We start from the raw sequence: 1153433 nt of genomic DNA, 5'->3' as shown, positions 1-1153433 counted from the left end.
ATCATTTCGGCCTTGAACTAGATGGGCTGGGCCAGCCCAGTGGTGGCCAAACTGTGGCTCGGGAGCCACATGTGGTGCTTTCACGTATATTGTGTGACTCTCAAAGCCCCACCACCCCATCGGCTGGCTTGGAGAAGGCATTTCTCCATTTAAATCATCTCGCCAAGCCAGCCAGCAGCGTGGAGAATGGATTTAAAGGTAAAATTGCTTTCTTTCCACCTCTTACCTCCCACCCATCTGCTTTCCTTCCTTCCTTCCTTCCTTCCTTCCTTCCTTCCTTCCTTCCTTCCTTCCTTCCTTCCTTCCTTCCTTCCTTCCTTCCTTCCTTCCTTCCTTCTCTCAAATATCTGATGATCATGTTTTTCAGCTCTCAAACATCTGGCGTCTATTCTACGTGGCTCTTACGTTAAGCAAGTTTGGTCACCTCTGGGCTAGCCCAATCTCATTAGATCTCAGAAGATAAACAGAGTTAGGCCTGGTGAGTACTTGGAAGGGAGACCACCAAGGAAGGCTAGTCTGATCTCATCGGATCTCAGAAGCTAAGCAGGGTCGGTCCCGGTTAGTATTTGGACGGGAGACCACCAAGGAAGTCCAGGGTTGCCACGCAGAGGCAAGCAATGAATGGCACACCACCTCTGAGTGTCTCTTGCCTTGGAAACACAACAGGGTTGCCGTAAGACAACTGCAACTTGATGGGACTCTCCACCACCAAGTTGCAAATGTTGCAATGTTGTTGCAAAGAGCCAGTTTGGTGTAGCGGTTAAGTGTGCGGACTCTTATCTGGGAGAACCGGGTTTGATTCCCCACTCCTCCACTTGCAGCTGCTGGGATGGCCTTGGGTCAGCCATAGCTCTGGCAGAGGTTGTCCTTGAAAGGGCAGCTGCTGTGAGAGCCCTCTTAGCCCCACCCACCTCACAGGGTGTCTGTCTCCTGAGAGCCAGTTTGGTGTGGCGGTTAAGTGTGCGGTCTCTTATCTGGGAGAACCGGGTTTGATTCCCCACTCCTCCACTTGCAGCTGCTGGAATGGCCTTGGGTCAGCCATAGCTCTGGCAGGAGCTGTCCTTGAAAGGGCAGCTTCTGGGAGAGCCCTCTCAGCCCCACCCACCTCACAGGGTGTCTATCTCCTGATATCCAGTTTGGTGTAGTGGTGAAGTGTGCGGACTCTTATCTGGGAGAACCGGGTTTGATTCCCCACTCCTCCACTTGCAGCTGCTGGAACGGCCTTGGGTCATCCATAGCTCTTGCAGGAGTTGTCCTTGAAAGGACAGCTTCTGTGAGAGCCCTCTCAGTCCCACCCACCTCACAGGGTGTCTGTTGTAGGGGGGGAGGAAGATATAGGAGATTGTAAGCCGCACTGAGTCTCTGATTCAGAGAGAAGGGCGGGGTATAAATCTGCAATTCTTCTTCTTCTCTTGCCATGTATTGGACAGCTCTTCATGGAGAGGGTAGGTGAAGAAGACCGCTCTCTTCTGGTTGGCTTTTAATTGATGCGGAGCCTATATCATAGGAAGCTGAAGAAACACCATCGCCAATGAAAACATATCACATCAAAGAGATTAGCACCAAATTATTTGTGACTGCTTTTAACTACGGTATGCAGAATTTTTATAATATGTATTGATTTCAATTGTTTGTTGTGATTTTGTATTGTGAGCCGCCTTGAGCCTGCTTCGGCGGGGAGGGCGGGAGATAAACAAAATCAAATAAATACATAAAGAAAGAAAGAACTGTCATGGTGGCTTTTACTGGAGTTTTCTCTTGTGTTGCTTCTGGGTGCTGTGGCAGCCCATAAAGGAGGGGGTTGCTATGGCAACCCGCCGTGCTCGCCATTGTTCCCTGGTCTTGTCCCAGATAAATTGGATTGAGCCAATATTCATTCTTGAATCAGACGTATTAAAGGAGAGAGAGAGAGAGAGAGAGAAAGAAGTACGATTTCAATGGAACTAAAAATAAATAAAAACCAACTCGGCCATCGTTAATCATGTCATTTTTGAGCGTGTGCATGCAAAAATTCTACCTGCCTAGGCATTGAACCCATTGGATTTGTCATTCGATGGAGAGCAATCAATTTCCAGTGCCAGGGAGTGGGGCGGGAGGGGAATAGCCAAGGTCTTGGGTCTACGTGTTCAAGGCTTCAAGAAGCATTGGCTATCCGTCAACCAAAATCCCGGCTCCAAACTTGAAAGGACAGGACATCATTTGGCATCGTCTAGCAGCCTGCGAGGCTCAGATGAGCTGTCCTGGGATAGCATCCAGCGCCGTGCTCTGAGCATCGGGTCAGGATGAATGACATGAAATCCAGCTGGACCTGTTGCGAGATGGATACGTCTCTGCGAAGATCTGAAGGTGAATCAGTGCTCACGTCTTTTAAAAAATGTAAATCAAATTGTCCGAGCTTATTGTTATGCTTCTCCTCCTTGCTTTATCCTGTAAAAATATTCAGCGCATTGAAGCAAGATGGAATGGGGGGAGGGGGGAGTCCTTAAGATCAGATGAGATGACCAGGGCTTTTTTTTGAGCAGGAACGCACAGGTATTAATCGATGGTGCGGTCTCATTCGGAATACTGTGTACAATTCTAGTCACCGCACTTCTAAAAGGATATTATAGCATTGGAAAAAGTCCAGAAAAGGGCAACTAGAATGATTAAAGGTTTGGAACACCTTCCCTATGAAGAAAGGTTAAAACATTTGGGGCTCTTTAGCTTGGAGAAAGATCGACTGCAGGGTGACATGATAGAGGTTTACAAGATTATGCATGGGATGGAGAAAGTAGAGAAAGAAGTATTTTTCTCCCTTTCTCACAATACAAGAACTCGTGGGCATTCAATGAAATTGCTGAGCAGTCAGAACGGATAAAAGGAAGTACTTCTTCACCCAAAGGGCGATTAACATGTGGAATTCACTGCCACAGGAGGTGGGGGCGGCTACAAGCATAGCCAGCTTCAAAAGGGGATTGGATAAAAATATGGAGCAGAGGTCCATCAGTGGCTATTAGCCACAGCTTATTGTTGGAACTTTCCGGGGCAGTGATGCTCTGTATTCTTGGTGCTTTGAGGGGGGGGGGCAAAGTGGAAGGGCTTCTAGCCCCACTTGTGAACCTCCTCTCTTTTTTGGCCACTGTGTGACACAGAGTGTTGGACTCAATGGGCCATTGGCCTGATCCAACATGGCTTCTCTTATGTTCTTATGGAACACAGTTTCAGCTGGCTTGGCATCAGGAAGGAAAAGGAAAGGTCTCCTGTGCAAGTACCAGTCGTTTCCGACTCTGGGGTGACTTTCACAATGTTTTCACGGCAAACTTTTTTACGGGATCGTTTTCCATTGGCTTCCCCAGTCATCTACACTTTTCCCCCAGCAAGCCGGATACTCATTTTACCGATCTCGGAAGGATGAAAGGCTGAGTCGACCTCGAGCCGGCTATCTGAAAACCCAGCTTCCGCTGGGGATCAAACTCAAGTCGTGAGCAGAGCTTGGACTGCAGAACTACAGCTTTAATACTCTGCGCCACGGGGCTCTTGGCATCAGGGGGTGTGGCTTAATATGCAAATAAGTCCCTGCTGGACTTTTCTACAAAAAGAAAGCCTTGGCTGTCGCACTGGGTGGCAAAAGAAATAACAAGCCTGAGAAATAACTACAGAGAAACTGTGCTCAATATTGCTACAAAATCATGGAAATAATATTTATACCATATCAAAAACACATAACAAACTAATAACAAGTATCAAAAGTCCAAAAGGCTCAGAGGGCAGCTAGCCGAGTTTGAATTATGTGAAGCTGCATGGCTGGGAGAATGTATTAATTGGGACCCTGAAAAGGGAAATTTTCTTGTATGCATGTGAATGATTAGACCAATAGCTGAGTGTATGAGTATAATTATCTTGATGTTGTTCTTGGTAATTTTTATTATGTATGTTGTTGGAGTATATTCCTGTTTATGCCTCTATAGAATTAGATCTGAATAAGAGCACTTTAAAGACGCCATCAGGGTTTGTAATTTTTAATATAATTGATTTTATATATATACATTTTTACTGTAACTGATTTTACTGTTGTACATCAGCCTGAGCCTGGCACTGGCCAGGATAGGGTGAGTCATCAAATAATAATAATAATAATAATAATAATAATAATAATAATAATAATAATAATAATAATAATAATAATAATAATAATAATAATAATAATAAATAATTATTATTATCATCATCATCCTTAAGTGGAATAAGATCGCCTGATGAAGGACTATGCTCTGAAACGCGCCAAGACATCTGGAAATTGCGTTGTATATCTCAGGAGGCTTCTATACATCAGATTATACCTATTTGGGGAATATTGCCAGCAAAATACCTGGAGGAGGGTTTTCTGCCACACTTCAAGGACATGGTTTATAACTGAGCCTTTTGGACTTTTGATACCTCTTATCGGTTTGTTATGTGCTGTTGATGTTGTATAAATATTATTTGCATGATTTGGTAGCAATATTGAACACAGTTTCTCTGTAGTTATTTCTCAGGCTTTTCACTACTTTGTTCCCCCTTTTTTTTTCATTTGAAAAGAAATTACAAAGCATATACTTCTTAGCAAGAGATGAAACCCAGGATCTGCCCCCTTTGATAATGAATTTGCTGTCGAGCCTTACCATTCCTTCTTTTAAAATTGTGTGTGTGTGTGTGCGTGTGCCCGTATGGGCATTTGGAAATCATAGTGACCTCTGGTGACTGCCCCTTTCCGGGGGCCTAGAGGATATTCAGGGAGGTGGCTGAATAAAGCCTGCCCATGTCCTCCTGACTGCTGGTATTCCTAGGAGGTCTCCCACTCAAGTACAACCCTGCTTAGCTTCTGAAATCTGACAAGATTGGGTTTGCTTGGGCTATCCTGTTCAGGGCGGGCCGTACCACTTCAAAGGGCAGGTGGGCAACCAAATCTTGTAGAACTCCCTGGCCACTTACATCAATTCCATCAGGAAGAAAATCAGATTAACTTTTTCTCCCCACCGTGTTGCTTTGGCACGGGCAAGGAACCAATTACTTAGCTAAAACGTTCAGCTATTGGAGGCTCCCTCCTTTTCTCTGAAGTGGTACCTTCCAACCAGGGCTGGTCTTGCCACGAGGCAAAATAGGCCATCACCTAGGGTGCCAGTCTTCTGGGGCACCAAATTGGGTGCCCCCCCTCATGTAACTCGGTGACATTATCAGCGCAAGGTGGACCAGGCAGCAGAAGATTTTATTTATTTATTTTATTTCTGTAGATTTATAGGCCGCCCTTACGCATAGCAGGCTCAGGGCGGCTTCCCACATGCTCAAACAATCAAAACAGTTTAAGAACAATTAAAACAGCTAAAACAGTTTAAAATCAAGACAATTAAGCCGCAGCTCACATTAGTTAAGGCGGCATGGATGGTGTGGACGGATCAATTAGGCATACTTGTCCCCAAAAAATGTTCAAAAATCTCAGCTATATCGGTTTTAAGCAATCAGTGCAGTGGGGGGGGGGGTTTAAATTATAAGGACGCCCGTCTGCCTCAGCCATAGGCCCGGTGGAACAGCGCCATCTTACAGGCCCTCCGGAATGGCAACAACCCAAGGAGGGCCCAAACCTCCATAGGGAGCTGATTCCACCAGGTTGAGACCAGACATCCCTTGGGCCAGGGATGGTCCGAAGATGTGGGCTGGCCGATCGCAATGACCTCTGGGGCTCATATGGGGAGAGACCGTCCCACAGGTATGCCGGTCCCAGGCCACGCAAGGCTTTAAATGTCAGTACTAAAACCTTGAAGCGGATCCGGTCTTCAATTAGTAGCCAGTGCAAACTGCCCAGCATTGGCTGACTGCTGGCCCGTACAAGCGATTCAGACAGCAATCGTGCTGCCGCATTCTGCACCCGCTGGAGTTTCCGGATCAGCCTCAAGGGCAAGCTTGCGTAGAGCGAGTTACAGTAGTCTAGCCTCGAAGTGACTGTTGCATAGATCACTGTAGAAGAAGAAGAAGAAGATATTGGATTTATATCCCGCCCTCCATTCTGAAGAGTCTCAGAGCGGCTCACAATCTCCTTTACATTCCTCCCCTACAACAGACATCCTGTGAGGTAGAGGAAGATATTGGATTTATATCCCACCCTCCACTCCGAAGAGTCTCAGAGCAGCTCACAATCTCCTTTCCCTTCTTCCCCCACAACAGATACCCTGTGAGGTAGATGAAGATATTGGATTTATATCCCGCCCTCCACTCCGAAGAGTCTCAGAGCGGCTTACAATCTCCTTTACCTTCCTCCCCCACAACAGACAACCTGTGAGGTAGATGAAGATATTGGATTTATATCCCACCCTCCATTCTGAAGAGTATCAGAGCGGCTCACAATCTCCTTTACCTTCCTCCCCCACAACAGACACCCTGTGAGGTAGATGAAGATATTGGATTTATATCTCACCCTCCACTCCAAAGAGTCTCAGAGCGGCTCACAATCTCCTTTACTTTCCTCCCCCACAACAGACACCCTGTGAGGTAGATGAAGATATTGGATTTATATCTCGCCCTCCACTCCGAAGAGTCTCAGAGCAGCTCACAATCCCCTTTCCCTTCCTCCCCCACAACAGATACCCTGTGAGGTAGATGAAGATATTGGATTTATATCCCACCCTCCACTCCGAAGAGTCTCAGAGCAGTTTACAATCTCCTTTACCTTCCTCCCCCACAACAGACATCCTGTGAGGTAGAGGAAGATATTGGATTTATATCCTGCCCTCCACTCCGAAGAGTCTCAGAGCGGCTCACAATCTCCTTTCCCTTCTTCCCCCACAACAGATACCCTGTGAGGTAGATGAAGATATTGGATTTATATCCCGCCCTCCACTCCAAAGAGTCTCAGAGCGGCTTACAATCTCCTTTACCTTCCTCCCCCACAACAGACAACCTGTGAGGTAGATGAAGATATTGGATTTATATCCCACCCTCCATTCTGAAGAGTATCAGAGCGGCTCACAATCTCCTTTACATTCCTCCCCCACAACAGACATCCTGTGAGGTAGATGAAGATATTGGATTTATATCAAACCCTCCACTCCAAAGAGTCTCAGAGCAGCTCACAATCTCCTTTCCTTTCCTCCCCCACAACAGACGCCCTGTGAGGTAGATGAAGATATTGGATTTATATCCTGCCCTCCACTCCGAAGAGTCTCAGAGCGGCTCACAATCTCCTTTACCTTCCTCCCCCACAACAGACACCCTGTGAGGTGGGTGGGGCTGCAGAGGGCTCTCACAGCAGCTGCCCTTTCAAGGACAACCTCTGCCAGAGCTACAGCTGACCCAAGGCCATGCTAGCAGCTGCAAGTGGAGGAGTGGGGAATCAAACCCGGTTCTCCCAGATAAGAGTCCGCACACTTAACCACTACACCAAACTGGCTACACCAAACTGTAGCCTTGCCTAGGGTGCCAGACAGTCTAGGGCCGGCCTTGCTTCCAGTTGCATCGACCCATGATGTTGGCGTCCAGGTAAGTTTCCAGCTTTAAGAGATCAGGATGGCATGGGTTGTCGGGGAGGGGGAAGTCATCCCCTCCTTCCGCTTCAGCTGTTGGTGTTGATGGAAACATTACCAGCAGGAGGCCTCTGAGCTAATCTATCCCTGACTCATTTTCTGGATGGAAGCGCAAAAACACCACATTGTCATCTGAAAGGAGCCGAGGTCAAAAGGCACCGAGCTGCAATTAACGGCGCGAGCCACCACATTGGGATGCGGCAATTAAGTGGCTAATTAACATTGAGGACATCATTGATTAAACAGACAGGAATGACACGGGTCCACCCGGAGTCTTTCACCTTCTGGAAATTGAAAAGGGGAGGGGAGGATATGGAAATAATGGATGTTTATCTTGCATGGACATCTCAGTTGTTGTCTTCCCGCAGGATCCGTATCCACGGAGGTGGGCCTATGCAGATGCCGCTAAATATTACATGCACTAGGTTGGAATCCAGTCGCACCTTAAAAACCAACAAGCTTTTCAGGGTATAATCCTGCTTCATCCTTCCTCATGATAAACTCCTTCATCAGAAAGCTTCTCCCCACCCCCCCACCCCCAAAATCTTGTTGATGTTTAAGGTGCTGGACTCGAATTTTGCTCTTCTCCTGCAGACCAGCACAGCTATCCTCCTGAAACTACCAAACTCACACAAACGTCTGTGTGCACGTGCATGCGTGTGTGTGTAAAGTGCTGTCAAATCAAAGCCAACTTATGGTGATCCCAGCAAGGCGTTTTCAAGGCAAGGGAGAAGCGGAGGTGGTTTGCCATGGCCTTCATCTGCAGAGTCTTCCTTGGTGGTCTCCCTTCCAAGAACCAAACCTGCTTACAGCAACTCTAGCAATGGCCTTGCAAGGCAAATGAGAAGCAGAGGTGGTTAGCCATGACTGTCCTGTGCAGAGCCTTCCTTGGTGGTCTCCCATCCAAGAACCAGCCCTGCTTACAGCAACCCCATCAAGGGGCTTTCTAGGCAAGTGCAAAGCAGAAGTGGTTGGCCATGGCCTTCCTCTGCAGAGTCTTCCTTGGTGGTCTCCCATCCAAGAACCAACCCTGCTTACAGCAACCTGGCAGGGAGCTTTCAGGGCAAGTGAGAAGCTGAGGTGGTTGGCCATTGCCTTCCTCTGCAGAGCCTTCCTTGGTGGTCTCCCATCCAAGAACCAGCCCTGCTTACAGCAACCCCATCAAGGGGCTTTCTAGGCAAGTGAGAAGCAGAGGCAGTTTGCCATGGCCTTCCTCTGCTGAGCCTTCCTTGGTGGTCTCCCATCCAAATATTGACCCTGTTTAGTTTCCAAGATCTAGTTGAATCAGGCTGTACCATTCCATCTTCCCCACCAAGCACATATAAATATATATTAAATCCTCATATATCAGTAGCCGTGTCTAGCCATTTTTATATGAATTTATGTACAGCTCTTTGTGGATGCCTACTTTCTAGGAGTAAAGAATACTGCTTTTAGATGGCCCCTTGCTAGCTCCCAAATGCAGCATACAGTCTGTCCTCATGGGCTTTAATTGGAAGAAAGGTTGAAGTTGCTTATTTGGAACTCTTTCCAGGAAATTCTGCCTGAGCTGATGCGGGGGGGTGGGGGGGGTGGGAATACACACTTTCAAAGAGAGCAGCTTAGATTGCAAATAATGGACTGTGCCCATAAGCAGACACTTGTCACTCACTGTTCCAAAACTTAAAGTACAAAAGAACACCAATCACCCAAAGAACACCCAAAGCTGCCATGTTTTTAATGGTTAGCAACCTTAGAAGCAGTCATAGAATTAGAGAGTTTGAAGGGACCTCCAGAGTTATCTAGTCCAACCCCCTGCACAACGCAGGAAACTCACAAATACCTCCCCCTAAGTTCACAGGATCCTCATTGCTGTCAGATGGCCCTCTAGCCTCTGTTTAAAACCTCCAAGGAAAGAGAGCCCATCACCTCCTGAGGAAGCCTGTTCCACTGAGGAATTGCTCTAACAGTCAGGAAGTTCTTCCTAATGTTGAGCCGGAAACTCTTTTGATTTAATTCCAACCCGTTGGTTCTGGTCCTACCTCCTGGGGCCACAGAAAACAATTCCACACCATTCTCTCTATGACGGCCCTTCAAGTACTTGAAGATGGTGATCATATCACCTCTCAGCCGCCTCCTCTCCAGGCTAAACATCCCCAGCTCCTTCAACCTTTCCTCATAGGACTTGTCTGTCCTCTCTGTCCTATGGGGAATTCGTCATCTAAAGATTCCGCTGAAGCCTTTGGTTGTGTCCTGGGCTCTGTTCACCTAGAGGAGGTGCTCTGATCCCACAGAAGGCATCTTCCCTGTCACAAGGAGCTCAGAAGAAGGCACCTGGAGATCTCCCACTATTACAACGGAACTCCAGATGACCAAGATCAGTTCATTTGGAGAAAATGGCCATTTTGGGGGGCGGACTGTGTGGCATTGGATGTAGCGGTTAAGAGCAGCAGACTCTAATCTGGAGAACTGAGCTCGATTCCCCGCTCCTCTGCATGCAGCCAGTTGGGTGACTATGGGTCAGTCACAGTTCTGTCTGAGCTGTCCTCTCAAGAGCAGTTCTAGAAAGAGCTTTCTCAACCCCCACCTACCTCACTGGGTTTCTATTGTGGGGAGAAGAAGGGAAGATTTGTAAGCTGCTCAAATACTCTGAGTAAAGGGCAGGGTAGAAATCCAACTGTTATCATGACACCAGCTCCTCTTATTCATAGAACTGCCAAGCTCTCACTGGGGGCAGGGGATCCCCTGGTTGGGGGGGCCTCAACTCACTGGCATGGAGTTGACCACCGGGGGGGGATACCCGCCTCCAAAGAGCCTCATTGTTGCATGAAGTGCCCCACACAATGACATCACCCAGAAGTGACATCATACTGGGCATGTCAAGCCAAGGGTGCTCTAGAATTTACCATAAAACTCTATGGTACCATGGAGTTTTTGCCACAAATCCTAGAGCATCACACTCTTGAAGGAGTCCCCTTCTTGAAGGAGCAACCCTGCTTCTTCATTATACCCTGCGGAAGCCCCTCCCCTCCCCCAAGCCACACCCTCCCCAGGCTCCACCTCTGAATTCTCTAGGTATTTCTCAACCCAGAGCTTACAGCCCCGCCTACAGGATCCAACCCCCTCTAGCATGCTGCCAATTACGTTAACAGAATTATATTTAATTTTCCCTGTTTGAAATTCCTTTTCTTTTCGGCCGGGAGCTTTTGCGTTTGATTAAACTGGGTGCGTGCGCTTCACTTCGCTTTCGGTATCGATCCCAAGGATTTGATTTAATGAAAACATCAAGAGAAAATGAAATTCCTGGAGGCTGGTAAAAATGTCACCCGATTCCCCCTCCCCCTAAGCCTCAACAAAGAGGAAGAACGGATGGAGGTTAAGTGGGTCGATGGCATCGGTAGGCTGCGAACTACGGAGAGCGAGAAACGGGTTAAACCATTGATTGCTCCTGCGGGGATTCTGGAGCCGGTTTCCCCGTGCCAAATGGGTCAGTCTGCGAATCCCAGAAGGAGTGATTAAGGCTGAGAGGAGATCGTTGCATAGTTAACTCCGATCACATCCTGAAGTTTTTATTTGTTCATTAAAAAACGCCCAACACTGCTGAGGTTTTAAAAAATTAAAATATTGATATCTCACTCTCTGGGGTCTGGGGAATCCAATCGTTCCAATTCGCACCAAAATAAACCTAAGAGAAGACAGCAAATTACAGCAGGCAAAATGTAATCTTAATTCCAGAACCTACCCCTGGTCATTCGTTTTGCATCAGATTTTCTCGAAGCCTTTTTAAGCAAAGGTCATTTCCTAGAAAAAAGAGGTGCTGGAGCTCATTAGCACATTCACACAATTCGTTTGCATATGCCACACACTCCTGACATCACCAGAAGGTGGACTAAATTACGTCAATAGAACAAAGCAGTAGACAAGTTCACCTTTAAGACCAACTAAGTTTTATTCAGAATGTCAGCTTTCGTACGCTCTTAAGCAGACTGCATCGGAAAAAATGGAATGGCAAGCCATCTTTAAATATAGAGAAAGTGGGCAGTGAGTTGGTATGTAGAGTCATGGGAATGTTTTTAGCAGATTAAAAGAATCACAAATTGGGGTCTGTGTTTGTTTGTTTCTTTATTTTATTTCATTCGATTTATATCCCGCCCTACCCCACCGAAGCGGGCTCAGGGCGGCTCACAACACAAAAAAATTCTAACAATAAAATTAAGAATTAAAATACATTAATAATGTACACAGTAAAAAATAACAAGTCATCGATGTGCTATCCCATAGTCTTCCTTAGAGCATTCAGATGCCGGCCAGTTGTATGCCAACCGGAAGAGGACTGTCTTACAGGCCCCGCGGAATTGCCCAAGGTTCCGCAGGGCCGTCACCTCTTCCGGCAGCTGTTTCCACCAGCAAGGGGCTGTGATCGAAAAAGCCCTGTCCCTAGTTGACTTCAGACGGGCCTCCTTTGGGACGGGGATTGTAAGGAGATTTTGAGAACCCGATCTCAGCACTCTCTGGGGAACATATGGGGAGAGACGGTCCCTAAGGTAGGCAGATCCTAGGCCATATAGGGCTTTAAATATAGTATAGTATAGTATAGTATAGTATAGTATAGTATAGTATAGTATAGTATAGTATAGTATAGTATAGTATAGTATAGTATAGTATAGTATAGTATAGTATAGTATAGTATAGTATAGTATAGTATAGTATAGTTAACTGGGCTGTAACAGCAGTGGAGGGCAGGCCTGTAGCCACCGCGGGGCCTGTGGGGGCACTGCCCCCTGACATCCAGACAGCCCCCCCCCCTGACTTCCAGGGGACCTCCAGCATGCACTCTGCTTTTGTCATTTTTGTTTTGCCATGGCTGAGCCGCCGAAGCATCATCAGTGGCAGCCGGAGCCAGGAGAGCTGAGCAGGGCACAGTTCATTGTGGCAGCAAAAGCAACAGGTAGAGAGGAGGGAGGCGGAGGAAGCCATGTGGAATGGACTGGGGAGGGGAGGGTGGACAGAGCTGCTGGCTGTAAAGTGCCACGGTGGGAGAGAGGAAATGGAAGGACCCCCCCCCCCGCCCAGCACTAGGGTTGCCAAGTCCAATTCAAGAAATATCTGGGGGCTTTGGGGGTGGAGCCAGGAGACATTGGGGGTGGAGCCAGGAGCAAGGTTGTGACAAGCACGATTGAACTCCAAAGGGAATTCTGGCCATCCCATTTCAAGGGACCGTGCGCCTTTTCAATGTCTTCATTGGAAATAATGGAGGATAGGGGCACCTTCTTTGGGGGCTCATAGCATTCGACTCCCTGGTCCAATCTTTTTGAAACTTGGAGGGTCTTTTGCGGAGAGACGCTGAATGCTATCCTGCAAATTTGGTAGCTCTACCTCAAAAAACAGCCCCCCCCCGAGCCCCAGATACCCGAAGATCAATTCTCCATTATGCTCGGGGAATGGGTCCCCATAAGGAAGAATGGAGTGCCCAGCAGACGTTTCCCTCCCCCTCCCCTGCTTTCTGATGACCCTGAAGCGGGGGGAGGGCCTCCAAACCAGGGGATCCCCTGCTCCCACCTGGGGATTGGCAACCCTACCTGGCACACGAGGTGCAGTCCCTTCTTCACTCCAAAGTTTTGGGGCTGGCTGCCTCAATTTGGCCACATTCAGAGCCTCCAGCTTTTGCCCCTCCCCCTACAAAGCTTCTGAGAAGCAGCAGCCCTGCAGTGAAAGGGAAAGGGGGCCCCCCCGACTTGTAAAACCCTGGCTACAGCCCGGGTGGAGGGTGATAAAAAGCAGACATGTCATAGGTTTCATTCCTATGACTCCGCATACCAGCTCACTGCCCGCTTCCTCTATATTTAAAGACGACTTGCCATTCCATTTTGTCTGATGACGTCTGCTTAAGAGCGCACGAAAGCTGACGTTCCGAATGAAAGTTGGTTGGTCTTAAAGGCGCCGCTCGTCTCCTGCTTTGTTCTCTTGCTTCAGACCAACACGGCTGCCCGCTTGGGTCTCCATTGCATCAATCTCCCTTCAAATGCTTCTTGAATTAGAATTGTCGTCGTAAAACCTGACTCCCGTCATACTTTTAAAATTACTTTCTCTTACGTGGCCGCAGTCGCACGAGGAAGTTTTCCGTCTGTCTCCTTTATACGTTTTGGTTATTTTCCCATTTTGTGTGTGTGTGTGGGGGGGGGGGAGGAAATATTAGAGAGTTTGTTAAATTTCATTTACTAAGTGACAGAGGTGGCCACGAGGCAGAAAAAAAATTCAGCTTTGCCACGACGCCCACTGCACAGCCGCCAAGCTGCCTGGAGCAGCGCTTTTGCTGTGAGCATGCAAAGGAGCCAACTCATGGCGATCCCGTGGGGTTTTCAAGGCAAGAAACGTTCAGAGGGGGTTTAGCCATTGCCTGCCTCTGTGTTGCAGCTCCGGGTTTCCTCGGTGGTCTCCCATCCAAAGACTTAACCAGGGACAGCCCTGCTTAGCTTCCAAGATCTGATGGAGTCAGGCATGGCCAAACTGTGGCTTGGGAGCCACCTGTGGCTCTTTCACACATATGATGTGGCTCTCAAAGCCCCCACCCCCACCCTGGAAAAGGCATTTGTCTCCTTAAATCACTTCTCCAAGCCAAGCCAGTTGGCAGCTTGAAGAATGCATTTAAAGGTAAAACTGCTTTCTTTCTATCTCTCCCTCTCTCCCCCATCCTCCTTCCTTCCTTCCTTCCTTCCTTCCTTCCTTCCTTCCTTCCTTCCTTCCTTCCTTCCTTCCTTCCTTCCTTCCTTCCTTCCTTCCTTCCTTCCTCCCTCCCTTCCTCCCTTCCTCCCTTCCTCCCTTCCTTCCTCCCTCCCTCCCTCCCTTCCTCCCTTCCTCCCTTCCTCCCTTCCTTCCTTCCTACCTACCTACCTACCTACCTACATCTGATGTTCATGTCTTCTGGCTCTTGCATGTCTCATCTTTATTCTACGTGGCTCTTCTGTTAAGCAAGTTTGGCCACCCCTGAGCCATCTGTGCCAGGACTATAGTGCTTGAGCAGATTCATGGAGTTATTCTCCTTGGCTGCTCAGCTGAAACCTTCCTTACGAAAGCCAGTGTGGGGTAGTGGTTAAGTGTGTGGACTCTAATTTGGGAGAACTGGGTTTGATTTCTCACTTCTCCACATGCACCTGCCAGTATGACCTTGGGTTAGTCCTAACTCTGCCAGAGCTGTTCTCTCAAGATCAGTTTCTGTCAGAGCTCTCTCAGGCCCACCTACCTTAAAGGGTGTCATTTGTGAGGCGGGAAATAGGACTGCCAAGCCCCCAGGTTGTGTGGGAGTTCTCCCACCCTGGATGTTCCCAACCCGCCGACCCAATGTGTGGAACCTCCCCCGATGTCGCCGGTGTGATGACGTCACCCAGAAGTGACATCACCACACTGGCGATGTCGCTCACTGGCCACTCTAGGTGGTTTGGGAGAGAATAACTCTGTGGTTTTCCCAGACGCTCTAGCGATTTGGGAGAGAAAACTCTATGGTACCATAGAGCCCTCAGGGGACTTGGCAACCCTAGAGGGGAAGGAGATTGTAAGCCCCTCCAAGACTCTGAGTGAAGGGTGGGGTATAAATCCAATCTCTTCTCTTCTTCTTAAATTGCCATCTATTCCCATCAGTTGTGGAAGCCACCCTGGAACGGTGTATAAGCAGAAGGGTGGAATTAAGGGGTGGGGGAGAGAAAGATGGGCTAAAGGTGTGATGGAGAGAGAGCCTGCCTTCTTGACTCAGGACTCTCACCCCTCAAATCCTGACCGAGTGAAACCCCCAAAGTCTCCGCTCCAGTCTGGCAACAGCCTCAGGATTGATGTTGTTCGGCCGAAGACAGACGTGCATTTCTGCCCGCTCATGATCCAGCCCAGCGTCCGTTGCATTCATCCGTTCAAAGCAATGTGAGACAAATTCAATTACAGATCAGTCTCTCCCAAGATGAATAACCTTTAAGCTGTGCTTGATCTTCAGAAATACATTTGAAAGAACGGGCAGCTGTCCATCACCTCTATCATTCTGCAACTTGTCTCCTGTTTTGTTCATTCTGCTCCTACGACCTTGGAGCAAATCTCCAAAGTGTCGATCGGCCTTGTTGAAAGCCAGAGAGGTCTATAGATAGGCGATGCTTATTTTGAAGGAGATCAAATTGATTTTTTTTTTAAATCCCCACAAATTTTAGAGGAAACAACACTGCAAGAGTTTTGGTTTTTTTTAGCTCTTGGACAAGGATGATCAGGGGCCTGGAGACCAAGCCCTATGAGGAAAGACTGAGAATTTGAGGAAGGTTCAGTCTGGAGAGGAGAAGGTTGAAGGGGGACATGACCGCTCATTTTAAGCCTTGGAAGGGCTGTCCCCTAGAAGAGGGCAGGGAGCTGTTCTTGTGGGAAGCAAAGGAGAGGACTCGCAAGAACGGTGTTGAACTAAATGGCAGAAAGACACCAGCTGGATATTAGGAACAAAAATTTACAGGAAGAGTTGTTCAGCAGTGGAATCAGCTACTTAGGGAGGTGGTGGGCTTCAGCTCTCTGGCAGTCTTTAAGCAGTGGCTGAACAAGCTAGTCATAGAATCCTAGAGTTGGAAGGGACCTCCAGGGTCATCTAGTCCAACCCCCTGCACAATGCAGGAAACTCACAAACCCCTCCCCCTAAATTCACAGGAGCTTCATTGATGTCAGATGGCCATCTAGCCTCTGCTTAAAAACCTCCAAGGAAGGAGAGCCCACCACCTCCCGAGGAAGCCTGTTCCACTGAGGAACCACTCTAACAGTCAGGAAGTTCTTCCTAATGTTGAGCCGGAAACTCTTTTGATTTAATTTCAACCCATTGGTTCTGGTCCTACCTTCTGAGGCCACAGAAAACAATTCCACACCATCCTCTAGATGACAGCCCTTCAAGTACTTGAAGATGGTGATCATTTCACCTCTCAGCCACCGCCTCTCCAGGCTAAACATGCCCAGTTCCTTCAACCTTTCTTCATAGGACTTGGTCTCCAGACCCCTCACCATCTTCATCACCCACTTGTCAGGGATCTCTAAGCCAGGGGCCCCAACCCCTATGCCATGGACCAGTACTGGTCCATGTTCTGTTAGCAACCAGGCCGTGAGTTGTATAATTATTTCATTATATATCACAATGTAATAATAATAAGACGACGACATTGGATTTATATCCTGCCCTCCACTTAGAATTTCTGAGTCTCAGAGCGGCTCGCAATCTCCTTTACTTCCCCCACACAACACCACAACAGACACCCTGTGAGGTGGATGGGGCCAAGAGAGCTCTCCCCAGAAGCTGCCCTTTCAAGGACAACTCTGCGAGAGCTATGGCTGACCCAAGGCCATTCCAGCAGTTGCAAGTTGAAGAGTGGGAAATCAAACCTGGTTTTCCCAAATAAGAGTCCACACACTTAACCACCACAACAAACTAATAGAAATAAAGTGCACAATTGTGTCATCCTGAAATCATCGCACACGCACACACACACACCCCAGTCCATGGAAAAATTGTCTTTCACAAAACCGGTCCCTGGTGCCAAAAAGGTTGGGGATCATTGCTCTAAGATGATCCTACATTGAGCAGGGGGTTGGACTACATTAGGGATGTGGAATTCATTTGTTATGAGGGCCGGATCTGGCATAAATGAGACCTTGTCGGGCCAGGCTAATATATATATATATTAAAAAACTTAAAACATGCTTAAAACATTAGCACTCTTTGGTCTTAAAAGTGCTTCCTTTGTATCTCTCCCATGGGATCCGGGGGCCTGGGCAAAGGAAGCTCTAGCTCTGTCCTTCCCCCCCCACCCCAGGGGACCAGGAGGGGAAGGAGCCTCAGCCAATAGAAGGAAGAGAGGCTTGGCTCAGTAGCTCTGCTGTGCGATTGAGAGAACCTGGCAAAGCAAGCTCTCTTAAAAACAGCCCCCGCCAGAGCTGTTCAACGCCATCATACAAGCTGTACTAATAAAACAGCATTTTTAAATAATACTGCATTTAAAAGGTTGTTGACAACTCTATATTAATTAATTTATTTTATTCCATTTGTATCCCGCCCTCCTCACCTAGGCGGGCTCAGGGCGGCTCACATAGACATCCATGTGCATGAGTAAACACAGTAATACATTAAAACCATAAACCATAGAATAATATAAAAACAAAAAATATTTCAGTGCTATAATCTTCGTTTCCGATCCTCTGTAAGCCGATCTTAAGTTGTCTTCTCCGCAGCTGCCGTACAGCGGACTACAAGGGATGGTTCATACGTTACCTAGAACTGTAGTGGCCAGCAGTCTAGTTTACAAATGCCTGGTGGAAGAGTGCCGTTTTACAGGCCCTGCGGAACTGTATGAGCTCTCGCAGAGCCCTCACCTCTTCCGGCAACTCATTCCACCAGCATGGAGCCACCACAGAGAAGGCTCTGGTTCTAGTTGTCATGAGCCTGGCCTCCTTAGGCCGGGGATTGTAAGTAGATTTTGTGATCCAGACCGAAGTGCTCTCCGGGGAATATATGGGGAAAGGTGGTCCCTAAGGTATGCAGGCCCCTGGCCATATGGGGCCTTAAAGGTGAAAACCAACACCTTGAAACGAACCCGGTATGCGATAGGCAACCGGTGCAGCGCTGTCAGCACAGGTTGGATGTGTTCCCGTAAAGGAAGGCCCATTAACAACCTGGCTGCTGCTTTCTGCACTAGCTAAAACTTCTGGGTTTGAGACAAGGGCAGCCCCATATAGAGGGCATTGCAGTAATCCAATCTTGAGGTGACCGTGGCATGTATCACTGTCGCCAAGTCACTGCGTTCGAGGTAGGGGACCAACTGCCTTATCAGCCGCAGATGATAGAAGGTTGATCTGGCAGTGGCTGCCATCCGGGCCTCCATATTTAAAGAGGGATCCAGGAGTACCCCTAAGCTTTTGACCTTGGGCACCAGTATTACTGGTAACATTTGGCGTCTGTTACAAGAAGTTCTAATCTCCACCATTGGGCCTGTTTAATTCCTCCTGTCTAGGGCACTCCAGGATCCCGGAAGGCGTTCCTAATTACTTCTCATTTACTGAAGTGATTCTTTCTGCTTTGTTCCATAACAACAGCGCAAACCTTTCGGCCAAAGCCTATTTGTCTTCCCGGGCATATAAAATTCTCAATTATCATAAGCGCTCCAAAGAAGTGGCAAGGGGGTATCATTAGTTCCCTCTTTGTAATCAGGCGTTTGCGCCTTTGTTCCAAAATAACGATGGCAAACAAAGCACTAACCGCTGCAGATCTTGATTTTAATTGATGTAGAGGAGACGTATCAGGTGCAGGGGGGTGGGGAGAGTGACAGTGGGGTGGGGAGAGCGAAACTTGTGGCGTTCCGGACGTTTCTGCTCTGCGAAGTGTTATGCACACAAACAGCAAAACTTCTCAACTTATGAACCCTCGAAGCTGCCTTATACTGAATCAAACTGTATGCTTTTTAATGTTTATAACTGTATAAAATGTTTAAATTTAATATTTTTATGTTAGATTTTATATGCTGTAAGCCGCCCTGAGCCACTTGGTGGGAAGGGCGGGATATAAATCATCAATAAACTAAACTAAACTAAAAAAAAACCCTTGGTTAGGGTCCAATTCAAGAAATATCTGGGGACTCTGGAGGTGGAGCCAAGAGATTTTGAGGGTGGAGCCGGGAGGCATTGGGAGCGGAGTCAGGAACAAGGTTGTGACAAGCATGGTTGAACTCTGAAGGAGTTCTGGCCATGACATTTAAAGGGACTGCACACCTTCTAAATGCCTTCCCTCCATTGGAAATAATGAAGGATAAGGGCACCTTCTTGTGGAGCTCATAGAATTGGACCCCCTGGTTCAATCTTTTTGAAACCTGGAGGGTGTTTTGAGGAGAGGCACCGGATGCTATGCTGAAAATTTGGTGCCTCTACCCCCTTGAGCCCCAGATACCCATGGATCAATTCTCCATTATACCCTATGGGATTCAGTCTCCATAGGGAATAATGGAGTGCCCAGCGTGTCAAGTCTGTCTGTAAGCTCTGGCTCAGTCAGAGAGCATTCTGGGTAGAACCAAAGTATAACCAAATGCTGCTAGCTCAAACCTTTCCCATCCCCTCCTTCCTGTAGTGGATAGTTTTGCTTTGAAATGGAAAGATGCGAAAGCCTTATCTGTGCCCTCTCAGGCTTGGCTCTCAGGAGGGAGTCGAGAGCTCGGGACGATCAAGGCCATCAGCCTGGGAACAAATTGGTAATATCAATGTGTGAATGTGCCCTGCATAATCCCCCCCCCTTAGGAATTCCTCCGAAGTACCCCCTTAAATGAACATATGAAGCTGCCTTATACTGAATCAGCGGACATTTCCCTTCTCCCACCTCCCCGCTTTCTGATGACCCTGAAGGAAGGGGGGGGCTGCTTCTAAACTGGGGGATCCCCTGCCCCCAACTGGAGATTACAGCAACCCACAAAGAGCAACGTGGATAATAGAGCAGGAAATTAAGGTAATAAGCCTCCGCTAAACCCAGCCTCAAATTGCCAAATACTAATACCAAATAAATACAAATACTCGAAATGTATATTCAGTTGTGCAAAAGCATTACATATGTAAATGGCAAATAAAGAACATTAACCTTCACCCAAAGTCATTTGCAGACAAATCAATGTCCAGGAAATTCCAAAGGATGGATGAAGGCAGAAATTCAAACGGTCAAGTCTTTCATGAAGAACAATGCTTCCAGAAGAAGGGTTTGTTTTTTTTGCAGTGTCAGGGGGTGTGGCCTAATCTGCAAACGAGTTCCTGCTCAGCTTTTTCTCCAAAAAAAAAGCCCTGTGCAAAACAATGGTGACATCAGGGGGTGTGGCCTAATATGCAACTAAGTCCCTGCTGGGCTTTCTCTACAAAAAAGATTCTTTCTCTCTGATTTTATCGAATATGGATCAACTGTATTGAATTTCCTATGACATTTTTGTACCGTTGCTTACTCTTAAGTGATTGCATACATGGTTCATCTTTCACTTAATTACCTCTGCTCCGTGTATCACCACCTGTAGGTTGGCAACCCTAAATCACCATGACAGGCAAAGTGCTAGCGGTGCATAAAAAGGTTTGGCCTCTTGCCAGCGGTGTGGAGGAGGGGACGGAAGGTGTCCCAATTGTTAGTAATCTGCAGCCGCGGCTTAAAAGCTGAAATTCGGAGACGGCAAAGAATTGTTTTAAATGTCTGCGCTTTGAGGCCACCGGCTTGCAATTTCAGCAGCCCTGAGACTTTCCCCATCTGATCCGTTTCGCAACGTCGCCACCCTTCCGCTGGCGGAACAATCCAGTGCCGCTTGCACTTTCCCGAATCCACACCCATTAGAAGGCGATTTGATTTTCCGTCCCGTCAGAAAGGCCGTATAAAAATATTTCAAGAGCTCTGCCAATATTAAAAACACTCCGGCAGCCACACGCAGGCAGCAATTTAGAGTTATTGCCATACTTCACAGAGTCCTCCCCCCCCCCACTCCAACCCCTTTCCATCTATAAGCATTTTGCCTTGTAACTGTTCCTACTCTGCCATCCAGAGCAATTTCACAATATGGGAGATAATCACATTTTATGGCTTGGAATTTAGAAGTCATTACGATCCTCGCAGTGTAATTTCTGGAATTATTAACCTTTCATAAACACTTAGCGGCAAAAGAATGGATTTCCTGTCTCTGGACCATCGATGGGCATCTGAAGGCTTCGCGGAGAGAGACTGGTGGTGGAAAGTGCGGTCAAGTGGCAGACGTCTTATAGTGCAGGGGTGTTGGGCAGGGGTGTTGAACTCATGAGGGCCGGATCTGACATTAATGAGACCTTGTCAGTCCAGACCGTGTGTGTCATAAAACGTAATGCCCAGTAGCGGAGATATAAACTTTATAAAGGACACAGACAAACACAATTAAAGATTTCTTTTTTAAAAAAACTTAAAACATGCTTAAATGATCAGCACTCTTGCAATATTCTGTTTATTTGTCTCTGATAAGAAGAAGATGAAGAAGATATTGGATTTACATCCCGCCCTCCACTCCGAAGAGTCTCAGAGCGGCTCACAATCTCCTTTACCTTCCTCCCTCCCAACAGACACCCTGTGAGGTGGGTGGGGCTGGAGAGGGCTCTCCCAGCAGCTGCCCTTTCAAGGACAACCTCTGCCAGAGCTATGGCTGGCCCAAGGCCATTCCAGCAGGTGCAAGTAGAGGAGTGGGGAATCAAACCCGGTTCTCCCAGAGAAGAGAGCTATGGCTGACCCAAGGCCATTCCAGCAGGTGCAAGTGGAGGAGTGGGGAATCCAACCCGGTTCTCCCAGATAAGAGTCCGCACACTTAACCACTACACCAAACCGGCTGACACATAACTGACACTTCTTGCTCTGAATTAGAAGAAGAAAAAGACTGCAGGTTTATCCCCTGCCCTTCTCTCTGTATCAGAGTCTCGGAGCAGCTTACAATCGCCTTTGTCTTCTTCCCCCACAACAGACATCCTGTGAGGTGGGTGGGGCTGAGAGAGCTCTCCCAGCAGCTGCCCTTTCAAGGACAACTCTTGCGAGGGTTATGGCTGACCCAAGGCCATTCCAGCAGCTGCAAGTGGAGGAGTGGGGAATCAAACCCGGTTCTCCAAGAGTCCACACACTTAACCACTAAACTAAATTGGCTACACCAAACTTGCATCGAAATCTGGAGACAATGGCACTTTTCACACTTACCAGTGGAAACCGGAAGGGAGTTGGTTTTGTGCCACCTTGCAGTAATCCGAGACAGGGATGGGAGTTTTCGGAAACATGTTTTTTTTCCCCTGGTAGGGTTTCATGATTGAAGCGAGCCATTTCACACTGTTCCACTTTTATCTCGCTTCCACCAGTGCCAGCCGTTTTCGCGCCCTTTTTTGCCCACTGGCGTGCGATCTCCGGCTTTTTTTTTTAGAACGTCTTTTAAGCTTGCTATAACGCAATAGCGACGTCTCACCACCATAGGGATGGCTGGACTCCATTGAGATGCCAGAGATTGCCGCCGCTGAAACTTGGTAACAGGTGCCCCATTGGATACACAGTTCAAGCGGGAGATCAGAGCACCAGGCATTGGTCTGTCACCTGTTGCTATCACTTCCATGCCCACACGGGAGTCAGGGGAATGTGATTGGTTTGTAGGTGACTCTGAGGCAATTTTTTTTTGGGGGGGGGGCTTTTGTCACCTGGAGAGGGGTTGCCCACAGGGCAGCAGGTTTCGACGGGAGAACAGACCAACAGTGATTGGTGAGACAGAAGTTGCTAACTCAGCCTGATGTGCACCCATCCATGCCCACAGGCTATTAGCTGGAAAGTGACTTGTGCCAAGCTGCAGAAGGTATAAATGTCAGCGGGGGAAGCCACAGATTTATCCAATGGGGCACGTTACCAAGTTTTAGCAGCCGCGATCTCTGGCATCTCAATGGAGCCCAGGCATCCCTATGGTGTTGCTGTTGTGAGACGTCGCTATAGCGCTATAGCAATCTTAAACTGATGTCCCCCCCCCCCAAAAAAGCCAGAGATCGCGCGCTGGCAGGCGATAAAGGGCTCGAAAACTGCTCCCGGATTAGATACTGGACATTTCACACAGCGTCCCATAGCGATTTCAACCTGGAAGGAGGGGTTGAAAACTGGAAGAAGCTGCTCTTTGTCAGGCATGCCTCACTACCGGGACAGCCGCGGGCCTGTGTGAAAAGGTGACAGTATTCCGGTAGCAGCCAGTTACTGAGTCGGGTCTGTCTGAAATGTCAGCAGAAACCCGTTACTGTTCAGTAACTGACCAGCTTCCATACTGGAATACTTAGGAGAGCCGGTTTGGTGTGGAGAGCCAGTTTGGTGTAGTGGTTAAGTATGTGGACTCTTATCTGGGAGAACCGGGTTTGATTCCCCACTCCTCCACTTGCACCTGCTGGAATGGCCTTGGGTAAGCCAGAGCTCTCTTATCTGGGAGAACCGGGTTTGATTCCCCACTCCTCCACTTGCACCTGCTGGAATGGCCTTGGGTCAGCCAGAGCTCTGGCAGAGGTTGTTCTTGAAAGGGCAGCTGCTGTGAGAGCCCTCTCCAGCCCCACCCACCTCACAGGGTGTCTGTTGTGGGGGAGGAAGGTAAAGGAGTTTGTGAGCTGCTCTGAGACTCTTCGGAGTGGAGGGCGGGATATAAATCCAATATCTTCATCTACCTCACAGGGTGTCTGTTGTGGGGGAGGAAGGTAAAGGAGATTGTGAGCCGCTCTGAGACTCTTCGGAGTGGAGGGCGGGATACAAATCCAATATCTTCATCTACCTCACAGGGTGTCTGTTGCGGGGGAGGAAGGGAAAGGAGATTGTGAGCCGCTCTGAGACTCTTCGGAGTGGAGCTGATGAAATCGACTAGCCTGGGCCATCTGGGTCAGGGTTGAGATATATTAAAGTCACAGCAAATGGAAGGATTGACTTTGATCGAATGCTGGAGAAGGAAAGATATAGCAAGAGGGTCATGGGGTGCATTGCTGCCTGGCGTGAGGTCTGAAGCTAAGGCTGCCAGCTCCTGGTTAAGAAATTCCTAGAGATTGAGGGAGTAGAGTCCAGGAAGGATGAGGTTTGGGAAGAGGGGCTTCAGCGGGATAAACTGCCATGAAGTCTCCTAGCAGCCATTTTCTCCAGGAGGGCTTACCTCTGTTCTAGACACCCTAGACAAGGCTAACTACTGGTGCCCCCCTCCCCCAAACTGATAACCACTTGAGGGCACCCAATTCAGCTCTCCCAGAATGCTACCTCCCTAAGCTAGTTTGCCTAGTAGCTGGGCTAGCCCTGTTGCCTGGAGATCAACTGTAATCCCAGGTGACCTCCACCCATCACGTGGAGGTTGGCATCCCTATCTGAAGCCCCACATGGAATTTTGCTCCCTGAAAACTTCACCTGACTGGAGCCTGGGGAGGGAGGAGTTGGGGGAGGGGAGGGACCTCAGGAGGTTAGAATGCTATAGAGCAGGGGTGGCCAGCGGTAGCTCTTCAGATGTTTTTTGCCTACAACTCCCATCATCCCCAGCCATTGGCCATGCTGGCTGGGGCTGATGGGAGTTGTAGGCAAAAAAAATATGGAGAACTACGGTTGGCCACCCCTGCCATAGAGACCACTCTCCATATCAGCCATTTCCTCCACGGGAACTGATCTCTGTTGGCCCTTATTTCTGAACCCAGAGGGGGCTCTGAATGTGGTCCCCGCCTCGGACTTTCCAGTTCAAGCTCAGGAATTGTGAGCTCCATACTTAATTTTAGATGCATTTTTGAAGGTAGCCAAACTTGCTTAACATAAGAGCCACATAGAATAAATATCAGATGTTTGAGGGAGGGAGGGAGGGAGGGAGGGAGGAAGGAAGGAAGGAAGGAAGGAAGGAAGGAAGGAAGGAAGGAAGGAAGGAAGGAAGGAAGGAAGGAAGGAAGGAAGGAAGGAAGGAAGGAAGGAAGGAAGGAAGATAAATGGGGGAGGGATGGAGAGGTGGAAAGAAAGCAACTTTCACTTTCACTGCATTCTCCAACCCACCAGATGGCTTGGCTTGGAAAAGTTATTTAAAGGGAGAAATGCCTTTTCCAAACTGGCCATCAGGGCAGTGGGATGCTTCGAGAGCCACACAATATGTGTGAAAGAGCTACACATGGCTCCCAAGCCACAGTTTGGCTACCCCTGTTCTAGGGCTTCTACAACCCATGGAAATGTTCCAAGTTGCTAAAACAGCAGGCAGGGTTCTGGAGTGACAAAACAGGATGTTAACTCCCCCACCCTCCCCCTTTGCTGATTGTATTCAATTTTCTTGCAACCGCTTTTCTGCAATTTGCCTTCTCATTGCACAAATCTCTGTATTTACCAAGAGAAGAACACCTGTCCCGGCATTTCTGACTGATGGTCCTTCGACAGGGAAGCAAAAAGCAGTCAGAGGTAATCGTCTGCCTCAATTTAATCCCATTGCTCACAGAGAGGAGATCTCCTTCCCTGAAAGCAAGCAGGCAGAGACTTATCAAAGCTCAGGGTCTTCTGGCAAAGGGAAGGAAAGATTCTAGAACATAAGAGAAGCCATGTTGGATCAGGCCAATGGCCCATCCAGTTCAACACTCTGTGTCACATAAGAACATAAGAGAAGCCATGTTGGATCAGGCCAATGGCCCATCCAGTCCAACACTCTGTGTCACATAAGAGAAGCCATGTTGGATCAGGCCAATGGCCCATCCAGTCCAACACTCTGTGTCACATAAGAACATAAGAGAAGCCATGTTGGATCAGGCCAGTGGCCCATCCAGTCCAACACTCTGTGTCACATAAGAACATAAGAGAAGCCATGTTGGATCAGGCCAATGGCCCATCCAGTTCAACACTCTGTGTCACATAAGAACATAAGAGAAGCCATGTTGGATCAGGCCAATGGCCCATCCAGTCCAACACTCTGTGTCACATAAGAGAAGCCATGTTGGATCAGGCCAATGGCCCATCCAGTCCAACACTCTGTGTCACATAAGAACATAAGAGAAGCCATGTTGGATCAGGCCAGTGGCCCATCCAGTCCAACACTCTGTGTCACATAAGAACATAAGAGAAGCCATTTGGATCAGGCCAATGGCCCATCCAGTCCAACACTCTGTGTCACAGAAGAACATAAGAGAAGCCATGTTGGATCAGGCCAATGGCCCATCCAGTCCAACACTCTGTGTCACATAACAGAAGCCATGTTGGATCAGGCCAATGGCCCATCCAGTCCAACACTCTGTGTCACATAAGAACATAAGAGAAGCCATGTTGGATCAGGCCAGTGGCCCATCCAGTCCAACACTCTGTGTCACATAAGAACATAAGAGAAGCCATGTTGGATCAGGCCAATGGCCCATCCAGTTCAACACTCTGTGTCACATAAGAACATAAGAGAAGCCATGTTGGATCAGGCCAATGGCCCATCCAGTCCAACACTCTGTGTCACATAAGAGAAGCCATGTTGGATCAGGCCAATGGCCCATCCAGTCCAACACTCTGTGTCACATAAGAACATAAGAGAAGCCATGTTGGATCAGGCCACTGGCCCATCCAGTCCAACACTCTGTGTCACATAAGAACATAAGAGAAGCCATTTGGATCAGGCCAATGGCCCATCCAGTCCAACACTCTGTGTCACAGAAGAACATAAGAGAAGCCATGTTGGATCAGGCCAATGGCCCATCCAGTCCAACACTCTGTGTCACAGAAGAACATAAGAGAAGCCATGTTGGATCAGGCCAATGGCTCATCCAGTTCAACACTCTGTGTCACATAAGAACATAAGAGAAGCCATGTTGGATCAGGCCAATGGCCCATCCAGTCCAACACTCTGTGTCACATAAGAGAAGCCATGTTGGATCAGGCCAATGGCCCATCCAGTCCAACACTCTGTGTCACATAAGAACATAAGAGAAGCCATGTTGGATCAGGCCAGTGGCCCATCCAGTCCAACACTCTGTGTCACATAAGAACATAAGAGAAGCCATTTGGATCAGGCCAATGGCCCATCCAGTCCAACACTCTGTGTCACAGAAGAACATAAGAGAAGCCATGTTGGATCAGGCCAATGGCCCATCCAGTCCAACACTCTGTGTCACAGAAGAACATAAGAGAAGCCATGTTGGATCAGGCCAATGGCCCATCCAGTTCAACATTCTGTGTCACATAAGAGAAGTCATGTTGGATCAGGCCAATGGCCCATCCAGTCCAACACTCTGTGTCACATAAGAACATAAGAGAAGCCATGTTGGATCAGGCCAGTGGCCCATCCAGTCCAACACTCTGTGTCACATAAGAACATAAGAGAAGCCATGTTGGATCAGGCCAATGGCCCATCCAGTTCAACACTCTGTGTCATATAAGAACATAAGAGAAGCCATGTTGGATCAGGCCAATGGCCCATCCAGTCCAACACTCTGTGTCACATAAGAGAAGCCATTTTGGATCAGGCCAATGGCCCATCCAGTCCAACACTCTGTGTCACATAAGAACATAAGAGAAGCCATGTTGGATCAGGCCAGTGGCCCATCCAGTCCAACACTCTGTGTCACATAAGAACATAAGAGAAGCCATGTTGGATCAGGCCAATGGCCCATCCAGTTCAACACTCTGTGTCACATAAGAACATAAGAGAAGCCATGTTGGATCAGGCCAATGGCCCATCCAGTCCAACACTCTGTGTCACATAAGAGAAGCCATGTTGGATCAGGCCAATGGCCCATCCAGTCCAACACTCTGTGTCACATAAGAACATAAGAGAAGCCATGTTGGATCAGGCCAGTGGCCCATCCAGTCCAACACTCTGTGTCACATAAGAACATAAGAGAAGCCATTTGGATCAGGCCAATGGCCCATCCAGTCCAACACTCTGTGTCACAGAAGAACATAAGAGAAGCCATGTTGGATCAGGCCAATGGCCCATCCAGTCCAACACTCTGTGTCACAGAAGAACATAAGAGAAGCCATGTTGGATCAGGCCAATGGCCCATCCAGTTCAACATTCTGTGTCACATAAGAGAAGTCATGTTGGATCAGGCCAATGGCTCATCCAGCTCAACATTCTGTGTCACACAGTGGCCAAAAAAATCCAGGTGTCATCAGAAGGTCCATCAGTGGGCCCAGGACACCAGAAGCCCTCACCCTATTGCCCCTCCCAAGCACCAAGAATACAGAGCATCACTTGCCCCAGACAGAAAGTTCCAACAATACGTGATAGGTGGAGGACACCAGGGATTACAATTGATCTCCAGGCAACAGGAAATTGGATTAGAACGGACCACCGATCTGCTCCAGCAAGGCTCTTCTTAAGAAATGAGGCAAAGCAAGGTCACCGAAACCCAAGATGGCTGGCAGTTGCCCAAAGAACTGCCATCTTTGAGAATATGTAATGCTTATCCCATTCCTAATGAAGTCAGACTTGTCCTCTCCTTGCTGCTTCATCAATCCCAACTAAAAACTTTCTCCGTTGCTGTTTTACAACTGAAATCAACTGCAGATGGAGCTGTGAAAACTTCTTCTTCCTTTCCTCTTTTGAAGCGTCCAGCTCAATCAAAAACTTTTCAACATAGGCAAATGCCTTTTATATAGAGTGTAGAACAGTAGTTAGGCAGGGGTCCACAACCTTTTTGAAATTCTGATACAGATCCTTTGCTTGCCGTGGGAAAGAGCCCAGTGCTCACACTGAAAATGAGAAGCTTCACACTGTGTTTAGAGAATGCAGAACAGGGTTCCTAAATAACTGAGCCGTTAAAACTGAAGAAGGAATTGAAACGTCATCAAAATCTAGAGAGATGTCTTTTTAAGAAAGCGGATGCGTTGAAGCTACGTTCCTTAGGAGCACCCACCTTGTGAATTTCAGTTGGACTGTTTTCAAGTTTGGACTTATATCTATTTATTTGGGGACGGGGGGGGGGGGTTTAGCCCCCTTGGGGTTTCTGTTAAAGGCCTTAGCACTGCCGTCCTCTGTCAATATTGTACTGTTTATTATGTGCTGTACACAATCCTTGTAATATATTTCTGCAAACTTTAAGACGATGTATTACTTGGTGGCTTTGATCAGCCTGCCGCGGGAAAGAGGTGGGGTAAATCGCAGCCACGAAACAGCTTGTGTGAAATCAGACGGAAGTGTCAGGGGGGAAAGAGGTTTGATGCTGGAACAAACCTAGCGGAGAATCGGTCACAGTGTGCTGGGCTCAGCTACAAAATGGCTGCCGCAGAAGGCAGAGCCAGCCACAAAATGGCCGCTGAAGCAGCTTCCCTTCAGTCAGTCACACAGTGAAGACCCTTGTACTGCGGGGGCAGCTGCAGCTAAACCAATGTTTTTAAAAATCTGCACAGCCAATCAAATCCCCAATGGCCAATCAGAAACCTTGCCAGTCAAAAGACTCACCTGCCCCCTCCCACTTTCTAAAAACACTTGATGGTCACCAGGTAAAGTGTTGGCAGACACCCATGGGTACCATGTTGGCGATTCCTTAGTTTGGGTGTTGGAACTGGGACTGGGGCAACCCAGATTCAATTTGCAGGTTAATCTTAGCTCTGTCATTCTCTTGACACCATCCTTCTCAGATACAACCCCACAGGTGGAAGATCCAGCTGGTAGACACAGAATCCTATCGGCAGCCAGCAGCCCCATCAAAGTTGGAGTTATATTCTCTCTGCAGCTAGCGTGAGCAATCTTCTGCCTGTATTAGATTGCAGTTTTAAGGATGGGATTGTATTGCCCATATAAGAGATTTTAAAGCTTTTTTATGTTGCTTTGAATGGTAAGTTCTTCTTAATTGCATTTTACGTGGCGGGCCTGTTTGAGTGTTTATCCCCAGCAAAGCAGCTAATGAGCAAGAGATGTTACAGCGGTAGGAACCACACATAGTCATACTAATTTTCCCTTTGAAAAAAGAGAGAAAGAGAAGGAAGGAAGGAAGGAAGGAAGGAAGGAAGGAAGGAAGGAAGGAAGGAAGGAAGGAAGGAAGGAAGGAAGGAAGGAAGGAAGGAAGAAAAAGAGAGAGAGAAAGAAAGAGAAAGAAAGAAAGAGAGAGAGAGAGAAAGGAAGGAAGAAAGAAAGAGAGAGAGAGAAAGGAAGGAAGGAAGGAAGGAAGGAAGGAAGGAAGGAAGGAAGGAAGGAAGGAAGGAAGGAAGGAAGGAAGGAAGGAAGGAAGGAAGGAAGGAAGGAGAGGCGGAAAGAAACTTTAATGTGTTCTCCAAGTTCCCCATGCCAGTTGGCTTGGCCTGGAGATGGAATTTAAAGAGACAAATGCCTTCCCAAGCCAGCTGACAGGGTGGCTGGGGCTTCGAGAGCCATATACTATGCGTGAAAGAGCTGCATTTGGTTCCTGGGCCACAGTTTGGCCACCCTTGCCGTAGAATCCACCTTCCAAAGCAGCTGTTTCCTCCATGAGAATCGATCTGTCAGCTGGAGAGCAGTTAGAATCCCAGGAGACCTTCAACCACCACCTGGAGGTTGGCAACCTTAAGTGTTGGTCTCTTTTGTTTGTCCAGCTTCTATTTTGGAGAGCTAGATCTCTTTCTCCAGAGCCCTGGAGCTGGTTTGGGCTGTAATCCGTCACTGGGTGCCAACATCTAGCGATAAGTAGCTTTTAAAAATAGTTTATGGGATGGGGGATGGATATTCCGCGGGTACCCCCATTCAGTTTTAACACAGCATATAAATTGAGTCATGCCAAGCAGGATCAAAGTCTGTCTGGCAAATGCATCTTAATTCCTTGGACCTTTCCCCAAAGTCATAATTTCCTACTACCTACCGAGTCTCTGTGCAGTAATTCAAGCCGGAGGTTATCGCCGGGCAACCTCCTTCTAAATGACTGAAGATTACTTTTAAAGATCAGTACGGGAAATCTGATGAAGTCAACACCGGCATTCAGCCGGGATTCAAAAGGTTGGGCTGTATAATTTCATGATAGCATAATTCTAGGCCATCAAGCTATCAAGGGCTGACACGCATTATGCTGTATATTTCCTCCTCTTTGGAGGAAAAGAAAGCCCTGACTTGCCGAGAAAATCCGGCTGCGTTAAGCTTCAAGTTACTTTCAGATGCCGGAGTTATTTCACTGTATGTTATTCCCACTCTGACCTGGATGGCTCAGGCTAGCCTAATCTCATTAGATCTCAAAAACTAAGCAGGGTTGGGGTCTGTTGAGTACTTGGATGGGAGACCACCAAGAAAGTCAAGGCCAGACAATGGCAAACCACCTCTGTGTGTCTTCTGCCCTGAACTGGATGCTAGCTAGCTAGCTCGAGCTCATTAGATCTCAGAAGCAAAGCGGGGTCGGCCCTAAATATTACTTGGTCGGGGGCCTGCCTATCTACGGGACCACCTTTCTCCACATGTTCCCCAGCGAGCACTGCATTCAGGGACACAAAATCTACTGTCCATCCCTGGACCAAAGGAGGCCAGGTTATGCTCCACAAGGACTAGGGCCTTCTCGGTGGCAGCACCAGGAAGGTGGAATGCCCTCCCGGAGGCTATAAGGGCCCTGCGGGATCTTTCTACCTTCCGCAGGGCCTGCAAGACAGAACTGTTCCGATAGGCATTTAACATCTGACCCGGGAGCAGACTAAGACCCCACATCTCTAAAGAGCTACCGTTACTATCTGATCACCCTCGGGAAAAGAATCCGCCTGTATTAAAGACAGCACCGTAGAATGTTTTTCTTTTTTTAAAGAATGTTTTAATTGTAATTGTATTTTATTGGTTTTTAAATTGTAAACGCAAATATCTAAATTGACTGTTAGCCGCCCTGAGTCCGCTTGCAGAGAGGGCGGGATAGAAATTAAAGGCAAATAAATAAATAAATAAATAAAATAAACACTTGGATGGGAGACCACCAAGGAAGTCCAGAGTTGCTATAAAGAGCCAAGCAATGGCAAACCACCTCTGTCTCATCTTAAAAACCCTATGGCAGGGGTGGCCAAACTGCAGCTCGGGAGCCACATGTGGCTCTTTCACACTTATCATGTGGCTCTCAAAGACCTCACTGCCTCGTCAGCCAGCTTGGAGAAGGCATTTGACTCTTTAAAATCACTTCTCCAAGCCAAGCCAGTCAGTGACTTGGAGAATGCATTTAAAGTTGCTTTCTTTCCACCTCCCCCCATCTATTCGCCTTCCTTCCTTCTTGTCTTGTGGCCCTCAAACATCTGACGTTCTTGTCTTGTGGCTCTCAAACATTCGATGTTTATTCTACGTGGCTCTTACATTAAGCAAGTTCAGCCACCCCTGCCCTATGGGGTTGCCCTGTGTCAGTGGTAACTTGACACGCAGTGTCATTTCCTTTCATGTACACAGCCAGACAAACCCTGTGCACGTGACAAGGTGGGGCATCGGACCGAACGCGTGTGCGCGCGCTGCCCTACTGCTGCCTCCTTTTTGTCTGCTGCTGCTTCATCTTGTGTTCAAGTTTATATTCAGCAACTTGGGTGGAGTTCAAATCTCCAGCAAAGCTTGTCTCCGAGAGAGTAAGGGGCCGCCAGCCCGGGATTCCTCACGGTTTCAGTCCTTCGTCAGCCTTTTTCTCTCAATATTTTATCCTGGAGCCTCGGTACAACATTTAACCACTTGGATCAATTCCTTTTTGTGTTTCTGGTTCTCCACAGAGCCCACCCTCCAAAGCAGCCATTTTCTCCAGGGGACTGATCAAAGCCACCAAGGAATACACCGTCTTTCAGTTTGCAAAAATATATTGCAAGGATTGTATTCAACACAAAATAAAGAATACAATAACACAGAAAGCAATTTCAGTGAACACTGAAATGAGAAGCTTGATGCTGGGACTAGAGAATGTAGTGATGCTGTGACTAGAGGGATGGTGGCTCAGTGGTAGAGCATCTGCTTGGCAAGCAGAAGGTCCCAGGTTCAATCCCCGGCATCTCCAACTCAAAAGGGTCCAGGCAAATAGGCATGAAAAACTTCAGCTTGAGAACCTGGAGAGCCGCTGCCAGTCTGAGTAGACAAGACTGACTTTGATGGACCGAGGGGTTTGGTTCAGTATAAGGCAGCTTCATAGGTACATAGTGGAATATGCTGGCCCCACTCTGCGCACGTACATGCTGTTGAGGAGTCTGCTCCACACCTCAACAGGGTCCCTGCAGCCGTTGCTGAGACTGTGAGCGCTTGGGAGAATTTTGTGAACCGTTGGTGGACACCACCGCAAAATGGCTGCCGTGGCAGCAGGCCCAATCACAAAGCGCTGGGTGGTTTCAGGCCAATCATCTCATGATGACTGAGGGAGCTGTTTCTGAAGAGGTATTCCTTGAAGACACCAAAGGTAATGCCTCCTCGGTGCTTCTGAAGCACCTCCAACTTCAAGGATGTGGAGGAAAGCAAGGATTAGCTTGTTGCCTTGGGGAAGAATGGTGCCAGAAACACAGCGGTGGATAATGACTGTTTTTATCCTGCCCTTCCTTCATAGAGAACAGAGGTGACGCATGGGCACATACAGGGGTCGTTTTTGCAGAACAATAGATCTCATTAGCATATGCCTCCCTCCACCCCCCAGCCAAAAGCATCCTGATGCAAGAAAGGAGAGCCCCGGACAAGCGAGACCTGCTTCGGCTGGCTAGAGATCCAGCCAGCCCAAGCAGACCTCACTCACCTGAGGCTCTCCTTGGCCACCCCCCACCCCCCGTCAAAACACCAGCAAGTTACCCGCTGCCCAAAATCACATAAGAAGTGGAGAAAGGGTGGTGCGGGGTTTCTCCAGGGGTTAATGAGGGCTGCTGGGGGTGTGACAAAGCTCCTGGTGGCTGGCTGGCTGCCCGCTCTCCTAATCCAGGGATTGTTATGCAGCTGCACCTACTATTCAGTGGACAAGGTAGGTGGGGAGGAAGAGGGGGAACCCTCAGAAAGGTTCAGGAGCTGTGCTCCTGTGAGCTCCTGCTGAATCTGAAGCCTGGGCACATATAGGAAGAGACATTTCTTCAATCTTCTAGCCATAAAGGGCTTCAAAAAAACTAGAAATGGAACCTTAACCGAGCTCAAGAACAAACCACCGACGCATATCAGTCTGCTTTCAAGCAATTGCACACATCTCGCCATAAGAACACACACACACACAAAAAAAAAACCCTGGTGGATCAGACTAGTGGTTCAGCATCCTGCCTCACACGGTGGCCAACCAATGTTCCCTCGAGTCTAGTCTTTCCTCGCAGGGTAAGTGCTCCACTCCCCTAATCGCCTTGGCTGCCTTCTGTACTTTGCCAGCCTGTGTTATTACAGTTCAGCATTTAGGGTTTACAGAACTGCTTCCGTCTCTGTTCCCTGCTATAAAATTTAAGCTGTTTGTGGATGCTTTCCACGCACCTTTCCTTTCACGAATCCCCAAGTCTCCTTGGAAGACTTAGGAAAAAAAACACACCTGAATTGGTACAAATGGCATTTTTACTCCGTGCCCCTCAGCCAATGGACCCTCTCTGGGCAGCTCCTGAGCTGTAAGACATCCCATCCAGAAACCGACACAATTATACAAAAATCATTCAACAGCTATAAACAAAAGCAATAATCAGCTGTTAAAGCCCAATTAAAATCTCAATTGAGCAGTAAAAGAAAGATCAAAACAGCAGCTCCGAAGTCTTAGAAAAACATCCGAACGCTGGAAGAAGAACCCAAACGGCAACCAAAAAAGCCCAGAGTGAGATGTTAAAAAACAACTTGCCATAATCTCTCCAACCCAGCAAACAATAGCTTAGAGAGAATATAAACTCAAGAAAATGCATGATGAATAAATAAGGGTTGGCTTGCCATAAAAAGTGAATCACGTCTGGGGTCCAGGCAAAGAGGGGAGGGGGCAGGTCTGGATTAACAATTAAGCCAGGTAGATACTGGCCTATAGGCCTCCACACCTTTAGGGGCCCTGGGCTGGCTCCCCCCGCCCCCGTTTTCTCCTCCTGCTTGAAGAAGAAGAAGAAGACGACATTGGATTTATATTCCGCCCCATGGCGCAGAGTGTTAAAGCTGCAGTACTGTAGTCCTAAACTCTGCTCACGACCTGAGTTCGATCCCCGGTGGAAGCTGGATTTTCAGGTACCTGGCTCGAGGTTGACTCAGCCTTCCATCCTTCTGAGGTTGGTAAAATGAGTACCCAGCTTGCTGGGGGGAAAGTGTAGATGACTGGGGGAGGCAATGGCAAACCACCCCGTAAAAAGTCTGCCGTGAAAACGTTGTGGAAGCAACGTCATCCAAGAATCGGAAACGACTGGTGCTTGCACAGGGGACCTTTCCTTTCCTCCAGCCTGAATCTCAAAGTCTCAGAGCAGCTCACAATCCCCTTTATCTTCCTCCCCCACAACAGACACCCTGTGAGGTGGGTGGGGCTGAGAGGGCTCTCACAGCAGCTGCCCTTTCAAGGACAGAGACTCAGAGTGGCTTACAATCTCCTTCATTTTCCTCTCCCACAACAGATACCCTGTGAGGTGGGTGGGGCTGAGAGAGCTCTCCCAGAAGCTGCCCTTTCAAGGACAACTCCCACGAGAGCTATGGCTGACCCAAGGCCATTCCGACTTCTGCAAGCGGAGAAGCGGGGAATCAAACCCGTTCTCCCAGATAAGTGTCCGCGCACTTAACCACTGCACGAAACTGGCTCTGAAGTGGGTGTATTCAGTGGCATTTACTCCCGTAGAATTGTTCTTAGGATCACAAATTATTTATGGGCAGAACCCACTGGCTGCGGCTGAAGATCAAGAAGTGTTCTATTGATATAATGGACTGCTGAAACAGACAAATAAGTGAGTTCTAGATTACAGAAAGACTGAACTCTCCCTAGAGGCTCAAAGGACCAAACTAAGGCAATTGTACTTTGGTCACATTATGAGAAGACTTGCCGGAAAAGGCCGCAGGAAAAGTGGAAGGCAGCAGAAAAAGAGGAAGACCCACCATGAGATGGGTTGACTCAGCAAAGGAAGCCACAGAAAAGAGGAAGACCCACCATGAGATGGGTTGACTCAGCAAAGGAAGCCACGGAAAAGAGGAAGACCCACCATGAGATGGGTTGACTCAGTAAAGGAAGCCACGGCCCTCAGTTTGCATGAGCTTTGGAGGATGTTGATTCATATGGCGGTCCTAAGATGGAAGCAACTTGACAACATTTAATACGCACACACACACCGCTGAAGAACAGGACTACAGCATCTGAACACCACCTCACACAAAGAAAACAGGAATGGTTTCAGATTTCTCATCCCTGCCATTTAGACCTGAAAATCCAAAGTTGCTTTTCATAGAATCATAGAATTGGTAGGGGCCATACAGACCATCTAGTCCAACCCCCTACTCCATGCAGGGTCAGCCTAAAGCATCTCCAACAAATAATCATCCAGCTGTGTTTTGAAGGCTGCCAATGAAGGGGAGCTCATCACCTTCCTAGGCAGCTGGTTCCACTTCTGAACTACTCTGAGTGTAAAACAAATGTTTCCTAATACCCAGCCGGTACCTTCCTGCTTGTAATTTGAGCCCATTGCTTCAGGTTCTATCCTTGGCTGCCAAATGGAAAAGCTCCTTGCCCTCCGCTAAATGACAGCCTTTTAAATATTTAAAGAGAGCAATCATGTCCCCTTTCAATCTCTTCTCCAGACTGAACATTCCCAAGGCCCTCAGCCTTTCCTCATAGGTTTCTTCTTCCAGGCCCTTGGTCATCCTCGTTGCTCCCTTCTGCACCTTGGGCAAATCCATTGCAATATTAATTTTTTTTTCTTGGCCTTCTCTTTCCCCACATTGAACTTTCCCTTTCCCAGCTGAATGTCCCCGGGCCAAGGGAGGCCAGATTGAAGACCACCCGGGATCGGGCCTTCTCAATTGCAGCCCCACTATTATGGAATCAACTCCTGGAGGAGGTACGGGTCCTGCGATGCTTAGACCAATTCCGCAGGGCCTGTAAGAGCTACCTCTTTAAAACAGCCTTCACCTAATGCTGAGCTAAGGAAATGCTGCTGGATATGTTTTTAGCCACAGAATGTATTAAAGATCGAAGTTATAGCACCACAATTAATTAATTTTAATACAATTTGTAAATGGTTTTATGTGGATTTTATAACTATAAATGTAACTACTATGTATAATTTTATTGTACTGGATTCATATGTTGTGAGCCGCCCTGAGCCTGCTCTTGTGGGGAGGGTGGGATACAAATAAAAAGTATTATTATTATTAAGATGCATGTTTCCCAATCACTTATGCATCAGTAAACCATCACTGTGAAACGTTTGTATAAAAGCCATAGCAAATAAAGGTCTAACAGCAATACAAACAATTTAAACAAACTATAAACAGGATATATTTTTTAAAAAAAGTAACAGAAACTAGAACAGTTGACAAGAAATATAAAACAAAAGAGAAAAATAAATGAGATAAGGACATTGGCTCATCTCTAATAGGATTGGTTGACACATACAAGCAGAGCAGCTGTCGAATTTGGATTGCTGTAACAACCCACGCATGAAGAAATGTAGCCTGCCAGGGAAATTGCTATGCCACCTATTCATGACATGTTAGTTTTCTGTGTTCAGGGAGACTGTAACCGATTCCTCCCACTTGAATTTGAAAAGGGGACAGAATAGGAGAGCCAGTTTGGTGTAGTGGTTAAGTGTGCGGTCTCTTATCTGGGAGAACTGGGTTTGATTCCCCACTCCTCCACTTGCACCTGCTGGCATGGCCTTGGGTCAGCCATAGCTCTGGTAGGGGTTGTCCTTGAAAGGGCAGCTGCTGTGAGAGCCCTCTCCAGCCCCACCCACCTCACAGGGTGTCTCTTGTGGGGAGGAAGGTATAGGAGATTGTGAGCCGCTCTGAGACTCTTCGGAGTGGAGGGCGGGATATAAATCCAGTATCTTCTTCTTCTATCTTCTTCTTCATCTAGGATGCGTTTTATCAGGTGCTGTGCCATTTGCGCAGATTCCAGCCGGAACTTTGTAATTTACAAACAGCTGCCCCAGCTCGAACCTCATAAACAGTCCTTAATGGAAGAGACGTTTCTGCTACATTAGAGCTATCTTCCAAGCCATCTCGACTATAAATCTTAAGTGATGTGTGTCAAGGTATTGCTTAAATTACCCATAAAGTTAATTGATTAGATTCCCCCACCCCCCAATAGAGTGGGGAAGGGAAAGTCTGCAAACCTTTGAACGAATGCAATCTTTTCTTTTGGATGATAGATAGCAAATGCATTTGCATAAATGGTCTTAATTACTAGCGCTTGGGTCTCAGTCATGCCATTCCAAATAATTTTTTTTAAAATAATTGATGCAAATGATTGCATGCTCTGCCTTCCCTCCAGGGTGTTAAAACACATTTGATCTAGGGAGAAAGTAAAGAGAGGAAGTAAAATGTTCCGGAGAGGGGGGGGGGGGTCTGCTTCTATTAAAACCACAGGGCCTCAAATAATTTGATCAGCCCAGGGAAGATAACGCGAACTTGGACAAACAACAGTGCCAAGGGCTTGATTGCATCCCGACACCTGCCACCTGAGAGTCTTTACCTGCAGATATCAAGGCTCAACCCCACAATCTTTAACACAGAAAGCAGCATGAAAAGGTCTGACTTGAATCTTTACCGCAGGCATTTGTTGTTGTTGTTCAGTCGCACAGTCGAGTCCGACTCTTTGCGACCCCATGGACAAAGTCACGCCAGGCCCTCCTGTCTTCCACCGTCCTCCGAAGTCTGCTCAAATTCGTGTTTGTTACATCAGTGACGCTGTCCAGCCTTCTCATCTTTTGCCATCTCCTTCTTCTTTTGCCTTTTGTCTTTCCCAGCATCAGGATCTTCTCCAGTGAGTGCTCCCTTCTCATTTGGTGGCCATAGGATTTGAGCTTCAACTTCAGCATCTGACCTTCCAGGGAACAGTCTGGGTTGATTTCCCTTAGGACTGACTGATTTGATCTTCTTGCAGTCCAAGGGACTCTCAAGAGTCTTCTCCAGCAGCACAGCTCAAAAGCATCTATTCTTTTGCGCTTGGCCTTCCTTATGGTTCAGCTCTCACAGCCATACATTACTATATGGCCGAGGACCTGCCTACCTGAGGGACCGTCTTTCCCCGTATGAACCCCAGAGAGCACTGAGGTCAGCAGGGAAGAACCAACTGACCATCCCCGGGCCGAAGGAGGCAAAACTGCAGAGCACTCGCATGCGGGCCTTCTCTATCATAGCTCCACACCTATGGAACCAGCTCCCGGAAGAAGTGCGGGCCCTGCGGGACTTTGAACAGTTTCACAGGGCCTTCAAGACCATCCTTTTTGGGATGGCCTTCACCGATTAAAATGACAAAGGGACTTGCCTAAGCGATTTTCACCATCATGCTGGAATAGCACCAGAATGTTAATATTAGAAAATTTTAAATTGGACTGTTTAAAATTAGCTGCTGTTTTTAAATATTTATTGTATAATTTACTGTATTTGGTGTTGTTAGCCGCCCTGAGCCTGCTTCGGAGGGGAGGGCGGGATATAAATAAAATGTTGAATGTTGATTGATTGACTACTGGGAATACCATCGCTTTGACTATACGGACTTTTGTTGGCAGGGTGATGTCTCTACTTTTTATTATACTGCCCAGGTTCGCTGTAGCTGTCCTCCCAAGGAGCAAACGTCTTTTAACTTCATGGCTACAGTCACCATCTGCAGTGATCTTGGAGCCCAGAAATGTGAAGTCTGTCACTACTTTCACGTCTTCCCCTTCTATTTGCTTCCCACAGGCGTAGATTTAAAAGGGGATCAGAGAGATTCAGTCGCTGCTAGCCATGGAAATTATCAGCTCGCTGTTGGAAGGGTTCCCCGGCAGATCAAATAAACTCAACTTAGATCCTATCTTCTGTCAGATAGGAACCCCCAGACCACAAGACAGGTGGCTAGGTCCTGTTCCCAGCTTTTTTAAAAGAACACAAAAAGCGAGACAAATAGGCCAAACTGTAAATCTTTTAACAAATTTTAAAGCGACTTTGTAAAAGGTTTAAAGGGTTAAATAATAATCTTCTTTTTTACTGTTATAACCCTCAAGTCATCAAATCTTAATATGTAGACTCTTGCGGGACTTTTTATAAGGTACTTTTAAGGTTATTCTAAATGACTTACATGTTCTGGTCAACGACTGTAATAATAAACTGACCGACTGACTAGCCATGGTGACGAAAAGGAACCTCCATTTTCCGAGGTAGTCAATCTCTAAATACCAGCGCCAGGAGGCAACATCAGGGGGAAGGCCTCTCTGCCCTGTGGTTAGCCCTCCAGAGGAACTGGTTGGTCACTGTGTGAGACAGGATACGGGACTAGACGGACCACTGCTCTGATCCAGCAGGCCTCTTCTTATGTACCACACATTCTGGAGATCTTTGTCAGACCTGGGTGTCTTCTTTGGCAGAAGTGGGATCCCATGATGCATTAAACAGGCAAGACTAACGAATTCTTTGGATGGATTCCCGACTTTGTTGACCGAACTGGAAAAACGGGGCTGAGTTTTTAAACAGGTTATTCTTGGGACTGGATATACTTGTGGTGATGGACAACATGCTGGGAACAACACACGGCTTTTTTTTTCTGCCCCCTTCCTTCCCATCCAATTGATCGCACTCTCACTCGGTGTCTGCTTCCAGTCCCAGTGAGAAAGGCAGACTATAAATAACGTAACTAAGTAACAGAGATATATAAACGCGGGGCAGACAAAGGACTTCCCCAACCCGTGTGGTTTCCTTGAGAGCCATCAGGTTGGCCCCTCTGAGAAACAGACTAGCGGACTGGGCCGGCCACTGGGTCTGACCGTACAGAACTTTTCTGACGTTTATTGTTCCAGAAGAGTGTCTAGCCTTTTCCGATTTAATCCTGACCACTTCCCGTCCCTCGCCCCCAAACATCAGCTGAACAGAAAATTCTTTCCGCGACTCCAAAATCTGGTCAGCCTCAGAAAGCTTTTAGCCGGAGTTAAATGAGAAAAAGAAGATATTGGATTTATATCCCGCCCCTCACTCTGAATCTCAGAGTCCCGGAGCAGCTTACAATCTCCTTTACCTTCCTCCCCCCCGCAAAAGAGCTCTCCCAGAAGCTGCCCTTTCAAGGACAACTCCTGCGAGAGCTATGGGTGGCCCAAGGCCATTTCAGCAGCTGCAAGTGGAGGAGCGGGGAATCAAACCCAGTTCTCCCAGATAAGAGTCCGCACACTTTAACCACTACACCAAATAGCCAAATGGAACCTCCATGCAGGGAAATAGGGGAAGCCCAACTCTCCCCACCCACCCCGCCAGCTGCTCCTCCTGTTCTTGCTGACGGAAACCCCCAATCGAGCCTGTCACCAAAAGGTGGCGCTGCTGAGCAGTGGCCCAAGACCCTCAGCGGGGCAACGCTGTTGACCCTTGACCTGCGGTGGCCTAGCAGCACCAACTGCTGCCTAGCCTTTTGCGTTCTGCAGTGGTGGCAAGACCAGCCCCATTCTGGGATGCAACCTGCAGGGGAGACGGAGGTGCGACGACAATTCGGGAGCAGAAACGGCAGTCCTCTCCATTTGCTCCCATGATTCTTCCCTTTGCACGGGTGGCGTTGACCGCTGCTTCTAGCCGTAATCACCGAATTGCTTGTGGTGTGAGAAGATGCCGCCTGCATTCATTGTCTGAATTAGAAGGGGGCATGGACAACCATGAAGCAAAAGCAATGGGCTTAGGTAATATGAAAGCCGTTTTCATAAACATATGGATCAGAGGTCCGTCAGTGGCTATTAGCCACAGCGTATTGTTGGAACACTCTGTCTGGGATAAGTGATGCTCTGTATTCTTGGTGCTTGGGAGGGACAACAGTGGGAGGGCTTCTAGTGTCCTGACTCCACTGGTGGACCTCCTGATGGCACCTGGGGTTTTTGGCCACTGTGTGACACAGAGTGTTGGAATGGATGGGCCACTGGCCTGATTCAACATGGCTTCTCTTATGTTCTTATGTGACACAGAGTGTTGGACTGGATGGGCCATTGGCCTGATCCAACATGGCTTCTCTTATGTTCTTATGTGACACAGAGTGTTGGACTGGATGGGCCACTGGCCTGAGTCAACATGGCTTCTCTTATGTTCTTCTGTGACACAGAGTGTTGGACTGGATGGGCCACTGGCCTGATCCAACATGGCTTCTCTTATGTTCTTCTTTGAAGGGCTGTCATACAGAAAATTAGAGGCCCCGTGGCGCAGAGTGGTAAAGCAGCAGTACTGTAGTACTGTGATCTGAACTCTCTGCTCACGACCCAAGTTCTATCCCAGCGAAAGCTGGTTCAGCCTTCCATCCTTCCCAGGTCGGTAAAATGAGTCCCCAGCTTGCTGGGGGAAAAGTGTAGATGACTGGGGAAGGCAATGGCAAACCACCCCGTAAAAGTCTGCCGTGAAAACGTTGTGAAAGCAACGTCACACCAGAATTGGAAATGACTGGTGCTTGCACAGGGGACCTTTCCTTTTCCTTTCCATACAGAAGATGGTGTGGAGTTGTTTTCTGTGGCCCCAGAAGGTTGGACCAGAACCAAGAGGTTGAAATTTAAATCAAGAGAGTGTCCAGCTCAACATTAGGAAGAACTTCCTGACCATTAGAGCGGTGCCTCAGTGGAAGAGGCTTCCTCAGGAGATGATGGGCTCTCCTTCTTTGGAGGTTTTCAAACAGAGGCCAGATGGCCACCTGACAGCAATGTTGATTCTGTGAATTAGGCAGATCACGAGAAGGAGGGCAAGAAGGGTTGCATCAGGGCCTAGTTCTCGTGGCCCTTTCTGACACACCCAGGGAAACGCTGATTGTCACTTTGGGGGCAGGAACAATACTCCCTCTAAGCTGTGGAATCTTGTGAGCAAAAATTCTACTTTGTTGAGCTACTGGCATTAAAGTTGTGAGCTACTGCATCAATTAACTTGTTTTGAGGCCATTCTTCCCGAGCTAAGACAAAAATGTGTGAGCTGGAGGCTAAAAAACAGTGAGCTAGCTCACACTAACTCAGTTTAGAGGGAACACTGGTCAGGAAGCAATTTTCCTCCAGGCCAGTTTTGCCAGAAATCCCGGAGAGGGGTTTTCTTGTTATCTTCCGGGCATGAAGCAGGGATCACTGGGGGTGTAGGAGGAGGTATTTGTGAATTTCCTACATTGTGCAGGGAGTTGGACTAGATGACCCTGGAGGTCTCTTCCAACTCTTAAGATTCTGGGTGGGGAAGTCAGAATCCCGTCCCACCCAAATCCTGGAGAAAGCCCTGAACCTGCGGCACCGGTGGAATCATAGTTGGAAGGGACCTCCAGGGTAATCTAGTCCAACCCCCTGCACAATGCAGGAAATTCACAACCCCCTCCCCCTAAATTCATGGGATCTTCATTGCTGTCAGATGGCCATCTAGCGTCGGTTTAAAAACCTCCAAGCAAGGAGAGCCCACCACCTCCCGAGGAAGCCTGTTCCACTGAGAAACCGCTCTAACAGTCAGGAAGTTCTTCCTAATGTTGAGCCGGAAACTCTTCTGATTTAATTTCAACCCATTGGTTCTGATCCTACCTTCTGGGGCCACAGAAAACAATTCCACCCCATCCTCTATAGGACAGCCCTTCAAGACTTGAAGATGGTGATCGTATCACCTCTCAGCCGCCTCCTCTCCAGGCTAGACATGCCCAGCTCCTTCAACCTTTCTTCATAAGACTTGGTCTCCAGACCCCTCACCATCTTCGTTGCCCTCCTCTGGACCCGTTCCAGCTTGTCTATATCCTCCTTAAAATGTGGTGCCCAAAACTGAACAGAGTACTCCAGGTGAGGTCTTACCAGAGCAAAGTCCTAAGGACATCTCTGCAGTGGATCTCAAGATCAGCAAGAACACAACTCACATTCGAGTTTCAAAGCGGGAAACAGGGAAATAAAAAAAATGACTAGACAGAATATCCGCAGCATCGTTTTATTGACCTAGCAACACAGGCTCACAGCCTAAGAGTTTTGTAAACCAGTTTTAACAAAGGTGTCTGGGAAACCAGAAGGTCTGTTTTCTAGTAAATGCTTAAACATGCTTTTAAAAAAAACTGAACTACCTACACAGAAGGAAACTTTTAAAACCATCTGTGAGTAGCTGAAGTGTTGTTTTAGCTAACCTCCGTGCAAAATACTGCTTTGACGTATTGCTCTGTCACAGTTGTCAGTATCATTACAGAGGAAAGTATTAAAACAGAGCCAATAAAAAAAAATTAAGAACTTTGGCTGAGGATACCAATTTTTTTTTTGTACGTTCTTAAGAAGACTTGCAAACCACGTAAGAAACCCACCCGTTATTGCCCGTCCGATCACACTGGAAGGCTCAAGGCGGATCCATACAGCAGTTGTGTTCTCTGGGAGGTGACGTTTGAACTGGAGAATCGCGCAGAAGCAGGCTGCAAGAAATCTGGCGCCCAGTGGACCTGGTGGTCAAGACGGACTCATGGATGTTGACTTGTGGCGGCCCAGCCTCACAACCTATTGCCAGGCACTCATCCAAGTGCAAGTTGACAGCATCCGTCGACATGGCTTTCCAGCTTCACCCCAAATCAGTTCTCCATTGTGGCGTTGTTTCTCCCCATCTGCCTTTCAGTTTTTAACTGGGGAAAAAAGGATCTCACAACCGGGAGGTAAGAGATTAGTTTTTTTTCACAGCATAAAACAGTTTTTCTGTATAGTTGAGTATCTTCCCTACCTTAAGAAAAAAATCTTCAAGGCACAAGGCAAAAATCTCTACTGATACCAGCTCAGTCTCCCACCTGAACATGATTAAACATGCACCAGTCTCTGCGGCGGCTGAATGAACCTCACGTTCTACGATGAGTCTAAACGTAAGCAAAAGGCTGAAGCGCCATCTTCGCTTCTCGAAGAAGACACATATTAAAGTCTTACTCTCTTCCGTTTATTCGTCCATTGCCTTCCTTCTCTGCCAGATTTCCATACGATTTAACAAGACAAGTTTCCAATCCCATCTATTTAGCTGCTTCGGTTTAAAAAAAAAAGAGAGAACGCTTGCGAAAAGAACACAAAAACCGAACTGCGAACGCTGGTTTCATCCGCTTCCTTTGGTTCGTCCTTAAAAGATTTTTTTTTTAAAAAAAAAAAATCCATCGGCGGTTGTAACCGTCTTGATTTCCAAAGGCGGCCCATTCCCAGCTTTGACGAACAGGAGGAAAAAATACTGGAATGAGGGTGGCGCGCCTTGAATGCCAAATGGAAATGCACTTGAAAACAGGTTTTGCCCCGTATCTCAAGAGTTCAGGGCAAGGCCTATATATATATATCTTGCTAACCATAAGGCACTTACCTACTTTTACAAGGGAAGGAAAGAGGGACGAGGCAAGAACTCAGTGTATCATGCAGGTTTAAAGACAGCGCCCCACTGAAAGAACGTTTTTTTTTAAAGACCTTGCAAGCCGGCGGCTCTTTGTAAAAACCAGTCAAATAAACAGCATATCCGCCGCAGATCGTATCAGGTCCGCCCACCGGCAGCGACTCCATTAGTCCGGGATCTTTGGTGGTCGTATTTCACAGAAACAATCAGGAAAAGCAGAAGGGTTGCTCCTTGGATAGCCGCCAACAAGAAGAAGTAGTAATTCAAATGGCACCCGTTTATGTTACCTGGAAAGAATTAGGGAGGGAAAAGTCAGGTATAAAACAAATTAAATCTAATTCCATTATAACCAAGATTCAGGCTGCAGATTCAGGAGAAGAAGGAGGAGGAGGAGAAAAGAAGATGATGATATTGGATTTAGGAGAAGAAGAAGATACTGGATTTAGGAGGAGGAGGAGGAGGAGGAGGAGAAGAAGAAGAAGAAGAAGGAGAAGAAGAAGAAGGAGAAGAAGAAGAAGAAGAAGAAGAAGGAGAAGGAGAAGGAGAAGAAGAAGAAGAAGAAGAAGAAGAAGAAGAAGAAGAAGAAGAAGAAGAAGAAGAAGAAGAAGAAGAAGAAGAAGAAGAAGAAGAAGAAGAAGAAGAAGAAGAAGAAGAAGAAGATATTGGATTTAGGAGGAGAAGATGATGATGATATTGGATTTAGGAGAAGAAGATGATGATATTGGATTTATATCTCATCCTATACTCTGAATCTCAGAATCTCAGAGCAGTCACAATCTCCTCTACCTTCCCCCCCACAACAGACACCCTGTGAGGTGGGTGGGGCTGAGAGAGCTCTGATAGAAGTTGCCCTTTCAAGGACAACTCTTGTGAAAGTTATGGCTCACCCAAGCCCATTCCAGCAGGTGCAAGTGGAGGAGTGGAGAATCAAACCCAGTTCTCCCAGATAAGAGTCCGTGCTCTTAACCACTACACCAAACTAGCTGTCACACAGGGCCGGAAACACTTTTTTTTTCGCCACATAAGCTGTAATCCCCACGTTCTGTGGCCACACTTGAACCATCAAGCAAAGGGGGCCCCAGTGTGGTGCCCATGGGTATCACGCTGCCCACCGATACCGTTTCTGGTGCCTGCCAAGTGTTTTCAGAAAGTGGGTTTTCAGAAAATTGAGGCTTTTGCCCAGCAAGACTTCTAATGGGCTACGGGAGATTTGATTGGCTAGGCAGATCTTTAAAAGCATTGCTTCTGCAGCAGTTGCCATCACAGCACAAAGATCTTCACTGTGTGACTGACGGCAGAATCACAGATTTGGAAGGGACCTCCAGGGTCACCTAGTCCAACCCCCTGCGCAATGCAGGAAACTCACAAACACCTCCCCCTAAGTTCACAGTGCCCGCACTGCGCCCCAGAGCCCCAGATACTCACAGATCAATTCTCCATTCTACCCTATGGGAATTGGTCTCCACAGGGAACCATGGAGCGCCCAGCGGACATTTCCCTCCCTTCTTCCTGCTTTCTGATGACCCTGAAGTGGGGAGAGGGCCACCAAACCGGGGGGGGGGGGGAATCTCCTGTCCCCACCTGGGGATTAGAAACTAGCAAAACGCTGTGCAAAATGCATTTCAAATAATCATGCTGCAGCCATTCCAACTATGCCCAACCGGAAGATATAGGACTGCTGCCTAGAGGAAAACAAGAAGTGCTTCCACGGTACTACCTGTGTCTGGAAATTGTGAACACAGCAGAAAGTTGGTACCTTTTTTTAATTTCAAGAACCCAGGATTGGATTTCACTTTAAGTGGATTTATGAATTTTGGACTATGATTTTGACTGAAATGTTATGAATTATGGATTTACGAAGCATACTGATGGCAAGCAAATGGACAGTTTGAATGGCTATAGCATGATAATTTGAACATATGCACCTATGAAGCTGCCTTCTACTGAATCAGACCTTTGGTCCATCAAAGTCAGTATTGTCTTCTCAGACTGGCAGCGGCTCTCCAGGGACTAGAGGTTTTTCATGCCTACTTGCCTGGACCCTTTTTTGGAGATGCCAGGGATTGAACCTGGGACCTTCTGCTTCCCCAGCAGATGCTCTACCACTGAGCCACCATCCCTCTCCTGCTCTCCAGGGTCTCAAGCTGAGGTTTTTCACACCTATTTGCCTGGACCCTTTTTTGGAGATGCCAGGGATTGAACCTGGGACCTTCTGCTTCCCAAGCAGAAGCTCTACCACTGAGCCACCGTCCCTCTCCTGCTCTCCAGGGTCTCAAGCTGAGGTTCTTCATACCTACTTGCCTGGACCCTTTTTTGGAGATGCCAGGGATTGAACCTGGGACCTTCTGCTTCCCAAGCAGATGCTCTACCACTGAGCCACCGTCCCTCTCCTGCTCTCCAGGGTCTCAAGCTGAGGTTTTTTCACACCTCTTTGCCTGGACCCTTTTTTGGAGATGCCAGGGATTGAACCTGGGACCTTCTGCTTCCCAAGCAGATGCTCTACCACTGAGCCACCGTCCCTCCCCTTTAGTGACTCTCCAGGGTCTCAAGCTGAGGTTTTTCACACCTATTTGCCTGGACCCTTTTTTGGAGATGCCAGGGATTGAACCTGGGACCTTCTGCTTCCCAAGCAGATGCTCTACCACTGAGCCACCATCCCTCCCCTGCTCTCCAGAGTCTCAAGCTGAGGTTCTTCATACCTACTTGCCTGGACCCTTTTTTGGAGATGCCGGGGATTGAACCTGGGACCTTCTGCTTCCCAAGCAGATGCTCTACCACTGAGCCACCGTCCCTCTCCTGCTCTCCAGGGTCTCAAGCTGAGGTTCTTCACACCTCTTTGCCTGGACCCTTTTTTGGAGATGCCAGGGATTGAACCTGGGACCTTCTGCTTCCCAAGCAGATGCTCTACCACTGAGCCACCGTCCCTCCCCAAATTTGAAATGCATTTTGCTAGTTTCTAATCATCTGTACGTTGTGGTTTCCCGTTGTTTTTGACCCACCTGGAGACTGGCAACCCTCTCTACTTGGGACTGTAAATTAAGTCAGCTGATTGGATGAATGGGACCCTCAAGAGGGAAAAAAACAGGCTCCTGCTATTGGTCCATATCCAAAACCTCCGACAACAATAAAATATAGAGGGAGCCTAAAAGGGACTTGGGAATCTGAGCCAAATGAACCATTATTGTTATAACCCCAAACAGGGCGGAGAGGGGAGGGGAAAGAGCCCCCTCAAACCTCCATCAACCCTTTCTTCACGCAGCGGCATCAAGGTGAAATTACTTTAATTCCTGAAACTTAAGATTCAATTAAATGAATTTATAATTTAAAAAGCAGTGAAAAGAAGACAGTGAACTAATGCTCTTCCCTTGACATTTAAAACACAATCTATTTCAGTCAAAAGAGCGCCAGTGTTTTTTAAAAAAGTAGTAATTTTCCCTTTATGGGTCGGGACGTTCACACCAGACAGTGGGCTTGCCTTTTTCTCTTTCGTTAAAAAAACGGCAGAAATAATGTAATTGTTCAAGGGAGAGGCTGGACACTGGAGTGCCTGCAGATAACTTAAGCTACATCATCTGGGAAAGAGAGTACATCAGCTACATTGGGGAAGGGGATGCAGAAGACAGTTCAATGAACTGGGGCAAGCAAAGGATGAGGCTCGGGGGGTTTCCACCATGCTGAGCTCCCTATTGGACGGATGAGATTTTTAAAATGCTAACAAGTGGAGAAGGGCCCCTTGAAAGTCTTTAGCGCAGCGGGTGCCCAATGCAGGTAAATCCCTGGTAGACAGATCCAGGGCTTTTTTTGGTAGCGGGAACTCTTTGCATATTAGGCCACACACCCCTCAATGTAGCCAATCCTCCAAGAGCTTACAGGGCTTTTTGTACAGGGGCCTCCTGTAAGCTCCAGGGGGATTGGCTACATCAGGGGTGTGTGGCCTAAGATGCAAAGGAGTTCCTGCTATGAAAAGAGCCCTGGACAGATCTGGCCCCAGGGCCTTGATCTACCTACTCCCCAGTCTAGGATCCGACCACAATCCTGGCCCACTTTTTAAAGATGTCCATAGGAAAGCTGGTCAGAGAAAACTGGGCCGGGGCTGTGGCTCACTGGTAGAGCGTCTGCTTGGCACGTGAACGATCCCAGGGTCAAGAAGACGGCAGATTTATACCCCGCCCTTCTCTCTGAATCAAGAGACTCCGAGCGGCTTACCGTCTCCTATATCGGGGTGGCCAACGGTAGCTCTCCAGATGTTTTTTGCCTACAACTCCCATCAGCCCCAGCCATTGGCCATGCTGGCTAGGGCTGATGGGAGTTGTAGGCAAAAACTTCTGGAGAGCTACCATTGGCCACCCCTGTCCTATATCTTCTCCAACGTTCCCTCTAAGCTGCAGAGCCCTGTGAGCAAAAATTCTACTTTATGAGCTCCTGGCATTAAAGTTGTGAGCTGCTGCATAAATTATTGTGCTCTGGGGTCATCCTTCCTGAGCTAAGACAAAAATGTGTGAGCTGGAGGCTAAAAATCTGTGAGCTAGCTCATGCTAACTCAGCCTAGAGGGAACACTGATCTTCTCCCCCCACAACAGACACCCTGTGAGGTGGGTGGGGCTGAGAGGGCTCTCACAGCAACTGCCCTTTCAAGGACAACTCCTGCCAGAGCTATGGCTGACCCAGGGCCATTCCAGCAGCTGCAAGTGGAGGAGTGGGGAATCAAACTCGGTTCTCCCAGATAAGAGCCCGCACACCGCTACACCAAACTGGCTCACAAGCCCCGGCCTCTCCAGTTAAACAGGACCAAGCAGTAGGTCAGGGATGGCCAACGGTAACTCTCCAGATGTTTTTTGCCTACAACTCCCATCAGCCCCAGCCAGCATGGCCAATGGCTGGGGCTGATGGGAGTTGTAGGCAAAAACATCTGGAGAGCTACTGTTGGCCACCCCTGCAGTAGGTGATGGGAAAGGCCTCTGCCTGAAACCTCAGAGAGCAGCTGCCAGTCTCAGTAGACAGTACAGACTTTGACGGGCCAGTGATCTGATTCAGTCTAAGGGAGTTTCCTACGTCTCCACGTTCATAAAACTTACCAAAATCGACGTGGTTGCTCATCCAGCCGATCTGCGGAATCGACACCAGCGCTAGCAGCCCTGAACCCACGAAGGACCCGACTCCAGAAAAGAAGAAAAAGAGACCCATAATGGCGCTTTGCATAGATTTGGGCGCGGCAGAATAGGCAAATTCAAGACCTGGAAGGAACAAAAGAGGGAAAAGACATTAAGTAGGATCCACTGAGCTGGTGAAGAATTTTCCCATCCGTCAGTGGGCTGCTGAGACGTCCAATCCCATTCCCTAACGAGCGGGTGGGTGCTCTGGATCAGCTTCAAGTCCTTTGCCTGCACAATGGGAAGGTTAACCACTTATTTGTCAAGGTTGTTGCAAAGAAAGAGGAGGTAGGTAATGGGAACTGTGTTCCAAAAAAGAGAAGCAAACAGTTAAAACAAAAATGAAGTGTAACAGCTTTGGTCTGCAGTAGAACAGGTAGATCCAGTAGCACCTCAGAGATCAGGGATGGCCAAACTGTGGCTCGAGAGCCACATGAGGCTCTTTCACACATATGAGAGCCAGTTTGGTGTAGTGGTTAAGTGTGCAGACTCTGGGAGGACCGGGTTTGATTCCCCACTCCTCCACTTACAGCTGCTGGAATGGCCTTGGGTCAGCCAGAGCTTTTTGCAGAGTTGTCCTTGAAAGGGCAGCTGCTATGAGAGCTCTCTCAGCCCCACCCACCTCACAGGGTTTCTGCTGTGGGGGGGGAGAAGATATAGGAGATTGTAAGCAGCTCTGAGACTCTGATTCAGAGAGGAGGGCGGGGTATAAATCTGCAGTCTTCCCCACCCCATCAACCAGCTTGGAGAAGCATTTCTCTTGTTAAATTGTTTCGCCAAGCCCAACCAGCTGGCTGTTTAGATAATGCACTTAAAATTAAAGTTGCTTTCTTTCTACCTCTCCCTCCCTCATCTATTTCCCTTCCTTCCCCCCTCCCTCAAATATCTTGAGTTAATGTCTTTGAGGCTCTCGAACATCTGATGTTTATTCTAGGTGGCTCTCGCATTCACCATGTTTGGCCGCCCCTGTTAGAGATCAACAAGCCCAGACAAGCCCAGTCTTGTCAGAATTCGGAAGCTAAGGAGGTTGTTCGACTCTGGCAAGTACTTGGACCGGAGACCGCCTTGGAACACCAGGAGCTGGGAAGCAAGGGCAGGATTTATTCAGCCACCTCCCTGAATATCCTCCGTGCCCCCAGTAGGGGTCAGTCACCTGATGTCGCCATGACTCCCAGGTGTACGTGCACACACACACACACACTACAACCACCATCCCCCCAAAAAAATACAAAAAACCCCACAAGAGTTCCAGGTTATAAGCTTCTGAGGGTCAAATCTCATTAGGGTTTGTAGAATCTTTCGGGATCAAGTGCTGTGTTCTACTGGAGAAAGTTTTCCTTCCAGACGTTTCATTCTCAGCTGCGGAGAACATCCTCAGTGGCGTTGCAGCCGGAGCAGGCGCTCAGACCTTCTTGGCTGCTGTGCATTGAGTGGGGCCAGGGCTGCTGGAGAGCTGCTATTTCTAGGCTGCAGGGGGTGTGATGAAAGGGCAATTAGTCAAATCTCACTTCCTCACACAGCCGAGTGGAAGCGAAGATCTGAGGCCTTTTATCCCAGTCAGGAGGTGGGAAGGGTGTTGTAAAGAACTGCATGCAAAGGATGGGGAGGGACGGTGGCTCAGTGGTAGAGCATCTGCTTAGTAAGCAGAAGGTCCCAGGTTCAATCCCCGGCATCTCCAAAAAAGGGTCCAGGCAAATAGGTGTGAAAAACCTCAGCTTGAGACCCTGGAGAGCTGCTGCCAGTCTGAGCAAACAATACTGACTTTGATGGACCGAGGGTCTGATTCAGTAGAAGGCAGCTTCATATGTTCAGAGGTACCGTACGTATTGCAATCCACTGGACTGAAGCTGAGGAGAAATGCTGGGGACAGAAAATGACCATCTCTAAGTGAGACTTATCTCCCGTGTCCCCGTTCAGCGGGGGGAGGGGAGGGGAATCCATTGTTCTGAACTTCTGAATTATCTCAGGTTAAAAAGTAAAATAATAAAAACCTGGAAACCCGTCAAAATTAGAGACCGGGCCAAGGGGAACATGTGAATGAAATATTTCTAATCTCATTCGTCACCCCTTTCTCAACTCACGTACACCCTTGGGGGGACTGCCACACACCGCATCGCCAGAGTCTGACCTCTCGCCAACAGCAACACGCACCTACGTACATAGGTGTCATCAAGATGCAACTTAAAGAGGTGACCCCAGCAAGGGGCTTTCAAGACACGTGAGAAGCAGAGGTGCAGAGTCTTCCTTGGTGGTCTCCCATCCAAGAACCAACCCTGCTTACAGCAATCCCAGCAAGGGGCTTCCAAGGCAACTGAAAAGCAGAGGTGGTTGGCCATTTCCTTCCTCTGCAGAGTCCTCCTTGGTGGTCTCCCATCCAAGAACCAACCCTGCTTACAGCAACCCCAGCAAGGGGCTTCCAAGGCGAGTGAGAAGCAGAGGTGGTTTGCCTTGGCCTTCCTCTGCAGAGTCTTCCTTGGTGGTCTCCCATCCAAGAACCAACCCTGCTTACAGCAACCCCTGCAAGGGGCTTCCAAGGCGAGTGAGAAGCAGAGGTGGTTTGCCTTGGCCTTCCTCTGCAGAGTCTTCCTTGGTGGTCTCCCATCCGAGAACCAGCCCTGCTTACAGCAACCCCAGCAAGGGGCTTCCAAGGCGAGTGAGAAGCAGAGGTGGTTGGCCATTTCCTTCCTCTGCAGAGTCCTCCTTGGTGGTCTCCCATCCAAGAACCAACCCTGCTTACAGCAACCCCAGCAAGGGGCTTCCAAGGCGAGTGAGAAGCAGAGGTGGTTTGCCTTGGCCTTCCTCTGCAGAGTCTTCCTTGGTGGTCTCCCATCCAAGAACCAACCCTGCTTACAGCAACCCCTGCAAGGGGCTTCCAAGGCGAGTGAGAAGCAGAGGTGGTTTGCCTTGGCCTTCCTCTGCAGAGTCTTCCTTGGTGGTCTCCCATCCGAGAACCAGCCCTGCTTACAGCAACCCCAGCAAGGGGCTTCCAAGGCGAGTGAGAAGCAGAGGTGGTTTGCCTTGGCCTTCCTCTGCAGAGTCTTCCTTGGTGGTCTCCCATCCAAGAACCAACCCTGCTTACAGCAACCCCTGCAAGGGGCTTTCTAGGCAAGGGAGAAGCAGAAGTGGTTGGCCATGGCCTTCCTCTATAGAGTCTTCCTTGGTGGTCTCCTATCCAAGAATCAACCCTGCTTACAGCAACCCCTGCAAGGGGCTTTCTAGGCAAGGGAGAAGCAGAGGTGGTTGGCCATGGCCTTCTTCTGCAGAACCTTCCTTGGTAGTCTCCCTTCCAAGAACCAACCCTGCCTACGGCAACCTCTGCAAGGGGCTTTCAGGGTACGGGAGGAGCAGAGGTGGTTGGCCATGGCCTTCCTCTGCAGAGTCTTCCTTGGTGGTCTCCTTTCCAAGAACCAACCCTGCTTACAGCAACCCCAGCAAGGGGCTTTCAAGGCAAGGGAGAAGCAGAAGTGGTTGGCCATTTCCTTCCTCTGCAGAGTCTTCCTTGGTGGTCTCCCATCCAAGAACCAGCCCTGCTTACAGCAACCCAGCAAGGGACATTCAAGGCAAGGGAGAAGCAGAGGTGGGTTGCCTTGGCCTTCCTCTGCAGAGCCTTCCTTGGTGGTCTCCCATCCAAGAACCAGCCCTGCTTACAGCAACCCCAGCAAGGGGCTTTCAGGGCACGGGAGGAGCAGAGGTGGTTGGCCATGGCTTGGCTCTACAGAGTAGGCACCTGGATTTTGGAGCTCATTGGCTCATCTGTTATCAACTTTATATATTTAAACCGGGGGGAGGGGGGGTTAAAGAAGCAGAAGTTTCAAAAATAATTTGTCTTTTGCTCCATGTGAATAGCATCTTCTAAAAAAAAAATGTGCTTTTTGAGCCAGTAATGCATCCTAATTGCTTTAATTTAACTTCTTATGCGAAGTCAAGAGCCGTGCTTCACGAGGCGGGCGTGCACCCATCAAAAATTCAAATCTGCAGCTCTCCGGGTGCATCTGATTCCATCTCAGGGAGCCGGCCTTCTCAACGATGAGGGGTTTTTTTTTTTTTGCTCAGATATTCGATCTTGAAACAAAAGCTTTGGAGGGGAAAATGAAAGGAAGGAGGCGATAACGTCGAAAAGCAATTAAGATCAGCACAGAATCCCCAGTTCAACCCAGAACATTTGCAATTTCCAGCCGTACTCGGCTCATTAGAAGTGGTTGTTCTTTTTTTCTCTTTTAAAGATGGTGTTTGTATAGCTGCAAAAATATTAAAATGAACAGGTGGCATAAGCCCGGATGCTGTTTTGGGCTCCTTCCTCTGCAGTTGGAACGCTCACCTCTAAAAGAAGGCAGAGACATAGCTGAAAAGAGAAGAAGCAGAGGGGGGATTCATCCTCCCCTTTCAGACACTGAAGACTTAAGGAATTTCGGTTGCCAGCCTCCAGGTGAGGCCTAGAGATCTTCTGGTATTACAGTTGATCTCCAGACGACGGAGATCAGTTCCCCCGGAGAGAATGGCTTCTTCGGAGGCTGGACTCTATGGTATTGTGCCCAGCTGAGGTCCTTCCCCTCCCCAAACCCTGTACTCGCTAGGCTCCACGCCCCAAATATCCAGGTATTTTCAAGTCCAGGGCTGGGAAACTTAAAAGTGTACATTGTCCAGGAGAATCAAAAGCTAAATCAGGGGTGGCCAAAGTTGCTTAACGTAAGAGACAAATAGAATAAAGATCAGATGTTTGAGAGCTGGAAGACATGAATGTCAGACGTTTGAGACCCAGGAAGGAAGGGAGGAAGGCAGATGGGAGAGGGAGGTTGAAAGAAAGCAACTTTAACTTTAAGTGCATTGTCCAAGTCACTGGTTGGCTTGGCTTGGAGAAGGGATAGAAGAAGACTGCAGATTTATACCCCGCCCTTCTCTCTGAATCAGAGCGGCTTTCAATCTTCTTCATCTCCTTCCCCCAGAACAGACCCCCCCCAGTGAGGTGGGTGGGGCTGAGAGGGCTCTCACAGCAGCTGCCGTTTCAATGACAACCTCTGCAAGAGCTATGGCTGACCCAAGACCATTCCACCAGCTGCAAGTGGAGGAGTGGGGAATCAAACCCGGTTCTCCCAGATAATAGTCCATGCACAACCACCACACCATACTGGCTCTCCAAATGCCTTCTCCAAGCAGGCTGGCGGGGTGGTTGGAATGTTAAGAGCCATTTAATACGTATGAAAGATCCACATGTGGTTCTGAGCTGCAGTTTGACCACCCCTGAACTAAAGCTTTTCATGAATTGCACCTCACCAGGCCTCAGCTGCTGCCCAGCAGTACCAACTCCTGAGTGAAAGGGCATGTTCTTTCTGATCTGGGCTACAAAATTAACATGCCAGTTTGGTGTAGTGGTTAAGAGTTCGGACTCTTATCTGGGAGAACCGGGTTTGATTCCCCACTCCTCCACTTGCACCTGCTGGAATGGTCTTGGGTCAGCCATAGCTCTGGCAGAGGTTGTCCTTGAAAGGGCAGCTGCTGTGAGAGCCCTCTCCAGCCCCACCCACATCACAGGGTGTCTGTTGTAGGGGAGGAAGGTAAAGGAGATTGTGAGCCGCTCTGAGACTCTTCGGAGTGGAAGGCAGGATATAAATCCAATATCTTCATCTACCTCACAGGGTATCCATTGTGGGGGAGGAAGGTAAAGTAGATTGTGAGCCGCTCTGAGACTCTTCGGAGTGGAGGGCGGGATATAAATCCAATATCTTCATCTACCTCACAGGGTGTCTGTTGTGGGGGAGGAAGGGAAAGGAGATTGTGAGCCGCTCTGAGACTCTTCGGAGTGGAGGGCAGGATATAAATCCAATACCTTCATCTACCTCACAGGGTGTCTGTTGTGGGGGAGGAAGGTAAAGGAGATTGTGAGCCGCTCTGAGACTCTTCGGAGTGGAGGGCGGGATATAAATCCAATATCTTCATCTACCTCACAGGGTGTCTGTTGTGGGGGAGGAAGGTAAAGGAGATTGTGAGCCGCTCTGAGACTCTTCGGAGTGGAGGGCGGGATATAAATCCAATATCTTCATCTACCTCACAGGGTGTCTGTTGTGGGGGAGGAAGGGAAAGGAGATTGTGAGCCGCTCTGAGACTCTTCGGAGTGGAGGGCGGGATATATATCCAATATCTTCATCTACCTCACAGGGTGTCTGTTGTGGGGGAGGAAGGGAAAGGAGATTGTGAGCCGCTCTGAGACTCTTCGGAGTGGAGGGCGGGATATAAATCCAATATCTTCATCTACCTCACAGGGTGTCTGTTGTGGGGGAGGAAGGGAAAGGAGATTGTGAGCCGCTCTGAGACTCTTCGGAGTGGATGGCGGGATATAAATCCAATATCTTCATCTACCTCACAGGGTGTCTGTTGTGGGGGAGGAAGGAAAAGAAGATTGTGAGCCGCTCTGAGACTCTTCGGAGTGGAGGGCGGGATATAAATCCAATATCTTCATCTACCTCACAGGGTGTCTGTTGTGGGGGAGGAAGGTAAAGGAGATTGTGAGCCGCTCTGAGACTCTTCGGAGTGGAGGGCGGGATATAAATCCAATATCTTCATCTACCTCACAGGGTGTCTGTTGTGGGGGAGGAAGGTAAAGGAGATTGTGAGCCGCTCTGAGACTCTTCGGAGTGGGGGGCGGGATATAAATCCAATCTCTTCATCTACCTCACAGGGTGTCTGTTGTAGGGGAGGAAGGTAAAAGAGACTGTGAGCCGCTCTGAGACTCTTCGGAGTGGAGGGCAGGATATAAATCCAATATCTTCTTCTTCTTCAACATGCACCTCCACCCCCACTCCCCCAAATTGCAATGCATGGAAAAGCCCCTAACTTTGCAGTGGAAGCATAGTGTTTTCTGGGGAAGCAGCTTCAACGTGTTCCTAATTTTACATGCACAATTCCTTCATAACTGAGAGCACCCCCGATTACTGCACAGCCAGGATCCAGAACAAGAAACCGAGGGGGGCTTAAATGCATTCCTTAAGATATCAAGTTTTGAGAGTCCCCTCAGCAGGCTGAAAAGTCCTGAAATCCTGCCATCTAGTGGTCACAACAGGACAAACAAAATCTAGCGGTCACAATAGGACACAGAGCTTCACTTGAAAGTTTTGAGGTGATGCTGAAATTTCACCTGAGGCAAACCCTGGCCACGTGGGATGGTGGGGGTAATTCTCCTCAGGTAAAACTTGGCAGGAATTTGTGGGGGAAATGGATCAGTTTAGCAAAATTCTTCAAGGAAGGTTTCACATTTCTCTCATTACACCGTACGAAATGTGGTTTCATGGCTGCACCACTTATTTGTTAGATTTATTTACTTATTTGACTTAATTTTCACCCTGCCTTTCTCCTCAGTGGAGACCCAAAGCAGCTTACATCACTCTCCTCTCCTCCGTTTAATCCTCACAACAACCCTGTGAGATAGAACCATAGAGCTGGAAGAGATCTCCAGGGTCATCTAGTCCAACCCCCTGCACAATGCAGGAAGCCCACAAATACCTCCCCTAAATTCACAGGATCCTCATTGCTGTGAGATGGCCATCTAGCTTCTGTTTAAAAACCTCCAAGGAAGGAGAGCCCACCACCTACCGAGGAAGCCTGTTCCACTGAGGAATCGCTCTAACGGTCAGGAAATTCTTCCTAATGTTGAGCCGGAAACTCTTTTGATTTAATTTCAACCCATTGGTTCTGATCCTACCTTCCGGGCCACAGAAAACAATTCTACACCATCCTCTAGATGACAGCCCTTCAAGTACTTGAAGATGGTGATCGTATCACCTCTCAGCCGCCTCCTCTCCAGGCTAAACATCCCCAGCTCCTTCAACCTTTCCTCATAGGTCTCCAGACCCCTCACGATCTTCGTCGCCTTCCTCTGAACTTGTCTATATCCTTCTAAAAATGTGGTGCCCAAAACTGAATACAATAAGGAAGGTTAGAGTGAGGGTGTCTGACTGGCCTAAGGTCGCCCAGCGACTTTCCATGGCGGAGCAGGGATCTGAACCCGCGTTTCCCAGATCCTGGTCTGATACTTTAACAACAATACCATGCCATACCCAACCTTCCTCCCCAATGGGAAGCCAAAGTGGCGTACATCCTTCTCCTCTCTTCCATTTTGTCCTCACAACAACCCCGCGAGGCGGGTTAGGCGGAATATGACAGGTCGAGGCCACCCAGCAAGCTTCCATGGCAGGGTGAGGATGCAAACCTGGGATTCCCAGATCTTAGTCTAGGGGTGGCCAGATTTACTTAACGTAAGAGCCGTGTACAATAAACGTCAGATGTTTGAGAGCCGCATGACATGAACCTCACATGTCTGAGAGCCGCAAGACAGGAAGCAAGGAAAAATGGCAAGAAAGGTGAAAAGAAAGTAAATAGATTGGGGGGGGGGGGAGGTGGAAGTAGAAAAAAAAGCAACCTTAACTTTAAATGCATTTTCCAAATCGCTGGCTGACTTGGTTTGAAGAGGGATTTAAAAAATCAAATGCCTTTTACAAGCTGGCTGATGGGGCCGAGGGGCCTTCAAGAGCCACACAATAGTTGTGAAAGAGCCACATGTAGCTCCTGAGCCACCGTTTGGCCAACCCTCTCCTAGTCCAACCCTTCATCACTGCACTATATTGGATCTTCAGTATAGATGGTTCAAGTCAGTAGAAAGCAGTGTGATGTCTTGCGGACCAGTATTGCTCGCCCCCCCCCATTCTCTTTTGAACCCAGAGAGGGCTCAGAGCTTAGTCCTAGGTGACTTTGCCACTCTCTCACCTAACCTACCAGCTAAGGTTGTTGTCAGGGTTTTTTTTTTTGTAGCAGGAACTCCTTTGCATATTGGGCCACACCCCCGGATGCAGCCAATCCTCCTGGAGCTTACAGGGTTCTTAGTGCCAATGTTCCCTCTAAGTTGCAGAGTCTTGTGAGCAAAAATTCTACTTGGTGAACTACTGGCATTAACGTTGTGAGCTGCTGGCATTAAAGTCGTGAGCTCCTGCATAAATGAAGAAGAAGACAGAAGATTTATATCCTGCCCTCCACTCCGAAGAGTCTCAAAGCGGCTCACAATCTCCTTTATCTTCCTCCCCCACAACAGACACCCTGTAAGGTGGGTGGGCTGGAGAGGGCTCTCACAGCAGCTGCCCTTTCATGGACAACCTCTGCCAGAGCTATGGCTGACCCAAGGCCATGCTAGCAGGTGTAAGTGGAGGAGGGGGGAATCAAACCCAGTTCTCCCAGATAAGAGACTGCACACTTAATGCTACACCAAACTGGCTCTCAGGAGACAGACACCCTGTGAGGGGGGTGGGGCTAAGAGGGCTCTCACAGCAGCTGCCCTTTCAAGGACAACCTCTGCCAGAGCTATGGCTGACCCAAGGCCATTCCAGCAGCTGCAAGTGGAGGAGTGGGGAATCAAACCTGGTTCTCCCAGATAAAGAGTCCGCACACTTAACCACTACACCAAACTGGCTCTCCAATGAGTGTGCTCTGAGGTCGTCGTTCCTGAGCTAAGACAAAAAAATGTGTGAGCTGGAGGCTAAAAATCTGTGAGCTTGGTCACGCTGACTCAGCTTAGAGGGAACACTGCCTTCTATCAGCTCCAAGAGGAGTTCTTGCTACAAAAAAATAGCCCTGGTTCTTGTAAAAGCAGCATTAGAGGAGAGGACAACTGCGGGTGCTTCCCTGAGGTTTCTGAAAGAAGGGCCAGATAAACATGCTATTCCTCTGCTTGGAACAGAGCCACCGAATATCTGGGCGACTGCTTTGCTCCTAGCCGTGCCCTTGTAAATCCAGCAAGGGCTAAAACGAAACAAAAATGTTTATGGAGAAAGAGAGAGAGAGAGAAAGACCATCACAGTTATTTAATTAGAAAACTACGCAAAGCAAGCCACGTACCAAACAGCAGCGGAGAAGGCCGGAGCTATATTTTTGCTAATGAACCTTGAATGTGTGTGAAACAGACCAGAAAATAAGATTTTATGGCCGTGTTCACTCCTCCCCGTTCTCTAGTCCTCCAAAATCAATAGGCGCCTCGGCGGTCGGCCGCTACATCAAGCAGGCAGGGCACGGAGACAGTCAAGGACACGCGAGCCCATTAAAGCCGCCGTTTGGAAGCTGTGCTCTCGGACCCTGCGAGGCGGCCTTATTTGCAGGTCAAGCGGCTGGATCCGGCTAGCTCAACCACTGCCTGGCAACTGCTCTCCAGGGCCCCGGGCCAAGGCTGCAGCTGGAAGCGGGGCTTCTGTGCTCCTCCGCAGAGGGAAAGATTCCCCGCATGTAGAAAACGAGAGCATCAGGGTGAAGACGCCGCTAGACCCTGACATGCTATTTTTCTAAGTGGAAGGTTAAAATCCAGAACTCCTATAGGTTTTATAATTATTGTTTTTTATTGTGTTTTTTTATAATGTTTCATTTATATTGTAAGCCACCTTGGCCTTGGGTCAGCCATAGCTCTGGCAGAGGTTGTCCTTGAAAGGGCAGCTTCGGGGAGAGCTCTCTCAGCCCCACCCACCTCACAGGATGTCTGTTGTGGGGGAAGAAGATAAGGGAGATTTCAATCCGTTCTGAGACTCTGCTTCAGAGAGAAGGGTGGTGCATAAATCTGCAGTCTTCTTGAATTCCACAAGGGAGGAAGGTGGCCAACAAGTATTTTAAATAGATAAACAAATAAAGGAGAGCAAAACTATGGAAATTACCAGGATTGAGGCTAGCAACCCCCCCCCCCCCCCACAACATGTAGGCGATTCACATGGAAATCACTGCCACGGTGCGGCTCTCAAATATTTGATGTTTATGTGGCTCTTACATTATGCAAGTATGGCCATCCCTGGACTAGAGAGTATAAACTGGGTGTAAACAGCAGATGAAGTGGTAAACCCGTGTATGGGCTGCGGCTCTTCAGGTTAACAAGTCAGAACACTCATCAGAACATTTTTTTTTTAATAACGTTTTATTTATATTGTAATCCACCTTGGCCTTGGGTCAGCCATAGCTCTCACAGAGCTGTCCTTGAAAGGGCAGCTTCTGGGAGAGCTCTCTCAGCCCCACCTACCTCACAGGGTGTCTGTCGTGGGGGAGGAAGATAAAGGAGATTGTGAGCCACTCTGAGATTCAGAGTAAAGGACGGGGTATAAATCCAATATCTTCAAATAACTTTCTGTGGAAGGCCATGCAGCTGGAAGCAATGAAGCTCTCTCACTCGTTTCCCATCCCAGTGAGAATCAGATCTTTCAGTTCAAACCCTTTCTTTGGAATGTCATCCAAAGAGAAACCCCGTCGAGTTCCAATAGCTTTTAGGAAGTCAAACATCCCTTCTTCTAGTAGGCTTTTGGGAGAATTGCTGCGTTAATACACTGGTAGCATTTGCAGCCTTCAAAAAGGTTTGCATATCTTATCGCAACAGCTCTTTCAACAGGCCTGCTAAGGTAAGCCGGTATTATTCTTATCCCCCTGTTGCAGGCTATATTTCCCTATTGCTGGCACATCAAAGTCCATCGGGAGAATGCATGCTCAGATATGACCGAAATGCACAGCCTTCCAGATTGTGGCTCATTTCCTTTAGTCACGGAGCTGTTCTGCAGGACAAATACTTTTATTTTAAGAACCCCATCTGTAGGGTTGCCAGCTCAGGGTTGGGAAATACCTGAACGTTTTTGGGGTGAAACTTAGGGAGGGCAGGGTTTGGGATGGGAAACACCTCAGTGGGGTGTAATGCCACAGAATCCACCTTCCAAAGCAGCCAATTTCTCCAGGGGAACCTCTCTCTGTTGCCCGAAGACCAATTGTGATTCCAGGAGATCTCCCTCCATCACCTGGAGACTGGCAACCCCTCTCATTTGAAAACCATTACTTTTTTATCCAGATTTGTCTCTTTTTTAACAAAAGTTTCAAAACAATATGCTTTTAATACCATAATTAGAAAAAGAAGCACTGAAATGCAGGTAATTAAAGTAAGGTGAACATATGAACATAAAACATGAACATATGAAGCTGCCTTATACTGAATCAGACCCCTGGTCCATCAAAGTCAGTATTGTCTTCTCAGACTGGCAGCGGCTCTCCAGGGTCTCAAGCTGAGGTTTTTCACGCCTATTTGCCTGTTCCCTTTTTTGGAGATGCCGGGGATTGAACCTGGGACCCTCTGCTTCCCAAGCAGATGCTCTACCACTGAGCCACCGTCCCTCCCCAAATGCACTAAGGTGCATCTTAGTTTTGTTTTCAAGCGCATTGAGAAAATGAGAGGTCCCAGCCGTGCTCTGACTGTATCGCATAAGAGATGCAATACAGTTACGCAAAACCACATTTTAAAAATATTCACTTAGAATGTAGTATGGTAAGCCTCTGCCTTGTAGCGTGTAGCCACACTGCACTGTTAAGACCAACAACTTAAGTATGTTTTTTTTTAAAAACCTTTAATTGCGTTTGTGTCCTTTATAAAATTTATCTCTTTGCAACCTGGCATTGCAATTTCTCACACACGACTAGCCCTACAAGGTCTCATTTATGTCAGATCCGGCCCTCATAACAAATGAGTTTGACATCCCTGTTTTAGAAGCTCTACTGGACATGTGTGGCTTACCACACTACATTTCAAGATACCTGGGGAATGGTGTAGGCAATGGTGAGAAGAGGATGGCATGGTGGATGGTGGTTGATAACCCCCTCCCCCTGCCCACCTGCTAAGGAAAAGGAAAGGTCCCCTGTGCAAGCACCAGTTGTTTCCGAATCTGGGGTGACGTTGCTTTCACAACGTTTTCACGGCAGACTTTTTACGAGGTGGTTTGCCATTGCCTTCCCCAGTCATCTCCGCTTTTCCCCCCAGCAAGCTGGGGACTCATTTGACCGACCTCGGAAGGAGCGAAGGCTGAGTCAACCTCGAGCCGGCTACCTGAAAACCCAGCTTCCACCGGGGATCGAACTCAAGGTCGTGAGCAGAGCTTAGGACTGCAGTATTGCAGCTTTAACCCTCTGTGCCACGGGGCTCTCCACCTGCCATATCCCCTGCTTAAAGCTGTCACCTTTTGCAGTTTCAACTGGCCTCTGGAAAACTCTCTGAGCTGAACTGGGAGGAGGTGGGCAGGTTGCCCATTGTGGGTTCGGAACTGGGTTGCCAAGCTGTAGGTAGGGGCAGTGGATCCCCCAGTTTGGAGGCCATCCCCCCGCTTCAGGGTCATCAGAAAGCTGGGGGGGGGGGCGAAATGTCTGCTGGACACTCCATTATTCCCTACGGAGACCAATTCCTTTAGGGTATAATAGAAAATTGATCTGTGGGTATCTGGGGCTCTGGGTGGGGGCTGCTTTTTTAGATAGAGGCACCAGATTTTGAGCATAGCATCCAGTGCCTCTCCCCAAAACACTCTCCAAGTTTTAAAAACACTGGACTACAGGTGGACCTCCTGATGGCACTTGGGGGTTTTTTTGGCCACTGTGTAACACAGACGGTTAGACTGGATGGGCCATCGGCCTGATCCAACATGGCTTCTCTTATGTTCTTATGGGACACACAGTGTTGGACTGAATGGGCCACTGGCCTGATCCAACATGGCTTCTCTTATGTTCTTACGTGACACAGAGTGTTGGATTGGATGGGCCATTGGCCTGATCCAACATGGCTTCTCTTATGTTCTTATGGGACACACAGTGTTGGACTGAATGGGCCACTGGCCTGATCCAACATGGCTTCTCTTATGTTCTTACGTGACACAGAGTGTTGGATTGGATGGGTCATTGGCCTGATCCAACATGGCTTTTCTTATGATCTTATGTGACACAGAGTGTTGGACTGGATGGGCCATTGGCCTGATCCAACATGGCTTCTCTTATGTGACACAGAGTGTTGGACTGGAGGGGCCACTGGCCTGATCCAACATGGCTTCTCATGTTCTTACGTGACACAGAGTGTTGGACTGGATGGGCCACTGGCCTGATCCAACATGGCTTCTCTTATGTTTTTACGTGACACAGCGTGTTGGACTGGAGGGGCCACTGGCCTGATCCAACATGGCTTCTCTTATGTTCTTATGTGACACAGAGTGTTGGACTCGATGGGCCACTGGCCTGATCCAACATGGCTTCTTTTATGTTCTTATGTGACACAAAGTGTTGGACTGGATGGGCCACTGGCCTGATCCAACATGGCTTCTCTTATGTTCTTACGTGACACAGAGTGTTGGACTGGATGGGCCATTGGCCTGATCCAACAGGGCTTCTCTTATGTTCTTATGTGACACAGAGTGTTGGACTGGAGGGGCCACTGGCCTGATTCAACATGGCTTCTCTTATGTCCTTATGTAACACAGAGTGTTGGACTGGAGGGGCCACTGGCCTGATCCAACATGAATTCTCTTATGTCCTTATGTGACACAGAGTGTTGGACTGGATGGGCCACTGGCCTGATCCAACATGGCTTCTCTTATGTCGTTATGTGACACAGAGTGTTGGACTGGAGGGGCCACTGGCGTGATCCAACATGGCTTCTCTTATGTTCTTACCAGGGGGTCCAATTCTATGAGCCCCAATCCTTCATTATTTCCAATGGAGGGAAGGCATTTAAAAGATGTGCGGTCCCTATAAATGTGATGGCCAGAACACCCTTTGGAGTTCAATTATGCTTGTCACAACCTTGCTCCTGGCTCCACCCCCAAAGTCTTCTGGCTTCACCCCAGGTATTTCTTGAAACTGGACTTGGCAACCCTAGTTGGGAAACACCTGGACATGTTGAGGGTGGAGCCTGGAGAGGATGGAGTTTGGTGAGTGGTGGGACATCAGTGGGGTATTTGGGGTCCACCCTCCAAAGCTGCCATTTTTACTAGGGGAACTGGTCTATTTTGCTTGGGGATCAGTTGTAATGGCGGGAGATCTCCAAGTCACACATGGAGGTTGGCAACCCTAGGGAGGGGCCACGAATCAGCTAGGACTTAGCAGTTAGTGAGTTCTCCTCAGAAGAAGAGCCCCGTGGAGCCAACGTTGAGTCATCAGCAGGAAAATGAGCTGCAGGCTTGTCAGAATTAACAGTCAACAGCTGGTGCAGAGCCACCAACACCCTCTAGTGCTGATTCAGCAGGTGAGCCTCAGTTGGCCATTCCCAGCCCGCCAGCATCACCTGTACCCTTAGAACACCACAGACAGAGGCTGAGAGTAGAGTTACAGACAAGACGGCAAAGTGCACATCTCCTGGCCTAACGCCTGATGATTGCTAATAACAAAGATGAGTAGTTGCAGGATTGCTTCTGAGAATCTGGCTGCAAGCCTGACCCTTAGGTGTGTGAATAAAACCACCCAAGAAAGGCTGTTAGGTGTGGACACAACACGTACAATAGATGCTAAGCCACAGCCTTGCCCGATTCTTGGAACCTGACCTTGGACTGAACAACTCTGCATTCTGAAACCCCGACACTGAACAACCCCGCCTTGTCTGAACCCTGATATTCAGAGCCTGCAAGCCAGTACAGAGGCACACAAAACGCATTCAACAAATTAACAGCGAGGCAAGAAGTCAGATCCAAGCTGTCACAGAGGGCAAACAAGCAAGATACCCAGCTCCCCTCTGCCTTTCCAAACTTACCAGCGATGCTTGCAAATATTTCGCTGAACCCAATCAGGATATATTGAGGGACCTGCCACCAGATGGACATGTCAGCGGCATTATACACCCCGGTCCCAATCTTCTGTTTGATCGTTTTGACCTTCACAGCATTTAGCCGATTGCTTTCCAGTATTCCTAGAAGGGAAAAAGAAAGAGAGGCACATAAGTCGATGCGGCGGGAGGGGGGAATCAAAAGGGGCCACAGGTCCTTTGTGTCAGCCTCCTCCTTGGCAACTGTTTCTCTTTATCCTGTGGCATTGTGGGATCTGGTGTGTGTCACAGGCTTCCTGAAAAATTCATCCCTACCAATTTATCAGGTTTCTAGTCCTCAAGGGAATTTGGCAAATTGTGAAACTGAAATCTGGTTTGCGTCACAGGCTTCGTAAATGCCTGGGGGGGGGAGAATCACCATCACCGATTGATCAGGTTTCTAGTCCACAAGACAGTTTGGAAAGCATGTGGACAGTGCATAAGGAATCCTTGCTTAACCACAGTCAAATGGGTAAGGTTGAGAAAGTATGTGCGTGCATAATGGGGTGGGATGGGGGCTTTGAAGATTTACAGCTCCCCCCATATAACTATTTCCTCCTTCTAAGGATAAAATGGAGCAGAGGAGAATAATGTAAACTGCCAACAGGTGGCACCTAGAGATCTCATGCTTTTACAGCTGATATAAGAGCTGAAAAGTTGGTTTATATACCCCCCCCCCCATTTCTCTATCCAAAGGAGTCCCAGAGCAGTTTAAAATCACCCTGAAGAAGATGAAGAAGATATTGGATTTATATCCCGCCCTCCACTCTGAAGAGTCTCAGAGCGGCTCACAATCTCCTTTCCCTTCCTCCCCCACAACAGACACCCTGTGAGGTAGATAGATATTGGATTTATATCCCGCCCTCCACTCTGAAGAGTCTCAGAGCGGCTCACAATCTCCTTTCCCTTCCTCCCCCACAACAGACACCCTGTGAGGTAGATAAAGAGATTGGATTTATATCCCGCCCTCCACTCCGAAGAGTCTCAGAGCGGCTCACAATCTCCTTTCCCTTCCTCCCCCACAACAGACACTCTGTGAGGTAGATGAAGATATTGGATTTATATCCCGCCCTCCACTCCAAAGAGTCTCAGAGCGGCTCACAATCTCCTTTCCCTTCCTCCCCCACAACAGACACTCTGTGAGGTAGATGAAGATATTGGATTTATATCCCGCCCTCCACTCCAAAGAGTCTCAGAGTGGCTCACAATCTCCTTTCCCTTCGTCCCCCACAACAGACACCCTGTGAGGTGGGTGGGGCTGGAGAGGGCTCTCACAGCAGCTGCCCTTTCAAGGACAACCTCTGCCAGAGCTATGGCTGACCCAAGGCCATTCCAGCAGCCGCAAGTGGAGGAGTGGGGAATCAAACCCGGTTCTTCCAGATAAGAGTCCGCACACTTAACCACTACACCAAAGTGGCTCTCCCTTCCCTTCCTCTCCCCTCCCCTGTGAGATAGCGGCTTAGAGAGAGAGAACTGTGATGGGCCCAAGGTCACTCAGCTGGCTGCATTGACAGGAGGAGGAAAATCAAACCTGGCTCTCCAGCTTACAGTGATGAAAAAGATCAGTACCAACCCCCTCCCCCCGGCTATGTGTTATATGGTGTATGAAAGACGTATGGCATTATTATAGAAGAAGTAGAGGGGAGAAGGTGTCTGAGAGGTGATAGGATCACCATCTTCAAATACTTGAAGGGCTGTCATATTGAGGATGGTGTGGAATTGTTTTCTGTGGCCCCAGAAGGTAGGACCAAAACCAACAAAAGATGTCTGCAAGTTAGAATGCGACCTTGGAGAAGAGTAACACCAGAGTCTGGGAAGCAGGGGTGGAATTCTAGCAGAAGCTCCTTTGCATATTAGGCTACACACCCCTGATGTAGCCAATCCTCCAAGAGCTTACAAGGCTCTTTTTTGTAAGCTCCAGGAGGATTGGCTACATCACGGGTGTGTGGCTTAATATGCAAAGGAGCTCCTGCTAGAATTCCGTCCCTGATTCCCAGACTCTGGTGTTACTCTTCTCCAAGGTCGCATTCTAACTTGTGGACATCTTTTGTTGGTATCTATCTTCCATTACCAGGGAGACGAGATTAGGCCCTTGTTTCCCACAGTGGCTTACCTTCTACTGTGGCCTCCTTTGTTATCTACGCTATTCTACATAAATCTTAAAAGAATGCAATGAATATATGTGAGGATTAGTGAATACTGGTATTGTAGTACATGGGTTAAGCCCGGTGGCACAGAGTGGTAAGCTGCAGTATGGCAGTGCAAGCTCTGCTCCTGAGCTGAGTTCGATCCCGGTGGAAGCTGGGTTCAGACAGCTGGCTCAAGGTTGACTCAGTCTTCCATCCTTCCGAGGTCAGTAAAATGAGTACCCAGCTTGCTGGGGGTCAAGCGTAGATGACTGGGGAAGGCAATGGCAAACCACCCCGTAAAAAGTCTGCCAAGAAAATGTGATGTGTCGTCACCTCTTGGGTTGGTAACAACTCAGTGCTTGCACAGGGGACTACCTTAACCTTTTTAATACATGCGTTAGTACAGTCAGTACAGTTGTGAACATATGCACATGAATACATGTAGGAACACCTAAAACAACACAGCTATGGACAGGACTGGAATGCTAGCAGAAGCTCCTTTGCATATTAGGCCACACCCCCTGATGGAGCCAATCTTCCAAGAGCTTACAAGGCTCTTTTTTTGTAAGCTCTTGGAGGGCTGGCTACATCAGGGGCGTGTGGCCTAATATGCAAAGGAGCTCCTGCTAGAATCCCACCCCTGGTTATGGATATATGAATGTCCTTTGCGTAACTGACTCTTCATCAGCAATGACAATACAATGATGAAAATCAACAGACAATTTCTGAACCACAAGTCAGAGAAAAATCCTTGTCAGAGACTTGTCATCATGGTTAAGGTCAACTGTTCTTCACATTTGAACCCATCTTTGATGTCTGGGTTTCTGGAGAAACTTGAGAATAGCAGAAGCCTCCTGTGGCCTCCTCAGGGACCAACTTGACCTGGATGGCTCAGGCTGACCTGGACTCATCAGATCTCAGAAGCTAAGCAGGGTTGGCCTGGCTCATATTTGAAAGGGATTCCTCCAAGGGATACCAGTGCGATGATACGGAGGCAGGCAATTGCAAACCACCTCTCAACCAATGCTCCCTCTAAGCTGTTAGTGTGCGCTAGCTCAGTTTTTTTAGCCTCCGGCTCACACGTTTTTGTCTTGGCTCAGGAAAAATGGCCCCAGAGCAAGCTAACGTATGCAGCAGCTCACCACTTTAATGCCGGTAGCTCACGAAGTAGAATTTTTGCTCACAAGACTCCACAGCTTAGAGGGAGTATGTCACGTTCTCAGGGTGCAGGCAGGCAAGAGTCCAAAGCCAGTCCAAGGTCAAAGTCCAGGAAGTCAAGCAGGAGCCAAGTCACCAATGCAGAATCACAAAACAGAATCAGAAGTCAATGTCCAAAAGCCAAAGGGTCAGGGTGCCAGGGAAATCAAGCAGGTCAGAATCAGGGATCAGGAAGGAGCGTGGATGCAAGCCAGAGAATAGACTTGTTGCTTCCACAAGGTTACCAGGTCCTGGGTGGGAGCTATATGGGAGTCTCAATCAGCCTGCTCCCTGGGTGGCAGTGACTCTGCTAGAACTTAGGGCTGAGAGATCTGAAGAATCGGCGTGCCTCATGTCTTCACTCTGGAAGTTCTTTCTGGAGCCTGCTTTGAACTCTTGAGATGGGAGAAGGAGAGTTTGGAGGAGATTGATCGTCAACAGCTGATACTGGTGCCCGGAGAGTGATTGATGGGCCAGCTGCTGTTTGTTCAGGTGAGGAACTGGCTGGCAACTCTTCCAGGTCTGTTAACCCTTCCAGCTCCTCCTCGTCAGGGCTCATGACAGAGTATTGCTCTCAACGTCTCTTGCCTCGAAAGGGTCATCCTAAATCGGCTGTGATTTGATGGCATTTTTCCAACACCACCACTTGAGGAGCTTGGGCTAACCAATGGGATAAATACAGCGTGTACATTTCAAAGAAGGATCTCGGATACAAGATACTCAAGCTAGTGAGCCAAACCACCCAAGGCGGTCGCTCTTTGCATTAGAAAGAGATAATGAATTGGGATCAATTCAATTTGGAAGGGGATTACCTGAATTAAGCAACTCCCGGCTTAATCACAGTTTCTACTACTCACACACAGAGAAGCCGTAAGAGAAGGAGGGGGAGAAAGAAAGAAAAGCCCCATTTCAAGAAACCAAGTTCCTGATGCTGCATGATTTGAGCATTATTGTATTCCCTTGTTAGCATCAAGGGGAATTACACAAATCCATACCGCGTGGATTAGCTCAGAGCTACCGATGCACGCAGACATTCTTTCTGTATCAAGGCAATCTTGTTACAACTAAGAGACTCCCATGCAAAAGCAACAGGGAGAGCCGGTGACCCACAATACTTGGAGGGGGGGGGAGAGATCACCTCACCCGCTTGTTGGTCTTATGTAAACACTATGGTACAGTAAGCTTGCAAGAGCAGGACTTAATCCTCTTTGCTTCCTATGAATTCTAAAATATTCATTCAAAAACAGGTTCGGCAAGCTATGCGGTATGGTTCGGAAACCACTTGATGTGGCGCTAAATTGCAGGTTTTTTGTTGGGAGGTTGGAGAGCGGCGATAAGGCCTATCTAGCCTGTATTGCCTACTTCAGTGACTTCTCGACAGCACGCTTGGAGAAGCAGATCTGTGCTCTAAATTTTCTAACTGGACGTATCTGTTACTCCGTGCCACTTGGAGCAGGGAAACTGCGCACAGCATCAACCCACTCTCCCCGACATGCTTCCCATGTAACGACAAGCCACCGTTTGGTGTAGAGAGCCAGTTTGGTGTAGTGGTGAAGTGTGTGGACTCTTATCTGGGAGAACCTGGTTTGATTCCCCACTCCTCCACTTACAGCTGCTGGAAGGGCCTTGGGTTAGCCATTGCTCTTGTAGGAGCTGTCCTTGAAAGGGCAGCTTCTGGGAGAGCCCTCTCAGCCCCACCCACCTCACAGGGTGTCTGTTGTGGGGGGAGAAGATATAGGAAATTGTAAGCCGCTCTGAGTCTCTGATTCAGAGAGAAGGACGGGGTATAAATCTGCAGTCTTCTTCTTCGTTGTTGTTGCACAAAGAAGTCTGGAGGGCAGGGCTTCTTTTGTAGCAGGAACTCCTTTGCATACTAGGCCACACACCCCTGCTGTAGCCAATCCTCCCAAGAGCTTACAGCAGGCCCTGTAAGAAGAGCCCCGTAAGCTCTTGGGACGATAGGCTACATCAGGGGTGTGTGGTCTAATATGCAAAGGAGTTCCTGCTACAAAGAAGCCCTGCTGGAGGGCATCCTCTGTGCCACAAATGACCACCTCTTCCTTCAGGGAAGATAAAGGCTTACAGATTCACAACAAACCGCTGCTTGCTTTTATGTCCAATCCTCAAGTTGCATTCCCTCCAAACCAGGATTTGAACCAGTGCGTCAACCACCATCTGGAGCCAATGACAAAGCTCAGCTCGCTGATGATCTGAAAGCTTCTATGACTGGAGAATCTGCAAGGGACAGAAGGAGTGCCTAAGCAAGCCCCCCCCCATTTTGTTCCCTTAACAACCAATCAGGATTTGTCATTATATGAGCACACGAAGCTGCCTAATACTGAACCAGACCCTTGGTCCATCAAGGTCAGCATTGTCTACTCAGACTGGCAGTGGCTCTCCAGAGTCCCAGGAAGAGGTCTTTCACACCACCTGCTATCAGATCAGAAATTAAATCAAAAGAGTTTCTGGCTCAACATTAGGAAGAACTTCCTGGCCGCCTTCAGAGCAGTTCCTCAGTGGAACAGGCTTCCTCAGGAGGTGGTGGGCTCTCATTCCCTGGAGGTTTTTAAACAGAGGCTAGATGGCCAACTGACAGCAGTGAAGATCCTGTGAATTTAGGGGGAGGGGTTTGTGAGTTTCCTGCACTGTGCAGGGGGTTGGACTAGATGACCCTGGAGCTCCCTTCCAACTCTAGGATTCTATTATTTGATCTGGAGATGCTAAAGATGAATCAGGGACATCCTGCACACCAGGCAGATGCTCTACCAGTGAGCCATGGCCCCTCTCATAAGAATATCCTTTTTCTTAATATTCTCTCATTCAAGTATTGGCTCCACTTTCTACTGAGTCAGGCTTTTGGTCTACCAAAGTCAGTTACTCAGACTGGCTGTTGCTCTCCAGAGTCTCAAACAGAAACTTTTGCATCGCTACTGCCTGGTCCTTTTAACTGGAGAGGCCGGGGATTGAACCCGAGACCTCTTGCATGCCAACCGGAGGCTGTCATGGAGCCACAGTCCCTTCCCATAAGTGGCTCATGCCTCTGCCAATACATGAATCATGACATCATCCATTGGGAGAGAGGAAGGATATATTGGGATGCTCTGATCCTATTGGTGTGACAACAAACAGACATCCTGGATTGGACTGTTACTTATAATATTGATTTATGGACATTTATGGACAAATAATATGATTTATGGACATTTATGGACAAATAATATTGATTTAGGGGCTCTGAATTTGAATTAAGTGTTCAGAATTATGTATTTTGAAAAAAATAAAAAGAAAGGTATGAGCATGTAAATTGTAGCATGAATATTTGAAATGTTTTATACACAGTGCTTATTGTAAGTTTCGAATGATCTGTACACTGTGCTTTCCCATTCTGTTTAATACATGGATGGAAAACCACCGCCTTCCTAAGATTGCCCTGTACGGCGAACTTTCCACCGGCCATCGAAATACAGGGGCACCAAAGAAGAGGTTCAAGGACTCCTTGAAGAAATCCCTTGGTACCTGTTGCATTAACCATCACCAGTGGCCTGACCTAGCCTCAGATCGCAAAGCATGGAGGCACACCATCCACCAGGCTGTCTCTTCCTTTGAGAACGCACGCATAGCTGGTCTTGAGGACAAAAGGAGATTGAGGAAGAATCGCACTGCTACAGCACCAACCCTAAATCAGACTTTTCCCTGCAGCCACTGTGGCCGGAGCTGCCTGTCCCGCATTGGTCTTGTCAGTCACCAGCGAGCCTGCAGCAGATGTGGACTACTGCACCTTTCTTAAATCTTCGTTCGCGAAGTCAAGCCGAGAGAAAGAATACATGAATCATGACATCATTCACGGGGAGAGAGTAAGGACATATTGGGATGCTCTGATCTATCGGTGTGACAACAAACAAGAAATGCAAGAATCACAGAAATATTTCTACCGCCAAGAAAGTAATGTCCTACCGCCTGACTTCTGACTGAACAGAGGAGGGAACAGGATCTATCCTATAACTGGGATATCACAGGCGCGAGGCAGATGCCTTCTCACTGTTCTTGAAGTAGCCAACAAAACACATCCCTAAATAAGGAGAACTATTTAAATATGTGTACCGCAATCTGAAAAACGCTCTCATGGGAGTAAATACCACTGAGTACTCTGGGAAGGATTCTGAACAGAGCCATTTAGAATAGTGCTGTTTAAAAGACAAAGCATTACATTCCAGATATGGTATATTACAGAAACAATGGTCTATCTGGATCGTGCTTTCATTTGTAGATTTGTGAGTGAATAAGAAACGGGAAGAAGCTGCTTTTCCAGCCCCTGTGCAGGTGGTATTACGACTGAGAAGTCTGTTCCTCTTTTGTGTGTTGTGTCGGCCCCGTGACATGGGAAATGTGACCCGCATGGGTTTCCTGTTCCCCCACAAGCCGGTGACACATGCCCTTGGTGCCCATTCCACCTGGCGTCAGTTAAAAGTGGAGGGAGAGAGAGAGAGATACACCCATTAGCCAAGCCCTACCAACCTCCAGGTGGGATAGCCACAAAAGTGAGAATCACGGAGAATGAGCAAGGAGAAAAAAGGCACAGCCCCCATGACAAGTAGTCCTATAACCTATTAGTTATAGGTTATTCATTCACCCTGCAAATATATGAGACACAAAAATTCCAACGTTCATTCCTATAGAGACGTTCAGATAAATTTATGGCAATAATCCATGGAACAACCACAAGGAGGGTAATATGTCAGAAAGTCCTTAATAACAGATCATAAATGAATCCAAAGATGCTTTGGTGTAGTGGTGAAGTCTGGAAGAACCGGGTTTGATTCCTCACTCCTCCGCCTGCAGCTGCTGGAATGGCCTTGGGTCAGCCAGAGCTCTCCTAGGAGTTTTCCTTAAAAAGGCAGCTTCTGGGAGAGCTCTCTTAGCCCCGCCCATCTCACAGGAAGTCTGTTGTGGGGAGGAGGAAGGTAAAGGAGATTGTGACCACTCTGAGGGGTTGTTCAGACGCACAGTATAATCAGTTGTCGCTACTGTTTCATACCGGATTAAAAGTGGCTAATCAGACAGCAACATCTGCCTCCTGGTAACTCGTAGTAGCCCCACCCACCCCAAATCCTTCTCAGAACCGGAGTATTTTGTTACCTGCTCCTTTGCGGTGTTTTTTGAGTTCTCTGGTTTCACCTTGTAGTTTCCCTGTCTAGATAGTTCTCAACCAACTTCCGGATGTCTGAAGGCTGTCCCGGAGCAAAAGGAGCCTCAGACATCTGGTTTATGGTCGCCATTTTTTTAAAAAAACTAATTAGCTATATGCACAAAACTGCATAACCACATAATGTTTTAACCTGTGCGCATAATGCACGCATGTGCATAATGCGCATAAAACAGAGAAAAACAGAACTGCATGGTGCCATCGTGTGGACGGCAGAAGACGGCTTCACCACGGAGTGATTCGAATTGCAGTATGGCAGTCTGATTGATAATATCCAGAACAAAGATATTCGGAACAGAACCGGGTCAGTTTAACACGGACTCAACACGCTGTGTGAATAGGGCCGGAGACTCTGAGATTCAGAGTATAGGGCAGGATATAAATCCAAAATCCAATAGGAGAGCCAGTTTGGCGTAGTGGTTACGTGTGCGGACTCTTATCTGGGAGAACCGGGTTTGATTCCCCACTCCTCCGCTTGCACCTGCTAGCATGGCCTTGGGTCAGCCATAGCTCTGGCAGAGGTTGTCCTTGAAAGGGCAGCTGCTGTGAAAGCCCTCTCCAGCACCACCCACCGCACAGGGTGTCTGTTGCGGGGGAAGAAGGTAAAGGAGATTGTGAGCCGCTCTGAGACTCTTTGGAGTGGAGGGCGGGATATAAATCCAATATCTTCATCTACCTCACAGGGTGTCTGTTGTGGAGGAGGAAGGGAAAGGAGATTGTGAGCCGCTCTGAGACTCTTCGGAGTGGAGGGCAGGATATAAATCCAATATCTTCATCTACCTCACAGGATGCCTGTTGCGGGGGAGGAAGGGAAAGGAGATTGTGAGCCGCTCTGAGACTCTTCGGAGTGGAGGGCGGGATATAAATCCAATATCTTCATCTACCTCACAGGGTGTCTGTTGCGGGGGAGGAAGGGAAAGGAGATTGTGAGCCGCTCTGAGACTCTTCGGAGTGGAGGGCGGGATATAAATCCAATATCTTCATCTACCTCACAGGGTGTCTGTTGTGGAGGAGGAAGGGAAAGGAGATTGTGAGCCGCTCTGAGACTCTTCGGAGTGGAGGGCAGGATATAAATCCAATATCTTCATCTACCTCACAGGATGCCTGTTGCGGGGGAGGAAGGGAAAGGAGATTGTGAGCCGCTCTGAGACTCTTCGGAGTGGAGGGCGGGATATAAATCCAATATCTTCATCTACCTCACAGGGTGTCTGTTGTGGGGGAGGAAGGGAAAGGAGATTGTGAGCCGCTCTGAGACTCTTCGGAGTGAAAGGCGGGATATAAAACCAATATCATCTTCTTCTCTCCATCCACAGAAAGACACATCTTGTTCCAACCACGGAAGTATCCAGTATCCAGTATCCAGACATACAGCTATGCAGCTTAATGAGGATTTCTGGAATATCTAGGACTCCATTTTTGCTGACATTCCAGAAATACTCGTCAAACTGCATGGCTGTAGGCCTGGGCCACTACCTGCCTCTCCAGGTTGGTGTTAGGATGATGCTGGACAAAAATGCAAACTATCACAGCAATCATACCCAGCTTCTTATGATGAAGGTTCATCAGTTCTTTGTTAGACCGAGCTGAAGAGCAGCGCAAAGCTAGATCAAAGATGTTTTTGGACTACTGCAAGTTCAGGATTAGATTTTGGCTGCAATGGTTCCAAAAGTTTGGCAACCGGATTGATTTCCTGGCTGAGCAGCCTCGAACACCGCCGCTTGGAATTTACAAGAAAAGCCCAGAAGAGTCAGCGTGGCTGATGTTCGTTAGATTGAATCAGCCGCATTCCCACACAATTTATAAGATGTTTAAGATAATCAAAACTCCCTAATGGATGGCTCAAATTGCATCAAGGACATCAGCCGCAAGGCTGAGCGGGATTAAAATGAAGTTCACCCAACCTGCAATGTTGGGTTATTAGAAATATCCAAATTCCTCGGATAGCAATCCAGTGATATTTACCAGTTCGACCAACCAAAAACAAAACAAAACCCCTGGGAAGATTTCACTCCAAATGCTGATACGCACATGCTGCAATTCATACCATGAAGACCTATGTACCAGGAAGGTGGGGTACAAACAAACAAACAAATTACCTATGAGCAGGATATTTGCTTCCTCCTTGTTTGCTACCAGAGACAAGGCAAGTTTCCAGACCTCAAGACAAGATTAGATTGAAATATATGCCAGGGGAAATCAGAATCTAAGAGGGTAGAGACTCAGTGTCTACAGTTCTGTGCCCTACCCCACAAACAATAGATCGCTGGTCTTCACCTACCAGTTCGAGACCTACAATTAGGATAGGGCCTGACCTAAGTTGAGTCCTCTAATGCAGGGGTGTCGTTATGTGGGCCAGATTTGACATAAATGAGACTTTGTTGGGCTGGGCCATGTGGGTCATAAAATGTAAGCAGAGATAGAAACTGTATAAATGACACACACACAATTAAAGATTTTTTTTTTAAAAAAACCTTAAAATAAAATATGCTTAAAAGATTACCACTCTTGCAATATTTTGTTCATTTAACAGTTTCTGATAACTGACACCACTTGCATCAAAATTAGTGCATCAAAATCTGGAGACAATGTCCGAGCTGCAGCAATCTTGACTATGCTGTTCAGGTGTGTGTCTGTAAGTTGCAAATCTACTTCTGACTTATTGACATTCATCACAGAAATCTCATGGTCAATGCTTTGAGCCTAAGACCCAGGGAGAAACATGAAATGGCTGGGCATTGTGAGCTTTTGTACATAAGTTGTTTCAAGTGCTAGTCAGTCAATGGAGAAAGCAGAGGCTTTGCTCTGCTGCTCTTGTGCGATTAAGCAAGCCAGACAAAGCAAACGGTGATGCAGAAGGAAGCAAGAGAGAGAGAGAGAGAGGAAAGAAGGAGATGACAGTGAGTTGCTCAGGGGCCTGATAGGAGCCCTCCAGGGGCATGATCTGGCCCTCGGGCCTCACGTTTGACACCCCTGCTCTAATGGAACTTCATCCCTCACATTTATATCATAGTCTTTTCCAAATAATTCAAAATGGCATACCCACATTGGGTGAGCCAGGGTTTTTTTTACACAACAACCCTCAGAGGAAGGTTAGGCTGCGATTGAATCAAGGGCCCAAAGTTAGTTAGTACTAGTTTCTCCAATACTAAGAAAATGCTATAACCACTATGTCACACTGAATTCCCCACATGGCCTTATTACTGCAGCTGTGTGTGCATGTGCCATCAAGTCACAGCTAACTTATGGCCACCCCGTAGGGTTTTCAAGGTAAGAGACATTCTGAGGTGGTTTGCCCTTGCCTGCCTCCGCATCACGATCCTGGTATTCCTTGGGGGTCTCCCACGCAAATACTAACCAGAGCTAACTCTGCTAGCTTCCAAGATCTGATAAGATCGGGTTAGCCTGGGCTGTCCCAGTCAGGTATCACTGCAGCTAGGATCAAACCATTTGTATTAATCATCAGCATCTCGTATTTTGATAGAAGAAAAAATGCAATAGGAGAGAAGAAATGAGTGAGCACAAACATCCTCCAAATTCATGTTGGCACCATTCTGGTTTAATAGACCTATCTCCTCCTTCCCGCTGAGAACTGTAGTTTGCAACATGTGTTAAGAAGAAGACCGTATTTTTATACCCCGCCCTTCTCTCTAAATCAGAGTCTCAGAGCGGCTTACAATCTCCTTTATCTTCTTCCCCCACAACAGACATCCTGTGAGGTAGGTGGGGCTGAGAGAGCTCTCGCAGAAGCTGCCCTTTCAAGGACAACCTCTGCCAGAGCGATGGCTGACCCAAGGCCATTGCAGCAGGTGCAAGTGGAGCAGTGGGGAATCAAACCCGGTTCTCCCAGATAAGAGCCCGCACACTTAACCATTACACCAAGACACAACGCCATTCCCTGCTTGCTACAGAACTACAGTTCCCAGGATTCCATGGGCAGAAGGCATAGTGAAAGGAGGGAGGTCCGCATAATAAACATGCCAAGAGAAAGACCAAAGGCACGGGGTGGTGCAAGAGACAGAGTGGAAGACCACATCTATACATTACGTCAATAAAATAAAAGATTCCTAGCTGCAGGTTGGAAATGGAGTCCCTTATCTGAAAGAGCCAAAATTCTACGGGTGTGGATCACATCGGCACCTATATTCCCATTTGGAAAGCACAAATCCAGGAGAGCAGGAATCTGGATGTCTCTGACACAGAATTTGGGGACTCTTTAAAAATACGCAGGGTGTCTATCCCTGCGCATCCAAACTGACACAGGGATTTACATATTCCCTTAAAAATCCAAAGAAATATCCTTCTTTTTGAGTTTCAATGACTTTGCACCAGGAACCACGCTTGGCCACAGATCCAAAATGACCTTGTCCCTAATAAGGTAATTACCTCTCTCATCACAAGATGCCTTAATGGCCCTATAAAGTGTCCCTGTCCAGAATAAATGGGGACGATTACAAGCCCCCGGCATTAATTCACTGGACGCTATAATGCTTTATCAATAACGTTCGTTACGGCAGACAGCGGGCGAAGGCTTGTGCGGCCCCTGAAACATCGCTGAGAGACAGGCGATGCTGGCGGCGCTCGGGGGGGTGCTGGGGAAGGAAGTTACTCTTAAGGCAGGTCATCCGCAAATCTTACATGGATATCACCTCCCTCCTCAGCCCCGTCTATTAAAGGAGGGGTGGAAGAAGACAGGTACCCCCTTTAGGTGCATGGATCTAGCTCCCACTGTTCTGCTCCCTGCAGCTTCCACATGAAGCTGACTTACAACGAATCGAATCCTGGTTCCATCAAGGTCAGTACTGCCTACTCAGACGGGCAACAACTCTCCAGGGTCTCTGTCTGAGGTCCTTCATATCACCTACTGCCTGGTGCTTCTAACTGGAGGTGCCCAGGATTGAACTGGAGCAGAGGTCCATCGGTGGCTATTAGTCACAGGGTATTAATGGAACTCTCTGTCTGGGGCAGGGATGCTCTGTATTCTTGGTGCTTGGGAGGGGGGCAACAGTGGGAGGGTTTCTAGTGTCCTGGCCCCATGGATGGACGTCCTGATGGCACCTGGGGTTTTTTTTGGCCACTGTGTGACACAATGTGTTGGACTGGATGGGCCATTGGCCTGATCCAACATGGCTTCTTTTATGATGATATTGGATTTCTATCTGCCCTCCACTCTGAATCTCAGAGTGGCTCACAATCCCCTTTATCTTCCTCCCCCCACAACATACACCCTGTGAGGTGGTTGGGGCTGAGAGGGCTCTCACAGCAGCTGCCCTTTCAAGGACCACCTCTGAGAAAGCTAAGGCTGACCCAAGGCCATTCCAGCAGGTGCAACTGGAGGAGTGGGGAATCAGCCCCAGTTCTCCCAGATCAGAGCCCACACACTTAACCACTACACCAAACTGGCTCTTATAGGTTCTTATGAACCTGGGATCTTCTGCATGCAAAGCAGAGGCTCTTCCGTTGAGCCATATCCCTTCCGCGGTACGAACTCAAGAAGTTGCCTTAAGCAGGGCCGGAGCCAGGATTTTAAAAGTCGGGGGGGGCTTTTTCATAAGTCAGGGGGCACCCTTTCCCATCCGCTGCGGGGCTTGCTGCACCTCAGAAGCTTTCTGGGGTAGGGCCAGACTCTGGAGGCTCGGAACGTGGCCAAGTCGAGACAGTCAACTGTAAAACTTTGGAGCCAAGAAGGGACTGCAACTTGCGTGCAAGCGGGGGGGTTTTCCTTCCGCCTCCTTCTCCCCCAGCCCAGCACTTGGCAGCCAGCAGCTCTATCCATCCCCACTCCCTGGCCCATTCCACGCAGCTTCCTCTGCCTCTCTCCTCCCCACTTGCTGCTTTTGCTGTTGCAGTGCACTGTGCCTGGCTCAGCTCTCCTGACTCTGGCCGCTGCTGCTTCGCCCGCTCAGCCATGGCAAAAAGAAAAAAGGGGGGGGGGGGAAGCAGGCTACACCCTGGAGGATCCCGGAGGCCCTGATTGGAAGTCAGGGGGCGATGCCCCTACAGGCCCCCTGTGGCCACAGGCCTGCCTTATAGTGAACCAGATCTGTGGTCCATCAAGGTTAGTGTGGTCTACTCATTCCGGCAGCGCCTTTCCAGGGTCTCAGGCTGCGGTTTTTCACATCCCCTGCTGTTTGGTCCTTTTCAATGGGAGAAGAGGGGAATTGAACTTGGAACCGTCTGCGTTCCAAGCAAAAGCTCTTCCACTGAGCCACGGGCCCTTCTCTCAAAGGGCCTTTGCAGGAGGGGGGGAAAGAAAACAGCCCCGTCCGCTCAGTCGTCGCCAAGTCAAGCTCTATCCGAGAGCCTCTCTATCCAGTTTCTGGCTGTCGCCATGAAGCCAGCAAAGAGAGGCCCAAAAGCAACAAGACGAAAAGTAACTCCCCAAGGAATAAAGGGGCACGATAAAGAAGACGAAAGCCGGGAGATCAGAGAACAGCTGGAGAGATTTGGAAGGGAAGGGAAGAACGTCAGCGCCTCGTCTACTCCGAATGTATTCCTGTATGCATTTGAGTGTTCAGAGCAGTTCACATAACAAGCACAAGAAGAATCCTTACAAATAGCCCTACAAAAAAAGGTGAAGGTGTGCAAGCATCAAGTTGTTACTGACCCACGGGGTGACGTCACATCACAACCTTTTCACGGCAGACTTTTTACGGGGTGGTTTGCCATTGCCTTCCCCAGTCATCTACACTTCATCCCCAGCAAGCTGTGTACTCCTTTGACCCACCTCGGAAGGATGGAAGGCTGAGTCAACCTCGAGCCGGCTACCTGAAAACCCAGCTTCCGCCGGGATCGAACTCAGGTCGTGAGCAGAGCTTGGACTGCAGTACTGCAGCTTACAGCTCTGCGCCATGGGGCTTCTCAAACAGCCCTATAAAGTAGTCCGAAATCAGTATTCCCTACACAGAGATAGAGAGAGACTGCGAGCTTGCCTAAGCTCACCAAGTTATTTCAAAGCAAAGGGAAGATTCAAACTAGGGACACTGCCATAAACATTTATTCATCTTGCCACGATAACTGACCTATGCATAAATGGAAACAGGCAGGCCTCAAAGTAAATTCTCAGGGTTTGGTGGGCATTTAGCACAGAATGATCAAACGTTGGCCTCTTGACCACAGCAGAAAGAGAAATACAGATCTGGACTCAAGCACTCACTATATAGCAACGTCTCCCTTCTTTTTTTCAGGGTTGCAGCGGGACACATGCATCACTGTTATCTGAAAGTTCTGCTCCGCTGCTGGAAGAAGAGGTCTTTTACCCTCCTTGCGACTGGATGGCAGCCCAAAATAACGTCTCAAGCTCCTGTTTATCTAACCATGCAGAGATGTGACTGCACAGTCAGCACTATGGGAATTTTTCCCCCGATTGCTCTGCATCCGTCAGCTCTAATGCTGGTCACGTTAAAGCTGGTGTGCCCATGGGACGGGCAACGCTGCCCGCAAATCAGTAGGGGTAGAATCAATATTGTATGGCGGGGTCCCCAACCTCTTTGACCCTGTGGGTACAGGGGGAATTCTGAGATAGCATGCTTGGCCCAGCCAGAAAACAGCTGCTGCAGAAACAGACATACGAATGCAGCACCCTTCTTGCAGTCAACTCGGAACCAATTGGTAATTGAAACTGTTGCAAATTTGTTATCTCTAGCATCTAAAGTAAAAAAAGGTAAATGTAGTCCCCTGTGCAAGCACCAGTCGTTTCCGACTCTGGGGTGATGTTGTTTTCACAACGTTTTCATGGCAGACTTTTTATGGGGTGGTTTGCCATTGCCTTCCCCAGTCATCTACGCGTTCCCCCCAGCAAAGCTGGGGACTCATTTGACCGACCTCGGAAGGATGGAAGGCTGAGTCAACCTCGAGCCGGCTACCTGAACCGGCTTCCGCTGGGATCGAACTCAGGTCGTGAGCAGAGGGCTCCGACTGCAGTACTGCAGCTTTACCACTCTGCGCCACCCATCTAGGAGGCGCTTAATGTATTTGCAAATTGCCATTTGACGGATGGATTGGTTCCCCGTTATGTCTGATATCATGCCAATAATGGTTGTTGTATATGGTACATACGAATGCTCATGAAAATGCCTTATACTGAATCAGACCCTCGGTGCACCCAAGTTAGTACTGTCTACTCAGACTGGCAGCAGCTCTCCAAGGTCTCAGGCAGAGGTCTTTCACATCACCTATTGCCTAGTCCAGGGTGGCCAAACTTGGTCAACGTAAGAGCTGCACAGAAGAAACATCAGATGTTTGAGGGTCACAAGACACGAACATCAGATGTTTGAGAGCCAGGAGGGAGGCGGGCAGGCAAATAGATGGAGGGAAGGTGGAAAGAAAGCAACTTTAAATGCATTCTCCAAGCCGCCGGCTGGCTTGGGCAAGGGTTTTAAAGAGAGAAATGCCTTCTCCAAGCCAGCCAATGGGGCTTTGAGAGCCACACAATACGTGTGAAAGAGCCACATGTGTCTTCCAAGTTGCAGTTTGGCCACCCCTGGCTTAGTTCTTTTTAGATGGAGAGGCTGGAGATTGAACCTGGGACCTTCCGTATGCCAAGCAGATGCTTTACGCCTGAGTCACAGGTCCTCCCAAGAGGGAAAGCAAGCCACAAAATAGCTGGCAGCTGCTGCCAAAACATCATTTTTAAGAACCTGTGCGGGCAATCAAATTTCCAATGACCAATCAGAAGCCTTGCTGAGCGGAAGCCCCACCTACTTTCTAAAAAACCTTGGTGGGCACCAGAAAAAAGTGTCGGCAGGGGCCGCAACACCCACAGGCACCACTCTGGGTATCCCTGCTGTATGGGATTTGTTCTGTTCTGAGAGCCAGAGAGGACACAGCAATACAGTAGCTTCATTTCCCAAGACACCGCTTTACTTACTCCGGTTGCCCGCTAGCAATGCCCAGAAAAAATGCCAGGCTGAAGAAAAAGAAAACCACAGATTTACACCCCGCCCTTCTCTCTGAATCAGAGTCTCAGGGCAATCACAATCTCCTTTCCCTTCCTCCCCCACAACAGACACCCTCTGAGGTTGGTGCAGCTGAGAGAGCTGTCCCAGAAGCTGTCCTTTCAAGGACAACTCTGCCAGAGCTATGGCTGACCCAAGGCCATTCCAGCACTGCAAGTGGAGGAGTGGGGAATCAAACCCGGTTCTCCCAGATAAGAGTCTGCGCACTTAACCACTACACCAAACGGGCCGTCTGTAATACTTCTCCAGGGCTGTGATCCAATACACTAAATACTGCACTTTCAATCCACTTTCAAACTGGATTTTACCATGCAAACTGGCAAAATCCAGTTGTAAAGTGCACTGAAAGTGGATTGAAAGTGCTTTATTTAGTGTGTCTGATGGCAACCCAAATGTTCCAAACCACCCCTCCACAGTCAAAACAGACCACTGGAAAAGCATCGACCAGCAGTGTTCCCTCTAAGCTGAGTTAGCGTGAGTCAGCTCACAGATTTGTAGCCTCTGGCTACAAATTTTCGTTTTCGCTCAGGAAGGATGACCCCAGAGCGCAATCATTGATGCAGCAGCTCACAACTTTCATGCCAGGAGCTCCCAAAGTAGAATTTTTGCTCACAAGACTCTGCAGCTTCGAGGGAACTCTTCTGCCCGGCAGTCCTTCCCCCTTCTTCTTACCTGCAGCAAATGCTGAGCACATCACAAAGAACATCCCGACCGCAATCCTCTTCAGAGACGAAGGCAGCAGGCCGTTCCTCTTCAAGATGGGGTCGACCACTTTATCTTTCAGAGGGATCAGGAAGAGAATAAGCACCGCATCAAACATGGTCAGCCACGCTGCCGGGAACTGGGGAAAAGAGAGGAAGCCATAAGCTGCAGGTTTCATTTGCAGGCCTTTAAAAAAAAAAGACAAGATGGCTTTTCGTGCCCCCTGGATGGCACTGAAAAACATCAAATGCATTCGATGCCAAGCAGTGAAGAAACTACAGCAGGGGTGTTGATCTCATTCGATCCCATTGCAGGCCTGGCTTTCCTTGCGTTGCTTGGCTGGGTGCACTGGCACTCGAGGGAAGAGTGGCGGTGGCGGGGGGGGGGGGGGGCTGAGAGAGCCAGTTTGGTGTAGTGGTTAAGTGTGCGGACTCTTATCTGGGAGAACTGGGTTTGATTCCCCACTCCTCCACTTGCAGCTGCTGGAATGGCCTTGGGTCAGCCAGAGCTCTCTTATCTGGGAGAACCAGGTTTGATTCCCCACTCCTCCACTTGCACCTGCTGGCATGGCCTTGGGTCAGCCATAGCTCTCTTATCTGGGAGAACCAGGTTTGATTCCCCACACCTCCACTTGTAGCTGCTGGAATGGCCTTGGGTCAGTCATAGCTTTCTTAACTGGGAGAACTGGGTTTGATTCCCCACTCCTCCACTTACAGCTGCTGGAACGGCCTTGGGTCAGCCATAGCTTTTGTATCTGGGAGAACCAGGTTTGATTTCCCACTCCTCCACTTGCACCTGCTGGAATCGTCTTGGGTCAGCCATAGCTCTCTTATCTGGGAGAACCGGGTTTGATTCCCCACTCCTCCACTTGCAGCTGCTGGAATGGCCTTGGGTCAGCCATAGCTCTCTTATCTGGGAGAACCGGGTTTGATTCCCCACTCCTCCACTTGCACCTGCTGGAATGGTCTTGGGTCAGCCATAGCTCTCTTATCTGGGAGAACCGAGTTTGATTCCCCACTCCTCCACTTGCACCTGCTGGAATGGCCTTGGGTCAGCCATAGCTCTCTTATCTGGGAGAACCGGGTTTGATTCCCCACTCCTCCACTTGCACCTGCTGGCATGGCCTTGGGTCAGCCATAGCTCTCTGATCTGGGAGAACCGGGTTTGATTCCCCACTCCTCCACTTGCAGCTGTTGGAATGGCCTTGGGTCAGTACTTCTTCATCCAAAGGTAGTACTTTTTCACCCAAAGGGTGATTAACATGTGGAATTCACTGCCACAGGAGGTGGTGGCGGCCACAAGCATAGCCACCTTCAAGAGGGGTTAGATAAAAATATGGAGCAGAGGTCCAGCTGTGAGAGCCCTCTCAGCCCCACCCACCTCACAGGGTGTCTGTTGTGGGGGGAGAAGATATAGGCGATTGTAAGCCGCTCTGAGTCTCTGATTCAGAGAAAAGGGCGGGGTATAAATCTGCAATTCTTCTTCTTCTTATCTGGGAGAACCGGGTTTGATTCCCCACTCCTCCACTTGCAGCTGCTGGAATGGCCTTGGGTCAGCCATAGCTCTCTTATCTGGGAGAACTGGGTTTTACTGCCTCGCTCCTCCACTTGCACCTGCTGGAATGGCCTTGGGTCCTTGAAAGGGCAGCTGCTGTGAGAGTCTTCTCAGCCCCACTCACCACCCAGGGTGTCTGTTGTGGGGGAGGAGGATAAAGGAGATTGTGAGCCACACTGAGATTCGGCGTGGAGGGCAGGATATAAATCCAATATCATCATCATCATTTGTTATGAGGGCCGGATCTGACACAAACGAAGACACCTTGTTGGGCCGGGCCGTGTGTGTCGTAAAATGTAATGCCAGGTAGCAGAGAGATAAAATTTATGAAGGACACAGACAAACACAATTAAAGATTTAAACTTTAAAACTGGGGTGTCAAACTCATTTGTGATGAGGGCTGGATCTGACATAAATGAGATCTTGTCGGGCCGGGCCGTGTGTTTCATAAAATGCAATGCCAGGTAGCAGAGACATAAACTTTATGAAGGACACAGACAAACACAACGATTTTTTAAAAGCTTGAAATAAAACATGCTTGAAACATTAGCATGTTGGTCTTAAAGGTGCTTGCTTTGTATCTCTCCCTTGAGATCCAGGGAAATGGACAAAGAAAGCTCTGGTTCTTTCCTTCCTTCCCCAGGGAACCAGGAGGTGGACGAACCTCAGCCATCAGAAGGAAGAGAGGCTTGCCTCAGTAGCTCTGCTATGTGACAAAGCAAGTTCTTCCTCCCCAAGGGAGGAGCCTCAGCCAGTGGAGAAAATAGGGGTTTTGCTCTGTAGCTCCTGTGCGATTGAGCAAGTCTGGCAAAATAAGCTGTGATGCAGAAGGAAGCAACAGAGAGGGAGAAGGAAGCAGATGACAGCCAGTTGCTCGGGGACCTGATTCCACCCCTGGGCCACATGTCTGACACCCCTGCTCTATACGATTGCCAGAAGTCACCTGATGCTTTCTACCACCACCAAAATGTTTGTTAAGGAGGGGATTCTCAGCTGGTTCCTTCCACTCCTCCTTCTGAGAAGACCACAGATGGCTGCTGAAAACACGGGAGGGGGGCCCTCAGCTGGATCTGGGTCCAGAGATGAGGGAGGGGTCCTAGCTGCTTCTTGCCCCCCCCCCATCATTTCATGCAATTTCACTGAGAATGAATCAAAACCTGCCTTTCCCCCCATCCAGACAAAAAATACGTACCATTGGTGACCTAGAGTTGAGAATCCTCAGGAGGGGGCAGGGGCTCCCCCAGTTTGAAGACCCTCCCTCCACTTCAGGGTTATCAGAATGCGGTGGGGGGAGGGAAATGTCTGCTGCGCACCCCATTATTTCCTATGGAGACCGATTCCCATAGGGTGAAATGGAGAATTGATCCCTGGGTATATGGGGGGGGGCTTTTTTTTTTAGATGGAGGCACCAAATTTTCAGCATAGCATCCAGTGGCTCTCCTCAAACTTTAAACCCTCGAACTCTCCTCCAAGTTTAAAAAAGATTGGACCAGGGGGTCCAATTCTATGAGCCCCAAAAGAAGGTGCCCCTATCCTTCATTCTTTCCAACAGAGGGAAGGCATTGAATAGGCGTGCGGTCCCTTTCAATGCGATGGCCAGAACTTCCTTTGGAGTTCAATTGTGCTTGCCACAACCTTGCTCCTGGCTCCACCCCCCAAAGTCCCCAAATATTTCTTGAATGGGACCTGGCACCCTATGGCAACCATCTCTGCTGGCATTTTAACAACTGGAGTATTGTTGCGCGTTCCAAATCTTATTTTTTGACAATGCAAAAATATCCCCCCTCCCCCCAGGTAAAGCAGCCCAAAGGGTAACAAAACAGGGTCAATCTTACTGGTTTGAGGGGAGAAGCAAAACCAAGCATTCTCAAGAGAACGGTGGGGGGGGCATTAACGTTCATCGTAAGACCTGCTAGCTCCGCTTATCTCGAAATCTCGTTAATAGAACACGATCGTCATGCTGGAGGCTTAGACGCCATTAAGCCCAATTAATCATGGAAACACCTGTCTCCCGAATGATGGATTACGCCACTCATTTCTGATAAACAAAGCCCCGTAAAATTATTGAAATAAATACACACCAAGATGGCTTTTTAACAGCCGTCAGAGCTAATATCGGAGGCATGTGTGACAGCCAGCAACTGAGGATCGATTCCGTATTCCCCAGTGCTCCCACGTGCCTTGAAAAGGGTGAGAGCCTGAAATGATTCTCCTTAACTGTTTTGTGGAGCGACAAAGCCGGACTCTTACGCTGGCCGCTTTAATCATCTTCAGTATGTCCAATACTCCGTGTGGCCCCATCTGTGGATACTTCAAATGGCTGAACGGGGCCACGTGGAGGGAAGGGAGATTTTTCTATAACTTTGAGGGGATCCCTTAGTTTGCAGGGAAATGAAAAATGAAGGGGGGATAAATGTTCTCCAGAGAAATGTCATCTCCACTTGAGCAGATAATGATCCTCTACTGGTCTGGCAGCGTCCACCGTGTGCGGAAGACAATGGAGGGGGAGCCACTGCCTCAGACAGATAGGAGGGGGAGAAGAAGAAGATTGCAGATTTATACTCCGCCCTTCTCTCTGACTCAGAGACTCAGAGCGGCTTACAATCTCCTATATCTTCCTCCCCCCACAACAGGTGGGTGGTGCTGAGAGGACTCTCACAGCAACTTACCTTTCAAGGACAACTCCTGCGATAGCTCTGGCTCACCCAAGGCCATTCCAGCAGCTGCAAGTGGAGGAGTGGGGAATCAAACCCGGTTCTCCCAGATAAGAGTCCCCATACTTAACCACTACACCAAACTGGAACCACACTTAACCACTACACCAAAGTGGAAACCACCACTTCCATATCACTGGTCCCTGTAGAGTGGTAGGGAGGGAGATGGACAGGAGAGATTCCCCCCCGCCTTCTGAGTTTCTAAGTGGGGGGAAGAATGGGAGACCATGTCACTACGTCAAATAGGCTTGTTGAGGTGATGGAGCTGAAAGCCAGAGAGCAAAGCAGGGAGGTTGGATTTACACGGAGGTGCTGTACACGGATTAGGGCCTTCTTAGTGGCAGCACCAATGATGTCGAATGCCCTCCCAGAGGCCATAAGAGCTCTGCCAATTGCACAGGGCCTGTAAAACTGAATTATTTCAACAGGCCTACAATGCCTAAAAGAGCCCCATGGCACAGGGTGGTAAAGCTGCAGTACTGCAGTCGGAGCCCTCTGCTCACGACCTGAGTTTGATCCCAGCGGAAGTTGGTTCAGGTAGCCAGCTCCAGGTTGACTCAGCCTTCCATCCTTCCGAGGTCGGTAAAATGAGTCCCCAGCTTTGCTGGGGGGGAAAGTGTAGATGACTGGGGAAAGCAAGGGCAGACCACCCCATAAAAAAGTCTGCCGTGAAAACGTTGTGAAAGCAACGTCACCCCAGAGTCGGAAACGACTGGTGCCTGCACAGGGGGACTATCTTTACCTTTTTTACAATACCTAAACGGGAGAGGACTGCCACGTCACACTGCTAAGCAATTCTGACTACTATAGGACCGCTGTCAGAACAAGAACTAACTGCTGACTGCAGCAAGTTGTGATCCCGCCTAGACCAAAAATCTGAGTAGCACCATGAATGTATTGTATTTGAATTGTTACATTTTATTGGGTTTTTTTAATTGTAACTTTAAATTGTGTTTGAATGACTGCTAGCCGCCCTGAGTCTGCTTGCGGAGAGGGCGGGATAGAAAAACGAAAGTAATAAATAGATAAATAACTTTATACTCTACCCTGCCCTTCACTAGCTGAAGGAGTCTCAGAGTGGTTTACAACCTCCTTTCCCTTCCCCTCCCCGCACAGACGCCCTGCGAGTTAGGTGGGGCTGAAAAGGCTCTCCCAAGCACTGCTCTTGAGAGGACATCTCTGAGCGAAACACATGGCTAACCCAAGGTCACACCAGCAGCTGCGTGCGGAGGAGCGGAGAATCAAACGTGATTCTCTCAGATGAGAGAGTGCACTTAACCCCTACCTCAAACTGTCTCTCCCAGCCCCAATGTAGCCGGCTGCCTCCCCAGAGGAACTTTCTTTTTAAAAGACTAGTCTCGGAACTGAACTTTTCCTAGAAGCTCAAATGACTAAACGGAGGTTTTCGTACTTCGGTCACATGACGAGAAGATGAGAGTTACTGGAAAAGACAATAAGGAGACGCTGAAGGCAGAAGAAAAGGAGGAAGTCCCAGCCTCAGATGGACTGACTCAACAAAGGGAGCCACAGCCCTCAGTTTGCAAGACCTGAGGAGGAGATGATGATGATGATATTGGATTTATATCCCGCCCTCCCCTCCGAAGAGTCTCAGAGTGGCTCACAATCTCCTTTACCTTCCTCCCCCACAACAGACACCCTGTGAGGTGGGTGGGGCTGAGAGGGCTCTCACAGCAGCTGCCCTTTCAAGGACAACCTCTGCCAGAGCTCTGGCTGACCCAAGGCCATTCCAGCAGCTGCAAGTGGAGGAGTGGGGAATCAAACCCGGTTCTCCCAGATTAGAGTCCGCACACTTAACCACTACACCAAACTGAGGAAGGCTGTAAGCAAAACTGACCTAATGCTGTTGAAAGTTAAACTAATTCATTATATTTCTTAAAACGTTTGTTTTTACCTGTCTCAACAAGATATATAAACAGAGTTAGATGAGCTATCCCTCCATTGTATTTTTATATTGCCCTTCTGCCAGCAAGCTGAGGGCAGGAGAACTGATTCTCTGTTCTCCATTTTTTATTTCACATCAATTTCACAACAATCCTGTAAGGCGGGTATGCTTCTGAGGTGAAGAGAAAGAAACTAATCCATAGCTACCCAAAGAGCTTCATGACATTGAAAGGATTTGGATTTAGGTCTCACCAACCCCAGTGATACGTTCTAACCACAAAACACCACCAATAAGCCGCCCTGAGACACTTAGGTGAGAAGGGCGGGGTATAAATCCTAATATAAATAAATAAGCGCAGGCCTTGTTTTGAGCAGGAGTTCACAGGCGTGGAGCTCCGGAATATCTAAATTTTATTGTGCTCTTTCTTTCTTAGCCCCCCCCCCCACAAAAAAAAACCCCCTTGATTCTGGGCTCCACTGTTCAAGTCCCCTGTGAGAATTTTGCTGAACGCTACGATTTGACATACTTTCTGATATTTTTTCCTCACAAAACATGGGAAAATAACCAAAACATATAAAGCAGACAGATGGAAATCTTCCTCATGCACTGTGGCCACATAGGAGAAAGTAATTTAAGAAGTATGATGGGAGTAAGGTTTTATGATGACAACTGTAATTCAAGAAGCATTTTAAGGTAGATTCTGAGGTGATATAATTTAGTACACCTTCTAGCGATGTCAGGGATGTGTGGCATATGCAAATGAGTTATACAAATCAGTTGTGCTAATGAGCTCCGGCTCCTCTTCTTCTACAAAATAACCCTTGCTCAAGTCTGTTAATGACTGAACTCTCCGCTGGTGTAATTAAGTTCATACTTCAAATATACTCAATTGTCATTGGACTGGCCAACAAACGAAAGCCCTTTTCGATTGGCCTGTCAGCCAACTCGGAGTTCCAAAATCAAACCGCTAACTTTGAGTTGCGTTGACCTGTAGTGCGTTTAGCCAATTCCAGTTTTAAATCTTGCATGTTACATAAAATTTATTGCAATTTTCATTGCTTGAAAAGCCTGGGGATAGACTGATGAGAGAGAAAGAGCAAGAAAGACAGAAACAGATAGCTAAAAAGCAGTTACCACGCTGGGTTACGGAAGTGTCATTTAAATTATCAATCAGGGAACCGGGATTAACGCTGCGTTATCTTGGCTCCAAATTCAGAACCACTTGAATAAACACATCAAGAGGAGGTGAGCAACTTTCTCTCTCTCTTTTTTTCAAGGAGGCACATCAAAGCCAGACAAAAAGAGCCCCAATTTCAGGAATGGCATTTGAGAGCACTTTCATCTTCGAAAGAAACTAATAACAGCCTTCCCTGCTTGCTTTAAATGTGTTTCATATTTTTCTGGCTTTTTTTTTTTTAACTTAGCAATGCCACCTATCCAAGAGATAAAGCTGGAGGCAATGTTTCTGGCACGCAGATACTTTTTGAAACAAAAATGCTCTTTGAGAAAATTTCCTTATATTCATTTCGGCTGGCTTAACCAATTAACATCCGTGGTCTCGGATGGAGACCTCAACCGTGTTTGGCACCAAAGTCCTTGAAGAAGCTGAGTTCTGGAAGCGAAGAAAGAGGCCGTTGGGAAGTTTAGAGCACAGGAAAGGCCATGGTCAAATGGAAAGCATTTCTGTCACACAATTAGCCTGTGGAACTCGGTGCCACATGATGCAGTGAGAGTCCATAGCTTAAAAGAGTTTTTAAAAGAAAAACAGGGAAATTGACAGAAAAGATGTCCATGAAGGGCTATTGGTCGTGATGACTAAATAGAGCAAGGGTCCCCAACCCTTTTGAGCCCGTGGGCACCCTCGGAATTCTGGGACACTGTAGTGGATACAGCACAAAATGGCTGCCACAAAACAACTGTTCAGGGACATTGTACCTTTGAATGCCTGCTGATGGGGAGGGGGGTAATGCCAGGGGCTTATGGGCATTTTAGGGGCATCTGTTTGGCCTCTACAGGAAACGGAATGACAACATGGGCTGACCTTCGGTCTGAGACAGCAGTACTCTAGGGTAAAATTGCCCTCAAACCAGAGTGTCCCCAGCATGACGACATCACTTCTCTTCATTACATCTCGTCAGGGGTTTTTTTGTAGCAGGAACTCCTTTGCATATTAGGCCATACCCCTCTTATGTAGCCAATCCTCTAAGAGCTTACAGGGCTCTTTGTACAGGGCCTACTGCAAGCTCCAGGAGGATTGGCTACATCAGGGGGGGGTGGCCTGATACGGAAAGAAGCTCCTGCTACAAAAAAAGCCCTGCATCTCATCATCACATCAGTGATGTTGCGCAGAGACGTCGCTGTTTGGGGGGTTGGGTTCCCAAAATCCGGGAATTGCCCACACACACCTGCGGGGCTGGCAACCCTACCCCTTTCCTACTCTCAGATCAAAGTCCTGCTACAACTTTGAATGTTGCACTTATTTTTGAGAGCCAGTTTGGTGTAGTGGTTAAGTGTGCGGACTCTTATCTGGGAGAACCAGATTTGATTCCCCATTCCTCCACTTGCACCCTCTGGCATGGCCTTGGGTCAGCCATAGCTCTGGCAGAGGTTGTCCTTGAAAGGGCAGCTGCTGCGAGAGCTCTCTCAGCCCCACCCACCTCACAGGGTGTCTGCTGTGGGGGGGAGAAGATACAGGAGATTGTAAGCCACTCTGAGTCTCTGATTCAGAGAGAAGGGCGGGGCATAAATCTGCAATTCTTCTTCTTTAACCATTTGCTTTCAGGAAATAAACAGAGATGACAAATAAAATTTCAGATTGTTACCCCGCTCAAGGCATTGAGCCACAGAGCTTTCATTGGACAAAGGAACGGAAAGGAAGATCTTCACCAGCAAACTGGACATCTTATGACTCAGCAAGAACTCCTCTGAACTCTCCCCCCTTTTCCTCCGCACTTAAGTCTGCGTCTCCTCTCTCCCATAAGCTGCTAGTGCTTGGGGTTAGAACTACCATCACCTTTGCGTCCCCTAAGGGCACTTGCAGACTGCCAGCACTCCATGCCTGTTGCACAGAAGCCAAGGAGCCAGAAAAGGGGAAAGAGAGATTAGGAATTCATTTTCCCCAAGGCGGCCAACTCATTAAAATAACATAACATACCATGCGCAGCGGCTCGGAGCATTCAGTTAAAAAAAAAAAGATTTATGACTGCATTAGAGTATTCTGGGAGGTCGCAGGTTAAGCTTCCTGAGCAAAGGGCTCGTGCACAAAGTGTTTATGACAGAGATATTTTGTACACGCAGCAAGGTCCATTTGCACACTAGACTGTCCTTTGGGGAAAAAAAACATACTTAATGCTACTGATCGTCTTGCCTTCATTAAAATTCCTCTTGACAAGACAATGGCACGGGTCAAACTTTGTCAAGTTTTTGACGGAGGAGGACGGCTACTCTGTTTTGCAGCGCTCAGCAGCCACCGGAAAAGTTCACGCAGGCGAGTCGCGAGGGCTCAATTAATATTTCTGAAAGCCGCGCCGGGACCCTTGATTTAAGAGGATTCATTTTTTAAAAAAATTAAGCATTCAGGTTTGCAAAGGGGAGGCTGAGACCTTGGGCCGCACCGGGAATTCTAAAACAGGCCAAAGTGCTATGCGACACAGTGAGAGAGTTGCAATCCTTTCCTTATTGAATAGAAGTTTGCTTGTGGAGCGTGGCTCCGGCACTGCTGTTTCTTGGAAGCTCCAGTCATGCTGGTTACTAAGTTTTTTAATAGGGTTCCCAACTCCAGGTTGGGAAACTCCTGGAGATTTGGGGGTGCAACCTGGAAAGGGACAGGTTTGGAGAGAGGAGAGACCTCAGCACGGTATTTTCTCTGGAGCCTGGAAGTCTGTTGTAATTCCAGGAGGTCTCAAGACACTGTTGGGAGAATGGAAACCCTTCTGTTGGCAGTCGGCAATGAATAAACCAGGGGTGGCCCAGCTTGCTTAGTGTAAGAGCCACACAGAATATATGTCAGATGTTTGAGAGTCAGAAGGCAGGCAAATAGACGGAGGGGAAGGAGGGAGAGAGATGGAAAGAAAGCAACTTTAAATGCATTCTCCAAGCCGCCGGCTGGCTTCACTTGGAGAAGCGATTTAAAGAGAGAACGGCCTTCTCCAAGCTAGCCAATGGGGTGGCAGGGGCTTTGAGAGCCACGCAATATGTGTAAACGAGCCACAGTCTGGCCACCCCTGGAATAACTATCAATAACAAAAATGGAAGCTCCCAAATTGCTCCTGGGTCTAATAAAAGTGTTGTCTTTGACCTGTGAAGCCCTAAAGGGATTGGGTGCAAATACCCCAAGAGCCCGTCCACCCACACCAGGGATGTCAAACATGTGGCCTGGAGGCCAAATCAGGTCCCCAGAGGGCTCCTATGAGGCCCCCGAGCAACTGGCTGTCATCTGCTTCCTTCTCCCTTTCTCTTGCTTCCTTCTGTATCACAGCTTGCTTTGCCAGGCTTACTAGAGAGTCAAGTCTCTGTTTTCTCCTTTGGCTGCAGCTCCTCCCTTGAGGAGGAAGTGGGGGAGGATTAGCTTGTTTTGGGCCTACTCAGGGCTGCCCTTCTGCAAAAGAAATTATTTAAAGGAGTCTCTTGTAACTGGATCTGAGTTCTGAACTTAAAAATAACTGCTCTTATTTAAGTGCTACATCTTCTGTGCTAATAATTCATAGTCCCTATCTGCTGAAGAGAAACTTGGGCTCAGTGAGCATTCTAGAAACTTCTCTTTGCCTATGAAGAAATCACTGTTCTTGTTATCATCCCTTCCTCTGAAGCCCCACACTTGGAAATATGACAGCCTTCTGCCATCTGAAGATAAATTACAATTCCAGGAGATCTCCAGTCTCTACCTGGAAGCTGGCAACCCTAAAGTGCAGTTATTTATGCCAGCGTAGAGAAAAAAAAATCAAAGAACACAGCAAGGCTTAGAATGTGCCTGCTCCTTTCGGAAATGCCTCTCCTCAAAACCAGCAGCTTCACACGAGTCAGTTTCAAAATTATGGAGAAGCACTGACTGGTTAATACGAAGCAGGTTAGCGCCTGGATGAAAAAGCCTCATTTATAAATACTGCATTAAAATCATCATACATTATGGATACGGGTTATTAGCATGTTACGGAAGCAAGCAGAATGCATTAGGAAGACTTGTAGGCACGGCCTGAGGAAAGAGCTAAGGAGGCAGTGGCCTGATGGCTGGGCTAACCCTGTGTCTTGCTGTTACACCGATTAATCATTCAACAGCTTTGCCAGGATGACCCCAGAGTAAGGGCAAGACAAAATTTTCAGTGCTGAAAAAGATATAACATGGACATCGTCCCATGAGTGGATTCTAAGAGGAGTGAGCAGGAAGGTGGCCATTTTGGGCCTATTCAGAACGGCCTCTTTGCTCCGGCAGTGCTTTTATTTCCATAGAAACAGCATCACAGGGCTCCATGTCACATTTTATCCTATTTTTCCTCACAGAAGCTCAGAACAGTGTACGTAAGTTCTCCCATCCTCCACAACAACCCTGTGAGGCGAGGTCAGACTGAAAATGACAGCCCACCGTCACCCAACGAACTTCATGGCTGAGCGGAAATTCGAACTTGCGTCTGGTGTAGAGCTGGACTGAAATACAGGATACCCAGGTTCAAATCACCACCAAGTGGTCTTGGGCCAGTCACTCTCTCTTAGCCTAATCTACCACACAAGGTTGTTGTGTGAACAAAATGGAGGAAGGGAAAGCCAAGTCCACTGCCCCAAATTTCAAGGAGAAAATGTTAATCGATAAAACCTGCCTCATTTGAAGGAGTAACTTTAAAGTGCTTTTTAAAATAAGGTTGAACCAACCTGTGGTTTTAAGACAAAAGATATAAAGAACATAGGTCAGCGTTTTCACTCAGAGTTAGGTACATGTAGATCTGATGGTTCCTGTGTCTACTTATACTTCTGCCTCAGAGAGACACCTACGATCCAGATAATCCCATGGATAACTCATCTTTCGTTTACTCATATTTTGGTACCCTGAATCGACTGCCTTTGAGCATGTTCAAAGTTCTTTTTTCCTCCACAGATAGAATGTTTCCCTTCCTGCCTCAATATATCGTGGAATCCTATATCTCACACTCAGCTGCCTAGGATGGCAATTCCCACTCTGCCCACTGGATTTTGTGGTGACTCTGAGACAGCCAGTAAGGAAATAGCAGGACATCTTTCGAAGAAGGAGATACTTTGGGCTGGCTGTCTGGGAGAGAAGTACACACAAGCACACACGCACCAAATTGACAAATGCCCTACTCAGCCCTTCTACTAAGAGGGCAGAGCTCCACACATAATTCAACACACAGTGGGCCTGAGTATATGAATCGAGCCCAGGAAACCATAACCCAAGATGCATCTCTCCTTCCAGGTCTTTTACAGGGCTGCCAATCTCCAGGCAGTGGCACCTGGAGATCTCCCGGAATTACAAACTGATCTCTAGGAAACAGAGATAAGTTCACCTGGAGAAACTGGTTGCTTTGGACGGTGGATTCTATGGCATTATATATCCCACTGAAGTCCTTCCCCTCTCCAAACCCTGCCCTCCCCAAACTCCACTTCCCAAATCTCCAGGTATTTCCCAACCCAGAGTTGGCAACCCTATTCAAGCAAGAGATCCACTTCTCCTCACTCACCGCGTGGGTGTTCGACGTGCTGTTAGAAAACTGAGGGATTCTCAAGTGCAGGCTCTGGAGGACGTAGGTCGTCTGCATCTGAAATTTAAAAAACACCAGCTGAATTTAAGAGACACCAGCAAAGACAAATCTTCCACCTTCAGTCCCCAAAGTGGGCATGTTTTAGAAGACACAAACCTGTTTCTATTTCTGCCATTGAAACAATGGAAGGTTTGCTACTCAGCTCAAAGCAGCACAGAATCCAGACACCCTCAAGACTCTCAAGAAGTTCTCCCTCAAGACTCTCTCAAGAAGCTCTCAAGCTCTCAAGACTGCAAAAGGGAAGAGTAATTATTCATTGTTATCCTGACTTTCCCCCATATTAAGACTCAAGGCGACATGAAGGGCAAGCCCTGCTACTAGGCAATTGCCTAGGGCGCCGGCCTTTCAAGGGCGCTGAATTGGGTGCCCCATGTGACTCGGTGATGTTATCAGTGCAGGGGTGGGGGGGTGGCAGACGTTAGCCTTGCCTATGGTGCCAGACAGTATAGGGCCGGCCCCGGCAACATGCAGAATATGTAAATGTCATTACTAAGCAATCCAATCCATGAAGGACCCATACCCTCCAGCATTTCATAAACAAGAAAAAGATATGCCTGTAACCCTGACAAAAACTTAAGAACATACGAGAAGCCATGTTGGATCAGGCCAATGGCCCCTCCAGTCCAACACTCTGTGTCACATAAGAGAAGCCATGCTGGATCAGGCCAATGGCCCCTCCAGTCCAACACTCTGTGTCGCATAAGAACATAAGAGAAGCGGTGTGGGACCAGGCCAATGGCCCCTCCAGTCCAACACTCTGTGTCACATAAGAACATAAGAGAAGCCATGTTGGATCAGGCCAATGGCCCCTCCAGTCCAACACTCTGTGTCACATAAGAACATAAGAGAAGCCGTGTTGGATCAGGCCAATGGCCCCTCTAGTCCAACACTCTGTGTCACATAAGAACATAAGAGAAGCCGTGTTGGATCAGGCCAATGAACCATCCAGTCCAACACTGTGTCACATAAGAACATAAGAGAAGCCATGTTGGATCAGACCAATGGCCCATCCAGTCCAACACTCTGTGTCACATAAGAACATAAGAGAAGCCATGTTGGATCAGGTCAATGGCCCATCCAGTCCAGCACTCTGTGTCACACAGTGGCCAAACAGCCCAGGTGCCATCAGGAGGTCCATCAGTGGGGCCAGGACCCTAGAAGCCCTCCCACTGTTGCCCCTCCCAAGCACCAACAATGCAGAGCATCACTGCCCCAGACAGAGAGTTCCATCAATACACTGTGGCTAATAGCCACTGATGGACCTCTGCTCCATGTTTATCCAGTCCCCTCTTGAAGCTGTCTACAATTCTGCCACAATCCTACCCTATCTCTTGCCATCATTAGTACACAAGGATGAAGGGGCATCACGGCTACATGAGGCAACCATTTCTCTTCAACGGCCTGCCTCCATGGGTTTCAAAGCTAGGGTTGCCATATCTGGGTTGGGAACTTCCTGACAATTTGGGACTGGAGTGTGGGGAGGGCAGGGTTTGCGGAGGACAGGGACCTCGGTGGAGTACAAGGTGGCAGAGTCCGCCCTCCAAAGTAGCCATTTTTCTCTAAGGGAATGGGTCTTAGTCACCAGGAGATCAAGTGTAATAGCAGGAGATGTCTACTTGGAGATTAGCAACCTATTCAGAGCTAAGACAAGATAGATGTAGTTCTTTGAGTGGAAGTTACATGCGTAAAGAGATATATTTACCACTGCGGGTTGTTTTCTTAGGATGTCATTGGATCAATGTCATTGATAATTCAGCCTAAATTGTGTCATGATTAATCTAATTCTATTGTTGTACTGAATGTTTCATTGAGGTGTTGTTTTTTTTTATTGTTGAGTCTGGTTGTTGGTTGCTATGGCATTTTGCTGCTAACGCAATAACGACCGATTGATCATTGCGAACGTCCCGCGACGCATTATCAACTGCAGAGTGGGAAACAAACTGAGAGAAGCCGCACCTTAGCATTCAGGCACATATATTTACACGCGTGTGATCTAGAGAAGGCGGATCCATTCACAAGCCAGATGCTTAATTTATAGAGAAAGCCCCGAGGAATTTTTTTGTTGCGTATTTATTTCATTTCTCCCCCATCTTTTTCCCTGATGGGGACCCACAGCGGCTTACATTGTCTTCCTCTCCTCCACTTTATCCTCACTACAACCCTGTGAGGTAGGCAAGGCTGAGTGCGTGTGAATGGCTCGAGGCCACCCAGGAAGCTTCTATGGCACAAGTGGGGATGCAAACCTGGGGGGGGAGGGGTTGGGAAGTTTATATGTGCATGTGTGTGCACCTGGACGTCATGGTAATCTCAGGTGTCCAACGCCTACTGGCAGCCTGGAAAATATTCAGGGAGGTGGCTTAAGAAAGTCAGCCCCTGCCCTCCCGACTTCTGGTATTCCAAAGAGGTCTCCCATCCAAGCACCTGCCAGAGTCTGCCCTGCTTAGCTTCCAAGGTCTGACAAGACCGAGCTTACCTGACTATCCAGGTCAAGGCACCTGCCTGTCACTCTTAACCGCTACACCACACAGGCTCTCAGACTAAAAATCATAACCAGAAACCCTCAATTGAGGAGGGGAGACTGCAGTAGGAATCAGAAATTGATTGTCCCAAAGGAACAGGGAAAGACAGTGTGAGACTGATTCCCTACTAGCCTTACACTGCTCTCACTCTCCTCTTCTTCACGGGGCTTCCGTCGGATTTTACACTATCTGCTCGGGGCGGATAGTGTGAAATCTGGCGGAAGCCCCGCGGAGAAGAGGAGAGTGAGAGCGGCATAAGGCTAGTGGGGAATCGGTCTGAATCTCTGGATGCTACACCAATCAGATACAAGGGAATTAGATACACCAATTAGATACAAGTTGCCGCCACCAACCTGAAAATACACCGTCCAGTAAGGTATGAGTGCCAGGAAGACCGGGATGATCTTGACAAGTGCCTTCACGTCTTCGACTTTGTCTTCTCTGAAGGGTCCTCCCCGAGATGCTTTGGCCGTCTCAAAGAGGCTCTGCTTTACAGGAGGCTGCTGGAGTATTCCTTGGGTGTCCCTTTTGAAAGAACAGGAGAGCATTGGAGGGAGGAGGAGAAGAGGGAAGGGCGATGGAGGGGGGTGGTGGTCAAAGATGCACTCTCCAGCTTGCAAAGAAAAATGTTTGGATGAGCTCCTGCGGGGCTTTTTCTACAAAAAAAGCCCTGGGTATACGCATGATTACATTGTTGTAGCCTGTTTGTGGGGGGAGGGCAGGCTAAAAGCCTAATGAATTAAATTAAAAGCTCTTTGAGCGTATTATCTTGTTGATTTCCTTATAAGAGAGCCCTGTAAGATTTAAAAAAAAAAAAAAAGGTAAAGGTAATCCCCTGTGCAACCACCAGTCGTTTCCGACTCTGGGGTGACGTTGCTTTCACAACATTTTCACGGCAGAGTTTTGTTCCTGGGTGGTTTGCCATTGCCTTCCCCAGTCCTCTACACTTTCCCCTTAGCAAGCTGAGTGCTCATTTTAATGACCTCGGAAGGATGGAAGGCTGAGTGAACCTTGAACTGGCTGCCTGAACCCAGCTTCCATTGGGATCAAACTCAGGTCGTAAGCAGAACTTGGACTGCAGGACTGTAGCTTTACCGCTCTGTGCCACGGGGCTACCCTGTAAGATAAGCCTCATATTATTATGCCTTTGCTCCAGATGGGGTGCACACGTGTGTGATGAAAGTTGGCTTGCCTAAGCTCCCTAGGTGAGTTTGTGGTAGGATCTGAATCAGGAACCTCCCAGATCACTGCTTAGCCAGTGTCCATGGTTCCCACCTTGATAGCAATGAGATCATCCCTCCGGCTCCTCCCCTCATCCTATCAAACGGCTCTGCTGTCCCAGGACTTTGTGAAACGCAACTGCAGTTCTCAGGTCTGGTCAAGAACAACCAAGGAACATAAAAGCCCTACGCAGAGATGAGCTGGATCGGTTTTCAGCAGCTACACTTCAACTCACCCGTTGCTCGAGTGTTCTCTGGGCCTTTTTCTGGAGCAACACGAGTAAGCCAGGATCTTAAACATGTCCGTGAAGGCGCTCCCATCAGGGGGCTTTGTGATGAAGAAACCCTGGCTGCACAGGAAGACAACGAAAGAGACCGCGAGACAGACGGTCGGGATGATGTAGCCTGTGATGAAACTAACGTTCTGTTGGATGTACGCGATGCCTCCCAGGGACAAGATGGCGCCCAGGTTAATGCTCCAGTAAAACCAATTAAAAAAACGGCGCGTCGCTTCAGAGCCTCGATCTTTGACCTGCGCACGATTCACAGAAAGAGAGAAGACAGTCATTAACTGTCTCCAAAAGGAAACGTTCTATCAATACGATAGATACGATACATACACGCAGGGCTTTTTTTTTTGCAGAAGCAGCCCAACTTAGTTGCATATTAGGCCACACCCCCTGATGTCACAGTTGTTTCACGCAGGGCTTTTTTGTAGATAGAGCCCAGCAGGAACTCATGGATATATTAGGCCACACCCTCTGACATCAAGCCAGCTGGAGCTGCGTTCCTGCTCAAAAAAAGCCCTGCATACACATTCTTTTAAGAAGGGGGAGGGGGACAGAAACGGAAATTTGGCGGGGGGTGGTGGTGGTGAAATACATCGCTGCTTTCCTTCTTTTTCAAATCTACCCAGCGCATTTGTAAAAATTCTAAACTATAAATACTTTCTGCGAGCAGAATTTCAAATACCATCCAGCATCAAACAGAGAAGGGAATCTGCAACCCTTTATGCTACCATAGCAGATGTATCTTAATTTTTGCCATATGACGGGGGGGGGGGAAGAAGTCAAAAATAGAAAATGCGTATTTTATATTAAACAACATTGAAGTATATCTATTGGACAAAACGCAGCAGCTTCATGCAGTCACTAGGGGGCTAGCAACATCGCCGGATTAAACTTAATATTGTTGAAAACACGGAAGAAGAAGAAGATGAAGATATTGGATTTATATCCTGCCCTCCACTCCGAAGAGTCTCAGAGCAGCTCACAATCTCCTTTCCCTTCCTCCCCCACAACAGACACCCTGTGAGGTAGATGAAGATACTGGATTTATATCCTGCCCTCCACTCCGAAGAGTCTCAGAGCGACTCACAATCTCCTTTACCTTCCTCCCCCACAACAGACACCCTGTGAGGTAGATGAAGATACTGGATTTAGATCCCGCCCTCCACTCCGAAGAGTCTCAGAGCGGCTCACAATCTCCTTTCCCTTCCTCCCCCACAACAGACACCCTGTGAGGTAGATGAAGATATTGCATTTATATCCTGCCCTCCACTCCGAAGAGTCTCAGAGCGGCTCACAATCTCCTTTCCCTTCCTCCCCCACAACAGACACCCTGTGAGGTGGGTGGGGCTGGAGAGGGCTCTCCCAGCAGCTGCCCTTTCAAGGACAACCTCTGCCAGAGCTATGGCTGACCCAAGGCCATTCCAGCAGGTGCAAGTGGAGGAGTAGGGAATCAAACCCGGTTCTCCCAGATAAGAGTCCGCACACTTAACCACTACACCAAACTGGCTCTCCATTCGTGTATTATCATATACATGATAGCATATTAACGGCGAGGCAAAATTAGGCACGAGGAAACAATAAACATATGCTTGAAAATATGTGGTATGGTTATGGGGATAGACAGGAATTATTCTCTAATGCTCTAGATCGTCTCCCATTAAAAAAAGTCTTTGTACTAGGTATCTCTACACCACAGTTTTCCTTGCAATAACCTGAATGCTTAAATCAGGGTTTCTGCATAATCTCTGACTAGTGTAAACCACTCTTTAGAAACACAGAATCATAGAACTGGAAGGGACCTCCAGGGTCATCTAGTCCAGGGCTGGCAAAACTGTGGCTCAGGAGCTACATGTGGCTCTTTCACACATATTGTGTGGCTCTCGAAGTTCCTACCACCTCATTGGCCAGCTTGGAGAAGGCATTTCTCTCTTTCAATCACCTCCCCAAACCAAGTCAGCTGGCAGCTTGGAGAATGCATTTAAAGTTAAAGTTGCCACCTCCTTCTCCCTTCCCCATCTATTTGCCTGCCTTCCTCCCTCCCTCAAACGTCTGAAATTAATGTCTTGTGGCTCTCAAACATCTGACAGTTATTCCATGTGGCTCTTGCATTAAACAAGTTTGGTCACCCCTGATTTAGTCCAACCCCCTGCACAATGCATGAAACTCATAAATACCTCCCCCTAAATTCACAGGATCTTCATTGCTGTCAGATGGCCCTCTAGGCCTCTGTTGAAAAACCTCCAAGGAAGGAGAGCCCACCACCTCCCGAGGAAGCCTGTTCCACTGAGGCACTGTTCCACTGAACACGAAGCCTGTTCCACTGAGGAACATGTTTGAACAGAGTGAATTACTCTGAATATAGAAAGCTGGGATTAGAAATCCAGATGAGTTGTCTGGCTCAGAAAAGAAGCATGTGTGTTTGTACGGAAGGGAGAATCAGCGTTGTATTTTAGGGGTTGTTGAGAACCCCTAGGTGGGGCCTGGAGATCTCCCAGAATTACACATGATCTCCAAGATGACAAAGATCTTTCCCCTGGAGAAAACAGCAGCTTTGCAAAGCGGAGTCTGGCATTATATTTAGGATTGCGAGCTCTGCATTCAGAAATTCATGGAGATTTAGGGGGTGGAGCCAGAGGGAAATGGAATTTGGAAAGGGGTATAATGCCATAGAGTCCCCACCTGCTAACAGCCATTTTCCTCAGAGGAACTCATCTCCGTTTCCAGGAGTTCAGCTGAAATTCAAGGAGATCCTTAGACCCCACCTGGAGGCTGGGAGTTCTAAAGACCCTCAGGCATTATATCTTCAGTAGGGGTCCCAGTTCATACTACCAGTTCATAGCCTGTTAACAGTTGGGCCGTGAGTTGTACGATTATTTCATTATAGGAGGAGGAAGAGGAAGAGGAAGAGGAGGAAGAAGAAGAAGAAGAAGCCCTCCACTCAAAATCTCAAGAGTGGCTCACAATCTCGTTTATCTTCCTCCCCCACAACAGACATCCTGTGAGGTACGTGAGGCTTAGAGAACGCACCCAGAAGCTGCCCTTTCAAGGACAACTCCTGCTAGAGCTATGGCTGATCCAAGGCCATTCTAGCAGCTGCAAGTGGAGGAGCGGGGAATCAAACCTAGTTCTCCCAGATAAAAGTATGAACACTTAACCATCACGCCAAAAGAAAGTACGCAATTTTATCTTCCTGAAACCATTACCCCCACCCCCGGTCTGTGGAAAAATTGTCTTCCACATAACCGGTCCCTGGTGCCAAAAAAGGTTGGGGACTGCTAGTCTTCAGGACACAGGCCTTATACCTTTCTGAGCTCCCTCCTCTTCTGAAAGCTGCACCCTCCCCAATCTCCACCCCCCAAATCTGCAAGAGTTATGTGACCTGGAGCTATAATGTGTGGGGGTGGAAGGGTGGGGTTAATTCTTGCCCCCTGCCATTTTTCCTATTGCAAACGCGCCTACCCAGTTGCTTTGAAGGAGGTTAATCACGCAAGCTATACTGGACCTTTTCATTCCTAAAAGTAGTGGGGGAGGCCTAGCATTTTCAAATAGGAATCTGTGCAGAGAGCAGGAGAGTAAAGGAGCTTCCCTGCTTCCCCAGGATTATTTTGAGAGACAAAACCCTGTTTGGAGTTCCCGATAAAGAATTTTAGCATCACATAAAGCTTAGCCCTAAGTGACCTTGGAGAAAGGCTTGGAGAATTGACTCTATTATCTGCCTAATCAGTCCGAGGGTTAAGCACTAACCTGAGGATAATGCCCTCAGATAATCGCACTTCTCTTATGGAGCCCTCTCTATCGGAGAATAACTTCCTCTGTTCTAAACCACTGTTATCAGACCACTAGAAGTGCACTTCTATCTGGATAAACAAGACTGCAAGACATTCGACTGCTGACAGCATGCGGGCGTCCTTTAAAAAGACAATACGCTCACCGCTGAGCTTTGAAATGTTTGAGAAACAACATAGCACAATAGAGAGAGAAAAAACCATGAGGTGGTTAAGTGCTGACAAATCGCTTCCAATTTATGGAATTGAATTATATAACTATAAATTAAGAACTTAAGAATATAAGAGAAGCCATGTTGGATCAGGCCAATGGCCCATCCAGTCCAACACTCTGTGTCACACAGTGGCCAAAACCCAGGTGCCCTCAAGAGAAGACAGAATGCTCCATCTATAAGAACATAAGAGAAGCCATGTTGGATCCGGCCAACGGCCCACCCAGTCCAACACTCTGTGTCACATAAGAACATAAGAGAAGCCATGTTGGATCAGGCCAATGGCCCATCCAACCTAACACTCTGTGTCACATAAGAACATAAGAGAAGCCATGTTGGATCAGGCCAATGGCCCATCCAGTCCAACACTCTGAGTCACATAAGAACATAAGAGAAGCCATGTTGGATCAGACCAATGGCCCATCCAGTTCAGCACTCTGTGTCACATAAGAGAAGTCATGTTGGATCAGACCAATGACCCATCTAGTCCAACACTCTGAGTCACACAGTGGCCAAAAAACCAGGCGCCATCAGGAGATCCATCAGTGGGGCCAGAACACTAGAAGCCCTCCCACTGTTGCCCCTCCCAAGCACCAAGAATACAGAACATCACTTGCTCCAGACAGAGAGTTCCATCTATAAGAACATAAGAGAAGCCATGTTGGATCAGGCCAATGGCCCATCCAGTCCAACACTCTGTGTCACATAAGAGAAGTCATGTTGGATCAGACCAATGGCTCATCCAGTCCAACACTCTGTGTCACATAAGAGAAGCCATGTTGGATCAGGCCAATGGCCTATCCAGTTCAACACTCTGTGTCACATAAGAATATAAGAGAAGTCATGTTGGATCAGACCAATGGCCCATCCAGTTCAGCACTCTGTGTCACATAAGAGAAGTCATGTTGGATCAGACCAATGACCCATCTAGTCCAACACTCTGAGTCACACAGTGGCCAAAAAACCAGGCGCCATCAGGAGATCCATCAGTGGGGCCAGAACACTAGAAGCCCTCCCACTGTTGCCCCTCCCAAGCACCAAGAATACAGAACATCACTTGCTCCAGACAGAGAGTTCCATCTATAAGAACATAAGAGAAGCCATGTTGGATCAGGCCAATGGCCCATCCAGTCCAACACCCTGTCACACAGTGGCCAACAAAATCCAGGTGCCCTCAGGAGGTCCACCAGTGGGGCCAGGACCCTAGAAGCCCACCCACTGTGCCCCCCAAGCACCAAGAATACAGAGCATCACTGCCCCAGACAGAGAGGTCCAACAATGCGCTGTGGCTAATAGTCACTGATAGACCTCTGCTCCATATGTTTATTCAATCCCCTCTTGAAGCTGTCTACACTTGTAGCCGCTGCCACCTCCTGTGGCAGTGAATTAAATTCAGGTGGGCAGCCATGTTTGTAAAACCAGGAAAGCAGATGGGCAGATGATTAAGCCGCTGAAACTCTGTTGATCGGAACAGAGTAGCAGCAATTAAGAACAAGAACGGGGAAATGCCCAGGGCAGGTCCCACCTCTGCTGTGAATTCTCTCTAGCAGGACATCCCGAAACGAGGATGCCTTCAGGTGGCCGTTTCATTGGCTGGCATTTTTTTAAAGTTTCTGAACGATTCCCTTTTTTCTTCTTCCTTGCAGAATGATTTAAAATGCCTTGAGTGTAAGACAGGAGCATAAGACGGCCCTGAGGAAGGCTGTTAACGAGAGGGCGTTTTGGAGGTCATTCATTCATAAGGTAGCCAGAAGTGACTTGACCGCACTTAACACAAGACAGGATATGTGTTTTGAAAGACTGTGCATTAATATATAGAGGAGCCTTCGATCTGAACAAAGCAGGGGAGGAAGGGAGGAGACATCTTTGCGCAAAATGCAATCTGGGCTGAGTTTTTGGTCTTTCCCCCCCACCTCCGCCTGCAGGTGTTTAAGCCTGGCTGTGGGACAGTCCTGAACTGAATGCCAAGAGTTAAAGGGTCCATAATGGAGTTTTTTGTAGAAAAAGCCCAGCAGGAACTCGTTTGCATATTAGGCCACACCCCCGACGGCACCATTATTTCACACATGGCTTTTCTGTAGAAAAAAACCCAGCAAGGAACTTATTTGCATATTAGGCCACAGCCCTGGCACCATCATTGTTTCACACAGAGCTTTTCTGTAGAAAAAGCCCAGGAGGAACTCATTTGCATATTAGGCCACACCCTGACACCGCCATTGTTTTCACGCAGGACTTTTTGTAGAAAAAGCCCAGCAGGAACTCATTTGCAGGTTAGGCCACACCCCCTGCCACCAAACCAGCCGGAACTACGTCCCTGTGCCTTCCTGCTCAACAAAAGCCCTTGCCGTTGACTTCATGACTGCATTCCAAAGTGCGCTAATCCAATGGATCAACAGTCAGTTGAGAAGTGGGCGGTGTAATAAAATTTAAGGAAAAGAAAAAAATATATACATTTTTCTGGGGGGGAGGGGTTTGGAGGGGAGTGTTACAGTGGATCTCCCATGGGGAGAAAATTACAGTATAAATACTTCAATAAATAAGTATGGCCCAACAGGTACCGTAGGTGGCCTCTGTGAAAATCAACCCATGTCAAAAGAAGTTTAGATCCAGATTATAAATTATAAGAACCCCACTAAAAGCATTTGTTTTGCATTTATTGCCCAATTTATAGTATTCTTCTTACTTGGTTGATTACACCTTTCCCTTTCCTTCCTTGCGTATTAACAACTATTTACGAGCAGTATTTGAGTGCTCTTTCTGGGGAATTAGTACCTAGGGTATTGCTGTTGCTATTACTGTAATAAGGAATGAATTTTATTATATTATGTCTTTCATTGAGCAATCTTGTGTTTTGAGCTGCCGTTTAAAGCTATCGTAAACAATGTGAGAAAATAACAAAAGCACAGAAAAGCAAAGATTCTCCACAGGAAAATTAATGTGGATATGCACAGGAGGAAGATGGAGGAAAATGCAAAATAAAGGTCCAAATGAAGGCTGCCAACCTCCAGGTGAGGCCTGGAGTTTGGAACTACAATTAGAGATCAGCTACACCGGAGGAAAAGATCCAGAGGAGTTAGCTGTGTTAGTCTGTTGCTGAAAGGCCTTTTTTTTGGTAGCAGAAACTCCTTTGCATATTAGGCCACACCTCTTTTATGTAGCCAATTCTTCAAGAGCTTACAAAGCTCTTCTTACAGGGCCTACTGTAAGCTCCAGGAGGATTGGCTACATCAGGGGTGTGTGGCCTAATATGCAAAGGCGTTCCTGTTACAAAAAAAAGCACCCTGGACTTACTGCAAAACAGTAAAGAGTCCAGTGGCACCTTTAAGACTAACAAAATGTTACTGTAGCATAAGCTTTTGAGAAACACAGCATCTGACAAAGAGAGCTGTGCTTCTCGAAAGCTTATCCTACAATAAAATTTGTGGGTCTTCAGGGTGCTACTGGACTCCACTATACTGCAGGAAAAGGCAGCTTTGAAAGGTGACAAGAAGAAGAATTGCAGATTTATACCCCGCCCTGCTCCCTGAATCAGAGACTCAGAGTGGCTTACAATCTCAGAGCAGCTTACAACTGTAAAGTCACATTCCAGCAGAGTTCCCTCTGCTTCCCAAACTCTGCCCTTCCCAGGCTCTACCCTCAAATCTCCAGGTATTCCCAAACCAGAGTTATCTTCCTTGGGAAAACAGAGAGACCCCCTTAGTCCAAGACCTCATAGGAACATAAGAGAAGCCATGTCAGATCAGGCCAATCGAGTCCAACACTCTGTGTCACACAGTGGCCGAAACCCACGTGCCATCAGGACGTCCCCCAGTGGGGCGAGAACTCCAGAAGCCCTCCCGCTGTTGTTCTTCTCTACACTGCCCCAGACAGAGTGTCCCATCTATACCTTGTGGCTAATAGGCACTGATGGACCTCTGCTCCGTATGTTTATCTAGCCTCCTCGGGAAGCTGTCTATGCTTGAAGCTGCCGCCACATAGAAGATGATATTGGATTTATATCCCGCCCTCCACTCCGAAGAGTCTCAGAGCAGCTCACAATCTCCTTTCCCTTCCTCCCCTACAACAGACACCCTGTGAGGTGGGTGGGGCTGGAGAGGGCTCTCACAGCAGCTGCCCTTTCAAGGACAACCTCTGCCAGAGCTATGGCTGACCCAAGGCCGTTCCAGCAGCTACAAGTGGAGGAGTGGGGAATCAAACCCGGTTCTCCCAGATAAGAGTCCGCACACTTAACCACTACACCAAACTGGCTCTCCAAGACCTGTTCACAAGTTCACAAGTGCAATGCACTCATAACCCGAGACCTGTTCACAAGTTACAGAGAACACACATACGTATGTGAAAGGAGCACAGGAAGATGCTAATGGTATTGGATTTATATCCCGCTCTATACTCTGAATCTCAAGAGTCTCAGAGCAGTCACAATCTCCTTTACCTTCCCCTCCCCCCCCCACAAGAGACACCCTGTGAGATGGGTGGGGCTGAGAGAGCTCTCCCAGAAGCTGCCCTTTCAAGGACAATTTCCCGTGAAAGCTGTGGCTGACCCAAGGCCATTCCAGCAGCTGCCAGCGGAGGAGTGGGGAATCAAACCCAGTTCTCCCAGATAAGAGAGCTATGGCTGACCCAAGGCCATTCCAGCAGGTGTAAGTGGAGTAGTGGGGAATCAAACCCGGTTCTCGCAGATAAGAGTCCGCGCACGTAACTCCTATACCAAACTGGATGGGATGAGCCAATGCTTGACTCTCATGGCCCTTTCTTACATGCTAGGGGTAATGTTGATCTCTACTCAGGGGTCAGCAAATAATTTCCTTCCAAGCCAAATTGGCCCAAGGATCCTGGAGGTTTTTTTTGCTTTCCTTTGGTCACAGAGAAGGGGTCACTGGAAGAAGGTGAGGGTAAATTTCCGGCATTGTGCAGGAGATTGCACTAGATAAGCCTTGAGGTCCCATCCAGTTTGAATATTTCCTCACACAACATTCAACACGTGCACAGCGAATGCGTAATGGAAAGCCACATTTATCCAGCCACCGGTCCTCAGTTTCATTTGCAAAGTGAAGGTGCGTTGGCTCTTTTGTACAAACAGGTGTAGGGACATCCACACAGGCTGTACGTTTGTTCACAGTAATGTGTGAAAAGGGCAAAAGAGTTCTGCAAATGCAAAACCCACAATTCGAGGCATCGCAACACTGCATTAAAGGGAAAGTCACCATTTCTGAACACCAACTCGGAGCTCTCTTACTCGCCAAGACCAGTGTGGTATGGTCATTCCAATGGCAGACGGGTATCTGGCAGATCAGGTTTCTTCCCCCCCACCGTACCATGATTAGGTTTGTTTGTTTGTTGTGATAGTGGTCCTTGGACTGAACATACAAAAGGAAAGTACAAACATACAAAGTTTCCAGGATTTTAAAATACTTAAATAAAACATTTTTTAAAAGCAGTTTAAAATTTTGTGTAAAATCTAATAACTGCCTATTTTCTAAGCATGCATTTTCTGTATGGCCATGCAGAAACTGGCTACTTTTGGTGTAGAGAGTCAGTTTGGTGCAGTGGTTAAGTGCGCGGACTCTTATCTGGGAGAACCGGGTTTGATTCCCCACTCCTCCACTTGCAGCTCCTGGAATGGCCTTGGGTCAGCCATAGCTCTGGCAGAGGTTGTCCTTGAAAGGGCAGCTGCTGGGAGAGTCCTCTCAGCTCCACCCACCTCACAGGGTGTCTGTTGTGGGGCAGAAAGATAAACGAGATTGTGAGCCACTCTGGGACACTGGGATTCGGAGTGGAGGGCGGGATAAAAATCCAATATCTTCTTCTTCTTGGTAGGGTATTTATCTGACAGAAGGAGCTCAAGTTTAGCTTTTTCTGAAAGACCCAATTTTTTTTTTCAATCAGTGGGGTGATGAGCTCCTTATGGGTCACCATGGTTAGGGCTGCCAACCTGCTGGTAGGGGCTGAAAATCTGGAATTACAACTGATCTTTTGACTAAAGAGCTTGGTTCCCCCAGAGAAAATGGCTGCTTTGGTGGGTAGCATTGCGTTCTATCGAGGCCCCTCTCCTTCCCACGCTCCACTCCCAAAATCTCCAGGCATTTCCCAACCCAGAGTTGACATGATGCTTGCCAGGTGATCTCTGGCCGTTCTCTTATGGCCTAACCTACCTGTCATGATCCTGGCCCTAGCAAGGCCTGCAGGCCCCAGGGAAGCCTGCTTAGGAGTTACTGGGAAAAGCCTACATCTCCCAGGATCCCCTCTGTCCCTGATTGGGTAGCGAGGGATTTGGAGGGAAACAGGCCCAGAGAGGGGTGGGGCCTGGGAAGAGAATACAAAGGCCAAGCCCAGGAAGTGGGTCTTCTTTCCCTGGAAGGCTGAGCTGGAGGTAGGCTGTGCCTGAAGAGCTTGAGAAGGGGAAAGCTCCCTCACCCAAGGGAAGGGGTGAGTGCTGGTTAGTAGTTTAGGGACTGTAAGTTCAGACGCGTTAGGACGTTTATTTTCCCTTCACCCTTTTACTGGTTAATGCACCTTGTTCATTTATATTGCACTGCAATAAACCTTTTTGTTGTTGCTCACTCTGCCTGGTCCTCACGCCTATTATTTGGCCTAAGCTACAGGAGGCCTGAAGGGCTTGGGAGGGGACTCTGGGCCGTCTCAAGGGGAACCCTTAACCCAGAGCTGTGGAAGCAACTGAGTCGTGACACTACCTCACAGGGCTGTTGTGAGAAGAAAGCAAGGAAGGGAGAACCACGTATGTTGCCTGGAAAAAACGTGGGATGAAAATGCACAAGATATTTTTCCTCTGAGTCACTGGACCTTATTTTGCTGAGCTCACTCCCTCACGTCACCCCTTTCCCAGCCTTGCAGCTGACACAGTAACGTGATCTTAATCTCCAGCCACAACTAGCGCGTACTGTTTTGTTGACCTAATTAAAATGTCCAGTTTCCTTCTTCTGGGGACCAAAAGACCGTGTGCCAGCTAGCCTGACTGAAGAGCAAAGCCAGGCAGAGCTGGCTCCATGCCACAGCCAAACTCGGCAACGTTTGGCTGGCTGGCTTCCAAGAGCCAGTCACGAGGAAGAGTCCCGTCTGACTCAGACATTGGCATCTGACCTTACCCACTAGGTGGTTCAGCGCAAGGCACTGAGTAACTTTTGCCCCGCTCTGAGGGAAGGCAAATGTGTTTTTCAAGGAGCAGTTTGTCAACTAGGTTTCTGAGGATCCTGGAAAGTTTACAGAAGGGGTGTCGAACATGCAGTTCGGGGGCCATTCAGGCCCCCAGAGGGCTCCTATCAGGCCCCCGAGCAACTGGCTGTCATCTGCTTCCTTCTCCCTATATCTTGCTTCCTTCTGTATAACAGCTAGCTTTGCAAGACTTACTCAATTGCACAGGAGCTATAGAACAAAACCTCTATTTTCTCCATTGGCTGAGGCTCCTCCCTGGGGGAGGAATACCTCGCTTTGCTAGGCTCTCTCAATTGAACAGCAGAGCTACTGAGCCAACTCTCTCTTCCTTCTATTGGCTGAGGCTCCCCCCCAATCCCCTGGGGAAGGAAGGAAAGAGCCAGAGCTTCCTTTGCCCAGTTCCCTGGATCCCATGGGAGAAATACAAAAAAAGCATCTTTAAGTCAAATGAGTGCTAATGTTTTAATTGTGTTTGTCTGTGTTCTTTATAAAATTTATATCTCTGCTACCCAATCTTAAATAGGTACACACATGGCCTAACCCAACATGGCTCGGCACAACTCAACATGGCCTGGCCCAATAAGGTCTCATTTATGTCAGATCTGGCCCTCATAACAAAAATGAATTCGACACCCCTGGTTTACAGAGTTGTACTGAGGAGACATCCAGTTTGGTGGAGTACAGGTGTCTCCGAGGTGGACTGCACAGCGAAGCTGACTAGAGAGTTCAGTTCCCCTGGAGAAAACAGCTGCTTTGGAGGATGGACTCTGTGGTATTATACCCTGCTGAGGTCCCTCTCCTTCCCAAAGCCACCCTCTCCTGGCTCCATCCCTCAAATCTCCAGGTATCTGCCAACCCAGAGCTGGCAACCCTATAAGATCCCCCTGAAGATGAACATGCGAAACACACAGGCACTCTACAAGCCGAATAAAACAATTCTTTCCCCCACTGCACCGTTGTTTTGTTGTTCTTTGGCTCCGCCTTTCATGCAGCCTTCTTTTGTAGGCTGCAGGTGCAGGGGGGGGGGGGGAAGCCCCCTTGAATCAGGCTCAAGGTCACGATGAGCTATTTGTGACTTCTGAAGTGTGGTTTCGATTCCTTGTGGCCCCATTCAGGACATCGAGTGGCAAAACTGAGAATGCATCACATGGCAAAGCAGGAAGCAAACCTTGCATGACGGTACCCAAAAGCAGAAGAGGACAAGGAAACAGAAATCCTATTTTTGTGAACTGTGAGAGTCAGGATTTAATCACTGCATTGCACCACCCTACAGTCTCGGGCAGGGACAGAGAAATAAAACAGGGGTTGAAGATTCATATATTATATATGACCGACTTGACTCCATGACAAATGCACACGTTGTTTAGGAATTTGATGAGCCAAGATTATTTTCTGATGAAACGTTTAACTCAGATGCAGCAGTTAAGCTTGCCAGCTCTGGACTGGGAAATACCTGGAGATTTTGGGCCTGCAGCCCGAGGAGGGCAGAATGTGCAGAGGGAAAGGGCTTAAATGGGTATAATGCCATTGAGCCCACATGCCAAAGCAGCTATTTTCTCCAGGGGAACTGATCTCTGTCACCTGGAGATCAGTTGTAATCCCAGGACATCTCCACGCACTACCTGGAGGTTGGCACCCCTAGGAGAGCCAGTTTGGTGTAGTGGTTAAGTGCGCGGACTCTTATCTGGGAGAACCGGGTTTGATTCCCCACTCCTCCGCTTGCACCTGCTGGCATGGCCTTGGGTCAGCCATAGCTCTGGCAGAGGTTGTCCTTGAAAGGCCAGCTTTTGGGAGAGCCCTCTCCAGCCCCACCCACCTAACAGGGTGTCTGTTGTGGGGGAGGAAGGTAAAGGAGATTGTGAGCCGCTCTGAGACTCTTCAGAGTGGAGGGCGGGATATAAATCCAATATCTTCATCTACCTCACAGGGTGTCTGTTGTGGGGGAGAAAGGTAAAGGAGATTGTGAGCCACTCTGAGATTCTTCGGAGTGGAGGGCGGGATATAAATCCAATATCTTCATCTACCTCACAGGGTGTCTGTTGTGGGGGAGGAAGGTAAAGGAGATTGTGAGCCGCTCTGAGACTCTTCGGAGTGGAGGGCGGGATATAAATCCAATATCTTCATCTACCTCACAGGGTGTCTGTTGTGGGGGAGGAAGGTAAAGGAGATTGTGAGCTGCTCTGAGATTCTTCGGAGTGGAGGGCGGGATATAAATCCAATATCATCATCTTCTTCTAGCAGCAACCCATATTCCTGGCAGACACATCCACCAGGGTATAGGGCAGCAGGGAGAAAGCCAAACAGAGCCTCTGTGAATAAAGGCAGTATATCTGATTGCTGGATGTGAGGGAAACAAACAGCAGTCAGTCTATTGCAGGGATGCCCACATGTGGCTCTCAAAGCCCCCTCCGCCCCATCGGCCAGCTTGGAGAAGGCATTTCTCTCTTTAAATCACTTCTCCAAGCCAAGTCAGCCAGCGTCTTGGAGAATACATTTCAAGTTGCTTTCTTTCCCCCTCCCCCATCTATTTGTCTTCCTCACTGCTGCCAGAAGGGACGGGCATTCCTGCCGGCTCTCTGGTCCCGTAACCAAATGCTTCCCACGCAGCAACCTGATCTCTGCTACTCAGTTCTGGTCAGTGTCTCAACTTCAGCCGAAGCTTTCTACAGAGCTGCTTTCAAGTATCTTCCCGGAACTATTGATTGCGAGAGCATCTACGTTACAAAACCCATTAAAAAAAACCCGAAACGCAAACACTGAGAAAGTCCTTTTCATTTCCCCAATCTGTGCCACTGCTACAGCAGGGATTTAATCACTGAACTTCCCCGTGGTATTACCTTCATGCAGAAAAGAAAATCCTTGGGGGTTTTCCCCCTACATTCCTGCAAATTAAGTGAGAATACATGGAATCCTCCCCGTTAGGGGAAAAAGCGATACATACATAATTCTTCCTGAGAAGAGAAAAACAGTTTTACTATCTCATCGACACTATCTTTGAAATGTCCTTTCAAAAAAAAAAAAAAAAAAGGCAGGAGAAACTGCTAGATTTTTTCAGTTACATAAATTCTCAAGGCTGGACAATACTGTCAGCTAACTGCCTCTCTCTCTTTTTGACTGAGAGCAAAGATGATGATGATTTTGGATTTATATCCCGCCCTGTACTCTACATCTCAGAGTCTGAGCGTTCACAATCTCCTCTACCTTCCCCCGCTCCACAACAAACACCCTGTGAGGTGGGTGGGGCTGAGAGTGCTTTTACAGCAGCTGCCCTTTCAAGGACAGCTTCTATGAAAGCTATGGCTGACCCAAGGCCATCTCAGCAGGTGCAAGGGGAGGAGTGGGGAATCAAACCCGGTTCTCCCAGATAAGAGTCCGAGAAGAATGCAAAAGGCAATTGCCGGTCTTCCTAGCTGCACCGTACAAATTACCTTCTAATTTACCCTTTCTCCAATTAATTTCTCCAACGTACATGGTCTTCCCCTCTCTCAGTCTACCCTCACAACAACCGTGTAAGGTAGGTGAGGCCAAGCGAAAGAACACAAGTACAAACCAGGGTCCATCCTGCCTAGCTTTCAAGAGATCGGGTGAGTCTGGGCTATCCAAAACAGGGCAGATTAGATGGACCAACTGTCGAATCCAGCATGGATGTTCGTACATTCTTACATTTCTCCCCAGATCTTCAAGAGCCTCACAAGGTCCACAAACAATTTCTTCTAGGGCTACAATCAGTGTTCCCTCTAAGCTGAGCTAGTGTGAGCTAGCTCATGGGTTTTTAGCCTCCAGCACACAGGTTTTTGTCTTAGCTCAGGAAGGATGACCCCCGAGTCCAATAATTTGTGCAGTTGCTCACAACTTTAATGCCAGTAGCTCACAAAGTAGCATTTTTGCTCACAAGATTCTGCCGCATTGGCTACAATTAGAGTTGCCAGATCTTCCCTGGCTGCTGGTGGGGCATGGAGGGGGGGGGGGCAGAGTTGTCAAATGCAGGTTGAGAAACTCCTGGAGATTCGGGGATGGAGTCCCGGGATGACAAGGACCCCAGTGGAGTAACAGGCTATAGAATCTATCCTTCAAAGTATCCATTTTCTCCAGGGGAAATGATCTCTGTAGTCCAGAGACAAGCTATAGTTCCAGGGGATCCCCAGGTAGGGTTGCCAATCCCCAGGTGGGGGCAGGGGATCCCCCAGTTTGGAGGCCCCCGCTTCAGGGTCATCAGAAAATGGGGGGGGGGAATGTCTGGTGGGCACTCCATTATTCCCTATGGAGACTGATTCCCATAGGGAATAATGGAGAATTGATCTGTGGGTATCTGGGGCTCTGGGGGGGGCCTCTTTTTTGAGGTAGAGACACCAGATTTGCAGCATAGCATGAAGTGCCTCTCCTCAAAACACTCTCCACGTTTCAAAAAGATTGGACCAGGGGGTCCAATTCTATGAGCCCCCCAAAAAGGTGCCCCTATCCTTCATTATTTCCAATGGAGGGAAGGCATTGAAAAAGTATGTGGTCACTTGAAATGCGATGGTTAGAACTCCCTTTGGAGTTCAATTATGTTTGTCACAATCTTGTTCCTGACTCCATCCCCAAAGTCTCCTGGCTCCACCCCCAAAGTCCCCAGATATTTCTTGAATTGGACTTGGCAACCCTATCCGCAGGTCCCACCTGGAGACTGGCATCCCTAGCTGTAACATATTTCTCCCCAGGGCTTTTTTGTAGCAGGAACTTTGCATAGTAGGCTACACCCCCCCCCATGTAGCCAATCCTCCTGGAGCTTATCGTAGGCTCTGCACAAAGAGTCCTGTAAGCTCTTGGAGTATTGGCCGCATCAGGGGTGTGTGGCCTAATATGCAAAGGAGTTCCTGCTACAAAAAAGTCCTGCTTCTCTCTGTGTGTAAATTCCCTCTGTAGTTATTTGGGGCCCAACTGCTGCCTCCAGAACTAACACTTCTCTCTCTCAGAAATCTGGCGAGGATCCATCCATCTAAAGACGTCCAAACATCTGATTTAAGAGGCGGTCTTGTGTTTACAGGAATAAAACTCATCCTTCCAGAACACCATCTGACAAGGAAAAAAAAAACACAAAACCACACGATGGAGAGAGAAAAAGAGACCCTATGAAATATGAATATTGAAAAACCCAATGAGGAAGCTGGGCTCTAAATTCTCCCTGTAAATAATTTGCAGAGAGGTCAACAAACGCAGTCCAGATTTGTGTTACACTCCACTGGTAATCACCTGTCTCCTTAAAAAACAACCCCTCTTTAAGTTCACATCCGCCACCTCAAGGTTTGCTTTAAATTGCTCTTTGGCGTTATTTATCTCAGTTGCCTTCAGAACCCGTTTGGGGAATAGATGGCTTTCAGAACCACCCTCCAAGGAGGTTACTATGCCTAATTGGCTAGGCGTCGAGATCGGGGGCACGGGCCAATCCATGCTGGAAGAATAAACAGTTTGGGTGTGGGGGTGGTGGAATAATTTAGTCTGTAAGGCTCAAGCTATCCTACTGTTACTTGATGTGCCAAGATGCTCTGCAATTAAAAGTTATTCATCTGAAGTGAGAGACCCAGTCCTGCGATGCTGAATATCTGCAACCGGGGTCGAAACTAGAATCATAGAATCGGAAGGAACCTCCAGGGTCATCTAGTCCTACCCCCCCTGCACAATGCAGGAAACTCACAAATACCTCCCCCTAAATACACAGGATCTTCACTGCTGTCAGATGGCCCTCTAGCCTCTGTTTAAAAACCTCCAGGGAAGGAGAGCCCACCACTTCCCAAGGGAGTCTGTTCCACTGAGGAAGCACTCTATGGGAATTGGTCTCCATAGGGAATAATGGAGCGCCCAGCAAACATCCCCCCCCCTTTTGACCCTGAAGCGGGGGGGGCCTCCTAACCGGGGGAATCTCCTGCCCCCACCTGGGGATTGGCAACCCAACAGCCTGAGTAGACAATACTGACCTTGATGGACCAATGGTCTGATTCAGTATAAGGCAACTGCATGTGACACACAGTCACCATGGACACAACACATGCAAAGCAGGTGGCAGAGCTCTGATGTTCAAGCAATGCCAGCCCCAAAGCACTTTCGGGCATGAGGAGAGCCAGCATGCTGTTGTGGTTAAAGTGCCAGATTGAGACCTGGGGAATCCCAACTGGAATTCCCCCTCTGCTATGGTGGCTTTCTGAGTGAGCTTGGGCCAGTCACAGAACTCTCAACCTAACTTACCTCACAGGGATTCTTGTGAGGCTAAGATGGAGGAGAGGAGAACTGCTTTGGGGTCCCCACTGGGAAGACAGGTGGGCTACACGTAAACGAAATAAAAAATACCTACACAGGGCACAGATACGAAGACCCTACCCTCCAATGGAACTTCTTGATCAGTAGAAAAATGAGTCCAGTAGGACCTTAAAGGCAGCTTCAAGAGGGGATTGGATAAGCATATGGAGCAGAGGTCCATCAGTGGCTATTAGCCACAGCTTATAAATGGAACTCTTTGTCTGCGGCAGTGATGCTCTGTATTCTTGGTGCTTGGTGGGGAGGGCACAGTGGGAGGGCTTCTAGTGCCCTGGCCTTACTGATGGACCTCCAGATGGCACTTGCCTTTTTGGCCACTGTGTGAAACAGAGTGTTGGACTGGATGCGCCATGGGCCTGATCCAACATGGCTTCTCTTCTCTTATGTTTTTATGAGCTTTCATGAGCCACTGCTCACTCCCTAAAGCTCATCCCCCCCCCCACAAATTTTGTTAGTCTTTAAGGTGCTACTGGACTCTTACTCTTTTCTACTGCTACAACTGACTATGGTGACCCATCATAATCTATCTCCTTTTGATCAGTAACTTATATCAGTCCTCTCAAGACAACAGTGTTGATATTTTGGCTAGTAAGCAGCTCAGTGAGAGTCAACAGCTGACACCCTTTCACCTAAAGTAGGGGTGGCCAAACTGTGACTTAAGAGCCACATGTGGCTCTTTCACACGTATTATATGACTCTTGAAGCCACCACCACCCCATCAGCCAGCTTGGAGAAGGCATTTGTCTCTTTAAATCACTTCTCCAAGCCAAGCCTTCCTTCTTTGAGGCTCTCAAACATCTGACGTTCATGTCTTGCGGCTCTCAAACATCTTGTGGCTCTCAAACGTCTGATGTTCATTCTATGCGGCTCTTAAGCAAGTTTGATCACCCCTGACTTACAGTATCTCAGCCATTCAAAGGATACCACTCAACCTGATTCAGTTTTGCATAATCCAGCCCAACTGTTGGCAAGATCTTTGCTTTACCAGCAACTGTTTGAAAGCCTCCATGTCAGCTTTTGATTGACATAAGCCTTTCTTTATCACGGGAGTGGGTGGGGGACCAATTTAAAGGAACAAAAGAGCAGAGAAGATGCTCGAACTGGTGCCAACCCGCTGAAGTGGGGCATCCTGAACAAACGAGAGGAACGACAAGATGGAAGAGAAGGTTCTCAAGCGGAAAAAGAGAAGGGGTAGGTGTTGACATGTCAGAAGAAAAAGCAAGTATCTAAAGCTTTCTAATGCTCATTTCCCCCCGCCTTTTTGTCGTCAAGTCCCAGCTGACTTATGGTGACCCCACAGGGTTTTCAAGGCAAGAGATGTTCAGCAGTGGTTTGCCATTACCTGCCCTCTGCGTAGCCACCCTGATGTTCCTTGGTGGTCTCCTATGCAAACACTAACCACAGCTTGACTCTGCTTAACTTGCAAGATCTGATGAGATCAGGCTAGCGTGGGCTATTCAGGTCAGTGGAGCAGTGGTCTATCAGTGGCTATTAGCCACAGGGTATAGATGAAACTCTCTGTCTCAGGCTCTATATTGTTGGTGCTGGGGGTGGGGGCATCATTGGGAGGGCTTCTAGTGTCCTGGCCCCACTGTGGACTTCCCGATGGCACTTTTTTTTGCCACCATGTGACAGTGTTGGACTCGATGGGCCATTGGCGTGATCCAACATGGCTTCTCTTATATTCTGAAGTTGGCTTATTTTTCTTTTGGTTGGAACATGCACATGAATTTCAGAGTCATTCTCATACCAAAGACTACCATCTGACACCCTCCATGCTCAATTACACAATGCAATACTGTCCATCAAATGTGGCATTCATCAGCTCTGTAACAGGTCCAGGCGTCGTCTCTTCTTTCATTTAACAATTCATTCAAGAACAGAGAACTAATCGTACGCTATCACAGTACAAACTATTCCTTATTAATCACCGTGGTTTGCATGTGTGACTACAAATTTGGGTTTGTAGATGGAAGGCCACGCCCCTCAGTTTGCCAGACCTGAGCAAGGCTAATAAGGATGGGTCAGTTTGGAGGACATTAACTCCTAGAATTAACTCATAAGCTGGAAGTGAATTGAGGGCACTTAACACGCACAAACACATACAAGAATAGGCATGCTAGATTCTCAGATTCCCATTCTCAGATTCTATTTCCAAACCAGGGGAGTCAAACATGTAGCTTGGGGGCCAAATCAGGTCCCCGGAGGGCTCCTATCAGGCCCCTGAGCAAGTGGCTGTCAACTGCTTCCTACTCCCTTTCTCTTGCTTCCTTCTGCATCACAGCTTGCTTTGCAAGGCTTGCTCAACTGCAGAGAAAACCCTCTATTTTCTCCATTGGCTGAGGCTCCTCCTTTGGGGAGGAATAGCTTGCTTTGCCAGGCTCTCTCAGTTGCACAGGAGACCAACTGAGCCAAGCCTCTCTTCCTTCTATTGGCTGAGGCTCCCTCCCCAGTCCCCTGGGGAAGGATGGAAAGCTTCCTTTGCTCAGCTTCCTGTATCCCACGGAAGAAATACAAAGAAAGCATCTTTAAGACCAATGAGTGCCAACATTTTAAGCATGTTTTACGGTTTTAAAAAATATATATTTGTGTTTGTGCTCTTTACAAAATTTATATCTCCGCTACCTAATCTTAAATAGGTACGCACATGGCCCAACCTGACATGGCCTGGCCAAAAGATCTCATTTATGTCAGATCCAGTCCTCATAACAAATGAGTTTGACACCCCTGTTCTAGACTTTCCAGGAAGAGAACCCTGTCCTGAAGAAAGACAATGTGAGCTGCTCACATGCAACGGTTGAACAAGACATCCCAAATGGGGCAGGAACAGGTAACGAAAAGGGGGGACCATCACTGGTAAGGCAAGAAACATGGAGTGGATGATGGTGTGGATTCTTCAACAAGAAGTTTTAGATAACCACACAAAGGTGTTCCTGGATAGGCCAGTCCATGTCAAAATGATCCAAAGGCAGTAAAAAGAGATAGAATCACCCCGAGCTGCCTGATACCGAACTGGATAATTGGTCCATCAAGACCAGTATTGTCTACATGGAATTCACTGCCACAGGAGGTGGCGGCGGCTACAAGCACAGATGGCTTCAAGAGGGGATTGGATAAACATATGGAGCAGAGGTATAGATGGAGCTCTCTGTCTGGGGCAAGTGATGCTCTGTATTCTTGATGCTTGGTGGGGAGCAACAGTGGAAGGGCTTCTAGTGTCCTGGCCCCACTGATGGCCTTTCTGATGGTGCCTGGTTTCTTTGGCCACTGTGTAACAGTGTTGGACTGGATGGGCCATTGGCCTGATCCAACATGTCCTTTCATGTTCTTACTCAGACTGGCAAGGGCTTGACAGGATTTCAGGAAGAGGTCTTGCGCATCACTTCCTACACGATCCTGTTTGAACTGAAGTTCCCTGAACCTGGGACCTGCCGCATCCCCAGCAGATGTTCTTCCACTGAGCCACAGCTCCTCCCCTGATGTTACAGGAGGGAGAGCAATGCAGGAGCTACATTTGGACAAAGAGTCCACCCACTTGGCCAAATTCCATTTTGCAGAAGAGGGCGGCTGGCTTGCCTTCTTCCATCCACTACTTAATGTGGATTTCCTCTAAAACCAGTCACGGATCAAGGCCACACTGTCCGTGAAGACACAAAACAAGAGTTGAAAAAAACCCAGAATCCCCAAGAGTGCATGGAACTCTTTGGATCCTGCAACTTGAAGAACCAACACTTATAAACCCTGTATAAATCGATGGTGCGGTCTCATTCGGAATACTGTGTACAATTCTGGTCACCGCACCTCAAAAAGGATATTATAGCATTGGGAAAAGTCCAGAAAAGCGCAACTAGAATGATTAAAGGGCTGGAACACTTTCCCTATGAAGAAAGGTTAAAACGCTTGGGTCTCTTTAGCTTGAAGAAACGTCGACTGAGGGGTGACATGATAAGAGGTTTACAAGAATATGCATGGGATGGAGAAAGCAGAGAAAGAAATACTTTTCTCTCTTTCTCGCAATATAAGAACTCATGGGCATTCGATGAAATTGCTGAGCAGTCAGGTTAGAATGGATAAAAGGAAGTACTTCTTCACCCAAAGGGTGATTAACATGTGGAATTCACTGCCAGAGGAGGTGGCGGCGGCTACAAGCATAGACAGCTTCAAGAGGCGATTGGATAAAAATATGGAGCAGAGGTCCCTCAGCAGCTATTAGCCACAGCATTTTATTGGAACTGTCTGGGGCAGTGATGCTCTGTATTCTTGGTGTTGGGGGTGGGGGGCAAAGTGGAAGGGCTTCTAGCCCCACTTGTGAACCTCCTGATGGCACTTGGGGGTTTTTTTGGCCACTGTGTGACAGAGTGTTGGTCTGGATGGGCCATTGGCCTGATTCAACATGGCTTCTCTTATGTTCTTAACACTTACATTGAAATCTTTTTTCTCCCATCAGTAGTTTCCATCCTCCTGAAATTAACATTTCTTTCTTCCTATCCCACCTCATGGCCACAGGTTTTTGAGGCAACATTCAATAAAAAGGATTTTTTTAAAAAAAAACCCACAACACTAGACAACTTTCTAAGTATTCATTAAAGCAGAAGCCTGAAACCTCTTAAAGGCCAGTAAACAACATCAAAACCAAAGCAAATCATATTCAGAAGCAGCGGCAAGGCTTGGGTAAACAGAAAGGGTGCATGAAATTGAGAGGCAAGTTGCCAGGGAGCGTTCCATAGATGAGTTGCCACAGAGAAACTTCCTGAAAGTCACAAATCTGAAAGCAAGAGCAGAAACTCTTGTACACACGTTCAGGGGAATAAGACGGTAGAACGGCTTTGCAGCCAGATTCATTCTTTGGCATTTCTAATAGGGTTTGGGTGTTGGGTGATGTGGAAGGCCTCAGTGAGAGACCCTGGAGAGCTGCCACCAGACTAAGTAGACAATACTGACTTTGACGGACCAAACATCTAATGATAATTATCGTATGGCAGTGTGTGTAGTTTAGCCAGGAGATCCTAAGATTGTCTGGCAGCCACAAATGGTAGCTCTTTTCAGCATTATGCGCCACTAGATGGCAAGCTAGACTGGTTTGGGGGGGAAGAGATGTTTCAGAGGTGGCTTGCCATAGCCTGCCTCTGCGTCACACCCCTGGTATTCCTAAGAGGTCGCCCATCCAAACACTAGCCACGGTTGACCCTACTTAGCTTCCGAGATCTGATGACATCAGGCTCGCCTGGGCTATCCAGATCAGAGCAATGAGGGTCTGATTTAGTACACGGCAGGTTCATGTGTTCAATAGATACTGCAGGTAGAAGATCGCGTGTTGAAATATTAAAAACTCCCTGCAAAGAGGAAAGCAAGCAAAGCTAAGGGGTGGAAACTTTCTTCCTGAGGTGCTAATTTTCTACTTCCAGAGAGGTTGTTTACACATTCACAACACTGCAGTGGTTCTGGTCCTCCAGCCATGGCCAGTGCATGGGAGTAGGCCAAGTAAGCGGCCACCTAGGGTGCCACCTGCCTAGGGGGCACCGCTAGGCACCCCCTCTCCCCACGTAGGGTTGCCAATCCCCAGGTAGGGGCAGGTTATCCCCCGGTTTGGAGACCCTCCCCCTGCTTCAGGGTCATCAGAAAGCGGGGGGAGGGGAGGGAAATGTCTGCTGGGAACTCTATTATTCCCTATGGAGATTTATTCCCATAGAAAATCATGGATAATTGATCCACGGGTATCTGGGGCTCTGGGGGGGCTGTTTTTTGGGGTAGAGGCACCAAATTTTCAGTATAGCATCTAGTGCCTCTCCCCAAAATAACCCCCAAGTTTCAAAAAGATTGGACCAGGGGGTCCAATTCTATGAGCCCCAAAAGAAGGTGCCCCTATCCTTCATTAGTTCCTATGGAAGGAAGGAATTGAAAAGGTGTGCCGTCCCTTTAAATGTGACGGCCAGAATTCCCTTTGGAGTTCAATTATGCTTGTCACAGCCTTGATCTTGGCTCCACCCCTAATGTCTCCTGGCTCCACCCCCAAAGTCCACAGATATTTCTTAAATTGGACTTGGCAACCCTCTCCCCACATGCAGTGTGAGTGTGCTCCTTGGACCCTGCCTTCCCCAATGGAAAGCAGGTTCCACGGAGCGCAGACACTGCCTGGCGGGTTTTGCAGACCTAGGAAATGCAAAATCGGATGGCGCCCGCACAGTGTGCTCCTCGGAGCCCGGCAAGGATAGATTAACCAATTGTAAAAGCTGAAAAAGAGCCAATTACAGTTTCTAAAAACTGGCTCCTGTTGGAAGTTGTATGCTGCCACTCATCCTTCCTGCTCTACTTTAACAGAGCCATGGGGTAGGACTGGAGCCATAGCTCAGTGGTAAAGCATCTTTCTCGCATGCACAAGGTCTTGTCCCTGGCACCTCCGGCTAAAAGGATCAAGTTGAAATGGTCCTGTGAAGGTCTTGTCGCTGGCACCTCCAGCCAACAGGATCAAGTAGTATTCTCACAATTTTTTATTGCTTACAATTGTGTAATCTCACAATTTTTTTTTAGAAAATTAAAGTTTTAAAATAAAAAAAACCCTGTAAATTAAAAATGTGAATAGTTTCCAGTTTCTTCATTTCTCTTACAATTATCTGTTTTTTAAATTTTTTTTGGGGGGGGGGCACTAGTGGGCACAGCTCGCCTAGGGCAGGGGTCCCCAACCCCTGGGCCATGGACCAGTACCGGTCCGTGGCCTATTAGCAACCAGGCCATGAGTTGTATAATTATTTCGTTATATATTACAATGTATTAATAAGACGACAACGATGACATTGGATTTATATCCCGCACTACACTCTGAATCTCAGAGTGGTCATAAGAACATAAGAGAAGCCATGTTGGATCAGGCCAATGGCCCCTCCAGTCCAACACTCTGTGTCACATAAGAACATAAGAGAAGCCATGTTGGATCAGGCCAATGGCCCATCCAGTCCAACACTCTGTGTCACATAAGAACAAAAGAGAAGCCATGTTGGATCAGGCCAATGGCCCATGTAGTCCAACACTCTGTGTCACATAAGAGAAGCCATGTTGGATCAGGCCAATGGCCCATGTAGTCCAACACTCTGTGTCACATAAGAACATAAGAGAAGCCATGTTGGATCAGGCCAATGGCCCCTCCAGTCCAACACTCTGTGTCACATAAGAACATAAGAGAAGCCATGTTGGATCAGGCCAATGGCCCATCCAGTCCAACATTCTGTGTCACATAAGAACATAAGAGAAGCCATGTTGGATCAGGCCAAAGGCCCATCCAGTCCAACACTCTGTGTCACACATCCAGTCCAACACTCTGTGTCACACAGGGGTCTATATATATACACACACACACACACACACACACACACATATATATATATATAAACACTCTGGCTAATAGCCACTGATGGACCTCTGCTCCATATTTTTATTTACCCCCCTCTTGAAGCTGTCTATGCTTGTAGCTGCCGCCGCCTCCTGTGGCAGTCACAATCTCCTTTGCCTTCCTCCCCCACAGCTGACGCCCTGTGAGGTGGGTGGGGCTGAGAGAGCTCTGACAGAAGCTGCCCTTTCAAGGACAACACTTATGAGAGCTATGGCTAACTCAAGGCCATTCCAGCAACTGCAAATAAAGGAGTGGGGAATCAAACTCGGTTCTCCCAGATAAGAGTCCACACTCTTCACCACCACACCAAACTAACAGAAATAAGGTGCACAGTCGTAGTATCCTGAAACCATCACTCCCCCCCCATCCCCATCCATGGAAAAATTGTCTTCCACAAAACTGGTCCGTGGTGCTAAAAAGGCTGGGGACCGCTGGACTAGGGCACCAAAAACCCCAGCACCGGCCCTGCCTCCAGCTCATTTTCCTAGATGTGTAAACCAAGATTTTTGCACAACTTCCTATACAAGGAGTTAACACACCGCAAAAGCAAGGTAGCATACTTGACCTGATCGGCTCCAAAAGGCGTGATGTTGGCCTTGACGGATCCCACGCCAATCCCCACGAGCACCAGGCCGATGAAGGCGGCAACGCCGCAATAGGGGGCGCTCCCCTCCTGGCGGCACGGAGAACCGGTGGTGTTGATGGATGTAGAACAGTTCTCAACGGCTGAGAGGGAGACGGTGCCGCAGAGCCACTGCATGGTGGCAGGGATGGCCATGGCGGGGAAGGCCAGCATCCCTAGCAGGTAGAGGACCATGCTGGCCAAGATGGTGGGGAACTTGCCCAGCAAGGCGTCAGCCAGCCAGCCTCCAAAGGGTGACACCAGGTAGGTGACCCCCATGAAGAGCAGCAAGGCCTGGCTGGCCTGGGTGCCTTCCCAGTTGTAGGGAGGACCGTTCAGGAAGAGCACGAGGTTGGACGTGACGCCGTAGAAGGCTGCCCGCTCCAGCAGTTCAGTCAACAGCACGGCGGCGCAGGCCAAGCGCCGGCCACGGAAGACGCTGGGGGCACCGCTGCCCGGGGAACGGGCAACCTCGTAGCTGCCGCTGCCCAGAAGGGGGCTTCGTTCGCTTGGCTCTTCCATGGTGAGACCCAGAAATCTCACTGAATGGGACCTCTCCTCTGCACCTCGGGCAGCTTCAACCTGCTGTTTCTCTTGACCCAAGACTGCCTAGCCCAGTTTGCCTTCAGATCTCTCCAATACCCCCGCTGTCCGCTCTCTCCCAGGCAGCCCCCTAACCTATTGATTCTCCAGTTCTTACCCACTCAGCTCTACCTTGCGTTAAGCTTAGTTCCTACCCTTGTACTTAGGACAAGCCCCCAATTTACTGGTCCACCTAGAGACCCCTGCCAGACGGGGGCCCCAAATTCGGATTAAATGCAACCTCTCCCCTAACCCTAGCCCCGATTCTCCAGTTCTAGCAACAAGTACGCTCAACTCCCCCAACCCAACGCCCAGATCAAGTCAAAACCCTCCCCTGGGACTGAGCCTTTGCCCAGTTCCTGAGGGAAAGAGTCGATCCTCCTGTCGCCTGAATCTCAGCTACCCCTGGACGCCCACGGGCCCTCACCGCTGCTCCATCCAACCCGCCACTCGGCCGCCCCACCCGGGACTCGAACCCGCGAGTCGCACCGAAGGCGCCTCCTTGCAGGATCACCCCCCCTCCGGCGCCGCCGCCGCCGCCAGCCCCTGCAGAAGCCTCGCGCCGGCTGTCCGCCGTTCCAGCCCCGCGGCCCCCTCCCTCCGCAGCAGCAAAGTTCTCCTCTCGCCGCTTGGAACGCCCAGGGCCGCCAAGAGCCCGCCTCCCCCCCCCGGCGCGCTCGCCGATTGGCCGCGGTGCGCCGTCGCTCCAGCGGAGAGGTTCTTCCAGGTTCAGCTCTCACGTGGTCGAACTTGCAAAACAAGAGACCCCCCTTTTGTGGGGAGGACGCGGCGGGTGGGTTGGAGGGAGATGGCCGGGGTGCGTGTGCAGGACAGGTACACGTGCAAATAAAACAATCGTCCCTTTTCCAAGATAGTTGCCTGCATTGCTTTCAGGGCCATCTAGGGCGGGTTTTGTTTACTAGCCCTCGGAAGGCCGAGCCTGGCCCGACGACTTCTCTGTAGCAATCTGGCTTAGTTCCGTGGATGAGAGGAGTGTGAGTCACGTTGCAATAAACATGAATGGGATGAGACGCGGGGAGGAGGGGGAGTCTCCTAGATGAAGCGTTGCGTTTGCAACGCATGACCTGCTTTCAGATGACTCGCGAGACGCTGCGTCTGCAGTTTTGCTGTTTTGTTTCCCCTTTGCAATCCTTTAGGAAGCTTAGCTCAGGGCCGTCGGTGCGGATTTGAGAGCCGGTGACTTCTCTCCCTCTTGTCTTCAAGTTAAAGCTTAATATATGCAAGGGCGGCCCTGCCGCTAGGCAAACTAGGCACTTGTCTAGAGCGCTGGCCTTCTGGGGGCGGCACAGTGTGTGTGTGTGTGTGTGTGTGTGTGTCAAAAGTTAACCTTGCCTAGGATGCTACACTGTCTAGGGCCAGCCCTGAATATATGACAACCCCATAGTCCAGAGACATTTGGAGGTGGTGTGCCATTCCCTGTCTTTGCCCAGCCAACCCTGATGGCCCTTCCAAGGACTAAGCAGGGCCAACCAATCAGTTTCTGAGATCTGACAAAATGGGGCAAGCCTGGGCCATCCAAGTCAATGCAAGCGATGAACACAGGCAGTTTACCATAGCCTGGCTTTGTGTAGAGACCCTGGACTTCCTTGGTGGTCTCCCATCCAAGGACTAATCAGGGCTGATCCTGCTTAAGCTTCTGAGATAGGGCTAGCCTGGGGCTGCAGTGGCTTAAAACATACGTATTATTAGCAAACCTTTTACATTTCATTTTTCCTTGCTTTCTGAACTCTTGCTCTCTGTCCGTGGTTCTCACTCAAGCTCAGGGGAGTTGGGACGTGCGCTGGGGACGGCAGGCAACCAATGTGTCTTCGTTTTCCCGTCTCGCTATTAGGAAAGCTTACCTTTTGTAGCCATTAGAACATACGAACATAAGAGAAGCCATGTTGGATCAGGCCAATGGCCCATCTAGTCCAACACTCTGTGTCACATAAGAACATAAGAGAAGCCATGTTGGATCAGGCCAATGGCCCCTCCAGTCCAATGCTCTGTGTCACATAAGAACACAAGAGAAGCCATGTTGGATCAGGCCAATGGCCCATCCAGTCCAACACTCTGTGTCACATAAGAGAAGCCATGTTGGATCAGGCCAATGGCCCATCCAGTCCAACACTCTGTCACACAGTGGCCAAAAAACTTTATATATATATACACACACACACATACACATACACATACACACTGTGGCTAATAGCCACTGATGGACCTCTGCTCCATATTTTTATCTAACCCCCTCTTGAAGCTGTCTATGCTTGTAGCCGCCACCACCTCCTGTGGCAGTGAATTCCATTGGGCGGCATCTGAGAGAAGGCTGCTTAGAACTAGGTCCCACTGAGGATCCTCAGGAATAATCCAGTGGGGTTTCCTTTGAAGCAAGCATGCATGGGACTGCAGCGGAAGTGAACTCAAATCGAACAAGCGTCGTGACTGCAAGGAAATATTCAGGCACAGGAAGAGAATGCCTTGATTAGACCCAATCGATGTTCACAAACAGGGATGCGGGCTTTTTTGAGTTCTACAGAACTGGGATGGAAGCACGATCCATGTAAACGTGTCTGCCCGTCTGCTGTGTTGTTGCTTTTACTGTTTTATCGTCATAATAACCTTGTGAGATAAGTGGCTCGTCCAAGATCACCCAGCAAGTTTGCATGCAGAGTAGGGATTCAGACATGGATTTCTTAGACCAGGAGAGGCTAAACTTGTTTAATCAGGTAAAGCAACAGGACCAGATGTTATTCCCTCTGAAATCCTAAAGTTAGACCCTGAGACACTTCGGTGAGAAGGGCGGGATATAAGTTCAAATATAAATAAATTAATTAATAAGATTGGTGGGCTACTCCGCTCGCATCTCTCTTTGCTAGTATTGACAGAACTGGCATAATTCCTAAAGCCTGGCTTAATTCAATAGTGGTTCCAATTTATAAAAAAGGAGATCCCGCCATTCCAAATAATTACAGGCCAATTAGTCTCCTATCCACCATTGGTAAATTATATTCTAAGTATCTGCTGAGGAAACTTGAACAATGGAACTTGTTTGATGTAAGACAAAGAAGAAGATATTGGAATTATATCCCGCCCTCCACTCCGAATCGCAGAGTCTCAGAGCAGCTCTCAATCTCCTTTATCTCCCCCCCCCCAACAACAGAAACCCTGTGAGGTGGATGGGGCTGAGAGGGCTCTCACAGCAGCTGCCCTTTCAAGGACAACCTCTGCCAGAGCTATGGCTAACCCAGGGCCATTCCAGCAGTTGCAAGTGGAGGAGTGGGGAATCAAACCCGGTTCTCCCAGATAAGAGTCCATGTACTGAACCACTACACCAAACTGGCTCTCTTATTCCGCATAGAATAAATAAAAGACATGAATTAGGGTTTGTAGAATCTTTTGGGCTCAAGTGCCGTGTTTTACTGGAGAAAGTTTTTCTTCCAGACGTTTCGTTCTCAGCTGCGGAGAACATCCTCAGTGGCGTTGCAGCCGGAGCAGGCGCTCTGACCTTCTTGGCTGCTGTGCATTGAGTGAGGCCAGGGCTGCTGGAGAGCTGCTATTTCTAGGCTGGAGGGAGTGTGGTGAGAGGGCAATTGGCTTGTGGATGTGCCCATTGTTTGGTAGGGCTTGCTGGAAGGGTAGTGATAAGGAAACTGGCTGTGGAATGTGGCCATTGTTCTGTGTTGATTGCTGAAGATCAGATGTGGGAAGGAAGGGAGGCAAATAGATGGGGAGAGGTGGAAAGAAAGCAACTTTAATTTTTAATGCATTCCCCAAGCTGCCAGTTGGCTTGGCTTGAAGGAGTGATTTAAAGAGACAAATACATTTTCCAAGCTGGCTTTGAGAGCCACACAATAGGTGTGAAAGAGCCACAGTTTGGCCACCCCTGTCTTAGACTGTAGTCTGACACTCTAACTACAGTCTAGGGCAGAGGTGTCAGGCTTACTTGTTACGAGGGTCAGATTTGACATAAATGTAACTTTGTCAAGCTGGGCCATACGGGCTATAAAATGTAAGGTCAGGTACAGGAGATTCTGACTTTATAAAGTATGTTGGCAAACCCAATCAACAATATTATTTTTTAATCTCAGAATACAAACATTGGGGAGGGACGGTGGCTCGGTGGTAGAGCATCTGCTTAGTAAGCAGAATGTCCCAAGTTCAATCCCCAGGAAAGGAAAGTTCCCCTGTGCAAGCCCCAGTCGTTTCCGACTCCGGGGTGACGTCGCTTTCACAATGTTTTCACGGCAGACTTTTTACAGGGTGGTTTGCCATTGCCTTCCTCAGTCATCTACACTCCCCCCCCCCCCAGCAAGCTGGGGACTCATTTTACCGACCTCGGAAGGATGGAAGGCTGAGTCAACCTTGGGCCGGCTACCTGAACCAGCTTTCGCTGGGATAGAACTCAGGTCGTGAGCAGAGAGTTCAGATCGCAGTACTGCTGCTTTACCACTCTGCGCCACAATCCCCAACATCTTCACTAAAAAGGGTCCAGGCAAGCAGGCATGAAAAACCTCAACTTGAGACCCTGGAGAGCTGCTGCCAGTTTGAGTAGACAATACTGACTTTGAGGGTCTGATTCAGTAGAAGGCAGCTTCGTATGTTCAAACATGCTTAAAACATTAACATTCTTACAGTATTTCCTTACAACATCTCCCTGGTGCCTACCCTCCCACTTCCATCGCCCCTTACTCATTAGCACAGGGACAGTATACAGGGCTGTAATGCACAGCCTCTGTCCTCTGACACTAAATGTAATGGCCAGCTGCTTGCAGATAAGAGCCCTGGACAGGCCAGTTCCAGCCCATGGGCTGTATGTTTGACACCCCCTGGTCTAGGGAGCAGGATGTAAGGAAATGCAACCATATCCTTACGAGATGCCATTGCAAAACACGCAAATAAGGCTTGTAGTTAAGTTAAGCACATCGTGCAGAGCTTTTTAACCCTGTTGTCAGAACTAATCATACTGGGCTGCTTTATAAGGACTCTGTGAGAATTACTATGATAATAGAGGAAAGATGCTTTAAACCAGGGGTGTCAAACTCATTTGTTATGAGGGCCGGATCTGATATAAATGTGACCTGGTTGGGCTGGGCCATGTTGGGTTGGGCTGAGCCATGTCATGCCGGGCCATGTATGTACAAGGTTCGGTAGCAATAAATTTTATAAAGAACACAAATATATATATATATATATATATATATATATATATATATATATATATATATATATATATATATATATATATATATATATATATATATATATATATATATATATAAACATGCTTAAGATGTTAGCATGTTGGTCTTAAAAATGCTTTCTTTGTATTTCTCCCATGGGATCCAGGGAACTGGACAAAGGAAGTTCTAGCTCTTTCTTTCCTTCCCCAGGGGACGGGGAGCGGGGCGGGGGGAGCCTCAGCCAATAGAAGGAAGAGAGGCTTGGCTCAGTAGCTCTGCTTTGCGACTGAGAGAGCCTGGCAAAGCAAGCTATTCCTCCCCCCTTCCTCCCCAAGGGAGGAGCTTCAGTCAATGGAGAAAATAGAGGTTTTGCTCTGTAGCTCCTGTGCAACTGAGCAAGCCTTGCAAAGCAAGCTGTTATACAGAAGGCAGCAAGGGGGGGGGGGAGGAAGCAGATGACAGCCAGTTGCTCAGGGGCCTGATAGGAGCCCTCTGGGGGCCTGATTCGGCCCCCAAACTGCATGTTTGACACCTCTGCTTTAAACACTACATGGGGAAAAGTTCTCAAGCAAAACAGAAAATGGCACACCCCCTGAGGTTTTGCTCTTCGTCCTGAACATCTCAAAAAGCAGGTATCCTGAATTTTCCAATTCAAGCAGTGATTCGTAGTGGGGTCTAGATGGGCAGATGGAGTGTTCTTGATTTATTTATTTGTGGTAGGAAGTGGGAATTAGGTTATAAATGCTGCATACCAGGGAGGAGGCAATGGGGCTTCAAGGTTACAAATCAAACTCTGGAGACCTGGCATTTTAGCGGCCTTTGAGAACCCCTTTCTGCCCACAGATTGTCCCATTGGAGCAGAAGGTTCTACACAAAGTGCATTTTAATGCTCTCAGTCCAATTCTGCATTTGAAAGTTACTTTGATAATAGCGGGGCTCTTCCCCTCCCCCAGTTTTCCCTGCATCTGAATAGCCTGTGACCCATATCAAAGACTGACTGACCAACTCCCAGATCCTTGGCACTGAGTGTCGTATCAAAAATGAACCTCTCCCCACCCTACTCTCAATCCCTTTATTTATTTTATTTATTTTATTCGATTTATATCCCGCCCTACCCCACCAAGTAGGGCGGGATATAAATCTCCCTCTTGCTTCCTTCTGCATAACAGCTTGCTTTGCCAGGCTTGCTCAATCACACAGGAGCTACAGAGCAAAGCCTCGATTTTCTCCATTGGTTGAGGCTCCTCCCTTGGGGAGGAAGGGGGAAGGCAGAGCTTGTTTTTCCAGGCTCTCTCAATAGTACAGCAGAGCTACTGAGCCAAACCTCTCTTCCTTCTATTGGCTGAGGCTCCTCCCCCTCCTGTTCCCCTGGGGATGGAGGGAAAGATCCGGAGCTACTTTTGCCCAGTTTCCTGGATCCCGCGGGAGAAATACAAAGAAAGCACTTTTAAGACCAACAAGTGCTAATGTCATATTTGAAGTTTAAAAAAAAATAAAAATCTTTAGTTGTGTTTGTCTGTGTCCTTTAAAAGGTTTATATCTCTGCTATCTAATCTTAAATAGGTACACACAAGGCCCGGCCCAACACGGCCCGGCAAGGTCTCATTTATGACAGATCTGATCCTCATAACAAATGAGTTCGACACCCCTGGGGTTTTCAAGCAGGCCGCATCTGGGGCAGGAGCTCACAGAAGCTGAGATCCGGAAATTTTATTGTGCTCATTCTTTATTCCCCCCCACCCCTTCAAAAAAAAACTTGCTTCTGGGCTCCATCGTTGAAGCTCCCTGTGAGAATTTTGCTGAACTCTTAAGATCTGAGAAACTTTCTAATATTTTTCCCCACCAAAAACGGGGAAATAACCAAAACACACCAAGCAGACAGATGGAAATCTTCATCACACCGCTGTGGTCGCAAAGGAGAGAGTCGTTTTAAAACGTATGACGGGAATAAGGTTTGGTTCTGCCAATTCTAATTCGAGAAGCGTTTTAAGGTAGAAGCTGAGCCGATATAATTTCATACACCTTCTGCTGATGTCGGGGGGGGGGGGAGGGGTGTGGCATAGGCAAAGGAGTGATACAAATGAGTTGTGCTAATGAGCTCCAGCACCTGGTTTTCTATGAAGTGACCCCTGTTTTCAAGGCAAGAGACAAACAGAAGTGGTTTGCCATTGCCTGCCTCTGGGTAGCAACCCTGGCTTTCCTTGCTGGTCTCCCATCCAAATCCTAACTAGGGCTTACAATGCTTAGCTCCTGAGATCTGATGCGATGATTGGACTAGCCTGGGCTATCTAGGTCAGGGCACTCCCAAAATTACCTCCTATAAATCCAAGGACAGCTGCCACTTCTGCAGATGAGTTAGCAAGGGGCGTGTGTGAGAAGGAGTCACGAAGATAACTTTATGCGGAGTTGTAAAGCCCAAAGGACTAGATCAGGGGTGGCCAACGGCAGCTCTCCAGATTTTTTTTGCCTACAACTCCCATCATCCCCAGTCAGCATGGCCAATGGCTGGGGCTGATGGGAGTTGTAGGCAAAAAACATCTGGAGAGTTACCGTTGGCCACCCCTGGACTAGATGATGCAAATCCCTAGATAGCAGCCAATAAACATAGGCGTTGTGTAATGCTCTGGGAAGCTACCTGGATTGAGAAAGGTTATCCAAGGCTCCCTTTTGAGGAAACAGCCACCCTACTGGCAACTGGGAGAATCCATTTAAAGTTGCTTTCTTTCCACCTCTCTCTCTCTGTCATCCCCTCCCTTCCTTCCTTCCTTCCTTCCTGATGTTTATGCTGTTTGGCTCTTGTTAAGCAAATTTGGCCACCCCTGGTCTAATAGGAAAGAAGATGTCGGTGCTATCAAGTTGCAATCAGCTCATGAGAGCCAGTTGGGTGTAGTGGTTAAGTGTGTGGACTCTTATCTGGGAGAACCGGGTTTGATTCCCCACTCCTCCACTTGCACCTGCTGGAATGGCCTTGGGTCAGCCAGAGCTCTCTTATCTGGGAGAACCGGGTTTGATTCCCCACTCCTCCACTTGCAGCTGCTGGAATGGCCTTGGGTCAGCCAGAGCTCTCTTATCTGGGAGAACCGGGTTTGATTCCCCACTCCTCCACTTGCACCTGCTGGAAAGGCCTTGGGTCAGCCATAGCTCTCTTATCTGGGAGAACTGGGTTTGATTCCCCACTCCTCCACTTGCACCTGCTGGAATGGCCTTGGGTCAGCCATAGCTCTCTTATCTGGGAGAACCAGGTTTGATTCCCCACTCCTCCACTTGCAGCTGCTGGAATGGCCTTGGGTCAGCCATAGCTCTCTTATCTGGGAGAACCGGGTTTGATTCCCCACTCCTCCACTTGCACCTGCTGGAAAGGCCTTGGGTCAGCCATAGCTCTGGCAGAGGTTGTCCTTGAAAGGGCAGCTGCTGTGAGTGCCCTCTCAGCCCCACCCACCTCACAGGGTGTCTGTTGTGGGGGAGAAGGGAGATTGTAAGCCGCTCTGAGTCTCTAATTCTGGGAGAAGGGCGGGGTATAAATCTGTAATTCTTCTTCTTCTTCATGGCAAGGCCCCATCTGCAGGGTGGATTGCCAGCTCTGGGTTGGGAAATTCCTTGAGGTTTGGAGGATGGAGTTGAAGGAGGGGACTCAGCAGGGATGTGACGCCATGATGTCCACCCTCCAAAGCTGCCATTTCTTTCAGGGGGAACCGATCTCTGTAGTCTTGCCATCAGCTTTAATTCTGGGAGACCCACCTGGAGGGTGGCAACCGTATACAGCAGGGGTGGCCAACGGTAGCTCTCCAGATGTTTTTTGCCTACAACTCCCGTCAGCCCCAGCCATTGGCCATGCTGGCTGGGACTGATGGGAGTTGTAGGCAAAAAAACATCTGGAGAGCTACTGTTGCCCACCCCTGCTATACAGGCCTGTTAGGCAAGAGATGAACAAAGGTGCTCTGCCATTGCCTTCCTCTGGTGAGCCCGGTCTTGGGTTGTCCGCCATCCCAAGTACTTACCGCAGGCCAACTCTGCAAAGGTGGACTATAAAAAATGCAATTAAAAAAAAATCACCAGAGATTTTAAAAATAGAGTTTTCAAATGGTGCTTGAGGGAAAACCGGAGCAGGTGAAGCTTTTTCTTGGCACTTTTAAAACACATAGGTGAAAACTTCATCTGCTCCCCCTCCCCTTTTAATATCTCAGTTAAACCTGCAAGAACATGACCATCTTATAAAGGTGGCAATGGGAGGAGGGAGTTAAAGACACCCCCCCCCCCCGTTGGTCATGAAAAGCATCCAACCTCCCCCCCCCCCCCCCCCAGTATTGTAGCCACAGACTACCATGACATACAGAAAACACACATATTATCAGTTAACCAATGAAAAATACTGTTTACTAAAGTAATAATAATAGCACTGCCAATAGATCCTCGTGGTGACTGTGTTGGTCAGAAGCAGCAGAACAACCTTTGAGTTCGGTGGCACCGTTAAGACCAATAAAGTTTTATTCAAGGTGCGAGTTTTCGTGCGCAAGTCAACAAATCACTTTCTTATTCCCGGAGAGGAACGAAGATTTCGAGGTGCTGTTTCCAGGGGAATTCTTTTTTGGCTTGAGGACTACCATAGAGCTTCAACGGAGGGGGAGTGAAGCGATCCTTTCCAGCTGCCGGCTAGAGAGGCGATACTAACTTCCGGTTTAGAAGCGGAGGGAATGAAGCTGACTGGGACTCGCCGGAAGTAGGGAAGGCAGAGAGCCCGAGTGTGCCGGGGACTATGCGGCTGCTGTTGCTGACGCCTCTGCGAGCCGGGACGGGAAACGCCACGACGGGGAGGAGGATCCAGTAAGTGTCTCCTGGACCAGGGCGCCCAAAATGCACGTGGGAGACAGGCAGGGCTTAGTCAGGTGGAGCTGCAGGCAAAAAAAGTCGGTTTCAGATTCCCTGCCCTTTTCTAGTCTCCCTTTCTCACTTGGACTCAAGGCGGATTACGCAGAGTGAGTCAGGACTGTTAATGGATATGCAGTAGACATTGCAATAGATTGTAGAGCCAGCCAGAAGTCTGAAAACTACTGGAGCAAACCATAAGGATTAACAGGGCACATTAAAAGATGCAGAGTCGCACAACAGGATCCCGCTCACTGCAGTGATACACAGTAGTGCAAACCACAGTCCTCAGTAATTTATCCAAGTAACTTTGTGAATCATTTAATATAGCACAAGGGTGACTCTTTCACTTATTATATCGTGTGGCTCTTGAAGCCCCCGCCGCCCTGTCATCTAGCTTGGGGAAGGCATTTCTTTCTTTAAATCAGGTTGCCAAGACTGTCAGCGGCTTGGAGTATGCATTTAAAGTTAAAGTTCCTTTCTTTCCGCCGGCGCCTCCTCCTCCCCCATCCATTTGCCTTCCTCCCTCTGACGTTCATGTCTTGCAGCTCTCAAACATCTGGCGTATATTCTGTGGCAACTTGGAGAATGATTTAAAGTTAAAGTTGCTTTCTTTCCACCTCCTCCCTCCCCCACCTATTTGCCTTCCTTCTTCCCTCAAAATTAATGTCCTGCGGCTATCAAACATCTGACATTTATTCTACGTGGATCTTGCAAGTTTGACCACCCCTCGGTATAGTACAACACTGTTGCCCACATAGAAAAGCCATCTTGAATAATTCGGTTTTGCATCGTTTGCAGAAAGCCAAGAGAGTGGGACAGTGAGAATATGAACAGTGCAGCTCCTATGTATGAAGAATGTATAAGCATTGAACTGCTGAGACGCCTTTGACTTTTCGTCTGGCATCCATTTACATTTTCAGAAGAATTTTCAGATACAGCCCCCTCCCCACAAAGGAAGACGCTTGGCTTAATCTTGCTAGGACGGTAGCAGTTAAGAGGCCAGGAAGGGGCCCTCTCTTCCTTCAGCTTTGTTAATGATTGTCACAGCAGCCTTCACTCTTCTCAAATCACTTTTCATCCCAACCTTGCAACGCAGGGTCAAAATAAATGTTGGAAAAAAGCACTCATATATTTGTTAATCCCCTCCCATCTTGAAATCCAGCAAAGCACATCCGTGTTTTGTCTCAGAATAAAGCCACAAAGGGATTTTGACATCCACCCACACCGTGTGGTGTTAGCATGCTGGATTAAAATGAATTGTAACGTGCAAATTTATCTCTTCAACAAGAGAGTGATTTGTGGTAATTGGCCAAATGTCTGTTCTTGTGGCCCGGGGGGGGGGGGGGGGGGGAGTACATTTTTTAAAAAAAGTTTTGGGCACAAATCACCATTCTTTGAATACAGAATGTGAAAAGAATCCTGCCATCGCATTAACAGGTGCCGAGATTCGTTTTGCAGTTAGTGTAGAATATTCATTATGAAAGTATTAGAATCCAAGGTTTATGATGAGCTGTTCTGTGTAGATCTTCCAGCTGAAAATGAGTACCCTTAGTCAAAGGAAAAAGCTGTAAAGATTTGGGAAGGCCGTGTAAATTGGGGGGTTGATGGGCCGAGGGGTTCATCTGGGGGTTCTCCCAGAATTGCAACTTTGGGGGAGCTGTGTAAATTGCCCTTGTCTTAAACATTTCAGGCAGATGTTTCATTTAACAAGATGCCTTTTAATCTGGGAAACCAGTCAGAAGCCCACCAAGCTTCAACGATTTTCTAGGAGCACCTGGGGGGTGTGGGGGGGGGGGGAGGAAAGAGCACATGTTGGGGACCTCCTGGTTTTCTAATCAGCTGGTTTTCCTGCCTTTTTTAAGCAGGAAAGAAGGGTTCAGGGCAAGCTCTGTGAAACTGGCTTATTTGAAGCAGGCACAAATAGTCTCTTTCCGCCTCTCTTGTTCCGTTTGCTGGGGTGACAAAAGAGGTCATCTAGAAGCAGGCGGCCATGAGTGCATCATCCGGGATACTTCAGACTACGAGTCCCCGCTGGTGGTTGCGGATCTTATCTCTTCGAAGAACTTCGAAGCCGCTCTCGGCATCCATGTTTATAAAGCTGGCAGACTTCTCCAAGGTACAGTGGTAGGATTTTAAACCAGAATTTGGAGGGGTGATTTCCTTGGATTTAAAAAAGAAATAAAGAAAAATGCACCTCACAGGGTGCCGGTTGTGGGGGAGGAAGGTAAAGGAGATTGTGAGCCGCTCTGAGACTCTGAGATTTGGAGTGGAGGGCGGGATATAAATCCAACATCATCATCACCACCATTGTGTGCTTCCCAGCCGCTTCCCAGGCACCTCAAAGCCATCTCAGAATTTAGGTACCACTTTGTAAGTGGTGCCTTCCCGAGGCAGCTTCGACCCGGCCCTGGGCGGGCTGCGGTCGGAACGGGGACGGGAGGCAGATGTGTGCGTGTGGATGTTATTTTTGGGTCCACCTGCCTCCCATCCCTAGGGCGGCTTAAACCACCCGTCTGTGTTCACCCACAGTTTCCTATAATTCAATATATAACTTTAAAAGGCATACTTCCCAAAAATACACTGTCTCAAAATATGGTTTTGGTTTTTAACAGACCTCAGGTATACGGTATATTTGCAGATAAGCAGCAGATGTGAAAATGTCATGTCGGTGACTGTCCAGATGTTGTATGTTATTTTGTACATTCATCTTTAAAATAAAGAAAAAAGGGGGGGGGACTTTGGGGTTGCAATTTGATGGCACTTGATTGGATTCCTTGACCTGGCTGTTCCAGGCTAGCCTGATCTCTTCAGATCTTGGAGGACCAGTAGAGTCAGGTCCTGATCACTACTTGAATGGGAAATCTCCGAGGAAGGCCAGGGTGGCTACACAGAGCGAGGTAACGGCAAACCACCTCTGAACATCTCTGGTCTTGAAAACTCTTATGATGGCACTTAAGTTGACACCTTGGCCTGGATGGCGCAGGCTAGCCCAATCTCATCAGATTCTGGAAGCTAAGCAGAGTCAGCCCTGGTTGCTGTTTGGATGGGAAACTACCAAGGAAGGAAGTCCATGGTTGCTATGCAGAGGCAGGCACCGGCAAACCACCTCTGAATATCTCTGACCTTGAAAACCCGATGGGGTCTCCATAAGACCCCTGCGCGGGGCTTTTTCTGTAGAAAAAGTCCAGCAGGAACTCATTGGCATATTAGGCCACACCCCCTGATGTCACCACAATTCCATACAGAGCTTTTTTGTAGAAAAGGCCCAGCAGGGACTTATTTGCATATTAGGCCACACCCCCTGGTATCATCATTGTGCCACACAGAGTTTTTTTGTAGAAAAGTCCCAGCAGGAATTCATTGGCATATTAGGCCACACCCCCTGGTGTCACCACTGCACCACACAGAGCTTTTTTGTAGAAAAGGCCCAGCAGGGACTCATTTGCATATTAGGCCACACCCCCTGGTGTCACCACTGCACCACACAGAGCTTTTTTGTAGAAAAGGCCCAGCAGGAATTCATTGGCATATTAGGCCACACCCCCTGGTGTCACCACTGCACCACACAGAGCTTTTTTGTAGAAAAGGCCCAGCAGGGACTCATTTGCATATTAGGCCACACCCCCTGGTGGCATCATTGTGCCACACAGAGCTTTTCTGTAGAAAAGGCCCAGCAGGAATTCATTGGCATATTAGGCCACACCCCCTGGTGTCACCATTGTTTCACAAAGAGCTTTTTTTGTAGAAAAGATCCAGCGGGGACTCATTTGCATATTAGGCCACACCCCCTGACACCACACCAGCTGGAACTGCATTCCTATGTGTCCCTGCTCAAAAAAAGCCCTGCAACTTGATGGCGTGTTCCACCACCAAGGCAATCCGGCAAGCTTCACTGCGGGGTCAAGACAGGAATCAAAAGCTCCCGTGTTGGCAGCGCCTTCGCTCTCTCTTTGCCACTGTGCCACCCGTCAAGAACTCGATTCTCAGAAGACGGGGCCGCAGTATCTTGTCAAACCTGTTCTGCAGTCTTGGGCCTGTTTACAGAGAGAAGGGCAGTTTGCTTTGCCACGCCACTGCCCCTTAAACAAACGGCAGGTTGCAACCGGCAGGCAGCCTCCTCTCCAAACCAATCAAGCTTCCAAGGCAACGAGAGCATTACTCTCGATTCTTTCAGAACAGACGGGGTGGGGGTGGGGTGGAACAATTAAGCAGACAGTTTTACACCTCATTAAACTAACAAATAGCAACGACTGGCCACTAATTAGCGACAGAGCTGCTTTTAAAATCCTGAATACATTAGGGCGCTTGTTAAACCGAATCAGGTAAGTGTCAGAAGAATGAAGAGGAGTGAAGCGGGCAGGAGCCACTCGCGTGGGCCGGACGACACGTTCCATTACAGCAGCGCAAGACAGTCTCCCGCCCGCGTCTGCTCCCTTCCCATCCTCGGCAGGTGTGCGCGGCCAGCAGAGGGAACTTCTCCATGGGACTGCGGGTAGGTTCACGGGCAAAGCCGCTCTGTGGGTGCAGCGTGAGGTCTGCAAGGGTGACAGATCTCCAGTGAGCGGGCAGCACCTGTACTGTCGCTTGGCCCAGGCTGCAAGGCAACTTAAAGGAGGGTCGCCACCGAACCTGCATCAAATCGGGGACGGGGGGAGGATTCTTCTGCCTCACCGCCATTGTGCTTAAATTTCGAGCCGGCAGGAAGAGTGACAAGAAGAGCAGTTGACCCTCTGCATCTGCAGTCCAGGAGAAGAAGGGAAGCACCAGCAATGAAACGAAGAGGAAGAGGAGGAGGAGGAGAAAGAGAAGAAGATGATATTGGATTTATATCCCGCCCTCCACTCCGAAGAGTCTCAGAGCGGCTCACAATCTCCTTTCCCTTCCTTCCCCACAACAGACACCCTGTGAGGTAGATGAAGAGATTGGATTTATATCCCGCCCTCCACTCCGAAGAGTCTCAGAGCGGCTCACAATCTCCTTTACCTTCCTCCCCACAACAGACACCCTGTGAGGTATATGAAGATATTGGATTTATATCCTGCCCTCCACTCCGAAGAGTCTCAGAGCAGCTCACAACCTCCTTTACCTTTCTTCCCCACAACAGACACCCTGTGAGGTAGATGAAGATATTGGATTTATATCCCGCCCTCCACTCCGAAGAGTCTCAGAGCGGCTCACAATCTCCTTTCCCTTCCTCTCCCACAACAGACACCCTGTGAGGTGGGTGGGTCTGAGAGGGCTCTCACAGCAGCTGCCCTTTCAAGGACAACCTCTGCCAGAGCTATGGCTGACCCAAGGCCATTCCAGCAGGTGCAAGTGGAGGAGTGGGGAATCGAACCCGGTTCTCCCAGAGAAGAGTCCGCACACTTAACCACTACACCAAACTGGCTCTCCAAACATGAGTGCTCTGGAAGGTCCTTCAGAGCCCACATAACCTGTCTGTGTTCTGGGGGTGGGCCACGTGCTGTTTGGAGGCTTCCAGTCCGCCCCCTTTCCCCGCTGGTTCTCTTTGGGTGGTCCGAGCCGGTGGTCTGTAATCACCCCATGCTTCAACAAATGTTATGGTAGAGTTGTTTGCTTTAGTATAATTAACTCTATCTGAAATTTTACTCATAATAAGATTAGGGTTGCCAAGTCCAATTTAAGAAATATCTGGGGACTTTGGGGGTGGAGCCAGGAGTCTTTGGGGTGGAGCCAGGAGACATTGGGGGCGGAGCCGAGAGCAAGGGTGTGACAAGCATAATTGAACTCCAAGGGAGTTCTGGCCATCACATTTAAAGGGACTGCACAATTTTTTAAATGCCTTCTTTCCATAGGAAATAATGAAGGATAGGGGCACCTTCTTTTGGGGCTCATAGAATTGGACCCCCTGGTCCAATCTTTTTGAAACTTGGGAGGTATTTTGGGGAGAGGCACTAGATGCTATACTGAAAATCTGGTGCCTCTATCTCAAAAAATAGCCCCCCCAGAGCCGTTGATACCCGCAGATCAATTCCCCATCATTCCCTACGGAAATTGTTCATGGTGGTGCATGATGGCTGTGGGGGGTGGGGCTTCCCCCGCCGGCCAGCTGGCTGGGGGAGGGGGGAAGCCTGTAAAACCGGGGGATCCCCCTCTGGGACCTGGGGATTGGGAAGCCTAAATAAGATGGTCCAAAAGTCGAGCTTGCCCTTGCTCGATCGTGGGCATTTTCACTCCACGTCACTGCCCATGTAATTCTTATGCTGTACGGGAGTGCCATTGGAAAAGTGATTGCACTTCATAGGTGCTTCTTTGTCGAGTCCCCATTGTATTGTGCCTCATTTAGAGACGGGATTGTTCCTTCATGTATTTTGAATAATCACATTGTAATTCTTTTCAATTTGTTTGTTATTATTTATTACACAGATTGTATGTAACATGAGCTTTGTGCTTCTTTTTGGATTCTGTTATATACGCCCCCCCCCCCCCGCTTTTTTTGCCCATGTCATTCTGGCTGTAACTAACAATATTATTAATTTCGTTTTACTTTTATCCTTCAAAGCTGGCTTCTGGAAATCAAATAGGAACAGCTCCCCATAGGTCAGGGGTCCCCAACCCCTGGTCCATGGACCAGTCCGGGTCCATGGCCTGTTAGCAACCAGTCCGTAAGTTGTATAATTATTTCAGGAGAGCCAGTTTGGTGTAGTGGTTAAGTGTGTGGACTCTTATCTGGGAGAACCGGGTTTTGATTCCCCACTCCTCCACTTGCAGCTGCTGGAATGGCCTTGGGTCAGCCAGAGCTCTCTTATCTGGGAGAACTGGGTTTGATTCCCCACTCCTCCACTTGCAGCTGCTGGAATGGCCTTGGGTCAGCCAGAGCTCTCTTATCTGGGAGAACTGGGTTTGATTCCCCACTCCTCCACTTGCAGCTGCTGGAATGGCCTTGGGTCAGCCATAGCTCTCTTATCTGGGAGAACCGGGTTTGATTCCCCACTCCTCCACTTGCAGCTGCTGGAATGGCCTTGGGTCAGCCAGAGCTCTCTTATCTGGGAGAACCGGGTTTGATTCCCCACTCTTCCACTTGCAGCTGCTGGAATGGCCTTGGGTCAGCCAGAGCTCTCTTATCTGGGAGAACCGGGTTTGATTCCCCACTCTTCCACTTGCAGCTGCTGGAATGGCCTTGGGTCAGCCATAGCTCTCTTATCTGGGAGAACCGGGATTGATTCCCCACTCCTCCACTTGCAGCTTCTGGAATGGCCTTGGGTCAGCCAGAGCTCTCTTATCTGGGAGAACCGGGCTTGATTCCCCACTCCTCACTTGCACCTGCTGGAATGGCCTTGGGTCAGCCATAGCTCTCTTATCTGGGAGAACCGGGTTTGATTCCCCACTCCTCCACTTGCACCTGCTGGAATGGCCTTGGGTCAGCCATAGCTCTCTTATCTGGGAGAACCGGGATTGATTCCCCACTCCTCCACTTGCAGCTTCTGGAATGGCCTTGGGTCAGCCAGGGCTCTCTTATCTGGGAGAACCGGGTTTGATTCCCCACTCCTCCACTTGCACCTGCTGGAATGGCCTTGGGTCAGCCAGAGCTCTCTTATCTGGGAGAACCGGGTTGGATTCCCCACTCCTCCACTTGCAGCTGCTGGAATGGCCTTGGGTCAGCCATAGCTCTCTTATCTGGGAGAACTGGGTTTGATTCCCCACTCCTCCACTTGCAGCTTCTGGAATGGCCTTGTGTCAGCCATAGCTCTCTTATCTGGGAGAACCGGGATTGATTCCCCACTCCTCACTTGCAGCTGCTGGAATGGCCTTGGGTCAGCCATAGCTCTCTTATCTGGGAGAACCGGGATTGATTCCCCACTCCTCCACTTGCAGCTGCTGGAATGGCCTTGGGTCAGCCATAGCTCTCTTATCTGGGAGAACCGGGATTGATTCCCCACTCCTCCACTTGCAGCTGCTGGAATGGCCTTGGGTCAGCCATAGCTCTCTTATCTGGGAGAACTGGGTTTGATTCCCCACTCCTCCACTTGCAGCTGCTGGAATGGCCTTGGGTCAGCCATAGCTCTCTTATCTGGGAGAACCCGGTTTGATTCCCCACTCCTCCACTTGCAGCTGCTGGAATGGCCTTGGGTCAGCCATACCTCTCTTATCTGGGAGAACCGGGTTTGATTCCCCACTCCTCCACTTGCAGCTGCTGGAATGGCCTTGGGTCAGCCATAGCTCTCTTATCTGGGAAAACCGGGTTTGATTCCCCACTCCTCCACTTGCAGCTGCTGGAATGGCCTTGGGTCAGCCAGAGCTCTCTTATCTGGGAGAACCGGGTTTGATTCCCCACTCTTCCACTTGCAGCTGCTGGAATGGCCTTGGGTCAGCCATAGCTCTGGCAGAGGTTGTCCTTGAAAGGGCAGCCTCTGTGAGAGCTCCCTCAGCCCCACCTACCTCACAGGGTGTCTGTTGTGGGGGAAGGCCCTTGATAAAGGAGATTGTAAGCCGCTCTGAGACTGATTCAGAGAGAAGAGCGGGATATAAATCTGCGGTCTTTTTCTTCTTCTTTTTTACCAGGAACTCCTTTGCGTATTAGGCTACACAGCCCTGATGTAGCCAGTCTGCCAAGAGCTTACAGGGTGCTTAGTACAGGGCCTTCTGTAAGCTCTTAGAGGATTGGCTACATTGGGGGGTGTGGCCTAATATGCTACCCAAAAAAGCCCTGACTGCACCGATTCAACATGGCAAGCAGCTGTGGTGTGTGGAAAGGGCTTTCAACTAATGGCAATGGAGGAACAGAGGTGCTCGGCCATTGCCTGCCTCTGTGTAGCAACCTTCCAATATCCGGTCCTCCACTCTGAATCTCAGAGCGGCTCACAATCTCCTTTATCTTCCTCCCCAACAACAGACACCCTGTGAAGTGGGTGGGGCTGAGAGAGCTCTCACAGCAGCTCCCCCTTTCAAAGACATTGGCCCAAGGCCATTCCAGCAGCTGCAAGTGGAGAAGTGGGGAATCAACGCCAGTTCTCCCAGATAAGAGTCTGCACACTTAACCACCACACCAAAATGAAGTGCAGAATTGTATCATCCTGAAACCATCGCTGCCTCCCGCCCCCGGTCCATGAAAAAATTGTCTTCCACCAAACCGGTCCCTGATGCAAAAAGGTTGGGGACCGCTGCCGTAGGGTTTTCAAGTCCTTCTTCTGTACAGCTACCCTATACTTCTCGCGTGGTCTCCCATCCAAGTACTGACCAGGATCAAACCCTACTTCTGAGAACTGATGAGATTTGACCAGCCTGGCCCATCCGCATCAGGGCTAAGTAGTCTTAGACAAGTCGTTGTCTTCGTCCAGCGTGTTCCTATAGCCAGGGGTGGAATTCTAGCAGGAGCTCCTTTGCATATTAGGCCGCACACCCCTGATGTAGCCAATCCTCCAAGAGCTTTCAAGGCTCTTTTCTGTAAGCTCTTGGAGGATCGGCTACATCAGGGGTGTGCGGCCTAATATGCAAAGGAGCTCCTGCTAGAATTCCACCCCTGCATAGAGCTGACTGAGATAACGCATGAAAGAGCTCTTTGAAGACTTCCGAGCATTCCATTTCAAAGTGAGTTTGTGGGCGTCCAGGTTAGGTTCCCTGAAAGTGAAGCCCGGGGGAGAGACGGCTTGCCTGCAGCTCTTTGTCTGCATGCTCACCCAGGTGCGAAGAAGCACATCCTGGGATGAGCTCTTGATTCAAGTAGGGCAAAAAATGAATGCGTTACTATTTTGGTCCTCCTTTTATAGCTCATTGCTCTCGCGGTAGATTGCGTCGAAACCGACCGAGACAGGTTGAAACAAAACATTCCTCCCAGAAGGAATTCTCAGGCACAATGGAGGAAGGTCTGTCTGTCATCTCCTGGCACTCTGACGGCCCCTGCTGTGGGCTGTTGGGACCTAGAAGAAGGTGATCCAATAGAATCATAAGAGTTGGAAGGGAACTCCAGGATCATCTAGTCCAGCCCTCTGCGCAATGCAGGAAATTCACAAATACAGTTCCCCACATTCCAGGGTCATCCAGTCCAGCAGTCTGCAACCTTTTTGGCACCAGAGACCGGTTTTGTGGAAGACAGTCTTTCCACGGACCGGGGTGGGGGCATAATGTGCACTCTCTTTCTATTAGTTTGGTGTAGTGGTTAAGTGTGCAGTCTCTTATCTGTGAGAACCAGGTTTGATTCCCCACTCCTCCACTTGCAGCTGCTGGAATGGCCTTGGGTTAGCCATAGCTATGGCAGAGGTTGTCCTTGAAAGGGCAGCTGCTATAAGAGCTCTCCCTCAGCCCAGCCTACCTCACAGGGTGTCTGTTGTGGGAAAGGAAGGTAAAGGAGATTGTGAGCCGCTCTGAGATTCGGAGTGGAGGGCAGGATATAAATCCAGTGTTGTCTTGTTCTTACATCGTAATATAGAATGAAATAATTATACAACTCACGGCCCGGTTGCTCACAGGCCACAGACCAGTACCGGTCCACGGACCGGGGGTTGGGGACCTCTGATCTAGTCCAACCCTCTGCAGAATGCAGAAAATTCACAAATACCTTCCCCCCCACATACATCCCACTGCTACCTGCTCCACACCTGGAAGATGGAAAAAAGAAACAAACCCAAAAACTCCAGGATCCCTTGCCAAACTGGCCTGGAGAAAATTGCCGTATGGCCCCAATTTTTTGTTGTGGATATAGAATCTTAGAGTTGGAAGTGACCTCCAGGGTCATCCAGCCCAACCCTCTGCACGATGCAGGAAACTCACAAATACGTCTCCCGCACCCCTAGCGACCCCTGCTCCCTGGAGTTTCCAGTAGGCCCTGTACGAAGAGCCCTGTAAGCTCTTGGAGGATTGGCGACATCAGGGAGTGTGACCCAGGGCTTTTTTTGTAGCAGGAACTCCTTTGCATATTAGTCCACAAACCCCTTATGTAGCCAATCTTCCTGGAGCTTACAGGAGGCCCTGTACAAAGAGCCCTGTGAACTCTTGGAGGATTGGCTACATCAGGGGGGTGTGGCCTAATATGCAAAGGAGTTCCTGCTTCAAAAAAAGCCCTGACAACTAATATCACAGTGTTTCACACTGTAAGCAATAAGAACACAAAAACCACTGTGACTTGATGGCCACCCCCCCCCCAAACCCCTCCCCTGAAATGTTTGTATAATATTGATTTTGAAGGGATTGGAACCCTATTAAATAAACAAGAGCATGCTAGAGAACTCACCTGTAGAAGACTTGTGTGTCACAAGATCTGTACTCAACAGAGCAAGTATGGACTTCGACCACTTTCCCAGAAGCTCCTGATTAGCCCCTGTGGGAACTGGGAGCTCTTTTATTTATTTATTTATTTATTTGTAATTTATATCCCGCCCTTCCCACCAGGTGGCTCAGGGCGGCTTACAACACACATTCTTCTCACATTCTTGCTCTGCCGCTGTTAAACTCACGTTTTTATTTCTCTGTCTAGGGAGCAGAGTCCCTTTTGGCATCATCTTTGGCGGGACAGATGTCAACGAAGACGCCAAGTGCGACGAGAAGTCCCGGGTGATGGCGGCCATCTTGGATGAAGCCAGGTAAAGGAAATCCTCAGCCAGTCTTTCTTTGGTTCCTGTGGGGCAAAGTTTTAAAAATTTGCTGTTGAAGGTACAATTGCACAGGTGTGGGATTTAGCCAGCTTTCCCCTCCCCCGATCTTCCACAATTTCTTTCTGTAACACTCTGAATCCCACTGCTAGGAGGCAGCGGCAAGAGAAGGCCTCAGCCTCTATGCCCTGTTGTTCTCCCTTCAGAAAACATTAGAGCCCTGCTGATCAGACCAATTGTCAGGGCTTTTTTTGTGGCAGGAACTCCTTTGCATATTAGGCCACACACCCCTCATGTAGCCAATCCTCTGAGAGTTTACAGGGCCTACTGTAAGCTCGTGAAGGATTGGCTACATCAAGGGGGTGTGGCCTAATATGCAAAGAAGTCCCTGCTACAAAAAAAGCCCTGCCAATAGCTATCACATCCAGCTTCCTGACTCAGACCGTGGCCAGCCAGTTCCTCTGGAGGACCAACAACAGGGCATAGAGGCTGAGGCCTTCCCCTGATGTTGCCTCCTGGCTCTGGGATTCAGAGGCTTAGGGCCTCTGAATGTGGTGGTTCCCCTCAATCACCATAGGTAGTATCCATTGATTGACTAATCCTCCACGAATCTACCAAATCCACTTTTAAAGCTGTTTGTCCCTGTGGCCATCGCTGCATCTTCTGCAAGACTGGTTGGCCACTGTGTGAGCCAGGATGCCGGACGAGACGGTGCAGTGGTCTGATCCAGCAGGGCTCAAACTGAGAGACAGTGTGGTGTAGCGGTTAAGCCCTATATGGCCGAGGACCTGCCTACCTGAGGGACCGTCTTTCCCCATACGAACCCCAGAGAGCACTAAGGTAAGCAGGGAAAGACCTGTTGACGATCCCAGGGCCGAAGGAAGCAAGACTGCAGAGTACCCGCACTCGGGCCTTCTCTGTTGTGGCCCCACACCTGTGGAACCAGCTCCCAGAGGAGGTACGGGCCCTGCGGGACTTTGACCATTTCCGCAGGGCCTGCAAGACCTTCCTCTTTAGTGAAGCCTTCACCGACTAAACACTGAGAGACTGCTTAAATGATTTTGTTATCTGTCAGAATAGCACCAAGACGTTAATTGTATTGTTTTACTGCTTTTAGAATTTTAATTAATTTTTATCTACTGTTAAAGTACTGTATCATTTGTTATATTGATTAATGTTGTTAGCCGCCCTGAGCCTGCCTCGGCGGGGAGGGCGGGATATAAATAAAAGGTATTATTATTATTATTAAGTAATAATAATAATAATAATATTTTATTTTTATATCCCGCCCTCCCCGCTAGGCGGGCTCAGGGCGGCTAACAGACACGGGAGTCTCATGATTCACATTAAACAATAATAGACATGGGAGTCCCGTGATTCATAAAACATAACAATTTAAACATTAATTACAATAAATTATTTAAAATACATAAAAACATATAAACATATAAGATATAAAAATAGGTGCTAAAATGATGTATTTAAGATGGCTAAGTGTCTATTCATTCATTAATCAGGTTCTGTCTTAGTTACCACATGGTGACTCAAATGCTAACTGAAAAAGAAATGTTTTGCAAGCCCTGCGGAATTGGTTCAGGTCCCGCAGGGCTCGCACCATCTCTGGGAGATCATTCCACCAGCGAGGGGCTATCACCGAGAAGGCCTGCTCCCTAGTGGCGGACTCCAGTCTAGGAGAAGCGGGTTTGATTCCCCACTCCTCCGCGTGCAGCTGCTGGGTGACCTTGAGTCAGTCACAGTTCTCTCAGAGCTGTTCTCTCAAGAGCAGTTCTCTCAGAGCTCTCTCAGCCCCACCTCCCTCACAGGGTGTCTGTTGTGGGGAGAGGAAGGGAAAGGAGACTGTAAGCCACTCTGGGACTCCAAGTGAATTTGGGTGTGTGTGTTATAAATCCAATCTCCTCTTCTTCTCCTCTTACATTCTTTTCTTTTTTTCTAACAACCCTTGTAATTCACTGCTTTTGTCCATGTGGATCCCACAATCCCCTCCATAGCCTTTTGGGGGGGGGGCAATGATGGCCTTTCCTCCTCCCTGCTTCACCAGTGGAAAAGCTGGCTGAATCCAACCCACTAGCCTTCTTTCCCACTTGGCCCTTGGTTTGTTTCTGTAGCATGTCAACAGTTCAGGGAGATAGAAAAGGAAGACTTCCTTTGAATTTCCAGCTGCTGCCTGTACTTCTCAGCTTCGCAGAGGATGTTCTTATTGGCTCGTTAATGCCGATGCTCCTTATTGCTGGCCCTCGAAAGCAAAAATTGATTCCCCGTCCCTTCGTTCCTCCCACTCAGCGTTGATCACAGGGTGCAAACCGAAAGGGCCCTCGGAAGCATCGATCTGTTTAACCCTCGCAATGCGCTGCCGCGTCCCGTAAAACAAAATGGGGGGGATTGTGCCCTGCTTGATAACAGAGCGTGTCATTTTATTTTATTTTTCTAAAATCAAACTCTTCTTCAGCGGGGAATGGCTCTCCTTCGGGGTACGTTTTCAATTTGACTTGTTCTCAGCCGGGGCCGGGAGCTGCGGTTTCCACCCGCTTGGCAACGTGATAGATTGGAAATATAATTGTGCAATAAGAAATTGGAGCAGATGGGGCTTGGGAAACGCACGCCTTTGCTCAGGTTTTGATAACCTGAAATTTGTCGGCGAGGTCGTGCCCGTAGAACATAATTGTGATAGGTTTCTCCTGTTAAGAGACCTGCAGCTGTACAAGTAGGAGGTTATTTTAGATAATTCTGGGTGCTTGTTCTGTAGCTTCTGGCCATGTGCAGTTTCTCCTTTCTCCATTTTTCCTTTACTGTCAGATTCTTCTCTCTCCTCCTCATTCCTCAGGATTGCCCCCTCTTTTAGTTTCCTTTCTTAACCCCTTTGCTTCTGATTCTCCCTTTCCAAGACCCTTTGCCTCTCTCTCCCCGACCCTCCCTAAAATATAAGGATTTCCCCCAATTGGAGATTCCGGTTCGAATCCCTGCTCAGCCAGCTAGCTTGGAGAATGCATTTAAAGTTAAAGTTGCTTTCTTTCCACCTCTCCCTCCCCATCTTCCTTCCTTCCTTCCTTCCTTCCTTCCTTCCTTCCTTCCTTCCTTCCTTCCTTCCTTCCTTCCTTCCTTCCTTCCTTCCTTCCTTCCTTCCAGAAGTGATTTAATGAGACAAATGCCTTCTCTGAGCTGGCCAATGTGGCAGTGGGGGCTTTGAGAGCCACACAATACGTGTGAAAGAGCCACATGTGGCTCTTGAATCGCAGTTTGGCCACCCCTGCTGTAGATTATAATCCGAGCAGGTCAGCCGATGGCAGCCAGAGGTTGCTGTGATTTCTTGGCCTCTTTGTGATCGCTGATCTGCAAAAGCCCTTAGTACCCCAACTTTTATTGCTACAGAATTCTGTGTTGCATTAGAATGTGGGACAGCAGAACTGCTGCTGCAGTGTGGAGGTTAAAGCAGTGGGCTAGGATCATAGGAGAGTTCGAACGTGTGTTCTGCCATAAATCCTCCTGGGTGCCCTTGGGCTGGTGACTCTCTGTCAGCCTCACCTGGTCCACAGGTTTGTTGTGAGGCCAAGAGAAAGAAGGGAGAATCCCATACTCAGGTCTGAGCTCCTTTGGAGAAGAAGTGCCATAGATTGATGGTTTATAGCAGGGGTGGCCAAACTTGCTTAACGTAAGAGCCACATAGAATAAACATCAGATGTTTGAGAGGCACAAGACATGAACGACAGATGCCTAAGAGCTGCAAGGAAGGAAGGAAAGCAAATAGATGGGGGACGAGAGGTGGAAAGAAAGCAACTTTAACTTTAAATGCATTCTCCAAGCTGCCAGCTGGCTTGGAGAAGTTATTTAAGGAGACAAACGGCTTCTTCAGGCTTGTCGATGGAGCGGTGGGGGCTTCCCGAGCCACACAATACTTGTGAAAGACACAGTTTGGACACCCCTGATTTATACTATCTAGGAAGCTGGACCGAGGATTTAATGCCACGGAAAGTAGATAAAGAGCTCCCGGTCATTTAAGGGCTTGTGAATTTCCTCTGGTTGTTTCTTCCAGTCAATAATATTAAAAACAAGACTAACCTGCTCTGGAATGCTCGACAGGTTTTAAGTGCCCTTGCTGGGCCTGTATCCTCTCTGCTGAAAAGGAGCTGCTAAATATCCAGCCTAGAAAAGCAGTTTCTTTGTTTGCGCTGTTCACAAATTGACCTTTTGACGGGGCTGGTCACTGCTTCCTAGCCAAAGGAGCGGAGTTCTCTTTCAGCCTTCCATCGTCAGTTCTGTCTGGGTATCTGTACGGCCAAGTCGCAGCAAGTGTTCTCTCTAAGCTGAGTTAGTGTGAGTTAGCTTACAGTTTTTTAGCCTCTGGCTCACACGTTTTTGTCTTTGCTCAGGAAAAACAGCCCCAGAGCAAACGAATCTATGCAGTAGCTCACAGCTTTCATGCCAGTAGCTCACAAAGTAGGGTTGCCAATCCCCAGGTGGCGGCAGGGGATCCCCCAGTTTGGAGGCCCTCCCCCCGCTTCAGGGTCATCAGAAAGGGGAAGGGAGGGAAATATCTGCTGGGAACTTTATTATTCCCTATGGAGATGTATTCCCATAGGAAATAATGAAGAATGGATCTGCGAGTATCTGGGGCTGGGGGGGGGGGCTGTTTTTTGAGGTAGAGGCCCCAAATTTGCAGCGTAGCATCAGGTGCCTCTCCTCAAAATACCCTCCAAGTTTCAAAAAGATTGGACCGGGCGTCCAATTCTACGTGCCCCAAAAGAAGGTGCCCCTATCCTTCACTATTTCCTATGGAAGGAAGGCATTTAAAAGGTGTTCAGTCCCTTGAAATGTGATGGCCAGAACTCCCTTTGGAGTTCAATTATGCTTGTCACAGCCTTGATCTTGGTTCCACCCCTAATGTTTCCTGGCTCCACCCCCAAAGTCTCCTGGCTCCACCCCAAAGTCCCCAGATGTTTCTTGAATTGGACTTGGCAACCCTATCACAAAGTAGAATTTTTGCTCACAAGACTCCACAACTTAGACTTAGAGGGAGCATTGGTCGCATCTGACTTATGGCTACCCTGTGGGGTTTTCAGGGCTAGAGGCATTTGGAGGTGGGTGACCATTGCCTGCCCCCAGGGCTTTTTTTGTAGGAACTCCTTTGCACATTAGGCCACATCTCCCTGATGCAGCCAGTCCTCCTGGAACTTACAGTAGGGTCCTGTACTAAGAGCCCTGTAAGCTCTTGGAGGATTGGTTACATCAGGAGTGCGTGGCCTAATATGCAAAGGAGTTCTTGCTACAAAAAAAGGCACGGCTGCCCCTTCCTCATGATGCTGGTATTCCTTGGGAGTCTCCTATCCAAACAATAGCCAGAATTGGCCTTGCTTGGCTTTCAAGATTTGATGAGAACAGGCTAGGCTGGGCTACCTGGGTATATTTTAAAACTGCCTTTTGTTTTAACGCCTCTAGGTTTGCTGTCTCTTTCACGGAGGCCATGAAGGAAACGGCTGCTGCATGCTGGGTACGTAAAGATGGTATTTATGGTGACCTTATAAACTGCGTAGATCGATCCAAGTGGGCAGCCGTGTTGGTCTGAAGTAGTAGAACAAAACAGGAGTCGATTGCACCTTTAAGACCAACTTAGTTTTATTCGGGACGAAAGCTTACGTTCTGAATAAAACTGAGTTGGTCTTAAAGGTGCAATCGACTCCTATTTTGTTATAAACTGAGTGTGGTCCTAAAATGAGAGCAAGAGGAGACGGGGGAATATTCCGGCCGGGGGGGGGCGGGCGTGCTTTATCTCACCCCTACTGACTCCAAGTACCCCTAACCATCCGATAGGGAGGGGCAGGGGTTCACATAGATCTTTGTCTTCTTTCTCAACCGCCTTCAACGGTTAGGGGGAGGTGGCTATTACCTTACAGCACCAACAATCTCACTGAATTAATATAATGGAAATCAGAAACCTGCCATAAGAACATAAGAACTTAAGAGAAGCCATGTTGGATCAGGCCAATGGCCCATCCAGTCCAACACTCTGTGTCACACAGTGGCCAATATATATGTGTGTAGTCCTCAAGCGGGCGGAGGTTACCAGTCCTCAAGCGGGCGGAGTCCGCTTGAAGTCCTCAAGCGGGCGGAGGTTACCAGTATCGAGGCACTGCTGCTGAAGACGCAGCTGCGCTGGGCAGGGCATATTTCTAGGATGGAAAACCACCGCCTTCCCAAGATTGCCCTGTATGGCGAACTCTCCACCGGCCATCGAAATAGAGGGGCACCAAAGAAGAGGTACAAGGACTCCTTGAAGAAATCCCTTGGCACCTGTCGCATCAACCATCACCAGTGGTCCGACCTAGCCTCAGATCGCAAAGCATGGAGACACACCATCCACCAGGCTGTCTCTTCCTTTGAGAACGCACGCATAGCTGGTCTTGAGGACAAAAGGAGATTGAGGAAGAATCGCACTGCTACAGCACCAACCCTAAATCAGACTTTTCCCTGCAGCCACTGTGGCCGGACCTGCCTGTCCCGCATTGGTCTTGTCAGCCACCAGCGAGCCTGCAGCAGACGTGGACTATTGCACCCTTCTTAAATCTTCGCTCGCGAAGCCAAGCCGAGAGAGTATATACACACACACACACATATATACACAAACGCACACACATATACTGTGGCTAACATCCACTGATGGACCTCTGCTCCATATTTTTAGCCAATCCCCTCTTGAAGCTGGCTATGCTTGTAACCACCACCACCTCCTGTGGCAGTGAATTCCACATGTTAATCACCCTTTGGGTGAAGAAGTACCGGTACTTCCTTTTATCCGTTTTAACCTGACTACTCAGCAATTTCATTGAATGCCCACGAGTTCTTGTATTGTGAGAAAGGGAGAAAAGTACTTCTTTCTCTACTTTCTCCATCCCATGCATAATCTTATAAACCTCTATCATGTCACATGGTCCTTTTTGGAGCAGATGGAAACCCGTCAGGAACACAGTTGGCTTTGCTCTCACAGGCTTATGTTTATCTGAAGCAAGGCTTTTTTGGTAGCAGAAACTCCTTTGCATATTAGGCCACGCACCCCTGATGTAGCCAATCCTCCTGGAGTTTACAGTAGGCCCTGTTAAAAGAGCCTTGTAAGCTCCAGGAGGATTGGCTGCATCAGGGCTGTGTGGCCTAATATGCAAGAGAGTTCCTGCTATGAAAGAAGCTTTGCCTATGACCTTACTGTGCTCCTTTTGCTCTCCATGGAGGCATCTGATTGGTTAACACAGCAGGATTTAGTGCACCCAGAGCCAGTTTAGTGTAGTGGTTAAGTGCAGACACTTACCTGGGAGAACTGGGTTTGATTCCCCACTCCTCCACTTGCAGCTGCTGGCATGACCTTGGGTCAGCCATAGCTCTGGCAGAGGTTGTCCTCGACAAGGGCAGCCTCTGTGAGAACTCCCTCAGCCCCACCTACCTCACAGGGTGTCTGTTGTGGGGGAAGGCCCTTGATAAAGGAGATTGTAAGCCGCTCTGAGACTGATTCAGAGAGAAGAGCGGGATATAAATCTGCGGTCTTTTTCTTCTTCTTTTTTACCAGGAACTCCTTGGCGTATTAGGCCACACAGCCCTGATGTAGCCAGTCTGCCAAGAGCTTACAGGGTGCTTAGTACAGGGCCTACTGTAAGCTCTTAGAGGATTGGCTACATTGGGGGGTGTGGCCTAATATGCTACCCAAAAAAGCCCTGACTGCACCGATTCAACATGGGAAGCAGCTGTGGTGTGTGGAAAGGGCTTTCAACTAATGGCAATGGAGGAACAGAGGTGCTCGGCCATTGCCTGCCTCCGTGTAGCAACCTTCCAAATTTTAACCGGGGCTGAGCCTGCTTCACTTCTGAGATCTACAACAACAACAACAACATTTTATTTGTATCCCGCCCTCCCCGCCGGAGCAGGCTCAGGGCGGCTAACACCATAATTCAGGTTTAGTTATACAGAAATAGATAAAATTATGTTTAAACATTATAACATTTTAATTAAAAATTCTGCTCAAGTTTTAAAAATTAATTAAATTAAAATTAGTAAAAGTGCTAATGCCATGTTTGCTGTTTATGTTTATGATGGCGGTTTCCTTAGCAATTTCCATTTTCATCAGCGAAAGCCAGTCGGAAGAGGAAGGTCTTGCAGGCCCTGCGGAACTGTTCAAGGTCCCGCAGGGCCCGCATTTCCTCTGGAAGTTGGTTCCATAGGCTCGGAGCTATAGAGGAGAAGGCCCGGTTACGGGTACATTGCAGCTTCACCTCTCTCGGTCCGGGAATAGTCAACAAGTTTTTCCCGGCTGACCTCAGTGCTCTCTGGGGTTCATATGGGGAGAGACGGTCCCTAAGGTAGACAGGTCCTCGACCAGCACTTTGTAACGAACCCGGTATATAACTGGCAGCCAGTGCAGTTCACGCAGCCCAGGCTGTATGTGCTCCCATTTAGGAAGCCCCAGCAACAGTCTGGCTGCTGCATTCTGCACCAGCTGCAGCCTGCACCAGCTGCAGCTTCCGGGATCTGATGCAACTGGGCCATCCGGGTCAGGTCTCCTCGTGTTTAGGGTCATCTACCTTGTGAGCAGAAGCCTTAGTGGCCTTTTCCGACTCCTCTGAAAACCTCCCGAGAACTTGCGGCTACAGGGATGGCCTTTCTGTCTTGCCACCTCTTTGCCCAACTTGGTTTCCAGTAATTAAATTCTATAATCTGCTTCCCTAGGAGGAGGCTCTTGGCTTGTGGCTATCTCGCCTAAGCAGCTGTGAAATCTTCCAGGGTTAGCTCGTGAGCCAGCCCGCGTTTGAAGTATAAAAATACAGATCGTCCAGTTAATCCAAATATCCAGGAATCCGAGGCAGATAAGGTAGCCCAATCAGTTTAAAATGTTAACTCCGGTTGCAAGCGATATATCCGTTGCCACCACCTCCCAGGGTCTGCTGGTGGGCTTCTCACCTTTTGATGCCTGCAATTGGAGAGGGAGGGGAGCGGACTTTAATGTGAGGTCACCGACGGAGACCTCCTTATGTGTCCTGCTGCTTAGGCATGATGGAAATGCTATCTGCTTCCCTGCTGCGATGTCTGGACCTCCTTTCTTCAGCCTCCCCACAGCTCAGCTAATGCTGCAGCTTAGTGGCCAGTGGTCTGGTGTCAGGGAGAAGGGACTGGGAACCAGGCACGGTGTAGTGGTTAAGTGCGTGGACTCTTATCTGGGAGAACGGGTTTGATTCCCCACTCCTCCACTTGCACCTGCTGGAATGGCCTTGGGTCAGCCATAGCTCTTGTAGGGGTTGTCCTTGAAAAGGCAGCTACTGTGAGAGCCCTCTCAGCCGCACCCAACCTCACAGGATGTCCGTTGTGGCGGGAGAAGATATAGGAGATTGTAAGAGACTCTGAAGTCTCTGATTCAGAAAGAAGGATGGGGTATAAATCTGCAATACTTCTTCTGCAGAACACACATAGCGCAGAGCTCACGTTGAGCCATAGGACTGTGAATGAATGAATGAATGAATGAATGAATGAATGAATGAATGAATGATGTTTATTTACAAAGACCATTATCTACAAGCCACAGGCGATTAACATCCTTATTAAAACCACCAAAATATTCCAAAAGTATATTTGATCATAAAAACCTTCAAACCTCATAAGAATCCAAAAAGTCTAAAATAAGTCTAAAATGTCAAATATCGAATGTCTATAAAATCATATGAATACTACGAATTCAGGCAGGTCGTACAAATCATACAGAATTGCATTTCTTACTGTGGAATTTTGCCAAATGGCAACAGAATTTAGCTATTTGTCCAAAGATAAGCGGATTGTCATCCATTAAAAGTTTCTCCAGGCAGGCCCTTATCTGCATCTGCTATTGTTCTGTTGGAGAGCCAGTTTGGTGTAGTGGTTAAGTGTGCGGACTCTTATCTGGGAGAACCGGGTTTGATTCCCCACTCCTCCACTTGCAGCTGCTGGAATGGTCTTGGGTCAGCCATAGCTCTCTTATCTGGGAGAACCGGGTTTGATTCACCACTCCTCCACTTGCACCTGCTGGAATGGCTTTGGGTCAGCCATAGCTCTGGCAGAGGTTGTCCTTGAAAGGGCAGCTGCTGGGAGAGCCCTCTCCAGCCCCACCCACCTCACAGGGCGTCTGTTGTGGGGGAGGAAGGTAAAGGAGATTGTGAGCCGCTCTGAGACTCTCAGAGTGGAGGGCGGGATATAAATCCAATTTCTTCTTCATCTTCTTCTTCTTCTGTCTGAAAATGGGAAATAAGCTTATCCCTATATACTTGATGGAATGGACATCTAAAGAACATGTGGATCATTGATTCCACTTCTCCCATGGAGCACGGGCAACATCTGTCTTCATATGGCTGTGTAGCAGAGTGGCATGGGTAGCTCGGGGCAGCGAGCTAATCTGTATTTTTCGAGGAGAGGGTTTTTTAAAAAAAAAATTATCCCCCCCGCGGTGGTATAAGGGCCAATATTCCCACTAAGTTGTGGAGTCTTGTGAGCAAAAATTCTACTTTGTGAGCGACTGGCATTGAATTTGTGAGCTGCCACATAAATTAGTTTGCTCTGGGCGGCGTTTTTTCCTGAGCTAAGACAAAAACGTGTGAGCTGGAGGCTAAAAAGTTGTGAGCTAGCTCACACTGGCTCAGCGTAGAGGGAACACTGATGGGGACTCTAGTCCAGTTTCTGAAGTGAACTCTGTGATCGCTTTGCTTGCAGCAAGCAATTTAAACTGGTTTCCTTTCCTTTCTCTTTCTTTTAAGCCTCACATCAGGAGCAAAATACATGTCCAAAGTCAAGGTAAGGATTCAGAGCTTCACTTTTCTACCCTCGTGAACTAGAGTGACTGTTTGTTTCTGGAGAGGGGTAGGAGGCGTGCTGCAGTGATTGTTCCTTTATCAGAGTCATCGTCGAACTCATTTGTTATGAGGGCCAGATCTGACATAAATGGGACTTCGTGGGGCCGGGCCATGGGCATCATAAAATGTAATGCCAGGTAGTAGAGATATAACTTTAGAAAGGACACAGACACAATTAAAGGACACAATTAAAATAAAACATGCTTAAAACATTAGTACTCTTGCAAAATATTGTTCATTTAACCGTCTCTGAGAACTGACACCTCTCGCTCTGAGGAGCCTCAGCCAACAGAAAGAAGGGAGGCTTGGCTCGGTAGCTCTGCTGTGCGATTGAGAGAGCCCTGACAAAACAAACTCTCCCTCCCCTCTTCCTCCCCAAGGGAGGAGCCTCAACCAAAGGAGAAAACAGAGCCTTTCCTCTGTAGCTCCTGTGCGATTGACCAAAAGTGGCAAAGCAAGCTGTGATGCAGAAGGAAGCAAGAGAGAGGGAGAAGGAAGCAGATGACAGCCAGTTGCTCGGGGCCTGATTGGACCCTTCCAAGTGCCTGATCCAGGGCCACATGGTTCACACCCCTGCTTTACATGGCTTAGAACTGTAGATCAGGACCAAAAGCAAGTTGTGACTTTCTCGCAGGTGGTTTGGGAGGTCAGCAGGGAAGAGGAGGTCGGCTGAGAGAGAAGATCGGGGCCAGTCATTATTGCATACTTTAAGCTTCCCTAAGAGTTCAATAACCTTTATTGGCTTAATAGCTAACCTGACAAGGAACCAGTCCATCCATCGATTGGCAACTTGCAAGTCCATCGAGCGCCTCCTAGATGCCAAAAATTTTGCAACAGTTTCAATTACCAGCAGCAAGAAGGCAATAATACATTTTGTCAGGCTTCCCTGTTTGCTCACTCAAGCAGGGGCCAATGAGTATGGGACGCAGGTCAGAATGAAAAGTACAGATTAGGAACACGTGTTCTGAAGTTTCTATCTCTGGCCACGCACAAGCGCACAATCTGTTGACATAGGGAGTTTCATGGACTCTTCCAAGTATTGAAGTCCGAAGAGGATTGTTGTAGGAATAAAAAGGAAGGGCATGGTACCACATGCAGGATCCCGAGTCTTTGGAGGAGAACGGGATAAAATTGGTCATCAGTGAGCACAAAATCGAATAAGCGCTAGCCCGTCAAATTGGGCATAAAATGATCCAGAGCAACTGAGCTAAACCTGGTTCTGACGCTTGCTGCGAAACACCATGATGGGGAAATTTAACGCATGACCGTTTGTTTCCTAGGGATCGTGACTGTCCACAATGCGGCTTTTAACTGGAAGAAATTTCTGCAGAGTGCAGGTAAAACAACCACAACAAAAGACAACCTTTTGCCCCGTTCGTCTCAAGTGGCAGACAAACCATGAATCCTTTTTTTGCCTTCGGTGCATTTCAAAAGTTTGTCTTTCGAGCAAGAAACGCTTGAATAGGCAAGTTTCCATAGATGCATGCACTTCTAAGAAGGCATTTAGGTTATTTAAACATTTAGGGTTGGATCCTGCGGAAATGGTGCTCTGATGGGGGCGGCTTTCCCTAGTGCAAGGAGCCTTCCAGTTAGGGTTGCCAGCCCCCAGGCGGGGCCTGGAGATCTCCTGCTATTACAGCTGATCTTCAGACAATAGCGATCAGTTCCCTGGAGAAAATAGCTGCTTTGGAAAGTGGCATAATACCTTACTGAAGTCTCTCTTGTCCCCAAACCATGCCCTCTGGGCTCCACACGCACCCAGACTCTTTTTTTTCTAGCAGGAGCTCCTCTGCATATTAGGCCACGCCCCCCTGATGTAACCAATCCTCCTGGAGCTTACAGTAGGGCCTGTACTAAGAGCCCTCTAAGCTCTTGGAGGATTGGGCTACAGCAGGGGAGGCGTGGCCTAATATGCAGAGGAGCCCCTGCTAGAAAAAAAGCCATGCCCCCCTCCCCAAGCTCCAGATATTTCCTAGCCCAGTGCTGGTAACCCCAAACAACTAATCTCCAGATGACAGAGATTAGTTCCCCTGGAGAGAACGGCTGCTTTGGAAGGTGGACTCTATGGCAGGGGTGGCCAACGGTAGCTCTCCAGATGTTTTTTTGCCTACAACTCCCATCAGCCCCATCCACTGGCCATGCTGGCTGGGGCTGATGGGAGTTGTAGGCAAAAAAAACATCTGGAGAGCTACCGTTGGCCACCCCTGCTCTATGGCATTCTACCCTGCTGAGGTCCCTCCCCACCCCAAAACCACCCTCTCTAGGCTCCGCCCCTAAAATCTCAAGGTATTTGCTAACCAAGAGCTGGCAACTCTACTTGTATTGCAAGATTATGAAAGCAGCCTAAAATTTTCCACTCCCGGAAGGGAAAGGGCAGGCCTTGAATTCAGCAGGAGCTCACAGGAGTGCAGCTCCTGAACCTTTCTGAGGGTTCCCCCTCTTCCTCCCACCCACCTTGTCCATTGAATAGGAAGTGCAGCTGCATAACAATCCCTGGGTTAGGAGAGCGGGCAGCCAGCCGGTCACCAGAGGCTTTGCCATGCCCCAAGCAGCCCTCATCCCCTGGAGAAAGCCCACCCCACCCTTTCTCCACTTCTAATGTGATTTTAGGCGGCAGGTGACTTGTTGGCCTTTTGACTGGTGGTGGGGTTGGCCTAGGAGAGCCACGGGCGAGTGAGGCCTGCTTGGGCTGGCTGGATCTCTAGCCAGCTCAGGTAGGCCTTGCTCACCCGGGGCTCTCCTTTCTTTCATTGTGTTGCTTTTTGGCTGGTGGGGTGGTGGTGGCATATGCTAATGAGTTATGCTAATGAGCTCCGCCACCTAATTTTCTACAAAACGACCCCCGGAAAGGGGAGTTTCCCATTGATTCCCACTTCCTGCTGCAGTCCCCAGTTAACCCCCCCATGCCGTTCCTGGAGCAGGAAAGTTCTTTCCACTGACTTGAACTGCTTTGTGTGAGCCAAAGACTAAGGGCTTTTCCTCATGCACATTGTGTGCTCCTGTTGTTGCTTCCCTCCCCACCCCTGCCATTTCATACATGTTTTCCTCTTTCTAGTGGTTGATTTGATATTACATATTGCATCTCTTTACACACAGCAAATCTCTCTTCAGTTTTAAACTGCTGGTTTTTATGCACAGACGTAAAGCGATGTAATATCGAATCAACCACAAGGGGGAGCAGTCCAAAAAACCCCGAAAGCATGTAAAAGGAGTGAGGGAAATGGATCTGACTCCATTGCTCAAGTTCCAATGAAGAAGGTTTGTGGTCAGGAAATCACGCTGCTTGCTGTCAAGACGTGATGTCGGTCTCATTGTGGCACCCGATCGTGATTTGCTTCAGCCCAGTGTGACCATGGGGAGATTCAAGCACCAGGACTTAAAGCTTAGCTGCATTCGTCCACTGTAACTTTTTCGGCCATCCAATTTGGTTAGCTGTAGGTCGTGTCTGCGTTTCTTTAAGAGAACTATTGTTACGGGCAGGGCTTTTTCATATCAGGAACTCCTTTGCATATTAGGCCACACATTCCTGATGTAGCCAATCCTCTTGGAGCTTTCAGTAGGCCCTGTTCTAAGAGCCCTGTAAGCTCTTGCGGGATTGGCTACATCAGGTGCGTGGTCCGAATATGCAAAGGAGCTCCTGCTACAAAAAATGCCCTGGTTATGAGAAGAGGTGTATGTATGCTGGATGTAGGTAGTGCAAGTGAATGGCAGCTGTAAGGATGTGTTTTAACTGCAATTTGGTAGAGACCTTAATAAGCAGATTTTGGAATTTGCCTTCGAGGCAGTGTTGAACAGACATAGCAGTTGGTGGCATGAGATGGGGAGGGCGGGATATAAATCAAATAAATAAATGCCCAGCTCTGGATTGGCTTTTCCTGCATCTGCCCTTTTATGAGCTTTCATGAATAATGCCCCTAACTTTCCATTTTAAGTGGCAGAACACAAGCTTCTTTCAAGAGCCCCGTGCGAACGTGAAACAGTGTGCTAGACTTGTTATTCTTTTCTGGCAAGTAGGAAAAACTGATTTGTCTCCCTCAAAATCAAAACAACCGTTGAGCAAATGAGATGGGAGTGGGGAGGAGTTAGGCCCAGGGCCCCAGTAAGAACATCAGAAGAGCCTTGCTGGACCAGACCAGTGGTCCATCAAGTCCACCATCCTGCGGCCAGCCAGCTCCTCTGGACGGCCAACAACAGGAGATAGAGGGCGAGTCCTTCATCAGAATGTTAGAAGAGTCCTGCTGGATCAGACCAGGGTCCAGAGAGCCAGTTTGGTATAGTGGTTAAGTGCGTGGACGCTTATCTGGGAGAACCGGGTTTGATTCCCCTCTCCTCCACTTGCACCTCGAGTCATCCACAAGTTCTCTCAGAACTGTTCTGCTCAAGAGCAGTTCTGGGAGAGCTCTCTCATCCCCACCTATCTCACAGGGTGTCTGTTGTGGGGAGAGGAAGGGAAAGCTGATTGTAAGCCACTTTGAGACTCCTTTGGGTAGTAAAGGGTGGGGTATAAATCCAATCATCTCATCCTCCTCCATCCTGTCTCACACAGTGGTCGACAGTTCCTCTGGAGAGTCAACAATAGGGCATAGAGGCTGGGGCCTTCCCCTGATGTTGCCTCCTGGCTCTGGTATACAGAAGTGGTCTGCCTCTAAACATGGAGTTTCCCTTTAGTCATGGCCAGTTAGCCACCAAGAGAGCCAGTTTGGTGTAGTGGTTAAGTGTGCAGACTCTTATCTGGGAGAACCAGGTTTGATTCCCCACTCCTCCAGTTGCAGCTGCTGGAATGGCCTTGGGTCAGCCATAGCTCTCGCAGGAGTTGTCCTTGAAAGGGCAGCTGCTGGGAGAGCCCTCTCCAGTCCCACCCACCTCACATGGTGTTTGTTGTGGGGGAGGAAGGTAAAGGAGATTGTGAGCTGCTCTGAGACTCTGAGTTTCAGAGTGGAGGGCGGGATATAAATCCAATATCATCTTCTTCTATCCTGCCTGAACCTACCTAATCCCCTTTTAAAACCATCAGTGCCTGTAGCCATCGCTACGTCTTCTGGCAATAGATTCCACATTTAATCGCACGCTGTTTAAACAAGCAGAAATTAAACTCCCCTTGCTCTTTCCTGAGAGCCATTTTGGTGTAGTGATGAAGTGTGCAGATTCTTATCTGGGAGAACCAGGTTTGATTCCCCACTCCTCCACTTGCAGCTGCCGGAATGGCCTCAGTTCAGCCTTAGCTATTACAGGAGTTGTTCTTGAAAGGGCAGCTGCTGTAAGAGCTCTCTCAGCCCCCCCTTACCTCACAGGGTGTCTGTCGTGGGGGGAGAAGATAAAGGAGATTGTAAACCGCTCTAAGTCTCTGATTCAGAGAGAAGGGCAGGGTATAAATCTGCGGTCTTCTTCTTTGGGGCTTTGAAGAAAAACAACAGGTCTTCATCCCGCACAGCCCTGTCCTTTTCCAGCATAACTCTCAAGCATACAGACAACCAGGGCTTTTCCTGTAGCAGGACCTCCTTTGCCTATTAGGCCACACACCCCTGATGTAGCCAGTCCTCCACGAGCTTACAGTAGGCCCTGTAAGAATAGCCCTGTAAGTTCCAGGAGAATTGGCTACACCAGGGGTGTGTGGCCTGATATGCAAAGGAGTTCCTGCTACAAAAAAACCCCTGCAGACAACTTTTAATAGCTCAGTGAGCCAGGACTCCCGGTGACAGGTTTTAGTCTCCAGATCGGAACGGGGGATTACTTTCTGCAAGCCTTTCTCACTTTTAACATAGCTGAAATGCTCTCTCTCCCACCAAGGGAGGAGAAATACAAATTCTTAGTATTGTGCTCTAGGGAGGTTTAAAAAGGGAAAAAAAAAAAACCCACTTTCCTCGCTCGCTCATCAATCTGCGCTGCAAGAGCGTGGCCTTTCCTCCGTTACAAATGAACCGCCGGTATTCAATTGCTTTATCACGTCAGTAAATGCGTGCCATTATTCAGAACCAGCGTCCAATTCTTAAATTGAGCATTGTGAGGTTATTTCGTTCCCACTAAATCATAACGCACGGGCGCAGCCCCGGAAAGATGGATAATTTTCAGGAGCCAAATGATTTGTCATTGGGGAGCGTTGCCCGGGCGCCCGATCGGATCCCGCGTTCGACGGTTTTGTGATTAAAGGTGCCGGTGACAGATGGATGCCGAGAAGAAAGAGCTTTTACGGACGCATGCGGCGACGGCTTTCGATTCTGACGTTTGTGTGTGCCGGAGCGTGGAAAGAAAGGAACGGGGAAATACGTCTGTAGACCTGCCAAGTAACTTAAAAGCAAAACTTGCAAGCCACCGTGGTCCCCTGATGTGTCTCTTTGTGGGACTGTACCACATCAGGTGGAGGTCCTTATTATTGGAATGCTCCTTCATGTATTCCTTGCATTCGCTTCATGCATGCCTGCATTGTAACAACCAGAATTCTGGAGATGTTTTGGCTAAATGAGAGCCAGTTTGGTGAAGTGGTTTGGTGTAGAGGCCAGCAAGGATCTCCAGAGTCACTATACAGAGGCAGGCAATGGCAAGCCACCTCTAAAGGTCTCTTGCCTTGAAAACTCTATGCAGGGGTGTCAAACGTACAGTCCATGGGATGGAACCAGCCCTTGCAGGGCTTGTAACTGGCCCACGAGCAATTGGCCTCCTGCTTCCTTATCTGGGGCTGCAGCTGCATCACAGCTTGCTTTGGCTGGCTCCCTCAATTGCATGGGAGAGATAGAAAGGCAATCCTCCCGGTCTCTTATCTGGGAGAACCGGGTTTGATTCCCCACTCCTCCGCTTGCACCTGCTAGCATGGCCTTGGGTCAGCCATAGCTCTGGCAGAGGTTGTCCTTGAAAGGGCAGCTTGGTGTAGTGGTGAAGTGTGCAGATTCGTATCGGGGAGAACCGGGTTTGATTCCCCACTCCTCCACTTGGACCTGCTGGAATGGCCTTGAGTCAGCCATAGCTCTCTTATCTGGGAGAACCGGGTTTGATTCCCCACTCCTCCACTTGCACCTGCTGGAATGGCTTTGGGCCAGCCATAGCTCTCTTATCTGGGAGAACCAGGCTTGATTCCCCACTCCTCCACTTGCACCTGCTGGAATGGACTTGGGTCAGCCATAGCTCTCACAGAGTTGTCCTTGAAAGGGCAGCTGCTGTGAGAGCTCTCTCAGCCCCCCCTACCTCACAGGGTGTTTGTTGTGGGGATGGGAAGGTAAAGGAGATTGTAAGCCGCTCTGAGTCTCTGAGATTCAGAGTGAAGGGTGGGATACAAAACCACCACCATCACCACCACCTCCTCCTCCTCTTTATTTATTTATTTATTTATTCTTCGTATTTACATCCCGCCCTCCCCGCCGAAGCAGGCTCAGGACGGCTAACAACAATCAAACACCGACAATAAAAACAGCAAGCAAAACAGTTCAATGAATAATCAATTACCGGTTAAACAATTAAAACAATTTCAAAAGGTTTAAAATAATGAAAACAAATTTTTGGTGCTAGAGTTGGTACAATACATTCAGCGATGTCGGGCAACTACTCATACTGTAGTTTGGCTGAAGGCAAGCCGAAATAGAGCTGTTTTGCAGGCGTTGCGGAACTGGGCTAGGTCCCGCAAGGCCCTTACATCTTCTGGGAGTTGGTTCCACCAGTGCGGGATAGCAATTGAGAAGGCTCTTTCTCCGGTAGCCTTCAGTCTCGCCTCCCTCGACCCGGGGATTGACAGTAAATTCTGCGATCCAGATCTAAGTACCCTTTGGGGAACTCCTTCTTCTTCCTCTTCTTCCTCCTCTTCCTCCTCCTCTTCCTCCTCTTCTTCTTCCTCTTCCTCTTCTTCCTCTTTTTCCTCTTCTTCCTCTTCTTCTTCCCTCTGTCCTGTCAATGTGTCATTATGAGTGACTGGCAGGTGCAAAACCTGAAAGGTCTGAGACAGTCTGCCAAAGTTGGACTTCTTTTCTCCCACTGTGTAGAGAGCTTAATGTTTTCAGTTGGCATTTAAAAAAAAAAAAATCCTTACTGAAAGTGATCAAAGGCTTGTTTCGGTGTTGGAAAAAAGTCTTCCAAGATCCAGAACACGGGGACATAAAACAAGCATCCCGGGCAGAGGCTGAAATCGCAGCGAGGAGCCCAGGTTTTGCTTTTGTCGGAGATCAGTTTAGCACTTTGAAATGTTTAGAAGCCAGATGAAAGGGAGCGTTTTTTCAAGGGGAATGAAAGGCTCGGCATGGTTCAAAGACGACAGAAAGCGGGATCAGAGAGGTGATATAACCCCTGCCATCCAGTGCTTGCTTAGGCCCGGCTTCGGAGGAAGACAGGATCCGGACACGGAGGAGGCCGGAATGTTTGAGGCTCAGCACGGCATTCTCAGACCCTCTGCAAGCCTGTCAGAAAGAACGACTTGGAAAGAGAACAGCCGTAAGCGGCGCCGCGGGTTTGGGCTGCGTTCAAGGCACCACCCTGAGCTACCCTGATTGGATGCAGAGCAGCCCTGGGTTTTTTAACTGAGGGCAACCTAACAAAGAAGCTGCATCATTTCATAGTAACAAAAGGCCTAGTTTATGGAGAGCCAGTCTGGTGTAGCGGTGAAGTGTGCGGACTCTGAGATGGGGGAACGGGGTTTGATTCCCCCCTCCTCCACTTGCACCTGCTGGAATGGCCTTGGGTCAGCCAGAGCTCTCTTATCTGGGAGAACCGGGTTTGATTCCCCACTCCTCTGCTTGCACCTGCTGGAATGGCCTTGGGTCAGCCAGAGCTCTCTTATGTGGGAGAACCGGGTTTGATTCCCCACTCCTCCACTTGCAGCTGCTGGAATGGCCTTGGGTCAGCCATAGCTCTCTTATCTGGGAGAACCGGGTTTAATTCCCCACTCCTCCACTTGCACCTGCTGGAATGGCCTTGGGTCAGCCAGAGCTCTCTTATCTGGGAGAACCGGGTTTGATTCCCCACTCCTCTGCTTGCACCTGCTGGAATGGCCTTGGGTCAGCCAGAGCTCTCTTATGTGGGAGAACCGGGTTTGATTCCCCACTCCTCCACTTGCACCTGCTGGAATGGCCTTGCGTCAGCCAGAGCTCTGGCAGGAGTTGTCCTTGAAAGGGCAGCTGCTGTAAAAAGTTCTCTCAGCCCAACCTATCTCACAGAGTGTCTGTTGGGGGTGGGGAAAGTAGGGGTGATTGTGACGACTCTGAGATTCAGAGTATAGAGTGGGATATAAATCCAATTTTTTTCTTCTTCTTCTTCTTCTTCTTCTTCTTCTTCTTCTTCTTCTTCTTCTTCTTCTTCTTCTTCTTCTTCTTCTTCTTCTTCTTCTTCTTCTTCTTCTTCTTCTTCTTCTTCTTCTTCTTCTTCTTCTTCTTCTTCTTCTTCTTCTTCTTCTTCTTCTTCTTCTTCTTCTTCTTCTTCCTCCCCCCTACACTGAGCTGTAAAAGTTGGGGAAATGATTCAACGGGATCATTTCAGAGGATAGCCACAGTGGTGTGTAATAGAACAGCTAGATTTGAGTCCAGTTATGCCCAAGAAGGTTTTAGGGGTATTACAAAGACAAAACAGAGAAGAGCATGCTGAAAACGTTAGCGCTCATTGGTCTTAAAGGTGCTTTCTTTGTATCTCTCCCATGAGATCTAGGGAACTGGGCAAAGGAAGCTCTGGCTATTTTTTTTTCCTTCCCCAGGGGACCAGGAGGGGAAGGAGTCTCAGCTACTAGATGGAGAAGAGGCTTGCTGTGTGATTGAGAGAGCCTGACAAAGCAACTCTTCCTCCCCAAGGGAGGAGCCTCACCCAATGGAGAAAATAGAGGCTTTGCTCTGTAGCTCCTGTGCAATTGAGCAAGCCTGGCAAAGCAAGCTGTGACGCAGAAGGAAGCAAGAGAGAGGGAGAAAGAAGCTGACAGCAGCCAATTGCTCGGGGGGTCTGATAGGAACCCTATGGAGGCCTGATGTTTGACAGCCCTGCTTTAAAGAATGTGGGAGGAAGACAAAATGGCAGGAAGTTTTAGCTCTTTTGATCGTCTAGGTAGAAGCCAAGGTGGGGGCAGCAGCAGCAGGGGGAAGGAGACAGAAGATGACAAGGAAACAGGTGTAGCCTGGGTATCCTCAGGTGGCCAAACGCCTACCTAGGATGCCCCTTCTATGCCCCTGCTAATGCAAGTTGACATTGCTGTGCAGGTACCCAGAAAAGCATTTGGTAGTGATAGCAGGATTTTTGTTGTTCAGTCGCACAGTCGAGTCTGATTCTTTGCGAGCCCATGGACAAAGTCACACCTGGCCCTTCTGTCTTTCACCATCCTCTGATGTAAATTTGTGTTAGTTCCATCAGTGACGCTGTCCGGCCATCTCATCTTTTGCCGTCCCCTTCTTCTTTTGCCTTCTCTCTTTCCCAGCATCAGGGTCTTCTCCAAGGAGTGCTCCCTTCTCATTGGGTGGCCAAAGTCTTTGAGCTTCAGCATCTGACCTTCCAGGGAACAGTCTGGGTTGATTTCCCTCAGGACTGACTGATGTGATCTTCTTGCAGTCCAAGGGACTCTCAAGATTCTTCTCCAGCACCACATCTCAAAAGCATCTGTTCTTCTGTGCTCGGCCTTCCTTATGGTCCAGCTCTCAAAGCCATACGTTACTGCTGGGAATACCATCGCTTTGACTATACAGACTTTTGTTGGCAGGGTGATGTCTCTATTTTTTAAATTCACGGCTACAGTCACCATCTGCAGTGATCTTGGATCCCAGCAATGTGAAGTCTGTCACTACTTCCATATCTTCCCCTTCTATTTGCCAAGGAGTGATGGGGCCAGGTGCCATGATCTTCGGGGTTTTTTTTTATGTTGAGTTTCAAGCCTACCTTTATGCTGGATGCAGCCATATTCATCTACAGACTACTGAAGGTGCTTTTGACTCGCTGCTGCCGTTTTCACTGGCAGCTCTGGGGTTTTGGTAGCGTGTTCTTTAGGGAGGGCGATCTTGACACAGGACTTCTGCTTTTGGCACAACCAGATGCCACAGGAATGGTCTGAGGGCTTCTGCCGGTGCTTGTGCGTGATGCTCAAAGCTGGTCTCCGAGACTGGGAAGCTTTGGCTTTAACAGAGCACTCTGTAAAGCGAGGGGCAGTGTCAGGCCTCAGAAAGGACCAAATGTCTGTGTTTCCTTTCTGTGAACATAAGAGAAGCCATGTTGGGTCAGGCCAGTGGCCCATCCAGTCCAACACTCTGTGTCGCATAAGAACATAAGAGAAGCCAAGTTGGATCAGGCCAATGGCCCATCCAGTCTAACACTCTGTTTCACATAAGAACATAAGAGAAGCCATGTTGGATCAGGCCAATGGCCCATCCAGTCCAACACTCTGTTTCACATAAGAACATAAGAGAAGCCATTTTGGATCAGGCCAATGGCCCATCCAGTCCAACATTCTGTGTCACATAAGAACATAAGAGAAGCCAAGTTGGATCAGGCCAATGGCCCATCCAGTCTAACACTCTGTTTCACATAAGAACATAAGAGAAGCCATGTTGGATCAGGCCAATGGCCCATCCAGTCCAACACTCTGTTTCACATAAGAACATAAGAGAAGCCATATTGGATCAGGCCAATGGCCCATCCAGTCCAACATTCTGTGTCACATAAGAACATAAGAGAAGCCATGTTGGATCAGGCCAGTGCCTTATCCAGTCCAAGACTCTGTGTCACATAAGAACATAAGAGAAGCCATGTTGGATCAGGCCAGTGGCCCATCCAGTCCAACACTCTGTGTCACACAGTGGCCAAAAAAACCAGGTGGCTTCAGGAGGTTCACCAGTGGGGCCAGGACACTAGAAGCCCTCCCACTGTTGCCCCCCCCCCCCCAAGAAGAAGAAGATGATAGAAGAAGATATTGGATTTATATCCTGCCCTGGACTCCAAATCTCAGAGCGGCTCACAATCTCCTTTATCTTCCTCCTCCACAACAGACACCGTGGGAAGTGGGTGAGAGAGTTCTCACAGCAGCTGCCCTTTCAAGGACAACCTCTGCCGGAGCTATGGCTGACCCAAGGCCATTCCAGCAGCTGCAAGTTGAGGAGTGGGGAATCAAACCCGGTTCTCCCAGATAAGAGTCCGCACACTTAACCGCTACACCAAACTGGCTCTTGGCTACACCAAACACCGAGAATCCAGAGCATCAGTGCTCCAGACAGAGAGCTCCAAGGATAAGCTGTGGCTAATAGCCACTGATGGACCTCTGCTCCATATGTTTGTCCAATCCCTTCTTGAAGCTGGCTATGCTTGCAGCCGCCTTCTCCTCCTGTGGCAGTGAATTCCATGTGTTAATCACCCTTTGGGTGAAGGACTTCACAGGGAGGAAAAATAATGCAAGCTACTTTAAGATAAGAGAGTCTCTCCCACTAGCCTCTTTGCTTCCAGCAAGTTTCTTTTTGATATCCTGAAGTTGCGTAGAGGCCCGCAGTGCGATTAATGATCTGCAAGAGGCATTTTGTAAGAGTTTATCGGCGATTTCTCAGGGTGTCGGGCTTTCTTTTCTTCTTTGGCACGCACGCTGGGTTTGCATTAAGGGCGTGCTTTCGCAAAGCCCTTTTAAAGAGATGCTCCTTGTGATTTATTTATTTTTTGTTCCGCACTTATCGTTTGCAGGAATAAATAAAAAGCGTCCTTTCGGCGGGTCTTAAGGAATTATTCTCGATACGCTGTTCGGATTGTGTTTTCAAAGCCTAGGGGAGGATTACGCCCAAGTAAAATCCTGCTTTTCTGTGGGAACGGGATAAGCTTGCCGAAATAACACAGGTCTTAATTCAAATGAGTAAAGCATGCTGGGATCCAAGCTGTGTGATGGAGGATGCTGGACTGCCGCTGAAAACGGGGTCTCTGTGTCTTCTTTTCTTCACCAGTTCCTCTAGTAACCTATTGGATCACTCAAGCTGTTAGGAGATGTGTGGTCAAGAAAAAACCTGACAATGTGGTGAAAGTGAGGAGAAAGTAGATATCCATCTACCTGTCCATTTGTCTGCCTGACCCTCTCTCCCCTACCCTACCCTTCCTGTTTGGCGTAGTGATGAAGTGTGAGGACTCTTATCTGGGAGAACCGGGTTTGATTCCCTGCTCCTCCACTTGCACCTGCTGGAATGGCCTTGGGTTAGCCATAGCTCTTGTAGGAGTTGTCCTTGAAAGGGCAGCTGCTGTGAGAGCTCTCTCAGCCCCACTCACCTCACAGGGTGTCTGTTGTGGGCAGGGGGAGGAAGATATAGGAGATTGTAAGCCCCTCTGAGTCTCTGATTCAGAGAGAAGGGCGGGGTATAAATCTGCAGACTTCTTTTTTTGAAAGCCAGTTTGGTGTAGTGGTTAAGTGTGCGGACTCTTATCTGGGAGAACCGGGTTTGATTCCCCACTCCTCCACTTGCAGCTGCTGGAATGGCCTTGGGTCAGCCATAGCTCTCTTATCTGGGAGAACCGGGTTTAATTCCCCACTCCTCCACTTGCACCTGATGGAACGGCCTTGGGCCAGCCATAGCTCTGGCAGGAGTTGTCCTTGAAAGGGCAGCTGCTATAAGAGCTCTCTCAGCCCAACCCCCCTCACAGGGTGTCTGTTATGAATGAAGAAGATATAGGAGATTGTAAGCCGCTCTGAGTCTCTGATTCAGAGAGAAGGGCGGGGTATAAATCTGCAGTCCTCTTCTTCCCCTCCCTCCCTCCATCTTGTGGCTCTCTAACATTCATGTCTTGTGACTCTCAAAGATCTGATGTTTATTCTTTGTGGCTCCTGCATGACACAAATTTGGCCACCTCTGCACTACAGCAGCGGCAGAAAGTACCATCAAGTTGCAGGCAACGTGCGGCAACCCTGTCGAGTTTTCAAGGCAAGAGGCGTTCAGAGGTGGCTTGCCACCTCGCCTGCCTCTGCATCGTGACCCTGAGCTCCCTTGGTGGTCCCCCATCCATGTACTAACCAGGGCTGACCCTCCTTAGCCTCCGGGATCCGATGAGATCGGGCTAGCCTGGGGTGTCTGGGTCTGGGCACTCCAGCAGCATGTCTCAAAAGTCAATCCCGCTTCAGTGAGTTTGAGAACCGCAAGGGAAGCCCAACATGCAGCGATGCAGTAGGGTTGCCAATTTCCAAGCGGAGCCTGGCTATCTCCTGTACAGGGATCAGTTCCCCTGGAGGAAACAGCAGCTTTGGAGGGTGGACACTCTATGGCAGGGGTATCAAACATGTAGTCCGAGGGCCGGATCAGGCCCTCGAGCAGCTGGCTGTCATCTGCTTCTTTCTCCCTCTCTCTTGCTTCCTTCTGCATCACAGCTTGCTTTGCCAGGCTTGCTCAATCACACTGGAGCTATGGAGCAATGCCTCTGTTTTCTCCATTGACTGAGGCGTCTCCCTTGGAAAGGGAGAGGGGAGGAAGAGCTTGCTTTGTCAGGCTCTCTCAATCGCACAGCAGAACTACTGAGCCTCGCCTCTCTTTCTTCTATTGGCTGAGGCTCCCCAGAGCAAGCGTTGTCAGTTAGCAGAGACTGTCAAATAAACAAAATATTGCAAGAGGGCTAATGTTTCAAGCATGTTTTATTGTGTTTGTGTCATTTATAAAGTTTACTTCACTGCCTGGCCTTACATTTTACAACACACATGGCCTGGCTCAACAAAGTCGCAATTATGTTAGATCTGGCCCTCCTAACAAATGAGTTTGACACCCCTGCTCTGTGGCATTCTACACTGAGATCCTGTTTCAGACTCTCCCTCAAAATCTCCAGGAATTTTCCAGCCCCGGAGCTGGCAACAGAGGCATTGCAAAGGTTTGTGGCTTGAAGGAAAGCACTTGCAGCGGGCTGTCAGTGTGGGCAGTGGGGGGGGGGGGTGAGCGGGCATGGCGGGGATGCCCAGATAGATGTGGACTGCATGGCTGGGGGCAGAAAGGGAAATATGAACAGGAGTCCCAGTGGTGGGCAGAGGAGGGGGCCCCTGAGCCCTTCCTGCCCAGGGCCTGTCAAAACCTGGAACCAGCCCCAGCCAATTTGGTGTGGTGGTTAAGTGTGTGGACTCTTATCTGGGAGAACCGGCTTTGATTCCCCACTCCTCCACTTGCAGCTGTTGGAATGGCCTTGGGTTAGCCATAGCTCTGGCAGAGGTTGTCCTTGAAAGGGCAGCTGCTGAGAGTGCCCTCTCAGCCCCACCCACCTCCCAGGGTGTCCGTTGTGGGGGAGGAAGATAAAGGAGATTGTGAGCTGTTCTGAGACTCTGTAATTCGGAGTGGAGGGCGGGATATAAATCTTCTTCTTCAACGTAAGAGAAGCCATGCTGGATCAGGCCAGTGGCCCATCCTGTCCAACGCTCTGTGTCACACAGTGGCCAAAAAAGACCCAGGCGCCATCAGGAGGTCCATCAGTGGGGCCAGGACACTAGAAGCCCTCCCACTGTATCCCTCCCCCAAGCACCAAGAATACAGAGCATCCCTGCCCCAGACAGAGAGTTCCAACAGTACGCTGTGGCTAATAGCCGCTGATGGACCTCTGCTCCATATGTTTCTCCAATCCCCACTTGAAGCTGTCTTATGCTTGTAGCCGCCGCCGCCACCTCCTGTGGCCGTGAATTCCATGTGTTAATCGCCCTTCGGGTGAAGAAGGACTTCAAGGATCGCCTGAACCCCGAGTCGAAGCCTGCTGATGTGTTATTGCTCACTTAGAAGTGAGGGAGAAGACGTTAATGCTGCTTCCATCAAAGCGCCAGTCTGGAGGAGCTGAGTGCGCTAGGAAGCCTTCATCCAAACGAAATGCCGGCAGCACGCATGTAATTAAAATTTCCGTGGAGCGCTTCTGCGATCAGCCTTGACTGACCTGTTCTCGAGCAGTTTTCTTCCTGTAAATTTGGATCACGACTCGTACTTGTCTCTGAGAGCGAAGCAGGGGAAGGTAGATTAGCACTGATTTTTTCTTTTTAGGTCTTTTGATTACTGCCGGTGAAGGGAACTTTAACTCTTGAACGCTTAAACACTAGAAATCTAGCGCGTCTTTAAGGTGCTACTGTCCTTGAATTTTTGGGTTTTTTCGTAGCAGGAACTCCTTTGCATATTAGGCCACACCCCTCCGATGTAGCCAATCCTCCAAGAGCTTACAAGGCATTTAGCACAGGGCCTACTGTAAGCTCCTGGAGGATTGGCTGCATTGGAGGGGGGTGGCCTAATATTCAAAGGAGTTCATGCTACAAAAAAAGGCCTGGTTACCACAGCTAGGCGATCGCAAGCATGGCCAAGTTTGAGCTTTTCACGTGGCATAGCTTCCAGTTGTTCTCGGAAGAAGATGGATAATGGGTGCATAAAAGTGTTTGGAAGGAGAAAGTAGTGGAGGGACAACCACAACTGTGAACCAACTTGAGGAACATTGTCTCAATTTTTGCAATATGTACAAGGCTTTGTGGGTGCCACGTTACTTAGGGGAATGGAAAACTGTGGCGGAGGGTGCTGGGTGCGGAATTCAGCCTCCCGTTGCTTTTGGCTTTGGTTTTTTTCCTCTAGCACCTACCGATACGAAGGTATCTGCACAACACATATTGAAACCTGAGATGCCGATGACGTTCTTGATCATGCTATACCGTGGATGGCCAATCTCGCTTAATGTAAGAGCCACGTAGAATAAAAATCAGACCTTGAGAGCCGCAAGACGTGAACGTCAGATGTTTGAGAGCTGCAAGGAAGGAAGGAATCGCTGGGGGGAGGGGGAAAGAAAGTAGCTTTTAAATACATTCTGCAAGCTGCCAGCTGGCTAGGTTTGGAGAAATGGCTTAAAGAGACAGATGCCTTCTCCAAGCTGGCCAATGGGGTGGTGGGGGATTTGAGAGCCACATTCCTTGTGTGAAAGAGCCTCATGGGGTTCCCGAGTCGCAGTTTGGCCACCCCTGTAATAGATGATGAGGGGGAGGGGGATGAGAAGAAGAATCATGGGATGGGGAATCATTTGGAAATCTGCTCCCCCCCCCCCCCGAGTGTTTCCCTCCAGGATTCTCCAAGATCTGAGAAGTTTGTGCCTCCCCCTGCCCCACTTTTATCTGTTCTCAAAATTCCGTCCCTTTGGGGGGCATATTTAATCCTCATGAGGACTGCGGGATAATTCAGAGGTATTTTCTTCCAACCCAGATTTCTCCCTCTAGGACCCGGTAAACTTATCAGGGGCTTGAGCGGGTAAAGGCATAAGAGAAGCCATGTTGGATCAGGCCAATGGCCCATTGAATCCAACATTCTGTGACACACAGTACCCCCCCCCCCAAAAAAAAAACAGGAGGTCCATCAGTGGAGCCAGGACACTAGAAGCACTCCCACTGTTGCCGCTCCAAAGCACCAAGAATAAAAAGACGACATTGGATTTATATTCCGCCCTCCACTCAGAGTCTCAGAGCAGCTCACAGTCTCTTTTATCTTCCTCCCCCACCCACCTCACAGTGTGTCCGTTGTGGGGCTGAGACACCCTGTGAGGTGGGTGGGGCTGAGAGGGCTCTCACAGCAGCTGCCCTTTCAAGGACAACCTCTGTGAAAGCTATGGCTGACCCAAGGCCATGCCAGCAGGTGCAAGTGGAGGAGCGGGGAATCAAACCCGGTTCTCCCAGATAAGAGTCCACACACTTAACCACTACACCAAACTGGCTCTCACTGCCCCAGACAGAGAGTTCAATCAATATACTGTGGCTAATAGCCACTGATGTACCTCTGCTCCATATGTTGATCCAATTCCCTCTTGACGCCGGCCATGCTTGCAGCCACCACCACCTCCTGTGATAGTGAATTCCATGTGTTAATCACCCTTTGGGTGAAGAAATACTTGCTTTTATCCATCCTAACCCAACTGCTCAGCAATCTTGTTGAGTCCCCATGAGTTCTTGTATTGTGAAAAAGGGAGAAAAGTACTTCTTTCTCTACTTTCTCCATCCCATGCATAATCTTGTAAACGTCTATCATGTCACCCCTCAGTCGAAGTTTCTCCAAGCTAAAGAGCCCCAAGCGCTTTAACCTTTCTTCATAGGGAAGATGTTCCAACCCTTTAATCGTTCTAGTTGCCCTTTTCTGCACTTTTTCCAATGCTATAATATCCTTTTGGAGGTGCGGCGACCAGAATTGTGCACAGTGCTCCAAATGTGGCCGCACCATCGATTTATACAGTAGCTGTCTCATTCTCCCTCCTGTTTCTCCATTTCTCTCTTAAAATGTGTTTCCTGGTGAGCAGAGGACCCGTTGAACCATCATCAGATTTCCCCTCTACATTTACAAAGGGATGTTGTTCTGGGTACTTGTAGGGTTCCCTGGTAACGCGATGCTGGGCGGTGCTGTTTTTCTGCCTTGCCGATCAGTTCTCGAGCATCAGGGTTTGCCATGAGAGCAATTCAAAGATGATATTGTATGGCTGGGTACTGAGAGCATTCATAAAACGCAAACATGGGGTCAGCCAAGAGAGCTGATTGGGCTTATGATGGACAAAGGGGGATTACTTCTCCGTGCCCTGCTTAATTGACGGAATTCTTTACCGTGAGATATGGCTAGCTTAGGAAGTTTTAGAAGGGGGATTAGACAAATTCATAGCCACAGCTATTTGTCATAATATCTAAAGTAGCTTTCATGTATAGCAAGGCAGTATTTGAGTATTTGGAGCAGAGGCCCATCAGTGGCTATTAGCCACACCGTATTGTGGGAACCCTCTGTCTGGGGCAGGGATGCTCTGTATTCTGGGTGCTTGCGGGGAGGCAACAGTAGGAGGGCTTCTAATGTCCTGGCCCCACTGATGGACCTCCTGATGGTGCCTGGCTTTTTTGGCCACTGTGTGACACAGAGTGTTGGACTGGATGGGCCACTGGCCTGATCCAACATGGCTTCTCTTATGTTCTTATGTCTGGAGCAGTGATGCTCTGTATTCTGGGTGCTTGGGGGGCGGGCAACAGTGGGAGGGTTTCTAATGTCCTGGCCCCACTGATGGACCTCCTGATGGCGCCTGGGTTTTTTTGGCCACTGTGTGACACAGAACATTGGACTGGATGGGCCATTGGCCTAATTCAACATGGGTTCTCTAACGTTCTGATGAGTCCCCAGTCAAATTTCACCACTGCCACGGGCTTTCTGACTTACATATTGTGTGGCTCTCCAAGCTCCCATTGCCCCATCGGTTGGCTTGGGAGAAGGCATTTCTTTCTTTACATCACTTCTCCAAAGAATGCATTTAACGTTAAAGTTGCTTTCTTTCCACCTCTCCCTCCCTCCCCTCTGCCTATCTGCCTGCCTGCCTGCCTTCTGGCTCTCAAACATCTGATGTTCATGCCTTGTGGCTCTTCAGCATCTGACGTTTATGCTATGTGGCTTGTTACGTTAAGAAAGTTTGACCACCCCTGAGCTCACCTAAGGCAAGGTTCTCTGTCTTAGTTGCACCCTGCCTTCAGCCAGATAGGGAAAATGGTACTGGCCTGCCTCATGTGTCAGAACTTGTATCTGCTGTGTATGCTGAGCTTGGTGCCCTTAGCCTAACAGACTCCATATTGTAACTGCCTACTAATCCTATGTCCTTGTAGTCAGGCCTACTAACCAATCGCTTTGCATTTCAAACAAACTGTAACCACTGAAGGGTGACAGATAGCCTCTGGAAAACATCTGCAGGTTTCCTTTGAAGCTAGCCTGCCAGAGCATCACAGCAGGGCTCCTTCCTCCTCCATGGAGATAAGGGACCCTGGGAACAGACAACTGTCTCCCAGAGTGTGAGAAATGGTTTTATTGTTTCTGTTACAACTGCATAAAGAATGTATCAATAGCTGGACTCGTTATCAGAGTCAAATTGTGCTTTCCCTGAACACAGTTCTCAATAAACGTCTTATACTTTTGCAACAAAGTAATGAGTTTCGTTTGAAGTTCTTCAAGTTCTGACATCATGGGGGCGTTGTACGGATTGCAATAAAATAATTGTATGCAGCACTTGGAATAGTGACTATGCAGAAATGTTCTTGCACGCTTCTTTGCATGCCTCAGCACATTCGTTTTCTTATGTTGTGAAGTGTGAGCTATCTCAGTGCAGATTGTTTTTAAAAGCCAGTGTTGGCTAGTGGTTAGACCAGGGGTGTCAAACTCATTTATTATGAGGGCCAGATCTCACATAAATGGGATTTTGTTGGGCTGAGCCATGTCAGGCTGGGGTGTGTGTGTATACCTATTTAAGATTAGGTAGCAGAGATAAAAACTTTATAAAGGACACAATTAAAGATTTTTTTTTTAAAAAAACCCCTTAAAACAAAACATGCTTAAAATATTAGCACTCATCGGTCTTAAAGGTGCTTTCTTTGTATCTCTTCCATGGGATCCAGGGAACTGGGCAAAGGAAACTCTGGCTCTTTCCTTCCTTCCCCAGGGAACCAGGAGGGGGAGGAGCCTCAGCCAACAGAAGGAAGAGAGGCTTGGCTCAGTAGCTCTGCTGTGCGATTGAGGGAGCCTGGCAAAGCAAGCTTTCCCTCCTTCCTTCCTCCCCAAGGGAGGAGCCTCAGCCAATGGAGAAAATAGAGACTTTCCTCTGTAGGTCCTGTGCAATTGAGCAAGCCTTGCAAAGCAAGCTGTGATGCAGAAGGAAGCAAGAGAGAGGGAGATGACAGCCAGTTGCTTGGGGGCTGATAGGAGCCCTCCTAGGGCCTGATTCAGCCCCCGGGACACACGTTTGACACCCCTGGATTAGACAGTAGGACCAGGATCTTGGAGACCTGGGTTCAAATCCTCACCCTACCATGAAACTTCATGGGTAACTTTGCACAGGATGCTTTGTTAGCATTTCCTTCCTTGCAAGGTTGTTGTGAGAATAAATGGGGAAAGAAAGGCATTATTGCTCCTGAGCTCCCTGGAGGAAAAAGGTGGAACAGAAAAAGGCATGGCGTCATTCCACCATGAGTGGTATAGGAAGCCTTTTGTTCATCTCGTCTTTTGTTCATCTCCTTCTCCGTGGACTGGCGCTCGTGGGGCGATGCGGCCTCTTTAAATTGCGGCTGAACTGTGTGGTTCGAGAACCCCATGAAAACGAAAGCTTTTAAATCCCTGATGCGTTTAGTTTTTAATATTAGAAGCAATATCCTCGGAACCTGTCGCCAGCTAACAATCCTCTGTGACATTTTAGCAAAGTGAGCTTCCAGAAATATAGGAATGACTTTCGTTGTTTGTTCTTCTGGGGGTTCAGACCAGTTTTGAAAGAGGTGATAAAGATATTAGGAAGCTAAGAACAAAAAACCCCACAGAAATGGGAAGATTTTAGAAGACGGCAGCAGAGAGCTGGAAGAAGGGAAGAGCCCAGCATGGCATAAGAACATAAGAGAAGCCATGTTGGATCAGGCCAACGGCCCATCAAGTCCAACACTCTGTGTCACACAGTGGCAAAAAATTTTATATACACACATACACTGTGGCTAATAGCCACTGATGGACCTGTGCTCCATATTTTTATCTAAACCCTTCTTGAAGGTGGCTATACTTGTGGCCGCCACCACCTCCTGTGGCAGTGAATTCCACATGTTAATCACCCTTTGGGTGAAGAAGTACTTCCTTTTATCCGTTTTAACCTGTCTGCTCAGCAATTTCATCGAATGCCCACGAGTTCTTGTATTGTGAGAAAGGGAGAAAAGTACTTCTTTCTCTACTTTCTCCATCCCATGCATTATCTTGTAAACCTCTATCATGTCACCCCGCAGTCGACGTTTCTCCAAGCTAAAGAGTCCCAAGCGTTTCAACCTTTCTTCATAGGGAAAGTGCTCCAGCCCTTTAATCATTCTAGTTGCCCTTCTCTGGACTTTCTCCAATGCTATAATATCCTTTTTGAGGTGCGGCGACCAGAACTGCACACAGTACTCCAAATGAGACCGCACCATCGATTTATACAGGAGCATTATGATACTGGCTGATTTGTGTTCAATTCCCTTCCTAATAATTCCCAGCATGGCGTTGGCCTTTTTTATTGCAAACGCACACTGTCTTGACATTTTCAGTGAGTTATCTACCACGACCCCAAGATCTCTCTCTTGGTCAGTCTCTGCCAGTTCACACCCCATCAACTTGTATTTGTAGCTGGGATTCTTGGCCCCAGTGTGCATTACTTTGCACTTGGCCACATTGAACCGCATCTGCCACGTTGACGCCCACTCACCCAGCCTCAACAGATCCCTTTGGAGTTCCTCACAATCCTCTCTGGTTCTCACCACCCTGAACAATTTAGTGTCATCCGCAAACTTGGCGTAATGCTCAGTGTAAGATTCGGATCTGGGGGATCCAAGTTCGAATCTCCACTCTGATGTAGAAGCTTGTTGGGCGCCCATGGGCCAGTCACATGCTCTCAGCCTCACCAAGTTGTTGTGGAAATAAAATTGGGAAAGAAGAACTGCCCCTGTGCTTTGCCTTGAGCTCCTGGGAGAAAGAGTAGGATGAAAATAACTCTGATCACGGGTTAGATTCTTCCCTACCAAGTCGGGTCATATAAGGACAACCGTGTGTGTGTGTGTGCTGAGCAGGCCATGTGCTCTTCGAAGAAAAGGAAGAATAAAAATGGATAGATAGGTTTATCCAATTCCAAAAGGGCAGCAAATCTGATTGTTCTTATTTAAAAAAAACACCTTAAAATCTGACACATCATGCCTTTTGTGAGAGAAGAATAATGGTATTCAATCTAACTGCAATTTTAGTCTGTTCTCAAGCATTAAGAGATGAGACTGCTGTGTACTGGAAAGACTTTTTAAAAAAACAACTTTTAAATCTTGTAAACAGAACTCTCATCTTTTGCATTATTATTACACACTTTGTCATGCGCTGAACTAGTGTTTGTTTCCAGTTTTTAATCAGAACGTCTTGTTTAAAGTATCTGCACTGTTTAGAGGCTTACTATTCTTAGCTTAGATGGAAAGTTATTGCTTGCCTCGAGAGAGGAGTCCTGCCGCATCTGTGTGAGTCTGTGAGTTGCTGCTCTGAGCCCATGTTTACCTGAGACACAGTGGGCCATTTTCTCTGAGGATGCACAATTAGACTGCATCCTTGCATTAGCCAGGCTTGAGTTCATTCTTGGCTCCTGTCCTCCTAGAGGAGCCTAGTTGGGATAAGGTAATCCCAGTGCAGCAATTCACACAGAGACACAGCAGGGAAACCTCTCTCTTAGTGAATGACCCTTTAAGTGCATCCATAATAACATGCAACGTGCCATCTTCATGCATCTTGTTGCATACAGTTGTGGTAAATTAGCAGAATACCCATAATTGTGGTGGAGGTGATAATGATGATATTGGATTTATATCCCGCCCTCCACTCTGAATCTCAAGAGTCTCAGAACGGCTCACAATCTTCCTCCCCCACAACAGATGCCCTCTGAGGTGGGTGGGGCTGGAGAGGGCTCTCACAGCAGCTGCCCTTTCAAGGACAACCTCTGCCAGAGCTATGGCTGACCCAAGGCCATTCCAGCAGGTGCAAGTGGAGGAGTGGGGAATCAAAGTTGGTTCTCCCAGATATGAGTCCGTGCACTTAACCACTACACCAAACGGGTTTATGGATAGAGGCACTTTGACTTTTGGGTTTTTTTTACAGATTAGGATATTTGATCTTTGCTTATTTATAGCTGAGGCGGATGAATTGGTTGTTGGTAATCAGGGCTGTGTGCATGGCTGAATCCGTGGGAATGTAGAAAAGAGACACGGTGTGCCGTTACATGTAAAATAAAGAATTCCAGAAAAAAAATGTTAACTTTTACATAAAAATAAAATCAGGCCACTAGATCTCATGGCTTCTGTGGTATGCTTGAAACTGTGTAGATTAGGGATCCCTAGGTCTTAAGAAGCATCCATGCAAGTGAAAGCTTATACCTGGAATCAAACTTTGTTGGGGGGGGGGTTAATTTGCATTTTGAAGGTTTTATTGTTTTTTCAAGTAAGTGTTATATAAACAGTGAAAAGATCAATAAGATTACAGTTTCTGAAGACGATGAAATAATGGCAATTAAAAAAAAAACATAGAAACAATAGAAGAAGAAGACTGTAGATTTATACCCTGCCCTTCTCTCTGAATCAGAGACTCAGAGCGGCTTACAATCTCCTACCTTCCTCCCCCACAACAGACACCCTGTGAGGTAGGTGGGGCTGAGAGAGCTGTCACAGCAGCTGCCCTTTCAAGGACAACTCTGTGAGAGCTATGGCTGACCCAAGGCCATTCCAGCAGCTGCAAGTGGAGGAGTGGAGAATCAAACCCGGTTCTCCCAGATAAGAGAGCTACGGCTGACCCAAGGCCACTCCAGCAGGGGCAAGTGGAGGAGTGGGGAATCAAACCCGGTTCTCCCAGATAAGAGAGCTATGGCTGACTCAAGGCCATGCCAGCAGGTGCAAGTGGAGGAGTGGGGAATCAAACCAGGTTCTCCCAAAGAAGAGAGCTATGGCTGACCCAAGGCCATTCCAGCAGGTGCAAGTGGAGGAGTGGGGAATCACACCCGGTTCTCCCAGATAAGAGAGCTATGGCTGACTCAAGGCCATGCTAGCAGGTGCAAGTGGAGGAGTGGGGAATCAAACCCGGTTCTCCCAGATAAGAGAGCTATGGATGACCCAAGGCCAGTCCAGCAGGTGCAAGTGGAGGAGTGGGGAATCAAACCCGGTTCTCCCAGATAAGAGAGCTATGGCTGACCCAAGGCCATTCCAGCAGGTGCAAGTGGAGGAGTGGGGAATGAAACCTGGTTCTCCCATATAAGAGAGCTATGGCTGACCTAAGGCCATTCCAGCAGGTGCAAGTGGAGGAGTGGGGAATCAAACCCGGTTCTCCCAGATAAGAGAGCTATGGCTGACCCAAGGCCATTCCAGCAGGTGCAAGTGGAGGAGCGGGGAATCAAACCCGGCTCTCCCAGAGAAGAGAGCTATGGCTGACCCAAGGCCATTCCAGCAGCTGCAAGTGGAAGAGTGGGGAATCAAACCCGGTTCTCCCAGATAAGAGAGCTCTGGCTGACCCAAGGCCATTCCAGCAGCTGCAAGTGGAGGAGTGGGGAATCAAACCCGGTTCTTCCAGATCAGAGTCCTCACACTTAACCACTACACCAAACTGGCTCTCTTTCATTCAATATATAGCAATAATTCTGAAGTTCTCTGGGATTGACATCTTAATCTTGACATCTTAACACTGTTGGTCTTCCGTAAAGGTGCTGCTGGACTCCAACTTTGTTTAATTGAATTTGAAAACCAGTATCACTGTTTTTCAAAAAATAGTGTTTCAGCAGAACAGGCTTCCTCGGGTGGCGGTGGGCTCTCCTTCCTTGGAGGTTTTTAAACAGAGGCTAGAGGGCCATCTGACTGCAATGCTGATCCCGTGCATTTGGGGAGAGGTGTTTGTGAAGTTCCTGCATTGTGCAGGGGATTGGACTAGATGACCCTGGGGGGGGGGGTCCTTTCCAGCTCTAGGATTCTAATTGGGGTCGAGGCTAAGACTCTGGCTCCCTTTGTAGTCTTGTGCTTTTTTTGTACAACCAGAGAAAACGGAATAAATTAGTGAAAATGCAGAGTCAGAGACGATATGTACATTTTTATTTCCCTCGTATCGTTTATAAATTATGCAGAAATTGAAAACATCTATTATGTGGGGCTGGAGGCCTCATGTAAGTGTTGTTTTATGCATTTGCCGGGTAAAGAATGCCAAACTGATAGCATGCAAATTTAATTCAGGGTAAATAATTTTGCCTGACATAGGTCAGTGCACGTTGAAGCCCTTTCTATAGGCATGGGAAGTGTACGCAAAGTTGCAAAGAGTTGCGCAACAAAATGACGCTACAGCGGCAGTCGTCTGTGACAGAATGGAACTCAACTGGGTATAAAATTTGGATCAGCGGGATGTCAAATTCCAGGTCGGTTGGTTTGCACATGGACTACACAGAGCCCTGCCTGTACCTCATACCCTTTTTTTTTTTAATTTAAAAATTTTCTTTATTAAAAATTCAAACAGCTTACATAAAATCATAAAGCTTCAAAATGCGATACAACTTAAATTCCACACATTGCTAATAACACAAAAATTAAATCTAAGTTAAATAATTAGCAAAATGAATTCTTAAAAAAGGCGACCACTTCTCCATTACAATTTTATATTGAGGTGTTATAGCACGTGACTGCACCTCTTATCAATAGTAACATAATCCCAAACCTTGAGATACCAAGCCTGAATATTACACGGACTCTTATTCAGGAGAACCGGGTCTGATTCCCCACTCCTCCACTTGCAGCTGCTGGAATGGCCTTGGGTCAGCCATAGCTCTCGCAGGAGTTGTCCTTGAAAGGGCAGCTTCTGGGAGAGCTCTCTCAGCCCCATCCACCTCACAGGGTTTCTGTTGTGGGGGAAGAAGATAAAGGAGACTGTAAGCCGCTCTGAGACTCTGATTCAGAGAGAAGAGCGGGGTATAAATCTCCAGTCATCGTCTTCTGCAGTCTTCTTTGTAATTGACTTCCCCTCCCTTTGTAACGTTTCTGAGCACGTGAAGGTATATTTGTTTTGTTGCAGATATTCTCCAGGACAGCACCAACCTGCATCTCTTTCTTTTGATATGCGGCCTGAGAAGAGTCAAAGATCCGCTGTATTTAGTGGACGCTTTTTCAGGTTGGTACCTTTGGCTTTCCAAGACAATGTTTCCCCCTTGTGACTTGGAAGCACAGTAAACGAGGAATCTGAAATTGGTTTCCCTGCTGGAATGTTTAACCTTATAAAGCAGACACAGGGCGGGAGAGGAGAGATTTGCATGGGTGTCATAATGTGGAGGGATTAATTAGTCAATTATCGCATGGCATTGTGTGCAGAATAGCTAGAAAATCCTAAGATTGCCTGGCAGCCAGAAGTTCTACATCTTTTAGTGTTATGCACCACTAGGTGGAGACCTAGACTCGTTTTTAAGGCAAGAGACCTTTCAGAGGTGGTTTGTCATTGCTTGCCTCTTGCCTCTGTATTCCTTGAAGTTGTCGTTCCAAATATTAGCCAGTTATGCTTATCTTCTGATGAGAACGGGCTTGCCTCAGCTCTCCAGGTCAGGGCAACGTGGAGGAGAAGGCAATTCTTCCACTTTTCCCCCTTACCTGTTAGACATCATATCCTCCTGAACTGGGTCAGACCATCGTGTTAGTTGCATAGGTGTAGTTCATCTGTTGGACATCAGAGACCAGGCTTCAAATCCCCAGCTATGAAACTGTCCTCCCTGCAGCCCTGCGAGTTAGGAACTTGAAAGAGTATGGCCCAATTGCCCTATTATTTTCAGCTACCTAACTTGCCAGCGTTGCTGGGAGGGTAAAACAGAAGAGGGGGAGACTGCCTTGAGCTCTTTAGTAAATGAAATGAGATAAACAATGTGGTCAAGAGAGAAGACTGCAGTGAGCCCTGATAGGAGGAAAGGATACCTGCGTGACTCCTGGCTTCCTGCGCTGCCCTGGTGCTAATAATAACTCAGGGAAGGAGGATTCTTCCAGGCCATAGAAGTAAATTTTATTCAGCCTTTCAAGAACAGCTCTGTTCCAAATCACAACTACCTATTCCCTATGTGAAAGCTTGCATGCAGGTTTTGGGGGGGGGGCAACAGTGGGAGGGCTTCTGGTGTCCTGGCCCCACTGATGGACCTCCTGATGGCACCTGGTTTTTTGGCCACTGCGTGACATAGAGTGTTGGACTGGATGAGTCATTGTTCTGATCCAACATGGCTTCTCTTATGTTCTTATGTGACAAAGAGTGTTGGACTGGATGGGCTATTGGCCCGATCCAACATGGCATCTCTTATGTTCTTATGAGGCCTGGAGATCACCTGGGATTGCAATGGATGTCCAGACTGCAGAGAAAAGGTTCCCAGGTGGAAATGGATACTTCAGAGGGTGGGTGGGTGCTATGAGGTCATATCTCGACTGTGCTCCCTCTTCTCTTCAAACTTCGTATTCCCCAGGCTCCACTTTCAAATCTCCAGCTGTTTCCAAAATGGCTCACTATTTTGTGGCTCGCCTGCCCAAAATGAGGCCTGCTGGCATCTCCAGTAAGGACAAGGCAGTTAAGAACATAAGAGAACCATGTTGGATCAGGCCAATGGCCGATCAGGCAAACGGCCTACCACAGGGCTTTTTTTTTTGTTTTATCAGGAACGCACAGAAACACAGTTCCGGCTGCCTTGTGTCAGGGGATGTGGCCTAATATGCAAATGAGTCTCTGCTGGGCTTTCTCTACAAAAAACCTTGTGTGAAACAATGATGATGTCAGAGGGTGTGGCCCAATATGCAAATGAGTTCCTGCTGGGTTTTTTTTCTACAAAGATACCCATGCAGGTTTTTGGGGGGGCAACAGTGGAAGGGCTTCTGGTGTCCTGGCCCCACTGATGGACCTCCTGATGGCACCTGATTTACCAGAATTAACCAACACAGTTAGCTGTAGTAGCATGCAAGAAGGATGTAAAGAACAATTTTCATTAATGTCTACGATATCTGAATTTTCATTAATGTCTGTGATATCTGAATCTTATTATATTTGTACACAGTATTATTGCCACGTAACATGGAGCATTAAAGCAGCAGGCAGGGTACCTGAAAATCCAATGGGGAAAAAAAGAATTAATTCAGAAAGTCCATTATAAGTTCACACTCGCATCGGTTCTCAAATGGAATCCATCAAGTCCATAAGAAGTCTTATTTGAAGTCCTAGTCCTCATGAGGATTCTAGATAATCCTTCATTCTTCCTCAGCGAACCCCAGATAAGGATGGCGTGGGCCAAACTAGGCCATCACGGGTGGTTTATCATGTCCACCCTGTGTGCTTTTTGTAGGTCCAATTAATTAGTTGTATAAGTAAGTCCAAGTTTTCAAGTAATTATTTTAGACAAGGCACTCCGAGCCACTTAAGGCAGATGTCTTCTTTGACAAAAGTAGCCTTTGTCATAGAAGATTGATTGCCACTTTTGGGGTCAAAAAGGAGTTTTCCTCCAGGTGAGACTGGTCCAGGAATCTTGGAGATTTCTTGCCTTCCTCTGGGTATAGAGCAGGAGTCACTGGGGGGAGGAGAGCTCACTCCGCCTTTACAAAGAATGAGCTGCTAGAGCCTTGTGAGGAAGTGACAGGATTTCTGGGTTCCACTTAAGAGCCATCGGTCTTGAAAAAGGCAACAAAACGTTTGACACTGGCTGACATGGACTGGCTTTATGTGGATGGACTTGTTCTTTATCCTACACCTCACTGAAACGATAGTGAACTGAACATGCAAGGCTGTGAAGTGGGATAATTTGTTTCTTAAAGTGCCTGTGTGCAATCTGGATGAAAGAATTTGAAGTGCCTGTGTGCACTTTGGTTTCTTTTTTTCTGAAGACTGTTTGAATTCATTTTAGCGCAGACAGTTTGGGAAAAGAGGTCATGTCTTAAGTGCCTGCGTGCACTCTTGTGTTTCGTATTGCAGTCTGCTTAAAGATAGAAGATTTGGAATATTAAAGCGCCTGTGTGCACATTTATATATTTCATCTTAGATTATTTAAAAGTAGAGTCTACTCAGAAGTAGAGGCCAAAAGGGTTTTTCCTATTACATATATATGTTTTCATACTATAGTTTCATCCTAACATGTCTTCTATTGCAGTTTTGCTTAAACCTAGGGAGCCCCCTTTTTCCCTATAAAGAAGAAGATATTGGATTTATATCCTGCCCTCCATTCCGAAGAGTCTCAGAGTGGCTCACAATCTCCTTTACCTTCCTCCCCCACAACAGACACCCTGTGAGGTGGATGGGGCTGACAGAGCTCTCACAGCAGCTGCCCTTTCAAGGACAACCTCTGCCAGAGCTATGGCTGACCCAAGGCCATGCTAGCAGGTGCAAGTGGAGGAGTGGGGAATCAAACCTGGTTCTCCCAGATAAGAGTCCGCACACTTAACCACTACACCAAACTGGCTATCTATAGTAGTCACTGGGGGAGGGGCAGGTAGCTGAGAAGTTCTAGCTTTATGCAGGGGTTGGATTAGATGACCCTTGGAGTCCCTTCCGGCTCTAAATTTTGATACCAGCTTTTCTGCGTTGAACCCCGCCCCCCAACCAGGCAATCCAGTAACTCATCAAGAGATCATTGAACATAAGAACATAAGAGAAGCCATGTTGGATCAGGCCAATGGCCCATCCAGTCCAACACTCCTTGTCACACAGTGGCCAATATATGTGTGTGTGTAAATACACACACACACACACACACACACATATATATATATATATATATACACACATACATACATACATACACATACATACATATACACACACAAATATACATATAAATATACATACATATATATATATATATATACACACACACACACACATACACACACTGTGGCTAATAGCCACTGATGGACCTCTGTTCTATATTTTTATCCAATCCCCTCTTAAAGCTGGCTATGCTTGTAGCCGCCGCCGCCTCCTGTGGCAGTGAATTCCACATGGTAAACACCCTTTGGGTGAAGAAGTACTTCCTTTTATCCGTTTTAACCTGACTGCTCAGCAATTTCATTGAATGCCCACGAGTTCTTGTATTGTGAGAAAGAGAGAAAAGTACTTCTTTCTCTACTTTCTCCATCCCATGCATAATCTTGTAAACCTCTAATATGTCACCCCGCAGTCGACGTTTCTCCAAGCTAAAGAGCCCCAAGCGTTTTAATCTTTCTTCATAGGGAAAGTGTTCCAACCCTTTAATTATTCTAGTTGCCCTTTTCTGCACTTTTCCCAATGCTATAATATCCTTTTTGAGGTGCGGTGACCAGAATTGTACACAGTATTCGAAATGAGACCGCACCATCGCTTTATACAGGGGCACTATGCTACTGGGCCGTTTTCTATATGTTGTTTCCTCCGCTGCAGAAAACTTTATCATTTCTTGCCCACTCCCCTTCTCTCATATATAGAACTTAACTCCCAGACATGTACAGACATTGATCCGAAAGGCTCCGTTATTTCTGATGTGCGTTTTTCCTTGCCTGCTGGGAACAGCGCAGCTCTGCAATCAAGGCAAAATATTGGCTGTGCGTTCTCCTTGGGGAGAGTAATTATTTTGCTCCCAGCGTGAAGGTAGCGTTTGTAGAAAACACAACTAAGAAACGTTGAAAAGAGGTTTTGTGGAGAGGCGTGTTCTGCAGCGGTTCTTCATGTGCTTTTGAGGTGCACCATTCCTCTTGCCCTGACGTGGGTGGTCCAAGCTGGCCTGAGCTTGGCAGATCTCAGAAGCTAAGCAGAGGTCAGCCTTGGTCAGTATTTGGGTGGGAGACCACCAAGGAAGTCCAGGGTCACTACACAGAGGCAGGCAATGGCAAACTGCCTCTGAATGTCTCTTGCCTTGGAAACTCCACTGGCTCACTGTAGGTCACCTGTGATTCGACAGCAACCCACCCAGCCACCCGCACCTGTTGACCTGCCCAGGCAATGATCACCATCCTGAAACTGAAATCTATTATTATTGTTGTTATTAATAAGAATAATAATTACAACAACAACGATGATGATGATGTCAGTTTTGAGTTGGGAAGAGGCTGAATTCCAAAAGCTTTGGGGTTTCATTTGAATATCCCGTTACGAAATTTCTTATTTTTCCTATTGTGGGCACCGAACCAGGTAGTCTTTGCTTCATTAGGGTTTGTAGAATCTTTCGGGATCAAGTGCCATGTTCTACTGGAGAAAGTTTTCCTTCCAGACGTTTCGTTCTCAGCTGCGGAGAACATCTTCAGTGGCGTTGCAGCCGGAGCAGGCGCTCAGACCTTCTTGGCTGCTGTGCATTGAGTGGGGCCAGGGCTGCTGGAGAGCTGCTATTTCTAGGCTGGAGGGGGTGTGATGAAAGGGCAATTGGTTTGTGGATGTGCCCATTGTTTGGTGGGGCTTCCTGGAAGGCTGCAATGCCACTGAGGATGTTCTCCACAGCTGAGAACGAAACGTCTGGAAGGAAAACTTTCTCCAGTAGAACACGGCACTTGATCCCGAAAGATTCTACAAACCCTAATGATGTTACCAGCCATGAAAACCTGAAATCTTTGAGTCTTTGCTTCAGTTCGGACCAGGGCTTGTTTTTAAAGTCTTGTCCTTCATGAGTCTATTTGCCTTAGTGTTTTCCAGCAGATGTTATTTGTTTCTCTTGTGACCTGAACTCTCTTCTCTTGTTTGATAGATTGGCACCAAAAGGAAAGAACTGTACATCTGGTTATCATTGGGCCTGCAGTAAGTTTTTCATTAAATATCTCTCTCTCTGTCTCTCTTTCTCTTTCTCTCTCTGTCTCTCTCTCTCTGTGTCCATGTCTGTCTGCCTCTCTCTTTTTTTTTCCAAATTGGTGTTATTACATATGAACATATGAAGCTGCCTTCTACTGAATCAGACCCATGGGACATGAAAGTCAGTCTTAGAGAGCCAGTTTGGTGTAGTGGTCAAGTGTGTGGACTCTTACCTGGGAGGAACTGGGTTTGATTCCCCACTCCTCCACTTGCAGCTGCTGGAATGGCCTTGGGTCAGCCATAGCTCTCGCAGGAGTTGTCCTTGCAAGGGCAGCTGCTGTGAGAGCCCTCTCAGCCCCACCCACCTCACAGGGTGTCTGTTGTGGGGGGAGAAGATATAGGAGATTGTGAGCCGCTCTGAGTCTCTGATTCAGGGAGAAGGGCGGGGTATAAATCTGCAATTCTTCTTCTTCTTCTTATCTACTCAGACTGGCAGCGGCTCTCCAGGATCTCAAGCTGAGGTTTTTCACGCCTATTTTGCCTGGACCCTTTTTAGTTGACGATGCCGGGGATTGAACCTGGGACCTTCTGCTTACCAAGCAGATGCTCTATCACTGAGCTACCGTCCCTCCACCATTAAACCAAATAGCTCCCAACAGGTTTCGGCTCAGTTTTAAAGAATCTTTCTTCCAGTCAGGGTTTCTTCCACTTCCTTCGCTTACAGGACTCTTAGTACAGGGCCTACTATAAGCTCCTAGAGCAGGGGTACGGAACAGCGGCTCTCCTGATGTTTTTTGCCTCCCAACTCCCTACCCCTGTCCTAGAGGATTGGCTACATCAGGCGTGTGTGGCCTAATATGCAAAGGAGTTCCTGCTACAAAAAAAGCCCTGCTTCCACTTAAATAAACGTTACAAACCTGCTAGCGTTCCTTCAACAGGAGTACAAGATCCTTAGGAAGATCAGTAGTATTCTTTGACCCCTAAGCAAAGAAAGCCACTGCAATGCGGTGGTTAAAGGCTCGGTCTAGAATGGGGGAAGTTCATGTTCGAATCCCCACTCAGCCATGGGAACCTGGCCCAGGCACATATTCTCAGCCCAGCCTACCTCACAGGGTTGTTGTGATGATAAGACGGACAAAAGAGAAGGACATGAGCCACTATGTCCCATTGAGGAGAAGGGCGGGGTATGAATGAAGTAAATAAATACTGATATGCCTCGTTATCGATTCCGATCAACCTTGTGCCTGTTACGATTGGCAGTATATTTTCAGAGTCTGAAAGGGGTGTCTTCCTGGTCCCACAGATCCTTGAACTTGAGCTACCAAGGATTGGAACTTGCTGTGTGTGCTCTGTGACTGAGGTCCATGTGCTTTGCCATGTTTCCTTAGGAAGGCAGTGGAAACAAGAGATTTATTGTGCCCAGGACTTTTTTTGTAGCAGGAACTCCTTTGTGTCTTAGGCCACACACCTAGGATTGCCAAGTCCAATTTAAGAAATATCTGGGGACTTTGGGGGTGGAGCCAGGAGACATTAGGGGTGGAACCAAGATCAAGGCTGTGACAAGCATAATTGAACTCCAAAGAGAATTCTGGCCATCACATTTAAAGGGATGGCACACCTTTTCAATGCCTTCCTTCCATAGAAAATAATGAAGGATAGGGGCACCTTCTTTTGGGGCTCATAGAATTGGACCCCTGGTCCAATCGTTTTGAAACTTGGGGGATATTTTGGGGAGAGGCACTAGATGGTGTACTGAAAATTTGGTGCCTCTACCTCAAAAAACAGCCCCCCCAGATACTCGCGGATCAATTCTCCATTATTTTCTATGGGAATAAATCTCCATAGGGAATAACAGAGTTCCCAGCAGACATTTCCCTCCCCTCCCCCCGCTTTCTGACGACCCTGAAGCGGGGGGAGGGCCTCCAAACCGGGGGATCCCCTGCCCCCACCTGGGGATCGGCAACCCTACACACACCCCTAATGTAGCCAATCCTCTTGGAGCTTACAGGGCTCTTCTTACAGGGCCTACTGTAAGCTCCTGGAGGATTGGCTACATCAGGGGTGTGTGGCCTAATATGCAAAGGAGTTCCTGCTACAAAAAAAGCCCTGATTATGTCCCCATTGGATCATCATCTGTGGGAAACAGACTGTGCTCAGTTAAGTGGGGCTTGCCAGATATGCAAGTCAAGCCAGACGGAATCTTTGGGCTCAGTGAATCTGCGCTTGTCTTCAACTGCAAATCGGTCCGCTCGCAAAACCTGCACGTTCATGGTGTTAAACGCCTGTGTTCCTTTTACTCAGTCAGCGTAATTTCTTGCCGATTAACCCCAGTTGTTTCTGGACTGAGTTCCATGGCCCCTGGAAAATGTTTCTGTATTTAATCAACGATAGGAGAAGCTGAAACCCAAAAAGATTCCCTGAAGCATCTTAACAGGGTTTGGGGTTTCTTAGCAAATAAATTTAATTCTTGATTAGATAACCAAGAGCAGGAGTTGGTGCAATTCCCATTTACAAGAACTTCCAAAGATCGAGGTGCAGATTTTGCTGGCTGGTGTCTGGCCAAATTAGCACACAAGCAAGAACATCATATCCTAAATGGTGCATTTCATGGTAATTTTCCTGGGGAATTTATCTGTATGATAGGCAATAGGGTTAGCTCCATTGACTGCATGTTGGTATGTAATTCTCTGCTTCCTAAGGCTGACAACTTTAAGGTGCTCCCCTATTTGAAAGGAGATCATCTACCATTACACTTGCAGGCCATGCTTCCATTGAAGCCAGATCTGCCAACAGTATTATATCCAACTAAGATCGAGCCTACTGGCAAAAGAGTTAGATGGGCTAAAAAGCTAGGTAGTAAAGTTGAAGAATTTTTGAACTCTGAAAAATCCCAGAGCTATATTACATCACTTGCAAATATAAGTACCTACCAAGATCTCTTAATTCTCTATGGGTTTGGGGGGTTTTCTAAATCTTAAAAAGAATAGCCGCTAGGGGGCAACATCCTAAAAGTCATCAGCTGCTATTTCTTTCTCATGTGGTGTGCAGAATTCCTTGACAAGTTTAGGAAGCAGCTGCCGAAAACAAACCCAAGCACGGACTCATTTTTCTGGCGTGCAAAGCATAGTTAATCTGGCATTGGAAGGTCCAGGTATGAACAATATCACCAAGTGTGTGTTGTTGTTTTTTTTGAACATATGATAAGTTTATTTTAAAAATTCCGAGTTATACAGAACTTTGTTGGATGATGATGAAGAAGAAGATATTGGATTTATATCCCGCCCTCCACTCCGAAGAGTCTCAGAGCGGCTCACAATCTCCTTTACCTTCCCCCCCCCCCCACAACAGACACCCTGTGAGGTAGATGAAGATATTGGATTTATATCCCGCCCTCCTCTCTGAAGAGTCTCAGAGCGGCTCACAATCTCCTTTCCCTTCCCCCCCAACAGACACCCTGTGAGGTAGATGAAGATATTGGATTTATATCCCACCCTCCACTCCGAAGAGTCTCAGAGCGGCTCACAAGCTCCTTTACCTCCCCCCCCCCCACAACAGACACCCTGTGAGGTAGATGAAGATATTGGATTTATATCCTGCCCTCCACTCCGAAGAGTCTCAGAGCGGCTCACAATCTCCTTTCCCTTCCTCCCCCACAACAGACACCCTGTGAGGTAGATGAAGAGATTGGATTTATATCCCGCCCTCCACTCCAAAGAGTCTCAGAGCGGCTCACAATCTCCTTTCCCTTCCTCCCCCGCAACAGACACCCTGTGAGGTGGATGAAGATATTGGATTTATATCCCGCCCTCCACTCCGAAGAGTCTCAGAGCGGCTCACAATCTCCTTTACCTTTCCCCCCCCCACAACAGATACCCTGTGAAGTGGGTGGGGCTGAGAGGGCCCTCACAGCAGCTGCCCTTTCAAGGACAACCTCTGCCAGAGCTATGGCTGACCCAAGGCCATGCTAGCAGGTGCAAGTGGAGGAGTGAGGAATCAAACCTGGTTCTCCCAGATAAGAGTCCGCACACTTAACCACTACACCAAAGGGAGTGGATTTTTAGCATTCAGAAAATGGGTGACACAGATGAAGCTGCCCTGTGTACAGCTAGACCAGGGGTCCCCAACGTGGCGCCTGCCAACACCTTTCCCAGAGCCCTGGTTTTAGAAACTGGCCAGCTGCTGCCAGAGCAACGTTTTGAAAAACCTGCAGAGCCAATCAAATCTCCAGTGGCCAATAGGAAGCCTTGCTGGTCAAAAGCCTCCCCTGGCCCCACCCACTTTCTAAAAGCACTAGGTGGGCACAAGGAAAGGTGATGGCGGGCTCCATGGCAACCACGGGCACAGGGTTGGGCCCCCCTGTGCTAAATGCTAGCTTTCCATGAGCAAGGAGGGGGTGTTTTTTTTAAAAAAAGGTGCTTGACGGTTGGAACGGCTCTGTTGCCGAAAATAGGTGGTGGGGGGAGGAGATATTATTTCCATTTTGTTATCGATTGCAAAAACAGAACTCGCTTTGAAGTGGAAAGACAAAAATCCTCTGTCTCTGCAAAACTGGAAGAACAAAATATGGCAGGGGCGGCCAACGGTAGATCTCCAGGTTTTTTTTGCCGACAACTTCCATCAGCCCCAGCCATTGGTCATGCTGGCTGGGGCTGATGGGAGTTGTAGGCAAAAAGCATCTGGAGAACTACTGTTGGCCACCCCTGATATATGGGACTATTTTACTTTAACCAAACTGGCATACTCTTCCTCACAGTATTCTCCTTAGGCATATGAGAAAAAGGTGGCAGCACCTTGGTTTCCTGTGGTCATTTACCTCACAAAAGAAAATATTTCACCTCAAAATTCTGTATATTTTAGTTTGATTTATTTCTGATGTTGTATGCGATATAGCTGTACGACTTACAGTAAGTTGTTTTTCAATAAAATTCTTTTATTTTTTTTTTTTAAATATTATTCCAAAAGGCAGTTCTCCACTTGTACACTTAAGTGGTACAGTCCAGGTCTGTATCATGTGTGTGTGTTTGTGTGTGTTTCTAAATTATTTAATTTTTAAACCGCCCTCCCCCAAAGGACTCAGGGCAGTGTACAACAAGGATTAAAACATATAGTACTTATTAGAAACAGTAAAACATGAACGCAATCAGTCCTTAATCCGATTATAACTAGTCACAGCTGTTTTAAGGTGGTGCTCAGTGTCAGATTTCTTCTGCCATGGGGTGGGTCATGGGCTGGATGCAGTGGAAAAAAACGTAGCAGTCCTCAGCTGTAGGCCCGGTGGAACATCTCTGCCTTGCATGCCCTGCAGAACTGTTCTAAGTCCCACAGGGCATGGATGTCTCCAGGTAAAAAAAGAAGAAGAGGAGATTGGATGTGTGCTCAGCCTTTCACTCGGTCCCAGAGCAGCTTACAGCTGCCTTTCCCTTCCTCTCCCCACAACAGACACCCCGTGAGGTAGGTGGGGCTGAGAGTGCTCTTTCAAAAACAGCTCTGAGAGAACTTGCGACTGACCCAAGGTCACCCAGCTGGCTGCCTGGAGAGGAGTGGGGAATGAAACCCGGTTCTCTCAGATTAGAGCCAGCGCTCCGAACCACTACAACCAAACTGGATGTTGAGAGAGTTCCAACAGGCAGGGGCCAGGCTCTGGCTCTTGTGAAGGACAGCCGGATAACTTTCAGGCCAGGTATCACATGCAAATCCTGATCTTGTGAGCCAGTGCAAGGCTCTTCAGGGGACATCTCGGGAGAGGCAGTTCTGCAGGTTTGTGATGGTGAGGGGTCTGGAGACCAAGTCCTATGAGGAAAGGTTGAAGGAGCTGGGCGTGTTTAGCCTGGAGAGGAGGCGGCTGAGAGGTGATAGGATCACCATCTTCAAGTTCTTGAAGGGCTGTCATATAGAGGAGGGTGTGGTATTGTTTTCTGTGGCCCCAGAAGGTAGGACCAGAACCAATGGGTTGAAATTAAATCAAAAGAGTTTCCGGCTCAACAGTAGGAAGACCTTTCTGACCGTTAGAGTGGTTCCTCAGTGGAACAGGCTTCCTCGGGAGGTGGTGGCCTCTCCTTCCTTGGAGGTTTTTAAACAGAGGCTCAATGGCCATCTGACAGCAATGAAGATCCTTTGAATTTGGGGGAAAGTATCTGTGAGTTTCCTGCATTGTGTAGGGCGGCGTTTCCCAATAGCAGGGTTGCGACCTGGCACCAGGCCATGGAGCCCTCAATGCAGGGCCGTTGGGCCTCCCCTCCTCTGGCCACCCCCCGCCTCACGCCTCCCTGGCCCGTGGCGTTGCGCCCTTCCGCTCCTCCTTTCCCCTCCCTTCCCTACTGCAGGTAGGTCAGTTTCATCTTGCGTAAAACGCCCCGCCCAATGGCCCGATCGCTAGGAAATTGGCGCAGAGCTCATTCCACACTGGGCCAAGCCGGCAGCAGCTCAAACAGACCGCGGCTGAAAAGGGCGCATGGCTCCTCCCCTGCCGGCACTTCCTGGATGGGAAGAAAGTGCCTGCGAGGGAGGAGCCACATGCCCTTTTCAGCTGCAGTCTATTAGAGCTGCCACCGGCTTGGCCCAGTGTAGAATGAGCTCCGCGCCAATTTCCTAGCGATCGGGCCGTCGGGTGGGGCGGGGGGGCTTTACGCAAGATTAAACTGACCTGCCTGTGGTGGGGAAGGGAGGGAGGAGGAGGCACGGAGGGGCGTGATGCTGCGGGTGGGGGAGGCCCGATGCGGGGGGCAGCCAGAGGAGGGGAGGACCCGCGACCCAGCATTGAGGGCTCCGTGACCCGATTTCCCACCGACTGGGGGCTTTACAGCCTGAAATTGGCCTGCAGTGGGGGAGGGAGGCGGCGGTGGGAGAGTCAGCTGCGTGGCCAAAGTGAGCAGTTTTAAAAGTGAGTTGCTCCCATCCTGTTTCTGTCCGTTTTTTCTTTTCCATTCTTTTCTCTTTCTTCCTTTTGTCCCGCCTTTCTTTCACTCCTTCCCTCCCTTTTCTTTCCTTCCTATTTCCTTTCTCTTTCTCTCTTCTTTTTTTCTATAATTGTTTCCAACTCTCTCCCCTTCTCTTTCTTTTCTCCTGTCTTCTTCCTTCCTTCCTTGCCATTGCTAATCTGAGTTGGGGGGAAGGAGAAGCTTGAAATGTCCTGCCATTTCATGCTTTCCTTTCTTTCTCACTTTCTTTCTCTCTTTCTGTCAGTCTTTTCCCCTGTCTTTCTTCCTTCTCTCTCTCTCTCTCTTTCTGTCAGTCTTTCCCCCGTCTTCCTTCCTCTCTCTCTTTCTGTCAGTCAGTCTTTTTCCTTCCTTCCTTCCTTCCTTCTTTCCTTCCTTCCTTCCTTCCTTCCTTCCTTCCTTCCTTCCTTCCTCCCTCCCTTCCTCCCTTCCCTCCTTCCTTCCTTCCTTCCTTCCTCCCTCCCTCCCTCCCTCCCTCCCTCCCTTCCTTCCTTCCTTCCTTCCTTCCTTCCTTCCTTCCTTCCTTCCTTCCTTCCTTCCTCCCTCCCTTCCTTCCTTCCTTCCTTCCTTCCTCCCTCCCTCTCTCCCTCCCTCCCTCCCTCCCTCCCTCCCTTCCTCCCTTCCTTCCTTCCTCCCTCCCTCCCTTCCTTCCTTCCTTCCTTCCTTCCTTCCTTCCTTCCTTCCTTCCTTCCTTCCTTCCTTCCTTCCTTCCTTCCTTCCTTCCTTCCTTCCTTCCTCCCTCCCTTCCTTCCTTCCTTCCTTCCTTCCTTCCTTCCTTCCTTCCTTCCTTCCTTCCTTCCTTTATATTTTTAGTTTTCTGCTGTGTGGTCCTTGTGCTTTTTCTTAAGGTTTTATTTTTAAAATTGCATTGCAAAATCCCACTATTCTCCTACCTTTTCTAAACAAAACATTGCAGGAGTTTTAGGCTTGTTTGTACATTATTCCCTGGCTCCACCCACAAAGTCTCCTGGCTCCACCTCCAAATTTTAGTGGACCATGAAGGAGAAGTGTAAAAATAACAGGGCCAAGGGGGGGAGGGGGGGAGTTTGGGAAGCCCTGGTGTAGGAGGTTGGACTAGATGACCCTGGAGGTCCCTTCCAACTCTATGATTCTGTGTTGACCGAAGCCCATTAGAGCCTTAAAAGTTAAAACCAAGGCTTTTTCTGTAACAGGAACTTCTTTGCATATTGGGCCACATGCCCCTGATGTAGCCAATCCTCCTGGAGCTTACAGTAGGCCCTGTACTGAGCACCCTGTAAGCTCTTGGAGGATAGGCTACATCAGGGACGTGTGGCCTAATATGCAAATGAGTTCCTGCTACAAAAAAAGCCCTGGTTAAAAACAAAACTTGGAATGGATCCAGGAACCAGGGCAGCTTGTGGTGCTCCAGTTGGATATGTGCTGACAAAGGGGTGCCTGTAAGCGCCCTCACCGCTGCATTCCGGACCAGCTGAAGTTTGGTGTAGAGCCAGTTTGGTGTAGTGGTTAAGTGTGCGGACTCTTATCTGGGAGAACCAGGTTTGATTCCCCACTCCTCCACTTGCAGCTGCTGGAATGGCCTTGGGTCAGCCATAGCTCTCGCTATGGAGTTCTCCTTGAAAGGGCAGCTGCTGTGAGAGCCCTCTCAGCCCCACCCACCTCACAGGGTGTCTGTTGTGGGGGAGGAAGGGAAAGGAGATTGTGAGCCGCTCTGAGACACTCAAGTGGAAGGCGGAATTTAAATCCAATGTCGTCGTTGTCTTCTTTCCTGGTCAGTTTCAAGGGTAGCCCTATGCAGAGCGAGTTACAATAATCTAGCCTAATCTAAATATATAGATAATCACTCCGGAACCCTGTACCAATTAGCCACGGCGTTCCATATGTAGCAAAATGTTCTCCCAGTGAGCCACTGTTTCTCTGCCTAGGGCTCTCCGGTCAACAGCCTGCGTCTGCGTTCCAGTCTGCTCCGGCTATTTTGAGGCCATTTGTGCCGGCCTGCATTTGCATACAATTAACAGATGTTAGCTGCTAGTGAATGATGTGAGATTTCTGTCTGGCAGGAGATAGAATGCAAAACTCTAACTGACGTATGCAGGGGTGGGGGCATGAGGTCAAGTCCTAGAAAATCCAATTTGTTGTGAGAGACTTGGGATCTGTTCAAAATTGGGAAGAGGGGGAATATTGGGTGTTATTGGATTTTGCCAAAAGTGCATGGAAGATCTATGTCAGCGGTGGCCGAACTGTGGCTCTGGAGCCACATGTGGCTCTTTCACACCTATTGTGTGGCTCTCGAAACCCCAACCATCCTGTTGACTGGCTTCGAGAAGGCATTTCTCCCTATAAATCACTTCTTCAAGCCAAGCCAGCCAGCATTTAATGCATTTAAAGTTAAAGAAGTTAAAGTTGCTCTTTCTACTGCCTCTCTCTCTCATCTGTCTATCTGTCCGTCCATCCATCCATCCATCCATCCATCCATCCATCCATCTATCATCTATCTATCATCTATCTATCATCTTCCTTCCTTTCCTTTCCCTCCCCTCCCCTCCCCTCCTCTCCCCTCCCTCAAATATCTTGACATTCATGGGGAGGAACAGTGGCTCAGCGGTAAAGCATCTGCTTGGTAAGCAGAAGGTCCCAGGTTCAATCCCCGGCATCTCCAACTAGAAAGGATCTAGGCAAGTAGGCATGAAAAACATCAGCTTGAGACCCTGGAGAACTGCTGCCAGTCTGAGTAGACAAAACTGACTTTGATGGACTGAGGGTCTGATTCAGTATAAGGCAGCTTCATACATTCTCATATAAGTCTTGTGGCTCTCAGACATATGATATTTATTCTATGTGGCTCTTACATCAAGACTGAGAGGGACTTACAGTTTAAATGTCAGATGTCAAGTGTAGGGGGCACAACAGAGTAATGGGAAAGAGAGGGGCCAGAGACTGGTAAGCGTGAATAGATTTGCATAGGTTTCCTTTAGCCAAAGGCTTCAGGAAGAGAGAGAGAAATGGTGCCACCTAGAGGTGTCAGGGAAAAGGTCTTGGCTCAAGGGGCAGCAAGAAAGAATGGGTTGAATGGTTTAAGGGAGCAGGAGTAACAAAGGCTCCTGTTCATTTTTTAAAAAAAATGTGAACCAGACTGTAGAATGACAAATCCAAGCTACTGGTAACCTATCTTTTCAATGTTTTTGTTGTTGCTGTTCTTAAAGATTCTTTCTCTCAACTAGGGTTGCCAAGTCCAATTCAAGAAGTATCTGGGGACTTTGGGGGTGGAGCCAGGAGACTTTGGGGGTGGAGCCAGGAGACACTGCGGGCGGAGCCAGGAGCAAGGGTGTGACAAGCATAATTGAACTCCAAGGGAGTTCTGGCCATCACATTTAAAGGGACAGCACACCTTTTAGAATGCCTTCCTTCCATAGAAAATAATGAAGGATAGGGGCACCTTCTTTTGGGGCTCATAGAATTGGACCCCTTGGTCCAAACTTTTTGAAACTTGGGAGGTATTTTGGGGAGAGGCACTAGATGCTATACGGAAAATTTGGCGGCTCTACCTCAAAAGACAACCCCCCCAGAGCCCCTGACACCCGCGGATCAATTCCCCATCATTCCCTATGGGAATCGTTCCTGGAGGTGCATAATGGCTATGGGGGTGGAGCTTCCCCCACCGGCCAGCTGGCTGGGGGAGGGGGGAAGCCTGTAAAACCAGGGGATCCCCCGCTGGGACCTGGGGATTGGGAAGCCTACTCTCAACTCCTTAAACCTCCTGGCCGAATTATTATTGTTATTAACTTTATTTATATTGAGCTGGCGACTGATTCAATTCTTCACCGCATTTAACATGTAGAATTCACTGCCGCAAGAAGTCGTGGTGGCTACAGCATAGCTTCAAGAGGGGACTGGATAAATATATGGAGTGGAGGTCATAGAATCATAGAGTTGGAAAGGGCCTACAGGGCCATCTAGTCAAACTCCCTGCACAGTGCAGGAAACTCACAAATACCTCCCCCATCCCCTGTGACACTTGCTCTGTACTCAGAAGGTCCATCATTGGCTATTAGCCAAAAGGTCTAGATGGAATACTCTGTCTGGAGCAGTGATGCTCTGTATTCTTGGTGCTTGCGGAGAAACAGTTGGAGGGCTTCTGGAGTTCTGATCCCACTGGTAGACCTCCTGATGCAACCTAAGTTTTGGCCACTGTGTGATACAATGTGTTGGACTGGATGGGCCATTAGCCTAATCCAACGTGGCTCCTTTTATGTCTGGAACAGTGACGCTCTGTATTCTTGGTGCTTGTGGTTAAACAGTGTGAGGGCTTCTGGAGTTCTGGTCAAACTGGTAGAACTCCTGATGGCACCTAGGTTTTGGCCACTGTGTGACGCAGAGTGCTAGACAGGATGGGTTATTTGCCTGATCCAACATGACTCTTCTTATGTTCTTATGTCTGGGGCAATGATGCTATGTATCTTTGGTGCTTGGGGGGAGGAAACAGTGTGGGGGGGCTTCTGGTGTTCTGGCCCCAGTGGTGGGCCTCCTGATGGCACCTAGGTTTTGGCCACTGTGTGAAACAGAGTGTTGGACTGAATGGGCCTTTGGCCTGATCCAACATGGCTTCTCTTAGGTTCTTAGTTCAGAGTAAATTACAGATATACCGCCTTTCTCCACATTGAGGCCCTACGCACCTTACATTGTTCTCCTCATCTCTGTTTCATCCTCACAACAACCCCGTGAGGTAGCTTAGACTGAGAATGCAGGACTGGCCCAAGATCCCTCAGCAAGCCAGTTTGGTGTAGTGGTTAAGTGTGCGGACTCTTATTTGGGAGAACTGGGTTTGATTCCCCACTCCTCCACTTGCACCTGCTGGAATGGCCTTGGGTCAGCCATAGCTCTGGCAGAGGTTATCCTTGAAAGGGCAGCTGCTGTAAGAGCTCTCTCAGCCCCACCCACTTCACAGGGTGTCTGTGGGAGAGGAAGATAAAGGAGATTGTGAGCCGCTATAAGACTCTGAGATTTGGAGTGGAGGGCGGGATATAAATCCAATATCATCGTCTTCTTCTTCCATGGCAAAATGAGGATCTGAACATGGGTATCCCAGGTCCTAGTTCAACACTTTAACCACTACACTACACTGGCTGTTGAGTTTCGTGAGGTAAAGTTTGCAAATCAGTAGTACGGCAGCTCTGCAGCAAACTCCGCTCCATAACTGAATTTCCCTCTCTAAGTCTTTGTCCCTAGCACAGATGTAATTTGTCCTCGTTTATTAACTTGTCTTTTTGAAACTTTCGACCCTTCTATTTTCATTAAAACACCTGGCTGCCTGTTATCCTATCTTCATGGCACACGGGGCTTGCGCCCTAGATATTTTTCTTTCTTTCTTTCCTCCTTTTAAAAAAAATTTTAATCTTCATTTCTTTCCACTCTGATACACCAAAAGATTTGAAAGCAAACTGGTGTGGAAGAGAAAATTGGGAGCAGGTATAACGCAGTTTGCGCTTTCGCGAGGCGCCTTCGGAGTCGGAAAGACCTGAGGCAATTCAGTTGTCGTTTTGCATTTCCGTCACTCCTCCTGCGAGCAGCCGTATTTGGGAGTAAGTAACCATCAGAGCCCCGGCAATTTGGGAAAAAAACCTCCTCCAATATTACCACTTAACTAGATTGTCACCCGCTGAGGGAATTTTTTTTAAGGGGCCTGAAAATGCTCTTGCTGCTACGGGGAATTGGTAAAGGAAGGAAACATTTGGGTAGATTGAAATCAAACTTATGAAAGTGCGAGAGAAGAACCTCTCATATTGTCTGTGAGTTTTTGTGATCCAGCAAGTTCACGGGCCCCTCTGTTGTGGTATCCTCAGCCTCCTGCCCCATTTCAGCTATCCGGGAGAGAGTGGGACTATACTCTCCCACTGTTCTGTAAAAGCTAGCCGTGCTGATAGGTTTAAAAGGATGAGGGACGATAATGATGATATTGGATTTATATCTCACCCTCCACTCCAAGTCTCAGAGCGGTCACAATCTACTTTATGTTCTTCCCTCACCACAGACACCCTGTGAGGTAGGTGGGGCTGAGAGAGGTCTCCCAGAAGTTGCCCTTTCAAGGATAGAGTCTCAGAGTGGCCTACAATCTCCTTTATCTTCCCCCACTGCAGACACCCTGTGTGGTAGGTGGGACTGAGAGAGCTCTCCCAGAAGCTGCCCTTTCAAGGACAGAGTGTCAGAGTGGCCTACAACCTCCTTTATCTTCTTCCTCCACAACAGACACCCTCTGAGGTGGGTGGGGCTAAGAGAGCTCTCCCAGAAGCTGCCCTTTCAAGGACAGAGTGTCAAAGTGGCCTACAACCTCCTTTATCTTCTTCCTCCACAACAGACACCCTCTGAGGTGGGTGGGGCTAAGAGAGCTCTCCCAGAAGCTGCCCTTTCAAGGACAGAGTGTCAAAGTGGCCTACAATCTGCTTTATCTTCTTCCTCCCTGTGAGGTTGGTAGGGCTAAGAGCTCTCCTAGAAGCTGCCCTTTCAAGGACAGAGTCTCAGAGTTGTCTACAATCTTCAGTCAGTCAGTCAGTCAGTCAGTCAGTCACATTTTATTTGTATCCCTCCCTCCCCGACCAAGCAGCTCAGGGCGGCTAACAGCATAAAATTCAATACATACATTATATAATAAATAACATTTGAAGACAAATTAAAATCCATAAAATTCTAAAAACATTAATACATTCTAAATTCTAAAAAAGATTAATACATAATCTTCCTTATCTTCTTCCCCCACTTCAGACATCCTGTGAGGTAGGTGGGTCTGAGAGAGCTCTCCCAGAAGCTGGCCTTTCAAGGATAGAGTCTCAGAACAACCTACAATCTCTTTTATATTCTTTCTCCACAACAGACACCTTGTGAGGTAGGTGGGGCAGAGAGAACTCTCCCAGAAGCTGGCCTTTCAAGGACAACTCTGCGAGAGCTCTGGCTGACCCAAGGCCATTCCAGCAGCTACAAGCGAAGGAGTGCGGAATCAAACCTGGTTCTCCCAGATAAGAGTCTGCACACTTAACCACTACACTAAAACTGGCTCTGGGGAGAGCCAGTTTCTTGTCTGTCTCCTAGCAGGAAGTGGGAAATCACGACGCTCTCTGGAATGATGTCCCAGTGAAAGTCTCTCCTGCACTGCCTTCCTCGATTGCCAGACACTGTGAGCAGGGCTGGCCCTAGACTTTCTGGCACCCAGGCAAGGCTAACTTTTGACCCTGCCCTGAAAATGTCACTGAGCCACGTGGGGAGGTGGCCAGTTTGGCACCCCAGCAGGCTGGTGCCCTAGGCAGTCACCTAGTTTGCCTAGTCTCAGAGCTGGCCCTGAATGTGAGTGTGTGTTAAGTATCGCCTGGGGTGGAATTCTAGCAGGAGCTCCTTTGCATATTAGGCCACACACCCCTGATGTAGCCAATCCTCCAAGAGCTTACAAAGAAAGAGCCTTGTAAGCTCTTGGAGGATTGGCTACATCAGGGGTGTGCGGCCTGATATGCAAAGGAGCTCCTGCTAAAATTCCACCCCTGAGTATCACCAGGTTGCTTCTGACTTGCAGTGACCCTGTGAATCAATGTCCTCCAAAACGTATCCTGAACAGCCTTGCTTGGGTCTTGCAAATGGAGTCAGTCCATTTCAGATTGGTTCTTTCTCTTTTTCCTGCCGCCTTCAACTTTCCCTAGCATTGCTGCCTTTTTTTCCAGCAAGTCTCATCCTCTTATGATGTGACCACAAAGTACAATAGCCTCCATTCGATCGCTTTAGCTTCTAGGGCAGCGGTGGCCAAACTTGCTTATTATGGGAGCCACACAGAATAAACACAGTGAGATGTTTGAAAGCCACAAGACAGACAGGAAGGAAGGAAGGAAGGAAGGAAGGAAGGAAGGAAGGAAGGAAGGAAGGAAGGAAGGAAGGAAGGAAGGAAGGAAGGATGGAAGGAAGGATGGAAGGAAGGAAGGAAGGAAGGAAGGAAGGAAGGAAGAAGGAAGGAAGGAAGGAAGGATGGAAGGAAGGATGGATGGAAGGAAGGAAGGAAGGAAGGAAGGAAGGAAGGAAGGAAGGAAGGAAGGAAGGAAGGAAGGAAGGATGGATGGATGGAAGGAAGGATGGAAGGAAGGGAAGGAAGGAAGGAAAGGAAGGAAGGAAGGAAGGAAGGAAGGAAGGAAGGAAGGAAGGAAGGAAGAAGGAAGGAAGGAAGGAAGGAAGGAAGGAAGATGGAGAGGGAGAGGTGGAAAGAAAGCAACGTTAAATGCATTCTCCAAGCTGCTGGCTTGACTTGGAGAAGTGATTTACAGAAACAAGCTGGCTGACAAGGCAGTGGGGACTACACAATATGCGTGAAAGAGCCACATGTGGCTCCCAAGCCGCAATTTGGCCACCCCTGTTCTAGGGAGAGGTCGGACTTGATTTGATTGGACACTAGATCAGTTTGTTTGGGCACTAAATCAATCTGGCGTTCGCCGGTTGGGCGCTTCGTTGGACCCTGGGCCTCAGAAGGCGTCCAGTCATGCCAGTTTGTTACACCAGCCCTCTGTGGATCACAAGCTTGGCTATATCAGCGCCCCCCCCCCCCCCTGGTTCATTGCCTACCTTCTGAGCTTAAAAGGTTTCTTAGCTGGGAGAGAACCCTGCCTAAGACCCCAAGAGTGACAGCCATCAGAGTTCATTGGTGATCTTTAACGTATGGAGCACCATCGGTAGGGCCACAAGCCTCACTGTGGCCAGTTTGGTGTAGTGGTGAAGTGCGCGGACTTTTATCTGGGAGAACCGGGTTTGATTCCCCACTCCTCCATTTGCAGCGGCTAGCATGGCCTTGGGTTAGCCATAGCTCTGGCAGAGGTTGTCCTTGAAAGGGCAGCTGCTGTGAGAGTCCTCTCAGCCCCGCCTACCTCACAGAGTGTCTGTTGTGGGGGATTTCAGTGAATCTCCCACGTTCTCCAAGATAATATGCAGCCCTTTGGTGTTTCGTTATAAAAAGCCGAGGGGCTGATTCTTCCTCTCATTTCCTAAAAGATAAAGGAGATTGTGAGCCGCTCTGAGATTCGGAGTGGAGGGCGGGATATAAATCCAATATCTTCTTCTTTTGCCGCTGTTGCAATTTTTGGAAGGATCGTCGTCATGTTTGCCGGTATCGACTTTCTTTGCACTATCTAAATACCTGCTACATCTGTTGACGTGTTGGAACAATCCAAACTTAAGCCAGAAGCTCTGCTTTTGGTCTCCAACCAGAGTCTTTCTTTCCGCCTCTGGTTGTAAATGCTGATGGTTTTTTTGCCTGCAAAGAGAAGATTTCTTTAGGGTTTCAGCGGGGAGTGGCTGAGTCTTAAAATCTTAATCGGAACAATTACCGCACAAGTGTCCTCAGCCAAGCTTCACCTCTCGGCGGCTTTAAATCCTAGCTTTGAACGAAACACACACGCATGCAAATCCTTAATTGATTTCAGTGAATCTCCCACGTTCTTCGGGATAATATGCGGCCCTTTGGTGTTTCGTTATAAAAAGTCGAGGGGCCGATTCTTCCCCTCGTCTTCCAAAGGAGAGATGCTTCTGAAATCTTCCTCCTCTGAAGCCTTCCCAGGGTGAGAACGTTGATCCATCATCGTCATTAATTCTCACAGTCAGATATTTGACGGGTAGATGGTTGTTCTGTAATTTGAGAGCAGGCCAAGTCCTTGGGAACTGCAGATGTGTCTTCACAGGAGTCTTGCCGTTCCGAGCAACACTGTCGTCTGGAGCTGAGCTAGTGCTCTTTACTCAGTGCCCAGAATGTCCAGCCATTGCCAAAGTCTCAGTACTTCTAGGCACTGCTCCAAGAACTCCAGTGACAACTGGCACAGTGCTAACCTTCTTCTCCCGAAGGTTCCTTCATTTTGTTCATTTTTGTTGTTCAGTCGCACAGTCGAGTCCGACTCTTTGCGACTCCATGGACCAAGTCACGCCAGGCCCTCCTGTCTTCCACCATCCTCCAAAGTCCACTCAAATTTGTGGTAGGTGCATCAGTAACGCTGTCCAGCAATCTCATCTTTTGCCGTCTCCTTCTTCTTTCCGCCTCTGGTTGTAAATGCTGTAATGTAAATGCTGTAAAGGAGAGCCAGTTTGGTGTAGTGGTTAAGCGTGCGGACTCTTATCTGGGAGAACCGGGTTTGATTCCCCACTCCTCCACTTGCACCTGCTAGCATGGCCTTGGGTCCGCCATAGCTCTGGCAGAGGTTGTCCTTGAAAGGGCAGCTGCTGTGAGAGCCCTCTCCAGCCCCACCCACCTCACAGGGTGTCTGTTGTGGGGGGGGGGGGAAGGTAAAGGAGATTGTGAGCCGCTCTGAGACTCTTTGGAGTAGAGGGTGGGATATAAATCCAATATCTTCTTCTTCTTTTGGCTTCTGTCTTTCCCAGCATCAGGCTCTTCTCCAGGGAGTGCTCCCTTTTCATTGGGTGGCCAGAGTATTTGAGCTTCGGCTTCAGCATCTGACCTTCCAGGGAACAGTCTGGGTTGATTTCCCTTAGGACTGACTGATTGGATCTCCTTGCAGTCCAAGGGACTCTCAAGAGTCTTCTCCAGCACCACAGCTCGAAAGCATCTATTCTTCTGCGCTCCGCCTTTGTATATTGTGAGGGGAGGGATGGTGGCTCAGTGGTAGAGCATCTGCTTGGTAAGCAGAAGGTCCCAGGCTCAATCCCTGGTATCTCCAACTGAAAAGGGTCCAGGCAAATAGGTGTGAAAAACCTCAACTTGAGACCCCCGGAGAGCCGCTGCCAGTCTGAGTAGACAATACTGACTTTGATGGACCGAGGGTCTGATTCGGTATAAGACAGCTTCATGTGATCATGTGTGTTCTCCTGTTCTTTATTTTCTATCCTGCTGTGTCCTGGGACTGCAGTGTCAATGAACCAGACCCTGTTTTTTTATTCCCGCCCCCCCTACAATTGTGACATCAGAGGAGAGCCAGTTTGGTGTAGTGGTTAAGTGTGCAGACTCTTATCTGGGAGAACCGGGTTTGATTCCCCACTCCTCCACTTGCACCTGCTGGCATGGCCTTGGGTCAGCCATAGCTCTGGCAGAGGTTGTCCTTGAAAGGGCAGCTGCTGTGAGAGCCCTCTCCAGCCCCACCCACCTCACAGGGTGTCTGTTGTGGGGGGAGAAGATAGAGGAGATTGTAAGCAACTCTGAGACTCTTCGGAGTGGAGGGCGGGATATAAATCCAATATCTTCATCTACCTCACAGGGTGTCTGTTGTGGGGGGGGGGGAAGGGAAAGGAGATTGTGAGCCGCTCTGAGACTCTTTGGAGTGGAGGGCGGGATATAAATCCAATATCTTCTTCTTCTTATGCTCCAGTGTTTGTCTGTAAAGTCCCAACGAATCTTCGTTTCATCACTGTTATGCTCCCTGCGTGGGGCTGCCCTTGTCCCAAATGTGGAAGCTTCAACTGGTACAGAACGCTTCAGCCAGGCTGCTACTGGGTCTCCCCTTGCAGGAGCACATTCAGCCTGCACTGGTTACTGATTGCATACCGGATCCATTCCAAGGCGCTGGTTCTTGCCTTTAAACCCCTCTATGGCCAGGGACCTGCATTCCTACGAGACAGCCTTTCCCCATATGTCCCCCAGAGCAAGGGTCCCCAACCCCTGGGCCGGGGACCAGTACCGGGCCGCGGCCTGTTTGCTCAGACCAGTACCAGGCCACGGCCACGCAGCCTCACCGCCCCGCAGCCTCACCCCCCTCCATGGTGCCGCCTCCCCCCCCCCCCAATTTCACCATTTTAAGGCTGGGGAAGGGGCAGTGAAGCGCCTCCCAGGTCAACCTCCCCCCTGCCAATCAGCTGATTGGGCAGGAAAACCGCTGCAGCAGCTGCCCTTGTCTCCTTCCTGGCGGGGGGGAGGGGTCAGCCAGGGAGGAGCTTCCCCGGCCTTAAAATGGTGAAAATGGGGGTGGAGGAGGCTGCGTGAGAGGGGGAGAAGGAGGGAGGAGAAAACGGGGGGTGGAGGATAGATCCAAGTGGGCAGCCGTGTTGGTCTGAAGCAGTAGAACAAAGTAGGAGTGAAGTTGTACCTTTAAGGGGCGGCGAGGCTGCGCAAGAGGGGAAGGAGGGAGGAGGAAATGGGGGAGGAAAATGGGGGGAGGAAAATGGGGGGAGGAGGAGGCGCTGCGTGGGGGGCAGGGGGGAGGCTGAATTGGGTGCCCCCACCCTTCCCTGGGGCCACGGTCAGCGGGTCAGCCCTGGGGCAAAAAAGGTTGGGGACCACTGCCTCAGAGGATGACCATGATGGTCTGCTGTAGAACAGCTGGATTCAAGTCAGGTAGGCAGGGTGTTTTTCATAGCAGGAACTCCTTTGCGTATTAGGCCACACACCCTCTGATGTAGCCAATCCTGCAGGAGCTTACAAGGCTCTTAGTCCAGGGCCTACTGTAAGCTCCAGGAGGATTGGCTACATCAGGGGCAGGGCTTTTTTTGTAGCAGGAGCTCCTTTGCATATTAGGCTACACATCCCTGTTGTAGCCAATCCTCCAAGAGGTTACAGGGCTCTTTTTACAGGGTCTACTGTAAGCTCTTGGGTATTAGCTACATCAGGGGGGCATAGCCTAATAAGCAAAGGAGCTCCTGCTACAAAAAAAAGCCCTACCTGTAGGCCCTTAGAGACCAAGGAGAATTTCAGTGGACGCTTTTGAGACTGAAAGCCTTATACCCAGGAACTGTCATTGGTCTGTGAAGTGCTGTTGGACTCAAACCAACTATAATTCCCCAGTATAGCCCTAAATCCCAAGGGGACTCCCTTGGCGTTATGCGTTAGAAAAGTCCTTTCCATTTTGGCATACGTTTCGGCTTCCTATTTTTAACTCAGTGAAGAGCCCCGTGGCACAGAGAGTGTTAAAGCTGCAGTACTGCAGTCCTAAGCTCTGCTCACGACCTGAGTTCGATCCCCAGCGGAAGCTGGGTTTTCAGGTAGCCGGCTCGAGGTTGACTCAGCCTTCCATCCTTCCAAGGTCAGTAAAATGACTATCCAGCTTGCTGGGGGGGAAGTGTAGATGGCTGGGGAAGGTAATGGCAAACCACCCCATAAAAAAGTCTGCCGTGAAAACAATGTGAAAGCAATGTCACCCCAGAGTCGGAAATGACTGGTGCTTGCACAGAGGACCTTTCCTTTCCTTTTAACTCAGTGCTCATGGACGATGAGCATTGGGGTTTTCTGCGAAGATGGAATGAACGCTTGAGAGAATTTCTGTTTCCCAATATCGAGGTTGCTTCCCTGTTAGAAGATAACTGATATTTTTCTCCGCAGGTCGATCCAGTGTTTGCAGAGGAAGTGAAGGAGAAAGTTCAAAGGTAGGCTGCGCATGTCATTGGCCGTTACAGACAGTTTGTTCTTTTAAGGTACTTCTTTATCTAATGGACAGGATTTGGCATTTCTACACCGACCAGTCTTGCTCCCAAGCTCCTTGGACCGTGCTCAGGGGAGAGCCGTTCGTGTAGGTGCTTCCTTGTTACTTTCCGATTGGGAGAAGGAATCCACGTTCTCCTGGCTTGGTATCCACAAAATACAAGAAACATAGCTGTGATCAGGGCCTTTTTTTGTAGCAGGAATGCTTTTGCATATTAGGCCGCACCCCCCCCTGATGTAGCCAATCCTCCTGGAGCTTACAGCAGGCCCTGTACTAAGAGCCCTGTAAGCTCTGGGAGGATTGGCTGCAGCAGGGAGGTGTGGCCTGACTGTGATATATATGGGCTACCCTACTTTTAAAATAAAACTACTTACGAATTTGCAAATGTCATTTACACAAAAATTGACAATAACAACCATTAAAAAAGCAATTAGACCATTTTTCAACAGAGCTCATTCTTGTATAGTGTCAATAGGGTTGCCAAGTCCAATTAAAGAAAAATCTGGGGACTTTGGGGGCGGAGCCAGGAGACTTTGGGGGTGGAGCCAAGAACAAGGATGTGACAAGCATAATTGAACTCCAAGGGAGTTCTGGCCATCACATTTAAAGGGACAGCATACCTTTTAAAATTCCTTTCTTCCATAGGAAATAATGACGTATAGGGGCACCATCTTTTGGGGCTCATAGAATTGGACCCTCTGGTCCAATCGTTTTGAAACTTGGGGGGTATTTTGGGGAGAGGCACTAGATGTTATACTAAAAATTTGGTGCCTCTACCTCAAAAAATAGCCCCCCCCAGAGCCCCCAATACCAACGGATGAATTCCCTATTATTCCCTATGGGAATCGTTCTCCATAGGGAATAATAGAATGCCCAGTAGACATTTCCCCCCCCCACGCTTTCTAAAAGGGGGGAGGGCCTCCAAACCAGGGAATCCCCCCTCCCTGCCCCCTCCCTCTCTCTCTCTCACACACACACACACACTTACCAGATCTTCTTCCGGAGAACTCTTGCTGTGAAAGCGAAAGCAAAACAAAGGGCGGGGCTGTTCTCCCAAGCCCTTCCTGCTCCCTGCCCAGCCTTAAAGGGGCAGACATTTTACAAACAGCTCAGGAGCTCTATAATGAAGCCTACAGGTATGTTCTCCCCCCCCCCTCCACCCCCCACTTCCCACTTCTTGAAGACCGGGAGATGAGGCTGCAAACCCAGGGGACTCCCGCCAGAGCGGGAGGGTTGGGAAGCCTAAGTGTCAACAAGAGGAAGACTTTAAGAATACTGATGAAGTGACAACCAAAATGCGTCTTTAACTAGTTACTCGTATGCTATATCACTATACAAGAATGAACATAAGAGAAGCCATGTTGGATCAGGCCAGTGGCCCATCCAGTCCAACACTCTGTGTCACACAGTGGCCAAAAAAATTATATATATACACACACACACACACACACATATATATATATATACACACACACTATGGCTAATAGCCACTGATGGACCTCTGCTCCATATTTTTATCTAACCCCCTCTTGAAGCTGGCTATGCTTGTAGCTGCCACTACCTCCTGTGGCAGTGAATTCCACATGTTAATCACCCTTTGGGTGAAGAAGGACTTCCTTTTATCCGTTTTAACCCGACTGCTCTGCAATTTCATCGAATGAGCTCTGTCGAAAATGGTTTCATTGCTTTTTTACGGTTGTTATTGCCAATTCTTGTGCAAATGACATTTGTAAAATCATAAGCAGTTTTATTTTAAAAGTATGGTAACCTATATATATCGCAATTAAGTTTCTTGCATCTTGTGGTATATTTATACTGTGATCCCATTCATTGTTTTTTTTGCTGCAAATGTTATGGTATCCACAAAGCCATCCCCAACATTGACGAGAGTAGGAGAGCCCTGGATTGTGCAGAGCTCTGTGGAACAAAACGCCTGCCTATGCAGCCCCCTTGAACACCTACCGCCATGAGATTTTGCATCATGACAATAATATGCTTGCAGTCTGAGTCTTCCCTTCCCTGCTGTTCAGCAAAGGGAAATCAAACCCAGCAAAGCAGGCACCTTCTGATAAATACTGTCATGGGGCACTAGATAGCATGGTGTAGTGGTTAACTGAGAGCCAGCATGGTGTAGTGCAAGGGTGGCCAAACTTGCTTGATGTAAGAGCCAAAGAAGAAGAAGATATTGGATTTATATCCCGCCCTCCACTCCGAAGAGTCTCAGAGCGGCTCACAATCTCCTTTACCTTCCTCCCCCACAACAGACACCCTGTGAGGTAGATGAAGATATTGGATTTATATCTCGCCCTCCACTCCGAAGAGTCTCAGAGCGGCTCACAATCTCCTTTACCTTCCTCCCCCCACAACAGACACCCTGTGAGGTAGATGAAGATACTGGATTTATATCCCGCCCTCCACTCAGAAGAGTCTCAGAGCGGCTCACAATCTCCTTGACCTTCCTCCCCCACAACAGACACCCTGTGAGGTAGATGAAGATATTGGATTTATATCCCGCCCTCCACTCCAAAGAGTCTCAGAGCGGCTCACAGTCTCCTTTACCTTCCTCCCCCACAACAGACGCCCTGTGAGGTAGTGGAAGATATTGGATTTATATCCCACCCTCCACTTCAAAGAGTCTCAGAGCAGCTCACAATCTCTTTTACCTTCCTCCTCCACAACAGACACCCTGTGAGGTAGATGAAGATATTGGATTTATATCCCGCCCTCCACTCCAAAGAGTCTCAGAGCAGCTCACAATCTCCTTTCCCTTCCTCCCCCACAACAGACACCCTGTGAGGTGGGTGGGGCTGAGAGGGCTCTCACAGCAGCTGCCCTTTCAAGGACAACTCCTACGAGAGCTGTGGCTGACCCAAGGCCATGCTAGCAGGTGCAAGTGGAGGAATGGGGAATCAAACCCGGTTCTCCCAGATAAGAGTCCGCACACTTAACCACTACACCAAACTGGCTCTTCTCACCAAACAGAATAAACAGATGTTTGAGAGCCACAAGACAGGAAGGAAGGAAGGAAGGAAGGAAGGAAGGAAGGAAGGAAGGAAGGAAGGAAGGAAGGAAGGAAGGAAGGTAGGAAGGGAGGGAGGGAGGAAGGAAGGAAGGAAGGAAGGAAGGAAGGAAGGAAGGAAGGAAGGGGTGGAGGTGGAAAGAAAGCAAATTTAACTATAAATGCATTCTCTCGAGTTGTCAGCTGGCTTGGCTTGGAGAAGTGATTTAAAGAGACAAATGCCTTCTCCAAGCCAGCCGATGGGGCATTGAGGGCTTCGATAGCTGCACAACATGTATGAAAGAGCCACATGTGGCTCCCAAGCCACTGCTTGGCCACCCCTGTTGTAGTGGTTGAGAGCGGCGGATTCTGAGCTGGGAGAACCGTGTTTGATTCCCCACTCCTCCACGTGCGCCTGCTGATGTGACCAAGAGTCAGTCACAAGTTCTCACAGAGAGGTTCCTCTCAAGAGCAGTTTCTGTCAGAGCTCTCTCAGCCCCACCTACCTCACAGGGTGCCTGTTGTGGGGAGAGGGAGGGAACAGAGATTGTAAGCTGCTCTGAGACTCCTTTGGGTAGTGAAGAGCAGGGTATAAAGTCTTCTTCTAGGTCAGTGGGCTGCCGCTTTGCTTTTTTCACCAGAAGCATGAGCTTCTGTGTAACCAGGCGTTCGAAGCCACACTGGTCTTGCAGGGCGAGGAAGGCTTCCTATGAAGCTTCCCTTGTCTTGCAAGGACAGCATGTCTTCAAATGCCTCATTTCCCGAACAAGCCTAGAGCTTTGTATTTTGTTTATAACAGCCGACATGCCTGATATTTGCAAGTTTGGGCCTCTTGGCAGTTAATTAGACTCTTATCTCTGACTACGTTTTAATTCACATCTGATTGAACGCCGGGCCTCGAATAGCCGTGGCTGTTTGCATTTTCTCCGGGTCACTCGATCCTCAGGAGGTTTTGCAACTGAAGGAGCGGCTGGCCAGACTTCATTCGCCTTTCCTGGCAAATCTTTCTGCACGAAGGAGATTTGAAGTGAAGGAGCCTGGGACCTGCCGTCGTCGAGTTGCCTGCATGCAACAGAATGTGGGAGGGGATTTTACAGTTCCGTTGCTGGGCAAAGGTAGCAAAATGAAGCCCAGCAGTCTTTTTTAACACACAAAATCCTGCCCAAAACTGTGGCTTTCGTAGCATTTAAACTGAACATGTTTCTAGACCTCATTGTGTTGAGACGCCAGCTATGCAAGAGGGGTTAAAGCCTTAAAAAAACAGGGTTGTCAGCTCTGAGTTCAGAAATACCTGGAGATTCGGGTGGGTGGATCCTTATGAGGGTGAGGTTTGAGGAAGGACTTCAGTGGCATATCATGGCATATAATATAATTCCCAAGCAGCCGTTTTCTCCACATGATCTGATCGCTCTCACCTGGAGATCAGTTGTAACCCCAAGTGATCTCTGGCCACCACCTGGAGGTTGGCAACCCCACTTAAAGAGCAAGGCCCAAAGAAGCCTTCACAGTGAGGATACCTGGACCTGGCTGCTGGTGCCCAAAAGGGAGTTACCACAGCTCTGTGCTGTAGCAACTTCCAAGTATCTACCAAGAATTGTAGTTCGAATACTGAAACGACTTGGATCCACTACCACTCTCAGTACCCAGCCGGTTTGGTGTAGTGCGGACTCTTAACTGGGAGAACGGGGTTTGATTCCCCACTCCTCCACTTGCACCTGCTAGCATGGCCTTGGGTCAGCCATAGCTCTCGTAGGAGTTATCCTTGAAAGGGCAGCTGCTGCGAGAGCCCTCTCAGCCCCACCCACCTCACAGGGTGTCTGTTGTGGGGGGCGGGAGATAAAGGAGATTGTGAGCCGCTCTGAGTCTCTGATTCAGAGAGAAGGGCAGGGTATAAAACTGCAGTCTTCTTCTTCCTCCTCCCCCTCCTCCTCCATTATATTGTGTAAAATTCTTCCTTAAGTACAGAATATTTATGTTTCTGGATTAGCCAACCTGTATCCAGTCTGGACCTTTGTTTGAGGTGTCGCCCAGCCAATTGCTTCGAGGAAACTCATGACCAGAGCTTTAAAAGGCAATACGCTTCCCCACTGATGCTCCGAGATATACTGCTGCAGTATATGGAAGTTCCTTTTTACTGTTATGATTGATAGCGATTATCAGTGGAGCCCTCCACTTATGTTGTTGATTGATTTAGAAAAAGAAGAAGGGAGTTTTTTTACACCCCACTTTTCTCTGCCTTAAGGAGTCTCAGGCTTTGATCATGCACATTAAAGAATGCACTTTCAATCTACTTTCAGTGCACTTTCCCACTGGATTTTGCCAACTCACACAGTAAAATCCAGTTGTAAAGTGCATTGAAAGTGGATTGAAAGTGTGTGCAAACGTGGCCTGTATGAGCTTTTCGGTCTCGAAGGCAATCCAGTTCAGTAACTCTTGTTTTTGTAGTTCAACAGTGTGGGATTGTGTTCATGTGGGAAGTTATGCTGCGATTGCACACACGAAATAATGCCCTTTCAATCCACTTTCAGTGCACTTTCCCACTGGATTTTGCCAGTTCACACAGTAAAATCCACTTGTAAGGTGCATTGAAAGTGCATTTGTAGTGTGTGTAATCGCAGCCTCAAAGTGGCTTACAATTGCCTTCCCTTCCTCTCCCGACAGGCACCTTGTGAGGCAGGCGGGGCTGAGAGAGTTCAGAGAGAACTGTGACGGGCCCAAGTTCACCCAGCAGGCTTCATGTGAAGGAGGAGTGGGGGAATCAGGCATTTTTCTCCAGATTAGAATCCACCACTCATAACCACTACACTGCATGGGCTGTCAGGTTTAGAAGGTTTATTGACTATTTTCCAATGCAGTTTAATACAAAGAATTTCAAGGTGGGGGAATTCAGAAACTCCGTGGTTATTTAATTATGTCATTTTGTAGAGAGAGGGGTTTTAGAAACGGTGCTGATGGATTATGACCAAGCATTTCATGTGCCTGATGGAAATGAACTGTGGTCCGTGAATGCTTGAACCACCAAAGATTTCTGTCTTTAAGGTGCTGTAAAAGTCTGTTGCCCGATCTCATCAGATCTCATCAGCTAAGCAGGGTGGGGCCTCGTTAGAAGAAGAAGGAGACTGCAGATTTATACCCCGCCCTTCTCTCTGAATCAGAGGCTCAGAGCAGCTCACAATCTCCTGTATCTTCTCCCCCCACAGCAGACACCCTGTGAGGTGGGTGGGGCTGAGAGGGCTCTTTACAGTAGCTGCCCTTTCAAGGACAACTCCTAGGAGAGCAATGGCTGACCCGAGGCCATTCCAGCAGCTGCAAGTGGAGGAGTGGGGAATCAAACCCGGTTCTCCCAGATAAGAGAGCTATGGCTGACCCAAGGCCATTCCAGCAGCTGCAAGTGGAGGAGTGGGGAATCAAACCTGGTTCTCCCAGATAAGAGAGCTCTGGCTGACCCAAGGCCATTCCAGCAGGTGCAAGTGAAGGAGTGGGGAATCCAACCCAGTTCTCCCAGATAAGAGAGCTATGGCTGACCCAAGGCCATTGCAGCAGCTGCAACTGAGGAGTGGGGAATCCAACCCGGTTCTTCCAGATAAGAGAGCTATGGCTGACCCGAGGCCATTCCAGCAGCTGCAAGTGAGGAGTGGGGAATCAAACCCGGTTCTTCCAGATAAGAGAGCTCTGGCTGACCCAAGGCCATTCCAGCAGGTGCAAGTGAGGAGTGGGGAATCCAACCCGGTTCTTCCAGATAAGAGAGCTATGGCTGACCCGAGGCCATTCCAGCAGCTGCAAGTGAGGAGTGGGGAATCAAACCCGGTTCTCCCAGATAAGAGAGCTATGGCTGACCCAAGGCCATTCCAGCAGGTGCAAGTGGAGGAGTGGGGAATCAAACCCGGTTCTCCCAGATAAGAGAGCTATGGCTGACCCAAGGCCATTCCAGCAGCTGCAAGTGAGGAGTGGGGAATCAAACCCGGTTCTTCCAGATAAGAGAGCTCTGGCTAACCCAAGGCCATTCCAGCAGCTGCAAGTGAGGAGTGGGGAATCAAACCCAGTTCTTCCAGATAAGAGAGCTATGGCTGACCCGAGGCCATTCCAGCAGCTGCAAGTGAGGAGTGGGGAATCAAACCCGGTTCTCCCAGACAAGAGTCCACGCACTTAACCACTACACCGAACTGGCTCTCCAGTTGGGACCAGTGTTCCCTCTAAGATGTGTCAGCGTGGGCTAGCACACAGTTTTTTAGCCTCCGTCTCACACAATTTTGTCTTCGCTCAGGGAAAACTGGCCCCGGAACAAACTGATTGATGCAGCAGCTCACAGTTTTAATGCCAGTTGCTCACGGAGTAGAATTATTGCTCACAAGACTCCGCAGCTTAGAGGGAGCATCGGTTAGGACTTAGATGGGAGACCGCCAAGGAAGACGGGGAGGGCTCTGCAGGGGCTGGCAACAGCGAACCACCTCTGCTCATCTCTTGCCTTGAGATCCCCACAAAGAGTCACCGTACGCTGACTGCCGCTTCTCTACCTGCCCTGCCCTGAATCGCCCAGGCTAGCTGGATCATGTCAGATCTCAGAAGCGAAGCAGGATCAGCCCTGGTTAGTATTTGGGTGCGAGACCTCCAAGGAAGCCCAGGGTCGCTATGCCAAGGCAGGCATTGGCAAAACCACCTCTGTCCTCTTTTGCCTTGAAAGCCCCTTGATCGGTTGCCCTGAGTTGGCTGCGAATGGATGACATTTTTGCACCCAAAGGCTTTGGGTGCTTCGGCTGCAGGAGACGAACACAGTGAAAGCGCCCCTCCAGAATTAAAATGGATACCGTATTGGTCAGCATGGCCTGCCATATTTAGGTGATGGAGAAGTGGACCCACCCCGCTGACTTTTAGGTGGCCTTAAAAAAAAAAAAAGGTAGTCCCCTGTCCAAGCACCAGTCGTTTCCGACTATGGGGTGATGTCGTATCACGATGTTTTCACGGCAGACTTTTTACGGGGTGGTTTGCCATTGCCTTCCCCAGCCAGCTACACTTCCCCCCACCAGCAAGCTGGGTGCTCATTTGACCGACCTTGGAAGGATGGAAGGCTGAGTTGACTTGGAGCCGGCTACCTGAACCAGCTTCCGCTGGGATCAAACTGAGGTCGTGAGCAGAGAGTTCAGACTGCAGTACTGCAGCTTTACCGCCCTGTGCCATGGGGCTCTACTTTCCACTAAAACTGAGAAAGTAGAAGGGGAAAACCTGGTTCCCCGTTCTCTCCCTGACATTCATAACTGCATGGATCAACTCAGTTGTACGAGTGCATCCATTGGTATGAGTTGCATCAATTAGCATTTGTTAGAGGAGGCTAGAAATGATTGAAAGAAGCAAAGGCCTCTCTCATTCTCCCTACCCCTTGTCTCCTCCCTGTCCCATGTAAGAGGGAGAGGACTGTGAGAGGAAGGGGCTAACAGAGCATCTGCTTGGCATGCAGAAGGTCCCAGGTTCAATCCCCGGTATCTCCAGTTAAAAGATCTGGCAGTGGGTGAGGAGAAGGACCCTCAGCCTGAGACCCTGGAGTGCTGCTGCCGGTCTGAGTAGACAATACTGACCTTGATGGACCGAGGCTCTGATTCAGTAGAAGGCGATTGCATGTGTTCCTCAGCTTACTGCCATTCCATGCGATCGAATAGCTCTGAAATCGAATGTCTCATTGCTAGGGCGGATGGAGTGCATTTGCTACCGGCGATACCGCAGGAGGATCTCCACGCTATTACGAGAAACTGCTTTGCTGTGGTGAACAGCTCCGTCTCGGAGGGGATGTCGGCTGCGATCTTAGAGGTAATCGCTCCCACCTCCTTCGCTCTGGTCGATTCGAAACCGATGTTCCCTCTAAGCTGCAGAGTCTCATGAGCAGAAATTCTACTTTGTGAGCGACTGGTAAGGAAAGCGGTGAGCCGCTGCATCGATTAGTGCACTCTGGGGTCATCCTTCCCGAGCTAAGACAGAAATGGGTGAGCTGGAGGCTAAAAATCTGCAAGCTGGCTCACGCTAACTCAGCTTAGAGGCAACAGTGGTCGAAACCTGCCACCTGTTCGTCAGGGGTTTTCTGTGTGGGTAACGGGCTTGTCCTGTACAAAATGGTTTTACAAACCTGCTTGGGTAAACGATTGGGGATTGTGGTCCTGCGTATAGCTTATTGTAAGGATCCTATTTATGTTATTTCTGTTATCGTTAACGTGTCTTGAGAATACGTACGCTCAGGTGCGCCTTCACTCAGGTTTGGCTTGATGACGTTTCTGCATCCCCAAATCAAATTGGTTACACGAGAGTGGCACAAAGTAAGTTCTGAGCATCTGCCAGAAGCATGGTCCTCTCTCTCAGTTGGCTTCAGCATCAAGGGATGCAAGCCAATAGAAATTTGGCCGTGGGTGGACGCAGAGTGTTCCCTGATCTCCCTGTGGCACTGCATTGTGCAAAGAAAAAATAGGGGGAATATTGCCAGTCACCCCTGATCTCACTTCACGTGGTAGGGGAATGTGGTGGTGGTGGGGAAGAGGACTCAAAGGCAGATCTTTGAAATTGGCTGTTTCATACAGGAGCAGGTAGTTCTGAAGAGAGAGAAAGGTTGTGGGAGACAAAATAATCCACAGCCTTGAAGAACGGAATTACAGTTCCGTACGAAAAATAATTAAGATCCTGTTGGAACATGCAGCGTAATTGCTTGTGACACCACAGATTTCAAGTCAATCACAGCCAGTCCAGAGTTTCTACAGGTGCTAGAATTACATTCTTTAGTTCTCTTTGTCAAGTTGCCAACTTCAAGTTTTCATAATTTATTGCCGGATTGTCTTCCTTGAAGATGCTGTGTGTGTGGGGGGGGGGGGGGGTGTCAGATGATCCAACACTGCCAATCCCTGCTCAGCAACCGAATCCTAACAGGCCAAGACACTGTTCCTGCTTTAGTATTATGATCTGATTATCTGGAACTGGGTTTTCCTTCCAGACAGCCAGACTAGGTTTGGTGTCCCCAAGTAGGATAACACTTGGAACAAGTGTAAGCCATGTTTCAAGATCTCAGTAGGCCTGGGGAGGTCAACTGGAGATCCTGATAGATCCGTATTTGAATCTTCCCATTGTTTTTAAAAATAAACTGCATCCTTTTACTGCTGCAATTCAAATCTGAGCCATCCATGAAGAGGAAGTCTGATATCTCCACCACTGCCCTACACCTGGTTTTGTTCTGAAACTAGCCAAACTAGTTTGCAACAAAAAAGGGGAGAAAAACACAACCCTACATGAGGAAGGTAACAAAAAAAGGTTGAGACAAAGAAAAAGAAACTAAAATACAGCTACGCACGTAGCGCCGGTGTGCAAAATATCGTCACGGGATACACAAAGTAAGAGAAAGAAGTCCTTTTCTCCCTTTCTCACAATACAAGAACTCGTGGGCACTCAATGAAATTGCTGAGCAGTCAGGTTAGAATGGATAAAAGGAAGTCCTTCTTCACCCAAAGGGTGATTAACATGTGGAATTCACTTCCACAGGAGGTGGTGGTGGCTACAAGCATAGCCAGCTTCAAGAGAGGATTGGATAAACAAATGGAACAGAGGGTCCATCTGTGGCTATTAGCCACAGCGTATTGTTGGAACTCTCTGTCTGCGGTAGTGATGTTCTGTATTCTTGGTGCTGGGGGGGGGGGGCACAGTTGGAGGGCTTCTAGCCCCACTGATGGACCTCCTGATGGCACCTGGTTTTCTTTGGTTACTGTGTGACACAGAGTGTTGCACTGGATGGGCCACTGGCCCACTGGCCCAACATGGCTTCTTTTATGTTCTTATGTCTCTAATGTAATTACACATTCGAAAGTGCTAAAATATCAGATAAAAACCGCAATCCTATGATTCTGCGTATAAGTACCTAAACCTAATATAAAGAGAAATGGCCAATCATATAAACAAAATGTGCTTAGGAGACTTTTTAATTTGCCGTTGTTTAGGCATATGGTTTATGTGTATTTTAAATCCATGGGCCTATGAAATGTTGTACATTTAGATGATGTACATGTTGCATTTCAAGAATATTTATCGCCACTTATTCCATGGGTAAACATCTCAGTGTGAGTAAGGTAGTTACCCCAGTTCCAAGTATTTCAAGTATTGCTAGCCTCTACATCCCAGCCTTGGTATTCCTTGGTGGTCTCCCATCTAAACATTAGCCAGGACCAAGTATGATCACCATCTTCAAGTCCTTGAAGAGCTGTTCTATAGAGGTTGGGGTGGAATTGTTTTCTGTGGCCCCAGAAGGTAGGACCAGAACCAACGGGTTGAAATTAAATCAGAAGAGTTCCCGGCTCAACATTAGGAAGAACTTCCTGATCGTTAGAGCAATTCCTCAGTGGAACAGGCTTCCTCGGGAGGTGGTGGTCTCTCCTTCCTTGGAGGTTCTTAAACAGAGGCTAGAGGGTCATCTGACAGCAATGAAGATCCTGTGAATTTAGGGGGAGGGGGTTGTGAGTTTAGAGCGGTTCCTCAGTGGAAGAGGCTTCCTTGGGAGGTGGTGGGCTCTCCTTCCTTGGAGGCTTTTAAGCAGAGGCTAGAGGGCCATCTGACAGCAATGAAGATCCTGTGAATTTAGGGGGAGGGGTTTGTGAGTTCAGAGCGGTTCCTCAGTGGAACAGGCTTCCTCGGGAGGTGGTGGGCTCTCCTTCCTTGGAGGTTTTTAAACAGAGGCTAGAGGGCCATCTGACAGCCATGAAGATCCTGTGAATTTAGGGGGAGGGGTTTGTGGGTTTCCTGCATGGTGCAGGAGGTTGGACTCGATGACCCTGGAGGTCCCTTCCAACTCTATGATTCTATGAACCCTGCTTAGCTTCCAAGATCTGATGAGACCAGGCTAGCCTGGGCTATCTAGTTCGGGAACAAACAGTACACAATTATTAGACGAATTTCCCACTAGCCTTATGCTGCTGTCACGCTCCTCTTCTCAGCGGGGCTTCCGTCCGATTTCACGCTATCTGTAGCAGGGCTGCAACTAGCTTCACCTTTTTTGCGCGGCAAACAGAAACTGTTTTTAGAGGTTTCTGTTTGTGCGGAAAAGGCAAAGCCAGTTGCAGCCCCGGGGCAGATAGTGTGAAATCGGACGGAAGGCCTGTGGAGAAGAGGAGCGTGAGAGCGGCGTAGGGCTAGTGGGAAATTTCAACCGTCTCAATTTCAGCAGCAAACCCTCGGTTGAAATCCCAGCTTGGCGCCAGTCGACAATCCTGCTTGCTTTCGGATGCGACGACTGTCCAAGTTTAGGTCATGATTAGGATGCCTGGCTGGCTCTTCCTGGATAATTATCCTGCTTGTTGCCCCTCCGCTACTTGGAGAAAGTGAAACCCATCTCTCTGTCTTAAGGGGGGGAAACACATATGCCAGGGGTGGCCAACGGTAGCTCTCCAGATGTTTTTTTGCCTACAACTCCCTTTAGCCCCAGCCAGCATGGCCAATGGCTGGGGCTGACAGCGTGAAGTGCCACCTCTGTGGAATCTCAAGTGTCTCTTACTTCTGCTTTCATTTTTTAGAAAGAGGGACCTTTTGCTGCCCTCCAGCGAAACCTGTTCTGCATTGCCTGAATTTTCGGTAGGAGCCGAAAGAAGGTCATAATGGCAATGAATATTTATCTTTTAGACTAGGAAGAACTGCAAGATTCGTGGGTTTGGTGTTTTGGTTTGGGTTTTTTCGGCCAGGTAACTTTTCCAAGGAAGACAAGGCCTATTTATCTACCCTTTGGCCTGTCCCCAACTTGCATTCTGGCGAAGGGAGAGAGAGTTGTTGGAAACAGAGTGTGAGCGTTGAGCACAGACGTGCCCAGTTAAAATCTCACCTCAGCCGTAAGTTCATTTATTGGTTTCAGCAAACAGCTGTTCTGGTGGTTCGTAACCTTTAATTCATCACTGCCTGCCAAGAAATGATTAAAAAAGGACCTAAAACAACACAGCAGACAAGACAAATGTTTATATAAGTTTACTTGGGATAAATATGTAAACTATCAGACATATGTTACGTAAGATCCTTGCAGCTGACGGTGGTCTTCTGATTCTTTCATCTCGGGTTCAACTCTTGCTTTCTGGGTGCTACTTTTACACTGGCCCTGATAATGGGATTTTACTCTTAGGACCTAAACTGGAAGGTGCATTTTTGCAATATTATTATTACTTGCTGTTTATGTCATTGCTGCTGACATAAGACCAGGTACATTTGTGGCCTTCCAAAAACTGTCATTCATTTCCATATTGGAACATTCCATTTGGAGTCCTATAGCAGTTGTTTATAGAATCATACAATCCCCAGTCATCTATACTTTCCCCCCAGCAAGCTGGGGACTCATTTTACCAACCTCGGAAGGATGGAAGGCCGAGTCAACCTCGAGCTGGCTACCTGAACCAGCTTCCGCTGGGATCGAACTCAGGTTGTGAGCAGAGAGTTTAACTGCAGTACTGCAGCTTTACCACTCTGTGCCACAGGGCTCCTGAACTCACAAATGCCTCCCTCTAAATTCACAGGATCTTCATTGCTGTCAGATGGCCATCTAACCTCTGTTTAAAAACCTCCAAGAAAGGAGAGCCCACCACCTCCTGAGGAAGCCTGTTCCACTGAGGAACCGCTCTAACGGTCAGGAAGTTCTTCCGAATGTTGAGCCGGAAACTCTTTTGATTTAATTTTAACCCATTGATGCTGAGGATTGAACCTAGGATCTTCCTCACGCCAGCCGGATGCTCTACTGCTGAACCACAGGCCCTCCCCTTAAACTCAAACTCCCCATTTCCCTTGCGCAGCTCAAACCCGCGAGCATTTTTTGTGTCGTTTTCTTCTTTTTTTGACAAATGTTTCCCCTTAAGTTTATGCGGTAGTACCATAATTTTTGCATCACTTGCATATAAAAGGCATATATAAAACCTGTCACAAAATGTTCCTTAAAAGCAACCGCCGACTCTGGAATGTCAGCGGTGAACGTGAGTGAAACGAAACAGCTCGCTACTCTGAATGGCCCGAAACAGAAAAGACATGAAAAGGAACACCTTCGTAAATCTTTCCCGGGAAAGTGTCACCTTTGCCAAGTATTATCAGTGCTTCAATCCATGTAAGACTACCACCCAGGCTGTTTTGCAGATGTGTTTTTCATATTTTTCTACAGGGAGAGGTTTACTTTTTCGCCATGCAGGGATTTCGCAGTGCGGAGCGGCTCAAAAGCGCCTCACGTTTACAGCCCCCACTCTACTTTCAAAAGCTTTGTTTTGTCCAAATTTCCCGTGGATAAAATCTATCGGCCTTGACGACAACACGGGACCATCTGCCTAGGCCGAAAAGAAAAGAAAAGAGAGCTCTTGAAAGATGGTGTCATTTTAATTAGATGAAACCCCTACCTGAGATTGGTCGACAGGAGGAAGAGCCATCTGTCAAAAAGCCTGTTCTGTTAAGCAGGGCAAAGCTGGATCGGAAAAGCTGTCCTCAACCCATGGCCCCGCTGGGCTTGAAAAACGCTGGTTGAGGCTGTCGGATAAACAGCCACAAAAATCGGATCTTTTCAAGTGTGTTTTGTCCTGTAGTCCTGGGCTCCCCAACCCCCAGGCTGTGGACCGGTACCAGTCTGTGGCCTGTTAGCAACCTGGCCGTGAGTTGTGTAATTATTCCATTAGGTACTGCAATGTAGTAACAATAATAATAAGACAATGACATTGGATTTATACCTTGCCCTCCGCTCCGAATTTCAGAGTCTCAGAGCGGTCACGATCTCCTTTCTGTTCTTCCGCCACAACAGACACCCTGTGGGGCTGAGAGGACTCTCCCAGAAGATGCCCTTTCAAGGACAACAACCACAAGATTTATGGCTGACCCGAGGCCATTCCAGCAGCTGCAAGTGGAGGAGTGGGGAATCAAACTGGTTTTCCCAGATAATAATAATAATAATAATAATAATAATAATAATAATAATAATAATAAGAAGAAGAAGAAGAAGAAGAAGAAGAAGAAGAAGAAGAAGAAGAAGAAGAAGAAACAACATTGGATTTATATCCTGCCTTCCACTTCAAATTTCAGAGTCTCAGAGTGGCTCACAATCTCCTTGACCTTCCATAACAGACACTCTGGGAAGTGGATGGGGCTGAGAGAGCTCACCCCAGAAGCTGCCCTTTCAAGGACAACTCCTGGAAGAGCTATGGCTGACCCAAGGCTATTCCAGCAGGTGCATGTGGAGGAATGGGGAATAAAACCCGGTTCTCCCAGATAAGAGTTCGCACGCTTAACCACCACACCAAACCAATAGAAATAAAGTACACAATTGTATCATCCCAAAACCATTGCCCCCCCCCTCCCCCCGTCCCCCAGTCCATGGAAAGATTGTCTTCCACAAAACCAGTCCCTGGTGCCAAAAATGTTGAGGACCGCTGCTGTAGTCGCTTCCCTACCTTTTTTGTTGTTGTTGTTCGGGATTTGAACTCTGGCTGGGTTCGTTGTGTCATTGGCAGAACAGGCAGGCTGTTTCGCTTGGCTTCAGGGCTGCTGACTCCCCCTCCACTTTCCTGAAACGTGGGGCAAGTGCCACATCAGGGAACGGGATGCAGAAGACCCAAGGTGGCTCCTGAGCCACTAAATGAGTATCACTGATTGAAAGAACGTGGTACAGCCCTACCAAAGTCGTTGCCTCGAATGTGGGAAAGAAGAAGTTGAGAGGTCACCTGCAATACTCCCTCTAAGCTGTGGAGTCTTGTGAGCGAAAATTCTACTTCATGAGCTACCGGTATTAAAGTGGTGCTCCACTGCATAAATTAGAGTGCTCTGGGGCTGTTATTCCTGAACTAAGACAAAAATGCATGACCCAGAGGCTAAAAAAACTGTGAACTAGCTCACACGAACTCAGCTTAGAGGGAACACTTAGTCACATGTTATAAATCCTTCCTCACATCAGGAGAGGTAATTTATCAGGGTGGTGAGAACCAGAGAGGATTGTGAGGCACTCCAAAGGGATCTGTTGAGGCTGGGTGAGTGGGCATCAACATGGCAGATGAGGTTCATTGTGGCCAAGTGCAAAATAATGCACATTGGGGCCAAGAATCCCAGCTACAAATACAAGTTGATGGGGTGTGAACTGGCAGAGACTGAGCAAGAGAGAGATCTTGGGGTCGTGGTAGATAACTCACTGAAAATGTCAAGACAGTGTGCGATTGCAATAAAAAAGGCCAACGCCATGCTGGGAATTATTAGGAAGGGAATTGAAAACAAATCAGCCAGTATCATAATGCCCCTGTAAAAATCGATGGTGCGGTCTCATTTGGAATACTGTGTACAATTCTGGTCACCACACCTCAAAAAGGATATTATAGCATTGGAAAAAGTGCAGAAAAGGGCAACTAGAATGATTAAAGGTTTGGAACACTTTCCCTATGAAGAAAGGTTAAAACCCTTGGGGCTCTTTAGCTTGGAGAAATGTTGACTGTGGGGTGACATAAGAGGTTTACAAGATTATGCATGGGATGGAGAAAGTAGAGAAAGAAGTACTTTTCTCCTTTTCTCACAATACAAGAACTTGTAAGCATTCAATGAAATTGCTGAGCAGTCGGGTTAAAACAGATAAAAGGAAGTACTTCTTCACCCAAAGGGTGATTAACATGTGGAATTCACTGCCACAGGAGGTGGTGGCGGCTACAAGCATAGCCAGCTTTAAGAGGGGATTGGATAAAAATATGGAGCAGAGGTCCATCAGTGGCTATTAGCCACAGTATATATATGTGTGTGTGTGTGTGTGACACAGAGTTTTGGACTGGATGGACCATTGGCCTGATCCCACATGGCTTCTCTTATGTTCTTATCAGGAAGAAAAATTCTGGCGTTGTCTCCTCTTACACGCAGGAGAATTTTGACGCTTGGGAATATTCAAACATACTAACCCCCCAGCTGTATTCTGATGCGGTACAGTCCTTCCAAAGCTAAGAAGAGCTGAAACTGGACTAGAGCAAAGGTCCATTTAGTCTCTTTTCTACCTCGTCAGCCACAAGGAAGGCAGGAAGAAAGAAGAAGAAGAAGATGATGATATTGGATTTATATCCCGCCCTACCCTCTGAATCTCAGAGTCGCAGTACAGTCACAATCTCCTTTACCTTCCTCCCCCCACACACAACAGACACCCTGTGAGGTGGGTGGGGCTGAGAGAGCTCTTACAGCAGCTGCCCTTTCAAGGACAACTCCTACGAGAGCTATGGCTGACCCAAGGCCATTCCAGCCGGTGCAAGTGGAGGAGTGGGGAATCAAAATCAGTTCTCTTGGATAAGAGTCCGCACACTTAACCACTACACCAAACTGGCTCTCTTGGGCAGCAGCCCAACACCTGTTGCCTCCCACCCCCAGCTTACTGCATCTGAACATGGAGGTCCTGTGATGTTTGGTAAGATCCGAAGTTGGGTCATTCTAGGGAAGAGGGTGGAGCCTGTATATAATGTCTCTGGGCTTTCCTACAATGGCTGGTCTGTGGATGTAAAAGGGGGAAGTCTCAAAAACCAACTGGACCGAAGTTGTGAAAAGGCCATTCCGCCCTGGAGGGTTCTCTTAATCCTGCTCTTTAGAAACGCGCCATCTCTACTGCGGCTAGGAGAACAGGAAAACAAGAAAACCACTTAGACTCCGCGCCCTCCTTAACTCCCTGTCAATTGTGCTTTGCATTTGAGGTAGGCAATTACCGAATTGGAATGAAATGTTACTCTCTGTGCCGTTACGTTCCCGAACTGCCAAATTATAAAGAGTTTCCTCAGAATGATAGCTGCTGCTGCTGCTTCTTCTTCTTTTCCCTCCAACTGCCCAAGAATAGACTGAGCCTCTTAAATTAAATCCAAAACCACTTTGGGCAGTAATTATTTACAGCATAATCCATTTGCGTAAGGCCAGCTGGGGCAAAGCCAACCGCTTGTCTTGTGCGTTGAGCCGTGTGTTAACGTCAGTCAAGGGCTGTAATTCATCTTCTTGATGTTTGATATGATGCCTTCCGCACTTGTTGTGTAGAATTTCCTTTCTCTTCTAAGATGCCTCAATAGCAAGAAGGCAGGGAAGGAAGTCTTGGGACATAGATGCAGCTCTGTTGAACAGACCAATGGCCAACATCCACCAAGGCCAACATCCTTTTTCACACAGTAACCCACCAGATGGCCTGGAAAGGCTTCAAGCAGGGTCTCGAGTTCAGACCTTTCCCCTGTTCTTACCAGCGATCGATATTCAGAGCAAGGTGTAGGAGGATAATACTCAACAAAACTATTCATTATTGCCCATTGCACAGAAAGACCCTGTTGTACACAGCAAAGAGTCCCTTTTTGCCCAATTAGGAGACTCAGCGAGCGAGACGCGAAGAGATAGATATGCAGGTCTTTATTGTTTTCACATTAATGCGGGAAGGAAAACAATCTCCCTTTCACCCTTTCCCCGTTTTCCTTCGAAGCCATCTTCCCCAAGTCATAACATTTGTACATTTCTGATAACAAAGGCCAACTTAGAGACTGGTGACAGAGTCCCCGCTTCATACATTTTGATTACACTCATTGGTCAAATAAATTCCATCTCCCGACTTAGAAGCGAAAGATGAATTCATACCACAGGGGGTCTTGCAATCTGGACTTCCAAGTCTCACTTCCGGTTATCTGGAGAGCTAGTTTGGTGTAGTGGTTAAGTGTGCGGACTCTTATCTGAGAGAACCGGGTTTGATTCCCCACTCCTCCACTTGCACCTGCTAGGATGGCCTTGGGTCAGCCATAGCTCTCTTATCTGGAAGAACCGGGTGTGATTCCCCACTCCTCCACTTGCACCTGCTAGCATGGCCTTGGGTCAGCCATAGCTCTGGCAGAGGTTGTCCTTGAAAGGGCAGCTGCTGGGAGAGTCCACTCAGCCTCACCCACCTCACAGGGTGTCTGTTGTGAGGGAGGAAGATGAAGGAGATTGTGAGCCGCTCTGAGACTCTTCGGAGTGGAGAGTGGGATATAAATCCAATATCTTCATCTACCTCACAGGGTGTCTGTTGTGGGGGAGGAAGGGAAAGGAGATTGTGAGCCGCTCTGAGACTCTTCAGAGTGGAGGGCGGGATATAAATCCAATATCTTCATCTACCTCACAGGGTGTCTGTTGTGGGGGAGGAAGGGAAAGGAGATTGTGAGCCGCTCTGAGACTCTTCGGAGTGGAGGGTGGGATATAAATCCAATATCTTCATCTACCTCACAGGGTGTCTGTTGTGGGGGAGGAAGGTAGAGGAGATTGTGAGCCGCTCTGAGACTCTTCGGAGTGGAGGGCGGGATATAAATCCAATATCTTCATCTACCTCACAGGGTGTCTGTTGTGGGGGAGGAAGGGAAAGGAGATTGTGAGCCGCTCTGAGACTCTTCGGAGTGGAGGGCGGGATATAAATCCAATATCTTCATCTACCTCACAGGGTGACTGTTGTGGGGGAGGAAGATAAAGGAGATTGTGAGCCGCTCTGAGACTCTTCGGAGTGGAGGGCGGGATATAAATCCAATATCTTCTTCTTCTTCTTCTTCTTCTCTTATCTGTTTCTCCCTTCCTGTTCCTCGTGTTGGCCTTCTATGTTAATTCCTTGTGTGGGCACCTGACCTAGTTCCCCAAAAATGTGTAAGAAGCACAGCTCCAGCTCTAGTAGCAATATGAACTCTGCAGAGTGATGTTTCCGGAGGTAAGAAGATTGCTTACTTTTACTAGATGTTTACGGAACATTCTGTGATAACACATTTTTGCTAGAGAAGAGACTTCCTTTGGTATCCAATGTGCTTAGCAAAGACTCTAATACAGGGGTGGCCAACAGTAGCTCTCCAGATGTTTTTTTTGCCTACAACTCCCATCAGCCCCAGACAGCATGGCCAATGGCTGGGGCTGATGGGAGTTGTAGGGAAAAAACATCTGGAGAGCTACTGTTGGCCACCCCTGCTCTAATAGAAGTCATTGTTCTTTGTTCCCAAGACCACTAGGCCTATAATCCATAGGAAATGGTGCTATTTCATATACTTGAAGGCAGGTTCTGCAAATGTAATGCTTTGAATGTAATAGTTTAAATGTAACAGTTAAGGTAGGTTAGTACAAATGAGCTCTATAATCAGGATTAGCGCAAATCTATCTGGCACTCTGTGCATGTTCTGCAGCAAATCTGAATCTACATTCTACAACCCCAACTGTATCAGATCAGTGGTCCATTATCCCCTGCGTGTTGTCTCACGCAGTGGCCGACCAGTTCCTCTGGACAACCAACACCAGGGCATAGAGGCTGAGGCCTTCATAAGAACATCAGGAGAGCCTTGCTGGATCAGACCAATGGTTCATCTCATCCAGCATCCTTTCTCACAGAGTAGCCAAACTGTTCTTCTGGGTGGCCAGCAATGGCTTAGGGGCCAAGGCCTTCATAAGAACATCAGAAGTGTCTTGCTGGATCAGAGCAGTGGTTCATCTAGTCCAGCATCCTGTCTCACACAATGGCCAACCAATTCGTCTTGAGGGCCAACAACGGGGGATAGAGGCCAAGGTCTTTCACATCACCCGCTGCCTCGCCCTTTTAAACTGGAGATGGCGGGGATTGAACCTGGGACCTTCTGCACACAAAACAGAGACCCTTCCACTGAGCCACAACCCTCCCAATCAAGCATCAGAGGGGAACTCTTGTCTTGGAATGTGTGATTCCTGGAGGCTATGCTTCTCTGGCGTGTCAGCAGCTAGAGGGAGAGAGGGGGGATGTTGACTGTAAATTGGTAAAGATTCAGAAAAGGGAGAAACAAGCATATTCCAACTAAGGGGAAGAGTTGGAAAGATCCTGGTAGTCAGCAGCAACTGAGCGTTATCTGGTTGACTTTGTTCTCCCTTGTGCAACCAGGAATTTAAGACCTGGGGATGCCCAAAAGCATGAGAATCTTGGATACCAGATGGATTCTTGCCTTTTGGCTCTTAGCCTGAGGTTGTAACCTAGAGCTAGGTGGGCAAGATAGGAGCAGAGCTGGCCCTAGACTGTCTGGCACCCTAGGCAAGGCTAACTTCTGGCACACATTCATCCTACACTGATGTCACAGAGTCACATGCGGGGCACCCAAGTTGGTGTCCCCAGAAGGCCGGTGCCCTAGGCAGTTGCCTAGTTTGCCTAGTGGCAGGGCCAGCCCTGGACAGAAGACCTGATCATCTAGGGCCCCCAGTTTGTCCCCTCTGCTCCATATGCTTATCCAGGTCCTATGAGGAAAGGTTGAAGGAGCTGGGCATGTTTAGTCTGGAGGTGGCTGAGAGGTGATATGATCACCATCTTCAAGTACTTGAAGGGCTGTCCTATACAGGATGGTGTGGAATTGTTTTCTGTGGCCACAGAAGGTAGGACCAGAACCAATGGGTTGAAGTTAAATCAAAAGAGTTTCCGGCTCAACATTAGGAAGAACTTCCTGACCGTTAGAGCGGTTCTTCAGTGGAACAGGCTACCTCGGGAGGTGGTGGGCTCTCCTTCCTTGGAGGTTTTTAAACAGAGGCTAGAGGGCCATCTGACAGCAATGAAGATCCTGTGAATTTAGGGGGAGGGGTTTGTGAGTTTAGAGCAGTTCCTCAGTGGAACAGGCTTCCTCCGGAGGTGGTGGGCTCTCCTTCCTTGGAGGTTTTTAAACAGAAGCTAGAGGGCCATCTGACAGTAATGAAGAACCTGTGAATTTCGGGGGAAGGGTTTGTGAGTTTAGAGCAGTTCCTCAGTGGAACAGGCTTCCTCGGGAGGTGGTGGGCTCTCCTTCCTTGGAGGTTTTTAAACAGAGGCTAGAGGGCCATCTGACAGCAATGAAGATCCTGTGAATTTGGGGGGAGGGGTTTGTGGGTTTCCTGCGTTGTGCAGGGGGTTGGACTAGATGACCCTGGAGGTCCCTTCCAACTCTATGATTCTGATTCTAAGACCCCTCTTTTCCTATTTGTTTCAATTATCTCCCTGCCTTGTATTGTTAGCCGCTTTGATACCCCATCAGGGAGAAAAGTGCCATATAAACAAACGCCTCTTGAACAGTAGAGATCCCATAGTGTAAAAAGCAGGTAAGAAATAATCAGGTTGGTTTAAAAAAAAAACAAAAAACCCTGGGTGATTTCATTTCAGTCAGTTAAGCCTGCCTTAATTGGGATTAGGGGATGCATCAAACTTGGTAGGAAGTTGTGTTCAGTAGGCAAGCGTGATGCGTTCGACAGCTGCCGTCAGCCGCAAGTCAGAGGTCCAATCTGTTCACCATCCGCCTTCTACCTTGAACGGCCATCAGGTAGCTGCGCGATCGCTGTGTTGGTAGAATAGCGTTTCCTTGCCAGGAGCTTTCTGCGTGTGCAGTGGGCAAGACGAAAGAAGAGGGGATGTTTGAAGATGACACATGTCTATTCCACAGCAGACGTTCCTCTTTGTAGAAGCATTCCTTTGCAAAAGCAGAATGCCTCTTTTAACATAGTGCCTGAAACTGGAAACGTTGTAGTCCAGAGGTCGCCAGACTTGCTTAACATAGAATAAATGTCAGATGTTTGACAGCTGCAAAACATGAATGTCAAGGGAGGGAGGGAGGAGAGAAAAATAAGGAAGGAAGGAAGGGAGGGAGAGAGAGAGAGAGAAAGAAAGAAAGAAAGAAAGAAAGAAAGAAAGAAAGAAAGAAAGAAAGAAAGAAAGAAAGAAAGAAAGAAAGAAAGAAAGAAAGAAAGAAAGAAAGAAAGAAAGAAAGAAAGAAAGAAAGAAAGAAAGAAAGAAAGAGAAAGGACTGACTGATAGAAAGAGAGAGGGGTGAGTGGAAAGGAAAGTAAATAAGGGAAAAGACAGACTTACAGACGAAGGAAGGAAGGAAGGAAGGAAGGAAAGAAAGAAAGAAAGAAAGAAAGAAAGAAAGAAAGAAAGAAAGAAAGAAAGAAAGAAAGAAAGAGTCAAATAGATGAGGGGAGGTAGAGGTAGAAAGAAAGCAACTTTAAATGCATTCTCCAAGCTGCTGCTAGCTGGCTGGGTGAAGTGATTTAAAGAGAGAAAAGCCTTCTCCAAGCCAGCTAGTGGGGCAGTAGGGACTTCGAGAGCCACACAGTATGTGTGAAAGAGCCACATGTGGCTGCTCAACCGCAGTTAGGCCACCCCTATTGTAGCCGAATACATGAAGCTGGCTCATGCTGAATCAGACTTTTGGTCCATCAAGGTTGGTGTTCTTTAATCTCACCAGCAGCAGCTTTCCAGGATCTGATCCCACCTACCTGGGGAAGGGCCATGGGTCAGTGGTGGAGCATCTGTTTGCCATGCAGCAGGCCCCAGATTCAGTCTGTGGAGTCTCCAAGTTAAAAGGACCAGGCAGTAGGAAAGACCTCAGCCTGAGACCCTGGAGAGCTGCTGCCAGTCTGAGTAGACAATACTGAGCTTGGTGAACCAGTGGTCTGATTCAGTATCGGATAGTTTCATAAGTCCACACGTGTACTGCATGATCCTATTAACTGGAGATACTGGGGACTGAACCTGGGACCTTCTGCATGCTGAGCAGATGTTCTGTCACTGAGCCAGGGCCTCTCCCCCGCTTGCATTAAGAAAGAAGAAGACATTGGATTTATACCCCGCCCTCCACTCCAAATCTCAGAGTCTCAGAGTGGCTCACAATCTCCTTTACCTTCCTCCCTCACAACAGACACCCTGTGAGGTGGGTGGGGCTGAGAGGCCTCTCACAGCAGCTGCCCTTTCAAGGACAACCTCTGCCAGAGCTATGGCTGACCCAAGGCCATTCCAGCAGCTGCAAGTGGAGGAGTGGGGAATCAAACCCGGTTCTCCCAGATAAGAGTCCGCACAGTCAGATAACACCTGTATTGGGGGGCGGAGCAGGTTTATAGCTGATGGACACTTTTCTGAACGATGCATGTAAGTGAGGAATTGATTCAGCAGCGCAACCACTAGCCCTATGTATGCGCCCACAAGCCCCAAGAACCTTAGCGGTTCCTCTGCCCCCCCCCCTTTCGTGCTTTGCTTCCAAGCCTCCTGCGCCGCGGGGAGCTCATTCCCCCCCCACTGGAAACCATAATGACTTTAATTAAAAGTGCATTCTCTCCTAAGTGCCAGTGAATCAGTATGGATTGAACAACCTGGCGAGTGGATTTCTCTCTGTTGTCTGACACTGGGATAATTGTACAAGATGAGCCATTAAGCACTCCAAAGGCGGCGTTGTTTCAGGTTTTTCCGAAGCCGGCGACAGTAATTAAAATTTCAGGCTGGCGTTCCTCTTGACAAGTATGCAAGCAGATTTCCAGGCTTCCCCCGGGATGATGGAGATGTACCTAATGCCCATTTTTTTCCCCCGCAAGGGAAGATACTAAAAAGCTTAGCCACCTTGGCGCACATTTATTTTTTTTAATTAAAAAACGTCTACCCTGCTTTTCCTTTAAAACTTCCACAGAACAGAACTCAATAGAATATCGGCGGGGTGTAGCAGTTGGAGCACAGGGCCAAAGTTTTGGGAGCCGAGTTCAAATCCCAGTTCAGCCATGAAAGTCCATAGGTGACTAAAAGCCATAACATCACAGCTCCATGAGGCTAAGACAAGGTTTCCCAAACTATTCCTTCCCGTGACCCGGTTATTTTTACACTTCTCCTTTGTGGCCCACTAAAATTTGGGGGTGGAACCAGGAGACAGGAATTATGTCATTTCCTTTGGTGTCACTTCCAGGTCAAGGGCCAAGTGATGTCACTTCCAGGGCGCACTGAACCAACACTCCACCAAAACCAAAACTCCACCTTTTCCTGTGATGTCACTTCCAGGGCACTCCCCCAAACCTGCCTCTTCTTCTGAAGTAACTTCGTTTTCAGAAAAATCTCTCTGAAACTGAGCCAAAATGGGAGTGGAAAGTGGGCGGTCTGCAATTTTCATACATTCTCAGGGTCCTCTCTTTCCACCCTCACACTTGCATGCACCTATCTGTTTGTGTGTTCTTCTCCAGCTTGCAAGCACTCCTAATGCCCATGTTCAATTGCCTGCACCACCTACACACCCCTTCCTCAACAGAACCGGCCAGTGTATGCAGTTGGAAGTGCTGTTGCCATTGCCATCAGGAATGCCAGTGCTGTGTACCACCCACACTGGGCCCTGGCAGCTGCTGTACCTCAAAATATGCCGACACATTTAGTAGGCCCTTCCTTCAGCTGCTACCACTGGAAACCTTCCTCCAGCTACAGCCAAGCTTGCTTGGTTTCAAGAAAATATTTTGACAGCTATTTTTCATACTTTCCCTTGACTGAAACACTGGGAAATTGCTGTGAAAGGTAGCAGAGAATTGTACTGCAATTAATGAATTAAGTTCAAGTTATATAAAGTTCATACAAGCTTTTCTTAAGTTATCCTGAACAGGGTATTTATGAGAGGCTTGCAGCTTTTTACTGGCTGTGTTTCCTATGCCTTTAAAAGCAACCTGTTGTGCAGATATTTAGCCAGTGAACTTCTGTCATCCTTTTTAATATCTACAGGAGAAGTTTAATTTTGGTGTCAGACAGCTGTTAAAAGCAGGACCAGTAAAATGGTGCCAAGTTCATAGTGCCATCACTTCCAGGGCTGTTGAGATATACAACAGTAATTTCCAATAATCTCTTTCTGCCCCACACCTCTAACTCTCACTCACTCACACAGAAATCTCATAGAAAGGCCAGCTGGCTACAACTGGGGATGCCATTTTTTCATTGACAAAGCTCCTATGTCTTCAACAACAGTATGATGAACAGAAAAGTTTCATCCAGTAAAAATGGAAGGAAAGAAAGAAAGGGAAAGGATGAAATGGAAGGAAAGGAAAAGAAAGACATGGAAAGAAAGAACATAAGAGAAGCCATGTTGGATCAGACCAGTGAACCATCCAGTCCAAAATGTGAGCCGCCCTGAGCCTGCTTCGGCGGGGAGGGTGGGATATACATTAAAATTATTATTATTATTAAAATTCTCTTATACAATGCCCAAAGAGCACCAGAATGTCCACCAGTGAAGCCAGGGCACTAGAAGCCCTCCCACTGTTGCTTCCCCCCACCCCCAGCACTAAGAATACAGACAGAGCATCCCTTGCAGACGGAAAAAGAAAGAAGGGGGGACAAAGGGGAAAAAAGCCTTACCATCAGATTACCCCAGCCAGCAATAATTCTGCCCAGGGGTCGTTTGGTAAAAAAACAGCTACTGGAATGCCCACTCCCTGCCCCTCCCAGCTGAAAAAAACACACACCCCTTCTTTGCCACCCAGACCTCCCAGGAAATCTCCCCAAAAGAACATACTGCAAGGCACATGAAAGCTCATACCTTGAAGAACACTTCATGGATCTAAAGTGCTAGTGGACTCCAGCTTTTCTCTCAAACACAGGGAGATAGGGAGAAGGAGGGAGAGGCAGCCCAGCTCCTCTCTGCACAATACAGAGATGGGGGAAGGAAGGAAGCCAAACAGAGCTCAGGCTTTGCAGCCTGTGTCAGTCTTCAAGGCTAGCTTTTCTCTGCACAACACAGAGACAGGGGAAGGAAGGAAGCCAAATCAATCTCAGGCTTTCCAGCCTGCGCCAGTCTTCAAGGCTAGTTTTTCTCTGCACAACAGAGAGATGGTGGAAGTAAGGCAGCAGAGCAGGAGTTATGCTTTGCTGGGGGTGGGGCTAGCTTTGGCTTTTCTTGTGATCCGGTAGTGAGGCTTCCGTGGCCCGATACCAGGTCCCGACCCTGCAAATGGGAAACAGTGGGCTAAGGGAGTAGCTGAGGAGATAATTGCTATGGGGCATAGCCATGGTACTCCATCGTAGAACGATAAAACCAAAGTCCTGTGACACCTTAAAGACTGAAACTGTTCAGTTCAAGATGTCCTTCCATGAGTCCAAGCTCACTTCTTTAGACATGCAGCGAGGAAATCATTTGTGACTTGTTTATGCGAAAAATCACAGAAGGTTGGGGGAGGAGGTATTGAGGCAGTGGCAGCTGCTTTGCTTCTTGTATATGTTGTTACACTCCCCACCCCAAGAGATCCCCAGATCTTCTTACTTCATTAATCTCTGGATTGTCTCATTCTTTCACTTCCTCAGTGTTGTAAAATCAGCTCCTTGCGCAGGTCCTTGGACCACTTCCTCACTCTGCCTCACAGGGTTGTTGTGTGTGTGGAGAAATGGGAGAGATGGTAGCAATATTTACGACCCCCACCATTTTGATTCAGATGCCCCCATTGAGGGGAAGGGCAGGTTATAAATAGAAAATAATAAATAAACCATATGTCTTATTTGTTTCATGTGTACCCTGCCTTTCTCCCCAGTGGGCACACAAAACGGCTTTCATTATTCTCTTCTCCCTTTTTATCTTCACAACAACCCAGTGAAGTAGGTGTGGCTGAGAGTGGGTCACTGGCCCAAAGCTTCCGTGGCACAAGGGAGGATTTGAACCTGTGCCTCCCAGATCCTAGTCCGACATCCTGGGTCTCCCAGATACTAGCCCGACATTCTTAACCACTACACCACCAGGGGTCCCTGCCCAGAATTCATTCTATTTCCCATTAATGTTCTCCCCCCACATGTTAAATGTACACAATTTTTATTATATTTCAATTATCAATGGCATGAAAATGGTGTCAGAGGAGCGAGCAAACTGGGAATAGCACAATGGAGGTGTGCAGATGAAAAATTTCACAGAAACAATAAGAATGTAAGAGTAGCCATGTTGGATCAGGCCAATGGCCCATCCAGTCCAACACTCTGTCACATAAGAACATAAGAGAAGCCATGTTGGATCAGGCCAATGGCCCATCCTGTCCAGCACTCTGTGTCACATAAGAACATCAGAGAAGCCATGTTGGATCAGGGCAATGGCCCATCCAGTCCAACACTCTGTGTCACACAGCGGCCAAAAAAAACAAGTGCCATCAGGAGGTCCACCAGTGAGGCTAGAAGCCCTCCCATTGTGCCCCCCCCCCCCAGCACCAAGAATACAGAGCATCACTGCCCCAGACAGAGAGTTACAACAATACACTGTGGCTAACAGCCACTGATGGACCTCTGCTCCATATGCTTATCCAATCCCCTTTTGAAGCTGTCTATGCTTGTAGCTGCCACCACCTCCTCTGGCAGTGAATTCCACGTGTTAATCACCCTTTGGGTGAAGAAGGACTTCCTTTTATCATTTCTAGAAAATCTCACAGTGACAATACACAAGAAAAATTAGCACAAAAAGAAGGGTAGATGCGTACATACCTTTTGAAGAAAAAGGGACATCCCGATATTCTGAAATGAAGCTTCCGTAGAACAAAAGCAGGGTACAAATATAAATAAGTAGTCGTACATTAAACGAATAATCTTAACTATGAGCATATATGCAAAACCTGCGAGTGTATATTTGTCTAGTCCACAGCACTGCAATACTCTGGGTGTCAGATTTTGTATGTTTTTTTCATTGTCGCTCTCATAATTATTTTATGAATGAAATATGCGAGGGGAGGGGTTTTTAGAAAAAATTCAAAATGTTTTTGCATTTTGAACAAAGTCCTGGAAATTCCGGCTCTACCTTTGTTAATAGCTGTCCGCTGTGTTGCAAAGTCCCAATTAACACTTCTTTTCCCTTCCTCTGTATGCTTCCCTCCCCCCGCCCCCTTTCTGTATAATTTTTTTTTTCAGGCAATGGATCTAAAAGTTCCAGTACTGGCGAGAAATATCCCCGGGAATGCTGCAATAATCACACATAAAGCTACAGGATTGTTATATTCAAGCCCTCAGGTAACAAAGTAGGATACGGGTGGCATCATAGTCCAACCAGCGTCAAAGTACTACGGTTCATTGATTTCAGTGGTTTTGGTCTGACACGGCACAGCTGGCTGGCACACGGCAGCAGGGCCGTTGCCAGGATTTCTTGCTTGCTGGGGCCCACAGCAGGGTTTGTTGTTTGGGGAGGGGGGGACTGAGGGGCCACCTAGTTTGGCGGCCCTGGGCTCTCGGCACTGTAAGCTGGCTTGAGTTTCACAAGCAAACCCCCCTTCCCTTGGGCAGTCACAGCTGCCCCGCTCCCCTCCCTCTTTCTTATGTGCCCCTCTCTGAGAGCAAGAGACCTCTTGTCTCTCCCCCCCCCCTTTGCTCTGCACTCTGGGTTAGGGGAAGGGGAGAGAAAAAAGCGAAAAGACCAGCAGCAGTGCTACTACTTGTTCAGGGGTTTAGAACCCTTTCCCTATGAAGAAAGGTTAAAACGCTTGGGGCTCTTTAGCTTGGAGAAACGTCGACTGCGGGGTGACAGGATAGAGGTTTACAAGATTATGCATGGGATGGAGAAAGTAGAGAAAGAAGCACTTTTCTCCCTTTCTCGCAATACAAGAACTCGTGGGCATTCGATGAAATTGCTGAGCAGTCGGGTTAGAACGGATAAAAGGAGGTACTTCTTCACTCAAAGTGTGATTAATGTGGAATTCACTGCCACAGGAGGAGGTGGCAGCGGCTACAAGCATAGCCAGCTTCAAGAGGGGATTGGATAAAAATATGGAGCAGAGGTCCATCAGTGGCTATTAGCCACAGCATATTATTATTCTTGGTGCTTGGGGGTGGGGGGCAAAGTGGAAGGGCTTCTAGCCCCACTTGTGAACCTCATGATGGCACTTGGGGGTTTTTTGGGCCACTGTGTGACACAGAGTGTTGGACTGGATGGGCCATTGGCCTGGTCCAACATGGCTTCTCTTATGTTCTTATGTGACACAGAATGTTAAGAACATAAGAGAAGCCATGTTAGATCAGGCCAATGGCCCATCTAGTCCAACACTCTGTGTCACACAGTGGCAAAAAATTTATATATATATATATATACACACACACACACACACACTGTGGCTAATGTTGGACTGGATGGGTTATTGGCCTGATCCAACATGGCTTCTCTTATGCTCTTATGTGACACAGAGTGTTGGACTGGATGGGCCATTGGCCTGGTCCAACATGGCTTCTCTTATGTTATGGGACACAGAGTGTTGGACTGGATGGGTCATTGGCCTGATCCAACATGGCTTCTCTTATGTTCCTATGGGACACAGAGTGTTGGACTGGATGGGCCATTGGCCTGATCCAACATGGCTTCTCTTATGTTCTTATGTGACACAGAGTGTTGGGCTGGATAGGCCATTGGCCTGATCCAACATGGCTCCTCTTATGTTCTTATGTAGAGTGGTGGTGAGCAAAGGGGACAAACTGGGGGCCCTCCAATGGAGGGGTCATACAGTTGGAAGAGGGGTGGCCCCCTCTGTAGCTAAGGGCCTGCACTGTAGCTGTCCCCATTGTCACGCCCCGGTCTCCCTGCAGTGGCCAGCCCTTCATATACCATCAAGAGGTTTTTTTTTTAAAATGACACTTAGTATATTGTTTTACTGGTATCAAATTATAACAATATGAGTAACAGGTTCCCTGAATTCCCAGGGTTTGTTTTTTTTAAAGTCTCTAGCTTATTTCATTGTATTTTTTAAAATTTTCATTTTTTTAAATTTTATATAAACAAACATAGAAAAAGGTAGAATAAGAGAAATGTCACATTTATACATATTCCTATTTTGGCTGCCAAGAGCCTAAATATCAAAAGGTGAAAGAAGCCATCAATATGTCAAACAATACTAGCTAAAGGTGTCAAACGATACTACTAAAGTAACATTTTTCTATCTTTAAGATTGCTAAACAGATCTTACATTACATACTTTTGATTTTGGTCTGGCCTCCGTACAAAAACATTTATGTTCCTAGCATTCCTGACATTTCTAACATTAGGTCATTGTAAGCATAAATATTTTGAACATATGCTACTCAATTCTGTCTCAATCTTTTGGGACTATATCGTTTTATTCCTTTTTAAAAAGCTTTGCAGCCTAATTTTGATCAACATATGCAAAAAAAAATTCCATTCCATTCTTGAAATTCAAATTCTGGTCTCTTATGCAGATAGGATGTTAGCTTTACCATGGTCAGTTGATTTTTCCAATCAAATCACTTCTGGTCATGTTTCAACTTTCTAGCTTATTTCATTGTAGAGAGATGCTTTTCTCCTTTTATCTCGACAACAAAAAGGGGCTAGACTTTTTTTTTTTAAAGCTGGGGAATTATGAAAATTTATTACACATATTATTACAACATTATAACAATATGAATATTTATTACCTGCTTTGACCTATGAAGAAAGGTTAAAACGCTTGGGGCTCTTCAGCTTAGAGAAACGTCGACTGCGGGGTGACATGATAGAGGTTTACAAGATTATGCATGGGATGGAGAAAGTAGAGAAAGAAGTCCTTTTCTCCGTTTCTCGCAATACATGGGCATTCAATGGGCATTCAATGAAATTGCTGAGCGGTCGGGTTAAAACGGATAAAAGGAAGTACTTCTTCACCCAAAGGGTGAATAACACATAGAATTCACTGCCACAGGAGGTGGTGGTGGCCACAAGCATAGCCAGCTTTAAGAGGGGATTGAATAAAAATATGGAGCCAAAGTCCATCAGTGGCTATTAGCCACAGTATATATATGTGTGTGTGTGTGTGCATGTGTGCATATATGTGTGTGGTGTATATGTGTGTATATATATACACGCACACATATACTGGCCACTGTGTGACACAGAGTGTTGGACTGGATGGGCCATTGGCCTGATCCAACATGGCTTCTCTTATGTTCTTATGACCCTGGAAACATGGAGACCAGGATAGAAATCCAATACATTAAATAAATAATTATGATATTGAGTTGCCAGATTTTTTTTCTTAAAATCCCCACCTGGTAGTGGTGAAAGGAAATGGCTGCTGTAGGGAAAGAGGCTTCCAACGTGGGCAGAACCGGGAAAAGTTGAAGTTTTTTGCTCGCAGGGCAGTCATCCAGGGTTTGGTACGATCTTTCCCAGAATGTCTGAAAAAAGCAGGCTTGAGAGAGATCAGGGGAAAGTGGGGGAACTCTCACAAGGTGCATGCGTGGCATGGGGAAGCAGAGAAAACAACTGCTTCAGAACAGGCTCAAACCAGTGCGGGAAATAGCTGTTATCTCTGCAGCAGTTTGCAGCGCAGTGGCTATGAGACCTAGGCGACTCGCCCCTTCTCCACCGTCAGAGAAGTGCAAGCATGAACGGTGCACATGCACAGTGCACAAAATAGGCAAGTGGGACAGGATTTTTACAATGAGAGTATTTTGGCAGGGGAATCAGCTCTCTAGGGGAGGTGATGAGCTCCCCCTTTCTGGCAGTCTTTAGGCAGCAGCTGGAGAAACACTAGTCAGGGATGCTCCAGGCCAGAGGTGTTGAACATGCAGCCCGGGGGCTGAATCAGGCCCCCGAGCAACTGGCTCTTGTCTGCTTCCTTCTCAGTCTCTCTTGCTTCCTTCTGCATCACAGCTTGCTTTGCAAGGGATGCTCAATCGCACAGGAGCTACAGAGCAAAACCTTGATTTTTCTCCATCGGTTGAGCCTCCTCCCCCTCCTGGTCCCCTGGGGAGGGCGGGGGGAAGAGCCAGAGCTTCCTTTGCCCAGTTCCTCGGACTCAATGGGAGAAATACAAAGAAAGCACCTTTTAGACCAAGAAGTGCTAATGATTTAAGCATGTTTTAAGTTATTTTTTTAAAAAAAAAAATCTTTAGAAGAAGATATTGGATTTATATCCCGCCCTCCACTCCGAAGAGTCTCAGAGCAGCTCACAATCTCCTTTACCTTCCTCCCCCACAACAGACACCCTGTGAGGTGGGTGGGGCTGGAGAGGGCTCTCCCAGCAGCTGCCCTTTCAAGGACAACCTCTGCCAGAGCTATGGCTGACCCAAGGCCATTTCAGCAGTTGCAAGTGGAGGAGTGGGGAATCAAACCCGGTTCTCCCAGATAAGAGTCCGCACACTTAACCACTACACCAAACTGGCTCTCCAGTTAGTTTAGTCGTGTTTGCCTGTGTCCTTTAAAAAGTTTATTTCTCTGCTACCTAATCTTAAATAGGTATACACATGGCCCTGTCCGACACGGCCTGGCCCGACAAGATTTCATTTATTTCAGATCTGGCCCTCATACCAAATTAGTTCGACAGCCCAGGGGTGGCCAGTGGTAGCTCTCCAGATGTTTTTTGCCTACAACTCCCATCAGCCCCAGCCAGCATGGCCAGTGGCTGGGGCTGATGGGAGTTGTAGGCAAAAAAACTTCTGGAGAGCTACCGTTGGCCGCCCCTGCTCTAGGCTGATGCTGAATCGAGCAGGGGGCTGGGCTAGATGGCCTGTATGGCCCTTTCCAACTCTATGGTTCTAATATCATTTTGCCAGTTTTAGGCCCGTGTTGCAGGTTTTCATAGGCATGTTGAGGATGAATGCCAAGCTCTGTTTGTTGTAAATGCAACCCAGTGTTTTATTATTTGGAAAAGGCTTCAAAGACAATTGATGGGAATTTAACTGGAGAGGTGAGAGCGATTTAATCCAGAGGAGCTTGAAAGGAAAGAGTGTTTTACTGCTAAAAGATCATACAAATCAAAAAGGTAAAGGAACTTGTTAGATGGTTGAGATCTATTATAGTTAATTTAGATTACTGAGTCGCTGGGGCAGAGTCGCATTATTTGAGTCGCATTATATTAGGGGCCTAAACTTGGATAAACTGCCACCCCCACCCCAATAATGAATTGTTTCTTCTTAAAGAAACGTTAGTTTAATCATCTTTTTAACCTCTCACGCCGGTTACTCACGTGACAAAAAATAAGGCCAAGAAGGAATCAGTTCCTAAGCTCAGCCTTCAACGTAGGCTTCAGACAGTCCTGATTCTGTCTTCACAAAGGTGCAGTTGAAAGAAGAAGTTCTGACAGCCCAGAGAAGGAACAGCCAGCTGGTAGGGAGGGGTCTATGGAAAGACCCGACCTGTATCCACTGTCTGGCAAAACAGGTGGTACCAGAGTGAGGTAGCCATTTTGCCACAGCAGTTTACAGCAAATTATAAGCATTTGGAAATAAAAATAATTGTGTGCCCTCACAGGCGATGCTCGTAAATAGAGAGCCATTTCAGATTGGAGTACCAGTCGCCCATCTCTAGAAATGAGGCAAAAGTCGCCCATCTTTAGAAATGAGGCAAAAGAGTATGAGCACTTCAGCATTCTCATTTTTTGTCACTTGTGTGCCCCTATTACTTTGGGTGGTTTTTTTCCCTTTTTCACACAAATTTTGCTCCCTCTAATGGTTTATTTGATATTACATCGCTGCACATCCAGAATATTAGCTTGTGGAAGAGCCCTTTATTTCCTTCGTCCTAAAACTAGCAGGCCAACAAACCATTTCAAACCTGCTCAGTATGAAGTTGGGGTGGACCATCAATTCACAGCTGACTTAAGGCAACCCCATCAGGTTTTCAAGGCAAGAGGCGTTCGGAGGTGGTTTGCCGTTGCCTGCTTCCACATTATGCCCCAGGTATTCCTTGGAAGTCTCCCATCCAAATGCTAACCAGGGCCAACCCTGCTTAGCTTCTGAGATCTGAGAAGATCGGGATAGTCTGGGCCATTATTACTAGGCAGGACTCTTTCTAGCAGGAGCTCCTTTGCATATTAGGCCACACACCCCTGTTGTAGCCAATCCTCCTGGAGCTTAGAGTAGGCCCTGTACTAAGAGCCCTGTCAGCTCTTGGAGGATTGGCTACGTCAGGGGGCGTGGCCTAATATGCAAAGGAGCTCCTGCTAGAAAAAAAGAGCCCTGTTGCTAGGCAAAGTTTCAGAATCAAGGCCCGTTTGCCTAAGACCCTATGCCTGTCTACTCTAGGAACTGTCCTATCTCTATGACCCCCACAGACGAACCAGACCTTTTTTATTTTTTAAAAAAGTTTCTAATCCTAAAAACCCAATTGCATTTGTCATCAGAGGGTTCATTTGTGAGGACTACAGGAGACCCTCTGAGGGAGGGGAGGGGGAATGTTAGGCGCGATCAATTAAAGAGTACAGGGCTAGGGGAGACTGGGAAAGGTCTGCCAGAGACTAATGAAAATAGAGAATCCACCTTCCCATGACTCTGCTTAATAGCATGCATTAATCATAAGGCAAACTGCAAAAAAAAAAAAAAAAAAATTAAGAAGAAAATGCATTTCCCGCTTTGCAATTTTATTTAATCTGGGCTCGGTTGTTTGAAAACAAAAAATTAGTATTGCCGTAGTTGTGGTGGAGACTGAAATCTAATTTATGGAATCAACAGGATTAATTTGCCCGCCTCCTCCTGTTCAAAACCCTCATTAAAACTGCTAGTTAATGAGGATATGGTGGAGAATTTTTGAGAAAGTGGTATACATGCAAAAAGGAGTGTGCGGAAAGTCAAGGAGGAGAGTTTTTTCGCCACCATTGACACAAGTGTGCGGAGGTTACATTTCGGTTCCCAGGCTCCAGTCTTGGGTTTCCAGAATACCGAAGAGAGCCGAGGGAAGGGTAGGGGCACAAATATGACTGGGCAGAGTGAAACATTATTAAAATATAATTATGACGTGGCCTGGGGAAAAAAGCATACAAAAATATATGGAGAGATGATCAAACTTAAATTTTTCTTGGTGGGGAAGAATTTCTGCAATTAAAAGGAACATAGTACCAAAAATAAACTTCCGATTCCAGATGATACCAATCAGCCCACAAGCTGCCCTGAGCCCGTTAGGGAAGGGCGGGATATAAATTTGATAAAATAAATAAATAACCTTTGGCCACCCTCTCCTTCTGCATTATACCCTCTAACACCTCCCCCCCAGATTCTAAAAAAATCACTCTAGTAACCAGGGGTCATTTTGTAGAAAAAGAGGTGCCAGAGCTCATTAGCAGAACTCATTTGCTTTTGCCACACACTCCTGACATCACCGGAAGGTGTACTACGTTTACCTTAAAATGCTTCTTGAATTATAATTGTCATCATAGCACCTTACTCCCATCATACTTTTTAAAATTACTTTCTCCTATGCGGCCACAGTGGCATGAGGAAGATTTCCAGCTGTCTGCAGAGCCAGTTTGGTGTAGTGGTTAAGTGCGCGGACTCTTATCTGGGAGAACCGGGTTTGATTCCCCACTTCTCCACTTGCAGCTGCTGGAATGGCCTTGGGTCAGCCGCAGCTCTGGCAGAGGTTGTCCTCGAAAAGGGCAGCTTTTGTGAGAGTCCTCTTAGCTCCACCCACCTCACAGGGTGTCTGTTGTGGGGTAGGAAGATAAAAGAGATTGTGAGTCACTCTGAGATTCAGAGTGGAGGGTGGGATATAAATCCAATATCATCATCATCTTCTTCTCCGTTTGAATTATTTTCCCTTTTTTTGTGTGTGGAAAAAACATTAGAAAGTTTGTCAGGTCTTAAGAGTTCAGCAAAATCCTTAGGGGGGGGGGGGGTTGAACAATGGAGCCCAGAAGCAGGTATTTGGAATGGTGGTGGTGATGGTGGTAAGAAAGATACAGGTTTAGAGAAAGAAAATTTAGAGGTTCCAGAGCTCCACTTCTGTGAGTTCCTGCCCAAAATGAGGCCTGCTAGTAACCATCAGGCCATGTTTTACTTGACCAACATGAATTTGCAGGGAAGACAGAAATACCTATTAACGTATGACATGGAAGCTTCTGTTGCCAGGGTCCAATCTTGGGTTTCCAAAATACAGAAGAGAGCTGTGGGAAGGGCAAGGGCATAGATATGACTGGGCAGAGTGAAACATTATTAAAATATAATTATACGAAATAAACAATTTTTATTAGTAACATATGGTAGCAAAACTGTATCTACAACTTATAAAAACTTAAAGTAAAAGAAAAAACTTTCTACCCCATATCTTACTTTTCCCCCACCCCTCCCCCCGTTACTTGACCCCCGCCAGTGTTATTTACTTAAAGGAAACAAATATTAAAGGTACCCTTAACTGTTAAGAAAAATCCAAAAGTTATATTCTTATTTTAAAAACTTTAATCATTATCAAACATTGTCCAATGTCCTTTTATTTTCCACTCTTTTTCTACGTATCTTCTGAATTTCTTCCACTCCAACTTAAAAAGTTCCAAATCATAGTCTCTTAATTTTCTTGTTAATTTGTCCATTTCACTCCATGACATAACTTTTGTAATCCAATCCCATTTCTCTGGTATTTTTTCTTGCTTCCACAGCTGCGCGTACAATGTCCTAGCAGCTGAGAGCAAGTACCATATTAAAGTTCTGTCTTCTTTTGGAAATTTTTCCATTTGTAATCCCAGCAGAAAAGTCTCTGCCACTTTATTGAATTTATATCCAAAATCTTAGAAATCTCTTGCTGAATCATTTGCCAAAACATTTTAGCCCTCTCACAAGTCCACCACATATGGTAGAAAGAACCTTCGTGCTTTTTACATTTCCAACACCTATCTGGCATCTTGTTGTTCATGAACATTATTAAAATATAATTATGACATGGTACAAAAAGATACAGAGAGATGGTCAAAATTAAAATTTTCTTGGCAGGGAAGAAGAAGAAATTGGATTTATATCCCGCCCTCCACTCCGAAGAGTCTCAGAGCGGTTCACAATCTCCTTTCCCTTCCTCCCCCACAACAGACACCCTGTGAGGTGGGTGGGGCTGGAGAGGGCTCACACAGCAGCTGCCCTTTCAAGGACAACCTCTGCCAGAGCTATGGCTGATCCAAGGCATTCCAGCCAGTGCAAGTGGAGGAGTGGGGGATCAAACCCGGTTCTCCCAGATAAGAATCTGCACACTTAACCACTACACCAAATTGGCTCTCAGGAGACAGACATCCTGTGAGGTGGGTGGGGCTGAGAGGGCTCTCCCAGAAAGCTGCCCTTTCAAGGACAACTCCTGCGAGAGCTATGGCTGACCCAAGGCCATTTCAGCAGGTGCAAGTGGAGGAGTGGGGAATCAAACCCGGTTCTCCCAGATAAGAGTCCACTCACTTAACCACTACACCAAACTGGCTCTCCTGACCAAAAAAGAGGAGGCCTAGCAGTCTCGAATGAGCCGTACTGCCAAGCAACGCGCCGAGTGTGGATGGCAGACTGGATTACAAGCCCAAATGATAGATTAATGAAACTAGAAAATGCAGATAAGACAGGAGGGTTACACAATCTTCTTTGGGTAAAGAAAGGGCAGTAGCAACCATCAGGGAGGGCTGGTCCACAACCATAAGAACATAAGAGAAGCCATGTTGGATCAGGCCAGTGGCCCATCCAGTCCAACACTCTGTGTCACACAGTGGCCAAAAAACCCCCAAGTGCCATCAGGAGGTCCACCAGCGGGGTCAGGACACTAGAAACCCTCGCACTGTTGCCCCCCCCCCAAAGAACCAAGAATACAGAGCATCACTGCCCCAGACAGAGTTCCAACACTATGCTGTGGCTAATAGCCACTGATGGACCTCTGCTCCATATGTTTATCCAACCTCCTCTTGAAGCTGTTGATGCTTGTAGCTGCCACCCCCTTCTGTGGCAGTGAATTCCATGTGTCAATCACCCTTTGGGTGAAGAAGGACTTCCTTTTATCCGTTCTAACCCGACTGCTCAGCAATTTCCCATGTCCAGAGGCCTTGCAACCCACTTTGGGGTCCTGACCCACAGGTTGGGAAACTACTAAATAATAGACTTCACACTCCTGTGTCAGCATGATGCGCACCTTCCCAATCCTGCCAATAATCTGGAGCAGCAGCAGGGAAATGTCTTGCCCAGCGACATCGAGAAACGAATACACTTGTCATTTTTTGGTGGACTTCCATACGCGTGCTTAAGCAAAGTTTCAAAGTTCGCTGAAGTCAATGAGCTCAGATGGGTGTAACCAGGGGTGGAATTCTAGCAGGAGCTCCTTTGCATATTACGCCACACACCCCTGATGTAGCCAATCCCCCAAGAGCTTGCAAGGCTCTTTTTTGTAAGCTCTTGGAGGATTGGCTACATCAGGGAGGTGTGGCCTAATATGTAAAGGAGCTCTGCTAGAATTCCAGCCCTGGGTGTAACTCTGTTTTGGAAAGCACCGTTCGTGCTGGCTTTATTCTAAACTTTTCTGCCTCGTCATCTGAGCAGACAGCATCATAACACTGCCCCATCATCCCCAATCTGCAAGCAGACTTTTGAACCAAACTATGGGGGGTGGGAAAGGAGGGGGAAATGATCGAGAGAGAAAGACGGCAAGGAAGGGTAGAGAAATGTCAGAGAACAGGAAGGTGGGGAAATGATGGAACAAGAAGGAAAGAAAACTGACAGGCCAAGTATGAATGTTCCCTGAAGGCGAATAAATCTTAAGGACGAATTGAAAATATGAAGATGGATACTCCTTTTTCACTTTGCTTTCCTTCTCTCCCCCCCCTCCCCTTTCCTCCCTGACATTTTGCTTTATTTTTCATCCTTGTTTTTCAGTCTTCCCCTTCTGTTTCTATTCCATATTTGAACGCATAGTCCGAAGAGCCCCAAAACTTTAGAGCAGGGCTGTCGAACTAATTTGTTTGGCATTCAATGAAATTGCTGAGCAGTCAGGTTAAAATGGAGAAAAGGAAGTACTTCTTCACCCAGATTAACATGTGGAATTCACTGCCGCAGGAGGTGGTGGCGGCTACAAGCATAGCCAGCTTCAAGAGGGGATTGGATAAAAATATGGAGCGAAGGTCCATCAGTGGCTATTAGCCACAGCGTGTGTGTGTGTATATATTTCGGCCACTGTGTGACACAGAGTGTTGGACTGAATGAGCCATTGGCCTGATCCAACATGGCTTCTCTTATGTTCTTATGTGACACAGAGTGTTGGACTGGATGGGCCATTGGCCTAATCCAATATGGCTTCTCTTATGTTCTTATGTGACACAGAGTGTTGGACTGGATGGGCCATTGGCCTAATCCAATATGGCTTCTCTTATGTTCTTATGTGACACAGAGTGTTGGACTGGATGGGCCATTGGCCTTTGGCCTAATCCAATATGGCTTCTCTTATGTTCTTATGTGACACAGAGTGTTGAACTGGATGAGCCATTGGCCTGATCCAACATGGCTTCTCTTATGTTCTTATGTGATGCAGAGTGTTGGACTGGAGGGGCCACTGGCCTGATCCAACAGGGCTTCTCTGATGTTCTTATGTGACACAGAGTGTTGAACTGGATGAGCCATTGGCCTGATCCAACATGGCTTCTCTTATGTTCTTATGTGATGCAGAGTGTTGGACTGGAGGGGCCACTGGCCTGATCCAACATGGCTTCTCTTATGTTCTTATGTGATGCAGAGTGTTGGACTGGAGGGGCCACTGGCCTGATCCAACAGGGCTTCTCTTATGTTCTTATGTGACGCAGAGTGTTGAATTGGATGAGCCATTGGCCTGATCCAACATGGCTTCTCTTATGTTCTTATGTGACACAGAGTGTTGGACTGGATGGGCCATTGGCCTGATCCAACATGGCTTCTCTTATGTTCTTATGTGACACAGAGGGTTGGACAGGATGGGCCATTGGCCTGATCCAACATGGCTTCTCTTATGTTCTTATGTGACACAGAGTGTTGGACTGGATGGGCCATTGGCCTGATCCAACATGGCTTCTCTTATGTTCTTATGTGACACAGAGTGTTGGACTGGATGGGCCATTGGCCTGATCCAACATGGCTTCTCTTATGTTCTTATGTGACACAGAGTGTTGGACTGGATGGGCCATTGGCCTGATCCAACATGGCTTCTCTTATGTTCTTATGTGACACAGAGGGTTGGACAGGATGGGCCATTGGCCTGATCCAACATGGCTTCTCTTATGTTCTTATGTGACACAGAGTGTTGGACTGGATGAGCCATTGGCCTGATCCAACATGGCTTCTCTTATGTTCTTATGTGACACAGAGGGTTGGACAGGATGGGCCATTGGCCTGATCCAACATGGCTTCTCTTATGTTCTTGTGTGACACAGAGTGTTGGACTGGATGGGCCTTTGGCCTGATCCAACATGGCTTCTCTTACGTTCTTATGTGACACAGAGTGTTGGACTGGATGGGCCTTTGGCCTGATCCAACATGGCTTCTCTTACGTTCTTGTGTGACAGAGTGTTGAACTGGATGAGCCATTGGCCTGATCCAACATGGCTTCTCTTATGTTCTTATTGGCTACATCAGGGGTGTGTGGTCTAATATGCAAACAAGTTCCTGCTACAGAAAGCACCCGTTCTCCCAGATAGAGTCCACACACTTAACCACTACAGCAAACTGCCTCGATCCAACCCACTGTTTTCATTTCTTTATTTTGTGAGCTGCCTTGAGAAGATACCAGAGGAGACAGGAGGTAAATGTTTTAAACAAACAAACAGCATTTTCTTTTTTTTTCTTTTTTTTTAAAAAGTCACTTTTATCTTTTCAGGAATTCATTCAGTTGTCCCAAAGTCTGATCGACGATCCGTCTCTGAAGAGAGAGCTTGTGGCCCGGGCGAAGGAGTACATCACCCAGCACCATTCGTGGGATCAGGAAAGGGAAGCCTATCAAAACCTCGTACTGAAACTTCAGTGAATTGCTTTGAATCCAGGATGGGCCTGGTGTGGATGATGGATCTGACCAGAAGCTGGGTTCTTTGCCTTGTCAGGGTTTTTTTCCTTTCTGCATCATCCATCTGATGTATTTCCCACCCTGTGAAGCTGAAATAACGCTAAGCCCGTGGTCCCCAACCTTTTTGGCCACAGGGCCGGCCCGCCTACCGTGGCCCCAGGGCTGGCAGGGTGGCGGCACCCAATTCAGCTTCCCCCCATTTTCCTTGCCCCATTTTCTCCTTCCTCTTTCCCCCCTCTGCGGTGCCTCACTGCCCCCCCCCCGTTTTCACCATTTTAAGGCTGGGGAAGGGGCAGTGAAGCTCCTCCCAGGCTGACCCCCCTGGCTGATCAGCTGATCGGCCAAGAAAACCGCCGCAGAAGCAGCAAGCGATGCTGACCTTGCCTCCTTCCCACTTGGGAAAGAGGGAAGGGCAGCATCCCTCGCTGCTGCTGCGGCGTTTTTCCTGGTTGATCAGCTGAGTGGCAGGGGGGAGGGTGGCCTGGGAGGTGCTTCACGGCCCCTTCCCTGGCCTTAAAATTATGAAAACGGGGGGGGGGGGGGCGGCACCGCGGGGGGGGGGGCGGTGAGGCTGCATGGCCCATTTCAAACAGGCCATGGCCCAGTATCGGCCTCTGGCCCGGGGGTTGGGAGCCCCTGCACTAAGCTTTAGCCAGGAACGATTGGTTACAGAGGGAAATCTGAGTTGCTAGTGATACTCATGGGCTCACAATCACACACACGTCCGTGTCCATTGATATTCAGGGGTGGAATTCTAGCAGGAGTTCCTTTGCATATTAGGCCACACACCCCTGATGTAGCCAATCCTTCAAGAGCTTACAAAAAAAGAGCGCTGTAAGCTCCTGGGGGATTGGCTACATCAGGGATGTGTGGCCTGCTATGCAAAGGAGCTCCTGCTAGAATTCCACCCCTGCTTATAGTTATTGCACAGTTGTCTGGGATCAAAGATGTTTGTGGCCTTCTGAATGAATGTCGTTCAGAAGCCAGAGGAGAGTCTGAGATCCTCTCCTTAGTTCTTTCCGTTATCAAAGTTTGGCAAGTTGGTTTTAACATACCTGCCTATTCAGTTAGGCCCCAATGTGCCATCTGGCTTGAATGAGACAAAGAAACGGTACCCAGGTTGGTGCTAGGCAAATAGAAGTTGACTTGATTCTCACTGCCAGCTTTCTTGAAGGCCCGGCTCTACTGCTGTGCCCAGTACTGACCCTCATATTAGTTAATTGGCCGCTGATCATCCCAGTGGTGACAATTAAAGCAATGCATCGTGGGATGTCATGGTGGAAACAGATCCCGCCCACTGTAGTTGACACAAGACTGGGGGGAGGGACCAATGGCTTCTCCCTCTACTGACATCAACCCAAAGTTATGCAGAGAGCTTATATGTCCATTTGTGCTTGCCCAACCAAAAAATGAGTCCCAACGAGGCAGAAGAATCCCTTATCTTGGGTTCTGGGTGCAATCTGGGGCACAGTTTATCTGGAAGAGCAGACCTGACCTTGCCTAGTACTTATCCAAACAATAGTATTAATGAGATGGGAGATTTTGGTTGGGGGAACGTTTTAGGATCCCTGCCTCTTGCCCACCTATCAAACTTCTTGGTCCTTTTGATCCTTCATAGAACAGGGAGGGAAGTTCCTTGGTCTGTGTAAGCATTAACAAGGAAAATGGAGCCTCAAACCCGTGGCTTAGTTTTCGCTCCTATCACAATACCAAAGCGGGACCATTGGCTACAGATGCCAGGACTCTTTTTCTAGCAGGAGCTCCTCTGCATATTAGGCCACACCCCTCTGATGTAGCCAATCCTGCCGGAGCTTACAGAAGGCCCTGTACTAAGAGCCATCTAAGTTCTTGGAGGATTGGCTACATCAGGGGGGCGTGGTCTAATATGCAGAGGAGCTCCTGCTAGAAAAAGAGCTCTGCAGATGTCACATGGGAGCTTCCATCAATCAAAGGCCATCTTTACATCAGCAGACAGTTTAGGCATTTGACTTTATTTATAAGGTACCGGAAAGCTACCTCAAAGCAGAAACACCTGCAGTTTTGTGAACTTCATAAATGGCCTGCACCTCTGCCCAGGAGATTTTCAGTCTTTGCAAAAAGGAAGCTTGAAACATCATTTGTATGCAACAGTTGGCACAATCAGACTTGGTCGCGCTCGTCGTCTGAATTCCTCCATTCAATTGTATTGTTCGGCATATTATAAAAGGAACTGGAGTTTCAGAAAGGGAATCGGTGTTCCAAAAAGGGAATTAAAGGGGGGCTGTTATGCACACAAATCTCAGAGCAGTTGTGATTCATTTCCCACTGGGTCCAGGAATGGCTGTGCGTTCCTGTGCCCCAATACACCTATTAGATTTTTAAATATATATTTAAAGCTGAAGTACTTGATGTTGAAACAATACTTACGGGCCCCAGTTTGGAGGAAATTGAGCATGTGATGAGCAACACAGGGCGGTACTTTGGATTTCCTAATGCATAATTTCTGTGCACCTCGAGAAGCTTGTAGCAGCTTGGCAACATTATTAGGCACACTCTTTATAGTGGTAAAGCTGCAGTACTGTGGTCTGAACTCTCTACTCACGACCTGAGTTTGATTCCGGCAGAAGCTGGATTCAGGTAGCCGGCTCAAGTTGACTCAGCCTTCCATTCTTCTGAGGTTGGTAAAATGAGGACCCAGCTTGCTGGTGGTCAAGTGTAGATGACTGGGGAAGGCAATGGCAAACCACCCCGTAAAAAGTCTGCCATGAAAACGTCGTGATGCGATGTCACCCCAAAGTCGGAAACGACTGGTGCTTGCACAGGGGACCTTTCCTTTCCTTTCCTTTCCTTTCCTTTCCTTTCCTTTCCTTTCCTTTCCTTTCCTTTCCTTTCCTTTCCTTTCCTTTCCTTTCCTTTCCTTTCCTTTCCTTATATTTATTATATTTTGCCCTGTTGTTTTTTTAAACCAGTGGCTTAGTTTTCGCTCCCATCACGATACCAAAGCGGGACTGTTGGCTACAGATGCCAGGACTCTTTTTCTAGCAGGAGCTCCTCTGCATATTAGGCCACACCCCACTGATGTACCAAGAAAGGTAGCCCTTTAAAAGAACAAATAAATACAATTCAGCAGTGAAATAAAGACATCGCCCAAAAAAAAAGCAGTCACCGGTAGCAATCACCCAAAGAGCAGACCAAAACCAGTTTAGTAACACTGAACAGTTTTTGTCTGTTACACTTATATCTCAGTTTTCTCCTCGGAGGTTAAGAACATAAGAGAAGCCATGTTGGATCAGGTCAGTGGCCAATCCAGTCCAGCACTCTGTTACACAGTGGCAAAAAACAACAACAGGTGCCATCAGGAAGTCCACCAGTGGGGCCAGGACACTAGAAGCCCTCCCACTGTTGCCCTCCCCCCCCGAGTTCCTACTGTGAGGCAGGTTTTGCTGAGAAACTACAAATGGGCCAAGGTCACTCACCAAACTTCCATGGCAGAGGGGGAATTTGAACCTGAGTCTTGTAGATCCTAATACAGTGCTCTAACCGTTGCTCCACAGTGGCTATCTAGTGACCAGTCCCACCAACTGTGGTGAAGGAACACAGAGCCAAGGTCTCTCCAGATGAGCTGATGGTACAAATAGGTTCATAAAGTAGGTTTTCCTGATAGCCCAATCTTGTCAGATCTGGGAAGCTAATCAGGGTTAGCCCTGGTTCATACTTGGATGGGAGACCACCAAGTTAGTCCAGGGTTGCTACACTGGCAGGCAAGGGCAAACCACCTCCGAATGTCACTTACCTTGAAAACCCCATAGGGTCACCATAAGTCACCTGGGATTTGATATGACTTTCCACCATAACACCACCAGGTTAAGAACATAAAAGAAGACATGTTGGATCAGGCCAATGGCCCATCCAGTCCAACACTCTGTGTCACACAGTAGCCTGGCCAAAAACCCCAGGTGCCATCAGGAGGTCCATCAGTGGGACCAGGACACTAGAAGCCCTCCCAAACTGAGAGCCAGTTTGGTGTAGTGGTTAAGTGCACGGACTCTCATCTGTGAGAACCAGGTTTCATTCCCCACTCCTTCACTTGCACTTGCTGGAATGGCCTTGGGTCAGCCAGAGCTCTGGCAGAGGTTGTCCTTGAAAGGGCAGCTGCTGTGAGAGTCCTCTCAGCCCCACCCACCTCACAGCGAGTCTGTTGTGGGGGAGGAAGGTAAAGTAGATTGTGAGCCGCTCTGAGACTCTTCGGAGTGGAGGGCAGGATATAAATCCAATATCTTCATCTACCTCACAGGGTGCCTGTTGTGTGGGGGGGGAGGTAAAGGAGATTGTGAGCCGTTCTGTGACTCTTTGGAGTGGAGGGCGGGATATAAATCCAATATCTTCATCTACCTCACAGGGTGCCTGTTGTGTGTGGGGGGGAGGTAAAGGAGATTGTGAGCTGCTCTGACACTCTTCGGAGTGAAGGGCGGGATATAAATCCAATATCCATCTACCTCACAGGGTGTCGTTGTTGGGGAGGAAGGTAAAGGAGATTGTTAGCTGCTCTGAGACTCTTCGGAGTGGAGGGCGGGAGATAACTCCAATATCTTCATCTACCTCACAGGGTGCCTGTTGTGTGTGGGGGGGGAGGTAAAGGAGATTGTGAGCTGCTCTGAGACTGATGAAATGTGCTTAGAGAGCACACGAAAGCTTATGTTCTGAATAAAACTAAGTTGGTCTTAAAGGTGCTATTGACTCCTATTTTGTTCTTTAATGATCGTAGATCCTCAGCAGCGTAGGGTGGCCATCCTCTTCCAGTTTAGGTGTCGGAGACCTGTTGAAATAATTCAGTTTTGCAGGCCCTGTGGAATTGAGAAAGATCCCGCAGGGTTCTTATGGCCTCCGGGAGGGCATTCCATATTTCTGGTGCTGCCACTGAGAAGGCCCTAGCCCTTGTGAAACACAGTCTGGCCTCCCTTGGTCCGGGGATAGATAGTAAGTTTTGCTTACGCAGTGCTCTCTGGGGAACATATGGAGAAAGGAGGTCCCCTATACCCTTGACCAAAAAATGATACACTCCTAGTGAGAGCCAGTTTGGTGTAGCGGTTACGTGTGTGGACTCTTAATCTGGGAGAACCAGGTTTGATTCCCCACTCCTCCACTTGCACCTGCTGGAATGGCCTTAGGTCAGCTATAGCTCTTGCAAGAGTTGTCCTTGAAAGGGCAGCTTCTGTGAGAACTCTCTCAGCCCCCACCCACCTCACAGGGTGTCTGTTGTGGGGGAAGAAGATAAAGGAGATTGTTAGCTGCTCTGAGACTCTGATTCAGAGAGAAGGAAAGGAAAGGTCCCCTGTGCAAGCACCAGTCGTTTCCGGCTCTGGGATGACGTTGCTTTCACGTTTTCACGGCAGACTTTTTTTACGGGATGGTTTGCCGTTGCCTTCTCCAGTCTTTTACACTTTACCCCCTCAGCAAGCTGGGTACTCATTTTACTGACTTCGGAACGATGGAAGGCTGAGTCAACTTTGGACCGGCTACCTGAATCCAGCTTCCGCCGGAATCGAATTCTGGTCGTGAGCAGAGAGTTCAGATCACAGTACTGCAGTACTGCTTCTTTACCACTCTGCGCCACGGGGCTGCTTCGGAGAGAAGGGCGGGGTATAAATCTACAGTCATCGTCTTTTTCCTATCTGGGATGATCGTCCTCTTCCACCAAGCACGCAGCCTCGGGAAGGATGCACATGGACCAGTGAGGGAGGTAGGGCACAAAAAAGTTTCCGATGATTTAGAACTGTGGGGAAAGACCTGATCTTGACTCCCCACCTTGATCATGAACTCCCCCCCTCCCCCGGAAGGGAGCTGAAATTTCAAAGCCTTTAGGCTCAATCTCTTGATGACTTTACTAGTCAGATAGCTCTTCCCTCTGTGAGAATGTAAAGCTCTCCTTGAAATGCTAGAAATCTCACATCCCTCCAAATGAATTAACCTGCAGTTTTTAACCTCCCACAATTAACATCCACCCTTTCACTTCTGAACCCAGAGCGCTTGTCAATCGATCAGGAGTGCCAGATTCCTGCCAGTGCTGGACTTGTTAAGTCCTGACAGTTTGGATGGCTTGGCGGATTAATCGCCGTTCCTTTGGGATGCTGCTTCCTATTCAGAATTGACCAGAGTGATTGAAAGTCTTAATGGATGTCTCGGCGATCCGAGATTAACGACAATGCTCACAAAAAAAGTAGTTAAGTTTCCCTGTTTCAAGGAGACAGGCTCCTTTCTCTTATTGAAGCTGCTTGAGTCATCAGAAGAGGGAACAAGCCATCGGAAGACGAGAACCGACTTGTGTCAGTGGCTTTAAAACTTCCGATCCCCAAGGAATCCTTTCCGATTGACTTTGAGAGCCAGTTTAGTGTAGTGGTGAAGTGCATGGACTCTTATCTGGGAGAACCGGGTTGGATTCCCCACTCCTCCACTTGCAGCTGCTGGAATGGCCTTGGGTCAGTCATAGCTCTTGCAGGAGTTGTCCTTGAAAGGGCAGCTGCTGTGAGAGCCCTCTCAGCCCCACCCACATCACAGGGTGTCTGTTGTGCGGGGAGAAGATAAAGGCGATTGTAAGCCACTCTGAGTCTCTGATTCAGGGAGAAGGGCGAGGTATAAATCGGCAGTCTTCATCATCATCATCTCCGAAAGAAGCCATTTGCTTGAATGGCTGTGAATTCTGGGGTATATTCTGCCCCATCTTTTCATTCATATATTGTTTAGCAATATTTAGGGGGCCCTCACCTGGGTAGCCCAGGCTAGTCTTATCTTGGCAGCTAAGCAGGATTAAGAAGAAGAAGAAGAATTGCAGATTTATACCCCGCCCTTCTCCCTGACTCAGAGACTCAGAGCAGCTTACAATCTCCTATATCTTCTCCCCCCACAACACACACCCTGTTAGGTGGATGGAGCTGAGAGGGCTCTCACAGCAGCTGCCCTTTCAAGGACAACCTCTGCCAGAGCTATGGCTGACCCAAGGCTATTCCATCAGGTGCAAGTGGAGGAGTGGGGAATCAAACCTGGTTCTCCCAGATAAGAGAGCTCTGGCTGACCCAAGGCCATTCCAGCAGGTGCAAGTGGAGGAGTGGGTAATCTAACCCGGTTCTTCCAGATAAGAGAGCTATGGCTGACCCAAGGCCATTCCAGCAGGTGCAAGTGGAGGAGTGGGGAATCAAACCTGGTTCTCCCAGATAAGAGAGCTCTGGCTGACCCAAGGACATTCCAGCAGGTGCAAGTGGAGAAGTGGGTAATCTAACCCGGTTCTTCCAGATAAGAGAGCTATGGCTGACCCAAGGCCATTCCAGCAGGTGCAAGTGGAGGAGTGGGGAATCAAACCCGGTTCTCCCAGATAAGAGAGCTCTGGCTGACCCAAGGCCATTCCAGCAGGTGCAAGTGGAGGAGTTGGGAATCAAACCTGGTTCTCCCAGATAAGAGAGCTATGGCTAATCCTAGGCCATTCCAGCAGGTGCAAGTGGAGGAGTGGGGAATCAAACCCGGTTCTCCCAGATAAGAGAGCTCTGGCTGACCCAAGGCCATTCCAGCAGGTGCAAGTGGAGGAGTGGGGAATCAAACCCGGTTCTCCCAGATCAGAGAGCTATGGCTGACCCAAGGCCATTCCATCAGGTGCAAGTGGAGGAGTGGGGAATCAAACCCGGTTCTCCCAGATAAGAGAGCTCTGGCTGACCCAAGGCCATTCCAGCAGGTGCAAGTGGAGGAGTGGGGAATCAAACCCGGTTCTCCCAGATAAGAGAGCTCTGGCTGACCCAAGGCCATTCCAGCAGGTGCAAGTGGAGGAGTGGGGAATCAAACCCGGTTCTCCCAGATAAGAGAGCTCTGGCTGACCCAAGGCCATTCCAGCAGGTGCAAGTGGAGGAGTGGGGAATCAAACCCGGTTCTCCCAGATAAGAGAGCTATGGCTAATCCTAGGCCATTCCAGCAGGTGCAAGTGGAGGAGTGGGGAATCAAACCCGGTTCTCCCAGATAAGAGAGCTCTGGCTGACCCAAGGCCATTCCAGCAGGTGCAAGTGGAGGAGTTGGGAATCAAACCTGGTTCTCCCAGATAAGAGAGCTATGGCTAATCCTAGGCCATTCCAGCAGGTGCAAGTGGAGGAGTGGGGAATCAAACCCGGTTCTCCCAGATAAGAGAGCGATGGCTGACCCAAGGCCATTCCAGCAGGTGCAAGTGGAGGAGTGGGGAATCAAACCCGGTTCTCCCAGATCAGAGAGCTATGGCTGACCCAAGGCCATTCCATCAGGTGCAAGTGGAGGAGTGGGGAATCAAACCCGGTTCTCCCAGATAAGAGAGCTCTGGCTGACCCAAGGCCATTCCAGCAGGTGCAAGTGGAGAAGTGGGGAATCAAACCCGGTTCTTCCAGATAAGAGAGCTATGGCTGACCCAAGGCCATTCCAGCAGGTGCAAGTGGAGGAGTGGGGAATCAAACCCGGTTCTCCCAGATAAGAGAGCTCTGGCTGACCCAAGGCCATTCCAGCAGGTGCAAGTGGAGGAGTGGGGAATCAAACCCAGTTCTCCCAGATCAGAGAGCTATGGCTAATCCTAGGCCATTCCAGCAGGTGCAAGTGGAGGAGTGGGGAATCAAACCCGGTTCTCCCAGATAAGAGAGCGATGGCTGACCCAAGGCCATTCCAGCAGGTGCAAGTGGAGGAGTGGGGAATCAAACCCGGTTCTCCCAGATCAGAGAGCTATGGCTGACCCAAGGCCATTCCATCAGGTGCAAGTGGAGGAGTGGGGAATCAAACCCGGTTCTCCCAGATAAGAGAGCTATGGCTGACCCAAGGCCATTCCAGCAGCTGCAAGTGGAGGAGTGGGGAATCAAACCTGTTCTCCCAGATAAGAATCCACGCACTGAACCACTACACCAAACTGACTCTCACTACACTCCGGTTAGATCACCAAGGATTACCAGGGTCGCAATGCAAAGCCAGGCAATGGTGGATGTTCATCTTTTGTTCATCTTTTGCCTTGAAAACTCTAGGGGATCACCCTAAATCAGTTGCGACTTGATAGCATAATATTAGAGGATAGTTTGGTTTCCTTCACTTACTTTTAGATGTATGGCCTGCCCTTCTGGGTGGGTTACATCTCAGATTTAAATAATCGCAAAACACAAGTGATATAACCACCTGCAAAAATGTGCTTCCAAATATGCATGCTTATGGTGGGAGACAGTCCCACAAAGTCAATCTGTGATAGTCTTAAGCAGGTGTGGAATTCTAGCAGGAGCTCCTTTACATATTAGGCTGCACACCCCTGATGTAGCCAGTCCTCCAAGAGCTTACGAAAAAGAGCCTTGTAAGCCCTTGGAGGATTGGCTACATCAGGGGGTGTGCCCTCATATGCAAAGGAGCTCTTGCTAGAATTCCACCCCTGTTCTGAAGAGATCAAAATGGTCCCGTCCCCCCCCACCCAAAAAAAGAAAAAGCCAAGGAGAGAGCCGACCACAACTTCTCCTGCAGGCTATTCCACTGGAAAGAAGTGACCATCAAAAAGACAAATGACTACCCAGAAGATTTTGCACTCATCAACAGGAAGAGGGTCAAAACTATCCAAACCGGCTGGACTAAGAAAAGATAACACTTCATAGGCAAACAATCCTCCATAGGCAAACAATCCTCCAATCCTCTGAGGATGTTCTCCGCAGCTGAGAATGAAACGTCTGGAAGGAAAACTTTCTCCAGTAGAACACTGCACTTGAGCCCGAAAGATTCTACAAACCCTAATCCTCCAAGAGCTTGCAAAAAAGAGCCTTGTAAGCTCTTGGAGGATTGGTTACATCAGGGGGTGTGGCCTAATAGGCAAAGCAGCTCCTGCTAGAATTCCACCTTTGCTCAAACCATAGAGTTTTTTTTGAGGGGGAAACAGTGGTCCAGCTCTTCATGTGCCCACGACACTTCCGGGTAATGTATTGATGCTACATTTATTTCCAGTGATGTTGCTGTTGGGGTTGGGGTTGGGATTCTGTTCCACGAACCAGCTGGCCGGTAGCGGGCAAGAGCCCACAAAACCAGGAATGGCAACATTATGAGCGCCCCAAGATCTCCTGGGTGCTGGGGCTTAGAGCAGGGCGACCCCAAAAGCCACCTTGGACATCACAGCCAGTTGCCTAGCTGATCGACAGTACGTCTTTGGGGCTGGAACTGCACGTGGAGACGGGTGGGCAATCTTCTTGCAGCTGTCGCAGAGACAGCGGCTCTGGCCTAAGTTGTTGCCAAGGTAACAGAAGCCTCACCAGGTTGAGGAAGTGGGGAGAGCTCGTCCTGGTCTCTGTACCCCCAAGCCAGATATTGTCCCGGACTTCTGAACAATGCGAGGAATGTTAAATATTGGCAAGTAGCGTCAGTTTTCATCTGTAGTATGCTTGTAGCGAGCTCCTCTGCCCCCTTCCCTGATTTTAAGCTTTCTGTGCTTGTTAGAAGTGGTTTGTTTATTTGCAGCTGAAGCTAAGTAGACGCTGGTTAAGCCACACTTGAAACCCGATTGAGATATATTATGTAATGTTTTAAAATGGGAAGTTGCGTGGGGGTAGGGTTCTACCCAGGCTCTTTCTGCAGATCTGTATTAATCCTCCCCCTATTGATTTCTGTAGTCCTGATACTTTCCTTGTGTGCTCGTTCTCAAACTAAAACAAAGTTATGTATTTATAAAAAAAAAATGACACGATCGTTAAAACCCTGTCTCAGCTTAACTGCTGCGTCATCATAAAAGTAGCCACCGGTTTGTTAAATGAGAGTTTCGCCAAGCTGAAGCCATTTAGACTTCCAATACCTTAGATGCACAAGGGGGTCATTTGTTATCCCCAGTCATTTTAATTGGGGTCAAGTTTTAAAAAGCGCGGACAATGGGGTTTTAAACTCCTCTCCTTTACTGGGGGAGAACGCATAGCATGCAAAGTAACACAGGTTAGGGGGAAAGGGTTAAACTATGGAAGGGGGGTCCCATTTCCTGATCCTAAATCCATTGAGGAAATGTAATTCTTTTGCTTGCTTAATGCTTCTCTGTTCTTCCTTTTTTGACACTGTGCCAAATGATCTCCTTTAAATTGTTATCTCTGCGAGAACTGGCATAAATCTTCTTCAGCGCAAGTCCGGTGATAACTTTAACCTCTCTTGATAGAGGCCACCTCTTTCATTAGTCTGATTCCATCAAATTTCATCTGACACCCGAACAAAAAAAATGGCCTCGTATGACTTCTGGGTGCCAATGAGATGATTTTTTTTTTTGTACTAGGCGGCATAAGAGCCACCTGCCGTGTGATTCCCAGAGTCCCAAGAGCAGAACTAGGCTGCAGCCGCACACACTAAACAATGCACTTTCAATCCACTTTCCAACTGGATTCACACTGTAAATTCCAGTCGGAAAGGGCGTTGAAAGTGGGTTGAAAGTGCATTTTATTTTTTAGCGTGTGTGATCGCAGCCCTAGTTTGTTAGTTGGCCCTAAAAAGCAGCTTCAGGGAGGAACAATATGGATGGATGCTGGTTAAGGGATGTTGGAGAGCCGGTTTGGTGTAGTGGTTAAGTGTGCGGTCTCTTATCTGGGAGAACCGGGTTTGATTCCCCACTCCTCCACTTGCACCTGCTGGCATGGCCTTGGGTCAGCCATAGCTCTGGCAGAGGTTGTCCTTGAAAGGGCAGCTGCTGTGAGAGCCCTCTCCAGCCCCACCCACCTCACAGGGTGACTGTTGTGGGGGAGGAAGGGAAAGGGGATTGTGAGCCGCTCTGAGACTCTTTGGAGTGGAGGGCGGGATATAAATCCAATATCTTCTTCTTCTTAACTCTTCCTCCCTTACCATTTCCAAGAACACAATTTATCCCAGACTGCTTTGAGCCCTCGTAGGGGAAAAGATGGGCACAGTATGGCTGAGATCACACTCACTAAATAATGCACTTTCAATCCACTTCCAATGCACTTTCCAACTGGATTTTGCCAGTTCACACTGTAAAATCCATTTGGAAAGTGCATTATTTAGTGTGTATGTGTGTGTGTGTTCACAGCCTATGAGTGCCTGTCCTTTTTCCTCACTGGAGAGATATCTTTTGAAAGATTTCTTCTACACTTTTTAGCAGCGCAGCTCCAATTTGTAGACCCTTTCCACACCCTCATTTTCCTCGCTTGTGTGTTCTTGTTGCTTCGGTGTGTGGCTTTCTTTCTGTGCTGCATGTGTTTTGCTCCCTCTAGTGGTTGATCTGATATTATATCTCTTTATGCCTGCATGTTTAAAGTGCATGCTTTTATGCTGGACGTAATGGGATTTCATATTGCATTGGCCACAAGAGGGAGCAAAACATGTGGAACGAAAAGCATAGAATAAAACCTGAAGCAACAGAAGCACACGAGCAAGGGGAAAACAAGAATGTGCAAAGGCTCATATTCTTTCCCCAGCCCTCCACCCTTCCTTGCATTCCAAGCACAAAACTCCATCACTGTGTTGTTTCATCCTACAAAGACAGAAAGGCTCTGTTGATGGGGCAACTGGTAGTGTGACATTCTGCATCCAGATAAGATGAATTCTGCAATTTGCACTAATGAGGACGATTGATTATATTTTGCATCATTTATTGTAGCTTGCATATCACTTACCCTTTCATTCCTAGCCATAGGGAGGCCCAAGCCAGGAAACAGAATTGGCACATTACTCAGTGAGCCTAACCACGCCATGCCCTATTTGCCAATATCGAAAACGCTGTGAGACCGAAGACCATACTTTATGGTAATTCAGGAGTGGGCAGGAGCAATCTAAGTGAATGCATTTGGTGGGGTAACCCCCAGGGTCATGCAGTCAGCTGCCTTTCAAACTCTGCATGATCCCGGACCTGGTTGCTTTTACAAAGACTCATTTCTCACTTTGACACCAGACCCATCTGTGCAGTTGAGCCGCTGCCAACAGGTCAAACCACATAAGAACATAAGAACATAAGAGAAGCCATGTTAGATCAGGCCAATGGCCCATCCAGTCCAACATTCTGTGTCACACAGCGGCCAAATATATATATATATATATACACACACACACACACTGTGGCTAATAGCCACTGATGGACCTCTGCTCCATATTTTTATCTAACCCCTTCTTGAAGGTGGCTATGCTTGTGGACGCCACCACCTCCTGTGGCAGTGAATTCCACATGTTAATCACCCTTTGGGTGAAGAAGTACTTCCTTTTATCCGTTTTAACCTGTCTGCTCAGCAATTTCATCGAATGCCCACGAGTTCTTGTATTGTGAGAAAGGGAGAAAAGTACTTCTTTCTCTACTTTCCCCATCCCATGCATTATCTTGTAAACTTCTATCATGTCACCCCTCAGTCGACGTTTCTCCAAGCTAAAGAGCCCTAAGCGTTTCAACCTTTCTTCATAGGGAAGGTGTTCCAGCCCTTTAATCATTTTAGTTGCCCTTTTCTGAACTTTCTCCAATGCTATAATATCCTTTTTGAGGTGCGGCAACCAGAACTGCACACAGTACTCCAAATGAGACCGCACCATCCATTTATACAGAGGCATTATGATACTGGCTGATTTGTTTTCAATTCCCTTCCTAATAATTCCCAGCATGGCGTTGGCCTTTTTTATTGCAAACGCACACTGTCTTGACATTTTCAGTGAATTATCTACCATGACCCCAAGATCTCTCTCTTGGTCTGTCTCTGCCAGTTCACACCCCATCAACTTGTATTTGTAGCTGGGATTCTTAGCCCCAATGTGCATTACTTTGCACTTGGCCACATTGAACCGCATCTGCCACGTTGACGCCCACTCACCCAGCCTCAACAGATCCCTTTGGAGTTCCTCACAATCCTCTCTGGTTCTCACCACCCTGAACAATTTAGTGTCATCCGCAAATTTGGCCACTTCACTGCTCACTCCCAACTCTAAATCATTTATGAACAAGTTAAAGAGGATGGGACCCAGTACCGAGCCCTGCGGCACCCCACTGCTTACCGTCCTCCACTGCGAAGACTGCCCATTTATACTCACTCTCTGCTTCCTATTACTCAGCCAGTTTTTGATCCACAAGAGGACCTGTCCTTTTACTCCATGACTCTCAAGCTTTCTAAGGAGCCTTTGATGAGGAACTTTATCAAAAGCTTTCTGGAAGTCAAGGTAAACAACATCCATCGGGTCTCCTTTGTCCACATGTTTGTTCACCCCCTCAAAGAAATGTAACAGGTTAGTGAGGCAAGATCTTCCCTTGCAGAACCCATGCTGAGTCTTCCTCAATAACCCGTGTTCATCAATGTGCCTACTCATTCTGTCCTTGATAATGGTTTCTACCAACTTTCCCGGTATTGAAGTCAGACTGACTGGCCTGTAATTTCCCGGATCTCCTCTGGAACCCTTTTTAAAGATGGGGGTGACATTTGCTACCTTCCAGTCCTCAGGAACGGAGGCAGATTTCAATGAAAGAATACAGATTTTTGTTAGAAGATCCACAAGTTCAACTTTGAGTTCTTTCAGAACTCTCGGATGTATGCCATCCGGACCCGGTGACTTATTAGTTTTTAATTTGTCTATTAGTTGTAGGACCTCCTCTTTTGTCACCTCAATCTGACTCAGGTCTTTCAACACCCCTTCCAATATTAGTGGTTCTGGGGCGGGCAAACACTTCTCATCTTCCACGGTGAAGACGGAGGCAAAAAATGCATTCAGCTTCTCAGCCATTTCCCCATCCTCCTTCAGTAATCCTTTTACCCCATGGTCATCCAAGGGCCCCACTGCTTCCCTGGCTGGTTTCCTACTTCTAATATATTTGAAGAAATTTTTATTGTTGGTCTTTATGTTTTTTGCAATATGCTCCTCATAGTCCCTTTTTGCCTGCCTGATCACAGTCTTGCATTTGATTTGCCACTGCCTGTGTTCCCTTTTATTAATCTCACTTGGACTGGTTTTCCACCGCTTAAAGGAGTCCTTCTTACCTTTTACAGCTTCCATTACTTTGTTTGTTAACCATGCTGGCCTCTTCTTATACCTGTTTGTGCCTTTCCTAACTTGTGGTATGTATTTTATCTGAGCTTCTAGGATTATAGTTTTAAATAGTCTCCAAGCTTCCCCAAGGGTTTTGACCGTATTTACCTTTCCTTTCAGTTTCCTCCTCACATGCCTCCTCATCTCAGAGAATTTACCCCTTTTAAAGTTAAATGTGGTTGTGGCGGTCTTTTTGGGCAACTCCCTATTTATACAAATGGTGAAATCAATAACATTATGGTCACTGTTCCCAAGCGGCGCAATCACTTTTACGTCTCTCACCAAGTCTTGGGCATTACTTAGGACCAGATCCAGGATCGCCCCACCCCTGGTAGGTTCTGAGACCATCTGCTCCATAGCACAGTCATTGAGAGCATCAAGAAACTCAATCTCTTTCTCTCGACCAGAACACATATTGACCCAATCAATCTGCGGGTAGTTAAAATCACCTATTATGACACAGTTTTTACGTTTAGCCGCTATCTTTAATCCCTCCATCATATTATAATCGTCCTCTCTCTTTTGATTTGGTGGGCGATAACAAACTCCCATAGTTAAATTTCCTTTTGGGCCCTCTATTTCAACCCAAAGCATTTCTAAAAGGGAATCTAATTCTCTGACCTCAGTCTTACTGGACCGTATATCCTCTCTGACATACAGAGCCACCCCACCTCCAACCCTTCCCTCCCTATCCTTCCGATATAACTTATATCCAGGAATCACCGTGTCCCACTGATTCTCCTCATTCCACCAAGTTTCTGAAATTCCCACAATGTCTATGTTTTCTCCCAACACTAAACATTCCAATTCACCAATTCACCAATTCCAATTCACCACTAGGTTGAAGTGTTTACAGTTGTTTTTATGTTGCATGATTTTAATTGGGCTCCCCACCGCTCGCCCATTAAGAAGAAGAAGACTACAGATTTATACCCTGCCCTTCTCTCTGAATCAGAGGCCGTTTTCCCACTGACCTTACTCCGGAGCGACGTCCCTCTTCACTGCGCAGCGTCTGCGCGGATTTCCCACCAACTGCTGCGCACAACCAGGAAGTGCCGCGGCTTTTGTGTCACAGATGTAAACCGCTAAAAACCAGTTTACATCTGTGTCGCAAAAGCCACGGCTCTTCCTGGTTGTGCGCAGCAGTTGGTGGGAAATCCGCACAGACGCTGCGCTGTGAAGAGGGACGTCGCTCCGGAGTAAGGTCAGTGGGAAAACGGCCAGAGTCTCAAAGCAATCGCCTTTATCTTCCTCCCCCACAACAGACACCCTGTGAGGTAGGTGGGGCTGAGAGAGCTCTCCCAGAAGCTGCCCTTTTAAGGACAACTCTGAGAGAGTTTCTCTGATCCATTTGGCTCAGATGTTTCTTTACGAGGAGGGATGTTTGGAAATAAGCTTCCTGCTTTAAAGCATTTTGTAGCAATTTGGGGATTCCACTGAACAAGTGGCAGCCATTCCAGTGGAAAGATGTGAAAGTGTTCATACTCAGCTCCTTGTGTCCTGGCCCCACTGATAGACCTCCTGATGGCACCTAATTTTTTTGGCCACTGTGTGACACAGAGTGTTGGACTGGATGGCCTGATCCAACATGGCTTCTCTTATGTTCTTATGTCCTTAGCTTTTTTCCTACCTTACAGAGTCTCAAAGCAGCTTACAATCACATGCCCCTCTCCTTCCCACAACAGGTAGGTTGGGCCGAGAGAGTTCTGAAGGAACTATGACTGGTCCAAGGTCACCCAGCTGGCTGCATGCAGAGGAGTGGGGAATCAAACCCGGCTCTCCAGATTAGAGCCTGCCACTCGTAACCACTACAGCATGCTGAGGAGTATGTCACCCTCGTTAATCCCTCAATTTTCTCTTTTGAATCTTTGAGAGATGGATTTGTTTCAAAAAGAAGCTGTGTCGCTTCAGTTCAAGTGGACAGAATTCAAGGCGTTGGGGAATTGTTTGCTCGATGCTATCGTTGGGCGTTCGAGGTGGACAAGAGGCCATTCCCGGATGCCTCATCTTCCCTCCAGTTTAGGTGCTCTTGAAAGGAAGGGTTGTGACATTTCTATTTTTCTCTGCAGTGTTCCAAAAGGGCGTTTCATTCGAAGAAAAGATTCCACGCTTCTACATTCTTCTAGAAATGCAGAAGATATCCCTCGGTGGAGATGCTCCGTTGTCTTCATTGCCATTTGATTGTCTGTGCGACGGCAGCACAATTCTTTTTTGTGTGCTGTTTTACTGATGAGTGCGTGTATCCCTCTGCGTTGGTTTAAAACGAATGCCGCCATCAGGGCTTTTTTTGTAGCACGAACTCCTTTTCATATTAGGCCACACACCCCTGATGCAGCCAATCCTCCAAGAGGTTACAGGGCTTTTTTTTTTTACAGGGCCCACTGTAAGCTCTTGGAAGATTGGCTACATTAGGGGGGCGCGGCTTAATATGCAAAGGAGTTCCTGCTACAAAAAAAGCCCTGACCACCATCCCCTTTTCCTGCTGCAGACCCCCCCTTGTGTCATTTACCGAGGTCTCCTCTCCCCCAGGAGTGGTGTTTCATGGAGATTATTGGTCTCTAGGGGGAGAGGGGCAGCAGGAAAGTTCCATTCCGCTGTTGGATAAATGTAGCTGAGATTTTTTTTTTTTTGAAGGAACCATGGTAGGGTAGATGCCTCTGCATTCCCCCTTGCATCTCAGAGTTGCACGATCCCTGCTCTCATTTTCCAAAGGGGAACTGATGGATAAGGAATCTTTCAGCTGGGCCAGTTCTAGGAATGAGATTATGTGAAACAGCCACCCTAGATGGCAGATTCTGGAAGGTGGCAACCTCCCATTCCACTATGGTTACGGGGGGGCCCTGGCCACCAGTGAGGGATGGGGTGGTGGGGTTGCCAGATCCAGGTTGGGAAACCCCTGTAGAGATGGGGGTGGAGCCTGGGAAGGACCGGGGACCTCAGTGGGGTACAATGCCCTAGAGCAAGGGTGGCCAAACTTGCTTCACATAAGGGCCACATAAATTAAACAACAGATGTCTGAGAGCTGCAAGGGAGGGAAGGAAGGAAAGGGAGGGAGGAAGGAAGAAAGGAAGGAAGGGAAGGAAGGAAGGAAGCGAAGGGAGGAAGGAAAGGGAGGGAGGAAGGAAAGGAAGGAAGGAAGGAAGAGAGGAAGGAAGGAAAGGAAGAGAGGAAGGAAGGAAAGGGAGGGAGGGAGAAAAGGGAGGGATGAAGGAAAGAGGGAGGAAGGAAGGAAAGGGAGGGAGGAAGGAAAGGGAGAGAGGAAGGAAGGGAAGGAGGGAGGAAAATAGTTGGGAGGAGAGGTGGAACAAAAGCAACTTTATCTTTAGATGCATTCTCCAAGCCACAGCCTGGCTTGGCTTGCAGAAGTGATTTCAAGAGACAAATGCCTTCTCCAAGCGGGCTCTGACAGGGTGGTAGGGGCTTCGAGAGCCACACAATATGTGCGAAAGAGCCACATGTGGCTCCTGAGTCACAGTTTGGCCAATCCTTCACTATACCTTGCTCAGCGCCCTCCTTCCTAAAGGTCCAGCCCAATCGCCCCCAATCTCTAGGAATTTCCCTGCCAGGAGTTGGCAACCCTATTTTACCTACGGACTCCTTAGGAGAAGAAAAGAGGACTACCTCGTCCAGCTCCAGAGTGAGAGGCAAGCTTGGAATCTCTGGGTTAGGAAATTCCTGGAGATTTGGGGGTAGAGTCCAAGGAGGGGAGGAGTTCCAGCAGGGATGGGAGGCTGCCTAGCCTGTCCTCCAAGTGACCATTATCTTCAAGGGAACTGCTGTATATTGCCTGGAGATCCGATGTAATTCCCTGAAAACTCCAGCCTCTGCCTGGGTGTTGGTAACCCTAGCGGCAGGGCAAGGGAGGTCAAGCCATTGCAGAAGAGAAATGAGCCAGTTTGGTGTAGTGGTTAAGTGCACGGACTCTTATTTGGGAGAACTGGGTTTGATTCCCCACTCCTCCTCTTGCACCTGCTGGCATGGCCTTGGGTCAGCCATCGCTCTGGCAGAGGTTGTCCTTGAAAGGGCAGCTGCTGTAAGAGCTCTCTCAACCCCACCCACCTCACAGGGTGTCTGCTGTGCGGGAAGAAGATATAGGAGATTGTAAGCCACTCTGAGACTCTGATTCAGAGAGAAGGGCGGGGTATAAATCTGCAGTCGTCATTTTCTTCTCTTGCCCCCAGATGCTATATAACTGGCAAAGACCTTTTTTTTCCCTTGGAGAAACAACAATGCCAAGCCCTTAACAATGGAAATAATTCAGCGCGTTGCATTAGCATGAAAAATGGGGGAAGAAGCGGCCTTTTAATCAAAGAACTTGGCTGAAAGATGCAAAGATGCTGCTATCGCGGGTGAGCTCATTCCAGCGAGAAAACATCTATAGAATGATTCAAAACATGTCATTTCCTCGCCACGGCACACCTTGGATCAAAAGCGGATGACTGCCGTCATCACAATTCCACCCCCCCCCCCCCATGTCTTCCCTTCCCTTCTTTGGATGATACTTCCCACAAAAGGAAGGTTAATGGAATCTTCAGCGGTTGACAAACTACTTAGCACATAAATACGTCATTAGAAATAATATGCTCATATACAGCACCCGGCCGGCACAGGGAGACCAGCCTGAAGCATGGCACAGTTGCATTCTCTTGATGCATGGGCTCTTCTGCCATGCCGGACACCCAGCAACGGGCCGTGACATAGTGAGGGCCTTATCGGTTTGTACAAGAAATCTCTTAGGTGGACGTGGAAGCCAGTGGTTTTTGATGCGGGGCACAAATGCTGTCTGGAGGTGGTGGAAGGCCACGATGGTGATCCCTTGAGGTTTCCAAGGCAAGAAGAAGAAGATATTGAATTTATATCCCACCCTCCACTCCGAATCTCAGAGCGGCTGACAATCCTTTATCTTCCTCCCCCACAACAGACACCCTGTGAGGTGGGAGGGGCTGAGAGGGCTCTCACAGCAGCTGCCCTTTCAAGGACAACCTCTGCCAGAGCTATGGCTGACCCAAGGCCATTCCAGCAGCTGCGAGTGGAGGAGTGGGGAATCAAACCCGGTTCTCCCAAATAAAACCCCGCGCACTTCACCTCTACACCAAACTGGCACTTTGCATCCCCAAAACAAGCTAAAACACAGAAATAAATACATAAATATGAGAACCACCCTACTGAGAGGAACCAGAATGGTGACTTAGATTCTAGGCAGCCGCTCAACCGAGCAGTGCTTCAATCAGACGACTTAAGCTGTAACTGAGCACAGTCTTCTTTTGAGCCTTCTTTGAGCCAGTTTGGTGTAGTATTAAGTGTGCGGACTCTTACCTGGGAGAGCCGGGTTTGATTTCCCACTCCTCCACTTGCACCTGCTGGAATGGCCTTGGGTCAGCCAGAGCTCTGGCAGAGGTTGTCCTTGAAAGGGCAGCTGCTGGGAGAGCTCTCTCAGCCTCACCCACCTCACAGAGTGTCTGTTGCGGGGGAGGAAGATAAAGGAGATTGTGAGCCGCTCTGAGATTTGGAGATATCTTCTTTTCGTTATGCTATGTGCTACCCCCAAACCCTGGATTTCACAAGCTCCCTGCGGTGGCCTAGTCGAGCTCCGAAGCCCAACAGCTGCCGTAGCCTGTGCGAAAGCTGCCCATTGCCGGCTGCTCTCGACCCTCTCTGAACTCCATCCTTGGAGCCCAGAAGTGTGATTTACAGCTCTGATTAGCCTGACAGGCGACAGGCCCTGGCGAACTCATGCTCTGTTGGGCTCGGAGAGCAGAACAGACCGTCCTGGAGGGCTCATTATCCCCTCCTTCCCTTCCCCTGCTTCAAGCTGGAACCACTTTCATGCTCCTGTGACAATCCGACCGGGCAAAATCATGAGGCCACACTGCCATCTAGCTCAGGGACAGAGCATAGAGGCCCAAAACTCTGTCCCTCCCACATTTCCATGGCAGCAGTGAAAGGTGGGGTGGGGAGGCTGGAAAATGCATTGAAACTGGCGTTGAACGCAGATCTGTCATCTGGAGGGCTGTTGTTTCGACAAAGCAAGTTTCTAGCCCTTAAGTTTCAGGAGAGCGATGTCTGTTGAAAAGCTCTGCCGAAATGCGATAAAGGTAAAGGCAGTCCCCTGTGCAAGCACTAGTCGTTTCCGACTCTAGGGTTGATGTTGCATCACGACGTTTTCACAGCGGACTTATATTACCTTGTTGATCTCCTTCCAAGAGAGCCCTGTAAGATTAAAGAAAAGGTAAATGTAATCCTCTGTGCGAGCGCCAGTCGTTTCCGACTCTGGGGTGACGTTGCTTTCACAACGTTTTCACGGCAGACTTTTTTACGGGGTGGTTTGCCACTGCCTTCCCCAGTCCTCTATGCTTTCCCCTCAGCAAGCTGGGGACTCATTTTACTGACTTCAGAAGGACAGAAGGCTAAGCTTCCGTTGGGATTGAGCTCAGGTGGTGAGCAGAGCTTGGACTGTAGTACTGCAGCTTGCTACTCTGCGTCACGGGGCTGCTGAAATTAAGATACAATTTATTTATACATTTTCTTTCCCTTTTCCCTCCCATTCCCCCTACCTACTCATCAAAATTAATAAAAATATTAAAACAAAACAAGCTGAAAGCATGGGCTTTGCCCTGACTTAGATAGCCCAGGCGTCCTCAATCTCGTCAGCTCTTGGAAATGAAGCAAGGTTGGCCCCTTTAAATTTCTTCTCCAAGCTGAGAGTTCACTTTGAAGACATTTAAGGAGGCTGGAAAGGAAAGGTCCCCTGTGCAAGCACCAGTTGTTTCCAACTCTGGGGTGACGCTGCTTTCACAATGTTTTCATAGCAGACTTTTTTATGGGGTGATTTGCCATTGCCTTCCCCAGTCCTCTATGCTTTCCCCCCAGCAAGCTGGGGACTCATTTGACCGACCTCGGAAGGATGGAAGGCTGAGTCAACCTCGAGTCGGCAACCTGAACCAGCTTCCGCTGGAATCGAGCTCAGGTCGTGAACAGAGGGCTCCGACTGCAGTACTGCAGCTTTACCACTCTGTGCCACGGGGCTTTTTTAAAGGAGGCTGAGAGCCCTTTAAATGCCCTTTAAACGCAGCTCTCTCTAGTTTTTTGGGGGATTTTTTAAGTAGTCATTTTCAGATTGCCAAATCAGTAGCTCACTCAGTAACTGGCTGAAAAAAGTATTTTTGGGTCATTTTTCTGGCTTGGTTGATACTTAGTACTTGAATGAAAGATGGGCACAGCTTTTTTTGTAGCAGGAACTCCTTTGCATATTAGGCCACGCACCCCTGATGCAGCCAATCCTCCCGGAGCTTACAGTAGGCCCTTTACGAAGAGCCCTGTAAGCTCCTGGAGGATTGGCTACATCAGGAGGGTGTGGCCTAATATGCAAAGGAGTTCCTGCTACAGAAAAAGCCCTGAAGATAGGCATGCCAGGTGGTGAGATCAAAAGCTACCTCACACTGGAAACGGGGATCTAAAGAAAGCTACAAAATCAACCTCTGTGTAAACTGTATGCACATGTAATTAATAAATTCATATGCATAAACCAAACTTTTGCACTTTTTATATATTTTTGTATTATAGTTTATATGGAATGAACTCCCGGTGGTGCCTGGGATCTCCCAGAATTCCAGCTCATCTCCAGATTACAGAGATGGGTTTCCCTGGAGGAAATGGATACTTCGGAGCAGGGATGGAATTCTAGCAGGAGCTCCTTTGCATATTAGGCCACACATCCCTCATGTAGCCAATCCCTCAAGAGCTTACAAAAAAGAGCCTTGTGTGCTCTTGGAGGATTGGCTACATCAGGGGTGTGTGGCCTAATATGAAAAGGAGCTCCTGCTAGAATTCCACCTCTGCTTTGGAGGGTGGACTCTGGGGCACTGTAGCCCACTGAGGTCCCCAGGCTTCAGCCCCAAACCTTCAGAAGTGTCACAACCTGGATCTGGTAACCCTCCGACACCCTAACCTCACCCCCTGCAGGAGACCCTCAAGGAAGCTGAGTAGGGTTGCCGAGTCCCTCGCGGTCTCTGGTACCATAGAGTTTTCCTCCCAAAATTGCTAGAGTGTCCAGGAAAACCATAGAGTCTTCCCAGAAGCTCCTAGAGTGGCTGGCGTGTGACATCACAGGTGCGATGATGTCACTAGTGAGTGACGTCATTGTGCTGGTGACATTGGAAGGGGATCCCCCCGCTGGACCACTGCAGGGAGAACCAGGTTTGATTCCCAACTCCTCCACTTGCAACTGCTGGAATGGCCTTGGGTTAGCCATAGCTTTGGCAGAGGTTGTCCTTGAAAGGGCAGCTGCTGTGAGAGCCCTCTCAGCCCCACCCACCTCACACGGGGTTGGTTGTGGGGGAAGGAGATAAAGGAGATTGTAAGCTGCTCTGAGATATAAATCTGCAGTCGTCTTCTGCTCAAAAAAAGTCCTGGGTGTATGACACAGAGGCAGGCCATCTCCAAAAATCTCACCGGGGTTGCCTAAAGTCATCTGTGACTTGACAGCAAAACAAAAAAAGGGGGGGGGGGAGGGAGAGCTTTGCAGAATAAGATTTCCAAGGACTGAGGAGGGGGCATGAGGCTTCCCGCCCCACGTAGTTTATTTGTTCTAATTATCAAAGTCGGCATCAATTATACAAAATAGTAAACAATCCTCCCTGCAGACTTAATTATTCAGAACACAGAAATAATGCAGATCTTTGGCAGTCTGCATTTCCTTCATACCTGCACCTTGCCACTTTAATGCCACTGTGCCATTTATTGATGCAAAAAATACTAAGAACCAGAGCTTTTTTGTTTTTGTAGCAGGAACTCCACACATCGCTGATGTAGCCAATCCTCCTAGAGCTTACAGGGCTCTAAGAGGAAGAAAAGTTGCAGATTTATACCCCACCCTTCTCTCTGAATCAGAGACTCAGAGCGGCTCACAATCTCCTTTATCTTCTCCCCCCACAACAGACACTCTGTGAGGTGAGTGGGGCTGAGAGAGCTTTCAAGGACAACTCCTACGAGAGCTATGGCTGACCCAAGACCATTCCAGCAGCTGCAAGTGGAGGAGTGGGGAATCAAACCCGGTTCTCCCGGATAAGAGTCCGTACACTTAACCACTACACCAAACTGACTAGTACAGGGCCTACTACAAAAAAAGCCCTGCTAAGAACATAAGAACTTTGAAAGAGCTCTGCTGGATGTCCAGGTATCCAATCCAGAGCTGGCTACATAATAGTTTCAAATTGAATAGCCATGTTATTCCGCAGTGGAAGAGTCCCAGTCTCTGCTGAAGGCTGCTTTGACTCTCGGAAACTTATATCCTGGAAATCTTGTTGGTCTTGCAGGTGCTAGGGCAGTGGTCCCCAACCTTTTTGGCACCAATGATCAGTTTTGTGGAAGACAATTTTTCCACAGACCGGGGCGGAGGTGGAGGGGATGGTTTGGGGATGATACCATTGAGCGCTTTATTTCTATTACTTTGGTGTGGTAGTTAAGTGTGCAGACTCTTATCTGGGAGAACCGGGTTTGATTCCCCACTCCTCCACCTGCAGCTGCTGGAATGGCCTTGGGTCAGCCATAACTCAAGCAAGAGTTGTCCTTGAAAGGGCAGCTTCTGGGAGAGCTCTCTCAGCCCTACCCACCTCACAGGGTGTCTGTTGTGGGGGAAGGAGATTGTGAACCGCTCTGGGACTCAGAGATTCGGAGTGGAGCGTGCGGTATAAATCTGCAATTCTTCTTCTTCTTCATCTTCTTCTTATTATTATTATTACTACTACTACATAGGGACCGTTTTTGCACACAGCTTACCTCGCAGTCACAATCCTCTTCCCTCCGCGGCGTCTGGTCGGATTTCCCACCATCTGCACCAAAGTTACAGGAAGTGTCGCAGCTTTTGTGTAGCAAACGTAAACCGCTAAAACCCAGTTTATGTTTGCTATGCAAAAGCCCCGGCACTTCCTGTAACTCTGACGCAGATGGTGGGAAATCCGACAGATGCTGCGGAGGGAACAGGATTGTGACTGCGAGGTTAGCTGTGTGCAAAACCGGTATGTATTACAACTCACGGTTTTAATCTGATGAATTTTATAATTTTAGATTTATCAAACAGAGAATCTTAGATCTAGAATCTCATAAACTGTGTCCTGTCCAATTTTATACTTGCTCTCCTGCCTCACTTGGACTTGATCAGATGGCCAGGAAAATGGCCAAATATTTGTCCGACTCTGTGTGACCCCATCGACCAAGTCACGCCAGACCCTCCTGTCTTCCACCATCATCCGAAGTCTGCTCAAATTCGTGTTTGTTACATCAGTAACGCTGTCCAGCCATCTAACCTTTTGCCATCCCCTTCTTCTTTTGCCTCCTGTCCTTCCCAGCATCAGGGTCTTCTCCAGGGAGTGCTCCCTTCTCACTTGGTGGCCAAAGTATTGGAGCTTCAGTTTCAGTATCTGGCCTTTCAGGGAACAGTCTGGGTTGATTTCCCTTAGGACTGACTGATTGGATCTTCTTGCAGTCCAAGGGACTCTCAAGAGTCTTCTCCAGCACCACAGCTCAAAAGCATCTATTCTTCTGCGCTCGGCCTTCCAGCTCTCAAAGCCATACATTACTGCTGGGAATACCGTCGCTTTGACTATATGGATTTTTGTTAGCAGGGTGATGTCTTTACTTTTTATTATACTGCCTAGGTTCTTTGATGCCACCCATATGCTCAGGGCTTTTTTTTTGTAACAGGACCTCCTTTGCATATTAGGCCACACACCCCATGATGTAGCCAATCCTCCTGGAGCTTACAGTAGGCCCTGTACAAAGAGCCCTGTAAGCTCTTGGAGAATTGGCTACATAATAGGGGTGTGGTCCAATATGCAAAGGCGTTCCTGCTACAAAAAAAAGCCTCACAGGACAACTCCTACGAGAGCTATGGCTAACCTAAGGCCATTCCAGCAGCTTCAAGTGGAGGAGTGGGGAATCAAACCCAGTTCTCTCAGATAAGAGTCCGCGCACTTCACCACTACACCAAACTATCTCCTGGAGTTTTCAGTAGGCCTTGTAAGAAGAGCCCTATAAGCTCCAGGAGGATTGACTACATCAGGAGGGCGTGGCCTAATATGCAAAGGAGTTCCTGATATAAAAAAAAGCCCTGCTGCCATGTAAGTTCTCCCTGTCTGACCTACCTCACAGGGTTCTTGTGAGGGTAAAAGGCAGGAGCGGAGAGCGACACATGCAGAGCTTCTTGGAAAATGAGAGAAATAAAAATCTCCCAAATAAATAAATAGGGTTTCAGTCTTTCCGTGCCGCCATTTGCATCCTGCACTTGAGTCCACATACCTGAGCAACCGTTTCTCGCTTTCGCTCTGTCAAGCGCTGCTCAGTCTGAGATTTAATTGTTGGAGATATTTAAACCTTGTCATCAACTGATGGGTTTGCAAAATGAGCAGCCTCGTGCTGATGGCTCTCCCCTCCCCTTCTTTCTTTAGGAGATGGGAAACCACCCGTGATCAATAAATCAAATTAAGCCCCGTTCTTGCGGCCCTTTCAATAGGGAAGTCGTCCGGTTGTTTATTGCGGTTATTACATTATCTGTGGCAGCCAGGCCGAGGCGAGGAGGAGAAAAGGGGGGAGGCGGGAAATGACAGGGTGTTCCAAAAGGAAATTTAATGAAGTGGTTCCAAATATTGTATCAAAATAAATGGAGTGAATAATGAAAGAGCCACATTCCCCGGGTCCCTTTGACAACAATAACCGTCACGGAAGGTGGAAGGAGATGGATGGACAAACGTCCATGAAGGTGCCACCTAGCAGAACGGGGAACAACGGCACTGTCGAATGACTTTGAATTTCAATTCAGTCATTCTTCAATTCCGGGAAGAAAAATGGAGGAGGAGGAGAAGGTGGTGGTGGCAACGGCGTGGCCATCAGAGATGCCCTTGACTCTTTTAATCTCGGTGTGCCATCCAGCCGTTGATGCCAAAGTAAAGGCTGGTCTAAGAAACTCAATATAATTAGGCCTCTTGATGAAATAATTTATGATGCACAAATTGTCTGTTTTTAAACCAATTAATTCAGAAGAAGAAGAAGAAGAAGAATTGCAGATTTATATCCCGCCCTTCTCCCTGAATCAGAGACTCAGAGTGGCTTACAATCTCCTATGTCTTCTCCCCTCACAACAGACACCCTGTGAGGTGGGTGGGGCTGGAGAGGGCTCTCACAGCAGCTGCCTTTCCAAGGACAACCTCTGCCAGAACTATGGCTGACCCAAGGCCATTCCAGCAGGTGCAAGCGGAGGAGTGGGGAATCAAACCTGGTTCTCCCAGATAAGAGTCTGCACACTTAACCACTACACCAAACTGGCTCTCTCAGGGGTTTGTGGACTAGATTTTGGGAGCGTCTTGGGGCTGGTTCCTCGTGGTTTGATCCTGAATGAGTTTGGGTTGCTTTCCAGGTCCAATTCAAGAAATATTTGGGGACTTTGGGGGCAGAGCCAGGAGCAAGTTTGTGACAAGCATAATTGAACTCCAGAGGGAGTTGTGGTCATCAATTCTAAAGGGACCGCACACCTTTTAAGGGCCTTCTCTCCTTTGGAAATAATGAAGGATAGGGGCATCTTCTTTTGGGGTTCATAGAATTGGAGCCCCTGGTCCAATCCTTTTGAAACTTAGAGGGTGTTTTGAAGAGAGGCATTGGATGCATTGTTGCAAATCTGAGGCATCGACCTCACAAAATACCCTTTAGAGCTTCAGATGCCTGCAGGTCAATTCTCCATTATACCCTATGGGAATCGGTCTCCATAGAGAATAATGGCGTGCCCAGCAGACATTTCCCTCCCCGCCCAGCTTTCTGATGACTCTGAAGCGGGGGGGAGGGCCTCCAAACTCAGGGATCCCCTGCCCCCACCTGGGGATTGGCAACCCTTGATCCAACCCTTAGTTTGGGTAATACGCCTTAACTCCATATTCTGTTTTTGGAATGTTTATTACCACTATATTAATTTGCTGCTTGCTTGATTTCAAAACATCTTTTGTATTGTTATTTTTAATCACCCTTGTGTTTTAAATCATGAGATTACTGCTTTGAGTCAGATTAGTATTCACTTTCAGGGTATCTTTGGGATGGAAAAAGGATATTTCAGAAAATGAGTAAGTCGCCTTCTTTCCCTGACAGCATTTTCTTCTCTCCGACCCTATCCATTTTGCTAGCAGCTCCCTCAGGGTATTTCCTCTCCAAAGCTATCACGCTAAGAACCTTAGCAAAGCATTCCTGCAAATTCAGAAAAGGGGATTTCCAACAAGCATTAAGAAAATTAAACTTCTCAAGAGTCGTCTCAATCTGGCAAGCTATTTTGAGCTTTTCAAAGTACAGTAAGTGAAAATGTGGCATGAGGAGATGCGGGGAGAAAGGGGCCCAAGGAGATCAGGGGGGTGAGCAAAGAGCTGTAATGAGCAAAAATAAAGAAGTGAGGGGTCAAAAAAAAAACGAGGGCATGATAAATCTCGCTCCCTTTGGTTGCATCGGGACCGAGTTCTAATCTTTCACCTCTCCAGCCTTTGCACACAGTGGAAGGTACCTCCCTTTAGAGTAGGGTTGCCAAGTCCAACCCCAGAAATATCTGGGGACTTTGGGGGTGGAGCCAGGAGACTTTCGGGGTGGAGCCAGGAGACACTGGGGTGGAGCTAGGGGGGAGGGGGGGAAACGGCGCCGGGGAGCATGGCAAGCCGCCCCATCTCCAAGCGGGCGACGCCGCTGCGCAGCTGCCGCCTCTTCTCCGCTCGCCGTGGCTGCTCCTCCGAGATGGGCTCAGGCTGAGCCCATCTCAGAGGAGCAGCCACGGCGAGCGGAGAAGAGGTGGCAGAGCCCATCTCGGAGGAGCAGCTGCGGGGGGGGGGCGGCAGCAGCGTGGCGGCCTCGCCCGCTCTGCTCCGCCTCTGGGGTGGAATCGGAAGGGGGGTGGAGGCGAGCCGAGGGCGTGGCGAGCCGCGAGTCCGGGTCCTAGAAGGGCCCAGATTCGCGGCTCGCCATGCTCCTGGCCTGCCTCCGCCTTCCCCTTCTCTGGTTTTGCCTGTGCTGCCGCCTCTTAGCTGCTCCTCCGAGATGGGCTCAGCCTGGGCCCATCTCGGAGGAGCAGCTGCGGTGGGCGGGGAGGGGGTGGCAGCGGTGTGGCGGCCATGCTCCTTGGCGCCGTTTCCCCCCTCCCCCCGCTTCCATTTTTTGGGGGAGTGGGGGAAGAGGGTGGAAATCCTGGGGTCCCCCGCCAGGGCGGGAGGTTTGGGAAGCCTACTTTAGAGATCAATGGTTTCTCTCCGGGATTAATCAGATGAAAAAAAACCCCAAACCCTTTGTGTTTGCAGATTGGGGGGGAGGGTCAAGATCTGGTCAGTGACCGCTCGCAAAAGGGGAATTGAACTGATAGATCCTTAAAGGCAGTCTTTTCATTCACCTGGGGCAGAAGCAGAACTAGGCCAGAGCCTGCTTAGCAGTAGCTGGAAAAGATGTGCCTCGAAGATTCTGGGTGGGAAAGGGAAGGAAAGAAAGGAACTTTGGGTTTGTAGAACATTATCTTCATGTACTGAATGAATGAATGAATGAATTAGGGTTGCCAAGTCCAATTCAAGAAATATCTGGTAACTTTGGGGGTGGAGCCAGGAGACTTTGGGGGTGGAGCCTGGAGAAGGGTGTGACAAGCATAACTGAACTCCAAAGGGAGTTCTGGCCATCACTTTTAAAGGGACTGCACACTTTTTAAAATGCCTTCCTTCCATAGGAAATAATGAAGGATAGGGGCACCTTCTTTTAGGGCTCATAGAATTGGACCCCCTGGTCCAATCTTTTTGAAACTAGGGGGGTATTTTGGGGAGAGGCACTAGATGCTATATTGAAAATTTGGTGCCTCTACCTCAAAAAACAGCCCCCCCCAGAACCCCAGATACCCGCAGATCAATTCTCCATGATTTTCTATGGGAATAAATTTCCATAGGGAATAACAGAGTTTCCAGCAGACATTTCCCTCCCCTCCCCCCGCTTTATGACGACCCTGAAGCGGGGGGAGGGTCTCCAAACTGGGGGATCCCCTGTCTCCACCTGGGGATTGGCAACCCTAGAATGAATGAATGAATGAATGAATGAATTTAGGGTTGTCAGCCCTCAGGTTAGGGTTGGCAGGTCAGGCCTGGAAAATACCTGGAGACTTTGGGGGTGGATCAATGAGAGGGTGTGATTTGGGGAAGGGAGAAGCCTCCACATGGTACAATGCCATGGATGTAGAGCAAAAAGGAAATGTGTTGATCCAAAAGCAAAAGTATTTCTCTATGCCTCTGTGAGACTATGGTTGTGGAGAGATCAGGCTGGCAATAGGACAAGGAACAAAATTGTAATTTGACCTTTCTCTCTCCAGTGGAATTCTTGGATTCCTAGGTAGGAGCATGGAAGACGACAGGGCGTAGAGACGCATACAGGAAGAGGGCTTTGGCCCCATATATGGAGTTGTGTGGACTTTTTCACCCATAGACCTCTTTCATGATTTGTAACCAGCTGCTAGTTTGGGAGCATTATTGTATGGTTAAATAAATGTTGTCTTTGTCACTAAAATATGTTTGTACACACGTTGGTGTGATAACAAGTATATTTCCAGTGTTGATTATATTGTTCCATTTCTTCCAGGGAACTGATCTCTGCCAGCTGGAGATGAGTTGTAAAAGCCGGAGAGGTGTTTTTACATTCAGTTTGATCCAGAGTTTTAGAGTCTTCAAATCGCCTGCCACTGTTCCGCTTTAATTATTTTCCTTTTACATTTAAGCGTTTCAATGGGGGGTGGGGTCGTGTCTCTGATCAGAGGGCAGCCGGAATACCAGCGCTTAGTTAAATGTATACGATTGCTTGGAAATCCTGTCAACACTGCACAAACAATACAAATTTAAATTACTAGATGAGGCAAGCAATGATATGTAAATTACTGCACCTTGTGGTGGCTTTTGGAGGAGTCTTTTAAAATGCATGAAAACTTCTACAATACAAGTTTGAAATGCCTGTAGAGAAAAGACCAAATCAAATCTAGTGTGGAGAAAAACAATGCAGCAGCAGCAGCTCGGACACTCATCTCACCGAAACAAATGTAGATGCTTCGGGCAGCAACGATGCAAAACAGTTGTGAGAACATTAGGTAATGTAAAAGGTGAGTTTCCAATGTGGTAGAGAGTTGCAAACTGCCAGTGCAAAAACACCCCTCGTTGTTGTGTGGCAATGTCACCTGCCCCCCCGACAACTCCCAGAAAGCTCACTCCCACCCCCTGCTAGTGAGAGCTAAAGAACTGGCAACCCACAGGGGAACTGACCTTGGTCGTCTAGAAATCAACTCTAATCATGGGAAATATCAAGGTGCCACCTGGAGGTTGGCAGCCTTATATACTGAGATGACCCCTGCCTCATCTGAGGAGACTTGAGAAAAGGACATGGGAAGAACACAACGCTGACTCCACACCATGCAAGACAGCAGCCAAATAGAAATCTATTTGCCACAGAAGAGGTTGCCAATCCCCAGGTGGGGGCAATGGATCCCCTGGCTTGGAGGCCCTCCCCCTGCTTCAGGATCATCCAAAAGCAGCGGGGGAGGGAAATGTCTGCAGGGCACTCCATTATTCCCTATGGGGGCTGATTCCCATAAGGTATAATGGAAAATTGATGCATGGGTATCTGGGGCTCTCTGGGGGCTGTTTTTTGAAACAGAGGCACCAAATTTGCAGCATAGCATCCAGTGCCTCTCCTCAAAAGACCATCCAAGTTTCAAAAGGATTGGACCAGGAGGTCCAATTCTACGAGCCCCCAAAAAAGGTGCCCCTATCCTTCATTATTTCTAATGGAGGGAAGGCATTTAAAAGGTGTGCAGTCCCTTTCAACGTGATGGCCAGAACTCCCTTTGGAGTTCAATTATGGTTGCCGCAGCTTTGCCCCTGGCTCCACCCCCAAAGTCTTCTAGCTCCAACCGCCAAAGTCCCCAGATATTTCTTGAATTGGACTTGGCAACCCTACAGAAGGGACAGAGACATGTGTATCACAGCAATGCTTGTGCCGTTAAAAAGGAATGCTTTTTGCCGTCGGCCACAGAAGCTACCAATTTGGCTCTTTGATGGGTCTGTCTTGAATGAAATCTAAGGGGTGATTTCTCCCATGGTCCCTTTGTGTCGGGAAAGGGGACATTTGGTGTTAATCAAATGAATGTGATGTGAATGGAGGGCCTTCCTTCTCTCTATAATGGAAAAATATATATATATATTGAGTTGAATTGCGGCAGCTCACTTCCTTTTGCTCCAAAGAACGGGGATAAAAGAGGGCTGGTTTGACCTTGGGAGGCTGATGGGCAGGAGAGGAGGGATGCCAGACGCTAAGAGGAAAGGTATTGATTAGACTTGAATGGGATGAAGAATAGCAGCCCGTCGTAAGGGGGTTATTAATAGGAGTGGAGAAGAGATGAGCAATGCAGGCGTTTGGCAAAGGGAGAAAGAGCCGGCTGCAATCAAGTTGGCCAGAGGTAACGGAAGAACAATAGAGGTGGTCCAGATTGGGGAGGGGAGAGACTCCTGTGCCATTTCTTCTTCTGTCTCCTGCCTCCCGGTTTTGCTTTTTGTTTGTTGTTCAGTCGCACAGTCGAGTCTGACTCTTTGCGAACCCATGGACAAAGTCATGCCAGGCCTTCCTGTCTTCCACCATCCCCCGAAGTCTGCTCAAATTTGTGTTTGTTACATCAGTAACACTATGCAGCCATCTCATCTTTTGCCGTCCCCTTCTTCTTTTGCCTTCTGTCTTTCCTAGCATCAAGATCTTCTCCAGGGAGTGCTCCCTTCTCATTTGGTGGTCAAAATGTTTGAGTTTCAGCTTCAGCATCGGACCTTCCAGGGAACTGTCTGGTTTGATTTCTGTTAGGACTGACTGATTTGATCTTCTTGCAGTCCAAGGGACTCTCAAGAGTCTCCTCAAGGGCTGGATCTGGAATCCCGAAGGGTTGGGAGAAAACCTGGCAAAACAGTGGACCCTTAATGAATTTAGTATGTAAGTGATGAAGAATATAAGTTCCTGCAAAAATGTGACAAATTCATGGAGGAGAGGACCATCAATATTAGGGCTTTTTTTGTAGCAGAAGGAACTCCTTTGCATATTAGGCCACACACTGTTGAGAAATGGCCTCGAGCCATTTCTGAGCTGGTGCCCATTAGAAGTTAGTTGAGACTATATGTCCTTTGGATGAAATATTGTGCGATTACTTCAGTGTTATATGGAAGAGGCTGTTGATGCTGATTAACTGTGAAGCGGCATGAATTGTGGTTCGTGGATTATTTGATTTGAAGGAAAATGGAGTAGAGCTTTCCATTGCTTGAAGATTTGTTGAAACAGGAGCTACAAGTCGACTCCCTGCACTTTGGTGCTCTACTATCTTCCATGAATGCACTCTGAGAGAGTTTTGTCTATGTCTCTATGTATTAGTGCATTCTCACCTGTTATCATATTGTTGTATTGTAAGAAGAAGATATTGGATTTATATCCCGCCCTCCACTCTGAAGAGTCTCAGAGCGGCTCACAATCTCCTTTACCTTCCTCCCCCACAACAGACACCCTGTGAGGTGGGTAGGGCTGAGAGGGCTCTCACAGCAGCTGCCCTTTCAAGGACCACCTCTGCCAGAGCTATGGCTCACCCAAGGCCATGCTAGCAGGTGCAAGTGGAGGAGTGGGGAATCAAACCCGGTTCTCCCAGATAAGAGTCCGCACACTTAACCACTACACCAAACTGGCTCTCTTATAGAGTCTTAGTAATTGTTGATCACTATAACCATTCATGGTTGTGTGTTTATTCAGCCTGCAGGTGGGGCCTGAAGATTTCTCAGAATTACAACTGCTCTCCAGACTAGAGAACAGTTCCCCTGAAGAAAATGACTGCTTTGGAGGATGGGCTCTGTGGCATTATAAACCTCTGAGCTCCCTCTCCTCCTCAAACCTGCTCCCCTTCTGCTCCATCCCCCAAATTGCCAGGGATTTCCCAACCTGCAGTTGTCATAAGAACATAAGAGAAGCCGTGTTGGATAAGGCCAATGGCCCATCCAGTCCAACACTCTGTGTCACATAAGAACATAAGAGAAGCCATGTTGGATCAGGCCAATGGCCCCTCCAGTCCAACACTCTATGTCACATAAGAACATAAGAGAAGCCATGTTGGATCAGGCCAAAGGCCCATCCAGTCCACCACTCTGTGTCACATAAGAGAAGCCATGTTGGATCAGGCCAATGGCCCATCCAGTCCAACACTCTGTGTCACATAAGAACATAAGAGAAGCCATGTTGGATCAGGCCAATGGCCCATCCAGTCCAACACTCTGTGTCACATAAGAACATAAGAGAAGCCATGTTGGATCAGGCCAATGGCCCATCCAGTCCAACACTCTGTGTCACATAAGAACAGAAGAGAAGCCATGTTGGATCAGGCCAGTGGCCCTTCCAGTCCAACACTCTGTGTCACATAAGAACATAACAGAAGCCATGTCGGACCAGGCCAGTGGCCCATCCAGTCCAACACTCTGTGTCACATAAGAACATAAGAGAAGCCATGTTGGATCAGGCCAATGGCCCATCCAGTCCAACACTCTGTGTCACATAAGAACATAAGAGAAGCCACGTTGGATCCGGCCAGTGGCCCATCTAGTCCAACAGTCTGTGTCACATAAGAACATAAGAGAAGCCATGTTGGATCAGGCCAATGTCCCATCCAGTCCAACACTCTGTGTCACACAGTGGCCAAAAAACCTAGATGCCATCAGGAGGTCCACCAGTGGAGTGACATCCCAGTGTCAGGAAGGGAGGGAGGAAGGAAGGAAAAGGTGGAAAGAAAGCAACTTTAACTGTTATCCAAGCCACCAGCAGGTTTAAATAAGTGATTTAAAGAGAGAAATGCCTTCTTCAAGCCAGCCAATAGGGCATTGGGGGTTTCAAGAGCCACACAATATGTGAAAGAGCCACATGTGGCTCCTGAGCCACAGTTTGGCCCTGACCTATACCAGAGTGGAGCCATCTTGGACTGCTCCAGGGCTGCTGGGGGAAAGAGGGAGAGGGAGCATGTAGGGTGGACAGCTCCTTGGAGGAGATACCCAGGACTTTTCTGGTAGAAAAAGCCCAGCAGGAACTCATTTGCATATTAGGCCACACACCCCTAACACCAAGCCAGCTGCAACTGCGTTCCTGTGTGTTCCTGCTCAAAAACAGCCCTGGAGATACCCGATGCTTGGAAAACCCCTTAGGGCTGCCCGTTGAGAAGGTATGGAGGACAAGAGTGTTTGGGAGTGGAGAGGGGAGGAATGGGAATGGGATTGTTCGCCTCATTTGGCCTGATGGCAGGACCAGTCCCAGCTGGAAGGATAAGGCTTTCTGCACCCTCTCAGGTTGGTAATTGTGTTGCAGAATCCGAAGGGCCTCTTTCCCCACCCAAAGTCCCTCTTCGCAGCTTCGCCCCATTGCTCGAATGCTCACTTCATCTGCCTTCCACTCATTACCGAAACGAGGTGTGAAAAGGGTTTTCTGCAATTACTTACTGCAGTGCCGGGAGTGTGTGAAGTCCATTCATCTTCATAGTCGGCTTGCTGAGAAAATAACTCTTATTCCCGAACTGAATCGTCACCTGCCTTGAAGTTCGTTTTCCAGATCAATGCTGATTGTTATTAACTAGCAATTATTTTTTTTTCCCCCTCGCTCAGTGGAGAGGAATATCTGAAAAAGAAGACCTTCGGCCCACTGCTCGGCATCCAGATGAAGGGGAGGGGCACTTTCCAGCATTTGGAAAGTCTTTGCGTTCTTCTGCCTCTGTAGGCGCACAATGTAAATCCATGGGCTCGAACTGGAGTAACTTTGTTTTGGAGGACCCTCTTAAGGATGGTAATATGGAGGAATGGCTTGCGTGCATACTAAAGGCATGTATAACTAGGGGTCATTTTGCAGAAAAATAGGTGGTGGCACTTATTAGCATAACTCATTAGCATATGCCACCCTCCCCCCCCCCGCCAAAAGCAACCCGTTGCAAGAAAGGAGAGCCCTGGGCAAGCGAGGCCTGCTTGAGCTGGCTAGAGCTGGCTTGAGGCAAGCGAGGCCAGCTCCCCTGAGCCACCACCCCCAGTCAAAAGGTCAGCAAGCCACCCATCACCCAAAATCACATAGGAAGGGGAGAAAGGGTGGGGTGGGCTTCTCCAAGAGTTAATGAGGGCTGCTGGGGGTGTGGCAAAGCCCCTGGAGAGCCAGTTTGGTGTAAAGTGTGCAAACTCTTATCTGGGAGAACCGGGTTTGATTCCCCACTCCTCCGCTTGCACCTGCTAGCATGGCCTTGGGTCAACCATAGCTCTGGCAGAGGTTGTCCTTGACAGGGCAGCTGCTGTGAGTGTCCTCTCAGCCCCACCCACCTCACAGGGTGTCTGTTGTGGGGGAGGAAGGGAAAGGAGATTGTGAGCCACTCTGAGACTCTTCGGAGTGGAGGGCGGGATATAAATTCAATATCTTCATCTACCTCACAGGGTGTCTGTTGTGGGGGAGGAAGGTAAAGGAGATTGTGAGACGCTCTGAGACTCTTCGGAGTGGAGGGCGGGATATAAATCCAATATCTTCTTCTTCTGGTGGCTGGCTGGCTGCCCGCTCTCCTAATCCAGGGATTGTCATGCAGCTGCACCTACTATTCAATGGGCAAGGCAGGATGGGGAGGAGGACGGGGGGCTGTCAGAAAGGTTCAGGAGCTGTGCTCCTGTGAGCTCCTGCTGAATTCAAGGCCTGGGTATAACCGAGAAGCCTTGTGGTGAGAAAACTAGGATGTCAAGGATAGGGGTAGGTAATCACTTTTCTCCTTGCTATGCTAGATTTCCTAAAGGCATGGAATCTCCCCCCCCCCCCCCCTGGCAATCAGGTATACCACCCAACTTGAGTCTGAAATGAGAGCAGCCTAGCTGGGCTGAACCACGTATCCTAATATGCAAACAAACGGTGGTGAAATAACTGACAACTTTTGCAAAATATATTTAGAATAATTCCATACAAAGTAGCTCAATTGTTCAATAATCAGTTGTAGCATCGACACACAATAATTTCCTGTATGTTGGAATAAACTTAACCAGTCCAATAAAATGCTTGTGCAGTATTAATTCTCATATGCAAGCAGTGTAGATTCTCGAAGTTTTATGCCGGACACCCCAAAACTGCTTCTGATGTCACTCGCTAGCTGGCCAGGACATTTCAATCAGCCTTCCTCATGAAGGGATCAGTCAGTCATCCCTATAAATTTGGACCGGGCGCTACAAGCCGTGGCTGGCTGGCTCAGGCTGAGCGGGCTGAAGTTGAATCCAATGAAGACCGAGGTCCTTTGCGTGGGCCGGGACGGACCAGGAGGAGAGATCATTCTGCCGGCTTTTGACGGTGCGCCACTGATACCAGTGCGCAGGGTCAAGAGCTTGGGAGTGCTACTGGAATCCTCGGTATCAATGGAGGCCCAGATAGCCGCCACTGCTGGATCCGCCTTCTTCCATCTCAAGAGGGCGAGGCAGTTGGCTCCCTTCTTGGAACGCGACGACCTAGCAACTGTGATCCACGCAACGGTCACCTCAAGACTAGACTACTGCAATGCCCTCTACATGGGGCTGCCCTTGTGTCGAACACGGAGACTTCAGGTAGTGCAGAATGCGGCGGCCAGGCTGTTGGTGCGACTACCTAGATGGGAACACGTACGGCCTGGACTGCGGGATCTGCATTGGCTGCCGGTCGTCTACCATGTTCGCTATAAGGTGCTGGTTATTACCTTTAAAGCCCTATATGGCCGAGGACCTGCCTACCTTAGGGACTGCCTCTCCCCATATGTTCCCCGGAGAGCACTGAGATCTAGCTCCCAAAACCTCTTACAAATCCCTGGGCCAAGAGAGGCTAGACTGAAGACAACCAGGGAGCAAGCCTTTTCAGCAATGGCCCCTCGATGGTGGAACCAACTTCCAGAGATGGTGCGAGCCCTGTGGGACTTGAATCAGTTCCGCAGGGCTTGCAAAACCTTTCTCTTTCAGCTCGCATTTAAGTTAGGACCAGACCAAATTGACTAAATTGTTTGTAGCCTTAACCATCTTATGCATAACTGTAACTGACAGTAATGATTGTATGACAGTATGTATAATTGTGATTGATAGTAGTTATAGCACCTGTTTTATCTATTTTAATTAATTTATGTAATTGAACTGTATTTTAAATCATTGTTTATTTTGTATTTTAACTAAATCATGGCACGCCATGTCTGTGAGCCGCCCTGAGCCCGCCTTTGGTGGGGGAGGGCGGGATATAAGAATAAAACTTACCTTACCTTACCTTACCTTAGAGAGAAGGGTGGGGTATAAATCTGCAGTCGTCTTCTTTGTATGGAATTATTCTGAATATATTTTGTAAAATTTGTTCATTATTTCACCACGGTTTGTTTACATATTAGGGTTAATTATTCTGTGGTTCTCTTGTCTTTTATAATAGGGCTGAACCTTGTGACTGATCTTTATTCTGGAGACTGTGCAGTTTTTTGGCTTCTCTTATGTTCCTCTGTTCAAGCTGGAATTCTGAAAGATCTTCAGGACCTACCTAGAAAGTGGCAACCCTCAAATAAAAACAAGCAAAAGAGCTACTGATTTGCAGGGTTGACCTTGGTTAGTAGTTTGGATGGGAGACCACCGAGGAAGCCCAGGGTTGCTACGCAGAGGCAAGCAAGGGCAAAACCTCCTTTGTCTTTTGCCTCGGCCCGGATGACCTAAGCTAGCCTGATCTCATCACATCTCAGAAGCGAAGCAGAGTCGGCCTTGGTTAGTTCTTGGGTGGGAGACCTCCAAGGAAGTCCAGGGTTGCCACGCAGAGGCAGGCAAGGGCAAACCACCTCTGGATGTCTCTCGCCTTGAAAACTCCATCGGGTCGCCGTAAGTCAGCGGCAACCACCAGCACCAGAGAGATCCCCAGAGAATTGATACTTACCAGACTCTGGAAGCAACCTTGAGCGGGTCTACTCAGAGGTAAGCCCAGCTTTATTCAATGGGCCTACTCTCAAGAAGGTATCGTTAGGATTGTTCTGTCTGACCATCGCGCAGGGTAAACGTGTCAAGCAGAGTTTCTTGCCGCAACCCCTTTAAAATCAAAGTTTTTATTTGTAAAGGATCTTCTGGGGCCACAGAAAACAATTCCACACATCCATGTTCTCTGTAGCTTGGAGATGAGCTGAAATTCCAGGGGATGCCCAGGTCCCACCTGGAGGCTGGCATCCCTAGCACTGTGTTCCCTTGTTTCCAAGACTGAGGGTCTTGAACTTTAAGGGATCAATAGGTAGAAATAAACTGGACAGTACTGAAAAACCTCATCTGTTGATATACGCTTGCCACAACCCCTTTAAAATCAGAGTTTTCATTGGTAAAGGAACTCTACACCTGCAGAGGAGAAATGAACGTTCTCACTGATTTTAGATTTCCATGCAAAACCTAATTATTATTATTTTTTTTAATGTTGAATTTGAAACTCTGGGAGAATGCTGATTTCGGTAGATTTGTGCGGTAATTAAAACATATATGCACGGTATAATTAAAAATATATGCCTGAGAAGTAAAAAATGTGCCGCGCGCACACTTCACTCGCCACATTTGGTCGTGCGGTCGGGACTTTTCGCAAACGGCCAAGCGCGTTGAATGCAAATTTTATTTACAGTCGGTATGTTTATAAATATAAATAATATATATTACATTCTTACAATCTACAATACATTCTAATTACAAATGTCTCGAGGCCTTGGTGAGGCAAGGGGTTCGAAGGATCCGGAAGAAAGTTTGGTGCCAGCGTGAAGTGGGTCAGCCCCCGTGACAAAGACTCCCTGCCAGAAAGCAGCAGGAAACAAACTAGGGGGGGGGGAAAGTACAATAAAGAAGATTTTTGAGCCCCTTCTCCCTCCGCCGTCGAAGAGCTGCGATTCTGAGGTCGGAGAACAGAACCACTGTATCGGAGACCCTATTGTATTTACAGCCGTCTACCAAAATAGGGGATTAAACGGAGGGGGAGTAGAAGTGTAAAGAAGCATCATCACGTTTTACAAGTTCCCAGCTGTGGTGTGCATGCCCACTAAGACCTGCCCATTGGGAGGCGGGGTTTAGACAGACCGGACAAAAGCCCAAGCCCCCAGTGTCTTTCCCTTCTTACCAACCTGTATTCTTTCACTGGGGAAAATGGAAAATTTCTGAGCATGGCAACATTTCTCTTAGAGGAAGCTGGAGACTTTGGGATGGAGTGTGTTGAGGACAGATACCTCAGTGAAGTACAGTGCCATAGAGTCCTCCTTCCATAGAATAGAATCATAGAGTTGGAAGGTACCCCCAGGGTTATCTAGTCCAACCCCCTGCACAATGCAGGAAACTCACAAACACCTCCCCCTAAATTTACAGGATCTGCATTGCTGTCAAATGGCCATCTAGCCTCTGTTTCAAAACCTCCAAGAAAGGAGAGCCCACCACCTCCTGAGGAAGCCTGTTCCACTGAGGAACCGCTCTAAACTCACAAACACCTCCCCCTAAACTCACAGGATCTTCATTGCTGTCAGATGGCCCTCTAGCCTCTGTTTAAAAGCCTCCAAGAAAGGAGAGCCCACCACCTCCCGAGGAAGCCTGAGGAACCACTCTAATGGTCAGGAAGTTTTTCCTAATGTTGAGCCAGAAACGCTTTTAATTTCAACCCATTGGTTCTGGTTTGATCTTCTGGGGCCACAGAAAACAATTCCACACATCCATGTTCTCTGTAGCTTGGAGATGAGCTAAAATTCCAGGGGATCCCCAGGTCCCACCTGGAGGCTGGCATCCCTAGCACTGTGTTCCCTTGTTTCCAAGACTGAGGGTCTTGAACTTTAAGGGATCAATAGGTAGAAATAAACTGGACAGTACTGAAAAACCTCACCTGTTGATATACGCTTGCCACAACCCCTTTAAAATCAGAGTTTTCATTGGTAAAGGAACTCTACACCTGCAGAGGAGAAATGAACGTTCTCACTGATTTTAGATTTCCATGCAAAACCTAATTATTATTTTTTTAAAATGTTGAATTTGAAACACTGGGACAATGCTGATTTCAGTATATTTGTGAGATGATTAAAACATATATGAACAGTACAATTAAAAATATATGCATGAGAAGTAAAAATGTGCCGTGTGCACACTTCTCTCGCCACATTTGGCAGCCAAATGCCAACAGAAAAATATGTAATTCCAGATGTGCCTCGTTTTATATCTCCACCATAATTTTTTGCAATGGTATCACTAGGGCTTTTTTGGTAGAAAAAGCCCAGCAGGGACTGTGTTCCTGTGTGCTCCTGCTCAAAAAAAGCCCTGGGTATCACACTCATTTTTAATATTTCCAAACAGGGAATATGGAATCACCTCAAACTCTCTTGTGTGGGCACAAGAAGAAGATGATGAAGAAGATATTGGATTTATATCCCGCCCTCCACTCCGAAGAGTCTCAGAGCAGCTCACAATCTCCTTTACCTTCCTCCCCCACAACAGACACCCGGTGAGGTGGGTGGGGCTGAGAGGGCTCTCACAGCAGCTGCTCTTTCAAGGACAACCTCTGCCAGAGCTATGGCTGACCCAGGGCCATTTCAGCAGGTGCAAGTGGAGGAGGGGGGAATCAAACCCGGTTCTCCCAGATAAGAGTCTGCACACTTAACCACTACACCAAACTGACTCTCCAGGGGGAGGGCAGGAGCTGGGCACAGGAGACTAAGTAAGAGACCATTGAGATGATGGAGCTGGTTCTCAGTTTGGGGGAGGGGGGCGCAGGGCTTCTTTTTTTTAGCAGGAACGTACAGGAACACAGTTCCAGCTGGCTTGGTGTCAGGGGGTGTGGCCGAATATGCAAATGAGCTCATGCTAGCTTTTTTCTACTAAAAGCACTATGCGAAACTATAGTGATGTTAGGGGGTGTGGTCTAATATGCAAGTGAGTTCCTACTGGGCTTTTGCTACACAAAAAGCCCTTGGAGGGGGATGTAATGGTGATAGCCCAACCTCACCTGTTGTGGGGGGTAATGATCCAATCCTACTTCCAAGTAAGCCTGCTTAGGCTAGCAGTCAATGAATGGTAAACAGCAGCCCCAGAGCTTTCCATTGTTACTTCCTTTAAAAGGGATGTTTGTTTACCATTACACATAAGGGGAAATCTTTCTCAATGAATGCTAGGAAATGTGCCCAGAAGAAGAAGACGACAAAGAAAAAGACGGCGACTGCAGATATATACCCCGCCCTGTTCTCTGAATCAGAGACTCAGAGAGGCTTACAATCTCCTATATCTTCTACCCCCACAACAGACATCATGTGAGGTGGGTGGGGCTGAGAGAGCTCTTACAGCAGCTGCCCTTTCAGGGACAACCTCTGCCAGAGCTATGGCTGACCCAAGGCCATTCCAGCAGGTGCAAGTGGAGGAGTGGGGTATCAAACCCGGTTCTCCCAGATAAGAAGAAGAAAAAGAGGAAGAAGGAGAATTGCAGATTTATACCCCACCCTTCTTTCTGAATCAGAGACTCAGAGAGGCTTACAATCTCCTATATCTTCTCCTTCCACAACAGACACCCTGTGAGGTGGGTGGGGCTGAGAGGGCTCTCACAGCAGCTGCCCTTTCAAGGACAACCTCTGCCAGAGCTATGGCTGACCCAAGGCCATTCCAGTAGGTGCAAGTGGAGGAGGGGGGAATCAAACCCGGTTCTCCCAGATAAGAAGAAGAATTAAAAAAAGAATTGCAGATTTATACCCTGCCCTTCTCCCTGAATCAGAGACTCAGAGTGGCTTACAATCTCCTATATCTTCTCCTCCCACAACAGAGACCCTGTGAGGTGGGTGGGGCTGAGAGGGCTCTCACAGCAGCTGCCGTTTCAAGGACAACTCCTGCCAGAGCTATGGCTGACCCAAGGCCATTCCAGCAGTTGCAATTGGAGGAGGGGGGAATCAAACCCAGTTCTCCCAGATAAGAGTCTGCACACTTAATCACTATACCGAACACTTAAATAAAGTTATTTATGTAAAAGACTCCAGGCTTTTTTAAGCAGGAACGCACAGGAGCGCAGTTCCAGCTGGCTTTGTGTCGGGATGTTGCCTAATATGAAAATGAGTTTCTGTTGTGTGAAACAATGATGACGAAAGGGCTGTGGCTTAATATGCAAATAAGTTACTGTTGGACTTTTTCTACAAAAAAAGCCCTGTAAAAGACTTCTACGAGTGCCGATTTGAAAGGTGAGGTACGGTTTAAAGATTTAGGTGCATTAAATTTATTCCCCGCCCTCCCCACCGAGACAGGCTCAGGGTGGACCGGAGCGCAGTTCCAGCTGGTTTGGTACGGTGTCCAGTTTTGCAAAAATGCTCTTCATAGTGATCCCTGCTCTTAAAATGTTTTTTGAGGAGCATTTGCAAAAGAGCAGAGAAACTGTCTGATTCTTAACAGTGATCCAATTGGCTATGATGACCCATGTGACAAGGACAAGAAACATGGCCTTCATTCTAAAGGGCTGTGCTTGTCCTAAACCTGATTGGATACCCACCACTGTGATGTCATCACATCCAGGGTGGAAGTCTAGCAGGAGCTCCTTTGCATATTAGGCCACAAACCCCTGATGTAGCCAATCCTCCAAGAGCTTACAAGAGCTTTTTTGTAAGCTCTTAGAGGATTGGCTACATCAGGGGTGTGTGGCCTAATATGCAAAGGAGTTCCTGCTAGAATTTCACACCTGATCACATCCATTATGTGATCCCTGACTGGGTGAGGTCAGAGTGTTGGACTAGTTCCTGGTACTTGAGGGTTCAACTCCTCATTTTGGTGCAGAACACATGACGAATGAGGCCCTTGGTCCATCTAGGTCAGTACACAAACTAGCAGCAGCTCTCCAAGGTCTCAGGCAGAAGTTGTTTCCCATCACCTCCTGCCTGGTCCTTTCAACTGGAGATACCAGGGATTGAACCTGGGACCTTCTGCATGCCAAGCAGATGCTCTTCCGCTGAGCCACAGTCCTTTTGCTATGAAACTCATTGGGGGGCCAGTCACTCTCTCTCATATTACCTGTCTTGCCGATTTATTGTAAAGAAGCTCCTTGGATCCAAACGTATACAGAGGTGCAAACCATTTCGAACAGCCATAAATGAAGTCAGGATCACGGCACTGTAGGGGATTGCCTGTATCTGCCAAACCACTGTTTCCACAGTGAACGTTAAAACTGAAGAACATTAAACTCAGTACTAATGTCCCTGGCCTTTCTGAGCCTTCCTAACTCCGTAATTCAGCAAGTCAACGCTGCTGTCATCATATTTCTGGTTTTGACAGCCCTTTTCAGGATTGTTTTTATCCCGATGTTCTCTTCCTCATCTTGCTGGGTGACCTTTAAAGTTTCACTCCCCTCCCCACCGGAGCCTGCCTCTAACTTCGAACCACAGCCTCGTTATCCTGAGAATTAAAACCGGCGTACGTTTTGCAAATTCCCCATTTTGTGTTGTCCTTAACGATTCTCTTAAACCATTTCCTGGGCAACCTCAACGCTAATTTTATGTCCGTTTTTTTTAAAAATCCCCATCGACGTTGCCTTGCTTCTGAGTACTCCCCGCACGCTACTGAGTGCAAAGAGAAGCAACTCTTCCGAACTCCGCCTCCTTTCCTCGGAAACCAAACCAGCCACCATTTGTTCACTTTTGTTTTTTCACCCAACACCCCCCAAATTAAAGGCAAAAAGGTGAGTGGGGAAAAAGTAACACACCCCAAACAGCTCCTAGTGGAGCGTTATGCATTTTCATGTAACCTTTCCATATAGTTTCTCAGTTCTTTACACTCTCCCAGGTCCATGTCCTGACAAACCCACTTGATGTCATCCTCGCTGCTCGTCAAGATCGAGTTGACGGTGGGGCACTCCCCGTCGGAAGAGATGGTGGTGAAGGTGGTGAACTTGACTCGTTTCCGCTTGGAGGTTGGTGAGGCGGTCGGCTCGCTCTTCTGCTCCTTCCCTTCTGGGAACGGAGCCGAGTCCGAGGACCGGAAGACTTGCCCATTGAGGTTTTTGGGGGAGTTGGCATTGAGGAGGTATTTGCTCTCCTCCAAGTCCATGCCGCGGTCAATAGCTGTAATGCACTCCTCTGGCTGCGGGGGGAAACTGAGGTGATTCTCTAGCAGCTCTGTCCTGTTGCTCAGCCCTACCCAGTCATGAGAATGGCTCAAGCCCTCTTGTTCTTCAAAGGGAGCCTGCTTGTGCCTGTACTTCAAGGCAAAAGTGACGCAGTTGATGAGGAAGACTAGAATGGCCAGGCAGAAGACTCCGAGCAAAGCATACATCCCGATCTCCAAGTCGCTCAGGCCCCTGGGGGTCTCCAGAGGGTCGTTCTCTTCCAAATCACCATTGCTCTTGGGCAGGTCCACCTGCGCTGGGAAGCTGGTGAAGTCTATTGGGATGTTTTGCATATGGCTGTCATCATCCAGAAGGCTTTCTCGGTCCTCTTTTTTGCTCAGAATGGACTTCTGAGTGGTGGCCCCTCGGTTTTCCTCATGGCCCATTGATGAGCTGTAATACGGCCCCTCTTCCTGAGATCTCTCCTTCAGAGTTGTCTTCTGATGCCTGTTGCTGGTATGCTTTTCCAGGTGCACGCCGGCTCCACTGCGCCGGCTGTCACTGGTGTTGGGATTAGCGTCATTCTGCCCGAAGTTGACCTTGATATTTCCGTTCCCAACAACCATAATGCTTTTCCTTTTGGATTTCTGGCACGATTCACTGATCACCATCTCTACCCTCACCAGTGGGCCTTGACCTTCTGACTTGGCAACGATGAGGGGCCATTTGAATTTGGGGCTTTGGTGAACGGACACCACCTTCTCATCTAGAGAGGTTGCTACCAAGGAGAAGTCTTTGGGGTCATACATGTCCAAGGGCATGACGGCCCCATCACTGAACTGGATCCAGCAACTAACAGCTGCTTCCTGTAATGGGAAACAAAAAAAATTGGAAGTTTTTATTTCTGCAATCAAGGAAAATATGGGTTCCATCTCTAGAGTTAACAATAACAACATGCTATTATACCAAGAATAAATCGCATGTCAAGGACTTCTGTTCTCAACAGATGCTGCTCATTGAGATAATTCTCAGATGAGATGAAGATCCTGGGTCTATTATTCCATCCATAAATGCTTGGAGCCTCAATTTGCCTTTGGGGCATGCAGGGAAGGCAGAGGGCATTTAACCCTTCAAACCCCACTTGGATTCGTTAAGCAAAACCGGGCCCCTGCTTTGTTATTAACAATTTAAAGGAAAAAGCATGTGCTTATCAAGAACACCCCCACATTCCACTCTGCTCTCCAGCAGGAGCCAGAAACAACTGAGGAAACCATCCTGAGACAACAGACTGAGGAAACTATCAGAGGCATCCTAAATAGAACTACATCCTTCTAAACCCAATGACTTCAATGGGATCAGCCATGCGCACACGACCACCAAACCATGCGTACATGTCCAGCTGCAAGCCCTAGAATGTCAGGCACCCTAGGCAAGGCTAACTTCTGCACTGATACTGTCACTGAGTCACATGGGTGTGCCCAATTTGGCACCCCCAGAAGGCTGGCGCCCTAGGCAATCACCTAGTTTGCCCGGAGGCAGGGCCAGCCCTGGCTGCAAGGCTTACCCTGACCAAGCAGAACCTCTCATTCTTTCCTCTGTTCTCACTCAACCCTGGCAGCTGGGAGACTCAGCGTGGTTCCTGCACAAGGACAAGAACCTGTGCAAGAGCCGCACGCAGGCTTTCACTCGCTTCGACGGCAGATCGAGGGAGCTGCTGATTCCAGCCGCCAGCCATTTCTCGGAGAGGAAGTTAATTCCTCTTTGAACCGTTTATTACAAAAAAGAGAGGGAGTCCTTTTAAGTAGTCATTGGTAATAAGATTTGTTTTCTGCTGAAGTGCTAAAAGAAAAAGAGAGAGAGAGAGAGGGAGAGCACTGATTCTCCCCCGGGGCTCTCGGGAGCTTGCTTTGAAACGCTAATAAATTGCACGTCAAACCGTATCAGAGGTGATTGGGATCATTTACGATGGTTATGTCTTCAAATGAAAAAGATATTTATTACGTTATTTCTAAAAACCACTTAAAATACAAAGTCTCCCCGTCTTTGGCAACAAAACTTGGCTATGTTCAGCTCGATTTTTAAAATTCCCTACAGACAATGCTCAGAATGGGACCCACATCCTCCTGTTCAGCACATGATTGGACTCAGGATCTCAAATCGCAACCTGAAGTGTCTCGTAGTGTGAGGTCCAGGGTTTGGGGTTTTTTTGTAGCAGGAACTCCTCGGCATATTAGGCCACACACCCCTGATGTAGCCAATCCTCTTAAAGCTTACAGTAGGCCCTGTACAAAGAACTCTGTAAGCTCTTGGAGGATTGGCCACAGCATGGGGGTGTGGCCTAGTATGCAAAGGAGCCCTGGGTTGGAACCAAATCTGTCTTATTCATCTTAGGAACCAGGGTTATCCATCTTTGACCATGCCTCTTGCTCAAGGAAGCAGAGATAGATAGATAGATAGATAGATAGATAGATAGATAGATAGATAGATAGATAGATAGATAGATAGATAGATAGATAGATAGATAGATAGATAGATAGATAAATTTATTGTCATTGTTCTCAAAAAAGAAAATGAGAGCAACGAAATGAGGTGCTCTTCCACAAACATACCAACACATCAACACCCACAAAAGGATATATACACAGACCATTTAAATGCATCTAAAAACACATAACCATTCATAACCCTGCATTTAGCTTAACCACGGCACTTGGATAGAAGCTGCCCTTGAATCTATTTGTTTTTGCCTTCAACACTCTATATCGCCTACCTGACGGTAAAATCTCAAATAGCAAGTGACCCGGATGTGAAGGGTCCCTTAAGATCATTTGTATCTTCCTTCTACATCCCATATCATACAGATCCACCAATGAGGGGAGAGAACATCCACAAATCTTCTGTGCTCTCACCATCACTCTTTGGAGCACCCTTCTCTCTGCTTCCGTGCAGCTCCCAAACCACACGCAGAGGCAATAAGATAAAATGCTCTCAATGGAACTACGATAAAAGGCAACCAGCAGACTCCCTGACAGTTGTTGTGATCTTAAGAGTCTTAAATAGTATAGTCGTTGCTGGGCCTTTTTCTCCAGAGCTAAAGTATTTGCTCCCCATGTTAGATCCCGTTTCATAGTAATTCCCAAAAACTTCCATTCTGTCACCTGTTCTACCATAACCCCATCAATAAACAACGGCTGAATGTCCAGACTACTCTTCCTATAATCCACTATAATTTCCTTCGTCTTATTTACATTAAAAATAAGATTATTTGCTTTACTCCAGAGGGACAGCTGATGAACTTCCCTCCTATATGCAGACTCATCATTCTCAGAGATGAGCCCCACTAACGTTGTATCATCTGCATACTTAATGATTTTATTGCTCAGACTACTAGAGAGGAAACTTCCGCAGCATTGCAACTCAGGGGGCACCCAGTGTAACTAACTGGCAGTAGATTCAAAAGGAAGGTCTTCATCACTTGACACATAAGTGACTTGTGGAACTCACTGACAGAGGACATAGCGGTGACCACTGGATTAGACGACTTTGAAAAGAAAGTAGACAACTTCGCGAGGCCATGTTCAACAATGGTTATTATTAGGGGTTGTTTTGTGGAAAAAAATAGGTGGTGGAGCTCATTGGCATAGCTCATTGGCATATGCTGCCCCTCCACCAGCCAAAAGCAACCTGACGCAAGAAAGGAGAGCCCCAGGCAAGCGAGACCTGCTTGGGCTGGCTAGGGATACAGCCAGTCCAAGCAGGCCTTGCTCACATGGGGCTCTCCTTGGCCATCCCCCCCCCCCAGTCAAAAGGCCAACAAGCCACCTACCACCCAAAATCACATCAGAAGTGGAGACGGGGTGGCGCTGGCTTCCCCAGGGGTTAACGAGGGCTGCTGGGGATGTGGCAAAGCCCCTGGTGGTTGGCTGGCTGCCCGCTCTCCTAATCCAGGTATTGTCATGCAGCTGCACCTACTGTTCAATGGACAAGGTAGGTGGGGAGGAGGAGGGGGGAGCTCCTGCTGAATTCAAGGCCTGGTTATTACCCATGATGCTAAAATGGGATCTCTTTTGTTCCTGGAGGGGGAACCAGTGAAGGTTTGGGTCTCAAAGCCCAAATGTGGGTTTTCTGGGGCAACTCATTAGCCACTGTCTGAAACAGGACATGGGACTAAGTAGAAAAAGAAGAAGACGACTGCAGATTTATACCCCACCCTTCTCTCTGAACTCAAAGACCCAGAGCAGCTTACGATCTCTATATCTTCTCCCCCCACAACAGACACCCTGTGAGGTGGGTGGAGCTGAAAGGACTCTCACAGCAGCTGCCCTTTCAAGGACAACTCCTGCCATAGCTATGGCTAACCCAAGGCCATTCCAGCAACTGAGCCGCCCTGAGCCACTCGTGGGAAGGGCGGGATATAAATCCCGGAATAAATAAAATAAAATAAATAAAACTGCAAGTGGAGGAGTGGGGAATCAAACCCGGTTCTCCCATTAAGAGTCCGCACACTTAACCACTACACCAAACTGGCTCTCGACTAGTAGATTACTACTGATCTAGTAGTAGTAGTAGACTACTGGTCTGATCCAGCACTGCATCTCTCGTGTTCATATGATCATCACCCCATACCACCCCTAGAAATTCTTCTTCCCTTGAATCACCACACGCTAAGGGATGGGCCAACCATTTTGCTCCTGGTCAAACTCAGTGCAGGCTGTAAGAGAGGAAAGGGGTCATTTACAAGCTCCCCAAATGATTTCTATGTTTCTATCGATCACCTGGCTTTAGTTCCCTTCTCCCAATAAAAAAAGTTACACTGAAAGGGGAGCTTCAAGTATGTCTCCATTTCTCGGGAATCTGAAACATGCAGCTTTGCAAGAACTCATTGCCCATCAAGCCCAGCTTATGAGCTGATTTCAAAGCTGTGCATTTAGCTCCCCAGGTCAGCAAAGGATTAGCTCCTTGGCCCGATTTCTAGCTGTGTGTCGCTTGATTGCTGAACTCTTTGAAGAGCGTTGGGTGGGGGAAGGAACCGCGTTTTTATTGCCCTGTAAAGGATGCAGCCGATAGTATTTCTTACCCGAGCTACTAGAAGAGAAGAAAGGAAAGGTCCCCTGTGCAAGCACCAATCCTTTCCGACTCTAGGGTGACGTTGCTTTCACAACATTTTCATGGCAGACTTTTTTACAGGGTGGTTCCCCAGTCATCTACACTCCCCGCCCCCCCCCCCCCCCCAGCAAGCTGGGTACTCATTTTACCGACCTTGGAAGGATGGAAGGCTGAGTCAACCTGGAGCCGGCTACCTGAACCAGCTTCTACTGGGATCGAATTCAGGTTGTGAGCAGAGCTTAGGACTGCAGAACTGCAGCTTTAACACTCTGCGCCATGGGGCTCTCCTTAGTAGTAGTAGAAGAAGATACTGGATTTATATCCCGCCCTCCACTCCGAAGAGTCTCAGAGCAGCTCACAATCTCCCTTCCCTTCCTCCCCCACAACAGACACCCTGTGAGGTGGGTGGGGCTGGAGAGGGCTCTCACAGCAGCTGCCCTTTCAAGGACAACCTCTGCCAGAGCTCTGGCTGACCCAAGGCCATTCCAGCAGGTGCAAGTGGAGGAGTGGGGAATCAAACCCGGTTCTCCCAGATAAGAGTCCGTACACTTAACCACTACACCAAACTGGCTCTCCAGTACAAATAAGGGTACAATTTCTAGTTAACGGGAGTTTTTATTTCCTGGAGATTTTAGCCTGGAGATTTTGCTTTGATAATAGGTGTGTGAAAATGTCCTTCAACCATAACATTCAACCCCACGGTCCAACCATTGGGGCTATACTCTGTTCAGTAGTTGAAGCCCAGCTGCAAACTCATAGCTGGCAGAAAGGAGGACGCCACAAGCCACAAGTGCTATTGCCCCCCTCCCCCAAGCATCAAGAATACAGAGCATCACTGCCCAGGGAGAGAGTCCCATCTATATCCTGTGGCTGATAGCCACTGCTAGACCACTGCTCCATATGTTGATCCAACCCTCTCTACATGCTTAAACAGCTTCAAGAGGGGATTGGATAAACACATGGAGCAGAGGTCCATCAGTTTCTATTAGCCACAGGGTACTGGTGGAACTCTCTGTCTGGGGCAGTGATGCTCTGTATTCTTGGTGACTGTGGGGGGCAATAGTGGGAGGGCTTCTATTGCCCTGGCCCCACTGGTGGACCTCCTAATGGCACCTAGTTGTTGTTGTTTTTTGGCCACTGTGTGACACAGAATGTTGGACTGGATGGGCCATTGGCCTGATCCAACATGGCTTCTCTTGTGTTCTTATGTTATGTTCTTATGTCTGCCCTAAGTTGGACAATAGGCTTACCTTTCCCACCTTGCTAGAATGTCGTACCCAAGGGAGAGAGATTCAGATGGCTAGATAGTTAAACTTTCCTCTTAAGGCAATTGCAGAGTCTAGTCATGGTGGCTTACAGTAGAACAGCTGGGTTTGAGTCTAGGAGCAGCTTAGGATTCAAATCGAACTGCTCTTAAGGGAGCAAGATCCGAACAACTCCAGATGGGGGAGCCAGTTTGGTGTAGTAGTTAAGTGTGCAGACTCTTATTTGGGAGAACCGAGTTTGATTCCCCACTCCTCCACTTGCAGCTGCTGGAATGGCCTTGGCTCCGTCATAGCTCTTGCAGCAGTTGTCTTTCAAAGAGCAGCTGCTGTAAGAGCTCTTTCAGCCCCACCTACCTCACAGGGTGTCTGTTGACGGTGGGGGGGGGGAGGTAAAGAAGATTGTGACACTCTGAGATTCAGCGTATAGGGCGGGATATAAATCCAGTATCTTCTTCTTCCAATATCTTCCCAGTGAGAGATTATAAATTCCCAGGACACTGGGAAAAAAGCTCCCATCTTCATGGATTGGCGCTAGCTATGCAGGACTAAGTCTTTACCTGGGACTCATAAGAACATAAGAGAAGCCATGTTAGATCAGGCCAATGGCCCCTTCAGTCCAACACTCTGTGTCACATAAGAACATAAGAGAAGCCATGTTGGATCAGGCCAATGGCCCATCCAGTCCAACACTCTGTGTCACATAAGAACATAAGAGAAGCCATGTTGGATCAGGCCAATGGCCCATCCAGTCCAACACTCTGTGTCACATAAGAACATAAGAGAAGCCATGTTGGATCAGGCCAATGGCCCATCCAGTCTAACACTCTGTGTCACATAAGAACATAAGAGAAGCCATGTTAGATCAGGCCAATGGCCCCTCCAGTCCAACACTCTGTGTCACATAAGAACATAAGAGAAGCCATATTAGATCAGGCCAATGGCCCATCCAGTCCAACACTCTGTGTCACATAAGAACATAAGAGAAGCCATGTTGGATCAGGCCAATGGCCCCTCCTGTCCAACACTCTGTGTCACATAAGTACGTAAGAGAAGCCATGTTGGATCAGGCCAATGGCCCCTCCAGTCCAACACTCTGTGTCACATAAGAACATAAGAGAAGCCATGTTAGATCAGGCCAATGGCCCCTCCAGTCCAACACTCTGTGTCACATAAGAACATAAGAGAAGCCATGTTGGATCAGGCCAATGGCCCATCCAGTACAACACTCTGTCACACAGTGGCCAATATATGTGTGTGTGTGTGTGTATATATATACACACACACACACACACACACATACACACACACACACATATATATACTGTGGCTAATAGCCACTGATGGACCTCTGCTCCATATTTTTATCCAATCCCCTCTTGAAGCTGGCTGTGCTTGTAGCCGCCACCACCTCCTGTGGCAGTGAATTCCACATGTTAATCACCCTTTGGGTGAAGCAGTACTTCCTTTTATCCGTTTTAACCTGTCTTGCCCGCTAGTGACGAGGGACAATGGGGAGAGGTCCCAACTCTAAGAGCTAAGATAACGATGGATTTTTAAATACTGCAATTTCAAGGAATACTTCCTCAGGGCTGGCACTAGACTATCTGGCACCCTAGGCAAGGCTAGGGTACCAGATAGTCTAGTCTTCTGCCCTCCCCCCCCAGCCCTGCTCTGATAACCAATTTTCGAAAACAGATGAATTGTGGGGGGAAATGAAAAGCAGAAGACTTGAAATTGCTCCCAGATCTGGAGAGCCCAGGCAAGCCTGACCTTGTCAGATCTCGGAAGCTGAGCAGGGCCAACTCTGGCAAGTCTCCGAAGGGGAGACCTCTTTCACTGCGTCACGTGGGGGCCGCCCAATTCGGCATCCCCAGAAGACCAGTGCCCTTGGCGATTGCCTAGTTTGCCTACTGGTGGGGCCGGCCCTGCCCGCTCTAATTAAATCTTGTTTAGGGTAAATACCAAGCTGCTCAGTGCGAAATTTGAATGGGCCACGTTGATTTAAAATTTCTTATCTTTTGAATGCTGCAGACCTGAACCCGGTAAACGCACTATGCTTATTTACTCTGGCTGTCCTCACTGGGCACAGTGTTGAGAAGAAGAGGGCAGTCGGAGGGCATGGTGCCCGTATTGCTGGGCTAGCCTTGACCATCTCCGTCACTCTACTGGAAAAAACTCTGGAAGTCTCCCCCCCCTCCCCCCGGCAAATGAAATTTACACCAAGGTGAAAGAAAGCCCTTGGCCTAAGATACTTATACTTTATAACAGGGGAAGGTAAACTATAACTCTTTCGCTCTTTAATTTCTCGGTGGTACAGAAAGAGCCGAACCAAGTGTTTGCGCTGGTAAACAAGTGGACGAGATGGTCTTCTTCTTTCCAAAGGGGGAAAAAAAGGGCATTGTATATTTATGGCCAGTGAATTGTGTGATGGTGTATTATTTATGGCATATGTGAAAGGAGAGACGGGAAGTTGTTTCCTGGAAAAGTCCTATTACTGGATGTTACTTTTGTCTGCTTAGATGATGATGATGAAGAAGACTGCAGATTTATACCCCACCCTTCTCTTTGAATCAGAGATTCAGAGCGACTTACAATCTCCTATATCTTCTCACCCCCCCCCACCACAACAGAAACCCTGTGAGGTGGGTGGGGCTGAGAGGGCTCTCACAGCAGCTGCCCTTTCAAGGATAACCTCTGCCAGAGCTATGGCTGACCCAAGGCCATGCCAGCAGGTGTAAGTGGAGGAGTGGGGAATCAAACCCAGTTCTCCCAGATAAGAGTCTTCACATTTAACCACTACACCAAACTGACTCTCCATATATTATATTTCAATTGAGTGTTATAATTATAAATTAAATATATACATTATATTTAATAAAACTGAATTATATTTGAATTGAGTGTTAGCCGCTCTCAGTCCACTTGCGGAGAGGAAGGGATAGAAAACTAACTAACTAACTAACTAACTAACTGACTCACTCACTCACTCACTCACTCACTCACTCACTCACTCACTCACTCACTCACTACTGTTCTCCTCTTGGGTTGACGGCTCCTGCCTTGCCCCTACTTGGGAGCCTACAGCAAGAATCCTCCTTTGCTCCCGCAGCCCTCTTTACAAAAGCACCACAATCCACACATGTCCTATGAGGCAGGGGTGTCAAACATGCAGTTCGGGGACCAAATTAGGCCCCCGGAGGGCTCCTATCAGGCCCCTGAGCAACTGGCTGTCATGTGCTTCCTTCTCCCTCTCTCTTGCTTCCTTCTGCATCACAGCTTGCTTTGCCAGGCTCTCTCAGTTGCACAGTGGAGCTACTGAGCCAAGCCTCCCTTCTATTGGCCGAGGCGCCTTTCCGTCCTGGCCCCCTGGGGAAGGAAGGAAAGAGCCAGAGCTTCCTTTGCCCAGTTCCCTGGATCCCATGGGAGAGATACAAACAAAGCATCTTCAAGACCGATGAGTGTTAACATTTTAAGCATGTATTAAGCTTTTTAAAAATATATATATTTCTATTTGTGTTCTTTATAAAGTTTATTTCTCTGCTACCAAATCTTAAATAGGTACACACACGGCCTGGCCCAACCTGACACGGGCCAGCCCAACAAGGTCTCATTTATGTCAGATCTGGCCCTCATGACTTTGACACCCCTGCTATACGGTTTCCTGGACTCTCACAAGATAAGTGCTTCTCATGAGAGTTCGGACACCATTTTAGTTGTCTCTGCTACCAGTGCCCCAAAAGCAGGGCTCCCCCCCCTTTTTTTTTAGAAGAGGAACACACAGGAACATAGTTCTGGCTGGCTTGGCACCAGGGGGTGTGGCCTAATATGCAAATGAGTTCCTGCTGGGCTTTTTCTAAAAAAAGCCTTGCCCAAAAGGTACATTGGGCTCTCATGAGAGGGGAAAAAAAAAAATCTCACTAGCATTTGGGCCCTGGTGTTTGGATGGCTTGCTGTGCTTGGGAGAACAAGAAAATGAGGAAGATCGTGGCCAATGTTTTGACAGTAAAGATGCCAAGCAATGTCTGGCAACCAGCAGAATTTTGGGGGTGAGGACACAGAGGGGTTGTGATGTTGTGTGTGCCGCTACGTCACTTCCAGGGGAAACCACCAGACACTCAGCGGTAAAACCATATTGTAACCATAGTGTTGCTGGTGATTCCTAGAACAACTCAGTGTTGCTTCTGGATTTCCCCCAGAAATGGGAAGTCTGGCAGCCCTATTTGATAGACAGGTAGGAGTGACAGGTGAGTGGCACAAAGCAGTTTCACCTTTAAGACCAACTAAGTTTTATCTAGAATGTAAGCTTTTGGGCGTTTTCCCACATAGCTTACCTCGGAGCGACGTCCCTCTTCACCGCGCAGCGTCTGCGTGGATTTCGCACCAACTGCTCTGCATAACCAGGAAGAGCCGTGGCTTTTGCGTCGCAGATGTAAACTGGTTTTTAGCGGTTTACATCTGTGACGCAAAAGCCGCAGCTCTTCCTGGTTATGCGGAGCAGTTGGTGCGAAATCCGCGCAGACGCTGCACGGTGAAGAGGGACGTTGCTCCGAGGTAAGCTATGTGGGAAAACGCTCTTTGTGTGCTAGAAGCACACTTCATCAGACAATAGTATGGAATGGCAAGCAGTTCTAAATATAGAGAAAGTGGGCAGTGAGTTAGTATGCAGAGTCATGGAAATGTTTGTTAGCAGATTAAAAGAATCACAAGTCGGGGTCCGGTGATTGTTTGTTTGTGTTGACTGGACTGGGTGAGCAGTAAGATGCTGGAGGCTAGTGGTGTGTGGATGAAAAGCTGCCACTCCCTCAAATCCACCCCTTGCTTGGATGACCTCACTGCTCCTCATACCTGTTGTGGTGTCTGAAGGATTTCCTGGGCGACCACTGTGGCAAAAATGGCCCTGTTGCTTCCGGGGCTCAGTTGCAGCGAGAGTGAAAGGCCGGTCACCAGTTGGACTCCCAGGTCAGTAATGGTCACCTTCTCATCCAGAACAGTCACAGTCTTCTCGGCCAAGATGGCGTCAGAAAGTGGGGACAAAATCTGTAGGGGAAAGCCGAGGCAATACACCGTTTGTGTTACGGCAAAACACAAGGAAGGTCAGACATCTCCTAAGAAATGATTTCCATACTTCAAAATAAGCTAACTACTGGATACAAATTGGAAAGGAAAGGTCCCCTGTGCAAGCACCAGTCGTTTTCGACTCTGGGGTGTCGTTGCTTTCACGTTTTCACGGCAGACTTTTTACGGGGTGGTTTGCCATTGCCTTCCCCAGTCACCTACGCTTTCCCCCCAGCAAGCTGGGGACTCATTTTACCGACCTCGGAAGGATGAAAGGCTGAGTCGACCTTGAGCCGACTACCTGAAAACCCAGCTTCCGCCGGGGATTGAACTCAGGTCGTGAGCAGAGCTTAGGACTGCAGTACTGCAGCTTTAACACTCTGCGCCAAATTAGTGGTGTACCAAATGACCGGAAAAAAAGTCTTCTTAGACTGGTCCTGGAACTTTTAATGGCCCTCTCCCATCCAGTATTCAAGGGTCATCAGAAACATTCTTTTAGTTTGAGCCAGTTTGGTGTAGTGGTTAAGGGTGCGGACTGTATTCTGGGAGAACCAGGTTTGATTCCCCACTCCTCCACATACATGCAACTACTGGAGTGACCTTGACCAGGTCATAAATCCTCACAGAGCTGTTTGCCTCAAGAGCAGTTTCTGTCAGAGCTCTCTCAGCTCCACCTACCTCACAGGCAATGTTCCCTCTAAGCTTTGGAGTCTTGTGAGCAAAAAGTCTACTTTGAGGGCTACCAGCTGTGCGCTACTGCATAAATCAGTTCGCTCTGGGGCCATTTATTGTGAGCTAAAACCAAAACGTGTGAGCTGGTGGCTAAAAAATTGTGAGCTAGCTCACGCTAACTCAGCTTAGAGGGAGCATCGCTCACAGGGTATCCACACACTGAACCATTACGCCAAACTGGCTCTCTGCTGCTCAGACTTTCACTTCTCTTGCTATCTCGGACTCCATCAATGTCCCCTCACTGCCCTTTCTGCCTGGACCTCCTTCCCAGAATGCCCAAGTGGAACCAGCCTGTCATCAAATTCCAGATTTCCAGGCCGGCCAGCTTCCAGGTGGCACCTGAACATCTCCTGCTGTGATAACTAATCTCTGGATGACCAAGGCCAGTTCACCTGGAGGAAATGGCTGCTTCAGAGGATGGACTCTGTGACCTTGCCGAGATCCCTCCCTCTCCAATGCCTGACCTCCTCAGGCTCCACCCCCAAAATCTCTAGAGCTGGCAACACAGCAGCTTTCCCACAAAGCCACTGGTTTCACCCTTGATTGGTTGTCCTCTCGTAACAAAATAAGACCCACTAGGGCTTTTTTTTGTAGCAGGAACTCCTTTGCATCTTAGGTCACACCCCACTGATGTAGCCAATCCTCCAAGAGCTTACAGGGCTCTTCGTAAAGAGGCTACTGCAAGCGCCAGGAAGATTGGCTACATTAGGGGTGTGAGACCCTGGGGTGCCGCTGCCAGTCTGAGTAGACAATACTGACTTTGATGGACCAAGGGTCTGATTCAGTATAAGACAACTTCGTATGTTCAATATGCAAAGGAGTTCCTGCGACAAAAAAAAACCCCTGAGTCCCACAATAGAAGAAGCTATTGGATTTATATTCCGCTGTCCACTCCAAATTTCAGAGTCTCAGAGCGGCTCACCATCTCCTTTATCTTCCTCCCCCACAACAGACACCCTGTGAGGTGGGTGGGGCTGAGAGGGCTCTCCCAGCAGCTGCCCTTTCAAGGACAACCTCTGCCAGAGCTATGGCTGACCCAAGGCCATTCCAGCCAGTGTTCCCTATAAGCTGAGTTAGCATGAGCTAGCTCACAGATTTTTAGCCTCCAGCTCACACATTTTTGTCTTAGAAGAAGATGATATTGGATTTATATCCCGCCCTGCACTCTGAAGAGTCTCAGAGAGGCTCACAATCTCCTTCACCTTCCTCCCCCACAACAGACACCCTGTGAGGTGGGTGGGGCTAGAGAGGGCTCTCACAGCAGCTGCCCTTTCAAGGACAACCTCTGCCAGAGCTATGGCTGACCCAAGGCCATGCTAGCAGCTGCAAGTGGAGGAGTGGGGAATCAAACCCGGTTCTCCCAGATAAGAGTCCGCACACTTAACCACTACACCAAACTGGCTCTCCACTTAGCTCAGGAAGGATGGCCCCAGAGCACACTCATTTATGCAGGAGCTCACAAGGTAGATTTTTTGCTCACAAGACTCTGCAGCTTAGAGTGGACATTCCTGCAGGTGCAAGTGGAGGAGTGGGGAGTCAACCCTGGTTCTCCCAGATAAGAGTTCACGCACTTAACCACCACACCAAACTGGCTCTCAGTGACAATTCAGTCTCACCCCTCCTTTGTGCCAACTTTCCTCTCCTGTGCTGTTTCAGTGTAACCATCGCAGAACAGGGACTTGACTTTTCCCCTTGACATGACTGTGTTAAGAACACTCTTTGGACTAAGCCTCATAAAAACTGAATTAAATCAAGACCGGTATAGGCTGCATTGACCGAGACCTCCGCATTTCCAAAGGAGCTGACTTTGATGATTTCTTCCATGGCAGGCGATTTGTATTCTTTAAAGCGGGGCTGCTTAGCCATTTCCCCCTCTCTCTCTCTGAATTCCCTTCCTGGAGATATTCTTTATATTTATGGACACTTGCAAAAGGCAAGACAAGATGTAGAGCCTCTGAAACCTATAAATAAAGATCCTTACGGAGGGCTGCCGAGCAGTTCTGCTTCCCAAAGAATACTTTTCTTGCACTGACAGTTTGTTCAACGGATCGGGCAAGTCCGAGTGATCGATGTGCGGAGGGCCCCTGGGCGATGCATGGGTGGGAGGCCTCGATGCCAGCTATCCAGTCGTGTACAAATGGTTTTTTTAAGCAAGTTTTCAGCACATCCATCTTGAAACTTTAGACATTTGGCATCCTGCGGATTCCCCTTCGCTCAATTGGGAATTGGCTTGGTAGATTTAAACTCAAAACGCATTCATTCCTAGGGTTGCCAAGTCCAATTTAAGAAATATCTGGGGACTTTGGGGGTGGAGCCAGGAGACTTTGGGGGTGGAGCCAGGAGACATTGGGGGTGGAGCCAAGATCAAGGCTGTGGCAAGCATAATTGAACTCCAAAGGGTGTTCTGGACATCATATTTAAAGGGACGGCACACCTTTTCAATGCCTTCCTTCCATAGGAAATAATCGATAGGGGCACCTTCTTTTGGGGCTCATAGAATTGGACCCCCTGGTCCAATTGTTTTGAAACTTGGGGGATATTTTGGGAAAAGGAACTAGATGCTGTACTGAAAATTTGGGACCTCTACCTCAAAAAACAGCCTCCCCCCAGAGCCCCAGATACCCGCGGATACATTCTCTATTATTTCCTATGAGAATACATCTCCATAGGGAATAATAAAGTTCCCAGCAGACATTTCCCTCCCCTCCCCCCGCTTTCTGACGACCCTGAAGCGGGGGGAGGCTCTCCAAACCGGGGCATCCCCTGCCCCCACCTGGGGATTGGCAACCCTATTCATTCTCCCCCCTCCCCTCGCAATTTGCTTAGTGTTCAACAAAAACTGCCATCGCGTCAAGCCCCACCAGTCTTTGTGGGCTGCAGGGAAAGATTCAAGAAGATGGTTCAAGTAGTAGGCGTTCAACCAGCGGAGATGGAAGAGCAGAGATGTGGGCCTCCAGCTTCCGCTGAAGCATCTTCACCCCATCTTGGAAATGCTGGAGAAAGAGCCAGGTCAAGCTCAATGATGGGGTTTTGTTCCTAAAGCCAACCAATGAAATATATATGGCTTTACAAGTCCATATCCTGCAATCTCAATCTCAGCTTGGATGAGTTTATTTTGCTTATTAATTACAACGAATGATTATTTGTACAGTGCTATCGTATTGCAGGGTGACATAGTTGAATCCTCAAGAAACCTTTAAACTAAAATTGACACTGGGGGAAATGAGAGAGATCCAAAGCTTCGTGTTCAACAAAAACTGCCATCGCGTCAAGCCCCACCAGTCTTTGTGGGCTGCAGGGATAGATTCAAGAAGATGGTTCAACTGTGCCATCCTTTCTGGCCTTCTGCCCACATTAAGCCTCTGAGCAAGCAGATGGCTGATCAGCTACCACCTTGAAAACATGTCTGATACTTCCATGCCACTATGAGTCAGAATCAGTAATACCAAACTATGTGGACCAACAGTATGACCTCATATAAGGTAGTTTCAAGCTCAAGGCCATCACCAAATCTTGTCGAAGCAGATTCCTTTAGTCACTTTTTGAACTGCTGAAAGAAGAATTTGTCTATTCGGTACCATGTTATCACCTATCCTCTATTCTGCCTTTGCCTATTTTTGTTGGCTGAGTGTGTGTTAGGCTGCAAGGACTGACTGAAGAAGATAGTTCAACTGTGCCATCCTTTCTGGCCTTCTGCCCACACTAAGCCTCTAAGCAAGCGGATGCCTAATCAGCTATCACCTTGAAAACATGTCAGATTCTTCCATGCCAAATTCTTTATGGCTTAGTTTTGCATTACTGATCCTGACTCATCGTGGCCCTCCGAGGTCTCAGGTAGTCAAGCATTCTCCCAAAGACCTGCCACCTAAGAGCTTTGAACTGGAAACTCCAAGGGTTGAAACTAGGCAAAGCAGCTCCAGCCTTTTCCCTGCTTGAGCTTATACAGAAAAGAATTTCATAAAGTTATGGAAGGCAGGGCTTTTTTGTAGCAGGAACTCCTTTGCATATTAGGCCACACACCCCTGCTGCAGCCAATCCTCCAAGAGCTTACAGGGCTCCTAGTACAGGGCCTACTGTAAGCTCCAGGAGGATTGGCTACATTCATTCATTTATTAGATTTATATCCCACCCTCCTTGCCGAAGCAAGGTCTGGGCAGCTCACAAGCAATAAAACCACAGTAAAACAATTCAGTCAAACATTAATTAAACATCAGTGGGGTGTGGTCTAAGATGCAAAGGAGCTCCTGCTACAAAAAAAGCCCTGGAAGGTAGGAATTATTAGCGGTCATTAGCGTTGATTGCTACATGGAACCTCCATGTACAGAAGTAGTATATCCCTCAATCCCAAACACTGAGGAAATGGGATAAGGAGAGTTGCTGCCTTTCCACCCTACTTTCTAGAGGCATGTGCTTGGTCATCGTTGCAAACAGGATGTGGGGCTGAATGATCTGATGCCCCAGTGCAGTTCTTATAGTTGTTTATTATCATTATTAATTATTATTATTATTTATTGGATTTATATCCTGCCCTCCCCACCGAAGCAGGCTCAGGGCAGCTCATGACATTCCTAGTTTTCCTCGTTTTCTTTGTACCTGGATAGTTGTCATTCCTAACTCCTGGCCAACCAACATCTGTCCATCCTGAAGTTTTGCGATTCTCGGCTCTTCCACTTGCATGAAATCTTTCACTAGCTCGGTAATGTCCACCTGCCAGTCAGAACCCAACAAGTATGCCGTCTGGCCTCCGGGATCGGAGGGTTCGGCTACGAACTGCGTGAGGACTCGCACCATGGCGTGTTGGTACTGGAGGGTGCAGCCCCTTCCCTTCCGCTCATCTTCCTCTTCATCATCGCTATCTCTAGCCGGTCTGCAAGGGAAGGGCACAGAAGGATCAGGGAAAGCAACGGCTAGAGAATGACAAGTTCCCAAGAGTTCTCTCAAAACTTCCTCATGATCCTTAAATGCACATTTCCATCCCCCTAACATTAACACATACATTCAACTCAGACCCCAAATGGAGATGAACTCCTATTTCTTTTGATCCATGACATTTTTATCCCACCTTCCTTCTAAGTAGTTCAAGGCAGAAGGCAGGGCTTTTTTTGTAGCAGGAACTCCTTTGCATATTAGGCCACACACCCCTGATATAGCCAATCCTCCAAGAGCTTACAGGACTCTTAGAACAGGGCCTACAGTAAGCTCCAGGAGGATTGGCTACATCAAGAGGGTGTGGCCTAATATGCAAAGGAGTTCCTGCTGCAAAAAAAGCTCTGCAGAAGGTATGGTCAGAACTTCCTCTGTTTTAGCCGCAGAGCAAACTTGCGAGTTGACTAGCTTGACAGAGATGAAACGTTTAGGTGGTGGAGTACCTCGATTGCACACAGAAAGTCCCAGGATCAATCCCTGGAATCTCTGGCCAGAGCAGCTTAGGAAACAGTTGCCAAAACCTTGGAAAGCCCACCTAAGACCCTGGAAATCCACCCCCTATCGTGGAAGGTAACAGTGAGCTAAATGGTCCAATGGTTCTATTCAGTGGAAGGCAGCTTCGTATGACCATGAAACCTAAAAGCAGGGCTTTTTTTGAGCAGGAACACAGTTCCAGCTAGCTTGGCATCAGGGGCGTGGCCTAATATGCAAATGAGCCTGCTGGGCTTTTCCTACATAAGAACAGAAGAAGATGGTATTGGATTTATATCCCACCCTATACACTGAATCCCAGAGTCTCAGAGCGGTCACAATTTCCTTTACCTCCCCCCCCCCCCCCACAATAACAGACACCCTGTGAGATAGGTGGGGCTGAGAGAGCTCTTGCAGCAGCTGCCCTTTCAAGGACAGCTTTTTGGCTAACCCAAGGCCATTCCAGCAGTTGCGAGTGGAGGAGTGGGGAATCAAACCCAGTTCTCCCAGATAAGAGCACTTAAGCACTACACCAAACTGGCTGTGCTGGATCAGGCCAATGGCCCATCCAGTCCAACACTCTGTGTCACACAGCGGCCAAAAAACCCCAGGCGCCATCAGGAGGTCCATCAGTGGGGCCAGGACACTAGAAGCCCTACAAAAAAAGCCCTGTGCTAAACAATGGTGATACCAGGGGGTGTGGCCTAATATGCAAATGAGTCCTTGATGGGCTTTTTCTGGAGCCTAAAAGTACAATTTGGGATTCTCCTAAGTGAATGCCTGTTAAACTTTAGGATGCAGCTAAGGTGTCCAGTGTCCAGCTGGGGCCTAGAGACCTCCTGGTATTACAACTAGTTTCTAGACCAGGGGTGTCGAACTCATTTGTTATAGGAGCCGGATCTGACATAAATGAGACCTTGTTGGGCTGGGCCATGTCTTGTTGGGCTGAGCCATCTTGGGCTGGGCCATGTGTATACCTATTTAAGATTAGGTAGCAGAGATATAAGCTTTACAAAGAACACAGACAAATGCAAATGCATATTTTTTTAAAAAAAACTTAAAACATGCTTAAAATGTCAGCACATTGGTCTTAAAGATGCTTTCTTTGTGTTTCTCCCATGGGATCCAGGGAACTGGGCAAAGGAAGCTGTGGATCTTTCCTTCCTCCCCCAAGGGACTGGGAAGGAGGAGCCTCAGCCAATAGAGGCTCGGTTCAGTAGCTCTGCTGTGCAATTGAGAGAGCCTGGCAAGGCAAGCTATTCCATCTCCCTTCCTCCCAAAGGGAGACGCCTCAGCCAATGGAGAGAACAGAGGTTTTGCTCTGTAGCTCCTGTGCAATTGAGCAAACCTTGCAAAGCAAGCCGTTATCTTGGGGTCGTGGTAGATAACTCACTGAAAATGTCAAGACAGTGTGCGTTTGCAATAAAAAAGGCCAACGTCATGCTGGGAATTATTAGGAAGGGAATTGAAAACAAATCAGCCAGTATCATAATGCCCCTGTATAAATCGATGGTGCGGTCTCATTTGGAATACTGTGTGCAGTTCTGGTCGCCGCACCTCAAAAAGGATATTATAGCATTGGAGAAAGTCCAGAGAAGGGCAACTAGAATGATTAAAGGGCTGGAGAACTTTCCCTATGAAGAAAGGTTGAAACGCTTGGGACTCTTTAGCTTGGAGAAACGTCGACTGCGGGGTGACATGATAGAGGTTTACAAGATAATGCATGGGATGGAGAAAGTAGAGAAAGAAGTACTTTTCTCCCTTTCTCACAATACAAGAACTCGTGGGCATTCGATGAAATTGCTGAGCAGACAGGTTAAAATGGATAAAAGGAAGTACTTCTTCACCCAAAGGGTGATTAACATGTGGAATTCACTGCCACAGGAGGTGGTGGCGGCCACAAGTATAGCCACCTTCAAGAGGGGTTTAGATAAAAATATGGAGCACAGGTCCATCAGTGGCTATTAGCCACAGTGTATGTGTGTATATAAATTTTTTTGCCACTGTGTGACACAGAGTGTTGGACTGGATGGGCCGTTGGCCTGATCCAACATGGCTTCTCTTATGTTCTTATGCAGAAGGAAGCAAGAGAGAGGGAGAAGGAAGCAGATGACAGCCGGTTGCTCGGGGGCCTGATGGAAGTACTCTGGGGGCCTGATTTAGCCCCCACACTGCATGTTTGACACCCTTGCTCTAGACAATAGAAATCACTTTCCCTGGAGAAAATTTTGGGATTCTATTATATGGGATTACACCCATCTGAGGACCCTTCCCTTCTCAAACCCACCCTCCCCAGGCACGCCCCCCCCCCCCAAACCCTCAGATATTTCTCAACCCAGAATTGCAGGGATGGCCCTGCCGCTTGGAAAACTAGGCAACTCCTTAGGGTCGCCAGCCTTCTGGGTGTGCCAAATTGGGAACCCCCATGTGACTTGGTGATGCGATCAGTGTGGAGGGAGCACCAGAAGTTTGCCTCGTCTAGGGTGCCAGAAAGTCTAGGGCCGGCCCTGCACATTTGGCAACTGTCCTTGTAGCCCCGCCAGACTTTCCCGAGCACCCCATTCCTTGTTTATAACACTTGTATTATCCTGTAATATTTTGCAATAATACTCATCATCTATTATTAAAAGTTCATACAAAAACATTACATTTTTCTCCTCCCTCCCCCCCCCCTTTTCTTGACCTCCGACGGTGTATTTTAAGTAAATTGCTAAAACGAAAAGGTGATTTTTTTTCAAATAAAGAATCTTCATTAAAAAAAATAATCTTACAGCAAGAAGATAAAAAAAGAAAGAAAGAAACCATATATAATAATTATAATACAAAGATTTCAGGTTTTCACGGCTGGTAACATCGTTAGGGTTTGTAGAATCTTTCGGGCTCAAGTGCCGTGTTCTACTGGAGAAAGTTTTCTTTCCAGACGAAAGTTTTCCTTCCACTGAGGATGTTCTCCGCAGCTGAGAACGAAAAGTCTGGAAGGAAAACTTTCTCCAGTAGAACGCGGCGCTTGAGCCTGAAAGATTCTACAAACCCTAATGATAATACATCTTCACTATAATCCTTTAGTCTTTATCGAAAGAAAATGATAAAGAAAGCATATTCCAGCTTTTTGACTATAATCCATGTATACTTCCTCCAAAGGTCAACTATTGCCCAAAATCGCCAAGTATCCTTTAACCTTCCATTGTTTTTCAACGTATATTTGAAATTTGAGCACCCCATTCCTGATGGAATGTTCTCAGACAAAACCCACCTCTTATTGGAGACAATGGGAATCCGCCACCCCTTGATCTGGTTTAACTCTGTGTCCGAAACCTCAATCTGGAGAGGGAGACGGGGCACCCAGACGGTCATCTCTAGTGGGGCACTCAGGTGCTGGTAGGTGAAATGAAGGACGGCGCTCACTTTCCCTTTCATTTCTTTCCCATTGACGAAAACGTAGTCGCATCTGTCAGAGACCTGGAGGAGAGAGGCGAGGCAGACAGAGACGTGAATAATCCTCTCCATAAAATTAGAAGGCAGGGCTTTTTTTTTTTTGTAGCAGGAAATCCTTTGCATATTAGGCTACGCCCGTCCCCCTGATGTAGCCAATCCTCCAAGAGCTTACAGTAGGCCCTGGAAGAAGAGCCCTGTAAGCTCCAGGAGGATTGGCTACATCAGAGAAGTGTAGCCTAATATGCAATGGAGTTCCTGCTACAAAAAACCCCCCTGCTAGTAGGCATTGTTCAACCAGCGAAGATGGAAGAGCAGAGATGTGGGCCTCCGGTTTCCGCTGAAGCATCTTCACCCCATCTTGGAAATGCTGGAGAAAGAGCCAGGTCAATTTCAATTATGAGGTTTTGTTCCTAAAGCCAACCAATGAAATATATATGGGTTTACAAGTCCGTATCCTGCAATCTCAACCTCGGCTTGGATGAGTTTATTTTGCTTATTAATTACGACCAACGATTAATTGTACAGTGTTATCATATTGCAGGGGGACATAGTTGAATCCTCCAGAAACCTTTAAACTAAAATTGACACTGGGGAAAATGAGAGAGATCCAAAGGGAGAGAGACATGAACCGGAACAATTTGGAAGAATATGAAGGGGAAAGGCAGCTTACATATCTGTCCAAGAAGGGAGTACCACACGTTACAGACAGCAAGTTAAACCAGAGAAGATAATGTTAAGAGATGAAGGCATTGCCCGATTTGCTGTTTGCATTCTGACCCAATCTTATTCCTCTCTTCCTGTTAGGGGTACACTCCTCTCCTCCATTTTGTCTTTACAAAAAGCCACATTTGTAGGTTACTGAAAAGTTAACACACTGGGTCCTGGGGGGTAATCAAAAGCAAGCTAAGGAAACCCCCAGTAAATATTTTTTTCCCAATTTTATATTTTATTGAATTTTTTAAACTTACTTGACATAACAAACATATGGGGTTTCATTCCAAGCATTACAAACTATTAGTGTGTGAGATCAACCTATGTATCCATAAACCAACATTCAAACAAAGTTAAAAGGAAGTTACATATTAATATATTGATGACTCCATCTTTATCAAATCTACATTTTAGGTTTCCTGAATAGTTAATGAAAAGCTAATGATCCTTAGTCTAATATCAGTGTTTAAAATACAGATAAGGGATAGAATAAACTCGTTTATGTAATACTGATAAGGAAAAGAATAAACACATGTATGTAAACAACCATATATTATAATCTGATCGATTCGGTCGAACATTGTTGGATTTAAGATAAACAACAACTGGATCCCAGTAGTATTGCATATAGTTAGTTGTCGATAACAAAGAGTCTCCTAAAAAGAATAGATTTTGAGTAATTTGAGACATAATGAAAGTTTCCCAAATTCTATCGTGCCATGTTAGGAAACCCCCAGTAAATAGTACATTACAATCTTCATTAATTCTTTACTATGTAATAGTACGTAGTAATATCGAACAGGCACACCCCTCATACAGTATAAAAATACACAGTAAGCAATGAACTTTCAAAAGTACAATTAGCAACTGCACACAACAAGAATCATACAAAACATACTCCCAAGTCCGTATTTCCATGAGTCAAAACTGCTCTCCAAAATTCTGTTACAAATTCTACAGATAACTAGATGGAAAAGCCTCTGATGGTGCTACTCATGGAGATTAAAAAAAAAAAAAATCCATTCAGCTGACTGGTAATTGATGCAAAAGGTCCGGTTTCGGAATCTTGATACACAGTTTTGCTTCTCTCACAGAGCAATAGCCTCTTAATGCATCACTTTATACACAAAGGAGAACAAAATTCTTAAAGAGTGGAGCGCCCAGGCCTCAAATTATTTTTTCAATGACCTGCTGAAAAAGACATAGAAGGGTGGGATATAAATCCAGTTTCTTCTTTTTCTTCTTCTTCCTCCTCCTCCTCCTTCTCATGCAGAGAGTATTGGCAAGAAAGTGGCCCAAGTCTTCTCTATTTAACTCCATTTAATGTTGAGGTTAGTTTTGAGGTTAATTTTGGGTCAAGTCTGGAATCTGGTGAGTCACATCCCAATGCGGCTCCTCCCTTCCACTGACAGCCAATCACAGTCCTACTTTTCAGCACCTGCCTTAACTGTCCTTTGGGTTTTGCCCTTATGTTCCATCTCGAATCCGACACCTTTGCTATGGGTCGCATACTTTCAGCAAGTGACGATTTGCTTTTCACATCCCTCGCTTGCCACGTCTTCTCTGAAGCCGAGCGCCCCAGATAACCACAACAATGCAATGCGACACAATCAGCATTTAGAGCATTGTTTGCCTCTGCACAGCAGGTGGCATTCAGCATGAGGCCTCTCCTGATAGCGGCTGTGGGCTCATGTTCACAGTTTCCTGCCTCACACACGCCTTGGGGTCATGCATCACTCAAAAGAGCAGTGTTTCTAGACCATGCTTTGTTCTTTGCCTGCGCATTCAGCAGAATTTATCCATCATGTTGGCATGTGCTCAGAACTGACTGGGTTGCGTTATTGTTCCCAGCTGGATACTTGCAAACTAATTTAGAAAACCCCCCCCCCCCCAGTTCCCACCAATGTGCTCAGAATTCGATGGAAAAGAAGAAAATGATATTGGATTTATATCCCACCCTATATTCTGAATCTCAGAGCGGCTCACTCTACCTCCCCCACCCCCACCACAACAGACACCCTGTGAGGTGGGTGGGGGCTGAGAGAGCTCTCCAGAAGCTGCCCTTTCAAGGACAGCTCTGTGAGAGCTATGGCTGACCAAGGCCATTCCAGCAGCTGCAGGTGGAGGAGTGGGGAATCAAACCCGGCTCTCCCAGATAAGAGTCCACGCACTTAACCACTACACCAAACTGGCTCTCTTTTTAGCAGATGCTTTAGCAGAGAAAATGGTCACGGCTGGAATACTTGGGGCTCTTTAGCTTAGAGAAACGTCGACTGCGGGATGACATGATAGAGGTTTACAAGATAATTCATGGGATGGAGAAGGTAAAGAAAGAAGTACTTTTCTCCCTTTCTCACAATACAAGAACTCGTGGGCATTCAATGAAATTGCTGAGCAGTTGGGTTAGAACAGCTAAAAGGAGGTACTTCACCCAAAGGGTGATTAACATGTGGAATTCACTGCCACAGGAGGTGGTAGCAGCTACAAGCATAGCCAGCTTCAAGAGGGGGTTAGATAACAATATGGAGCAGAGGTCCATCAGTGGCTATTAGCCGCAGTGTGTGTGTGTGTATAAATTTTTTGGCCACTGTGTGACACAGAGTGTTGGACTGGATGGGCCATTGGCCTGATCCAACATGGCTTCTCTTATGTTCTTATGTTCTTACTAGGGAGACGGGTGTTGCAGTTTCCTCTTACTGTCTCAGCAGGGTTGAAACAACAAAGGAAAGCTCCTCTTTTTAAAATAATAATTATGATGATGATGATGATGTTGTTGGGTTGGGTTAATGTCAGGCAGAAGAAGGGAACAGGGATATCTGTGTGAGGCCCTGACCTGGCTGGCTCAGGATAGCCCAGTCTCATCAGATCTTAGAATTAAGTAGGGTTGGCCACAGTTTGTGAAGTCCAGCATTGCTACGTAGAGGCAGTCAAGGTCAAACCACCTCTGTTTGTCCCTTGATTTGAAAACCCCTCAAGGGGATGATGTAAATTGCCTGCAAAAAGGGCTGGCCAAACTGTGGCTCTCTCACACCACCCCATCGGCCAGCTTGGAGAAGGCATTTGTCTCTTTAAACTGCTTCTCCAAGCCAAGCCAGCCGGCGGCTTGAAGAATGCATTTAAAGTTAAAGTTGCTTTCTTTCCACCTCTCCCTCCCTCCATCTTCCTTCCTTCCTTCCTTCCTTCCTTCCTTCCTTCCTTCCTTCCTTCCTTCCTTCCTTCCTTCCTTCCTTCCTTCCTTCCTAGCAGCTCTCAAACATCTGATGTTCATGTCTTATGGCTCTCAAACATCTGAAATATATTCTATGTGGCTCTTATAGTAAGCAAGTTTGGCCGCCCCTGTGTGCGACTCATTAGCACTTTCAACCGTCACCAAGCCACAGGAGAATGTCCATGCCTGTGATCTAATTTAGAACAATTTCAAGTGTTAGCAAAACAGCTAACTTTCTTTCTGAGCATTCGGGGGTGTTGCTCGCAATCTGCAATTGAATGGAGAGTTGGAAGGAAGGAAGGAAGGAAGGAAGGAAGGAAGGAAGGAAGGAAGGAAGGAAGGAAGGAAGGAAGGAAGGAAGGAAGGAAGGAAGGAAGGAAGGAAGGAAGGAAGGAAGGAAGCTTTAGCTTGGAGAAACGTCGACTGTGAGGTGACATGATAGACTGAGGATTACAAAATTATGCATGGGCTAGAGAAGGTAGAGAAAGAAGTACTTTTCTCCCTTTCTCACAATACAAGAACTCATGGGCATTCAATGAAATTGCTGAGCAGTTGGGTTAGAACTGAAAAAAGGAAGTACTTCTTCACCCAAAGGGTGATTAACATGTGGAATTCCACTGCCACAGGCTGGCTATAAGCATTGCCATCTTCAACAGGAAAATGGATAAGCATATGGAGCAGAGGTCCATCTGTGGCTATTAGCTACAGCCTATTGTTGTAACTCTCAGTTTGGGGCAGTGATGCTCTGTATTCTTGGTGCTTGGGGGGGCACAGTGGGAGGGCTTCTAGCCCCACTGGTGGACCTCCTGATGGCACTTGGAGGTTTTTTGGCCACTGTGTGACACAGAGTGTTGGACAGGATGGGCCATTGGCCTGATCCAACATGGCTTGTCTTATGTTCTAGGAAGGAAGGAAGGAAGGAAGGAAGGAAGGAAGGAAGGAAGGAAGGAAGGAAGGAAGGAAGGAAGGAAGGAAGGAAGGAAGGAAGGAAGGAAGGAAGGAAGGAAGGAAAATAGATGGGAGAGAAGGGAGGGAGCCCACTAGGGAGAAGTGCCTGCAGATGCACGCCACCATAAGGTAAATCGCTGCATTGTTGATGAAGGAATTGAAGTCCTCTTCCTCCTATTCTTGACATCAACTCATTCCTAACTTCTTGCCCTGGCCATCCGTAAGGGGGGAAAGGAAATAAATCACACCTTTTCAGGAGCCTTCACCCATATCGAGGGGAGATGACACAACCCGTTTGTCACAGCCGGTTAAAATATCGGTCCAAATGCACGTTGGATAATTTATTAACTACCACTTTGCCGCAGCGATGATCTGAAGGAATGATCTATTAAAACCCCTGAAACTCTTTTTCACAATCCATTACCAGCCAGGCCTTCTGTTCCATTATGCTGGGATATTTAATATTTCTGCCTCTGGAATGCATGATCTCGCACTTATATGAATTTAATGCCGTTTTTGACTTCTGTGTTTAAATGCAGATCAGATTTAAATCTTGTCGAAACATCAGAAATGGCTGCAATTTATATTCCGGCGTGTTCCCCCCTGCCTCAGATAGAAAGACATGCCTGGAATGCCGAAGAGTAAATCCATGACCGAATGTTCGGGCTGCCATTTAGCAGGCAGATGTCGTGGTATGGAGAATACTGAGAACTCAGAGCTATGGAGAAATAGGATGAAGGTTATCAACACACATGGATACAGTTGCCAGCCCAGCTCCAACAAAAGCAAAATGATGTTGCATAATGCCATGACATAATTGTTGACTAGGAACCTGGAAGTCATTTTGCCACATCATGTTCTAGGATCTTCACCAACCTCTATGGTTTTTACACTGAATACCATAGCAGAAGCATAGTAGCATACAAAAATAGGCTTCTGCCCTGCAGTGCTTACAATATAATCAAGAGTGTCAAACTACGGTACTGTCTGGGAGGTTTGCCAACATCCCTTGTCAGGATAGAGTCTGCTCAGGTAATGGAAGGCACCTTGAAATGGTCACCCATATCTTACTTCATTGTGATTTTTATGGGGAAGTGCAGGACTGTATAATCAAACCTACCCTGTCTAATTTTTATGGATTACCTGAAGTGGTTAGTTTTTTTTCCCTAATATCTGACCAATGTTCCCATATCACAAGCCTAGTTGCAAAGTACTTTTTTGGCTGCTATAACAATCAGGGAGAAGAAGAAGATATTGGATTTATATCCCGCCCTCCACTCCAAAGAGTCTCAGAGCGGCTCACAATCTCCTTTCCCTTCCTCCCCCACAACAGACACCCTGTGAGGTAGATGAAGATATTGGATTTATATCCCTCCCTCCACTCCGAAGAGTCTCAGAGCGGCTCACAATCTCCTTTACCTTCCTCCCCCACAACAGACACCCTGTGAGGTGGGTGGGGCTGGAGAGGGCTCTCACAGCAGCTGCCCTTTCAAGGACAACCTCTGTTGACCCATGCTAGTAGGTGCAAGTGGAGGAGTGGGGAATCAAACCCAGTTTTCCCAGATAAGAGTCTGCACACTTAACCACTCCACCAAACTGTCAAAAGACCAAAACTGTCTTGATGTTTGACTGGTTTTTATAGCTGAAACCATGTACATTTGCTATGCTGTACTTTTTATTTCTATACCAATAAAGGTATTTGGATTTGATTGGATTGGAGTGTCTAACTCATTTGTTATGAGGGCCGGATCTGACATAAATGAGACCTTGTTGGGACAGGCCAAGTGTGTCATAACATACAATGCCAGGTAGCAGTGATATAAACTTTATGAAGGACACAAACAAACACAAAGGGTTCCCCCCCCCCCCAAAAAAAACATTAAAGCGTGCTTAAAAGATTTGCACTTGCAATATTTCGTTTATTTATCTCTGTTAACTGACACCTCTTGCTCTGAATTATTGCATCAAAATCTGGAGACAATGTCTGTGCTGTAGGCATCTTGAGTATGCTGTTCAGGAGTTGTTCAGGTGTGTATTTGTAAGTTGCAAAGCTACTTTTGATTTATTGCTATTCATTACAGAAATCTCAGGGTCAATGTTTTGAGCCTAAGACCCAGAGGAAAACATGAAATGGCTGGGCATTGTGAGCTTTTGTACAAAAGTTGCTTCATGTGCTGGTCAGCCAATAGAGAAAATAGAGTTTGTCTGAGCAAGCCTGGCAAAGCAAACCAAGCAGAAGAAAGCAAGAGAGGGAGAAGGATGCAGACAACAGTGAGTTGCTTGTGAGCTTGATAGGAGACCTCCAGGGGCCTGATGCAGCCCACGGGCCGCATGTTTGACACCCCTGAGATACATTTTGATTGCAATGAGAGTCAACAGACACAGGGCAAAGGAAGGCGAGACAAAGATATTAACCAGAGCCAGGGGAAGGAGATAGTAGATGAGTGTAAACTTGGTTGGGGCCAAGGTTGAAGGTGAAGTGATCAAGCCAAACTAATGATGTGCTTCAATCCAAAATACCGTTAATTTATGGGATATGAGGGTTGCTGACAAACTTGGTGCCACTCTAAACAAAGTTGCACCTGATGGACTTCTCTACAAGACACCCCTAGACAGAATGGCCCACTTGGTATCATCCCTAATCTAAAGTCTGGCATCCTTTGTTATCCTCCTGGAGGTTCAAGCTACGGTCCTTTGGATTTCATGAGACTTGCTTCCAGGTCAGTAGGCTTCCATTGGGATGTGAGATGCAGGGTTCAGGACAGAGAGGGGTGCCAGTGCTTTCAACAGTCCCATAAAGCATTTCAATACGGGTCACTTCCACAGAGACGGGCAATGGCAAACCACCTCTGAATGTCTTTTGCTGAGCAGGTCAACCCTGGTTAGGGCTGCCATAATCCTGGGCTGGCTGGGGATTCCCCCACCCAGGAGGTTCCCAATTTGTCAGCCTCTATTGGGCCAGTGCGCGGGGGGATCTTCTCCCAATGTTGCCGGCATGATGACATATCTTGCAATGATGTCATCGCAGCGACAACATCACGTGCCGGCTGCTCTAGGAGCTTTGGGAAACTCTATGGTTTTTGTGGACGCTCTAGCAATTTGGAAGGGAAAACTCTATGGCACAATAGATACCAAAGAGTTTTCCCTCCCAAATTGCTAGAGCGTCCAGGAAAACCATAGAGTTTTCCTGGAAGCTCCTAGAGCGCCCCGCGCGCGACATCGCCGGCACGATGACATCACTGCAAGTGACATCATCATGCCACGCATGCTCCGTGCATGCGAAAACAGTCCCCCACCGGAGGCTGTGGGGGACTTGGCAACCCTAGCCCTGGTTAGTACTTGGATGGCAGACCACCAAGGAAGTCCAGGGTTGCTACACAAAGGCAGGCAATGGCAAACCAATACATCAACCCTTGGGCCAGCTAAATGGCAGCATTCCACTCCCTGACCACTGAAAACCAAGAGGTCCACCTCAGGGCCACAAGCGGTGATTCTGCACCCACCCTCACTAGCTATGAGACTTTTCATTTCATGAGTAACCCCATTGGAGCTGCAACCTGTTTCTTCCTGATCTGAAGAAGAAGACCGCAGATTTACACCCTACCCTTCACTCTGAATCTCAGAGTCTCAGAGCGGCTTACAATCTCCTTTATCTCCTTCCCCCACAACAGACACCCTGGGAGGTGGGTGGAGCTAAGAGAGTTCTCCCAGAAGTTGCCCTTTCAAGGACAACTCCTACAAGAGCGATGGCTGACCCAAGGCCATGCCAGCAAGTGCAAGTGGAGGAGTGGGGAATCAAACTCGGTTCTCCCAGATAAGAGTCCGCTCACTTAACCATTACACCAAACTGGCTCTCAAACTGGCTGAACCATGCGCCAGTGCCTCTGTTTTTGCATCGAAGGCCCTGGCGAACAGCAGTTCCAACCCTCTATGGGTCTCCTGGACACGGTTAATGCAATAACACAGCAGTGCCATTAAATCATGCTGCTCCTCTGCCAGCCCTTCACAGACCACTATATTGTAATAGGTTTTCAAACAAATGTGCTGACATCCCTTGTCTTTAATATACAGAGGGCACCGTTGGGTACCCAAAGGCATTTCAGAGAGAAAGAAGCTGGAAGGGGAGTGGATGTGTGCAGATGAGCAGAATCATCTTTCAAATTACTTTTTGTGAGTTATTTGGCAGGACAAAAGGGGAGGGAGAGGCCGTTGCATAGTGGGAGAGCATATTCGCTGCGTGCTGAAGGTCTCGTAGGTTCAATCTCTAGCTGAAGGGATCTTAGCCATTAGGGATCAACATGGCAGGCTACCTGCTGTGGCCTAGAGCCAGGCAGTGGGCTCACCGCTGACTGGAGGCACCAGGTTATCCATGTGGGAACTTCCTTCAGAGGCAACAAACCTCTGAATCCCAGAGCCAGGAGGCAACATCCGGGGAACTGGGGAAGGCCTCAGCCTCTATGCCCTGTTGTTGGTCCTCCAGAGAAACTGGATGCTGGACTAGATGGACTATTGGCCTGATCCAGCAGGGCTCTTCTTATCCTCTGAGTCTAAGAGCCAGGAGGCAATATCACGGGAAGGCATTGGCTTCTGTACCTTGTTGTTGGACCTTCAGAGGAACTGGTTGGCCAGCGTGTGAGACAGGACGCTGGACTAGATGGATCACTGATCTTTACCATCAGGGTTCTTCTCATGTTCTTATGAAGGCCTCAGCCTCCATGCTCTGTTGTTGGCTGTCCAGAGGAGCTGGTTGGTCACTGTGTGAGACAGGATGCTGGACTAGATGAACTGCTGAGTAGGATGACCCAGCAGGGTTCTTCCTATATCTTCTATCTAATAAAGAGAGAGCTGACTCTCAAAGAGAGCCAGTTTGGTGTAGTGTAGAGAGCCAGTTTGGTTTAGTGGTTAAGTGCGTGGACTCTTATCTGGGAGAACTGGGCTTGATTCCCAACTCCTCCACTTGCAGCTGCTGGAATGGCCTTGGGTCAGCCATAGCTCTCACAAAGCTTGTCCTTGAAAGGTCCGCTTCTGTGAGAGCTCTCTCAGCCCCACCTACCTTCTAGGGCATCTGTTGATGGGGGAGGAAGGTAAAGGAGGTTGTGAGCCGCTCTGAGACTGAGATTTAGAATGAAGGCTGGGGTATAAACCCAGTATCATCATAATCATCATCACTACCACCACCATCACCACCTTCTTCTTCTTCTCATACCCTGGAAATATGGATCTCGAAGGTTCTGCTGGACTCAAATCTTGCTCTTCTCCTGCAGACCTACCTGAAATTGGTCTACCTCCTATTTCCAAATGGGAGGAGTGCCTGGAAGCAGCAGAGCCACACAAGAAAGTCATGCTTTGCTACCTCCTCCGGCCACTCCTCCCAATAGCCTCTAGGTGATGCTGTGTTGTTCAAGTGAATTCTGGCCACTGGCACTGAAGGGCCTCAAATGAATGCAAGAGCATCATGTTCCTCTCTGTGCAGCAGGAATCTCCACATTTTTTGAGCCAGCAGGTGTCTTTAAGATTCTGACTCAGCAGGGTAGGGGTGGCCACAAAATGGCTGCCACAGAAGGCAGAGCCAGCCACAAAATGGCTGCTGCAGCTTACCGGATGGGCTATTGGCCTGATCCAACATGGCTCCACTTATGTTCTACGGGCACTGCATACCCAAGAGCCCATAGAAGCCTATCACCAGTCCTGCATATGCAAGAACCCATAGAAGTTTATCACCAGCCCTGTTGGTAGAACTACCCAGGACTGCTTTCTGAAACCTTGGAGAATCATTGGCAACCAGAATGGATCAACTGATTCTCAACAGACCAGTGTCTAAGGCAGCTTTCAAGGCACAAGGTCTTTCCATTTCGCTCCCCTTCCAGCCCACCGGGTCTCCTAAGCTAACAAAATTGTCCAACAAAGTTGAGAGAGAATCCCCCCCCCCCAACTTGAAATTCTTTATTCAAATAAAATGAAAACATATGAGTACAGCTACAGTTAGGTACAACGATAAAGACAGAGCAGCACCATAACAGTGCATGCATATGCATTACAGGCAATGAAGGCAATACAAACTACTGCAAGGCCAAAAGGGTAACCTAGTTTTCAAAAGATACAGTACAGGGTCAGTGGTGAAAACTAAGATCTGACTGTAAAAAAGGGAAGTCATTTGCATAAGAATGAGAATTGTGGTTGGTGTCCAAAGTGCCTCTGACGAGTATCGGTGAGTTTATCAAGAAGGAAGGATTCCCGAGAGAAATTTCTTTTTCAGGCTTACTCTTTCTCGTTCATGTACGTCTAATCCGGAGGGAGGCAAGGCAGGTGAGCTGCCGCCTGTCCAGCAAAAGGCATCAGGATGCTTAGGTATGAATCTGCACCTTGAATGAAACAGCATTGTGGGAGTCGGCGGCATAGAATCATAGAGTTGGAAGGGACCTCCAGGGTCATCTGCACAATGCAAGAAACTCACAAACACAATGCAAGAAACTCACAAACTCCCCCTAAATTCACAGGATCTTCATTGCTGTCAGATGGCCCTCTAGCCTCTGTTTAAAAACCTCCAAGGAAGGAGAGCCCACCGCCTCCCAAGGAAGCCTGTTCCACTGAGGAACCGCTCTGAACTCACAAGTACCTCCCCCTAAATTCACAGGATCCTCATTGCTGTCAGATGGCCCTCTAGCCTCTGTTTAAAAACCTCCAAGGAAGGAGAGCCCACCACCTCCCGAGGAAGCCTGTTCCACTGAGGAACTGCTCTGAACTCACAAATACCTCCCCCTAAATTCACAGGATCTTCATTGCTGTCAGATGGCCATCTAGCCTCTGTTTAAAAACCTCCAAGGAAGGAGAGCCCACCACCTCCCGAGGAAGCCTGTTCCACTGAGGAACTGCTGTAATGGTCATGAAGTTCTTCCTCGTGTTGAGCCGGAAACTCTTTTGATTTCATTTCAACCCATTGGTTCTGATCCTACCTTCTGGGGCCACAGAAAACAATTCCACACCATCCTCTATATGAGAGCCCTTCAAGTACTTGAAGATAGTTATCATATCACCTCTCAGCTGCCTCCTCTCCAGGGAAAATTTTCTTGGATGCAACCTCAAACACAGAGGAACCCTGGGAAATAGACTGACAGCTCCCTGTAGAGACCTGAATAACAGCTTTTAGGATTATTTACTTCATTTGTACCGTAGAATCATAGAGTTGGAAGGTACCTCCGGGGTCATCTAGTCCAACCCCCTGCACAATGCAGGAAACTCACAAATACCTCCCGCTAAATTCACAGGATCCTCATTGCTGTCAGATGGCCATCTAGCCTCTGTTTAAAAACCTCCAAGGAAGGAGAGCACACCACCTCCTGAGGAAGCCTGTTCCACTGAGGAACCGCTCTAAACTCACAAACCCCTCCCCCTAAATTCACAGGATCTTCATTGCTGTCAGATGGCCCTCTAGCCTCTGTTTAAAAACCTCCAAGGAAGGAGAGCCCACCACCTCCCAAGGAGGAAGCCTGTTCCACTGAAGAATTGCTCTAACGATCAGGAAGTTCCTCCTAATGTTGAGCCAGAAACTCTTTTGATTTCATTTCAACCCATTGGTTTTGGTCCTACCTTCTGGGGCCACATCTGATTCTGCAGGGTGGGGTTTCTAAGGAAACACTTCTGGGGCCCCGTACCCCATGGGTATTCCCTCTAAGTTGAATTAGCGTGAGCTAGCTCACAGATTTTTAGCCTCCAGCTCACAGATTTTTGCCTTAGCTCAGGAAGGATGAGCCCAGGGCACAATAATTTATGCAGTAGCTCACAACCTTTAATGCCAGTAGCTCACACCTTTATTACCAGTAACTCACCAAGTAGAATATTTGCTCACAAGACTCTGCAGCTTGGAGGGAACATTGTGACCGATTTCCCAGTAGCCTTATGATGCTCTCGCGCTCCTCTTCTCTGCAGGGGTCCCGTCGGATTTCACACGATCTGCCCCGGGGCTGCAACTCACTTCGCCTTTTTCACGCAGCAAATAGGGACTGGTTTTTAGAAGATCTTGTTTGCTGCGCAAAAGAGGCAGAGCGAGCTGCAGCCGCGGGCAGATCGTGTGAAATCCAACAGAAACCCTGCAGGGAAGAGGAGCGTGAGAGACGACGAAGAAGAAGATGATGCTGGATTTATATCCCGCTGTATAGTCTGAATCTCAAAGTCTCAGAGCAGTCACAATCTCCTGAGAGTGCCAGTTTGCTGTAGTGGTTAAGTGTGCGGACTCTCATTTGGGAGAACCGGGTTTGATTCCCCACTCCTCCACTTGCACCTGCTGAGATGGCCTTGGGTCAGCCATAGCTATCTCAGAGGTTGTTCTTGAAAGGGCAGCTGCTGTGGGAGCCCTCTCAGCCCCGCCCACCTCACAGGGCGTCTGTTGTGGGGGAGGGAGCTAAAGGAGATTGTGAGCCGCTCTGAGACTCTTGAGTGGAGGACAGAATATCAATCCGATGTCTTCTTCTTCTTCACCTCCTCTCCCACAACAGACACCCTGTGTGGTGGGTGGGGCTGAGAGGGCTCTCGCAGCAGCTGCCCTTTCAAGGACAACTCCTACGAGAGCTACGGCTGACCCAAGGCCATTCCAGCAGGTGCAAGTGGAGGAGTGGGGAACAAACCCGGTTCTTCCAGATAAGAGTCCGCACACTTCACCACTACACCAAACTGGCTCTCCCTCCCCCCTCCCCACTTTCAAGAGCACCATGAGGCTAGTGGAAAACTGGTCTGCGTGTCCAGTCCCCCACGCAGCAAGAAGAACTGCTAGAGGGGGCACTGGATGCTGCAGTCATGCAGCCCACCAAACGTTTTCTGGGCCGGAGCAACATCTGCAAGCTTGTCTCTGGATAATTGCAGCTTCACGCAATGGGCCATTACGGATCCAACCCCCGCCGAGACGACTTTCTGCTTACTTGATTTCCAAACACACTCACACAGCAGGAAATTAATCTGCTTTTATTCCCCGATGGTACCTGGATATTGCTTTTCAAGGTAAGCGTTCGCAAAGCTATTTCTGTTTGATAAAAGAGGCTCGAACAGTCGCTAATGTGGAAGGGAACACCAAGGCCCGAGAACACGCTCTGCGAATGGAGCTGCGTCTAGGCACGATGGAGTCGTGCCTGGTTCTTGCCTCCCCTCCTCCGTTGATATGCCGAGTTCCATCTAGGCAGGATGTATCATTAAGTTCAGGTGCTACCTGCGGTCTCATCCATCATTATAAAGGCAAATTGCATTAAGGAAGGAGAGCGCATGTGGAAGATTATTTGAGAGCTGGACCCCATTTAGTTCAGATGACGCTGCAAATTCCACATACGGAGCTCCTCCACTCTCTCTCTCTCTCTCTCTCTTCCCCCACCCTTACATAGGTGCATCTGCTCAGCATACAATAGGTCCTGGGTTCAATTCCCGTAGGGTTTCAGGTCTGACTCAAGAACTATCTGAGGACTTTGGGAGTGGAGCCAGGAGAAAAGGTGTGACCAGCAGGATTGAATTTCAAAGGGAGTCCTGCCCATCCCATTTAAAGGGACCACACACCTTTTAAATGCCTTCCTCCCATTGGAAAATAATGAAGGATAGGGGCACCTTCTTTCATGGCTCATAAACTTGGACCCTCTGGTCCAATCTTCTTGAAACTTGCGGGGTGTTTTGAGGAGAGGCACTGGATGCTATGCTGCAAATTTGGTGCCTCTGCCTCAAACAACAGCCCCCCAGAGCCTCAGATACCCATAAATTAATTCTCCATTATACCCTATGGGAATTATTCTCCATAGGTTATAACGGAGTGCCCAGTAGACATTTCCCTCCCTCACTCCGCTTTAAGACTGCCAAGTTACTGGGCTGGATGAGGGTTCACCCACCCTGGAGGTCACAACCCACCGGGACACATTGGGCTGGTGGGGGGATCCTCCCCCAACATCACTCAGAAGTGACGTCATTGCTTCAGCGATGTTGTTCGCTGGCTGCTCTAAGCTTCCAGGAACACTCTACGGTTTTCCTGGACGCTTTAGCAATTTTGGAGGAAAACTGCTAAAGCATCCAGGAAAATCATAGAGTTTTCCCAGAAGCTCCTAGAGCGGTTGGCACACAACATCGCCGGCATGATGACGTCACTTCTGAGTGACGTCATCATGCCGCATGTGCAAAGAAGTCCCCCGCCGAGGCTGCAAGGAACTTGGCAACCCTACCTTTTTGATGACCCAGAAGCGGGGGGTGGGCCTCCAAACCAGGGGATCCCCTGTGCCCACCTGGGGATTAAACACAGAGAACCAAAAGCTGTGAATAAAGCTGAGAACCGTTGCGTGCAGATTGTGGGTTACAAGCTTGAGCTAATGAGAGCAGTTGCCTGAGCACGGGTTCCTAGTACAATAATGCAGCTTGTTGAAGTATAAATGAAGCCCGGGAATAGCCGGAATCATGTTGCTGCCCTGGGTGGACAGCGGACCGCCCAAATTCAGTGGAATTTGAATACGTGGTACTTCCTGCGGCTAGAAGCTTCACTGAACAGCAGGGGTTGGTACCTTTCATCAGTTTAGCATCCCGGATTGGATTATTTTGATTTTTTTTAATGAAATGGATTTCGAGAGACACTGAAATAATTTGTAAGGACACAAGTGTGTTGGTAAAGAGTTGCATGGGAGCAAATGCTGTAATACAAATAGCTGAAGTGCATTATTCACAGCTTTTGGTTCTCTGTGTTTAATTATCTGTAAGCTGTGGCTTCCTGTTGTGTTTGACCCACCTGGGGATTGGCAACCCTAAATTCCCAGCCCCTCCGATCAAAAGGATCAGCTAGCAGCTGATGCAGAAGACCCATGCCCAAGACACTGGAGAGCTGCTGCCTGTCAGAGCGGTTACCCTGACATTAGGAGACCCCTGGTCTGGCTCCATAGCAGGCAAAGCCCATGTATGTTCCATTTATCCAAGGCTCTTGCAGCTAGTATTGAATTTGGTAGGATGTAAGAACATAAGAGAAGCCATGTTGGATCAGGCCAATGGCCCATCCAGTGCAACACTCTGTGCCACATAAGAACAGAAGAGAAGCCATGTTGGATCAGGCCAGTGGCCCATCCAGTCCAACACTTTGTGTCACATAAGAACAGAAGAGAAGCCACGTTGGATCAGGCCAATGGCCCATCCAGTCCAACACTCTGTGTCACATAAGAACAGAAGAGAAGCCATGTTGGATCAGGCCAGTGGCCCATCCAGTCCAACACTTTGTGTCACATAAGAACAGAAGAGAAGCCACGTTGGATCAGGCCAATGGCCCATCCAGTGCAACACTCTGTGTCACATAAGAACAGAAGAGAAGCCATGTTGGATCAGGCCAGTGGCCCATCCAGTCCAACACTCTGTGTCACATAAGAACAGAAGAGAAGCCACGTTGTATCAGGCCAATGGCCCATCCAGTCCAACACTCTGTGTCACATAAGAACAGAAGAGAAGCCATGTTGGATCAGGCCAGTGGCCCATCCAGTCCAACACTCTGTGTCACATAAGAACAGAAGAGAAGCCACGTTGGATCAGGCCAATGGCCCATCCAGTCCAACACTCTGTGTCACACAGTGGCCAAAAAAACCAGGTGCCATCAGGAGGACCACCAGTGGGGCCAGGACCCTAGAAACCCTCACACTGTGCCCCCCCCCAAGCACCAAGAATACAGAGGATCACTGTCCCAGACAGAGAGTTCCAACGGTACGCTGTGGCTAATAGCCACTGATGGACCTCTGCTCCATATGTTTAGCCAATCCCCTCTTGAAGCTGCCTATGCTTGTAGCCACCACCACTTCCTGTGGCAGTGAATTCCATGTGTTAATCACCCTTTCGGTGAAGAAGCACTTCCTTTTATCAGTTCTAACTCGACTGCTCAGCAATTTCATTGAATGCCCACGAGTTCTGGTATTGTGAGAAAGGGGAGAAAAGTACTTCTTTCTCTACTTTCTCCATCCCATGCATAATCTTGTAAACCTCTATCATATCACCCCGCAGTCAACTTTTCTCCAAGATGTAGAGTTGACAGTCTCCAGATGATGGCTGGAGATCTGCAATCGCAGAGATCAGTTCCCCCTGGGGAAAATGGCTGCTTTGGAAGGTAGACTCTATGGCATTATGCTCTGCTGCAGTCCCTCCTCTCTCCATATCCCACCCCTCCCAACTTCTATCCCCCAAATATCTCCAGCCAGGGGTGGAATTCTAGCAGGAACTCCTTTGCATATTAGGCCACATCCCCCTGATGTAGCCAATCCTCCTGGAGCTTACAGGGCTTTTCTTACATAAGCTCCAGGAGGATTGGCTACATCAGGGGGATGTGGCCTAATATGCAAAGGAGTTCCTGCTAGAATTCCACCCCTGGCTGGAGATATTTGGGGGATAGAAGTTGGGAGGGGTGGGATATGGAGAGAGGACCTAATATGCAAAAGAGTTCTGGCTACAACCCCTCCCCCCCAAATGTTGGTATCAACTCCCATGACAGCCCCCCCTGCCCCAAGTTTTTTCAAGCCAATCATCTGCAAGCCTTTGAGAGCTGAGCAATCTAGTGATAGGATATCAAGTGATGATTCAGGGGTGGGGAACAGTGGCTCTCCAGATGTTTTTTGCCTACAACTCCCATCAGCCCCAGCCATTGGCCATGCTGGCTGGGCTGATGGGAGTTGTAGGCAAAAAACATCTGGAGAGCCACTGTTCCCTACCCCTGATTCAAGTGAACTAGGCCTAAGAGAGGGGAGCCTCTTAAAGACAGTTTATTCCATTGCCATATTTGCAGGGCAAAAAGAGATCATATCAGGCATTGGTTGGATGGATCAGAGCTGTAATTCAGAGGAGAAAACAGCAGGCAGAGACCGATTCCGCACTAGGGTTGCCAAGTCCAATTTAAGAAATATCTGGGGACTTTGGGGATGGAGCCAGGAGACTTTGGGGGTGGAGTCAGGAGACATTGGGGTGGAGCCAAGATCAAGGCTGTGGCAAGCATAATTGAACTCCAAAGGGAGTTCTGGACATCATATTTAAAGGGACAGCACACCTTTTCAATGACTTCCTTCCATAGGAAATAATGGATAGGGGCACCTTCTTTTGGGGGCTCATAGAATTGGACCCCCTGGTCCAATTGTTTTGAAACTTGGCGGATATTTTGAGGAGAGGCACTAGGTGCTGTACTGAAAATTTGGGACCTCTACCTCAAAAAACAGCCCCCCCCCAGAGCCCCAGATACCCACGGATCCATTCTCTATTATTTCCTATGAGAATACATCTCCATAAGGAATAATAAAGTTCCCAGCAGACATTTCCCTCCCCGCCCCCCACTTTCTGATGACCCTGAAGCAGGGAGAGGGTCTCCAAACCGGGGGATCCCCTGCCCCCACCTGGGGATTGGCAACCCTAGGTGAGTGGGAAATCGGCCAGAGAGATCTGGGATTCTCCTGCAACAGGCTTGAATTGCATGTCTAGGATGAAGACATTACTTTCATTTCTATTTGTATCCATGACTGTTTTCATCAAACGTTTCATTTCTCTGCTTTTCACTGTTGGCTCGGCAGATTTCGTTTGCGTCGGGGATGCAAGTTCCGCGGTTTGGATGACAGGACTGATACGCGTAGCGTGTGTCATTTATATGGCTAATATGCTCGCGATGCCTAATGCTGATTGATTGACGCAGAAACGCTGACGATTGCCAAGAGCTCACGGAGGAAAGAGAGTGGTGTGAGGAAACGACAAACAGCATGAAAATGAAGGATTGTGACTTGCGCAAAGGGGAAATGGCATCCGAGCAGAGGTTTTGGGATCAAGTCAGCAAGGATGAAGGATTTGGAAGCAAACAGCCCGAAAGAGTTAGGTGTCAACAAAGGCCATCAACCCATTTTAAATCCCATCAGGTGGAGAAGAAAGACTGTAATCTTTTCCCATCGTGCTCCTCCTTGCTGTCTTTGATCTGCAGCTGTCTGTCCAAGTTCTGCCTCTTGACTACCTGTCTACGGGCTTTCCCACTTTCCTGTTTCCCCCTCTACAACTTCCCGTTTCTTCATTTTTGCCCCGTCCCACTTGTGTTTTGCGCCATCGAGCGGCTGACTTGATACTACCAAAGTTTTCGTCTGGCATATCTCCCTGCGGATTCAAACTGCAGTTTTTAATGCTGGACATAAACTGGCGTGATATTGAATCAACCACTAGATGGAGCAAGTCATGCGTGGAGCAGAAACCCCTCCCTGAAGAAACAGGAACTTACATGCAAGGAAAATGACAATGCAGAAAAACCATACCAACAGGGCTTTTTTTGTAGCAGGAACATCTTTGCATATTAGGCACCCCCCCCCCCCCCGATATAGCCAATTCTCCTGGAGCTTACAGTAGGCCCTGTACCAAGAACACTATAAGCTCTTGGAGGCTACATCAGAGGTATGTGTAGGGTTGCCAAGTGCAATTCAAGAAATATCTGGGGACTTTGGGGGTGGAGCCAGGAGACTTTGGGGGTGGAGCCAGGAGACATTGGGGGTGGAGCCAGGAACAAGGGTGTGACAAGCATAATTGAACTCCAAGGGAGTTCTGGCCATCACATTTAAAGGGACAGCACACCTTTTTAAATGCCTTCCTTCCATAGAAAATAATTAAGGATAGGGCGCCTTCATTTGGGGCTCAAAGAATTGGACCCCCTGGTCCAATCGTTTTGAAACTTGGAAGGTATTTTGGGGAGAGGCACTAGATGCTATGCTCAAAATTTGGTGCCTCTAACTCAAAAAACAGCCCCCCTCCATAGCCCCCCATACCCACGAATCAATTCCCCATCATCCCCAATGGGAATCGTTCATGGAAGTGCATAATGGCTGTGGGGGCGGGGCTTCCCCCGCCGGCCAGCTGACTGGGGGAGGGGGGAAGCCTGTAAAACCGGGGGATCCCCCGCTGGGACCTGGGGATTGGTGGCCTAATATGCAAAGGAGTTCCTGCTACAAAAGAAGCCCTGCCTATCAGTCACTCACTTCTTGCTTCAACATACACTGTCCATTTATAGGGTAACAGCAAAGGGACTGAGCTACTTAAGTGGAAAGAGCTTGGTTTGTGTCTTGACCCTGTCACAAGTTTACTAGGAAGGCTTCAAAAGGGTGCCGTCCTGAGAGCCAGTTTGGTGTAGTGGTTAAGTGCCTGGACTCTTATCTGGGAGAACCGGGTTTGATGCCCTACTCCTCCGCTTGCGGCTGCTGGAATGGCCTTGGGTTAGCCATAGCTCTGGTAGGAGATGTCCTTGAAAGGGCAGCTCCTTGAAAGGGCTTCAAAAGGGTGCTGTCTTGAGAGCCAGTTTGGTGTAGTGGTTAAGTGCATGGACTCTTATCTGGGAGAACCAGGTTTGATACCCCACTCCTCCACTTGCACCTGCTGGAATGGCCTTGGGTTAGCCATAGCTCTGGTAGGAGTTGTCCTTGAAAGGGAAGCTTCTGGGAGAGCTCTCTCAGCCCCATTCACCTCACAGGGTGTCTGTTGTGGGGGGAGAAGATAAAGGCGATTGTAAGCCACTCTGATTCAGAGAGAAGGGCGGGGTATAAATCTGCAATTCTTCTTCTTAATCCTCTAAATCTGTATTGTGCCGGTAATACCATCCTACCTTACAGGGCTATCCAAAAGATTACAAGACAACTGATGTCCTTTGCACACTTTGGAGCATTGTACAAGTTGTTAGAATATTATTATTGGGTTTAAGCACCTGGCAGTTCTAAAACCCGTACGGGGAAAAAAAATTGACTACAGTCTGCTTGGTTTCCATAGCATTTTCATCACAAAAGTCTCCTGCGCATAAAATGGAAATGGGTACATTGCGAAGGCTCGAGATTACGAACCTTTTGCAGGACGGTTGATTAGGAATAGGCCCCTGTTTCCACCTGATAGTCTGGATTTCAGAAGGGCTCTGCGCTCTGGGATCCTAATCTCAATGCCTGGTTCCCGAGACCGTAATCCTTTCCCGGCGCAAGCTCTCTCCGCTTTCATAATGTACTTTCCAGCGACAGCTCTTCCCCTTTGGCAAGCGAACAAGAGAGATGCTGATTTAGCAGGCCGCTTGCTGCTTTGAGCCTGTAAGTAGAAGTCGCGGTATTGAACCAGGTGAGTTATATTCATGCCCGTTCCCTAAATTGCTGCTGTCGCTATCAGGATAAGGGTTTAAAAAGAGAGCCAGAGTGGGAGGAACTGCCCAAGCAATATAAATCCTCGGCCAACTGCTCCTGTTCCTTGATAGGGACTGTGCTGTGGATCTGGGGGTGGTGGTGGTGGGGAGGATATTAGTCCATCTGCCCTTACAATGGGACAAGAACTGTGGACGCAGCAGACTTTTCACTCTCCTTGAACCAATAAGGCCAACAGCTGATGTTCTAACTTAGAGGTGTCAAACATGTGACCCGGGGGTCGAATCAGGCCCCCGAAGGGCTTCTATCAGGCCCCCGAGCAATTGGCTGTCATGTGCTTCCTTCTCCCTCTCTCTTGCTTCCTTCTGCACCACAGCTTGCTTTGCCAGGCTCGCTCAATTGCACAGGAGCTACAGAGGAAAGTCTCTGTTTTCACTATTGGCTGAGGCTCCTCCCTTGGAGAGGAAGGGGGGAGAGGGAGAGCTTGCTTTGCCAGGCTCTCTCAATTGCACAGCAACGCTACTGAGCCAAGCCTCTCTTCCTTCTATTGGCTGAGGCTCCTCCCCCTCCTGGCCCCCAGAGAAGGAAGGAAAGAGCCAGAGCTTCCTTTGCTCAGTTCTCTGGATCCCATGGAAGAGATACAAAGAAGGCACCTTTAGGACCAACAAGTGCTAATGTTTGAAGCATGTTTTATTTTAAGGGTTAAAAAAAACCACCTTTGTGGTTGTGTTCTTTATAAAGTTTATATCTCTTCCACCTAATCTTCAATAGGGATACGTATGGCCCCAGCCTGACTTGATTCGGCCCCCAAACTGCATGTTTGACACCCCCACAGGGTTTTCAAGGCAAGAGACATTCAGAAGTGGTTTGCCATTGCTTGCCTCTGGACAACGGCCCTGGACTTCTTTGGTGGTCTCCCCTCCAAATACTGACTTGGGCCGACCCCGCTTAGCTTCTGAGGCCTGCTGAGATCAGGCTAGCCTGTACCACTCAACTGAAGGTGTGCCTAAGAATTAATCCTTACCTCTTAACCACTGAGGCAGATTGATTCTTTTCCTCTTTTGGAAATCTGCTTCGTATATGTCTTAGGGAAGTGTTCATTATTTTTAGGGAAGCGACGCTGGAGGAAGAGGGAACTCAACACAGCTTGGCAAGCAATTAGTTTGTGGAGAAGGTGGTTTTTTTTTATTATTTGCCTCTGAAGCTTTGTAGTAAACATCAAGACATCCTCCTCATCAAAAGGCACACTTGAATGAAATATGAAGTGGAACATATTAGAAGAACTTAGAGATCTGGGCCAGCATCCAATCTGAGCGGCAAGCTTTCATGTTTTCTGAACTGTTGCTTTGCGGCTCAGCCGCTATGTTATCTCCCTGTGTACATGGAACCTGATGCAAGACCCTTCATTAAAAAAATAAATGCTCTTGGGAGGGGGGGAAAAAGTCCCTCTTTTCGTTTTCTGCTGATACACACCAGAAATATCTTATTTCAAGATCTCTGCTTGAGTTATAATTTATTGTACCAAAGCAGATGAGGTGGCACGTGCTATGAAAAAGTCACCATTTCCCAGGATGATTTGGAGAACTGGAGAACACTTCCTGTTTTAAAGAATATTTTTTGTCCTGATGTTCAAAAATAGTTGCCTGCTTATTTTGGACCTAACATGCAAAAATAGTCACCTGCTCATTTCCTTTGCCCTCACTGGAAATGGACTTCACTTGTCCTCACTCATCAGGGATCAAAGCGACTATCCATTTAGCACAGTGACATCATCCTGAACTTAGCGTGACTTCTGATTGTCTAGGATCATCCACATGACCAATCTAGGAAGCGACTTGGGTTTTTTTTAATGTCATTCATACTTAATTTTTCTCTCCAAACGAGATGCATAGTGGCGTGTGTATCGTTCTCCTCTCCCCCTTGCATCCTTACAGCCAGGGGTGGAATACTAGCAGGAGCTCCTTTGCATATTAGGCCACACACCCCTGATGTAGCCAGTGCTTCAAGAGCTTACAAGAAGAGCTCTTAGAGGATTGGCTACATCAGGGGTGTGTGGTCTAATATGCAAAGGAGCTCCTGCTAGAATTCCACCCCTGCTTGCAACTAACCTGGGAGGGAGGTTAGGCTGTGTGTGACTCGCCCAAGGTCACTCACAAAGCTTCCGTGGCAAAGCAGGGATTCACACCTGGGTCTCCCAGATGCTAGTCCGACACTCTAATCACTACACCACACTGGCTCTCATTGTTCTCACCCAGGGCTTTTTAAAAAGAAAAAGCCCAGCAGGAACTCATTTCCATAGTAGACCACACCCCCTGGTGTCACCATTGTTTCACACAGGGCTTTTTTTGTAGAAAGAGCCCAGCAGGGTTCCATTTGCATACTAAGCCACACTCCTGACATCAACGTTGTTTCACACAGGGCTTTTTTTGTAAAGAAAGTTCAGCAGGAACTCATTTGCATGTTGGGCCACACTCTCTGGCACAAGCCAGCTGGAACTGAGTTCCTGTGCATTCTTGATCAAGAAGAAGAAGAAGCCCTGTTCTCACCATCAATGTACTGACTTGGCTAAGGAGATCTGTGATGCCCCCACAGCAGGCGGCTTCCAAAGCAAGCGAGAGGCAACGGTAATTCGCCATGGCTTTCCTGTGCAGAGGAAGGCAATGGGCAAACCATCCCTGATTCTCACTTGCCTTGAAAGTCCCTTGCTGGGAGACCACCAAGGAAGGCTCTACAGAGGATGGCCATGGCAAACCACCTCTACTTTTCACTTACCTTGGAAGCCCCTTGCTGGGTTGCTGTAAGCAAGGCTGGTTCTTGGAAAGGAGATCACCAAGGAAGACTCCGCAGTGGTTCGTGGATGGGAGATGGAGGGGGGGGGAGTGGAATCTAGGGAAAGTGGGACTTGAAGAGAGGAGGAACCTCAGTGGAGCATAATGCCAAAAAGCCTACAAAGCAGCCATTTCCTTCGATGAAAATGACCTCTGCGTTCTGGAGATCAGTTGTAATTCTGGAATATCTCCAATCCCAGAAGAAGGAGAAGAAGAAGATGATGATATTGGATTTATATCCTGCCCTGTACTCCGAATCTCAGAGTCTCAGAGCGGTCATAGTCTCCTTTACCTTCCCCGCCCCCCCCCCACAACAGACACCCCGTGAGGTGGGTGGGGCTGAGAGAGCTCTCGTAGCAGCTGTCCTTTCAAGGACAACTCTTGCGAGAGCTATGGCTAACCCGAGGCCATTCCAGCAGCTGCAAGTGGAGGAGTGGGGAATCAAAGCCGGTTCTCCCAGATAAGAGTCCGCACACTTAACCACTATGCCAAACAGGCTCTCTATAATCAGCCAATCCCTCTCTCTGATCTCAACATTCAGGCCTCATTAGGACTGCATTGAATGCACTATAGGAATAGATTTGGGACTGAAATGCTACTTTTGAACCAGTATTCCATCTAATGCCACTCTGATGTCTGATTCAAAATTGCAGTTTGAAAAAACCCAACATGGCGGCCGCTATCAAACTCACCTTCTGGGCCTGAAGTTTTGATCTCCGCTGCTGCCTCTAAGAGGGCGTTGCAGAAAAGCCAATACTACACCAAAGAAATGTCATTTTTTTGTTCTCCCTGTGACACTACGAAAAGCCAATTCACCTTCTGTTCCGGGCAGGATTTCCAGGCTTTAAAAGTATTTCAAATGACAATATTTTTAATGCATGTAGACAGATTGCTGCTGCAATCATGTGAAAAGCAGAAGCCTGGCTTTCCTCCAGAGGTTATGAGCACTGGGGCTATATACCTAATGTGTACAACATCATAATTTAAAATTATCCACGCTAGCACCGAAGAAGGAGCTAAAGGACACGCTCGTTCATTTGAGGGTTTTAAAATAGCCAGAAAGGCTACCTTCTTTCCTTTAAATCAGGGATGACCCACAGGCAGGGCTTTTTATGTAGCAGGAACTCCTTTGCATATTAGGCCACACACCCCTGCTGTAGCCAATCCTCCAAGAGCTTACAGGGCTCTTAGTACAGGACCTACTGTAAGCTCCAGGAGGACTGGCTGCATCAGGGGGGTGCAGCCTAATACTCAAAGGAGTTCCTGCTATAGATCGGTGGGGAGGGCGGGATATAAATCCAATAAAAAAATAAAAAAATAATAGTCCGAACCCACAAGGCTGGACTACTGCAGGGGCTACACTTGAGCTACTTGGATACTTTAGCAGGCACAAGAATGCTGCAACTCATCTGCTGGCAGGAATCATTCTTCTTCTTCTTCAGAATGCCTATTTGTCTCTAGATCCAGTGCAAAGTGTCAGTTATTACCTGTAATGACTTTGGTCATCTCTTGCCTTGGAACCTCTATGGAATCACCAGGTGTGAAGGAATGCCTTTTTCTCTCCTGGGAGGCTGGGAATGAACCAAACCTCCCTTTTTCATTTTGACAGTTCTCCCCACCCCCCGCTGAAAACAGGTTGGGGGGGGGGGTGAAGGTCTAGGTAATGGCTTTCCAGCTAACCTGTAGACGTATGGATAGATCCAAGTGGGCAACCGTGTTGGTCTGAAGTAATAGAACAAAGCAGGAGTCCAGTGGCACCTTTAAGACCAACTAAGTTTTAGTCAGAATGTCAGCTTCCGTATGCTCTTAAGCAGACTTCATCAGGCTGATCTGATGTCTGCTTCTGATGAAGTCTGCTTAAGAGCATCTGAAAGGAGGCCAAACTTCAAAACACCGGTACACGGGCCTTCTCCATCGCAGCTCCACACCTATGGAACCAGCTCCCGGAAGAAGTGCGAGCCCTGCGGTGCCTTGACCAGTTCCGCGGGGCCTGCAAGACCACCCTTTTCAGGATGCCCTTTGCTGGCTGAGAGACCGCTGTTGGGTGACTTTCGCTATTATCATTTATAATTGGAATTAGCACCTGGAAATCTGTTAATTGGAATGTTTTAAAGTTAATGTGATTTTAAACCCTGTATAATTTTATGAAATGTTGTTAGCCGCCCTGAGCCCGCCTCGGCGGGGAGGGCGGGATATAAATAAAATTTTATTATTATTATTATTAAAGGTGCCACTTGTCTACTTGCTTTGTTCTGTAGACATATGCTAATAGATCCCGCCTGAGAGAAAACGGGTGGGTCAAGCCCACCCCCCTTCTCCAAGCAGAGAATCCTGACATGCTAAGTTTTATATAAATAAGGATTTATTTTGTTAGCACTGGTGGTGGATTATTCCAATATGTATCCCTCCTACGGCTAGCATGAAATGGTCCAGCCCCATACCTGCTTCTCCCTGCTTCTGCTGAGTGCCTAAAGAGGCCCGTATCTTTTAAGGCGCATCTACAGTTATTTACTTGTGACACCTTTGCCTGCCTCAGCAAACTGTTTGGAAACGCGGCTGCACTTAAACCGGCAGCTCTTCTGATCAAATGGAGTGAGAGCATTAACGAGCAAGCTGGAATCCGACAAAAGTAGATTTCCTCTTAAGTCAGGGTGGCGGAGAAGCCGTCAAATCCCTTCGTAGGCATTTACGGGTCTCAGAACTTGCAAGTGTGGAGATGGAAGCTCCAGTGACACATGACACATTTCAGCAGGATCGGTCCATCTTTCATTTCTGTCACTGAAACAGTCTTCAGATTGCTCCATGTTCGTCTCCCCCCCATGTAATTTTTTTCTTCTGTTCAGCTTCCAAGAAATCTCAAGGCACAGGGTGTCAACTTTAATTAGCCCGTCCTGGCTCCACTGACAGGTGGCATCTAAGAACCCATCAATGGAGATCTTGATTTCTGGAGATAAGAGATTGAACTGGCACTAATGGTCATCTTAAGACACAGCGTGGGTGTCAGGCGGCTCGCTCTATCGAGCAAACGGGGTGAAGATGCCAGCTAGGGGAACAGGTGATGCTACGAACAGAGGAGACACACCAAAGGCCTGGTCCCATTTCTCATTTTTGGTGGTCTGCACCCAGTTGGGGTCCCTAATTGCCAAGTCTGAACATTCAGGCATTTGGAACTTCAGCGAGAGACTGAATCTCAGTCAAGATCTATCAAGAAGTGCTGAACTTGGGAGAACTCAGGGCAGAGTGTTCATAGGAAAACAAGGCCGGCCCTGGACAAACAGTTTGGGAGAGGCTGTGGCTCAGTGGCAGACTGCCTGTTTGGCATCCAAAAGGTCACAGGTTCAATCCCCGGTGTCTCCAGTTAAAATGACCAGGCAGCAGGTGGGGTGAAAGATTTCTGCCTGAGATCCTGGAGAACTGCTCAGCTCTTGTGGCCTCTTCTCAGGGCTTCCCCCCCGACCATAGAAAAAGTCCAGCAGGAGCTCATTTGCATATTAGGCCACACCCCCTGATTGCAAGCCAGCTGGAACTGTGTTCCTGTGCATTCCTGCTCAAAAAAAGCCCTGCCCTTTCTTCTATAACAAGGGTAATGCCAATCACAGCTTTGGAGTCAGGAAGGAATTTTCCTCCAGGACAGGTTGGCCTAGAGATCTTGGAGGTTATTTGAAGAAGAAGAAAAAGAAGATATTGGATTTATATCCCGCCCTCCACTCCAAATCTCAGAGTCTCAGAGTGGCTCACAATCTCCTTTATCTTCCTCCCCCACAACAGACACCCTGTGAGCTGAGAGGAGCTCTCCCAGAAGCTGCCCTTTCAAGGACAACTCCTGCGTGAGCTCTGGCTGACCCAAGGCCATTCCAGCAGGTGCAAGTGGAGGAGTGGGGAATCAAACCCGGTTCTCTCAGATAAGAGTCCGCACACTTAACCCCTATACCAAACTGGCTCTCAGTCTGCATTCCTCTGACATAGAGCAGGGGTCACTGGGGGACTGGGAGGGGGAGAAATGGTTGTCAGTTCCCTGCATTGTGCAGGGGGTGGACTAGATAACCCTTGGGGTCCCTTCCGGGTGCCCTGTGCTCCTGTTTCTATGATGTAGTGCTTAAAATGTCAGACCCATTGGGAAACCAGGGTCCTAACCCCATTTGAACCACAAAGGTTATGGCTAATCTCTCTCTCCCTAACTTAACTCACAGGGAGTTACCAACCAGCAGCTGGCAACCAGTGAGAGCCAACCAGTGGCAACCAGATGTAATGGTATGTGTGGTGGCAATGGCAAACAGTGTTATGTCACATCTGGGGAAAAAACCAAGGAGGGACGTCCCTCTACTGTAGAAATGGTCAGACACTCTATGGTAACCATAGAGTTTCCTGTGATTCCTGGAGGGGACTGACATCACTTCTGGTTTTTTTTTCACCGGAAGTGACATAAAATCGTGCTGTTGACAGTGTTTTATTGTTTTCCCCCCTCCCACCAGCCACCGGATCAGCAGCGGGCAACAAGAATTGGCGGTGGGAGATCTCCCTCCCCTGGCAGGTGTCTGACATCCCTACTTGCTGTGAGGCTAAAATGGCAGAGAACTACATCTGGGGGGTAGTGGCTAGAGAAGGGCTGACCCTGGAAAGCCACCCCCTATCGTGGAAGATAACAGTGAGCTAGATGGTTCGATGGTGCTATTCAGTGGAAGGCAGCTTCATATGACCATGAAACCTAAAGCCAGGGCTTTTTGAAGAATATAACCACTAAACCAGGGCTTTTTTTGAGCAGGAACGCAGGTCTGGCTAGCTAGGCTTTCCAATCCCCAGGTCCCAGCGGGAGATCCCCTGTTTTTACAGGCTTCCCCCCTCCCCCAGCCAGCTGGCTGGTGGGGGAAGCTCCACCCCCACAGCCATTATGCACCTCCAGGAACGATTCCCATAGGGAATGATGGGGAATTGATCCACGGGTGTCAAGAGCTCTGGGGGGGGGGGGGCTGTTTTTTGAGGTAGAGGTGCCAAATTTGGATCCCGCCCTATACGCTGAATTTCAGAGTCTCAGAGTGGTCAGAATCTTGTATAACCCCCCCTCCCCCACAACAGACACCCTGTGAGGTGGGTGAGGCTGAGAGAGCTCTTCCAGCAGCTGCCCTTTCAAGGACAACTCATAGGAGAGCTATGGCTGACCCAAGGCCATTCCAACAGCTGCAAGTGGAGGTGTGGGGAATCAAACCCGGTTCTCCCAGATAAGAGAGCTATGGCTGACCCAAGGCCATTCCAGCAGCTTCAAGTGGAGGAGTGGGGAATCAAACCCGGTTCTCACAGATAAGAGTCTGCACACTTAACCACTACACTAAACTGGCTCTCACAACTGATATCCAGGCTACAAAGATCAGAAAACGGCTGCTTGGGAACGGGGGGGTGGGGGGACTATGGCATTTTAATACTCTGTGATCCCTCTCCACCCCTGCAGTACTGAAGCTCTGCTCCCAAAATGTCCAGGAATTTCCCAACCCACAGTTTTGCAGCCCTACTTTGGGCTGATAGCTCTGGATTGTGAACTACTTGGAGATCTGGAGAGTGGAGACTGGGGAGGGGAGGAACCTCAGAAGGGTACAGTGCCATAGAACCCACTTGCCAAAGCAATGATTTTCTCCAGGGGGATCTGATTGCCACGACTCGGAGCTCAATTGTAATTCTGGAAGATCTCCAGCCACCACCTGGAGATTAGGAACCCACCCTTTCCCCACCTGACATTGATCAGGCCAGGCACAGGTGAAAAGTCCAGGTCAGAGGAAGAAGAAGAAGACGACTGCAGATTTATATCCTGCCATTCTCTCTGATTCAGAGACTCAGAGTGGTTTACAATCTCCGTTATCTTCCTCCCCCGCAACAAACACCCTGTGAGGTGGGTGGGGCTGAGAGGGCTCTCACAGAAGCTGCTCTTTCAAGGACAACTTTGCCAGAGCTGTGGCTGACCCAAGGCCATTCCAGCAGCTGTAAGTGGAGGAGTGGGGAATCAAACCCGGTTCTCCCAGATAAGAGTCCACACACTTAACCCGGCAGCATTCCACCGGCCTGGCTTCTCGTGAAACATCCGGCCCACTTGGACATTTCCACTCCCCTCTGCAATTTGTTGTTCTGGCTCCTCCTAAGCGGCCGGAGCTCGTTTTGCATTTCCCAGCAAACCCCTCACGGCAGGAGTTGGACTCGACCCAAAGCAATGTGATTCTTCCCCCCCCCTCCCCCCGGAGAAAGAGAAAAACGGGAGCGGTTCCAAGCCTATTTGTCTTAATTCACTCCTAACAGAGGTCATTAATTTGGCGCAGTTAGTTACAACTCACTCATACCGGAGTGATGGCTCTGAATTATTCAGGATACAGCTGCCACTTAAGAGGAATTCTTTTTTTCTCTCTCTTTTTTAAAGCAGACCTTGAATACATTTCCATTTCCCAGGTTCTAACAGTGGTGTGCAGTGACTTTGCAGGGGGAAGGGGGGGGGGAGGGAGAGGTTTCTTGTATAGAAAAGTTTTTGTACTCCAGAAACGGCCCTGACTGGGGTTTCCTGGAGACGGGGTGGAATTCTACCAGGAACTCCTTTGCATATTAGGCCACACACCCCTGATGTAGCTAATCCTCCAAGAGCTTACAAAAAAAAAGCCTTGTAAGCTCTTGGTGGATTGGCTACATCAGGGGCGTGTGGGCGAATATGCAAAGGGGCTCCTGCTAGAATTCCACCCCTGCCTGGAGATTTGGAGGGGGTGCAGCCTGGGAAGTGTGGGAGGGGGCAGGTCAGCAGAGATATGATGCCACAGAGCATCCTTTTTGGTAAGCAGGAACTCCTTTGCATATTAGGCCACACACCCCTGATGTAGCCAGTCCTCCAAGGGCTTACAGGGCTCTTAGTACAGGACCTACTGTAAGCTTCAGGAGGACTAGCTACATCAGGGGGGTGCGGCCTAATACGCAAAGGAGTTCCTGCAACAAAAAGAAAGCCCTGCCCACAAGAATTTAAATTGATTTTCTAAGATATGATGCTGAGACTTAATACTGACAAGATGGAGCTGGTGCTGGTTGGAAGACTTGGGTGTTAAAGGGTATTTTTGACTTTTGATAGAGCAAAATTGTAGCCAATCCTCCAAGAGCTTACAGGGCTCGTCTTACAGGGCCTACTGTAAGCTGTTGGAGGATTGGCTACATCGGGGTGTGTGGCCTAATGTGTAAAGGAGTTCCTGCTACAAAAAAAAGCCCCCCTGCATTTTCTGTAAGCTGTTGGAGGATTGGCTACATCAGGGGTGTGTGGCCTAATATGCTACAAAAAAAGCCCCCCCCCCTGCATTTTCTTCAGGGGAACTCATCTCAGTAGTCTGGAAATCGCTGGTCATTTTGGAAGATCTTCAGGCTCCACCTGGAGTTTGGCAACGGTGGTTTTGGCCGAGGAAAGGGATGGTAGAATCTTCAAAGGTGGATGCTCTTCCTAAAGACAACAGAGGGCATCATTTTTTCTGTGTTCAACTGGTGGGGCAGAATTGTCCTACCCAGGTCCTGCTTGCAGCCTACCAAGTGGGACATCGAACCTTTCTTCTGACACCCACGAGCTTTCTTAAAATTCCAGAAATGCCCACTAGGGTTGCCAACTTCCAGGTTGTGACTGGAGATCTCCTGGGATTACAACAAAGATCACCTGGAGAACATAGCGACTTTGTTGTTTTTATTTTTTTGTAATTTTATGTGTGTGTGTGTGTGTGCATGCACACCTGGAATTCATGGCGAGCTCTGGTGACTGACCCCTACTGGGGGCCTGGAGGATATTCAGAGCGGTGGCTGAATAAAGTCTGCCCCTGCCTCCCAGCTTTGGTATTCCAAGGAGGTCTCCCATCCGAGTACTTGCCAGAGTCAACCCTACTTAGCTTCATGGCATTATACCCTTCTGAGGCCCCATTGAGAGCAAGGGGAGAGAAGGACCCATCATCTTGGGTGCTGGAGACCATGCTCAGGGGTGGCCTTTTGCTATGCCACCCACATGTGCCCTCGTATGCCCAGCAGCACAAGGGCTATTTTCTGGCTCCCCATGGTTGCTGCCTAGATGAGCATAATCTTGAATCTAGGCCCCAGCACCCCCAAGAACTCTTCTCCAGGGATGGAATCCTTGCAGTCAATCACAAATGGCTAAAAGACAGAACCATTCAGAAATGAGAACCTTTAAAAACGTGTGGTGGTGATCAAAGGTGGAATTCTAGCAGGAGCTCCTTTGCATATTAGACCACGCCCCCTCTGATGTAGCCAATCCTCCGAGAGCTTACATAAAAGAGCCTCGTAAGCTCTGGGAGGATTGGCTACACCAGGCCAGCGTGGCCTAATATGCAAAGGAGCTCCTGCTAGAATTCCACCCCTGGTGGTGGTGATGATGATGATATCAAACTTTTTAGAAGCCAAGACCACTGAAGGCTTTCTACCTGCAGTCTCCCCTCCCCAAGCCCCACCCTTCTCAGGCTCCCCTCCCAAAAAAATCTCCAGGTGTTTCCCCAACTGGAGCTGGCAACCCTACCATAGGCTCAACAAACTCAGGGACCCCCGGTTTATCGATGCCTAAGAAGATGGAGAGGGGGATGAAGATCGCTTTCTCTTCTGATCTATCAAGCTGAAGCAAATGCCCCCCCCCCCCCCGCACCTTCTCTGGGGTGGCCGTCACTACTGAGAAATCTCTCTGCAGTCTCTTCTCCGGTGTCCTGGAGTGAACCCAAATCTTCCCAGCTTGACAACTTAGCATTAAGAACAAAACAAAGCAAAAGTAATTGCATACCTGTTCCTCTTTGCTCTTTTCTTTGGCAGTTGTGAACAACGTGTCAAATAGACTACACTTGCCTTTTGCAAACAGACAGGGCGGTGATGCCTCAGCAGATCCTACCCACGTAGGTATCGGGATGTGCCAGACAAGCATTTGCGTCAGTCTCAATGACAGTTTGCTAAGTCACGAGAAAGCTAGTCTTTTTAAAGGGTGGAAACTGTTAGCCGTATTCACAGCTGTAGCTATTCTGTCTCAGCCAACCTGTTGAGTCATATTTGGAACTTAGTTCTGTCCCTGGAAGCTTGAGATTCCGTAGCTGCTTCTGCAGCTGATATTGGATTTATATTCTGCCCTCCACTCTGAATTCCAGAGTCTCAGAGTGGCTCACAATCTCCTTTATCTTCCTCCCCCACAAGATACCCTGTGAGGTGGATGGGGCTGAGAGAGCTCTCACAGCAGCTGCCCTTTCAAGGATAACCTCTGCCAGAGCTATGGCTGACCCAAGGCCATTCCAGCAGGTGCAAGTGGAGGAGTGGGGAATCAAACCCAGTTCTCCCAGATAAGAGTCCACACACTTAACTACTACACCAAACGGGCTCTCAAAACTGGGCTGTAAGTCTGCTGGGCAATTTATCACAGAATGTGGAGGATCTGCAGCTTCAGCAATAGCTGAAAGCAACTCTTGTCTCAAGTTCCAGGTTGGTATCTCCCTCTAGGACAGGAGAAAGCCATAAGAACATAAGTGAAACAATGTTGGATCAGGCCAATGGCCCATCCAGTCCAACACTCTGTGTCACACATTGGCCAAAAAGCCCAGGTGCCAGCAGGAGGTCCACCAGTGGGGCCAGGACACTAGAAGTCCTCACACTGTTGCCCCTCCCAAGCACCAAGAATACAGAGTGTCACTTGCCCCAGACAGAGAGTTCCAACAATACGCTGTGGCTAATAGACACTGATGGACCTCTGTTCCATAAAGACCTTTGGGGACTGGTTCACAGATAATAGAAAGAAGAACAAAAATAAGGCTCAGGACTTAGTGGAGAATAATGGATCCCACAGCCTACTTCCCTTCTCCTTAGGATTCATCCAATATCTATGTATTCTTTTTGGAAAAGCTTCCTCCTTGGCTGAAACGTGAGAGAGTCACCACTATTGCCTCTATTCCATAAAGAGCATCAAAGGGTTTTTTTTTAATTTCAAGTATTGAGGAAATTCCTCCACAATTTCCTAGGACTAGGGTTGCAAGTTTTGGATTGTGAAACTCCTCAAGGTTTTGGGGGAGGAGCCTGGGAAGGGTGGGGCTTGCGGGAGGGGAAGGTGTAATGTCAAATAGTCCACTCACCAAAGCAGCCATTTTCTTCAGCGAAACAGATCTCTTTTACCTAGAGACTCACTGTAATTCCTGGAAATCTCCAGTCATCAACTGGAGTTTGGCCACCCTACCCAGGGTTGGACTGCAGCTTGAGAAGACCTTCCAGTCTTACCTGTTGAAAGCACTGGATGGCCAGAGCTGTACAGGTTCACTAGCTCACCTATGTACATATGAACATATGAAGCTGCCTTCTACTGAATCAGACCCTTGGTCCATCAAAGTCAGTATTGTCTTCTCAGACTGGCAGCGGCTCTCCAGGGTCTCGAGCTGAGGTTTTCCACACCTATTTGCCTGGACCCTTTTTTGGAGATGCCAGGGATTGAACCTGAGACCTTCTGCTTCCCAAGCAGATGCTCTACCACTGAGCCACCGTCCCTCCCCAAAGCGGAGTGTACAAGCAGTGACTGTGTTGCAGAAGAAGAAGAGTTGGTTTTACACCCCGCCCTTCACTACCTAGAGGAGTCTCAGAGTGGGTTACAATCACCTTTCCTTCCTCTCCCCATAACAGAACCCCCCCCCCCCCGGGAGGTAGGTGGGGCTGAGAGAGTTTTGACAGAACTGCTCTGGAGAGAACAGCTTTGTGAGAACTGTGGCTGACCCCCAGGTCACCCAGCAGCTGCATGTGGAAGAGGAGTGGGGACTCAAACCTGGTTCTCCCAGATTAAAGTTTGTGCACTTCATCACTACACCAAACTGGCTCTCAGAGCTAGACACCACCAAGGTTGAGACTGGCAACTTGCAGGACCAATCAGCAGGGCTTTGTTTGGCAGAAAAAGCCCAGCAGGAACTCACTTGCATTTTAGGCCACACACCCCTGATGCCAAGCCAGCCAGAACTGCATTCCTGTGTGTTCCTGCTCAAAAAAAGCCCTGCTGATCAGCGAAAATGGCCACAGCTGGTTTGTAATAGTGGATAGAGACATGCTTTTATTTATGCATGTTATTTATAGTCCGCCTTTCTCACAGGGAATCCAGGTGGGTTATACATTGGGAGCCAGGCGGATGACACATTGTGGGTCAGGTGACCATCAACAAAACGGGATGTTCAATAAGTAGTGCCTTAGGAGATTAGAAGTCTGGAACCCCCAGCAAAAATTTAAGCATAGCAGAAGTGTGCAGACTCTTATTTGGGAGGACCAGGTTTGATTCCCCACTCCTCCACTTGCACCTGCTGGAATGGCCTTGGGTCAGCCATAGCTCTCGCAGAGGTTGTCCTTGAAAGGGTAACTGCTGTGAGAGCTCTCTCAGCCCCACCTACCTCACAGGATGTTTGTTATGGGGAAAGAAGATAAAGGAGATTGTGAGCTGCTCTGAGACTCTGATTCAGAGAGAAGGGCGGGGTATAAATCTATGGTGGTCTTCTTCTTCTTCTTCGGATTCTAATCCTTCCTTTGTATTCATTTTATTCTACGATGCTGGCTTTTTAGTGTCATTTGCCTGCTGTTTCTTCTTCTGGATGACTGCCTTAATTCTTATTGCTGCTATCTATTTCGTGTTCTTTGTGCTGCTTCGGAACGTTCTGTGGGATTGCTTTATTGCACTGTGTGTGGGAATGATTTCAAATGTCTCATCCCTGCTGTTGTGACATGAAAAGTCCCCGTTTCAATTTTACTTCTTCCTTGTACAGATCAAACTTCGGAGTGTTTTTGCACTACGTTTTGTTTCCTTGCCCCATTTCTCCTCCTCCTCCATCACCACCACCACCCCGCCCCTGGTAAAATGTGTGCATTTTTCAAAGTTAGTCATGCATCAACAAATCAGCATTATGCATTAGACTTACGTGATTCAAATGGACAGCACCTACTGTATGCATCGATACTATATCCATTGTGAATAAAAGCCAAGCAACAAAAAGGCAAATGCTATTTTGGGCTGTATCAACAGAAGTATGGTGTCCAGATCACGTGATGTGATGGTATCGCTTTACTCTGCTCTGGATCAACCTCACTTGGAGTACTATGTTCAGTTTTGGGCACCACATTTTAAGAAGGATACAGACAAACTGGAACGGGTCCAAAGAAGGGTGACAAAGATGGTGAGGGATCTGGAGACCAAGGGCGTTTTCGCACAGGGCTTACCCCGGAGCGACGTCCCTCTTCACCGCGCAGCGTCTGCGCAGATTTCGCACCAACTGCTCCGCAGAGCCGCGAAAAGCCGCGGCTTTTGCGTCACAAATGTAAACTGGTTTTTGGCGGTTTACATTTGTGATGCAAAAGCCGCGGCACTTCGCAGCTCTTCCTGGTTCTGCGGAGCAGTTGGTGCGAAATCCGCGCAGATGCTGCGCGGTGAAGAGGGACGTCACTCCGGGGTGAGCCCTTGCGAAAACGCCCCAAGTCCTTTGAAGAAAGGTTGCTGGGTATGTTTAGCTTGGAGGGGAGGTGACTGAGAGGTGATAGGATCACCATCTTCAAGTGCTTGAAGGGCTGCTATATAGAGCAGGGGTGGGGAACGTCAGGCAAGAGGGGTGTTTATGACCCTTGAGATCACTTGGTCTGGCCCTCGGGGCTTGCTGGTCTGAGTCTCCCCCCCTCTCTCATGGGCATTGCGAAGGACTGCTGCTGGGATATGTGGGTGCCTTTAAAGGTCTGCTGGGAGCAGCTGAAGGGAGGGAGGGGTGGCAGGGGTGGGGGGTGGGAGCCCACTACCACCAGTTCAATTTGCATGTGATTATCCCAGATGATGTGGCCTAATATACTAATGAATGTGTGACCAAATATGCTAATATTAGGGGATGTGGTCTAATATGCCTGGACCTAGGCAGTTGCCTATGGCGGGGGGTCGATGTGTGTGTGTGTGTGTGTGCGTGTGTGTGTGTGTGTGCTGAATTAGGCTCTCCCTACGTGACTTCAAATAGAAAAACTTATTTGCATTAATTTTGCCAGCCTGAATCATTCTCCTTCGACGGAGCACTGTTTTTTTAAGTTGATAATTTTGTATGGCCCGCAAATAATGTTATAAATATCCAAATTGCCCTTGGCAGAAAAATGGTTCCCCACCCCTGATATAGAGGATGGTGTGGAATTGTTTTCCATGGCCCCAGAAGGTAGGACCAGAACCAGTGGGTTGCAATTAAATCAGAAGAGTTTCCAGCTCAAGATTAGGAAGAACTTCCTGACAGAGCGGTTCCTCAGTGGAACAGGCTTCCTTGAGAGGTGGTGGAATCCCTACAGGGCAAGTGTTTTATGTCTGGACCCCTCCTCCCTCAAAGGACTAGTCTGGTACTTTGGATCAGGTGATGGCAGAAAACCTTCTTTCTCAACATCTCACGGGGTCACTCCTCTAGACTTTTGCCTGGTCTGCAAATAGGATCAAAATAGGTCCTACAATCACATGGCATCAAATAATGGCCAGTCTGGGAAAAATGATCCAGGGCAAGCATGAAAATTCAGGAAGCCTCATCGGCCGTGAATCTGCATTTGGAAAGCTCCACTGAGCATGTGTGAGAATTCAGGAAGTCTTATCAGGCCGGCATGAACATTCAGAAAGCCTTATTTACTATGCCTGAGCCTTCAGGAAGCTCTCTTGGGCATGCATGGGGATTTACAAAGCTCTACTGTATTTCAAAATGAAATTAGGATGAAAGGAGCAAAAGTTGCTTTCGCTCCCAGTTGGGGGCAGAGGAGAGAGGGAGGGGGGACCAGCAAAGGTAGAAAAGAAGAAGAAGAAGACGACTGCAGATTTATACCCCACCCTTCTCTCTGAATCAGTCTTAGAGCGGCTTACAATCTCCTTTACTTCCCCCCCCTCACACACACACAACAGGCACCCTGTGAGGTGGGTGGGACTGAGAGAGCTCTCCCGGAAGCTGCCCTTTCAAAGACAAGCTCTGTGCTGACCCAAGGCCATTCCAGCAGCTGCAAGTGAAGGAGTGGGGAATCAAACCCAGTTCTCCCAGATGAGAGTCCGCGCACTTAACTACTACACCAAACTGCATGTTCCTGTTCTTCTGCAGCCATGGCCCCACACTATCCAGTTAGTGGAAGGCAACAATGCCAGCTTCTGGGTGGGACCTGGAGATCCCCCGGAATTATCTCTCATCTCCAGACTACAGAGAACTTTTCCCCTGGAGAAAGTGGATACTTTGGAGGGCAGTCTCTAAGGGTGAGGTCAGACGTTCATAAAATCCCACTATGGGCATGAGTGGAGTCCGGAAGCATGTTGGATTTTAAGTGGTTGTCCAAACGTCAGCATTTGCGAATGGTGGTTAGCTCGTTCGAGTCCCGCATTGAGACAACTGGGGCGCGGACTAATTTGATACTGCTTTAAATCCGGAACAAAATTCTTCTGACGGTTCCTGAGTGGAATTTCTCTGTTTGAACGCTCCATCGTTGGCGACTCGTCGGAAGCACACCACTGCTTCCCTCCCAAAGCCCCCTGCAAGTGATATCACTGCGCCAGTGAATGAGCGAGCGAATGTTGGCTCGATAAATCGTTTACCCGCCCCTATGTCCGGAAACAAAACTCACTTTTGAAAGTAGATGTGAACTGATTTGAATTCCTGGGGTTTTTTTCTGCACGCGTAGTGCTCGTGCTGGAAAAGTAGTGCCAACGGACGAGCAAAACTGTTAGTGATCCGACCCATTTAAAAGCGACACGCTGCAGATAGCGGGCATCACTGCGCCTGCGCTAATGTAGATTGACGTCTCATGAAACGAGGTCCGGTAGAGCACTCTGATCGACCAGCGACGGGACCCACATGGGATAGAACGGGAGCCTGGCTGTTGTCTGATCGGAAAATTGGTTGGGCGGATTATAATAGAGGCGTGTTGCAGATGGATTTAATGGTGAGTGTGACCGCACCCTTAGGCTGTTGTACCTGTCCTCCCCAGGCTCCACTGCCGAAAGCTCCAGGAGTTTCCCAGCCTGGATGTAGTAACCCTACTCCCCATTCCAGCTGGTAGCCAGGGTGGGGATACCTGGCAATGCAAGCAGCAATTGCGCCATTGGTAGGGTTCCCACGTCTGTGTTGGAAAATCCCTGGAGACTTTGGGGGTGGATCCAGGAGAGGACAGGGGTTTAGGGAGGGGAGGGGCCTCAGCATGGCACAATGCCACACAGTCCACCCCTCAAAGCAGCCGTTTTCTCCAGGGGAGCTGATCTCTGCCATCTGGAGATGGGTTGGAAAAGCGGGGCGCTCTCCAGGGCCCACCTGGAGGCTTGGCAACTAGACAAGGGAAACACAGCCAGGGCTGAGAAAAACATAGGAGGCTGTGGGGGAAAAAAATCGCTGTACAAAGAGCAATTAAAACTAGTATAAAGCAGCTTAATACAAGAATTACAATCTCTCCGCAAACATTATATCAGTGTTTAATCGCACCCTGCGATATATTGAGTATTTATGTTAATTGCATTTAAAGGAAAAGCACTACAATCAACTTTTTAACAACAATACTTCTGAGAAAAACATGCAAGGTTGGCCAGGTTTAAACAACAATTCCTTCTGTGCGCAACACGCAAAGTGTGCAGCATTCTTAGCCAACCAAGAGAACAGTCCTTGAATTAAGCGTAGGCTTAGGAGAATGAATCAAAGGTTGTTTTTCTGTTGATTATTCACATGCATAGATTCAATAATGTGGTAACACGCTTCCTAGGTTTTCTTATCTTTGTGTATTTTGAATGTCTTCTTTATTTGACCACATAATTATGTCTCTGGAACCAAGGCTCACAGCATTATAAGGGAATCAATTCCCAGAAAGTACTGCGTTCGGGGACAAAAAAATCTATTGTCTACCCCTGGACCAAAGGAGGCTAGGTTGCGTTCAACGCGAGCTAAGGCCTTCTCGGTGGCAGCACCAGAATTGTGGAATGCTCTCCCAGAGGCCATAAGGGCCCTGCGGGATCTTTCCACTTTCCGCAGGGCCTGTAAGACTGAATTGTTTCGACAGGCCTTCGATATCTAACCGGGAGAGAACACTCGGCATCATTATAGAGTTCTAGGTGATCACCGTCAGAAAAGAAGAACTCGCTTATATTGTAGTGATACAGCACCACGAAATGGTTTTTAAAAGTTTAAATTGTAATTGTAATTATGTTTTATTGGTTTTTATTGGTTTTAACTTGTGAATATGAATGTTGTCAGCCGCCCTGAGTCTGCTCGCGGAGAGGGCGGGATAGAAATTTAAAGTAAGAAATAAATAAATCCTAACATTTACGCAGGCAAAGTGGGACAACCAAGGTTCAGTCCTCAGCCTCTCCAGTTAAGAAGGACCAGGCAGTAGGTGATGTGAAAGACCTCAGCCTGAGACCCTGGAGAGCCACTGCCAGTCTGAGTAGACAGTACTAATCTTGACAGACCAATGGTCTGGTTCAGTATAAGGCCACTTCATGGGTTTGGTGTAGCGGCTAAGTGTGTGGACTCTTATCTGGGGGAACTGGGTTTGATTCCCCACTCCTCCACTTGCAGCTGCTGGAATGGCCTTAAGTTAGCCATAGCTCTTGTAGAGGTTGTCCTTGAAAGGGCAGCTTCTGGGAGAGCTCTCTCAGCCCCACCCACCTCACAGGTTGTCTGCTGTGAGGGAAGAAGATAAAAGGGGATTGTAAGCTGCCTTGAGACTGATTCAGAGAGAAGGTGGGATATAAATCTGCAGTCTTCTTCTTCTCATATCCAGATTGTGGGATTATTCCCAGCTCCCGGCCAGTTGGCCATTTATTTCTGCTCTTTAACTGATCCTCAGCAAAGAAGGGCATTCATATTGGCCAGATTTAATGTACTCCCATTGGCCATCTTCTCTGGCAGATGTAAAAAAATTCCCTATGAATTCCCTTGCAGTTTGGGAGCTGCTGAATCCATTTCCCATGTTTTATTAAATTGCCCATTTTACATTAAGTTCTGAGAAAAATTTCTGTACTCCCTTCCTTGTACATAGTGTGGCCTTTCTGACAGAGCTAAGGTCCAGCAATTACTCTCTGGTCATAATTCTCTCATAATCTCTAATGTTGCCTGTTTTCTTCAGTTCCTAATTCGAACCCAGGAAACTATTAACTGATGTATTTTGTTTATTGCTCACTTTTTCCCCATTCTATTTCAAACTTTTAATGTACTTTTATCTTTGAAATGCCAATAAAGCTTATTTGTCTGTCTGTCACATCCAAGTTACATTACTATAACAATCCTTATATGGAGGTGCTGAAGGTTACCTGGCCATGGGATTGCCAATCCCCAGGTGGGGGCAGGGGATCCCCTGGTTTGGAGGACCTCCCCCTGCTTCAGGGTCATCAGAGAGCAGTGTGGGGGGAGGGAAATGTCTGTTGGGCACTCCGTTATTCCCTATGGAGACCAATTATCCATAGGGTATAATGGAGAATTGATCCCTGGGTGTCTGGGAGCACCATTGTTTGAGGTAAAGGCACCAAACTTTCAGCATAACATCCAGCGCCTCTTCCAAAACTACCTTCCAAGTTTCAAAACGATTGGACCAGGGGGTCCAATTCTATGAGCCCCAGAAGAAGGTGCCCCTGTCCTTCATTATTTCCAATGGCAGGAAGGTATTTAAAGGGTGTGTGGTCCTTAGGGTTTGTAGAATCTTTCGGGCTCAAGTGCCGTGTTCTACTGGAGAAAGTTTTCCTTCCAGACATTTCGTTCTCAGCTGCGGAGAACATCCTCAGTGGCGTTGCAGCCGGAGCAGGCGCTCAGACCTTCTTGGCTGCTGTGCATTGAGTGGGGCCAGGGCTGCTGGAGAGCTGCTATTTCTAGGCTGGAGGGGGTGTGATGAAAGGGCAATTGGTTTGTGGATGTGCCCATTGTTTGGTGGGGCTTCCTGGAAGGGTAGTGATAAGGAAACTGGCTGTTGAATGTGACCATTGTTCTGTGTTAATTGCTGGGAGGGTTGGAAGGGGTGTGAAGATAAGCACAGTCAACAACCATCTTCCTTATCTTCACACCCCTTCCAACCCTCCCAGCAATTAACACAGAACAATGGTCACATTCAACAGCCAGTTTCCTTATCACTACCCTTCCAGGAAGCCCCACCAAACAATGGGCACATCCACAAACCAATTGCCCTTTCTTCACACCCCCTCCAGCCTAGAAATAGCAGCTCTTCAGCAGCCCTGGCCCCACTCAATGCACAGCAGCCAAGAAGGTCAGAGCGCCTGCTCCGGCTGCAACGCCACTGAGGATGTTCTCCGCAGCTGAGAACGAAACGTCTGGAAGGAAAACTTTCTCCAGTAGAACACGGCACTTGAGCCCAAAAGATTCTACAAACCCTAATGATGTTACCAGCCGTGAAAACCTGAAATCTTTGGTGTGTGGTCCCTTTAAATGCAATGGCCAGAACTCCCTTTGGAGTTCAATGATGCTTATCACAACCTTGCTCCTGACTTCACCCCCAACGTCTCTGGGCTCCATCTCCAAAGTCCCCAGATATTTCTTGAATTGGACTTGGCAATCCTACCTGGTCAACAACAGGGCAGCCAGGCTGCTGTCAAAGACTGACTATAAGGGCAGCATACAGCAACTTCACGTGTTCAAGCGTTCATGGGATTCTGGCCTAAGGAAGCCAGTGGCCTGGGGAGATCACACAACCAACATCCCGCTTCTTTACAGATTTTTGACGGAGATGTCAAGTGTCTGAAGCAGCTGAGTTTCCAACAGAGTCGTGCTTCTGGCCTCGGTTTCCAGCTTCTTCCTATGCATGAGACTTTTTATGCGCGCTCCTATTTTAATGAGACCATTCATTCTTTTGGGAGAATAAAATAGGATGGCCTACCATTGGGAAGAGCAGACCGCCACGACGACCTCTTCCTTCCCTTTGATAAGTCCTCCCCACAGATAGCACGTAAAGCTCAGAGAGCAGCGAATTCCCCCAAACGGAGAGTGATTCTTCATGCAATTGTAAACAGGGTTTCTCTGGTTCGAATAGATGTGTCTCCCCTCCCCGCTCCAAACCAATGTTACGTCGCCCAAGGGATTCTTCACCAGATGAGTGGATTATCTTCTTTTCCCACTCTACTCTCCCCCAATACCTCTTTTTTAGCATCTTCAGTTTCTGAATTTCATATCCGGCATTAAGCCCCATCTCCCTTTCATTATATATATTTATGTCAATGCCCAATTCCATTACAGCTCTCCTGTTTGCTTTTTCAATTTCCTCCATTATTCATTTTCGCCTCCGTAATATCATCCCCGCAACGGAGTCATTGGCTGCCACTTTGTATTTATGAACCGAAGCACATGTGGCCTTTTATTGGCACATGTTTATGGAACTCCATGGTCATTAATGGTAGTGTGGTTATGTAGAGCAACATATTCCCCTGTCCCGCATATATACACAAAACTGGGGATTGGCACCGTTATTCCACCTTCTGGTTTGCAAAGACACATCAACAATTGGATTAAAGATATTGGATTTATATCCCGCCCTCCACTCCGAAGAGTCTCAGAGCGGCTCACAATCTCCTTTCCCTTCCTCCCCCATAACAGACACCCTGTGAGGTAGATGAAGATATTGGATTTATATCCTGCCCTCCACTCCGAAGAGTCTCAGAGCGGCTCACAATCTCCTTTCCCTTCCTCCCCCACAACAGACACCCTGTGAGGTAGATGAAGATATTGGATTTATATCCCGCCCTCCACTCCGAAGAGTCTCAGAGCGGCTCACAATCTCCTTTCCCTTCCTCCCCCACAACAGACACCCTGTGAGGTAGATGAAGATATTGGATTTATATCCTGCCCTCCACTCCGAAGAGTCTCAGAGCGGCTCACAATCTCCTTTCCCTTCCTCCCCCACAACAGACACCCTGTGAGGTGGGTGGGGCTGGAGAGGGCTCTCACAGCAGCTGCCCTTTCAAGGACAACCTCTGCCCGAGCTATGGCTGACCCAGGGCCATTCCAGCAGGTGCAAGTGGAGGAGTGGGGAATCAAACCCGGTTCTCCCAGATAAGATTCCATGCACTTAACCACTACACCAAACTGGTGTAGAAATGAAGAAAGCGGAGAGGAAGAAAGTGGTATAATTAGAGGAGAGTTTTATAGATACTCTGGACTGCCAAAAAGACAAATCAGTGGCTTCTAGAGCAAATCAAGCCTGAACTTTTCCTGGAAACTAAAATAACCAAACTGAGGCTATCATACTTTAATCACATTATGAGGAGGCAAGAGTCACGGGAAAAGACAGATGAACAGCTGAAGGCAGAAGGAAAAGAGGAAAACCCATGCTGAGATTGCTTGTGGGGGGGGACAGTGGGAGGGCTTCTAGTGTCCTGGCCCCACTGGTGGACCTCCTGATGGCACCTGCTTTTTTGGCCACTGTGTGACACAGAGTGTTGGGCAGGATGGGCCATTGGTCTGATTCAACATGGTTTCTCTGATGTTCTTATATCTGGGGCGGTAATGCTGTGACTTCTTGGTGCTTGGGGGGGGGCAACGGGGGGTTCTTCTGGAGTTCTGGCTCCACTGGTGGACCTCCTGATGGTCCTGAGTTTGGGCCACTGTGTAACACAGTATTGGATTGGGTGGGCCATTGGCCTAATCCAACATGGCTTCTCTTATGTTCTTCACACCAACCAGATCCAACCCAGGCATCATGTCTGCCCCATATCATCTGTGTATTAGCCAGGGGTAGAATTCTAGCAGGAGCTCCTTTGCATATTAAGCCACACCTCCTCTGATGTAGCCAAGAGCTTACAAGACTCTTTTTTGTAAGCTCTTGGAGGATTGACTACGTCAGGGGTGTGTGGCCTCATATGCAAAGGAGCTCCTGCTAGAATTCTACCCCTGGTATTAGCAAAGGTTTGTCAGTACCATGAGCTTTCAAACCGTTGCCCTCCATGTCCCAACATCACAAGAAAACCCAACAACAAATAGCATGACTTGCTGCTGGCATGAACAGATTAATCACTGGTTCTCTCACTACATGCTCTATACATTCTTTTTACATCCAATTTCTCAGATTCATAGCCTGCCCTTATTACAACATTTGCATACCTGCTTTCAGTTAGATTATCTTCACAATGATTCTGGGAGAGACATTTTTTTTTTTTTTGCATTGGACCCCTGGAATCCATTTTGCCAACTCCTCCAATGAATTCTTCTACTACATCCAACCCTTCAACAGCATACAGACTGTACAACAGGTATACCTCAAGAAGAAGAAGAAGACGATGACGAAGAAGATATTGGACTTATATCCCGCCCTATAGTCTGAATCTCAGAGTGCCTCACAATCTCCTTTACCTCCCCCCCCCACACAACAGACATCCTGTGAGGTGGGTGGGGCTGAGAGAGCTCTTACAGCAGCTGCCCTTTCAAGGACAACGCCTATGAGAGCTATGGCTGACCCAAGGCCATTCCAGCAGCTGCAAGTGGAAGAGTGGCGAATCAGGCCCGGTTCTCCCAGATAAGAGAGCTATGGCTGACCCAAGGTCATTCCAGCAGCTGCAAGTGGAGGAGGGGGGAATCAAACCCGGTTCTCCCAGATAAGAGAGCTATGGCTGACCCAAGGCCATTCCAGCAGGTGCAAATGGAGGAGTGGGGAATCAAACCTGGTTCTCCCAGATAAGAGAGCTATGGCTGACCCAAGGCCATTCCATCAGGTGCAAGTGGAGGAGTGGGGAATCAAACCCCATTCTCCCAGATAACAGAGCTATGGCTGATCCAAGGCCATTGTAGCAGCTGAAAGTGGAGGAGTGGGGAATCAAACCCTGTTCTCCTAGTTAAGAGATCTATGGCTGACCCAAGGCCAATCTAGCAGGTGCAAGCGGAGGAGTGGGGAATCAAGCCCGTTTCTCCCAGATAAGAGAGCTCTGGCTGATCCAAGGCCATTCCATCAGGTGTAAGTGGAGGGGTGGGGAATCAAGCCCGGTTCTCCCAGACAAGAGAGCTAAGGCTGACCCAAGGCCATTCCATCAGGTGCAAGTGGAGGAGTGGGGAATCAAACCCGGTTCTCCCAGATAAGACAGCTCTGGCTGATCCAAGGCCATTCCATCAGGTGCAAGTGGAGGAGTTGGGAATCAAGCCCGGTTCTCCCAGATAAGACAGCTCTGGCTGATCCAAGGCCATTCCATCAGGTGCAAGTGGAGGAGTGGGGAATCAAACCCGGTTCTCCCAGATAAGAGAGCTATGGCTGACCCAAGTCCATTCCAGCAGGTGCAAGTGGAGGAGTGGGGAATCAAGCCCGGTTCTCCCAGATAAGAGAGCTCTGGCTGATCCAAGGTCATTCCAGCAGGTGCAAGTGGAGGAGTGGGGAATCAAGCCCGGTTCTCCCAGATAAGAGAGCTCTGGCTGACCCAAGGCCATTCCAGCAGCTGCAAGTGGAGGAGCGGGAATCAAACCCAGTTCTCCCAGATGCGAGTCTGCTCACTTAACCACTACACCAAACAAGGTGAACCAACGCAAAGCAGAGAGCCGAACCCATTGGCCGAAATATCAATGTATAGAAAAGGTCATGCAAAAAGGAATATTCCTCATCCTTACCGCTTTATGGCACAGCTTCATTGGGCTGTAATTTGCCCTCCCAGTGACATAGAGCAGATGGGAGAGTCCCAAAGCAGTGATGCCAAGCCATGCATCATGCCCCCTCCCCAACGCATTACAGCAGGGAGGGTGAGGACTTGAGGGAGGATGGGGACTTGCCGCGGGAACACTGCTTTTTGCCAACTAATCCCCCGCATGCAATCAAGTTACAGATCAGATAGAAAAGTTGGGTGTCGTCTGTTCCCTGGTACAGCATTTTTGATACATGCAGGGAGCTTTGAACAGAAGCAACACTGGAAACCACACGGTCTAATCTGCAGCGGTGCAGCCCAGATTCATCCTCTCCCCCCGTATTTATTCTGCATTGTTTGGCAACCCTTGGGTGTCTTTTAAAGCTCTCTTCTAATCAATGTCATTTTCACCCCTCTTGGCAGCGCGCTTCCTTTTTGGAGCTCATTTGTCTGAACGATGAGAAGTTTATGAACATGAAATGTATCTCATCCCTGATCTTTGACAGAGCTGATGTCTTTCGCCCAGTGGGGACAGCCGTTCGCAAGAGACCGAATCTCCTTCTGCTTCGCTGACAAAGCCCTGAAGCTTTGGAGTGTAATATCTGCTGTACCTATCCTCCCAAACCTACTCTGCTTTTGAAAAATGGGAAGGGGTGGGAAGGAATGGCTTGAAGCTAATGTGCCTCCCGCCGGAGCTGTGCTTTGTGGGTTCTGATAAAAGCTGACTGTCTTTTTGACACGCTGTAGGATTTATTTCTCATTCCGAGTCTGCGAGTAATCATGATTATCATTAATCTTAACTACTGTATTTAGTGGAAGAGCTGCTGCAAGGATTGTTGAGTTGAGAAGAGCCACTGTGATGTAGAGGCTGATGTCAGACTGGGATTTGGGAGCTCTGGGTTTGAATTCCTGCTCTACCATGGAAGCTTGCTTGGTGACCTTGGTCCGCTCTCTTCCAAGGTCCGTTGAACTAAGAGAGAAGTCACTATGGAGATAATCAAAAGCACAACCACAAGGTTATAGTGACAATTAACTAACAAATGTATTATTAACCCTAAGCGCAAAGAGACCTAAGTCCCTAATAAAGTCCTTAGAGTAGATACATATGGGAAAAGTCCAGCATGAGAACGTCTTCTTCACGTAGTGATTTCATCAATGAAATATGAATTTCCAAATGTTGCTTGAAAATCTCTGGACAGGTCGTCAACTTCTGCCCCACCTGTTTCCTTTTGTAGCAGGAACAGCCGTTTAGAGCCTTTTTGAGCAACTGCCATAAGTGAAGGGTTTTTGGAGACTATGGTCCCTATTAGTGCCATGCAAGAATCTTATATTATTAAAATTTGTGGAGTATTCTCCCATTGAAAAAGAATTGGAAACAGGCGGGGCAGAAGTCGACGACCCGTCCAGGGATTTTCAAGCAACATTTGGAAATTCATATTTCATTGATGGAAATTTCACTGAAGAAATCACAACGTGAAGAACATAAGAGAAGCCATGTTGGATCAGGCCAACGGCCCATCCAGTCCAACACTCTGTGTCACACAGTGGCAAAAAAAGTTTATATATACACACACACTGTGGCTAATAGCCACTGATGGACCTGTGCTCCATAGTTTTATCTAAACCCCTCTTGAAGGTGGCTATGCTTGTGGCTGCCACCACCTCCTGTGGCAGTGAATTCCACATTCTCATGCTGGACTTTTTCCATATGTATCTACTCTAAGGACATATGTTTCTTTGCATTTATGGTTCATAATACATTTATCAAAGATTTCAGGTTTTCATGGCTGGTAACATCATTAGGGTTTGTAGAATCTTTCGGGCTCAAGTGCCGTGTTCTACTGGAGAAAGTTTTCCTTCCAGACGTTTCGTTCTCAGCTGCGGAGAACATCCTCAGTGGCGTTGCAGCCGGAGCAGGTGCTCTGACCTTCTTGGCTGCTGTGCATTGAGTGGGGCCAGGGCTGCTGGAGTGCTGCTATTTATATTCAACAGCCAGTTTCCTTATCACTACCCTTCCAGGAAGCCCCACAAAACAATGGGCACATCCACAAACCAATTGCCCTTTCATCACACCCCCTCCAGCCTAGAAATAGCAGCTCTCCAGCAACCCTGGCCCCACTCAATGCACAGCAGCCAAGAAGGTCGGAGCGCCTGCTCCGGCTGCAACGCCACTGAGGATGTTCTCCGCAGCTGAGAACGAAACGTCTGGAAGGAAAACTTTCTCCAATAGAACGCGGCACTTGAGCCCGAAAGATTCTACAAACCCTAATAATAATACATTTGTTAGTTTATTGTCACTATAACCTTGTGGTTGTGTTTTTGATTATCACTTCCAAGGTCCAGCATTTTGTAGCAGGAACTCCTTTGCATATTAGGCTACGCACCCCTGATGTAGCCAATCCGCCAAGAGCTTACAGTAGGCCTGTAAGAAAAGCTCTGTAAGCTCTTGGGGGATTGGCTACATCAGGGGGGTGTAGCTTAATATGCAAAGGAGTTCCTGCTACAAAAAGCCCCGTTCAGAATCAAGGGACCATCCCCCCTGGGAACAAGCAATATCTTCTTTCAGTGTTTGCTACTTCACAGGGTGGTTGTGGATAAAATGGAGGACATGAGTGGGAAAGACGGTCCTGGAAAGGTAGTCTGGATCCAACCCAGTGTTTCACTTAACAGGACCAATTCATTGACTTCAAGGTCAAGAAGGTCAATGAGATCAAGACATGAGAGCCCAAAAGTATCTCTTTAAGTCACCATCAGCAAAAAGGGATTGGGTTGAGATCAAAACCCAGTCTGAGAACACTGCATGGGATGGTGATGCTATAGATAGCAGGTACTTGTAAAAATTAAAAAGGAGAGGTCGCAGCTTTGTAGAGTTGGAAGGTGAAAGGCAATAGTGCTGCAGAGTTAAGGTTGTAAAGTTTGAAGCAGAAAGGTAGAGTCATAGCTTTCTAGAGCTGGAAGGTCATAAACTGGAAAGGGAAACGTTAGAGGTCATACTATCGTAGGATGGGATGGTCATAGAGCTGGAAAGGGAAAGGCAATATCCACAGCTTTATAGGACTGGAAGGTCATAGAGTGGGAAGGGGAAAGGCAGAGGTCATAGCTTTGTAGGATTTGAAAGTTATAGAGTTGGAAGAGGAAAGGTAGAGGTCATAGCACTGCAGAGATGAAACGTCATAGCACTGGAAGGAGAAAGGCGAAGGTCACAGCTTTGTAGGATTAAAAAGATCATCGTGGAAAGGAGAAAGAGTTCCAAGGGAACGATAAAGGTCAGAACTTTGTAGAGTTCAAATGCCATAGAGTTGCTAGGGGTTTTAAAGGCTGTGATGGAAATGGTCCAATTTGAATTACAGACTCGTTTCTGTCAGCCTCCTCCTGGGTTTGCGACACTTCTGGGAGGGTGCTATTCCACTTCCTTCCACTAGGGTATTGTTGCCACCACTGTCCTGTTGAACATATATATGAACATATGAAGCTGCCTTATACTGAATCAGACCCTCGGTCCATCAAAGTCAGTATTGTCTTCTCAGACTGGCAGCGGCTCTCCAGGGTCTCAAGCTGAGATTTTTCACACCTATTTGCCTGGACCCTTTTTTGGAGACGCCAGGGATTGAACCTGGGACCTTCTGCTTCCCAAGCAGATGCTCTACCACTGAGCCACCACCCCTCCCCTGTTGGGGTCTTCCTGCCAGGAGGGACAGACTCCTGACACCCCTTCTGAAGCTGAGGCCCTGCCTCCAGTCTCCTGCTTCCCAGCGCCTGTTTAACATGGGGACCAAATTCCTTCCTTGGGAGGCCTTGGAGGATTGGCAATGACTGCTTGCCTTCCCCTTCCCACGACTCCCTTCGTAAAGCAGCGTGGTCTATGGTGGTTGTGGGAACTATGCGGCACAGAGATTTACTGCCAGCATTCAAAACATAAAAATGTTTATTTTAAAAAAAAAAAGGTCATATAACCATACTTTTAGCACAGCGCCAGATCAGCAACCAGAAGAACAAAGAAAAGTTGGTCATAATTGCATCCCCTGTCCCTGGCTCTAAAACTTACTCTGCATAGATGTTAATGTTGAGCAGGCAATTCTAAACTTAGTAAGTTACAAAATGTCCTAAGGCTGTCTCATTACCTCAGGCATCCTGCTTCCTGCATCCAGCCAGGCCCAGGTGCATGTTCGAACGCTCAGCAGTCTGTTCTCTTCCAAGGTCCAGCACCAGGCCTTTTTTTGTAGCAGGAACTCCTTTGCATATTAGACTACACCCTCCTGATGCCGCCAATCCTGCAAGAGCTCACAGTAGGCCCTGTAAGAAGAGGGAGTGTAGCCTAATATGCAAAGGAGTTCCTGTCCAGCATCAAGAGATCTTCCCCCCTGGGAGCAAGTACTTTTATTGAATCTCTGACTCTATCCGTTTTACATCACTTGTCTCCACCCCTTTTTACCTGATCTGCCATAGCCTAGGCTTCTTTTACTGCTGTCTCCAGAAAGCCTCCTTCTGGGAAATCTCCAGCTCATTCTCGGAAATGGTCTCTGCGGCTGGTCTAGCTCAAAACACTCCACACTCTGTTTCTTGCCCAGAGGAGGGGGGATGAGCTGGCTCTTCCTATTGTCTCTTCTGCCGGATCTATTACCATCTCTTCAGAGATAGTCGAGGTGCCTCCAGAATGCCATGGGCTAATTTCCTCCCTCCCTCCTGTTTGTTCCTCACTCATCTTTTAAAGTCTACTTGCCAGCCTTCCAAGATGTGAGGTCATCAAATCCAAGCCTTCCCCAGTAGAAGAGATCCAAAGTTTCAGTCATCCTGATAGATGGCTCTCCCTCCTCAATGAAATTGCTCAGAAGAGATAAAAGGAAGTACTTCTTCACCCAAAGGGCGATTAATGCATGGAATTCACAGCCACAGGAGGTGGGGGCAGCTACAAGCATAGCCAGCTTCAAGAGGGATTAGATAAGCATATGGAGCAGAGGTCCATCAGTAGCCATTAGCCACAGCGTACCGTTGGAACTCTCTGTCTGGGGCAGTGATGCTCTGTACTCTTGGTGCTTGGGGGGCACAGTGGGAGGGCTTCTAGTGTCCTGGCCCCACTGACGAACCTCCTGATGGCACCTGGGGTTTTTTGGCCACTGTATGACACACAGTGTTGGACTGGATGGGCCACTGGCCTGATCCAACATGGCTTCTCTTATGTTCTTATCCTCTGCTTGAAAACTTCCAGAAAGGAAAAGGTCACTACTCCTCTAGGCCACTGATCCCATTGTGAAATTGCTTGCCCCATGCGGATGGTTTTCTTAATGCTCCTCTGAAACCTACCCTCCTGAACGATCAGAAGACAATGCAGTGACACCGTGTTGCTTTTAAAGAAAGGGTTGTCACAAGAGTAAGCTAACAATGAGTGAATATACTCTATTGTGTACACTCTATCCTGTCTTATTCATTTTTATTTATACAAATGGTTTCAGTTTGCTCTTTTCTTCTCCTGTTGTTTTTTGTAGACTCATTTACACTGTGTAAGCCATCTGTTTCATTTTTATACCTGATTTACACAATACTTGCACAGACAATGCATGCCATTTATAAGTAGAATGTAACTCTTTTTTATTGATGCGCAGATAATGTTTAGAAGGGCATGCATTTTATGGGCAGGATCCAGGCTGAGAGATGGAAAATGGCACAGAATTGTAGCTTGGAGAAGGGAATTGAAATGGGGATTTGGGGGGCAAAGCAGCAAGAGAAAGAAATGTTAACAGCAAGCAGCCAGTTAGCAAAGGACAAAAAAAAAAGTCTTCAAATAATTTACACAGACATTTTCTGTAAATTGTTCCTAGGAAGATGCAGGCAAAGCTACCATTTCAACTGGCTGCTGTCCATGGTGCTGAATGGAAACAGCTTTAAAGGACGTTTACATTTGGAAGGTGGAGAGACATCATTTCTCTTGAGGTATGCCTTTATTCCTTTTGCTCCGTAATATTTTCAGGTCAAACAGGCTTTGTAGTTTTTTCAAGCATCACAAAAACCTTGCAAAACTATGCCTTTACCAGTTCCCAGGAGGAAGTATTTCTATTATCGTTTCCCTAGCCACACATTAAACTACCTTATACTGAATCAGACGATTGTTCCATCAAGGTAAGTATCATCTATACAGACCAGTAATGGCTCTCTTGGATGTCTGCTAGAGGGTTTCACATACGCTGTTATTGTTATTATCTTCATTTATAGTCCATGTGTCTCAATGGAACTCAAGGCAGATTACAAATATGAGAACTATTTCGTTCATCAGCAATGGAATCACAAAGATATTTCTTGAGCTTTTGTTGCTATCCAGGGCTGTGTTCCCTTTGCTTCTTCTGCGCAATTTAGGATAAGGTTGAAAAAAAAAAAGAATAAGGTTCTAGAGAATGTCACCTTAAGTCTCTAGTCCACATGGGCATAGATAACACACTTGAATATGTGCGGGGAATAAATCACTTGAAGAAGCAGTTATTGACATATACACCCCACTCAGGCAGCAATGTTGCATCGAAGATAGAAAAGGTTTTGTTGCATCGAAGATAGAAAAGGTGCTGCATTGAAGATTCCTTGGAACAACTGTTTATTTTAAAACACACCCACCTCACAGGGTGTCTGTTGTGGGAGAGGAAGGCAAAGGTAATTGTCAAGGACAATTCCTGCTCTGAGACTCTGTGATTCAGAGTGAAGGGCGGCATATAAATCCAATGTCATCATCATCATCTTCATCAACAGCATCTTCATCATCACCATCACCATCATTGTTATCTTCTTTGTCATCATCTTCATCAGCATCTTCATCAACAGCATCTTCACCATCACTATCATCATCATCATCATCATCATCATCATCATCATCATCATCATCATCTTCTTCTTCTTCTCCTTCTTCTATGCCCCAACTCCCTACCCATCATCTGAAGAGGCACCACTCTTTCAGAAGTCCCTTTCCCCCCCAGTTGACCTCTTCCCCTGCTTGGAGCAACTGCCAGTCCTGAATGAGTCATTGCCCATCCTCAAGACAGCCCCACAAAAGGCTTCCAGAGCAACCAAGCAGGGCAGGGCCTTCAGGAGGGAATCCCTCATTTCCTCACCTCTGCCCCATCTTCTGCCAGCTTTCTTTTCTAACTCTTTGACAAAGCCTTGCAAAAACCTGTTTTTACTGTCATCCATTGTACTAAATACTATGCATCCAGGCTATCTATCGCGTCCATCGACCAAACGGAATCCAAATCCAAGTCTCTGCACCAGGAGCATGCAAATAGCCCCAATTTATTACAAAATGCAGCGTTCGATTTGCTTCACGTGGGTTTTTAATAGCCGCTTCTTTGCTAAGGTAACGATGCCCATGCAGTGCCGCGCTGATTTATTCAAGAGATTTCCATTAGAGGACATTCTCTTGGTTCGTCCTGATCTTTATGCAATTATTTTTTCTCCCTTCACTGCAGGGGGAAAAAAAAAAACAAAAACCATTGGCAGAGTAATTAGTATGTGTGTTTAGATGCCCATCAAGGAATAAAAAGAAGGATTTTTTTAAAAAAGCCTGTCTTTGAATGTGGCAGCGACGGGGATCTGAACTTAGGATCTGCTCATCTACCACCTGATTGCAGGCAGACACGCAATCTGAGCTTCATCTGTTAAGGAAGGGGCAACAAGGCCCAGATGCTTTCCAGAATGAGAAAGTAATTAAAGGTGTCGATGGAGCGGGGGGGGGGGGGGGAGAGAACTGTGTGAAAAGCCATCCTTTGGCACACCACGGCCGACTGTTTTCACACATACTGTTTGTCCTCAGCAATTATCAAAGTGTTGGTGCAACTTTTGGCCAGGCTGGAAGTTTAGTTAAGAACGTAAGAGAAGCCATGTTTGGTGCAGCGGTTATGCGCATGGACTCTTATCTGGGAGAACCCAGTTTGATTCCCCACGCCTCCACTTGCACCTGCTGGAATGGCCTTGGGTCAGCCAGAGCTTTCGCAGGAGTTGTCCTTGAAAGGGCAGCTGCTATAAAAAGCTCTCTCAGCCCCACCTTCCTCACAGGGTGTCTGTTGTGGGGGTGGGGGGGAGGTAGAGAAGATTGTGACCGCTCTGAGACTCTGAGATTCAGAGTATAGGGCGGGATATAAATCCAATATCATCATCATCTTTTTCTTCTTGATGTTGGATCAGGCCAATGGCACATCCAGTCCGACACTCTGGTCACCCAGTGGCCAAAAACTCAGGAGGTCCACTAGTGGGGTCAGGACACTAGAAGCCCTCCCATCGTTGACCCACCCCTCCAAGCACCAAGAATACAGAGCATCACTGCCCCAGACAGAGAGTTCCATCCATACCCTGTCTAATAGCCACTGATGGACCTCTGTTCCAGATGTTTATCCAACCCCTCTTGAAGCTGGCTATGCTTGTAGCCACCGCCACCTCCTGTGGCGATGAGTTAAAAGGACTGTACAGTTTCCTTCAAGTCCACTGCAGCCTTGCGGGTGATGGATTCAGAGCAAAGACCAGCCTCCTGTCCTCCTCCAGGTGTCAGTCATCAGGAATAAATATTTTAAGTGCCTGGCTGCTGGAGTTTTCGTCCTGCCTGCTGATCTGTTTCCCAGCTGCTCGCGGCAATGTCTTTCCTTGACGCCAGATGTTCCGAAAAAGCCTGATTCCATTTGCCGCGGATGCACTTAAGCGACGCGAATGAGCTGATGCCAGGTTGGCTGTCTTACCCCTAATTCCACCAGAGGCAGTTTGCAAGTAGAGGGAACTGACAGCGTGCATGCTGTTTGCAAAACAAGCCTTTGTAGATTTGCTGGTGGCAGAGAGTTTCCAGCAGGGCCTGGGAGCGGCTTGGCTGGCCCTGAGCAGCAATTTGGTGCGACTGAAAAAAGCAGTCTCAGATCAGCCGCTGGAAAAGGTGAGATGGAACCAGTGTTCCCTCCATGCTGAGTTAGTGTGAGCAAGCTCACAGTTTTTTAGCCTCCAGCTCACACATTTTCGTCTTAGCTCAGGAAGGATGGCCCCAGAGCAAACTAATTTATGCAGCAGCTCACAACTTTAATGCCAGTAGCTCACAAGGTAGAATTTTTGCTCACGAGACATAAGAACATAAGAGAAGCCATGTTGGATCAGGCCAGTGGCCCATCCTGTCCAACACTCTGTGTCACATAAGAACATAAGAGAAGCCATGTTGGATCAGGCCAATGGCCCATCCAGTCCAACACTCTGTGTCACATAAGAACATAAGAGAAGCCATGTTGGATCAGGCCAATGGCCCATCCAGTCCAACACTCTGTGTCACATAAGAACATAAGAGAAGCCATGTTGGATCAGGCCAATGGCCCATCCAGTCCAGCTCTCTGTGTCACATAAGAACATAAGAGAAGCCATGTTGGATCAGGCCAATGGCCCATCCAGTCCAGCTCTCTGTGTCACATAAGAACATAAGAGAAGCCATGTTGGATCAGGCCAGTGGCCCATCCAGTCCTACACTCTGTGTCACACAGTGGCCAAAAAACCCAAGTGCCATCAAGAGGTCCACCAGTGGGGCTAGAAGCCCTTCCCACAAGCACAAGAATACAGAGCATCACTGCCCCAGACAGAGAGTTCCAACAATAAGCTGTGGCTAATAGCCACTGATGGACCTCTGCTCCATATGCTTATCCATTCCCCTCTTGAAGCTGCAAGACTCCAAAGCTTAGAGGGAACATCGGATGGGACCTTCAGTGACTCTTCATCTCTCCTCCTATGCTGAAACTGCAATCTGCTTTATAGCCAGCAGTGCTTTAGAGTAGTGGTTTGCAACCTTTTCAGTGACCCTCAAGCTCAAAGTTACTTGGTATGGGGACCCATCCAAGCAAACCATGACATTGGCATCCAGCCTTCCATTTTCTTTAAGGGCTAACCAGATGTTCCACAGTGGCTAGCTGGCACACAGAGGGCACAGCTGCCCCCACTATGAACCCCAAGCAAGTGGCATTCTGCTATTCATAGCCTTTGCACGTGACGATTGCATTCCACCCTTTGACCACTGTTACAAGCAGGGGACCAGGGAGGACCTCTACTGGCTGCCACCACTCAGGTAAGGGTCTGTCTGGGAGGGCTCAGAGCACTCACCCAACCCCTGCATCTTCCTTCTTAATAAAACTCCTTCTATCCATGACGAAGGAGACACGAGGACCCAGGCAGTATAACAAGTATAAGTTTATTGAAAGTGCTCAACAACAAAGTGGTTTTAATTATTAATGCAACAGTGAAAGGGGAAAACCAGTAAAAGGTGGTACAAAGGAAATAAAAGCCTTGATGTTCCCTTCCTCTCCCTTCCTCTAATTCCTGGTCACTCACCACTCTTTGGATGAGGGATCTCTCCTAGCTGCAACCTTCTCTCTGGCTCAGCCTTTTCCAGAGGGAACTCTCCTGACTGCAGCCACTCCAGAGTAGACAACCCTCCCTCTCTAGCTGGGCCTTTTATTTCCTTCCTTCCCACCCCTCTGGTCTCCACTGTGCAAGCTTTCCCTCCAAAACTGCTGCCCACCCAATCAGAAGGACAAAAGGGATCTTGGGAAATTTAGGCCCTATCGCTACTCTGACACAGGCCTAGGATCATGACAACCACCTTCTATTCCTTATACTTCCCCCTAGGATTCTAGGAAATTCACTCTGGTAACCATCAGGACATGTTTTACTTCATCAACATGTATACACCATTGAAGAAAAAAAATATCAACTAATGTATGACATTGAAGATACTGTCTCCACTATCAGATCTCAATTTCCAAAATACAAAAGAGAGCAATGGAAAGGGCAGGGACAGCCATTAGGAAGGGCTGGCCCATGACCCACTTTCAGAAGCTTCGTAACCCACTTTTGGGTCTTGACCCAGAGGCTGGGAAATATAAGAACACAAGAGAAGCTATGTTGGATCAGGCGAGTGGTCCATCCAATCCAACACTCTGTGTTTGCTCTCCAAGCAAGGCCCCACTTGAAAGAAAAGGTGGCAAATTTGGGGGAAGCAAATCAAAAATGTGAGGACTTTCAAAAGTATTTACCCTTGGTCAGTCCAGTGCAGTGGTTAAGTGTGCGGACTTTTATCTGGGAGAACCTGGTTTGATTCCCCACTCCTCCACCTGCAGCTTCTGGAATGGCCTTGGGTCAGCCATAGCTCTGGCAGAGTTGTCCTTGAAAAGACAGCTGCTGGGAGTGCCCTCTCAGCCCCACCCACCTCACAGGGTGTCTGTTGTGGGGGAGGAAAGTAAAGGAGATTGTGAGCTGCTCTGAGACACTGAGATTCAGAGTGGAGGGCAGGGTATAAATCCAATATTTTCTTCAAAGAACAGTAGACGTCTTCTGGATAGTTGTTCTCTTGCACCCAACACACAGCCTCAGAAGGGATGCCCATGGAATGGTGAGGGAGATCAGGGACACCCACCTAACCAGACAGACCACCTGAACCAACCCTGGCCATCAGTGAGGTGACAGGTGTCAAAGCCAGACAACCCCGTAGCCAGACATTTTTGGGTGGGGGGCCCAGGACACAAAATTTCAGGTGGGAGGTCATGGAGTCTTGGCTGCTTCTTCCAGCAGCCAGCCTCTGGGCCCTAACTCTCTCTCTCTCACGCTCTTGGGGGTGGAAAGAAGAGCCAGGGGAGAGCGGCAGCGGCGAAAACGGGGCTGAGGGGAGAGCTTGGGAGGCATGGAAGAGCCCAAGGAGAGCAGTGGCGGTGAAAACAGGGCTGCTGGCAGTGCAGGAAGAGCGAGAGAGGTAGGGAAGAGCCTGGGAAGAGCAACAGTGGTGAAATAGGGCTGCGGGGAGAGTTTAGGAGGCAGGGAAGAGTCTGGGGAGAGCAGTGGTGGTAAAAATGGGGCTGCAGGGAGAGCAGGGGGGCAGGGAAGAACCCGGGGAGAGCGGGGTGGCGGCAAAAATGGGGCTGCGGGGAGAGCAGGGGAGGCAGGAAAGAGCCCGGGGAGAGTGGCAACGGCAAAAACGGGGCTGCAGGGAGAGCTTGGGAGGCAAGGAAGAGTCTGGAGAGAGCAGCGGTGGTGAAAATGGGGCTGCGGGGAGAGCGGGGGAGGCAGGGAAGAGCCCGGGGAGAGCGGCGGCAGCGAAAATGGGGCTGTGGGGGAGGCAGGAAGAGCCCGGGGAGAGCGGCGGCAGTGAAAACAGGGCTGCGGGGAGAGCGGGGGAGGCAGGAACAAGGTGAGAAGAGCCCGGGGAGAGCGGCGATTGTGGCAAAAATGGGGCTGCGGGGAGAGCAGTGGGGAAAGGAGGGGCCACACAGGTGGAAGTGGGGGTTGGGTGGAGGGGCCGTGCCCTCCCGGGCCCCACCATGGCTACGGGCCTTAAGTCAGATCACCCTCATATCCATTTCAGAACGTAGAAATCGGATAAATATTTCTAAAGGCTTTTATGCAATGAAAAAAAAAAATAGTGGCTCGATCACCTGTCTTTTAAAGGATTAATTCATTAATCCATTAAAATTGTATAAAGGCTTTGGTTTCATAGTACGTACCCCCAAAGGAACTTAGGTGTGAATCACAAAGTGGGGAAACAGAAGTTTTACAAAAAAAGTTGCCCATTTCCCACACACACACACAAACATCCATTTCAAATAGCAATTGGAGTGGCTTGCAGAACAGAATATATATATATATACACACACACACACACACACACACACACACACACACATATATATATATATATATACAAATATATATATACCCATTCTGATTGAGGGCAGGAAGCATTACCCTTCCTCTGATTTAGCAATATGTCATCAAACAGCCAATCCTGATTGGCTAAGTGGCGCTCTGATCTCATACGGACTATGTAATCCCTGATTGGCTAGACTCCCTCTTTCTTTTCAAGAAATGGTGCCAAAGCAGTTGATGAGAGAAGAAGAAGAAGATATTGGATTTATATCCCGCCCTCCACTCCGAGGAGTCTCAGAGTGGCTCACAATCTCCTTTCCCTTCCTCCCCCACAACAGACACCCTGTGAGGTGGGTGGGGCTGGAGAGGGCTCTCACAGCAGCTGCCCTTTCAAGGACAACCTCTGCCAGAGCTATGGCTGACCCAAGGCCATTCCAGCAGGTGCAAGTGGAGGAGTGGGGTATCAAACCCGGTTCTCCCAGATAAGAGTCCGCACACTTAACCACTACACCAAACTGGCTCACCAATGATGAGACAAGGGGCAGTGCAGAAATGGGACAAGGCTTTGCGGGAATCATTCCAAAAACATTTTAATCACCCTTCCTGGGGAAAAAAAAATCCACCCACGAACGTTCAACACACCCCTGGCCCCTGACAGGGAATTGCAATGCTCTGGTTTATCCCCGATCTTCCCCCCTTCACATCTCAAGGTGGATTGTAAATTAATGGAGCAGAGACCTGACTTTTGTCTGTGTTATTCTGTAAAATCTCACAGAAATCGATGACCGCTAGAAATAGTAATACATACAAGCAAATGGGCATGTTGCTAAAACGGTAAGAAACAGAGTTTCTGAAGAGTGAGATAATGAAAAAAAAATCTCATGAAGAAGTGTTATCGATCTTTTGTATTTTCTTCCTTATTGCCAAACACCAGAAACAGATATATAGTAGAAAAATTAAACACTTAATGGTCCCCAAACTGAAACATCGACACCCATTAGATTTGTCCTTTTTCAGATAATTAACTAAAGATATAGTCAAGCACCAGTTAAAAGAGAGTAAAAACTGTAGCACTGATAATGAAAATGAATCAAAGAATCATAGAGTTGGAAGGGACCTCCGGGATCATCTAGTCCAACCCCCTGCACAATGCACGAAACTCACAAATACCTCCTCCTAAATTCACAGGATCTTCATTGCTGTCAGATGGCCCTCTAGCCTCTGTTTAAAAACCTCCAAGGAAGGAGAGCCCACTACCTCCTGAGAAAGCCTGTTCCACTAAGGAACCACTCTAATGGTCAGGAAGTTCTTTCTAATGTTGAGCCGGAAACTCTTTTGATTTAATTTCAACCCTTTGGTTTTGGGCCTACTTTCTGGGGCCACAGAAAACAATTCCATACCATCCTCTATGGGACAGCCCTTCAAGTACTTGAAGATGGTGATCATATCACCTCTCAGCTGCCTCCTCTCCAGGCTAAACAGGCCCAGCTCCTTCAACTTTTCTTCATAGGACTTGGTCTCCAGACCCCTCACCATCTTTGTTGCCCTCCTCTGAACCCATTCCAACTTGTCTATATCCTTCTTAAAATGCTGTGCCCAAAACTGAACACAATACTCCAAGTGAGGTCCTACCAGAGCAAAGTGATACAATCACTTCATGTGATCTGGACACTATATTTCTGTTGATACAGCCCAAAACTGCATTTGCCTTTTTAGCCACCACATCACACTGTTGACTCATGTTAAGTATATGGTCCACTAACACCACTAATACCCCTAGATCTTTTTTGCATGTTCACCAAAACTTAGGGGCTCCTCTACTCTGGGATTTCAGTCTGTGCTATCCATCCTATTTTCAACTCTTTCTTCTTCCTTGAAATTCAGGGAATCTTAAATAATAATCCTGTGAGGTATCTTAGGCTGAGAGGGTGTAACTGACATAAGGTCAGCCAATGGATGACTGGGAATTTCAGTGTAGGTCTTCACATCCCTATTGTTAATGCAGAAGAGCATAGGTACTTCTTAACCCGCACATACACAATGCTCTGTACAAGATTCAGAGCTAAAACCAGAAGAATAGAGAATTGCTTGTGCATTCGGTTCCGTATCGAAAGGCCAACTCATTTGGAACTCCGAAATCTGGGGAAACTATCCATACGAGAGAATATCAGAAGCATCTCTATCTAAAATTAAATGCAAGATGAATGTCTGTTGGGGCTCCCTACAGGAGAACGACTAGTGGTTTGAAGGAAGCTTAAAGGGGGTTTTGTTGTTACTTTATCAAAATTTAGTGGAAATTCCTCAAGAAGATACTCAGCCTTCATTAGCAAATTCTCATGCACCCAAGAAAGTTTGCAAGTCTTGCTGACATTCTTTTCAAACTTCCTTGAAGTTCCTACAGATGCTGCACTAGGGAAGGTATCCTTCTAAAACACCTGTGATGGGAATCTCCTGGATTTCTCTCTCACCTGTATTGCACCCCCTATCTTTCCTTCTTCCAAGATAAAGAAGGTCACCGATGTTCATGTGAGATCAAAACTGCCCCTTCTTTCCCAGGATCACTAATTGGCTCTCACAGATATGGTCCAGCTTCTTATAAGCTTCAGAGAAAAAAAAAACCTGGTAACAGCTATCTCTATCAGAAATCCCCAATTATTTAAAATGCCGAGAGACCATGACCGGTTGGCAGCATTGCAAAACAGGTCATTAGAACAGCTTCCCTCGATTTTCGCAGCCACACAAATGACCATTACCTGCTTGGGTCTTCTTGTAAACACTGCAGCTGAGCTACTAATGAGCTGTGAAGCTCTGCTGGAGCTCCCCGTTTGCTGCTCTCTGCCCCTCGCTGCAGAAAAATTCCACCGCATTTGCAACAGGCCTAAACTAGACGCAAATCTTTTTCACATGGGTTGATTCTTAATCAGGCAGGTGTCGGGGCCAAGCCCAACCTGGATGCTTTGCTGCCATGACCGTGGGGCTCAGAACTGTCTTCAGGGCCCCGACTGAGATCCAAAGGTAGTTTGGGTTGTATTTAGATTATATTTTTTGCCAAAGTCCAGTCTGAAAGGGAGGAGCTCTCAGACTGCCCAAAGGCGAACAAAACTCAAATCCTGAGACAAGATTCTCAGTGCCCAAGTGGGTACCTTGAAGCTCCCACTGGGCCACCATGATGGCATGGAATTCTAGCAGGAGCTCCTTTGCATATTAGGCCACACACCCCTGATGTAGCCAATCCTCCATGAGCTTACAAGGCTCTTTTCTGTAAGCTCTTGGAGGTTTGGCTACATCAGGGGTGTGTGGCCTAATATGCAAAGGAGCTCTTGCTAGAATTCCACCCCTGCTCTCTTCCAAATATCAAACTTGTTTAGCTTTTGTGTTGGGGGTATTCATTTGAAATTCAGAGGTGAGGTGGATGCATAAATGGAGACAAGGCTTACACTTATCAAAAGAAATAAAGTATAAAACATCAGGGAAAGGTACTTGGGATAAAAGAAAATCAAACAATACATTCTACATTACTTAAACACATCCTTACAGCTACGTGGATACTTCTAAGAATGGTGGTCTTCCCACAGAACACAAGGACGAGAGATGCTGACCTGCTGAGCTTCCATACAAGATCGAACCATTCTTAAGGCGCTAACTAACCAGTACTGAGGTTACACGTTAAACTATTTCCTTCTATATTTTCCTGGGCTTACAGCTGACAGTTCCTAATTGGATATAAGCTGCATTACTTCATATCCTGCTTTCCAGTAAACAAAATTTCTAACCCTATAATGGCTGAAATGTAAATAACTTGAATTCCAACACCCTGCTAACAGGCTGAGGTGGTTTGCCATCACCTTCCTCTGCAGAGTCTTCCTTGTGGCCTCCCACCCAAGTATCAAAACTGTTTCGCTTCTGAGATCTGAAGAGATTGGACTATGCCATGCCACTTTCCCTCCCGATTGACCGGTTGCCCACACATAAATCAAACTTTCATGTGCTGCCACTACTTCTTGTTGACATCAGCTAAGCCCTACATGACCACTAGGCTTCAGAACCAAAGGCACATTAGAATAGGAGCATGCCTTTCAGTCTTCCTCATGCAAATGGTGACTGTCCCATATGTCAGAGGTGGCCAACGGTAGCTCTCCAGATGTTTTTTGCCTACAATTCCCATCAGCCCCAGCCATTGGCCATGCTAGCTGAGGTTGATGGGAGTTGTAGGCAAAAAAAAAAATCTGGAGAGCTACCGTTGGCCACCCCTGACATATATGACATTTTGTCCCCTTGAACTTCCTCTTAGTGCCAGATATGCCAAGTTTCTGGAGCTAGACAAAAGTCTTTAAATATATATATATATATATATATATATATATATATATATATACCTCAGAGATTAGCAAATCGTTGAGCTTTTGGGAAGTGGGCGAGGGAAGGTAAAAATGACCTCTTGGTTTGAAAACTTTAATAAAGTTCTACTGGGTTTTTTTTGCTGTGTTATTTCACATTTTTGCTTTTTAGATTTTGGGGTTCATTAAGCTGGAGTTTTTGTTTTTAATTCAGGCTGATTTTTTTAAAAAATTATACTGCTTTTATTGGCTGTTGCATTGTTTTTAGGACCGATGTGTTTTTTCCCTTTGGAGAGGTGCTATGCAAATGGATTGAGCCAGCCAATCAATTAATAATAAGATTCTGTGTTGGGAAAGTAAAATATTGCAGAAATAGAAGCCGATCCCCTTTCCTCTTTTCCTTCCACGCATATTGCTTTGCATGCTATATCACCCTACTACTTTCCCCCTCCCCACATATCCTATGTTCAGAGAACTGCCCTTGCACATATAGCCTTATACATTTTGCCATGCGCATGATCGTATTCTGCATAAAAAGGTAAAGGTAGTCCCCTGTGCAAGCACCAGTCGTTTTTGACTCTGGGGTGACATTGCTTTCATGGCATGTTCACGGCAGACTTTTTACGGGGTGGTTTGCCATTGCCTTCCCCGGTCATCTACACTTTTCCCCCAGCAAGCTGGGTACTCTTTTTACCGACCTTGGAAGGATGGAAGGCTGACTCAGCCTGCAGCTGGCTGCTTGAATACTGAGTCTGAAATGGCTTGTTCTGGTTTTCCAGTTGCAAAGAACCCAAAGCCCAGTCAATCACATACGCCGCAAAAGCGCCTTCAGTTGCCTCTCTGTTCCCTCCTTCTCCTCCTTCAGCTTACAACCTACATTAAATAAATCCATTTTCCAAATCAGTGGCAGATTTATAAGGCCACCTGGATTAAGACACCAGGCAAGTCGTGTTTAATCAGATATTAACAGCACGATAGCTGGATCTGTAACCATTAAACTAAATGGGAGCCCTGCAATGATTTTTATATAGCGTGTCAGACATTTCAAGCTGCCCGAGCTCATCTTATGTGCGGAAGGATTAGTATGCAAACAAAGTGGAGGAAAGTCAGCCAAAGGTGCAAGAAGGCAGCTGAAGCGGACTCTGGAATAGCTCCCGGGACGTGGTCACGTGCTATTTTAGCAACATGATTTGGAAAGGGCCACAGCTCAGTGGAGAGCCGGCAGAGGGCTCAGACTTCAGCATCTAAAGTAGAAGGAGGCAACAAGTGTTGAGAAGGGTCTTTCTCAGCCTGAAATCCTGGAGAGCTGCAGCCAAGCAGCAGAGACAATCAGGGGTGGAATTCCAGCAGGAGCTTCTTTGCATATTAGGCCATGCACCCCTGATGTAGCCAATCCTCCAAAGGCTTACAAAATAGAGCCTTGAAAGCTCTTGGAGGATTGGCTACATCAGGGGTGTGTGGTCTAATATGCAAAGGAGCTTCTGCTAGAATTCCACCCCTGGAGACAATACTGAGTGAGTCACTGGTCTGACAGTTTTACAAAACAGCATTCATTAAAGCAGAGCTTGTTTTGTAGGAGTACCTCCTTTGCATATTAGGCCACACACCCCCTGATGTAGCTGATCCTCCTGGAGCTTACAGTAAGCCCTGTAAGAAGAACCCTGTAAGCTCGTGGAGGACTGGCTACATCAGGGGTGTGTGGCCTAATATGCAAAGGAGTTCCTGCTACAACAAAAAGCCCTGGTTGGTCTCTCAGGTGCTGCTGGATTCCACCATGTTCTGTGACTCTTTAATTGCCAGTTCCTTTGCCTCTGTCCATCTGCATTGCTCGAAAATTATGTCCATATGAGAAGAACGTTGGCTACCGCTCTGCATGGACTTGGCTGACTCTGATGCAGGAGGAGGTGACGCTTGAGCTTACGCCTGTTGCGGTTGTGTCAGTGGCCAAGTCCAAGTTGAGTGGACTAAGCTGGGGAAGACCCTGAGGTTCAGATCCTCAATCTGCTGTGAAGCTTGTTGGGTGACCATGGGCTGGCCCGTCTCTCAGCCTGTCCTTCCTGTTAGGGCAGTGGTGCACTTAAAATGGTGGAGGAGCAGGGCTTTTTTTTGTAGCAGGAACTCCTTTGCATATTAGGCCGCACGCCCCTGATGAAGAGCTTACAGGGCTCTTAGTCCAGGACCTAACTGTAAGCGCTAGGAGGATTGGCTACATCAGGGGTGTGTAGCCTAATATGCAAAGGGATTCCTGCTACAAAAAAGCCTTGTATTAAAGGGGGAAGGCTATGTATTGCTGCTAGTGAACCTGCACTGCATGCAAAAAGTATACCTTGTTCAATCCTTGGCATGCCCAGTTCAGCATACACACACACACACACATATTGGCAACTGTGTGACACAGAGTGTTGGACTGGATGGGCCATTGGCCTGATCCAACATGGCTTCTCTTATGTGACACAGAGTGTTGGACTGGATGGGTCATTGGCCTGATCCAACATGGCTTCTCTTATGGTCTTATGTGACACAGAGTGTTGGATTGGATGGGCCATTGGCCTGATCCAACATGGCTTCTCTTATGTGACACAGAGTGTTGGACTGGATGGGCCATTGGCCTGATCCAACATGGCTTCTCTTATGTTCTTAAGTTAACACTGTTGGAATGCAAGTTATTTACATTCCAGCCATTATAGAGTTAACTGTTTGTTTACCTGAAAGTGGAAATGATGTAACCTAAACCCAATTGTGCTGGGGAAAACATGTAAACATAGTATCTCCAACCATCACCCTTAGGCAGCAGGCAGTGGTAAAGATCTTCCTCTGCCTAATGCCACAGAGTCAACTGTCAGAGGAGATAATACTGAACTCAACAGACCAGGTCCCCAACCTCTTTGAGTCCGATGGCCCCTTTGGCATCTGATGTGGGGTGGTAGGTGCAACCATAAAAGGGTTGCCACAGAAGGAGGAGCCAACCATCAAAAGTCAGGGAGTGAAGTTATGCACATGATGGGAGTTTTGACTCTCAAAACCTTAGACCCTGGAGATCTTGTTCATCTCTGGATTTGAATCTTGTGCTGAAAACTCTGAGTGTTTCCAACACACCAACAGCACTATCTGCTAAATTCAGGATTCTAAAAGAAATGGAACAATGGAGGATTTCTATTGTATTGGCTCCTTTTTGGAAACCAAACCCAGTGAGCTGGAATACCAAGATCTAAGGAGAAATTCAGAGTCTCTAGTGCTGGGTTGGCCAACGGTAGCTCTCCAGATGTTTTTTGCCTACAACTCCCATCAGCCCCAGCCAGCATGGCCAATGGCCGGGGCTGATGGGAGTTGTAGGCAAAAAAACATCTGGAGAGCTACCGTTGGCCACCCCTGCTCTAGTGGATGCATTTGCAAAGCTGAAACACCACGTCCTACCTTAATGACATCTTCATCAGACGATCTGCACTCTACTGAATCTAGAAGGTCCATGACCGTTCCATCCTCTTCCACCGAGACCACTTTGACAGGAACAGCTACTGTCTTCCCATTGAGAATTGCTGTGTTCAAGATCTCTGCTTCCTAGAAGACAAAGGCATGGTTTTCAATTAACACAGCTGAGCAGAAATTTGCAGCGTTTCTGTACACAATAAGGTTAAATTCAAACGCAAAGTCATGGCACAAGAGAAGAACATAGACCTGTTCTGTGCTGGTCTTCAGTATTAGAGACCTTCAGGGGAATGAACGATGTGCGGAGCAGATAGAAAATGTGGGGTAGTGATGGTGATGGATGGCTGCGTGGGGTAGAGCACTACTATCACAGCAGTCTTATGCTACAAACTAATTGCTTGGTTTTTAAAGGGCCACGTGATTCTTCCTTGGTCCATCATGTGTCATCTTAAAGACCAACTGATTTATTGTGGCACCAGCATATTTGAATCATGGCCTATTTCATCAGATGCAGGATGGAGTGGGTCGTAGGGACTATACCACTCCAGTTTTGTCCCACCTACTCAGGCTCCCAATTTGCTTCTGAGGGCCACCAAGGTGGCTATCGATTTCACACATGAATTCACACATGAAGTTGCCAGATACCCAGGGCTTTTGGGTAGCCGGAACTCCTTTGCATCTTAAGCCACATCCCTCTGATGTAGCCAATCTTCCAAGAGCTTACAGGGCTCTTGGTATAGGGCCTACTGTAAGCTCCAGGAGGATGGGCTACATCAGGGGTGTGTGGCTTAAGATGCAAAGGAGTTCCTGGTACAAAAAAAGCCCTGCTGATACCGAATCAGAACCTTGGCCAATCAAAGTCAATATTGTCTACTTAGCCTGGCAATGGCTCTCCAGGGTCTCAGGCAGAGGTCTTCCACATCGCCTACTGCCTTGATCTTTTAACTGGAGATGATGGGGATTGAACCCAGGACCTTCTGCACACAAAGCAGGGCCTCTTTCACTGAGCCGCAGCCCCTACAGGATAAAATTGCATTTTAAAACCATTAAAATCAATTTCCCCTCCCCCAAAGATTCATGATTAAAACAAATTAAAAACAGAGCTAAAATACATACAAAGACATTAAAAAGTAATTAAAGCATTGGTTAAGAAGGAGGGATTGTTGAGGGAATGCAAAGTGAAACAGAAAAGTCTTCGCCAGCTGGTGAAAAGGGCAATGGAAGGGGATAGATGAAACTCCCTGAGGAGTGAGTTCCAGAGTTTGGTGCCAAAAACTCTCTCCTGGGTTGCTTGCCACCTGCATATGAAGTCCAAATACTTTGGCCACCAAATGAGAAGGGAGCACTCACTGGAGAAGACCCTGATGCTGGGAAAGACCGACGGTAAAAGAAGAAGGGGACAGCAAAGGACGAGAGGGCTGGACAGTGTTATCATTGCAACGGACATGAATCTGAGCGAATGTAGGAGGACGGTGGAAGACAGAAGGGTCTGACGTGATGCGGTCTATGGGGTCGCAAAGAGTCGGACTCGATTGTGCGACTGAACAACAACAACAACAACATGAAGTCCAACTTGGATAGTCTGCTAAATCAGTATAGGGATTCTAACTCAAGAACTTCCAGCTCACCCTTTGACCTTTTTGGCTACTAACGCAGTGCAGTCCAAAAGAAAATAAGCTCACTGACGCCAACGGAATTAGAAGGCTGTAACTCTGTTGAAGACTGCAGTTGAAATGCCCTCCCCTGCTTCTCCTGACCTTTGATGCATTCCCAGTTATTCCTTTGTGCAGAGACAGTCCAGTTTGGCCAATGTAGATGGCGGAAAGCACAGTGTTTCCAACTCACGAGCCATTTCCACGACACCCATTCATAATAATGGTCCAATTGAGCTGAAATAGTCATTGCATTTGACTTTGGAGCTTTACGAATGTTCCCTGAAGCACACAATGAGGCTAAACGGCCTTTTCTCTTGCACCCTGGTGTAAGTCAAAAGTCATTCCATTGTCTCCTCTGAAGTTACTACTGATTTGCACCCCGGGCAACTGAGGGAACGATTGTGGCGTCTTGATTTTTTTTTTTAATTTTTCTTATTCAAAATCCCGAGCTGTTTAAAAATCACCATCCAGGCTGGTATGCAGAACAAGGGAGGCTTGATTTCATTGGGTCCCTGTGAATGAAAGGCTGCCCTCCCCCAAAGTGGTAATTTCAGAGCGGAATAGTTCACATGGCGGGTTTTGAAGTTTGACCTGATTTTTTTTGCTTGTGGGAGAGAATTGAAGAGGGGATTGAAAAAAACCAAACGCATCAGAAATTGACTCTGCCTGCTGCCTCGTGGATGGGACCGAGGAGTGAGCCCCTCTCTCTAATCTAATAGCATGCAGATCACAAAGCACTCTTTAGACTTCTTAAAGGAACAGAGACTTTATCCTAGTTCAAAAGGGAGGAAAATGACTGAAGGCCTTCAAAGAGGAAGAAAACTCAAGGCATGTTTTTCAGCCTTGGTCCTCTCAGTTCAGCCTGATCCGGGACATGTTTACTCAGAATTCAGGCCACTGGGTTCAATGGAACTTTCTCCTGAGTAAATGTGAATGGGATTGCAGAGCTAGGATACAGAGAAACAGCATGGTGTGGCGGTTATGGTGTCAGATTAGGATCCGGGAAACCTGGGTTCAAATCCCCACGCTGCCACAGAAACTTGCTAGGCGACGTTGGGCCAGTCACATGCTCTAAGCTCCAGCTGCCGCAGGGGGTTGTCATAAGGGTTAAAAAAAAAGGAGGAGAGGGGAATGATGTAAACTTTAAGTCTCCATTGGGGAGAAAAGTAGGGCAAAGACAAAGTAAATGAGCAAACAAATAAATGTAAAGAAAATGATTCATAGAGTTGGAAGGAACCTCCAGGGTCATCTAGTCCAACCCCCTGCACAATGCAGGGAATTCACAAATACCTCCCCCAGAGGTAATGACAAACAGAAAAATGGGAAAGTGGCACTGTGCAGAGAATTCCTGCGCTGAAACTGCTTTTTCTACTTCGGCCAAACCTCAGTGCCTCCAACTGTAGAACTGGGTAACAAAGATGACTTGACCTAAACACTGTCAGATGCTGCCCTGATGCCCAGTCTTATTGTTGTGAATAATCTTTTGTTTAAAGAGAGGGTTACTACAGCCTAACAGCAACATAAGAACATAAGAGAAGCCATGTTGGATCAAGACAATGGCCCATCCAGTCCAACACTCTGTGTCACACAGTGGCCAAAAAAACCTAGGGCCATCAGGAGGTCCACCAGTGGGGCTAGAAGCCCTCCCACTGTGCCCCCCCCAACCACAAGAATACAGAGCATCACTGCCCCAGACAGAGAGTTTCATCAATACCTTGTGGCTAACAGCCACTGATGGACCTCTGCTCCATATGCTTATCCAATCCTCTCTTGAAGCTGTCCATGCTTGCAGGCACCCCACCCCCACCCCGTGGCAGTGAATTCCACGTGTTAACCACCCTTTGGGTGAAGAAGTACTTCCTTTTTTCTGTTCTAACACGACTGCTCAGCAAGTTCATTGAATGTCCATGAGTTCTCATATTGTGAGAAAGGGAGAAAAGTACCTGTGTTATAGGAGCATATCAAACGCCTGTCCAATATGTGAACCAAAGGCAACATTTGGGGACTGGGAATCCAAATCATAAACCTCTGGGGAAGTATTTTTTTTTAAAATGAGCACATAGTAAGCTTAAGTAGTGCAAATAGTAATCTTAGACATTTCCTGGAGAGTATATTACGCAGGTAAACATGACAACAGGCACTCAAAGAATTCTAACTAGACCAAAAGCCCTGATCTGGGTGATGTAGGTTAGTCCAATCTAGTCACATCTCAGAAGCTACGCAGGGTTGGTCCTGGTTATTCAAGGAAGCCCAGGGCTTTTCTTGTAGCAGGAACTCCTTTGCATATTAGGTCACACACCCCTGATGTAGCCAATCCTCCCGGAACTTACAGAAGGCCCTGTACTAAGAGTCCTGTAAGCTCTTGGAGGACTGACTACATAAGAAGGTTGTGGCCTAATATACAAAGGTGTTCCTGCTACAAAAAAAGCTCTGAGGAAGCCTAGGTAGCTATGGAGAGGCAGGCAGTCCACTGTAAATTGATGGCACTTCGTTAGACACCCTAACCCAGAAAGTCCAGGCCAGGGGTCGTTTTGTAGAAAAACAGATGGTGGAGCTCATCCAAAGATTGTTATGCAGTTCAATGGACAAGGTCAGTTTGGTGTAGTGGTTAAGTGTGCGGACTCTTATCTGAGAGAACCGGGTTTGATCCCCCACTCCTCCACTTGCACTTGCTGGAATGGCCTTGGGTCAGCCATAGCTCTGGCAGAGGTTGTCCTTGAAAGGGCAGCTGCTGGGAGAGCCCTCTCCAGCCCCACCCACCTCGCAGGGTGTCTGTTGTGAGGGGAGAAGATATAGGAGAGTGTAAGCCGCTCTGAGTCTCTGATTCAGAGAGAAGGGCGGGGTATAAATCTGCAGTCTTCTTCATCTTCTTCAAGATGGGGAGGAGGAGGGGGAACCCTCAGAAAGGTTCAGGAGCTGCGTTCCTGTGAGCTCCTGCTGAATCTGAGGCCTGGCCCAGGCTAGCCCAATCTCACTAGATCTTGTAAGCTGAGCAGGGTCAGTCCTAGTCAGTACTTGGATGGGAGACCAACAAGGAAGTCCAGAGTCGCTATGCAGAGACAGGCTATGGCAAACCACCTCCAAACGTCTCTTGGCTTGAAAACCTTACGGGGTTGCCATATGTCAGCTGTGCCTTGACAGAGCTTCCCGCCACCAAATTTTCATAAAAGTATGGACATTTCTTGTTTGGGAGTGGCCCCCATCCTTAGATCACAGTGAGTGTCCTGAAATTCTGTAATCCTTGGAGAATTGTGTTTGCAAATGAGTCCTGATCTACATATACATTTGAAGGAAGGGCTAGAACCCTGAGGTGGTAGAATGAAGTGCAGGTGGGGAGGAGGCTGCCATTTTAAAATATACCCTCCCTTTAAAAGAAGACTGTAGATTTATACCCCACCCTTCTCTTTGAATCAGAGTCTCAGAGCGGATTACAATCTCCTTTACCTTCCTCCCCCACAACAGACACCCTGTGAGGTAGGTGGGGCTGAGAAGAAGATGACGATACTGGATTTACATCCCGCCCTCCACTCTGAATCTCAGAGTCTCAGATCTGCTTACAATCTCCTTTATCTTCCTCCCCCCCCCCAACAGACACCCTGTGAGGTGGGTGGGGCTGAGAGAGCTCTCAAAGAAGCTGCTCTTTCAAGGACAACCTCTGCCAGAGTTATTGCTGACCCAAGACCATTCCAGCAGCTGCAAGTGGAGGAGTGGGGAATCAAACCCGGTTCTCCCAGATAAGAGTCCGTACACTTAACCACTACACCAGACTGGCTCTAGCCCTCCCACCCTCCACTCCGAATCTCAGAGTGGCTCACAATCTCCTTTATCTTCCTCCCCCACAACAGATACCCTGTAAGTGGGTGGGGCTGAGAGAGTGCTCCCAGAAGCTGCCCTTTTAAGGACAACCCTGAGAAAGCTATGGCTGACCCAAGGTCATTCCAGCAGCTGCAAGTGGAGGAGCGGGGAATCATTCGGTTCTCCCGGATAACAGTCCACACACTTTAAACACTACATCAAACCGCCAACTTCAATTAAACACAAGCTTCTTCCTATTGTTGTGCGGGCTTCCATCTTTCCCTTTCAGCCTCGCTTTGCTGGTTCGACTGCAGGGGGGTTAAAGAAGCACTTTGACCAGATTAAGCAGCGGGGAGAAGCTTTGGAAATCGCACTCCCCTCCGTCCTTTTAATGGCACAAAGGAGGTTTAAGAATCTCCCGCGGGAAGTACCTTAAGAAATTATCCTGTTCTCAAGAAACAAACCCGATACTTACTCAGGCTTAGACATGAGATTTATAGGTCAGTTCTCAGCACGCCAAAGAACGAAGGATCCAAACAGTTGCTAATTCGGCAGACGCATATGGGGGGGAAAGAAGCTCAAACAGTACAGAACGCTTGGGACGAGAGCTTCTATTCCTCACCCATAACTAACAGGGGATTATGGGAGATGATGAGATAGAAAACAGTTCTCAATATGACAGCTTCTCAATATGAGAGCCAGTTTGGTGTAGTGGTTAAGTGTGTGGACTTTTATCTGGAAGAACCGGGTTTGATTCCCCACTCCTTCACCTGCAGCTGCTGGAATGGCCTTGGGTCAGCCATAGGTCTGGCAGAGATTGTTCTTGAAAGGGCAGCTGCTGTGAGAGCCCTCTCAGCCCCACCCACCTCACAGGTTGTCTGTTGTGGGGGAGGAAGGGAAAGGAGATTGTGAGCCACTCTGAGACTCTGAGATTTGGAGCGGAGGGTGGGATATAAATCCAATATCATCATGATCATCATCTTCTTTTTCATCATCATCTTCTTCATGTACTTGAAGATGGTGATCATATCACCATCATATCATATCTCAGTGGTGGGGCCATGGGCAGGATTTTTTGTTTAGCCTATCATTCTTTGTGACTGTTGAGAGGCTTTGTGGGAAAAATTTCAAGAACTTTCAGTGTTCGTTAGTTCTGTTTTTGTTTAACTTCACTAAAAATGCATATTCACACTCCTTGTGTGAAAGTTTTATTGCTTCCGGTGGTTATATAAGATAGCTTATCTTCACACCGGTTCCTGTTGTAGTTACTATTACTATTGTAATGGAGAAAACAGAGGCTTTGCTCTGTAGCTCCTCAGCCAATAGAAGGAAGAGAGGCTTGGCTCAGTAGCTCTGCTGTGTGATTGAGAGAGCCTGGCAAAGCAAGCTCTGCTTCCCCCCTCCCTCCCCAAGAGAGGAGTTTCAGCCCATGGAGAAAATAGAGGCTTTGCTCTGTAGCTCCTGTGTGATTGAGCAAGCCTTGTAAAACAAGCTGTTATGCAGGAAGAAGCAAGAGAGAGGGAGAAGGAAGCAGATGACAGCCGGTTGCTCGGGGGCCTGATTCGACCCCCAGGTCACATGTTTGACACCCCTGGTCTGGATAGACCTACATCAGCCATATCTAATCTAAATATCTCTTCTGTCTAAATGCTTCTGTCACCTCTGCTGTTTCAAATTGTCAGATCCCTATTTCAATGATGCACAATTCAGACAGGCACTCCTTCATTTTCCATGCCAGCTCCCGCCTGTTCTTGACTCCCATTCTCCAGAAAAAAATATACATATCTTTATTAACTATTTGTGCATCATTAGATCAGCATTATGCGAAGAAATGAGATACACGGCAGATGCTGCATAAAACCCAGATGAAATCTGCACACGGGGCAGACAAATCTGCAAAAGCAACATGACAAAAAGCAGAAAATCAGCTCTGTTGACCAAGAAAACCCCAAATATTGAAAAGGAATGAAACGGAGACTGCTTGCTTATCCGTCATGTCTGAGAGGTTCTGTCTCCTGGACGAGCTCTCGTTGTTATTGATGAAAGAATGAAACCTCAGCTGAGGTCCTTAGAGTTTCCATTCAACTGTGGCGAGATTAAAAAGGCCTATTTGCGGTGCCGTTCCCTCTCTGTAGTGGCGTGGCCCACTGCACCAGGAGTGACAAATGAGGGAGGCACGAGTCTCCTTTCAGAGAAAGGCCCTCCGTGGCTGCTTGCTGAAAATAACTTGAAAAGATCGGCAGGGTCTCACCTCCAGCCCTGTCGAAGAGCAGCCAAAGAAATGCAAGCAAACGCTGAACCAACAGAAATGCACACAGGCCCCCTTCACCCTGGTTGCCAGTTAGAGCAGCCTTTCCTTTTTCATGCCTTGACCCCAAGGTCCTTACCAGCAGTGTTCCCTTTAAGCTGAGTTAGCGTGAGCTAGCTCACAGATTTTTATCCTCCGCCTCACTCATTTTTTGTCTTAGCTTAGGAAGGATGACCCCAGAGCATAATAATTTCATAGAATCATAGAGCTGGAAGGGACCTCCAGGGTCATCTAGTCCAACCCCCTGCACAATGGAAACTCACAAATACCTCTCCCTAAGTTCACAGGATCTTCATTGCTGTCAGATGGCCATCTAACCTCTGTTTAAAAACCTCCAAGGAAGGAGAGCCCACCACCTCCTGAGGAAGCCTGTTCCACTGAGGAACCGCCCAAACGGTTAGGAAGTTCCTCCTAATGTTGAGCTGGATTCCTCTGTTGATTTTCATCCTTCTCCTTCTAATCATAGAGTTGGAAGGGACCTCCAGGGTCATCTAGTCCAACCCCCTGCACAATGCAGGAAACTCACAAATACCTCCCCCTAAGTTCACAGGATCTTCATTGCTGTCCGATGTTCATCTAGCCTCTGTTTAAAAACCTCCAAGTAAGGAGAGCCCACCACCTCCGAGAAAGCCTGTTCCACTGAGGAACAGCTCTAATGGTCAGGAAGTTCTTCCTAATGTTGAGCCGGAAACTCTTTTGATTTAATTTCAACCCATTGGTTCCGGGCCTACCTTCTGGGGCCACAGAAAACAATTACACACCATCCTCTATATCAGGGGTGGCCAACGGTAGCTCTCCAGATGTTTTTTGCCTACAACTCCCATCAGCCCCAGCCAGCATGGCCAATGACTGCAGCTGATGGGAGTTGTAGGCAAAAAATATCTGGAGAGCTTCCGTTGGCCACCCCTGCTCTATAAGACAGCCCTTCAAGTACTTGAAGGTGGTGATCATATCACCTCTCAGCTTCCTCCTCTCCAGGCTAAACAGGCCCAGCTCCTTCAACCTTTCTTTGTAGGTCTTGGTCTTCAGATTTATGCAGTAGCTCACAACTTTAATACTAGTAGCTCACACTTTTAATACCAGTTGCTCACAAAGGAGAATTTTTGCTCACAAGACTCTGCACTCTGCAGCTTAGAAAGAACACTGCTTACCAGTGGGATTTAAAGCAATGGCCTCAAAGTCTTTGAGAGGGGACTTTTTTGCAAGTAGCACTCCATTCCCGCCTTGAAGAAGAAGAAGATATTGGTTTTATATCCCGCCCTTCACTCCGAAGAGTCTCAGAGCGGCTCACAATCTCCTTTACCTTCCTCCCCCACAACAGTCACCCTGTGAGGTGGGTGGGGCTGGAGAGGGCTCTCACAACAGCTGCCCTTTCAAGGACAACCTCTGCCAGAGCTATGACTGACCCAAGGCCATGCTAGCAGGCCATGCTTGCAAGTTAGGGGGCACTGTTCTCCATGTCTGTATTTGAAGTAGAGCATGCAACTTGGGGAGGGGCTGGAGTTAAGCCTGGTGTAGCCCAGCCAATAATGAGAGGTAGAAGCAATGACTGGCAGCGACCTTCTAAGCCAGGGGGCACCTTTGGAATTCCAACACAGTGTGGCAGGCACAGCTACAAAATGGCTGCTGCAGGAGGCAAAATCACACAGATAATAAGAGCCACACAGGTATTCAGGGTCTTGGAGAGAGCGGGACTGGGGGGGACAAAGTTCAGGGAGCCCAAGTCAGTTGATAGGCCCTCACACTGTGTTTGTTGCATGCATTTTTTTTTAAATCTAATGCAGTTCTGACAGCAGCCACTAGGGGTGCAGGGGAGGCAGAGCCTTTCTGCAAAGTTTCCTAGGAAGCGGCTGAGGAAAAACAGGCCTTTTTTTGAGCAGGAACGCAGAGGAATGCAGTTCCAGCTGGCTTGGTGTCAAGGGGTGTGGCCTAGTATGCAAGTGAGTTCCTGCTGGGCTTTTTCTACAATCCCCTGGAGCTTACAGCAGGCCCTGTAGTAAGAGCCCTGTAAAGCTCTTGGAGGACTGGCTACATCAGGGGGTGTGGCCTAATATGCAAAGGAGTTCCTGCTACAAAAAAAGAGCCATGGATGGAATCTTTGCCCAGGGGCCCATGGTGGCTTTTGGCAGCCCTGTGGGTATTTCCCCTGGAAACATGCTCCGCCAGGAAACAGATTCTACAGATACCCAAACCCCTGGAACTGGGTTGGGGCACCATTCAAATCCCTAACCTGGATGGCCCAAACTAGCTCGATCTGGTCAGATCTCAGAAGCTAAGCAGGTTCAGCCCCGGGTAATATTTGGATGAGAGACCCCCAAGGACGCTCAGGGTCGCTACGCAGAGTCAGGCAATGGCAAACCACCTCTGTTCGTCTCTTCCCTTGAAAACCCGATGAGGTGGCCGTAAAGTGGTTGCGATTTGATGGCGCTTTCCACCAATGTAATTCCAATGCTGTCCCCAGCTATGCGCTGATCGCCTCCCCCGGGGGACGACGGAACTTTGTCCATAACTTACAACACGTCTATTCTCATACAAACAATATATATGGTGGAAAACAAGTTTCCAGTTTTTCAGGAAGAAGCCCCCTCTAGGGGCTATACACCTGTTGCAGCTCTCTTTGATGGGAAGGAGGCCTCAGAAATTCAGGAGGATGGAAAACCCTTTAAATTCTTATCTCTGCTATTTGGAGCTCAGACTCCATACCATAGACCTTTATAGAAGAAGAAGAAGAAGAAGAAGAAGAAGAAGAAGAAGAAGATGATGATGATATTGGATTTATATCCCTCCCTCCACTCCGAAGAGTCTCAGAGCGGCTCACAATCTCCTTTACCTTCCTCCCCCACAACAGACACCCTGTGAGGTAGATGAAGATATTGGATTTATATCCCGCCCTCCACTCCGAAGAGTCTCAGAGCGGCTCACAATCTCCTTTACCTTCCTCCCCCACAACAGACACCCTGTGAGGTAGATGAAGATATTGGATTTATATCCCGCCCTCCACTCCGAAGAGTCTCAGAGCGGCTCACAATCTCCTTTCCCTTCCTCCCCCACAACAGACACCCTGTGAGGTGAGTGGGGCTGGAGAGGGCTCTCACAGCAGCGGCCCTTTCAAGGACAACTCCAGCCAGAGCTATGGCTGACCCAAGGCCATGCTAGCAGGTGCAAGTGGAGGAGTGGGGAATCAAACCCGGTTCTCCCAGATAAGAGTCCGCACACTAAACCACTACACCAAACTGGCTCTCCAGTTGGCATTGGCATTAAATGAGCTCAGACTCTTCGTTTCCATTTTCGCTTCTCCACCGCGAATGCTCAGTGCTTGCTTTCTGAGCCGGCTTTCGATTTCCACTTGCCAGCCTCCCCGCCCTGCCCCATCCCAACCAGTTTATCAGTTTTACCACCGCGGTACTTGTGCATCAGGAAAAAACGGCACAGTAACTTACACATCTATTCTCATACAAACAATATACATGGTGGAGATTGCCATGGAAACTGCGCATCCAAACGATACAACAGGGGGTGCACAATACAAATGGCACCGCGAAACCAAGGGGAAAAAGCAGAGGTACAAAACAGCTGACAAAAATAAACATGTAAAAAGAATCTGAATAGGGAACGGTCTCCTTTCATTGAACCATCAGCCTACACCAAACATTTTCCTGAATCGTTCCAAGAAGAAGAAGAAGGAGGAGGAGGAGGAGGAGATTTGATTTATACCCTACCCTTCACTTGGAGTCTCCGAGTAGCTTACAATCTCCTTTCCCTTCCCCTCCCCACAACAGACACCCTGCAAGATAGAGGGGGCTGGGAGAGCTCTCAAGGAACTGTTTTGTTTAGAAACTTGTGGCTGACCAAAGGTCACCCTGGCAGCTGCATGTGGAGGAATTATAGAATCATCGACACATAACTTACACGTCTATTGTCATACGAACAATATACATTATGGAGATTAGCTAGAATCATAGGGTTGGAAGGGACCTCCAGGGTCATCATAACCTAGAACCAGGGTCATCTAGTCCAACCCCCTGCACAATGTAGGAAACTCACAAATACCACCCCCCACCCTAAATTCACAGGATCTGCACTGCTGTCAGATGGCCAGCCTCTGTTTAAAAACCTCCAAAGGAAGAGAGCCCACCAGCACCCGAGGAAGCCTGTTCCACTGCGGAACCACTCTGTAAGGAAGTTCTTCCTAATGTTAAGCTGGAAACTCTTCTGATTTAATTTCAACCCATTGATTTTAGTCCTACCTTCTGGGGCCACAGAAAACAATTCTGCATCATCCTCTCTATGACAGCCCTTCAAGTACCTGAAGATGGTGATCATATCACCTCTCAGCCGTCTCCTCTCCAGGCTAAACATCCCCAGCTCCTTCAATCTTTCTTTGTAGAACTGGGTCTCCAGACCCCTCACCATCTTTGTTGCCCTTCTCTGGACCCGTTCCAGCTTGTCTGTATCCCTCTTAAAATGTGGTGCCCAAAACTGAACAGTACTCCAGGTGAGGTCTTACCAGAGCGTAGTAAAGCAATACCATCACTTCATGTGATCTGGATACTATGCTTCTGTTAATACAGCCCAATATTGCATTTGCCTTTTTAGCCACCACATCACACTGTTGACATATTGTCATCACACTGTTCAGCATATTGCCCACTAAGACTCCTAGATCCTTTTTGCACATACTACTGCTAAGACAAGTCTCCCCCATCCTATAATCATGCATTGGATTTTTCCTACCTAAACGCAGAACTTTACATTTATTCCTGCTAAATTTCAATTTATTGGATTCAGCCCAGTTTTCCAGCCTGTCAGGGTCATCCTATATCCTGTTTCTGTCTTCTACTGTATTTGCAACCCCTCCCAATTCAGTATCATCGGCAAATTTGATAAGCATTTCCTCTATTCCTTCATCCAAATCATTTATAACAATGTTGAACAAAACAGGTTCCAGGACAAATCCTTGAGGCACTCCACTTATCACTCCTCTCCAAGAAGATGAGGAACCATTCACAAGTACTCTTTGGGTATGGTCTGTCAGTGAGTTACAGATCCACCTAATGGTAACAGGATTCAAACAACATTTTACCAATTTGTCAATAAGGACAGTGTGTGGACCCTTATCAAGAGCTTTACTGAAATCAAGATAAACGATGTCTCCAGCATTCCCCTGATCCAGCAAGGTAGTCACTTTCTCAAAAAAAAGAGATCAGGTTAGTCTGACATTACTTGTTCTTGAAAAACCCTTGTTGGCTCTTAGTAATCACAGCCATCCTTTCTAAATGTTCCAGGACTTACTGAAGATTTGTTCTAAAACTTTTCCAGTTATAGACGCCAAGCTAATGGGTCGGTAGTTATCCAGATCCTCCTTTTCCCCCTTCTTGAAGATGGAGACATTTGCCCACCTCCAATCTTCTGGCACCTCACCAATTCTCAAAAATAATAGCCAGAGGCTCAGAAATTACATCTGCAAGCTCTTTTAGTACTCTTGGATGCAGTTCATCTGACTCCGAGGACTTGGTTTCATTTATAGAAACTAGGTGTTTATGTACTACCTCTTGTAGTGGGGAATCAAACCTGATAAGAGTCTGCACACGTAACCACTACACCAGACTGACTCTTGGTGGATCAAGCACCAAGAATACAGAATATCACGTGCCCCAGAAAGAGAGTTCCATCTATAAGAACATAAGAGAAGCCATGTTGGATCTGGCCAATGGCCCTTCCAGTCCAACACTCTGTGTCACATAAGAACATAAGAGAAGCCATGTTGGATCAGGCCAGTGGCCCATCCAGTCCAACACTCTGTGTCACATAAGAACATAAGAGAAACAATGATGGATCAGGCCAGTGGCCCATCCAGTCCAACACTCTGTGTCGCATAAGAACATAAGAGAAGCCATGTTGAATCAGGCCAATGGCCCCTCCAGTCCAACACTCTGTGTCACATAAGAACATAAGAGAAGCCATGTTGGATCAGGCCAATGGCCCATCCAGTCCAACACTCTGTGTCACATAAGAACATAAGAGAAGCCATGTTGGATCAGGCCAATGGCTCATCCAGTCCAACACTCTGTGTCACATAAGAACATAAGAGAAGCCATATTGGATCAGGCCAATGGCCTATCCAGTCCATCACTCTGCATCACACAGTGGCCAAAAAACCCCCAGGTGCCATCAGGAGGTCGATCAGCAGGGCCAGGACACTAGAAAGCCTCCCACTGTTGCCCCTACCAAGCACCAACAATACAGACCTCCAATGCCCCAGAGAGTTTCAACAATATGAAACAGCACATCGTAAATGGAGTTGTCAGCTGTGGAGCCAGTCCTGATACTGTGCCTTACCAACGGCTGATTCTGTAGTAACTAGAGTTGTCAGTTCTGGTTTGAGAAGGACTTGGAGATTTTGGAGGTGGTGCCTGGGGAAGGTAGGCTTAGGGGAGGGACCTCAGCCGGGTACAATGCCATAGACTCCACCCTCCGCAGCAGCCATATTCCCCATGGGAACTGATCTCTGTCATCTGGAGATAAGTTGTAACAGTAGGAGATCTCCATGACCCCCTCCCCCCCATTGCCAACTGTAGCAGTAACCGACAGCTGAAACGCTATTCCCATGTTAGGAAGAACTTCTTCCGCTAGCTCCTATTTATCTAGCTATGGTTAGGAGCACGGTTGCAGGAGGCAGTTGCAAAATTGGCAACCTTCGCACAGAGGTGGAACATGCCTCCCTTGGAGGGACCTGTTATTTAGTTTCATGCACCAGCGGGACTTTATTACGCTGGCGCAATTCCTCGAAGAATGCTTCCCCCTGCTCCTGATGCGAATATGCAGAAAACCTCGCATTAGGCCATGCGGGATCGGGCGGTATTTGAAACCGCTCGCATTTACTTGAAGTGACTTTTTAATATTTGTTATTCCGGCAATTAATATGTGGGGAGCCTGTGGATAAACACATTAGCATTAACTATAATCTGCTGCGGTTCTTTTCTTAATACAACACAGCATTAAAGAGCCATTAAAACACCATCACCGCGTCCTAATGCATTAGCGAGATGCCCGGCCACAATGCACAACGCGGCAATATTTGTTCACGTTCGGGGAACGGTCTTGGCAATTAGCTCCCACCGGTTATCACAGACTTTCTGGGCCTGCGAAGCCTGAAGCCCCACCCCACCCCCTGCAAAATTTTGGAAAATTTATCATTGGACACTAGTTCCCCAATCACGGGCAGCCCCCCCCCCCCCAAACTCCCTCATCCATATGTTCCCCCCAGTGGAGCAACCATCTGCTTTTAGGAGGACATTTGAAGTTGGCAGAGCTTTGTTTGTATCAGGGATTCCTTTACATATTAGTAGACTTGCCAATCCCCAAGTCCCAGCGGGGGTTCTCCCACTTTCCCAGGTTCCTTCCCATTCCCAGTCAGCTGGCCGGTGGGAGAAAGCCGCGGTCCCACAGCCACCATGTGCCTTTCCACCTCCAGAGGCTTCAGACTCCGCTTGGAAAGGCTTCCTCTTGGGATGGTGTGTCTGTGTCTTTAAGGCTGAATGGGGGCGGGGGCAGAACATCATGGCTGCTCCCAGTGGCTGTGAAAGCAGCCCAGACCCTCTGTTGGTTGCACAATCTTTTCAGAGGCCATTTGCATAGGAAAGGTAAACTGGAACCTTTGGTTGCTCTGTGTTACTTTGAAGAAGTTGGAAGTACAGCAACTTGTGAGTAGAGATGCCAATCCCCAGGTGGGAGCAGGTCCTCCTCCACTTCAGAGTCACCAGAAATGGAGGGTGGTGGTGGAGGGAAATGTCTGCTGGGCACTTCATTATTCCCTATGGAGATCGATTCCCACAGGGTATAATGGAGAATTGATCTGGGGGGTATCTGGAGCTCTGGAGGGGCTGTTTTTTGAGGTAGAGGCACCAAATCTTCAGCATAGCATCTGATGATGCTCCTCAAAATGCTCTCTAAGTTTAAGAACATAAGAGAAGCCATGTTGGATCAGGCCAACGGCCCATCCAGTCCAATACTCTGTGTCACACAGTGGCCCAAAAATTTTTATATATACACACACACTGTGGCAAATAGCCACTGATGGACCTGTGCTCCATATTTTTATCTAAACCCCTCTTGAAGGTCGCTATACTTGTGGCCGCCACTACCTCCTGTGGCAGTGAATTTTCAAAAGGATTGGACCAGGGAGTCCAATTCCAGGAGCCTCAAAAGAAGGTGCCCCTATCCTTCATTATTTCTAATGTAGGGAAGGCATTTAAAAGGTGTGCGGTTCCTTAAATGTGATGGCCAGAACTCCCATTGGAGTTCAATTGTGCTTGTCACAACTTTGCTTATGGCTCCATCCCCAATGTCTCCTTGGCTCCACCCCCAAAGTCCCCAGATATTTCTTGAATTGGACTTGGCAACCCTACATATTAGGCCACACACCCCTGATGTAGCCAATCCTCCAAGAACTTACAGGGCTCTTAGTACAGGGCCTACTGTGAGATTTTGGAGGATTGGCTATATCAGAGGTGTGTGGCCTAATATGCAAAAGAGTTCCTGCTTGCAAAAAAAGCCCAGGGGGAAAATGACCAAGGAGGAAAACTAACTCCCTTTTCCCGTGGCCGTAGACTCAATTCAAATCAGGCTCCACCATGTAGAGTTGCCAGCCTCCAGGTGAGGCCTGGAGATCTCCCAATGCTAAAATCAATCTCCAGACTACAAAGAGCAGTTCCTCTTGAAAAAATGGCTGATTTGGTGTAGTAGTTAAGCACGGTGGGCTCTAATCTGGAGAACCGGGTTGGATTTCCCACTCCTCCACATAAAGCCAACTTGGGTCAGTCACAGTTCTCCAAATTCTCTCTCAGCCCCACCTATGGCTCTTCTCTCAGAGCTTTCTCAGCCCCACCTACCTTATGGGGTGTCTGCTGTAAGGAGATGGAGGGAATATGATTATAAGCTGCTCAGAGATTCCTTCTGGTAGTGAAGAGCAAGGTATAAAACCAACTCCTCCTCCTCCTCCTCCTCCTTTTGACTACATCAAGAGCCAGTTTGATGTAGTGGTTAAGTGTGCGGACTTTTATCTGGGAGAACCGGGTTTGATTCCCCCCTCCTCCACTTGCACCTGCTGGAATGGCCTTGGGTTAGCCATAGCTTTTGTAGGAGTTGTTCTTGAAAGGGCAGCTGCTGTGAGAGCCCTCTCAGCCCCACCCACCTCACAGGGTGTCTGTTGTTGGGGAGGAAGGTAAAGGAGATTGTGAGCCACTCTGAGATTCAGAATGGAGGGCAGGATATAAATCCAATATCTTCTTCTTCTTCCTCCTCTTTATGGCATTGCACCCTCTCCAATCCCTGCCATCTGTAGACTCCACTCCCAAAATCTCCAGGTGCTTCCCAACTTAGAGATGGCAACCCTGCCTCCATGGCTGCTTTCTTACAAACAAAAGAACATACTGGCTGTCCCCACACTGATCTTTGCAGTCTCTCATCTGGTTTGACAGTTAAGAAAGCAGGCCGATTTGAACAAGGCAGTTTGTGGCCCTTGGACCAGGAAAACTGACAAACGACTCCTCATTCAAACCTGCCAAACTACTCCATCTTGTTTCTAAAGTGGAGCCGGTGGATTAGGAATCCGACATTGTTCCGGTTTATATTTCCATCCCTATGCATCATTTGCACCTCCCTGAACCCTAATGCACATTATGTGCATCGAGAAGCCATCATATACCAAAGCAACCTTGGCATCATCCTCTGTGTGGCTACAGGACAGAGTTTTACTGATGTGTGCGTAACGCCCCTGCGAAATGGTCAAGCGCTGCACACGCATCAAATCTGGATAAAAAGCAAATGGCTCTTTCGGGGCGTTTTTTACCACGCTGCACCATGCTCTCGTTCGTAATGCTGATCAGGAAGGAAAAAAAAAAGAGGCATGTGGGTTTTAAAAGTGGACAGCAAATGGCACACTGGCAGCTCTTGGCGGAAAATTTGGAAGCAACAATGAACCTGTAAGGGATGTCTAATGCCTCAGTTCCACTTCTTCTTTTTTTGGGGGGGGGGGGAGGGGGACAGATGGAACCCTGGAGAGAGCAGCCATGAAGGAGCTAGAAAAGATCCTTAAGTGTAAGGATGTGTTGCTGGTGTCCAAGATCATGTTAATTCATGCTATAGTATTCCCTATTACTATGCATATAGTATTACTATGTATATAGAGCCCCATGACGCAGAGTGGTAAAGCTGCAGTACTGCAGTCCTAAGCTCTGCTCACGACTTGAGTTTGATCCCGGTGGAAGCTGGGTTCAGGGAGCCAGCTCGAGGTTGACTCAGCCTTCCATCCTTGTTAGGTCCGTAAAATGAGTACCCAGCTTGCTGGGGCTGGGGGGGGGTGGAGTGTAGATGATTGGGGAAGGCAATGGCAAACCACCCTGAAAAAGTCTGCCGTGAAAGCAACGTCACCCAGAGTCGGAAACGACTGCTGCTTGCACAGGGGACTACCTTTACCTTTATTACTATGTATGGGTGTGAAAGTTGGACAGTGAAGAAAGCTGACAGGAAGGACGTAGATGCCTTTGAAATGAGGAGTCGGAGGAGCATTTTATGCATACTGGGGACCAGAGCTTTTTTTGTGTAGCGGGAACGCCTTTGCGTATTAGGCCACACACCCCTGATGTAGCCAGTCCTCCTGAATCTTACAGGGCTTTTAGTACAGGGTCTACTGTGAGCTCCAGGAGGACTGGCTACATCAGAGGTGTGTGGCTCACCCACTAGGCAAACTCGGTGGCTGCCTAGGGCGCTGGGAGGCAGGAGTCGCTGAATTGGGCTCCCCCCACAGTGCCCATGGCAAACACCTAATTTGCCTGTCTGCCTGCCTCCCTGCTGCTGCCCTCCCTCCCTTTGCAGCGCTACAAGGTGGGGGGGGGGGGAGGAGGTAAGGACCAGCCTCAGCGGGGTGTGTGTGTGTGTGATGGAGTGTAATGCTGTCTTGCAGTGCCACGAAGGGAAAGTGGGCGGTGGTGGGAGCCTGCCTGGGGCGATGCATGTAGATTATGATCAGCTTGATTAGAACAGAGGGGAAATGACTACAGGCAGAAAATCAAGATGGCTGGACTTAATTCTCATATTCAGAACTATGGACCCCTGAGGTGCTGAATAGGGACACAGGATTTTTTTTTCTCACCCCCCCCCGGTCTCATTTTGGGCAGGAGCTCACAGGAGCGGAGCTCCAGAACCTCGAAATTTTATCGTGCTCTTTCTTTTTCTCTCCCTCCCCCCCCCCAAAAAAAATACTTGCTTCTGGGCTCCATTGTTCAAGCCCCTTGTGAGAATATTGCTGAACTCTATGATTTGACAAACTTTCTAATATTCCCCCCCACACGCACACACACACGGGGAAATAACCAAAACGGATAAAGCAGAGAGATGCTTCATCGCGCCACTGAGGTCACGTAGGAGAAAGTCATTTAAAAAATATGATGGGAGAACAGTTTTATGATGACAATTCTAATTCAAGAAGCATTTTAAGGGAGATGCTGAGCTGATCTAATTTTAGTCCACCTTCTGGTGATGTCAGGGGCGTGTGGCATCTGCAAATGAGCTGTGCTAATGAGCTCCGGCACCTCTTTTTCTGCGAAATGACTCTTGCTCACCGCAGATACTAATTTTCTGCTCGCAAGCATTTGCCCTCTGCTGTAATCAAGCTAAACTCCCATCTTCGGACTAGGATAAAAAAAGGACTCTATTTACTTGTGTCCGACAAAGGGAGCTCTCGAAAGCTTACACACTGAAATTTGTGTCTGTCTCTAAGGTAGGTGCTTCTGGATCATTACCATAGCAATGAGGGGGCAGTCGCTCCACCCAAACCCCCCTTCCACTTGTATGGCCACTCCTTTCCCCACTGCCGCTCTTGTTTCCCCCGTTTTTGCCTCCCTGCTCTCCCTGCCATCTGTTTTTGCCTCCCCACTTTCCCCTCCACCTGCTTTTGCCTCCCGGCTCTCCTCACCACCTGTTTTTGCCTCCCCGCACCACCTGTTTTTGCCTCCTCGCTCTCCCCATCACCTGTTCTTGCCTCCCTGCTCTCCCCGCCACCTGTTTTTGCCTCCCCACTACCTGTTTATGCCTCCCTGCTCTCTCCGCCACCTGTTTTTGCCTCCCCACTCTCCCCGCCACCTGTTTTTGCCTCCCCGCTCTCCCCGCCACCTGTTTTTGCCTCCCTGCTCTCCCTGCCACCTGTTTTTGCCTCCCTGCTGCTCTCACCACCTGTTTTCGCCGCCCCCCCGCTCTCTCCATTGCTTTCACCACCCTTGTTGTCACCGCCACTTTCCTCCACCTAAAATCTTTTTCCCTGGGCCCCCCACCTAAAATTTTCTGGCTACGGGCCTGTTACGGACTGAAATCAAACTGTTTTACTGTAGGCCATCACATCTCTCTGAAACTCACTCCAGGTAATTCGGAATTCCCAAATCTGGGCAGAAGTTTTGGATGAGCCACACATCCGTCTGTTCAGATCCCACCAGAAGGATCTCTCTTCTCCGTCCCCTTTCAGCTGGAAGCCATCTCCGGCATGCCAAGGATCACGCCTCAGCCATGCATAACTAATTCCAAATCGTATTTAGCATCAACTCACGGAACGAAGGATCTAAGTGACAGCTGTTTAATTAACTCCTTAAGCTGATTAGACAGCATTACCACACTCCCTCCCCCCCCACAAGGACGAGTTTGTATCTGTCAAGAGAGCCGAAGGGCCTGTTAATGCCTCTGTTTAGATTTCGTACGCTTCTGAACCAATACACTCTCTTGAACGTTTGACATCCTCAAGGAGGTGAGCCAGATTCCAAAGCCCCACTCCCACCCACCCCCCGGCACCCTAGAAGCTGCTCCGTGGATGGGTAGCACTGCCAAGTGAGAGCATGCATAACAGAGAAGTCGAAGACTCAACAGAAGCAAGAAACACTGACACCGCCATGGTTCACATTTGTGACAAACTTCTGATCGTTGATTAGATTGGATTAGCAGAGGATCGTGGATCAGGCAGAAGCAAATATCTGCCATGCTGTGTCATCTGCCTCTTTTCGAGTTGCTTTGGAAGGGATTTCAAACACAGCTTTAACAACGATGGGACAGCTCTCCCACTCCTTTTTTTTTTAAAGGGTATACATCGGGATAGCTGCTAGAATAGCTCTGGTTATCCTGATCTAGGGCTTTTTTTGTAGCAGGGACTCCTTTGCATATTAGGCCACACCCCTCAGATGCAGCCAATCCTCCAAGAGCTTACAGGGCTGTTCGTACAAGGCCTACTGTAAACTCCAAGAGGATTGGCTACGTCAGGGGGGTGCGGCCTAATATGCAAAGGACTTCTTGCTACACAAAAAGCTCTGGACTGATCTCATCAGAGCTTGAAGAAGAAGAAGATTGAAGATTGCAGATTTATACCTCACCCTTCTCTCTGAATCAGAGACTCACTCAGAGTGGCTTACAATCCCCTATATCTTCTTCCCCCAAACAGACACCCTGTGAGGTGGGTGGATCTGAGAGAGCTCTGACAGAAGTGGCCCTTTCAAGGACAACTCCTGCGAGAGCTATGGCTGACCCAAGGCCATTCCAGCAGTTGCAATTGGAGGAGTGGGGAATTAAACCCAGTTCCCCCAGATAAGAGTCTGCACACTTAATCACTACACCAAACTGGCTCACTCTTACTGCATGGGGAGTCGATGTGTACTGGAGGGTCATCTGTACTGGACTTCCATGTGCTGGGTAACGCTGCCCCCAAACGGCAGCTGTTGAGTAGACATTCAAAAGGGAGTGATCCAAGAAGACATATGCACATGCAGAAAGTCCTGGCTTTGGATCCATGGCGCTTCCAGTTAACGTGACTCAGGTAGCAGAGCTTGGTAGACACTGGCAGGAGAACTCAGACAAATGCCTTCAGCTGGAACAGCAAGCCTTGATAGCGTTGCGTTCAGGACCTTTTTTGGGTAGAAAAAGCCCAGTAGGAACTCATTTGAATATGAGGCCACACCCCCTGGCATCACCCTTGTTTCGCACAGGGTTTTTTTTGCAGAAAAAGCCCAGTAGGAACTCATTTGATTATGAGGTCACACCCCCTGGCATCACCCTTGTTTCACGCAGGGCCTTTTTTTGTAGAAAAAGCCCAGCAGGAACTCATTTGCATATTAGGCCACACCCTTGATGCCAGGCCAGCCGGAACTGCGTTCCTGTGCAGTCCTACTCAAAAAAACCCCCTCTGTACAGGGTCTCCTTCACAGGCCGACCAAAGTGAGGAAAGTTCAAGACCTTGCACATGGCTTTCCTGTAACCTCCCCTCACCGCAATGCTCCCAATTCCTTTGGGCTTATTGATGGCTCAGCCCTTTATTTCTGAACAGCTGTACTGTGCTTTTCTTACCGAGATTCAAAATGGCTTACGCTAAATAATGCAACAGAGTACAAATGAAAATCTCTCTTCTGTAAATATTAATACTTCACAGAGTGCTTTTGCTTCCCGCGACCTTGCTCCCAGCTTCGTTTGCCACCCGTTTGCCTTCAAAGAGGTTGCTGAAGGCTGCTCTCTTTCAGGCATTTGGGGGCTGAGACGGAAGCTTTGCATCAGGAAGAGGGGGAGAGAGAGAGAGAGAGAGGAAGAGGAACCCTGGAAGGTGCACAGAGCTAAGCCAGTCTCCTCCTGCCCTTCACCCAGCAGGTCCCGGCCATACGAAATGTTATGGAGGGAGAGGGCAGAGAACGTTTTTCTCACATCCTTGTGATACTAGAAACTGACATCACCTAATCTAGGGGTGTCAAACCCATTTGTTATGAGGGCCAAATCTGACGTAAATGAGACCTTGTAGGGCTGGGCCATGTTGGGTTGGGTTGAGCTGGGCCATGTTTATGATTAGGTAGCAGAGATATAAACTTTATAAAGGACACAGAAAACACAAAGTTTTAAAAAAACCCCTTAAAATATGCTTAAAACATTAGCACTCGATGTTCTTAAAGGTGTTTTCTTTGTAATTCTCCCATGGGATCCAGGGAACTGGGGAAAGGAAGCTCTGGCTTTTCCTTCCTTCCCCAGGGGACTAGGAGGGGGAGGAGCCTTAGCCAATAGAAGGAAGAGAGGCTTGGCTGAATAGTAGAAGAAGAAGAATTGCAAATTTAAACCCAGCCCTTCTCTCTGAATTAGAGACTCAGAGCGCCTATATCTTCTCCCCCCACAACAGACACCCTGTGAGGTGGGTGGAGCTGAGAGGGCTCTCATAGCAGCTGCCCTTTTAAGGACAACCTCTGCCAGAGCTATGGCTAACTCAAGGCCATTCCAGCAGGTGCAAGTGGAGGAGTGGGGAATCAAACCCGGTTCTCCCAGATAAAAGTCCGTGCACTTAACCAGTACACCAAACTGGCTCTCTGTGTGATTGAGAGAGCCTGGCAAAGTAATCTATTCCTCCCCCCTTCCTCCCCAAAGGAGGAGCCTTAACAAATGGAAGAAATAGAGGTTTTGCTTTGTAGCTCCTGTGCAATTGAGCATGCCTCGCAAAGCAATCTGTGATGCAGAAGGGAGTGAGAGAGGGAGAAGGAAGCAGATGACAGCCAGTCGCTCAAGGGCCTGATAGGAGCCTCCCAGAGGCCTGATTTGTCCCCCGGGCCGCATGTTTGACACCCCTGACCTAATCATTTGATGGGCAGGAAGCTCCAAAAAGACACATGAAAATAGTTCATTGCGCAGTAGATTGCTGGCCGCAGTAGATTGCTGGAGACGGTCAGTTGCTTACAGAAGCGAGTGCCATCAAGTCACAACTGGCTTATGGTGACCCTGGTAAGGAGCATTCAAAGTAGGGTGATCATTCAAAGTAAGGTGCATTCAAAGTAGGTGAGAAGCAGAGTTGCCAACCACCAGATTGCGGCTGTTGATCTCCTGCTATTCCAACTGAGCTCCAGGCAACAGAGATAAGTTCCCCTGGAGAAAATGGCTGCTTTGGAGGGTGGACTAGAGGGCGTTATACCCTGCTGAGGGTATAGTGCCTCCCCAAGTTTGATGTAGTGGTTAAGTGTGCAGACCAGTTTGGTATAGTGGTGAAGTGTGTGGACTCTTATCTGGAAGAATCAGGTTTGATTCCCCACTCCTCCACTTGCACCTGCTGGAATGGCCTTGGGTCAGCCATAGCTCTGGCAGAGGTTGTCCTTGAAAGGGCAGTTGCTGTGAGAGCCCTCTCAGCCCCACCCACCTCACAGGGTGCCTGTTGCGGGGGGAGAAGATATAGGAGATTGTAAGCCGCTCTGAGTCTCTGATTCGGGGAGAAGGGCTGGGTATAAATCTGCAATTCTTCTTCTTCTTCAAGTTCCACCCCCAAATCTTCAGGAGTTTCCCAACCAGGGGTTGTTTGGTAGAAAAAGAGGCGGTGGAGCTCATTAGCATAACTCATTAGCATATGCCACTCCCCCCCCAGCCAAAAACAACCCGATGCAAGAAAGGAGAGCTTTGAACAAGCGAGGCCTGCTCTCCTGGGGCTGTCCTGGGCCGCCCCCCCCCGTCAAAAGGCCAGCAAGCCACCCACCACACAAAATCGCATAAGAAGTGGAGAAAGGGTGGCGTGGGCTTCTCCAGGGGTTAATGAGGGCTGCTGGGGGTGTGGTAAAGCCCCTGGTGGCTGGCTGGCTGCCTGCTCTCCTAAGCCAGGGATTGTTATGCAGCTGCACCTCCTATTCAATGGACAAGGTAGGTGGGGAGGAAGAGGGGGAACCCTCAGAAAGGTTCAGGAGCTGCACTCCTGTGAGCTCCTGCTGAATATGCCTGTTCCCAACCCAGAATTGACAACTCTACGTATCACACTGGACAAGATGATCCAGCAGAGAACTGATGTGCCAGAGGCCGCTTCCGCAAAAGGAACAACAACGACCACTGACCACATTTCAGTAAACCCCGCTCTTCTTAATTCACTAAACCCCACTCTTCATCCAAAATTTGCTCACAGTCGTCTGCTTGCAACACGCTATCTCCCATCAAGACCCTGGCGGTGATGCCGACAACTAGCTCACTCCTGCTGTCTGCCCGCTGATCAGAATCAGACGACAAGCCAAGTCCCGGAGTCGGCAGGTTGCCAGACACGGCTTCTTGGGAGAAATCACTAATTAATTTCCAGACGTCAAGCTGTAATTCCGTGAAGCTTCGCATTAGGCATAAATGATGGTGAGTTCTCGACAGAATTCCGCAGCTGATAACTAAGTGGGGGGAGCTTCTCGTGGATCCCTTTGCCTTGCGCCCTCCTGCCCCAAATGCCTCCTGAAACGAGCTGACGCTACTTTTCTGCATCATCGCGGGGATAAAATAATACTTGCCTGATTTGTCAAAGAGATCAAACATTTCCCCCCAGGTCCCCAAAGTAATAAATCTATACCGGGCCTAAAGGTGTGCAAATATTTGCATTTGCCAGATATTGCTGAATCCCCAGGACTGGTAAAGGAGGCATCATGGAAATTAATTAATTTCAATCAAAAAGTCATGCTCTCCTGCTGCCCCCCTCTCGCCAGCTGAGGTAGCAGCTCTCCAGAGCAATGGGCCGGCATGCAGGATCTTTCAATCCTGCCCGCACTTAACCTCAGCGCAAAAGCCTGGAAGCCCAAGAGGCTGATGTTATCGGAACGGAGAGGAAAGGCAGGCAGGAGAAAAGGGCCAGAGTTCAGGAGCACCTTAAAGACTAACAAAGTTTGCAGTGGGGTAGGAGCTTTCGCAGAGGAAACCCGTGGCGCAGAGTGGTAAGCTTGCAGTACTGCAGTCGAAGCTCTGCTCATGACCTGAGTTCGATCCCAGTGGAGTCCCAAAGGGGCTTACAATCTCCTTCCCTTCCTCTCCCCATAACTGACGCCCTGTGAGATAGGCAGGGCCGAGAGAGCTCTGAGAGAATTGCTGTTGAGAGAACAGCTCCGCGTGAACTGTGGCTGAACCCAAGGCTCCTCAGCAGGCTGCATGTGAAGAAGAAGAAGATATTGGATTTATATCCCGCCCTCCACTCCGAAGAGTCTCAGAGCGGCTCACAATCTCCTTTACCTTCCTCCCTCACAACAGACACCCTGTGAGGTAGATGAAGATATTGGATTTATATCCCGCCCTCCACTCTGAAGAGTCTCAGAGCGGCTCACAATCTCCTTTATCTTCCTCCCCCACAACAGACACCCTATGAGGTGGGTGGGCTGGAGAGGGCTCTCACAGCAGCTGCCCTTTCAAGGACAACCTCTGCCAGAGCTATGGCTGACCCAAGGCCATGCTAGCAGGTGCAAGTGGAGGAGTGGGGAATCAAACCCGGTTCTCCCAGATAAGAGTCCGTGCACTTAACCACTACACCAAACTGGCTCTCCACACCAAACTGGCTTTCCACACCAAACTGTGGAGGAGTGGCGACTCAAACCTGATCCCTGCAGTTTAGAATCCATGCTCTTAACCACTAATGGCGGCCAGGGTGCTACTGGGGCTTCCCAGGTGGGAGCACATACAGCTGGGACTGCGGGAACTGCAATGGCTGCTGATAGTATACCGGATTCATTACGAAGTGCTGGTTATTACCTCTAAAGCCCTATATGTCCTAGGACCTGCCTACCTTAGGGACCGTCTCTCCCCACACGTTCCCCAGAGGGTACCGATCTGGATCTCAAAATTTATTAGCAATCCCCGGGCCGAAGATAAAAAAAACTAAGATCATGGCATCTGGCCCCATCCAACCTTGGCAAATAGAAGGGGAAGACATGGAAGTAGTGACAGACTTTACATTTCTGGATCCAAGATCACTGCAGATGGTGACTGTGGCCATGAAATTAAAAGACGTTTGCTCCTTGGAAGGACAGCTATGGTGATCCTGGGCAGTATAATAAAAAGTAGAGACATCACCCTGCCAACAAAAGTCCATATAGTCAAAGCGATGGTATTCCAGTAGTAATGTATGGCTGTGAGAGCTGGACCATAAGGAAGGCTGAGCGCAGAAGAATAGAGGCTTTTGAGATGCAGTGCTGGAGAAGACTCTTGAGAGTCCCTTGGACTGCAAGGAAATCCAATCAGTCAGTCCTAAGGGAAATCAACCCAGACTGTTCACTGGAAGGTCAGATACTGAAGCTGAAGCTCAAATACTTTGGCCACCAAATGAGAGGGAGCACTCCCTGGAGATGACCCTGATGCTGGGAAAGGCAGAAGGCAAAAGAAGAAGGGGATGGCAAAAGATGAGATGTCTGGACAGCATTACTGATGTAACTAACATGAATTTGAGCAGAATTCGGAGGATGGTGGAAGACAGGAAGGCCTGGCGTGACTTTACCCATGGGGTCGCAAAGAGTCGGACTCAACTGTGCGACTGAACAACAACACAAGAGAGAGAGGGCCTTCTCGACTGCAGCCCCCTACTGGTGGAACCAACTGCCAGAGGAAGTGAGGGCCTTGCGGAATCTTGTCCAGTTCCGCAAGGCCTGCAAGACCGCTCTCTTCTGGTTGGCTTTCAATTGACGCCGAAATCTGAAGAAATACCATCGCCGCTTGAAAACATAGAACATCAAAGTGATTAGCGCCAAATTAATTCTGACTGCTTTAACTACTGAATGTGTAATTTTTATAATAGGTATTGATTTCAGTTGTTCGTTGTGATTTTATATTGTGAACTGCCCTGAGCCTGCTTCGGCGGGGAGGGCGGGATATAAATCAAATCAAAAAAATAAAAATAAACTACACCAAACTGTTAAAATGGTCAGAGTGTCTGCTTCGATCCTGAGAGACCCAGGTTCAAATCCTTCCTCACTGGATGACCTGGAGCTGGTCATTCCCTTTCTGCTGATCCTACCTCACAGGGTGATGGAGGGGATTATGCGGAGGAGGGGTGAGAACCCTCTATGCCTCTTTCAGCTTCTTGGAGGAAGGGAGGAATAGAAAACATTGCTGACATCAGCCAAGTGTGAAGGAGAAGAAGAAGGAGAAGAAGGAGTCATGGAGTAAAAGGACGGGTCCTCTTGTGGATCAAAAACTGGCTGAGTAATAGGAAGCAGAGAGTGAGTATAAATGGGCAGTCTTCGCAGTGGAGGACGGTAAGCAGTGGGGTGCCGCAGGGCTCGGTACTGGGTCCCATGCTCTTTAACTTGTTCATAAATGATTTAGAGTTGGGAGTGAGCGGTGAAGTGGCCAAGTTTGCGGATGACACTAAATTGTTCAGGGTGGTGAGAAACAGAGAGGATTGTGAGGAACTCCAAAGGGATCTGTTGAGGCTGGGTGAGTGGGCGTCAACGTGGCAGATGCGGTTCAATGTGGCCAAGTGCAAAGTAATGCACATTGGGGCCAAGAATCCCAGCTACAAATACAAGTTGATGGGATGTGAACTGGCAGAGACTGACCAAGAGAGAGATCTTGGGGTCATGGTAGATAACTCACTGAAAATGTCAAGACAGTGTGCGTTTGCAATAAAAAAGGCCAACGCCATGCTGGGAATTATTAGGAAGGGAATTGATAACAAATCAGCCAGTATCATAATGCCCCTGTATAAATCGATGATGCGGTCTCATTTGAAGTACTGTGTGCAGTTCTGGTCGCCGCACCTCGAAAAGGATATTATAGCATTGGAGAAAGTCCAGAAAAGGGCAACTAGAATGATTAAAGGGCTGGAACACTTTCCCTATGAAGAAAGGTTGAAACGCTTGGGACTCTTTAGCTTGGAGAAACGTCGACTGTGGGGTGACATGATAGAGATTTACAAGATAATGCATGGGATGGAGAAAGTAGAGAAAGAGGTACTTTTCTCCCTTTCTCACAATACAAAAACTCGTGGGCATTTGATGAAATTGCTGAGCAGACAGGTTAAAACGGATAAAAGGAAGTACTTCTTCACACAAAGGGTGATTAACATATGGAATTCACTGCCACAGGAGGTGGTGGCGGCCACAAGCATAGCCACCTTCAAGAGGGGTTTAGATAAAAATATGGAGCAGAGGTCCATCAGTGGCTATTAGCCACAGTGTGTGTGTGTGTGTGTGTGTGTGTGTGTATATATATATATAAATTTTTTGCCACTGTGTGACACAGAGTGTTGGACTGGGTGGCCCAATGGCCTGATCTAAAATGGCTTATCTTATGTTCTTAAAAAGGAAAAGATGATGATATTGGATTTATAACCCGCCCTCCACTCTGAATCTCAGAGTGGCTCACAATCAATACTCCCTGTAAGATGTGGAGTCTTGTGAGCAAAAATTCTACTTCATGAGCTACTGGCATTAAAGTTGTGAGCTACTGCATAAATCACTTTGCTCTGGGGCCATTTTTCCTGAGTAAAGATGAAAATGTGTGAGCCAGAGTCTAAAAAACTGTGCGCTAGCTCACACTAACTCAGCTTAGAGGGAACACTGCTCACAATCTCCTTTACCTTCCTCTCCTACAACAGACACCTTGTGAGGCAGGTGGGGCTGAGAGAGCTCTCCCAGAAGCTCCCCTTTCAAGGAGAGCTCCTGCGAGAGCTATGGCTGACCCAAGGCCATTACAGCAGCAGCAAGTGGAGGAGTGGGGAATCAAACCCGGTTCCCCCAGATAAGAGAGCTCTGGCTGACCCAAGGCCATTCCAGCAGCTGCAAGTGGAGGAGTGGGGAATCAAACCCGGTTCCCCCAGATAAGAGAGCTCTGGCTGACCCAAGGCCATTCCAGCAGCTGCAAGTGGAGGAGTGGGGAATCAAACCCCGTTCTCCCAGATAAGAGTCCGCGCACTTAACCACTACATCAAACTGGCTCTCTCTGGTGTTGGTCGGGCCCCCAAGATCAGCAAAGGGTGTTCTGCTCCAGCTGGGCTACACCAAACTGGCTGTCTTTGAATTACACCCAGAAGCAACCAGGCAACCAGGTTAACACTGTAACACGGCTGACTGTCAAGCATCTCTCCCTGATTCTTATCACCCGGACAGGAGTTCATTGACGAGAGAGATAATTGCCAGTAGCTCACAGCCAGTTATCTGCCCGGCTTTGCTCCAGCTCAGCATCTCCCTCGCTGATGAATGAATTTTCTCTTTGAGGCCAGCTCTGGGGTCAGGAGGCCCAGCGTGAGCTTAGGATTTCGCCAGCGACTCTCCTGTAGTTGACAGAAAGCTCGGCTTGAAGAGTTCCGAGGTCAGGCTTTGAAGCACACTTTGGAGCAAACAGAAGTATCGCCACGACGAGGAAGCCAGTGGCAAATTTGTTCACTGGAAAAATGAGACTCCTCACTCTCCACTTTAAATGATGCAAACGTTTGTCTGGAACTCGTATTCCGGCATCCCCTACAAACATATCTCTGGGACTTAACAGACACCTTATCGCTGGAACTCTGTCTGGGGCAGGGATGCTCTGTATTCTTGGTGCTTGGGGGGGCACAGTGGGAGGGCTTCTAGTGTCCTGGCCCCACTGGTGGATCTCCTGATGGCACCTGTTGTTTTTGGCCACTGTGTGACACAGAGTGTTGGACTGGATGGGCCACTGGCCTGATCCAACATGGCTTCTCTTATGTTTTTATGTGACACAGAGTGTTGGACTGGATGGGCCACTGGCCTGATCCAACATGGCTTCTCTTATGTCCATATGTGACACAGAGTGTTGGACAGGATGGGTCATTGGCCTGATCCAACATGGCTTCTCTTATGTTCTTATGTGACACAGAGTGTTGGACTGGATGGGCCATTGGCCTGATCCAACATGGCTTCTCTTATGTTCATATGTGACACAGAGTGTTGGACTGGATGGGTCATTGGCCTGATCCAACATGGCTTCTCTTATGTTCTTATGTGACACAGAGTGTTGGAGTGGATGGGTCATTGGCCTGATCCAACATGGCTTCTCTTATGTTCTTATGTGACACAGAGTGTTGGACTGGATGGGCCACTGGCCTGATCCAACGTGGCTTCTCTTATGTTTTTATGTTCTAATGACAGATTGCATGCCTTCCCTATCCTTACCTCTGGCTGTGCTCACATGAAACACAAAGGTTAATGGGCTCTGCTGATAATGTTCTCATTCTCTGAGGGTCCCCTGGAGAAAATGGCTGCTTTGGAGGGCGAACTCCAAGGCGGGGAGGGGATCAAACGTGTTGTCCAGGGGCTGAATCAGGCCCCCAGAGGGCTCCTATCAGGCCCCTGAATAATTGCCTGCCCTCTGCTTCCTTCTGCGTCACAGCTTGCTTTGCCAGGCTTGCTCAATTGCACAGGAGCTACAAAGCAAAGCCTCTGTTTTCTCCATTGGCTGAGGCTCCTTCTTTTGGGAGGAGGAAGGGGGGGCAGAGCTTGTTTTTCCAGACTCTCTCAATTGCACAGCAGAGCTGCTGATTCAAGCCTCCCTTCCTTCTATTGGCTGAGGCTCCTCCCCCAGTCCCCTGGGGAAGGAAGGAAAGAGCCAGAGCTTCCTTTGCCCAGTTCCCTGCATCCCATGGGAGAAATTTTAAAAAAGCATCTTTAGGACTAACGAGTCCTAATGTGTTCAGCATGTGTTTGTCTGTGTCTTTTATGAAGTTTATCTTTGCTATCTTATCTTAGGTTCACACAAGGCCTGGCCTGACATGGCTCGGCCCAACCCAACATGGCCCGGCCCAACAAAGTCTCATTTATGTCAGATCTGGCCCTCCTAACAAATGAGTTCGACACCCCTGCTCTAAGGCATTCGTCCCTACTTAAGTCCCTCCCCTCCCCAAACTCCGCCCTCCGCAGGCTCCGCCTCAAACATCTCCAGATATCTCCCAACCTGGAGCTGGCAACCCTACTTCCAGCGTTCCGCAATATTGTTGCAGACCTTTCCAATTCAGAAAGGTAATCTGCTGCGTTTCCAGGAGACGGGAAATGGCTGTCTTCATCTCTGCTAGTTATTTTTTAACGGTTTCTAAATGTTTGTCGTGCTCAGGGGCATTTCAGTGCATGGCTGGGTATGTGTTTGTAAGTTGTGACAGAGGTCCTAGGGGCTATGAATACAATTTAAAAATTCCAGAAGCAAACAAACAAATAAAAAGGAAATTATACCTCTGGTCCCTATATGTCCACATACCCATCTGCTTCCCGGGAATTATAAAAGAGTTACTGCAAACATCTCTCTGACCATAAGCTGCTCTTTTCTGCAACTTACCTAGCAAGAGAGCCTTTGAAGCTCGTGGGGCATCTAGCCCTCCCACGAATAAAGCCCCACAGGTGTCCCTGTATACCTTCCCCAAAGCAACCCACAATAAATCACACTGAGTCTCATATCACCAAGAGCCGTACCAGAGAGATCTTAATTCTTCATGCCCTTCTTTTAGAGTCCCAATCCCCCATTTCAGTGACACTTCTCCCTTGTGTGAATTGAACTCACAACAATTATTTTCATACATTTCCTGCTAGAGTGGACACAACCAGCATTACTGTCAATAGAAAACGGAGGCAGGGTCCTCTTTGACCCCCCCCCCCGCAAAGGTTATTCTGAGAATTATGGGGCCTGCATAGACAAAAGCGATGTGAGACAGGGGCTGTAGTGAGGAGAGGGCTGGATCCATGTAGATGTGAACTCTACCTTGGAGGAGGGAGAAATCCTTTTTCACTACACAGGGGGTCCCCAACCTTTTTCTGTCTGTGAACACGGAAGGAAGGGAGGGAGGGAGGAAGGAAGAAGGAAGGTGGGAAGGAAGGAAGGAAGGAAGGAAGGAAGGAAGGAAGGAAGGAAGGAAGGAAGGAAGGAAGGAAGGAAGGAAGGAAGGAGGGAGGGAGGGGGGGAGGGAGAGAAAGAGAGGAAGAAAATGGGAAGGAAGGAAGGAAGGAGGGAGGGAAGGAAGGAAGGAAGGAAGGAGGGAGGGAAGGAAGGAAGGAAGGAAGGAAGGTGGGAAGGAGGGAGGGAAGGTGGGAAGGTGGGAAGGAAGGAAGGAAGGAAGGAAGGAAGGAAGGAAGGAAGGAAGGAAGGAAGGAAGGAAGGAAGGAAGGAAGGAAGGAAGGAAGGAGTGTTGGCTTGGAGAAGTGATTTAAAGAGAGAAATGCCTTTTCCAAGCCAGCTTTTGGGGCAGTGGGGGCTTTGAGAGCCTCACAATATGTATGAAAGAGCCACACGGTGGCTCCCAAGCTGCAGCTTGGCCGCCCTCAATATAGACTCTAGAAAAGTTCAAAACCCTAACATTTCCATAAAGACCGCTACAACCAACTTCCAGATTCTCGAGCGATTACCGGGTCCTACGAGGTAAGAAAGAGGCAAAAAACCTGATGAAATCCCTCTACCGACTTGGCCAGAGCAGATTTACATCTGATGGGGTTTGGATTTACATACAATCAACAGGGGGCTCAGAGAGAAAGAGGGAGAAGCATGTTTGGGGACGTTTACACCGAAAGGGGCATGCTGTGGAAAGGAAGGAAGGATTGGACGTTTGTAAACCTCAGCCGTGGCAGCCCGGCTCTGAAAAGCCATTAGAGGAAAGACATGACAAGTCTTGTAATAATATCCCCGGGAACATGCAAACGGCAGCTTGGGAGCCTCACCGAGTACACGGCGCGTTCCGCAACAATTGTTTAATATCTAATCCCGTCGGAATGATTACCCCCAGAACTTATGTTAATGTCAGCTCCGCACGCTCAAGAAAATAAATCTCGTCTCAACATCAGATTAGGCTGTTGGGAACACGTCATGTTATTTCCATAATCTGACGAACGGGGAGAATTACACGCGAGGCTTTACCTGATGACAATGCGGGGACGGGGGCTTTTGCCTTCATCCTTTGTGCTCTGGGGGGGGGGTGTCCCCCCCTCCCAGCTCTGCTCCCTCAGAGAGATTGGAGGCAAAGCGCTGTGCAAATCCTCTGAAGAAATGCATCACGAAGCGATTGATTTATGATGATCAGTTATTAGTCTCTGCTTTTGTTGCTCTCGGGACCTCGCCACATGTCTCGGCCTTGCTGCTTGGATTGGCAAATGGCATTTTCTGACCTGGGTTCCCCCCTTTTGGGACAAAAGCTGCTGTCATCTTTCCTCCCCCCCGCAATTGTAAGAAGGAAATTCAATGGAAAGAATGTTACACACGAAGCTGCCTTATACTGAATCCAGGGGTCTGTTGTAGAAAAATAGGTGGCAAAGCTCATTAGCATGACATTAGCATACGCTGCCCCCCTTCCCGCCAACCAGCCAAAAGCAATCTGACACAAGAAAGGAGAGCCCTGGGCGAGTGAGGCCTGCTTGAGCTGGCTAAAAATTCAGCCAGCGCAAGCAGCGCAATTTGTGTAGAAAAATAGGTGGCGGAGCTTATTAGCATAACTCATTAGCATATGCTGCCCCCCCCCCCAGCCAAAAGCAACCCAACACAAGAAAGGCAAGTGAGGCCTGCTTGGGTTGCCTAAAATTCCAGCCAGCACAAACAGGCCTCGCTCTCCTGGGTCCCCCCTCGCAGTTAAAGTACTGGCAAGCCACCCGACACCCCCAAAAATGTAAGAAGTGGAGAAAAGGTGATGCGAGCTTCTCCAGGGGTTAATGAGGGCTGCTGGGGGCGTGGCAAAGCCCCTGGTTGCTGACTGGCTGGCTGCCCTCCTAAACCAAGGATCGTTATGCAGCTTCACCTACTATTCAATGGACAAGGTAGGGAGTGAGGGGAGGCATCAGAAAGGTTCAAGAGCTGTGCTCCTCTGAGCTCCTGCTGAATCTGAGGCCTGACTGAATCAGACCCTTGGTCCATCAAGGCCAGTATTGTCCAGTCCAGGGCTTTTTTTTGTAGCAGGAGCTCCTTTGCATATTAGGCCACACCTCCCTGATATAGCCAATCCTCCTGGAGCTTACAGTAGGCCTTGTACTAAGAGCCCTGTAAGCTTTTGGGGGATTGGCTACATCAGGGGTGAGTGGCCTAATATGCAAAGGAGTTCCTGCTACAAGAAAAGGCCTGGTCCAGTCCAACCGGCAGTGGTTCTCCAGGGTCTCTGGCAGAGAGGTCTTTCACACCACCTCCTGCCTGCTCCTTTTAACTGGAAATGGCGGGGATTGAACCCGGGATCTTCTGCTCTATCTCTGAGCCAGAGTCATAAAAATGAGTTTTTCTGCTGATTGTATAGAAATAAAATTTAAAAAGGGGACCACGGTGCGTGTGTATTAAGTAAGAAGGAAAACACTATGGAATCTGATGTTCATATAACCCAAATGTATTCTTATGCAATAGAAGAGTAACACAAAAAACAATATCCTAGCGGCAAAAACTCTAGGAATACATTGTATATAAAATTCGCATCAAATCAAAGAACGTTCAAAGAAACGATTAACAAAGTCGATGGCAAACATATAAGGAAATCTTGTGTAAAAGCCCAAGACGTTGAAAATTATGACTGAATGAATCCAAGTTGAAATGCCCAAGCTGAAACTCACGAGTGCTGATAGGGTTGCCAAGTCCAATTCCAGAAATATCTGGGGACTTTGGGGGTGGAGCCAGGAGACTTTGGGGCTGGAGCCAGGAGACACTGGGGTGGAGCTAGGAGCAAGGGTGTGACAAGCACAATTGAACTCCAAAGGGAGTTCTGTCCATCACAATTAAAGGGACCTCACAACTTTTTAAATGCCTTCCTTCCTTCCCTCCACCCTCCCCTTCTCTGATTTCACCTCAGAGGCGGAGCGGAGCGGGCGATGCCGCTGCGCTGCTGCCACCTCTTCTCCACTTCATCTTAGCTGCTCCTCCGAGATGGGCTCATCCTGAGCCCATCTCGGAGGAGCAGCTACGGTGAAGTGGAGAAGAGGCGGCAGCTGCGCAGTGGCGTCGCCCGCTCCGAGATGGGGCGGCTCGCCACGCTCCTTGGTGCCATTTCCTCCCCTCCCCCCATGTCCATTTTTTTTTGGGAGCGGGGGAAGAGGCTGGAAATCCTGGGGTCCCCCGCCAGGGCGGGAGGGTTGGGAAGCCTAAGTGCTGAGGATGCAGCTTGTTTCAAACGTTATCTTCCTCAAAGTCAACTTCGGGAAATCAGCATTCAGCATTTCAATTGGAAACAATTAATCTGGAAGCAATATTTAAATCCTACAGAAATTGCCAGTATAATTTTTCTAGGAGCAACTGGATTCAACAGTCGGCGAAGTTCTCAGTGCAGCAATTGACTTTGCTAATCATTTGTTCAAATGCTCTTTGCTTCTATGTGAATTTCATACTCCACGTATTACTATAGCTTTTGCCACTATGATATTGTTTTTGTGTTAGTGTTCTTGACTAGTGTATAAGAGTAGATTTGGGTTCATAAACCATCACATTGAACAGAAATGACATAAAAAACCCTTCAGGAAATGTGTAAACGGTCAAAAAGAGGAAATAAATCAGGAATGCCGACAAAATGAAAGAATAAAAAAAAGCTCATAATCGTAATGTATGGAAATAAAAAGAACCTCAAGGTCATATCCATGTGTCTAGACCTTATAGGTAGGCAGGGCTTTTTTTGAAGCACGAACTCCTTTGAATATTAGGCTACCCCCCCCTCCCCCGATGTAGCCAATCCTCCAGGAGCTTACAAGGCTCTTCTTACAGGGCCTACTTTAAGCTCTTGGGGGACTGGCTACATCAGGGGTGTGTGGCCTAATATGCAAAGGAGGTCCTGCTACAAAAAAAGCTCTGCAGGTAGGGCTGAGTACCTAAAATTTTGTCCACTGTTCTAACTTTCTGTCCTACTTTCTGACAGTTCCCCCTCCTCCTCCCCACCTACCTTGCCCATCGAATAGTAGGTGCAGCTGCATAACACTCCCTGGATTAGGAGAGCAGGCAGCCAGCCAGCCACCAGGGGTTTTGCCACGCCCCCAGCAGCCCTCATTAACCCCTGGAGAATCCCACGCCACCCTTTCTCCACTTCTTATGTGATTCTGGGCGGCGGGTGTCTTACTGGCCTTTTGACTGGGGGGGGGCAGCCCAAGAGAGCCAGTTTGGTGTAGTGGTTAAGTGTGCGGACTCTTATCTGGGAGAACCGGGTTTGATTCCCCACTCCTCCACTTGCACCTGCTGGAATGGCCTTGGGTCAGCCATAGCTCTGGCAGAGGTTGTCCTTGAAAGGGCAGCTGCTGTGAGAGCCCTCTCCAGCCCCACCCACCTCACAGGGTGTCTGTTGTGGGGGAGGAAGATAAAAGGAGATTGTGAGCCGCTCTGAGACTCTTCGGAGTGGAGGGCGGGATATAAATCCAATATCATCATCATCATCATCATCATCATCATCATCATCATCATCATCATCATCAAGTGAGCAAGGCCTGCTTGGGCCAGCTGGATCTCTAGCCAGCCCAAGCAGGCCTTGCTCGCCTCGGGCTCTCCTTTCTTGCATCGGGTTGCTTTTGGCTGAGGGGGGCAGCATATGCTAATGAGTTATACTAATGAGCTGCGCCACCTTTTTTTTTTTTACAAAATGACTCCTGTCAAGCACCAACCTTCTTCTCCTGTGTAAGAACCAGGCCAGGTGTGCCCTTTGTAGGGATGCCAACCTCCAGGTGAGACCTGAGGAATTCCCTTGGAATTACAGCTCACCTCCAGACCAGAGAGATCATTTCTCCCAGAGAAAATCAATGTTTGGGAGAATGGACACTGAGGACCCTGCCCTTCCTGAATCTCCAGCAGTTTCCCAACTTAGAGCTGGCAACCCTACCATCTAACAAATCAGCCAGTATCATAATGCCCCTGTATAAATGGATGGTGCGGTCTCATTTGGAATACTGTGTGCAATTCTGGTCGCCGCACCTCAAAAAGGATATTATAGCATTGGGAAAAGTCCAGAAAAGGGCAACTAGAATGATTAAAGGTTTGAACACTTGCCCTATGAAGAAAGGTTAAAACGCTTGGGGCTCTTTAGCTTGGAGAAACGTCGACTGCGGGGTGACATGATAAAAGTTTACAAGGTTATGCATGGGATGGAGAAAGTAGTGAAAAAAGTACTTGTCTACCTTTCTCACAATACAAGAACTCGCGGGCATTCGATGAAATTGCTGAGCAGTCGGGTTAAAACAGATAAAAGGAAGTACTTCTTCACCCAAAGGGTGATTAACATGTGGAATTCACTGCCATAAAAGGTGGCGGCGGCTACAGGCATAGCCAGCTTCAAGAGGGGGTTAGATAAAAATATGGAGCAGAGGTCCATCAGTGGCTATTAGCCACAGTGTGTATATATGTGTGTATATATATATAATTTTTTTGGCCACTGTGTGACACGGAGTGTTGGACTGGATGGGCCGTTGGCCTGATCCAACATGGCTTCTCTTATGTTGTTCTGTTCTGACAAACCTGCTTCATCGTATCAGCAATATATACATTTGGCCTTGAAACGTCTCCACCATCTGCTTGGACTTTACAAGTCCGGCACATTAAACGAAATCGCTTCCCTGGGAACTGTGAATGTGTCAGCCAGCATCCCAGCCTGGGTTTGTAAAGAGGGGGGGGGGGGGAAGGGAGGGAAGCGTTGCTGCCAATTTCTAACACGCCGGGCACAATAAACAACACCGTGTCGCAGGCCACAATATGAAGTCTGGGACGGACATGTATCACCTTGTTATCCCCGCTACAGAACGCTGCTACCGCAGGGCAGTCAAGTTGACAAATTGGTGTGGCGGGCTTGTCCTGGGGAGACAGGACAGGTTTATTTAATAGGTGATGTCGGCGGTGAGAAATCAAACACTCTAACACAATGAAGGTAACCGTGTGGCTCTCCTGGAGGCGGCCTGTGTAGAGGAAGGCTCAAAGCAGGTGTACTACCCGCAAGTGAAGAAAGGACCACTCGTTTTGTGAAGGTAGACATATCAGGGGGGGGTCAATCAAGGCTTCATTTTTTTGTGGCCAGCCGGAGAGAGCGAAAGCAAGCGTCTGGTAGGCAGTCTGAAAGCAGTGGGATGAAGTCATCCGCAGAGCCAGAAAGGGCGGTGGTTTAGAGGCAGAGCATCTGCATGGCATGCCGAAGGTCCCAAGTTCAATCCTCGGCATCACCAATTAAAAGGGACCAGGTGATGAGAAAGACCGCTGTCTGAGGCCTTGGGGAGCTACTGCCAGCTTGACACCGATTCCCCACTAGCCTTATGCCGCTCTCACATTCCTCTTCTCCGCGGGGTTTCTGTCAGATTTCACATTATCTGCCCCAGGGCTGCAACTAGCTTCACCTTTTCCACGTGGCGAACAGAAACTGGCTTTAGAGGATCTTGTTTGCTGTGTGAAAGAGGCGGAGCAAGTTGGGGGGGGACGGTGGCTCAGTGGTAGAGCATCTGCTTGGTAAGCAGAAGGTCCCAGGTTCAATCCCCGGCATCTCCAAAAAAGGGTCCAGGCCAATAGGTGTGAAAACCTCAGCTTGAAACCCTGGAGAGCCACTCCCAGTCTGAGAAGACAATACTGACTTTGATGGACCAAAGGTCTGATTCAGTATAAGGCAGCTTCATATGTCCATATGTCCAACATATGAAGCTGCCTTCTACTGAAACAGACTCTCGGTCCATCGAAGTCAGTATTGTCTACTCAGACTGGCAGCGGCTCTCCAAGGTCTCAAGTGGAGGTTTTTCACGCCTACTTGCCTGGACCCTTTTTAGTTGGAGATGCAAGGGATCGAACCTGGAATCTTCTACTTACCAAGCAGATGCTCTACCGCTGAGCCACCGTCCCTCCCAAGTTGCAGTCTCAGGGCAGCTTGTGCGAAATCCAATGGGAAGCCCCGCTGAGAAGAGGAGCGTGAGAGCAAGGGAAGGCTAGTGGGAAATCGGTCTGAGTAGAAGATACTGACCGTGATGGACCAGTGGCCTGATTCAGTATAAGGCAGCTTCATGTATTCACGCTGGACCGTATCCTACCACCACGGCTTTTCTTTTTGTAGCAGGAACTCCTTTGCATAAAAGGCCACGCACCCCTGATGTACCCAGTCCTCCTGGAGCTTACAGTAGTAGGCCCTGTATGAAGAGCCCTGTAAGCTCTTGGAGGATTGGCTACTTCAGGGGTGTGTGGCCTATTATGCAAAGAAGTTCCTGCTACAAAACAAAAGCCCTTCCTACCACTCCTCTTCGCAAGAAACAGAGGTATCTAAAGTAGTGAGTAGTGACTCCCAAAAGCTCCTCTCCTGCCCCAAATTTTGTTAGTCTGCAAGATGCTCCTGGACTCTTGCTCTTTTCTACTGCTACAGACGGGCTAACATGGACACCCAGGTGGATCTATGCCTGTACTATGTCTTATATTTTTATCCTGTCCTTCCATTGACCTCAGGTCACCATGCACAGCTCTCCCCTACTCCATTTTTCCCCCACAACAATGTGGTGAGGAAATAGAGCTGCCAAGCCCCTGGTCCGGGAAGGGAATCCCCTGCCCGGGAAGTTCCCAACCCGCCGGCCCACATTGGGCCGGCAGGGGAACCTCCTCCTACATCGCTGGCACAATGACATCACCCGGAAATGACGTCATCAAAATGGTGGCACCCATGCGAGGCCGCTCTAGCCGCTTCCAGGAAAATTCTATGGTTTTCCTGGATGCTCTAGCCATTTGGGAGGGGGAACTCTATGGTACAATAGGTACCGTAGAGTTTTTACCTCCCACTATGGGAAGCTGGAGACTTGGCAACCCTATGAGGTTAGAGAGAGTTAGACTGGCCCCAGTTTGGTGAGGGTTTGAACCCCAAGCTCACCAGGCCTAGCATGAGGGATGACCTAGATACTGTGCTTCTCCTGTGGATCTACCTGGGATCCTGCACATCTGGCAATTGAGACGAGTACAGAGCTCTCAGACCACATCTGCTGAGTGGGCCCAGGGACTCCCCTGGGGAAACCGTTCCTTGTAATTAGGCTCTTGGACACTCTGACTACCTCATTGGCCATTGAAAAGGATGGGAGAAGTCAGCTAGTGAGTCTACAGATGAGATCCGAACTGACAGCCTCTTGGCTCCCAGTTTGGTGTAATGGTTAAGTCCGTGGACTCTTATCTGGGTTTGATTCCCCACTCCTCCACATGCACCTGCAGATGTGACCTTGGGTCAGTCATAAGTTCTCTGAGCTGTTCTGCTCAAAGAGCAGTTTTGGGGAGAGCTCTGTTGTGGGGAGGAAAAGTAGATTGTAAGCCACTCTGAGACTCCTTTGAGTGGTAACGGGCGGGGTATAAATCCAATCTTATATTCAGGATGGAAACTAGGGCTTGCAAGCCCTCACTGGGAAGGACGATGCCTAAACCTAGCTCACATTTCCCACCACATCTTTGGATGACAATAGGAAGGGAATTTTTTTTTTTTAATGTCAATTGGGCTGACAGCATGATGTCTCTTCTGGGGAGATCCCAGAAGTTATGTCAGTCCTCTCTAGGAACCTCTGGAAACTCTATGGTTTTTATGATACAATTGCCAGTCATTCTAGAGAGGTATGATGTCACTTCCAGGTTTTCATTTGGGCTGACAGCATGATGTCTCTTCTGGGGAGATCCCGGAAGTTATGTCAGTCTTCTCCAGGAACCTCTGGAAACTCTTATGGTTTTCACCATACAATTTCCAGTCATTCTAAAGAGGTGTGATGTCACTTCCAGGTTTTCCCCAGAAGTGACATCACACTGTCACCAACAGTCCCCCTTCTAAGTTCCTGCCTAATCGTTCTCCGGCTAGTTGCCGGGCCATGCCTGATGACTCTAATGGAAACAATAGCAGGCATACACCATAATTAGCATGAGTTATGATAATGGTGATGTGATTTTTATGGCTCCTCTGATAACAAGCTTAGCTTTCCCCATCTAATCATTCATGTCTTAAAATCCCAGGTCTGTATAAATATTCCTGTCCGCAAATTCAGTCACCTTTTGCCTGGTTTTTCTGGGAAATCCTTTTTTATAGGCCGCTTTAACTCGAACCATTAAACTGGTGAATAGAATGGATTTTGGCATTAGTGGGGGGGGGGGGAGAGAAGGGGGAGGGAAAGGCTTTGGTCTCAAATATTAAATTATTCTTGATTAATTCTTTTTACGAGCTTGGGCTTACAACTGATTTAATGCCTCCTGGATAATTACTTCTATTATCACTCTCCTTTTGAGTTTTAATTAACTGTTCAAAAATTCCCTCGTTCTGACTTCTTTTCACCTTTCTACAGAGCAGCCGACTCTCTGTTTAGACATTCCATTAACATGGTGGTAACGTGATGCGATGGAGATGCCTCGCTTGTATTCCATCAGAGATGTATGACTGGAGAATAATAGTCTCATTTTCCTCCCCCCCCTTTCTTTTGAACCCTCCCTTCCTCTCCTTTTTTTTTTTTCTTTGTTAGTTCCAAATATTTTGATTCCCAATTCAGTTTACCGACATCTCTCACAGTCCGGAGCTGGAGGCAGAAGCTGCTTTAAAGAGAGCTGAAGGTGATCTGATAGAGTGATTGATATTGGGGATGTACACCCCTCGTCTCTTTTCTCCCACCGTCGTATCAGGTTAATTCAGCTTTGAAGTGCCAAACAACTTCGGTGTATAGGGCATCACAAAGACAGTGTGATATCACAGTTCGTGTGTCGGATTAAGACCGCGGAGATAGTGGTATCGGCTGTTGGGTGGCAACCAACTTAGCAAAGCTGTAGAGTTTTCAAGGCAGGAGACAAACAGAGGTGGTTAGCCGCTGTCTGTCTCTGTGTAGCAGTCCTGGACTTCCTTGGTGGTCTCCAAGGGAGGAGCCTCAGCCAATGGAGAAAATAGAGGCTTTGCTCTGTATTACCTGTGTGATTGAGCAAGCCTTGCAAAGCAAGCTGTGATGCAGAAGGAAACGAGAGAGCAGGAGAAGGAAGCAGACGACAGCCAGTTGCTCAGGGACCTGATTCAGCCCCTGGGGCACTTGTTTGACACCCCTGCTCTAGCTACTACAGAAGACTGGCTTAAATTAATGGGAAGGAACACATAAACACCTGAAGCTGCCTTGGTCAGACCCTTGGTCCATCAAGGACAGTATTTTCTACTCAGACCGGAAACGGCACTCCAGGGTCTCAGGCAGAGGTCTTTCTCATCACCCACTACTTGATCCTTATACCTGGAGATGTCAGGGATTGAACCTGAGGCCTTCTGCATGCAAAACAGAGGCTCTTCCACTGAGCCACAGCCCCTCCCCCAGGACTGAAGATGTGGCACATTTCACCCAAGGAACGATTTCTAATGCATCGGTTCCACTTTCAAAAAATGAGCAGGAAATTGGTAGCACAATCCTAAGCACAGGGTTTTTCTTGTCGCAGGAACTCCTTTGCATATTAGGCCACACACCCCTGATGTAGCCAATCCTCCAAGAGCTTACAGTAAACCCTGTACTAAGAGCCCTGTAAGCTCTTGGAGGAGTGGCTACATCAGAGTGGTGTGGCCTAATATGCAAAGGAGTTCCTGCTACAACCCCCCCCCCCCGCCTAAGCAGATTGATACTTTCTTAAATCTACTGAAGCCAATGGGCTCAGAAGGACACTTTAGAGGGAATATGTGTTGGTCTGCAGTAAAACAGTTTGATTTGAGTCCAGGAACACCTCAGAGACCAACAAGTGTTTCGGGGTAGAAGCTTTCCAGGGTCAAAGCCCCTTCATTAAACAAGAGAAGAAATGGAGATCTTGGAGTTGTTTTATTCTAGACAGAAGGTGGGAGGGATGCCATAAAGGATGCTTGTAAAAGACCCAGAGGTACCGTGCATATTGCAATCAGCTTGATTACAGCAGAGGGGAAATGCTTGGGGGCAGAAAACGACCATCCATAGTGAAATAAGGACCTGATGTCCCTGTTCAGCCCTGGGGAGTTCATTGTCTGAACCTGTGAATGAACTCAAGTTCATCCATCTCCCATTGTTATTTCCCCTGGAGATTTCCTTGAGGATTACCACTTTTAGGTCAGCTTAGGATAGTTGGAGGTGCCACGGCTCAACGGAAGAGCCTCTGATTTGCCTGCAGAAGGGTTCAGGTTCAATCCCCAGCATTTCCAGTTAAAAAATGATCAGGCAGTAAGCAATGTTGGGGTGGAATTCTAGCAGGAGCTCCTTTGCATATTAGGCCACACACCCCCTTGATGTAGCCAATCCTCCAAGAGCTTACAAGGCTCTTTTTTGTAAGCTCTTGGAGGATTGGCTACATCAGGGGTGTGTGGCCTAATATGCAAAGGAGCTTCTGCTAGAATCCCACCCCTAAGCAATGTGAAAGACCTCAGACTGAGATCCTAGAGAGCTGTTGTTGGTCTGAGTAGACAATACTGACCTTGATGGCCTGAAGGCCTGATAATCAGAGTCTGAGTCAGAGTCTGATTCAGTATCAGGCAGCTTCACGTGTGTGTTAGAAATTAGAATCCCAAAATGCACAAAGAAATCCAGAGGAGGCCAATTTTGTCAACATTCCACCTTGCGTGTTGGAATACTAGCAGGTCCTGTTCATATTTCCAGCCAAAGCCACGGTTTATTGGCTTGGAAGATCCCAATACCAGCTACCTGGCAGCCTGTAAGCTAGTCTGGGTAAAATGCCCTCCTTATTAGGCTAGCCACAAGATTGTGCTTCCTTACAGGCTGCTGTGGGTTTGGACCACCATCCTGCAATCGCTGAGACTTGCCCAGGTTTTCAGAAAAACGTTTTAACAATAATACATTACGCATTTCCATAAAACGCAGTGTGCATATTAGGTACTCTTGGAATCAGATTTATTGGCTCATAAATACTAGAAAGAGCAGAACCACCCAGCTAGTCTCTGACCCTGCTCCCTTCAGAATATGTTATTTCCAAACGCATGTTTTATTGTCCATAAAGGGTAGCTTTTAATGGGTAGGTAGAAGGACCTGGGATTTATGCTGATGGAAACTCCCCCCCGCCCACCCACACGCACTTATATGCATTGCTACATAATGTGTAGAACAACTTTGCACAAGACAGTTTTCCTCTTGTCTTAACAGAGCGCTTCAAAGAGGAGAATCTCAAGCGCAGGTCCTTCAGGGTATACCCATAAGAACACAAGAAGCCATGTTGGATCAGGTCAATGGACCATCCAGTCCAACATTCTGTGTCACACAGTGGCCAAAAAGTGCCATCAGGGGGTCTGTCAGTGGGGCCAGGACACTAGAAGCCCTTACCCTGTTGCCCCCCCCAAGCACCCAGAATACGGAGCATCATTGCCCCAGACAGAGAGTGGCTAATAGCCACTGATGGACCTCTGCTCCATATGCTTATCCAATCCCCTCTTTAAGCTGGCTATGCTTGTAGCCGCCACCACCTCCTGTGGCAGTAAATTCCATGTGTTAATCACCCTTTGGGTGAAGAAGTACTTCCTTTTATCAGTTCTAAACCGACTGCTCAGTAATTTCATTGAATGGTCATGAGTTCTCGTATTGTAAGAAAGGGAGAAAAGTATGTCTTTCTCTACCTTCTCTATCCCATGCATAATCTTGTAAACCTCTATCATGTCACCTTTCAGTCGATGTTTCTCCAAGCTAAAGAGCCCCAAGTGTTTTAACCTTTCTTCATAGGGAAAGTGTTTCAACCCTTTTCTCATTCTATTTGTCCTTTTCTGCACTTTTCCCAATGCTATTGTTAGGCAGCAATGGGAGTGCATGATCTTGAACATTTTTGACCTCACATCTACCTTTCCCTTGGTTCTACATTCTGGTCAGCTCTTGTTCTACACCAAGTATCTTTTTCAGAGATAGCCTTGGAGAGACATGAACATGGCAGCTGCGTTAAAGGATTTGGGGACATGAAATTTAATCCCAAAGTGGCATTACATAAGAACATAAGAATATAAGAGAAGCCATGTTGGATCAGGCCATCCAGTCCAACACTCTATGTCCCATAAGAACATAAGAGAATCCATGTTGGATCAGGCCAGTGGCCCATCCAGTCCAACACTCTGTGTCACAGAAGAACATAAGAGAAGCCATGTTGGATCAGACCAATGGCCCATCCAGTCCAATGCTCTGTGTCACATACGAACATAAGAGAAGTCATGTTGGATCAGGCCAATGGCCCATCCAGTCCAACACTCTGTGTCACAGAAGAACATAAGAGAAGCCATATTGAATCAGGCCAGTGGCCCATCCAGTCCAACACTGTGTCACACAGTGGCCAAAAAAATCCCAAGTGTCATCAGGAGGTTCACAAGTGGGGCTAGAAGCCCTCCCACTTTGCACCCCCCCCAAGCACCAAGAATACAGAGCATCACTGTCCCAGACAGTTCCAATCATATGCTATGGCTAATAGCCACTGATGGAGCTCTGCTCCATATTTTTATCCAATCCCCTCTTGAAGCTGGCTATGCCTGTAGCCGCCACCATCTCCTGTGGTGCATTGCAAGAGGAGGGTGAAGATGGGATCCCATGCAAATGTCTTCTGAGCCTGACCTCCACCAGCACATCGCAGTTTGTCTTACTGATTCAGTTAACACCAGCCACAAAAGCTCTAGAGTGGGGGTGTCAAACTCATTTGTTATGAGGGCCCGATCTTACATAAATGAGACTTTGTCAGGCCAGGCCATGCATGTCATAAAATGTAACATCAGCTGGCAGAGATATAAACTTTATAAAGGACACCGACAAACACAATCAAAAATTCTTTAAAAACTTAAAACAAAAAAAATGATTAAAACATTAGCACTCGTTGGTCTTAAAGGTGCTTTCTTTGTACCTCTCCCATGGGATCCAGAGAACTGGGCAAAGGAAGCTCTGGCTCTTTCCTTCCTTCCCCAGGGGCCTGGGAAGAAGGAGCCTAAGCCAATAGAAGGGAGGGAGGCTTGGCTCAGTAACTCTGCTGCGCAATTGAGAAAGCCTGGCAAAGCAAGTTGTCACGCCCCGGTGGCCTCCGCCACACCCTGCCGTGGCCGCTGCTCTGCGTGTGCCCATCTGAGCCCGTCCAGGTGTCCCAGAGGTCTCAGAATTGGGAGGGCAGAGCTGGGTTACTTCAACCCTTTTGCTCTTGTCGCTCCCCGGCTGTGCTTGGGCTCCACTCCCTCTCTCTCTGTTGGCTGCCCTTGCGCTGCATCAGCCTGCTTCCTCCTCGACCCCTCAGCCTCTGGCCTTTTATCCTTCCCCCAGCCCTCTCCCTGCCTCCCAGGTCCCACCCCTGGCTGGCTCCACCCTCACTCATAAGTGAGAACGCTGAGGTGGGGTTTCCAGGGGTGTGTCCTTCTTGGGTCTGCTGAGGTGGCTGGGGCATCGGAGGTATGTTTGGGCGTAGCTGCACTAGCCGCGGCGGCTCGAGGTTTCAGCCTTCCCTGCTCTCTCTGTGGGGCGTTGTTTGGGCCTCCCCCTCCTCGCTGCTGCAACTGTGGCTCCACCAGCTTCCCTGGGCCCGGGGGCGGGCACATCGACTCTTCGGACTAGCGGGTGACTCGACCGATGGGACCTCACCTGGAGGCTTCGAGGTTTGTCGGGGCCCCGAGGAGTGCAGGGTGGTGGGCTCCTGGAGGAGTCCCATCTCAGCCGGTACGGGACACAAGCTATCCCTCCCCCCCAATGGAGGAGCCTCAGCCAATGGAGGAACAGAGACTTTGCTCTGTAGCTCCTGTGTAATCGATTGAGCAAACCTGGTAAAGCAAGCTGTCATGCAGAAGGAAAGAAGAGAGAGGGAGAAGGAAGCAGATGATGGCCAGTTGCTCGGGGGCCTGATAGGAGCCCTCTGGGGGCCTGATTCGGCCCCTGGGCCACATGATTGACACCCCTGCTCTTGAGTCCAACATATGACCCATGGACCAGAAATGTTCCCTGAAGGGCTCATACCTGGCCCGTGAGCAACTGGCTTTCACATGCTTCCTCCTCCAGGGCTGCTTAAGTTCTCCAGTACTTAAAGGAAGTTCTTGCCAGAAGTGACAAAGGTTGGCTCTAGGAATCACCATAATTCTATGGTTTACCATATAGTTTCTGATAATTCCTAGAGCTACCCTGTACCACTTCTGGTAAGAACTTCCTGTAAGTATATGAGACTGCATTAAAATCACAGGCAATGGGACCTGTAGGTGGGGAATGCACCCCCCCCACACACACACACAGCCAGAGATTTTCAACCCAAGCCCCCAAAGACCTGCCCCCTGATCAGAGACTCCATAAAAGTCTATCATAATGAGTCTGCATGTATCTGAACTGATGCTTTTGTGTGTTGGGCAAGGACCAGGAGAACCAGGTCCAAATGAAGCTTATTGAGTGACTTAGGGGCAGTCACCCCCTTTCAGCCTAATGTACCAGGCCAGGGTTGTTATGATGATGAAGCAAAGAAGGGGAGATCCACGAATGCCACTTGGAGCTCCTTGCAGGCAAGGTAGGGGGGAAAAATGCATTGGACAGATGGATGCAGTTGGTGGAAATGATAGCTGCCAACAGATTTTTTTTTGTAAAAAACGTGTTGCTCATTTGAATTTTATCCACTAAATTACTGCAATCTCACTATAGATGCCTCAGAGAGAGGACAGCGTGAAACAGCTTGCAATTTAATAGGCACTGTCGCCAGCCATTGTTAGAAGTCAAAACAAGTATTATTACTATTGCTTTCCTCCATGCTTCCATTATAGCAGGGTTTCCCAAACTTTTTTTTCCTGTGGCCCGGTTATTTTTACACCTCCTTCATGGCTCACTAAAATTCGAGAGTGGAGCCAGGAGACTTTGAAGGTGGAGCTGGAAGACAGGAATTATGTCACAGAGACGGAGGGAAGGAAGGAAAAAACGAAGCTCAGGCTTTGCAGCCTGTATCAGTCTTCAAGGCTAGCTTTTCTCAGCACAACACAGAGATGGGGAAGGAAGGAAACAGAGCAGAGCTCATACTTTGCTGGGGGCGGGGCTAGCTTTGGCTTTTCTTGTGACCTGGTACTGAGGCGTCTGTGGCCCAGTGCCGGGTCATGACCCTGCAAATGGGAAGCAGTGCACTGCATTATAGCAATGGTGAAAATTGCCATCAAGTCGAAGCAGACGTATGATAACCCCACAATCATAGGGTTTTCAGAGCAAGAGATGTTCAGAGGTGGTTTGCCATTGCCTGCCTCTGCATTGCCACCCTAAACTTGGTGGTCTCTAGGGCTTCTTTTTGGTAGTAAGAACTCCTTTTGCATATTAGGTCACACACCCCTGATGTAGCCAATCCTCCTGGAGCTTGCAGTAGGCCCTGTACTAAGAGCCCTGTAAGCTCTTGAAGGATTGGCTACATCAGGGGCGTGTGGCCTAATATCAGGGGTCGTTTTGTAGAAAAACACGTGGTCGAACTCCTTATCACATGCCACCCCCCCCCAGCCAAAAGCAACCCGATGCAAGAAAGGAGAGCCCCAGGTGAGCGAGGCCTGCTTGGAATGGCTTCTTGGCCACCCCCCCGCGCCCCACAGTCAAAAGGCCAGCAAGCCACCTGCCACCCCAAATCACAAAGATATGGAGAAAGGGTGGTGTGGGCTTCTCCAGGGGTTAATGAGGGCTGCTAGGGTGTGGCAAAGTTCCTGGTGGCTGGCTGGCTGCCCCCTCTCCTAATCCAGGGATAGTTATGCAGCTGCATCTACTATTCAAGGGGCAAGGTAGGTAGGTGGAGAGGAGGAGGGGGAACCGTCAGAAAGGTTCAGGAGCTGGGCTCCTGTGAGCTCCTGCTGAATTCAAGGCCTGCCTAATATGCAAAGGAGTTCCTGCTACAAGGAAAGCCCTGGCTGCGCCACCCACCCCATGCAGGGGGAACGTTGGATATTAGGGTTGCCAATCCCCAGTTGGGGGCAGGGGATCCCCCGGTTTGGAGGCCCTCCCCCTACTTCAGAGTCATCAGAATGCGGGTAGGGGGAGGGAAATGTCTGCTGGGCACTCCATTGTTCCCTATGGAGATTGATTTCCATAGGGTATAATGGAGAATTGATCCACGAGTATCGGGGGCTCTTGGGGGGGGGGCTGTTTTTTGAGGTAGAGGCACCACATTTCAGTGTAGCATCCAGTGCCTCTCCCCAAAATACCCTCCACTTTTCAAAAGGATTTGACCAGGGGTTCCAATTCTATCAGCCCTAAAAGAGGGTGCCGCTATTCTTCATTATTTCCAATGGAGGGAAGGCATTTAAAAGATGTGCAGTCCCCTTAAAAGTGATGGCCAGAACTCCCTTTGGAGTTCAATTCTGCTTGTCACAACTTTGCTCCAGGCTCTGCCCCAATGTCTCCTGGCTCCACCCCAAAAGTCTCCTGGCTCCACCCCCAAAGTCCCCAGATATTTCTTGAATTGGACTTGGCAACCCTATTGGATATAGATATCAAAGCACATAGAAGCGCCACTAATTCTCGAAACTTCCATTCAAATTGTGCCCTCACTAATGAGGATTGCCCCCCCCTTTACATGTCAAAAGATTAGCCCGCCAGTCAAACCAGTGCTTCTGCTGGATCTCAAAGTGTAGTTTAGCAGTTTCCCTTTAATATATATATATTTTAAATTCTTAAGTCCTGAATGATGGAGAAGCAGGCTCTCAGCGGCAGCTATTTTTGCCAGCAAGCGTCAGATGCTGAATAGCGTGGCAATTTCCAAGGCACTTCCAGGGAAATAAAAAGCAAAACAAACAAGACCACTTCATCAAGAGCATCAGGAGCCGCAATCAATAGGCGTCAGGCAGCACATTTTTAAAGGAATTACTTCATCTGTTGTGGTCTGTCTTTAGAGGACAGGGGGATGGAAATCTGTATACATGGTACAGCACTGCCAACCTCCAGGTGGCACCTGGAGATCTCCCGCTATTACAGTTGAGCTCCAGATGACCAAGATCGATTCCCCTGGAGAAAATGGCTGCTTTGAAGGGATGGATGCTATGCAATGTTAGCCTGTTAAAGCCCTTCCCTTCCCGAAATTCTGCCCTCCCCAGGCTCCTTCCCGCAAATCTCCAGCTATTTCCCAACCCAGAGCTGGCAACCCTATGTATCAGGGGTGGCCAAACTCACTTAACATAAGAGCCACATAGAATAAAAGTCATGTTTGAGAACTGCAAGACATGAACATCAGATGTTTGAGAGCTGCAAGACAGGAAGGAAGGAAGGAAGGAAGGAAGGAAGGAAGGAAGGAAGGAAGGAAGGAAGGAAGGAAGGAAGAAAGAAAGAAAGAAAGAAAGAAAGAAAGAAAGAAAGAAAGAAGGAAGGAAGGAAGGAGGGAAGGAAGGAAGGAAAGAAAGAAAGAAAGAAAGAAAGAAAGAAGGAAGGAGGGAGGGAAGGAAGGTAGGAAGGAAGGAGCAAGAGAGGGAGGGAAGGAAGGAAAGAAGGAAGGAAGGAAGGAAGGAAAAGAAGGGAAGGAAGGAAAGAATGAAAGAAGGAAGGAAGGAGGGAAGGAAGGAAAGAAGGAAGGAAGGAAAGAAAGAAAGAAGGAGGGAGGGAAGGAAGGAAGGAGCGAGGGAGTGAGGGAGGGAGGGAAGGAAGGAAGGAAGGAAGGAAGGAAGGAAGGAAGGAAGCTTGTAGCTTCCATCACGGCTGCTGTCACTAAGATACTTAAACATATGAGTTTATGGTGTGTATATAATGAGGTGGGGGAGAGAGCCTAGCATGTTCCCTGCAAACCCACCCAAGGATGCCTTGCACACAAGACCTCGGTTCTTCATTCTTGTCTCGTTTCCATAGCTACCCCTGCCTCGAAAAACACCACTCCGCTGAATCTTACCTACCAAAGCTGTGAGTAAACAATGCTTGCGGAGCAGTAGTGTGAAGAACTTGAGAGGATAAAAATGTTGGAACGGGCACACACATTCCCTTCGGGGGGGGGGGGCAGGGGGGACATCTCTACCCTTGCACCATACGTTTCCTTTACAGCTTTCTTTCAAGGAGGGCACAGACTGAAATTCTCATTGACATGTGGCCAGTCTGCGATTGTGGTATCGGAACAAAATGCCACTGTGCATTCAAACGCTCTTCTAAAGTGCTGTTGTTATCGACAAGTGCAACTAGAACAGATAAAAAGAAGTACTTATAATTAACACGTGGAATTCTCTGCTGCAGGAAGTGGTGGCAGTTACATGCATAGACAGCTTCAAGGGGGGACTGGATAAACATAGGGAACAGAGGTCACTGAGTGGCTATTAGCCATAGATGGAACACTATGGGTAAATTCACACTACACTAAATAAAGTGTTTTGGAACTGAATTTTTACTCTGTAAGAATAGCAAAAACCCAGTCGCACAATGCATTATTTACTGTAGCGTGATCGCATGCTATATCTGAGCCCTGAGCCCACTTCGGTGGGGTAGGGCGGGATATAAATTGAAATAAATAAATAAATATCTGAGGTAGCAATGCTCTGTTTTCTTGGTGCTTGGGGGCGGCAACAGTGGGAGGCTTCTGGAGTTCTGACCCTGCTGGTGGACGTCCTGATGGCACCTGGGTTTTGGCCACTGTGTGACACAGAGTGTTGGACTGGATGGGCTATGGGCCTGATCCAACATGGCTTCTCTTACATTCTTAACTACATAACAGACGTTAAACTGACTTGGGTTCAGCAAAATTTAGAACTTGCACAATCACTTAGCTGCCTAACAACCCCCAGCCTTCACATACAGCCTGGTCCTTTTCACTGGAGATGCCGGGGATTGAACCTGGGTTCTTCTGTATGCCAAGCAGATGCTCTACCCACTGAGCCATGGCATCTATAATAAGTGTATGGACACAAGTCACCAAGATTTGCCAACATCTTGAAGACTTGGGGCTGAAGCCTGGGGAAGGCAAGGTTTAGGGAAGGGGGGGGGGCTCAGTGGGGTATAATGCCAGTGGGCAGGGGTGGAATTCTAGCAGGATCTCCTTTGCATATTAGGCCACACACCCCTGATGTAGCCAATCCTCCAAGAGCTTACAAGGAAGGAAGGAAGCTTGTAAGCTCTTGGAGGATTGGCTACATCAGGGGTGTGTGGCCTCATATGCAAAGGAGCTCCTGCTAGAATTCCACCCTTCCTATTGGGGTACAATGGGTGGGTGAGTGGGAGAGAGGGAAAGAGGGAGGGTGGATGGATTCTTCTGCGAAGCACAATTTACATTGAAGAAATTTTTTTTTGGCTTATTCTGAAAAAAAGTGGTTTTTTTTTTAAGACAGGATTTCTCTGTTCCTATCTGGATTTTACTTTCAAAAAGACTCTTATTAAGACCCCATAAATCTGGACCAGGCGTTACAAGCCGTGGCTGGCTGGCTCAGGCTGAGTGGGCTGAAGTTGAATCCGGCGAAGACTGAGGTCCTTTGCGTGGGCCGCGGCGGGCCAGGAGGGGAGATCACCCTACCGGCTTTTGACGGTGCGCCACTGATACCAGTGCGCAGGGTCAAGAGCCTGGGAGTGCTACTGGAATCCTCCTTATCAATGGAGGCCCAGATAGCTGCCACTGCTAGATCTGCCTTTTTCCATCTTAGGAGGGCGAGGCAGTTGGCTCCCTTCTTGGAGCGCAGCGACCTAGCAACTGTGATCCACGCAACGGTCACCTCGAGACTAGACTACTGTAATGCCCTCTACATGGGGCTGCCCTTATACCGAACACGGAAACTCCAGGTAGTGCAGAACGCGGTGGCCAGGCTGTTGGTGGGACTACCCCGGTGGGAACACGTGCAGCCTGGGCTGCGGGACCTGCACTGGCTGCCGGTTGTTTACCGTGTTCGCTATAAGGTGCTGGTTATTACCTTTAAAGCCCTATATGGCTGAGGACCTGCCTACCTTAGGGACCGCCTCTCCCCATATGTTCCCCAGAGAGCACTGAGATCTAGTTCTCAAAATCTTTTAAAAATCCCTGGGCCAAGAGAGGCTAGATTGAAAACAACCAGGGAGCAAGCCTTCTCAGTAATGGCCCCCCGATGGTGGAATCAACTTCCAGAGGTGGTGCGAGCCCTGCGGGACCTGAATCAGTTCCGCAGGGCTTGCAAAACCACCCTCTTTCAGCTTGCTTTTAAGATAGAACCCGGCTAAACTGACCTGTAGCCACCTAACCATCTTATATACGACTGTGAACTGTAGCACCTTAACTTAATTTAATTTATAATAGCTGTTTTTAACTATTTTAACTAATCTATGTAACCTAATTGTATCTTAATCTGTTTTGTCTTGATTGTATTTTATTCAAATCATGGTTGTCCATGTCTGTGAGCCGCCTGAGCCTGCCTTTGGCGGGGGAGGGCGGGATACAAAATAAATTTACTTTACTTTACTTACTTATTAGGAATCAGAGTGCACCTTACTAGGAATTAGAGCACTTATATCTTGGAGAGCAGAGTGATTTCCAATGCCAAATGACAATAGCACGCATTGGTAATGAGAGAGCAAAACTAGGACCGATTCCCTACTAACCTTATGCCGCTCTCATTCTCCTCTCCTCTGCAGGGCTTCCATTGGATTTCACACAAGCTGCCCCAAGGCTGCAACTCGCTCTGCCTCTTTCACGCAGCAAACAAGACCCCTCTAAAAACCAGTTCCTGTTGCCGCATGAAAAAGGCGAAGCTAGTTGCAGCCCTGGGGCAGATAGTGTGAAATCCGATGGAGGCCCCGCAGAGAAGAGGAGCCTGAGAGCAACATAAGTCTAGTGGGAAATCAGTCTAGGTCTCAATTTAGTCCTGGAGGATGCATTGTCTTGAGCTTCACTATCAATTGCAGTCCAGCAGTCTCTCTTTCTATTTGCCCTTAGAAATTCCTTTGTAAGAGCACTGCTACTCTTGGGTCAGCACCTGAATGTTCTGGTTTCAAATTGTCAGGCTTATGTCCATTTATTCTTTGCACTCTCCTGGGCTGAATCCTCCTGGATGGAACTGAGACTAGCTTTCCTCTCTCATTACCAGTACTTGGTATCTCCACGCCTGCTGGGACGCTACCAGCGGAGAAATTTTATGAGAACTTTCCGGTTGAAATAATTGGACTGGAGTTCCCATTAATGAGAAATTTGATGGTTGTGGAGGAGCCATTAAGCATTAAATTGCCAAGAAGAAGATGATATTGGATTTATATCCCGCCCTCCACTCCGAAGAGTCTCAGAGAGGCTCACAATCTCCTTTACCTTCCTCCCCCACAACAGACACCCTGCGAGGTGGGTGGGGCTGAGAGGGCTCTCACAGCAGCTGCCCTTTCAAAGACAACCTCTGCCAGAGCTATGGCTGACCTAAGGCCATGCTAGCAGGTGCAAGTGGAGGAGTGGGGAATCAAACCCGGTTTTCCCGGATAAGAGTCTGCACACTTAACCACTACACCAAACTGACTCTCCGCATGATTGATAAAGGCACATCGCCGAACCGGTCTCCATTCCCACTGTGGCTTTTCTCCGGTGACTGACGCTTTGTGATGTCTGAAGCTTTGTGAGGACTACCTTTCAAGATTTCTCTTGGAGACTCAGAGACTTATGTCCGAGGTCTTGAGTAGTGATTTAATTTTTGATACTAGTGAATTTATGTGAAGCTTGTGTGTACTGTATGGACATGGACATATGAAGCTGCCTTATACTGAATCAGACCCTTGGTCCATCAAAGTCAGTATTGTCTTCTCAGACTGGCAGCGGCTCTCCAGGGTCTCAAGCTGAGGTTTTTCACACCTATTTGCCTGGACCCTTTTTTGGAGATGCCAAGGATTGAACCTGGGACCTTCTGCTTCCCAAGCAGATGCTCTACCACTGAGCCACCGTCCACCGTACCTTTAATAGTTGTTGATAAATTGTTTTGATACCTCTAGTACAAACGCATTGTTATTGTGTTACATAGTTGGCTTGATCTGTACCACATTCTTACTGTGTATCCTTGTGTTTATATTTAATACTGCTATTGCTATTCAGCATCTGAAGTCGTCTTCGTAAAGGTTATATCTCCAGTACCTCGTGTTACATTTTATGGCATGCACGGCTCAGCTCGACAAAGTGACAGTTATGTCCGATCCGGCCCTCTTAACGAATGAGTCTGACTCCTCTGCCCTGTGGGGTCACCATGTTGCAACTTGATGACACGTTACACGCACGTCCTATCCCCTCTTTGAGATTCTTTTTTTCTATACAGAACAATTCTAGATTCTTTAGCCTCTGCTAATAGGACAGGTGCACCAACCACCTAATCGTTCTGATTGCCCTCTTCTGCGCTTTTCCCAGTTCTGCAATGGCTCTTTTGAGATATGGTGATCTTTTTTAAAAAAAGACAGCAATTAGGAATACACTCTCTCTCTCAGCTTGACTTCGTGAACGAAGATTTAAGGAAGGTGCAGTAGTCCACGTCTGCTGCAGGCTCGCTGGTGGCTGACAAGACCAATGCGGGACAGGCAGGTCCAGCCACAGTGGCTGCAGGGAAAAGTCTGATTTGTGGTTGGTGGTGTAGCAGTATGATTCTTCCTCGATCTCCTTTTGTCCTCAAGACCAGCTTTACAGACCCCAAATATACAAAAACATTCCAATGATGACTCCCATTGTATTTTCAGTCCCTTTCCTAATAATCCCCAGCATGAAATTTGCCCTCCCCCCACCCCACAATGGCTTCCGTACACTGAGCGGACATTTTCATTCAGCTCTCCTAGAGTCAGTTTGATGTAGTGGTGAAGTGTGCGGACTCTTATCTGGGAGAACCGGGTTTGATTCCCCACTCTTCCACTTGCACCTGCGGGAATGGCCTTGGGTCAGTCATAGCTCTTGCAGAGCTGTCCTAGAAAGGGCAGCTTCTGGGATAGAACTCTCAGCCCCATCCACCTCACAAGGTGTCTGTTGTGGGGGAAGAATATAAAGGAGATTGTAAGCTACTCTGAGACTCTGATTCAGAGAGAAGGGCAGGGTATAAATCTACCTTCATCTTCTAGAATTCCAAGGTACTTGCCTTCTCAGTTCTGTCAATTCAGATCCCACAGCATAAAGTTAGGGGTTTTGTTCCAATATACACCTCTTTACACTTACCTACAATGAACTTCACACGCTCCCAACGTAGAGAAATCTTCCTAAAAACTGCTCATAATTGGCCTTGGTTTTCACCATCCTGAAGAGTAGCAACACAACTTACTCCCAATTCCAATTCATTTACGAACAAATTATATGGCACTGGTCCCAACACCAATCTTTGTGGGATATCATTGCTTTCTTCCATTAGCTAGGAAAGCTGTCCATGTATCCCTAATTTCTGCTCCCTGTAATTTAACCAATTGTTATTCCTCAAGAGATCCCATCTTCTCACCTCATGACTTCTAGACTTATTCAGGAGGCTTTGGTCATTACCTCATCAAAAGCTTTTTGGGCACTTATAATATCTACTGGATCTGCCTTATCCATGTGCTTGTTAACTTTCTCAAAGAACTCCAGAAGGATGGGGAGGCAAGGCCTCCCTTTGCAGAAGCCATGCTGATTTTCCCTCAGCAGGCTTTGTTCTTCAATATGCTTAGTGACTCTGCCATTAATAAGAGTTTGTATTAATTTGGCGGGAAAAGATGTTAAGATAACTGGCCTGCAGTTTTCTGGATATCCTCTAGACCCCTCTTTATAAGCTGGTGTAATGTTTTCTACTGGTCAACACTTTCAAGAACAAAGTATGACTGTAAGAAAAAAAAAAGTTACATAAGCCAGTTAATAGAACATCAATTTCACATTTCAGTGCATTAAGAACCTTTGGGTGTATGCCATCCAGAAAGGGTTGCCAACCTCTAGGTGAGGCCAGAAGATCTTTTAGAATTACAACCGATTATCAGACTACATATGGAGAAAATGAAAATGGAAGCTATGGAGGGTGAGCTCTATGGCATTACATCCTCTCTGAGTTCCCTTCCCAAAATCTACCCTCTCCGGGCTCTGCCCCCAAATCTCCAGAAATTTCCCAGCCTGGAACTGAACGTAAGAGAAGCCATGTTGGATCAGGCCAATGGCCTAGCCAGTCCAGCACTCTATGTCATAAAATGTCTAAAAACCAGGTGTGAAATCTACATCCAGACTTGGAGACTTACTAACTTTCAGTTTACTGAGTAGTTTTTGGGCTTCATCTTTCAGCAGCTCAGTTTAACAGTTCTTCAAACCCCCTTCCTCGAAGCAATAGTTTTGTTGGGTACATGCCACATTTTCCAAGGTGAAAAACAAATAATAATAATAATTTTTATTTGTATCCCGCCCTCCCCGTTGGAGCAGGCTCAGGGCGGCTAACAGGACATGGTATACCATGATCAATTATACAATTCATAAAAAATACAGTTAAAATACAGTTTAAAAGTTACATAAAAATTATAAAACCATAATAAATTAAAGGTGCTATATTCAGTAGGATGTCTATCCAGATGGCTAGTTGTCACATTCAGAGTTCCCTATAAGCTTGTTGGAAGAGGGTAGTTTTGCAGGCCCTGCGGAATTGATTAACGTCCCGCAGGGCTCGCACTTCCTCGGTAGCTGATTCCACCAGTGGGGAGCCATTACTGAGAAGGCCTGCTCCCTCGTTACTTTCAGTGTGGCCTCCTTTGGTCCAGGGATTTTTAGAAGACTTTGGGAGCTGGATCTCAGTGCTCTCTGGGGAACATATGGAGAGAGGCGGTCCCTAAGGTAGGCAGGTCCTCGGCCATATAGGGCTTTAAAGGTAATAACCAGCACCTTGTAGCGGACTCGGAATACAATTGGCAGCCAGTGCAGTTCCCTCAGCCTAGCCGTGCGTGTTCCCACCGGGGCAGTCCCACTAGCAGCCTGGCCGCCGCATTCTGCACTAGCTGCAGTTTCCGAGTTCGGCACAAGGGCAGCCCCATGTAGAGGGCATTACAGTAGTCTAATCTCGAAGTGACCGTTGCATGGATCAATGTTGCTAGGTCGCTACGTTCTAGGTAGGGAGCCAACTGCCTTGCCCTTCTAAGGTGGAAGAAGGTGGACTTAGCAGTGGCTGCTATCTGTGCCTCCATTGTCAGGGAGGACTCCAGTAGCACCCCCAGGCTTCTGACCGTGCGCACTGGTATCAGTGACGCACCGTCAAAGGCCGGTAGGGAGATCTCCACCGCCCCCCCCCAGCCCGCCACGACCCACTCAAAGGACCTCTGTCTTCGCTGGATTCAGCTTCAGCCCACTCAGCTTAATCCAGGCCGCCACGGCTTGCAACGCCCGGTCCAAATCTATAGGGGTGTCAACGGCCCGGCTGCCCATCAGTAGATAGAATTCATTCAGTTTCTATACCTTCTCCCTGTCTTCCCAACAGGGCCGGTCGTAGACTTTCTAGCATCCTAGGCAAGGCTAACTTCTGATGCTCCCCCTCCCAATAATGCCACCGAGTTGGTGACATTTGGTGCCCCCCAGAAAGCCAGCATCCTAGGCTATCACCTCGTTTGCCTAATGGCAGGGCCGTCCCTGCTTCCCAAACGAAATGTTCACTCCTGTGTCGTTAGGAATGCCAGGTGCCCCCTATCCACTGACAGGGGATGAAGTGGTTAAGTTGCCAAATCCATGTTGGGAAACTGCTGGAGATTTGGGGATGGAGCCTGGGGAGGACAGAGACCTTTGAAGGGTACAATATCATGCAGCCTACCCTCCAAAGCATCTGTTTTCTTTTTGTAGCCTGGAGATGGGCTGCAATTCCAGGGATCTCCGGGCCCTACCCGGAGGCTGGCATTCCCTTCCATTTGCTGTAGGGTCTGGATTCCGAACTGAAGCAAAACCCCTGTACGAAGCCACAAAGGAACCTTTTGAATTCCCTCTATCGCCGTCCGTGGGATGGGATACTGTCTCAGGCGGACAGGCTATGCTCCCGGTATGACTTCTACTATGATCGGGGCGTGGTTCCCAGCCAGTCCTGGTGGGTTGGCTTCAGCCCATACTCCTGGATTACTGGGGACCACTCATCAGATGCTACTGCTTTTACTGGGAATTCCTGGAATATTCTCCATTCTTCTTCTAGGGCAGGGGTGTCAAACTCATTTGTTACGAGGGCCGGATCTGACATAAATGAGACCTGGTTGGGCCGGGCTGTGTTGGGTTGGGCCGAGCTATGCCGGGCTGGGCCATGTGTGTGCCTATTTAAGATTAGGTAGCAGAGATGCAAATCTTATAAAGAACACAGACAAATACAAATATATTTTTTAAAAAAACTTAAAACATGCTTAAAATGTTAGCGCTCCTTGGTCTTAAAGATGCTTTCTTTGTATTTCTCCAATGGGATCCAGGGTACAGGGCAAAGGAAGCTCTGGCTCGGGCTCTGGAGAGCCAGTTTGATGTAGTGGTTAAGTGTGTGGACTCTTATCTGAGAGAACTGGGTTCGATTCCCCACTCCTCCACTTGCAGCTGCTGGAATGGCCTTGGGTCAGCCATAGCTCTAGCAGAGGTTGTCCTTGAAAGGGCAGCTGTTAAGAGAGCCCTTTCAGCCCCACCCACCAATAATCCAATATCTTCATCTACCTCACAGGGTGTTTGTTGTGGGGGAGGAAGGGAAAGGAGATTGTGAGCCACTCTGAGACTCTTCGGAGTGGAGGGCGGGATATAAATCCAATATCTTCATCTACCTCACAGGGTGTCTGCCGTGGGGGAGGAAGGGAAAGGAGATTGTGAGCCGCTCTGAGACTCTTCGGAGTGGAGGGCGGGATATAAATCCAATATTTTCATCTACCTCACAGGGTGTCTGTTGTGGGGGAGGAAGGGAAAAGAGATCGTGAGCCACTCTGAGACTCTTCAGAGTGGAGGGCAGGATATAAATCCAATATCTTCTTCTTCTTCTCTTTCCTTCCTTTCCTGGGGGTGGGTGGGAAGTAGCCTCAGCCAATAGAAGGAAGAGAGGCTTGGCTCAGTAGCTGTGCTGTGGAATTGAGAGAGCCTGGCAAAGCAAGCTATTCCTCCCCCCTCCCTCCCCAAGGAAGGAGCCTTAGCCAAGGGAGAAAACAGAGGTTTTGCTCTGTAGCTCCTGTGCAATTGAGCAAGCCTTGTAAAGCAAGCTGTGACGCAGAAGGAAGCAAGAGAGAGGGAGAAGGAACCACATGACAGCCAGTCGCTTGGGGGCCTCATGACAGCCAGTCGCTTGGGGGCCTGATAGGAGCCCTCGGAGGGCCTGATTCAGCCCCTGAACTGCATGTTCGACACCCCTGTCCTAGGGGGCAGGTCAGCCCATATATTTCACCAGGGTACTTTCTGAACTGCAAGCTAGCTTGTCCGTCTTCTTCATCATCCAGTGGTGCAGTTACCTCCCCGGCGAGTTTCTACAGATGTACTTGAAGAAATGCTTGCTGGTTTTAATATTTTTTTAGCAGTCTGCTCCTTAAATTCTATTTCGGCTTACAAAATAGGTCTCCTCCAACCTGCTACACCCCCCACATACTAGGCGAGGGACGGTGGCTCAGTGGAAGAGCATCTGCTTGGTAAGCAGAAGGTCCCAGGTTCAATCCCGGGCATCTCCAACAAAAAGGGTCCAGGCAAATAGTGTGAAAAGCCTCAGCTTGAGACTCTGGAGAGCCACTAAAGGGGAGGGAGGGTGGCACAGTGGCAGAGCATCTGCTTGGTGAACAGAAGGTCCCAGGTTCAATCCCCGGCATCTCCAACTGAAAAGGGTCCAGGCAAGTAGGCGTGAAAAACCTCAGCTTGAGACCCTGGAGAGACGCTGCCAGTCTGAGTAGACAAGTCTGACTTTGATGGACCCAGGGTCTGATTCAGTATAAGGCAGCTTCATATGTTCATGTTCATTAACAGACATTCTCACATTTTGCGAAACCTCCATATCATAAAATGGAGAGAAGGGGGTGTGGGGGGGGGGGGTGGAAAGAAGGCCTCTCTTCTAGCAAAAGGCAGCTTCCTCTCCTAATCCCTCGAAGGTTGTTATAACTCACCACTGCTGACAGAGCAAGTGGCTATTTGCAAGTTGGGCTTTGTCCCTACTTCAGCTGTACCTTCCCCGAAGGACTCTTTCCGCACCAAGACTTACAGGACAAAGGCATCGCTAAAGCCCAGCCTGTCAATCGAAGCGTGGCATGCGCATGTTGTTTTGTTTTCTTGCGTTAGAAGGCTTTCACCACAAATCTATCCATGTATATATATAAAAAAAGAGGGCTACTCACCAGCTCGGGATTTAGAAAATGTGCTAGCGATTTGTGTTCTGCCTTTTGTCAATAGCATTAAGATTTGCAGTTTGCCACGAATTATCCACTGACCTAAATCCTCGCAAGCTACCCAAATCTGGCGCTGAGATAAAGTCATGCTGGAATTTGATACATTTATCAGCGGCCGGCATACCGCGCTCGCTTAAACGGACGTGGACTATTTTGCAGGCTTTCTTCAGCGTCGGGCGGGGGAGGGGCAAGGGAGACAAACAAATGAATTACAACCCATTGACACCAATGGTTCTAAATAATAATTATCAGTCGCTTATTGTCTGGGAAACACAATGAGGCAAGAGCTACCTCTCCGGTTTCTCTCCCCCTGCCGTCGACTGCTTCCCGCTCCCTGCCTCCCCTTGGGAGAGCCGGAGACACCATTGAGAGGCCTGCTGTAATGCACCCAAGGTATTATCCTGACAGCTTCAAAAATGATGCATTGTTCTTTCATTATGCTAAATACACTGGATAGATCGCGCCTCATTATACAAGATATAATCCATTACCGCTCAGCGGAATGAGGGCTTGATAGGAGAGAGACGGCGGGGCGTGCCGGTTGTCACAATGCCTTTACGGGGGTGGGGTGGGGTGGGGAATAACCACCCCTCCTCAACTCCAGCCTCCAAGAGTCGACAATTCCCCTCCACTGCGGCAGCCGCACAGTAACCACAGGCTGGGTAGAGGGTTTAGAGGTTTACAAGATTCTGCATGGGATGGGGAAAGCAGAGAAAGAAGTCCTTTTCTCCCTTTCTCACAGTACAAGAACTCGCGGGCATTCGATGAAATTGCTGAGCAGTCAGGTTAAAACCAGGGAGGGAGGGAGGGAGGGAGGGAGGGAGGAAGGAAGGAAGGAAGGAAGGAAGGAAGGAAGGAAGGAAGGAAGGAAGGAAGGAAGGAAGGAAGGAAGGAAGGAAGGAAGGAAGGAAGGAAGGAAGGAAGATTGATGAGAAGGGGGAGAGGTGGAAAGAAAGCAACTTTTACTTTAAATGCATTAAATGCTGGCTGGTTTGGCTCGGAGAAGTGATTGAAAAAGAGAAATGCCTTCTCCAAGCCAACCAACAGGATGATGGGGGCTTTGAAAGCCACACAATATGTGTGAAAGAGTCACATGTGGCTCCCAAAATACAGTTCGGCCACCCCTGTCCTAACCACTGCACCCAATGGCAAACCATCTCTGTTCCTGGTTGTCTGTTCTGTATTCCAGTGAGTGGATGAGATGAAAACTAACGTTATGCAGATTTTTACTCCAAGACAAGACTGGAGTGGGGGGGGCAGTCAGAGAGAGACTGTGGGCGTTTTCGCACTTACCTTAAGCCGGAGCGACGTCCCTCTTCACCGCGCAGCGTCTGCATGGTTTTTGCACTAATTGCTCTGGAGCACCTGGAAGAGCCACAAAGTCCTGCGGCTTTTGCGTCACAAATGTAAACCGCCAAAAACCGGTTTACATTTGCAACACAAAAGCCACGGGACTTTGCAGCTCTTCCAGGTGCTCCGGAGCAATTAGTGCGAAAACCGTGCAGACGCTGTGCGGTGAAGAGGGACGTCACTCCGGCTTAAGGTAAGTGCGAAAACGCCCGCTGTTTCATTAGCAAAAGGCCGAGGGGGTGGGGTGAGGCAGACCTTGCCCCTTGTTTTTGGAAATCTGGATCTGCCCGCTCAGAGAGCTTTACACGGAAAGCACTCCATTTCTCATTCGAGGGAGAGCACGCAGCTGAGAGGCGTAACAGTCTCCCTGGGCCGCATCCGTCACAGCTGAGTTGCTGACACAGCCGGCCTGAACGTCGGCAGGTGTTCATCTTATCCCCAAAGCAATAATGCGTTGAGTGAGACTTTCAGATCTCTGGACCTCCAAACGGCCTGATGAAGCAATGCCTGCTACGCAAGGACTATCAGCCGGCGCATTAAGCGCATCGCTCGCCCATCTTTTTCCCCCATCGAATTCCTCTGCATTCACTGTGCCAATTAACTTCTGATGATTCCCCCCCCCTCCACTAACGCCCCCGCAAAGCCACAACTCACCGCTAAGGAAGGCAGGTCAAGAGCCTGGGTCTCCTATCGTTACAGTGAGCAATCCACTTAGGCTACGCATGACCTCTTGCCGGGTACTGAAGTCCACAAGCTTCCACGGTTTCATTTGTAAGAACAATGTAAAAGGAGCACAACTGACGCAGAAACATTTAAGAAGCGAGACACATCGAAGGCTGCCACTTTGAGGTTTTCATGATGTTGACACCTCTGACCGAGCGCCGCTGAGCATGCACAGGGTGTCTTTTCCCAGAGCAGAACCGGCCTTTTAAAAATTATTTTTAAGGGTTTGGATCAAAGTTGCCCTGACCTGGATAGCCCAGGCTGGCCTGATCTCATCAGATCTTGGCAGCTAAGCAGGGTCAACTGTGGTTAGTACTGGGATGGGAGGCCACCAAGGAAGGCCAGGGTTGCTATGCAGGGGCAGGCAATGGCAAACCATCCCTGTTCATCTCTTGCCTTGAAACCCCTGTCGGGTTGCCAGAAGAGATGATCGTGTCAGCATATGCTTGCTAGTAAGACTTCAGGCTGGAGTCTAATGCAAATGACAGTTCATGATCTGTGACAGTTCCTGACAGTTTCCCTCAGCAGGTGCATACCGGTTCTGTCCAGAGGACTTGTGCCTATGCAGGATGACTCAGCGCTGTGTGCTGATTGGTGCTGGTGTATAGCTATGTGTATAGAACTAGGGAAAGCTTGTACAGCGTTCTTCTCTGCTCTCAAATGTGGTGTCTGGCGAAGCGCTCTGTCGAGTGTATAACAGGCCAACTATAACTTGTATATCTGTAAATGTGTAAATAGTTAGCACAAGTCAGTGCGCTGTCTATTCTTAGACCTCACAAATCCAAAGCATACCAGCGAATACGCCGACAGACATATCCACAGTTTCGTGGCAGCACCATGGACCAAAAACTTGGTTTTGAACCACGGATCCTCATGGATCCTCATGATTTTTGCTTTGGATCCCCCCAAGCTCACTATCTAATCACATATCGTCCCCATGGGCAGAGTTTGCACCCCAGAAACCGTGGATCCACGATTTCTGTGGTGCAAACACTGCCCATGAACATGATATAAGAACTGGTGGTGAGCTTGGGGGGATCCAAAGCAAAAATCATGAGGATCCATGAGGGTCCGTGGTTCAAAACCAAGTTTTTGGTCCATGGTGCTGCCATGAAACCGTGGATCCATGATTTCTGTGGTTCAAACACTGCCCATGAACATGATATAAGAACTGGTGGTGAGCTTGGGGGGATCCAAAGCAAAAATCATGAGGATCCATGAGGGTCCGTGGTTCAAAACCAAGTTTTTGGTCCAGGGTGCTGCCATGAAACCGTGGATCCATGATTTCTGTGGTTCAAATACTGCCCATGGACATGATATAAGAACTGATGGTGAGCTTGAGGGGATCCAAAGCAAAAATCATGAAGCTCCATGAGTATCCGTGGTTCAAAACCAAGTTTTTGGTCCATGGTGCTGCCATGAAACTGTGGATCCATGATTTCTGTGGTGCAAACTCTACCCATGGACATGATATGTGATTGGATGGTGAGCTTGGGGGATCCAAAACAAAAATCATGAGGATCCATGAGGATCCGTGGTTCAAAACCAAGTTTTGGTCCATGGTATTGCCATGAAACCATGGATCCATGATTTCTGTGGTGCAAACACTGCCCATGAACATGATATAAGAACTGATGGTGAGCTTGAGGGGATCCAAAGCAAAAATGAGGATCCATGAGGTTCCGTGGTTCAAAACCAAGTTTTTGGTCCAGGGTGCTGCCATGAAACCGTGGATCCATGATTTCTGTGGGGCAGACTCTACCCATGGACATGATATATGACTGGATGGTGAGCTTGGGGGATCCAAAGCAAAAATCATGAGGATCCATGAGGATCTGTGATTCAAAACCAAGTTTTTGGTCTATGGTGCTGCCATGAAACCGTGGATCCATGATTTCTGTGGTGCAAACTCTGCTCATGGACATGATATAAGAACTGATGGTGAGCTTGGGGGAATCCAAAGCAAAAATCATGAGGATCCATGAGGATTCATGATTTGGAAACATGTTTTTCCACTGTTGTGGCACCACAGATTCATGGAGGCATGATTTTTCTGGTGCTGCCTATAGTCTAAGACAGGATCTACAGCATGATGGTGGTTTCATTTCATTTCACCCTGAAAATCCTATGAATTCATGAGGATCCGTGCTTTGGAACCCTGTTTTTGCACTGGTGAGGCACCACGAATCTGTGAAGGCACAATTTCTGTGGTCCTGCCTATAGTCTAAGACAGGATCTGCAGAATAATAGTGGTTTGATTTCATTTCAGTGTAAAAATCATATGAATTCATGAAGATCCGTGTAGATCCAACTTTTACCCTGACCCAGTTTTTAGAGTATCCAGTTGCAAACACTGCATTTTCGCTTACTTGTCCCTTGCAATCCTTAGCTCTTCCCCCTTTCTCCCTCTTTGCCAAAATGCAAGCTGTAACCTCCTCGGCTGGGGCGGAGACTTGCCTTATGTTAGTCTGTACAGCACCCTATACAGGAACAAAACTATGAATATTATTACCAGTTCTCCTTTTTCAAGGTGAGAAGCTCTCTAAATTTTATACTGGCTTGTAAGAAAGTCCCATTGAATTTAATGAGACTAGAGGAAAGAGGACCTAAAATTGCAGCTGAGTGTCCTGAACCTTTACTCAGAAGTAAGTTCCACATAGCTCAGCATTTAGTATCAAGTATGTATGCTTGGGACTGTGGCCTTCTTTGCTGCAGATCTCAAACAGTTTATGCACATAAAGAAATGCAAACAGCGGTCAGATCCCTGGAAAGAAATGCATGCCATATTGAGAAAGGAAAACCAACCTGGGTTTTTCTCTTACTGTTCAGGTGAAGATCCTGTGAATTTAGGGGGGAGAGATTTGTGAGTTTTCTGCATTGTGCAGGGAGTTGGACTAGATGACCCTGGAGGTCCCTTCCAACTTTAGGATTCTATGATTCCAGGTTCCTATCCTTTCGCCACTGCTGCACAACTCCAGAGAAGGGAATTTAAACTTTAAACCCCTTCTCTGGTGTGGCGCTGCAGAGGGGCGCACAAAGTGAGTTTTGGCTAGGGCTCAAAACGCTCTAGGGCCAGCCCTGCTGAGGCTTCCCCTCCCCATACAAACACCCGACGGGGTGTTTAAATGGAGTGTGTGTGTCAGTTGCCCACGGGTCCCTTCATTTTTTGAGTGGGGGCGCAATTTTTTGGGTTTGACCCCCCCCCATCAAAAAATATGTAGATCCAGCCCTGGGCCTTGCCAAGGGCCCTTCTCCTGGAGCAGAAAGGGTATTTTCTGTGCCACACACATAAACATTTCAGAAGCAGGAATCCAGAGCTGTTCTTGGACAATTCATTATCCTAAGAAGATGGTGTTTTTTGGAAGGGAGACCACCAAGGAAGACTCTGCAGAGGAAGGCCATGGCAAACCACCTCTGCTTCTCCCTTGCCTTGGAAGCCCCTAGCTGGGGTTGCTGTAAGCAGGGTTGGTTCTTGGATGGGAGACCACCAAGGAAGGCTCTGCAGAGGAAGGCCATGGCCAACCACCTCTGCTTCTCCCCTGCCTTGGAAGCCCCTAGCTGGGGTTGCTGTAAGCAGGGTTGGTTCTTGGATGGGAGACCACCAAGGAAGGTTCTGCAGAGGAAGGCCATGGCCAACCACCTCTGCTTCTCCCTTGCCTTGGAAGCCCCTTGCTGGGGTTGCTGTAAGGAGGGTTGGTTCTTGGATGGGAGACCACCAAGGAAGGTTCTGCAGAGGAAGGCCACAGCAAACCACTTCTGCTTCTCCCTTGCCTTGAAAGCCCCTTCCTGTAAGCAGGATTGTTTCTTGGAAGGGAGACCACCAATGTATTTTATTTTTTTATTTTATTTAATAAGCTCATTTTCCACCCTTTCCCATAACGGGCTCAGGGCAGATCACGACATAAATGGAACAATAAAAACCTACAATTCAAATTTAAAACAATACAATAAAACCAAAGCAGTAGAATAATAAAAGCAAAATAAGGTGCATCACCGGCGGAAAAGGCACATTTCGCAAAATGCAACAGTTTTTGGCCCAAGAAGAAGTGATGATGTAAAACCAAAGTATTCAACCTCGCTTTTAACAGCTGAAGGGAGGGAGCTAGGATTCCATAGTACCGACAATCCCACTGAATCATTATAACTGAATTAAGAAAATCAAAGAAATCAGAAATGCACATCTTGGACCTATTTACTGTAAACTGTATGATTGTTTTCATTGTGTAACTTATTTTTAATGTTTTATGAGGTTTGAATTGTTGTTAGGGAAGGTGGGAGGGCCGGTGGCTCAGTGGTAGAGCATCTGCTTGGGAAGCAGAAGGTCCCAGGTTCAATCCCCAGCATTTCCAACTAAAAGGGTCCAGGCAAATAGGTGTGAAAAACCTTAGCTTGAGACCCTGGAGAGCCAATAAAGGGGAGGGACGGTGGCTCAGTGGTAGAGCATCTGCTTGGTAAGCCGGAGGTCCCAGGTTCAATCCCCGGCATCTCCAATGAAAAAGGGTCCAGGCAAATAGGTGTGAAAAACCTTAGCTTGAGACCCTGGAGAGCTGCTGCCAGTCTGAGTAGACAAGACTGACTTTGATGGACTGAGGGTCTGATTCAGTAGAAGGCAGCTTCATATGTTCATAGGCCTAAGGGGAGGGATGGTGGCTCAGTGGTAGAGCATCTGTTTGGTAAGCAGAAGGTCCCAGGTTCAATCCCCGGCATCTCCAACTAAAAGGGTCCAGGCAAGTAGGCGTGAAAAACCTCAGCTTGAGACCCTGGAGAGCCAATAAAGGGGAGGGACGGTGGCTCAGTGGTAGAGCATCTGCTTGGTAAGCCGGAGGTCCCAGGTTCAATCCCTGGCATCTCCAATGAAAAAGGGTCCAGGCAAATAGGTGTGAAAAACCTCAGCTTGAGACCCTGGAGAGCCGCTGCCAGTCTGAGTAGACAAGACTGACTTTGATGGACCCAGGGTCTGATTCAGTAGAAGACAGCTTCATATGTTAGCTGCCCTGAGCCCACCGCAATGCCCTCTGGGGCTTATATGAGGAAAGAAGAAGAAGAATTGCAGATTTATACCCCGCCCTTCTCTCTGAATCAGAGACTCAGAGCGGCTCACAATCTCCTCTATCTTCTCCTCCCACAACAGACACCCTGTGAGGTGGGTGGGGCTAAGAGGGCTCTCAACAGCAGCTGCCCTTTCAAGGACAACCTCTGCCAGAGCTATGGCTGACCCAAGGCCATTCCAGCAGGTACAAGTGGAGGAGTGGGGAATCAAACCCGGTTCTCCCAGATAAGAGTCCGCGCACTTAACCACTACACCAAACTGGCTCAAGTTTGTCGGTCCCAGGCTGTGTAAGTCTTTGAACGTCGGTAACAAAACCTTGAACCGGATCCGTTACTCAATTGGTAGCCAGTGCAGTTGGTGTAGCACTGGCCGAATGCTTGCCCATAAAGGCAACGCAGTTAACAGCCGTGCTGCTGCATTTTGCACCAGCTGAAGTTTCCAGCTCAGTCCCATGGGCAAGCTTGCGTAGAGCGAGTTACAGTAATCCAGCCTGGAAGTGACCATTGCATGGATCACCGTAGCTAAATCCTGGGGGGGGGGGGGGGGATAGACAGGGTGCCAGCTGTCTGACCTGCTGAGGAAGGCTCTGCAGAGAAAGGTCATGGCAAACCACCTCTGCTTCTCTCTTGCCTTGAAAGCCCCTTGCATCGCCATACGTCACTTCCAACTTGAGGGCACGTACAAACATATTCCCTGCTGGATGCCAAACAGTTGCTTGTGCATTTTTTCCCCCAGCTTCTGGATAGATGCAATTGTACTGAATAAAGCTTCAGCTACCTGAACCATTGGGAACATCTGTCTGACAAGAGCGTGGACTTTGCAAAGCGTTGTCAAAAGACGTCAGCATTCGCAGCGCATTGAAAGAGAAAGCTGCCGGCTCTCCCTGCTCGAACTTTCCTGGGGGAGAAATCGTATAGAAGGTTGCAGGGTATCCTGTGATTTAAGGCAAGGAGCCTCTCTCTTTTTTCCCCAAAGGAGGTCACTGGGGGCAAAGCTGGAAGTCTTCAAAAGATCTATCGCTTTGCCACCTGTGGAGAAGGAACTCGCAAAGAAAGTGAAAGGTTTTTGCTGCTCAAAATCCAAAAGTCAAGCGTGTATAAAATCCCAGTATATACAGGACTTCTTTTTGTAGCAGGAGCTCCTTTGCATATTAGGCCACACACCCCTGATGTAGCCAATCCTCCAAGAGCTTACAGTAGGACCTGTAAGAAGAGCCCTTTAAACTCCAGGAGGATTGGCTACATCAGGGGAGTCATGCCTAATATGCAAAGGAGTTCCTGCTGTAAAAAAAACCCTGTAGATATGGGAACTTGGAAATAAGACTGGGTTCAAATGTGTGCGAGAGGGGCATTTTGCCTATCATGAAATATAGCCCTCCCCCCCAGAAGAAATACAGTGCCCCACATCTTCCCATTATGTGTGAACAGGGCTTCTTGCCCTCACTCTGAATTAACTTAACCATTCTGCTACATGGACGATGCCCCTGGAGAGTCAGAACAGTGTAGCGGTTAGAAAACCAGACCAGGACTTGGAAATCTTGGGTTCAGGTCCTCTGTCTGCCATGGGATGAGCTGAGGCGAATGTGGGCCGGTCACTTTTCCTCACTGGAACCTGCCTCACAATGCTGCTGAGAGGATAAAATAGGGGGAAAGGAATATTTATGCCAGCCACCCTGGAATCCCTGAAAGAAGGGCAGGATAAAAGTATTTAGATCAGGGGTGTTAAACATGTGGCCCAGGGGGCTGAATCAGACCCCCAGAGGGCTCCTATCAGCCCCCCCGAGCAACTGGCTCTTGTCTGCTTTTTTCTCCCTCTCTCTTGCTTCCTTCTGCATCTCAGCTTGTTTTGCCAGGCTTGCTCAATCGCACAGGATCTACAGAGCAAAGCTCCTCCTTTGGGGAGGAAGCAGCAGAAGGAGAGCTAGCTTTGCCAGGCTCTCTCAATTGCACAGCAGAGCTATTCAGCCAAGTGTCTCTTCCTTCTGCGGGTTGAGGCTCAAGAAGCCAGTGAGGTGGATTAGGCTGAGTGTGTGTGTTTGTCTGTGTCCTTTGTGAAGTTTCTATCTCCCCTACCTGGCATTACATTTTATGACACACGTGGCCCGACCCGACAAGGTCGCATTTATGTCAGATCCGACCCTCATAACAAATGAGTTTGATTCTGGCAGGGACACATCTAAATTTTGATGAGCTGGAGGCAAGAGGTCTTCCACTGCTCCACTTCATAATTGCCAGTCCCCAGTTGGGGACAGGGGATTCCACGGTTTGCAGGTCCTCTCCCTGCTTCAGGATCATCAGAAAGCAGGGGGCAGGGAGGGAAATGTCTGCTGGGCACTCCATTATTCCCTATGGAGAACAATTCCCCTAGGGAATAATGGAAACTGGGGTTCTGGGGGGGGGGGCTGTTTTTTGAGGTAGAGGCACCAAATTTTCAGCATAGCATCTGGCACCCTCCAAGTTTCATAAGGATTGGCGGTCCAATTCTATGATCCCCAAAAGAAGGTGTCCCTATTAGGGTTGCCAGGTCCAATTCAAGAAATATCTGGGGACTTTGGGGGTGGAGCCGGGAGACTTTGGGGGTGGAGCCAGGAGACATTGGGGGCGGAGCAGGAGCAAGGGATTGACCTCCAAAGGGAGTTCTGGCCCTCACATTTAAAGGGAAAGCACACCTTTTTAAATGCCTTCCTTCCATAGGAAATAATGAAGGATAGGGGCACCTTCTTTTGGGGCTCATAGAATTGGACCCCCTGGTCCAATCTTTTTGAAACCTGGGGGGTATTTTGGAGAGAGGCACTAGATGCTATACTGAAAATTTGGTGCCTCTGCTTCAAAAAACAGCCCCCCCAGAGTCCCCGATACCTCCAGGTCAATTAAAAGGTGTGCGGTCCCTTGAAATGTGATGGCCAGAACTCTCTTTGGAGTTCAATGATGCTTGTCACAACCTTGCTCCTGGCTCCACCCCCAATGTCTCCTGGCTCCACCCCCAAAGTCTCCTGGCTCCACCCCCAAAGTACCCAGATATTTCTTGAATTGGACTTGGCAACCCTATTCACACAAACCTTCCTTCAGGCTGCTGATATCTACAGTTGGCTAATTAAAATCGAGTCCCTTGATTTGGGAGAAAGGGAAGCAAAATTTAAATGGGGATCTTCAAATGGAATCCACCTAGGGTGGCCATAATGTCTGAAGGCCAGCCAGGGACACCTTGGGGGGGGGAAGGCAGGAGTGCGCGCGCGCAAAGCGCGCGCGCCGCCGGAAACAGGAAGTGACGTCACTTCCGGCGACGTCACTTCCGGCGACGTCATACCACCGCCGGAAACAGGAAGTGACATCACTTCCTGTGACATCATTTCCCCCGCGCCACCTGCCGGAAACGATGGGACCGATGCCACAGGGAGGGGCTCGAAACACTCTATAACCCCTCAAAAGAACAGCAGTCTAGCTTGCTTCCCCCGAGCCCTGCCGCCATAAGCCTCAAGGGGGCTCATTTTGCGGCATCTCCCGGCAGGAGGGTGGCACCCGCACGGGACACATATCAAATGAAAGAGGGGGCGCAGGGCTATCAGAAACAGCCGGCAGAGGGAGTCGGGAGCCCACCCCACTGGGGGATCCACACCCCGAAAGTGATGAAGGTGGCGCAGATAGAGCCAACAGAGCCAACAGGACAAAATAAATAGGCTGCATTATGCAGCACAGTTGAGAAAGTGCCTTATCCCATATACTGATGAAGTAAATACAGGACCAGCGGAGGCCGCGGGGAGGCCTTCGCTGGCCGGCGCTGGCCCGGGAAGGCCTTCCAGAGGCTCTGGAAGGCCTTCCCGGACCAGCGCCGGGTGCTCCGCGGCCTCCCCGCGGCCTCCGCTGGTCGCTGGGGGCCTTCCAGACACTCTGGAAGGCCCCCAGCGACCAGCGGAGGCCGCGGGGAGGCCTTCGCTGGCCGGCGCTGGTCCGGGAAGGCCTTCCAGAGGCCTTCCCGGACCAGCGCCGGGTGCTCCGCGGCCTCCCCGCGGCCTCCGCTGGTCGCTGGGGGCCTTCCAGACACTCTGGAAGGCCCCCAGCGACCAGCGGAGGCCGCGGGGAGGCCTTCGCTGGCCGGCGCTGGCCCGGGAAGGCCTTCCAGAGGCTCTGGAAGGCCTTCCCGGACCAGCGCCGGGTGCTCCGCGGCCTCCCCGCGGCCTCCGCTGGTCGCTGGGGGCCTTCCAGACACTCTGGAAGGCCCCCAGCGACCAGCGGAGGCCGCGGGGAGGCCTTCGCTGGCCGGCGCTGGCCCGGGAAGGCCTTCCAGAGGCTCTGGAAGGCCTTCCCGGACCAGCGCCGGGTGCTCCGCGGCCTCCCCGCGGCCTCCGCTGGTCGCTGGGGGCCTTCCAGACACTCTGGAAGGCCCCCAGCGACCAGCGGAGGCCGCGGAGAGGCCTCCCCCACCGCTGCCGGCCCCGCGCGCGGGCGGGGAAGGCGGGGAGTGAGGGAGGGAGCGTCCCTGCGCGTGCGCAGGGGCCCTGCGCAGGCGCAGGGACGCTCCCTCCCTCACTCCCCGCCTTCCCCGCCCGCGCCCGCGGCCCACCGGCTCCTGGGCTGCCTAAACCGGGACCTTTAATGGTCCCGGTATAGGGAGCCCGGGATCCGGGATTGGGTGGCCAGATCCGGGAATGTCCCGGGAGACCGGGACGGTCTGGCCACCCTAAATCCACCAGGGCTTTTTTTTGTAGCAGGAACTCCTTGGCATATTAGGCCACCCCGCCACCCCCGATGAAGCCACTCCTCCTGGAGCTTACAGCAGGCCCTGTAAGAAGAGCCCTGTAAGCTCTTCGAGAATTGGCTGAATCAGAGGTGTGCGTGGCCTAATATGCAAAGGAGTTCCTGCTACAAAAAAAAGCCCTGGAATCTTTGAGCTTGCTAACGTCAGGCTCGACCCAAATTTGGGGGTTGAAAAGACCCCCCGAAGACGGCCCAGTTGTTATTTACACCTGACATACTTGCTGACCCTCTCGCCTAGCAAACCGATTTCCACAGACAACCCAATTTGTTAGCTCCGGACAAAGGAAAATCGACCCTTTCAGGTAGTTAGAGCTTAAATCAAGCCTCTCCCAGGGAACCGGAAAACCACGTATAATAAGAGAAGCTTCTAAACAGCCACTTGTGTATCATTTTTGGCCATCTTGACATATCCTCCTGAAACGCGGGGGCCGCCTTCCCCTGTTGAGTTGATGACCTCGACAGGATGCAATTCCTGCGGGGACGCTGAGGAGCAGGCGGGTGGGTTATTAGCCAGAAGTGCTGATCCGCTCGGAAATGCATTGATCTAATGGCCGCAATAATGATGAGGTGGGCTGAGCATTCCTGCCGAGATCAGGGCCCGAAGCAACAAATGTGTTTTTCCAACTCACTTTGTATCAAAGGTGAGCCAAGCTCCGTGGCTGGCTACCGAGCCCTTTCACGTTAGCCTCATAAAAAAATGGTAGGGCTTGATTTGTCTTTATTTACGGCTTGTTTTCTCTCCCGCCAGCTGCTGATCTTCTTTTGGATCTACAGGGGTGGGGTGGGGGCTTCCTGCGAGAGGGAGAGGAACACCAGAGGCCTTGCAAACAACACGCTTGAAAATGGAATTTGCCCTGCTCGCTAGGGTTGCCACATGGGAAACAGGAAAATACCGTGATTTCGTAACGAAAATACTCCTAAGAATTTATATACTTTTATAGGTGATGTTCGACATGCAATCCATGTTGTAAACACACATTGGGTAAGCCGTATTCACAACACGTGCAACTAAGCACTCAGGGTAAGCCGTATTCACAACCCGTGCAACTAAGCACTCAGAAACCTTACCTGAAAATTAATTTCGATAAAGTGCAAAAAAGTGCTTGTATATTAATACAATATCATTAATCAATGTTGAACGGTCATGTTGATAATCTCTTCTCTTTCCTTTATCATAGAAGACTTCACCAAGACCGCCTCTGACAGAGCCCGGTGCCAGCTGATGTCTTGTTGCGCCATTTCAAAATCTCTTTGTCAAAGAGGGGGGTGTCTGGAGTTCTTCAAAATCTTTCAACATAGAAATATACAGAAGCTCATACAAACGCAACCAAAGATCTTCACACGGCTATGCGCTTGTGTTAGTATACAAGCACTTTTTTGCACTTTATTGAAATTAATTTTCAATTAAGGTTTCTGTGTACTTAGTTGCATGGGTTTCGTGTTGTGAATATGTCTTACCTGATGTGAGTTTACTACATGAATTGTGTGTTGAACATCACCTATTTATATTTGATATTGTAGCAGGAAAAGTCCTGTGTTGTTAGGAGAATTCTTAGGAGTATTTTCGTTACTAAATCACGGTATTTTCCTGTTTCCTATCTTCCCGTGATTCTTCCCTTTTGGTTTTCAGCTTCCACATGGGGCTGGAGATCCCCCAGAATAAGAAGAAGACTACAGATTTATACCCCGCCCTTCTCTCTGAATCAGAGACTCAGAGCAGCTCACAATCTCCTATATCTTCTTCCCCACAACAGACACCCTGTGAGGTGGGTGGGGCTGAGAAGGCTCTCACAGCAGCTGCCCTTTCAAAGACAACTCCTGAGATAGCTCTGGCTGACCCAAGGCCTTTCCAGCAGCTGCAAGTGGAAGAATTGGGAATCAAACCCGGTTCTCCCAGATAAGAGTCCGCACACTTAACCACTACACCGAACTGGCTCTCAACTGATCTCCAGAACAAAGTTTGAGTCCAGTGGCACTGTTAAGTCCAAAACATTTTAATTCAAGATATAAGAAGAGTTGGCCACTAGCAGGGAATGGTGCAGGGGTGGGGGTACGGTTGCCAGATCTAGATTGAGAAACTCTTGGAGATTTGGGGATAGTGCAGAGATAGGGACCATAGAGGGGTATAACACCATAGAATTCACCATCCAATGCCTCCATTTTCTCCAATGGAACCTGTCATGATCCTAGGCCTAGCGTGGCCTACAGGCTCCAAGGAAGCTTGTATTGGAGTAGCAACCAGGCTTACTTTATGCCCCTCTGATTGGGTGGGCAGAAGCTTAGGAGGGTAAACTTACCCAGTGAAGAAAAGAAGAGTGGGACCTGGGAGGAAGCAATAAAAGGACTAGCTAGAGAGGGAGGGTTGTTCTCTCTGGAGAGGCTGCAGTTGGGAGAGTTCTCTCTGGAAAAGGCTGAGCTGGAGAGAAGGCTGCAGTCATGAGAGTTCCCTCATCCAAAGAGTGGTGAGTCAGTTGGAATCAGAAGAAAGGGAACACATAGTTAGTCACATCAGGGCTTTTTTTTTTCCTTTGCACCACCTTCACTGGGTTCCCCCCCCCACACACACTTTCACTGTTGCACTAACAATTAAAATCACTTCTTGTTTCGAGCAATGCACTTATTATTGTTATTCTGCATGAGCCCTCACAATTAAAATCACTTCTTGTTTCGAGCAATGCACTTATTATTGTTATTCTGCATGAGCCCTCACATCTCTTTGGTCATGGATAAAAGGTGTTTGTTAAGAAGGAAGACACAGGGGTTGGGTGGATGCTCTGGGTCCTTCCAAACTGATCCGTACCAGAGTGGTGGCAGCCAGCAGAAGGCCCTTTGGGGTCCCCTGCTTGTGATCTCTGGAGTCCCCTGCTTGTGATCTCTGGAGTCTGGAGATGAGTTATAACTCCAGAAGATCTTCAGGTCCCTCCTAGGGACTGGCAGCCCTAGTCGCTTTCATGTGCATGCAGGCACACATCCACAATTTAAATGACTGCTATTTGGAACACCTCTGTGCATGCAACTTTGGCCAGCGTTCCTCGTGGTATAGTCAAAGGTGTTGGCACGTCCTTGGAACATACGGGATTGCTGCCGTTGATGGGAATGGTAGATTTGTTTTTTTTTTTCACATTCCAAGGTGATCTGGAGGCAACAAAAATGACAGTTCCCATCAACCCGGCAGGAGGAATTTATAGGAAAGAAAGGCCCTGGGTGGAGCCTTTCTCCTGTTAAAAGATCAATTCCCCATGGCAGATTATCCACCTTTTGGGGAATGGTAACCTTATCTGCGAAGAGGCCTGGGCAACAAAAGGTGTGTGAAGTGCACACGGCTAGAGTAGACAACCTCCAGGTGGAGGTCTGGAAGTACAACTGATCTCCAGATGACAGATCAATATCCCTGGAGAAAATTGGTGGAGGGTGGACTTTATGGCATTGCACCCTGCTGAAGTCTTTTCCTCCCCAAGAGGAACGGTAGCTCAGTGGTAGAGTATCTGCTTGGTAAGCAGAAGGTCCCAGGTTCAATCCCCGGCATCTCCAACTAACAAGGGTCCAGGCAAATAGGCATGAAAAACCTCAGCTTGAGACCCTGGAGAGCTGCTGCCAGTCTGAGTAGACAATACTGACTTTGAAGGACCGAGGGTCTGATTCAGTAGAAGGCAGCTTCATATGTTCATATATGTTCATAGGCCTAAGCGGAGGGATGGTGGCTCAGTGTTAGAGCATCTGCTGGGTAAGCAGAAGGTCCCAGGCTCAGTCCCCGGCATCTCCAACTAAAAAGGGTCCAGGCAAATAGGCATGAAAAACCTCAGCTTGAGACCCAGGAGAGCCACTGCCAGTCTGAGTAGACAATACTGACTTTGATGGACCCAGGGTCTGATTCAGTAGAAGGCAGCTTCATATGTTCATAAGACACGCTCTCCTCAAGCTACACCCCCAAATCTCCAGGAATGGCCCAGTCTGTGGTTGGCAACCCTTGCAAAAGGCACATTTTGCAAATGCCTGAACATTTCTGAGTGCTCAGCAGGGAACCTCACACGTGATGGTGTCCACTCATTACAAATAGTGCGTCAGAACTGCTTGAGTTCTTTCCAGCAACCTAAATGAGCATTGTAATAACCAGGGCTATGTGTAACTTGCGTTGAAAGAAATGTGCACCTAAGCAACCAACGCTCAAGGTCAAAATGAAACCTTGAATGCTGTGACTCCCTCCCCGGTGTAAATTATTCAGATTCAATAATTACTCATAGATCTCTGCAATCCTTACTACCATACATAATTTATTCCAGTTTTCTTTAGTTAAAAGACGCATCACGGAGATATGGACAACACTCAAATCAACCAGAAATCTTATTCAACAACTCAAGACATTCTAGGAATGCTTCCAAGACCTGCCTCTCGTCTGCTTAAACCACCCCCCCCCCAAATGCCAATTTTGCCTCTCGGTGAGAATCAAACTCATAGTTCTTCCCTTTCAAGCTACTCTCTTATTTCCCACACCAAATATTTGCCATAGAACATATACATTTCCCAATCTTATTTGTGCATCAATAAATGAGCATGATACATTAGGCATGAAAAAAAAAATGTCTTTTGCTTTGTAAGAACGCCATATCAACTGCGTATAAATGCTAAATGATGTGAACACGCAAAAGGAATGGATCGGCAAATTCAGGAGCAAAAAGCTCACTGGAGTCGTGGACTAAAATGTAATTGAATATGAAAAGACTATTAGCTCCTGATATTCGGCCATGACTGATCACTGACTTCCTTTAATGCCCCTTTTCATTCTCAAGTGTTCCAGCCCACAAAACACACCAGGGAAGGGATGGCTCACATTCTCCATATTATAGAAGAAGACTGCAGATTTATACCCCGCCCTTCTCTCTGAATCAGAGCGGCTTACAATCTTCTTTATCTTCTTCCCCCACAACAGACACCCTGTGAGGTGGGTGGGGCTGAGAGAGCTCTCACAGCAGCTGCCCTTTCAAGGACAACTCTGTGAGAGCTATGCCTGACCCAAGGCCATTCCAGCAGCTGCAAGTGGAGGAGTGGGGAATCAAACCCGGCTCTCCCAGATAAGAGTCCGCACACTTAACCACTACACCAAACTGGCTCTCCCCAGGTAAGAGTCAGTGCACTTAACTACTACGCTAAACTGGCTAGATATTCATTCACAAAAACAACCATATAATTACATATGTAATTACCATGAAGTTGCCACCAACTTACGGGGACTTTAGCCAAGGTGCCTTTAAGGCAAGAGAGAAACAGAGGTGGTTGGCCATGGCCTTTCTCTGCAGAGCCATCCTTGGTGGTCTCCCTTCCATGAACCAACCCTGCTTCCAGCAACCCCAGTAAGGGGCTTTCAAGGCAAATGAGAAGCAGAAGTGGTTTGCCATCGGTCTTCCTTTGCAGAGTCTTCCTTGGTGGGTCTTCCATCCAAGAACCAACCCTGCTTACAGCGACCCCAGCAAGGGGCTTTCTAGGCAGATGAGAAGTAGAGGTGGTTTGCCATGGCCTTTCTCTGCAGAGTCTTCCCTGGTAGTCTCCCATCCCCAAATCAATCCTATTTATGGTGACATCACCAAGGCAAGCGAGAAGCTGAGGTAGTTTGCCATTTCCTTCCTCTGCAGAATCTTCCTTGGTGGTCTCCCAGTCAACTGCCAACCTGGTGTAGCTTCCAAGACCTGAGGAGATTGGGCTATACCACATTGTTTCCCTTTCCTCTTACGAGAAAGTACAAAAAAAATGAATCTAAGGCAGGGGTGGCCAACGGTAGCTCTCCAGATGTTTTTTGCCTACAACTCCCATCAGCCCCAGCCATTGGCCCAACAGTGCCCATGCAGAGCTACCATTGGCCACCCCTGATCTAAGGCATAGGTTTACAAATACTTCTGACATTCTCCGTATCCAAATTTTACTCAATGCTTGCACAAATACAGCTGTACGCATGCTCATCGTTCTGTTTCTTTATTCCCTTGAATATTGCAAGAGTGCTAATGTTTTAAGCATGTTTTGTTTTAAGTTTTTTAAAAAAAATCTTTGTGTTTGTCTGTGTCCTTTACAAAGTTTATATCTCCACTACCTGGTATTACATTTGATGGCACATGTGGCCAGGCCTGACACGGTCTCAGTTATGTCAGTTCTGCCCCTCTTAATGAGTTTGACGCCCCTGGAAGTCACAATTGTTAATACAAGTCTTGGCTTGCCATTCTATCTTTTGGAAAAAAAAATGCTTGATGCCGGAATTTAACAATGGGTAGAATTACAATAGAAGGTTGATATTACAGCAACGGCAGCAATATTACAGCAATAGCAACAATCGATTGCGTAGGTAACTATCCAATGCATTTGCCTTTTTCAGGCCGCAGTACACTAGGTAAAGCCTCGAGCTCAATGACTGAATGCCCAGTATTTCCTTGCTGCAATACTGCAGCTGTTGCTATATCAACCTTCTATTGTAATTCTGCCAATTGTTGTTAAATTCTGGCATCGAGTGTTTTTTTTTGTTAATAATACTGAGATCCAATTGTTTGTTTCAAAACATAGAGCAACGAGCCAAGACTGTTACTTCTATATGTTTTTCCTTTTGTTACAATACCACTTTTCTGTGTAGGCATATTGTTTTCTGTATACACTACCAGGAGGTTGGCAAACCTACGAGCCCAACAGTGCCCATGAGGCTCCATGTTGGGGCATGTTGTCCTAACCCAGGGGTGGCCAAACTCCCTTAACATAAGAGCCACATAGAATAAATGTCAGATGTTTGAGAGCTGCAAGACAGGAAGGAAGAAAGTAAGTTAGGAAGGAAAATAGATGAGGAGGGGGAGAGGTGGAAAGAAAGCAACTTTTACTTTAAATGCATTAAATGCTGGCTGCTTTGGCTCGGAGAAGTGACTGAAAGAGAGAAATGCCTTCTCCAAGCCAACCAACAGGATGATGGGGACTTTGAAAGTCACACGATATGCATGAAAGAGCCACATGTGGCTCCCAAGCCACAGTTTGGCCACCCCTGTCCTAACCACTGCACCCAACTTTTACTTTAAGAATGATTAAAGGGTTGGGACACTTTCCCTATGAAGAAAGGTTAAAACGTTTGGGGCTCATTAGCTTGGAGAAACATTGACTGAGGGGTGACATGATAAAGACTTACAAGAGTATGCATGGATAGAGAAGGTAGAGAAAGAAGTACTTTTCTCCCTTTCTCACAATACAAGAACTCGTGGACACTCCATGAAATTAGCTCTGCCCATGGACACGATATGTGATTGCAAGACATGAACATTAGATGCTTGAGAGCTGCAAGACAGGAAGGAAAGAAGGAAGGAAGGAAGGAAGGAAGGAAGGAAGGAAGGAAGGAAGGAAGGAAGGAAGGAAGGAAGGAAGGAAGGAAGGAAGGAAGGAAGGAAGGAAGGAAGGAAGGAAGGGAGGGAGGGAGGGAGGAAGGAAGGGAGGGAGAGAGGGAGGCAGGGAGGGAGGAAGGAAAATTGATCAGGAGGGGGAGAGGTGGAAAGAAAGCAACTTTTACTTTAAATGCATTAAATGCTGGCTAGTTTGGCTCGGAGAAGTGACTGAAAGAGAGAAATGCCTTCTCCAAGCCAACCAACAGGATGATGGGGGCTTTGAAAGCCACACAATATGTGTGAAAGAGTCACATGTGGCTCACAAGATACAGTTCGGCCACCCCTGTCCTAACCACTGCACCCAATGGCAAACCATCTCTGTTCCTGGTTGTCTGTTCTGTATTCCAGTGGGTGGATGAGATGAAAACTAACGTTATGCAGATTTTTACTCCAAGACAAGACTGGAGTGGAGGGGGGGGGCAATCACAGAGAGATGGTGTTTCATTAGCAAAAGGCCGAGGGGGTGGGGTGAGGCAGACCTTGCCCCTTGTTTTCGGAAATCTGGATCTGCCTGCTCAGAGAGCTTTACACGGAAAGCACTCCATTTCTCATTCGAGGGAGAGCACGCAGCTGAGAGGCGTAACAGTCTCCCTGGGCCGCATCCGTCACAGCTGAGCTGCTGACACAGCCAGCCTGAACGTCGGCAGGTGTTCATCTTATCCCCAAAGCAATAATGCGTTGAGTGAGACTTTCAGATCTCTGGACCGCCAAACGGCCTGATGAAGCAATGCCTGCTACGCAAGGACTATCAGCCGGCGCATTAAGCGCATCGCTCGCCCATCTTTTTCCCCCATCGAATTCCTTTGCATACGATGGCTGTGCCAATTAACTTCGGATGATTCCACCCCCCCTCCACTAACGCCCCCGCAAAGCCACAACTCACCGCTAAGGAAGGCAGGTCAAGAGCCTGGGTCTCCTATCGTTACAGTGAGCAATCCACTTAGGCCACGCATGACCTCTTGCCGGGTACTGAAGTCCACAAGCTTCCACAGTTCCATTTGCAAGAATAATGTAAAAGCAGCACAACTGACGCAGAAACATTTAAGAAGCGAGACACATCGAAGGCTGCCACTTTGAGGTTTTCATGATGTTGACACCTCTGACCGAGCGCCGCTGAGCATGCACCGGGTGGCTTTTCCCAGAGCAGAACCGGCCTTTTAAAAATTATTTTTAAGGGTTTGGATCAAAGTTGCCCTGACCTGGATAGCCCAGGCTGGCCTGATCTCATCAGATCTTGGCAGCTAAGCAGGGTCAACTGTGGTTAGTACTGGGATGGGAGGCCACCAAGGAAGGCCAGGGTTGCTACGCAGGGGCAGGCCATGGCAAACCATCCCTGTTCATCTCTTGCCTTGAAACCCCTGTGGGGTTGCCAGAAGAGATAATCGTGTCTTGGAAGCTAAACTTGGATGGGAGATCACCATAAAGTTCAGGGTTGCTGCACAGAGGCAGCCAATGGTGAATCACCTCTGAATCTCTCCTGCCTTGGAAACTCAAAGAAGATATTCTAGCCTTGGAAAAAGTTCAGAAAAGGGCACCTGGAATGATGAAAGGGTTGGAACACTTTCCCTATGAAGAAAGGTTAAAATGCTTGGGGCTCATTAGCTTGGAGAAACGTCGACTGTGGGGTGACATGATAGAGGCTTACAAGATTATGCATGGGATGGAGAAAGTAGAGAAAGAAGTACTTTTCTCCCTTTCTCACAATACGAGGACTCGTGGACACTCCGTGAAATTGCTGAACAGTTGAGTAAGAACGGATAAAAGGAAGTACTTCTTCACCCAAATTGCGATTAACACGTGGAATTCACTGCCATAGGAAATGATGGTGGCTGCAAGCATAACCAGCTTCAAGTGAGGATTGAATAAACATATGGAGCAGAGGTGTATCAGTGGCTGTTAGCCACAGCGTATTGTTGGAACTCTCTGTCTGGGGCAAGTGATGCTCTGTATTCTTGGTGCTTGGGAGGGGCCACAATGGGAGGGTTTCTATTGTCCTGGCCCCACTGATGGACCTCGTGATGGCACCTGGGGTTTTTTGGCCAGTGTGTGACACAGAGTGTTGGACAGGATGGGCCATTGGCCTGATCCAACATGGCTTCTCTTATGTTCTTATGTGACACAGAGTGTTGGACAGGATGGGCCATTGGCCTGATCCAATATCGCTTCTCTTATGTTCTACAGGGTTGGTATAGCTTGTTCTTCCCAGGTGTATTTTAAAGAAGGTCCAAAAATACCCATGAAAAGTCCAATTCCACACACACACACACACATCTTTTGTTTTGTCCTGTTCTGCTTTGATGAACGAATTTTTGAACAGTAATAACTTTGCAATTCTGAGAGGCCCAGGTGGAGAGGAATATCAGTTTCTTGAAAGCACCCCAAAATTCCGGAGCGGGATCAGAATGAGGAGTCTCTCTCTTTGGAAAGTCTTGTATATGAAGCACACAGACCCAATCACAATGAACTGGCACACTTCTCCCGCCCACCCCCGAACCTGCATGACTTCATAAAGGGCACCCGAAGATGAATCTCTTGTCCCCAGATAATTCCTCCCGTATTTGAAGTTAAGTACGTTAATGTTTCTGGAATTAATTTCTGCGCTGTTAAAGTGCAAACTGGACTAATAAAAGCGACAAGTTGACTTTTTCCAGAGATGGATGTTGAGCTTATGAGTGATGGCAGCACAAATGAAAATTAGCCTCAAGACAATGTTAATTATGCTTTATCCATTAGCGGGAGGGTAATTGAACCACTCAGGTTTTTTTTCGCGGCAAAGGAAACCCGCCTGGAACTCATAAAGGGAAACTGTGGCATTTAAGGTGCTAATTAAAGCCCAGCATTGGAACAATACGCAGGAGAAAGCAAAGCTAAAAATGCACAGGTGATGTATTTATGCGCCTGCACCGCAGAACAAGCGCCATATCACTCATTTTTAAGAGTCATTGTCTTTGCCAAATGTTAGGCCAGGTTTCCAGGCATGCAGGGAGAAAGGGAAGCCTGTGCTATTTCAACCAGCTGTTGCAGATGAGAACCGAGGAAGATGCCTTGCACTGGAGTTGCCAACCCACAGGTGGTAGTACACTAGGTAAAGCCTTGCATTTAGTAATGGAACGCCCAGTATTTCCTTCAAATTCATATTTAGACACACTCCAGCTTTTACAACTGTTGTCTTGACAGCAGCAGTTGGAGCCCTAATGGAAGACTGTTGCTCTCTGAGGCTCCAGCTGCAACTGTCTATACAACAATTGTAAAAATTGGGAAGTGTCTCAATATAAATTTGAAGGAAATGCTGGGCGTTCCGTTACTGAATTCAAGGCTTTGCCTAGCGTACTGCAGCCTGAAGAAGGCAAATGAAACGGATAGTTACCCAGGCAATCCATTGCTGCTGCTGTAACATCAACCCTCTATTGTAATGTTGCCAATGTTGTGAAAATCTGGCATCTAGTGTGCAGTGGTTTTTTTGTCAATAATATTGGTAATAAATTGTTTGTTTCGAAATATAGAGTAGCAAGTCAAGACTTGTATCAACAGTTGTTACTTTTACACAGTTTCCCCCCCCCCCTTTTGTTACAATATCACTTTTCTGTATAGCCATCTCTTTCTGTATAACCCACAGGTGGTGGCTGGAGATCTCCTGGGACTACAACTGATCTCCAGGTGGGAGAGATCAGTTCCCCTGGAGAAAATGGCTGCCTTGGATGAGAGACTCCACGGCTTCACTCCCCTCCTGGGCTCCCTCCCCCAGCCCCAAACTTTGCCTTCTCCAGGCTCCTTCTCCAAATCTTCAGGAGTTTTCTAACCCAGGTCTGCTAAGCTGAGGATGAAAGGGGTGAGTATAGCAGCAAGAAAATTAAGACAAGAAAACCGGTGTGCATGCACCTGGCAGGTTCATACGAAACCACCCTTTGCTTTAGAGCCTCTGCATCCTGCATGTTGAAGCAGGGGTGTCCAGCCCAGAGAAAAATAGTCTAAATTCCTAACCAACCATTATTCTCAAGGTCAAATCCATCAGGATGAACACAAGGCCTGTGACCTCGTCTCTCATCCCAAATCAAAAGATAATCAGCTGCAACCACCTGAAGTTTTTTCATTGCTTCTGAAAAAGTCAACGGAGCTCCACTTATTGACCGATTCCGCATTTAGCACTTCCCTCCCTTCTGTGTGGGCCCCCTCAAGGGTGACTTTTTTTTCCAGATCCTGTGTTGACATCTCTGGAGCAGAGCTGCGTGTTCCTTGCTTGCTCCCTGCCCCGTGTAAACTCGAGAGCTGAGTTTGGGAAGTGTGTGTGTGTGTGTGCAGGGAAGAGATGTGTCTTGCCCCTCACTTTGGCCACACTTGCTATTCACATTTAAATAAAATGCAGGGAGATCAGCAGAGTTCAAACCTTTAACACCCTGCACACACCCAGAAAACACCTGACCAAGATATTGTACCATGTTGCTACCGCTTAAGGCAAACCTGGATCTGCTTTTGGCTTCATTTAGGTACAATCAGATGCTTGCCAAAAATACTGTTACAAGGGTGATCTTGGATTACTCCAAGTCAAGAGAATCAGAGTGATCTTTATGCTCTATGATCGTAGCAACACCATTATTCTCTCTCCCTAATCTCTACATTTTAAAAAGAAATAATTTGAACATTCAAACAGTTTCCCACATGCAAATTCTCACAACCAGTCTGTAGAATAGTTAGAGGCTCCATCAATTGTGGCAGAGGAACATATTCCTTTGCTGGGAAGTGCTCTGCTAACTAAAGAAGATTGGGTCCTACCAGAACCAGTACCCTTCCCAGCAGGTTATGGGCCCAGCATCCTCTCCTGATGTTTGCCAGCTCTGTATTGGGAAATACCTCAAGTTCTGGGGGCAGAGCTTTGGAAAGGGGGGTGGTGGAGAGGGGAAGGACCTCAGCAGGGTATGAGGCCTTTGGGTCCAGCTTCCAAAGTAGCCATTTCCTCCAGGGGAACTGATGTTGGTCATCTGGAGATCAACCATAACAGCAGGAGATCCCCAGGTGGCACTTGGAGCTTGGCAATCTTATCATATGCTGCCTACCTAGTTCCATAAGGAATCAGAAAGATGGGAGCAGTAGGGCACTAGAGCCAGGATGCAGTCAGGGATTGCAAACTAGCACTAATATCATCCAGGTGGGTCCTTTTCCAATCTCTATCACTCCAACCAGACCCAACTAAAACAAAGCATTGGGAGGTAGAGCTTCACTGGTCCAAAGGACCCCTGGCAGTTTGTTTCCTTAGCCCCTCCAAGGGTTGTAGAGCAGACTTAACAGGGTTGGTCCTCACACTAAGCAGAATAAAGCAGTCCTCTTCCATTGGTAGGTGTGGAGCAGCCATTAGAGAACAGCCAATATTATTTCCATGCTACTTTATCTATCATGAGGGTGCCATTTTGGTTTTGTCTGGGAAACAGGAAAACACGCAATGCCATGACACCAGGATTTCAGTCTCAATTACACTTATTGTCCAGTTACTTATGCATTTTGACTCTAAGCAGCCCTTCCTAGAGGAGGAGGAGTTTGTCTGAATATAAAAGAAGAAGGTTGCTTAGTGTTACCTGTCATCTGACTCTGAGTTTATGGAAAGAATGAAATTCAAACCAGAGACCTCCCTTTTTACAGCATTCTTGTACATACCAACATAAGAGAAGCCATGTTGGATCAGGCCAATGGCCCATCCAGTCCAGCACTCTGTGTCCCATAAGAGCATAAGAGAAGCCATGATGGATCAGGCCAATGGCCCATCCAGTCCAACACTCTGTGTCACATAAGAACATAAGAGAAGGCATGCTGGATCAAGCCAGTGGCCCATCCAGTCCAACACTCTGTGTCACATAAGAGAAGCCATGTTGGATCAGGCCAGTGGCCCATCCAGTCCAACACTCTGTGTCACATAAGAGAAGCCATGTTGGATCAGGCCAGTGGCCCATCCAGTCCAACTCTCTGTGTCACATAAGAACATAAGAGAAGCCATATTGGATCAGGCCAATGGCCCATACAGTCCAACACTCCGTCACACAGTGGCCAAAAAAAATCCAGGCAACATCAGAGGGTCCATCAGTGGGGCCAGGACACTAGAAACCCTCCCACTGTTGCCCCCCCCCCACAAGCACCCAGAATACAGAGCATCACTGCCTCAGACAGAGAGTTCCATCAATACCCTGTGGTTAATAGCCACTGATGGACCTCTGCTTCATATGTTTATCCAATCCCCTTTTGAAGCTGTCTATGTTTGTAGCCACCACCACCTCCTGTGGCAGTGAATTCCATGTGTTAATCATCCTTTGAAGGGAAGCCAGCCTCCAGGTGGGAAGAACAACCCAACCTGGGATTCGGGAATCCCCTGAAATTACAGCTCATCTCCAGAATAGAAAGATCAGTTCCCTTGGAGAAAATGAATGCTGTGGGCATATGGCCTTGTACCTCACTGAGGTCCCTGTCCTCCCCAGGCTGCATCCTCAAATCTCCAGAGGTTTCCCAACCTGGATCGAGCAACCTTAAAGGTAAAGATAGTGCCCTGTGCAAGCAGCAGTTATTTCTGACACTGGGGAGGGACGGTGGCTCAGTGGTAGAGCATCTGCTTGGGAAGCAGAAGGTCCCAGGTTCAATCCCTGGCACCTCCAAAAAGGGTCCAGGCAAGTAGGCATGAAAAACCTCAGCTTGAGACCCTGGAGAGCCGCTGCCAGTCTGAGAAGACAATACTGACTTTGATGGACCAAAGGTCTGATTCAGTATAAAGCAGCTTCATATGTTCACGGGGTGATGTTGCATCATGATGTTTTCACAGCAGACTTTTTTTTTTTTGTTACGGGTGGTTTGCCATTGCCTTTCCCAGTCATCTACACTTTCCCCCCAGCAAGCTGGGTCCTCATGTTACCAACCTCGGAAGGATGGAAGGCTGAGTCAACCTGGAGCCAGCTACTTGAACCCAGCTTCCGCCAGGATCGAACTCAGGTCGTGAGTAGAGCTTGGACTGCAGTATTGCAGCTTTACCACTCTGCGCCATGGGGGCTTTTACCCCCCTCCCATCCACTACCGGTGGCCGGAGGGGAGATCTGGCAACCCTACCTCAATCTCCAGTAAAAAAGAAAATTGAAATCTGCACATCAGCTGCGACACATTGCCCAATTTACATCTTCCTTAGTCCTCGGGCTGGTTTTTTTTGCTCATCTCCGTACTTTAAATTCTATGATCTGGTTACCTTTTCTCCTGTTTGGAGTCCTGCTTATTGAAAAGTGAACCATTTACAAGACATTCTATCCGTCAGGCTCCCCAGGGAATCAAAATACATAAACATTCCCTCTAAAATATGCTTTGCTAAGGGAAGATGAAATCATGATACATCACGGTCCGCGAAGTTAAGGATATTTCGCGAGCCTTTCTTTTCCTGCCTGGATTATCAACTGTACCAGAGATTAAAGCGCTGTGCCAGTAGATGGCACTCAGCGTTAGAGATGTGCAACCAACGAAAGAGTCTGCAATCACTCCCCCACCCCTCCCAATTTTCTTCTAATTTTGCACCAAATTCTGACAGGTGTTTGTCTTCCAAAGTTGCCTTGAGTTACCCTTTAGGGAAAACACTGGTAGCCTAGTCAACTACACACCTTCTCCCCCTGGAAAGCTGACTAATCACAATTCTTTTCAAGTGTTATGCCTCAAAAGGCACGGTTGCCAATCCCTTGAGATTTGAGGGTCGATCCTCGTGAGGGTGAGATTTGCGGAAGGGAAGGAACTCAGCCGGATATAATGCCACAGGGCCCACCCTAAAAAGCAACCATTTTGTCCAGGGGAATTTATTTTTGTCAACTGGGAATCAGTTGTATTTCTGAGAGATCTCAATGCTTCAGATGGAGGTTGGCAACCTTATCTATAGAGCCCCCCCCAAAAATGTGGTGTTCTTTTTGGACAGAGAGCATCTGTTTTGTTCAATATCTTTATAAGTGATTTGGATGAAGGAATAGTTGGAATGCTTATTAAATTTGCAGATGATACAAAATTGGGAGGGGTTACAAATACAGTAGAAGACAGAGACAGGTTACAGGATGATCTTGATAAGCTGGAATCATAGAATCATAGGGTGTTTTCGCACTCACCTTCAGCCGGCGCCGCGACCCTCTTGACGACGGAGGATCTGTGCTGATTTCCCACACGAAGCGCTGGAGCAACCAGAAGAGCCGCCAATTTCCGGCGCGAAGCCCGCTCAAACGTAAATCGCCAAGAAGCAGGAAAACGCTTGAGCGGGCTTCGCGCCGGAAATTGGCGGCTCTTCTGGTTGCTCCAGCGCTTCGTGTGGGAAATCAGCACAGATCCTCCGTCGTCAAGAGGGTCGCGGCGCCGGCTGAAGGTGAGTGCGAAAACACCCATAGAGTTGGAAGGGACCTCCAGGGTCATCTAGACCAATCCTCTGGGCTAACTGGAAAACTCCAGGGTCATCTAGTCTAACCCTGGAAAACTGGGCTAATAAAATGAATTTTACCAGGGATAAACGTAAAGTTCTGCATTTAGGTAGGAAAAATCCAATGCATGGTTATAGGATGGGGGAGACTTGTCTTAGCAGTAGTATGTGTGAAAAGGATCTTGGGGTCTTAGTGGCTCATACACTGAACATGAGTCAACAGTGTGATGCAGTGGCTAAAAAGGCAAATGCAATTTTGGGCTTATCAACAGAAGTATAGTGTCCAGAGCACGTGAAGTGATGGTATCGCTTTACTTTGCTCTGGTAAGACCTCACCTGGAGTACTGTGTTCAGTTTTGGGCACCAGAATTTAAGAAAACTACAGACAAGTTGCAACGTGTCCAGAGGAGGGCAACGAAGAAGGCCCCCCCTGGAGATACGGGCCTGCTTCAGAGAATGTCAGTTCCAGAAGCAGAAATGGATTTATGTATGTATGACTCTTACCCAGCTGTAGGAAAGCAATAAGCCCTTGGGGCAAGGCTTACTGTTGGGTTCAAGTAAGAACGGCCTTTCTCGCCCCAGTAAATAAGGGGGTCTTAATTTTCCTAATTTACAGGTTTGTTATGAGGCGTCACTTCTGACTCCCCTAATTAATATTATATTATCTAGCCCTGAAGAATATACGGCTTGGCAACATATTGAAGAACTTTATGGAAATCAGGGCACTATTCTGGAAATATTCTGAAATCCAGCAAAGCACAGAAGCCCGCAAATGCTACAGAATGAATATTTAAAAGCCTCGTTAAGAATTTGGGATGAATATAGGCTTGATTTGTTGCCGCTGACCACTACGTATGCTTGTTATCTCAATCAACGGTGGTTCCCCCCCCAGGACAAGGTGTTTCTCCTTTCAGAAAATGGTACCAGAAAGGATATACAAGGCTGGCAGGTTTTGTTTCAAATGGTCAAGTTATAGCGAAGTATGAACTAGAGATGAAAAGAGAACAAAAAAAAAAAAAAATCCTGGTTGAATTATTATCAGATTAGACATCTGTTAGAGACCCTAGGAGTACTCAGGTCTTGGCATATGCTACTGACTCCATTTGAAATGCTCTTAAAGCATCGGGATAAACAACACAAAGGATTTTTATTTAAACTGTATAAATTATCATTTGACCTGCAAAAGAAGACCTGAAACAGTGAGCTCACAAAAGCTCCTCCCCTGCCACAGATTTTGTAAGAAGAAGAAGAAGAAGAAGAAGATGAAGATGAAGAAGATATTGGATTTATATCCCGCCCTCCACTCCGAAGAGTCTCAGAGCGGCTCACAATCTCCTTTCCCTTCCTCCCCCACAACAGTCACCCTGTGAGGTGGGTGGGGCTGGAGAGGGCTCTCACAGCAGCTGCCCTTTCAAGGACAACCTCTGCCAGAGCTATGGCTGACCCAAGGCCATGCTAGCAGGTGCAAGTGGAGGAGTGGGGAATCAAACCCGGTTCTCCCAGATAAGAGTCCGCACACTTAACCACTACACCAAACTGGCTCTCCAGAAGATATTGGATTTATATCCCGCCCTTCACTCTGAATCTCAGAGTCTCAGAGTGGCTCACAATCTCCTCCATCTTCCTCCTTCACAACAGACACCCTGTGAGGTGGGTGGGGCTGAGAGGGCTCCCACAGCAGCTGCCCTTTCAAGGACAACTCCTGCGAGAGCTATGGCTGACCCAAGGCCATTCCAGCAGGTGCAAGTGGAGGAGTGGGGAATCGAACCCGGTGCTCCCAGACAAGAGTCCGCACCACACACTTAACCACTACACCAAACTGGCTCTCAACTGTTAGAACTTGATGTGCCGGTTTGTGAGCAGAGAGCTGTTGCTATGCAAAGAAGAGGCTAAAGCACAGGTTCCGACACAAGTTGCGGCCAGGAAGAAGGGAACCGGAAACATGAAGCAACCTAGTTGTCGCCGATGATATTCTTGTAAATCCATGCCACGGAGAGTCCAGGCTGTGATCTACCAGAGCACTGGCTACAGTTTATGAGATGGCAGTCTTTCGTCAAGAAGAAGTGAAGGTCGACATTACAAACAGACGCACGGAACGGACTATAATGGGACTGTTTCTTTAATAGGAGGTGGACGGTTTCAGTCCTTCAAGAACATTTTTGTAACAAATTGGTTTGTGAATTTTGGAGAATAGGTCTGTATGTTACAGAACCAATGGTTGAAATTAAATCAAAAGAGTTTCCCGCTCAACATTAGGAAGAACTTCCTGACTGTTAGAGCGATTCCTCAGTGGAACAGGCTTCCTTGGGAGTGGTGGGCTCTCCTTCCTTGGAGGTTTTTAAACAGAAGCTAGAGGGCCATCTGACAGCAAGGAGGATCTTGTGAATTTAGAATGAGGTGTTTGTGAGTTTCCTACATTGTGCAGGGGGTTGGACTAGATGACCCTGGGGGCCCCTTCCAACTCTATGATTCTATGAAACGATTATGAATGAATTATAGAAATCATTCACAGCATTCGTAGAATGTTTATAAATCCACAGGTGGGGGCAGGGGATCCCCGGTTTGGAGGCCCTCCCCTCGCTTCAGGGTCATTCCATTATTCCCTATGGATAATTGATCTGCAAGTATCTGGGGCTTGGGGGGGAGGGGCTTTTTTTTTTTAGGTAGAGGCACCAAATTTGCAGCATAGCGTCCGATGCCTCTCCTCAAAACACCCTCCAAGTTTCAAAAGGATTGGGCCAGGGGGTCCAGTTCTGTGAGCCCCCTATCCATTATTTCCAATGGAGGGAAGGCGTTTAAAAGGTGTGCGGTCCCTTTAAATGTGATGGCCAGAACTCCCTTTGGAGTTCAATTATGCTTATCACAACCTTGCTCCTGGCTCCACCCTCAAAGTCTCCCGACTCCGCCCCCAAAGTCCCCAGGTATTTCTTGACTTGGACCTGGCAACCCTATATACATATTGCTCTTTTCGGCTGCTACAGACAGACTAACACGGCTCCTACCCATCTTGATCTGACCTCTTAGAACCTTGTACTTCTAGCCTGGCAGGAGCTGCATTGGGTCCCAACTCTTTTCCTCATGCTGGATTCTTCCAGTTTGGTGTAGTGGTTAAGTGTTCGGACTCTTATCTGGGAGAACCAGGTTTGATTCCCCACTCCTCCACTTGCACCTGCTAGCATGGCCTTGGGTCAGCCACAGCTCTGGCAGAGGTTGTCCTTGAAAGGGCAGCTGCTGTGAGAGCCCTCTCCAGCCCCACCCACCTCACAGGGTGTCTGTTGTGGGGGAGGAAGGGAAAGGAGATTGTGAGCCGCTCTGAGACTCTTCAGAGTGGAGGGCGGGATATAAATCCAATATCTTCATCTACCTCACAGGGTGTCTGTTGTGGGGGAGGAAGGGAAAGGAGATTGTGAGCCGCTCTGAGACTCTTCAGAGCGGAGGGCGGGATATAAATCCAATATCATCATCATCATCATCATCTTCACAGATAACATTCAAAGGTGGGAAATCCACAATCCGCTCTTGTGGGTTCTCCCCCCCCCCCAAAGAAAATTTTCTGCCAGAGAAGTAATTAAAACTCAAGTATACAGACGTCTGGAGAGGCAAATTAATGTTTTCTTCCTGCATGCTGGCTGAAAGGAAAAGAACAAACAACAGACTTTCCAAAAGGAAAATAGGCACCTCCGTGCAAATCTTTCTAAATCAACATTTCTACTCCTAACGCATCTGGGATGTGCTAATGATAAGCTGTAATGGCTACTCTAAATGGAAGGCTCTGTTGAGCTGTTTGCTTAGCCGGACAGACAACGTGGCAGGAAGGTCTACGATCACGGTGCTGCCGATGCGAGGATCGTGAAAGCCCTTGGACAAAGATTTGCTTTATTAGCAGAAAGTGAGGCGTGCGAATCATCTTGCGTTTCTTCCAGTCCCACGGGATGTCCCATGCAAAGGGAATAATAGCAGCCCAGCTGGAGCAGAACACCCTTTGCCAATCTTGGGGGCCCGGCCAACGCCAGAGAGAGCCAGTTTGATGTAGTGGTTAAGTGCATGGACTCTTATCTGGGAGAACTGGATTTGATCCCCCACTCCTCCACTTGCAGCTGCTGGAATGGCCTTGGGTCAGCCATAGCTCTCATAGAGCTGTCCTTGAAAAGGCAGCTTTTGGGAGAGCTCTCTCAGCCCCACCCACCTCACAGGGTGTCTGTTGTGGGGGAGGAAGATAAAAGGAGATTGTATGGTAAACTGCAGTACTGCAGACCAAGCTCTGCTCACAACCTGAGTTCGATCCTGGCAGAAGCTGGGTTCAGGTAGCCAGCTCAAGGATAACTCAGCCTTCCATCCTTCCGAGGTCGATAAAATGAGTACCCAGCTTGCTGAGGGTAAAGCGCAGATGACTGGGGAAGGCAATGGCAAACCACCCCATAAAAAGTCTGCCAAGAAAACATTATGATGTGACTTCACCCCATGGGTCAGTAACGACTCTGTGCTTGCACAGGGGGCTACCTTGACTCTTTTTTTTTTTTTAGGGCTGCTCTGAGACTCTGAGTTTCAGAGTGAAGGGTGGGATATAAATCCAATATCTTTCCAACATCTAGATCTTGATGTTCTCTGAAGACGGTCGTGCATCCTATTGGGATGGGACCAAGAATCAAAAACTGCTCCAGTTCAAATATAAATTCTCCTTTAAGAGGAATAAAACAGTGAATCTTTATGGTCACACAAGTATTTCTGTGGACCCACCTCTGTCCAGCCCTAACCTAAATAGCCTAGGCCAGGGGTGGCCAATGGTAGCTCTCCAAATATTTTTTTGCCTACAACTCCCATCAGCCCCAGCCATTGGCCATGGGAGTTGTAGGCAAAAAACACCTGGAGAGCTACCGTTTGCCACCCCTGCCCTAGGCTGGTTCTAGCCCCAGGTTGCCAGATCTTGGAAGCTCACCAGGAAAAGAGTCACACGGGATGTGAAACTGGAGAGTAAGCGTAAGCACCGTGCGCCACCGACTCCGCTAGTAGAGTAAACCTTCAGCAAACCAACTTTAAAAAAAATGAAAATGTATCCAAAAAATATTTATTAATTCATTCAAATGGTGAACATCGACCACAAGGGTATGGAAAATTTCTCCAGCATTAAAAATCGGTATCCACAAGGGAACAGCGGCACGGCTGTTAATGGGGCTACCACGACGGGAGCACATTCGGCCAGTGCTGAGAGAGCTGCACTGGTTGCCTGTTGTGTTCCGAGTTCGCTTCAAGGTGTTGGTATTAACCTTTAAAGCCCTTTATGGTCAGGGACCTGCCTATCTACGGGACCGCCTTTCCCCATATATCCCCCAGAGAGCACTGCGATCAGGGACAAAAAATCTGCTGTCCGCCCCTGGCCCAAAAGAAGCCAGGTTATCCGCAACAAGATCTAGGGCCTTCTCGGTGGCAGCACCAGAACTCTGGAACACCCTCCCAGAAGCTATAAGGGCCCTGCGGGATTTGTCGGCGTTCCGCAGGGCCTGTAAGACCGAACTGTTCAGGCAGGCTTTTCTGGTTGACTGAAAATGGGCTGCCACCGGACATCCTACAGAAGCTGGTGGTCATAGTCAGAACCTAATACCGCCAGACTAGACTGAGATATCGTAATAGTTTTTAACCTGATAAATGTATTATGGTTTTATATGTTTTATGAAATTGATTGTTTTTATGATATTGTAAGCCGCCCTGAGTCCGCTTGCGGAGAGGGCGGGATATAAATATAAAGTAATAAATAAATAAATAATAAATAAATAAATGAAGCCGACAGGCAAAAACTGGTCTATTTCCCCCTGTTTCGCTGGAAGCTTTTGCTTATTCAATTTTTTCAGAACAACTTCCGCTCTCAAAAAACATCGATCCGAGCGGGCAGCCGTGTTGGTCTGAAGCAGTTGAACAAAGCGGGAGTCAAGTGGCACCTTTAAGACCAACCGATTTTTACTTCGCACGTCAGACCGCCGCCTACCAGATAATTTTACTTCACTGTCGTTGGTTCTTAAATCTGTACCATGTTGCATTCTGGGCCACTGCCTACCAGCTATGTATGGCTCTGCTCAGCTATGTATGGCTTTGCTCGCTGTGCCGGATTCCTCGTCTGACGAAGTGTGCTTAAGAGCACACGAAAGCTTACGTTCTAAATAAAAATGGGTTGGTCACAAAAAACGTCATTTCAAGAAGAAGAAGAAGAAGAAGATATTGGATTTATATCCCGCCCTCCACTCCGAAGAGTCTCAGAGTGGCTCACAATCTCCTTTCCCTTCCTCCCTCACAACAGACACCCTGTGAGGTGGGTGGGGCTGGAGAGGGCTCTCACAGCAGCTGCCCTTTCAAGGACAACCTCTGCCAGAGGTCTGGCTGACCCAGGGCCATTCCAGCAGCTGCAAGTGGAGGAGTGGGGAATCAAACCCGGCTCTCCCAGATAAGAGTCCGCACACTTCACCACTACACCAAACCGGATCTCCTTCAACAATTCCAAGAATACTGCTGAAGGTTTGCTGAAGGTTTACTCTGCTACGGGAGTCAGTGGCGCACGGTGCTTACGCTTACTCTCCAGATCTTGGAAGCAAAGCAGAGTCAGCCCTGGTTTAGTACTTGGGTGGGAGACCACCAAAGATGCCCAGGGGCTCTACACAGAGGCAGGCAATGGCAAGCCACCTTCCTCTGTCCCTTGCCTCAGAGTTGTCATAAATCAACTGTAACCTGACCATACTTTGCACACACCAGCGTCGAAGTATCATCGTCGCTCATCTGTTGGGTCAGCCTGAAGGACCCTTCTTTCAATCTGCCCTCAAATTGAATTTTCCCCATTAAAATGAATGCACTAGTCAATTCTGGTTTTGCCCCGACTGTATGTCAATGTCATGTCAGGTACACATTGTGTAATGTACTGAGAACTGAGACGGTTGGAAGGCAACATTCTTTATTGCGAGCACATTACAAGAGAGCGAACACGCGGGCCGGGCCCCGCTTAGATACATTGCCCAGAATTGCCCCCTGGAATTGACCAGGCCAATCCTGGCCCATCCAAACTTCCCGCCACAGGTCTTGGTGGGCGAGGTGAGTGGCGAGCTCCATCCAGGGACCCTGGGGTCGCCTTCTGTAGAGCCCGCCATGCAATACACTCTAAGGTACACTTTAAGATCAATACATAACACATTGCTTGCGCACAGTTTGCACAGCCTTCTACGGAAGTTTTTAAACAGCGGCTGGATGGCCATCCGACAGCAATGCGGATCTTGTGCATTGGGGGGGTGGGAAGGTGGCGGTATTTGCATGGGGCTGGACTAGATGACCCTGGAGGTGCCTTCCAACGTTAGGATTCTATGAATCGTGGCATGAATGAAACATCGATGCCAGCAATCGTGAGCTGAAACCAAACAGAAGATGACGATCTACAAAATCAACAGGGAACGGAGCCTTGTGCCCAGACCTCACTTGTAGGCTTCTTGAAAGGGTTGCCAGCTATGAGTTGGAAAATATCTAGAGATTTTGGGGGTGGAAGCAGAGGAGGTTGGGGTTTGTGGAGGGGAGGGACTTCAAGGGGTGCAATGGCATAGAGTGGCATTTTCTCTAGGTGGACTAATCTCCGTTGCCTCTAGAGATCAGTTGCAATCCCAGGGGATCTCCAGTCACCACCCGGAAGCTGGCAACTCCACTTCTTCAAAGTATCTGCTCAACTAATGTGAAAAACAGGAGGCTGGACTAGATGGACCATCGGTCTGATCCAGCTGGCCTCTCATGCAGAACATTAGGAAGAGTTGAAGATGTTAAACAGTAACACATTTTTAATAAGAGAGACTGACATATTTGGGCTTCAGACTTGACTAGTTAATAGCCAACATATTTTTATTGTTTGGACTCAGCAACGCATCAAAGAAATACGCCTTGACGTTCTTGCGTGCATATAAAAGGAGCTAAAGCCGCACTGCAAATAAAGATAAAAGATTCTGGGGCAGTAACTTCAAAATGGATATCAGCATTCACCAAGAGAAATCAATTAAACGTTTCTGTAAAAGCCACAGTATTCACTGATAGAGAGTGTGCCCGCTGTGCCTCTACGTGATGCACTTCTGTGGGCTTTGTTTTTGCTGCTGGGAAAAAAGAAAACCGTCTTGTGTCGCTGCACTGAAAGAGAGTGAATGATTCAATCGTTCTCGATGCAAGCACACAGCAGTCCTTAGAGGAGGAGGCCTAGCTGTGTATCTGGATGAGTAACTGAACTGGACTTCCCTCCTCCTATCAAGCCCAAAACAGTGTCTAGGAAAATGCTAATTTTTAAAAAGAAATTTGTAGAAATGGACTAGCTACCTCCCTTCCCACCATTACTGTTGCTGTCACCACTGTGGGTAAAATCCATCCCGCTCTGTCGCTTACATGAGTTGCTGGAAGCCAAACCTCAAAAGGGTGTAATTCAGTAATATGCCAGTGCCACGCAGGTAGGTATGGACCAGTGTACCCTCTAAGCTGAGTTAGTGTGAGCTAATGCTCAGTTTTTTAGCCTCTGGCTCACACATTCGTGTCTTAGCTCAGGAAAAATGGCCCCAGAGCAAACTAATTTATGCAGTAACTCACAACTTTAATGCCAGGAGCTCACAAAATAGAATTGTTGCTCACAAGACTCCACTGCGTAGAGGGAACACTGGTATGGACTTGTTGCAGACTCAAGTTAAACAAACCTTATTTCTACAGGGTACTGCTCAGGGCATTGCAAAGGCACGAAGGAAAACAAACGAAAAGACAATTGCTAACCAAGATACCTAGAACGCATGTTACATCTGGTCTTCAGCAGCTGCAGGATCCCCCCATCCCTGGTGCATCTCTAACCCTCGTTAGCATCATTCTCTCTGTCATCCGACACAGCAAAACACACATTCAACGTTTTTACAACTGTTTCATTTAGCAGACTTATTGCATTTGCTGTCATCACCGGTGGGTTTTTGTGGCTGAATTTATTTTCACTCCTCTTTGTTTCGATAGGAAACATTCCTGGGTGTCAAGACTTTGATGTCTGCAGTCTCTTCACCCCTCTGGCCTCTTGAGGTCTTGAAACCAGAAGGCCAAAATACCTTCCTGAGCAACCTACCAAGCCACGAGTGGTTAAAGCACACAGGAAAAGAAGGCTTCACAGCAAGATGGTGGCTAGAGACCTTCCCCATTAGTTTTGTGTCTCCTGATCTTTCCTGACTTGCTCTCCCCTCTGCCTCTTGAAGGAGAATGCTAAGAGAAAGAGAAGAAGAAGAGGAGAAGGAGGAGGAGAAGATTGGATTTATATCCCACCCTTCATTATCCATTACAGGGATGGTGGCTCAGTGGTAGAACATCTGCTTGGTAAGCAGAAGGTCCCAGGTTCAATCCCCGGCATCTCCAATGAAAAAGGGTCTGGGCAAGTAGGTGTGAAAAACCTCAGCTTGAGACCCTTGGAGAGCTGCTGCTAGACTGAGTAGACAATACTGATTTTGATGGACCAAGGGTCTGATTCAGTAGAAGGCAGCTTCATATGTTCATATGTTCGTATCCAAAGGATTCTCAGAACGGCTTACAAATCTCCTTTCCCTTCCCCTCTCCACAACAGACACCCTGTGAGGCAGGTGGGGCTGAGAGAGTTGTAACAGAAATTGCTCTTGAATAGAACATCCTTGAGAGAACTTGTGGCTGACCCAGGTCACAATAGCAGGTGCAAGTGGAGAAGTGGAGAATCAAACCTGGTTCTCCCAGATAAGAGTCCGCGCACTTAACCACTACACCAAACCGGCTCTCCGAAAGTACCACTGAAATGAAAGACCAGAATGGCATTTGCTCATTGGCGGCTGTTTCCATGACAATAACCACCGGTGCCTTTTGGGCTTAGCATTTTGTCCAGTCGTTTGAAAATTAATTCAAATCTGGAGAACTGACTCACACAGAAAAAACACTTGCTGCTTCTGAGGATGGTTACTCTTCCAGGTATTGAACCCTGTCAGGTCTAAGAGTGAAATGTGGTTCCAAGTGGAATTCAGAAAGGAAGTGTGTGACAGAAGAACTCGCAGGGTTTGATTGACCAGTCTTGGTTGGTTCCTACGACAGCGGTCTGCTTTTTATCACCCTCCAGTGTTTTTTCAACCCTGTTTTGTCCGAACACTAACAAACAAAGATCCCTATTGGTGATTCTTTTAATCTGCTAAAAACATTCCCACGATTCCACACTGCCCACTTATATTAAGAATTGCTGCTTGCCATTCCCATTTTGTCTGATGAAGTCTGCTTAAGAGCATACGAAAGCTTCCATTCTGAATAAAACTTAGTTGGTCTTAAAGGTACACTCGTCTACTGCTTTGTTCTACTGAGCCATATGTTTGCAATTTGTGTGTGTATGTGTGTGTGTGTTTTATGAAGAATGTATATCTTTTACAGGGTGGAATTATTTGGCAAACAATGCTAAAATAACTTAAAATGGGCTCTCTTTTCCTAAGCAGTTTCCGGTTATTTTTCCCAATATATTTTTCTACAATCCTTAGGAATGACTTCCTCGAGCAAAATCACATGGCTCAGCGCTACAAATTGGACATATATCTTGTCGATGCTAAAGAAATCGGAGCGGTTTTCCATTCTCCATGGGTAACCCCAATTGCCACCATGAATGTGAGCGCCTTTGTGCGCGTGCATGTGTGCACACATCCTCGCACATACACAACTACTTTTCCCAGCTAGAGCACTTAATCAGCAGTGTTTGTGAGAAATTATGCCCAAGGAGGCATTCAGATTGCTTTGGAAAGCACATGTTTTATGGGTTCAATGTTCTAGGGGTACCAAAATGCAATTAAAAAGTCATTTCAATGCAAGCATGTAAAATAACTTCAAGTCACTGTGCATGGTGACATTGAGGTGGCTTTTTTGTAGTGTTTCATCCATCAGTACTGGTGGGGGGGGGGATACACATGAAAAGAAGTGAGAGCTGTAGCATCTTACGCTGACATCACACACACTAAATAATGCACTTTCAATCCACTTTCAATGCACTTTCCAACTCGATTTCACTGTGGCTAATTTCACACACATAGGATAACAGATCTTGCCTCACTAACCTGTTACATTTCTTTGAGGGGGTGAACAAACACGTGGACAAAGGAGACCAGATAGATATTGTTTACTTTGACTTCCAGAAAGCTTTTGATAAAGTTCCTCATCAAAGGCTCCTTAGAAAGCTTGAGAGTCATGGAGTAAAAAGACAGGTCCTCTTGTGGATCAAAAACTGGCTAAGTAATAGGAAGCAGAGAGTGAGTATAAATGGGCAGTTTTCGCAGTGGAGGACGGTAAGCAGTGGGGTGCCGCAGGGCTTGGTACTGGGTCCCATGCTCTTTAACTTGTTCATAAATGATTTAGAGTTGGGAGTGAGCAGTGAAGTGGCCAAGTTTGCAGATGACACTAAATTGTTCAGGGTGGTGAGAACCAGAGAGGATTGTGAGGAACTCCAAAGGGATCTGTTGAGGCTGGGTGGGTGGGTGTCAACGTGGCAGATGTGGTTCAATGTGGCCAAGTGCAAAGTAATGCACATTGGGGCCAATAATCCCAGCTACAAATACAAGTTGATGGGATGTGAATTGGCAGAGACTGACCAAGAGAGAGATCTTGGGGTCGTGGTAGATAACTCACTGAAAATGTCAAGACAGTGTGCGTTTGCAATAAAAAAGGCCAACGCCATGCTGGGAATTATTAGGAAGGGAATTCAAAACAAATCAGCCAGTATCATAATGCCTCTGTATAAATCGGTGGTGCGGTCTCATTTGGAGTACTGTGTGCAGTTCTGGTCGCCGCACCTCAAAAAGGATATTATAGCATTGGAGAAAGTCCAGAAAAGTGCAACTAGAATGATTAAAGGCCTGGAACACTTTCCCTATGAAGAAAGGTTGAAACACTTGGGACTCTTTAGCTTGGAGAAACGTCGACTGCGGGGTGACATGATAGAGGTTTACAAGATAATGCATGGGATGGAGAAAGTAGAGAAAGAAGTACTTTTCTCCCTTTCTCACAATACAAGAACTCGTGGGCATTCGATGAAATTGCTGAGCAGACAGTTTAAAACGGATAAAAGGAAGTACTTCTTCACCCAAAGGGTGATTAACGTGTGGAATTCACTGCCACAGGAGGTGGGGGCGGCCACAAGCATAGCCACCTTCAAGAGGGGTTTAGATAAAAATATGGAGCAGAGGTCCATCAGTGGCTATTAGCCACAGTGTGTGTGTGTGTGTGTATATAAATTTTTTGCCACTTTGTGACACAGAGTGTTGGACTGGATAGGCCATTGGCCTGATCTAACATGGCTTCTCTTACGTTTTTATGTTCTAATGCACTTTAGCAGTCCTTTGCAGTTGGATTTTCCTATTCAAAACAGGAAAATCTATTTGCTACAATGCATTGAAAGTGCATTATCCAATGTGTATGAAATTAGCCCGTGTGAACTGGTTGGAAAGTGCAGTTGGAAAGTGCAGTGAAAGTAAAGTGAAAGTGCAATATTTAGAGTGTAAGATCCAGGGGTCATTTTGTAGAAAAATAGGTGGTGGAGCTCATCCAGGGATTGTTATGCAGTTGCAACTAATATTCAATGGACAAGGTGGGAAGGAGGAGGTGGAACTCTCAGAAAGTTTCAGGAGCTGTGCTCCTGTGAGCTCGCGCTGAATCTGAGGCCTGGTAAGATCACAGCCTGAGATGATTTGACTGTAACCAAGATGGCAGATCCCATGTTGTGGATATTCCAAAGAGCAAACTTGAAGGCATTTTTCAACTGTCTGTTGCATCTTTAACAAAATGGGAATTTCAGTTCAGTCCTAATTTGGGGGCATCATCTCTCCGTGGGAGAGACCAAAAGGGAATTCAGATGACCCAGACAACTAATCAGCACGGTTATCCATGTCAGTACACCAGCCAATTCTTCCTTCTTCTTCTTCTTCTTTTTTTTTTGGGGGGGGGGGGGGTTGGTAGATTTCAAATATCTACCAATGCTGTCATCTAATCCAAAAGGACCAATTTTGCATGCAAAGTGAAAAGCGTTTTAAATGCTTTCCTTTGACAGTATTTGGGGCTGACAGGTTTAGGGGGAAAAAAAAAAATAAGTTGAGCACCGTTGAGAAAAGAAGCCACTTTGAATTGTAACTACTCTGTCTCCAGGGTAATAATTTTTGCAAGGTTCCACTCCAGGGTGGGGATTCTCTAATGTTATGATAGAGCTACTGTGGAAAGCAGGAGGAGGGGGCGGGAATGTGATTTTTCTCCCCCCTTCCCCTCACATTTACATTTTTATCTATGCCTACCATTTTGTCTCGTTAAATGTCAGCTTTTAAAATCCTGCACTTTCTTCATCTCCGTCTTGGGTTGTGCCCTAACCTTCTCCCCCTCCCCCAAATGCCATCGCTGAATAATAAATGGCAACTTGAGTTGGAAGCAGAAGTAGCAAGAAGGTGTGTAAACGGGCATGGTGGTGGTGGTGGGGGCAAGAGAAACTCCGAGGATGGAGTTCAGCCAGTTGAAGTTGTCTTAGGACAGGGATGGCCGAACTTGCTTAACATGAGCCACATAGAATAAACATCAGATGTTTGAGAGCAGGGAGGGAGGGAAAGAAGGAAGGAAGGAAAATAGATTAGGGGAGGGAGGGGGAGGGGAAAGAAAGCAACTTTAACTTTAAATGCATTCACCAAGCTGCCAGCTGCCTTGGCTTGGAGAAGTGATTTAAAGAGAGAAATGCCTTCTCCAAGCTGGCCAGCAAGGCAGTGGAGGCTTCAAGAGACACACAATATGTGTGAAAGAGCCACATGTGGCTCCCGAGCTGCAGTTGAGCATCGTTGAGAAAACCGCATGTGTTTGGCTGTTTGTGTTGAGAAAACAGCATGTGTTTGGAACCACATGTGTTTGGCTGTTGAGCCACACCCCCAAGGAAGTTCAAAGAGCCTTTCCTTCAACCTGGAACCAGGGGTCATTTTGTAGAAAAAAAGGCAAAGGAGCTCAGTAGCATATTCATTTGCATATGCCCGGGGATCTGTGTGCAACAGGGAGAGAACTCTGCGCTGCATGCAGACTAGGGTTCCCAAGTCCACTGAGGCCTCCGGCGGGGAACATTTTTGCTTGCGCGTTGCGCTGGCAACTCTATGTAGTGGACACTCTAGCAATTTGGGAGGGGAAAACTCTATGGTACCTATTGTACCATAGAGTTTTCACTCCCAAATTGCTAGAGCGTCTGGGAAAATAATAGAGTTTTCTCAGAAACTCCTAGAGCGGCCGACATGCAGCATCGCCAGCGTAGTGATGTCACTTCCGGGTGATGTCATCACTCTGGCAACATCGGGGGAGGTTCCCCCCACCGGCCCAATGTGGGCCGGCAGGTTGGGAACCTCGAGAACGGGAGAAGCCCCATCCAGCCCAGGGGCTTGGCAGCCCTAATGCAGACCCTGGCTGAAGGTTCAGGATCTGTGCTCCTGTGAGCTCCTGCTGAATTCAAGCCCTGCCTGGAACTATACCACTAACCTATTTTGGGAACTCCTGCAGTCCTTGATGCCTGGAATTTGGAGTGCCCCAACACCTTTTGGTGATACCCAGCCCCAGAGATGTCCATCTGGCCTTGACAAGGGCCAGGGCCTTTTTGGCCTGGCCCCTGCCTGGTGGAATGAGCTCCCCCTGGAGATCCAGGCCCTGCAGAATCTGCTTCAATTCTGCAAAACCTGTAAAACAGAGCTCTTTCGCCAGGCTTTCAGCTGAGGCAGTGGATGTCACTTGTTATTGGCCTCCCCCCTTTCATTCCATCCCAATGCTGTAGGACCTGCTGGACCTGGACAATAGGCCATGCTTGTGAGGCAGAATTTTAAACAGAGGCTTGATGGCCATCTGACAGCAATGAAGATCCTGTGCATTTAAGGGGAGGGGTTTGTGAGTTTCCTGCATTGTGCAGGGGGTTGGGCTAGATGACCCTGGAGGTCCGTTCCGACTCTATGCTTCTATGATTTGTCATTTTAGTCTCCACCAGGGGTTTTTTTTTGTAGCAGGAACTCTTTTGCATTTTAGGCCATACACCCCTGATGTAGCCAATCCTCCAAGAGCTTACGGTAGGCCCTGTAAGAAGAGCCCTGTAAGCTCCAGGAGGATTGGCTACATCAGGGGTGCGTGGCTCAATATGCAAAGGGGTTTCTGCTGGAATTCCACCCCTGGGCCACACACCCCTGATGTAGCCAATCCTCCAAGAGCTTATGGTAGGCCCTGTAAGAAGAGCCCTGTAAGCTCTTGCAGGATTGGTTACATCAGGGGTGTGTGGCCTAATATGCAAAGGTGTTCTTGCTACAATAAAAGCCCTGGTCTCCACTATTTACTCTATAATTTTAGATCTTATATATTTTAATTGGTTTTTAACTGTCAATTGCCTTTTGTGATGTAACCCGCCCTAAGCCTGTTCTACGGGAAGGGCAGACTAAAAAATGAATAAAAAGGAAGGAAGGAAGGAAGGAAGGAAGGAAGGAAGGAAGGAAGGAAGGAAGGAAGGAAGGAAGGAAGGAAGGAAGGAAGGAAGGAAGGAAGGAAGGAAGGAAGGACTCTTGCAGCTTGGTGTAGCGGTTAATTGTGTGGACTCTTATCTGGGAGAACCGGGTTTGATTCCCCACTCCTCCACTTGCAGCTGCTGGAATGACCTTGGGTCAGCTATAACTTTCACAGGAGTTCTCCTTGAACGGGCAGCTGCTGTGAGAGCCTTCTCAGCCCCACCCACCTCACAGGGTGTCTGTTGTGGGGGAGGAAGATAAAGGAGATTGTGAGCCGCTCTGAGATTCGGAGTGGAGGGCAGGATATAAATCCAATATCTTCTTCTTTACAGGACACTCTTTTTTCTCCCATCAGATCCTAGGGTAGAAAACCGCTTTCTGCCATCAATCGACAGCGTCCCCTGCTCTGACAGGGAATGGCTCATCAGTTCAGTCAGTCTTGATTTGTCCAAACTCCCAGTAGCTGGCTAGCTTGACAAACTGAGCTCCCTTTGATGCAGAAGTTCATCTCCAGCCCGGAATGCAAAGTGAGACGGTGCGTTTTGGCCTGTTCCCAATTCAGCAGACTAGCACCGCCACCCTAAGTGGAATCACACCCTCCTGAGCTCATAGACTTGAATGAACGTAGAAGAGTTTAGCTACACTTAAAAAGGTCAAGGTAGTCCCCTGTGCAAGCACCGGTTGTTTCTGACTCTGGGGTGACGTCACATCACTACATTTTCACAGCAGACATTTTTATGGGGTGGTTTGCCATTGCCTTCCCCGGTCACCTACGCTTCCCCCCACAGCAAGCTGAGTACTGTTACCGACCTCGGAAGGATGGAAGGCTGAGTCAACCTTGAGCTGACTACCTGAACCCAGCTTTAGCTGGGATTGAACTCAGGTCATGAGCAGAACTTAGGACTGCAGTACTGCAGCTTAGGGTGCCCAAATTCAGCTGTTTTGTATGTGCACAGATTTTATTTTTTGTTAAATAAACTGACTTCCATGAAAATGCCTGTTAGTCACTGAGGATAACGTAATCGCAGCTGACTAAACAGCCTTTTTTTTTTTTTTTTGCTTTTGTTTTGGCAAGGACTGTCGCTAGCTGGGTGGATTCTCTGGGTTGTTATCGGCAAATGCTTCACATTATCTCCCAGCAATTCCAATTCCAAAACCTTTAATAGCATAACAACAGTTTACAGAAAGGAATGAGCACACAATCTGCCCATATGCCAGCAACTGGATTTAAAACTGTCTCTTGTTCCTGGGTATGTTTTCCTTGAAAGTGGAGTGGCTGGCTTTATTGATGGATTGGTTTGCATTCTCACAAGGACTCGCGGGGGATTACACAGAGTGAGTCGGTACAGTCACACACACACCTATGAGACATTCCATCACTGATGCATGAAGATTTTAGAAGTTTGGAACCTGTCAAGATGTCTCTTGCCATTTTTTTTTTAATTCGTCCTCTCCTGTGTCTCTGTTTCGCCTTGTCGCTATCTCTGTGTAACAGTTACCGCATTCTTTCTGCCTGGTCTCAAGAGTTGCCAAGGTCACCCTTGCTTGATTACGTGCACACCTGTGACAGGCCTGAGAAAGACTTCAGGGGGAGGGATCGCTGCTTCTCGCTTTCCTTTGAAAATGCAATGGTTTAAGCTAGGGCTATAAGAAAAGGGCAAAAGCCCACCAAAGCCAGTTTTCGCAAAGTCCGTCCTGCCTTGGACTGTCATGTACCAATAAATAGTTATTCTTGGAAATGAACTGTTTGTCATCGCTGAATTGCTGGGGGCTTGACAAAACCACCAGAACTGAAGCAGAGCATAAGCATTCACATGACATGTGGAGCAGTACAGAAATTAATAAATAGGATCTTACTTACCAGTGGTTTTTGTTGTTGTTGCAAGAACTTCTTTGCGTATTAGGCCACACATCCCTCATGTAGCCAATCCTCCAAGAGCTTACAGTGCACTTAGCACAGGGCCTACTGTAAGTTCCAGGAGGATTGACTATATCAGGGGTTCGTGGCCTAATATGCAAAGGAGTTCCTGCTACAAAAAAAAGCCATGCTACTTACAATAAGCTAAACACAGAGGTATAGACCCCATTCCTTAATCATTAATCCAAGCAAGTTACTGAGGCAATTTTGCGCATTGCAACCATGTTAAAAAGGTAAAGGCAGTCCCCTGAGCAAGCACCAGTCATTTCCGACTCTGAGGTGATGTCGCATCGTGATGTTTTCACGGCAGACTTTTTATGGGGTAGTTTGCCATTGCCTTCCCCAGTCATCCACACTCCCCCCCCCCCCCAGCAAGCTGGGTACTCATTTTACCGACCTCGGAAGGATGGAAGGCTGAGTCAACCTTGAGCTGGCTACCTGAACCCAGCTTCCACCAGGATCGAACTCAGGTCATGAGCAGAGAGCTTGAACTGCAGTGCTGCAGCGTTACCACTCTGCGCCATGGGGCTGCTGCAACCGTGTTACCTGCACCCAGAAAAGCCCTTGGAATAGTTTCAGTTCTGCACAGTTTGGGGAAAGCCAGGATGGTGGGAGCTGCCCTGAGCACCACTTGCAGGCCATGCCAGGCATCTCTGTGCTGTCTCCCAGGCAGCACTATGGTAAAAGCCCATGCCTGCATCACCAGTGGCACACATGTGCCAAGCACGAGAGACCCCCTGGTTACTAACCAGGAGAGAAACTCTCTGAAACAGATGAGGTTTTTCCACATGCTTGGAGAGTGAGCTCATCATTACTGAGCCGTTTCTGAATGGAGCGAAGGGGAGTTCATCCTCCACTAACACTCACAGAGTTGGAAACTCCTCTAGCTCACCTTCTTTCATCGCCATCTGTCTCCTTATTTCTGGATGAGACGATAACATTCCAGGCTGCCCTAAATACCAACAGTATGGAAAGTGGAAGAAAACAACAACAACTGTGTACAAAACATACTATATATATATATATATATATATATATATATATATATATATATATATATATATATATACATACACACACACACACACACATATATAGTGAGTTCGATCCCAGCAAAAGCTGGTTCAGGTAGCAGGCTCGAGGTTGACTCAGCCTTCCATCCAACTTGTTTTCTCAAGTTAAGAACATAAGAGAAGCCATTTTGGATCAGGCCAACAGCCCATCCAGTCCAACACCCTGTGGCCCAAACCCAGATGCCATCAGGAAGTCCACCAGCAGGGCCAGAACTCCAGAAGCCCTCTCAGTGTTGTCCCCCAAGCACCAAGAATACAGAGCATCACTGCCCCAGACATAAGAACACAAGAGAAGCCATGTTGGAGCAGGCCAACAGCCCATCCAGTCCAACACCCTGTGTCAAACAGTGGCGCAAACCCAGATGCCATCAGGAGATCCACCAGCGGGGCCAGAATTCCAGAAGCGCTCTCAATGTTGTCCCCCAAGCACCAAGAATACAGACCATCACTGTCCTAGACAGACACCGATTCTGCATTTAGCACTTGCCTCCCTTCTGTGCGGGGCTCCTCATTGTGGCTCTTTTTTCCAGATTCTGCACTGGCATATCTGGAGTGGAGCTGCGTGTTCCCTGCTTGGTCTCTGTCCTGCACAAACTCGAGAGCCAAGAATGATACTGGGGCAACGGCTAATGTGGAATCGTCTGCTGCATCTATACCTTGTTGCTAATAGCCGCTGAGGGATCTCTGCTCCACATGTTTATCCAATCCCTTCTTGGAGCTGCCTATGCTTGTAGCCACCACCACTTCTGGTGGCAGTGAATTCCACATGTTAATCACTGTTTGGGTGAAGAAGGACTTCCTTTTACCTGTTTTTAGCCTACTGCTCTTTAATTTCATTGAATTAATTTCATTGAATTAGCCCATGAATTCTTGTACAGTGAGAAAAGGGGGAAAGTAACTTCCTTCTCTGCCCTCTCTGCCCCACGCATAATTTCATAAACTTCCATCATGTCACTCCTCAGTCGTCGTCTCTTGAAGCTAAAGAACCCTAACCTCTTTAACCTTTCTTCATAGGGAAGGTGTTCTATCCCCTTCATTGTTTTTCTGCAGAGAGCTAATTTGGTGCAGTGGTAAAATGTGTGGACTCTTATCTGGGAGAACCGCATTTGATTCCCCACTCCTCCATGTGCAGCTGCTGGAATGGCCTTGGGTCAGCCATAGCCCTTGCAGAGCTGTCCTCAAAAGGGCAGCTTCTGGAAGAGCTCTCTCAGTCCCACCTACCTCTCAGGGTGTTGTTGTGGGGGAGGAAGATAAAGGAGATTGTGAGCCACTCTGAGACTCTGAAATTCAGAGTGGAGGGCAGGGTATAAATCCAATATCATCATCATCATTATCATTATCATCACCACCACCACCTTTTCCAAGGCTATAATACCTTTTTTTGAGGTTCGGCAACTAGAACTGTACAGAGCACTCCAAAAGTTAAAGGATTCATCAGCAGAGGCTTCTCGCATACTGAATCAGACCCTCAGTCCATCAAAGTCATTCTGTCTTCTCAGGCTGGCAGCGGCTCCCTAGAGTCTCGGGTAAAAGTCTTTCACATCACCGGCTGCTGGATCTTTTAATTAGAGCTGGCAGGGATCAAACTGGGGAACTTCTACATGCCACACAGATACTCTACTGATGAGCCATAGTCCCTTCTCGAGGATAAGGTCAAACCCGGAGCTTCAACACAGGTTGATGAGGAGACAGATCAGTACATTCCGCTGGATCTAGTAAGTCAGAGAAGAACTGACAAGGTGGTGGCATAGTGTCTGAGACTCAGAAAGCTCACACCTTGAATAAACTTTTGTTGATCTTCAAGTTTGCCACTGGACTCAAAATCTGCTCCGCTGCTTCAGACCAACATGGCTGCCCATCCGGATCTGTCTGGGCCTCAGTAAGTCTGGGTGCAGCTGTCGGTCGGTGACATTCTTAAACCTTGTCGGCAATGCTGCTCTTCAGCCCTAGTGAGAGAACTGTTTTTAAGAAGATTCCCCCCACCCCACCCCCCAAGACATTGCACACTTCACCTGCTCATTAGAGAATCCAGCTTTAAACCAAGAGATGGGCCTTCATGGGCTTTCCACAAAACCAGAAAATAAAACAGAAATCATGCACTGGAGAGCGGCAGTGACTCAGTGGTAGAATATCTGCTTTGCATGTAGCAGTTTCCAGGTTTCAGTAGTTGGTGGCTCTATTGTTTGGTGTAGTGGTTAAGTGTGCAGAGGGAGAGAGGGACAGAGAGGGAGGGAGGGAGAGGAAAAGGGAGAGAGAGGAAAGGAGAGAGGGAGGGAGAGAGGAGAGAGAGGAAGGAAGGGGGAGAGAGGGAGGGAGGGGAGAGGGAGGGAGGGAGAGGGAAGAGAGGGAAGAGAGAGGGAGGGATAGAAGAAGGCGAGAGGGGAGAGAGAGGGAGGGAGGGGAGAGAGAGAGGGAGGGAGGGAGAGGAAAAGGGAGAGGGAGAGGAGAGAGGGGGAGGGAGAGAGAAGAGAGAGGGAGGGAGGGGAGAGAGAGGGAGGGAGAGGGAAGAGAGAGGGAGGGAGGAAGGGAAGAGAGGAGAGGGAGAGAGGGGAGAGAGAGGGGGAGGGAGAGGGAAGAGAGAGGGAGGGAGGGAGGAAGGAGAGAGAGGGAGGGAGAGAGGGAGGGAAGGGAGAGAGAGAGAGGGAGGGGAGAGGAAGGGAGGGGAGAGAGGGGGGAGGGAGAGGGAAGAGAGAGGGAAGGAGAGAGAGGGGGAGAGAGAGGGAGGGAGGGGGAGATGGAGACAGAGAGCGAGGGAGGGTGTCATTCTTTCTAGGTTAGCTTGCCAGCTACCACATATTTTCTCCACCTCTTGGTTGTTTTCTATATTTTATTTAATTTGTAAACCAACCAACCAACAAACAACCTTTTATCCCACTGGAGACCCAGAGTGGCTTCCATTGTACTCCTCCCTTCCGTTTTATCCTCACAGCAACCCCGTAAGGTAGGCTAGGCAAAGTATGTGGGACTGGTCAACCAAGGTCACCCAGCAAGCTTCCATATCACATGTGGGCGCTCCAACTTGGGTCTCTCAGATACTAGTCCACCACTCTTAACAACGACACCCCACTGGTGTTTTGATCTCAGGGTTCAAAATTATTGCATAGACCAGCTATTGGAGGTTTGGAGTCTGAGGATTTTCTATTGACTTCACATCACAGCTCATTGGGCTCCACCCTTTGAAATGCCTCAACTCCCCAAGACAAGCCAGCTCCAACCCCTTTTATGCTGAAACCAGTCACATCTCACTTCTACTTGGGTTGCCAATCTCCTGGTGGGGCCTGGAGACCTCCTGCTTTTGCAACTGATCTCTAGACAGCAGAGATCAGTCCCTCTGGAGAAAATGGCCACTTTGGGAGGTAGACTTTATAGCATTGTACCATCCTGAGGCCCCTCCCCTCCCTAAGCCACACCCTCCCCAGCTGGCCAATCTCTGACTCTGCCTACATACCGGCATTTTTTTTTAAAAAAAAATTGTGTTGGCAACTTTTCAATTAATTTCTCTCTCCAGGGAACCTACACCTGATCAGCTCCACTTTTTCATTTTAAAAAGCTCATTTCAACCTCGCTTTGCATGTTTATAGGCTAGATTACTTTTAAAGAAAGCTTTTCCATTTAATCTCCGCATCTCAATTTAAGATTGGGTTTTCCACCTGCTGTTTATACAGCTTCCTTTTATCCAAGTTCTAATGTTTTCGCATCGCATTCGCAAGCTACCTCACCAGGGCCCGGCTCGAGTCACAAGAGAGCCTTGAGATTTCAGGAAAAAAAAACACACACGCCCATAAATGAATAAACGCCACTGCCCATCAATTAAAAGCAGTCAGAAAATAACTCTCTGAATTGACTACTCTTGTTACCGCTTGTAATCTCAGGGCAATCAAATTAATTCTACATGAAGAACATTTTTTTTTAAAAAAAAAGCAAAGTGTAATTCTAGATCTCTGGGGCTCTGGTATGCTTGTTGCCAAATTATCCAATTATGCACTTGTTCAAATCCATTTTGGGAAGGTTGTCGGGGCTTGTAAATAAATAATTTCAAAAAGGTTTTAATCCTCGTGGAAGCCCAGACGGTCCTGCACCCGAGGAAAACAGAAACATACGACTGGAGATCGAGAAAAAATTGTTTCATGTTCCCATTTTCCCCATCCCCTTGGTTGCTACCGTGAAGGGAAAAGACACATTCGATCACTGCAGAGTCATCGTTAAATATGGTCATGCATGTTCAGAGACAGTCCAGTGGGACAGCTTATAGCGCAGCCAGTAACATGTACTTAAAACTATGTTGCCTATTTGCTTTAAAAAAACAAATGCAGCTCTTACTTGTAAAGGAAATACCTACAAACAGGGTTGCCAATGCCAACTTCCAGGTGGCGGAACCATAAACAAACAACGTGCAAAAGCAGTCATACAACAACACACATTTGCAACAGACAACAAGGTGCCTATTAAAGTGTGCAAACAAATTCAACTATATATCACAAAATTACAAAATATACACCTGTTGAAGATCTCCTGCAATTTCAACTGATTTCCAGGTGGTGATGACAGACTCCAGTGGAGACTTTGGGGATCCCCTGGAATTCTACCTCATCTGCGTACCCCGCAAATCAGTTCCCCTGGAGAAATTGGGTGCTTTGGAGGATAAACTCGGTGGCCTTCTACCCCATTGATGATGACGACGATGATGATATTGGAGTTATATCCTGCCCTCCACTCTGCATCTCAGAGTGGCTCATAATCTCTTTTATATTCTTCCCCCACCCTGTTAAGTGGGTGGGGCTGAGAGAGCTCTCATAGAAGCTGCCCTTTCAAGGACAACCTCTGCCAGAGCTATGACTGACCCAAGGCCATTCCAGCAGCTGCAAGTGGAGGAGTGGGGAATCAAACCCGTTTCTCCCAGATAAGAGTCCGCATGCTTAACCGCTACACCGTTGGGCCCCACTCCTTCCTGGGCTCCATCCCCAAATCTCCAGGAGTTTCCCAACTTGGATCTGGCAATTCTATACCCTCCCCTCCACTCCGTTGGTGACCAGGGGTGAGGCTGGAACCCTCTCCCTAAGTGACAGAGATTAAGTTGCCTGGAGAAACTGGCTACTTTGGAGAGTGGACTCTGTGGCATTCCAAACCCTGGCCTCCCTAGGCTCCATCCCTCCCGCCCCCAAAGCTCCAGATATTTCCCAATCATGGTGGAGAGTACAAGTTGGAATGCCCCCCCCGACTCCAAGTATCTTGCAGAATTCCCTAACCTCTCTTGCCTGATTCCCCTTTTCCCTTTAACTGACCCCAGATAATCTATTCCTCCAGTTATGTATTGAACATAAGTGATCAGGCCACATGGCAATCGCGATTGAAGGCGACCCCTGGGTCCCCGGACGGAGCTCGCCATACGCCCCACCCATCACAATCTGTGGCGGGAAGTTTGACCGACCCAGATTGGCCTGGTCGGATGAGGGGGCTGTTCCGGGCTATGTATATAAGCGGGGCCCGGCCTGCGTGTCGCTCTCTCTTGTAATGTGCTACTGAATAAACTATGTTGCCTTCAAACCGTCTCGGTTCTCAGTACATTACAGTGGCGACAAAGGTGAGATTCTAGCCAGCCTGGAGAGGCTGCGCGGATCTGGTTGGAGACAACGAAGGCAACTCGGCTGTAGACCGACTCGCCCACCGCCACCATGGCGAACCAGAGTGGAACCACGGGCCGCCTCGAAGAGTTCAACCCCACTACCCCGGAGAGGTGAGAGATCTACACAGAGGGGTCGCGTGCTACCTTCGAGCGAACAGGATAACAGAGGATAGCCTGGAGAGAGACGTCCTCCTAAGTGCCTGCGGAGAGGCCATGTTTGAGATCACCAAGGGTCTCTCGGCCCCCGCGAGGATCACGGAGAAGACGTACGAGGAGATAATCATCCTCCTCACCGGGCACTTCTTGCCCCAACCCTCACTCATCACCCGCCGGCTCCTTTTCCACAAGAGGGACCAAGAGGCGGGAGACACGGCAGCGGACTACCTGGCTGCTCTCCGCCAAATTGCAGGCAACTGTATCTACGATAAGCTAGAGGAGACCCTGAGGGACCGTTTTGCCTGGGGCCTAAGGGACGAAAGACTGCAACAAAAGCTCTTTGCGAGGGAAGAGCTCACCCTCCAGAGCACCTTCAACGAGGCCGTTTCGTTGAGTGGACCACAAAGACCTTCCCCAAGACTAGGGCTGAAGCCGTCCATCAGGAAGAGATGGGCCCCAGCCAACTGGACGAGGAAGAGGCACTCCAGCTACGCCGCCAAACAGGGATGGGCTCACGAGTGACCCAGCGACCCCGAGCGACCAAGAGACCCGCTGCCACCAAGTGCGCCAGCTGCGGAGACCAACACGAGCGATGGGACTGCCCCTACTGCGTGGTCTGCAGGAGCTGTGGCAGGATGGGCCACATTGCGAGGGCCTGCCGGGCCAAGGCCACCCGCCACCGCCAGTCTACCAACCAGGAATCGACCAGGGACTACTCGACCGCTTCAACCAGCGTGCAGGTAATGAACTTGCCCAACGATACCCCCCAAAAGGTCAAGGTTTTGGTCAGGATTGAGGGCAAACCCTGCCTGATGGAATGGGACTTTCAAAAGAACCCCGTTAAAATCCTGGGTTGGGCAACGGTGGGGGTGGAGTACAAGGGGTTTAGGGATAAACTCGACATACTGATGGTTAAAAGGCAGCTCACTACCTTGTTGGGCCTGGCTTGGTTCCGGCCACTGGGAATAAAGATTTTGGGGGTGCAACAGTTGGGGATGCGGGGATTCAAAAACATGTGCAGGGAGTTCCCGGAGGTGTTTGATGGGGCCCTGGGGTGCTACAAGGGGCCTCCCATATCCTTACCCCTCGATCCCCACATGCGACCCGTAAGGCTGAAGGCCAGGCGGGTTCCATTCGCTCTGAAGCCTAAAATTGAAGCAGAGCTAGACTGCCTCACAGCCCAGGGAGTGCTGGAAACCGTGACCTATGCCGCATGGGAAACCCCAATAGTTACCCCGGTGAAGCCGAACGGGGAGGTGCGCATATGCGCCGATTATAAGTGCACCATTAACAAGGCACTACAGGATAACCCCTACCTCGTTCCAGTAATCAGCCACGTTCTGGCAGCATTAGCGGGGTCCAAAATCTTTGGAAAACTAGACTTGGCCCAGGCGTACCAGCAACTGCCCGTGGACGCCGCGACGGCAGAAGCACAGACCATAGTAACACATAGAGGGGCGTTTAAGGTGTGGCGGTTGCAGTTTGGGGTGAGCGTGGCCTTGGGGGTGTTTCAGAGCCTGATGGATTCTCTCCTCAAAGGGATCCCAGGGATGCAGGTGCTTTTCGACAACGTTTTGATCGCCGCACCGGACGTGGAGGGATTTAGCAACCGGCTGCGAGAAGTCCTCCGCCGTTTCCAAGAGGCCGGTCTGAAAGTAAAGCAAGAAAAGTGTTCCCTCGCGGTACCGAGGGTAGAGTTCTTGGGGTTTGCAGTAGACACGACGGAGATCCACCCTACACCGGACAAAACCAAGGCCATAGTGGAAGCCCCCACCCCCACGAGCAAGGCGGAGCTACAAAGTTTCTTGGGGTTATTAAATTTTTACCATTCGTTCTTGCCTCACAAAGCCGCCATTGCAGAACCCCTCCACAGACTCCTAGACAAAAATGCCCCGTGGGTCTGGGGGAAGAAACAGGACATAGCGTTCCAAGCAGTAAAAGGGCTGCTCGTATCTAATAATGTGCTCCACCATTTTGATGAGAGCCTACCGGTGATCTTAGCATGCGACGCGTCACCGTACGGGGTGGGCGCCGTCTTGGGTCACCAACTCCTGGACGGGAGAGAGGTTCCGGTAGCCTACTACTCGAGGACCCTGACCCCAGTGGAGAGAAACTATGCCCAGATAGATAAAGAGGCCTTAGCGATCGTGGCAGTGGTGCATAAGTTTAATGACTACCTGTACGGGAGGTCTTTCACCATAGCCACTGACCACAAACCGCTCCTGGGCCTCTTAGCTCCGGACCGCCAAACGCCACAGATCCTATCGCAGCGCGTTTTGTGGTGGAATCAGTTCCTGAATTTCTACATATATGCCCTGGTCCACCGGTTGGGCAAGGCGATGGGTCACGCAGACGCTCTCAGTCGCCTACCGCTGCCCTCCATAGACCCCGACCCAGCCCCAGCCCACCATGTGATGCTCATCGAAACTCTACCGGAGAGACCCCTACACACAGCAGGGGTAGCGAAAGCAACAGGGTGAGACAAAATACTTGCGCGGGTTCTTGACTGGGTGGTAAGGGGCTGGCCAGAGGGAAAACAAGGCGAAGAGTTCAGGGCATACACAACAAGCAAGGAAGAGCTATCCGTCCACAAGGGATGTCTCTTATGGGGGAGCAGGGTGGTGGTTCCCCCCCCCCCGCTGCGGAAACAAGTGCTGGGGGCCCTTCATGAAACACATCCAGGGATTGTACGGATGAAGGCCTTAGCACGCAGCTATGTATGGTGGCCGGGAATGGACGAAGTAGAGGGTTGGGTCCGAGGGTGCAAAGCATGCCAGGAGTCCCGACCCGAACCGCCCAGTGACCCCGCACAATGCTTGGAAGCACACAGGAAGCCGTGGTCTAGACTACACATAGACTTTGCAGGGCCCTTTCAGGGCCAAATATTTTTCATCTTGGTGGATGCGTACACCAAGTGGTTGGAAGTTATTCTGGTAGCTTCAACCTCAACGGCGGCGGTGAGCACACACGGGATCCTCAACGGCGGGCACTACGCAGGGTCCTGAGCACACACGGGATCCCAGACACCATCGTCTCGGACATCACGATCTGTGGCGGGAAGTTTGACCAACCAGGATTGGCCTGGTCGGATGAGGGGGCTGTTCCGGGCTATGTATATAAGCGGGGCCCGACCCGCGTGTCACTCTCTCTTGTAATGTGCTACTGAATAAACTATGTTGCCTTCACACCATCTCGGTTCTCAGTACATTACACCTCCTGGAGCATATTTTGTCATCAGGCTTTTTAAAAAGGCTTCTTTGCACTTTTGATTAATATACGAAGTTGTATGGGTTTTTTTTCTCTTTCATACCTTGAATTTTGAGTAGAAGCACTTACATTGTTAGTGGGGGGCTTGGCTTTGTTATTTGCTTTTACGCACACTAGGGCCAGCATAGTTTACTGTGAGAATGATTCATTTGTATATTGCATTGTATAGACATGAAACTGCCTTATGGTGAGTCAGACCACCGGGCTATCAAGTTCAGCACTGTCTGCTCAGACTGGCAGGGTCTCTCTAGGGTTTACACATCGCCTCCCCCCTGCTTCTTTTAACTGGAGATAGAACCTAGGGGCTTCTGAATGAAAAATAGATGTTCTACTCTTTGGCCATGGCCCCTGAATTCAGTTTGTGCTTCCTCTTCTGCCTGCTAACATCAGAGGTACACAGCCTTAGGAAGATTCATGTTACAGGGGAGTTAGTCTCCTCCTCCTGTAGAATCAGTTCTCCCCTCTTGATGGCTAGCTGTCTGGGTTTGAGTTCTGTAGCAACTTAGAGATGAACAACATTTTGGGAGTATGAGTTTTGGCTCCAAAAAGCTCATGCCCCCAAAATCTTGGTCTCTAAGGGGCTAGTGTCCTTGAATCTAGCTATGAAGAAGAAGAAGAGTTGGATTTATACCCCACTCTTCACTCAGAGCTGCTTACAATCTCCTTCCCTTCCTCTCCACACAAAAGAGACGCCCTGTGAGGTTGGAGGGGCTGAAAGAGCATTTTTTCAGACTCGCTGACAGAACTGTGACTGACCCAAGATCACCCAGCAGGTGCATGTGGAGGAGTGGGGAATCAAACCTGGTCCTTCCAGATTAGAGTCCATGCTGTTAACCATTACACCAAACTGGCTTTCTCTGGGCTATCACTTGTTGTCACCTTCTAGCCAAAAGGATGCCCTCTGAAATTCTCTCTGGGCTAACACTTTTGGTCACCTTCTAACTTTTCACACCAGGACTATCTCTTGCGATTGTTCGCCTCCATTTCTTATTTTCTAAGAAGGCATCTCATCTAACATCAGATGTTGCCTAGCTACGCATTATCTTCTCCCAGTCTTCTGGTCCAGAAGGTTTGCCATCCTCTCCTGATGGTCCACAGTGGCCAGGCCAGCTAATGTGTTCAGATTTCTAAAGCTCAGGCCAGCCTGAGCCATCTGCTGAGTAACAAACAGACAAAGGTGGGCGGAAGCCTCACTATTCTCTTTAGATTTTTCTAATTTTCTCCAGGAACCAGAGAATTCTCATCAGTCAGAAGCTACCTTGTTGTTGTTCAGTCACACAGTCAAGTCCGATTCTTTGCGACCCCATGGACAAAGTCACGCCAGGCCCTCCTGTCTTCCACCATCCTCCGAAGCCTGCTCTAATTTGTGTTTGTTACATCAGTAACACTGTCCAGCCATCTCATCTTTTGCCATCCCCTTCTTTTGCATTCTGTCTTTCCCAGCACCAAGATCTTCTCCAGGGAGTGCTCCCTTCTCATTGGGTGGACAAAGTATTTGAGCTTCAGCTTCATTATCTGACCTTCCAGGGAACGGTCTGGGTTGATGTCCCTTAGGACTGACTGATTTGAACTTGCAGTCCAAGGGACTCTCAAGATTCTTCTCCAGCACCATATCTGAAAAGCATCTATTCTTCTGTGCTTGGCCTTCCTTATGGTCCAGCTCTCACAGCCATACATTACTACTGTGAATATGATTGCTTTGACTATACGGACTTTTGTTGACAGGGTGATGTCTCTACTTTTTATTATACTGCCCAGGTTCGCCATAGCTGTCCTCCTAAGGAGCAAACGTCTTTTAATTTCATGGCTACAGTCACCATCTGCAGTGACTACCTTACACACACCCAGTTGAAAGAGCTGGGCACATTGATGTTGAATTGAAACAGATTAAGGATATGCGTGATTGCTGTCCTTCAAAGGACTGTCACATAGAAGAGGGAGAACACTTGGAAAGACTAGAATTTATGGGTGGAAATTATGAGGAAGTATATTTCATGGAAAGATTAGGAGAAACAGTTAATGGTAGGTGACAGTCAACAGTGCCCTCATCTGAATGGTCAAGACTAGCCCAATCTCATTTTATCTCAGAAGCTAAGCATGGCTCAGCCCTGGTTTGTACTTCAGTATTAGATCATAGAGTTGGAAGTAGCCATACAGGCCATTTAGTCCAGCTCCGGGCTCAATGAAGAACCAGCCTAGAGAAGGGGTGGCCAACAGTAGGTCTCCAGATGTTTTTTGCCTACAACTCCCATCAGCCCCAGCCATTGGCCATGCTGGCTGGGGCGAATGGGAGTTGTAGGCAAAACACATCTGGAGAGCTACTGTTGGCCACCCCTGGCCTAGAGCATCCCTCACAAGTGTATAGATGGGATACTTGGATTGGAGACTGCCATGGAACTCCAGGGTTGCTACGCAAGAGGCAGGCAATGACAGCTATCTCTGAACATCCCTTGCCTTGGAAACCCTAAGGGCCAACCTTTATGTGCTACAATTGGAAGGCTCTTTCCACCACCATTCCACCACTGGTGGTGGTGGTGGACTCTCCTTCACAGGAAGTGTCTAAGTAGAGGCTGGGTGGCTCTCTGTCCGGGTTGCTGCCATTGTGTACTCCTGCACTGAGCAAGTGGTTGGATTAAAAGACCTCCTAGGTTCCTTCCAGCACTCGTGCTCCATGATTCTAGTTTTGATGTGATGAATGTGATGGGTGGCCCTGCTGTTATTTCGGTCCACTGGTCTTTGCTGCTGTAGCGCTAAAATATTTCCCCTGTTCTGTTCCTTGGTTCTACAAGAACTTTGCTAAGCAGCATGTTCTTGTCCTCCTGAATTATAATTTAACTAGAAGATTTTTTTTTCTAAAAGAATGCCATAGCTTTCCATTCCTTTTGTGCCTTCACATCTTTCCCATTTATGTCACCAAGATGCACAAGTGGATTGATAAAACACTGCACAAAAAGCAATCATGGAGCATTTGTATGTGCAATTACACAAACAAGGCAACGAGATTCACTTGGTGCAAAGTGCGATTCAAGCATGTGCACACTTCTGTGCACCAGTAAAATACCACACAAATCTTCATACACCCATATGTACAACTACACCAAGACTGATTTTTTTTTTATAGTGTGTTATCAATTTACACTTGGAAATTAGTAAAGGCTGTACACAGGCCTCGGATTCAGCGGGAGCTCACAGGAGCGCAGCTCCTGAACCTTTCTGACAGTTCCACCTCCTCCTTCCCACCTTGTCCACTGAATAGTAGGTGCAGCTGCATAACAATCCCTGGATGAGCTCCACCACTTATTTTTCTACAAAACGACCCCTGGCTGTACATGAACTGACAAACAGAAAACTGTGCCAAACTGCACAGGCATATGCAGAAAACGTTTTTGAAAAAAAGGAGGAGGAGGAGGAGGAGGAGAAGATATTGAATTAATATCCCACCCTTCAATTTGAATCTCAGAGTCCCAGAGCAATTTACAATCTCTTTTACCTTCCTCCCCCCAAAAGACAAGGACAGCTCTGTGAGAGCTCTGGCTGACCCAAGGCCATTCCAGCAGCAAGTGGAGGAGTGGGGAATCAAACCTGGTTCTCCCAGATAAGAGTCCACACACTTAACCACTACACCAAACTGGCTCTCTGGAGGATGTGGCAATCATTCCCACCTCTCCTCCAGGTATCTGTACCAATCCTGGTTGTTTAGGCCTCATGTAAATCCAAGTGACCGTCTGTCAATCAGAGCCCATGGAACTTCACTGGATGGGAGGGGGTGAGCCGGCCTCAGTTTAAGTAGGGTGAAGAAATCGTTATTGCTTTTTTGGATCGGGATTTTGTGACTCTGGAAAGGCACATCAGCTTTGCCAGGCTTTTATTTGGCTCTCCCCCCCCCCCCATTTACTGAATGTGTAACAGACTTACAATGCCCATAAATTAAAATTTAATTATCACCTACTGATAATGAAGATCGAGTTGACTCACACGGGAAAGGTACATTTACAATATGTTCATCCTCATTCACATTGTTGATACTGCAATAGAATGTTTTTTTTTAAAAAAGCTTTTCTCCCCTTATTTCACGAAAAGGTAGAAAATTGTGCTTTGTTAAGAGGCATTATTGTTTGGCTTTTAACGTTAGGTTTTGGGGGTCAGTTTAGTAGTACAAACAAGCATCCTGTTAAGGGCCCATCACTCCTAACTGGTGTGTGTAGTAGAAAAGAGCTAGAGTCCAGTAACACCTAAAAGATTAACACAATTTGTGGTGGGAGATGAGCTTTCATGAGTCACCACAGAATTCTTCAACTACAGCTAGAATGGGAGTCCATGATCTGTAATATATTGGAAAGTGGAGTGATTTCAGATGCCAAATGACATTAGCAGGTAAATGACAATAGCAGCTCAGGGGTTAGTTTGCAGAAAAAGAGGTGCCAGAGCTCATTAGCACAACTCATTTGCATATGCCACACACCCCTGACATCACCGGAAGGTGTATTCAATTCTATCAGCTCAGCATCTACCTTCAAATGCTTCTTGAATTATAATTATCATAAAACCTCACTCCCATCATACTTTTTAAATTACTTTTTCCGATGTGGCTACAGTGGGATGAGGAAGATGTCCATCTGTCTGCTTTATATGTTTGGGTTATTTCCACCTTTTTTGGTGGGGAAAATATTAGAAAGTTTGTCACATCTTAGAGTTTGGCAAAATTCTCACAGGGGGTCTGAACAATGGAGCCCAGAAGCAAGGGTTTTTTTTTCCGGGGGGGGGGTTAAGAAAGAAAAAGCACAATAAAATATAGAGTTCCGGAGCTCCGTTCCTGTGAGCTCCTGCCCAAAATGAGGCCTGGCGGGTGTGAAGGAGTTGGGTGTGATATGCAAAGAGGTGGTGAGCAGTTTCTGTGGAAAGGTGCTCTGCGAGAGAAAAGAACGACCCCTGAACCTCCTGAGGTTAACTGTCCAAAGAAAAGTGAATCACATCTCTCTTCAGGAATTATTTCCTTTATTTGAGAGCCAGCTTTACTTTACATATTTACGTTATCTACACATCATAGTTACCTCATCAGATACTTTTCTGTTCAACAAACTTTTGTTGTCCACCTCCACCTCCATCTGTGTCTTGTCTGTCAAGTAAAAAAAATCTAAGAAGCAGGGGTCACCGTTTACCTCACACAAGTATGGTTGCTAACTTCCAAGTGGTGGCTGGAGATCTCTTGGGATTACAACTGATCTACCAGCAACAGAGATCCATTCACCTGGAGAAAATGGTTGCTTTGGAAGGCGTACTCTGTGGCATTATACCCCACTGAAGCCCCTCCCTTCCCCAACACCCCCAAATTTCCAGGAATTTCCTGACCGGAACCTCCCAACCAATACTCCCTCTAAGCTATGGAGTCTTGTGATCAACAATTCTACTTTGTGAGCTACCGGCATTAAAGTTGTGAGCTACTGCATACATTAGTTTGCTCTGGGGCCATTTTTCCTAAGGTAAGACAAATATGTGTGAGCTGGAGGCTAAAAAACTGTGAGCTAGCTCACACTAACTCAGCTTAGAGGGAAAACTGCTCCCAACCCTATCCTAATTACAGCCTTAGTCTAGCAGATTTCCACATAAGAGACCTTTATGGAGCACACAGCTGACATAGTACCATTCTTTTAACAGTTTTTTAGCCTCCAGCTCACACACGTTCCTCTTAGCTCAGGGAAAATGACCTGAGTTACCTGTTTCTGGACAACCCCTCGTATTACACCCGGCAAGATCATTTTAGCTTCAGTCACGGTGAGAAACCGACTGCGCCACTGAAATGCCAGCTCATCGTAAGCGACTTGACATCTCTCAGTGAGGAAATGGGGGAAAGCTAGCCAGTAACCCACTTTTGCTAATGCTCGATGTAGAATGCTCACATTTCCGTGTGGTAATCGCTGGGATTATTTGGGTAAAAATGGTCTTAATGGATGCATAATGCTCCGAACATGTTTGAGAAAAAATGTTTTATGGGGAAATGACCCGCAGATAACGCATCGACAGCAACCATAACAATAAAAGGGTTGAAGTAGTGTGGGTTTTTTTAAAAACTACTCTTAGAAATGTATCACCGTTTTCGCACACAGCTTACCTCGCGGTCACAATCCTGTTCCCTCCGCAGCGTCTGCCGGATTTCCCACCATCTGCGCCGGAGTTACAGGAAGTGCCGCGGCTTTTGCGTAGCAAACGTAAACTGGGTTTTAGCGGTTTACGTTTGCTACGCAGAAGCCGCGGCACTTCCTGTAACTTCGGCGCAGATGGTGGGAAATCTGACCGGATGCTGCGGAGGGAACAGGATTGTAACTGCGAGGTAGGCTGTGTGCAAAAACGGTCTGTGTTAAGATTGACATCTACATTCTTCCATTTGCATGCTTCCCTAAAGTGGCTCCTGTTCTAGAACTTATGAATATACTGTGCTTGATAAAAACAAATATTTTTTTTAAAAAAAACCCAGCATCTCAGTAGCCCAACTGTCCGTTGCTAGATGATCAGAATTACTGTAAGCCTCTGACTGGACGGTTATGTAATAGTTCACCTAGGGTGGAAATGTCTTTCTAGCATTAGCTAAAGGTTAACTTGTACACCGAGGGATAAAACTTTTTAGATTCTTTGCTTCCCGTGGTATTTGCTTACTCAATTGACTCGCTAGGATATGATTTTGCAATTGTCTCTTAAAAACGGCAGAGCAAACAAAACTTCTGAGAGCGGCAGGGCTTGTTGCGGGGGGTGGGGGGGGTGGGGGCAGGAAGACTCAGGGCAATTTTCATTCCAACTTTTGAGTGCTGTTGAAGCGGGATGGGGGGAAAGAAAGATGGGGTTATAGGGTTCCCACTTCCAAGCGACACCTAGAGATTTCCTGCTATTACAGTTGAGCTCCAGACAGCCAAGTTTAGTTTCTTGATAAGAAGAGCCCTGCTGGATCAGCCCAGTGGTCCATCTAGTCCAGCATCCTGTCTCATCCAGTGGCCCATCAGTCCCTCTGGGGATCCAACAACAGGGCATAGAGGCTGAGGCCTTCATAAGAACATCAGAAGAGCCCTGCTGGATCAGCCCAGTGGTCCATCTAGTCCAGTATCCTCTTCTCACCCAGTGGCCAATCAGTCCCTCTGGGGATCCAACAACAGGGCACAGAGGCTGAGGCCTTCATAAGAACATCAGAAGAGCCCTGCTGGATCAGCCTAGTGGTCCATCTAGTCCAGCATCTTGTCTCACCCAGTGGCCCATCAGTCCCTCTGGGGATCCAACAACAGGGCACAGAGGCTGAGGCCTTCATAAGAACATCAGAAGAGCCTTGCTGGATCAGCCCAGTGGTCCATTTAGTCCAGCATCTTGTCTCACCCAGTGGCTAACCAAAATCCAACAGGTGCGGCATGTGCTACTTCTTGCACGGATGGTTCTCCAAACTGAGGAGACATAACATGTCATGCGAGCTTTTGCCTTAAGCATGGGTTCCAGAACAGCTGCACCTGTTGGATTTCGGACTGCTACCCAAGCAAGAAGTAGCACATTTATTGGTACTGCACATGTCTATCAACGAAAGGATACAGACAGTGGACTTTGGTACCATTAGAGCAATTGGAAATTGATTTGTATTTTGAGTTGTGCCGTATTCATGGACATTTGTAAGAATTTTGGTGAAGAATACATGAATAGGATATAAGAAATATCTGTGGAGCAATTATTTGCAATATATAAGTAGTGCAGTGGTTTATTTCAGTTGTTACTAATCAGTACACTGTGGTTTTCAGTTTTGCCAACCTCAATCAGTTCCCCTGGAGAAAAAGGCTGCTTTGGAGGGTGGACTCTGTGACATTATATCAAGCCAATGTCCTTTCCCCACCCTATGCTCCACCTCCAAATCTCCAGGCATTTCCCAGTATGGAGTTGGCAACCCTAGAGCCATTTCGGACCTTCATGAAAGGAATCAGTGCTTTGAATTGCACTTGGAAACAGACTGGAAGCCCGTCCCATTATTCCTTCCATTCCCCAGTTGGAACTGGATAATAACTGGACAAGCAGAACACCACTGGAACAGAGAAAAAGGCAGGGGAGAGGCTGAAATTACAGCCATTACGTCTCTCCTAAATGAATCCCCTCTTGCCAGCTCCACACAGGTTTAATTGGGGGTCGGATCCACATCCCAGCACCACATTAATTCGTAATGAGGTTAACTTTCGATTTGCGATGAGCGTCATGTAAGCAAACCTCCCCGCGCATTCACCGAAGGGGGTGGGGTGGGCGGGAAATCTTATCAATAGAACCCTGCCATAGAATAGAACGCAATGAATCCAAACAGGGATTTCGGCTGATAAAAGATTGAGAGAACAAAAGTTCCGCTTCTCTATAGGAAAAGAGAAAGCTCTTAATTTGGCTGGACAAGCGGCCGGCCTGGCCTCCTTTGCCAGGAACCTTAATTACCCTGGAAGGAAGGACGCCCATTGATCAAGCCTGGATTGTTAAAAGAGCCATCGGTGCCAAGATATTGTGAGCTATGTGGCCAGTTGTGTGGCTCAGGCAGTTAGAAAGCCCGGAGATTTTTTTTTTCTTTCAACAGGGAAAGAAGGAATAATGCTAGGATGATAATCACCCGATGGAATTGATTGGCGCTGGAAGAAACAGAGGAACTCTTTACACAGCTAGAAATTAAGGACTTGGCTGCTGTAGGATGCAATGACAGCCACCCTCATTAAAGGACTTTGGAAAGCAATTAGACACATTAATGGATGGAGGTATCTAGCAACACTTCTGAGAACCTCCAGGTTCTGAGGCTGCATACCTCTGTATTTGGGGGGGGGGGGAGCGCAGGGGATGTTGTTGCCTTCATGCCACACTAGTGAACATCCAAATGGATCTGTCTGGGCGCAGGTGGCCATGGGCATGGCCAGGTCTGCCAACAATGGGTTAGGGAATTCCAGAATATTTGGGGGGCACGGTTGCCAATCCCCGGGGGGGGCAGGGGATCCCCTCACTTCATGGTCATCAGAAAGCGAGTGGGCGGGGGAGGGAAATGTCTGCTGGGAACTTATGGAGACTTATTCCCATAGAAAATAATGGAGAATAGATCTGCGAGTATCAGGGTGTGTGTGGTTTTTTGAGGTAGAGGCACCAAATTTTCAGATCCAGTGCCTCTCCCCAAAATACCCCCCCGAGTTTCAAAAAGATTGGACCAGGGGGTCCAATTCTATGAGCCCCAAAAGAAGGTGGCCCTATCCTTCATTATATCCTATGGAAGGAAGGCATTTAAAAAGGTGTGCGGACCCTTTAAATGTGATGGCCAGAACTCCCTCTGGAGTTCAGTTATGCTTATCACAACCTTTCTTCTGGCAATGGGCATGGCCAGTTCTGCCAACGATGGGTTAGGGAATTCCAGAATATTTGGGGGTAGGGTTGCCATCCCCGGGGGGGGGGAGGGGATCCCCCAGTTTGGAGACCCTCCCCTCACTTCATGATCATCAGAAAGCAAGTGGGGGGGGGAGGAAAATGTCTGCTGGGAACTCTATTATTCCCTATGGAGACTTATTCCCATAGAAAATAATGGAGAATAGATCCGCGAGTATTGGGGTGTGTGTGTTTTTTTGAGGTAGAGGCACCAAATTTTCAGATCCAGTGCCTCTCCCCAAAATACCCCCCAAGTTTCAAAAAGATTGGACCAGGGGGTCCAATTCTATGAGCCCCAAAAGAAGGTGGCCCTATCTTTCATTATATCCTATGGAAGGATTTAGAAAGGTGTGCGGTCCCTTTAGATGTGATGGCCAGAACTCCCTCTGGAGTTCAGTTATGCTTGTCACAACCTTGCTCCTGGCTCCACTCCAGTGTCTCCTGACTCCACCCCCAAAGTCTCCTGGCTCCACCCCCGAAGTCCCCAGATATTTTTTGAATTGGACTTGGAAACCCTAGGGGGTTGGGGTTTGAGGAGGGGAGGGACCTCGGTGGGATATGATGGCATACAGCCCACCCTCGAAAGCAGCCATTTCCTCCAGGGGACTGGATCTCCGTTGTCTGGAGATCAGTTGTCATTCTGGGACATCTCCAGGCCGATCAGGAGGCTGACAACCCCTAGGCCTGGCTCACTGGCAGATCGCAAGCTTGGCACGCAAGAAGGCCAAGACTGGCATTTCTGGTTAAAAAAACGAAAGGGCTTTCATGCAGCAGATGGTGGCAGAGAAAGACCCATTTTGGCTTGGAAACAGGAAGAGCTGCTGCCACTTCGATAAGACTCAGTTGGATGGAATGTTATCTCAGGCAGCTTCAGAACTCTGGATGGGATGGAACCGCTGGTTGGATTCAGCGGGATTCTTAAGGATTTGCTAGAAAGATTTACACCACAGCTGGCCAAAAAGCTTGCCATTGGAATGGTTTGCATGACAAGGATGTGCCAGTTCATTGAAGGGTTTTTTTTTTAGAGAGTTGTGTTCAGTGCCTACATAGGACCACTGAGAGAGGCAGGGACACCTGGGGCCATTCACAATGGGCCAGTTTTGTCCTCACTGAAGAATAATTCCCTCAGATTTAGGAAGGGAGGAATAATGTAGTACATAGATAAAAAATGACAGATTTCCCCCTGATAGGGAAGTCAGCCTCCAGGTGGGACCTGGGGATCCCCTGGAATTACAGCTTATCTCCAGACTTCAGAGATCAGTTGCCCTGGAGAAAACAGATGCTTTGGAGGGTAGACTTGGTCTCCAGACCTCTCGCTATCTTCATCGCCCTCCTCTGGACCTGTTCCAGCCGGTCTATATCCTTCTTAAAATGTGGTGCCCGTTAAGACATAAGATCACATCTGTGCATTCGGGCAGTTTGGCTACTTCACTTTATGGCAATCTCTGCTCTTAACAGTCAAAGGCTTGGCGGAAGAGCCTGGTCTTACAAGCCCTGCAGAACTGAGAAAAATCCCACATGGCCCTCACATCTTCAGGAAGCTCATCCCACCAATGTGGAGTCTAGCAATCCCACCTCCAAGGGCTTTTTTTTTGTAGCAGGAATTCCTTTGCATATTAGGCCACACCTCTTTATGTAGCCAATCCTCCAGGAGCTTACAGAGCTCTTCTCACAGAGCCTACTGTAAGCTTCAGGAGGATTGGCTACATCAGGAGGGTGTGGCCTAATATGCAAAGGAACTCCTGCTACCCAAAAAAAGCCTTACTACTTCCCAATCCCCTGCCAGTAGCCGGGGAGAAGGGGGATTGAGCAATCCTGTCGCTCTAGGTGTGCCCTGAACCCCGCTCCTCCTTCATTCCATTTTACTAAGGGAAATTTAGGGAGGGACGGTGGCTCAGTGGTAGAGCATCTGCTTGGGAAGCAGAAGGTCCCAGGTTCAATCCCTGGCATCTCCAAAAAAAGTGTCCAGGCAAATAGGTGTGGAAAACCTCAGCTTGAGACCCTGGAGAGCTGCTGCCAGTCTGAGAAGACAATACTGACTTTGATGGACCAAAGGTCTGATTCAGTAATAAGGCAGCTTCATATGTTCAAATTTCTAAAATAAATTCTGGAATTGGAGTATCTATCATCTACTGAAGCTTTATGGCTGCTGAACTCATTCCGCTCTCCCCTTCCCAGGTGTTCTCAATGGGCACACTGGCTGACCAACACGAAACAGTGACTTCGATGCTGTCACAGGCATGAGTCCATCCAGATGTGTCGGCATTGTGTTTGACAGATGTGCCCATGAGAGTGCCAGAGTGGTGTAACGGTTAAAAGTGTCGGGCTAAGATCTGGGAAACCCAGGTTCGAATCTCTGCTTTGCTGTGGAAGCTTGCTTGGAGACCTTGCATCAGTAGCACACTCTCAGCCGACCTCACAGGGTTGCTGTGAAGGTGAAATGGAGGAGAGGAGAAGAATGTAAAGCCACTTTGGGCTCCCATCGGGGGAGAAAGGCAGGATGTAAATAAAGTGAATAAAATAAAATGAATAAAATACATGTGATTCTTCACAGTGGTATATTGCCACCTAAAGAAGATCATAGAGTTGGAAGGGAACCCCAGGGTCATCTAGTCCAACCCCCTGCACAATGCAGGGATTTCACAGATATCTCCCCCTACGTTTACAGGATCTTCATCGCTGTCAGATGGCCATCTAGCCTCTGTTTAAACCCTCTACGAATGCTGTGAATGATTTCTATAATTCATTTATAATCATTTCATAGAATCATAGAGTTGGAAGAGACCTCCAGGGTCATCTAGTCCAACCCCCTGCACAATGCAGGAAACTCACAAACACCTCCTTCTAAATTCACAGGATCCTCCTTGCTGTCAGATGGCCATCTAGCCTCTGTTTAAAAACCTCCAAGGAAGGAGAACCCACCACCTCCCAAGGAATCCTGTTCCACTGAGGAACCACTCTAATGGTCAGAAAGTTCTTCCTAACGTTGAGCTGGAAACGCTTCTGATTTAATTTCAATCCACTGGTTCTGGTCCTACCTTCTGAGGCCATAGAAAATAATTCTGCACTATCCTCTAGATGACAGCCCTTCAAGTACTTGAAGATGGTGATCATATCACCTCTCAGCCGCCTCCTCTCCAGGCTAGACATGCCCAGCTCCTTCAACCTTTCTCCATAGGACTTGGTCTTCAGACCCCTCACCATCTTCATTGCCCTCCTCTGGACCCGTTCCAGCTTGTCTGTATCCTTCTTAAAATGTGGTGCCCAAAACTGAACACAATGCTCCCGGTGAGGTCTTACCAGAGCGTGAAACCACCTTAACAAGATGAGCTCTTTTGCTCTGTTCTAACCATATGCACATTTGTAGCATGGAATAGGAATGAGTGGACTGAAAGCTGCAGCCAGTTGTGCATGCACAATGCAACATCTGGAATTTTTTTTTAAAAAAAATGAAACAATGGAGGATTCTGCGTGCTGGTTCTATTACACTAAGGAGACAAGGTACATCTGAACCCAAAGATCTGGGCAGGAATCCAGACAAAGAGAACTAGACGTAATTCAACAGGGCTTTTATGACACCAGACCCTCCCATCTGTGGCACAGACATTGGCAGAACTTGCAGAGAAACAGACAGAAAATGTACCCAATGCCATGCCAAGACATCCTCCAATTCAGAGAGATGAACCATTTGTCCTAAATGTTCATAGCAGGCAGTATTCATAATTCAGCCCTATCTCCAGTGTCTGGAAATGATTTATCTGAGCAGAACATTCCTTTGCAGACAGTAAATTCGACCCGAAAGTCCCCCACCTTGCTGTGTTTATCCACCCCTAAATGCTCCAGTGTCAAGTTTTATCACCAGCCAATTATTTTGGACAGGATCAGCCAAGAGCCGGAACATCAGAGTCGCTGCCATCTGGTTTCACCTTTGGAATCGGAATAATCCGCAGGTAAGAGGATGGACGGGGACGCGGACACGGATAAGGAGGGGCGAGCGGGCAGTGCAGAGAGCAGGAAATCGACTGAGTGGCAATTTTGCACAAGAAAATGAAATAGCAAAAAAAAACCCCAACAATCTTACACAAAGAGTGATCTGCTAAGCTAAACATGGTGGCACGTGGCCGCTCAGCAAGGATTCAATAAAATTCCTAAATTTTGCTGATTGCACGGTCATGTGGCTCAATCAGCCCCCCGAGGGAGTAGTTTTCCCAGCATCCTCAGCAGATTTGCCCGCTGCTCCAACCAGCCAGGAGGCAGGGCTGGATTAACAATTAGGCCAAGTAGGCACTGGCCTAGGGGCCCCCATGCCTGTAGGGGCCCTGGGCTGCTCCCCCCTGTTTCCCCCTCTGCTTGCAGCCCCCCTAACCTGCGTGTGCAGCCAGCAACTGAGCCGCTCTTTGCTCAACTTGCCTGGTGCAGCTGATGCTGGTGTCATCGCCAAGTTTGCCTCTCTCTGCCTCTCTCCTGCAGCTTTGCCCAAGGGGCTTTGGAGAAGGTGCCTGCAGGCTGCAGCGGGGGTCATCGGCAGCCACTCCAACTCAAATAATTTGCGAAGGGGCCCCCAAGATTTTGACTGCCTAAGGGCCTCCACAGGGTTTAATCTGCCCCTGCCAGGAGGGGCCTTTCCAAGAATCACAGAGTTGGAAGGGGGCCATCCCTTGGAAACACAAAGCTGTAGACCAGGGGTGGCCAACAGTAGCTTTCCAGATTTTTTTTGTCTACAACTCCCATCAGCCTCAGCCATCGGCCATGCTGGCTGGGGCTGATGGGAGTTGTAGTCAAAAAACATCTGGAGAGCTACCCTTGGCCACCCCTGGTCTATAGACAGATGGCTGCCACTCTCTGCAGACCTCCTGAGACACAGGGCTCTCCACCAATGTTCCCTCTAAGCTGCAGGGTCTTCTGAGTAAAAATTCTACTTTGTGAGTTACTGGTATTAAAGTTGTGAGCTACTGGCATTAATGTTGTGAACTACTGCATAAATTCTTGTGCCCTGGGGTCATTTTTCTGGAGCTAAGACAAAAATGTGTGAGCTAGAGGCTAAAAATCTGTGAGCTAGCTCATGCCAATTCATCAGAGGGAACACTGCTCCCCACCCCTGAATTTTTAAATTGCTTTTACTGTTTCTAAGTTGTTCTGAATGTTCATCTGAAATAGACCCTCCTATAACTTCAGCCTGGGATTGCCCAGCCTTTTTGAGCCTTCCGAATTCTGACATCATAGCGTGGTGGGTGCAATCACAAAATGGTGGCCACAGGAGGTGGAGCAAATCACAAAATGGCTGCCATCGGAAGCGGATCCAACCACAAAATGTCAGAGAGCAGGGCTACATATAAGTCTAACAGTGACTTCTTCAACAGTTCAGGTAGAAGCTCTTTTAAATAGGATGCCTTTAAATCTGCACAACCAATCAGAAGCCGTGCTGGGTTAAAAACCCCACCTACTTTCTAAAAGTACTTGGAGAGCACCAGGAAAGGTGTTGGTGGGAGCCACGGAGCCCATGCTGTAACCATGACCCCGGAAACTCCATCACCAGCTCCAATCACTTGCTACTAAATGTTGTGGCACACCACATTTAGCACAGCTCAGTGATGTGGGCCTAGGATGTTCCCTACATCCCATCCGGTCAGTAAATCGCAGAGTTTGAGGTTCATTTATCAGGCAGCCAAGACTGACAAAACCCACCCAATTATGCCTCCGACATTGTTGAAGGCCCACCAAGGTCAAGGGAAACCAATATGCTGCCAGCGTCCTGCAGTTATGGTTGTTAAACCTCAGGTGGCGCTAATGCCTGCTATTACAACTGATCACCAGAGGACCAAGATCAGTTCCCCTGGAGAAAATGGCTGCTTTGGAGGGTGGACTCTGGCATTATACACTCCTGAGGTCCTTCCCCTCCCCAAAACCCTTCCTCTCCAGGCTCCACCCCTGCAAATCTCCAGGTAGTTCCCAGCCCAGAGCTGAGAACCTCTCTGAAGTCCCTATGGAATTTAGGAGGATCAGGCAAAACCGAGTAAGAACCACAGTTTGAAATTGTTGGTAAACAATGGAAAACTGTGTTGCACAGTAATACTATGGCCGATTTCACGCTCACCTTAGAGCGCTGTCACATTCCTCTTCTCAGCGCAGCGTCCTTCGGATTCCCCACTATCTGCTCCGGGGCTGCAGCAAATATTGCGGGTTTTGCGCGGCAAACGGAAACTGGGTTTTAGCGGTTTCCGTTTGCTGCGTGAAAACCGTGATGTTTGCTGCAGCCCTGGAGCAGATAGTGGGGAATCCGCTGAGAAGAGGAAGGTGACAGCAGCGTAAGGTGAGTGCGAAATTGGACGATGTCGATAAGGAACAACTATGACGACAATTACTGTGTCCAACCTCTAGCATACGTTAATAAAGAAAATAAATGTAGTTATCAAAGATTTCAGGTTTTCACGGCTGGCAACAGCATCAAGGTTTGTAGAATCTTTCAGGCTCAAGTGCCGTGTTCTACTGGAGAAAGTTTTTCTTCCAGACGTTTCGTTCTCAGCTGCGGAGAACATCCTCAGTGGTGTTGCAGCCGGAGCAGGCGCTCTGACCTTCTTGGCTGCTGTGCATTGAGTGACCTGCTCCGGCTACAACGCCACTGAGGACGTTCTCCGTGTCACGGGCTGGGGCCGGGTCAGGCAAAGTCCAGGGGCAGTCCAAGGTCTGTAGCAGGTGAGCAAAGAGGGTCCAAAGCGCCAAAACCGAATCACAGTCCAGGTATCGCAGGTCAGAGGTTCAGAAGCCGAAGTCAGGGGGTCCAGAAGTCAAAGCCGAAGTCAGGGAGTCCAGAAGCCAAAGTCAAAAGCCAAAATGGATGCTAGAACGTCAGGTAAGTGACTAGTTGCTTCCACAAAGCCTCCTCCCAAAGCCCACAGCTATATAGCCCTCTGCTGTCTGTTGCCCATTTGGGCTAATTGCTGGCTCAGAGAGGCAGCCAGGATCCTGCTGAGACTCAAGCATCCTCACTCCTAGAAGGGCCAGAATCCTTTCAAAACTCAGGGCTCAGGGAGCGTCTTGCTCGTGAGCATGCCGCCCTCCTCCGATCCCTGAGGTCCTGACGAAGGCGGTCATGCACACGAGCCACCCGAGAGGGCGAGGCAGGGGGGCTTGGATCTTCTCCAGCAGGAGGCAGGGGCACTGGTGCAGGTGGCAGGGGCACAGTTTCTTCTGCAGGCTCAGCTTCTTCTGCAGGGTCCCCAGCACCCATGACACTCCGCAGCTGAGAACAAAACCTCTGGAAGAAAAACTTTCTCCAGTAGAACACGGCACTTGAGCCCGAAAGATTCTACAAACCTTAATAAATGTAGTTGACGAATAAGCACTGTCCATAACAAATAACGTCCATAAACAATATCAATGCACAGTCCAAGTACTATTCCAAAATTATCCTGAAGTGGATCATTGAAAAATAACAAAGCAATGGATGCTGCAGCCGAATCAAGAAGCTCAGGACCATTTCGGTAAAGGCACCTTCTTCAACTTTTAGGCTCCATCTGCAGCCATTACAATCATGAATATCTGTTGGCTATGGAAGCCCCAGTCTACAAAGTGAGAAGCAATTCCAGCTACAAAGCGTTTGCACTATGTCTACTTGAATGAATGAATAGGTCTACTTGAATGGAGAGTGCCTCTTTGACAGCTATATTTAGTTTCTTTATTATAGTATACTAGAGGTTGGAGACACAAATCGTTGTCATCATTGTTCCATATTGACATAACATTTAGGAGGATGTCATGGCCCAGGGAACCCTTCCCTTTACAGTTAGAGTAGCTTGGTCCCCTCTGGCCGCCAGCGGGGAATCGGAGTGGGTGAGGCTGCAACATGCAGGTTGGGAAACTCCTGGAGATGTGGAGATAGAGCCTGAGGAAGACAGGGACCTCAGTGAAGGACAATGCCATACAGTCCACCTTCCAAAGCAGGGGTGGCCAAACTTGTTTAACGTAAGAGCCACATAGACTAAATGTCAGATGTCTGAGAGCTGGAAAACATGAATGTCAGATTCTGAGAGAAGGAAGGAAGGAAGGAAGGAAGGAAGGAAGGAAGGAAGGAAGGAAGGAAGGAAGGAAGGAAGGAAGGAAGGAAGGAAGGAAGGAAGGAAGGAAGGAAGGAAGGAAGGAAGGAAGGAAGGAAGGAAGGAAGGAAGGAAGGAAAATAGATGGGGAGAGAGAGGTAGAAAGAAAGCAACTTTAACTTTCAATGCTGGCTTGGCAAAATGATTTAAAGAGCGAAAAGCCTTCTCCAAGCTGTTTGACAGGGTGGTAGGGCAGGGGCTCCGAAAGGCACACAAGATGTGTGAAAGAGACACATGTTGCTCCCGCGTCACAGTTTGGTAACCCCGGTTCCAAAGCATCCATTTTTTCCAGGGGAACTGACCTCTGTGGTCTGGAGATGAGCTATACCGTAATTCTGGGGGACTCTCAGGTCCCACCTGGGACTGGCATCCTTATTTGCTGTCCTGATTGGTCGGATACAACAAACAATCAAATATAGATCCCAAGGTTTCCGGTTCCAGCCCCGGCACCTCCTGCCAATGGAACGTCAGATGGAATTCTGCAGATTCTGAACGGAGGTGGCCATTGCAGGTGTATTGTGTGGTACGGCTCATGATGAAACAGGAGAGTTTTTTTTAAAAAGGCAATTTGAAAAGGATAGCAATAAAAGAGAAATACAATAGCGTTTGGTGTCATAAAGCACCAAGGCAACATCCAAGCAGCTCTAAAGTTGGTAGGTTACAGTAATGGCCCTTATCAGCTCCGTGAAGTGCACAAACCCTTCTCCAACCTTGACTAATGGCATAATAATTAACTGCCTGTCACTAGGCAACCACACAGCTTCTATTATCCCCCCCTCCCTAAACACTCAGAGATTGATTTTTTTGCATATCTCTCCCCCCCCACTCCTTTGAAGGCTAACTAATAACATGTGTCAATATTTTCTAATAAATGGGTCTGGGAGCAAGCTCTGGGCGGCTAAAACCTTGGAAGGTTATAGACCTCCTTCCACCAGCACAGTAATTTGGGACAGAGAAAACCCACACGTAAGGCATTGTTTCCCGAGGGATGAGGAGCGCCCAATTGTCTTCTCAAATGGGTCTGAGGTCAAAGGACACTGCCTGTTTTGTAATGAAATGCCCTCATCTCCCCCTGATTACAAGTTCTCCTTTCAGGCAACTCAAAGTAGAAGGCGGATTTGATTTTATAATAGGGGCTTCCCATCTCTCCAACACTTCTGAAGCTGCTAAGCGGAGCGATGCGTGCTGTTTCCCTGCTGTCTGCTCTTTATCTCAATGGCTCCCAGGGAAAACATAGGAGCAGAGTTGGAAGGAGGTACGCAGGCCATCTAGTCCAACCCCTTTCTCTAGGCACAATCAGCCTAAAGCATTCCTGACAAGTGTTTATCCAGCTGTTGCCTGAAGACTGCCAATGAGGGGGAACTCACCACCTCTCTAGGCAGACAACTGCTGAACTACTCTTACTGTTAAAAAAAGAGAGCCTAATATCTAGCTCAGGGGTGTCAAACATGCGGCCCAGGGGCCAAATCAGGCCCCCGGAGGGCTCCTATCAGGCCCCTGAACAACTGGCTGTCATCTGCTTCTTTTTCCCTCTCTCTTGCTTCCCTTTGTATAATAGCTTGCTTTGCAAGTCTTACTCCATTGCTCAGGAGCTACAGAGCAAAGCGTCTATTTTCTCCATTGGCTGAGGCTCCACCCTTGGGGAGGAAGGGGGAAAGACAGCGCTTGCTTTGCCAGGCTCTCTTCATCACACAGCAGAGCTACTGAGCCAAGCCTCTCTTCCTTCTATTGGCTGAGGCTCCTCCCCCTCCTGGTCCCCCGAGGAAGGAAAGGAAGGCTTCCTTTGCCCAGTTCCCCATGGGAGGGATACAAAGAAAGCACCTCTAAGTTCAACAAGTGCTAATGTTTTAAACTTTTAAAAAAAGGTTTTTTAAAAAAAGAAAAATCTTCAATTGTGTTTGTCTGTGTCCTTTATAAAGTTTATATCTCTGCAGCCTAATATTAAATAGGTACACACATGGCCTCACCCGACATGGCCTGGCCCAACAAGGTCTCATCTAAGTCCAATCCGGCCCTCGTAACAAATGAGTTTGACACTCTTGATCGAGCTGATTGATACCTTTCTGCCCGTAATTTAAACCCATCACTGAGAGACCTAATGCTTTGCATGGATTTTCAAGAAGCCCTGTGGCGCACAGTGGTCAGCTGCAGTACTGCAGTCCAAGCTCTGCTCACGATTGATACCTTTCTGCCCGTAATTTAAACCCATCACTGAGAGACCTAATGCTTTGCATGGATTTTCAAGAAGCCCTGTGGCGCACAGTGGTCAGCTGCAGTACTGCAGTCCAAGCTCTGCTCACGACCTGAGTTCGATCCTGATGGAAGCTGAGTTCAGGTAGCCGGCTCAAGGTTGACTCAGTCTTCCATCCTTCCATAAAATAAGTACCCAGCTTGTTTTTTGGGGGGAAAGTGTAGATGACTGGGGAAGGCAATGGCAAACCACCCTGTAAAAAGGTCTGCCAAGAAAACCTTATGATATGACATTGCCCCATAGTTTGGTAACAACTCAGTGCTTGCAGAGGGGACTACCTTTACCTTTGTTAGCAGGGCTGGCGCATGGGAGTAGGCAAATCAGGCGACTGCGCAGGGTGCCAGCTCCCAGCTGGGGTGAGGGGCGGGTGCCCCCTCCCCACTTGCACCATCCCTGAGCCTCCAGCTCACTTCCCCTCCCCAGCGCCCTCCGAACTCAGAGAGCGCTGAGGAGGGAAGCACCGAGTGTTCTTTCTCAGCTTTAAGGGGTTGGAGGAGCTCCCCTGCCCCCTCAGAGATTAGAAAGAATGGCAGAGAGTGCTGGGGAGGGGACGCGCCGGGTGCCTGGCGTGATGACATCACCGTTGGATGACATCATCACACCGTGCATGTGCACTTTAACGTGCACAATAAGTTTACTCTTGGGGATTTGGGGGTGGGCGAGTGTGTGTTGGGGTTTTGCCTTGGGCGACAGAAACCCACATGCCTTGGCCGTTTGTTAGTTCTCATAATGAGAGCTAGTTTGGTGTAGTGGCTAAGTGTGCGGACTCTTCTCTGGGAGAACCGGGTTGGATCCCCCACTCTTCTACTCGCAGCTGCTGGAATGGCCTTGGGTCAGCCATAGCTCTGGCAGAGGTTGTCCTTGAAAGGGCAGCTTCTGGGAGAGCTCTCTCAGCCCCACCTACCTCACAGGGGGGAGAAGATATAGGAGACTGTAAGCCGCTCTGCGTCTCTGATTCAGAGAGAAGGGCGGGGTATACATCTGCAGTCGTCTTCTTCTTAATCTGTTGGTAGACTGCCCCACATAGAACCGATGGAAGAGTATTTAAAATTTCCTGAACGTAGAAATGTAGCAGGCAAAAGAATGGTTCTAGCCTAGTTTTCTACTTGAGATGCTAGCTTTTGATAAGCAGCGATTCCCCTCCCCCCACCAGACTTTTTCTAAAAAAAAAAAAAGCCCTACTGAAGAGCAGGGGTAGAATTCTAGCAGGAGCTCCTTTGCATATTAGGCCACACACCCCTGATGTAGCCAATCCTCCAAGAGCTTACAAGGCTTTTTTTTTGTAAGCTCTTGGAGGATTGGCTGTATCGGGGAGGTGTGGCCTAATATGCAAAGGAGCTCCTGCTAGAATTCTACCCCTGCTGAAGAGTAAAAGGAAAAGCCTCTCCTGGGAGTTGGAAACCCCATAGGAAGGAAGGGAAGAACAGGACTTGTAGGTCAGAGCAGGCATGTTCTGCCACACCTAGGGCTGCCAACTCCCCGGTCCGGGTGGGGCTTCTCCTGTCCGGGAGGTTCCCCACCCTCTGGCCCACATTGGGCCGGCGGGGGGAACCTCCCCCAAAGTTGTCGGCACGATGACATCACCTGGAAGTGATGTCATCGTGCCAGTGACATCACGCAGCAGCCACTCTAGACGTTTCCAGGAAAACTCTATGGCTTTCCCAGACACTCTAGCCATTTGGGAGGGGAAACTCTATGGTACAAGAGAGTCCCCCACCAGAGGCTGCGAGGGACTTGGCAACCCTAGCCACATCTTATGCAGTCTAAATTATGGCCTGCATAGTTCAAAAATCTTAGAAAAGATTGTTCGAGAAAATTCCAGCCCAACACGCCTCCAAACAGAATTGAAACGTTTGCCTGTCAAGAATATTCCAAACGCAGATCACGAAGAGCTTCTCTTACCATAGCCAAGGGAAGAACACCGACCAGCTCCTTCTGGCTTATGTAGATTTTGGAGATACCGAGGTCAGACGTTCTACCTCCGGGATATTCCACTTGCCACGTAATAAGCTGGGTCTCTGGCAGGTCACTAAGTTCTTCAATTTCAAAACTGATTTGCATGATCTCAGAAGGGGGGGCGTCCGTGCTGGAGGAACAGGAAGGAAGAATTAGAATGGGGAGCATCAAATTTAGTTGCAAACTTTATATCCCACCGTTCAGAACATCATAGAACTGGGGTCCCCGACGTTTTCGAGCCTACGGGCACCTTTGAAATCCTGACACTGGCACACCCACAAAATGGCTGACACAGAAGGTGGAGCCAAGCATGAAATGACTGCCAGAGGGGGTGGTGCCACACACACACACATACACAGGAAGCCTAAGTGTAGGGGAGAAGAGGGTGATTAAAAATACACTGAAAGAGAAGAAGAGAGACGAAAACGAACACTGTGGTGGCAAGTGCCTCTGAGACAATGTCATTTTAATCTGCATAGCCAATCAGATCTCTAGTGGCTAAGTCTGGTGTGGAGAGCCACTTTGGTGTAGTGGTGAAGTGTGTGGGCTCTTATCCGGGAGAACCGGGTTTGATTCTCCACTCCTCCACTTGCAGCTGCTGGCATGGCCTTGGGTTAGCCAGAGGCAGAGGTTGTCCTTGAAAGGGCAGCTGCTGTGAGAGCCCTCTCAGCCCCACCCACCTCACAGGGTGACTGTTGTGGGGGGAGGAGACATAGGAGATTGTAAGCCGCTCTGAGTTTCTGATTCAGGGAGAAGGGCAGGGTATAAATCTGCAATTCTTCTTCTTCTAACCAGAAGCCTTGCTTTGCAAGACCCTCACCCACTTTCTAAAAACAATTGGTAGGCACCAGGAAAGGCGTCAGTGGGCATGGAGAGTGGCCAGCCAGCTAGCCAGCCAGCCAGCCAGCCAGCCACCAGAGGCTTTGCCACACCCCCAGCAGCCCCCATTAACCCCTGGAGAAGCCCATGACACCCTGTCTCCACTTCTTATGTGATTTTGGGCAGCGGGTGGCTTGCTGGCCTTTTGACTGGTAGCCAAGGAGAGCCCCAGGTGAGTGAAGCCTGCTTGGGCTGGCTGGATCTCTAGACAACCCAAGCAGGCTTTGCTCACCCAGGGCTCTCCTTTCTTGCATGGGGTTGCTTTTGGCTGGTGGGGGGCATATGCTAATGAGTTATGCTAATGCGTTCCATCACCTATTTTTCTACAAAACAACCCCTGTATATATATCTCTGATTCATCACCCTTTGTCTACACACATAGGTATACATGCACACGCACACAAAACACCTCAGGGCCAATAAGATTTCCAGAGTCTACCTTTTCAAGAGGCAAAGTTCCATTGGTCAGATCGATGTAAGATTGAGCCCTTGTATTAGTGATCTCTACTTGTACCTGACAACTGGAGTTTTGACACTTGACTCCTTATACCCTGGGAATCTTGTTGCTCTAAAGTGCCACTGGACTCAAATCCAGGCACTTTCACACCTGTTGAATAATGCACTTTTGCAACCGGATTTTACTGTGAGAAACAGCAACCCCGCCTTGCAAACAGTCTCTATAGTGCATTAAAAGTGGATCGAGAGTGCATTATTCAATCTACTACCGAATAATGTTGCTTGCCCTTCCGAACCAAAGGGGCATCCATGCATGCAGAATGATTCCCGTTCAATGCATTTTAGCACTTTCACACAGTAAAAACCAGTTGCAAAGCGGATTGAAAGTACATTATTCAGTGTGTGCAAAAGTGCCCTGAGCAGGGGTGGCCAAACTGTGGCTCGGGAGCCACGTGTGGCTCTTTCACACACATTGTGTGGCTCTTGAAGCCCCCACAACTCCATCAGGTTGGAGAAGGCACTGGTCTCTTTAAATCACTTCTCTTTAAATCACATATAACCAGAGGTCATTTTATAGGAAAATGGGTGGTGGAGCTCATCCAGGGATTGTTATACAGCTGTACCTACTATTCAATGGCTAAGGAGGTGGAACTCTCAGAAAGGTTCAGGAGCTGTGCTCCTGTGAGCTCCCACTGAATCCGAGGTCTGCATATCATACTTGCTTGGTTTGGCTTGGTTCTATTAAAATCATAAAACATTCGGCTTGGAGAATGTATTTAAAGTTAAAGTTGCTTTCTTTCCACTCCCTTCCTCCTCACTCCCTGCCTTGCAGCTCTTAAACATCTGACGTTCCTGTCTCCTGGCTCTCAAACATTGGAGGTTCATGTCTTGTAGCTCTCGATCATCTGAATCATCTGACATTTGTTCTATGTGGCTCTTACATTAAGCAAGTGCGGCCACCCCTGGCCGAGAGTAACAGCCTTCGACATCCCTTGAAGTCGCCGAACTTGGAAGGGTTTAGCCCTTCTCAGGACCGCTCTGTACCAACTGGAATGGGACAGAGCAGATTGAAGTATGATCCTGGTGATGCGAACCCTTTCCCTGTGCCGTTTGGCATGGACTGGGCACCTGGTTCCAACTGCCTTGTGACCCATGCAAAGCAGCTAGCAGCGCTCAGTGACAATGCCAGTACAATACCCCCAAAGCTATGGATCCCTGGCACGCAAACCAAGCACGTGTAGCTACTTTGCATGCATCGCAGCACGGCTGAAATGAGATGCTGAGCCCATGCAAAGCCACCCAGGGAAGCGATTGCATTGCCGGCAGCATCGTGTTTAAATCGGTCTTTACACAGCGACGAAAGCAAGACATTCAGCTACATCCCAGGGTTGGAAACCACAAGCCCTTGTTAGAAATCTAAACAAACAACAAGAAAATAAGAATCGGCATGAGCTGCCGAGCAGCAGGTAGAAATTGGAGAACAGCAATGACAATTGGGATAATTTGCTTTTTAAATAAAGAAACTCTATTATAACCGTTTTCAGGCCAAAGCAATAACAAATGGAACAGCTGCACAGCAATCTTTTCAGTCCGTGCAGCAAACATTCCGTCTCGCTGCTGAGCTAGTACGGGTGTCTGCACTGTTGAAGGCCGACCATCAGACTACAGAGTTGGCACTCAGATAACCTCGTTGATGCCCCACCATCTCACCCAGCCACTATGTCCCACCAGGAAGAAGGTGGTTACCGAATTTTGGAGGTTCAGCTATTCCCATTCCAATTTTGCTTCTCACCTTGTGCAAAGCAAACTCCTGCATCTATGCTTTCACGCCGTTTTCTGATCCGTCACCCCCATATCTACCTATTACTTTCCTACAGTCTGAACACGTTTTTTCACCAGTTGCATACAAATGGGGGATCACAGGTGCTTGTGATGGAGACGGGTTTTCCTTTTCCCGATTTTGCTGGTGTTTTGGAGAACTGTATCTGGGATAAGTCTTCTGTGTTTGAATTTTTCATTGTGCGTCAGTTGCTTGCTACAGTCTTTAGTTTGCATTGTTTGGTAGGGTTGCCAATCCCCAGGTGGGGGCAGGGGATCCCCTGGTTTGGAGACCCTCCCCCCGCTTCAGGGTTATCAGAAAGCGGGGGAGGGGAGAGAAATGTCTGCTGGGAACTCTATTATTCCCTATGGAGATTTATTCCCATAGAAAATCATGGAGAATTGATCTGCGGGTATCTGGGGCTCTGGGGGGCTGTTTTTTGGGGTAGAGGCACCAAATTTTCAGTATAGTATCTAGTGCCTCTCCCCAAAATACCCCCCAAGTTTCAAAAAGATTGGACCAGGGGGTCCAAATCTATGAGCCCCAAAAGAAGGTGCCCCATCCTTCATTATTTCCAAAGGAAGGAAGGAATTGAAAAGGTGTGCAGTCCCTTTAAATGGCCAGAATTCCCTTTGGAGTTCAATTATGCTTGTCACAGCCTTGATCTTGGCTCCACCCCTTATGTCTCCTGGCTCCACCCCCAAAGTCTCCTGGCTCCACCCCCAAAGTCCCCAGATATTTCTTGAATTGGACTTGGCAACCCTAATTGTTTGGTAAGCCACTTTCCACCACTATGGATGATGGGAAAGTGCAGGCTTTCTCCTAGACGTCTGCAGCAGGAAGGGGGTGATCAAAGACCCTTCTTCTGGACAGGTCTTTTCTTTGTAGCAGGAATTCCTTTGCATATTAGGCCATACACCCTTGATGTAGCCAGGGCCGACCCAGCTTAGCTTCCAAGATCTGATGAGATGGCTCTAGCCTGGGCTATCCAGGTCAGGGCAAATGTGACAAGGGACGTGCACACACCCCCCCCCAAAAAACCCCGCATCCTCTAAATGACCAGAGAATCTCACTATGAGAAAAGTATGGGGGTAGGACCATTTTTACGAGGACACATGGGCAAGACTTTTAATAGCCTTCAGTCCAGCTAGGGTGGCCAATTCCATCTAGGGGACCGCCGCTCCCCATACGAGCCCCCCCAGGCTTTGAGATCATTTATGCGACATCTTCTTGTGATTCCTGGTCCTAAGGACACCCGGTTGACCTTTTCAATCCGGGCCCCTACTTGGTGGAATGAGCTCCCGTTGGAGATCCGGGCCCTGCGGGACTTACCTAAGTTTTGCAGGGCCTGTAAGATGGAGCTCTTTTGCCAGGCTTTTAATTTACTGGGCGTCCTCTGAAACCTTCCCCCAGCACTTTACTATCCATGTGCTTAAGCTAGGTCAAGGGTCTGAGTCACAACCTAAAGTGTTGTCAATGACCTGAAGCTGTACTAAGTTGTACCAACTGCTGAATTATGGCCTCAGGCTGTACCATAGTTGGAGTTATGGTCTTCTTATTTTAATCTGTATGTATTATATTTATGAGATTTTAAATTTGTTATGTTTAATTTGATGTGTTTTACTTATTGTTAGTGACATGTTTTAATGCTGTAAGCCACCCTGAGCCTGCTTTGTGGGATAGGGCGGGGTATGAATTGCAAATTAAATTACATTACATTAAACTCCAGATTGGGAAATTCCTGGAGATTTGGGGGTGGAACCTGAGGAAGGCGGTATTTGAGGAGGGAAGGGACCTCAGAAGATTATCATGCCATAGAGACCACCCTCCAAAGCAGCCATTTTCTCCTGGGGAACTGATCTTGGTTTTCTGTTGATCTACTGTAATAAAGAGATTTTGGCAACCCCGGGGCTTTTTTTGTAGCAGGAACTCCTTTGCATATTAGGCCACACACCTCTGATGTAGCCAATCCTCCAAGAGCTTACAAACCATATGAACATATGAAGCTGCCTTATACTGAATCAGACCCTCGGTCCATCAAAGTCAGTATTGTCTTCTCAGACTGGCAGCGGCTCTCCAGGGTCTCAAGCTGAGGTTTTTCACACCTATTTGCCTGGACCCTTTTTTGGAGATGCCAGGGATTGAACCTGGGACCTTCTGCTTCCCAAGCAGATGCTCTACCACTGAGCCACCGTCCCTCCCCTTGGAGGATTTGCTACATCAGGGGTATGTGTCCTAGTATGCAAAGGAGTTCCTGCTACAAAAAAAAGCCCTGGGCATAGGGTTGCCAAGTCCCCTGCTTACCAGAGCTGGGGACTTTTGCGCATGTGCTTTGCGCATGCGCAATGCAATGACATCATCCAGAAGTGATGTCATCGCACCAGCGACGCTGCACATGGCTGCTCTAGGTGTTTCCAGGAAAACTCTATGGTTTTCCCAGACGCTCTAGCCATTTGGGAGGGGAAAACTCTATGGTACCTATTGGCATTAGATTGCCTTCCACTACCCCAAACAGAAGTTCCAGCATGCTCCCCTTCTGAGAAGCAGTTCAGCTCGGCATTTTGCAACCCCAGAAGTTGAAACCCAGTTCGCTTTTGTTGCGCAAAACAGGAGCACGCCTTTGCGCGAGGCATCTGAGGCTCAAGGCAAACAGCCAAAGGCTGCACTTTTGGACTCAGAGCTTGACAGTGTCATCTTTAATCAGTGGGAGAAGAAGAAGATTTTGGATTTATATCCTGCCCTATACTCTGAATCTCAGAGTGGCTCACAATCTCCTCTACCTTCCCCCCCTCACAACAAACACCCTGTGAGGTAGGTGGGGCTGAGAGTGCTTTTACAGCAGCTGCCCTTTCAAGGACAGCTTCTATGAAAGCTATGGCTGACCCAAGGTCATCTCAGCAGGTACAGGTGGAGGAGTGGGGAATCAAACCCGCTTCTCCCAGATAAGAGTCTGCACACTTAACCACTACACCAAACTGGCTCTCCAGGGTGTCTGTTGTGTGGGAGCCGGAGGTGGGGGGGCACAGCCCTGTGTTCTCCATTGCTTGGTTCTTGCAAGATCGCAAGTCAGGTAAAGGTAAAGGTAGTCCCCTGTGCAAGCACCAGTCGTTTTTGACATTGCTTTCACAATGTTTTCACGGCAGACTTTTATACAGAGTGGTTTGCCATTGCCTTCCCCAGTCATCTACACTTTCCCCCCAGCAAGCTGGGTACTCATTTGACCGACCTGGGAAGGATGGAAGGCTGAGTCGACCTGGAGCCAGCTACCTGAACCAGCTTCTGCTGGGATCGGACTCAGGTCGTGAGCAGAGGGCTCCGACTGCAGGACTGCAGCTTTACCACTCTGCGCCACAAGTGTGGCCAAGGGGCGGAATTCTAGCAGGAGCTCCTTTGCATGCTCTTGGAGGATTGGCTGCATCAGGGGTGTGTGGTCTCATATGCAAAGGAGCTCCTGCTAGAATTCCACCCCTGGGCCACACCCCCTGGCACCAAGCCAGCCAGATCTGCGTGCCTGTTTGTTCCTGCGTTAGAATATGAAGAGCTGGCATAAGCAACCCTAAAGTCATCTATTCCACACACACCGGTTTCCAGTTTGATTTGGGAAGTCCCTCAATCCTCGACTTGATCTGCCCGCTGGGTAGGACTGATTGCATTCCCAGCAAGAGAAGAAAAGAAAATTATCTGGGAGAATTACGGGCACCGCCCTGACTTCCTTGGAGGAAGGGGGATCGAAAATGCAAGAAACAGACGAATTGTCCTGGGTGGACGCGTTGAGATCCTTAAAACAAGCTGCCTCAATAGAGTTGCCAGGTCTGTGTTGAAAAATAGCTGGAGACTTTAGGGGCAGAGCCAGGAGAGGGCGGGGTTTGGGGAACGGAGGGGAGGGGCCTCAGCATGGCACAGTGCAGGCGTGGCCAAACGTGCTTAACGTAAGAGCCGCATAGAATAAATGTCAAAAGTTTGCAAGACATAGGGTTGCCAAGTACAATTCAAAAAATATCTGGGGACTTTGGGGGTGGAGCCAGGAGACATTGGGGCGGAGCCAGGAGCAAGGGTGTGACAAGCATAATTGAACTCCAAGGGAGTTCTGGCCATCGTATTTAAAGGGACAGCACACCTTTTAAAATGCCCTCCTTCCATAGAAAAGAATGAAGGATAGGGGCACCTTCTTTTGGGGGTCATAGAATTGGATCCCCTTGTCCAATCCTTTTGAGACTTGGGAGGTATTTTGGGGAGAGGCACTAGATGCTATACTGAAAATCTGGCGCCTCTACCTCAAAAAACAGCCCCCCCCCAGAGCCCCCAATACCCGCGGATCAATTCTCCATCATTCCCTATGGGAATCGTTCATGGAGGTGCATGACAGGCTTCCCCCACCGGCCAGCTGGCTGGGGGAGGGGGGAAGCCTGTAAAACCGGGGGATCCCCCGCTGGGACCTGGGGCTTGGGAAGCCTAGCAAGACATGAACGTCAGATATTTGAGAGCCGCAAGACAGGAAGGAAGGAAGCTGGCTGGCTGGCTTGGCTTGGAGAAGTGATTTAAAGAGTGAAATGATTTCTCCAAGCTGGCTGATGCGGCAGTGGGGGCTTTGAGAGCTACATAATATCTGTGAAAGAGCCACGTGTGGCTCCCGAGTCACAGTCTGGCCACCCCTGGTACAGTCCCATAGAGTCCATCCTTCAAAGCAGTCAGGAGAGCAGATCTCAGCCAGCTGGAGATCAGTTGAAAAAGAGGGAGATCTCCAGACCCCACCTGGAGGCTGGCAACCCTATGCCTCAATGTGATGTGCAGCTATTCAGCTGCAACAAGAGTGGTTGCTGGCCTCAGCCCCTGGTGAGCAGGCCAGACGGGCGAGGTCTTTCCTTCTCATAGGGCGTTTTCGCACTGACCTTAATCGGGAGCGACGTCCCTCTTCACCGCGCAGCGTCTGCGCGGATTTTGCACTAATTGCTCCGCAGAACCCGGAAGAGCCGCAAAGTCCCGCGGCTTTTGCATTGCAAATGTAAACTGGCCAAAAACCAGTTTACATTTGCGAAGCAAAAGCCGCGGGACTTTGCGGCTCTTCCAGGTTCTGCGGAGCAATTAGTGCGAAATCCATGCAGACGCTGCGCGGTGAAGAGGGACGTCGCTCCGGCTTAAGGTAAGTGCGAAAACGCTCTCTCTTTGCTATACACACAGACCATCTGACGGTTTGTTAAGAAAGTCCAGTTGCCTGGAGGAATAGAATCATAGAATCATAGAGTTGGAAGGGACCTCCAGGGCCATCTAGTCCAACGCCCTGCACAATGCAGGAAACTCACAAACACCTCCCCCTAAATTCACAGGATCCTCATTGCTGTCAGATGGCCATCTAGCCTCTGTTTAAAAACCTCCAAGGAAGGATAGCACATTTCCCAAGGAAGCCTGTTCCACTGAGGAACCACTCTAACGGTCAGGAAGTTCTTCCTAATGTTGACCCAGAAATGCTTCTTATTTAATTTCAACTCATTGGTTCTGGTCCTACCTTCTGAGGCAACAGAAAACAATTCCACACCATCCTCTATACGACAGCCCTTCAAGTACTTGAAGATGGTGATCCCATCACCTCTCAGGCGCCTCCTCTCCAGGCTAAACAACTCCAGCTCCTTCAACCTTTCTTCATAGGCTTGGTCTCCAAACCCCTCACCATCTTCGTTGCCCTCCTCTGGACCCGTTCCAGCTTGTCTATATCCTTCTTAAAATGTGGTGCCCAAAACTGAACACAGTACTCCAGGTGAGGTCGTACTAGAGCACAGTAAAGCGATACCATCACTTCACACAATTTGGACACTATACTTCTGTGGATATAGTCCAAAATTGCATTTGCCTTTTTAGCCACCACATCACACTGTTGACTCAGGTTCTGCATATGGTCCACGAAGACCCCGAGATCCTTTTTACACATACTACTTCTAAGACATAGACATGGGTGGTGGTGGGGGGTGGGCTCCCTCTGGGAATCCTACCCCCCCAGGGAAAGTGCATGCGCAATACATAGCCTCTCCTCTCCCGGTGTAGTGAACGCCGCGTGGTCACTGTCTGGCTATGCCTGGCAGATGGTCACTGCAATGGCCTCTCCTGCATTACTGCATCTGTAGCAACACCTTCTCGCTGGTCCCCCCCGTTTTCACAGAGTTTGCTACGTCATGGTGCGACCGAAGTGTCCGGCGGTATAACCGGATGGGCAGACTGGGCCCACCAACCTCGTCAGCCTAAGAGAAGGAAAACTCTAACATCAAACCCGGGCAGATAAAGCTCGTTAATGTAACACCTACCACCTGGAGGACTCACTGCCGGCGTCCCGGCTTACTGGGCCATGGCAGATGACCCCCAGGTGAAAGGGTGGAGCCAGTACCGCGCACACTGCGCTTCACCTAAAAAATTCCTCTGCGCAGGCCTGAAGGGCATATCCACACACACAACCCACAACCATCAAGTCCTGCAGCGATAGGCAAGGGGCGAAACGGCAGGTGGAAGGTGCCACTGGAAGCCGCAGTCCCGATCCTGCATGTAGGCGGTTCAGGATATTGGTCGCCTGATGCTAACCCGGAGACGAAAGCATCTTTCGGCAGCACCCTGAACGACCAAGCAGCCTTATCTAGGGACAGCACTGCTTGCTCCACACGGAGAGGGGCCTAGAAAAGGTGGCCTAAGAATCGCACTGCTACAGGACCAACCCTAAATCAGACTTTTCCCTGCAGCCGCTGTGGCCGGACCTGCCTGTCCCACATTGGTCTTGTCAGCCACCAGCGAGCCTGCAGCAAACGTGGACTATTGCACCCTTCTTAAATCTTCGTTCGCGAAGCCAAGCCGAGAGAGAGAGAGACTTCTAAGGCAAGTCTCCCCCATCCTATAGCCATGCATTGGATTTTTCCTACCTAAATGCAGAATAACTGGCTTCACCCCCCCCCCCCCACTTGGCTATTTCTGGCACTCCCTGCCTCCCCGGGAAGGGGGAGGACACCTCCCCACTTGAAAGTCTCTCCACGTCTTTTTGCTTGCTTCACAGCCTCCCCACCTTCCCCTGGAGTCCTCCCGCAACGCAGAAGAGGATCAGACCTGGGCTCCAACACGGCAGCAGCCAATTCTCAAGGGGGCCCTGCAGCCAGCCAGGAACACAGCTTATTTGCAGGCCTTGCCGGGAACATATTAATGATGAAGAAAGCAGCACGTGCAGAGGTGGAAGGCCGAGGAGGAGAAGGCAGAATGAAAAAGGCAGAGGAAAGGCACCAAGGGAAGGAGGAATCGAAGCCGCTGCTGGTTTGATAACAGAGATGCCACCCCACGGGCAGCATTCTTGTTCATTCAGACGGACATTCCCGGCCAGTGCCAGGTTAAACCCTGTGGAGGCCCCTAGGCAGTCGAAATCTCAGGGACCTCCTCGCAAATTATCTGAGCCGAAGCAACCGCCCCTCTAGCTAGGGTTGCCAAGTCCAATTCAAGAAATATCTGGGGACTTTGGGGGTGGAGCCAGGAGACATTGAGGGCGGAGCCAGGAGCAAGGTTGTGACAAGCATAATTGAACTCCAAGGGAGTGCTGGCCATCACATTTAAAGGGACAGCACACCTTTTTAAATGCCTTCCTTCCATAGGAAATAATGGATAGGGGCACCTTCTTTTGGGGCTCATAGAATTGGACCCCCTGGCCCAATCGTTTTGAAACTTGGGGGGTATTTCGGGGAGAGGCACTAGATGCTATAATGAAAATTTGGTGCCGTTACCTCAAAAACTAGCCCCCCCAGCCCCCAATACCCGCGGATCAATTCCCCATTATTCCCTACAGGAATCGTTCTCCATAGGGAATAATTGCCCAGTAGACATTTCCCTCCCCCCCCACCACCACTTTCTGATGACCCTAAGGTGAGGGGGGGGAGACCTCCAAACCTGGGGATTGGCAACCCTCTCTCTCTCTCACACACACACACACACACACACACACACACACTCTTATTGGTTGGTTCCTCCACAACGACATCTGAAAAGAACAGGGGCTACGCTTCTCTCTCTCTCACACACACACTTAGTTCCTCTGAAAGGAAAGCAAAACAAACCAAGGGACTGTGTTGTTGACCCTTCCCATGAAATACTTCCTGCTCAACTTTAAAGGCACACAGACACATTTTGAAACGGACCTGTTTGCAGGTTTCTAAACCTGCCGGAGATCTAGAGCTGCATGGTGGCTGTGGGTGTCATGCCTGCCCCTGACTCAGCACCTGCTAGCTCAGAGCAGGCACCTTTAACAGCCCTGGACGTAAGTCCTGAGGAGGCAAGCCGGCAGCAGGAGCCACCTGGAACTGATCAGGCCACGCTGGGCCCCAGCTCATCCCCTCCTGAATCTCCACCACCTGTTAGCCGGCTCCGTGAAAGGAGACGGCAGGAGATTAGAAACAGAAGGAGTGAAGCACGCATGCGGGGGAGAAGAGATCTAAGCCCGGCATACTAATGGGTTAACAAGCCAGCACAGTATATCTGCAATCCTGGCCCTTTGGCAAACTGTGCTGGCAACGAAGGATCCTCCTGGGACGTGACCACGCTCTGCACCCTCTTGACTCCTGTGAGAACCCGCATATTTCTGACCCGGCTTGAACCTTGGACCTCGGAACTCTGGACTGTGACTCTGCTCTGTGGACTTGCTTTGGTAATTTGACTTCATTCGGCTTTGCTCCCTCTGGGTACCCGACCCTCGGCATTCCTGTGTTTACGCTCTCTGTCTCATCCCTCGGCTCGGACTGATTTATGGTTTTGACTAATTGGACTGTTTAAGATAACGCCTGTGCTGCTCCCTGAAAACCTCAGCCGGCTGCAAGAGTTCTGGCTGACTGCCGGGATGCCAGCAGCCGTTGCCTACCCGAGGCTCGAGTCGTGACAGTGGGGGTGGGGCTTCCCCCACTGGCCTGCTGACTGGGGGCGAGGGGGGGAAGCCTGTAAAACTGGGGGATCCCCCGCTGGGACCTGGGGATTGGGAAGCCTCCCTCCACCCATGGCTTTCACTGCAGCCTGCAGGCACCTTCTCAAAAGCCCCTTTTACTACGCTACGGGGGAGAGGCAGACATGGAGACAACGCCAGCTGTAGCCGCACCAGGCAAGTTGGGCGAAGAGCAGCTGAGTTGCTGGCTGCGCTTGCAGGCTGGCAGGGCTGCAAGCAGGGGGGGAACTGGGAGAGAAGCCAGCCCCAAGCCCCTAAAGGCATGGGGGCCCATAGGCCAGTGCCTACTTGGCCTAATTGTTAATCCAGCACTGTTCCCAGCATCCCAATGAAAATGGACATTGCCTAGTTGCCTGGTCTTTTGGTTCCCGAAGAACCCTCTCTCCAGAACGGGTGATGAAATTCCTGGGAAATAGGGTTGCCAATCCCCAGGCGGGGGCAGGAGATCCCCCCAGTTTGGAGACCCTCCCCCTGCTTCAGGGTCATCAGAAAGCAGAGCTGGGGGAAGTAAAATGTTTGCTGGGCACTCCATTATTCTCCATTATCAATCTCTGGGTATCTGGGCTGTAGAGTAGCTGGTTTTCTTTGCATTAGAGGCACCAAATTTTCAGCATAGCATCAAGTGCCTCTCCTGAACGCCCCCCCCCCCCCGCAAAGTTTCAAAAATAGCCTGCATATGTAAAAATCCCTCCTCATCCAAAATGTACATTCAGGTAGGTTTAGGGTTGCCAGGTCCCCTTGCTGTCACAGCGGGGGGACTTGGGGGGCATTCGGAGGTGGGCAGGAAGTCACACACAATGTCCTGATGCAATGACATCACAAGTGACATCATCACATTGGTGACATCATGCACATTACTCTGGTTTTCTGGGCAAAACTGCATCGGTTTTTTGGGGGGTTTTGCCTTTAAAACCATAGAGTTTTCCCAAAAAACAAAGCATTGCTGCACAATCTCCCTGGTTGAGGGTGAGTTTTCCCCCCACTGGCCAGCAGCAGATCAAAGCCCCCAAAAGTAGGGGAAGCCCCACTGAGACCTAGGGGTCATCAACCCAAGGTAAGTTCACCCATGAGTTCCACTGTCGAGGACGGATAATTTACAAACTTCATTTACAGTTGGATCCTACCAACTCTTCTGCTGGTAAAAGAGGAAAGAGGGACTCCTTTGGACCATTGAAGGGCCCTCACCAGGAAAAAGCTACAGCGGCTGACATGAGGAGGAGAGGCAGGTGAGACCAAGTTGAAAAGCTGATAAGAGCCACCTTCAGTGGTGGTGGATAGCACTGTCAGCCAATTTATGGTGACCCCCAGGGCTTTTTCTTTTTTTCGGTAGCAGGAACTCTTGCATAGAAGGCTACACACCCCTGATGTAGCCAATCATCCTAGAGCTTACAAGACTCTTAGTACAGGGCCTACTAGGGGAGGGATGGTGGCTCAGTGGTAGAGCATCTGCTTGGTAAGCAGAAGGTCCCAGGATCAATCCCCGGCATCTCCAAAAAAGGGTCCAGGCAAATAGGTGTGAAAAACCTCAGCTTGAGACCCTGGAGAGCCGCTGCCAGTCTGAGAAGACAATACTGACTTTGATGGACCGAGGGTCTGATGCAGTATAAGGCAGCTTCATAAGTCCATATGTCCATACTGTAAGCTCCAGGAGGATTGGCTACATCAGGGGTGTGTGGCCTGATATGCAAAGAAGTTCCTGCTACAAAAAAGCCCTGCAAATGACTGTTGGGTAAGAGCTAGTCCAGAGCGGCAGTCCAGACCTTTCTCCAATACATCTGTAGTAACAATTCCTCAATTCGGTGTTTCATTGTTCCCACTCTGCATCACTGTTGGCTACAGGAAGGGGTTTATGGAAGCATAAAACCAGGGCTTTTTTTGTAACAGGAACTCCTTTGCATATTAGGCCACACACCCCTGATGTAGCCAATCCTCCAAGAGCTTACAGGGCTCTTCTTACAGGGCCTACTGTAAGCTCTTGGAGGATTGGCTACATCCAGGGTGTGTGGCCTAATATGGAAAGGAGTTCCTGCTACAAAAAAAGGCCTGGGGACCCCACAGAGTTTCCAATGCAAGAAACAAACAGAAAGGGTTTGCCATTGTCTACCTCGGCATAGGAATTCTGGATTTCCTTGGTGGTCTCCCATTAGGGTTGCCAAGTCCAATTCAAGAAATATCTGGGGACTTTGGGGGTGGAGCCAGGAGACATCGGGGCAGAGCCAGGAACAAGGGTGTGACAAGCATAATTGAACTCCAAGGGAGTTCTGGCCATCACATTTAAAGGGACTGCACACCTTTTTAAATGTCTTCCTTCCATAGGAAATAATGAAGGATAGGGGCACCTTCTTTTGGGGCTCATAGAATTGGATCGCCTTGTCCAATCCTTTTGAAACTTGGGAGGTATTTTGGGGAGAGGCACTAGATGCTATACTGAAAATCTGGTGCCTCTACCTCAAAAAACAGTGCCCCCAGAGCCCTCAAAACCTCCAGATCAATTCCCCATTATACCATATGAGAATCGATCTCCACATAGAGAATAATGAAGTACTCAGCAGACTCCCCCCCCCCCCATTTCTGGCAACACTGAAGGGGGATTGGCCTTTCTACTCATGAGTTGCTGCCAACTTTTTCAAAGTAACACAGACACCCCATCCCAAGAGGAAGCCTTTCAATCAGCGACTGAAGCCTCCGGAGGTAGAAACGCACATGGTCCTCTGGGGGCGGAGCTCCCCCCCCTCTGCCAGCCAAACTCCCTGAGGAGACGCCTGTAGCAGCTGGAGAGGATGCAAGGACTACGAGTCCCAGCATGAACCTCGTGAAGGGAGGCCGCGCCGTTTCCTCCCCACACCCCTCCCGCTTCCGCGTTCTTGGAGATCGGGGGGAAAGGCTCCTAATCCAGGGGTCCCCCGGCAGGGCGGGGGGGTTGGGAACCCTATCTCCCATCTAGATACTAATCAGTGCCAACCTTCCTTAGCTTCCAAAATCTGATATTGGGCTAGTCTGGGCCGTCCAGGTCAGCCCCACCCCCCCCAGGCCTGGACATTTAGCTCTATTTGCTGCATCACATTACCTCTTTCCTTCTACAAAACAGTCAAAAAATGGTGCCGTCTCTTATAAGAGTACGATGGTTGCTGGATCATCACTCTTCGTTCGGGACAGAAATAAACATAATTAAAGTGAATTTTTTTTCTTCTAATAATCCCAAGTAAATTATTCAGTACATTTTCCTCACCGAGATGTCATCAGCGATCCCTTCCACTTGTCAGCCCCGCGGAAGAAAAATCCCCTCCCCCGACCCAAAAGATTAGCAGAGCATTTAGGGCAACATAAATTTTCCAGCACGAACTTCCCGTCTCGTCAGTTTATAGGGCTCCGCCATTGCCCCGAACATCTCTTGATGCGATAAATCCGATCGTAATTTGTCATGTTATGTGAAAGAAATGATAAATCAGCACTGAATTTATTACATCCAATCTAATAATAACCCAATAAATTATTCAAACAGGAGTCGGTAAACAGCCAGTCAGTGCTTTCGAAACTGCTCAATCATGAAGCCGGACAAATTGGAGTTGCGGGCGAGTTTTGAATACGCTACAAGACTGCGTTGCCACTTGATACCAAAAGGACAGTAGAAAACTACAGCAATGTATGGGGGGAAAAAACCTGACTTAGCCTTAACGTGAACTGACACAGCTGTGATTTTTTTCTTTCTCTGCTGTTAAGGACTAGAAAATTGTCTTCTGAGCAAAGAAAGCAGAGCTATTCTGCTCAGGGGTGAACTTCTATTATGGTAAGAAGGTAAAGGTAGTCCCCTAGGCAAGCACCAAGTCGTTACTGACCCATGGGGTGATGTCACATCACAACATTATCTTGGCAGACTTTACGGGGTGGTTTGTCATTGCTTTCCCCGGTCATCTACACTTTCCCCCCAGCAAGCTGGGGACTCATTTTACTGACCTCGGAAGGAAGGAAGGAAGGAAGGAAGGAAGGAAGGAAGGAAGGAAGGAAGGAAGGAAGGAAGGAAGGAAGGAAGGAAGGAAGGAAGGAAGGATGACTGAGTCAACCTGGAGCCGGCTACCTGAACCCAGCTTCCGCTGGGATCGAACTCAGGTCGTGAGCAGAGCTCGGATTGCAGTATTGCAGTTTACCACTCTGAGCCGTGGGGCTCCTTCTACTATAGTAAAAGGCCCCCAAATATAACTCTGTGTTAAGTTCTTTGCATCTTCCCCTTAATTTGCAGGACTGGCAATGTCATTACATCAACATCCTTGTGACATTATTTCATTATATGTAATTAATGACGTGGATCAGAGAAATAAAGATGATGTCACAGTTTGGCGTCAGAGTGATCTTGCTCGTTAGGGGAGCAAGGAAGAGGTCGTCTGATTGAGGATACTGTTTTCCATGGCAGCTTCACATCCTGTGAAATGTGTACTTCTGGTATCAGTAGACTGCTGTTGCCATGTTTGTCCCAAAGGATGGTGGTTAGGGCTGCCAAGCCCCCGGGCTGGGCAGGGGTTCTCCCACCCAAGGGGTTCCCAACCTGCCTGCCCACATTGGGCTGGGCGGAAGAAACCTCCTCCAATGTCAATGGCGTGATTATGTTACCCACGTCAAATGCTGGCTGCTCTAGGCATTTCCGGGAAAACTCTATGGTTTTCCTGGATGCTCTAGCATTTTGGGAGGGAAAAACTCCATGGTACCGGAGGTCGCAGAGGACTTGGCAGCCCTAATGGTGGTGGTGTAAGGAGCCATCATCACAGCCATTTTATGGCAATCTCATAGGGTCTTCAAGGCCAGAGATGCTCAGAGGTGGCTTGCCATTGCCTGCCTCTGCATTGCAACCCTGGGATTCCTTGGTGGTCTCCCATCCAAATACTAGCCAGCACCAACCCTGCTTCTGAGATCTGATGAGATTGGCTTAGCCTGGGCCATCCCAGTTAGGGCTCAATGGATGGTAGTAGTCAGGGTTCGACGTGTAGAAAAATAAGTGGTGGAGCTCATTAGCATAACTTATTAGCATATGCTGCCCCCCCCCAGACAAAAGCAACCTGACGCAAGAAAGGAGAGCCCCGGGTGAGCGAAGCCTGCTTGGGATGGCTAGAGGTCCAGCCAGCCCGAGCAGGCCTTGCTCACCTGGCATACTCCTTGCCCCCCCCCCAATTCAAAAGGTCAGCAAGCCACCCGCCACCCAAAATCACACAAGAAGTGGAGAAAGGGTGGTGTGAGCTTCTCCAGGGATTCATGAGGGCTGCTGGGGGTGTGGCAAAGCTCCTAATCCAGGGATTTTTTTGCAGCTGCATTTACTATTCAATGGTAGGTGGGGAGGCGGAGAGGAGGAGGAGGGGCTGTCAGAAAAGTTCAGGATCTGTGCTCCTGTGAGCTCCTGCTGAATCTGAGGCCTGGTAGTAGATACCAGAAACGGCTGATGAAATTCCAAAATAGGAATTTGCACTATTTGCAACGCTCATATATATAATAATCTGGGGGTGCGGTCACACGTACCATTAGTGATGACACAGCTCCGTCTGGCTGACGGATTAAATGTGTTCATTCAGACATGCACATCTGGCAATCGAGCATCATCCGGGGTCATTCCGACTTGCTGCGGATCAGTGCCTCATTAATTTGACAGCACATAAAGTCCGTCCCTTTTTCAAAACAGCGGCACAAGATCAGCTTTTTGTTGTTTGGACAGCTCACGCGCGATACTGCCTCTCACCTTTTCCCAGCTGACATGCGCATTGCCAGATCATCTGGGAATCTGAGGTGACGCTTCTGCTTCTCCAATCAACACAGGATCGGAGGGGGGGGGGACGTTATCCCACTATTCAGAACAGGAAAAAATTCTCTTTTTTCAATGTGGAGGATTTCAAGATATCATTGTCACTGCCAATTTCTAGGAAAATAATTCCTGGCTGTTCCATGGTTTGGATCGGCAACGTTAATTCTGGAAACTTTCGCCCTTCCCCCCTGCCTCTGAAGAAAGTTTTGATTTCCCAGCTCCAAACAGCTGGGCGCATGTTCAATGGACCCCCTCCCCTCCCAGAAATGACCATCTGATTACGCATGCTCCAAGAAATGAGCGTGATAGTATTGGATGTCTGATCGCGCACAACAGAATGAATCGCATTCTTGGATGCTCGTCTGAACTGCCCTGCATCGAATCAATATTCAGCAGTTCAGATTTGAGCACTACACACACGCTTTTAATGGTACGTGTGACCGCACCCTGGGTGCCTTAACTTTCAACTCCATTCAATTTATTCCAGGCAACCATTCTGCCTTGTACCTGTGTCATTGGCATTCAGGGGGCTAGGTAGCAGAGGTCAGTAGCCACCATTGCTCAGAACCTGATCGCTCGAATCCTTGGTTTTGATGAAACCATCTCGATTGCAGAGATGGACTTGAACTTTTTGCAAATTAAATTAGCAGAGTCGACGGCGATGCTATCGCACCATGTTAATCCCAAGGTAAAGTATCCATCGAGGCACAAGAGGTTAGGGTAGTGAACGTAGACTGAACACAGAGCATTGTGTAGTTGCAGAAGCAAGCGTGCCCCAGAATGTTATCAACCAATTTAGAACACTTGGGGGAAAGGAGCATTGGAATATGAAGCTGTCTCTCCAGAACCTTAAACAGTGAAGGGTCTTTCCCCAACACTTGCTCAAAGAGATCCCTCAATTGAAGATTCTTAGGGCTTTTCCAATAGCAGGAGCACCTTTGCATATTAGGCCACACCTCCCCCATTGTAGCCAATCCTCCAAGAGTTTAGAGTAGGCCCTGTAAGAAGAGTCCTGTAAGCTTTTGGAGTGTTGACTACATCAAGTGGGTGTGGCCTAATACATAAAGGAGTTCCTGCTATTAAAAAAGCCCTGGAGATACTGGAGACTGAACCTGCCTTCTTTACGCAAACCTGTTGATCTACTGGTAAACGATGCCTTCCTTTTTATTATTTGATTATTCAGGGAGGGTAAGGCGCAGAGTGGTAAGCTGCACTATTGCAGTCCAAGCTCTGCTCACGAGCTGAGTTCGATCCCGGTGGAAGTTGGGTTCAAGGTTGACTCAGCCTTCCATCCTTCCGAGGTAGGGTTGCCAAGTCCAATTCAATAAATATCTGGGGACTTTGGGGGTGGAGCCAGGAGCAAGGGTGTGACAAGCATAATTGAACTCCAAAGGGAGTTCTGGCCATCACATTTAAAGGGACGGCACACCTTTTCAATTCCTTCCTTCCATAGGAAATAATGAAGGATAGGGGCACCTTCTTTGGGGGCTCATAGAATTGGACCCCCTGGTCTAATCTTTTTGAAACTTGGGGGGGGGGGTATTTTGAGGAGAGGCACTAGATGCTATACTGAAACTTTGGTGCCTCTACCCCAAAAAACAGGGCCCCCCAGAGCCCCAGATACCCACAGATCAATTCTCCATGATTTTCTATGGGAATAAATCTCCATAAGGAATAACAGAGTGCCCAGAAGACATTTCCCTCCTTTCTCCTTCTGACGACCCTGAAGCGGGGGAAGGGTCTCCAAACCAGGGGATCCCCTGCCCCCACCTGGGGATTGGCAACCCTATTCCGAGGTCGGTAAAATGAATACGCAGCTTGCTGGGGGGAAAGTGTAGATGACTGGGGAAGGCAACAGCAAACCACCCCGTAAAAAGGTCTGCCGTGAAAACGTCGTGATGCGACGTCACCCCAAAGTCAGATACGACTGCTGCTTGCACAGGGGACTACCTTTTACCTTTTTCTTCAGGAAGGGCAATCATTTGACTGGCTCTGAGTCAGAGTGGGGATTTGAATCCAGGACTCCTTGGTCCTAGTCCAGCCCTCTAACAAACACATAGGAATGCCTCCAAGTGGGGCCCGGGGATCCTTCAGAATTGCAGCTCCTCTCCAGACTACAGTAGGGCAAAGTGATTTGGGGGTGTTCCAGGGTGCTTTGAAGGGTGGACTCTATGGCATAGGAGTCCCTGTCTTCCCCATGCTTCATCCCCAAACTTGAATCTCCAGGGTTTCACAACCTGGATCTGACAACCTTACCTTTCCATCTCCCACCAGTGGGCATGGGAGGCCATGCAACTTTACCAACACACCACATTGCCTGTCTTCATACAGGATGCATGCAAGTCACCTTCCATGAGCAGATACAAAGCAAACAAGGTTTAGCAGACAAGGGCAGTTGTTAAATTTTGCACAAAGCAGAATTTGGCTTTCACAGCGATCTGCTTGGGTCAATGATTGGATGGAATACTGTAGTGGTCTTTCGGTATTTCGTAGCACAGTTCTGATCCCAAATCCATTGGTGCCTCTGGGTGCCTTCTCAATTGGGATTTTCAAGAAGCCCTGAAAACAGTTTCAGAGGGCAGCCATATTGAACTATAGCAGAAGCACCAGGTTTGAGTCCAGTGGTGCCTTAGAGACCAACAAGGTTTTCAGATTGTTAGCTTGAATCACTGAAGATTGTACAAGGAACCACTGGAGATGGTTTCAGAGGGCAGTCATGTTGGTTTGAGGTAGAAGAGCTGGATGTGAGTGCAGGAGAAACACCTTAGAGATGAGAAAGATATTGGAGGGGGGGCGGCTAGATTTCAAGGGTCGAAGCTCCCTCTTAAAAGTTTTTACCCCCATTATCTCTGGTCTAAGTTGCTGTTGTACTGTCTCAGGAATCCTTGAAACTGCCTATTTTTATGTCCCACCACCACCACCAAAAGGCACCATTTTCAGCTGAGATTCCAACCCCTACCCTTCTCTCTCTCTCTCTCTCTCACACACACACATCTATCTATCTATCTATCTATCTATCTATCTATCTATCTATCTATCTATCTATCTATCTATCTATCTATCTATCTATCTATCATCTATCTGTCTGTCTGTCATCTGTCTGTCTGTCTGTTTGTCTGTCTCATCATCATCAATCTATCATCTATCTGCCTGTCTATCATCTATCTGTCTGTTTTAGAAAACAAGATGATATATTATCTATCATGTATCTATCTATCATCTAACTGTCTATCTGTCTGTCTGTCTTTTATAAAAGAAGATAATGATCTATAAGGGATGCAAAAGGAAAGAAGGGTAATATAGTCATATATAAGGAATATAAAAGGATACATTACAGAGTATATAAAACAGAAAACACTTCTCCCTGACTCCCCTTCACCATAATTTTTAAGACATATCAAACATTCTGAATTCCAGATTTCATAACTAATCTGTTTTACAACTCTATTATTAATTTCATCATTGCTACATGTTCTGTGTTAAATATACTGTCATTTCTACTTACGCTTTATTGCTTTCAATATACCACATTTAAAGGGAAATCTATTATATATCTCCCAGTAAAGGATTATATAATTATACATTATTTATCTCACAGTAAAGAATGGGGGCATTTTTGTTTGAAAAAAAATCAATTCCTCCAACCCCTACCCTTTTGACGTTACATGGCACAACGCAATATATTGTTAAACCGATAGTACAATCAGTTAATTGTGGTCTTAAATCCCGAGTGGAAGAGCTAATGTAGTACCATCTCTCCTGTACACATCTCCAAGGTGAGAGCCATAACCTAATGCCCCTTTTATGTGCTACTTATTGTAGTCTGCATATTGGTTCTTGGGCAAATAGAATTAATTGCGCACTGAAAGGGACTGCTACATATCTCAAGACCCAAGGCCACACTGTATTTTAACTTTTGTATCTCTAGGAGAGGTGCCTCCAGGGCCAGCTCCAACAGATAGGAGTTGGGCTTTTTGTTGTAGCAGGAGCTCCTTTGCATATTAGGCCACACACCCCTGATGTAGCCAATCCTCCAAGAGCTTACAGTAGGCCCTGTATGAAGAGCCTTGTAAGCGGAGGATTGGCTGCATCAGGGGTGAGTGGCCTAATAGGCAAAGGAGTTCCTGCTACAAAAAAAGGCCTGGATAGGAGACTCCACAGAAGTCCCAGGAAGTGCTTTGTTGCTGCAAAATAGTCAGCAACAAAAGTGTACTGTAATGAACTCAATTCTGTTTGTAGCCTATCCTGTCCCAAAGGTATGAGAAGGTTACCATACAAGGGTTAATTTCATCACTAGTACATGTTCTGTGTTAAATATATCGCCATTTCTACTTACTACGTATTGTTTTCAATATACCAAATTCAATCCCATAGCTCAAACCCCATAAAAAGGTGCAAGCACCAGTTGTTTCCAACTCTGGGGTGACGTCGCATTCACAACATTTTCATGGCAGACTTTTTATGGGGTGGCTTGCCATTGCCTTCCCCAGTCATCTACACTTCCCCCCCAGCAAGCTGGGTACTCCTTTTACAGACCTCGGAAGGATGGAAGGCTGAGTCAGCCCTGAGCCGGCTACCTGAACCCAGCTTCTGCTGAGATCGAACTCAGAGCAGAACTTGGACTGCAGTACGGCAGCTTTACCACTCTGCGCCAAGGGGCTCTCAAATCCCATAGCTCAAAGTGATAAATGCAGAAAGGCCCAAGTTCAGTTCCCTGCATCTGTCCACATGAAGCTGCCATATACTGAATCAGACCATCGAGCATCGAAGCCAGTATTGTCTACTCAGACTAGTCCTTTTTAACTGGAGATGCCGGGGATTGAACCTGAGACCTTTTGTGTGACAAGTGGAGGCTCTCCCACTGAGCCACAGCCCCTCTCCAGCAAAAAGGATGGAATGCAGCCAGCCAGGCTGGAAAAATATTTGCCCAATAACTGTGAATCAGAATAGACAAGTGATCTGCAACCCACGTAGGGTTGCCAGCCCCCCAATCCGGGCGAGGAGTCCCCTGTTTTGCGGGCTCCTCCCTACATCCTGCCAGTAGTGATGGTAGTGATAAGGTTGCCAAGTCCAATTCAAGAAATATCTGGGGACTTTGGGGGTGGAGCCAGGAGACTTTGGGGGTGGAGCCAGGAGACATTGGGGTGGAGCCAGGAGCAAGGGTGTGACAAGCATAATTGAACTCCAAAGGGAGTTCTGGCCATCACATTTCAAGGGGCTGCACATCTTTTAAATGCCTTCTTTCCATAGGAAATAATGAAGGATAGGGGCACCTTCTTTGGGGGCTCATAGAATTGGACCCCCTAGTCCAATCTTTTTGAAACTTAGGGAGTATTTTGGGGAGAACCACTGGATACTATACTGAAAATTTGGTGCCTCTACCTCAAAGCACAGGGCCCCCAGAGCCCCAGATACCCGTGGATCAATTCTCCATGATTTTCTATGGGAATAAATCTCCATAGGGAATAACAGAGTTCCCAGCAGACATTTCCCTCCCCTCCCCCGCTTTCTGATGACCCTGAAGTGGGGGGAGGGCCTCCAAACTGGGGGATCCCCTGCCCCCACCTGGGGATTGGCAACCCTAGGTAGTGAACTCATATGCAGTCTGGGTTGGAAATAATGTGCTCCATCGCCTGTTCAGTCTCATATCCCTTCTATGGACATTGCCTATAAGTTGTGCTTGCAGAGAAAACATTCTGTCTCCCTGAGTATAAGATAACAAGTTCACTTCCTCATGTTTGCACACTCCTAAATTCAATTGGCAGCATTTTGCACTGCCTCCCAAATGGCGCAGTTAGAAATTTTGTTGCTGTCATAAACTTTCATCTACTATCAGACCGTAAATCCCAGCCTACGGTTTTCGAGTATCTCAGTCACTTCACAATATGATTAAAAGGCTGATCAAAACCACGCATTGTGGATCGTGCTTACCAGGGGTCGTTTTGTAGAAAAATAGGTGGTGGAGCTCATTAGCATAACTCATTTGCATATGCTGCCCCCCCTCCCTGCCAAAAGTGATCCGACACACAAAAAAAGAGAGCCCTGGGCGAGCAAGGCCTGCTTGGGATCCAGTTAGCCTAAGCAGGCCTCACTTGCCTGGGGCACTCCTGGGCTTTCCCACAACCTCCCACAGTCAAAAGACCAGCAAACCATCGGCCCTCCAAAATCACATAAGAAGTGGAGAAAGAGTAGTGTGGGGCAGGTGGCAAAGCTCTTGGTGGCTGGCTGGCTGCTGCCCTTATCCAGGGGTTGTTATGCAGCGGCACCTACTATTCAATGGCCACCGTAGGTGGGAGGGGAGGAGGCGGGTCATCAGAAAGGTTCAGGAGCTGTGCTCCTGTGAGCTCTTGCTGAATCTGAGGCCTGATGCTTACTATACTTCCTGTCCTGACCTTGGAGTCACCAGCTCCAAGTTGGGCAATACCTGGAGATTTCGGGGCTGGCATCAGGGGAGAGCAGGGTTTGGGGAGGAAGGGACTTCTGCATGATGTAATGCTATAGAGTTCACCTTCCAAAAGAGCCGTTTTCTTCAGGGGAAATGACCTCTGTCACCTGGGGATCAGTTGTGATCCCAGGAGATCTCCAGTTACTAGAAGTTGGCAACCCTACCTGACCCGAACGGTCCAGGCAAGCCCAATCTCACCAAATCTTGGCGGTGAAGCAGGGTTGGCCTGGTGAGAGACCACGAAGGAAGTCCAGGTGGACTTTTCCACCTATGCAGGGGTAGGCAATGGCAAACCGCCTCTGCTCATCTCTTGACTTGAAAACCCTACAAAGTCAGCATAAATTGGCTGAAACTTGATGGCACTTTCCACCGTCACCACTTTCCCCATACATTTGATAAGGGCTTTTTTTGAACTTCATTGTGTATTAGGCCACACCCCCTGATGTAGCCAATCCTACAAGAGCTTCCAGGGCCTACTGTAAGCTCCAGGAGGATTGGCTACATCAGGGGTGTGTGGCCTAATATGCAAAGGAGTTTCTGCTACACACACACACAAAAAAAATCCCTGCATTTAATACAACAGGAGCTGACCTCCACACCTGGAGGGCATAATTGATTGCTCTTGGGAAAACAGAAATCTATTTCCAGAAAGAAAGCTGTTATTCTAAGAGGGAGGGCTGGGAATGCATCACTTCAGCCATTAGAGATGTTGAAGGCTTGGGATATGAACTTTAGAAACTCATAATGAAGAAGAAGAAGAAGATGATGATGATATTGGATTTATATCTTGCCCTATACTCTGAATCTCAGAGTCTCAGCATGGTCACAATCTCTTTTACCTCCCTCCCCCCCCACACACACACAACAGACACCCTGTGAAGTAGGTAGGACTGAGAGAGCTCTTACATCAGCTGCCCTTTCAAGGACAACTCCTACGAGAGCTATGGCTGACCCAAGGCCATTCCGGCAGCTGCAAGTGGAGGAGTGAGGAATCAAACCCGATTCTTCCATATAAGAGTCTGCACACTTAACCATTGCACCAGACTGTCCACACAGTTAACCACTACACCAAGCTACACCAAATAGGCTGCATTTCTGAGCTGAGCCCTGTGAACTGAGATTTCTTCTGCAGTTCTGATTGTAGCCTGAGCCAGAAAAAAAAATATGGTTGGACAGTCATCCTTCATTCCATTTCGTATGTCTTCTGAACTTTTGCTAGGTCAAGTGCTCCATTCCATTTATTCTGATGACCCAGTGTGGCTTTCTCTGAACTTTGTAATGCTGGCCATATAACACGAATTTCAGTACATCTTTCCCACCTATTTTAATGTGTTGTAATCTGTACCCCTGCTGGATTTTAGTAATGATAAATACTTTCTTGTTGAGTGAAAAAAAATGAGTCCTCAACCAACTGCCCATCAGCCTCATTGGGCAACAGCAAATTCTAGGATTATGAGACAGGAGTAATGTCTTTCTGTTCTCACACTAGCTTCATAGCCTTCATTATTTACATACTTGAAAACTGGGGCTTCAAACTCATTTGTTATGCGGGCCGGATCTAACATAAATGAGACCTTGTCGGGCCAAGCTGTGTTGGGCTTAGGGTTGCCAATCCCCAGGTGGGGGCAGGGAATCCCCCGGTTTGGAGGCCCTCCCCCTGCTTCAGGATCATCAGAAAGCGGGGGGGAGGGGAGGGAAATGTCTGCTGGGCACTCTGTTATTTCCTATGGAGATTTATTCCCATAGAAAATCACGGAGAATTGATCTGCGGGTATCTGGGGCTCTGGGGGGGCTATTTTTGGGGGTAGAGGCACCAAATTTTCCATACAGCATCTAGGGCCTCTCCCCAAAATATCCCCCAAGTTTCAAAAAGATTGGACCAGGGGGTCCAATTCTATGAGCCCCAAAAGAAGGTGCCCCTATCCTTCATTATTCCCTATGGAAGGAAGGAATGGAAAAGGTGTGCTGTCCCTTTAAATGTGAGGGCCAGAACTCCCTTTGGAGTTCAATGATGCTTGTCACAGCCTTGATCTTGGCTCCACCCCTAATGTCTCCTGGCTCCACCCCCAAAGTCTCCTGGCTCCACCCCCAAAGTCCCCAGATATTTCTTGAATTGGACTTGGCAACCCTAGTTGGGCTGGGCTGTGGGTGTACCTATTTAAGGTTAGATAGCAGAGATATAAACTTTTTAAAGAACAAAGACAAACAAGACTAAAGATTTTTTTAAAAAACACCCTTAAAACATTAGCACTTGTTGGTCTCAAAGGTGTTTTCTTTGTATTTCTCCTATCATGGGATCCAGGGAACTGGGCAAAGGTAGTCCCCAAAGTATCAATAAACATTTCCTTGGGTGTGTAAGAAAGGGACATGAGAACCAGGTGTGGAATTCTAGCAGGAGCTCCTTTGCATATTACACCACACACCCCTGATGTAGCCAATCCTCCAAGAGCTTACAAGGCTCTTTTCTTGTAAGCTCTTGGAGGATTGGCTACATCAGGGAGGCATGGCCTAATATGCAAATGAGCTCCTGCTAGAATTCCACCCCTGATGAGAACTAAGCACTGAAGCAACCCTTCCTGCCCTCCTTCTCATGATCAGCCTAATTCATAGAATCATTTACAACAGAGAGAGGGCCCTGGTAAATGAATAAACACTCAACCGCAAATGGTTATAGTGACCAACAATTACTAAGACTATATAGCAATACAAGAATGTGACGATGGTGAGAATACACAAATACATAGAGACATAGACAAAACTCTCAAAGAGGGCATTCATGGAAGATAGTAGAGCACCAAAGTGCAGGGAGTCGACTTGTAGCTCCTGTTTCGACAAATCTTCAAGCAATGGAAAGCTCTACTCCATTTTCCTTCAAATCAAATAATCCACAAACCACAGTTCATACAGCTTCACAGTTAATCAGTATCAACAACCTCTTCCATATGACACTAAAGTAATCTCACAATGTTTCATCACAGGACATGATAGTTTCAGTCAACTTCAAACAGGCACCAGCTCAGAAATCTAACAGTCAGATGGCCATCTAGCCTCTGTTTAAAAACCTCCAAGGAAGGAGAGCCCACTACTTCCTGTGGAATCTTAGAATCATAGAATTGTACGGGACCTCCAGGGACATCTAGTCCAACCCCCTGCACAATACAGGAAACTCACAAATACCTCCCCCTAAATTCACAGGAGCTTCATTGCCATCAGATGGCCATCTAGCCTCCGTTTAAAAACCTCCAAGGAAGGAAATGGCGAAGGAAGATCTCAGAATTTGTGTGGGCTGAGAAGAAACCAAAAATTAAAATGAAAATTTTAACAGATGCAAAAGAGAGAGGCGGATTTCAAGTACCAGACTTAAAATTATATCATGAAGCAGTTTGTTTAGTGTGGATAAAAGAATGGATAATGCTGTTAAGCAAAAAACTTTTAGTGTTGGAAGGACACGGAAATAAATTCGGCTGGCACGCGTATTTGTATTATGGAAAAAAGAAGATGGATGGTTTTTTCTCTCACCATTATGTAAGAAATAATTTGTTAGATACATGGATGAAATACAAGAAATATGGACATGAGAGAAAACCGTTATGGATACTGCCAGTGGAAGTAATAAAAATAACGGCTGAGATAGGTGAAGAAAAATGGTTGTCATATAGTCAACTATTAAAAATACAAAGTGGCAAAAAAGAATTGAAAACTGCTGAAGAGTTGAATAATAAAGATGATTGGTTTCAAATGCAAAAAAATAAAGAGCTTGGTGGAAAATGACATTAAAACTGAAGGAATAAGAAAAGCGCAAACAGAAATGGAAAAGGTTCTGCTTGGAGATAATGATAAATTAATTTCAAAAGTATATAAATTACTTCTACAATGCTCTACAGAAAATGAAGTAGTGAAATCTCAAATGATCAAATGGGCAATTAATGTAAATAAAGAAATACAGATGGAAACTTGGGAGCATTTGTGGAAGAACTCAATGAAACTCTCAACATGTCAGAGTATTAAAGGAAATTGTTTTAAGATGATGTACAGATGGTATATTACTTCTAAAAAGTTGGCAAAGATGAATAATAAGATGCCAGATGGATGCTGGAAATGTAAAAAGCATGAAGGTTCTTTCTACCATATGTGGTGGACTTGTGAAAGAGCAAAAAAGTTTTGGTAGATGATTCAACAAGAGATTACCAAGATTTTGGGATATGAATTTAACAAAGTTGCAGAGACTTTTCTGTTGGGATTACAAATGGAACAATTTCCAAAAGAAGAAAGAACTTTAATCTGGTACTTGCTCTCAGCTGCTAGGACATTGTATGCGCAGTTGTGGAAGCAAGAAAAAAGCAAGAAATGGGATTAGATTGTAAAAGTTATGACATGGAGTGAAATTAATAAGTTAACAAGAACTTTAAGAGACGATGACTTAGAAGTCTTTAAGAGGGAGTGGAAAAAGTTCAGAAGATATGTAGAAAAAGAGTGGAAAATAAAAGGACATTGGACAATTTTTTTATAATGATTAAGTTTTAGAAGGAAGAAGAATGTATTTTTTTTGTTTTTATTAGTTAAGGGTACCTTTTAATATTAGTATGATAAGTAATAACACCGGCGGGGGTCAAGTAACGGGGGGAGGGGTGGTTAGAAGGTAATATATGGGCTAAATAAGATGTTATTAATGATGCAGAAATAAGATATTGTCACCATATGTTACTAAATAAAAATTTGTTTTATATAAAAAAAAACCTCCAAGGAAGGAGAGCCCACCACCTCCCGAGGAATCCTGTTCCACTGAGGAACCGCTCTAACGGTCAGGAAGTTCTTCCTAATGCTGAGCCGGAAACTCTTTTGATTTAATTTCAACCCATTGGTTCTGGTCCTACCTTCTGGGGCCATAAAAAACAATTCCACACCATCCTCTATATCACGGGTGGCCAACGGTGACTCTCCAGATGTTTTTGCCTACAACTCCCATCAGCCCCAGCCAGCATGGCCGTGCTGGCTGGGGCTGATGGGAGTTGTAGGCAAAAAACATCTGGAGAGCTACCGTTGGCCACCCCTGCTCTATATGACAGCCCTTCAAGTACTTGAAGATGGTGATCATATCACCTCTCAGTCGCCTCCTCTTGTTCCACTGAGGAACGGCTCTGTAAGGGGTTCTTCCTAATGTTTATACAGAAATCTCTTTTGATTTAATTTGAACCCTTGGTTCTGGTCCAACCTTCCAGGGTAAAAGAAAACAATCCTGCAGCATCCTCTATATGACACCCCTTCAAGTACTCAAAGATGGCAGCAGTAGGCTGAGGTGACTCCCAGAAAGCAGGTCACCACAATCTTGTGATGAAACAGCATTTAGGGTTTCTGTTTTGCCAGTCCGTGTGCTCAAGGTTAATTGACAGGAATCTTTAAGTCTCTGCGATAACAGAACAGCCACTCTATAATTTCTGCAGCCACCCTTGGGCCTCTAAGTAGTTTCAGGAGTGCAGAAAAATCAAAGCACTCAGATGAGTCCCAGCAAAGGTGATATCTGATGGGCCGCGGTCCCAAATAGCTCTCAGGAGGAGGGAAAAAACCCAGGAAATTCAATAATAGGGATCTCTCCCCAGGCTTTGCCAATCCCATTTTCAAGGCTGTCGGCCCTGCGGCAAAACCAATAGCCGCTGATTGTCGGGTCTAAATGGAAAACTGCCACCTCTATTTTCCATTGAAGTCAAAGGCAGAATTCCATTTGTGAGCCGAGGAGGGTCACCGAGCTTTTGCCCGGCAGACTGGTTTTGCAATGCCATCGTCTATTTAATCAACACCAGCGGCGAGCGCTGCATTTTCTGCAAGACAATGAGACTGTAACAGCCTGCGACATTGAGACTGGCTGCAAAATAAAAGAAGGAAACAGGATCAAATGGCCAGTAATTACTTTGTGCACGGCGATGGAAGCCGTGGTTGGCATCAATGGGCATCGATGTTTTGTTTCTTATAAGGGCAGCGGAATGTCTAGGGCAGTGGTCAGTGCTTGGCAAAGCCAGTGTTGAATTGTGCCCACCGGCACTCAACAGACTGTCTAAACTCGCAGCGAGCCCTTTGAGTGTCTACAAGAGAACATTTTGGCGTCTGCCGTTCTGTTCACAGATGGATTCAGGTGGGAAAGAAAAAAAATGCCCAAAGCACATGGATAGCCTCCAGGCAGAAGTTCGGAATGCTAGTTGTTAAGTGTGTTTCCTAATTTTGCTAAAAGCAGACCCTGGGTCTGAATTGGTAGTTATGCTGAAGCAGAACATTATTCTGAAATAGCTGGCAGCCTACCAATTGTAGGTTGAAACCACAGCACAGCCAGCCAGACAGCACAACAATCCACCCAGGTTTTTTTTTTTGTTCCCCTGCAGCATATTACCGGCATGTATTATTTAAGAAACACAAGAAGAGTTGGTTTTTATACCCTGTGTTTCACTACCCAAAGGAGTCTCAGAGCAGGTTACAATGGTCTTCCCTTTCTCTACTCACAGCAGACACCCTATGAGGAAGGTGGGGCTGAGAGAGCTCTGAGAGAACCATGAGTGGCCTAGGGTCACCCAGCTGGCTACATGTGGAGGGGGAAATCAAACCTGGTTCTCCAGATTAGTGTCCACTGCTCTTAGCCACCACACCATGCTGGTTCTTCAAGAGCCCTGCTGGATCAGAACAGTGATCCATCTAGTCTAGCATTGTGTCTCACATAGTGGACAGCCAGATGCCCTGGTGGGCCAACAACAGGGAATAAAGCCTGATGCTATCCAGTGGTTTGCTGCCTCTAAATGTGGAGGTTCCCTTTAGTCACCATGGCTAGTAGCCACTTGATGCCATGGGACTTCCCCTTACAAGGGACCTCCATTTTGTATCCTACATGGGCCTAGCAATGAAAAATGGAGTCTGGATTGAACAGATATCAAAATGACATTGAGTCACGCTGAGGATATGCAGGGAATATGATACAATTCCTCCAATAATCAAGTGAAAGCCAGCTCTGGTGGGTCTTTTCTCCAAGGACTTAAAGGGTATCTCCCTGATAATCTGGCCCTAAGAAAGACCTTAACAATTGAGACAATGAGCAACAAGCAAGCCCAAGCCTGCTGGAATGGCCTTGGTCTTATCTAAAGTGCTGGACAGGGAGATTTCTCCCCCTACTCCATTATGTAAAATATTCAGCCATTAATACTTGCCTAACTAAACTCTCAGTCTTCCTAGAGGAACACTTTTCCTTTATACTTTTACCTGTGATGCAAATGAAGAAAACTCCCCTCCACAATGCATACAACCCCCCCCCTTTCAAATTAGCTCATCTCCAAAGAGATGGACTGTTCATCCCTCCCACATTCCAGTGCCTTTTCATCCCTCCCACATTTCAGTACCTGTTCATCCCTCCCACATTCCAGGGCCCGTTCCTCCCTCCAACATTCCAGGGCCCATTCTTCCCTCCCACATTCCATTGCCTGTTCATCCCTCCCTCATTCCAGGGCCCGTTCATCCCTCCCACATTCCAGGGCCCGTTCATCCCTTCCACATTCCAGTGCCAACACTTCTCCCCCTTCTCAGTCTTAGCAAAAATGTATTAAAAAATCGTCCCTCAGTCCATCCAAGTTATAAGCAGGTTTTGGATCCCAGCCTGTTACCCCAGCTGTGCAGCTGGCTTCTCTACTTTTCCAACCTATTCTGCTGTGTTTCTCCAGAGCTGCCCAGTCATCTACAGGAAGCAGGCTTGTATGTCTTTGATCCTCCCCTTTCATTTTCTCTCTTATTGGCAGGTAGTTTGTTAGGGAAAGAAGAAGATATTGGATTTATATCCCGCCCTCCACTCCAAAGAGTCTGAGCGGCTCACAATCTCCTTTACCTTCCTTCCCCACAACAGACACCCTGTGAGGTGGGTAGGGCTGAAGAGGGCTCTCCCAGCAGCTGCCCTTTCAAGGACAACCTCTGCCAGAGCTATGGCTGACCCAAGGCCATTCCAGTAGGTGCAAGTGGAGGAGTGGGGAATCAAACCCAGTTCTCCCAGATAAGAGTCAGCACACTTAACCACTTCACCAAACTGGCTTGGTTTGAACTGTGGTTGTACTTCACATGTACGCTTATGTCCTTTTTGTAGCGCCTCTGTTTTTATTTTCCTAATTTAACTTGGGGTATTTTCTGTTAATTTAATAGAATTTAATCCCCTTCATTCACTTTGAGTGTTGGTCTGTATCTCGATGTGTACCCCTATACACAGGTTATGGTCTTGGTAATTAATACCCCACAACACATGCATTTTCTCTTTGATTTGGGTAACACACTGATGGATCTAGCCCCCATGATTTTGTCTAATCCAATTTTAAAGCCATCTATGCCTGTGACCATCGCTTCTAGCAATCAGTTCCATCTGGAATCTACTGCCCAACAATTTCATTGGGAGTCCCCGAGTTCTAGTATTTGGGGAAAGGGAGAATAAATTCTCTTTATCCACCTTCTCTGCCTGTGCATAATTTTATAAATCTGTGTCTTGTCCCTCCTCAGTCATATTGTCAAAATGGAGAAGTTTCAGACCCTTTATAGAAGAAGAAGAAGATATTGGATTTATATCCTGCTCTATACTCTGAATCTCAGAGCGGTCACAATCTCCTTTAGCCCCTCTCCAACAGACTATGAGGTAGGTGAGGCTGAGAAAGCTCGTACAGAAGTTGCCCTTTCAAGGACAACTGCTACCACAGCTATGGCTGACTCAAGGCTATTCCAGCTGCTGCAAGTGGAGGAGTGGGGCATCAAACCCAGTTCTCCCAGTTAAGAGTCCACACACTTCACCACTGCACCAAACTGGCTCTCCTTTCATAGTTTCCTCATATGAAAGGTCCCCCAAAGCTTTAATAATCTTGGCTGCTTATTCAACTCATTTATGTCAAGCCATCTTGTTCAATCCAGAAATAAACTCTCCCTAAGATCCATTTAAGATTGTAAACATGCAAGTGTGAATGTAGGTCCTTTTGAGATTGTGAAACGTGTACTATTAGGCAGACAAAATACTACAAAACCCATTACACAGTGCGATTGAGAGCAAAACAGGCATGCATTTAAAATCCAATGATTGGTTAGACTCTCAGGCATGAGGACAAGTGGGTATCATGGAGGCAGTAGAATCATGAGGTGAAGGCCAGTCATCTGGTGGAACTTCAGGAGAGTCTCCTGGTCTTTTGAAAAAGAATTGTTCATGGTGAGGGAGAACAGCAGGGCTAGGAGTTTAAGATTAGCCAGTGGGACCAAATCGCTTTCTCTGGTCAGAAGTTGTACAAGCTTTGGGGTGCACACTGCAGTTGAAACGGAGAATTTTTAACCAGGAGGAATTTTCTCCTTGCCTAGCACCCCAGCTGTACAAGGGAAACTGACTCTAGTAAAGTCACATGCTCATATCCCTATATCTCAAATCGCTGCAGGTATCATTAAACCACCATGCTCCATGCAAGAAGGGAGGCGGAAGGAAACAGGTGCATGCAGAAGTCCTGCACAAACCAGGTTCACCCACCTTTTTATTTAACTGCAGTAAAGCCAAATGTCTGACTGCAGCCACAGAACATTCAGGGAGCAACATCCTACCCTTCGCCCTTTGTCCACAATCCCTCCACCCCCCACGTCTAAGCTACCGTGGTGAATAAAAATTAGTTTTGAGTGAGGATACCAGCCTCCAGGTGGGACTTGAGGATCTTCTGGAATTACAGCTCACCTCCAGACTACAGAAACCAGTTCCTCTGGAGAAAATGGATGCTTTGGAGCATGGACTGTATGGTGTTGTCCCCACTGAGGTCCCCAGACTTCTCAGACTCAATCTCCAAATCTCCAGGCATTTCCCAAGCCTACCCCCCAGCCCCTACTGTTGGCCATGGAGGACCTGGCAACCCGAGTTGCAAGGGATCTGTTCAATCCACGAGGAGCAAAGAAATGGCAGAGAAAAGCGATGCAAAAGTCCTTTCAATTTCTCTTTTTTAAAAAGTTTTGCATTTCCATGCAGCCCTTCAAAGTGCCTGGCTGTAATTGGGAAGACCCACTGCACCAAGAGAGCTGAGCTGCCAGGTGGAAGATGCGTTTAGCCAATCGAGGCCCTTTCATGCCTAGCCACGGACTCGCCAGCAAAGCAGGACAGCTCCGTCGCTGCCTGCCCTCTGCAGATGCTTTGGAGGCAGCCGCGGTGTGTCATCTGCTAGCAGGGGGCCCTTCTTGAGTAATCCTGGCTGGCGGGAAGCGTTTCCAGCTCCGTGCCAAGGAGCGGAAACTATTTCAAGTGTCTGCAAACCTGGAGCCGGCGATGCATAAGGAAAAAGACTAAATATTGCCAGATGCTCTGGGACGGAGAGGGTAGCGCTTGAAAAGAGGATCCTAGCGGGAAGGCAAGGAAACAGAAAGAGATTTCCTCTCCCAATGCAGTTGCTGAGAGAGGGAGGGTGGGGAAGGAGCCAGTTGGATTTGTCAAGCAGGGAACTAGAGAAAGAGTTTGCCTGGTAAGAGCAGATTTGCTCGGAGCGATGGAAGGTTCCCAAGAACATCTCCATTGTGGCAGATAATAAGAGCAGGGACTGTGTATCCTGGTGTGGGGATGATTTGGCGGAGGGACAGAAACATTTCTTCCTAATTGTCCCAGCTCAATCTGTTTGATTATTATTTTCTTAAGAGAACACATTTCTAGGCCTTGGGAATGGGAAGAAGTATTCGACAATCTCCGGGCAGGACTTGCTGCAGTTTCAGGCGAATGGATGAAAATTCGGGATGCCCACGAAATTCTCTACCCTCGAACTTAGGAACTTAAGAGAAGCCATGCCGGATCAGGCCAATGGCTTATCCCGTCCAACACTCTGTCACACAGTGGCCAAAAAAACCCAGGAGGTCCACCAGTGGGGCCAGGACACTAGAAGCCCTCCCACTGTTGCTCCCCAAAAGCACCAAGAATACAGAGCATCACTGCCCCAGACAGAGAGTTCCAACAAGGCACTGTGGCTAATAGCTACTGATGGACCTCTGCTCCATATGTTTCTCCAATCCCTGCCTATGCTTGTAGCTGCCACCACCTCCTGCGGCAGCAAATTTCATGTGTTAGTCATCCTTTGGTTATCAAAGGGGATCTGCCCACATCAGTCACGTGTAGGGCTGCCAGGCTGGGAAATACCTGGAGATTGGGGGTGGGGGAGCAGAGTCTGAGAAGGGTAGCGTTTGGGAAGGAAAGGGACTTCAGCAAGGCATAGTGCCATAGAGTCCAGCTTTCAAAGCTGCCATTATTCTCCAGGGGAACTGATCTCTATCAGCTGGTGATCAGTTGTAATCCCAGGAGATCTCCAGTCACCACCTGGAGTCTGGCACACTGAAAGGGACCTTACTGTGTTTGGGGATCAATTCCCTCTATTTCACTATTTATGATACGGTTGCTGAATATGTATTCATTCATGCAGTGGGCTTTATCTTCCCCCTTGCAACATCAGAATGCACAGAAACCAGGAGGTTTTTTTGTAGCAGGAACTCCTTTGTATATCAGGCCACACACCCCTGGTGTAGCCAATCCTCCTGGAGCTTACAGTAGGTCCTGCAAGAAGAACCCTGTAAGCCCTTGGAGGACTGGCTACAGCAGGGGTGTGTGGCCTAATCAGGGCTTTTTCTGTAGCAGGACCTCCTTTGCCTATTAGGCCACCCACCCCTGATGTAGCCAATCCTCCTGGAGCTTACAGTAGGCCCTGTGCTAAGAGCCCGACAAGTTCTTGGAGGATTGGCTACATCAGGGGGTGTGGCCTAATCAGGGCTTTTTCTGTAGCAGGACCTCCTTTGCCTATTAGGCCACCCACCCCTGATGTAGCCAATCCTCCTGGAGCTTACAGTAGGCCCTGTGCTAAGAGCCCTACAAGTTCTTGGAGGATTGGCTACATCAGGGGGTGTGGCCTAATCAGGGCTTTTCCTGTAGCAGGAACTCCTTTGCCTATTAGGCCACACACCCCTGATGTAGCCAATCCTCCTGGAGCTCACAGTAGGCCCTGTACGAAGAGCCCCATAAATTCTTGGAGAATTGGCTACATCAGGAGTGTGTGACCTCATATGCAAGGGAGTTCCTGCTACAAAAAAAGCCCTGACAGAAACCCATGAATTATGCCGCCTGAAGTGGATCTCAAATCCTTCCATTCACTCTCCCCTGCACAAAGCAACCCTCTCACACACTATCTCCAGAAACAGCTAGGCTTGCACAGTTCATCCCCGGGAAACACACATGAAACATCACCTTGAACAATAAAGCAAAAGCCCCCTATTCAAGTTTACACTGAGAGGCAAACGGAAAGGAGAGGGATCCATTCATTCTGAACGAGATTCCCAGAGTTCAAAGGGCCTAGGGCTTCGGGATACGACGTAGCTTCTGCCCTCCCAAATTATGCATCAGAATAAATAATGCAAAACCAAATAAAATGTCAAGTGCATGATGCAGAATAAGAGACTATGCAAATAGTTCGTACTTTGCATAATATCTCCTGTTTGCATAAGGTCAGCTTTCTTGTTGCAGGGTTTGGGCTACCTCGGAACGATGATTGCAGCGGAGGGAAGGCAGATGGGCAGACAGAGCTTGGCAGTTATGAAGGCGAACTAGCAAGAGGGAGCCCCAAAGCCTGGGAAAGGCTCCATTTCCCCAGAATGGCTTGGCTTTACAACCTGGAGAGAAAACATGTAATCTCTTTGATATGTTAATGTCTCTCTACTTGGGTGAACAGGTTCCAGTAGGCTTTGGGGTCCGGAACCTGACATCCAAATTGGTTCATGTCCTCTCAGCGCATGTTGCTCTTGGTGCTTCTCTGTGTGTTTGTGCGTGCGCATGAAGCAGAAGTAGTTGCATCCATGCCACGCACTCAACAGCCAGCCTCCGGCGAAGGAGAGGGCAGACACCCAAAAACTGTTAGGGTTTTTCCGCACATGTTATTCCCTTACTCGTGCACCTGTATTACATTGATCCCCCCCCCCTTTTTAATTGACGTTTTGCTCCCTCTAGTGGACATTTTGATATCACATTGGTGCATCTCCGGTTTATTTACAACCACTTTAAAAGTGCATGTAAATAAACTGGATATGCAGTGCTGAAATATCAAAGCAGCCACTAGAGGGAGCAAAATCTATGCAGAAAAACGCTACACAGTATGGACACACAAGCAATGAAAATAAGAAATCAGAAAAAGTTTTCTGTCTCACGTAACAAGCAATCTTCCCCACATTCTGTTAGCTTCTTAGTCTGCACGCTAGAACTGTCCTGTATTTTACTCTTGAGTTGTTGCTTGTAGTAATGAAGCTGATTTAGAAAACATGCTTCATGCACACAAACGCAGAGAGAAGCACCAAGCATTCATGTTCTAGACGCGGAGCTTTTTCTTCCCCCCCCCCTCCTAGGTGCACGCAGCCCGTCCCTATTTTGGGGGTGGGCTGCGTACCATCTATAAGTATTTCTTTATTAGTATTATTATTATATTACAAATACATTTCATCTTATAACATGGAAAGAAACATACAACCAACTAATTTTTTTTTTGAGCAGGAATGCAGTTCCGGCTGGCTTGGTGACAGGGGGTTTGGCCTAATATGCAAATGAGTTCCTGTCGGGCATTTTCTAACAAAAAAGCCCTGTCTGGACTGATCATTAGAAGCCCTCCAAAGTCTCACCTAATGGGAGCTGGAGGGAGAAAAAAGGTACCCTTCTGTTCCCAGCCTTCTAGAAAGCCTTTCCAGTGATCCACCAACCCTGCTACCAGGGCCAACCCTAGATTGTCTGGCACCCCAGGCAAGGCTAACTTCTGGTGCCCCCACCCTGCACTGCTAACGTCACTGAGTCACATGTGGGCACCCAATCTGGTGCTCCAGAAGGCCAGCGCCCTAGGCGATCACCTAGTTTGCCTAGTAGCAGGGCTTGAGCTGCCCTCTACTGACCAGAGATGCTGTTCAAGGAGCTCCCTCCCTTGCCATTGGGAATGCTGCCAGCTTCCAAGCCAAGGAGAAAGCAGCCCCGTATGCGTGCATTGCTTCTCTGGGCCCTTTGCCAAGGAAGTTTTTGCGGCTGCTGTGTGACACAGAGTGTTGGACTGGATGGGCCATTGGCCTGATCCAACATGGCTTCTCTTATGTTCTTATGTGACACAGAGTGTTGGACTGGATGGGCCACTGGCCTAATACAACATGGCTTCTCTTATGTTCTTATGTGACACAGAGTGTTGGACTGGATGGGCCACTGGCCTGATCCAACATGGCTTCTCTTATGTTCTTATGTGACACAGAGTGTTGGACTGGATGGGCCATTGGCCTGATCCAACATGGCTTCTCTTATGTTCTTATGTGACACAAAGTGTTGGACTGGATGGGCCACTGGCCTGATCCAACATGGCTTCTCTTATGTTCTTATGTGACACAGACTGGATGGGCCACTGGCCTGATCCAACATGGCTTCTCTTATGTGACACAGGTTATTGGACTGGATGGGCCATTGGCCTGATCCAACATGGCTTCTCTTATGTTCTTATGTGACACAGAGTGTTGGACTGCATGGGCCACTGGCCTGATCCAACATGGCTTCTCTTATGTTCTTAAGTGGCCCGGAGACAACACTACTTGGAAAAAGCGAGCTTGACTTTATCCAGCCAACTTTGTCGAACGGAGGGGAGCCTCAGGACTCAGATGTTTTCATCATCCGAGATCTCTCTTGTTCGGAAGGGGCAAGAACACTACTTGGATGTTGTTTTGTTGAGGTCTTTTTACACTTCCACACCGAAGCTGACATAATTTCCCTTGCGAAAGAAGAGTAAGAAGAACGCCTTGAATTATTGAAGAACGGCAGGGAAGACACGGAGTCTCTCATTAGCAGTTCTTTTGCTCCTCTGCCCTTACCGCCCCGATGGAGTACATTGGACTGGACTTTTCTGCACCAGGAGTTCTGGACTTCTTGTCTTTAATTCTGAAAGCCAGATCCTCCAGTTAGAACTTGTTGCTGTAAACCTTCCACAAATGACCTCAGGTGCCTCTTACCAACGCCACGCTCTTGAAGTGGCTCTGAAGTCACTCTGAGAACTGCATGGCAGCTGCTAGTCAGGAAGCCCCCAATTTAGAATCTTGTTTAGAGTTGTCAACCTCCAGGTGGAGGCTGGAGATCTCCCAGTATTCCAAGTCATCTCCAGATGACAGAGACCAGATTGCCTGGAGGAAATGGATGCCTTAGAGAACAGATCATATGGCATTATACTCTGCTGAACTCCCTCCCTTCCCCAAACTTCACTCTCCACAGGCTCCACTGCAAAAACCTCCAGAAATTTCCCGGCAACCCTATTTCTGCTATGGCCTTCCAAAGGTAAAGGTAGCCCCCCGTGGAAGCACTGAGTCATCACCCACCCATGGGGTGACGTCACATCATGATGTTTTCTTGGCAGACTTTTTACAGTGTGGTTTGCCACTGCCTTCCCCAGTCATTTGCACTTCACCCCCCAGCAAGCTGGGGACTCCTCTGACCTTCCTCGGAAGGATGGAAGGCTGAGTCAACCTTGAGCTGGCTACCTGAAAACCCAGCTTCCGCCGGGATCAAACTCAGGTCATGAGCAGAGCTTGGACAACTGCAGTACTGCCGCTTACCGCTCTTTGCTGCGGGGCTCCCTTTCACCCTACTAAGCACCTTCAAACAAGGCACCCTTTCTCTTAGTTCCCAGAATGCAAAATGATTGTTCCTAGCCCTGCGCACTCTCTCTCTTCTGTGATGTTGTTGTTCCTTTTTGAATATGGAAGTGGTATTGTTCAGAACCAGGATTAGCCATATCTATGAGAACTAGACCAGAGAGTCCCATGGCACCTTAAAGTCTAACAAAGAGGGTCCTCAGATGACAAATAATGTCCCCCGGTGGGGGGGGGAGCTGGATTACCTAGAGGAGTGGTAAGAGGCAAGAGGGTGGCAGGGGGAGCTGGAGAAGGGCCCCTTCCACCGGGTTGTACACTTAGTTGCGATTATGTACAATTGACCAGGCTATGTCACCATGCTAGCAAATGGCACTCCAAGTTTCTGCCTCGGCATAATGCTGAAAAATCTGGTGAAAGCAATCGGAATTTTTAGTAAATGAGTTGCCAGAGCTCTAGACCAGGGATGTCAAACTCATTTGTTACGAGGGCCAGATCTGACATAAATGAGACCTTTTGGGACAGGCCAGATCAGGCCAGGCTATTTAACATCAGGTAGCGGAGATATAAACTTTATAAAGGATGCAGACAAACACAATTGTTTGGTCTTAAAGGTGCTTTCTTTGTATCTCTCCCATGGGATCCAGGGAACAGAGCAAAAGAAGCCCTGGCTCTTCCCTTCCTTGCCAGGGGGCCAGGAGGGGGGGGGGGAAGCCTCAGCCAATAGAAGGAAGAGAGGCTTGGCTCAGTAGCTCTGCTGCACAATTGAGAGAGCCTGGCAAAGCAAGCTCTGCCTTCTCTGCCTTCTCTCCCTTCCTCCCCAAGGGAGGAGTCTCAGCCAATGGAGAAAACAGAGCCTTTGTTCTGTAGCTCCCGTGCAATTGAGCAAGCCTGGCAAAGCAAGCTGTGATGCAGAAGGAAGCAAGAGAGAGGGAGAAGGAAGCAAATGACAGCCGGTTGCTGGAGGGTCTGACAGGAGTCCTCCGGGGGCCTGATTCAGCCCCCAGGCCGCATGTTTGACACCCCTGCTCTAGACAGATTGGTATACTGCTTTTGAGAAAATGTCATTGTGGTTTGTGTTTCTGTTTCTTTGTTGTTGTTGTTTTATGCTATTGAGGGTTGCCAGCCCTCCAGGTGAGGCCTGGAGATCGGCTTTCACAACTGATCTCCAGCCGGCAGAGATCAGCTCCCCTGGAAAGCCTTGTTGAAAATACCTTGTTGAAATCAAAGATTGCTTGCTTGGTGGACTGTCCAGCTCACCCCTCCCCAATGAAAACGTTTAGTCATTGAAACGTGCAGAATATGTTGGCTATGCATGTCGAGGGTCGCCTGGGACGTCTACTTACCGCTATAAAGGGCTTTTTGAATGAACTTTGTGCTAGCACTTTGTCATTGTTAAAATGACTTCATTAAGCTTGTAGCAATTTATGCGATTTACTTGTAATTGAATGTTGCTCATCTGACATACTTATTATCACATAAGTCGACTATAAATGGTTTACAACATTTTGAAAATTACTGTTCACACCGTGTTAGTAATCATTCGCAGATTTGTTCTCGTTCCTGTCTTTTGGTCCACAATTCTCTTCATTGCTTAACCCCTGGAGAAAATGGCTGCTTGGAAGGGTGGAGTCTAGGGCACTGCCCCTCCCCAAACCCCGCACTCTCCTGGATCCACCCCCAAAGACTCCAGGTATTTTCCAACTCAGACCTGGCAACTCTACTGTTAGTTTTGAATTTTTTGCTGTTGTTAACTTCCTTAGTGGGTCATGCAAACTGGTGTTCTGGATAATGCTTTGCGTGGGGTAGGGTAGGGGGCACCAGGGACGAGTTTATGGAACCAAGGGGGCAGCGGCTCAAAAGAGTTTGGGAACCACCGGTCTAACCAATCTATTGAAGCTTTGTAGTTACACATTTCTATATTTTTTTTTAATCTGACATTTCTAACATCATGATTACATTTAACCTAATACGCAGTTCCCCGACCTCTTCAGCTATTTCCAGTCTAAGCCCATCGAAATCAAAGAAATAATTAGAAAGGAGAAAAATCTACATAGTATTACCCGCGGAGTCTAGCAAATTATATTTTATACAGTACAAAGTGGGCATAATAAGAGACACAATCGAGTCAAAGCGAAGTATTTTCCAATCCCCGTTGTCCTGAAAAGGGAACAGCACACACTTAACTCTCCTGCCGAAGTCATTGGGAGAGCAAAGGTTGCTCTGAAGTAAGCCTCAATGAGCTCAGTGGCACATACCTGTGGGAAAATGAGCACAGTCTTGCAGCCTTAAGGTACCTAAAAGCAACAAAGAACCAGCAGTCACCAGGGCTGTGGAAAAGATTAAAATGGAAAACAGACACTCAATGCACAGCAGCCAAGAAGGTCAGAGCGCCTGCTCCGGCTGCAACGCCACTGAGGATGTTCTCCGCAGCTGAGAACGAAACGTCTGGAAGGAAAACTTTCTCCAGTAGAACACGGCACTTGAGCCCAAAAGATTCTACAAACCCTAAAGACACTCTGTTCATTAGGGGCTAGGGTTGCCAATCCCCAGGTGGGATGGGAGGAGAGAGCCACAGAGGCATTCACGTTAAATCAACCTCAAATACTTAGAAATTCATTTTTTTAATATAACAAATTATTCATAGAAAATAGTGTATCACAAAGTGCAAGGAAAACGACTCCCAAAACAACCAGTCCTATATCGAAGTCCAACAGTTTGTTCCTTGAAACTGGAGTCGGGAAGTAGCGTGCAATGCCGTGGAAACAGAGTCCAGTGCTCCAATTCTTCTCTGTTAGCCAATATCTGGATGGAATGCAGCAAGGCAGTAAGACGCAACGGGGATGTGCTAAATGCCCTGTTTCACGCGAGGCTTCAACGAGCTTTCATCCAGCACTCATGGTGCAGTGTTACGTATGCTCAATCAGAAGCAAGTCCTTCTATATTCAATATGTGATTAAAAGGGTGATTATTTTCAAAGGGTGATTAACATGTGGGATTCACTGCTTGTGACGGCTACAAGCATAGCCAGCTTTAAGAGGGGATGGGATAAAAATATGGAGCAGAGGTCCATCAGTGGCTATTAGCCACAGTGTGTGTGTATATATGTGTGCGTTTGTGTGTGTATGTGTGTGTATATATATGTATGTATATGTGTGTGTGTGTGTGTATATATATACACACACACATATATATTGGCCACTGTGTGACACAGAGTGTTGGACTGGATGGGCCATTGGCCTGATTCAACATGGCTTCTCTTATGTTCTTATGATTCAGTCTCAAGAAGCTTTCTCTCCTGGCTATCTTCTCTAACTAACAGAAAATGACTGCCTTCTTCCTCGGTCGAACAAGGAATGCTGCATGAAAGTTTGTTGAAGCCTCTCTTCAAAACACCCTCCAAGTTTCAAAAAGATTGGACCAGGGGGTCCAATACTATGAGCCCCCAAAGAAGGTGCCCCTATCCTTCATGATTTCCAATGGAGGGAAGGCATTCAAAAGGTGTGCGGTCCCTTTAAATGTGATGGCCACAACTCCCTTTGGGGCTTATGCTTGTCACAACCTTGCTCCTGGCTCCACCTCCAAAGTCTCCTGGCTCAACCCGCAAAGTCCTGAATTGGACCAGGCAACCCTATTCATTAGGGGTGTGCTTGCATAACAAAATTGCCCATCTGAAAACATACAAAGAAATGGACGGTTTGAGTCAGTACACCAATTTCTCAAACCACTATATTACACTTGATCTTAGCCGAAAGGGCAAGAAGCAATTCCCAAACTTCTGCGTTCCAGGTCATATTATGGTGTCCAGGGTACAAGTAATAAAATGCAGGCATATCCTTAAGTGTGGCACATATTTCGCCATAGCAGCTGGTTCAAGTCAGTTTCTCTCAAACTCTTTCGGCATGTCCCGTTCCTTACAGGGTTGCCAGCCTTTGGGTGGGGCCTGGAGATCTCCCTCTTTTACGACTGATCTCCGGTTGCCAGGGATCAGCTCCCCTGGAGAAACGGTTGCTTTGAAGAATGGACTCTAGAGCATTGTGTCATGCTGAGACCCCTCCCCGCCTCAAACCCCACCTTCTCCTGGCTCCACCCCCAAATTCTCCAGGTGTTTTCCAGCAGAGACCTGGCAACCCTATTTATTCAGCCTTCGGAGGGCACATAAGTTATTTGTGACTAGACCATGTCAAGGGCTGGGTGCAAGTGAGAGATCAAAGCCCAAGTCCAGTCCGGGGTCAAGCCAAAGGGTTCAAACTGAGTTTGGGCCAGGCAGCCGAGTCAGGGGGTGGAGAGTGAGGTCATCTGGAGCCAGGAGCCAGAAAGCTGAAGAGAGCAAGCAAGAGCTCAAGAGCTGGGGCGTATGTGGGGGTCGTCATGAAAGCATTTATTTTATTTTTATGTTAGCAAATTTATATCCCACCCTCCCTTGGCAGGCTCAGGGTGGCTAACAACAACAAAATTATCAAAGATTTCAGGTTTTGACGGCTGGTAACATCATTAGGGTTTGTAGAATCTTTCGGGCTCAAGTGCCGTGTTCTACTGGAGAATGAAACGTCTGGAAGAACACGGCACTTGAGCCCAAAAGATTCTACAAACCCTAACAACAAAATTAAACCACATAAAACATTAAAACAGATGACACAATAAAATCAACCAGTACAATTTACAATCATTAAAACCAAGATGTGTGCTCTTAATTACTCTGAGTGTTCTTGCTTCGGTTTTGATGATTCGGTGGGATTATCAGTGCCGTGGGGTGATAGCTACTTCCCTTCAGCCTCTAAAGGTGAGTTTAAATAATTCGATTTTACAGGCCCTGTGGAACTGTGGCAGGTCCCACAGAGCCCTGGTGTTTGTTGTTGCTTCCATGGAGAGCCCAGCCCTGAGCAAGGGGCTAAATGGGCCTCTGGTGATGCTCCAAGCAGGTGGGGAAGCTCCTGCTAAAACTCAGGACTCAGCAACCGCCTTCCTCGTAGGCATAAGTCCCTCCCTCCACTGGGCTCAGCTGCCAATTCAGGCAGGGGAGGTCATCATCTCCCATGACATACAGCACATACATATGTATACTGCTCCTAGGATGGAAGTCCTAGTTGGTTGTCACAGCCAGTAACAGCTGATTAGCATACCCTCCATTAACGTATATAAATAAAATCTAAACTAGTGGCCATTCATAATTTTATAACACTCTTCATATATTCTCTGAAGCCTTCTTTCTTTCTAAACTGATGAAGAATACCTCAGCTTCTGTAGCTTTCTCTTAGAAGAGCCAACTTCTCAATCTTTTGGGCTGTCTTTCATTTTGCCCCCATCTCTTGAGGATGGGAATGGTTGGCATTTGCTGTACAGTTGAAGTCTTTTCAGTCCTAGCATTCCTTTTATGAGTCCAGTCCCAAATTATCCCATCCAGAAGTGGTTTCTTAGCAGAGTCTTAATGATTGCCTTTCTCCATCTTTCCCCCAGGTTCATCTGGCAGGTTTAAACATTTCAACAGCCTCAATTATATCTGCAGTCTCTGTGGTTGGATGGCAGGCCTTGCCAAGAGAGGACATTACCAACTTCAATTAATCCCCCCCATCACAAGATTGGACTCCTTTAAAACGATGACAGCACAATGGCCATCAAGAGCGTTTAACAAAAGAAAGTCAATAATACCCAGTGCTCTCCTATGGAAGCTGACAACCGCACACACACACAAATCTACCGGCTTCAGGTTTTGATGCCTGACTTCTTCACCTCTCTTCTTGATGTCAACTCCTTTTTAAGGGCGGTTATTCATAAAAGGGATTCACAATACCTCATGTTGTAAAACAGTGCTGAATGGAAATTGATCGCCGCTTACCACGTCTCGCCTTTAAGGGAATAATTTACGAGTCCCTTGAAAATTGCTAATGATTTTTGGGGGCAATACTGCTTTTCTTGGCGATAATAATTACAGACGCCCTGGCCCCTGCAGCAACCTTCCTTCGCTCTTTCTTCTGTCTCCTACATGTGCTCGGATCAATTCTTCCTTTGAGGAGGCTTGGGATGCATTCCATTTTCTCTTGTCAATGACAAAGATGCTAAGAACTCCAGTCGCTCTTCAAAGCGGCGTTTGCTGCGCTGTTGGAAGACAGCTGTACTGTACAAGACGGCGCCCTCAGGAAACCTTCCTCAAAGAATAAGGGTTTGGGTTTTTTGCTGTTGAATAGATAGATGATCCTCGTCAAAAGTTTTGCAATTCAACCCAGAGGATCCAGCATACCAAAATAACACAACTAAGCTTAATTTCATTTTTTTTTTAAATTTGGGAGTGAAAATAATAATTTTGCGGAGTAGAATGTTCTTACCCCCTAAAAACCCTCGGTTCCAATATTTGGAAGCATCATTTCCCAGATGATCCTTCTTAATTCCATTTGTCTTCACTGCCCTCTATCTCATTGGCTCACACTCAGGGGTGGAATTCTAGCAGGAGCTCCTTTGCATATTAGGCCGCACACCCCTGATGTAGCCAATCCTCCAAGAGCTGACAAGGCTCTTTTTTGTAAGCTCTTGGAGGATTGGCTGCATCAGTGGGCTGTGGCCTGATATGCAAAGGAGCTCCTGCTAGATTTCCACCCCTGCTCATGCTGCTTTTCAAGTTGATGGGTTGGGGCCATCGATACCATTTTCTCTGGCTGTCTGGCACTTCTATGTCATGGCCTCTCTAAACAGCTCAGTGCACACAGATTGCCCCTCCTCTATCTGATCCTCGCAACAGCCTTGCGAGGTAGGCAAGAGTGACCGAGAGGTCACCCGGTAAGCTTCATGGCAGAGTGGGGATTCAAACCGGAGTCTTCCTGGTAGTAATTCAACACTACCCTTTATCAGGGCTACAAAAAACCCAGCAGCAGCTCATTTGCATATTAGGCCATACCCCCTGATGCCAAGCCTGCCGAAAAACAACGCGAGAAAGAGCCTTCTCAATTGCCGCCTCTCACTGATGGAACCAACTGCCTGAGGAGGTCAGAGCCCTGCAGGACCTTGTCCAGTTCTGCAAGGCCTGTAAGACGACACTGTTTCAGTTAGCATTTAAGTGAGATGCTGACCTCCATTACCGAGAAGCTAGATCTAGTGGATGCTTAAGATCCCTGAACGCCATCTTCATCTGTACTGAAACTAGCACCCAATCGTTCTTGAACTGTTTTTAATGCTTTTTAATGTAAATGTTTTTATTGTATGCCATGTGTTGTGCGCCGCCCTGAGCCTTCTTCAGCAGGGAGGGAGGGATATAAATCCAAATACATAAATAAACTGCATTCCTGTGCATTCCTGCTCAAAAAAAAAAGAAGAAGAAGCCCTGCCCTTCATGGTAATGTGTCAGAAAGGGTATGGTATCATCCCTGACCAAATCACAACATAGGCAGCTAGAGCCAATGGGAGTAAATGGCAGTGTGAGGGAAAGTGCCTGGAGGAAAGTAAGAAAGGAGAGTTCCCTATTTGTCATCCGTCCTGTTCCAAAATCGCTGCTCTGTTTTTGTTTTCCCCTTGGGCAAACGGTACCCATTTTTTGCACCACGCTGGGTTCCTTCACGCTAAACTGCTCCTGTAACAGTTCAATTTTCCCAATGTTGTTTGTGAAATTGGCATGATAGAGTACTTGCGGTCCAACCAGGGCTTTTTGTGTGTGTGTGCAGCAGGAACTCCTTTGCATATCAGGCCACACATCCCTGATATAGCCAGTCCTCTTGGAGCTTGGGAATTGCAGATGTATCTTCGCAGGATTCCTCCTGGTCGAAGCAACATTGTCTTCTGGAGCTGCGCTGGTGTTGTTTGTTCAATGTCCAGAATGTCCAGGTGTTTCCCGAGAGTTTTAGGCACTGCTCCAAGGGTTCCAATGACAACTGGCATGATGGTCACCTTCTTCTCCCAGATGTGCTCTAACTCTGTTTGTAGCTCTTGATATTTTGTGATCCTCTCCTGTTCTTTCTTTTCTGTTCTGCTATCTCCTGGCACTACAGTGTCAATGATCCAAAACCTCTCATTTTTTTCCCTACAATGGTGGTATCAGGGTGTTATGCTCCAGATGTTTATCTGCTTGTGATTGGAACTGCCAAAAAAATCATTGTTTCATCATTGTCTATGACGTTGTCTGATTTGTGCCCCCATGAATTTCTGGCTGATGGTAAGCCGTGTTTCTTGCAAAGATTCCACTGCAATACAGGAGCAACTCTATCGTGATGTTCAGTTTGAGCATGTGGTTGACTGACCATGTGGTTGACTGCTTCATCCTTTGTCTTGCAAAGTTGACATTTGCTGTCATCACTGGTCTTTTGAATCTTGGCTGTCATACTATTCCTTTCAAGTGCCTGCTAGAACGAGTCCTTCCGTTTCTTCAAGTGCCCATTTTGGAGGCACATCCAGGTGTTTCCATGATCAGCTTTGCCCTCTATGTCTTTCAAATATTGCCCCATGAAGGTGCTTTTGTTTCCCGTTGTCAAAGTGAGTTTTGATTGCAATATTTTTTTTGTAATCTTCTTTGGGTTTTGGCACAAAGAAGTCTACTGTATACTTCGACTAGAAGCTTCTATTTGCTTTTCTTGGTGTAGTCATTCAGTGCTCATTTTTCTTCTTTTCTTTAAGCTGCTTGCTTAACTTTCAGGAGGCCTCTTCCTCCTAATTTTCTTGGTAAGCAGAGAAAATCAACACCATTTCTGTGGTGTAGTGAGTGATGCATCATTACTATCTTCTGAGCTTTGCAACCTATTGCTTCTAATTCTGCTTGTCTCCAATCAATAATACCAGGTGCGTATCTTAGAACTGGGGCTGCCTACATGTTAATCCCTTTTACCATGTTTCTTCTTCTCCTCCTCCTCCAGTTTGGTGCAGTGGTTAAGTGTGTGGACTCTCATCTGGGAGAACCGGGTTTGATTCCCCACTCCTCCACTTGCACCTGCTAGCATGGCCTTGGGTTAGCCATAGCTCTGGCAGAGGTTGTCCTTGAAAGGGCAGCTGCTGTGAGAGCCCTCTCCAGCCCCACCCACCTCAAAGGGTGTCTGTTGTGGGGGAGGGAGGTAAAGGAGATTGTGAGCCGCTCTGAGACTCTTCGGAGTGGAGGGCGGGATATAAATCCAATAGCTTCTTCTTCTTCCTTATTCTTCTTATTATTATTAATAGTCACAGCTGACCTATGGTGGGGTTTTCACAGCAAGAGATATTTAGAGGTGGTTTGCCATTGCCTGCCTCTGTGCTCAACCCTGGTATTCTTTGGTAGTCTCCTATTCAAAATCCTGACCAAGGTCAACCATGCTTAGCTTCTGAGATCTGATGAGATCAGACTAGCTTGGTTTAAAGAGAAACGAAACAGGGTAGGGGATCACTCAACAGTAAACTGAGTGTTAAGTAGCATCAAATCAATGCAAACACATTGAAATGAGTACCCCTCCATTGTCCAGAATGGAGACACTTTCTCATGGAACCAAGCGCAAAAGAAGTATTGACTCGGTCCTCTCTAGGCATTGTCAGATCCTCGGAGCAATTGCTGGTGTATTTCCAAATGCGTGTATGTATGTGTGTGTGGGGGGGGGGGGGGGGGAACTGACACGTCTTTGCTGTTGATGGCTACCAAAATCCCTCTTACACACCAGCTATAATACAAAGCTCAGAGGTCCTCTTCCCCCCGAACAAACCAAGTCTTCCAGCCTGCAGATGCCTCAAGCCCCATAGAGCACAATAAAGATCTCTCTCCTGGTGATTGGGCTCAAACAATTCACATAGGAGACAGTGGCACCAAACCGATGCCTCTTCTCCTTCCTCTGGTTAGTGTCCATCGCTCATGCTGGCTCTTTGTAATGGGGAGTGACAGATGGGCAGCGGAGAGGGCAGCAAAAAGCTTTCAAAGCCTCTCCAACTCTTCCCCGGGAAAGATAAATACGAGACGGCAGGATCTGGCCTGCAAATGTTTGAACAATGCATCCCGCTCCCCAGCAGCCGCTTGAAATATTTATTCAGGCCCAATTATCATGCGAGATTAAGATTTAAGTCAAGAACTATTTGTTTCCATTGCTGCATTTAAAAAAAAAAAAACATTCCTCTGCTCCCCGAAAATGTGGGCTCAGGAGTAGCTCCCAGACTCTTGGGGGCATTGGGCAAAGCACCCCTTTCCTGGGGAAAGGGGACTCGTGCTGATTCTCTTGTCTTTTCCTTTGACCTTCATGGGTGCTTCATGCAGAAAGGGGAACAAAGATACGATTGGACCCACAGGCCTTTTGCTATTTTTGGAGCTCCAGCAAATGACTGACCTCGCCACCCTCTGGCATTCACTCTGGTTAAGGTTATAAACAGATCCAGACAACTGGAGAGCCCAAAGTGGATCTCTTAGCACTGCGGATTCATTAATCATCACGGGGTGACATTTAAAGGCACCGGCCATTCGGTAACAAGCAACCATGTTTCCAGATAGTACTTTACAGGGCTTTTTCTTTTTTATGTAGCAGGATCTCCTTTGCATATTAGGTCACACACCCCTGATGTAGCCAGTCCTCTTGGAGCTTACAGTAGGCCTTGTACTAAGATCCCTGTAAGCTCTTGGAAGATTGGCTACATAAGAGGGGTGTGGCCTAATATGCAAAGGAGCTCCTGCTCTAAAAAAACCCCTGGTATTTTAGAGCCGGCCTCATTTTGGGCAGGAGCTCACAGGTGGTCTCTGTATGCAGAATGAGGGGCAGGTTCTTTGCCCCACCATGACCTCCTCCAATGCACAGTGCTTTTCTTCCCCCCTCCCTTAAGAAAGAACACTGATAATTTGTATGGGAATAAGCAAAGGGTGTATTCAAGAACACCCTTGGGATAGGGGGCACTCGGGGCTTTTTTTGAGCAGGAACGCAATTCCAGCTGTCTTGGTGTCAGGGGTGTGTCCTAATATGCAAATGAGTTCCTGTTGGGCCTTTTTGACAAAAAAAGCCCTGTGCAAAACAATGGTGATGTCAGGGGATGTGACCTAATGTGCAAATGAGTTCCTGCTGGGCTTTTTCTACAAAAAAAACAACACCCCTGCGGATAATACTATCTCCCATCCTGATGCCCTCCAGTATCTGGAGCCAAAGGCAGTTTCCCCCTTCCAATTGGACTCCTAATTACACCTATTTCCTCTCACCAGATCCTACCTGCAGAACACTGACCCTTAATTTGAGGAGTCCCATTCTGTGTGCTGGTTCTTGGTCACACTAAAGTGTGACAGAATGTCGAGGACTCCTACAGGTTAGAGCCCGGCTCGGAATGCAGAGCCATTATTGCTCAAGATGTATTTTTCGGAGGGACGGTTACCAGCAATACAAACTAAATGCCATCTTCCCTTGGGCGCTTGTTTTTTCAGCCATTACCATCAATTATACACCCCACTGTGGAATCTTCCTGCTTTGCCAGACGTACTGTTCTTCCCTTGAATTTTTTGCGGGTCCCGCTGTTATTGCAAAGATTGACTAAAGCAGAGAGATGAAAAACACATACCAATTTTAGGTGTACTGGGGGAATGGCATTTCTATTAAAATGGTAGGTAGGTGACCTGATTAGTCAGTAAAGCGGCTCACTTTTATTATTAAGATCCGGCTATCCAAAACATCATATTCCTCTCTTCTGAGGATTCTTGTCTTGTATCATACCACACTTCCTTGGGAAAAGGAAGTTCTAGGGACAGCAGCACAAGGTGATCGTCTCCTTCCTGTGGACAGACAACTTGCTTAGCACACAACATGCTTATTGTTATGAACTGTTGATTTCCAAATGTCCAGGTTGGGCAGATGGAAGTCCAGTTCCTGAGCTGGGAGACCAAAACTGCGTTGAGCCTGTGAACCCCTTTGGAATTTTGTGGTGACCACCCTCCAAAATGGCTGCTGCAGGAGGTGGAGCCAAACCAAAATGGTTGCTACAGGAGGTGGAGCCAAACCAAAATGGCTGCTGAAGGAGATGAAGCCAAATGCAATATATCTCTCTCCTCAGTTTGGAAAAGAATAGCAGAAGTGGAATAAAAACAAATGAAGGAAACAAATGAAGAGGGGATGGAACCATAAACCCGGATGCTTACGAATCTTCCTGAAACCCGTGATTGGGGCTGCTATTTCAGCCATGGGAAACCCTTTCACCTGAATGAGGGCAGCCAATAGTAAGCCCTGCGTTACAGTGGCTCCATGCACTTTCGAAAAAGATCAGCAGGAGCCAGGGGAAGTATCAGCAGGTGCTGTATTGTCTTGCTGGGACATCTGCCCTATTCGCTGCCATCCCCATTGCCTGTTGACACACCCTTCTTATGCACTGCTTTTCTCTACCTCAGGGGGTCTCAAAGTGGTTCACAATCGCCTTTCCCTTCCTCTCCCCACAACAGGCACCTTGTGAGCAACGTTCCCTGCAGAGTCCTGTGAGCAAAAATTCTACTTGGTGAGCTACCGGCAATAAAGCTGTGAGCTACTGACCTTAAAGATGTGAGCTCCTGCATAAAGTCGTGTGCTCCAGGGCCATTTTTTTTCTGAGCTAAGACAAAAATGTGTGAGCCGGAGGCTAAAGTCCTGTGAGCTAGCTCACGCTAACTCAGCTTAGAGGAAACACTGCTTGTGAGGTAGGTGAGGCTGAGAGAGCTTGAACAGAACTGTTACTGGCCCAACACCACCTAACTGGCTGCATGTGGAGGAAGAGTGGGGAATCAAACCGGGTTCTCCAGATTAGAGTCTGTCGCTTTTAACCACTACGCCACGTTGGTTAGCTGTTTCAAACTCTTTGGACAGCTTCCTATGTTCTCAACTCAACCTGAAGGTCTGGGGAAAACAGGTTAACCCATTGGCTCAATTATCCTCCCGAATACACTGACAGGATTTAAGAGAAGAGCCTCGTCTCATAAAACGAGCCCTTCAATAACAGAGCGTCTTCGTATCTTTAAATTTAAAAAAAAATGAGTTAAAATTCATCCATCTTTTCTAAGCATGCTCCCCAAATGAAGCATGACGAATTTTCTGTGTCTTCTCAGCTCACTTCTTTCCAAACAGCCATGTCAGCACACTTCAAGGGATGAACGTGAACTGCTGAAGGTGCAGGCTGCCTTGAGTGAATTAAATTCCTATTTTCAGAGAGACAGAGAGAGAGAGAGAATTTGCTGTGCCGAGCCCAGGATGGGGAACCGAGGAGGTCAATTCCCTTTCCACGCTGTTTAAGCTTTCAAGAATTGCATCCTGGGCCTCGGCTTGAGTTCCTGAGCAGAGCATTAAAAAGACATTGAGAGTAAACGGACAGGAAAACCTTCTCTGCAACTCGAGTAATTGTCTTCCACTAGCCTCCCCCAGAACAGTGTGCAGGGCCCAGCACTCTGAAGCAAAACAACATGCCCCACTGTAAACAAACAAACGTAGCTTCTATAGACATTTTTCCTTTGGTTTATAATAAAGAGATCACTTATTCTTCAACAGTTTCCTCCCAAGGGTGGTCAGCACTTCGTTAGCTCCCGTGGAAGGGTGGCATTCAGCCCAAGCTCATATTTCTCAGTGAAACCTTTCACCTGTTGGATTTTCTTTTTGCAAAAACTCACCCCAAACTAAGGTCCACTGACCAATGAAAGGGAGGAGGAGAAAGAAGAAGAATCAGGAGGAGGAGGAGAGGAATTAGGAGGAGAAGAAGAATTAGGAGGAGGTGAATTAGGAGGAGGAAGAAGAGGAGAAGGAAGAGAAAAAGAATTAGGAGGAGAAGAAGAAGAAGAATTAGGAGGAGGAGAAGAATTAGGAGGAGGAGAATTAGGAGGAGAAGGAGAAGAAGAATTGGGAGGAGGAGGAGGAGAATTAGGAAGAGGAGGAGAAGAAGAATTAGGAGGAGGAGGCGAAGAAGAATTAGGAGGAGGAGGAGAATTAGGAGGAGAAGAATTAGGAGGAGGAGAAGAATTAGGAGGAGGAGAATTAGGAGGAGGCAAAGGAGAAGAATTAGGAGGAAGAGGAGAATTAGGAGGAGGAGGCGAAGAAGAAGAATTAGGAAAAGTGGCCACACATATAGAAGAGGGTGGGAAGTAAACTGCCATACAGAATGGTGATGTTCTTTTTCTAATTCCATTTCATTGTCTGATGAAGCCTGCTTGCACATGAAAGCTCATGCCTTGAAAGTAGGGTTTGTTTGTGATGCCTAACCTTAGACAGCCGAGCAAATGAGTCGAATCCTGTTACTGGACTCCCCCTTCCTTCAGAGGATCCTCAGCCCTCACAATGCTGTGGTTTTCATAAGTCCCAAGAGGGTTGAGATTCACAGGCTGTCTGTATTCATTCTTGCTTCTTGAATTCTGCCAGCAGTCAGAAGTGGCAAGACTGCCTTGGAATATGCTAGCTAGGCATAGCAGATAGAGAACGTCAAATGGGGTTTTTAAGAGAATCCCCCATATGCACACCTTATGGCAACCGCTACTCATTTTGATTTAGCATCAAGAGGAGCCGCCTGAGTGTCGCATTCCTTTCTCGGATTCTCTAAGGTCAAACAGCAGGAGAACTGCTCCAACCAAGGATCCCTAATCAGATTCACTGGTAGCGACAGACTGACGGTCAGGCATCCCTCTATCATTTCTGGCTCCAACTTGAGTGGTACCTCTTCCCCTTCCAGCTTCCATATGCCATCCATATGCCACCAGAGGAAGGTTAGGAAGCAGCCAGATAAGACTCCACTAAGCTCTTCTCCGTTTGGATGTCAATGAAGCCAGCGGAAGGAATGCAGGAATCGACCGAAGGATACCACCCTTTCCCAAGGAAGATTTTCATTACCATTCATGTTTTTTTCCAATACACAGAAGCCACTTTGGGAGTCGAAAGGGCAGCTTCTGGGACAGCCCTCTCAGCCCCACCTACGTCACAGGGTGCCTGTTGTGGGGGAGGAAAGTAAAGGAGATTGTGAGACATTGAGACATTGAGTGAAGGGCAGGGTATAAATCCAATATCTCTTTCTTCTTCTTCTTCCTCCTCCTAATTCTTCTTCTTCTTTTTCCTTCTTCTTCCTTCTCCTTCTCCTAATTCTTCTTCTTCTTTTTTCTTCCTCCTAATTCTTCTCCTCCTCTAAATTCTTCTTCTTCCTCCTCTTCATCCTAATTCTTCTTCTTCTTTCTTCTTCTTCCTCCTCCTCCTAATTCTTCTTTTCCCTCTTCTTTTTCCTTCCCTTTCTCCTCCTAATTTTTCTTCTTTCTCCTTCTTCCTTCTCCTCCTCTTAATTCTTCTTCTTTCTCCTCTTTCTCCTCTTCCTCCTAATTTTTCTTCTTTCACTTTCTCCTCCTAATTCTTCTTCCTCCTCCTAATTCTTCTTTCTTCTTCTTCTTCTTCTTCCTCCTCCTCTAAATTCTTCTTCTTTTTCCTAATTCTAAACAGAGTGTGAGTTTAAAAAATCTGCACAATGGGGTTATGCACAGGTAGGGGAGAGCTTTCTATTTCTACAAAACAAAACTGAAAAGTTAAAAAAATGGTGAAGGGGATTGAAAAATCCTGAAAGTTAAAGGGAAAATGAGATCTTGTGGCACTCTGTCATGGGATCTCACCCACCATTTCATGGATTGCCTAGCAACCCCAGTGAACAATGTTGTAGTGTGTAGCAGGGGCAGCAATCAGGGGAAAGGAGGAGCTGGCAGTGGTTGCAGGATCAGGAGGGGGGAAGAGCTAGAGTTGACAGCTCTGGGTTGGGAAATACCTGGAGATTTGGGGGTGGAGCCTGGAAAGGGTGAGGTTTAGAGAGAGGAAGGACCTCAGCAGGATAGAATGCCATTGGATCCACCCTCCACAGCAGCCATTTTCTCCAAGGGGAACTGATCTTGGCCACCTGGAGATCAATTATAATAGCAGGAGGTCTCCAGTCACCACCTGAAGGTTAGGAGCTCTAGAAAGAGAGGAGGCTGTGGTAGCAGTGAGAATGAAAGAAAGATGTGGGTTGATGAGAGGGTAGAGAGAGGAGAAGGCAGTGGGGGGAGGTTGTAGGAATGCCAGGAAGGGAAATGAAGAGGAGACGGAGAAGACAGGTAAGGGCAAAAGAGGGGAAGAAGCTGGCATCAGGGATTTTCCTATTGGCTGGTTATACCTGGGTTCCCTCCTTTTCCTTTTCGAATAGCTGGCTTGCAAAAAGCCAGGGACAGCTTCCTCGCATTTGAAGTATCTCGTTTCTTTTCATTCTCTCCTTCCTAACAGCCTCTTTTAAAGCTGCAGCGCTGTCATTTTCGGTTGGTTCATGCTTTTTTATTGTTAGTCTTTTGAGGGCCAAGAAGGCGAGCTGGAATAAATCAAGCAAACGCATGCAAGAAGAGCAGCGCCATCGCTTGCCAGAGGTTTTCATTGTCATTCCGAACGACCCCACATCCGGGCTCAGGATTTATTGCCGACAGACAGTCAGGCCAGACCAAAATGCTGGCAGATCTTCCTAAAGATTTCACCGTTGACATTAGAATCGAGACACAACAAAACAAAACAAAAAACGGGCATGATTCAGCTTTTTGGGAGAACGCCAGGCACTAGGAGTACTTTTTAATACATATGATAGGCTGTCCCTGGAAAAGGGAGCTATATCAAAATGGTAAAGTTCAGGGGTTTCTTGGATCAGACCCAAGATTCAGCCGAGAGCATCTCAGACAGGAAGTTCCACCCACAGCAGGAATGGGAAAGAGGTGTATGTGGGCGTTTTCGCACTTACCTTAAGCCGGAGCGACGTCCCTCTTCACCGCGCAGCGTCTGCACGGTTTTCGCACTAATTGCTGCGGAGCACCTGGAAGAGCCGCAAAGTCCCGCGGCTTTTGCGGCGCAAATGTAAACCGGTTTTTGGCGTTTTACATTTGCGCCGCAAAAGCCGCGGGACTTTGCGGCTCTTCCAGGTGCTCCGCAGCAATTAGTGCGAAAACCGTGCAGACGCTGCGCGGTGAAGAGAGACGTCGCTCCGGCTTAAGGTAAGTGCGAAAACGCCCTGTGACTCAGACCGATTTTGCACTAGGCTTGTTCCGGGTGGAGAGCCCTTTTCCTCCCAGGACTTCTCTCCATTTTTGCACAAGCTGGCCTGGAGCTGAGAGTTGGCCCGCCGCTTTCCCGCATCAAGCGAGATCCTCTTGCAAGTGGTTAACATAAGAACATAAGAGAAGCCATGTTGGATCAGGCCAACGGCCCATCAAGTCCAACACTCTGTGTCACACAGTGGCAAAAAATGTTATATACACACATACACTGTGGCTAATAGCCACTGGTGGACCTGTGCTCCATACACTGTGGCTAATAGCCACTGATGGACCTGTGCTCCATATTTTTATCTAAACCCCTCTTGAAGGTGGCTATACTTGTGGCCGCCACCACCTCCTGTGGCAGTGAATTCCACATGTTAATCACCCTTTGGGTGAAGAAGTACTTCCTTTTATCCGTCTTAACCTGTCTGCTCAGCAATTTCATCGAATGCCCACGAGTTCTTGTATTGTGAGAAAGGGAGAAAAGTACTTCTTTCTCTACTTTCTCCATTCCATGCATTATCTTGTAAACCTCTTGGTTTCTGCTTGCCATGGGAGAACGGCGAGCCAACTCGCAGCTCCGTGGCAGCTTGTGCAAAAATGGAGAGAAGAGCCGGGAGCTAAAGGGCTCTCTACTTGGAACAAGCGCTAGTGCGAAATCAGTCTCAGTCTGCCCAGGCAGGGACCTTGAGAAGGCAGAGTTGCCAATTGCAGAGAGAGAGAGAGAGACAGAGACAGAGAGACAGAGACAGAGAGAGAGACAGAGAGAGAGATTTCTCACCAGCAGTGCTCCACCTCCAGGATTCTGTTTTCCCCAGGCACAAGTGATTGATTTCCCACCAGTTTTGACGTGCAGCTCCCACCAGTTCCCCTTGCAGCTTTGTGAGGCTGTCTTTTAAGGATTAAGACACTGCGAGGGGAACAAGAAGGCACTGTGTGTCAAAATGCACCCATGAAGCAACTGGTGGGAAAGTGATAGCTTGCGCTGGGGGAAAACAGAAGCCTGGGGGAGGAGCAAAGCTAGTGAGAAATCAGTAAGAGATCTGCATAACCTCTCCATATGGGCTCCAGTGAACAGACAAAGGGTCTTGTTGCTGCAATTCTTCTCCTTCTCCTCTGGAGGCAAAAATCTCCAGGCGGCACCTGGAGATCTCCAGGTATTACAACTGATCTCCAGATGACCAAGATGAGCTCTCCTGGAGAAAACAGCTGCTTTGAAGGGTGAACTCTAGGGCATTCTACCCTGCTGGAGCCCCTCCTCAAACCCCCAGGCTCCATACCCCCAAATCTTTGTGTTCTCAGAATGTCCAAAAAGGGTTACAAACAGGGCTTTTTTTGTAGCAGGAGCTCCTTTGCATATTAGGCCACACACCCCTGATGCAGCCAGTCCTCCAGGAGCTTGCAGGGCTCTTCGTACAGGGCCTCCTGCAAGCTCCAGGAGGATTGGCTGCATCAGGGGTGTGCGGCCTAATACGCAAAGGAGTTCCTGCTACAAAAAAAGCCCTGGTTACAAAGAACTTTCATGTGTTAATAGAGCATTCCCAGGACAGGGTCCCTCCGGCAGTTGTTACTTTCCTTGAGGACATGAGAAAGCGTCAGAAGAGTTTTATTTTGCGGCATGTTGGTAGAGCAGTAGGTGTTTACGACAATATTGACATGTGTTCCAAGTAATGCAATGCGTTGAAACAAACATGGCACAAAGGATAGGCTTCACCCAGTAGCCTCAGAGGGAAATTCCCACGATGCACAGCGCAGCCAGCAGTGGAGATTTCTCGTCTTCTCCTTTTTTAAAAACAAAAAATCCCTTTGAAGATGGATGTCAGATTTGCTGGATGAAAATGCTCCCCAGCGGAATTCCAGCCTTGGTCTCGCCTGGGGCCTTAAATGAAACAAGGCTGTTTAACTCGGCTCAGCTCCTCTTAGACGCCGAGAATGATGACATGCCCATTTGATATATAATTTATCTCGCTCTCGGAATACAAAAAAGACTCTTGCTTTTCTTTTGCATCCGTGACTTGAAGGGGAAACTTTTTTTTTTTTTTTTTTACTTTGGCATTTTCCTCTGGGGCAGATCAACAAGTGGGCTCCAAATCGGTAGGGGTGGAGTGGGGAAAGTGTGCCTGTGTCGATTCTGCTTTCAGCTTTGCTGACTACCTGGCTGGGAAAAGGAGCAAACAGATGTGCTAAGAACACATAAAGCTGCCTTGTATCGAATTTGGCCCGTCGAGATTGGAATTGTCTACTCAGACTGGCAGCAGCTCTCTGGGGCTGCAGGGTCTTTCACATCACCTCCTACTTGATCCTTTCAGCTGGAGATGCTGGGCACTGAACTCATGACCTTCTGCATGCCAAGCAGATGCTCTACCACTGAGCCACTCCGCCCCCAAACATACATGGAGCTGTCTTACTCTGAATCAGACCCTTGGTTCCTCAAACTCAGTATTGTCTACTCAGACTGGCAGCTGCTCTCCAGGGTCTAGGTTCAAGGTCTTTTACATCATCTACCGTCAGATCCTGTACTGGGAGACATCAGGGGTTGAACCTAGGACCTTTTGCATACCAAGCAGATGCTCTACCACTGAGCCATGGCCCCTCTGAAAGAGGATGGAGCCTGTCCAGCAATCTATATGTGTCCTCTGGCAAAGATTGTAAGGTTTGGAGTGGGATGCCATCAATATGCCGATGGCATCTAGCTCTAATTTAAGTAGTGCGTGGTAGCTGGAATTCCAGTCTTGGCTTCATGCCTGGATGCAGTGGTGGTATGGCTGAGAGATGGTTGAAGCAAAATCCTTCTAAGACAGAGCTTATGTGGCTGGGGAAGCCCAGACCACTGGGGGGCAGCCACTTCTACCAACCTATGATGGGGTCCATCTTTCTATAGTTGACTTAGTCAGGAATTTGGGAGTGGGATATAAATGTACAGGAATGAATGAATGAATGAATGAATGAATGAATGAATGAATACATAATTAGGGTTTGTAGAATCTTTCGGGCTCAAGTGCCGTGTTCTACTGGAGAAAGTTTTCCTTCCAGACGTTTCGTTCTCGGCTGCGGAGAACATCTTCAGTGGCGTTGCAGCCGGAGCAGGCGCTCTGACCTTCTTGGCTGCTGTGCATTGAGTGGGGCCAGGGCTGCTGGAGAGCTGCTATTTCTAGGCTGGAGGGGGTGTGGTGAAAGGGCGATTGGTTTGTGGATGTGCCCATTGTTTGGTGGGGCTTCCTGGAAGGGTAGTGATAAGGAAACTGGCTGTTGAATGTGACCATTGTTCTCCCAGCAATTAACACAGAACAATGGTCACATTCAACAGCCAGTTTCCTTATCACTACGCTTCCAGGAAGCCCCACCAAACAATGGGTACATCCACAAACCAATTGCCCTTTCACCACACACCCTCCAGCCTAGAAATAGCAGCTCTCCAGCAGCCCTGGCCCCACTCAATGCACAGCAGCCAAGAAGGTCAGAGCGCCTGCTCCGGCTGCAACGCCACTGAGGATGTTCTCCGCAGCTGAGAACGAATCATCTGGAAGGAAAACTTTCTCCAGTAGAACACGGCACGTGAGCCCGAAAGATTCTACAAACCCTAATGATGTTACCAGCCGTGAAAACCTGAAATCTTTGATAAATAAATACATAAATAATAGTTATTAATGGCAAAGATGGGTAAGCTGTCTCCTCTTGGGCAGTAAGTCTCAGCACTGCCTCATGGGAATTGTAGTCCCCCCCCCCAAGGAAGACTTAGCATCCCTTATGCAACTGCCCGACTCTTGTCCTGTATCATCATAAACAGCTTCTCCAATTGGCCGCCCTGCACAAGTTACAAATGAAGCTTATTTCCCAGGACACGACCTGCCCATGACCCTGTAAGCACAGGAGGCAGCTGCTGCGGGGAAGCCTTGCAGAAGCGTCCGTCAGACCGATTTCTGCAAACCGCGCCGCAACGAAGCTGATTGGCGTGACATTCAACGTGAACTTTGAACAAAATTGGTTAGACGATCTTATGAGGATTTCAGCTTATGTATACAGAAGGAGTTTTGAGCGTTGTCAACTGGAACATCAGGCTCTTTTCTGGGAAAGGCTGCCGCGTTGGTAGCATGGATATGTGCACCGATATTTCCCCAGGCAGAGAGGAGAGTCCGAACAGACATGCTCCATTTGGGGCTGGCTCAAATGTCCAGTGAAGTTTCAATCTGTCTGGGGACATATGAAGAACATACGAAGCTGCCTTCTACTGAATCAGATCCTCAGATCCATCAAAGTCATTATTGTCTACTCAGACTGGCAGCAGCTCTCCAGGGTCTCAAGCTGAGGTTTTTCATGCCTACTTGCCTGGACCCTTTTTAGTTGGAGATGCCGGGGATTAAACCTGGGACCTTCTGCTTACCAAGCAGATGCTCTACCACTGAGCCACCGTCCCTCCCCTTTAGTGGCTCTCCAGGGTCTCAAGCTGAGGTTTTTCATGCCTACTTGCCTGGACCCTTTTTAGTTGGAGATGCCGGGGATTGAACCTGGGACCTTCTGCTTACCAAGCAGATGCTCTACCACTGAGCCACCGTCCCTCCCTTTTAGTGGCTCTCCAGGGTCTCAAGCTGAGGTTTTTCACGCCTACTTGCCTGGACCCTTTTTAGTTGGAGATGCCGGGGATTGAACCTGGGACCTTCTAGCTTACCAAGCAGATGCTCTACCGCTGAACCACCAACGGGAGGGCCCCATTGTCATTGGCTTCTGCCCCAACAAAGAAACCATCACAGAATATCACACAAAGCTGAAACTCATCAAAATAGAACTACTAGAACCATAGCATGGGCTTATCTCTTGAAAGTCCTTCCCACTGCAAGACGTAACAGCGCCTGAGAATGACAGGCAGATCAGGGCTGGGTAAAAGACCTGGAAAGCCACTTTGTATAAAACGCTACGTGTGCTCAGTTTGTAGCAAAGTTTAGCCCACTTTTAGCTCTTCCTCACTGACAAAACACTGTAAAAGAATTGTCATGCGGTGATATATAGCTGGGGACCCCAATACGATGCCTAAGGGCTGGAATGGCCTTGAGTTAGCCATAGCTATCTCAGGAGTTGTCCTTGAAAGGGCAGCTGCTGTGGTAGCCCTCTCAGCCCCACCCACCTCACAGGGTGTCTGTTTTGGGGAGAGAAGATATAGGAGATTGTAAGCCGCTCTGAGTCTCTGATTCAGAGAGAAGGGAGGGGTCTGCAGTCTTCTTCTTCTTCATTGTGCCCACCAAGTGTTTTTAGAAAGTGGGTGGGGGCAAGGAGAGGTTTTTTTGTCCAGTTAGGCTTCCAATTAGTTATTGGAGATTTGATTGGCTGTGCAGGTTTCTAAAGACTTCGCTTTGGCAGTACCTGCCATTACAACACAAGAATCTTCACTGTGCTACTGAAGGTAAGCTGTGTCAGCCCTTTTGTGTTTGGCACCATCTCCTGAAGCAGCTGTTTTGTGGTGGCCATTTTGTGGCGGCACCCACCACACTGTCAGAATTTCAAAGATGCTCACAGGCTCAAAATGGTTGGGGACCCCTGATACATACGAATGCACCAAGGTTCTTTTTGGGTGGATATGCCCTTCAGGCCTGCGCAGAGGAATTTTTAGGTGAAGCACAGTGTGCGCGGTACTGGCTCCACCCTTTCACCTTGGGGTCATCTGCCATGGCCCAGTAAGCCGGGACGCCGGCAGCGAGTCCTCCGGGTGGTAGGTGTTACATTAACGAGCTCTATCTGCCCGGGTTTGATGTTAGAGTTTTCCTTCTCTTGGCTGGCGAGGTTGGTGAGCCCAGCCTGCCCATCCGGTTATACCACCGGACATTCGGTCGCACCATGACGTGGCAAACTCTGTGAGAAACGGGGGGGAACAGCGGGAAGGTGTTGCCACGGATGCAGTAATGCAGGAGAGGCCATTGCAGTGACCATCTACCGGGCATAGCCGGACAGTGACCACGCGGCGTTCACTACACCGGGAAGGAGAGGCTATGTATTGCGCATACACTTTCCCTGGGGGGGCAGGATACCCAAGAGGGAGCCCACCCCCTCCCCCTGTTTTTGGGTAGTACTCTTTTTGGGTAGTACTCTACTAACGTGCACATACACTTTAGTTCATAGGACCCAAAAAGCCTCAATACAGCGCTACAAGCACATTGCTTTGTTGTTCATTTATTTGGTTTTTGGGTTTTTGACAGTGTCCTAGCAATGTGCTTGCCCACACTGGTTATGTGGAGGAGAATAGACTTCTCATCCCTGCAGTTTAAAATTGAAAATCACCATTTTGTGGTTGCCTCTTCCGTAAAATACATGTCATTTCCAACATGACGAGCATCCATTGTATATCAGGGTTGTAAAAGATACTAACAAATCAAGGACATGCTCAACCAGGGCCTTTTTTGTAGCAGGAACTCCTTTGCATATTAGACCACACACCCCTGATGTAGCCAATCTAGGGTTGCCAAGTCCAAATTAAGAAATATCTGAGGACTTTGGGGGTGCAGCCAGGAGACTTTGGGGGTGGAGCCAGGAGACATTAGGGGTGGAGCCAAGATCAAGGCTTTGACAAGCATAATTGAATTCCAAAGGGAGTTCTGGGCATCACATTTAAAGGGACGGCACACCTTTTCAATGCCTTCCTTCCATAGGAAATAATGAAGGATAGGGGCACCTTCTTTTGGGGCTCATAGAATTGGACCCCCTGGTCCAATCATTTTGAAACTTGGGGGATATTTTGAGGAGAGACACTAGATGCTGTACTGAAAATTTGGTGCTTCTACTTCAAAAAACAGTTCCCCCCAGAGCCCCAGATATCCGCAGACCAATTCTTCATTATTTTCTATGGGAATAAATCTCCATAGGGAATAATAGAGTTCCCAGCAGACATTTCCCTCCCCTCCCCCCGCTTTCTGATGACCCTGAAGCAGGGGAAGGGCCTCCAAACCGGGGGATCCCCTGCCCCCACCTGGGGATTGGCAACCCTAAGCCCATCCTCGAAGAGCTTACAGGGCTCTTCGTACAGGGCCTACTGTAAGCTCCAGGAGGATTGGCTACATCAGGGGTGTGTGGCCTGATAGGCAAAGGAGTTCCTGCTACAAAAAAAAAAAAAGCCCTAGGCATCTTGTTTCCCCACTGTCTCCATTCTGGTCTGCCTTCTGCCCCAGCTCAAGCCTCTAATTCTAATTCCAGTACTGCAGAATCTTGGATAGGCTTCCCAATCCCCAGGTCCCAGCGGGGGATCCCCTGGTTTTACAGGCTTCCCCCCTCCCCCAGCCAGCTGGCTGGCTGGCAGGGGAAGCTCCACCCCCACAGTTATTATGCACCTCCAGGAACGATTCCCATAGGGAATGATGGGGAATTGATCCGCGGGTGTCAGGGGCTCTGTGGGGGCTGTTTTTTGAGGTAGAGGTGCCAATTTTCTGTATAGCATCTAGTGCCTCTCCCCAAAACACCTCCTAAGTTTCAAAAGGATTGGACCAGGGGGTCCAATTCTATGAGCCCCAAAAGAAGGTGCCCCTATCCTTCATTATTTTCTATGGAAGGAAGGCATTCTAAAAGGTGTGCTGTCCCTTTAAATGTGATGGCCAGAACTCCCTTGGAGTTCAATTATGCTTGTCACACCCTTGCTCCTGGCTCCGCCCCCAATGTCTCCTGGCTCCACCCCCAAAGTCTCCTGGCTCCACCCCCAAAGTCCCCAGATATTTCTTGAATTGGACTTGGCAACCCTAATCTTGGATCAGAGAAGGCAGCTATCCTACCTGGGCTCGACGTGGCTTCCCATAACTGCACCCGCCACACTCACACCGCTCTCGATACAGCCACCATTGTCCCCCAAGCTTCTCCTCCACCTCCGAGGACTGCAGTAATTTAGATGGGTGCCATTTGTACTCAAGTTGGCATAAGATTGATATTCTACGCACAGATCTGTAACCGAAAACTGCATACGGATGGGGGAAAGGTTTGTATCCTTGCGTTGTTCCTCGGATAGAAACGACTGTTGATGCCTACAGGCTTAGAGTAGCTGGTATCACATGCAAACTGCTCTCTCCTTTACCTCCCCCCCTCCGCCCCAAGAGTGTTTGGTATTCAGTGAATTGCCAACAGCATGTTGCGCCGCTAACACTTCTCGTGTCTCTCGCTCAGCTAGATTTGTTTCTTTAAAATGCTCCTTGGAAAAAAAAATGTGTTAAAAATGCCCCTTGAGCCAGTAGAAGTTGGCATTTGATCTTAAAAAACTGACACACACAGGAGTTTCAGAGGCACTAATAAAGTCGTCCCCTCCTTTCCTACCAGGCTGTGTGTAGCATTTTCCGCTGCTTGTTTATAACCTGACCAGAAAATTCAGCTTGAATGCAATGTGCCAATAAGTTACAGTGTGCTGGGACTGGCTTCCCTCTCCTCCCCCACCCTGTATTTTTCTAGCAGTCCTTACAGTCTTCCCCCTCCTTCCTGTCCATCACCTCCCCCCCCACTCCCGTTTCTTCCCCTGGCAGCCTCTATTTTACCCAGGGCTTCTTTTGTAGCAGGAACTCCTTTGCATATTAGGCTACACCCCATGATGTAGCCAATCCTTCTGGAGTTTACAGCAGGCCCTGTACTAAGAGCCCGGCAAGCTCTTGGAGGATTAGCTGCATCAGGGGGGTGGAGCCTAATATGCAAAGGAGTTCCTGGTACAAAAAGCCCTGGTTTTACCCACCTCTCTGATACACCGTTTCCTCCTCTACTTGGCTTTTTTTTTTTTAGCCTTATCTGTTCCTCCCCCTTCAGTTTCACTCTTCCCATCCCATCTGACACCTTTCAGTTTATTTTCCGCCTCCCCAAGTATTGGTACTGATCAAGGCTGAGAACCCTCAGCAAACTCGGAAAGTAATATCTGTGTTGTTTAAACTTTAAACAAATATGTCTTCACTCTACTTGTATGCATGTCTCAATGAATATTAATATTTCCTTGTCTATTTTCACTGGTGGGCAATAACCATACTGAGTAGGATGGCTGTCTGGGTTTATAGGGCTAAGGGAAGAAACAAAGAAGTATTGACAGGATTATTCTTTGGTTTATCCTTGATTTTATACTAAATTTAGATGTTTCTCGTTCCAAATGAAGAGCCCCCGTGACGCAGAGTGGTAAAGCTGCAGTACTGCAGTCGGAGCCCTCTGCTCACGACCTGAGTTGGATCCCAGCAAAAGCTGGTTCAGGTAGCCGGCTCCAGGTCGACTCAGCCTTCCATCCTTCTGAGGTCGGTCAAATGAGTACCCAGCTTGCTGGGGGAAAAGTGTAGAGGACTGGGGAATGCAATGGCAAAACACCCTGTAAAAAGTCTGCCGTGAAAACGTTGAGAAAGCAACGTCACCCCAGAGTCGAAAATGACTGGTGCTTGCACAGGGGACTACCTTTACCTTTATCTTTAGTTCCAAATGTCTGCTTACAGATGGATAACTCCAGGCGGCATCAAGGTAACCCTGAAGTGATCCTCCCAGAAAAGGAGCACCTAAGAATGTCCTGATGATCCACGGAAGAGGGACAGGCCACGGGCATCCCAGGGAATGTCCGGAGTGCTCACGTGCCCTGTCTGCAGCTCCTCGGGTGCCTTCCGGACACTTCCCAGCCGTCCAGATAGCCAGAGAGGCGACTCAGAGGTGCCCCAGTGAAAAAGCACCACTTGAAAGTGGTGCCATTTTTAACAAGGGATGCTGAGGGTCTAAAAGCTGAGAAACATAAATCCAGTTAAATATTCATTCTGGCAAAAAAGGATTCTAAACCACCTCACTGCATGCTGTGCCATGTTATCTGTTTGGTGGTGGAAAGTGCCGTCAAGTTGCAGACAACTGATAGCAGCTTCCATGGAAGAAGAAGAAGGTGATATTGGATTTATATCTCACCCTATACTCTGAATCTAATCTCAGAGTGGTCACAATCTACTTTACCTTCCCCTCCCTCACAAAGGACACGCTGTGAGGTGGGTAGGGCTGAGAGAGCTCTTACAGCAGCTGCACTTTCAAGGCCAACTCCTACAAGAGCTATGGCTGACCCATTGGAGTTTCAAGGGAAGGGATAAACAAAGGTGATATACATTCCCTGCCTCTGCAAAACGACCCTGGACTTCCTTGGTGGTCTCTCATCCCATGTACTATGTGCAGTAGGAGGTGGATGGTGGAAACTGCCATCAAGTCACCGTCAACTGAAAAAGAAGCAGAAGAAGCAGAAGAGGAGGAGGCTGGATTTATACCCTGCCCTTCACTCAGAGTCTCAGAGCAGCTTACAATCTCTCCTTCCCTTCCCCTCCCCACCACAGTCACCCTGTAAGGTAGGTGGGGCTGAGAGAGTTCTGAGAGAACTGCTCTTTTGAGAACAGCTCTGAGAGAACTGTGGCTGACCCAAGGTCACCCAGCAACTGCATGTGGAGGAGTGGGGAATCAAACCCGGTTCTCCCAGATTAGAGCCCGCACTTTTAACCGCTGCACCAAAGTGGCTCTCAGTTATGGCAACTCTGTCAGGTTTTCAAGGCAAGAGACTAACAGAGGTAGTTTATTATTGCCTGCATCAGCTTCCCTGCTGGTCTCCCACCCAAGCACTAACCAGGGCCAACTCTGCTTAGTTTCCAAGATCTGATAAGAATGGGCTCACCTGGGCCATTCTGCTAATAATGAGCTCACCTGGGCCATGCCTTGAAGAGCTTCTATGAAGCTACCTTCTATGAAATTCAGACCACTGCTTCTTCTAGCTTGATAAACCAACCTTTAGGTTTTGGTAGCTTTTCCAACCCTGAGTTTTTTTTTAGGAGGAGATCAGGGGTGGAATTCTAGCAGGAGCTCCTTTGCATATTAGGCCACATCCCCCTAATGTAGCCAATCCTCCAAGAGATTTTAAAAAAGAGCCTTGTAAGCTCTTGGAGGATTGGCTACCTCAGGGTGGGGGTGGGCTGGCTTAATATACAAAGGAGCTCCCGCTAGAATTCCACTCCTGGTAGAGATATTATAGACTGAAATCAGAACCATCCCTGCACAAAGCATGTGCTCTTCTCTGTGGCAGAAATAGAAGCGAGCCTGGAGCATTTCTTTATGGCAGCTGGAATGAGCCCTGGCTTCCATTTTAGCAGGTCTTTGGCTTAGCATTCCATAGAACTCTATAGTCTAGCTAAGTGCTGTATTTTTACAAGCAAGACTGGATTCACCGATGCATTCTTCTCTAGAAGGAATAGCTTATATTTTCCAAGTCCATGGTACTAGGTGCAAAGCCTAAACATAGATTACTAGGCTCTTCAGGAACCCTTTTTTTTTTTAGCAGGAACACACAGGAACGCAGTTCCGGCTGGTTTGGCCACAGGGTGTGTGGCCAAATATGCAAATGAGTCCCTGCTGGGCTTTTTCTACCAAAAAAGCCCTGGACATAATATATGTCTAAGAGATTCCTGACCCACCAGTAACATACCGATTGCCACTTAGAGAGGCACCGCAATCATCTGGGGCTTTGCGTTTTCATAGATAATACATTCATAAAAGGCAAAGTTCATACTTGCTGTATAAGTGGGGCTGGAATTTGTCAAATGCGTCAGATGTTGGTTCACACAGGTCCAATGGACAGCTGTATGGGATTTTACAGGTATATAATGCCAGTGTTTGCTTTTACTCAGGGTTCTACGCCAACCACCCACTTTATGGGTCTAGGCAGACAACCAGGATATATCCTTTATAGCAAGGGTGGCCAACGGTAGCTCTCCAGATGTTTTTTGCCTACAACTCCCATCAGCCCCAGCCGTTGGCTATTCAAAACATTCAAAGCCAAAGTGATTTCACAACTTCTGTATGGCATCCCAATCTGGATTGGATCTTATGAATGTGCTATCAAACGTGTCCAATCTAAATTCTTGCGTAAAATCCTGGGCATGCCAAAATGTGTCCCGTATGCAGTTATCTGCTTAGAAACTGGCATGTCTTGAATGGTTACTAGTGCATGGCTCATGACCTTCAACTTCTGGCTACGCTTGCACTGCAACTCTGAACCGGAGAGCTATATCTCTCAAATGCTCTCTGAATTTAATTTGTCAAATTGGTCAGCACAAATTGAGAGAAAAGCAAAGCAATGGGTTTATCCCTAAAACTGTTGTCCATGTTGTCCTTCACCACCGCAGTCCAACAAATTAAAAACAGGTTGCTAGATACTGAGCACCAAGACCTATACAGTCTGGCGAAGAAAACTTGTTCCCCACTGAGTTTTGAGATCTCTCTTAGTACTGGGGAAATGACCTCATATCTATCCGTCTTACAAGTGCCACAGCAGCGTAGAGCTTTTTCCCTTGCCAGATCCAACGCCATGCCTTCTGCCATTCTTTACGGCAGATTTAACAAGACAGCCTACTCAGTCAGAGACTGTCTCTGTAAGCAAAAATGTGTGGAGTCAGTTACTCATATTCTTCTTTATTGTAATTGTAAGATGTTGTAAGCCGCCCTGAGTCCGCTTGCGGAGAGGGCGGGATATAAGTTGAACGTAATAAATAAATAAATTTGTATACAGATCTTCGTCGCAAGTATTTACAGCCTTTTTTATTTAGAATGGCTGATTGTTCTGATGCACTTAAGGTCTATAGTCTTTTGAGCGATACTTCATCTAGTGTCACTGAGAAAGTGGCTAAGTTTCTTTATTCTGTTTTAAAGGCACGTCAGAGGATCTCATAGAAACAGTTTATGTTTAAGCTTTCCCTAATGTGTATGTATCCAGTCGTTCCACTTGATCTTTTTTCAACCAATTTGCTCTGATATATATATCTATATATTTTATGCCAATAAAGGCTAACTTGACTTGAGAACTTTCGTTGGCCACCCCTGCTCTACAGAATTACAATGTGGCCTATTATAGTATTTGATTAATTCTGTATCTGCATACGAGAACGCTTTACATTTAAACTTTTCTGCATTATGGTTTAATCTTTCAATAAATAATACATACTTGGGAACAGCTCTCTCTCTCTCTCTCCCTCCCTCTCCCTCTCTCTGAGAGCCAGTTTGGTGTAGTGGTTAAGTGTGTGGACTCTTATCTGGGAGAACCGGGTTTGATTCCCCACTCCTCCAATTGCACCTTCTGGAATGGCCTTGGGTCAGCCATAGCTCTGGCAGAGGTTATCCCTGAAAGGGCAGCTGCTGTGAGAGCCCTCTCAGCCCCACCCACCTCACAAGGTGTCTGTTGTGGGGGGGAGAAGATATAGGAGACTGTAAGCCACTCTGAGTCTCTGATTCAGAGAGAAGGGCGGGGTATAAATCTGCTTTTTTGCATTATGGTTTAATCTTTCAATAAATAATAGATACTTGGGAACAGCTCTCTCTCTCTCTCTCCCTCCCTCTCCCTCTCCCTCTCTCTCTGAGAGCCAGTTTGGTGTAGTGGTTAAGTGTGTGGACTCTTATCTGGGAGAACCGGGTTTGATCCCAACTCCTCCATTTGCACCTGCTGGAATGGCCTTGGGTTAGCCACAACTCTAGCAGAGGCTGTCCTTGAAAGGGCAGCTGCTGTGAGAGCCCTCTCAGCCCCACCCACCTCACAGGGTGTTTGTTGTGGGGGGAGAAGATATAGGAGACTGTAAGCCGCTCTGAGTCTCTGATTCAGAGAGAAGGGCGGGGAATAAATCTGCAATTCTTCTTCTTCTTCTCTCTGAAACTACAGGGTCCCTGCCAGTTTCATCCCCCTCCCTTATCAAACCAAATGGGGTTGGGAGTCCTAGACTCCTATTTTCCCCAGACATTCTCTTAAGCCACAAGAACATAAGAGAAGCCATGTTGGATCAAGCCAGTGGTCCATCCAGTCTAACACTCTGTGTCACACAGTGGCCAAAAAAACCCCAGGTGCCATCAGGAGGTCCACCAGTGGGGCCAGGACTACTAGAAGCCCTCCCACCGTGCTCCCCCCAAGGACCAAGAATACAGAGCATCACTGCCCCAGACAGAGAGACTGCCCCATGACAAACATTACCTTCTCAAGCAGGGGTCCCCAACCTTTTGGAGTCAGTGGGCACATCTGGAATTCTGAAACAGCATGGCTGGCACAGCATGCAACAGCTGCCACAAAATGGCTGCCGCTGGGGGAGGAGCCAGCCACAAAATGACTGCTGCAGCTTACTTTCAATCAGACAGTGAAAATCCTTGTGCCGCAGTGGCAGCTTCTGCCAAAACAACATTTTTAAAAAATCTTCACAGCCAATCGAATCCCCAACAGCCGATCAGAAGCCTTACTAGGCAAAAAGCACCATCTGGCCCCACCCACTTTCTAAAAACATTCGGTGGGTGCCAGCAAAGATATCAGTTGGGGAGCCCTACTGTAGAAGTAGAACCCTGGACCCAGGACTTTTTCTGTAGCAGGAATTCCTTTGCATATTGGGCACACCTCCTTGATGTATCCAATCCTCCAAGAGCTTACAGTAGGTCTTGCAATAAGACCTCTGTAAGCTCTTGAAGGACTGGCTACATCAGGAGTGTGTGGCCCAATATGCAAAGGAGTTCCTGCTACAAAAAAGCCCTGCCTGGACCTGATAAACTCAGCACATGCACTGAATTACGGGGCTGTATCTCCTCAAAAGTCAAAAACATGTTCTATCTTGTCCATGTCTTAGAGGCCCAATCTGGGTGGGCAATTTCCAAGAGGTGTTGTGGATTAAGACTGCAGATGGGAAGGTATCTCCACACTGTACCCCAAACAGCATGCAATTTTTGTGATCACTCCCATCAAAAACTCAAAAATGTTTAGTGCCCTTTCCATGAGATGATTGCAAAATGCTCGTCAATCGCATCAATGCACACATGCACATCAAGTGCCCCCTCTCTAAGCCACAAAGTTTATGTTTGTAGAGAGGAGAAAGAACCGAGCACAGAGTACTGTTCTTTAGACAGAAAAGAGGTTCCAACCAGGAACTATCTCTCCGGGAAATTAATGTCCCCAATCTTTGCTAGCCTGACTTCCGACTGAGGCTGATGAGAGCTGCAGTTTTGGCAGCCTCCCAAATTGAACAGGAAGGCCAAAACAAAAAACAAAAAAAGGAGCTCTGTCAACCCCAGGAATCCAGTACACTCTGAGTAGATGCCAACAGTGGGTAGCTACCCGGCGGCCAATGCAAAAATGAACACCGCCGACAGCGCAGGCGCAAATACTCTGGAAGTGCAGCTCCTGTGGAATGACTCACAAGGGCTCGATGTGAGCATATGGGGTGCTTGATTAGAGAGAAAATTAGCATGGCAAGAGGGGGCAATTTGGGCATTTGAACTCATTATCGGCAAGGATCGCAGCATTGCTCATTAACGCTAGTCGGTTTCAGTTCAGCCCCCCTCCCTTTGTCCCTACTGTTCAGTCACAATCTGTGATGCACGTCACCATTGACGCCACAGACACTGTCCAGTAGACCCCCCGTTCACCTAACCACATTCCAGGCAGTGATGCCAGCTGCAGGAAGGGCATCCTCTTGAATGTGAAGGCCTGAATTCAGGTCTTTTAAACAGCAGGCAATACCCAGGCCTGCCTTTATCTTGTTTCCCAATAGGAATTTTTGGTTCTGCCCCTCCACTTGCTATTCCCTTGCATTTCTCTTGCTCACATTTCTCTTGCTCTCGTTGTACAAAGCCTCGCAACTGTCATCTGCTCGTCTCTCTGTTTAAACCCGCTGCCTACTTTCAATCTTCCTTTGGATTAAATAAAGACAGATTCTTGAGCTTCTTATCTTTTATAAGAATTATAAGAATGAACAACTCCCCCCCCCCCCCAGAATTACATGATGGGGAGCTAGACTTGAGGAGAAAGCAAAGAATAAGACATAGCAAAAGACAACAAGCTTAAAAAAACCCCACGTTTTTATTTGTCGTTAGAACATCGAGGATTGATGTTGGTACCGAGTGACATGATTACAAACTTCAGGCTTTAATTGTTCTTGGCTACGAGCCAGATGCGAAGACAAAAGTTCACTTGAGGATCTCCCTTCTCTGAACAGAAAAGGAAATGGAGAAGAGCCTCGGCAATTAGGACGTTAATAAGGCATTAATTGAATGACTGGCTTCATTAATTTATTAACCGCAAATTAACAATGTAGATAGCAATCAGGCTGTAATTGGAGCCGTCCCACGCGAAAGGGGTTTTTTTGTGTGTGTGTGTGCGCGCGCGTTGTTTGCGCCGACGGCACTGGCTTCGACAACCGGCTCGATTCGGAGACGGCTCCGCTGCCTGCAGTCTGTTTCCGCTGTGGCACTGAATGGGACTGCATTGGCTCCGGTGGCTATCGAACATGACCAGATGTCAGTGAATAAATTTGCATGGCTTTAGAGGTCCTGGGAGACGCCTGGGGATTCTGCAGCGTGAACCAGGAGTCCTCCTTCCTTCCATTTGAGTCCGGGCTGGGACTAGGGCTGCTGGCTCCAAATCATAGGGCGTTTTCGCACTTACCTTTTACTGGCGCGAACACCCTCCTCACGCCGGCGGATCTGCAGGGATTTCCCACCAGAAGCGCCGGCGCAGCCAAAAGAGCCGGCAGCTTCCGTCGCGGAGCCAGCTCAAACGTTTTCCTGCTTCTTGGCGGTTTCCGTTTGAGCTTTGCCCTCAAACCAGAGCATCCATGCATGACATCCCCGATGTGATGATATTAGATATAAGAACCCACAGGTTTTTTTTAATCCCCTGCGGGATCTTTTTACCTTCCACAAGGCCTGCAAGACAGAACTGTTCCGACAGGCATTTAACATCTGACCCGGGAGATGTTAAACCTCTGACCCGGGAGAAGACTGTCACCCCACATCTCTAAAGAGCGATGATTACTATCTGATCACCATCAGGAAAAGAATCCACCTATACTAAAGACAGCGCCATAGAATGTTTTTTAGAATGTTTCAAATGTAATTGCATTTTATTGGTTTCTAAATTGTAAATGCAAATATCTAAATCGGCTGTTAGCCGCTCTGAGTCCCCTTGCGGAGAGGGCAGGATAGAAATTTAAGGTAAATAAAATAAATAAATAAATAAATAAATAATTTTTAAAAAAGTATTTTAATAAAATAAATACGTTCTCCAAACCGAATACGAGGTCGGTCAAATGAGTACCCACCTTGCTGGGGGTAAAGCGTAGATGACTGGGGAAGGCAATGGCAAACCACCCCGTAAAAAGTCTGCCATGAAAATGTTGTGAAAGTAATGTCATCTCAGAGTTGGAAAGGACTGGTGCTTGCACAGGGGACTATCTTTGCCTTTACTTTAAGATAAGTGAGTAAAATAATAATCAGATTACAATTGCAGCAGATCTATGGAATGTACATGACTTGGAACATTATCCATTAAAATCATGTAGTTTAACAAGGGCAACCAAATTGCTGGAAAGTCAGAGTTACACTCAAGCCATTCCTCTGTATTGATTATGGTACAAAATCTTTTCCCTACCATGTACTTAACCACTACACCAAAGTGGCTCTTCCACTGAACCACAACCCCTCTCCAGGTACAGGAAAGGAACAGAAGCGGTATGCATCGGCTCACTGATTTGGTGTAGTGATGAACTGCACAGACTCTTATCTGGGAGAGCAAGGTTTGATTCCCCACTCCTCCACTTGCAGCTGCTGAAATGGCCTTGGGTCAGCCGTAGCTCTCGCAGAGCTGTGCTTGAAAAGGCAGCTTCTGGGAGAACGCTCTTGCCCCCGCCTACCTCACGAGGTGTCTGTTGTGGGGGAGGAAGGCAAAGGAGATTGCAAGCTGCTCTGACTCTGAGATTCACAGTGAAGGCCGGGGTATAAATCCAACATCATCATTATCATCATCATCATCATATCATCTCCTCCTCCTCCTCTTGTAGTTGACAGGCAAGATGATGGATTTTGTACCTCACAAATACAAAATAAGAATGTACTAGATAGACAATAGCCTCTGGTTTGGCTGAGGCTCGCATTAATACCAGAGGTCTGGCTCTTGGTCTTGGCACTCACAGCCAGGAGAGAGGGCTACAGGCCAGGTAGGAGCCAATCTGGTCATTTTAAAACATTCCATATGCTGTCATTGCTGGCATCGGTTTTGATCTGCCCTGTTTTTGCTGCCGTTAATAATTCTTCTCCCCCCACCGCGACACGCATGCTTCAGTCCTGCCATTTGTACACAATTGATGCACAAACCATGCTGGAAAAAAAAATCGCTTATGTTTTTACAGGAACTTTTCTTTTGGCGCGAGAAAGCATAAAATGCTCTGAAAAGCAAGACGGATGGGGTTTGTTACTCCCAAGGGAGAAGTGGAATCAAAATAGAGACCTGCCAAATGAAACTAGAAAGCTTGCTAGGGTGCTAGTTTCTCACTACTAAAGAAACAGCCTGGGGTGGAGCTTGGAAGGGCCTGAGGGAGCGACTGGGGAAAAGACCAACATTATAAGCCTATTAAAGTCACAGAGGGGCTGTGGTTCAGTGGTAGAACATCTGCTTGGCGTGCAGAAGGTCCCAGGTTCAATCCTTGCCATCTCCAGTTAAAAGATCTGACAATAGGTGATGTGAAAGACTTCTGCCTGAGACCCCGGAGAGCCGCTGCCAGTCTGAGTAGACAATACTGACTTTGACGGACCGAGGGTCTGATTCAGGATAAAGCAGCTTCATGTGGAGTAGCTTCCTACAGGATTGCACAGTTAGAGACTTCAGCTAGGAATCAGAAAGTCCCTGTTTGAACCTTGATATTTCCATGACCCCTTTGGGCCTTCTCGGTCATTCAATCTCAGTCTCACCCATTTGCAATATGGGGGCAGTCATACTGACCTACCTTACAGTATTGTATGGATGACATCAAGATAACGTATGTGAAGGTCTTTAAATGCTTGAAAATGCTACATGTTATAGTTGCACAGTGCTCTGACCTGGATGGTCCAGATTGGCTGAACCTTGTCCAATTTCAGAAGCTAAGCAGGGTCATCCTTGGTTAGTGCTGGCACAGGAAGACCACCAAGTAAGTCCTAAGTGGCTATGCTAGGACTGCAAGTTGAGGCTGACAAGCCACCAAGGGACTTACCAGGAGGCTCCGGGAGAGAGGTAGGAAGGAGCATGACTGAACTCCTAAGTGAGTTCTGGCCATCACATTTAAAGTGATTGTGTTCCTTTTAAATGCCTTCCTTCCATTGGGAATAATGGAGGATGCGGAACCTTCTTTTGGGGCTCATAAAGTTAGACCACTTGGTCCATCCCTTTTGAAACTTGGGGGGGTGTTGAGGAGAGGCACTAGCAGGTATATTAAAAATTGAGTGCCTCTACCTCAAAAAGCTGCTCCACCAGAGCCCCAGATACCCAAGGATCAATTCTCCATTATACCCTATGGGGAGCAGTCTCCATAAGGTATAATGGAGCCCCCAGTGGCCATTCCCACCTCATGTTCTGATAGCCCTGAAGAGGGGGGGGGCTTCAAATTGGGGGGTCCCTTGCCCCCAACTGGGGATTAGATGAAAATACACAATAGGCTACAAAGAGCTCCAATGGACCGCTAGCAGAGTAAAGCCTGTTTCAGACAGCCAGGTCCTTCCTCAAGGGAGTGCCTTGCAAAACTTGTGGTATATGTGTAGAAAATATTCACAATGTTCTGAAAGGTATATTTATTTCAAAATTACAAAAACACATTCATAACAAATTTATCAATATACAATATTAAATGTGGCAGGGTACAAAATGCTCACCAGTTCTTTCACAAATTCATCCAATTATGCATAGATTTGTGAAAGAACTGGTGAGCATTTTGTACCCTCCCACATTGTTATACCACAAGTTTTGCAAGACGCTCCCTGGAGGAAGGACCTGGCCATCCGAAACGGGCTTTACTCTGCTAGTGGTCCATTGGCGCTCTTTTCTGGACTTATGATGTTTTGGACTATTTCCACAATGGTGTATATATGTGCATACATCTGCATATGCGGTATGAAAAATTATGAGGTTACTAAAATGCACTCTTTTCCTTGTATGAATTATATTTTGTAATAGCATTTTTCACAGAGTGGTTTGTTATATTTGGTCCCAACTGGAGATTTGCAACCCTATGTTATGCAGAGGCAGGCAATGACAAATCATCTCTGAAAGTCTCTTCCCTCTAACACCCTATAGCAGGGGTCCCCAACCACCAGACCAGTACCGGTTCGTAGCCTGCTAGCAACAGAATGAGGCAGAGGCACCATATTGCCCCACCTGCCCAGGAACTGGGTGTGCAAAAGAGGCAGTGCAGTCTTGCTCTGAGGCAGGGAGGAAGCCTCAGAGTGAGACAGAGCAGCCCTGCTGCCCCTTCCACCCACCCAGAACCCAATCAGCTGTCCAGCAGGGGTCTTTAAATGGGAGGGGGAGGCACCACATTGACCTTCTGCCTCCTGGCCATCTAGCGAGGAGGTGGCAGAAACAGCCCCAGTCCCCCCCCCCATTTAAAGACCCCCATTGGGGGCAGGGATGGGGTCCAGGCAGGGGAGCATCCTGAGAAGGCAAAAACCCCAGCATCGCCCCCATCCCCTGTCGATAGAAACATTTTCTTCCACAAAACCAGTCCCTGGTGCCAAAAAGTTTGGGAACCACTGCCCTATAGTGTTGTCATGATGCAGTTGCTATTTAATGGTACTTTCCCCTACCACCACCTCCATCCACATAGCTGCATAGTAAAGGGGCATGGGGGAGGTTCTTTGTGCTAGGAGAAAGTCTCTATCTGGCTTCAAGCGTTTAGCGTTCCTTTCCTTACACCAGAATAATATTGGGGAAGAAGAATATCATATACAAAGTGCAAACTATAGATGGAACTGTCTTTCTTGGCTGACTTCTATCAGCCAGCTATGTAGACAAGCGGTTTCGATTTTTTTGAAAAAAAAAAAAATCAACCATCACAATCAAGAGGTTTCTGCCAATCAGCTGAGGAGAAAGATATTTGCCTGGAACCCAAATCAATCCATCCTCAACAAAAGCCACAAACGCTGGCCTGTAATTGTGAGATGCCGAAACCCAAAGTTGAAACCAAAATGCGAGAAAAGGAGGGAACCGTTTGTTTGTTTTTTTGCTGCATTTGCAATAGCAGAAAACAGACTGCAAATGCAAAAAAGATCAGAAACACCAAAGAAATGAGAAATAATTAATCAAGAAAGGAATCGCTCCGAACGGTGACGGTTGCCGATACTTCAGGAGCCATAAATCAAAGCTCCGACCTGTCTCCGAACCTGTATAAAAAGCCTGACGGCAAAAGGCAAAGGAAACGAACAGTGGCATTTTTCTCTTTACCAAATTGCTTACACGTCTGCACTCAAGAGGATTGTGCCAGACACAAAGAAGAAGCAGGGCCGGCGCGTGGGAGTAGGCCAAGTAGGTGACTGCCTAGAGGTGCCACCTGGCCTAGGGGTGCCATGAGGTGCCCCCTCTCCTCACCCGCTGTGCCCACTAACTTCCTGAACTTGCCGAGGCTTGGAAAGGTCGGAAAGACAGTGGTCGCACTCAGAGCTGGGATCTGAGCATGCTCGCTGCCACACCCCCTGACTTCACCAAGCCTCGGGCCAGGGCATAAGCTTTCCAAGCCTCGATGGCTCTGAGTGCGCCCACTGTCATCCCAACCTGCCCTATGCCCGGCCTTCTCTCGCTTCAGAGGAAGCTGGGAAGAGGTCTTTCCAGCTCCCTTTGAAGCAGGAGAAGAAGAAGATGAAGATATTGGATTTATATCCCGCCCTCCACGCCGAAGAGTCTCAGAGTGGCTCACAATCTCATTTCCCTCCCCACCCCCACAACAGACACCCTGTGAGGTAGATGAAGATATTGGATTTATATCCTGCCCTCCACTCCGAAGAGTCTCAGAGAGGCTCACAATCTCCTTTCCCTCCCCACCCCCACAACAGACACCCTGTGAGGTAGATGAAGATATTGGATTTATATCCTGCCCTCCACTCTGAAAAGTCTCAGAGCGGCTCACAATCTCCTTTCCCTTCCTCCCCCACAACAGACACCCTGTGAGGTAGATGAAGATATTGGATTTATATCCCGCCCTCCACTCCGAAAAGTCTCAGAGAGGCTCACAATCTCCTTTACCTCCCCCCCCCCCCCACAACAGACAGCCTGTGAGGTAGATGAAGATATTGGATTTATATCCCGCCCTCCACTCCGAAGAGTCTCAGAGAGGCTCACAATCTCCTTTACCTCCCCCCCCCACAACAGATACCCTGTGAGGTAGATGAAGACACCCTGTGAGGTAGATGAAGATATTGGATTTATATCCCGCCCTCCACTCCGAAGAGTCTCAGAGTGGCTCACAATCTTCTTTACCTTGCTCCCCCACAACAGACACCCTGTGAGGTAGATGAAGATATTGAATTTATATCCTGCCCTCCACTCCAAAGAGTCTCAGAGCAGCTCACAATCTACTTTCCCTTCCTCCCCCGCAGCAGACACCCTGTGAGGTGGGTGGGGCTGGAGAGGGCTCTCACAGCAGCTGCCCTTTCAAGGACAACCTCTGCCAGAGCTATGGCTGGCCCAAGGCCATCCTAGCAGGTGCAAGTGGAGGAGTGGGGAATCAAACCCCGTTCTCCCAGATAAGAGTCCGCGCAGTTAACCACTACACCAAACTGGCTCTCCGAGAGCCGAGGACCGAGCAGGGAGGGGGGCAAGCGCTCACACTTCAAGCCCCGATGATGTCACTTCTGGTGATGTCATCGGAATAAACCCCTTGAGAGGGCAGGAGGCAGGTTTCGGCCTGGGGAGCTAAAACCCCTAGCGCCGGGCCTGAGATGAAGTTGGACTTCCCAAAGGTACTGGGTGTCAGGAGGATCATATGTGGTCACACCTCAGTCTGTAAACCTGGGAGATGTATTCTTTGGTAGGGATGAGCAGATCTTACCACTTCTGTTATTTATTCTAGAATTTTACTATCTTATTTATTTTTTAAAAAAACCATTTATTAGCTATCTTTCTTCCTTATGAAACTCAAGGCAGTTTGCAATATGGGTAAAACATATAAAATAAATATATATCGAAAACATAAAAAAACCCCAAAATTTAAAATCACACCTCAAGACTAATAAACATAACCAGATGTGGTCCTAAATAAAATCATCTTCGACTGCCTCCTAAACACTGAAAGTGAAGGAGTCAGGTGCACCTCCCTGGGGAATTTGTTCCATGACTGTGGGGCTGTCACTGAAAAGGCCCTCTCTCAGATGCCACACCAAGAGAGCCAGTTTGGTGTAGTGGTTAAGTGTGTGGACTCTTATCTGGGAGAATTGGGTTTGATTCCCCACTCCTCCACTTGCAGCTGCTGGAATGGCCTTGGGTCAGTCATAGCTCTCGTAGGAGTTGTCCTTGAAAGGGCAGCTTCTGGGAGAGCCCTCTCAGCCCCACCCACCTCACAGGATGTCTGTTGTGGGGGAAGGAGATAAAGGAGATTGTAAGTCGCTTGGAGACTCTGATTCAAAGAGAAAGGTGGGGTATAAATCTATGGTCGTTGTCTTCTTCTTCAACTTAGCGTCTTTGATTGATGGGACAGTCAGGAGGGCCTCTCCCTGTGATCTCAATTCCTGAGTAGGAACATATGGCAGAAGACTCTGGTCCCAATTCATGTAGGGCTTAAAAAGTCAAAACTGACACTTTGAATTGGGCCCAGGAGTGGATTAGCAGCTGGTGTAATTGCTGTCACATTGAGGGTCACATGGTCCCAATAGCTGGCCCTGACCAACAGACTAGCTGTAACATTCGGCACCAAATGCAGCTTTTGAATACTTTTCAAAGGTAGCACCAAGTAGAGCGCGTTGCAATAGTCCAGTCTAGACAGGTTACTGCACCTCGCAATAGTCCAGTCTAGATAGGCTATTTCACTTTGCAATAGTCCAGTCACTGCAGATAGATTCTGACTGATCCAGGAATGGATAAAGCTGACTATATGCTTCATAATTCATAAGAACATAAGAGAAGCCATGTTGGATCAGGCCAATGGCCCATCCAGTCCAACACTCTGTGTCACACAGTGGCAAAAAATTTTATACATACACACACAGTGGCTAATAGCCACTGATGGACCTCTGCTCCATATTTTTATCTAAACCCCTCTTGAAGGTGGCTATGCTTGTGGCCGCCACCACCTCCTGTGGCAGGAGTCAAAACTCCCTTTATCAAATAATTATCTGAATCGCCTGATGAAGGAAGCTTTGTCTCTAAAGCTTACACCTTGAAAATCTAATTGATCTTTAAGGTGATTAGAATCTTGATGTTCCACTGCAAACCAATGTGGCTACCCACCTGGAACTATCAATTCCAGCTGAACAAGAGAACTTTTAAAATTTGTTTCTTAAAATTTGTTTCTTTTGGCTTTTTTGTAGAAAAAGCCCAGCAGGAACTCATTTGCATATTAGGCCATGCCCCCTGATGTCACCATTATTTCACACAGGGCTTTTTTTAGTAGAAAAAGCCCATTGGGAACTCATGTGCATATCAGGCCACACCCCTGATGCCAAGCCAGCCAGAACTGCGTTTCTGTGCGTTCCTGCTCAAAAAAAGCCCTGTCCCTGAATTTCATTATGTACAAAGCAGGAGTCAAGTGCAGCTTTAAGACCAACAAAGTTTTATTCAGAACATAAGCTTTCGTGTGCTAGAAGCACACTTCTCCAGATGAGGGAATAAGGTACAGTGGACTGAAATAGATGTAGTTGGTGGGTTAAGAGTTTCAGTTTGCCCTCTTAACCCACCAACTACATCTATTTCAGCCCACTGTACCTTATCCCCTCACCCGAAGGAGTGTGCTTTGAGCACATGGAAGCTGACGTTCCGAATAAAACTTTGTTGGCCTTGAAGGTGCAACTTGACTCCCGCTTTGTTCAGCTGCTTCAGACCAACACGGCTGCCCGCTTGAGTCATTATGTGCAGTTTGCTGCAATTTTCAGTTCCTCCCTTTCTGAAAACTGTTCCATCTGCCACACTGATGTGCATCACTCTACATTACCATCATCCCCCATTAATGCCATCACGTGAATGACTAGTTTGTAGCCCTAAAGCAGGTTGAAAAGCAGGTCAGGAAGGGTGATTTCCATTTTCTCAGGGGCTTTTCAGGCCCAGCATAACCTTGGACTTCATGAATCATGAGATGCCCCTTTCAGGCCCTAAAGGAACCCAGATCTCAGGCAAGACCACACTTCTGGTGGTGCTTGAGGTTTTGTGGCTTTTTAATGGGAAGTACTGGAATATTCTGAGGAACTGACACATTCCATCTCCAGAGTAACATGAATGGAAAACATCTTGATCTTTGCTGCCGGTGCATTGCCTTATTTTGCTAATGAGTTCTTTGTGCAGCCTCCTATCCATTACCCACATTTTCTTCCTTGACCTCACGAGAAGGGAGTGTACTAAAGTAATCAGCATTCAGATGGCAAGAATTGTCTAAGTGTTAACCCCTAGGAGAGCATAATAGCTGCAACGTCCTTCTAGGAGCTCAGAGCAGTGTGTAGAAGGTCTACCCTCTGTGTAATCCTCCTATCATCAATGTGTGGCAAAGAGAACGTAATATAACTGGCCCAGTGTGATCCAGTTAACTCCATGAATGAGTAGCATTTGAACTTGAGTTTCTCAATATTAGGGATGGGCAGGAACTGGGGAAATGTGGTTCAGTCGATGGTTCATGCCATGCCCAGGTCACGAACCATCACAAACTTTTAAGTTCATGAGGTCCAAGTTACAGCCCCCCCCCCCAAAAAAAGGTGCCCTTAGGAAATGAAAGGCACAGGTTTAGAAGCATATAGAACGGATCTTCTGCAAATTAGAGACCCTAAATTCACAGAGAATCTCCAGCTGACTCTTAAGTTTGGCATCCCAAAGAAGATGCCCCCATCCTTTATTGTTTCCAATGAGCAGAGAGAGAAGGTGGCTGAGAGCCCTGAGTCTACCTAACACCCAACCAGTGTTCCCTCTAAGCTGCGTTAGCGTGAGCTAGCTCACAGATTTTTAGCCTCCAGCTCACCCATTTGTGTCTTAGCTCAGAAAAAAAATGGCCCCAGAGCGCACTCATTGGTGCAGTAGTTCACCAACTTTAATGCCAGTAGCTCACAATTTTAATATCGGTAGCTCACAACGTAGAATATTTGCTCACAAGACTCTACAGCTTAGAGGGAACATTGCACCCAACCCCACCAGGGGAGACAAGGTCACAGTCAGGAGAGTATGTGTGGGTCCTCAGCCAAGACACCTAGTACCTTAGTGATGAACTTTATCAAAGATTTCAGGTTTTCATGGCTGGTAACATCATTAGGGTTTGTAGAATCTTTCGGGCTCAAGTGCCGTGTTCTACTGGAGAAAGTTTGTCTTCCAGACGTTTCGTTCTCGGCTGCGGAGAACATCCTCAGTGGTGGAGCTCTGCTCTGGCTGCAACGCCACTGAGGATGTTCTCCGCAGCCGAGAATGAAACGTCTGGAAGAAAAACTTTCTCCAGTAGAACATGGCACTTGAGCCCAAAAGATTCTACAAACCCTAATGATGAACTTTAGTTCATGAACTGGTTCATACCGATCCCTACTCAATACTGTGGTGTTAGTGGAGAGATGGGGTGGCTCAGAGCCCTGAGTCCACCTAACACCCAAACCTCAGCAGTGGAGAAGTGTTCACAATCAGGAATCAATGGATGTGCTCCACTTTTTAAAAGTTCCCTGTCTAACTGGCAACAGCCAACACAGTAGAGGGTGTGGAGGCCAGCTGAGGGTATATATAGACTATATAACAGAATGGGAACTCTGTTACTGGCAGCCAGCAGTGCCTGTTAAGATTTGGAGGGCCCCTATTGGTAGAATTTTACCCCACTGTTACTTTGGAGTTTTGTAAACAGTTTAATTGAATGGAGACTGTCTGGAAATGTATCCATTCACAAACCACCACAAACAGCATGGAAGGTCATGAGATGTTCGTGCTGGTCACCCTGCCACAAACATTGCTTTGCAAACTACAGGCCACCCAAAATTTGTGACGAATTTTAGTTCGTGAGCCGATTCATGCCCATCCCTATTCAATACTACAGCCATGAAACCATATTGCTTCTAGTGTGCCAGATAAGCTGAGAGTTCCTTGGGTAGTGGACAATATCTGGAGGAACTCATATGGAGAAGGACCAGAAGGCAGTCGGGTCAGAACGGATAAAAGGAAGTCCTTCTTCACCCAAAGGATGATTAACATGTGAAATTCACTGCCACAGGAGCTGGTGGTGGCTACAGGCATAGCCAGCTTCAAGAGGGGATTGGATAAACATATGGAACAGAAGTCCATCAGTGGCTATTAGCCACAGTGTATTGTTGGAACTCTCTGTCTGGGGCAAGTGATGCTCTGTATTCTTGGTGCTTGGGAGGGGCAACAGTGGGAGGGCTTCTAGTGTCCAGGCCCCACTGATGGACCTCCTGATGGCACCTGGGCTTTTTGACCATTGTGTGACACAGAGTGCTGGACTGGATGGGCCACTGGCCTGATCCAGCACGGCTTCTCTTATGTTATGTTCTTAAGACAGCAGCAGAACAGCAGGGAAATAAGACACAACTCTCTAAGTTCAGCACCTTGGAGAGCACCTTGGACCTCTTCCAGGGACTACCAGAAGCCCAAAGGAAGGAAAGACTTCACATCTGTATTGGGAAGGTGTACAGGGTGACAGCTGGGAAAGACAGAAGGCAAAAGAAGAAGGGGACGGCAAAAGATGAGATGGCTGGACAACGTTACTGATGTAACTAATACAAATTTGAGCAGACTTCGGAAGATAGTGGAAGACAGGAGGGCCTGACATGATTTTGTCCATGGAGTTGTAAAGAGTCGGACTCGACTGTGTGACTGAACAACAGGGAATTTGCTTTATACTGAGTCAGACCATCAGTCCATCAAGGTCAATGATGTCTACTCTGACCGGAAGCAGCTGTCCAGAACCTCAGCTACAGGTCTTTCACATTACCTACTAACTCATTCCAGTAGAGACTGATGACTGCCTGGACTTACAGGACTAACACATCAGTCTCTTCACAATATCACTTCTTAGGCCAAGCTGAACCTTCTGGTCTTCCCATTTGCCTTCTTTTACTCTCTTCATTCTGATGGTGGGTTTTCTAAACCATCCGTCACACACCTATAAGCCATCTAACACACAGTTATCTACCTCTGCCTCTGAGGAGTCCATAGCAACTTATATGATTCTTCACTCTTCCCTTTTATCCTAACAATGACCCCATGAAGCAGGTTAGTCTGAGATATTTAAAAAAAAAATGCTGGCTCAAGGTCACCCAGTGAGTTTCATGCCAGAGTGTGGATGTGAATCCTCACCTCACTGGTCCTACTTTGACATATTAACCATTACATAACAAATGCCAATGGCCTTCAAGCAGGGGACCTAGGAAGATTCAGAGATCTCGCTCTCTGTGGCACTGGTAGCTTGAGGGAGAAAGAACATCTGGTCAGTTTGGTGTACTGGTTAAGTGTGTGGACTCTTATCTGGGAGAACCAGGTTTGATTCCCCACTCCTCCACTTACAGCTGCTGGAATGGCCTTGGGTCAGCCATAGCTCTCATAGGAGTTGTTCTTGAGAGGGCAGCTGCTGGGAGAGCCCTCAGGGTGTCTGTTGTGGGGGGAGAAGATATAGGAGATTGTAAGCCATTCTGAGTCTCTGATTCAGAGAGAAGGGTGAGGCATAAATCTGCAATTCTTCTTCTTCTTTTCTGGGAGAACCGGGTTTGATTCCCCACTCCTCCACTTGCAGCTGCTGGAAGGGCCTTGGGTCAGCCATAGCTCTGGCAGAGGTTGTCCTTGAAAGGGCAGCTGCTGTGAGAGCCCTCTTAGCCCCACCCACCTCACAGGGTGTCTGTTGTGGAGAGGGGGAAGATAGAGGAGATTGTAAGCTGCTTTGAGTCTCTGATTCAGAGAAAAGGGTGGGGTATAAATCTGCAGTCTTCTTCTTCTCTAGTACCTTTCACAGTCATCACCCTATATGTGTGCCCTGGCCAGGGGTCATTTTATAGCAGGAGGTCCTTTGCATATTAGGCCACACACCCCTGACATAGCCAATCCTCCGAGAGCTTACAGGGCTCTTTTTTTTGTAAGCTCTCGGAGGATTGGCTACATCAAGGGTGTGTGGCCTAATATGCAAAGGACCTCCTGCTACGAAATGATGGTGGTGATGAAAATCACAGGGATCAGATGACAAACGGGCCAATAGGGTTTTCTCCTGGTTACCCTAAACTTTTGACTCCAGCTTGGTTCTTCACTTCAATGGCTTACTCTAAATCAGATTGATCTGCTCTTCCAGACCTACCTACAGTACACCTGCCCACCCCCAACCTGGTCCTCGATCAGGCCAATCAAACAGCCTAATAAATCTGAACAATCTCCCCACCCAGTAGTTCCTTAACCTTTACCGAATGCTGAGGTATGCCAAAAGGTATTGATTTTAACGGTATGGCTTTCAAGGTTGTTTCTCAACTCTGACTTCCCTCCTTCCTTTTAAAGTCCATAAATCTCTCCATGCAGCCCAGAAGAAGCATTAGGGTAGTTCAGCCCTTATTATGAAGTAATCTGGAAATTACTAAAGTAGTCTGGGACCATAAATATAGAGAAACGCATCAAAGTTGGGCCAAGAGGGTAATGGCAATCAAGGAGGAAGCATAGACCTCACATATACGTTAGGAAGTTGCTTGACATTGAATCAAACCATCAGTCTACCAAGGTCAAAATTGTCTACTCTGACCAGCAGAAGCTCTCCGGGATCGCAGCTACACATCTTTTACCTTACTACTACCTCATCCATTAATTGGAGATGCTGGGGATTGAAACTAAGACCTTCTGCATGTGAAGGAGATGCTCTACCACTAAGCCAGGGCCCTTCACCCTGTGAAGCTAGAGTTCCCACCCTCAAATTGACACCGGAGAATCTGCTATTGCAAGAAGAAGGAGTAGGAGGAGGAGAAGGAGAAGGTGAAGAAGAAGGGGAGGAGGAGAAGAAGATCGGATTTATATCCCACCCTTCACTACCCGAAAGAGTCTCAGAGTGGCTTAAAATCTCCTTTCCCTTCCCCTCCTCACAACAGACACCCTGTGAGTTAGGAGGAGCTGAGAGAGCTCTGACAGAAACTGCTCTTGGGAGGAACAGCTCTGCAAGAACTTGTGACAGACTCAAGGTCACATCAGCAGGTGCATGTGGGGAAGCGGGGGATTCAAACCCGGTTCTCCCAAATAAGAGTTCAAAATACTAATTTCTAGGCAAGTGAATCACAAATCAACACCCCCAGAATTGTTTGGATATATCACAGTGGTGGAGGGAAAACAGGTTTGCAGCCCCAGGTTGGGAAATACCTGGAGATTCTGGGGATGGAGCCTGGGAATGGAGGGGCTTTGACTAATCTCTGTCACCTGGAAATGAGTTGTAATCCCAGTATGTGACACAGTAGACCTCTAGCTACCACTTGGAGGTCAGTAGCCCTAGGAGGGAAAACAAGTTCCAGTATCTCCAGTTAAAATAGCCCAGGTGATGTGAAAGACCTCTGCCTGCTGAGACCCTGAAGAGTCCCTGTCAGAGTAGACAGCACTTACCTTGATGGACCAAAGGTCTGATTCAGAATTAAAAAGGTCAAGGTAGTCCCCTGTGCAAGCACCAGTCGTTTCCGACTCTGGGGTGACGTTGCATCAGGACGTTTTCACAGCAGAATTTTTTACGGGGTGGTTTGCCATTGCCTTCCCCAGTCATCTACACTTTCTCCCCAGCAAGCTGGGTACTCGTTTTACTGACCTCAGAAGGCTGGAAGGCTGAGTCAACCTTGAGCCAGCTACCTGAACCCAGCTTCCGCTGGAATCGAACTCCAGTCATGAGCAGAGGGCTTGGACTGCAGTACTGCAGCTTTGCCACAGGGTTCTTCCCGATTCAGGATTAGGTAGCTTCATTTGTTCTTGAGTTCACTAAAGACAGAAAAATTTTAAAAATCCACACTGCCTTCCCCTGCCCAGAAGACGCACATCTGCATTTCCTTTTTTCCCATCTCCTGTCTCTAAAGGTTTTGTTCTGCCCGCTGCGCTACTTTAAGAAGAGAGTGAGGAAAAACGCTTAGATAGTGATTTCTTTATTAGAAATGTCAATAGAGCCCCAGCCAAGGTTTAATCAACTCGCCTGGGCCGTTAGGCCAAACTAGCGTAAACTTTCTTTATGAAATGAACCTGGAGTTATTGAGCTTACTATTAAAAAAAAGAGAACCCAGCAAATTCCCCCTAGTACGTTGAATGCAAGCATTATTTAACTATCAGTCTGAATCTAAAATATGCTAATCCACAGAGACGGAAATCCACGCCTGTCAGATCATTCAGGCTGCGGCGGTGACCTTCACAAAGGCAAACAGGACCGCTATCGTCTCTTTTGAAAAGTCTTCCAGGACTGGGATGAAGGGGATGAGGGGTTTAACTGACAACCCCAGAGCGGCCATGTTGGAAGACCAAAATCTGCTGGGGATTACGGGCTCGAGAGAGAGGATATTTCCTAGGATAATTTCCCCCCATTGTTGGCCTCCTCTGGTATGAGAAGCTTCGCTCTGGAAGAATCTAACGAAGGGAGCTTTGTCTCTCAAATGCTTATTGTCTCTCGAATGCTAATCTGCAGAACCGGGTTTGAGTTTCCCTTCCTCCTCCACATGCAGCCAGCTGGGTGACCTTGGGTCAGTCATGGTTCTCTCAGCATTCTCTCAGCCCCACCTACCTCACCGGGTGTCTGCTACTCTGTGGCTGCGATCACACATGTTAAATAATGCACTTTCAATCCACTTTCAGCACACTCTGTGAATGGATTTGACTGTGTGAACTGGCAAAATCCAGTTGTAAAGTGCATTGAAAATGAATAGAAAGTGCATTATTTAGTGTGTGTGATTGCAGCCGGAGAGTCCTTTGGGTGGTGAAAAGTGGGGTATAAAAAACCAACTCCTCCCCCTGAAATCTTGTTGGTCAACATGTTTGCCCTCTGCAACTCTGAAGGAATGTCATTTTAGTGCAACTCCAGGACAGGAGCTCCAATCCAGTGCGCTGTCAGAACCCAACCTCTCCCAGGATCTTGCAAAGTGTGCACACTTGGAGCTTGGCACCGCTAAGGCACCTTCCACCAAGTGAGACCAGACTGCTCCGAGTGGTGTCAGCTCTTCAGGCAGCCAGGCAGCCTTTCCCTACTACTTGCCACCTGGATATTGAACCTGGGATCGTTGGCCTGCCGAGCAGATGCTTTGCCACTGAGTCTCTGCTTCTTAACTTACGAAGCTGCCTCATAGTGCCTCTCAGGTAGAGAAGGGTCATTCCCAACCTCTGCTGCCTGAGATCCTTTCTCTAGAGATGCCGGATAACAGACCCAGAGCATTCAGCATCCAGAGTGAGTATATCACTGAATCACAGCCTGTCTTCAAGGGTTTGCTTGTGCATGCTGACAAACAGGCAGGGAAGTGTCATCATCCCTATTGAGGCAGGCTCACAGGAGGATCCAGATGAGCTCTGGGATGAGACAAGTTTATTGTTGGAGGCAGATCAGGAGGCCAAGGGAATCTCAAGCACCGTGGGGCTTCTCTCAGACCCACAGCCCCTGGCTTCTGAGGGCATACCTCAAGAACCTTTGGTCAAGGCCTCGTAGGGTTGCTGGGTCTGTGTTGGAAAATACCTGGAGACCAGGAGAGGGTGGGGATTGGGGAGGGGAGGGGAGAGGAAGGGCCTCAGCGTGGTCCAATGCCCTAGAGTCTACCCTTCAAAGCAGCTGTTTTCTCCAGGGGAGCTGATCTCGGCCAGCTGGAGATCAGTTGGAAAAGTGGGAGATCTCCAGGCCCCACCTGGAGTCTGGCAACCCCAACAGGAAGTCTGAGGTCTCCAGGTCCAGGTGCCAAGGCCATGTGTCAATTGCCTGTAGCTTAGATCGCTCAATCGGGGCATTCCAGAAGCTATCCTGCTGACTTCAGAAGAGTCCAACCTTCAGAGAAGCCATTTCCTCCAGGTGAACTGTTCTCCGTGGGCTGGAGATCAGCTGCAATCCCAGGAGATTCCCCAGGCCCCACTGGGAGGCTGGCAACCCTAAATGTGACCAAGGGAACAGAAGCAGAGGATCAAGCTTCCCTCTCTCTACATGTCCCAAGCAATGTTCCCTCTAAGCTGCAGCGTCTTGTGAGCAAAAATTCTGCTTTGTGAGCTACTGGCAGGCCTCAGATTCAGTGGGAGCTCACAGGAGCGCAGCTTCTGAACCTTTCCGAGAGTTCCACCTCCTCCTTCTGAGAGTTCCACCTCCTTGTCCATTGAGTAGTAGGTGCAGCTGCATAACAATCCCTGGATGAGCTCCACCACCTATTCTTCTACAAAACAACCCCTGGCTACTGGCATTCAAGTTGTGAGCTGCTGCATAAATTAGTGTGCTCTGGGGTCATCCTTCCTGAGCTAGGACAAAAATGTTTGAGCCGGAGGCTAAAAATCTGTAAACTAAATCACAACTCAGTTTAGAGGGAACACTGGTCCCAAGGAATGATCCAGTGACCTGCGCAGTCAGGTTCTAAAATTTCTCTGTCATTATTAGTGCATGTGAAAGCACTATCCCTCCCCCTCCAAGTGAATATCATCTTCTCTCCAAGCAGGGAGACAAAAGGTTAGGCCATCTTGCTGTTCACCCATAAAGACTGCAGGGTCTGGGAGCTCTGTTTTTCTACAGAGAGAACCAATGTTGTGGTTAAAACGTTGGATGAGGATCTGGGGGATCCAGGTATGATTCCCCACACATGCTATGGTAGCTTGCTGGGTGACCCTGGGCCCGTCACATGCTCTCAGCCTAATCTACCTCACAGGGTTGCTGTAAGGAGAAAATGGAGGAGAGGAACTGATCCCTGCAGTCTGGAGATGAGCTGTAACTCCTTGGGGCTTCCAGGTCCCACCTGAAGACTGGCATCCCTATTGGCATTAAATTTGGGAGGGAGGGTCTCTAGGGTGAAGGGTCCAATCCCAGATTATTTCAAATACACTCCGGGGGCGGGGGGGGGGGAGTTACAGCAGAAAGGTGTTTTCCATTGACACAAATATCAGATTACATGGCTAATAGAACTAGCTTTTGTTCCGTCTCCAACTCAAGTTTTTCAAAACGATCGAAGGACTTAATCCACCTTCTTTCTTTACACAGCCAGATCACTCCCCTTCTCACCATTTACCAGCAAAGCTGCAGAGGCTTAATTCATGAGCTATGTAAATCCTAGATAAGCACACATCGAATTTGCTTTTGACTTCCCCGCTACCCCTCCCCGCTTTGGAAAGGAAAGATAAAGCCAGGCTTGTGCCAAGTTTGTACCTTCCAAAGTTCACTGGGGCACAATGCATTTCCCCCCTTTCTTTCCACTCAAATGCACCTTTGACGACTGCCTACCAAATGAGCATTAGTCGCAATTGGTTGCTTCTCTCCTCTTCTTGCGCTCCAGCAAGAGCAACCAAGGGGAGGCCCCCCTCTTGCTCGCATCTCAATGAGATGCAAATGCATTCGGTGGAAGGTTCCGGCGCTATGCTAAGTGAGGTGACGGCTTTCCCTACCCAAGTGTCCTGTAAAGTCCTAGGGAAAAAGAATTCAGTGTCCTTAAATTGCAACGCACGCTAGCCCAAAAACGCCACACTCTCTTTCGAGAACTTCCAGGGAAATGCATACAAAAGTTTGTTGTGCCCTCCAGAACATACAAAATAAATATATTAACATATTTTTTTTCTTTAAATTCCTTCCCCCCCCCCCTTTACATACCCTCATCTACTTGCTAATCAAGCTTTCCTTCCCTCTACATCTCTTGTTGGCTGCTAGTTTCGGAGATGGCAGTGCCTCTCCCAGTAGGGTTGCCAACCCCCAGGTAGCACCCAGAGATCTCCCGCAATTACAATTGATCTGGAAGCGGCCAAGACTAGGCTCCCTGGAGAAAATGGCTGCTTTGAAGGATGGATCACTGAAAATGTCGAGACAGTGTGCGATTGCAATAAAAAAGGCCAACGCCATGCTGAGAATTATTAGGAAGGGAACTGAAAACAAATCAGTCAGTATCATAATGCCCCTGTATAAATCGATGGTGCGGTCTCATTTGGAGTACTGGGTACAATTCTGGCCACCGTACCTCAAAAAGGATATTATAGCATTGGAAAAAGTGCAGAAAAGGGCAACTGGAATGATTAAAGGGTTGGAACACTTTCCCTATGAAGAAAGGTTAAAATTCTTGGGGCTCTTTAGCCTGGAGAAACGTCAACTGCGGGTTGACATGATAGAGGTTTAGAAGATTATGCATGGGATAGAGAAGGTAGAGAAAGAAGTACTTTACTCCCTTTTTCACAGTATAAGAACTCGTGGATCTTCAATAAAATTGCCGAGCAGTCGGGTTAGAACTAATAAAAGTAAGTACTTCTTCACCCAAAAGGTGATTAATACATGGAATACACTGCCACAGGAGGTGGTGGCAGCTACAAGCATAGACAGCTTCAAGAGGGGATTGGATAAACATATGGAGCAGAGGTCCATCAGTGGCTGTTAGCCACAGCTTATTGTTGGAACTCTGTGTCTGAGGCAGTGATGCTCTGTATTTTGGGTGCTTGGAGGGGCACAGTGGGAGGTCTTCTAGTATCCTGGCCCCACTGGTGGACCTCCTGATGGCACTTGGGGGGTTTTTTTGGCCACTGCATGACACAGAGCGTGGGACTGGATGGGCCATTGGCCTGATCCAACATGGCTTCTCTTATGTTCTTATGTGACACAAAGTGTTGGACTGGATGGGCCATTGGCCTGAACCAACATGGCTTCTCTTATGTTCTTATGATGGATGCCCACTGTCCTTCTCCACAATGACACAGCAGGGGACGAAACCCAGTTCTGAAAGCCGTATCCTTTTATTCAAACATCCCCCCCCCCTGGATTTTGTGTTACTTTGTGAGAAATGAATCTGCAAGCTTTTACTTCCATGCCACAAACAAAGCCACCTTATAGTGGAATCTAACCATTGGCCTATCGATGACAGCACCTCCCATGCCAACTGGTAATGGCTCTCCAAGGTCTTATGCCGAGGTCTTTCACACCTCCCACCGCTTGATCCTGTTAATAGGTGGACTGAACCTGTGACAGCATCACCAAGCCACAGCCCCTAAACCTATTTCTCTCCCTTTGTGCTGATTTTTTCCTCTTAAAATTGACACATCCCTTGGATGGCAAGGAGATCAAAGTGGCCAATCCTAAAGGAAAGCAACCCTGACTGTTCCCTGAAAGGTCAGATGCTGGAGTCGAAGCTCAGATACTTTGGCCCCCAAATGAGAAGGGAGCACTCCCTGGAGTAGACCCTGATGCTGGGAAAGACAGAAGGCAAAAGAAGAAGGGGACGGCAAAAGATGAGATGGCTGGACAACGTTACTGATGTAACGAACACGAATTTGAGTAGACTTCGGAGGATGGTAGAAGACAGAAGGCAAAAGAAGAAGGGGACGGCAAAAGATGAGATGGTTAGACAGTGTTATTGATGAAATAAACATGAATCTGAGCGAACTTAGGAAGACAGTGAAAGATGGAATGGCCTGGTGTGATGTGGTCCATGGGGTCACAAAGAGTCAGACTCAACTGTGCAACTGAACAACAACAACTAATCTGTCAGTGTACATTTTGTGGCAGTTTGCATATCGGTGGCAGGTTATGTTGTGTATAAATGGTACCTAGGTAGCCATGAAAACAAGCCAAAGCACCACAAACAAAAAAGAAGGAAAATGATTTAAAAACCCCCCCAAAGAAACAGGCCACATATCTGCTCTCCCCCGCCCTGCCCCTTCTTCTCCTTTAGCCTTTTATTGCGCATTTCCCACCCATTCCCTGGCTCATAAGCAGGTCAGTTGTTCATAAGGAATGCTTCCTCCCCCCACCCCCCCCTCAAACCCCCGCTGTGGCTCTGCTCTGACCATCCGATGCCTCCCCAGCAGGCTATTCCTTCTCACAGGGCTCTCTGCTCTTTCATCCCTGTCCGTCTAGTCTCTGAGCATGATACGGCTTGACGGCTCTATAAAAAGCATTAATCAATGTGAACAGACACACACGCACACAGGACCATAGATTATGAGTTCATGCAGAAGAAACAACAACATGGATCTTAAAGATCTGGGGGGGGGGGGTTCCCCCTAGAAGGGCAGAGGAGGCCACTGCATTAAAAAGCATGAGAGGATCCCGGGGCACCGTAAAGCCTAACCAAAATATTGTGAAATTCCACTTTCATTGATCCACACGAACAGGGCTCAGATTCAGCAGGAGCTCACGGGAGCACAGCTCCTGAACCTTTCTAAGGGTTCCCCTTCCTCCTCCCCACCTACCTTGTGAACTGGCAGAGACTGACCAAGAGAGAGATCTTGGGGTCGTGGTAGATAACTCACTGAAAATGTCAAGACAGTGTGCGACTGCAATAAAAAAGGCCAACGCCATGCTGGGAATTATTAGGAAGGGAATCGAAAACAAATCAGCCAGTATCATAATGCCCCTGTATAAATCGATGGTGCGGTCTCATTTGGAGTACTGTGTGCAGTTCTGGCCGCCGCACCTCAAAAAGGATATTATAGCACTGGAAAAAGTCTAGAAAAGGGCAACTAGAATGATTAAAGGTTTGGAACACTTTCCCTATGAAGAAAGGTTAAAATGCTTGGGGCTCTTTAGCTTGGAGAAACGTCAACTGCCGGGGTGACATGATAGCGGTTTACAAGATTATGCATGGGATGGAGAAGGTAGAGAAATAAGTACTTTTCTTCCTTTCTCACAATACAAGAACTGGTGGGCATTTAATGAAATTGCAGGTTAAAATGGATAAAAGGAAGTACTTTTTCATCCAAAGGGTGATTAACATGTGGAATTCACTGCCACAGGAGGTGGTGGCGGCTACAAGCATAGCCATCTTTAAGAGGGAATTAGATAAAATATGGAGCAGAGATCCATCAGTGGCTATTAGCCATAGTGTGTGACACAGAGTGTTGGACTGGATGGGCCATTGGCCTGATCCAACATGGCTTCTCTTATGTTCTTGTCCATTGAATAGTAGGTGCAGTTGCATAACAATCCCTGGATTAGGAGAGCGGGCAGCCAGCCAGTCCCCAGGGACTTTGCCACACCCCCAACAGCCCTCATTAACCCCTGGAGAAGCCCGCGCCACCCTTTCTCCACTTCTTATGTGATTTTGGATGGTGGATGGCTTGTTGGCCTTTTGACTGGGGGGCATAGCAGGCAAGGAGAGCTCCAAGTGAGCAAGGCCTGCTTAGGCTGACTGGATCTCTAGCCAGCCCAGGCAGGCCTCACTCACCCGGGGCTCTCCTTTCTTGCATCAGGTTGCTTTTGGCTGGTGGGGTGCATATACTAATGAGTTATGCTAATGAGCTCCACCGCCTTTTTTTTAAATTTACAAAATGACCCCTGCAATTAAGTAGGAGATGCAGAGGAGTTAGCTGTGTTAGCCTTTGCTGTAAAAGAGGAAAGAGCCCAGTAGAACTTTTAAGACTAACACATTTTATTGTAGCATAAGCTTTAGAAAAACACAGCTCTCTTTGTCAGATGTATCTGACAAAGAGGACTGTATATCTCGAAAACTTATGCTACAATAAAATTTGTTAGTTTTAAAGGTATACTGGACTTTTTATTATGGGTCACAGAGACACTTTTAAAAAGCCATTATTTATTATTACTTTATATATCATCCTGCCTTTCTCCTCCATGGGGACCCAAAGCAGCTGACATCATTCTCTTCTCTTCTGTTTTATCCTCACAACAACCCTGTCAGGTAGGTTAGGCTGAGAGTGTGTGACTGGCCCAAGGTTAGCCAGTGAGCTTCCATGGCAGAGTGGGCATTTGAAGCTGGTTTCCCAGATTCTGGTCTGATACTTTAACTACTACTACACCATGCTGGTTCTCAAAGAGGCACATTTAAAAACTGAAGACGAACAGCTTGACAAAAACAAGAATGAGGGTTCGGTTTGCTTTAACCCCCAATTTCTGACAAGAAGAAAGAAAGAAAGAAAGAAAGAAAGAAAGAAAGAAAGAAAGAAAGAAAGAAAGAAAGAAAGAAAGAAAGAAAGAAAGAAAGAAAGAAAGAAAGAAAGAAAGAAAATATTGGATTTATACCCCACCCTTCACTCTGAATCTCAAAGTCTCAGAGCAGTCACAATCTCCTTTACCTTCCTCCCCCACAACAGACACATTGTGAGGTGGGTGGGGCTGAGAGAGCTTTTTACAGCAGCTGCCCTTTCAAGGACAACTCCTGCGAGAGCTATGGCTGACCCAAGGCCATTCCAGCAGGTGCAAGTGGAGGAGTGGGGAATCAAACCCGGTTCTCCCAGGTAAGAGTCCACACACTTAACCACTACACCAAACTGGACTTACGAATATACTTAAGTCCATAACCATAAGAATTTTACATTTATTTCAGAGAAGACGCAGGCGGAGGTGAGGAGCATTTCCAAAATGGCCACTGAACAGCACTGAGCCACATTGCTTCAGCCAGGTTCTTTGAGGTCAATTTCAAGAGAATGAAATTCTATCTTCTCCCCACTCCCTGCCTGCCTTCATCTGCTCTTTTCAGCTACTCATTTCCTGCACGACACAAAGGCAGAAATCATGATAAATGACTCCCTCCCACCATCCGTTTGGCCCACTTTTATAGTGGCGGCTGAGAAAATTTATTAGCGAGCGGCTGAAAAGGAGACAGCGTGTAATAACCCTTGCCTGGGAAGGATAAATAACCCCTGGGAAGGAAACGCATCTACCTGTTAACTGGGAGGAAAGGTGTAAAACTGACATGGGGTTGACAGATGAGCAAGGAAGCACTTGAGACTGGCTTTCCTTGGGTGATCAATGTGTTCCCCAGGTCCGGCAAGAAAGACTTAGCTGCTTCCCCTCTAGTTGCTCCATCGGCCCACGTAAACCTTCCTTCTCACCCTTTATGACAAAGTGGTTTCACTCAGAAGAACTCTCTAGTAGAGGATTTCTCAAAACTCTTTCCCAAGGGCATGTCTCTCTCCATAGAGACTTTGCAGTTAAGGTACAGTATTTACTCAAATGGAAATAGGTCCGAGTGGGCAGCCCTGTTAGCCTGAAGCAGTAGAGCAAAGTTTGAAATTTCAATGGCACCTTCATGACCAACAAAGTTTTATTTATTTGTTTAACGTAAGAACATAAGAGAAGCCATGTTGGATCAGGCCAATGGCCCATCCAGTCCAACACTCTGAGTCACAGAAGAACATAAGAGAAGCCATGTTGGATCAGGCCAGTGGCCCATCCAGTCCAACACTCTGTGTCACATAAGAGAAGCCATGTTGAATCAGGCCAGTGGCCCATCCAGTCCAACACTCTGAGTCACATAAGAGAAGCCATGTTGGATCAGGCCAATGGCCCATCCAGTCCAACACTCTGTGTCACATAAGAGAAGCCATGTTGGATCAGGCCAGTGGCCCATCCAGTCCAACACTCTGTGTCACATAAGAACATAAGAGGAGCCATGTTGGATCAGGCCACTGGCCCATCCAGGCCAACACTCTGTGTCACATAAGAACATAAGAGGAGCCATGTTGGATCAGGCCACTGGCCCATCCAGTCCAACACTCTGTGTCACATAAGAACATAAGAGGAGCCATGTTGGATCAGGCCACTGGCCCATCCAGGCCAACACTCTGTGTCACATAAGAACATAAGAGGAGCCATGTTGGATCAGGCCACTGGCCCATCCAGGCCAATACTCTGTGTCACATAAGAACATAAGAGGAGCCATGTTGGATCAGGCCACTGGCCCATCCAGGCCAACACTCTGTGTCACATAAGAACATAAGAGGAGCCATGTTGGATCAGGCCACTGGCCCATCCAGTCCAACACTCTGTGTCACATAAGAACATAAGAGGAGCCATGTTGGATCAGGCCACTGGCCCATCCAGGCCAACACTCTGTGTCACATAAGAACATAAGAGAAGCCATGTTGGATCAGGCCAGTGGCCCATCCAGTCCAACACTCTGTGTCACATAAGAGAAGCCATGTTGGATCAGGCCAGTGGCCTATCCAGTCCAACACTCTGTGTCACATAAGAGAAGCCATGTTGGATGAGGCCAGTGGCCCATCCAGTCCAACACTCTGAGTCACATAAGAACATAAGAGAAGCCATGTTGGATCAGGCCAGTGGCCCATCCAGTCCAACACTCTGTGTCACATAAGAGAAGCCATGTTGGATCAGGCCAATGGCCCATCCAGTCCAACACTCTGAGTCACATAAGAACATAAGAGAAGCCATGTTGGATCAGGCCAGTGGCCCATTCAGTCCAACACTCTGTGTCACATAAGAGAAGCCATGTTGGATCAGGCCAGTGGCCCATCCAGTCCAACACTCTGTGTCACATAAGAACATAAGAGGAGCCATGTTGGATCAGGCCAATGGCCCATCCAGGCCAACACTCTGTGTCACATAAGAACATAAGAGGAGCCATGTTGGATCAGGCCAATGGCCCATCCAGGCCAACACTCCATGTCACACAGTGGCCAAAAAAACCAGGCTCCATCAGAAGGTCCATCAGTGGGGCCAGGATGTTATAAGCCCTCCCACTGTGCCTCCCCCCTAGAAGCACCCAGAATACAGAGCATCACTACCCCATACAGAGAGTGGCTTTAATAAAACTTTATTGGTCTTAAAGGTGCCCCCGAATTCAAACTTCATTCTATTTAAATAGAAGACTAGGTGGGGCCCTAGGCAGTGCTCAGGCTAGTCCAATCTTCTCTGAAGCTATGCAGGATCACCTCTGGTTGAAAGCCAGTTTGGTGTAGTGGTTAAGCACGTGGACTGTTATCTGGGAGAACTGGGTTTGATTCCCCGCTCCTCCACATGCAACTGTTGGAGTGACTTTGGGTCAGTCATAACTCTGTCAGAGCTGTTCTTTCAAAGAGCTCTCTCAGCCCCACCTACCTTACAGGATGTCTGTTGTGGGGAGGGGAAGGGAACGGAGATTGTAAGCCACTCTGAGATTCCTTCGAGTAGTGAAGGATGGGGAATAAATCCAATCTGAGAGCCAGTTTGGTGTAGTGGTGAAGTGTGCGGGCTCTTATCTGGGAGAACCGGGTTTGATTCCCCACTCCTCCACTTGCAGTTGCTGGAATGGCCTTGGGTCAGCCATAGCTCTCGTAGCAGTTGTCCTTGAAAGGGTAAGAACATAAGAACATAAGAGAAGCCATGTTAGATCAGGCCAGTGGCCCATCCAGTCCAACATTCTGTGTCACACAGCGGCCATATATATATATATATATATATATATATATATATATATATATATATATATACACACACACACACACACACACATACACACTGTGGCTAATAGCCACTGATGGACCTCTGCTCCATATTTTTATCTAACCCCCTCTTGAAGGTGGCCATGCTTGTGGCCGCCACCACTACTTCCTTTTATCTGTTTTAACCTGTCTGCTCAGCAATTTCATCGAATGCCCACGAGTTCTCGTATTGTGAGAAAGGGAGAAAAGTACTTCTTTTTCTACTTTCTCCATCCCATGCATTATCTTGTAAACCTCTATCATGTCACCCCTCAGTCGACGTTTCTCCAAGCTAAAGAGCCCTAAGCGTTTCAACCTTTCTTCATAAGGAAGGTGTTCCAGCCCTTTAATCATTCTAGTTGCCCTTTTCTGAACTTTCTCCAATGCTATAATATCCTTTTTGAGGTGCTACTGTAACAGCTCTCTCAGCTCCACCTACCTCACAGGGTGTCTGTTGTGGGGAGGGGAGGTAAAGGAGATTGTGACTGCTCTGAGACTCTGAGATTCAGAGTATAGGGTGGGATATAAATAATCATCATCTCCTCCTCTTCTCCTCCTCTTTCTCGTCTTCTTCTATCTCCTCTTCCTCCTCCTTCTCTTCTTCTTCTTCTTTTCTTCTTCTTGGTTTGGAAGCTAAGCAGGGTCAGCCCTGGTTAGTTTTTGGAGGTGAGGCCAGGGTTGTTTTGAAGAGGCAAGCAATGGCACACTACCTCTGTCCATCTCTTGCCTAGAAAATCCTGTGGAATCATCGTATATCAGCTGACCTTTGATGGCTCTTTCCACCATCAAGACAAGGTGGCAATCCCATTGAGAAGATTTAGCGTGCCTTCTCTATTGATCTTCTCAATCAGCGGCTTTGCATTCTACGATCAATGAATTACTCTTTGTAGATCAAGGAATTCTAAACCATTGTACTTCGGCCAACTCAGGTGCTTATGCCCTGCATGACCACAGCCCCTTGCAAGCAGAGGCAACAACAGCTGACCTAATCTCTACGGAACAGATCCTTGGCATTCAGCCCTCGTATGCATTTAACATAGCTTTATTGAAGGACAAATAAAGTTGGGAAACACCTATATCTCCCAGGACAAAAAATCCAAGGTGCAGAATCAGAAAACGGTGCGGAAATCAAGAGTCACGTTTTTAATTCACACAAGGGAGAAACAAAATTGAAATGGAGATCTTTGGGTCAAATTGACAAAGATGAGAAACTGGAAATCGGGACTGCTGGGTTTCATTGCCTTGAGCTCAGTGGGGGTCCGTGGAGCTTGTCTCTTGCGGCCCCCCTGAATCGGGCAGTTGGAGAGATGCTACAGGCATGGCACCTCTAGGGGGGACCCTCGAGGGGTTTCCTTTTGGCATGGAGCTTTTACAGGAAGACAGGGATACGGTGGGATATTCCTGCTCTTCTTGTGCACTTCAATGCTTCGCTGCCTTGATCGCCATTATGGCAGAAAGAGGTGAACACCCGACCGCTTGCTTTCTTTGCTCCTAAAAAGCCTTTGATGTATTGCTTTCCTATCTCAAACTCGGCAATTCTTCTCTGCAAGTAAGTTTGCTTTTCATACCATCAGCTAATGGGTTGTTTTACATAACAACAAACAAGTCAGTTCAAAGAAGAAGAAGAAGATATTGGATTTATATCCCGCCCTCCACTCCGAAGAGTCTCAGAGCGGCTCACAATCTCCTTTACCTTCCTCCCCCACAACAGACACCCTGTGAGGTGGGTGGGGCTGGAGAGGGCTCTCACAGCAGCTGCACTTTCAAGGACAACCTCTGCCAGGGCTATGGCTGATCCAAGGCCATTCCAGCAGGTGCAAGTGGAGGAGTGGGGAATCAAACCCAGTTCTCCCAGATAAGAGTCCGCACACTTAACCACTACACCAAACTGGCTCTACAAGTTTATGAACAAGTTAAAGAGCATGGGACCCAGTACTGTGCCCTGAGACACCCCACTGCTTACCGTCCTCCACTGCGAAGACTGCCCATTTATACTCACTCTCTGCTTCCTATTAATCAGCCAGTTTTTGATCCACAAGAGGACCTGTCCTTTTACTCCATGACTCTTGAGCTTTCTAAGGAGCCTTTGATGAGGAAGCTTTCTGGAAGTCAAGGCTTCCAAAAGATACAAAGAAGAACTTTGAATGCATGCAACAATCTGAATTTGACTGAATATAGATACTTAAATTGACCCGGATTATGATTGAATAAGTGATAAAGAGATTATTATTTGGTTATAATTTGGTCTGAACAAATGAGATATATTCAAAAAAAAATTGTATTTGTCGTCTGAGTGCAACTGAAATGGCAACAATCAAGATATATGGCTGGTGGAGATTTGGAAGGATAGACTAACTGGATCTCTTTTCAACTTTGATTATTAGACTGAGTTATTCTGTGGAGTAAAATGGCATCACAAAGCAAAATGTTTCATAAAAAAGATACAATGGATATCATATTCTCTCTAAAGCAGGACCTTGGTTTATTAACAGAATTGATTAAAAAGCAAATGGGAGCTTTTATGTTGAAAGCTAGTGAAAACTTGAATCTACATGGGCAAAGTGACAAAGAGATCTTAGTGGCGTTGGAAATGGGAAAAGATCCGTTGGGAAATGAAAAGAAGAAAACTAAAATGGAACCTTATGGCGCAGTTACTAAGAAGAACCAGAAGTTAAGGCTGTTTGAAGTATTTTTGAGAGGATCTAATGGCGTGGGATTTTTTACTGTCGTTACTGAGAGAGGATGCACATTTCATAAAAAAAATCAAAACGTGGAAAACTTTCAGGAACAAGGGACTTTAAATTGTTTTCTCTCTCTGTAGGTAACTGGATAATAGGGAACTCCAAGCAAGATATGCAATTTTAAAAGGCAAAGTGAGATTTTTGGGACATAATAGGTTTGTTCCTCTCTGATTAATATAGACATAAGAACGAAAGGATTGAAAAGTTCTGAAAAGAAATTTAAATATACAGTTAACTTGGATTAATTTTTAAGACGGACAGACAACACAATTATTTTGTAATCTGGAAAACCTGCTCTTAATATGTTTGTTTGGAGAAATTGGTGATATTGAGATAAACTAATATGCTCCTTGTTTACCATTTTTTTCCTTATCTCTCCACTTTTTACTTTATTTTAAATTTGATATTTTTCTCTATCCATTTGAAATATGTAAACTAGAAGGATAAAGAAATATTTATCTCTCCTAACCTCATCTAACAAGGGGAGGGACGGTGGCTCAGTGGTAGAGCATCTGCTTGGGAAGCAGAAGGTCCCAGGTTCAATCCCTGGCATCTCCAAAAAAGGGTCCAGGCAAATAGGTGTGAAAAACCTCAGCTTGAGACCCTGGAGTCTGAGAAGACAGTCTGAGAAGACAATACTGACTTTGATGGACCAAGGGTCTGATTCAGTATAAGGCAGCTTCATATGTTCATATTTGTTCTTTATGCCTATCTAAATGATGATATTATAAAATAACAAGTCAGTTTGTATTTTTAATATGGTTAAGCTTATCCAGTTAGTTTTGTGTTGAGACCTTAGTGACTTTTTTAAATATATATGTCTGCTGAAGAATAGTAGTTCAGACTTGTATTTTAAGTAATAGCTTAGTAAAAAAATGTATAATGGAAAATGAAGACAGTAGAATACAAGGGGAAAACTCAATACTTGCAGGTAGAAAGGATTAAGTATTTTGTTTTGAGGTACAAATGTAACTGATATATTTGCAGCTTTCTTTGTTTCTGATTTCCCACTCTGTATTTCCCCCCTCCCTTGATGTTCCTGTACTTGAGCTTATGCTTTTCCTTTTTGTAGTTAAAATTAATAAAAATTATAAAACTGGAAATCATCCTGCATCCACCTGTCTCTCCATGGGGACTGAGAACGTGCCTGAGAACACACACGTATTTCTGGAACTGCACGCCTCAGGGGATGCTTGTTTGAGCCTTGGGCCTGGTCCATGCAAGCAATAAAAGCAGCAGCATGCTTGAAACACTCCTATGCTCTTAGGAAGGGTCAATGGGGAGGGGGGAAGCATTCAGCCAGTGCTGCGCCAATTGCACTGACTACATATTGAGTACCGGATCCGCTTCAAGGTTTTGGTTCTGACATTTAAAGCCTTTTGCGGTCTGGGACCAACAAACCTGAGGGACCGCCTTTCCCCATATACGCCCCAGAGGTCGTTGCGATTGGCTACACAACACCTCCTGACCACCACTGGTTCTAAGGACGTCTGCCTTGCCTCAACCAGGGCCAGGGCCTTTTCAACCCTGGCCCCTGCGTGGTGGAATCAGCTCCCTGTGGAGATCCAAGCCCTACCTGAATTACTGCCATTCCATAGGGCCTGCAAGATGGAGCTGTTCTGATGGGCCTATGGTTGAGGCAGCGGGCGTCCTATTATTCCATCATTTGGCCTTCCTTGTGGTGACACCATGCTTTATTACAGTGCTATCCTGTTGTTATTACCATTGTTTAAGGTGGGCCTACAACTGGTTATTGATATGCGGCGCCCTGTCCGCCGGTGGTGCGTTAATTTTAAATTGGTGTTTGAACTTTGAAATGTAGGTTTCTATTGTTATCTTTATATGTTGTGATCCGACTTGAGCGCGTTTACAGGAAAAGGCGGAATATAAGCCTATTAAATAAAAAAAATAAAACAAAAAATAAAATGTCAGAGTCTGTCCCCAGGACATTAACACTCCTGAAGGCTTTGCTTTTCTTGTCATATGCTGCACTGACGCACTCTGCAGTCATTCGACCTGCGTTGTCTTAGACACTGAGGAGCTCTTTGTGTCTTTATATGCACATTACACTAGGACAGGGGTGGCCAAATTGTGGCTCGGGAGCCAGAAGAAGAACAATTGCAGATTTATACCCCGCCCTTCTCTCTGAATCAGACTCAGAGCGGCTTACAATCTCCCATATCTTCTCTCCTCACAACAGACACCCTGTGAGATGGGTGGGGCTGAGAGAGCTCTCCCAGAGGCTGCCCTTTCAAGGACAACCTCTACAAGAGCTATGGTTAACCCAAGGCCATTCCAGCAGGTGCAAGTGGAGGAGTGGGGAATCAAACCCGGTTGTCCCAAATAAGAATCGGCACACTTAACCGCTACACCAAACTGGCTCTCTTACACACACATTTTGTGGCTCTTGAAGCCTCTACTGCCCCATCAGCCAGCTTGGAGAAAGCACTGGCAGTCGGCAGCTTTGAGAATGCGTTTAAAGTTGCTTTCTTTCCACCTCAACCTTCATTCTCGCTCCCCCCATCTATTTTCCTCCCTCTATCCCCCTCCCTTCTTCTGGTTCTCAAACAGCTGAGATTTATTCTATGCGGCTCTTACATTAAGCAAGTTTGGCCACCCCTGCACTAGGACAACATCATTGCCCTACCATCATTTATAAAGTGGTCCAAAATGAATCAGTCCATACATCACTTGACACCTTTCATGGTCCAGGGTGCACACTGGGGAATACAAGGAAACCTACTGACATACGTACACAAGTGCCACCAACTCCTGGTGACTCCAGAAAGGGGCTTTTGAGGCAAGGAAGGAGAAGGAGGAGGAGGAGGAGGAGGAGAAGGAGGAGGAGAAGGAGGAGGAGGAGAAGGAGGAGGAGGAGGAGAAGGAGGAGGAGAAGGAGAAGGAGGAGGAGGAGGAGGAGGAGGAGAAGGAGGAGGAGAAGAAGAAGAAGAAGAAGAAGAAGAAGAAGAAGAAGAAGAAGAAGAAGAAGAAGAAGAAGATGATGATGATATTGGACATATCCCACCCTCCACTCCAATCTCAGAGTCTCAGAGCGGCTCACAATCTCCTCTATCTTCCTCCCCCACAACAGACAGCCTGTGAGGTGGGTGGGGCCGAGAGGGCTCCCACAGCAGCTGCCCTTTCAAGGACAACCTCTGCCAGAGCTATGGCTGACCCAAGGCCATCCCAGCAGCTGCCAATGGAGGAGTGGGGAATCAAACCCAGTTCTCCCAGATAAGAGTTCACACACTTAACCACTACATCAAACATGCCTGGCTATACATGGAGCTGCCTGTACTGTATCAGACCCTTGGTCCATGAAGGTCAGTATGGTCCGCTCCGACTGGCAGCAGCTCTCCAGGGTTTCAGGCAGTGGTCTTTCACATCACCTGTTGTCAAGTCCTTTAAGTGGAGATGCCGGTGCTCGAAACAGGGACCTTCTGTATGTCAAGCAGAGACTCTACCATCGAGCCTTCCTCTGCATAGTCTTCTTTGGTGGTCTCCAACCTTGCTTAGCTGCCAAGATCTGACAAGATCGGGCCATTCCACATCGCCTTCTCTCCTAACCTCATCTAACAAGACGCAATTGTGTCCTGCTCCAGTAGCACAACAAGCGGCTATTGAAGTGCTGCAAAACTCCTTGGCGCAGTGTGCATGTGGGTCCAACAGCAACAGCAATGTGATCCACAAAAGGGCATGACTTATACGTAAGCAAGGAGCTAGAATCAGACACATAGAATCACGGAGTTGGAAGGGACCTCCAGGGTCATCTAGCCCAATCACCTTGCACAATGCAGGAAACTCACAAATACCCCCCCCCCCAATTCACAGGATCTTCACTGCTGTCAGATGGCCCTCTAGCCCAGGGGTGTCAAACTCATTTGTTATGAGGGCCGGATCTGACATAAATGAGACCTTGTTGGGCCGGGCCATGTCAGGTTGGGCCGAGCCATGTCGGGCTGCACCATGTGTGTACCTATTTAAGATTAGGTAACAGAGATACAAATTTTATAAAAAACACAGACAAATAATATATATATTTTAAAAAAACTTAAAACATGCTTAAAATGTTTGCACTCATTGTTTTTAAAGATGATTTCTTTGTATTTCTCCCATGGGATCCAGGGAACTGGGCAAAAGAAGCCGTGGATCTTTCCTTCATTCCCCAGGGGATGGGGGGGGGAGAAGGAGCCTCAGCCAATAGAAGGAAGAGAGGCTTGGTTCAGTAGCTGTGCTGTGCAATTGGGAGAGCCTGGCAAGGCAAGCTATTCCTCCCCCCCCCCAGGAAGGAGCCTTAGCCAATGGAGAAAATAGAGGTTTTGCTCTGTAGCTCCTGCGCAATTGAGCAAGCCTGGCAAAGCAAGCTGTGACGCAGAAGGAAGCAAGAGAGAGGGAGAAGGAACCAGATGACAGCCAGTTGCTTGGGGGCCTGATAGGAGACCTCTGCATGCTCGACACCCCGATCTAGCCTCTGTTTAAAAACCTCCAAGGAAGGAGAGCCCACCACCTCCTGAGGAAGCTTGTTCCACTTAGGAACCGCTCTAACGGTCAGGAAAGTCTTCCTCATGTTGAGCCAGAAGAAGCTAGATCGAGGCAAGTTTGTCCAGTGGTCAGGTTCAAGTTCTCAGCATCCCTCCCAGAAAAAAAATGGGCTGTCACTAGCCAAAAGGGCCTCTTGGAGCACCGGAGACTGTCTTTGCAGCAGTCGAGCGTGGAACCCTTTGCCGGCTTTGCAGGAGGCCTCGTGAGTCATTGCTCAAGAGACTCCTTGCCGCGCCTTTCCCTTCTCCTGTCATGTTGGTGCACATCAAGCTCTCTAATGGATCTTGTAAGGTCTATTCCCCATCCTCTGCTTCTTGTTACCTTTCCATCTTAAAATACTTTTTTTTTCTCTCCCAAAAAATATACAGGTCAGAAGGAAAAAAAAATGACACTAATAAAATGTCACGTTTGTAACATCACTTTGAGAAGGACATGTTGATCTACTGTGATGTGCAGATCACTTGCGGTATCACAAGTTCAGCTTTGAGGTGAGTCTCTTTTTCTTCTTGCCGGAGAGAGAGAGGGCAATAATGTTTTCTTTCCCATCTCGGCGTCACACGGCGACAAGGCTATGGCAACGCTCAGGGAAGTGTGGCACTTGGCGTACTGTAGGCCTGCAATGTGGAAGCCACCATGGTGTGGTACTGAGGCTACATTGAGAGCCACAGACCACATGGGAGAGAACCTTCTCTCCTGAGCAGAAGCTCTCTTGAGGCTAAACGGGAAGCCACAAACCACATGGGAGAGGACCACCCAGGATCTTCTCTCCTGAGCAGAGTTCCCAAAATTTTGGGCAATGATGCCCTGTAGGAATGCCAGGGTGTGGATTCCTTGACTGAGCCCTGGACTCTATGGCATTATCAGACTAACCTGATCTCTTTTTTTGAGAAAGTGACTACCTTGCTGAATCAGGGAATGCTGTAGACATCATTTATCTTGATTTCAGTAAGGCTTTTGATAAGGTTCCACATACTGTTCTTGCTGGCAAGTTGGTAAAATGTGGTTTGGATCCTGTTAGGTGGATCTGTAACTGGCTGAGAGATCTGTTGGGTTTTCTATTGCAATTTCACTTCCTGTTGTCATAAGTTAATTAAATGAATGTATATACATACATTCTGCATCACTGTGGGTGAATCAGTTCTGAAGACAGTCCAGCAGTTCAGCTACCTAGGGTGCATCATCTCCTCAGATGCCAAGATCGACAAGGAGATTGACAACAGGCTGGCAAAGGCAAACTGTGCATTTGGCCGACTGCACAAAAGAGTGTGGAGCAACAAGCATCTGAAAAAAGGCACAAAGATCAATGTTTACAAAGCAGTTGTGATGACAACCCTCATCTACGGCTCCGAATCGTGGGTTTTATACCGTCATCACCTGCGACTCCTTGAGTGCTTCCATCAGCGCTGCCTTCGTACCATCCTCAACATCCACTGGAGTGACTTTGTGACCAACACTGAAGTCCTCAAGAGGGCGGAGGTTACAAGCATCGAAGCACTGCTGTTGAAGACGCAGCTGCGCTGGGCAGGGCATATTTCTAGGATGGAAAACCACCGCCTTCCCAAGATTGCTCTGTATGGCGAACTTTCCACCGGCCATCGAAATAGCGGGGCACCAAAGAAGAGGTACAAGGACTCCTTGAAGAAATCCCTTGGCACCTGTCGCATCAACCATCACCAGTGGTCTGACCTAGCTTCAGATTGCGAAGCATGGAGGCACACCATCCACCAGGCTGTCTCTTCCTTTGAGAACGCACGCATAGCTGGTCTTGAGGACAAAAGGAGATTGAGGAAGAATCGCACTGCTACAGCACCAACCCCAAATCAGACTTTTCCCTGCAGCCAATGTGGCCGGACCTGCCTGTCCCGCATTGGTCTTGTCAGCCACCAGCGAGCCTGCAGCAGACGTGGACTACTGCACCCTTCTTAAATCTTCGTTCGCGAAGTCAAGCCGAGAGATATACATGCTGATGTTTAGCCAGTGAGAGGTCTAGCCAATGAGAATGTTTGCACGTACTTCCCGCTCAGGCTAGGTGTCGATATGTATAGTGACCATTGAAGGAAAGCCCTAATTGGCTAATCCATATATTTGGGAGGTGGTCTGGGGGAAACCATTTGGTCAGTTTTATTGCCCTTTGTGTAAGCCCTCAGATCTCCATGCAGTTAGAGTTTGGACTCCATAGAGTTGAGATGTAGCTTATAAGCTAGTAAGGATATTGAGTCCTTATTTGTTTTCTAGTAATCCCAGTTATCGCACCCAAAGAGTGCTTGTGAATGATTCCTCATTCTCTTGGAGTGGATTGACAAGTGAAGTGCCTCAAGGATCTGTCCTGGGACCTGTTTTATTCAACATCTTTATCAATGATTTAGATGAAGGAATAGAGGGAATGCTTATTAAATTTGCGGATGATACTAAATTGGGGGGGCGGGGTTGCAAATACAGTAGAAGACAGAAACAGGATACAGAATGACATTGACAGGTGGGAAAACTGGACTAAAACCAATAAAATGAATTTTAACAGGGATAAATGTAAAGTTATGCATTTAGGTAGGAAAAATCCAATGCATGGTTATAGGATGGGGGAGACTTGTCTTAGCAGTAGTACGTGCGAAAAGGATCTAGGGGTCTTAGTGGACCATATGCTGAACATGAGTCAACAGTGTGATATGGTGGCTAAAAAGGCAAATGCAATTTTGGGCTGTATCAACAGAAGTATAGTATAATGAAGATGGTGAGGGGTATGGAGACCAAGTCCTATGAAGAAAGATTGAAGGACCTGGGCAATTTTAGCCTGGAGAGGAGGCGGCTGAGAGGTGATAGGATCACCATCTTCAAGTATTTGAAGGACTGTCCTATAGAGGAGGGTGTGGAATTGTTTTCTGCAGCCCCAGAAGGCAGGACCAGAACCAACAGGTTGAAATTAAATCAAAAACGTTTCCGGCTCAATATTAGGAAGAACTTCCTGACCGTTAGAGCAATTCCTCAGTGGAACAGGCTTTCTCGGGAGGTGGTGGGCTCTCCTTCCTTGGAGGTTTTTAAACAGAGGCTAGGTGGCCATCTGACAGAAAGGAGGATCCTGTGAATTTAGGGGGAGGGGTTTGTGAGTTTCCTGCATTGTGTAGGGGGTTGGACTAGATGACCCTGGAGGTCCCTTCCAACTCTTTGATTCTATGATTCTATATCCCATTAAAGTCCCTTCACTCCTGAAATCCTGCCCTCCTCAGGCTCGACCCAACTAAATCTCCAAGTATTTCCCAATAGGGAGCTAGGTCTCAACTTATAAGGCCTCCATGCTAACTGGACAGTTCCATAACCCCATTTTCTGCAGCCTGCTTCCCCATAGATTATCTTGTAATCAGGGCTTTTTTTCGTAGCAGGAACTCCTTTGCCTATTAGGCCACCCCCTCCACGATGTAGCCAATCCTCCAAGAGCTTACAGGACTCTTTGTACAGGGCCTACTGTAAGCTCCACAAGGATTGGCTACATCAGAGGTGTGTGGCCTAATAGGCAAAGGAGTTCCTGCTTTGAAAAAAGCCCTGATTGTAATGGTACATGACCGACCATGCCATTTCCTAAAGAACCGATGTGCAGGCACTGAGAAAAGTAGCGGAAGAAGATGATGATTTTGGATTTATATCCCGCCCTATACTCTGAATCTCAGAGTCTCAGAGTGGTCACAATCTCCTCTACCTTCTTTCCCCCCGCCAAACAAACACCCTGTGAGGTAGGTGGGGCTAAGAGTGCTTTTACAGCAGCTACTCTTTCAAGGACAGCTTCTATGAAACCTATGGCTGACCCAAGGCCATTCCAGCAGGTGCAAGTGGAGGAGTGGGGAATCAAACCCGGTTCTCCCAGATAAGAGAGCTATGGCTGACCCAAGGCCATCTCAGCAGCTGCAAGTGGAGGAGTGGGGAATCAAACCTGGTTCTCCCAGATAAGAGAGCTATGGCTGACCCAAGGCCATTCCAGCAGGTGCAAGCGGAGGAGTGGGGAATCAAACCCGGTTCTCCCAGATAAGAGAGCTCTGGCTGACCCAAGGCCATTCCAGCAGCTGCAAGCGGAAGAGTGGGGAATCAAACCCTGTTCTCCCAGATAAGAGTCCGCGCACTTAACCACTTCACCAAGCTGGAGGAGAATCACAGTCTGTTCATATTCTCCCCGTGTGCATTAAGTTACCATGTTGCCAGCAATAAGAACAGTGTCTACTTACTTTTACCATGTTTACACTGTTGTAAACTGGAAGTTGCTGCTCGGCTCGTGGACATTCACAAAGTGGCTCGTTTCATTGCCGATATCAGCAGTTGCACAGCCATGACTTCAGGACAGTAAGGAGGGCATTGCTCTTGTTCAGGAGCTGCCATGAAAAGCTTGGCTCAGGTTAAATTTGAAGCCAGCGAGGGAGCCCTCCTCAGGGGGCTTCTCGCTGAGACTTTTCAAGAGAAAATGTTCCTCGAGGACAAATGAAATTTCACAGGAGGGTTCGGCAGATCTTAAGACGGACGTCAAATCCGGCCTAAAGTGAAATTCAAAGCAAACTCTGGGGTTCCTTCTCAAGTAAAACATCTGAGGAATTGGAAGGAAAGCTAAAGAAGTGGTAGTAAATATAGCCAAAGATAGATCCAAGCGGGCAGCCGCGTTGCTCTGAAGCAGTTGAACAAAGCAGGAGTCAAGTGGCACCTTTTAAGGCCAACCAATTTTGATTTAGAACGTAAGCTTTTGTGTGCTCTTAAGCACACTTTGTCAGACGAGGAATCCAGCACAGTGAGCAAATAATAATAATAATAAATTTTTATTTATATCCCGCCCTCCCCGCCTAGGCAGGCTCAGGGCGGCTAACAACATTTCAATAAGTTATACAATATAGGGTTTAAAACAATTAGGTTATACAGTAATATAAAATAACAATCTTAATAATAAATAATAATAATACGTAGCTGAGCAGAGCCATACATAGCTGGTAGGCAGTGGTCCAAAATGCAACATGGTACAGATTTAAGAACCAATCTTAAATCACTGTCATTGGTTCTTAAATCTGTACCATGTTGCATTTTGGGCCACTGCCTACCAGCTATGTATGGCTCTGCTCAGCTATGTATGGCTTTGCTCACTGTGCTGGATTCCTCGTCTGATGAAGTGTGCTTAAGAGCACACGAAAGCTTACGTTCTAAATAAAAATTGGTTGGTCTTAAAGGTGGGACTTGACTCCTGCTTTGTTCAATAGCCAAAGATAGAGAGTGTGGTGTAGTGTAAGAGCATTGACTTACATCATTCTTTTCTTGGAGGATCAGCTTACTTAGATCGCCTCTCCTCCATTTTATCCTCACAACAATCTTGTGAGGTAGGTTAGGCTGAGAGAGTCTGAGTGGCCCAAAATCACCCAGCAAGCTTCCATAGCAGAGTGGGGATTTGAACCTGGGTCTTCCAGATCCTAGTCTGATGCTCTAACCACTACACCGCCGTCAGCAACGTAGAGGATTGCCTCAAATCTATCCATTGCTCAGAATAGTTGACAAGCCAGTGTTACTATAGCTATTATGGCTTCCCCCTGATCTCTGGTTTCAAATCCCCAAAATCAGATTTTTGACTCTTGTTCTGGGCCCGGCATTGACATTCTGAATGATTTGAAATTGCCCTCCATTAATTTATGGAAATTGCCACTAACAAGTACACCATAGTGGCTCTTTTGGGGAGAAAAATGATGTTTGCTTAGTAGCAGAAGGCCAGTAGAGATAGGTTAGAGTGAGCCTCACTGGAGAGGTAATCCAGAGTATTGGTGCTACTGTAAAAAAGGCCATGTTTTGGGAAACTATATACCACACCTCAGACTATGGAAGGTCTCAAAGCAAGGCCTCCAAGATTGTGAGGTGTCTAGGGGAGAAAGTCTCAGTCCCTCTGGGTCTGCTGTTATTTTGAGGAGCGGAATTCTCTTACCCAACCAGCACAGTCACGTGAATAGAATCATCCCCTCCAATGATGGAAAGGAGACTTGGGACTCTTCATGTGGCAGCCAGCAGCCACACTTCCTTGGGAGCAAGCCCTCTTCAACTTGGTGATGGTGAGAAGGGCCAACAAGTCACAGCTGACTTATGGTGACCCCCTATTGGATTTTCAAGGCAAGAGATGAACATACATGGTCCGCTATTGCCTGCCTCTGCATAGCAACCCTGAGCTTCCTTGGTGTTGTCTCATCCAAGTACTAACCAGGGCTGGTCCTGCTTAACTTCCGATGAGATCAGGCTAGCCAGGGTCATGTAGGTCAGGGCAGATGGACATAAGTCCATCCATTTTCTCTTGGAGCCCCAGAATCTCGGAGGATGCTTAGCTTTTGAGATTTGACAAGAGCAGGACAGCCTGGGCCATCCATAGGGTTGTCAGCTCTGCGTTGGGAAATACCTGGAGGTTTTTGGGGGTGGAGCCTGGGGAGGGCAAAGTTCAGGGAGGGGAAGAATTTCAGCGGGATATAATGCTATACAATCTATCCTCCCAAGCAGCCCTTTTCTCCAGGGTAATTGATTTTGCTCATCTGGAGATACACTGTAATTGTGGGAGATTTCCAGGTGCCAACTGGAGGCTGGCAACCCTAGCATCTAAGTCAGGGCCTATTCAACTGAAAGGTAAAGGTAGTCCCATGTGCAAACACCAAGTCATTACCAACCCACGAAGTGACGTCACATTAGGATGTTTTCTTGACAGACTTTTTATGGGGTGGTTTGCCATTGCCTTCCCAGTCATCTACACTTTACCCCCAACAAGCTGGGTACTCATTACCAACTTCGGAAGGATGGAAAACGGAGTCATCCTTCAGCCGGCTGCCTGAACCCAGCTTCCACCAGGCTCGAAGTCAGAGAGAACCAGTTTGGTGTAGTGGTTAAGTGCGCAGACTCTTATCTGGGAGAACCGGGTTTGATTCCCCACTTCTTCACTCGCAGCTGCTAGAATGGTCTTGGGTCAGCCGTGGCTCTCGTAGAGTTGTCTTTGAAAGGGCAGCTTCTGTGAGTTCTCTCAGCCCCACCCACCTCACAGGGTGTTTGTTGTGGGGGAGGAAGATAAAGGAGATTGTGAGCCACTCCAATGTCTTCTTCTTCTTTAGGTCATAAGCAGAGCTTGGACTGCAATACTGCAACTTACCACTCTGCACCACGGGGCTCCTCTTAGAAAGACTTAATTCTAAGGAAACGAGGTGGATCAGCAAAGATGCAGAGAGACAGCCCCGAAGATCACCTAGAACTCTATTCTCCACCCAGGGACATTTGTATGGTCTAGCAAATGGATACTTTGTCTTTGCCTTGTCATCTTCAGCGCAGGAGTTCCGCTAATAGACTGTCTCACCTTCCTTTTTCAAACTTCTTTCCCTTTGCCCTGGTGTCAGCAATGTAGAGGATTGTCTCAAATCAATCAGCTGCTCAGAATAATTGAAAAGCCAGCACCGTATCTGTCTGTCATGGCTTCCGTCAGATTCTCTGGTGTCTTCGCTAGGCTCCGACATGTCTGTTTGCTGCTTTCAAATCCACAAAGTCAGATTTTGACCCTTGTGCTGAGCCCAGGGTAACCTTTCTGAATGGCTTGAAATTGCCCTCCATCTGCCCGCGTGTCCGGACAATTCAGCAGCAAGCCCGCCTGTTGCTTTTCGCCAACTTCTTGTAATTAATTTATGGAAAACGACAACCCAGGCCATAAGGGACTGCTGTTTCGCTAGCTGTTTATGGGAATGAAGACATTGTGGGTGGGAATGAAGACATTTTCCTGCTTACAGCCCGTAGTGTTTGCAAGAGCATTTTGTGTTTCACAAAGAAGAACGGTTAGCATTATTGTTGAATTAACTGACTGCTTAAGAACATAAGAGAAGCCATGATGAATCAGGCCAATGGCCCATCCAGTCCAACACTCTGTGTCACACAGTGGCCAAATATATATATCCTCCAAAGGCAGTGGCAGTGAATTCTCCTGTGGCAGTGAATTCCACCTGTTAATCACCCTTTGGTTGAAGGACTTCCTTTTATCCGTTTTAACCCAACTGCTCAGCAATTTCATCGAATGCCCACGAGTTCTTGTATGGTGAGAAAGGGAGAAAAGTACTTGTATGGTGAGAAAGGGAGAAAAAGAGAAGCCATGTTGGATCAGGCTAGTGGCCCATCCAGTCCAACACTCTGTGTCACATAAGAACATAAGAGAAGCCATGCTGGATCAGGCCAATGGCCCATTCAGTTCAACACTTTGTGTCACATAAGAACATAAGAGAAGCCATGTTGGATCAGGCCAGTGGCCCATCCAGTCCAACACTGTTGGGATTTAAATATACCTTTAGCAGAGTAACATGGAGAGAACCACAAAATAACAGCCAGGCACACCGTTTAGCTTAAGAATACAAAGTAGTTTACTTTACTAATGAGGAAAAGGTATGACTGGGGTTTCTAGAAAACAAAGAAGGATTCAATATCCTTTCTAGCTTCTAGGCTACATCTTGACGCTCTGGAGTCCTGACTTCAACTGCATGGAGATCTAAGGGCTTTACACAAAGGGCAATAAAACTTACCAAATGTTTTCCCCTAGACCATCACCCAAATATATGGATTAGCCTATTAGGGCTCTCCCTCAATGGCCACTATGCATATTGACACCTAGCCTTGGAGGGAAGTACGTGCACACATTCTCATCGGCTCTACCTACTCAGTGGCTAAACATCAGCATGCATATACAAACATTAACTCAGACACTCTGTGTCACATAAGAACATAAGAGAAGCCATGTTGGATCAGGCCAATGGCCCATCCAGTCCAACACTCTGGGTCACACAGTGGTAATATATATATATACACACACACACACACACACACACACATATATATATATATACATTGTGGCTAATAGTTCCGTCGGATTTCACACAAGCTGCTCTGAGACTGCCACTCGCTCTGCCTCTTTCACGTAGCAAACAAGATCTTCTAAAAACGTTTCTGTTTGCTGTGCAAAAAAAAGGTGAAGCGAGTTTCAGCCCCCCCCCCCGCCCCCCGGGGCAGATAGTGTGAAATCCAGCGGAAGCCCCGTGGAGAAGAGGAGCATGAGAGTGGCATAAAGCTAGTGGGAAACTGATCTGGATGTGCCCACCACACTTTGTGAGTAATATTCCAAAGGTGCCTTCTCAAAAATGTTGGGGAATGCTGGAGCTATGGAAACCACATCTCCCCAGAAGATGAAAGTGTTACATTAAAAGTGTTGATGTGATGAAGGGGTTAAAAAAAATATCCATTGGGAGTTTCCCTGCTGGGATTTATGAATATGCAGTTTTGGTTTGTTTACATTCTGCCTATTTTCTCTGCCCAATTCCCCCATTTTTGTTCATTTCTTTTGCAGCACTGTTAACACGAGTGTTATATGCATTTTGACGTAAAACAGGCATCCTTTTTAATGGTAATGTTTCCATCACATTTTGCTGCTAAAGTAAGGAAAATAAACAGCTTCAGATTGGTCACAAACAGTTTAACAGTTGTGTACTCTGAACCACATATAGGAATTTATAGAATCATAGAGTTGGAAGGAATCTTCAGGGTCATCTAGTCCAACTATGCAGGAAACTCACAAATACCTCCCCCTAAATTCACAGGATCTTCACTGCTGTCGTTTAGCCTCTGTTTAAAAACCTCCAAGGAAGGAGAGCCCACCAGTACAGTTTTTGTACTTTGGGATTCCTTCTTTTTTAAAATTTGTAGGTTTTTTGGGGGAGAGGGGGATTATTGTTGGTTTATCTCGCTTACTGACTATACCAATAGTTTTGTTAGTCAGATTGCTTTGCAAAACACTGAAAGGGGGGTGGGGTTGGCCAGGGGGGAAGTAACGTTATAGTTCTTTTAGTATCATTTGTGTAAAATTGACAAATCTCTTAATAATAGAGTTGCCAAGTCCAATTCAAGAAATATCTGGGGAATTTGGGAGTGGAGCCAGGATACTTTGGGGGTGGAGGCAGGAGACATTAGGGGTGGAGCCAAGATCAAGGCTGTGACAAGCATAATTGAACTCCAAAGGGACAGCACACCTTTTCAATTCCTTCCTTCCATAGGAAATAAGGAAGGAAAGGGGCCCCTTCTTTTGGGGCTCATAGAATTGGACCCCCTGGTCCAATCTTTTTGAAACTTGGGGTGTATTTTGGGGAGAGGCACTAGATGCTATACTGAAAATATGGTGCCTCTACCCAAAAAAACAGACACCCCCCAGAGCCCCAGATACCCGCGAATCAATTCTCCATGATTTTCTATGGGAATAAATCTCCCTAGGGAATAATAGAGTTCCCAGAAGACATTTCCCTCTCCTCCCCCCGCTTTCTGACAACCCTGAAGCGGGGGGAGGGCCTCTAAACCGGGGATCCCCTGCCCCCACCTGGGGATTGGCAACCCTACTTAATAAAGATATTTGAAACTCTTTAAAAAAATGAACAGGAAGAGGCGAATGCAGGAACAGGAATTTCTGAATCAAAATGGCTCATTCACCAAAGCTTCCCATTCCCTAGTTCAGGTCACTGAAGAATGGTGAATTAGGCAGACATCCACAGAGAAGAGGGCAGTGAAATACATTCCACACATGCTGAAGCACTCAGGAATTCCAGTGTTCATGTTAAGGTTGCCAGTCTCCAGGCATGGCCTGGAGATCTCTAGAATTACAACTATTCTCCAAACTACAGCAGTCAGTTCCCCTGGAGGAAATGGAAGTTTACAAAAGTATGCATGGGATGGAGAACGTAGAGAAAGAAAAACTTGTGGGCACTCAAATGAAATTAATGAGCAGAAGGCTTAGAACAGAGAAAAGGAATGACTTCTTCACTCAAAGTGGAATTAATATGTGGAATTCACTGCCATAGGAAGTGGCGGCTGCTAAAAACATAGACAGTTTCGTGTGAGGACTGGATAAACCGATGGAGCAGAGGTCCATCAGTGGCTATTTGTCACAAGGTATATAGACGGAACACTACCAAAATACAACCTGACTGCAGCATATGTACAGGTGCATTATTTGTGTGGGGTAATATCCCACTGGTAAAGAGGGGGCAGGGGTCATCTTTGACCGCCCAATACACCACACTGTAGTACAGTGTGGAATTAGGTGAGAGTGACTAAGTGAAAAACCTGGCTTAATCCAACCCATTGTCAAGATGAACTCACCATAATATTGGGCTAAGCTTTGACAATAAGGAAATTATACAGGCATGGGAGTAAGCTCCACCATAAGAACATAAGAGAAGTCATGTTGGATCAGGCCAAGGGTCCATTCAGTCCAGCACTCTGTCGCACAGTGACCAAAGAAACCAGGTGTCATCAGGAGGTCCACCAGGGGACCAGAGCTCCAGAAGCCCTCCCACTCTTGCCCTCAGGCACCAAGAATAAAGAGCATCACTGCCCCAGAAATAACATAAAAGGAGTCATGTTGGATCAGGCCAATGGCCCATCCAGTCCAACTCTCTGTCAGACAGTGCCCCCCCCCCCAAAAAAAAGGTGCCATCAGGAGGTCCACCAGTGGGGCCAGGACACTAGAAGCCCACCCTCTGTTGCCCTCCAAACACCAAGAATACAGAGCATCGCTTACCCCAGACAGAGAGTTCCATCTATACCTTGTGGCTAATAGCCACTGATGGACCTCTGCTCTAGATGTTTATCCAGTTATCTCTTGAAGCCATCTATACTTGTAGCTGCCACCACCTCCTGTGGCAGTGAATTTCCAGACTACATCGCCCCCCTATTCCAGGGGGCTGGGAAACATGGGAGCGCAATGAAATCCTAATTCAGACATCCGGCTTTATGATATACCATAGGAAAATACAGGAGGTGGAATTGCAGGACGGCTGCTTTCGGTGGCAGCTGCACCACTCTGGTAACGTTTGAGACCTAACTCAGCCATCTGGATGACATCAGTTGCCACAAAATTGTTCTGACCTTGGATCTTCCTTATGCAGCCATTCATCCTAGAGTTTCGCTTTTCCACCCACAATGAAAACTTTGCCTCCCTCTTTGGTTCAGGACGGTACGAAAGAACGCACACGACCAATGCTTAATAAGCAAGCAGCAAAACAGCTACTAATTCGTTAATCCCCAAACCAGATACAACAAGGAACCAACTAATGATTGCCGAGAGCCTAACGCACCCTCTAGGGATATGTAACATTTCTCCCATATTTTCCGGTTCATCTGAGTCAGAAAAAATGTTTCTTCTCTATTACAGTTATTATGCAGTATTCACGGGAAGCAAAATTCCAGCTACAGCTTGCCCCTCTGCAACCAGGTCGAGAAGAAATGTTTGTGGAATGCACCCCTCACACGGGGAATCCTTCCCAGCTTAAATGCAGGCAGGCAGCAGAAAACATCCTTCCTTTATAAGCTATTAAAGTTCTCCTTTTTAGAACAGAGACAGGTGTTTGGCAACATTTTTATTTACTTTATACCCCACAGGACTTTTTTTGTAGCAGGAACTCCTTTGCATATTAGGCCACACCCCTTGATGGAGCCAATCCTCCAAGAGCTTACAGGGCTCTTCGTGCAGGCCTACTGTAAGCTCCAGGTGGATTGGCTACATCAGGGATGTGTGGCCTAATATGCAAAGGGGTTCCTGCTGCAAAAGAAAGCTCTGATACCCCGCCTTTCTCTCCAGTGGGACCCAAAGCTGCTGACATCTTTCTCCTCTCCTCTGCAGCACAGAGATCTTCACTCTGTGACTGAAGCCGTGCTACATCAATCATTTTGTGGCTGGCTCGGCCTCTTGCGGAAGCCATTTTGGAGCTGGATCCACCACCCTGTATTAGAATTCTGAAGGCCTCCACAGGCTCCAACAGGTTGAGAACCTCTGAACTATGCTGACTGACAGGGCTTTTTTTTTTAAGCAGGAATTCCTTTGCATATTAGGCTACACCCCTGATGCAACCAATCCTCCTGGAGTTTACAGTGGGCCCCTGTATGAAGAGGCCTGTAAAGCTCTTGGAGGATTGGCTACATCAGGGGTGTGTGGCCTAATCTCCAAAGGAGCCCTGTTGACTGGTAAACATCTATGTCACTTAGGATTGCCAAGTCTGTTGGTAAATACCTGGAGACTTTGGAGGTTAATTCAGGAGGAGGCAGGGTTTGGGGAGGGGAGGGACCTCAGTGTGGCCCAATGCCACACAGTCCACCCTTCAGAGCAGCCATTTCCTCCAGGGGAGCTGATCTCTGCCAACTGGAGATCAGTTGTGAAAGCGGAAGATTTCCAGGTCTCACCTGGAGGCTGGCAACCCTATGTCACGCTTTTCCTGGACCTTCTTGAACTCTCTGCCAGATAGCCGCTAGGAGCCATTATTGCAGATCCTGCCTGTAAATGACCATCTCTGCAAAAAAAAAAAAAAAGGAAAAAAAAGGTCTGTTTGCTTTGTTTCAGCAATGTAGTCAATGTTACAACCTTGAGAAAGATAATGCATGAATTAATGTCTTCATGCCAACGCTAAACTTTATACTATAAAGAACGAACAGACTTGCCACAATTAATCATGTAGGGAATTTATTCTAAGCTCAGAAGCACTTATAGCGTGCCTTCAGGGGGAACGAATGGAATTGTTTTGATAGAGTCATGTGAGTTTCATGGACTTGGGCCTGTAAAAAGTACCACACCCCCAAACCTCTTGGATGGGTATTGCGAGAGATTATCAAACTTTCCTGAAATCACTTAGCTGAGAATTCTAGAGTGGTTTTTTAAAAAAAAAAAAAAAGATAGATAAGACAGCATTCATAGGTATATTGTTCCGTTTCTGATTTTGTTAACACATGCAAGTATTTTTTTTGTATCATGGCGACTCCTATGCAATCATTTCAGGATCAGGTTGATTTTAAATACAAATCTTAACATATCACAAGAGATCTTTGCCCAGGATTTCGTTGCCCAGTTTTCACTTGACGCATGGAAGAAATAACCTTCTAACTTCTCTTCAGTCAGAGGACTGACAACTTGTAGAGGTTTACAAGATAATGCATGGGATGGAGAAAGTAGAGAAAGAAGTACTTTTCTCCCTTTCTCACAATACAAGAACTCGTGGGCATTCGATGAAATTGCTGAGCAGCCAGGTTAAAACGGATAAAAGGAAGTCCTTCTTCACCCAAAGGGTGATTAACATGTGGAATTCACTGCCACAGGAGGTGGTGGCGGCCACAAGCATAGCCACCTTCAAGAGGGGTTTAGATAAAAATATGGAGCACAGGTCCATCAGTGGCTATTTGCCACAGTGTGTGTGTATATATAAATTTTTTTGCCACTGTGTGACACAGAGTGTTGGACTGGATGGGCCGTTGGCCTGATCCAACATGGCTTCTCTTATGTTCTTAGACACCAGTTGTAGTACAGGGTAATTGTCTCAATACAGTCCTCTGGTTCATCAGTTTTGCTTTACAGCAAAGAGACTTTCCGTTTCCATGTGTCTGTTTTCCCAAGAATGCTTCCCTCAAGAGAGCCGGTTTGGTGTAGTGGCTAAGTGCGCAGACTCTTCTCTGGGAGAAGCAGGTTTGATTCCCCACTCCTCCTCTTGCAGCTGCTGGAATGGCCTTGGGTCAGCCATAGCTATTGCAGAGCTGTCCTTGAAAGGGCAGCTTCTGGGAGGTTCTCTCAGCCCCGCCCACCTCACAGGGTGTCTGTTGTGGGGGAAGGAGATAAAGGAGATTGTGAGCAGCTCTGAGACTCTGATTCGGAGAGAAGGGCGGGGTGTAAATCTGTGGTCGTCGTCTTCTTCACTGGGGGTTGGGGTTGGTAATACTCCATTACCCTATGAATAAATAAATAATCTTCATTCTTCAAAATGTTTTTGCTCTTATTGTCTGTCAGTAATTTTACATGCATTGTAACAACATTATTGAAGAATGGAGTGTACTCACTTTGGGGTTTAGGGTCCAGGTGAGGGACCCAAGTACTCATTCACAGAGGCAGTTGCCTGCTCTTCATGATGCCTTGCTCTGATCTTTCCTCTTCCTTTTAAATCAGCCACTGCTGGACCAAAATGTGTGTGCGTGTGCAAGTTTGTTTGTGTAAATCCTGACACATCTCTGCTTTGCTTGTCATTGTTTTCCTCGCTCCTGATGGCGGAGTTGTAGAATTCTCCCTGCTCAGAGGAGACTCTGATCTCTGCGTGAGTCCCCAATCTGCTTTTGCCTTTGCCCAATCAAGAGCCCTGTTTAGAAAGTGGATGCAGAGAGAATGAAGACCAGCGGCTTCTTCCCAAGGGCACGTCGTTCTTACTCCAAAATATGAAGAATTTTCTGACGTGCTAAATTAAAACCTCCAGCTCTGAGAAACTATCTTGCTTGTCTTGCAAGAAATCTAGGAAACGTGCCACAGGCCCCTGTAAGACCTCAGAGGTGAACACTTCTACTCTCGCTTTCCATCAACCCACTTACGGGAGGACAAAAATGTCACTATGCTTACAACCCATGACCCTAGAAAGGTTAGAGTGTGCAGGATTTAATGATCTCAGACAGACAAATAACATTCGTGATCTATCCAGCCATGCCTATTAGCAAACGTTATTGCTAATCACACGCAAAAAGATGCTGAAATGCACAGAGCTGATAGGTCAGCTCCGGCAGTCTTGGGGGAGCAATTAGATGCAAACGGTCCAGCCTCTTTCAGCAGGAGCTGACATTTTCCCTGTACAACTTCAGCCAATCATTACACACACATAGGGTTGCCAAGTCCAATTCAAGAAATATCTGGAGACTTTGGGGGTAGAGCCAGGAGACTTTGGGGTTGGAGCCAGGAGACTTTGGAGGTGGAGCCAGGAGACTTTGGGGGGGGGTGGACCCAGGAGACTTTGGGGTTGGAGCCAGGAGCAAGGTTGTGACAAGCATAATTGAACTCCAAAGGGAGTTCTGGTCATCACATTTAAGGGGACCGCACACCTTTTAAATACCTCCCTTCCATTGGAAATAATGAAAGATAGGGGCAACTTCTTTTAGGGCTCATAGAATTTGACCCCCTTGTCCAATCTTTTTGAAACTTGGAGGGTCTTTTGAGGTGAGGCATTGGATCCCATGCTGAAAATTTTGTGCTTCTACCTAAAAAACAGCCCCCCCAAGCTCCAGATACCTATGAATCAATTCTCCATTATACCCGAAGGGAATCGGTCTCCATAGGGAATAATGGAGTGCCCAGCAGACATTTCCCTTCCCACCGTGCTGCTTTCTGATGACTCTGAAGTGAGGGGAGGGCCTCCAAAGTAGAGGATCCCCTGTCCCACCTGGGGATTGGCAACCCTACACATACACAAGCAAACAGCACCCTCTGTTCTAATGACAACACAACAATCCTTTTTTAAAGGGCGGGAGCTGTCTCACTGCCTTGGAGTGAGGCCACGGTGCCTCTTTCTTCCACCCGAGTCGTAGGCGGGTGGGGGCAGTTCAATGCCTCTGCTTCACTCCATGGCCCGGTTGCTAGCAGGCCACGGACTGGTACAGGTCCACGGCCCGCTGGTTGGGGGCCCGTGTTCTAGAACAAGGGGGGCACATAACAAACTTGCCCTTTTGGTGGATCGTCACTAGCCTCACAACAAAAGTCGATAGCAAGAGATTTCAAGGCAAGGGACTGTCAAGGCAAATGAGAAGCAGAGCAGAAGCGGTTTGACATGGCCTTCCTCTGCAGAGTCTTGCTTGGTGGCCTCCCATCCAAGAACCAAGTCTGCTTACAGCAACCCCAGTGAGGGGCTATCAAGGGAAGTGAGAAGCAGAGCAAAGGTGGTTTGCCATTGGCTTCCTCTACAGAGTCTTGCTTGGTGATCTCCCATCCAAGAACCATCCCTATTTACAGCAACCCCAGTGAGGGGCTTTCAAAGCAAGTGAGAAGCAGAGGTGGTTTCCCATTGCCTTCCTCTGCAGAGTCGTCATTGGTGATCTTTCAAGTACCAACCCTGCTGAGCTTCTGAGATCTGATGCAATAGGGCTATACCATCCTGCCTTTGCTCCCCTTTGCTATCTTTTAGAGAAGCAAAAAGCAAATAAATGATGCATGGTTGGATTATTGATTACTAGAAAGCAACTGGTGATGATAAAGATGTCCGGGCTGATTCCTAGAACTGCTACCTCTGTTTATGCTAAAGCAAGCCAAGCCAGGGAGGAACTCCAAGTAAAAGTTTCCAATTCCACCTCTCCCATCTGAGAAAAGTATTCAGGAACATTACTGGGTTTTTTACAGTTCTTGTCACCTATGGTAAGCTACCTGTCCATTACAAAAGGAATCTCACGTTTAGACAGGTGTTGTTGTAAACCAGAGGTTTCTACACATCAACTCTTCCAAAGTAATTTAGACCAGTATTTCACTGCTGGCAACAACCAATGCACTACAATTGACTTCTGGAAGGTGCAGAGGTCAGGGCGTTAGTGGAGGATAGATCTGTCAGTGGTTGCTAGCTGTGGTGACTAAAAGAAACCCCCACATTCAGAGTCAGCCAACATCTGAATCCCTGAGTTCCAAGAGCCAAGAGGGGACACCAGGGGAAAGTCTCAGCCTCTATGCTCTGTTGTTGGCCCTCCAGAGGAACTGGTTGCAAGAGACAGGATGCTGGAGTAGATGGACCACTGGTCTGATCCAGCAGGGCTCTTCTGATGTTCATATGAAGGTCTCAGCCTCCATGCCCTGTTTGTTGGCCCTCCAGAGGAACTGGTTGGCCCCTGTGTGAGACTGGGTGCTGGACTAGATGGACCACTGCTCTGATCTAGCAGGGCTCTTCTGATGTTCTTATGAAGGCCTCAGCCTCCATGCCCTGTTTGTTGACCCTCCAGAGGAACTGGTTGGCCCCTGTGTGAGACTGGGTGCTGGACTAGATGGACCACTGCTCTGATCCAGCAGGGCTCTTCTGATGTTCTTATGAAGGCCTCAGCCTCCATGCCCTGTTTGTTGACCCTCCAGAGGAACTGGTTGGCCCCTGTGTGAGACAGGGTGCTGGACTAGATGGACCACTGCTCTGATCCAGCAGGGCTCTTATGTTCTTAATCTGATGGCTGTCACTGAAATTTTGGCTAAACTGGTATTCAAAGCAAATTTGTGGAACCCTCTCAGGGGGCGTGTGAGGAATTTTGAAAGGAGCTGAAGAATTTTGGATGACTAATGAAATTTCTCTAAAGAAGGACAAGATCTTGAAGGCTAAACATGAACATGGAGATCCTGGAGGCAACCAAAATGATTTTAGAAAGACCAACAATATTTCTCGGCAGGGAAATCTGTATATCATTCACCATTCATGATATGCTGTTCCCCATGCGCTCCTCTCTTCTTACAAACAAACCAGAAAAGAGGGGGGGGGGGACATGCCTTGCTATGACTTTATTTATTAAATTTACTTCAAGGTGGTTGACAAAGAGAATTTTAAAACAAAATATTATACAAAAAAGGAGCTCTTGAAATAAAACCCCAAAGCAACAGTTAGGCATATATTGCAAATCAACACGGTGGCAGATCAAAAGAATTCAAAATCAGAAAAGTCGAAAACCCACCCACCACATAACCAATTATACACCAAAGGCATGACAAGAAGGGCCATTTTTTTCTCTGAAAGGAGAGAGGAGAAGAAAGTAAAGCAGCTGAGGAACCAAGCAGACCTTCTTGAGGAGGGAGGAGCGCAACTGAGTCTCCACTTGAAAGAAATCACTAAGACAGAAGTACAAAAGCCACCTGCCATTCCAGGGCAGAAAGATAGAATCTACAGGAAGGGCCAACTAGAGGTTTTACCAGATCTCATGACAACTTGGGTTCAGTTCAAAAGTTCCTTTTATGGTTTCTTCACGATAGGGAGAAACTTGGACAGTCCTTTTTGCTGACCAGATTAGAACAACTGACTAGGGCTGCCAAGTCCCCGGCTCGGGCAGGGGTTTCCCCACCTGGGAGGTTCCCAACCCACCGGCCCACATTGGGTCGGTGGGGGGAACCTCCCCCTATGTCATCATCACAATGACGTCACCCAGAAGTGACATCATCGCGCCAGCAATGTCGTGCACCGGCCCCTCTAGATGTTTCCGGGAAAACTCTATGGTTTTCCCGGATGGTCTAGCCATTTGGGAGGAAAAACTCTATGGTACAATAGGTGCCATAAAGTTTTCCCCTTTTCCAAACGGCTGGAAAAACCATAGAGTTTTCCCGGGAATGCCTAGAGCGGTTGCACGAGGTGTCGCCGGCATGACGACATCACTTCCTGGTGATGTCATTGTGTTGCATGCGCGCAAAGCCGGGGAAGGCAGGGGACTTGGCAACCCTACAACTGACAAATATTGTCATTCAAACCCCATCCCTGTTTTGGCATTGGTTGCATAAAAATGGTGTCAAATATAAGCATTGCATAAAAATGGCTTCGAAAGGGAGCTTAAAAAGCCATAGAAGAAACAAACGAGGAGGCTCTTCGCTAAGATGCGCAGAAATTAAAAGGGAACACACAGATTAGTGCATTGCCAAACACAGTTGTAACAAATAATCATTCAGTGAACTTTCTGTAGGTGTTGCCTACATGGGGTTGGGGGGGTAAGGGGAGGGGGAGTTATCTAGCACCATAAAGGGAAACACACACAACTGGTGGGCTGCATTTAATGTAATGGGCCCCAGTTTTTCTCCACTTACATTGAAGCTGCATGTGTTTCTATGTGTGCAACGTGGTGTTTTTACTTCTATGACAGCCTTCATCAAGTTCCTGTTTCTCAGACTAGCCTGCCTCACGGGACTGGTGTTGCAAAAATACACACAAGGAGGACTGTACAGTGTTTTGTCACTGAAAGGTATAGAAGTTGTAGCTTGCCCCTGTGATTTTCAGCCACATTAGGGGCTGTCAGTTTTGGACTGCCCCTTTCTTTTTTATTCAAGTGGTTCAAAGCATGAGCTATGAGCCAGAGGTTGCTTGGGTTTAAATGAACTCAACAGAGAACCTCAAAACACTGCTATTCTGTCTCTGACCACCCACCTCTCCATCTCTTGCTAGAATGCCAGAATAACAGTATTACATATTCCATCATTCTAGCAAGAGTGTACAGTTTGGCAGTACTACATATTCTGTCATTCCTGGAGAGTGTGCAATTTGGCATTGGATACACATGTCTGTTTTATGTGTGTGGTTTTTTAAAAATATTTATATATTTTTCGAAAAACATACCCTGCCTGTCTGAAAGGTGGAATGTAGCCAATGGCTTAAAACACTCCATCTGCTCAACCCACAATCAACTGAACAATCTCACATACCAAGCCCAAACTGTAATATCGATTCCAGCAAATTCCTACTACAGCAATTCTACATACAGTCCTCAGAAAAAAGAAAAGCCTCTTCTTCAAGCTGATGGGAGAGGGACTTCATGCACTCTCTCCAGAAATCCCTTCCAGACATGATTGCCAACTCCAGATTTGGAAATTGCTGGAGATTGGGGAGAGGAGCCTGGGGAGGGTAGGGACTTCATCAGGGATGTGATGCCACAAGGTTCATCTTCCAAACTACCATTTCCTCCAAGGGAACCAATCGCTGTTGCTTGGAGATCAGTTGTAATTTTGGTAGAACTCCAGGCCTCACCTGGAAGTTGGCAAGCCTGCTTCCAGAGCAACTGTTTGGGAACAGGGACTTAATTTGAAACACTTGTCCAGATTGCAGGACTCTGGTTGCCCCACTACAGATTTTTGTTCCACATCCCCAGAGCAAAGTGCAAAACCAACCTCCTCCCCGTTTGGTGCAGCCAGTTTAGTGTTTTAGGGGTTAAGTGTGCGGATTCTTATCTGGGAGAACCAGATTTGATTCCCCACTCCTCCGCTTGCAGCTGCTGCAATGGCTTTGGGTCAGCCATAGCTCTCTTGAAAGGGCAGCTTCTGGAAGAGCTCTCTCAGTCCCACCTACTTCACAGGGTGTTTGTTGTGAGGGAAGAAGATAAAGAAGAAGAAGAAGATATTGGATTTCTATCCCGCCATCCACTCTGAAGAGTCTCAGAGCGGCTCACAATCTCCTTTACTTTCCCCCCCCACAACAGACACACTGTGAGGTGGGTGGGGCTGGAGAGGGCTCTCACAGCAGTTCAAGGACAACCTCTGCCAGAGCTATGGCGGACCCAAGCCCATGCTAGCAGGTGCAAGTGGAGGAGTGGGGAATCAAACCCGGTTCTCCCAGATAAGAGTCTGCACACTCAACCATTACACCAAACTGGCTCTCCACACCAACCTGGCTCTCCAGGAGATTGTGAGCCACTCTGATTCAGAGTGAAGGGCAGGGTATAAATCCAACGTTGTCTTCTTCTTCTTCTGTATCCAAAGCCCGAATTTGAAATTCTCTCCTGCAGGTTTCACCACCCACTCTTGCTGTCATTCACACCAACTTGCTTGACATCCAGAGAAGTCACGCCCTGTAACAGAGAAGTTGACCTGGAATAGTAACTCTTTCCCTCTGCCAGGGCTTCAGTGACAATGCTTGAGCTCAAATGGGATTTAAACTCGTGTCATTCCTCCAAACGTTTTTTTCCCCTCTCTCTCTCCCTTTTTGGTCGCCATGGAGACTAAAGGACTGTTACTTTCTCATCCTTAATTAACACCAGAGCAGCACTCCACTTCAAAAGTAAGAGCAGCGAAGTCTTCAGAAGCCTAGGCTGTGTTTGTTTTAAAATAATTCCTCAAGGGTTCCCCAGAGGCGGAGGAGGCAAAAGACTTGTGCAGTTTTTTTTTTTTTTTTAAATGACAAGCAAAAGAGAACAGAGGGGAACAATAGATTTGCGTTCGGAGTAGCGCAGGAACAGATGCTCGGGGCCTGCATGAAACCCAAACCGCATGGAGGCTGTTGGAAGCAGTTGTTCATTTGTCGCTACCACATGGTGCGGGGACGGCCACGAGCAGCCAGCTGGCGTGTCTGGGCTGGAGGAGCCGCCTCCAGGTCACCCAGTTGTCTTCAAGACAGAGAGGGGGTTTCAATTGACATCTCCAGTCTGCTTCTGACACTGGAGAACCCAATTCTGATACTAGAGAAACAGCAGCCTAGAAAACCAGGGCGGCGTAAGGGTTAGGGTGTCAGACTTGGATCTGGGAGACCCCGGTTCAAATCCTCCCTCTGCAATGGAAGCTTGCCGGATGAGTTTGGACCGCTTATGCCATCTCAGTCTGGCCTTCCTTACAGGGCTATTGCGAAGATAAAAGGGAGGAGCAGAGAATCATAGAAGCCACTTTGGTCCCCACTTGGAAGAAAAATGGGGTATAACTTAGATATTCTAACCATTGCACTTCACTGGCCACTCTGAGACTCAGAGTGTAGAGTGAGGTATAAATCCAATTTCTTCTTCTTCTTCTTCTTCACAACTGCCCACCAGCTATATATAGTTCTGCTCACTTTACCCCATTCCTTCGTCTGAAGAAGTCTGCATGCATACGAAAGCTTACATTCTGAATAAAACTTGGTTGGCCTTAAAGGTGTTACTGGACTCCTACTTTGTTCTACTGCTTCAGGCCAACACGGCTGCACCTGATTCTTCTTTTCCTTCTTCTTCCTCCTCTTCTTCTTCCGCTTGTAAGATGGATATTATGTTATGCCATGTGAGCTGTCCTGAGCCTACTTCGGCGGGGAGGGCGGGATACAAATTAAAGATTCTTCTTCTTCTATAGTCCCAAAACAAAGGGAGGAAGATGGGCATCGACATTTCCAATAACCTCCTATGGGTTGCCTGCAGTGAGAGGGATACATTAAGGTGTCTTCTACTGATCCAAAATCTTGGCCCTTCTCGGTCACTTGGAATCGGTAGTGACTCTCCAAGATCTTAGCTAGAATCTTTGACATCCCATCTACCTGATATATGTTCCCTGGAGACACTATGGATTGAACAGAGGAAAGCAAGCACATGTACAGGAGCGCTGTCATCTTTCCCCGTTATGAACCCTACTGGATATTGATTTTTATTTCATTTTGCTGTCAAGTCACCGCTGACTTATGGTGACCCCCGGCAGGGTTTTCGAGGCAAGAGACATTCAAAAGTGGTTTGCAACTGCTTGTCTCCAGGGCCTTTTTTTTTTGGTAGAAAAAGTCCAGCAGGAACTTATTTGCATATTAGGTACACCTGCTGACATCACCGTTGTTTCACACAGGAGGTTTTTTCTGTAGAAAAAGCCCAGCAGGAACACATTTGCACATTAGGCCACACCCCTTCATACCTAGCCAACCGGAACTGCGTTCCTGAGCGTTCCAGCTTAAAAAAAGCCCTGCTCATCTCTGCATTGGGACCCCGGTATTTCTTGATGTTCTCCCATCCAAAAACTGACCAATAGCAACCCTGATTAGCTTCCAAGATCAGATAACAGTGGGCTAGCCTGGGCCACCCAGGTCAGAAAAAAACACTGTCAAGTCACAGCTGATATATGATGATCTCTGTGTGTGTGTGTGTGTGTGTGTGTGTGTGTGTGTATATATATATAGGAGAGCCAGTTTGGAGTAGTGGTTAAGTGTGCAGACTCTTATCTGGGAGAACCAGGTTTGATTCTCCACTCCTCCGCATGGTCTTGGGTCAGCCATAGCCCTGGCTGTCCTTGAAAGGGCAGCTGCTGTGAGAGCCCTCTCCAGCCCCACCCACCTCACAGGGTGTCTGTTGTGGGGAAGGAAGATAAAGGAGATAGTGAGCCGCTCTGAGACTCTTCAGAGTGGAGGGCGGGATATAAATCCAATATCTTCTTCTTCTTCTCCTCCCCCCTCTCTCTCTGTCTGTCTGTATGTCTCTCTCTCTCTCTCCCTCTCTCTCTCTCTCTCTATATATATATATATATATATACACACACACACACACATATACGTACACACACACACACACACACACACACACACATATATATATATATATATATATATATATATATATATATATATATATATATATATATATATATATATATATATATATATATATATATATATATATATATATATATGATAAAAAGTAGAGACAACACTCTGCCAACAAAAGTCCATATAGTCATAGCGATGGTATTCCCAGTAGCAATGTATGGCTGTGAGAGTTGGACCATAAGAAAGGCCGAGTGCAGAAGAATAGATGCTTTTGAGCTGTGATGGTGAAGACTCTTGAGAGTCCCTTGGACTTCAAGAAGATCCAGTCAGTCAGTCCTAAGGGATATCAACCCTGACTGTTCCCTGGAAGGTCCGATGCTGAAGCTGAAGCTCAAATACTTTGGCCACCAAATGAGAAGGGAGAAGACCCTGATGCTGGGAAAGACAGAAGGCAAAAGAAGAAGGGGATGGCAAAAGATGAAATGGCTGGACAGCATTACTGATGTAACAAACACGAATTTGAGCAGACATTGGGGGATGGTAGAAGACAGGAAGGCCTGGCATGACTTTGTCCATGGGACTGCAAAGAGTCAGACTCGACTGTGCGACTGAGCAACAACAACTGGTGGGGTTTTCAAGGCAACAGGCATTCCGAGATAGCTTGCAATCACTTGCCCCTGCATCAAAACCCTGGGCTTCCTTGGTGGTATCCCATCCAAACACCAACCAGGGACATCAATAGCTGTCTGAAAAATCTCCCAACATCTGCTGGGAAACTGTAAAAGATAATGTAAAATTAAGAATATATATTACAGATGGTAGTACCTTTGTTAGCACCTCTTATCTTTTTTCATTCTCTTTCAGCTTCTTCTGGAAAGAAGAGGGCGATGGTGTAATAAGCTTAATTTCACACTCCTGGCCGAGCCACTTTGGAAAGGAAGAGTTCAAAGGATTCCCCTTCCTCCCCACTCACAGTCTTTAACATAATAATTGGGTCTGTTCACTCCAAAAAGCGCTAAAACAAAATGTACGGGGAAATATATCGACTATATGATTTGGAAGAGAGATGGGGCCAAGGCACTGATGGGGTCCGTGTTAACAGATGCGAATCAACGGCGAATTTAGACAGAAGAAAGCAGCAGGGACCAATCAATCTTTATTCCTTGACAATCCATACAATTCTACGTCTTCTGGCCTCTTTTTAGACAGCTCATAAAATGGCAATATCGATCATGAGGCCCAAATTTGTAGGTTTGACAATAAAAGCAATTTGCTATTGGACGAGGACAGCCGTGGAAGATGAATGCATTTTGGTTATTAACTTTCGAAAACAAATTATTCCAGGAAAGATGGGAGAGGTACAACAAAACTTTAGACCTCTGAAAGAGTCAAACCCTTCATTGGCACTGTTTCTTCAGACTTGTCTCAGTCCCAAGGAATAGATTCATGCAGAAACTCTGTTTGTGAAAGCCATTATCACTAATTGCTCTCTCCAGTGAAGATCCTGGATGGCTTTTCATACATGTGCTGTTTTTTTATATACAGTCACACTGCATCAGGAGTTTTGTAGTCTTTATGTAACTGCATGAAATTAGTCGAGCTCATCATCCTTCAGGTGAAAATATTCAACCATTCACCCTCTCACGCCCTCCAAAGTCTGAAATGGTACAATATCGGCAACACCTCATCAACGTGCTGTTCCGTTTGAACTCTTCCAATAAGGGACATATTCCTCTTTTCTTTGATCCTGATGAAAACACAGCTTCGCATATTGGTATAACTGCATCATCCATCAAAAGATATATTACTTGAAAGACTAACTCATATAAATGGGAGGGAGCAGGACTGGTCAATCTAGTCCAGCATTTTTTTTTGCACTGTAGTCAATCAGATGTCCATGGAAGGTCTACAAGCACGGCATCCCCCCATCGTCACCCGCTCCCACTTGTATTGAGAGGGTTGCTGCCCTCCATTCAGTCCTTGTGACTAATATACATTGATAGTTCCACCTGCATGTTTTTGACTTCCTCCTCATGGGTTGCTGTTGCCAACGCAGATCCAACTGTATAAATTGATGGTGCGGCCTCATTTGGAATACTGTGTACAATTCTGGTCACCGCACCTTAAAAAATACATTATAGCATTGGAAAAGCGCAGAAAAGGGCAACTAGAATGATTAAAGGGTTGGAACACTTTCCCTGTGAAGAACGGTTAAAACGCTTGGGGCTCTTTGGTTTGGAGAAATGTCGACTGAGGGGTGACATGATAGAGGTTTACAAGGTTATGCGTGGAATAGAGCAGGAAGAGAAAGAAGTCCTTTTCTCCCTTTCTCACAATACAAGAACTCATGGACATTCAATGAAATTGCTGAGCAGTCGGGTTAGAACGGATAAAAGGAAATAAAAAAAGAGTGATTAACACATGGAATTCACTGCCACAGGAGGTGGAGGCGGCTACAAGCATAGACAGTTTCAAGAGGGGATTGGATAAGCATATGGAGCAGAGGTCCATCAGTGGCTATTAGCCACAGTTTGGGAGGGCTACAGTGGGAGGGTTTCTGGCCCCACTGATGGACCTCCTGAGGGCGCCTGGTTTTTTTGGCCACTATGTGACACAGAGGGTTGGACTGGATGGGCCATTGGCCTAATTCAACATGGCTTCTCTTATGTAGCTCTATGTAACCATGTAACTGCAGCTCTACTTAACTGTACCACATGCTTAGCATGCACAAGGGTTCATGCACCCTGGAAAGTTGTTTCTGGCAAGAATAGACAGTGCTGATCTACATGAGCCCAGGAATATGCAGGAACTCCTTTGCATATTAGGCCACGCCCTCTGATGTAGCCAATCCTCCAGTAGGCCCTGTACTAAGAGCCCTCTAAGCCCTTGGAGAATTGGCTACATCAGGGGTGTGTGGTCTAATATGTAAAGGAGTTCCTGCTACAAAAAAAGGCCTGCATGAACCAATGATCCAACTTAATATATGGCCCTCCATAAATTCACATATGCCCTGGGGTTGCAAGACACCAAACGGAGAGACTTTGAAAATTCAGGAAGACCGTTTCAGAGGGTAGCCATTTCAGTTTGCAGCAGAATTCGCATCTAACTGAAAATTCAGAGTTCGGCTCATGGATTCTCACTGGACATTTCTCTGCACTCTACCAAAGTCAAATGTTTTTTCGCTGTGGATGCTGTTTTCAACTTTAATTAGAACTGGCCGGTGAATGGTGCTTCAATTTTGCTACCACCACAAAGCTCAGTTAAGTCCTTGCGAGGGGAAAACAACAACAACAAAAGCTTTATGTGAGCTGTAGATTTAGAACTTATCTTTATTGTCACTTGGGAGAGATTTAGCCCATCAACCTCACAGACACCCAACAACACTCTTACTCAGGGGTTGTTTTGTAGAAAAATAGGTGGTGGAGCTCATCCAGGGATTGTTATGCAGCTGCAATACTATTCAATGGACAAGGAGGTGGAACTCTCAGAAGGAGGAGGAGGAACTCTCAGAAAGGTTCAGGAGCTGTGCTCCTGTGAGCTCCCACTGAATCTGAGGCCTGCCCTTACTTCTAAAATGGTGCCTTTTATTGACATGCATTTTTTCTTCCTTACTTCAGTATTTCTGCCTGCCTGTGTTGTTCGGTTAATCAAATGTACACACTGAAAAAATCCATGTGAAAGATGAGTGGATCTACCTGAATCCACTCTTTTATTCTGAAATGGTACTCCTTGTTAAATTTGGGAGAATTCAGAAAATTATTCCCAGAACAACATTAAGAACTTCCTGACCATTAGAGCGGTTCCTCAGTGGAACAGGCTTCTTCGGGAGATGTTGGGCTCTCCTCCTGTTTTTTAAACAGAGGCTAGACGGCCATCTGACAGCAATGCTGATCATGTGAATTTAGGGGGAGGAGGGTGGTATTTGAGAGTCAGTTTGATGTAGTGGCTAAGTGTGTGGACTCTTATCTGGGAGAGCTGGGTTTGATTCCCCACTCCTCCACTTGCACCTGCTGGAATAGCCTTGGGTTAGCCATAGCTATCGCAGGAGTTGTCTTTGAAAGGGCAGCTGCTGGGAGAGCCCTCTCAGCCCCACCCACCACACAGGGTGTCTGTTGTTGGGTGTGGGGGGAAGATATAGGAGATTGTAAGCCACTCTGAGTCTCCGATTCAGAGAGAAGGGTGAGGTATAAATCTGCAGTCTTCTTTTTCGTCATTTGTTTGTTCCCCCCAACATTATTGATAGAAGCATGTGTGCATTGATAGAACACATTTTTAATTTAATAAAATTAATTATCAATACTGAAAAGTACACCATACATCACATGTAAAAGATATATAAAACAACAGCGTAAGTCTAGCATGCAGTACATTACAGTCCAGTACATTATTTACCTGACCTCAAAACACAGAAAAGAGACTATTTTAAGAAAGGGCCAGAACTCCACATTAAAAAAACACACCCACAAGCAACCTTGATTGAATCTATTACCATTGTATCATGATTTGCATGCACAACGGGAGAAATTGTACCAATGCCAAAGAGCTGATTAGTACAACAATGCCGCACAAAATGAATCTTGATACAATTATATGAAGATTGCTATTTACAGCATTTTTCCTGGCATAACATAAAGAGGGGAAGATCTGAGTACACTGAAGAAATGGAAAAGTACTTTCACCCAAGATTCCTTTCCTGCCTGGAGTCATGACTTTAGAGCTTCTTAGAGTCCAACTTTGGGCACAGGAAAATCTGTTACTCTTTGGATGGGAGACCACCAAGGAAGTCCAGGGTTACAACACAAAGGTAGGCAATGGCAAACCACTTTTGAATATCTCTTGTCTAGAAAACAGTACTGTTGTTGTTGTTCAGTCGCACAGTCGAGTCCGACTCTTTGCGACCCCACGGACAAAGTCACGCCAGGCCCTCCTGTCTTCCACCATCCTCTGAAGTCTGCTCAAATTCGTGTTTGTTACATCAGTAACGCTGTACAGCCATCTCATCTTCTGCTATCTCTTTCTTCTTTTGCCTTCTGTCTTTCCTAGCATCAAGATCTTCTCCAGGGAGTGCTCCCTTCTTATTTGGTGGCCGAAGGATTTGAGCTTCAGCTTCAGCATCTGACCTTCCAAGGATCAGTCAGGGTTGATTTCCCTTAGGACTGACTGATTTGATCTTCTTGCAGTCCAAGGGACTCTCAAGAGTCTTCTCCACTACCACAGCTCAAAAGCATCTATTCTTCTGCACTCGGCCTTCCTTATGGTCCAGCTGTCACAGCCATACATTACTACTGGGAATACCATCGCTTTGACTATATGGACTTTTGTTGGCAGGCTGATGTCTCTACTTTTTATTATACTGCCCAGGTTTGCCATAGCTGTCCTCCCAAGGAGCAAACATCTTTTAATTTCATGGCTACAATCACCATCTGCAGTGATCTTGGATCTCAGAAATGTGAAGTCTGTCACTACTTCCATGTCTTCTCCTTCTACTTGCCATGGTGTGATGGGGCCGGATGCCATGATCTTAGTTTTTTTGATGATGAGTTTCAAGCCTACTTTTGTGCTCTCCTCTTTTACCCTCAACAAGAGGTTCTTTAGGTCCTTCTCACTTTCTGCCATTAGAGTGGTGTCATCTGCATATCTGAGGTTGTTGACGTTTTTCCCGGCAATCTTAATTCCGGCTTGTGCTTCATCCAGGCCAGCATTTCACATGATGTACTCTGCATATAAATTAAATAAGCAGGGTGACAATATACATCCTTGTTGAACTCCTTTTCCTATCCTAAACCAATCAGTTGTTCCATATCCCATTGACAGTTGCTTCTTGACCCTTATACAGGTTTCTCAGGAGACATGTGAGGTGGTCTGGTACTCCCATCTCTTTAAGGACTTGCCACAGTTTGTTGTGATCCACACAATCAAAGGCTTTAGCATAGTCAATGAAGCAGAAATAGACGTTTTTCTGATACTCCCGTGCTTTCTCCATAATCCAGCGAATGTTGGCAATTTGATCTCTAGTTCCTCTACGTCTCCGAAACCCAGCTTGAACTTCTGGTAGTTCCCGATCGACATACTTCTGAAGCCTAGTTTGTAGGATCTTTAACATGACCTTGCTGGCATGTGAAATAAGTGCAATGGCGCGATAGTTTGAACATTCCTTGGCATTACCCTTTTTTGGGATTGGAATATAAACTGATTTTTTCCAAACCCGTGGCCACTGTTGTGTTTTCCAAATTTGTTGACATAATGTGTGCATCACTTTAACAGCATTATCTTTTAGGACTTTGAATAGCTCAACTGGGATACCATCATCTCCGCTCGCTTTGTTGTTAGTAATGCTTTCTAAAGCCCATTTGACTTAACTCTCCAGGATGTCTGGTTCAGGGTCATCGATTTCACTGTCATGGTTGTCTGGGACATTGAGATCCTTCTTCTATAATTCTTCTGTGTATTCTTGGCACCTCTTTCTGATCTCTTCTACTTCTGTTAGGTCCCTACCATTTTTGTCCTTTGTCATGGCCATCTTTGCACGAAATGCTCCCTTAATTTCTCCAATTTTCTTGAATAGAACTCTTGTCCTTCCCATTCTATTATTTTGCTCTATTGCTTTGCATTGTTCCTTCAGGAAGGCCTCCTTATCTCTCCTTGCTGTTCTCTGGAAATCTGCATTCAGTTGGATGAATCTTTCCTTTTCACCTTTGCCTTTTGCTTTCCTTCTTTCCTCAGCTATTTGTAAAGCCTCATCAGACAGCCACTTTGCTTTCTTGCATTTTTTTTTCCTTTGGGATGGTTCTGATTGCTGCCTTCTGTACAATGTCACGAACCTCCATCCATAGTGCTTCAGGCACTCTGTCTATCAACTCTAGTTCCTTAAACCTATTCTTCACCTCCACTGTATATTCATAAGGGATGTGATCAATGTCAAACCTGAATGGCCTGATGGCTTCCCCAGTTTTCTTCAGTTTAAGCCTGAATTTTGCAATGAGTAGCTCATGATCTGAGCCACAGAAAACAGTACTAGGTCACCATAAATTGGCTGCAGGGCTTTTTTTGTAGCAGGAACTCCTTTGCAGAATAGACTACACCCCCCCCCCCCCCGATGTAGCCAATCCTCCAAGAGCTTACAGGGCTCTTCTTACAGGGCCTACTGTAAACTCTTGGAGGATCAGCTACATCAGGGGTGTGTGGCCTATTATGCAAAGGAGTTCCTGCTACAAAAAAAGCCCTGGGGCACACCCCTGGTGTAGCCAATCCTCCAAGAGCTTACAGGGCTCTTCGTACAGGGCCTACCATAAGCTGCAGGAGGATCGGCTACATCAGAGGTGTGTGGTCTAATACGCAAAGGAGTTTCACATCTGCCCTCCAAACCGCACCTGTTCTCACTCCGTCTCCAGACACCTCCTATCCGGATTAAAAAGCCACCTGGATTTCCCTAATAGTTTCCCCCTGAATCGCATCTTGGTCGCATAATCAGTGGCTGTCTGAAGACCCGGATGCGACTCATAAGCAGAAGGGCTATGCGGGCGCACCAAGCCATTTCTGGCACTGTTGGTTTCCCCCCCACCCAACCTTTCTCTGAGGAGCACTTCTGCGCTTCTCTGCTTGAGCGAACACAAGGGAGACTTCTTTTTTTAAAACAACAACACAACCCTTTCTGCAGTAGGTCTGCGGTTGAGCCACCCTAGCAGTGTAAATAGGCAACCATGGACCGCTGCTGGGATCTTGCCACTTCAACAGCAGTGGTTGGACAGTCCAGAAATGGACCAACGTCAAGCGGTGGTTTTTTTTGGCGATGGGATAATATCACATCAATCTCACCCTTTGTGTCTCCCACTGGAGAGAAAGTCAGGGTATAAATGAAGCTAATGTGTTAATCAAAGGGTGATTAACGCATGGAATTCACTGCCACAGGAGGTGGTGGTGGCTACAAGACAGACAGCTTTAAGAGGGAATTGGAGAAACATATGGAGCAGAGGTCCATCAGTGGCTATTGGCCACAGCTTATTGTTGGAACTCTCTGTCTGGGGCAGTGATGCTCTGTATTCTTGGTGCTGGGGGGGGCAACAATGGGAGGGCTTCTAGTGTCCTGACCCCATTGGTGGACCTCCTGATGGCATTTGGGTTTTTTGGCCACTGTGTGACACAGAGTGTTGGACTGAATGGGCCATTGCCTTGATCCAACATGGCTTCTCTTATGTTCTTAAGTTAATTAAATTTAGAACACCATGATCTAAGAGGAGAAACGGAGATGAAAAGGATTACAGGAGCATCCTCGCTCTAGACCAGGTCTCTTTTTACGGCTTAAAGCACCACTCTACCAACTGTGATGTTCTCTCGAAAGGGCAAACTTACAGCCCGGCAACGTGGGAGACACAGAATTAGTCTCCTGACATTTTAACTAAAATAGCAGACATGTTGAACTGTGAATGCAATCAAAGCAGCAGCAAAGGGAGGTGTTATTCTGCTCCACACACACACACACACCCCGCAGGCTGTTTTACTGATCAAAATACCTCCCTCCTCCAAACTCCTTTCCTGCCAGTGGGATAAAAGCACAGGGTCATTGTATAAGGGCAAAAGTAACATGGGTGAGACAGCTGGGATCAGAAAAGCCCATGACTGAGGGAGTGATGGCTGTAGCTGGACTGGCCTCTCCCTTGCTTTCCTCCAGCCATCCCCTCTCTTATATTTTAACATCAGTTTTACTCACAGATGTATATAAGGGAACTATCTAGAGTTGTCAGCCTCCAGGTGGGGCCTGGAGATCTCCTACTTTTACAACTGATCTTCAGCTGATAGAGATCAGCTCCCCTAGAGGAAATGGCTACTTTGAAGGGTGGAGTCTATGGCATTGTACCATGCTGAGGCCTTCCCCTCCCCAAACCCTGCCCTCTTCCAGACCCATCTCCAAAGTCTCCAGGTATTTTCCAAGATAGACCTGGCAACCCAAGAACTATCCTTTAGACAAGATATATCAATTGTGCTGCATGTGCCTTCTATTGGGTGTTAATTAAGAAGAAGATGAAGACGAAGAAGAAGATGATGATATTGGATTTATATCCCACCCTTCACTCTGAATCTCAGAGTCTCAGAGCGGCTCACAATCTCCTTTATCTTCATCCCGCACAATAAACACCCTGTGCGGCAGGTGGGGCTGAGAGTGCTCTCCCAGAAGCTGTCCTTTCAATGACCACTCTGCAAGAGCTCTGGCTGACCCAAGGCCATTCTAGCAGCTGCAAGTGGAGGAGGGGGGAATCAAACCCGGTTCTCCCAGATAAAAGTCCATGCACTTAACCACTGCACCAAACTGATAGAAACTGTTTTAATAGTTAAAGGATGTTTATTGTTTTAGTATTGTTCTTACCCACCCTAAGCCTTGCTCTGCAAGGGAGGGCAGGCTATCAATCTAATAAATCAAATCAAAAAATGGCCTCCAAGGAAGAAGGCTTCTTTAAACAGCTGTTTCAGATGCTTTGTTGAACAGTGGGATGGAAAAGAAAATTCCAAGGAAAGCTTTCCCCCCAAATAGCTAGGGAGGTTTCCAAAACTCTTGTCCTCTGAATTTCTTCCTACAATAGCTCGACTTTCTTTCCAAGAAGATGCTTTGATAATCCTCCATTATTCTATCTTTTTTTAAAAAAAATTCTAAATATACCGCAGAGCCTTGTAGCATGTTCAGCCTGCTACAGCTTCGGATTCATCTGTTCATCTCACTGTTTCCTCCCTTAAGGCATGCACATTGGGGGAGAAAGCTGCACAGAGCAAATGGTGTATACATTCAATCCAAGATTGCTTTTGTGTGGTGTTTTCCCAGTGCACAGAAGCAAAGTGTGCACACAGTCATTCCAAGATTGGCGGGGTGTTTTTGGTGGGCGTTTTTTTTTGGGGGGGGGGGTCTGGTATTTATGTATTAGTGTACTTGTGTGAGTGTGTGCACCTGGAAGTCACGGCGACCTCTGGTAACTGATCCCTACTAGGGGATTATATTCAGGGAAGTGACTGAATAAAGCCTGCCCCTGTCTCCCAACTCCTGGTATTCCAAGGAGGTCTCCCATCCAAGTACTTGCCAGAGTTGACCGTGCTAGCTTCTGAGAGCTGACAAGATCGGACTTGCCTGAGCTATTCAGGTCAGGGTGTTCCAAGGCTGTCCTTGTGTGGTGTTGTACCACAGCACAGAAGTACATGTCCATATCAGCAAAATAATCCACAAATATTGGGTTGGCGTCTAAAGACCACAGGGGCATGAATTGGTCATGTTACCTGAAATGCAATCCCCTGGGGGGAACAATGGACCATCAGAGATTGTGGGGTACAGCATGAGGGTCTACAACAGGTAGAGAAAGCCAGTAGAAGCATTCCTCATGGCTGGAAATGTGACTTGAGGAAAAGGATTTAGGATCCATTCCACTGAATCTTGATGCAATCATATCAGTGGATCAGGAGGAAGCACTTTCTCAATGAGTGCGTGCTTGTCAGAAAGATGGGGAAGGTTGGTTGAAGGAACGGACAAAAATGGCCAAATACGGATGTTCTACTTCTGGAACGAATTTGAGAATTTCTGCCTTTTAAAGCAGAGTTGAATCAGAATGTTGAATCAGAATAGAGCATCTGCTTGGTAAGCAGAAGGTCCCAGGTTCAATCCGCGGCATCTCCAACTGAAAGGGTCCAGGCAAATAGGTGAGAAAAACCTCAGCTTGAGACCCTGGAGAGCCGCTGCCAGTGTGAGTAGACAATACTGACTTTGATGGGCCAAGGGTCTGATTCAGTATAAGGCAGCTTCCTAGGTTCATATGTTGTGCTAAACTAAATTCTGGAATGTAAGCGGGAAATTCTTTCGACTCTTATTCATAGTGGCTCAAAGGGGTTTTTTTGTTTTTTGTTTTTTAAATGACACCTTAAGCATTCTCATAACTCTTTCAGTTATCTCGAAAAGATTCCCATCTTCAAGTTTGGGCAATCAATTTACAGTCACTTTACAACGTTATTAATATTTGACCATAAGTGGCAGAAATGTCATAAGCCAAGGCAGGAATTCTTTAACTACTGAAATGGAATCAAATAATTGGTAAGTGATTAATCAACTGAACACTTAATCGATGGGCAGTGCCAAGGCAGATCAACAGCACATGGACGTCTTCTAAGCATGCTGTTTGGAAGGGAGCATCATTTTATGGAATAAACAAGGTATTACCAACCAAGAGCCAGTTTGGTGTAGTGGTTAAGTGCCTGGACTCTTATCTGGGAGAACCGGGTTTGATCCCCCCCTCCTCCACTCGCAGCTGCTGGAATGGCCTTGGGTCAGCCATAGCTATCGCAGGAGTTGTCCTTGAAAGGGTAGCTGCTGTGAGAGCCCTCTCAGACCCACCCACCTCACAGGGTGTCTGTTGTGGGGGAGGAAGATAAAGGAGATTGTGAGCCGATTCAGAGTGGAGGGCGGGATATAAATCCAACGACTTCTTCAGAACAAGAGCATTAACAAAAATTATTTCCTGACTCTTCCTGTACGCATGTGTATGTGCGTTCAGAAGTGCGCAAGTTTCGCCTCACTCACCTGTTTTACACACAGATAAAGGTGTTTACACTGAAATTAAGAACCAATAATTTTTTTGCAAGCAACTTTGTGTCTTAATTTAAACAGTCCTACAACCTATTTATACAATCCAAATCATCAATGAAACTAGGTTCAGTTATGAACGTATGAACGTATGAAGCTGCCTTCTACTGAATCAGACCCTGGGTCCATCAAAGTCAGTATTGTCTCCTCAGACTGGCAGCGGCTCTCCAGGGTCTCAAGCTGAGGTTTTTTGCACCTATTTGCCTGGACCCTTTTTTGGAGATGCCAGGGATTGAACCTGGGACCTTCTGCTTCCCAAGCAGATGCTCTACCACTGAGCCACTGTCCCAGTTATGCAATAGGCAGCAATTCAACAACGATATCACACTCGCGGCTGGTTTATAAAAGTTCCTACCCTCACTCTGTAAAGAACAAAGAAGGCTCATCAGAATTTTAAAGCATGGAGCGGCTCGCTTTGCAAAGTTCATAATAAAGGATGCAACGCATTCCCAATATTTGTGCCACGGTCCTGTTGCAATTTTCTTCCTACCCAAAGGTGTGATGACAGGTAAGTGGAACCAGTAAAGCAGACATCCTTGAACTTGGCGGGGATCCACAAACGGGAGTGGAGATGGGAGAACTCGCCCTCTGGATTACAGACGGATTCACGTAACACTTTTTCAGCTCACCCCTCAATGTGCTTGATTATTTTGGAACCAGACACAGAAGGAAAAAAACTTAAATGCAGCGAGAGTCCCTTGGACTGCAAGAAGATCAAATCAGTCAGTCCTAAGGGAAATCAACTCTGATTGTTCCCTGGAGGGTCAGATGTTGAAGCTCAAATACTTTGGCCACCAAATGAGAAGGGAGCACTCATTGGAAAAGACCCTGATGTTGGGAAAGACAGAAGGCAAAAGAAGGGGGCAGCAAAAGATGAGATGGCTGGAGAGCGTTACTGATGTAACTAACACAAATTTGAGCAGACGTCAGAGGATGGGGGCAGACAGGAGGGCCTGGTGTGACTTTGTCCATGAGGTCGCATAGAGTTGGACTTGACTGTGCGACTGAACAACAAAAAGTGGACCGGTCTGCTTAAATCTTGACCGATTTAACACTAGGCTGATTCTGTTCTCAGAGTACTTTCCCCCACCCGGCACTTCTGTCTGATTGTGTACAAGCTGCCACGAGGTAGCGATTTGCCCTGCCTCTTTCCCACGGCAAGCAGAAATTGGTTTTCAGAGGATCCTGCTTGCTGCAGGAAAGAGGTGAGACAAGTCGCAGCCCTGTGGCAGCTTGGGCGAAATTGGACAGAAGTGCTGGGGAGAAGGGCTCTGAGACCGGAATAAACCTAGTGAGAAATCGGTTCTTCTGTATTTGTCCTACGGCTTGAAAGTTTGTTGTATCCTCTATTGCGAACTTTGCAAAGCCAGACGCTTCACGCTTTAAAATTCTGATAAGAGCCTTTGCTGTTCTTTACAGAGTGAGGTTAGGAATTTTTGTAAACAAGCTGTGAGTGTGATATCGCTGTTGAATGGCTGCCTATTGTGCAACTGAACCTGTTTTCATTGACAAACGGATTGTATAAACAAGTCTTATGACTATTTAAATTAAGACTCAAAGTTGTTTGGAACATAATTATTGGTTCTTTATTTCAGTGCAAAATGCCTTTATCTGTCGACTGACACACTGCAACTGTCCATATCTTTCACTTTATATTACCACCTATTTTGTACAGCAATGAGTTTGAGAGGTAAGGATTTGTGCTGACAGCGACACATCACAATTCAAAGAGTTTAAACCATAACCGTTCCGATCAAAACAAACAGCGAACCTGATGTTTAATGTATTAGCAGCTGCAAAAATATTAATTCTGGGCAAGAAGAGAGGCGCCAGCAATTAAGGAATGAGAAAAACAAAATCTGGACCGTAATTAGATGCCTGAAATTAGGTATTCTGCCATATAGAGAAGGAAAATGAGCTCTTGAAGTTTTCTCGTCTAATGGGATAGGAATAATGAAATTAGATCTCTCGGATGGTTTGATAGGTGGAAGAATTAAATTACGATAGCAATTAGTATCACAGCGGAAGAACATAAGAGAGAATATTGGTGTTCATATTTTGTGTCTTGAGTTGTTATGTTTACACAACTGTAGATGCCTAATGTGGACTCCTTCGTTGAATAAGCATGGTGTGGTGGTCAGAACAGAATGTGGGAGACCGGAGTTCAAATCCCCACACAGCCATGAATCTCCCTGGACCAACTTGTAGGAGTCATGCCACTCATCCTGGCCTACCCCACAGGGTTGCAGTGAGGATGTGATGGCAAAAGGGAAATCATGGATGCAGCCTTCTACACTCCTTGGAAGAAAGGTGGGATTAAAATATACTGGATATATAGAATGAAATGTCATTTGACATTTTGAATGTGTGGTTATAAAGAAAAGGTTTAGGCTACTTAATGTATTTTAAGTGTTCATGGAGTTACCAGACTCCAGGTCCTAGTGGGGCTTCCCCCACTTTTGGGGGCTTCAGCCCACCACCAACCAGGTGGCTGGTGGGGGAAACCCCACCCCCAAACAGTGACATCATTGTGCAACATCCCCAATGGAATGACATCACTTCTGACACATGACCCTCTGGCTTTTGGGCAAATTCTATGGTTTTAGAGCCTAGAAACCCACCAAGCTTTCCCCAAAAAACAGAACATGGCCTTCAGTGTTGCAGATGCGATGACATCACTTCAGGGTGACATCATCATATTGGGACATCCTGCCCCCTTCCACAATACCTGCCCCATTCTCCTGCCACATAGAAGAGGAGGAGGAGGAAGACATTGGCTTTATACCCCACCCTTCACTACTCGAAGGAGTCTCAGAGTGGCTTACAATCGCCTTTCCCTTCCCCTCCCCACAACAGACACTCTGTGAGTAGATAGAGTAGCTCTTCCAGCACTGGAAAGATATGATCCCCATAAGTCATTCAAGTCAGCAAATTCTCTGCTGCATTTTGGATCAATGGTCTTTTTGGGTCAGCCCCATGCAGAGAGTCTTGAGAAGAAGGAAGAAGAAGATTTTTGGATTTATAAAAGATTTATAAATCTCAGAGTCTCAGAGCAGTCACAATCTCCTCTACCTTCCCCCCCACAACAAACACCCTGTGAGGAAGGTGGAGCTGAGAGTGCTTTTACAGCAGCTGCCCTTTCAAGGACAGCTTCTATGAAAGCTATGGCTGATCCAAGGCCATCTCAGCAGGTGCAAACGAAGGAGTGGGGAATCAAACCCGTTCTCCCAGATAAGAGTCCACGCACTTAACCACTACACCAGAAAGAAGAAGAAGAGGAGGAGATTGGATTTATACCCTGCCCTTCGCTAGCCAAAGGAGTCTCAGAGCAGCTTACAAATCTCCTTTCCTTCCCCTCCCCACAACAGACACCCTGTGAGGTAGGTGAGGATGAGAGAGCTCTCCCAGAACTGCTCTTGAACAGAATAGCCTTGAGAGAACTTATGGTTGACCCAAGGTCACAACAGCAGGTGTGTGTGGAGGAGAGGGGAATCAAACCCGGTTCTCCCAGATACGAGTCTGCACATGTAACCACTACACCAAACTGGCTCTCTTACACCAATTTAACTTGCATGTGATTGTTGCAAAATGGATGCCTGTGGATGATGTGGTGTGCCATGAGAAAATATCCAGCAAGGCTGTGGCTAGAAGTCTCTACAGGTCTCAGCCACAGCCCAGCTCCCAATCAGTGGCTTCAGGCCTTCCTTTGAATTCTTCCTTCCTTTCTTTCTCTCTTTCTTTCTTTCTTTCTTTCTTTCTTTCTTTCTTTCTTTCTTTCTTTCTTTCTTTCTTTCTTTCTTTCTTTCTTTCTTTCTTTCCATCCATCTATCTTAGACTTGCTAGGCTCAGAGGGGCTTACATCAGTGAAAAGCACAATAACATGATTAAAACCGCATTAAGATACTTAACCCACACTATAACAATATACTAACCAAGATGGGAATAAAACTTCCCAGTGCCTGCTTGCCCCCTGGGTAAATACGATGTTGGGAAGTGGAGAAGGGAGAAAGGGTGGGATGTGAGAGTACCAGGCCGTTACTGTCCTCAACCAAATGCTTGGCAGAACATCTTTGCCTTGCAAGCCCTATAGAATGGTAATGAATCCCTTCCCCCGTGTGGCAATCCACGGCTGAGAGAGCTGGCTACTACAAAGCTGCTCTCTTGCTATGAAGAATTCCAAGGGATGGCTTTTGCGGGAAGAAAAGAAGGTCAGCAGAGGCCTCTGTGTTGTAGCAGGCAAGTCACGCTCATTAGATTCCTTAAAGCTTTACAAACTGATACAAAATGCCCTAATGCCTGTACACGGAGGGAGTCCTCCTATTTCTAACTCCAAATATTGTCTCTTTGGTTGACAGCAGCCCAGTTGGACAGAGAGTCATTTGGGCTGTAGGGCGGATTTAACTATTTCCCCTTAGCCTCCAGCACTTTTATGCTTTTTTTTTTTTAAAGGTATATTCTTTAGCACATCTGAGAAAGAATAAAAGCAGCACATCTCATCTCCAGGAAACGTGCATGTGTGGGCTATTCAGTTCGGAAAGCATTCACGTTCCCGATTGTGCGTTGGATTCAGAGGGCCAGTGGCTCTCTCAGAACTCACAAAACACAAAGACGGCAAGAAGCTTGAAAAGGAGCGAAGAAGAAGATAAAAGGGTCGTTCTAATTCGGCTTGATGCTGCCACCAGCTCCTTGTCACAGATGCAGAGCTATTGCGCTGGTAACAGCACGGAGTTTCATTCATCTGGTGGGCCACATATAATAGCCTCTAGGAACAGGTGTACTAGTGGAGCTGATTGACTGGTATTGCATGAAGATACAGATTGCATCAACTGCTATCTCTCACCTCCATGGGAGGTGGTGGCAGCTACAAGCATAGACAGCTTCAAGAGGGGATTGGATAAGCATATGGAGTAGAGGTCCATCAGTGGCTATTAGCCACAGCTTATTGTTGGAACTCTCTGTCTGGGGCAGTGATGCTCTGTATTCTTGGTGCTTGGGGGGCACAGAGGGAGGGCTTCTAGCCCCACTGGTGGACCTCCTGATGGCACTTGGGTTTTTGGCCACTGTGTGGCACAGAGTGTTGGACTGGATGGGCCATTGGCCTGATCCAACATAGCTTCTCTTATGTTCTTAGGATAGAGGGATGACATATAGCTACTATGAATTGAGAAAGCACAGCAATCTTTTTTTGTTTTTTTAGCTGTTCTGACTGGTTCAAATCACAGCAGCCTCATATAAGAACATAAGAGAAGCCATGTTGGGTCAGGCCACTGGTCCATCCACTCCAACACTCTGTCGCACAGTGGTCAAAAAACCAGGTGCCATCAGGAGGTCCACCAACGGGCCCAGGACACTGGAAGCCCTTCCACTGTTACCTCCCCACAAGCACCAAGAATACAGAGCATCACTTGCCCCAGAGAGAGAGAGTTCCATCTATGCTGTGTGGCTAATAGCCACAAATGAACCTCTGGTCCATATGTTTATCTAACTCCCCTCTTAAAACCATCAGTGCTTGTAGCTGCCACCACCTTCTGTGGCAGTGAATTCTACAGGGAAACCTTCAGGGAGAAGCACTGGTTTATATGAAAGGTGCCTCCATGTGAAAGGTAATGTCTCAGTGGTTTGCATGCAGAATGTCACAGGTTCTACCCCCGATATCTCCAGTTAAAAGGTTCTAGGTAGTAGTTGTTAGGAAAGACCTTTCTCTGCCTGGGATTCTAGTCAAAATGGCTAAAGCTGCTCTAATCGGACCAATGGCCTGACTTGAGGCAAAATAGCTTCATGGGTTCATTTACATCTTCAAGTGAATCAACCTAGGTTATGAGCCCACCAGCAGCCCTATATGTTCTCAGGAGCCTTTGCTTGGCACCTATTGAACTGCTCCATATGATTCAACAGGATGATGATTTCAGCACCACCAACAGTGGACAGCTCCAACAGCCAAAGTCCTATCACGTTGCAGCTGATTTATGCCAACCCCATAGAGTTTTCAAGGCAAGGGATGAACAGAAGTGGTTTGCCATTGTCTGCCTCTGGGCAGCAATCCTGGATTTTCTTGGTGGTCTCGCATCCATGCACTAACCAGGGCCGACCCTGCTTAGTTTCAGAGATCTGATGAGATCAGGCTAATCCGGACCATTTGGGTCAGGGTCTCAGTCCTCTTTAGTCTAGCATTAGCAGCTGAGGGTAGAACATGGTGTAATAATGGCCTCCTTCATACAATCAGTACATGCATGGGAGGTATGGATGGGGATTAAGCCTCTCTTTCCTCCCCAGACCTCCAAGCATTAAACCAAAGAACCAAACAGTGGCTATATGTACAAGCCATGTGTACATAAGCTCCTCTCTCTGTTGAGCATCCCTTTGGTTGGGAGGTGCTGATTCCACATACAGGGCTTACATAGGTATGCAAGATTACTGCCTGAGCCCTACTATTGGGGAGGGTGGTCAAAAATCTAATAAAATCAAATCAAGATGCATGCATTATTCATTATATTATTAACTGAGGCTAACTGTATGGCGCTACTATACTTTTCAAGCTGATAATTTCCAACTTAGAATCCCTGCTTCAGTTTCACTTTTCTCTAGTGCAAATCACCACTTCAGTTTTACTTTTCTCTAGTGCAAATCAAACTCACAAGACTTTATTTTTCTCATGTCATAAAACTGATAATTATAAAGGAATACAATAAAAATCAGAATTCTAATTACAATTCAACCAGCTATCAGTTCAGGAACAAATCTTGCCTGTCAGCCATCTCATCCATTCTTTTGGTTAATTAAATGCCGCATGAAGCAACACAGCCTTGTATGCCCTGCAGAACCATAAGAGATCTTGCATAGCACTAATCTCCATGTGGAGCTGGTTTCAAATGGCAGGGGCAGCCACCAAGAAGGCCCTTCCCTTAGATCACAAACAGGCTACTTGTTGACCAGCAGACCCATAGATATGCTGTCAAGCGCCGATATTTCTCAATAAGCAGCCTTTTGTTTCAAGGACGGACGGTGGCTCAGGGGCAGAGCATCTGCTTGGGAAGCAGAAGGTCCCAGGTTCAATCCCTGGCATCTCCAAAAAAGGGTCCAAGCAAATAGGTGTGAAAAACCTCAGCTTGAGACCCTGGAGAGCCGCTGCCAGTCTGAGAAGACAATACTGACTTTGATGGACCAAGGGTCTGATTCAGTATAAGGCAGCTTCATATAAATCAAAGCTGTTTTATTGTTAGAAATTCAGGAGCTGTACCAAGGACACAAGCCTTGGGAGTAATGAGGCATACAGAGTTACACAGTTGCTATATCGGATATCTTCAAAAGTTACGTTACAGATGCATACGAGTCATGGGTTCAAAGGTTGCTAAACACAATCTCTTTTATTACTAAGAAATTTGGGCTATTAAAAATATCTCCCATTCTCACACTTCTCCAGCAGAAGATAAGAGTTGTCTGTGTGAACCTGTGGGAGAGGCGACTTGAAAGTGGTTCCAGCCAGGCTGTAGCATAAACATCTTTGGGCAAGATGGATTTATTACTTGCCCAATGGTTGTAATTTTTTTTAATTAAGCGGGGTGGGGGCAGTAAAGAGCTGGTGACCTGCTCTTTGTCTAAGAACCCATCATGTTACAGAAATAAAGCGCGCTTGACATATGCTGGGGCTCACAAGGTCCTGGCCCCACCACAAAAACACTGCGGCCAGTGAGTCCTGGCACCACCCCCTACCACTTCCAAATTCCACCAGAATGGGCCAAATCTGTGTCAGAGATGTAGAAGCAGTGACCACTGGACTGACCAGTCACAGGGAGCAGTCCCAAGGAAGACACTCGAGACAGACAGCAGGTTAAACAAACTGTATTGGGTTCACGCAGGTAACAGAGTCAGTAGGCAGTCCAAGGGTCATACACTTACACACAAGAAGAGCCAGGCAGAGGTACAAATACAGAGTCCAAGAGAGTAGTCATTACACGGTCCAAAGTCATCACTCCAATATCCATTATCCAAACAGTATGCCACGCTAGTATCATTCTTTCCCTAGCCCACAGCGAAATGGTAGCTGGCTACTGTATTTCTAGTGGTCTTAGCCAATCACAATGCAAACTGGTTAAGTGGCCTACACCTGATGACAATGTACCATCTGTAGTCAAGGGTGACTCAATCCCTGACAGTTCCAAGCCTCCTTAAAGGAATAGGACACTGTCAATCCGTCCTCACTCCCAATCATCAAAGGCCCCTGAAACCAGCAGGCTGCAACATCGGAGAAAACATGTGCTGGGGTGCTCAAGGTCCATTCCTGCATCCCAGTGCCAAGAGCCCGGCTGGGGTCACCAAACCAGATGCCCCACAGCTCCCCCAAAGAAAAACATCCCGGTTATGTGCCCCACCAAATTGGAAATCCTGGCTACAGTCCTGTGGACCAGGTACCTGCAGTAGGCCCCAAGAAGGAGATCAAAGGGGGAGAGGGATGGAAAAGATGGAAGAAATGTGAGCTGTTTATGAGATCCAAAGGATACCCATAACACACTCGCAGCCAGGAGTGGTCCCATCCAGAAAAAGCTTGGCTGCTCCGTTCTATGGAATGCACAAACTGGTCCTTGAAGTACTGCAGTGGATCCGAGGAGCAAGGGAGAGGAACGGCACACAAATGCCGCAACGATTTCCTGCTTCCGTCGCCCTCCTCTTAGCCTTTCGGCCATCTCACAAAACACAGCGGCTCATCCGCTTGGAAATCTCATTCTCTCCACTTATCCAGCCCTCTCACATCCCGCCCTACCCCCATAAGAGAAATGTGACAGACTACAAAAAATATTGTCTCTCACAGTCCCATCCGCTGCCCCCAAGGTGTCGATGAGTTCAACATGGCTTGTTTGGCTGCTAATTTCCAAGGGCATGTTGAGCGCCTTTCCTTCCCCGGGCTTAACAGGCAAATTGGCTTTCTGATTTTAGAAGCTGTGCACTGCATCTCTCTCTCTCTCATAGACGGACACAGATCTCTGTCTTTTGGTTCAGATTCTCTGATATCATCTGCCCTCCCTCCCTTAGGGCCCAAAGAGACACAATGGGGAGAGAGGCAGCGTGGTTTAGCTGCTGGACCAAGAGGATGAGGGAAAGAACTAGGTTAAAAGCTCCACTTGGACATGAAATTCACTGAAGGCCAATCTCTCTTTCTCTCTCTCTCTCTGCTTACCCAGCTTCAAAGGTCATTGTGAGGGTAAAACCAACAAGGGGAGAACAGGGGATGCTATCCTGAACATCCGTCCATTCATCTGTCTGCCTTTCTCCCCAATGTGGAAGGCAGACAGGCAGACAGGCAGACAAAGCAGTTTACTTCATTCTCCTCTCCTCTCTTCCATTTTATCTTCACAATTTACAAGGTAGGTTAGGCTGAGAGTGTGTGACTGGCCCAAAGTTACCCCTGCAAGACTCCATGGCAGACTGGGGATTTCCCAGATCCTAGTCTGACACGTTAACCACTACATCACATTGGGCGTTTTCGCACTCACCTTCAGCCGGCGCGACCCCCCTCTTCACCGCGCAGGATCTGCGCGGATTTCGCACTAAATGCCGCGGAGCAGCCGGAAGAGCCGGAAGCTCCCGGCGCAAAAGCCGCTCAAATGTAAACCGCCAAAAAGCAGTTTCCGTTTGCGCGGCTTTTGCGACGGGAGTTTCCGGCTCTTCTGGCTGCTCCACGGCATTTAGTGCGAAATCCGCGCAGATCCTGCGCGGTGAAGAGGGGGGTCGCGCCGGCTGAAGGTGAGTGCGAAAACGCCCACTGATATTCTCCTTGGCATAAAGGGAGGCTAAAAATGCCATCTGCACTGGGGAACTTCCCAGAGTTTTCCAAAGTTTGTCCCCATGCCCCTTTGATTTCAGTTGGCAAAAACCAGGACTTTTTTTGTATCAGGAACTCCTTTGCATATTAGGCCACACACCCCTGATGCAGCCAATCCTCCAAGAGCTTACAGAGCTCTTTTTGCAGGGCTTACTGTAAGCCCTCGGAGGATTGGCTACATCAGGGGTGTGAGGCCTAATATGCAAAGGAGTTCCTGATACCAACAAAGCCCTAGTTAAAACCCTCCAGCCCAGCACAGCTTCCATAATCAGAGCCACACATACACATACCCCCAGGCATGGTCTTTGCCCTGGAAGTTTCTTTTAACCTGATTTTGGTCCCCCTCCCTTTCTCGGGCTACCAGCAGCCAGGGTTGAGGAGTCAATAAGTGAGACGTTCAGGACTGAGTTAAATTCTTTCTCCCTCTGCCTCAGCTGTATTCCACATCAGAGCACACGGTCAATAGCTATTCACATTTTTTTTTTACATGTTAAAGGTAAAGGTACTGGTAATTCCTTGTGCAAGAACCGAGTTGCTACCAACCCATGGGGTGACATCACATCACAGCGTTTTCTTGGCAGACGATTTGTTATGGGGTGGGTTTGCCATTGCCTTCCCCAGACATCAACGCTTGACTCCCAGCAAGCTGGGTACTCATTTTACTGACCTTGGAAGGATGGAAGGCTGAGTCAGTCTTGAGCCAGCTACCTGAACCCAGCTTCTGCCAGGATCGAACTCAGGTTGTGAGTAGAATTTAGACTGCAGTACTGCAGCTTACCACTCTGAAGAAGATACTGGATTTATATCCCCGCCCTCCACTCCGAATCTCAGAGTGGCTCACAATCTCCTTTATCTTCCTCCCCCAGAACAGACACCCTGTGAGGTGGGTGGAGCTGAGAGGACTCTCACAGCAGCTGCCCTTTCAAGGACAACCTCTGACAGAGCTATGGCTGACCCAAGGCCATTCCAGCAGGTGCAAGTGGAGGAGTGGGGAATCAAACCCGGTTCTGCAGACTTAACTACTACACCAAACTGGCTCTCTGCATCATGAATGTTTTGTTGTTCAGTCACACAGTCTAGTCAACTCTTTGAGACTCCATGGACCAAGTCACACCAGGCCCTCCTGTCTTCCACCATCCTCCAAAGTCCGCTCAACTTCATGTTAGTTACATCAGTAATGCTGTCCAGGCATCTCATCTCTTGCCATCTCCTTCTTCTTTTGCCTTCTGTCTTTCCCAGCACCAGGGAGTGCTCCCTTCTCATTTGGCGGTCAAAGTATTTGAGCTTCAGCTTCAGCATCTGACCTTCCAAGGATCGGTCAGGGTTGATTTCCCTTCGGACTGACTGATTGGATCTCCTTGCAGTCCAAGGGACTCTCAAGAGTCTTCTCCACCACCCACAACGCGAAAGCATCTATTCTTCTGCACTCGGCCTTCCTTAAGGTCCAGCTCTCACAGCCATACATTACTTCTGGGAATACAATCGCTTTGACTGTATGGACTTTGGTTGGCAGGGTGACGTCTCTACTTTTTATAATATTGCCTAGGTTTGCCATGGATGTTAGGATGATTTAATCCTGAATCTGGCAGCACTGCATCTATTTCAGCATCTATTTCAGATCTCCTAAGATCCTTATCTGATCTGGAAGGGGTGTGTGTGTGTGTTGTGAACCTCTACCCTGCGGTCAGGTTTTTAATTTGAGTTAATGACAACGAAGTGCTTTATATATCTTTATCTCTGTGCCCGCTCCTGCAGAGAACTTGGCTCTCATAGCGCTAGTTAAACGTCTCTGTAACGCAGCAGACAGGAGCTGGTAATAGCCGCAGATTCCAGCAGGGGACTGTACGCAGTATTTAACAGCTTAGCTGTCTGCCTGGTGAAATTCCACTCGCTCGTGCATCGCATGTTCAGGGATCTGGGACAAACTCTTCATCTCAGGGCCCGAGGCAGTGGCCTGGTCTAGAAACAAGGAGGAAGAACCGCTCCTTATTTTCTATTCATTTAGGTTTTTGTGTCAACAGTTGTGTGATGCTATTTCATTTCCCTCTTGGTATTATAGATCACTTTGCACAAAGCGCAACTGCCGTCCATTTGTACATGCTAGTTGCACATCCAGTGTCGGGAATGTACTACACGATAAGGTTACTATGCTGATCTGCCGATGCACCACTGACAAATGGGACTGAAAATATTTTACAGGGAACATTCAAAGCAAGGGGAAAAGAAACTGACACAAAGTAGAGCAGGCTTGATTTTGCAAACAGGGAAAGTGACATTGAAGCCGCAAGGTTTTATCTATGCTTTATGGCCCACATATTTATGTTTTATATTAGGCTTGCCACCTTGTGAGTTGGGGTGGAGCCTGGCAAGGGTGGAGTTTGGGAAGAGGGAGGAGCTCAGCAGGGATGTGACATCACTCTAGGACTTCAGTTTCTCCTAGACTTTATGGTATACCATAGAGTCTGCCCTCCAACACTATTTCCTTCAGGGGAATTGATCTCAGTAGTATTGAGATTACTTGTAATTCTGGGAGATATCCAGGCCCCACCTGCAGGACAGCAACCCTAGTTTTATATTTATGTTTTATATCCCTTTCTCTCACCAAGGGAATCTGGGAGGTGCTCAGGATTCTGCCTCCAAAGTTTCAGCCTCCCAGCAACCCTGTGAGGTAGGTCAGGCTATGCAAGAGTGACTGGCCCAAGGACATCTAGGGAACTTCATGGGAGAGTGCAGAGTTGAATCCAGTGCCTCCAAATCCTGGTCAGGGCATGCTAACCAAAGTAAACTCTGCACAAGACCACAAGCTTGAAATCCTTCCTGCCCAGAAAACTCCCAGAAATTTGCATTTTGGAAGAGGAGGAGGAGAGTTAGATTTATACCCTGCTGTTCACTTGGAGTCTCAGAGTGGCTTACAATCTCCTTCTCTTCCTCTCCTCACAACAGACACCCTGTGAGCAGTGTTCCCTCTGAGCTGAATTAGTGTGAGCTAGCTCACAATTTTTTAGTGTCCAGCTCACACATTTTTGTCTCAGCTCAGGAAAAATGGCCCCAGAGCAAAAGGATTTATGCAGGAGCTCACAACTTTAATGCCAGTAGCTCACAAAGTAGATTTTTTGCTCACAAGACTCCACAGCTTAGAGGGAACATTGCCTGTGAGGTAGGTGGCCCTGAGAGAGCTCTGACAGAAACTGCTCTTGAGACAACAGCTCTGAGAGAACTTGCGACTGACCCCAAGGTCACCCTGCTGGCTGCAAGCGGAGGAGTGGGGAATCAAACCCAGTTCTCCAGATTGGAGTCTTCCACTTTTAGCAACTACACCAAACTGGCTCTCAAAGGACCTCTTGATGCACGGAAAGGAATGAAATGGAGCAGTCACGGCTAAAGCAGTTATTGGTTTTAATGTTGCAAGTCGCTACAAAACCTTTTGAGTGAGTGGCAAGTAAAAAAAATCAAATAAATAAGAAAGAAGTGTGTGCTGCATGCCTCCCTCTTCTGTTCAGATTCAACTGAACTTCTAGCACCGAGTAATTTGTTTCAGCTCATGCACTTCGCCCCCCCTCCCATTCATATCTGAAGCGCATGAATAAAAACCCTACAAAAAAAACCTCAATCTCAATGTGATTGGTATTACATAATGAATTCTTTACACCATATTTTCTTCCTGTTCATTAGTAAACCATTGCCTCTCAACCAATGTTCCCTCTAAGCTGCAGAGTCTTGTGAGCAGAAAGTCTACTTTGTGAGCTACTGGCGTTCAAGTTGTAAGCTTCTGAATAAATTAGTGTGCTCTGGGGTCATCCTTCCTGAGCTAAGACAAAAACGCGTGAGCCGGAGGCTAAAAAATCTGTGAGCTAGCTCACGCTAACTCAGCTTAGAGGGAACACTGCTTGCGTTAGCTGAGAGCTAGCTCACAGATTTTTAGCCTCTAGCTCATTTTTGTCTTAGCTCAGGAAGGATGACCTCAGAGCACACTTATTGATGCAGGAGCTCACAACTTTAATACCAGTAGCTGACAAAGTAGAATTTTTTCTCACAAGACTCTGCAGCTTAGAGGGAACACTGCTCTCAACATAACTATGGTTTAATAACAATTGCTTCTTTGCAGTGTTTTATCCATGGGCACTGGCAATATGGGTAGGATTGCCAGCCTGCGGCTGGGAAATTCCTGAAGATTTTGGGGGAGGGATGTGTGGAGCCTGTGGAGCGCAGAGTTTAGGGAGGGGAGAGATGTCAGTGGAGTCTACCGCCATAGCGTCCACCTTCCAAAGTGGCCTTTTTCTCCAGGTGAACTGATCTCAGTCACCTGGAGATCAGCTGTAATCGCAGGAGTTCTCCAGCCACTACCTGGAGGCTGGCAACCTTACAACATGGGGGGAAGCATCACAGATTAAGAGCAAGGTGATGTACTCAGCACAAAACGCAAAAATGTCAAGAGTCATCCTCACTGTATTCCTCTTGCCATGCTTTTGTGATGTAACCATTTGGCCTGAGTGCATTCCTGCTTAGCTCATCCTCTTCCCCGCTTATTTTGGGAACTGAATAGTCAAGTTGTCTCTGCTAGGGAAATATAAATTAGACACCTGGACTCTAAAGCTGGGGGAGAGGGGCCCCACCAAATCCCTGGTTCCCGCTTTGCTTTTGCTGCGCTTGCACTTAAAATGTAATGGTTGGGGCCAGGGGTTGAAAGGAGAGTCCCTGGGCTAAGTTGTCAGTCTTAGCAAAGATGGTGTACTGCCTTATGATGCTTATGGAATAAACTGCTGAACTATTTGACTGTGTTATTCCTTGACTCAAGGTCCTGACAAGAAATACACAATGGAACAGTACATCAGTTCTGTTTTGGAAATGCAACCAGATGTTTAGGTTCCCCGGTATTTGAAGGCGGGGAGTTTCAGAAGCATCTTTGGAGAGCACAAGCTTCCTGCAAAATGGATCCCTGGGTGGATCACTGTGTTGGGCAGATTTAAGGCCCTCAGCAGATTGAGGTCCTGAACAAAGATCACCTCAAGAGATCATGAGAGCTTCTCTCTGCTCAGCCATAGACTCTCTTGCTGATGAGTCAGGACTATTTTCTTTCCCTCCCCGCGCTATAACATTGAAGAGCGGAAAAACTACTCATTTTTATTAACGAGGTTAATCCTTTAGCAGGGGAACTGTTTTTAAAACCGAGCAATTATGTAACCAATGCGGGAGCACAAAAAACCCACTTCAAAGGACGGATGCTGACAATCGCAATTGCCAAACATGATGATTTCAAGGGGCTCTCACTCTAGATTGTCTCCCCCCCCCTTTTTAAATATACACCGGGTAGGCATTTACTCTGACATGGCAGAAGTGTCTGAAATCAAATCTATTTCTACATCTGGATTGTGAGAATTAATAAAACATAGCCTTAAGGGTTTGTGTGTGTGTGTGTGTGTGCTTTTAAACTATAGTACGATCTCATTTTTTTAAAAAGCCCATAGTGCCCTTGCGGTGTTTCTCAGTGTTTGAATACAGTGTCCGTCTCCATGTCAACATGTGTACTAAATGGATTTCTGATGGTTATTAGAATACAAGAACCATTTCAATTTGCGACATACACGTTTCAGCTGAAGCGATACAAGGAACAACAACAACCACCGGAACAACCACCGATACAAGGAACAACAAGCCGCCCTGAGCCTGCTTCGGCGGGGAGGGCGGGATATAAATAAAATGATGATGATGAAGATGATGATGATGACGACCACCAATTCAGAATGTTTGATAGTGCTTTGCCCAGCAATCACAAGCATATCCTTAGAGTTTCTAGCTTTGAATTCGGGGTTGGAGCCTGGAGAGGGTGGGGTCTTCAGCAGGGCAGAATGCCACAGAGACCACCCTCAGAAGCAACCATTTTCTTCAGTGGAAATGACATTGTTCTGGAAATCAACTGCAATTGTAGGCAACCCGATATATCATCCATAAGGGGGGGGGGGGAGATTCCTGCTGGATCAGACCAGTGGTCCATCTAGGCCAACATCCTGAGGAGGAATGGTGGCTCAGTGGTAGAGCATCTGCTGGGTAAGCAGAAGGTCCCAGGTTCAATCCTTGTCATCTCCAAGAAAAGGGTCCAGGCAAATAGGCATGAAAAATCTCAGCTTGAGACCCTGGAGAGCTGCTGCCAGTCTGAGTAGACAATACTGGCTTTGATGGACCAAGGTGGTGGAGCCCTCACCAATGATGTACATCAGCAGTGACATACTGACTTAAGAACATAAGAACATAAGAGAAGCCATGTTGGATCAGGCCAACGGCCCATCAAGTCCAACACTCTGTCACACAGTGGCAAAAAAATTTATATACACTGTGGCTAATAGCCACTGATGGACCTGTGCTCCATATTTTTATCTAAACCCCTCTTGAAGGTGGCTATACTTGTGGCCACCACCACCTCCTGTGGCAGTGAATTCCACATGTTAATCACCCTTTGGGTGAAGAAGTACTTCCTTTTATCCGTTTTAACCTTCCTGTCTCCCAAAAGAGACATCAGACATTGCCAGGGATACTCTAGCATTTAGCAAAAACTCCGTGGTTTACCATAGAGTTTTTGTGGTGTGCTAGTGCATCCCATCAGCCTCTTGGACAACCTGGACCAAGGGTGTCGAACTCATTTGAGGGCTGAATCTGACATAAATGAGATCTTGTTGGGCCGGCCCATGTTAGGCCGGGCCATGTGTGTACCTATATAAGATTAGGTAGCAGAGATATAGATTTTATAAAGAACACAGACAAACACCAATGTATTTTTTTTAAAAAAAAAAAAACCTTAAAACATGCTTAAAAAGTTAGCACTCATTGGTCTTAAAGATTCTTTCTTTGTATTTCTCCCATGGGATCCAGGGAACTGGGCAAAGGAAGCTCTGGTTCTTTTCTTCCCTCCCTGGGGGACTGGGAAGAGGAGGAGCCTCGGCCAATAGAAGGAAGAGAGGCTTGGCTCAGTAGCTCTGCTGTGCGATTGGCAAAGCAAGCTCTTCCCTTCCTCCCCAATTGGAGGAGCCTTAGCCAATGGAGAAAACAGAGGTTTTGCTCTTTAGCTCCTGTGCAATGGAGCAAGCCTTGCAAAGGAAGCTATTATGCAGAAGGAAACAAGATATAGGGAGAAGGAAGCAGATGGCAGCCAATTGCTCGGGGGCCTGATAGGAGCCCCTTAGGGGGCCTGATTTGGCCCCCACACTGCATGTTTGACACCCCTGACCTGGAAATTATCAGGGGCATATTGAGGTCTGGCAGCAGATTTGGAATTCATCTGGGAAAGCTGAGATTAATGTTTAGACATGCATCAGATTACTGAGTAATGAATCCAGATCTCCCGAGTTAATTATGAATTATGAACTGAGTCAACGCGTTCTAGCTTTCATTAATTCTCAGGACCCCTCACCTGTTTATAAGTATTTTTTTTTCAAGTACTGGAATATCAGCCATCGAAAATCAATTTCGCGACGGGAACCCCGGCCCCAATTAAGACGTGTTTTATGTACATAGCCACGCTCGCAGCATTCCGAAATTAAATATATATTTCTGTGCTTTTAATTTGCTGCTTACTTGCTTGATTTCCCAGCTTCACGCAAAACAGAGCGAGGCAGCGTGGGTCTTTTTCGGATGCAAACTAATTGCCTTCGGCAATTAACAAGGAGTTGAATCTCCAAGGAGACATTTTGCAATTAGTCAGTATCCAGGTACAATATTTGCTACCTCAACTAGGCCTAATTGGAATGAAAATTACACACTGGGAAGTTTGCTTTGGCTTCTTACTTTCGGCGTTTCTTTAAAAAGAAAGCCAACTCTGATGAGCTGAGAAATGACAACATCCCCGCATCTTGTACAAAGGTTTTCCGGCTGCAAGAAAGGAGAGTCTGTTTAGGCAGCACCACAAAACCACAGTTCAGTCAGCTGATCTGTGTTTGGCTTTCCAGTCAGTGAGACTCGCTGCTTTAATCCCAAGGCATTATGGGGTGCCCTAGGATTGATCTGGACTGGTGCCCAACCAATGGGAAGAGGATTTGGAGAATTTTTATGGGCCATTTCTGCCCCACCCCAGAAGCACTTGCTGGGTGCTACTTACCTCCCCCCTCTTTGAACAATTTGGGATTAGCTGGTCACTTCGGGGTGAATGTAATTTTTTATCACCTTCAAAATGGACTCTGAAAGGGGATCTTTTCTCCCCCCCCACTCCACATGCTTCATATAATTTATGGGATGTGCTTACTTTATAAGGGGCAGCCCTATAGTCTATTGTAAGACCCCCCCCCTCCATTTCATAGAATCATAGAATAATGGAGTTGGAAGGGACCTCCAGGGTCATCTAGTCCAACTAGTGTTCCATCTAAGCTGAGTTAGTGTGAGCTAGCTCACAGATTTTTAGCCTCCAGCTCACGGTTTGGTGAGCCAGTTTGGTGTCGTGGTTAAGTGTGTGGACTCTTATCTGGGAGAACCGGGTTTGATTCCCCACTCCTCCACTTGACCTGCTAGCATGGCCTTGGGTCAGCCATAGCCTTGGCAGAGGTTGTCCTTGAAAGGGCAGCTGGTGTGAAAGCCCTCTCCAGCTCCACCCACCTCACAGGGTGTCTGTTGTGGGGGAGGAAAGTAAAGGAGATTGTGAGGTGCTCTGAGACTCTTCAAAGTGGAGGGCGGGATATAAATCCAATATCATCTTCTTCACACATTTTTGTTTTAGCTCAGGACAGATGACCCCAGAGCACAATAATTTATGGAGTAGCTCACAACTTTAATGCTAGTGGCTCACAAAGTAGAATTTTTGCTCACAAGATTCTGCAGCTTAGAGGGAACATTGAGTCCAACCCCCTTGCACAATGCAAGAACTTCACAAACACCTCCCCTTAAATCCACAGGATCCGCATTGCTGTCAGATGGCCATCTAGCCGCTGTTTAAAAAAATCCAAGGAAGGAGAGCCCCCCAACTCCTGAGGAAGCTGTTCCACTGAGGAACTGCTCTCATGGTTAGGAAGTTCTTCCTAATGTTTATTCAAAAATTCTTTTGATTTAATTTCAAACCATTAGTTCTAGTCCTACCTTCCGGGGCAACAGAAAACAATTCTGCACTGTCCTCCATTTATCTCCTTCCCTTTACTGAACTGTCTTCTACTTTTGTAACCCATTTTCTGTATTGTGGCATATCATGCCCTGAGCACCCTGACTTGGATGACCCAAACTACCCCATTCTCATATACATGTACATAATTTATTTCTATGGTCATTGACCAAATACATAGAAGAGGAGTAAAAGATCTCATATCAGCTGGTACGCTATCAAAATTCATACAGACATTATCAGCAATATCAGTCAATAAAACACCAAAAGTAAACTACTATTAAATAATTAAAATCTCTATTTAGGCTGACTAACTGTTGATAGCTTGTTTCCGGATTTTAATGGCCTGCATAGCAAATTATGCCATGTTTAAAGTGATTACCTGCTCTCTCTCAGCTAACACCTTGTCAAGATAAAATCTTTCATTGCTCCCAGGGAATTGAGAGCAGATCGGAGTGATACAACTGGCTGTAATCAGAACTCAGGACTTAACGCAAGGTCAGCTTTTAGAACTGCTTAGATGTAGGGATGCCAAGTCCAATTCAAGAAATATCTGGGGTCTTTGGGGGTGGAGCCAGGAAACTTTGGGGGTGGAGCCAAGAGCAAAGGTGTGACAAGCATAATTGAACTTCAAGGGAGTTCTGTCCATCACATTTAAAGGGACTGCGCATCTTTTTAAATGCCTTCCTTCCATAAGAAATAATGAAGGATAGGGGCACCTTCTTTTGAGGCTCATAGAATTGGATCCCCTGGTCCAATCTTTTTGAAACATGAGAGATATTTTGGGGAGGGGCGCTAGATGCTATACTGAAAATTTGGTGCCTCTGTCTCAAAAAACAGCCCCCCCAGAGCCCCCGATTGCCAAGGATAAATTCCCCATCATTCCCTATGGGAATCGTTCATGGAGGTGCATGATGGCTGTGGGGGCAGGGCTTCCCCCGCCGGCCAGCTGGCTGGGGGAGGGGGAAAGCCTGTAAAACTGGGGGATCCCCCTCTGGGACCTGGGGATTAAGAAGCCTACTTAGATGAGAGACCACCAAGGATATCCAGGGTTGTTCCATAGAGGCAATCAATCTCTAAGGATGGGCATAGACTGACTCATTAACCGGATCACAAATTTTATCACAAATTTTGGCCCGTTTGTGAACTGAAGAGTCAGCACGAACTTCCATGGATTTTGATGCAGTTTGTGAAGAGTGGTCAAACAGGGTCTTTTATTCACGGCCGGTGGGAATTTTCTAGGGTGCGCTCATTTTGGACAAAGATTACGACTAAAATTATAGAAATAGTTGGAATTATGAGACCCTTCGCTCCTGAATCAATTCTTTTAAATTATTGGCCCAATCACACTATTCATAACCTTCAAGCAGAGCTTATTTCTTTGTTATCAGTTGCAGGAAAGATGCTTTTAGCACAGCTTTGGGATACAAATGAAATCCCCACTGTGAAAAGCTGGTTTTCGAAGGTACGGGATCTATTAATACAAGATAAAATTGCAACACAAATAGTAATTTCAGAAAACGTAAGTATTGAGAATAATTTTACGGAAAAAAATGGATTAAGTTTTTTTGAATATGTAAATGAAAGAAGTTCAAACGAGAATGCAATGCCGCTGAAATATGCAGATTTTGTAATATACTAAAGTTGACCTGTATGAAGGAATACACCAAAACAAAAAAGGGGCATGTAATGCAATATATAACAATTTTATTGTTTAAAGCTGATTTTACTTTTTATTTTGTAATTGTCTGGAAAGTTGGTTGAAATAAAATTACTTTTCACAAAAAAAGAGAGGAAAAAGAGGTGTTCAAATGACTCCAAGCTCAAAGAAAAACCTGTTTCTGTAGGTCAGGGGTGACCAAGGGTAGCTCTCCAGATGTTTTTTTTGCCTACAACTCCCATCAGCCCCAGCCAGCATGGCCAATGGCTGGGGCTGATGGGAGTTGTAGGCAAAAAACATCAGGAGAGTTACCGTTGGCCACCCCTGCTGTAGGTAGCTTTCTCATTTTCCACCCAGCTGAAATGACCGTCTCAGGGATCGTCCCTTCTGAAATTCAGGCAGATCCAAGAAAGCAAACCCATTTCATGGGCAATTAAAATTCTTGACTGCACGGTAGGCAAAGAGAGACTTGAGTCTGAGTTTGAACTTCTCCCCCCCCCCTCCAAAATCCTTCCTAGCAGTGCATTACAGCACCATAAGCTTTTGGCACATGAGTACCCTTGCAAAGACCAACAACTAAGTCTTAGTGACGTTTGTTTGGACTGGCAGCGCTTTTGCACATCTGCAGTTGTCAACACATCCCATGCACACACACTCAACAGACGTTTGAGTCACTCGGCATTCAACCGAACAGAAGAGATGACAGGCCCCCATGTCTGGTCCTCAGAGACGAACGTGGGAAGTTCACCTGTTGAACTCAAGACAAAATCCACGGCATTCCTAAATGGCCAGATACCTACATCCCTGTGCCACTCTAGCAAAATTTGATGTCATGGTTCTGTTCTGCACACAGGCTCATGATGTCACGGTTCTGTTCTGCACGTGGCTGGCTATGAGTGACGAGCAGGGAGAGAAACGCAGAATGTAATGATATGCAATAAGTTCTGCTAGAACAAAAAGAGCCCCATGGCGCAAAGTGTCAAAGCTTCAGTACTGCAGTCCTAAGCTCTGCTCACGATCTGAGTTCGATCCCTGGCGGTAGCTGGGTTTTCAGGTAGCTGGCTCGATTTCCTTCTATCCTTCCGAGGTCGGTAAAATGAGTACCCAGCTTGCTGGGGGGAAAGTGTAGATGATTGGGGAAGGCACTGGAAAACCACCCCGTAAAAAGTCTGCTGTGAAAACGTTGTGAAAGCAACGTCGCTCCAAAGTCGGGAATGACTGGTGCTTGCACAGGGGACCTTTCCTTTCCTGCTAGAACAGGAGTCCCCAACCTTTTTAAAGCCTGCGAGTGCCTTTGGAATTCTGACACAGGCTGGTGGACACAACCACAAAATGGCTGCTGGGGAAGATGGAGCCACATGTACACCCAGAAGAAGTCCAAGTGCGGGGAAGAAGAGGCATATTTAAAAAAAAAAAAAACACTTGAAAAGGGGAATAAAACTGGGTCTCATTTTGGGCAGTGGCTCACAGGAGCGAAGATCTAAATTTTATTGCGCTCTTTCTTTCTTACCCCCCCCCCCAATACTTGCTTCTGGGCTCCATTGCTCAACCCCCCTGTGAGAACTTTGATGAACTCTAAGATCTGACTAACTTTCTAATATTTCTCCCCCCCCCCCACAAAAAATTGGGAAATAACCAGAACATATAAAGCAGACAGATGGAAATCTTCATCATGCCACTGTGACTGCACAGGAGAAAGTAATTTTAAAAGTCTGATGAGAGTAAAGTTTTATTACGACAATTCTAATTCAAGAAGCATTTTAAGGTAGATGCTGAGCTGCTGTAATTTAGTACATTTTCTGGTGATGTCAGGAACGTGTGGCATATGCAAATGAGTTGTGCTAATGAGCTCCGGCACATCTTGGAGAGTCAGTTTGGTGTAGTGGTTAAGTGTGCGGACTCTTATCTGGGAGAACCGGGTTTGATTCCCCACTCCTCCACTTGCACCTGCTAGCATGGCCTTGGGTCAGCCATAGCTCTGGCAGAGGTTGTCCTTGAAAGGGCAGCTGCTGTGAGAGCCCTCTCCAGCCCCACCCACCTTACAGGGTGTCTGTTGTGGGGGAGGAAGATAAAGGAGATTGTGAGCCGCTCTGAGACTCTTCGAAGTGGAGGGCGGGATATAAATCCAATATCTTCATCTACCTCACAGGGTGTCTGTTTGTGGGGGAGGAAGGTAAAGGAGATTGTCAGCTGCTCTGAGACTCTTTGGAGTGGAGGGCGGGATATAAATCCAATATCTTCTTCTTTTGACAAAATGACCCCTGATTAAAACCAACACTGCTGATAGCTGCCACTGAAGTGACATTATTTTTATCTGCACAGTCAATCGTATCTACAATGATAATGATGATTTCGGATTTATATCCTGCCCTATACTCTGAATCTCAGAGTCTCAGAGCGGTCACAATCTCCTTTACCACCCCCACCCCCATCCACAACAGACACCCTGTGAGGTAGGTGGGGCTGAGAGAGCTTTCACAGCAGTTGCCCTTTCAAGGACAACTCCTATGAGAGCTATGGCTGACCCAAGGCCATTCTAGCAGCTGGCCTATCAGCTGCTGTGCTAAGCAAGAGCCTCTCCTAGTTCCGCCAACTTTCTGAAAACACCATATTGGGGAGCCTCATGCTAGAGAGACAATGATTGCTAGAGAGACAGCAGCAACCCTGTGTTATGTCTCCTATTGAATTCATGGCAGAAGCAAGAGACGAACCAGGGAACTTCTAGTTTGCCCGCTTTTTATCTACGCCGCTCCACTTCATATTGGGAAGTGCCCAGTGGCTGGATTGAGTCTCTGGGGCACCAGCCCCTTACTCCTAGAGTACAGAGAAACAAATGAAGTACTCTTGTAATGATTCTTCCTACAAAATGGAGTGAAAATTGCATCCCCTTGGTTTCAACACTACATCATGCATGCCGGTTTCTTCCTGTTTTCTCCTTGATCTTTTGCACACACAAAAGTAATTCTGCCTTGCTATATTATTAAGTAGCTCTGACGTTCACACACATCTCCCCCACCCCGATGTGTGCAGGCATACAATCAAAGAAAGCATTCATAAACTGCACGGAGTAGACAGAATTCAAATATAAGACTTTCAGACCTTTAAAGGTAAAAAAAAAAGAAATATGGAAAAAGGTGAAAATTGAAGCAAGAAGCATGGCTTGCAAGAAAACTCATATCTGAAATTACACCTTAAAGCTGGAACTCATTCTCAGGAGCCAGCATTGAGAACTAGCATGTAAGAAATATTTGAGAGTTTTTGGGGAGGGGGGGAGCTTGAAACAGGGAACCATGTTAAACCGTCATAAATCAACAGGAGCCTGGAATTCTCAAGTCAATTTGGCTCAATGTAGCTTGCAACCATTCTAATTTACATTGTAATTTTTCTTTCAGCAGTGATGGAGATCATCGGATGGGGGATGGGGTGGGGGTAGAGAAAATAAATCAGTGGTGTAAATCAGTCGCGAAGAACGTACTCCACTCTGGCTTTTGGACTGAAACCACGGACTTTGGCAAGACGGAGATTTCTTTCCAAGATGCATCTAACTGGGTGAGCATTTTCCAGCGCACTGATACTATATTCTTCTACATTGTTTTAAGGGGCAGAACTAGCTATTTCAGGTAAAGGTAGTCCCCTGTGCTAGCACCAGTCGTTTCCGACTTTGGGGTCACGTCTCATCACAATGTTTTCACAGAGGAATTTTTATGGGGTGGTTTGCCATTGCCTTCCCAGACATCTACCTTTTCCCCCCAGCAAACTGGGGACTCATTTTACCGACTTCAGAAGGATGGAAAGCTGAGTCAACTTTGAGCCAGCTACCTGAACCCAGCTTCCGCCGGGATTGAACTCAGGTCATGAACATAGAGTTTGACTGCAATACTGCAGCTTTACCATTCTGCACCACAGGGCTTTCAGTAGGATTAAAAATTTCTACTCCTCAATGGCTCAGCCTAGCCCGAACTCATCAGATCTCGGAAAGTAAGTAGGGTGGGCCCTGGTGAGCACCTGGATAGAAAACCGCCCAGCAAGCCCAGGGTTGCTATACAGAGGCAGGCAATGGCAAAAACACCTCTCGTTCATCTCTTGCATTGAAAAGCCTACAAGAGAACAAGGAGTCAGTTGCAACTTGACGGCACTTTTCACCACTATCCGAAAAAGGTCTAATGAGGGAATGTTCACCTTTCTTCAATATTTAATCACAGCTAGTGGAAAGGTTTGCATTCAGACAATCACAGTAATGTGAGTTAATTTAATTAAGCCACCGTTTTGCACAACATCTGAACCAAACCTTAATGCTATTTTGTTAAACCGTACCAGCTGAGTTAAAGGTAGGAGTTTGTTAAAATCTGTGGATGCTTTCAAGTGCCTAAAGGTAAAGGTAAGTTCCCTTTGCAAGCACCAGTCGTTTCTGACTCTGGGGTGACATCACATCACAATGTTTTCACGGCAGACTTTTTATGGGGTGCTTTGCCATTGCCTTCCACAGTCATCTACACTTTCCCCCGAGCAAGCTGGGGACTCATTTTACCGACCTCAGAAGGATGGAAGGCTGAGTCAACCTTGAGCCAGCTACCTGAATCCAGCTTCCGCTGGGATTGAACTCAGGTCGTGAGCAGAGCTTGGACTGCAGTACTGGAGCTTTACCACTCTGCGCCACTGAAAATAAATCACAGTCAGAGGCCCCTTTTGGATCCTGCGCTTCACCACAGCAAAGCAAAGCAAACGGAATGAAAATCATTTCCTCCCATTTTGTATTCACTTACTTTGAGTATTTTCCACCAGAAAAGGCACATCTTTTAAAAATTTTATAGCCTATGTTAACAGATTTCTTACTGTGTTGTACAAGCTTGTCCCAAATGTGTACAACGAATGTATAAAAGGGGTATTGAATTCAAGAAACCAAACACAGGAAAAAAATGCAAACAAAATAAAACACACACTATGCTAGAAGGAAGCAAGCAGAAACGGAAACGTTAGCCAAACAAAGATGTTTTTAAAACAATGCAATACGATACCTTTGAATCTCCATCTGTCTTGGAAGGTGGCTTACAATAAGAGGGTGAACGATGTAATGATAAAGCAAGCAATAACTTTTTTTAAAAAAATGCAAATGTATTCCTCATATACCTAGCAATGGCTTCTTTAAAAATTGTGGGTTCGCACTGTTCTCCTGATGTCAGAAGGAGATCGGCCTTGATTCCCCCACCCCCCTTCACTGTAGCCTATGGACCAGCATAGCTTTTGATCTGCAAGGGTCCCGTTCACTTCAGCTATGTCGTTTCAGCCATCACAGCAGGTTGCTCAAGGCAAGGGAAGAAGGTATGGAAATCCTGGCTTCTGTGAGCAAAACATCTGCTAGATACAACCAGGCAGGGGTGGAATTCTAGCAGGAGCTCCTTTGTATATTAGGCCACACACCCCGATGTAGCCAATCCTTCAAGAGCTTACAAGGCTCTTTTTTGTAAGCTCTTGGAGGATTGGCTACATCATGGGTGTGTGGCCTAATATGCAAAGGAGCTCCTGCTAGAATTCCACCCATTCAACCAGAGTTTTGGGGGGTTTTTTAGCAGGAATGCACAGGAACACATTTCTGGTTGTCTCAGCATCAGGGGTGTGTGGCCTAATATGCAAATGAGTTCCTGCTGGGCTTTTTCTTCCAAAGAAACCCTGCGCGAAACAATGGTGATGCTGGCGGCGTGGCCTGCTAGGCAAATGAGTTCCTGCTGGACTTTACCCACAAAAAAAGTCCTCGGTACAACCCCCATTTTATCTCACAACTATTTTCTTTTCTGTTTAAAGGATAAATAACATAACAGGGAGAAGGGGAAATATTCTGGTGGTGTGAAGAGAAAACTGGAGCAGGGTTTATGGGGCATGGGGGAGGTATTACCTTACGGGATTCATGCACCTGGTATTTTCAGTTAATATTTCTTTTTCCTACGGAGTGCAAAAAGCACCATAAAATATATATAAAGAGCACATGCCAGAAAATATTCTGAAACTGACTGGTCCAGCATCATCAACTAGAGCGACCGCAATAAAATGTCCAAAAGAAGGTCATATAAAATAATTATTAGAAGGTAAGTAGTGGGGAGGGTAGAGAGCCCCGTGGCGCAGAGTGCTAAAGCTGCAGTACTGCAGTCCTAAGCTCTGCTCACGACCTGAGTTCGATCCCGGCGGAAGCTGGGTTCAGGTAGCCGGCTCGAAGTTGACTCAGCCTTCCATCCTTCCAAGGTCGGTAACATGAGGATTCAGCTTGCTGGGGGGAAAGTGTAAAAGACTGGGGAAGGCAATGGCAAACCACCCCGTAAAAAGTCTGCCGTGAAAACGTTGTGAAAGCAACGTCATCCCAGAGTCGGAAACGACTGGTGCTTGCACAGGGGACCTTTCTTTTCCTTGGTGTAGTGGTTAAGTACACATTGGGTCAGCCATAGATCTTGCAGAGCTGTCCTTGAAAGGGCAGCTTCTAGGAGAGCTCTCTCAGCCTCACCGACTTCACAGGGTGTCTGTTGTGGAGGAGGAAGATAAAGGAGATTATAAGCCACTCTGAGATTCAGAGTATAAGGTGGGGTATAAATCCAATTTCTTCTTCTTTAGTGGATTTATACTCTGTCTCTCCATGAGGAGCCCCATGGAGCAGAGCGTAAAGCTGTAGTACTGCAGTCCTAAGCTCTGCTCATGACCTGAGTTCGATCCCGGCAGAAGCTGGGTTCAGGTAGCTGGCTCAAGGTTGACTCAGCCTTCCATCCTTCCGAGGCCGGTAACATGAGGATCCAGCTTGCCAGGCCCAGGATGGTGATAATCAGTTCTAGAAGAAACTTTTTTCCCCATACACATGCTAGGATTGCCAGGCTCCAGGTCCAGGAGGGGGATCCACCAATTTTTCAGGCTTCTTCCCACCACCAGCCAGTTGGCCAGTGGGGGAAAGCCCTGCTGCAACAGCCACCATGCGCCTTCAAGCCTTGGCAGGTTTGGAAGAGACTTCTTGTGTTTCTGAATGTGTGTGTGACTTTAAATCTTGGCAGGAAAGCTGCAGGGGTGGGGCAGGGCAAGCAGACAGAGCCAAGCTGCTCTCAGTCCCTCTGTTCCTTTGCAGGAAAACTCCACCCCCTAGGCTGTTCTTTCATTTTCCTAAAGAAGTTGGTTGAAATACAGCAGATGATTACACTCAGCAACATGAGTAAATTGCCCCAGTGAGATCACAAATGTGTGTGCTTGCTAACTGTGTGCATTTTGGCTGCTTTGTAAGAGTGTGTGGGTTCACTTTCATTTAGTGGAAGTGTAGCTGCTGGGGGATGAGGAAATGAAGACTATTCGAGGGAACTGCACTGCTGTATTTTTATTTATTTTACGGAACAGGAAACTCTCCTGATTCCATCCCCAAAGTCTCCCGGTTCTACCCCAAAGTCCCCAGGTATTTTCTCAGTTGAACCTGGCAACCCTAGCACATGTAAAATACATGCAAAAATTCACATTGGCTGCCAACCTCAAGGTGGGGCCTGGAAATTTCCCAGAATTAAAATCGATCTCCAGATTTCTGAGATTAGTTCCCATGCAAAAAATGGCTGCTTTGGAGGGCCCCTCACGTCCCCAAACACCACCCTCCCTAGGTTCCACCCCAAAATCTCCAGGAATTTCACAAGCCAGACTGAGCAACCCTAGCTCTAGAACAGGCCCATCACAAGAATCAATGTGCTGGACTATGACCAGGGTCACCTGGGTTCAAAACTCTGCTTCCTGCACTGGGTTCAAAACTCTGCTTCTTGAGCTGGTCAGTCTCCCTAGAATCATAGAACCATAGAGTTGGAAGGGACCTCCAGGTTCACCAACCCCCTGCACAATGCAGGAAACTCACAAATACCTCCCCCTAAATTCACAGGATCTTCATTGCTGTGAGATGGGCATCTAACCTCTGTTTAAAAACCTCCGAGGAAGGAGAGCCCACCCACCACCTGAGGAAGCCTGTTCCACTGAGGAACCGCTCTAACGGTCAGGACGTTCTTCCTAATGTTGAGCCAGAAACTCTTTTGATTTAATTTCAACCCACTGATTCTGGTCCTACCTTCTGGGGCCACAGAAAACAATTCTACCCCTCTTCTAGATGACAGCCCTTCAAGAACTTGAAGATGGGGATCATATCACCTCTTAGTTGCCTCCTCTCCAGGCTAAACATGTCCAGCTCCTTCAACCTTTCTTCATAGGACTTGGTCTCCAGACCCCTCACCATCTTCGTCGCTCTCCTCTGGACCCATTCCAGCTTGTAGTGCCCCAAACTGAACATGATACTCCCTCTCAGCTGCGTCTACTTTGCAGAGTTCTTTCGATAAAGGGGAGGAGGGGAAATCTTGTGAGCTTGGAGCACCTTGGAGGAAGGGTAGGATAACAATGTGCCTGATAAATACCTTTTTGGGAAAGATGCCAACTACTTCCACATACTGTACATTATTCTTGTACTCTGTTTTTCGCTGTCAGACAAAGCCCTGATAATCTAGTCACTTTGTCTTTTGCTAGTAAGGAAAGAATATGCAGAATGATGGACAATTCTGAAATAAATATTTTCCCCCCTCAGCATTCCCTGTGATGGTTATTAAACTGGATAACTACTGGGGTAAAAGTAAAAATTACAATATAAAATATTCACATGCATCCCAGGCCTCTCTGAAATGTCCTTTTGTTACCTACTCACATACTGAGTGTACACATTTCTTGATGGGAGAAAAGGTGGGAGAGTGGAAGCAGAATGTGGGAAATCATTAGGGGGTTACTGGAGGTGAAGTTGGCCTGCATGCCCTTCGAGGATGCCGATCACCCTATGGCACCACTTCTTCTTTCATACCATGGAAGCAGGAGGGGAGAATTTTTTTTTAAATGGCCACTAGCCTCTCTAGGAATCCCCAGAAACTCTATGATAAATCTACAGAGTTCCCAATGATTACTAGAAAGGACTGATGTGACTTCTGGGGAAGTACTCTCTAGGAATTATTGAAAAACCAAGGCCATGCTAGCAGGTGCAAGTGGAGGAGTGGGGAATCAAACCCAGTTCTCCCAGATAAGAGACCGCACACTTAACCACTACACCAAACTGGCTCTCCAGTACGAAAGGGAGGAGAGGAGGAGGATGCAAGCCACTTTGGGCTCCCAGTGGGAGAAAGGTGTAGGATAAATTCATGAAATCATTAAATAAGCAGTGTCCCCCCCCCCCCCAAATGATGATCACATCTGCTTAAGTTGGGCTCCAGTCTGTTGAGCAATTACTAGCCTATTCATGCTTTCAAAAAGTCAGAGGATTCTCTTCTTATCATTTGGGGGGGGGGGGGTGGATTTGGGAGGTGGGTGGAGCCACCTATCAAATCAACTTCAACCTGCAAGCATTGTACTGTGTGACATTTCTGGCATCCCAGGAAGTTAACACTGTTGTTCATTCTTTCATGGGCTATTGTTCTTGGCTCATGGGCTGCAGTTTGGTGTAGTGGTTAAGTGCATGGACTCTCATCTAGGAGAGTCAGGTTTGATTCCCCACTTCTCCCCTTGCAGCTGCTGGAATGGCCTTGGGTTAGCCATAGCTCTTGCAGAGTTGTCCTTGAAAGGGCAGCTGCTGTGAGAGCCCTTTCAGCCCCACCCACCTCACGGAGTGTATGTCGTGGAGAAGGAAGATAAAGGAGATTGTGAGCCGCTCTGAGACTCTGAGCTTCAGAGTGAAGGGCGGGATATAAATCCAATATCATAATCTTCTTCTTCATTTGATTTGAGAAGTCTCCTGTTGATTCCTTGTCTAATGGGAAAGTGAGACGCTCATGTCTGGCTTGAAGATATCAAAACCAAGCCGGACGCAGATAAAGAAATAGGACAGCAGTCCTCTGGGAGACTCTCCAGATATGTGGGAATTGATAACTATGAACTATAACTACGAATGAACCAAATTGGAGGGGGGAACAGATTGATAAGAAATGAGCATGGTCCAGGAGGCATGGAATTTTGAGGGCAACCAGATGAGAAGTAAAGTATAGAATGTTGTAGGACTAGATCGACCTTGCGTTGATCTAGCAAGGCGACGTTTCTGTTCTCCATTCCCTTTTGCTTCTGAGAATCTCAGATGTATCCAGAGAATAGTACTGAAAGTACACACAAGACTAGATGGTCCCCTGGTCTGATACACCAAACTAATTCCTACATTCTGAATGGACAAATCTTTAAAGTGCCACTATCAAAGCTCTGCCATCTTATCTATGTCTTAGGTCCTAACTGTGCCGTGATCCAAGTGTTAAGCATATGGCCACACAACAATTCCTCCAAATTAGTTCAACCAGATGACCTTCTGGAGACCCAACTAGACCATTCTTTCTTAGTCCAGGGCACCTATAAATATGAGAAATTCCACTTAGGCTGGATTTTAATGAGCCAATGCAAATAGGACATACTGTCATAAGAACATAAGAGAAGCCATGTTGGATCAGGTTGATGGCCCATTCAGCCCAACCCTCTGTGTCACACAGTGGCCAAAAATTCCAGGTGTCTGCAGGAGGTCCATCAGTGGGGCCAGGATACTAGAAGCACTCCCACTGTTGCCCCCCCAAGCACCAAGAATACAGAGCATCACTGCCCCAGACAGAGAGTTCCAACAATACACTGTGGCTAATAGCCACTAATGGACTTCTGCTCTAGATGTTTCTCCAACTCCCTCTTGAAGCTGGCTACGCTCATAGTCACCACCACTTCCTGCAGCAGTGAATTCCATGTGTGAATTACTCTTTGGGTGAAGAAATACTTCCTTTTATCTGTTCTCTGCCACCCATAGCAATTCCCTTTTCCTCACTTTGCAGGACCCATCTCTGTGCCGTTTCTCCTACTTCTCCCATGTCTGTAGTCAATTGTACATAACAGAACGATCAATAAAGTGCAATCCAAAAACTTATAGCAGATAAATTGCTTTTCTAGATTAGAAACAAAACAAAAACATTTTTCCCACTAATCATCGCTCTTTTTTTTAGATGAAAAAAGTAACAAAAGAAAACATGAAAGAAAGAAAACTTGTCAGTGCTGCTTGAAGCCAAGATATGTACTGTTAAAATCATATCAAAAATGCGTGCTCTTCAGAGCAAAGTTTCCTGTTGTGTCCCTGCATGAATCACCATTTGTGCCTTGCCTCATTCAAACCACCAGTGAACGCTACCTCTGCATTGGGCACAATCCTATATCTCATTCGCTTCTTACAGAAAGGCCCAGCCCTTGGAGGAGGCTTCCTGTTGTGTCCCTGCATGAATCGTGGCCACGGGTTTGCTTCATTTGAGCAGTGAATTGGATTCACCCTCTGATCAGTGAATCAAGCAGAAACACATGGCAGCGAGCTCCTCTGAGAGGCATTCAATTCCAGCCTTTTTGAGTGTAAAGGTCAGAAGAAAACAGTTCTTGGAAGAGAAAGAGAAAACTTTTCTGGTTAGAGAAATGAAGCAGACCTCCCACCTTAACTAAAGAAGAGATGTTTGGGTACTGCTGGTCTCAGGCTAGGCAGAAGACCGCTCGAAGCCTTCTTCCAGCCTGACATTTCGTTCTGCCCGAGATGTCATTTTCCGTGGCACAGAAAAGAATGCCGATGGGGGTGACCAGAGAGTGAGGGAGGCTGATTTCTGGGGCTATGACGGTCCAGCTGGGAATCGGCAGACCGCAACCTGTCAAACAAAGCACTCTGGGTTTCATCAGACCGAGTCCAGATTTCAAGTCCTTTTCAAAAATTGCTCATCTCACGCGCTCATCAGCGATGACAAGGCCTGTCAGAGTGGCACGCTGTCAGAGGTAATAGCGAATGAAACACTTTAAGGAAGGACAAGCGGCTATGTCGAAAGGCTTGGCTTACACTTTGCTTTGCTCTCTGCAGCAGTTCCCCCCCCCACCCCACCCCGTGGGGCAAGCCGTCTGCATACAGCAGGTCACCAGGCAGACAGAGTGTTTTCCTCTATGCAGCTGGGATTTACTTCTCGCTTGGGGGATACAACTTGTGTGTTCACTGCAGGTGGGGACTCATTGGAGTGAAAGCTTCTTGAGACACAAGCATTCCAAGTACTTCAAAAAGCAGCATGTAAGAAAGGTGGGTTCTTGCCCGGCCTTCCCCTGAACTGCTAGATTTCAGCATGCAGGGTTTTTGTACCAGTCAAACCTGGGAGGGACTGTGATACAGAAATCAAGCACAAAAAAACTAAAGGCTGCCACATCACTCTTCACTAACCCATAAACCTCCAAATAAAGGTAAAGGAAATTCCCTGTGCAAGCACCAGGCGTTTCCGACTCTGGGGTGATGTTGCTTTCACAACTTTTTCATGGAAGACTTTTTACGGGGTGGTGTGCCATTGCCTTCCCCAGTCATCTACACTTGACTCCCAGCAAGCTGGGTCCTCATTTTACTGACCTTGGAAGGATGGAAGGCTGAGTCAACCTTGAGCCGGCTACCTGAACCTCCGCCAGGATCGAACTCAGGTTGTGAGCAGAGCTTGGACTGCAGTACTGCAGACTGCCACTCTGCACCATGGGGTTCCTAATACCTCAGACCTCCAAATACCTCAAAAGTATACAGTATGTCTTTATATATCAATATGAACAGTAAAAGATTTCTTGAGGTTTTTGTGAGGATTGCAACGTCGAGGACTGTTAGCAAAATGCCGCTCTTGGAACTGTGAAAGACATTTGATGTGAATGTATTCAGGCGCTGTGTGAAGCTTGGAACTTGGGCTATTGGTAACAAGTCCTGTCTAGCAAAAGCACTGGGAAAACGGACTACCGGTCGAGTTTGTTGGCCATGACTACGGGACATTCTTGCCTGGTTCCCTTGGACTATTATTAAAAGAAGACTTTGCAATGATGTTTAAAGTCCATATAGAGCACATATAGCAATGCCATACCATACCATACCAAACCTTTAATGGCATAATAGATTCAGATAAAAATACACAGAATATAAAAATTTAAACATTGGAGATAAAATCAAGATGAAACCGAGCTTACAGATGCATTCAAACATGGTCAGAATTAAATTTAAGGATGTCAGCCAGAAATTTTGCCACAGCCTCACTAACCACCCCCTCAGTATCACTCAATAAATAATAACAGGGTGGCAGAATAGACAAATCTGGAGAAAAAGAAAGCTTGCCAAATAAATCTTTATGGAGGTTATGGTATAAAGAACAATCAAGCAATATATGCTGGATTGAGTCAGGGGTATTTGCTCCACAGGAGCAAAGTCTGTCGGCTAAAGGGACTCGCTGATATCTCCCTTGTAAAACTTTGGAGGGGAACGCGTTTAGTCTAGCCAACATAAATGCCCTGCGATGACTTGGGGTGGTTAGGTCTGATAGATAATTGGGCATTTTGCCACAAAAAGCATAAAGACCTAAGGAAGCTGGAGAGCAAATATAAGGGTCAGTTGGCCATAATTTCGTATCCTCCGATTCCCATAGTCTCAGTTTAATACATCTGAAGATATATGACTCATCAGCGGTAGAAAAATCATCTACCTCTAACCCCAATTGATTGAGTTTAGACAGAAGCACTGCTGTCCAGGATGAAATATATGGGTCTCTTTTCATACAATCAAGAAGGCTGTTGGGATCTGTTCTAAACATATAGCAATGTTTACTCTGGTTGCATAATATGAGCATTGATGTTCGTAACATTTATATATGATAGGTTGGTTGTTGTAGATTTTCTGGGCTGTGAAGCCGTGGTCTTGGCATTGTGAGAACTGACATTTCGTCAGCAACTATGACTGGCATCCTCAGAGGTGTAACCCAGAAAACTGGGAGTTCTCTCTGGGTCAAATTGACAACATATTTATAAGACCACAGATTTATACCCCGCCTTTCTCAGAGTCTCAGAGCAGCTTACAATCTCCTTTATCTCCTTCCCCAACAACAGACACCTTGTGAGGTGGGTGGGGCTGAGAGAGCTCTCCAAGAAGCTGTCCTTTCAAGGACAACGCTCAAGGCCATTCCAGCAGGTGCAAGTGGAGAAGTAGGGAATCAAACCTGGTTCTCCCAGATAAGAGTCTTCCAGTGTGAGTTTTCAACAGAGCTGCAGCCCTCTGAATAAGGGGGGAACTTAATCCTTTGTTCAGGGTAGTAAAGAACCTTTTCGGGGTTCTCTGCCTGCATCTCTCAGTTAGAGATTTGACCAAGGTGACGCCAGAATACTTGGAGCCGTTGATCTCAGCTAAAAATTGACAACGAAGGTTGTCTTTTTGAGGCTTTGCAGAGCTGGCAAGGAAGGGGAGCGTCGTTCAGCATCTACAAAGGATTAAGAGCCATTCAATTGGCTTAAGCATGTTTGGATCTCACTCTCTTTTGGGACTGATATGCATTTAAAAGAATGTTTCAGTGAAGAGTGATTGTGACAGCCTTTTAGCTTTGGGGTGTTTTGTACCAAGCAATACTTGATCACCAAATGATTCTCCACCTCCAGCGCAGCTGCACAGATATGGGTACACCACCACAGAGAAGCCTGACAGCAGTGTTTGGGAAACCCTTCTGTTCTAGGGTGCTTTCACACATGATAAACAATGCTATTTCAAACCATTTTAAGAAGAAAAAGAAGAAGAATTTCGCATTTATACCCTGCCCTTCTCTCTGAATCGGACTCAGAGCAAGCAGCTTACAATCTCCTTTATCTTCTTCCCCCCACAACAGACACCCTGTGAGGTGGGTGGGCCTGAGAGGGCTCTCACAGCAGCTGCCCTCTCAAGGACAACCTCTGCCAGAGCTATGGCTGACCCAAGGCCATTCCAGCAGGTGCAAGTGGAGGAGTGGGGAATCAAACCTGGTTCTCCCAGATAAGAGTCCACACGCTTAACCACTACACCAAACTGGCTTTCAGCTTGGTATCTAAATCAAACTGGCAGTTCTTTCAATTTGTTAATTGTACCATTTTGTCACCGGATTCTAACTTTGCACTTTTGCATACTTAACCACTGCCCACCAATTATATGTGACGGTTTGCAAATGGATTTTGCCATTGCACACAGTAAAATCTAGTTGCAAAGTGCATTGTCTATGAGAGAGAGAGAGTAGGGGGGAGAGAGAGACAAGAGAGACAGACAGAGGGAGAGACAGAGAGAGACCCTGATGTCCAGGCAGCGAGAAAGATGGGTGGGAAAATGTGAGGAGCTGTCCACAGTCCTGAAGTAATAAAGGACCAAACCGACAAGTCTAGCAATGCCTCACAGTAGGAATCCAGGTGGGCAGCCGTGGTGGTCTGAAGCAATAGAACAAAATAGGAGTCCAGGAACACCTTTAAGACCAACAAAGTTTTATTCAGGATGGAAGCTTTTGTGTGCATGCACCCTTCATCAGACGATGAAATAGGGTACTGTGAGCAGAGTTACATACAATTGGTGGGCAGTGGTTAAGTATGCAAAATAGTACCAAGTTAGAATCCAATGGCAAAATGGTACAATTAACAAATTGAAAGAACAGCCAGTTTGGTTTTAGATACCATTTGTTGAGTTGGAAAACAGCAAAGTCAATAAATACTCCAGAACGGAAGAGTGTCACAAGGCAATAAATCCAGTCTGTTAATTGCTCTTTAGGCCCTCAAGCCTGGGTTAAACTGAGGTTGAACGTGAGGATTTGAGGACCTATAGAGCAATTAACAGGCTGGATTTACTGCCTTGTTATTTTTTGGGCACAAGAAGAGAAACTGACACAGAAATTCCAATTTTTTTCAATTTTTCTGTTGCATTCATGGCATACAAATGGCACAGAACATGCCAAAAGAACAAAAACAAAACAAAAGAATCAACACTGAGAGCAATGGAAATGAAGCAAACTGAAAGTGATGTGAAGGACATCAAAAATGAAACAAGATCGGCCATTTTGACTCAATTTCACATTTTCCTAGCCCATGTTAGTGTTTCTAGAATGAATAAGAAGACTACAGATTTATACCCCACCCTTCTCTCTGAATCAGAGACTCAGAGCGGCTTATAATCTCCTATATCTTCTCCCCCCACAACAGACACCCTGTGAGGTAGGTGGGGCTGAGAGGGCTCTCAGAGCAGCTGCCCATTCAAGGATAACTTCTGTGATAGCTCTGGCTGACCCAAGGCCATCCCAGCAGGTGCAAGTGGAGGAGTGGGGAATCAAACCCAGTTCTCCCAGATAAGAATCCGCACACTTAACCACTACACCAAACTGATGCAGTAGTGTGTGTGTATATATATATATGAAATTTGATTGTTTTTAGGGAATTTAAATTTTGGCTGCTTGTTTGATAAAGATGGTTTTGTTTTGGGGAAAAGATTCCAAATCCAAATCCATCACAACCTTTGCAAGGGGGAAAAAAAACACTACTGCATCAGTTTGGTGTAGTGGTTAAGTGTGCGGACTCTTATCTGGGAGAACTGGGTTTGATTTCCCACTCCCCCACTTGCACCTGCCGGAATGGCCTGGGGTCAGAGAGAGAGAGAGAGATTAAATTTGATTGTTTTTAGGAGATATATAGATATATATATTGCAGATCATATCAACTAAATATTGAGTTTGACTGATTTACAGAAGTGATTGTGCTGGGGGAAAAAACAAGGGTTTCCATTAGAGGAAAAAATAGAGAAGCATCATCTGTTAGGAAATTCTCTGGTGCAAACCCCATTGAAATGAACAGGAGCTGCATAACATGCAAACATACAATTGATCATCTAACTGAGATGGAAGCCTGTCTTCTCCTTTGCATTACAAAGGCTTCCTTCGAAAGCACCACTGATCAATATTTCCTGAACTCTTCAAACAAGGCTTAAATGAAAGACCAAAGGCTAGAAAATGCTGCTGCTTATCTTGTTGTTTCAAAGGCTCAGAGGAGAGCCCCTGTCAAGTCCCCATGCAGGCATCACAACAAACCATTGAACAGGGCTTCTTTTGCAGCAGGAACTCCTTTGCATATTGGGCCACACCCCCTGATGTAGCCAATCCTCCTGGAGATTACAGAAGGCCCTGTGTTAAGAGCCCTGTAAGCTCTTGGAGGATTGGCTACATCACGGGTGTGTGGCCCAATATGCAAAGGCGTTCCCGCTACCAAAAAAAAAGCCATGTCTGTAACAAACAATATAACTGAATAAAAATCCACTGTTGATCCATTTGAACTTAATCTGATACGAACAGTATCAGGAGACATTACCGCAAAGCCAAGTCATTAACCATATCAGGAATTGCTTCTTGCGAGGTTAGATAGCCAACAGCTCTCTAGGATCTCAGGCAAGCAAAGGTCTTCCCAACACCAGTTTCTTGAGATTCTTTAACTGCAGATGCTATAGCCTGAGCCTGGAACCTTCTGTGTGCAAAGCAGTTGGTCTGCCACCAAATCACAGCTTCTCTGTACAACTCTGAACCAGTTACTCTTTCTCTCTCAAAGGTTAATATATCTCACATGGCTGGAGATCAAAGAGAGCATGAGAGACCCATGGAGGATTCCTTGAACTTTTCGGAGAAAAGGTAGGATCAAAATAGAACGATCTGTCCAGATCTGTTTCAGAAGCCAGGAAGGTGCTCGCCCTTTCGATGAAAGAAATGCTACAGAAACCATTTGCCCTACACCCTCATATCAGGTGTTTAGAAAGGAGTGTCAGTGACTTGTGAAATGGCTGACTGTGCACCGCACGGTGCCTTACTGTTCATGCGCATGCATTTACATGGATTGCGCTAGAGATGAGATGCAGCCACTCTCTACTCAGATTTAACATTCTAGACACCCTGGGGAGCCCTGAAGAGAACTTTAGCAATTCACACTAACACAAGGTGCCCACAACATCTCCACAAAAGGCACAAAACAATAACAAAAAGGGAAGAGATGATGGTTTACCAGGGGGAGTTGCAAGAAACAGACTATTGCCTGGCAAAATCAGGAAGGCTGGGAACATACAGAAGGGAACACACCTAACTCCTGAGCTTGGAAGTCAGGTGACCAATGAGAGCCAATCCAACTCCATTCTCTATTGCACAGCTTCAAGGCCTCTTAAACATCCAAGTTTGGGCCATCCCCTGCGAGGGAGGCTCCTAGACTATTTCCTTGGACTCAAACTATAAGACTGAGAATTTACAGTGAAGAAAGGGCAGTGAGTTACTTCCCCCTTCCAAAAAGCAAAGTGTGCTGGTTTGGAAGGAAAGACAAGTAGGGAAGGGAACATCTTCCCATGTGTGAACATGCATGCTTTTTTTTTTTTACAAGCATGCATTTGAACACACACAAATGCCCGCTGAGGATTTCTGAGCATTCAATAGACATGCATTTTTATCAAGCACAGGGTTCGATGGGGGGGGGGGGTGTTCACCCTCCCCTAAAGACAAATCAATTAAAACTGCAATTCCATGCACACTTACTAGTCAGTAAACTCCACTGAATTTGGTGGAGCGTACTTCCCAGCCGATGTGCACAAGGACTGAATTGCATAGAACTGGCTTCACGGCAAACTGCGTTTCTCCTCTGCAATTTATCAGTGCCTAGAAGCACTCTTTAAAGAGAAGCAAGACTCTGGACGACTCCTCCACAAAGTGACAACTTTAATCTCCAAGCTCACACCTATTGCATTACACTTAAATTGGAACCTCTTCCTCACACTGCCTTTAACTGGGTGCGCTTTCTGCCGTCGTCGGCAGTTTTCTTCATATTTCCCCTAAACGGAGAGCTCTTGTCTTCTCCGGTGATTATATATCGCAGGCATATATACCATGAGAGAATCTACAAGCCAGGGGGGAAAAACCACATTTGCCTTGATGTACGGTGCAGGGCTATGTTTATGAACCATTTTAATGAACACCGGGAAGCAACATAACATGATTATTGGTGCCATTAAGCTTTTATTTATGCAGAATGAATTGCCGAGCCCAGAAACCGGGGCTTGGTTTGGGGGTTACGGTGCTCCAGAGATCCACGCTGGAACGTAGCTGCAGCAGCAACAAGTTGCTGAATGAGACTGTAACTCACCGTGCTTCTTCTGCCCAAAGTGAGACATTAAATAATTTTAAAGGAAGATTTGGAAATGAGGAATGCACGGTGCTAGGCATGCTGGCCATAAAAATAAACGATAGGGAGGGTAAATCAACCTTATGCCAAGGCATGCATTTCCTTTGGCGGAGCCTCTCAATTGCTATCTAAAAGCCATGCTCTAATGTTTGCATTGCAAGCTTCTTTAAAGGTAACATGGCAGATGATGGGACAGACTGCAGCACATAACAGCAACCCTATGCTGAGTTCCTTTCCCCCTCGGTCCATTTCTGTCACCCTTTAGGACAAGCAAAAAGAAGGATCCTCTTCCCCATGCATATTTAAGCTTATAGAGATCGGTGCCACCAAACAGGGCGACGGACACCGACTTTCGTCGCTGCAGAAGAGAGTCAGACAAATTCAGAGGGGATAGGCTGATCAATGGATGTTAGCGTGGAGGGTGGGGTTTGAGAAGGGGAGGGACCTCAGAAGGGTAGAATGCCACAGAGTCCTTTGAAGCAGCCATTGTCTCCAGGGGAACTGCTCTTGGTTGCCTGGAGATCAACTGTAACAGCAGGAGATTCCCAGGTGACCCTCAGAGGTCAGCAACCCAACCTATAGAGGAGGGCAGGCATCAAACAGCCAGGCAGTCCAAAATACACAGAAAATGTTCATTCTCAATAAGTGCTGGCAGGCATCCTAGGCACCACGGTGGGTACCCCTGGGTTAGATTGTGAAACAATACTCTGAGTTCAACTGAGAGTCAGTTTGGTGTCGTGGCTAAGTGTGCGGGCTCTTCTCTGGGAGAACCGGGTTTGATTCCCCACTTCTCCTCTTACAGTTGCTGGAATGGCCTTGGGTCAGCCATAGCTCTCGCAGAGCTGTCCTTGAAAGGGCAGTTTCTGGGAGAGCTCTCTCAGCCCCACCCACCTCGCAGGGTGTCTGTTGTCAGGGAGAACATAAGAACATAAGAGAAGTCACGTTGGATTAGGCCAATAGCCCATCCAGTCCAACACTCTGTGTCACACAGTGGCCAAAAAAACAGGTGCCATCAGGAGGTCCATCAGTGGGGCCAGAACATTAGAAGCCCTCCCACTGTTGCCCCCCCAGCACCCAGAATACAGAACATCACTGCCCCAGACAAAGTTCCATCAAAACTCTGTGGCTAATAGAGCCAGTTTGGTGTAGTGGTTAAGTATGCGGACTCTTATCTGGGAGAACCATGTTTGATTCCCCACTCCTCCACTTGCAGCTGCTGGAATGGCCTTGGATTAGCCATAACTCTCACAGGGTTGTCCTTGAAGGGGCAGTTGCTGTGAGAGCCCTCTCAACCCCACCTACCTCACAGGGTGTCTGTTGTGCGGGGGGAGAAGATATAGGAGATAAGCCACTCTGAGTCTCTGATTCAGAGAGAAGGGCGGGGTATAAATCTGCAGTCTTCTTCTTGAAGCAGCCATTCTTTCCAGGGGAACTGGAGATCAACTGTAACAGCAGGAGATTCCCACTTCTCCTTTCATCCAGGACTTTTATTTTAAAGCAGGAATGCACAGGAACTCAGGTCCAGCTGGCTTGGTGTCGGGGGTGTGACCTAATATGCAAATGAGTTCCTGCTGAGCTTTTTCTACAAAAGAAGCCCTGCCCTCATCTATTTTCCTTCCTTCCTTCCTTCCTTCCTTCCTTCCTTCCTTCCTTCCTTCCTTCCTTCCTTCCTTCCTTCCTTCCCTCAAACATCTGATGTTCACATCTTGTGGCTCTCAAACATCTGCCATTTATCCTATGTGGCTCTTACATTTAACAAGTTTGGCCACCCCTGTACTAAACACACTATGTTTATGTGAAGTCGGGTCCACTCTAAAGTGCAGACAGGGCAGTGTGTGTGTGTGTTCAAACCTCTCCCCCCAACCGGCACTTTCTTCAGCCATTTTTCTTCTGGATGGAGGCTTCCGTCAAGCTCTTGGAGCCAAACGAAGAAAACAAACGACGCTGCCAATCCAAAAGGTTGCCCCAAACTGATAACAAGTTGGGCATTGAGAACTTCAAATGCTACTTGACAGATGGGCTTAATTAGCTATTCGGATCCAAAGCCATAATATTTGCGGTTAATATTCACTCTAAACCACCCTGCTGCCTGTGATAATATTTGTATGTTAATCCTGTTACGATAAAGGTTTCAGTCCCAGAGCCTCTCCAAACAGAAAGAGTGATACTTTTCAAAACGCCGATAAAAACCAACACTCAGCCTCCCTGCCTGTTTGTCACCGGCGCGAGCGCCTCTTTAATCCGTGAAATTACACCTGTCACAGCGAGTTAGCTTTATTAACACTGCTTCCCGATCCACGGAGAAACTATCAGAACACACAAAAGCAGAGAACCTGCAGTTAATTAACGTCACCTTGGCATCCATGTGCTCGTTTTTCATTATTTTTTTTTAAAAAGGAGTAATTAAATGAGATGCAAATGTGTGGGGGAAGGGGGCCACCTGGAAAATACGAAAACTCTCGAAGCAAAGTAACTGCTTTCAACGTTTATCCACTTTATGTCTTTTTATTGGCATTACAAGTACAGGCACGGAGCGGGATGCGCTTGCCAAAGAAAGACCTCCGGATCATGTCCCAGTAGTTTGAATGATCCTGCCCATCAATGAATGGCAAAGCAGAATCAAGTTTAAGGTGAACAAGGCACAGCAGCTGGATAATTTAATCAGCTACGAGCTTTAGTCATTGCGTTTGTGTGTATGAACATATGAAGCGGCCTTATACTGAATCAGACCCTTGGTCCATTGAAGTCAGTATTGTCTACTCAGACTGGCAGCGGATCCCCAGGGTTCCAAGCTGAGGTTTTTCACACCTCTTTGCCTGGACCCTTTTTTGGAGATGCCGGGGATTGAACCTGGGACCTTCTGCTTACCAAGCAGATGCTCTACCCCTGAGCCACCGTCCCTCCCCAAAGTGTAAAGTGCTGTCAACTTGCAACTGACTTGTGCCTTCAGGTCTCTTAAGACTGCTGACCTCTAGCCACGGTCTCTGAAATTTCCCTCGGTAAGAGTTACGAATTGCTTGCAACAGGGGTGAAATTCTAGCAGGAGCTCCTTTGCATATTAGGCCGCAACCCCTGATGCAGCCAATCCTCCAGGAGCTTATAAAGAAGAACCTTGTAAGCTCTTGGAGGATTGGCTACATCAGGGGTGCATGGCCTAATATGCAAAGGAGCTCCTGCTAGAATTCCACCCCTGACTTGGAGCATTATTAGTAATGGCCCTAATAGCCCAGACTAGCTCAATCTCATCAAAGCTTGGAAGCTAAGCAGGGATGGAATGTGGGTGCAAGACCACCAAGGAAGTCCAGGGCTACTCTGCAGGCAATGGCAACACACCTCTGCCCATCTCTTGCCTTGAAAACCCCCTGAGATGAGACTTCATGGAGTTGCCATGAGCTCGTGGTGGCTAAATGGGGCATTTTATCTTAGTGCATTCCTAAAGAAGTGACTCCAGCTAAAACCGTGTCTCCAGGGATGGAATTCTAGTAGGAGCTCCTTTGCATATTAGAGCTCCTGATGTAGCCAGTCCTCCAAGAGCTTACAAGGATCTTTTTTGTAAGCTCTTGGAGGATTGGCTACATCAAGGGGGTGTGGCCTAATACGAAAAGGAGCTCCTGCTGGAATTCCACCCCAGTGCGTCTCCTTCTGTATCTGAACATCTCACAACATTCAAACAAGAACTCTGAAAGGTTCTACATGGGATGTCAAACATGTTGCCCGCGGGCTGGATCAAGCCCCCAAAGGGCTTCTATCAGGCCCACGAGCAACTCTGAACAGCATGCTCAAGACTGCTACAGCACAGACGTTGTCTCCAGAATTTGATGCAATAATTCAGAACAAGAGGTGTCACTTATCAGATATTGTTATCTGATACATTGCAAGAAAGCTAATCTTTTAAGCATGTTTTATTTTAAGGTTTTTTTAAAAAAAAAATCTTTTATTGTGTTTGTGGCCTCTATAAAGTTTATAACGTCACTACCTGGCATTACATTCTATGACACACACGACCCAGCTTGACAAGGTCTCATTTATGTCCATGGGTGGAATTCTAGCAGGAGCTCCTTCGCATATGACCCCTGATGTAGCCAATCCTCCAAGAGTTTACCAAAAAGAGCCTTGTAAGCGCCTGGAGGATTGGCTACATCAGGGGGTGTGGCCTAATATGCAAAGGAACTCCTGCTAGAATTCCACCCCTGTTTATGTCAGATCTGACCCTCATAACAAATGAGTTTGACACCCCTGTTCTACAGCCTATTTAAATCACCTTCTAAATATTACAAGTGGCACCACCGGGCAAGCAGAGAAGCACTTATATCTCTGGGCTGATGGTACTTTGGTAACATCTCAAGATGGCCCCTTTTTCTCCTGATCTATTCAAGAAGATGGGGATTGTGTGCCTGCTTTGAAACTGCTGGCGCTCCTCCCCAATGACACGGTATTTGGAACCGTTGCCCTAGATCCACAACGGAGGTCTTCTCAATCACCTCTGAATGCTGCTGAGCAATATTGACAAGCTGCCAAAAGCATTCTGGGGGAACACGAGTGAAAGAGAGTGTTATGCAGCGGTCATTTTGTAAAAAAAATAGGTGGTGGAGTTCATCCAGGCATTGTTATGCAGCTGCACCTACTATTCAATGAACGAGGAGGTGGAACCCTCAGAAGGAGGAGGTGGAACTCTCAAAAAGGTTCGGGAGCTGCGCTCTTGTGAGCTCCCACTGAATCTGAGGCCTGGTGTTATGTACACTGACCTAAATGAGGACTTGGGGTGTGTGTGCCTGCAGGGGTCATTGGAGCTATAAGGAGTGAGCTTGGGGACTCAGGAACAATGGACAGCAGGATACAAATACCTGTTGCCCTGATCCAATCATGAGCCCCTGGCCGGTTTGAATGATCCAATAACATGCTTGTGCTGGAACCCTGGGTTGTATATATTTGGCCCCATTGGCCCAGTTCTCCAGCCTTAGAGTGCAGCCCTATACTATGCTGTATTCAATAAAAGAACTATGATCACTACCACCTCGCCTCTTCCTTGCCTTGAACCCACTATATTATAGAGAGTAGGAGAATCACACTTTACCACTTCCCTTCACCTTGAAGCTGAAATGGACTTTGATCAGGGAGAACAAATAATTGTAAAGGGCAATAGACCAGTATGACTTGTGCTCTACTAGCCATGTATAGGGGAGCTTCCAAAATGATCTGTGTATATATATATTTTAAAAAATGTATTTATTTCTTTATAGTCTACCTTTCTCATTTACTCAAGGCTAGCAGCCACCAGTAACTGGTCAAATGCATTCATCATTATTCATCATTTGGGGAGGGACAGTGGCTCAGTGGTAGAGCATCTGTTGGTAAGCAGAAGGTCCCAGGTTCAATCCCCGGCATCTCCAACTAAAAGGGGTCCAGGCAAGTAGGGGTAAAAAACCTCCACTTGAGACCCTGGAGAGCTGCTGCCAGTCTGAGTAGACAATACTGACTTTGATGGACCGAGGGTCTGATTCAGTAGAAGGCAGCTTCATATGCTCATATGTTGCCAGCCCTGGAGGCCTGGTCTACTAGTCAAGAGCTGAGCTTTCATCCTCATCACAATCAACACCTTGCTTGCTCCCACCCAAGCAGGCAGCAAAAAACCAAGCTCCAGATGGGTGGTACTCCTCTATAGGTCACAAGTTGCACATCTGTCTGCACTAGAACAGACATCAGACTTTTGTGTTGCTTCTAGCCGAAACTGAGCCAAAACTACTCAGACCAGTGCTGGGAAATGCCTCCTCTTTTTGCCATGGAATGCAAACAGTATGTCCTTATCCACTTGCATCACTTTCAGTGACATCAGTTTGGTGTAATGGTGTAGTGGTTAAGTGTGCGGACTCTTATCTGGGAGAACCGGGTTTGATTCCCCACTCCTCTACTTGCACCTGCTAGCATGGCCTTGGATCAGCCATAGCCCTGGCAGAGGTTGTCCTTGAAAGGGCAGCTGCTGTGAGAGCCCTCTCCAGCCCCACCCACCTCACAGGGTGTCTGTTGTGGGGGAGGAAGGTAAAGGAGATTGTGAGCCGCTCTGAGACTCTTCGGAGTGAAGGGCGGGATATAAATCCAATATCTTCTTCTTGTAAGTGGGGATTGGGGTTTTGTGTTTTTTTTTGGCATGAATTTAAATCTTTGCCAGTGGTTCTGGTTCCCTGGTTTTTGCGGTCAGCTTTGTAGATTGGTTTCTATTCTGTTTACAAATTGCCTAGGTTTTACACACAGTTTATATGGGTTTTTTTATAAGCATAATGTACATCGCTTTATGCACAATGTACACATAATGCATAATACTGATTTATTAACATGCCCAGGGCTTTGAAAAATGTGCACATTTATAGGGAAAATTTGGGGCATAAACTGGGAAGTAAATGCAAGTTCAGTTTGCACAAGGAAGGAGTCAGCATGGTTGCTTTCAAGGCTGAAATGCAGGGATGCGAACTTTGAACTTATCCCTTGGTGCAGCCAAATCCAATTGGCTATAGAGCGTGACCCAGTCATACTTTCCACGACATGATCCCTGATGGGGTAGAATCACTCATGTGATTAATCTAGGCAGGAGGAAAAATCTTTGGAGTGTGGAGGGAGATGCCAAAAAAGCCCGGAAAACCAGTCAATGTTCTCAAAAACTGTGTTCTGAACACGGCTTTGTTTGGAGCAAGAACGCACAGGAACGCCAGCTCCAGCTGCCTTGGCATCAGGGGGAGTGGCCTAATATGCAAATGAGTTCCTGCTGGGCTTTTCCTACAAAAATGAACTTTAGAAAAACTCTACAAAAAGCCCTATGCAGAACAATGGTGACATCAGGGGGTGTGGCTAAATATGCAAATGAGTCCCTGCTGGGCTTTTCCTACAAAAAAGGAGCCCTGGTTCTGAAGCAAAATTACTAGTATCCATTCAATACCACAGAATGGTCAGCATTAGAGCATAGCTCTGTCTTGGCTGACCAATGGTGGCAGCCAGGACTTTTTTGTAGGAAAAGCCCAGCATATTAGGCCACTCCCCCTGACATCACCATTGTTTCACACAGGGCTTCTTTGCAGAAAAAGTCCAGCAGGAATTCATTTGCATATCAGACCATACCCGCTGACACCGAGTCAGCTGGAACTGCATTCCTGTCCATTCCTGCTCAAAAAAAAAAACCCTGGTGACAGCTATTAAAAAGTATGCTGTGGGAAAAGAGAGTTCTGTGCTTGGTTAAAGACAGGTCTGAGAACCACAGCCTCTCTCGTTTGGTGTAGTGGTTAAGTGTGCGGGCTCTTATCTGGGAGAACCGGGTTTGATTCCCCACTCCTCCACTTGCACCTGCTGGAATGGCCTTGGGTCAGCCAGAGTTCTCGCAGGAGTTGTCCTTGAAAGGGCAGCTGCTGTGAGAGCCCTCTCAGCCCCACCCACCTCACAGGGTGGTCTATTGTGGGGGGAGAAAATATAGGAGATTTTAAGCCACTCTGAGTCTCTGATTCAGAGAGAAGGGCGAGGTATAAATCTGCAGTCTTCTTCCTTCTTCCTCCTCCTCCTCCTCCACCCTTTCCCTTCTTTTCATGGAAATAAAATACAAGCTTGTCCTAGACATGAAGCCCAGAACTAGAGGTGCTTTTGAATTCATCATGGTTTGTGATCAGGGTTATCCGGCAACCATCTTTTTGTCACAGCTCCTTTTGGGTCACAGAAGATTCCACCCCCCTTTGAAAAATAGATGGTTGTAGGCAGGGGTGGGATTCTAGCAGGAGCTCCTTTGCATATTAGGCCACACTCCCTGATGTAGCCAATCCTCCAAGAATTTACAAGGCTCTTCTTTGTAAGCTCTTGGAAGATTGGCTACATCGGTGGTGTGTGGCCTAATATGCAAAGGAGCTCCTGCTAGAATCCCAGCCCTGGCTGTAGGCAAGACATCATATCGCTCTAGGAATTGCTGGAAATGTTGTGGCCTTACCAGTGATTCTTACAACAGTGTTACATCACTTCTGGTTTTCTCTGGAAGTGACATCACGCTGCGTGCGATACCCAGTGCCCCTTCATCTTCCTGTCCTCCCATCTCCTCCCAAATGCCAGCCATTAGAGCTGTCATTTGATATTCGATATCTTTTTTTCCCATTCTCGTCTTGCATCAAAACAGAACAACAAAAATGGCTTTTTGCTCTGTGTTTATTTCTTCTGAGCACTTCCTATCAGAAGTAGACAACTTCAAATGGTGTTCTGAAGTACACTGGAACGCTTTCCTAGTCTTAGCTATGGACATTTGTTGCAAACCTACGTATCTAGCATATTGAAGATGTGATTTAAACAAAAATAAAAACAACCCAAACATAACAAAATAGACAAAGAAAATGAAAATATATATATATGCTGTCTGTCTTGTAAGCAAACAGGAAGAGAAATGGAATGACTGGCAAAATAAAAAAAATGGATTAAAAATGACACATTTATAGTTCTTTACCAGGAATAATTTGGATCAGGAATGGACCTTCCATGAGTTAGGGGGACCCTCCATGTCTGGAACCACCACTAGTTACCAGAGGAAACTTTAACCATTTTGCACCAAACCACTAACAGGGCAAGAGGATTGCCAGTCAATGGGTGGTATCAGATTGGGAAACGATTGTATCCCATTGTGAAAAAATCCACTTCAGTTTGAACCATTTCTGGCCTATCCGGCAACAGCCCATGGTTGCCCATTCACATTGCTAACTTGGCTCAATCACGGACCTGCTGTGGAAAGGGTTGTCTCTTTTAAAAAGGCCCCTGTGTGTGCGCACAAGCGGAGAAGCGAACGTGCGCACCTGGGAGGGGGGGGGAACCAGACCTTGCCGGAAACGGCTCAGTGCAATCATACAGCTCTTCCGCTCATGAGTCGCTCCAAGGCATTCAGACAGCAGGGGAATATGTGACCTACAATCAATTCAGGGGGATGCTACCGGGAGAATCCAGGTAGCTTTTAAATGTGGATAGGAGGCGTCTGGGGACGGGCTGGGAACAGGCTGGGCTCGGAGGGCAGATGTGCTTGTATGAATGTGCGCCTTTGAATCGAACGGGAGGCATTCCTAGGTTGGGTCAAATCTGTTGTGTGAAACCACCCAATGGCTGGTAACTGGTGGGAGTCAGGAGTGGGAGCAGGCAAGGACATGGTGGGTGCCATTGGGTGACAGTGTGACATCAGTTCCAGGGGAAACCTGGAAGTAACACCTCACCTCTCTAGGAGTCGTTGGAAGCTCTATGGCAAAATCATACAGTTTCCATCATTTCCTAGAGCGAACCATTGTCACTTCCAGCTTTTCCCAGGAAGTGATGTCGCCTTGTCACTTGATGATGATTTTTTTTTTTTTACACTGCATTTCTTCTCCTGGCTGCAGGTGCAGCAAGAGGAATTGGGAGTTAATGGAGGGACATCTGGCACCCCAGCAGTAAAGAAACAAGCCAACAGTGAAATCTTAAAGCAGAATTGTTCCAGGCAAAGCCCATTGATTGAAATGGATTCAGACTGAAGTAATCATGTCTAGGGTTGCACTGTAAGGAGGGGTGGAATTCTAGCAGGAGCTGCTTTGCATATTAAGCCACACACCCCTGATGTAGCCAATCCTTCAAGAGTTTACAAGGCTCTTTTTTGTAAGCTTTTGGAGGATTGGCTACATCAGGAGTGTGTGGTCTAATATGCAAAAGAGCTCCTGCTAGAATTCCTCCCCTGACTGTAAGCCTTACAGCCCTGAATCCCACACCCCATCCAAAGAACCATCAGATGATTAGAGAGAGCCAGTCCCACATTTTCACATTTGAGTAACTCAAACCCGTTTTTATAAAAAAAAAGTTATAAAGTATTCATTAAAAAGACATGTCTACAGGCATACTTTTAGCACAGCCCCAAAATGAGCAAGGGATTTCAAAAGAACTGGACAAAAAATAAATCCTCTGTCCATTTCTCCATGCATGCCCTATCACAGGGGTGGCCAACGGTAGCTCTCCAGATGTTTTTTTTTTGCCTACAACTCCCATCAGCCCCAGTCAGCATGGCTGATGGCTGGGGCTGATGGGAGTTGTAGGCAAAAAACATCTGGGAAGCTACTGTTGGCCACCCCTGCCCTATCAAATGTTAAAATAGGACAGGCCCCTTTTGCTTAGGATGTTACAGATCCCTATAGAGTGTTCATTGCCTTGAAGCTCATTCTAGCTCTTGAGGTGAGCACCTGCTCAAAATGGCTGCCTCCTCAGCGGGGGGGTTTGCTTCCTCTCATGGACTCTGCACCGAAGGAAAAGCGACTGCCTTCCTGCTGCAAAGGGTTTTTATTGTATCTGTTTTCCCACCCACTGACCAGGTCAGGCCAGGTCAAAGAAGCATTTCCTGGGGCTTCTTCCTGGAGATTATTCCTGGATCTGTGCCTAAAGTCCTTCAAGAGATGCTTCTCAAACCCCGCCCCCCAACTTTAAAAAAGATCGGACCAGGGGTCCAGTTCTATGAGCTCCAAAAGAAGGTGCCTCTATCCTCCATTATTCCCAATGAATGGGGAAGGCATTAAAAAGAAATGTGATCCCTTAAATGTGATGACCAGAACTATCTCCAGAGTCCAGTCATGCTTGTCACAACCTCGCTCCTGGCTCCACCCCCAAAGTCTCTTGGCTCCACCCCAAAGTCTCCTGGCTCCACCCCCAAAGTCCCCAGGTATTTCCTGAGTCGGACTTGAAAACCCTGTCTCCTGTGGACGCTTCCACTTTCTATGGAGCATTCCACTTTCCTGTGGAGGGTTCCACTTTCTCAAAACACCACGGTGAGATCCTTATTAGCACTGTACCCTCACAGACTCAGCACCCTGTTTGAGACACCCTGGCATAGAATAAAGCTCCCAAATTCACCGGCCACTCTTCAGCTTCCATAGCTGAAATCCAGACGGTACAGTCGAGGAAGAAGAAGAAGGTGATGATCATGATATTGGATTTATATCCCGCCCTCCACTCTGAATCTTAGAGTCTCAGAGTGGCTGACAATCTCCTTTACCTTCCTCCCCCACAACAGACACCCTGTGAGGTGGGTGGGGCTGAGAGGAGTCTCACAGCAGCTGCCCTTTCAAGGACAACTCCTGTCAAAGCTATGGCTGACCCAAGGCCATTCCAGCAGCTGCAAGTGGAGGAGTGGGGAATCAAACCCGGTTCTCCCAGATAAGAGTCCGCACACTTAACCACTACACCAAACTGGCCACTACACCAAACAGTCCCCACATCGGAGAGGGTAGCATGTTTAGGTAGGCCTTTACCATCAACAAAACCAGAGCAAACTTTACCTGGGATGAGAAACTAAACGAATCAGCTTCTTCAATGTTGATCGTTTTAGCGGTCAGTGTCTTATTCTTGAAACTACCCCACGGGAACTCGGAGGGGAAAAAAAGTTCTAAGGCTCTACAAGCGGATTTTTAAAAACCACTAATGAGAACAGCAAACTGAAGTCTGGGAAGCAGCTCTTAATTCCCTCCGGAAAGTTCAGGATACAAACCAAAGAAAATAATTAGCAAGACAGTCATATTTAAACCTCTGCCATATTTTGAAGCGACTCGGTGAGGCCTTTTTTAAATACACACGCTGCTTGTTAAATGAATGTTTCCTCTTACTTTTCCATTTCCTTTAGGCAACCAAGACGGCAACGGGGGGAAAAAAACTTCTTTGATTTACAGCACATGTAATACAATAAGCAGAATATTATAAACTAACTCAAACAGATAGGATCAGTTTTTCCTTCCTCCCCCCCCCCCCCCCGCCCCCAGCCACGGCCGCATCTCGGTGTATATTTTTAGAAAATATAATAAAATATTATTAAAGCAAAGGGAAGATCTGCTATGAATAAAAGGGATAGAAAAGCGGAGGGGGGGGAGGAAGGAAACATGCCTTTCGACAAATAAAACTGTAAAGCAATAGGTTTCAAACCTTCAGGTTGGAAGAAGCCTAGGGTTGCCAAGTCCAATTCAAGAAATATCTGGGGACTTTGGGAGTGGAGCCAGGAGACTTTGGGTGTGGAGCCAGGAGATATTAGGGGTGGAGCCAAGATCAAGGCTGTGACAAACATAATTGAACTCCAAAGGGAGTTCTGGCCATCACATTTAAAGGGACAGCACACGTTTTCAATTCCTTCCTTCCATAGGAAATAATGAAGGATGGGGCACCTTCTTTTGGGGCTCATAGATTTGGACCCCCCGGTCCAATCTTTTTGAAACTTGGGGGGTATTTTGGGGAGAGACACTAGATGCTATACTGAAAATTTGGTGCCTCTACCCCCCAAAACAGCCCCTCCCAGAGCCCCAGATACCCGCAGATCAATTCTCCATGATTTTCTATGGGAATAAATCTCCATAGGGAATAATAGAGTTCCCAGCAGACATTTCCCTCCCCTCCCCCCACTTTCTGATGACCTTAAGCGGGGGGAGGGTCTCCAAACTGGGGGATCCCCTGCCCCCACCTGGGGATTGGCAACCCTAAAGAAGCCATTGATGAAAGATCCAGATTTGCCACATGCTGAGGCATCCTGCAGTCTAAACAGCTTCCAAACCTGGATCTGAGCCAGCCTTCATTCCTAGGTGGGACCGAGACCCTTCCCAGAAATTCTGCAGGGACATCCTGTCTGTGGGAGTTAGGGCCACCAAGTCCGACACAAGAAATATCTGGGGACTTCGGGGGTGGAGGCAGGAGACTTTGGGGTGGAGCCAGGAGCAAGGGTGTGACAAGCAAGATGGAACTCTGAAGGGGGTTCTGGCCATCCCATTGAAAGGGACCGCACACCTTTTAAATGCCTTCCCTTCGTTTGGAAATAATGAAGGATAGGGGCGCCTTCTTTTGGAGCTTATAGAATTGGACTCTCTGGTCCAAACTTTGTGAAACTTGGAGGGTGTTTTGAGGAGAGGCGTCAGATGCTACGCTGAAAATGTGGTGCCTCTATCTAAAAAAACAAAACAAAACAGCCTCCCAGTTACCCACGGATCAATTCTCCGTTCTACCCTATGGGAATTTGTCTTTATAGGGCATAATGGAGTGCCCAGCAGACATTTCCCACCCCCGCTTTCTGATAACCCTGAAGCAGGGAGAGGGCCTCCAAACCGTGGGATCCCCTGTCCTCAACTGGTGATTGGCAACCTTAGTGAGAGTCCCTGAACACCATCCTAGGTAGGGATGCCAGCTACCAGATGGGTCCTGGGGATCTCCAGTAATTACAGTTCATCTCCAGACTACAGAGATCAGTTTCCTGGAGCAAATGGATTCTTTGGAGGATGGACTCCGGAAGGCAGGACCAGAACCAATGGGTTGAAATTAAATCAAAAGAGTTTCCGGCTCAACATTAGGAAGAACTTCCTGACCGTTAGAGTGATTCCTCAGTGGAACAGGCTTCCTCGGGAGGTGGTGGGCTCTCCTTCCTTGGAGGTTTTTAAACAGAGGCTAGGTGGACATCTGACAGCAATGAAGATCCTGTGAATTTAGGGGGAGGTGTTTGTGAGTTTCCTGCATTGTGCAGGGGGGTTGGACTAGATGACCCTAGAGATCCCTTCCAACTCTATGATTCTATGATTCTATGGCACTGGACCCCCCACTGAGGTCCCTGTCCTCCCCAGACTCTGCCCCAAATCTCCAGGAGTTTCTCTACCTGGAACTGGCAACCCTACCCCCATTCCCCACCAATGGGAGACCTGGCAATTCTAATGCTCAGGTTGCCAGGTCTGGTTTGGGAAGTTCCTGAAAATTTGGAGATGGAGCCCAAGGAAGATGGGATTTGGGGAGCGGATGAAGCACAGTATGGATAGGATTCCACTAAATATACCTAGGGTTGCCAGTCCCCAGGTGGGGGCAGGGGATTCCCCAGTTTCGAGGCCCTCCTCCAGCTTCAGGGTCATCAGAAAGCGGGGGGGGGGGGAGGAAATGTCTGCTGGGCACCCCATTATTCCCTATGGAGACCAATTCCAATAGGGTATAATGGAGAATTGATCTGAGGGCACGTGGGGCTCTTGGGGACTCTTTTTTGAGGTAGAGGCCCCAAATTTTCAGCATAGCATCTGAGGCCTCTTGTCAGAACTGGAAGAACTCCAATCGAGGCCCAAGACTTTGTTGCAAAAGTATAGGCGTTTATTGAGAACTACAGAGCTGAAGGTACAGGATAGCACTGATACCGAAAGTTAGCATTGGTTACATTTTATGTGGTTATAGTGACAACAATAAAACGATCTTTCACACGGCTAGAGACAACTGTCTGTTTCTCAGGGCCCGTTATCAGTAAGGGAGGATGGAGTCCTGCTGTGAAGGCGTGACCGGCCCGGCTTCAAAGGGGCACCTGCAGATGTTGACCAGAGGCTATCTGTCACCCTTCAGTGATCACAGTTTGTTTGAAATGCATAAGAATGTTGGTTAGTGGCTGAAGCAAGGTTGCATGGGTTAGTGTCTGGTTACAATATGGAGTCACACAGGCTAACAGCACATAGGGAAGTTACAAGTTCTGACACCTCTCTTCAAAAGACTTTCCAAGTTTCAAAAAGATTGGACCAGGGGGTCCCATTCTGTGAGCCCCAAAAGAACGTGCCCCTATCCGTCATGATTTCCAATGGAGGGAAGGCATGAGGTCCCTTTCAATGTGATGGTCAGAACTCCCTTTGGAGTTCAATGATGCTTGTCACAACCTTGCTGCTGGCTCCACCCCGACCCCCCCAATGTCTCCTGGCTTCACCCCCAAAGTCCCCAGATATTTCTTGAATTGGACCTGGTAACCCTAAATATACCCCAATCCCAAAGCTGCTGCTTCCTCCACGGGAAGTGATTTCTGTTGCTCTAGAGATCAGCTGTAATCCCAGGAGATCTCCAGATACCACCTGGAAGCTGGCAAACCTCTGGCCAAGGAAGATCCACCCCAGCCTGGCCTGAAGAAGTTGACTATAGGCTTTAAGTTTTCACGGTTTCTTCCTTGAAGCACCTTGCCATATGCACAGCTGTAGCAGCTAAAAGGCTTTATTGGTCCAACTTCTCACTAACTCCCCCAAAGAGATCTTTAATAATTAAACTCTTAACAGTGGCCAAGACAATCATAGCCCATAACTCGAAAAGCTCAACTAGCATGTCCCTTGCCAAGGTACGGGGCCACATAGTCCTAGACAAGATTTCGGCCAGACTAAATCAGTATGACCCTTGCCAGGCATACTCTAATTACATTGCAATGTGGCTCCCAGTCCTGGAGAAACTTGCCAATGACTCAACTTATATTAATTCAATCGCTAGACATAAGGTCTGCAAGGGCATTTGGCTACTTTGATTGGTTCTTAGAGAGCACTGTTTATCTACGTTATGCTAACGCTGATGTCAAACCGTTCTATATCTCAATTGGTTCCCCTCACTTTGTTGTTGAAGTGGGGGGGGGGAGAGGGGGTTATGTTATGTTATTTTATTTTATTCTATTGTATTAATTTTTTTTGTATAGTTGCGGGGAGGTCCACTCATTGGCCAGGTATGGGTATCCAACCAGGTGCCCCTAATAAACTGGCCATTGGCCACCGGACAAGTCCAACCCTTATGGTCATTGCGGAGCCTCCCCTTTCTCTGAGGTCATGTACCAGCTGACCACCTGTCATCCACCCCTGCACCTCCTACCCCCTAAGTGTTCAAGGCAGTCCTTATAACCTCTGACCCAACTCCAGCTTTTTACTGTTATCATTGTAAGAAAGAGGTGTGATATTCTATGACGCCAGTTTATGTAACTTGTCCTTGGAAATTGAATTATTTTTGAATAAACTTGAAATTATTTTTAAAAAGACCTCATTCCAAGTGAAATTTCCATTCCCGTTTCAGAAATTTCACTCCTGCCGTCCCACGAGCTCTGAATCGTTACACAAAAGCAGCACAGTCGCCAATTAAAAACCTGTTTGTTTGGAAACATCCTAAAGGGGGTTGAAACAGCCATGGGGCAGTGCAAATTTCAAACAAAACAATACACGACCATTCGAAAAGCAACTACGACCGCAGACCGGTAATCATCCATTGCTCAAACCAGCAATATGGCTAGCAGTAATAAAGCCATTGTTGAGGAAAGGAGGGGGGCCCAACCTTTGCTCCCCTGTGGGCGCCTTTAGAATTTGGACACAGCGTGGCAGGAGCAGACTGTCACAAAATGGCTGCCGCAAGAGATGGAGCCAGCCACAAAATGGCTGACCCAGCTTCCTTGCAGTTGCATGGTGAAGATCCTTCTGCTACTGCCAAAGCAATTTTTTTTAAAAATCTACACAGCTAATCAAATCTCCAACAGCCAATCAGAAGCCTTGCTGGGCAAAAACCCCACCTGCCCTGCCCACATTCTAAAAACACTTGGCAAGAACCAGAAAAGGAGTTGGCAGGTGCTATGGCACTAGGGTTGCCAGGTCTGTATTGGAAAATACTTGGGGACTTTGGGGGTGGATCCAGGAGAGGGTGGGATCTGGGGAGGGGAGGGGCCTCAGCATGGCACAATACCATAGAGCCCACCCTTCAAGGCAGCCATTTTCTCCAGGGGAGCTGATCTCTGCCAGCTGGAGATCAGTTGTAAAATTGGGAGATCTCCAGGCGCTCCTAGGAAACTGGCAACCCTGTACGGCACCCTTGAGCACTATTTGGGGACCCCTGGCATTGTTATACAAAAATCTTGCCACTCAACCAAAGCGCTATGGAACACCAGCCAATCAAATTGCCGGGGGCCAATCAGAACCCTTGCTGCACAAAAGCCCTGCTTGGCCATGCCCACTTCCTAAACCACTTTGCAGTCACCAGAAAAGTATCTGCAGGCACCACAGCGCCCCTGGGCACCTGGTTGGAAACCCCTAACCTATAGCATAAAAACATCAGTGCTATAACAGAGGAAAAGAAAGCTTCAACAAGACATCAAAAGTCAATAGTGGAGGGAGAGCAGGCATGAGGGCACATCGGCCACATGAGTGTCCTGTCCCTGCGACCAGCGTTCCTGCAGCTGCTTCCTTTGTGCGGTCATGCTGCTCTCTTTCCCCACCCAGAAAGCCATGGGTGTTTATTTGTAGGGAAAGATGTTTCAGGATGGGCACGTTCTTCCTTGGAAGCTGTAATGGCATGGCTAATCTCAAGTAGGGTTGCCAACCGCCAGGTGACACCTGGAGATTTCTCTCTATTGCAACCCGGGCCTTTTTTTTTGTAGCAGGAGCTCCTTTGCATCTTAGGCCACTCACCCCTGATGTAGCCAGTCCTCCAAGAGCTTACAGGGCTCTTCGTACAGGGCCCTACTGTAAGCTCCAGGAGGATTGGCTACATCATGGGGGTGCGGCCTAATATGCAAAGGTGTTCCTGCTACCAAAAAAGCCCTGGACACATCATTGTATCATGTGGCAGCAAACTGCGCAAGCTAGTTATTCTTTGGCTGAAGAAGGATTTCCTATCAATTAAAGACAGGCAACTGAACGATTTTGATAAGGCAATTGAGGGAGATGATAGACATGAAGTTTATCTACCAGTCGGGTTGCGGTTCCCCAGACCCAGGGCTTTTTTTGTAGCAGGAACTCCTTTCCATATTAGGCCACACCCCTCTGATGCAGCCCATCCTCCAAGAGCTTACAGGGCTCTTCTTACAGAGCCTACTATAAACTCTTGGAGGATTGGCTACATCGGGGGGGGGGGGCAGTCTAATATGCTAGAATTCCACTCCTGCCTTTGCATATTAGGACACACCCTCCTGATGTAGCCAATCCTCCTGGAGCTTACGAGGCTCTTTTTTGTAACCTCTTGGAGGATTGGCTACATCAAGGGGGTGTGGCCTAACATGCAAAGGAGCTCCTGCTAGAATTCCACCCTGCCTCCAGGTATTTGCCAACCCAGAGGTGGCAACCCTATCTTGCTGAGTACGTCCAAAGAAGCTCCCAAGGAATACCAGCCTTCATCTGAATACTACCGTGAAGTCACTGCAAAGCAACTTACCTCTTTCCAGGGGGAGCAGTTTTCCTCCGACAGAAGATGACAGCTGGCGCATATTTCCCCAAATAGTCCACGCTCTTTTGGACGTCCCACGTGTATGGATTGCTAGCCTGGATGCTGAAAACGTTCACACCTTTCTTCACCTTTGCCCTGCGAGAGACAAGAGGCTATGTTAACAATTAGGCAGAGAATGTCATCTCCGGCCAGCCTATCAATCTTCATCGCATTCCTCATTACTGCTCCTTTCAAAGGCGCTACCGCATAAGATAGATGGCTTGCGTAATCCAGAAAGAAGAGTCTAATAGGCCGGGCTTTGTTCAATCTGCAGGAGAAATAGAAGCAAGGGTTTGTGCCAAGTTTGACCCCCTAAGCCTGATCCAAGAAAAAAAATTCTGGGGCTATAATATGGGAAGCAGATTTGTCAAACTCCCACTTTGCATTCTCCAAACCTCAGGCTATTAGAAGCTGCCAGGCATGAAAGTTAGGGTCCTTGGCAGGTGAGCGCAAACCAAACATACAAAAGCAGAGATATCGTAACAATTAGGGATGCTGTTGATTCACTGCGTGAATTCAGTATCGATTCGAGCACAACATAAAAACAGCTTTCCATGCACAGACCAGTAGTCCAGCTAGTCCAGCATCTTGTCTCACATACGCTGGTTCCAGACCGGCAACATGGAGTTCATCCCAAATCGGGCCAGCTCAAAATGGAGCGGCAGAAGCCCTTCCACATGCTCCCCCTCTAAGCACCCATAACCTGTGTGGGAAGTATTTTGGCACGGTCAGATGGCTGTAGCGCACCATTCCCTTGGGGCGGTTTCAGTTTATTTTTTTCCATACATTTTTAGTGGTCTTGTGCACATGCGTTCATGCACTCTGGGCAGTTTTTTTTTAAAGAATACAAATGAGTGAGTGCAAGTTCACACCACCAATCCACCTCACTTGCACGCTTCCACATCCGCACATCAAAGAGGTGAACGGCGCACAGCTCAGAAACTTGCTACCGTTTCAAAAGTGGTGGCTTTTTGAGCCGCTTTGAGGATGCCGGAGGACGGGGTGAGTGCGGGACCGGGGCGGGAGGCGGATGTGCAAATTTGGACACACTTTTCTGATCCGTTTCCCAGCCATCCCTGGGTCGTTTTAAACTGCCGGTCTGGAAAAAGCCATAGTGGCCAACCAATTCCTTTGGAGGGCCAACAACAGGGCATAGAAAGCAAGCAAGCCCTACATGGCCGAAGACCTGCTTACCTTAGGGACCATCTCTCCCCACTAGTTCCCCACTAGTTCAGATCTGGAACATAAAATCTACTATCAATCCCCAGGTTGGGGGAGGCAAGACTAAAATCCACCAAGGAGAGAGTCTTCTCGATCGCTGCCCCCTATTGGTAGAACCAACTACCGGAGGAAGTTAGAGCCTTGTGGGACCTCGCCCAGTTCCGCAAGGCTTGTAAGACAACATTATCCCAGCTAGCCTTTGACTGAATCCCTGATATAGTAATAAAAAGGATACCTAAAAGCACTGAATGCCATCAGATATTAATAATATTAGCCAGGGCTTTTTTGGGGTAGAGAAAGCCCAGCAGGAACTCATTTGCCTATTAGGCCACACCCCCTGATGTCACCACTGTTTCGCATAGGGCTTTTTCTACAAAAAGCCCAGCAGGAATTCATTTGCATATTAGGCCACACCCCCTGATGTCACCACTGTTTCGCATAGGGCTTTTCTACAAAAAGCCCAGCAGGAACTCATTTGCCTATTAGGCCACACCCCCTGATGTCACCACTGTTTCGCATAGGGCTTTTTCTACAAAAAGCCCAGCAGGAATTCATTTGCATATTAGGCCACACCCCCTGATGTCACCACTGTTTCGCATAGGGCTTTTCTACAAAAAGCCCAGCAGGAACTCATTTGCCTATTAGGCCACACCCCCTGATGTCACCACAGTTTCGCATAGGGCTTTTCTACAAAAAGCCCAGCAGGAACTCATTTGCCTATTAGGCCACACCCCCTGATGTCACCACTGTTTCGCATAGGGCTTTTCCTACAAAAAGCCCAGCAGGAATTCATTTGCATATTAGGCCACACCCCCTGATGTCACCACTGTTTCGCATAGGGCTTTTCTACAAAAAGCCCAGCAGGAACTCATTTGCCTATTAGGCCACACCCCCTGATGTCACCACTGTTTCGCATAGGGCTTTTCTACAAAAAGCCCAGCAGGAACTCATTTGCCTATTAGGCCACACCCCCTGATGTCACCACTGTTTCGCATAGGGCTTTTTCTACAAAAAGCCCAGCAGGAATTCATTTGCATATTAGGCCACACCTCCTGACACCAAACCAACTGGGACTGCGTTCCTGCACGTTCCTGCTCAAAAAAAAGCCCTGATATTAGCACAAAACTGTTTAAACTGTTATATTACTGAATGTTGTATTATTTGAAATGTATAATTAATGTTTTATCACGATTTTACTTCTGTGAGCTGCCCTGAGCCTACTTCAGCGGGGAGGGTGGGATAGAAATCTAATAAATCAAGTCAAATCAAATCAAATCATGTTGCCTCCTGGCTCTGGAATCCAGAGTCTGACTGCCTCTAAATATGATTTCCTTTTGCCACCATGGCTAGTAGCCACTAATGGACCGATCCTCCCTGAACCTGTCTAATCTCCTTTGAAAGCTGTCTATGCCTGTGGACATCGCTACATCCTCCGGCAGTGAATTCCACCTTTTTGGTCACCCTCGGTGCAAAGAAACATTTCCTTTTGTCCCTCTTGAATCTAACCGCCCATCAAGCTTCCATCCCGAAATGCAGACAGCTCGCAGAGTCCGACCATCCTTAGCGCGGAATTTGGATTGCCACAGTTTACACTGTGAAAGGCCTGGCGGGGAGGCGAAAGAGAAGCAAACACAGCCCTGAATATGTATGAGGATTGTTTAGGGGTTTCTTTTTTTTGCAAGCGCCAAATCAAGAAGAGATGTCATTATTATGAGAGAAGACACATTTGGCAGACGGTCCCTGGACGGTTGCTGACTTAAGCAGCGGGAACAGAGCCAAGGCAATGGAACAAAGGCCATGGGATTCCTTTTTCAAACCAACTTGGATGAGAAGGGCTGCGTGCGATTGTTTCATCTGCCCGGCTGGCTCACAGCCCTGGCCCTTCAGCTGTTTTCACCGCTTGTCTCGAACAATTATTGCGCACAGAAGAGCATGGCTATTTGCGGTTGGATTTTGCCATGTCAAGAAGCGTCTTCGAGGGTTTGAAGGTCACGTCCTTAACGCATGCTAAACGTTTCTCCAAACCTCCCCCCCCCCACACACCACCTCTCCCAAAGCCGACGGCGGCTTTAAAACTCCATTTGAAAATCAAAACAATAAGAACCACATCATGGTCTCAAAAAAAAAAATGAAATCAGTTCCAACAACCCCACATGCCACCTTCAGGTAACGGCTGGAGATCTCCTGGGATTACAACCAGGACTCTCTCTTTTTTGTAGGAAAAAAACCAGCAGGACCACATCTGCATATTAGACCATGCCCACTGATGTCATCATTGTTTCTCCCAAAAAAAAGCCCAGCAGAACCGCATTTGCATATTAGGCCACACCCCTGACACCAAGCCAGCCAAAACTGCATTCCTGTGCATTCCTGCTCAAAAAAAATCCCAAATGACAACTGTTCTTCAGGCAACAAAGGTCAGTTCAACCTGGAAAAAAATGGACGCTTTGGAAGGTAGACTCTGTAACATTATACTCCATTGAGGTCCCTCCCCTCCCCAAACCTCACCCCACTCAAGCTGCACTCTCAAAATTTCTGCACATTTCCCAGCCCAGAGATGACAACCCTACCACTTTCTAACCCAATGCTCTAGTACAGGGGTTGCCAATGGTAGCTCTTCAGATGTTTTTTGCCTACAACTCCCATCAGCCCCAGCCAGCATGGCTAATGGCTGGGGCTGATGGGAGTTGTAAGCAAAAAACATCTGGAGAGCTACTGTTGGCCACCCTTAAGAACATAAGAGAAGCCATATCGTATCAGGCCAATGGCCCATCCAGTCCAACACTCTGTGTCACACAGTGGCCAATACACACACACACACTGTGGCTAATAGCCATTGATGGACCTCTGCTCCATATTTTTATCTAATCCCCTCTTGAAGCTGGCTATGCTTGAAGTTGCCACCACCTTTTGTGGCAGTGAATTCCATGTTAATCACCCTTTGTGTGAAGAAGTACTTCCTTTTATCTGTTTTAACCTGACTGCTCAGCAATTTCATTGAATGCCCACGAGTTCTTGTATTGTGAGAAAGGGAGAAAAGGACTTCTTTCTCAACCTTCTCCATCCCATGCACAATCTTGTAAACCTCTATCATGTCACCCCGCAGTCAATGTTTCTCCAAGCAAAAGAGCCCCAAGCGTTCTAACCTTTCTTCATAGGGAAAGTGTTCCAAACCTTGCATCATTCTAGTTGCCCTTTTCTGCACGTTTTCCAATGCTATAATATCCTTTTTGAGGTGCAGTGACCAGAATTGCACACAGTACTCCAAATGAGACCGCACCATCGATTTATACAGGGGCATTATGATACTGGCTGATTTGTTTTCAATTCCCTTCCTAATAATTCCCAGCATGGCGTTGGCCTTTTTTATTCCAATTGCACACTGTCCTTAAATTTTCAGTGAGTTATCTACCACGACCCCAAGATGTCTCTCTTGGTCAGTCTCTGCCAGTTCACAACCCATCAACTTGTATTTGTAGCTGGGATTCTTGGCCCCAATGTGCATTACTTTGCACTTGGCCACAATAAACCTCAACTGTCACGGTGATGCCCACTCACCCAGCCTCAAAAGATCCCTTTGGAGTGCCTCACAATCCTCTCTGGTTCTCACCACCCTGAACAATTTAGTGTCATCTGCAAACTTGGCCACTTCACTGCTTACTTCCAACTCCAGATCTTTAATGAACAAGTTAAAGAGCATGGAACCCAGTACCAAGTCCTGCGGCACACCACTGCTTACCGTTTTCCACTGCGAAGACTGCCCATTTATACTCTCTCTCTGCTTCCTATTAATTAGCCAGTTTTTGATCCACAAGAGGACCTGTCCTTTTACTCTATGACTCTCGAGCTTACTAAGGAGCCTTTGATGTGGAACTTTATCAAAAGCTTTATAGAAGTCAAGGTAAACAACATCTATTGGGTCCCCTTTGTCCACATGCTTGTTCACCCCCTCAAAGAACTGTAACAGGTTAGTGAGGCAAGATCTTCCCTTACAGAACCCATGCTGAGTCTTCCTCAATAACTTGTGTTCATCAATGTGCCTACTCATTCTGTCCTTGATAATGGTTTCTACCAACTTTCCCATTATTGAAGTCAGACTGACTGGCCTGTAATTTCCCAGATCTCCTCTGGAAGCCTTTTTAAAGATGGGGGTGACATTTGCTACCTTTCAGTCCTCAGGAACGGAGGCAGATGTCAATGAAAGATTACATATTTTTGTCAGGAGATCCACAAGGTCAACTTTGAGTTCTTTCAGAACTCTTGGATATTTGCCATCCGGACCTGGTGACTTATTAGTTTTTAATTTGTCAATCAGTTGTAGGACCTCCTCTCTTGTCACTTCAATCTGACTCAGGTCTTTCAACACCCCTTCCAAAATTAGTGGTTCTGGAGTGGGCAAACACTTCTCGTCTTCCACAGTGAAGACGGAGGCAAAAAATGCATTCAGCTTCTCAGCCATTTCCCTATCCTCCTTCAGTAATCCTTTGACCCCTTGGTCATCCAAGGGCCCCACTGCCTCCCTGGCTAGTTTCCTGCTTTTAATATATTTGAAGAAATTTTTATTGTTGGTCTTTATGTTTTTTGCAATATACTCCTCATAGTCCCTTTTTGCCTGCCTTATCACAGTCTTGTATTTGATTTGTCACAGCCTGTGTTCCCTTTTATTAATCTCACTTGGACTAGCTTTCCACCGCTTAAAGGAGTCTTTCTTACCTTTTACAGTCCTTCTTACCTTTAACTTTACCCCTGCTCTAGTAGTTGCCGCCAAGGGTCATTTTGTAGAAAAAGAGGTGCCGGAGCTCATAGGCACAACTCATTTACATGTGCCACACACCCCTGCACCATTGGAAGGTGTACTCAATTACATCAGCTCAGCTTCTACCTTCAAATGCTTCTTGAACTACAATTATCAAAATACCAGACTGTGCCAGAGTTCTTCAGCAAAGAAGAAAACACATGACTAGGGCAGCTCAATCAGGAAAGGGAAAGAAAAATGGAGGGAAAATCTTGCCTCTGAGGGAGGGAAGTGGATGGGGCCGTCACACCAGGTCTGCTGAATTCTGCTTCCTCCTCTTTATCCACTCAACCCTCCAGGAGGAAGAGGAGGAGGAGGAAGAGAAGAAGAAGAAGAAGAAGAAGAAGAAGAAGAAGAAGAAGAAGAAGAAATTGGCTTTATTCCCCAATCTTCACCCTGAATCTCAGAGCGGCTTGCAATGTCCTTTACCTTCCTCTACACAACAGACACCCTGTGAGGTAGGTGGGGCTGAGAGAGCTCTCCCAGAAGCTGCCCTTTCAAGGACAACTCCCATGAGAGCTATGGCTGACCCAGCAGCTGCAAGTGGAGGAGTGGGGAATCAAACCCGGTTTTCCCAGATAAGAGTCCACACGCTTAAATGTGGCCCTCTGCCCAATTCAAAATCTAAAGCAAAATTTTGGTTTTGTAAAAAAAAAAAAATTACAGGATGGAAAGAAGTGCTGGAGCCGTAATTGAGAATAACTTTAATAATAATAAAAAACCCACCCCAAAGCAATCACACTCACAATTGCTCCCTTGTTATCCTCCAGCGAGGCTGCCTTCTCGGAGTTAGCGTGCCTGCTGCCATCCCAGCGGGAAGGATGGACGGCTGCACTGCCTCGCATGCCCTTGACTTTCACAGCACCCGGTGACAAATTGCCACATCCGAGCCCTGACTTTCAAAAAGCGTGACAAATCTTTGAATCTCGTCTCCCCAGAGGTGACGGCATGTGAAGCAAAGGCTTTTCCAAACGGCAGTCTTTATATTTAAAACCGAGTTGCTTAGGGATGCCAGCCTCCAGGTGGGACCTGGGGATTCCCCTGGAATTACAGCTCATCTCCAGACTACAGAGATCATTTATTTGGAAGGTGGACTCCATAGCGAGTGTTCCCTCTAAGCTGCATTAGTGTGAGCTAGCTCACAGATTTTTGACCTCCAGCTCACACATTTTTGTCTTAGCTCAGAAAAAAATAGCCCCAGAGCTAACTAATTTACGCAGTAGCTCACCACTTTAATGCCAGGGGCTCACAAAGTAGAATTTTTGCTCACAAGACTCCATGGCTTAGAGCAGCAGTTGCCAACCTTTTTGGCACCAGGGACTGGTTTTGTGGAAGACAATTTTTCCACGAACCGGGGGAGGGGGGCGGAATGGTTTTGGGATGATACAATTGTATTCTTTATTTCTATTAATTTGGTGTAATGGTTAAGTGTGCGGACTCTTATCTGGAAGAACCGGGTTTGATTCCCCACTCCTCCACTTGCAGCTGCTTGGAACAGCCTTGGGTCAGCCAGAGCTCTCTTATCTGGAAGAACCGGGTTTGATTCCCCACTTGCAGCTGCTTGGAATGGCCTTGGGTCAGTCATAGCTCTTGCAAGAGTTGTCCTTGAAAGAGCAGCTTTTGGGAGCGCTCTCTCAACCCCACCTACCTGTCTGTCGTGGGGGAGGAAGACAAAGGAGATTGTGAGCTGCTCTGAGACTCTGAGATTTGGAGTGAAGGGCAGGATATAAATGCAATGTCATCGTTGTCTTATTAGTATTACTACATTGTAATATACAATGAAATAATTATACAATTATTGTTGGGGACCCCTGGCTTAGAGGGAACATTGTCCAATGCCTTATACCCCACTGAGGTCCCTGCCTTCCCCAGGCCCCATTCCCCAAATCTCCAGGAATTTCCCAGTCCGGATCTGGCAACCCTATCCCCCACCCACTGGTGACCCTACTGTTCAGGGAGGGGCTATGGTTCAGTGACAAAAGCACCGGCTCTTCATGCAGAGGGTCACAGAGGAAGAAAGGGTCTCCTTGAGTGTCCAGATCAAACCCCTGCTCAATGCCAGAAATCCAAGTTCAGGCATTCCCGACAGCAGGGCTGGCCCAAGACTGTCCGGCACCCTAGGCGAGGCTAACTTCCGATACCCCTCTCTGCGCGGGTAACATCACCGAGTCACATGGGGGTGCCCAATTTGGTGACCTCAGCAGGCTGGCGCCCTAGGCAATCACCTAGATGGCTGTTCAGCCCCTGCCTGAATCTTTAAAGGCACTCCTATGGAAAAGTCCCATTCATTTTAAAAACATCTACTGAGCAAGTAGGTTAGCCAGGTGTCGACCCCAAGACGAGGTTTAGGGCACATTCTCCTTGCCTAAAGTTGAGATATTGGAGCTCTCCGTGACCACGCATATTTGAAAGTCACACAAACACACACCGCACACACCCCACCGTGTCCGGCAAGCCTTCAGTCGACTGCAGGAGAATTCTGGAACGACAGTCGTCCCGAAAAGATGAGTAACATCTGATTTGTTAGCACCAACTGCAGATGGTTTTAACTTGTACTGTTCAATGGTTGTATCGATTTCATGATGGCAATCGCAGTTTACTATGATTGGATGTAAGCCACCCTGAGCCCGCCTTATAAATCGAATTAAACGTAAACATAAACATAAACCGTGACCTCTGAATTTCTGTAGCCTGCAGATGGGCAGCAATACTCTGGCAAAGAACAGTGCGGCTGATTTCCGTCACCATTTGTGCATGTGGGTGGGGGTGAGGGGGTGAACGGTTCATCTTTTCAGAGCCACCTGACGGGTGATGACGCACAGTCCCAGCTGCCGTGCGATACAACTCCAGGCAGTTCAGTCGACTCCTGCTCTCCAATAATAGCTCATCAGCAAGCTCCACCCCAAGACACCACGAAGCCCAGGGCCTTTTATTGTAGCAGGAGCTCCTTTGCACATTAGACCACACGACCCTGATGCAGCCAATCCTCCAAGAGCTTACAGGGCTCTTCGTACAGAGCTTAGTGTAAGCTCTTAGAGGATTGGTTACATCAGTGGGGTGTGGCCTAATATGCAAAGGAGTTCCTATTACAGAAAAAAAGTTCCTACTACAAAAAAAAACCCAAAACCTGCCCCATCCTTTGCTTGAAGTAGGGTTGCCAAGTCCCTCGCAGCTTGCTGTACCATAGAGTTTTCCCTCCCAAATGGCTAGAGCATCCGGGAAAACCATAGAGTTTTCTTGGAAATGCCTAGAGTGGCCGTCATGCTCCATCGCCTGTGAACCAACAAGTGGGCCGGCGAGTTGAGAACCTCTCGAGCGGGGGAACCCCGCCCCGACCAGGGGCTTAGCTTGAAGCCTCCTGGGCCAGTCATGATCAGACCTCATTTTGGACAGGAGCTCACAGGAGCAGAGCTTCAGAACCTCAGAATTTTATTGTGCTCTTTCTTTTTTACTGTTCCTGCCACAATACTTGCTTCTGGGCTCCGTTGTTCAACCCCTCTGTGAGAATTTGGCTGGACTCTTAAGAGTTGACAAACTTTTAAAATATTTTTCCCCCACAAAAAACGGAAAATTAAGCAAAACATATAAAGCAAATGGATGGAAATCTTCATCATGCCACTGTGCTCAGACAGGAGGAAGTCCAGGACTTTTTTTCGGTAGCAGGAACTCCTTTGCATATTAGTCCTCGCCCCCTGATGTAGCCAATCCTCCAAGAGTTTACAAGAGGCCCTATAATAAGAGCCCTGTAAGCTCTTAAAAGATTGGCTATATAAGAGGGGTGCAACCTAATATGCAAAGGAGTTCCTGCTACAAAAGAAAGCCCTGAGAAAGTCATTTAAAAAGTATGAAGGGAGTAATTTTATTTTATTCCATTTATTTATTCATTCATTCATTCATTCCATTTTATTCCATTTATAAGGTTTTATTACAATGGTTATAATTCAAGGAGTATTTTAATAGAGATGCTGAACTGATATAATTTTGTACACCTTCTGGTGATGTCAGGGGTGTGTAGCATATGCAAATCAGTTATGCAAATGAGCTCTGGCTCTTCTTTTTCTATGAAAAGTCCCCTGGTCACGGTTCTCTCTGAACTCTCTCAGCCCTGCTCACCTTCCAAGGAGTCTGTTGTGGGGAGAGGAAGGGATAGTGATTGTAGACAACTTTGAGACTCCTTCAGGTACAGAAAAGCAGGGTATAAAAACCTACTCTTCTTCTTCATCCTCTGATCCAGCATGGTTCTTCTTAACGTTCTAAACAGCATACTCTTTCGCAAGGCGCATCATCAGATTAAACGTCTTCTTGTCACACACTGTTCCTTATCGCACACCTTGCCACTCTTTCTCAGGGTTCTTAATAGCTCGAGAGGTCTGCTCACATATTATGTGCCGGTCTGAATGCTACGAAATACTTTGAGAGGCGTCCTAGCAATCCGCCGCCTGAGATTCTTGTCAGGTACTGATTTTCAGGTCTACCTCATTCCCATTCCCCTCTGGGGGTTTTTCTGCACAATCTCACCAGTCCCTTCGTATTTATCAAGAGGGGAATTTGCTGGGGGCAGGCAGGGGAAACCAGATAACCTTGCACATATGTCAGGAGAGAAGCACCTGCGTGCTCCAGCAGTAAAGCCGACTTACAAATGTTGAAAACAAAAAGGAACGGGTCGGCCCTGTGCTCTGCTTGTGCAAGGTGCCCAAGAAAAAGGGGAAGCAGAAAGGATCTTGCACGCCGGGGAGGGGTGTTACCTAGGTTTGCCAGCCTCCAGGTGGGGCCTGGAGCTCTCCCAGAATTACAACGGATTTTCAGGCTATGGGTATCAGTTTCCTGGAGAATATGGCAGCTTTGGAAGGCGGACTATAGCATAGGGGTGGCCAGGCTTGCTTATGAATTGCAGATGTTTGAGAGCTGCAAGGAAGGAAGGAAACAAGGAAAGTTGGAAAGAAAGCAGCTTTAACGAAATGCCTTCTTCAAGTCGCTGGCTGCCTTGGCTCGGAGAAGCGATTTAAAGAAAGAAATGCCTTCTCCAAGCTGGCTGAGGAGGCGGTGGGGGCTTTGTGTGAAAGAGCCACATGCTGTCCCCGAGCCACAGTTTGGCCAGCCCTGCTATAGCGTTATACCCAACTGAGGTCCGTCTTCAAACCCAGCCTTTTCTTGGCTTCATACTCAAACCTTCAGGAATTTTAGAACCCAGCATGGGCAACTTTAGGATTACACCCTTCTAGCTATATTCTGTTTTAGGGATTCCTGGGAACATGCTGTCTTCTTTGGGAAGAAGAAGAAGAAGAAGAAGAAGAAGAAGAAGAAGAAGAAGAAGAAGAAGAAGAAGAAGAAGAAGAAGAAGAAGAAGAAGAAGAAGAAGAAGAAGAAGAAGAAGAAGAAGAAGAAGGTGATGATGATGATGATGATGATGATGATGATGATGACGACGACGGCCTGACTGACTGACTGACTCAAGGCCATTCCAGCATCTGCAAGTGGAGGAGTGGGGAAACAAACCCGGTTCTCCCAGATAAGAATCCACACACTTTACCACTACACCAAACTGGCACTCCAGTAGTCAACCAGTTCCTCTGGAGGGCCAACAACAGGGCATGGAGGCCAAGGCCTTCATAAGAACATCAGAAGAGTCCCGCTGGATGAGACCAGTGGTGCATCTAGTCCAGCATCCTGTCCCACACAGTAACCAACCAGTTCTCCTGGAGAGCCAACAACAGGGCATGGAGCCTGAGGCCTTCGTAAGAATTATGCTGGATCCGACCAATAATCCACCTAGTCCAGCATCCTATCTCACTCTGTCACCAGTCAGTTTCTCTGGATGGCCAACAACAGGGCATAGAGGCTGAAGCTCTCCCCTGATGTTGCCTTCTAGCTGCCTACTGGTTAAGCACTGGTTGTTCACTTGGTGCACCTGTCCACAACATCCCTGTCTGTGGTATCCCTTGCCATAATCCAGAATAAGAGCAAACAGAAGGCCATCTGAGTCTAGGGTTGCCAACTTCAAGGGGTGCCTGGAGATCTCCCGGGATTACAACTGATCTCCAGGAGACAGAGACCAGTTCCCCTGGAGAAAATGGCTGCACTGGAAGGTGGATTCTTCATGACGCCCCACTGAAGTCCCACCCCTATCCAAACCCTGCCCTCCCCAGACTCCACCCCCTCAACATCTCCAGAAGTTTCCCAACTGAGAGCTGGCAAACCCCATCTGAGTCCTTAGCACAGAGCTGGAGACGAGAGCGCCTTGAATCAATACCTTTGCATTTCCCAAACGCATAAAGACAGTGATTTGCCAATTCTCTCTTCTTGACCTCCTAAACACCATGTTTACTCAAGTGATAAAGAGAGGCTTCAGACCATGCAATTAAAATGCAGGTGTCGCTCCTTTGCATTTACCCGCACGGTCTGGATCTTTTTTTTTTCTTTGCATCTCTACGAATTTCTTCTTCTCTCCCCCCCCCCTTGTTCTTTTTCTCTCTTTGTAGTTTACAACCAGTTACCACTTTAGCTCCCGGCCCCTGTCATTACTGCAGGCTGGTAATGGCTGTGAAATTGTTACTTAAGTGTTGTATAAAGCGGAACAGCTGCCTAGTGAAGAAATAACACGTCGCAAAATGCGGCATGCCACTAAGTGGCAAGGTGTAATGTCAACTGAGCCGGCACGTCTAGTTTGGAGCCACCAGAGGAATGCATTATATATATATATATCTCCAGGAGGTAAAGGAGGGAGATCAAAGCTGGATTTAAATGGAAGAAGGATGCTGAGCGCAAAAAGTGTTGTGAATGTCAAGCAGCAACGTGCTCATGCTCGTTTTGTCCCTTCTGGGTTTCGTCTCTTCCTTGCCTCTGATTTCCACCCACTATCGAACTTCCAAGCGGCAGCGCAATTCGCAAACCGCCAACCTAAATACAGAACACCTGCCATGCAGCAAGCGCTTCATGTACACCTGTCCCAGCTTGGGATCAGTGAATATTTCCTGTTTTTCTTCTAATAGTCATCATTTTTTTTTGGCAGGGGGTGGGTCAGTGTTTTCCTGCTGTTTGGTATATTTGTTTGTAGAGTACAATACAAAACCTGGAGATCTTTTGAATTCCATGTTAGCTGTGTGACACTGTGTTGTGTTAGGCATAGTGAGTTACAGTTTGTATGGTCTGGGCATGCTTCCAAATAGTGTGTGTGTGTGTTAAGTGTCATCAAGTCATAGAAACATTGAATCATAGAATGATAGTTGGAAGCGACCTCTAGGGTCATCGAGTCCAACCCCCTGCACAACGCAGGAAACTCACAAATACCTCCCCCTAAATTCACAGGATCTTCATTGCTGTCAGATGGCCATCCAGCCTCTGTTTAAAAACCTCCAAGGAAGGAGAGCCTACCACCTCCCGAGGAAGCCTGTTCCACTGAGGAACCACTCTAATGGTCAGGAAGTTCTTCCTAATGTTGAGCCAGAAACTCTTTGGATTTAATTTCAACCCATTGGTTCTGGTCAGTTACAACTTTTGGCCACGCTATAAATTAAGGTCCTCCAAAACGTCCTATCATTGACAGCTAGGGTTGCCAAGTCCTACTTTGACTTCGGCAGGGGATTTATCTTGTGCACATGGTGTGATGACGTCACCCGGAAGTGACACCATCACGGCGGGCACATTGTGCTGAGGATGCTCTAGGACTGGGGTAAAAACTCTATGGTAGCATAGAGTTTTGCCTGAATGCTAGAGTGTCCCCCATGCTTTGTGCCCAGCACGATGATATCACTTCTAGGTTACATCATCCTGCTGGACATGTCGCATGATGATGGAGCTCTTTGGGGGGATGGGGATCAGTCCACTCTGGTGGGTTGCAGGCCCCCAAACCAGGGAAACCCTGCCCCCAGCACTGTTGAAAGCCTTGTTCAGATCTTGCAAATTGATGGTTGTGGCTCCCTTAAATGAGTCAATCCATCTCAGGTTGGGTCTTCTTCTTTTCCTGTTTTTCTGTCTTTTCTAGTGACTCTTGCCTTCTCTGTTCCCAAATTTAAGAACATAAGAGAAGCCATGTTGGATCAGGCCAATGGCCCATCCTGTCCAACACTCTGTGTCCCATAAGAACATAAGAGAAGCCATGTTGGATCAGGTCAGTGACCCATCCAGTCCAACACTCTGTGTCACATAAGAACATAAGAGAAGCCATGAGGGATCAGACCAGTGGCCCATCCAGTCCAACACTCTGTGTCACATAAGAGAAGCCATGTTGGATCCGGCCAAAGGCCCATTCAGTCCAACACTCTGTGTCACATAAGAACATAAGAGAAGCCATGTTGGATCAGGCCAATGGCCCATCCAGTCCAACACTCTGTGTCCCATAAGAACATAAGAGAAGCCATGTTGGATCAGGTCAATGACCCATCCAGTCCAACACTCTGTGTCCCATAAGAACATAAGAGAAGCCATGAGGGATCAGACCAGTGGCCCATCCAGTCCAACACTCTGTGTCCCATAAGAACATAAGAGAAGCCATGTTGAATCAGGTCAATGACCCATCCAGTCCAACACTCTGTGTCCCATAAGAACATAAGAGAAGCCATGTTGGATCAGGCCAATGGCCCATCCAGTCCAACACTCTGTGTCCCATAAGAACATAAGAGAAGCCATGTTGGATCAGGTCAATGGCCCATCCAGTCCAACACTCTGTGTCACATAAGAACATAAGAGAAGCCATGTTGGATCAGGTCAATGACCCATCCAGTCCAACACTCTGTGTCCCATAAGAACATAAGAGAAGCCATGTTGGATCAGGCCAATGGCCCATCCAGTCCAACACTCTGTGTCCCATAAGAACATAAGAGAAGCCATGTTGGATCAGGTCAATGACCCATCCAGTCCAACACTCTGTGTCACATAAGAACATAAGAGAAGCCATGAGGGATCAGACCAGTGGCCCATCCAGTCCAACACTCTGTGTCACATAAGAGAAGCCATGTTGGATCCGGCCAAAGGCCCATCCAGTCCAACACTCTGTGTCACATAAGAACATAAGAGAAGCCATGTTGAATCAGGCCAATGGCCCATCCAGTCTAACACACTGTGTCACACAGTGGCCAAAAAATTTTTATCACCTCCCCGTAACTTCTATTCAAATTTTGCACTTCTGAACTTCATGATCTTTTTTTCCAAAGTGGGCCTTACGTTTTAGGAATTCCCCATGGTTTCTTATATTTAAAATTTCTGCAGCATCCAGCTCATTTGTGTCCCTCCTCGCCCCCAATACACAAATTAAAAAGGGACCCATTTACAAAAGTACTGCCCTCCAAAATATGCAAGCATCGTGACTGTCCTTTTGCATGTGTGTGGTGTTGCAATGATGGTACATGTACACTTGACTGCCTTCATAAAACACTGCAAAAAAAAAAAGCAACAACGATTGTGCGTGCAATATCATCCAGATATGCAGTGTTTTACTGATGTGCAAGAGTACAGATGTGTGGAAATAAACCGCCTCATGAAATCATGTTCGTGATCCTATCTAGATTAACACACTGCAAAAACAACAACAAAAACAACAACAACGAAGTCCAGGTATGTGCTGGTATCACAGGAGAAATGCAGAGGAACTGAAGTGTGCAGAAAACTTTACTCTGTTTCCAGAATCGATTTTAGCTATCCCGCCCAAGGCAGAAAGAACGCACAAAGGAAGAAAGGAATGAAGGAAAGCTATTTACTTGCTTAGAACTGCATTCTCTTTGGGGCAAGGACTGGGTATTTCCTTTGTGTGCATGCCCTGAAGTGGATAGCTCAGGCTAACCCAATCTTGTCAGATCTCAGAAGCTAACTGGGGTTGGTCCTGGTGTCTGCTTGAATGGGAGATCACCACGGCTTTTTTGGAAGCAGGAACTCCTTTACATATTAGGTGACACCCCCTGATGTAGCCAATCCTCCAAGAGCTTACAGCAAGCCCTGTAGTAAGAGCCCTGCAAGCTCTTGGAGGATTGGCTACATAAGAGGGGCGTGGCCTAATATGCAAAGGAGTCCCTGCTACAAAAAAACCACCCTGGAGACCACCAAGGAAGTCCAGGGGCCCAACACAGGCAGGCAATGGCAAACCCACCTCTGAGCCTTGAAAACTCTACAGGTCACCATAAGTCGGCTGCAACTTGATAGCACTTTCCACCCCCACCATTTATGGACATCTTAATGGTGGACAGGTGTTTGACTGATGGAACAATGTCTAATATCTGAGGGTAGCCATGTTGACCTGTAGTAGAACTAGGGTTTCCAATCCCCAGGTGGGGGCAGGGGATCCCCCTGTTTGGAGGCCCTCTCCCCACTTCAGGTTTATCAGAAAGCAGGGTGGGGGGAATGTCCGCTGGGCACTCCATTATTCCCTATGGAGACCGATTCCCATAGGGTATAATGGAGAATTGATCCACAGGTATCTGGGGCTCGGGGAGGCTGTTTTTTGAGATGGATGCACCAAATTTTCAGCACAGCATCCTGTAGCATTCCTCAAAAGACCCTCCGAGTTTCAAAAGGATCAGACCAGGGGGTCTATGAGCCCCAAAGAAGGTGCTCCTATCCTTCCTTATTTCCAGCGGAGGGAAGACATTTAAAAGGTGTGTGGTCCTTTAAATGTGATGGCCAGAACTCCCTTTGGAGTTCAATTGTGCGTGTCACAACCTTGCTCCTGGCCCCACCGCAAAAGTCTCCTTTTGGCTCCACCCCCCAAAGTCTCGAGATATTTCTTGAATTGGACCTGCCAACCCTAAGTAGAACACCTAGATTTGAATCCAGTAGCACCATAGAGACCAACAAGATGTTTTGGATATAAGGGTTTTTTTTTTTTTAAAGGAGCTTTGACTCTTGAAAGCTTCTACCCTAAACAAAAACCTTGTTAGTCTCTAAGGTGCAACTGGACTTGGATCTAGTGCGTGGCATGTTACACGCTTGCCTAGAGAGCTGCCCAGGCACAATTTGAGGCAGAGAAGGATGGCAGGTGGACAAATCGGATCGGAGCACCTGAACGTTCCGTGGACTGGAGCATAAACAGCAGCTGCAGCCTGACATCCCGTCAGACACTCATTCATTCGTTTAAAATATTTACATCCCCCACCCTGTCCAAACAAGCTCGGGGGCGGCGAAAGACAGAAATCGGAACAGACAATCGCTGCAAAAAAAAGTCACCCCGCAAATCACGCCAATGAAACTTTAATGCCGTCACCTCCTACGGCTTCCACGCGGCCCCAAATGTCAACACCATCAGCAGAACACCCTCCGGAAAAGTCGGCTAAAAGCTAAAAGGGTAGGGATCCAGCAAATGCCCCCTGGGGAGGCTGCTCCAAAGCGGAAGGTTGCAATCCCAGGCCAAAGCCGGATGGGCTGGCTACCCTGAGATGAACTGACCTTGGTCTGCAGACAGGTCTATATCAGGAGAGGTGGTTCCTCCGATAAACAGCTGGGGGCGCTGCGTGGAAGGAGAGAGTGCCAAAGAAGAGGAATGTTGCTGACCAGACATACGGTTGTGTCTGAAATGGAACCCATTTAAACGGAGCCATGACAGCTCCTTGGCAAATAGAAGGGGAAGACGTGGAAGTCGTGACAGACTTCACATTTATGGGACCCAAGATCATTGCAGATGGTGGCTGTAGCCGTGAAATTAAAAGACATTTGCTCCTTGGGAGGACAGCTATGGCAAACCTAGGCAATATAATAAAACGTAGAGACATCACCCTGCCAACAAAAGTACGTTAAGTCAAAGTGATGGTATTCCCAGTAGCAAGAAGATCAAATCAGTCAGTCCTAAGGGAAATCATCCCTGAGTGTTCCTTGGAAGGTCAGATGCTGAAGCTCAAATACTTTGGCCACCAAATGAGAAGGAACACTCACTGGAAAAGATCCTGAGGCTGGGAAAGACAGAAGGCAAAAGAAAAAGGGGACGGCAAAAGATGAGATGGCTGGACAGCGTTACTGATGTAACTAACACAAATTTTAGCAGACTTCGGAGGAGGTGGAAGACAGGAAGGCCTGACGTGACTTTGTCTGTGGGGTCACAAAGAGTCGGACTCGACTGTGCAACTGAACAACAACAAATGACAGATCCTATAGCATGAGGGGTATTTTAGCTTTGCATTTAATCAGGGCCTTTTTTTTTGTAGCAGGAACGCCTTTGCATATTAGGCCACACACCCCTGATGTAGCCAATCCTCCAAGAGCTTACAGGGCTCATTTTACGCAGCCTACTGTAAACTCTTGGAGGATTGGCTACATCAGAGGGGTGTGGCCTAATATGCAAAGAAGTTCCTGCTACAAAAAAGCCCTGCATTTAACTGTTTACTTTTAACATAACATTAACAAACAGGACAACATTAATGCAATTCTATGGTAATTCTAAACATCTGTACGTATCTGTAAAAACGCAAGAGATGTTTGAAAAAGAAATAATTAAGCCAATCCACATTCTGAGAACAGATCAAAGCCTTGTATCTAAACAAGCTACTAGCAAGATTTTCAGGGCAAGGCTCAACATTATGACGTTTCCGGCTCAACGTTAGAAAGAACTTCCTGACCATTACAGCAGTTCCTTGGTAAAACAGGCTTCCTCAGGAGGCGGTGGGCTCTCCTTCCTTGGAGGTTTTTAAACAGAGGCTAGATGGCCATCAAGAGCCCCATGGTGCCGAGTGCTACTGGAGTCTGAACTCTCTGTTCACGACCTGAGTTCGATCCCAGCGGAAACTGGTTTCAGGTAGCCGGCTCAGGTTGACTCAGCCTTCCATCCTTCCGAGGTCAGTAAAATGATTACCCAGCTTGCTGGGGGGGGGGGGGGATGTAGATGACTGGGGAAGGCAATGGCAAACCACCCTGTAAAAAGTCTGCCATGAAAACGTTGTGAAAGCAACGTCACCCCAGAGTCAGAAACGACTAGTGCTTGAACAGGGGACTACCTTTACCTTTTTTTAGATGGTCATCTGACAACTATGAGGATCCTGTGAATTCAGGGGAAGGTATCTGTGAGTTTCCTGCATTGTGCAGGGGGTTGGACTAGATGACCCTGAAGGTCCCTTCTAACTCTATGATTCCATGAGTTCTCGTAATGTGAGAAAGGGAAAAAAGAATACTTCTTTCTCTACCTTTTCCATCCCATGCAGAATCTTATAAACCTCTATCATGTCACCCCCTCAATTGACATTTCTCCAGGCTAAAGAGCCCCAAGCTATGACTCACTCTGCCCATATAGCTGCTGCATTTGCACATGTACTCCCCAAGTGCGTAGGAATGCAAAGAGTGCCTCCTTCATGAAAAGGAGGGCAGAAAGTGTTGCATCAGGTCTTCATTCTTACACGCCAAAGAAAATGCTGACTATCAAGGGTGGAATTCTAGCAGGAGCTCCTTTGCATATTAGGCCATACTCCCTGATATAGCCAATCCTCCAAGAGCTTACAAGGCTCTTTTTCATAAGCTCTTGGAGGACTGGCAACACCAGAAGGGTGTGGCCTAATCTGCAAAGGAGCTCCTGATAGAATTCCACTCCTGCTGACTGGCACTTTGGGGTCAGGTAGCAATTTTTCTCCAGGCCAGTTTGGACAGGGATCCTGGAGGTTGTTGTGTGTGTGTGTTTGCCATCTTCTGGGTATGGAGCAGGGGTCACTGGGAGTGTGTAGGGGGAGGCATTTGTGAATTCCCTGCATTGCACAGGGGCTTGGACTAGATGACCCTGGAGGTCCCTTCCAACCCTATGATTTCATGAAGCAAATCTTTGATTGCTACCTCAGCTTCTTCCGCTACTTCAATGTCTTCTGTATCTGGCAGCAGCTCTCCCGAATCCCAGGTACAGAAAGGTCTCCCCCAGCATTTTCTACCTGAGTTCCTTTAATTGGAGATGTAGACTGAACCTGAGACCTTCTAATGCAAAGTTGGGACCTCTTCTATCCCCAAGGTGCCACCGTTTCATGCTGAGGTTAACAGAAGCATAACTTATCTTTGTCTACACTGTGTGTGCTGTATAATATCACTTGGGACTGCTAGGTCAGGGTTATGAAGATAAAGAAGGACAGGGGCTGACCCCCAAACTATTTGGCGCTTTGTTGGTTGGTTTGTTTTCCTTTGGCTTGACAGGAATGTAATGAAGCCTACTAATTCTGTCCAAGGAGCATGGAGAACAAAATCAAAGGGAACGTGCTATTCCCTGCTGCCTCTCAAAAGGAACGCGTGGCAGACACACACTCCCATAGCTAATTATATTAATTATTATCAAAAGAGGGGAAGTGATACCATGTACCAGACAAACTTGTGACGCTTGGATCACACTCCTCGCACATCTGATGTGGCGCTGCTCCTCTCTCTCTCTCTCTCTCTCTCCCTCTCCCTCCAAATCTTGCCCTAAAAACGCATCGTTTCTTCAAGGTCTTTAGATTAACCCCTTCATTCTTACATCCACGGCCACCCAACTAGCCCCTTCCCAGCTCTACATAAGCTGCAGAATGAAGCGGCCGAAAGGACTTACCAATTCAGACAACAAGTAGGGCAGGGCTTTTCTTTTTTGTAGCAGGAGCTCCTTTGCATATTAGGCCACACCCCCTCTTATGTAGCCAATCCTCCAAGAGCTTACTGGGCTCTTAGTAGGGCTGCCAAGCCCCTGGTGCAGGATTCCCTCACCTGGGAGGTTCCCAACCCACCGCCCCACATTGGGCCAGTGGGGGGAACCTCCCCCGACATCGCTGGTGTGATGACATCACCTGGAAGTGACATCATCATGCTGGCAATGTTGCGCGTGGCCGCTCTTGGTGTTTCCGGAAAAACTCTATGTTTTCCGGATGATCTAGCCATTTGGGAGGGGAAACGCTACGGTTATGCCCTCCCAAATGGCTAGAGCATCTGGGAAAACCATTGAGTATTTCCAGGGAAACTCAAATGTCGCTGGCACGATGACGTCACTTCCAGGTGATGTCATTGTGGCGTGCACACGCTTTGCACGCATGTGAAAGTCCCCCGCCAGAAAACACAGGGGACTTGGCAACCCTAGTTCTTATTGCAGAGCCTACTGCAAGCTCCAGGAGGATTGGCTACATCAGGGGGTTGTGGCCTAATATGCAAAGGAGTTCCTGCTACAAAAAGAAAAGCCCTGGGCACGTCGTATTTGGACCTCTTCTTGTGTAAAGAAAAGGAAATAAACCTCTTTGCAAAAAGAAAACAAGCTCATCAGGATGACAGGTTGTCTTATTTGCCTATTCTGCAAGCTTTCTATATGCAGGGAGAGGTTTTGTTTCATTTTTAATGGGGATAATTTTAAATCTATGAATTCGGCCATCTACATTCTGGAGTGGTACAACCTACCACCCTAGGGTTGTATGCTCTAGGTTGGGAAATACCTGGGGATTTTCTGGGGGGGTGGAGTCTGGGGAGGGTGGAGTTTGGGGAGGGGGAGAAGTCTCAGCAGAATATAATGTCATATAGTAAATCTTCCAAGGCACCCATTTTCTCCAGAACTGATTTTGGTCACCTGGAGATCAACCGTAATAGCAGGAGATCTCCAGGTACCACCTGGAGGTTGACAACCCAATACCAACATGTTCTACTGAGCACATTGTGTAATGCATTTTCTACAACCCTGGTTTCTGTCTTCCCACTCCCCTGCTTCTATTGCCTCCCCTCCTGCTTCTAGAGAGAAGCAGTTTGGAGCCCGTTTCATGTAGTGGTTAACGATGCGGACTCTTATCTGAGAGAACCGGGTTTGATTCCCCACTCCTCCACTTGCATTTGTCGATGTGACCTTGAGTCAGTCACAAGTTCTCACAGAGCTGTTCTGCTGAAGAGCAATTTCTGTCAGAGCTCTCTCAGCTCCACCTGCCTCACAGAGTGTCTGTTGTGGGGAAGGGAAGAGAAAGGAGATGTAAGCCGCTTGGAGACTCCTTTGGGTAGTAAAGGGTTGGGTATAAATCCAATATCTTCTCTCCTCTTCTTCTATTGGTTTCTGTCTTCCTACTCCCCTGCTTCAATTGCCTTCTCTGTCCAGGAAAAGGACACAGAATTTTGCTTGTGCTCTCCTCTAAAGAGAGCCAGTTTGGTGTAGTGGTTAAGCATGTGGACTCTTATCTTGGAGAACTGGGTTTGATTCCCCACTCCTCCACTTGCAACTGCTGGAATGGCCTTGGGTCAGCCATAGCTCTCGCAGTGGTTGTCCTTGAAAGGGCAGCTTCTGGGAGAGCTCTCTCAGTCCCACCTACCTCACAGGGTGTTTGTTGTGGGGGAGGAAGGTAAAGGAGATTGTGAGCTGCTCTGAGACTCTGAGATTCAGAGTGGGGGATGGAATATAAATCCAATATCACCTTCTTCTAAAGCACCAGGCATACTGATAAGAGTGACAGACGGAATGGCAACGCCTGCCTTCGAAAGGGCTTTTGCAGAAGTCTTCATCAGTGAGACAGTAGGCTTTTTAAAAAAATGACATCTTGACTAACATTCACATGGCTATTCAAAGGGCTTAGGGTTGTCAGCTCCAGTTTGGGAAAGTCCTACAGATTTGATGACAGTATCTAGGGAGAGCGAAGTTTCAGTGGGGAGTAATGCCCTAGACTTAACGTTTCAAACTGCCACTTCATCCAGAGGGACTAGTATCTTAGTCTGCAGACCAGCAGGTTGAAGCCAGACAGAGCTACAACACAAGATTAATGCTGCATCTCACGAAAAGGAATGCTTCGAATCAAAAGAGCGCTTTTCATGGATGTCAATATTTAAAGTGATCTTCGTTTGATTCAGACTTTTGGGGAAAAAGTCATTAAGTCATCGTTTTCCTCTCTTGCAAAGGATTACGGATGATTTCAATGCTTTGTTCTCTTGTTCGATATATATATATATAAAAATTGTCCTTATTTCTGAATACGTACAATAACTTTGGTTGTTTCCTAAAAGGACATTACAGCATTTTCCTCTTCTTCATAAAAGGTTAGAGATGATTTGAATGTTTTGGTCTCGATGAAAGTTCCTCTTTTCTTATCCTTTTCTCTGACTTCGGATGTTTGCCATTGATTGTTATACTCGATGTATAGATTTGTTCAATTGTGATAGGACATTAAAAGCTGTATACCCTCATGTATTAGCTAAAACAATGTAAAATTACATATAAATACATAATCAGGGTCTTTTTTTAAGCAGGAACACAGTTCCAGCTGGCTTGACAACAGGGGCGTGGCCTAATAAACAAATGAGTTCCTGCTGGGCTTTTTCTACAAAAAAAACCACTGTGAGAAACAATGGTGCTGTCAAGGGTGTGGCCTAATATGCAAATAAGTCCCTGCTGGGCTTTTTCTTAAAAAAAAAACCTGTGAGAAACAATGGCACTGTCAAGGGTGTGGCCTAATATGCAAATGAGTTCCTACTGGGCTTTTTCGACAAAAAAGCCCTGCACTTAAAGATGTTATAAATGGTTATTTATGGAATTATATATTATAGGGATTATAAATAAGAAACATCATTTACAAAACTTAGAATAAAATCAGTGCTATTTTAATAGATCTTGAGTTAGATTCCACCCCTGATGTAGCCAATCCTCCAAGAGTTTACAAGACTCTTTTTGGAAAGCTCTTGGAGGATTGGCTATATCAAGGGGGTGTGGCCTAATATGCAAAAGAGCTCCTGCTAGAATCCCACCCCTGCATACAGTTTATAATGGGATTTAAACATTTTAAAAGCTACCAACTAAGGGAGAAAGAAAGAAAATGCCTAGGTATGAGTGACTTTCTAGTTCTATCTATCTATTTATTTATTTATTTATTTATTTATTTATTTATTTATTACTTCACATTTATATCCCGCCCTCTCTGCGAGTGGACTCAGGGCGGCTCACAACATTATAAAAACAATCAATCCAATAAAACATATAAAACCATAATTTACATATATCAACTTTAAAACCATTCTATAGCGCTATTTTCAGTCCAGTATAGGCGGAGTGACTTCTCGACTATGATCGCCAGCATTCTGTAGGATGTCCGGTGGATGTCTGGCTGGCAAGCCAGCCAGATTTAGCTAATTTGAGTATAACCCAAGGGTTCCTATCATTCAAAAGATCCTTCAGCTGTTGCATTTTCTGATTAAGAGTGGTAGGCAAGATTGCAGGAAAAGGAAGGATTTCATGGTGAATGTTGTACACCTTGTACAAGTTTTTCCTCTATGACCCTAAGCCAGGGTGGAACCAAGATATCTTGGAAGATTAAGCTTGTCGGCCTCTTAGGGAAAAAGATTAATTTCAGCCAATACTCTGTGGTCATGATCCTTAGCCTCGCCCCCACTGAGATCATACCAGTTTCTATCCTAATCAAGCTGTTTGGAATGCCCTGAGGTATCTGAAGAACTGAACGCAAAAATTTAGATTCAACCATTTCCAACTTCCTGTGTGTTTCCGGACATGTTTTCTAAACGCACATGGGAATTCATTCACCCTGTCCCTCAAAGTTTCTTTAGGGGGCACTGTTTTCTTGATTGAAAATCTCCAACAGAAAACCCTCAAAACTCGCCAAGTGCTTCCCAGACCTGGGGATAATTTATGGAAAGCGATCTAGCAAAACATAAGCCATTTAAAGCTGTATAATATACCCACAAACTCTTATTAAGGTCTGTGGTTTTTCCAGCCCTGTGAGACAGAAACCGGGTTATCATTATGCATCACCATGAAAGCAGATTAAAATTAAATCAATCTGTTTATCTATGGGTTTGCATGGCGGCTCTCTCGCTCTCTCCCCAAACCTAACATGTTCTCCGTCTAATTAACATTTCAGGAAGCAATGAGAGGGGGGGAAAGAAAAAGAAAACATCCATTCGCAGGCTACAAGCATCCTCTCTCCGATAGGGATATTAAAAAAAAAAAAATCCCAGAAGGCATTCAAATTAAATTTAATTAGTAAAAAGCACAAACCCCATGTAAACTTCAGAAGGTGAACTTTGCCTGCCGGAGTTAAATAAAACAGATTTCTTGGAGATGTTTGTTCCGTCCATTCAGCACACGTTTATTTCCCCCCCCCCCTGCAAATATGCATCAGAGACTCCATTCCCAACATTTCTTTGGCTAAAGTCCAGTTGAGTGGCTCATTCGGGGCTGTATGTACCTCTGCTGGAGAGAGCAATTCAACATATCTGGACATTGGGAGGAGGGGGTGCTACATCACTCCAAAAGTGTATAGGGTTTTCCCCCCCTTAAGTGGGATGCCTCTCTTTGTCTTAACCCTGGAGCTGCCCTCTGACCCCTTTTCTCCCTTTCTCCTTTCACTTCTTCACATGCCCTTCCACAGAGGAGGAGGAGAAGAAGAAGATGATGATATTGGATTTATATCCCTCCCTATACTCTGAATCTCAGAGTCTCAGAGCAGTCATAATCTCCTTTGCCTTCCTCCCCCCCACAACAGATACCCTGTGAGGTGGGTGCGGCTGAGACAGCTCTTACAGCAGCTGCCCTTTCAAGGGCAACTCCTGCGAGAGCTATGGCTGACCCAAGGCCCTTCCAGCAGCTGCAAGTGGAGGAGTGGGGAATCAAACCCAATTTTCCCAGATAAGAGTCCGCACACTTAACCACTACACCAGACTGATTCTCTCACATGTCTCTGCAGGTCTCTTCTGTAGAGACGAAGCCCTCACACTGCCACATACATGATGTTGGACAAGCTGGCCATTTGCGATAGGGAAAGTACTTCTTTAGATTAGGCCTTCTCTCTTCTTTTGATTGCAATCTGAAGTGGATCTATCCGCATAATTGTAAGGTTACCTTCTTTGTAATATACTTCTTTGGAGATGTATTTACTGCACTGAGTATCAGCGTTTCTACGATTGGGCAACACTCTGCTATAATAATCAAATATCCCAATAACCTCAATGTCTCCCTCCAGTACAGAAGAGTGCAGTGTCCCATGTAGCCCCTGGTATTACATGCTCAGTGTCCACAGAGCTACATTTCTCAGAGTATGGATGGCACCTTAGATGCAGTGTATCCAAAGCATCTTGGGAAGGGAAGGGGCTGGCCTGCTTCCAATCTGGCTAGTGCTACTGCTCAAACAAAGGCAGGGGAGATCACCAGGTTAAGGGCTGCCAGCAAAGAACGTAACAGTGCAGAAGCTGTCTACCAAGAATCAAGATCAGGGGAAGCAAGCAAGAAGTCCATCAAAGTCCTAGAGAGCTAGAACCCGCTCAGCAGTGGGGCAGTCCAGACTGGAACACATGCAGCTCTTACTGACTGATGGGCCAGTCAAGGTCAGAACTCAACTGTCCGCCCTGAGAAGACCTTGCTCGAGTGGTAGGGATTGTAGATCAATGGTAGAACACCTGCACGGCATGCAAAAGTTCTCAGGTTCCATTTCCAGCCTTTCTAGGGATGTTTTTAAATAAATAAATCAATAAGTCAGAAGCTTATTTATAAATAAACAAGTCAGAAGTAAATAGGTCTGCAGAAGCTATCCGGAGAGTCAGGCAGAGGTCATGCGAAAGACCTCTGCCTGACTCTCTGAATAGCTTCTGCAGTCCAAGTGGACTGGTTCAGTATGAGGCCCAATTCAGTACGAGGCAGCTTCAAGTGTGTTCATGTCGGTGAAAGCCCTGATACGGCCATGTCTCGCCTCCTCCTTTGCAGCACTGTGCATGTGAGTGTCCATTCATTGACACAGGAAGCCCCACTCAACAGCAATCTGGAACAATGCAGGGTCTTGCACTGCCCATTGCCCATTTTAAGATCACAGCAGTTCTATTCTGCTCAGGATGTGAACTGCTCTGCTCAGCGGCAGGGGTGGGGAATTAGAGAGAACGTTACTTCCAAGTAGGGTTAGGTAACTGGACAGTCCAGGTTATCAGATGAATATTCCTTCTCCTAATTCACACCTAGACCTTTGGGCTTCTGTAGGCACATGAGTCCAATCATGGGATTCTCAAACATCTACCACAGCCACCTCTTGACATAAGAGAAGCCACGTTGGATCAGGCCAATGGTCCATCCAGAACAACACTCTGTGTCACACAGTGGCCAAAAAACCAAGGTGCCATCAGGAGGTCCACCAATGGGGCCTCCTGCACTAGAAGCCCTCCCACTAAGCCATCCCACTGTGCCCCCCCCCAACAGAAGAGAAGCCATGTTGGGTCAGGCCAATGATCCATCCAGCCCAACACTCCATGTCACACAGTGGCCAAAAACAAAATAAAACAGGTGCCAGCAGGAGGTCCATCAGTTTGGCCAGGACACTAGAATCCCTCTCACTGTTGCCCCTCCCAAGCACCAAGAATACAGAGCATCACTGCCCCAGACAGAGAGTTCCATCAATAGCCACTGATGGACCTCTGCTCCATATGTTTATCCGATCCCCTCTTGAAGCTGTATATGCTTGAAGATACCACCACAAGACACTTGTGTTTGAACCCTTGGGTGAGGCAAGGACATCTCACATTCAAAACCGCCCTGGGTCGGATCCTGAAAGGACAGAGAAAACATTCTTTCCTCTAACCTGGTTGGTCAGTTAATCAGCTGCTGAACCCCCTCTCTGCAACACCTTCCAGCTGCAACAGGGAAATGGAGGAACACTGAACCCCCTGGCAATCCCAGTAATTTCCTGAGAAGCTCCAGGCAGCTCTGGGTGCTCAAAAGTGCTCAGCATAAACTGTGTATTGGTTTACCGGAAAACCGCTCAGTGTTAGGGGGTGTCCAAAAACACCTTATTTATTTGCACTGTTGTCATTGTGAGCCTTTTTGGCTTGCCCGCAGTTGTTGCTGGTGTTCCCAGTTCATTTTCATAGAATCCTAGAGTTGGAAGGGACCTCCAGGGTCATCTAGTCCAACTCCCTGCACAATCAGGAAACTCACAAATACCTCCCCCTAAATTCACAGGATCCTCATTGCTGTAAGATGGCCATCTAGCCTCTGCTTAAAAAACCTCCAAGGAAGGAGAGCCCACCTCTCTTGAATTTTGGTGAGCCAGTTTGGTGTGGAGAGCCAGTTTGGTGTAGTGGTTAAGTGTGCGGACTCTTATCTGGGAGCACCGGGTTTGATTCCCCACTCCTCCACTTGCACCTGCTGGAATGGCCTTGGGTCAGCCATAGCTCTGGCAGAGGTTGTCCTTGAAAGGGCAGCTGCTGTGAGAGCTCTCTCAGCCCCACCCACCTCACAGGGTGTCTGTGGGGGAGGAAGGTAAAGGAGCTGCTCTGAGACTCTTTGGAGTGAAGGGCGGGATATAAATCCAATATCTTCTTCTTTGATGCAAAAAAATGTTGGAAATGTATATATTTAAAAGGGGGGAACTGACATGACAAACCTGGGTGTGTATTAGGGTTGCCAATCCCCAGGTGGAGGCAGGGGATCCCCCGGTTTGGAGACCCTCTCCCCGCTTCAGGGTCGTCAGAAAGCGGGGGGGGGGGAGGGAAATGTCTGCTGGGAACTCTTTTATCCCCTATGGAGATTTATTCTCATAGAAAATCATGGAGAATTGATCTGCGGGTATCTGGGGCTCTGGAGGGGCTTTTTTGGGATAGAAACACCAAATTTTCAGTATAGCATCTAGTGCCTCTCCCCAATATACCCCTCAAGTTTCAAAAAGATTGGACTAGGGGGTCCAATTCTATGAGCCCCAAAAGAAGGTGCCCCTATCCTTCATGATTTCCTATGGAAGGAAGGAATTGAAAAGGTGTGCTGTCCCTTTAAATGTGATGGCCAGAACTCCCTTGGAGTTCAATTATGCTTGTCACAGCCTTGATCTTGGCTCTACCCCTAATGTCTCCTGGCTCCACCCCCAAAGTCCCCAGATATTTCTTGTATTGGACTTGGCATCCCTAGTGTGTATGTGTGTGTGAGAGAGAAAATAAAAGCTCCAGGGAGAAATGGGCATTTTGAATACTAATGGTAAGGCTGTGAAATCTGATAATGGTCATTCACTGTTAATTTTATTCTGCGGCTTGGTGGAGGGCAGTCACAGTTAAGTTTGCAACTGCAAAAACAATAACCTCAGAAAGATTTCAGGAAGAGAGTGGAGAGAGTGGAGTTCTGCCACACACACACACACACACACAAAGAACGTGTTACATGACTGAACAGTGTTGGATGAAGAGATGGGTTCCTCTTCTCAAGGCCTGCTGTCTGTTTCCGCACCTCTGGAGGGAAGCCAGATGGCAACCAGAGTCAAAGCTTTCTCTTGGGCAATGCTTTGGAATGTGCCCTCAGGCTCACCTGGATCCTAACCTCAGTCTCCTTTAGGTATCAGCACAAAAAAAAAAATGGATCTTTACCAATGGCACTTGAGAGAACAGCTCTGAGAGAGTTGTGACTGACCCAAGGTCACATCAGCAGGTGTGTGTGGAGAAGTGCGGAATCCAACCCAATTCTCCTAGAGAAGCATCCGCACACTTAACCACTGCACCAACAGTTGTGAGTTCCTATGGTGGGTTCCTAGCCTTGGGAGCTGTTTTACAAATGTCACTTTCGACTGCTTGTATGTCCTGGTTTGTCTGTAATGGCTGGGTTTATTGGCATTGGTTGTATTTTATTTGGTCATATTGATTGAATTTCTTTTTTTATTGCTTTCACTGCTGTTTGATGCCTGCTCTTTGACCGTTCTAGATGTCAGCGGCCTCGAGCAAGTCTGGAGAAGCAGCATATAAATGTTCTTAATTGATTAAGGGAGGGGGTTGTGCCCACACTCCTGTTCCCACTCTCCAAAGGTTCATAGACTGTGTATAATGGGTGTGCACAGAGTATATGAAGACCAAGAGTGGGAAAGATGCGGGGAGGGAATTCCCTCTCCTCCTGCACATAGTTGGCTGACATGTACTCCAACCATGTGAGAAAGGTAAAAGACAAACGCCACAGGAGAAGGCCTGCAGCTCAGAGGTAGAGCCTCTACTTTCTGTGCAGAAGGTCCTGGGTTCAATCCCTGACATTTCCCGTTAAAAGGAACAGATCAGGTGTGGCTAAACTGCGGCTCAGGAGCCACATGTGGCTCTTCCATATTGTGTGGTTCTTGAAGCCCCCACTACCTCGCTGGCCTGCGTGGAGAAGGCATTGCTCTCTTTACATCACTTTTCCAAGCCAAGCCAGTTGCAGCTTGGATAATGGATTTAAAGTTAAAGTTGCTTTCTTTCTACCTCTCCCTCCCCATCTATTTTCCTTTCTTCCTTCTTAGAATCACAGAGTGGAAGGAACCTCCAGGATCATCTAGTCCAATCCCTTGCACAATGCAGGAAACTCACAAATACCTCCCCTTAAATTCACAGGATCTTCAATGCTGTCAGATGGCCATCTAGCCTCTGTTTAAAAACCTCCAAGAAAGGAGAGCTCACCACCTCCCGAGTTCCGACGGGCTCCGCTTTGCTACTCCAAGCCGCTGCAACGAGAAGAAGAAACAACTTCCTTCCTTCCTTCCTTCCTTCCTTCCTTCCTCTCTTCCTTCCTTCCTTCCTTCCTTCCTTCCTTCCTTCCTTCCTTCCTTCCTTCCTTCCTTCCTCCCTCCCTCCCTCCCTCCCTCCAACAGCTGATGTTCATGTCTTGTGGCTCTCAAAACATCTGACATTGAGCAGATAGTAGGTGATGTGCAAGACCTCTGCCTGGAGAGCCACTGCCAGCCTAAGCAGACAGTAAGTGAGTCTGCTGGATTGACGGTCTGCTTCAGTGAAAGGCAGCTTCATGTATTCCTGTGACTGCAGGATGGGCAGCTGCCTGACCCTTTCAGCACCAAGGACAGAGGCACGACCTCTTCAACAGATGTGCTGGAATTCCCAGCCCAGTTAACTGCTGTTGTGTAAGTCTTAATGAGAAAGTGCACCAGAACCGTATCCATTTCTGAAATCTAGTTCAGTAATTCACTGCTGGGAATAGTGTAATTGTGGGATTATCATCCATCAAAATACATAGCCTGTGCGGCTCATCCTTTTTTTCCACTGGTTTTATTTAAATTAATGCGGCTACTGTGGCCATGTGGATTTTAATGCCAGTTCTATTATTAGAGGCTGCGGTTTAGCAGAGAGAAGCAGTACAAAAGCATTTTAATAAATAATAAGTGTTATTGTTGCCACTGAGTTTTCATTGATCTTAATGCTGGGTTTAGTGTTGCAGCTGTTAAGAGATATTTAAAATCGTTTATGGCACATTATTAACTATTTGGGGAAGCCGCCTCCTGTACGTTTCTCAGAGAGATAGACTGGGAATGTTTTAAGTAAACAGACAGAGCATTTCCAATTGTTCTGGCTGGACTGTGTGACCTGAGATGGCTCATTCACGCACACAAGCCACTGCTAATTCGTTGGAGTGATCGGCTAATATGGGAGGCGCTCTGATCTGCAGGCATTTTTAAAAAGCGCTTCGAATACTGATATTTGTACAGAGACAACTACTAATGGAGGCTCAGTTCTCACTGCAGTGGTCCACCTGTATTTAGAGGCGTTTCCATTTTAGACTGGGGGGAGGGGCTGGGGCCCAGTGGAAGAGCCTCCGCTTTGAATGTAAAAGATCCCCAGTTCAATCCCTGACATCTGTAAAGCAGGGGTGGCCAAAATTACTAAATGGAAGAGCCACATAGATGTTTGAGACCCACAAGACATGAACATCACATATTTGAGGGAGGGAAGGGAAGGGGAGGGGAGGGGAGGGGAGGGGAGGAAGGAAGGAAGGAAGGAAGGAAGGAAGGAAGGAAGGAAGGAAGGAAGGAAGGAAGGAAGGAAGGAAGGAAGGAAGGAAGGAAGGAAGGAAGGAAGGAAGGAAGGAAGGAAGGAAGGAAGGAAGGAAGGAAGGAAGGAGAGAGAGAGGTGGAAAGAAAGCAACTTTATCTTTAAATGCCTTCTCCAAGCCAGCTGACAGGGCAGTAGGGGCTTTGAGAACCACACAATATGTGTGAAAGAGCCACGTGTGGTTCCTGAACTACAGTTTGGCCACCCCCCGCTGTAGGGGAGGGAAGACCCATGTTTGCTGCTCTCACTTCTTTAGAAGAAAAGAGGGGATAACGACAGATGTATATGATGCAGACACATAGATGCCTCCAGTTCATTACGAAAATACTCTGATCAATATTAATTTCCAAGGGCAAAGAACAGGAGAGCAGTTATCTATAAATAACATAACGAGGTCATCAAACAATCATTTTTTTAAAAAAAAAAAAATTAGCACTGAAGTCAACATTGTTCAGCCTCCCCTCCCCCAGCCGCCGCCCACACCGTTCAAAGCCGTTATCTTAGCAAATGATTTCCAATAGGAATTTATCTCCTCTCCCAAATGCCCCCGTCCAGAGGCAGCTAACAGGAAAGATTTAGAATCGCTCTGTCTGTCATCCGCACTCGAGATCAGCAAATAAACAGCCCCTCGATAACAGTCGGATGCCGCCCCACCGCCGGGCATCCCCAATCGCTCGATCTAATCGCCGAGGCAGAAGAGACAGAGAGAGAGTGCAATTAATATAACAACGAGAGGCTACAATTAGTGCGTGTGCATCCCTAACTCCGAACATGAAAGAGGAAAGCGCACACCCATGCACATGTGCAAGGGCAGCTCCCGCTACTTTTGTGCTCAAGCTGAAAATTCGTATTTTTGCCCTTCCTGCACCCACGCAAACATGTCCCGCTGTTCAGAGTGGGAGGCCAAGTTCGCTCCCCGAAGAGACCTCCAGATTGGAGAGGGGGTGAGGAGAGAGTGCAACTGGGAAGGTCACAGAGGCGAAGAATACACAGTCTCTGGTCCTATTCTTGCAGTAAAACTGAGCTCCCCTATCTACTACCACCTTTATACATGTCGGAAGGCTGCACTCCATCTGCTACATTCCTTCCATCTGCGACGTTTCGTTCCACTCTGCCTTAAAGAGCCAAGGAGGGGCTTTGTTTTTAGTTCAACGATATACCAAGAAAACATCAGTGGGCTGCGCACTGTGTTCCTGCACATGTGTTTACAGTGGGCTGCGCAAAGGCATGTCACAAGAGCTGAGAGACAGCCACCCACGAGATGTTTCATTTCCAGAAGCCCCAGGGAGAGTGAAGGCATTTACTTGGGTCATGTGTCAACTGCAAAGGTACTCAAAGTTATATGCAATTGAAATCAACTCAATTCCTATAAAAGTCACACACACACTTCAGGACTAAATTGATCTAAATCCAGCACAGAGGTAAAGCAACAAAGAATACATTTTATATGTTTAATCAGGGGTGGAATTCTAGCAGGAGCTCCTTTGCATATTAGGCCACGCACCCCTCTTGCCAATCCTCCAAGAGCTTACAGAAAGGAGCCTTGTAAGCTCTTGGAGGATTGGCTACAGCAGGGGGTGTGGCGTAATATACAAAGGAGTTCCTGCTAGAATTCCACCCCTGTGTTTAATTCATTGAAGCGCCAGCTTTCTCCCCAATGTGAGATTCAAAGCAGCTTGTGTTGTTCTCCTCTCTTCTGTTTGATCTTCACAAGAACCCTGTGAGATAGGTTAGATTGAGAAAGTATGACTGGCCCAAGGTCACCCAGCGAGGGCCCATAGAAGAGTGGGGATTCAAACCTGGGTCACCCAGATCCTAGGGCAACACTGTTGACCATTATGCCATACTAGCTCTCACTGGTAAGTGCTCAAAGGTCTTCCAGAAAAAAGAGTTTCCCATTTGGGCCAGGGGATCTACAGAGATGACATCAAGCTTGTCTCCAGCACAAGGAAGTTCTGCAATCTGGTGTCTCGGGATGGAAAAGCCCTCCTGGAAGTCTCAGCTAATCTCATTTATTAATTTACATATTTATATCTAAGGTAGCCAGCTGCGAATGGTCTAGGATTCACCCCGAAGTCTATTGTTAAACCATAAAGTTTTGTGCAAATCCTAGAGCATCGCCCTGATGTGATGACATCACTTCTGGTTTTGCGCTCCAAGTGACACTGCTAGAGCAGGAGACATGGGCTCCCTATTAGTACACCACTTTGCTCTTTTGCGGGGGGAGCAGCTTACGATACCGCTTTCCCTTCCTACGTGTTATCTTCACAAGAACCACCCTGTGAGGTATGTTAGGTTGAGAGAGAAGCTTCCCTGGCAGAGTAGGAATTTGAAGCCGTGTCTCCAAAATCTGACACTTTAACTACTCAGAACTCTTCTCCGCTCCACCTGCCTCATAAGGTGACTGTTGTGGGGAGAGGAAGGGAAGACTGCCGTAAGCGGCTCTGAGACGCCTTCAGAGAGGGAAAAGCGGGGTATAAAACCAACTCTTCTTCTTCTACTGCTACTACTACCACGCCACAGTTAAAGCAAGTTTATTTATTTATTTATTTATTATTACTTTACATTTATATCCCGCCCTCTCTGCAAGCGGACTCAGGGCGGCTTACAACATCATAAAAACAATCAATTCCATAAAACATATAAAACCATAATTCACTTATCAATTTAAAAACTATTTGCGCTGTCTCAGTCCAGTCTGGCGGTATTGGGTTCTGACTATGATCGCCAGCTTCTGTAGGATGTCCGGTGGCAGCCCATTTTCAATCAACCAGAAAAGCCTGTTTAAACAGTTCGGTCTTACAGGCCCTGCGGAACGCCGACAAATCCCGCAGGGCCCTTATAGCTTCTGGGAGGGTGTTCCAGAGTTCTGGTGCTGCCACCGAGAAAGCCCTGGATCTTGTTGTGCATAGCTTGGCTTCTTTTGGGCCAGGGGCAGACAGCAGATTTTTTGTCCCTGATCGCAGTGCTCTCTGGGGGATATATGGGGAAAGGCGGTCCCGTAGATAGGCAGGTCCCTGGCCATAAAGGGCTTTAAAGGTTAGTACCAACACCTTGAAGCGAACTCAGAACACAACAGGCAACCAGTGCAGCTCTCTCAGCACTGGCTGAATGTGCTCCCGTCGTGGTAGCCCCATTAACAGCCGTGCCGCAGCGTTCTGCACTAGTTGTAGTCTCCGGGTTAGCATCAGGGGTAGCCCTATGTAGAGAGCATTACAGTGATCTATTCTTGAGGTGACCGTAGCATGGATTACCGTCGCTAGGTCGCTGCGCTCCAGGTAAGGGGCCAGCTGCCGTGCTTGCCGGAGATGGAAAAAGGCAGATCTAACGGTGGCTGCCACCTGAGCCTCCATTGTAAGGGAGGACTCAAGGAGCACGCCTAAGCTCTTGACCTTGGGGACCGGTATCAGTGGCACCCGGTCAAGGGCCGGCAGCTGGATCTCTCTCCCCGGACCGCCCCGACCCAGGTAGAGAACCTCCGTCTTCGTCGGATTCAATTTCAGCCGACTCAGTCTGAGCCAAGAGGCCACGGCTTGTAATGCCAGGTCTAGATTTTCCAGGGTACAGTCAGACTGGCCACCCATCAATAGGTAGAGCTGGGTGTCATCCGCATATTGATGGCAACCCAGTCCATACCCCCAGTTCTCATGGAAAAACACATGGCATGGATTGCATAGTCCAGGCAGGTTGATAACCTTGAAAATAACTCTTTAAAAATCACCACTTTTCCAAAGAAGTGTCCCGACGATCCCCCAAAAGTTGGGAAACGGATTTATTATTTCTTGAGAAAAATTCAAACTTCTCTTGGCAAAGACGGCTAGAGCAGAGATGTTCCTCCAGGCGCACAGTTGAGGCAGCGGTAATTCCATCTGTATCAGCCTCCCCTTGTTGCTTTGTTTTAGCTGTCCATCTGTTATTCTATCATCTTAACATCCACAGACGCACACAAGGTATAATCTCTTTTGAGAGAAGACGCACTGAGCTGTGTCAAACTATTGGCTCAAATCTCATTGATTGGTTTTGAACGGCTGTTATAAATTGGGTTTTAATGTGATAACAATTAATTTATTTATTGTTTACTTTTGTTGTTGGTACCTGTCGGTACCCGCCTTGAGCCCTCCTGGGCTGGGGAAGGAGGGCTATAAACCAAATATAGCAGATAATAAAGGCTGGGATGGAATAGAATAGAATAGAATAGAATAGAATAGAATAGAATAGAATAGAATAGAATAGAATAGAATAGAATAGAATAGAATAGAATAGAATAGAATAGAATAGAATAGAATAGAATAGAATAGAATAGAATAGAATAGAACAGAACAGAACTGCAAATTCATACCCCACCCTTCTCTCTGGATCAGAGACTCAGAGCGGCTTACCATCTCTTACATCAGGGGTGGCCAACGGTAGCTCTCCAGATGTTTTTTGCCTACAACTCCCATCAGCCCCAGCCATTGGCCATGCTGGCTGGGGCTGAAGGGAGTTGTAGGCAAAAAACATCTGGAGAGCTACCATTGGCCACCCCTGTCCTATATCTTCTCCCCCCAAAACAGACACCCTGTGAGGTGGGTGGGGCTGAGAGGAATCTCACAGGAGCTGCCCTTTCAAGGACAACTCCTGCAAGAGCTATGGCTGACCCAAGACCATTCCAGCAGCTGTAAGTGGAGGAGTGGGGAATCAAACTCGGTTCTAATAGAATAGAATAGAATAGAATAGAATAGAATAGAATAGAATAGAATAGAATAGAATAGAATAGAATAGAATAGAATAGAATAGAATAGAATAGAATAGAATAGAAGCTGCTGTCTGCTGCAGTCCCCATTACTAAGGCATCTTCTACCAATGAAAACATTTCAGGATAACCCAGGATTTATTTTATGATCTCACTTAGATCCTGCCTTTCTTTTATGAAGGAACTCAAGACAAAGTCCAGAAAAGGCCCCCTGGAGGTGTACCGTCCAGGAACAGACCAGACCTAGAATTCTTACAGCTTCAATGAGGGGTCTGTGTCACATACCTTCGGATCAAACCCTGGATCCCCCTCTAAAATTCCACCTTGTGAGGCTGCCTATTGAGGTGTCCTGGGCTTGCTTCTATGACACTCAAATAATTGGGAAAAACAGTGGCCCACACAAAGCTGGGAGAGCCATACAACTTCAAATAAGGAGAAATCTGTGCAGCTGAGCTTTTCCAAGTTAAAACGATTTCACAGGGACGGATGTAGGTCAGCGCATACTTTGCTCCCAACAAGAGCTCCCTGGAGCAAAGATTACCACCAATTGCATCCTCTTGCCAACCCCTTCCCCCCCCCCCTTTCCCCACATTCTCAGCATTCCAAACTGTGTCCTTCGGTCAGCTTGGATGTTTCTGTTGCCCCGAAAGGAAACTTTCCTGTGCCTTCGGTGGCTCTCATCCCAGCAGGCGACAGCCAAACGCAAGTAACGAGACAGCCAGATGTGCAAGCAAGCATCACACAGAGCTTCATCTGAGCCAGGGCACGGCCCCAAGACTCCAGGCTCCTTTTCAATGGCATGCTAATTAGGAATATTTGCTGAGAATCCAGGCTTTTTCATATGCATGACAGGAGTCTCTCGCTGGGCCGGAACTTGCAGACTTCACGGCATGGAAAGTGTACTTTGGAAGCCATCTGAAGTGACTTTAAAGCAGAGGACCCCGACGTGGTGCCCGTAGGCACCACAGTGCCTGCCAGTATCTTTTTACGGCACCCTCCAAGGGCTCTTAGGAAGTGGGCGGGGCCAAGTCGGGCTTTTGCCCAGCAAGGTTTGTGATTGGTCACTGAAGGTTTGACAGACTCTGCAGATTTTTTAAATGTTGCTCCGGCAGCAGCTGCCACCACAGCACAAGGATCAACACCATGGGACTGAAGTTAAGCCGTGGTGATGGCTCCACCTCCTGCAGCAGCCATTCGGTGGTTGGCTCCACCTCCTGCAGCAGCCATTTTGTGACAGCCATTTTGTTGCTGCACCGACTATGTCTGTGGTGGCCAAACTTGCTTAACATAAGAGCCACATAGAATAAATGTCAGATGTTTGAAAGTTATACCCCACTTTCTGACAACCCTACTCTAAGCTGTGGAGTCTTGTGAGCAAAAATTCTACTTGGTGAGTTACTGGCATTAAAGTTGTGAGCTACTGCATAAATCAGTTTGTTCCGGGGCCATTTTGTACAAATCCTAGAGCATCACCCTGACCAATTTTCCTGGAGCTAAGACAAAAATGTGTGAGCCAGAGGCTAAAAAGCTGTGAGCTGGCTCACACTATCTAGCTTAGAGGGAAGATTGGCCAGGGGATGGGGCGAGTACGGGAGCAGGACAACTGACAGATGTGCACATCTGAATTTTGATTTTTAATCCGTCTGGGGGCCGCCCCTGTGTCGGCTCTAACGGGCCATCTGGACCCAGCCGCAGTTTCACCATTTTAGTTTCACAAAATAGAAGACAAGGCCTCTTCTTCTTGCAACTGAAGGGGCAGAAGAGAGGCGAGAGTTCGCAAACACCATTGGGTATTAGAGAGACAGAACCAGAAGGTCGCTGGAAAGCGGTGTCCAAATTGGAGAGGCAAGCTCAGAAACCCATGCTGTGGACTCTCCTGTCCTGGGGGAAACGGTGCAAAGTTCCATCGAACCAACCGGCATTGCAGTCAGCCCAGATCTTGGCTTCTGACCCCTCTCCTTTCCCCTGCACGCATCGCAAGCTCCACTTACGGGATTCCCCAAGCTCCTATTAGACAGAAAGGATTTCTTCCAGCACAGCTTGATAGCTGTGTTTGGCATGGGAAATCCATATGTTTGGAGTAGGAACAAAATTAATAGCTTACCTAGGGATTAAACAATTGCTCAGGCTCAGAGGAGGTGGAACGCCCACTGCAGGGGCACGGTTGGCCATGGATCTACTCATCAATCAATTAACCCTGAGCTGCTGTGGAGAGGAGGAGGGGGGGTGAGCGAATGGCAAGGGGGCCTGGAGGACAGGGAGCTTTTTCTCTCCCAATTAGCAAAGCTTCCCTGCCTTTTGTTTTCCTCCATCACAGCTCACAGGACTCGATCAAAATTTCCAGAGCAGAGCAGGTTTCTGTATTAACTTATGAACATATGAAGCTGCATTCTACTGAATCAGACCCTCGGTCCATCAAAGTCGATATCGTCTACTCAGACTGGCAGCGGCTCTTCAGGGACTAGAGGTTTTTCATGCCTACTTGCCTGGACCCTTTTTAGTTGGAGATGCTGAGAATTGAACCTGTGACCTTCTGCTTACCAAACAGATGCTCTACCCCTGAGCCACGATCCCTCCCATACATATGAACATATGAAGCTGCCTTCCACTGAATCAGACCCTCGGTCCATCAAAGTCAATATTGTCTACTCAGACTGGCAGCGGCTCTCCGGGGTCTCAAGCTGAGGTTTTTCACACCTACTTGCTTGGACCTTTTTTAGTTGGAGATGCTGGGGATTGAACCTGGGACCTTCTGCTTACCAGGCAGATGCTCTACCAGTGAGCCATGGCCCCTCCCCATGAACATATGAAGCTGCCTTATACTGAATCAGACCCTCAGTCCATCAAAGTCAGCATTGTCTACTCAGACATTTCAAACACCTGATGCTTATTCTAGGTGGCTCTTACATTAAGCAAGTTTGGCCACCCCTGCCGTATAGAAAGAGGCCTCCTGCCGGCAGCCCTCATTGCTGAACACTGCCTCCCCTGTGCCCCCTCTGTTTGGATACCTGTCTTTGGCTCTTCCTATAACCTGTAACCGTCTCGTCATTCTTTGCATGATTTTGACATTGCTTTTCAGCTGTCTTTAATTATGATGGGATGTAAGTAAGTGAGAACTTCTCAATAAAAGTGTGATTATTTTGGAGGGAAACACTGTTCAAAAAGTGTGTGCGGTGCTGTGTGATGTCACTTCTGGGGAAAACCCAGAAGTTATATAGGGTAGCTCTAGGAATCACTTGAAACTCTATAACAGACACGGTTCTCTCCAACTCCATTTTAATTTCAGACCAAACCTGGTTGTTAAGCTAGCTTGAGAGGGGCTGACCAATGCAATGTCACTCAGAGCACTTCAGGGGTGAAGTAGGTTGGGAAATTCCAGGAAATTTGGGGGGGGGGGGGTGAAAACTGGGGAGGGCAGGGTTTGGGGAGCAGAGGGACCTCAGTAGAGCATAATACCACCAAGTCCACCCTCAAAAGCACCCATTTTGTTCAAGATAACTGTAGTTGGGAGATCAGTTGTAATTCCAGGAGCTCTCCAGGACCTGTCTGGAGGTTGGCAATCTACAAGGGAGTCTCCCTCAGTCTCCTATGGGTTGTCCCATTTTGCCACTTTGCAGATAGGCTTCCAGCCAGTAAAATAGCTGTTCAAATGAGTAGTTAATCATGTGTGTGTGCGAAGTGCTGGCAAGTCAGTCCACTTACCCTCCCCCCCAAAAAATAGAGCTTTCGAGGCAAGAATATTAAGCAGAGGTGGTTTACTTTGTAACATCTTCCTTGGTGGTCTCCCATCCAAGAACCACCCCTGCTTACAGCAACCCCAGAAAGGGACTTCCAAGGCAAGCGAGAAGCAGAGGTGGTTGTCTGTGGCCTTCCTCTGCAGAGTCTTCCTTGGTGGTCTCCCATCCAAGAACCAGCCCTGCTTCCAGCAACCCCAGCAAGGGGCTTCCAAGGCAAGGGAGAAGCAGAGGTGGTTTGCCTCTGTAGAGTCTTCCTTGGTGGTCTCCCATCCAAGAACCAGGCTATACTACACCATTCCACATCGTGGGGCTAATCACACAGAGGAAAATTACAAATTGGAACCATGTACAGCTCAAGCATTTAGTGGTTGAGAGTTTCGATCTGTCAAGAGTGAACACCAGACCTTTTTTTTTTTTTGCTGCCAATCCATCACTTCCCATCAATGCTAGACGCCTTCTGACTACCCACACATGTGTTGCATTCTAAAGATGCCTACCGCTGAAAGGTGAGATAGTTCCCGCCCTCAGTGCAAAAGATAGCTGTATTGCTGAGAAGGGGGGCAGGCAGTTGATTTTCCTGTGAGGCCCCACGATGTTGGCTGCTGATAAGGCTTTGACTGCGGGAGGAGGAGAAGCCTGATCTTTGGGACTCATTGATTTTTCTCCTCTCTCTCCCCCCTCCCCTCTCTTTCTTCTCACGCATACGGCAGCCTTCTAAAAATATAGACGCTGGGTGGTAAACATCTTTGAAGTCATACTCGCAAGATCACTCACAACGTTTGCTGTTTTGAAGTGAGATTTTTGTCATTGTTTTCTTTTCTTCTCCTCCTCTCCCCCCCCCCCAACCCACTATGATGCCACCTTGGATTTATGGCAGGAGAAAGTGCCAGTGTGGTTAGAACATCCGACTGGGAGCTGGAAGGCCTGGGTTCCGATCCCCGGTTTGCCGCAGTGTTCATCGGGTGAGTTCGGGTCAGTTGTTTGAACAGCTGTGTTGGGAACCCTACTTATTGACCTGCCTTCCACTTCCACTTGCAAGGGCTACTGGGATAGCAGCAAGAGCAATCCGTGTATGATTCCTGGAACAGCAAGGGAAGTTGTAGGCAGGTGAGCAGCAAGCGACGGTTCCTAGTTTATTGCTGTTGCCTTTGCTAAACTTTTCCTGAGTGATGAGAGGCCACAGGAAGCAGCAATTCACTAGACCCGCCTCACCAATCTTGGCAAGGTAGCCAGGCTGGATGTATGCACACCTGAGGGAGGGGGGGGGGTGGAATGGAACCACGCATGCGCATGTTAAGTGCTGCCAAGTCACTTCTGAATTACGGCAACCCTATGAATCAATGTCCTCCAAAATGTCCTCTCATTAACAGCCTTGCTCAGGTCTTGCAAACCAAAGGTGAGGGCTTCCTTGATTGGCCCAAATCCACCTCAGGTTAGGTCTTCCACTTTTCCTGTTGCCTACCCCTTTTCCTAGCCTCAGGGCTTTTTTCGGAGCCGGAACGCACAGGAACACAGTTCTGGCTGGCTTGGCGTCAGGGGCGTGTGGCCTAATGTGCAAATGAGGTCCTGCTGAGCTTTTCCTGCATAAAAGCCCTGTGTGAAACAGTGGTGATTTCAAGGGTGTGGTCTAATATGCAAATGTGTCCCTGCTGGGCTTTTTCTACAAAAAAGATCCCTGGCTAGTATTATTGTCTTTTCCAGAGATTCTTGTCTTCTTATAATGTGACCAAAGTACAAGAGCCTCAGCTTAGTTATTTTAGCTTCTGGGAAGAGGTCAGGCTTGATTTCTTCTAGAAACCACATCTTTGCTCTTTTAGTGGTCTCGGAAACACAACATTTCAAAGCAATCAACTTCCTTCCTGTCAGCTTTCTTCATTGGCCAGTTTTCACAGGGCCAGCCCCAGGCTGGGTGGCACCTTAGACAAGGCTAACTTATGGTGCCCCCCTCCCAATGCACTGATAATGTCAACCAGTCACATGGGGGTGACTGTAACCCTTGGAAGGCCATCGCCTTAGGCAATCGCCTAGTTTGCTTAGTGGCAGAGCCAGCCCTGTTTCACACCCATACATAGTAAAAGGGAATACAATGGCATGAAATAATTTGATCTTGGGAAGAAGGAGAAGAAGAAGAAGATGACGATATTGGATTTATATCCCAGCCTATACTCTGAATCTCAGAGTCTTAGAGTGGTCAAAATCTCCTTTACCTCCCCGCCCCCCTCCACAACAGACACCCTGTGAGGTAGGTGGGGCTGAGAGAGCTCTCACAGCAGCTGCCCTTTCAAGGACAATTCTTATGAGAGCTATGGCTGACCCAAGGTCATTCCAGCAGCTGCAAGCGGAGGAGAAGGGAAATAAACCTGGTTCTCCCAGATAAGAGTTCACACACTTAACCACTACACCGAATTGGTTCTCCTGAAGAGGAGATTGATTTTATACCCTTCCCTTCACTAGCCGAAGGAGTCTCAGAGCAGCTTAAACGTCTCCTTTCCCTTCCCCTCCTCACAACAGACACCCTGTGAAGTAGGTGGGGCTGAGAGAGCTCTGACAGAAACTGCTCTTGAGAGGAACAGCCCTGAGAGAACTTGTGGCTGACCCATGCTCACTTCAGCAGGTGTATGCATAGCAGTGGAGAATCAAACCCGGTTCTCCCAGATAAGAGTCCATGCACTTAACCACTATACCAAACTGACTCTCACCAATGAAGCATCCTTATACTTCAGGATCTTTTCTAGCTCCTCCATGGCTGCCCGTCCCAGCGGAACCATGGGGGCATACTTCATTGGGGGTTGTACACTGAAGGACACATTCCAGGGTTTCCCAGTTCCTGGTGGCAGTTGTGTTGGAGAGCCAGTTTGGTGTAGTGGTTAAGTGCGCGGACTCTTATCTGAGAGAACCGGGTTTGATTCCCCACTCCTCCACTTGCACCTGCTGGAATGGTCTTGGGTCAGTCATAGCGATTGCAGAAGTTGTCCTTGAAAGGGCAACTGCTGTGAGAGCTCTCTCAGCCCTACCCACCTCACAGGGTGTCTGTTGTGGGGAGAGAAGATAAAGGAGATTGTAAGCCACTCTGAGTCTGATTCAGAGAGAAGGGCGGGGTATAAATTGGCAGTCTTCTTCTTGTTTAAAGTCCATGACTGACCCTGATCTAGAAGCCTTTTTGTAAGGTCAGGGAGAAGGGGAGGGGAGAGAGTATCACTGCAAACAGCCTAATTTGCCTGACTTGGGTGGTAAATCTTTGACTGCCTGTGCGTGGTGTTCTGCAAGTTTGAATCTTGACAATATAACTGCTCAGGGCTGAGGGGGGAGAAGAAATACTTGCATGTTTGAAATAAATAAGACAAGCCATTTTCCATGACAGGCTGTAGTGAAGGTTAATTTGAAGAACTTCCCCTTGAGGAAGTTCACTTTTTCCCCCCTGACAGGCCTTCATGTATACATATTCATACTTTCCTCTGGAAAACCAGAAAGATAGGCTTGTGCTCACTCAAACATGATCTGCACTTGACTTCCAAGGAAAAAGCTGGAGGGGAGAACGTTCCCCAAACACCCTTGTCCTGGAGCGCCAAGTACAAAGAGCATTCTTGGAGTGCAACAAGCAGGGTTAGAAAAAGTTCTGTAGGTTAAGGGGGAAGGGAGTCAGAAATGAATTTTCTTAGTGTTAACTTCATCTGTGCATTTCCACAGAGAAGCAGAGCTGCCGAACTCTAGGAAATAGGGTTGTCGGGTCCAACTCAAGAAATATCTGGGGACTTTGGGGGTGGAGTCGGGAGCAAGGGTGTGACAAGCACAATTGAACTCCGAAGGGAGTTCCAGCCATCACAATTTAAGGGACTGCACACCTTTTAAATGCCTTCCCTCCATTTTGGAATAATGAAGGATAGGGGCACCTTCTTTTGGGGCTTATAGAATTGGACCCCCAAGTCCAATCTTTTTGAAACTTGGGGGATGTTTTGAGGGAAGCCCCAGATGCTATGCTAAAAATGTGGTGACTCTACCTCAAAAAAACAGTCCCCCCCCAGAGCCCCAGATACCCACGGATCAATTCTCCATTATACCCTATGGGAATCAGCCTTCATAGGTTATAATGGATTGCGCAGCAGACATTCCCCCCCCACACACTTTCTGATGACCCTGAAGAAAAGAAAAAAAGCTCTTGTGAAGCACTTTATTGTGGAAGAGCAAGGACTAGCTCTTGGGAGTGGGTGAGATTATGTCAGCCCTTTATGAACTTGTGAATTGTCTGTGAAGATCTGCGTTGAGATTGAAGTAATTATGAATATGTTTGATAAGACATTGCAGGAGCCACATGTGGCTTTTTCACACGTATTGTGTGGTTATCTAAGTCACATCATTCTCCCCATCACTCCATTGGTCAGCTCCACTGGAGAAGACATTACTCTCTTTAAATCCCTTCTAAAACCAAGCCCTGTGGTGCAGAGTGGTAAAGCCGCAGTACTGCAGTCTGAGCTCCCTGCCCACGACCTGAGTTCAAACCCGGCAGAAGCTGGGTTCAGGTAGCCAGCTCCAGGTTGACTTAGCCTTCCATCCTTCCGTAAAAAGTCTGCCGTGAAAAAGTTGTGAAAGCAACGTCACCCCAGAGTTGGAAACGACTGGTGCTTGCACAGGGAACTACCTTTACGTTTTTTAAAAACCAAGCCAGTCAGGAAACTCCTTCCTTCCTTCCTTCCTTCCTTCCTTCCTTCCTTCCTTCCTTCCTTCCTTCCTTCCTTCCTTCCTTCCTTCCTTCCTTCCTTCCTTCCTTCCTTCCTTCCTTCCTCTCTCAAATATCTGACATTCATGTCTTGTGGCTCTCAAACCTCTGACATTTATTCTATGTGGCTCCCATGTTAAGCAAGTTTGGCCACCCCTGTTATATTGTTTATTGGTGATTTTGAATATCCTATTGTTATGAGAATTGAGATTTACCATTGGTCAAACTTAAAAAGGTAAAGGTAGTCCCCTGTGCAAGCACCAGTCGTTTCCAACTCTGGAGTGAAGTCACCATGACATTTTCACAGCAGACATTTTATGGGCTGGTTTGCCATTGACTTCCCCAGTCATCTACACTTGACCCCCAGCAAGCTGGGGACTCATTTTACCGACCTTGGAAGGAGGGAAGGCTGAGTCAACCTTGAGCCAGCTACCTAAACCCAGCTTCCACTGGGATCGAACTCAGATTGTGAGCAGAAAGCTCAGGCTGCAGTACTGCAGCTTTACCACTCTGAGCCACGGGGCTCCTATTGATCAAGATTAGCTCATTATTAATCCACAGTTGGTTCATTTCTGAGGTTGTATTTTGTCCTTTGGATCTCTTTGGTTTTCCATATATTCTTTGAGGGTCTTGTAGGACTCCTGGAATCATACCTGATCTTCAGGCTACAGAGATCAGTTCCCTGCTAGAATGTGGCTGCTTTTGAGAGTGGACTCCGTAGAATTATAGCCTGCTGAGCCCCGCTCTTCCCCAAGCCCCACCCTCCTCAGGCTCCACCTCTCATTCTCCAGGAACTTCCCAACCTAGAGCTGGCCATTCTAGGAAGGCAGGCACTTAGGCCCAAAGGTGAGCTGATCTATGCAACAGTGGGAGAGCTGAAGATGGATAATCTAGCACAAGGAGGGGAAGCAGCTGCTTCTCTTAGCTACATGTTGCCAAGAGCAATGAGGCCTGTTCTGCACAGGCAGAGGTATGAGATGGCAAAGCCTTATGGTCAGGGGTGGATTTCTAGCAGAAGCTCCTTTGCATATTAGGCCACACACCCCTGATGTAGCCAATCCTCCAAGAGCTAACAAAAAAGAGCCTTGTAAGCTCTTGGAGGATTGGCTACATCAGGTGTGTGTGTCCTAATATGCAAAGGAGCTCCTGCTAGAATTCCACCCCTGCTTATGGGTTGCCAGTTTGGAAACTCTTGGAGATATGGGGACAATGTCTGTGGAGGGCGGAGTGCTGGAAGGTCAGGGCTTTCAGCAGGGATAGAGTGTAATGGAGTCCACACATTAAGTTACTATTTCGTTAAGGGGAACCAACCTCTGTATTCTGGAGACCAGTTGTCATTTGGGTTGCCAGGTCCGACTCAGGAAATATCTAGGGACTTTGGGGGTGGAGCTTGGAGATTTTGGGGGTGGAGCCAGAAGCAAGGGTGTGACAAGAATGCTTGAACTCCAAAGGGAGTTCTGGCCATCCCATTTAAAGGGATCGCATACCTTTTAAACGCCTTCTCTCTATTTGGAAAAAATGAAGGATAGGGGCACCTTCTTTTGGGGCTCATAGAACTGAACCCCCTTGCCCACTCTTTTTGAAACTTGGGCAGTTTTTGAGAAGAAGTACTAGATGATATGCTGAAAGTCTGATGTCCTTAAATTTTCCTTAAATTCAAGATGAATGACAGAAAGGGGGAGGGGAGAGACACTGTCTGAAGGGCTGTCTCTGCTGTGAATAAAAGGCTGATTTGAAAATAAATGCTAGTTGTTGGGGGATTTTTTTAGTGTGCGAGAATACACGTACCAGACTGGCTTTTTATCCTCTTATTTTTTTAAAAAAATGACATTTTTTTCCTTCATTCTTAAACACAAAAAAACATAGGATTCCAAATTGCCATGCTGGTTTAGGAATAGTGAGCTCCCCATTCTGTAATGGAGCTGACTTTGGGGGACTCTGTGATTAGAGAAAAGAAGAAGAGATTGGATTTATACCCCGCCCTGTGCTAGCCAAAAGAGTCTCAGAGTGTTATCAAAGATTTCAGGTTTTCACGGCTGGTAACATCATTAGGGTTTGTAGAATCTTTCGGGATCAAGTGCCATGTTCTACTGGAGAAAGTTTTCCTTCCAGACGTTTTGTTCTCAGCTGCGGAGAACATCCTCAGTGGCGTTGCAGCCGGAGCAGGCGCTCAGACCTTCTTGGCTGCTGTGCATTGAGTGGGGCCAGGGCTGCTGGAGAGCTGCTATTTGTAGGCTGGAGGGGGTGTGATGAAAGGGCAATTGGTTTGTGGATGTGCCCATTGTTTGGTGGGGCTTCCTGGAAGGGTAGTGATAAGGAAACTGGCTGTTGAATGTGACCATTGTTCTGTGTTAATTGCTGGGAAGGTTGGAAGGGGTTTGAAGATAAGGAAGATGGTTGTTGACTGTGCTGATTGTTCTGTGGAATTTGCTGGTTGTTCTGAGACTTTCTGCAAACAACCAGCAAATTCCACAGAACAATCAGCACAGTCAACAACCATCTTATATATATATATATAAAACAGGAGTCTGGCAAGCTACATTGAGTTCTCATCTCAGCTAGGTGTAAGCTAGCCGGAAGAGGGTCGTCTTACAGGCCCTGCAGAAGTGAACAAGGTCCCGCAGGGCCCTCACCTCCTCCGGCAGCTGATTCCACCATGTAGGGGCCATAACGGAGAAAGCCCTTTCTCTGGTGGATTTCAAGCGGGCTTCTTTTGGCCCGGGGATAGTGAGGGGATTTTGGGTTCCCGTCCTCAGTACTCTCTGGGGAACATGTGGGGAGAGACGGTCCTTCAGGTAGGCAGGTCCCAGGCCATATAGGACTTTAAAGGTAATAACCAGCACCTTGTACCGAACTCGGTACATCACTGGAAGCCAGTGCAGGGTCCGGAGACCCGGCCGAATGTGTCCCCATTTTGGGAGACCCAATAACAGCCGGGCCGCGGCGTTCTGCACCAGCTGCAATTTTCGAGTTCGGGACAGAACTTGAGAGAACTTGCAGCTGATTCAAGGTCACATCAGCAGGTGTATGTGGAGAAGTGGGGAATCAAACCTGGTTTTGGAGATTTGGGGAGTAGAGTCTGAGGAGGGCAGGCTTAGGAGAGGGAAGGGACACTAATGGGTAGGGTTGCCAAGTCCAACTCAAATAATATCTGGGGATTTTGGGGGGTGGAACCAGGAGACTTCGGAGGTGGTGCCTCAGGGGGCGGTGCTCACTCTATGTTGTTCAACATCTACATGTGCCCCCTTGCCCAGATTGCCCGGAGGTATGAGTTGGGTTGTCACCAGTATGCTGATGACACCCGGCTCCATCTACTGACCAACGGCCGGCCTGACTGTGTCCCAGAAAATTTGGACCTGGCACTACAAGCCGTGGCTAGATGGCTTAGGCTGAGTAGATTGAAGCTCAATCCAGCGAAGACAGAGGTTCTTTGCATGAGTCATGGCGGTCTGGGAAGGGAAATTCCCCTACCGGCATTTGATGGTGCACCACTGGCAATGGTGCACAAGGTCAAGAGCTTGGGGGTGCTACTGGAGCCTGCCTTGACAATGGAGGCCCAGATAGCAGCCGCTGCTAAATCCGCATTTTTCCATCTTAGGCGGGCAAGGCAGTTGGTCCCCTTCCTGGAGCGCGGAAACCTGGCAACAGTGATCCATGCAATGGTCACCTCAAGGCTGGACTACTGTAATACCCTCTACATGGGGCTGCCCTTGTGCCAAATCCAGAAGCTGCAGCTAGTGCAGAACGTGGCCGCCCGGCTGTTATTGGGGCTCCCCAGGTGGGAGCACATTCAGCCGGGACTGCGGGAACTGCACTGGCTGCCAATAGTATACCGGATTCATTACAAGGTACTGGTTATTACCTTTAAAGCCCTATATGGCCTAGGACCTGCCTACCTTAGGGACCATCTCTCCCCACATGTTCCCCAGAGAGTACTCAGATCAGGATCACAAAATCTATTAGTAATCCCCAGGCCAAAGGAGGCCCGATTGAAATCAACCAGAGATAGGGCCTTCTCAATTGTAGCCCCCTGCTGGTGGAACCAACTGCCAGATGAAGTGAGGGCCTTGTGAAACCTTGTGCAGTTCCGCAGGGCCTGCAAAACTGTCCTCTTCCGGCTGGCATTCAATTGACTCGGCACCGGTATTTAAGAGAAGTGGAAGAAGGCCGTCGCCACCAGAATAGCACCAACTCAATATTCTGTTTTAACTGTTTTAATTATTGCGTATCTATTTTATTGTTGAATGTGTAATTTTAATACTCATTAATTTAATTGTTTGTGGGAAGCAGGCCGCCCTGAGCCTGCTTCGGCGGGGAGGGCAGAATATAAATCAAATCAAATAAATAAAAATATAAATAAATAAATAAATAATGTCACAGAGTCCACTGTGACAGACTCAGCCTGAGTAGCTGAGGAACAGGCTTGCAGCGATTGGCTGAAACGTTGCCCGAGCAACGGAAAAGTATTCTTTTGAGGTTTGCTCAGCAGAAAATCACCTCAGGATTTTAGTCTGAGCCAGGGAGTCTTCAGAAGTCTTCAGTATACCAGTCTGAAGTGAAGATAGTGGGCTTAGGCCAGGCAGTTGTAAAAGGAACTGGATGAGGGGCTGAGAGCGGCCAGAGTGGCTGAGCTCCTTGTGGGAGACAGAGCTGAGTGGACTCTGTCTGGAAGAGGGAGTTTTCAGATGGAGTGAAACTCTGAGGGAGATTTTGCCAGTGCATCAGGCAATCTCCAAGTGCAAACTGGATCACGCAAATACACACTGAGGGGAGAACTGGAGTCTGGTGGTTAGCAGGGTTGCCCAAGACTCAGACCAGAGAACTAGCTGTGGGGCTGAGATGCATCGGTATAGAGGGGTGTGAGTCCTGGAAGATAGCTAGTGCGAAAGGGTCTGTGAGGGAGAATACTGACACCAGTCAGGAGTTCTCTATGTGTGTGTGGAAGAGTGATTGACGTTTGTTATTTTTATGTTTTGGCACTGCCAAAGTTAGGGGAAACATCTGAACTCACAGCATTCTGAGTGCCCAGAAGGCAGACAGCCTGTGTGAAGTAAAGTCTAGTGGGACTCTGAAACCTGCCTGGTTTATTGTTTATATTAAAGATATTCTGTCAAAGTAGTATTACATTTTACCTCAGCCTGATTAGTCTCTACTCTCTGTAATTGATTTATTCTGCCAACTGATTCTGTGCTATTGATTAGTTCCAATCACTATTATTTCATCCCTCTCCCTTGCCTTTTGTTACCTAATAAATATGTTGTGGGTTTTTTGACTTTACAACAGTCTGGTGCCAATTATTAATAGTTCTGGCAAGATTTCTGGGAGTGTTACTGAGGTAAGGTGACCGAGAAGTTTAAAGTGGTCGCCCTCCCGAGTGAAGCCTCTGACTGGTTCGCTCACACCCACCTTCCAAAGCTACCATTTTCTCCAGCTGAACTGATTTCTGCCTCCTGGAGATCAGTTGTAATCTCAGGAAATCTCCAGCCACCACTTACAGACTGGCAACTCTAATTCATACGTGAGATAATCACTCAGGGCTTTTTTTTGTTGCAGGACCTCCTTTGTATATAAGGCCACGCCCCCCTGATGTAGCCAATCCTCCAAGAGCTTACAGGGTTCTTCTTACAGGGCCTACTGTAAGCTCCAGGAGGATTGGCTACATCAGGGGGGCGTAGCCTAATATGCAAAGGAGTTCCTGCTAAAAAAAAAAAGAGCCCTATAATCACTCAGCCTGCTCAGTTTGTGTCAAGCAGCCTCAAATGCCTGCCCAACCAATTCCTGTCAGGTTTCCCCAGAACTGCACACGAGCAAGGACTCAAACTGATTGGTAACCATTAGTATCACTAAGGACTAGTACTTACCAAACACCAAAAGGTATGATTTATTCAAACACAGCAAATTATTAATGACCCATTTGTACCCATTGGCGAGTGATCCGAACTGGTTTGCAGTGCACCGGGTTCCCCCCTAAACTGCGTGTATGAAAAGATGCTGCCGATTCAAATGGATTGACAGCCATTAGCGTCACTAATGACTACTTTTATGAACGGCAACCGGATTTTATTGAAACACAGCATTTATGGATGACTGCGGCGTATGATTTGTGAAGTGATCTAATTGCCTATTGAAACAATCTCTCGCCGAGCCGAGCGGATATGCAGGAAGGATGGAGAGGAAGCGGACCTCAGTCAGACTGGGGGAGAACTCATATATGCAAAAGGCGCATTGCTCTGCATTGCATGGTTAGGAAGGGACACCGTGAAGCAGTCTGCAAAACGCCCGCAAACGGACTGATGAACTATAAAATTGAAGGTCAATCATGTCACCTTTTCTGTAGCAGGAACTCCTTTGCATATTAGGGCATACATTCCTGATGTAGCCAATCCTCCTGGAGCTTACAGGACTCTTCTTGCAGGGTCTACTGTAAGCTCCAGGAGGATTGGCTACATCAGGGGTGTGTGGCCTAATATGCAAATGAATTCCTGCTGCAAAAAAATGCCCTGCATGTCACTGTTCGCAACTGGGGAACAAGGCATGAGCCAAACCGTTGGGTGTTCAAGTGTCCCTGCTTGAGAACCTTTGACAGGAAATGCCAGGATTGCATCTGGAACTTTCTGTATAGGCAGAGCTGTGGATCAACGGTATGAAACCTCCTTGGCATGCAAAAGGCCCCAGGTTCAATCCCCGGCATCTACAACTAATAGGATCAGGTGGCAAGTGTCAGGAAAGACCTCTGCCTGAGCCGTTGGGGAGCTGTTGCCACTCTGATAAAGACAATACTAACCTTGATGGACCAACACTCTGATAGTGTAACACAGCTTCATGCATTCATATATGCACGCCATGGGATCCAGGCAGGGCTTTTTTTGTAGCAGGAACTCCTTTGCATATTAGGCCACAACCCCCGGATGTAGCCAATCCTTCAGGAGCTTACAAGGCTTTTAGTATAGAGCTTACTGTAAGCTCCAGGGGGATTGGCTATATCAGGGGGTTGTGGCCTAATATGCAAAGGAGTTCCAGCTTGGGAAAAAAAAACCCTTGGATCCAGGGCTTTTTTAAAAGCAGGAACACAGTTCTGGCTGACTTGGTGTCGGGGGGTGTGGACTAATATGCAAATAAGTTTCTGCTGGGCTTTTTCTACAAAAAAAAAGCCCTGATTTGTTCTATGCTGAACTAGGTCCTCCCTGAATCACATTCTGAGTGATGCCATTGGTCTTTCTTCCTGTTAGCTGTTAACACTGTTAACTGTTAGCACCAGGGCTTTTTTTGAGCAGGAACACAGTTCTGGCCGGTTTGGCATTGGGGGTGTGGCCTCATGTGCAAATGAGTTCCTGCTGGGTTTTTTCTACAAAAAGCCCTGTGTGAAACAATGGTGATGTCAGAGGGTGTGGCCTAATAGGCGAATGAGTTCCTGCTGGACTTTTTCCTACCAAAAAAGCCCTGAATATAAACATTTGTATTGAAAATTATGTATTTATAAAGAACTTACAATTACTTTTAGTATTTCACTTCTATTTAAATATCGTTATTCTCTGGGCTTTTGGGGAGCAGGAACGCACAGGAATGTAGTTCCAGCTGGCTTGGTGTCAGGGGAGTGGTCTGATATGCAAATGAGTTCCTGCTGGAACCTTGTGAAACAATGGTGATGCCAGGGGGTGTGTCTTAATATGCAAATCAGTTCCTGCTGGACTTTTTACACTGACTACCTGGAGACTGCAAGAAGATCCAATCAGTCAGTCCTAAGGGAAATCAACCCAGACTGTTCCCTGGAAGGTCAGATACTGAAGCTGAAGCTCAAATACTCTGGCCACCCAATGAGAAGGGAGCACTCCCTGGAGAAGACCCTGATGCTGGGAAAGACAGAAGGCAAAAGAAGAAGCGGACAACAAAAGATGAGATGGCTAGACAGTGTTACTGATGTAACAAACACGGATTTCAGCAGACTTCGGAGGATGGTGGAAGACAGGAGGGCCTGGCGTGACTTTGTCCATGGAGTCGCAAAGAGTCGGACTCAACTGTGCGACTGAACAACAACAACCTGGAGGCCTACCAAGCTCTTGAGCAGAGATGCTACACTTGTTACAAAACATAGCTGGGACCTTCCATGTGCAAAAGAAAATGTGCTCCCCGAAAAGCTACGGCCCTTCCCACCCACAGCAATCTTTGGCACGCTGGGGGATAAACCATAACAAAGCCAGCGAGTAAACAGTTCTTCCCACCCGCCACACATTTCTCTTTTAAGTGCACTTTAGAAGCATTATCTAATTTAGCCCTCCGCTGCCTCCCGCTCTCAGTGTATGCAAAAGTGCTTGAAGATAATCAATAGATGGTGCTTTTGGAAGGAAAATATGAATGCACAAAGCTTCTCCTTCATTCCTAAATGACACGTCCCATGTTCTGCCTGAAATTACTGAGCCAGTAGTAGTCAGCACATAATAGCGCCCAGTGCAAAGAAGGAAAAAAGGTGATTTAGCAGTATATATATATATATATATATATATATATATATATATATATATATATATATATATATGAAGCCACATCAACCTGGCAGAAGAATTTAGCTCCCTTTCATTGCAATAAAGGTTTAGCTGAAACGCACAATGCGAGCCGCTCAGCGAAGCACTTGGACTTATCAGGCGAGGACAATACTTTTAATGACAGTTGTCAAACAGATCTCCTTCTTTGCAGAACAATTGGACCCTCCCTCGCACAGAAGCCTTGGGAGGATTATTAATACATTAGCTTGAAAGCCTGCCGAGGAGAAGAATAAGCAACAAGGAAGTGAGGTTTCATGACAAGCAGCCCGCAGACACCTTTGTTTATGGGCTGCAGAAGACTTTCGATCAATAAGAATGTTTCCCAAACTCATACCTGGAAACGTGAGCGTTTGAAAATTAAAACTGGAGGCCTGCTATGCTCTGACCCTCAAAAGAATACGTCCAAGCCTTGAATTCAGCAGGAGCTCCCAGGAGCACAGCTCCTGAACCTTTCTGAGGGTTCCCGCTCTTCCTCCCCACCTACATTGTCCATTGGATAGTAGGTGCAGCTGCATAATCGTTCCTGGATTAGGAGAGCAGGCAGCCAGCCACCCACCAGGGGCTCTGCCACACCCCAAGCAGCCCTCATTAACCCCTGGAGAAGCCCACATCACCCTTTCTCCACTTCTTATGTGATTTTGGGTGGCGGGTGGCTTGCTGGTCTTTTGACTGTTGGGGGGCAGCCAAGGAGAGCCCCAGGTGAGTGAGGCCTGCTTGGGCTGGCCGGATCTCTAGCCAGCCCAAGCAGGCCTCGCTCACCCGGGGCTCTCCTTTCTGGCGTCAGGTTGCTTTTGGCTGGTGTGGGGGGGGGGGGTCAGCGTATGCTAATGAGTTATGCTAACAACCTCCACCACCTCTTTTTCTACAAAATGATCAAGATGCAGGTGTCTCTCTGGCAGACGAGCCCGCTTTGTGTCGCAAAGTCCAGCAGGGCCTTCAAGACTAGCGTTTACTGTGGCAGAAGCTTTTGTGAGTCAGAGCTCCGCTTCATCAGATGCAAGGAGCATTCTCTTCCATTGGCAGGTGCATTGAATACAAATGAAGAAGGAGGGTAGGTGAGTTGTTAGAAAGGCGTGCCAGAAGATCAAGCACTCCAGAGGTAGACAAGTGGCATCACGTTGCAGCACACATAGGGTTGCCAATCCCCAGGTGGGGGCAGGGGATCCCCCGGTTTGGAGACCCTCCCCCCGCTTCAGGGTTGTCAGAAAGCGGGGGAGGGGAGGGAAATGTCTGCTGGGAACTCTATTATTCCCTATGGAGATGTATTCCCATAGAAAATCATGGAGAATTGATCTGCGGGTATCTGGGGCTCTGGGGGGGGGGGGCTGTTTTTTGGGATAGAGGCACCAAATTTTCCGTATAGCATCTAGTGCCTCTTCCCAAAATACCCCCCAAGTTTCAAAAAGATTGGACCAGGGGGTCCAATTCTATGAGCCCCAAAAGAAGGTGCCCCTATCCTTCATTATTTGCTATGGAAGGAAGGCATTAAAAAGGTGTGCCGTCCCTTTAAAGGTGATGGACAGAACTCCCATGGAGTTCAATTATGCTTGTCACAGCCTTGATCCTGGCTCCACCCCTAATGTCTCTTGGCTCCTCCCCCAAAGTCTCCTGGCTCCGCCCCCAAAGTCCCCAGATATTTCTTGAATTGGACTTGGGAACCCTAAGCACGCGGATGAAACCAAAGTGCCAGCAAACGAGTAAATGGTTGGACGTCTGTCGACACAAAGCAGCGGTTCCTAACCTTCCCGGTATGGTGACGCACCAGTCCCAATTTACTTGGTGTGGGTGACTCATCTGAGGCTGGCCCAAAGGTTTGGGTTTTTTCAGCACTCTAGGCAAACTATGACCTTGGCACTCATCTAAGGCAGCATTCCATTATCCACAGTGGGCAGCCAGTTGTGCTTGAGAACCCCACAAAGGTCACAGCTGCGTCCACTATGAACCCCAAGCAAGTGGCATTCTGACAAACTCAGCCTTTGCCTTAATTTCAGCCTTTGACCACCTTCTTCTTCTCCGTTACTCCCTCTAATTCCCTGTAAGAGTCTAAGAAACTCATTCTAGGAACCCTCCAGACATTTCTTATTTGTATAAGCAGTATACATGCAGTGTATATGCATACTTCTACATGTATATGCAGCAGGGGTGGGTAGGGGAAAAGCCTGACTAAAGTATGACATTGAAGATGCTCTTTCCAGGGTCATCTCTTGGTTTCCAAAATAAAAAAGAGAGAGACAAAAAAACCGAGGGGGGCATTAGAGAGGGCTGGAAGAAGACCCATATTAAGAAGAAGAAGAAGAAGACGACGACTGCAGATTTATATCCCGCTCTTCTCTCTGAGTGGTTTACAATCTCCATTATCTTCTTCCCCCACAACAGACACCCTGTGAGGTGGGTAGGGCTGGAGAAGGCTCTCATAGCAGCTGCCCTTTCAAGGACAACTCCTGCAATAGCTATGGCTAACCGAAAGCCATTCCAGCAGCTGCAAGTGGAGGAGTGGGGAATCAAACCCGGTTCTCCCAGATAAGAGTCCGCACACTTAACCACTACACCAAACTGGCTCTCATGAGGCTTCTTAAGAGGCCTTCTTAAGAGCCGGTTTGGTGTGGAGAGCCGGTTTGATGTGGAGAGCCAGTTTGGTGTAGTGGTTAAGTGTGCGGACTCTTATCTGGGAGAACCGGGTTTGATTCCCCACTCCTCCACTTGCACCTGCTAGCATGGCCTTGGGTCAGCCATAGCTCTGGCAGAGGTTGTCCTTGAAAAGACAGCTGCTGTGAGAGCCCTCTCCAGCCCCACCCACCTCACAGGGTGTCTGTTGTGGGGGAGGAAGGCAAAGGAGATTGTGAGCCTCTCTGAGACTCTTCGGAGTGGAGGGCGGGATATAAAGCCAATATCTTCTTCTTTTATCTTCTTCATGACCCACTTTTGGGTCCCGACCCACATGTTGGAAAATAATGGCATGGTCTATTCCCAACCTGGGCCAGCCGTAGACTGGCACCCTAAGCAAGGCTAACTTCTGGGGCCCTCCCCCCCCCCCGCAACCAGTAATGTCACCTGATCACATGGGGGTGCCCAATTTGGTGACCTGAGACGGCTGGTTCCCTAGGCAATTGCCTAGTTTGCCTAGTGACAGGGCCAGCCCTGCTCCCAACTGATGGGGAATTGGCACAACCAGTTGAATACCGTGCATAAATCTTAAATCTCTAATGAGAGATGATGACTTCTGTAGGGAATGAACCAATCCAAGAAGAAGAAGATGATGATGATGATGATGATGATGATGGATTTATATCCCACCCTATACTCTGAATCTCAGAGTGGTCACAATCTCCTTCACCTCCCTCCCCCCTCCACAACAGACATCCTGTGAGTTAGGTCGGGCTGAGAGAGCTTTTTACAGCAGCTGCCCTTTCAAGGACAGCTCTGCGAGAGCTATGGCTGACCCAAGACCATTCCAGCAGCTGCAAGTAGAGGAGTGGGGAATCAAACCCGGTTCTCCCATATAAGAATCCGCACACTTAAACGAGTCTAGTTCCTATCAAGGTTCCTTTCCCCTTGCATAAATCAAACTCGCAATTCATTACTTTTGCATCACTTTGTATCCTTGCAACAAATGTGCCTGATAAAATGCATGCATTTTCCTTGATACTTGGTGAGCCAATAAATCAACACTATAACTTACACTCATTGTAGGTTTTAATACAGTGCAGATTGCCTGTAAAAGCAGGCTCCTAAAGGTCTGGCCAATCCACAAAACTGACAGCAAAAAAAAAGAGAACCAATACCGCTGACCGAAATCTAGATGAATATTAAAGAGAGAAACAAAACTGCAAAACCAAACAGAGCTTGAGAGTAAAGGACAGTGAAGAATTTCTTCACCTTCCAGGAAATCTTGCCCGTCGTTTAAAATATATTTATTCAGAATATTTCTATCGCACCACTCCAAGAAATCTTGCCCGAGGAGGCTATCCAAAGTCTAACATACCATCATTTAAAGCCGATTAAAATCATGAATGAAATCCAAGCCATACAATTCTCCACAAAAAAACGTTACTCAACAAAATCAGCAGAAAAAAATGGACAGACAGTAGGTTAGGGATTGTAAGGGGATTAAAATATCCAAACCCGATAAAAAAAAAAAAAATTCCTTTTGTATGATTGGTCTAAGGACTGCAATACAAAGGTAAAGGTAGTCCACTGTGCAAGCACCAGTCATTTCTGACTCTGGGGTGATGTTGCATCATGACATTTCACTGCAGACTTTTTTTACGGGGTGGTTTGCCATTGCCTTCCCCCCCCCCCAGCAAGCTGGGGACTCATTTTACCAAATTCGGAAGGATAGAAGGCTGAGTCAACCTTGAGCTGGCTACCTGAACCCAGCTTCGGCCAGGAGCGAACTCAGGTCGTAAGCAGAGAGCTCGGGCTGTAGCACTGCAGCTTTACCACTCTGCACCACGGGGCTCATCAAAATTCAAACTCTGTTTTGCATCAGGGAATCTTCCAAGCATCTCCCATCCCTTTGTGAATTCCAGGGAATGTTACTCAGCCATTCACAGACACCTTTAGCCAGCTAGGTTCGCAACAGGGCTTTTTGGGTAAAAAAAGCCCAGCAAGAACTCATTTGCATATTAGGCCACAGCACCATTGTTTCACATGTGGCTTTCCTGTAGAAACAAATCCGGCAGGAATTCATTTGCGTATTAGGCCACACCCCCTGACACCAAGCCAGCCGGAACTGCGTTCCTGTGTGTTCCTGCTCCAAACCCCCCCCCCAAAAAAACAGCAAGCCCTGGTTTGCAATGATCTTAGATGACAGGTACATTCTCCCAGAAACCTCCCTCCTTGACCCAAGAGACCCCAGAAGGATATAATGTAGGGTTGCTAAGTCTGGGCTGGAAAATATCAGTGTCACCCTGTGACGGAGTGGGAATTTGAACCCAGGACTCTCAGATCATTAGGGTTGCCATCTCTTGGTTGGGAAACACTTGGAGATTTTTTTTTTTTTGGGGGGGGGGTGCAGCCTGAAAAGGGCAGGATTTGGGGAGAGGAAAGACCTCTGCAAAGTATAATGCCACAGAGTCCACCTTCCATAGCGTCCATTTTCTCCAGGCGAGCAGATCTCTGTCACCTGGAGATCAGTTGTAATGGTGGGGGATCTCCAGTCACCAGCTGGAGGTTTGTGCAACAAACAGAGAATCACGGCAGAGAGTGACAGAAGAAAACCCTAAGGCTCCATGTTAACCAGCCTCCAAAGAAGCAATTAGGCAACTATATAAGACTTTCGGAAAATTGTAACTTAACTGCAAAAGAGTCCCGTGGCGCAGAGTGGTAAAGCTGCAGTACTGCAGTTGGAGCCCTCTGCACACAACCTGAGTTTGATTCTGGCGGAAGCTGGTTTCAGGTAGTTGGCCCAAGGTTGACTCAGCCTTCCATCCTTCAGAGGTCGGTAAGAGGAGTACCCAGCTTGCTGGGGGGAAAGCGTAGATGACTGGGGAAGGCAATGGCAAACCACCCCATAAAAAGCCTGCCATGAAAACGTTGTGAAAGCAACGTCACCCCAGAGTCGAAAATGACTGGTGCTTGCACAGGGGACAACCTTTACCTTTTTAAAGAACGTAACTGTGTGCAAAGTATTGAACTCTTGTCATGCTCTGATACAGTTGTTGAAAGCTTCGAGTGAAAATGAGGGAATATAAAGTATTACCTCGTCGCTATGGAAGGAAGGAATTGAAAAGGTGTGTCGTCCCTTTCAATGTGATGGCCAGAACTCCCTTTGGAGTTCAATTATGCTTGTCACAGCCTTGATCTTGGCTCCACCCCTAATGTCTCCTGGCTCCACCCCCAAAGTCCCCAGATATTTCTTGAATTGGACTTGGCAACCCTAGTACTTAATACATTTGGAATTGAAACCATTCCGATAACTACGAGGTCTCCTCAGGAGCAACTGGACTGAGGATTCCTTTGAATGTGGAAGGACTCCTTATTGTCTGCGTGGGACTGTTTTTCGTGAACTTTCAAAGACTGTCCTTCCTTTGTTTTCACTTTAGGTGTTCTGTATATCGGGGTATATCTATAAGATGGTTTGTCTGAGAGTGTTTGGAATATTATAGAGGTTTGTTTTGTAAATTTGTATAGTTGTCTTATTGCTTCTTTGGAGACTGGTTATCACGGAACCTTAGGGTTTTCTTCTGTCACCACCCGGAGGTTGGCAACCTTACTTTGTCACTGTCCAACACTTTAACCACTACACCCCATTGGTGGAGAAACATAGGGATGGGACCCCAAAGAACCAACTGCCCCTTTCCTTTGTCTCCCATCTAACATTTTACCTTTGCAGATGGAGCTTGCTCAGGACTGGCCCAAATTGGGAAACTCCCCATGTGACTTGGTGACCTTCTCAGTGCAAGGGAGGGTGAACATATGAACATATGAAGCTGCCTTATACTGAATCAGACCTTTGGTCCATCAAAGTCAGTATTGTCTTCTCAGACTGGCAGTGGCTCTCCAGAGTCTCAGGCTGAGGTCTTTCACACCTATTTGCCTGGACCCTTTTTTGGAGATGCCAGGGATTGAACCTGGGACCTTCTGCTTCCCAAGCAGATGCTCTACCACTGAGCCACCGTCCCTCCCCAGAAGGGTGCCAGAAGTTAGCCTTTCTTAGTGTGCCAGACAGTCTAGAACTGGCCATGAGCTTGTTAATGCCTAAAACTTTGGGTCAGAATCCAAGATGGGGTAAATCAATCTTACCCCAGAGGACAGTAGCCTTGATGGCACATTCGTTCCTTGCAGGCTTTGCAGGCCATGTATGATCTGACAGGTTGTTGAGGATTAAACTAGATCGTTTTCGCACACAGCTTACCTCGCAGCCGCAATCCTGTTCCCTCCGCAGCGTCCGGTCGGATTTCCCACCATCTGCGCCGGAGTTACAGGAAGTGCTGCGGCTTTTGCGTAGCAAACGTAAACTGGGTTTTAGCGCTTTACGTTTGCTATGCAGAAGCCGCGGCACTTCCTGTAACTTTGGCGCAGATGGTGGGAAATCCGACCGGACGCTGCGGAGGGAACAGGATTGTGACTGCGAGGTAAGCTGTGTATGAAAATGGTACTAGCCTGCCCCACTCTAACCCCAGCCTCTGAGCATACTGAAATGGGGGGCTAAATGCATGCAATTGGAAAGAACACATACCTATCGCCCGTTTCTCACATCGCTACCACTGTTTTGTCATCTCTTGAATACTGCAGTACAGTATTCACAGAAAAGAGCAGCCCCGTGGACACAGAGTGGTAAAGCTGCAGTACTGCAATCTGAGCTCTCTGCTCATGACCTGAGTTCGATCCCAGAAGAAGCTGGGTTCCAGTAGCTGGCTCCAGGTTGACTCAGCCATCCATCCTTCCAAGGTCGTTCAAATTAGTACCCAGCTTGCTGGGGGGAAAGTATAGATGACTGGGGAAGGCAAAAGCAAACCACCCCGTGAAAAAGTCTGCCGTGGAAACATTGTGATGCGACGTTACCCCAGAGTCGGAAATGACTGGTGCTTGCACAGGGGACTACCTTTACCTTTCATTAATTCACAGAAAGCCAGTGTGATGTAGTGGTTAAGAGTGTCAGACTAGTATCGTGGAGACCTGGGTGTGAATCCCGACTCGTCCCATGGAAACTCGCTGGGAGATTTTGGGTCAGCCACACGCTTTCAGTCTCACCTTCCTCACAGGCTTGCAGTGGGCATAAAACAGAGGAGAGGAGAATGCTGTAAGCCGCTTTGGATCCCCATTAGGGAGAAGGGTGTGTGTGCAAATGAATTAAATAATACAGACTGCTGGCTCCCAGGGCCTGGATCTGTCCTCTCATCCTTCGTAAAGCATGGCATACATTGAGGGCACTGTATAAATAAATAGTAACTCATGCCAGCAACTGTGGGGTGGGAATCTAATGCCCGGCCTAATCCAAGCCTACTGTTTAAAATTAGCTCCTGAGCCAAAACCCCTTGAAAAATTAACACTTGGGTTATGAGTTTAACAAAGTTGCAGAGACTTTTCTGTTGGGATTACAAATGGAAAAATTTCCAAAAGAAGATAGAACTTTAATCTGGTACTTGCTCTCAGCTGCTAGGACATTGTATGCGCAGTTGTGGAAGCAAGAAAAAATACTAGAGAAATGGGATTGGATTATAAAAGTCATGTCATGGAGTGAAATGGACAAATCAACAAGAATATTAAGAGACTATGATTTAGAAGTTTTTAAGATGGAGTGGAAGAAGTTCAGAAGATACGTAGAAAAAGAGTGGAAAATAAGAGGACATTGGACCATCTTTGATAATGGTTAAGTTTTTTAAAACAAGAATATAACTTTTGATTTTTTAATAGTTAAGGGTACCTTTAATATTTGTTTTTCTTTAAGTGAATAACACTGGCGGGGGTCAAGTAATGGGGGGAGGGGTGGGGGGAAAATAAGATATGGGGTAGGTAAATCTTTCCATTTTTAAGTTGTAAGATATAGATATAGATTTGCTACCATATGTTACCAATAAAATTGTTTTAAACGAAAAATTAACACAGGGGAAACGACCTTGGTTCATCCCGCAAGAGCACGGCCAGCACCCAAAGGGTGCGAACTTCATATTTGCTCTAATTTGGCATGTTAAAATATTGATGAAGCCTCCACCACCTTCAAAGAGGTCTCTCCAAAGGTAGTGTTTTTTTTTTTTTTAAATTGCGAGATGATTAATTCAAGCTCGAAAACGCGTACGGCATCACTAATCAGCCTCAGCAGAAGACGCGTTCCGCGCAAGGCCCCTTCTGCTTGGAGAAGCCACGTCATGAAACAGGATGTTGAGACAGAGAGCAAACTCCAAGAATGAGTTGTCTTTCGTTTGACAACACCCCCCCAAACCCCTCCCCTCATGCTGTCAATCTTATCACCATCCCACATCACAAAGATGTGTCAAAACCAAGAAGATGCTAAGCAGCTACCATTGACTTCCCCTAGATCGTTCCTTAAAAGAGAGATTCCACTCATTCATCTAAATAAAAGAACAGAGCGCTCTGCTCTGATTTACATTCATCCGACTGTCTCTCGCATGCTCAGCTCGCTCCCGCACCCCCCACCTCACACATCAACAATCCCAGGAGGTTGTCAATTGCATGGTTGCCTGTGGAAGAGGATGTTTGCCGCATCCATGGGGTGCAACGGGCTGCTTAAAGCCATTGTATTTAATGGAAATAATATTTTATCAGGCATCTGCTTGAACACTCTAAGGCAGGGAAGTCAAACATGCGGTCCAGGGGCTGAATTAGGCCCCCAGAGGGCTCCTATCAGGCTCCTGAGCAACTGGCCATCATCTGCTTCCTTCTCCCTCTCTCTTGCTTCCATCTGCATCACAGCTTGCTTTGCAAGGCTTGCTCAATCGCACAGCAGAGCTACTGAGCCTAGCCTTTCTTCCTTCTTCTGGCTGAGGATCCTCCCCATCCTGGTTCCCTGGGGAAAGAAGGAAAGAGCCAGAGCTTCCTTTGCCCAGTTCCCTGGATCCCATGGGAGAGATACAAAGAAAGCAGCTTTATGACTGAGTGCTAATGTTTTAAGCATGTTTTATTTTAAGGTGTGTTTTTTTTTTTAAAAATCCTTAATTGTGTTTGTCTGTGTCCTTTATAAAGTTTATATCTCAGCTTCCTGAGCCAGTTTGGTGTAGTGGTTAAGTGTGTGGACTCTTATCTGGGAGAACCGGGTTTGATTCCCCACTCCTCCACTTGCACCTGCTCGAATGGGCTTGGGTCAGCCATAGCTCTGGCAGAGGTTGTCCTTGAAAGGGCAGCTGCTGTGAGAGCCGTCTCCAGCCCCACCCACCTCACAGGGTGTCTGTTGTGGGGGAGGAAGGTAAAGGAGATTGTGAGCCGCTCTGAGACTCTTCGGAGTGGAGGGCGGGATAGAAATCCAATATCTTCTTCTTCTTCCTAATCTTAAATTGGTACACACATGGCCCAGCCCAACATGGCATGGCCCAACCTGGCCTCATTTATGTCTGATCCAGCCCTCATAACAAATGAGTTCGACACCCCTGCTCTGGGGGGACAAACACAATCTGGAGAACTGGGTTTGATTCTCCACTCCTCCGCATGCAGCCAGCTGGGTAACTTTGAGAGCCAGTTTGGTGTAGTGCTTAAGGGCGGCGGACTCTAATCTGGGAGAACCAGGCTTGATTCCCCCACTCCTCCTTCACATGCAGCTGCTGGTTGACCTTTGTTCCGTCCCAGTTCTCTCAGAGCTGTTCCTCTCAAGAGCAGTTCTTGAAAGAGCTCTCTCAGCCCCACCTACCTCACAGGGTGTCTGTTGTGCTCTGAGGCTCCTGAGTGGTGGAGTATAAATCCAACTTCTTCTTGTGCCAGGCAAGGAGGAGCACCGCGGTTAGCAGGATAGATTCACTGGATCCAACCCAAGGTCTGCAGAGCTCAAAGCCAGTGCCGGATTAAACCTGCAGTGCCCACCATTTTAACCAGACAGTGCAGGCTGTTTTGCTGGTTGCCTCTATTGGAGTCGAGAAGGAATTTTTCCCTGTGGATCCCCCCAAATTGGCCTGAGTGGTCCCAGGTTTTTCTCCTTCTCTGCACTGCCTTCATTTGTCAGCAGCCCTATCTTGGATGGCAACTGATACAATGAGTTAAAATGTGGGAATTTAGATCAAATTCTTATAATCCAATAAACATTCATCATTTAAATATATCACATTGGTCCTGTGTCTTTTTACTGCCTGGGACTGTCTCTTTTGTAATGCACTGAAGATTCTGTCATTTGTTAGGACAAAGGCCCCTTATTAATGAAGCCCCTCGTGAGAAAAACTGGGACCTTGAGAGGCCTGATAAGGGAAGGTCTGGCCTACCCACCATTTCAACCAAACCCTGCCAGGGTGGTATGTGAGGGCCAGTGAGGTATAGTGGTTAGAGTGTCAGACTAGTATCTGGGAGACCCGTTCAGATCCCCACTTGTTCTATAGAAGCTTGTTGGTCAACCTGAAGCTTGCAACCCTGTGTTTGGCTCATGAAATAGCAGACCAATGCCCTAGGGGTTGCCAGCCTCCAGGTGAGGCCTGGAGATCTCCCACTTTTATAACTGATCTCCTGGTGGCAGAGTTCAGCTCCCCTGGAGCAAAATGGCTGCTTTGGAAGGTGGACTCTAGGACATTGTACCATGCCGAGGCCCCTTCCCTCCCCAAACTCCACCCTCTCCTGGCTCCACCCCCAAAGTCTCCAGATATTTTCCAACACAGACCTGGCAACCCTAATCTGCTCCTTTCTCTTCTCCACAATGGTGACCAAAATCTCACAATGCATCATCCAGCGATCTTGGTCTTTTTCTCCATTTTTTAAAAAATTCATTTTTCTGCAATTGGGGAGGTGTGACGTCTCAGGTTTGTGAAAAAATACTCCCTATTCGTTTCCGGCCCTATTGTCTGGTTTTTGTTTTTTGATCCACACAGAGGTCAGGTTCAAGATGAGGTATATGATAGTTTATATTCCCAATGGTTGTAGCATTTTTATCTAGCCATAATGCTAAAGGTTCAAAGCTGATCTTGATGCAAGCTTAACACCTTCTGTACTGTGACCTAACAATGCTAACAAAACAAATCTAACAAACCGCCTCTACTTGCAGCTGCTGGAATGGCCATGAGTCAGCCATAGCTCTGTCAGAGGTTGTCCTTGAAAGAGCAGCTGCTGTGAGAGGTCTCTCAGCCCCACAGGGTGTCTGTTGTGGGGAAGGAAGACAAAGGAGATTGTGAGCCACTCTGAGACTCTTGAGATTCAGAGTGAAGGGCGGGATATAAATCCAATATCATCATCATCATCTTCTTCTTCTTCTTCTTCTTCTTCTTCTTCTTCTTCTTCCGAAAATTCAAAGTATTCTATGATTCTATGAATGCATTTAATTTTCTAAATTATTATTACGCCGACAAACATGCTGTCCTGCTAGTATCGGGTTTTCAGCATTTGTTTCCTGCCCTCTGGTTCCGCAGAGAGAGGTCACTAATACTAAACCAGTGCAAACAAAACTTTTAAAAATAAAGCAACATTAGATAATGGATCGTTAATATATTACTTTAAATACAATCATATTAATAGAGTATTCTTATTTAAGTCAATGCTATTAGGGATAATAATAACATGGCAGTGAACATCTGTTAATCGTCCTTGTGAATAGAAGCCAACACTTCACATCCATTTAAAATTCAGTATTTAATAAGAGGGTAGTAATATTTGTTATTAAATCATTTGAAACATGCAAAGTTTGGTTTCCACTCGTGGTGCTTCATATATTTCACTGCCTCTGTATTACTATTAATAGTATATTATTAGAAATGGTGTTTACTTAAGCAACAAACCATCGACTATGTGCTTTAATTATAATAATTGTAATTTCAGCATTCCTCTTGAAGACGGTGGAGTCAACGCATGGGATATAAAATTTAAGATAAAACATAAACAGGAAGATGACACATGTATCTCATAATCTACACACAATAGCACATTGTTAAGTCGCAATCCAGGAAGCGTAAAATTCTAAAAAAAAAGTCCAGTGGTCCATCTAGCCCAGCATCCTGTCTCACTCAGTAGCCAACCTCTGGAGGACCAATGACAGGGCATAGAGGCCACAGCCTTCTCTATGGAAGTTGTACTCCCTACCCCCAAATCTCCCAAAATTTGGAGGCTCTAGCCCACCCAACTCAACACCTCCTGCCAGCCCAGGGGGAACTAGGGTTGCCAAGTCCAATTCAAGAAATATCTGGGGACTTTGGGGGTGGAGCCAGGAGACTTTGGGGGTGGAGCCAAGATCAAGGCTGTGACAAGCATAATTGAACTCCAAAGGGAGTTCTGGCCATCACATTTAAAGGGACAGCACACCTTTTCACTGCCTTTCTTCCATAGGAAATAATGAAGGATAAGGGCACCACCTTTTGGGGCTCACAGAATTGCACCCCCTGGTCCAATCTTTTTGAAACTTGGTGGGTACTTGGGGGACAGGCACTAGATGTTATACTGAAAATTTGGTGCCTCTGCCCAAAAAAACAGCCCTCCCCAGAGCTCCAGATACACGCGGATCAATTCTCCATGATTTTCTATGGGAATAGATCTCTATAGGGAATAATAGAGTTCCCAAGCAGACATTTCTCTCCCCTCCCCCCGCTTTCTGATAACCTTGAAGTGGGGGGCGGGGGCCTCCAAACCGGGGGATCCCCTGCCCCTACCTGGGGATTGGCAACCCTAGGGGGAACTGGCAACCTTTCTCCATTGCCTCCCCAACTTATTTTTAACACCATCTGCAGCCTATTCTGCTGAAAATGATCGGCAGATAAAGGGGAAGGGGAAGGAACTGTTGTCATTTCATTTGCCTTTGGCTTGGCATCGTTTTTCAGAGGGGGCAGAGAGTGAAAACAAATCAAGGCCTTCAGAAATAACAATTCAAGACTTCCAGGAAGGAGAACAAGGCGATGACAACAGTCAAAGATGCGGGGGGCGGGGGGAGTGCCTTTTCTTTCCAAGGGGTGGATTTTGCCCCGTCTGGCTCCTTTTTGCACAACTTCCTGACTCCTGACTTCCCGCCAAGCTCTCCCCAAAGAGCTCCGGCGTTGCAGCAGACGCCTGCCAAATTCTGCCATGGCTGCCGGCCAACTTTCCATTTCCACCCATCAAACTTCGAACGCCAAGTCTCCAAAGACGAAACCATGGTGTCTCTGGCAAGGGCAAGGCTCGAGTCCCGTGAACCCAGCCTCCGCTCGAGATGCCGGCTGTGCCAAAGAAGGGGCCCCGACAGCTTGGGAAACTTGTCTCTGTTTCATGTGCGGAATTATTGATTTGCTGGGCAGAAAGTTAAAACGCACACTATAACATAGCGGGCTCTAGGCACTGAAGAGGTGAGGTGGAAGGGAATAACAGCTCTTTATTTGGTACAGCATTGCAGATGGCTGCCCAGTAAAGACTGGAGAACAGGGCCAAGGGGGCCAGCTATATACAACTCGGTATATAGTTCCCGCACAAGCACGTTATTGGATCATTCAAACCAGCAGGGGGTCTGTGATTGGTGCAGGGCAGCAGGTGTTTGGATCCTGCTGCCCATTGTTCCCAAGTCCCCAAGCTCCGTTCATATGGCTCCAATGAGCCAGGCAGGAACACCCAATTCAGTTCTCACTTGAGTCCATATACATAACACACACACACACACACACCAAAAAGGGACACAGTGTGAGCAAGGGGTAAGAACATAAGAGAAGCCATGTTGGATCGGGCCAATGGCCCATCCAGTCCAACACTCTGTGTCACACAGTGGCCAAATATATATATATGGAGCAGAGGTCCATCAGTGGCTATATATATATATAGCCACTGATGGACCTCTGCTCCATATTTTTATCTAACCCCCTCTTGAAGCTGGCTATGCTTGTAGCTGCCATCACCTCCTGTGACAGTGAATTCCACGTTAATCACCCTTTGGGTGAAGGACTTCCTTTTATCCGTTTTAACCTGACTGCTCAGCAATTTCATCAAATGCCCACGAGTTCGTGTATTGTGAGAAAGGGAGAAAAGTGCTTCTTTCTCTACTTTCTCCATCCCATGCATAATCTTGTAAACCTCTATCATGTCACCCCACAGTCGACGTTTCTCCAAGCTAAAGAGCCCCAACCGTTTTAACCTTTCTTCATAGGGAAAGTGTTCCAGCCCTTTAATCATTCTAGTTGCCCTTTTCTGGACTTTTCCCAATGCTATACTATCCTTTTTGAGGTGCGGTGACCAGAATTGCACACAGTACTCCAAATGAGACCGCACCATCAATTTATATAGGGGCATTATGATACTGGCTGATTTGTTTTCAATTCCCTTCCTAATAATTCCCAGCATGGCGTTGGCCTTTTTTATTGGGAGGAAGGGTCCACAGAACTCATTAGGGTTTGTAGAATCTTTCGGGATCAAGTGCCGTGTTCTACTGGATCCCGAAAGATTCTACAAACCCTAATGATGTTACCAGCCGTGAAAACCTGAAATCTTTGGTCCACAGAACCTTTGCCTTTTCACAAATCTGTACTGCAGGCAGGATTCCTCAAATCTGGGGGATGCTTCTGAAACAGCCCCCTGTCCAAAACTGATTTTGGAGCACCAACTTACAGAGGGCATCAATTGCACTGCTTTGCTTCTTGTTTCCAAATATGGCACGCAGTAACGTTCATGCACAGTTTGCTGCCATTGGCAGTTCATTCCCGGTTTTGTCCTTCTTCCAATTAGCAACGTACATGTGGGCATCAACAAGACAATTATTTTTGTTACAGCAACTCCATGCCAACATCTCAAAATCCACTTGTTGCCATATTTTACTGGTCACCTGCACACCGGTGAACCACCACAAACAAGCTACTGTGATCCTGAGAGCCAATGTGGTGCAGTAGTTAGAGCGTTAGACCATGACCTGGGAGATCCAGGTTCCAACCTCTACACCACCATGGAAGCTTGCTAGGGGGTCTTGCGCCAGTGACATTCTCAGTCTAAGCTACCTTGCAGGATTGTTGTGAGCATGAAATGGAGGAGAGGAGAATAATGCAAGAAGAAGACTGCAGATTTATACCCCGCCCTTCTCTCTGAATCAGAGACTCAGAACAGCTTACAATCTCCTATATCTTCTCCCCCCACGACAGACACCCTGTGAGGTGGGTGGGGCCGAGAGGGCTCTCACAGCAGCTGCTCTTTCAAGGACAGCTCTGCAAAAGCTATGGCTGACCCAAGGCCATTCCAGTAGCTGCAAGTGGAGGAGTGGAGAATCAAACCCAGTTCTCCCAGATAAGAGTCCGCACACTTAACCACTGCACCAAACTGGCTCTTTCGCTGGGCAAACATAGCGTTGCCAGGGCATGCCTGATAGCTGGCGGGGGGATCCTTGGGCCTTTCTGGGATCTTGTCCCATGTACAAAAACCATGTATGGTGTCATGATGTCACTCAGAAGTGATGTCATCACATCATCAATGCAGGGGAGATGCTCCAGTTTTGGGGCAAAACTCTACGGTTTGATCCCAATTTGCCATAGAGTTTTGCCCCAACACTAGCGTGTCACCATGCACATCAACAACATAATGACTTTCAGGTGACATCATAGAATCATAGGGTTGGAAGGGACTCCCAGGGTCATCGAGTACAACCCCTTGCACAATGCAGGAAATTCACAAATTCCGCCCCCTAAATTCACAGGATCTTCAGTGCTGTTAGATGGCCATCTAGCCTCTGTTTAAAAACCTCCTGAGAGCCCACCACCTCCTGAGGAAGCCTGTTCCATTGAGGAATCGCTGTAATGGTCAGGAAGTTCTTCCTAACATTGAGCTGGAAACTCTTTTGATTTAATTTCAACCCACTGGTTCTGGTCTGACCTCTATATGAACATCATCACATCAACTTTTGGGCCAGTCAGTGGTGGGACTTCCCTCCCCTGGTGGGGGTCTGGCAACCAGGCCTGTAGCTATGAGGGGGCCTGTGGGGGCACAGCTCCCCCACTTCTGGATGAGGCCCCCTAATATTGGGCCCCCACCAGCCCCCAGGGCCTCTGGTCTCCTTCCTGCCACCCTCCCTTCCCTGGCACCCAAATCCTATGCGGGGGTGGGTGGCAGAAGCATCCCCCAGCCAGTTAAAGCACCCGGCAATCAGCTGATCCATGGGCCCTTTAACTGGCACAGAAGGCTGGGACTGCTTTTGCTGCCCGTCAGGTGCGCTATTTGAGTGGCAGGGAAGGGAGACCAGTCCCTTCCTTCCCTGCCACCAGGCCCAGCCTGTGGAGTTCTGCCGCCAGTGCTGGAAAGCGGAATCGCCATTTTTCCTTGGCTTTAAGGGGTGGGGGAGACTCCTCCCCAAAAAAAGCCAAGGAAAAAAACACTTGTCAGTTTCCCCCTGCAGCATGGGCTGAGTTCAGCCAGTGCAGAAGAGGGGAATCGCCCTTTTTTCCTTGGCTTTAAGGGGGGGGGCACCCCCACACCTTAAAGTCAAGGAAAAACACTTGTAGGGTTGCCAATCCCCAGGTGGGGGCAGGGGATCCCCTGGTTTGGAGGCCCTCCCCCCGCTTCAGGGTCATCAGAAAGCGAGGGGAGGAGAAGGAAATGTCTGCTGGGAACTCTATTATTCCCTGTGAAGATTTATTCCCATAGAAAATCATGGAGAGTTGATCTGTGGGTATCTGGGCTCTAGGGGAGCTGTTTTGGGGGGTAGAGGCACCAAATTTTCAGTATAGCATCTAATGCCTCTCCCCAAAATATCCCCCAAGTTTCAAAAAGATTGGACCGGGGGTCCAATTCTATGAGCCCCCCAAAAAAGTGCCCCTATCCTTCATTATTTCCTATGTAAGGAAGGAATTGAAAAGGTGTGCCGTCCCTTTAAATGTGATGGCCAGAACTCCACCCCTAATGTCTCCTGGCTCCACCCCCAAAGTCCCCAGATATTTCTTGAATTGGACTTGGCAACCCTAAATACTTGTCAGTTTTCCTCTGCAGCATGGGCCGAGTTCAGCCAGTGCAGAAGAGGGGAATCGCCGTTTTTTTCCTTGGCTTTAAGGGGGGGCTCCCCCCCTTAAAGTCAAGGAAAAACACTTGTCAGTTTCCCTCTGCAGCGCCTGCCAAGTTCAGTCAGTGCTCTAGTAGCTGCTGCCCTCCCTTCCCCATCACCCAAATCATGTAGGGCAGTTTTATTTGAAGGGAATGGGAGAGAAGGCTATGGGTTGGGGCTGCTGAGTGCCCCCTGAAAAATTTATAGCGCCCCCCCCCCCTCCAACCTTCCAAATCCTGGCTACGGCCCTGCTGGCAACCCTCGGTAAACGGATGAGGAATAAGTAAAGTAAAATACAATAAATTTGTATTTATACAGGTAGAATTGGGGAGGGGGTTGGTTGGTGTGGTGCTTTACCAATTCTTCACCCAAAGGGTTATTAACATGTGGAATTCACTGCCACAGGAGGTGGCGGCGGCTACAAGCACAGACAGCTTCAAGAGGGGATTGGATAAGCATATGGAGCAGAGGTCCATCAGTGGCTATTAGCCACAGCGTATTGTTGGAACTCTCTGTCTGGGGCAGTGATGCTCTGTGTTCTTGGTGCTTGGAGGGGGGGGGCGGTAATAGTGGGAGGGCTTCTAGTATCCTGGGCCCACTGATGGTCCTCCTGATGGCACCTTTTTTTTTTTGGCCACTGTGTGACACAGACTGTTGGATTGGATGGGCCTTTGGCCTGATCCATCATGGCTCTTCTTATGTTCAATGCTGAGGACAGTGTGTGAGCTTCCGTGACACAGGGCCACAAATAACCTTCATAGAAGCACATTTATGATTATTTCTTTGCACATGCACTTGGTTGGTAATCGGGGGGAGAGGGGGATGCAACTCAAATGAAAAGCTGCAACAAACTGCTTACGCTCCAGTTCTGTCCGATCAGGATCTGGGAAATCTGTTCACTCGGATTGCTAAATGTATCAAAGGTTTTCAAACCACATTACTAGGAAATCATGGATTCCTCAGAACCAGAGAAGTGATGGCCAGAACTCTCTTTGGAGTTCATGTATGCTTGTCACAACCTTGTTCCTGGCTCCGCCCCAAAGTCTCCTGATTCCACTCCTAAAGTCCCCAGATATTTCTTGAATTGGACCTGGCAACCCTATATTCAGGACTTTTGTTGAGCAGGAACGCAGTTGCGGCTGGCTTAATGTCAGGGGGTGTGGCCAAATATGAAAATGAGTTCCTGCTGGGCTTTTCCTACAAAAAAAAACTTGTGTGAAACAATGGCGCTGTCAGGGGGTGTGGCCTAATATGCCAATGGTTTCCTGCTGGTTTTCTTTCTACCAAAGAAGGTTCTGTGTAAAGTCTTACCTTTCCCGCCATTCATATTTACACCTTCCTGAGCACAGCATGTTCAGGATACTTTTCAGGGATGCTCTGCTGTTGTTATTGCTCTTCTGTTCTTCTTCATTGTGCCAAGTGCTTATTATCTACACTTGTAAATGACACAACCAGCTATTTCGCTCAGCGCCGGCCTACTACGCATTCTGTGTTTTTAAACACGCTTCTAATGATACTTCTGCAAACCTGTTGCTTGCTTGAGGACATTCACTCACCGGCAATAGTGAGCAAGCAAATGCTGTTTTGCAAGCAGAATGTCAGAAATATTAAGAGGAAGCAGGGCTTTCTTTTGAGCAGGAATGCACAGGAACGCAGTTCCGGCTGCTTGGGGGGGGGGGGCTAATATGCAAATGAGTTCCTGCTGGGCTTTTTCTACCAAAAAAACCCTGTGTGGAGCAATGGTGATGTCGAGGGTGTGGCCTAAGACAGCCAGTTTGGTGTAGTGGTTCAGTGTGTGGACTCTTATCTGGGAGAACTGGGTTTGATTCCCCGCTCCTCCACTTGCAACTGCTGGAATGGCCTTGGGTCAGCCAGAGCTCTCTTATCTGGGAGAACCGGGTTTGATTCCCCGCTCCTCCACTTACAGCTGCTGGAATGGCCTTGGGTCAGCCATAGCTCTCTTATCTGGGAGAACCAGGTTTGGTTCTCCACTCCTCCACTTGCACCTGCTGGAATGGCCTTGGGTCAGCCATAGCTCCGGCAAAGGTTGTCCTTGAAAGGGCAGCTGCTGTGAGAGCCCTCTCAGCTTCACCCACCACACAGAGTGTCTGTTTTGGGGGGAGAAGATATAGGAGATTGTAAGCCGCCCTGAGTCTCTGATTCAGAGAGAAGGATGGGGTATAAATCTGCAGTGTGCTTCTTCTTCTTCTATGCAAATGAGTTCCTGCTGGGCTTTTTCTACAAAAAAAAAAAAAAAACCTGAGAGGGGGTTTTTATTCAGGATTCCCCCAAGAGACCGATAGTGGCAGGCGAGCTCCTGGACAGATTGCTTTCATTTGCCATGGTCCTTCTCCCCTAGAACAACCAATAGAAAGGAGGTGTTGGGTGCCCTGATGGAGCACAGTTAGCATAAGCCTCTTTGGCACGCTACACTAGCTGATAATGTATCCCTGAACTGTAAGGAACACATGGGGGATTTCTCGACAGATAACATATGGATGTAGTGTTGCCAGACTTCAAGCAGGGCTTGGAGATCTCCCAGAATGCAACTGATCTCCTGATGACAGAATAACTTTCCCCTGGAGAAAAATGGCTGCTTTGGAGGGTGAACTCTATGTCAATATACCCAGCTGAGATCCCTCCTCTCCCCAAGATCTGCTCTTCCCAGGTTCCATTCCCCCAAATCTCCAGGCATTTTTCAACCCAGAGTTGGCAACACTGCGTGGATGTACCAGCTGCAGGTTAAAGATATTTACCATTTATTAAAATGGTTTTATACTGGATGAAATTTGATTTTTTTCCCTAATCATTGGCAGTTGTAAAGTGTGGTTTTAATTCTTCTTTATATGTATTTTACCACATGTTATGGGGTGGGTTTTTTGTTTATATTGCATGCTGTTTTGAGCTCCAGAAGGTAGAAAAATGATTCATAAATATTGTTATTGTTGGTTTTTTGTAGATGATGATGTTGATGATGGGGGTAGAATTCTAGCAGGAGCTCCTTTGCATATTAGGCCATACACCCCTGATGTAGCCAGTCCTCTGAGAGCTTACAGTAGACCCTGTAAGAAGAGCCCAGTAAGCTCTTGGAGGATTGGCTACATCAGGGGGGGCGTGGCCTGATATTCAAAGGAGCTCCTGCTAGAATTCAATCCCTGATGATGGTGGTGGTGGTGATGATAATGATGATGCTAGAAGACAGTTTTATTTGGAAAAGCAAGAATCCTGCAAAGATATATCTGCAATTCCCAAGAACATAGCTAGATCTCATAACACCATCTACCAGTCATAAGAACATAAGAGAAGCCATGTTGGATCAGGCCAATGGCCCATCCAGTCCAACACTCTGGGTCACACAGTGGCCATATACATACACACACACTGTGGCTAATAGCCACTGATGGACCTCGGCTCCATATTTTTATCTAATCCCCCTCTTGAAACTGGCTATGCTTGTAGCCACCACCACCTCCTGCGGAAGTGAATTCCACATGTTGATCACCCTTTGGGTGAAGAAGTACTTCCTTCTATCCGTTTTAACCTGACTGCTCAGCATTTTCATTGCATGCCCACGAGTTCTTGTATTGTGAGAAAGGGAGAAAAGCACTTCTTTCTCTACTTTCTCCATCCCATGCATAATCTTGTAAACCTCTATCGCGTCACCCCACAGTCGACATTTCTCCAGTCAAATATCTGACTATGGTAATTCATAAATAACAACAACAACAACAACTTGGAAATGTATGGAAAGCCATCATCAGGGACTGATTCTTTACTCAATACAATCTGAATATTCAGCAAAGGTACAGCAATGGAATTTGGCCTTGACCAGTGTGCAGCATTAGCAGCGAACAGAGGAAGGATCAATGAACAAGACGAAATCAAGATGCCAAACAACAACATCAAAGCAACATCAGCTGAACGTCACCAAACAGCAACAACATCAATTGAAGAAAACCACAGATATCTTGGAATTTTGGAAGTTGACAACATCAAACGTAGCCTTGTTTAAAAAACTCACAAGCAAGGCGTGTTATTTAAAGAGGTTTTTTTTAAAAAAAATGTTGTAAACAAAATTAAATGGCTGCAACATGGTAAAGGCAATGCACACATGGGCAGTCCCAGTTCTAAGATACACAGCTGGCATTATCAACTGGACACAAGCAGAATTAGAAAACTTGCAAGATAGTGATGAACCGTGAAAATTAATCTTGAATACCTATATTTTCCAAGAAAATTAGGTGGAAGAGGTCTCCTGAATGTTAAGCAAGCAGTTGAAGAAGACAAATAACCCCCAAATGACCACACCAAGAAAAGAAAAGAGAAGCTTCTAGCTAAAAACTCACTTTGATAACTGGAAGGAAAAGCACTTGCATGGGCAATATTTGAAATAGCAAATAAAGTCGATAGTGAAAATATCTTGAAGTGGCTCCAAAATGGGTACTTAAATCAAGAAGTGGAAGGGCTTGTTCTAGCTGCCCGAGAGCAGGCGCTCGAAATGAACATGATAAAAGCCAAGATTCAGAAGACCAGTGATGACAGCAAATGTCAACTTTACAAGACAAAGGATGAATCAATAGACCGCAGGGATCATTCTGCACTAAAATTGCTCACACTGACTACAAAGGATGTCACAACGGAGTTGCAGCGATGTTGCACTGGAATCTTTGCAAGAAGTATGGCTTAGCATCAGCCAGAAATTCACGGGAGCACAAACCAGACAAGATCATGCAGAATGATGAAACAAAGATTCTTTGGGCTTTCCCACTGCAAACAGATAAACACTGGGAGTGGAATACCCCTGATACCACAATTGTAGAAAGAAAAAATGAGAAACAGGGTCTGGATCATTGACACTGCAATCCCAGGAGACAACTGAATATGAATGAAAGAACAGGGGAAGATCACAACATACCAAGACCTACGAACAGAGTTAGAGTGCCTCCAGGAGAAGAAAGTTACCATTGTGCCAGTTGTCATTGGAGTCCTTGGAGCAGTGCCTCAAAGTCTCAAATGACATTTGGACATTCTGGACAAATAACACCAGTTCAGCTTCAGATGACAGCATTGCTTGGAACAGCAAGAATCCTGCAAAGATACATCTGCAATTCTCAAGAACTTTGCTAGATCTCAGATTGCAGGACATCATCTACCAGTCAAATATACCACTGTGACAATTCATAATAATAATAAATTAGATTCTTAAGATAAGAACATTAGAGAAGCCATGTTGGCTCAGGCCAATGGCCCATCCACTTCAACACTCTATGTCACACAGTGGCCAAAAAAAACAAGTGCCATCAGGAGGTCCACAAGAGGGACCAGGACACTAGAAGCCCTCCCCAAGCAGCAAGAATACAGAGCATCACTGCCCTAGACAGAGAGTTCCAATGATAAACTGTGGCTAACAGCCTCTGCTCCATATGCTTATCCAATCCCCTCTTGAAGCTGTCTATGCTTGTAGTCACTACCACCTCCTGTGGCAGTGACAGGTTAAAACAATGCCCCTAAAATTGCGATAAAAGCAAAGCCATTGATCAGCGAGCAGCCCCAAGCTGTGATCATAACACCAGTAACACTAAAATCATCATAAATTAAAAACCAGCAACTTTAAAACCAACATTATTAAAACCTATTATGAAAAACCAAGCCATCGATGGCTTGCAAGGAGCCACTACTGATAACTGTCCAACCAATGTGGACCTTCCCAGCGATACAGAAGAACCATGTTATTTTAATGGAATCTCAATGTTAAGGAGCAGCGTACCTTTAAATAACAGATACAGAAAGCAAGCCACAAAATAGATCCTCCCTACCTTCATACCATGTCTGTAAGCCTCCTAGATACATCTGGTTTACTGGGGGAGAAATGGAATACTAGACTAGAACCAATGGGTTGAAATTAAATCAAAAGAGCTTCCAGTTCAACATTAGGAAGAACTTCCTGACCATTACAGTGGTTCCTCAGTGGAACAGGCTTCCTCAAGAGGCAGTGGGCTCTCCTTCCTTTGAGGTTTTTAAACAGGGGCTAGACAGCCATCTGATAGCAATGAGGATCCTGTGAATTTAGGGGGAGGAACTTGTGATTTTCCTGCATTGTGCAGAGGGTTGGACTAGATGACCCTGGAGGTCCTTTCCAACTCTATGATTCTATAACTAGAGAGGGACCTTTAGTCTGATCCAGCAAGGTAACTCCTTATCTTCTTAAAAACCCAGCCTTGTCCCTTATTCATGCCACGCTCACACTAAACTATTCCATAAAGCAGCTTGACCATTGTCAAGCTTAAAAGGTAGCAGGGAAGAACCTGGAACATGCTTAAATATGGGCTTCATTTTCACAGTCCAGGGAACTTTATTGTGGGTAATAAAAAGACAGCTGCCCAAACAGAGCCAGGAGTGCAATAGACAGGAGCAAATGGGAGAACAGAGCTGCCTTTAAAGCTGCTGCCTCCTCTGATTCAGTTATGATAGGATGGAGAGATGATGGATGAGGATCTCCAGGTCACTCATAAATAAGAGAGTTCTGATGGAAATTGGACTGGTTATTGATTTCCTTCTGCCACAAGGATTTAGTAAGAGCTAATCACTTAAGCAATTTATAAATGTATATAATCCAAAAACTGTCTAAGTGACATATCTTATCTAGTTTTTTTTAAATGTATGGAGTTTTTTTTTTTAAATGGGTGGGGCAGGGATAGTAGAAATCGAGTCCAGTGGCACTTTTAAGACTCGGGTTGCCAGGTCGGTGTTGGAGTATACCTGGAGACTTTGGGGGTGGATCTGGGAGAGGGCGGGGTTTGAGGAGGGGAGGAGCCTCAGCATGGTACAGTGCCCTAGAGTCCACCCCTCCAAGCAGCCATTTTCTCCAGGGGAACTGATCTCCGCCAGCTGGAGAGCAGCTGTAAAAGCGGGACATCTCCATGCCCCACCTAATGAGACCAACAACATTTTATTCACTTCTTGCACAAGAAAGCATATGCCTTAAATAAAACTTTGTTGGTCTTAAACAAGCCACCGGACTCGGAACTTTGTAGTGCTGCTTCAGAACACGGCTATCCACCTGAGTCTATCTTGATTCAAATAAGTGTGTGAACAAATGAAGGGCAGAAAGGTACATGCTGGATATTAAGAAAAACCTTTGTTATCATAAGAGTTGTACAGCAGTGGAATCAGTTCCCTAGAGTGGTGGTGAGCTCATTAAGCAGCAGATGGACAAACCCTTGTCAGGGTCCAGGGGTGTCAAACTCATTCATTATGAGGGCCAGATCTGACTAGGGCCGAGCGCAAGTGACATCATCACACCGGCAACATAGCACGCCAGGAGCTTCCGGGAAAACGCTATGGCTTTCCTGAGTGCTCTAGCAATTTGGAATGGAAACTCTATGGTACCATAGATCTGACTAGGGCCGGGCGCAAGTGACATCATCGCACCCGCAACATAGCACGCCAGCAGCTCTAGGAGCTTCTGGGAAAACGCTATGGTTTTCCTGAGTGCTCTAGCAATTTGGAATGGAAACTCTATGGTACCATAGAGTTGGTGTCTCTCCCATGGGATCCAGGGAACTGGGCAAAGGAAGCTCTGACTCTTTCCTTCCTTCCCCAGGGAACCAGAAGGGGAAGGAGCCTTAGCCAGTAGAAAGGCTTGGCTCAGTAGCTCTGTTGTGTGACTGAGAGAGCCCGGCAATGCAAGCTCTCCCTCCCCCTCTTCCTCCCCAAGGGAAGAGCCTCAGCCAAAAGAGACAATAGAGGTTTTACCCTGTAGCTCCTGTGCAATTGAGCAAGCCTTGCAAAGCAAGCAGCAATGCAGGATGACGCGAGAGAGAGGGAGAAGGAAGCAGACAACAGACAATTGCTCAGGGGCCTGATAGGAGCCCTCTGGGGGTCTGATTCAGCCCCCGGGCCGCATGTTTGACACTCCTACCCTAGGCTGATCCTACATTGAGCAGGGGGTTGGATGAGATGGCCCCTTCCGCCTCTGTGATTCTAGGGTTCCAGGATATAATGTCACAGAGTCCACCTTCCAAAGCAGCCATTTTCTCTAAGGGAACTGAACTCTACCATCTGTTGTGCTTCCCGGAGATCGCCAGGCCCCACCAGGAAGTTGGCAACCCTATCCCCAGCCCATTGGCAGGGAGAACAGGCCCAGAGAGTTTTCAGATACTATTTTAGGAGAATATTTCCTCCCCTCCCTTTTTTTTGTTTAAAAGGTAGCAATCAGAATGCTTTCCTCGCTGCAAAAGAATCCGAAGGAATTTTCAGAGCTAACATTTCACAGGGGGAGGAGGGGGGCGGGGGGACAGTGTCTCTCCAAAGCTGAATGTTCAAATCACTGGCAAAATTGAATTTTATTTTATTTTTTTTGCTCCGGCTCCTTGCCGACACACTCACTCCACCGCATGGATCAATAGTTACCCTTCAGAAGTTGGGTGTTACAGACGCAGAGAGCCTTGTCGCTGTCACATGCCAATCCGTGGGGCACTCATTCATTTAAGGGGTTCACATACAAAGAGACACACAGAGCTGGTTGTTCAGGCTTTGGAAGGAATGCCACCATTTCCACGCAGCTGCCCCGCCACAGAGAAATGTGCATTTCCCCAAAGGCATCTCTCAGAGTCAAAGAGAACCTGTGGCATTCAGACAGCAGAGTTCAGCTGGGGGGACATCATTATTGGCATTCGAGCATCGATTGGGTGAGTGACGCTCGGCTCTCACTGATGTTGTCAAGCTGATCAGGAAGTCTGAGGCATCCGACAAATAGAAGCAGACTTTCGAGCCAGGGTTACAGTAAAGTCAAAGTAAAGGGAGTCACGGAACTGCAACGATCAGGAAACAGTGGAGCGGGGAGAAAAAATAGCTAAGGAGTCATTCTCTGCAAACACCGCATTCCCAAACCAGACGCAGGTGTGAGATCTAACTGCTGTAGCAGTTAAGAAGGTTGGGTGAAGAGCTGGGGAGAGCTGGGTTCAAATCACCACGCTGCCATGGAAGCTTGCTGGGCCGGCAGTTCCCAACAGATGAAACCAAAGTGCCAGCAAAAAAGGAAAGAGTTGGGTGACTGTCAACACAGACCAGTGGTTCCTAACCTTTTTAGCATGGGTATGCACCTGTCCACGTTTTCTTCATAGGGCAACCCATCCAAGGCTAGCCCAAGTTGTTTCTGGCATTCTAGGGCTGATAACAGAAGGGCTTTTCAAGCCACCTGGGGGGGGGGGGGGGAGGGACCAGAAAAGCACGTCCACACATGCAAATCTGTCTCCCATCCCTGTCCCGCCCCCTTTGGTGCCTTTTTGCTGGGGCGCCACCCCGGCTGTCTGGAAAACCAGGAAGTTCCCGGAGAGTGCCCGGGGGGACACATGAGCTTTCCAAACAATCCCTGGGCACCCACAGCCTTTTCCAAGCACCATCCAGAAACTCCGGGGCGCTCTATTTCCAGCTGGCTCTCTTTGGGGCAGCTTCAAGCCACCCCAAAGTGGCCATCTGTTATCAGCCTAGGGGTGCGTTCACACTACAATAAATAATGCATTTTGCAACTGGGTTTTTACTGTGTTAGAATAGAAAAAAATCCAGTTGAAATACATTATTTAGTGTAGTGTGGTCCGCAAACCATGACCTTGGCACCCACCTGGCTAACTAAGTGTTTGGGGAAATCTAACAAACATCACACAATAGGCACAGCTGCCCGCCCCCCCCCCCCCTGACTATGAACCGTCCCCACGCAAGTAGCATTCTTACATATACAACTTTTGCACCTGGAAGTCACATTCCAGAGTGTGACCACCCTCTCCTTCTCCATGGCTCCCCCTAATCCCCCCTAAGATTCTAAGAAACTCCCTGTAGTAACCATCGGGACATGTTTTACTCAAGGCTTGTTTTGTAGAAAAAAGCCCAGCAGGAAGCTATTTGCATATCAGGCCACACCCCCTGGAACTGCGTTTCTGGGCCTTCCTGCTCCAAAAAAGACCTGGTTTTACTTGATCAACATGGACATGCAGTGAAGAAAAAAATACCAACTAACATACCACACGGAAGATACCATTTCCAGGGTCAGATATTGGTTTCTGAAATTTGAAAAAAAAAGCAACAGATAGGGCAGAGGTGGCCATTAGTGAGAGCTGGCCTGAGGCCCACTTTCAGAGGTTTCATGTAGGGTTGCCAAGTCCAATTCAAGAAATATCTGGGGACTTTGGGGGTGGAGCCAGGAGACTTTGGGGGTGGAGCCAGGAGACATTAGGGGTGGAGCCAAGATCAAGGCTGTGACAAGCATAATTGAACTCCAAAGGGAGTTCTAGCCATCACATTTAAAAGGACGGCACACCTTTTCAATTCCTTCCTTCCGTAGGAAATAATGAAGAATAGGGGCACCTTCTTTTGGGGCTCATAGAATTGGACCCCCTGGTCCAATCTTTTTAAAACTTGGAGGGTATTTTGGAGAGAGGCACTAGATGCTATGCTGAAAATTTGGTGCCCCTACCCCAAAAAACAGCCCCTCCAGAGCTCCAGATACCCGCGGATCAATTTTCCATGATTTTCTATGGGAATAAATCTCCGTAGGGAATAACAGAGTTCCCAGCAGACATTTCCCTCCCCTCTCCCTGCTTTCTGATGACCCTGAAGCGGGGGGAGGGTCTCCAAACCGGGGGATCCCCTGCCCCCACCTGGGGATTGGCAACTCTAGTTTCATGGCTGCTTTTGGGTCTCAACTAGGGTTGCCAACCCCCAGGTGGGGGCAGGGGATCCCCCGGTTTGGAGACCCTCCCCCCGCTTCAGGGTCATCAGAAAGCGGGGGGAAGGGGAGGAAATGTCTTCTGGGAACTCTATTATTCCCTAGGGAGATTTATTCCCATAGAAAATCATGGAGAATTGATCCACGGGTATCTGGGGTTCTGGGGGGGGGGGCTGGTTTTTGGGGTAGAGGCACCAAATTTTCAGTATAGCATCTAGTGCCTCTCCCCAAAATACCCCCCAAGTTTCAAAAAGATTGGACCAGGGGTCCAATTCTATAAGCCCCCAAAGAAGGTGCCCCCATCCTTCATTATTTCCTATGGATGAAAGGCATTGAAAAGGTGTGCCTTCCCTTTAAATGTGATGGCCAGAACTCCCAATGGAGTTCAATTATACTTGTCACAGCCTTGATCTTGGCTCCACCCCTAAAGTCTCTTGGCACCACCCCCAAAGTCCCCAGATATTTCTTGAATTGGACTTGGCAACCCTAGTCTCAACCCACAGGCTGGGATGGGGGAAAACTGTGCTAGGTGACCCTGGGCCAGTCACGTACTCTCAGCCTAACATATTGCACGGGGTTGTCAGAAGGATCAGATGGAGGCGAGAAGAATGAAAGGAGGACCTCGATCTCTGGGCTGCTAGTCCAACAATCTGACCACTACACCACCCTGGTTTTCTCCTGCTTAAGATATCACCAGGGCTTTTTTTTTTGAGCAGGAGCGCACAGGAACGCAATTCCAGCTGGCTTGGTGTCAGGGGGTGTGGCCTGATATGCAAATGAGTCCCTGCTGTGCTTTTTCTACAAAATATTGCTATCTGGGGACATGCAGCTTAATTGCACAGGGAGCTCATTAGCAAATACTGAAAGGCTCTTTATTTCAAAGGGCTGGATTTATGTTGGGGAATTTCCCTAACACCCACTCTTTCCCCCTTTCCCTCTTAATTCCTCTGCTGAAGTCAAATAGCTCTCATTTAACTGCAATTAGGTATTTTGGGGGAAAAAATTAGTCAAATCACTGCGGCATCCATTTGTAAATATTAAACCGCCCATTCCAAACACTTCTTAAAATGAGCTGAATAAATCACCCTGGGGAGAGAGTCTTATGCATAAGGTTTTCTCCGTGTGTGAGTGAGTGTGTGCATGTGTGTGACTTGTAGCTGGGGGAGAGGAAAATGATGTAAGCTGCTTGGAGATCCCCACTGGGGAGAAAGACGGGATACAGTAACCTTAAACTGGCTTTGCTACATTAAAATTCATATTATATCAGAAGAGGAATCTGTCAATTGCTACATACCCTGCTAGAGCTATGCCGAACAGCAATCACTGTTAAGCACTTATCCAATAAGCAATGCCCAAAGGGCACGCACCATGCTTTCTAGGCAAAAGGGAAAAAGGGAAAATGTTTTGGAAATGTTGCTTAAATCACGGGGAGATGGGAAAAGAGAGTAACCGTTAATGATCTTAAAGTAGTGCAGCTCTTTAAAAACAATTTAATCTGAAACATTTTCCAAGCAGGAAGCCTGAGTGATCTTCTCTCCTTCCTGAACTGAATTACCTGGGTTCTCCTATCCCCTTCAAAAATCTGGAATTCCCTCCACTCACGCAACCAAAAGCCTCTTAGCTTTTTTTTTCAGAACATCAACAAGTGTGTGTGTGGCCGTTGATTGTCCCCAGGACTTTTTTTTAAAAAAGAAAAGGGCCGACAGGAACTCATTTGCATGTTAGGCCACACCTCCTGACATCATCATTGTTTCACACAGGGCTTTTTTGCAGAAAAAGTCCAGCAGGAACTCATTTGCATGTTAGGCCACACCTCCTGACATCATCATTGTTTCACACAGGGCTTTTTTGCAGAAAAAGTCCAGCAGGAACTCATTTGCATGTTAGGCCACACCTCCTGACATCATCATTGTTTCACACAGGGCTTTTTTGCAGAAAAAGTCCAGCAGGGACTCATTTGCATATTAGGCCACACCTCCTGGCATCAAGCCAGCCCGAACTGTGTCCCTGCACAAAAAAAAGGCCTGCTGGTCCAACTCTCTTGAAAACTGGAGGAGGGGAGCACCAAATGATGAAAGCAATCTATTTTAAAATCCAAAGTTGTTCAGGGGAGAGAGGTTCCCCCCCCCCCAATATACCTTTGCCCATTTTGAGGGAGCATCAAAAAAGGCCTTGCCTGAGAGGAATATCAAGTGTGGAAAGAAAATAAGCGACCGGCAGCATAAGGGAGGGAATGACTGCCATAACATGCATTTATTTTTAAATGCTGCGTTAAAAACACCCAAGCTGGGGCGTATCTGATATTATCCAGTCTTAACCCACCCAACCTCACCTTTTGAGGCCCTGCTTTGGATGCCCTGCTTTGTGGCATCAGGTTAATAGGCTTGCCAACCACCAGGTGGTGGCTGGAGATCTCCCGGGATCACAACTGATCTCCAGGCAACAAAGATCAGTTCTAGGGTTGCCAAGTCCCCTGTGGCCTCCAGCACGGGATTTTTTTCTGCTTGCAGCACGCATATGGTGCGATGTCACACGGAAGTTACAGCATCACGCCAGCAACACCGCATGCCGGCTGCTCTAGCCGTTTCTGGGAAAACTCTATAGTTTTCCCAGATTGTCTAGCAATTTGGGAGGTAAAAACTCTATGGCACCCATTGTATGATAGAGCAGGGGTGGCCAACAGTAGCTCTCCAGATATTTTTGTCTACAGCTCCCATGCTGGCTGGGGCTGATGGGAGTTGTAGGCAAAAAACATCTGGAGAGCTACCGTTGGCCACCCCTGCCATAGAGTTTTCCCTCTCAAATTGCTAGAACATCCAGGAAAACCATAGACTTTTCCTGGAAATGCCTAGAGCGACAGGTGTGCAGTGTCGCCGCACGATGACGTCACTTCTGGGTGATGTCATTGCACCGGTGACCTCGGGGGAGGTTCCCCCCCACTTGCCCATTGTGGGCCTGTGGGTTGGGAACCTCCAGGGTGGGAGAACCCCCACCTGGCCCGGGGGCTTGGCAGCCCTAATCAGTTCACCTGGAGAAAATCGCCACTTTGGAATGTGGGTGCTATGGCATTATATCCATCGAAGTCTCTCCCCTCCCCAAACCCCACCTTCTACTGGCTCCACTGCCAAAATCTCCAGGAATTGACCAACTTGGAGCTGGCATCCCTAGTTGGGAGGCAACCTGGGTGACAGACTTCACAGTCGTGGTCCCAGAACTCTAGAATTCTCTCCCCAGGGACCTTCGTCTGTCCCCTTTTGTTGTTCTGTCAGTGGGTTATGACTTCCACCCCCCTGTTTAGCATTTCCTCAGTGATCAGCTGTAAAAATGGGAGATCTCCAGGCCCCTATTAGGTGTCCCCTTTCAAGGAGCCCATTTGGCAGCAACTACAGCGTGTTTGTTTACTATAGTGGCTCACACTTTGAGGAAAGGGCTCACTGAGGAGGTTAAGAACATAAGAGAAGTCATGTTGGATCAGGCCAATGGCCCATCCAGTCCAACACTCTGTGTCACACAGTGGCCAAAAAACCCAGGTGCCATCAGGAGGTCCATCAGTGGGGCCAGGAGACTAGAAGTCCTCACACTGTTACCTCTCCCAAGCACCAAGAATTAGAGCATCACTTGCCCCAGACAGAGAGTTCCAACAATACGCTGTGGCTAACAGCCACTGATGGACCTCTGCTCCGTATGTTTATCGAATCCCTTCTTGAAGCTGCCTGTGCTTGTAGCAGCTATGCTTGAAGGTCTGGGCGGTGCTCCCTTTAGAAGTTTGTAGGAAGCACCATTTAATGAGCAAGGGCTTTTAGTGGGATTTAAATTGTAGGCATTTACTCGGGCAGTGGGGGAGTTAATGTTGTAGTGTTGGATTTTATATGTTTTTAGTCTTGAAACTATAAGCCAACTGGAGCCACTGGGGAAAAGCCTCAAGGGCATAATTACTGTAATAAAAGAATTTAGGCAGATTACAACATTTGGCTTCACTCGGAGAAGGGTTTAAGTTACTTTGGTCCAGATTCATTTAACTTGCCTGCGCGGCTGCCAGAGGGAAGATGGCGATGCATAGCCCAGTTCTATCTGCTCTTGGAAGCTAAGCAGAGTTAGTAGCTGGACGGAAGACCACCGAAGAAGGCTCTGCAAAGGAAGGCAATGACAAACCATCTCTGCTTCTCCCTTGCCTTGGACACCCCTTGTTAGGGGAGAAGGAGAAGAAGGAGAAGGAGAAGGAGAAGGAGAAGGAGAAGGAGAAGGAGAAGGAGAAGGAGAAGGAGAAGGAGAAGGAGAAGGAGAAGGAGGAGGAGGAGGAGGAGGAGGAGGAGGAGGAGGAGGAGGAGGAGGAGGAGGAGGAGAAGAAGAAGAAGAAGAAGAAGAAGAAGAAGAAGAAGAAGAAGAAGAAGAAGAAGAACAACTGTGCTAAGTGGTGTTAATTAGCTGAAGTTGTACCAGCTGCTGTACTATTGTTGGAGTTATGGCCTTCTCGTTTTAATCTGGATGCATTATGTTTATGAGATATCTTAAATTCGTTGTGTTTAATTTGATATGTTTTCTTTATTGTTATTGCAATGTTTTAATGTTGTAAGCTGCCCTGAGCCCGCTTTGCGGGATAGGGCGGGGTATAAATGGCAAGTTAAATTAAATTGAAGTAGTAGTAGTGGTTTGGATTTATACCCTGCCCTTCACTTGGAGTCTCAGAGTGGCTTACAATCTCCTTTCCCTGAGAGAGTTCTGAAAGAACTGTGACTGACCCCAAGGTCACACAGCAGGCTTCACGTGGAGGAACAGGGAATTAAACCCAGTTCTCCAGATTAGAGTCCACCTCTCTTAACTGCTACACCAAACCAGCTCTCTCTACACCAAACTGGTTGCCATAAATCAGTTCTGGCTTGACTGTATTTATGTATGCACGTGGCTGACCATTCACCACAATATGGGGGAGTAGATTCAGCTCTGGGATGCAGATGATATCCAGTACTCTCCCTAATTTCTTTCTAGCTTCCTGTTTTTGTCTGCTCTTCCTTTTTCAGGAGGTTTGAAACATGTATACGTGCTGTCCAGTTTTCATATGAGCACCATGGTGTGGTGGTTAAAATTGCACTCAGTGAGGTCACCAGATCTATGTTGGAAAATACCTGAAAGAGCCAGCAGCAGAGATTTAGAGCATGGGTTGATCCGTGTCTGAAACAAAGTTACTGTGGCTTTGGAAAATGGTGAGAAAAGAGGCTGACGAAGTATGCGATGAGCGAAACTGTAAGGACTCCTTTCTATACGGTTCCTCCTTATACTATCCTTTACAATGTCACAAGTGGAACTTTTAAGGACTCCACCCTACAGCACTTACTTATGAACTTTGCTAAGGCTGTTTCCTATGTAGAAATTTCAAAGTGTATGAACTGGGGGAGTACAAATACCTTATTGTTCCTTTGCCTTTCCCCCCCTTATATTTGCACTAAATCAAATGCATGTACACAGATTGAGAGCGTGAATATCTTTATTGTTGACCAGTGGTTTTTGTAAATATTCCATTTGTACATCAGTGCCAGTTACTTATATTGTATTTTCTCCAGGGGAACCTGATCTCTGTCAGTTATAAAACCAGGAGATCTCCAGGCCCTACCTGGAGGCTGGCAACCTTTAACTCAGCCCTGGGAGACCTAGATGCAGATTTGCATTCTGTCTCAAAGCAAGCCCCCCCCCCCCCCTGCGGTTGACCAGTTGCCATTCTCTCAGCCTAACCCACTTTGCAGGGCTGTTGTGAGAATGAAATATCAGCCCCCCCTGAGGTCATTACACAAAGGTCAGGATGACAAGATACATTTCTATGAAGACAGTTTGATTTAGAAGCATGTTTGACTAATTTAGTTTTTAATTGGCAGAATGGCAGATCCCTTCTTGGGGAAAACATGAGTGATTCTTCAGTGACAAGATCTGAGATTTTAAACTGTCACCTTGTATGCGGTGTGTGTCGTTTTATTTATATTGTAAGCTGCCTTGGAGGGCCGCGAGGTAAAGAGGTCACTAATAAATGCTTTAAATAAACAGCTATGCAATTTATATGGCATGGTGTAATAATAATAATAATAATAAATTTATTTTTATATCCCGCCCTCCCCCGCCAAAGGCAGGCTCAGGGCAGCTAACAGGACATGGTGTGCACCATGATTACGATAAAATACAATCAGTGCTATAAAACAGTTGGAATAGTTACATTGAAATAGTTAAATTACATTCATAAATTAAGTTAAAATTAAATAGACAGTTGAACCATTATAAATTATGAGTTTCGGTGCTACAGTTCAGACTATGTGCAGGATGGCTAGATGTCATTTCCCGGGTTTCATCTTAAAGCGAGTTGAAAGAGGACAGTTTTGCAAGCCCTGCGAAACTGATTTAGGGCTCGCACCTCCTCTGGTAGTTGATTCCACCATTGGGGAGCCATTGTTGAGAAGGCTTGCTCCCTCGTCGTTTTCAATCTAGCCTCCCTTGGTCCAGGGACTTGTGTGTTGCTGATAATACAATATGTAAGGCTGACATCTCAATGCACAAGCAGTGGTAAAGGGACAGATACGGGGCAAGTGCCGTGACCCCAATATCCCGGATTAGGCCGATCCCATTACAAGCTAAGCATGAAAATATTATAGATAAAGGTTTTAAAAGGTGGCTATTTTGACCTCTAAATAATCATATGATATGATGCTATTCATATATTATTTGTGTGTGTGAGAGTGTGTATATGTAGCTCTGTCTATATATCCATATGAACAAAGCCAGAGTCAAGTGGCACCTTTAAGACCAACCAAGTTTTATTTGGAACGTAAGCTTTCGTGTGCTCTCGCCTTGTTCAACTGCTTCAGACCAACACAGCTGCCTACCTGGATCTAAACATCCATATGAAATACTTTTCTGTTGATTTACTAATACAGTGGCTCCCAACCTTTCTGGCCCCAAGGACTGGCCCCAGGGCTGGCCCACCCACCGCGGCTCCAGGGCCAGCAGGGTGGGGGCACCCAATTTGGCTTCCCCTCCCCCCTCTCCACGGCGCCTCCTCCCCTGTTTTCCTTCCCCTGTTTCCTCCTCCCTCCTCCGCCCCCTCCTGTGCAGCCTTGCCCCCCCTGTCCCCCCCCCCAATGCAAGCTTGCTGCCCCCCGTTTTTACCATTTTAAGGCTGGGGAAGGGGCCATGAAGTGCCTCCCAGCTGATCGGCGGGAGGAGGTCAGCCTAGGTGGTTCTTCAAGGCCCCTTCCCCGGCTTTAAAATGGTAAAAATGGAGGGCGAGGAGGCTGCGCGGGGGGGGGGGGGCGGGCAGCGAGGCTGCATGGCCCACTTAGAAACTGGCTGCAGACCGGTACCGGTCCACAACCCAGGGGTTGGGGACCCCTGTACTAATACATTGCTCTATGACGTGGTGTCCCAACTTGCTTAATGTAAAAGCCGCATCGAATAAACATCAGATGATTGAGAGCCATAAAACATGAGCATCAGATGTTTGAGAGCCGCAAATAGATGGGAGAGGTGGAAAGAAAGCAACTTTAACTTTAAATTCATTCTCCAAGCTGCCATCAGGAAGGATGACCCCAAAGCAAACTAATTTATGCAGTAGCTCACAACTTTAATGCCAGTAGCTCACAAAGTAGAATTTTTGCTCATAAGACTCTGCAGCATAGAGAGAACACGTTGGTCGTGACACAGCCAATGGCAAACCACCTCTGGAACATCTCTTGCCTTGCAAACCCTTCAGGGTCACTCTATGTCAACCGTGACAACAGCCAAAATCAACAACGATGCAAGGAAACAAACAAATTAGAGAATCTACAGTTTGCACGAGAGAAACTCGAATGTGAAACTGGGGTTTTGGGGTCGAAAATTTGGCAGAGAGGGGGAATTTGACCTTGTCCCTACTCAGAGGCCATGAGTTGCTGCTCTTTAATTCAAAGCTCCCCACCTTCAACTTCTACAGGTTTCTCAGGGCACCTCTTGCCAGATGTTCGCTTCACTCTTTTTATCAGCCGGTTGGGGATTTAAGTACATCACGGTGACATCTCCCACTATTAGGTAAAAGTGTGATGGATGACGGAGGCCGCACCTGCAAACAAGGCATCTCAAACGTTGTCAATGCCAATCACACTTACCATCTGTCTTCTGTTTATCTAGCGCAGGGCTGACAGCCCTTGCCGATATTGTTTCATTTTCTTATCACCAAAGAATCTCTAATGTTTTCTCCATAGACGCCCAAGAAGGGATTGGAATGCCAAAGTGAAGAAATGAGATGCAGCCAGTTCTAACTTATAAATGTATTTAAAATCACCAACGCTTCCCCCACCCACCCACCCACCCCCAAAAATACCCCTACATCACCTTGTAGTTATGAACCAAAAACCAGTTAAACAGATTCCTGCAGTGGTTCATTTCTCTACATTAACGAAAACTTAATTGCAAAGGTATGGATTTTTTTTTGTTTTTTGCACCCTCTACTTTCCCTCACTTTATAAAGAGGAACAAGAAGGCAAGGCTAAGTCAAGAGAGAAGCTCACTGAGACCACATAACTCTTTAAAATAAAATACAGGACACAGGTTTAACAAGATTTTTCCAGATGTTTCTAAGACTGCATGTCCCATTTTATGTCACTGCAGTCTCCTTCCATTTTTATTTGAAAAGGCCAACAAGTGCCCCACGCTTTGGTCCAGAGAGAAACAGAAGAGCCACCAAATCTTAACTGAAAGCAAAACTGAAGGCTCCTATTTCATTCTTCTGAATTTCTGCAATCAGGGAAGGGTTGTGTCTTTGTGGTAGAGCAGGGGTGTCAAACATGTGGCCTGTGGGCTGGATCAGTCCCCTGGAGGGCTCCTATCAGGTCCACAAGCAACTGGCTGACATCTGCTTCCTTCTCCCTCTCTTGCTTCCTTCTGCATCACAGCTTGCTTTGCCAGGCTTGCTCAAGCAAGCTACAGAGCAAAGCCTCTATTTTCTCCACCGGCTGACCAGCACATGAAGCAACTTATGTACAAAAGCTTGCAATGTCCAGCCATTTAATATTTTTCTCTGGGTCTTAAGCTCAAAGCATTGACCCTGAGATTTCTGTAATGAATGTAAGTAAATCAAAAACAGGTTAGCTACTCACAGATACACACCTGAACAGCATACTCAAGTTTGCTACAGCACAGACATTGTCTCCAGATTTTGTTGCAATAATTCAGAGCAAAAGAAGTCAGTTATCAGAGACTGTTAAAGAAAATATTGCAGGAGTGCTAATCTTTTAAGCATGTTTTAAGTTTTCAAAAAATCTTTGTGTTTGTCTGTGTCCTTTATAAAGTTTATATCTCTGCTATCTGGCATTACATTTGATGACAAACATGGCCTGACCTGACAATGTCTCATTTATGTCTCAGATCCAGCCCTCATAACAAATTAAAAGGACCAGTTGAAAGGGACCAGGCAGCAAGCAACATGAAAGACCTCTGCCTGAAACCCTGGAGAGCTGCTGCCTGCCTGAGAAGGCAATACTTGAGAGACCTTGAGAGACCATTGGTCTGATGCATGGTTGCCAGCTCTGAGTTGAGAAATTCCTGAAGATTTGGAGGGGTGGAGCTGGGAAATTTGGCAGCCTTGGAGCTTCAAAAGGTGAGGACAGGTGGGGGAGGAGGGGGGAGCAAATTGCCATTGGCCTGATTGAAGCCCTGGGTGGGCCGGATATGGCCCGCGGGCCAGGAGTTTGACAACCTTGCCGTACAGTCTACCCTTCAAAGCAAGTATTTTCTCCAAGGGAACTGATCTCCGTTGTCTGGAGTTCAGTTGTAATCCCAGGTGATCTCCAGTCTCCACCTGGAGGCTAGCAATCCTACTGATGCAGTATAAGGCAGCCTCATGTTCTTATGTGATTTAAGAACATAAGAGAAGCCATGCTGGATCAGGTCAACAGCCCATCCAGTCCAACACTCTGTGTCACACAGTGACCAAAAAAGGCAGGTGTCATCAGGAGGTCCATCAGTGGGACCAGGACACTAGAAGCCCTCCCACTGTGCCCCCCCCGCCACCAAGTACCAAGAATACAGAGCATCACTGCCCAGACAGAGAGGTCCAACAATACAATGTGGCTAATAGCCACTGATGGACCTCTGCTCCATATGCTTATCCAATCCCTCTTGAAGCTGGCTATGCTTGCAGCCGCCATCTCCTGTGGCAGTGAATTCCATGTGTTAATTACCTTTTGGGTAAAGGTCCTTCCTTTTATGAGTTCTAGCCCGACTGCTGAGCAATTTCATTGAATGTCCACGAGTTCTCATATTGTGAGAAAGGGAGAAAAGTATTTCTTTCTCTACCTTCTCTATCCCATGCATAATCTTGAAAACCTCTATCATGTCACCCCGCAATTGACGTCTCTCCGAGCTAAAGTGTCACGGCTGGGGCCGGGTCAGGCAAAGTCCAGAGGCAGTCCGAGGTCTGTAGCCAGCAAGCAGGAGTGTCCGAGGTGCCAAATCCAAATCGCTGTGCAAGTATTGCAGGTTTCCTTGCAGGTCCGAGGTCCAGAAGCCGAGGTCAGGGAGTCCAGAAGTCAAAAGCCAAAGTCAGGGATTCAGGAACCAAAGTCAAGCCAGAGTGGATGCTAGAACGTCAGGACTAGTTGCTTCCACAAAGCCTCCTCCCAAAGCCCACAGCTATATAGCCCTCTGCTGGCTGTTGCCCATTTGGGCTAATTGCTGGCTCTGGGAGGCAGCCAGGATCCTGTTACAACTCAAGCATCCTTGCTCTTAGGAGGGCCAGAATCCTCTCAAAACTCAGGACTCAGGGAGCGTCTTGCTTGTGAGCGTGCCGCCCTCCTCCGATCCCTGAGGTCCTGACGGAGGCGGTCACGCACACGAGCCACCCGAGAGGGCGAGGCAGGGGGGCTGGGATCTTCTTCAGCAGGAGGCAGGGGTACTGGTGCAGGTGGCAGGGGTACAGTTTCCTTGGCAGACTCGTCTTCCTCTGCAGAATCCCCAGCACCCATGACATAAAGAGCCCCACTAAGCCCCACACTTTTCTAAGAGATGGATTAAAAAAAACCACATGAGTGTTAGATAAAAGCAACACATTTTTGAGCTATTAGCATCAGATGATTGCCTCTCATCTCCAATTCCTAAATTCCACCTTCCTCTCAAGCAGACAGGCACTGAAATCTTAGAAGAAGCCATCATGCATGTGGGTGAGCTGCTTTTTCCACTTGCCAACCTGAGAAAGGTCTCCTCAGATTGGAGTCTCTAGGCTGTTGCCCGAAGCTAGCCGTTGCCCGAAGAAGTGACTGGTACAGGCTTGAATTGTCAGCCGTTACGGGAGCCAACGGAACTGAAAAGAGGAGTGTTAATAAATCCTACGCCTGTTAGTTTGAAATTAATTGCTGCCCTAACTGCTGTTTTAATAGTGTTATTAGTATTCGTTCATTATGAACTACTTTGGGAGCCATGTGGATGAAACATGGAATAAAAATGTTGCAAACAAACCACCAGAAGAAGGTAGGGTGGCCAGATGTCCTCTGCTGTGGAGAACAGCCCTCTTTTAAAAAGGCTGGTCGACTGAAATGTCCCAGTTCTGCTTCAGACCAGTAAGCATGGCTAAAGAAGCATTTTGCAAATGTTTGAGTGACAGGCTGATCTTCAATGACTGCCTCAGACATAGCTGGTTCTACAGTCAGTTGTTGCTCTATTTAAACTAGAGTGAAATCATTCCAGATGATCAGAGAATCATAGAGTGGGAAGGGACTTCCAGGGTTACTTTTTTATTTACAATGTTTATACCCAGCCTTTCTGCCAGGGTTGCCAGCCTCCAGGTGGAAACTGGAGATCTCCTAGGATTACAACTGATCTCCAGGCAACAGAGATCAGTTCCCCTGAAACATAAGGACATAAGAGAAGTCATGTTGGATCAGGCCAATGGCCCATCCTGTCCAACACTGTGTCACACAGTGGGCAAAAACTCCAGATGCCATCAGGCGGTCCATCAGTGGGGCCAGAACTCCAGAAACCCTCCCACTGTGGTCCTCCAAGAACCAAGAACTCAGAGCATGGCCCAGACATTCTGCATTCTCACACATAAGAACATAAGAGAAGCCATGTTGGATCAGGCCAATGGCCCATCCAGTCCAGCACTTTGTGTCACACAGAGGCCAAAAAAACCCAGGTGCCATCAGGAGGCCCATCAGTGGGCCCAGGACAATAGAAGTCCTCCCACTGTTGCCCCCCTCCCCAAGCACCAAGAATGCAGAGCATCACTACGCCAGAAAGAGTTCCAACGATGAGCTGTGCCTAATAGCCACATATGTTTATCCAATCCCCTCTTGAAGCTGGCTATGCCTGCAGCTGCCACCACCTCCTGTGGTGGCTTCCATTGCCCACATAGCTACGCTCATGGTTTTTATGTGTCTGGAGTGCAGTTTCTCAAAAAAGCACTGCGTTTTCACCCCAAGTTTAACTTCAAGTGAATTTTTCAAGAACTGATCTTGCAAAAATTCAACAGAAGCCTACAGCTTGGAGACCGCCCTCACAGTCACGTCCGGCGCATAGGAGTAGGCGAGGTACGTAAGAACATAAGAGAAGCCATGTTGGATCAGTCCAATGGCCCATCCAGTCCAACACTCTGTGTCACACAGTGGCCAAAAAACCCAAGTGCCATCAAGAGGTTCACCAATGGGGCTAGAAGCCCTTTCACTGTGCCCCCCCCCCCAAGCACAAGAATACAGAGCATCACTGCCCCAGACAAAGAGTTCCTACAATACGCTGTGGCTAATAGCCACTGACGGACCTCTGCTCCATGTTTATCCAATCCCCTCGTGGAGAGAATGACTGCCTTGGAAGGTAGATTCTATGATATTATATCCCACTGAAGTCTTTCCATTCTCTAGGCTCCACCCCATGAATCTCCAGAGAGATGTATTAGGATTCTATTTTCCCCATTTTGCTTCCCTTAATCTGTTGTGCCAATAAAGGTTGTGATGATTTTTTTTTAAAAGTCTCTCCAGATATTTCTCAACCCAGCGCTGGTTGGGTTGCCAGCCTTCAGGTGGTATTATAACAAAAGGAAAAACTGTATAGAAGTAATAATTGTTAAGACAAGTCTTTGCTTACCATTCTATATTTTGAAACAAACAATTTAACATCATTATTATTAACAAAAAAAACCACTTGGTGCCAGAATTTAACAATTGGCAGAATTACAATAGAAGTTTGATATTATAGCAACAGCAGCAATGGATTGCCTATTTCATTTCATTCGCCTTCTTAAGGCTACAGTATACTAGGTAAAGCCTCAGGTTCAATGAATGAATAATAACTTAGTATTTCCTTCAAGTTTGTGCTTAGGACACTCTCCAGCTTTTACAATTGCTGTGCAGATAGTTACAGCTAGAGCCTCAGAGAGCAGCAGTCTTCCATTAGAGGTTACTCTTTGTCAGATTCAAAATGTCTGTGTTCTGGGCTCCAAAACTAGGCCTCAGAAGATCATCAGACAATTCTAAATACTGTTTTCCATTAACCTAGCACAAGTGGTGCAGAATGGTAAAGCTGCAGTACTGCACTCCGAGCTCTCTGCTCACGACCTGAGTTCAATCCCAGCGGAAGCTGGGTTTAGGTAGCTGGCTCAAGGTTGACTCAGCCTTCCATTCTTCTGAGGTTGGTAAAATGAGTATCCAGCTTGCTGGGGGTCAAGTGTAGATGATGAAGAAGAAGAAGATATTGGATTTATATCCCGCCCTCCACTCCGAAGAGTCTCAGAGCGGCTCACAATCTCCTTTACCTTCCTCCCCCACAACAGACACCCTGTGAGGTGGGTGGGGCTGGAGAGGGCTCTCACAGCAGCTGCCCTTTCAAGGACAACCTCTGCCAAGAGACTTTTCTGCTGGGAATACAAATGGAAAAATTTCCAAAAGAAGACAGAACTTTAATATGGTACTTGCTCTCAGCTGCTAGGACATTATATGCACAGCTGTGGAAGCAAGAAAAAATACCAGAGAAATGGGATTGGATTACAAAAGTTATGTCATGGAGTGAAATGGACAAATTAACAAGAAAATTAAGAGACTATGATTTGTAACTTTTTAAGTTGGAGTGGAAGAAATTCAGAAGATACGTAGAAAAAGAGTGGAAAATAAAAGGACATTGGACAATCTTTGATAATAATTAAGGTTTTTTAAAATGAGAAGATAACTGTTGGGGTTTGTTTTTTTTTTTCTTTAATAGTTAAGTGTACCTTTAATATTTGTTTTTTTAAGTAAATAACACTGGCGGGGGTCAAGCAATGGGGAGAGGGGAGGGGAGGGGAAAAAGTAAGATATGGGGCGGAGAGTCTTTTTTTTTTCATTTTAAGTTTTTATAAGTTGTATAGATAGTTTTGCTACCATATGTTACTAATAAAAATTGTTTATTTCAAGGATAACCTCTGCCAGAGCTATGGCTGACCCAAGGCCATTCCAGCAGGTGCAAGTGGAGGAGTGGGGAATCAAACCCGGTTCTCCCAGATAAGAGTCTGCCCACTTAACCACTACACCAAACTGGCTCTGACTGGGGAAGGCAATGGCAAACCATCCCGTAAAAAGTCTGCCGTGAAAATGTTGTTATGCGACATCACCTCAGAATCGGAAACAACTGGTATTTGTGCAGGAGACCTTTACTTTTTAGCACAAGTAAAAGGCTAAATGAGATCCCAAGATGACAGTAACCAGGTGGATTGAGAACACCTGAAATCCACCCCTGCTGGACATCCTAAGTAAGCAGCTGTTCAGGTGTGCATCTGTAAGCTGCAGACCTACTTTGATTTTTTGATATTCATCACAGAAATCTCATGGTCAATGCTTTGAGCCTAAGACCCAGAGGGAAACATGAAATGGCTCGGCATTGAGAGCTTTTGTACATAAGTTGTTTCATGTGCTGGTCAGCCAATGAAGAAAATAGAGGCTTTGTTCTGTAGCTTGACTGAGCAAGCCTGGAAAAGCAAGCTGTGATGTAGAAGGAAGCAAGAGAGGGAGAAGGAAGCAGACAACAGTGAGTCACTCACAGGTCTGACGGGAGCCCTTCGGGGGCCTCATCCAGCCTACGGGCCACACGTTTGACACCCCTGGTCTAAACAATTTAAACAAGACCTTTGAGAAATCATTGTTGCTCAAAGTTCTGGGGAAAGACTGAGAGGAAGATGGGGAACTAAATGCTTTCCTCGTTGTTTTGCTGACATGGCACTTAAGCAAAAGAGCAAGATCCATTGCATGCAGTTTCCCAGTAAACTTCATCCACTGAGTAATGATTTGTGCTGCTCAGCTGCACCGGGGAAGAAAGCTGTGTGTGCCACCCTGGAATGGACAGATTGCTTTGCTGTGTTCTGCCCTGCTGTGGATTTGGCTCTCTAATTAGCCACCCAGAGTGGTTCCAGGAGGCGAAAAGGGCTTATGCCACTGTGCCCAGTTCTAGGGATTAGCGCACTGTCAGCCATGTTGAGTTAATCTCTTTCTTTCTTTCCCCTGAGCTTCGTGGAGGAAACCTTAACAGGAGTTGGGGAAGGTTATTAAAATAATGCAACTCTAGCAATACCTTATTGAAGTAGACGTATTGCTTATTTAAAGATATACCCTGTCTATTTGGGGGCGAGGCTAGCCTTGCTATTTTTGGTAGGATCCAAATCGTGTTTTGGCATGAAGGGTTGCAGGGATGAGCAAGCGTTCCCCTCTTTTCATTTGCTTTTATGTGGTTTTTTGCCTCCCTCTTTGGCTCTCCGCTTGTCAGTGTCGGTTTTGTAGATTCTCTTGTTTGGTATATTACGCCGTCTATCTTTGATACGTCTTTTATGTAGGATTTATATGTACAGTGTACCTCATTTCTCGGTCTAATGTTGCTTTATGGGTGCACCAATAACATCAAAAAGGCATACATTTTATGGGGAAATTTTCAGCGTGAGGATATAAAAAAGGGCACAGAGTTGTTGCGGTTCACGCAAAAGACAAGCAAAGCTGAAACAGGGATTTGGGAGCTGAAATGCTGGGAGGGGGGGGGAAAACTTGACATTGTACCTAAGGATTCGGTTTATGGGATGGTGTGAGTGGAGTTGAACTTGATGGAGAACCCTTCCTTTTTTGCCTCCTAAGCTCAAATCTTTTATGCCCCTGGAATCACATCTCTAGGGGGGGGGGGGTAGTGAATCCTCTAGGAATAGCTGGGGAGGTGCTGTGGGGATCTACTATGGAAGGGAGGAATCATTGAAAATAGCCCCACTCTTCCCTAGGAAAGATTTAGGGGAGGGACGGTGGCTCAGTGGTAGAGCATCTGCTTGGCAAGCAGAAGGTCCCAGGTTCAATCCCTGGTATCTCCAAAAAGGGTCCAGGCAAGTAGGCATGAAAATCCTCAGCTTGAGACCCTGGAGAGCCACTGCCAGTCTGAGAAGACAATACTGACTTTGATGGGCCGAGGGTCTGACTCAGTAGAGGGCAGCTTCATATGTTCATATATGTTCATTTCTGAGCCAGTTTGGTGTAGTAGTTAAGAGTGGTGGACTGTAATCTGGAGAACCAGGTTTGATCCTCCACTCCTCCACATGCAGCCAGTTGGGTGACCTTGGGCAAGCCACAGTTCCCAGAGCTGTTCTCTCAAGAGCAGTTTTCTCAGCCCCACCTACCTCACAGGGTGTCTGTTGTGGGGAGAAGAAAGGAAGGAAATTGTAAGCCTCTCTGAGATTGCAAGTGAAAGGCAGGGTATAAATCTAGTCTCCTCCTCCTCCTCCTCCTTCTTCTTGACCCAAGCCAACGAAACCAAAAATTTCTTGATACCTTTAGCCCTGACTTGGCCTGCTAACCTCTAGGAGAATTTTTCCCCCACTGAGTTGCTTCAGTCCCACTTGTCCCAATTGAAATTATATAAATTATGTCTCTTTGAGAAAGACGAACTCGGAAACAGGGGTCTAGTTGACGGTAACATCAGGGGCTATCTGATATAAGTCCATGATTGGCAAGTTGAGGAGATGAAACTATACCTGGTTCTATAAATCATCTTTATTGGGAATTGGGAATATATAAGCACTCTATTAAAGAAGGAAAAGGAAGAACAGAAGTGGAAAGGTGGGCCTACATTTAACTGGACTGAGTTATAATGAATGGATATGGGCTTTGTATTTATGGATTGTATATGTATTGATCTGAATTTTGTATGAGTGACCATTTCTATTTATATTGCACTAAGAAACAGAGCCCCGTGGCACAGAGTGGTAAAGCTGCAGTACTGCAGTTCGAGCTCTCTGCTCACGACCTGAGTTCAATCCCAGCGGAAGCTGGGTTCAGGTAGCCGGCTTGAGGTTGACTCAGCCTTCCATCCTTCTGAGGTTGGTAAAATGAGGACCCAGCTTGCTGGGGGAAAAGTGTAGAGGACTGGGGAAGGCAATGGCAAACCACCCCGTAAAAAAAGTCTGCCGTGAAAACGTTGTGAAAGCAACGTCACCCCAGAGTCGAAAACAACCGGTGCTTGCACAGGGGGACTACCTTTACCTTTAAAAAACAGAATTTTCATAATTTGTTAAAACATTCATGGCAGCTTGTGTATGTTAATTTTCATGACTTTTTAAATATATAAACCTCCAGGTGAGGCCTGAAGATCGCCCAGATTTACAGCCAGGCTTTGGAACCTGGTATAAACTTTACTGGTATAAACTAATGACTCAGCCCACCAGTTTGGAGGGGCTGATAGCAAGAGACTCATTTGTGCCTCCGTGGATTAGAGAAACGGAGTCCAAATTGGGTTATTATGGACTATCTAAACAATATTTGCTCAACATGGAGTACAATCTGGTTAAACCCTTTCTTAAACAGAGAATCTTGGATGTCGAAAGACAGCATGATTTGAATCAGCTTAAAGGTTATTTACCAGGAATAGAGGAGCTACAAAAAATAACACTGATGCCATACTTGCATAATCTTGATAAAGTTGAGTATAGGAGAGCATTTACCCTTCTCAGACTATTATTGAAGGCAGATACACAGGACAACCATACGAGGAGAGATTGTATATTTGTGGGGACAAGAAACCGGAAGATAGGGAACATGTATTATTCCAATGTAAATTATATCAGTGTATTAGGGCCAGCTATATACTCCCGATCTGTTCCAGTGTCCCTGGGAGAAATATTAGATATCAGCTAGACAAATTATTGGCGGATAGGAATAAAAGAACCACTTTATGTGTGGCAAAATTTGCTTCGCAAGCTATAAGTCTCCGGAAGCAATTCCTAAGGGAAATATCCAACTGAATGCCTTGGCTATGGAACCTAACTAGTGTTCTGGAGGGAAATTATATCATACTGTGTATGTTTTATTCTGATTATTGTTTTACCTGATTGTATTTTATTAAGTTATTTGTATCTAATTTGACTGGTCTATGACCGTATTAAACTTGAACTCCTGCTGCTGGAACCTCAATTCCCCTGGAGAATAGCTGCTTCAGAAGGAGTACTCTATTGAAACCTGCTGAGGTTCCTCCCCAAATCTCATTCTCCCCAGGCTCCATCCCCAAATCGCTAGGAACTTCCCAACCCAGAGCTGGGGACCCTAGCACTAAGACTGAATATACATCTACCGGAGCCAGCTTTCAGGCACAGCAACCATTAAAATTCAAATCACAGCTGAGCACCCCTTCCCAAATCATGCCCGAGCCCAGCGCTGCCTTAGAGACCTACGGAATTTATTCCAGCATCACCTTTCATGTCACCGGACTCCTATTTCATTTTGCGGCTAGAGACGAGCGCCGCTGCTCTTCTGGAATTAGCCTCTCCTCCCCAAAAGATGCCGTAATTTCAAATGGCTTAAAGTAATGGCAGTCAAAAATAGCCACCTTCGGAGAATCAGCCATCATTAAAAAGGAAATCAGGATAACATTTCTGCCTGGTCACTTGGAGGTGCTTCTTTCTCACCACTGGCGATGTGAGCAGGGCTTTTGGGGCAGAAAAAGCCCACCAGGGACTCATTTGCATATTAAGCCACTCCCCCTGCCGCCAAGCCAACCAGAACTGCGTTCCTCTGCATTCCTGCTAAAAAATAAAAGGCCCTGGATGTGAGCCATGTGCTAGACTGCTGGACTTGGACTGGGAAGACTTGAGTTCAAACACCAAGCAGCTTACCCGGAGATCTTGGATGAGTCGCTTCTTTCATCTGAACCTACCTCACCAGGTTGTTGTAAGGATACAACGCGGGAGGGACTGTGTGAGCCACCTCAACCTCCTGGGAGAGAAGGAGGAGTTAAAAAAGAGTAAAGTTGTGTACGTCAAGGTTTTTTGGCTGCCGCAACTTCTGCAGCAGGTCAGAAAACCTTCTTCAGAACCCTCAGCGAGTGAGGGCTATTTCCCATGTTCCCTTGCAGTGTGTTTCTGAGCTGGGCTGGCCCTGTCACTAGGCAAACTAAATTGCCGAGGGTGCTGGTCTTTTGGGGCACTGAATTGGGTGCCCCTTACCTGAATCGGTGACGTTATCTGTGCAGTGGGGAGCACCAGAACTTATTAGCCTTGCTTAGGGTGCTAGACAGCCTAGGGCCAGCCCTGTTTCTGAGTGTGTTCCCAGTTCCTTTTGCAGCTCCTAGATCCCAGGGCTCCTTCAGGAAGGATGTCATGAAATAATTACCGAGTGTTTGGCAGGTGATCAGTAGAGCTGTTAGAGGGGGATCTGGAAATGGTGGGAAGGGAGCCAAAGAATTCTGACAGACCACTCATTCACCTGATATTTAATTGCTGTTCCTGTTTAACTTAATAAATTAGGAGGACTACCTCGGGGTTTGGAAGGAGCCCCTGACAAATGAAGATGGAGTGCTCCAAGACGGAGCTGCATCAAACTGTAGCTCTTGGATGGCGTACAAGATGATCAGTGGAGAAGCAGCTAGCTGTGACTGGGAAGCCTGTTGGCACCGAGCCGGGAGTGACGGAGGGGTGTACAATTTTTCTGTACAGTTTTGCTTCAGTCCCTGTAGTGCTTTGAAGATTTGTAGTACTTTCGAAGATCTCTTTTTGTTTGTTTGTTTGTTTGTTTGTTTGTGTGTATCTCTGTGTGTGTGAGTGCGTGTGTCTTCACCTGGAAGTCTGTATTGGCTACCTATTGTGTTCTGAGTCCGTTTCAAGGTGTTGGTATTGACCTTTAAAGCCCTATATGGTCGGCGGCCTACCTATCTATAGGACTGCCTTTCTCTGCATGTTCCCCAGCGAGCACTGCATTCAGGGACACAAAATCTACTGTCCATCCCTGGACCAAAGGAGTCCAGGTTATGCTCCACAAGGGCTAGGGCTTTCTCGGTGGCAGCACCAGAAATGTGGAATGCCCTCCTGGAGGCCATAAGGGCCCTGCGGGATCTCTCTCAATTCTGCAGAAAAAAGCCCACGGTCACAAATGCTCACAGGAAAAATGCCCACATGGAAAAAGCCCACATGAAAAAGTTGAGCTAGCATATCTCCTGGTACACTAGAACATGGGAGAGCTCAACTAAGTTGATGGGCGATCGATTAGGGACAAACAGAAGGAAGCACTTTCCACAGTGCATCGTTATTGAGCTGCCAAGACCCTGGTTGAGGCAGGGAATCCCCCAACCAGAACTCCCATTGCCCACCACTCCAAGTGGCTCCAGGCCCGCAGATTGGCCCCCCCTGCTCTAAAGGTTTGCTCCTGCAGGCCCCAGGACCCCGAGTCAGTGGGAAGTGCACACCTTTTTCCATCCCTGGTCATTTCTCATTAACATTTCTTCTGGTATGAATGGCTTCCGTTGCATGTATAAATTGTGTATGAAACTCACACCAGATGCCTGAACAAGATATAGAAATCTACAAAACCATCGTCAAAACATGGCAAAGCAGTAGACTTGCCTATCCCCAGGTCCCAGCAGGGGTACTTCTGCTTTCCCAGGCTGTTTCCCGCCCCCAGTCAGCTGGCCGGTGGGGGGAAGCCCCACCCCCAAAGCCACCATGTGACTACCCCCCCTCCGGAGGCTTCAGTCTCCGATTGGAAAGGCTTCCGCTTGGGATGGGGTGTCTGTGTTACTTGGAAGAAGTTGGCTGCAACTCGTGAGTAGAGAGGCCAATCCCTCACTTCAGAGTTGCCAGAAAACGGGGGTGGGAGAGTCTGCTGAGCACTTCATTATTCCCTATGTGGAGATCGATTCTCATAGGGTATAATGGGGAATTGATCTGGAGGTTTTGAGGGCTCTGGGGGAGCTGTTTTTTGAGGTAGAGGCACCAAATTTTCAGTATAGTATCCAGTACCTGTCCCCAAAGTACCCCCCAAGTTTCAAAACGATTGGACCACGGGGTCCAATTCTATGAGCCCCCAAAAAGGTGCCCCTATCCGTCATTATTTCCTATGGAAGGAAGACATTTAAAAAGGTGTGCGTTCCCTTTAAATGTGATGGCCAGAACTCCCTTGGAGTTCAATTATGCTTGTCACATCCTTGTTCCTGGCTCCGCCCCCAATGCCTCCTGGCTCCACCCCCAAAGTCTCCCGGCTCCACCCCCAAAGTCCCCAGATATTTCTTGAATTGGACTTGGCAACCCTACAAAGCTGACACACCTACAGAAGGGAAAAGAAATAAAAGCCGGAAAGCCTCCACTCATCCCTCTCAGGTGCTCAAGTTCCCTAGCACAAAGTACTGCAAGCAAAAATTGCAATTAACCAAATAAGCGCAGCGAAAGTGGAGTGAAGGTTAAGTGGATCCTACCATTAAGAGCAAATGTTCCACTTATAAATAATCAAGGCTGGCCTAACGAGCAGGAAGCCAGGTACACTCATCTAGGTCCTGGTGAGCTCGAGGATCAATTAAGCTTGATAGGGGGCTGCCTTAGAAGCTGGGGCAAAAGTTTCAAGCTGGTGCCCTCCAACTGTCCTTACAGGGATGCCAGCCTCCAGGTGGGGCCTGGATATCCCCCACAACCCTAATAGATGTCTCCCACAACCAAATGACAGCTGGTCTCCAAACTACAGAGACCAGTTTGCCTGCAGAACATGGCTACCTTCGAGGGCAGACTCTAGGCCACCGCACCCAGCTGAAATCCCTTCACTCCCCAAACCTCACCCCCTCCCTGTGCGGCACCCCCAAATCCCCAGGAATTTCCCCACCTTGGGCCGGCAACCCTGGTTCAAACCAACTATGACTTAACTAGACTATCTGAATTACGCCATTGATGCCAGCTTCCCAGAGCATTTTTGGGAGAAGGAGGAACTCCTTTGCATATTAGGCCACACCCCCTGATGTAGCCAATCCTCCAAGTGCTTACAGGGCTCTTAGCACAGGGCCTACTATAAGCTCCAGGAGGATTGGCTACATCAGGGGTGTGTGGCCTAATATGCAAAGGCGTTCCTGCTACAAAAAAAAAAACAGGCCTGCAGCTTCCATTAGGGTTGTCAGGTCACCCTGGCTACTGGTGGGGGATGGGGGGTGGTAGGGTTGCAAGAGCCAGGCTGGGAAATTCCTGGACATTTGAGGATGGAGCCTGGGAAGGGTTCCGCCAGGATCAAACTCAGGTTGTGAGCAGAGCTCGGACTGCAGCTGACCACTCTGCTGTTTGCAACTCTTTTCTGTTTCCCTAAAGACCTTTGACCTGAGTTCAATCCCCAGCAGAAGCTGGTGTCAGGTAGCTGGCTCAGGTTGACTCAGCCTTCCATTCTTCCGAGGTCGGTAAAATGAGTCCCCAGCTTGCTGGGGGAAAAGAGTAGAGGATTGGGGAAGGCAATGGCAAACCACCCCGTAAAAAGTCTGCCGTGAAAACATTGTGAAAGCAACGTCACCCCAGAGTCGGAAACAACTGGTGCTTGCACAGGGGACTACCTTTACCTTTTTTAAGGGCCATCCAGATGCATTTGAAAACCTCCCTTTTCTGAATGAATTTTGAATTAAAGCAATAAGCAACAATGTTCCAGGGGCGTGGAACCGAAACTATGTGGGGCTGATGGTATTTTACTGATTTCTATGATATTTTATTGATTTGCCTGTTTTTCATTGGGTTTTTTGTTTACTGTTTCGAACAGCTATTATTGCAAATTACAGTTTTGTAAACGGCCTTGGGGCCATTTCGTTGTAAGGAAGGGCATAAATAAATGACTTGCTTATGAATAGTTGATTCACTTCTCAGCTTGTAGCTGTTTGTATGTGCCTTATACATCTTTAACTTGCAGCTGTCCGGTTTTGATTTCTTGGGTATCCTTTTTAGCACAGAGCTGACAACTGGCACGGACTCTGGTTTGCTGAAAAAGCAGCATATGAACCACGTAAAGGCAGAGGCAAGAAAAATCTCACCCCATGACTTTGGGAAGAAGCACATCATCGGCTCTCCAAAGAATAGCAAATAACTGTCTATTGGGTGGAGCAACCCTTTCCTTTACAGACTTCTGCCTCTGATCTGTTGCTACATCTGCAAAAAAAGAAAAGAAAGATGTTTATCTTGGTGGATCAGGAAACAAAAGAGCTCTTCAGAGATGGTGGAGGAGAGAAAATACATCCGTGAGTGTTCTCGAGGGAGGGGGACTGAGATGGAGAGAAGATTTGCTTCTGTGTGTAGAAGCTAATAACTCCCATTTCGCCATGGAATGTGGTGATAGTAAGCGGGGAAAGAACAGTACGGAGGCCTCTGTGGAGTGGCTGTCACAGTTCTGCCTTGCCAACCGCTTGAAACGCTGACGCCTGGAATTATTTTGTATAGCACAATGGAACCACTCCGTGAAGGGCCTTTGAGATCTCTCACCTCTCTGCCATTCATGAGAGGGAAAAGCAGAAAAGTTACTGAGTCCTTTGGCACAAGACAGGTTGTCAGATCTCACTCCAGCTTTTTTCTGGCTTTTCCTTCACCTCCTCCTTTGTCTTCTTTTTCTTCCTCCTCTCTTCCTCCTCCTCTTCTTCTTAAGAACATAAGAAAAGCCATGTGAGAAGCCAATGGCCCATCCAGTCCAACACTCTGTGTCACACAGTGGCCAATACACACACACACACACACACACACACATATATATATATATATATATACACACTGTGGCTAATAGCCACTGATGGACCTCTGCTCCATATTTTTATCTAACCCCCTCTTGAAGCTGTCTATGCCTGTAGCTGCCACCTCCTGTGGCAGTGAATTCCACATGTTAGTCACCCTTTGGGTGAAGAAGTACTTCCTTTTATTTGTTTTAACCTGACTACTCAGCAATTTCATCGAATGCCCACGAGTTCTTGTAATGTGAGAAAGGGAGAAAAATACCGTACTTCTTTCTCTACTTTCTCCATGCCATGCATAATCTTGTAAACCTCTATCATGTCATCCCGCAGTCGACATTTCTCCAAGCTAAAGAGCCCCAAGCGTTTTAACCTTTCTTCATAGGAAAAGTGTTCCAACCCTTTAATCATTCCAGTAGCCCTTTTCTGGACTTTTCCCAATGCTATAATATCCTTTTTGAGGTGCGATGACCAGAATTGCACACAGTATTCCAAATGAGACCGCACGTCTTTTTAAGAAAGCGGCTACATCAAAGCTACGTTCTTCAGGAGTACCCATTTTGTGAATTCCAGTTGGACTATTTCCAAGTTTGGACTTCTGTCTATTCATTTAGGCATGGGGGTTTCTGGTCCCTTTAGGGTTTCTGTTACTTTAAAAGCTCCTAGCCCCGCCAGACTTTTTCATTATTGTATTGTTTGTTATGTGTTATACGCAATTCTTGTAATTTATATTTCTGCAAACTGAAAGATGGAGTATTACTTGGTGGCTTTGATCAGTCTACGAATCACACCATGTGCCCTTCAAACAGCGCCACCTAAAGGTTGGCCACCCTAGGCAACATGAGGACATCCCTTCCCTCGACTCAGATTCTCTAGCTGCAAAATGGGACAAATGACGGATTCACAGCAGGCCCATGAGGAGCAGTGGGATAACGAAAGTCATACGCTTTGGGATGCTGCAAACAGCTCTATCGATAAGTCCAAAGAAATGGGGCTCCACAAGGCCTTCATTCTGCTCCGTGGTTTGACATTGCAAATTGGTTCAGAAGACGGGGGAGGGGGGGAGCCACACTGATGAGTGGACGTGAGTGACCCGTCAGACGGTTCGCCCCGACCCTCTCTCTGCCCACGTCCATCTCGAACAGCGGAGGGACTCTATGTCCCTGTCGATGATTCAAGGCCAACAGCTGCTGGCAAAAAAGTGTTTCCCCCCCGTTGCTTTTGCTCCAGTGGACTGGAAACTGAGACTCAAACAGATGGCTGTACAGGTCAGGAGGTGAACAGCAACAGCTAGGCAAACACGCTCATCTGTGCAAAAATTCGAGTCCGGTGGCACCTCTAAGATCAACAAAGTCTTTATTCAAGGTACAAGTTTTTGTGCACAAGCCCGCTTCTTTAGATACATTGAGGTGGAGGTTACCAGTCCACACATACAGGTAGAGGGAGGGCAGCGATTAGCATACAACGTAACGAAGATGTTAAATAGATGGAAGGACCAAACGGAAATAAGCAGCTTCGTTTATACGGTCACCATTCGTTGGGACTTAATTCCAGGGGGAAACATCGTGAAGCAAACAAATATATCAAAATTGGAGACTGCCGTGCAAATGCACCCTTCTCAATTGCAGAATGCTGAGAGTAATTAACTCAGACCCTGCTGTAATGCTCCATCCTTCGTGTCTCAAGCCTGGTGGTAACCAGGGCTTTTTTGCAGCAGGAGCTCCTTTGCATATTAGGCCACACACCCCTGATGTAGCTTACAGTAGGCCCTGTAAGAAGAGCCCTGTAAGCTCCTGGAGGAGTGGCTACATCAGGGGTGTGTGGTCTAATATGCAAAGGAGTTCCTGCTACAAAAAAAACCCTGGTGGTAACTAACAGCATCCTTTTCTTTAAGGTGGGGGTGATTGGCTGTGCAGTAGTAAGTCTCCACTTTCACCAGACCAGAGAAATACATTCCGATCTATCATTCTAAATTACGTTACATTCTACTATTCACTGCATTACATTACAATCACTATTCTAATCTACTATTCCAAATAAGAAATACGCTAAGATAAAAAGGACATATAGCTCTTCTCGATGTGAATACAGATGTAAGGACTGAATGAGATTAGCATATGTAATAAGATAAGAAAACAATATCCCTGTTAAGTTCTGGGGGGAGAGTTCTTCCAAGTGTTGTAATAACTTGCAACAGAGGTTTCCCTTTTCAATCTCTTCCTGAAGTTCCTTTGCAATAAAAGAGCTACTTTGAGGTCACCCACTAAAAGTCTGAGAAGACTGAACTATTCTCCTTGAGGTTTCTCAGTCTTGTGATTCTTAATGTTAGATTTCTGCCCATTTATCTTTTAGCATAGGGTATGACTTGTTTGCCCTATGTAGAAGAAGATGATGATGATGATGATATTGGATTTATCTCCCGCTTATACTCAGAGTCTCAGAGTGGTCACAGTCTCCTTTACCTTCCTCCATACACACAACAGACACCCTGTGAGGTAGGTGGGGCTGAGAGAGCTCTTACAGCAGCTGCCCTTTCAAAGACAACTCCTATGAGAGCTATGGCTGACCTAAGGTCATTCCAGCAGGTGTATGTGGAGTGGGGAATCAAACCCGGTTCTCCCAGATAAGAGTCCACGCACTTAACCACTACACCAAACTGGCTCTCAAGAGAATATAGAGAATGGAACGGCATTATTGACATTTAATGGCACACACAGTGTTAGAAGCTGAGCCAGTGAATGATCCCGAGATGGCGTAGTTGATGTTGTTAGGTCCAGTGATTGCGTTGTCTGGGTGTATGTGGCAGCAAAGTTTATTGCAAGTTCTGGCACCAGTGATTACGTTCAAGTTAGATGTTGTATTATCATGAGTAAGGAGTTATTTAAGATGGGGGGCCCCTCTCTGTATGCAAAAAAAGTACTGTGAAGTCACAACTGATTTAGGGTGACCCTATAGGGTTTTCTAGGCAAGAGAGGAAGAGAGGTGGTTTTCCATGGTCTACATCCGTGTAGCAACCCTGGACTTCCTTGGTGATCTTTCCATCCAAGTACCAACAAATGCTGATCCTTCCTACCTTCCAATATATTACATTATCGGGATAGCCTCAGCTTAATAGCACCCAACTTATACACAACAATGTGCTTAAGTACCTTGGCATTACCCTGGACAGGACCTGCAAAAATTATGTGGTACAACTTGAGGTGTGTCTGCTACAACACTTAGATACTCTGCTTTGGGGTTGGTGTTATAGTACTGTGGAATATGGAGCTTCAGTGTGTCTCAACAGGAAAGAAGAAGAAAGGAGAAGCCATGTTGGATCAGGCCAATGGCCCATCCAGTCCAACACTCTGTGTCACATAAGAGAAGCCATGTTGGATCAGGCCAATGGCCCATCCAGTCCAACACTCTGTGTCACACAGTGGCAAAAATGGTGCCATCAGGAGGTCTATCAGTGGGGCCAGAACATTAACAAGTATTAGGAACCCTCCCACTGTGCCCCCCAAAGCACCAAGAATACAGAGTATCACTGCCCCAGGCAGAGAGTTCCGACAATATGCTGTGGCTAATAGCCACTGATGGACCACTGCTCCATATGCTTATCCAACCTCCTCTTGAAGCTGTCTATGCATGTAGCTGCCACCACCTCCTGTGGCAGTGCATTCCATGTGTTAATCACCCTTTGGGTGAAGAAGTACTTTCTTGTATCAGTTCTAACCCGACTGCTCAGCAATTTCATTGAGTGTCTGAAGAACAAGGTGATGATGATGATATTGTATACCCAGCCCTGGAGATACCTTGCACATAGCCAGTGACACCAGCCTAGGCCTCTTTGCTGCCTGGGATCTTCAGCATGTAAAACAGGCTCTTGCACTGAGCCACAGCCTGTCTCCTGGGCATGCATTTGGCTCAAATCCAAACCTATCTCTGGAGTATGCATTCCCCAAGCCAAAGCCCCCAGCCTCACTTCGGCATCAATGAAGAGAACAACTTGCCTGGAATTTAGCTTTCTCACTGGCTGACGTCCTGGATCTGCTGACCTTTTCCTCCCCAGAATAATTACTTCTGCATCAGCTTGCATCAGAATTACTCTCTTACAAGTGACCCTTGCCTTAATCCTTTCTCCAGGCTTCATTTGCAACAGCAACCAAGTTTGAGTACATGCAGCTGCATTTGCTTCTGTTCATCCCTGGTAAGATGGGACTCCCCTTTTCCTGCCCTTCCTCTGCTTCCCCCTTTGAGTGAAAGGAAGGGAAGTGCAGAGCTGGACCTCATGGCCAGCCCTAGACTGTCTGGCACCTTAGGCAAGGCTAACCTTTGGTGCCCCCTCCTGCACTGGTAACGTTACCAAGTCACATGGGGGTGCCCAATTTGGCACATAAAAAGGCCGGCACTCTAGGCAATCGCCTAGTTTGCCTAGTGGCAGGGCTGGTCCTGACCTCAGAATCAGAGTTGCCAATTCTGGGTTGGGGAATACCTGGAGACTGAGGGCACAGCCTGGGGATGGCAGGGTTTGGGGAGGGGAGGGACCTCAGCTGGGTGTAATGCCATAGAGTACACCTTCCAAGGTGGCCATTTTCTCCAGGGAAGATCTCCAGGTGCCACCAGGAGGCTGGCAACCCTAGAATCAGATCCTGTCATGAGCCATGTGAGAGAATTCCCTTGAGATTGCAGGAGGAAGACAACTGTGATCAGGGTCAGGATGACTTTACCATAGAGTTTTTGCTTAAATCCCAGACCCAACCCCATGCCACCAGTGACGCAATGATGTCACTTCAGGTGAACATATAGCCAGCGATGCCAGCCTAGACCTCTTTGCTGACAGAAGCCCCACCCCCACTGATTCCCAGGGGTTACTTGCTACCCAAACTGGGATGGGCCAGAACCCACATAGGCCTATGTCACAACTCAGGGGGGTCTTACCAAGTGCTGCCACCACTCTGGGTTAAAGGTTCCCCTTGGGGAAGCCCAGAGTCCCCTCCCAAGTCCTTCAGGTCTCCTGTAGCTTAGGCTAAATAACAGGCAGTGAGGACCAGGCAGAGTGAACAACAACAAAAAGGTTTATTGCAGTGCAATATAAATTAACAAGGTGCATGAAACAGTAAAAGGGTGAAGGGAAAATAAACAAAAGTCTTAACGTGTCTGAACTTACAGTCCCTAAATGACTAACCAGCACTCACCCTTTCCCCTCCACTCACCCCCCCCATTCTCCACGCCTGTGTCTAATAGTCAGAGGTTAGCTGTACATTTCAGTTCGCCCTAGGCTTCCCAACCCTCCCGCCGTGGTGGGGGACCCCAGGGTTTCCACCCTCTTCCCCCGCTCCCCAAAAAAATGGAATCGGGGGGAGGGGGAAACGGCGCCGGGGAGCATGGCGAGCCGCCCGATCCTGGGCACCGCGCCGCTGCTGCCCCCTCCCCGCCCACCGCAGCTGCTCCTCCTAGATCGGCCCAGGCTGAGCCCATCTCGGAGGAGCAGCCAAGAGGCGGCAGCAATGCAGGGGAGGGCAAGGCAGGCCAGGAGCAAGTCGAGCCATGAATCCGGGCCCTTCTAGGACCCGGACTTGCGGCTCGCCACGCCCCCGGCCCGCCTCCACCCCCCCTTCCGCTTCCACCCCAGAGGCAGTGTGGGCAAGGCAGCTGAGCCCATCTCAGAGGAGCAGCCACGGCGAGCGGAGAAGAGGCGGCAGGGCGGGACGGCTCGCCACACTCCCCGGCGCCGTTTCCCCCCTCTCCCTAGCTCCACCCCAGTGTCTCCTGGCTCCACCCCCAAAGTCCCCAGATATTTCTGGGGTTGGACTTGGCAACCCTAGTTCGCCCCTAGGGTTTTCCTCTAACATTGAACTCTCTCCCAGTACTGAGAAAACTTCCAGCCCCTCCACAGTTTCCCCCTCGACTTTTTCGGGTTTTATATCTTGCACAGAGGGCTCTTTGCTGGCTCCCCTCCAAGAAGTTCACGTCCCACAACAGCCCAGCCATGGCATTGAAACCCAATACATGTATGTGCCTTTCACTTCAAGTGATCTAGTAAAGTGGTAGGCTCATAAGGTAGCATTTTCTGACAATCCTACACCAATGACTAATCTGCTAACCAGTATTATGGCCACACGTCAGCCTACCTATGCAGACTGTCAACAGCTTTTACTGGCCCTCTTTACAACAGAGGAGAGAAGCCGCATTCTGCATCATGCCCTAAAGTATGTAGAGGGAAAAGTCCCCCCAGAAACTGCAGATAGAGAGGAGTAGATAAAAGCCCATTTTCCTGCAACAGACCCAAAATGGGATCCCAATGGCCATGAGTCCAAAGAGCGTCTACCAGAATACAGACAGGCAATCTTAGAAGGAATGAAAGAGGCAGGCAAGAAGTTTATTAATAAGTCCAAAGTCAGTGAAGTTCCCCAGAAAGCAGATGAGAGCCCTGGAGCTTTTGCTGAGTGTTTGATGCAAGCATTCCGAATGTATACTCCATTCGATCCAGAGGCTGCAGAAAACTTGTGCATCGTAAATACAGCTTTCATTGCCCAGTCTTATGCTGACATCTGCAAGAAGCTCCAGAAGCAAGACGGCTTTGCGGGCATGAATTTATCCCAATTGCTAGAGATTGCCCAGAAAGTTTATGCCAATCAAGATGTGGACCAGAAACGGGAGGCAGAAAGAAAAATGAAAAAGAAGGCTGATCTGTTGGCAGCGGCTCTGGCTGGGCAGACATCTGTGAGAGGCAGAGGGGCTGTCTGGGGGCAAGGAATGAATGGCGGGAATCAAAGATCTGCAATGACTAATTTAGACCCAAACCAGTGTGTGTACTGTAAAGAATTTGGGCACTGGAGAGATTAATGCCCTAATCGACCCCCCCACCTCTGCACACAAGAGATCCAAAGCGCCCCTAGACAGATGACAGGATTGGAGTTTAGAGGCCATGGGAGCAGAGGAGTCAGAGGCAGAGGAAGAGGCCAGGTCCAGAGTGGCAGATATTGGAAGAATGAAGAAGAGCCTGTGTATGGTTTGGCTGGACTGGAAGGATGGGAAGACTAGGACAGACCAGGCACCGATGGTCCTGGCCCCGTGGAGCCCATGGTCACAGTTGATATTGGGGGTCAGGAGAGTCCATTCCTTATAGATACTGGAGCTGCATGGTCTGTGGTGCCTAAGATTGCTCCTTCAATTCACAAATGCATTAATATAATTGGAACTACAGGGCACAAGCAATCCAGACCACTTCTAGCCAAATGAACTTGTACAGTAGGAGGCCATGTAGTCCGCCACAATTTTGTCCATTTACCCAACTTCCCGGTGCTGCTGATGGGAAGAGACCTGCTTTCTAAATTGCGGGCCCGATTGACTTTTGAGTCAGAGAGCCAAATGAACTTTGAGTTGCCTTACACTACCTCAGAAGGCGAACTACAGTATCAAGGTGTATATGTTCTAGAATGCCCCCGAGAAGAAGAGTGGCGGCTTTACCAGCCAGCTCCTGTAATGGCCATGTTAGAAGCCTGGTTTCAACAATTTCCAGATGTATGGGCAGAGGAAAACCCGTCTGAGTTAGCAGTAAAACATGCACCTATAAAAGTACAGTTAATCCCAGGAGCCGTTCCAGTCCGGGAACGCCAGTACCCAATTCCCAAGAAGGCAGTAGCTGGCATCCAGAAGCACCTTGACAGGCTCCTCCATTATGGGATTCTTACTGAATGCCAGTCCTCATGGAACAGTTCCCTTTTGCCAGTCCAGAAGCCGGGCACCGATGATTACAGACCAGTACAAGATTTACGCTCTGTTCTTGCACACAGACTCTGCACCCTGTCGTTCCAAACCCATATGTCTTGTTGGGACTTACACCTGCCTCAGCCACTTATTTCTCAGTGGTAGATCTCAAGGATGCATTCTTTTGTTTAAGACTGGCACCTGAAAGTCAGCCACTGTTTGCCTTCCAATAGGAAGAGAAAGAGATTGATAGAAAGTTACAATATACATGGACCCGTTTACCCCAGGGGTTCAAAAACTCACCCACCCTCTTTGGCAATGCCCTCAGTAAAGACTTGAACCAGTTCCCAACTGTGCCAGGAGAAGCTGTGTGCCTTCAGTACGTTGATGATATTCTGATAGGGGCCAAAGACTTACAGACTTGCCAAGATGCCACTGCTGCCCTGCTAACGCTCCTAACTGAGGCTGGGTATAAAGTGTCTTGAAAGAAAGCTCAGCTATGTCAAGATACATTGAAATTTTTAGGCTTCTATATATCCCAGGGCAGACAGCAGTTAGGTGGGGACTGAAAAGAGACTGTGTGTGCTATTCCTGTGCCCACTACCAGGCGCAAGCTGAGAGAATTCTTAGGAGCAGCAGGGTTCTGAAGAATTTGGCTCTCCAATTTTGCTATAACAGCAAAGCCCTTATACGAAGCCACTGAGAGAAAAAGCACCTTTCAAATGGACAGAGCAATGTCAAAATGCCTTTGAAACCTTAAAATGCCAGCTCATGCAGGCACCAGCTCTGGGACTACCTGATACTGACAAGCTCTTTACTCTGAATGTGCATGAGCGAGAAGGAATAGCTGCAGGTGTTCTAACTCAATTGTTGGGATCCTGGCTCCGACCAGTAGCATATCTATCTAAACAACTGGACAATGTGGCCAAAGGTTGCAGAACTTGTGAAGGAAGCCGATAAATTCACCTTGAAGTGAGTGAATTTATCGGCTTGAAGTGAGAGTGCCTCATTATGTGCAAACACTTCTTGAGTACAAGGGGAACAATTGGTTCACTAATGCCCGCATGGTCAGATACCAAGCTCTTATGTGTGAAAATCCCCGTGTGAAAATAGTGACTGTGTCAACTCTGAACCTAGCTTCCCTGTTGCCAACTCCTGGGGAAGAATTAGAACATGACTGCCTGGAAGTTATGGAAGAGGTCTATTCTAGCGGCCTGATCTAAAAGATAGCCCATTTTCAGATCCAGATATTGAATATTTCACTGATGGGAGTAGCTTTATCCAGGATGAGAAGTGCAGAGCAGGATATGCGGTCGTTACTCTAGAAACAGTGATAGAGGCAGAAGCGCTGCCGGTGTCAACTTCAGCACAGAAGACAGAGTTAATTGCCCTCATCAGAGCACTCCGGTTAGCAGAAGGGCATGAAAGCCAATATTTACACAGACTCTAAATATGCTTTCATGACGCTGCATGCCCATGGAGCCCTATACAAAGAAAGGAGCTTAATTGCTGCGAGTGGCAAAGGAATTAAAAATGGGAAAGAAATTTTGGAATTGTTAGAAGCTGTCTGGGCACCCCGGCACATAACTTTCATCCATTGCTGAGGTCATCAGAAGCCCCTAAGTCTGGTAGCAAGAGGAAATTGGAAGGCAGATTTAACAGCTAAGGGGGCAGCATTAAAGCCTTATCAGGGAAGCATAGAAATTCTACCTACTTTTCAAATTTCCTTAACCAAATGGAGTCCGCGATATTCACTAGCTGAGGAGCAGTGGGTTCAAACTCAAAGGGCAGTAACCAAATGAAGAGATGGCTGGTATGTTTTTCCCGATAGCAGAATTTATACTCCAGAAGCTGTAGCATGGCCATTAATTCAGAATTTGCATGAGGGAACACATTATGGAAAGACTGTTCTTGAACACTCTGTGAGTCAATGGGCATACATGAACTGTGTGAGTTCACTGACAGCTCAAGCCTCTGCACAGTGTGTTACATGTGCAAAGAACAATCCTAGATCAGGCCCCACGCAACCGCTTGAAAGTCAGCCAATGGGAGCAACACCTTTCTCCTCCCTAGTTGTAGATTTCACTGAGATACCCAAAGCTGGACATTACCGTTACATTCTTGTATTTGTTTGCACGATGTCTGGGTGGATTGAGGCTTACCCGACCCGCACTGAGTAGGCCAATGAAGTTGTAAAAGCTTTATTAAAAAACATCAAACCTACATTTGGTTTACATGTAACTTTAGAAAGTGACAATGGGCCATCGTTTATTGAGAAAACTGTACAAAGTGTATCTAAGCTGCTTGGCATTACTTGGAAATTGCATGCTGCTTACCGGCCACAGAGTTCAGCAAAAGTAGAAAGGGCTAACAGATCTTTGAAGAACGCCCTGTCTAAACTTGGTCAAGAAACTCATTTACCATGGACTACAATGTTGCCAATTGCATTATTCCGGATGCACTGCCTGCTCCACAAACGTCTTAAGCTGTCGCCGTTCAAGATTGTTTATGGAAGACTGCCCCCTATAGTCCAGAGAGTTATGGGTGACCTCTCTCAGTTAGGGAGCCTTATAACTTATGAGGAATTGCAAGCCTTGGGCAAAGCTGTAAAAGATGTGAATAGGTATGTGTTTGAGACTCTGCCATATCAAATTTATTCTCCTGTACTTGCTTACCAGCTAGGAGACAGTGTGTGGGTTAAAAGCTGGAGGGCTAAGACTTTACAGCCTAAATGGAAGGGACTGTTTACTGTTCTTTTAAGTTCCCCTACAGCTGTCAAGGTCCAAGGAGCGGCAGCATGGATTCACTGGTCTCATTTAAAGAGAGCTGCAGACCATTGGAAAGCACAGCTGGTCCCCGGGAAGCCATTGACTCTGAAACTTACTAAGGACTCTATCCGGCCCTAAGCCATCTAGTAAAGACTGTTAAAAATCAATAACTTGAAGCTGGTGGGACTTGCTTGAAAGCAGGTCCAGCACCCCCGAGCTTCATTGGCAAGCCTTGCCCCAGCCACCCCCGGAAGCTGGCTGATCTATGCACGGCCGAAGCTTTGAGGAAGTCATCTGGAGCAACATAGAGTTAGATACTTCTTTGCATTAGTTATTCTGAATCTCTTGAGCCTCCCTCATTATGTTGAGCCTCCTTGTGTTGAGTGTGTAACCAAAGAATCATGCATGCTTCAAGTGCTTTTATTGCTGTGTTTGTCTGCTGTGCTTTTGCTTATGTGTGTAGTTAATTTACCATGGACTACATTTAGAATGTTGGGAAGCAGAGAGTTCACAACACATATTGCATGTTCAATCTAGGGAAGTGTATGGGGCTTGCATAGAACGAAATACAAAAATAGTTTGTGTAGAACGTGGAGTGTCATATTATCAGGCAAAAACTGAACATCCCGGTTCAGGAGGGACAATATCCTATAGAGGGCGTTTCCGCTGTCTGACTTCACTGTGGGCATGCTGGCCAGTTAATTTAAAATCTTACAAAATCAAAAAGCCTAACCCTAAGTTTAAGGCACCTGTCCAGGAGACTAAGAAAATTCTGTATAGGACTGTGTTTGATAATGCTCAGGATGAGAAATTTGTTATTCCAGAGCCTGGGAGTAATCTTTTTATAGCCCTGGCTGAACAGCTAGTTGCCTCCCTAAATATTTCAAATTGTTGGGTGTGTAGAGGTCCACTGATGAGTGAAAGATGGCCTTGGGTTGGCATGGAGGTTTTACCTTTAGACTTGGCTCGATGAAATAAACTTAGATTGGAATCAAGGCCAGAAGAGAGAAAAATTTGGGAGTTGCAGGCAGTTGTGAATGGAGAATTGTGCATTTCTTGAGCCGTGCTGTGGATGAATGGAAAGCATGCTGGGCATTCTCTGTGCCGCAGAACCCTGCTAGTTAGCTCCACTAAGGAGAAACCAAAATGGGTAGAAGCGGATGGTACTGTTATAGAAAATTTTCAGCCGTGGGAAAATATTAGCAGCATAAATAAATATTCCAAAGCTGCTTCAGAGTCTTCTGATCAATGGATGGCTCCTGAAGAGTTATATTGGATCTGTGGTAAAATGGCTTATACTCTCCTGCCCAGGAGATGACATGGGACTTGCATTATTGGAACAATACATCCCAGCTTTTTCCTTTTTCCTTCAAATGTTGGTTCAGTTCTAGGAACTCCAGTGTTCGATGATTATGTTAGATCAAAGCATTCTCTGGACATTGGAGGTACACAGTGGGGAGATGAATGGCCCCCACAACAGATCATTGAATATTATGGCCCAGCCACGTGGGCACAGAATGCCACCTGGAGTTATCGAACGCCTGTGTATATGCTTGATCAAATTATTAGATTGCAAACTGTGGTGGAGATTATAACAAATCAAATAGCCCTGGCATTAGAGTTGTGGGCTAGACAGCAGGCCCAGATGCATGATGCAATATATCAAAATCACCAGGCACTGGATTATCTGTTAGCCGAGGAAGGTGGTTTCTGTGGGAAGTTTAATTTTTCAAATTGTTGTTTAAATATTGATGATAGTGGAGAAGCTACACAGAATATAGCATCTGAAATTCGTAAAATTGCTCATGTACCAATGCAGACATGGAAAAATTTGGATGTATCATGGCTTGGGCAAATTATGGGAGATTGGAAACGTATTCTATTCTTAATTGGTATTTCTTTTGCAGGCTTAATGTTATTGCCATGTTTAATTCCTATATAGTGTTAATAATGCCGGGAAGGCACTCACTCCCTTAGGGAAAAATGTTAACGTTATGTATGTCTCCAGAGGAAAGGACACAGTACTTTATTAATTTGTTTGAGGATAGTCAGTCTCCTTCAGACTAAGTAAATTTTCAGAAGACTGAAAGGGGGGAAATGGAGAGCCCCTGAATAATTAATTAATACCCCCATTAATAATTATAATTGCTATATTGAATAAGAGCACGAGTTGCTTCTAATCTAGACAGTCTGATGTAACATTCTGTTAAAACAGTGGCCCCAGTGAAGTGGGTATATGCCTAAGCTGGCAAGAGAGATAAGAGAAGCATCCTCGAGGCAACTTACTATAACGAGATAAGTAAGGGTATGATGTCATGGAAACTTACTGGGGAGAAATCCGTGAGGGGATCTTTGAAATCTGATAAGCGTATGCCAGCCTATTTGCTTTCTTGCTTGCTAGAAAAAACATATGTGCTTAGGGAAATGCATCTTAGTCATTTCGAGGGCCCGTGCGCAACTGAGTCCTATCTTTTGGTGCCAAAAAGTAAACCTCGCTTCATACCAGTAAGTCTGTGCAGACCTCGTTATTTCTCTGCTTCATTATATCCGTAGAAAAAGCTGCCTGAAAACAAAAACTGCAGGGAAGCCCTTGGCTGACAAAGGTGTGTAACATCAAAACCGGTCCCCCACAGAGTATGAGCGTGCCGTTATAAAAAGAAAGAGCCAGGAGACTACACTTTGGATACCAATCACAAAGGCTTTAAGAGACTTTTTGCTATCAGTGTGTATGAGAGACTTTGTTATCTGTAATTATAATTTTGTGATATTGTTATGATAGTGATTTGTGTTGTGCTACACAGTGTGGTGTTATTTAGCCTTGCTAGAGTTGCAGAAGGAAGCAAGAAAGAGGGAGAAGGAAGCAGACAAGAGTCAGTTGCTCAGGGGCCTGATAGTAGCCCCTTGGGGGCCTGATTTGGCCCCTGGCCAAATGTTTGACACTCTGCTATACCTTCCAAAGCATCCATTTTCACTGGGTGAACTATCTCTGATGTCTGGAGATGAGCTATAATTCCAAAGGACTCTCAGGTCCCACCCAGAGTCTGGCATCCCTAAGCCTGAAGTGAAAATGATAAAAGGCAAATGCAGTGTTGAAAAAAAAACTCTAATACGAAAGGTGCAAAGCGCACAGAGGAAACTGCTTCGTCAATAGAAATAAAGTTGCTATTCTGCACTTTGCAACCCACCTCGAGACTTACTTAACAGTCTCATAAAACCATCCCGGAGTTGGCTTCCTCGGTTGTCTCTAAAACAATATATGCAGGAGTCGGCAGTGACCACTTCGTGATTGAAATGAAGTTCTTTTTTTTTTATTAGCTGAGGGGCTCTCTAAGAGGTGTGAAGGCAACTCGGAATGATAACCACAGAGTCCTTAAATTTACTACCAGTTGTAAAAACAGCTTTCAGTTAGACAAAAATGGCCTTAACGAAAAGAACTGCCTTTGATTCTCATTGGCCTGTGGGCTGACTTCAGTTGGACGCTGTGCTTTTTGTTCAGTCAAAGACCTGGAACTTTGCAGAACAAGCAAAGATCTGAAACAGTTATGGTAAAAGTCATCTGCTTTTTTCAGCCATCCTGAGGGTGCATTCTTGCTCGCCAATACGAGAAAGCCGTGATCTGGATGGCCCAGGCTAGCCCCATCTCATCCAATCCTGGAAGCTTAGTATGGCTAGCCCTGGTCACTACTTGGATGGGGGACCACCACGGAAGTCAAGGGTTGCTACACAGAGGCAGGCAATGACACCTCTGTTAATCTCTTGCCTTGGAAGCTTTTTAGGGCCCCCATAACAAAGGTTGCCAGGTCCAATTCAAGAAATATCTGGGAACTTTGAGGGTGGAGCCAGGAGACATTGAGGTAGAGCCAGGAACAAGGTTGTGACAAGCAGGATTGAGCTCCAAAGGGAGTTCTGGCCATCACATTGAAAGGGACCGCACACCTTTTAAATGCCTTCCCTCCATTGGAAACAATGAAGGATAGGGACACCATCTTTGGGAGCTCATAGAATTGGATCCCCTGGTCCAATCTTTTTGAAACTTGGAGGGTCCTTTGAAGAGAGGTACTGAATACTATGCTGAAAATGTGGTACATCTACCTCAAAAAACAACCCCCCCTCCAGAGCCCCAGATACCCACAGATCAATTCTTCACTATCCCCTATGGGAATCAGTCTCCATAGGGAATAATGGAGTGCCCAGCAGACATTCCCCCACCACCACCACTTTCTGATGACCCTGAAGCGGGGGGATCCCCTGTCTTCACCTGGGGACTGGCAACCTTATACATAAATCATCTACAACTTTATGGCACTTTCCACTACTATTATGACAAAGGCCCTGGGAAGTTCGAATGCCCACTCGTCATGAAATTCATGGGGTGGCTTTGGGAGAGTTAGTTACTTTCCTTCAGGCTAACCTACCTAACATGGCTGCTGTGAAGACAAAATGGAGGAGGGAGAGCACCGTGTTTATTGTCGTGTGCTCTTTGGAGAAACGATGGAATAAAAAAACAACATATAGACAGGCAGGCAGGTGGGCAAACCAAGATCCATGTAGTCCTTCATGGTCCTCAGGAATCCCAAAACAGATACCACTGGAAACTGGCCAATTGTTCACCAGTGGGGCATATCTTCTACCCACCTCAGGACATGATCAACATTTCCTGAAGGCCAAGCTACATGAGACAGGGAGATCCATATTCATTCATGTATAAGCTCTGAAGCAGGTGGGGTCTTAGGGCTTTTTTTTTAGTAGGAACTCCTTTGCATGTTAGACCACACACCCCTGATGTAGCCAAACCTCCTGGAGCTTACAGTAGGCTCTGTACTAAGAGCCCTGTAAACTCTTGGAGGATTGGCTGCAATCAAGGGTGTGTGGCCTAATATGCAAAGGAGTTCCTGCTATTAAAAAAGCCCTGCTTATATTAATGTGTTCACGTAGATGAGAGTTGTGCAAAACTCCCATCCCTGCCTCCATTCTTGGAAATGGGCCAAGCTGGGGAAGAAAAAGGCACCAAGCAATAGAGAACAGCGAAGTAAGGAAATAGAAAAGAGAGAAGACTCAGCTGGGGCTGACACATGAAGAAAGGAACACGGCTGTCTCTGTCACATGTCATTTGGCTCCCAGTCTTTCTGGCTGTCATGACTCACAGTTTGCTTTCCCCCCACAAAAGGGTGAGTTTAAGGCTTGCAACCAAAGGAAGACTGTAGGAGGGTGAGGACGTAACGATTTCAGCGTTGCCCCAGAGCAGACCTTTGAAACTCCCTCGGATCCGCTAGCAGCCATGATGTCACTTCCGGTGTGACCCAGAAGTGTTGTCATTGCACTGGGGTGATACTTTTCAATTCACCAAAACTGCTATGAGTTAATCACAGAGTCTGGGTCTAATACTATAGCATTGCCCAATGCAATGACATCATGATACTATTTCCCCTGACTGACATGATGCCATTTTCCCTGGCATTTCTCTCCCCACCCCCAACTCGGGGCTAGCCCTAGACTGTCTGGCACCCTAGGCAGGGGTCGTTTTGTAGGGGAAAAGGTGGTGGAGCTCATCCAGAGATTGTTATGCAGCTGCACCTACTATTCAATGGACAAGGTGGGAAGGAGGAGGTGGAACCCTCAGAAAGTTTCAGGAGCTGAGCTCCTGTGAGCTCCCGCTGAATTCAAGGCCTGACCCTAGGCAAGGTTAACTTCTGGTGCCCCCCCCTTGCACTTATAATGTCACCGAGTCACATGGAAGTGGTGCCAAATTCGGTGCCCCCAGAAGGTTGGCGCCCTAGGCAATCTCCTACTTTCTAATTTTTCCTGGGGTGGAGGTGTGGAACTGAGAAGAGGAAAGGGTTAATTCTATGTCTCTACCAAGGCCACAGCCCCAATCTGAATTGAAATTCCGGTGGGATGCTTTCTGCCTTTCAAAAAGACATCTGAAATCCTAATTGAGGATCTCTTGGGTCGCAAACTACTCAAGTCACAACTGACTTAGGGCGACCGTTCTGCCTGCACAAGGGGGCAGAGAATTAATTCAGTAAGAAGAAGGAAATGCTGTTCCTTTAAGGATGTGGGGTTATGGGATCCGTAGTTTTTAGGTGATGTAAATCAGGTGGGATTATATAGTTGTCAAGCATTGTTTAACCTCTCTCTTATTGCCTGAATAAGATCAATATATTATAGATATGTTACTAACTCTGAATTAAGTCTGGGCACATCAAAGTAGAAAAGTAGAGACAAATCTTCCGCGCCTCTTTCGCTTTCACTAACAAATGCAGGAATTTGCTCTTTGAAGATAAGGCCTCCAGGGACAGTTTCCCAGGCTAGCCCTGGACCCCGGACGAATAACCACAGGGGAGATAAGGAAGTTACTGTGTGAACTTTCGCACGTGAATACAGGCTTGTTTAGAATTTGTAGCAATGTTTAGAGAACCTCTGATGTGCCATCTTTAAGTATGCATTCTACTGTTACTTTGTATCAGTTCCAATACCTAGCTCAACTGAGCCACATGGATTATCAATAAACCATACTTTGTTTCAATTCAAGAACTGGTTCTGTTGAAAATTGCATGCTTGACAATAGTCTTCCTTAATTGGCTAATTGCGGAAGGTTCCGGCCCCCTCTGCAGACCCGGGAAAGTTATTTTTATTGTCCTTTCCCTGTTTGTTTACAATCCTTTGTTAAGCAACTAGTGCAATATGGCAGCCCGGAGACACGCATCTCTCTTTCCACCTCACATTCATCATTTGTAAGAGCTATTGCAGCATGCATTTCCCACCTGACGACAAGGCACAGTGAGTGGTCTGTAAAATGCTTTGGGATTTCAATAAAGTCTGTAAAAGTTCTGCGAGTGTTTTTGCATGAGTTGGCCGCATCTGGAAACAGCGCTTTAAAGATTGAGCTAAGCTGCTGGGGCTCCAGAACAGTGACAATGAAGGGGGACCCCTGAATAATTATGAACACCCCTATAATAATAATAATTGAAAATATGGTTGTGCCTTCAAAAGAGAACATCTGATGCAACATTTAGAGTGACTGTTAAGAGGCCCTTTAGAGGAGCTTCTGATGGGGAGGGACGGTGGCTCAGTGGTAGAGCATCTGCTAGGGAAGCAGAAGGTCCCAGGTTCAATCCCTGGCATCTCCAAAAAACGGTCCAGGCAAATAGGTGTGAAAAACCTCAGCTTGAGACCCTGGAGAGCCGCTGCCAGTCTGAGAAGACAATACTGACTTTGATGGACCAAAGGTCTGATTCAGTAGAAGGCAGCTTCATATGTTCATAAACTTAAAAACCCGACATGCTAAGGGTGTGAATCCAAGATAACAGGAGCCTGCAGAGAAGGAACTTTTTGTTGATAAGCAAAGGAACACAGCAATGGAAAACGACAAGAAATTACTGAAAGGAAAGCAGGAGGTGGAGCATTTGAATTAGATAAGGACTGTGGGCTAGTCTGCTTGTTTTGGGGATGAATAAAAATGGTCAGAAGGCTGATGATTTTAACTTTGACATTTTGAAGCTTATGCTGACGAAGTTCACTTTGATATCAAAGTAAAATATCTCGGTTTAAACCAAGCAAAGTGTGGGGCCTCGTTATTCTACTGCTACAACCCCATAGGGTTTTCAAGGCAAGAGGTGGTTTCCCATACAAGTATTAACCGGAATTGGCCCTGTTTACCTCCTGAGACGTAATGAGATCAGGCTAGCCGAGGCCATCCAAATAAGGACCCAGAAATTCAGGCACGGAGATTTGGAAAAAACAGATGAAACCGGCAGAGAAAAGGGCTAAAACACAAAAGGGTCCTATTCAAGAAGGAGGAGTGAAGTTGCCAGTTGGGATTCTTCAAAACGGGTAGTCTTGCTAGCCTACTCTGATGGTTTATTTTATTTTTATTTTATCGAATTTATATCCCGCCCTCCCCTGATGGGCTCAGGGCGGCTAACAACAGTTAAAAACAATGTAGAATATTTTATAAAGAAACAGAAGATGCAAAACAGAATACGCAATAAAATCATTTCCATACAAGCATTAAAAGTCCAAGATGCACGTTGACACTGTGATTGTGAGTGGGAGGCAGAGTTGCCAGTTGCCGGTTTCCCACTATTTTAAATTGGCAATTTCCAGGATTGCCCGTTTCCTGCTATTACAAACGATCTCCAGGTGACAGAAATCCGTTCCCCTGGAGAAAACGACTGCTCAGGGAGGTGGGCTCTAGGGCATTATCCCCCCTTGAAAGCCCTCCCCTCCCCAAACCCCACCTTCCTCACGCTCCACCTCCAAAATCTCCAGGTATTTCCCAAGCAGGAGCTGGCAACCCTAGAGGGAGGCCTTCTTGAGTAATATTTCATCACATAAGTAGTGACAGACACAAATTCCAGCAGGTGATTTTACAACTTAACAATGCACCACAAATATTTGCCTAGCTGTGTTCTGCAATAGACCATTTACAAACTTACCGAGAAGGATACTGCCACCCTCTTCTGTGCCTTGGGAACCGATGAGATTTTATCGAGTCTTCAAAACTGCAGTCGCAGCAGCAATAAATGGGTTTCAAAAATATTGCTTCTGGATACTGAATTCTGAATTGCCATCCTCCTTGAGGTGCCCAGAGCTCTCCTAGAACTACAACTGATCTCCAGAGATCCAATCTTCTGGAGGAAATGGCTGTTTTGGAGGGTAGACGCACTATGGTACTATACCCAGCTGAGGTCTCTCCTCTCGTAAACCCCCGTTGTCTCTAATAAGTGGGTGTAATTCGAAGATACGTTCCAGGGCTTTTTTTGTTTAAAACGCCCAGCAGAGACTCATTTAAATATTAGACCACACCCCTGGCATCACCATTGTTTCACACAGGGTTTTTTAAAAAGCCCAACAGAAACTCATTTGCATATTAGGCCACACCCCTGAGATCACCATTGTTTCACACAAGGTTTTTTTTAGTCCAGCAGAAACTCATTTGCATATTAGGCCACACCCCTGACATCACCATTGTTTCACACAGGGTTTTTTGAAGAAAAAGCACAGCAGAAATGTATTTGCATATAATAATAATAATAACAACAACTTTATTTTTATATCCCGCCCTCCCCCGCCAAAGGCCACGCCCCCTGATGCCAAGCCAGCTGGAACTGCATTCCTGTGCGTTCCTGCTCAAAAAAACGCCCTGCGTCTCCGAGACTTCTGAGAGCCAATGTGGCCTTTCTAAAAGAAAACTTGACTCTTACACAGTGAACAGAAATTAAATGAAAAACAGTAAGAATTATTACCCTAAGCCCAATGGGGACAATATTCCTTCAGGATGTATGGGACTGCATCCTGATTGAAGGGAAGTAATTTCAGAGCAGAGCCCCGTGGCACAGAGTGGTCAGCTGCAGTCCTGCAGTCCAAGCTCTGCTCACAACCTGAGTTCGATCCCGGCAGAAGCTGGGTTCAGGGAGCCGGTTCAAGGTTGACTCAGCCTTCCATCCTTGTGAGGTCGGTAAAATGAGTATCCAGCTTGCTGGGGGGGGGGGAGTGTAGATGACTGAGGAAGGCAATGGCAAACCACCCCATTAAAAGTCTGCCAAGAAAATGTCATGCTGTGACATCACCCCGTGGGTCAGTAATGATTCAGTGCTTGCATAGGGGACTACCGTTACCTTTAACCTCAGAGCAGTGGCATCCAGAGCTGCAACAGGCAGCCTCATCTCTGGCAGACCAGGCATTTCTACTATCAGGAGTCACTGAATGAGACAATTGTGCCTGATGCAGAGATACAGAATTACCCAACCCCAAGCAGCAGAGATGCTTTAGGCTCACATAGCCTACCAATAATCATTTTATTTCTCACCATACACTAGCAATATAAATAGGGAACAGCCTACAATTCTCAAAACATACTACAAGAAACCATGTAATCAGGCCCTTATTTTTTTTTAATTAATGATGGCCACAGGAGTAAATAGCTTTAGAGGGGGATTATATAGATTCAGGGAGGACAAGTCTATCTATGGCCCTGGGGACTGAGAGGAACCTCCACATTTAGAGGCACTAAACCTCTGGATCTCAGAGTCAGGAAGCAACATCAGGGGAAGGCCTCGACCTCTGTGCCCTGTTGTTGGCCCTCCAAAGGAGCTGGTTGGCCATTGTGTGAGACAATTCAAAATACAAAGATTTCAGGTTTTCACGGCTGGTAACATCATTAGGGTTTGTAGAATCTTTCGGGCTCAAGTGCCGTGTTCTACTGGAGAAAGCTTTCCTTCCGGACAAAACGTCTGGAAGGAAAACTTTCTCCAGTAGAACACGGCACTTGAGCCCGAAAGATTCTACAAACCCTAATTCAAAATACAGTTACAATTATAAAATATTTCACTTAAAGCACATAAAGAAATAACACTAGAAGGTGGGGCAGTAACTGTTACAAGGAAAGGGGGGGAAATGCCTTCGCTTGCTGGAGAAGAAGAAGAATTGTAGATTTATACCCCGCCCTTCTCTCTGAATCAGAGACTCAGAGCGTCTTACAATCTCCTTTATCTTCTCCCCCCACAACAGACACCCTGTGAGGTGGGTGGGACTAAGAGGGCTCTCACAGCAGCCGCCCTTTCAAGGACAGCTCTGTGATAGCTATGGCTAACCCAAGGCCATTCCAGGCACCAATAGAGAGAGACAAACAAAGCTCCCTGGGATAAGAGCTGCAGAGTTTTGGTGCCACAACAAAAAAGACCCTTTCTTGGGCTGCCACCTGTCTAGATTCAGATGCAGGCCTTCCAAAGATGACTGGGGTGTATGGGTAGGTTTATATGGGAGGAGGTAGTTTTTAAGGACATGCCCCTTAAGGATATGAGGGAGAATTATGTCAACTGCCTCTTGCAGGAATGCTAGATGAAAATGTGCTGGACAGAATTACATGAAAGACAAAGCTGCGGGGACAGGAGAGAATGCCATGCTTTAAAAAAGCATGAAGAAGGCTGAAGAATCTAGAAGGATCTCTAAGTCCACTGCATCTGTTTGTCGAAGAAGAAGAAAGAAGAAGAAGAAGAAGATGATACTGGATTTATATCCTGCCCTCCACTCCGAATCTCAGAGTCTCAGAGTGGCCTACAATCTTCCTTTATCTTCTTTCCCCACAACAGACACCCTGTGAGGTGGGTGGGGCTGAGAGAGCTCTCCCAGAAGGTACCTTTTCAAGGACAACTCCTGTGAAAACTATGACTGACCCAAGGCCATTCCAGCAGGTGCAAGTGGAGGAGTGGGGAATCAAACCTGGTTCTCCCAGATAAAAGTCTGTGCACTTAACCACTATATCAAACTGGCTCTCGCCAGAGCACCACAAATCAACCAACCAACACTGGTGTTCAAATATTAGCAAATCAATTTTACCACTCACATTTTTAAATTTGCCAATTCAAACCGGGAATCTGAACCTCAAGATTCCAAAATCTGAGCGCTTTGCAATTGTTAGCATCGTGTGTTTTGACAGATTTCAAGTAAAGGATCTCACAAGCTGTCAGCGCTTAAATACTATTTGTATGTCATTTACCAAATCTGATCAGATACTGAATATATGAATGTTTCCCACTGTTATCGTTTCAACGGGAAGGAGCTTGGAATCCCCACATTAAAATACAGGCTCTACACTGAGTTATTGGCAAAGGGAGAGAGGTCACTTGTAGGATGAAGACACCACAACCAAAGTTATAGTGACCGAATAACTAAGAATGTACTGAAACAAAATCATACAAATATGTTCAATAGAAGACTAAATAGCAACAACAACTCCCCCAAAGTTTCACAGTTCTCTCAAAGGAGTCCCAATGAACAGGTCGACTTGATTATTGCTGCTTCAAATCCTCTTCTAGCACAGGGTGCTCCAACCACATATCTCAACCAAAGGCAGAAGCTCAGAAAAAAATATCCAAGTGTTTCTGATGCATCATTAAGCTGCAAAAACTTGCAAAACCCACAATGTTCTTTTTCAGTGCGTCCAAAGACGGCACACAGAATTCCCAACGGACGAATGGGACAGAAAGTCTCCAGTAAGATTTCAAAATGGCACCAAACTCCAAAAGGCACCATCCCTAAATCCCACAATGAAGCTACTTTACACTGAAGTCAGGCCAGTGATATATCTACCTCCAAACTGTCTACTCTGACCGGCGGTGGCTTTCCAAAGACTCAGGCAAAGGAAGGTCTTTTCTAAAATCTTTTAAGTAGAGACCGTTTGAACCTGGGACCAGCGTTCCCTCCAAGCTGAGTTCATGTGAGCTAGTTCACAGTTTTTTAGCCTCTGGCTCACACATTTTTGTCTCAGCTCAGCGTGCTCAGGAAGCATGGCCCCCGAGCAATCGAACGTATGCAGCAGCTCACAACTTTAATGCTAGTGGGTAACAAAGTTGCATTTTTGCTCACAAGACTCCACAGCTTAGAGGGAGTATTGCCTGGCACTATCTGCATATGATAACATATGGGCTCTACCAATGAGCCATGGCATTCTAAGAACCCTCTTTCCATTCTACATGAACTATCCAATACTACTTAGGAGGACAGGAGAGGAGAAGGGGGAGACTGGATTTACACCCCTCCTTTCGCTACCTGAACAAGTCTCAGAGAGGCTTGCAATCTCCTTTCCCTTCCCTTCCTTTCCCTTCCCTTCCCTTCCCTTCCCTTCCCCTCCCCACAACAGACACCCAGCGAGATAGGTGAAGCTGAGAGAGCTCTGACAGAAACTGGTCTTGAGAGGAACAGCCCTGTGGCTAACTTAAGGTTACACCAGCAGATGCATGTGGAGGAGTGAGGAATCAAACCTGGTTCTCCCAGATAAGAATCTGTGTCCTTAATCACTACACCAAACTGGCTCTCTTTCTTTCTTACTTACTAATTAATGCATGTCAGCAGTCAAAGGCTAAATCCTGCTCATGCCAGCCATCCAATACCATCAAGAATGAAATTCCATTCCAGGCCAGTACTGTGAAATTCTGTCATGAGTCAGCAATTGAATATGGCCAACATATGCATCGCAAAAAACAAAATTGGGAAACAAGTATATCAGGGGACTGGAAACAGAGATATCCGCAATCTGGAGGGCATTCATATTAAGCATTCAAGCATTCAGAGGAGATTCAACATGAAAGTTTGCACAGGAGAATTTGGGAGAGCGTGTTCACCTGCCCTCTTGGCCTTACCTTAATGTGAACTGGTCCTCCGATGAGTTCTTAGCGATAGTCACCAGAAAGGTCAACACATCTCCTTGTTTCACGGTCTTTGGCATATACAGGATTGCAACGTTACTGTCCAGCCTCATTTCACTCAAGGGAGGGCTGCTGGGAGTCTGGTAAAGGAAAACGGTCCCAATCCTCTGCAAGGGGGGCCCCGACTCGTCAATATCATTGCGTCCAGGTCTGATCCCGTTATTTTTCCTCTGGACTTCCTTCGCACAATCCCCTTTGTCATTTCCCTGTTGGATAGCATAGTAAAGTTCCACAGGACTCCCTTCCAACTGATTCAGGAGTTTCTTACGGCCGGCGACCACCGTGGGTGGGTTAAACCAGCTGGGAAGAAGTTCCAGCTCCGCCATGCATAATCCTAGGTCCCCTTTCAGCCTACAGCTGCCTCGGACTTCCCTAGTTTCTCGAAAAGCAAAGACCCGTAAGCAGGGCAGTCTTTCGCCAACGCTGTAGTCGTCCCAGTCCCTCCCGACGATGTAGAACAAAACCTGGACTTTGGGCCTACTCGGATAGATTTTGTCGTTCAGGATGTACGCCTTCAGCTTCCAGTTGAAGGAGAACTTGGGCGCGGCAGATCCAAAGGGATTCGAAGGGGACAGCAGGTCCTGAGGAACTACTTGTTCAATAGAAAAAGGTCCGTAGGTAGCGTTCAGTATAGGCGGCCGCTTAGATTTATAGATCAGGAAGGACTCAACCCGGGACTGAAGGCTTGAGTTCCTCATGATATCCTGGTTGGCTTCTTTTAGAAAGAAGGAGATGTCTGTGTTGTGGATGTGGTAACTCACGGGCAGGTACGTTGGCAGCAAGGAGAACCTCTGTATGCTCTCCAGGATCCCTCGGCTCTCTGTCACTGGAGAAAAGAAAGGAGATGTTAGAAACCTGGAAGCTAACAGTGATTAGAGTGTCCAGCAGCTAAGCTTTGGGAGATGTGGGCCAGCCCTTCTTGCTCAGCCTGTCATCATCATCAACGGGACTGTTTTTGTAGCAGGAACTCCTTTGCATATTAGGCCACGCACACCCTGATGTAGCCAAACCTCCTGGAAGCTTACAGTAGGCCCTGTGCAAAGAGCCCTGTAAGCTCTTGTAGGATTGGTTACATCAGGGGTGTGTGGCCTAATATGCAAAGGAGTTTCTGCTACAAAAAAGCCCTGACAAGCAGTGTTAGCAGGAGTTAGCGGGAGCTAGCTCACAGATTTTTAGCCTCCAGCTCACACATTTTTGTCTTCGCTCAGGAAGAATGATCCCAGAGCTACACTAATCTATTCAGTAGCTCACAACTTTAATGCCAGTAGCTCACAAAGTAGAATTTTCGCTCACAAGACTCTGCAGCTTAGAGGGAACATTGCTGACAAGTAGTGTTGGGGTGTGTGGAAAGGTGTCATTCACAGCTCTGGTATCAGGTTGATTATTCAGAACACAGACCTCATGCATCTTTCATCAGCACTGTCCGAGATGGCTTAACTTGGTTGAAGCAGCTCATAGCTAAGAGTCAGGGGTGGAATTCTAGCAGGAGCTCCTTTGCATATTAGGCCACACCCCCCCTGGTGTAGTCAATCCTCCAAGAGTTTACAGTAGGTCCTGTGCAAAGAGCCCTGTAAGCTCTTGTAGGATTGGCTACATCAGGGGTGTGAGGTCTAATATGCAAAGGAGTTCCTGCTACAAAAAAACCCCTCGATCATCCATGTTTAATACGGACAAAGACCCATCAAATAACAGCAAGAAACAACACACAACATCCATATAGCCAAATGCAAAGCTCAAGATAAACACAGTTTATAATTGGGCATATAATTTCCAAAATTTTCAAGCCTGGAATATTAGGCTTAAAATAATTATTTCCACCTATCAGCTGTTTCCAATGTCTTATGGCCTTTAAACGATACCACCTTTGAGGTAATTTCCTAGTTATCTGTTAAAAGCCTATCTAAATAAAATCTGATGTTTCTCCTTGGAAACTGGCTAAAGATCAGTGTTATATAAATCTCTCAAATGCTCTGGTAAAGTTTGCACTCGCAAAGCACATGTTCCCTTGTCTCTAACCACTCCTCATTATAGATACACAGTCTTTCTTCATAGGAACGCTTTTTATAATTGCCCTCTGTAACCGCTGAGGGTAGCACACCCATCCTCAAAAAGGGTAAATGCTCATCTATAATCAGTTTTTACCAAGATTCTGTAAATATGGCATCATTATAACTTGGTTTAAGTTCTCAGTACCTGGGAGACAGCATTGAATTTGAGATAGATCGTGCTGTCTTTCGGTATCCAGGATTCTTTGCTTTTTAAGAACTGTACTGTATTCCAACTGCAATGCTCAACCTGTCCAAATGGGGGTGTAGAGAGAACAAAATGGAGGAGGGGAGAATTCTGTTCAGAAGGTCCAAACCCCAGCATCTCCAGGTGAAAGGACCAGATAGTGGGTCGTGTGAAAGACCTGAAGCCCTGGGAAGCTGCTATTAGTCGGAGTAAACAATACCGACCTTGATGGACCAATGGTCTGATTCAGTATAAGGCAGCTTCGTGTGTTCATGTGGTAGGGTTGCCAGCCTCCAGGTGGGGCCTGGAGATCTCCCACTTTTACAGCTGATCTCCAGCGGGTAGAGATCAGCTCCCCTGAAGAAAATGGCTGCTTGGAAGGGTGGACTCTATGACATTCTACCATCCTGAGGCCCCTCCCTTCCCCAAATCCCACCCTCTCCTGGGACCACACCCAAAGTCTCCAGGTATTTCCCGAGATAGACCTGGCAACCCTATGTATGTTCAAGCCAAGCATTATTTCAGATACCTGCTATTTGGACCTTAAAATATCGTTTTTATCATATCAGCGCAGCTCCTGAACCTTTCTGAGGGTTCCCCCTCCTCCCCCCCACCTTGTCCATTGAATAGTAGATGCAGCTGCATAACAATCCCTGGATGAGCTCCACCACCTATTTTTCTACAAAGCAACCCCTGCTTCACTGAATTTTTTCCCCTACAAAATGGATGCATTCCTCAACTTTTTGTGCATAATTGCATCAGTTTTCTACATTATATGTATAAATGACATATCTTGTATATAGGAATAATGCATGAACAGCATCTGAATACTGAATAAACTTGGAACATACAATAGAATCCGCAAGACTAGCAGCATCAAGCGGAGAGCTGTAGCTGAAAAAAAAAAAAAAAGCGTAAATGAATAAGAAAGGAAACCATTCCAACCATTATCCCCGCTGGTGTCTGGAAGAACATAAAACACAATGGGACATCAATCAAAGGTTGTCGCAAGCAGAGAGCCAATCGAACGATACTGTTCCCCGCTTCCGCTGCCAGGCTCCCCAGTTGGAGAGACAAATACCATAGCCCTGTATGGGCTCCCTTGCTGACTTTCTTCTTTTCATTGTGCAAGAAGCCATATTTGTCTGCTCAATAGAGAATCGTCACTGTGGATTCAGTAAGTTCAACTGGTGTCGGGCTGCCTGCTCTGGGTTCAGAAATACCCTGGAGATTTTGGGGGTGGAGCCTGAGCAGGGGTGTTTTGGTAGAAGAAGCCCAGCAGGAGCTCATTTTGCATATTAGGCCACACCCCCTGACACCAAGCCAGCCCGAACTGCGCTCCTGTGCGTTCCTGCTTTTTTTTAAAAAAAAAAAAGCCTTAAGCCCGAGAAAGATCTGAGTTTGCAGAGGGGAGAAACCTCAGCAGGCATGTGATGCCTTAGAGAAGGGGTGTCAAACTCGTTTGTTTTGAGGACTGGATTTGACATAAATGAAACCTTGTCGGGCTGGGCCGTGTGTGTCATGAAATGTAATGCCAGGTAGCAGAGATGTAAACTTTACAAAGGACACAGACAAACACAGTTAAATATTTTTTTAAAACTTAAAATAAGACATGCTTAGAACATTAGCACTCGTTGGTCTTAAAGGTGCTTTCTTTGTCTCTCTCCCGTGTCGTCCAGGGAACTGAGCAAAGGAAACTCTGATTCTATCCTTCCTTTCTCAGGGGACTAAGAGGGGGAGGATCTTCAGCCAATAGAAGGAAGAAAGCTCAGTAGCTCTGCTGTGCGATTGAGAGAGCCTGAGAAAACAAACTCTCCCTCCCCTCTTCCTCCCCAAGGGAGGAGCCTCAGCCAAAGGAGAAAACAGAGCCTTTCCTCTGTAGCTCCTGTGCGATTGACCAAAACTGGCAAAGCAAGCTGTTATGCAGAATCAAGCAAGAGAGAGGAGGTAGAAGGAAGCAGATAACAGCCAGCTGCTCGGGGGCCTGATGGGAGCCTTCCGGGGGGGGGGGGGGCTGATTCGGCCTCTGGGCCACATGTGTGACACCCTTGCCCTAGAGTCCACTTCCAAAATGGCCATTTTCTTTTGGGGAACTAATCTGTATCACCTGGAGATCAGTTGTAATCTCAGGAGATCTCCAGCCACCACCTGGAAGCTGGCTACCTATGCTGGTGTCTTAGACCAGCTAGCACTAGACCTGGACCAGAGAGACCAGGGTTCAAATTCCGACAGAGCCATGAATTTAGCTCAGTCATTCTAACCTCTCCCCCGTGCAGACTGCCCTGAATTCCCTGCAGAAGGAAATAAATAAATAACAAATACATCGATAGATGGAACTAAGGCCAGGGTAGTTTCTGCCGCGAGCTACAGCCTGTTCCTTTCCGTTTGACTTTAGTGATTTTTTTTTTTATAAGAGAAGTGAAACAGGGACAAGGTCGTGCGCAATTGTTGACGGCACGTTAATCAAGCGAGCTAATGAGTTAACCCAGAACCCCGTGCAATTCCAAATTGAGCATTTCATCACTCTCAACCCACCAACAGTTTCAATTGCACAGAGAATTCTTCAAATTCTGGACCAACAGCTTCCGGTTGTCTTCTTTTTTAAAAAAGAAATATTATTTTGCGATATTTCTACCCCTGCCCTTCCTAGGAACCAGGTCAATTTCCTCTAGCCAAACACAGTGAGGAAAGAAAAGGAAAAATACCCTGTGCGGCCGTTTCCAACTCTGGGGTGACGTTGCTTTCACAACGTTTTCACGGCAAACTTTTTACGGGGTGGTTTGCCATTGCCTTCCCCAGTCACCTACACTTTCCCCTCCGCACGCTGGGGACTCATTTGACTGACCTCGGAAGGATGGAAGGCTGAATCAACCTCGAGCCAGCTACCTGAAAACCCAGCTTCCACCGGGGATCGAATTCAGGTCGTGAGCAGAGCTTAGGACTGCAGTACTGCAGCTTTAATACTCTGGCGCTATTCACACAAATTCACATGTGGGTGGGAGGAGAACTGTAGATCCTTGTTCTACCCCCCTCCCTCCCTCTTCCTCAAAAGCCCTGGCAAACAGGCAGGCTTTGCAGCACTTCCTGAAGATTTCCAAGGAGGCGGTTCCCCCCAGCTCTTCAGGGAGCTCAGTCCGCAGAGCCAGAGCCATGATGGAGGAGATCCGGGCTCTGGTCGATGTCAAATGGTCCACCCAAAATGATGGGATAGCCAAGAGATGGCTGCCTGAAGATCCCAGTTGTCCCAGAGGGACACATGGACAGAGAAGGTACTTCAAACACGTGAGTCATGAAGAGATTTCAAAAGTCATAACCGGGAGCCTTAGTGGTGGCGAACAAGATTACAGGGTGGGCTTCTCCTGAGTTGCTATCTTGGAGCATCATCCATGGGAATGCGCATGGGCATGCACTCTTTCCACACGGTCAGAAACAAAGGCAGGACCCCTGATCGCATACATCGCTGCATGCCTGGCTCCAAGGAAACCTTTAATGGTGAGGGGCAAAGATAGCTCGCTGTAGTTATTCTTCCCACCTCTCCCTGCATTCCCTATACTAGGAGGGCCATACGGCAGCTCAGGCGACGCATGTGGCTCTTTCACACATATTGTGTGGCTCTTGAAGCTCCCACTGCCCCCATCGGTTCGCTTGGAGAAGGCATTTGTCTCTTTAAATCACTTCATCAAGCCAGCTGATGGCTTGGAAAATGCATTTAAAGTTAAAGTTGTTTTCTTTCTACCTCTCCGTCCCCCATCTTCCTCCCTCCCTCCCACCCTCTCTTCCTTCCTTCCTGTCTTGAGGCTCTCAACCATCTGATGTTCACCTCTTGAGGCTCTCAGACATTTGGCATTTATTCTATGTGGCTCTTACGTTTATCAAATTTGGCTACTCCCGCCTTATGCATATGGACACAGTTGGGGACACTGTGAAGTGTGGGACTGGAATGAAGGAGGGAGGGCACCTTAAACAAGCAGTATTTCTTTTTTTAAGTTAATGTTGCTTTCTTATGTTCTGCGCTGCCGACAGAGTTTATGACGTGCCTTTGTGCTCTGTTTATGTTTGCTCTTTGGTTCTGCATAATTAAAGCCCTAAAAAGACTGCAGTAAGACCAACTGGATGATAAATCTTGGCATTTGTTCCCATCACCCCTATCTGCCGGAATCAGCCCTGGAATCTTGCAGCATGAAGATAGGCTCTACCAAGGCTTTTTTTTTGGGGGGGGGGGGTAGAAAAAGCCCAGCAGGAACTTGTATGCATATTAGGCCATGCCCTCAAACACCAAGCCAGACGGAACTTTGTTCCTGTGCGTTCCTGCTCAAAAAAAGCCCTGGGCTTTACCAAGCACTGCTAATCTGGGCTGTCTCTTCTCGTGGTTATGAAAAGGGGGGGGACCTAACAGTTCAGCACTTGTCTCTCCCTTAAGAACATAAGAGAAGCCATGCTGGATCAGGCCAATGGCCCATCCAATCCAACACTCTGTGTCACACAGTGGCCAAAAAAAAACCCCAAGTGCCATCAGGAGGTTCACCAGTGGGGCCAGGACACTGGAATCCCTCCTACTGTGCCCCCCCACGCACCCAGAATACAGAGCATCACTGCCCCAGACATAAGAACATAAGAGAAGCCACATTGGATCAGGCCAATGGCCTATCCAATCCAATGCTCTGTGTCACACAGTGGCCAAAAAAAAAAACCCAAGTGCCATCAGGAGGTCCACCAGTGGGGCCAGGACACTAGAAGCCCTCCACTGTGCCCCCCAATCACCCAGAATACAGAGCATCACTGCCTCAGACAGAGAGTTCCAACAATAAGCTGTAGCTAATAGCCACTGATGGACCTCTGCTCCATATGTTTATCCAATCACCTCTTGAAGCTGTCTATGCTTGTAGCCGCCGCCACTTCCCATGGCAGTGAATTCCATTTGTTAATCACCCTTTGGGTGAAAAAGGACTTCCTTTTATCAGTTCTAACTCGACTGCTCAGCAATTTCATTGAATGTCCACAATTTCTCATATTGTGAGAAAGGGAGAAAAGGACTTCTTTCTCAACATTCTCCATATTCCCAGGGACATTTCTTGAACCTCAAACTGCTTAATGAGCCACATTAAGTTATATTTATGTATGAGGAATCCAAGATAGCCCTCAACTGGATGCCCAATCTTTTCAAATCTCAGAAGCCAAGCAGGGTCAGCTCTGGGTAGTACTTGGATGGGAGACCACCAAGGAAGTTAGAGTTGCCACGTTCAGCTCAAGAAATATCTGTGGACTGTATGGTGGAGCCGGGAGCGAGGCTGTGACAAGCACAACTGAATTCCAAAAGAAGTTCTAGGCATCACATTTAAAGGGACTGTGCTCCTTTTAGATGTCTTCCCTTCACTGGAAATTATGAAGGAGGAGGCACCTTCCTTTGTGGCTCATAGAACTGGGCCCCCTGGTCCAATCTCTTTGAGACTTGGGAGGTTGTTTGAGGAGAGGCATCATATGCTATGCTGAAAATTTGGTGCCTCTAAAAAAAAACTCAGACCCCCAAAGACCCATATACCTGTGGATCAATTCTCCATTATACCCTATGGAGATCAGTCTCCATAGGGTATAATGGAGTGCCCAGTGGACATTCACCCCCCCCCCCCCATTTCGAATAACACTGAAGCAGGATTGCCCAAAGCGAGTCAATACCATCAACAAAATGGGGCATTCAGTCACCAATCCTTTAGGATTATTGAAGTCTGGAGCCACTAGAACAGGGGTGTCAAACTCATTTATTAAGAGGGCCGGATCTGACATAAATGAGACCTTGTCGGGCCGAGCCATGTTGGGCCAGGCCGAGTGTGTACCTATTTAAGATTAGGTAGCAGAGATATAAACTTGATAAAGAACTCAGACAAACACAATTAATTTTTTTTAAAAAACCCTTAAAATACAGCATGCTTAAAATATCAGCACTCGTTGGTCTTAAAGGTGCTTTCTTTGTATCTCTCCCTTGGGATCCAGGGAACTGGGCAAAGGGAGCTCTGGCTCTTTCCTTCCTTCCCCTGAGGACTAGGAGGGGGAGGAGCCTCAGCCAATAGAAGGAAGAGAGGCTTGGCTCAGTAGCTCTGCTGTGCAACTGAGACAGCTTGGCAAAGCAAGCTCTCCCGCCCTTCCTCCCCAAGAGAGGAGCCTCAGCCAATGGAGAAAAATAGAGGCTTTGCTCTGTAGCTCCTGCGGAATTGAACAAAGCTTGCAAAGCAAACTGTTATGCACAAGGAAGCAAGAGAGAGGGAGAAGGAAGCAGACAACAGCCAGTTGCTTGGGGGCCTGAGAGGAGCCCTCCAAGGACCCGATTCAGCCCCCGGGCCACACGTTTGACACCCCTGCACTAGAAGGACTGTGGATTGTACCAATGGAAGTTATAAAATGGATTTCTGAATCACAGGAAGACAAATGGGTTACATACAAACAATTGCTAAAAATTAAGGGTGGCAAAGTAGAATTAAAAACGGAGGAAGAACTGCAAGACAAATTTAATTGGTTCCAGATGCTACAAATTAAAAGTCTAGTGGAAAAAGATATCAGGACTACAGGTATAAGGCAAGATCAGACAGAAATGGAAAAAGTGCTATTAGGGGAAGATGAAAAGTTGATTGCAAAGATGTATAAATTGTTATTGAAATGGTCTACAGAAGATGAAGTAGCAAAATCTCAAATGATTAAATGAGCAATAAATATGAATAAAAATTTCAATGGAGACAAGGGAACATCTATGGAAGAACTCTATGAAAATATCGACATGTAATAATATAAAAGAAAACTGTTTGAAAATGCAATACAGGTGGCATATGACACCTAAGAAGTTAGCAAAAATGAACAAGCAGGCATCTGATCAGTGTTGGAAATGTAAAAAGAATGAAGGCTCTTTTTATCATATGTGGTGGACATGTGGAAAAGCGAGACAATTTTGGCAAATGATTCAACAAGAGATGTCGAAGATTTTGGGATATGCAGTTAAAAGGGCACCAGATACCTTTCTGTTAGGATTACAAATGGGAAGTTTTCCGAAGCAAGACAGGACTTTGGTGTGTTATATGTTGTCAGCTGCAAAAACATTGTTTGCACAAAGGTGGAAGCAAGCTGAAATACCAGATAAATGGGACTGGATTTTAAAAACTTTACATTGGAGTGAAATGGATAGACTTATTAGAATCTTGAAAGACAGTGATGCAGAAAAATTTAAAGATGAATGGAAGAAGTTTCAGGACTATATTGAAACGCAATGGAGAGTTAAGAGACATTTGGTGGTTTTTGAAAGTATAACCTGAAATTGGGGAAAATGGGGGAGACAGGTGATTAGAAAGAATTTTTTGAGTCAATATACGATAGCTCCTTTTATTAGCAGTTAGAAAATATAGTGATAATTAGAACAAACAGTTATAATTGATGTGATAATAGATTGATGAAAGATAAGTGTAATACTTAAAAAGAATTAAATAGCTATAACTGGTGTAATAATAGATGAAAGATAAGTGAAATACTAAGGGTGAACTAAAAGGTTAAGGTGATATGATTTAGTATATTGAGATAAATAAGTTCAGGATGTGCTAACAATATCCTGAAGGAAAGCTAGAAGACCGAATTATAAATAGAGATATAGAGATGTTATTAGATTTTATGTAAATTTTATTCTAAAACGGATGGTACCTTAATTGTTTTTTCTCAATAACTTGAAGCACCGACGGAGGTCAAAGAAAAGAGGTGGGGGAAGTGAGAAAAAAAGAAAAAGAAAATGTGTAATGTATTGATAAGGATTGAAATATTGCTTTTTTTTTTTGCTTTTTTTTCTTATTTGAAATACATTTCGGTATATGGCAAAAGTTTAATAAATTTGGTTAACACGACACCCCTGCACTAGAAGGAACTGAAACACATCACACATTAAGCGGGACAGAAGTTACATAAACAGGATCCTACTTACAAAAAGTTATACCCAACAGTACAGGTAGGGTTGCCAGCCTCCAGGTGGGGCCGGGAGATCTCCCCCTTTTACAACTGATCTCCAGCTAACAGCTCCCCTGGAGAAAATCAGCCAAAAAGAGACACACGGGAAAGAATGTAAAGCAACTGTACAAAACCATGAAGAATTACTAATACCAATATTTTAAAATATTAATAATGAAACCTTTAGCCAATGTCACTTTCAATGGCAAGTCTGGAAATCTAAAGTATAGAAATCTTAAAGCATATGAACATAGGAAGCTGCCTTATACTGAATCAGACCCTCGGTCCATCAAAGACAGTATTGTCTACTCAGACTGGCAGCGGCTCTCCAGCGTCTCAAGCTGAGGTTTTCCACACCTATTTGCCTGGACCCTTTTTAGTTGGAGATGCCGGGGATTGAACCTGGGACCTTCTGCTTACCAAGCAGATGCTCTACCACTGAGCCACCATCCCACCCCTTTAGTGGCTCTCCAGGGTCTCAAGCTGAGGTTTTCCACACCTATTTGCCTGGACCCTTTTTAGTTGGAGATGCCGGGGATTGAACCTGGGACCTTCTGCTTGCCAAGCAGATGCTCTGCCACTGAGCCACCGTCCCTCCCTAATATGCATTGCCACCAGCCCCAGCACTAGGGGTTCTGTCGCTTGAGGCAAACCCCTGTGCCACCCCCCACAAGTTGTACATTGGAAATTATCTTGCGTGTTTGCTTTGCATGTGCGTGGCACAACGACATCACTAAAAGTCTCGAGAACCGCTAACGCCAAATAAAGAAACTGACTAGCCGCATGCATATTGTTGTGAGCGTTGGTTCCGGATAATATGAAGCGAATCGATCAAGACGAAGGTCTACAACCGAAACACGGCTTTTTAAACCTAGGGAACGTGTTATCATTTACACTTCATTATAAAGACATTGCCTCATGTGTTGAGTCTTCAACGTACTGCAAAGCAGCTTTTGACATCACTGGCAACACCGTCATCCAGCAGGAGAGGTCGCGCACCTACTAGGACTTTTCTCTACATGGACTCTTTCAGGATGAAAAATGGCAAATGCCCTATTGTAATCTTGATTTATAATTTTGGATATATACATTATATGTTGTAAAATAGTATGAGATATTCCTTTAGTAGTGAGTCTTCGGAAAAATCCTTTGTACTGAGCAACTACAGCATAGTCTTGTAAATTTCACTGAAATTGACTTTTTTGTAGAACCCCGGTCTCCCCCTGTGTCCCACCTGGGGATTGGCAACCCCACTAATTATTTATCCAAGCAAGTTTGTGAAACCATTTTGTACAGCGCAACCCAATGACCCGTGCAGAGCAGCCCTCTTAAATAGCTGAGTTTTGCATCGTTTGCAGAAAGCCAGGGAGAGAGGGAGCTTTCCTGACCTCCTCAGACTCGCCCTTCCATAAGGTGGGGGCCACAACCAAGAAGGCACATGTACTGACAGTTGTCGATTTTGCCCATTTGCTGGCACCTACAGAAGTCCCTGCTGACTTGAGCGAAGTCATTGTGGTGGAACACAGCAAGGAGAGAAAGCCCCCCTCCCTTCCCTTCTTCTGGAGTGAATCACAGCAACACCTTCACAATATGGAAAAAAAAATCAGTTCCTTGTCTCTGCTTTAGAAGGGTTCAATGCACAGTGTTTTGGTGGATAATGCAAGGGATGTGACACGTTATTGGCTTTTACAGCAAGGAAGAGCAGAGCTCTAGGTTAAGATGGTAACAATTTCACAAACACATACAGCTTTACTGAACCGATAGAGTGTTCTTGTCAGAGAGAGAGAGAGAGAAAGAACGATTTCTTTCAGCACTCCTTCTCAGACCCTGAACTCTCAGCCTATTGAATTAGAGTGAGCTTGTCTCTTGGGATATTTCCCTCACTCCCCTTACAAGTCCATAACCTCAGGGCCACATCGACCCTACGCACTTCTGCCTTTGTGGGCCCTTCCCACCATAATAATTAAAATTTTTGATGGAACTTTAAATATTTCAATATTTTATTTTTTTCTGTTTTGGGGGAAAAAATAATGAATTACCGTGGGCCCTAAACGTGTTGTTTTTTTCCTGATTTGAGAAAAAATTAAAACATTTTCTCCCACTCTAAAAGTTCAGTTTTTACCTTCTGATTTTAATAGAAATGAAAACATTTCCAAGGGCCCTCAGCACTGTCCCTACAGTGCCTAATGGATAAGTTGGCCCTGTTTAGCCTCCTATTTCCCTAAGGCAATGCAGGATATTTGTTCTTTCCCTGCCTCTTTATCAGTCCTTAAGCCCTATCTACCTATTCTATAGATGTCTGAGTTCTTTTCCTTCACCAGGCAAAGAATAACTTCCTAACTAATTGCCTGATAGATTAGGGTTGCCAAGTCCCCTGCGGCCTCCATACCATAGAGTTTCCCTCCCAAATTGCTAGAGCATTTGGGGAAACCATAGACTTTGCCTGGAAGCTCCTAGAGCAGCCGGCATGCGATGTCACCAGCATAATGACATCACTTGCGAGCAATACCATCACGCCAGCGATGTCAGGAGGGGACCCCCCTGCCAGCCAATGTGGGATGGCAGGTTGGGGACCTCCAGAGCCAGAGAACCCCCACCCCACCCAGGAACTTGGCAGCCCTGTGATTAGGGTTGCCAAGTCCAATTTCAGAAATATCTGGGGACTTTGGGGTGGAGCCAGGAGACTTTGGGGGTGGAGCCAAGAGACACTGGGGTGGAGCTAGGGGGAGGGGAGAGAAACGGCGCCAAAAGCATGGCGAGCCACCCCATCTCGGAGTGCGCAGCCACTGCGCTGCCGCCGCCTCTTCTCCGCTCACCGTAGCTGCTCCTCCGAGATGGGCTCAGGCTGAGCCCATCTCGGAGGAGCAGCTAAGATGAAGCCTAGAAGAGGCGGCAGCAGAGCAGCGCCATCGCCCACTCCGCCTCTGAGGTAAAATCAGAGAAGGGGAGGGTGGAGGCAGGCCAGGAGCATGGCGAGCCACGAGTCCGGGTCCTAGAAGGACCCAGATTCATGGCGAGCCACACTCCTGGCCTGCCTCCACCCTCCCCTTCTCTGATTTTACCTCAGAGGCGGAGCGGGCGATGGCGCTGCGCTGCTGCCGCCTCTTCTAGGCTTCCGAGATGGGGTGGCTCGCCGCGCTCCTTGGCGCCGTTCCCCCCTCCCCCCACTTCCATTTTTTTGGGGAGCGGGGGAAGAGGCTGGAAATCCTGGGATCCCCCGCCAGGGTGGGAGGGTTGGGAAGCCTACCTGTGATAGATTTGGATGGGTAGCTGTGTTTGAGCCCAACAGCCCCTTTAAGGCCTTTAAAGGTGCCACTGGACTCAAATTAGGGCTGGACACCGGTGGGGGATGTGGGAGTAGAACTGCAAGATTCAGGCTGGGAAACTCCTGGAGATTTGGGGGTGGAGCCTGAGGAGGACAGAGTCCACCCTCCAAAGCAGCCGTTTCCTCCAGAGGAACTGATCTCTGTAGCCTGGAGAGAAACCATCATTCCAGGGCAGCCCCAGGCCCCACCAGGAGGCTGGCATTACTTTGTTCTAATATTCTGGTAGTTTCCCCCTGTTTCTCCATTGCTTCCCCAAGCCCTATCTGAGGGGGGATGCCAGACTTTCCCTCCGTTTAAATTTCCTCCCTCCTCTCAGAAGTTCCACAGCTTCTCATTGGCTGAGGCCACTTAGTGTCCGCCTACTCCCCCTATAAGCAGGGATTGGCTGAGATGCCTGGAAGGCGGAACTAGGGGCTGTCCATCACTCCCTTAACATGGGATCCCTCTGTAGGACTATATTCAGGGCTCCAGAAACAAATATGCCAAGAAGTGGAAGAGACTTCTAGATGACAGAGTGCTCATTTTATCCTTCCTTAAGAACATAAGAGAAGCCATGTTGGATCAGGCCAATGGCCCATCCAGTCCAACACTCTGTGTCACACAGTGGCCAATATATGTGTGTGTGCGTGTGTGTATGTATATATATATGCATACATATATACATATATACACACACACATATTCCTCTCTCAAACATCTGATGTTAATGTCTCGTTCTAATGTTCATGTCTTGTGGCTCTCAAAGTTCTGATGTTTATTCTGTGTGGCTCTTACATTAAGCAAGTTTGGCCACCCCTGGCCTAGAACATCTCTGACCAGTGTTTGTCCAGCCTCTGCTTAAAGACTGTCAGTGAGGGGGAGCTCGTCACCACCTCCCGCTGATTCCACCGCTTAACAACTCTTCCTGTCAAAAGTTTTCCCCAATATCCAGTCAATACCTTCCCATCCTTCATTTAAACCCATTATCGCGAGTCCTCTCCTCCGCTGCCAACAGGAACAGCTCCCTGCCTTCCTATGTACGCTATAAATCGTAACTAGTGATACGCCGGGGCGGAGCGGGGGAGAGAGACGAGTAAACAGTACAAGACTAGCCTTATGCAGGTGTCAACCTGCAAATGGGCAAAATGAACAACTGCCTGTACCTTCGTTTTCTCTGCTGTGGCTCCACCTTACAGAATGGCCTGCCCCAGGAGGTCAAAAAAAGCTCTCACTCCCCTGGCTTTTTGCAAACTCTGCAAAACTGAATTATTCAAGAGGACCTTTCTGTGCAGGTAACAGGGCTGTGCTGTGCAAAATGGTTCACAGACATACTCGGATAAACAATCGGGGACTGCGGTCTACACTGTCACGTACAGCTTCTTGTATGTAGGATCCTATCAGTTATTTTTTGCACCACTTAATGTGTCAGGTGAATACATATGCTATGCTTCAGTGATGTCTTTTAGAGGTCTGGTTGGTTCCCAACTTCTCCCATCCTCGTGCGTTGTTTACTGAATGTCCCATTTTGTCAGTTGTGCTGACTCGCTTTGCGTAATCCGCCCTGAGTCCTTGTGTAATAAATGATTTAAGGATATTGGGGGATTGGCCCCAAAAGTGCACCAGGAAGAGAAGCTGCAAAGTCAGCTATAAGGCCCTTCGGTAGCTGCCTTTCCCTTGCTGTCGCCATAATTCTTCCTGGGAAAGTCCTTGTTTCTTCACTGCAAACTGAACAGACAGCTCTCCCCTGCTCCTTCTGGTTCCGGATCCTCACTCGGATGGACAGCTCCTTTGCCTCTCCGGTAGGCAGCAGCCCCGCAGTTCCATCACTGGCAGGAACTGGACAACAGTAGACGCGTCTCGTGGGACATCTGCTTGTCTGTTTAGTTCTGAGATGGATTTTAAATGATGAGAGGAGACAGCCTCGGAGGACAGCTCAACAGCTATCAGATGTGCTCGGTAAATGGAATCGCTACATTCTGAGATGCTAGAGGCTGAAGATCAAAAGATCCCTAGACTTGCCATTGGACTTCTGGGGGGCATCAGCTGACCAGCTTTGGAAACGGAATATTAGATGGACTTTTATCAGATTGAGAAAGAAGATCCTTAAGGATTCTCCCAAGATGCCCCAGTAGTGCAGACTAGTCTGCCCTCACCATAGCTCAGAAGCTAAGCAGAGGTGGTACCTGGATGGGTGACCACCAAGGAAGACCAGGGCTGCTAGGCAGAGGAAGGTGATGGTAACCCGTTTCTGGTCATCTCTTGCTTTGAAATCCCCATGAGGTGGAACTTCATGGGATCACCATGAGTTGGTTGCAACTTAACAGCATGCTTGAGGGCCAGTTTAGTGCAGTGGTTAAATGTGCAGACTCTTATCTGGGAGAAATGAGTTTGATTCCCCACTCCTCCACCTGTAGCTGAAATGGCCTTGGGTCAGCCATAGCTCTCTCATAGGAGTTGCCCTTGAAAGGGCAGCTGCTGTGAGAGCTCTCTCAACTCCACCCATCTCACAGGGTGTCTGTTGTAGGGGAGAAAGGCCAAGGAAGATTGTAAGCCGCTCTGAGACTCTGAGATTCAGAGTATAGTGCAGGGCATAAATCCAATATCTTCTATCTTCTTCTTCTTCTCACCACCATTTAACAGAACTTGTAACAACCAGGCTTTTTTGGTAGAAAAAGCCCAGCAGGAACTCATTTGTATATCAGACCACACCCCCTGCCATCACCAGAAGTGACGTCAGTAGGTTACTTTCTGCATGTTGAGACAGAATAGTACAGTGTCATCAGCTGCATTTCGTGGATATGTGTTCTCACACAGCCCAATGAGAGACCTTGTTTCGCTCCCCCCCCCCCCAAAAAAATGGATCTGTTGTCTCTGCATATGGCTCTACTCAACCAATTCTTTTAGTAGTAGGCAAACCAATCAGTCATTTATAAATAACATGTTTTTAAGAAGTATTAACATTGGGTGTTCATTTGAGTTCATGTTATTAAGTAAGTTCACGTTCCTGCATTTTCACACAGCATAGTGGGAGATGCAGTCCCCATTTAATATCATTACTTTACCCTTTATTTATTGCTGGTTTTGATTTTGTAATTTTAGGGACTATTTTACTGCATAGTATTGTCTTCTTATATTTTGATGTTGTTTCATTGGCTGTTGGCCGCCCTGAGCCCGTTAAGAGGAGGGCAGGATATAAATCTAATAAAATGAAATGAAAAATAAACGTATAGTCTGCCTTTCACATTGGGAATTGAGCTGGATTATGCAGTGGGAATCGAGCTGGATTATATGGCCCTAGATGCAGGCTGATAAATTCATAGAACACAGCCATATAAAAAGATGAGAGATATTTCTGCAAACTTGGGAGGACTCCCAGGGTTACAGAAAAACCTTATACATTTAAAACATTGGGGGAAGTGTTACAAAAAAGAGAGAGAAAGAACGTTGTCTGCAGCACAGGCAATGTAGAAACAAAATGATTCTTGACTGCCTTTGCGAAGGCCCAGCTTCTTCCAAGAGGGGGCATTCATGGGCACCTCTGTATCCCTTGCTCTCTTTGCAAGCCCCTTGGAGGATGGAGCAAGCAGTCAGGGAGTCTATGGCTGCCTAGTGCCTTCCCTCTGCTGGAGATCTCTTTTTTGAGCCAGAGCCCTGGCCGAGCCAGCTGGAACTGTATTCCTGCTCAAAAAAAGCCCTGATTTGGTAGTTGCCTTTCATAAGAACATAAGAGAAGCCATGTTGGATCAGGCCAACGGCCCATCCAGTCCAACACTCTGTGTCACACAGTGGCAAAAAAATTTGTATATACACACACACTGTGGCTAATTTTGTATATACACACACACTGTGGCTAACCTGTGCTCCATATTTTTATCTAAACCCCTCTTGAAGGTGGCCATGCTTGCGGCCGCCACCACCTCCTGTGGCAGTGAATTCCACATGTTAATCACCCTTTGGGTGAAGAAGTACTTCCTTTTATCCGTTTTAACCTGTCTGCTCAGCAATTTCATCGAATGCCCACGAGTTCTTGTATTGTGAGAAAGGGAGAAAAGGACTTCTTTCTCTACTTTCTCCATCCCATGCATTATCTTGTAAACCTCTATCATGTCACCCCGCAGTCGACGTTTCTCCAAGCTAAAGAGTCCCAAGCGTTTCAACCTTTCTTCATAGGGAACGTGCTCCAGCCCTTTAATCATTCTAGTTGCCCTTTTCTGGACTTTCTCTCCCTTGCTGTGGCCGTAATTCTTCCTGGAAGCGGGGGGGGGGGGGGGAGCCCTGATAACAACTTATTCATATGGCCAAGGTTTACAGTCACATTCCCCCTCCCTTTACACATTTCTGCCGGTGGAATACTTCCCACTATCCTTATGCAACTGCCTGCCTGGAAGCCAAGATGTTTGGGCTTGAGGTCAAATGCATCCTAGAGCAGGGGTGGCCAACAGTAGCTCTCCGGATGTTTTTTTTGCCTACAACTCCCATCAGCCCCAGCCAGCATGGCCAATGGCTGGGACTGATGGGAGTTGTAGGCAAAAAAAAACATCTGGAGAGTTACCGTCGGCCACCCCTGTCCTAGAGAAACAAGATTGTCCTACGGTGTTCCCTCTAAGCTGCAGTCTTGTGAGCAAAAATTCTACGTTGTGAGTTACTGGCATTAAAGTTGTGAGCTGCTGCATACATTATAGTGCTCTGGGGTCGTCCTTCCTGAGCTAAGGTAAAAACATGTGAGGCTAAAAACCCGTGAGCTAGCTCGCACTAACTCAGCGTAGAGGGAACACTGCCTACGATCTGTCCAAAATGAGTCCCACCAGTATGAGAAATGGCAGTCTATGTGCCGCAGGCTGCCTTAGCGTTCATGTGCATGAATTACACAGATGACGGTTAGAGATAAGATGCTACTTCCTCCTCTCCCACCACTCCAAGTGTTAACTTCCAGAAGTTCAAGGGGCAGATGAGCCCCAAAGATAACAATGCTAGCAACGCATCTTCCCCAAATGCAAAATTGACAGGGATTAGCTGAGGACGAGTTCCAGAAATAGAATCTCTTGTGAATATGAATGTTAGTTCAGTGTTCAGAGAGTAGGTAGGAGGCTGTCATCCGTCTCCCAGAAGCAGAAATGCATACAGTCAATCAACATCTGGATCTCTTCAACATAAATCAGGTGATGCCAAGCTCAAGGCCACGGAGTTGCTGGAGATTGTGAAGGGATTTGGCACCACTGTGTTTAACCGGAAGGGTGGTAGCACACACACACACACACCCGCCCCAAGCTGTTTCGAAGGTGCAGCTGCCTGGCTTTTTGATACCTGAGAATTTAATTCTAATGGCAGCAAAGCCCATAACACAATCAGCTATGGAGAAGTTGCTACCACATCACACTGCAATTGCAGAAGAGTGACCAGCATGCACAAACGTTCAAGATAAAAATGTCAGGGGGAGGTCAACAGTTTTAAGAGGGGGAAAAAATGATTCCCGTCTATGAATTTTCCTAAAGAACGTGACTTTATCAGCAGGGGTAATTTCTCCTACGATTTGTTGTATCTTATTGCTATTTCCAATATTGCATAATTCTGTCTTTTTCTTTCTTTTTTTTGCTTTCCCTCGCTTTCTGGTATGTATATAGCGTTGCGCGTTGCTGGATTCTGTATCTTGTCCGTAACAATGCATAAGAGAGCCTCCGTTGGCCTCCCTTGCTGTTTAAAGCTAGATCTGGATTTTTATTCAAAATACATCACAAAAGCGTTAAGTCAGAGAGGTGGGTGACTTTTTGAGGAATTCTCTTGGTGCCTTTCAAATGGTTTTGCTGCATTATTCATCTGTAGATCTGATAGCCGAGGCTGGCCTCCATGGGGGGTTTAAAACACACACACAGTGAAAGGCACAGCAAAAAGAGGTGACAGTCCCTCAACAACAGGCATAGATGAACATTCGGTAGTCTGTAATAGTGGAAGAGACGAGGGAGCTCTGAAGATGCAGAGAAAACTGTGGGGGGGGGGGGGGGGGATCAAGGGAGAAAACTGTTTTTTTCCCCCATGGTAAAAAATATCCCATGGCAAAATTGGGACGTTAACTATCCTATGACAAACTATCTTATGACAAAATTGGGGGAGCATTAAAAAAAAAACCCTTCTATTAATTTTTTTTCTTAAGAACATCAGAAGAGCCCTGCTGAATCAGACCAATAAACATAAGAGAAGCCATGTTGGATCAGGCCAATGGCCCATCCAGTCCAACACTCTGGTCGTTTTCTCACTCACCTCCAGCCGGCGCGACCCCCTCTTCACCGCGCAGGATCTGCGCGGATTTCGCACTAAATGCCACGGAGCAGCCTTTTGCGCCGGAAACTCCCGTCGCAAAAGCCGCTCAAACGGGAACTGCTTTTTGGCGGTTTACATTTGAGCGGCTTTTGCGACGGGAGTTTCCGGCGCAAAAGGCTGCTCCGCGGCATTTAGTGCAAAATCCACGCAGATCCTGCGCGGTGAAGAGGGGGGTCGCGCCGGCTGGAGGTGAGTGCGAAAACGACCTCTGTGTCACACAGTGGTCAAAAAACCCAGGTGCCATCAGGAGGTCCATCAGTAGAGTCAGGAGGACACTAGAAGCCCTCCCACTGTTGCCTATCCCAAGCACCAAGAATACAGAGCATCACTTGCCCCAGAAAGAGAGATCCAACAATACACTGTAGCTAACACCCACGGATGGCCCTCTGCTCCATATGTTTATCCAATCCCCTCTTGAAGCTGTCTATGCTTGCAGCTGCCACCACCTCCTGTGGCAGTAAATTCCATGTGTTAAGAAGTAGTGAATTCCATGTGTGAAGAAGTAGTGGTCCATCTAGTCCAACATCCTATGTCACACAATGGCAAACCAGTTCCTCTGCAGAGCCAACAACAAGGCAGAGAGGCTGAGGCCTTCTTCTGATCTTGCATCCTGGCTCTAGGTTTCAGAGGCTGTCAGCTTCTGAACATAGAGGTTCATCTCAGTCACCATGGCTAGTAGCTACTGATCAACCTATCCTATCTAATTCCCAACTCGTCCATTTTCTTGGAAAGGAATTCTTTGGGAGATAAAAGCTTACACATTCAGAATATAAAGCATGACAGTCTGAGAACTTCCTCCCCCTCCCCTTTTTCCAGTGGAAATTTTGGGGGAGCAGTGATCCTATCGGGGCTTTTTTTTTGTTGCAGGAACTCCTTTGCATGTTAGGCCACACAGCCCTGATGTAACGCATTCTCCAAGAGCTTATAGTAGGCCCTGTAAGAAGAGCCCTGTAAGCTCTTGGGGGGATGGGCTACATCAGGGGGTGTGGCCTAATATTCAAAGGGTTCCTACTATTAAAAAAAAGCCCTGGATCCTATATATTTTAATTCACTCCACCCAAATTCCTGCCCCCCCATGGGGAAAAAATCTGCCTCCCCACCCCCCTAGTTTCAAAACTTCTAGAAATTTGATGTTTCTAGGTGGGTGTTGAAATAATTCACGGTGGAAGAAAGGAAATGCTAAAAGCACCCCCTGCATGTGGAAAAATACGCTAGAGGTGTTAGACTCAGGCAAAAGCAGGAATTGTAAGCCTCAATTTGATTCTTGAATGCTTGATGTGTGAAAATCCTGAATGCTCAGGGCATTATAAACCACGCAGCAGCCGCAGCAGCTGGGAAAGATGTCATGCCATGAACAGCCTCCTTGAGGGGACTTAACAGATGTGTCCCAGGTTCCCTGTTTGGGAAATGCAGAGTGCAGGCTCTCTCTCTCTTTCTTTCTCTCTCTCTCTCCTTTAGTAGCCAAGCGCTGAAAAGTGATTCCAGCAAATCTCTCTGCAGGTCTCGTTTGCCTTGTAATGTGCCAGTCTCCCTTAATGAGCCATTTTCCCTGTTATTCCCCAACAGGGAACTGAAGGCTCCTGACATGATTTGCAATGGTGGGAAGTGCTAATCAGCAGCTGGAGGGGGGAGATCAGCGTAGGTGAAAAAAAAGGATGACTGTCCAATGGAGTTTTGAGAACCAATCCAACTCTTTTCTACCGATGAGACAGCTCTCATCAAGTGAAAACTCGGGCTGTAATTACGACTCTGCATTTACGGGTGAGAGAACAAACCCTCGACCAAGCTCTTTCTCTTTTGTTTCCCAGGTCCCTGTTGCTTGGCTAATTGTATTTTCCCGCTGAGCTCCAAAAGTAGGTAAGGCAGACCGATCACCTGCCGGTTCAGCTCACACCCAGCTCACCAGTCACGAGCAGGAGGCCAATCATCTGGTGAGCTGTTCAGTTGTGTCCGAGCGGATTCAGACGCGGCTAATGTGCTTCGCTGCAGTGCTTTCTCACACAATTACACTTGATTGCTGCGGCCGCTAAACACCTACCCATGCTGCCTCCAATTTTTAAAAGGTACTCGACAAAAAAAGAAAAGCAGATTGTTTTTTAATTATCATTGAGACCTACTATGCAGATGTCTCTGTGTCTGTTCAGTGGCTGCTCAAGAACTCAGCTAATTTTGCAATCGCTTTGTTAGGGAAACTGCTCTCAAAATAAAGTTGGGGAATTAGAGTGAGAGACAGCTAGCCCCTAAACGGAATCTTTTATCTATGTATACGAGGCTCAACCGATCAGAGAGTCAATGCTCAATAAAGAACTCTAATTTGATAAAATCAATTGTGGTTTATTTGAAACAATAGTTCGTTCACACAAGGTACAAAATCAATCACACATTCATACAGGTCTAGGAAAAATAGAGAGATCGATAGGGGAACATAAAGGAATTGACATACAGGGTAATACTACCTCTCGCAGACTCCAATGGAAGGCTCCGATGGCGACGAATGAGGAAATGGGGGAAAGGTCCCGAAACTGATCAGGAATCGGGGGTGTTACTACCCAGCGGGAATGGGGGTTTACTGAGTAGAGGGCACACCTGTGGGTAGCTAGTCCACAGGTTATATAGAGTCACCTTAGTCCTGAGGGGATGGGAGGTGACTAGGAGTGGTAATGGGAGGTTCTGCTGATGACCAAGAAGGCTGGACTTCGGCTGGACCAATGGTGGGTCAATGGCGACACCTGATTGGGTGTGTACTTCAACCAATGAACATCACCTTCATCCTGGGCATCCTGGAAACTTCCAGGTTGCGACAGGGCCTGGGGCGGCTCCGTAGGTATCAATGTGGGAATGACTGGGTGATTGGGAGGAGATGGGATTAACTGGGAAAGGGACAATAGAGAATCAGATATGCACCTAGGTATTCCGGTGTAGACAAAAAGGCTTGATGGTATCAGGAGAGATTCTTCCTCTTTCTCAACTCTCCGGGGTGAAGACAGTTGTTTAGGAAACCACTGGGCAATCAGGATTAATAGTGGAGCCATTAATCCATTCATAAACTAAGTGGGTTGCTTGCGGGCTAGGAATGACTCAAGGTGTGTACGTGAGGTTCCCACATAGAAGGAATGAAGCCCAACCAGGCAGGAAGATGGCTACATGTGGTGTAAGCAAAACACAGTGGTTTCCATGCTTAACGCTTCACACCGTTCGCCTGGACAGCTCCGTGGCGGCGTAGCCTCCTCCTTGCCATGGCGGGTTCCACGTGATGGCGGGGACAAGTTAGAGCGCGGCTGCAGACACTCTGTGCCTGACTCAAGCGCTCATATACTTGTTAATAGGTACACTGGAGTCGTATGTAGTTCCTGGGTAGCATCACTCGCATTCACTGGCCAGGCGGATGCAAGCTTACTTCTCCAGGCGCCCTGGCAACCATGTTGGTGATCATGATGTGCACATATTAGGAAAAGTAGGGGGTTTTTCCTCACAGTTCCCCCCCTCGAGACTGACGTCACCGCCTAGTGGCGAAGTCTCGCATATGCAACGGATAAAAATAAAGAAAAACGGGGCTTCGTTAAGAGGGCGTTAAACCCTTGAAGCATGGGAAATCTACTATGGAATACCGGCTACCTGCAAAAAGGTTGGAGCCACTATCTAAAACTACTCAAAAACATAATTTAAAAATGCCAATGAGCCATCAGATCCTTCCTTGGCGTTCGTGCTTACAGGGAGGCCTTCTGGGATACATTGTACATATTCAATATTTCATATAGCATTATTAAAACACATAGTAAAGTTTCACAATACACAGTATCTGAACCAAGGGTTCATATAACAGTATTAAAATTCATAAAGGCACATAATAAAATCTCATAATACAAAGTATTTAAATTTTAAAAGGTTACTTAAAAGCAAAATATAGCATTATTAAAATCCATAAAATAAATAAAAAAAAAAAACATGGTGAATCTCCAGATACAAGGTATTCGAATCAAAGGTCACTTAAAAGCAGAAATCATGTGTGCAGTCTAGACCGGCTAGGCTGCCATAATTGATTAGACAGGCAGTAAGCATTTTATATTATACGCAGATTCCCAAGGCAAGTCATTTAAAATCACTGGGTTACATTTCATACATATAATAAAACACAAATCCTATCACTATGCTAATACATAATTCATCTGTCTGACCTTTTTGGTCTTCGGTCTTCTTCTCCCCCCCTCGATAACTTCCACGCTGGGGAACGGGGAGGTTTCCCTTCTCATTTGGCTTGTCTGTAGTCTCCTTCTGGAGGGGAGGAGGCTGGCGGCGCCGAGGAGTCTGCAGCGGATATCCCACCCCCCCCCCTTGTATTCAGGCTGCCCATAGTGAGGTCAAGTCACCCATGGAGCATGCCCAACACGGAGGCCTCCGATCCTGCTCGGATCCGGTCGGGGGCCCGTTCACATGGTCTGGGGAGACCCTGTCAGAAGGAGTTTCCTGTATATTTATGTAAATGTCATGGACAAAGGGTTCTGGGAGAGGTTTTTACAGACTTTTGTCCAAGTATATACAGTTCTAGCACAATAATAAACTTTCCAGACAAAACACTAATACACAGTCATAGTTTCTTATACTTTTGCAGCCCTTTCCCCGTTTGGCTCCGGACTGTTCTCTTCAATCTTAAAGTAGGTCCGCTCCCGTGCCCTATAGGTTTGGCATAGGGGAACGGCATACGATGGACGTGCGGACCCATGGGTCTACAACCCGAACCGGGGAGTGTGGCCACGGAAAGGCCTCTCCTGGTGTGTAGGTTCGGGGAAGTAGACCCAGGGATCGCTTCCCATATTTTAATCGGGAGCCCGTTTGGGCTCCGGAGAACCCGCTTAAGCGTGGTTCTCTTTTAGGGCCTATTGGAGTCCCTCCCTGACTGGGAGGGGGGGACTCCCCCTTTACTTGGTAAAAGATAGAACATAAGCAAAAACAAACACATAAGGAAAACTTAGGTTCCTATTAACACTCAACCTACGGGTCTCTGTCTGTCAATCAAAGTTTGGATTGGCAGGGGAGGGTTCTGCGTTGCCTAGAGGTTCCCACTTCCTGTGGGGTCGTGCCCTTAATGTGGTGCCAGTAGTCTATTGGTGGGTGTGGGAGATGCAAATGACCCTGTGCAAAGCAGCGTGGGGGTTTTTCTTTTTCTTCCCGTCCCTCATGCTAACCTGACCATGCGATGGAAACCATGGTGAGGAGGGTTTTGAGTGCGGCCAGTTACTCCTTTGGGTGGGCTTCTCCGAGCCTACACCACCAGGAGAGGCCTTCCGCCAGGGAGATGCTTCTTGGGAAAGCTTGATGAGATAGCTCGTAAAAGGGCTAACTCGATTCTCGCTCCCTCCAGCTCCACACTCCCTGGTTCGGCCTCGCAATTTCTCCAAAAGCCTGCTCTAATTTTTGAGCCCAGCCCCCCCGAAAAGGGTGGGCACCCTTCTTTTGGTCAAAAATAGATTCATAACATCTTACAAACATACATATAAACATGGCTGGTCGGCCAAAATCCCATCTTCCGTCCCTTCTCCCGCCCGGGAGATGACAACGGGTAGACTGACACGTCATGTCTTCCGCTGAGCGCTGCCTTCTACTGGCAGACAGGGCGGTTCACCGAGGCGTCGGGCAAAGAGGATATTCAGTTCATTAAGCAAACCAAGTGGGAGGCACATATGCAAATACTCTTTTGCCTTGAAATGGGTCCCTGGGGCCATTGTGGGGCACCCCCTTTATTCAAAATCACCCCAAAAGGTTTGAGGTTTAATTTCAGCGGTATTCCTATTATTGGGCACTCCTTTCTGGTGGGGGAAAGCCAGAGTCACCGTGACTTGAAGGTGCTTCGGTGTGTTCGGCGTTCCCGGTGGGGGCCGAGTTCAAGCATTCTGCCTGGTCTCGTGTGCGCCTTTACAAACTCAGGGTGCCCCTGCAAGTATGGCACCTGGTGCAGAGTCTGTTCTGGCCCCCTGAGACCCTTAGGTGGGCGGAACTTTTAGCTGGAGCTCCGCGCTCCGGAGGGCAAGTGTCAGTGCCTGCCCTCTTTTAACCCTCGGGCTGCTTCGGCGGCCCAACCTTCTCTGGTAAAAGATAGACAAATCTTAATAGCAATAATTCATTACCCCATGGGGGGTTAGAACTCTAAGTCCCAGATGTCTCCAATCCTGCACTTTGGGTTAGTGCATGCGCATGGTGTGTTTATGCAGATGAACTAAGCCTAAGGCATGTTGGGAGTAGGATATTATAAAACATTTATCAAATATATGGACCTGGGTTCGGTCCGCTCCTTGTGGGAATAGTGGCTTGTGAACGGGCCATAATTCAGGTGTATTGGCTCCAAGATTGCTCTTTGCCCGCGTTGCCTTTTTAATCTAAAAAGGTAGCTGGCGGACCTAGGGTGCCCGGGGGAGGCGGCCTTTCCTAAGCTCCTCGGTTCGGGTGCCCATGCACAGCCTGAGTCCCTTCCACAGTTATGTGGGTAAGGGCTGCACGCTCAGGCGTCCCAATGGGTCAGAACAGTGGCTGCGCCAGGTTCCTGATGCTTTGAGCGTCTGCAACTTCTTCCCCTCTCCGTTCCCTGTGTTCCTTCAGGATCACGGAGCGCCGGAAGAGTCACAGAGCTCAAACACTGGACTGCTGGGAGTCTCTCTGGGTCAGAACAGGTTCTGTCCCAGAGTCACTTTGGGCCTTGTAGTGATGGATCACTTGGTGGGACTGTTATCTAGACCATCAAGAAGCGATCCAACACTTGCAAGAATGCCCTGAGTTTGTTCTGCTCAATTTGGGCTTCCTCTCACCCCTTCCCCCTGGGCCAACGAGCCCACCCTTTACTTGGTAAAAGATAGAACTCCCCATAGGAACAGAGCGAGGGGCTGACATATACTGACATGCATAATGTAAAAACGGGCTGTGGGGACTACACTTCCCATCGTCCTCTGTTTCCCATCCCGAAAGTTGGAGCATGTGCCGAAGAGATCTATGCAAATGCCCCAAATACAGGGTGATCTGGGAGCGACGGGGCAGTGGGGTCTTTACCCCTTAAAGCCTTGTTCAGGGGTGAGCAAGGAGGGGGAAGTTTTCCAAACCCATACACAGGGTGTAGGGATTTAATATATATATTGGGCCGAGCTTTCATTTGACTCGTTGTGACCCTTTAGCTACTTGGTGGAATCGAGGCATCAGAGGGGGATGATCCGACGGCTTTAGCCTGTGACCCGGCCGGTCCCCGCTGTTGTTAAACATGTGGGGCTGCAAAACCGGGGGTCCCAGTGGGCCTGTCGAACTGACGCGCCTGGCGCGATCCGGTTCAGATGGGAGCCTGAAGTGGCAAAGCAGGGCACGCACCCGATGGGAGTCTTCCGATGAATACTTCTGAACCCTCGGGTGGCAGCCCTTGCAAGCTCTACCTTGCCACTGTTGGTCCTCCCTCCACGGTTCGGTTTCGTCGCCTTTCTCCCCTCTCCCTTTCCCTTGGGCTATACAGCCCTCCCTTACAAGTAAAAGAAAGATCTTGGAAAAGGAATGAAGAAAGGGAGCCTCCCCCCCCCCCCTCGCACAAGTGGGGAAGGGATTCAAGGCGGTACTTAGGGCTTTTCTATGACGAGGGGACGATATCTCCACATGGTTTGGAGCTCGTCCACCTTCTTGAGCTGCTTTCTCAGCCAGCACCCCAAGACAATTATTGCAATGCAGAGTATAATCTGGAAGACCAAAATGACTACAATAGGGTGCAGGGCTACGTTAAGGATCGCTGACCCAGTAGGGCTCCAGCCAAGGAGCGCGTCAAGGAACGAATGCTTTCCCGTGTCCTTGATCTGTGTCAGTAGCCCGGAGATTTCCTGTCCATCATGTTTAACCACCATGGACGCTGTGTCTCCGCTCCTCTTAATTTCCTGCAAGGTCTGTTTTAAAAGGGGATGGGACAGCAGGGATCTAATCGCCCGCAGCCCCATGCCCAGAAAAACTGGCTGGATGAATTTGAACAGACTCGGGGCCAGCAGGATTTCTTCCCTAGTCCATATGGGGACTGTGAATTCTATATCGCATCCCACAATGGAAGATAAGTTACAGAAGCATCTGTTTACATCTGGGAGCATGGGTTGGACGTGGAAAGTATTTATGATGAGGTACTCACAATACGTCCTCACGCAAGCACACCCTCTTCCCAAGTACACAAAAGCGGAGGCGTTCTCTTGCCTAAGCGCATATTTGCATTCTTGAGGGGAGTCCCTTAAGGGGTTCACGCAGGGGTGGTGAGTTTGTAGAGTCTGCTCATCACAGATAAATCCCAGGTTGTCTTTGTGTACACATGCCTGTAGACCCACAGCTTCCCAACTTCCGTTTTCATTCCTGGCCCATTTATCTGAGTCCAAGGAATACAGAACTTCGGTTGGTCCCACTTGCAGCCCCAGTGGCACAACGGGGTGTACATAAAAGAACCTTTGTGCAGTGGGCATCAGGATGAGAAGTCTCAGTTCCTGCCTGTCCACGGAGAAAGATGTATTCACCAGAGTCCACCAGGCTTCCAATTCCAATTGCGGGGTGGGAATTTCTGGCTTAATCAACTGCTTGATTTCCAGGGGGATATTTCCCTCCGTGGCTTGTCTGATCATGCCCATGGTTACTGCTAAATTCATAGCTTGAGCCTGGGTGCATGCCAGCGCTAAAGAAATATTCAATTGTAGTGATTGAGTGCCTCTCAGCAGCAAGGCAAAATCTCTTTCAATTTGGTTTTCCCAATTTACTAAAATGGAGCTGATGGAATGCTGGACTTCAGAGATGGTGTGGAAAGAGTCATTAATGGGTTTTCCCAGCTGGGAAATATAGGAGGTAGCGTAGGCAAATTTATTTGCGAGGGTTTCTATATTTATAGAATCTAAAACCGCTACTCCTCCAGCAACTGGTGCAACCCAGTCTCCTACAGATCGTTTCAATCTGCGAGGCGTGTTCCCCACCCATAACTGCAGCCAAGCCTCCCAACCCTTTTTACTGGGTTCCAAGTAGGGAGCACATTGTGGCAATTTTTCGATGGTATTTAATCCCGTCAGGCTGACCCTGATTTCCTTTAATACCATCTGTGGCCGAATTAAAACTTGTTCCCTAATATCCCGCTTAATCACATGGGAGCCAATTATGTGAGAGTTGGCACTTAATGTGCTCTCAGCGTCTGGAATGAGAGGGTTGAATGGGAGCTGGGTAAAATTCCCTATTGTGAGGGTGTAGTTTCCTTCCTCCGATGGAAGCTCTGTGTTGAAGGTGCCCAATTTGGTGAATTTCATTCCCATCGCGGACTCCCGCTGGCATAGAGGGTCTATTACTATAAACCAGTCAGGAGGTCCCTGTGTCCCTAACTCCGAATCAGTAACAATCCAATTTTTATTTGACCATGCAGTTAGCTGGTAGTGATGCGTCTCTCCACTAGGTGTCTGTATTGAGAACGCAAGCGGCTTTTCTATCCTAGAGCCAATTGATAATATAAATTTGAAAGGATTCTTTGCGCTCCACACTGCGGTCGACACGATTGCAATTTCACAGTATGGCCCCATGTCCTCAGTAAACCCTTTAGAGGCTGGAGTAGCGCTAGAAGTTATTGTGGGCGTTGTTGTTAATTTCCGTGGGCCCTTTGGGACATAAACACAATGCATTGGCACTAGAGGTCTCATGGTGTCCTCATGAGAAAAACAGTACAGTTCCTGCGTTAACATTCTGGTCCCAGCACATAACAGAATCATATTAGGTGGTCTGACCCACTCTTCATCACAGCTGCGAAAGTCATAGCTGCTTCTGGGGAGTCTGCTGTCATTTTCCCCATAATTAGACTTTATGACTTTGCACAGCATGATTTCCTTGGGATATAGGCTTGTCTTACATCTCCAATGAGAGAATGGGACTATAGTGGGCAATACTGCTCTATCAGCTGTACATTCCTCCTGCATTAGCATCAACACTAAATACATTGCATACATCATTGTTCTCACAAATCTCACCTTCACATTCTGGTAATCCATATTGTGTACCTGAAAATAAAAGATAAGATTGCGCTGTAGACCCTTCTTGCTATTTCTATGAGCTTGAAGGAGTCAAAGTACTAAGGCAAGGTTGGGGAATAGGGGGAAAGGGAAGGAGTAATGTTCGCAAGAGAGAAGAAAAGAAGAGGGAAAAAAAAAAAAAACTTGCTGTAAAATTACATGTTTGTGTTCTGAGTTCTTTTCTCCTGCACCCCCCCCCTAGATTACTGTGGACAGGTCTGTCTCAGGAATCTTTGTACTTGGACTTGTTCAAGTTACACCAAGGGTGAGGAAAGTATCACTTAAGGGAAAATCCACCGGTTCAGGGCAGGGCATGACAGAGATTTGTCGGATTTCAGCTCTTCTCTGCGGCGGCGCCTCTTCAGGTTGCTGAATCTGATTAGGGTTAGCTGGCGCAGTCCCCTTCCATTCCTTGAGTTGGGAACAGTGGAAGTACTTTCGCCAGGTCTCCCCGTTCTTTTTCTGAATTTCTACTTGGTAGACTGCTGGGCTGATCCTCAGTGTTATCGGGACGGGACCTAACCATTTGGCTTCCAAGGAGTGCTCGTTTTGCGAGAATCTCCTATATAGCACTAGCTGGCCTGGATCCCACACTCGAGGGTTTTTAACCCATCCTAATCTCTGATCCATCGCTTGCTGTGTTTTTCCTAGTTGTTTAGCTACCTCCAGGTGAATATTGTGGACCTCCGTGACTAGCGATTGCACCCATGCGTCATTCACAACCACCGGCATCCAGTCAGATGGAAGTTGTGTTTTGAGCCAGAAGGCTTCTGGCAACACCATTTTCCTTCCTGTCATGACCATATGCGGTGTGTGACCATGAACTGCAGTAGTACCCCTCAGTGCCATCAGGATAATGGGTAACTTTTCATCCCAATCCCTGCCTGTGGACTTCACTACTTTCCGTAGGGCTTCCTTGATAGTCCGGTTAGTCCTCTCAATTGCCCCTGAGGCTTGGGGGTGCCCGGCAATGTGAAACCGCTGTTCCACCCCCAAGGCTTTGCATAATTCCTTCGTGACCTCCCCGATGAAGTGTGACCCCAAATCCGAGTCCATGACCCTCGGGATTCCCCACCTCGTCCATAGGTGGTTAAATAAAATTTTAGCAGTAGTAGCGGCAGTATTATATTTACACGGGAAGGCCTCCACCCATTTGCTGAAGGGATCGATCACCGTGAGGCAGTATCGATTCCCTCTTGCTGTGCGGGGAAGGGGGCCGATAAAATCGATTTGTATACGAGCCCAGGGTCCCTCTATTCTTTGGTGCTGGATGGGAGCTTTGGGTCCTGATGTGTCGGCATTAACCATAGCGCACGCAAGGCAATTATTGACCCACTGTGCTACTTCCTGGCGCATGCCCGGCCACCAGCCCGTCTCCTTTACCCGCTCCAAAGTTAGATTTGCACCGCGGTGTCCCTGCTCGTGCACAAACTTGATTAAATCCCCTCTGACCTGCAGGGGTACAATCCAGTGTTGCTCCCCCTGACTATCTACTGCCCAGTAAATGCCCTCTTTCTGAATGATGGTATATTTCCCCGTTTCATCCTTTTGGGCTTTGGCAAGCTCCAGGATCTCTGGGTCGTCTGTCTGGAGCTCGCCCAGATCCATTAGGATTTCCCTCCCTTTGCTCTGGTTCCGGGTGGTAACCGGGTGTAAAGGAAAGGTGGGGGGTGAGCGGAAAGGATTGCTGTCTGCGAATGCAGCTTCTTTGGCAATAGCGTCTACTCTATTGTTCCACATCCCTTCCTCTGTATATTGTCTCTGATGTCCCTTAACATGAGTCACGTAGGTGGAGTCAGTTCGCGCCTCTATTCTCTCCGCTATTTGCAGCCATTTCTGAGAATGCGCGACTGTTTTCCCCTCGCTATTCTGCCAATTCTGCTTCTTCCAAATGGGCAGCCAGGCCGTGATCGCCTGCACCGTCCAATGAGAATCTGTAAAAATGGCTAGAGGAACATCCAAAGGCTCGAACTGGAGGATTGCTAGCACTGCTTCCACTTCTGCGGCTTGGCTAGAATGAGGGCGGACGGTTCCTTTAAGGACTAGGGAATCCTGCACTCTAATGGCGCCGTAGCCGGTTCGAGCTGAGCCATTTACATGGAAAGAAGACCCATCGCAAAACCAACAAACAAGCTCTTGTTGTCGGGCTTCCGCTAGGGTTATTCCTCCATTAACTGGCCAGGGTATATGTTGTACCACTGGCAGCGGACACTCATGCTCTTCCCCTTCAACTACAAGGCCATAGGGCGAGGGCGGTTCCTTTTGTTCCTTCTGGAAATCGACCCCTCTATTAGTTAACGCCAGCGTCCATTGGGCGATCCTTTGGTTCGAAACTTGCCCATCTTTAACTTTCCCGGAGAGAATATACTTAAGAGGGGAATGAGTGGTTTGAACTACCACCCTTGCTCCTCCTATTATAAACTCCCAATGGGTTAAACTCCAAACCAGAGCGAGGCAGACCTTCTCGCAGGGGGAGAATTTTTCCTCCACGGAAGTAAGGTTCCTGGAGGCGTAAGCCACCACCCTCTGCGATCCCGCTCGTCTCTGGATCAGAGTAGCCCCCAGACTGTGCTCCGAGATAGCCAGCTGAATGAAAAACGGCTGGGTAACGTCGGGATGGGCAAGCGCCGGAGCCTTTGCGAGGTCATTTTTGAGCTCTGCAAAAGCCTTTTGCTGCTCCGGTCCCCAATACCACTGCACATCTTTCTTCAGGAGCTCATAAAGAGGTCGGGCTTTCTCGGAGAACATCTCGATGAAATCTCGGGAAAAGTTAAAGGTACCTAACAAAGCTCTTAGTGAGTGGGGGTCTGTGGGGGCAGGGAGTTTGGAAATCACTTCCACTCTCTGTGAGTCCGGTGTTCTCCCTTCTGCTCCTAGTGTGATGCCGAGGTACTTCACCTCGGTCTTTACTAGCTGGGCTTTCTCCCTGCTTGCTCTGAAGCCCGTTTCCTGGATGAGGTTGAGGACCTCCTCAGTGACCTCCCGGACCTTCTCCTCTGTCTCTGCGTGGATCAGCACGTCATCTACATAACTGAGCACGCAATCCTTTGATCCGGGCAGCAGTCGGTCCCACATCTGTACAACATGCGCGTGACAAATGCTTGGGCTGGAATGGAAGCCCTGCGGTGTCCGCTTGAACACGTATTGTTGGCCGCGGAAGGTAAATGCAAATTTATACCAACAAGATTCGTGCAGGCGGATCGAGTGGAACGCGTTGGCCAAGTCCACCACGCTGTAAAATTTAGATCCCGCTGCAATGGCTGCCACTATCTCGTTGTACTTGGCGACCACCGGGGCCACCGGGGGAGTCACTGCATTGAGGGCTCTGAAATCCACTGTCATCCTCCAAGTTACTCCATCTGCCTTTAAGACCGGCCACAAGGGGGCATTGCAGATGGACTGCATTGGGAGGATGACGTCCCACTTCAACAGACCCTCAATTGTTTTTCCTATCCCTGTTTCCGCTTCCGCGGGGTATTTGTACTGACGCTGGGGAGGAGGATCTTTGCCTTCTATGAGAACACAAGCGTTTCTCACAGTCCCACACTCCGCCTTGTCAGTAATCCATACCCCGGGAAACTTTAGGGTCCATAGATCTCCCGTTACTGAACACACAGGGAAGGGAGCCTTTAAAGCTGCACATCGGTGTATAGCATTAATAAAGTCCGGGCCTCCCGGGATGTGCCACAGGAGTCCGTTGGCTAAATCTACCGTTAAATGGTTTTTCTTTAAGAAGGGAGCCCCAATCATCCCATCGTCTTCTCCTGCATTATTACAGGCTCTCATGGTGGCTTTGAGTCTCCCTACTGTGATTGGAATCTTTTTCCAGATGTGGGAGAGATGGCTTCCTCCCGCATACCCAGCCAGTTCCAGAGTGTTATCTGTCTGGGTTCCTTGAGTAACTAGCGTTGGATGGAGCACACTAATCGATGCTCCTGTGTCTACTAGTAGAGTGGCAGGTTTAATGTTCCCTGGGGCCCCAATGCCTGCCTTTACCATTGGTCTCCCCCAAGTGTCTGGCTTAAGTCTAGCCACTACTCCTTCGGGGAGATCAGTGGGCCCCGGGCACCCCTAGCACAGACCCTGTTCCTCATATTCCGGACTGTTAACGACCGTTTGCTGCTGGACCGCGGCTATCGGAGCCGGATATAGCTGAACAGTGGGGTGCATTGGAGGGGGCGGATGTTGAACTACTGCAGCTACGGGCGGCGCATACCCTTGAGGTGCCGCAAAATGAGATTGGGTTGGCGGAGGTGGGGGAGCAGACGGCTGCTGGTTTCCCCACCCCTGTATCACTTGTTGTTGCCTTTCCATCAAAAGTGCAGTGGGTGCTAGATCCATATTGGTCATATCGCACCCTGCACGGAGTAAAAAGTTCCAGAGCGCTTTCCGCTGAGTCTGTTCTACGGGCGATAGCGAATTCCAAAAACGAGTCCGCTCGGCCTTTCCGTTAAAGGAAGGCTTGTACCCTCGACTCTGACTCTGTAAATCTTGATATGCCTCCCCATAAGGGCCCGTCATTGTGTTAGGCTGTGGGGCCGGGTGCGGTTGCACTGCGGGAGGAGGAAAAGGGGCCGTGGGTTGCACTGGTGGAGGGGGGACTCTTGGTTGATAGTTAGGGTTTCCCCCCCCCGCTCCTGGCTTCTGCCTGGCCGGTTTCCCGTTGTTCCGCCCTTGGGTGTGCTTATTTTGTCCTGTTGGAGGATTGACTGGAGGCTGCGATGGGTTATAGGGGTCCGGATTAACTTCCCTCTTCTGGTACTGAGAGTGAGGCCCATTGTTGGCATAAGTAACCGTGTTAACGGCTTCCTTAGCGCGGTCCTTCTTGTTACCCCTTTTATCAGGCCCATATTTACCTATATATCTACTGATATTCTTGAGGTTAGAATGAAGGAGATCCCACTCGGGGTTGTGTGCATGGGTGGGTCCTAACATCTGTCTGGTGGTCCTATTAAGACCTTGGATGACATCAAGGACAAAATCCTCGTCATTATAATCGGGCGGTTTTCCCTCATCTACTATGACTACATCTGCAATTACGGCTAGGAACTGTTTTTTTGATAGATAAATTAGGGGGTCCTCATCCGGACCCTGTACAAGCTGGTTGTAAACATATTTAATGCTCTCTTCCTCCCAGGTGACTGCTAATATTTCAGCTATCCATTCCCGGGTGGTGAGTGTATCTGGGTATGGGATCACCAATTGGGCCCTTACTTTTTCTGCATTTGGGCCCGCTGCGGCCAGTCGCAGAACCTGATTTAATTCCTTGATGGTGATGTCCGGGTATTCCCGTTTCAGTTGCATCATCCATTGTACCGATGTCTCTTTATTATATGGACCGAGGATTTGAAAAGCCATTTTAACGTTCTCGATCTTCCAATCTTGAACTTCCTTAGTTATTTGTACAGTTTCTGTGTCGCCCCCTTGTTTAGTGGTGGTTTGTCGGGTGACCACCGGGTATATTGGGGCGGGGGTAATCCCCCATGGCTCCGAAACCCGGGAAACTGGTTGTATTTCTCCCTCATCCTCACTTTCCTCGTCCGAAAAAGCATAGAAGGTGGATGGGGAGACCGTTGCTATAAGAGCATTTTTACGGTCTAACTTCTGCTGCAATGAGGCAATTTCTTTTTTACACGCCTCATGATTAGCTGCCTCTTTGGTTTTCTTCACCGTTTCTGTGGCTATCTCAACGGCATGTTGCAGTTTGTCATTCCGGTTTTTAGTTTGCTCCAGCTCCTTGCTCAATGCTTTTATTTGCGTTTGGGCTTTCTTTAGAGCTGTTACTGTCTCTTGATATGCTATAGCTAGGGTGAGTTTCTCAGCCTTAATCTCCTCTACGGTCCGACTTGCCTGTTGCCAGTCAAGATCCAAGGTGTTATTCTCCTGCGCTATCCTGTCTATTTCTGCAGCGTGTCTCCTATGGAGCTCTGCCTTTTCAATTTCGTGACCCTGCTGCACTTGTTCCAATTTTTCTGCATGGTTCTGGAGTAGGAATTCCCTTTCTGCCGTTTGCCTTTGGAACTCCCTCTCCAGCACCGCCGCATGGTTCTGGAGTATGGATTCCCTTTCAGCAGTCTGCTTTTGGAATTCCCTCTCCAGCACCTCTGCGTGTTTTTTAAGAATTGTCTCCAATTCTTGTTCTTTCTTCTCTGCCTGCACTTCGTGCTGTTTCACTTCCTGATCTCTCTGCGTAAGCTGCTCCCTAAGTTGTTTAATCAGGGCTGAGCTATCCCGCAGGGCTTCAAACAAACCCCACGTGGCAAAAAGGTCTCTTTTGCCAGTGCTAATTGTTTTGTTGTTGCAATTTTCTTCAAATATATCTCTAAAGGACTGGAGGGGATCAGGGCCTTGGTCAAAGATTCCCTTGTGCCAAGGGTTGTCCCCTTTCTTTAACAACCATTTTTCCAACTTGGGGACTTCCTCCTTTTTGGCGAAAATCTCCATTTTAGCGTGGGGGTGAGTTTTACTTTAGTTTATTTTTTTTTTTTTTTTTTTTTTCCCTTGTCTACTGTCAACCTCCAGTGGTGTTTCAGCTAAAGTTACGGGGCACCGAGCCGACCCAACGATCGCGTCTCGGGTGAAAAGGGAGCCACGGGCCGACCCAACGATCGCGTCTCCGGGCCAAGTTGTAGGCAACGAGCCAATCCTATGATTGCGTCTCGGCCACCAGGGGAAATCCACGAGCCGACCCAACGATCGCGTCTCGGGTGAAGAAGGGAGCCACGGGCCGACCCAACGATCGCGTCACCGGGCAGAGTTTTAGGCAATGAGCCAATCCTATGATTGCGTCTCAGCCAAAGGGAAAATCCACGAGCCGACCCAACGATCGCGTCTCGGGTGAAAAGGGAGCCACGGGCCGACCCAACGATCGCGTCACCGGGCAGAGTTTTAGGCAATGAGCCAATCCTATGATTGCGTCTCAGCCAAAGGGAAAATCCACGAGCCGACCCAACGATCGCGTCTCGGGTGAAAAGGGAGCCACGGGCCGACCCAACGATCGCGTCACCGGGCAAACAAAAACAAAATAAAAGTTCCTCAGCAGTCAGATTGCAACGGTCCTGTGACCCGCTTGCCTTCTTGACTGTCGGGTGCCTTAGACTAGCCTTGGCCTAGACTCGTGTAAGGACTTGGGTGTGCGTGTGTAGGTGTATGTGTATGTAGTGTGTGTGCGTGTGTGCACTAAGCTCTAAAGAAAAGGAGAAGGGAAGGGTGCTCTATCCAGATCTTAAACAATCCTAGCCTGTCCTGACATTCCCTCCCACGATAGACGCGTTTAGAAGGCCTCGGGACGGCGGCCAGGCTTCACGGGACTTCCCCCTTGCGTTCGATCGGGCTCAGTCCTCTTGCGAGGTGTCTGGCCTCCTCGGGGCGGCTGAGAAGTCCAACGCTGAATGATAGAAAGGGGAGCAGCCCGACCCACAAATTATAGAAATGCTCGCTAGAGCCGTTCACACAGAACTCATTCACTCAATCACTCACGCAATAGCCTCGCTAGCAAGACTTTCTGAACGGTGTAACCTTACGTCTGTCTGTATGAAGACACGCGTGTCGACTCGCGTGTGTTCCTACAAACAGGATAATGCCCAAGCTTTCTCCACCAATTTCTGTTAGGGAAACTGCTCTCAAAATAAAGTTGGGGAATTAGAGTGAGAGACAGCTAGCCCCTAAACGGAATCTTTTATCTATGTATACGAGGCTCAACCGATCAGAGAGTCAATGCTCAATAAAGAACTCTAATTTGATAAAATCAATTGTGGTTTATTTGAAACAATAGTTCGTTCACACAAGGTACAAAATCAATCACACATTCATACAGGTCTAGGAAAAATAGAGAGATCGATAGGGGAACATAAAGGAATTGACATACAGGGTAATACTACCTCTCGCAGACTCCAATGGAAGGCTCCGATGGCGACGAATGAGGAAATGGGGGAAAGGTCCCGAAACTGATCAGGAATCGGGGGTGTTACTACCCAGCGGGAATGGGGGTTTACTGAGTAGAGGGCACACCTGTGGGTAGCTAGTCCACAGGTTATATAGAGTCACCTTAGTCCTGAGGGGATGGGAGGTGACTAGGAGTGGTAATGGGAGGTTCTGCTGATGACCAAGAAGGCTGGACTTCGGCTGGACCAATGGTGGGTCAATGGCGACACCTGATTGGGTGTGTACTTCAACCAATGAACATCACCTTCATCCTGGGCATCCTGGAAACTTCCAGGTTGCGACAGGGCCTGGGGCGGCTCCGTAGGTATCAATGTGGGAATGACTGGGTGATTGGGAGGAGATGGGATTAACTGGGAAAGGGACAATAGAGAATCAGATATGCACCTAGGTATTCCGGTGTAGACAAAAAGGCTTGATGGTATCAGGAGAGATTCTTCCTCTTTCTCAACTCTCCGGGGTGAAGACAGTTGTTTAGGAAACCACTGGGCAATCAGGATTAATAGTGGAGCCATTAATCCATTCATAAACTAAGTGGGTTGCTTGCGGGCTAGGAATGACTCAAGGTGTGTACGTGAGGTTCCCACATAGAAGGAATGAAGCCCAACCAGGCAGGAAGATGGCTACATGTGGTGTAAGCAAAACACAGTGGTTTCCATGCTTAACGCTTCACACCGTTCGCCTGGACAGCTCCGTGGCGGCGTAGCCTCCTCCTTGCCATGGCGGGTTCCACGTGATGGCGGGGACAAGTTAGAGCGCGGCTGCAGACACTCTGTGCCTGACTCAAGCGCTCATATACTTGTTAATAGGTACACTGGAGTCGTATGTAGTTCCTGGGTAGCATCACTCGCATTCACTGGCCAGGCGGATGCAAGCTTACTTCTCCAGGCGCCCTGGCAACCATGTTGGTGATCATGATGTGCACATATTAGGAAAAGTAGGGGGTTTTTCCTCACAGCTTCCTGAAGAGATGTCCCTGGTTATGCAAGTCAAAAGCAGGCAACCCAGTCTAATGGATGCAAGTCATTTAAGGGACGCACTCAACTGCTGACCTGCAAAAAAGGAACAAACTGAAACTGATTCTTTGCTTTGCAATATGAAGGCAAGAGGATACCTGCCTCTTTTCCAGTAAGTGAGAAGATGATCAGACTGGGCGTAAGCAGCTGCCACGTGCAGTGTCCTGGCATTTTAGCACAAGGGTCCACTCTGCTGGTGCAAAGCTATTCAGTATGCTGTTGCGCTTGAGATGAACTTCTATAGAGAATGCAGAGGAGATCTGACCAGGTGCTCCCTGTCAAGAGAGCCTCTTGCCATTTAGCCAAGTCGTTACTTTCACTTCTCACTAAGCCAGCTCCTATTTTTGTGTAACAACTGAAGCATTCCTTCTCCCTGATCTCAGGGATGGCCAAGGCCATCTCTGCATGATATGTGTGCACCTGCGAGGGGACTGGGGGAGAGGGACCGCTTGCTTCACACTTTGGGTTTGAATGCATAACAGTTTTAATATATGGTATAAGTAGAGGGCATTTGCCCGCCACAGCCAGTTTTCGCAAGAGCCATCTTGATCCTAACCTTTCAGTAAGTCAATAAAAGATTATTCTCTGAATGGCTTGGTGTTGATCACTGAACTGTTGGGGACTTGACACTCCCATCTCATGTAAACGAGTGAGCTTGACCAAGATAAATTAGCTTGATGATCATGTTCATTGCTAAAGCATTCATCATGCCTAAAAGTAGGTCAGTAACAAGCGGTCCTCTTGCATGATGAACCAAATCTGCAGTCAAAGAATGGGAATACTTATTCAGAGCTTCACTGTTCCATGAAACTCACTGAATGATCTTGGGCCCCTTTAACCTAACAATGAGGTTGTTTTGAGGATAAGATGAGAAAGATGAATGGTGCTCCACAGCCCAGCACCAGGGGCTTTTTTTGTAGAAAAAGGCCAGTGGGAACTCATTAGCATAATAGGCCACACCCCTGACATCAGAAACTGATTAGCATATTAGGTCACACCCCCTGACATCACTGGAGGTGTGGTCATACAGTCATGCCTACCTCATAGAGTTTCTGGCGATTGATGCTGCAGGTTCTAGAGCACGGGTGTCAAACATGCAGTTTGGAGGCCAAATCAGGCCCCCAAAGGGCTCCTATCAGGCCCCTGAGCAACTGGCTGTCATCTGCTTCCTTCTCCCTCTCTCTTGCTTCCTTTTGCAGAACAGCTTGCTTTGCAAGGCTTGCTCAATCGCACAGGAGCTACAGAGCAAAACCTCTGTTCTCTCCATTGGCTGAGGCTCTTCCCTTGGGGAGGAAGGGGGGAGGAATAGCTTGCTTTGCCAAGCTCTCTCAATCACACAGCAGAACTACTGAGCCAAGCCTCTCTTCCTTCTATTGGCTGAGGCTCCTCCCCCACAGTCCCCTGGGGAAGGAAGGAAAGAGCCAGAGCTTCCTTTGCCCAGTTCCCTGGATCCCACGGGAGAAATACAAAGAAAGCATCTTTAAAACCAATGAGTGCTAACATTTGAAGCATGTTTTAAGTTTTAAAAATGTGTGTGTTTGTGTTTGCCTGTGTCCTTTATAAAGTTTATATCTCTGCTACCTAATCTTAAATAGGTACACACATGGCCCAGCCCGGCATAGCTCGGCCCAACCCAACACAGCCCGGCCCAACAAGGTCTCATTTATGTCAGATCCAGCCCTCGTAACAAATGAGTTCGACACCCGTGGTCTAGAGAGAGTAAAGATACTACGGTCACTCCAGCAGACGAACACCACATGTACCTTAGCTTTAAAGCAGTTTCCAACACCAGCACTGAAAAATGGCCGGGGAGGGGGGGCGGGAGATGATTTGTCCCTTCAATACGGTCATTGAAGCTTTTCATGGGCACGCAGGTAAATGACACCACCTGATATTTGCAAAGAAGATCAAACTGATATCAAAGGGACAGCTACACTTCAAAAGCTGCTGGACCAGTGGGGAGGACCTCGCAACCCGAGCTCCGCCTCCAGGTTCTCCATCTGCTGGAATGGCCTTGGGTTAGCCATAGCTATCACAGGAGTTGTCCTTGAAAGGGCAGCTGCCTTGAGAGCCCTCTCAGCCCCACCCGCCTCACAGGGTGTCTGTTGTGGGGGGAGGAAGATAAAGGAGATTGTGAGCCGCTCTGAGATTTGGAGTGGAGGGCGGGATGAAGAAGAAGACGACTGCAGATTTATACCCCGCCCTTCTCTCTGAAGCGGAGACTCAGGGTGGCTTACAGTCTCCTATATCTTCTCCCCCCACATCAGACACCCTGTGAGGTGGGTGGGAGAAAATGGCTGCTCTGGAGGAAAGACTGGCATTGTCCCCTGCTGAGGTCCCTCCCCTCCCCAAATGCCACCTTCCCCAGGCTCTGTCCCCCAAATCTTCAGATATTTCCCAACCAGGAATTGGCAACCCTAAATTATAACCTGCTGAGGTCCCTCCTCAGGTTCCATCCCTAAATCTCCAGATATTTAAGAAGAAGAAGAAGAAGACAATGACTGCAGATTTATACCCTGCCCTTCTCTCCAAATCAGAGAATCAGAGCGGCTTACAATTTCCTATATCTCCTTCCCCCACAACAGACACCCTGTGAGGTGGGTAGGGGTGAGAGGACTCTCACAGCAGCTGCCCTTTCGAGGACAACTCCTGCGGTAGCTACAGCTGACCTAAGGCCATTCCAACAGCTGCGAGCAGAGGAGTGGGGAATCAAACCCGGTTTTGCCAGATAAGAGTCCGCCCACTTAACCACTACACCAAACTGGCTCTCCAATATCCAGTATCTTTATCTTCTTCTTCCTCCCTTCTCTGCACACTCTCCAACTTGCTCAGCCAGCTGTCATTCCACACCACCTCTGCCTAGGGTTGCCAATCCCCAGGTGGGGGCAGGGGATCCCCCGGTTTGGAGGCCCTCCCCCTGCTTCAGGGTCGTCAGAGGGGGGGAAATGTCTGCTGGGAACTCTGTTATTCCCTATGGAGATTTATTCCCATAAAAAATCATGGAGAATTGATCCACGGGTATCTGGGGCTCTGGGGGGAGCTGTTTTTGTGGGTAGAGGCACCAAATTTTCAGTATAGCATCTAGAACCTCTCCCCAAAATACCCTCCAAGTTTCAAAAGGATTGGACCAGGAGGTCCAATTCTATGAGCCCCAAAAGAAGGTGCCCCTATCCTTCATTATTTCCTATGGAAGGAAGGAATTTAAAAGGTGTGCCGTCCCTTTAAATGTAATGCCACAACTTCCTTTGGAGTTCAATTATGCTTGTCACAGCCTTGATCTCGGCTCCACCCCTAATGTCTCCTGGCTCCACCCCCAAAGTCTCCTGGCTCCGTCCCCAAAGTCCCCAGATATTTCTTGAATTGGACTGGGCAACCCTACCTCTGCCTCTTCTGACATCTCCTTTTTAGACCCTGGGGCTCCACCCCACGCTGGTCAAGCCCAGCACGTGCCCCACCCTTCTCAGTGCCTGGATGCTGTCTTAACCCCTTCCTTGTCTTACCACATTCCAACTGGGTTTGCAAAGGGCTGCTGCTGCCTTCTCACACCCCGCCCTCCCCTGGAGCAGCCCCTGCCTTTTGCCCAGAAAGTGGAGCTCCCCACCCCCCCTGGCCTCCGCACCTGACTCTGTGCCGGGACATCCCAACATCCCGATGCATCGGCCAACAGGTAGGCTCACAAATCTGGGAGGGATGGTGATTCAGTGGTAGAGCATCTGCTAGGGAAGCAGAAGGTCCCAGGTTCAATCCCGGGCATCTCCAACTTCAAAAGGGTCCAAGCAAGTAGGTGTGAAAAACCTCAGCTTGAGAACCTGGAGAGCCGCTGCCAGTCTGAGAAGACAAGAATGACTTTGATGGACTGAGGGTCTGATTCAGTAGAAGGCAGCTTCATATGTCCATTTATATGTTCAAATCCAGGACACGCTAACAGAAAGCAAGGAGAAAAGAGTGCATGCACAATCTGGTTCCACGACATAAAACAGTCTATCAAAATGTCACATTCCAGAGAGAATTCATAGCGGACGGCAATTCAGAACCTTCCTTGACTGGTGCATTGTTAACAGCCCCCAAAATGCTGATGATTGGTGAGTATTATCTGCTTGTGAGAGGGGGAAATTATGTAAGTAAAAGATCTGGGCACAGCAACGTCCATCAGCTTTTGAGTCTGAACATATTCACTGAGAGCAGGGCCAACCAAGGTAGTTCAGCACCTAAGGCAGGACACAGTATCCCTCTGCTGAGCTGCAGTCTTAGCCAAACAACAAGCCTCACTAAAATGGACTATCGCAGGAGTGACCAACGGTAGCTCCCCAGATGTTTTTATTGCCTACAACTCCCATCAGCCCCAGCCAACATGGCCAATGGCTGGGCCTGATGGGAGTTGTAGGCAAAAAAGATCTGGAGAGCTACCCTTGGCCACCCCTGGACTATGGGATGGATAGATAGCTCCTGTTCGTTTCTGTTCGAATTGGAGCAGAGAACTTTCCACTAAGTTAAGTCCCCACGGGCCAGAAGTATCTGCGATAAAGACATTGTAAAAAAAGACGGTTAGTTTTTCATTCCTCAGGTCTGGTTGATGGTTCATGAGAAATGTGTGTCGGTATCCCTAATGAAGGCACAATTTAGAAATTGGTTAATTAAGATTAGCGCTCACAAAATTCCAAAGCTACTGTAAGTGTGGAGAGTGCTGTCAAGCCGCAACCAACTCACGGGGAGCTTGCCAGGTTTTCAAGGTAAGAGATGCTCAGCGGTGGTTTGCCACTGGCTGCCTCTGCATTGTGACCCTGGTATTCCTTGGGGGCCGCCCTTCCAAATACTAGCCAGAGCCAACCCTGCTTAGCTTCTGAGATTATATGAGATCTCACTAGTCTGGGCTGTCCAAGTCAGGGCTTCTGTAAAAGAGCAACAGATAAAAGTCCCGCTATCTACACAGTACTAGTGGTTGTAGAATACGAAGGATTGTCCAGAACTTATACATAAATTATGGTTTTATATGTTTTATTGGATTGATTGTATTTTATGATGTTGTAAGCTGCCCCGAGTCCACTTGCGGAGAGGGCAGGATATAAATTGAAAGTAATAACTAAATAAATAAATAAACAAACAAACAAACAAACAAACTGTAAACGCTGCTCACTTTTATATGACAGCTGTCAGATACTAACAAAAAAGAATGCTGAGTGCTCATCTGGGGAACCTGTGTTTAACGCCAAGGGGTTGTTGTGAAGCTGAAATTAGAACCAGAGCCAGTTTGGTGTAGTGGTGAAGTGTGCGGACTCTTATCTGGGAGAACCGGGTTTGATTCCCCACTCCTCCACTTGCACCTGCTGGCATGGCCTTGGGTCAGCCATAGCTCTGGCAGAGGTTGTCCTTGAAAGGGCAGCTGCTGTGAGAGCTCTCTCAGCCCCATCCACCTCACAGGGTGTCTGTTGTGGGGGAGGAAGGTAAAGGAGATTGTGAGCCGCTCTGAGACTCTTTGGAGTGGAGGGTGGGATATAAATCCAATATCTTCTTCTTCTTCTTTTTTGTAGCAGGAACTCCTTTGCATATCAGGTCACACACCCCTGATGTCGCCAATCTTCCAAGAGCTTACAGGGCCTACTGTAAGCTCCAGAAGGATTGGCGACCTCAGGATTGTGTGGTCTAATGTGCAAAGGAGTTCCTGCTACAAAAAAAAAAAAAGCCCTGATGAGAACTATATGCCTCAGTTAAACTACGCTTCACAGCCTGACATTAACAGCAGGATCAGGACCAATACTCCCACTACGTGGAGTTCTGTGAGCAACAAATTCTACTGGCATTAAAGTTATGAGCTGCTGCATAAATTAGTTTGCTCCCGGGCTAGTTTTCCTGAGCTAAGATGAAAACGTGTGAGCCAGAGGCAAAACCCCCCCTATAAGCTAACTCTCACTAACGCAGCTTAGAGGGAACATTGGCTCAGTAGAGCCCCCATTCCTTGTTAGGCAGTTGACAAAGCACATTCTGCAGAAGAAACTATATTTCTGTAGAGGAGCTGCATGCCCTGACTTGGCTAGCCCAGCCTCATGAGATCTCAAAAGACAAACCGGGTCAGCCCTGGCGAGCTTTTGGATGAGAGACTTCCAAGGAATACCAGGGTTGGGATGCAGAGGCAGGCAATGGCAAACCACCTCTGGACGTCTCTTCCCTTGAAAACCCTCCAGAGTCACTGTGACTCAGCTGTAACTTGATGGCACTTTCTACCACCACCGCCACCAGAGGGGCTGCAGATTTCACCAGAGAGCCAGTTTGGTGTAGTGGTTAAGTGTGCGGACTCTTATCTGGGAGAACCGGGTTTGATTCCCCACTCCTCCACTTGCAGCTGCTGGAATGGCCTTGGGTCAGCCAGAGCTCTCTTATCTGGGAGAACCGGGTTTGATTCCCCACTCCTCCACTTGCACCTGCTGGAATGGCCTTGGGTCAGCCAGAGCTCTCTTATCTGGGAGAACCGGGTTTGATTCCCCACTCCTCCACTTGCACCTGCTAGCATGGCCTTGGGTCAGCCATAGCTTTCACAGGAGTTGTCCTCGAAAGGGCAGCTGCTGTGAGAGCCCTCTCAGACCCACCCACCTCACGGGGTGCCTGTTGTGGGGGAGGAAGGGAAAGGAGATTGTGAGCCGCTCTGAGATTCGGAGTGGAGGGCGGGATATAAATCCAATATCATCATAATCATCATAATCATCATCATCACCATGAACATGATTTCACCTGCCAAAAAAAAAAAGGTAAAGGTAGTCCCCTGTGCAAGCACCAGTCGTTTCCAACTCTGGGGTGACGTTGCTTTCACAACGTTTTCACGGCAGACTTCTTACGGGGTGGTTTGCCATTGCCTTCCCCAGTCATTTACACTTTCCCCCCAGCAAGCTGAGTAATCACCTGGTAAACACCTGCCAAAAAAAAGCGTTTGCATTGGGATTTTGCAAAACTGAGCATGTACAAAGATGCTGCTACTTCAGACCTATTGGCAGCCATTGGCAACACCACTCGGGGTGCGTTCACACTACACTAAACAATGCATTTTGCAACTGGATTTTTACTGCGTAAGACAAGCAAAAATCCAGTTGCAAGATGCCTTATTTAGTGTAGCGTGAACGCACCCTTAGTGTGAGCAACAGACAAACATCAAAGCGTAGGAGTTTATTCTTAAGTATTTGCTTATGATTGGTTTATGTGAATTGTGATTCATTTAATTGTCTATTGAAACAAATGCCGTCTGTATGGAGCACTTACACAGCAAGGAAGGGGTGGGGTCGGGGGTGAAATTCAACTGGGCTTTATGAGATCCAGTTGCGCATAACACCCCCCCCCTTCCAGTTATATTGTCCTGCATACTTAGTAAGGAATACAGCGAAGCAACATGCTGAACAGTCGTGAAGGGGTTGATGAACAGCCCAGCCCATTATCGAAAAAGTGAGCTCCCTGATTGCAACTGGCAAACAGCATGTGAGCCAAACAAGTGGACATTTCAGAATCCCTACACTTTTGTCATTCACCACAGCAGCCGTAGGGTTGCCAAGTCCGATTCGAGAAATATCTGGGGACTTTGGGGGTGGAGCCAGAAGACTTTGAGGGGTGGATCCAGCAGCAAGGTTGTGACAAGCGTAACTGAACTCCAAAGGGAGCTCTGCCCATCACATTTAAAGGGACCTCACACCTTTTAAAAGCTTTCTGTCCGTTTGACATCATGAAGGATAGGGGCACCTCATTTTGGGGCTCATGGAATTGGACCCCCTGGTCCAATCATTTTGAAACTTGGAGGGTATTTTGAGGAGAGGCACAGGATGCTATGCTGAAACTTTGGTGTCTCTACCTCAAAACACAGCCTCCCGAGAGCCTCAGATACCCATGGATCAATTCTCCATGTTACCCTATGGGAATCGGTCTCCATAGGGTATAATGAAGTCCCCAGCAAACATTTCCCTCCCCCCACATCGCTTTCTGATGACCCTGAAGCAAGGGGAGGGCCTCCAAACCAGGGGATCCCTTGCCCCCATCTGGAGATTGGGCAAACTGGAAACTGAAGTACTGATTAGCAAACACTACAAATAACCCACTGCATTTTTATGTTGCAAATAAATGCTTAAGCAATTTCTTTCATAATGATGCAATTATATTATTATCATCGCAAACCAAAATTCATTAAATGTCCATAGAAAAATAAAAACACCACTCTTGTAAGATAGTACTTTACAGTCCACTGTCTCAGTTCTCCTTTGCTTGAAAGACATAGACAGCCCAACGCTTGTATATGATTCCTCCTCTGGGTAGCAGACCCAAGTCTTGACAGATGCGGCAGCTAGCCAGGTCCTAGGTTCACTTCTGTGTTTCGTTCACCTTCCACTGGCCGCTTTTCTTTTAGCTTTGGAACCCGTGCTAAAGGCAATTGCTCACACATTACAATACAATGTTACTTTGCAGCTTGCACGAATGGTTCTCCACCTGGAGAGTGGCAACTCTAGGCAGCCATAATCCACCACTTTGTCTAGGATACCATAGAGCTGAGGAGTAAAACTCATTTGTTATGAGGGCTGGACCTGACATAAATGAGATGTTGTCAGGCCAGGCCACGTGCAATGCCAGGTGGTGGGGATATACACTTTATAAAAGACACAGACAAACACAATTAAAGTTTTTTTTTAAAAAAATTCAAAATAAACACGCTTAAAAGATTAGCATTCTTGCAATATTTTGTTTATTTAAGAGTCTCTGATAACTCTGGCTCTGAATTACTGCATCAGCATCTGGAGACAATATCTGTGCTGTAGCAATCTTGAATATGCTGTTCAGGTGTTGTTCAGATAGTGTATCTGTAAGCTGCAAACCCACTTTTGATTTATTGCTGGGCGTTGCGAGCTTTGTACATAAGTTGGTTCATGCGCTGGTCAGCCAATGGAAAAAACAGAGGCTTTGCTCTGTGGCTCCAGTGCGAAGAAAAAACAGAATTGGCGTCTCTGCTTATATTAGCAGCCAAAAAATTAATAGCCCATCAATGGAAGTCAACGGCTTCGCCATCTAAAAGACAATGGTTCTTGAAAATCTGGGACATAATAGTTATGGACAAGATAGCAAGCACTATACAGCAATCAGAAATATTAGAAAGAGGAAATGAAAATAATATGTTTGTAGAAAAATGGTTTTATCTCTTTGAGTTTGTACAAAAAACAACAGAATGCTTTATGTAAACTACCGGGAAAATATCTAAACTTTGTATTTTATTAAGATTCTTACCTCAATATTGTAATCAAAGCAGGATAGCTAAAGTTATGGATAATGTTAGAGTTGTAAGGTTTTGTTTCTGTTTGTTTGTTATATGTTCTATATAATATTAATAAAATTGTTTTAATGAAAAAAAGAAAAGAAAGAAAAGAAAAAAAGAAAGCCTGGCAAAGCAAGCTGTGATGCAGAAAAGGAAGCAAGGGAAAAGGAGGCAGATGACAGTGAGTTGCTCGTGGGCCTTAAAGGAGCCCTCTGGGGCTGCACATTCAAAAGGTGCTTCCCCAGGCTGCACATTTGACAGCCCTTGTCACGGGCTGGGGCCGGGTCAGGCGAAGTCCAGGGGCAGTCCAAGGTCTGTAGCCGGTGAGCAAAGAGGGTCTGATGTGCCAAAACCAAATCACAGTCCAGGTATCGCAGGTCATGCGTCCAGGGGCCGAAGTCAGGGGGTCCAGAAGTCAAAGCCAAACTCAGGGGGTCCAGAAGCCAAAGTCAGAAGCCGGCGTGGATGCTAGAGCATCAGGTAAGTGACTAGTTGCTTCCACAAAGCCTCCTCCCAAAGCCCACAGCTATATAGCCCTCTGCTGTCTGTTGCCCATTTGGGTTAAGTGCTGACTCAGAGGGCGGCAGGATCCTGCTGAGACTCAAGCATCCTTACTCCTAGAAGAGCCAGGATGCTTTCAAAACTCAGGGCTCAGGGAGCGTCTTGCTCGTGAGAGTGCCGCCCTCCTCCGATCCCTGAGGTCCTGACGAAGGCGGTCACGCACCCGAGCCACCCAAGAGGGCGAGGCAGGGGGCTTGGATCTTCTCCCACAGGAGGCAGGGGCACTGGTGCAGGTGGCAGGGGCACAGTTTCTTCTGCAGGCTCAGCTTCTTCTGCGGGGTCCCCAGCACCCATGACATAGAGCACCACTGTCTTAGGATACCATACCAAGCTGCGGGGGGGGGGGGGCGGCATTTGGGCAGCAGCTGCGAGAACAAGGAGAATTATAGGGGAAATGACGGCATGAGGGTCACATCATAGGATGGTTTGTCCTGCCCCACAATACTGAAATATTGTCATAGCCTTTGGTAATTTAGGGGAAGGTTTTTATACCTGGCTTTTCTCTATTTTAAGCAGCCCCATGGTGCAGAGTGGTAAAGCGGCAGTACTGCAGTCCGAACTCTCTGCTCGCGACCTGAGTTCGATCCCTGATGGAAGCTGGGGTTTCAGGTAGCCGGCTCAAGGTTGACTCAGCCTTCCATCCTTCCGAGGTCAATAAAATGAGTCCCCAGCTTGCTGAGGGGAAAGTGTAGATGACTGGGGAAGGCAATGGCAAACCACCCTGTAAAAAGTCTGCCGTGAAAAAGTCATGATGCAACGTCACCCCAGAGTCGTGATTGCACAGGGGACTGTCTTTTACCTTTTTTCTCTCTACTTTAAGGAATCTCAGAGTGGTTTACAGTGGCCTTCCCTTCCTCTCCTCACAACAGTCACCTCATGAGGAGTGGGGGGGGGGGCTGAGAAACTTCTGTGAAAACCGTGACTAGCCCAAGGTCACCCAAGCTGACTTCCTGTGGAGTGGGGAACCAAACCCAGTTCTCCAGATTAGAGTCCACCGCTCTTAACCGCTACACCATTTAATCGATTTGCTTAAATTTGAAGCACATCGTTAAAGTCCAGCTAATCAATTTAGCCTAATTTAAGATAATTGATTGATAGCAAATGCTAACGGAGAAGCTCCAAAGCTCAGCCAGATCGTATATGGCCCACGTTCACTATCACAAAAATGCAAAAGGAGAATCAATGAGATCTCAGGCAAATTTATGAAGCTCTGTTGGGATTTCAGCCTCATTTGTTCATTTTGGTGGCCACTTATGAATTCCGCGCTTGTCCGTTGCTTCTCCTCGCAAGCCTGATGAAACACCATTAAACACAGATGGGCGTTGGTGATGCCCCTTTCCAAAGGCAAGAACAAAAGGTAGCGCGACTCTGGAGTGTTTAGGCTCTTAATTCATCTCTCCTTTTTAATCGCGACCTTTATCCCCGCCTCCCCCCCCCTCGTCCTGAGGTGGCATTTCATTACATTATTATTTCATATTTCAAACAGGCAGAGCACAGAACATCTCATGATTTTTTCAAGTTGTTGGAGTTTAATGTTTAATTAGACAAGGGTTGGGGGGGGGGAGACCCTCCTCTTTTTCCCTGCTCCATTTCATCGTTTCTTCTTTTTTTCTCTCCTCAAAGACGGTGCCCTTCTGAAAGAATCTGTCAATTAGTAGTTGTTCTGGGCTCCAAGAGCGGCAAATGTGCAGGAAGCAAGGGATCTGTCCAAAAAATTGCCTGGGCAATAGAGGTGACTGAGTAGCCAGGCAAGCCCACCTGACATGTTTTGTCCCTTTGACTAAGGAGGGGAAGCACCGTGGGTGGACTTTCAATTGTCTCCTTCTGGAAGTCAACAGTAGCTTCCCAGAACTGCCAAAGGCCAGAATATTCAAAGTGTTTTGCGCTTTATCCAGTTGTCAGCAGTAAGTCAACAAAATGACCCCCCATACCATCGACTTCACCCCTCTGGGGAACTCCATCTGGATTTCCACAAAAGAGATGTTGCGAGAGTTCAAAAGGACAGCGGATGTAAGTCACAAACACGACAAGCCAGCAGGCATAATCAAGATGCTGCCAAATTCTTCTTACCCAAAGTTCTTCTTACCTGGATAGCCCAGGCTTGCTCAATCTCATCAGATTTTTGGAAGCTAAGAAGGTTCAGCCCGATCTGGTATTTGGATGGGAGACTATCAAGGAAGTCCAAGGTCATTACATAAAGACAGACAATGAAAACTGCATGAGTGGGCTACAACTTGAAGGCAATTAGATGCCCTGACCAGGATGGCCCAATACAGGAGTGGCCAAACTGAGGCTCAAGAGCCACATGTGACTCTTTCACACATATTGTGTGGCTCTCAAAGCCCCCACCACCCCATCGGCTGACTTGGAAAAGGCATTTCTCTCTTTAAATCACTTCTCCAAGCCGAGACAGCCAGTGGCTTGGAGAACACATTTAAAGTAGTTGCTTTCTTTAAGAACATAAGAAACGCAATGATGGATCAGGCCAATGGCCCAACCAGTCCAACACTCTGTGTCACATAAGAGAAGCCATGTTGGATCAGGCCAATGGCCCATCCAGTCCAACACTCTGTGTCCCATAAGAACATAAGAGAAGCCACACTGGATCAGGCCAATGGCCCATCCAGTCCAACACTCTGTGTCACATAAGAACATAAGAGAAGCAATGATGGATCAGGCCAATGGCCCATCCAGTCCAACACTCTGTGTCCCATAAGAACATAAGAGAAGCCACATTGGATCAGGCCAATGGCCCATCCAACACTCTGTGTCACATAAGAGAAGCAATGATGGATCAGGCCAATGGCCCATCCAGTCCAACACTCTGTGTCCCATAAGAACATAAGAGAAGCCACATTGGATCAGGCCAATGGCCCATCCAACACTCTGTGTCACATAAGAGAAGCAATGATGGATCAGGCCAATGGCCCATCCAGTCCAACACTCTGTGTCGCACAGTGACCAAAAATCACAGGTGCTAATAATAATAAATTTATATCCTGCCTCCCCGCCGAAGCAGGCTCAGGGCGGCTCACAACATAAAACTTCAACAATTAAAACAATATATATTATAAATCAAACATACATATTATAAATCATCAAACATACATGTTATAAATCATACCTTAAAACCATCTAAGTTTTTCCGCGACGATGGTGTTCCTTCTACAGTAAATTCATCTTAAGTAAAGGCCAGTTGAAAAAGAGTGGTCTTGCAGGCCCTGCAGAACTGGTCAAGGGTCCACAAGGCGCGCACCTCCTCTGGCAATTGGTTCCACCAGTGGGGGGCTACAATTGAGAAGGCCCTTTCTCTGGTGACTTTCAGTTTGGCCTCCCTTGGCCCGGGGATTACCAATAGATTTTGAGAACCAGATCGCAGTACCCTCTGGGGAATATATGAGGAGAGATGGTCCCTAAGGTAGGCAGGTCCTCGGCCATACAGGGCTTTAAAGGTAATAACCAGCACCTTGTAATGAATCCAGTACACTATTGGCAACCAGTGCAGTTCCCGCAGCCCCGGCTGCATGTGCTCCCATCTAGGGAGTCCCAATAACATCCTGGCCGCTGTGTTCTGCACTTTCCAGGTTCAGCACAGGGGCAGCCTCACATAGAAGGCATTACAGTAGTCCAACCTTGAGGTGACCGTTGCATGGATCACTGTTGCCAGGTCACTGAGCTCCAGGAAGGGGACCAACTGCCTCGTCTGCCTAAGATGAAAAAAAATGGATTTAGCAGTGGCTGCTATCTGGGCCTCCATTGACAGGGCAGGCTCCAGTAGCACCCCAAGCTCTTGACCTTGTGTGCCATTGCCAGTGGTGCACCATCAAACGCCGGTAGGGGAATTTCCCTTCCCAGACCGCTGCGACTCAGGCAAAGGACCTCTGTCTTCGCTGGATTCAACTTCAACCTACTCGGCATGAGCCATCCTCAGGAGGTCCATCAGTGGGGCCAGGACACTAGAAGCCCTCATACTGTGCCCCCCCCCCGCCCCCAAGCACCAAGAATACAGAGCATCACTGCTCCAGACAGACAGAGAGTTCCAAAAAACCGCTGTGGCTAATAGCCATTGATGGACCTCTGTTCCATATGTTTCTCCAATCCCCTCTTGAAGCTGGCAATGTCTGTAGCTGCCACCACCTCCTGTGGCAGTGAATTCCTTGTGTTAATCACCCTTTGGGTGAAGAAGTACTTCCTTTTATCCAACTCGACTGTTCAGCAATTTCATTGAGTGTCCATGAGTTCTTGTATTGTGAGAAAAGGAGAAAAGTACTTTTTTCTCTACCTTCTCTATCCCGTGCATAATCTTGTAAACTTCTATCATGTCACCCCTCAGTCGACATTTCTTTCCACCTTTCTACCTCCACCTTCACCCACCTATTGCCTTCCTTCCTTCCTTCCTTCCTTCCTTCCTTCCTTCCTTCCTTCCTTCCTTCCTTCCTTCCTTCCTTCCTTCCTTCCTTCCTTCCTTCCTTCCTTCCAACATCTGACATTCATGTATTGCAGTTTGCAAACATCTAACATTTATTAAGAACATAAGAGAAGCCATGTTGGATCAGGCCAACGGCCCATCCAGTCCAACACTCTGTGTCACACAGTGGCAAAAAATGTTATATATACACACACACTGTGGATAATAGCCACTGATGGACCTGTGCTCCATATTTTTATCTAAACCCCTCTTGAAGGTGGCTATACTTGTGGCCGCCACCACCTCCTGTGGCAGTGAATTCCACATGTTAATCACCCTTTGGGTGAAGAAATATTCCTTTTATCCCTTTTAACCTGTCTGCTCAGCAATTTCATCGAATGCCGATGAGTTCTTGTATTGTGAGAAAGGGAGAAAAGTACTTCTTTCTCTACTTTCTCCATCCCATGCATTATCTTGTAAACCTCTATCATGTCACCCCGCAGTCGACGTTTCTCCATGCTAAAGAGCCCCAAGTGTTTCAACCTTTCTTCATAGGGAAAGTGCTCCGGCCCTTTAATCATTCTAGTTGCCCTTTTCTGGACTTTCTCCAATGCTATAATATCCTTTTTGAGGTGCGGCGACCAGAACTGCACACAGTACTGCACACAGTATTCTATGTGGCTCTTATGTTAAGCAAGTTTGGCCACCTTTGGTCCAATATCATCCAACTTTTGATGCTAAGCAGGGTCAGCCCAGGTTTCTACTTGGATGAGGAAACCTCCCAAGGAAGTCCAGGGTAGCTACACAGAGTCAGGCAATGGCAAACCACCTCTGCTTGTCTCTTGCTTTGAAAGACATATGAGGTCACCCAAAGTTGGCTGGAACTTAACAGCAAAAAGAAGTCTAAAGCAGGGGTGGCCAACGGTAGCTCTCCAGATGTTTTTGCCTACAACTCCCATCAGCCCCAGCCATTGGCCATGCTGGCTGAGGCTGATAGGAGTTGTAGGCAAAAACATCTGGAGAGCTACCGTTGGCCACCCCTGGTCTAAAGTAATTAGAATCAACAGTCAGCACTCCGAAAATCCCACTCACAAACCAGCAAACAAGGAGGCCTGCTGGCCCCACACTAGCAGGTGACGCATTCATTAGCGCTTGAAAGCCTCAAGACACACAAGGTGCAAGACAGTTTAATGTGTGGACGCAATGAGAACATTTGGGGCCCTTGCTCAAACATATAATTATCTAGGCCTTGGCTCATTATTGCTTCAATCATGTTCTGGGCAGAGAACAAAAGGGGGAGTACGGGAGAGAACACATGAAAACGCTGGGCGTTTTTTGCACAAAGCTTACCCCGGAGCGACGTCCCTCTTCACCGTGCAGCATCTGCGCGGATTTCGCACCAACTGCTCCGCAGAACCAGGAAGAGCCGCGAAGTGCCGAGCCTTTTGCGTTGCAAATGTAAACCGCTAAAAAAGAGTTTACGTTAGCGAAGCAAAAGCCGCGGCTCTTCACGGCTCTTCACGGCTCTTCCTGGTTCTGCGGAGCAGTTGGTGCGAAATCCGCGCAGACGCTGCGCGGTGAAGAGGGACGTCGCTCCGGGGTAAGCTCTGTGCGAAAACGCCCGCTGATTACTTCTTGGAGGTAAAGTTGCTTCAAGGTGCAGCCAGCATGTGGCTACTCCCTTAAGGTTTTCAAGGCACACACAAAACAACTGAATCCACAGGCCCATCAGCAGAAAGGAGAAACCTGCAGTACTGAAAGTCTCAGTGGCAGAGCATCTGCTTGGCATGCAGAAGGTCTTCAGTTGAATCCCCGGCATCTTCAAGGATCAGGTAAGTGGAGGGTGATGGGAAAGGCCTCAGCCTGAGAGTCTGGAGAACCGCTACCGGTCTGAGTAGACAACACTGAACGCTGATGGATCAAGGGCATGATTCAGGGTAAGGCGGCTTCATGTGTTCACAGTGGGTCGAAAAGGAGCAAAATTATGGGGCTTCCTCCCCTTATTCTTAAATTAATGACTCACCAAGGTGACTGTGCCCTGATCTAGATGGCCCAGGCTAGGCCAATCCTGTCAGATCTCACATGCTAAGCAGGGTCAGCCCTGGCCAGAACTTGGAGAGGAGACTGCCAAAGAAGTCCAGAGTTTGTAACAAAGAGGCAGGCAATGGCAAACCACCTCTGAACATCTCTTGCCTTGAAAACCCTTGGAGGAAGGGAGGAAGGAGATTGGATTTATACTCCGCTCTTTGCTAGCCAAAGGAGTCTCAGAGTGGCTCAGCCGCCCTGAGCCTGCCCTGGCGGGGAGAGCGGGATATAAATAAAAAGTATTATTAATTATTATTATTATTACTATCTCCTTTCCTTTTCCCCTCCCTACAACAGACACCTTGTAAGGTCACAGAACTGCTCTTGAGCAGGACAGCCTTGAGATATTGTGGCTGACCCAAGGCCACATCAGCAGGTGTATGCAGAGGAGTGGGGAATCAAACCCAGTTCTCCCAGATAAGAATCTACTACACCAAACTGGAAGGAAGGAAGGATTCCGCAACCCGTTTCTTGAAGTCTGAATTTTAAAGTCTCAGGCTGGCTGCAAGGAAGCTGTTGAACAGCTCCTAGGCCACTGTATGTGGCTGGGTAAGTTGAATTCCACTTGCCAGATCCTCAAGGTGTACGGCCTTGTCTCAGGTTCTTTAAAATCACGGCTGTGCTCCAGCGCTGATTGCCCCATTTGAAGGTTGCTGCTTCAGAGGAAACAGCTGTGGCATTTTGTTATCAGCTCCAAGAATCCTGTCTGGCCTGCGAGCCCTTTGATCACAGAAAACCGCACTTTCCTGCCCGTGGAACAGCACACACCAACCCTTGAGCCCTTGAGGTGATCTGTGCTTCAATGCTGTTCTCTTCCACTCTGGAAGGGAAGGGAAGGTCCCCTGTGCAAGCACCAGTCATTTCCGACTCTGGGGTGACATTGTTTTCACAACGTTTTCATGGCAGACTTTTAACGGGGTGGTTTGCCATTGCCTTCCCCAGTCATCTACACTTTCCCCCCAGCAAGCTGGGTACTCATTTTACCGACCTCAGAAGGATGGAAGGCTGAGTCAACCTCGGGCTGGCTACCTGAATCCAGCTTCCGCCGGAATCGAACTCAGGTCGGGAGCAGAGAGTTCAGATAACAGTACTGCAGTACTGCTGCTTTACCACTCTGCGCCACGGGGCCGCTCTTCCACTCTGGAGGAGACTGTAAATTTGGTACCTGCACCCATCGTTCACCATCCTGTTCTGACAGCGGCTCTCTTCAGGTCAGCGGCCTTTAAATTTTTCCTCTTCTGTTCGTCGGATGTACACTTTTGAAAAAGGGGAGTACGAGAAGATTTTCTCTCTTTTTTTAACAAAGGGGAGCTTTTTAAATGCCATGCCGACTCGTTCTCCCCCCACTCGCTCCAGACTGGCCCTCCCTGAGGTCTGTCACAGTTTTAATATAGCCGCTCTCTCTCTACGGAGCTTGACACTTAATCACGAGCTTAAAAACGCAGCACTCGCTGTTTTTTTTTCCAGCAAAGGTTACGACTAAGACAGCGCTGGAGGTAAAGATGAGGTAACTTAGCGAGTTGGCTGTTCAATCAGCGTTCCGACTTTGCCGGCAAATGTTGCGCTGGTATTACTCTCCCGCTCTCGTCAGATCTCAGACGCTAAGGAGGGGCAGGGCTGGCTAGTATTTGGATGGGAGACCACCAAGGAAGACCAGGGACACGATGCGGAGGCAGGAAATGGCAAACCACCGCTCAACATTTCGTGTTTTGAAAAGCCCACTTGACGGCACTTGCCATTTCCCACCATTACGGGGTACAAGCCATTCTGCGTCTCAGTTCAGAAGAACCAGCTCTGTGTAGTGGTGAAGTGTGCGGGCATGGGAGAACCAGGTTGGATCGCCCACTCCTCCACTTGCAGCTGCCGGAATGGCCTTGGGTCAGCCAGAGCTCTCACAGAGAAGTCCTTGAAAGGGCAGCTTCTGAGAGCTCTCTCAGTCCCACCTACCTCACAGCGTGCTTGTTTTGGGGGAGGAAGGTAAAGGAGATGGTGAGCCACTCTGAGATTCAGAGTGAAGGGCAGGATATAAATCCAGTATCTTCTTCTTATGTGTATTAACCATCTCTGTGTTATTCATAATTCATAACGGTTAGTTGAATAATGGTTAGTGTGATTGCAGATCACTTGACTAACTAGGGTTCGTTCGGGTCTTTTGAACCAGGACTGAAACCGTGGTTGGATGCTCAGTTTTTTTAAAAGCCATGTTTGTTTGTTTTTAAACCCATGTTAAGTGTTAACAGTAGCTCTTTCCTGGATAGAAAATAGTTTAGTGGCCGTAGTACCAGCAAACTGGCTCTTGAAACCAAACCCAACTCCTGAGTATTGTAGATTTCAGAGGGTGCTAAGGAGTGCTATATTTAATTTATATCCCATCCTCCCCGCCGAAGCAGGCTCAGCGCGGCTCACATAGCATAATATAAAATGCAGACATTACAATAATAAAAGTACACTGGTTACATAACGAATTATATATTACAGTTCAATTATAAGTATTATTACATTAAAACCATCTAATTAAAACCATCAAATTTAAAAACCACACATTAGTTTGGTGCTACAGTCTCGACGTTACTCATCTTACAATGTTACGTGACGACGGTCCAATAGGTTCCACATTAAGAAAAAGCCAGCTGAAAGAGGGTAGTCTTGCAGGCCCTGCGGAACTGGGCAAGGCTCCGCAAGGCCCGCACCTCTTCTGGTAATTGGTTCCACCAGTGGGGAGCTGTGATCAAAAAGGCCCTTTCTCTCGTAACTTTCAGTTTGGCCTCCTTCGGCCTAGGGATTGTCAATAGATTTTGCAAACCAGATCTCAGTATCCTCTGGGGAACATATGGGGAGAGATGGTCCCTAAGGTAGGCAGGTCCTTGGCCTGCCTCGGGAGCTGTGATCAAAAAGGCCCTTTCTCTTGTGGGACCTCCGCAAATGCCATAGAATTCATCCTCCGAAGCAGCTATTTTCGCCAGGGGAAGTGTTGCTGTTTTCTGGAGATTGGTTGTAATAGCAGGAGAGCTCCAGGACCACCTGGAGGTTGGCAACCCAAGGAAGTACATAGGTCTTTCCTCCCATACCTCTTCCACAATTTCAGTAGCTTGTCTGAAGATGCAGTTGGGCACAGTGCATGGTAATCTGTTTAATCCACAAAACAGCTAACTTCCAACTTCAGAGGGGCTATCAAAATCATGGAAGAGGCATGGAGAAGGAAGGGTTAAACACTCAGCCATGTGCGGCCTGCTAACTGGCTTTTTTAAAAACCACAATATATTCTGATCACTTGCAGCTCTCTTGCATTTGCAGCTACTTTGTTCCTGAAATCCCCAGGAGACTGGAAGTCAGTGAATTCAGTTAGGATTTGCCATGTATAACTATCTCTTGGAGAAACTGGCAGTCCTTGACATACACTTGCGTGGTCTTCAGCCCCCTCTTCAAGGTTACTGCGGGATGTAGTGAAAGCTCAAGATCAGGAGACAGTACGGAGCTGTTTTCTGCCTGCCTTGCAAACTGTTGCTAAGAATCCTAGTTGATCCAGCCCAGTTCTATCTTGTTAGATATCAGGAGTTGATAGGGTTGCCAAGTCCAATTCAAGAAATATCTGGGGACTTTGGGGGTGGGGCCAGGAGACTTTGGGGGTGGAGCCAGGAGACATTGGGGGCGGAGCCAGGAGCACGGGTGTGACAAGCAGAATTGAACTCCAAGGGAGTTCTGGCCATCACATTTAAAGGGACAACACACGCCTTCCTTCCATAGAAAATAATGAAGGATAGGGGCACCTTCTTTTGGGGCTCGCAGAATTGGACCCCCTGGTCCAATACTTTTGAAACTTGGGGGGTATTTTGGGAAGAGGCACTAGATGCTATACGGAAAATTTGGCACCTCTACCTCAAAAAACAGCCCCCCCCCAGAGCCCCCGATACCCGCGGATCAATTCCCCATCATTCCTTATGGGAATTGTTCATGGAGTTGCATAATGGCTGTAGGGGTGGGGCTTCCCCCGCCGGCCAGCTGGCTGGGGGAGGGGGGAAGCCTGTAAAACCGGGGGATCCCCCGCTGGGACCTGGGGATTGGGAAGCCTAGGAGTTGAGCAGAGTCGGCCCTGTTTAGTGTTTGGATGGGAGACCACCAAGGAAATCCAAGGTCATGACCCAGAGCCTAGCAATGACAAACCACCTCTGAATATCTCTTGCTTTGAAAACTCTTTGGGGTCATGATAAGCCAGTTGGTGACGATAGCACTTTCTACCACCTTGTTGATCAGGCTCCACTCCATGTTAAAGACAGAGCCAAGGTTTCGTACCTAGCCAACAGCTGCTTTACCCATCCCACCAAGCTGTTTCCACTGATCTATGGAATGACACGCCTTAGCTCTAAGGTCCACTCGAAATCCTTATACTTGGGTGCAGCCACACTTCCTTGAAAAAAATTGAGTAATATGAAAAAGGCTGCATAATTTTTTTGTTTGTTTTAAAAAAAAAAACAACTTTAAAAATGAACTTCAGAAGAAATCAGGAACTCAAAAGAGGAGACAAAGTATTCCCACAGATGCTGGAAGCTGGGCACTTTGAATGTGTGAAATTACCTTAGGATGAATAAGAACCCTGGTCTGGCAAGAGTTGAGTTCAGTAGGACCTTAAAGACCAGCAAAATAGGGAGGGACAGTGGCTCAGTGGTAGAGCATCTGCTTGGGAAGCAGAAGGTCCCAGGTTCAATCCCCAGCATCTCCAACTAAGAAGGATCCAGGTAAATAGGTGTGAAAAACCTCAGCTTGAGACCCTGGAGAGCCGCTGCCAGTCTGAGTAGACAATGCTGACTTTGATAGACCAAAGGTCTGATTCAGTATAAGGCAGCTTCATATTTTCAAAATTTCCAGAGTCCACGTTTTCAAAAGTCAAAGCTCCCTTCCTCAGATTTCTGCTGAAGAGTGCTTTGACTCTCAAAAGCTTATTCCCTGGAGATGGTGTTTGTCTTTAAAGTCCTACATAACTCAACTCTTTCTCTTCTGCCACAGATCAAGAGGTTGCCTGAAACAGGGTTGCCAGGTCCAATTCAAGAAATATCAGGGGACCTTGGGGGTGGAGCCAGGACCAAGGTTGTGACAAGCATAATTGAATTGGACTAGAGGGACCACTGATCTGATCCAGCAGGGCTCTTCTGATGTTCTTATGAAGGCCTCGGCCTCTCTGCCCTGTTGTTGACCCTCCAGAGGAACTGGTTGGCCACTGTCTGAGGCAGGATGCTGGACTAGATGGACCACTGGGCTGATCCATTGGGCATGTACTGCATGCCAAGGAGGTTCTCAGCCCCTGAGCCATGATTTTTCCATTGCTTAAAATAGATATGATACACATTTACTAAATAGCAGTACCAGGGTGGGTGGGGGGTGGGGCAGGATTTGAATCACAGATATGGTAGGGCCATAATTTAACATTTCAACCACCATTCTCTTGACCACCAGTGCTGCTATAGAGCCATTATTTCCTCAGTTCAAGAAAATGTACATGTTTCACTGCCTGGTGAACAGCAGTTCTGGGGGATTCGGGTTGCCAGCCTCCAGGTGGGGCCTGGAGATCTCCTGCTTTTACAACTGATCTCCAGCCAGCAGAGATCAGTTCCCTTGGAGAAAATGGCTGATTCGAAGGATGTACTCTGTGACATTGTATCATGCTGAGATCTCTCCTGTTCCCAAACCATGCCCTTTTCTAGGTCTACCCCCAAAGTCTCTAGGTATTTTCCAACACACACCTGGCACCCCTAGAGGGAAATGTTTGAGGTCAAATCAATGGTAAAGGAGGAAACAGTTACATTCTCCTCCACCCTGTATTCTAACCATTGTTTGAGCTGGAGCCCCCCAATATCACTGCTTAACAAGAAAACCCCATGCTGGAGATACATCTGTAGAACTTCTGATATCTTGTCTGGTTTCAAACTATGTCTGCAGGAGATGAAAGTTATCCTAACCTGTATTTAACTCTTTGTTCTTGGAGTAGAGAGAAATATGTAATTGTTAAGAAATAAGAAGACTGGCCTGAAGAGAAATTGCCTGGCCCCAAAGGTGTGGGAGTAGTACTTGGGGACGGAGGGAGGAAACTCATTTAGGATGTGGTGTCACTCTAGTGCAGGGGTGGCCGAAGTCGCTTAACACAAGGGCCGTACTGAATAAATGTCAGATGCTTGAGAGCCGCAAGGCAGGCGAGGGAAGGAAGGGAGGGAAGGAAGGAAGGAAGGAAGGAAGGAAGGAAGGAGGGAGGGAGGGAGGGAGGGAGGGGGGAGGGAGGGAGGGAGGGAGGGAGGGAGGAAGGAAGGAAGGAAGGAAGGAAGGAAGGAAGGAAGGAAGGAAGGAAGGAAGGAAGGAAGGAAGGAAGGAAGGAAGGAAGGAGGAAGGAAGGAAGAAGGGAGGAAGGAAGGAAGGAGGAAAGGAAGGAAGGAAGGAAGGAAGGAGGGAGGGAGGAAGGAAGGAAGGAAGAAGGGAGGAAGGAAGGAAGGAGGAAAGGAAGGAAGGAAGGAAGGAAGGAAGGAAGGAAGGAAGGAGGGAGGGAGGGAGGGAAGGAGGGAGGGAGGAGGAAGGGACAGAAGGAAGGAAAGAAGGAGGGAGGAAGGAAGAAGGGAGGAAGGAAGGAGGGAGAAAGGAAGGAAGGAAGGAAGGAAGGAAGGAAGGAAGGAAGGAAGGAAGGAAGGAAGGAAGGAAGGAAGGAGGGAGGGAGGGATGGAAGGAAGGAAGGAGGGAGTGAAGGAAGGAAGGGGGGAGAGAGGAGGGAGTGTGGAAGGAAGGAAAGAAAGAAAATAGATGGGAAGAGAGGTAGAAAGAAAACAACTTTAACTTTAAATGCCTTCTCTATCCCCTGTAAATAACATTCTTTGACTAAGCATCTCCCTCCTCATCAGAGGAACAATTACTCTACCAACTTCAGCACCATAAATGACAGGTCGTCTGGTATTCTCACCGCCTAACGCTGAAATATGGATTTCCTGTCACTTTTCACCCCGAGTCATTTGGAAGAGAGAGGGCAACACAGGAAGACTGCCATGCAGACACATACACACACACAAAAAAATTAAAAAACACACAACCTGAAGGGTGTGACCTTTTGTGACAAATGGGCCCACGCCCCTGTTGCACTCTCACACTTGAAAAAGCTGCTTGCCAAATGCCAGGGCTTGGTGCGTGTTCCACCATTATGATTCTTTGCAAACACTCATTCTGAAAATAAGATTAAAATGCCAACAATCTTAAACCTGGGGATGCTTAGAGGAAAGGAGGGAAGTCAATAGAATTTGGGGTCTGAAAAGGCCTTTTTCCTTCCATGTAGCAGAAGAGTTCACAGGATGATAGGCAAATCTTGGGTCCATAACATCGCACTACAGTAAGAAACAGTAAATAGGTTTTCTGAATTGTGGACCAAAGAATCCGGTTGCTAATGCCTGCCATGGGATCATGATCATGAATACCCAAAGAGATGCAGATGCCACAGTCTGGAGAACTCAGCCTATTGAGGAAAGCCATCAAATGCAAATGGCCTTAGTAGGATAATATAATAGGCTGTTTATAAAACCCTTCCTCCAACAAACTGATATTGTAAATGGGTCCCCTCTTTTCTCCTCACAACAGCCCTGGGATGAAGTAGGCAAGTCTCCTTTTGGGCAGCAGCTCACAGGAGCAGCGCTCCAGAACCTCTCAATTTTATTGTGCTCTTTCTTTCAGACACCCTTCCTCACCCCAAATACTTGCTTCCGGGCTCCATTGTTCAAACCCCACTGTGAGAACTTTGATTTGACAAACTTTCTAGTATTCCCCCCACAAAAAAATGGGGAAAGAACCAAAACATATAAAGCAGACAGATGGAAACCTTTCTCATGCCACTGTGGCCACATAGGAGAAAGTCATTTAAAAAGTATGAGGGGAGTCAGGTTTTCTGAGGACAATTATCATTCCAGAAGCATTTGAAGGTAGAAACTGAGCCGATATAATTTAGTACACCTTCCGGTGATGTCAGGGGTGTGTGGCCTACGCAGTTATGCAAATGAGTTGTGCTAATAAGTCCCAGCACCTCTTTTTCTACAAAATGACCCCTGGATGTAGGTATGAGACTATGGAATAATGCTTGGTTCAAAGTATCAGAAGGTTTAGCAAAAAATTAAAAAGCCTCCCAGGTTCTCCGTGTTCATCAGTAAGGTTGCCAAGTCCAATTCAAGAAATATCTGGGGACTTTGGGGGTGGAGCCAGGAGACTTTGGGGGTGGAGCTAGGAGACTGTGGGGGTGGAGCCAAGAGCAAGGTTGTGACAAGCATAATTGAACTCCAAAGGGAGTTCTGGCCATCACATTGAAAGGGACTGCACACCTTTTAAATGCCTTCCCTCTACTGGAAATAGTGAAGGATAGGGGCACCTTCTTTTGGGGCTCATAGAATTGGACCCCCCTGGCCCAATCCTTTTGAAACTTGGAGGATATTTTGGGAAAAGGCATTGGATGCTATGCTAAAAATTAGGTACCTCTACCTCAAAAAAACAGCCCCCCCCCGAACCTCAGATACCCACAGATCAATTCTCCATTATATCCTATGGGAATCATGGGATGCTCAGCAGACATTTCCTTCCACCCCCTCCCCCACTTTCTGATGGCCCTGAAGCAGGGGGAGGGCCTCCAAACCAGGGGATCCTCTGCCCCCACCTGGGGATTGGCTACCCTATTCATCGGCAACTCTATCCCAGCTATGCTGGCTAGGCCTCCTGTCATAGCAAGCTCTACTGCCATACTGAGCATGTGGTGGGAGAGGAAAAAACACATCAATGCCACCAGTGTTGCTACTGTTAAAACCCCGGACCTCTAGTCAGCAACACACTCCGAGGTTGATCAAGAGTTGTTTATTGGCATACTGAAACCGCAGGGCAAGACGCTCCTTGCAGAAACTGACAATGGCAGGAATGCATCCCTTTCATATGGGATCCCTTTCATATGGGTTTGGTGTCGAGAGCCAGTTTGGTGATTAGAGCCAGTTTGATGTCAAGAGCCAATTTGTTGTAGTGGTTAAGTGTGCGGACTCTTATCTGGGAGAACCGGGTTTGATTCCCCCACTCCTCCATTGCACCTGCTGAAATGGACTTGGGTAACCATAGCTCTGGCAGAGGCTGTCCTTGAAAGGGCAGCTGCTGTGAGAGCCCTCTCAGCCTCACCCACCTCACAGGGTGTCTGTTGTGGGGGGAGAAGATATAGGAGATTGTAAGCACTCTGAGTCTCTGATTCAGAGAGAAGAGCGAGGTATAAATCTGCTATTCTTCTTCTCCTTCAAGGCATCAGGCTGCTCAGTCCTCCCCCCAAAGTTCCATTCCCATGCCCCTTTGCAGGTGCAGACATAATTCCTGGGAACCAGACAACGACCTTGGCTTACCCAGAGACCAGGCAGAACAATACTTGCAGAAAGAAGACAGCTCTAGCGGGCAGAGTGGGGGTGCAAGCGAAAGCAATGCATAAGGTTACTGCAGTGCACCAGCAAGATAATAAATAATGGTAAGAGACCCTCTTGACAGCTACATCACTTCAGGATAAAACCCAGAAGTGGCAGTGGAGAAACTCTTGGAATTGCCAAAAACTCTATGATTTCATAAGAGAGTTTTCAGCAATTCCTAGAGCTACCCCATGCCACTTCTGGATTTTACTCAGTGATGTAGCAATGTGCACCTCACCATGTCTCCCCTCCCCAGCCCACCTATCGGTTGCCAGGAAACCCTAAGCCCACCAGTAGCTAGATACATATGGAGTCAATGGTTCATGGGAATACTATTGCAGAGTGAGGTCTACAGCATGTTCCACCAGTTGTGGCTAGCCCCATCCACAGCATTTCAACAGCCTGTTGTTGCTCATTTGCACTGCTGGAAGCAGGGCCAGCAGAGCGCACCAGAGAGAATGAGCGGAGATCAATGGATTTGTCAAACTAAAATGGAAACCTAAGCCTGAGCATTCCTAACACTCATTCCCACACTCTTGCAAATCCCTTTCCAAGACCTCAAAGCTGTCTCTCATGGGAGACAGCCAAGGTGGTCGGAGAGGAAACCAGCACCACATTTACTCCAAGGAAACTACAAGTCCCATGGCTTTATTTTGATTTTTTTTTGAGCTGCAATGCAACCTGGGGCATTGTCTGGGACAGTGATGCTCTGCATTCTTGGTGCTTGTGGTGGGGCACAGTGGGAGGGCTTCTAGTGTTCTCTTCCCACTGGTGGACCTCCTGATGGTACCTGGGTTTTCTGGCCACTGCATGACACAGAGTGTTGGACTGGATGGGCCATTGGCCTGATCCAACATGGCTTCTCTTATGGCTGAGGCAGTGGTGCTCTGTATTCTTGGTGCTTGGGGGGCACAGTGGGAGGGCTTCTAGTGTCCTGGCCCCACCGATGGACCTCCTGATGGCACTTGGGTTTTTTGACCACTTTGTGACCCAGAGTTGCTGGATGGGCCATTGGCCTGATCCAACATGGCTTCTCTTATGTTCTTATGTTATGTTCTGGGAATTAGGATGCCAGCCTCCCAGTGGGACCTGGGAATCCCTCAGAATTATAGCTCATCTCCAGGCATCAGTTCCCCTGAAGAAAATGGATGCTTTGGAGGGTGGACCCTATAGCATTGCATCCCTGTCCGCCCCAGGCTCCATCCCCAAATCTCCAGGAGTTTTCTGACCTGTATCTGGCAACCCTACCACCCAACCCCGTGTCAGTGGCCAGAGATACCTGGAGATTTGGGGGGTGGAGCCTGAGGAAGGCAGGGCTTGGGGAGGGGAAGGACTTCAACAGCATATAGTGCCATAAAGTTCACCTTCCAAAGCAGCCATTTCCTCCAGGAGAACTGACCTCTGTTGCCTGGAGATCAGTTGTACTCCCGGGGGACCTCCAGCCCTCACCTGGAAGCTGGCAACCCTATCTGGGAAGCTTTCCAGTACTCCACCAGCCAAAGCAGACAGCTTACGCCCATCGGAAAACACAGCTTGCAAGTTCCAAGCGATTGTCTCATAATTAAACTGGCGCCTGGGAGGAAAATTACAAAGCTGCACATACTCAATAGGTTGAATTACACTGGGAATTTTGCTCCAGAAACGCTAGAGATGTTTGTGTCTGAACTAGCCTTTGAGTTACGGTGCACGCACCAACCCCGAGCTCTCTGATGCAGATTAATGGCTACCAATATAAGGTTAACAATCTCCCAAATGAATTCTGCGTAAGGTTACTGAGAATAAAGGCAAAAGCTCTTTAAAAAAAAAAAAAAAAGCACACACGCCCCACTATGCACGTATTATTTTGTTAATATAAAAAGCAAACGGCTTTAAGAAGTCAAGTATGGAAAGCAATCCGGTGGAACTAGATCAATAGGTATCACAGGGATGGTATTATTATTTTTTTAAAAATGCAAGGCGAACACTCTGCATATATATTGTGTTAATGGGGGGAAAGAATGGGGCTTCAAAGCCAAACGCAACCCTCCCAGCTTACTTTTAAAAACTTATTTCATTAGCATTTCAAGCCTCAACAGTCCCGGCTTCAGCTTTACAACGGCTCTTGTCATCATTTCTAACCTGGTGGGGGTGGGAGACATTTCTTTTGTCCTCCCCGATCACAAAGCTGCTCTTCTCCCCATCAGCTTATCTCCTCTGCCACCTTCAGAACATTCTTCTTCTTGCTCCAGTTCCGCACATCTTTATGGTTCTTCGTAAGCAAAAAGCGATGACAGGAAAACCTTACTTAGCACATCAAGGGGACCAAAACTTTGGAGGAGGTCTCCTTTGTAGCAGAGAATCCTGGCTTCAGGCACGAGGGAGTGTAATGAGGATCTCAGAAGCAAAAGGAACCTTCTCCGTCTGATCCGACATATCTTTACTTGGAAATAAGGACCTCTGGGTTCAGTGGGACACAGGGATGCCAGCCTCCAGGTGGAGTGTGGGGATCTTCTGAAATTACAGCTCCATCTCCAGACTACAGAGATAAGTCCCCTTGCACAAAATGGATGCTTGAGGGTGGGCTCTGTGGCACTGGACCCCACTGATGTTCCTGTCCCCCCCCCAGGCTCCACCCCCAAATCTCCAGGAGTTTCCCAACCTGAGGCTGACAACCCTACCCCTTAGGGATGCCAGACCCCTGGGTGGGGGCAAGGGTCCCCTGCTGTCAGGCCTCACCTCTCTGCCACTGATCAACTGGCCAGCAGGGAGGACTTCCCCCTCCCAAAAGGGGTGGGACACCAGACATTCCAGCAATGTGCCTACATAACTTCAACATGAGCCAGAAATGGCACAGGCAATTGGGAACATTGGGGTGATGCTCTGGTTTGAGGGCAAAATTTTTTTGGAGGTGGAGCCTGAGGAAAGTGAATACATGCACTCACAAAGCAGCCAAAATACACAGTTTGCAAGCACACATTTTTGTGATCTCACTGGAGCAATTCACTCACAGGAGTTGCTGAATGTAACCAATCTGCTGTATTTCAACAGGAAAACAAAAGCAGAGCAGCTTAGGTGGTGCAGATTTTCTCTAAACAGAGGGACTCTGTCGGCTTCTCTTATAATAATAATATATAATAATAAATTTTATTTCTATCCCGCCCTCCCCACCTCAGCAGGCTCAGGGCGGCTAACAGCATTTTATAAAAACATACAATAATAATAATAAAACCTTTAAATTTAACAATATAAAACATCAACAATAAACTTAATAACATTAAAAACCAGTTCAATAAATACAGTTATTCTGCGGTATAGTTCTTCAACCGCGTTGGCGGCTCCTTAATTTCTGATCTTCCTAACAGTCCGGGTGTGCAAATTTGAAAAGGACGGTCTTGCAGGCCCTGCGGAACTGCTCAAGGTTCCGCAGGGCCCGCACCTCCTCGGGGAGTCGGTTCCACAGAGTAGGAGCCGCAATCGAGAATGCCCGTGCTCTGGTGCTCTGATATTTTATCTCCTTCGGCCCGGGGATGGTCATTAGATTTTTCCCGACTGACCTCAGTGCTCTCTGGGGTTCGTATGGGGAAAGACGGTCCCTCAGGTAGGCAGGTCCTCGGCCATATAAGGCTTTAAAGGTAACGACCAACACTTTGTACTGGACTCGGTATACAATCGGCAGCCAGTGCAGTTCACGCAGCCCCGGCTGTATATGCTCCCGTTTTGGGAGTCCCAGCAACAGCCTGGCTGCCGCGTTCTGCACTAGCTGCAGTCTCCGAGTCCGGCACAGAGGTAGCCCCAAGTAGAGGGCATTACAGTAGTCTAATCTTGAGGTGACCGTTGCGTGGATCACTGTTGCGAGGTCCCGGCGCTCGAGGAAAGGGGCCAACTGCCTTGCCCGCTTCAGATGGAAGAATGCTGACTTGGCAGTGGCTGCTATCTGGGCCTCCATTGATAGTGAAGGCTCCAGTAAAACACCCAGGCTCTTTACCTGGCGCGCTGCTTTCAATAGCGCACCATTGAAGGCCGGGAGAGCTATTTCCCTTCCCAGAGCGCCGCGACCCACGCAAAGGACCTCTGTCTTCGCTGGGTTCAGTTTCAGCCCACTCAGCCTGAGCCATGTCACAACAGCCTGTAAAGCCCGGTCGAGATTCCCTGGTGCGGAGTCGGGCCAGCCGTCCATTAGTAGATAGAGCTGGGTGTCATCTGCATATTGATGGCAACCCAGCCCAAACCGCCGGGCAATCTGGGCGAGGGGGCGCATATAGATGTTGAACAACATCGGGGAGAGAACTGCTCCCTGAGGCACCCCGCAATCCAGTGTGCGCCTCCGGGACCGTTCCCCCCCAATAGCCACCCTCTGTCCCCGACCTAGGAGAAAGGAGGAAAGCCATTGCAAGGCCGACCCCTCAACCCCAATGTCGGCGAGGCGGCGCGTCAGTAGCCGATGGTCGACTGTATCGAATGCAGCCGACAGATCTAACAACATCAGCACCGCAACGCCGCCTCGGTCCAGTTGCCGTTGGAGGTCATCCACCAAGGCGACCAGCACCGTCTCCGTCCCATGGCCCGGCCGGAAGCCCGACTGACATGGGTCCAGGACCTTTCTGACATGCATCACACACTCACCAGGAAGGCCCAGGGAGTCTCCTTTGCTACCTGGCATTACATTTTATGACACACGTGGCCCGGCCCAACAAGGTCTCATTTGTGTCAGATCCAGCCCTCATAATAAATGAGTTTAACATTCCTGCCTGCAAGACCTCTGCCTGAAACCTTGGGGAGCTGCTGCCAGTCCAAGTAGACAATACAGATCTTGATGGACCGATGGTCTGATCCAGTATAAGGCAGCTTCCTGCGTCACCCTGCTTAGCTTCTGAGATCAGGCTAGTCTGAGCTATTGAGGTCACATTGACCATGCTTCCTCGCCCCCCCCCCCCCTCTCGCCTTCTGAAGCTTCAGAGAATTCTTCCACTTCACGCAGAGGATAAGATCCTAACACACCTGTGTAATCCTCAAAGGGATAAGAAGGATCAACGCTGGCAAAGTGACTTTATTATTCACTTTGACAGGCAGATTAAAAGAGGCAGCTCCGTCAAACAGAAAGCAACACCACCAAACTGGCACACCTTGCAATCGCCAAGAGATACGGGGATGATCACAGAAGGACGGCCGTAACAAAGGGAACGAGAAGTTCCCCCGCTCTGAAAAGTTGGCAACGTAATGATAGTGGGGGCGGGGGGGAGACGTGAGGATGAAAGGGTATCAGGATTCTTCAAAGAGGAACGGATGGAAGCAGGCACATAAAAGGGCAATGACAGGGAGTCACAAACAAAAGCATGATGTGTTTGAGGGAATCAAAAATACACGTTCCCTTTAATAACAGGGGGCAAGAGCCGCCTTTCAGCCTGAAAACGCTACTGAAAGACGTCCCTCCATCAAACTGTCCTGCCGGGAGGATGCTTAACAACCTTTTTGATCATCATTTATGATATAGAAGGGGATGGGGGGGAGGAGGAATGGAGTTGGCTAAGAAATAAAGCAGGCCTGACCTGGATGGGCCAGGCGAGCCCAGTCTCGTCAGATCTTGCAAGCCAAGCATGCTCAGCCCTGGTTAGCCCTTGGATGGGAGGCCCCCAAGGAAACTCAGGGCCATTAGGCAGAGGCCTAATGTGGCGCAGAGTGGTAAAGCTGCAGGACTGCAGTCGGAGGCCTCTGCTCACGACCTGATTTCGATCCCAGCGGAAGCTGGTTCAGGTAGCCGGCTCAAGGTTGACTCATCCTTCCATCCTTCCGAGGTCGGTAAAATGAGTACCCAACTTGCTGGGGGGAAAGTGTAGATCAGAGGTGGCCAACGGTAGCTCTCCAGATGTTTTTTGCCTACAACTCCCATCCACCTCAGCCATTGGCCATGCTGGCTGGGCTGATGGGCGCTGTAGGCAAAAAACATCTGGAGAGCTACCGTTGGCCACCCCTGGTGTAGGTGACTGGAAAAGGCAATGGCAAACCACCCCGTAAAAAGTCTGCCGTGAAAACATTGTGAATGCAACGTCACCCCAGAGTCGAAAATGACTGGTGCTTGCACAGGGGATTACCTTTATCTTTTTAGGCAGAGGCAGACAATGGCAAACCACCTCTGTTCCATCTCTTGCCTCGAAAGGGCTTTACAGGGTTGACTATGACTTGACTGTACTTTCCATCACTGCTTAGAGAGGTGGCAAGCTCCCCTTCACTGGCAGCAGCTAGATGAATGCTTGTGTCAGGGGTTGCATTAGGCTGAGGGGGGAGGAATTGAGTTGCCTAAGGGGGTTGGACTAGGTGACCTGTATGGCTCCTTCCAGCTCCATCGTTCAATATGAAAAAAGCCTATGCGGTGTAGTAGGAGTGCCAGAACATAAGAGAAGCCATGTTGGATCAGGCCAATGGCCCACCCAGTCCAACACTCTGTGCCACACAGCAGCCAAAAAACCCCAAGTGCTATCAGGAGGTCCATTAGTGGGGCCAGAACACTAGAAACCCTCCCACTGTGGCCCCCCCAAGCACCCAGAATACAGACCGTCATTTGCCCCAGACAGAGAGTTCCAATGATAAGCTGTGGCTAATAGCCACTGATGGACCTCTGCTCCATATGCTTATCCAATCCCCTCTTGAAACTGGCTATGCTGGCAGCCATCATTGCTTCCTGTGGCAGTGAATTCCATTTGTTAATCATTTTGGGTGAAGAAGGACTTCCTTTTATCAGTTCTAACCTGACTGCTCAGCAATTTCATTGAGTGCCCATGAGTTCTCATATTGTGAGAAAGGGAGAAAAGTACTTCTTTCTCTACCTTCTCTATCCCGTGCGTAATCTTGTAAACCTCTACAGCAGGGATGGCCAACGGTAGCTCTCCAGATGTTTTTTGCCTACAACTCCCATCAGTCCCAGCCATTGGCCATGCTGGCTGGGGCTGATGGGAGTTATAGGCAAAAAAACATCTGGAGAGCTACCGTTGGACACCCCTGCTCTATAGAACCTCTTGTAAACCTCAGACTAGAAGCTATGCAGAGGCAGGCAACGGCAAACCCTCTCTTTATGTCTCTGGCCTTGAAAACCCTACAGGAGGGATCAGCATAAGTCAACCGTGATTGGAAGGCACTTTACACACACACAGTAAATTATCCACACAGGCCCGACAATCACGGGGAGTAAGGTTGCCAAGTCCTAACTTGGCTTCAGCGGGGGAATCATCACTTTGCAGGGCATGTTGTGCTGGAGGCGCTCCAGGATTTGGGTGAAAACTCTATGGTACCATAGAGTTTTTACCTGAATGCTACAGCATCCCCTGTGCAACATGCCCGGCACAATGATGTCACTTCTTGGTAACATCATCACGCCAGCCATGTTGCGTGGTGGCAGAGCTCTTTGGGGGCAGCGATCCCCCCCCCCATGACCTGCTCCATGCCAGTGCTTTGGGGGGCCCAAACCAGGGGAACCCTCGCCTCGAGCGGGAGCTTGCCAGCCCTAGTGGGGGGGAGCAAGGGATAGGCACAAAAATTATGTGGGCATTTTGAAGCCACATAAGCATGGAGAACAGCCCTAGAGAAACACTCTGTGTTCAAACAGGAAAGCCAGTTTGGTGTAGTGGTTACATGCACGGGCTCTTATCTGGGAGAACCGGGTCTGATTCCCCGCTCCTCCACTTGCACCTGCTGGCATGGCCTTAGGTCAGCCATAGCTCTGGTAGAGGTTGTCCTTGAAAGGGCAGCAGCTGTGAGAGCTCTCTCAGCCCCACCCACCCCACAGGGTGTCTGTTGTGGGAGAAGGAGATAAAGGAGATTGTAAGCTGCTCTGAGACTCTAATTCAGAGAGAAGGGTGGGGTATAAATCTGCTGTCTTCTTCTTCTTTGGGGGACTGCCTTGATAACATTCCATAAGTGCACACTGCTAGCATGGTTATTTTCCATTGTTCAAGGCTCTTCCTAGATTTTCTAGAAGCCAAATCACAGAATGAGGGGGTGGACATCTCTCATCCTTTGCGCATGTGTAGCTAAATGCGCATAAACACCAAGGCACAGTGCAATATCTGACTTGGCTTTTTCATATCCTGCTGCTGCCGAGAGATATTTTCAACTGCTGATTGCATATTGTAGGACAATTACCTCTTCCTAGTATATCTTTAACCAGAAAAGGGGGGGGGGGGACCCTCCATCCTCTTAGCTTTCAAGTCAGTGAACAGGCCACTGCACATTAATTTAATCATAAAGGAGACAGCAATGTGAGATAATGGAGGGGTTGGGTCTCACAAAGCTATCCTGGGTTTGAAAAGGGGGATTTCAATTAGCATATCCATAACCTATTCCCTGGGACCAAAGAGAAGGGAAAGGCCCCAATCCATTGCATAGAAATCATGTTGACAGTCACCCACTCGCACAACTAGGGTTACCTAATCCCCTAGCTCATACAGCAGGGGGGACTTGGGGGGGTTGCTCCAGGGGCGGGAGGAGATGTTAAATGGGGGGCACTCTGGTTTTTGGGCAAATTCTATGGTTAAATTGGACTTAAACCATAGAGCTTGCCCCCAAAACAGAGTGTCCCCTGGGTGACATCATCACATCAGGGATATCACTAGGGGAAAGGTTTCCCCACCAGCTATTTTTAACTCTTATCGGGGGGGAACTGGGTTTGATTCCCCACTCCTCCACTTGTGCCTGCTGGAATGGCCTCGGGTCAGCCATAGCTCTCGCAGGAGTTGTCCTTGAAAGGGCAGCTGCTGTGAGAGCCCTCTCAGCCCCACCCACCTCACAGGGTGTCTGTTGTGCGGGAAGGAGATAAAGGAGATTGTAAGTCGCTCTGACATTCTGATGCAGAGAGAAGGGCGGGGTATAAATCTGTGGTTTTCTCCTTCTTCGTTGAACTCTCTCCCCAATAGCTGCAAATTTAACAGCTGTACAGCCACTGCCATCAAAACATCCCAGCTGTTGTGGTTTCAAGCCATGGCAAGGTGCTCAGAGGGGGGGGGGGGGGGACTTCCTCAGCCAAAATCCTTTTCAGCCAAGTTGTTTGGCAACCAGAGTTACAGTTGCCAAATCTGGCTTGGGAAATGGCTGGAGGTTTGGGGGCGCAGCATATAGGGTACAATGCCATAGAGTCTACCCCCCAAAGCAGCCTTTTCCTCTAGGGGAGTCTGGAGATGAGCTGTAATTTCTAGCCCCCTCCTCTGGAGGTTGGCAAACCTAAGCAGAGCTCCCCAGACATGGCGTTGCTGCTCTCCTTTTGCACTAACCAGCAGAAACGGAAGAAGATGATATTGGATTTATATCCCGCCCTCCACTCTGAATCTCAAGAGTCTCAGAGCAGCTCACAATCTCCTTTATCTTCCTCCCCCACAACAGACACCCTGTGAGGTGGGTGAGGCTGAGAGGGCTCTCACAGCAGCTGCCCTTTCAAGGACATCCTCTGCCAGAGGTCTGGCTAACCCAAGGCCATTACAGCAGCTGCAAGTGGAGGAGTGGGGAATCAAACCCGGTTCTCCCAGATAAGAGTCTGCACACTTAACCACTACACCAAACTGGCGCTCTAGTAGTAGAAGATGGTCTGCCTCTCGTTCCACTTAGCAAAGACATCAACCTGCAGCTCCGACGGGCTAAAGCTAACCCAACATGTCACCCGTCTTGGTAGCCAAACCAATGGCAGATATTACAGTTTTTTGCAGGTTCGGTCTTGTTTCCTCAAACGGGCTTTCTGATTATAAGCCGCAGGCCAAACTGCTGGAAACTCATTTCCTAAGAGTAGAGGCACCGATCCTGAATGGGACCAGGGCATGGCGGGAGAAGGGGCTTCAGCCTCCCCCACAAGCACCGTTTTCCCAGCCCCAAATGATGGGAAGGGGTGCTGCTTGTCCATTGGAAGAAGGGCCAGCCCTAGACTGTCTGGCACCCTGGGCAAGGCTAATTTCTGGCACCTCCCCCTGCGCTGATAACATCACCAAATCACATGGGTCGCCCAATTCAGTGCCCCCAGAAGACCAGCGCCCTAGGCAATTGCCTAGTTTGCCTAGTGGCAGGGCAGCCCTGATTGGAAGGCAGCAGAACTAGGTTTGCCAATCCCCAGGTGGAGGCAGGGGATCCCCGGTTTGGAGACCCTCCCCCCGCTTCAGGGTCGTCAGAAAGCGGGGGGGAGGGGAGGGAAATGTCTGCTGGGAACTCTGTTATTCCCTATGGAGATTTATTCCCATAGAAAATCATGGAGAATTGATCCGCAGGTATCCAGGGCTGTGGGGGTGGGGCTGTTTTTTGGGGTAGAGGAACCAAATTTTCAGTATAGCATCTAGTGCCTCTCCCCAAAATACCCCTCCAAGTTTCAAAAAGATTGGACCAGGGGGTCCAATTCTGTGAGCCCCAAAAGAAGGTGCCCCTATCCTTCATTATTTCCTATGGAAGGAAGACATTGAAAAGGTGTGCTGTCCCTTTAAATGTGATGGCCAGAACTCCCTTTGGAGTTCAATTATGCTTGTCACAGCCTTGATCTTGGCTCCACCCCTAATGTCTCCTGGCTCCACCCTCAAAGTCTCCTGGCTCCACCCCCAAAGTCCCCAGATATTTCTTTCTTTCTTTTTTTTAACTTTTATACTTTTATTTCATCACACAAAACAATAAACAGCTCAAGGAAACATGTCACAAAAGAAACAACAAAAAAAGGTACAATGAGCTAGGTATACAGGAGGAGTGTGGAAGTGGTCAACCAAAAAAGAGCTCATAAGTTTACATATTTGGGGTTGAGAAATCAAAAAGCAACCAAATAAATAACATCTTATACCACATAATCAAGTCCCCAGATATTTCTTGAATTGGACTTGGCAACCCTAAGCAGAACTGCAAGAAATTCACTTCCGTATTGTTCCAGCTGTTTCTCTTCGATTCCAAAACCAACTGCAAGAAGGCAACTTAGGACTAACTACGCGTCTTTCCTTGAGAGGTGATTCCTGCATTCTCATCCTTTTTTGCTGGTTTCCCCCCTGAAAATCTGTTCTGCTTGCACTTCTCCCTTGCAGAAGCCCCTAATTAATTTCACACCGTTCGGCTACCCTGTGGTTGAATCTTTCTCACGCGAGGGGCACATTTTTCAGCCTTGTTTGTGCATCGATAAATCACTGCTGCGCCTTTGCCTTGTGAATAAATGGTAGCTGTTGCGCTGATAAATACCACATGAAAATGGGTAACAATGCAAACAGTGTCAACTGCAAAAGGTGGAAAGCCAAAAGCACTAATAAAAAATTTAAGCGGATATGAGGAAATAGTGGAAATGAGAGTTGATGCGACAGCATGGTTGGGACAAAACTGGGGAGGCCAGGGTTCAAATCCATACTCATAGAATCATATAGAGTTGGAAGGGACGCCCAGGGTCATCTGGTCCACACCCCTCCCACACACACACACACACACACACAATGCAGGAAATTCACAAACGCCACCCCCCCACCCCCCTAAGTTCACAGGATCAGCACTGCTGTCAGATAATCATCTAGCCTCTGTTTAAAAACCTCCAAGGAAGGAGAGCCAACCGCCTCCCGAGGAAGCCTGTTCCACTGAGGAACTGCCCGAACGGTCAGGGAGTTCTTCCTAATGCTGAGCCGGAAACTCTTCTGATTTAATTTCAACCCATTGGTTCTGATCCTACCTTCTGGGGCCACAGAAAACAATTCCACACCATCCTAAATGACAGCCCTTCAAGTATTTGAAGATGGTGATTATATCACCTCTCAGCCTCCTCCTCTCCAGGCTAAACATACTCAGGTCCTTCAATCTTTCTTCAAAGGACTTGGTCTCCAGAACTTCGTCGCCCTCCTCTGGACCCATTCCAATTTGTCTATATCCTTCTTAAATGCTGTGCTCAAAACTGAACACAATACTCCAGGTGAGGTCTTACCAGATCAGAGTAAAGCAATACCATCACTTCACGTGATCTGGACACGATCCTTCTGCTGATGCAGCCCAATACTGCATTTGCCTTTTTAATTGGACACCAACCCCATTGGTTTTAGAGGCGGCCATGTTGGTCTGCAGTAGCAAAGCAAAATTCATGTCCACTAGCACCTTAGAGACCCACAAGATTTGGGGGATATAAGATTTTGGGAGTCAAATCTCCCTTTCTCAGATACCCTAACGTGTGTCCTTGGCCCAGTTCTTATATTGTTTGAGCAGGAATGCACGGGAATGCTGTTCCAGCTAGCTTGGCATCAGGTGGTGTGGCCTAAGATGCAAATGAGTTTCTGCTGGGCTTTTTTCCTACAGAAAAGCCCTGTGTGAAACAATGGTGATGTTGGGGGTGTGGCCTAATATACAAATGACTTCCTGCGGGGCTTTTTCTACAAAAAAAAAAAAGACCTGGTTGTGAAGATAAAATGAAAAAGGGGAATCATTGTCTGTGTTTTCCTCGCACCCTTTGGAGGAATGGTGGGATCCAGGGCTTTTTTTAATAGCAGGAACTTCTTTGCATATTAGGCCACACCCCCTGATGTAGACAATCCTTCAAGAGCTTAGAGTAGGCCCTGTAAGAAGAGCCTTGTAAGCTCCTGGAGGACTGGCTACATCAGGGGTGTGTGGCCTAATATGCAAAGGAGTTCCCACTACAAAAAATGCCCTGGCGGGATCAATAAGTCACAGAAACAAGGAAGATTTACAAAGTTGTTTGGAGGGAATTCCATGCCAATTGGTGGATGTCTATGGCCTGGACTTGGCCCCTGTGTTACCTGTGCGAGAGCACAAAGGAGATAAATGACCCTCCTGAATTGGAGATATTGGCTATTGATCCACAGAACATTTTTAGAACACAAGTGTCTCCCTCTCCACCACCACGGAAGCCTGACAGGTAAAGTGGTTCTCTCAAATATATATGATTCTAAACCTGCCAGCAATCACAGAAAAAGACTCGGCAATTTTCCTGCTCAGAGAAGAGCCCAATTGCCTAATGAAGACAGGAGAGAGGCCTCGGGGCTCTTTGCAGCATCTCCAGCAGAAATCGTGAGGTTACAGAATGAGGCGGAGACTTGCTTTCTCCTTGATGTCAATTTTTTCATTTTGCCGTTAGGTTGATCCTCAGAGCTTGTAACATACCTAACCTGTTATATCTCTCTCTGCTCCACTCTTCAAAGAGACGGGGGCGGCGGGGGGTGGGTTGGGTTGGAAAGCATCAGTACTGTAACAACCTAGCCCCTTTATTTCCAGATACTCCCCCCACCCCCGTTTCCTTGCATGCTGGAATTGGACACATGGGACACCTTAGACCAGGGGTGGCCAAACTTGCTTAACATAAGAGCCCCATAGAATAAACATCAGATGTTTAAGAGAGGAAGGAAGGAAGGAAGGAAGGAAGGAAGGAAGGAAGGAAGGAAGGAAGGAAGGAAGGAAGGAAGGAAGGAAGGAAGGAAGGAAAGGAAGGAAAGGAAGGAAGGAAGGAAGGAAAGGAAGGAAAGGAAGGAAGGAAGGAAGGAAGGAAGGAAGGAAGGAAGGAAGGAAGGAAGGAAGGAAGGAAGGAAGGAAGGAAGGAAGGAAGGAAGGAAGGAAGGAAGGAAGGAAGGAAGGAAGGAAGGAAGATAAAATTAATTTTAATTAATTAAATTAAACCAAAAAAGTTTCCGGCTCAACATTAGGAAGAACTTTCTGACTGTTAGAGCGGTTCCTGAGTGTAACAGGCTCCCTCAGAAGGTGGTGGGCTCTCCTTCCTTGGAGATTTTTAAAGAGAGGCTAGATGGCCATCTGACAGCAATGAAGATCCTGTGAATTTAGGGGGAGGGGTTTGTGAATTTAGAGCGGTTCCTCAGTGGAACAGGCTTCCTCGGGAGGTGGTGGGCTCTCCTTCCTTGGAGGTTTTTAAAGAGAGGCCAGATGGCCATCTGACAGCAATGAAGATCCTGTGAATTTAGGGGGAGGGGTTTGTGAGTTTCCTGCATTGTGCAGGGGGTTGGACTAGATGGCCCTGGAGGACCCTTCCAACTCTATGATGGAAGGAAGGAAGGAAGGAAGGAAGGAAGGAAGGAAGGAAGGAAGGAAGGAAGGAAGGAAGGAAGGAAGGAAGGAAGGAAGGAAAAGATGGGAGGAGGGAGAGGTGGAAAGAAAGCAACTAACTTTAAATGCATTCTCCAAACTGCCAGCTGACTTGGCTTGGAAAGTGATTTAAAGAGAGAAATGCCTTTTCCAAGTCAGCCGATGGGGTGGTGGAGGCTTTGAGAGCCACACAATGTGTGTGAAAGAGCCACACGCGGCTCCCGAGCCACAGTTTGGCACCCCTGCCTTAGAGAGAAATCATCGTTAAGCATCATGTCAAATGTGTATTATCACACATTCAGCTTAACTGCGCATCAGGCTGGCTGTTCAAAAGAAAAGATGGCTACGATGCAGAGTTGAACCTGTGCTGCACATTGCACCCTGAATCCATTGTGCATTGGCAACAGGCGGGACTTTTTCAGGAATCCCACAATAATTTTTTTCTAGTCTGTTTAAGGACACTTATCTGCAAGAGCAAAGCAGGAGGTTTTCACATTAGAACTATGAAATCGATGACTTACAGGACCCACGGATCTGAGATGTAGCAGCAGCCGCAGCTTTTGACAGCCCTAAAACTGGATTCAAGAAATTAAGGGAAGCCAACCGTACCATGGAGCCACTGCTGAAAATGGCAGTGATGCTCACAGAATGCCGTACATCACCCAGCAAAAAAGGATGTTGATACCATTAACAAGTTGTGCTTCCTCACCTCTGCTCTATCAAGGCAAGAAAACACACAGGGGGGATTAGAAGAAACACAATGCAGGGCTTCCGTTTTTAGCAGCAGCCTGGGAGTCAGTCCCTTTTCTATGTTACACTCTGTTGTCAAGACGCCAGCCTCCAGGTGGGGCCTGGGGATCTCACAGAATTACAGCTCATCTCCAGACTAGAGTGCAGTTCCCCTGGAGAAAATGGAGGGTGGACTCTGGGGCATTGTACATGGCTGAGGTCCCTGTCCTCCCCAGGCTCCACCCCCAAAATCTCCAGCCAGTGGGCAGGAACAGGGCCGGCCCTAGGAGCACAGTGCTCTAGGTAGGCTTGACACCCTAGCTCCCTCACCACTCTCCTCCACGTAGGGTTGCCAAGTCCCCTCTGGCCTCTGGCAGGGGACTGTTTTTGCCTGCACTTTGCACAAGTGTGATGACATCACCCATGAGTGACATCATCACGCCAGCAATGTCGCACGCGCGCTGCTCTAGCTGTTTCCAGGAAAACTCTATGGTTTTCCTGGATGCTCTAGCATTTTGGGAGGTAAAAACTCTATGGTACCTATTGTACCATAGAGTTTTCCCTCCCAAATGCTAGAGCATCCAGGAAAACCATAGAGTTTTCCAGGAAATGCCTAGAGCGGCCGGTGCGCGACATCGCCGGCGTGATGACGTCACTTGCGGGTGATGTCATCATGCCAGTGACATCAGGGGAGGTTCTCCCCACCGGCCCAATGTGAGTCGGCGGGTTGGGAACCTCCCGGGTGGAGAACCCCCACCTGGCCCAGGGGCTTGGCAGCCCTACTTCCTCGGCACCTCGCCACCCCCACAGCAATGTAGGGAAGGGAGGCAAAGCCACACAAGCCAGCCACCTGAATGGCTTTACTCCACCTCTCTTTTGATCAGAAGGGAGGCAAAGTGAAGCTAGCCAGCTGCTGGACAACTGGGGCATTTGCCCAGGTTACTGGGAGGAGGGGAGCACCCAACTCAGTGCCCCCTCTGGCTTGGCACCCTAGGCAAATGCCTAATTTGCCCTGGCCAGGCAACCCTAGACAAGGCAGTATAATGGAGCTGGTGTTACATCAAAAGCTCCAACTAATTCTGTCTTTAATGCATTGCTGGAGCAAAAGTTTATAACTTTATCAAGCTTCTCTCTAATTAAACGGGAGCCTTTGCACAGTGTCCTCCTCCATTAAGCTAAGCTGAGTCAACTTTTTCAGTAAAGAGATCGGTGCAAACCTTACTTCTGACTTTTTGCAGCCTCTGTGTTCATGGCAGCTCGTCCATGTTTTTCTGCAAGAACATTCGGAAGGTGTTGATTATGAATATGAGATTTTTTTTTCCTTCCCCCAGTGTAATCACTTACAGCCTGTTTCCCATCAGCTTGTGCAAGAAAAATCTCTTTGTTCACATCGTTTCGACAGGATAGGAATGCAGGCTTGTTTTGTGTGTCTGCGGAGCAGAGAGCTTTAAGCACATGAGATAATTGCAGGATAGGAGAAGAATTAATCTACACATTCTGCACCACTGCTTCGTGGAGGCATCTCTCGTATATTTTACAAAGGCAATGTTGAATTTCATGTATTTTGCATCCTCTAAAATGCGAAATTGTAGTGTGTAGTTCAAATCCCCCAAAAGCTGGTAAGATCTGATTTTGATTTCTCTCTCAAGGCCTCCTGGTTAGGGACTCTTAGAAATGCCTCCAGTTTCAAGCTAGAAATGGACTTCTAAAACATATATACACAATCTTTGAAAACCAGCCGAACAGAATGAGGCATGGACACAAGTCTGAACAAAACCCCCGAGCGAAAAGCAAAAGAGGAAATCTTTGTGACTTTTCTAAACCTGTGAAGAAAAATGAGGTCTAGTTGGTTGCTGGAGCTATTTTTAGGTGTTTATAGAACACCAAAAGCTGTAGCAATTTTTTATCTCAAGGTAAGAAGAGAACGAAGAGAAGGATGGGGGATATTCCCCCCCCCCTTCCTTTACTTTTTTTTTTTTTAAGTTGCTTTATAAAGAGATCCTGACCAGACGAGACACTACAGTTGACAACTCTGGGTTGGGAAATTCCTGGAGTTTTGGAGGCAGGTCCTCAGGAGGGCAGGGTTTGGAGAAGGTACAATGCCACAGAGTCCACCCTCCAACACAGCCATCATCTCCAGGGGTGCAGATGTTTGAAAGCAATTGTAATTCTGGAGGAGATTTCCAGGCCGCACCAAAGGGTGAGAGTAACGCAAAGGATAACGTGGAAAAATGAAGCAGGAACAAAGCCCGAAGGCATCCACAAAAAACCAACCTGAATTATGAAAAACTTTATACAACTTACTTCCTACAAAAGCAACAATACTTCCAATAAATACAATTACAAACGACCCCGAAACCAAAGTCCTTTGGTTCAACGCCAAAGTTCATTTTTTTTTGTAGTGGAAGTCCGGGGAAATCCTTGACAAGCCGTGAAGTAGGAGTCCAACGCTTCGACAGTCCTATCAACAAAGAAGGCGTGGAGACGAAAAGCTATTTCGCATAGGCTATTTCGGGGTAATTTGTAATTGTATTTATTAGAAGTATTGTTGCTTTTGTAGGAAGTACTTCGAATAAAGTTTTTCATAATTGAGGCTGCTTTTCGTGGGTGCCTTTGGGCTTTGTTCCTGCCGCACCAGGGGGGGTTGGCAACCCTATTAGAAGTAATGGTTGTAAGACAGCTCCAATTACTGGCTCAGTAGTAGAAAATAGCATTTGTAAGTGAGGGCTGCCAATCCCCAAGTGGGAGAATTACAATAGAAGGTTGATATAGAAGAAGAAGAGGACTGCAGAGTTATACCCACCCTTCTCTCTGAACCAGAGACTCTGAGCGGCTTACAATCTCCTATATCTTCTCCCCCCACCCCACAACAGACACCCTGTAGGTGGGGCTGAGAGGGCTCTCACAGAAGCTGCCCTTTCAAGGACAACTCTTGCGAGAGCTGTGGCTGCCCCAAGGCCATTCCAGCAGCTGCAAGTGGAGGAGCCGGGAATCAAACCTGGTTCTCCCAGACAAGAGAGCTATGGCTGACCCAAGACCATTCCAGCAGGTGCAAGTGGAGGAGTGGGGAATCAAACCCGGTTCTCCCAAATAAGAGAGCTGTGGCTGACCCAAGACCATTCCAGCAGGTGCAAGTGGAGGAGTGGGGAATCAAACCTGGTTCTCCCAGATAAGAGAGCTCTGGCTGACCCAAGGCCATTCCAGCAGGTGCAAGTGGAGGAGTGGGGAATCAAACCTGGTTCTCCCAGATAAGAGAGCTCTGGCTGACCCAAGGCCATTCCAGCAGGTGCAAGTGGAGGAGTGGGGAATCAAACCCAGTTTTTGAAGATAAGAGAGCTATGACTGACCCAAGGCCATTCCAGCAGCTGCAAGTGGAGAAGTGGGGAATCAAACCTGGTTCTCCCAGATAAGAGAGCTCTGGCTGACCCAAGGCCATTCCAGCAGGTGCAAGTGGAGGAGTGGGGAATCAAACCCAGTTTTTGAAGATAAGAGAGCTATGGCTGACCCAAGGCCATTCCAGCAGCTGCAAGTGGAGGAGTGGGGAATCAAATCCGGTTCTCCCAGACAAGAGAGCTATGGCTGACCCAAGGCCATGGATTTTACTACGTGAAAATTGCTAAAGTGCCTTGAAAGTGGTCTGAAAGTGCGTGACCCAGTGTCTCCGAAAGTGCCAGACTCAACAGAGAATTCTTCTTCTACTGCTCGGGCATCCGAAGCCTCCTGTGAATGACGCTGCCTGCCTACTGAGCCAAAAATATTTGCCCTCACAAATTCAGTGCAATTTTAGAGACCCGGGAAACTTTCCCAGAGGGCTTTCAGCCAGCTCTTTCTGCAAGGTTTGCCATACTGTCAGATCTGTTCTGGTCAGGGTCACCTAGTGTGTTAACAAAGCATGGATAGTGTCGTTTGAAGGGTAGGTTCTGATGGTAATTGGGAGTGGGGAGATCATACGGGACTGCCTTCCCCTGCCCATCTGGCACACCAAGTCCACTCCAGTGCCAGCAGCCGCCCAAGAAATACATTCAGACCAACAGGCAATAGATTCCACAGGTTTGTCTAGAACATGAATTGTGTAAGGTTGCAGCCAGCAACCTACACAGATTGGTGCGTTGGGGTAGCACCAGTACACTCCCCAAATATCCAATTAGGGGTGCCGATTCCCAGTTGGGGGGCAGGGGAGGCCCTCCCCCACTTCAGGGTCATCAGAAGACGGGGGGAGGGAAATGTCCGTTGGGCACTCCATTATTCCCTATGGAGACCAATTCCCATAGGGTATAATGGAGAATTGATCCGCAAGTATCTGGGGCTTCAGGGGGCTGTTTGTTGAGATAGAGGCACCAAATTTGCAGCATAGCATCCAGTGCCTCTCCTCGAAACACCCTCCAAGTTTCAAAAACATTGGACCAGGGGGTCCAGTTCTATGTGCCCCAAAAGAAAGTGTCCCTAACTTTCATTATTTCCAATGGAAAAGAGAAATTTAAAAGGTGTGAGGTCCATTTCAAATGTGATGGCCAGAACTCCCTTTGGAGTTCACTTATGCTTGTCATACCCTTGCTCCTGGCTCCACCCCCAAAGTCTCCTGGCTCCATCCCCAAAGTCCCCAGATATTTCTTGAATTGAACTTGGCAATTCCATCTCCAATCCCCACCCCCGCTTCCTCACACCAGTGTTCCAGACTCCAAAGCACAAAATACCAGGTTGCCAAGAGGACCTGATCCCAGGTCCAGGGGTAGTTGGAGCTCACCTTGGAGGGCTGGGCCCTGAGCCAGTTCCAGACAAACCTGCTTCTCTATGTTGAATATGGTCCCAAGGCCAACCAACAGCATGGAAGGAAACCAGGAGTGCTTGACCATGGCCTTCCTCTGCAGAGGCTTCCTTGGTGGTCTCCCATACAAATACCAATATATAGGGACCTCCCAAAGCCTTTAAGTGTCATTGTCACAACTTGGCAACTCCAGAAGGGGACAATCAAAGCAAATTAGAAGCACATTTGGTATACCATGGCTTTCCTCTGCAGAGTCTTGCTTGGTGGTCTCCCATCCAAGAACCAGCCCTGCTTACAGCAACCCCATCAAGGGGCTTTCAGGGCAAGGGAGAAGCAGAGGTGGTTTGCCATGGCTTTCCTCTGCAGAGTCTTCCTTGGTGGTCTCCCATCCAAGAACCAGCCCTCCTTACAGCAACCCCAGCAAGGGGCTTTCAGGGCAAGGGAGAAGCAGATGGTGGTTGGCCATGGCCTTCCTCTGCAGAGTCTTCCTTGGTGGTCTCCCATCCAAGAACCAGCCCTGCTTACAGCAACCCCAGCAAGGGGCTTTCAGGGCAAGTGAGAAGGAGAGGTGGGTTGCCTTGGCCTTCCTCTGCAGAGTCTTGCTTGGTGGTCTCCCTTTCAAGAACCAACCCTGTTTACAGCAACCCCAGCAAGGGGCTTTCAAGGCAAGGGAGAAGCAGAGGTGGTTTGCCATGGCCTTCCTCTGCAGAACCTTCCTTGGTGGTCTCCCTTTCAAGAACCAGCCCTGCTTACAGCAACCCCGGCAGGGAGCTTTCAGGGCATGTGAGAAGCTGTGGTGGTTGGCCATGGCCTTCCTCTGCAGAGTCTTCCTTGGTGGTCTCCCATCCAAGAACCAGCCCTCCTTACAGCAACCCCAACAAGGGGCTTCCAAGGCAAGGGAGAAGCAGAGGTGGTTGGCCATGGCCTTCCTCTGCAGAGTGTTCCTTGGTGGTCTCCCATCCAAGAACCAACCCTGTTTTCGGCAACCCCAGCAAGGGGCTTTCAAGCCCAGAGACAGCTTGGCCACAGAGAAGCTTTGCAAGGTGATTCAACCTCAAGGGAAACACACCACAAGATCAGTGCTCCTCTGCCTGTGAAGGCTAGGAGGTCAACACAAAGCAGAACCATTTGCAAGACTGTTGCCTCCTGCATAACAATATCAGTAAAGCCAGGGCTGCAAGCTGCAGGTTGGGAAATACCTGGGGGCTTTGTTGGTGGAGCCTTAGGATGATGGGGCTTGGGGAAGGACTTCAATTGGGGTCGAATGCCACAGAGTCCACCTTCCAAAGCTGCCATTTTCTCCAGGTCAACTGATCTCTGTTGCCTGGAGATCGGTTGCAATCCCAGGAGATGTCCAGCCACCACCTGGAGGTTGGTAACCTTACGCAAAGCTGAGCAGCTGAACCAAAGGTGATCCCTTTGTAGGACCCCAGCTCCTCTTTATGGCAATTGCAATATTTATTGCAACGGCTGCCTATGATTAAATAAAAGTTTTCTTCAGGGGGCAAACTTTTTATATACTTTTACTGGAAGAGGCTTGGTGAGCCTTTCCAGGTCTAACTTTTACTACTTGACCCAGTAGAAGCCAAAAGCCGAACCTGCATGCCTTGGCAAGTCTTTGAGAAGCAGGTAAGCGCAGAGAAAAAGAAGAAGACTGCAGATTTATATCCCGCCCTTCTCTCTGAATCAGAGACTCAGAGCGGCTTACAATCTCCTATATCTTCTTCCCCCACGACAGACACCCTGTGAGGTGGGTGGGGCTTACTTGGCCTGTTAATCCAGTTTGGTGTAGTGGTTAAGTGTGCGGACTCTTATCTGGGAGAACCGGGTTCGATTCCCCACTCCTCCACTTGCAGTTGCTGGAATGGCCTTGGGTCAGCCATAGCTCTGGCAGAGGTTGTCCTTGAAAGGGCAGCTGCTGTGAGAGTCCTTTCAGCTCATCCCACCTCACAGGGTGTCTGTTGTGGGGGGAGAAGATATAGAGATCGTAAGCTGCTCTGGGTCTGAGTTCAGAGAGAAGGGCAGGGTATAAATCTGCAGTCATCTTCTTCTTTGGGGGAGGGACGGTGGCTCAGTGGTAGAGCATCTGCTTGGGAAGCAGAAGGTCCCAGGTTCAATCCCTGGCATCTCCAAAAAAGGGTCCAGGCAAATAGGTGTGAAAAACCTCAGCTTGAGACCCTGGAGAGCCGCTGCCAGTCTGAGAAGACAATACTGACTTTGATGGACCAAAGGTCTGAATCAGTGTAAGGCAGCTTCATATGTTCGTATGAGAGAGCTCTCACAGCAGCTGCCCTTTCAAGGACAACTCCTGCAATAGCTATGGCTGACCCAAGGCCATTGCAGCAGCTGCAAGTGGAGGAATGGGGAATCAAACCTGGTTCTCCCAAGGCCATTGCAGCAGCTGCAAGTGGAGGAATGGGGAATCAAACCTGGTTCTCCCAGAGAAGAGTCCACACACTTAACCACTACACCAAGCCAGATTAACGGGCCAAGTAAACACTGGCCTATGGGTCCCCACACCTTTAGGGGCTCTGGGCTGGCTTCCCCCCTGCCCCGGTATCCCCCCTGCTTGCGGCCTTCCCAGCCTGCGTGCACAGCCAGCAACTGAGCTGCTCTTTGCCCAGCTTGCCTGGTGCGGTTGCTGCTTCTGGTGTCGTCAAGTTTGCCTCTCTCTGCCTCTCCCCTGCAGCTTTGTCAAAGGAGCTTTTATAAGGTGCCTGGAGGCTGCAGCGGGGACGGTTGGACGGGTGCTGAGACTCTGAGATAATTTGCAAGGGTCCCCCAAGATTTCAACTGCCTAGGGGCCTCCACAGGGTTTAATCCGGCACTGGGTAAGCGTTACCTGGGGAGTCTGACAGCACAAGCACGCAAGAGCACATTAGCAGCCTCTCAAGCTTTACACAGGTCATTAACCTAAACTCATTTGAACATCTCTTTGGCTGGAAATAAAACATCCACTTTTCTGGAATATTAAAATAGGATTTGGAGAGTTAATTTTTTATAGCTCACACAAATACATGAGAGGGGTTTTTTTTGTTTTGTTTTAATGCAAGTACCTGGGAATATTTCCTCATCCGTGAGCCGCAGACACGATGAACTCATCCGTTCGGCTCTCCCTTGTGTGAATTGAATCTATGAGTTTCACCCTAGTTTGTTCCCTCGCTTTGAATTTGTTCCATGAAACACAGCTTCCAACAGGACTCGAATGGCAATAAAACACCATCCTTACATCGAAGAGCCCAGGGCCGTCTTCTGGGCGGATACAAAAATAATGGGGCCAGCCATGATGACAGGCATGCAGAAAAATATGAATTACGAATATTAAAATAATTTACATAATAACAAAAAAATGAAATCATATTTTTAAAAACTCCAAAACAGCAGTAATGGTATCTGTCCATTTGCAGCCATTTAAAACAAAGCACAGTGAGGGGAGCATTTTGAGTTGCCAGAGCTGTCCAAAATGGCACCCAGAGGAGAACAAACGGGGGAGGGGGGGAGGATGTAGATTTGCCCTTTTGCCCACCCATGGCAGATATCCTGACCTTGGCCATAATTCCCTCACCCATGATAAACTGAGGAGGAGGAGAAAATGGCCACAAAATGGCCTCCATGGTGTCTCTCTAGGATTTCCCCCATGTTCTATGGTCTTTACAATGGAGATTACAGGATATTCCTAGAACAACATCACCAGGAAGATACCCTGGTAAGACATAACGTGGAGCATTGTGTTCAGTTTTGGGCACCACATTTTAAGAAGGATATAAACAAGCTGGAACGGGTCCAGAGGAGTGTCATGAGCCCTGACGAGGAGGAGTTGGAAGGGTTAACAGACCTGGAAGAGTTGCCAGCCAGTTCCTCAGCTGAAAAAACAGCAGCTGGCCCATCTATCACTCTCCAGGCATCAGTGTCAGCTGTTGACAATCAATCTCCTCCTCCCATCTCAAGAGTTCGAAGCAGGCTCCGGAAAGAACTTTCAGAGCGAAGACATGAGGCACGCCAATGCTTCAGATCTCTCAGTCCTGAGTTCTAGCAGAGTCACTGCCACCCAGGAAGCAGGCTGATTGAGACTCCCATATAGCTCCCACCAAGGACCTGGTAATCTTGTGGAAGCAACAAGTCTATTCTCTGGCTTGCATCCATGCTCCTTCCTGATTCCTGATCCTGACCTGCTTGATTTTCTTGGCACCCTGACCTTTTGGCTTTTGGACATTGACTTCTGATTCCGGTTTGTGATTCTGCATTGGTGACTTGGCTCCTGCTTGACTTCCTGGACTTTGACCTTGGACTGGCTTTGGACTCCTGCCTGCCTGCACCCTGAGAATGAGACAAGGAGGGCGATGAAGATGGTGAGGGGTCTGGAGACCAAGTCCTATGAAGAAAGGTTGAAGGAGCTGCTTTTTAGCCTGGAGAGGTGACTGAGAGGTGATATGATCACCAAGTACTTGAAGGGCTATCGTATAGAGAGTATTGTGCAGAACTGTTTTCTATTGCCCCAGTAGGCAGGAAAAGAACCAATGGGTTGAAATTAAATCAGAATAGTTTCCGGCTCAACATTAGGGAGAACTTCCTGACCATTAGAGCAGTTCCTCAATGGAACAAGCTTCCTCGAGAGGTGGTGGGCTCTCCTTCCTTGGAGGTTTTCAACAGAGGCTAGATGGCCATCTGACAGCAATGCTGATCCTGTGAACTGAGGATGGGGAGTTATTTGTGAATTTCCTGCATTGTACAGGAGGTTGGAAACATGACCCTGGGGGTCCCTTCCAACTCTATGATTCTGTGATTCTAAGAGACATCACATCTTCAAAATCACCCTCAAAATCTCTCAAAGTTTACTGAGGCAGTGCTGATGACTCTAGAATAAGAGAACTGGAAGTGGGGGGCGGGGGGAAAGAAGCCAGCAAGAGGAAAAGTGGAGCTATAGCTGGGAGGGGGGTGAGGAGGGAATGAAATTTCCTCTCCCTCACGCCCCCCCTCTCTTGTGCATTACAAATGGCATATACAGTATGTATAAATACCTTATAAATTTAATACAGAAACTACATGATGTATGCACACAAAAGAAATGCATCTGCAAAGAGCAGAGGACCGAAACAATTGGAAGATGGTGCAAACGAACGTAAACTGTGTAAATGAACATAAACAGCAATGAAATATGGAACGTTTTCTCATCCTTCTCCTTGTAAGGCAGTTTCATAGGTCCCCATACATTCTCCCGCGGAAGCAAAGGCATTATCATCTTTTTATATCCTACTCCTGCGCGTCTCAAAATAATGGCATCAGTCCCAGGGGAGAGAAAAACACTCCAGCTTTTCAGAACAACGTGAGAGAGTCTCTCTTACCCAAACTGTTATGTATTGAACATAAGCGGTTATGCAGCATGGCGATCACTACTGAAGGTGACCCCTGGGTCCCCGGATGTAGCTCACCAGATGCCCCGCCCATCATGATCTGTGGCGGGAAGTTTGACTGACCAGGATTGGCCTGGTCAGATAAGGGGGCAGTTCCGGGTAATGTATATAAGCAGGGCCCGGCCCGCGTGCTCTCTCTCTTGTAATGTGCTACTGAATAAACCATGTTGCCTTCAAACCGTCTCGGTTCTCAGTACATTACAGTGGCGACGAAGGTGGGATTCTAGCCAGCCCACTCCAGAGGGCTTCGAGGATCCGGTCGGAGATGACGAAGGCAAATCGGTTGTAGACCAACACACCCACACCCACAGCCGCCATGGCTAACCAGAGCGGAACCATGGGCCGGCTCGAAGAATTCAACCTCGCTACTCTGGAGAGGTGGGAGACCTACACGGAGCGGGTCACCTGCTACCTCCGAGCGAACAGGATAACGGAGGAGGATAGCCTAAAGAGAGACGTCCTCCTGAGCGCCTGCGGAGAGGCCACATTCAAGATCGTCAAGGGTCTCTCGGCCCCCGCGAGGATCACGGAAAAGACATACGAGGAGATAATCAGACTCCTCACCGGGCACTTCTTGCCCCAACCCTCACTCATCGCCTGCCGGTTCCTCTTCCACAAGAGGGACCAAGAGGCGGGAGAGACGGCAGCGGACTACCTGGCTGCTCTCCGCCAAATCGCGGGCAACTGTAGCTTCGATAAGCTAGAGGAGACCCTGAGGGACCGTTTCGCCTGGGGGCTGAGGGACGAAAGATTGCAACAAAAGCTCTTCGCGAGGGAAGAGCTCACCCTCCAGAGCGCCTTCAACAAGGCCGTCTCGTTTGAGCGGACCACGAAGACCTTCCCCAAAATGAGGGCCAAAGCCGTCCATCAGGAATAGATGGGTCCCAGCCAACCAGATGAAGAAGAGGCCCTCCAGCTACGCTGCCAAACGGGGGTGGGCCCAAGGGCGACCCAGCGACCCCAAGCGACCGAGAGACCAGCTGCCACCCAGTGCGCCAGCTGCAGAGACCAACACCAGCGACGGGACTGCCCCTACCGCAACGTGGTCTGTAGGAGCTGCGGCAAGATGGGCCACATTGCGAGGGCCTGCCGGGCCAAGGCCACCCACCGCCGCCAGTCTACCAACCAGGAATCGACCGGGGACTACTCGACCACCTCAACCAGTGTGCAGGTAATGAACTTGCCCAACGATACCCACCAGAAGGTCAAGGTTTCGGTCAGAATCGAGGGCAAACCCTGCCTGATGGAACTGGACTTGGGTTCCTCCATTTCCATAATATCGGAGGAATCCTTGAGGAAACTGTGCCCATGTGGCCAGCCCAGGCTGCGACCGGCATGCTTTGTGCTATGGGACTTCCAAAAGAACCCCGTTCAGATCCTGGGATGGGCAACGGTGGGGGTGGAGTACAACGGGTTTAGGGGTAAACTCAACATACTGGTGTTTAAACGGCAGCTCACCACCTTGTTGCGCCGGGCCTGGTGGGGGTGCAGCAGCTGGGAACGCGGGGATTCAAAAACGTGTGCAGGGAGTTCCCAGAGGCCCCCCATATCTTTACCCCTCGATCCCCACGTGCGACCCATAAGGCTGAAGGCCAGGCAAGTTCCGTTCACTCTGAAGCCTAAAATTGAGGCAGAGCTAGACCACCTCACAGCCCAGGAAGTGCTGGAGCCGAATGGGGATGTGCGCATATGCGCCGATTATAAGTGCACCATCAACAGGGCACTACAGGATAACCCCTACCTCGTTCCAGTAATCAGCCACATTCTGGCAGCATTAGCAGGGTCCAAAATCTTTGGGAAACTGGACTTGGCCCAGGCGTACCAGCAGCTGCCCGTAGATTCTGCGACGGCAGAAGCACAGACCATAGTAACCCACAGGGGGGCATTTAAGGTACGACGGTTGCAGTTTGAAGTAAGCATGGCCCTGAGGGTGTTTCAGAGCCTGATGGATTCTCTCCTCAAAGGGATTCCTGGGGTGCAACCGTTTTTCGATGACGTTTTGATCGCCGCACCGGACGAGGAGGAATTTAGCAACCGGCTGCGAGAAGTCCTCCGCCGCTTCCAAGAGGCCGGTCTAAAAGTCAAGTGGGAAAAGTGTTCCCTCGGGATACCGAGGGTGGAGTTTTTGGGGTTCGCAGTGGACACAGCGGGAATCCACCCGACACCAGACAAAACCAGGGCCATAGTGGAAGCCCCCACCCCCAAGAGCAAGGCGGAGCGAAAAAGTTTCTTGGGGTTATTAAATTTTTACCATTTGTTCCTCCCCCACAAAGCCGCCATAGCTGAACCCCTCCACAGACTCCTAGACAAAAATGCTGCGTGGGTCTGGGGAAAGAAGCAGGAAGCCGCTTTCCAGGCGGTCAAAGAGCTGCTCGTATCCAACAATGTGCTCCACCATTTCGATGAGAGCCTACTGGTAATCCTAGCATGCGACGCATCATGGTACGGGGTGGGCGCCATCCTGGGTCACCAAATCCCAGACGGGAGGGAGGTCCCAGTAGCCTACTACTCGAGGACCCTGACCCCTGCGGAGCACAACTATGCCCAGATTGATAAAGAGGCCTTAGCGATCGTGGCAGGGGTACATAAGTTTAACGACTACCTGTACGGGAGGCCACGAACCACAAACCACTACTGGGCCTCCTTGCCCCGGACCACCAAACGCCACAGATTCTATCGCAGTGCGTTTTGCGGTGGAATCAGTTCTTAAATTCCTAAACATATGCCCTGGTCCACCGGCCAGGCAAGGCGATGGGACACGCAGACGCTCTCAGTCACCTACCGCTGCCCTCCATAGACCTGAACCCAGCCCCAGCCCACCATGTGATGCTCATCGAAACGCTACCGGAGAGACCCCTACATACAGCAGAGGTAGCAAAGGCCACAGAGCGAGACAAACTACTCGCATGGGTTCTTGATTGGGTGGTAAGGGGCTGGCCAGAAGGAAAACAGGGTGAGGAGTTCAGGGCATACACTACATGCAAGGAAGAACTATCCTCCCAAAAGAGATGTCTTTTATGGGGGAGCAGGGTGGTGGTTCCCCCCACCCCCGCTGCGGAGACAAGTGCTGGGAGCCCTGCATGAAACACATCCAGGAATTGTACGGATGAAGGCCCTAGCACGCAGCTATGTGTGGTGGCCGGGGATGGATAAGGAAATAGAGGGGTGGGTCTGGAGGTGCAAAGCATGCCAGGAGTCCCGACCGAACCGCCCAGCGCCCCCGCCCAATGCTGGCAAACACACAGGAAGCCGTGGTCTAGGCTACACATTGACTTTGCGGGGCCCTTCCAGGGCCAAATATTCTTCATCTTGTTGGATGAGTACACCAAGTGGTTGGAAGTTATTCCAGTAGCTTCAACCTCAACGGCGGCGGCGATCCGGGTGCTGTGCAGGGTCCTGAGCACGCACGGAATTCCGGACACCATCGTCTCGGATAATGGGACGGCCTTCACCTCCCGGGAGTTCCGGGAGTTTTTGCAGAGATACCTAATACAGCACATACGGTCCGCCCCATTCCATCTGGCCACCAACGGCCAATCAGAGCGGATGGTGCGCACCACTAAAGAAGCCCTGGGCCGTATCATGCAGGGCGACTGGGACCACCGCCTAGCCGCTTTCCTATTCGACAATAGGATAACCCCCAACCCAGTCACTGGGGTCAGCCCAGCCGAGCTGTTAATGGGATGGAAGCTAATCACGAGATTAGATCGGCTGCAACCCGACCGGGCCACCGACATCCGCAGTTCCCCCAAGATCAGAGAAGCGGCCAGGGGATTCTTCCCAGGGGATCCGGTGTACGCAAGGAACTATGCTAGCGGCCTCGAGTGGGTAGCGGGCCGGGTGCTTCAAGTAATAGGGTCCCGCCACTACGATGTATCAACAGAGGGAGGCAGTATATTGTGGAGGCATATAGACCAAATACATCGCCGCACCTTGCCGGAAGACCCGGTCGCAATAAGAAGCGAGGAGGAGCTCACAGCCACACCTCCACAGAGAGCTACCCCAACCCTGCCAACCGCTCCGTCCGATCGGGTGGTAGAGCCAAACCGTAGCGGTGGCGACTCCCCAGGAGCAGGGACATCTGACAAACAGCAGGGCGCAGACAACCATAGGCCGGTGGTTCTCCCACGCAGGGAGACTGTTGCCCCATCCGCGTCAGCGGCCGTGGCCCTGGAGGCACCGGCAACCGCTCCAACGCCACCAGCAACCCCAAGGAGGTCTACCCGGGAGCACAGAGCCCCCACTTACTTACGGGACTATGTGTCCTGAGCTAGGGGGGAGGAGTGTTATGTATTGAACATAAGCGGTTATGCAGCATGGCGATCGCTACTGAAGGTGACCCCTGGGTCCCCGGATGTAGCTCACCAGATGCTCCGCCCATCATGATCTGTGGCGGGAAGTTTAACTGACCAGGATTGGCCTGGTCAGATAAGGGGGCAGTTCCGGGTAATGTATATAAGCGGGGCCCGGCCCGCGTGCTCTCTCTCTTGTAATGTGCTACTGAATAAACCATGTTGCCTTCAAACCGTCTCGGTTCTCAGTACATTACACAAACCTTCCCAGAGAATAAAGCTCCTATCGATAGCAGTAACTAGGGTTACAGATTTCCAGGTGGGGCCTGGGATTACTACTGATCTCCAGACTGCAGTAAGGTTGCCAGTCCCCAGGTGGACAAGAAATCAAAGGCACATAGCCCACCGTGAAAGCCAGCTTCTATTGTTAAATTATACAAAATCAACATAAATTAACACACTCATATATAAATTTCACCATCATAAATTACACCAAAGCAACCCTAACAGTCAGTCCTTAGTACAAAAAGGAACCATTGACACCAAGAGTCCTTTTTTTTCATTTTGTGGTAAAATTTTCAATTCATTCCATGGAATCCTGGTGTAGTACTCCAGATGATTAATGTCTGTCAAAAGATGCAGCCAATAATCCAAATATCCAAGGACAAGGTCGTACTGAACCCTTGTTTCACGTAAGCTTCTTCAAGCTGCAGTAATCCTGAATAACATAATAAAAAGTATACAATGATACAATAAAACCACATGCATACAAGCCATAAAAACATTTTAAACACTGAATAAAATCAGCAAACCGCTTAGCAATTTTCTTAAGTATTAGACCAACGACGCCGGCTTGTTTCTAAGTGAACACCAGAAAGGTGCTACAATGAATCATGCTGAATGGCTTATATGCAACAGGTGCAAAGATTCAAAATGTTCTTTAAAGCTACAGTACCCAGCTACAGTAATGTTCAAAACCATTATATAACAGATGCCCAAAACACATACATACTTACGGCATACATTATAAAAAACATGCTAAATTCCAGTCACTGTTGACACCACGAGGAAACAACGTTCTCAATTTAAAGATCATGGCGCATTTCCTGCTGATGTAACCATCTACTACAATCCATTCTACCCTGCAGTCATGTTGGAAATTTAAGAAGTACACAGGAACGTAAAGAGTCAGATTAAACTGTATAAAGTGCTCTACCAAAGGAGCATCTACCACACGATTCTTCAGTCTAGATTTATGTTCCAACACACGTGTACGAACAGCACGTATGGTGGACCCCAAATACATTTTTTTTACACGGGCACAAAATCACATAAATACAACTCTGTGTAGCACAAGTAGTGGTATCCTTTAGATATATGTTATACCCAGTCTCTGGATGCACAAACACAGACATCTGCAGCGAAAGACCGCAAGCTAAGCAGGCACCGCATTTAAAGTGCCCCCCACCCGTCCTAACCATCTCCCGCTCAGGCTGTACAATATCGGCTCTAATCAAACAATCTCCTAAATTCTTAGTTCTACTAAACCCCATTTTTGGTATTTCCTGACACCCTGGTAAATCTATCACCAGAAACCAATTTTTTTTAATAATGTTATAAATGGACTGACTCAAAGGGGAAAACTGCATGGCACAGGTTATATTATTACTACCCGCGTTCCTTTTCCTTGTCCTCCAAGAGGTACATTATTAAAAATTTAATCCAAAGCTGGCAACCCTGAAAATAACCCTTCCCAGTCTCACTGTCAAGGTGGCAACTGTTTCCACACCCCCGGTGGTATTTTCCAACAATTAGGACAATGCATTTTGATTTTCTGCCAGGCCTCTTCAAAAACGCTCTGTTTTACCTCAGGGGGTATTTCATCTCACTCGTTGCCACCTCTCCCATTGATGCCCAGCGAGAGCTGTCGTTTCTGACGCATGCCGTACGACGGCAAAATAAAATTCACTATCCAGATTAATTAAAATCTATACCTTTATCACTTTCTCTCCCAGATGCGGCGCTCATCTCCCTCTCTCATGGTTCACGTACAATACTTTCCCCTCAGGGTTTTATGCCTTCTGGTGCCTAACGGGCCTTTTTTGAAAGGTCACACTGTGACATTTTCGGCAGTGTTGGGAGTTATCTCTATGTGTGTGTATGCGTATTTCTTCCTTTCTCATCTCTTATTCCACCTCAGCACTGTTTCTTGTCAGTCAGCGGGACCAGAGCAACAAATCTTTGGAAGTTGACCAGGACAGGTCAGCAGAATAAGACGCTGATTCAAAACTGCTCGGGTTGAAGCCATGTTGGAAAAGTTAAACATCGAGGCTGAGGCAAAGAAACCCAGCCACCTGCTGGAAGGGATCATTGTATCCACTTGTTTACTTGTATATAGGGTTGCCAGCCTCCAGGGGGTGGCTGGAGATCTCCTCAGATTACGATTGATCTCAGATGACTGTGATCTATTCACCTAGATTAAATGGCTGCTTTGGGATGGTGGATTCTCTGTGGCATTATTACAATCTGTTGAAGTCCCTCCCCTCTCTAAACCTCATCCTCCTCAGGTTCCACCCCCCACATTACATGGGGCTGCCCATGTCCCGAATCCAGAAGCTGCAGCTGATGCTAGGCTTCCCAATCCCCAGGTCGCAGCGGGGGATCCCCTGGTTTTATAGGCTTCCCCCCTCCCCCAGCCAGCTGGCCGGCGGGGAAAGCTCCACCCCCATAGCCATTATGCACCTCCAGGAACGATTCCCATAGGGAATGATGGGGAATTGATCTGCGGGTGTCAGGGGAGACCCTCCCCCCGCTTCAGGGTCGTCAGAAAGCGGGGGGAGGGGAGGGAAATGTCTGCTGGGAACTCTGTTATTCCCTATGGAGATTTATTCCCATAGAAAATCATGGAGAATTGATCCGCAGGTATCCAGGGCTCTGGGGGGGGGCTGTTTTTTGAGGTAGAGGCACCAAATTTTCAGTATAGCATCTAGTGCCTCTCCCCAAAATATCTCCCAAGTTTCAAAAAGATTGGACCAGGGGGTCCAATTCTATGAGCCCGAAAAGAAGGTGGCCCTATCCTTCATTATTTTCTATGGAAGAAAGGCATTCTAAAAGGTGTGCTGTCCCTTTAAATGTGATGGCCAGAACTCCCTTGGAGTTCAATTACACTTGTCACACCCTTGGTCCTGGCTCCGCCCCCAGTGCAATTTCCAAACCCTCTAAAATAAGGTGGCCAGACTGCAGCTCAGGAGCCACATATGGCTCTTTCACACATATTGTGCGGTTCTCAAAGCCCCCACTGCCCTGTTGGCCAGCTTGGAGAAGGCATTGGGCTCTTTAAATCACTTCTCCAAGCCAAGTCAGCCAGTGGCTTGGAGAATGCATTTGAAGTTAAAGTTGTTTTCTTTTCACCTCTCCCTCCCCTCTCTCCCCATTTTCCTTCCTTCCTTCCTTCCTTCCTTCCTTCCTTCCTTCCTTCCTTCCTTCCTTCCTTCCTTCCTTCCTTCCTTCCTTCCTTCCTTTCAGCTCTCAAACTTCTGACATTATTCTACATGGTTATTACATTAAGCAAGTTTGCCCACCCCTGCTCTAACATTTCACATATAAACGTATAAAGCAGGTGCTCTATCGTTGAGCAATTGGCTCTACCCTTTGCACCGTGTGCATTTTTAAATCCAATCTTTCCCTTCCCTCCGTTTTTTCTCACAACAACCCAGTGAAGTGAAATAGGGAGAGCGATTGTCCCAGTGTTACCCCGTGAGGGTGGAAAATTGAAGCAAAGTCTCCCAGGGTCTCGTCCAATGCTCTAACACCACACTACACAGTCCTAGTTTGGTACTTCGACCACAGTACCACGCTCCCTTGTGCCTGAACTCCTCGGTTCCAAAATGCTGGAATCATCCCTATTGTTTACACTGAAATCTGGATTTTTCAGAGATGTTTTCAAATGAATGTGGATGTTTTTAAAGACACATGGGGAGGGGAGAATTGAACCTTGATTCAAACCCATTTGGCACCTGCTTGGAGTTTTTAACCATAAGCAGAGATCATATAAGCTAATCAAGTAGCTCAAAACTAGTGTAAGGTAACATGAGGCTGAGATTACAGAGGTGCTAACAGGAAAATGCTGAGAGTGGAATAGAGGTGTCCAGTGCTACAGTTCTTTTGTTCTGCTTTCTTGTTATGTTGTAGGCCTCATCAAAAAGCAAGAAAGGCAAAACAGAAATATTTGAAACACATTTCTTTAAATTCTTCTTTGAATTTTTACAGACTTTTCACTTTGGCCAGAATAGTTCACATCACCTTCAGGTGTTTTTTTTTTTTTTTTTTTTTTGCTTTTGAGCAAAATCCAGTCGCACCAGGACGTCCCTGAGTTCAACTCAACCAAATCACATGTCCCTCCACAGCCAATCAGGTACTGCACAGCATTTTTTCAACAGCATTTCTGTGGCCACTGTAACACGTGATCTGTCCCAGATAGGTCAGAGGTCAGACCAGAGATCTCACTGCTGAAGCCCAATCATCATGGGGAGAGGGACAACTTGCAAATCGAGTTCAGGGAAGAGGAAAGAGAAGGGAATCGTGGAATCAAGGGGGAGAAATGAAAATGCTTCATAGGCAATTGCAAACTTAATCGAGAAAGTGACCTATCAGCTTCCCTAAATAATACTATCAACTAAGGGCAGCGAGACTTCCATCAGACAATAGAAACACTACCAGCAGCTTGTTTTTAAAAAAAAAAAAAAAACCAAGGTAGACATTATTCCTTTTCCCCTACAGGCCTCAAAACCGGAATAATCATAGTTCATTGCAGGACTCATCAAACCACCCCAATCATTTCTGCAACAAGCTGAAGCCCTGATATGAATTACAAATACATATACCGTCTCATAAGGATGTCAAGTGACAAGCATAACCGACAGCCGATAGCAACAACAGAAAACCAAAAATTTCAACCCAGGAGCTACAGCATAGGAGCTGCCCTTAACAACAGCATGCAGAGGGCTGATAATTTTCGGGTTAGAAGGAACCCATCATCGACTGACTTTAAGGAAAGCTGGCGCTTCCCAGAATCAAGCCAGCCTTAGATTATGTGTGACATTTGAGCAACCTGGAATGCACCATGTCCTTGCTAAAAGAAATGGCCGCGCTAGGCCAAGGAAGAGGCAAGTTTTCACATTATTGTTGTGTGCTTCCGTCTGCTCGGAAAGTTCCCAAGGCAGCCTTCTTCTGAGAGCTTATTTCTTATGAGGGGAAAAAATATTCGTAAACTTGTGGCAGAGTCCTATTGAGGGATGCTATAGGGTTGCCAGCCTGGGATAACAACCAACGTTCCCTCTAAACTGCAGAGCCTTGTGAGCAAAAATTCTACTTTGTGAAGCTCCTGGCATTAAAGTTATGAGCTGCTGGCATTAAAGTTGTGAGTTACTGCATAAATTAGGATGCTCTGGGGCCATCCTTCCGGAGCTAAGACAAAAAGGTGTGAGCTGGAGGCTAAAAATCTGTGAGCTGGCTCATGCTAACTCAGTTTAGATGGAACACTAATGACAACTGATCTCCTGGTGGCAGAGATCAGCTCACCTGGAGAAAATGGCCACTTTGGAAGGTGGACTCTCAGCTGGAGAAAATGGCTGCTTTGGACTGTGCGGCTGCCAAACTGCCAAACTGTTCGAAATCTGCCTGAGGCAGTGGGCAGTGAAGCAAACAGATCAGAGGCTTGGCTCTCAAGTGACTGCAAATACTGAAAATGTTATGTTCACCTGCTGAACCTGTTTCTCACAAGGTTCACGGCACTGTTTGTTGTAGCCCTTATTTACTTATGGCATAGCTTGGGAGAGTTGGCAGGCCATCCGACAGAGCGTGCTGGTCAGTTCCCTCTCCAAAGCCAACAGCATGCCTGCGGGGCTCCCAAAGGTGGTCATCCGCTCCTTCGTTACACTCAAAACCTCCAAGATCTTCAAGACCCACCACTACATTGGTGGCTCAGTGGTAGAGCATCTGCTTGGTAAGCAGAAGGTCCCAGGTTCAGTCCCCGGCATCTCCAACTAAAAGGGGTCCAGGCAAATAGGTGTGAAAAACCTCCTCTTGAGACCCTGGAGAGCCACTAAAAGGGGAGGGGCGGTGGCTCAGTGGTAGAACATCTGCTTGGTAAGCAGAAGGTCCCAGGTTCAATCCCTGGCATCTCCAACTAAAAAGGGTCCAGGCAAATAGGCATAAAGAACCTCAGCTTGAGACCCTGGAGAGCCGCTGCCAGTCTGAGTAGACAATACTGACTTTGATGGACCAAGGGTCTGACTCAGTAGAAGGCATAAGAACATAAGAGATGTCACGTTGGATCAGGCCAATGGCCCATCCAGATCAACACTCTGTGTCACACAGTGGCCAATATATGTGTGTGTGTATATACATACATACATACACACACACACATATATATATGCACTGTGGCTAATAGCCACTGATGGACCTCTGCTCCATATTTTTATCCAATCCCCTCTTAAAGCTGGCTATGCTTGTAGCCGCCACCACCTCCTGTGGCAGTGAATTCCACATGTTAATCACCCTTTGGGTGAAGAAGTACTTCCTTCTATCCGTTTTAACCTGACTGCTCAGCAATTTCATTGAATGCCCATGAGCTCTTGTATTGTGAGAAAGGGAGAAAAGTACTTCTTTCACTACTTTCTCCATCCCATGCATAATCTTGTAAACCTCTGTCATGTCACCCTGCAGTCAATGTTTCTCCAAGGTAAAGAGCCCCAAGTGTTTTAACCTTACTTCATAGGAAAAGTGTTCCAAACTTTCAATCATTCTAGTTGCCGTTTTCTGCACTTTTTCCAATGCTATAATATCCTTTTTGAGCTGCAGTGACCAGAATTGTACACAGTATTCCAAATGAGACCATACCATCAATTTATACAGGGGCGTTATGATACAGGCTGATTTGTTTTCAATTCCCTTTCGAATAATTCCCAGCATGGTGTTGGCCTTTTTTATTGCAATTGCACACTGACTTGACATTATCAGTGAGTTATCTACCACGACCCCAAGATCTCTCTCTTGGTCAGTCTCTGCCAGTTCACAACCCATCAACTTGCATTTGTAGCTGGGATTCTTGGCCCCAATGTGCATTATTTTGCACTTGGCCACATTGAACCTCATCTGCCATGTTGACGCCCACTCACCCAGCCTCAACAGATCCCTTTGGAGTGCCTCACAATCCTCTCTGGTTCTCACTAGCCTGAACAATTTAGTGTCATCTGCAAACTTGGCCATTTCACTGCTTATTCCCAACTCCAGATCATTAATGAACAAGCTAAAGAGCATAGGACCCAGTACTGAGCCCTGCAGCACCCCACTGCTTACGGTCCTCCACTCTGAAGACTGCCCATTTATACTCACTCTCTGCTTCCTATAATTAGCCAGTTTTTGATCCACAAGAGGACCTGTCCTTTTACTCCATGACTCTCAAGCTTACTAAGGAGCCTTTGATGAGGAACTTTATCAAAAGCTTTCTGGAAGTCAAGGTAAACAACATCTATTGGGTCCCCGTTGTTCATATGTTTGTCCACATGTTTGTTCGCCCCCTCAAAGAACTGTAACAGGTTAGTGAGGCAAGATCTTCCCTTACAGAACCCATGCTGAGTATTCCTCAATAACTTGTGTTCATCAATGTGCCTACTCATTCTGTCCTTGATAATGCTTTCTACCAACTTTCCCGATATTGAAGTCAGACTGACTGGCCTGTAATTTCCCGGATCTCCTCTGGAACCCTTTTTAAAGATGGGGGTGACATTTGCTACCTTCCAGTCCTCAGGAACGGAGGCAGATTTCAATGAAAGATTACATATTTTTGTCAGGAGATCCCCAAGTTCAACTTTGAGTTCTTTCAGAACTCTTGGATGTATGCCATCCGGACCTCGTGACTTATTAGCTTTTAATTTGTCAATCAGTTGTAGGACCTCCTCTCTTGTCACCTCAATCTGACTCAGGTCTTTCAACACCCCTTCCAAAATTAGTGGTTCTGGAGCAGGCAAACACTTCTCATCTTCCACGGTGAAGACTGAGGCAAAAAATGCATTCAGCTTCTCAGACATTTCCCTATCCTCCTTCAGTAATCCTTTGACCCCTTGGTCATCCAAGGGCCCCACTGCCTCCCTGGCTGATTTCCTACTTGTAATATATTTGAAGAAATTTTTATTGTTGGTCTTTATGTTTTTTTGTAATATGCTCCTCATAGTCCCTTTTTGCCTGCCTGATCACAGTCTTGCATTTGATTTGCCACAGCCTGTGTTCCCTTTTGTTAATCTCACTTGGACTAGCTTTCCACCGCTTAAAGGAGTCCTTCTTACCTTTTACAGCTTCCATTACTTTGTTTGTTAACCATGCAGGCCTTTTCTTATACCTGTTTGTGACTTTCCTAACTTGTGGTATATATTTTATCTGAGCTTCTAGGACTGTAGTTTTAAATAGCCTCCAAGCTTCCCCAAGGGTTTTGACTGTATTTACCTTTCCTTTCAGTTTCCTCTTCACATGCCTCCACATCTCAGAGAATTTACCCCTTTAAAAGTTAAACGTGGTTGTGCTGGTCTTTTAAGGCAACTCCCTATTTATACAAATGGTGAAATCAATAACATTATGGTCACTGCTCCCAAGTGGTGCGATCACTTTTACGTCTCTCACCAAGTCTTGGGCATTACTTAGGACCAAATCCAGGATCGCCCCACCCCTGGTAGGTTCTGTGACCATCTGCTCCATAGCACAGTCATTGAGAGCGTCTAGAAACTCAATCTCTTTCTCTCGACCTGAACACATATTGACCCAATCAATCTGTGGGTAGTTAAAATCACCTATTAGGACACAGTTTTTACGTTTAGCCGCTATCTTTAATCCTTCCATCATATTATAATCATCCTCTATCTTTTGATTTGGTGGGCGATAACAAACTCCCTTAGTTAAATTTCCTTTTGGGCCCTCTATTCGACCCAAAGCATTTCTAGAGGGAAAGCTAATTCTTTGACCTCAGTCTTACTGGACTTTATACCCTCTGACATACAGAGCCACCCCATCTCCAACCCTTCCCTCCCTGTCCTTCTGATATAACTTATATCCAGGAATCACCATGTCCCACTGATTCTCCTCATTCCACCAAGTTTCTGAAATTCCCACAATGTCTATGTTTTCTGCCAACACAGCTTCATATGTTCATATGTTCATCGAAAGCAAATGTCTCCCAACTATTGTGGCTCATTTAGGAAAGCCCAAGGACAAGGTCATTTCCTCACTGTTTGCACAACGCAATTACAGTCTCCCTTCAATATTGACATTTGGTGTCTGAGGACGTCTTTGTGTCATTCGCTCACAGGGAGATCACCTCTTAAGCCCAGCTAGGACTGTTACACTAAAGGAAGACGACAGGCCCTGTGCAGTGAATGGAGAACTAACGACACATTTAACGTGCAATGAAAAATTCATCTCCACAGTTCGCTCAGCCTAGGCGACATGAAATTCGGGGGGGGGGGGGGGGGGATGTCGAATTTTTCCTCCCTGTTTCAATCCAAGCATTCTCCTGTCTTGATTTCTTTGCTCCAGAGCACCAACCAAACCATTTATTTCCACACCATATTTATTTCCACACCATTTTCTACCTCTACACGCTAAACTAGGGGTGTCAAACTCATTTGTTACGAGGGCCAAATTCGACATAAATGAGACCTTGTCAGGCCAGGCCATGTGTGTCGTAAAATGTAATGCCAGGTAGCAGAGATAGAAACTTTATAAAGACAAAAAGAGTTAAAGATTTTTTAAAAATGTAAAACATGCTTAGAGCATCAGCACTTGATCTTAAAGGTGGTTTCTTTCGATCTCCCCTGTGTGATCCAGGGAACTGAGTAAAGAAAGCTCTGGCTGTTTCCTTCCTTCCCCAGGGGACCAGGAGAGGGAGGAGCCTCAGCCAATAGAAAGACGAGAAGTTTACCTTAGTAGCTCTGCTGTGCAATTAAGAGAGCCTGGCAAAAAAAACCTCTGCCTCCCCCGCTTTCTCCCCAAGGGAGGAGCCTCAGACAATGGAGAAAATAGAAAATTTTTCTCTGTAGCTTGGGAGCCACATGTGGCTCTTTCACACATATTATGTGGCTCTTGAAGCCTCCACTACTTTGGAGAAGACATTTGTCTCTTTACATCACTTCCCCAAGCCAGTCGGTGGCTTGGAGAATGAATTTAAGCTTGCTTTCTTTCCACCTCCTCCCTGACCCTCATCTATTTGCTGTTCTTCCTTCCTTCCAGCTCTCAAACATCTGACGTTCATGTCTTGAAGCTCTCAAACATCTGACGTTTATTCTATGTGGCTCTGACATTAAGCAAGTTTGGCCACCCCTGTATTAAACCGAAATGGAAAACCAAAGAATCAGAACCGTGATTCTAAAAAAAAAACCCAGAAAAGACAGAAAAGGAAACAAAAAAGAGGAAATATTTGTTCAACCCTATGTGAAACACGTTTGTCCTTTGAGCTCCTTGCAGACGAAAGATTCTAAAAAAAAAAAAATCACCCCTCGTTTTGCTTTAACGGAAGAGCCAGGCAAAGCCGCAGAAGGTGGTTCGGAGCCGGATGAGGTCTCGGGCAGCTCGAAAAGAGGACAGATGACACTGTTAGCAAGTTGGCAAGCGAAGGAAAGGTTTGAGGGCCTGTCATCAATTCTGCTGCTTCCAGCATTCTCCGGAGGTGAGGCCAATTAACCAGGAAGGCAGTGGAAGAACAATTGGGGCGGGGGGGGGGGGGGAGACGGAAGGGGGGGGTTGTGTATTTACTGTTCCAAATGCAGGAGCAACACCAAAGATGAAAAGGAGCCAACGTGCTGAGAGTCAGCAGCGTCCCGATTGCCTGTCAAGAGCAGCTCCAACTTCATTAGGGCTTTGTGAGGAAAAACCCCCCTACTTTCCCTAATATGTGCACATCATGATCACCAACATGGTTGCCAGGGCGCCTGGAGATGTAAGCTTGCATCCGCCTGGCCAGTGAATGCGAGTGATGCTACCCAGGAACTACATAAGACTCCAGTGTACCTATTAACAAGTATATGAGCGCTTGAGTCAGGCACAGAGTGTCTGCAGCCGCGCTCTAACTTGTCCCCGCCATCACGTGGAACCCGCCATGGCAAGGAGGAGGCTACGCCGCCACGGAGCTGTCCAGGCGAACGGTGTGAAGCGTTAAGCATGGAAACCACTGTGTTTTGCTTACACCACATGTAGCCATCTTCCTGCCTGGTTGGGCTTCATTCCTTCTATGTGGGAACCTCACGTACACACCTTGAGTCATTCCTAGCCCGCAAGCAACCCACTTAGTTTATGAATGGATTAATGGCTCCACTATTAATCCTGATTGCCCAGTGGTTTCCTAAACAACTGTCTTCACCCCGGAGAGTTGAGAAAGAGGAAGAATCTCTCCTGATACCATCAAGCCTTTTTGTCTACACCGGAATACCTAGGTGCATATCTGATTCTCTATTGTCCCTTTCCCAGTTAATCCCATCTCCTCCCAATCACCCAGTCATTCCCACATTGATACCTACGGAGCCGCCCCAGGCCCTGTCGCAACCTGGAAGTTTCCAGGATGCCCAGGATGAAGGTGATGTTCATTGGTTGAAGTACACACCCAATCAGGTGTCGCCATTGACCCACCATTGGTCCAGCCGAAGTCCAGCCTTCTTGGTCATCAGCAGAACCTCCCATTACCACTCCCAGTCACCTCCCATCCCCTCAGGACTAAGGTGACTCTATATAACCTGTGGACTAGCTACCCACAGGTGTGCCTTCTACTCAGTAAACCCCCATTCCCGCTGGGTAGTAACACCCCCGATTCCTGATCAGTTTCGGGACCTTTCCCCCATTTCCTCATTCGTCGCCATCGGAGCCTTCCATTGGAGTCTGCGAGAGGTAGTATTGCCCTGTATGTCAATTCCTTTATGTTCCCCTATCGATCTCTCTATTTTTCCTAGACCTGGATGAATGTGTGATTGATTTTGTACCTTGTGTGAACGAACTATTGTTTCAAATAAACCACAATTGATTTTATTAAATTAGAGTTCTTTATTGAGCATTGACTCTCTGAACGGTTGAGCCTGGTATACATAGATAAAAGATTCCGTTGTGGGGCTAGCTGTCTCTCACTCTAATTCCCCAACTTTATTTTGAGAGCAGTTTCCCTAACAGAAATTGGTGGAGAAAGCTTGGGCATTATCCTGTTTGTGTGAACGCACGCGAGTCGACACGCGTGTCTTCATACAGACAGACGTAAGGTTGCACCGTTCAGAAAATCTTGCTAGCGAGGCTATTGCGTGAGTGATTGAGTGAATGAGTTCTGTGTGAACGGCTCTAGCGAGCATTTCTATAATTTGTGGGTCGGGCTGCTCCCCTTTCTATCATTCAGCGTTGGACTTCTCAGCCGCCCCGAGGAGGCCAGACACCTCGCAAGAGGACTGAGCCCGATCGAATGCAAGGGGGAAGTCCCGTGAAGTCCGGCCGCCGTCCCGAGGCCTTCTAAACGCGTCTATCGTGGGAGGGAATGTCAGGACAGGCTAGGATTGTTTAAGATCTGGATAGAGCACCCTTCCCTTCTCCCTTTTCTTTAGAGCTTAGTGCACACACGCACACACACTACATACACACTCAGACACCTACACACACACCCAAGTCCTTACACGAGTCTAGGCCAAGGCTAGTCTAAGGCACCCGACAGTCAAGAAGGCAAGCGGGTCACAGGACCGTTGCAATCTGACTGCTGGGCAACTTTTATTTTGTTTTTGTTTGCCCGGAGACGCGATCGTTGGGTCGGCCCGTGGCTCCCTTTTCACCCGAGACGCGATCGTTGGGTCGGCTCGTGGATTTTCCCTTTGGCTGAGACGCAATCATAGGATTGGCTCATTGCCTAAAACTCTGCCCGGTGACGCGATCGTTGGGTCGGCCCGTGGCTCCCTTTTCACCCGAGACGCGATCGTTGGGTCGGCTCGTGGATTTTCCCTTTGGCTGAGACGCAATCATAGGATTGGCTAATTGCCTAAAACTCTGCCCGGTGACGCGATCGTTGGGTCGGCCCGTGGCTCCCTTCTTCACCCGAGACGCGATCGTTGGGTCGGCTCGTGGATTTCCCCTGGTGGCCGAGACGCAATCATAGGATTGGCTCGTTGCCTACAACTTTGCCCGGAGACGCGATCGTTGGGTCGGCCCGTGGCTCCCTTTTTCACCCGAGACGCGATCGTTGGGTCGGCTCGGTGCCCCGTAACTTTAGCTGAAACACCACTGGAGGTTGACAGTAGACAAGGAAAAAAAAAAAATAAACTAAAGTAAAACTCACCCCCACGCTAAAATGGAGATTTTCGCCAAAAAAGAGGAAGTCCCCAAGTTGGAAAAATGGTTGTTAAAGAAAGGGGACAACCCTTGGCACAAGGGAATCTTTGACCAAGGCCCTGATCCCCTCCAGTCCTTTAGAGATATATTTGAAGAAAATTGCAACAACAAAACAATTAGCACTGGCAAAAGAGACCTTTTTGCCACGTGGGGTTTGTTTGAAGCCCTGCGGGATAGCTCAGCCCTGATTAAACAACTTAGGGAGCAGCTTACGCAGAGAGATCAGGAAGTGAAACAGCACGAAGTGCAGGCAGAGAAGAAAGAACAAGAATTGGAGACAATTCTTAAGAAACACGCAGAGGTGCTGGAGAGGGAATTCCAAAAGCAGACTGCTGAAAGGGAATCCATACTCCAGAACCATGCGGCGGTGCTGGAGAGGGAGTTCCAAAAGCAGACTGCTGAAAGGGAATCCATACTCCAGAACCATGCGGCGGTGCTGGAAAGGGAGTTCCAAAGGCAAACAGCAGAAAGGGAATTCCTACTCCAGAACCATGCAGAAAAATTGGAACAAGTGCAGCAGGATCACGAAATTGAAAAGGCAGAGCTCCATAGGAGACACGCTGCAGAAATAGACAGGATAGCGCAGGAGAATAATACCTTGGATCTTGACTGGCAACAGGCAAGTCGGACCGTAGAGGAGATTAAGGCTGAGAAACTCACCCTAGCTATAGCATATCAAGATACAGTAACAGCTCTAAAGAAAGCCCAAACGCAAATAAAAGCATTGAGCAAGGAGCTGGAGCAAACTAAAAACCGGAATGACAAACTGCAACATGCCGTTGAGATAGCCACAGAAACGGTGAAGAAAACCAAAGAGGCAGCTAATCATGAGGCGTGTAAAAAAGAAATTGCCTCATTGCAGCAGAAGTTAGACCGTAAAAATGCTCTTATAGCAACGGTCTCCCCATCCACCTTCTATGCTTTTTCGGACGAGGAAAGTGAGGATGAGGGAGAAATACAACCAGTTTCCCGGGTTTCGGAGCCATGGGGGATTACCCCCGCCCCAATATACCCGGTGGTCACCCGACAAACCACCACTAAACAAGGGGGCGACACAGAAACTGTACAAATAACTAAGGAAGTTCAAGATTGGAAGATCGAGAACGTTAAAATGGCTTTTCAAATCCTCGGTCCATATAATAAAGAGACATCGGTACAATGGATGATGCAACTGAAACGGGAATACCCGGACATCACCATCAAGGAATTAAATCAGGTTCTGCGACTGGCCGCAGCGGGCCCAAATGCAGAAAAAGTAAGGGCCCAATTGGTGATCCCATACCCAGATACACTCACCACCCGGGAATGGATAGCTGAAATATTAGCAGTCACCTGGGAGGAAGAGAGCATTAAATATGTTTACAACCAGCTTGTACAGGGTCCGGATGAGGACCCCCTAATTTATCTATCAAAAAAACAGTTCCTAGCCGTAATTGCAGATGTAGTCATAGTAGATGAGGGAAAACCGCCCGATTATAATGACGAGGATTTTGTCCTTGATGTCATCCAAGGTCTTAATAGGACCACCAGACAGATGTTAGGACCCACCCATGCACACAACCCCGAGTGGGATCTCCTTCACTCTAACCTCAAGAATATCAGTAGATATATAGGTAAATATGGGCCTGATAAAAGGGGTAACAAGAAGGACCGCGCTAAGGAAGCCGTTAACACGGTTACTTATGCCAACAATGGGCCTCACTCTCAGTACCAGAAGAGGGAAGTTAATCCGGACCCCTATAACCCATCGCAGCCTCCAGTCAATCCTCCAACAGGACAAAATAAGCACACCCAAGGGCGGAACAACGGGAAACCGGCCAGGCAGAAGCCAGGAGCGGGGGGGGGAAACCCTAACTATCAACCAAGAGTCCCCCCTCCACCAGTGCAACCCACGGCCCCTTTTCCTCCTCCCGCAGTGCAACCGCACCCGGCCCCACAGCCTAACACAATGACGGGCCCTTATGGGGAGGCATATCAAGATTTACAGAATCAGAGTCGAGGGTACAAGCCTTCCTTTAACGGAAAGGCCGAGCGGACTCGTTTTTGGAATTCGCTATCGCCCGTAGAACAGACTCAGCGGAAAGCGCTCTGGAACTTTTTACTCCGTGCAGGGTGCGATATGACCAATATGGATCTAGCACCCACTGCACTTTTGATGGAAAGGCAACAACAAGTGATACAGGGGTGGGGAAATCAGCAGCCGTCTGCTCCCCCACCTCCGCCAACCCAACCTCATTTTGCGGCACCTCAAGGGTATGCACCGCCCGTAGCTGCAGTAGTTCAACATCCACCCCCTCCAATGCACCCCACTGTTCAGCTATATCCGGCTCCGATAGCCGCGGTCCAGCAGCAAACGGTCGGTAACAGTCCGGAATATGAGGAACAGGGTCTGCGCTAGGGGTGCCCGGGGCCCACTAATCTCCCCGAAGGAGTAGTGGCTAGACTTAAGCCAGACACTTGGGGGAGACCAATGGTAAAGGCGGGCATTGGGGCTCCAGGGAATATTAAACCTGCCACTCTACTAGTAGACACAGGAGCATCGATTAGTGTGCTCCATCCAACGCTAGTTACTCAAGGAACTCAGACAGATAAAACTCTGGAACTGGCTGGGTATGCGGGGGGAAGCCATCTCTCCCACATCTGGAAAAAGGTTCCGATCACAATAGGGAGACTCAAAGCCACCATGAGAGCCTGTAATAATGCAGGAGAAGACGATGGGATGATTGGGGCTCCCTTCTTAAAGAAAAACCATTTAACGGTAGATTTAGCCAACGGACTCCTGTGGCACATCCCGGGAGGCCCGGACTTTATTAATGCTATACACCGATGTGCAGCTTTAAAAGCTCCCTTCCCTGTATGTTCAGTAACGGGAGATCTATGGACCCTAAAGTTTCCCGGGGTATGGATTACTGACAAGGCGGAGTGTGGGACTGTGAGAAACGCTTGTGTTCTCATAGAAGGCAAAGATCCTCCTCCCCAGCGTCAGTACAAATACCCCGCGGAAGCGGAAACTGGGATAGGAAAAACAATTGAGGGTCTGTTGAAGTGGGGCGTCATCCTCCCAATGCAGTCCATCTGCAATGCCCCCTTGTGGCCGGTCCTAAAGGCAGATGGAGTAACTTGGAGGATGACAGTGGATTTCAGAGCCCTCAATGCAGTGACTCCCCCGGTGGCCCCGGTGGTCGCCAAGTACAACGAGATAGTGGCAGCCATTGCAGCGGGATCTAAATTTTACAGCGTGGTGGACTTGGCCAACGCGTTCCACTCGATCCGCCTGCACGAATCTTGTTGGTATAAATTTGCATTTACCTTCCGCGGCCAACAATACGTGTTCAAGCGGACACCGCAGGGCTTCCATTCTAGCCCAAGCATTTGTCACGCGCATGTTGTACAGATGTGGGACCGACTGCTGCCCGGATCAAAGGATTGCGTGCTCAGTTATGTAGATGACGTGCTGATCCACGCAGGGACAGAGGAGAAGGTCCGGGAGGTCACTGAGGAGGTCCTCAACCTCATCCAGGAAACGGGCTTCAGAGCAAGCAGGGAGAAAGCCCAGCTAGTAAAGACCGAGGTGAAGTACCTCGGCATCACACTAGGAGCAGAAGGGAGAACACCGGACTCACAGAGAGTGGAAGTGATTTCCAAACTCCCTGCCCCCACAGACCCCCACTCACTAAGAGCTTTGTTAGGTACCTTTAACTTTTCCCGGGATTTCATCGAAATGTTCTCCGAGAAAGCCCGACCTCTTTATGAGCTCCTGAAGAAAGATGTGCAGTGGTATTGGGGACCGGAGCAGCAAAAGGCTTTTGCAGAGCTCAAAAATGACCTCGCAAAGGCTCCGGCGCTTGCCCATCCCGACGTTACCCAGCCGTTTTTCATTCAGCTGGCTATCTCGGAGCACAGTCTGGGGGCTACTCTGATCCAGAGACGAGCGGGGTCGCAGAGGGTGGTGGCTTACGCCTCCAGGAACCTTACTTCCGTGGAGGAAAAATTCTCCCCCTGCGAGAAGGTCTGCCTCGCTCTGGTTTGGAGTTTAACCCATTGGGAGTTTATAATAGGAGGAGCAAGGGTGGTAGTTCAAACCACTCATTCCCCTCTTAAGTATATTCTCTCCGGGAAAGTTAAAGATGGGCAAGTTTCGAACCAAAGGATCGCCCAATGGACGCTGGCGTTAACTAATAGAGGGGTCGATTTCCAGAAGGAACAAAAGGAACCGCCCTCGCCCTATGGCCTTGTAGTTGAAGGGGAAGAGCATGAGTGTCCGCTGCCAGTGGTACAACATATACCCTGGCCAGTTAATGGAGGAATAACCCTAGCGGAAGCCCGACAACAAGAGCTTGTTTGTTGGTTTTGCGATGGGTCTTCTTTCCATGTAAATGGCTCAGCTCGAACCGGCTACGGCGCCATTAGAGTGCAGGATTCCCTAGTCCTTAAAGGAACCGTCCGCCCTCATTCTAGCCAAGCCGCAGAAGTGGAAGCAGTGCTAGCAATCCTCCAGTTCGAGCCTTTGGATGTTCCTCTAGCCATTTTTACAGATTCTCATTGGACGGTGCAGGCGATCACGGCCTGGCTGCCCATTTGGAAGAAGCAGAATTGGCAGAATAGCGAGGGGAAAACAGTCGCGCATTCTCAGAAATGGCTGCAAATAGCGGAGAGAATAGAGGCGCGAACTGACTCCACCTACGTGACTCATGTTAAGGGACATCAGAGACAATATACAGAGGAAGGGATGTGGAACAATAGAGTAGACGCTATTGCCAAAGAAGCTGCATTCGCAGACAGCAATCCTTTCCGCTCACCCCCCACCTTTCCTTTACACCCGGTTACCACCCGGAACCAGAGCAAAGGGAGGGAAATCCTAATGGATCTGGGCGAGCTCCAGACAGACGACCCAGAGATCCTGGAGCTTGCCAAAGCCCAAAAGGATGAAACGGGGAAATATACCATCATTCAGAAAGAGGGCATTTACTGGGCAGTAGATAGTCAGGGGGAGCAACACTGGATTGTACCCCTGCAGGTCAGAGGGGATTTAATCAAGTTTGTGCACGAGCAGGGACACCGCGGTCTAACTTTGGAGCGGGTAAAGGAGACGGGCTGGTGGCCGGGCATGCGCCAGGAAGTAGCACAGTGGGTCAATAATTGCCTTGCGTGCGCTATGGTTAATGCCGACACATCAGGACCCAAAGCTCCCATCCAGCACCAAAGAATAGAGGGACCCTGGGCTCGTATACAAATCGATTTTATCGGCCCCCTTCCCCGCACAGCAAGAGGGAATCGATACTGCCTCACGGTGATCGATCCCTTCAGCAAATGGGTGGAGGCCTTCCCGTGTAAATATAATACTGCCGCTACTACTGCTAAAATTTTATTTAACCACCTATGGACGAGGTGGGGAATCCCGAGGGTCATGGACTCGGATTTGGGGTCACACTTCATCGGGGAGGTCACGAAGGAATTATGCAAAGCCTTGGGGGTGGAACAGCGGTTTCACATTGCCGGGCACCCCCAAGCCTCAGGGGCAATTGAGAGGACTAACCGGACTATCAAGGAAGCCCTACGGAAAGTAGTGAAGTCCACAGGCAGGGATTGGGATGAAAAGTTACCCATTATCCTGATGGCACTGAGGGGTACTACTGCAGTTCATGGTCACACACCGCATATGGTCATGACAGGAAGGAAAATGGTGTTGCCAGAAGCCTTCTGGCTCAAAACACAACTTCCATCTGACTGGATGCCGGTGGTTGTGAATGACGCATGGGTGCAATCGCTAGTCACGGAGGTCCACAATATTCACCTGGAGGTAGCTAAACAACTAGGAAAAACACAGCAAGCGATGGATCAGAGATTAGGATGGGTTAAAAACCCTCGAGTGTGGGATCCAGGCCAGCTAGTGCTATATAGGAGATTCTCGCAAAACGAGCACTCCTTGGAAGCCAAATGGTTAGGTCCCGTCCCGATAACACTGAGGATCAGCCCAGCAGTCTACCAAGTAGAAATTCAGAAAAAGAACGGGGAGACCTGGCGAAAGTACTTCCACTGTTCCCAACTCAAGGAATGGAAGGGGACTGCGCCAGCTAACCCTAATCAGATTCAGCAACCTGAAGAGGCGCCGCCGCAGAGAAGAGCTGAAATCCGACAAATCTCTGTCATGCCCTGCCCTGAACCGGTGGATTTTCCCTTAAGTGATACTTTCCTCACCCTTGGTGTAACTTGAACAAGTCCAAGTACAAAGATTCCTGAGACAGACCTGTCCACAGTAATCTAGGGGGGGGTGCAGGAGAAAAGAACTCAGAACACAAACATGTAATTTTACAGCAAGTTTTTTTCCTCTTCTTTTCTTCTCTCTTGCGAACATTACTCCTTCCCTTTCCCCCTATTCCCCAACCTTGCCTTAGTACTTTGACTCCTTCAAGCTCATAGAAATAGCAAGAAGGGTCTACAGCGCAATCTTATCTTTTATTTTCAGGTACACAATATGGATTACCAGAATGTGAAGGTGAGATTTGTGAGAACAATGATGTATGCAATGTATTTAGTGTTGATGCTAATGCAGGAGGAATGTACAGCTGATAGAGCAGTATTGCCCACTATAGTCCCATTCTCTCATTGGAGATGTAAGACAAGTCTATATCCCAAGGAAATCATGCTGTGCAAAGTCATAAAGTCTAATTATGGGGAAAATGACAGCAGACTCCCCAGAAGCAGCTATGACTTTCGCAGCTGTGATGAAGAGTGGGTCAGACCACCTAATATGATTCTGTTATGTGCTGGGACCAGAATGTTAACGCAGGAACTGTACTGTTTTTCTCATGAGGACACCATGAGACCTCTAGTGCCAATGCATTGTGTTTATGTCCCTAAGGGCCCACGGAAATTAACAACAACGCCCACAATAACTTCTAGCGCTACTCCAGCCTCTAAAGGGTTTACTGAGGACATGGGGCCATACTGTGAAATTGCAATCGTGTCGACCGCAGTGTGGAGCGCAAAGAATCCTTTCAAATTTATATTATCAATTGGCTCTAGGATAGAAAAGCCGCTTGCGTTCTCAATACAGACACCTAGTGGAGAGACGCATCACTACCAGCTAACTGCATGGTCAAATAAAAATTGGATTGTTACTGATTCGGAGTTAGGAATACAGGGACCTCCTGACTGGTTTATAGTAATAGACCCTCTATGCCAGCGGGAGTCTGCGATGGGAATGAAATTCACCAAATTGGGCACCTTCAACACAGAGCTTCCATCGGAGGAAGGAAACTACACCCTCACAATAGGGAATTTTACCCAGCTCCAATTCAACCCTCTCATTCCAGACGCTGAGAGCACATTAAGTGCCAACTCTCACATAATTGGCTCCCATGTGATTAAGCGGGATATTAGGGAACAAGTTTTAATTCGGCCACAGATGGTATTAAAGGAAATCAGGGTCAGCCTGACGGGATTAAATACCATCGAAAAATTGCCACAATGTGCTCCCTACTTGGAACCCAGCAAAAAGGGTTGGGAGGCTTGGCTGCAGTTATGGGTGGGGAACACGCCTCGCAGATTGAAACGATCTGTAGGAGACTGGGTTGCACCAGTTGCTGGAGGAGTAGCGGTTTTAGACTCTATAAATATAGAAACCCTCGCAAATAAATTTGCCTACGCTACCTCCTATATTTCCCAGCTGGGAAAACCCATTAATGACTCTTTCCACACCATCTCTGAAGTCCAGCATTCCATCAGCTCCATTTTAGTAAATTGGGAAAACCAAATTGAAAGAGATTTTGCCTTGCTGCTGAGAGGCACTCAATCACTACAATTAAATATTTCTTTAGCACTGGCATGCACCCAGGCTCAAGCTATGAATTTAGCAGTAACCATGGGCATGATCAGACAAGCCACGGAGGGAAATATCCCCCTGGAAATCAAGCAGTTGATTAAGCCAGAAATTCCCACCCCGCAATTGGAATTGGAAGCCTGGTGGACTCTGGTGAATACATCTTTCTCCGTGGACAGGCAGGAATTGAGACTTCTCATCCTGATGCCCACTGCACAAAGGTTCTTTTATGTACACCCCGTTGTGCCACTGGGGCTGCAAGTGGGACCAACCGAAGTTCTGTATTCCTTGGACTCAGATAAATGGGCCAGGAATGAAAACGGAAGTTGGGAAGCTGTGGGTCTACAGGCATGTGTACACAAAGACAACCTGGGATTTATCTGTGATGAGCAGACTCTACAAACTCACCACCCCTGCGTGAACCCCTTAAGGGACTCCCCTCAAGAATGCAAATATGCGCTTAGGCAAGAGAACGCCTCCGCTTTTGTGTACTTGGGAAGAGGGTGTGCTTGCGTGAGGACGTATTGTGAGTACCTCATCATAAATACTTTCCACATCCAACCCATGCTCCCAGATGTAAACAGATGCTTCTGTAACTTATCTTCCATTGTGGGATGCGATATAGAATTCACAGTCCCCATATGGACTAGGGAAGAAATCCTGCTGGCCCCGAGTCTGTTCAAATTCATCCAGCCAGTTTTTCTGGGCATGGGGCTGCGGGCGATTAGATCCCTGCTGTCCCATCCCCTTTTAAAACAGACCTTGCAGGAAATTAAGAGGAGCGGAGACACAGCGTCCATGGTGGTTAAACATGATGGACAGGAAATCTCCGGGCTACTGACACAGATCAAGGACACGGGAAAGCATTCGTTCCTTGACGCGCTCCTTGGCTGGAGCCCTACTGGGTCAGCGATCCTTAACGTAGCCCTGCACCCTATTGTAGTCATTTTGGTCTTCCAGATTATACTCTGCATTGCAATAATTGTCTTGGGGTGCTGGCTGAGAAAGCAGCTCAAGAAGGTGGACGAGCTCCAAACCATGTGGAGATATCGTCCCCTCGTCATAGAAAAGCCCTAAGTACCGCCTTGAATCCCTTCCCCACTTGTGCGAGGGGGGGGGGGGAGGCTCCCTTTCTTCATTCCTTTTCCAAGATCTTTCTTTTACTTGTAAGGGAGGGCTGTATAGCCCAAGGGAAAGGGAGAGGGGAGAAAGGCGACGAAACCGAACCGTGGAGGGAGGACCAACAGTGGCAAGGTAGAGCTTGCAAGGGCTGCCACCCGAGGGTTCAGAAGTCTTCATTGGAAGACTCCCATCGGGTGCGTGCCCTGCTTTGCCACTTCAGGCTCCCATCTGAACCGGATCGCGCCAGGCGCGTCAGTTCGACAGGCTCACTGGGACCCCCGGTTTTGCAGCCCCACATGTTTAACAACAGCGGGGACCGGTCGGGTCACAGGCTAAAGCCGTCGGATCATCCCCCTCTGATGCCTCGATTCCACCAAGTAGCTAAAGGGTCACAACGAGTCAAATGAAAGCTCGGCCCAATATATATTTTAAATCCCTACACCCTGTGTATGGGTTTGGAAAACTTCCCCCTCCTTGCTCACCCCTGGACAAGGCTTTAAGGGTAAAGACCCCACTGCCCCGTCGCTCCCAGATCACCCTGTATTTGGGGCATTTGCATAGATCTTTTCGGCACATGCTCCAACTTTCGGGATGGGAAACAGAGGACGATGGGAAGTGTAGTCCCCACAGCCCGTTTTTACATTATGCATGTCAGTATATGTCAGCCCCTCGCTCTGTTCCTATGGGGAGTTCTATCTTTTACCAAGTAAAGGGTGGGCTCGTTGGCCCAGGGGGAAGGGGTGAGAGGAAGCCCAAATTGAGCAGAACAAACTCAGGGCATTCTTGCAAGTGTTGGATCGCTTCTTGATGGTCTAGATAACAGTCCCACCAAGTGATCCATCACTACAAGGCCCAAAGTGACTCTGGGACAGAACCTGTTCTGACCCAGAGAGACTCCCAGCAGTCCAGTGTTTGAGCTCTGTGACTCTTCCGGCGCTCCGTGATCCTGAAGGAACACAGGGAACGGAGAGGGGAAGAAGTTGCAGACGCTCAAAGCATCAGGAACCTGGCGCAGCCTCTGTTCTGACCCATTGGGACGCCTGAGCGTGCAGCCCTTACCCACATAACTGTGGAAGGGACTCAGGCTGTGCATGGGCACCCGAACCGAGGAGCTTAGGAAAGGCCACCTCCCCCGGGCACCCTAGGTCCGCCAGCTACCTTTTTAGATTAAAAAGGCAACGCGGGCGAAGAGCAATCTTGGAGCCAATACACCTGAATTATGGCCCGTTCACAAGCCACTATTCCCACAAGGAGCGGACCGAACCCAGGTCCATATATTTGATAAATGTTTTATAATATCCTACTCCCAACATGCCTTAGGCTTAGTTCATCTGCATAAACACACCATGCGCATGCACTAACCCAAAGTGCAGGATTGGAGACATCTGGGACTTAGAGTTCTAACCCCCCATGGGGTAATGAATTATTGCTATTAAGATTTGTCTATCTTTTACCAGAGAAGGTTGGGCCGCCGAAGCAGCCCGAGGGTTGGAAGAGGGCAGGCACTGACACTTGCCCTCCGGAGCGCGGAGCTCCAGCTAAAAGTTCCGCCCACCTAAGGGTCTCAGGGGGCCAGAACAGACTCTGCACCAGGTGCCATACTTGCAGGGGCACCCTGAGTTTGTAGAGGCGCACACGAGACCAGGCAGAATGCTTGAACTCGGCCCCCACCGGGAACGCCAAACACACCGAAGCACCTTCAAGTCACGGTGACTCTGGCTTTCCCCCACCAGAAAGGAGTGCCCAATAATAGGAATACCGCTGAAATTAAACCTCAAACCTTTTGGGGTGATTTTGAATAAAGGGGGTGCCCCACAACGGCCCCAGGGACCCATTTCAAGGCAAAAGAGTATTTGCATATGTGCCTCCCACTTGGTTTGCTTAATGAACTGAATATCCTCTTTGCCCGACGCCTCTGTGAACCGCCCTGTCTGCCAGTAGAAGGCAGCGCTCAGCGGAAGACATGACGTGTCAGTCTACCCGTTGTCATCTCCCGGGCGGGAGAAGGGACGGAAGATGGGATTTTGGCCGACCAGCCATGTTTATATGTATGTTTGTAAGATGTTATGAATCTATTTTTGACCAAAAGAAGGGTGCCCACCCTTTTCGGGGGGGCTGGGCTCAAAAATTAGAGCAGGCTTTTGGAGAGATTGCGAGGCCGAACCAGGGAGTGTGGAGCTGGAGGGAGCGAGAGTCGAGTTGGCCCTTTTACGAGCTATCTCATCAAGCTTTCCCAAGAAGCATCTCCCTGGCGGAGGGCCTCTCCTGGTGGTGTAGGCTCGGAGAAGCCCACCCAAAGGAGTAACCGGCCGCGCTCAAAGCCCTCCTCACCATGGTTTCCATCGCATGGTCAGGTTAGCGTGAGGGACGGGAAGAAAAAGAAAAACCCCCCACACTGCTTTGCTCAGGGTCATTTGCATCTCCCACACCCACCAATAGACCACTGGCACCACATTAAGGGCACGACCCCACAGGAAGTGGGAACCTCCAGGCAACGCAGAACCCTCCCCTGCCAATCCAAACTTTGATTGACAGACAGAGACCCTTAGGTTGAGTGTCAACGGGAACCTAAGTTTTCCTTATGTGTTTGTTTTTGCTTATGTTCTATCTTTTACCAAGTAAAGGGGGAGTCCCCCCCTCCCAGTCAGGGAGGGACTCCAATAGGCCCTAAAAGAGAACCACGCTTAAGCGGGTTCTCCGGAGCCCAAACGGGCTCCCGATTAAAATATGGGAAGCGATCCCTGGGTCTACTTCCCCGAACCTACACACCAGGAGAGGCCTTTCCGTGGCCACGCTCCCCGGTTCGGGTTGTAGACCCATGGGTCCGCACGTCCATCGTATGCCGTTCCCCTATGCCAAACCTATAGGGCACGGGAGCGGACCTACTTTAAAATTGAAGAGAGCAGTCCGGAGCCAAACGGGAAAGGGCTGCAAAAGTATAAGAAACTATGACTGTGTATTAGTGTTTTGCCTGGAAAGTTTATTATTGTGCTAGAACTGTATAAACTTGGACAAAAGTCTGTAAAAACCTCTCCCAGAACCCTTTGTCCATGACATTTACATAAATATACAGGAAACTCCTTCTGACAGGGTCTCCCCAGACCATGTGAACGGGCCCCCGACCGGATCCGAGCAGGATCGGAGGCCTCCGTGTTGGGCATGCTCCATGGGTGACTTGACCTCACTATGGGCAGCCTGAATACAAGGGGGGGGGGGTGGGATATCCGCTGCAGACTCCTCGGCGCCGCCAGCCTCCTCCCCTCCAGAAGGAGACTACAGACAAGCCAAATGAGAAGGGAAACCTCCCCGTTCCCCAGCGTGGAAGTTATCGAGGGGGGGAGAAGAAGACCGAAGACCAAAAAGGTCAGACAGATGAATTATGTATTAGCATAGTGATAGGATTTGTGTTTTATTATATGTATGAAATGTAACCCAGTGATTTTAAATGACTTGCCTTGGGAATCTGCGTATAATATAAAATGCTTATTGCCTGTCTAATCAATTATGGCAGCCTAGCCGGTCTAGACTGCACACATGATCTCTGCTTTTAAGTGACCTTTGATTCGAATACCTTGTATCTGGAGATTCACCATGTTTTTTTTTTATTTTATGGATTTTAATAATGCTATATTTTGCTTTTAAGTAACCTTTTAAATTTAAATACTTTGTATTATGAGATTTTATTATGTGCCTTTATGAATTTTAATACTGTTGTATGAACCCTTGGTTCAGATACTGTGTATTGTGAAACTTTACTATGTGTTTTAATAATGCTATATGAAATATTGAATATGTACAATGTATCCCAGAAGGCCTCCCTGTAAGCACGAACGCCAAGGAAGGATCTGATGGCCCATTGGCATTTTTAAATTATGTTTTTGAGTAGTTTTAGATAGTGGCTCCAACCTTTTTGCAGGTAGCCGGTATTCCATAGTAGATTTCCCATGCTTCAAGGGTTTAACGCCCTCTTAACGAAGCCCCGTTTTTCTTTATTTTTATCCGTTGCATATGCGAGACTTCGCCACTAGGCGGTGACGTCAGTCTCGAGGGGGGGAACTGTGAGGAAAACCCCCCCTACTTTCCCTAATATGTGCACATCATGATCACCAACATGGTTGCCAGGGCGCCTGGAGATGTAAGCTTGCATCCGCCTGGCCAGTGAATGCGAGTGATGCTACCCAGGAACTACATAAGACTCCAGTGTACCTATTAACAAGTATATGAGCGCTTGAGTCAGGCACAGAGTGTCTGCAGCCGCGCTCTAACTTGTCCCCGCCATCACGTGGAACCCGCCATGGCAAGGAGGAGGCTACGCCGCCACGGAGCTGTCCAGGCGAACGGTGTGAAGCGTTAAGCATGGAAACCACTGTGTTTTGCTTACACCACATGTAGCCATCTTCCTGCCTGGTTGGGCTTCATTCCTTCTATGTGGGAACCTCACGTACACACCTTGAGTCATTCCTAGCCCGCAAGCAACCCACTTAGTTTATGAATGGATTAATGGCTCCACTATTAATCCTGATTGCCCAGTGGTTTCCTAAACAACTGTCTTCACCCCGGAGAGTTGAGAAAGAGGAAGAATCTCTCCTGATACCATCAAGCCTTTTTGTCTACACCGGAATACCTAGGTGCATATCTGATTCTCTATTGTCCCTTTCCCAGTTAATCCCATCTCCTCCCAATCACCCAGTCATTCCCACATTGATACCTACGGAGCCGCCCCAGGCCCTGTCGCAACCTGGAAGTTTCCAGGATGCCCAGGATGAAGGTGATGTTCATTGGTTGAAGTACACACCCAATCAGGTGTCGCCATTGACCCACCATTGGTCCAGCCGAAGTCCAGCCTTCTTGGTCATCAGCAGAACCTCCCATTACCACTCCCAGTCACCTCCCATCCCCTCAGGACTAAGGTGACTCTATATAACCTGTGGACTAGCTACCCACAGGTGTGCCTTCTACTCAGTAAACCCCCATTCCCGCTGGGTAGTAACACCCCCGATTCCTGATCAGTTTCGGGACCTTTCCCCCATTTCCTCATTCGTCGCCATCGGAGCCTTCCATTGGAGTCTGCGAGAGGTAGTATTGCCCTGTATGTCAATTCCTTTATGTTCCCCTATCGATCTCTCTATTTTTCCTAGACCTGGATGAATGTGTGATTGATTTTGTACCTTGTGTGAACGAACTATTGTTTCAAATAAACCACAATTGATTTTATTAAATTAGAGTTCTTTATTGAGCATTGACTCTCTGAACGGTTGAGCCTGGTATACATAGATAAAAGATTCCGTTGTGGGGCTAGCTGTCTCTCACTCTAATTCCCCAACTTTATTTTGAGAGCAGTTTCCCTAACAGCTTCCACCTTCCTCTTGCATAGCCACGCCACGCAAGAAAGCAGAGCTGTTTAAAAATATATACAACACTTTTTAATGGCTTGGCACCACGATCAATCGCTGCGCCGCAGCTAGCTGCATCTTGTTCTTTCCTCCTGTCCTGTTGCAGAGAGCTGCTGCAAAGCAGGACGGGGAAAATTCCGCAAGAGACTGACTTGCCCGAGGTTTCCCAAAATCTCGTGGATGCGAATGCAACCTTTCCAAGCCCAGGTCCAAGAAGGGGAATTTCTTGGACACTAGAGCAGGGGTGTCAAACTCGTTTGTTATGAGAGCCGGATCTGGGTCATTTGAAGTACTGTGTACAATTCTGGTCACCGCACCTCAAAAAAAAGATATAGCATTGGAAAAAGCGCGGAAAAGGGCAACTAGAATGATCAAAGGGTTGGAACAGTTATGAAGAAAGATTAAAATGCTTGGGGCTCTTGAACTTGAAGAAACGTTAGCTGCAGGGTGACCTGATAGAGGTTTAATAGAAGAAGAAGATATTGGATTTATATCCCACCCTCCACTCCGAAGAGTCTCAGAGAGGCTCACAATCTCCTTTACCTTCCTCCCCCACAACAGACACCCTCTGAGGTGGGTGGGGCTGAGAGGGCTCTCACAGCAGCTGCCCTTTCAAGGACAACCTCTGCCAAAGCTATGGCTGACCCAAGGCCATCCCAGCAGGTGCAAGTGGAGGAGTGGGGAATCAAACCCGATTCTCCGAGGTAAGAGTCCGCACACTTAACCACTACACCAAACTGGCTCTCTAGATTATGCATGGGATAGAGAAGGTAGAGAAAGAATTCCTTTTCTCCCTTTCTCACAGTACAAGAACTCATGGGCATTCCATGAAATTGATGAGCAGTCGGGTTAGAACTGATAAAAGGAAGTACTTCTTCACCCAAGGGGTGATTAACTCATGGAACTCATTGTTCTATAAAGCAAGTTTGACTACCCCTGGTACATAGGCTCTTTCTGTTTCATTTATTAAACCAGGGAGGACCAAGCCGGTGGACAACCCATCCCACTAACTACTCCATTTGCTCTCTGAAAAACCTGCCAGGTCAACAGCAGCAGTGCCTTGTGGGTTTCCTTGGGTCTCCATGGCAGGAGGGTCTCTAAGGACACTTTCAGCAGCCAATCTAGGGCAATCTATGGCTGCCAACCTCAAGGTGGAGCCCAGAGATCTCCTAGAATTACAGCTGGTCTTAAGACCACAGAGATCAGTTCCCCTGACAAAAATGGCAGCTGTGGAAGATGGACTCTATGGCACTATAGTTGGCTGAGCTTCCTCACCTACCTAGGCTCCCCCCCCCCCCGCCCAAGCTTCCTGGAATCTCTCACCCTGGAGCTGGCAGCCCTATTAATACCACTCACAGCTATAGAGCCCATGATCTGCAATGGGGTTGCCAACCTCCATGTGGGGTCTGGAGATCTCCCGGAAGAACGACCAATCTCCAGATGACATAAGTTGCTTGTCTATTTATTATTTGCTAGTAATAAGACCCATTGTGGGGAGAAATACAATGGGTGCTAGAATTTTGCCATGGGTGAGTTTCATGGTGTTGTGTGTGGGCGGGGGGTGGGGTGCTGAGGACGGAAGGCAAAGACAGAGGGAGGCAAGGTATGTTAAGAAGGCAGCTTCCACCACAAATAAATTATTTATTTAAAACATCTAATCAACTTTCCCTGGAGAAAACAGCTGTTTTGGAAGCTTGGTTGCATGGCATTCCACCCTATCAAGGTCTCTCTCCCCTCCCTAAATCCCACACTCCACCCTCAAATCTCCAGCTATTTCCAAAACCAGACCTGAGAACCCTTCCTCGCAGACTCACCTAAATGCCCGTGAGACAAACTCCACAGCCTGTCTCCATCAATCCAACTACCATCAGCAGAGGAAAAGTTCCGATCCTGTCGTTTATAAATGGAGCACAATTGGCTTTTGTCAGCTCTCCGGGTTTAGACAAGCCCTGCGCTCGCAGAATCTGGCAGCCTTTTAGCTCAATCATACAAACGTCTTAATACTCCGCATTGATCTGGAATCAGCAGAGTTGCCGGCACTCGGATAAACAGCATCTGGAGACTTTGTTGGTTGTTATTTCAAGCTGTTTATTATCCCTTGAGGACTCATAAGAGCACTCAGACCTATCATGCTTTCATTAATACCGCTCTCCTACACCGCCGGGTACAGTAAGACTGTACATTAAAAATGCTTTAGGAAATTGTTCGCAAGCCCACAATTGCAGGGGGGGGATTATTCTGTGCGATCTAGCCCCTTTGCGAGGAATAAATACTGGAAACCCTTGTGCAGGGGAAAGAGTGCTGATTGGACTTCTCAGGGCGGTCTCTGGAATGTAGTTGGAAAGGCGAGGATGGCAATAGTCAGTAGCATTTAGGAAGCACAAAGGATTCTGAAAGCATCAGCACCTAGGCTGAAGACAGTCACGCATACAAGAGAGCAGAAAGGCAAAGCGTACCCTTGCAGGACTGAGACTGGAGGTGGGTGGGGTTCCAAGGGAGATTCACTAAGAGTGTCAGCCCAGATACAGACTAGATTGGAGGCCAGGCCAGCCAAAAGGTTCTTAGGAACACAGAAACATAGAGCTGGAAGGGTCACAAAAATCATTTAGTCTAACCCCATGTCCAGACCCAGACATGACTATTCTGCTGGGCTTCCACTGGCCTTCCTTCCTTCCTTCCTTCCTTCCTTCCTTCCTTCCTTCCTTCCTTCCTTCCTTCCTTCCTTCCTTCCTTCCTTCCTTCCTTCCTTCCTTCCTTCCTTCCTTCCTTCCTTCCTTCCTGCCTTCCTGCCTTCCTTCCTTCCTGCCTTCCTTCCTTCCTTCCTGCTTTTCCCCCTCTATTGGGGGCACCTTCTTGGGGGGGGGACCCTATAAATCCAATCCTCACCAAGTTTGGTGGCAAGTAGAGGAGACCCAGCCAGAGATGCCCTATGACAGGGGTGGCCAACGGTAGCTCTCCAGATGTTTTTTGCCTACAACTCCCATCAGCCCCAGCCATTGGCCATGCTGGCTAGGGCTGATGGGAATTGTAGGCAAAAAACATCTGGAGAGCTACCATTGGCCACCCCTGCCCTATACGGTCGGCGTCTCTAGTACGGGGGGGGGGGGATTCTACTGCATCAAAAACCTCATGAACTGTTAAAAGTTTGTGACAGTTCATGGCTCATGACCCAGGCACGCCACAAACTGCAAACTGAAACAAACCACATTTTCTTGGCTCATGCCCACCCCTAAATCCCCTGGAATTACAGCTCAACTCCGGACTACAGGCATGAGTTCCCCTGGAGAAAATGGCTGCTTGGGAGGGTGGTCTCTAGGGCATTGTACTGCACTGAGGTGCCTCCCCTCCCAAACCTCGCCCTCCCCAGGCTCCACCCTCATATCTCCAGGAGTTGGCCAATGTTATATACATGCAAATAATCCCACTCAAAACCCAACACACGTAACTATAGGCACACGGGCTGGCCCAATGACTCCTGATTGGCCTCCTCCCAGAGTCCAAGTGGCTATTGCCATGGAGTCTCAAACTCAGCCAAGTCTTTGGTAGAACCTCCAGGCATGTTTCAGTCCCCTGCTATTGGACCATTCAAACCAGCAGGGGGCTCGTGATTGGAGCAGGGCAGCAGGAGTTTGGATCCTACTGCCTATTGTTCCTGAGTCCCCAAGCTCCGTCCTAGAGGCTCCAAGGAGCCAGGCAAGAACTCCATATCATGGATACAATTCCAACCACATATACAACAACAGCCAACCTAGAGTTGGCAGCCCTACCCCCCCATCCCCTGCCAGTAGCCGGGGGGATTTGGCAACTATATCAAGCACAGGAAAGTAAAGAGATCTTCAGGAAGCCAGAACCAGTACAAATGTTGTTGTGTTGTTTCTCCCAGTCTGTAAACTGGTTTTAGCGACTATAGTTCAGAAAGAAAATTCTCAGGAGGAGGGGAACCTGGGGGAAAAAAAAACACTTCTTTCTGAGCTAGCAAAGAAAGGAGCCAAGCTGTAGGAAGATAAGCTCCCCGTTTCCACCCAGAGGATGGCAAGAAACGAGCGTGATGTGGAAACGTTCTGTAGCAAACAAGCATCAGCGTCAATCATTTCTCTTTTCGAACAGAAGAGGGCTGCAGGTAAGTGGCTAAAGACTTCAAAGAAAATGGCACTGGATGGATTCCCACTGAGATTTATGTTACTCAAGAGCAAGAAGGAAAGTAATTTGTCTCAAAGTATACACAAAGGGGAGGGGGGAGGGAGAGAGAGAGAGAGCAGAATCTGCTGAGAGTCAAAGGAAATGAGTTCCCATCAGGGTTTCCCCTCAAACCCAAAACATTTTCCAGTTTAATTAAGTAAAGGAAAGGTCCCCTGTGCAAGCACCAGTCGTTTCCAACTCTGGGGTGACGTTGCTTTCACAAAGTTTTCAAAGCAGATTTTTTTTTACAGGGTGGTTTGCCATTGCCTTCCCCAGTCTTTTACACTCCCCCCCCCCAGCAAGCTGGGTACTCATTTTACCGACCTCGGAAGAATGGAAGGCTGAGTCAACCTTGGGCCGGCTACCTGAACCAGCTTTCGCTGGGATAGAACTCAGGTCGTGAGCGGAGAGTTCAGATCACAGTACTGCTGCTATACCACTCTGCGCCACGGGGCCACTTAGTTTAATTAAAGCCACGGGGTGAAGAGAGTAACAGCCTGCAATGTCCCTGAAGTTCCAAAGGATTTGCTACGAAAAGGTAATTTCAAGATTATAATATGAAAGACTTCCCTCTCTCTTTAGCAGGAAGCTGCTAAGTTTTGCAGGGTTCACGGCTGCCACAGGCCCCTAAGGATCATCCATTTAAAGACCCAGCAAAAGGAGTCAAAGAGGAGTATGTGTGAGAGAAGAACCAGGGCTTTCTTTTTTTAGCAGAAACGCAGAGGAACGCAGTTCCAGCTGGCTTGGCGTCAGGGGGTGTGACCTGGTATGCAAATGAGTTCCTGCTGGGTTGTTTCCACAAAAAAGCGCTGTGTGAAACAATGGTGATGTCAGGGGTGTGGTCTAATATGCAAATGAGTTCCTGCAAGGGGGGGTGTTTCTACCAGAAAAAGCCCTGAGAAGAACCAAAACTCATGTCAAAAAGATTTCCAAGCCCCAGCTAAGAATGAATGATGCCAAAATGGGAAGCTCTACTTCCAGGGCTCATCTCAAACGTGCTTCTAAAAGCTATAACAACTCACAACCACAATAACAAAATATATATAGCTTAATCATATCCAAATGTATTTATAGCAAACAAAACATCAACAGGAGAAGAACAAAAACCCTTAAAAATATTTAAAAGTCCAAAGTAAACTGTATCCATTTTTAAGTCTTTTTTTTCAGTCTTGAGAGAGCCAGTTTGGTGTAGTGGTTAAGAGTTCTGACTCTTATCTGGAAGAACCGGGTTTGATTCTCCACTCCTCTACTTGCAGCTGCTGGAATGGCCTTGGGTCAGCCTTAGCTCTGGCAGAGGTTGTCCTTGAAAGGGCAGCTTCCGGGAGAGCCCTCTCAGCCCCACCCACCTCATAGGGTGTCTGTTGTGGGGGAGGAAGGTAAAGGAGATTGAGAGCCGCTCTGAGACCCTGAGATTTGGAGTGGAGGGCAGGATATAAATCCAATATCGTCTTCTACTTCAGTCTCCCGCGAAGAAAGAACAATGAAGGACCACCTCCAGAAAACCAAAAGGAATGGGCGAACGTCAGCTGGCCACAATAGATCCTTAAGCGTGCAGTATATTTCCATTAATAAGAGCTAAACAAGGTATATGGAAAATTCAGAACCTGTTTTCGCCTCTCAGGCTTTCTCTAAGCTCGAGTCATGACAAGGCACTTCCAACACAGATCCATAGTTTCAGTTTTTCACAGTTCCAGACAGGTTACCACCCTCTGAAGTGGGCTAGACTGAGAGACTGTGGCTGGCCCGGGCAGAAGAAGAAGAATTGCAGATTTATACCCTGCCCTTCTCTCTGAAGTCCTTCCTATCACCTACCACCTGATCCTTTCAGCTGGGGATGCTAGGAATGAAGCTGGAACCTTCTGCATGCCAAGGAGATGCTCTGCCACTGAGCCACAGCTCCTCCTCAGGTCCTGAAGACTGATATGGAGAATCCTTGCAGCTGATAACAGGCCCAGGGAGCATTAGAGCAAAATCTCTCCATTTTCTACAATGGAGAACATAGCAGGGCGGGTGGGTGAGCAAAACAGCCTGGGCTCTTAATTCTCTGGAAAAGAGAAGAAGAAGAAGATATTGGATTTATATCCCGCCCTCCACTCCGAAGAGTCTCAGAGCGGCTCACAATCTCCTTTACCTTCCTCCCCCACAACAGATACCCTGTGAGGTAGATGAAGATATTGGATTTATATCCCGCCCTCCGCTCCGAAGAGTCTCAGAGCGGCTCACAATCTCCTTTACCTTCCTCCCCCACAACAGACACCCTGTGAGGTAGATGAAGATATTGGATTTATATCCCGCCCTCCACTCCAAAAAGTCTCAGAGCGGCTCACAATCTCCTTTGTCTTCTTCCCCTACAACAGACATCCTGTGAGGTGGGTGGGGCTGAGAGAGCTCTTATAGCAGCTGCCCTTTCATGGACAACTCTGCGAGAGCTATGGCTGACCCAAGGCCATTCCAGCAGCTGCAAGTGGAGAAGTGGGGGAATCAAACCCGGTTCTCCCAGATAAGAGTCCGCACACTTAACCACTTCACCAAACTGGCTCTCCACACCAAACTGGCTCCCTAGGCAAACTAGGTGAAAAAGCCCTGGGGCACAGAATTGGGTGCCCCACCCATGTGACTTGGTGACATTATCAGTGCGGGGAGGGGGCGCCAGAAGTTAGCCTTGCCCAGGTTGCCAGACAATCTAGGGCCGGCCCTGGCCTAAAGGCAAGAAAACGGTGACTGTCCCTTCTTTCCTTGGACCAGTTTGGCCCGAGAAGCATTAGAAGATCAGAGAAGTAATCCCTGCCATTCTGACCTTGAACTGCCCAGCCTGCCGTCACCCAACATTTCGGATTACATCATGGCCATTCCCTCTGCAGGAGAGGAAAGCAAGACCATTTTCTACTGGCCGCCTGTTACCCATTTGAGTAATCTGGATGGCTCAGGCTAGCCCCATCTCATCAGATAGTGGAAGGTAAGCAAGGTCAGCCTTGGTTCGTATTGGGATGGGAGACCACCAAGGGAGTCCTGGGTCACTGTGCAGAGGAAGGCAACCAACTCTGTTAATCTTTTGCTTTGAAAACTCTACCTTGGTCAGCGGTGCCAGGTTTTCCTCCTGATGAAGAAAGGCAAGCTATAAATGCATAATGCATTCCACATCGTTCTACACGCTACATACATATCAGCTGTTAAGTAGTAAGAAGATTACGGGCGTGCATGACTCAAATTCTAACCGCTCCATAAACTCTCATTTTCAGAGTCATGGGAGTTGTAAACAGATCGGATTTGTACAACAGGCAGGCTGAAAGGACCACACAAGAAGTTATGGAAAGAGAGAGAGGGAGGAAGGAAGGAAGGAAGGAAGGAAGGAAGGAAGGAAGGAAGGAAGGAAGGAAGGAAGGAAGGAAGGAAGGAAGGAAGGAAGGAAGGAAACAGGCAACATTAGAAGCATCACATTGTGTAAGATTTTGGCAAAGGGCCCGTTCCCTCAAAAGATGGGATATCATTTTGGAGCGATATCTGCAGCTTCATCTTTTGGACCGGCACGTATTTCAGATTTCAATGAGTCTGCTCCACCAAATATGAAACCGAGAGGGGGAAAAAAACATTTATTACCCATGTCTGGCAAATATTCTTGGATCTAATATCACACGTTCTATCAGACACATGAGCCTTAACAATGTGGAACTGCTCCATCCATCCAGCCATGCCAGCTGCAGCTTGTAAATTATGTCAAAAGGGAAAAGAGAAAGAGAGAGAGGAAGGAGCTACGGTTCAGTCCTCTAAGCTATTTGCTACTTTCCAATTCACAATCAGGGTGGTTTACTGCACAGAATCATGGGGCTAGTAAAATAAAAATTATTTCCACCATTCTTGCAAAAAAAAAAAAAAAAAGCACTACAATGTTATGCAATTCACTTAATAACCATCTTCCATTTGTAATTTGGTTTGATTCATTAATGTATTTTTTTTTAAAAAAATCTACATACAAAGTAGAACGGGGAGCAATTCACACATGTACATTTATCAGTCTGCAAATGGGGAAAACCAACAACTGCCCATACACATGCCTTCGAGAGCCAGTTTGGTGTAGTGGTTAAGTGCGGACTCTTATCTGGGAGAACTGGGTTTGATTCCCCACTCCTCCACTTGCACCTGCTGGAATATGGAATGTATGGAGCAGAGGTCCATCAGTGGCTATTAGCCACAGCGTATTGTTGGAACGCTCTGTCTGGGGCATGTGATGCTCTGTATTCTTGGTGCTTGAGAGGGGCAACAGGGTGAGGGCTTCTGGTGTCCTGGCCCCACTGAAGGACCTCCTGATAGCACCTGGTTTTTTTTGGCCACTGTGTGACACAGAGTGTTGGGCTGAATGGGCCATTGGCCTGATCCGACATGGTTTCTCTTATGTTCTAACGGCCTTGGGTCAGCCATATCTCTGGCAGAGGTTGTCCTTGAAAGGGCAGCTTCTGGGAGAGCTCTCTGAGTCCCACTCACCTCACAGGGTGTCTATTGTGGGGGAGGAAGGGAAAGGAGATTGTGAGCCGCTCTGAGATTCAGAGTGGAGGGTGGGATATAAATCCAATGTCTTCTTCTCTGTTGTGGCCCCCACCTAATGTTATGGCCTCCCCAGTGGGGTTACGAAAGTTCTCGCTCTTGTGGCTTTCCACAAACGATGCAAAGCTGAATTATTCAAGAGGGCTTTTCCGCTCAGGCAATAGTGTTGCATTGTACTAAATTATTCACTACATTACTTGGGCAAACTATTGAAGACTGTGGTCAGTACAACTGTGTATAATTTGCTGTGGGTTGGATTTGACTGTGTAACTCTGCATCATTTCTTGCGCCATATTAAGACTTATACTTTGCTTCAGTTTGGGCTTTTTTAGACTTCTGACTGGTTCCACAACCCAAATCCTATTTCATCCTTTATTGAATGCTCCATCTTGTTGACTGTATTGACTTAACCTGTGTAATCTGCAATGATCGGCACATGCCAATGGGTAGTCAAAGGGCTTTTTTGGTAGAAAAAGCCCAGCAGGAACTCATGTGCATATTGGGTCACACCCCCTGATGTCACCATCGTTTCACACAGGGCTTTTTTTGCAGAAAAACCCAGCAGGGACTCATTTGCATGTTAGGCCACACACCCTGACACCAAGCCAGCCTGTGTTCCTGCTCAGATAAAGCCCTGGGTATCGCAGATCTAATTCTCTGAAGAATTTTCATATCACTTTTCCCCTTCCAGCAAAAGTCATTTCAAGGCCGGGTCCATCAGGAGGCAGGGCCTTCTCTGTAGTTGCCCCAGCATTATGAAATCGGCCTCACCTAGACAGGTCACAAGAGCTGCTTCATCACTTGCCTCTTCTCAATGGCAGATAAAGATCTGCTGATTTGACATATAGGGCCATCTTTACGCAGCGAGTGATTAAAAGGTGGAATTTGCTGCCAGAGGATGTAGCAATGGCCACAGGAATAAACAGCTTTAGAGGAGGATTAGGTAGATTCATGAAGGATAAATCTGTCAGTGGCTACCAGCAATGGTGATGAGGAGAACTTTCACATTCAGAGGCACTCATCTTCTGAACCCCAGTGCCGGGAGGCAACATCAGGGGAAGGCCACAGCTTCTATGGCCTGTTGTTAGTCCTCCAGGGGAACTGGTTAGTCACTGTGTGAGACAGGAGGCTGGACTAGATGGACCACTGCTCTGATCCTGTAGGGCCCTTCTGACGTTCTTATGAAGGCCTCAGCCTCCATGCTCTGTTTGTTGGCCCTCCAGAGGAACTGGTTGACCCCTGTGTGAGACAGGGTGCTGGACTAGATGGACCACTGCTCTGATCCAGCAGGGCTCTTCTGATGTTCTCATGAAGGCCCCTCTGCCCTGTTTGTTGGCCTTCCAGAGGAACTGGTTGGCCACTGTGTGAGACAGGAGGCTGGACTAGATGGACCACTGCTCTGATCCTGTAGGGCCCTTCTGATGATTTTACGACTGAAGGAAGCCTCATATAGAGAAGAAGTAAACCTCAGAATCCCAGTGCCAGAAGGCAACATCAGGAGAAGGCCTCGGCCTCTGTGCCCTGTTCTTGGCCCTCCAGAGGAGCTGGTTGGACACTGTGTGAGACAGGATGCTGGACTAGATGGACCACTGATCTGATCCAGCAGGGCTCTTTTGACGTTCTTATGAAGGCCTCAGCAGCTATGCCCTGTTATTGGTCCTCCAGAGGAACTGGTTGGCCACTGTGTGAGACAGGATGCTGGGCTAGATGCTGCTCTGAACCAGCAGAACTCTTCTTATGCTCTTATCTTTTAAACAGTTACACTGCAACTAGGGTCTGTGTTGGAAAATACCTGGAGACTTTGGGGGAAGGATCTGGGGTTTAGGGAGGGGAGGAGCCTCAGCATGGTACAATGCCATAGAGCAGGGGTGTCGAACTCATTTGTTATGAGCGCCAGATCTGACATAAATGAGACCTTGTCAGGCCAGGCTGGGCCGTGTCGGGCCAGGGCATGTGTGTACCTATTTAAGATTAGGTAGCAGAGATTTAAACTTTTAAAAGGACACAGACAAAAACGACTAAAATAAAACATGCTTAAAACATTAGTACTTGTTGGTCTTAAAGGTGCTTTCTTTATATTTCTCCCATGGGATCCAGGGAACTGGGCAAAGGAAGCTCTGGCTCTTTCCCTCCCTCCTCAGGGGACCAGGAGGGGGAGGAGCCTCAGCCAATGGAGAAGATCAAGATTTTGCTTTGTAGCTCCTGTGTGATTGAGCAAGCCTTGCAAAGCAAGCTGAGATGCAGAAGGAAGCAAGAGAGAGAGAGAAGGAAGCAGATGATAGCAGGTTGCCCAGGGGCCTGATAGGAGCCCTCTGGGGGCCTGATTTGGTCCCCAGGTTGTATGTTTGCCCTAGAGCCCACCCTTCAAAGCAGCCATTTCCTCTAGGGGAGCTGATCTTTGCCTGCTGGAGATTAGTGGTAAAAGTGGGAGATCTCCAGGCCCCAGCTGGCAACTCTAACAGGCACCATGGTGCCTACAAGCACCTTGTTGGGGATCCCAGTGTTAACCCCCTTTTTTTAGTGGAAGAAAAATGCAGGGTGCATGCCATATCCAAAATGCACATGCAATGCTCCCTATCCTCATTGCACAGCAGTGAGCAGGGACCTTTGTGTGACTCTCAGCCTTCGTTGAATAAGAAGACTGCAGATTTATACTCTGCCCTTCTCTCTGAATCAGAGACTCAGAGCGGCTTACAGTCTCCTATATCTTCTCCCCACTGTGAGGTGGGTGGGGCTAAGAGGTCTCTCGCAGCAGCTGCCCTTTCAAGAACAACTCCTGCGAGAGCTCTGGCTGACCCAAGGCCATTCCAGCAGCTTCAAGTGGAGGAGTGGAGAATCCAACTCGGTTCTCCAGTCCCAGCTAAGAGCCCGCGCACTTAACCACCGCACCAAACTGGCTCGTGCTTGAAGCCATTTGCATCTCAGAGCCTCCCAGATTTATCTGCAAAAGTCGGTGCTATTTTTTAGGCTCCTGATTAAACCCGTCGCTGCCTGGCCCAGCGGCTCTCTTGCTCCTCAGTGTAATTCACCGGCCTCTCTAAGTTTCTATTTCACTGGCCTTCGGAGCCACGGCACTGTTAAGATGCATCGTGTCGGTTTATTCTAATTCCGATACCTTGCTAATGCCGCCCAGCAAGATGCTACCAAATTGGGTTCATCTATCTGTCGGGGAGAGCCGGAGCAGCCGGGCCTGGTTCATTACAGATATAAAAGTAAACATTATTCAGACACCTCGGCCTGCAGGAGCTCCAGCCCCGAAAGACATATCGACTGAACAATCAAATTTTAAAAGCCAAGTGACAAGCCAATTCTGGGGAGGGGGGGGGGGCGGGCAGAATACATCAAAAGTCTCCGTTTCTAACTTGGGGGGCTGGAGCGGGAGGGAGAGATTGTAAAAAGCGATACTTGTCAGAAATTCTTTAGCTGGGCAGATTCGGGGAGAAGCGGCACCTATAAAAGTCAACTGCTTCTGCGCTGTAGAAGTAGCAGCAATCCAAAAGCCGAATGTTGCAAAAAAACCCTCACCGAACCCTCACCTGTGTATACATTGCTCATACAAACACACAAGATACACCAAACACACTTTGGCAAAGAAGGATATATGAAGTTGCCTTATGTTGAATAAAAGGAGCCCCGTGGCGCAAAGTGGTAATGCTACAGCACTGCAGTCCGAGCTCTCTGCTCACAACCTGAGTTCGATCCCGGTGGAAGCTGGGTTCAGATGGCCGGCTCAGCCCTCAGATTGACTCAGCCCTCCATCCTTCTGAGGTTGGTAAAATGAGTAGTCAGCAAGGGGGAAGTGTAGATGACTGGGGAAGGAAAGGAAAGGTCCCCTGTGCAAGCACCAGTCGTTTCCAACTCTGGGGTGACATTGCTTTCAAACGTTGCTTTCAATGTTTTCACGGCAGACTTTTTTACGGGGTGGTTTGCCATTGTCTTTCTCAGTCATCTACACTTTCCCCCCAGCAAGCTAAGTACTCCTTTTACCGACCTCGGGAGGATGGAAGGCTGAGTCAACCTCGAGCCAGCTACCTGAAAACCCAGCTTTTGCCGGGGATCGAACTCAGGTTGTGAGCAGAGCTTAGGACTGCAGTACTGCAGCTTTTACACTCTGCACCATGGGGCTCTTGATGACTGGGGAAGGCAATGGCAAACCACACCTTTAAAAAGTCTGCCGTGAAAACATCATGATGCGACGTCACCCCAGAGTCGGAAACGACTGGTGCTTGCACAGGGGACTGCCTTGACTTTTACTATATTGAATAAAACTCTCAGTCTGTCAAAAGAGTATTAATGCAGAGAGATGGCGGCTTTCCAGGGTCCCAGGTCTCACATGTCACCTACCACCTGACCCTTTTGAAACTGGAGATGCCAAGAACTGAACCCGGGAATTTCTGCTTAGAATCATAGAGTTGGAAGGGACTTCAGGGTCATCTAGTCCAACCCCTGGCCAATGAAGAAGAAGAAGAAGACAAAGAAGATGATGAAGAAGAAGAAGGCGAAGAAGAATTGCAGATTTATACCCCACCCTTCTCTCTCTCACCAGACACCCTGTGAGTTGGGTGGGGCTGAGAGGGCTCTCACAGCAGCTGCCCTTTCAAGGACAACTCCTGTGAGAACTATGGCTAACCCAAGGCCATTCCAGCAGGTGTATACGGAGGAATGGGGAATCAAACCCGGTTCTCCCAGATAAGAGTCCGCGCACTTAACCACTACACCAAACTGGCTCACTCAATGCAAGAACTTCACAAATCCCTCCCCCACACTCATTATTGAATATGTATTTTAATATCTACTAATTTTATTGTTCTGGGATTTTATGTTGAAAGCCGCCCTAAGCCCGCTTCGGTGGGGAGGGCGGGATATAAATCAAATCAAATAAATCAAATACATCCCCAGCAGTGTTCCCTCTAAGCTGAGTTAGCGTGAGCTAACTCACAGATTTTTAAGCCTCCAGCTCACACATTTTTTCTTAGCTCAGGAGGAACAGTCCCAGAGCAAACTAATGTACGCAGGAGCTCACAACTTTAATGCCGGTATCTCACAAAGTAGAGTTTTTGCTCACAAGGCTCTGCAGCTTAGGAGGGAACGATGATCCCCAGTGGCCCCTGCTCCGTGCCCAGAAGATGGCAAAGACCTCCAGGATCCCTGGCCAAAATGGCCTGAAGGAAAATTGCTGACTGACCCCCAATGTGGCAATCAGCATTTCCCTGGGTGTGATCGATAATGATCTGAAATGTGCAGATGCTGTGCTACTGAAATACTTACTGGGAGATACTAAGAAATCTGTAACTCAGGCAGTGGCAAAATATTGTTTTTAGCCACAATAAAGTGGAAGTTTTTAACAAAGCAGAGATGGTTAATAATGCCATTTTTAAGGTTTAACATTGGTGGGATTTGAATATGAGAATGCTCTTACGTAGTCAAAAATGATGGTCTGTGACCATGAGATTTTGTATGTTGTTGCTGGTCAATTGACTGTAATAAATCAAATTAAATTACATTTCCCCAGGCATGTAAGAAAGAGCCACAAGAACTAAGAATCCTGGGCTTGTAAAAAAAGAGCCACAAGGGCCAAAGTGGCAATCAGTATTTCCCTGGGTGTTTCAGAAAGGGCCACGAGAACTAGACCATGATGCAACCCTTCCTGCCCTCCTTCTCATGATCTGCCTAATTCACAGAATCAGCATTGCTGTCAGATGGCCATCTAACCTCTGTTTAAAAACCCCCAAGGAAGGAGAGCCCACCACCTCCCTAGGAAGCCTGTTCCACTGAGGAACCGCTCTAATGGTCAGAAAGTTCTTCCTAATGTTGAGCCAGAAACTCTTTTGGTTTAATTTCAACTCGTTGGTTCTGGTCTAACCTTCTGGGTCCACAGAAAACAGTTCTGTGCCCTGTTCTATATGACAGCCCTTCAAGTACTTTACAATGGGGATCATATTGTCAAGCATGCATATTTCTGTGTGCCATGATGGTCCATAAGACAAAGAGCAGAACACCAACCTCTCCTGCTCCCCATTTTTTACAACCTAAGGGCAAGTAATAAACCCATCTGGCCCAAGGATGTTGAGGTTAGCCTTGCTGGTAACAGTGCAATGTGCCTCTCCCCCAGATTCACACAGCCAGGTCTTCTCTGCTCTCAGAGAAATTGTGAGAAAGGGAGATGTTTTTAATAGCCTACATTCCTTAGTAATAAAAGAGATACTATGTAGTAACCTTTGAACCTGTGACTCAAACTGCATCTGTATGTTATCCTTTGAAGCTATCCTATAAAGTAACTATGTAAGTCTGTATATGTCATTACTTCCAAGGATTCTGTCCTTGGCAAAGCTATGGAGTTTCTACAATAAAGCAACTTTTGATTCAATAACAAAAGACTGATCATTGGGAAATATTGATGCTTGACACATATCACCTCTAAGGCATCTCATCTCCTTTCCAGGCTAAACATACCCAGCTCCTTCAGTCTTTCCTCCCTTGGCTTGGGAAACATATGCTCACTGAGCTGCAGTCCCTCCCTCAATGACATTGGCTTACAGTGAATCAGACTGTTGGACCGATTTCACACTAGGCTTGTTCCGGGTGGAGACTAGCTCTTTTCCTCCTGGCGCTTCTCTCCGTTTTCATGCAAGCTGCCCTGGAGCCGCGAATTGGTGTGCCGCTTTTCCACGGCAAGCAGAAACCACCTGTCAGAGGATCTCGCTTGCTGCGGAAAAGCGGGGTGCCAACTCGCAGCTCTGGGGCAGCTCATGCGAAAACGGAGAGAAGCGCCGGGAGCCAAAGGGCTCTCCACCCGGAACAAGCCTAGTGCGAAATCAGTCTTGGTCTACTGAGCTCAGTGTTGTCTGATCTCAGTAGGGTTGCCAGGTGTGGGTCAGGAAACACCTGGAGACCTTGAGGGTGGAGCCTGAAGAGGGTGGGGTTTGGTGCATAATGCCACAGTCCACCTTCCAAAGCAGCCATTTTCTCCAGGGGAACTGATCTCTTTCACCTGGAGATCATTTGTAATAGCGGAAGATCTCCAGCCACCCCCTGGAGGTTAAAAATACAAAACACACCATGAAAACAAATTTACAAAACTATAATAAATGTAATAAATGATGACCATGTGTGATTCAATATCTAAATAAACATCTACTATCTAATGTCACCTGATAATTAATGGTCTCCCCCCCCAAAAAAAAAATTCATCTAACATTCCGGATAGACATCACATGAACCTTTAAGCTTAAATGAACAAGACTTCATTAATTTTTATAACAGCAGGAAGCCCTGAACCCAAATCATATGCAATTCATAAGGTAAGTTCAATTAGAGAATCCAGTGCAGCTCACCAGGTAGGTTTGCTATGAACCATAAGAATGAGCACCATTTCTTAACTCTAAGTTCACCCAGAGACTCCCCACGGACTCACCTGGGAACCTTCTGTACTCTTTGACTGATTTCTAACTGGCAACACGGTGTCCTCTTTGTCCTTGCTTGGAGCACAGCATACAATTCTAACTTAGTTTTCAATTTCACTTTCCTGATCGTTGTCAGCCTGGCTTCGCTGTTAGACTCCTCTCCAGGCTCAATGCTTTATTAATGAGCCTCAAAACCAACTTCAACGTCAATTCTTTCATCACGCTCTCTCCGTTGATTTATAATATTGGCTAGACTCGGCTTAACCGGTAATCCAGTAGCCCTTGTTTCCAACCACGCTTTTTTAGAAGCCATTCAGATTAATGACATTTCAAACAGGAAAGCATGCATTGTTCTTTCGTTGTATTCTAAAGAGAAGATTCTCTACCTAACAAATGCAAAATACAAAAGAGAGCCATGGGGAGGGCGGTCAGGGGCATTAGGGAGAGATGGCCTGCAACCCACTTCCAGAGGCCTCACAATCCACTTTTGGGCTCCAACCCACAAGTCTGGAAACGCTGGTCTAAGGAACCCCAGAAATTGGGAATAGGGTTGCCAATCCCCAGGTGGGGGCGGGGGATCCCCCCGGTTTGGAGGCCCTCCCCCCCGCTTCAGGGTAGTCAGAAAGCGGGGGGAGGGGAGGGAAATGTCTGCTGGGAACTCTGTTATTTCCTATGGAGATTTATTCCCATAGAAAATCACGGAGAATTGATCTGCGGGTATCTGGGGCTCTGGGGGGCTGTTTATTGGGGTAAAGGCACCAAATTTTCAGTATAGCATCTAGTGCCTCTCCCCAAAATACCCCCCAAGTTTCAAAACGATTGTACTAGGGGGTCCAATTCTATGAGCCCCAAAAGAAGGTGCCCCTATTCTTCATTATTTCCTATGGAAGGAAGGAATTGAAAAGGTGTGCCATCCCTTTCAATGTGATGGCCAGAACTCCCTTTGGAGTTCAATTATGCTTGTCACAGCCTTGATCTTGGCTCCACCCCTAATGTCTCCTGGCTCCACCTCCAAAGTCTCCTGGCTCCGCCTCCAAAGTCCCCAGATATTTCTTGAATTGGACTTGGAAACCCTAATTGGGAAAGAGTCTGGCATCAACAGTGAGCACCCGATGGGGGTTTTTTTTGTGTGAAAAGCCCAGCAGGAGCTCATTTGCATATTAGGCCACACACCCTGATGCCACCATTGATACACACAAGCCTTTTTTGTAGAAAAGGCCCAGCAGGACTTCATTTATATATTAGGCCACACACCCTGATGCCACCATTGATACACACAAGCCTTTTTTGTAGAAAAGGCCCAGCAGGACTTCATTTATATATTAGGCCACACCCCCTGGTGTCACCATTGTTCCACACAGGGCTTTTCTGTAGAAAAAGTCCAGCAGGAGCTCATTTGCATATTAGGTCACACCTCCTGACGTCACCATTGTTTCACACAGGGCTTTTTTTGTAGAAAAAGCCCAGCAGGCACTTATTTACCTATTAGGCCATACCCCCTGACACCAAGCCAGCCAGAACTGAGTTCCTGTGCGTTCCTGCTCAGAAAAAGCCCTGGGTCGCAGTGATTTCATACCAGGCTCTTAAAACGTATCCCTTTCAAAGGAAGTTAGCAAAATAAATCAACATTTGAGGCCGCCGCTCTAGAAAATTGTGATTCCTTTCAACCCCCCCCCCTCCCCCAAAAAAGTCGCCATAGATTCAATTAGATGACATTCAAGTCTCACAGATGGAAAGCTAGTCGGGAAGGAAAAGACATAGACGCAACGACCAAGAAAACGTCGACGTTAAGGGCTCAAATACATTGGAAGAGGCACTCCCGACATCCACTCAGCAGGGAACGCAGTAATCCTCCGCCACGTGTTTGTTTATATTAATGTTAATCGCTTGCTAACGAATGATAGATGTATGCTAATTTATTCGATGGGAAATGAAGTGCGCCTTGAAGACAAGAACACTCCAGAGTCACGAATGAAGGCTTCACCTCTTCCAGGCCTGAAATGTGTGCACTCATGATTCCCCCTCCCCTCCCCCACCGCCACCTTTCTGGGCCGCCCAAGAGATGGCATGAGAATGAGATGCCAAGAAAGAGCAGGGAGCGCAAAGGAGGGCCCTGGAGGGGTGCTGAGAATGCCAAGTATACCTAAGGACCTGGTTTGCAAAAGGCTGGGGGATAGGCAGAATGACATTAATTCAGTCCTATTTCTCATTGAGCTATTGGCGGGGGGCTGGGGGTACAATGCAGTTTGCAAGCTGGAGTAACCTCCCAAAGATCACATCTGTTACAAACTGGGAAGAAAGCCTGCCCTGGGACTGAAAGGGAAGCATTTGAGTTTTGCCAAGTTCCATGAATGACAGCTGCCCGCTAGGAGGGTGAGAACTGAATTTCACATTCGCACAGAGAAGAAGAAAGCCATTTCTGAAAGCAGCTCCGACGGCAGTCACCTCTCGCATCTTTCTCCTGCTGTTCCTAGGAACATGGTGTACATGGTTCTCCACCCTCCACTGTACCCGCTCAGCAATCCTGGGAAAGGTACACTGACAGGGCCTGACTATACAGTATATTGGGCTGCCAACATCCATGTGGGTAACACAACAAGCGTTAAGTTGCTCACAGGACTTGAAGTTTGGAGACTTGAATTTCTTGGCGTTCATGCCCTTGTATCTGAAATCGATTACTTGATGCTTGAAGAAGCAATTGTGAAACAGGGCAATAGTACATCCTTGTCGCAATAATTGGACTGCTGGCTGCCTTGAATTTGAATCTACTTGGACATCACTCATCATTCTTCTCCAGGGCTACATCAGACCTTTCATCAAGGAAACAGCATTGGACTGCTTTAAAAATTGGACTTGATTTCCTATGGCTACTTTGGGATGTTCTGTTTCCTAATTTATTGAGTTGTGTCTTTGCTTTAAGTTACATAGTGTAACTATTAGCCACAGTGTATGTGTGTATATAAAATTTTTTGCCACTGTGTGACACAGAGTGTTGGACTTGATGGGCCGTTGGCCTGATCCAACATGGCTTCTCTTATGTTCTTATGTGACACAGAGTGTTGGACTTGATGGGCCACTGGCCTGATCCAACATGGCTTCTCTTATGTTCTTATGTGACACAGAGTGTTGGACTTGATGGGCCACTGGCCTGATCCAACATGGCTTCTCTTATGTTCTTATGTGACACAGAGTGTTGGACTGGATGGGCCACTGGTCTGATCCAACATGGCTTCTCTTATGTTCTTATGTGACACAGAGTGTTGGACTGAATGGGCCATTGGCCTGATCCAACATGGCTTCTCTTATGTTCTTATGTGACACAGAGTGTTGGACTTGATGGGCCGTTGGCCTGATCCAACATGGCTTCTCTTATGTTCTTATGTTCTTACATAGAATACACTAAGCTTTTGATAATATTGTTATTGTTTCATTAGTGTCTGAGGCTGGTAATCATGGCAGCTTTGTGCTTTATTTTCTTGCTAACGTCCAGGTGGAAGCTGGAGAATCCCCAGACTGCTGAGAGATGTTCTCCTAGAGAAAGATGGGTGCTTTGGAAGTTAAGACTCTTACAGCACTATACCTCACCCTCTCTGGACTCCATTCCCCCCCCACACCTTTTAATTTATTTGCACATGGCTTTTTTGTAGCAGGAACTCCTTTGCATATTAGGCCACACACCCCCGATGTAGCCAATCCTCCTGGAGCTTACAGTAGGCCCTGTACGAAGAGCCCTATAAACTCTTGAAGGACTGGCTACATCAGGGATGTGTGGCCTAATGTGCGAAGGAGTTCTTGCTACCAAAAAAAATCCCTGTATTTACATTATTTATAATCCACCTTTCTTACTTTCTCATCTTTATAATCCACCTTTCTCAAGGCAGATTACGCAGAATGAGTCAATGCAATTGATGGATAGAACATTCAGTAAACAAGCAATAGAATTTGGGTTGCAGAATCAACCAGAAGTCTAGAATCAGAAATGAAACAAAGCATAAGTCTTAACAGGGCACATTGACTAGAGCAAAATTCCATAACAGGATCCTAGTTGCAGCAAGCTAGACCCAGTAGTCCCTAACAATTTTTCCAAGTAACTTTGTGAATTATATAGTACAGTCCAAGGCTTATTGCCAGGGCTGGATCTAGAGGGGGGGGGGGGGCGCAGAGCGGGGTGCTTGCCCCAGGTGCCAATGGAGGGGTGGGTGCCAAATTTGGTATGGAGTCCATTGGATTCTATGGGACCATAAGATAGAATGACCCATAAGGGGGCATCATTTTTTAATTTTGCCCCCTCTCAAAAAAACATGTCGATCCGGTGCTGCTTGTTGCCTGTGTAGAAAAGCCCTCTTGAATAATTCAGTGTTGCATTTCCCAGAGTTAAAAACCATAGAGCAGGGGTGGCCAAACTTGCTTAACATAAGAGCCACATAGAATAAACATCAAAGAAGGAAGGAAGGAAGGAAGGAAGGAAGGAAGGAAGGAAGGAAGGAAGGAAGGAAGGAAGGAAGGAAGGAAGGAAGGAAGGAAGGAAGGAAGGAAGGAAGGAAGGAAGGAAGGAAGGTGGGGATGGAGAGAGAGGTAGAAAGAAAGCAACTTTAACTTTAAATGCATTCTCCAAGCCACCAGCTTGTTGTGAGGAGACAGTGGGAGGGGGGGACCATGTAGATAGCTTTGCCAGCTCTGAGTTGAGAAATACCTTGAGATTTTGGGGGAGAGTGGGGTTTAGGGAGGCGGCACCATGCCATAGAGTCCACCCTCCACAGCAGCCATTGTCTCCAGGGGAACTGATCTCTGTTGTCTGGAGATCAACTATGGAAGCGGGAGATCTCCAGGCCCCACCTGGAGACTGGCAACCCTATCACCCTGAGCTGCTTGGAGAAAAGCAGGGCAAAAATATGAGAGGACCCTCCTGGTTCGCTCATTACGTGAGAAATGATAGATCACTGTTTGTCAATAAACAAGCTGAAAGAGAGAGACCAGCAAGCTGGTGAACAGTTTGGAGAATTTCAGTGCCTCCCCAACCCTCTTATTTATTAAAATATTTTTAGCCCGCTTCTCCATCCACAGGGAACCTTCAGTGTGACAGATGCTCATAATAGCAGGGCTAAAAATAAGCCAGCTCATTAATGCCAGAACAGTCGAGAATAGAGGGTGTCCAAGACCTCCCACTTTTCCTCCCAAGGCCAAAGCTTCTGGGAGAGGAGAGATCGAATGCAGGTTACGGCTACAGCATGGATGGGCAAGAAGGGATAGCCTTCTCCTTTGGTGGCTGCAATGCAAATTCTCTGTAAAACGTACCAAAAATGGGACAGAAGGAAATGCGGGGGGGGGGGCAGTTCTTTCTCCTCTACAACCAGGACCTCAAACGTGTGCTGTTTGACCATTTCTCCCAAGCCCCAATTCTTCTGTTTCTGCCTAAGTGTGCCAGCCAGTGTGGGGTTCAGTTGTAAGACTCAGCTTTATGGCATCACACCCCACTGAGGCCCCATCCCTCCCCAAACCCCTCCCTCCACAGCCTCCCTCCAACCCCAATGTCTCCAGTTATTTCCAAACCCAGAACTCGCAACCCTACTGGAGAAACCCACATGTGGCCCAGCCATTGCATGCTGTAAGTACTCCTAGGGCTTGCCCATTCAACAGGGCCCATGGTGGCATAGATATGGTTGCTAACTTCAGATTGGGAAACTCCTGGAGATTTGAGTGGATTCTGAGGAGGCCAATTTGGGAAGGGTTATAATGACATGGAATCCACTCTTCAAAGCACTCATTTTCTCCAGGGGAACTGTTTTGTGTAGTCTAGAGATTAGTTGCAATTCCAGGAGAGCTCCAGGCCCCACCTGGAGGCTGGCAACCCTACTTTGGGACTCTTACAAGGACAGTTTTTGAACATAAGAAGAGCCCTGCTTGATCAGACCAGTGGTCCATCTAGTCCAGCATCCTGCCTCATGCAGTTGCCAACCTGTTCCTCTGGAGGGCCAACAACAGGGCATAGAAGCTGAGGCCTTCAGAAGAACCTCAGAAGAGCCCTGCTGGATCAGATCAGTGGTCCATCTAGTCCAGCATCCTGCCTCATGCAGTTGCCAACCTGTTCCTCTGGAGGGCCAACAACAGGGCATAGAAGCTGAGGCCTTCAGAAGAACCTCAGAAGAGCCCTGCTTGATCAGACCAGTGGTCCATCTAGTCCAGCATCCTGCCTCATGCAGTTGCCAACCTGTTCCTCTGGAGGGCCAACAACAGGGCATAGAAGCTGAGGCCTCCAGAAGAACCTCAGAAGAGCCCTGCTGGATCAGATCAGTGGTCTATCTAGTCCAGAATCCTGTTTCACACAGTAGCCAACCAGTTCCAGCAACACTGCCTAGAGGTCAAGGAGGCCCTGATGCTGCCGCCTGACACAGGAATTCAGAGGTTGACTGCCCCTGGATGTGGAGGCTCCCTTTCGTCACTGTGGCTAGTAGCCACAGATAGACTTTTTCCAAATGAATCTTCTAAATCACCTTTTAAAGTTTGTCTATGCTGGTTCAATTAGCAAGAAACACTAGCTAAACCAGTAGGGCGGTCAGCCCTTGAAAATGAAAAAGCTGGTACCAAGGAACAGAGTCCAAAGTCAATGTGAGACTGGAGGAAGAGGGAAAGCCTCTATTCTCTAATCCCTCACCCTCCCTCCTGCACTTCCCACTTGCACTTTGGATGCTGTTTCAAAATGTCAAGCACCCTGGGAAATGTAGTCCGCACAACACCTTTACTTTATTCATGTGTCAGGCACCATGGAAACGGCATCTCCCAGGGCTTCTGGCTTTTTGGAAGCAGCTGAAACAGGATCCAAGACACCAGGTGGGGGGAAGAGGGAAGGAGAGGGTCTTCCCTCCTCCCACCTACCTGCCAGCTGCCACAACAGAAGTCACTGCTGGCAGTGCACAGAGACATGAGGGTGATAGGTGTTTTTAGAAGTCCAGCATTCCGTCCAGAAGACGTCAGGAGTGCCAGGGGGTGGGGGGTGGTTCTGAAGCTCAGAATTAAGCTCAACGAAACCGAACAAATGATTTACTATTTCTTGAACAAAGCAGGAGTCATGATCAACCTTTAAAAACAATAACTTTTATTCAACTTTTATTCTAAATGCAAACTTTTGTGTGCATGCACACTTCTTTTATTTTTTATTCTTTCATTCAGAATGTAAGCTTTCATGTCCATGCACTCTTCTTTTATTCTTTTTATTCTTTCGTTCAGAATGTCAGCTTTCGTGTACATGCACCCTTCTTTTATTCTTTCATTCAGAATGTAAGCTTTCGTGTGCGTGCACACTTCTTTCATTTGTCATCAGAAGAAGTGTGCATGCACACGAAAGCTTACATTCTGAATAAAAGGTTTGTTGGTCTTAAAAGTGATACTTGACTCCTGCTTTGTTCTAGTGCTTCAGGCCAGCACAGCTGCCCACCTGGATCTTATTATTTCTTGATTTACCAAGACTGATTCCATATCAAGCTCAAAAGGATTCAACTGTCACTAGTAAGCCGTTCTTACCCATCACTTCTTAACATCTAAATCTCTTCCCCAGCCCAAGCATTTGTCTACTTGCTTGTTTTGGAACCCAGACAGAGGAGAAATGGGCACCAGTTTGGTGTAGTGTTTAAGTCGCTTCTCTGGGAGAACTGGGCTTAATTCCCCCCTTCTTCCACACCCACCTGCTGATGCAACCTTGAGTCAATCACAAGTTCTAGCAGTGCTATTCCTCTCAAGAGCAGTTTCCGTCAGAGCTCTCTCAGCTCCACACACCTCACAAGCAGTGTTCCCTCTAAGCTGATTTTTTTTTTAGCCTCTAGCCTACACATTTTGGTCTTAGCTCAGGAAAAATACCCCCAAAGCAAATTTATGCAGTAGCTCACAGCTTTAATGCCAGTAGCTCATGGTATTTCCCAACTCAGAGCTGGCAACCCTAAGGGGAACTGATCTCAGTAGTCTGGAGAGCAACTACAACTTAAGGAGAACTGCAGGCCACACCTGGAAGTTGGCAACCCTGCACAGCACCATTGCATTTGCCTTCCAAACAAAATATGTGGTTGCATGCCTTGCATGTCTCCTGCACAGCATGCAATTCCTCTCTCAGAATCTTTGTTACGTTTGTTCGACAATTACAAACCCAGATGCTAAGAGAGAGAAAAAACTATAGCAACAGCTGGCAAAAGTAACACGTCTTACCCCCAAAGAGGAAGCTGATTAGACTTTTTGGCAGTCTGCGGCTCTGTTAATCAACATAATTTGGACTGCCAAAACCCCAAGCCTTAATGCTCTGCAGTAAGTCATTTGTTCAGATGACTAAAGCTATCTTGTGGATCGCCACTGAAAAGACATTACCCAAATGTTTGTGGGACCATCAGCCCAGGTAGCAGGCGAGCAGCCGTGCTCTCATTCAAACACAAGCCAAATGGCTTCAAGGAACGGAAAGAGAAGAGGGACCCAGCCTAGGGTTGCCAAGTCTGACTCAAGAAATATCTGGGGACTTTGGGGGTGGAGCCAGGAGACTTTGGGGGTGAAACCAGGAGACATTGGGGGTGAAACCAGGAGCAAGGGTGTGACAAGCATGATTGAACTCTGAAAGGAGTTCTGGCCATCACATGTAAAGGGACCACACACCTATTAAATGCCTTCCCTTCATTTGGAATAATGAAAGATAGGGACACCTTCTTTGAGGATCATAGAATTAGACCTCCCAGTCCAATATTTTTGAAAATTTGGGGTGGGGGAGGTTTGAGGAGAGGCACTAGATGCTTTGCTGAAAAAAGCAGCCCCCCCTCCCAGAGCTCCAGATACTCACCGATCAATCTCCCATTATACCCTATGGGAATCCATCTCCATAGGGAATAATGCCCAGCAGACATTTCTTCTCCTTCCCCTGCTTTCTGATGACCCTGAAGTGGGGGGGAGGGCCTCCAAACAGGTGGATCCCCTGCTCCACCTAGGGATTGGCAATCTAACCTAGCCAATCTCTCCAAAACTGTTTCTCACACCAGTTCTGCAGAACTCAGGCAACTGCCTGTCTGTGAAGCTAGAAAACCCCCAAACCCACTTCATATATTTTCCACCAAATTTTAGTGGAGCAAAACAGACAGGATAAAGGTGCTGGCAGCACACATCTGGGCATTCCTTGATTTCTTTGCCCGCAAGGACTGACAGCTGAACATATGGCTGCAACATGTGGGCAGACTTGACTGGAAAACAGTGTGAGGTGAATCAGAAGACCTGGCTATGGAACTGCATAAGGGATGGTCCGTGCACCACTTTAGATTTCAATATATTGTCCTTCTCCTTCCAAACTAATCACCGGAAGAATCACTAGTATTCGGCTAGTATTTGGATGGGAGACCTCCAAGGAATACCAGGGGCATGACATGGACACAGGCAATAGCAAACTACCTCTGAACATCTCTTGCCTTGAAAACCTTCCAGGGTCACCATAAGTCAGCTGTGACTTGACAGCACTTTCCACCACAACCAGGGCCACATAGTAGATCTACAACAAGTAAAATGTCACATTGTAGATCTACAACAAGTAAAATGTCACATTGTACATCAGTTTCAGTGCTATTCTCTAAAGAATGTAAGAACATAAGAGAAGCCATGTTGGATCAGGCCAAAGGCCCATCCAGTCCGTGTCACACAGTGGCCAAAAAAAACAGGTCGCCTCAGGAGGTCCACCAGTGGGGCCAGGACACCAGAAGCCCTCCCACTGTGCCCCCCCAAGCACCAAGATGACAGAGCATCACCACCCCAGACATAAGAATATAAGAGAAGCCATGTTGGACCAGGCCAATGGCCCATCCTGTCCAACATTCTGTGTCACACAGTGGCCAAAAAAACCAGGTGCCATCAGGAGGTTCATCAGTGGGGCCAGGACACTGGAAGCCCTCCCACTGTTACCCCTCCCAAGCACCAAGAATTCAGAGGACAACTAAACATGGCTTTAGGGCAGTAGAGGAAAAGCTAGATAGCAATGAGTTAGAACTAACGGTAAAAAAAAGGCATAGAAGAGATGTCAGCCTTCCCTCAACTAGGATTTCACCAATCAAAACCAGATCGATCCCAGATTGTGGGCTTTTCCTTATTCTCATTTTACTCACTGGTATGTATGTTTCTATCATGTTCAGATTGTAAAGGCCTACTATGGTCATATGCAATAAATTCTACCTACCTACCTACCTTTCCTCGCTGGCAAATTCCTATTTCTTTAGAGGTCTTTCCCCCCCCTTTTCAAGTTTTAAAAGTAGTGCTATAGCTTAACAGCTATCTCCTCGAAAGAATTCAGTGTCAATAAAATATTGTGGCAAAAATACCCACCCAGATAAATTAATAATAATAATAATAATTTTATTTTTATATCCCGCCCTCCCCCGCCAAAGCAGGCTTAGGTTAATTAAATAGGTAGATTTTTTAAAAATCACCCGTTGCTTTCAGCTTCGTCTTTCCTTACAAATGCCTCATCACTATTTGAATCCCTCATAGAACAGCTGCATTGGAGTGTAGAAGGAATGTATCCAAAAGACTTTTCAGAGGTTTCCCATAAGATAACATTTTTTAAAATAGTGCAGCGGTCTGTTAAGAGTAAGCAAACCAAACTAGCGTAATGACCGTCAATATAGCAAAAGTTTAAGAATTGCTACTTAAGGTCAATGGCTATTTCTGTCAAATACGATTGTACCTCATTAGTACCAAGAACCCCCAAAGCAAAATTTCCACCTCCCAAATCTGAAATTAATTAGCATCCCTTAACTATTGTTTTGTAGTAAGTACGTTGGTTTAAAAAGAAAAAAAGAAAATTGACTGGGGAATTACAGTCCAACATACAAAGGGGGGGGGGGGGCGGAATGCAATCATTCAGAATTACCTTGTAGCTACAAACCATTAACAAACTAATTACACGAGTCATTAATACATCTATCCTGATTGATTGTAATTTTGCCGCAAAGTAAAAGGTGTGGAAAAGAGGAAGGAAAGAATCCCAATGAAAGAAAAAAAAAATCTGTCTTCTTATAGGAATGATGGAATGTGCCTGGAAGGGATGCTGGTGAAGTAAACTTTGCATTAAATGGATGCCATGGAAGTTCAGAGGAAAACTTTCAACTTTAGCACTGGCCAACAACTCCTACTTCCGAACAGGACTTCCGGCTCAGTGGTCCAAAGAGCACACAAGCTTTGACGGCAGAAGATCCACCAGGGCTTTCTTCGTAGCAAGAAGTCCTTTGCATATTAGGCCACACCCCCTAATGTAGCCAATCCTCCAAGAGCTTACAGGGCTCTTCTTACAGGGCCTACTGTAAGCTCTTGGAGGATTGGCTACATGAGAGGGGGTGTAGCCTAATATGCAAAGGAGTTCCTGCTACATAAAAAAAAGTCCTGATATCCACCCACATGTTCAGTTAAGGCAGAAAGACCATTCACATGTCCAGTAAAGGCAGAAGTTTCCCAGACCCGCCTGCATCCTCAATCAAGGACTTTAAGTAGGACATATATTAGGAGAATGTTTCTCTGCCTGAGAGCCTGGAGGGCTGCTACCAGTCAAGGAGACAGCATCAAGCTAGATAGGTCAATAGTCTGACTCTGAACAAGGTCACCACACCTCAAAAAAGATATTATGGCATTGGAAAAGGTGCAGGAAAGGGTAACTAAGATGATTAAGGTGATGGAACACCTTCTCTATGAAGAAAAGTTAAAGGGGTTAGGGCTCTTTAGCTTGGAGGAAAGATGACTGAGGGGTGACATGAGAGAGGTTTACAGAATTATGCTTGGCATAGGGAAGGTAGAGAAAGAAATACCTTTCTCCCTTTCTCACTATACAAGAACTCATGGGCACTCAATGAAATTAATGAGCAGCAGGCTTAGACGAAAGGAAGTCTTTCTTTACCCTAAGAGTCCTTAACATGTGGAATTCATTGTCACAAGAAGTGGTGGCGGCTACAAGCATAGACAGCTCCAAGAGGGGATTGGATAAACATATGGAGCAGAGGTCCATGAGTAGCTATTAGCCACAAGGTATAGATGAAGAAGAGTTGAATTTATACTGCACCCATCACTCATAGTCTCAGAGCAGCTTACAATTGCCTTCCCTTTCTCTCCCCAGAACAGACACCCTGTAAGGTAGGTGGGGCTGAGAGAGCTCTCAGAGAACTGCTCTTGAGAGAACAGCTCTGAGAAACTGTGATTGATCCAGGGTCACCCAGCTGGCTGCATATGGAGGAGTAGGGAATCAAACCTGGTGCCCAAGATTACAGTCCACTGCTCGTAATCATTGCACCAAACTGGCTCTTTATATGGAATATTATGTCTCGGATAGTGGTATTCTTGGTGCTTGGGAGGCAACTGGTGGAGTGCTTCTGGAGTCCTGGCCCTGCTGGGGGACCTCCTGATGGCATCTGGTTTTTGGCCACTGTATGACACAGAGTGTTGGACTTGATGGACATTAGCCTGATTGAACATGGCTTCTCTTAATGTTCTTAAGTTGTTAACTGTATGGATTCTTACATTTTCAAAGAAAGCGGGGGGGGGGGAGTCCCATATTTCTCATCCTAGCCCCACTTCTTCATTCATTCCATGTTTACAGAACACTTCTCTGTATGCAAGATCTATTATTTCCTCTTTCTACAGTGTCACCAAATGGCTCCACCCCATCTGTCACGTGACTATCTCCACAGTGAGCTCTCCAATGACATTGAGCCAAAAAGACCCCTTAAAGACCCCTTTATTGACCATCTAACTGGCCTCCCTACAACGATTTACCATCCTGATTGCTAGAGATCGGACGGACGTTTTCGATATCTTAGCCGTCTAGGACACCTACGATGTAAGCAAATGTGCTTACACCATCCATGCTGTTTCATCTAATTGTTTTAACTTGTTTTAATTGTTTTATTGTTGGAATTTTATCTGTTTTACTGTGTTGCAATCCGCCCTGAGCCCGTTATGGGAAAGGGTGGACTATAAATTTGCAAAAATAAAATAAAAGACCTCTCTAATACTGATCAACTGCCTGAGGGTCTCATGACAAAAACCGTCAGATGCCGTCCAAACTACTACTTCCCGTAAAGCTCTCCCAAAAGGAAGTGTTTCCAGACTCCAGCCTCACAGCATTGATTTTTCACTGAGGAGTGCAAACCAACCATCAACCCTCCAACCATCTCAGAAGTCACAATTAGAGGTGATTCAACAACTACGGCCCCACTATGGAATTTTGCATCATTGAATGTGTTATGCTAAAACTTAGGGTTTGCTTCAGTTCTGTGTTTAGACTTCTGGATGGTTCTACAACCCTAATTCCTATTGTAATGTTTATTGACCGATTGTATTGACTCACTCTGTGTAATCCGCCTTGAGTCCAAGTAAGAATGGTGGACTACAAATTACGTAATGAAGGAGTAAGTGGCACAGTGCACAATTCAATGTGTTGACCTCTAGGAGTCCGGGCTACTTAGGACTATGCAGAAAGCAACTCCTGCTATCACTGGGAGCTGTCCCTGGTACTGAAATGTCTGGCTGCTCTATCCTCCTTTCAGTGTAGAAGAGAGGTCTTATACCCCATTTTCCTCTACCTTAAGGAGTCTCCAAGCAGTTTACAATCTCCTTTCCCTCCCTCTCCCCTCAGCCGGCATCTTGGGAGGGAGGTGGCTCTGAGAGAGTTCAGAGATAACTGTGACCAGCCCAAGGTCACCCAACAGGCTTCACAAGGAGGAGGACTGAGGAATCAAACATGGTTCTCCAGATTAGAACTGCCACTCTTTACACCATGCTGGCCAGAGCACTATCTCTTGCTACAGCAACTCAGTCCCCACAGTCCGTACATCCAGCATCATTGGGAGTTAATGTCGTGTGGCTCTCAAATATCTGATGTTTATTCTGTGCGGCGCTTACATTATGCAAGTTTGGCCACCCCTGTGCTATACTGATAAAGTGCCACGAGAAACTGGGCATGCAGAAGCAAAGGAAAGTGGAGGGTTAATGGGATAAGAATTTTCATTTATTCCACCTTTGCTTTAATAAGCTTGGCACAGAAGGTTCCCTACTTTCACCGCAATTTTACCCTTACAGCAAATCTTTGTGGCACGTTAGTTGGAGAGATGGTGGGAGAGCTGCCAGGTCCTCCCTGGGCAGCATCAGGAGATGAAGGGTAGAGTTGCTAGATCCAGGCTGGGAAACTCCTGGGGATCTGGGGATAGAGCCTGTGGAGGACAAGGACCTCAATGAAGTACAGTGCCATAGAGTCCACCTTCCAAAGCATCCATTTTCTCCAGGGAAATGATCTCTGAATTCTGGAAATGAGCTGTGATTCTGGGGGATCCACCTGGAGGCTGGCATCCCTTGGTGGTGGACTGGCCTAGTCATTGGTCCATGATCCAAGCTTAGTTGCCTCATATCTGAGTCAAAATCTGAACCCAGGGCATTTTAGTCTAAAGCTTGGTGCTCTAAGTACTGTGCCATCCCAAGGTCTCACATGAGACTTGATGAAGCCCAGGCAAAGGCATCCAAGAGCAAAGGGCTTGCAGAAACTTGGACTTCCGTGGCGCCAAAGGTCAGCTCGCAGCTGGAGTTTCGGGAAGCCGAAGTGCTAATTGAGCCCTGAGATTGCCCAGCTCAATTAAGCTACACCCAGTTTTAATCAATCGAAAATGCTCAGCACTGGAGCCAAAAGTCAATTAGCGTCACGCTAATACCTAGCTGATTAAAACATTCCCCTGTCGTCTTAAGGTAAAGGCAGATAAAAACCCCCTCCAACAATGCAAGGTCAGAATATGTTAGAGCCGTTCGCAGCTGAGTTTTCAGATTAAACAAATGAGAAATGCATGCTGCTAGATCCATACTGAGAGAGAGAGAGAGAGACAGAGAGAGACAGAGAGAGACAGAGAGGGAGACAGAGAGAGACAGAGAGACTTATCACTATATCTACATTTTAACCACTTGAGAAGTCTGCAGTCAAAGCACTGACTTGTCCACTCGGATCAACAGGCAGGATTTGGCATGCATACAAAAACAGACTTAGTCTGCTCAAGTTGCTCCCATGCGGTCAGATTCCAGGGCTGTAGTAGCAGACCAATTTGCAGTGCCCTTGTGGCTCCGTGGCGCAGTACTGCAGTTGGAGCCCTCTGCTCACAACCTGAGTTCGATCCCAGCGGAAGCTGGTTCAGGTAGCCGGCTTCAGATTGACTCAGCCTTCCATCCTTCCGAGATTGGCAAAAATGAGAACCCAGCTTGCTGGGGGGAAAGTGTAGATGACTGGGGAAGGCAATGGCAAACCACCCCGTGAAAAGTCTGCCATGAAAACGTTGTGAAAGCAACATCACTCCAGAGTCGGAAACAACTGGTGCTTGCACAGGGGGGACTACTTTTACCTTTTACTTGTGGTTCTTTGGCTTCCATACCCACCCACTGATCCCTTCCTTGCCCACCAAGAGCGTAAAGCCCCAGCTAGCCCAATCTGGTCAGATTTCAGAAGCTAAGCAGAGTCAGCCCTTATTAGTAGAGGTGTGTATTCGGTTCGACCGAACAGCATAGACCACCGAATCACCCCTGATTCGGAAGTATACAGCACCGTATACTTCCGATTACATTTTCAGGCCATTAAAGGGAGCCGTATATGGTTCCCCGTATACTTCCGTATAGATATTCGGAAGTATACGGAAGTCAATGGAAAAAGCGGGAAAGGAGCTTCTGCAGCCTCAGGGGAGCTGCTTGCTTCCTTTCCCGCCTTTGGAAGCCTTTTCCCGCCTCTCCCATAGCCTCCCTGGGATCAGAGACGGAGGGGGAGAGGAGCCCCAACAGCCAATCCAAAGCATGCATTTGCAAAAATGCATGCTTTGCAAGGCTTTTGTGTAGCTGATGGCTGGGCTAATCCCTCAGCCATCAGCTACATTGTTGTTCCTTTGTTCTTTTGTTTACTTGGGTATCCAAGTAAACAGTGTTCTCTGGCCAATCACAGAGCAGTGCTATTTTTTGAAACTGCTCTGTGTAGGGTCAGAGTCTACCTGGCTGGACTCCATTCCATTGCTGTTGTGTTGGTGTGAGAGAGAGATTGTGCTGTGCTGGCCCTTGGCCTCAGCTGATGCTGCTCTCTCTCAGCCTTGCCTGACCTGCCTTGAGAAGAGAAGATGTCTACGGTAAGACAGTCTTGGGGTTCTTGTTTTTATTTTAGTTACTAAAAGGACTTTTTACGACTCAGAGTCCCTTTACTTATCCAGATTTAGGTGGGTGAGTACTGGGTAGCTTATTTGGGGTTAGGGGGTTCTGCTGGGGGTGGGGTGGGGGGTTTGCCAATTTGTCCGTATCTTACTTTAGTGAGAGGACTTTTAAATGTGCAGTGTCCTTTTACTTTTCTTGATTTGGGTGGCTTGGATTTCTTGGGGTTAGGGTGAAGGTTTTTTTGGGGGGGAGGGGTTGGTAAAGTTCTTGTATTGTTAAAAGTTAAGCTTTTTACTTTTTTAAAAGGATTCTGTGTTTGATTTGTTGCTGCTGTGTTGTGCTGCAGTTGTTCCTTTTCTCTTCTGGTTCTGGTTCTTGGTGGGGGCTGTTTGGCCTAATTTTCATTGGTTAAAAGGCCACTTTTTTAACAGTTGAGTTTGTTGGCCTTCTGTTTGGATCTATTCTCCATTGCTGCAGGTTTTGCATCCTTCTGTCCTGTTGTCCCTTTTCCTGGTTCTGGTTTTAGGGTGGGGGGTGTTGTTGACTGATTTGGCCTGAGGTTTCTTATTGGTGAAAAGGCCACTTTTTTAACAGTTGAGTTTCTTGGCCTTCTCCTGTTGTCCCTTTTCCTGGTTCTGGTTTTTTTTGGGGGGGGAAGCTGGCACCTGGTGAGAGACCCAGAACCAGCAGGCTTGTTGTGCTTGGCCAGCTCTCCCCGTGTTGTTTGGGACAGGGCTGGAGAGCTGGCATCTGGGTTTGCTGCAGACCTTGAGCAGATTGTGTTTTGTGTGGCAGTGATGTTGGCAACTGGATTTATACTGGTTCCAGGCCTTCAGAGTTCATAGAGTAGATAGAGGAATGTAGACCATTTAGGTCCTATAGAGATTCTCTGGTGTGAAGTTAGGTTTGGCTTTGGGTGCCCCAGGAATCGGACCCCCTGGTCCAATTTTTTTTTTTTTTGGCCTTGTGGGTTTTGTGTGGGACAGTTCCCTGAAGCTGCACAGCAGTTTGGGGGGCTCTCCTCAAAACCTCCTGCTCCCCAGAGCCACTTTTCCCATGGCAATTACAGTGAGGAAGTGGCTCTAATTGGTTTTTTCTCACCATTGGGAGCAATGTTCCTTTTGGGGTGCCCACAGATGGATGCAGTGTTTTTGGGCCAGGGGGGTTTCATACTGGGGAGTCCCCTGAAGCTGCCCTGCAGTTTTGGGGCCTCTCCCTCAAACCCCCCTCTGGCCAGAGCCACTTTCCCCACAGCAATTATAGTGGAGGAAGTTGCTAACTGGGCTTTCACCATCATTGGTGGCAATGGGCCTTTTGGGGAGCCCAAAGACAGGGACCCCCTGGCCCAATCTTTTTGGGACTTGGGAGTTTTATAGGGGAGAGTTCCCTGTGGGTTCCCTGCAGTTTTGGGGGCTCTCCCTCAAACCCCCTGCCCCCCAGTAGCCTCTAATTATGCCCTATGTCGCCATTGATTTCAATGGCCCATAGGGTATAATGGAATGGGACCCCCTGGCCCAATCTTTTTGGGACTTGGGGGGTTTGTAGGGGAGAGTCCCTTGCAGGTCCCCTGCAAATTTGGGAGCTCTCCCTCAAACCCCCTCTCCTCCAGGCGGCTTCCAATATACCCTATTTTGCCATTGATTTCAATGGCCATAGGGTATAATGGGGCCGTATATTCGGAAATAGCCGCGCATCTACCGTATATGCGGCTATTCCAAGTACTGTAATAGGAAATACACGGTATTCCATATTTTTTTGGCCCCATGTATTTCCGAATCCGTGCAATTCCGTATTTTTTTTTTTTTGCACACCCCTACTTATTAGTACTCGGATGGGTGACTCTCCAAGGGAGTCCAGGGTCATGACACAGAGGCAGGCAGTGGTAAACCACCTCTGTTCATCTCTTGCCTGCGTGGCATGGTGGTTAAGAGGGGCAGACTCTAATCTGGAGAACCAGGCTTGATTCCCCGCTCTTCCTCCACATGAGATCCTGCTGGGTGACCCAGGGCCAGACAAAGCTATCTCAGAACACTCTCACCCCTGTTGTGGGGAGAGGAAGAAAAGGCAATTGTAAGCCGCTTTGAGATTCCTCGACATAGAAGAAAGTAGGGTATAAAAGCCAACTCTTCTTCTTCTTCTTAACTTGAAAACTCTGCAGGTTTTCATTTATATCCCCCCAAAATGGGTTATGTCATTCTCCTCTCCTCCATTTTATCATCACAACAACCCTGTGAGGTAGATTATGGTAAGAGTGCATGACTGGCCCACGGTGATCCAATGAGTTCCTATGGCAGAGTAGGGATATGAACCTCAGTATCCCAGATTAAGATCCTAGTTGGACACTCAGGCTCCAGAGTACGTGTACACTTGCATAGGCATGACTCCTGTTAAAAAATTACCCTGCATGCTCATGGGGGGGGGGGCGGTATGGGCAAGTTTGGTGTAGTGGTTAAGTGTGCAGACTCTTATCTGGGAGAACCAGGTTTGATTCCCCACTCCTCCACTTGCACCTGCTGGCATGGCCTTGGGTCAGCCATAGCCCTGGCAGAGGTTGTCCTTGAAAGGGCAGCTGCTATGAGAGCCCTCTCCAGCCCCACCCACCTCACAGGGTGTTTGTTGTGGGGGAGGAAAGTAAAGGAGATTGTGAGCCGCTCTGACACTCTTCGGAGTGGAGGGCGGGATATAAATCCAATATCTTCTTCTTCATCTTCTTCACATGTTCAAACTTCCTTTGTTGCAATCTGCAAATAGATCTCTTGTATCACTGAATAGTCTTCCCGCCATTCCCTCATCATATAGCATCCCATCCAACCTAGGATAGCCAAGCACCATATAGGGCTTGGGGATCTCCTGGATCTGCAATTATTTTCCAGACTACAATCAATTCCCCTGGAGAAAATGCCTACTTTAGAGGATGGGCTCCATGGTATTGTACCCCACTGAGGTTCCTTCCCTCCTCAAACTCTCCCCTACCAGGCTCCACACTCAGATCTCCAGGAATTTAGAGCTGACAAACCTTATCTAAAGTTCTTCCACTTCCCATGGGCCCTCCCTTGCCTTTGATCCTCCACTTCCCTTCTATCAAGTTTCTTTCTCCACCCTGTTCTGCTTCCTTTAGCCTTTTTGGCTTTAGGCTCATGGTCCCTTTGTACCTCTAGTTCCAGGACTTCTTCCCATTCTTCAGTCTGCTTCTGTGTGAGGTATCAGTTCCGACTTCCCTTCCCTCACAGAAGCTGGACTGCAAACCTGCAATGGTACCGAGCAACTAAACATTCCGCTCCACCCTGGCTCAGCCGACCAGACGTTTCACAAACACAATATCAATATTTTCAGTCAGCTGGTAATTTCCCTCTTCTACCTTGCAGTAAACTGCTCGCGACACTGTACTGCTTCTTGTTCCACATTGCCCCATTCCAAGCAAAAAGCACAGGAACTGCTCTCTCGACACATAAAAATGAAACAGCTGAGTCAAAATGTACCTTTCGGAGAGAGGCAAGGCCTCCAAAAGGCTTTTGGAAAAAGCTAATTTAATGCGTCTGCTGTCTACAATTACACACAGTAGTGGAATCCAAAAAATGTCAAGTTTTCCTCCCTGCTTCCAGATGTTTAAAAACCTTCAAGGCAGTTGCCCAAACTCAGAATTAAGCAGCTGCCTCAGAAGGATATTAACCTCCACAAGTTTTTTTATTACAAACCAATAAAAACTTGATCATTCACTGGACTCAGATACCCCACCCCCTGCTTTTTCCATCCTATAAAATAGCATCGTCGATTACTGGACAAAAACCAACACAATAATAATAAGAAGAAGATATTGGATTTATATCCCGGCCTCCACTCCGAAGAGTCTCAGAGCGGCTCACAATCTCCTTTGCCTTCCTCCCCCACAACAGACACCCTTGTGAGGTAGATGAAGAGATTGGATTTGTATCCCACCCTCCACTCTGAAGAGTCTAAGAGTGGCTCACAATCTCCTTTACCTTCCTCCCCCACAACAGACACCCTGTGAGGTAGATGAAGATATTGGATTTATATCCCGCCCTCCACTCCGAAGAGTCTCAGAGCGGCTCACAATCTCCTTTACCTTCCTCCCCCACAACAGACACCCTGTGAGGTAGATGAAGATATTGGATTTATATCCCGCCCTCCACTCCGAAGAGTCTCAGAGCGGCTCACAATCTCCTTTACCTTCCTCCCCCACAACAGACACCCTGTGAGGTAGATGAAGATATTGGATTTATATCCCGCCCTCCACTCCGAAGAGTCTCAGAGCGGCTCACAATCTCCTTTACCTTCCTCCCCCACAACAGACACCCTGTGAGGTAGATGAAGATATTGGATTTATATCCCACCCTCCACTCCGAAGAGTCTCAGAGCGACTCACAATCTCCTTTCCCTTCCTCCCCCACAACAGACCCCCTGTGAGGTGGGTGGGGCTGGAGAGGGCTCTCACAGCAGCTGCCCTTTCAAGGACAACCTCTGCCAGAGCTATGGCTGACCCAAGGCCATTCTAAGCCGATACATGGTGGGTCACGCTTAGGATAAGGCTGCAGACGTCTCTTCTATAGATCACCCTACAAACTCAAGGGATTTTCTTTTAATGGAAGGAACGGGCTCACCTAGAAGCAAATTCTTTGGGGCCTGAGAGCATCAGCATGCTTTTATGGTTCGCACTGAACTAGGGCTAAAGGGCTTATTACACGCACCACTCATGCCAATTCTGGGTTGAGAAATTCTGGGAGTTTTGAGGGTGAATTCTGAGGAAGGGTGGGGCTTGGAGAGGCAGGGAGTTCTGAAGGGTATAATGGCATACAGTCCACCCCCCAAAGTAGCCATTTTCTCTGTAGAACTGATCCCTATGGTCTATGGATGCCAGCCTTAAGGAGGGACCCAGAGATCTCCTGGAATTACAGCTCCTCATTTCCAGACTACAGAGAGCCAGTGGTTAAGTGCACAGACTCTTATCTGGGAGAACCGGGTTTGATTCCCCACTCCTCCACTTGCAGCTGCTGGAATGGCCTTGGGTCAGCCATAACTTTCACAAGAGTTGTCCTTGAAAGGGCAGCATCTGTGAGAGCTCCCTCAGCCCCACCCACCTCGCAGGATGTCTGCTGTGGGGGAGGAAGGTAAAAGAGATTGTGAGCTGCTCTGAGACTCTGCGGGATATAAATCCAACAGCATCATTATCATTTCCCCTGGGAAAAAATGGATTGAAGAAGGAGATATTGGATTTATACCCCACCCTTCACTCTGAATCTCAGAGTCTCACATCGGCTTACAATCTCTTTTACCTTCCTCCCCCACAATAGACACCCTGTGAGGTAGGAGGGGATGAGAGAGCTCTCACAGATGCTTTGGAGGGTGGACTCTATCGTGCTATACCCCACTGAGGTCCCTCTGCTCCCCAAGGTCCACTCCCAAATCTCCAGGAATTTCTCAACCTGGAGTTGGCAACCCTATGCCCTTGCTGCCTACCTGTGCCTGGGGAGGAACCTGGCAACCCTATAGATTGGGGGGAATAGCTGCTTTGGAGGATGGACTCTGTGACATTATATCCCACTGAGGTCCCTTCCGTCACCAAATTTGACCCTCTCCAGGTTCACTCCATTACCCCAAAACTCCAGGAATCTTCCAACCCTAAATAAGCCACAGCAATTGCCACGTGCTCTGATGAGCCTTAAAGAGTTCAAGTCAAGGCCAAGGACAACCAGAGGATGGGGAAACAAAGACCACCATCACTTGGGCATATTCTTGGCTTTCAAGTCAGACTGTCCACTTGGGCCTGGCAACCAGTAGGAGACAGAGAGGGGGGCATGAGGGTGAGTTATTGGCCAATCATGTGTTATATAGGGTTGCTAGGTCCCCCCTAGCCACTGATAGAGGATTGGGGGGTTGAGTCACCAAATCCAGATTAGGAAACACCTGGAGATTTGGGGATGGATAGAACCTGGGGAGGACAGGGACCTCAGTGGAGTACAAGACCACAGAGTCCACCCTCCAAAGCAGCCATTTTCTCCAGAGACACTGAGCTGAGCTCTGCAGTCTGGAGATAAACTGTAATTCCAAGGGATCCCCAGGACCTATCTGGAGGCTAGCATTCCTAGTTTCTAGGGAAACTTGAAAGTTACACCACACCTTTCTAGGAATTTGCTGAAGCTTCATGGTGAAACCCAGAAGTGACCTCTTTCCTTTGTAGGAATTGCCAAAGCCTCTATGGTTTTACCATATTCCTAGAGAGATGTGATGTGACTTCCAGGTTTTGCCAGAATGACATCATACTTATGCCAATTTTTTTTTTTTATTAAAAAGCTGTATTTAGTGCAGCAGACCAATGGATTGTGTCATATGTACTAACACAAACCATTTTTTCCTCAAAATCCTCCAGAGGATTAAGGGCATGGATGCTTTGGATTTCTTCTTCTTGTTCTTTTACCTCCAAAATGTCCATTCTGATTTCTCTTCTCCTTTGTTGAAATCAAACGTGCTTATTTTGTCTGTTTCCTGTTTTTTTTTGTACCCTGTTTATGCATAAAAGGTATGCATTTTTTCAACATTAGTTGCACGTCGATATATCAGCATTATACCTTGCATGCATAATTGATATCTATTTATTATAAATTATACAGTTTGCCTGTACCATACACCTATCTGTAAACTCAAAAAAAGAAGCTGAGAACCAAAACAGCTAAAAAATAGAAAACATTTTTTTTCAAAATAAACACAAAATTTGGCTCACCCCAAGTTGAAAGAGGAGTCTCTCTGGCCCCTCAAGCACTCTTAGGGTTCCCACCCTCCAGGTGGGGCCTGGAACTCTCTCAGAATAACAACTGAACTCCAGATAACAGAATTCAGTTCCCTTGGAGAGACTGGCTACTTTGGAAGGGGGGTTCTATGTAGGGCTGCCATTCCTCATCCCCAGCTTCCAATGACCACTGCCACTCACTGAGTGGTGAGAGGAAATGCCTGGCAAAATGGGGTGTGGGGGAATGACTGGTTTTCTTGGCACAATGACATCACTTCCAGAGAGATCCAGAAGTGGTGCCATCATGCCAGGGGATGCTCTAGCACTGGCCCCAAACTCTCTGATTAAGCCACCGAGTTTGGAAAGAATGCTAAGGCATCACACCACCACCATCTTGTGCACCTAAGCACAATGGCATCACTTGTGGGGGGGGGGGTCATTCTGGAAGTAATGTCATTGCACCGGGGATGCCCATCACCCCCTCTGCAATCAGGATAGGGTTTCCAGGTTTGTGTTGGAAAATACCTGAAGACTTTGGGAAGGAGCTGGGAGAGGGCGGGGTTTGGGGAGGGGAGGGGCCTCAGCATGGTCCAGTGCCCTAGAGTCCATCCTTCCAAGCAGCCATTTTCTCCAGGGGAGCTGATCTCTGCCAGCTGGAGATCAGTTGTCAAAGCGGGAGATCTCCAGGCCCCACCTGGAGGCTGGCAACCCTAAATCAGGAAGTCCCTGCCTCCTCCCGCCAGTTGCCAGGCCATGCTTAGTAACCTTGACTTCTATGGCACTATACCCTGCTTGAAGTCTCTTCCCTCCCCAAACCTCACCCTCCTCAGGGACTGAATAGGTAAAAGTAGTCCCCTGTGCAAGCACCAGGTCATTACTGACCTGGTGACATCACATCATGACGTTTTCATGGCAGACTTTTTACGAGGTGGGTTACCATTGCCTTCCCCAGCCAATCTACGCTTCCCCCCCCCCCAGCAAGCTGGGTACTCATTTTACCGACCTCGGAAGGCTGAGTCAAACTTGAACCGGCTACCTCAACCCAGCTTCTGCCAGGATTGAACTCAGGTTGTGAGCAGAGAGCTTGGACTGCAGTACTGCAGCTTTACCACTTTGCGCCATGGGGCTCCCACTACCCCCAATCTCCAGGAACTTCCCAACCCAGAGTTGGCAACCCTAAGCACACTAGAGACCTCATAACAGCCCTGAGAACCTTGAATGAGCTCTTTGATTAGACCCTGAGGATTCTGCTCGCCTCTAACCTCCCACAGAGTCATGTGAATTCCCCTATCCCCTTTGCACATTGCTCGAGTAGCATCAGCATGAGGGAGTGTGAGCCACACGCCCTTTGGATTCTTCCTCGTAGTACTCCAAGTTCCCCTTCTTGACTTGAAAGGGCAGGGGTTGACGGAACCGCCAGCACATCATTTTAGAGAGCAGAAGGCCAGAGAAAACCAGTCAGTCAAGCTCCTGAACGCTCCTTGCGGCGGCTCCATCGCCTCCTGTTAAGTCACAAACCACCACAAAGACCGCAGCATCCCTCTGCATAGGGCATCGGGAGCCACAAGATATTCGGCTGGCCTAAGCGGTGACCGGAAGAGGGGACTTGCCCCGGAGACTTCTTTGTGCCTGCTGCGCGGGCCCATGTGCTAAGCACCTTAGTCGATGTTTTCCCGCTGATTAGCCCAGCTGTCCAAACCAATTCAGACTTGACAGATGAGCGTTATCGGCAATCCCTCGGCCTCTTGCAATCTATGTTTAGATGAGGACTGCGCTACCTCGGGGGCGCTAACTTCAGAGGTCACTCTGACATGCCGAAGGAATGTCAAGGAACTTCAGCGTGGAAGCGATGGACATCGAGGTATCAAAGCCAGCTCTCCCCTGCTCTGCGCTCAGATCTGAAATGTAGCAACAGACCAACTCAGGACAGCTTTGATTGTAAGTGGGTCACCAATTACGAGCAGCGTCGGCAACAGCTCAGGAAGAAATAATTTGCTTTTAATCAAGATTTGTACCACAGCTGATTTTTAATTTTTTTTTGTCATTCCCGCAAGTGCATTTCTCCACCGCCACTTGGAAATTGCAGTGCAAACGAAGACGGCAAGTTGTCTAGACAACCGTGCAACACTCCCTTTCTTCCTGTACGCATCGCTCGTCGCAATATCTCGCCCGTGCTCCTGGTGGGCCCACATGGATCGCTTTGCGGAGGCAAGGACGGTAGCAGCTCGCAAAGTGTCCATTATAACAGCAACGGCTCAAAGTTCGGGATGGTTCCAGCCAGGGCTTTTTTGTAGCAGGAACTTCTTTGCATATTAGGGGCACACAACCCCTGATGTAGTCAATCCTCCTGGAACTCACAATAGATCCTGTAGTAAGAGCCACGTAAGCTCCAGGAGAATTGGCTACATTGGGAAGTGTGGCCTTATATGCAAAGGAGTTCCTGCTACAAGAAAAAGGCCTGGTTCTAGAAACCCAGAGGGTGACACTGAGACTAAGGCTGCTCTCCTTTGGAGTTTTTGTTCTAGTTTTATGTTCAAACTAAAGCGGGTTTAGGTACAAAGCATCCATGCAACTTTGTCCCTAAATCACCCCATTTTCAGGTTCTTCGGAATGTTGCTGCAGTTTTTCCCAAATCTGGTATCAGTTTGGAAAGAAGGTTTGGAAACCATGTGCACACACCAAGCGGACAAGGAAGTGCACATATCTGCAAGTCCCACCTGGATGATGGTGGCAAAAGCCATCAAGACTCGGATAACTTGTGGCGCCCCCACAGGATTTGCAAGGCGAGAAGCAAACAGGGGTAAAATCCTAGAATCGCAGAGTTGGAAGGGGTCATAGAAAGGCCATCTAGTCCAACCCATTGCGCCATGCAGGATCAGCCTAGAGCATCCCAGACTAGTCCAGCCGCTACTTAAAGGCTGCCAGGGAGGGGCAGCTCACCACCTCCCTTGATTGCTGATTCCACTGCTGAACAACTCTTACTGTCAAAAAGGTTTTTCCTAATATCCAGCCAGACTCCGGGGTGACATGATAGAGGTTTACAAGATTATGCATGAGATGGAGAAAGCAGAGAAAGAAGTCCTTTTCTCCCTTTCTCACAATACAGGAACTCGTGGGCATTCGATGAAATTGCTGAGCAGTCGAGTTAAAGCGGATAAAAGGAGGTCCTTCTTCACCCAAAGGGTGATTAACATGTGGAATTCACTGCCACAGGAGGTGGTGGCGGCTACAAGCATAGCCAGCTTCAAGAGGGAATTGGATAAAAATATGGAGCAGAGGTCCATCAGTGGCTATTAGCCACAGTATATATATATAATTTTTTTTGGCCACTGTGTGACACAGAGTGTTGGACTGGAGGGGCCATTGGCCTGATCCAACATGGCTTCTCTTATGTTCTTATGTGACACAGAGTGTTGCACTGGCCTGATCCAACATGGCTTCTCTTATGTTCTTATGTGACACAGAGTGTTGGACTGGATGGGCCACTGGCCTGATCCAACATGGCTTCTCTTATGTTCTTATGTGACACAGAGTGTTGGACTGGAGGGGCCACTGGCCTGATCCAGCAGGGCTTCTCTTATGTTCTTATGTGACACAGAGTGTTGGACTGGATGGGCCACTGGCCTGATCCAACATGGCTTCTCTTATGTTCTTATGTGACACAGAGTGTTGGACTGGATGGGCCACTGGCCTGATCCAACATGGCTTCTCTTATGTTCTTATGTGACACAGAGTGTTGGACTGGATGGGCCACTGGCCTGATCCAACATGGCTTCTCTTATGTTCTTATGTGACACAGAGCGTTGCACTGGCCTGATCCAACATGGCTTCTCTTATGTTCTTATGTGACACAGAGCGTTGCACTGGCCTGATCCAACATGGCTTCTCTTATGTTCTTATGTGACACAGAGTGTTGGACTGGATGGGCCACTAGCCTGATCCAACATCTCTGATGTTCTTATGTTCTTAGTACCTTCCCGCCCTTAATTTAAACCCATTGATATGAGTGCTCTCTTCTGTTGCCGACAGGAACGGCTCTCTGCCCTCCTCTAAGTGACAGCCCTTTAAATACTTGTAGAGAGCAATCATCGTGGGCTGATTTCCCACTAGCTTTATGCCTCTCTCACTCTCCTCTTCTCTTCAGGGCTTCTATTGGATTTCACATTCTCTGCCCCCGGGCCTCTTTCGCTCCGCCTCTTTCGCGCAGCAAACAAGATCCAGTTTTTGTTTGCCGCGTGGAAAAGGCGAAGCAATTTGTAGCCCCGAGGCAGATGGTGTGAAATCCGATGGAAACCCTGAAGAGAAGAGGAACCTGAGAGCGGCATAAGTCTAGTGGGAAATCAGTCATGGTCTGATCCTGAACATCTGAACCACCAGGGAAATATGCTGGGTTGTGCTTTCCTTTTGCGTGAGTGCGGATTTCCCCCCTTCCCTTTTGCAAACAAAGTCATTGCTAGGGAGACAACAACTCCCTCTTCAGAAGAGTGACAGGAAACAGCCAAATCTCTCCTTAATAGCTTGATAAACACTTTGCCGGGATTAAAAGTGTTCTAAATAATCAAAAGGCAGAAAAATCCCACCTCTCTGCCACCCTCCCCCAATAGCGTCTAATTAGATGGAAAGCTATTTTTCCCTCCCTCCTTCATTTCATTTAGGGCAGAGCGGAGGATTTCAGAAATCCCAGTTTAATCAAAGCCAAATTCTACAGCTCCTGGGAGACGCTTCCTTCAGCAAAACTACAAAAGTTGTCAGCCAAGTATCTGCGCACGTTCCTCCACTGGGGGGGGAGGGGTCTGCACCCTCAGCTCCGCCCAGGCCTGAACTCCGCAATAATACTTAGTTCTCTCCCCCCCACGCACAAAAAAACCCTCTTTGCACTTAACTGAAAATCACATTTTCCCAACATTTAAAAGCTGAGGCCGAACTGGAGGTAGGGTAGGGACCTGCCCGTGTATTGACCTTCTGCAGTGGTCCTTCTCCAAACATCTAAACCCTCCAAAGTGAAAAGGGCAGGCAGCAAGAAAGCAGGACCTTCTTAGTGGTGGTGTCCTGGCTGTGGCACATTCCCTCCACCCCCCACACGGAAGTTCCACAATACCTTGGCAACCAGTACTCCAACAGGTCTAGGGTGGCTAGTTCCAGGTTGGGAAATTCCTGGAGATTTTGTTGGTGGACTCTGAGGAGGACAGGGTTTGGAGAGAGGAGGGGCTTCGGTAGGGATAATGCCACAGAGTCCACCTTCCAAAAGCCACCATTTTCTCCAGATGAACCTATCTCTGTCAGTAGTGGATCAGCAGTAATCCCAAGAGATCTCCAGTAACCACCTGGGGTTTGGCGACTCTAGGTGAAGCCTGCCTGACCAGTGAGGAGTGCGGTATGAGGAATTTGTCACCTATGGGCAGGAGTGGAATTCTAGCAGGAGCTCCAAGTTTGAATCCTCCATCTGCCATCTGGGTGACCTTGGGACAGTCACATACTATAGGCCTCAAAAAGAACAATGTAAAACTGCTTCGGGCCTTCATTGGGGAGAGAGGTGGGGTGAAGCAAATCATCATTTTAAACGTATCTTTGAAATCTTAAGTGCCAGAATTTTTCTTTCAAAAACAGAAAGCTACAGTTCTTAGGAAGGGGGATTTTATATTCCATACCTACAGACAGAAGTGGGAGGGATGAACACGAGAAATTGTCTTATACAGAAAAAATCAAAACTCTGGTTCATTAACATCAGTATTGTCTACTCAGACCGGTAGCAGCTCTCCAAGGTCTTGAGCAGAGCTCTTTCACATCACCTGCTACCTGGCCCTTCTAAACAGGAGATGCTGAAGATTGAACCTGGGACTTTCCTGCATGCAAAGCAGATGCTCTGCCACAGAGTCACAGCTTGCTCTGCAAAATCACAGCCTGTGGACAAGGATCTCTCAAACTTTTGACAGTGAAAGTTTCCCCTACAAAATTAGGAATTACTTCTGTAGAACAGCATCCAGACTGAACCCAAAACCACACTTCACATCTTAAAATGTCCTTCTTTTCTTGAAGTATACAAGAATATTTTGGACAGGAACCTCTAAATTTTATTATGCTCTTTCTTTCTTAACCCCCCCCCCCCCAATTCTTGCTTCTGGGCTCCATTGTTCAAACCCCCTGTGACAATTTTGCTGAACTCTTAAGATCTGACAAGCTTCCTAATATTTTCCACCACAAAAAATGGGAAAATAACCAAAATGTATGATGCAGACAGATGGAAATCTTCCTGATGTCACTGTAGTGACACAGGAGAAAGTAATCTTAAAAGTATGATGGGAGTAAGGTTTTATTATGACCAGGGGTGGAATTCTAGCAGGAGCTCCTTTGCATATTAGGCCACACACCTCTGATGTAGCCAATCCTCCAAGAGCTTACAAAAAAGAGTCCTGTAAGCTCTTGGAGGATTGGCTACATCGGGGGTGTAATATGCAAAGGAGTTCCTGCTAGAATTCTACCCCTGATTACGACCATTACAATTCAAGAAACATTTTCAGACAGATGCTGAGCTGATATAATTGAGTACACCTTCCGGTAATGTCAGGGGGTGTGTGGCATATGCAAATGAGTTATGCAAAATGAGTTGTGCTAATGAGCTCCGGCACCTCTTTTTCTACAAAATGACCCCTGAGAATAGCTATGTCTGTGAGAAGGTGAAGAGATATTGGATTCAAATACATACTTGGCTGCAAAAGATACCTAAAAGAAATATAAAACATTTACCTGGACTTTGTCTTTTGAATATACCCCAGGCCTCCACCCCCAATTTTAAAACTAGATTTTTAATACACGCAGCTACGGCTGCGAGAATAGTATATGCAAGATACTGGAAGACACCACAAACACCGAAGCAAGAAGAATTTATCCCAAAATTGCTTGAAGCGGCAGAAATGGACTTCCTCTCTGTAAAATTGGCTGAAGGAAATATGAAGCATTGTAAAGAAGTATGGCAACCGTTATATGATTGGTTGGAAAAAGAGGGTCAGGTCAAATGAGAGAAGAGGGGTTAGGTTAAGAGAGAAACTGTATATATGTAGGATGGAATAAGTCGTTAAAATAGTTTAAGTTCTTACTCTCCAGTTTATTGTAGTTTTGGGTTTGGTATTGTTAATGTGTTCACATTTTGGTGTTGGTGTTGTCGGTTTTCTTTTCAATGTTGTATGGTATTTGTTAGGAATAAAAAGAAAATATTTTTTTAAAAGAGTGAGAGAGAATAGCTATGTCTTCAAAACAACCACTTGCACAGCACTTTACTGGACGTGCCTCACCTCGCAGCTAGTCACTTTGAGTCACTGCATCTGGAGTTATTGATCAGTCCAATCACTTTTAATGCAAATATGGCAGCATTTCCATCCTCCGTTCAGCAACAACCAACTGGGACCAGGCAAAGGCAGAATGGGAACTCATGCAGAAATGCAGCGGGCAGCCTCCTTCAAAGGCTGACATTTCTCTTCCTCCGGAGCAATTTAACATTCCAGTCACACCCAATCCAGACATAAGACAACATTACCCAGAGGCCGGCTTGGAGGGCAACAAACCAAAGCAGCAACTCATGCAGAGGCACAACAGGCACATATCTCTCTCTGAGCGTATCAGCCTCCCAGGAACCTTCCGCTGGTTCTGAAAGCAAATGTTTCCTCCTCCCAGCACAGTTAACGCGACCCTGCCCACAATGTGGGGGAATTACTGATACATGGCAAGCCCTCGGAGATCCTCTCCGCCAACACACGCAGAGGTTTTACGATTTGCAGCTGGCACCGGGAACCCTCAAAAACGTCTCTTTGAAAGAAATCATTTCCCATCACCAGCCCGCTCCTCCACCTTTCTCCGAATGGGAGCGAGAGAAGCCTTTGTCATGCTAATTACGAAGCCAGTTAGACAAGGAGCCTCTTCGGAGCGGCTGGCACTCCAATGCAGGGACAGCGGGAAGATATTCCAAGGGAAAACTCTCCGGGGAAATAAACGCTGAATTACTGCAGCATTTGAAAAAGCCCTCTCCCAATTGTTCACATCTCTGCGATGGCTCATCATCCGCTCACCTGCTTGCATCCTCTGCAGGAATAGGAAGAATTCAGGGAAGGGGGTCCCTAAAAATGGAGGCGAGGGAAGAAATTAGACATCTGCTGATTTCTTTCCCCAAATTCTGTCGCTTGGCAAATGGGGTTGTATTGGAACCAAGGACTCCCTGGGAAATACTGTGGCTAGGAAACCAGGAGGCCAAAGAGATTTACCTGGAGGAGGCATGCAAAAACTTTCCAAGGGAGGTCAAGAAAAAAAAGACACACTTGTGTTTCAATTGAAGGAGCTCCCGGGTTTTGCAGCCTGAAAATCCCTGATTTGGTTGTACTTCTGCCTGGCGTGTGAACTCATTCAAGTATTTATTTTCAGGGTTAGGTTCAAGTCCAGGAGCACTCCGGAGACCAACAAAATTTTCAGGGGATCAGCTTTCAAGCTCAGACTAAGGAAGGTTTGACTCTCAGAGGCTTCTACCCTCAAAAACCTTGCTGGTCTCTAAGATGCTCCTGAACTCAAACCGAAGAACATAAGAAGAGCCCAGCAGAAGCAGATTATGGGCATAAACAGCTCTGAAGGAGGATTAACTGAATTCAAGGACGAGAGGTCCAGGAGTGCCTAAAGGGAACCTCCACGTTCAGCCTCTGAACCCGTGACAGGACTCAGGAAGCTACCTCAGTGGAAGGTCTCGGTCTCTCTGCCCTGTTGTTGGCCTTCCAGAGGAACTGGTTGGCTGCTGTGTGAGACAGGATGCTGGACTAAATGGGCCACTGATCTCATCCAATAGGGACGTTCTTACAAAGGCCTGGGCCTCTGTGTCCTGCTGTTGGCCCTCCAGGGGAACTGGTTGGCCACTGTGTGAGACAGGACGCCGGACTAGATGGACCACTGGTCTCATCTAGCAGGGCTCTTCTAAAGTTCTTATGAAGGCCTCGGACTCTATGCCCTGTTGTTGGCCCACCAGCTGAACGGGTTGACTGGTGTGTGAGACGCTGGACTAGATGGTCTGATCCAGCAGGGATTTTCTTATATTCTTAGATTAGCATTTTAGAGACTACGGTTGCCAGATCCAGGCTGGGAAATACCTGGAGATACATCAGCAGGGTATAATGCCATCGAGTCCACCTTCTAAAGTGTCCATCTCCTTCAGGTGAACTGATCTCTGTCTCCTGGAGACCAGCTGTAATAGGGGGAGATCTTCAGCCACACATCTGGAAGTTCATTGAACATCTGGAAGTTGGCAAGCCTCTTAGAGGCTAAGAAGATTGAGGTGGGATAAGCTTTTGAGAGTCGAGTCTCCCTTCGTTAGATACCGTTGAAGGCAGCTTTGACTCTCCAAAGCTTATGCCCTGAAAATCCTGTTGCTTTCTAAGGAGCTACTCGACTCGAATCTAAGTGTTCTACTGCAGAGCAACGTGACTGCCCTATGAAACTATTTTAATGGCATTTCTGCTTCTTTTGCCTGCTAAACATTCCTCGTTTAACATTTTATTTTCTCAAGGGGAACAGATATCTGTAGAATGAGGAAGGGTTGTAATTCCAGGAGATTTCCAGGCCTCCGTGGAGGCTGGCAACCCTATGATATCCTCACAACAGCCCTGTGAGAAATGTTGGACTGAGACAGAGCAGCTGGTCCATGGCTGCCCAGTAGGAGAAGAACTGCAGCTTTATACCCCGCCCTTCTCTCTGAATCAGAGACTCAGAGCAGCTTACACTCTCCTCTATCTTCTCCCCCCACAACAGACATTCTGTGAGGTGGGTGGGGCTGAGAGACTCTCACAGCAGCTGCCCTTTCAAGGATAACCTCTGCCAGAGCTATGGCTGACCCAAGGCCATTCCAGCAGGTGCAAGTGGAGGAGTGGGGAATCAAACCCAGTTCTCCCAGGTAAGAGTCTTCTCACTTAACCACTACACCAAACTGGCTCTCTTTGGAGGGTTCCTAAGCCCTTGGTGGGGCAGGAAATCCTGAGGTTGCCATCCTCCAGGTGGGAGACTTGGCGATAACCGTGCACCACGTTACTGGTCTATTATATTATTTCAACACTCTGACGCTGAACAAAGGTGTTGCTTACAAGAATCACTTTATCTAATCAACGAGAAATATAATGCGACTTAACAACACTATATTATATCCGTTACAAAACTTGATTAATGCACTTTACATATTGGGAAGAACAGTCACAATGTATTCCATGTTGTTAAGTTGCGTTATATTTCTCGTTGATTAGAGAAAGTGATTCTTGTAAGCAAAACCATTGTTCAGCACCAGAGTGTTGAAATAATATAATAGACCAGTAGTGTGGTGCACGGTTATCTCCAGGTCTTCCACCTCACCGTGTCATTTTCCCTTCTTTGCCAAGCCTCCAGGTGGGGCCTGGAGATCTCCCACTTTTACCACTGATCAGAGTACCAGCTGGCAGAGATCAGCTCCCCTGGAGAAAAATGGCTGCTTGGAAGGGTGGACTCTAGGGCATTGTACCCTGCTGAGGCTCCTCCCCTCCCCTCCCCCAACCCCACCCTCTCCCAGCTCCACCCCCAAAGTCTCCAGGTATTTTCCAACTCAGACTTGGCAACCCGAGGAAGTCCCCTGCTCCCAGGTCCCATTGGCTGGTCTACTCAGAATGGCAGCAGTAGACATATTAAAAGGGGGGGGGGGGGAGCAGCCTTGTGTACTTACCAAAATTCAACACAGGAAATGACAAAGGTATCTCTAGGAATCACTGGAAACTCTATCGTATTACCATAGACTTCCTGATGATTTCTAGAGCTACCATTGTCACTTCCAGTATCAACTTCCAATAAGCACACTAGGTTGTATTTAAAAAAAAAAAATCACCTGTGATGCTGTGTCCTTTTCCCACCACCCTTCTGCCAGTTGCCGGGCACTGCCCCAAAACCCTACTCAGTGGGCATCACGGAGCAGCAGAGATCCAAATGTGGGACTTTTCAGCTCATGTCCATAGCCACAGTGGTCGAAATCTCCCCTTCCTCCTCCCCTTCCTCGCCCCTCAATGTTCCCCTCTCCCTCCACAATAATCCAGGCGTAAATGTTGCCTCATAAGCAAAGATGCAAGCAGACTTTCAGCATGGCTAATTTAAGACCACCCCGATGTCGCTGGGCTATCCTTGGCATCGCTGCTGGGCACTGCTGGCCTAGTTCAGCAAATCATTCGTAGGTCACTCCTCTCCGAGACGGAGACCTTTCCGAGGTGAGTCACTGACATGCAAAACCCTCCAGTTCTGCAAATACAGAACAGCTAGATCAACCCTCCGTCCTTTCCAGCTTAGGCACGCGATCAAATGGGTTTACACTGCATTATAGCCACCGGGAAGAGGAAGTCCCCCATGCTCCAATTCAGAGGAAATAGCTAATATCCAGTCTCCATAGATGGTGAATAGCTGCGGGGGGAAGTGCAATAGCCTTTTTTCTAGTGCTCTCTCCTCTGAACATTTGGCAGATATAACCCAGCAGATCACAGAATCATTCGGGGACCTTCAGGATCATCTATAACCCCCTGCACAATGCAGGAAATCCACAAGTACCTCCTCATACACACACACAGTGACCCCTGATCCATGACCAGAAAATAGCAAAAAAGAAGAAGAAAAACTCTCCGGGAACCCTGGCTGAACTGGTCTGGAGAAAAAAATTGCTTTTTGTTGTTCAGTCGCACAGTCAAGTCCAACTCTTTGCGACCCCATGGACCAAGTCACACCAGGCCCTCCTGTCTTCTACTATCCTCTGAAGTCTGCTCAAATCCGTGTTAGTTACAACAGTAATGCTGTCCAGCCATCTCATCTTTTGCCATCCCCTTCTCCTTTTGCTTTCTGTTTTTCCCAGCATCGGAGTCTTCTCCAGTGAAAAATTGCTACCTGACTCTATAGTGGCGAACAGCATTTCCCTGGGTGTTTACGAAGGGGCCACGAGAACTAAGCCCTGATGCAACCCCTCCTGACAGAAGTAACATCGACCCAACAAAGAATGACTGATTTGAGGGTTGCCAACTCTGGTTTGGGAAATTCCTGGAGATTTGGGGGCAGTGCCTAGCGAGGAACTTCAGTTTCTCCTAGACTTCATAGTACACCATAGAGTCTGTCCACCGAAGCTTCCATTTGCTTCAGTGTTAACTGATCTCTGTTGTCTGGAGATCAGTCGTAATTCTAGGAAACTCCACCCACCCTCAGGCCACCCACATCTGAAACAATAATTGCATAGCGACATTTCCATTAGGGGGAAAAAAAGAGCTTATCAGAACAGAAATACATTCTGGTCCAAATAAAAAAAATTAGCGAAAGTAGATGTTTTTCCCCATCCTCTAAAGCAGCAATGCTCCAAATGCCATCCTTCTCTGCACATAAGAACATAAGAGACCTTGTGTTTCTGGATGTGTGCCTTTAAATCAGCAGGAAAGTTGCAGGGGGGTGGGGCAAGCAGACACAGCCACATGGCTCTCAGTCCCTCTGTTTGTTTGGCGGAAAACTCCACCCCCTAGACTGTGCTTTCATTTTCCTGAAGAAGTTGGTTGAAATACAGCAGATGGTTATATTCAGCAACATGAGTAAATTGTCCCAGTGAGATCACAAAAATGTGTGCTTGTTAACTGTGTTTATTTTGGCTGCTTTGTGAGTGCGCATGTTCACTTTCATTTAGTGGAAGTGTAGCTGCTGGGGGATGAGGAAATGAAGACAGTATTCAGGGGAACTGCACTGCTATATTTTTATTTATTTATTTTAGGGAATGGGAAAGTCTCCTGGCTCCACACCCAAAGTATCCTGGCTCCATCCCCAAAATCCACAAATATTTTCTGAGTTGGACCTGGCAACCCTACCCAAGTGAGTTTCATAGCAAATGAGCTTTCAAACTGGGATTTCTGTAGGCCTGATGAACACTCCAATCAATATACCATATTAAGCTCATAACTATGATTGGAAGCATAGCAGAATACTTAAAATGGAAGAGAGAACGTAAGGAAGTTATTTAAGGGAAGCAATTCATTACAAGTGGATAAAAGCTTATGAATTTTTAAAAGCAGGTCTTATTCGGCTTATATGTTTCTGATATTTAAAATTCATAAACAACAAAGTACACCTCATCTCGTACGCTTTGGCAATAAGTATTTAAAAGTTTGGGGTGGGGAAGGAGGAAATAGCCAGTTTTTCATTCGTTTCTTTGAAGCCCCTCCTGGAAATGCAGCACAGAAGACCAACACTGGCCTTGAAAAACACAGAAACATAGAGCTGGAAAGGACTTTAAAGGTGATAACAGATGGGCGGTTTGACGGGAGGCAGGCAGATCAAAAAAGTGTCCCATCCCACACACAGCCCATCCAGGGCCATATCAAAGCCGCCTCAGAAAGGCACCACTTACAAATTGGTGCCTAAATTCTGAGGCAGCTCTAACTGGAGAGCCAGTTTGGTGTAGTGGTTAAGTGTGTGGACTCTTATCTGGGAGAACCGGGTTTGATTCCCCACTCCTCCACTTGCACCTGCTGGCATGGCCTTGGGTCAGCCATAGCTCTGGCAGAGGTTGTCCTTGAAAGGGCAGCTGCTGTGAGAGCCCTCTCCAGCCCCACCCACCTCACAGGGTGTCTGTTGTGGGGGAGGAAGGTAAAGGAGATTGTGAGCCGCTCTGAGACTCTTCGGAGTGGAGGGCGGGATATAAATCCAATATCTTCTTCTTCTTTAGCTGCTTCCCTGTCTGTCTAGATGGACAGGAAGCACCCAGGGAGCAACCAAGAAGTGCACAAGCACTTTGGAAGCTCGTACGGAGTGCACACAGCCTGTCCCTCTTTCGGGGACCGGCCATGTGCCGTCTGGAGGTTTCCAGCCACTCCTTTTCCACCGGCTTCCTTCTGGGGTGGCTTGATGCCACCCTGAGCCAACTGTCTGTTGTCAGCCTAAGGGTAATATAGTCCAATCCCCTGCACAACACAGGAAATTCACAGATACCTCTTCCCCACACACACCCCTATTGACCCCTGCCGTATGCCCAGAGGAAGGCAAAAAAAAAACCCTCCTGGATGCAGATGAAAATTCCTTCCTGACCTGATTCACCTAAAATGGATTGGCTCGATAATATTACAAAGAGAAGTCAATCACAGGTGTAATTTTTTTTTACCTTAAAAAAAATCTTTGTAATGTTATAAGGATGTACTTTAGTAAAGCCTTTTATAATAATCGCATGAATGTTTGACACCTCATATATAAAATCATGCAACAATAAAGGTCAATTTCAGTATTCAATAGAACAAAATAGCCCGGCAGAACAATATGATGAGATGGTGACCTTTATTGTTGTGTGATTTTATATATGATGTGTCAAACAGTCATGCGATTATTATAAAAAAAGCTTTACTAAATGCGTCAACCAGCATATCACTGTGCTTCTTTGTTCGTATTACTTATAACCTCTCCAGATGAGGGCTGGAGACCTCCTGGAATCACAGTTGATTCTTCAGACTACAGAAACCACTTCTTTATGTGTTGTTATCTTATTGAAAATGTTTATTCGACTTCTCCCGGAGAAAATGACTACTTCAGAGGGTGGACTGCTGAGCAGGACACCCGGCAATGATCCCTCCCTTACCTATATTCCCAACCAAGCCCAATTCAAGAGATAGCTGGGGACTTTGGGGGGTGGAGCCAGGAGACTTTGCGGGTGGAGTCAGGAGCAGGGTTGTGACAAGAACCATTGAGCTTCGAAGGGAGTTCTGGCCATCGCATTTAAAGGGACCGCGCACCTTTTAAATGCCTTCCCTCCTTGAGAAATAATGAAGGATAGGGGCACTTCCTCTTGGGGTTCATCGAATTGGACCCCCAATTGAAACCCGGGGGTGTTTTGAGGAGAGTCATCAGATTCTATGCTGCAAATTTGGTGCCTCTACCTAACAAAAAAACCAACCCAACCCCCCCCCCCCACCCGAGCCCCAGATAGACTGACTGTCCCCAGCCCAAGAGATGCCCGTCTTGCCTCTACCAGGGCCAAGTCTTTCTCGGTCCTGGCCCCAACCTGGTGGAATCAGCTCCCTATGGAGATCTGGGCCCTACCTGGCTTGCTAGCCTTTCATAGGGCCTGTTAAATGATGCTGTTCTGCCAGGTCTTTGGGTGAGGTGGCGGGCAGCTACCCATTCGATCGGTTGGCCTCCCCTACTGTTCTATCTTGCGGTGCTGATTTGCTGCACTGTCCTGCTGCACCATCTCATCGTATTGTTCTGCTGGGCTATTTTGTTCTATTGAATACTGAAATCGACCTTTATTATTGTATGATTTTATTGTGATTTTATTAATATGTTGTGCTTTACCCTGAACCCCTACGGGGGAATGGGCGGAATAATAATAATGCCTGCAGATCAATTCTCCATTATACCCTGTGGGAAGCAGTCTCCATAGGGAATAATGGAGTACCCAGCAGACATTTCCCTCCCCCCCCTCACTTTCTGATGAGCCCGAAGCAGGGGGAGGGCCTCCAAAATGGGAGATCCCCTGCCCCCACCTGGGGATTGGCAACCCTAGTCAATCACCCCTCCAATCTCCAGGAATTACCCAATCTAGACCTGGCAACCTTGGCTCCTAGGGAGAGTTTAGGTCTGGTTTGATCTAGAACCCACTGATTTGTTTTTCTGGCCATACCCATAAAACTCTTCTCCAACTCCACATTTCAAATGTTGACCTGGACATTATTCTATGCAGGGCTTTTTTTGTAGGACAGGCTCAACAGGAACTCATTTGCATATTAGGCCACACCCCCTGATGTCACCATTGTTTCACACCGGGCTTTTTTTTTTTAAGAAAAAGCTCAGCAGGCATTTATTTGCATATTAGGCCACACACCCAGATCCCAAGCCAGACAGAACTTAGATCCTGCTCAAAAAAAGCCCTGGTTTTATGGATGGGTAAGATAGAAATGTGTATCCAGTGACCCACAGATTCGGTTGACTGGAGTGGGACTTCTCTCGTTTCTTCTTCTTACTGTAGCCTAAGCCAGCCCTCCAAAACTTTCAGAAACATAAAGGACTAAGCGGGAGTCTACAGTGGGAGGGAGGGGATATGCAGAAATCCACACATACCCTTCCTCTAATGGAAATGCTTTTTAGGTCAGAGTAACTGCGTGGCTGGATGCAGGCCATTATCAGTGTAATTATGTGAATTTAGAGTAATTTGTCTAAACCGGGTAGCTTTTATACGTGATTTTACCTTGGAAATGTTTTAGACTGATCTTATTAGCTGCTCTGAGCTTTTGGGAAGAGTGAAATACACATGTTTTTAAAATAAAAGTTACATATAAGCCAGCCACAATCCACATTAGCCGAGGTGAAGACCACAGCAGTGGGCTGCTTCATTGTTTTTAGTGGACTATTTGCATTTCAGGAGCTTTGTCCCTAGTAGGTAGAGAGCCAGTTTGGTGCAGTGGTTAAGTGTGCAGACTCTTATCTGGGAGAACCGGGTTTGATTCCTCGCTCCTCCACTTGCAGCTGTTGGAATGGCCTTGGGTCAGGAGTCATCTTTGAAAGGGCAGCTGCTTTGAGAGCTCACTCAGCCCCACATACCTCTTCATCTTCTTCTTCATCATCATCATCTTCTTCTTCTGACTGAGATAGCCCAGGCTAGTCCACGTCTCACCTCCCAGTGGACATTCCTGCCTTTTTACTTTTTTTCTGTCTCTTTATCGGTTCTCATCTGCTGTTATGAAGTCTCACAGATGTGATCTCTCCTGTCACACAAACACAATCCTCTTTTATGCCTTTTGGGGGACTGCCATTAGAGTTGGCTTAGGCAGGATAGTTTCTGGTGCTGTTGGGTCATTGTCCACAGGTGCCTCAGCCATGTTAGGTTCTCCCTGATCTTTCTAGGCTGGGAGTCTTAGTTCCTTGGGCTCTCCCTCTGATGGCTCTGAGTCACTGAGCTGGTCAACAGAGGTTAGGATAGGAGCTACTGCCCAGCCAGTTTGGTGTAGTGGTTAAGTGCGCGGACTCTTATCTGGGAGAAGTTTGATTCCCCTCTCCTCCACTTGCAGCTGCTGGAATGGCCTTGGGTCAGCCATAGCTATCACAGAACTGTCCTTGAAAGGGCAGCTTCTGGGAGAGCTCTCTCAGCCCCACCCACATCACAAGGTGTCTGTTGTGAAGGGGGGAAGGTAAAGGAAGAAGAAGACGATGACATTGGATTTATATCCCTCCCTATTCTCTGAATCTTAGGGCGTTTTTGCACTGACCTTCAAGTGGAGCGACCACCCTCTTCACACCGGAGGATCTGCGCGGATTTCGCACAAGAAGCGCCGGCGCACCCAAAAGAGCCGGCGACTTCCGTCGCAAAAGCCGCTCAAACGTTTTCCTGCTTCTTGGCGGTTTCCATTTGACCGGGTTTCGCGACGGAAGTCGCCGGCTCTTTTGGGTGCGCCGGCGCTTCTTGTGCGAAATCCGCGCAGATCCTCCGGTGTGAAGAGGGTGGTCGCGCCACTTGAAGGTCAGTGCGAAAACGCCCTTAGAGTCTCAGAGCGATCACAATTTCCTTTACCTTCCCCCCTCCACAATGGACACCCTGTGAGGTGGGTGGGGCTGAGAGAGCTCTTATAGCAGCTGCCCTTTCGAGGACAACTCCTAGGAGAGCTATGGCTAACCCAAGGCCATTCCAGCAGCTGCAGGTGGAGGAGTGGGGAATCAAACCCTGTTTTTCCAGACAAGAGTCCACACACTTTACCACTGCACCAAACTGGATATTGTGGCCGCTCTGAGATTCAGAGTATAGGGTGGGATATAGGGTGGGAGAGCCAGTTTGGTGTAGTGGTTAAGTGTGCCGGCTCTTATCTGGGAGAACCGGGTTTGATTCCCCACTCCTCCACTTGCACCTGCTAGCATGGCCTTGGGTCAGCCATAGCTCTGGCAGGGGGTGTCCTTGAAAGGGCAGCTGCTGTGAGAGCCCTCTCCAGCCCCACCCACCTCACAGGGTGTCTGTTGTGGGAGAGGAAGATAAAGGAGATTGTGAGCCGCTCTGAGACTCTTCGGAGTGGAGGGCGGGATATAAATCCAATATCTTCTTCTTCTTCAATAAATCCAGTATCATCATCTTCATCATCTGTAAGGCCAAGGACAATCTGTATGCAAGCATCTGTGTCCGTCCACTGAGGACCTGCTGCGGATCCCTGACAAAGTGTGAGTCAACCACAAACTGGCCGGTCTTCCAAAGTCACTGCCAGTCTCCTGCTTATTCCTGCCGCAACAGACGAACACGGCTGCTCCTCGGAGAGCCTTTAACTTTTTACACGTTGTAACATTTTGCCACCCGCACTCCTCGAGGGTCGTTATGAGCAAATTCCTTGAAATGATTGTCCTCACGCTGCAGAGATATTAGCGAACGCAGTCCACGTGCCGCTCTTCCGTTAACTACTGGAAAGGAATTAGAGACGAAATAATTGCCCTACTTCTGGACAATTATTTACTACTGTACCAGGGCATTCAGCAGAAAAATTAATCACCCTTTTGCTTGCCAGGGATAATGGGTTGGATCAGGCAAAACATTTCCACTGATGGAAGGGAGGGAGATTTTTGCTGATGCCCCCCTCCCAGGAGTAACATGGGGGGGGGCTTTCGAGTCTGCAACAGGAGAAATGTTTTGTAGCACTGATGGAAATGCCTTCAGAAGAGATTTGGCATGGGATGCAGTCCAATGTACATTTTACTGAACGAGCGGCTGGGGTTTTTTTAGTACATCTTGGATGATGGAAGAATTTTGCCAGCCAAACCAACACGCTATTATAAATTATTTGTTTTAATGACTGTGCCGTAAAAGGTCGGTGACCATATAATAATAATAAAAAAAAAAAGAATTGATGATCCTCAGGTAATGTGCTTCTAATGTATGTCTCACATTTGACTCTCACATTTAAACAGCTTCTTCCTGTCCCATTGACTTGGGGCGAACTACGTTTTGTTAAATGCTGGTCCCTGTTTTAGAAGAAGAAGATGAAGACGATATTGGATTTATATCCCGCCCTCCACTCCGAAGAGTCTCAGGGCGACTCACAATCTCCTTTACCTTCCTCCCCCACAACAGACACCCTGTGAGGTGGGTAGGGCTGAGAGGACTCTCACAGCAGCTGCCCTTTCAAGGACAACCTCTGCCAGAGCTATGGCTGACCCAAGGCCATCTCAGCAGGTGCAAGTGGAGGAGTGGGGAATCAAACCCGGTTCTCCCAGATAAGAGTCCGCACACTTAACCACTACACCAAACTGGCTCTGGATCGTTGCCACTGTTCGGGCCTGCTTTTTTAAACTGTTCTCGCTGTTCTGTGATAACTCTGGAACACCAGTGAATGCATCCAGCTGTCTTATACGAAATCAGACCCTCAGTATTGTCTACTCAGACTGGCAGCGGCTCTTCCAGATCTCAGATGGAGGTCTTTCACATCGCCTAATATGTATTCCTCGGGATCCCTGGTGAGCACTGTTTGATATCTAAGGAAGGTTTTGCCAAATTGCCTTAGCAATGGTTATATGACAGGGGTGGGACATGAAGAGGAGGATGAGGACAAAGGAAGAGGAGTTGGTTTTATACCCCGTTTTTCACTATGTAAAAATCTGCCAAGAAAATGTCCTGATGTGACGTCACCCCATAGGTCAGTAACAACCTCGTGCTTGCACAGGGGTCTACCTTTAGCTTCACTACTTAAAGGTGTCTTGGGGAGGCTTACAATCGCCTTCCCTTCCTCTCCCCACAACAAGCACCCACTGCAGCAGGTGGGGTGGGGCTGAGAGAGCTCTGAGAGAGCTCTGAGAGAACTTGTGACTGACCCAAGGTCAACCAGCTGGCTGCATGTGGAGGAGGAGTGGGGAATCGACCCCGGTTCTCCCAGATTAGAGTCTGCCGCACTTAACCACTACATCTAACTGGCTTTCAGTTTCTTAGTGCTGAGGAGCATTGCCCGGACCCTTTATTGTTTGAGGCAAGGAGCATAATTAGACTCAGACCAATATCCCACTCACCTTACGCCACTCTCACGTTTGTCTTCTCAGCGTGGCTTCCTTCCGATTTCACACTATCTGCCCTGGGGCTGCAACAAGCATTGGCGTTTTCACGCAGCAAACAGAAACTGAGGTTTTAGGGGTTTCTGTTTGCTGTGCGAAAACACCAACGCTTGCTGCATCCCTGGGGCAGATAGCGTGAAATCGGAAGGAAGCCGCACTGAGAAGATGAATGTGAGAGTGGCTGGGTGAGTGGGAAATCAGTCTCAGTGCCTCTCGGCATAGTTTTCAGTGCACACTAAGATAAACAAGGTCAATAGGAGAATGTGCAGTCAGGGCTGAGTTGCCCAAAACACTGGCATCTATCCAAAGCCAGCATGGTGTGGTGGTTAAGATATCAGACTATAGGATCTGGAAAACCAAGGTTCAAATCCCCACTCTACGACCAAAGAAAAGGAGGAGGGGAATTTAACCAGGGCTTTTTTTATAGCAGGACCTCCTTTGCATATTAGGCCACACCTTTCTTATGTAGCCAATCCTCCAAGAGTTTACAAGGCACTTGGTACAGGACCTACTGTAAGCTCCAGGAGGATTGGCTACATCAGGGGTGTGTGGCCTAATATGCAAAGGAGTTCCTGCTACAAAAAAAGCCCTGGACTTAACCTAAAGCAAGTTAAAGGGAGGTACATATATGCACACTCTGAGGGTTTCGATAGCAACGGTCAGAAGGAGTTATTGAATCGGCACTTGCTGGATCGTGCACTTAAACGTTTAAGAAAACTTCTCACACAACCTAATTCTTTTATGCCATGCAGAATATTTGGAATGTCTTATTATCAACCTACTTTGGCACTGACATATGTTTGTGTGTCCTGGTGTGCGTGTGTACAACAATCTGACCACTTAGGAAGGCCTTGGAGGCCAAAATACGTTTGGTCCTGTTTTAATGTGGTTCAAAATTATCAATTTAGAGACATGGAATTGCCGGTCCTGTTTATTGGTTCAAGGCTCGTAACCAAGAGATATTGCATTGTATTGTGTTATATAGAGAGTCATTCACTACTTCAAGGGCAGAATGTATCTATGTTTTAAAGTGGAGATGTAGCACACCTGGTAATAAATGCATATATTTTGTTTAATTTATTCTCATAATTTTCTCCCGCCCAGCCTTTGGGTACCCAACTTTGTGCTTTCTTAACCTTCAGGTAATTTGAATTCAATAAGCCCTGTGGCAAAGAGAGGTAAAGCTGCAGTACTGCAGTCCAAACTCTCTGCTCACGACCTGAGTTCAATCTCAGCAGAAGCTGGGTTCAGGTAGCTGGCTCAAGGTCGACTCAGCCTCCCATCCTTCTGCGGTCAGTGAAATGAGTGCCCAGCTTGCTGGGCGGAAGATGACTGGGAAAGGCAATGGCAAACCCACCCACCCACCCCTAAAAAAATCTGCTGTGAAAACTTCATGATGCTACATCACCCCAGAGTCGGAAATAACTGATGCTTGCACAGGGCACTACCTTTACCTTTTAAAATTTGAATTCAGGCACCTTCAGGTCATTTGAATCCCCACTCCGCCATGGAAGCTCACTGGGTGACCTTGGGCCAGTCACGCACTCCCAAGCCCAATCTTCCTTACAGGGTTGTTGTGAAGATAAAATGGAGGAGAGGAGAATGACACAAGCCGATTTCGGTCCCCATTGCGGGTGAAAGGTGGGATATAAATAATCTTACACACCCTTTCTTACACGCCCAGGGAAATGCTGTTCACCACCATGGGATCAGGCAGCAATTTTTCTCCAGGCTTCGGATCCTGGAGGCTTTTCTTTTCTGCCATCTTCTGGGCATGGAGCAGCTGTAACTGGAGAGGGGTCGGGTAAGGGGGGTATTTGTGAACTTCCTGCATTGTACAGGAGGTTGGACTAGATGACCCTGGACCCCTTCCAATTCCATGAGCCTGTGATTCTAAATAAATAAGCTGCCCCTGATCATAAGAACCACTTCGACAAGCTCTTATATAAGTATCTCATCTCTTCATTCTAAGAGCCCCGTGGCGCAGAGTGGTAAAGCTGCAGGACTGCAGTTGGAGCCCTCTGCTCATGACCTGAGTTCGATCCCAGTGGAAACTGGTTCAGGTAGCTGGCCCAAGGTTGACTCAGCCTTCCATCCTTGGTAAAAGGAGTACCCAGCTTGCTGGGGGTAAAGCGTAGATGACTGGGGAAGGCAATGGCAAACCATCCCGTATAAAGCCTGCCGTGAAAATGTTGTGAAAGCAACGTCACCCCAGAGTCGAAAACTGCTGGTGCTTGCACAGGGGACTACCTTTTTATCCTCATTCTGGGAGGCGGTTGCCGAACTAGCCATGATCTCTCCATAGAAACCATTCCTGCTGGAGGGATTGGATGATGATGAAGAAGATATCAAATTTATACCTCGCCCTTCACTCTAAATCTCAGAGCCTTAGAGTAGCTTACAATCTCGTTTACCTTCCTCCCCCACAACACACACCCTTTGAGGTAGGTAGGGCTGAGAGAGCTCTCCCAGAAGCTGCCCTTTCAACAACAGCTCTGTGAGAGCAATGGCTGTCCCAAGGCCATTCCAGCAGCTGCAAGTGGAGGAGTGGGGAATCAAACCCGGTTTTCCCAGATAAGAGTCCACACACTTAACCGCTGCACCAGACTGGCTCTCTTGGATCACCGGGTGTCATGCACATGGACACTAAGGCCTGCTTCACACAGGCAAACAGGGATGAGGTAGCAAAGGCAGAACCATTGGACATGTTGTTGTCTCTGGGATGAGCAATTCCTGGGGCTTTGGGGGCAGAGCTTGGGAAGGGTGTGGTTTCTTGAGGGGAGGGACTTCATTGGGCCATGATGTCATAGAGCAGGGGTGGCCAACGGTAGCTCGCCAGATGTTTTTTGCCTACAACTCCCATCAGTCCCAGCCAGCATGGCCAATGGCTGGGGCTGATGGGCATTGTAGGCAAAAAAAAACATCTGGAGAGCTACTGTTGGCCACCCCGTCATAGAATCTACCCTCTAAAGCAGTCAGGTTGCCCAGATAGGGTTGCAAGCTCCTGCTTCTGCTTGGGACAGCTTCTGCTTGCTTCTGCTGGAGACTGAGCACAGAGCCTAGGAAGGGTGGGTGTGGGAAAGGGAGGGACCTCAGCAGTCCACCCTCCAAAGCAGCCATTTTCTCCTGGGGAACTGATCTTGGTCATCTGAAGCTCAGTTGTAATTTGAGTTCTCCACGCCCCACTGAAGGTTGAGAACCCTAAGGGAAATCTCTGTCATCTAGGCTTGCCAGTCCCAGTGGGGGATCGCCTGGCTTTGCAGCCCCACCTCAACAACCACCATGTGCCTCTAAATCTCGACAGGCTTAGAAGAAGCTTGGAAAGAACTACATGTGTTTTAGAAGGTGTGTGTGCCTTTAAATCTCAGAAGGACAAAGCTGAAGAGGGATGGGGTGAGCAGACAGGGCCACTTGGCTCTTCCCGGTGAGCATGTGAGAGAAGAATTCAGCACAGTCCCTTTGTTTGTTTGGCATTTGTTTCAGAAGTCATTTGTATGGATGAGAAAAAATTAAGCAGAACCTGATCATTTGTATGGATAGAAAAGAATTAACCAGAACCCAGACTGCTCTGTTCAGTAGTTTCGTTTTCCTGCTCGTCTGAAGAAGTTGGTTGAAATATAGCAGACTGCTACATCCAGCAAGTCCCATGAATAAATTGCCCCAGTGAGATCACAAAAGTGTGGGCTTGCAAACTGTTCGTTTTGGCTGCTATGTGTATGTTCACTTTCATTTAGTCGAAGTGCAGCTGCTTGGGGAACCCTTTGAAGGCAGAAAAGAGGAGGAAACGAAGACTATATTCAAGGGAACAGCACTGTTGTATTTGTATTTGTTTGTTAATTTTAGGGAACAAGAACGTCCCCTTGCTTCACCCTCCCCAAAGTCCCCATGTTTTTCCTGAGTTGGACCTGGCAACACTACTGTCATCTGGTGATGAGTTGTAATTTCAGGAAATCTGCAGGCCCCACCTGGACATTGGCAACCATAAACACTGATGATCTAGGTAAAGCTTTTTGAACACTGAAAACTTTCTCAAAGCGTAGGATTCCGGGAAAGGTTAGTTCTTCAGCTGGAAGTGAATTTTTAGATGTTTATTTCTTGGATTGCAGCTGTTAACACATTCTGGATATCAGAAAAGGTAAGGGCAGGAAGAAAAAAGAGCCTTGAACAATTCTTGGGGAAGGGGGGAGGGAGGGGGGGGTCCCCTCCACACACTGACACTATCAGTGCATTAGACATCTCTTTGCCTGTCGAGCGCAGGGGCCCAGCTAGTAATACTGCCCTTTCAATTCGCTCCGAGCTACCGCTTCAATCTATTCCATCGCTGCTCCTTGAACCTTTCATTTCCAATTGGTTCAGCCTAATTCAGAGCAGCCGGGGAGGTTGTCGGGCTTTGCCTTTCTTTCAGTGTTCTCGGGGGCAACACGCTGACATCTTTTCTCTCTTTGTTCTTTTTTTTTTTTTTGAAAGAATGTAGAAATAAATCTAATACCGCTCCTTCCAGCCACAGCAAATTATTTATCCGAGTTCCCATCAAGGGTGCCGCTCGGGAGGTACGTTCGAGGAGCGGCAGCCAGAGCTCAAGAGGGCCGCGGAAAAACCATTTGGCCCATCGTGCTGGGGTTTCCCGCTCCATTGTAATAGAATAAAACGCAGGCCTGTCCATTGACACCCACGGAGGCAGAGGCCCTGCGGCTTTAAGAGGCTGGAAATGGACTTCAAAAATCAAGGGAAATCAGAGCGGCCGTACACATGGCCCGTTACTATCCCCAATGACTTGGAAACAAGCTTCCCTTCTCAACAAAACCCCAGAGTATAAATTAAAGGTGGGGAGGGGTGAAGGACACAAATCCACGTCCCACTTCACATCTGTCTATCAATACTTTGGGTGGACTTTGAAATGTGAGATGGGATTTTTAAAATTGAGCATCCAAGCAGGGCTTTTTAGGTAGGAAAAGCCCAGTGGGAACTCATTTGTATATTAGACCACACCCCTTGATGCCACCATTGCTTCATGTGGGACTTTTTTCCCTTGAAAAAGCCCAGCAGAACTCATTTCCATATTAAGCCACACCCCCTGATGCCAAGCCAGCTGGAACTGCATTCCTGCTCAAAAAAAGCCCAGCGTCCAAGTCTCTCCCAAGCTGCTCAAGGCCCCCTAAACTCAGAGTGGGTTCGGGCTGCAAACTGTGACTTGGAAAATTCGACGAGACTCTGGGGGTGGAACCTGGGTTTGGGGAAGGGGAGGGAGTTCCACAGGGATTGGGGAGGAAGGGAGTTCAGCAGGGCCAAAGAGCCCACTCTCCAAAACTGCCATTTTCTTCAGGGGAACCAGGGCGTTTTGGGTAGCAGGAACTCCTTTGCATATTAGGCTACACCCAGGCCTCAGATTCCGCAGGAGCTCACAGAAGCACAGCTCCTGAACCTTTCTGACAGCTCTCCCTCCTCCTCCCCACCTACCTTGCCCATTGAATAGTAGGTGCAGCTGCATAGCAATCCCTGGATTAGGAGAGGGGGCAGCCAGCCAGCCACCAGGAGCTTTGCCACGCCCCCCAGCAACCCTCATTAACCTTTGGAGAAGCCCACGCCACTTCTTACGTGATTTTGGGTGGCGCATGACTTGCTGGCCTTTGGACTGTGGAAGGGCCACCCAGGAGAGCCCCAGGCAAGCTAGCCTGATTTCATCAGATCTCGGAAGCTAAGCAGGGTCAGCCTTGGCTAATATTTGGATGGGCGACCTCTAAGGAATACCAAGGACGTGACGCAGAGCCAGGGCTGGAAAACCACCCCTGAAATGTCTCTTGCCTTAAAAACAAATCTACATCATGCTAAAAGAGCTAGAACTTCTGACTGCCAGACAATCTTAGGATCTCCTGGCTATTCTACACTCACTGTTATTAATTATTATTAATTTTAAAGAGCCATGAGGTGGGTAAAGGGGCCCATAGCACTTCAAAATGCAGGAAGTGTATAAAGAGCCTTCCCTGTCTAAGACCCTGGGCAGAAACTGCCCGTCAAAATAGCTGACACAGAGCTGGAGGAACCATTATAATACAGTTTCCTACGTTCATGTGTCTACATTGATATTCACATAGTATCCTATACACACCACAGTGTACAGGATATCATGTCATATCATCTCATACATCATGCAATCTCTGACTGTCTGGATTCACCAGATGTAATGATTTCCAGAAAGATAGCAACCGGCAGCAACAGCAATCAGTCAAAGAAATCGTGTTCAAAACATTTAAAAAGAGGAAAATGTTTGCACAACTTATTTTTTATTTTATTTGTAGCATATCTTTCACACCAGTGGGGCCTCCAAAGCAGCTTCCATTGTTTTCTCTCCCCCATTTTATCCTCACAACAGCCTTACGAGGTAGGCTAGGCTGAGAGCTAGGGATGAGCCCATGGCACCCAGCAGGCTTCCATAGCACGAGTGGAATTCAAACCTGCGTTTCCTAGGTACTAGTTTAACGTTTTAACCACAAGACCACTCTTGCTTTTCTGGAAAAATTTGTGCCCCTCGGCTCGAAATCAATCATTTCCATTCCAAAGGCATGAGCATTCACCTAACAATTCAAGCATTCTGTGGAGGCCTAGCACAGATCCACAAACTTCTAGGAACCAAATCATCAGAGCTTTTTCTGTAGAAAACCCCCAGCAGGAATTCATTTGCATATTAGGCCACACACCCCTGACAGCACCATTGTTTCGCACAGGGCTTTTTTGTAGGAAAAAAACAGCAAGAACTCATTTGCATATTAAGCCACACCCACTGTTATCACCATTGTTCCACATGGGGCTTTTTGTAGAGTGCGCTCAGCAGGAACTCATTTGCATATTAGGCCACACCCACTGTCATCGCCATTGTTCCACATAGGGCTTTTTGTAGAATGTGCCCAGCAAGAACTTATTTGCATATTAGGCCACACCCACTGTCATCACCATTGTTCCACATAGGGCTTTTTGCCAAATGCGCCCAGCAGGAACTCATTTGCATATTAGGCCACACCCACTGCTGTCAAGCCAGCCGGGACTGCGTTCCTATTAAAAGAAAAGCCCTGCAACTTACATGGTTGTTCTGCTAAAAAGTCATCAATCCAAAAGAGACTGAGATTTCCCAATGAACCAGCCTGTGCTGATCCCCATGTTACACATGAGGCACTCAGCCTCAGAGAGAGAGAGAAGACCCCTGGCGATTGGGGAAAGGAGGGCAAGAGAAGTCCTCAGCATCTGGATCCAATTCTGAGTGGTTGCATCTTACTGCATTTTGTAGCAGCAGAGAAATGCGATGGTTATTCTGGAGCGCTGAGATTCAGCAGGAGAAGCACCCCTTTCCCTTTAGCTGGAAGTTGTCACGATCATCTCTCAAATTCAGAACTGAGCCCAACCCAGATACAACATGGAAAATAGACATGCTTTGTTAACCCCTCACCCATCTGGCCATGGCACTCCCAGATAAGGCTCTTGTTGGGCTCTCCTGATCTCGTCAGATTAGGGTTGCCAATCCCCAATTGGGGGCAGGGAACCCCAGAGTTTGGAGGCCCACCCCCCACTTCAGGGTCATCAGAAAGCAAGGGGGATGTCTGCTGGGCACTCCATTATATCCCATGGAAACCAATTCCCATAGGGTACAATGGAGAGCTGATCCGTAGGTCTCTGGGGGGCCGTTTTTTGAGGTAGAGACGGAGGATTTTCAGCATAGCATCTGGTGCCTTTCCTCAAAACACCCCCAAGTTTCAAAAAAGTTTGGACCAACGGAGGGAAGGCATTTAAATGGTATGCAGTCCCTTTAAGTGTGATGGCCAGAACTCCCTTTGGAGAGTTTCAAAAAAGTTTGGACCAACGGAGGGAAGGCATTTAAATGGTATGCAGTCCCTTTAACTGTGATGGCCAGAACTCCCTTTGGAGATCAATCATGCTTGTCGCAAACTTGCTCCCGGCTCCACCCCCAATGACCACTGGCTTTACCCCCAAAGTCCACAGATATTTCTTGAATTGGACTTGGCAACCTGACTCTTGGTAAGTCTATCCGCTGGACAGCTGATCTGTGGTGCAGGGTCCCTCCCTGCCTCCACCCGGAGGTCTGGCAACCCTAGCCCCGATCCAACAAGACCAGGTTTTTTATCGTGTTGGAGCATTCACAAAACGGGAAAGGGCAACCGACAGCAAACACGAGAAGGCAAGACAAGGCCATGACTCTACCCCAGCCTTTGCCACATGCTTCAAAGCAATCAAGCAACGTATGAAAAGCAGATTCATTATTCCAGGCTGAGACTGATGGAAGGGAGAACATGAGCCTAAAATGTCAATAGGAGAAAGAAAGAATCAAATAAATACGTTTCCTTCCAGACTCATTATTGTGCCATTACAGTGATTTACCATTCCTCAAGCGCACGGAACAATGAAAAGCCCAAAAAAAATAAAAAAAATAAAAGGAAGCTGTTGGCTCGGGGTATTATTCTACTTAAGCTACGGTAACGGGGGAAATTCAGCTCGGCTCTTTCTCAAACAGCGGGAGGCCGCGGCAGCAGGATCTTAAAAGCTATCTGAGGACAAGTTTGTAGGGGGAGAAATATAATAACAGCATCAACCGGATGTTTAAACAGCAAAAAACCTCAGGCAAGGGCCATGTTTAGCAGCCCGTCCATTAAAGAAATGAAGCATTTAAAAAAAAAAAACCCACCCAAATTATATACAATTCAGAATCTCTGCCTAGATTGTGGTTGTGGCACAACCATCTCCTCACAGATGAAAACAGGGACTGTGTACTTAAAACACCCTTCTTCTCCCCACAAGGAACACTGCCGGAGCTGTCCTTACCCAGAGATGTTCATAAGAACATAAGAGAAGCCATGTTGGATCAGGCCATTGGCCCATCCAGTCCAACACTCTGTGTCTCATAAGAACATAAGAGAAGCCATGTTGGATCAGGCCAATGGCCCATCCAGTCCAACACTCTGTGTCGCATAAGAACATAAGAGAAGCCATGTTGGATCAGGCCAATGGCCCATCCAGTCCAACACTCTGTGTCACATATGAACATAAGAGAAGCCACGTTGGATCAGGCCAGTGGCCCATCCAATCCAACACTCTGTGTCACATAAGAACATAAGAGAAGCCATGTTGGATCAGGCCAATGGCCCATCCAGTCCAACATTCTGTGTCACATAAGAACATAAGAGAAGCCATGTTGGATCAGGCCAATGGCTCATCCAGTCCAACACTCTGTGTCACATAAGAACATAAGAGGAGCCCTGTTGGATCAGGCCAATGGCCCATCCAGTCCAACATTCTGTGTCACATAAGAACATAAGAGAAGCCATGTTGGATCAGGCCAATGGCTCATCCAGTCCAACACTCTGTGTCACATAAGAACATAAGAGAAGCCATGTTGGATCAGGCCAGTGGCCCATCCAATCCAACACTCTGTGTCACATAAGAACATAAGAGAAGCCATGTTGGATCAGGCCAATGGCCCATCCAGTCCAACATTCTGTGTCACATAAGAACATAAGAGAAGCCATGTTGGATCAGGCCAATGGCTCATCCAGTCCAACACTCTGTGTCACATAAGAACATAAGAGGAGCCCTGTTGGATCAGGCCAATGGCCCATCCAGTCCAACACTCTGTGTCACATAAGAACATAAGAGAAGCCATGTTGGATCAGGCCAATGGCCCATCCAGTCCAACACTCTGTGTCACATAAGAACATAAGAGAAGCCATGTTGGATCAGGCCATTGGCCCATCCAGCCCAACACTCTGTGTCACACAGTGGCCAAAAAACCCAGGTGCAATCAGGAGGTCCATTAGTGGGGCCAGGGCATTAGAACCCCTCCCACTGTGCCCCCCAAGCACCAAGAATACAGAGCATCACTGCCCCAGACAGAGTTCCAATGATAAGCTGTGGCTAATAGCCGCTGATGGACCTCTACTCTGTTCTGGATAGGGTTGCCAGCTAAAGTATAACTGAAGATTTAGAGGGTGGAGCCAGAGGAGGGCGGGGCTTGGAGAGGGAAGGGATTTCAGTGGGAAACCATGCCCCAGAGTCCAACTTCCAAAGTGTTCTCTGGGTGAGCTGATCTACTATTGCCTGGAGATCAATGGTGTTCCCAGAGGATCTCCAGCCAGCACCTGGAGATTGGCACCCTTAATCACAGGGTTGTTAGCTCTGGGTTGGGAAATGCCTGGAGATTTTGTGGGATGGACCCTCCAGAGGGTGGGGTTTGGGGAGGAAAGGAACTTCAGTGGGGTGTCATGTCATACAGCAGGGGTCGCCAATGGTAGCTCTCCAGATGTTGTTTTTGCCTACAACTCCCATGAGCCCCAGCCATTGGCCATGCTGGCTGGGGCTGATGGGAGTTGTAGGCAAAAAACATCTGGAAAGCTACCATTGGCCATCCCTGTCATAGAGTCCACCTTCCAAAGCAGCCATTTTCTCTAGGGGGACTGATTTCTGCTTGGAGATTAGTTATGACCCCAGGAGATCTCCAGTCATCGCTCGGAGGCGGAGTAACGCTGAAGGTAAACCATGGATAATGATTTACAAGCACTCTAACGTGGATGCACTGATTTCTTTTTATACAATGTATGATATGACATTCAATCACAGTGTTTATATCCACAGAATAAACTGATGATTCACTATGCAGTCCAATAATACGTCCATTTAAACTCCTAGAATAGCTTAGTGAAGACAAAGCACGCTCCTTGTAAAAGTGATTCTTCTGTGCCAGAGATGTGGGTGAAATGGAGTTCAACAACTGAAGCCTCCATGTTCCACACGTCTAATACTCCTTACGTGAAAGATTAACAATAGAGAAGGTAGAGAAAGACCTACTTTTCTCCCTTTCTCACAATATGAGAACTCGTGAGCATTCAATGAAATTGCCGAGCAGTCGGGTTAGAACTGATTAAAGGAAGTACTTCTTCACCCAAAGGGTGATTAACATGTGGAATTCCCTGCCACAGGAGGTGGTGGCAGCTACAAGCATAGACAGCTTCAAGAGGGGATTGGATAAGCATATGGAGCAGAGGTGCATCAGTGGCTATTAGCCACAGGGTATTGTTGTAACTCTCAGTCTGGGGCAGTGATGCTCTGTATTCTTGGTGCTTGTGAGGGCACAGAGGGAGGGCTTCTAGCCTCCTGAAGGCACTTGGTTTTTTTGGCCACTGTGTGACACAGAGTGTTGGACTGGATGGGCCACTGGCCTGATCCAACATGGCTTCTCTTATGTTCTTATGTGACACAGTGTTGGACTGGATGGGCCACTGGCCTGATCCAACATGGCTTCTCTTATGTTCTTATGTGACACAGAGTGTTGGACTGGATGAGCCATTGGCCTGATCCAACATGGCTTCTCTTATGTTCTTATGTGACACAGAGTGTTGGACTGGATGGGCCACTGGCCTGATCCAACATGGCTTCTCTTATGTTCTTATGTGACACAGAGTGTTGGACTGGATGGGCCACTGGCCTGATCCAACATGGCTTCTCTTATGTTCTTATGTGACACAGAGTGTTGGACAGGATGGGCCATTGGCCTGATCCAACATGGCTTCTCTTATGTTCTTATGTGACACAGAGTGTTGGACTGGAGGGGCCATTGGCCTGATCCAACATGGCTTCTCCTATGTTCTTAACAATCGATGGCAGCATGCTCTCCAGGATAATCATTAGCATGTTTCAATGAAGAGGTCTTCTTCTGTTCACGTTGCTTATCTTGGAACTAAAAAATGTTTCAGTGTTACACTGCCTGATAACAATAATTCAAAGTTTGTAAATCTTAACCAATATAAAATAATCACCCTTGCTCAAGTTATTTGGAACGCATGAGTCATTCATTCATTCATTCATTCATTCAGAAAGGCAATTTGGTTCTCATGGGAAACAGGACTAGCCCTTAGGAATGTCAAACATGTGGCCTGGGGCCCAAATCAGGCCCTCGGAGGACTCCTATCAGGCCCTTGAGCAAGTCTGCTTCCTTCTTCCTCTCATTTGCTTCTTTCTGCATCACAGACTGCTTTGTCAGGCTTGCTCAGTCACACAGGAGCTACGGAGCAAAGCCTCTATTTTTCTCCATTGGCTGGAGGTCCTCCCTCGGGGAGGAAGGGAGGGAGGGAGAGCTTACTTTGCCAGGCTCCCTCAATCGCACAGCAGAGCTACTGAGCCAAGCCTCTCTTCCTTCTATTGGCTGAGGTTCCTCCCCCTCCTCGTCCCCTGGGGAGGGAGGGAAAGAGCCAGAGCTTCCTTTGCACAGTTCCCTCGATCCTACAAGAGAGATACAAAGAAAGCAGCTTTTTAAAAAGAAAAAAGAAAGAAAGCACCTCTGTGTCCTTTATAAAGTTTGTGTCTCTGCTTTCTGGCATTACATTTTATGACACAAAGGGTCTGGTCTAGCAAGGTCTCATTTATGTCAGATCCAGCTCTCATAACAAATTAGTTTGACACCCCTGCCTTACATAAGAACATAAGAGAAGCCATGTTGGATCAGGCCAATGTCCCATCCAGTTCAACACTCTGAGCGTTTTCCCACATAGCTTACCTCGGAGCGACGTCCCTCATCACCGTGCAGCGTCTGCGCGGATTTCGCACCAACTGCTCCGCATAACCAGGAAGAGCCGCGGCTTTTGTGTCGCAGATGTAAACCGCTAAAAACCAGTTTACATCTGCGACACAAAAGCCGCGGCTCTTCCTGGTTATGCGGAGCAGTTGGTGCGAAATCCATGCAAACGCTGCGCGGTGAAGAGGGACGTCGCTCCGAGGTAAGCTATGTGAGGTATACCTATGCGAGGTAAGCTGGGTGAGTGGGCGTCAACGTGGCAGATGCTGTTCAATGTGGCCAAGTGCAAAGTAATGCACATTGGGGCCAAGAATCCCAGCTACAAATACAAGTTGATGGGGTGTGAACTGGCAGAGACTGACCAAGAGAGAGATCTTGGGGTCATGGTAGATAACTCACTGAAAATGTCAAGACAGTGTGCGTCTGCAATAAAAAAGGCCAACGCCATGCTGGGAATTATTAGGAAGGGAATTGAAAACAAATCAGCCAGTATCATAATGCCCCTGTATAAATCGATGGTGCGGTCTCATTTGGAGTACTGTGTGCAGTTCTGGTCGCCGCACCTCAAAAAGGATATTATAGCATTGGAGAAAGTCCAGAGAAGGGCAACTAGAATGATTAAAGGGCTGGAGCACTTTCCCTATGAAGAAAGGTTGAAACGCTTGGGACTCTTTAGCTTGGAGAAACGTCGACTGTGGGGTGACATGATAGAGGTTTACAAGATAATGCATGGGATGGAGAAAGTAGAGAAAGAAGTACTTTTCTCCCTTTCTCACAATACAAGAACTCGTGGGCATTCGATGAAATTGCTGAGCAGAAAGGTTAAAACGGATAAAAGGAAGTACTTCTTCACCCAAAGAGTGATTAACATGTGGAATTCACTGCCACAGGAGGTGGTGGCGGCCACAAGTATAGCCACCTTCAAGAGGGGTTTAGATAAAAATATGGAGCACAGGTCCATTAGTGGCTATTAGCCACAGTGTATGTGTGTATATAAAATTTTTTGCCACTGTGTGACACAGAGTGTTGGACTTGATGGGCCGTTGGCCTGATCCAACATGGCTTCTCTTATGTTCTTATGTTCTTATGTGGGAAAACGCCCTCTGTGTCACACAGTGGCCAAAAAAATTATATATATATACACACACACACACTGTGGCTAATAGCCACTGATGGACCTCTGCTCCATATCTTTATCTAAACCCCTCTTGAAGGTGGCTATGCTTGTGGCCGCCACCACCTCCTGTGGCAGTGAATTCCACATGTTCATCACCCTTTGGGTGAAGAAGGACTTTCTTTTATCCGTTTTAACCTGTCTTTTAACCTGTCTGTCTACAATATATGTTAACTACAGTTTGATTGTGTTTCCCATTGTTTTTGTTGTTTACCCCTTAGAGGCTGGCAACTCTACGATGTGTCTACTCCACAGTACCCTATCTCACAGTAGCTTCCGAATCAGGCATGTTAATGCATCTGCGGGGTATAGTAAGCCTGGTTTGGTTTCCATATGCTTGCCAAGTGTTAACAGCAGCATGAATTTTCAATGGGCTGTTCAGCAGTGCATTCTGGCTGTTTGGCAGGTTGTGTTCCTTTTATTTTATTGTATTGTATTTATATCTCGCCCTCCGCTAACGGGCTCAGGGCAGCTAACAACAGCTAAAAGTAACAGAGAGGTTAAAAACAATATACAATAAAATCATTTCATATAATTTACAATCCCTAAAAATCCAAGATGGCGTTGCTGTTACTAATTATTATTTAGTGTTCACATGCATTAACGTTGTTTAGCGCTCGGCACTTATCTCCTCAGACACCAAGATCGACAAGGAGGTTGACAATAGACTGGCAAAGGCAAACCATGCATTTGGCCAACTGCATAAAAGGGTGTGGAGCAACAAGCAACTGAAAAAAGGCACAAAGATCAATGTTTACAAAGCAGTTGTGATGACAACCCTCATCTACGGCTCCGAATCGTGGGTTTTATACCATCATCACCTGCGACTCCTTGAGCGCTTTCATCAGCGCTGCCTTTGCACTATCCTCAATATCCACTGGAGTGACTTTGTGCCCAACACTGAAGTCCTCAAGCGGGCGGAGGTTACAAGCATCGAGGCATTGCTGTTGAAGACGCAGCTGCGCTGGGCAGGGCATATCTCCAGGATGGAAAACCACCGCATTCCCAAGATTGCCCTGTATGGCGAACTTTCCACCGGCCATCGAAATAGAGGGGCACCAAAGAAGAGGTACAAGGACTCCTTAAAGAAATCCCTTGGTACCTGTTGCATTAACCATCACCAGTGGTCTGACCTAGCCTCAGATCGTAAAGCATGGAGGCACACCATCCACCAGGCTGTCTCTTCCTTTGAGAACACATGCATAGCTGGTCTTGAGGACAAAAGAAGATTGAGGAAGAATCGCACTGCTACAGCACCAACCCCAAATCAGATTTTTCCCTGCAGTCACTGTGGCCGGACCTGCCTGTCCCGCATTGGTCTTGTCAGCCACCAGCGAGCCTGCAGCAGACGTGGACTACTGCACCTTTCTTAAATCTTCGTTCGTGAAGTCAAGCCGAGAGAGAGAGACTTATTTTGGATTCGGTTAAAATTGTCAACACTGTGGAATGGCGGTCGCCTCCCCTTAGATGTTAAAAGCCCGCTTAAACTTCTGTCTTACAGGCCTTGTAGAACTGTGGCAGGTTCCACGGGGCCCTGATGTTTTCCGGAAGGGCGTTCCCTAAGACAGGGGCTGCTACCGAAAAGGCTCTAGCTCTAGTGGTAGACAGCCAAGCTTCTTTTGGTCGGGGGATCATGAGGAGGTTTTGAGAGTTTGATCGTAGTGCTTTCTGGGGCTCATATGGGGAAAGGCAGTCCCAAAGATAGACAGTAATAATGCAGTACTGTGCAATTTGCTGTTCACACATGACCATACTGACAGTGTGTGCGTAGGAAGTTCCCCTGTATGAGTAAACTGAAGAGTGCAACTCCAGAAGCTGTGATAAAAGACAAACTCCAAACAGCCAGTCAACAGTTATATTTGGGTAAATACGTTAGAGGCAGTCAAAGGCAGTCCAATGGTTCATACACATAAAGCAGTCCTTCCAAGATACAGTACCAAATCAGTTTCCAGTTAGAGAAGTCAAGAATCCAGTCCATACATTACATAAGCCAGTCTTATCCAGTCCTCCAGAGTAACAGTATAACAGCCAAGATGTTTCTCCTTCTCTCACGCACGTCCTTCTCCTCCTTCTCATCACCCCACAACTAGCTGAGAGCAAGGCTTTTACTCTTATAGTGCAGCTATCCAATCCCATTGCTGATTGCTAACAAGCTGCACCTGTTACTCTCGTGACTATCATCACCCCTGTATAGCTTAGTTACATAATCATTACTCAGCAGTTTTGTTCCCTTAAAGAACCTAACTCTGACAACATACTCACTCTGCCCCATGGAGTCCTATTTCCCTCCACCTTGCATTATGCCACTGCTCTGTTCAGCAAGCAGTGGTGTTGAATCACTCATAAATAAGAATCAGTCGCTCTCTTAGGCTCCACCCTCAAATCCCCAGGTAGTTCCAAACCCCAAATTGGCTGACCTCGTTTGGTGATTAAACTGTACTTTCAGCATATGGTTGCCAACACCTACTTGGGAAATTCTTGGAGATTTGGGGACAGTGCCCAAGGAAGGCAAAATTTGGAGAGGAAGAGGTGATGATTGGTGGTGGTGGTGGTGGTGTTGATGTTGGATTTATACTTCCCCTTCACTCTGAATCTTAGCGTCTCAGAGCAGCTTGCCATCTCCTTTATCTTCTTCTGCCACAACCGACACACTGTGAGGTAGGTGGGGCTGCAGCCACTGGATTAGAATTGACCACTGCCAGGTGGTGCCCGAAGGTCTCCCAGGATTTCAACTGATTTCTAGGCTAAAGAGTTCAGTTCCCATGGAGCAAATGGCTCCTTTGGGGAATATCATCTATGGCAGTATACCCTACTGGGGTCCCACCCCTCCTCAAACCCCCACTTTTGGGGGCTTCAGTTTGCTGCTGGCCAGAGGCCAGTGAGGGAAACCTAACACTCAAACAAGGACCCAAAAGAATATGCCCCCATCCTCCATTATTTCCAATAGAGAGAAGGCATTTAAAAGGAGCACCATATCTTTAAATGTGATGGCCAGACCTCCCTTTGGAGTTCAATCAAGCTTGTCACAGCCTGGCTCCTGGCTCCACCCCCAAAGTCCCCAGATATTTCCTGAGTCGGACCTGGCAACCGTATGCCTCAATCACAAGGTGCCAGCTGTGGTAGGGTTGCCAAGTCCTACCTTGGCTCAGGCGGGGGATAATTTCATGCATGCTTTGCACGTATAGAGAGATGACATCACCCAGAAGTGACATCATCACGCTGGGGACACTCTAGCATTTGGGTTAAATGCTTTAACCCAATGTTTTAACCCCGAATGCTATAGCGTCCCTGGCATTATGTGCCTGGTATGATGATGTCACTTCCACTTAGAGATCCTTTAATTAAGGTAAAGAAAAGTTGGATACAAAAAACAACTTCTTCACTACCTCTAACCACTCTGTGAGGCTTTAAAGATACTTGCCTCTAGCCAAAAGCTGAAGAGGCTGTAGGCCTCAGGCCGTGAAATGCCAAATCCAACCTTGACCTACCCAGAAAGCCTGTTCTAGATTTTGGTTCTCATCTCCACAAGGCTAGCCCACAAAGCCCCCAAATTCCTGTTTCAACATATCCACCTGAGCCAGTATTGAAACAGTGGTTTGCTCCTTGCCTTCACCGGAAGGCTGCGTTATTAATAAAAAGACATTAAAATCCAGCAGGGTTTCTCTAATGGCGCCGCCGCACGTATTATCACAAGGAGCAGGGGGGAAACAGAGAGACATCTTTATGACAGATCCATTTTTAAGGATCTTGCTTCGCTTTCCTCTTCACTTCTTTGCTATTTAAGTTGTTTAGATAATTTATTGACCCGCATGGGCTGGTGGGTTAATTTTAGCAACACTGTCTCACTTGGTGACATCTTTATTTTGCTATTCCCCCCACCCCCCTTTTCCTAGAATATATAAAGAAACCTGGCCAATATTGCCGAGGAGTTGGCTGCTGCAATAGGTAATTAGTTTTTTAAGAGGGAGCCATTCCAGAAAACAAAACTTCCATCCAAGTGCTGATTCCTGCATTCGTGCCAATTTAGATTGCTGGCAGCCATGTAGAGAAGCAAGGACTCTTTACATGCTCAGAGGCAGTTGGTTAACTTCCCTTGGATTGTGATTAGGGGGGGGAAAAAAGATTCGGGGCAGGAATTATGGTTGCCAGGCCCTTAACAGGAGCAGCAGGGAGGCCCATCTGACACGCATAGGGTTGCCAATCCCCAGGTGGGGGCAGGGGATCCCACGGTTTGGAGCCCCCCCCCCACTTCAGGGTCATCAGAAAGCGGGGGGAGGGGAGGGAAATGTCTGCTGGGAACTCTGTTATTCCCTATGGAGATTTATTCCCATAGAAAATCATGGAGAATTGATCCGCGGGTATCTGGGTTCTGGAGGGGCTGTTTTTTGAAGTAGAGGCACCAAATTTTCAGTATAGCATCTAGTGCCTCTCCCCAAAATAACCCCCCACGTTTCAAAAAGATTGGACCAGGGGGTCCAATTCTATGAGCCCCAAAAGAAGGTGCCCCATTCCTTCATTATTTCCTATGGAAGGAAGGCATTGAAAAGGTGTGCAATCCCTTTAAATGTGATGGCCAGAACTCCCTTTGGAGTTCAATTATGCTTGTCAAAGCCTTGATCTTGGCTCCACCCCTAATGTCTCCTGGCTCCACCCCCAAAGTCCCCAGATATTTCTTGAATTGGACTTGGCAACCCTAGACACGCAGCAATGTGTCTACATCACTGCCCACATGACCCGGAAGTGACATCATCATGTTCAGTGCACAGGTATATAAAACACAGGAAAATGCACTCCTCATACAATTCAGTATCTTATATCACGGTGAACTTTATATGTTTTGTACAACAGCAAATATAAAGCTATAGGCAATTCCTCTAATAATACAAAACATTCAAATGCTATGTCTCCAGCAGTAGCAAAGTACTGGCAAGTTACTCAATACACATCTCATTAAATAAGTCCACTCTGCAAAACAAAAGTCCTTCAAACCGAGCGCTCAAAGAATTATTTAACAAGTACAAAAAACTCTGGAAGACAATGAAACTCTTTAAAAGACACTGAAGTCTCTTGCTCCTGTGAGCCCTTGCACTTTTGTAGAGTGGAATGGTGTGTGTGCCTTTTACTCTCCAGAGCCAGGCTGAATGGGAGCTGGGCGAGCCTACAGAACAATGGGACTGTTGTGAGGAAGGGAAGGGAAGGGAAGGGAAGGGAAGGGAAGGGAAGGGAAGGGAAGGGAAGGGAAGGGAAGGGAAGGGAAGGGAAGGGAAGCAATGCACTCTAAACACTGCAGCTGTTGAGTTGTGTTTTCAACTAGTCCCTCCATTTGTTTTGCAGTTCTTCAGAAGTCTGCACAGTAAAATAGAGAGTACCTCTGGTTTCCCTGTGTTAGTCTGAAGAACTTGGTTGAGTATACAGCATTCAACAACTCCAATGATGAGTAAATTGCTCCCGTGAGACCACAAAGTGTGTGCTTCCCAACTGTGTTTATTTTGGCCGGGGGGGGGGGTTGAGAAAGAGGGGGGAGAGAGAGGGAGTGAGGAAGTGGAAGTACAGCCAGCTGCTAGGGGGTGAGGAAATGAAGACTATATTCAGAGGAACTGCACTGCTGCATTTTATTTATTTATTTTAGGGAATGGGAAATTCTCCTGACTCCACCCCCAAAGTCCCCAGGTATTTTCTGAGTTAGACTAGGCAACCCTAGAGGTGGCGCTTGTCAGCAGGAGAACCCTGCCTCCACGAAGGGAGTCTGACAGCCCTAAACAGATATGTCATTGGCTTAATCTGTCTCTGCTTAACAGGGAGAGCCAATTTACTGTTCCCCATCCCTGGCAAATCAATTTAACCATTTTTCACTTTGGGAAATGCCTTGTTAAAACAGTGAGTGTGCCTTGTTCCTGCTGTCATTCTGCAGAGTTTTACTCCCTCCCCGTGTTCCTCCGATGGGGGAAACGGATGCATTTTGTGCATGTAAATCTAGGCGCATGACTGCTTGTAGAGGACGCAATGCACAGCCAACCACTCTAAACACTGCAGCTGTTGGGTTATATTTCCAACTGTTACGAGAACATTGCAGGACGACTCTAGTAGAAATCTCTAAAACGAACCTCTCTCCAAAAAGCCAACCCTTTTGGAGAAAAGTATTAATAGAAGTTCAAAATATAACTGGACAACAAATCAATTTCTCTCCGGAATCAATCCTTTTAAAATTTAAGACTGGAAAACAAAACAACTAAAAGAAATACAAAATATAATCATGTTGCTTTTATATGCAGCTAGAAATGTTGTAGCAACTAAATGGAAAACAGACAAAAACCTAACCATTAATCTTTGGCACAAAAACATTTGGAAACTATATATAATGGCCAAACCTAATGATAAAATGAAACCTGTACTTAATACAGATATCATAATGGAATTTGAGACAATATGGTTACCAATATTGGAATACTGATATCATCAATCAGAGATCATCTATCAGAGATAGAGAGAGCCAGTTTGGTGTAGTGGTTAAGTGTATGGACTTATCTGGGAGAACTAGGTTTGATGCCCCACTCCTCCTCTGCTTGCAGCTGCTGGAATGGCCTTGGGTCAGCCATAGCTCTGGCAGAGGTTGTCCTTGAAAGGGCAGCTGCTGGGAGAGCCCTCTCAGCCCCACCCACCTCACAGGGTGTCTGTTGTGGGGGCGCAAGATAAAGGAGATTGTGAGCTGCTCTGAGACTCTGAGATTCAGAGTATAGGGCGGGATATAAATCCAATATCTTCATCTTCTTCAGATTCCAGATATAATCAATATACTACATTTATAGTAATATAACACTTGGAAAAAAGGGGCATTATCCCCCACTGAAGTCTCTCTCCTCCCCAAACCCCTCAGGGTGTCAGAACTTGTATCTTTACTGCTGGTTCCCTATAATGTGACCAATGCTGTAATGTACTCTTACTGTGGCTTAGAGCTGCTTTGTTACTGAACCAGACTGACTCCATGTTGTAACCCTTACTTGACCCAAAGTGCTTGAATAGTAATTAACCTTGCCCCACTGGTATCCAAAATATTTGGGGCTGTAGAATGAGTTATGTTATGTCTCTGCACATTCTCACACTGGGACCCTTTGAAGCCGATCAGCATGGCCTTCGGAGTAGGGAGGCATCCTCTCTACTGATAGTGATGGTGAGAAGACAGATGTGCCTGTAACGGTGTGAATTGTGGCTTTGTGAGATGTTTGCTTTACGTGTATAAAATTGTGCTGGTGCTGGCTCTCGCCATCACTGTTATCTTGCCTTTTCCAGTGCTTAGTTCTCTTCAATAAAATCCTAACTTTGTAACCAAGTATGGGATCCGTTTGAAGTTCTTAAGTTCTGACATTATAACAGTGATTCCATTGTTCGTGGCTTATCTGTACTGGAGGCTTGGCCCGATGGCGGCAAAAGTGCCAGACGACGGAGAGCCCACCACCCCAATAGAGGACCCGCCGCTCGACCCAAATGTGACGGGGGTTCGGCGCAAAATTAAGGTCCCGGCGCCTTTCTCGGTCGACGCCGCGTTCCCAGCCCCGCGAACCTGGAGCCCGCGGAAGTCCACGGCAGCAATCGACGCCGCGGAGCAGCGGTACCGAAGCATGTTGGGCGAAGGGGGAGACGGCGACGGCGACCAGGCGGAGGGCCCGGAGCCCCGAGGGGGAGACGACCAGATCCGGACCCTCCGCAACGACTTATTCGACTGGGTGCGGGAGATCCACGACGACGTGCATCGATCCCGCGTGACGATGGCCGAGGAGTTGCAGCAGAACCTGGGCGCGATCTACGACCAGCTCCGCACTTTGCAAACTGCGGTCCTGGGAGTCCCGATTGGAGGGCTACCACTGGGGCAACCGCCCGTAGCCCCGCCGGCCCCACCTGCCCCGGCACCACCAGCCCCGCTGGCCCCGGCTGCCCCGGCGCCGCCGGCTCTGCCCGCTCCGGGGGCTCCGGCGCCACCCGCCCCGATCCTGCCGGCTCTACCGGGCCCAGCGCCGCCGCCGGGGGCGCCGCGAGCCCCGGGGGGGGCCGAGGGTCGAGGAAGGGAGTTGAAGATTACTTTCGATGGGAATCCGGCGGACGTGGAGTATTTTACCATTCAGTGCGACACGTTCTTCACCCACTGGGGTGCAGATTACCCGACCGAAGCCAGTCGAGTGTACCACATCGCGTCCCGACTGAGAGGTGCGGCCCGCAAGTGGTACGTGGGGCTTTTCATGGGGAGAAAGCCCGAACTAGCTACGGTGGCGGGGTTCCTGCACGCGATGCTCCGCCAGTATGGCGATCCTCTACGGGAGGAGAAGGCTGTCGCCGCCCTTCAGCGCATAGAGCAAGGCAACCGTTCTACTCGCGAGTATGCCACCGAGTTCCTGGGGTACTGCACGGCAGCGAGAGGATGGAACGAGGTCATGAAATATACCGCGTTCATCAATGGTCTGAACCCGAACATCCTCGACCGCTGCTACAGTCAAGGGAGGCCCGACACGTTGGTCGGATGGATCCAGCTGGCCGGAGAAGTGGAGACCAACCTCCAACATGTGGGGATGCGACGGCAGCAGCTGGCGAAGAAGGGGGCAAAGCTCACACCGACTAAATCCGAAGGGAGGAAGGCCCCGGCGACCTCCACCCCGTCTCCCGCTCGCAAGTGCTTCAAATGCGGAGACCCAAATCATCTCGCTGCCAACTGCCCAGTGAAAGCGGGTTCCACCCCACCCACGGCGAAGACAACTACCCCGGGGCCGAAAAAGAAAAAGAGCGGCCGCTCGAAGGAGGCCAGCCGGGGCTCTGTCGCCACTTCCTTGGCGACTGACGAGGATTTTACCACCGACTTGGCGACAGTGGAAGAATCGACCGAGGAATCGGACGACACCGAGTCGGCGGGAAACGACAGCGACCTGCTTTAATGGGTGCCGCAAAGCAGGTCCAACAACAGCCGGCACTCCTCACGGTGAGAGCAACAGGGGGTTTACTATTTATGGCCGTTACCCTCCTCAACCCTAACCTAAAGAGATTCATGCACGCCCGAGCGCTGATCGACTCCGGGTGTAACAGGGACCTGATCACCCCCCGCCTAGTTGAGGCGTTGGGATTAGCCACCTCCCCCCTACCACAACCGATGCAGTTCCAGCAGATGGACGGGGGGCCCATGAGAGGGGAACCATGTACTTTAGAGACTCAGGCAGTCCCAGTGGGAACCGAGGAGCATTGGGGGATTGAGACTTTCGTAATTGCCCCCTCTTGCTCTTTTGACGTGGTGGTAGGCTCGTCTTGGCTCGCCCGCCACCAGCCAGACATAAGGTGGGAGGAACAAATCGTCCGGTTCCCGGATTGGAGGTGTGAGCATCACCACTGGCGCCCCGAATGGGGGCCGCACGCTCCCCCCCAAAACATGCGGGCTTGCCTCACTCTCGAGGAAGTCGCCTCAATCCCCAAGGAATACCAGGATCTAAGATTAGCATTTAGCGAGAAGGAAGCGGACGAGCTACCGCCCCACCGCCCTACGGACTGTGCCATTGAGCTGATCCCAGGGCAACAGCTTCCCAAGGCGAAACTGTACTCCATGGGTTGGGCGGAGAAAGCTGAACTCCGAAAGTTTTTGGACAAGAATCTTAAGCGCGGCTTCATACGGCCGGCCACTGCCCCCCATGCCGCCCCCGTCCTCTTCCAAAAGAAAAAGGACGGGTCTCTTAGGCTTTGCACAGATTTTCGTGCTATAAACGGGATTTCCATGTCCAACGCCTACCCGATCCCGTTGATAAAGGATTTGTTGAACACCGTAGCAAAGGGAAAAGTATTTACAAAGCTTGATCTCCGAGACGCGTACTTCCGCGTCCGCATCAAAGAGGGGGACGAGTGGAAGACAGCATTCAACACCCCCCTGGGACAGTTTGAGTACCTAGTCATGCCCTTCGGACTGCAAGGAGCCCCCGGTGTATTCATGAACTTTATCAATGAAGTGCTACGGGAATTCCTGTTTAAGGGGGTGGTGGTGTACCTTGATGACATCATTATCTATTCACAAGATCTAAAGTCTCATGTGCCCCTGGTCCGAAAAGTGTTACGCACCCTTTGCAAACACAAACTGTATGCCAAATTGTCAAAATGCGAGTTCCACAAGACCGAATTGGACTATTTGGGCTTCCGGGTGTCGGGGGAGGGATTGGCCATGGACCCCGCAAAGGTCCAAGCGGTACTAGACTGGGAGCCCCCTCGAACCCGCAAACAATTACAAAGTTTTATCGGGTTCGCTAACTTTTACCGCGACTTCATTAAGGGGTTTGCCACAGTCATGCTCCCCCTCACGGAACTCCTCAAAACCAAAGGGAAGGGTGACGAGGCGAAAAAGCCAGGCGCACGCCTAACGTGGACGCCTGAATGCCAAAAAGCTTTCACTGAACTGAAACGCCTCTTCACCTCCGAACCCGTGTTGGCTCATCCCGATGAACTGAAACCCTTCGTGATCCAATGCGACGCCTCCGACGCCGCAGTGGGAGCCATATTGATGCAGAGAGGGGAAAATGGGGTGCTCCGTCCATGTGCCTACATCTCAAGGAAATTTTCCAACGAACAGAGAAATTGGTCGGTCTGGGACAAGGAGGCGTTTGCAGTCATGTTTGCCCTAAAAACCTGGCGCTCCTGGCTTGAGGGAGCGAGAGTGCCCTTTGAAATCTGGACCGATCATAAAAACCTCGAAGCCCTCACCGGGCGTCACAAAATGACTGCAAAACAAATCCGGTGGGCAGGTTTCTTTGCTAAATTTGACTTTGTGCTGAAACACATCCCGGGCTCAAAGAACTTTTTAGCAGACGCCCTCTCTCGCATGCCTCAACACGACAGTCTCCGGGAGGAGGTAGTGGACTCATTAATTCCCCCCTCAGCCATCTCGGGGGGGGTCACTACCCGCTCCGGCAGGCAGACCAGCCCCCCGGATTCAGATCTGCTGCCTCGGTTCCTCTCAGAATATGACCAGGAGGCCGACCGCCCCCCTAACTTGGTTAAAGCCGAAAACGGGCTCTGGCTGCACAATGAAAAAATCTATGTGCCCACTCCCCTCAGAAAAGATGTCTTGGAGCGCTGCCACTCAAGTCGCCTGGCCGGCCACTTTGGCTATGTCAAAACCCTCAACTTACTCACCCGCCAGTTCTGGTGGCCAAAAATTAAAAAAGATGTATCGGAGTTTGTCCTTTCATGTCCCACCTGCCTTATGGCGAAAAGAAGGGGGGGTAAACCCCCGGGCCACCTGGTTCCCCTCCCTACAGCCACCCGACCGTGGTCGGTAGTCTCCATGGATTTCATTGTCGAACTCCCACCTTCACAGGGCAAAACAGTCATCTTGGTCGTAGTCGACACATTTTCAAAGCAAGCCCACTTCATCCCGTGCAAGAAACTACCCACGGCCAAAAAACTCGCCCAGCTCTTTTTCACCCACATTGTACGCCTACACTCGTTCCCAGACAAGGTCATTAGCGACCGCGGGACGCAGTTCGTTGCCAACTTCTGGCGGGAGTTCTGCAAACTCGCTGGCATCGAGCAGGGACTAAGCTCCGCCTACCACCCCCAGTCGGACGGACAGACGGAGAGGGTTAATGGTCTTCTGGAACAGTACCTCCGCTGCTTCATTAATTTCCAACAGTCCAACTGGGTGGATCTCCTCCCCTTTGCAGAATATGGCTACAACAATAGCCTCCATAGCTCAACCAAAACCTCCCCTTTTCAAATTATCAATGGTTACGAGGGCAAGCCGTTTCCCACTCTCGCCCTCCCCGCCAGCCCGGCCGAACCCACATCCTGTCAACAATGGTGGGAGGGCCTCCGTGAAGGCTGGAAGGGTATTCAGGAAAACCTGGAGGAAGCGAAAAAAGCCTACAAAAAGCAGTTTGACAAAAAACACTCCCAAGAGTGGGACCTGAAGGTGGGGGATACAGTTTTCCTGTCCACAAAAAACCTTCCCCTTCCCCAGCCCTGTCGCAAACTCGCACTGAAGTTCCTTGGGCCTTTCAAAATAAAAAGGGTAATCAACAAAGTGACCGTGGAACTAGAACTGCCCAAATCTCTAAGTAAGATCCATCCTGTTTTTCATTGCAGCTTGCTTCGGAAAGACCCTGGTGCTACGTCCTTCCATCCCAGGGCCCCACCGCCCCCTCCGACGACAGTGAGGGGTCAGAGTCACCATGAGGTCCAGGAGATCCTGGACTCAAAAGTCAAAAGAGGGAAACTGTATTATTTGATCAGGTGGAAACACTTCCCCCCGAGCTGTGACGAGTGGGTCGAATCGCAGAACGTAGCCGCTCCGCAACTGCTGAAAAAGTTTCACCTGCTGTACCCGCACAAGCCCAAGGCTGGCCCCGCGGGAGGGGGCGCTTAGGGGGGGCAGTATGTCAGAACTTGTATCTTTACTGCTGGTTCCCTATAATGTGACCAATGCTGTAATGTACTCTTACTGTGGCTTAGAGCTGCTTTGTTACTGAACCAGACTGACTCCATGTTGTAACCCTTACTTGGCCCAAAGTGCTTGAATAGTAATTAACCTTGCCCCACTGGTATCCAAAATATTTGGGGCTGTAGAATGAGTTATGTTATGTCTCTGCACATTCTCACACTGGGACCCTTTGAAGCCGATCAGCATGGCCTTCGGAGTAGGGAGGCATCCTCTCTACTGATAGTGATGGTGAGAAGACAGATGTGCCTGTAACGGTGTGAATTGTGGCTTTGTGAGATGTTTGCTTTACGTGTATAAAATTGTGCTGGTGCTGGCTCTCGCCATCACTGTTATCTTGCCTTTTCCAGTGCTTAGTTCTCTTCAATAAAATCCTAACTTTGTAACCAAGTATGGGATCCGTTTGAAGTTCTTAAGTTCTGACACAGGGTTCACCCTCCAAATCTCCAGGTATTTCCCAACCCAGAGCAGGCAATCCTACCTTGCAGGGTTGTTGTGAGGATGAAACGGAGGAGAGGAAAAGGATGGATGCCATTTTGGATTTTCTGTGACAAAGGAAGGGTCCAAATGAACTAAATTAGCAGACTTGGGGCAGTTGACAGTTGATTTAGAAACCCTCACCCAAACTTCCCATGCTGATACTCCCAGTACCAGAATGAATCTACTAGCTCCTTGCAATCTTGAAGAATTTGAAGGGCTGTCCCTTAGTGGCCCTTAGTGGCCCCGTGGCACAGAGTGGTAAAGCAGGAGTACTGCAGTACTGTGGTCTGAATTCTCTGCTCACGACCTGAGTTCAATTCTGGCGGAAGCTGGGTTCAGGTAGCCGGCCCAAGGTTGACTCAGCCTTCCATCCTTCCGAGGTTGGTCAAATGAGTCCCCAGCTTGCTGGGGGGAAAGTGTAAAAGACTGGGGAAGGCAATGGCAAGCCACCCCATAAAAAAAGTCTGCCGTGAAAACGTTGTGAAAGCAACGTCACCCCAGAGTCGGAAACAACTGGCGCTTGCACAGGGGACCTTTCCTTTCCCTTAGAGGAGGGCAGGGAGCTGTTCCAGTTGGCAGCGGAGGATGAGAGGACTCACAATAACAAGTTTAAATTAAGGATGGGAAGGTACCAGCCGGATATTAGGAAGAACTTTTTTACAGTAAGAGTTATTCAACAGTGAAATGGGTTGCCTAAGGAGGCACTGAGCTCCCCAACACTGGCAGTTTTTAAGCAGCAGTCAGGGATGTTGATGATGAAAATGATATTGGATTTATATCCCGCCCTCCACTCAGTCACAGAGCGGCTCACAATATCCTTTATCTTCCTCCCCCACAAGGGACACTCTGTGAGGTAGGTGGGGCTGAGAGGGCTCTCCCAGCAGCTGCCCTTTCAAGGACAACCTCTGCCAGAGCTAGGGCTGACCCAAGGCCATTTCAGCAGCTGCAAGCGAAGGAGGAGTGGGAATCAAACCCGGTTCTCCCCAATCAGAGTCCGCACACTTAACCACGACACTAAACTGGCTCTCTAGGCTGATCCTGCATTGAACATAAGAACATAAGAGAAGCCATGTTGGATCAGGCCAATGGCCCATCCAGTCCAACACTCTGTGTCACACAGTGGCCAATATATGTGTGTGTGTATACACACACACACACACACACACACACACACACACATATATATATATATACACACACGCACACTGTTGCTAACAGCCACTGATGGACCTCTGCTCCATATTTTTATCCAATCCGCTCTTGAAGCTGGCTATGCTTGTAGCTGCCGCCACCTCCTGTGGCAGTGAATTCCACCTGTTAATCTCCCTTTGGGTGAAGAAGGACTTCCTTTTATCTGTTCCAACTCGACTGCTCAGCAATTTCACCGAACGCCCACGAGCTCCTGCACTGTGAGAAAGGGAGAAAAGTACCTCTCTCCATCCCATACACTAATTAGAGAACATCAATAAGATCCAAATAAAATCCAAAACGCTAACCCCGATTGTGAAACGGTTCAAAACTTCCTCCGAAAACGGTACACATCAGATAACATAAAGATGTAAAATAATATAAAGCTAATATAATATAAAGAGTATTCACATTACATAAAGGACACTTTGAATGCTTTTTCCCTCTCCAAAGCTGCTGGCATTTAGCACACTGTTTTCAGAGCGCTACTCTCTAATTTTTGCAACCCCGTCTGTTGACTGTATGTTAAAATATTTCTTTGATTCAATCCGTTTGCCCTCTTTAAGATGGTGTAATCCACCCTGACTCTCAGTGAGAAAGGTGGACTATAAAGGCAGTAGAACAAATAAATAAAAATCTCACACTTTCCAATCGAGCAGCACCTGGGGTTTTAGAGGCCATTTAACGCATAGGAGATTTTAAAGTGCCCTTTACCCTCTGCTTCCTGCAAAGGACCACAGCTGGAGACTCTATTCTCAGCAGGGGTTGGACTAGATGGCCTTTATGGCCCCTTCCAACTCTGATTCTATTATTCTGTTCTCCCTGAGACATGTGCAAGGAGTTTCATGGGTGTGGAAGCACCAAGATCACGGGGCCGCTGAACCAAGATAATCACCAGAAAGATCCTCATCGGAGGAGTCCAAAACGTGAGCGGCAACACTACCACCCATGTGCAGACAACGAGCCCGTGGACACTTTTCTTAGTTAAGTCTTTGAGAAAAGAGTTAAAAACCATTTCTCCTGTTGTTGTTGTTTTCTTTTTGAAAAACCCTACTTGTAATAATTAACACTACTTAGGTTATTGCAGAGCTATTTTTTTAAAAAAAACCCTGATTGCTCAATTGTCATTAATAATGAAGAAAAGTTATATTTCACTGCGGGGTGGGAAAAAACTAGTAATTTAACATGATGCTTTATTATAAACCAAAGCAACTATGACTTATAGCTCCTTGCCTTCCATCAAGTAGCAGCCACGCAAGCGTACCCTAGGACAGAGTGGCAGACAGCTGCCACCCTCGGCTTCCACGACACCCAGGTGGGTTTTTTTGTAGCAGGAACTCCTTTGCATATTAGGCCACACACCCCTGATGTAGCCAATCCTCCAGGAGCTTACAGGGTTCTTAGTACAGGGCCTACCGTAAGCTCCTGGAGGATTGGCTGCATCAGAGGGGGTGTGGCCTCATATGCAAAGAAGTTCCTGCTACAAAAAAGACCCTAATGACACCCTTCCAAAAAAGACTGAAAACATATATGAACATATGAAGCTGCCTTATACTGAATCAGACCCTCAGTCCATCAAAGTCAGTATTGTCTACTCAAACTGGCAGTGGCTCTCCAGGGTCTCAAGCTGAGGTTTTTCATGCCTATTTGCCTGGACCCATTTTAGTTGGAGATGCTCTACCACTGAGCCACTGTCCCTCCCCTAAATGGAGCTTTTGGAAGTGTGAGCAAGACCAAGAGAGAGAATTTTTCACTGTGGGTAGAGGTTTTATATATATATATATATAAAGCGATTATCTGTGGATTCCCCTCTTATTAAACCCCCATGTTTTCCATTCAATAACACCGCTTTTATTAATATATTAAAAGCACGGTGCAGGCCAGAGTCAAGGATGCTGGGCGCTGCCAGGAAACTAATAAAAAAAGAAAAGGGGGAGGGGGGGAGAGAAAGAGTGAGACCACTGCCAGAAAATATTAGAAACCAAATTGCATTAAGGAGCGGAGCTGACAAATAAAATGGCACAGCGGCAGAACGACTCATGTTTCAGTCGGAATTTATTATTTGTGCGCTCCGGTGATGCTGAAAAGAAATCAGCCAGAAGGAGCTCAAGTGCCTGTCATAGGAATCTGTACCCAGCAGGATATTAGCCAGATGTGGGGATCCTATGCCCTCTCGCACCTCTATCAAGGCCAGAAGTCAAAGAGAGGTTATGAACGAGTGACCCTTGTGGTAGCAGAGGGATAGGGTTGCCACTCAAGCAATATCTAGGGACTTTGGGGGTAAAGCCAGGAGCAAGGGTGTGACAAGCACAACAGAACTCCAAAAGGAGTTCCGGCAATCACATTTAAAGGGACCTTTTAAACGCCTTCCATAGGAAATAATGAAGAATAGGGGTGGCTTCTTTGGGGGCTCATAGAATTGGACCCTCTAGTCCAATCTTTTTTGAAGGTTGGGAGGTGTTTTGAGGAGAGGCACTGGATGCTCTGCTGAAATTTAGGTGCCTCTACCTCAAACAAACAGCCCCTCTGGAGTCCCAGATAGCCAAGGATCAATTCTCCATTATACCCTATAACGTGCCATGCCTCGTGCGATGACGTCACTCCCAGGTAAAGTCATTGTGCCGCATGTGCTTCCTGCACGCGCAAGAACATCCAGTAACAGATCCAGGAGCCCCCCCCCACTGGAAGCCAGGTAAGACCTGGCAACCCTAATTATACCCCACTGAAGCCCCTCCCCACTTCAAATCCCACCCTCTTGGCTTCTGTACTCTGTTTGATGGCCCTCGAGGGCAACTGGTGGGCAGCTGCGTGAGACAGGATTCAGGACTGGGTGGACCACTGGATTGACTCAGTAGGCCTGCTCTGAGGTACCCAAGAACCTGGAGAAAGCTTGCTAAAATTGTTACATTTTTTAAAACTTTTTTTTTTTATCGTACCACTTGGGTAAAGCATAGAAAGGTGGTCTAGGAAGGTGGTGTGGGCGCTTGTATGTTTATACCTATACAACTTAGAAGCGCGAGAAGCTTTCATAGATAGCTGTTATGTACCGTTCTCCACGATGGCTTCTTTCTGCCACATGCCCTGCGCGCAGTTCATATTTTATTCATGGTAGCGGACTGGAAGTGTGCCAGGGCTGCTATGCATTTCCACAAAATAAGTGTTAAAACCACTCTCTGAAACAATATCGGCACTTGCTAATTTCATTCCTCCTTCTCTAGCTGGTTGCCTTCCATTAAGTTTACTTGTAGGCTGAGAATCAGAACGTTGTTTGTTCGGAGCATGGGTCATACATAAAATGCATGAAGCTCGTTCCTAGCATTCCAGTGTTTCTCATACATTACCTCAGAACTCCTTACACCAAGCCTGCTAGGTAGGCTGGTACTAATGTCAGAGAAAGAGCTGAAGCTGAAAGGCACTGGTTTGCGTAAGGACATCTAGAGAACTCATGACTGAGGTGACATTTGAACCAGGCACAAAACTAAGCTTGCCATCTTCCAGGGTGGGGGTGGGGAAGGAGGGTTGGAGATCTTTCCTAATTAGAACTCTTCTTTAGGCAACAGAGGTCAGTTCCCCTGGAGAAAATGGCTACTTTGCAGGATGGACTCTATGGCGGTAGACCCTACTGAGGTCTCACCTCTCCCCAAACCTCTCTGCCTCAGTCTCCACCCCCCAAAATCTCCAAGTATGCCCCAACCTAGAATTTGAAACCCTACACACAATTGTTGAATCGAATCAGGGCTTTTTTTGTAGAGGGGAGGGGAACCCTGCAGGAACTCATTTGCATATTAGGCCGCACCCCTTTGGTATCACTATTGCTTCACACAGGGCTTTTGGTAGAAAAAGCCCAGCAGGGCCTCATTTGCATATTAGGCCACACCCCCTGATGCTAAGCCAGCCGGAACTGCGTTTCTGTGCACTCCTGCTAAAAAAAAAAAAAAACCCTGCCTTAAATCGACTAGGGACAGGGCCTTCTCTGTTATGGCCCCTACATGGTGGAACCAGCTACCGGAGGAGGTGAGGGCCCTGCGGGACCTTATTCAGTTCCGCAGGGCCTGTAAGACAACCCTCTTCCGGCTAGCTTACACCTAACTGATATGGGAACTAACGTAGCTTTACCAGATTCTTGCTGCTCATACTGTTATAAGGTTTGATGTTTTAAGGTTTTAAATGTTTTGACTGTTTTAACTGCTTATATATTTAAATGTTAATTTAATGTTTTGTCTTATTATCTGTTGTGAGCCGCCCTGAGCCATCTTTGTGGGAAGGGCGGGATATAAATAATAAATAAATAAAATTAAAAAAATTAATTTTCTGGGCAGAAATAATATTGCTGGATGAAGAGTACATGGCACAACTTCTAACCAGAGAAAGCACTTTACACCCGTAGCCTTAGATAATCCCAAGAGCCCAGAAAGGTAGTCTATCATCACTTCCCTTCATATTGTGGATTGGTGAAGGGCTGAATATTATACATAAGAACATAAGAACATAAGAGAAGCCATGTTGGATCAGGCCAACGGCCCATCCAGTCCAACACTCTGTGTCACACAGTGGCAAAAAATTTTATATACACACATACACTGTGGCTAATAGCCACTGATGGACCTGTGCTCCATATTTTTATCTAAACCCTTCTTGAAGGTGGCTATACTTGTGGCCGCCACCACCTCCTGTGGCAGTGAATTCCACATGTTAATCACCCTTTGGGTGAAGAAGTACTTCCTTTTATCCGTTTTAACCTGTCTGCTCAGCAATTTCATCGAATGCCCACGAGTTCTTGTATTGTGAGAAAGAGAGAAAAGTACCTCTTTCTCTACTTTCTCCATCCCATGCATTATCTTGTAAACCTCTATCATGTCACCCCGTGACATGATACCCTGCCCAGTGACAGTAATGACCCCGTAAGAATCAGCGGTCAGAGTCGGAGGAGGACGGGAGGGGGCAGGCCCAAAGCCTCGCTCAGCCATTGAAGGTCATTGAGTGACTTTGGGCCAGGTGCATGCTCTCAGCCTAACCTACCTCACAGGGCTGCTGCGAGAACAAAAAGAATCCAAGGAGCAAATGTGCATGCTCTACCATTGCCAGACTCCAGGTGGCACCTGGAGATCTCCTGCTATTATAATTGCTCTCCAGGTAACCAAGATCAGTTCCCCTGGAGAAAACGACTGCTTTGGACTCCATGGCATTGCACCCTGCTCTGAGGTCCCTCCCTTCCCCAAACCCTGCCCTCCACTCCCAAAATCTCCTGATATTTCCCAACCCAGGCCTAGAAATCCTACTTATGCTTCCCTGACCTCCTTTGATGGGCTAAAAATGCTGCAGAGGACTGGAAAGAGAGATCATGCACCATGAAGAACTCTGTGCAGCCAAAAGCTGGCAAAACTGTAGGCTACAAACTTTCTCCCTTTACAAGAAATATTTCTGTAGATCAGGGGTGGCCAATGGTAGCTCTCCAGATGCTTTTTTTTTGCCTACAACTCCCATCAGCCCCAGCCATTGGCCATGCTGGCTGGGGCTGTTGGGAGTTGTAGGCAAAAAACATCTGGAGAGCTACCGTTGACCACCCCTGCTGTAGATATCTTCTGAGAAAGCTTTCTATGCACCTGCTGCAAGAGCCCCTAAACATTGCAGACAACCTTTGGGATGTGTTGTAGCACACTGTTTCATCCCTCCCAAAGTCTCTCAGCTGGAAACGGAGAGATGTTTGCAATGCCTCTATTTCCAAGAATCATCGCCTAACTTCTCCTCACCCCCCCCAAAAAAAAAATCTCCCTCACTGCACATCCCAGAAAGGTTTGCCTTCACCTGCAGCATCAGTTTTCCTGGTGCAAAAGCCAGCCCCGCCTTCAATTTAAAAGCTGAAAACGCGTTCACACTCCTGGTTATTTGAAAAACATAATTACCGCATAGCATGTTATCAGCCATTCCAAATCTACCTGGGCAGCCCCAGAGCGTGAAATGACAGGGCACATTTGGCAAGAAATAGCAGGATGGGAGAGTCAGCCATCAAGGGGGAGCAGAGAAATTCCAGGGAAAAGAAGAAGGCCCTAGTTCAAATCCTGCCTCTTTTCAGCATTCACACTCCCCACATTGGTAAGATGGGGATGGTACCATCGGCCCGCCACACAGGGCTGTTGTGGTGGTTGAAGGTGCTATCAAGTTGCAGCCTATCTATCTAGGGCAGGGGTGGCCAACGGTAGCTCTCCAGATGTTGTTTTGCCTACAACTCCCATCAGCCCCAGCCATTGGCCATGCTGGCTGGGGCTGATGGGAGTTGTAGGCAAACAACATCTGGAGAGCTACCGTTGGCCACCCCTGATCTAGGGTTTTCAAGGAAAGAGACAAACAGAGGTAGTTTGGCACTGCCTGCCTTTGCATAGCAACGCTGGGCTTCCTTGGGGGTCTCCTATCCACGTACCAACCAGGGTCGAGCCTGCTTAGCTTCTAAGATCTGATGCGAATGCGCCAGCCTGGATTACCTAGGTTAGGGCCAGGGTTGCTGTAAGGATTACAGAATATCATGTATGAAGAGCTTTGGGCAAGTAAAAGCTATTGATGTCAAATACATAAGAACATAAAAGAAGCCATGTTGGATCAGGCCAGTGGCCCATCCAGTCCAACACTCTGTGTCACAGAAGAACAGAAGAGAAGCCATGTTGGATCAGGCCAGTGGCCCATCCAGTCCAACACTCTGTGTCACATAAGAACATAAGAGAAGCCATGTTGGGTCAGGCCAGTGGCCCATCCAGTCCAACACTCTGTGTCACATAAGAACATAAGAGAAGCCATGATGGATCAGGCCAATGGCCCATCCAGTCCAACACTCTGTGTCACATAAGAACATAAGAGAAGCTATGTTGGATCAGACCATTGGCCCATCCAGGCCAACACTGTGTGTCACATAAGAACATAAGAGAAGCCATGTTGGATCAGGCCAGTGGCCCATCCAGTCCAACACTCTGTGTCACATAAGAACATAAGAGAAGCCATGTTGGGTCAGGCCAGTGGCCCATCCAGTCCAACACTCTGTGTCACATAAGAACATAAGAGAAGCCATGATGGATCAGGCCAATGGCCCATCCAGTCCAACACTCTGTGTCACATAAGAACATAAGAGAAGCTATGTTGGATCAGACCATTGGCCCATCCAGGCCAACACTGTGTGTCACATAAGAACATAAGAGAAGCCATGTTGGATCAGGCCAGTGGCCCATCCAGTCCAACACTCTGAGTCACATAAGAACATAAGAGAAGCCATGTTGGATCAGGCCAGTGGCCCATCCAGTCCAACACTCTGCGTCACATAAGAACATAAGAGAAGCCATGTTGGATCAGGCCAATGACCCATCCAGTCCAACACTCTGTGTCACATAAGAACATAAGAGAAGCCATGTTGGATCAGGCCAATGACCCATCCAGGCCAACACTGTGCGTCACATAAGAACATAAGAGAAGCCATGTTGGATCAGGCCAATGGCCCATCCAGTCCAACACTCTGTGTCACATAAGAACATAAGAGAAGCCATGTTGGATCAGGCCAGTGGCCCATCCAGTCCAACACTCTGTGTCACACTTAGTGGCCAAACCCCATGTGCCATCAGGTGGTCCAACAGCAAGGCCAGGAGCCCTAACCTTGTTGCCCCCAAAGCATCACTGCCTGAGCATCACTGCCCGAGACATAAGAACAGAAGAGAAGCCATGTTGGATCAGGCCAGTGGCCCATCCAGTCCAACACTTTGGGTCAAGTAGTGGTCAAAACCATCAGGAGGTCCAGCAGTGGGGCTACAACTCCAGAAGCCCTCCCCTTGTTGCCCCCCCAGGCACCAAGAATACAAAGCATCACTACCCGAGACATAAGAACATAAGGGAAGCCATGCTGGATCAGCCCAATGGCCCATCCAGTCCAACACTCTGTGTCACATAAGGACATAAGAGAAGCCATGTTGGATCAGGCCAATGGCCCATCCAGTCCAACACTCTGTGTCACACAGTGGCCAAAAAACCCAGATCCATCAGTGGGGCCAGAAACTGGAAGCCCTCCCATTGTTGCCCCTCCCAAGAACCAAGAATACAGAGCATCACTTGCCCCAGACATAAGAACATAAGAGAAGCCATACTGGATCAGCCCAATGGCCCATCCAGTCCAACGCTCTGTGTCACACAGTGGCCAAATCCCAGGTTTCCTCAGGAGGTCCACCAGCAGGGCCAGAACTCTAGAAGTTCTCGCCCTGCTGCCTTAACAAGCACCGAGAAAACAGAGCATCACTGCACAGTCGTAGAGTGTCATCAATACCTTGTGGCTAATAGCCACTGATGGACCTCTGCTCTGTATGTTCATCCATATGTTTATGCCTTTACATGCATGTGCATCATCCAAGATGCAGGCATTCCTTGGGAATTTAACTGCTGGATACCCGGAAGAGTGGCAGATACAGCAGCTTACATTAGTGACATCGAAACATCCCATCACCAATGGGCCAAAACAGGGACAGCTGTTTACCAAGGATAAGGACCAGAAAATGGGGACACCCCCTGGAAAACAGGGGGAATTAGAGCATTATGCAAGATGCTGGCTAGGCCTTTTTCCCTCACGGTCCCATTATGTAAACGGAGAGTGCATTCTAGAACATCCACAGCCTCCCGCTGCCAGGCGGAAACAGGCTCACTAAGTGCACCACCTTGCTGGGAAGTTCACCCAAACATCACAATCTTCTCCCTGAGAATCCTTGACAATCTCCAAGGGTTTCCTGAAACTCTGTCTGAAATCAGAAGTCAGCCTGATAGCCCAGGCTGCCCCGATCTCATTAGACTTTGGAAGCTAAGCAGGGTGGGTCGTGACTAGTATATGGATGGGCGACCTCCAAGAAATATCGAGGGTGTGACTCAGAGACAGGCAATGGCAAACCACCTCTTAAAACGTCTCTTGCCTAAAAACGAATCTAGCTCGCCACCTAGTGGTGCATAACTCTAAAAGATCTAGAACTTCTGGCTGCCAGACAATCTTAGGATCTCCTGGCCATACTACACACACACACTGCCACACGATAATAATGACTAGCTCGCTCAATGGTATGGACAAGCAAGTCTTTTGGTTTTGGGGTTTGTTTGGGGTTTTTTGCCCTGATATCTTTTTGCCAGCAGTTTCAGTTATCTGCTTTTCACAGTCGACTTTGTAGATTCATTGCCATCCCACCGTACGGCTTGAGCGTATAATCAATGTGTTATTTACACATACAACACATGCCTTTTATGCACATCACACCGATTTGATATGCAAAAAACATCAATGAGCACAGGTTTTAGGGAAAGGTCCGCACGGCGACTGGAAAAATGGTATGAAAATGAAGACACGCCGCTCTCCTTCCTACAAGGGAGAATCAGAAAGTGGGGGGAGGCGTTTCCCCTGAATCAAAACAGCAAGCATGGTCCCTACGCAATACACGAAGGCCTTCCCAGTTTGGTAGCCCTAACTTGCACCAACAGGAGTCATGCCTTGGTAGATTGTGCGTACGCAAACACACAGGGCTTTTTTTTGTAGAAGGAACTCCTTTGCATATTAGGCCACACCCCCCCAATGGAGCTAATCCTCCCAGAGTTTACAGTAGGCCCTGTAAGAAGAGCCCCGTAAGCTCTTGGAGAATTGTCTACATCAGGGGTGTGTGGCCCAAGGATGGAATTCTAGCCGAAACTCCTTTGCATATTAGGCCACACACCCCTGATGCAGCCAATCCTCCAAGAGCTTACAAGGTGCTTTTTTGGTAAACTCTTGAAGGATTGGTTACATCAGGGGTGTGTGGCCTAATATGCAAAGAAGCTCCTGCTAGAATGCAAAGGAGTTCCGGCTGCAAAAAAAAAAAAAAACCCTGCGTATACACACATAGACACACAAAGCAATGTTCCTGTCTGTTTCACCACACTCTACAAATGCAAAATTCAATGTCTAAGTACATCATCCTTCTCACCAACAGTGACACATCCCTTGCCCTACAAAAAGGGCCACGTTTATTTCAAGGTTGCGTGTAGGTCTGGCACAAACCTCCCACCAAGTGCGCCTCGCGTTGCGGGTCCAGTGAGAGCAGACGCAGTCACAAAAGACACAGAGATTGGGGGGGGGGAGCGTTAGCGCTTGCCTCCCAATGCCATCCCCGCTGACCCAAAATACACCTGCTCTCGGAAGCAACATGCAGGAGCAAAACCAAGAGAGGGGATTGCGGTACGGTAATCATCATCATGATGATTCTCTTCCTTGACCTTTTGTCTCTTTTCAACAAAAACTAGAAAGTTGTGTTTTCAACAGGAGCCCGGGAGGGAGGGCGGCGCACGGAGCAGGTGACTCAGCCAGCTTTTCTGGAATGCCGCCGCTTACAATGGAGCAAAAGCCAGCTAATACGTCGAATAATACTTCTAATGGATGCAATTCTCCAAGCCCAAGTAGATAAGCAAACAAGCCCCTATTGAGCAGCATCCTTGAACCCACCAGGGAGAAGCAGGGGGAGGGAGGCAGGAGATTAATATTCTGAATCATAAAACTGCCAAGCTGTTTCAGAGCCAGTCTTGGGATTCATTTGGTAACGGCTTTCCCTGGACAGTGAGGTTTTAGAGGGGAGGGTCACACATGCAAACAGCCCGCCGCAGAGAAGATACCCCGCAGTGAGAAATCAAGAGTGTCAGGGAGAAGTCTAGCCTAACAACATTCTTCTCCTTGTTTTCTAATGTCTGTTGGGAGGGAGCAGGGGTGGAATTCTAGCAGGAGCTCCTTTGCATATTAGGCCACACACCCCTGATGTAGCCAGTCCTCCAAGAGCGTACAAAAAAGAGCCTTGTAAGCTCTTCGAGGATTGGCTACATCAGGGGTGTATGGCCTAATGTGCAAAGGAGCTCCTACTAGAATTCCAAGCCTGGGAGAGTATCCAAACATGGGCCTGCAATTGAAAATTGCTTGATTTCATGGATTGCGTAAAAGTAGCCACAAATTGGGAAGGTGTTTTTTTCTTTTTTGTCATCTTCTGGGTGTGGAGCAGCGGTCATTGGTGAAGGAGTTTATGAATTCCCCGCATTGTGCAGGGGGCTGGACTAGATGACCCCGAAAACCCCTTCCCAATCCAAGTCAGGTTGAGTAAGTGACAGATTTAGGCCCAGTTCTTGCATTGTTTGGATGGCGTGAGTGTGATGGTAGCATCAACCCCTCCCCCCCTCACCTGCTGCCAGGTAACACAACAAGTGTTAAGAGAAACAAACACTGTGATGGACTGGCTAACAATGTTTAGTAAAACCATTTTAGAAAAACCTTTTTGGAATCATATAATCTGTTTATACATTACAACAACACGAGAAATGTCCATCCACAAAACAATATTACAAGAAAGGTCCATTATTACAAGAAAGGGAGAGCCAGTTTGGTGTAGTGGATAAGTGTGCGGCCTCTTATCTGGGAGAACCGGGTTTGATTCCCCACTCCTCCTCTGCTTGCAGCTGCTGGCATGGCCTTGGGTCAGCCATAGCTCTGGCAGAGGTTGTCCTTGAAAGGGCAGCTGCTGGGAGAGCCCTCTCCAGCCCCACCCACCTCGCAGGGTGTCTGTTGTGGGGGAGGAAGGGAAAGGAGATTGTGAACTGCTCTGAGACTCTTCAGAGTGAAGGGCGGGATATAAATAATAATAATAATAATAATAATAATAATAATAATAATAATAATAATAATAATAATAACTTTTATTTATATCCCGCCCTCCCCACCGAGGCAGGCTCAGGGCGGCTCACAGACATGGAAAGTGCCATGATTACAATAAATACATTATACAATAAAATACATTTAAATAAATTAATTAAAACCACAACAATTAAAGGTGCTATAGTACAACACAGTGTATATCAGATGGCTAGGTGTCACTTCAGGATTCCATCTTGTAGGCCATTTGGAAAAGGACAGTTTTACAGGCCCTGCAGAACTGATTATAGTCCCACAGGGCTCAAACCTCCGCTGGTAGTTGATTCCACCAATGGGGAGCCGTTATTGAGAAGGCCTGCTCTCGGGTTGTTTTCAATTTGGCCTCCCTTGGTCCAGGGATTTTTAAGAGGTTTTGGGAGCTAGATCTCAGTGCTCTCTGGGGGATATATGGAGAGGCGGTCCCTAAGGTAGGCAGGTCCTCGGCCATATAGGGCTTTAAAGGTAATAACCAGCACCTTGTAACGAACTCGGAACACGATTGGCAGCCAGTGCAGCTCCCACAACTTAGGCTGCATGTGTTCCCACCGAGGTAGTCCCACCAACAGCCTGGCTGCCGCATTCTGCACTAGCTGCAGTTTCCGAGTTCAGTACAGGGGCAGCCCCATGTAGAGGACATTACAGTAGTCCAACCTTGAGGTGACCGTTGCATGGATCACTGTTGCTAGGTCACCGTGTTCCAGGAAGGGGGCCAGCTGCTTTGCCCTCCTAAGATGGAAAAAAGCGGCTTTAGCAGTGGCTGCTATCTGTGCCTCCATTGTCAAGGAAGGCTCCAGAAGCATTCCCAGGCTCTTGACCCTGTGCACTGGTATCAGTGACGCACCGTCAAAGGCTGGTAGGGAGATCTCCTCCCCTGGCCCGCCGCGACCCATGCAAAGGACCTCTGTCTTCGCTGGATTCAACTTCAGCCCACTCGACTTGATCCACCCTGCCACAGCTTGCAGCGCCCGGTCCAGGTTTTCAGGGACGTCGCCAGTCCGGCCACCCATCAATAGATAGAGCTGGGTGTCATCAGCATACTGGTTACAGCCCAGTCCTTACCTTCGGGCAATCTGGGCAAGGGGGCGCATGAAGATGTTAAACAACATCGGAGAGAGAACTGCCCCCTGAGGCACCCCACAATTAAGTAAGCGCCTCTGGGACAGCTCTCCTCCAATTGCCACCCTTTGTCCCCGACCCTCAAGGAAGGAGGAAAGCCACTGTAAGGCTAGCCCCCGGATTCCTGCATCGGCGAGGCGGTGGGTCAGCAGCCGATGGTCGACCATATCGAACGCAGCCGATAGGTCTAACAACAGCAATACTGCCGAGCCGCCTCGATCCAGATGTCACCGCAGGTCATCCAATATCTTCTTCTTCTTCATTCTCACATTACAATATTACAAGAAAGGTCCAACGAGCACCCGGATATAGGCTCATTTCATCAATGAACTTCCTCAGGAGTAGTCCTTCCTATTTCTTTCAGGATCACCGGCCTTTCGTAACAATCCAGTGTTGGTGCTCTTCTGCAACATCTTTTACTTCACGCTCTCTCATCCACTCAATACCACTTAAGTGTATATCTTTATATTAGGAGCTTAAGCCAGTCCTAAACTACTTCTTTGTTTCAAACAATTTTATTAGTAACATATGGTAATAAATTTCAATTTCTTACATCATTAATAATAACTTTTTTTTAATCTATCCCATATATTACTTTCTACCCACCCCTCCCCTTGTTACTTGACCCCCGCTGGTGTTATATACTTAAAATCTTAATATTAAAGGTACCCTTAATTAATAAGAACCAAAATGAATACCCTCCTCCCTCTTGTACTTAGTCATTATCAAAAATGGTCCAGTGTCCTTTTATTTTCCACTCTTTTTCTACGTATCTTCTGAACTTTTTCCACTCCATCTTAAATACTTCTAAATCATAGGGTGTTTTCGCACTCACGTTTTACTGGCGCCACGACCCTCCTGACGCCGGCGAATCTGCATGGATTTTGCAACAGAAGCGCCGGCGCTCCCAGAAGCGCCGGCGCTTTCCGTCGCTAAGCCAGCGCAAACGTTTTCCTGCATCTTTGCGATTTCCGTTTGCGCTGGCTTAGCGACGGAAGTAGCCGGCGCTTCTGGGAGCGCCGGAGCTTCTGGTGCGAAAGCCATGCAGATTCGCCGGCGTCAGGATGGTCGTGGCGCCAGTAAAACGTGAGTGCGAAAACGGCCATAGTCTCTTAAGGTTCTTGTCCTAAACTTCTTCTTTAACCAGATGCAGAAGCCTTCTGGAGCAGGGGTCCCCAACCCCCAGGCTGCGGACCAGTCCCGGTCCATGGCCTGTTAGCAACTGGGCCGTGGAGTGAAACAGAGACCTTCACCTACTCCTCACTTAAAGACCACCATGGGAGAGCAGGGACGCGGTGTGGGCTTGGGGGCAGCCTGAGGCAGCAAAACCCCCAGCACCCCCACCCCCACTGATCTGTGGAAAAACTGGCCCCTGGTGCCAAAAAGGTTGGGGGCCATTGTTCTGGAGTTTGCCGGCAAATTGCTCTCCACAATATTTTTATTATAAGCAAGCCATTCCTTTTGATGGCAAATATGCTCTTGTACTCTCTACAATTTTTATTTTCTTTTCTTTAATTCGAAGCAAGCCATTCCTGTTTGACAGGAAAATGATCAATGCCTCTCGAGTGTATCATTTTGAGCAAGCTAATCCTGCATCTCTTCTATAACTAGATGCAAAAGCCTTCTAGACTCAACAAGCCATGGACCACCTGGAACACGCCTACACTCCATTTGCTTCCCTTGCCAACGTCACCCCCCCTTTCTAGGTCAGCAAAACTAGAGTGCTAGTTGCACTTAGGGTTGCCAACTCCAGGCTGGGAAATTCCTGAAGATATTGGAGGGTGGGGTCTAGAGAGGGACCTCAGCAGGTTATAATGGCATAAAGTCCCCCCCTCCAAAGCAGCCATTTTCTCCAGGGGAACTGATCTCTGTCCTCTGGAGGCGTCTTGTAATTCGAAGAGATCTCCAGGTTCCCCTTGGAGGGTGGCAATGCATGTTGCAGTCATGCAGTCCATGGCTTCTCCAGCCACCCAGCAGCTTGAGAAGGCGCAGTGGTAACTGCAGCCACTAGGCCCAGAGTGGTCAAACTCCATTCTATGGTCCTTCCAGCTGCAAAAGAGAATTGCATTTTGGAAAGTGTCTCCCCTGTATGTAAAATAAAAAAAAACCTCTTCGTCCGGAGAAAAGTTTCATATTATCACCTCCCTGATGTGCTACATGATTCCATGCAGGGAACGGCCGCCCTGAGCCTGCCTCGGTGGGGAGGGCGGGGTATAAATAAAAACTTCTTATATTATTATTATTATTATTATTATTATTATTATTATTATTATTATTATTATTATATAAGGGAAACATTCAGCTGTTTGCCCCTCCCTGCCTGTAGACACAGTCTGAAGAGCACAAAGCCCAGAGATCTGAAGAGTACAAAGCCGCAGCTTAACAGTTTCACCAGCACCACTTGTCGAACAGCTCATGCTATCTGCTAAAAACCATGACTGTTTTACTGCAAACACCTCCGTCTGCAGAACAGCAGTACCCGGCCATTACAGATGGAATGTGTCCATCAGCACATCAGGAAAAAGAAACACCAGCCTTTCCACTTGGAAACTAAATCAAAAAGTGCTCCATTTTTTGAAAACATACACATAAGAACATAAGAGAAGACATGTTGGAACAGGCCAATGGCCCATCCAGTCCAACACTCTGTGTCACACAGGAAGTCCACCAGTGCGGCCAGGACACTAGAAGCCCTCCCACTGTGCCCCCCTCCAAAAGCATCAAGAATACAGAGCATCACTGCCCCAGACAGAGAGTTCCAATGATAAGCTGTGGCTAGTAGCCACTGATGGACCTCTGCTCCATATGTTTATCCAATCCCCTCTTGAAGCTGTCTATGCTTGTAGCTGCCACCATCTCCCATGGCAGGGAATTCCAAGAAGTAAAAAAGAAGTAAAAGGAATACTCATCACTGAAGCCACATAGCTGCACATTTCCTTTCTGCAACAAACCATCCTCCTTCAACAGCTTTTAAAGCAGCTTTCTAATGTACCCGATTCCAAGATCTGACATTACTATATCAGGCAGGGAAAGGATTCTCTCGTCTATTCCCACATGCAGTTAAATTGACTTAATCTGGGGACGGGGGAGACAGACACTTTTATAGCAGCCTAGCAAAAAGAAAATAACTATTCTTTCCAGGTGTATTCCTCACTGAGGATCAGACACCTGGAAAATGCAAGCAGGCAAAACCACGGGATCGCTTGCTTGCGCCCAGACGTAAAACAGAACGCACGTCATGCGTCAACTTAATCCTGATCCTAACGGATCTCCTGGAGCATCCAAATAAAATAAAACAAAAAATTCCACACAGGCTCAGTGAAACATAGCTAGAGATGTTTCTTTCTGGATTTTACAATGGAGCCTCCTTTTTCCAAGCACCACAGCAAAGCAAGGGGCTTCCAGCACACACACAAAACGTGCCAGAAGAGAGAGAACGTTTGCAAGAATGACTATCGCACGATGGTTCATGTACTTCCTTATCACAGACATTGTGCCAGGGCTCAATTCCCCCCTCCCGAGTTGTCGTTTTGGATGGGAAAACTTGACCCAACCCACCCCAATAATGTCCCACAACCAACCCTAGCAAACCGGGAGGGTAGGGTTGGCGGAAGGAAAGACTCTGCCTAGAAATTTTTACACTGACATCTCAATTCTTGTTGGAAGAGTGGAAGTTTGTTCCAGTCACGTGATCAGGGTGGGCTTTTTTTTTTTTAAAATGTGGATTAAAGGGAAATAACACGGGGTTTCTGCAAACGGCGGCGAATTTCACCCAGATGGGATAATGCACTTTCAGTGTGGTTTTGCAGCTGGATGTTCCTATGTAAAACAGAAAAATCTACTTGCAAACAATGGCTAAAGTGCACTCGAAGTGCGTTATCCCATCTGGGTGAAATTCGCCGGTATTGTCCCCCCCCAAAAAAAATCCCCCCACCCCAAACAGTTAAACGCTTCTCTTCCCAGGGCTGGATCGCCGCCCCCTACCTTGGACAGCGGTCAAGAGAAAATAAGGCTGTCTTCCCTACTGGAGGGGGAAATTGGCAAGGGGGAAAAGAGGAGTGCCGTTCCCCACCAAGGAGGGACGAATTGGCAGCGAAAGACCAGCGAAATCTAGCCGTGAAGCACCACCAGCTTTGCCCATTCATAGATTTCCACACCACTCCCCACTTGCTTCCAGAGACAACCTCCCGAGAAGGCGGAGGGGGAGGGAGGGGGGAGAAGGAAAGTTCAAGCAAGGGAAAGCTCCTCTCGCGGCTTACCTTTGGCGAAAACCATGGCGAGGCTGAAGAGCAAAAGCCACAGGAGGCGAAGCAGCCGGCCGCCCCCAGCGGCCCCCATCCTGGAAGTTAGATCCTGCCGATCACAGCCCCCCAGCCGCTGGGGCATCTTCTTCCAGCCCGGCCCCCCCGGCGCCAAGCAAAAAGGTCATCTTCGGAGGGTGGCCAGCATCCCCTCCAGCAGCTCTCGGGGCCACCCGTCTTGGGCGAAGACCCCCCCCCACACACACACACACACTAACCCAATAAATAAATGTCAATCGATAGAGCCTCTCTCTCCGGGGAAGGCTTCTGCGAGGCGGCGGGGGCCAAAGCCGAGCTCTCCATGGACGAGAAGATCGAAGAGGAAAGGCGGGAGGGGGCAGAGCAAAGGAAGGGGGGGGGGCTTATTCGTTCTTGCAAACCCGCAGGTGGGGAAGCGGGAGGTTTAAGCAGGAGTCTGCTGAGCCGGGCTCTTTTGCCTTCTTCCAGCAGTGAAATTGACAAGAGGCGGGAGAAATTGACAAGAAACGAAGAAACTGACGAGAGGCGGTAAAATTGACAAGTCCTTTTCCTATAGGGCTCCGCTGGGAAGCCTGGGGGGCAGCTGAAGTCTCCTTCTTATTCAATCCGGGGGGGGGGAGGGACCCCTCGAAGTGCAAAAGTTTGCCTTTGGGGTGGCTCCGAGGAAATCCCGGGGAAGGAAGAGACACCCCACCAATTCCCTCTTCTTCAAAGGCTCTCTTGTTTTAAAAGGAGGGGAGGTACGATTTCTTTCTCATTCAGTCTTCGGGGTCTGGGAACCGAGGGGGGGGGGGACGCAGAGAGGATCCTGTCTTTCGCCCAGCGATTCTCTGGTCTTCCTTCCCCTCTCTTGCGATGTTCCGGAGGCTTAGCCCAAAGAGAGCCTGAACGGCCGAAGGGCTCCGCTGCTCCTCTCCGCCTCCCTTTTAGTCGGTTGCATTGCCATAAACACAACTTCCTAGCCGATGGAGAGGGGAGGAAGAGGGTCAAAGGAAAGGCAGAATTCTTTCAGCTGCTCCCCGGTGCCTCGGTGGAGTTGCAAAGCGTCTGGGAAGAGGGAGAGAAAAAAAAAATCAGGCTTGCAAGAGAGAAAGCGCAAAAGCAAAACATCGGGAATGAAATAAATAAAGCCCCCCCCCCTTCCCGTCTCCACTCCCCCCTCCTTTCCCACATCCCAGCTCTTCCAGCCGCCAGACAGCCCGGATCCCACCAATCCCCGTTCAGCGGAGGATAAAAGGAACGCCCGCCCTCTTTGATTCGATACAGAAGCCAGTTCAAACGAAAGGGGCGGGCCGCACGCAAATCGGGCCCGCGGAAACCCCGCCCCTCCCGGGCTACCCAGCGCCCTCCTTCTGCCGCGCCGCGCATACAGAGAAGCGCGCGTCGCCCTCCCTCCCCGGGGAATCCCACTTGCTGGCGCGTGGGAATTTAGAAGGAGGGCCGGGGTTGTTTTATTTTATTGTGGGAGGGGTTTAGCATGGGATAAAGCTCAAGAAATTAGTGTGAGGGTCTATTCAACCCCCTCCTCCTTCCTCCCAGCGTGGGAGTTTGCATGAAGAACGGCTGGGACTCCCAGCCTGAGAAGATGTAAATCGCGCATTCTCACTACGCTCAGATAGACTGCTCCTGACTAGGAAGCCCGGGCACAGAAACGGTTTATTGTCCGGTTTTTCTTGTCCTCCACTACCTTCCCTGCAACCACATGCAATAAGAGGATGAACATATGAAGCTGCCTTATACTGAATCTTCGTTCGCGAAGCCAAGCCGAGAGAGAGAGAGAGAGAGATACTGAATCGGACCCTCAGTCCATCAAAGTCAATATTGTCTACTCAGATTGGCAGCGGCTCTCCAGGGTCTCAAGCTGAGGTTTTTCACGCCTACTTGCCTGGACCCTTTTTTAGTTGGAGATGCCGGGGACTGAACCTTGGACCTTCTGCTTACCAAGCAGATGTTCGACCACTGAGCCACCGCCCCTCCCCAAAATTTATGAACATATGAAGCTGCCTTATACTAAATCAGATCCTTGGTTCATCAAAGGCAATATGTCCATCCTTGGTCCATCAAAGGCAATATACTCAGACTGGCACCAGCTCTCCAGGGTCTCAACCTGAGGTTTTTCACGCCTATTTTACCTGGACCCTTTTTAGTTGGAGATGCCGGGGATGGAACCTGGGACCTTCTGCTTACCAAGCAGATGCTCTACCAATGAGCCACCGTCCCTCCCCTTTAGTGGCTCTCCAGGGTCTGAAGCTGAGGTTTTTCACACCTACTTGCCTGGACCCTTTTTAGTTGGAGATGCCGGGGATTGAACCTGGGACCTTCTGCTGGTTGGCTTAAGCTGAGCCGACTGAAGCGGAACCCGACAAAGACAGAGGTCCTTTGCCTGAGTCGTGGTGGCCTGGGCAGGGAAATCCCCCTACCAACTTTTGACAGGGCGCCACTGACAATGGCACCAAGGTCAGAAGCTTGGGGGTGCTATTGGAGGCCTCCCTGATGATGGAGACCCAGATGGCAGCAACTGCAAAATCCGCCTTTTTTCAGCTTAGGCGGGCAAAACAGTTGGTTCCTTTCCTTGACCATGGCGACCAGGCAACTGTGATTCATGCAACGGTCACCTCAAGATTGGACTACTGTAATGCCCTCTACTTGGGGCTGCCTTTGTCGGGAACCCGGAAACTTCAGCTAGTGCAGAACGCGGCTGCTAGGCTGCTACTGGGGCTGCCCAAGTGGGAGCACATACAGCCAGCACTGCAGGAACTGGCTACCGATAGCGTACCGGATTCGTTACAAAGGGCTGGTTATTACCTTTAAAGCCCTATATGGCCGAGGACCCGTTAACCTGAGGGACCGTCTGTCCCCACATGTTCCCCAGAGAGTGCTGAGGTCTGGATCTCAGCATCTCCTAGTGATCCCCGGGCTGAAAGAGGCGAGACTGTCGACCACCAGGGATCGGGCCTTTTCAGTGGCAGCCCCTTCTTGGTGGAATCAATTGCTGGAAGAGGTTAGGACCTTGCGGGGCCTCGCTCAGTTTTGCAAGGCCTGCAGTTGACCGTAGGAGAATTCTGGAACAACTGTTGTCCTGAGAATATGAGTAACATCTGATTTGTTAGCACCAACTGTATATTGTTTTTAATTTATATTGTTTAATGGTTTTATTGATTTTATTATTGTGATCATAGTATACTGCAGGGGTGGCCAATGGTAGCTCTCCAGATGTTTTTTTTGCCTACAATGCCCATCAGCCCCAGCCAGCATGGCCAATGGCTGCGGCCGATGGGAGTTGTAGGCAAAAAACATCTGGAGAGCTACCGTTGGCCACCCCTGGTATACTATGATCTGATGTAAGCCGCCCTGAGTGCACCTTGGTGGCAAGGGCGGGGTATAAATCAAATTAAACATAAACAAGCAGATGCTCTACCACTGAGCCACAGTCCCTCCCCAGAGAGTGCTCTTTTTGATATCCTATGTGTGTCATCTGGAAGTCATAGCTGTCTTCTGGCAACCCCTACTGGGGCCTGGAGGACATTCAGAGAAGTAGCTTGATACAGCCTGCCTCTGCCTCCCAACCCAGGTATTCTCTGGAGGTCTCCCATCCCAGCAGGGCTGGTCCTGCTTAGAAGAAGAAGATATTGGATTTATATCCCGCCCTCCACTTCGAAGAGTCTCAGAGCGGCTCACAATCTCCTTTACCTTCCTCCCCTACAACAGACACCCTGTGAGGTGGGTGGGGCTGGAGAGGGCTCTCACAGCAGCTTCCCTTTCAAGGACAACCTCTGTCAGAGCTATGGCTGACCCAAGGCCATGCTAGCAGGTGCAAGCGGAGGAGTGGGGAATCAAACCCGGTTCTCCCAGATAAGAGTCCGCGCACTTAACCACTACACCAAACTGGCTCTCATCAGTATAGGCTCTCTACCCCAAACTGAGTCCTCACACTTAGATTCCAAGACCTGACCAGATCGGGCTTGCCTGGGCTATCCAGGGCAGGGCAAGAGGAGACCTTCATGCTCCGTATACATTTGAACCCAGGTCCCATAGACACTAGTCTAACCACTACCTCATCCCCAAAACTCTACTGTCCTGCCCTCTGCCGATCTTTTAAGAAATACCCTGGTTTGGCAGATAAATATCTCCAAAGCAGCAGCAGTAATACTTAGCGCTTTTAGAGCACTTCAGTACATCACAGTAAACATTACACCAGCCCTGTAAGGCAGGCCAGTGATAGCCCTGTGCAGTTGATAGGGGGGGGCTGGCTGGCTGGCTGGCTTAAGCCCACCCTGTGAAATTTGTAGCATGGATGAGATTTGGATGTGGAACCTCCTGGATCACAGGAAAAGAATAATTGCAGATTTATACCCTGCCCTTCTCTCTGAATCAGAAACTCAGAGTGGCTTACTATCTCCCCCCACCCCGTGAGGTGGCCGGAGCTGAGAGAGCTCTCACAGCAGCTGCCCTTTCAAGGACAACTCCTGCAATAGCTATGGCTAACCCAAGGCCATTCCAACAGGTGCAAGTGGAGGCATGGGGAATCAAACTCGGTTCTCCCAGATAAGAGTCCGCGCACTTAACCACTACACCAAAATGTATAAACATTAAACCAGTCAAACACAAAAGGCAAGTGCTGTAAACAGCCATTAACACGGCTTTTTTTGTAGCAGGAGCTCCTTTGCATATGAAGCCACACACCCCTGGTGTAGCCAATCCTCCTGGAGCTTACGGGGCTCTTAGTACAGGGCCTACTGTAAGCTCCAGAATGATTGGCTACATCAGGGGTGTGTGGCCTCATATGCAAAGAAGTTCCTGCTACAAAAAAAGTGCTGGCCATCAATAAGCCTTGGCAGTTTTCACCAATTGATTTAATTTATTTGTACGCCACCTTTCTTCCTGGGGGGAACCCAAGGCGGCTCCCATCACTCTACTTTCCTCTATTTTTATCTTCACAACAACCCTGCGAGGTAGCTGAGGCTGAATCAGTGTGACTGGCCCAAGGTCACCCAGCAAGTTTCTGTTGCACAAGTGGAGATTCGAACCCAGATTTCCCAGGAACTAGTTCAACACTCTTAATAACCATTTTAGGGGGAGGTATTTGTGAATTATATATTAGCCCCGTGGCGCAGAGTGATAAAGCTGCAGTACTGCAGTCCAAGCTCTGCTCACGACCTGAGTTCGATCCTGGCAGAAGCTGGGTTCAAGTAGTCGACTCAAGCTTGACTCAGCCTTCCATCCTTCCGAGGTCAGTAAAATGAGTACCCAGCTTGCTGGGAGTAAAGAGTAGATGACTGGGGAAGGCAATGGCAAACCACCCCGTAAAAAGTCTGCCAAGAAAACATCATGATGAGACATCACCCCATGGGTTGGTAATGACCTGGTGCTTTCACAGAGGACTACCTTTACCTTTTTATTATTTGTGAATTTCCTGCATTGTGCAGGGAGGTTGGACTAGACCCTCAGGGTCCCTTCCGACTATGTGATTCCATTATACTGTCTTAATCATATCCAAAGAACACTTTATTGAGAGTAAGCCCCATTGAATATACCTGAGGAGCTCTCTTTGAGTAGACCTGGGGGTGGGGGGGAAGGGGTTAGCTTTTAAAGGAGCCACTGAACTTCGGGTTTATTTCACTACAGCAGACTAAATTTGGCAGGGGCTCAAGCAAATTCTCTGAGCCAGGGATTTGCTCACAGAACAGGACATTTCTATCCCCTGCTCTGATCTGCTGCTCACTGTACTGGGTTAAGGATGCCGAGAGACTTAAGGGATTTTCCGAGGAAAGGAAGCAAAGGGTAAAAGTATTGAATTTAGCGAGCGGATTCTTCAACACTAATGCCTTAAAACAAGAATGGACGTGCCAATTGCAGTCGCGCATAATATACTAGACATGAATGTCAGATGTTTGAGAGCCACAAGACGGAAAGAAGTGGAAAGGAAGCAACTTTAAATGCATTCTCCAAACTGCTAGCTGGCTTGGCTTGGCTTGGAAAGTGATTTAAAAAGAGAAACGCCTTCTCCAAGCCAGCTGATGGGGAGGGCTATTTTGAGAGAAAGGCCGTTTTCCCACTGACCTTACTCCGGAGCGACGTCCCTCTTCACTGTGCAGCGTCTGCGTGGATTTCCCACCAACTGCTGCGCACAACCAGGAAGCGCCGCGGCTTTTGCGTCGCAGATATAAACCGCTAAAAAACAGTTTACATCTGCAACGCAAAAGCCGCGGCTCTTCCTGGTTGTGCCCAGCAGTTGGTGGGAAATCCGCGCAGACGCTGTGTGGTGAAGAGGGACGTCGCTCCGGAGTAAGGTCAGTGGGAAAACGGCCAATGTGTAATGACCGGACTCTTTTTTTGTAAACTCTTGGAGGATTGGCTACATCAGGGGTGTGTAGCCTAATATGCAAAGGAGTTCCTGCTACAATTTCACTCCAGCCTGGAAGATTTTAATTGGAGAGACCTGGGACTGCAGCACGGACTGCAATGGGCTCTTCCCCTGTTCTCCTAATATACACATATAAGCCAATTTTGCACCTATTAGGGATAGGTCAAAAGGGGGCAAGTTAAGAGCGTGCAGTCCCATGCACAGGTGGGTCATGCAAGAGGATCAGGAAAATTATATTGTGCACAGCTGTGTCTTGGCCAGTGTTGCGGTTACCACCCTTCATTCCCCTATTACATCTGGTATCAATGGACTCTCTCCATTGAACTAAGTGAAAAACTCTAGGCTGAAGAACTGAACACGGGGCAACACTGAATGCTTTATGCATGCCCAACTGTCCAACATTTCACAGATAAGTCAGGGACACGCTTGTAATAACCCTCCGCTCCTACCGAAGACACGGTCTGATACGCCCCCTTTCCTACCACGCTTTGCTGAACATTCTATTCCGTCTGCTGCTGCCTGCCGTATTTTTACTTTGCAAAAATCTGTCCTGCATCAGAAGACGGAAAGGCATTTGCTCTAGATTAAAGTGCTGCCCTAAAAACAGAATGGTCCCACGGCACTCTTGGAGCTGAGATCGCATGTCAGGGAGATCCGAACTGGGATCCTCCTAACGACAGACAGGGTTTAGAAGAAGACGTTTATTTCTTTATTGCCCATACATTGTCAGAGATGCTCTAGGGCCAGAGGTGGACAAACCTGCTTAGTGTAAGAGCCACATTTGCTTAGCATAAGAGCCAGTTTGGTGTAGCGGTTAAGTGCGCGGACTCTTATCTGAGAGAACCAGGTTTGATTCCCCACTCCTCCACTTGCAGCTGCTGGAATGGCCTTGGGTCAGCCGTAGCTCTCTTATCTGAGAGAACCGGGTTTGATTCCCCACTCCTCCACTTGCAGCTGCTGGAATGGCCTTGGGTCAGCCATAGCTCTCTTATCTGGGAGAACCGGGTTTGATTCCCCACTACTCCACTTGCAGCTGCTGGAATGGCCTTGGGTCAGCCATAGCTCTCTTATCTGGGAGAACCGGGTTTGATTCCCCACTCCTCCACTTGCAGCTGCTGGAATGGCCTTGGGTCAGCCGAAGCTCTCTTATCTGAGAGAACCGGGTTTGATTCCCCACTCCTCCACTTGCACCTGTTAGAATGACCTTGGGTCAGCCATAGCTCTCTTATCTGGGAGAACCGGGTTTGATTCCCCACTCCTCCACTTGCAGCTGCTGGAATGGCCTTGGGTCAGCCACAGTTCTCGTAGGGGTTGTCCTTGAAAGGGCGGCTTCTAGGGGAGCTCTCTCAGCCCCACCTACCTCGCAGAGTGTCTGTTGTGTGGGGGGGGGGTGGAGGGAGGTAAAGGAGATTATGACCGCTCTGAGTCTCTGAGATTCAGAGTATAGGGCGAGATATAAATTCAACAAATCCACATTTGAGATCACATGTCAGGGAGATCCGAACTGGGAGCCTAACAACAGACAGGGTTTAGAAGAAGACGTTTATTTGTTTGTTTATTTCCATCCATTTCCCATAGTGGGCTCGGGGCGGCTTCCAACATAATAAAACAATCAAAACAGTTTAAGAACGATTTAAACAGTTTAAACAGTTTAAAATTAAGACAATTAAGCCACAGCTCACATTAGTTAAGGCGGCATGGATGGTGTGGACAGATCAATTAAGCATACTTGTCCCAACGTAGATGTTCAAAAATCTCAGCTATATCGGTTTGATTTATACCCTGCCATTTACTCAGAGCGGTTTACAACCTCCTTCCCTTCCCCTCTCCACAATAGGCACCCTGTGAGGTAGGTGGGGCTGAGAGAGCTCTGTGAGAACTGCTCTTGACAGTACAGCTCTGAGAAAGCTGTGACTGACCCAAGGTCACCCAGCTGGCTGCATGTGGAGGAGTGGGGCATCAAAGGGGAGGGATGGTGGCTGAGTGGTAGAGCATCTGCTTGGGAAGCAGAAGGTCCCAGGTTCAATCCCTGGCATCTCCAAAAAAGGGTCCAGGCAAATAGGTGTGAAAAACCTCAGCTTGAGACCCTGGAGAGCCGCTGCCAGTCTGAGAAGACAATACTGACTTTGATGGACCGAGGGTCTGATTCAGTATAAGGCAGCTTCATATGTTCATATGTTCAAACCCAGTTCTCCAGATTTGAGCCTGCCGCTCTTAACCACTGCACCCAACTGGCTCCGGAAGGGCTTCCTGATGAGCGGGGCTCATTTCCACGCATATTCTGACATGTATTTCCCCCTAGAAATGAAGCACTAGTTAAAGAAAACTCTGAAGCCGTCTGCAGAGTCAAGCCAGTGGTCCACCCAGTCCAGCATACTGTTTCCCATGGTGGCTGACCAGAGTGTCCACAAACCGTAGGGGGAAGTCGAAGCCTCCTTCTGTTGCTGCTTCCCAGCAACCAGCATTCCGAGATGCACCACCTCCGAACATGAAGGTTCTTTTGAGCCATGGTACCTAAAAGCCAGTGTGCCCCGTGGCTCAGAGCGGTAAAGCTGCAGTCCTGCAGTCCAAGCTCTCTGCTCACAACCTGAGTTCGATCCTGGTGGAAGCTGGGTTCTGGTAACCAGCTCATGGTTGACTCAGCCTTCCACCCTTCCGAGGTCGGTCAAATGAGTACCCAGCTTGCTGGAGGTCAAGTGTAAATGGCTGGGGAAAGCAATGGCAAGCCACCCTGTAAGAAATCGGCCGCGAAAACATCGTGAAAGCAACATCGTGACCCCAGAGTCAGAAATGACTGGTGCTTGCACAGGGGATTACCTTTACCCAGGCCTTGAATTCAGCAGCAGCTCACAGGAGCACAGCTCCTGAACCTTTCTGAGGGTTCCCCCTCCTCCGCCTCACCTACCTACCTTGTTCATTGAATAGTAGATGCAGCGGCATAACAATCCCTGGATTAGGAGAGTGGGCAGCCAGCCAGTCACCAGCAATTTTGCCACACCCCCAGCAGCCCTCATTAATCCCTGGAGAAGCACACACCACCCTTTCTAGACTTCTTATGTGATTTCAGGCAGCAGGTGGCCTTTTGATTGTGGGGGGGCAGTGGCCGAGTATAGCTCCAGGCGAGCGAGGCCTGCTTGGGCTGGCTGGATTTCTAGCCAGCCCAAGCAGGCTTTGTTAACCCGGGGCTCTCCCTTCTTGCGTCGAATTGGTGTGTGTGTGTGGGGGGGGGGTATATGCTAATGAGTTATGCTAATGAGCTCCACCACCTATTTTCTACAAAACGACCCCTGCCTTTACCTTTACCTAAAAGCCACAAATGGACCTGATTTCTCTGAACTGCTGTCCGGTTTCCCCCACAGAAGATGTCATCTCAACACATCACTAAGGAGAGCTTGTTTTGTAGAGAAGGTGCTAAGCTTGATTTTCATGTAAAAGAAATATGGTTAATTTAGGGGGAGGTGTTTGTGAGTTTCCTGCATTGCGCAGGGGGTTGGACTAGATGACTCTAGAGGTCCCTTCCAACTCTATGATTCTAATCCCCCCACCTTTTTTAACCATTGGTTTGCAGCTAACTTATAGCAACCCCACTGGGTTTTCAAGGCAAGAGATGTCTTGAGGTGGTTTGCCATGGCCAGCCTCTGCACAGAGACTCTGGACTTCCTTGGTGGTCTCCCATCCAAATGGCACTCCAAAGGGATCTGCCGAGGCTGGGTGAGTGGGCGTCAACATGGCAATGAGGTTCAACGTGGCCAAGTGCAAAGTAATGCACATTGGGACCAAAAATCCAAACTATAGATACAGGTTGATGGGGTGTGAACTGGCGGAGACTGACCAAGAGAGAGAGATCTTGGGGCCACAGCTCAGGGGTGGCCAGACTTGCTTAATGTAAGAGCCACATAGAATAAAAATCAAATGTTTGAGAGCCACAAGACATGAACATCAGATGTTTGAGAGCCGCAAGACAGGGAGGAAGGCAGGCAAACAGGCAACTAGATGGGGGTGAGAGAGGTGGAAAGAAAGCAATTTTAAATGCCATTTCTAAGCCAGCCAATGGGTTGGCGGGGGCTTTCAGAGCCACACAATATGTGTGAAAGAGCCACATGTGGCTCCCGAGCCGCAGTTTGGCCACCCCTGCCACAGCTTGTTGTTGGAACTCTCTGTCTGGGGCAGGGATGCTCTGTATTCTTGGTGCTTGGAGAGGGCACAGTGGGAGGGCTTCTAGTGTCCTGGCCCCACTGATGGACCTCCTGATGGCATCTGGGTTTTTTGGCCACTGTGTGACACAGAGTGTTGGACTGGATGGGCCATTGGCCTGATCCAACATGGCTTCTCTTATGTTCTTATGTGACACAGAGTGTTGGACTGGATGGGCCATTGGCCTGATCCAACATGGCTTCTCTTATGTTCTTATGTGACACAGAGTGTTGGACTGGATGGGCCATTGGCCTGATCCAACATGGCTTCTCTTATGTTCTTATGTGACACAGAGTGTTGGACTGGATGGGCCATTGGCCTGATCCAACATGGCTTCTCTTATGTGACACAGAGTGTTGGACTGGTTGGGCCTTTAGCCTGATCCAGCATGGCTTCTCTTATGTTCTTATGTGACACAGAGTGTTGGACTGGATGGGCCACTGGCCTGATCCAACGTGGCTTCTCTTATGTGACACAGCGTGTTGGACTGGATGGGCCATTGGCCTGATCCAACATGGCTTCTCTTATGTGACATAGAGTGTTGGACTGGATGGGCCATTGGCCTGATCCAACATGGCTTCTCTTGTGTGACACAGAGTGTTGGACTGGATGGGTCATTAGCCTTATCCAACATGGCTTCTCTTATGTTCTTAAATACTGACCAAGGCTGACTCAGTTTCTAAGGTCTGATGAGATCAGACTAGCCAAGTCAGGGGCATAGTGCAAGATGCCAACTGCACACACACACACACAAAGGACAGTACTTGGAGAGAAGCAGAGTTAAAGATTTTATTTTTTTTTAATCAGTTAACTGCAGACTGAGGGGGTGGGGGGAGAGTTGTAATACCTGATTCTGGAACTGCAGTAGCTGATTCTGCAGCAGTTTTCCCTAAACAGTTTCACCTGCAGTCCACTCAATTAATCTCTAAGTATCAGGTGTAGGCTATTTAAAAAAAAAAAAATTCCAGGCTTTTCTTGCTTTGTAATCTGCTCGGAGACTGATGTTAAGATTGCCTTACACTGTGTTTTATCCTGGTGTTGCTTTAATTTCGTGAGTCCCCTTTGAGATTGTCAGTAAAATCTTCTTATAAATCTTTTAAATGAAAAAAAAGGCCTGCCTGAGATTTTTGGATGGTGGGACTATTACAAGTTTCCCATTACAAAAAGGCACACAAAAGTGGGAGAGAACAAAAGTTTGAGTTCAGTGGCAAGCTTTAAGACCACCAAGGTTTAATTCTGAGTACAAGTTTTTGTGTAAATGCATATGTATCTAAAATGTGCACACCCGTGAAAAGCTTGAACATATGAAGCTGCCTTATACTGAATCAGATCCTCTGTCCATCAAAGTCAGCATTGTCTACTCAGACTGGCAGTGGCTCTCCAGGGTCTCAAGCAGATGCTCTACCACTGAGCCACCGTCCCTCCCCAATTTATACTCAGAATTAAACTTTGTTGGTCTTAAAGCAACCACTAGATTCAACCTTTGTTCTGTTGATTCAGACCAGGGATGGCCAAACTGTGGCTCAGGAGCCACATGTCGCTCTTTCACACATATCGTGTGGCTCTTGAAGCTCCCACCACCCCATTGGCCAACTTGGAAAAGGCATTTCTCTCTTTAAATCACTTCTCCAAGCCAGCTGGCGCTTTGGAGAATGCATTTAAAGTTGCTTTCTTTCCACCTCCCCATCTATCTTCCTACAGCTCTCAAACATCTGATGTTCACGTCTTGCAGCTCTCAAATGTCTGACATTTATTCTATGTGGCTTTTACATTGAGCAAGTTTGGCCACCCCTGCTTCAGACCAATACAGCTACCCACCCGAATCTATCGTCATGAGAAGTGAGACAGGACATTATTCTGGGACCAGCAACATCAATTCCTAGGGCCTTACTTTAACCATTAAAAAGGTAAAGGTAGTCCCCTGTGCAAGCACCAGTCATTTCCAACTCTGGGGAGACTTCGCATAACAACATTTTCACAGTAGACGTTTTGTGGGGTGGTTTGCCATTGTCTTCCCCAGTCATCTACACTTCCTCCCCAGCAAGCTGGGTACTCATTTTACCAACCACAGAAGGCTGCGTCAACCTTGAGCTGGCTACCTAAACCCAGCTTCCGCCGGGATCAAACTCAGGTTGTGAGCAGAGAGCTCAGACTGCAGTGCTGCACCTTTACCACTCTGTGCCATGGGGTTCCCTTCTTGAACCATTACACATTCCCAGAACTTTCTGTTTCTTTGCATTTAAGAAGATATTGGATTTATATCCCGCCCTCCACTCCGAAGAGTCTCAGAGCGGCTCACAATCTCCTTTCCCTTCCTCCCCCACAACAGACATCCTGTGAGGTGGGTGGGGCTGGAGAGGGCTCTCACAGCAGCTGCCCTTTCAAGGACAACCTCTGCCAGAGCTATGGCTGACCCAAGGCCATTCCAACAGGTGCACGTGGAGGAGTGGGGAATCAAACCCGGCTGTCCCAGATAAGAGAGCTATGGCTGACCCAAGGCCATTCCAGCAGGTGCCAGTGGAGGAGTGGGGAATCAAACCCGGTTGTCCCAGATAAGAGTCCGCACACTTAACCACTACACCAAACCAGCACCAAGCTGTTAAGTGATGCCGGGGAAACCACACTGAGATACCTAGCTGAGTCATCGCCCTGTAAAAAGGAGGAAGGAGACAATATGGATCAGAAGGATTCTTACTATTTTCCTCTGAGGCTTCTTGATGGCCCAAGAAAGAAAAAGACAGCCACAATAAGGGTTCTTGTCCCCTCCCCAGGCGAAAAACAGCTTGGGGAGGGGGGCTTGAACCGGGGTGATGACAGAGAGGGAAATTATCTCCAGTTCTCCAGCACTGTGGTGCTGATCCTGACCTTTCCTCTTCCTCTGACAGCTTCTTTTTGGCCAGTAAGAGGGAGCCAGTGTGGTGTAGCGTCCGACTGGGATCAGCGAGACCCCAGTTCAAATCCCCATCCATATCACAGAAGCTTGCTGGGTGACCTTGGGCCAGCCATGCCCTCTTCAGCCCAACCTACCTCACAGGGTTGTTGTGAGACTAAAATGGTGAAAAGAACAAGGTAAGCAGTTGGGAAGAAGGGCTGGGTAATCAGTGAATCAAAAGGAATGAATTACACACTTGAGAATCCGATCATGAATTCCCAGGATCTGGTGTTAACAGGAACTATTTTCCCATTAGGACCCTGTTCCATTTCATACAGATCTTCTCATCACAGTGCAAGAGCTAGTGAGTAACACTAAAAGCTGGGCCTGTTTTCTAAGCAGCTTTTTGTGTTTCTGTTTTGTTTGGAGCTTTTGAAATCTTCAGTGAGGCAATTAAGATGACTAACGGCGAAGGAAGCCCGTCATCCTGGAAAAACATAGCGGGGGATTTCACTCCCACCATGTATGGGCTCCATTCAATTCCCAAAAGGCCCATAATTGGCTCGTGACAGATTAATCAGCAGAGATTGTCGTTACCCTGAGACGTCCTTCGGTTCCAGGGTGACAGATCGGCTGATGAGTCCAATTTACTTGAAGTAAATCTACGCGGCCAACTCTCCGAGCTGCATGTGGGCTCCTGAGACGCAGACCAGCTTTCTCAATGATGGTCCTGGGAAGGGCTTTTTTTTGCAGCAAGAACTCCTTTGCATACTAGGTCACGCCCCTGTTATGTAGCCAATCCTCCTGGAGCTTACAGGGCTCTTTGTACAGAGCCTACTGTAAGCTCTTGGAGGACTGGCTACATCAGAGGTGTGCGGCCTAATATGCAAAGGAGCTCCTGCTACCAAAAAAGCCCTGGTCCTGTGGAGCTGTTAACTCCCAATTGGGAAGCTCTTGGAGATTTGGGGGGGGGGGGGATGGAGCCACAGGAGGGCAGGGTTTGGGGAGAGGAGGGACCAGTGTTCCCTCTAAGCTGAGCCAGCGCACAGGTTTTTAGCCTCCAGCTCACACAGTTTTGTCTTCGCTCAGGAAGGATGGCCCCAGAGCACACTCATTTATGCAGGTGGAAGAGTTCCTGACAAATGTACTCAGGGGCCAAGAAAATGTGGAAATTAAAGAGGGAAGGGTGGGAAGAGTTAGTGAGAGAAATAAGGTGTATCCAGGGCGCAGAGCGGTAAAGCTGCAGTACTGCAGTCCAAGCTCTCTGCTCACGACCCGAGTTTGATCCCGGCGGAAGCTGGTTTTAGGTAGCCAGCTCCAGGTTGACTCAGCTTTCCATCCTTCCAAGGTTGGTAAAATGAGAACCCAGCTTGCGGGGGTGGGGGGAAGTGTAGATGACTAGGGGAAGGCAATGGCAAGCCACCACATAAAAAGTCTGCCGTGAAAACGTGAAAGCAACGTCACCCCAGAGTTGAAAACGACTGGTGCTTGCACAGGGGACTACCTTTACCTTTAGGGCTTTTTTGGTAGAAAAAACGAGCAGGGACTCATTTGCATATTAGGCCACACCGCCGATGCCAAGCCAGCCGGAACTGCATCCCTGTGCGTTTCTGCTCAAAAAAAAGTCCTGGGTGTATCCATGATTCCTCTTTGGATAGTTAAGTTTTTTACTATATCCGTTTTAACTGTTCCAAACATTTGAGATTACTGTTTCAAACTTTTATCACTTTGTCCTATTATTAATACTACACCTAATGTTACAAGTCATTGTACTTTTATTTTTTTCTCCTTGTTGGCATATAGGCTGATTTGTACCACTACCTTTTCTTTCTTTTTTTTAATTGTTATGCCAATAAAGGTTTTTGGAATTGATTGGAATTGATGCAGCAGCTCACCACTTTAACGCCAGTAGCTCACAATGTAGAATTTTTGCTCACAAGGATCTGCAGCTTAGAGGAAACTTTGGGAGGGGCCTCAGTGAGATATAATGTAATAGAGTTGTTCACCTTTCAAAGCCACAGGGTTTTTTTTGAAGCAGGAACTCTTTTGCATATTAGGCCACAAGTACCCCCTAAGTTTCAAAACGATTGGACCAGGGGGTCCAATTCTATGAGCCCCAAAAGAAGGTGCCCCTATCCTTCATTATTTCCTATGGAAGCAAGACATTTTAAAAAGTGTCCCTTTAAATGTGAAGGCCAGAACTCCCTTGGAGTTCAATTATGCTTGTCACATCCTTGTTCCTGGCTCTGCCCCCAAAGTCTCCTGGCTCCACCCCCAAAGTCCCCAGATATTTCGTGAATTGGACTTGGCAACCCTAAACTCCACATTCCCAGAATGTCGTAATTGTCCCTGCCATGCCAAAATCTTACCTGTTCTCTCCTTCTTTCAACCTATGTGAAGACTCCAAAGATTGGACAAGAAACTCCAGGAGAACCTGACAAAAACTATCAGGTGCCCTCCTTGGCTCTTTACAAGAGCCAGCTGGCCTGATTCTCTCTTACTGAAAGGTCCACTGAAAAGCCAATCAGAATCCACAGGACTCAGCCCAATCAGGGATCAAACTGATAAACCCACCCTCTCCCCTGAGTTTAAAAGGGGGCCTCATTCCTACTGAGCTGTGCTGATAGGAGGCTGGAGGTTTCCTGAGCAAATTGGCCTGGTAGCTGCCTGATCATTCTGCTTGTTATTAATGCCTCCAGGTTAGTGAATGGAGGGAAGGAGTTCCTGCTGAATTGCAGAGTTCTGGTACAGATGCAGGGGCTTTTTTGTGTGTGTGTAGCAGGGACTCCTTTGCATATTACACCACCTTCCCCTCCTCCTGATGTAGCCAATCCTCCAAGAGCTTACAGTAGGCCCTGTAAGAAGAGCCCTGTAAGCTCTTGGAGGATTGGCTACATCAGGAGGCACAGCCTAATACCCAAAGGAATTCCTGCTACAAAAAAAAGTCCTGTAAAGATGTGCAATGTACACCATCCTGAGACGCAGACCCTGGTAGCTGACAGGTGAACGATATTCCAGGTAAGGCTGCCAACCTACAGGTGAGGCCTGGAGATCTTCTGGAGTTACAACTGCTCTCCAGGCTTCAGAGATCAGTTCCCCTGGGGGAAATGGATGTTTTGGAGAGAGGACTGTAAGGCATTATACCCTGCTGAGGTCCCTGCCTCCCCATGCTCCATCCCAAATCTCCAGGAATTTCCCAATGCAGAGTTGGCAACTCTGACTGTAGGTGATAGCTTGAACAGATGTGCTTAGGTACAGCCTATCCCTGTGTAGCAGATATCTAGCCTCTGAGCTCACATAGGCATCTGGGGCGTTGTTCTTCAAAAACCTCCAATGGAAGTTCGGAATATGAAAGGGCCAAAGGTTAAAAAACATCTATAGTTATAGACAAAAGTATATGTGTTTATTACAGAAACATATCAAAACCTTGGAGGGGCCCAATTGAAGCCTCATAAAGTCATCAGAGTGACAAATGCACACGATGCATATATGACCAGATGCGTTTTGGCCTGCAGAGGCCTTCTTCAGAGGTCAAACACAACAAAGTCCCAGTTACGCTTATAAATCAATAAACAATTGCTGTAGGGCCCCAAATGGAACGTTCCACTATGGAAATGAATGACACAATTTTCGGAGGGCCGCAAATGCATCTGGCCTCACGTCAGCAGCAATTATATATGCTGCAAATAATAATATTGCAAAGATGCACCTTCCAGTTTAGGTCGTAAGAGTAAAAATCCTTTATCGGGGCCAGTGTAGCATCAGTGTGCATTGTTCTTCCAAGACAGCAGGCGGGACAAGACAGAACTTGCGTCTGCACCAGCCATGGCCTTTCTTATGCTCAAGAAGGGTTTCCAGGTCCAATTCAAGAAATATCTGGGGACTTTGGAGGTGGAGCCAGGAGACTTTGGGGGTGGAGTCGGGAGCAAGGCTGTGACAAGCACGACTGAACTCCAAAGGGAGTTCTGGCCATCACATTTAAAGGGACCACACACCTTTTAAATGCCTTCCCTCCATTAGAAATAATGAAGTATAGGGGCATCTTTGGGGGTCAGGCACAATTCTTCTCCAGGCCAGTTTGGAAAGGGGTCCCCCCCCCATTTTGGTCATCTCCTGGGCTTAGAACAGGGGTCTTTGGAGGGGTCTAGGGGGGAGCTACTTATGAATTTCCATCATTATGCAGGGGGTTGGACTGATGACCTTGGAGGTCCCTTCCAGCTCTATGATCTTATTACTTCAGTGGGTTTAGAAGGGTTTAACTCTGCTTAGAATGAGTGCTCTAAAAGACTGAACTGTAAACGAGGAAGACTTGGGCCTTTCTCTTTGTTCTGTTATTAACAGCAGCAGCATTAGCGTTTATTACTCTTTCATTTATTAATGAATCGATCACAATCTCATCCTTCCTTTTCCATACAGATCCCCTTCCTTCCCCCCCCCCCCGATTTGGCTGGAAAGGGAGGACACCGACTAGAGGAGACGGAGAACAAAAGTCCGGCAGATCTGATTGAAAATTTGCTGGACAGCCGGTTGCTTTGCTGTCACTGGTAAAAGTCCTTTGGAATGCTTATCTCCAAAGCTAACCCTTTAGCAGTGAAAAGGATCCCTATCAGACGCCCCGGAGGGGGGGGGGGGTCTCTGAGATGGCTGTCAGTTCAGAATAGCTGCAGAGGCAGCAGGCGTGGGGGGTGGGGAATGTGATTCGGGGATGTTCTCTTCTCTGCTCCCACAAAAAAGGTTCACGGAAAGAAAGGGTGCATGGGGGGGGGGGAGGAGAGAAAAGAGAGAGTGATGGACAAAAGAACCTTATCGCAACTGCAGCTGTCATAGATCTTACAAAGCACGGCTTATAACAGGAGGTCCTCAAACTTCATCAAAGCGCTTCTAATCTTTGCAGTGCTGTCAAACAGGGCAGTTTGTGCTTTTGAGAGCTCTGGTCTCTCTCTCTCTCTCACACACACAGACATTTCTATCTGAGCAAAGAAATCTTTGTTTTTAGATAGGGCACGCATCTGTTGTAACAGATATTGCCCCAGAAGAGGAAATCCTATTGGGGTGTGTGAGAAAAGAGGAAGAGGTACTTCTCCCAAGGTGAATAAGAGTTTAAAAAGCATACTTCGCAGGGCTATTTTTGTAGCAGGAACGCCTTTGCATATTAGGTCCCACACCCGTGATGTAGCCCATCCTCCAAGAGCTTAAAGGGCTCTTTGTTCAGGGCCTACTGTAAACTCAGGGAGGATTGGCTACATCAGGGGGTGTGGCCTAATATGCAAAGGAGTTCCTGCTATGAACAAAAAAGCCCTGGTACTTTGTTTCTAGCTAATGTAGGTTCATGCATCATCTCAGAAGAGGCATTCCCTGTGCTTGCAGGAGCTAAAAAACAATAGATCTGAAGGGGGAGGCATACGGTGTGTTGTTTCAAGACGACACACCCGCTGAGGTTGGCTGAGAAGAGGCGTCCCCACTTGTGCGCGAAAGGAAGGGGGACTTCTCGCCTAAATAGGACCTAAATGTGCAGATAAGCAAATGCAACAGCTCTACAGTAAAAGAAAAAAGGGGGAAAAAAGCCTGCCTCCATTTTTAAACGTATGTATGACCTCCGAAGAGAAATTCTTCTTCTGTTGGGAGGATGACACCTGTTTTTGTTACAATAATATTATTGCTTATCTTTAAAAATATCTGTTGCCCAGTAATTCATCTAACCATCGGCCACCCCAGATTATTCTTTTAACTATGTAGGGCTGTCCACTGATGAAAAGGAGGAGGAGAGGGTCTCATTTAACCACCCAAAATGGCTTTTCTGGGATCATGGGACCTGCATAGATAAAAACCATTTCGGGGGGGAGGGGGGGGCGGTGAAGTAAGAAACAGAACTGAGTGACATTGAGTGAAAAAAGCCATATAATGTAGAAGAATGTGTATTATATCCAGGGCTTTTTTTTTTTTTTTGCAGAACTCACTTGCATATTAGGTCACACACCCCTGACATCACCATTGTTTCACGCAGGACCCAGCAGGGCATCATTTGCATATTAAGCCACACCCCTTACACCAAGCTAGTTGGAACTAGGGGGGTTGGACTAGATGACCCGGGAGATCCCTTCCAACTCTATGATTCTGTTATTCCTGTGCGTTCCTGCTCAAAAAAAAGCTCTGGTTATATCTATGGCAATTTTTTATGATGATAATGATTGGATTTATATCCCACCCTATACTTTGAATCTCAGAGTCACAGAGTGGTCACAATCGCCTTTACCTTCCTCCCCCACAACAGACACCCTGTGAGCTGGGGTGGGGCTGAGAGAGCTCTCACAGCAGCTGCCCTTTCAAGGACAGCTCTGCGAGAGCTATGGCTAACCAAGGCCATTCCAGCAGGTGCAAGTGGAGGAGTGGGGAATCAAGCCCAGTTCTCCTAGATAAGAGAGCTATGGCTGACCCAAGGCCATTCCAGCAGGTGCAAGTGGAGGAGTGGGGAATCAAACCTGGTTCTTCCAGATAAGAGAGCTATGGCTAACCAAGGCCATTCCAGCAGCTGCAAGTGGAGGAGTGGGGAATCAAGCCCGGTTCTCCCAGATAAGAGAGCTATGGCTGACCCAAGGCCATTCCAGCAGGTGCAAGTGGAGGAGTGGGGAATCAAACCTGGTTCTTCCAGATAAGAGAGCTATGGCTAACCAAGGCCATTCCAGCAGCTGCAAGTGGAGGAGTGGGGGATCAAGCCCGGTTCTCCTAGATAAGAGAGCTATGGCTGACCCAAGGCCATTCAGCAGGTGCAAGTGGAGGAGTGGGGAATCAAACCTGGTTCTTCCAGATAAGAGAGCTATGGCTAACCAAGGCCATTCCAGCAGCTGCAAGTGGAGGAGTGGGGGATCAAGCCCGGTTCTCCTAGATAAGAGAGCTATGGCTGACCCAAGGCCATTCCAGCAGGTGCAAGTGGAGGAGTGGGGAATCAAACCTGGTTCTTCCAGATAAGAGAGCTATGGCTGACCCAAGGCCATTCCAGCAGCTGCAAGTGGAGGAGTGGGGAATCAATCCCGGTTCTCCCAGATAAGAGAGCTCTGGCTGACCCAAGGCCATTCCAGCAGCTGCAAGTGGAGGAGTGGGGAATCAATCCCGGTTCTCCCAGATAAGAGAGCTCTGGCTGACCCAAGGCCATTCCAGCAGCTGCAAGTGGAGGAGTGGGGAATCAATCCCGGTTCTCCCAGATAAGAGAGCTCTGGCTGACCCAAGGCCATTCCAGCAGCTGCAAGTGGAGGAGTGGGGAATCAAACCCGGTTCTTCCAGATAAGAGAGCTATGGCTGACCCAAGGCCATTCCAGCAGCTGCAAGTGGAGGCGTGGGGAATCAAACCCGGTTCTTCCAGATAAGAGAGCTCTGGCTGACCCAAGGCCATTCAGCAGGTGCAAGTGGAGGAGTGGGGAATCAAACCCGGTTCTCCCAGATAAGAGTCCACACACTTAACCACTACACCAAACTGGCTACACCAAACTTTCCCACTAAAGGTGGTATTTTCTCCAGTATGAAGAGCCTTGCATCTGGGTGCGGGGGATGCCCATGCCCCACCTTTGTTAATGGATAACTTCCATAGAAGTCACAGCAACCGATCACTTGCAGATGTGACTGTGAGACATATGAAGATGAAGCATCTGTACATATGAAGCTACCTTCTACTGAACAAGACCCTTGCTCCAGTATGGCCGGTGTGGTCTACCCCAGGGGTGTTGAACTCATTTGTGATGAGGGCTGGATCTGACATAAGTGTGACTGGGCCACGTGCATCGTAAGATGTAATGCCAGGTAGCAGAGTTATAAACTTTACAAACACAATTAAATATTTTTTTAAAAAAAAAACCCTTAAAATAAAACATACTTAAGTATTAGCACTCTTGCGATATTGGGGTCAGTATCAAAGCAAGCTCTCCCACCCCCACCCCCCTTTATTCTCAAGAGAGGAGCCTCAGCCAATGGAGAAAATAGAGGCGTTGCTCTGTAGCTTCTGTGCAATTGAGAAATCTTGGCAAAGCAAGCTGTGACACAGAAAGAAGCAAAAGAGAGGGAGAAGGAAGCAGACTTGCTGCGGGCCTGATACGAGCCCTCTGGGAGCCTGATCCGGCCACATGTTTGACACCCCTGGTCTACTCAGACTGGTAGCAGCTCTCCAGGGTCTCAGGCGGAGGTCTTTCACATCACCTGCTAGGCGATCCTTTTAACTGGAGATGCTGGGAATAGAACCTGGGGCCTCCTGCATGCCCAGCAGAGGCTCTTGCCACTGCTTCCCCTCCCAGAACTAGAATGCAGGAGGGGTGGTATGCAACTGAAGGAAGAGTCATACAGATAGAAGCGTGCTTGTTCTCACTGGCTGTGACCTCTAGAGGCTGGAGGCAAGTTCTGTCTCCGCTCTGCAAGTCTCCCTAATTGCACCTGTTCCCTTTCTCTCCTGCATGTGAATGACAGGCATTGCGCTATTGTATCGAGGCAGACAGCTCAATCTGCCGGTCCCTGGGATCTGTCCATCCCAGACTCCAGTGCAAGAGAGAAACAGCACCGACAGTCATGCAGGACAAACAGGACAAACAGGAGCTGGCTCGGCTCTCAATGGTTCTCATTGAGCCACCGAGGGCCGACCCTGCTCCCGACTGGTTCTGTTTCTTGGATATTCTATGGGAAGAAATGAAAAGTCAAAGTGCTTTAAGATGGGCTCACAAAGCCTTTCAGAGGATGCTAGAGTGGGCAGGGGGCAGGTTTAGAGCTCAGCCCAGTTATTTCCTTGAGGACAAGCTTTTACGTTCTCGCCCTGTGAATGGCTGCCATTCATTCGTATGGGAGGAATGGCTGTGGTTAGGGTTACCAACCTCAAGGCCCACCTCGAGGGTCCAGGAGTTCTCTTGGACAGGGCCAGCCCTAGGCTGTCTGGCGCCCTGGGCAAGGCTAACATCTGGCACGCACACCCCCGCACTGATAATGCCACCGAGTCACATGGGGGGTATCCAGTTTGGTACCCCCGAGAAGACTGGCACCCTAGGCAACTGCCTAGTTTGCCTAGTGGCGGGGTAGGCCCTGCTCCTGGAATCACAAGTGATCTCCAGTCTACAGACATCAGTTTCCCCAGAGAAAACTGCAGCTCCAGAGAACAGACTCCATGGTATACAAAAGTCCTAGAGTGAGATCACATCCCCAGTGAGTTCCAGAGACAGCCAGTTTGGGGGGGGGTGGTTAAGTGTGCAGACTCTTAGCTGGAAGAGCAGGTTTGACTCCCCATTGCTCCACATGCCCTTGCTGAGTGACCTTGGGGCAGCCACAGTTCTCGAAAAAGCTGTTCTCTCAAGAGCTCTCTCAGCCGCACCTACCTCAAAAGGTATCTGCTGTGGGGAGAGGAAGGGAAGGAGATTGTAAGCCACTCTGAGACTCCAAGTGGAGGGCAGGATATAAATCCAAACTCCTCCTCCTCCTTCTTCTTCTTCTCCTTCTCCTTCTTCTCCTTCTCCTTTTTCTTTTCCTTCTTCTTGTCTGAGTCACTAGGGACAGTTATTTTCAAAGGGTTATTTTATTTTATTTTTTAAAAAATTGATTATTAAGATAAATTCCAAGCACCAATCGTGATCATCAGGGGTGGAATTCTAGCAGGAGCTTCTTTTGCATATTAGGCCACACACCCCTGATGTAGCCAATCCTTCAAGAGCTTACAAGGCTCTTTATTGTAAGCTCTTAGAGGATTGGCTACATCAGGGGTGTGTGGCCTAATATGCAAAGGAGCTTCTGATAGAATTCCACCCTGATCATCATAATAATCATCATCTTCTCCTCCTCCTCCTCCTCCTCCTCTTTCTTCTCTTTTTTTTCTCCTCCTCCTTCCCTTTATCTCCCCAAACCTTGCCCTCCACAGGCACTGCCCCTAAATCTCCAGGAATTTTCCACAGCAGAATTATCAGCACTAGCTGTGACCAAGGCCAAGCTTACCCTCATCTCAGATATTGGATAGCACAGCCTCCTCCACCCAAGATTTCCATGTACCAAGCATACAGAGACACATTGTGATTTCCCCCACCCTGAGTTCCTCCAGGATACAGCAGCTCTGTCTAGTCATCCTGCTCCCAATAGAATAGGAGTTATTTAGTTCACTATTTCCCAGCCTGTGGACCCAAAAGTGGTTTGTGAAGCTGCTGAAAGTGGATTGCGGGTCAGCTCTCCTAATGGCCACCTCTCTCCTTTCCATTGCTTTCTTTGGCATTGTGAAAACCAGGATCTGACCCTGGAAACAGTATTTTCCATGTCATACATCTTCTCTGTACATCCACGTTGGTCAAGTAAAACAGGTCCTCATGGCTACTGGAGTGAGTTTCTTAGAATATATGGGGGGATTAGAGGGAGTGATGAAGAAGGAGAGGGTGGTCAACAGCTGGAATGCAAACTCCAAAGGCAAAGGCTGTGTATGTCAGAATGCCGCTTGCTTGAGGATCATATAGAATAAGAAGAAGATGATATTGGATTTATATCCCGCCCTCCACTCCGAAGAGTCTCAGAGCGGCTCACAATCTCCTTTACCTTCCCCCCCCTCACAACAGACACCCTGTGAGGTAGATGAAGATATTGGATTTATATCCCGCCCTCCACTCCGAAGAGTCTCAGAGCGGCTCACAATCTCCTTTACCTTCCCCCCCCCTCACAACAGACACCCTGTGAGGTAGAAGAAGATATTGGATTTATATCCCGCCCTCCACTCCAAAGAGTCTCAGAGCGGCTCACAATCTCCTTTACCTTCCTCCCCCACAGCAGACACCCTGTGAGGTAGATGAAGATATTGGATTTATATCCCGCCCTCCATTCCAAAGAGTCTCACAGCGGCTCACAATCTCCTTTACCTTCCTCCCCCACAACAGGCACCCTGTGAGGTAGATGAAGATATTGGATTTATATCCCGCCCTCCACTCCGAAGAGTCTCAGAGCGGCTCACAATCTCCTTTACCTTCCCCCCCCCCCACCCACAACAGACACCCTGTGAGGTAGATGAAGATATTGGATTTATATCACACCCTCCACTCCAAAGAGTCTCAGAGCGGCTCACAATCTCCTTTCCCTTCCTCCCCCACAACAGACACCCTGTGAGGTGGGTGGGGCTGAGAGGGCTCTCACAGCAGCTGCCCTTTCAAGGACAACCTCTGCCAGAGCTATGGCTGACCCAAGGCCATTCCAGCAGGTGCAAGTGGAGGAGTAGGGAATCAAACCCGGTTCTCCCAGAGAAGAGTCCGCACACTTAACCACTTCACCAAACTGGCTCTCCAGCAGCTGCACCTTTTGTGGGATATTTATTGGTTTCTCAAAAACATCTGTTTACTGGAAATCTGCATCAACACTTACCCTCTCTATGTGGCACAAGAAGCTGTGGGATCAATATATTTTAGCAAAACTGAATGACGACGTCAAATCCCTGGAAAACCCCACTTCGCCTCCCTATTTCACTTCCATGTGGTATCTAATTTTAGAGTACTTCTTGAATCATTACGAATGCCCTAATACAGTCAATGACATGAACCTATGGTAACTTCTTTGTGAGTTTTGTACATCTTGATCTTAGTTTATGTTCGTTACCCTTTGTTATGAAATTGGGATGCTCTATTTTTGCAATTTTGCATACTATTATTTTTCATATTTTGTTTCCATCGTCGATGTTACGCTAGACTATTTGAAATCTGGTTTTGTGTTGGCCTATGGTTCTTTTTCAATATAAAATTCAATAAAATGTTAATTCACAAAAAAAAAAACCCGCATCTGGTTAGCCGCTGTCGACAAGGGGATGCTGAACTAGACGGGTGCAAAGGTTTGGCTAGTGCCAAAAAACCTTGGGCCAGTCCTGGCTGGGTTACACTACCAAGGAAACTTGAACTCGCCGGTCACCGTACAGGAGAAGTTGAGAATGGTGAGCTTAGCTGGTTCCTTTGTTACAGGTGAAGCATCAGCCAAAGGCCCCCATTCTCTGAATGAATCACTGACTTGTTGCTCTTAAGCACAGAATCATAGAATCAGAGAGTTGGAAGGGACCTCCTGGGTCATCTAGTCCAACCCCCTGCACAATGCAGGAAACTCACAAACACCTCCCCCTAAATTCACAGGATCTTCATTGCTGTCAGATGGCCATCTAGCCTCTGTTGAAAAATCTCCAAGGAAGGAGAGCCCACCACCTCCCGAGGAAGCCTGTTCCACTGAGGAACCCCTCTAAACTCACAACCCCCTCCCCCTAAATTCACAGGATCTTCATTGCTGTCAGACGGCCCTCTAGCCTCTGTTTAAAAACCTCGAAGGAAGGAGAGCCCACCACCTCCCAAGGAAGCCTGTTCCACTGAGGAACCGCTCTAACGGTCAGGAAGTTCTTCCTAATGTTGAGCCGGAAACTCTTTTGATTTAATTTCAACCCATTGGTTTTGATCCTACCTTCTGGGGCCACAGAAAACAATTCCACACCATCCTCATAGAGTACTTGAAGATGGTGATCATATCTCCTCTCAGGCGCCTCCTCTCCAGGCTAAACATCCCCAGCTCCTCCAGCCTAAAGTCACGGTGTAAAGGGCAGTGCCAGTGGCAACTGAAAGCTCCTACAGTGTCTTCTGAAGGTGGCTTCAGTGAGGTTGGCATAACCAGCGGGTTTTTTTGTAGCAGGAACTCCTTTGCATATTAGGCAACACACCCCTGATGTGGCCAATCCTCCTGGAGCTTACAGTAGGCCCTGTACGAAGAGTCCTGTAAGCTCTTGGAGGATTGGCTACCTCAGGGGTGTGTGGCAAAGGAGTTCCTGCTACAAAAAAATAAGGCCTGGGCATAACCACAGAGACCAACTCTAGGCAGCCATCAGGGACAGGTCACTGCCAGGGTCACCAGCCTTGGCTGCATCAGAGAGCAAGCTCCCGCCTGCTCTTGTGAAGAGGTGGACTGAGGCAGCTCAGCGGCTTGACAGTCAGGTGACATTCCCTGTACCCCAGGAGATGGAATTGAGAGATTTTAAGTCAGGACTTTTTTATAGCATTAGACCACCTCCTGATGCCACCTGGGGTTTTTGGCCACAATGTGACACAGAATGTTGGACTGGATGGGCCTTTGGCCTGATCCAACATGGCTTCTCTTATGTTATTATGTGAAACAGAGTGTTGGACTGGATGGACCATTGGCCTGATCCAACATGGCTTCTCTTATGTTATGGGACACAGAGCGTTGGACTGGATGGGTGATTGGCCTGATCCAACATGGCTTCTCTTATGTTCTTATGGGACACAGAGTGTTGGACTGGATGGGTCATTGGCCTGATCCAACATGGCTTCTCTTATGTTCTTATGTGACACAGAGCGTTGGACTAGATGGGCCATTGGCCTGATCCAACATGGCTTCTCTTATGTTCTTATGTGACACAGAGTGTTGGACTGGATGGGCCATTGGCCTGATCCAACATGGCTTCTCTTATGTTCTTATGTGACACAGAGTGTTGGACTGGATGGGCCATTGGCCTGATCCAACATGGCTTCTCTTATGTTCTTATATGACGTAGAGTGTTGGACTGGATGGGCCACTGGCCTGATCCAACATGGCTTCTCTTATGTGACACAGAGTGTTGGACTGGATGGGCCACTGGCCTGATCCAACAAGGCTTCTCTTATGTTCTTATGTGACACAGAGTGTTGGACTGGATGGGCCATTGGCCTGATCCAACACGGCTTCTCTTATGTTCTTCTGTGACACAGAGTGTTGGACTGGATGGGCCTTTGGCCTGATCCAACATGGCTTCTCTTACATTCTTATGTCCTCCTTTGCATACTAGGCCACACCCTTCTGATGCAGCGAATCCTCCAAGAGCTTACAGGGGTCTTAGTACAGGGCCTACAGTAAGTTCCAGGAGGATTGGCTACATTAGGGGTGTGCGGCCTAATATGCAAAGGAGTTCCTGCTACCAAAAAAAGCCCTGTTTTGAATCTTTGTGGTTATTCCCAGCAGGGACAGACACAATTGTAAAAGTGTGTTTTTAAAAAGGCAGCAAAGAAGGGACAGAAAGGAAACTAAGCAAGCCACATCATACCATAGTATTCCCCACTATTGTGTATAGGTGTGAAAGCAGGACAACAAAGAAAGCTGCCAGGGAAAAAAAAAATCATTCGTCTGAAAAGTGGCATTGGTGGGGAGTCTTATGGACACCACACATTGCCAAAAAGATAAATTAGTAAGTCCTAGATAAAGTCAAAACTGAACTCTCCACCCTGACCAGGAGGGCCCAAGCAGGGCCGATCCTGGCAAGTATATGGATGGGAGACCTCCTTGGAATACCAGGACAGGGAGGCAGAGGCATGCAATAATAATCCACCTCTCTGAACATCGCCTCTCACCCCATTAGAGGTTGCCAGAGGTCAGCCATGGCTTCCAGGCATGTGCACATACATGCATACACACAAAAAACACACACACATAAAAAAAATTAAAATAAAGCCTGAACTCTCCCTAGAAGTTAAATTAATAACCTGAAGTTATAATACTTCGGTCACATTATGAGAAGACCAGCGTCACTGGAAAAGACAATTATGCTAGGAGAAGTTGAGGGCAGCAGGAAAAGAGGGAGACCCAGCCTGAGATAAGCATATGAAGCAGAGGTCCATCAGTGGCTATCAATCACAGCATATTGTTGGAACTCTCTGTCTGGGGCAGTGATGCTCTGTATTCTTGGTGCCTGGAAGGGACAACAGTGGGAGGGCTTCTAGTGTCCTGGCCCCGGTGATGGACTTCCTGATGGCACCTGGGGGTTTTGGCCACAGTGTGACACAGAGTGTTGGACTGGATGGACCTTTGGCCTGATCCAACATGGCTTCTCTTACGTTCTTATGTCCTCTTATGAGATGAATCAACTCGATCAAGGAAGCCCCACAGCCCCCAGTTTTCAAGACCTGAGCAAGGCTGTTAATGGAGGCTGGTAATCCTAGTCCCATGGTACCCTCCAATATGTTTTCTGGCACTTATATCTTTCTCCCACAAAGCAAAGAGCCAGTCCTGGCTCTCTTTCCCTCCCTGGAACAAGAGGAGTGGGGCTTCAGACGAGCACAAGAGAAGTCACCGCTGGGTCTACAGGAAGCAGCACCCATCTGGACACAGCTGCCTCCATTAGGGTTGCCAGGCCACATATGGCAACCGGTGGGCGGGGACATTGGGGGATGTCCCATTGGCTATGCCACTATATTACTTCCAGGGAAAACTCAGAAGTGATGTAGGACACCTCTAGGAATTTCTGGAAACTCTATGGTAAAACCAGGTAGCTTACACTGGCCATTTTTTCCATCCACTCAAAGTGGCAGTGGGTGACTGGGCTGCCAGCATACCAGGAGGCCTGGTGGCTCTCGTCTCCTTCCTGGTAGTTTCTGATTGGCTCCTGGCACCATGACATCCATCTTGTGGTTGGCTTTGCCCCCAGACTCTCTTGGTGGTCGCCCATCCAAATGCTAAGGAGGGCCAACCCTGCATAGCTTCCAAGCTTTGAGGAGACTGGGCTAATCTGAGCCATCCAAGTTCTCCCTTTCCCACTATGACCCGAATGAGCAAATGTGGGCAAAACAACCGACATTTATAAGGGTTAACGTTTGTGAAATCTCCCTCCTTTGCCCCCAACTCTTAAGGTTTGGTGCAGGCACATATATGGGGTTACCTGACAATGGAAAGGAGACTGATACAAGCCTTGAGGAAAGACCTTTACTCTGCCGCTCTTGATTACTATAATTTCTGGTATCTAGTTTTAAATTGTATTGCTCAAAACAACGACCTTTTTGATTAGAATTGTGTTATAGATGTTTTAATATTGACCCCTTTGATTATTCACTATGACCCTTTGACACCATCTTTCTTCCAACTGGAGTAATTATTTGTTGCTTCGCTTTCTGTGTTATGGAGACCTATTCTATCGTCACCATATTCTTTTTATTGGAACTTCGTAATGAGGCAATCGGCATTTGGCACAGGACTGCTTATTGTCACTGCCTTCCCAAGATTGCCCTGTATGGCGAACTTTCCACCGGCCATCGAAATAGAGGGGCACCAAAGAAGAGGTACAAGGACTCCTTGAAGAAATCCCTTGGCACCTGTCGCATCAACCATCACCAGTGGTCTGACCTAGCCTCAGATCGCAAAGCATGGAGGCACACCATCCACCAAGCGGTCTCTTCCTTTGAGAACGCACGCATAGCTGGTCTTGAGGACAAAAGGAGATTGAGGAAGAATCGCACTGCTACAGCACCAACCCCAAATCAGACTTTTCCCTGCAGCCACTGTGGCCGGATCTGCCTGTCCCGCATTGGTCTTGTCAGCCACCAGCGAGCCTGCAGCAGACGTGGACTACTGCACCCTTCTTAAATCTTCGTTCGCGAAGTCAAGCCGGGAGAGAGAGAGCTTATTGTCACCAGTTTGTCTTTGTATCGGATGCTAAATTTTCAATTAAAAAAAAAATTGAGGTTGGGGGGGAAGGGTTAAAACTTGTAATCCACTGTGGCCCAAAGCTGCTCTGAGACTCTGAGTGAAGGACGGGGTATAAATCCAATGTTCTTCTCCTTCTCCTCCTCCTCCTCCTTCTTCAGAAGTCCCCGACACATAAATCCCTGTGGCAAACCAGCTCTGAATGTCTCTGGCCTTGAAAACCCTATGATGTCACCAGAGCTTTTTTTGTAGCAGGAACTCCTTTGCATATTAAGCCACACACCCCTGATGTAGCCAATCCTCCAAGAGTTTACAGGATTCTTAGTACAGGACCTACTGTAAGCTCCAGGAAGACTGGCTACATCAGGAGGGTGTGGTCTAATATGCAAAGGAGTTCCTGCTACAAAAAAAAAGCCCTGGAGGTCACCATAAGTCAACTGTGATGTGCTACTGCCTTATACACACACACACACAGAGTTTTCACTGTTCCAATGATGATGGAAGGGAGAGTCAACTGGCTCCATGTCCGCGGCGGCGATTGAGATAGAGAGAGCCCTGGCAAACCACTAAGGCAAACTGACGGCAGATCTAACAGAATGAGAGAGAAGCTGTTTGCAGCAAGGGCTAAGGGACGTAATAACGAGACAGGCCGAGAACAGGCCTGCTCGAGCAATGCTGATTTAGTGTCCGTTCAAACTTCAATGCCACATCTCCGGAGCTGCAAGATGTGATCAATCAACATCATCCCTGCACTGTTTCTCAACTGCAGTGACCAAGGACATGTGACCCTTTGGTGCTGTCCTTCGGCTCTTGCTTGCAAAAAGGAGTGCTTTGCGTGGCGAGGAAAGAGGCCATCAGGAGTCCCTTCTCCCAACAGCAGAAGCCATGCTTTGCAGACATGCTGAATCCTGAGCACAGAAGTGTAATGGGATTTGAGATGTCTCCCTGATGCTTTCAGCTTTTGCTGCACATTTCCTTCCTTGGCATCCGTGAGCCTGGTGTCCAGTTTATGCAAACCTTGTGCACCAGGACAAGTGAAAATCCAGTGCCCATGAAGTTGCCAATTCCTGGTTGGAAAATACCTAGAGATATTAGGGATAGAGCTTGGAGAGGGGAGGGACCTCCGCAGAGTCTACCTCCCAAAGCAGCCATTTTCTCCCAGGGGACTGGTCTTGGTCATCTAGAGATCTGATAGATGATAGATAGATAGATGAATTTATTGTCATTGTTCTCAACAAAAAGAGAGCAACGAAATGAGGTGCTCTTCCACAAACATACCAACACATCAAACACACATATTCATAAACCATTTAAATACATCTGAAACCATTAAACCATTTAAACCATTAAAACCATTTAAATACATCTAAAACGGATAAACATTCATAAAACCATTAAAACCATTTAAACCATTAAATAAACATTCATAAAACCATTAAACATTCATAAAACCATTAAAACCATTTAAACCATTAAATACATCTAAAACAGATAATCCTTCATAACCCTGCATTTAACCTAACCACAGCACTTGGATAGAAACTGTCCTTAAATCTGTTTGTCCTAGCCTTCAACACTCTATATCGTCTACCTGACGGTAAGATCTCAAAAAGCAAATGGCCCAGATGTGTATGGTCCCTTAGGATCATTTGTATCTTCCTTTTACATGCCATATTATACAGATCCACCAATGAGGGGAGAGAACATCCACAAATCTATCTAGAGATCTGCTGTAGTAGCAGGAGATCTCCAGGTGGAGGGGGTCTTGGTACCCTGAAAGCCACTTTGGTGTAGCAGTTAAGTGCATGGACTCTTCTCTGGGAGAACCGGGTTTGATTCCCCACTCCTCCACTTGCAGCTGCTGGAAGGGCCTTGGGTCAGCCATAGCTCTGGCAGAGGTCGTTCTTGAAAGAGCAGCTGCTGTAAGAGCTCTCTCAGCCCCACCCACCTCACAGGGTGTCTGTTTGCGGGGAGAAGGTAAAGGAGATTGTGAGCCGCTCTGAGATTCAAAGTATAGGGCAGGGTATATCAAATCCAATATCATCATCATCAAGTGAAGACTGAACTTTACTGGAGATTGGGATATTTCCCCCTTTGGTGGCATTCATGTTTATATTGATACAGAGACTTTTGGGCTTATGAACCTACTGCCTTTTTGGTGTAACTTTGCAAGATAGGCTATTCGCATATATAGAAAGTTTGGATAAACAGCAAGTTGAGATTAATATTAATAATAATTTTTGCAGTTTGTATTTAGTTATTTGGAGTTATGATCAGGGCATTTTTTTGAGCAGGAATGCACAGGAAGGCAGTTCCAGCTGGCTTGGCATCAGGGGGCCTAGTATGCAAATGAGATCTTGCTGGGCTTTTTCTACCAAAAAAGCCATGGTTATAATACTGGCTGCATTGCTCTTGTGCCACCTGGAGGTTGGCAACCCGGGCCGGCCCTGCCACTAGCAAACTAGGTGAAGAAGAAGAAGACGACGATGACATTGGATTTATATTCTGCCCTCCACTCATGAGTCTCAGAGCAGCTCACAATCTCCTTTATCTCCCTCCCCAACAACAGACACCCTGTGAGGTGGATGGAGCTGAGAGGGCTCTCACAGCAACTGCCCTTTCAAGGGTAACCTCTGCGATAGCTATGGCTGACCCAAGGCCATTCCAGAAGCTGCAAGTGGAGGAGTGGGGAATCAAACCCGGTTCTCCCAGATAAGAGTCCCCACACTTAACCACTACACCAAACTGGCTCTCTTGCTAGGTAATTGCCTAGGGCGCCGGCCTTCTGGGAGCACCAAATTGTGACTCGGTGATGTTATCAGTGTGTGGGAGGGGGGGCGTGCCTAGGGTGCCAGTCTAAGGACAGCTCTGTTAGCAGCCTTAAGTGTGCAGTGGCTTTTCATAACTAGCCACACTAAGGCACAGGTGCTCATTCCGCGTCTCCTGGAGTGGTACATTTGGGATTGTCATCGGCCACAACGACCACATTGACTTCCATCCCTACCAATCGCACAGACTCATGGTGCTGCCTTCTATTGAATCAGACCCTTGGTCCATCAAGGTCAGTATTGTATACTCAGGCTGGCAGCAACTCTCCAGGATCTCAGGCAGAGGCCTTTCCCATCTCCTCCTACCTGATCCTTTTAACTGGAGATGCCGGGGGTTGAACCTGGGACCTTCTGCATGCCAAGCGGATGCTCTGCCACTGAGCCACTAGCCCTCCCAGTAAGCCTGCATCTCAGGGAGGCTCACAGCTTACCCATTTCTCCAGCAGCAGCCACCTGCCAATCACAAGTCCCACCAGGAAAAAGCCTTGTTCCACATTGGTATAGAGGTTAAGTGTACAGACGCTTATCCAAGTTTAATTCCCCACTCCTCCTGGACAGACCTTGGGTCAGTCATAACTCTGTCATAGCTGTTCCTCTCAAGAGCAGTTTCTGTCAGAGCTCTCTCAGCCCCAGGAAATCTGTTGTAGGGAGGGGAAGGGAAAGAAGGTTGTAAGCCACTCCGGGACTCCCTGTGATGGGTGGGGTATAAATCCAGTCTCTTCTTCTTTCCAGAAATAAGGGGCAGTTCCCGCATTAGGAAACGCTGGCCAACAGAGCAACACATGATCAATGTTCCCTCTCAGCTGAGTTAGTGTGAGCTAGTTCACAGCTTTTTAGTCTCCAGCTCACACCTTTTTGTCTTGGGTCAGGAAAAATGGCCCCAAACCAAACTAAGTGATGCGGTAGCTCACAAGTCGAATGAGCATCGTTGCTTTAAGGGCTGTTTGAGTACACACAATCCAAGTACCTGAAGCTGCTTTATATAATTAGACCATTGGTCTATTTAGCTCAGTCATCTGCTTCACAGCTCTCCACGGAGTCTCAAATGGTTTTTCCTACCATCTGCTACCTGGAATCCTTCAGCTAGAGGACATTAATACGCTTCTTGGCAGAAGAAGGGATCAAAAGAGTTAAAGTTAACTAGCAAGTAACTTGCAAGAGGAAAAAAAACCATCGGTGAATCAGTGTTACCTGCACGAGGAGCTCTTTGCATCTGTCTTCTTTCAACAGCTTGCAAGCCAGTGCCAAAATGTAACAACGGCCCTATCTGAAATGTGATTGCATTCCAAATGATGTAATTTTTCGGAAGGGAGAAAGAATGGGTGGCTGGAGTCGATAACAAGAATGAATGGTCAAATTCAGCTTGGAGTATAAATTGGAATTCTGCCTACTCAGTTATATGGCTTTAAGAAGGGACTAAACCAGGGGTGGCCAAACTTGCTTAATGTAAGAGCCACACAGAATAAACATCAAATGTTTGAGAGCCGCAAGAAGGAAGGAAGGAAGGAAGGAAGGAAGGAAGGAAGGAAGGAAGGAAGGAAGGAAGGAAGGAAGGAAGGAAGGAAGGAAGGAAGGAAGGAAGGAAGGAAGGAAGGAAGGAAGGAAGGAAGGAAGGAAGGAAGGATATAGATGGGAGAAGGAGGGTGGAAAGAAAGCAACATTAACTTGAAATGCATTCTCCAAGCTGCTGGTTGGCTTGGAGAAGTGATTTAAAGAGACAAATGCCTTCTCCAAGCCAATGGGGCAGTGGGGCTTTCGAGAGCCATACAATATGTGTGGAAGAGCCACATGTGGCTCCCGAGCCATGGTTTGGCCACCCCTGGACTAGACGAATATCTGTCAATACTTAAGAACATCAGAAGAGCCCTGCTGGATCAGACCAGTGGTCCATCTAGTCCAGCATCCTGTCTCACACAGTGGCCAACCAGTTCCTCTGGTCGACCAACAAGAGGGCATGGAGGCCAAGGCCTTCCCTTGATATTGCTTCCTGGCTCTGGGATCCAGTGATTGACTGTCGCTGAATGTGAAGGTTCCCTTTAGTCGCCATAGCCACTGATAGACCTATCCTCTATTAATCTGTCTGATCTTAAAGCCATCTATGCCTGTGGCCATCGCTACATCCTCTGGCAGTGAATTATTAACCAGGATAGCGAAATAGACTTTTTGCAGGTAGGATGCCTCAGTCCAAATACCAGATTGGGTCAGGGGGAAGTAACAAGGGAAGATTTCATGCCCGGTCAGTGGGGTTCCCACAGAATCAGAGAGCCAACTGTGGTGTAGTGATTAAGAGCAGTAGAACTCTATTCTGGAGAACTGATTCCCTACTCCTCCACATGCAGCCAGCTGGGTGACCTTGGGTCATTCCCAGAGCTCTCTCAGCCCCACCTACCTCACAGGGTATCTGCTGTGGGGAGAGGAAGGGAAGGTGATTGTAAGCCACTTTGAGACTCCTTTGGGTGGTGAAGCGTTGCCAAGTCCCCCGCGGTCTCCGGTGGGGGATTTTTTTTGTGCGAGCATAGTGCACGCATGATGATGTCACTCATGCCGGCCATTCTAGGAGCTTCTGGGGAAACTCTATGATTTTCCTGGTCAGTCTAGCAATTTGGGAGGGAAACTCTATGGTACCATACAGTTTTTATGGCAACTTCCACCATACTATATATACAGGATGCTGGAGTAGATGGACCACTGGTCTGATCCAGCAGGGCTGTTTTGATAGTCTTAAGTATGGACAGAGATTTGTCTAGTCCCATCTTAAAGCTAATTAAGTGAGCAGCTGGGAAAATCATAGCGTTTTCCCAGAAGCTCCTAGAGCAGCCAGCACACAACATTGCTGGTGTTATGACATCACTTGCAAGTGACTTCATCGCGATGTCGGGAGGGGATCCCCCCACTGGCCCAATGTGAGAACCCCCACCCAGCCCAGGACCTATGAAGGGAGCAGTAAAAAACCAACTCCTCTTCATCATAATCTGGTTGTCCATTTTAAGAAGCCAGATGCTGCGGTACAGTCATTCTTCATTTGAATTTTGGGTTGCCAACTTCCAGGCGGGGCCTGAAGGTCTTCCAGAATGACAACTGACTACCACACTACAGAGGTCTATGCCCCTGGAGAAAACGGCTGCTTCGGAGGGTGGGCTCTATCATGTTATTCTACACCCTTGGAGTTCCTCTCCTCCTCAAACCCCACCCCCGCCGGCTCCACCCACTCAGATCTCCAGGAATTTCCCAACCCAAATCTGGCAACCCCAAAGCTGATTGAACAGGGCTCTTATTTGGGGTTTATGGGAGTATCCAAACAGGAATCACTTATGGTCTAAACCTAGCACCTGATGCATGTTCAGGCTTCGTGCCTTCAAAGTTAAATGCCATGACAGATTAAAAGAGCCCAGATGCAACTTTTTGACCCCTCCTCTGTGTAAGGCTATTCCCAGGAACAGGGGGGGGTGTAGGAAAAGCCCAGCAGGAACTCATCTGCATATTAGGCCACACCCCCTGACATCACCAAAAGTGATGTTGCCCATTCAGTAGATTACCTTCCGCATATCAACACAGGACAGGACAGTGCCATCAGCTGCATTTCATGCACGTTCTCACACAGCCCAATGCGAGACCTTGTTTTGTCCCCAACATAGCTGGAGAGAGAGAGCCACGTGCGGCAAAGCAGGCAACGGCAGGCCCAGCTTCTCCTGAGAGGTGGCACTAATCGGCAGTTCCACATCTCTCACAGAGATGCCAGAGAGCCAGTTTGGTGTAGTGGTTAAGTGCGCGGACTCTTATCTGGGAGAACCGGGTTTGATTCCCCACTCCTCCACTTGCACCTGCTGAGATGGCCTTGGGTCAGCCATAGCTCTGGTAGAGGTTGTCCTTGAAAGGGCAGCTGCTGTGGGAGCCCTCTCCAGCCCTACCCACCTCACAGGGTGTCTGTTGTGGGGGAGGAAGGGAAAGGAGTTTGTGAGCCGCTCTGAGACTCTTCAGAGTGGAGAGCGGGATATAAATCCAATATCTTCTATCTTCTTCTTCTTCTATCTTCTTCTTCTCTCTTTGCAAGCTTCTCGGAGGCTGGAGAGATGACCGAGCACGCTGTCTGGAAGTTGCTGCTTAGTGCCTTCCAAGCCTGTAGCCACAGGGTGGGGCTGTGGGGGCACTGCCCCCTGACTTCCAGGCAGTGCCCCCTGAGTGCAGTCTGCTTTTTTCATTTTCCTTTTACCATGGCTGAGCTGGCGAAGCGCCATCAGTGGCAGCCAGAGCCAGGAGAGCGGAGCAGGGCACAGTGCACTGCAGCAGCAGAAGCAACCGGTGGAAAGGAGGAAAACAGACGAAGCCTTGTGGAATGATCTGAGAAGGAGGGACGGATGGAGCGTCTGGCTGCAAAGTGCCAGGGTGGGAGAGAGGGAGGTGGGAGAAACCCCGCCCGCTAGCACGCAAGGTGTAGTCCCTTCTTCACTCTAAAGTTCTAGGGTTGGCTGCCTCAATTTGGCCACATTCGGGGCCTCCAGCTTTTACCTCTACCCCAGAAAGCTACTGAGAAGCAGCAAGTCCCACAGTGGATAGAAACAGGTGCCCCCTGACTTGTAAAATCCTGGCTATGGCCCTGGTGCCTTCCCTTTGCTGGAGACCTTTTTTATGAGCCGGAGCCCTGGCCAAGCCAGCTGGAACTGCGTTCCTGTGTGTTCCTGCTTTTTTTTTTTTTAAAGCCCTGCATGCACATACACACACACACACAATGACCATTTTCACACACAGCCTACCTCGCAGTCACAATCCTGTTCCCTCCACAGTATCTGGTCGGATTTCCCACCATCTGCGCCGAAGTTATAGGAAGTGCCGCAGCTTTTGTGTAGCAAACGTAAACCGCTAAAACCCAGTTTACGTTTGCTACACAAAAGCTGCGGCACTTCCTGTAACTCCGGCACAGATCCGACAGACGCTGTGGAGGGAACAGGATTGTGACTGCGAGGTAAGCTGTGTGCGAAAACGGTTAATATCTCTCATTTCTGTTTGCCCTGGTGGTAAAGTCTTCTGTACTATAGAAGGTTTACTTGAAACTTCGGGTGGAGCGGGGGGGGGAGTGGGGGGGGGAGAGATGAGGATTGGGCCATAGCTCAAGAAGGATCAGGCAGTAAAAGAACAGGCAGTAAATTCTGAGCTGAAGGCAACTTCGATGAAATCCATCACAGGGAACAAGTCAGACAGAAACAGTGTTCCCATTGCAAAACCTCCAGCTAACTAAGCTACGGCAGAGCCCCCAAGTGGGACTGGAATAACCTGCCCTTCACTTAGTGCCGTGGTGGATCCAGTTCAGTTCTGCCACAAGACCCGGAGAAGGAAAATAATGGTGCTGAATCCCCTGGCCGCTAAAACCAGCGACGTATAGCCAAAGGGCCTTCAAGGAGGCCGGATTGCAAACAGCCACATAGTAATTGCCATCCTCCTTTGCGTGGGGTGTTATGCTAATAGATACGTATAGCCATAAGGCATAGAGCAGAGGTCACTGGGGGAATGGGGAGGGAGCTGTGAATTCCCTGCGTTGTGCAGGGGATTAGACTAGATGACCCTTGGGGCCTCCGAGTCTGCTGGCAAAGGCCTCCCACTCATCCCTCTGTGCAGGGCCGGCCCTAGACCGTCTGGCACACTAGGAAAGGCTAACTTCTGGGAAACCGCCCCCACACACACACACACTGTACTGATAACATCACTGAGTCCCAAGGGGTGTGGCCAATTTGGTGCCCCCAGAAGGCTGGCACCCTAGGCAATCACCTAAGGCGCACCTCCTGTCTTGTTTTGTGTTAATTGCTTTCTTGCACACACTCTGTTTACAGTGGCTTCCTGCATCCAAGACACCAGCCCACCTTCAGCCTCTGATTCCAGAAAGACAAGAGGTTTACAAGATAATGCATGGGATGGAGAAAGTAGAGAAAGAAGTCCTTTTCTCCCTTTCTCACAATACAAGAACTCGTGGGCATTCGATGAAATTGCTGAGCAGTCAGGTTAAAACGGATAAAAGGAAGTACCTCTGAGGTCCCTAGTGGGATGCCACCTTGGCCTTCTGCCCTAAACATTACCGACACCGTATGTCTCGCAAAGTTCAGGTATTTTCAAACAAACAAAACGAACAGCCACTGGCGTGAGATGGAATTCTTTCCTAAAGCACTGCTTGTGTACCCACCCGGCATGTATTTCTGCGCCTACCTTGGCTGGCCCTACAGTGATGTGCTTTGCTGTGCAAATATTGTTACATTGGGATGCAACAGGCTGCTGCTTTCTCTCTCGCTTCCGCATAAAAATTGGGTACAGGCTTGGGCCATGAGTGGTGGAGTTCTAGCCCCCCCTAGTGTTCAATTGTTTTTTTACCAAACAGCCAAAAACTCCTTTGCAGTCAAGGAGAAAGCCCCCCCTCCCACCCCAAAAAATGTTTGTGTCCCCCTGATGGTGTGTGTATATACACATAATCCTCTCTGGATCTTTTTTTGAGAGGTAGGGGATATTTTTTTCAAAGGGAGAGAAATCCTTGCAACTTTTTTCCCCCCCTAAGAAAATTTGATCTTATCTGAGATTAATGTTTGTGCACTCGTATTGTGAGAGGGACGGTAGCTCAGTGGTAGAGCATCTGCTTGGTAAGCAGAAGGTCCCAGGTTCAATCCCTGACATCTCCAACTAAAAAGGGTCCAGGCAGGTAGGTATGAAAAACCTCAGCTTGAGACCCTGGAGAGCCACTAAAGGGGACGGATGATGACTCAGTGGTAGAGCATCTGCTTGGTAAGCAGAAGGTCCCAGGTTCAATCCCCGGCATCTCCAACTAAAAAGGGTCCAGGCAAGTAGGCATGAAAAACCTCAGCTTGATACCCTGGAGAGCCGCTGCCAGTCTGAGTAGACAATGCTGACTTTGATGGACTGAGGGTCTGAGTCAATATAAGGCAGATTCATATGTTCATATATGTTTGTATGTTCATTTTGGCCTCACCTAATGGATAGCCCAGGCTAGCCCAATCTCATCGGATTTCAGAAGCTAAGCAGGGTCAGCCCTGGCTAGTATTTGGGTGGGAGACCTCCAAGGGATAGCAGGGTCGGGACACAGAGGCAAGCAATGGCAAACCACCTCTGAAACATCTCTTGCCTTGGAAACCCCATGGGGTTGCCATCAATCAGCTGTGATGTGGCAGCAACAACAACAGAAGGAAGTTTGCATCACAGCTGCTGTGACCCATCTTAAAAATGGTTGCAGTCGGCACACTGACCCTTTCCATTAGGCCAAGCAACACAAGAGTCCTCCCGGATTATACCCTTGTTCCATATTGGTGTAGGGGTTCAAGTCTTGACCTTGAGGAGGTTCTGTCCAGGGCTTTATTTTTGCAGCAGGAACTGTTCTGCATATTAGGCCACTCCCCCCTGCTGTAGCCAATCTTCAAAGAGCTTACAGGGCTCTTCATACAGGGTTTTCTTTAAGCTCCAGGAGGATTCTCTACATCAAGGTTGTGTGGCCCAATATGCAAAGGAGTTCCAGCTACAAACCCCCCCCCCCGGTTCTGTCCCATTGTTTGTATCTGAAGAGACTTGCTTGTACATAAAAGCTTATACTTTGAATAACACTGTGTTGGTTTTAAAGATGCCTCTGTACTCAACCTATGCCCACCCACCCCAATCATCTCTTTTCTGCACTGAAAAGTCCCAGACTCTTTGGCCTTTTCTCTTAGGGAAGAAGCTCTAACCCCCTATAACCAAAGCTGTATTTTTTTTAAGAAAAAGCCCAGCAGGAACTCATTTGCATATCAGGCCACACAACTGATATCACCATTGTTTCACAGGGTTTGACTCATCTGCATATCAGGCCACACCCCCTGACATCACCATTGTTTCACACAGGGCTGGACTCATTTGCATATCAGGCCACACCCCCTGGCATCACCATTGTGTCACGCGGGGCTTTTCTGGTAGGAAAAGCCCAGCAGGAACTCATTTGCATATTAGGCCACACACCCTGATGCCAAACCAGCCGGGACTGCGATCCTGTTCAAAAAAAAGCCCTGCCCTTATACATTTTGGTTGTCATCCTCTATACTTTTTTCCAGCTCTGCAATGTCCTTGCGACTTTGTACTGCTTCAATTGCTGCTGATAGGCAGACAAAACAGCCCCAGCAAATGGCGGTTTTCACATGCTCACAGAACCTGCCCTGGGAGAGCCGATTGAGTTGTCCCATTGATCAGTGGAGAGCCGTCGGGGTTGCTTGTGAAGGACAGACTCTTTTCCCTGCAAGCCAACTTCTCACCCAATATCCCCTTCGCAGGGCATGTGCTCAGCTCACATGGGGCGACGTGGACACATGGGAGGCCTGGAGGGAGCCTGGCGTCAACAACGTGCCATTCACCCTAATATCCCCCAGAATCCTTTGCAGGCAGCACGAAAAAGGCTCAAAGGTGGGACGTTTCAAGGCCACTGAACTTGCCCCTGCTCTTAATGACTTGAAAAGCGGTCAGGTCTCTCTTGTTTTACCTGCTGCAAAACAGTCGGAGTGGCTCCTTGACACTTTTGAGCCATCAATCCACTATTGCAGAGTGGTACAAACAACTGAAGGCCACATTGCACGGCAGACAAGACTATCTCACAGGGTTGCTAACCTCCTGGTGGGGCCTGGTGATCGCCTAGAATTACAACGAATCTCCAAGTGACAGAAATTAATTCCCCAAGGGGGAAAATGGCTGCTCTGGAGGCTGGGCTCTATGGCATCACGCTGCACCGAGGTCCCTCCCTAAATCCCATCCTCAACAGGCTGAAACCCCCCCCCCCCCAAAAAAAAAAAGAAATCTCCAGGAACTTCCCACCCTGAAGTCAGCAACCCTGTCTATGATCAGAGCACTGCATGGCTGTTTATTTGTCTGTTTCCCTTGTTTAGCAGCCAATCTTTTCCCACAACACTTAACCAACCTCAAATGTCCCCCAGAGTTGATATTTACTCTATTGGGGGAACATAAAGGATACCTGTGCCACTTCTGGAGACCAGCCAGGAACTCACTGGGGGGAGAGAGTTAAGGCATTTGTGTACCAAGGTCCCATGTTGAGTTGGGGCCTTCAAAAGTCAATGTTTTACGAAAAGACAGAGGTGCCCAACATTTGAACACATTAAGCTGCCTTCTACTGACTCAGACTCTTGGTCCATCAAGGTCAGTATTGTCTACTCAGACTGGCAGCTGCTCACCAGGGTCTCTGGGTGACTTACAGCCTAGTTTTTTTAACTGGAGATTTGGGGGATTAAACCTGGGACCATCTGCGTCCCAAGTAGATGCTCTACCACTGAACCACACCTGAACACATATGAAGTTGCCTTAGACCATCAAGATCAATATTGTCTACTCAGACCAGCAGCAGCTCTTCAGGGTCTCAGGCAAAGGTCTTTCACATCACCTCCTGCCTGGTCCTTTTAACTGGAGATTCAGGGGATTGAACCGGAGAGCTTCTGTATGCCAACCAGATGCTCCAGAATCATAGAGTTGGAAGGGACCTCCAGGGTCATCTAGTCGAAATCCCCTGCACAATGCAGGAAACTCACAAATACCTTCCCCTAAATCCACAGGATCTTCATTGCTGTCAGATGGCCATCTAGCCTCTGTTTAATAACCTCCAAGGAAGGAGAGCCCACCGCCTCCCGAGGAAGCCTGTTCCACTGAGGAATCGCTCTAACGGTCAGGAAGTTCTTTCTAATGTTGAGCTGGAAACTCCTTTGATTTAATTCCAACCCATTGGTTCTGGTCCTACCTTCTGGGGCCACAGAAAATAATTCCACACCATCCTCTATAAGACAGCCCTTCAAGTACTTGAAGATGGTGATCATATCATCTCTCAGGTGCCTCCTTTCCAGGCTAAACATCCCCAGCTCCTTCAACCTTTCTTCATAGGACTTGGTCTCCAGACCCCTCACCATCTTCGTTGCCCTCCTCTGGATCCATTCCAGCTTTTCTATAGCCTTCTTAAAATGTGGTGTCCAAAACTGAACACAATACTCCAGGTGAGGTCTTACCAGAGCAGGGTAAAGCGATACCATCACATCATGTGATCTGGACACTAGACTTCTGTTGATACAGCCCAAAATTGCATTTGCCTTTTTAGCCACCGCATCACACTATTGACTCATGTTGAGCATATGGTCCACTAAGACCCCTAGATCCTTTTCGTACATACTACTGCTAAGACAAGTCTCCCCCATCCTATAACCATGCACTGGATTTTTCCTACCACTGAACCACAGCCCCTCCCCTATCATCTTGCATCTCAAGTACTTTGGCCCTAAAACTCTCATCTTGTGCTAGATTGCTTAGAATTGAGCGCTGCTTAATCCAAGGGGGCTTTTGATCAGGAAAGTGTGCATCAAATTGCTGCCCAAGAATATGAAATCGGTGTTGTATGGGAAACAAGTGGAGGTTATGTGGTCTTTCTGCACCCCCTACTGGCTTCTGCAGGGATTGTTTCAAAATGTTGGTGCTGTGGTTTTCCAGGTAGGAGGGTTCACGTCACAGGAACCTGGGCTCTTAGAGGCGATTCTGGCTTGTTGCAGCCAGCAGCTTTGCTGTAGACATCCAGCCCCTGGCTACAGCAAATGTCCTAAAGTGAGACAGCTGGGTTCTGAAATGCGCAACAAAATCTTAGTGCATTTCTTTATTCCACATTTCCTCTAAAGGAGCCCAGAATGACATTCGTAGGTCCTCCCTTTATCTTGTCATCACAATAACCAGCGCTTTTTTGTAGCAGGAGCTCCTTTGCATATTAGGCCACACACACCTGATGTAGCCAATCCTCCAAGAGTTTTCAGGTCTCTTCTTACAGGGCCTGCTGTAAGCTCCAAGAGGATTGGCTACATCAGGGGTGTGTGGCCCAGGGGTGGAATTCCAGCAGAAACCCCTTTGCATATTAGGCCACACCTCCCTGATGCAGCCAATCCTCCAAGAGCTTACAGGGCTCTTCTTACAGGACCTGCTGTAAGCTTCAGGAGGATTGGCTACATCAGGGGTGTGTGGCCTAATATGCAAAGGAGCTCCTGCTAAAAAAATAATAATAATAAGCCCTGACCACAATCCTGTGAAGTAAACTAGGTCAGGGATGGCCAACGGTAGCTCTCCAGATGTTTTTTTGCCTACACCTCCCATCAGCCCCAGCCAGCATGGCCAACGGCTAGGGCTGATAGGAGTTGTAGGCAAAAAAACATCTGGCGAGCTACCGTTGGCCACCCCTGAACTAGATGAAGAGAATAGAACTGGCTGAAAGTCACCCAAGAAAGGAACAAGGATCAGAGCTAGGGAGCAAGCCTTTCCACCGCGGAGTGACCTCATCTTGCCAAGAACACAGAACCGAAACCTTGGTCCGTCAAAGTCAGTGCTGTCCACTCAGATTAGCAGTAGCTCTTTGAGGTTTTAAAGGTCTTTCACACAATCTACAGTCGGATCCTTTAACTGGAGATGCCAGGGATTGAACCTGGGACAATGCCAAGCAGATGCTCTACTGCTTTGACATGGCGCCCTGCTTCCCCTCTCAGTTTGCATACAGAATGAGGCAGGAGGCTTGGTACCCTCGCTCTGTAGACGTGAGCCCTGGCAGAGCTTTCCAGGAAGCAGATAAGGGGAGGGAGTTTCATTGGGGTGCCGCAATCCATGTGAAGGTCCTGATTTAAAAGTTAGAGGCCTCTGCTATGCTGGATCTCGTTGCTTTTAAGCGTGCACTGTATCATGTCTCTTCCTTCAATTCCCTCCTCTTTTGCACAAAATCTTTGTCTTAACCCATTAATCCATATCAGCATCTGAAATAAAGCCCAGATATCAATCACACACACCCCCAACTAGGGTTGCCAAGTTCAATTCAAGAAATATCTGGAGCCAGGAGACTTTGGGGGTGGAGCCAGGAGCAGGGGTGTGACAAGCATGATTGAACTCCAAAGGGAGGTCTGGCCATCACATTTAAAGGGATCGCACACCTTTTAAATGTCTTCCCTCCATTAGAAATAATGAAGGATAGGCACACCTTCTTTTGGGGCTCATAGAAATGGACCCCGTGGACTTGGAGGGCTTTTTGAGGAGAGGCATTGGTTGCTAGTCTGCAAATTAGGTGCCTCTACCTAAAAAAAAAACAGCCCTTCCAGAGCCCCAGATACCCGTGGATCAATTCTCCATTATACCCTATGAGAATCTGTCCCCATAGGGAATAATGGAGTGACCAGCAGGCATTTCTCCCCCCCCATCCTCTTTCTGATGACCCTGAAGTGGGGGGAGGGCCTCCAAACCAGGTGATCCCCTGCCCCCAACTGGGGATTGGCAGCCCTACACCCAACATGGTTCTCCATTTACATGAAGAAAGGCAACAAGAGCGGAAGGTTTTGGCCTTCAAACATGGCCTATAGGCCTTAAGGAAGTATTCTGTAGGTAGGCTTTCCTGGTGCCTGCCTACTAAGATAGGCAAACTCCCAATAATTTAGTGCCACTGCCCACCAACACCCGGCTGGTCAGCAGATGGATGGGGACCAGGCAAAGAGGTGGGCAATGATCTTCAAGACAGTGTGATGATGTCACTTCTGGTGTGACTTGGAAGTGTTGGCATCACACCAGGGCAATGTTCTAGCTCTTACTCCAAAACTTTATATAAACCACATTGGTAGGCAGGGCTTTTTTTTTTTTTTTTTGTAGCAGGAACTCCTCTGCATATTGGGCCACACACCCCTGATGTAGCCAATCCTCCAAGAGCTTACAGGGTTCTTCATACAGGGCCTACTATAAACTTCAAGAGTGTGTGGCCTAATACGCAAAGGAGTTCCTGCTAGAAAAAAGAGCCATGGAGGTAGGGTTTGCTGGCAATGCAGTGGCATCATCAGCAAACAGATGACATCACTTCCAGGGAAACGTGACATCATCACATCACCAGCAACACTTTTAATGCTCAGCCAAAATTCTACAGTTTAACCATAGAGTTTGGTACCAATGGAAATGCATCCCATTGACACAGTGATGTCACTTCTGCCCCCCCCCCGGAAGTGACATCATCACTTCCCTGACAACACAGAGGGCCACATCCACCACTCCCATTTTTCTCCAGCCACCCAACTGAGCAGCAGAGGGAATGGACAGTGGAGGAGCGAGGCAGGAGGTCTCCCACTGAATCAGAAGACTCGACAACCCTGAACTATGCGGGGGCCAGCGGAGAAGCCCTTGCAGTCCGGATTTTGCCTTAGGGCCTCTGGCTGCCACCCCCTAAATTACAGTCAACCACACTCAATTTTATTTTATTTTTTGCAATCCATTCATTTTCATTTCGTGCCACAGATGGAAGAGCATACGGCAGGAAGTCTTGTACAGTATGTCAGCGACGGCTTCCACATTTGTAATCAATTTCGTGGCGAAAGCCTGGAACGATTCGGAGACGCAGCCATACACACGCGCGCACATTCACGTACACCAGAGAAGGCAATATTTTTTAATGTTTTCATTCCTTTGCTGTAAACGGCATCTGCTCTCGCGCTGGGAGCGCAAAGCTGCCTGCACCCGAAGAACGGGCGGAAAGCAAGCAAGAAAACTCAGGAAGCAAAGAAAGGACCAAACAAAAATCACACACAGAATTTCAAAACTGGAAGGGTACAACGGAGTTATCACTGGGGCAGGGGTGTCAAACATGTAGCCCATAACTGGCTATTAGCTGCTTCCTTCTCCCTCTCTCTTGCTTCCTTCTGCATCACAGCTTCATTTGCCAGGCTTGCTCAGTCACACAGAAACTACAGAGCAAAACCTCTATTTTCTCCATTGGCTGGAGGTCCTCCCTTGGGGAGGAAGGGAGGGAGAGCTTGCTTTGCCAGGCTCTCTCAATCGCACAGCAGAGCTACAGAGCCAAGCCTCTCTTCTTTCTATTGGCTGAGACTCCTCAGAGACTGTTAAATAAACCAAATATTGCAAGAGTGATCATTTAAAAAAAAAATCTTTGTGTTTGTCTGTGTCCTTTATTAAATTTATATTTCCACTACCTGGCATTACATTTGATGACACACAAGGCCTGGCCCCACAAAGTCCCATTTATGTCAGATCCGGCCCTCATAACGAATGAGTTCGACACCCTTGCACTAGGGAGCCTGCAGAGGAAGAAGACAACTGCAGATTTATATCCCACCTTTCTCTCTGAATCAGAGACTCAGAGTGGCTTACAGTCTCCTTTATCTTCTTCCCCCACAACAAACACCCTGTGAGATAGGTGGGGCTGAGAGACTCTCGCAGTAGCTGCCCTTTCAAGGGCAACTCCTGCGAGAGCTTTGGCTGACCCGAGGCCCTTCCTGCAGCTGCAAGTGGAGGAGCGAGGAATCAAACCCGGTTCTCCCAGATAAGAGTCCACACACTTAACCACTGCACCAAACTGGCTGGGAGACTGTGACTGTCTCTCCCCCTTCCTACTCCCCTTGGGTTGCTCTGCTTTCTGAATCAGTGAGCCCCTGAGGAAGCTGCAGAGGTGCTACTGATGGGTAACTAGCCCAATATCCTAGGGAAACCAAGCAGCACTCTACTTTTGAGCAGGAGGCTCAGGCCACTATGATGCTGGCTGATCTGTGATTGGCTCTACTGGTGTTGGAGGCCTTGATTCAGAACTGGGCTGTGGCCATACTGGAGAGGTGTTACCTCTTGGTCCCATTTCCCGGACCTCAAGTTGCATGCATGTTAAGTGCCATCAAATCACTTCTGATTTATGTCAACTCTTTGAATTAATGACCTCCAAAATGTGCTATCATGGACAGCCTTGCTTGGGTTTTGCTTCCTAAAAAGGTAAAGGTAGTCCCCTGTGCAAGCACCAGTCGTTTCTGACTCTGGGGTGACGCTGCTTTCACAACGTTTTCACAGGAGACTTTTTATGAGGTGGTTTGCCATTGCCTTCCCCAGTCATCTGCACTTTCCCCCCAGCAAGCTGGGGACTCATTTTACCCACCTCGGAAGGACGGAAGGCTGAGTCAACCTGAAGCTGGCTACCTGAACCCAGCTTCTGCTGGGGTCGAACTCAGGTCATGAGCATGGAGCTGAGACTGCAGTACTGTAGCTTTACCACTCTGCACCACTCTTGCTTCCTAGAGTCAATCCACCTCAGGTTGGATGTAGCCAGTGTGGTGTAGTGGTTAAGTGCACAGATTCTAATCTGGAAGAACTGGGTTTGATTCTCCACTCCTCCACCTGCACCTGCTGGTATGACCTTGGGTCAGTCATAACTCTCTCAGCCCTGTTCCTCTCTGGAGCAGCTCTCTGAGAGCTCTCTCAGCCCCACCTACCGCACAGGGTGTCTGTTGTGGGGAGAGCAAGGGAAGGGAGATTGTAAGCTGCTCTGAGGCTCCAAGAGAAGGGCAGGGTATAAACCAAACCTCTTCTTTTTCTTCTCTCAATCCCAGAGTCTGGAGGCAACAACAGAGGTCTCTATGCCCTGTTGTTGCCTGTCCAAAGGAACTGGTTGGCCACAGTGTGAGGCAGGATGCTGGACTAGATGGACCACTGGTCTGATCCAGCAGGGCTCTTCTGATGTAGGTGGAGCAACAGTAAGCAAGAACGGCAGGAAACAGCAGAAAGTACAGAAGCAAAGAACAGGAGGAGGCATCAAGGAGTTGGAAACAGTTAGCTAACAGTTCATCCCATGCACTTTTCCATGGAAGGAAACCTTAATGAACAAAATGGAACTTACGCCTTGTATTTTTAAGTAGACATGCATAGGCTTGCACTGGAAAGAGAACAGAGAAAGAAGAGAAACAGATAAAAACTGGGACTTTGTGCCTGCACAGCATATGATGGGCCACAGATCTATGAGAGAGAAAAAGAAAAGAGAGAGTGCAAGTGAACAGAGAAATCTATCAGGGGGACATGCATTCGCATGTTCAGCCTTGCCTCCGCAAATCACTGGATCTGCCCAAATAACAATAATGGTAGTGAGGGAGGCATTCGGAAATGGAAGTCTGAATTACATGCTCCATCAATAAAAGCTTTATCATCTAAAGAGCACTAGCTGTTTACATTGACAAATAGCCGCTCCGTCTTTGTCACTGGGCCGCTCAGATTTCCCTTCTTAATCTTCCAGGCAGCACATTTATTAGGATTTGGTCAGCTGGATCCCATGCAAAACCTGGACTAACATCTGGGAGACCCAGGTTCGAATCCCCGCTCATGCCACACAAGCTCACTGGGTGAGCTTGGGCCAGTCACACACTCTTTGCCCAACTGACCTCACAAGTTTTGTGAGGACAGAATGGAGGCGAGGAGACTAGCCTGAGCCGCTTGGAGTCCCCATGGCGGGAGAGAGAAGGCTACAAATGAAGCAAATAAGATGAAGGAACTGCTAGCCTTTCATCACTCACACTAAACATTCTGTGTTCCTTCCCTTTCCCAACTGCTCTGGAAGACCAGTCATGTGAGATAACCAGGAGTCATTTTGAAGAAAAATAGGTGCCGGAGCTCAGTAGCACAACTCATTTGTGCATGCCACACACCCCTGACATCACCAGGAAGTGCACTAAATTATATCAGCTCAGCATCTACCTTAAAATGCTTCTTGAATTATAATTGTCATCATAAAACCTGACCCCCATTATACTTTTTCAATGACTTTCTCCTGTGTGGCCAAAGCAGCATGTTGAAGATCTTCATCCGCCTGCTCTTGATGTTTTGGTTATTTCCCCATTTTTTTTGTGGGGAGGAAATATTAAAAAGTTTGTCGAGTTCAGCCAAATTCTCACAGGGGGGGTTGAACAATGGAGCCCAGAAGCAAGTATTGGTGGGGGGGGGGGGTAAGAAAGAAAGAGCACAACAAAAATTAGAAGTTCTGGAGCTCTGCTCCTGTGAGCTCCTGCCCAAAATGAGGCCCGGAGATAACCACCAGAATATATTAAAAAACCAACCACAAGATTTTGTCTCCTCCCTTCTCTCTAGAAGGTACTTCCTGGAGTTGCACATGCTGGTGTTTCTGTCTTCTTAGAAAGGCCCAGAAAGATGGAAGGTGAGCCCTCTCTTCCACCTTCTCTCGCTTCCTTTCTTCTTGTTTGTAGGGAAAGAGCCCTCTGAGCTTTGAAAGAGGCAGAGACGGGCTGTTTGTGTCATCCGATCCATTTAAAACAGAGCCCCGTTTTGAGTTCTAAGCATGCTGGGGAAGAAAAGGACCCGAGGAGATGGAGTAATCTCAGCAACATCGGCACCGGGAACCTTTGTGGAAGCGGGACTGCTGTGTTAATGCACTGCCATAATTGCCCATTTCCAATCATTTCAGTCAGCGAGGCCTGATCTCGGGTGAGCGGGGAGTTCTCGCTCGCTTCCTCTCTGTTCTTTAACCTGAAAGCTCTCTGTTGAGTAATGGAGGAAATGAGCGGCGTTCTGCAGCTGAGCTCCTGCCCCTGGAAGGATGAGTGATATACTCCAACCGTCTCTATTTAGCAGGTACAGTTCCCATTTTCTGAACCTTGGTCCCTTTGTGCATGTTAAGTGCCATCAAGTCACTTCCAACTGATGATGACTCTCTGAATTAATGACCATAACCTGTCCTGAGCATATCACTATGTTGTCCCAGGTTTCTGAGGGTAGCCATCTTGGTCTGCAGTAGAACAGCGAGTCCAGGAGCATCCCACAAGAGCTCCAAGAGACGAGCTCTTGAAAGCTCATATCCTGGAATGTCTGGTTATTTTGTCCATTTTTGAGGCTGCCTGGCCATGGTGGGGAAGCCCTCCTTCACTCTCTTGCCCAGAGCTAGAGATCCCAGGTCTTACCATGGCAGCTTTCTTTGCCCACTCCCATGTTTTACCATCATTTCCAGCAATTCCTAGTGCTGCCCTACATCATTGCCAGGTTTTCCCCAGAAATGATGTTAATGACACTGTTGGCCCTCACACTCTCACCACCACCTATGTTCCTGCCCATGCCCTCCTACCAATGGACAGGCTCAGTGGCAGCCCAACCCAGAGCGCATAGAAGATCTGCGCCAGATACCACGGTCACCTTGCTCACCAGAGGGACTGCAGAGCCCACCAATAGATCTTCAAGCATTACTGGTTCTGAGCTCAGACTTGGATAGTTCAGGCTAACCCAGCCTTGTCAGATTGTGGAAGTTAAGCAGGGTCGTTCTTGGTTAGTATTTGTATGGGATATGACATGGGTCAGCCAGGGCTCAGCGATAGTGAGGGCTCCTCAAGAGAAGGGGAGAAGAGGAGGCCCATGTAGCCAGACTTGAGTCAGCAGAAGCTGACCAGCAGGAAAATGAACTGCAGGCTTGTCAGGATTCACAGGCAACAGCTGGTGCAGAGCCACTAACACCCTCCAGCCCTGGTTCAGTAGGTGAACCTCAGTTGGTTGTTCTCAGACCTGCCAGTATCACCTACACCCTTAGATCACCACAGGGAGGCTGAGAACAAAGCCACAGACAAGATGGCAAAGTATACATCTCCTGGCCTAATGCCTGATGCTTGCTGATAACAAAGATGAATAACTGCGAGATTGCTTCTGAGCAGCTGGCTGCAAGCATGACTCTTAGGCATGGGGCTATAAACACAAGCCAAGAGGGGCTGTTAGGCATAGACACAAGGAGTACAACAGATGCTAAGCCACCAAGTCTGCCTTGCCTGACTTCCAGCCCCCTGACCTTGGACTGGAAGGTCTACCTTAGACAAGGAAGACACTACCTTGTCTAACTTCTGGACCTCTGATACTTAGAGCCTGCAAGCCAGTACAGGAGACCACCAAGGAAGTCCAGGGTCACAACGCAGAGGCAGGCAATGGCAAGCCACTTCTGCTCATCTCTTGCCTTGAAAACCCTACAGGGTTGCCCTAAGTCAGCTGTGACTTGACGGCACTTTCCACCACCAGCTTCTGAGTGCAAACACAGGCCCGTGAAGGAGATGATCCCTTATTTCTTTCCTTTCTTGCCGAGACCTGAGGCATATTACACAGTGTGAAGGTAATATGAACACATAGCACGAGGCATCCAACAAACGAATGAACATCCAAAGGTAAACCAAAGGACTAGGATCAATCACAAAAATTAGGGGCAGTGCAAAAATCTGTCAGGTAGGATACGTCATAAGCAGCACAAAAAAGAATGGGGTTACACAACTGGAAAGTAATGCAGCAGGAGCGAGATAATACACACAACAAAAAAAGAGGGAATAGAGGATACTGGGAAGGCGTGACCATCTGTTCTTCCAGAGCCTACTCGGGTCGGTTCCCAACTATCATTGAAGCAAGTGTCGGCCTTGGAGCTGTCTATGGTGCTGAAGTTTAGATACTTCCCAGCTGTATCCCTGCCCTCCTGCCCGATCACGAGATCTCATAATCGCACAATGGATAGCCCAGGCTAGTCCAACCTCATCAGATCTTGGAAGCTAAGCAAGATCAGCCCTGTTCAGTATCTGGATGGGAGACCACCAAGGAAGTCCAGGCTTGCTACGCAGAGGCAAGCAAGGGCAAACTACCTCTGAATGTTTCTTGCCTTGAAAACTTTACAGGGCCACCTAAGTCAGCTGTCTTGTTTGCAGAAGTCAGGTTCAATCCCTGCCATCTCCAGTTAAAAGGACCAGGCAGTAGGTGATGGGGAAAAGTTCTGTCTGATATTGTGGGGAGACCCTACCATTCTGAGTAGACAATACGGACCTTGATGGACCAAGGGCCTGATTCAGTAGAAGGCAGCTTCAATGTGCATTCCAGCTGGTCCTCCTAAACCATTTGGGGGTATAAATCTCTACAGGAACCATGATGGATGGGTCTTTCAGTATAACCAGAGTCCACAAATTGCCCACCAGTTTGCCTTCCCTCTGTTATAAACCGTTCCTTTTGCCATTCAATTTGGAACAAGTTGCCAAAATCACAAAGTATTATCTCCCTCAAAACAGTCCCACTTATTTAAATGTTGTTTTCGAATTAACTAGTTTCACTCTCCGAGCCGACTGCTATTCTGCTTCAGAAGCCACTGCGGCTTCATAATAGCCATTTCTCCATTTTCTTTTTTTAAAATGTTCTGACAAGCACAGGGATTCTGGCAGAAACCCAACAGTGTCTGACGCAAAGTTTTTGCAGCAGCTATTGCATGCAAGAACTGGCCAAAATCTCACTCTTTTTTTTTTTGCTCCAAGATCCACACTGCAAGCTTTTAAAGAGACCCTTTAAAACTGGGCTTAACAAAGGGGTTAGCTAGAGAAATTTACAAGCACCTGTCAGACAACATTGTGGACTTAGGCGACCATTACTAGGGGTTTATATTGATTGAACATGTGGCTAGTAAACTACGATAGTAAAAGATATCTCATTACAGGGGCTGGATGGGACAGAGAGCTCCGAGGGTAAACTGCACCCTATTGAAACCTTTCCTTTATTTATCGTGGCTGTTTGCAATTCAACTTGCATTTTATTTATCCTCTTTCCCCCTATTAAATGAGATTTGTGGTTTGGTTGTGCTTGAGAAACGAGGCCAGGAAATTACTGCCGGAGCTCTTAGGATTCTGCTCCCAATGAGGCTGGCAAAGGCTAGTTCTTTTAAGTCATTAAAACTCATAAATTATCCCTGCTTTCATTGTGTTTCCTCCACAGCAAGTCCCTGCCACCCGGTTCCCTAGCCTAGCTGGCATATCATGTTTCCACTTTTCTTACTGAAACAGCCAATAAAACTGAGCCGTTTTTATCAGACCAAACTTCTGCCTCTTGAGAGTATATAAGAACACTCCGGCTGTCTGTTTACAAGGGGCAGTCCTGATTTTCTGGTTCCAGGTACTTTCCCATTCCCTGTTTTGCCTTTTAAGAGGCTTCGGGGACACCTTTTCAAGGATGTGTTTTCGTATTCATCTGCATGCATTAGGACACAGCGGCTTCCCATCAGCCTCCCCCTCCATCATAATTTCCTCTCCAGACAGTAAATGTTTGATTTGTGTCTTATAAAAAGAACCGCCAGATGTATCCCGAGATTAAACATCTTGTGAAACAGTGGCGAGTGTGTTTGTTGTTAAGCTCCAGAGGACCAAACTGTGGGCCCCCACTGTTCAAAGGAGAGGATCTCTCTCATGTTAAAAAGAAAGAATCTCTCTCTTCTCTCCGAGAAGCTCAGAGCAGCATATATGGTCCTCTCTTCCTCCTTTTGTCCTCACAACAGCTTGTGAAGTAGGTTAGGCTGACAGAGTGTCATTGGCCACTCACAGCTGAGGTGGGAGGGAGGGAAGGAGGGAGGGAGGGAGGTGGTTTACAGCTTATCTCCAAATTACTGAGATCAGTTCCCCTGGGGAAAATGGATGCTTTGGAGGGTGACTTCTATGGCCTTGTACCCCACTGAGGTCCCTGTCCTCCCCAAGCTCCATCCCCAAATCTCCAGGAGTTTCCCAACTTGGATCTGGCAATCCTACCCTACTCCTTTCTCCACCAGTGGCTGGGGGGCTCTGACCAGGGCTTTTTGTAGCAGGAACTCCTTTGCATATTAGGCCACACCCCCTGATGTAGCCAATCCTCCTGGAGCTTACAGTAGACCCAGCAATAAGAGCTCTGTAAGCTCTTAGAGGATTGGCTACATCAGGGGGGTGTGGCCTAAGATGCAAAGGGGGTCCTGCTACAAAAAAAGCCCTGGATCTGACAACCCAACAAGAAGACCACCTTCCTGATCCAGCACATTCAGAGCGGTAGTTTCTGCTTCCTGGACTTCTCAGGCATCAGCTCCAGCCTCTGATTTCAGGTTTGGGCATTGGCTCCCATGGCTCTGTCTTGGTTTGGGCCACTGTCTCCAGCAATGCTCAGAGAGAGACGCTACTGCTCCCCTTCTCTCATACCCCACAGCAAAAATAAAACACATCTAGCAAGCTTTTGCCAAGATTAAAGTCTTTACATTTTTAGCAATGCCAACCGGCGATGGTTTCACTTAAAATAAATTGACTGCCAGGCACCCCAGAGCACGTGCGCGCACTCTCCACGCAAGCGGGTGACCAGAGCCAAAGCCCACTGCTGATTTCTGCTTCTTCTGTTTTTGACAAAATATTTGAAATACATGCCCGAGATGCTTCAATTCCAATTATGTCCAGCTAACCCATTATTGCACAATCTACATCTCAAAGCGTAATTTATCGCTAGGCTGTACGAAGTCCGATACTTAGAATTCAATCTGTTATCTTCTTGCCAAGAATAAAAAAAATCTTGCTTTAGGAAGCAATTTAACCTTTCGCTTACCCAGCAATACTTTGGGGAAGAATTCATACTGACTCCCTTTCAGAATTATCTTCCCATTCACTAAGCCCTGTTAAGGAAGCACTTTCTTCCCTCTCTCTTCCACCAGTGCTCTCTGTTTAAATTAACTGTTCATTTAATCCATTATCGACTTGTTAAGGAATCTTCCATTTCTAACCAGCTTCATTTTCATTCCCACAATATGTATCATTTGGGTCTTGCTTAACGAGATCATAGAATCACGGAGTTGGAAGGGATCTCCAGGGTCATCTAGTCCAACCCCCCCGCACAATGCAGGAAACTCACAAGTACCTCCCCCTGCTCTCCTTCTCATGAGCTTCCTAAATCCACAAGACCAGCATTGCTAACAAATGGCCATCTAGCCTCTGTTTAAAAACCTCCAAGGAAAGAAAGCCCACCACCTCCCAAGCAAACTGGTTCCACAAGGAACCGCTCTTTCAGGAAGTTCTTCCTAAAGTTTAGCCAAAAATGCTTTTGATTTAATTTCCACCCATTGGTTCTGGTCCAACTTTCTGGGGTCACAGAAAAAAATTCTGCACCATCCTCTATATCAGCGGTCTCCAACTTTTATGGCACCAAGGACCGGTTTTGCGGAAGATAATTTTTCCACCGATTGGCGGGGTGGGGGCACGCGGTGGTTTCAGGATAATACAATTGTGCCCTTTATTTCTATTAGTTTGGTGTAGTGGTTAAGTGTGTGGACTCTTATCTGGAAGAACCTGGTTTGATTCCCCGCTCCTCCACTTGCAACTGCTGGAATGGCCTTGGATTAGCTATACCTCTCACAGAGCTGTCCTTGAAAGAGCAGCTTCTGGGAGAGCTCTCAGCCCCACCTGGCTTCCAGGGTGTCTGTTGTGGGGGAGGAAGATAAAGGAGATTGTAAGCCACTCTGAGATTCGGAGTGGAGGGCGGGATATAAATCCAATGTTGTTGTTGTCTTCTTCTTACATTGTAATATAGAATGAAATAATTATACAACTCATGGCCCAGTTGCTAACAGGCCACAGACCAGTACTGGTCCATGGCCCGGGGGTTGGGGACCCCTGCTCTATATGACAGCTTGTGGTGCCCAGTAGACCCTCTAGTCACCTCCCAGCTCCCTGTGAGGAGGCCAGCCTAACGACTTACTGCCAGGGCATGTATGTCTAATAACAGGGGGGAAGCCATGCTCTTCCTCCTTCCCCTAGGTTGCTGCCACGAGACTGGTGTATTTCATAGGGCCCACTCCACTCTAGTTTCCCTTAAGGGGTCAACACAGGCTTCCCAATCCCCAGGTCCTAGTGGGGGATCCCCCGGTTTTACAGGCTTCCCCCCCACCACCTGCACCCAGCTGGCCAGTGGGGGAAGCCCCACCCCCATAGCCACCATGCAGCTCTAGATCTTGGGCAGGTTTAGAAACCTGCAAACAGGTCCATTTCAAAATATGTGTGTGCCTTTAAAGTTGAGCAGGAAGTACTTCATGGGAAGGGTCAGCAGCACAGTCCCTCGATTTGTTTTGCTTTCGTTTCAGAGCAACTAAGTGTGTGTGTGTGAGAGAGAGGGGGGGGGAGGGAGAGGGAGCACCATAGCTCCTGTTCTTTTCAGATGTCGTTGTGGAGGAACCAGACCCAGTAAGTGTGTGAGTATGAGAGAGAGAGAGAGAGAGAGAGGGTTGCCAATCCCCAGGTTTGGAGGCCCTCCCCCCTTGCTTTTGGGTCATCAGAAAGCAGTGGGGATGGAAATGTCTACTCGGCAATTATTCCCTATGGAGAATGATTCCCATAGGGAATAATGGGGAATTGATCCGCAGGAATCAGGGGCTCTGGGAGGGGGGCTGTTTTTTGAGATAGAGGCACCAAATTTTCAGTATAGCATCTAGTGCCTCTCCCCAAAATACCCCCCAAGTTTCAAAACAATTGGACCCGGGGGTCCAATTCTATGAGCCCCAAAAGAAGGTGCCCCTATCCATTATTTGCTATGAAAGGAAGGAATTTAAAAAGGTGTGCTGTCCCTTTAAATGTGACGGCCAGAACTCCCTTGGAGTTCAATTATGCTTGTCACAAACTTGCTCGTGGCTCCGCCCCCAATGTCTCCTGGCTCCACCCCCAAAGTCCCCAGATATTTCTTGAATTGGACTTGGCAACCCTAGGTCAACAGTTTCCAACTAACCCAAAGATGGTTAGCACGTTCACCTTCTCTTAAGTAGGGCCAACAGGCACTGGTACCTTGCAAGCCAATGACGCAACAAAAGGCTTAAACAAAGGTTTTTTTTAACCATGCATGTAATCTCCCAGCACAATGTAATCGAAAACAACAAAAGCTTCAAAGCTAGCTAATACCTCAACCCTCAGGTTGATTGTAGGAAGCCAACGCAATCCAGAGTCCCGCAGGCACTCCCTCCTGGGATGGTCCAGTCCAGTCCACCAGGGTTCCAAAAGATTCTTGCTGACCCTTAGGTCACTGCCACTCCTTGCCTCCACAAGTAGACAAAGGCTAAAACTAAGAGGAAAACTCTCCTTATTCTAACCCACCAGCCTCTAATGCGCCATCAGGGCCTGATACCCTGCAGCTGGTGGCTCCATCCTGAGGCTACAGCAGAAAGGGAGCTATCCTGGGAAAGTTAAGTCAATGTAAAACTTACCCCTGGCACTGCACAGCCCTTCCAAGTACTTGAAGATGATGATCATGTCACCTCTCAGTCATCTCCTCTTCAGGCTAAACGTACCCAGTTCCTTCAACTTTTCCTCATAGTACTTGGTTCCCAGACTCTCAGCATTCTAATGGTGAGCTTCCTTCCTCTATCGCAAGGGACCCTGAGACTGAATCAGAGCATTTATGTACCAGCTGATGTGATGTTACCATTTGTGGATGAGTTCAAACCAAGAGCCCTCAGTTGTACTGGATACCACTTTGAGGACTTTTATGAATGTAAAAGCATTTTGTTAAAGAGGAACCTGTTCATTTCAATTTTAAATAGTTTTATTGGTTTCAGAAAAAGTAAAGGTAAGGGATAAAGGGAATAGAAAGCACAATACATTTTACCTTATTCTGCATAAAAAATACTTTTGAAAAATACAAGCTTACATCTACCATACTTTCTTTACATAAATTGTCCCATATTATTATGTCTATACTAAACATCTTGAACATTTCAAAATTTTCTATTATAACTCTTTTGTTAGTTATCTATTAGTTTTGACAATTCCAGTAAAGGCAATTTTGTAATATAAAATACAGGGGGGGGGGGGAGGAATAAGTTCACACCAGAGAATCTTAAGAGTCTTGCGTGTCTAACCAGGCATAAAATTTCATCCAATACTTTCTTGCTTCTTCTTTAGAAAGTCCAGCTCTGCTGTTTCCAGAATTTTTCCCACCGAGTTTATTTTCGTGGAAGTTTCCTGAGATTTCCATCTCTGCGCCAAGAGAATCCTGGTTGCAGTATTAAAATGTGCCAACAAATGTCTCACCTTTTTGGACTAATCCTCAGGAAATATGTTCAATAAAAATAGTTCTGGTTTGAATTGAATCTGTGTCTTCATAATCTTCTGTAATATTTCATGCACCATTAAAGATTCTACAAACCCTAATGAATTGAATCTGTGTCTTCATCATCTTCTGTAATATTTCATGCACCATTTTCCAATAACCCTTCACTGTCTCACACGTCCACCACATATGGTAAAAAGAACCAACCTGTTTAGTGCATGTTCAACATTTGTTAGACATATTAGTATAAACCGTACACAATTTCTGTGGAGTCAAGCACCATCTATAAAACATCTTGTACAAATTTTCTTTAAAAGTTGTTGACCTAGTTAATTTAACGTTGAGCTTCCACAGTCTCTCCCATTCTTCTTATGTAATATTATGACCAAAATTTTTTGCCCATTGGACCATACAATCTTTTACAACTTCGTCTTGTGTCTTCATCTGAAGTAGATATGGATATAATTTAGAGATTAGCTTTTCCTGTGGACCCAAGAATATTTTATCAAATGGGTATTGTTCTGTATTGAAACCTATCGTCTTGTCTATGGCATACCTAGATTCAACCTGCATTCTTGACCACCAATTCATTTTGATATCCATATTTTCCAGCTCTTCTCTGGTTTTCAATTGATTATCTTTTCCCAACAAGTCATCATACCTATAATACTGATTTGATTTTAGGAGATTTGGATGAGTAAATGCTTCTACTGGAGAAACCCATCTTGGAATTTTTTGATAAATTCTGGTCTTTAGCCATGACCACGTATGCTACAAGGATTTTCGAAACCAGTGATTCTTAAAATAGGAATGGCCTTCAAGTCTTTGATACCATAAATATGCGTGCTACCCCATAGTCAGATCATGTCCTTCTAACAAGAGGAACCTGTTATTTATGCAGTGTGTCACTTGGACAGTAAGCTGGTGTAATGTACTGCAAATTCAGATTTAAAATCTTCAACCCTCCAAATCAGGATGCTGAAGAGAAGGAGGAGGAGACTGTAGATTTATACCCCACCCTTCTCTCAGAAGGAGGAGGAGACCATAGATTTATACCCCACCCTTCTCTCTGAATCAGAATCTCAGAGCGGTTTACAATCTCCTATATCTTCTTCCCCCACAACAGACACCCTGTGAGGTAGGTGGAGCTGAGAGAGCTCTCTCAGAAGCTGCCCATTCAAGGACAACTCTGCGAGAGCTCTGGCTGACCCAAGGCCATTCCAGCCTCTGCAAGTGGAGGAGTGGGGAATCCAACCCAGTTCTCCCAGATAAGAGTCCACGCACTTAACCACTACACCAAACTGGCTCAGAGCAGAACTTGTCTAGAGTGACAGTCAAGTGATCAGTAAGAGCCAAACCAGGAAATCAGCCAGGAAAGCAGTGGGGCCCTTGGATGACCAAGGGGTAGAAAGGATTGCTAAAGGATGATTGGGAAATGGCAGAGAAGCTGAATGCATTTTTTGCCTCTGTCTTTAATGTCAGAGTTGGGAGGTGCTTGCCCATTCCAGAACCGCTGATTTGTGGAGGGGTGTTGGAAGACCTGAGTCAAATAAATATGACAAGAGAAGAGGTCTTGCAAGTAATGAACAAATTAAAAACTGACAAATCACTAGGTTCCGATGGCATACATCCAAGAGTTCTGAAAGAACTCAAATGTGAACTTGGGGATCTCCTGACAAAAATATGCAACCTATCACTAAAATCAGCCTCCATTCCCAAGGACTGGAAGGTAGCTAATGTAATCCCCATTTGAGATCAAGAGAAATTCTGAGAAATTACAGGCCAGTCAGTCTAACATTCCACTAAGCTGGTGGAATGTGTTATTAAAGGCAGAATTAGTAGGCCTAGGGCTTTTTTTGTAGCAGGAACTTCTTGGCATATTAGACCCCACCCCCCTGATGTAGCCAATCCTCCTGGAGCTTACAGTAGGCCCTGTACTAAGAGCCCTGTAAGCTCTCAGAGGATTGGCTATATCAGGGGTGTGTGGCTAAATATGCAAAGGCGTTCCTGCTACAAAAAAAGCCCAGAGTAGGCCCATTGATGAACAAAAGCCACTGAGGAAGAATCAGCATGGATTCTGTAATGGATGATCTCACCTCACTAACCTTTTAGAGTGAACAAACGTGTGGACTAAGGTGACGCAGTAGATGTTGCTGTAGAAAAGGCTGCTTTCGAGGGTGGAGTCTGTGGCATTAGACCTTGCTCTCCCCAAACCCCACCTTCTCTAGACTGTACCCCAAATTTCCAGGTATCTCCCGAGAAAGAGTCTGCAACACTGTGCTGCAGTTAGGAAATGAATTGGGCACCACATGTACAGGAATTGAGAACCTACGAGTCATGTGATATCAGGTCATAGGGTGGAGACCCCAGACACAAACCTGCATGCTCCTCATGTATGAAGAAATGTGACATCCAGGGCTTTTTTTATAGCAGGAACGCACAGGAACGCAGTTCCGGCTGGCTTGTCGTCAGGGAGTGTGGCCTAATATGCCAATGAGTTCTTGCTGGGCTTTTTCCACGCAAAAAACCCTGTGTGAAACAGTGGTAGCATCAGGGGGCATGGCTTAATATGCAAATGAGTTCCTGCTGGGCTTTTTCTACCAAAAAAGCCCTGGTGCCATCCAATTAATGTTCCCTCTAAGCTGTGGAGTCATGTGAGCAAAAATCCTACTTCATGAGCTACTGGCATTAACGTTGTGAGCTAGTGCATAAATTAGTTTGCTCTGGGGCCATTTTTCCTGAGCTAAAACAAAAACGTGTGAGCTGGGGGGGGCTAAAAAAAACTCACACGAACTCAGCTTAGAGGGAACACTGCATCCAACCATCCATCTTACTTTCTCGCAGTCCATGGAGCCAACACGATCTGGTCCTTCAATGCTCAATCAATTCCAAATAGGTCACCTATTAAAACAGTTGCCAGCCAGCAATGCAACAGATGGGGAAAGTGTGTGCCTCGTTGAAGGTGCAAAGGCCACGTGGTTTGTCCCACTGAGTCACACCCCACATCCTCCCACATGGTATGACTTAATGGAAGCAGGACAGCCGCCCTGTATTTGGCAAGTACACCTAAGCACCTTTCCAAAAGCACGGGGCTAGCCACTTAAGGAACTTCTCTGAACAGATAGATTCAGACACTGCCTCAGCTTAGTCAGAAATGGAGTTGCGGCAGATCGCACCTGGATGAAATTTTTATGAAAGCCCCAGGCTAAAAAAGAGCACTTTAGAAAAGTACGCTGCTAATGCTTTCCAAAGAAAACAGAAGTTTTCACTGGGGGCCAGGCTAGGTTTGGTTGGTACACGTGTGTCTGCCGGAACATTCTGTATGGTGCATTTTAAAGAATCATCAAAATTTAACCACATCATGTAATACGCCAACTAAGAGTTACATGTATAAATCAGTGTACAAGCTGTATACTTGCATGGCTTCTCCCCTGTTGCATGTACAAGGGATCCTGGGAATTGTAGTCTGGAGAAGGCACTGAGAAGTCTCTCTTCAAAATCTCCCACCCAGTTCGCACACTTACAATTGAAACCCCGCCCCCCCTCGCAATGTTGGAACCCTGGGCTACTGGAATAGTTATAGCCAGCTCAAAAGAAGAAGGATGGGAGACCACCAAAGAAGCCCAAGGTTGCTATGCAGAGGCAGACAATGGCATACCACCTCTGTTCATCTCTTGGCCTTGACAACCCCACAGAGTTTCCTTGTCAGCTGTCAGCTGTTGCCATTTCCCCAATGCTAGAAGAAGCAGGCTTTGAATTCAGCAGGAGCTCACAGGAGCACAGCTCCTGAACCTTTCTGAGGGTTCCCCCTCCTCCCCGCCTACCTTGTCCATTGAATAGTAGGTGCAGCTGCATAACAATTCCTGGAATAGGAGAGCGGGCAGCCAGCCAGCCACCAGGGGCTTTGCCACACCCCCAGCAGCCCTCATTAACCCCTGGAGAAGCCCACAACACCCTTTCTCAACTTCTTATGTGATTTTGGGCAGCAGGTGGCTTGCTTGAGAGGCAGTGGGGCTCAGAGAGTTCTGAGCAAACTGTGACTGACCCAAGGTCACCCAGCAGTTGCATGTGGAGGGCGGGGCCCGGACCAGCTCAAAATGACAGGACAGATGGGACACGGGCAGACCAAAAAAGTGCAAGCAGACACGTGCATCCATTGCCTGTCCCGCCCCCAACCCATCTGAGGGCTATCCTAGTAATGCTGCAACTATCACTGCAGAAGTAGTAGTTTTTTGTGGCATGACTGGGACAGCCTGGGGGTGGGAGCAGTATGGGAGGCGCGTTTTATCATGCTTTTTTGGTTCACCCACATCCCATCCGTCTTCTAACTCAAAATGCCGGTCTGGACCCAGCTGAGAAGTGGAAAATCAGTTCTCCAGATTAGCGTCTGCCACTCTTGACCACTACATCACACTGGCTTTATAGATCTGTTTGTATTTTATGGGTAGGTTGTACCATTTTCCTCCCACATACATACAAACACACGCAGAGGGCTTTTTTTGAGTAGGAATGCACAGGAATGCAGTTCCAGCTGGCTTGGTGTCAGGGGTGTGGCCTAATATGCAAATGAGGTTCTGCTGGGCTTTTTCTACAAAAAAGACCTGCACAAAACAATGGTGACATCAGGGGGTGTTATGCAAATGTGTTCTTGCTGGGCTTTTTCTACAAAAAAAAATGGCCCGCACACACATCATTTATAGACTTGCAGCATTGCCGATTTATTGATGCCCTATAGACATTGGTAAATTTGGGGCCAGCTGATAGAAAACAAATTGAAAGTTAAGAGTTGCAAGACATGTTAGTCCAAGAAAAAAGATCTGTTGGAATACGGCAGAGATATGAGACGTTTTCCATTTGCCCTTTAAAAGGAACAGCAACAGAGCTGTCCTAAGGACATGTGTTTGGCAGCAATTCTCTTCCCGAGCTAAAAGCCAGAGAACTTGAAAGTGCGTTTGGAAGGAGACTCTGAAAATGCTGTATTAATAATACAATGAGGAGGAGGAGTTACCTATACGAGACTTTTGGGATGAGGCAAGGTCCGACAGCTATGTGCGAGCAGCGGGAATGGGTCCATTCCCTTTGAAGCAAATCCATATTTTTTTGTTGTTGTTCAGTCGCACAGTTGAGTCCGACTCTTTGCGACCCCATGGACCAAGTCACGGCAGGCCCTCCTGTCTTCCACCATCGTCCGAAGTCTGCTCAGATTCGTGTTTGTTACATCAATAACACTGTCCAGCCATCTCATCTTTTGCCGTACCTTTCGTCTTTTGCCTTCTGTCTTTCCCAGCACCAAGATCTTCTCCAGTGAGGTCTCCCTTCTCATTTGGTGGCCAAAGTATTTGAGCTTCAGCTTCAGCCTCTGACCTTCCAGGGAACAATCTGGGTTGATTTCTTTTAGGACTGACTGATAATACCATCGCAATACCCTGAGGAGGAGTTACCTTTACGAGACCTTTGGGATGAGGCAAGGTCCGACAGCTACACGGACTTTTGTTGGCAGGCTGATGTCTCTACTTTTTATTATACTGCCCAGGTTCACCATAGCTGTCCTCCCAAGGAGCAAACGTCTCTTAATTTCATGGCTGCAGTCACCATCTGCAGTGATCTTGGACCCCAGAAATGTGAAGTCTGTCACTACTTCCATGTCTTCCCCTTCTATTTCCCAAGGTGTGATGGGGCCAGATGCCGTGATCTTAGTGTTTTTTTTTTGATGTTGAGTTTCAAGCCTACTTTTGTGCTCTCCTCTTTCACCCTCAACATGTATTTGGCAGCAATTCTCCTCCCGAGCTAAAAGCCAGAGAACTTGAAAGTGCGTTTGGAAGGAGACTCTGAAAATGCTGTATTAATAATACACTGAGGAGGAGGAGGAGTTACCTATACGAGACCTTTGGGATGAGGCAAGGTCCGACGGCTATGTGCGAGCGGTGGGAATGGGGCCGTTCCCTTTGAAGCAAATCCATATTAGCCCAAAGTAAAAGCATTAGCCGGAATCCATTTGGGGCATTTGCTCATTCGGACCCCATTTGGCCTGAACGACTGCTGTGGGTTTGTTTTAGCAAGTTCCTTTAGTCCTATTCCCAATGAATAAAACATGTATTTACTCGCTGTATAATGCGCACCCTGGCTTAAAATAGCTGTGAGACGAACAAAACCCTGCTCAGCCGACAGCGAGAGAGAGAGATTGCTCTGTCACCAGCTCTTGGTCGCAGGAGGCATGGATGAATCAGTGCTGCTTAATGCAGGGCTTTTTGTATAGCAGGAGCTCCTTTGCATATTAGGCCACACGCCCCTGATGTAGCCAATCCTCCTGGAGCTTACAGGGCTCTTAGCACAGGGCCTACTGTAAGCTCCTGGAGTGCTGGTTACAACAGGGAGGTGTAGCCTAATATGCAAAGGAGTTATCAAAGATTTCAGGTTTTCACGGCTGGCATCATCATTAGGGTTTGTAGAATCTTTCGGGCTCAAGTGCCGTGTTCTACTGGAGAAAGTTTTCCTTCCAGACGTTTCGTTCTCAGCTGCGGAGAACATCCTCAGTGGCGTTGCAGCCAGAGCAGGCGCTCAGACCTTCTTGGCTGCTGTGCATTGAGTGGGGCCAGGGCTGCTGGAGAGCTGCTATTTGTAGGCTGGAGGGGGTGTGATGAAAGGGCAATTGGTTTGTGGATGTGCCCATTGTTTGGTGGGGCTTCCTGGAAGGGTAGTGATAAGGAAACTGGCTGTTTCATCACACCCCCTCCAGCCTACAAATAGCAGCTCTCCAGCAGCCCTGGCCCCACTCAATGCACAGCAGCCAAGAAGGTCTGAGCACCTGCTCCGGCTGCAACACCACTGAGGATGTTCTCCGCAGTTGAGAACGAAACGTCTGGAAGGAAAACTTTCTCCAGTAGAACACGGCACTTGAGCCCGAAAGATTCTACAAACCCTAATGCAAAGGAGTTGCTGCTAAAAAAAAAAACCTGGCTTAATGAAGTCATAAAATACAGGAGGTCTTCTTCAGACACCCCAGGAGAAGACAGCACCCCCAGCGATGCCCCCAAAAGAGAAATGCTCCATGGGGCTTCAAAGCATCCTTTGTAAGAATGGCAGGTAGGAGGTTCCTGGAGAGACAAGGAAGAAGAAGACGAGGAGGAGGAGGAGGTGGTTTTGGTGGAGGTGGTGACGATATTGGATTTATATCCTGCCCTCCATTCCAAAAGCATCTCATAGTTGCTCACAATCTCCTTTACCTTCCTCCCCCACAACAAACACCCTGTGAGGTGGGTGGGGCTGAGAGGGCTCTCACAGCAGCTGCCCTTTCAAGGACAACTCCTGCGATAGCTATGGCTGACCCAAGGCCCTTCCAGCAGCTGCAGGTAGAGGAGTGGGGAATCAAACCCAGTTCTCTCAGATAAGAGTCCATATACTTAACCACTACACCAAACTGGTTCTCTAGATCAGATGCCCTGCTGGTCAGCGATGCCATCTGAGGGTGGTGGAACGTGCCATCAAGTCGCAGGCAACTTATGGCGACCCCCATGGTGTTTTCGAGTCAAGAGAAGAGAGGTGTTTTGCCATTGCCTGCCTCTGCATAGCAGCCCTGGACTTCCTTGCTGGTCTCTGAGCCTGCCCTACTTAACTTCTGATAACTAACAAGAGCAGCTAACCAGGTCAGAGCAAGATTGTCTAGAGGAGGGGAAAATTAATTCGCAGCTGCTTGAAATGCACTGGTAGAAGCAGGAAGGATTAGAAACAGTGGAGATTCTTCCTGACTACTACAATGCAAATGTTGGTGTTTGTGAAAAGTAGTTGGTGGGTACATGATAACCACCTCTATCACTGTGGCTACTGTTCCAGGTCTTGGATTATGTGAGTCCAAAAGATGCTTCAGACAACTCTTTGAGCAGAAACCTGACCTAAGTGTAGACAGATATGCCTTAGTAAAATCCAGGCTAGGCTACTTCAACACACTCTTCATAGGGCTGCCCTTGAAGACTATTTGGAAGCTTTAAGCAGTTCAAAATACAACAGCCAGGTCCTTACTGAGTCCTGCTGAATAGCATGCATTACTTTTGCATTAGTACGTTTTCGTTTGCTTCCAGACTGCTTCCAGGTTCAATTCAAGATTGTGGCTTAAACTTTTACAGCCCTAAAGATTTTGGGCTCCAAATACCTGGAAGACCAACTTCTCCCATATCAACTCATCCAAATTTTTAAATCAATGAGAAAGCCCTTCTTGTGGCAACCTACCTTGTGGGATACAAGACTGACAGGGACTGATGGGAGGCCATTGTCAGGTCACATGACATCCATGGGTTGTGGAATTCCCTTCCTGGAGGCTGGAGTCAAGTTTGCAGGCCTTTAGGTAACATTTGAAGTCTTTCTTTTGTTCTGAAAAACCTGAATTCTTTGATTGTTGAGGGTGCCTTTTTTTTAACATGCTTCCACGGGGGTGGAATTCTAGCAGGAGCGCCTTTGCATATTAGGCCACATCCCCCAGATGTAGCCAATCCTCCAAGAGCTTACAAAAAAGAGCTCTTGGAGGATTGGTTACATCAGGGGTGTGTGGCCTAATATGCAAAGGAGCTCCTGCTAGAATTCCACCCCTTCACTCCCATAATGTTCAGATGTCTACAATTTCTGAGGTTCGTCAATATTTTTTATTATTACCATGAGTTATTCAGGAAGCCAGTTTGGGGCCAATGACAGCATTTTAAAAATCCACTAAATAAATACCCTTCCCTTTTCACAGAGTTGTAGCCTTGGACACATGAAACTGCCTTATACCGAGTAAAACTACTGGTAAATCTTGGTCAGTATTGTCTTCTCTAACTGGCAGTGGCTCTGCAGAGTCTCAGGTGTGCATTAGGCTATATCCAAGCTGAAAAAATAGCCCAAAAAATACCTTATTGGCTATTCTTTCAGCCACATATAGATTTGGGTTTGTTTGTTTTTTTAGCTATCTGAAATAGCCAAGCTCCCAAAATCCCAAAAAAATATTCAGGATTTTTTCAGTACCACCAGGTAGCCAAAATTAATGAAAGTTTAAAGGGATCACAGTCCCTCTAAACACCTTCTAGGTGAACTCCTGCTTGGAGAAAGCATTTAAAGGCACCATGAACCTTTTAAATGCCTTTGGGGTTTATTTGCAGTTTGCAAAAGGGACCACAAACTCTTTAAATGCTTTTTCTTTCCCTGCATTGAAACCAATGGAGGATAGAGGAGCCTTCTTCGGAGGCCCATAGAAATGGACCCCTGAATAACCCCCAGACTGATTCCTCAGTATACCCACTGGAGAATACTGACTAAAATTGTCCCAATAATGGAACCAAAATCTCAAATCCAAATACAATACTGGTATTGAGATTTAGGAATACTGGGAAATAACAGTATCTTGAGGGTTCAACAGGGGTAGAATTCTAGCAGGAGCTCCTTTGCATATTAGGCCACACCCCTCCTGATGTAGCCAATCCTCCAAGAGCTTACAAAAAAGAGCCTTGTAAGCTCTTGGAGGATTGGTTACATCAGGAATGTGTGGCCTGTTATGCAAAGGAGCTCCTGCTAGCATTCCACCCCTGGGCTTCAAATACCCAAACCCCCAAAATACCAGTTGTTGTTGTTGTTGGGAACTGCTGTATTAGACTTTTAAAGAAAGGGGGAGAAACAATTCTGAAGCCATCTCTGAGAAACAAATGTGAAAACCACCACCACCACCACCACCACCCCTTTGTGCCACACAGCATTGAACAACATTCCATCTCCCCATGCCTGCTAGTAACTGCAGAGTTTGGACCACAGAAGGAAGTTTAATCAGCGCTTATGCATTCCGAAATTGCCACCCCCTGCTTGTCTCCCTTCCCCCTCTCTGGCTCCTTGTTTGCTGGAGGCAAAGAACGCATTAAACATGTAAAAACAGTCCCGTGAAGTTAGCATAATTGATTGGGAGAGGCAGACTCCTTCAGGATGCATTAGTTTCACGCTCTTCTTCTCCCTACCCTCTTCACCACCTCTCTTAGCAATTACTAATTGCTAACAGGAAAAGATCATTATGCTGCCAAGGCATCATGTTCAGGATTATCCCTTAACTGCTCAGGGTCCCCCCTCTTCCGTGGAAACAGAGCATTCTCTGCAACAATATTTAATTCCAAATCGCCAGGCCTTTTTTTGTAGCCGGAACTCCTTTGCATATTAGGCCACACACACCCTGATGTAGCCAATCTTCCAAGAGTTTATAGGACTCTTAGTACAGGGCCTACTGTAAGCTCCAGGAGGATTGGCTACATAAGGGGTGTATGGCTAGGGTTGCCAAGTCCCCCACAGCCTGTGGCGAGGGATTGTTTTCACATGAGCAGTGCAATGACATCACTCAGAAGTGACATCATCACATCAGCAACATTGCATGTTGGTTGCTCTAGGAGCTTCTGGGAAAACTCTATGGTTTTCCCGGACGATCTAGCAATTTGGGAGGGAAAACTCCATAGTAAAGTTGTTCCTCCCAAATTGCTAGAGCATCCAGGAAAAACAGAGTTTTCCCAGAAACTCCTACAGCGGGGGGCACATGACATCGCCAGTGCAATGACGTCACTTGTGAGTGACATCATTGCACCGGTGATGTCAGGGGAGGGTTGGGAACCTCCGGGGTGGGGGAATCCCCGCCTGGCCCGGGAACTTGACAGCCCTGTGTGTGGCCTAATTTGCAAAGGAGTTCCTGCTACCAAAAAAAAAAGCCCTGAAAGTTACCATCCTGTGCTCAAGAACAAAACTGCTGCTAAATAGCAGCCCAAATGGAATCCAGCATAAAATCCAGGTTGGTCAGAAAGAAAATTGAATCATGTCCCAGGGATTCCATGTGCTTCTATTTTGTGCCATCCCCACTTGTGCTTTTTAGTGTTATATAAGCTCCAGATGTTTGTGACCTGATGTAACAACTTGGTCTTTGGTCCTGTATACAGCAAGGCCTTTCCTAGGTTGGCCCCAAAGCTGCGGAATACTTATTCCTGGAAGATTTGTCCTGCTGTTTTGATACAAACAGGCAATTTACTCAGAGGAGTTGCTGAATGTAACAATCTGCTGTATTTCAACCAACTTCTTCAGACTAGCACAGAAAAACAATAGCATGGAACAAAGCAGTCTAGGGGGGTAGAGTTTTCCTCCATCCTATAATTAGGTTCTAGTTAACTCTTTATTATCCATTTTATTAGGGCCTTTTTTGTAGAAAAAGCCCAACATAAGCTCATTTGCATATTAGGCCACACCCTCTCATGCCAAGCCAGTTGGAACTACGTTCCTGTGCATTCCTACTCAAAAAAAGCCCTGCATTTTACTATACAAATCACATCAGAAATGAATGCAAAACAGAGGGACTCTGCTGTCTTCTTTTCTCACACTTCACACACTCACTGGGAAGAGCCACATGGCTCTGCCTGTTCACCCCCTCCCCCATGCAGCTTTCCTCCTGCTGAGATTTAAAGGCACACACACATTCTAAAGCAAGATTTCAAGCTCTTTCTGAACACGTGGAGATTTAAAGGCACATCATAGCTGTTGGGACAGGGCTGGCTGGCAACATGGAGGGACTTGCAAAACCAGTGAATCTCCTGCTGGTACCTGGGGACTGTCAAGCCTACTCTGGCTAAAAGTCTGGTTGGTACCTCTTGAAGAAACCTAACTGACCCAAACTGCTGAGTACAATACAGTATTCTTGTTTGCGTATGACTTTCATAATAGATGTTTTAGGTTCCTATATAACAGCCACAGGGCCTTATGCTGTACTTTTTTACTAATTGTGGCTTATCTCATTTGTGTTTTGGCTGTTTAAACTATTATGGTTGCTTTACTTGCATGCCATCTTAAAGTCAGCAAAAAGGGGGCTTGTGTGAATTTAAGCAACTGCTGGCCATTGCAATCATCCTACATCATGGGATTTGTAGTCTCCTGGACCACAAAAGCCATGCTGCAGGCTGACTGCAACCACAGAAGAGCACTGGTGGTGCTCCAAGTGCATGACTGGAAGGCATGCTGCGCTGCAGCCAGGCCTCGGATTCAGTGGGAGCTCACAGGAGCACAGCTCCTGAACCTTTCTGAGAGTTCTTCCTCCTCCTTCTGAGAGTTCCACCTCCTTGTCCATTGAATAGTACATGCAGCTGCATAACAATCCCTGGATGAGCTCCACCACCTATTTTTCTACCAAATGGCCCCTGTTGAAAGTCAGCAAGTCTGAGTCCAGATGGTAGCATATAAAACCCAATCCATAAAACGCATGAGAACCTTGGGCAGGTAGGAGGAGAGAACGGCATACATGAGAGCAGATGGGTCCGGCTGAACAAAGCCTATTTTGCACGGAAATCTATGACCCTTAAAAAAGCAAAGGATCCTACGACAAAACATTATCTTGTGATTTTCACACCATTAGTATTCAGGGTAAACCACGTGGATAATTAATAAGCATATTTAATTAATGAAATGCAATTTGTTTTTATGAAGGAAATAATATTTCGAGTGCACACTTTAGGAGTGATTGAAGTTCAGGGGCTTTCTAAATGCCAGATGAGAAGCTACTACTGTCACAACTCAGAAAGCTAGGCTAGCTGGCCCATCGATCCATTTGAAACAGACTCTGACCCATGTCACTCAATACAATTGACCCTAAGCAGCAGTAGCTCTCCAGGGTCTCAAGCACAGAATGACTTTTCCTGTTGGCTCCGTTCCTTTAGAGGAGAATGAAAGGCAGGGCTTTTTTTGTACAAAAAAAACCCCAGCAGGGACTCATTTGCATATTTGGCTGCACCCCCTGACATCACCATTGTTTCACGCAGGACTTTTTGGTAGCAAACGCCCAGCAGGAACTCATTTGCATGTTAGGCCACACACCTTGATGCCAAGCCAGCCGGAAACTGCGTTCCTGTATGTTCCTGCTCAAAAAAAAAAGCCCTAATGACGGTAGGCTTCCCAATCCCCAGCAGGGGATCCCCCGGTTTTACAGGCTTCCCTCCCTCCCCCAGCCAGCTGGCCGGCGGGGGAAGCCCCACCCCCACAGCCATTATGCACCTCCATGAACGGTTCCCATAGGGAATGATGAGGAATTGATCTGTAGGTATCGGGGGCTCTGTGGGGGCTGTTTTTTGAGGTAGAGGCGTCAAATTTTCAGTATAGCATCTAGTGCCTCTCCCCAAAATACCTCCCAAGTTTCAAAAGGATTGGACCAGGGGGTTCAAATCTATGAGCCCCAAAAGAAGGTGCCCTTATCCTTCATTATTTTCTATGGAAGAAAGGCATTTAAAAAGGTGTGCTGTCCCTTTAAATGTGATGGCCAGAACTCCCTTGGAGTTCAATTATGCTTGTCACACCCTTGCTCCTGGCTCCACCCCCAAAGTCCCCAGATATTTCTTGAATTGGACTTGGCAACCCTAGATGACGGGTATAAAACCAAGAGTCTTCTGCATACAGCCTTCACGGTAAGAACAGGCCTCATTTTGGGCAGGAGCTCCACAACCTCTAAATTTTGTGCTTTTTCTGTCTTACTCCACCCCCCCCCCAAAAAAAAATACTTGCTTCTGGCTCTATTATTCAACCCCCCTGTGAGAATTTTGCTGAACGGTAAGCTTTAACAAACTTTCTAATCTTTTTTCCCCCCACAAACAAATGAGAAAATAACCAAAACATATAAAGCAGACAGATGGAAATCTTCCTCGTGCCACTGTGGCCACATAGAAGTAATTTCAAAAGCAGGAGTGGAGTTCTAGCAGGAGCTCCTTTGCATATTAGGCCACACCCCCTAATGCAGCCAATCCTCCAAGAACTTACAAGGCTCTTTTTTGTAAGCTCTTGGAGGATTGGCTTCATCAGGAGTGAGCGGCCCAATACACAAAGGAGCTATTGCTAGAATTCCACCCCTGGATAGGAGCAAGATTTTATTATGACGATTATAATTCAAGAAGCGTTTTAAGGTAGATGCTGAGCTGATATAAATCTGATATGATTTAGTACACCTTCCGGTGATGTCAGGGATGTGTGACATATGCAAATGAGTTGTGTTCAGGGCTTTTTTTTTTAAGCAGGAACGCAGTTCCAGCTGGCTTGTCACCAGCGGGGGTGGCCTAAAATGTAAATGCATTCCTGCTGGGCCTTTTCTGCAAAAAAAGCCCTGTGTGAAAGAATGGTGATGTCAGGGGGTGTGGCCTAATATACAAATGAGTTCCTGCTAGGCCTTTTCTGAGGGGGAAAAAGCCTTGGTTTTACTAATGAGCTCCTGCACCTCTTTTTCCCTATGAAATGACCCCTGTGTACTTAGTCACCTGGAGGACCAGTGAGAAAAGCGGAGGCCCAGGAAAAATAAATTAAATAAATTGCACAGATATGAACTGCCCTGTTCAAGCATACAGAATGACCGGGCATAAAGAATTTGACTCTAAAATATTGTGTTCTAGCAGCTCAGACCGAGTTTAAACAAACTACTAGACGGGGTAATATTTCCAGTTTGTTGGCAATCTAAACCATTTGTCTAAACCAGCATGATAAGACAGTGGCACGCTTATTATTAAAACATATCACCATAGGAAATCTATTACTTGCTCTAGAAATGTCTCTGCTTGCCCCATTCCCCACAACAGAAAGCTTTTGGAACGGCACAAAAGGCTTGAGGAATCTTATATTGAAGACCTGCTCAAAACTCTGCTTCTTGCAGAGAAAAAGGAAAGGAAGACTTCTAAATAATATAGTCGACCCTGTGTCTCACACAACAGCTAATGTCTAATTCACTTTGGAGACCTTTTATGTACCTTCCTGGGCGTGCCCAGGGCTCTATGTCGGGAGCCGATCCTGGCTGCCTGATGGAGACTTGAGTGGATTCTGTTCCAGATGGCGGTGAGGTTTTCGGCTGATTGCTGTCTTTCGAGCTAATTAGCACAAAATGCGCTCTGTCTGATGACAGAACCCCATCAAGCGAACATCTGGGGAGAAGCATGAGTTGTCTTGTTAACGCTTTTCTCCAGCTCTGCACGTAGGACTTCAATGAATCCTTGATGGTACTGATACTGCTCAGAAAGCAGAATTAGTTAGCAGCACAGAAAGCAGAATTAGTTAGCAGACTGTGGTCCGGACATGCTATTGACCCAAAGCGGCTCAGTTTACAAGAGCGTATCCATGCTTTCTGGTTTGTTAACATCGCAAGGGTTATTGCTGGTGTTTTAGCCCCAATGAACTGAGACCAGAATAATTTCAGGAAATGTTCAGGAAATGACTTAAGTTAATGTTGTGTTAGGTTGTTGTATATACATTCCTGAATTCAGAAGGATAAGAAGTAATGTGGCTCAGTGGAGGAACATAAAGTCTGCATGAAGAAGGCATCTAGTCCAGCTTCTGGCACTAAAGTTAAAGGATCTCAGGAAGTGATCCTTCCTTCCTTGGGAAAGACTTTTTGCTTGAGGCTGGGTTGGAAGGAACCCCCGGGGTCATCTAGTCCAACCCCCTGCACAATGCAGGAAACCTAAGCAGAGTTGGTACTTGGAATGGAAGAAGAAGACTGCAGAAGAAGACGGCAGATTTATACCCCACTCTTTAGCAATCTCCTACATCTTCTCACCCAACAACAGACACCCTGTGAGGTGGGTGCGGCTGAGAGGGCTCTCACAGCAGCTGCCATTTCAAGGGCAATGCCTGCGATAGCTCTGGCTAACCCAAGGCCATTCCTGCAGCTGTAAGTGGAGGAGTGGGGAATCAAACCCAGATAAGAGCCCTCACACTTAGTTACTACACCAAACTGGCTCTCTTTGGAGACCACCAAGGAAGACTCTGCAGAGGAAGGTCCTTGGCCAACCACCTCTGTTTCTCACTTGCTTTAAAAGCCCCTTGCTGCGGTTGTTGTAAGCAGGGTTGGTTCTTGGATGGGAGACCACCAAGGAAGACTCTGCTGAGGAAAGCCATGGCAAACCCTCTCTGCTTCTTTCTTGCCTTGGAAGCTCCTTGCTGGAGTTGTTGTCACCAGGGTCAATACTTGGATGGGTTGGGTTTTTGGATGGGAGACCACCAAGGAAGACTGAGCAAAGGAAGGCCATGGCAAACCACCTCTGTTTCTCACTTGCCGTGGAAGCCCCTTGCTGGCCCTGCTGTAAGCAGAGTTGGTTCTTGGATAAGAGACAACTAAGGAAGACTCGGCAGAGGAAGGCAAGGACAAAATACTTCTGCTTCTCGCTTGCCTTGAAAGCCCCTTGCTGGGGTTGCTGAAAGCAGAGTTTGTTCTTGAATGGGAGACCACCAAGGAAGCCTCTGCAGAGGAAGGTCATGGCAAACCACCTCTGCTTCTCCCTTGCCCTGAAAGCCCCTTGCTG

The 1153433-nt window shown here is 47.7% G+C and overlaps 3 protein-coding genes and 1 non-coding gene across 4 annotated transcripts; 1 reads left to right on the top strand and 3 right to left on the bottom strand.

The window, feature by feature from the left end:
- Nucleotides 1–43880: 43880 nt before the first annotated feature.
- On the bottom strand, nt 43881–127223 carry SLC15A4 (solute carrier family 15 member 4). The gene is made up of 8 exons (XM_060249722.1): nt 126603–127223; nt 101142–101437; nt 100039–100210; nt 97086–97163; nt 84199–84367; nt 65993–66148; nt 50374–50532; nt 43881–45585 (listed from the first exon to the last, which is right to left on the bottom strand). The coding sequence occupies exons 1-8, from the start codon at nt 127179–127181 to the stop codon at nt 45437–45439; spliced, it is 1758 nt and encodes a 585-aa protein (XP_060105705.1). The 5' UTR covers nt 127182–127223; the 3' UTR covers nt 43881–45436.
- A 9914-nt stretch (nt 127224–137137) lies between these two features.
- Nucleotides 137138–253516, top strand: GLT1D1 (glycosyltransferase 1 domain containing 1). The gene is made up of 12 exons (XM_060249463.1): nt 137138–137245; nt 139258–139406; nt 148722–148827; nt 154288–154339; nt 159606–159642; nt 160982–161038; nt 186158–186253; nt 191799–191848; nt 212024–212067; nt 220800–220920; nt 240707–240805; nt 253335–253516. The coding sequence occupies exons 1-12, from the start codon at nt 137178–137180 to the stop codon at nt 253479–253481; spliced, it is 1026 nt and encodes a 341-aa protein (XP_060105446.1). The 5' UTR covers nt 137138–137177; the 3' UTR covers nt 253482–253516.
- A 44030-nt stretch (nt 253517–297546) lies between these two features.
- On the bottom strand, nt 297547–1078887 carry LOC132579464 (transmembrane protein 132D-like). The gene is made up of 9 exons (XM_060249844.1): nt 1078794–1078887; nt 853221–854112; nt 723986–724132; nt 524703–524886; nt 386296–386439; nt 319389–319594; nt 315332–315605; nt 309797–309988; nt 297547–299446 (listed from the first exon to the last, which is right to left on the bottom strand). The coding sequence occupies exons 1-9, from the start codon at nt 1078870–1078872 to the stop codon at nt 298262–298264; spliced, it is 3303 nt and encodes a 1100-aa protein (XP_060105827.1). The 5' UTR covers nt 1078873–1078887; the 3' UTR covers nt 297547–298261.
- Nucleotides 428938–429009, bottom strand: TRNAA-UGC (transfer RNA alanine (anticodon UGC)). The gene has a single exon. It is a non-coding gene; the product is annotated as a tRNA-Ala (tRNA).
- Nucleotides 1078888–1153433: the final 74546 nt, after the last annotated feature.

This window comes from Heteronotia binoei, chromosome 11 (assembly GCF_032191835.1).
Source record: "Heteronotia binoei isolate CCM8104 ecotype False Entrance Well chromosome 11, APGP_CSIRO_Hbin_v1, whole genome shotgun sequence".
NCBI classification, from domain to species: Eukaryota; Metazoa; Chordata; class Lepidosauria; order Squamata; family Gekkonidae; genus Heteronotia; species Heteronotia binoei.
This window is presented reverse-complemented; position numbering and strand designations above follow the sequence as displayed.

Bases quoted from the DNA above. Each gene is read 5' to 3' on its own strand.
- SLC15A4 (XM_060249722.1), bottom strand. From the start codon at position 127,181: ATGGAAGAGCCAAGCGAACGAAGCCCCCTTCTGGGCAGCGGCAGCTAC. The intron at 84,368-97,085 runs GTGAGTGAGGAG...TCTTTTCCCCAG, and splicing joins GCACGTCGAACACCCACGCG to TTCCCGGCAGCGTGGCTGAC. The intron at 66,149-84,198 runs GTAAGAAGAAGG...TTTCCCTTCTAG, and splicing joins GTGCTCAGCATTTGCTGCAG to GAATACTGGAAAGCAATCGG.
- GLT1D1 (XM_060249463.1), top strand. From the start codon at position 137,178: ATGCGGCTGCTGTTGCTGACGCCTCTGCGAGCCGGGACGGGAAACGCC. The intron at 139,407-148,721 runs GTACAGTGGTAG...TTCTCTGTCTAG, and splicing joins AGCTGGCAGACTTCTCCAAG to GGAGCAGAGTCCCTTTTGGC. The intron at 191,849-212,023 runs GTAAGTTTTTCA...TTTTCTCCGCAG, and splicing joins TGGTTATCATTGGGCCTGCA to GTCGATCCAGTGTTTGCAGA.
- LOC132579464 (XM_060249844.1), bottom strand. From the start codon at position 1,078,872: ATGGGGGCCGCTGGGGGCGGCCGGCTGCTTCGCCTCCTGTGGCTTTTG. The intron at 854,113-1,078,793 runs GTAAGCCGCGAG...TCTTTTCTCCAG, and splicing joins CGCCATGGTTTTCGCCAAAG to TGACAGAGAGCCGAGGGATC. The intron at 386,440-524,702 runs GTAAGAGAAGCT...TTTGTCTTCTAG, and splicing joins GTGTTCTTCCCTTGGCTATG to GAAGCAGAGATCTTGAACAC.